This window comes from Patagioenas fasciata, chromosome 10 (assembly GCF_037038585.1).
Source record: "Patagioenas fasciata isolate bPatFas1 chromosome 10, bPatFas1.hap1, whole genome shotgun sequence".
Classification (NCBI taxonomy): Eukaryota; Metazoa; Chordata; class Aves; order Columbiformes; family Columbidae; genus Patagioenas; species Patagioenas fasciata.
The window spans coordinates 14,938,482-16,091,914 of record NC_092529.1 but is presented as its reverse complement, the minus strand read 5'-3'; the positions used below and the strand labels follow the sequence as shown (position 1 = coordinate 16,091,914).

At 39.9% G+C, this 1,153,433-nt stretch overlaps 7 protein-coding genes and 2 long non-coding RNA genes across 29 annotated transcripts; 5 read left to right on the top strand and 4 right to left on the bottom strand.

The window, feature by feature from the left end:
- Window positions 1-6,097: 6,097 nt before the first annotated feature.
- On the bottom strand, window positions 6,098-49,879 carry RYBP (RING1 and YY1 binding protein). Its single transcript, XM_065845823.2, has 5 exons — window positions 49,639-49,879; window positions 48,595-48,720; window positions 14,578-14,754; window positions 14,365-14,463; window positions 6,098-10,117 (listed from the first exon to the last, which is right to left on the bottom strand). The coding sequence occupies exons 1-5, from the start codon at window positions 49,668-49,670 to the stop codon at window positions 9,865-9,867; spliced, it is 687 nt and encodes a 228-aa protein (XP_065701895.1). The 5' UTR covers window positions 49,671-49,879; the 3' UTR covers window positions 6,098-9,864.
- Window positions 49,880-106,696: 56,817 nt separating this feature from the next.
- On the bottom strand, window positions 106,697-152,747 carry SHQ1 (SHQ1, H/ACA ribonucleoprotein assembly factor). Of its 2 annotated transcripts, none has more exons than XM_065845644.2 (12): window positions 152,697-152,747; window positions 151,387-151,570; window positions 150,323-150,387; window positions 149,323-149,445; window positions 148,389-148,540; window positions 146,629-146,741; window positions 144,551-144,678; window positions 135,159-135,313; window positions 133,573-133,626; window positions 130,961-131,084; window positions 127,306-127,426; window positions 106,697-108,142 (listed from the first exon to the last, which is right to left on the bottom strand). In XM_065845644.2, the coding sequence occupies exons 2-12, from the start codon at window positions 151,527-151,529 to the stop codon at window positions 107,494-107,496; spliced, it is 1,827 nt and encodes a 608-aa protein (XP_065701716.1). In that variant the 5' UTR covers window positions 151,530-151,570; window positions 152,697-152,747; the 3' UTR covers window positions 106,697-107,493. The 2 variants fall into 2 exon arrangements, with proteins under 2 accessions (XP_065701716.1, XP_071669321.1); XM_071813220.1 differs by lacking the exon at window positions 152,697-152,747 and adding an exon at window positions 152,457-152,579.
- Window positions 152,748-155,791: 3,044 nt separating this feature from the next.
- Window positions 155,792-180,327, top strand: GXYLT2 (glucoside xylosyltransferase 2). Its single transcript, XM_065845608.2, has 7 exons — window positions 155,792-156,039; window positions 163,656-163,845; window positions 164,051-164,182; window positions 170,708-170,959; window positions 171,955-172,078; window positions 175,154-175,326; window positions 175,982-180,327. Exons 1-7 carry the CDS (start codon window positions 155,822-155,824, stop codon window positions 176,162-176,164), a joined length of 1,272 nt encoding a protein of 423 aa, XP_065701680.1. The 5' UTR covers window positions 155,792-155,821; the 3' UTR covers window positions 176,165-180,327.
- Window positions 180,328-186,875: 6,548 nt separating this feature from the next.
- On the top strand, window positions 186,876-217,160 carry PPP4R2 (protein phosphatase 4 regulatory subunit 2). The gene is made up of 9 exons (XM_065845554.2): window positions 186,876-186,983; window positions 187,741-187,822; window positions 205,999-206,169; window positions 211,081-211,174; window positions 212,466-212,503; window positions 212,978-213,052; window positions 213,429-213,572; window positions 214,148-214,416; window positions 215,359-217,160. The coding sequence occupies exons 1-9, from the start codon at window positions 186,950-186,952 to the stop codon at window positions 215,667-215,669; spliced, it is 1,218 nt and encodes a 405-aa protein (XP_065701626.1). The 5' UTR covers window positions 186,876-186,949; the 3' UTR covers window positions 215,670-217,160.
- A 6,074-nt stretch (window positions 217,161-223,234) lies between these two features.
- Window positions 223,235-426,421, top strand: LOC136105815 (uncharacterized). 2 transcript variants are annotated; one of them, XR_011740756.1, is made up of 8 exons: window positions 223,235-223,608; window positions 223,939-224,112; window positions 242,849-242,928; window positions 295,450-295,610; window positions 328,543-328,661; window positions 420,705-420,763; window positions 422,675-422,833; window positions 426,336-426,421. It is a non-coding gene; the product is annotated as an uncharacterized lncRNA (long non-coding RNA). The 2 variants fall into 2 exon arrangements; XR_010652047.2 differs by lacking the exon at window positions 242,849-242,928.
- Window positions 287,293-429,532, bottom strand: PDZRN3 (PDZ domain containing ring finger 3). 2 transcript variants are annotated; one of them, XM_065845665.2, is made up of 10 exons: window positions 428,722-429,532; window positions 422,474-422,560; window positions 421,244-421,351; window positions 303,909-304,159; window positions 301,379-301,466; window positions 293,771-293,869; window positions 292,816-292,878; window positions 291,855-291,956; window positions 290,664-290,780; window positions 287,293-289,730 (listed from the first exon to the last, which is right to left on the bottom strand). In XM_065845665.2, the coding sequence occupies exons 1-10, from the start codon at window positions 429,436-429,438 to the stop codon at window positions 288,180-288,182; spliced, it is 3,183 nt and encodes a 1,060-aa protein (XP_065701737.1). In that variant the 5' UTR covers window positions 429,439-429,532; the 3' UTR covers window positions 287,293-288,179. The 2 variants fall into 2 exon arrangements, with proteins under 2 accessions (XP_065701737.1, XP_065701738.1); XM_065845666.2 differs by lacking the exons at window positions 421,244-421,351; window positions 422,474-422,560; window positions 428,722-429,532 and adding an exon at window positions 321,371-321,690.
- A 217-nt stretch (window positions 429,533-429,749) lies between these two features.
- Window positions 429,750-636,296, top strand: LOC136105756 (uncharacterized). 10 transcript variants are annotated; one of them, XR_011740748.1, is made up of 12 exons: window positions 429,750-429,872; window positions 437,271-437,422; window positions 493,756-493,981; window positions 613,950-614,043; window positions 621,315-621,414; window positions 622,623-622,744; window positions 623,402-623,720; window positions 623,848-623,949; window positions 625,440-625,492; window positions 628,390-628,525; window positions 629,537-629,738; window positions 634,242-636,296. It is a non-coding gene; the product is annotated as an uncharacterized lncRNA (long non-coding RNA). The 10 variants fall into 10 exon arrangements; XR_011740749.1 differs by having other exon boundaries at window positions 623,632-623,720; window positions 629,537-636,296; XR_011740750.1 differs by lacking the exon at window positions 634,242-636,296 and having other exon boundaries at window positions 437,271-437,367; window positions 629,537-630,731.
- Window positions 626,486-734,855, bottom strand: LOC136105755 (contactin-3). The gene is made up of 21 exons (XM_065845558.2): window positions 734,740-734,855; window positions 705,833-705,967; window positions 677,729-677,824; window positions 663,887-664,090; window positions 663,478-663,580; window positions 661,576-661,760; window positions 653,657-653,793; window positions 651,321-651,450; window positions 649,927-650,077; window positions 642,649-642,776; window positions 641,025-641,200; window positions 637,976-638,093; window positions 636,647-636,805; window positions 636,399-636,548; window positions 635,599-635,669; window positions 634,489-634,723; window positions 634,205-634,320; window positions 633,413-633,599; window positions 630,588-630,700; window positions 629,058-629,226; window positions 626,486-628,507 (listed from the first exon to the last, which is right to left on the bottom strand). Exons 2-21 carry the CDS (start codon window positions 705,885-705,887, stop codon window positions 628,407-628,409), a joined length of 2,784 nt encoding a protein of 927 aa, XP_065701630.1. The 5' UTR covers window positions 705,888-705,967; window positions 734,740-734,855; the 3' UTR covers window positions 626,486-628,406.
- A 264,469-nt stretch (window positions 734,856-999,324) lies between these two features.
- CHL1 (cell adhesion molecule L1 like) lies at window positions 999,325-1,134,142 on the top strand. Of its 9 annotated transcripts, none has more exons than XM_065846058.2 (28): window positions 999,330-999,430; window positions 1,029,556-1,029,636; window positions 1,076,620-1,076,809; window positions 1,078,797-1,078,902; window positions 1,080,497-1,080,687; window positions 1,087,521-1,087,643; window positions 1,088,727-1,088,897; window positions 1,090,672-1,090,719; window positions 1,092,654-1,092,774; window positions 1,095,754-1,095,938; window positions 1,102,192-1,102,323; window positions 1,102,927-1,103,064; window positions 1,103,739-1,103,850; window positions 1,104,558-1,104,724; window positions 1,106,100-1,106,265; window positions 1,107,436-1,107,560; window positions 1,110,389-1,110,490; window positions 1,110,700-1,110,897; window positions 1,111,701-1,111,771; window positions 1,114,279-1,114,501; window positions 1,116,487-1,116,602; window positions 1,116,770-1,116,974; window positions 1,117,209-1,117,331; window positions 1,118,621-1,118,800; window positions 1,125,522-1,125,683; window positions 1,126,351-1,126,482; window positions 1,127,327-1,127,399; window positions 1,129,287-1,134,142. In XM_065846058.2, exons 3-28 carry the CDS (start codon window positions 1,076,719-1,076,721, stop codon window positions 1,129,501-1,129,503), a joined length of 3,678 nt encoding a protein of 1,225 aa, XP_065702130.1. In that variant the 5' UTR covers window positions 999,330-999,430; window positions 1,029,556-1,029,636; window positions 1,076,620-1,076,718; the 3' UTR covers window positions 1,129,504-1,134,142. The 9 variants fall into 9 exon arrangements, 8 of the variants coding, with proteins under 8 accessions (XP_065702132.1, XP_065702130.1, XP_065702133.1 ...); XR_011740745.1 differs by lacking the exon at window positions 999,330-999,430 and adding an exon at window positions 999,662-999,789 and having other exon boundaries at window positions 1,127,327-1,128,099; window positions 1,129,287-1,129,422; XM_065846059.2 differs by lacking the exon at window positions 999,330-999,430 and adding an exon at window positions 999,662-999,789.
- The last annotated feature ends 19,291 nt before the right edge of the window (window positions 1,134,143-1,153,433 follow it).

Genomic DNA, 1,153,433 nt, shown 5'->3' with positions numbered 1-1,153,433 from the left:
CCTGTTAAGCATTAGAAGAGTTGTAAATTCACCGCAAATAAGCTGTTAATCTGCTGCTGGGAAAACATCTCCCATTGTCCAGCAGGGCAAGGAGCAGACCCCCTTCCTGCACAGAGACCTAACTCCTGACCACGAGTAAAACACAACAGCCAACATATCAGCAAGAATAACTCAACTGGCTCATTACTCCCGGAGACTGGAAGTGATGGTGGTTCAGCTTCTCCTGGTTTCAGACAGGAGACCAGAGATCTAAGGGCTCCATGTCCTGCTCCTTCCAGCTCCAGCTCCTGAACCAGTGTAGGGATTTAGGGTGGAAACGGACCACTCACCTGCTTTTTTTCATTGGTTACCACTGTCTGGTTGACAGGCAGAGCAGGGTGAGCCCACTACACTCAGCACAGGGAATCACCGTTTCTACAAGAGCATGTATCAGCTCATCACTGCTCTCATCTCCATCCAGCATGCTACCCCACCAGTCCTGACCCCCCAGCTTTGCATGGGGCACAGCAGGTATCACAGGCTGCTCATCCCCCAGCTGCCTCACGGGCAGGGGAATCACAGAGTCACCTCCCAGTTGCTCTAATTCATAACTTTTAACTCAATCTTTTGACAGATTAAGCCTTTTAGCATATAAATCTGCAGGATTTATAACTTTACACAGAAGGAAAATGATGATTGGCATCTCTAATAGGACTTACAAGAGGATGGATGGGCCCATGAGGGCCCAAAAACATAGTAGAACCTGCTTGGTAAGACAAACGGGTACAGGAAACAAGCGTACAGGTTGGCAAATCTGTTGGCAGGGGGTGGCCAGGGAGGTCGTCTCCCCAAGCCTGCTCTGCAATTGTCGGAGTGACATAGCAGCATGAAGCTGCTGGATTCGGGCTCCTCTCCCGCTGCTTCAGATGATGCCCTGTCCCTGTTGCAAAGGCCAAGGGGATGGCAGAGGCTCCCGGGAGCAGCAGGAAGGTGGAGGCAGCCACCACAGATAGCAGCCGGGGCTGAGTCAGAGCAGCCAGCCCTCACACAATTCCCAAAAGCCAGCCCCCCCAACAGCCTCACTGCACACCCACCTCTCCTGCTTCCCGCTGGGATTTCTCCCCCTCCGAGTGTCATCACAATTTGGGAGCGGGAGCGTTTGCAGCCAGGGAGTTTTCCCGTCACTCACTTCTCCCCGTGCCATTGTGCTGCAGTGACTCCCAAGGAGATCCCTGTCAGCAGCTGTCACACACCCATCACACCCCGCACTGCAGCGACAATTCAGCCCCCAGGAATCACCATATTCCTTTTCCAGGGAGCATTTCCACAACTCCAGTCCACATTTTCCTGCCTTAACTTCACACCAACAAAACTTCGGTTGAATAAGGAGAACAATAGGAGCAGCTAAACACATTTCCATCCCCTCTGTCTCCTGGTAGCAAGCACAAAACCTGGGATTGCAGGGAGGCTGTCAGGCTTTTTCTGGGCTCTCTAGTATCAGGCTTGTTAATGTATGGATGCAGCCTCAACCCTCAGCAAAAGCTTCAGCCTCTCAAAGGCTGAGCAGAGAGATTTGGAGGTTGCAGAGGATTCTGCTTTCTGCAAATGAACAATGGGAACATGTGCGTGTGAGAAAAGTTGCAAGATGCAAGTTAGTTGCTCCCTTGCTCCTGGGTTTCCCTCGGCTGTGGGGCAGCTCCTCCATCCAGACTCCACAAGCCTCTTCCAACAGCTGATGAGAGGCTCAAGGTTGATGGACATCTCTTCAAACCTGGGAAAAAAAAAAAAGGTGTATATAAATACATTTATTCTCCCAAAGAATAACATCAGCCTCAAGCCCTAACAAGGTTCCTCCTGCCACTCCACAGTTTTCTCTTTCTTGGATCAGAAATAGATGGATTTGATGGAAAAAGGGTTTTTTCTTGCCCTTTTTTCATTTCCCAATAAACCCCATTGGGAATTAAAGCATCTAAACAGAGATAGCCAGCCTACTGGCTGCGGGAGTCAATTCACAAAGCAACACAGTAACGACCACCTAAAAGGGCTGGGAGGGATTGTTTGCCCTATTTATACTTGGGTTTATGCTGGCAATTCCTCGAGAGAGTCAATGAGAGTGAACGCCTGTTGGAGACAACTTTTTATAAATCATGCTTTTAAACTTCACTGTATCTTCAGCCTGTCACACAGAATATTTCTACAGCCTATGTAAAATCTAACATATGTTTATGTATAAGGTTATATGTTATAGATTATATGTATTAGATAGGTGTTAATTTGTGGGTGAAGGTAGAATTAAAATGTATTTCTCCAGTTGCCTACAGTACTCTGAGCTTTAAAATACACACACACACACACAGAGAAAACTCCTGCCAACTTCACACCAAACCTCCCAGGCAACATGAATCACACAGCCCTGACAGCACAGCTTGAGGAGGAACAAAAATCAGCTTTATTCATTCCCATACTTCTTACCTGGGCAACCACGTGCTGTTCCTGCAGCATGCCAGCTTTCTTCTGCTCACGGGGATATTTCATACCCAAATTCAGCTCCCAAACTTGTTTTTTTTCCAGCACTTGAGAGCAACTTAAATACTTCAGACCTCCTCCCTCCAACTCCAACTCCAGTAGCTGTGGCCAATTCATACTTCCTAAAAGCTTTTGATGTGCTGTTGTCAAGTGTGTATTACACAGGGAGTTTCATGGTATTTAAGCGAATGGCTACGGGCATAACAGGTTTTGAACGCCTCTGCCTCACCTGCTGGAGGAGAAAGGAGGATGAGGATTGCCAAAGCAGGGGAGGCCAAGCAACAGGCATTCCCATACTGGAACGTCCTAGTTACTGAGTGGTTTTAAGGCCTCCTCAGAACAGTTTGGGAGAAGACGCCATGTGCCTGTTAGAACGGCCTCTCAAGTACTTCTGAACAGTTTTGACAACTCATAATGCTGCAAGAAAAGAAGTTAGAAAGAATCAGAAATTACAGAATGTAATGAAGTCTTCAGGAGCCTGGAAATAATAGTCACAGTAAAGAGTGATTTCCTTATTTTTTTTTTTTTTTGTATGGAGACATAGAGGAGAACAAACAAAGAAGTATTTATGTCTTGATTCCTCATGTAGGAAGCATAACTGGCTCATGCCTTCTGTGTTTCCTGCACAGCCAGGGCTGCCAGATCATTCACTGCTCCACGAGGAGTGATCTCCGTTCGAGGAGCAACAGAGGACTCCAGGCAGTCACTGTGAGACTTGCGGTACAACCAGACCTGGTTGCAGGAAGACACTGTTTTCCAGCTTCACTATTAATATTAGGTGAAGACCAGAGTTCGGTACATAATGCTCTTCACTGTCACAGGCTTCCATGTTATGCCATAGGAGAGTTTTGCAAGTTGATATTTGCACTGGTGTGGCTTGAAATGCTTTGATTAGGGAATACTGAAACAGCCTTTTTTCACTGTTGATTCTTGCATTCAGTTATTTCTTTGCAAAGACACCTAAATAAACAATGAGAAAACACCGTGGAAGTTCCTGATGTCTTCCTGTTGCATGGATTCAGCTGGGATCAGCATTGGCCTCAACCCTGTCTGGAAAAGGGCCCCATGCAAACAACAAACAATCAGCCCTCATAAGGTGGAAAACAGCAAACAAACCTCACTGCACCTACTGACAGCAAGAGCAAAAAGACAAGCGAGACTTCTGCACGTAAATATTCCAGAAAGAAACAACGGAGAAAAAGGCAAAAAGACCTGACATTTCCCTGACATCACAACTACAAAGAGCCATGAAGGAGTCCAGGTGTTGCCAACTGCAGCTGTTCTCCCTATTCCTCGCAGATCCTGCTGGTTTTCCACAGGCCATCAGGACACGCTGGTTCTGCTGTGATTCCCAGTCCTCCCTTTGAAAGGCTTTGAGCCACATTCGGGAGTTTTGGTGGATTTTTTTTTTTTTTTTTTAAGTTTTTCAACTTGTGAATCACAGGTGAAGTTTCACAGCTCTGTTCCCATTGAAACATCATAGACTCCAGTTCACCTTTAAGCAACCGACTAAAGGGAGCTGCAGGAGTCCATCAAACCTGCTGCAAGGCAGAACAATTGCCTAAAGCCAAACATTAACACCCTAGAGAGACACGCACTCAAAACCACAAGCGCAGCAGCTCATCTTCATAGTCCTCTCCTCCAACAAGTGAAATGCACTTTTCCAGCCAGGTTTTGGGGTCATGCAAACAAGGGAAGACGAACAGTAGCTCTGCAATTGCAAATGCAATTTCTTCTTGATGTAGCTGCCTCTGTGAGATGGGCAGGAGTTTGCCCGCAGTTGGGATCCAAACACAAGTCCTGTCTCGGACACTTCGCTGACTCAACAAGGCACTCGGCATCACGTTCCATGAGGTACAGCTGTACCGGCACATCTGTTTGTCACATCCCTCCTGCCTTCTGCAGACTTTTTGCTTCAGCCCCTGGTAAATTAATGCAACAAAATGCTGCTGGACACATACATCCAATCACTGTGAAGGTGTTTGTCTGGTGGGTGAGGAACACGTTCAACCCTGCTGTAGGGTCCTAAAGCTCTTCCAAACCACACGGTGTTAGCATCTTCTCCTTTTAATTGCCTCCAAACTCCTGTGTGAAGAAGGTATGTTCAGATTTAAATAAAAATAGTTTAAAAAATTAGCTGACACATGAGTCTTACAGAGGAGACGCTTTTCTTTGCTCTCCCAGTTACACAAGTGGGTGCTGGTTTTTGTAACACCTGGTCTTCAAAGCATTGCCTGTTTGGCCCAGAAATCAGTTTACAAAATCCTAAGGAGCCATGAACAAGATATCCCCATTCCCATCTTCTTCTGTACTCCCTATAGGTAATGAACACAACCCTTTCAACACACCACCTAAGTCCAGTACATACCTTGAAGCAGCCTCAGGTGCCCTTATCCAGCAGCCTTTACTCTCCTTTCCCCGCAGCGAGGTTGACACCACAGCTCTGGCATTGAATGCGGCTCCTGGCTCACAGGGCTCCAGCCATCCAAAATCCCACTACCTGAAGCGGTGAGCAGGCAGGTTTGGTGCTCACCAGCATTGCCATGGAAATCAGTTGCTGGGTCTGTCTGAGGCTCCACCTGCTGATGATGCTGGTGGGTGCTGATGATACAAAGCCCATCTCCTTTGCTCCCTGCAGCTCTTGCTGCTTTGCCCAGCAGCTGGTTCAGAACCTTTGGCCGGTTGCAGGTTGAAGATGAGGTCCGTACACTCTTCGAGGCAAGGAGTGTTTCTCTACTCGTCCAGCGTGCCAAGCAAGTCCTTTTCACGCCTGTAGAACAACCGCTACCTTTCCTGTTTCTTCTTATTCTTGGCACAAGGGATTTTGAATCGTTTCCAACAGAGGTTAAAAGCATTTTAAGAGCCTGTTTGCACAGTGGTTTTCTTTAAGCAACCTCTAGTTGTAACACACGCTTCCCCCCACATATGCAAAAATATCCAAATGGCTTCTAGTTTAAGGAACAGTCCTCATATTCCTGAGAAAAAGCTCTGGAGTAAGATTTTTTCCTTTGCATATTGCTTCATCCTCAAATTTCAGCTTCGGTTTGAACAGTTTTGTTACACATTTCCTGCGTCGGGTGGGGGGAAAAAAATATAAACTAGAAAGAGCACAGTAATTCACATTACGTTGTTTCCTAGGCAGAGGACCAAAATACTGCTTGCAAAATACCACTATTTTGACACTACAAAAATACAATTAGGCTCTCAATTAAATGTTATTAATTTTACTCGTGGGAGTTTGTTAGCACAAGACAGCTGAAGGAACTCCCAGGGGCTCTCACTAAAACCCTCTGCACTAAGCCTCGCCACTTCTGCAGCTACAGAAATGGGAAGAACTGTTATCTCAAAGTACCAGAACCCAAATTCTGCAGACACATCTGCCATTAACTTCACACAGGTCATTAGTCCCAGGGAACAAACTGGATTTACTCACTTGACTGGAGTTCTCTATGTGTGTACCCATGTGTTTGCAGAAGTGGGGTGCTCAAGTAGCGGCTCATAGACAAGATGGACAGACTGACAAACAGAGTCGACAACAGAACTCTCTGCTTCTTCTGAGAACTGGCATCTCCCAAAAAAGAGAGCTTTCAGATTTAATTAAATTTTACTATTTTATTTGTGAAAAAACTACAAGCAGAATTCATAAATAGACATTTCTATTTAAAGCAGGAAAATGATAAAGTGGCTTCTAATAACAGTCGTGCACATGCCAGTAACAGGAATATATTAACATCTTTTATTTGCTAGACAAAGAGCAGTGTCCAATATAAATTTCCCAAAAACATTTAAGACCTGTGAATTTCTGACCAGTTCACAAAACCACCATTGACACTTTAGCATGAAGATTAAAACAAACCTAACAGGACTGTCAGCTCTAAAGACTTTACAGAGCGGAAAAACTTTCAAAAGCGTTATACAAGCTGTCTTTCTGGGCAAATGAAAAATATAGCTCGTATAATACATTAACATAAAAATCCACAAGATAAGATTATGTTTTGACATACTTAAACAAGCATTCTATATTTGTCTCCAACAAACAAAGCTAAGGAAATAATGTAACCATCTTTACACAGTAAATTAAGGTTACAAGTCATACACAAGAACAGAACTGCTTGCGCATTAAAAACTGTTCAGCTCCATTGTCATACTCTAAATGTTGGCTCTTAAAACCATTCGGTTACATACAAGCAAAGGTTATTATATAGTCAGCAATTAATAAATTTTCAATAATTTAAGTTTACGGTAGAGCTTAAAAAAGTAGACTGAGAATGATCTTGGTAAGGCAGGAGAAAACATCTCAGTGGAAATAAACTCACGGAAGCTGCTGCCAAATTTTCGATCTGTCCAATTTGAAACAAGCAAAGTGTTCCAATTAAAATAAATAGCCTGGTGGTGTAAAACGCTGTCATTTTTCCTTTGCAGAACTACATCAAACTGAGCAAGTCAGGCAAGCTGTGTTGGTGTCTCTGTGTGTGTGTGTGTGTCTGTGTAAGAGTCGAAACTTTTGCAAACGTAACACTGTGCTTTACTTACCTGCTTTCTGTGCCACTGAACACCACGAATCTGGTCCTTCCCCTACACTAGTGTTTTGCTTGGTTTGGTTCTTAAACACGCTCCCCACCAACAGCGTGATAAACCACAGACACGGCATGGAGGGAATCCCACCCGTGGACGCGTGCCGTGGTGATGCCAACTTCAGAAATTCAGTGTAAAAGCAAATGCTATCCTTCAGATCCAGACCACAGCAGCTACGGATGAGGCTGGGGAGGTTCAATGCTTAGCTAGCAATTTCTCCTAAATACAGGTCACTTGTTCCAAACAACTTTTCCCACTTATTTATAGCAAGCTACTTTATCGAGGAGGCACGCCCAAAGAGAAAGATGTTACCGACTTTACCAGTAGCCATGAGCAGCTGGTTACAGCAATGGAAAATGGATCGACGGGTCCATTTTCACTTGAAAAAGAAGCGATTTCCTGGTACACACAATGCTTTTTTTGCACAAATTCCCAGATTCAGCAAAGAAGGTGAGCACGTGGTTTGACTTGAAGCACCAGAACTCGCCCCGCTGAAGGCAGAGGGACTTGCCACTCGCTCACGCTCTTCGCTGGATCACGGCCGAGATGCACGCAAGCCTAATTGATAACGGATCATTTATAAAGCAGTGCAAAATACACAAGTTCAGGGGCATCTTCAAAAAATCTCTCTTAAAAAATTATTCCAATACATTTCAGTAAAATAAATAAATATGGCTGACCAGTTTACCCTCCCTGAGACCCTTAAAGGAATAGTAAAAACTGGAAAAGGAATGTCTTTGCAATATCCCACTAATGTTAAAATGTGGATTGAGAAATTCATAGTATTTAAAACTATGTATAATAAATTGTCTCGATGCTCATAGTAAGCATCTGGTTTCCTTTGGTTCTTTAATAAATACTTTAAAAATGCTTAAAAAGGTAAAGACAGCCTATACTGTGAATAGAAGCAGAATTAAGTTGGGGTGCCCATGTTAACGTATTCAGAATAAAGCCACTGCTGCAAAGGCACTGCCACTGCACATACCTTCGAGCAGGGCTTCTACCAGATCCCTTACGCACACATTTCTGTCACCAGTGTGAAAGGAATCCAAGTCTGCTACTCAAAACCACACCAATTTTAAAAGAAATCTTAAATCAGTTGCCTCCAGAAAGAGAAACTACTCTCGCTAAGCAAATCATTCACAATGTAACATGCTGGCACAAAGTTGTCAAAATGTGGCCCTCTTTCATCATCCCCAGAAATCATGCATTTGATGTCAAATGAAGCCACAGCCTCTGCGCCCTAAATTACCGTAAAGCACCCTGGGGCCACTAAATAAAGATGAAAAGCAAAAGAGGTTTGGGGGGTTGTTTTTTTGTTTTTGCTGTTTAAAAAAAAAAAGTTTGTTTCACCTCTTCAGCCTAGTGTTTTAGCAGGATAATGCATGGAAGGTAAACTGTAAAGCAACACTAACAGTCAGAAAAAGAAATTACAGTCTGAATAGCTTTATAGCAAGAATGAAGGAGATGCTGGTCATGAGCATGAGCCACACGTGTTGCTCACTTGCCAGCATGAAAGCTTTTCCCTCTTTTTGCTCCCACAGCAGAAGACCAAAAAGAGTCCAAATGCTGAAAAACCCAACGTCATCACTGGACAAGATGCTGTTCAGAAACCACTCTGGGAATAGGGATGGACTTGAAGGGCAAGAGCCACCCCAACAGCGTGGTCGGGACAGACGGAAGGGGCTGACAATGACCGACCCAGGCCAGCTTGTTCCCCCAACCCACTCCTGCCCCTCCAGCCCCTGCTGCCTCCCAGCCCAGAGCAAAGCACTCCAGCTCTGATGCAGGTGGACAAAATTCATTAAACCTAAGAGCATCAAACGCCTGTGGGATTGGCTTTGCACGACATAGTGATGCTCAAGTTGCCAAGATCCGTTGCATGCCAACACCAGTCTGGTTGTGAATGCTTATGCTCCGGCCGGGCACGAACTTGCACACCACCAATCTGAGTCGCCTAATGGAAAACACAAGCTACCTGGAGCAATCTTTTATCATTTCAGATCCCAAGCTATTAAAAAAAAAATCAAAACCGTGTGTCCAGTACTTTTTAACCATTGCTTAGGGAAGAAACGGGGAAGGAACAAGAGAGAGAACAGGTCCCATCCAGGTTCAAACTTTCAGGAACACTTTTCACCTAAGACCAGTTCCATTTCAGTTTCAGTACTTTCACAGAAGGGGACTGTCCCAGATCTTGAACTGTTCAATTATATTTTTTTTTCACTTCACAGTGTTTCAAGCACCAGCGTTTCCATGTATTGGTTTCAAATAACCCTTTATATATATTTATTTATATATATATTTATATATAATTTATATCAAAACTGATAGTACACAGTATAACTGGAAGAAGAACTGAACTTAAAAAGGATATGTTGAAAGAGGATGGAGTTTGTGAATGCAATAAATAAAGCCCCCTTCCCTCCCCACCCACTCCCTTCCCAAAACAAAAAGTTGTAATGTTCATGGAAAATTGTGCACAGCAGATATTATAAAAAAGTAGATTCAGGAGCACATCCAATTATAAATGATTGTTAGGAAAATCATATAAAACAATGGAATACATAAAAGTGTCAAGAGTAATCGTTAGGGTGAGAAATTCCTTGGTGGCCAGATGCCCACAGCAAGCAGAAGTTATCCTGGTCGCATCAGTAAGAGGTCGATGTCCGAGAAAGTGTGTGTTCAAGCACAGAAGAGGCTCTCCAGGATTTGAACAGCATGGGCAGGTGGAGTGTTTGAATTTCATACCCTGATTCATAGTTTCCACAACTCCATGTGCAATTTTCAGAAAGATTCATCGTTGACTGCCGACATGTCCCCCTTTGGCGTGGAGGAACGGGACGAGCCCTTGTCTGTGCTCTCAGAGCCCGAGCTGCTCTGATTCTGTTGTTCTGATCCTGCACTGGAGGTCACTGTAGAAGATGACGTGGAAGAGGAGCGAGTCTTTTCCTTAAAGTCTGTGATAATTACTGTGACATTTCCCACTGTGACTGCCAGCTGCTGTGCGGTACTTCTGTCCACATTTTTCAGTCTGGGTCTAAAATAGATGAGAAAACATTTATTAAAAAGATAAAAATAAAAGAGAAAGGAAGGGTTTATAGAAAATGCATTTGGCAACCAACTCCGTGTGACTTGTCCTCTCCTCGGCTGCGCAAATGGCAATAGCTGGGAGGAGAACCTGGGCAGCAGTGAGTGCTGCACAGCAGACGACCAAGGTTTGACCTTCTGCTCCCTGCGACACCCCGGGCCGCGAGGGCTGCAGCACCAGGCTCAGCCCCAGAGGAAAGACCCATCTTGCAGAGCTCTGCAAAGGGTTTGCGCTGCACACTTATCCCTGATCCAGTTCTGCCAGAAAGGAGGACACTACAGCAGAGCCAAGCAGACAGGAGCCAGACAGACTGAAGGATCTCCTCCCCAGGGGGCAGATGAAAGAGTTCTCTTATCTAAATTCACCATCTCATCATGTGCCCTGATGTTAGGAGACAAGGCTGTGACTCCGCAATACAAAACCACATGAAAGCATCTGACCACAGCTCTTTCATTCCCATATTGGAACTCTACAGCTGCAAACAACACAGGCACTGGGACAGCTTGGCTTCTCTTTCAACTGCTTTGAGCTTATACAGATCGGATGCCCAATCAGCCTATGTATAAAAACGCTCAAAATGTTCCCTCTGGAACTAAGGCTATTGTAAATAAAATCCAGAATGTACAACGGTATTTCTTGCAGCTAGTGCTTTTAGTTAGGGGAAAGGAATAAAGAAAAGAAAAAAAAAAAAAATAAAAACCACAACCACCAGAAAAGAACACACTGGTATTTATAGCTCAGGATTATCTCAGTAATTTGCACGCTGTGCTATCATTCAATTAGTAATGAAGCTAATAAGGGTCTAGACTCCAGGAAGCTGACAATTCACGTGCATTTCAGGGGCTGGTCCAAAGCTCTGATCCAACAAACCCTGGACACTCCTCCAGCTACCAGCAAATTCCCAGTCAGCTGCAGTGACTGCTGCAATTTACAGCTTTTGCTCCTAATTAAGGGTCAGGCTTAAGCAGCGGAATATTCCCAATGGGGAAATTAAAAAGGAGAGTCTTTATACATCAGTGAAAAGCAGCTTGCTGAGAACTGTCTTATTCCAAGGCATGGAGAGAAGGTTAGTTTCCTTCGGGATCAAGCTCCAGCTTTTGAACCAATCTGCCTTTCCTCCTTGTCTGCAGCACATCAGGCTAACACAGCCAAAACAAAACAAAGCGGAAATTAAGCCACGCATACTCAATGGCTTGCAGTGCTACCTTAGCAAGGGGAAAGTCCCTAAGTAGTAGTTATCCAAGTGGTATTCTAGAGGTAGATATATAGCAAAAGGTATTAAAGACAGATGTACAGCTTCAAAAACAGAGTAATCATATTTCTGCAGACTTCCTTAACAAAAATGAAGTTACTGCACCAAAAATAGTATTTTCATATCTAACCTAGGAGATTGCTTCAACTTTTGACAAGTACCATAGGAGAAGCATTTCTAATAGATAGAAAATATGATTAAAATACTGCTTCATGGGTATAACCATCACCAAAACCTCCTACTTGAAACAGTCCCTTAGTGACCAGCCTTCTCAAACCCAGAGCTGTGCGTAGTGAATTCCCGCAGCAGTGACACACACACCCACGTGTACACGTTGTACATTACGCGCTTGCAGGAGTTGGCAAATTCAACACGTAACCACAGGCTAGATTAAATGATGTCACCTTGTTTGTGGGTAAGAAGAAAGGCCAGCTAGCTCAGCAAGTTTTGGGGTTTCCGTCGGCTTTCAGATAGCATCTCAGTAGATGAAGGCTGCCCCCAGAGCCTCGGCAGCAAACAAAGCAGCAAGCATTCCCGGAAGCGTAGTACGTGTACGGATTTTCCTCCCTAAGCCCCAAGTTCCTCTAGGAAACCCAGTTCTTCCTGTAATTTGCCTGGGTCATTTCTACTCAGAAACAGCCAAAAAATAAAAAGCTGGCCTAGATACCGGAACTGCCTCCACCTTTCTACAGGGTTGAACATGCAACTCCTGCTATTGCTTGTCAAAAGCCAGCACTGGTAGTCATATTTAGCAGATGCGAGAAGGGAAGGGAGGGGGATGGAAACATTAAACAAACAAACAAAAATCAAACACCAACAAAACAAAACAAACTCATATGGCCTAAACTGCATTAAGTTTTCCCCAGATAAGCTCCCGCTACCAGCAGCATTTGAGTTAAGCCACACGTCAAGAGCCTGAATGGAACTGCCCAAGCATCTTTAAATGCCACCACAAAGTCCGACAGCGGGACGGGGGGAAGCAGGGCTGAGGTGCAGGATTTCTCGCCAGTGCCGCTCACAAACACCTTCTCAATGTCAGTTTTAGAACTGAGCCCTCCAACCCTTTCTGCAGGGTCCTTTTGGGGTCTCCCCTGTGCAAAGAGCTGATTAGGCACAGACGGAAACTTCCAGACAATCTCTTCAGCACATGCACACAATTTTTGCTCCTACAGAAGTCAAAGGGACTGGCTCATTCACGTTATTTTGCAATATTAAACACCCTGATGCTTCATGTTTATAGCTGAAAAAGTTTATGGCCAAATAAGAAATGTGTTCCAAAACAATCGATCTGAAAGCACACAGGAAGATGTGGAATAAACCAAGATGTTTTCTCAGAAACAGGCATGCTATCCAAGAAGGTCAATGTTCTTTAAAAATCCACAGAGATCCTTTAAACGGGATTTACAAAAAACAGTTAACTTTTTTTTTTTCATGCACAGGTTTCATAACTGTTCAAGTTTTGGGTTTGATTCTGTAAAAACCAGATCATTTAAAAATGCACTTGACAGCACTCCTGAGGGCAGCGAATTGCAAGAAAAGTTCCACTAAACTAAATACTTAAGACAGTTTAATAACTGAAGGAGATGATGTATCCCTTAAAGGTATCCAGCCAGAACTGATAATATTAAGGATTAGTTAAGAATGACAAAAGCTTGCCGCAAAACATAGACTAGAAGACTCTGCAGTAGACAGAGTGACTCCTTTGAGGAGTAAAAAAAAAAATATTTGACATAATCTATCAATTTAACGCTATCTCATTAGTCAAGTGCATCAAGTCCCCCGCATCCTAAGCCTCAAACAAGAACTGTTCCAAAATGAACAGGCCTGAAAAAAAAAAATCATCACTGCAATAAAGCTATATTTCTATAATGAAATCAGGAATGCACAATTAGACCTTTGGGGGCTGAGAAAGCATAAGCAGCAGTCCCCACAAACAGCTTAAGTCTTCTAGCACAGCAAATCTCACAATGCCCTCACTTCGTGCAGGCAAGTTACTGTGTAAAGGATATTCTCTCTATTAAGTGTTTTCAAGCCATTATTTAAAAAAACTTCCAAGCCAAGTGTTTTCTGCACAGTGACATCTCGTCAATCTTAATGCCAAAAGCAGCGCAAAGCATATTTCCCATGTGCTTGGCAGCTGTTAGCAGCTAACTAATATTGCTTCAGTTCATGTGGCTTTGCTATAAAATACCTATTACAGAATATTTTTTAAAGTGAAGCAATTCTTATGTAGCCGACATAGGCAAATCATGCAGTTGAATGCCATCTCTTGTAGCCCTAAGTTCCATAACATAAAACCTGTACTTTGATGGTGAATTTTTGATTTCAGAAATAGAGCACAAGGCACCATTTAAATAAAACAAGCATGGTGTATCAGTATAGGCATGACTAGGAAAAAGCCTCTTTCCATAGACAGCTATTCATTTGAAACTTAGACAAATATGAAACCAATCATTCATGGTTTTTATTGATAGTAAGATTCTAGCAAATCTGTTCATGCAGTCTTTTAATTCCCATATACTTGGAAAATTATCTTGACTATTATGGTGATTGAATTAAGGATAAGGAAGTAAAAAAGCAACCTTTGTTGCGGTTATCAAGCGAGGATAAAAATTTGACAAAGGCCACTGCAATAGGTGATTATTTTCTTCCTCCACGGTGTTTAACAGCTAGAAGCATTACTGCCCAATCAACAATACGATTATTTTAGCAGAGAAATGAAAAAATTGAGTGGACAATAGAACAAAAATTTCCAATGCCTGAATCAGTCCTCACCAGCAGAGTGTTTGAGTGTTGTACATGGAGAAGTCACTGATGGTCTTGCCATACTAATGCTGGCAAACCCTGGGGTTTAGACTGTATTCTGCCTCTGTCTGTCCAAAAATGTGTCTGCTGTTTAACACAGTTCTCAGATATTGAGAGCTTCACTTTAGTATAAAGTTACCTTGAAGTGTGATTTGAGTCGCTGGTCTTTGTTGTAGTATTCCCAGACTGTATACTGTTCGCTTCACTAGGAGGATCTTTCACAATATCCAACTTTGGTCTGCAAGAATTGGAGGGATGACAAAGAACACAAAGTTAGATCAACTGCGCAATTAATCAATGCACAGTGCTACCGAAATCACTCCACATTTAACAGTGTATCCTTCAAACTTACTTAGTCTTCTTGTTAGCGTTCTTCTTCGTAACACTTGGACTGATTTCCTTCTCTTTGTCAGGTTTTTCTTTGTCTTGCTTTTCCACTTTCTCCTTCTTCTCTTTCTTAGGCGGTGGTGGGGTTGCATATTGCTGGGCAACTTGTTGTGCCACCAACTGAGAGTTTATTCTAGGTTTTCTATAATGACAATAAAAAGAGATCAATAGTCAACTTTACACAGTAAAATGACCTCACCAAAAGCAGTATAAAAATGTATTTCAGCAACCAGGGAAGAATACTCCACTTATAAAGTACCAAATGGACACGTGAAGTACTACCAAGATTTCGGGGGTGAACAATAGTGCGAAAGCAGCTTTCAAGAAGTTGCCAGCCACACACTGTGGCTACACTTCGAGAGAAGGGAGTGAGAGAGCGATGAAAATAAGTTTCCTGATAAACATCACCTCCTCCTTATCTCTCAATCTGGTTCCCTGAAGCAGCAAACCTCACACAAACAACATGAGAAGGTAACTGAGATGACATTGTCCCGAGGGCCGGGACTGAAGCTCCCTGGCAGGAGCGCAGAAGACAAGCGGGCATTCACGGGGGAGTGGCTGTGCCAGCCTCCGACACACCGACTGCACACAATTCTCTGCAGTCCCCAACAGTGCTCAGACACAATACACAAAAAACCTGTCATTTGAAGACTATTCCCATTTCAAATTATGATTTATTAAAAACAAAAAAAAAATAGCTTGGCATGTAACTAGTACCTTGGTTACTGGTCCTCACAGTCTCAGAAATTTTACCTTCATCTCTTCTGCATTGCTCATCCAAACACTCATCTCAGCTTAACAACTCAAATCTCTCCCTCCTGGCCTGGCACATCACAAAGCAGTTTATACTCTGAATACTCTGACTATTCACGATCAATTCTGCCCCTTCAACATGCCAGAAAGATCTATGCTCCCTGTGTCCACACAGCTTAGGGGAGGGGGGAAAAAGCCACGTTATCAGCCCCATTAGTAGTCCATTATGAGCTGAATACTAATGGCAACAGTTGCTCATGCTTGTTCATAAATGTCATAAATATGATTCAAATTTTCTGCATAGATCAGACTACACCAGATCACCAGTGAACACAGCACACAATTAGCATTAAGCCCACAACTGGAACACAAAAGCTCAAGGGTTTCTGCTGCGGAGCTCTGTATCTGCACCCAGTTTTTACCACACACACCTAGAGTGACTTTAAGAAGCTACTTAATGGTTTCATGTGTTTTTAAGGAGAAGAAAAAAAAAATAAAAACAGACCACTGATGGCTCACAAGTAACATCTGCATTTAGAGACGATGCAGACAACGGAACACCCAGGAAAGTTCCACTCCCTGTCACAGGAAAATCCAAGTATCTAATAAGCCTGTCTTGGCACTGGTTTCCTGTAAAATGGCAAAAAGATGTTCTTGCTGAATCCAGATATACTTAAATATTTCATTTCACTACCACAGCTTATTATAAAGTCTATGCAACAGGTTGTTATCAGACCCCCGATCTGTCTCAAAGCCACTGGCATTTGGATTTTTCACCCAACATAGAAACTATAACTCATTTTATGCTACAATCTGCATACATTTCTGAGTCAAAGATGATCTGGTCTTCAGCCTTAAATAACTGATGCTGAAATGTTTTGCAGATCAGATCAAGCAGTAACCTGTTCCACAGAACAGTGAAGATACTTAACATCTGTGCATTTAAAATCCCATATACAGCAATTTCTGTCTGTATGACTGAGAATAAACCCATAAGAAAAAGTGGTTTGGTTACATGGAAAAGATTTTCAGATTGATACAGCCACACTAAGAGATGACAACAGTAGCTTGTGTCAAGCAACCTGCTAACCGCCTGCTCAAAAAAAAGGAGAGATAAAGTGTCAAGAAATCTTCAAAGAGAGGGCAGATACCATCTCCCTGCATGATCATACATGATTAACCTCACTGCTTGAAGCTGCCGCTTATGCTCAGACTTATAGTTATTTGCTGTTTACACAACCAGCTAAGGCAGAAACCCGAGCCATTCATGGGAAATCCCAATTCAACAATCTGAGAGCACCTTCAAAGCTTTTCTACTCCACACAATCCTGTTTGTGATGTTATTTCCATGTCTTATGTCTTATGTTGTAGGAGTACTGCACTGCTTGAACGAAGACACAAATTTTTAAATGGAAACCTCAACTAAAGTAAAATTTCAAAAAATAAGAAAAAAAATAAATAAGTCATGCTGCATTTCCCTAGAAAAGGCTGGAATCCAGAAAAGACCAGCCAGCCTTAAAGTGCTCCTGTGGAGACACTTCACCCTGTGCTCTCCCACTCCTTATCTGTGTCTGTGACAGCACACTACATCTATTAAGGTTTATCATTTTCTGGCCAGCCACTAACAGAACTAGTACAAGTCCTCCAAAATCCGTCTTTACATATTTCTTCTTACCACGATGGCTTGCTGGTGATGGCAAACCCCAAACTGAAAGCAAGCAGAACAGAAAGCTGCTGTGCCTTCAGACAACACGGAGCATGTTTCAAGATGTGCTACACTAGAAAAACAGACTGGTTTTTTTCAAAAAAGTAACGCAAATACCCCAAAGCTTTCCAATTCCTAATTTGGTCACTCAAATTAGCAGCAAGCTCAGGAAAGTTAAAAAACAGGTAAGTTGAGCAACTGGCATACTAATACAACTAATAATAGGAGTAACAAAATCCTTCAAATAAAGCCCACGCTGCCACTACAGGCAGGACATGCTGGTTACAAGCCCTTCACAAAACGCCAAGCAAAGCAAGTAGAGTAGTGCATTTTTAACCACAGCAAACTACAACCATAGTAACCACAAATGAGTAAAATAGCTGCAATATACAAAACTTGCTCCAAGTTTCCCTGCCTATCAAAAACACACTTCAAGGGCTAATGCTGATCTAATCTAGTACCGACCATCCCTCCAACGCCGCTCCTGCCTCTACAGCCACCAGTGCTGTATCCCAGTCACCCTGTTTGTCACAGCAGTCACTTCTTTGTGAGTGCTGCGAATTCTCCTCCAGCTGTGGCAGGAGGTAAGCTTGCATTGTCTTCTAGAAATAAGGAAAAGCATCAATTCAATAATACTTTGCAATGTATACTAGTTGTCTTCCCTTTCAGAGTTTGAATGAGGAAAGGGAAGGGAAAAAAGTATCAGCGGAGAGAAACAAGCCTCAGTCCCACTTGGGCTGCAACCATTTAACGCGCTCTGGTTTCTATCGCAGACTCTGAAGTTGTAGGAACCGAAGGATCCTTTTCCTTTTTCTGTTTTTGAACAGATGTGTCCGAGCCTTCTTGCCACCAATTTTGTTCCAGCTGCCCGACCCCCCCTATTTTTGCAGTCTCCAAAGAGAATGCTTCGATCCAAATACACCATTTTTTAAAGAAACAGAAGTTATCATTCAAGCAGGATAACCTGAACAGAAACTTGTAGCTCCTTCTAAATTTTTTGCAAGAATAAACAGCCTCTGAAACAAGTATTAACTGTTTTTACCCCAAATCCACTCATGAGCTTGATTTCTGTAACATTAAAACAAATAATAGAAACAAAGAATACATTTAAGTGACAAAATTAACCCCCAACTCTGCCTCTTCCAAGCTTTCTAACCAGCACTCGCACCTGAACTATACTGTCATTTAGTAGAAGGTTTAAACTAACAACATACACACAAACCACAACTAACAAGTTTCAGCTTCCAAAAAATTATCTGAAGTGATGCAATGTTTAGTACTACACTTGGTTCTTGGATTCCTGAGCAGACACCAAATGTTGGGCCGTGGTGCTCAGCCTCCTCTGGCAGGACACCAGCTCTACTGGCCCAACTTCTGCTGCAAGAGACTTTGCTTCAATTTCCTCCTTGCTATGGCCCTAAAAATCAAAATATGTTATCACACCTTGGTGGCCACCATTACTTGACACTTGCTCTGCACTTAGTATCAGATGAGTGCTTTCAAAAACAGAGAACATGGCAACACCAGAGGAATGTTATAAGAAGAATTTTTCAATGTAAATGTCTGAAATAGGCACATTTCCTTCTACCTGAATGCTGAGGTTATACTTTGCTTGGACAATTTTACCCTAATTTAAGCAACTGTCTAGGTAAAGACTCAACCATCAAGGTCCAACACTGATATGACAAGTAAATGAACATTATCTTTTTTTCAACATGAAAAGGATTGTCTTCTCCCCATCTAAAATTAAGAGCAAATAAAATACATTAAACTGTGCTTTCAAAGTTATGTTCAGCCAAATAAATTTTTTCACATTAAACTGCAGTTTACATCACAGGAGCAGATATTTGCACAACAACGCATGATCTTTGCAGCAAGGACATACAGATGCATGAAAATGGTGAAATACATTTGTTTGTTCTGAGTGTGGTTTTGGTACCTCAGCCTTTACCATCAACTACTGTAAATGTTGCACACAAATACTTTAAAAACAGATCCACACAGAAATTTTATGCCTGTAAATATTATATCCTCAGACTGTTGTATTAAATGACACTGGGATGTGTGGCTCACAGAAAATGGAATAAATGCAAGACCTCTCACAAAGGGCTCACCAAGTATGTCACTGCGCTCTTGAAATCAGAAAAAAATCGTACTTACAAGGTGTTGGCAAGTATCTCGCAGTGCTTCACTACCTGCATTTTCTTCTGAATCTCAAAGCTTCCCTTCAAAATCTGTCTCAGGACCAAATCCAGAGCACTGACACCCAGGAATTCTGCTGCTCTCCTAACCCCTGCAACAGGGCTGAGGAGCAGAGCAGCACAAATCACACCACACATCCAACACAGGGTAGTTACTCAGACCTGGATTTCTACAGGGATGTAAGAGCATAAGTTGCACCATATTTTTCATATGACCCTAATTTCTGTATCTGTTTGGGATTTCTTTGGTCCCACCACCTTAGGAAAAGACAAGTCACCCAACCCCTGCAGAGACCGCGGAGCAGAAACAGCGGATGGTTTATACCCACAGCAGCTCATACAGACCTTAAGGGACCCAGCAATCCCCAGAAACGTGGATCTAATTATAATTGCTCTTACTTTCCTACAACTATGTTATCAGAAGAATGAAAGTGGCATCAAGTGGGATTTCAGAGTCAAAAGCCTCATGTAACATGAAGTACCGAGGATTTGGATAATTTCATGCTGTTCAGCTTTGATGCAAGCGGCGATAGCGGCAGACCTCTGCACAGCTTGATCTTTCTTTGAGAAATGTGTTTCAGACACTGTGCAGTGGGAAATACGTGATTATTTTAATAATCCTAGTCACATATTAATATGACTTTGCTCAAATAAAAGACTAAAAGCATTTATGGCAGTGTTTATAAAACAATTAGTGCCAAACCAATAATACAATAAGTGTTCTTCTGAGCAGTAATGTAAAGCAAGGTGAGAAACTAACTCATGAACACATTACAAAAAATTAACATCTCTTTAGAAGATTCTTACATCCAGAAGAACCAAAGCTTTGGAGAAATGAAGCCATAAAGGTGACAGGGTAAGCACTCGGTCTTGTATGCATATTTTTCAGCTCATTTGTAATGACCACATGGTCCTTTTTAGCAACAAGAAAAAGGACAAATGCACAAATTGTCCTTCGTGTACAACTGCAAAATAGTATGGAAACTGTATACATTTATCTGAGAAGTTGTCCATGCAATATAAGACAACAAGGCAACAACAGAAAGAGTAAAAGAGAACTAGAAGGACAAACAGCAAGAAATATGTGACTGAGCACTATTTTGTTGAAAGAACAGAATTTTCCTTTAACACTGATGTGCTAGTGCTGTGCTTTTATTTAGAATATGGATGTTTAAAAAAAAAAAAAATGAAGTTAATCTAAGGAACATCTACTGCTGGGGTGCAGGCTCTGCTTTTTCATGGCATTGCCCACAGGACAGGGTTATCTTTCAGCTGAAGAAAACATTTGTTACAAATCTTATACAGAAGGGGACAACAACATATTTTAAAGACTCCGTGTGTCGAGTACCAACATTTTGGAAAAACGTGAAAGAAAGTAACAGCTTCACACAAACAAAAAAGCTTGTTCACCACAAAACAAACTAAGTACATTTAAAAATGTATGAACACTTCCAGAAAGCCTCTGACAAACTGTTCAACATCCTCTTGACCATCCAGCCCGTTGTCTCCCATCTCCTCAGAAGAGGCAGGAACCAGCAACGCAGAGATAAGGAGCCTCAGCTTTGCGATAACTATTCCTGGCCACGACAACAAACCTTGAGCTGTTCAGATTTCAGAAGAGTGTTTTAAAACTTCATGTTTGTCCACCAGCAGTTTTCAGACCTCAGGTCATTTCTCACAGTTTGAATACCTCCCACAGTACTTATGTTTTTAAACTTTAAAAAGTTCAAAATTATTAACAGTAGTTAATATTTAACCATCTCAAAAAGCTGCCAGCTCCTGCTTTTTAGGGTGAAACCCAGCTTTTCTCCAACTTTTTTTTCGCTTCTCTTTTTTTAATTAAGAATGGAAAGTTATTAAATGACGCACAAGCTGACACTTCTCTTCACACAGTGCAATAGGCATTACTGTTTCCTGGAAACCAGCTAGTCACTGCCTTGGTGCCACTACACGGTACCTGAAGTTCTTTAATCTATGCCTGTAAAAAGAATACTCAATTGTTACAGAAGCCTTAGCATTGCTTATTTTTAACTATTTGGGCATTTTTACAAATCAATGCATATAAATCAAAGAGTTTTATTCCCAGAGTTACCACAGCACAGATTCTGCAGCTCGCATTTCTGATTTTTTTAGTGAAAAATACCCTAAACATTTGGTTTGGACTACAGGTTTATTCTGATACGTGTCTGTGGAGGGCTGATGAGACTAAGTAGTGTGAGACAGCAGCAAACAAGTTCCTGTACACTCTGGAGAATAAAGAGCCATCCCTACAAGGTCTCCTGCAAAACAGCACTTCTCCAGAGCAACAACTCTCCTCCTTTGCAGCTATTTCATCTGAAATTGCAAGATGGCACGAGGAAGAGTTAAACACAAGTTGTTCTTCAGAGTTCTTTGATGCCAGAGCATGGAGGGAAAATAGCAGTGACAGTGAATAATGATGCTGACTATCAGTAACTGGAAGAGAGCCTGAAGTTTGCTTAACCATTAATACTGTAAAATTTAACTTACTATGTCTGCAGGAGGCAAAACAAAAGTCACGCTGAAGTTCTGGAAGAAATAGTCTGTTTCTCCTTTTAGAGTAGAAGCCTGCTTGGCAGCTCAGGCAGTGCTGGCAGCCTCACACATCCTCTCATCTGTAGCACCTAGGCTGCAACAGGAGATAATTTCCTATCTAATCGGCAGGAAATAACAAGCGCCAGTGACAGCCCTGAGGCTGCCGAGCAGATGCTCACCCTGAAGTTGCTTTCCCTGCCCAGTCCTGATCCCCAGCACAGACCCACTCTGACGATGGGGAGAGTTCCCGGCCGTCTGGGCTCCATCCCTAGGGCTTCAGCCCCACAGCTGCTCAGTGTGCAGCACCCACCCACACGCTCCCATTGGCAGGTACTGCGGGAGCTTCTGGGTCCATATACATACATATATATCCACATTTACACACCATGGCAAGGCAGTGCCGAAGCGCTGTGTACCCTGCTGAAGTTGCACCTGCATTCCCTTGCTGGAATTATTTCCAACAGGAACATCTTTTAAGAACTAGAATTTTGGGGAAAAGTCTAAATTACCTTTTTCTGCTTGCTTCCTTAGATGTAAAATGAGTACAGAATTTGCAAAACACCAAAGTTACCACATTTTAAGCACATTGTATCTTGTTTGAAAGAACTGTCTAAATGATCACAACTTCATCACGCTTACAAATTTTATAAAGCTACTTCTGATTCATGACTGTATGTAAAGTCTAAGACAAAAGTACATAGCCAGAATTACAGCTTTTCCACTATTTTACACAAAAAAATAATTTTCCACCAAGATTTTAATGGCACATTAAATAATGAGAAATAATAATAATTTTTTAAAAAGTACAATACATCGCTCCTGCTTAAAACAAAATTTGCAATATGGATTACAATAGCATCAATGCCCAATTGCAACATCACCCTAAATTCCAGTTGAACATTACAACTCCTGTTCTTGCTTTCCGCCTAAGCATTCCCTTACCACCTGTAGTTAGGTCCATGGCTGAGCATTCAGGAAAAAGCATTGCCTCCTTCCCCACAAATGCTATAAATGAATAGAAGTTCTACAGCAGTAGAAAAACTGTGCTAATATGTACAAAATCCACAACCAAGCATTTACAAAAATGAGATGCAACCATAAACGTGAAGATCACACCACGCTTGACCTTGAAAAGATGGTCTTGAGATTACAAAGTCATTTTTTCTGAGGTATGTGAATTTCTTTGGTTATCAATAATTTTCGTCTTATGTTGCAAGTGCTGCAAAAGCTTCATTTCTAGAAACTGATTGCAATCACAGTCATCGTGCTATTGACCCATTCACTGATCCACTCAGAGCTTCAGGTTAATGCGTCACTGAAAATTCATATCCGTACTTCAGCAGGCTGTACACCAAAAAGGTAAAACTTGTTGTGCAGCTGCTTCTGGTATTTTCTTCTACAGACACACCATACTGCAAAATGGCAAAATACCAAATGTTCCATGATTTACAAAGACTTACAAAATTGTTATGGAAAATTCACTGATCTCAGCACAAAATTTACTTGCCTACTACCACCAGAATGATGATCAAACTAAGGTGATTTTACTTGCCTGTCAAAAATAAGCTGCTCTCACTAGCAAAAATTTGAAAACAGTTCATAAAGCTGGCAGTAAACAAGATGTGTATAATAAAATACTCAGATTTACAACAAAAGCTATTACTTAAATACTTCTTCCTATTTGGCTGTTTATTAAGCTACATATAATCCTGAGGAAAGTGAACAGGCTCAAAACTTCCCGTTGAGTAACAAGGCGCAGCTGGCAGCATGGGGTGTAAATGAGCCTGATGAAAATCTAGCATGTAGATTTCCCAAAGCAACTACTTATAACTACTGTATTATGAATTAAATAATGAAAATTGAGGAAAAATAATAGTTTTAGCAACTGTAGCTAACGCTGAAAACTAAGAATACCAGGACTCGGTGTTACAAAAGTGTTTTATCACTGCTGTTAATATATATATTTTCATTTCAGACACTGAAATCTTGAGTAGAAATGGAAATTGTCATGTATACACCATCGTTTAATCCAGTTTGACATGTACCATCTGGGAGCATCTGCCTCCAGGTTTTGGGACACTTAAACTTTCACACTTCAAAATCACAGCAGGAGAGAGACCAAAACTAGAAAACAAGCAAGAAAAAGAAGAAATGCTGGTAAAATATTCTCCCTACCAAGAAAGAGACATCAGCCAAATTCTGTAGTGGATCCCCCTTCCCAAAAGCTTGTACTAAAACAAGGAAAATACATTTCCAAAAAGATTCTTCTTAAAAGTGTGCTATAGGGTAAGCACAAAGAATAACCCACACATTTCTAGCAAGACAAGTTATAAGAGCACTCACACTTTAAACATACTTAAGCATCTCCACATTTGAATATGTGTCAGAGATAGGATGCCTTATAACATAGCATCACATATAATACCATTTCCAAAGATAACTGTCACTGTTTGGTTTTGGTGGGTTTTTTTGGTTTGTTGGTTTGTGATTTGTTTGGTTTTGTTTTGTTGGTTTTTGGTTTTTTTGTTTTTTGTTTTTTTTAAGAGAAAAATGTAGTCTAATCAACATCTGCCACAAATCAATGTTTAAATAATGGGTCTAAAACACCACCTGTTGTATAGCTGGAGTTGCATAAGATTCTAATATTTTGAAGCTCCACACCAATATCATTGGTCCAGAATTTGTATTTTGACAACATTTCCAAAATCCATTAACTTTTATTAGCAAACAGAAGGTAAAATTTAACTCTGAAATCAGGTGAACTTCTATAAATTTGGAGACTGAAATTTTAAAACTTCCAATCCAAGTTTTAAACTCAGTTCTGATGCAGAGAGATCTTTTTTGCAACCACTGTCTACCCTTTCAAATACCATCCTAAGATCTGTACCAGCAGGACTGGAACAGCCTCCAAACGTGTGAGGGATGGTCACTAGCAAGAACTACATAAAGGGGTTTCCAGTCACTTAAGCATAATGCTTAAATTTGCATAGTACTTATTCTTTGAGAAATGCAGATAATCCCAATAGCTAACCTCCATACAGAGAGGCACGACAGCTTTGCTTAAAAACAAACAAGAAACTTCTGACTAACTCTTTTTGCGGAGTCCCTTGACAATGCAGGGAAGTGCTGGTTTATCAGAGTAAAATTTCACTGTGCTTGCATGACACTGGAACACTGTACACTTAATAAAAGAAAGATTTCTCTATCATTTACCAACCAGGCTAAGTTTGCATTCAAGCAAAATGAGAAACTACCAATTCTACAACAGATGCTGAACAGTTTCAATAGGCCCTAAATCTCTAGGGATGACATTAAAAAAAAAAAAAAAAAAGCAGCAGTCAATCAAGAAAGGCAGTAATTTTAATTCAGCTACATCAGAGAGTGCAGGCTTTACCTAAATAAGAGAAATAGAGTTTTACCAGCAAGCAAAACCTCCTTTAAAAAAAAAAAAAGTCAATGATAGGATTTCCTTTCATACGAAACATTTCAAGAGTCCTTGAACAACCAGGAATGCAGCTTTGCCGACAAAGCTCCAGCCCGCAGCGGCTCTGGAATTTCCAAGGCGCACCAGGGCTGCAACCCAGGGAACTGGGACCCACTGGGACCAGTCAGTGCTACCTCACGTACTCACTCACACCTCTGTCCCAGCACAATCTGTGCTGAAACAGTCACTGTCAATAGTTTAAGAGCAAACCTTACTGTTCAATGAAATGGTGTACTTTTCTGAACGCAACAAGAAATAAAAGACACTCTGAAGGATGATGAGGCAGGCATTTTCAAAAGGCCACCATGTGCTTAGAGGAGCTCTTTCCCCCTGCCACTGTGTCCTCCCAATACAATCTGATAACTGAACGCAGACACACAAGCGACATTTTGGGGTGTTCAGCTCCATCCAGGTGGTACAACACACGGCAGACCTGCGCACACACACTGCTGCCGGGGAAAGCTGGAGAAGTCCGGCTGTCATGGACAGATAGCTGCTGTTCCAGCACCGTGGGAACACGACAGCCCAAGAACACAGAAACTTTTGCTTTCAGAATTATTACTCCTGGGCGTGAGGAACTGATCCAGATGGTTTCAAAATTTGCCAGGAAACAATAGTATAATACTCAGTTCAGCAGCTCTTCCTTCCACTAACTGAAAAGCTTCAGAAGAAATCTCTTAAGTCAACTGTTGGTTCCCTACTTGGAGTATCCGTCTGAGTTACTTACCTGTGCATAAGACATTGTCGGACAGGGAAACTCAACAACCTTTATTAAAAAAACTAGTGGAAAACACTATTCTACATAACAAAAAGCCAGGAATAATTAATTAAAACAACAGAAGCATTTCCAAGTCCTCTGCCAGCCAACATCTGATCTGCAGAAAACAAAGATAACGACTTGTCCAGACAGAACTATGATTTTTAAAGAAAGTTCCCAGATAAGATAAGCTTGAACCTAAAATGTTCATTTTATTGTATTCTCCAGTGCCCTAAGACTATTATCATCCTGAGGACTACTGTTCTGCATATACTCAACATGGCTTGCATTTGCTTGTACACAGGTAGACACACACATACATACGCAACCGAAATCCTGAACTGCCATCATTTTGGCACAAGTCGCAAGAAGGCAAAGCAAGCAAATTCAGTTAAAAGTGTTTTTTTGTGGGGGTTTGTGCGTGTGGGGGTTTGTGCGTGTGTGTGTGTGTGTGTGATTTGTTGCTGTTTTTCTTAATTCTTCAAAACAATTCTGGTGCTTCATCCTGAAGAAGTGGTTAGTCTCGTCGAAAACTACCAGTTACACTGTGAACCTGTGCCAGCTGCAAATCACTGCAACCACTCTGGCACCATCATTTAAAGTCATTTTCCATTTAAAGAGTCTCACATCAGCACCAGCATAGCCTTTCATTACCCATCCCACTTAATACCCACAATCTCTCCACAGCTCGCTCACTCGGTCTCCACTGACCGAGCAGCACACGGAGAGCGATGTGCAGATTATTGGGATTCCTAATGCCTTTTCTCCCCGCTGGCTGAGCGCTTGGCAGCCTGCCTGACCCGCAGCACGTGTGGGTTTGTCAGCCTAATGCACTGTGTCATCTGCAGAGTCTCAGGATGAAGCGGGACCCAGCGGCATCCACATAGCAACGGCAGACAGCTCCCAAAACTTCCAGCTACCACGCTTTCCAGCATCTGCCACCACTTCCTTTCTGAGAGGCAAATATGCAAGGTAAGAGCAACAACATTCAGCACAATCCTGTAACCGGAGGCTGAAAAGTCAACATGGGGCTTTCTCGTACAAAACATCCGTCCTCACTTGATTGTTGTCTTACAATGACTCAAAATCTGAGCATCAAGATTCTAGATTTGAGTAACTTTCCCCGCCCTCCCCTGCTTCCCACGTAACACACCTTTTGTTAACTAAATAATGACAATGAAAATTCAGACATACGAGCTCAAAAATGAGTTGTGACCAAGTCACTTGTCACTCACCAGTTTAAGAGGTTGCAATTAAACTGTAGCTATGCCTGGCATTTAGTCAGTGCAGAAAGAAATGAGGCTTGGGCATTTTTTCTACATAAAAGATACACTGAGTTATTTTCAAGTGCGAGGGAACACATCAGCCCTGTAAATCCCTCTGTAAATTCTTAAAGGATGAATATACAAAAGGAAATACCACACAGCATGCAAATATCAAATAAATGCAAACCTAACATCATGCTTAACTAAAGAGTGTAATGAAAGCGAAACTGGTCTGTAGATGAATGAAATACAGAAGCCGTCAGAGATCTTACTTGGAAATGGAATAAGAGAATACACAAAATACAGCTGAAGTTTCACTTCCGCTATTCAACAAATTACAAGAGAAAGCTCAAGCACAACACATGGTACATCCTCTATGACATCTTCAAACATTGCACTGTCCATACACACCAAGATTTTCTACTTTATATCTGATGTCACATCAGAGATTTTTTGTGAATTATCATCTATGCACAGAAAGATACATATTACCAATTACATAAATGAATACAGGGATTTTTAAACAACATACCATAAACCTGTTCTTCTTCTAATAAGCACACACATTATTTCATTATGGCAAACAGAATAACCAAACAACTAAAGTCTTGTAAAGCACTAGTAAGCAGTCCAACTGCACTGGGTTTGGTTCTGGCTTAAGTGTATCATCCAGCCCTCAGCCAACCAAAATCCAGGCACCTCAGTCTCACGTGCATTTATCAAGACACCCCTTGCTCAGGTTTATCTCCATTTAACTATGGGGAAACTCTGACAGAAAGCAACTTGCTTGCTTGAGGATAACTACAGCAGAAAAAAAAAGTAAATGAAGGTTTTCTGAGCACCAGGACTACACCACACTGGTGAAATACATCTGCTAGATTAGAGAAATCACTTGTTTCTAAAGATTTCCAAAAGTGACTCAGTGAGATTCTACTATTTTACGTTGCTTCCTCTAATTTCTTCCTGGATTTGTGCAGCTAATTGTTTATCACCAAAATTTCCAAGTTCAAGCTAAAAACAGAACCTTGTTTTCACTCAAACGCATTGCAGAAAACTGTGTGGATGGCATTGAGCAACCACTTCCTAGGGAGCTCATATCCTTGTTCTGCACCAAAACTGGGGAGTGAAGAGAGACAGAGCTTTTGGGCCTGGTGTAACTCTGTGAGCAATTACATACATAGTAACCATCTACAGGGGAAAAAAAAAACAAAACCAAGCAACCAACAACAACACAACCACAGAAAATATTTGCTCATCATCACTTCTTTCAATAATTTCCAGGGTCACTTGCAGCAACGTCCACAACAGCAGCCAGGTTGATACTGGTGCAGCGGTAGCTCCAGTGCTCACAGGGAAGAGGGGCAAAGAAGGTTGTAAGTGCTGAAGCCCCAGCATGAGTCTGCCCTGGAACCCCAAAAGTCTACTCAACGTCCTTGAAGACTGAATGGCAACTGGAGAAAAACATGTAGGCTGAAGTTCACTACTTGAAAATGGTCACTTCTGCTACAGAACTTGGGGGTATGGAAAGAAGGCAAAGGTTGAGGCAACCACCTTAATGCTGCAATAACACAACTGCTCACTTTTCAAACAAGTTTCCTCAGAAGAAACTGAAAACAATCAAATAACACAGAAAGACACACAGAAACTATCATCACAGCACAAAAACAAAAGCGGAAAAGTTTTTATGTGCCTTTAACAAAAGAAAGTTTGATTGCGAAACAGCTGCTTCACAGACTCATGCCCACACCCCAAGGCAGGGACCAGGTTTGGGTTTGTTTCTGTTTATTTCACAGTTTCCCTGTTTATTCAGTTTCTTTGCTCTCCTGGTGGCGTCCCAGGCAGAGCAGGGCAAGTGGCTTCATCCAAAACCAACAAGCAGCCCTCACCTCCTGCAGCTGCTCCAAACTGCTCTCCAAAATGCAGGTAACTACATCCTTCTGAACTTGGAAGAAGCTTCAAGTTGTCTCTTGAAGGAAAAGGTAGCAAATCACCCCAGAGCTTTTGGAAAAAAACAAAAACACTCCAAACCACCACATATTTTTCCAGTGTCATATCAAGCTGAAAGAAGGTAGTGAAGGCAAGGAGGGGAAAGACACCGAGTTACAAAGTCTAAGGTGAATGTAACTTAAACGCTACTTCTGCAACTGTTTAAAAAAATCCACCAGCCCAAGTTGGAAGAGCAGTCTCGGCTCTTTCCCTGGAGATGCTGGTATGGTCACCAAGTGCTTGGGTAGCATCAGACTTCTCTGCTTACAGAAAAATCCACTTTGGTGGTGTTTCAGACAATCCATCCTACACTGAAGTTTAACCTCAGTGATACCAATTCCACTAATTTCAAGTGAACAAATTTTACCTTACGCAGGCAAAGGACTGACTTACTGAGGGATCAAGGCTGAAAGAAGAGTAACAACATGAAACTTTTAAATGTACATTTGCAGCAGGAAACCTGGATACTGAACACCGTTTGCAAACAAACATGCTCATTTGGACATCAATGGTAGAGCTCATCTACAGGGACTTCCTCAGGAATCCAGTATTTTAATAGCATACAAATCCTGCTCTACTTCCTTTGGGAACAGTGTGCTTGCGTTAAGGTGTAAATCCAGGTCTACAGTTCCCCTAAATTCAGGCACACCTAGCCTTGGGAAAAAAAAAAAAAAAAAAAAAGAAACATGATTGCAACATATATAAAACATTGTGCTCCTTGTGACACTGGAACATGGCCAACAGTAGCAGCGCTGGGGTCTAACCCATGGGACATGAGGACAGGACTCCAGAGCCCAGCAGTGACCACAGCAGAGGCTGAGTGCAGGTGGCGGCCCCAGCCAGAGCCCAGGTGAGCGGTCCCACCGGCCAGCTGAGCACAGACATTCTCAGCAGGCTGCGCTCCACCTTCATGGCTGTGTTTACACAGCAAGGTGAATTTTCACATTTTGAATTGTCACACAGGGCAAAATAAGCAGTGAGGACTTGACGGATAAGGATGCAGCACAGACTGAAGTCGGAATAGCAAACAGAAGGGCACGTAGATCCTGCACTGCTCCACCTTCAGCATCATCAGGAATTGCTCTACAGCCACACGTGTGTGGATACAACTTATCCTGAAGGGTGGTCTTCCACCAGCACCCTGCACCAACAGGCCCCCTTCCTCTTACAGTAGCAGCTGAAACAAGAGTTCCACCAAAACAGACTCCCATCACAGTATTTGATAAAAAGTCACCAAGAGGTGGTGTTTCTCAGAAAAAAAGAAAAGAGTGAATTTTTAAATTAAACACATGTTGTCTCTTAAAGGCTACCATTTCCATAACTGACATGTAGCGACATAAAATACCTGATAATAAGCTTATAAAAAGAACCTTGAATCATCAAGTCTAATAAAGCTGTTAACAAGCAGCAGCCCACACACAGTGCCCAGTGCAAAACTAGGTCCCCAGCCTTTCACAAGTAATTTCTTCACTGCCTCAAGAACAATGACCACAGCAGCCTCACAGGCACACTCGTCCGCCACTTCTAGAAGACAGGTTCTGGCAACAAACTCCTCTTTCATATTTCAGGGGTTTTTATATCAGCAAGAACTTTGGGTCACTTATGCCCCTCTGATCCATTCACAGAAGAAAATGATTCACCTAACACAGAGTCTAAGGTTTTTTTTTTCAGAATTTTACACATCAGCAAAGTTCTCCATGCAGTTAAACTATTTCAGTCCTGCATGCACATGCCCTCCACACTGTACAGAGATGCACAAACAACCTGCCTGGGCTGCAAGTGCTTGGTGATGAGTAAACCTTTTGGATGCTGCAATACCTATAACTGTACTTTACAGAAAGCAGTAGCAACAGCAGTACTAGGGTTGGGATGGTCTGCTGGTTTAAGTTCTACAATTTCTACAGGAAGATATAAGCTTAGTCTAAACCAACTCCATGTAGTTTAAAAAAAACTGACCCTCACACTTGCAAGCCTGCTTTCAGGGCAACCACGCAAAACTGGACGAGTTACTCTAAATACTTCATGTATCACGGTAATCACAGCACTTCTCAAATTCTTTCAACTCGGGTAAGATATTTTTACATCAGCTGGACAGATTTTCATCCCCATCTGAACTTCTCTCCCTTTTCACAATTCTTGGGAGCAGCTCGTCCATCACCCAGGACTGAGCAGGTAAAGATCATTCCAAATGCCTCACTACAGAGGCGATGGCAGAAGACTGGTAGGCAAACATCCCTGGAAAAGCAAGAGACAATGAAAGACTGTGAATAACTAACACCTGCCTATCCACTGAAATGCGCTAATTATAGAGAATAATTGAGTGACTGCTTCCCTTACTCTGGGAGGTGCAGATAAGAGGTACAGGTCTTCTCATACCTCAGATGAGAGTTTAAATGCTCTCAGTTGGCAGCAATGCACAGGAAAAAAAAAGTCACCAGCTGTGACAATTAATAGCTTCATTTTAAGTATCTTTTGTTCAAGTGAATAACTCTTCACTCAGACATACTACACGAGACAACCCTTTCTCAACTAAACAGATATATTCAAGGCAGACAGCTAAAACTTGAATGTAAAACCTGGAAGGTCTCGGATATTGGGAAGCAGCCATGCTGCATTTTAACGCAGTGGAATCCAAACCTCACCAGTCCTGCCTGCAGGCACAGAAGGTCTGAAGGACTCCAGTGTCTCTTACAACCCCTGCAACACTCCACTATATCAACTCCTGCTTTTTTAAAACCACATTCTCAGGAAAACTCAAAAATAAGACCAGGCATCAGCATGCCGAGGAAAAGGAGAGATGTCTACAAAATTAGTTATTTCAGGACATGCACAAACATGTGAAAAAGGATCTAAAACTTAGCGTAAGCAGTAAATCCTTAAATTAGATGTTGTAAAGCAAGGTATGGATAGATTTCATGTAAGATGTTGTTTACTAGAAATATTCCGGGGGAAAAAAATGAATTTAATAGAGCTATGTTGATTTTATCCACAATGGAATCTGTCCACTCAACCACTGTTTCTCAGAATCAGATGCATAGTTGGAATTCAATTTATTTGTGGAAACAGGTGTGAATATTTGTTTACACTTTTGTTATAAACAGAAGATAACCTTCATTGAAACCTCTCTTCTTCAAGAAAATCTCAGTTGTGTGGGGTTTTTTTCCTGCCACTTGCTGCATGAATTTAAAAAGAAATTACACTTTTTTCTATAATACACTTTACACAGTGCCTGAAGAGACTGCTTGCATAACAAGTATTATGCAATTTCCCAAATAAATAATACCCTTGTAGGGCAAAAGATTACAAACTCCCAAAGATTTTCAAGGCTGCAGATTTGGCATCAAAAGCAAAGAGTCTGTAAAAACAGCATGCTATCCCAAATCTTCCTGATAATTACTGACATCACTTCAGCACCCAAAGATCCCATTAGGAACAGTGCCCCACTGCCTATCAACAAAGGATGACCTGGCAAAATACACTATTTATCACCACAGTACCATTTCTAAAGAAGTTGACACCAGCTTAAAAAAAAAAAAAAAAAGCAACTTTAACTCCTTAGCCATCTTCAGCCTGGAGTGTTTTGCCAGTACAGATCTAGCAGTAGAGGACCTCAAGTGGAAAACCTACCCTAAGAAAAAAGTCCACTACAATACCATGTAACTGAGTTATCATCATGAAGATGTTTAAAAACCAAGCAGCCCTCACACAGTGGAGAAACATGTACTTTGAGCAACAAATGGTCCAAGTAAATCATGGAGAACAAACACAGAAGTAAAAAAGGAAGTTCAAGTGAGAGCACAGAGAAAAACAAAAGAGCAAAGGATTTGGCAGTGCCCACCAATCCCCTACCTTCTAATTTGCTCAAGTAACTTTCACAGGTCTGAAAAAAATTTGTATCTCCTTAATTTTTGTTGGCCTTTCCTCTCCACTGATGTTGCTCCGATCTCCACACAGTGTCGGTGGTCCTGGTGTGCTCCAGCTCTCCACAGCCAACACTGACACCAACTCTGCTCTGGAAGGAGAGCCCATGGGCACCAAGCCCTCCTGTCAACTCAGACCCCCACCTGCTGCACAACTGCAGTCTTGGATTTGCACTGGAAACAGGATGAGAGTGAAAAGGGGATTCAGTACGTAAAAGAAACCCATATTAGCTTAAGTTCACTTTCATTGAAAATTGAAGAGGTTCTTTTCGAATTTCAGATCTTGGAGTACTGGGAGACTTTCACCAGGTATCAGGGAGCAGACCAGAGGGATGTCCAGTTTTGCAAAGGTAGCATCCATCCTGCCAGAGACTACAGATGTGAAATTACACTGCCACAAACTAGCTAATCAGCCACAGTGCAAACATCAGCTCTATTTATCTCCTTAGAACCGCGAACTTTTTTCTTAATTATCCAAGGTCAATGGCAGTGAATACTGAGTAAACTGACACGTGGGGAAGCAATGTAGATACAAAACTGGAGGGCAGGCAGTCTTACATTTGCTTAGCAGCAGTGCCACATTTTAATATAAAGTTACTTTTTAGATAAGAATTACTTCCTACTTAATCATTACTCAGTAAGTTTGATAAGGTATTTCTTTAGAAACAGAAATACCAAGTTATGGACCAGCACAATTCTCCCTTTGACAACTAAGAGAAAAAAAATGGAAATGTTGGAGTAGGGTATAATGTTTTAAGGCAACCGAAGTCCACCAAGGGAAAATAATAATTACAGTAATCTTCTATCAAACTCATCCAGAATTACAGCAACACCCCAGAATTTGGATCACCATCTTTATGTGCTTAAGATATTCACAGAAGTTAATACAAGCAACTTGGAAGCATCACACCCCCAGTTCAAGACCTACAAGACATGAGGTCTCAGGCACAGTGTCTCATCTGCTGCCTTGCTGAAATACAGGGCTTTTCCCGACAGGTTCAAGCTTGTCACAAAATAGCAACTACTTTAGAAATTTCAATAACTGTTTCAGTTTCCCTGAAAACACACATGGTAAAGGGCTGTCAGAGTTTTACTAGCACTGTATAACAAAGTTATTGCACAATTTTCTCAACATCTCCATTCAAAAGCACACCAACAAAAACACATGTTATTCTTAAGAGCTGAAGAGCTATTGTATGCAGCATCTGTAATTACACAGTAATTGCTTCTGTGAATGCAGAAATCTTCAACAAACAGCTCCAACAAGCCAAAGGTGAGCAGGGTTCTTGGTTTGACCCTGTCCTGATGCTAAAGATAACCAGGAGAAAAAGGGGGAGAAGGGAAAAGGCATAGAAAGGTGTTTCTGCACATCTTGTGATGGAACCAACACAACAGCAACAAACCTGCCCTGACTGTAACAGCCCTGGGAAGAAACACATCGTCCTTCGACTGCATGGTAGTCTGTAGACAACACAGGGATTGCATGGGGCTGTATTTCTCTCCTAGTTACATTCTAGTTTCCCAAGCTTGTTGATGACATTATATAACTATTAATTACACTGCTGTTCAGCATGCTTTTAACTGCAATGATTCAAACTGCTTCCAGTGGCTTACTAATCCAAAGCACAATCCTCTTGACAGCAACTGACAGATTCAGAGTATTCAGTTCTAGCTGAAAAGAAGGAAAATCAACTCCCTCATCTGTCTGCTGAAAAAACAGCCACTATTCCTGCTGACCAGAATCAGAGCTTGGTCAGGGGCTGGGACACGCTGCCCATAACACCCCAAGCCTTGTGTTAATGCACTAAGTAATTCTCTCAGCGCAATGAACAGCAAACAAGGAGCAGCACAGACCTACAGAGCAGTAAAACAGAATGTGGGTGAAATACAAAGAGCAGTGGACCACATGAGGGCAAGCCACCAAGATCGGCACCATCCCGAGGGTTTTCCACCCTTCTGGCAGCAGACCTGGCCCTCACTGGATGCCCACTCCGAGACGCGACCCTAAAAATGCCAGCGGTGCTGGCACCCCAAAGCCCAACACCCACCCATCTGGGACGAGCTGGGCGGCTCTGAGAAGCAGCTGGAGTCAAGCTGTGCTAACACCACAAAGGAAGTTTTCTTCCCAAAGGCCATCTCGAAATTGTAAGAAAAAACACAGAAAATTGTGTCTCTTTGGCATCTTCATTATGGCAGGCACTGAAAGGTTTCAGGCATCAGGCAGCGGACTCAGCAGACCCCCCCTCAGCCTGTGCCCTGCCCACCCACGCTGCAGCATCCACCTCCCTTGCAAACTCCAGCCCAACTCTACATGCATTATTTATCCCCCTTGCTAAATCATGCAGTGGGATAATTACTTAACTATTGTAATGATATTTTGCAATGGCTGTACTCTATTATTCTAATTGATTTTCATGGGATTTCTTTTGCTGCATGTTTTGAGCACAAGAGCATATTTTCCTGGAGTATAAAAAGCAAAGTTTTACATTCATTTTAAGCCTACAAGCTGGATGTCAAAAGTGCATTTTTAGGAGACTATCAATGCATTTTTAATTAAAACAATGTTGATATATTGCTCAGATTTTTGCCATCTCTGCTAACAACCACTGAAGACATATTTTTTCATAAATCAAATTAAATTTAAAAACAGTTATTAACCATTTGTGTTAATCACAAAGCTTTTTTTCCTTCCAATAAGATATTGTTTTACTTCTGAGACTCTTCCTTGTAAGACTTCAGTTAGCATGATTACCAAACATTTGACAGGTGAGAGATCTGCAACATTTTTATTCACAAACTAGAAGCTTAAGTCAAAACACATTTGCACATCTTGCTTAACACCACATTAAATTTTACTAAGATAAACACTCAGCTTAGGATTGTTACAGTAAAACACTAAATAAAATCAGTCCTTTCCGTAAACTCGACATGATATACACTTCACAGCAGAGCAGCCCAATTAAACAATTATTTATGTCTCCCTACCCCTAGGATATTCTTCAGGCTATGCATGATTCAAGACACACTTGTAGATGTTTTGTGAAGTGAAGAATAGGATTTCAAAAAACACAATAGTCCCAGTAGTTCAAAACTGGTAAGAAAACAACTTCTGCCTTGAGCCAGAAATTCTTCCAGGAGGAGCCTTACTTTAAAAGCAGCTAACAATAATACTCTGAACTAGAGCAGGAAGGAAAAGCAGAAAGTCACTAATAATCGATCCGTTTTACTAATGATCTGCCAGCTATATGAGCAAAGGCATGGATACAGTTCCATGGGGAAGGAATAGCATCTTTTTGATCCAAGTGAGCACATGGGTATACGAGGACTAGCATATTTGTACACTAACATCAAAAGTAAGAATTTTATACAGCTGGCAGTAGAACGACTGAACTTTAAACAGATTAATATGTTGGACATTCTGGATATTTTGTTTCTTTCTGCTTAAAAACAAGAAAATATTCGGTCATCATCTAAAACACTCAAAAAAAAAAAGAAAAGAAAAAAAGAAAAATAAAAAGAAAAAAAGAGACCTTCAGTTTTGTAAATCTCAGCCCCTGTTCAACCTACATGCTCCAGGATGACTGAGAGCAACGAGCAGTCTGAGGAGTCCTCTGCTTACACAGGGTTCTCCCAAGTTTCACTTCAGGTTTTATAGAATGCAACTCATTTCTCAATCATTTCTTATCTATTACAAACAATTCCCTGGAAAGAAAACAGTCTTAGAGCAAAGTCAGATCAGGAAAGAGAACCATGTTAAGTTTCGCGTTAACTTATTCCCTTTCTTCTCGATGCATCAGTCCTGGAGACCTGACCCAGGCCATGCAGCTGACAACAAAGCGCTGCACTGACTTCTGCAGCCTCTGGACACGATTCAGAAAAATCAATGCAAAGAGCAAAAGGTCACGTTCTCCACAAGCATCAACCACTTGTCGAACCAAGCTGGAATTGCAAATGCTAGCACACTCCAAAATAAAGCAATTAACTGCTATTAAACTGATTTCTTAGCATGGCATCTGTATTTCCACACCTGTGACTAAGTAAACCTGTTCCTTATGCTATATGCCTCTGTGTAAAAAAAAAAAAGAAAAAAGCCACTTATGCTTCTAACAATCTTTTAAAGGCAAGTAAGTGCTGCACAGTTTCGTTGCTTTGAATTCAGAGTGCCAGCGGAAAAGTGAGCCTGGCTTACAATACAAAAAAAAAAGGCAAGAGGGAAGAAACTAGAGATAGAAATCAAAACAAACTACTGCTAGGTGTTATCACTCACGCACACACATCAGGAAAAAGCCTGAGAACTGGCACAGAATTGTAACAGGTACCTAATTATGGACCATTTTCCATGCCCTGCTCAGCATGCCTGGCCGTTGGCAGAAGTTCTGCCTCTTCCAAGCACAACCAGTGGGACTGTCCTCACATTTTACATCTTTACAAATTCAAGTGCTGAACATGAAGGTATGATCTCTCATGCACTTGCAGGTTAGGTGAGTGACACACAGGCACGATGTTCCACTACCCTGTTTGTTGATTTTTCTATCAATTGGCTAATTTGTAATGGGAAAAAACGTCATTCTCTCCATACAGACAATGAAGCTTTTGTTTACCAGAAAGATTCACCATCGCTTCTTTGAATGTTAATTGAATAATAGTGCATCTCAGCACAGCAGTACAAATTCGCAGCACACACTTGTACATTCCCAGCCGATGTAACCCAGGAGCTTTAACAAACCCCTCATAGGTCTGAACTTCTGAACACAAACGCTTGGTCCCAGCTTGCTGCAAGATTGCCACTGTCAATAAGCCATTTAATAAACCTCAGAATTTCAGTTTGAGCTCTGGTAGCACAGATCATCCCTGTGGTTACTCCTGCAGTCCCAAGGATACTAGTAACGCTGGTCTACATCTTTTTGACCTTAGAAGTTAAGCAACTCACAACTAATTTGAGTCACATCCGGTAGCGAGTACTTCTAATTAATGACTCTTAATTCCTGCCAGAGTACTGTATTCCCACACCCATGATTAAGCATGTTCCTTACTCTGCTAACCCACATATAAAATTGTGCAACTCTAACAATCCCATGCCTTCAGTACCACAGCACATAGCTGTGTCATTCCCTCCGTGCTTTACAAGCAAAGATATTACTGCGCACAATGCTGAAATGAACTGTACAACATCAACCCACCATGCTGTTCTAGCAGCTGTATCATTTGCTTTCTTGCTGCCCTTGCACTTATTTTTAAACAATTATCTATACAGTTCAGAGAAAGGAAAAGAAACTTTGTTTTTTAAGTCTGACTTCACGTGCAGTTTTTGAGAAGATATTTCAGGATTTCAAAGCATTTTCTAAAAATTATCTTCCTCTAAGCCATATGTGGTAGGGACTTCTTACTATATTTGCCTTACAGACAGGCAAATCTATGCATGAGTTACCTAACTGTCCAGAGCCACAGCGAGTTAAAAGTTAAAAGTCTCCACAAGAAGCGGTGCCCCAGCTGCCACCTCCCCACTCGCAGCACTGGCAAGTACAGAGAAACACCCACCAGCCATCCAGAGCAACGCTCTCCTGCCAGCACCTGTAGCTTCCTTGTGTGTCGCATGGGAATTAACTATATCTGGACACTAAGACACTGTTTAAGCAAGTCTGCAGTCCTGTATTCCCCAAGAGGAGTGCTCCTGCCCATGCCTGGTCGCGATGGAACCACCACTACACCAGCTCCACCGAGAGGTAAGAACACCGAAAGGAGCAAAGCAGCCATGGAGGAACAGCCACTTGCAGGTTAACTTGTCCCCTCTGGGCAAAGCCAGAGGATGCCCATCACCTGGAGCACACCAAGCTGCCATACAGCTAACTCCTTAGCAGCACCACACAACTACACACAGCCCAGCTGTCCCACAGACGAGCCACCTGTCATCGCTACCACAGACTTCATCTTTCACTTTGACAGAAATCCAGCACCGTCAGCCGCTTGTTAGAGTAACTTCTACAACCTACTGGCTTCACCTTCAATGCCTCTCCTCCGATTAAGACATACCATCCTTCAAATCCCACAGTGGCATCAGGCAGCTGCTGGTCTTTCCTACACAAGTCGAGCTACTTGTATGTAAAACCAAAAAACCACACATAATTCCCCAAAAATAATTCACCATTTTTACGACAAGCAGTTTTATGTGATACGGGTTTACAAATTCCTGAAACGATGCTGAATTGAAAACACTCCTAGAACTTATTCAATATTTTTGTTAAACTGGTCCACACCCATGCCTGTTACAGATAACAAATGAAAACGGTTTTGTTTCTCCATCGGGCACCTGTAATAACTGAGCAACAGCAGCCAAGAGGCACCAACCGGAGCTCCCTGGCCCTATTAGCATTTGAGAGGAAAGCCTCCCCTCCTGCTGCTAATGATGTGCTCTGCCCTGCATCCCCAGGAGACAAATGACTGCACTGGCTGATTGACTCCATCACAGGGCCATCGTCCATCAATGTATAGCCTCTCTTATTGAGATCACATCTCGGGAGAAAGTGCTCAGTACTGCTTTCAAAAAAAACAGTGAAAGCACTTTCAGATTAAGAGCTCCAAGATATACAATTAGAGCCAAGTGTTTCAGCAGAAACACACATTTCCAATAACCTGAGCTGGGTGAATTCTAGCATCTTACCTAGTCTCAAATCACACTAACATCATGCTATCCCCATTGATATCTGCAAATAGAAGAAAATACAAATCCTTCCATGTACTTAGCACATAAATTAAAAAAAAAAAAAGGGGGGGGGGGGAGTAATCCTATTCAACTAAGAACTACCCCTATGATTTAAAAAAATGCTGTACTTTTGGGGCGGGGGTGCAGGGGGTAACTCACACTCACTACTCATCAGGCAGCGTCCTGGTCAACTTTACAAAAACATTGAAGCCACCACATCCTCCTACTTTGATCTCCTCCATGTCCCCAGTTTGACCACATTAAGTTGCAAATGAATTACCCAGCTGTAGTTCCACGTGCACAAAAACAATTTTGTTCAGGAAAAATATTTCAGATTGTGATCAGTCTCACCTCTGCCTACTCAACAAAATAAATCTGAAGAAGGCAGCTTTATCTCAGGCAGGATATTTCATCTCACTTAGCACCTCTGCGTGTTACAAGCAATCCATCATAATTCTGAATCCCGGAGAACAATCTGCTTGAGGAAACACGTCTGAACATTTATTCCTTGTTTAGCCCTAAACAGAATCCCAGACTGACTTGTTTTGCTTCCATTTTATTTAAAGACACCCAATCTGATAAGAAGCTCAAACTAAGGTTTCTAGAACTCTTGAACATATTTCTATGTAAGTTGTAAATATAGTTTCTGGAAGTTTGCACCTCCATATAGCAACTGACATAAAACATACACTGTGCTCACTTAAATATGGAACTTTTCAGCTCTCACCAAATTGCCATAAAATGTATGCTTCAAAATGTTTATCAGTCAAAAGGTCAATTTGGCTATTACAAGACTTCTGCAGTAAAGAACATAATTACTGATTTTTAGTATTCTGATCCTTGTTGCATAGGGGTTACTACACAATCCCAGGCCAGTGTCTCAAATAAGATCACACAGGGTTCAAAACAAGGTCTCCTACTTTCACAATCAACACTTTAGATCCCTACAACCTCTTTTTGTTGTGCATTTCCAGTATTACTTAACAGAAGATCAGCTGTGGGTGTACTTGAACTTTCAGAAACACAGGCAGTACTTCAATAATAAAATACTATCAAGACAACACCCAGCTTCAGCCAGTTAGTTTTGTTTTATTAATGAAGGAGCTGAGATTCACCTGATTGAAGATACCGAGTTACTGAACACTCAAACAAAATCCACCAGGTCAGCAAGGAGACGTGGTACTTTTCCCTCTCATTTATATTTGAGCCAGTCAGAATTTCAATCTTTTCAATGTTTAACAGGCAGTGAATTTGTTGATGTACCAATTAGCACTGTGTTACACAGAATACGCTCCTAATTAATAGCTTGTTTATGGGAAGCGTTCAGGATTTGCTTGCACCTCCAGATGCAACAAAAAAAAGCGTGAAAGGAGCTCTGGTTGATACAAAGAAAACCTGCCTGCACAAAGAGACAATCAATGTATTTAGCATGTGTCAGCTGTAAAAGGAACTTACATAAATGTAATGGAGGTATTTCCACATTATTTCTGTCATACTGTGTAACCCTAGACATCTGCTTAGTGTAGCATGTGCGAGTTACTCAGTATTAGTGGTTTGCTTTTTTGCCATGTCCTTAATAAACACGACATGGCAATAATGATAATTTGCCCTTACCTGTCTGAAACATCCACATTTTAAATAAATCCTCACAAACTGTCCTGTAAGACCCCTTCCCTCTGGAAATACACAGATTTCTCCTTTTACCTTGTGAAGAAGGCGGTCAGTGCAAACAGAGAAAGTACAGCTGCAAGACACAGCCACAGAGTTTGTAAGAATCTTATTTCAATTCAGAGCTGTGCATTACAAAACTCCAGCACACCTTATGAGTGACCTACATTGTGCGACTGGAACCCACTAACCTAGAGAACCACCCAAAATCCTGAAAAATAGGTCAGTGGGTCTCCTTGTGAGAAGAATTACGTAGACAAGGAGAGATGTACATAATAAAGGCTGAGGAAAGCACATCCTTCGCCTGACACAGGCGCATACTGCAACCACATCTCTCACCCTGCTGCCATATTCCTGCACACCAGCAGGACTCCCCAAAAGAGCTATGAACTTCTGTGTTTCTCACTGAGGGACCATGGAAGGATCTGCCTGCTCATTCAAGTCCAACAAAGCAGAAGAAAAGGAGCAGCACTGCAGCAAGGAACCAACAGCAAAGCTGTTTAATTCATGTTGCAAACTCAGAGGGTTCTTGCAGCAGTCAAAGTGCAAGTGACACCCAATTCACCATCAGCCTGCAGTTACAGAAGGGGTATCTCAGCTACAGCACAAAAGCTGGATGTGGCCAGCCAAAATAATCCCTCCTGCCCACAGCACATTACCTGCTCAACCTTCATCCCTCATTGCTCTTGGATCCCATGTGTTGCTTCCAGGGACCTCACAGTTCAGCCAAAACAGCCCCACAGCACTAGGAGCTGCTGAGGAATGTTAACAGATGGCACAGGACAGCCACCCAAGATCCCACAGGAGCTGAGGGTGTCCGCAGGGAACCGCACTTCACATCCACCACCTCCCTCCTCTCAGCTATTGCTCTATTCAACACCACACACCTTTCTATTTCCAGTTCATACGAGGTTGCACTTATTAGATGAACCCTTATCAGTGTGCAAATACATACGCTAATCGTGGAAATGCAGCAGCCCCTCCACAGCCAGCTGACGGGAACATGAAACAACCAGGGCAATTAAGAACGGCACGCAGAGAAAGTTGCTCAGCATTCCTCTGCCTACCAGTACCCCACGAGGATCTGCAGAGAGTGAGGGCCAGTATCCCAGTGGACACAATGTCTGTTTACAGCAATAAAGTTACGTGCCCTCTCCTCCTACACACACATTCATACTTCGATTTAGATTTCCATCTCCCAAAAAAGCAGTCTATGGAGGAAGAGAAAAATGAATAATATCCACACTGCAGTGACAGACTGCAACAGTGGGTATGTTTATCTATTAGATCTTTATACGGTCTTCAACAGAAATCAAAGAATGATAGTAAACACTACCACACACAATCATTTAACCCGAACAGGTAATCCACACAAAAATTATAATGCACCTTAACTATGCTAAAGATTTTGCTATTTGTTTTAACAAAAAGATTTTTTTTTTTCCTCTAATAAAAAAGCACTGCAACAGGTATCGCTATTATTCATTAACAGGACCTTCAGGAACAAAAACTGGTAGAAGCAAAGAGAGTCACAGCAGCCACCACACTACCTACTGTGTTTGTCACTTACTGCGTTTCAGCGACCCAAATCTGAAAGCCATAGCAAAGGGGTATTGCCAAGGTGCTGCATGTCAATTCTGAGCATCCTCCCTGCTGAGAATGACTTCTCAGAGGTGCTGAAACCCAAGAGAAATCCTGGGGTGATGGTAATGAGATCATTAATGCCAGAGCCAAACACTAGCAAAGAGCAAATCAGGACACAACTCTTATTTCTTTCAAGCAGATAATATCTGATCTGAAGCTGAACAACTTCATCTGCTCCGATCAGGTCTCACAGACTAACTCTAGGCTAGTTAAAAAAAATAACTGTACTGTGAATCTGCACCAGTGGTCAGATGATAATGAATAAATACCCCAAGTCACATGGCTGAGGCACTTGGGATTCAGCAATACAAGTCATTAATTCAAACTTAGCTTATCGAACCACAGCCCCAGAATTTGGGGCTGGCTGTGAACAACGAGCATTACTTGTAAAACGCTACGTTCGCAAAAGGCTCCTCCTGTCCTTAGCTCCCATGCCCTGGTGGGTTTGCCAGACCTAGCAAAAGTACTCCTTTCCTTACAAATTCAGAAAGTAACAGCTAATTACTTTTAGACAGTGCTGGTAAACAAGGTATGAGGCAACAGAAGTCTGAAGAACTTCCTCCGTGTGGGCAAACATTTTGCAAATAGGTATCGTGCATTCCAGCACTCAGAATTATCAAGGCAGAGTTACGCTGCTCTCACTACCCATTTACGAACCAAGCAGCACCGAACGGGAAAGATCCTGAAGACCTGGATGGCTCCATGAAGCACTGGCACCACTCCGCGCTGGAACAGACCACACTCTGCTCCACCTGATCCAACTGCCATTTAACTTAAGCGATCAATGGGAAAATAGAGACCATTTAACCATATATCTAAATGGCCAATTAGTAAAACAAATTATTCCAGAGTAAAGGCAACAATGTCCTGTCCACAGCAGCTTTTTCCAGACGAGTCACATACTCCATTTTTTATAGAAAATAACCCAATTAAAGGCTAGCTATGATGCTAAATAAAACCCACCTTAATGCAGATGGAAGCTATTTAGCTTGAAAGAACTGAATGAAACCACTTTGCTTCCAACCTACACCACATTTACACACCAAAGCAAGCATTTTTAGAAGAACAGTCCTGCAAATACATGGCAAATAAGCAAGGCATGTATTAGTTGTATGGAGGCAGAGATCATGAGCCTGATTCCTCATTCCAGGAATAGCAGGACTATCTGGTGTCTATTCTGGTCAGCCCAGCTCACATGCAGAAGAGAATATTTTTCAATGGTGTCATGGACAGTAGTTTACATCCTACAAGGTGCTAGCTTAGATCCTGTGAACATGCAAAGGAATTTCTGGAGAGCTGAAGGGGAACAAAGGCCAGTATCTATCTGAGACACCTGTTCCACACAAGAGAAAATTCATATTAAAATTACTATTAATAGTTTCAGCTCAGCCTCCCTTCCAAAAATAAGCATGGTAAGAGCAAAGCACTGCTGACATGGACTCCTTGAGCACTCCACAATGAAACGTAAGTTCAAATGACCTGATGCAAACTCCAAATCATGCACTTCAGGCACGCAGGTATTACCAACAAATACAACAGAAATGCTTATATAGACTACAACTTGTTAATTTTGTACTAAGAAGTCCCATTGTTTTGTTAATTTTCATGTCAGACATCCAGTTGTTGCTCTTGCATCTTCCACTGGCTTTTTTTAGCGCATTTCTCTGTAATCAAGGTACATTCATGACAGAGGATGTGAAGTTCAGACAAGAAAAGCATTAATCCTAAAGTTGGAGAAAAATCATCAACAGAGAAGCTCCACCATAGTGTATCACTTGCTAGTTTATCGAAAAGGAAAGCTACGGAAAACAGTTACTACCTCTGGGAAATCAGTTGTGGGGGGAATATTCTCTTTCACAATGATGTCTGATAGCAATCCCACACAGAAACACTGCATGGCCGTGCCTGGGAGGAGAGAGGAAGCTACAAGAAGAGTTATACAGGAACACAACATATGTAAAGCATCAGACAGCCAAAGGGGAAGAGGAGCAAGAATACCACTAAGAAAAGCAAATGGAAACAGGGAGCCATTGCCTACCCTCAAACAGGAACACAGCCCCCGTAACGGTAAATACAAGGCCAAATTCTATCCTCACATTCTTAGGAAATCCAAAGCAAACTTTTTTCCACGTTTGAAGAAGTAATGGATATCAGAAGGGAACACGTGTCTGTGGAGCAAACTTCCAAGCAAAAGTTTTAATTCAAGGCTTCTCCTGTGTGCAGGTGCTGGTGGGGCTACACCAGAGCAAACCACAAGAACCGCAGGACACAGGTGGAGGTGGTGGCCAGTACCAGTTCCCTGTAACGTTACACCAATACAACAACCTCTGAAAAGAAAAGTATCGTACACCCCAGCAAACACATTCCCATTGCTCACTCCCAGGCTAGCCAGTTAAATCACTGTCTTGCCCAACTGAACGTTGTGTCGAGTTTGTATCTTTGCCACGATCCTCACAGAAGGAAAACTGTAGAAAAACTCAACATGCTTGCTTAATAATAAAGCTTAACCATAAAATAGCAAGAACAAACTTGAGGAAAAGGAGTTAGTGACATACTATAATAAATACAGTATTCAAGTAAGAACTACAGGTTTAATGTAATCTCTGCATCCCAATTCTCTTGAGGTGGATTTGACCTCATTTTTATTTAAAAGTGCAACTGAAATATTTATAAACAGCCCCTTGCAAAAGCATTCAGGTATAGTTTAACTGTTCAGCATCTACAGATATTTTGATTTGGTACATCAACTCTAAAACTCACTGCATGTGAAGCTCCTTTTATGAGATCCTAGGGAAAGGGGATAGTTAGATCTGATAAAGTAAAACTTCTGACTGCTGCCAGCCACCCCTCCCACACACCAACAGGTTATATGGAGTCTGAAAAAATGTACACACACCAAGAATTAGTTAACATCCTAACTAGTTCTCAAATCAGAGTATAGTCATCAGCCAAAGTAAATTCTACACCAAATAACCGGCTTCACAGTTGAGGGGGGGCAGGGAATAGGTCATACCAAATCTTAGTAAAAAACCTGGGCATACTGTAATTGCACATCGTAATTTCATGAAAGTCAGTTACCTCACCACGTCTATGATGTCTGCCTTTCACTACTTTGTTTTTTTAAAAAGTGAGCTTGATAAATTTCCAATAAGTGTTATTGAAGTAAGCCTTAATGAAGCAAGGCAGTTTTAAATGTGGAAAAGTGTCATCAACTTGTCAAATTGCAACTTAAAAGTCAAGCTCATCAGACACCTTATATTTCAAGTAATAAATTATCAATCATAACTCATTAAGTCTTGTTACATCAGTCATTTATTTTTAAAATTCTGAAGAATTTCCCTGGCATTGACTCATACGTCACATACTGTAACACTCAAAGAAATACCACAACAAAGAACTCTGACCTCCCAGGTCTTCTCAACATAAGACGCTCACTCACGGCATTCAATCACTCCTGCTTGCAGTAATATTTATTCATAAATGATACAAATATGCAAGAAGACATGACAGTTCATTGAATATTTTAAATACTTTCTCAAATTCTACAAACAAAAGCAATTTAAAAAGCAGCAAAAATGAATAGAAAGCTGATGAATTAAATGAATTAAAATTAGAACCCATTCATAAGGGTTCAATAAAAGCTAAACAGAAGTACAATGTTCCAGACCCAAGGATCACATCTGCAAGTAACGCTACAGCTCTTAACCTGAAATACCAAGCGCTATCCCTCTTAGGGGTCCCTTAAAAGGCAAAACATCCTGCTACCTCAATCAACAGTCTGAAAATTATCATTACAAATAAAAGTAAGAGCATGTGAGAGAAAGCTGCTGCTCTCAGAATGAACATAAGGATGGTAGCCAAATGAAAATGATCAAGTCTGATATAAGATTCAACACATATGAGCTCCTGCATCCCACTAAGACTCTCCTGCAAACACTCGTGCACATGCTTCATGTGACACTGTGAGAACTGGTGGTGACTACAAGGCTACGCACTGTAGCAGCACAGCTAAACACCAGGCAACTGCAGGATCAACGTGTTTCATCCAAACCAACGGGGAAGCCAAGGAAACAGAAAAGCACAGAAATCAAGTGTACTGTGGAAGTTCAGTTCCACAAGAAAACAAGATCGAATGAGTGAAAACTCTATGTGCATACAGAACACAGCTGTCCCAAAAGCTCAAGCTCACTCAATGCTATTTAAAATTGTTTTACGTTCAAGACCTCTGTATGTTTTGTTAAAAGCACAGAGATACTTGTAACCAACGTTGCATTGTAGAACACACAGTGAAGTACCACAGAACCCTGTTGCTGTAACTCAGTTTCAATGGTCCAAATGCATGCTCTCCATTAAAAATGTAGGCACTTCACATTGTCTAAAACACAATGTGAACAATAATCAATCGAACACGTTTTCACCTCCTTTGTCAATCAAGTCAAGACAGCCAAGTCATGCAAACAGCCTGCTGATGAGAGCATCGCAATGCAACGCTTCATTCAAAGGAGGAAAACGATGCCTTTCACAATGGCAATCTTATGGACTAATTCCTTGGCAGAGTAGAGCAACTCAAATCAGGAGGTACCATATGAACAAAATCAGAAGTCAACGTGGTAGAACATCAGAAAAAGAAAGAAAAGGCAAAGCACCACATGCTTGCTTTAGCGACAACTTATATTCCCGGAATAAACTTTCTGAATCCATTAACTGGGAGAGCGCAAGTTTTTGTTTTGTTTTGTGTTTTTTTAAGATCAAATTCACTACTGTATGTCAGCTTCACCATCTCAAAGACTTCCACAGTTACTCTGCTCAAGGCAATCTCAGAGACCTGACGGCTAAAGCTTTCAAGCAATCTGCACCATTCCCACACTGAGCACAAAGCCGATTCCTTTTGGATGACAACAGACACAGAGAGATCAACATCTCAGGAATGGAGTTGTTGTTCTCCTGGCATCATTAGTTTCAGCCATTTCCTTCCTCGCTCCTTAATCCTCAATCATTTCTACTCCCGTAGAAAGCACAGGCAAATCGCCACCCAAAACAGAGAAAAATCATCTGCTCCAAACCATAGCTAAAACATTTCTGGCTACTTATGGATCTTCAGAGGTCCTTCATACATCAGCACCAAAAAAAGTACAGAACAACAAAAAGAAACGTGTCTTCCAGCTCTGATTAAGCCTTTAAAATAGAATTTTTAAAATCGACAAGCTTTGTAATGGAGACAGAAGGGACTCCATGGAAGGGAGCGGGGTACAACCAGCTGATATCCCGGTAAAAGCAAAAAAAAAAATCAACAAGTCGGTGCAGCCCAGCACGACGCAGAAGCCACGTTGAAAGGTGTGGACGTACCTTGTGGAGGTGCCTTTCCTGACATCGCAGATGCTGCACTTGAAGGCTTCGGCGCTGTTCCTGAAGGTGCACACACTACAATCCCAAAAGCCTTCATCGGCTGCAGGTTTGGCTTGCCTTTTCGGCCTTGAGGAGGGGGAGGGAGAGGGGAAGCGTGTGTGTACGTGTGTGTTTCGGGAGGAGGAGAGAGGCGGCGGGAGAAGGAGGAGGAAGAGGAGGAGGAGAGAAAGAAAACACACACATAAGAAACCATGTTACAGAGCCCCGAAACCAAGCGCCTGCTCTCACCGCAGCTCTCCTCCCGCGCCCGGGAACAGCCGACAAACACCTACCGGGTCCGGCGCCCGGAGAGGTGCGGGGCGAGGCCGCGCTCCGCCCCCGACCCCGCGCCGCGGGAGGGCCCAGCCGGGCCGAGCCGAGCCCGGCCGGGCCGAGCCGGCCACCTCCCCCGGCGCCCCCCGCACCGCGGTGGGGGCCGCCCCCCTCCCTCGGAGAGAGGGTGGGAGGGTGGGTGGGAGAGTTTGAAGGCTGGGAGGCGCGTTCCCTCCTCCACCTTGTTAAACCTCCCTTTGTCTGGGAGCAGCGAGTGCGCGGAGCGGGAGTGCGAGCGAGCGGAGCCGCCATGGCTGCTCTCACACCAGACCAGCCCTGGCACCGGCGGCAGGCAGGGAGACACCGGCACTCCTCCTCCCGTGCCCTTACACGCTCCCTCCATCTTAACAGCCTCCCCCCATCCCTCCTCCCCTCCCGCAGCGCCCCCCCCGCCCCGGCCCCCCACGTACCTGGCGGGGCGGTGCGAGCACACCGCCCCCCTCCCCGCGCTCTCCCTCCATCTTAGGAGCCCCTCGCCGCCGCGCCCCCCCCTTCCCCCGCGGCGGAGCACACGCAGCAACTACCAGCCAGGGGCCTACCCACCGCCATCCCCTCCCGCCGCGCCAGCGCCGAGCCGGGCCCGTCGCCGCCGGCGGGGCAGGCAGGGGCGGCCCCTGCCGCGCTCCCTCCATCTTAGGTGCCTCTCCCCGCGCCCCCCGCGCCCCCACTCACCTGGTCGGGCTCTTCTTGTCGCCCATGACCATGGATCGGGGCCGCCCCTGCCCTGCGCACAAAGAAAGAGGCGAGGCGAGGGGGAGGGGAGGGGGACGGGGCTGCCTCCGTCCAGCAGGCTCCGGCTGCTCCTCACCCCCGCGCTGCCGCTCCTGCCGCTGCCAGGCTCCGCTCCAGACTAGCAGCGCAGCCCGGCGCCCTCCCTCCTCCTCCTCCTCTCCCTCCCCGCGCCGCTCCGGCGGGCGGAGCTCACCGCCGCGCCGCGGCCAATGGGGGCGGCCCCGCCGCCAGCCCTGGCGGGGAGGAGAGCGGGGAGCACCCCCCGCGCCGCGCCGCCTCCCCGGCGGGTCCCGCCCCCGGCCGGGAGCTCCTTCGGGCCGGCTCCTTCCCTCCCCTCAGCGCCGCGGGCGCTGCCCCCCGCGCCGGGACCCCGCCACGAGGGGCGGGCTCCTCTCAGCCGGCGGTGGCGGGTGGCCCCTTCCTTTCCCGTCCCTTCCCCCTCAGAGGGCTCGTCGCCTGCCCGTTCCCGGGGGAGCGGGGCTGAGGCTGGCGGCGGCCCCGCCGGGGCCTGCTGCGTGCGGGAGCCCGAGACGGGAGAGTGCGGCTCTGCGGCCCCGTCCTGCCCGCGGGGCGGGAGCGGGCTCCGAAGAGGCAGCAGGTACCGGTGGCAGTCGGTACCGGTGGCAGTCGGCGAGGGACGGGGTCGCGTAGGCCCGCTCCGCCGGTCCCGCCTCGCCCCGCCGCGGCTGCGCTGGAAGTTACCTCGTAGGGTTGAGCAGCCGGGAGCAAACTTGCTCCGTGCCCTTTCCTCGGGCACGGGCTCCCTGTGCCTCCACCGATACCTCAGCGGCTGCCGTTACGATTTTCCTTTCACTCCGGATCAGGTCACTCGCCTACAGAGCTGAAGGTGTTTCAGCAGCGCTGCCTTAGTCTTCCAGAAACGCTCCCATCAATCCCTCAGTGACCTACCTGTCAACTCCACTGAAAACACAAGCTGTGGTTCTGCAAAAGTCGCAGGGTGGCAGAAAGTGACATTGCCCAAAAAGTTGCAGTCGTGCCCCAAGCTCGACCTTGCTCCCTCTTCAAGCCTGCGGAAATGCTGGTGTTGCAGGCTGGACGGCAATGTGCAGAGGAGAAGCCCTTGCCATCTTTGCTGAGCCACTTTTCACACAGGGTCAGCTCCTCAGCAGCGGCTGCAGGAGGAGATGGGAGCGATAAACAGCTGGGGACGGACAGGGGCAAAGAGCAGCGGATAAAGACAGGAATTGGTTCAATGGTTCCTAGCTGCACAAGCCTTGCAAAGCAGACATTCTTTCACTGTGCTTTCCCAGGTTTTTCAGTGGCAACTAAGCCAAGGTAACAGTGAGGAGCAAACTTCATGCCCAGGCAAGAAACACAGCGCAGGCAGGAGTGATGTCTGTGGGCTGCCTGGGCAGTGGGGCTGCAGGGCAAGGGTGAAGACAGTCTGGTCAAAGTTAATCTATGGCTGAACACAAGGAAAAAAAAAAAAAAAAATAAAATAAAAAAAAAAAGATACATTGGCTTGCTTTTTAGGCAGAAAATTTAAGTGGCTTAAGGCAGGATCCACTCTTACCATGGCAGGAGCAAAGCATAACCGTTTCCGGCACAAGTCATCTGGACTCATGAGGCACAGAGGTTTTTTTTCCCTTCCACCAATGCCCATTTTAACAGTCAAATCGTGCTGGCAGAGTCAGCTGTGTGTATTTAATAGCTGCATTAATCCACTTACCCTACACAGGTCCTCCATCCCCACACAGGTAATTTAACCCTTGCTGACATCTCCACAATCCATTTTAACTGCGATTTGCACAGACTAAGGCTTCCAATTACTTTTTTTTCTGCACCATACAAGTTCCCGAACAATACAGCGAGAAGCAGACATACTCCAAGGGCAGAGTTAAGGTTTCACAATTATCACATGTAGGAAGTGTCATTTTCCCATCGCATCTGCTGTTTTCCAAACATTTTTGCTCTTTTAGATTACACCAGTAACGTTTGCTTCAGGAATCTGTGTGGGAACAATAACTCCGCAGTGCTCTCAGGGACTGGTAAGCACAGGGTCCTGGTGTGCAGTTGCTACCAGAACGTCATGGCAATGATGCTTACGGGGACAACAAGAACACTCTGTTTGGTGACAAGGTCAGTGGAGAACCTGAGAAGAAGTACAGAAAAGCAGAAAGTGCTGAAATTTTAACTCAGGAGAAGATCTGGGCATGGTCTGAGTCCTGTTTTCTGCTGCAGCTGCCTCCCTTAGCTCCCCACTACCATGCTGAACAGAGCAACAGCAACCACAGGCACAAAGTTATTGTGGAAACACCAAGGAGTTATGGCCCATTTTTAGAAAGCAATTTATCTCCTCAAAAAAAAAGTTTCAGAGTTTCTGTTTTCTTTTCATAGCAAAAGTTGTTTTCTTTCCAAAAAACTACTACATCCTTTGTTATCAATTCCCCGGGAAACCTTCCTTCCTCAGCAAATAACACTTTTAAAGTCACATGTTAGAAGCTTGGCAACCCAAGTACAGCATGACTTCATTCAGTCACGTATATGCAATGGGAGATGATCATTCCAGCTTGTTAAACATTCTTCAAGCCACAGTTGGGTGTCTGTACCTTCACAGAGGGTTCCTGGAGGAGTGCGGTGGCTACTGGTGGGCTCATGTGTTGATCCAGCTGGAGCTTTGGGGATGCTGCATCCTGCAGGCAACACTTCCCTGTTCATCCTTCCAGACATGGACACACCAAGACAGGAATTTCTGCCATTAGCAGAAATCAGGGCTGAAAATGCAGTCAAACTCAGTTACAACTGCCTTAGTGGCATATTTCTTTCACACAGTGGTGTTACCAAAGTGGGTTACCCCACCGGCCTCAAAATTCACCAAGGTGGTGTGGGCAGTGCACCCCGCTGAGCATGTGGGGATTTTTAATGGAGTTTGGGCTCTCACATGCTTGCAAGGCAGCCATAGACAGGTCATTTAGCACTTCTTCTCGTTAGCTCCAGCACTCTTGACTTGCAAAGTGAAAGGAATACATTTCTAGGCTGACACGTGAATCTATGGCACCAGTTTTCAAACCAAAGTTATTCCAGCTAGATGTTTTAGACTCCAGGGTGCTGTTCAGTTGGTGGTAAATTCAGCACAAGAAATTCCCACCCTTGCCTCCGGAAGATGCCACTTTCTTGGTGGTGCCACCTGTGTGCAACTCCTTGCTTGAGAGTACTGTCAACTGCAAGAGGATCTTTGTTAACCCACTGCTTTCCACCTCTTCCCTTCCCCCACTGCGTACATTTTAAATGACAAAAAACCTTGTGAAGAGACTCTGGTTGCAGATGTTTGCAGGGCATGACAAGAGACATGGCACCAGGACAGGCATGCTCACAGTGCCTGGGAGAACAGGACATGAACCTCTCGGGCCAACCTGGCTGCCACAGCCTGTGCTGGCACCTCATGCTCAAATGGTTTTGCCCAGCAAAGGTTTGGCTGTGCCTCAGTATATCCTTCATGTCAGGTATGGAGGCGTTGGGATGAGACAGATGGAACACGGTGACTCCTCTGCACCAGCTCAGCATCCCCATCCCCTTCTCCCTTGTCCAATTTGTCCTCCACGTCAGCAGCACCGCAGCTGCTCCAGCTTCTTTGCTTCAGCCCCAAAAGCAACCATCAGTTAGGACCTGCCATGGAAGAGCTGCTCAGAAGCAACCCCTGAGCTACGCACCCCGGTAACAGCCTCTTCAGCACAGTGAGACCTCCAAAACTCGGGGTGCTAGGAGCACAAGGATAATTCCCTGCACCTGGACCATCGGTATAAATGGATTTAAAAATGAATTTGGATTCTGCGCACACAGCCAAAGTCAGTATTTGTGCATAGGGTTCAATGTCAAATATAAATATTAACTTTAGCTTCTCAGCCCCGTTGGTCACTGTGGTAAATATACATTTTTGTAATTTTGCATCAGATGTGCATAACTTCTCAGAAGTGACTGCTACCCTGAACAGCCTGAAGTCTAACCACTAGTAAATGACTTTTCTGTGGATGTAATAAGGAGTTTGTTACACAGGAGCTGAAATCAGGCTCAGGACACAGGTCTCTCTGTTAGTTTAGCCAGAGCTGAAAGGGTTAGAAGTGATGCTGCTGCTGCTCTCTGGGTCAGGGAAGTTGCGTATCACCACACAATTAGCACCTTTTAGTAGAAGTGAGTGGAAAGGGAAATTAGCAATTGAGGGTAGAAATGGTGAACCAGCTACACTGGAGCACCTTAACAGCCAGGATTCATTTCGCTGTGTTGTGCTGAGGGAATTAAATGTGTTTGGCTTCCCTAGGTTTCCAAGATGAGGAGAAGTCATCAAGGGATGGAAGAAAAAGAGGCTGTGTGAAAGCCAGCAGACTTCACACAAAGTAGCATAATGTTTGCCATACCATAAGAACATACTTGGCAAGGGAAGCAGGAGCCTATGCTCAGAAACCACAAAACAAAATACCAAACCAGAAAGCATGTGTTGGCCAGAGACACTGGTGGCCATCTGACCGCACACCCTCTTGCTTTCAAAGCACAGCATGAGCTGCCATCAGCTTCAGGTGCCGATGCCAATGAGAAGTCAGGAGGAAACTACTCTTGGAAGTCTCAGCACTTGACAGTATCTTTGAAAATGTGGCTCAGACCAAGTTCATAAGCTTTTGGGGAAAAGCGTTGTGCTAGGAATTGTGTAAACACAGAACTGGCTGATTGTTGGCCCAGGTGCCCCACAGAGTTTTATGCATGCTCTGGCAAAAGGTATTGAACTGACAAGTGTCTCTAATTAATACAGGGACACGAAGAGACTTTACTGATAATTGTGGGAGAGAAACAAATGGTAAGGCACAGTTACCACACAATGTGCCATTTTCCAGACTTCAGTAAAGACTCAAATGTATGGTCAGATGTGATATTTTTGGCTGTGCTGGGAGCACTTGCATGGCAAAGTAGGCAAGGGATGAAGCAAGAAGAATCACTGAGCTGGGAGATCATTGGTAGAGCTCCTTAAAAAAATGCCTTGGGCTGAACATTATTTGATATTTTCCTCAGTGACCCCATTAAGAAAAGGAGGGATTGCATTAATAACCTGAAGATGAGAAGCAGAATGTCACACTGGAAGAAGAGTATAACTTTGAGAGAGACCGAAATGGAAATGGGATGAAATACAGTGTTACTGGCTTAGGCAGCTGGGTGCTCACAATAGAAATTTCTGACGCAGAGAAGAAGCTCATTGGTATGGCACACAGGAGGGAGAACTGTCTCAGGTGTTTGTGTGCCACTGGCATGACTTAGCTCCTGAAAAGGCCAATATCAAGCAGTGGGTATCAGAAGAAGTACCGAGTAGTAGACAAGGGGAAGCATAATGATCTTGTACAGTGCACAGGCAGGATGTTGTTGGAATTACCATTCTCCAGACAATTCTCCAGTTGAAGAAAAAAAACCATTCAAGCAGGGACAAGCATGTGAAGCATTGGAGAAGAGTTTTCCAGGATGGCCAGAGGAATACAAAGCATATTTTGTGAGAGAAGTCTCTACAAACTCAACTTGCTCAGCCTAGGGCAACGAAGGCTGGGAAGGGATATGACCACTCTCTAAAAAATACACTGGGAAAGGAGGCAGCACACTGCAGCAATCAAAGAACTAGCAGACAAGAAAGAAGAGCACAACTGGTCTATGTTGGACATGTGGGCTAGAAACTGGACATCTGTTTCTAACCTTCAGAGGAACGAGGACCAGAAACAGCCTCACCATGGGAGGAGCAAAGGCAGTCAACGTAAAGATGGACCTTGATCGCTTACAGAAGGAATCACACAGCTCACGTGGTCCCTCCTGCCCCTGTGATCCCACTGAGGTCAGACCCTGCTGCTGTCATCAGGGTCCTATCTCCCCCTCCTCACCCACCCACACCAGATAAGCTCATCTGACTTTTTTCCAGGCAAGAGATCTCAGTAGATGCTTTCTCAGGGGAAGGGGAGAGGTACAAGGAGAAAATTCTTCATCCAGCTTTTATGCCTGGAAATGGGTTTCTCAAACACCCAGGGATTTCCAGTTTGCTTCTACATTCGGTATGTGTGTTTTTCCTCTGAGGAAACTTAAAACTTCCTCTATTCAGCAAAATCAGGATATTTTTAAAGTTGTTGTTTTTTGTTTTGGTTGTTGGGTTTTTTTGTTTTGTTTTGGTTTGTTTTTTTTTTTTTTAATATCATCTATTTATATATAGTCTTCCATGGGCTCTTTAGAAAATAGTTTTAGAACGGAATTAGCAAGTGATCAAATGCCGACTATCAGGAACTTCAAACGACAAGCCAAAAACTTTCTATCAGAAACAGCTTGTCGAAGAACAGCATAGTAGAAATGGGATCTGAAAGATGAGGAGCAATATGAAAGCAACAGCCAGTGCCAAGAATCTCCAGGGTCTGCAAACCCTTAAAATGCCAAACAGACAGGAGTAGAAAACAGGCTGAAAAGGTGGAGAGGCATAAAAAGCTCTGCACGCAACAGCGTTAAATATAAAACTTGGCTGAGTAGAAAAGAAAGCCAACAAAAACTAGAGGCTCTAGCTGAACATCCTGCACACTGTATTCTACAGATAGCAAAGGCTGTGCAATTTAAATCTGTAATCCCTTCCCAAGCAAAGAGGCTTTTGCAATAACACAATCTGGATGTCACCAGCATATGAATAGGCATCTTGGGACTACTCTGGAGAGCAGAGGTCAAAGTTTAGTGATGTATGTCGTTGTCTCCCTAATGGGTCTTATTGATTATTATCCATAGAAACAAGCGACATCTCCAAATCTGCTTCCTCCTCCTTTGTGCTAGATGCTGGCAACCAAGAAAACGCACCTTGATCTTCTAGCTCCACACAATTTGTAGAACACTGAAGCCTCTGACAAGGAAAGACACAAAGCTGCTGAAAAGACTAATGAAACACAGCAAGTGGAAAATGGTAAGTAGATCTGTGTAACATCTGCGTTGCAACGATACGTGGGAACAAAAAATAATATCTAATAAAATACCAAAAAAAAATTAGGTTAACAAAGCGGGGAGTAAAGAGGAAGGGAAACCAACAAGTCATTGCAATTCAGTCACCTAAGTAAATTATGTGTTGTGAAAGGGACTGAAAAGCCCCAGTACAAATAGAGCCAAATTCACACTTGTCCAACCACAGGTATCCCAGCAAGATATCTTAAATTTTGCAGTGGAGAGACTAAACTGGTAAATAAGCAAGGGTAAGGGTGGTTATCAGATCTCTTCAAACTTTCTGAGTTTGCAAGATAGAGCCAGAGAAAACAGACTCATTCTCAAGACTTGGGTAATTCCACCTCTGGCTGCCAATAGAAACTGGAAGTGGAAAAAAAACCAGACCACCAACCTGTCTACAGTGTTGCAGATTCTCAGAAGAAATCCCATTTGGGTTCAGGGTTAGGAACCATCTCAGGTGACAGTGGGGTCCTGGCTCTCTCTGGAGATGTTTGCCCACCTCCATATGGAGACACAAGGCCATCAGGGCCAGCCCTGCTGATGTGCTGCCCAAGATCTGTCTGTCTGCTCTGCCCATCTTCATCCTCACCCATCTCACAGCTTGTGGGCTGAAGAGGGGCAGAGGAGGTTGACCCAACACTGGTCAGCAACAACCATTTCCCACCAGTGTCAGACATCAATTCCCAGGCTGTTCCTCATACACTCACCCCAGCACGCAGAAATATGCAACATGGAAGAGTCTCCTCGCAAGTGCTCCGAGCACACATTCCTGCTGCCTTGTAGTCCTCCAGGCAGGGCAGGGATGAAGTGGGGCTTTCTACCCATCAGAGGACACATAGGTGACTCTTGCTCCTCGGCCTGTGGGATGTGCAGCTTGCTAGCACAGGTTATGTAAACCAGATATCTATCTGCATGTCCTCACGTTGAAAAAGATGGGTCTGCACACCTGAAAAAGAAGAAAAGCTTGTGAATATAAAGCAAAGTATAGATCGTGTCATTGATATTGAGGCCATTTGCACAAACCGTATCATCAGTAACTGCATTTACGCCACTGGACCTGTAACGACATGATCCCAGCCCCTGCCAGGGATGTCATTAGTCAGTACACAACATACTCATAGAACAGCAACAAGCCTGCCACAGGCTCAGTTTTCTTACAGGTACAGCAAATTTGGCTTGCTGTGAGTGGTGTGAAGGGTCCAGTTCCAGGCAATCAGAGATGCTGTGGTCTGTGCAGCTGGCATTATGATCACCAGCCTCTGATGGGAGTGTGGCTACACAGGACTCACCAAAACAACAACAAAAAAGCCTCTTTTCGTACAGAGAACAGCTGAATTCCCTTCCTCCCTTTCGCTTAACAAATGTCAGAAAAAAGCATGAATGGCTGCAGCTCTGTGCTTGACTTGCAGCATTCACACTTGCTGCAGACCTGGCCTGGTGTTTCTGAACCCAGTTCTTGAAGGTGTTGCTTTTTGAAAAGAAAAATACAGAGAAAGGGAAAAAGTCCTTAAACACTTAATAGCAAACTCCTTCAAAAGAAAACTTGCTTCAAGCCAAAAGACACTTGCCAAGTTTCAGCTAAATGTAAGTTTTCACGATGCTGTAATAAACACCTCAATATGGGGGTTTCAAAATAAGAATGCTGCTATAACTTTACTCCAAGTAGTTAAAAAATATATATATATAATAAATAACTTTAAAAAAATCAAACCACCCCAAGGAGACATTTTATGGTGCTTCAGTTATATATTTATAAATAGAGAATAAAGCAAAACAAAAAGCCATGGATTCATCTGTCGCCCATCATCCCCGTCATGCCAGAGGATGTAGGCAGGAGCAGGACTCTCCCCAGAACCAAATCACAGATCTGGATGCTGTTGCAGCAGATTAACTTGGGAACACTATGGGAAGAAAGAGTTCCCAGGGGAGAGAGGTGATCTATCGCAGAAATGCTCTTGCAGAGCCTACCTGGCTATTTTATCTTCCTAGACTCCAGCCAGCATTCCTGTGGACTTTGCAACACACATCACTGATTTCCAGTGCCTCCTTCCACAGCTGTAGGTGACAGAAGGGCCTCAGGAAGTTTCTCCAACAATAGATAGTGATGGTGTGAGACATTCCTTGGACTGGAAGAGTCTCAGTTCTTGACCACTCAGATGTTGAGTCACTTTTCTTGTACTTAGGCTGGCGCATCAGGTGGGATCCTGAGAAAGCAGAGCTCTGGGTGTGAAGCGTGAGCACAACAACCTTTTCTCAGGGGCCAAGCCTGGCTGCCTGCTCTGCAGACAGCTACCGATTTGTTTTGGAATGTACAAAAATGCCCTTAAATCCCATTTAGGCATTAAGGGGAAGGGGGAAAACAAACAGGAGTGCCATATGGCAGCTTTGCAGCCCCAAAGGTGTCTACAGTCCCTGAGGGGACAGCAGTCCAAAATTCATGTTGAGGTGCAGCCAGCTACAGCATCCCTCCAGAGACAATCAGTGGGACTGTGCTGCCAGGAGGACCAATGGCCTTAGGCTGGTTTTAATTCTGGCCAGCTCCCTTGTGCCATCGCCCAGAGGAAGGGTTGGGAAAGCTGCAGTGAGAGAACAACCCATGTTTCTCCAGAAGAAGAGACCGTGTTTGGCACCAAAGCCGTGAGTTAGCTAAACTTGTCCAAATAAGAGGGGAAAAAAAAGCTACTTACGTTGTTTCCCCAGCCTCAGAGCAATATGTTTCTCTAGGATCAATTCAAACATAACATGTTGCTGTGTTCAGAGCTAAAATTAATCTAACACCAGGAAAATGAAATAAAAAAAAACTGAAGAGCTTACTGCATTCATTGCTAAAAAAAATTGGGCTTGTGCTGAGAGCTTCCTTTTATACTTTCCAACTGGCCATCCTGCTTTCATTCAAGGGAAGCCCAAGTAAAAAACGTTAAATCATTTCCAGGTGGTTTTGGTTAAAGCAAACAAAGAGCCATGAATTGTGTCAGTGCCTGGTTTCAGGCATGGCAGAAGGTGGAGGGTTAGTCAGAAAGAGAGAACTGCTGCTGCTGAGATACAGCCACTGGCCTAATTAGGTGGAATAGCTATCAGCAATTCCACCTAATTAGATAATTAGATTAATTATCTAATTAACTGAGATTGTTGTTAGACAAAGGCAGGTAGAGCCTCAGAGGTGGTAAGGAAGATATCAGGGCAAGGTTACTCTGTGATTTATATTGATTTCTTTAACAGTTCAAGAACTCCCCTGGTTCCCACATTTATTTGCCTTAGTCTTGCTCCTCCAGGGTTGTTCTAAAGTGATTAAAGCAAAGCAGGGAAGAAGGGGGGGCTATATTTTTAAAATAGAGGGGGGGAGATCACCACAAGTTACCCTCATGCTACTGAAGGCTCAGGACTCAGCAGAGGGGAGAAACCAGACTGGTGGGGGGATGCCTTGCAGATGAGGACTGCCTGTGTCCCCCCACTTCTTGTGCTTGGATTTTACTGTGCATCCTCCCCACTGACCTGTTCTGGCTACCTGGCTTGTTTGTCTTTGGGGAGAGAGAAGATAAATGAATTAATGATGCATCAACACCAAACGATAGCTGTGGTCCTGGCAGATTTTTCTCCATTGCTTTTTCTTTTCTTGCAGTGCTGGTGGGAACCACAAGCCGATTAAGGAGTCCTCATTGTGGTAGACGTGGCGTAAAAGTAGCATTAGAGCATCCTGCCCCAGAGACCCGGCAGTCCTGAATACCCAAGGGCCAGCACAAGGCAGGTTTGCAAGTTTAATAAGCCAAGTAACCCTCGCTCAGGCGTGAAGCTAATATTATGCCAGGCAGACCCGGGTGGAAGAGGCACAGCTGGAGCCTCTGGCTTCCATGATTTCAGCAGCCTGCTTTGAATTTCACCATGATGCAGTCAGTCCCTCAGTGGAGCCCAGATTTCATGAAGCGCAGGAGGGCATGCAACCAGACTGACCCTGCCCTTCCCATCCAACATCTATTGTTAGATGCATCAAGGAATTTGACCCACTTTGGGAGTTTCTGGTGGTTTTTCACATTCCATTTGTCCTTTCTGACTAACGTTTCGAGCTCGTGTGTCACAACTCTGGCCCTGTTCCCTGTGGTGGATGTTCAGATTACTGGAAAAAGATCCAGCTGCTGTATCCCACTGGGTTTAGAGCTTCTAAGCTCTGAGTAGATTCAAGACACTACCCACATTGGGTTTTGAGGCATCCTTTCCATGTGCCAGCTGCACTTAGTGTCCTCCCTTCTCACTGAGCTTCCCTCCTCCAGCCAGAATTTGGACCTTACAGGTGTTGCACACTCGCTCACACAGAAGCTTTGCAGACTACAACATAACTTCTGCAGAGGCCCATAATAAGTGCAATCAATCACAGGTAGGTTCTTCCCCATTTCAGAGCTTGGCCACAGAGCACAACAGTGTTTAGAGATCTGGAGAGCAGGACATCCTCAGTGCAGGGCCAGCTCTCTTGCTCATCTCCCTGCAGGAATTCTCACAAATCAGCCGTGAGGCAGAAGAAAATGGTTTACACGCCTTGTCAAGAGCTCAAAGGTGACTTATGGTTTATGTTCACTAGCTTTCGTTGGTCCCACAGCTAAACCAGCCCCTTCCCACTACAAATGCCTCAGCATTGCTTCCCCTAACTTCTGCTATGCACCTCTGAGGTTTCTCTTTCATATGCCCTCGTAACACTTGATTTCTTCGTTGAGACTTAATACCTGTCTATAATAATAGCTTAATAACTTTATAATAGCTCCATCCTGTCTCCTGAGATGTACAGAAATAAGCCCGTCTTTTCTCATTGCAGAGACAATGTTACCAGATCTGATATTGGTCAAACCAGAACCATTAAAATTCTAAGCACCCATTAGGCTCTGATGAGTGTGCCTTGGCATCATTTTCAGCAAGATGCTCCACCCAGGCCTTAGCTGCATCCCGTGGCAGAGCACAGGACAGCACGCTGCAGAGTGTAAATGTCACACTGATGCCTTGCATACCGTGTGGGGCTGGACAGGCTATGCTCATCCAGGTGTGGGGCATCGGGCTCCTGGTTCCCCACCTGTGACCTCCCCATGCCCCAGAGACCACAGCCAGGACAACTTGCTCCTTCCTAACAAAACGTTTGTGTCTCCACAGGAGCTAAAGGGTTGCAAGCGCAGACCAGCCACAGTGCTGCGAGCAGCCGTCCATCTGTTAAGAGTATTGGAGAAAGTGACTTTCAAAGCCAACAGACACTTTTTCACAGAGTTTTCCACTGTAGGGAATATCACAAAAACCTCCTATTTTGTTGTGCCATAATACTGGTAACTAAGAGAGATTTCTATCATTTTCAACAAACTCCAAAACCCGTCCCAGGCCTCAGGAAGGGAGCTCTCTTCGATCAGCCGCAGCACACACTACCAAGGGAGGAAAAGACCAGTCCCCAGCAGCCCTGGAAAGTCACCTCACCTCCAGAAAAACTTCCCCCAACAATTTTGGCCTCCCTGAAAATCTGTCACCACTGTGCCAATGCTATCCCCCATCAGCCAGCAGGATGGAGGGAGACCACGGGCCAAGAGGAGTGAATTTAAGTCATGCCCAGCAACAGACTTTTAATTCTTATCACAAAATCTGGCTGTTATGCCACTGTTTTCATCCAATTCAACAAGTTTGCAGAAACTGGTCTGCAAGAAATCAGGCAACTTAACTTCAAGCTGAAGACTGATCATCTGCAGAATCTAGCAGTGTTAACATGCTGATCATATTCAGCGCCAAAGGGCCCGAGTGGGCAGTTATTTCATTTTCAGGGCTTGGAAATCAAGCAGTGTGTCTCAGTGCAGCCCCAGAGTCCAGACACCAGAGGACAGTAAATCAGGGAATGGTGCACAGGCAGCATATTGACACTCCTCAGCGTAAATATCAATTTTCACACTGTGGTCAGGTTCTGTAAGTATGGGGAATTGGTATGGCAATGGGATTTTAACAAGGTCTGGTTGTGATTAATCCCTTTCTAGGCAGTTCCTCTAAATGACTAGATTATTTGCGATCACTCAGTAATTACAAGACTAAAGCAAACTGTAAGGAACCACAATGAACATGCACATGAAACTGTCCAGGGCTGAAAAACAAAGTTTCTTGCTGGGAATTGATGAAACAACAGAAAAACATGAAACTTACCTGAAATTGAAGGCATATTGAAATGGGTAAGAAATACTGTATTGCAATTAATGCCATACAGGACACTACAGCAGAATGGAGCCTACCCATGAAAAAGCATTGCAGTACCAGAGCAAAGCCCATGGCTAATCCTGGCCGCTGCAGTGCAGCCTGTGCTGTGCTGCTCCTGGCCACACTGCTGTTCGACCAGGGATGCCCGTCCCAGGCAGGGGGAGGTAGGAAGAAGCAGCAGCAGCCCTGACCGGGTGAGATAAAGCAGGAGTCTACAAATAAACTGGTGTCCGTCTCTCAAGTTCCTGCTCTTACATCATCTATCCTCTTACTTTTACCCCTGCAGCAGAGAAGATTCCCTGAGCAGAAGGCAGCCCAGCCGCTGCCAGAGTACACTGGGAAGGGAGAGAGAGAGTTTGCTTTGCAGGGGAAGCAAATGCCTTCCTCCAGCAGATCTCCATCACTCTTTATCTGCCCACAGCTGCTTGCAATCTGTCCCTGCAGATAAGGAAGGCAGCGTTCCCCATCCTTCCCATTCCTCCAGCTGGTGAGGTCTGGCAGCTCCATGTTTTCTGGAGCTGGTGACAGCTGGGTGTGTGGCCAAGTTCTGTGGCTTTGGCTGGGAGATGCCATGGTGGGGCAGTTGGCCATGGGGACAGAGGGCACAGCACAGCATGGCAATGCAGACACATGGGCTCAGCACACCTCTGCTCCAGTCCCACAGCTCTCCCTGGATCCCTCTGTTCCCTTCCAGATCCATCCCTCCTCTCCATCCTTTTTGCTAGCCCATCCACAGCTGGAGCAGTAACTTGGTACCTTCCTTTCTTCCACCTTAGCAGTACAGCTCTGTCAAGTGGACCCACTGTAAAAGGGCCAAATTTATCCCAGGTGTCCACGCACAGGCTTAACCAGAGAGACGCTTGGGATGGATTTAGCCCATTACACAGCGTGTTAATCATATTACTGCAGAAATCTGACACGGTTCCCAAAGTGCAAGCTGACGAATCCTCCCAGAGCCCGGCGGGCCTCAGAGCCTCGTTCCAGCATGCCAGAGGTTCTTTTATTCATTAATCATATTTGCTTAATAACCTTGTATCTCTCCAGCAGAGGGAACTGCCAGGCTCACATATGGTAATTGTGGGATGGCTCTTCTGGAGAACTGGAAGTGCCAGCGTTTTCAGCCGGTACGTATGGCACAGCTCCGTGGTAATTTCTCTCCCCAGCCTCAACTGCAAGGGCATGGGGAGGGGTGTGAAGCCCTGCAGACACTCGATACCCTTCTGACAGAGCTTCTCCCTCAGTCTGGCAGCAAAATTTATGACAGTGAATTTATGATGCTCTGGGTCTGAGCTGCCTCTTGATTGACAAGCCCATGCACAGCAGCAGCATGTTTAGTGCAGGTAATTACTGATGATGTCAAGGAAAAAATTGCAGAGAAGATCCTGTACGCAGCCTGTTAATTGTACCTGTTCCTCTCGCTAAAAGTTTTGATAGGTGTAATCCATCAAATATGCTTTCTGCAACTTTGCAGCGGTTGAATAAAGGCCAGTTTTATTGCTTTAGAAATCAACAGGAGAAGCACAGTTGGGAGAAGAAGATGCTGTTGGTGTTTCCCATCTCCTGCATCAGCACCTGGTGTGCAAGGGGAAGGTGCTGATTCCAGAGCTGACTTCTCTCTGCTGCTCACTTGCTTTGTGCGGTGTCTGCTGTTGCTGTCCCAGGAGCATTTTTTGCTCTTGCACACTATTAAAGCCTCTGAGATTAGCACTCATGTTGTTACAGCACAGGGTCTCACTCTGTAGCTGAGGTTCAGGAACTTCCCTTTGATTAGGCCTGTTGAGAATCAAGCTTTTTAAATATCCTGTGATTATATCACTGAAAATCTGTAACAGGCACATTTTCCAAACTCTCTGCAGTTTGCATGATGTTTATCAATCACCCCAGGGTTCTCCACCGCCCAGTACACCCATTTTTGGGTGTCAGTCCCAGAGCAAGGCAGAGTGACACCCCACCACAACCCCCAATGGATGAAGCCCCTCAGACTGGCAAGATGCAGCTTTTACCTGGTGTCCTGCGTGCTGTGAGCCCTGCAAGCTACTTGGTAATCCTCATGAGATGGGTGATGAACTACATTCATTTCCAGTTTACAGATGGAAAAATGAGAGAAGATGGGCAACCAGGGACACCCAGGGAACACACATGGGGGTGCTGCTCAGGGTACCGTGAAATGCTCCTCCGCTCCCTCTCCTTGGCTCATCCCACTGGAGCAGCACATCCCACTCCAACGCAAAGCAGAAATGACGCTGACAGAGTACGATGGGAATGTCAGTGTTCTTCCCATCAACGGCACACGGAAACCAGGGAAGGCATATGTATCTGGAGTTGTGTCACTCTTCTTTCTGAAATGCACTTTCCGAGTCCCCACTCTGGAAACAGAAAATCAAGGACCTGCTGGCATATACGTACAATGGAGAAGAACTTAAGAAATTCAATTGAAATGCTTTTAAAAAGCAAAGGGAAAGCAGACACCGTCCTAAGACAAGGAGACTAGAAAGTGCCTCAGCTATTGGGAACAGCTATAAATACAGACAAGCTGGTTCTGGCAGATTAATGATATTATTTAATAACATTGCTGGAAGGCTGATTGCATAGTTTAAAAGTGAACTTAGTAAGTAGTAACTAATAAAATGTTAGTTGTGAAGTTACAGGATTATAAGAAAGCAGACTACTCTGTGCTGTATGTTAATGGTGGAATCAACATATTAGAGCAATAATCTGCACTTGGTCTAGCTATATAAACCTGCTCAATATTTCAGCATTGAGATATTCTTGCCTTGGTTCTCACAGAGAGAAATACACTCATTTATTTCCCTGAAATAGCATATTATGATGGATGCAACTGCCAAGCTATAGCTAATGGATGTAACATGATGGAAAACATCATTATTTAGGTGTGGGAAATTGTTCTTTAGGAATCCAGTGTCTGCAGCAAACCTACACTCCTTGAACCTCAACTCCACAACATGTTTCAGATGTGGATTTTAAGTGACTGTTTCTAATTAGCGAATCACAGAGCCTTGTCAAAATACCTTTTGGTGAATGGCAATAACATGTGTGCAGGATTTTACATCACATCTAGTGAGTGGCTGTGGAACATGATGCCTGGCTGAGCAGCAAGATGACAAATGTGGTGACCAGCCCCAGCACTCGTGGGTGCTGCTGGTCCTGTGGCACTCGTGTCCCCACACCCCCCCCCTTACAGCAAAGGCAACTGGAGAGACAATGCAGGCAGCAGCACAGATCAAGCTGGTATCACTACATCTGCAGGAAGCTTTTCCCGAGGGCATCCCATGCATCTCCCAAGGGCTGTGCATCTCCCGTCTACCACAGCACAGGTACCCAAGGGCCACGCTGTGGGGGTGAAATGCCTGGCACCGCTCAGAGATGTTCCCAGCTGCACAGGGAAATCATAAGCTCCCCGGTGACACATGGCACAGGAGAAGGACTTTTTCTGCTATTTCCCACAGGAAAATGAAAAGGAACAATCAAGGCATGTAAGTGCTGGATACAGCCGTGTGCCCAAGCAGCCCAGCTGCTACGGAGAAAATTCATTCTTGGTTTGGGATGTCTCTTGCTACTCAGACTGATGGAGGCAGCCTGGTGTAAAGCCTACAGAGAGCTGCTCTCCACCCGCTGGGGCTCAGGAACCAGTTAAGACGAAGCTTCTTCTGGCCATTAATTCATGGCCCAGCACTGACTCACTGTAATGCCCCATCACAATTCTCCACCTGAGCAACACAGGCCAGAGCTCAGCACCCCCAGTCAAAACAGACTTGCAGCTCACACAGCACTTACTTGCAGCAGAAAAAAACCCTCTCTGCTACCCCAACAAGGGCACAAGTATAACCATCAGCAGCTGGCTCCCATCAGCCACACAGAGGTGTGTTCTTCAGGTGTTTGATAAATGTTCCTTGCTTTCCATGAGTGCTTCTGCTGTGTATCAAAAGAGGCATTAAACCTGCCTCTCCAGCCTTAGCAGGGGCACTCCTAATGGTTTTGGCTGTGCCAGAATAATATTTTTTGCTACTTCAGTGCTCATTTGTGCTCCTGGACGTGTGCAATCAACTCCCATTCAAGGGATGGGTTTCCAAGCTCTTTGCAGGTGCCTTAGCCAGTTTTGAGAGATGCAGAACACCCAAAATCTGGGTGCTTTGGGATGCTGTCAAATCAACCCTGTGCGCAAACAGGAGGGAAACTCCAGCTGCAGTTATGTAGGCTGAGCCCTTCTGGTCACTGAGGCTTGGCTGGCACCAGAGTGACAGCCAGACCTGGCTCATACCAATGCTGCTAGCATTGGAAGGGCACCAACATCGTTATCTCTCATTATCTGATTGGGAAAATAATGGTAATCAACTTGTACAAAACCTCCAACTCCAGCAGTTGTGTGACTGTCAATGTCATGTATAGTGTCCTCTCTTACTTCTCCAAATGGCCCCAAAAAGCCTGATTCATCCATAGCCTCAGTGACCTCAGTGCAAAAGAAAGCAAGCAACAAATAATTATTATTTTAGAATCCTAGTTCTTAGATCATTATTTCTAGCACCCACTATATGTTTTTAAGCGCTTGGTGTGATCCTAATTGTCAGAGGAAAACAGGCCATGCTGGATCCAACAGCCTGAGGGGAGGTGGCTGCAGCTCCCTGCCCTCGGCAGGCACGTGCACAGTATACAGTAGTATATATATATGTACATATATATATGTACGTATGTACATGGCTGGCCACACAGATTGCAGACAGGCACTCAGGGCACCCACACGAACCAACCAGCATTAGTGGCCTCATCCTGCTACCTCTGGCTGGGCCAGGTAGAAGACCACTGGTGAGAATATATGTGCACAAGGTGGGCCATGGATCTCTTCTCCTGCCAGCGGAAAACTAGGTCCCTGCACAACCCTTCCTGGGGAAGCCGTCATGCTGGAGCTGGTGGAATGCGAAGACTCAGTCAGCTCACAAGCCACCGAGCATGGCCTTTTGAGTTATCCTCCTTAGAGCTGGTACCTGTTGCAGAGAGAGGCTGGAAGGGGAATTGCATTAAGCTGTTTAATGATCAGAGCAAAGCTGCCGGGAGGAGGAGAGCCATGCTGCAGCCCCTACCACCCACTGAGCAGGGAAAGCTGCCCCGGAGACATCGCTCCCAGCCTGGCAGCCAGGAGCCACAGCCACTTCCCACGGGCACAGTACCCCATGGGGACAGCCGCTGCAAACAGCCCTTGTGGAGGAGGCTCCCCATGCCAAAGAAAAGGTGTCTGGGTATTGTTCCTGCCACGCTTTTTGCTGGCCAGCATGCATGGAGAGGGCCTGCCTGCCTGGGCTGCTGAGCAGCTGCTTGGAGGGTTTTGTTTGGCTTTTTTTTTTTTCCCCTCCCTCTTTTAGCTGGGAGTGTATTGTGTATTTCCAACAGCAACCAGCTGACCCAGGTGATAATTCAGCTGCCACTTGGCCTGGCACCGGCACAACTTGGACACATTTCAGACACCTGGCATCACACAAGGAGGGAGAGAGACAAAAGGGATCGATACCCTCTGCCCCAAAGGCAAACAAATTGCATCGATTAACTCCGGTGGCCACAGAGACTTGCAGGACTGATCTGGGTTTCAGCAGGTCTCATGAAGACAAACTCCACACTTTTCTCCCCTTTGGGATATGGTTTGACATCCCCCTGTACCTCCTTCCCCAAGGACAGCTATGGGGTAAGGTCCTGTTTGCTCCACCTCTCAGATGTCTGAGGCCAAACCCTCCCAGAGAACACAGGGGTGCAAGAGGACCCAGACCCCTGCCAGCCCCACTGCCAGGATCACTGCTCAGAGGAGATAAACATAAACCATATAAACCATGTTTCTTTGACATAGACCTAAATATGAACACTGCAATTACCAAGTCTGGGGACAGGTGTGCAGAGAGAGAAGCAATTGGTGCCTGTAGCTGCCAACACTTCAGCTCCAGAGCATCTCTGTTTGAAGCAGCTGAGCAGTTGCTGGGATGCACACACAGCTCCCACGGTCATGGTCCAGGACTGTGGGCTGGGTCCTGCTTTTGTGGAAATGGGTTTTGGTCTGAGGGTCTTCACACTCTGATTCTCCTCCTGGGGTTCAGCTCAGGCCCAGATTCTCCCCTTCCCCACAGCTCCTCCCAGCATTTCCTGCTGTTTGTGCCTCCATGCTTGATGGAGGTCAGGATTTAATGCTTTTCTCTGAACTGGTCATCTGAGCTGAACTTCTCTCTAAATTTTGGAGGTGCTGGTGTGCCTCTGGTATGGCTCAGTGAGAACCCCCAGCCAGCCAACGAACAAAACTCCTCAAACCCTGTCTCAGTGCTTTCCTGGAAACAGGTCACAGCCCCCTGCAGGGGGATGCTGCTTTGTAGGACAGAATCCCTTCCTCACCAGAACTGACATAAGTGCACTGAGCTTGTGTGTTACAACCACGTAAAATGACAAGCAACTCTTATACAAAAACACCATGCAGGTAAAGCACTGCTCTCTCTGGGCACACCCCAAAAGGGTGCTGGGCAGCAGGGTTTGGGGATGAGGGTGGCAGCTCACTGTGGCTCCCAGGGGCCAGCAGTTCCACTGGCAACCCACTGCTGCTCTTAGGGGATCCCACGGGCTTTTCTGCATTGCCGTTGTGCTCCCTCTGCCTTTCTCTCTCCTCTCCCTTCACCCTTACACTGCTCTTCTGGCTGCCCAGCTTGATACGCAGCCAGCAAGGACATAAGCCACTGATAAAAGGAGAGAGGCTTTTATTTATTATTCAGCCATCTCCAGGGTGTCGGTGCCACAATGCATTACCCTACTTCCCATATACATTATTTATTTCCTGGTTCAACACAGGTAAAGCTAAAGTGAATGTGAAAGATGTTTGAAGCCCATACACAAAAGACTAATCCAACCCAGCTTCCCCAAGCTGAAATCCCTTCCCTGCTCAAAACCCAGCCTAAAGATGAAATCCTGCTTCTGCTGAAGTCAAAGAAAGTTTTTAATAATGGATTTCAAGGGCTCAAAGCCTTAACAGATGTCTGAAGGAGGAGTGGCCCTGGATGCAGATGTCCCCTCCCAGGCAGCTCAAAGCAGGTCTGCCCAACCACCCACCCGTTTTGGGCAGGGTTGCCCCCACCACCTCCAATACAAATGATTATGAGCTGTCAGGCAGCAGTGACACCAGCATCAAAAAATGAAAACATCTTGCAATCTTACTTTTTTTTTTTTTTGGCATTGAGCATTCAAAGGGAAGCAAATTCAGGAACCGGAGATGTTCCTGAGCCTTTGGGTCACAGCCTCACCGCCATCTGCAAAGGAAGCAATCAAATGTCACCTCAACCCCAGTGAATCCCAGGCTGGCACTGGTGGCCATCCCCGCAGGCTGCCCGCCGTGGCAGGGAGCCAGTTACCTCACCTCCCCAGGCCAGCCAGCACTGACACCAGCTCTGATCCTCAGTGCTGGTTTCCCGTGGACATCCCTCCTTTAGAGAACAACAGGATTTCTTTGGATAAGCTGTGTTTCCAGGAAGGAGGAAGACTGAGAGGAGAGTGCAAAAAGATCAGCTGAGATTATTCAAGCATTTACATTTTTATGAAAGCCGGCACTCACCGGCAGTTACCTTGCAGAGAAAATGCTGCTGCAAAGGATTGACAGAGCCAGACAGGGTGGTCTTGCAACACTCAGCCTTCAGGAATGTGCTTTGCCGTCCCTAGATGTACATGTAGGGACACTGAAGGGGAGCTCCGCAGCGCAGGGACATGCTGGCATCTGTCTTCACCTTCTCCTAGCCCTTCCCACATGCTGTCCCTCCAGATCCTGGCACCTTGACAGGTAATTAGCAGAGCAAGTGCTATTAATGTGCAGCATTTAGAGAACTCTTAGCCAGCATTCCTGGGAGGTAAATGAGCCCCTTACCTGGGCCTGGGGACTTGTTCCATATGATGGAGCCTCCCTGGGCAATGTCCCTTCCATGGAGGGCTCTGGGACCACATGTCCCTATCACTTCCCTCTTCACTCTGGGACTGGCTTTTGAACTCACACTTCAGATTTTTAATCCAGGCTTCAGCTTTGCCCAGAGGCAGCAGGATCTGGGGACACGGCCCACATCTGCTTGCACTGGGTGTGAGCATCACAGAACCTCCTCAGCCCCCTCGCACCGGGGCCAGCTCAGAGGAGAGATGTTCCTCACGCAGGCAGGGTGCTGCTGGTGCTTAGCATCGAGCTAGGGTCAGCCACCAGCTCCAAAACACCGTGCCGCCCTTCATACCTCTGCAGCCGCTCAGCCAGGGCTTGCTGAAGAAGTGTGGCGGAAGATGGAGATTTGCTGGGCACCTCCATCCCCAACCCCTCCTTGCTCTGTAAGAGCAGGGTCAGCAGAGGATGCTCCCCCTGTCCCTGCCACCCATTTTGCCTGTGACAAAGCATGGCTGTGCCAAGAACAGAGGCCCTCCCTGCAGCCAGCTTCCAGGGCCTGAAACCCTCCTCAGATATGCAAGATCTCCCAGCCGTGAGTGTTGATACAATGATTACCGTGTTTGTTATGTTAAATACCATTATTCAAACAAGCAGTGCCCTCCAGCATGGTGTTTGGGAGCCCATGTCAATATTAGCTTGTGAGCAGCAGCCAGTGGATAAGCTGGAGCGGGTGAGAATGTCCTCTCCCATGTGCCGCCCAAGTAAGGCCTTCACCTTAACTTTCCAACCTTCTTTGATCACTTCCCACAATTGTCCTGTCATCAGAAAACAGAATATGGCTCTTTATAAATAACATTTGCTTTGATGTAATATCGCTACATTTTCTACTAATAAAATGGCCTTGATTCAGCCCAGCCCTGAGCAAAGCCCATAAATATTGCTTTTCCCTTCTTAAAAGCATGCTTAAGTCCCTCCAACAGCCAGGAAAGGTGCACACGTGCTGCGATGCTTTGCTGAACGTGGGGAGGATTCATCACATGCTGCAATTTACCCAAGCACTTAAGTGATTTGCTGAACTGGAGCATTAAATGGGGAGCAGTGATTTCTTTTAACTACCTATAAATACCATAACTTCTTCTCATAGCTGGAGCTATTTTTTAATGACTGGTGCTTAGCTACATTGAAGCTTAAAACCCCGTGGAAAAAAAAAAAAAAGCCCTATTTCAGCACATGGCTAACACAAAAGCAACGTTTCTTGTCCATATGGAGAACATATTGGCTGAACTCAGCTATGAAGAGACCTTTATCTTTGCTCGTGAGATGAGACCAATTAAGTCGGTGGTGGGAATGCTGCCGGTGAGTTATTGCTCTCCTTCCTCGGGCAGATAAAGGTCAGGCATGAGGCGGGTGATGTGATGCTCACTGCGTGGCAGCTGGCTCTGCTACCTGTTGCCCTGAGACAACTGCAGATGCCTACAGGCTGCTGCCCTTTGCAGGGCCCAGGGGCCAATTTCCAGCTAATACAGAGATTTTGGATGCCTTCACTTCAAGTGGCATACTGACGAGAGGGTCCTCAGATGCAGAAATATATATATATGTGTGTGTATGTATACATGCTGGTACTGCGCATGGTGGAGCTCCAAACAGAGTAGCTTGAATTAAACCTCTTCTGCAGCCCCAGGGGTTTCTCCCCCTGCCACCAGCCCCATCCCACCGTGGAGCACAGATGGGGACCACAGGGCATGAGGTGGCCTTCAAGCTGTATATCACCACAACCAGTTATCACGTCGGGACGCTGGGCAGCCATCTCCCCCCGGGGGATGAATTACAGAGCAATAAACCACACTCATCTCAGTAGGAGAGTTTTATGCCCACCATCAATCAGGAGACACAAACAGCTCTGTTCCCAGCAGGACTGGCAGGAAGCGAGGCAGAAATAGGTGCACGGGGATCCTGCGGGTTTATTGGGGGGTCCCAGCCAGGGTGGGAAAGCTGGGCACTGCGGCACCCCCGGCCCCAGTGCCCCCACAGTGCAAAGCATTGCAGCACTGGGGACGCAGTAGCATCTCCCTTATTACCTATCCAGCCTCTCTTGGCATCCGGGAAGGGAGCTGGGGAGGGGCGATGGCTGTGGCCATGGCATCCCTGCTGCCTCGGGTCTTGTTTAAACCTCTCACATTCAATCTGAAGAAGTGCAAACACACCCAGCAGATCCCAAGCTATATATGTGCATATCTATATATACTCCTGGAGTTTGTGCCCATGCACCTGATGCTGCTCAGTTTAAAAATTCAAACCAAAGAGTAAAAACCCAAACCTGCCCTGAGGAGCTGGGGAGGTTTTGGGAGGCAGGTCCGGGGTGACTGGGACAGGGGCTGGCAGCAGTGTGCCTGCAGCAGAGGCTTTGTGGGCGCAGTTTTGCCAGCAGACACCTGGCTCCCTGCTCATCTGCTTATCTCTAATTGATGAAGTAGCATCGCGTGAAGAAAAAAAAAAAAAAAGAAAGAAAAGAAAAAAAAGAAAAATAAATCCTCTTTGAAGAGATTTTGCAGGAAGGGAGTTGAAGATGTGCATTTGGGGCTTGCAAACCCTATAGTGGTAGTTAGATACCTAAGTGCCTTGATGAATATGGCCCTAAACATCTGCTTTCCCATTACTTACAATTAGGAGAAAGAGCAAAATCCAAGCCAGCACATCCAATTGACTTTATTATAAGCATAAACACCCAGACAGAGAATATCTCTCACTTCATACCTGCTTTCTGGTGAATTTGCATTTTTGCAATAGGTTTTTTTCACCAGCAAGAGGAGATGCTCTCTGAAGCATCCTGAGCAGCCCGCTGCCAGGTCTCTGGGGCTGTCAGCTACAAACCAGTTTTCTTGTTAAGACATTAACCAAGATGAAAAGTCAATAAAACTACAAACCCTGGTTCATTCTTCAAGAGAAGAGCCCAAATTTGAGCAGAAGAAAGACAACAAACCTGTCTCGCTGTGGTGCAAAGGGTAAAATGGGCTGCAGCACTGCAGTCATGTCTTAACCTCAAAGTCCCTCAGGATGTGCACCCCAGTACATTTCTTCGGGCAGAAGAGCTGCCTCAAACCCCCAGGCAAGCAGCAGACCATCACAGACCATCTCCTCTCCTCCCACAGCCCAGTCAGACGTTCCAGCCGCCCTCCCGAATGGACCCCGCTCCTCCTGCCTCACTCATCCCCGTGGGATCCCAACACGCACTTTTTTTTTCTGCAAGAGATACTTCAAGGGCATTAATAATATGGGATAATAACACAGCAAAATGCCATTTGTGTATTTATGTACAGTCTTTTCCCTGGCTCCAGTTAGGTTCTATAAAGCCATTCATTTTAATGAGCGTTTTGTTGTTACTCTAATGTCACAGGATCTTATATCTTTTCCTTGTTCCGCTATGAAAGTTTTCCTTGCTGTTGTATAGATGTTTTTGCAAGCTAAAAATAGGATTATCTTTTTACCAATCAAGTCTGTCTTGGATTATGTATTCAAAGAACGTGATATAGAGATGTGGAATAAAGGTTTAATGAATCACAAAATTGAATTTTTTAGGGGCTGGCAGCATTTTTCTGAATAAAACAACAACTTAATGTCCTACGTTGTACTTTACGAACTGGGACCTAAACCTATCTTGTACAAAGGAAATTACAGAGGCAATCATGGGAGGTCTTTTATTAGTATTTCTTCTCTCCCTGGCACAGAGTAGAATATGAATTGATTGTCAGAGATTTTTTAAGTGCCTTTGATTGAAGAAATGATCTCTGATAAGCTGCTGGAGGAAAATAGAAGCCAACAGCTGCTCCATTTAACATCAGTTAGCCTCCCGTTCTGACGGTTTGCTAAATAACTATTTTACATTCACAAACACATCTCTGTGTCACAGCCGTAGTTGCACACACCTCCTTGTTTCTGTGGAGCTGCCAGCTCTCCAGTGCTGCTGTAGGAGAAGTTAGGTTGTGGTGGTGAAAACATACACAGCTCCTCCCATGTCTTACCAGGCTGGACACTGGCATTTGAAAACACCCCAGCAGTTTCTGACAGTGCTATATCCCTTCTTGAGGTGGCAGGGGGGTCATCATCCACGCTTTAGAGCCAAGGAGAGAAAATAAGTCATTTCTTGTCCACAACATTGTGTCTAGCAGACAATTTAGACATAAATACCAAACATTTGCCATTAATAAATTGTGAGGGGGTTGCTGATCCCTGGATAACCCTGCCACACCTTCCTCCAGCTTGCAGCACAGTACAACAAGTCAATGTCAGACCCATCTCATAGCTCTGGTAGCTGCTTATTGCCATAAACCGCCTTTGCCCACACCACACAAATTGTCTTTATTTTAATATCATTACTGCCCATTGGTTTCGCAGGCTGCACAAGGGCTCACAGCCTTGAGACGCCCGGCATGAGCCAGAGGGTACTGCCAGCTCTGTGCTGAACTTTCGCCTCCCCAGCCAGCCAAATCGGGACAGGTGTGGGTGTGAGCTGCCCCAACGTGTGGATTGCTGCCAGGAGAGAGGCAACACAAATATCCATTGCCAGGAAGCCCCCGCCAGTTTCTGGTCCACACAGGAAACATCCCCCCAGGGAGACCCTTTCCTGCCACCATCTCGAGGGTGGTGCAGCCATCAAGTGCATTTGCATGACCTCCACAACATCAAACTGCCCCCAATGCACGGGTGTGCACCCGCAGTGCCTACCTTTGCATGCAAGAGCAGCCCTCCACGAGCTCCGCTATAGGATAAAAAGCCTCTTCCAGGGGTGGGTCACAGGAGACTCCCCAGCCCAGTCCCGTGATGTACAGCCCCTGCATGCACAAGGTCACCCTGCAGACACAGGAGCGGGACCAGAGCGGGGGCCTGGGGCAGCAGCCTGCCTCACGCTGCCCCCTTGTCTGCCTGCAAAGAAGGAATTTATGTTCCTCAACTCCACTCTGAGCAGCACCCCAAGGCACCAAAAATGAATCCCTCAGAACAGTTTTATTACTCAGTTCAAGGCGCAGTCAAAAGATGTTGTGCTTTCCTCCTCCTCCCTCCCTCCTTGTAAAGTAGAGGAGGAAAATGGAGTTGTTGGCTGCCACCGGCACCTTCCCTGCCCTGGGCACTCCCACGCCAGACCCGGCAGCTCTTCCACACGTGTTGCAGCCTGGCTTATTGGCAGCCTGCTTTTGATGCTATCCTGGAAAGGCTCCGAGAAGCTCACAGGCTCTGCATTTAGCATGAGCAAAGCATTTTCCAAAGGAAACACTTAAAGGCTTATGCAGGAACAAAGCTAAAAGGGCTTGTAATTATTTAGAATTGGGCAGTGGCTAGATTAGCCAGAGTTATTACTAGCTTCAGATCTTCACGGCAAGGCAGTGAGAGGATGCAGATCTCCTCAAGCTACAGAGCTGGCTAATTTGGAGGCTTTATTTAGCCCAGGAAACCTTCAGTCTCCCAAACCAACAGCTGCAAAACACCAGCCCTGCAGAGCAGCCACCTTGGCCCTGCTGGAGCAGCGAGGACGAGCTGATGTTAAGCAGCTAAAACTTGCTCCAAAATGCCCTGACCTGGCCTGACCATGTTTTGCAGAGGGTTTTTGATCCCTCTCACAGCCCACTGACCTTGCTTTGGGGTGCAGCAGCCCTGGGAGTGACTTTGCAGGCTGCTTCCCTCCTCTCGCCCCAGACTGCTGCAACTTAGAAAGCCAGTAGGAAGAAACAACGGCTTTTGGCCGTCTCTCCTGTTGAACCACTCACCAAGACAGAACTGACTTCTTTCTTCTGCTGCTGGTGTCCTTCTGTTGGAAAACATCCCCCGGACTACACCTGGGATCTAGGGACCAGAGCAGGCCCTGCAAAAGATGCCGGCCAGGACCTCTGCCAGAGCATCATGATCAGACATCGCTGGGAATGTTCCTGCCAGGGGAAACCGCCTCCTGCCCAAGGGAGCTGCATGGATGGGAGTCTGACCCCATTGCTCACGTCTCCAAGCAGGAGCAGCCATGGCAGGAACGGGCAGGGGTTTACAGCGTGTTTGGGCTGCACTCTGAGGCAGAAGGGAGGCAGAAGCAGGGACAGGACTGTCCACTAAGGCCAGGTCTGCTCTTACCATTCAGGGAGAAGAGCTGTATTTGTATCATGGATAAGTGTGAGCTTACTGGAGAGCTAGAGGGAAAACTGAGGCAGTACTTGCTGCAACACAAACATCTCTCAAAGTGCTGGAGGATCATCACTTTGGTGTCCAGTTGCTGGAGGACAGCCTTGTGGCTCAGGAGGCACCTCGCCTGGGCCTCAGAATGCCAGCATGGTGGCTGTGGGACACCCTCCAGGCTCTGACACCTGGCAGCCCAGACATTGGAGATCCAGTCTCTCTGGAGGTCTCCAAATCACAGATACAAACCTGGCAGAATTTGGTTTCAAGATACAATTTCATCATAATTGATATCATAAATATTAAACCAAGCAAACCCTTCTGCATCCTGCCATGCTGGGAGCACTGCCTGCGAGACACACGTGTGGAAGAACAGGCTGAAATTTTGAGCACTGTAGTTATAGCAACAGGCTCTGTCATTTAGCAGCAGCAGTTATGCAACTCTCAGCTGCACCTTGAAAAGTGAAACTTGCTGCACAAAGCATCTGAGCAGCAGTGGTGACCAAAAACCTACAGGCACAGGTGAGAAGGGTGGCTCTCAGGCACAGCAGGAGCCTCTTGCTGCAACACACCTGCCTTGGTGCCCTGGGAGCTCCCCAGCCACCTGTGCACCATCACCTGTGGCACAGACCCATGAAACAGCAAGCTCCACGTGCCTCCTCTGCTTGCGCAGCCCTCAAAGTGTTCCATCGATGTCATGCAGAAAAAACACGAACGCCTGCTGCTGCCTGTGGAAGTAAAGATCTCTTAGTACCCAGCACGCGGGGGGTCAGCAAGGCACACCGGGGTCTTTAAATTACACTTTGCTGACTTTCTCTTCTTCACAACATGCAGCTAGGCTAAAGAGAGGTTCTCTTGCCTACCACTCAGAAGCCCTGCTAGAAAATCCATAGTCATTTGGTGATATTCTGGTACTTGTCTCGCTGCACTGCAATGCCTTGGGAGGAGCAGCCCCAATTCACCAGTCTCCTGAGTAAGCAAAGAACAGTAAGGCTCAAACTGGCCTTGGGCAGATAATCTCAGGCCATTTGAGCAGCACAGCCTGATTAATCCGTATGAAACTTCAGGAGCTTCATTTTGTGCCCATCCCAGTGACAGCCCCAGCCGCGGGAGGAGGCTGGAAACATCCCTTGCCTTCCCCACGGCAGTGCAGCTGCATCCTCACTGCTGACCGCCTGCTTATGCTGAAAGTCCTGCAAAATGGGTTGCACACCTCACATCGACCTCACTAGAGCCCTGACAGGTTAATATGTCACATTTATACAAAACACATCCCAGCCTACACCAGCAATATGGATCTCCAGCTGGCCGCAATGTGCAGTGTGGATACTTTGAGCATCTGTGGCAGGAGAGCGGGCAGAAACCTACAGAAACTGAGGGAACAAGAATTCAGGATTCAGTGCTAGAAATGTGATTGCTGCTTCAGGGCTGGGAACCGACCCTGGATTTCTGAGTCGGCAGAGGACCAGGCTAAAGCAATGTGTTTCTGTTCACCAGTTTGACCAGGGAGCCAGGGAGCACGGAAAGGTGGGCACACCAGGCACCAGCTACTGTTTAAAACCATCAGGAAGCTTAAAATAGATCTGAGCAACTTTGAACCACAAAAACAAAAGCTGATGGCATCTTTGTTTAATGAAGAACAGAAATGGCTCTTTTCTGTGAACTAAAGACAGTACCAGCAGGGCTGGATTTCAGCAGGTTTCAAAGGGCAGCAGACGTATTAGTTTTAAATGATAAATAAAATGTAATAGCCCAACCTTAGGAATACAATCGTCTGCTTTCAATGCACTCTGGTTTCTTTAAATCTTCTCCATCAGTACAGATATATGAACTGCCACAGATCCCTGCCACTTCCCCAGCTGCGTGCATTACAGCCTGAAGCACAGGACCTGCTCTGGGTTACAACCCAACCAGGAAGCAAATCCCTCCCGCAGAGCAGGAGGGGAAGGACATGACTCTTTCCCCTGGGTGCTGTCTGTGATAAGAGGAGAATTAAGACCTCCAATCTATTTCTAATGGAGAGGTTACAAGAGGGCATTTTGGAAGCAATTGAAAGGTTGGTAAAGGAGCTCAGCCAGGAAATGTATGGAGTCTCATTACCTTTTATCTTTTGAGCACATAAAGTTTGCAGAATCTCTGTTTAGGTTAGCAGGAAACCTCAGCAAGAATTATATATGCTGCTCGCATGCTTATCAAGGGAGAAAGAGCTGTGCTCTATCAGCCAGCTGTGGGGCTCGACGGAGATAAAGATATCCCCCTGCCTGGCAGTGACTTGGGATAAATCATCCTGTCCTCGCGCTGCTATTACGCCTAACCCCTGCTTGGCCCCTTCCAATCCTCACACAAGTCAGCTGCAAGAGCCAGGACGAAGGAGCACGGCTGAGTCCTTTTCAAACATCCTGATGCTCTCCCTGCGGTGTGGGAAAGAAGGGAGGCCTTAATTTACTGTTCAGCTATAAATGCCCTGTTCTAGACAGCTTACCGAGACTGCACCTTAAATATACATGCAGGAAAAACAGTGTTTGGATCCAGTTGGGTTTTAGGTTGGATCCCGTGGCTGGAGGCTGAGGGATGGTGGAGACCAGGCAACAGCTGGGCAATACCCCTTTTTCTGCAGATAACCTTCACTGGCCTCACAGGTGTCACCATCCCTTCATGCCTTCAACCCCATCCACTTGTCAAGTCCCGTGGGAGGCAGCACGTGCTGCTGCCCCACGGGACACAAACCCCAGGAAACAGCTGGCTCCATGACACGCATTTCCCCCCAAGACCTCCAACAGCCTCAGATCCTCTGTGGGATGCAGAAAACCACATGGGCTGAAGCCCAGCTCTGCCCTATTGCTACTGCAAAGAGGGTTTGCTACAACCCAAAGTGCATAAGGGTTGCTGGTAGGTTTGGGGTTGCAGCCCGCAGGGATGCAGCATGTCAGTGTTACAGGCAGGGTTGGGATTGCCATCTGCAGGGATGCAGCACATCGGTCAACCCGCCCGGCTGCTGTCAGAGCAGCCCAGGCTTCACATGGGTGACTTCACTGCTGGCACTCAGGGGCCATCACAGCCGTGAAGGCAGCACAGAGACGTCCTCAGGTAGGAGAAGTTGGTGCAAGTTGCGTGTTGTGCATAAAGAGAGAGACAGCCACTGCCTGCAGTGCTTGTAAGTCCAGAGCATGGGCAGTGGATGGTGCTAAGGGGACTTACAGCTGCCACGGCCACCCAGGGAAATCTGTCCTTTCCAATCGATTCAGGAATGATTACGAGTCACGCTATATTCAAGAGACTGCAAACAGAGCTGGCTGGGCACAGATACATAGCGTAAGGCCTGTGATATTTGCTGCCGGCCAATGCCACCAAGTCATGAAAAGTAGTGATGCATATAACCAACATCCCAGAAGATTCATTGTTTGATGTAAGCACCATATATACACCCGGAAAATAAAACTCTGTGTGCGAAAGAGAACAAATTAAAATTCGATTTCATCTATACCAAATAGATGCTATCATCCGTGGGAGGGTGTTAGAGATATATTGGTACTCGCATAATTCTTTGGTGAACTTTTATGGGCCAATTGATAAAAAATATTCTCATGAGAGCAATGCATATTATTTCTAGAGCTCCAGTATTTTACTAGCAAGTCAGTGCAGAGATGTGTGATTTACACAACAAACACAGAAGGCTACCTCGACATGGGTAACACAAGCACAGGTGTTCCATGGGGAATTTTCCCCTGGAATTGATGCACAATGTCTCTGTTTGGCCTGCAGAGAGATGACAATCTACACCAAGATTTACGTGGACATCTCCTGTTAGAAAAATATCAGACTCTTTCAACAGCAACGTTCCCAAGCAAGACAAAATCCAGTGTGATTAAAAAAATAAAATCCACAGTAGTCCTCCATATTTTCTTACTATTGTCTTAAACACCTTTGGCAGAGCAGAGCAATTTCCTCCAGCTCTCTACATGTTCACAAAACTGAACATGAAAATCTAGATTAAATATATTCATCTGTGTCTACTTTCCAGATGTGCGGCACTGGGTCAGGTTCTTGCAGGAAACAAACTGCCCCGATAAGGCCAGTTCTGTTTGGTAACTGTGATGTCCATCTTCACACAGAGCAGAGCCATGGCGAGCCGATCCATGTTGGATGTGGGGACAGTCACACTGGAGGTTTGTGACACCTGAGGATCTCAAAGCACTAACTAGCAGTGAAGTGCCAGCTTCTTGCCCTGATCTGGCTGCAGCTCTCATGGAAAGCAACCCCAAAGGTTCCTCATGGGACAGAGGATGCTGGTTTAGATGCCCCATAGCTTAGCAGTCTGGACTGGTTTATGGAAAACTGACAGGATTTGAGCTGTTTAAAATGGGAATTATATTCTCTATTTTGGTCTCATGGAGCTCAGGGGTAAAAATTTCATCTGAGAAGATTCTTGCTCTGCCTGTCGCGGACCAAAGTGGTGTGCAGAGATCACAAGTGGTGCTCATGCAGACAAAAGACATGGTCGCTCTCTGCAGCATCTCCAGGGCACTTGCTATGTGCACAAAGCCCTCCCTTACTTCTGTGCTCTCAGGAGACTGAAAATTTAAACAAAAGAAAATGAACATCAGCTTTCTGAGGTCACCTGCCAGGTACAGTTTCTGATTTCTTTGAATTCACAAGTCCCGTCTGTGTGGCAGAGGGCTCATTTACTTAATTAGTGTCAATTACATAGAAAAAGACCATTCAAAACAAAACCTGAAGCAGCACACGAAAATAACCCTGAAACTTGGAAAACAGGTGCATAAATGGTAACAGCGTTTTTGCATTTTACTACCCCCGTGCTGGCTGCCCCTGCTCTGCTGACTCAGGCAAACCACAGAGGCCCACAACTCCAAGGATGCTTTTCTACCTGATTCACCTCATCACTCACAGCAGCAGGAAAAGCCGAGCTCAAGCTCTTCACCTCGGGCACAAAGAGGTCTGCAGGCAGAACCTCTCACCCCTGCAATTAGGAAGGAGACAAATCACTCTGCTCTTCATACAGTGAAAGCTGCAAGGGGACGGTTGTGTCAGGAAATATTTATTGGGCCTCAGCATTCACCTGATTATTTTTTAATTTATGCATCTTTGCATTAACCCATGTCACAGCTCAGCTTTTTTTTTCATAAATTTATAATAAAACATTCCAAGATGATTAAAAACAAAAACCTGAAGTTTTTATTTCTTCCATCCCAAGAACAGGTAACTATTTCCTTCAGCCATGAGGAGTTTCAGAGGCTTGGGGAGGAAGCCAGTGAAGTCGGTGTGTCTAAGCTGTGCACTGCAAGTGCAGCACAAACACCTACTGCAGCAGCTGTGCTCTCAACAGCCCGGCACCAACCCTGTCGGGTTCGCTTCGGTGGGACAGAGGCACCCGGCCAGTGCTGTCGTGAGAAAAAAGGATCAGGACAAGCCTCTAAGGAAAAGAAACTGCTGAACATAACAACTTTGTTAGTTCCAGCAGGCACGGTACAAGTCACCGTAATCAACTTTGCTGCGTTTTAGCCTATTCAGCAGTTTTGTCTCTGCTCATCTCTCTGTGCTAACATATGTAACTATTTCATTAAAATCTAATCCAACTATGGAATAAATAAAAATCCAATAGTAACACAGAAGTCTAATTAAGGACAAAAACTTGTTGCCGTCTTTCCAGATTAAACTGTCTTCATTTTACTTTGCAAAGTTATACCCAAGTAAATCAGGCTTTTTTAGGCACATACATGAGTCTGAGAGAGGGGTGGGGGCCCCACTGAGACACCCCCAGGTGATACAAGCCAAGCAGCTAAGGCAAATTCAGGTAAAGAAGCGTTTGGTTTTGCCAGTTACATCTTGGGCTGTATGGATCCCATGTTACTTTCCAAAAGGTATTTCCCCACAGCTGCTGAGGACCTTACCCTTTTGTTTCATACCATTCAGCAGCGTTTTCACCACAAGGGTTGATCCAGCAATGATTTTGGGTATTTCTTGGGTGCTTTCAACAGCAGGAATAGCTGCTGCATCCCTCATACCAAATGCAGCATCTCATGGGAGGCAGCTCTGGTTATAGCTCGCAGAACTCACCTGGGGACTGCAGTCTTAGCAGAGCCTCTTTGCCTCTCTGCATCATAGATCTGAATGTTTGTGACCTGGTACCATTTGGGCCCATTAGACCTGAAGAAATGTGCAGGTCCACACACAAAAGTCATGCGGGACAGATTAGACATAGAGGATTTCCAGGCTGACCGATCAGTTTGAAATCAGATGCCATTGCTGTGTCAGCTTCACCTTGGCCCCTCAACATCATATTCTCTTCTCGGATCTCCCATTCCTTTCTTTAAATGGTAAAAGTAGCTCCATAGAGTGCCAAAGAAAAAGGTGAGCTGTGAGAAAACACAAGGATATGACCAGACATGTGGGAAGTGCTGCAGGGAGCAGGGACTCGAGCCAGATTTGCACCAGTTGCCTCTGACACGATGTGACTGTGCTGTCCTGCGGGACTGGGGGATTCCTCTGGCTTCTGAAACTGCAACAAACACACATAACATAAAAATGTGCCTTAGTCAATAATTTATTATACTGAGATGGCAGCATAATTAAGTTACTGGAGGGCTTTGAGCAAATATCTGGTAGCATAACGTGCTATGTGATTTTGGCACGAGTTTTATTTAAACACATTGGTTCAATTTGAATCAATCTGACATGTACACCCTTCAGGGCATGGCTAGTTTCAAATCAATTAAACTCCTTATGACTTTATGATTAGAAACCTGAGGTTATGAAACATTAATATAAAATCACAGTTTATAAAGTGAAAAATAAAATCCCAGTGTAATGTTTCATGAAGATCACAGGAATCATTATATAAGCTTCATTAAACAAACAAGGTAAGGGTAATTAGGCTGCAAGTTGGGTACAGTAGTAAGAAAAAAAAAAAGAGAAACTATAATTAGGAGGTGATGGCCACTTAACCAAAAATAATGAACTATGGACAACTAGTTGCCTTTTGCACAATTTCAAACAAAAACACAACTGATTTTTTTATAAGATGATGTGTCCAAACAAAACCTTTAACCACAGAAGCTGGTTGTAGCAAACGGCTGCAGGACGAGTGTGGCAAAGAAATAGATTTACAGTTTGCCTGGAAAGGTTAAAAAACAAAACATCACTGAGCAACAAGGTACATACAGGTCTTGCACAAAATAGTGAATAAAATACTATATTGTATTATAGCCACAAGTTGTGGTGTAAAGATGTGATTCAGCAGAGCACTCGAGCAGGTGCTCGGGCACCTTCCTCTGTATGTATGCAGGGGCTCACCTGGAAGAGTTGGTGTAAGTCTCACGAACGGGACTGAAATATGCACGTTAGCACCTGGCTGATGAGAAATGAGTTTAAGCTGAGGACTTGAGAGCATTTCTGAGGGAAGGTCTGACAGTAGATTTTACCTGCTTGTGCGTTTAGTGTAGGAATTGCCAAATTCAAATGTGTTGCTCACCAGCAGACAATTTTCATTAACAAAAGTCCCAGGGGAACTAAATCCTCCCAAAGACCATTCAGACTGCAGAAGGTGCATGATTATCTTGCTCCTTTTCTGGCTTGGCACAAATTACTCAAACAGATCAAAATCATGCCCGGCACAAGCGCATTCCTTGGGCAGATTCATGCCAGCACACCTTTTCAAATGCTCTGGAAGATCCTATGAGCAATTCCACTTCAGAAATATAGATAGTGATTTTGCATGTGCTTTTATCTGACTTACCAAATAAGTACACGTTAATACAACAAAGTGCTCAGTATAAAAAAAAAAATAATAATAATTAATAAATGCTGTGGACGGGAAAATACAAGGGGCTTCCCAGCATATTCCTCTCTTACACACTGGGCACCAATCTCTTCCTACAGCACTCAGACATGCATGTCAAAGGGCAGAGTCCAAAGTCCACTAAGTTAAACGAAAAAATCATCAGCTTCAGTGGACTTTACACCAGGCCCAGTGCACACAGGAAATCTCCTTTGCTCTTTGTTTCAGCGCAGTGGAAACCTGGGATAGCCACACGCAGCTTTTGTAGCTTAACCTTTGCTCACACCCGAACAGATGTTGATTTAAAGATGCAGAGTATCTGAGGAAATAAAAAAGTAAAATGCAGAATGGGACAAAGAGGAACCATAACCAATACTGAACAGAGGAAAGCCCTTCCAGCAGACCCCATTGCACAGGCCTGGGCTGGCAGGGGTGCAGACCTCAGCCTAGGGCAGGTATCACCCTCCGTGGTGGCCCTGCCGCAGGAAACCCAGGCAGGACAGCGTACCCAGTCTAGCCATTCAAATAACACAATCCCCTCACAGCACAGCCCAGCTGGGAAATGCCGGGGTTTTTCATGCAGCCCAGCTCCCGTGTCCTGCTCTCCCTGCCCTCCACCCCAGGGAACCCCCATCACCCAGGGCTGGGCTCGCACAGCCCCACATGGGATGCCCGTCTCTCGCCAGATGGTTTCACTTGACACACAATAGCATCCAGCCCTCTCCTCCAGGCCTGCGAGGGGGACCCAGGACTGCTGAACTGGGTCAGCCATCAGCTCCTCACAGTTGCTGGCTGGAGGGGGTCTGCAGCAAACACACAGCCTGTTTCAAAGCTGAGCAGACAGTCAGGCTGGGACAACCCCCCCCAAACCCCATTATAACATCCCAACAGCTCTGAAAATAAGGTATCAAGACTCTTACGTGGCTGGAAATAAAACCCAAATCTGGATCACTTCAGACTTGTGCTGCCACTTTGAACTTCTTGGCAACCAGTGCAAAGCCTTTGAAGCTCCATCCCAGTCCCACCTCCCTCCCAGTTCAAACACAGCACGGCCAGCCAGCCTCCATCAGCTGGCCAGCACATTGTTGGCAGCACACAGCCAGGGGGCTGCTGGATGGGTGGCCACAACACCCCAACAGACCCACCAGCACCCTGACAAACCACCAGCACCCCAGCAGACCTGCCAGCACCCTGGCAGCACCTGAGTCCAGCCGTGGTGCTCTCAGCTGGGTGCCATGTCTCAAGGAAGATTGATGGAGAAGGCACCAGTTGTGGGGGGAGAGGGGGAGAGGTATTGCAGGGAATTAATAAGCAGAAAGAAAGGACAAGCCTTTGTGGCGAGTTGTCGGGCCCCCAGGATCAGACCCTAAAGGTTGATGTATCTGAGCCAGGGCCCCCAAAAATCACAACTCTGGCTTAGAGCACAGGGAGGTTTAACTTGCTGCCTGAGGCTCAGTTGGTTCCCCAGAGGGTTTTGGTTTGGTTTTCAACAGTGGGATAAATCACTTTTCCACGCTTTCCCCCTTGACTAGAAAGGTGAGAAACTCAGCTAAAACTGAGAGAAACCTCAGAAGTCGGTACAATTTCATGTGGCCATGCAGCAGATGCCAGAAACCACCAGACCCTGGGGAAAGGGTTCCATGTGTGCACAAACATGGAGGAGAAAAACTGGTTCTGTCAGAAAAGTGGTGGGGATGCGGTGGCTGGGTGATGCCATCCAGCCCTCGCCACCTCCCCACAGAGCACAGGGCAACTTCTGTCCCAAAGAGGGCTTGGGGGGCTCCTGGGGACCCCCCTACCTGGCTGTGCTGCCTCTGGGGACTCGAGTGGGGAGTGGGACGGGAGGGGAGACAGTGAGGGAGGGTTTTACGAGCTGGTGTATGGCAACTCGCCGGGGATGCCTGAGCACTGGCAGGGAGCCAGCACGACGCTCCTGCGTTTATTAGAGGACCTGCTGGCTTACCAGGAAATTACACAACAGTTAAATACTTTATACATTGAGCTAGTTTATTAAGGAGCTGCTTGAGATTTTTTAGAGAGGGACTGTTCTGGAAATTATGATGCTATGAGCTGGAGCCAGACCTGTAATGTGGCACAGCTCGGTGTCACGGTGCGTGGTGTGGTGGCACAGTGCCACTGCATCACCGCTCATGGGGAACAGGAGCACAGTGTGCAGAAAAAAAAGAGCCATAAAATGGGAGATTTCTCCCAGGAGCCTGCAAACAAATGTAAAAGAGCAAATCCCAGCAGGCAAGAGTGAGTGGGGCTGCTGCTACAGCTGCTCACCAGCAAAGTCACAGCTGCAGCACGGGCTGGCAAACCCACGTGGGGTTTTAATCTGTGAGCACTGGTTGACAAAAGCTACAGCAGGATAAATCCCATAGGCAATAAATGCTTGCCCCAATCCTGGGCCAGGCTGGGGTACAGGGACATCACCACCAGGGATTCCCTGGCCCTTCCAGAGCTGGGACCAGACCCCAGCACTGCTTCTCAGATCACCTCTTCTTTTCCCTGGAAGCAAACCCAGCTGTGACTCAGACCAGCATCATGCACCAGGCAGGACCTGGAGGCTGCCAGGATAGTAAATACCAGCAGAGAGACTAATGAAGAATAATCCCCGCCAGGTAATGAGTGACTCAGGCGCATACTCCAGGCTAACAGGTGCCAAAGCCAACACAGAAAAATGACAAACAATATCCCTTGAGACTAGAAATAAAACAATGTGCTGAGTAGAAAAGCCACAATAGAGACTGACCAGAAAAGTCATTGAGGTTGTTGCAGATAAGCAAAGAAAGGGGAAAAAATATCCCCAACACTTTTTCATAGTGGCAAGAAACAGTGAAGAAGTGCTGGGCTCCTGCCTGACACGCTCCCTGCAATGTATTAGTGGCAGAGGGACTTTGCAGAGGGACATGGCCATGGCCAGGGGGTTGTACACTCATTTCTATAACCCACTCATCCTCAGGGAGCACCCTGGTTTTGTTTGGTGACAGCAGCGATCATCTGCAGGGACAAGGCGGGGAAGGCAACTGTTCAAGTAGGAAAATCAGGGAGCTGGCAACTGCCAGGAGAGCTCCAACCTGTGAAGTCCTCAAAGGAGTGTGTTAAAATTGTCTCCACCAACACAAAGCAAAAAGGTTGCCCATAGCAGGAGGGTGTGCAGCTGTTATCAGGGTAATGGCAGCCATTCTGCACATCCCAATGAGAAGCAGCTGAAAATGAGTTTTCCATGGCAGGCATGACTGTCACCACAGTGTTTGCATTGCATCAATTATCTCTGGAGAAAATGGGGACTGCAAGTGTATTGACCTTTACAGAGAAAGCACCAAGTACTTGTAGGCTTTTCTCTGCAGAGCAGTACTGTGCTGTTTGCCTGTTGCCACAAAAAAAGGAGGCATCCTGCTACCCCCTGCCTGGAGGGCGCAGGAATCACGTCCTTCCAGTACCAGTAGGTCATTGGCTTTGTCCAGAAATGACCATGTGGCTGCACAAGGCTTTCTCCCAGCACCTGGGCTCCTACATCTTTGCTCCTTCACCTTTCAACTTTAAAGTCAAGGTTGTGAGAGATGCTGGTGGAGCTGAACAGGACCCTGTCATCAGCCACCCCCAGCCCAGACACGCCAGGCATGCTGGGGCCAGCTGGGCAGTAGATCATGTACAACTGCCGGAGTGCCACCAGCGAGGATGTGGCAAGCAGAGGCTATGGCCACTCACCCATGAAATGTAAATTTAATGTAACTATTTGCAATGTAAAGTGCTTTGTGCTTTGAAAAATGTGCTATTATTTGTGCCTTTTATTGGAAAGAGGGGGAAAAATATATTCAGAAACAGTCTCTTGTGCATGTTCACTTCTTCCTGCATCCAGAGTTATGGAGTTTATATTGAAATTTAGCAGCTGTGGGATACACAGACCAACAGTGCCATCACCACTAAATCATCTCTTATTTAGCTAATGCCCTTCATCGCTCGCACTCTCCTGCAAAAGCTACATATAGAATAGAAAATGACCTGCCAGGCTTACAGCAGACTGGTCAAAAAAATTCCTCCTTCGTTCAGTTCCTCCAAAATGCACTGTCCCAATAGTATCAACAACGTGTTTATAAATATTTCACCATTAGTGGGTTTATTCTTAGGGAATAATAATATTTTCCCAAGAGTCTTTTCTGTGGTTTTGTTTGTTTGTTTTGATTCACCTTACCAAGAGTGTCCACCTCAAAACAGTTCAATCAATTGTGAAGGAATATATGTAAATGTATTAAAGAACATCTAATCCACTACTACCACTATTACAATATTTTATTTTATTTAAAATTATGATGAAGACTTCTTAAATTTCTAGTCTCTAACTATTTATTAAGGAGTTGTCTTTAACTGTACATCTGTAGACACTAACAAAGCAAGAAAAAAGAAGGTTTGCAAATAGAAGTATTTCAATTATTTCAAAATAATGCAGGGGTTTTTTGCCATCTCATATCTTTCAAATTCATCTTTCTCCTGCTTTCAGGTCAATATCATAAACTGTGAGTTTTGCAGGCAAGGAATTGGAGTCACTGGTAATTCAGAAATTAATAGATTGGGGGGTGCAGTTGAGGGAAAAAATGGTTATTTTTAGAAGTAATGGAAGGAACTCATTCATAAATATGTTACTCTGCATCCACAGGCTCGAGAGGAAGCACCTCCAGTAAATCCCTGCAGAAGATGGTTTAAGCAGAGCTCTCACATCACATTTTTATAGGCTATTACTGCTCACAAAATCAATTAGTTGAGTGCAGGAGAGAAGTGGTAACTCCTTTGCTCCTCTAAATCACTCACAAGTGTCTGGCCACCTCTTGGTCTTCAGTGAAAAGATACGGGGTGACCTGCTCTGAAATGCTGATGTACAAGCACAGCGAGCTTCGGCCAGAAGAACCGGACACATCCATCCCACCTCCTGGATCCAACAAGACATCCCCTTTTTTGTGCTTAGATTTAACAGGTGAACTATTGCAAGCTGGTTACATCTTTATAAATACCCACTCAGAAAAAGAATACACTCTTGTCAGTGAAGCCAAGTTATGAAAGACCATGTGGTGTGACCTACAAGACAGCGTGGCCGCTTGCTGATTTCTTCTATTTTTGTTTATTTGTTTCGTTCAAAATAAATTACTGTTTGTATCATGGGTTTTTTAAAACTGCAGGCCAAGGACTCCAGAAAATGTGAGTGACTGCCTGGCCAGGCTTAAACTGGTGACAAGATCAGTCAATGGAGGTAACAAGTGCCTTAACTGCCTCTAATACTTGGTAAGGAATGTCCCCACATCAAACCTTAATCTTTCATTTAAAGTCAGGTGTGTTGAACACTGTAGCAGAGTCTGTGGTATCCTGGCATGACAGGAGATGTACTTTATCTCATGGTGACACTGTCTCTCATCAAAAACCGCAGGCGGTGGCTGCAAGGGGATCCACCAAGAAGCCCTGCATAGAGACCCAAAGCCCGTCCCTCACCCAGGTGTGCTGGAGGAGTCACCTGCTAGGACTGACCTGCTTGAGGTGCAGAAAGCTGAAGATCAGTGATGGTGAACAAGGTTTTTATCATTCAGTGAGATAACAAGAGGCAGAGATAAATACTTCTGTAGGCTGCAAGGCTGGTAGGAGTGGTCTTACCTCGTGGTTCATTAAGTTTCCAGAAAGCTTCCTCTGCTGTCATTAACTGCTATGCTAACGAGGCTGAGTGGTTTTCCAGTGACTTCACTCCAGAGGACATGGCAAAACTTCTTTGAGTCACAGTCTTAGTGATGTCTAATATCAAAACACTGGGGAAAGGGAGAAATGCGGCTCAATAAAAACTAGAAGGGTGATTCCGTCATCAATTCACTGCACAGCCAAGGAGGGCAACCTGGAACAGAGGCATCTGCAAGATCTGCAATGCTTCTGTCACAGGAAAACAAGTGCAGCAGTGAATTATTATGGAAGACTTTATTATCTTTTGACTTACATCAGTGTAAATCAGGAGTACCCGTGGAGTTACTACAGTAAAGCCTAAAGTAACAAACCAAGCAACAGAAATATACATCCCAGAAAGTCAGACTGAAGAGCGAAGGTTGGCCCCAGGTTCCCTCCCAGAGTGCAGACAATGGGTTTACATCTGCCAGGTGCTGGGGCAGAGCAGGCTGGGCTTGGCTGGAGAGCCTACCTGTGGGTATAGCTACACTCGCTCTGTTAAGCCAGCCTTAAATCTCACCCCCTTATCTTCACTTCCCCAGTGCTACTCCCAGTGCCTTCCAACAGACCAGTTGTCCATAGGGAATGGAGGATTCAGACATCACTAGTGCTCGTGCAGGAACTTGCAGTGGCCACGGTAGCTGTCGCCGAGCAGGACTGCGGGCAGCCGAGGCACCGGGCCAGGCTCAGCCCCCGCTCCCCTCACCCCACAGATGCAGCTGCTGGAAGAGCTGGGGCTGATGGGGTCACATCGCATCAATCATACCCTTTGCAAGCTTCTGCCACTTCTATGCATGGCTTTCCTTCTCATTTAGTGTACATAGTGAAACAGGTTAAAACCTAAAGCCATTTACAATAACTATTCTGGAGATTGTCTACAGATAAAGTAGAAAATAACGCTGGATTTTGGGGAAAAAAAAATCCCTTTTAGCTTTAATAAAAGCATTTCAAAGCACCCGAAGGTTATTTATAGGGTGTGTAAATGTAACTGGAGGGGAGACAGAGTAAAGGGAGTTCAAAGGGTGTCTGTGAAAAGAAAAAACCCACTGTGTTATTGACACCGCTTCCTGCTTTCTCACACTCAACCACCTTCTTAAAACAAACTAGAGGAAACAACAGGAAAAAAAATATATAAAACTACTGAGAGCTATTTGAGATTAAATAATACTTTTTGACAGCTGGTAGGAAAAGGTCTGGTCTTACATTCATGCTTACAATAGCATGCTGCTTCGTACTCTTACTTGCACTGTGGAAGCAATCGAAAGCCCAGAGCCATGGGTCAGGGCTGGCAGGGGGACAGGGACAGCAAGGGGACAGGGCTGGCAGGGGGACGGTGCCTGCAGGAAGAGCTGAGCCCTGACCTGCAGCATCAATGGGCTGGGCAGACAGCAAGGTGCTGCCAGGAGTCTCTCCCTTGCACCGAAATCCTCCAGCATCATCCACGGCTCATGCCTGGGATATTTTTGTAGGACACATGGTTTTTGTTCCCTCAGTCTGAGGTTAGCAGTCTTCATCTCATGAGGACCCCAACTATTTTGGGATGCAGCTCTGGCCTCCCTGCCACAGCCAATGCCCTCAGACTTTGGTGGGAGACAGCACCAGCTGCTGGGGCTGCCCACGCAGACTCAGGTCAGGACATGTGGGAGAAATTTTCCTGAGAGAAACACAGCTTGAGGCAAAAACAAAATCATGTAGTGCCTCCATTTCCTCAGGGCTTTAGAGCACCTGTAGGCTGAGCAGGGTGGCTGAAGGCTGCCCTGCAGCTCCCAACATCTCCAAGGAGCTTTAGCATCTTCCAGCTCATGCTCCATGGCTATGCCTGGCCCTCAGGAAGGCCTCCTCACACCAACAGAAAACCCTCAGTCTTTTCCTTCAGCAGCCTCACCCACAAACCCACCCATAACATTCCCCTTGCAGGTTCTTTCCAAACCCCATCTTCACCTGTCTCAGCCCTTTCTTCTGGCCTGTCTGGGGAAGGGCCGCTTTCTCCTGACCAGGCCCATGTATATAACCTTGCCCAGTCTTGGGTTTCCTGTTCAACTCTCCTTAGCACCCCGATCCCACTGCCTCCTGCAAATATCAGGTACCTCAGTCAGACACACCACAATACTCATTCGGACCTACCAATTTCCCAGTGAAAGAAAAAATTAACTCCTTGAGAACAAAGCACAGAATTAAAAACTGCTAAACCAAGTCACACACAGCATCATATAGAAGAACTGCCTGCCCACTCATCTCCCCCAAAAGGCAACGGAGTAGAAATTAAGGACATGTAATTTTGGCATATTAGTAACTCTGATTTTGTGCATTACAGAAGCCATCAGCAAACAAGGAGAAGAGACAACGAGCACCAGCTGGCTGAGCATCTCCTGCTCAGAACAGCAGAAGAAACTGCAGCTTCTGAAGGTCTTTGTACATGCAGAGATCCACAGAATGGGGGTAGCACCTGCACATCAGGACCTCCTCTGTAATTGCAGCTCATTAGATGTGCACCCAGTGGCCTTCAGTAGTTCAAAAATGTGATGGAAAAGAAAAAACAAACAAAGTACTGGGAGGTGGCTTGAAAGCTGTTTAAAAGAGCTCACACTAAGAAACATCTGCAAATGCATGAACATATTACAGGTGTGTATTTGGCTGGCAAGAAGCCTGTGTGGGGTTGTAAGAAATGTTCTCATCCTGGCAGTAGGAAAAAAAACCTGAAAAGTGACAGAGGAGGAAGAGACAGTTAAATTCCTTGCAAGAACCAGGGCGGAGAGGGAGGCACACCTGGTTAAGTGTGACCCATCATCACCTTCCTCCTGTTCATCCAGCTCTGAGAGGGAAGCAGAAGCAGGTCCCCCACTGTATCCCAGGGTCCCACCTGGAAACCTGCACGAGTTCTCCAGAGATGACCTTTCTGCTTCGAACAATCTGCACTGAGTTGAGAGGATTTGAAGCATGGGCCATGAAAGCTTTACAAATATACACCATTTAAAATATCTCCTCTTCTTCATCTTTTGCTATTCCCTTAAAAAAGAAAATGAAAATATACTACATTATATTACTAAATGAACAGAAAGCCTCAGGGCCTGGGAGCTCATATTCCAAACGAGGAAATTGCAGCAACTGAGGCCAGCCAGGATGAGTCCCTTATCCCCAGGCTTTCCTAATGAGCACCAACACCATGGTCAGGGTACACAAGGCAGCTGGATCTCAGTTTGGGGAGGAGGAGTCTTTGGGAGAGTAGAGTTTGCAACGTGCTTCACTGAGGGGTGCAACGGTGGGTGAAAACAATAGGCTACGAAGGTACTTATCTACTTTAAAAAAATCAGCATGCTGCAGGAAAGCCATCGGCTCGGCTGGCTGCTTCCCTTCTGTTTCAGGAGAGCCAGCCAGTGTATCGGATATTCATTCATTTTGGGTTAACTATCTTTTCCATTTCTGAACAGTTTCAATTTTCTTGATGTCTCGGGGAATGGTTTATGAAGAAATAGAGCCTCGAGGGTGGACAGATGGAGAAAAATCTCCCTTCTCACCAAATTGATCACTGCAATCTTTCATCTGCTCAGTGCAGACCCGGGCTTGTTGGCATTCGGAGGTGTCGCAGCTCTACCTGCGGAACAGCCCGTCCAGCTGCATGGTGCCCACTGGTGTCGCTCCATCCTTCCCCAGATTGACATCCAGGAGGAGGATGAGCAGCACAAACCCAAACCATTTCATTTGACAGAGGGAAAAGGAAGGAGATGGGGGGGGGTTCAGATCCAGGGATCCACTTAGACACTGAGCAGCCTCAGAGCTTGCCCACGGACAGGACTCATACCAATTTAGTTGCTGCCCTTGCCCCCCTCCTCTGCTATTCAGTGGCATAAAGGAGCTTCACATCACTACTGCTAACAACAAGAGGAAAAGAAACCCACAGTCCTTGTTATGTAGCACTTCTATAACAAAATATCCGTGGCACAGGCTGTAACCGAAACTGTAATGATGCTGCCAGTGAGACACTGTGGGATCTCCAGTGTTGGCAGAGCTCAAGAATGGGTTAAATAAACAGCTGCTGGGAATGATTTTGACACAAATGAACCTGCTTGAGGGCAGAAAAACAGACCTTGCAAGGTCTGTTCCCTTTCCACATTCCCTGATGCAATGACTTTACCAGTACAGTTTTCCCTTCCTGGTCCTGGAAAATTCTGGGGATGCTGGAAAATGACCAGCTCAAGCTGGCCACAGATGCACCAGTGGCAGAAACCATCTTCCCTCAAAGGGCAACCTTGGTTAGCTGCATTGAGCAAAATAAATATGTAGAAAGGAACATGCAAGGAACACTCAGACAAAATTCAACCAGGTCTATAGCAAAGGCAGCTAAGCTTATAGATACCAGCCTACACGTGATGTAGTTCAAGTGACTGCACCAGAGATACTCAATGTGGAGCTGTGGCGACTCATTTGACCATCACCTTTCTGGTCCTGAGGCAGTTTCTCAATCATCCTCCTCCTCCCCCAGGTCATTTTTCACCCCCAAGCTGTCTCAGCTGCTCGGGGGAGCAGCACCAGCACCACCAGCTTGGTGGCAGGACATCTGCCCAGCCATGGAGAGGTTTCTTGCCAGAGACCCCATCAGCAGAAGTCAATACAGACCTGGGGTGAGCGCATTTGTAGGAGACCTGTCAGTAAAGCCACCGTGCGGGCAACACGGCCTCCAAGCAAACACCAGCAAAGCCACCCTGACAGCTCCCCCCTCACCATGTCCTTCTCTCCTTTGGCTTGAGTCACGCCTGTGACTCTCAATTAACATTTGAGATTTCACTGAATAGCTGGCTGATTTATTTTTATTTCTGGAACACTAATTTATGGAAATATATTCTTAAAAATCAAACAAAATGCACTTTACTAATAGATGGGCCATTCTCTGTCATTTTGCAGAGTAAATGAGCATTTGTGCCCAGTGGCATGTTGTCCCATGACTGAATCCCTATAAAGGGCTTCAAAAATATCTATTAGCCAAGCTCATTAGCTTAAATATCATTAAAATAAATTATATTCCTCCACACAAGGCTTAGATAGTCTCCAAAGTGAATACTACTCTCAGTAGTTACAGGTCAAACACTCATTTAATCTAAGGACTCTGCACTGAAAATAGAAAGGGTGTTAAAATTAGTTTACCCAGCTGCAGTGGTACAGAAGGGTCTTGGTATGGAAATGGATCTGCCCATGCTTCATTGCTCAGCCTAAAACCAAAACAACAAATATGCAGAATTTATGACAGGTTTTCTTTACCATAAGAATCAACTTTAATTTTCCTGCTGGTTCTTCAAACACTAAAAAGATCTTTACCTTAACTGTACTGCTTTTTTAGATTTATTCATTTATCTATTTAACCTGCTTAGAGACACATTTTAAGGCAATAATTAAAGGTGGGTTTATTTTGGTGTAGCTTGATTTCCCACATTTCTGCTTTCATTTGGGGAGAGGGGTTGGTTCATTTGTTTTCCGTTGATCACGCCAAAAAAATTAAACAAAAGTAGCACGGACTCCATCCAAACAGCACCAACTCAATCAGGCTGATTTAATCCACTCCCCATTCCCAGCCCTGATTTACTGCCCTCTGCTCAGCCATCCTCCCGCCGCCGCAGGGTGACTCCTCTCACATCTACAGCGCTCCACTGTGTGCAGCAGCAGCTTTCCCTGGTGTTTGCTGCTGGTCCCAGCCCTTGCCCCAGGCCAGGGTGCAGCCATGGGCTCGCTGGTGGCCCCTTGGCACAACAAAAGGCACAACCGAGGCACATGCCTATGGGGATAGCTGGAGAGAAACAGCAACAGGCAACACACTTTCCAACCAGAGTCTGCGTAACTGCACTGCCTGTCCAAATGCTTACCCCATAAACTAATTATTTTTGAACAGCAGAGATGCAGCTGTTGATTTATGTTTTCATCGTTGTTCACTTTTCTGAGCCTAAGCTGCCAAAAGGGAGCCATTTCCTTCTATTTCTTGTCATACCTCACCAACAAAATTGTTTCCAAAACTCTGAATAGTTGCATTTTTGTTAGAATATGGAATAGAATGCAGTAGCATCACTAATGATAAAACTTGCACAGAGATCACACAAGCCTTGTTCTGCTCTACTTGACCCCTCTACTATAGTTGATGTAAGGGAGAAGAAATCTAGGGTGGCTCCAACGTCCCTGGACTGAATTTGCAGAACTAATAGTTACCAATGAATAATATCGCCAAGGCAGAGTGCACACAGCAACCCGCAAAGTGATTTTCACAGCCCTCTCTCAGCAGGATCCCAACAGTCTGAAGCAACGAGGACCTCCGGCCAGGTGTTTTCTATGTCTCAAAAGAAAACCCTCCCAAAACGCCACACCAACCGAAGCAGGCAGTTCCACCTCCCGCAGGTATTTGCCCATCAGACCTGCAGCTGCTGTAACTGCAAACACGAATTAGGCAGCAGGAAGTTCTAAAGTCTGGATCTCAGTCATCTCTGGAGTGAAAAGTGCATGTTATTATGAAAGCAATTTGTATGTTGCTATTCTCAAAGCATGACATGAGTTGTACTTTCCTTGTTAGCAGCACCTCCAGAACATTACTGCCAGTGTAACAGAAATCCAGTATTAAGGTTCCTCTGTTAGGGCTATGACAGATTGCAGGGAGAAACAATGTGGTGATTGAGGACCTGGACTAATCACACCAATTGATATAAATTACCATGTCAGGCATACTGTTGCCGCAGTCTGCAGGTTTACACCTCATTAAGCTTCCAAGTGCCAAATGAATCAACAGGGTTCAGCAGAACCATTCTTAATTAATTGTGGTAGCAATAGGGGAAAAAGTAACAGAAAAAGAGAATCAGAATTCACAGCAAACATGGGCGGGTTTGCACAAACTGAAACTGCTTCTCCAATTTAGTGTTTGAGATTAAAGACATCCACATACTAACCTCAGCCAGCAAATAACTGCCAGGGGCTGGTTTCGGACTAGGGTGGGGTGAAAATATAGGCTGGCAACTTGGAAAAGTTTTTCATCAAATCCTTCAGTTTGTTTTGCATAGCTCTTCAGGCCTCAGCATTGTGTTGCCTGTGAAATCTCTGGGTTTCGATTTCCCACCCAACTCGTGGCAGGCAGAGGCCACTGCTGGGCACCTCAGCATCTCAGGGAGCTGATGGAATTTGCAATTCAGCATCTTATTTTTAATTTTAAGATGAATGTGTTTATTTTTTCCTGTCTACATTCCCCAAAGAATGATACAAATTTAACAGTAAGGGAAGAGGCCAGGAAAGCTGTGGTCTCACCTCGGGCAGAGCCCCCAGCCTCCTGCCCTGTTGAATCTACCATGGAGGATGCTGCAAGGACACAAGGTCGAGCTGGAAGGGGACAAAACGTCAGCAGTCACAGAGTTCGAAGAGCAAAGGACTCTCCTGTCCCTCACCTGAGCATGATGCCCTCCTCCCCACAGGTGACTCTCCTCCAGCACACAGCAGTGCCAGAAAAAGCCTGAAGACCTGGAGCTCTGGGCAGCATCCAGCTCAGCAAAGCAGAGCTACACCCTCACGGACCAAATCCAGCTGGGGCTCCCACACTCACAGCTCATGCTCTCCAGGGTAGTTTTGTGTATCTTCTCCTGCCTTGACTCACACGCGTTACACCAGCTTAAAATCTCCCTGGAGTTCACATCTGCTTACCGCACAGCTTGTAATTGCTTGTGTAATGCCACGGTCAGTTTAGCGCTGAAACCACATTTCCAGTACTGAATGCCTACAGGTACTTGGATTTTCCCCATCACTGTCAGTCGTCCAGCCCATTTTCCCTAATCCATAAAACACGCACCTAATATTTATATCACAGTGGGGCTTTGACAGCTACAGCTTGTAGCTGTCACTGGTTTTCTTCAACATTCAGGCCTTGTTACACTAGATCATCCAGGTACTCTGTACTATCAATTAACCTGTGATTTAAGTAATTTGTAAGTAAAATATAAGTTAGAGACAAAAATAGAATATGAAGAGATTTCACCTCTTCTGTGCTTTCAACTGGGGAGCAGCGCTACACAGCAAGGCAGCGTTGCTATTTCCATTATAGGGACTGGGAACTGAGGCATCAGGAGCATAAGGGAGGTGCCCGTGGTCACTCAGAAAGGTGCCAGAGCTGCAATTACTCATCCCCGATTCCACATCCTCTTCCTCAGCCCCTTTTCTCTTATTTTGTGCCTGGGGTTGTATCCAGTGGAAATATCTGGCCAATTTCAGGAAATTCGAGGATGTTTTAAAATAACATTAGCAGCCATGAAAACCCAATACTGCAACTCTAGACCTTTTTGCAGGGCCTGGTGAGCTCAGAGGCCCTCGGGGAAGGCAGACATGGATCCCCAGGCAACAGGCTCGCGCCTTGGTGCTCCCACTGCAGTGCCTCCTGCGTTCCCACACAGGCTAACACGTGCATCAGGGTCTGTATCACATTATCAATGAACACATCTTCCCATGACTTGTCGAAATCCAACCGATTCTTTTAAAGGACTGGTCTGAGACTTCACACGCCTCCTGAGATTAACCTGAATCATGCCTCCTACTGACCCAATACATCATTATTTTCTTTAGCTTCTTTTTTCCCCATATAAATCCATCCAAAATTAATAAAGGTGATGATTTATGAAGCAAAAATTATCTTAAACCTTATTTCTAAGCCTCAGAATCAATGTTCTATTAACTATTGGTATTTTAAAAATATTAATCGCAGTTTTGTTTTGATAAAGCTGGTGCTAGAAATATTTGTTTGCGTTATAAGTATTTCGCTACGTTACATTTCTTCCTGCAGCCGGTGCGATAACATTTCCACATTTGTTTTAAGGGATTTTTAGGTGCAAATCGGAAGATTAGCAATCCAAACAAAATAGCAGGAATAGAAATAGGCTTCAAACCCCGTTTATGAACAGTTAATTACCGAAGAGCCTCTGTTAACAGCATTCTGCGGTGAGATGAGTGAGGAGCCCAACACTATACGGCAGGTTCTTGTGTGGAAAGTCACTTCACACCTCAATTACGGCTTCTGCCAGCCACTTCAGATCTGAAGTACCATGTTTTCTCTGGTGAGAGGATACCATTAGCAAACTGAGCAGCACCCAGGGAAATCGCCTCTCAGGGGGAACTCCTCAGGCTTTTGTTTTTAGCCACTTTGAAAAGTAAATTGATTAACACACACTCAAGCGTGCCCACACGTGCTTCCTCTGCCGTCTGTGCTACTTGGATATTCAATGGCACCCAATCAGCTTTGCAGTTGATAAGAAAAGCGTGATTTAGGCGTTTTCATTGGGATCACTAGGGGCACAGCATTAAGGGTCCATGAGCTTATTGTTTCAGCAATATAGAATAAGTTCAGAAAAGACATCACTGTAATTATTCACAACTCAAATCCCTAAGGATCACAGCCTTAGAGTATAACCACACTAGCATCAGTATCTCTTGGAATAAAGATTTTTCCCAATTTTAGATAATATTATTCCATTTACTCCCATAGGCCCTACACATCCTCCACTACTGTGATCAATGAAATTAGCTGTTGGACATGCAAAGACAAAAGGGAACTTTCTGCCAGTGCTCCACACCAAACCCCTTCCCTAATGCTTCCGACCAGGGATGAACGACTGGAGCTCTGCCAAGCACCTCGGTTTAGTTTCATTGCTCTCGTAGATGATCCTCACAACTCTGAATTTGATAGAGCCTGGCACGTCTCTGCAGATGAAGCCGTGATCCTTCCCACGGGTGCCACAGAGAGGTCTCAGCACACCAAGGCTTCTGTGCCTTCGCCTCTGCCATTGCCCAAAGCTGCAGGCACAGTATTGCTTGGCGGGCCTGAGCGGGGTACATGTACCACAGAGATAGGAAGAAAAGGATGTTTAGTGCTACAGCTTATACCAGATTTCATGGAGAGCCCATTTCAGTTCACTCTTTCACTCCCAGCTGTAGGGATCAGGCACAAACAGGACAGTCACACAGGACAGGTAGAAAGCAGCTCTGGAAAGATGGACCAAAAAAACTCAACTTTCTGTCGCCCTCTTGCTATTGTGACCACTTCAGGCAATTTAATTCCTAAATTAATGACAGGACCAACAACTCCTATGTAATCTGCCAGATATATCAAAGTTAGGATGTATCACATGGACACAATCACACCTGCACAGATGCAAACGGTGTATAACTCCTCACAGTGTTGTTCCAAGGTGCAGAAGCACACAAAGTAGCGCTACGGCAATTTAAAACACAGAAGGATACGCGCTGTGACTTTTAACTTTGATAGCCTTCCCCCTCCCAAGTGCATTATTCCCGGGACATTACAGTCCCTGTGCATTACTCGTTACGACGGCACACAACACTTTTTGGCCCTTTTTTTATTCCTCAGATATTTTCCAGTCGGACTACGGGACAAACTGATCTGATGAGTTACCCGCTTCCAGTTGTTAGCAGCCTCTTAGAAATCAGCGGGAGAGAGCACAACACGTTACCCTATTGCCACTACTGATCCTGAGAGTGTGAAAGGCAGAAGCAGCTGAGGCTGCATTAAGCTGCTGCCCAGGACAGCACATACTGAAAAGCACTGACAGTTCCTCCCATGCTCTGCCTGGTACTCCCCACTCTGGCTCCAATAGTCCTGAGAAACTACTTAAATCCACAGTACAAAGCATTGCACTTGCATTTTAGAATATCATCACTGAAACACAGATTTGCAGGCTCCGATGCTTTGACCTTGTCTGCTTTTACACATTTACATTCAGATTTTAAAATTAATCATCTAATTCCAGGTAACTGCTTTTAAATTCAGTCGAATGGGACATGAATCTTGCTGAATGAGAAATACAGGTCTCTATAGTGAAATAGATTAAGCACTGCTACACTCCCCATTTTGTTTCAAGACTTCAGTTGCAATTGCCTGCTCTAATTTGAGATGGGAAGTCTCACTACAGGGTAATTAAGCATGCAAGGAGCTCAGGAGAGCTGCCTGCCAGCACCTGGCAGTGGGATTCCCCTTCCAGAGGCACCTGCACTAAATGGTAATTCCTTTCCTCTATTTCCCACTTCACTCGCCAACGCTTCTCCCGGCAGCTCGGAGGAACAGATGGAGCAATCACCCTCCTCCTCTCCACGCGACGGACCCCTGCTGCTACCCAGCGCCTTATGCAGTTGTAATACACATAATTAGGCAAATCAATGGACAATGCAGCATATTAGAGGAGGAGGAGTTACATCAAGGCAAAACACGAATCCCAATTTATTTACAGCAGGAAATGGGATATTTCTGCATAATTGCTAAAAATTGCAGACACAAGATGAAAAGTAACAACAGCCCTGGCAGGTAGGGTGCTGCAATCAGGTCACTACCTGGGCTATTCAGAGTCCAGCTGAGGGGAATTTGTTCTCATCTTGATGTGCAGTTGATTTATACCTTAAACATCTTGTTACCGTTTATAAGTTATAACCCCAAATCTCTCACACATCCATAATTAGAATTATGTTTAATGCCATTCACCCTACCACTGACTCCAGACCAAAAAGCACAACCGAAGGTTGCAAAATCCTCCTTGCAAGCAGCAGCCCCCCCTGCCCACCCCAGCTCATACAGCAGAGGCCAAGCACACACAGTTGCTGTCTGCTGACAAAACCAGCTGCTGAACTTTCTCCTCTCACCACTCACCAGACACAGATTTGTTTAAGGTCCATGCTGACTCCACGCTCCCTGCCCAGCAGCTTCTCCTTCACTCCTTGCAGTTCCCACCCCACATAAGGCAGGAGATGGTTTGGTGTCACCACATCCCATCGGCAGAACAGAGGCGTGAGGAGTAGAATATATTGACATGTGCCCTGTGAGCAGGCAAGGCGACGAGGGGACTGCTGGACGGAGATGGGACCTGCAAGAGCAGTTTAGCACACAAGAAGTGGGATTCTGGGCTGAAAGCGGGGTTGTGCACAGGAAAGGGCTGTGCAAGCCAAATCACTGATGAGAATGAGAGAGGCTTATTAAATTTCTGGGCTCTTCAAAGAAGGTGATCTGCCTGCCAAGAGGAAACACCAGGGATCTGTTCCCAGTGCTAGCAAGAGTCTCACGCACACACCATGTGTTTCTGGTTTATTGACCCAAAGCGAGGCTGTGCCCAGGGATCACCCAAGAAAGGACCTTTCCAGAAGGCAACCACCAAAGCATTGTTCACGTGGTGATGAGACCTCGCAAATCCCTCTGGGCGGAGCTAAGAGGTCTGTTTTACAGAGGCAGTTGAACAACAACCAAGCCTTAGACACGCACTTTTGTTATTTTTTAAAGAGGTTTCCGACGTCCAGTTTTGGCCCGGTGTGTCAAATTTTCAGGGGTTTAGAGGAGCAGCAGCTCCAGTTGGTGAGAACTGCAGCATCCAAGGCACCAACCGCCTCAAATCAGACAGTCAGATACTGATACACAGAAAGATACTTAAGAATACCTCAGAAATTATAGATTTTAGTTTCTCACCCTTACTCAGCACAAGTCAGTAGCAGAGAAGGAAGTCTCAGCTGTCAGATTTGGGCTTTATTCCTTTTTACTGCATTTCTGTGTTTCCTTTCCAAAGTCTGGACCTTCCTGAATTAGGCCCAGCACTTCTGTGAAACCAGAGAACATGATTTGCAAAGTCACTCAGAACATCAATAGCAAAGAGAAGGACCAGCCACCGCACTCCTGGAGTTACTGGTTAGGACCATTACTGCCTGGCTGACTCTGCTAGTTTATAAACCTGAAACTTTCTGTTCTTTTCCCTGCCAATCACTAACCAGCACTACCCGACTAAAGGAAGCTTCTTGCACAGAAACAAGCAGCTGTTGGGTCAGAGCTGTCCTCCATCACAGAGCTCTGCCAACATCTTAGTCCTCACCTAAGGCACACAGCTTTTGTTCTTGTCCTCAAGCATCCTCCAACATGCTGCCAATTGTACTCAATTGCATGGCGGCTTCTGATTATGAGAAAATGTTTAATGAAATGCAAGCCAACATTACCATTCACATTTCAGATACAATCTGTGTCAGGTCTCCAAATGCAGTATTTGTGGAAACGGTACTGTCACTTCTCCAAAATCTAAGAATATAAAAATAGAATGATTTATAGGTGCCACAATACTACAAACCCAAATCTGTTGTGTCAATGCAAAATCATGCCTCACACATGCCCACATAACCGCAAGCTACACTAAAAAGGAAAGAAACAGATCCATGACAGGCTCAGAAACTAAAATTAGTGACTTGCTAAGACAACTGGCACCAATACCATTAGTTTGTATGCTATAAAGGTGCAAATATCATCCCCTAATGAAATATTTCGGAAAAGTCTGCAAGTCCCCTGGGTGCTACACTTTCCTTACCTTAGAGACCCCTGGGCGGGGGGGGGGGGGGTACCTGATTCGCTCCACATGTAAATGCCCAAGTGCAGCCATGGCAATTCCACATTCATTTTGTTCTCCCAGCTTATCTTCTCAAAGCTTTGGAGTGCATTCTTCCTTATCTTGGAGACAAATGGCCTTCATGGAGAGCTCTAAACAGCAGAGCTATTTATCTGTTTGACATGCGTTTCCCTGTTTGTTTTCTCCAGCCTTGAGACAGTCGGCTCAGGCTTTGACAGAATTCAGCTGTGTCAACGGCAAACGGTTGCCTGGCCCCTTCACTTCATGCTCTGAAGCAATTTCTTTGCCATATCCATAGTTTGCTGTAGTAAATCAAGTATGATCAATGCTTTCTTCTCTAGAGTAAAGGCTTTACAAACTTTCTTCAGAAAGCTGCCTGGAATTAAGATAAGCTGGGGGGGGGTGTGTGGATATTTAATTAATTCAGCACTGTTTTTTTCTTTGGGGAAAGAAATGAAAAGATTCTGTGGATCACACTGTCCCCATGGAAATAAAGAAGAAAAACATAAGTTTGCTTAGCTACTACTTATTATTTCCAATATTTCACTTGTTTTTAACACCTTATTCTTAAGTAACACCTCCACTCACATCACACTGCCCTTCAGTGCCACCCAGCAGCAGAGCCAACCAAGACTTGAGAGTGTAGGATTTGTGATCACTCTCATTTCGCAGGGCTCTATGATGCTCAGGCAGCTGAAGACAAGCAGGGCTGGCACACATGCACAGACAGGGCCTGCAGATCCCTCTCCCACTGTCCCTGGCAGGAGCCGCACTCCAGGAAGCAGCCAGGATGGAGAACAGACTCCCCGGGGGCCTCAGGCAAGAATCCAGGCTGCTGCCACACAAATCCAGGGAGATTGGGTTTCTGTAAGGACAGCTCACAAACATCGCTGCCAAGACACAGGGCTGGGAATGAGGCCTCACCTTTGCTTGGGCCCAGGTAAGAACGGAGGTTGGTGCTGTCCCAGTGACAGTCTGGGTGGCAGAGAAGTGTCAGGACAAACTGGAGCCACCTTCCCATGGTCACCTTACTTGGCTTCAGGGGAGCTCTGCAACACTGCCACAGCATAAAGTTAGGACAAAAAGCTCTATTTAGCCTAAATCTCTAATATAAAGTTAACCAATTAACAAGAAAACATTAAACAACTTACATTTTCAACTCCATCTAATCTCTCCCACAGAGCACTCCATACACCTCAGGTAATCTGCCTTCCCCTCCTCCAGCAAAATCCCACAGCTCTTCCCCTCTCAGGCTTAGCTCATATTCAAACTTATTTTCAGTAAGAATTTTGTCCAGACATTCCAATTCTGTTCCCTTTGGACTGATTATGATGATGAGCAACAAAGGGCTTAAAACAAAGTATTGGCTGTGCTACAAATGAGCCTGGGTGGATGGGACTGAGAGGGCACTAGAACTAAGGAGAATTTTAAAACCAACAGAAGAGACTATTCATGTATTGAGTTCCTCATAGATCAACTGAACTCCATCCTGGAAAACCTGCACGAGAACAACAACTATGGATTTATCCAAATAGCTCCTCTACATAAATGTGACTCCTTATTGGAGCTCACTTACTTCTTTCAGAGCTCACAGCAAACTACAGGATTGAGGGTTTGGGGCTTTTTTGCTTTTTCCAAGCACTTGGGGTTCATGGATTCAGCAAGCCGCAGTTCTGGCTGAACAGGGTTCCAGAGCTTCACTTTTAAAAGTGTCTTAGTGTGCTCTTTTCAGAGAAGCAAAATGTCTCTTTCATGCACTGCTCATCCTGGGAACGCTGGGTGGGCTGAATAATGCAGCCACATGTGAAATTCTTATCACCCAATATGCAAAAACTTCCCACCCCACCACTGCAAAGGTCACATAAAACTGCTATCAATCAAGATATAAATCAACAGTCATTATCAGCTCCACAATCACTAAACACAGAGTTTTGCGAACAAGGCAATGATGAGCACTAACATAGGACAAGCAGAGGAACAAACCTGGGAATGCGACTCAGGGTTTGCCTGTGTGCAGGGGCAGAGCTGGGCAAACATGCAGGACAGCCAGACACCACACTGCGACCTGCAGACATGAGCAGGCACCAGGATGTTCTCAGAGGCAGAAAAAGCTCAGCTGTGTAGGGTCTCAAAGGTGAGGACATCAATGATATCCAAGTTATCTGGGAGTTAACATCTGTGTGCCGCATTCTCACATGGCATTTACTATAGCATCACATTACATGGACACTACAGACATTTACACCCAAACTGGATTCACACAGACATGGTGGAAAAGGCAAATGGCATAAACAAATTATGCTTTTAAGCAGGTAGACAAAACAACAAAAAGATTAACCGAAGATGTTATCCTCACTCCAGAAGGGGCAGCCAGCCCCTGAAAGTAAGGTCTGCTGGGAAAAGCAGAACATTCTCCCCAGTCTGCCACAAAATGGGAGAAGAAACAATAAACGCAAAAAAAAAAAAAAGAGCCAAAGACATGGGATATTACAAATACCTATCATTTTCCACAGTGTGTATTTCCTAGCTCATTCTAATGCAGCTTTCTCCAGCCCATGTTCAGCTGAAGGGAGTTTCAGAGTTCATACGTGTAGAAGAGAAGGATGCAGGTTACTTTTCTTTTTTCCCTTAAGCACATTTTTTCCCCTCAGACATATGCTGAATAATTTCAGCTACAGTGTAGATTTTATTGCTAGCATTTAGAAGAATAAGTGCTCACTGACATGCAAGATGGGAAAGGTTCCTCCCCTGGGGAACAGAACACAGAGGCTGATTAAGCAACCAGTAGGTATTTAAGAACATAAAAAATACAGGCAGATCAGGGCTGCAGTTCTTACTGAACAGGAGTCAGCACAGGAACAGAGTGAGGCTGCTGATTTCCAGCAGGGTGTAGCGCTGGTGAAGAAGAATTCTTTAAGCTTAGGATTTTTATACACTTTTTAATAGAAAAAAGGTTGAAAAGTAATCACAGCACATTACTGTGGTGACATTAAGAGGATATACAGAAAAAAAAAAAGAAATAATTAGGATTTCTGTTCTTTAAAGATCAACAGTAGTATCCACATGTGGAACCATTTCAAAAACACCACAAAAGAACACATGAAAAAAACGATGAAACAGGTAAGAACTACAGAAATATAAGCTATAACCCTTCTGCCTTGCACTGATGATAAAGAAATTCCTTTTATTTTGTACAAAAATATAAAATATTTATATATTTTAAAATAATTTGTCAGCACTATTTAGACTTTTAAAGTTATAGCCATTATTTTGAAGTGCTTAGTTATAAAGCCTTTTAAAATTAAAAAATGCAGCAAAATGTCATAAACAAGTTTATGCAAACATAATAAGGATATCTCTCAAGTCAATCCCAACAGATGAAGATAACTAAAAGGATGCTACAGCTCATTTCAGTCGTATTTGTTTAGGACATCATTCTACTACCAAATAAGCTTAATGAAAACTGTTTCTAGAAGTTTACTGAAATTACACATTCCCCCATTAATTCTGAGACTTTGAACCAGAGAAGAAAAATAAAAATCTAACTATCATACAGTCATATAAATCCTTTTCAAAGCAGTTTTGTCCTCCAAACTGTCAATACAACAAAGAAGAAAAATATCAACTTATTTCTGTAGCTCAGGCCAGCCTTGGACACCTTCTTACAGCCACGAGCTGTGTTGCTAGTGGGTCACACCATGTTCTAGCACAGTCCTTTAGTCTCCATCTTCATTTGTGCTGCCAAGAAAAAGCAATGGGTTTGTCTTTGAAGACACCTCCAAGAAATTTCCTTTCCCAGTAGCATCCTTTGAAAATCTGTCCAGCTCAGATACACCATTTTCTTCTTGCTCCTGTAAAACACAGCTTGCAGTAGCCAATCCTTCAGGCCGTTCTGAAAGTCTAATTGCAGTGTGCATTTGTTTTTCTAATTCTTCTATCAGTTTTCCAGGAACAGATGTAGATTGCAAAGAAATATTTGGTTTTTCACCACTAACCTCAAACGTCGAAGTGTTTGTGCCCTGCCTTAATCCATTACAGTCAATAAGTGGAGCTGTCCTCTCCTCTAGACGCGTGCCTTGTAGAGAATTTATTTTCCCATCTTCACTAGCTGAGGACTCTGGCTCGTCTGAATCAGAGCCTTCTGTCTCAGATGATGAAGTACAGCTTGATTCTTCAGAGTCACTTGTCTCCGACTCAGAGGACGGCAGCTGTTGCTTGGAAACTGTGCCAGCAGCTTCTAACACACGCTCTTCCTCTTGCACCAGCACCGCTGCTGCTTCCAGCTCTTCTAGTTCAAATCCTATGTGGGACTTAGTAAGGGTGGTTTTCTGCAAGGATTCAGCAAGTGCAGCCAACTTTTTTGACCTTTAAAAAAGAACAAGATATGTTATTTAACTTCACAAAGAGAACTTTCCCATTTGATAACAAGAAAACAAATCTTAAACATTTATACTCTTTGCTTGCTTCGCAAACAACTTTCTTCAGATATGACTGTAAAAGTAGATGATCCTGCAGGAACAATCAACAGTATTCATAATTACTATTACTTTGGGTAACTTTTCCCACAAGGCTAGACAATATCGTACTGCAAGTCCTTGGTGACCCATTCAGAAAAGATTTGATGTTTCAGCACTGCACAGTAGGGCAAAATGGATTTCAGAACAAACCTTTTCAGGATTGCTGTCTTTAGCAGTGAATTCTGCAGTATGTGGTCTGCTACATTAAGTTCACATGCAGCAGAATCACTTTGTTTTACTGCCCTTCCAGATATGTCTGTTAAATGCAGATGAAGCAGTAGAGCGTAGCTGATCAGGTCCATTTTAGTGGCACATTCTCCTCCTGTCACAGCTAGCTTTAGGCACACAATAGCACAAGTTCAATACTCTGTCTGTAGATGTGCTTTACATCTTTCATTTGTAACTCAGCTGAAATATAATTCAATGAAAATATCAGGTTCATTTAGATAAACACCTCTAATAGAGCGGGCATGCTACATCAGCCTCAAATCTTTGGTACAGCCATTGCCATTTCCTCAGATGTTTTGAAGTCAGCACATGCTTTACCAGAAAAGTGCATCATGGATTTATAAACAGAAAACAAAAAGTCAAAGAGTGCCTTGAAATGGAGGGGCGGGGGGCAGAGAGGAAAATGGGTATAAAATAACAAACACACATCCTGTTTCTTGCTGTAGAGTTTTGCCTCAGACTATCAATCAACTTTTCACCACTTCCTGCAGCAGCAGGTCTGCTATAAATCCTGCAGTAACTGACGGGGTTTCATTTCCTCTGCCAGCGCCGCGAACCTGCCAGGCACTGCGCTCCGACACCGCGCGAGCAGCTCATCATGTAATACACGACTCCTGCGAGGCACAAGTTAAAGTGCTTGTTCTCTCAGTTGAACGATTTTAAAGATCTTTATATTCTCATTCCCGGGGGGCATAATTACTCAGTATAACATAGACACTTCATGTGGTTTTTCTTTTTCCTCCTAAAGGAATTGTATTTAAAAGTGGGGGAAGGGGAATTCAATGCAGCTTCTTATACATTTTATAGAGACATTGCAACATTTAAAAGCTGAACTTGGAATAAAACATATTAAACTTCCTTAGCTCAACTCAAAGACTAGAAAACTAAGTAGTAAGTGTTTCCCAGAAATAACCGAAGCAACAGAGAACAACTTATAGTCCTCGAATTTTTAAATCTAAAGCTAAGAATTCAATCACAACCTTATCCTAGCAGCCTCCAATATAAACACACGTACCAAATTTGAAAAAGCTGTTTACCTAACACTTTTCCATTTTTTTCTCTTTGATGATATATTTTCAGTTTATTTTTGTCAAGAACTTGAATTTTTCTTGAAAAGTTAGGAAGATTTGAGAAATAGCCAACCTAATTGGGAACAAAGAAAGCATTCTCCCTGCTCCATAGGTTAAAATAAAGAAAAAGCAGCCAAGCGACACATAGAAAGGTTCATGAAGCTTTGCAGGTAGGTGATAACAGAATAACTGGCTTGCAGAGAAATCTGCTTCCTGAACACATTGGTGAGAAGCTGGTTTATACCCCAAGTCACAAGAGTTTATATTCTTTTCAGAAAGCATTTTGCTTTGCTTTTGAAACAGTCTCTTTCCTTCCTTCCAACCGTACATACGTCCGTCTGTGCACACTTCCCTTCCCCTGGAAGAACTGTTAACAATATGAAGGTCCAATCCTTTTTCCTGTCCTATTGCCTGACTGTCCACAAGAATACAATGAGCTCCAAAAGCTAAACGTCCACTGTGAATGAGAACACTGTTTTGTACCCATTTTATATGTAGTTCCTTTTAATTTAATTGACAGCCATGAGCAACTAACTGTAGGCACAATTTTCTCTGGTGATATATCTTCAGGTACCTCAGTCTCACCTACCTGTTTTACTACTGCCATTATAGATAGAAAATCAATTTTGAAAGTCCTACTTGTCCTCACATCTTTCCCCTCATGTCTGTCACTTCACTTCCCAATCCTGTATGCATTTCTTGTTTTTTTCCCTATTTTTGCTGTTTTGATTTTTCATGCATGTTTTTCCTGCTAGATACTCTCAGTCTTTGAAATCACTCCCTTAAAATTCTCCCCTCCTCTTTTACTACTCTCTTACAATGCAGTTAACATGTTAGATATAGAAACATGTCACATAACTGAATCAAGTGTTAAGGAGATGTATGGCATCAAACACATTTTGGCATTAATAAATACTTCACTGTGCTCCAGACTACTTAATGCCAACTGTCACAGATGAGTGCATCCGTCACACTGAGCGGTAAGGAAGAAAATACACAGCGATATACTCATTTGACTCAACACGCATTATGTTAGTAAATTAGATGTGGTACTACTGACAAACAAAAAATGGCCTCTGTAAAGCAGCGTTTGGTCACTCAGCACACAAATGCATTTTTATCAATGAGTTCAAAGAGGATGAATGACAAGAGTGATGCCTGACAGCTACAGAGAAACATCCGTCCCACCACACAACTGTAAAACTGCAAAAAGCATTCTTAGTCTGAAACCTGGGGGTTAATTCCCTCTGAGTGATCAACATACAGTACAAAATAACAACAATAACTGATTTCATAAAACAACTATGCCTTCAAGCTCCATGTTTAGTCCTTTTTCTAAAAAGCTTTGATAGAACTACTGAGAGAGGACATGCTTTTTATCTTTACAAACGATTATAGGTCAAAAAAAGGCATTGATTAAACAGCCTGCTCTTCCCTTCTAACAACAGCACAAATGGACACACTGCTTGAATGAGGTAAATGCCTGCAAAAGGCCAACAATCCCATCTATCCTCTTAATCTCTGCAACTTCTGTACTTGAGCTCTCTCGTGTCATGGTCACACCAACACCACACGCGATGTGTGTCACAGTAACCAGCTCTGTTCAGGTCCAGGACGGGGAAGGCGTGCAGACTTCACGCAGACCCGCACCACCTTCTTTCTCTCTGCACCAGCAGTGCCCCAAAGATCACCTTACACCAACCACAAGTCTTCTAACAAATCACTGAAAAATATAAGATTTTACTTTTTTTTTTTTTTAGCTCTTAGTTGCATATAAACAGTATGGAAAAGTCTCTTCAGTTGCTCATATTTCTTAGTAGGCTAAAAGTTTATTCCAAACTTTCACAAAACTCTTCCAGAAAAAAAATATGGACAGTCTACAGAGCTCAACTTTCTATATGAGACAAACTCTGTCATACTCTTAACAAAATTTATATATAAAAACAGAAAACTCCTCTCGCCAACTTTCCAATCTTCTATTAAAAGAAAAAAGAGCACTTGAACAGCCTGGGTTTTTTTTCTCCCCCTGTGCAGGGGACTAACACAATTACAATTAGCTATCAGTCCATCTTGATTAAGACAATTATCTAATTTCAAGGAGAGCTGAGTTTCAGGAGTGCATTTCACATCAGCCCTAAGAAAAGGTGGCAGCATTCCCTGGACAAAAAACAAGGCAAATAGCATAAAAATCAAAATATGGAAATGCTTTCAATGGGAGACTGAGGGTCTCTGACTTCCCCAGATGACAGATAAGCAACAAATCAGGAAACAAAAATGAGAGACACTAGAAATGAGATATCATGTATTAGACTTGTAGTAAACAGGTCTTGCTGTTTCCAAAACCTTTTGAGAAGTGTTCTAGAGAGTAGAGAGCAAATACTATAATTTTTCAAGTATGATTAATAGAATCACATGATTACTCTAAGACATGCTCATTTAGTATGCACATTTGCAGTAATGATATCTTATTATTATGGTAATAGTGTTCTTACATAAACATGCATAACAGACTTTAAAGGTGCTACACATTATAATTATTAGTTATCAAGATGTCAGTTGCTTAAGGAAAATGTTTAATTACAGGTTAAACTGATCAGATGCCTGTTTTGTTTAATGTATAGCTTTGAGGAACAGATAACAGAGGCATCTCAGGTCTTGTCCATGTCATCTGGAATTACAATTTCAAGACAGGAGACAGAACTGCAATCCTTTTCTAGGCAGCAGGACAGTTTCTTCATGTGCCAGATCTCAGATTATAAAAGAGTAAAACTGAGGTAAAAAGAACAAAGAATCAAAGGATGTTTAGCAAGTAAAGGGAGATGGATAAAACAAGGGGTAAAAAGATGATTATGGCAACAAAAAAAGGAAATCATTATAGGTTTCCAGCACAGCCACCTGTGGCAGCACAAAGAGAAGTGCCCGTGCTGCGGACTGAGTGCGGCGCTGAGACAGCAGCAGCTGCATGAGGGGAGCAGGACACAACTTCTCAGGCAAAGACTGATGCTCCTGTGGGCTCCGGTTCTACTTTCTGTCCTATGGAGTAAAGAGGGTGCGAGGATCTGATGAGTCGAGAGAGCTGTTATATCCAGAACAGTGCTATGAGAACAAAGTCTCACAGAATACATAAATTAGGGATTGATTGTTTCCAAGGAAGATTTAACATAAGATGGAAGGAAAGACAAAAGTCAACCCAGCCACAGAAAGTGAAAAATAAATGCAGGACTTAGGGGATAAACCCAGCCACAAAATCCTCTAATTTTGCCCAAGTGTTAAAATAAAAATAAGTAATGACGCTTCTGTACACTGTACCCATCAGTCAGAAACAGGAAAGGTTTAAAGAAAGAGTGTTAATGAGCCAGGTCTTCTATCTGACTGATAAAAACAACCTTACATATAGTTATCTTGCTTTGGAAGTTTAGTTACATTAAAAAAAGAAACAAAACACACACCACACCCCACCATCAAGAGAACTTGCAAATACAAAAATCAGCATTCTGCTCCTCATTCTGTAGGATGGGTGGCATTGCACACTCGATCACAGCATGGGAGTTATGTATCTAAAACACTGCGCAGGGTATTTGCAAACGTGGCAGTAAATAGTCACATTGACAGCGGACTCTTTTGAAGCAGGAGTCAGTAACATTTCACTATGGAATGAAAAGTAACTTTTCTTGTACAAGCACAAGCTATAGCTTGCTTTTGTTTTTGTAAACAATAGAAGGATGATTCCTTTTGCTTCATAAAATTGGCTTTGCATTTCATAAACATACACAAACATCTACTTTTCTGAAGTACACACTGTAAACTAGGTGTAAGAGACAGCAAAATACAACTCCAGGGCAACAGAATTTTCTTATTCTCTACCCTGGCTCAATCACAACCAAGTCAGCGCACAGGGCACAAGTGCTGTCATGGCAGAGGGAACTATTCTTGCGCAAGCACAACACAAAAGCACCAAAGCATGGGAACTGGTGTATCAAAACCACAGCTTTGGTCACCAGCCTAGTGTGTGAATGTGACCTAACTGGTCTCGGAACCAAGCTGGAATCCAACTAATCCTGGAACCAACTAAAGCCTTGTTACGTTACGTTGTACAAATGTGGTGAGGGCCTATTCACTGTATCACAATGGGAATCAGTCCTCCATGATAGCAGTGCCCTAACTTTGCTCTACAGGGCTGACAAGCCCTGTCTCACATGTAGAACACTCCACATTTGTTTATCTTGCCTGTAAGGCTTAAAGATAATTAGTCTGAAAGAAACAGGAGATACTTCAAGTGCAGACGTGCCTTTGCAGTGTCGTAGGTTCCACCCAATATGAAAACGGACCTGTCTCATTGCCAGGCAGCCATCCCCCAGTGGGCCTACAGTTCCTTGAGATGCATTCAGACACAAACCCCCAGCACTCTGCACCAGTCAGCAGGCCTGACAAATATCAAATGGGTGGTTATTTAACTTATCTCCACTCAGCAGGAGCTCTGGACACATAGGATCCATCTAGTAACAAAGCTGCCGCATTAAGCAAAAGGCTGTCTGCTGGACCACAAGGTATTCCCAGCTGCCTTAACTTTATACGTTTAGTGTATGAGAAACAACCAAGTTTAAGGAGAAAGCATCAGTCTTTATTTGAACTACCTTTCCCAACAAGGCCTGGCAAAATTCAGACTTATAAAAGCTTCACAGACACTCTCTTTATTAGATATAACAGATAAGATAACAAGCAATACAACACATACCACTTCAATGTGTTCCAAATTACATACCTGGCACCACTGCTTACAATTTCCCACAATTATTCTTTTAGCCGGAGGCGTCGTAAGTGCTGAGACAATTCTAGAGTTAATATTATCTCAGACATCACCAGATATCATCCCAAAGTAGAGCCTCAGCAGTTCAGATACAGAGGATGTGTAAATTTAGTATCTGCAAGACACTGAAATGCCAGTTAAACTATACGGGATAATGCAATTCTCTGCCTTGCCACAAGACCGGTTGAGGACAGGCTGCAACAGAAGGGAACTGATGTTTCTGCATTGACTGTCTCTGGTGAACACAAGGGCACCTGCAAAAGGGCCTGACACTCCCAACCCTGCAGACCACCCTATTCTTCCCCTGCCCAGAGTGGTTCTTGCTGGACTCCATCCATCACTGGATAAGGCTTGGGCCTTATCTGTCCAGAACCAAGGGTATGAAGAGACATTGTTCAGCATTCAGTCCCTTGATAATGCCAATGTTAACTTCCCAGAGGAAGAGTCTGTCCTGATCTTGATGAAAATTAACATCCCTACGGCAGTGAGTCTACTGCTTAAGCTCCCTTGAAGCAGAAGACTCATCAAGTTACAGCCAAACATGACATAAAAAAATAAGAAAGTAAGCTCATAGAAGAATGACACAGCTGACAAAGCATCCAACTATTCTTGTATATACTTGAGAAGAAAATAAATAGTTCTTCAATCTAAAATTCAGATGTAAGCTTCTATCAAGTCCTGCATAGCTGGCTAGAGCAACCAAACTGGTGATCTATGGGAAAAGTCTCCTGAAACTGGTAATTGAGCTCACCCTCTTCGGCAACACCATAAGTCACTGGAACAGCATATTCTGACACCCACGAGCGGAGAATAAAGTGAGGGAGAGACACATACTCTTGAATTACTGTAATATAATTTAAATCTCAGGGCTTTAGACCAAGAGCAGCATGCTTCCTTCAGAAACGCAACTAACAAAGTCAAACATCCCTCCACATTTGACATGCAATTTCAAAGAGCCAGAAAGAAAAAAAATACAATGACTTAATTCTTATAATACAGAATTGAAAGACAATTTGATTTTAATAAAATATTCAAGACACGAAACGAGTATAGGTTTGATCAGTCCTGACTAGTAAAACATACAAGTGATAACGATGGCATTCAATGCAAAAGCAGACTTCATTAATGTAGAAGCATCTAAAGTCAACATGCAGGAAAAAAGCATAACTGGTTGAACAAAGAGATTAGATAACAAAAAACTCCTCCAGTGCAGGAAAAGAATCCTTACAAATGGACATTAAGCTGCAATAATACGAAACTCATCACACTAAACACACCATCAATTTGCTGAAACTAGTCTTTAAAAGTCATGGGTTACAAAAGAACATAAGCCTCACAATCTGCCTGGAGATAAGAGACAATTACACCTTTTAGCAAGTGTTTTATATGAGTTACCATATTTCACCATTTTTATTTCACTTTCAAGGTTAGTCCTAATGAATGTCTCAAGTTACACACTAGTCAGTGACCTCCAACCAGAGTGAAAGAGTTTTGAAAAAGCAAGCTCAGAATCACTGAACAAAAATGAAGTTCTGAAAGAAATTCATTGCAGAAAGCCCATAGTCTTGGTAATTGTTGACAGTGACAACCACTTTGTCTATCTGTACACACTGTTGTTTGACAGATTACAACCACCAACATAACTTGCTTGTAAAGTACCTTGTACACACCTTTACCCAATTCCCCACAAGCTTAGGGAAACTATGCACAAATCTTATCTCATCCAGCTCTGAGATCACAACTATTCTTCACAGGGAAATAGGGCTAAAACTTAGAGCGTAACAATACTGCCATGAAGTTTAAGGTACGAAGTAGAACAGAAAATAAACACAGCACCCGAATCACAGTGCAACCCTTTCATAGAAACAAAAGCCTGTCATTCAGAAAATACCATCGATTCCTAGTGATAAAGAAAGTCTAAAGCCTATTTTACATCTCCTTTCAAAAGTGGCACCTCTATCCACAAAATTCCTTATTGTATCTGTTAAAAAGAAAGATGAATACACAACATTTACTAAACCACTTTCCAGCTTCTATTAGCTGGTTAACTCATCATAACCCTACTTGGCTTCTGAGATTCGAAAGAATCACAGAATAGGTAGTACAATTAACAGCCAGAGAGATAAGCACATACAGCACCATCCAACAGTTTTGTGCGCTTAGTTTATTATACATGTATATAGCAAGAGGCAGAACCAATAAATAACTCCATTAAAATCTCATTAGCTCTGATCAACGAGTTCAGGAGATAATATAACAAAGCTGAATTTAATGTGTTAACGAAGGAGAAACAGGACCATTTTCTTCAGGACTCAGGTAAAAATTGACCTAAACTTTAACTAATCTTCTACATTATCTTCAGCAAAAGAAAGACAGATGAGTGTAAACACAACAGAAACAATGAAACATTTGTTCACATGATTTAGTACTAGATTAACCAGTCTTCAGAGGAAAGAAACAAGCCATCTCCACAACACAGCACTAAGGACTGCTTAATATCTACACTTCCTTACAACTGCTGGCTGCTAAAATAGAATGTGCTCAGTCTGTTCAATATATTTTATGTGACTGCAGGTAAGAATTCATTCTTTCCATTTCTCAAGAGGATGGCTTCTGATTTTTAGCCTAGATCTCATAGGTGTACGCGGTTACACTGTCCACACCTTTGCTTACTGTTAAATATTCCCTTTCTAACAGCTCGTGGAAACATCAGGCAACTTCAATCACATTTAAGAGCAACTGGTGTTTAAAAAAGATCTTCAAACTCGTATGTATTTAATGAAAATAAGCAGAGGTATAAATAATGACCCTCATGAGAAAGGGCCAGCAAACACAACTCCCGTGCATCAGCTTGGTTGGAGTTCACGGCTTGTTTGTCCCAAGCAGCTGATCCATGCTGAGAGCAGCTCCCACACGTGGAGGTGTCAAAGGATGCAGTGAAAAGACTCAGGCACAAGGGCTGGGTTTGTAAGAAGTTTATACAATCTTTTTTCTCTTCCCTCCCTTGTAGACATCAGACAAAGTGAAGATTGGAAAAGCATTCCACTGCAGACCAAATTTTTATATAGGAAATATAGGAAAACCACACTACAAAAAAGGAGCACTGGGTTCAAAAAGAAGCCTGGAAAATACAACCTCCCTGTAAGCAAGATGCCATCACTTTAAACTGGCAGGACTTGAAGAGCAGAAATCCAGCAGAAAGAGACTACTTGTGACAAGAGAAACCCACCACTTATCTTCAGGTGACAGGAAGTCCTGAACCATGAAACGATGGCTGATGTGGAAGAATCCAAAGGGTTTCAGGGCAACATAAAACACTTTCATCTTGAAATTCTGGCTTTCAAAGTGCATTACATGAATTCTGAAACTTAAGAGAGTGATCTACTGCAATCCAACTTGCAGTCTTGTAAACATGAACTGCTATCAACATAGCTTAAGTTATTACAGTTTGTTAGCCATAAATCAAATATAAAACATAGCGCCATTGTTTCAGCTTAAGGGACTTCTTTTATGTTAATAAGTCTGAATATTTCAAGTGACTTTCTCTCCATATTTATTCTGAAATTCCACAGTGCTTCTTTCATAATGAATCTAAATACTGCATGAGCTGAACTTCACGTTTATAAATATTAAAAAAAAAAAAAAAAAAGCAGCTTTCCCATATAACATCTTACTTTCATTACTTGGTCTTTTTGATAAGTTGAAATCAAATATATCATGGATTACAAAATAAATTAAGTACAGCTTACTTATGTAGAAGATACTACGAAAATATGCATAAGAGAAAACAGACTTAGAATTAATATTGGACTATAAAAAGAAACTGAAGAGTATTTATGTTTTAACAATACTTCAGCTCAGCTTAGAAGCAGCTCAGTGTTGCCAAAATAGCTTCAGTAAGTTGCAGCCAGCCCAAACATCTAACAATGGCACAGCTTCCAAAGTTATATATGATAAATACAAATAATGAAAGACGAATAGATAACTCACCACAAAACAGACACAGAGGAATGAACAGATTTTATAATGTGATAGTAAGTATTGGCTGCATTACACAAATGGAACACTGACAATTGTTCCCCATTAGCCCCGTCTCCCTCAAATTTCTCAACTCATTACCTAGAACTTGATCTTCACCATCTCCCCTGGTGATTCAGGGGACAGCACTCCTAACACTGTAAATTATACCATTTGTACTAAAATATGGGAATGAAAGATACACAAAGTAGTGCAGAATATGCTGGTAATGTATTACAAAACCAACAAGAACAACAATGACAACGGACAGGCTTAAAAACACAATTCCAAACACATTAATCCAACACAATCCTAACCCTTTACAACGGAATTCATCCATCAAACAACAAAAGTCCTAGTGAGGTCAATCAGAGTTTTAAGTCTGACACTGCTCTGTTGCTTCTGACTCACACCCATAACACCAGAAGGGAAAACATCACCTGTAGCCTTCCTGCTCACAGTTCGTACTCAACTCACATGGTCTCAACCTAAGAAGACACAGAATCTGAGCATCTTACAAATTCCTGGCAGGAAAACATTTTTGCAAGAGCCTAAACTGAACGGCCTGCTCCCACCTTCTCCCCCCTCTAACCTGTTATGTTTGTAAAGCACCTCGTATCAGATGCTCTAGAGCATGATCATTCCTCTTATGAATAATAATAATAATACCACCACACTCTGCTGAACTGGCTGCAGATCTGCAACAGGGAACCTTGCAGGCCGCACATGCCACACCACACTGTCCAGTTCTTGCAAGAAGGAGTCCCAGGGAATAGTGGGGATTGGGCTTTAGACTACAGACTAAATCACCCTCTCATTCGACATTTTTTCTCTCTCATTCTACCTCTGTTTTGTCTTGAGATTTACGGCGCAATCACTGCAAGGGGCAGGTGGAAGAGACTAAGCTAGCTACCAACAAGCTTGCAAACAAAACGAGACTGGCTCCCCACTTTGATCACAGCTGCACACTCCACCTGCCTGGGAAAGCAACAACTCCACAAGCTCATCCTTCCCCTCGGCAAAACTGTGGAAGAGTCAGCAGAGACGTGCTGACTGAAGAGACACGGCACAGATCGCTGACCCTTCCGTCGGCAGATAGGAACTGCCTCCCAACAACTTTGGAAAATCAAAGCGGTAGCCTGAGGGGGAAAAAAAAAAAAAAAAATGGCTTTCTTCTTTGCCTTCTCTACCCACAGCAAGGTGCATTCAGACACAGCCTGAAGGAAAATGAGCTATAGAAAAATGACGGAATAAACAGAAAAAAAAAAACAGAAAAGGAGAGGAGAGGAAAAACATCAAAGAGAACTGCAGCTAGCAGCTGGGAAGAGAGATTAAACCCTTGTTAAAAATCCATGTTTTACAGGGCTTGCTAAAACATATATAAAGGGGAATTTCAGGTATTATATCCACCTGACTATCACCTTTTCCATCCTTCAGGGCAAACAGTGTTTTGCTTTAAGGCTCTTCAGTCAGTGTATTACATGACTTCGGTATTGTTATTTACAAAGTGTTCTATGTGCATCTACTGCTTTACAGACAAATAGAAGTGACAGCTCAGTCCTTAAATAAGATGCAGCATTTAATGAGAGACATGGCAGCTCAAGATGGCAGTAAACAAAAAGAAACTGTATTAAAAACATGCATCAAAACAGTGAAAAGAGAAACATAATGTGCTTGCAAATTATTAGTTACTATTTTTAAAATCAAAGAACTGTGATCTAAGAATTAAGAGCAGATGACTTGGGATGGAAACAAATAATTCTGGGTTCTCTACCAGATTCAGGTGCGAATGTACCATTTTATACCTGATTGTATTAAAATACACGTTATTCAAATAAGCACATATTGTCAGTCTGGGTCAGCTAGTGCAATACATTTCCTACCTATGAATAAATAACGTCACAACATTTTTTTTTTATCTGAAAAGAGACACTTTTTTGGATAGATTGTTATAGATATTGGACAGTACTCAGACAAAGACTCTGAAAACAATGGATGGCCATAACTTTATAAAGCAACAAAAATCTGCATGTTTCCAGCTTTCTTTTTTTTCTTGTTTTCCAGTATTTTCTAGAACACTGACATATTAGTATCTCCTGCGGTTGGTGGTATGTAAACTGAAATATGCATAAAATGAACCTCAAAGAGACCATGTGAAGTGGGCACTCCCATTATTGGTAAAAGCTTGAAAACCAGCTGGGACATCTGAAAGTTAATACACCACCACAGGCCACCAGAGAAGTGAATGAAAAGCAAATCTAATGCAGCATGATTACTCAAAGCAGCAAGCAAATGTAGTGCTGCACGCTGAACTAGCTGCCAGCAGTAGTCATGCCAGCTTGTAAAGCCTGCTAAGAAGGAATTACAATAATTAGGGATTGTAGTCATGAGCTACTACAGCAAGTCATCATAGGACACTAAGGGTAAAGCCTACGTAACCAGATAAGGCACAGCTTTCTGACTGTGTTCAGGGACAAGGTGTGAGCACAAGCAGCACCAAGACTGTTTGGTTTACCCTTTGTACCTGTATGGCCCTTATTAAGCTAAAAGAGCAACAGAAACAATAGTCTTCAAAAATCCAACAGTTGTGTTGTTTTGCAGGGGGTGGGGGACAGGGAATTAAGTGGGTTTAGCATATCCACAATGACAACACTATTAAAGAAGTGTAGTGAAAAATATAATCCTCTAACTACAAACTAGATCCAAATAAGTGATTTTGCAATGGTGGAAATACGGTTGCTACACTATCTGATAAATAACATAACTGGCCACATCAGAACGCACACTAAAAGCATACGCTAATAGCAAGGCTGCTTTCAAAGCAGCAATGTGAAAGCAATTTAGCTTTCTCTGCACCACCTACTTTGAATATTGGAGTTTTATATCAAACCTGAAATTACTGCAGCCTTCACTAAACTAAGGTTAACATGGGCAGACACAAAGGTAAAGTAAAACTTAAACTGCAGCCAAAACAGAGTATAGTTGACCATGAAACTAATGCACATAACATACAATACTATGAAGTGTTTGCTTCCCAAGGTCTTAACTGTATGAAGTGCTTTAAACATGCTGTACAAATCAGTTTAATCCCAAAGAGCCAGGCACCAGGATTTTCATCCAGAATATATTACTGCTCATGCTTTTGTTCTTCTGAATCATGGCTGCCAAATCCAAGAGGTTAACAGCTGAAAATTAGCATATTCCTCTAACATTTGACAATGTTTTAAAGCACTGATTAATTTCTTATCTGTTAGTACGTTCTCTCCTCTCCCCAGCTTGAAAAATTTAATAAACTAACATGTTAGTAGTGCACTAACTTGTAGAACAAGATACAAGGAAAATATGTAAGACGCTCCATAAAGGAGAGAACTTAATGTAAATTAATAACAAACCCATATAGCTACGCAAATATTTATATGAATTGAAGAGAGGTATTTGAAGATTCAGTGAGGTATAGTATGTTTAAATGGACACAAGAGCAAACTATCAGCACTATGATTATCAAATGTATGTTTGAAAAAATGTTAGGAGGCTGTCTTATACATTTGAAAGTAGTCTTTTTCGCAAATATAAAGAGACAATAACTTGTAAAATCAATTTTTAAAGTCAGCTAAAGCCAAGAAAGAGATCAGAAAGAACACAAATCTTGGACTGGAATTATGATCCTGAAGGTTGAGTTCCCTACTCTCTTGAGCACTTCATGATCCAATGTGACACAGACAGTAAAAATCCTAAATCTCATGGATTTTTTTCCTGAAAGACTTGGGCTCCTTAACACCTTTGCAACATCAGGCCTTAACACTTCAGGCCCAATCTACACTACATTGATTAAAACAGTAATTCAGAAAACCTGGGGAAAAGAAAAGGGGGGCTGAGCAATCACAGTCATTCTCATCACCTCAATGACATGCTGTGAATGTAATTAATCCTACATTTATTTAGAGAACTTCCCACCCTACACATAAAGCAGCAACTCCCTGCTGGTTTCAGACTAAGTAATTATGTTGTAACAAGGACTAGGTCTCAATTACAACAAAGAGATGAAAAGGAAAACAGACCTATGAAGCTAGACTATCTTTTAGGTGTGTCTGACCTGAAAATCAAGAGAAGGAAATAGAACAAGCTGAGGAATATCTGACTTAGCTTTAATTTAGTTAGTTCCAATAAAGACAGAAGCTTCTACAGAGGTGCTATAAATGCCACCAGGAATCCTGGTTTTTACTTTAAAGCAAATAGTCCATGCTTGAACTGGCAAGTTACAACTACAGTCACCAAAATTAGCAAGATTATATTTGTCTGAGGTTGTGAAGCACATACACATGAAGGTGCTACTACAGAGCACACATACATTAAAGCAGCCTATATACTGGTATAACAAATCAGGTTGCAGATACAGTTGCGCAGGACACACAGCTCATCTCAACATACAGATCTTCTTTACCGAATGACTTGAGGCTGCTACAATACACAACACAAATAATGATTTTATAATTTTAGCAATAGAACAGATCACGAATAAAAGGTGAAATGGCAAATTAAAAAGTAGAAGAAAAATAGTGATAATGAAAAAATACAAGTTACACAGGAACAAACACTTTTTTATCCTGCTTTCCTCATACCCACAAAACTCTGAGAAGTTTACAACTATACAACTGCACATAAATAAGTTTACTAACCCTGGAAATACTGCCTAGAACACTAAGAGCTTCAACTCCACTTCAGAAACACAGAAAACATACATTAATATTAAAATGGTACATATTTAAAACTGAACATGTATTTAAATGTTAGATAAAAGTATTTTAAAGCTGCATGGGCTTCGTTGTTCTCTTAAGTAGGGATGTAGAACAGTACGTGGTAAACTGCCTGGACAAGGACTCCTGGAAGCTGCTGGGCTTTCCAGTGAGCCACTCGTGTCAGGGCCAGCAGGCGTCACGCGGCCAAGCCACCAGAAGGCATGTATATACAACAGTGGACAATAAAAAGTGGTGTGAATAGAGCCTGGCACAGAGAGGAATACAAAACACTGGAGAAAGACATGGGGCTACACAAAGGAACCTTGCACAGCAAAAGTCAATGGGTAAACTGCTCTGACTTCTGTAAAGGACACAACTCCTCTGGGGTCACGGACAGAAGGGACAAAGCTCTCCTGCAACAAACCACACATAGAGACCCCTGGGCTTCCAGCCTACATTGCAGCTATCAGACAACCAGTGGTTGCCCCAAAGCTCCTTCTCCTCTCCCTTGTCTCCTCTACTCAAAGAAAGATGTGGAAAAAAAGCTCAGACTTATAATGCATAGTCAGTTGTAGCTTCACCTTGGAGAGGCTGCTGTGTGTATCATAGTGGTTTGTGAAAGCCCTGATCTAAAGAAAAAAAATGCAAATCGGACAAATTAAATTTTATTTTATTATGGAAATGAAAGTAAAACCAGAAGTGACAGCAGGGTGGATGATAAGCTCACTTAGCAGGGAGATCAAATGAAGTGATGACATGTCGTTATGACCTCAGAGGTTAAAGATGCAATTTTCCATCTGGCTGCATCTGGCTTTTCAACATAAATGTTGACACCACCTGCTGAGATTTACTACAAGCTCCCTCCATGGGTCTTTGTCCAGCTTTCGTTACCCAGGTTAACATGAATTTTTTTTTCCTCTCTTCTGATAAGTTTTGCTGAGCAATACGCTCCCTTTCTTCAAAATCTAATGAACAGTTAAAAGGATTTTACATGCCATTTTATGCAATAGATCAAATTATTAACAGTAAATTCACAAGTAGCTCAAAGAGAGATACTAGAAACCTAGAAAGCAGCTAAAACTAACTTTAAGATTGCAAGCAGGAAGACAAAACTTTAGCTACACTGCTAATATCTTACATTTTCCAAGACTTCTAGAATCTACTTTTCTCTTCATAACAGGAACCTGAATGAAATCATCTCTCTTTAAAAAAAAAGTGTTAGAATTAAATAACTAGCTTATACTCACTACACCAAATTGACTATTAGCCACCTGCATGTGTTTTATTCAGCAGCTTAATCATTTCTAATTCCAGATATACTGTGCTTAAAATGAATCTTTTGCCAGCCCAGTGACACATTCACTTATTCATCTAATTTAGTCACAGCCGAACTATGATCTCAAACCAATTTTGTAATCAGCTATTGACACACTGTTGACTACAAGGTTTTTGTTTCCACACTGAATATTTACAAGCCAGTAGCCACCCGGGTGTTCTTCTCCCAGAAGCCTCATCTGGAACAGGGCCGCATGCTTACTTGATAGATCCATTAGATTTTTTTTTTTCCTAAACCTACAGCTCACAGACTTTTCTCTGCCAGTACAGGTAAGCTAACAAGCTTGCTTCCCGCTGTTTCTAAAGTGCTCAGATTCTTCACTACAAAGAACTTATAGTCTGCTTTAACTTTTTGAATAAAGAGGGCTCAACCTCCACTAGGACTTGGCTACATCCCAAGGGAAAAGGGGAATAAAAGAAAAACCCTCCACAGATTTTGAAAGCACTCTGAGACTACAGCTATGAAAAGACAGGAGAAAATGGAGACAAAGAAAGTTAATGAAGCTCGCACAGAGCAAAGAATGGCTAAGAAACAAAACAGAGAAAGTATCCAGGCTGATTGAACATGCAAATAACTTCATGGAAAGACCACCACAGAAATACCTATAAATATCTTCCCCTCCCAAAACTCTTTCACCACAAAGGCAATTACCAGAGGAATGTCAAAACCTTCTTGCTGTGGAATGGAAGATGTACCACCCTCCTCTCCAGCGCCTTACTCACTGGGGGCAGCTGGGAGCCCTTGCCCTCAGCAGACAAGTCACCACCCATTTCTGTATCTGTTATGGTATTTTCTGAACGACGGGTGGACTTAGTTGTTATCTTCAACATTAAGGGAGAAAACAAAGGTTCCTGTTTGCTTCGCACATGCTTAACTTCAAACGTGCTTCACTGCTAAACTGAACAGGAATGACTTAAGCAGATGCTTAAATGCTTTCCTGATTCAGACTCTAAAAATAGGAACGGTTTCTGCAGATCCTCTTTCTCTTGTTCTCCTAATGACAGACAGCTATTGTGCCATGTCATTATGACAATAAGAAAGCTTAATTGCCCTCTTTCCAGAAGCTGTCAGTTCTGCTTAACTGGTACATAATGTATGCATCTAGGAGTAAATGTGTTAATGTATCAGTCACTTATATCTACCATACATTTTCCTCCGCTGTATTTAAAGAAAGCCTTGTTTTTTATGACTGACTTGCTAGACATTATATTCATTGATATGGACAGCAGTGATATTACTGTCTTGTGACTCATTTCTTCGTGAAAGATGCATTAAGTATCTTTCTCCTTCCTCATTTACTGCACTTTTTCAACTCAATTTCAACCTGAATGTGAATTTACCCGTAGCTGTATTTAAGGTGTGGCCGAAAAAGGCCTCCTCAAAAATGACAATGTAAAATGAACTGTCTGTTCCTGGAACTACTCAGGATTAATGAATCAAAATTTTTGGAAACACCTGTAGTTGGCTTATAATATTTTGTGCATTGTTACCCACAGGTACATAGTCACTGAAAGTAAACAAGGAATCAACAGTATCTACAACATGTAATCCACAGCTATGAACTGAAGACCTTTAATACTCTAAGTAGTACCAGTAAGATCACACCTAAAAGTACAGCCCATGCAAGCTTTCTCAATTCTCTTTTGTATCCCCCTTTCTGACCATGATTAACATCAAGTTCCCTCTCTATTCCATCACTGCTTCTTGTGTCTTGTGCACTCAAGAAGTTTCTTTTCTTTCACCGTGTCTCATTAAATTGTGCACTGGAATGCAAAGACTATTTTTAACCCGTGTTTTATGAGCCTGTATGTTGCTTTATTAGCAAACAAGACAATGACATTTTTTGTTTATATTAGGAGTGCCTCCCTTTTCAGCTAAATATGACTGCAACTCATATACATACTTTTGTGGGCCTTCAGAGAAGGCTGTGAAGACATAAAAAGGGAGGGAGAAAAAAACAAAAGCTGTATGAAAAATATAATAAATCTGACAAGAACAATACGAAGATATGTACATGAAGCTTTCTTTGATCATTTAATCCATTTCTCACTGTTTTTAAGCCATTAAAGCATGCTGATAATTCCAACCAGCCTGGTTGCAAAGTTCCCAAGACTCTGGAAATAAGGAAATAAGTCACACAGGTGAGACACAGAATTGCTGAAGTGCAGGGACTTTGGAAGTGGCACAGTCACTGTTTTGTCTCAGGCGAAGCGGAAGCCAAAGCACATCGCCAGGGAGAGCAAGCTGGCGAGCAGCTACAGGGCAAGAGGACACAGTGCACAGAGACGTGACACTTATTCTGGTGTTAATAACCAATTGGTACAACTGCTGCAGTCCATAAGCCAGCAGTTTCATACAGATGTAAATGGTTTGCACGAGTATCCGATCAGAACTGGAAGTTGTCAATTCCACTGGAAGTCACAAATTCAATCCTGGACTAGGAGTCGTTTCCAAACCTTTTTTTAATGTTACCTAAGTGCTATATAAACATTTGTGCTCCAAAGAAAGATCGCAACAGAATCAAAATTCCCCAGAAGCTGTTTTCCCACAAACCATTAATATATCAATGAAAGTTCATGTTTTTATTTCAAATAAATGCAATTCCTCTCTCCCTTCTCCAATGATGTCACTACATTAAAAAAAAATGCACTGAATGTCTTTGTTTATGTAGTAAGACTAGCTGGATAACCAAGGTTAAAAGGATCGATTGCATTTCCATATATAGGAGATCACATTTCTTTTGATTTTACTGATACTTGTTCATAGATTAAGTATGCTAAAAACATTTCTCACATCAATAACTGCTTAAGAACTTACTTGGTTTTTTGAATCCAGATGCAATAGTCTGTAATGAAAAGATCATTAAGGATGTAGGCAGGGTCATTCTCCCTAAAAATCTGGTGAATGTCCAGCAGACACTTCAAAACTGCAGCTTTTCCTGGAAAGAGATTTTTACTTTTGTAATTCACTAGAAGTCATAACAGACGATCTTTATAATTTTCTCACCTTTGAGGCTTTAATAACCATGCTATCTACAATGATCTTGTAATTTTAAGTTGATTCACAGTCTCAGAAGGGCAGTAATATGACTATGCCCTTCAGTATCTGCATCCATGTGGATGCAGAGCCTCTGAATTCAGTAGGAATCTCCGTGCAAGACTTAAGCCTGAAGACACAGCCATGCGTGTAATTCTCTGCAGCTGAAGCCCCTTCCCCCAGCTTTTCCACTTCCCTGAGTCGTGTCCAGCCCAGACTTTAGCACACTCATACAGCGCACCATGTAAAAACAAACACAAAAAAGTAACTTGCAAATAAATGATGGGGCATAATTCTTCTTTATCTGAAGACAGAGAAAGCCTGTTTCCCTGTATGCCTACACAAACACCTGTTCTGGAAAATAATGAGTATGGAAACAGCCCACAGCAGGACCAAGCACACAGAAGACATCGCAATTGTGTAAAACGATGTAAGTGATCCCATCGGCTGACGTCTAACTGCAGCCTTAAAGTGGGACTTCTCCTGCTTCTGTTAGTTACAGAATAATTTAGCAAACTGAGCCTCCAAAAGAAAAAACTCACTTCAGGCTCGAGAAGGTGCCATTTGACATACAGTTGATAAATACAGTGAAAGATTAAAAACATTAATGTTTTCTCATTCCACAACCAGAAATCTTTTTGATGTCACTTTAATTTTCTTCATTATACAACCATTGTTTATGAAGAAGAGAACTAACTAATGTAACCTTCAATTAGCTGGAATCTCATCTCTTAGTTTTCTGATGAAGGTTGCTAAAGGGTTAAGTGCTGCAACACTGAAAAAAGAAAAAAAAAAACCCACTGTTTAATGGTGGGGGGAACGGGCCATTCAAATGAAAACAGCCACTACTGAAAATAGAATCTAATAACCCTCTCCCAAGAGGCTGGCTCCTCCTGGGCTATGAAACCTGAGCAGGGATGAAATTACATTTTACAGATTAAAAAAAAAAAAAAAAAAAAAGAGAGAGATCAGAACTCCCCCTGCTGTTGGAGCACAAAATTTGTTTTTAAATAATTCCATGCCAAAAAAAAATACATAGAGAAAATGAAAGTTAAAGAATGTGGGAGATGGCAATAAGGAGAAAGAACCTGGAGAGTAAAAAGTCATGGCAAATAGAACTGAAAAACCCACTTGTTTTGTAGAGAGCAATTGAACAAGTGTCAGGAAAGAATGCAAAAGAAAAAAAATCCCAAATATAACTGCTGAACTTCTGGATCGTGTCACCATCAATGCTTGTCAAGCCAAGCTTGTCAAATTTAACTATTTTGACTAAAAAGAGGCCTGCTCTTTTAAAAATAAATGATATGTGGAATTGAAATTTTGCTAATTTTGTAAGGTTCTACCTGTCAAGCTGCCAGCCTGAACCATTTACAACATCCACTGCTGCTACTCAACTGCCAAGTAACAACGTGAATTAGTGACTATAACACTAATTCTCAATAAATTAGTTTTAGATCCTCTTGCATATGTTATTTTAGTTCTTCGCTTGTTGTTAGGAAAACAAGACAGTTCTAAACAACAGCCAAATAGGACTGTTGATAAAAAACAAGTCCTGAATACCATAAAACCAATTCTGTTGAAAAATAATTTTTTAAAATATTTGATTTAAAACGGAAGAATAAGAAATGGACTACACACCACATATTTGTAGTTTTGTTTTACATTCAGGAGTGGAGCTGTCGTCATCTCATGGTTGGACTCTATGATCTTGAGCGTCTCTTCCAACCAAAATAATTCTATGATCTGAATGACTGCAAGTTATTTTTTCAGCAGTGATGTTCCTTTTACATATTCCATGTTTATCCCAGACAGCTTTCATGTAAAAGTACAACTTTTCAAACCTATGGTTACTCCAGCTTCAGCCGTGGAATTGTACACAACCGTGTTTATATATTGAGTTGTTAAAGTTACTTACAACTTCTCTATTTACTGTGAGTTACTGCTTTTAAAAAAAGCATTCAGCATTTGAGTCTTTTTTGACAGAAGAGTCACTGAGAAGCAGAACTTTGTATTTTTTTTCCCAATGTTTGTGAGTTGCAAAATTAAAAACAAAACCAAACCCAAGCAAGCAAACAAAAAACCCACAAAAACCAAACAAAACCAACCAACCAACCAAACCAAAAAACCCACAAACAAATGCAAGACAGATTTTGGCCTCTGCTCCTAACACAGAAAAATTATTGCGGAAGTACTAAAAGAACAATGATGCAATACAAGTTTCAATGCTGATGCAAATTCAGGATTTCAGTTCTTCCCAGGTTACCACTGGACTTACCACAGAGTCATCTCAAACACTTTGCTTTAATCGTACAAAGAACTTTAACACTGAATATCAACCACAAAAGTACCCCTTGCCCTCAAATGTGCGGTTCGGAATGGCAACTCTAAACTGGCACACACAATGGAACAATTTAGGAATTAAGATGGCTGGAAACTAAATACAGTTACTTTGAACAGGGAAAAATATAATGGACTGGCTCAAGTTTAAAAACAAACAAACATAACAACAGAAGATCTAATTCTAGAAAAAGAAAGTGGCAAGGGGGGCTGGAACTCAACATTAAGGTAAGCTTCCTGGCAAAAGTCTAAAAAAAATAATAGTTCTTCCAAACAGTAACTCATGCAACAAAGCTGCAAAATGAACTGCAAAATCATGACGAGCAGAACTTGGTCAAACAAAACAGCTGGAGCAATTGAAGAGCATGCTTTTAAAAACTTCCCTTAGGTGGGAATAAATCATGGAAGTAATCAGAAATCTGTCAATCTTTTTTAACAGGGCTTCTGTCAGGTAATTAAAGACAAAGAGAAAACAATTGGACTCCAGCTACACTTGCAACAAAAACTGACCATGCTTTGAAATAAGAACTTAAGACACCTTTAGAATAAGGTCTAAGCCAATTATAGTATCTAACCTACCATAACAAAAGCTTCATCAATATGGTCTTTTCCACCAGAAAAATCTGTTCACAGACAGACAAATACAGTACAGACAAAAATACTTTAAAAATCAACACGACATGAACAATTACAATGAACTATTATTTTCTCTGAAGACCTTTTCCCTAAAGCTTTACAAATCACAGCTGGAATATCCCAATTTATTAAGATACAAGATCTGATAAAAGACTTTTCTCAGGATGAGACATTCATAACCATTCTTATGTGTGGATTTTCTGGCATGAATAACACAGCTGAATTTACACCACAACTGCATGTATTGTTCACTGGCTAATAAATGAGTCGCTCTGGGGGCATTTTCCTGGTAAGGACATTAATTTTGTTCTCTCCACAGTCCCATTTTCACAAAACCACAAGATGTCCAGGAATGTTGGTATCTATCAAGTTTGGGTGAAATTGGCCAAAAAAGTTATTAAAAAGACAGACATACAAACAATGTGGCTACACAGTCATCACTTCCAGTATCTAAAAAACTTACCTAGTTGCAGTATCATGACTGTATCATTGAAGGCACGTGTCACTAATCTGAAGTGTCTGTGCAGCGGATAGCAGAGCACTCGTCTTCCAAAAGATACCAGGATGTCATGAATGCTGGTGAAACTCTGTATTAGTGAAAAATCTGCATTACTCTTTGTGCTTTTCAATACAAAGAATTAGGGGTTTTTTTATTCTCCTTTAAAAAAAGAAGTCATAGCAGCATAGCAAAAAAGCACATTTTAAAATATTATGCATCTAAAAATCTGTGGTTTAATAAATATGGATATCAAGATGTTACACAGAAACAAGACACTGCACATTCAGTTTGCATGGCAGAATAACAGAAGTTCTATACAATTTAGTGGTTTTTAATTTAAAAAAAAAAGAATGTAGAGAACATTAGAATAAAACATTTAACTCAAGACTTTTCCATTGTTTAGATTAAAGCAATAAATTACATCTGTCCCACATTATTATATATATTAAGGGGAAACTATAAAAAGCCTTTTAAGAATAAAGAAAAATTAAAACCACGTGATATTAACAAAATACATGTGCACATATAAGATGTTTAAAAATGATACATGACTCTGCCTTCCATGAAAATTATAGACATTCAAGACAGGGATAAATATATCTGCCCAAGGAAAGTGGTTCATTGTCTTCCTCTACGAGTGAGGAAGACCTCTAATTTACTCAGGCCACAGGCATTAATGAGTTATTAAAGACTTTCTTAAGAGAGCAATTTCCTTTCTGGCTTTCACTTTTCAAGACAAAATATTCCATTTATGAATTCAAATAAAAATACCTATTTCATCTTGAACTCTCAATTTATTAAAATTAATTAAAACACTTTGCTGACAGCCAGCACTTTTTTGTATTATGTGACTGCCTCAACTCATTTTTCATTTTAATGGGTTGCTGGTAAGCATTTAAATCATTTATGTTTTGTTATTTAATATTTAGAGTCTAAGGTGTGTACATGTCACACGTAGCAAAATGGCAGTCAGTTCAAATAAACCATTGCTGAGGCAATTTTGTTTACAGATTGATGAAAACATCCGCCTCTACATGGTTTGTATAACAGATATAGTTATTAACAGCTTGGTGCCAGGAGACTGAATTTTCTGGGTGTGAAATATACTGTTGGCACAGGCTGCGCCAAGAGTTGCTACATTATAGGATAAGCACATGCAGAAAACTCCCTCGCTGTGTTAGGATATGGATCTTAAAAAACTTCAAGAATAAGGGCAATCACTGCATTTTAACTGCCCTCCTTTGTGACTTTCTACTGCAGAACATCGAACTGGAAACAAACTAAAACTAACCGATCTGTACTGAATGTAACATTGGCTGCTACTAGAAATGTTTCAAGGACAGAACCCAAAAATCCTGTCACAAATTTCATTTTTGATCCTGCAAACTCAGACTCGGCTCAGTAATTTCAGGAATGAGGGAAGGATGGTCCTTTCTAGCTTGCTGCCATCATAAAAACCAATGGCCTACAGGCCAGGTGAAGTCCCTTCCACTCCCAGCTCTGCAACAACTTAATTACACGGGCCTGTGTGCTTCCAGTAAATAATCTGAAAGTCTATGTTGATACCAGTGGCGGTGGGTGCTGCAGTACCACTGAAAAGAGGGGGGCAGGTAAAGCAACCCATGGTCACTAACTCTACAAGAAATCAAAAAAAAAATGTATTCAGCACTTCTCTGAAAGATCACACAATCATTAAAGCCTGAATGAGACAACAGGTTTGCAACTACAGAACTGAGGGTTTTCTTGCTACAAGAATATGGAACTCAGCTTCTCCATGATAGGTGGGGAACTAAAAGATTGAGTTCTAAGAGCTTTTCCTATAACTGGTTTGCATTTACTTCTGGGCTCCCCAGTTTCACCCTCCAACATACTCTGACAGCACACAGCAGAATGGAGGGGAACACAGAAACCACCTGATCTGCAGCCAAGGAAAAGAGCAAGCTGGAAGTGCCGAATGATCAACTGGGAAGGCTGAAGAAAAGCTTCAGCAGTCAAAACCCCACAAGCAAACAATAAGCTGCTTTATTAAGGCCTGCCATCTTCAAAAGTTAAGACGTACCTGAGGCAGGACCTAAAGGACAGCAGAACCCAAAGAAATTACATTCCCTGCTTTTTCTGCCCTTTATGCCCTTTCTATTTTAACATGCTTTAGCCAGTTAAATGGGAAGATATTTATGAGTTCTGATCAAGGAGCCACAAGGCTCTGTTTTCTTATCCTAAGCATGGAGTTGCACACATTTACTGTAGACATATGTGAGGAATAATTACAATTACTTCCTAAAAAAAAGGTCAGGACTTGTGAATCAAGCCCAGGAATTAGGGACAGCATGTAGCTGAGCAGCCTTTTTGCAGTGGGCCAGAAGAAGGCTCAGAACCCCGAACTCCAGCCTCCTGAGGCTACTAGTACTTGGGAGCCCAGAAATCATGATCAAGTTCTTATAACATTTATTGAAAAGAGGACATACACTTAATACATCTTCAGTACTGGAAGTGTAAGCCTTCCACAAAAGCAATATACAATACCAAAACCAAACAATACACCAAATATATAATGCAGAACTTAAAATTTAACTTACCTCCAGCCAGCACAACGTTGCACTCAGTTTCCTAATGTTCCAGGATGATTCAACCTGATTATAAAAGGACACCATAAAACAACTATTATCTAATTCAACATTCAAGACTGCTGGCAAACTATTTAAGATAACATTCTGGCAGTAATTTAAGAACCTTTGTGAATACGAAGTAGTAATTACATTATGTGCATTGAAATGGCCACAGGACAGCATTAAAAGTATACTGCAATGCATTTGTTAAATAACTAATTTGGTTTCCGTATTGGGAATATCTAGCCCATGCACAAAGCCTTTAAAATACAACAGCAATCACAGAAAACTGTATTACAGAGGAATTCTGTCCCTTTTCACCAAGAAACAGAAACTTGAATCAACAAAGCTCAAGCTAAAATGCCTTGTTTCATGGAAACAGCTCAAGACGTTTGGCTTTCAGAAAGGATCCTAAAGCCAGCAGTACATGTAAAACATCATTTTTCTTAAAATGTGACAGATTCATAGTATTTGTGTGGTAGCATGGTCTAGTGGGATGATCAGGCAAAAAGCCAGGAAGCCCTGATCTGTAACTCTGGCTCAAGTAAAGATTTGTATGGCCTGAATGTCTTGGGTTTCCTATTAAAAAACAAAAAATCACAATGTCTTTTCAACATACACCATATGGCTATTGCAAAGATCAATAAAGATTTGTACAATTGGGTTCCTTCTTTATTTTCAATTTTGGGCAACACTAACATGCAATACAACAACCATCTTATTCGGTTGAATAAGCAGGTCTGGACACTTCTGCCATTCTACAGTCCATACCCTGCAGTTCAGTCTAAGACAGATAGGTTTCGATCATATGTTCCAATATTCTGATCAAAAGCATTGAGAAAACATCTCGGTTAGAATCAGCAGAGGATATGCTAGGCAAAAAGTTGTATATGGGAAGCAAGTCACAGAATCACAGGATGTCCTGAGTTGGAAGGGACCCAAAAGGATCATCAAGTGCAACTCCTGTCTCTGCATATGACAACCCCAAAATTCACACCATGTGTCTGAGGATGTTGTCCCATCACTTCTTGAACACTGTCAGGCTTGGGGCTGTGACACTTCCTGTTCCAGTGCTCCAGCACCCTCTGGGTGAAGAACCTTTTCCTAATGTCCAACCTGAACCTCCCCTGGCACATCTTCCTGCCATTCCCTCGGGTTCTGTCCTTGGTTGCCAAAGAGCTCAGCACCTGCCCCTGGCCCTCCCCTTGTGAGGAAGCCATAGCCACCATGAGGCTTCCCCTCAGTCTCCTCCAAGCTGAACAAACCAAGTGACTTTAGCCACTCCTCATACGGCTTCCCCCTCAAATTGTCTGGAGTCTCCTGCATTTCCACTTCTCTCCCACAACTAAAATGCTGGTTCAGAAAAACAAGTATTTAGAAATCCTTTTAATCCCTAAATACATCCAACAGCTCAGTTTAGAGATAAAAAGTATTTCAAATTACTAAATTACATATTTTTTTAATGTTTGTTAGTAAGTTCACTTTAAAAAGTTTCCTAAACTACAATACAGGGTCCAGCACTAGGTTCCTAAAACATACTGATTTTTTTTACTTACATTCTTGTCTCCTTCATTGACACAGATTTCATAGCAATACGCCAGAAGGATATCAATTAAACCAAGATATACATGATGACGGCTTCTTTTATCCAGAAGATAAGATTTATTTGTGAACTTTCTCAGCTGCTCTCTCTCTTCTTCAGAGAAGACAACTATAAGATGGATAATTGAGTATGAATTTAAAGCTGGCACATTCATTTTAATAGGTGATAATACTACTTGGACAGTCTCTTTAAAAAGAAGTGTGTTACTAATCACAAGTCATTCATCACTCAAGAGAAAAAGTCTAAATCATCCTTACTTTCATTTTTAACTTTTATTAAACTCTGATATAGCCCTTTCAAAGTCATATTCCAACCCTGCAAAGTACTGTGTGCACACACTGGCAATTCTGAACCATGCTGAAAATGCCAAGGATTTCTGTGAATGCCTGGGTATCTTATACAGAGATAAATACACACTCAGGATCTGAGTAAACTGAAGCTTCATAAATCCACATTGTGTGAGATAAAAATAAGAAAACAAAATCAAATATATTTTCTTATTGTAGAAAAGGGTAGGAACTAAAGAAATAGGGACAGGGGGAGGGAGAAAGAAAGGTACAATTCTGTATGTCTAAGCATCATCAATTTTGACTCACAACCTCAGCACGATTCAGAGGCTTCATTTATGCTGTCTGATAACATCCTTCCAGTTTCTGAGGAAGACCAAAGAAAGATCAAAATCCTGCCCCATCAACACTGATATAAAAGCTGCATCTCCTTCCAAAGAACCTTGGTATCCACCACCACTGACCATCATATTTTGCTTACCTTCTGTGTACCTCATTTAGTTCAGACCAGCTATATTGACCCAACTCAAAAAAAACAAACAAACCCAAAAAACCTTCTCACCCAGTACTTTCTCTTTGGGATTCATAAGGAAGGTGACAACGACACCACAGCAGGCATGCTGTGACAATGCATTCAAGTATTTCTCTAGGAAACAGTGACATAGACATGGATAGCTAAGACCGAATATTGAATGGTAAACCTTCTGAAAAGTACTTAAAACACCACAGAAAGGATGGCAGAATTGCCTTGAAATAACAGTAGAGATCAAGTAGACAACTGACTAGAAGCCACTACTGTACAAACTCAGAGTAACATAAGAAGCCAGTTAGTGTGATTAAACCAGCCAGAAGCCAGAGCTGAGAGATTTTCACCCCAGCTGCACAGAGCAGGGGCACTCCACACCAACTGAACACGACACATGTAGGGAGCACATTCTGGTCACACCACAAAAGAAAGGCACAGGCACAAGGTGACTTGACAGGAGAAAGCAATGTCACTGGCTTGACAGCTGATGCTTTGTCCCACTCCATGATTTGTTCAAGCATGAGTAACACTGCAACCAGTCTGAGTTTAAAATACCACTCATTGGAGGAGATTTCTCTGAAGACAGGAACAAGCCTAATGCAGTACTCCTGCTACTCTTTCAAAATAAAGACTAAGTACCATGACATGCCCTTCAACTCATTTAATTTTAATTATTTATTGGTGGGGGAGGGGGGCACAACCCAAAACCTTACAATTAATATCAAAGTCTCAATTATTCTTTTACCACCCTTTTTGGAGTCACTATGTTTGGCCATACTTAGCTGGGGCAGAGAAAAGCTGTAGACAAAACGTACAAACTTAAAAGTCTAAAATAATTAATTAATGATTAACACACCGAGGTGAACCAGGCACCTGGGGTCAGCCTTCGGGGCTCCTCAAGACAAATCCTTGAATATTGTTGAGCTGCCACCTTCCACCAGCTTCATCAGCACTAACGACTTGACCCGATAACCCAACAATTCCTGCCTTGATTCTCTGTTTTTCCAGTTTATTATTTTATATCTTCCACACTGGTATTTACCTCTGGAATCCTTGAGCTACTCATGATCCCATCTCAACAATTCTACCTGCAATTTGACTGTTCTTATTTTTCTGCAGACTTTCTCACAGCTCCTTCTCAGCAGCAGAAACCAAGGTCAGGCAGCTGGGCAGAACCCGTGATCCCGAGCCCCATGGCCTTGGGACACAAACAGCTACATCCCTGGAGGGGGGTGTTACAGCACAGGTTACAGAAAGAAAAGATTACAGCTCCTCATGGAGTTCACATGGTGTGAACTGTGGAGTTGTCAGATGCAGGGACAGAGGCTGGACGCGATGATCCTTGTGGATCCCTTCCAACTCCGGACATTCTATACAATTCTATTCTATAGAATTCCTAGTAAACCAAGTTCCTTTTTACACCTCTCACCCATTTCTGTATCGTAAGGATGATAATTGCAAGTGTACTTGTAGACGTTTCTTCTCAAACAGTGCTCATCATCATTTTACACAATCCACATTCTCAAGGATACAATCTGTCTATAAGACATGTGGTCTTCTTTATCTCAGGAGCTTTCTACAAGTTTTCTAATTTTATGACATGTTTTGAAACAAATGTTTGTGATGCCAAAGGCATGTACATAAGCATACACCTCATATCAAGACACAAAATTACAAATTAAGAAAAACATTTTTTGAATGTTTCTTCTTTATGAACTTTTTTGATGTTTCTATCAGCTTCATAACCATAAAATACTTGATTTACATTCCTATGGAAACTTCTTGATGAGCTAAACATTTCTCTGGAGTCAAGCCAGCCTCTATTTATTTACAAGGTCCCACAAAAAGAAATTCCAGCTTTTATATTATCTTGAGAAAGCCAATCTCTTCCACTTGCTATGAGCTAGTACAAAGTGACAATTCAGCAAGACTACAGCAGTTCTAATTCTTGTTTTTCTGTTAGTGCAATGAAGTTCAGTGTTACCCCTTAAATCACTAATATAGATGATGTATCTGTATTCTATCAGCAAATTTCTTCATAAGTTCTTAAATTGCATTGGTTCTTTATCATTCATACTAAAATTATCCATAAAACCATATGTGCAATGTTGTAACACATTTGAAAAAAAATTAGTTTCTGAAGAACATAACATAAAACCACTTTGTAAGCTGCTACAGTAGGGTGGGTTTAAAGAGGTATCACAACAGGGTGTTTACACTTAGAAGGTCCAATTGGAAAGAAAACAAGGCATTTCCACTTTCAGCTAACTTTCAGTAGAAAACCCTCTCATAGAGTACAACACCATTTATTATAAAATCATGCACACATGGCACTTTCACCATCAGGAGCAGCTCAAGAGAAGAGATGAAACTGAGGCTGAAGAAGAAAAAAGTTCTGAAAAGCAAACCACCGGAAGTTTGCTAGCAAAGGCTACTAGAGTAGATCAGATTCATAAAGCTTAAAATCACTTTTGATGACTACAGTAATAAAGAAGTTTGTTACAAAGAAACTAAACAATTCCTCCAAAGCATGTGAGAATCTATCACAGGTAGAATACCTGCTCTAATGGACACAAACCAGTTAAGACAGCACTCTCATATTTCTAGGCCCCCTCAACATGCTTGCTACCATTAGCTGTCAAGTTGTGCACATAGTTTTCCTCCAAAAACTGATTACATTCAGTACTGGATCCACTACTGAGAATCCACTCTTCTTAATCAGCAACTACAACCTGAAGTTTGTTTTTGCCCCACAGCTCACAAAAATTAACCAATGAGATACTTCTCATCAGAGGTAAGAAACAGTCCAACAGTGAGAGCAAGCAAACCAACTTTATAAAGTCTTACTAACAAGTATTCATTAGATTCCCTAAAATCCGCATTCTAAAGGAACATGTAAATGTGAACCATACTTCCCTTCTAGGCAGAAAGCAAAGAAACTCCTAGGGAATTTCATTAAACATATGGGATAAAGTTTTCTTCCTCTAAAATCCAAACTCTTTGAAGCATCATAACATAGACAACTGGCCAATGAACACAGAAAATGCAAGTCTCCGACAGCAGCAAACAAGAGGTAGACTAGACAATTCCCAAAGGGAAATGTTACAAGATGTTCATTACCTCACTGCAAAGTGCCGGGTGTTCTAAATCAAATTTCTCTCTCCAGAGAAAATACTTCAATTTTGCAAATAAATATCTATGCTTTCCTTAACGTTTCTGAATAATAAATTATCCAGGCCTAAAACTCATTATGAATATGTCAAAACTGCCACATACTTTGTTTTCCTAATTCAAAAATACAAGTACATAGTATAAGATTAACAGAACAAGAACTGCAATTACACTTTCTGCTATATTTCGCCTGTATTTTGTATACTTGTGTTACCAATGTTTTATCTAACAATACCTGTACAATTAGTATTAATCTAATGTAAATCAGCATCTGCTGCTACTTATCAAGAACTAAATTTGCAAGTTTTAAGTTCGATGTTTAAAATGTTTTGTACATTTTCAGTGTCAAAATCATGCCGCTTCTAGCCGCAGTATAAGTGTGTATTAATAGATCCATGTCTAAAGGAATCAGGCAAACTAATCTCACATACAAAGTAAGTGTCAGACAATACTACAGAGATTGCCCTTGCTTTTTAATCATCTCCTTTACTTATTTTAAACTAGTGATTCTTCATGTTAAAATCAAGATATTTCAAATCACTCTTCAGTGCCTGATTTTCAGTGAAGCACAGTTTAGTCTCAAAAGGGGAAGATGAGGTCTGACAGCTACAGGGTGCTTTGTTACGGTCTTACTGATACTTTACACTGCCGATTGCATTGCTTAAATCAAGCCAGTGTAAGATCTAGAGGTATAGACTACTGTGACGCTTATTGTTCTAAATGTGTTAGGAGTACTCAGATAAAACGTGCTATCTAGACAGATAGCTGATGCAGTGGTCAGACTCAGAGAACCAGGGCAGTACAGGTCAGAAGGGACCTCTGAGAATCAGCTGCTCTGGCCTTCTGGTAGAAACAGAGCCTTAGGTTCTGGTCCTGTCAAGCCAAGTCTTGAAGGAAAGCAACTCTGATCCTTGGGTTTTGTTGATGTTTTCAGTTTTTGTTGTTGTTGTCTTTTAGTTGGTTTGGTTTTTTTTAATGTTAACTAAAATACCGTGCTACAATATTACGTTTCTTAAATGTGTATTTCTGTCCCTGTGAGTTAAGGAACCAGCAACACCAGATGAAGAAGATTAGTCAGCAGAGAGCAAATTCATCAGGAATTAGAAAGAGAGAATGGTCACTGGTAAGCATGCTAGGTTACCAGAAACAAAATAAATTATCCCTTGAGCATATAAATGTTACATTAAATGCATATGTCAGCATATGTCTTTGAAGATTGCACATCTGCAAAAACTCCTTTTTAGGCAACACAATTTGAAATAGAATAAAAATGGACTTTTAACTGAGTTGAATGTGTTACAAAATACAAAATGTTTCATCTGGAATCTGTAGAAGCAAGGCTCTCATGTGAACTTCAGCAGCAGCAGAAAGCACACTTTCCAAAAGTGTTATTCCCTCATGGGACAGGCTGTGTAATGAGTCAGGCTTTGCAGAGGCTTGCATTAGACATTGTAAGCGTAAACAAAATCTGGGCCTGGCAGCTTTAGAAATGTCCAGTCCAAAAATGCTATTTTGCTGCAAACATGACGGTGAAAACTGCTCTCTACTTCTTTGGGTTCCTCAGCCTTACTGCAAAGGCAATAATCTCAGTTGGCTGGTGGCTAACAAGCCTAGGGGGAAATAAACAAACAAAAAACCCACAAAGGGCAATAAGAGAACCATTGCAACACACAGTAAAATGTAAAAAAGGACAAAAGAAAGACAAGACGCTTAGGACAATAAAAGAAGAAACTTTAAATAAAGACAAAATACAGACACCAGACAAACAAGCTGGAGAAAAAGTAAAAAGGTTATATAAAAATAGATTCAAGGTAAGGACAGAAGAGAGCTGAAAACTTTAGATGTTCATGAGAAGACCTGATCCAAAAAGAAAAATAAATCTGGTAATAAGACATTCAAAAAAACCTCATGATGTAAAAACAGAAGAGAGAATAACCAGGGATGAAAGAGCAGTAATCAACCAAACAAAACCTTCAGTTAATTGTAGTGTCATTAAAAAAATTTAAAAAAAAAAAAATCTGTATTTCTAGTTATTCCTTGTAGTCAAAGACATGATAAAGACAAAAGTAAACCAGTTTTTCATTCCAAGAAACCAATGAAGATAAAAACATCAATATAAATCAGCAAAAGGAAGAAGCAAAAATTAATTCTCTTGGTTCAGTGTTTCTGAATAAGAAAATATACTTTTAAAGAACCTGCTAATTTTTATTTCACTTTCCCCCACTGAATTCACTTTTCCATATAGTAACTTGAGGAGTCAGTTCCCAGTGACACTCCTGATTCCACAGACACTGTGTAGGTGGGAACTGCCCTAATGGCAGCAAAAACAGAGCCCAAAATACGGGGACTATAAAGGTACCAGGTGCCAAATTCTAGTGCCAATACCTCAATACTGTGATAGCCTGTAATCTGCCATCAGTATTAACATTACCATTCTAACCTCCTTGTCTTCCCAAACAGTCATTTACCTTCAGTGAACACCCCTCTAAAAAGATATCCCGTTTCACATCTGAGGGCAGCAGACTTCCTCAGTACCAGATGTTACACATCTGACAGCATGTGACTTCCATGTTCTTAGGTAACAGCTCGGGACAGCGCTTGTTTAATCAAGAACGTAACGTTCATGCAGGACAGACAAATGCTTTCTGCAAGCTGGTCATGGCAGTACACCTACTACAAATTGTACATGTTCTACACACCTCAATATTTGAGGTCTCCTTAAAAACTGTATGCTTGGAAGTCCTCATCACAGAAAATGATGGACATTACCTTATTTTAGATGCTTTCCTTAACACAAGACATTAATTTGGAACTCCGGAAGAGTAAGAAATCTGGACAATCTTCATGTTATGCCCCTTTCCACAAGCAATAAAAAGAAAATGCATGAAGGTGTCATCCCGTCCTCCTTTATGCCGTTAAAAGGGTTCAAAAGTAAACAGCGGAATCAGTATCTGTTTTTTATTAAAAAAAAAAGTTTGACCTCACACCTACCTGCAGGGCAATGTGTGCATGCACAGGTTCAAACACTCGCCACACATCACTTCATAAAACACCTTAGACCATACTGCAATATGTATAACATTTGTGCCCCTAGAGTTTCCACGCTCGAGTACCCTTTTGCTTTTCAGAGCGAAGCACCAGTGACAGCCTCCTCATCCTTCCAGCTGCATAGCTCACCTTGGCTTAATGCAGTCAGACTTCTCCCCAGCTCTAGTGGAAATAACGTAAAATTTCTCAAGTAGCACAGAAAGCCCTTCAGTTAGCACAGTCTTTGTTTCATTTATGTGCCTTTTCTATGTCACTTCCACTTACTAAGCATGCGCACTTGAATACGTATCCACGCAGATATGAAGTCAAATTGTATTCCGCTTGTAAGAACTCCTGGATGTGTAACTCAGATTAGCCAGACCATCCCTTTGACAAAGCATAAAACCAACACAAAACCACATGGAACTCATCCTATTGATGATCAGATTCCAGGTCCAACAGCCTGGACCTACCTCCTGCCCTTTCCTATTTCCCTTCATAAGAGAAATTCAAGTGGAACCTGTACTCCCTCTCATGGTGGCTTCTTTCACCACAACTCACTGAGGTTTAGGAACCCAACAGTTTCAGATCCTCAGCCACTTGGTTACTGCTGTTTTCATTGACAAATCTTATGGAAACTGAGGTCTTTCTGAGGGAAAAGGTGGGTAACTACTCCTACATTTATACAGTCCTAAAATTACATTCAGCCCTGTGAAGGCAACTGCGAGGCTGATGTGGCCCCCTGCGAAACTGAGTTTCACACCCCCCATTTAGAGAAAAGATGATCCTTTATGCGGCCCCATTTTCTGTACAACTGTCATGAGCAGGCTTGCTGGGCTTTTGAGTAGTTTGTTTGTTGTGGTTGCCTCTAAAACCCAGCAACATCTGTGTTTTTCATCAGAATCTCAATCTGAAGTAAAAATATACTTTATCAATAAAATCATCCAGCAGCTCTAAATTTTCATAATATTTTTCATTATATTCCTTAACCCAGGCAAACATTAGCAGTGTTTCATTTACTAAGGAGTGAATGGATAAAAACAAACAAAAGAACCCCTCATTATTCTATTTTCAACCCGCTTGTACCTTTGTCCAATGCTTTTTAAAAATCAAATGCTTATGATGGGTATAATTAACAATTTCTGGCTTCAGAGGCTGAAAAAAGACCCCTAATGAAGATCAGATTACATTCACAGTAAAATACACAACATTAACCCAAATTCCATTGTTGTTCCCCTGTAGAAAATATGAAAGTGCAGGTATTATTAGTGCATTAATATTTGTTAAGAACCTCTGGCGAAGGGATTATCATTATCTACTTTAGTAATATTGGATTTTCATACTACATAGGAAATGAACAAAGGACAATAAAAGAATAAGCACAATAGTAACTCATAATGCTCTGTGCAGTCACTGTATACAGAATGGTAAACTCAGTTATCTGTTAACTGTTCTGTTACAAGGTCACCTACTAAACCTGAAACCATCCCTTTTTGTTTCTATATGGACACAAAGATTTTCCTTCCAAAAAGGTCTCTGAGACTCATAAAATAGCAGTAGGGTAATAAATGCCATGAACTTCTGTCATACTATGTAAATAAAGCATCCTACAGAGGACATGTTACCAAACAGACACAAGGGTTGATATTAGCACAATCGTCTACAGCTCGTTCTTGGGAAACTTGCTGCGAATTATCTGAACCATATTTGGTAGTAGACACAAAAACAAGCTTTGACTATTTTTTCCATTGAAAACATAACTAGAAGAGGGAGAAAAAATTATTGGAAAAAATGAGAAAAAGAGTGAATAAGCACCAGAAACAAAGTATTCATTTTCTAGCCATCACAATCACTACACAATGATAGGTTTGATTTGATTTCAGATGCCATGACTTACTGACACTGGAAGCTACTTCGAAATCTTAAAAGATTACTGCATACCCTCAGAAGGGAACTTTTTCTTCATAGATATCTGAAATTCTAGAATGGCCTTTAAGAACAGTTAACTCCAAAATATGTAATGCAGATGAAAAAGAGAGCACACACTACACAATTAACAGGTAAAAGCTTAAGATGAAATAACCACTCTATAACAAACATTGTCAACTGCTCCACACACAACTGTCTCAAAGATCTCAGTACTTAACTGTCCTTCAGAGAAAAAAATTTCTTTGAGGACAGGAGGAGTAATAGACTACTCCTCTAAGAACAAAGACAGAAAATTGTAGGGTAAAACCATACTTCTTCCTTTAAGAACAACAAAGTAGAACATAACATGGTATTACAGCAATTATCATTCAAGCTACAGATGTATACATATATATATGTTCTCACCAAATGTATGAGTGTCATGTTCTTGATGACTTTCTCCCTTCAAGGCCATCATTTTTTTATGAGCATCAACCCACCATGGTTTGTACTTCAAAATCTGCAGAATAGCTTCATCTTCAAAAAAATCAGCTCTAGAAAAAAAAAAAGTCACATGTTATTTATGTCAATTTATAGTGTATGTGGGTATATTTTACTGCATACATAGAATGCACTTGATTTAGCTCCAGGCTATCTTCCATACATCATAAACACAACAAACCTGACTAGTATCTGTTCTTTGACCTAAAACCAGAAAATAGTAATTATTAAAAGTATAAGCACTATTATCTCATAGTACCCCTTCCTTACTTCCTCCACCTTTCCTGAGCCACCCAGAAGCCCAGAAAATTGAAGAGTTGCAGCATGGTATGAAGGTGAACAAACGTGACTTGTTCTGCAGTAATCTAAGGGAAAACATTCCAAAAAGAAGACTTCTCAGAGAATGTCACTGGCAGCAAACTTGATTTTACTGGGAAGGTCTCTCACTTTAAAACTGTGTATACTTTGGGGAGGAAGGGTATGCAGCAGAATGGCAAAGTAAGGACAGGGACTGACTTTGATGTAAGCTGCAGCAAAGTAGAAAAAGAACCATACATGAGTTCTGGAAGAGAGATGACCTCTGCACAAAGCCACTGTGGTAAAAATCTCAATACAGTAACTCTGGGACAATTTATACTAAATTATTCAAGTTCTAAGCCTCCTCCTACCATTTAAGCTTTTTCTTCAAGCCAAACAACAGTACAAATACTGAGCGCTGAAAAAAAAAAAAAAAAACAAAAAACAAAAAACACCCAAACAGGAAATTTTTTAATACCTTCTTAATCATCATACAAAACCTGCCCACTCTACCAAACACAGAATGTAATTTGCTTTACTCTTGCACTGACAGATTTTTTGATGCCTATCTTCAGTGTCTTTATAAAGTAACTTAAGATATCAGCCAGTGTACATTTTTCTCAAAGGCAACAAAATACTTCCGTGTGCCACTGTTTCTCCCTGGGCTGTCCTTCTCGTTAGGATACACAGGAAACTGATTTTTGTGGAAGAAAGGTTGGTATCTGTTCTGAAGCCTCCAAAACACAGCCATTAAACTAAATGGTTGTAGCTCATCTACCAGGCTAGAATACAGGTTCTAAGATGGAAGCTTGCAATTACTGTAATCTGCATCACATAGTTTATGAACTGCTTCACTTCTAGTGGATTGTACTTCCAAGTGGGGTTTCAAGAAAACTTTTCTATGTGCTACACAAAGACATGCAACTGCCTCTGGGACACCTGGCTGAGCAAAAAATTCCAAGTCTGCAAAGAAAATGGGTTAAGCCTACCTTTCCTGACAGAACACACCAAAAATACTAGTTCTTCCACCAAATCTATTTTGCAGGAGTTACTATATTAATAGATCTCATGGTTTCAATTCAGTTTACTTATCTGGAAGTTTCTGAACCTAACTTGACCTGAAATACCCCAACTTGAAAGGCATGCAGACACATTTCCACCTTCAATACGTGAGATGAAGCACAAAGAAACACAAAGTCTTGGTTTGGAACTTTCTTCCTCATTGTGCTGTAAAAAAGGTTCCATGTGATGAATGCAAAGAACAAAGTGGCCTCCAGAAAACCTTCATAACTTCAAAAGTCAGATTTACTTCCTCATAGCCCAGGATTGTTCAGTAATCAATGTTTCACAAGAAGAAAACGAAGTTCTGACATCTACAACCGAAAATGCTGGCAGAGATTGGCTATTCAGCTGCTGGAGAGGTGAGCTATGAAAAAACATTCTGCAACAGTTCAGAGCAGGCCTTGTTTGACTACAGACTTCAGCAGTAATTAAGTAGTAGAGTAATCCCAGAACAGATAAGCAATGTCTTGCGTCAGTGTCATACTTAAGAAGATTCTCTAAGGCTTGCTGGGATGAGACAAAGAAACAAACAAAGCTATTATTTTTTAAAGTGATCTTAAACCCAATTATTCACAAAAAGAAAAAGTGAATATATTTCAAATTAGGTACTTTTACTTGACTAGGTGAAGTAAATCAATACTCACAGGTAATGATCAGGGTCAAACTTGGCAGCCTCAGCTGCCAGGCGTTTCCTCCTACGTTCACCTACAGGAGTTTGGTCTGGATCCTTGATGTCAATAACATCACTGAGTTCATCCTGCAAATGGAACAAAAGTAGTAAGACCAAGCCACAGGTATGATATGCAAGATGCGTTCAGTAAGAGTTTAGGAAAGATGCTTAGCAGTATTCCATTGAAATCCCTAGATGCACTTCAACCTCCCTTACAAATCTTGCAGATTCAGGCTTCTTTTGCAAATAAAACTTCAGCATTCCAAGGAAACTCAATTATTTGAGGCTCCTTAGATTTCGCGGTATTATGAAGTGTGTTCGGGCCATTTTATCATAAGGCAGGCAGGTTATTTTGCATTATGATAAAATTTACAAGGTTTAACAAAAGCACACAACCACAACAAAGATAAAAGTCCTAGATACTGTTCTTTTGACTTTTGAGATTACTCTCACACTCTGAAGTGGTCAGACATTAATTAATGGGCAATTACAGTGCCCTTTTAAGTGTCATTAGGTAGTGGTACATTAATGCTGATAGGAAATGTACTTCTTTATGAGTTCCATAGTAATAAGCTAGCATATGTATCCTAACAGAATGTAAATACTTTCTCCATAAATAGCAATCCTGCTCCAAACCCAGAAAATACTAAACTTCATACATTTATGAATTACAGAGTTACATAATTAAATTGCTTTAAAATTAAACTGCTTAGAGTAAGAACACTACCAAAAAAAATGAGGTTATCATCCACTATTTTAATAAAATTTCTGCATACTATGAATATTGTTATACTACCTGGCATCCTACAGGTTTTAGATTGGCTTCAATCTATTCATGATTTAAAGAAATTGCTGAATGCTCAAGAGCAAAGTATCTGCATTTTAAAGCTCCTATCCTACCAATTAATCCACAAAAGCAAATTTCAGTGCATCAGCATAACTCTAGTAAATCCCCCAGATTCCAGGTGGGCAGACACCTTGAAGAACGCACGCTTCAAAAGTTATTGTCCTGTGAAAAAATCAAGTCTAAAATAAGAAGTAAAAAGAGAAAATTGCCGTGAATTTCACAATGAAAAAAAAAATTTGATGCAGTGGTCATAACAGGACTTATCAATTAGCTAGGTTTATTTTGGGGTTTGGGGGGTTTCTTTGTTGTTGTTGAGTATTTTTTGTTTTCAATTTAGTAATTTCTTTGTAATTTAATAAATTGAAATTTATGGCACCTGAAATATACTGTACACTGATGTTAAATATGTTTGAAGTCAGAATAGAAGACAATACCAAATATACAGCAAAATCATTAACAGCAGACTGTTAAAAGCCTGTAGACTGTTTGCATCTTGCCAGAACTACTCACCTGGTACGTAGCCTACCCCACACAGGCCTTTCTCTCTGGCCCTCCATAGCCCAGTGGAGCCCTGCTGGTGACAGCAGCCCACAGCCAGAGGCCATTCAGGCCCTTCCTCTAACACCAAAATTTCCACAGAAACAGACTGGCCTGTTGACTTTGCTACACAATTAACCCAGTCTTGATCACCCCCTACTTCTGCACGAACAAGGGTTTGTCCGTACTACCACATGCAAAAAGTAGAATATTCTCAGTCACAGAATGGGATAATGGAGAAGAATGGTTACCCAATGGTCCCCTCCTGACTACAAAATGAGTCAGGAACCCTACCTAATCAGAAAGTTACCCAGAACTTCTCTGATAGGAAAAAACGAAAATGCATCTACCTGCAGCCGCTGGAACACCCCTGAGTGCAAATTCCCAAATCCATAGCGGTACTGCAGTGGTAGAGTGCTTTCTGCACTTTCTTTGTAAGGGGTCTGCTCTATTTCCCAGTCAAACTCTTCCTCCTCCTCCTCAGACAACTCAGCAGAGGCAGCTGTATATATTGCATGGTCAGAAAAAGAAAATTATTACATAGAAAATACATACGCTTTAATAGAAAGGCAAACAGTGGTAACACAATAAGCCTCTCTCATTTTACTACATCTTTTAAGAAATCTTATACAAGGCTGGGTCACAGGGGCAGACACATCAGCAATCCATAGTTCCTGCTCCAAATTCTCCAACTTTTAAAAATGAAGACGAGGAACACTAAAGTTATTAAGTATAGTTACTTAAAGACTGAATTAATTGTTCCACCAATTTCAACAAGATCAGCCTTTGATGCTAAGACAATCCTGACAGGAGCAAAGTGATGTTATCAAAAATTTAAGATGGGTATTAAAAATTAAACACAGATAGTCAAACTTTATTGTCTGTTACACACTGATGTCAAGCAAGTCATCCACTAGACCCTGGGCTTTTAATTAGCTTCTACTATTTCAGCTAAAAGTCCAGTTGTGTGAGCTTGTAGAAAGCAGAAGACTCAAGTGTGTCTGTATTATACAGCCACTAGAGGGGTACAAAGATCTACAAAGGATTAGCATATGTTAAGCATATTTTGGAAAAATGTAAATGCCTTTAAGACAACATGTGTATCACCTACAACACATGTATTTTTATACCTAACCATACATTCAGATTCATTCACGCACTTATTGTACCTTGGATTAGACAATAATAGAAATACTCTATTTTTCTCCATATATCACTTTAAGTCTATAACTATTTCATTATGTACCTATATCACAAGTTTAAGTGAGATTTTTTTTGTCATACCTATCTCTTCTACTAAAGGTTTTGCTGATCTTGATTTCTTTGGTGCTAAAAGAGATGTCAGCATGTCCAGTCCCTCAAAATATTGGCCAGGAATCTCCTTAGGTAACTGAATTGTAAAAGTTCCTTAAAATAAAAGTCAGAATACAGTTATTGCATTAAAACATCCAAGATAAAAAGAAAAAAAAAGTGCATCTTTCCTCCAATGAAAAAGGCTCACAGAATCCGGGACACATGCAGGTAGTATTCTATTATGCATCAGTCTCTGTGCATGTTTTTAACCTTACTTCACAGCTCTCACAAAAATCAAAAATTATAGCAATAAAGCATGAAAGAGAACATTTAACTAGTTCTGGTCTCTTGATTCACATCGTTTGAACACAAACCAACAGGATACAAGCTTTATTTTATTTTTAATCCTTCTACCAATCAAGCAATAAACAGAATATCACAGAAAGCTACATTATTGTCTTAAGTCAAGCATCTAGTAAAGGCTTAGGAAGCAGCAAATTATAGGTTTTATTGCTAGGTTTTTTTAAATTAATACATTAATTCCAGAAGGTACATATTTTATTCCAGAAACACCTTCCACTTCAAGGTGTGGAGAAAGTCTAATGCCTTCTCTCTTAAGACGTAGCCAACAGACTGACTCAGGATTATCTCACTTCTCAGCACTACCTGACTTCTTTGCAGATTTACAGGCCTAATGATGTTGGTACAACAACATGCCTAGCCCCCACAGGCTCTGAAGGAGACTTGTACATAATTTTTTCATTATTAGAACAGTCCTGAACATGTCCTTTGTGCTTAACAAGAGCCTAAATAAGAAGAATAAATCCTAAGCAAGATTTTTTATACTACATAACATATCGGAAAGTTTACCTTTATTTACAGTATCATATGCTTCACTTAAATTCTAAGCAATTCCAGTGTAGCAACACATAAATTATTGGAGAGATAACAGCATTTTAATGACATGTACACTAATAACATTAACTAATACCTTTGTCTGTATCATAAGATGCTTTTTCTCTGCCATCTTCTACAATTCTTCCAGGAAGTGCCAATCTGCAGGCAAAAAATGAAATCTCTCATTGAATGCATGTCTAATTGTGCAACTTACCATCTCAGCCCATAAAAATGAAAGGCACATTCTAAAAGAAGTACAAAGGACCTAACTACATGACTACTATTGATACTAAGGGAAGTCACACAGTTAAATCCCAATGTACTTCAAAAATGTTTTTCCCTAACTATTGGTACAAGACAACAGCACCTGAGATAAGAGAAAATTTGCAACTCCTCATTTTGCAGCTTGGACAACGTCACAGCCACCACAGAAATGACACCCTTGGCACTATGTACAACACTTGGAAGATTCTGCAATTTAAAAACTCAGAGGTAACCCACAGTGACAGGAATTCGTGTCCTGATATTCCAAATAACTATTTCACAGAATTCAACCAGTCCAGTAAAATCCCTTGTGGTTTACTAACGTATAATAGGGGATGCACATCCAACAATACAGGAAAGAGAAAATAAGAAAGGTGAATAGTTTGTCAGCTCTTACATGCCAAAGGTCTCTTAACACTTTCATACTGAGATTGCTTCTTGTTCCTTTCCTATAGCATAGCTGGGAACTTCCTATCTAGAGAAAAGATACACCTGGAACCTCATTTCCTACTGCCCAGGCTCACATGACTTTTCTTCCCTTATGTAATTATGAGTGCATCAAAATCTGCTCTTCACCAAATACAGTGTATCTGGCTCTCAACAGCAACTTCCATAAATTCAGAGAACTGTCTTGTCATTTTATAATTATAAATCTATCATAACGTAAACTTGGAAAAAGATTTCTTTAAATTCCCTTTAACATGATTTAATGCCTCGAAAGAAAGAGGTCAGATCCATTAAAAAAATTACTTGAAAAAAAATGGGCTGTCTGCAATCTACAATGTAAGAGCTGCAGATGAGGAATGTTCTGAAGGGACTAAAATAAAGTTCATTCCCTACTGGCTTTTATTTATTTTATGAAGTTCAGTTTTTTTAAATCCTTCCACTACTTGCCTGAGAAAGTATGGCTTAGCATAAAATTTAAAATCTCCCCCTTCGAAATACACATCAAACTCTGAAGCTCTGGCATAAGGTACTTTGATTATTATTGTAAGAAAATCCGGATCCTGGGTCAGGTCAAAAGCTGGAGTTATCATGATGGAATCCAGCAGGAACAGCAACCACTGGCTGTGTGGCCCTATCAAAAAATGAAAACAAGAAAATATTATAGTGGTTCCCAATTTATCACAGCAATTAATTGTCTCTTCAAAATTCTGTAAGAACATTCTCACAAAATTATCTCCCACATGCCGAAGAAGATACGCATACAACTCGTCCCCAGGCTGCGCAGCTGCTGTGCGTTTATCAAGTTGTATCTAGATAGGGAACACCTGGCCTGAAAAACACTTGCAAGCCTATGTACATTTCTATGTATCTTCTTATCTATTTAAACACCACACACTAACAACACAGGACAAGAGGTAACAAAAATCCACCAGCTCATTTAGACCCGTGAAAGATGACAGGCCAGCCTGCATTTTTATTTTCCCGAATCAGAGCTTTGTAACATGTAAGAGCAGCCCCAAAGCTCCCGCTCAGAGCTTCTCAGCACTGTTTCACGTTTGGGCCCCAACACTAATTAATGGCTCCCGACACTAATTAACAGCCCCGAACTGATCTGGAGGTTCCTGGACAAACCTCGGCCTGGGGACCGCTGACATCCATCCCATAGAAATGCAACACCCCAGACCCAACCTAAAAAACAGGTATCCCAAAATGAAGGCTGCAATGCACTAAAGGAAAACAAACAAAAAAAACCAACACAGAAACAAACAAACAAAAACCCCCACAAAACAACAACATCCCCCACCCAAAAAAAAAAAAAAAACAAAAAAAAAACACAACACCAAAAAGCCCCCACGAAACCACCACAACAGCTAGCAGAACTGATAAGTTTCTGTAGCAGCACAGGGCTGGCAGGAAAAGGAACGAACGCTCCGCTTTCCCTCAAAGGCACCACAGCAAGACACAATTTCCCTCCGCTGCTCGTTACACTGGGCCAGAGCCCGACCTCCAAGCCGTACCGGAGGCACACCAGGCAGCCCCAGCCGCGCCCCTGACGACTGGGGGCCGAGGTGCTGGAAGGGCCGAGCCGGGCTCCCCCAGCAGAGCCGCACGGCAGCCGAAGGCCGTAAAGCGCCACCACCCCTCCCGAGGCCTCCTGGAGGAACGAGCGAGCCCGCCAGAGCCGCAGCTGCCCGCGGGGAGAGGGCCGTGCCCACCAACGCAAGGATCAGTTCACCCGCCATCCTGCCGCCACTCACCCCGCGGCCGTCCTCACCGCCCTGTGTGGCGCTGGGGCGGGAACGCGCATGCGCAGGCAGCCCCGGTGGGCGGGAACCAGTCCCTGCTGCCGCCCTCACGGGCCGCCCCTCTGGCCGCTGCCCGCCTTCGGAGCGGGACACGGACGGAAGGGTTGTCAAACTGTGGTACCGGCAGGCGAGCAGTCTCTGTCCCGGGCGGGAGGCTGAGAGAGGCTCCACCAGCCGTCGGCCTGGCCTCCCCTCACGGTCAGGTGGTGGCTGGGGCGCCCTGGGCCCCGCCGGTGAAGGGGATCTTTCTTTCCCTTAAATTTCCCCCCACTGGCCTTCCTTTTTAACAAAAGTGATGATGTGGTGGGCCAGACGTGGTGTTTCAAGGGAGGTGTAATGATCTCAAGAAGCAAAAGTAGCATTTTACCCCTTAATTACTGTCATCCTGATCAGTCTATGGGAATGCCAGTCAGGATGGGGTGCGGCATGAACATCTGACAACCTCAGCTCTTTCCTCCTCTGTGATAGCTGCAGATATTACTTAAAACTGTAAGCATCTGACACGGTCACGTACTGTATCTTAAACATAACAGGCTACTGAAAGTAAATTATGTGTCTCACAGCATGTAAGAAGTGCGTGTATGTGTAAGTAAAGCATGTAGTGAGAACAAGCGCCCCTAGAGAGGAGAGAATGGAGTTAAGAACTGAGTAAATAGGAATGGAAGGTTTGGGCCTAGTATAATTTAAATTGTGGTAAGGATAAAATGATTTCAAGAACTAAAATACATCAGAGTAGATGGCTGCAGAAATACACAGAAGAGTGAACTCATCAGCACTCCCAACAGGAATTCCCAGTTACATTGTTTCTTCTAAGACAGGAAATAAATGCGAACAAGATTTACAACGTGAATAGATGCAGATCCTGATGAATAAAAACAAATACAGCATTAAGGAGAAAATACAACAAGAAGTTCAAAAATTGCTAAAAGCAGAAAAGTTGTTCCCCCAAATATAATGCATTTTACGCTGAATTTCTTTCCTCCATAGATTTCATTTTCCAGGAGTTTATAATACTTAACAGTTTCACTTACAGAATTACTGTGTTCATGATACTATGATATCTTCATAGCTTTCTTTTTGCTCTTTCTTCTTGCAGTTTCCATGATCCAAAGATAAAGAAGCTTCTAATTTTATTTCTCCACAGGAGGGAAGTATCCTGGATCACAAAGACCTTCTGTGCTTTTTCAGGTAAGGATACCAACATGGGTCTCTAGAGGCAGGATGGTGGTCTTGATAAATTCAGGATCAAAGTTGCAGTAGTCTTTACAAGAATGAAATTGTAACAGTCAGGGATTTAAATATGTAATGTGTTTCTTGGTGTTACCTTTTGTGGTGTTACCAGCTGAAGAGATGTCAGACTTGCTTTGAAGTAAGTGCGTGTAAAATTGGCATGTGAGAGATCAAGTTATAGTTTAGCTTCTTAGTGACTGAAGGACACAAACTGTAATATCACTGCTGGTAATGCAGAGGCACTTGTGAACCTCTGCGAGAGCCTGAGCTGCCCCTGTGAAGCAAGAGGGTTTTTAGATCAGTGCCTGTGAAGTGGTGTGGAGACAGGCACATCCAGTATGGCACGTATTTGTGGCAACTCTGAATTTTTTGTGCCAAGGCAAGTATCAAGTTTGGTAGGGTTTTATTGTAGTGCACATATTCTCAGAAAATAGCGTACCGTATTCATTGTGGTTTTCTATAGTTTCACATTTGTTATTGCTATTTTAGCATGATGTAATTTATATTTTTACATCTGCTCAGAATCTGAGCTGGATGAAAACCTGAAGTAATAATTGTTCATTGCATTTGCATTGATAAAGTACATTTTGGGATGCCATTAGTGAAAGGTACACTGTGACAGCCATATAAAATGGCTGGGCTGCATAGCTTCGCTGCCAAGTTAATGCCATTTAAATAGTGAAGGACCAGCTCCTGGAAGATTTAGCCTAAAAGTAAACCCAACTTCACAAAGTAGGGCTGTGCAGCAGGAGGTTCACCCTTTTGCACGAACTGCATCATTTACAGTATGCTGATCCCTGACCCTGGAAAGGTCCTGATCTGCAAACACAAGAGATTTTATCCTCACAGCCTATGTAGTGACCATCTGAGGTGTAACACTTCCCCGCAGGTAACACTGTGACTTTCATGGTGCTTTTCGCCCGACAGTTGTGGCACTGAGCAGTTATTTTAAAACAAAGGCAGCCAAAATACTTGTGTTTCTGTCATACTCCACATTTAAAGGTGATAAATCAGGTTACAAACCTAAGTTGATTTATTTCTGTAAAATTCACGGTGTTGCAATCTCTGCTGATGTTGCACAGAACATTACTGAAGTAACTTGATCAGTCACATAAGGACAACTTCAAAGCCACCCAAAGTAAGTGAATGCTTACATTCCTTCACTGTTCTACCAAAATTGCAGTTTATCCTGATACAACCTGCCTTTGAAATAGGTGCGATGACAATAGTGTGTAGGCAGGTGACAAACTGGGGCTGCAGGATGGAGGGACGCTCAGCACCAGTTTCCCTGTTAGCGCAGACAGACGAAACGTGCCTCAGAGACCAGTTTCTTCTCTCACCTTTTTTTCCTGCTCATCTTTCTGTGCACACACATGCTCTTCCAGCACTGCACGCCTGCACACGCCGGGATCTTTGCGTGGTGTGGAAATCAAAGGGACGTTTGAGTAAAACAGCCTGCCAGCAGCTGGGGTCCCGAAGCCTGCCTCGCCTTTCCTCCTGTAACGAGGAAACGCTCCTTGATGACTGCGTTAGTAAGTAATACGATTTGTACAAAGTCTCTGCGATTCCGTTAACTCTGCGAACCGCCTCCCAGAGGTGCTGTGGCCACCGGGCGAGTGCCGCAGAGGCCGGTGCAGGCTGGCCCCTCCGGCGGGGCCGAGGAGAGGACGGGGCGGCTAGTCCAGAGAGTACGGTAGGGCGCGCCCCGCCCCCGCTGCCGGGAGCCAGGCTGGGGCTCGGCGGCCACGTCCCCGCGCCGGCCGCGCCGCGGGCGATGTCGGCGGCGGTGACGGGCGGGCTGAGGGGCGGGCGGGCGGTGCGCCCCGCGCCCTGAACCCCCCCGCGCCATGCGGCTCTCCTGCAAGGTCGCGGCGGCTCTGCTGTGCCTGGGCAGCCTGCTGCTGCTCTATCTGCTGGCGGGCAGCGCCGCCGCGCCCCCGCGCCCGCCGCCCGCACCCCCCTCCGCGCCCGCCCGCCCCGCCGCGCCGCTCGCCCGCCGGCAGCCGCGGCTCAGCCGGAGCCCGCCGCGGAGGAGCCCGGCCGGGGGCAAACTCGCCAGCGCCAGGTAACGGCAGCGGCTCAGCCTTCGCGCACCCGACTGGCGCCGGGACGCGGGAGCTCGGCTGGCTCACGCGTGACCGGCCGGTGCCCCACGCGCGACTTTCCCCGGTCCTGACCTCGGCGGGGAGCCCGCCAGACCCCTCCTGCCTAGCTCCAGCCCGCCCGCTGGAGCCCGCCTGCTGTCAGCCGTGCCCAGCCCCACGCGTGCCCGGGCCCTCCCGCCCCCTGGGTCCTCTCTTCCGTGGCCGCTCGCTGGTGTCTCTTTGCCGCCCGGTACGTCGGGCGCTTCCCTTTCCCAGATCTCCCCCCCTCGGCTCTGCGGGTGACCGATGATTAGAAACGCTTGTGCGAACAGAAGTTATCAACTTTTTCCTATATGTTTTCACTTGGAGTGCGGTTGCCAGAGATGTGTCGAGGTGTTATCTCTGCCTCTGGTCCCTGCGTCCAAGCGGGACGATACCTCCCCTGCGTGCCTGTGCGAGGGTGGCCTCTGAAATAGCTGCTTTTCCGTAAGTTTTGGCCTTGTTTTGAAGGCTGACGTGGGGAATGTGGTACTCGCTGGCTCGAGGCTGTGAGGAGCTGCTGTCACGCTCGGGAGCTGCACTTCTGCGAATTTTTCATTAAAGCTGCAGTGAAAAGGGAAGGCAGATAGCTGTTTCTGTGTGGTACCACGGAGTTACAAACTTTGAAGATCCCAGGGATTTTAAGTTGTTGAGCTTTTTGTTTTGAATGGTTTTAATATGTTAATTAATTTAGCAGAACTTTTGAAAGAGAGTTTGAAGTCATGTGTTGCCTCTTGCAGCACCTTACAGGCAGAATATTTTTTAAAAACTGTAATTACTTCAGCAAAAGATGCAGGCAGCGTGCTTTCGGTGGGTGGAGGACTGTTTTCCCCTTTGCATTCCAACTATATTATGGTCAGTGTGACCTCATATATCTAATTAACTTGGTATGTCTTTGTGTCTTTGATTCATGATTCCACAGAGATCTTCTGAATGAAAGGCTATTCCCGTTTTTTGAGCTCTTATTTCTTAACTTATTAAAGCAGTTGGTTTCTTACAAGCATTGTTACCCTACTGAATGCAAGAGGTGTTTACTGTGGCTGAGAATGGATCATGGACAGAATTCAAATGCACGTATTAAAGCAGGATTATTTCCGCTAGTAACTGTACCTCCTGAAGTCATTTTTCTTTAAGGCATATCTCTGCGATTATCATGGAAATCAAGAACACTGACAGAAGGAGCCCACAAAGTATGAAACTGCTAGAGAGTGTAAACAACTGTTCCATTTCAATGAGCTTTTCAGTGAACATCTTCATGTTCTGAAATTTGACATTATCTAATTTTTCTAGTATTTATTGACTTTCAAATGCTTCTTACAAGGTCTGCAGCACAATAAAAAAAGAGAGGAATGCTGTAGTTATACCGTGCCTTTTCTTCAGATTTGGTTGGGGTAGGTTTTTGTTGGTTTGTTTGTTTTTTCTTTTGTGGGGTTGGATTGTTTTTCTTTTCCCTCACATCTACTGGCTGGGCATGATCCTTCACCACTGGCACCAGCAGGAGTTTGGATAACTGAGAAGCACAATCCTGTGGCTCCAGTTCTGCCCCTTGCTGAAAGATTCTGTGTTGGGTTAGTGACTACCAAAGTAAAATTTGAGTGAGGATATCCATACAAATTTTTTTTTAGGGAGGTAGACATAATGTGCACCAAGTCAAGGAGATACCTGCCGCTTTGGGAAGGCTAAAATACCTGCCAGTGGCTGCTGTTCTGGAATGGATCACATCCACGCTCACACAGTGAAGGCATCAGTTGGTGGGATCTGCTTTGCTTAGATACTTTGATCCAAGAAACACTGAAAACAGTGTGAGGCTGTTTCCAGGGGGCTTGGATTTGGAGTGGGAGAAAGAGGCAGCAATTTAACTAGTTACTGACTTCAGGAGTGAGTATTCCCACTGATTTAATAGGGTTTGCTTATGCAAGCACATCCAATGTAACATGCTGAATTAGGATTGTTACTGCCTATGCATTCCTATAACATACATTATTATTATTTTAGTTACTCCTTATAAGCAAGGGAAGATTTTTTTTTCTTAATAGCAAAGGAAGTTGTTGTTGTTTGTTTTTTAATTTGATCTGAGAGATCATATATGGTCTGATTCCATCAGGATAAAATAATTCTGATTACAACTGTGTAAGACCTTGTGATCTGATCATGGTATATGTGTTTATATGTAGGCTGCAGGATTGACTCAAATAACCTTAGTGAAGTTTTGTGTATGCAAATGTAAAAAGTTGTTTTAATTCAGTTTTGCCAAGTTGATGTGTGTAGTTTTGTCAGAAGGATGCAGCTCTTGGGCCAAACTTGGAAATAATAAAAGGCATTATCTAGGATGTACGTTCACTTTATAAGAATCAGGCATGTTGCAGGCAAGGTGAATTGTAGTTTAACTGGGAATTTGTAATACCGCTTTCTGTAGTCACATGGTAATAATACATGTTAGTTTTTAACTTTTAAGAAGTGGAGGTTTCTTCTAATGTAAGTAATCATACATGATAAAAGCTTAATTTAGTCTCATATCATGAGCTGGCTGGTACCTAGCAAACATTAGTGAATACGTTCATGTGCCCTGCTTTGGTCATTAGTTAATTTTGGCAAATCTAGATGATCATTGCATTTAAGTTTCTGATTATCTTTGAAATCTGATTTTTTGATTCTGGTCTTACTGATCCTTCTCCTTGGAAGTAGCAAGTCCTATGCCTTCAGTGAGATTTTTTTCATATGAAGAATTATGAATATGTGCCAAACCAATGTGTGCGAACTATCAAAAAGCAAAAGAGTTATTTTACATTTGAAGGGCAGATGTGACCACACTTTCTGTTAAAGCAGTGTGGCAAGGCTCAGGAAGTGAACTTTTGCCAGCACATTTAGTTGCCTGGAAATAACTTTACCAAAGCAAAACATCTCTTACATGGCAACCTGTCAAGATAGTTTTTGCTTCTTTTGCAGTCTGTGTGCACACATGTACAAGTTTGGCTTGAGTTTGATAGCCTATAATAACATGCCAAAGGCCCAAGTACCTCATACTCATCTAACAAGAACCCACTTGATAAAAGAAGAAGATACAAATATCCGTTCTGGTTTTGAATGTTTTTCATTCTTTCATTCTCTTCTCTGAGTGGCAGAAGGAGATTGAAACTTCAACAATTTTTTGATAGTCAGCAACTACAGCTGGTTTTGTGCAACTGCAGTAAAGTGAGAGAACTTTATTTAAAAACATTTAGAGCTTTAGAGGATTTCTAATTTAAATTTTCAAGTGTGAAAGAATGTGTTTCATAATGGAGCCACAGTTGGGACATTGACTCAGTGTTGACTGTCAGGAAAGGAGCCTATTGAGTGAATCACCAGTTTTGATACATTGCCTAAACCTAACCATGTTTGTGCTGCAAGAGTAAATGAGATCATAATGTGAAGAAGTTTCAAAAACTAACAACTATACTGCATTTTGTAAGAATCTGCATGCATTATCTTTCAGGAATAAATCTGGAGGCTTGAATGGATTAGCAGGCTCTGTAATGAGATGGGAATGCATTATTTTGAATGGATCTGGATTGATTTAGACAGGTTTTGGGTTAATTATGTTTGAGACACTCTGGCTGTGACTAATAAGAAAATTGCATGTAACCTAAACTTTAAGACCTAGAAGCATACACTATTGTGCTTGAGCACTCAGGCTTCATCTGCAATGTCAATACCCATGCCTGTCAGAAAAAAAATGTATGCAGTAAATAAAATACCATTGGGCAACTGGATAGGAGTTGGTTTGTATTGTTGGAAGGGCTTTGCTATGAACATTTTATGGTGCTACGTCTTACGAAGTCTGTCTTCAGCTGTTTCATAGGGATGTATCCTGCTAGTATTTTGTGGTGCTTTCTGTAGTGCTTAATCTTAGGCAACAGTGCTTGATTTTAAACCCAGATAATAATATAGTCGGAGAAGAGGAGGAAAGGGAGAGCAGCAGCAATTTTCTCTGAACAGATGGCTAAAACAGGGAACAGAGCAAAGAGTTTGACACAATGTTATATTTGCAATGTATTGACAAGCTACATTCAGGTACTGAAATTAGAAGAATGATATCAAGGCAAGAAAGACTTTGTGTATATAATTTCTTCACTTGTTCTTGTCAAACACATTAAACTTTAAGGCCCAGGTCACTGAATTGTTTTAGATGCATTTAAACATTTAATTTAGGTCATAAAACCCAATTATAGACTGTATCCATAACCAAGAAGTTGGACTTTAAATGAATGAATGCATGCGCTTGTAAGTGTTAGGAAGAATTGGCTAATAATAATTGTAGTTCTCCATGGATCTATGTGCTTTTTAATGTGCTTGGAAATCTCTTGACGTAGGTAATTATTATTACTGTAACAGCTGTTCCCATTTTACAGGTAGGACAACTAAAGCATAAAGAATTATTCACTCACTGAAAGCTTTGCAGGGCCTGACTTACTGAAATAGAGTCAATGATGCTCACTTACCCTTCAACTACTACCTGAGTACTTCTCTACATCAAAAGCCTATTAATGTTTTAGGCTGATAACCCAGCAATATATTCTTTCCTTCTTGACAGCTATTTTTTATTCTATGTAACAAATTTTATTCTTTGTACAATTTACCATAGTATTAACATACTCCATCCTTTTAAAAAAGGTACCTGTCATTCGTTTGTTCCATTTGTTGTGTGGCCCAGGAGCATCTGAGCAGGTGGTGTTTTGGAAAACTCTCAACTTCCCAGTATGTTTGCATCAACCGCTGGAGCTACATGATAAACATTTGCAATTAGAGGGCATATACTGTATTGAATCAGGATTCGATATGTGCCTTATATGAAACCTCAGCTTAACAAAGGTCTTTGATTAAGCAGTGAGTCTGTTTGAACAAAAAGGCTCCTGGTGCCGAGCCTAACCTACCACTGGTAGAAATGAAGCAGTTGCTTCACTGGTATGAGCGAAGTTCTAACCTCCAGTTTCTCTCTTGACAACACATGATGGGGCCCCTCTTAGCTTCAAGAGGGGATCCAGATAAGCCAGTTTAGCTATTATTCTGTATAAAGCAGAAACATCCCAGATGCTGTTGGTCCCACTGGAACTGTTTTGATTTGAAGACATCGGCTGTATCCTGCAAATCTTTAAGGAATATCCTTTCATCCAGATGTTATTTTTCCCTGTCCCTTCCCTTCTTCCTTGCAGTGTATGTACGTGTATGTATAAACAGGAGGGGAGTTGTGATGTTCTTGCTGTAATCTGCTCATTTGCCTTCCTAGCAGTTTGCCTTTATACCTGCCTCTTTTCAGCCTTCTGGTTTACAATAATTTTGTAAAGGCTAAACTAAAGTTACTATTAAATGCATCCTGCTGTGACACTTCTATCTCCCTTTCTGGCTCACCTTTATTTTCACAGTCCTCTTTGTTTCCTTATGTACTTAAAAAATGCCAAATGTTGTGTCCCAACATTCTATTGTACCTCATTGCTACTTTCATCACTGACTATTGCCCTCAGTGTCCCAGACAGCTACTGAAGTCGTTCAAATACTACCTTATGCTCCTTTTCTTGGGGATTTTTATTCCTGCCGAGGCCATTGCAGGCTCCTGAAGCCCTTCAGCCCAGACCTTCGTGACTCATAATTCCTTTTCTCCAAGGCTCAGCTTTCTCCTCAGCTCCATGGGGTTGTGAGGGTGTTTGTGTTGGCAGGCGGGACATCTCTTGTTCATCTGGAGCTCCTGTGGGCTTACAGGGCATTCTGCTTTCATCATGGGTTGCTTCTGCCGAGCCAGTTCATTGGAAGTGCTTGTCTAAATATACTGGATTTTTCACCACAAAATAGCTGCATAAGGGAGCTGCACTGTGGCTAAAATTTGCAAAGAAAAGCTTAGGGCTTTGGTGTTGGGTTTTGAAATGTTACAATAAAAGCTCAGAGTTTAGTCCCTCTCCCAGTGAATTCCATTGCCACAAGCTATATCAAAGCAGCTCTCATCCTGCATATGGCTTGATTTAGAGACTCAATTAAGAGGAAACATTAAAGAGATAGGGAGCAGTGGGGAAAAGGGGATCTGTGTGAGCAGCTAATTATTCACTTCAATAATTCAGTGGTTTTTACACTAATAGGTTGGAAAGTAAATACCACTTCACATAGATGTAGTATTCCATTATTTATGCACTGGTGAAATTGGGGTTTAATTAAGACTAAAGCTTAAGACTTTAAACCCTTAATAAAACATGCTGCTTTGTATAGTTGGTGAAGTACTATTGGCTGGTATTCCTTGACACAGAAGTGGATTACTCTGTAGCACAGAACACTGCTGTTACATAGAGCAGCATTTTAATGTCTCGAAAAGGATAATGACAGCTCTGATAACTTGTTTTTCCCATTTATTTATAACTTTTGTTTCAATATTAACTTTACTGATTAATTGCATGTATGTATTTTGTGTGGTGCGAAGAGGTGGGGATTGATGTCCTCTGTTCAGTGATATGTCGAGAACTGGTGGTGATGTATGATTAGCCTTTTGAACTCTCCTATAATGGTTATGATACTTGTGATGTAGTTGCTTTGTCAGCACACATCCATCTAATGGAGTATAAACACAATCCATGTTGGAATGTGAATACAACACGGTAGAAATATTCCTAGAGGACATGATTTTACATCTATATTGATGCAGGGAGACAAACAGAACCAAAAGGCCACATTTTCAAAATGTCTTCAACTTCCCAAAAGAACTCTGATTTTTCTGGCTAACAGGTAACTTCTATGTGCCTTTTACATGCAGATTCCTCTATAGTCTAGCTGAAGTTTATTTTAAGCCTACACAGATTGGTGCTGAGTGAAAAACCCATAGTTTGGCCCTTGACTGCTTGTGGAATATAGTCCCATTCATCTGGGATATGTGTTTGTTTTTTAAAATCTCTGTTTTAGCAAAATCTCAGGGGTTCCACTGCGTGAAATGGAGAGCAGTCCTTTGAAATTATGCCAGTACCTTCAGGCCAGGATTAAGGCAGGCATTTTTTAGCAAAATTAATTAACTGCTAGAATAATTTACATATGGATGGAGTGGATTTTTTTAAAGTATGGGTGTCATCTTCCAGTCCAATCATTATGGGCCTGGTAATGCAGTTACTGGATGTAGTTCTATGATCTGCATTGTGTTATAAAGTTGGCTAGGTCGTAGTAAGTCCCTTCTGGCTTCATAACCTCTAAACGGGAAAAAAAAGCTATCATTTGCACAGAGAAAGTTGTTGTCTGGTTTGAGGTGCTATTGCAGTAGTTTTATCTGTGTATGTACTGCACTGATTCCAGCAAATCCAGAGACTTAGGAATAGTCAGAAAGAAATCTGAAAATAGCATATTTCTTTGTGTTGTAATTGTAACACTGTTGATTTGTACCGTTGTCAAAAATTGGCATGCTGCTTGCATGTTCTGTGGATATGTAATCAGAAAAAAAAACCCCTCCTGATCCTTTACAAAATGAAGGAGAAGAAAAAACCCTGATATCTGTTAATGTGGGATTCTCTTCATGTTTACCTCAGTGTTATTTATGTGCCTGTTTATGAATTTTCAGGAAGCCTGGAGAGCAGAAACATTCAAAAGAGCCTCCATCTTTGCAATGCATGCATCTGGCAGTTGTGGCATGTGGGGACCGGCTGGAAGAGACACTAATCATGCTGAAATCAGCAGTTCTCTTTAGTAACAGGAGGCTCTGTTTTCACATTTTTGCTGAAGATTCCCTTAAACCTGAATTTGAGAAGAAGGTGAGTTTCTTTGTCATTTGGTAAATAAATAAATGAGTTAGTTATAAATCACAAATCTCAGAAAAATTACATTGACATCAACAAGTAGCAGCTAAGCACTTTTTTTTTACTGTACATGGTTTCTAAATTCCTTATGCATGCATATTTAAAAAAAAAAGCAACTATATAACACATAGTGTCTAATTCTTCCTCCCATGTCTTTCAGTTAAAAGAATGGCCTTCCTCATATACAAAGAAGTTTGAATACAACATTTACCCAATAACCTTCTCAGTAGGAAATGCTCAGGAATGGAAAAAGTTATTCAAACCATGTGCAGCCCAGCGCCTTTTTCTTCCGGTAAGGCACCTGGATTTCTGAGTAGATTGCTTCAGGAAAAAGTTAATTCCACAGAAAGGAAGCTTTGCTGGTGTAACATTAAAACCATTTTCAGGCTGAAACATCTGCTTAAAGATATTTTAGTCTGTGCTTTAGCCACTTAAAAAAAAAAATCCACAAAACACCCAAACCAGAAATCCAGCCTTGCTTTTTGTCCTGCTAACAAAGGATGTGTGTTTCTTGTTTGTCTGTAGCTCCGTTAGCCTCTCGGACTCTTCATACTCAGTGCAAGAGCTTTTTCGGGGCAGATGCTTTCAGGGTAGATGCTGTATGCCTTCCATAAATAACATTCTTTTCAGCGTGCAGTCATCATATCCTCTTCACCCACTATCTCCCTTTCCATATGTTAGCCCTTAGACTGATGCTTTCAGCAATCCATTTTCATTGAGTTTTATTTCTTTTTCCAAGACTCTCAGATTTGCCCTTAAGGTAATAATTCCAATGTGGTGCCTAAAATGAGGTTTCATGCAAGAGCCCTGTATATCCTGGGATCTTCAGGTTTGTCTGTATATAAATTTGTATTCTTTACTGCATAATACTTACTGTCACAAACTTGGAAAATATTTAAGGTTGCTGGAGAGAAGGAAGGTGTCGATAACAATTTTGCATGTGTAGAAATATCAGAAATCGAAGGAACTTTTGCATAAAGCAACTTCTGTGGAATTGAGAACATCTATCAAAAATATCTTACGCATTGCTGTTGATTGGGGTGACTCCAATAAAGTGACATGGTATTCACATGATCCAGATCTCTTCATTGCTGTCTTATGAGAAACTGGGGGGGGGCACACAAAGAAATCTTTACTTTCTCAGATGGAAACAATCAGGAGACAGCTGCATGTCCAGATACGTGAACTATGAATACATATGTGAGAAAATATGCGCTGTCAGCAGTTCTACTTATCTGGCGTTTAGGGGTAGACTATCATATGCACAAAGGCCAGATGGGTTGAAAGTAACTCCAGCTTCAGCAGGGGTTCTCTCTTCCCTGAGTAAATATTTATATCACCTGTAAAATAATCCCCGAGTGTTAGCTTGTTCAACACAGATTGTTTGTAAGGTTGTACTCAAATAGGGCTATTTTCACTGGGTAAACACAATGCTTTGTTGTTATTTCTTTGCTATCTTTGTCATTTTAGTAGACTCTGATCACAGAAACAATTTCACATTTATTTGTCATCACCCTTCTGGTGACAGAAAAGGGTTCCATATTCATGCTTATTCCTTTAGGCTGGGCAGTGCTTTTTTGGTTCCTTTTTTGTCACTCACATGTTGCCGAAATGCTCCAGTAACTTCTTGTAAGGAATATTAGAGTGTTGCTTGTTGCCTTAGCAAAACTAGGAGGCAGCCTGAACTGTAAATGTTTTTTTTTTTTATCTTGAGGCAGTTACAGAATGGGGTTTATAGCTTTGAATAGGAGGGGTTGTCCAAGAGTAGTTGTATCTGACACTAAGTTGATGCGAATATAGTAAAGAAAACAAGTTGTAGCAATAGCTGAGTTGGCAAGTGTCCAATTGGACTTTGGTATTGAAGTTCACAGGCTGACAGAATCTTGGGCTGTTTCTGGGTAATTCTGGCCACCATTTTTTTTTTTGGTGCTTGATAACTAGGTTCTGATATGTCATTTTAACGAGACAATGCTGTAGAAATCCAGTCTGCACACAGCAGGAGCAGAGTGTTTCTAGTGTTATTGTTTAGAGAACTATTTTGACTTTTTTTAATAAGCACCAGCGGAATGTCAGTACCCTTTTTTTTTTAATCTTTCCCCATACTAACCATATTCCTCTGCAGCAGCATAAAATGTGACTGGATTTAGGGAGGACCCCAGAGAGCAGGAGTTGCGTTTATCAGCTGTTTAGCTCTCAGTTGTGCAAATCGTCTTGCTCCTGATAATGCTAAGCCTGAGTGGAATGTGAGTCTTTGATTCACAAGTGCCTCTCCTGACACAGAAATCTCTCTTCTGCAGCCCCAGCAGGCGTGTGAAAGTGGAGAGGAGGGTATGAGGAATGTGTTAAGGGAAAATTGCATAAGAATCTTTCAATGGTTTTAATCACTGATAAAACTAGAGCTCTGGGGTGTGATCCTGCAGCTTGTAGTAATGAACTCTTTTGTCCCAGTTGATGGGTTGAGGTACTCATTCCCAACTTGTTGAATCTACTTGAGTTGCTAAAATATTGAGGAAGATCATGCTGCATCCTGCATTTAGTGGAAGCGTTCTGTGACATCTGATCACACTTGTCACATATATGCAGGGAAAGCAGATTGACCCTCCATGTAATCTCACAAGTCTAAATCTCTCGCTGCAGTCTACTACCATAAAACCATCAATGGGATTTGTAAAGACAGAATGAGGAAGATGCAGATCTTAACAGGAACACAAAATGAAACTTTAAAAATAAACTAGGAGGGTAATGATCTCAGCAATCACTTGAAACTGTTTTGTAATACTAACGTGGATGTTAAGACACCAGGTGAAAAACTGTCTTCTGGTCCCACGAATGGCGTGTACTACAGAGCTGGCTTGCAGCTCTTTCTGTATTGCTGCTTTGGAGCTACCTAAACAATCAGTTAAAGTACCTTGAAATGCTTAAGGGATTTTTGGATTATTTTAGCTCCAACAGTAACTAAAATTTAGAATCCTTCTGAAAACACTTAATCTACATAAGAGCTTCTGAGGTAGATTAGCAATATCTCTGTATTATAGCTGTCCTCTTGAGTACACTCAAGTGTCCACACCAGTGGATCAGCAGCAGCACTGGGAATAGATGCCAGGACATTACCTAGACAAAAGTCTCCATCTCTGTTCAAACTTGAGTTAATTGCATACTACAATTAAATTTAGTAACTCAGCTTCATGGTACTCCTACCTTAGTATAAGGATTTGTGATTTGTCCCTGATTTTGAATAAAGCTCTGATAAACTGCCTTGCTAGCCATTGCAAACCATTAGGCTGCACAGCTTCACAATACACCAGTGTGTTCACACAGTAGCGTGGTATTACTTGCCAACCTTGCTAACACAGAGAGAACCTATGGAGACAGAAGTTGTGAAATCAAACTACAGATAATTGAGGTTTTAAGTCAAGTGTCAGGCTAAATATAGCCAGTTTTGAGCAGAACTTTTTGACAGATTTACTAAGAATACTCTATATAGCTGCAAAAAAAAAAAAAAAAAAAAAATCACACTTCTTTTAAGCTGTTAAGTACCTGTTGAGCGAGGAGGAAGACAAGCACAGTCAAGCCATATTCCTCACCATTCATTTCAAAAATCAGAGTGTGTCAGGTATGTCTACATGGTTTGTGGTAGCAAGCCTGACCTCAGGCTACCAGGCACAGACTTGTGTTGCTTATGCTCCAGGTCAGATGTGTGTCATGTTTAAGCTGCAGTCCTGTTCCTCTGGTCCGCCCTCACCATGCAGTGTCTGGTTCAGGCAGAGCGAGCTGGAGGAAGGTCTCTTGTCTCACAGGGTCACCATGTGTTACTCAGCTGCTTCTGAGATGGAAAATGAGCACAGCCAAAAATACAGCATCCCATCTTGTATGCTTTTGAATAAGTAAAAGCTAAATATTGTTTTAAGGGCTGTGTAAAACCTAATTTTTTTTTTTTTTTTTTAAATCTCTGTTTACTTTGGAAACAGAGCTACCCAAAAGCTACGGGACGTTGGGAAGGCTGCAGTTATTTAAATGAAGTTTATCCCCAGTGTAACTCCATTGAAATCACAAGAGGTATGCAAGGAACTCTTACAGCCACCATTTCTGAAATTGAATTCCTCTAAGTTAAGTGCACAGCCAGAAGGGGATGTGATCAATTCAAACTGACGCGTGTAGGTTTTAAATAAGTCCTAACACTTCACACGTGAAAAAGCGTGAAGGGCTTTAAGGAAGGAGCACAGCTTTTGTTTTTAGCCTGCCGGGTGTCACAGCAGGGCAACACCTTGGGCACAGGGGAGGGAAGAACCTTTTGACACACCAGAAACGAGACTGTGTGAATCCCAAGTGGAGGAATACAAGGTGGAAAGCGCGGGGTCCAGTGCTGGTAGGCACCCATTTCACAAAGAACTGAAATATCTGCTTGCATCCATTTGTATATGGGAAAATTATTTCAGTCCACTGACTTGCACAGTTTTAAATTTATGTGGATGTTTATGGTTGCTGAAAGAATAGTAATTATGCTGGAAGAAGCACTGCCCACGCTGTCATTGATGCTTGGGAGGAGTGTCTATATGCACCCATTAAACTTCTGCCTTAGCCCTCTGCTGTAAAATGCCTGAACTTGTCTTTTTAGCAGGGCACCCTTAGAAAAAATCTCACATAGTATACAGTTTGCTGTGGCAGGCAAATTCTAATAGCTTTTTGGGGTGGTTTCTATTTTTAATATATTTTGATTTTATATACATCCCTATGAATTAGGACTTTCAGGTGCTACAGAATAATATACAATATCCAGGATATCCTTAAGATGAAAAAGCCTTTCTTCTTTTCAACTGTCTGTCTTCCATTGATTTACTCTTAAAGTAGCTATATTTTTTCTTTTTTTTTTCTTTTTGTTTTGTTTTGTTTTGTTTTTTCTTTTTAGTATTGGCCTCCAGGATACATAACATTTACAAATATTTGCCTCTGAGCTCTTACTGTGTTATTGAACTACTTGTGTCACTCATATGTTGATACCCTTATATACTGTTTTGTATTTTTCATGGAAAAATGGGGTACTGCTACAACCTTCCATCCAGCAGAATTATCTGGATTGTGTTGGACTTAATTCCATAGAATATCCTATAAGCATAGCTTCTGTTTAAAATGTAGAGACACTTGCCTTCTCCTGCTTGTCCTATTATGTAGGGTAACATGTAGTTATCATGTCAGACATACAGGTCACGGATTTGTTAAATTTGGCTAAATGTCAGTCTGAATCCCAGTGTTCAGTCAGGTGAAAAATTTAATTTAAGTCCATACTCACAGATTTGGCATCTTAGTGGATGCCTCTTGAGCCTGCTTAAAGGTAATTTTTTCCCCATACTTGTTCAAAATCTTAAAGATCTCTCTCTTTCACAAGCAATCTTCAGTCACAATACATTGCAATGTATGTAAAATCTGATTTCTTTAGCAGAATTTATTGAATTACTTGCATAAATAGGAGCGTTTGTCATTAGTATAATTTCATTTGGATGACAGGGTGGTTGTTCTGTTCCAAAACATGGTGAAAATCAATAGCCTTTTGGATTACCTTTTCAAAGAAAGAGAGAGAAATAGGGCTTTTGGCTGAGACCACAGTAAGAAAATTTCAGTCCTTCAGGAATATTTGGAAAGTTTTAGCAAATAATGAACAAGAGCAACAAAAATGCACTTGGAACTACTGGTCAGCTTTAGCTAAGAATATTGATTACTTAACAAACAACCTTATATATAGCTGATGCAAACAGCAGAGTTTTCTTAGGCTGTTGAAGCACTATATAATTTGCCTCACTAAAATAAGTGAATGAGCATGTAAGGATTTGTGCAGCCACAAGGGGGAATGTTGTCAACAAGAACAGATTAAATATCCTGAATCTAATTTACAGTTTACAGCCTTCTGACTTGAATAATGCTACTGTGGTTATTCCTGATACAGAGTCTGATAACAGAGAATCTGACCTGATAAGTTTTAATACGACAATTCTGTTTACTAGGCAAATTTTGTTCTTCAGGAGGATGCACACACATTTGTGATGGTTAGGGTTTTCTTACTGTGAAATATAAATATATAATAATACTGAGTGTGAGTCTTCTAGGAGCACAAGCTTGTAATAAGAAAAACAGTCATTAGAAAGGCATATGGAACATGATACCAAATGGAGATGAAAAGTTTTCTGTTACATTAGCTTACCCTGTCTGTCTGTGGACGAAGGTATATGATTCATAAGGTATGTGCTAGCCAACCCAGCTGCAGGTTCAGGATCCAGATTAGCTGTTGTGACTGATTGTGGAAGCGTCTTCCACACACAGAGTAGCAGATTCATAAGATACTGTATATTATATAATTTTCAATAGTAATCCTTTCATAATCCTTGCTATACAATGTGCAAAAATTGCACGTTTTCTACAAATGGTTACTTTTTTTGTATAACAATACCACTTGCAGCTCTTTAAAAGAAGTAACAAAGCTATGTAAATAGATACTATTTGCATTATAGTTCTGAATTGATACAAAATAGGTCTTGCAGGTTTTTTGAGAGCCTAGTGGATTACTGTTTCTTTGCAGGTCAGAATCTGACTTCTGTGGTCTGGTAGCTGTTTTGCTGTGCAGTTTAAAACAAACAAACAAACAAAGCAGCAAGCCAATAACCTGATAACTGTTGTTCCTGTGTGTAATTACATTTAGCTGATAAATCAATAACCTCTTTCAAGCTACCCATTTAAAATAAAAGTACCTTTTGCCAATAATCTTCCTTTTGTTTTTTATTTGGTTTCTTTTTCATCTCTTCCTCTCCTCTCTATGCAAACATAAAAGGTCATTTTAAAGGATGTGGACTCTCTCCTTTATGTGGACACCGACGTTCTTTTCCTGAGGCCCATCGATGACATCTGGCACATCCTTAAAGAGTTCAACTCAACACAGCTAGCAGCTATGGCCCCAGAACATGAAATCCCAAAGATTGGCTGGTATAGTCGATTTGCGCGTCACCCTTATTATGGGACAACTGGAGTCAATTCTGGAGTGATGCTAATGAATTTAACGCGGATACGCAACACTCAGTTCAAGGTGAGAAGAAAAACAGCTGTTGCAGAAACTAGTGATTTGTGCATTTTTCACATCTCGTAAAACTTTGTAAAATCATATGAAGTTTGTAATATAAGGAATTGTGAAGATATAGAATGTATATTGGGATACTAAAAGCAATCATAGTGAAAATTTTTGTTAAAACAAATGAAACGTCCCGAAAAGGCTGGAGCACTGAGAACTTGCAGATGGAGCAGTCTGTTAGCAGTAGTAAAAACAGCGTCAACATTTCATTTTCCCTTGAAGAGTACATGAAAGAATAAACTCAAGGATCTTCAGAGCAGCCACTGTATTGTTTTTAAAATTGGGAAACTTTATGCAAATATCCAGAGAAATTAGTAATTTTTTGTATCCTGCTGCAGATCAAGTGATTCCATGAATTGATATAAATGAGAAGGCCACGTTTTTTCTTCCCCTCTTTTGTGAAAGACCTGACTTGTAAAATCTGTTTGTTTTGCTGAGCATGAATTCTCTCATCTCTTTAAAAACTTTATTTGCCCTGAGTGGTTTTGTTTCTCAGTGAAGGCGAGGGATTTCCTCTACCATTATAGGAACAGCTCAAGTAAAGAAAAAGCCCTTGCTCTTAATATTGTTAAGATTCCCAGGGAAAGGACGGTAATTTTTAGTCTGCAATTTTCCTCACTTTTATACCACAGTTTTCACCTTGTCCCTGCATTTTTGCATTTTTCCACTTTTTCTCCCTCCTGTTGTTCAGAATAGAAAGATTCTGAATAGCAGGAGCTGACATGAGAGATGGACCCAGGAGACCTGGCTTTCCTGTTTAGATAAACAAGGGCATGGTCAGCTCTGCTGTTCCAGCCTTATCCAGGTCCAACATCCTGGTGGTTCTTCATTTTTCATCTGGGTATCTGACACGGCTTAGCAGACTAACAAATATGTGGGTGCCACACTCTGAGTCATATATCACATCACTGTTCACAATATTAACCCATTGCTTTTCGTTTTCTGCCCCACAGAACAGCATCATACCAAGTGGTTTGACTTGGGAGGAAATGTTATACCCATTATACCAAAAGTACAAAAACTACATTACATGGGGAGACCAGGATTTACTAAATATAATTTTTTACTTTAATCCAGGTAAGTAATGATTCTTGGAGTCATGATTATCTGTATTAAGACAATTTCTTGAACTAGAAAAATTAACAAACTGCATAATGTACTCTGGCATTAAGTTAATGTGGAAGTGTACTTGGGATTTACAGCCTATGAAAATACTTCTGAAAGTGGTGCAGGTAGTGGGGCTTGGACTTGGTTCCACTGAATATGTACCTGTGTTTTCTGGAGATTCTGAGAAAATAAGGAAGTATAACATTAATGATCAAATGCAGGAATTAAGTTCAAGTTCTGTATGTACTGAACAGCATCACTGGACCAGGGCCTAGCTGAAAAATATTTGTTTCAGATGTTTATCTGAATGTGAAATTGCCCAACTTTCTTCAAAGCTATGCTCTATTTTTTGGAAATTCAGCTGAATTCTGATATTTATGCAAATGCTAATATAACAGAAAATGGACACAGCCATTGGAATATCTTGTCTAAAACTGTTGCCCTCCTTCACTAAGTTACTTTTTAAGAAAGGTGCTTCCAGCCTCTCAGCTGAATGATCCAGGCTCAGCAGGCATCAACGCAGTGTTGTCCATATTCTGCTGCTTAGATTTGTGCATTTTGTACTCTTCTATATTCTCCCGGCCCTGGGACTGTGGAGGAGCTATGGAAGACTTCAAGCCTCTCAAAACCTTGTTGTCAGAGAACAGATGGCAACACCCACCTGTTCCAGTGTGTGACCAATATGGACGTACTTGTCAGCCCAGGAAAATGTCATATCTGATTCCTGCCTGTCACAACTTGTAACATTTTTGGTTTGTCCTTTGTTTCCTCTTGAATTGGAGTTGCATTCTCATGAGTGTGTATTTCCAAGGAACTGGCAAGTGTAGGCATCTTTATTTTAAAAGGGTGTGACTTTGTCCACAAGTGCTGAGACAGTTTCTGCAAATTCAGCTTCTTCCAAGTGTTTCACATTGATCACACAGAAATGCCTTCAGGCATTTCCAAACACTGTAATGTCTGAGAGATGCCAGGATTTCAAAACTGTAGCATAGTACATGCTTCCCAAATAAGCTGAGAACCTTATTTCATGCCTCTGAGTATGCTGAGTATCCGTTTTTATTTGCCTCTCCTTGTTTCCTATGTGGCCTTGTATTCCCTCAAGTGATCTTAAGAACAGAATAAGTTTGGATTTATCTTTATTTATTCTGTTCCCTTTTCTTTTCCTCCAAGGAGTCATAAGGTAGGTAATTGGATATACCCAAATCCAGGCAAATAAAAGGAGCGAGCAAAGCAAAGCAATAAGCTAACATCTGTTTACTGCAGACACATGTCAAACATCAATGTCTCTGGTACACCATCTATTACCCTCAGTCCTGGGGAAAAATAATATGGAAGACATCTTCATTATGAAATAATAAATTAATTTTCAAAAATAAATTAATGTTATGGGAATAGAGTCTACTGAAGGAAGAATAAGATGAAGCCACATCAGTCATGAAGTCAAACTCAAGCTGCTAACTTCAGCATGGAGGAAAAAAACAATTATTGCAAAAATATTTTAATTTTGTAATGAGAGCATTTTCTATCAAATCCACATGTTGGGACTTTTTTCTGCACCGTAGTCTGTCTTTCTCTTGTAACTGGTAAATATTTTTTTACAAATTACATAACATCAGACTGCACAAGAAAAGAAAACAAAAGAACTGGATACAACTAAAGTAGAAAACTAGACTTTCCTGAGGCAGCTGCAAGTGGCGCTTTATAGATGCAGTGCATTGGCTTATAAATCCACACAACTGTGTTAATTTGGGCCTGAAAAGTTGCTCCTTTTCCCATCTCTGAAGAGTGTTCTGATGATTAATGAATTTGAAGGCTCACAGAACAGCTGGAGTTTGAGTCCAGCTGTGAAAGCAAAAAAATTCAGAAAAGCATCACAGTGAGAAGATCAAGAATACTCAAGTAACATGTAGGAAAACTAGTAAGCACCTGGTGCCATCCTCTCCACATAGTGACCTGTTGATGAGCTGTACTTGCAAACATCTGCTCAGGGTTAATGAAAGGAACCCCGTTAACTGAAATGGGTTTGGATCAGGACTTACAGCTCTTCCTGTGCTTTCAGCGGCACTGGGGAGCAATTCTGAATGTGTGATAGGTCAGACTGAGTGGAAACCACTTAAAATTTACCCTTTCTTGAGGAGTCTCCTACTAGAGAGGGCTTGAGGGAAGAAATGTTTCAGAAACTTTTTCTCCTACTTCTTCAAGAGCCACACAGGACCAGCTGCAGACTTCCTGGTAAGCTAAAAAAAGCCAAGTGAGGAATTCAGTCTTCAGTGCCTCTGACATGCCTTGCTGGTAGAGTGATCATGATCATTGGACTCCATTTCTGAAGCAAGAAGTTCACAGGGACTGGCATGATTTATTGTAAGCCTATTGCAAATACTGTGGGTGCATAGAGAAAGTTGAAAAAAAGTCAGTATGAGAAAGGAGGTTACAAGCTCTGTTGAGGAGTTAGGCTCATCTTTAAATAACCTGGACCTGTGAAATTAAGGTATGACAACTCTTAGAAGGATTGTGCATAAAACACCCTACCTCTTGTTCTCTGCTGTATCTCAGTATAACAAATTGTTATAGCCTCAATGAAAGCTTCAGCAGCAAACACTGGATATACTTTGCAAGCTTTACCATGCCATCTCCAGGAGGACTCATGATTTTGCATAACCCTCACTGCAGTGTGTGCTTCCTTAACAATTTCTGTAACTGTAAGGCAGAGGACCCTGGATGGTGCTGCCTGGGTTTGATTCTGTCACTTTCACCTTTGTAAACTGCTCTTGGTTTATGTTTGCACTTGGTCTTTGTGTTGCACTTGCTTTCTGTTAGTTCAGGTCTAACAGTGCTGAGGTTTGTACAGTCATCCTCTGAGGAAAGGAAGGTTTTAAGTCTAGCTGCTGCTTGGGATATTTGTAAAAGAAGTTACTGATTTTTTTTTTTTTTTTTTTTTCTGATCATCTGTCCCAGCTGCTTTACAGAAACATGGTTTAATTTGTTGGAACTCTTGTTTGACGTGTCCTTTTATTTCTTTCCCCCTGTCTCCCCTGACATTGGCAGAGTGTCTTTATGTGTTTCCGTGTCAGTGGAACTACCGTCCTGATCACTGTATGTATGGGAGCAACTGTAAAGGTGCAGAAGAAGAAGGTGTCTCTATTCTCCATGGAAACAGAGGTGTCTACCATGATGACAAACAGCCTACATTCAAGACACTCTATGAAGTGATACGTGATGTAAGTCTTTTATCTCGATAGAGGCAGTGCTTTTATTTCAGTGCAGATCACTGCTTTATCTGGGTGACTCAGATTGGTGTTCCGGGTGATCAGGCTGAGCATAGTTGTGCTTTGTGTACACACATCAGACATCAAGGTTGCTTTGGCCTCTCCTGTGCTATTGCATCTGTATATTTGAGATGATTTAAGTGATCCTCGTTCATATCATAGTAAACTTCTAATCAAAAAGGCTGATAAATTGCTTTTTTGTAATACTGGAGGTGTGGGAAAAGAAGTGTTTGCTCTTCCTGCTGGTACTGCAGCACTAGGCAACAAAGGCCTAATGAAAGTTCGTCCTCCCTGAGCACTGAGAGCCTCTGTGCACAGGGAAGGCAGAAGCTTGCAGACCCAGCTCCATATTTCCACTTCAAATGTAATATATTTACAACTCCACTCTCTAAAATACATGTTTTATTATAGTATTCCTATGTTAGTAGATCTCCTTTAAATACAGACTCTAGAAATACCAGTGGTTCCAGTTGATAGGCTCTGATGACAACCTGGGAAGGTGAAGGACAACTCATTGCCTACCTGTGTAAGGTGTTGTCTTACAGAAATTTCTAAAATGCCATTTTGTAACTAGTGAAAACCAATAATTCTTTTTTCTTTTCTTTAGTTTCCATTTGAAGACAATCTCTTCCAGTCTTTGTACTACCCTCTGCAGTCGAAGTTTCTGGATACAGTGCACACTTTATGTGGGAGAATTCCACAAGTATTTTTGAAGCAAATTGAGAAAACTATGAAGAAGGTGTATGAAAATCGTGTCATTGTCTACTTGGGGGCTAACCACAGATACTAAATGTAGCTATATTTTTATGCAGAGTTTCTAATTCTTGCACCCCATCTCATGAAACATATAAATGAAGAGTATGAATGAACTCCTTTACTGAAACTCAGAATTAAAATATTTTCCTTATCCAATTTCCTGATAAACCATGAAATTACAAAAACAGAGGAAGTTTACCTAGAAGTCTACCTAAACTGTTCTTTTGTTCTCTTCCTACATTTATTCTTGGTTGCAACACTCATGATCGATTCTCACTTTTATTTGACGAGTTCCATCTGATTATTTGTTTAAATACAGCTGTATTCGTGGTAACTTTTTTTAAGGTTGAGCAAAAGCTTTTGCTGATCTTTGGCTTGACAAAGAATTCACAATTTGAGCTATGTGACACATAGGGAATATAACTCTTGAAGTGATAGGGCAAATATTCTTGACTGTCGTAAGAATGCCAAATTACAGAAATGATCACTCTGTGATACAATGAGTGAAAATTTACTATAGCGAGAGGAAAGTATTTTCTTAAAATTGCATTCTGTTTGAAGGAATATTACCTGCTATTCTTCACATGTAGTACCTATGAGTTCTCTTACTCGATGAGGGGAATAGAAGTGCCTATTTACTTTGTATTTTACAGCACTGTGTGCCTAGTGATTGTCATTTTATCCTTCTGCTCTTCAGTGGTTTTGTGAGGGCTTCTCATGAAGGAATTAGAAGGAAAATAATTACAGCATAAATAAGAGAACAGTGCATCAATAAGAGTACAAGGAATGGGAGGGGGGTGCGGTGGAGGCTGTGGCACCTGCACAGCTAACGGAGAACAGACAGCGAATCCTTTCTTGCGTGGAGTACAGCCAAGGGCTTCCCCTCCACTGCCTTATGCTTTTAAGAATGTATTCCTTACCTGGGTCATAACAATTACATTAGGCACAGTCCAAGAATATTGTGAATGAAGAGTACAAAACCAGGTACTATTGATCTGTTTTCTTCTTTAATTGCTATTTACTGCACAGTACCAATGCAATGCCACCACAAGCTATTCTTCCATCCCTGCATTGGGAGGCTGAGAATGCTGCCTCGGACGCACCCTGTCCCGCTTCGCCAGAAACCTGGGGCATACAAATATATTTCTGCTTGGTGCTTTTGTTCCTGGAAGTAAAGTGCTTTATGCTAAGGTCATAATGAATAGACCCAAAGTGAATAAGGATACAAGGTGGCTTTGATGTTTATTTAAAATACTTCATTTAGTTCAGATTTTGAAAGTGTGATGATCGTCTTACAACATGCACAAACAAGAGCTAATTAAAATTTGCAGTAGCTGAAAGGTGCTGGGAAACTCAAAGTGAGGACTCTCTTAAAGAGCAGCAATACAAGAGCAGACTCCCAGAGGGCATTTTCTAAATGTAATCCCTGAGGGGTGTGTGTAGGTGAGTGTTTAAGAAAACAGCAGAGAAAATGATCTCACTTTTCAAGTCTGTTCAGAAAAAAAAAAAATAGCCATTACTTGGAACTTCTATATCTAATAGGCAAAGTAGGAGAGAGGTGAGGAGGGTGAAATACGTGAAGCTTTGCTCTAATGAAAGGAAAACTGATACAGGTTGTGTATCTTGTACATGTAACACACATTTATTACAGATAAATATGTGGGGCATGTGGATGCGGGAAAGGATATGTTCCTAAGTTATAAAGTCGGATTTCTGAAGAATTGCAGTTTTGGGGATTTCTACCTTATTCAGTCAGGACTGATAAGAAAAACAATCTTCAAGAGAAAGTCCTTTTAGTTTGCACATTCCTCTCTCCTTGTGTGGCAGCTCATGAAAGGAGGGAAAACGCAGGCCTTGCTGGCACCTCAGGCTGCCAGATAGACAGGCTGTGCACAGGACTGAAGTGCCGGCAAACTTTTTGCCAAACGCTGGAGTGTGAAAAGGTCTGTGACATGTCTGTAAGTGTGGTGTGCGAATGAGCCAGCATGGCAAACAGTATCGCTATGGAGTCATCTGGGGAGCGGAGGTGTCAGGTTAGAGGCTTGTGATAAGAGGCAGGCAGGCTTGGTCCAACCAATTTCACTGCGGCTCTGTACTGGTTCTCACAGGCAAGACAGACAAACAGAAACTTCTGCTGTTTGCACCTCTGTGTGCTGCAAATTCTAGTCAGCAGTTTGTGTGTGTTTCTGACTCAGATCTGTTGTCTTGCAGCCTTTGCCGTGTAAGTGTTAATCAACACACAAAGGGCAGGGGCAGCTCTGCATCTATTTTGATTGAAAGCCTGGAATTTCCTATTGAGACCCAGAAAGGCATTTAAACGTAAGTGTAGAAGTTACTGTCTCTTGCTACTTGCCTTAGTACTTTATGTTTTAACTGAAGATTTAGTTGCCACTTAAAAAGAAGAGTACATTTCTAGCTACAGAGGAATGTTTGAAAATGTAACTCAAATGGACCTTGAGGTCTTCAGAACCAGAGGGCAAAGAAAGGAAAAATTCAGCAGGCTGTTTTAAACAGTTTGAGATAATATAAGCCTAACTAATGACAGGTTAAACCTTTTAGGCTAGCAATACTGAGAACTTTTAAAAACTATTAGCTTGCTTTTTGATCCTTATTTCCAAGTATTAGGGTAAAGCTGACCGTAAGTCCGATGAGGACAGACGACTCATGCTGGCTACTCCGAATTCCTCATTTCTCTGGTGCCTACAAGCCACAGAAAGTTGCAGAGCAAAAGTCTTGTTGCTCAGGCAGTTGCAGCACTGGTGCTCAGGCTCTGAAGTTTGGGAGGCTGTGATTGCGTAAGCTGTGATTCAGCAGAACCCTGCAACTACGGGCACATTAAAATGAAGGAATGGAATTCATTACAAAACAAAGGCATTACTGCATATGAAATGATTAGAGATTAAAACAGTGCTTTTCATGTTTACAGGAGGTGCTACATTATGTTTAGAAAGAACTGTGTTCTGTTCTTAACAGCTATTAAAATATATGAAGTTTATGCTTTAACATGAAGACTTTTGTTAATGTAATATCAACTTGCAGGAAGAATGGGGGGGGTTCCCCCACTGTGCTTTTTCTAAGAAAAAAAAAGCTATAATTTGAGCTCTCCAAAGCATTTTAAAACAATTATGTAGCTTTGATTGTTTTTGTTGTTAGAACTATTAATTTATATTTTATTACAGTTTCCAAAACCATGTTGTATTTTGGTTTTAACAGTAGTTGGTTCTTATATTAATCGTGTTTAGAAACCAGGTTTCATTCATTTCTTATTTCATACTTGTGGCTAATTCCTTGTTAATTAGCCTACATTTATTTTAAAACCAGGATGTGTAAATACTTATATAGACCTTATATCCTCATTTCCCCTTCCTCTCATGTATTTTAGCTATTTCCAATGGTATAATGTAAGCAAAACACCTTTGCTAATGTAACACCTTGAGCAGTGTCATCATAACATGGCGGGGGGGAAAGAAAAATAGTTTTCTTTAATTGAAGAGAAACTCCAGCACACGGAATGTGTTGATAACAAAGGAAAAGAATCACCTTTCACGCTGAGAAAGAAAACAAAGGCCTGCACCTGGGTTATTTGAACAGAAGCCCTAGCCCAGCAAATGTTTGATACTCTGAATTTTGCCTGTGTAGTCGGTAGGCTGATATGCAGTGCATAAAGTTAAGCATGTGACCAGGGCCATGCTGTATCAGTGTCAAATATTCAGGTTTTAAATTTGCTATCTTATACTTGAACTTGCTGAAGATAAATGGGGGCTTTACATTAAGAGCTGCTGAGCACCTCCTTTTAGCCCAAAGCCATTTAAGAAAGCGTCAGGCGACCAGTGCGTGTTGAACAACACAGAACTGCCAGAGCAGGAAGCGTTTGGTTGCATCACTTATATAACCTCCGAGTTTTTCTAGGCCATTTGCCTGCATAGTACAAAGTGGGCTTAGAGAGCTTTGCTGTCATTTCACTTACAGGTGGAAACTGGAAACTGCTCTGTGTGTTTGTGTGTCTGTGTGTGTGTGTACACAACAAGAGCGCATGTGTCAAGAATTCTGTACCTTTTCTCTGTCATTTAATTGCTTGTGTATTTTTTTTTTTTTGACAAGTGCACCAATTGTTTATAGCTCCCAAGGAGGCCTAGCAGTGCATTTCTGTGTTAAGATCCTTTGGCTTACATTACAAATAAATGAAGTTTTAAGCAAGCTCTGCATGTTGATAGTTTTCTTTTAAATGCCAGATTTTGTGTGTGTATACTGGGTCCGGTTGGGATGGAGTTTAGGATTAGTGATTTTACAGTGTACATGTACAGGGTATGCCTGTATCAAAGCAGATTAAAATGTTCCTCTTTTACAATTTTAATCTTATTGTAGTGAAAAAGTACTAGATTGGGTATGTTATTAAAGAGACAAATACATATATTTAACTTCAAAGTGCTAATGGGTCATCCTGCAACTCCAGTTGTGTCACAGTGACTTGGTCTCTAAGGAAACTGAGGTTTTACCTTTTCTTCTTACTTTTTACTGTTTCTCCGTTATCTTTGGCTCCTTAGAGTATCTGGTCATTTAGCATCATTTCCCTTCCGTTCTTCCTATACGTAATTTTATTTCTTTGACACTCTTGTATGGTCACTGTTGCGATGTCCTTGGTTTTGCTGCGACATTTCCGTGTGACAGAATTTTGTGAGCTGTCTAGTCAGCCAAACCAGTTGTCTGCCTGGTGATGAAATTGTTTTCTCACTTGCCCAACTTGCTCAACTGTATGGTATGTTGGGCTCCGTCATGCTCCCTTTGAAGTCAAGAATAAAACTCCCATTGCTATTCATGAGAAAAGGTACAGGCAGCTGTACAACAACAGCGCTCTGTGCAGCGCTGCTTCGTCCCTGGCCTGGGAAGTATGTGGTTGTGTGGTGCTTGGTTACATGTTCCATAATCAAACTGAACAAACGAGCACTGAAGCAAGGCCTTGGTGCTCAGTTACCCACAGCTGAGGGACCTGGGTGCTGGTGTGGTCTCTCCCCTGCCCTCACTGCACATTGTCAGCCAGGAGACATCCTCATTGCGTTCTTGTAGAGCCTGAGTCTAAATGGAGCTCAGCTATGACTCTACATTCGTCCTCTTAAATATGATCCTAGCAGAGAACGTCTCTGTGTGTTCTGTAACATTTGGAGCTGGGAATAAAGCACGGCTAACTTAAAAATATGTGAGACTTCAATACCAGGATAAATCTTGACATTCGATCAGCTTTAACACAAACTGTTCATCACTTAATTTCAAATAGTTTCCTTCCCACTTTTTCAAGACAAGGCTACTAAGAATTGGATACCTGTAACCACGAAGGAGCCAACTTTCAGATAGTGTTTTGCTCCTCTCCCTCAGATATCAGCAAATATGATGCTAGTAAATAGTCACTGAGTCCCCACCTAGAGATGGGATAACACGGGGACACGAGGTGTCCCCCACACAGGCTGGAACATCTCCCCTCTGTGCTCTTGAGACACGTGTGTCCGCACTGGGATACGCACAGACTACAGACTCCTGAAGAGCCATCATTGGCATGAGATGAGGGATTGCTATTTGTGCTTCAATAGAAATAGCAATATTTGGAAATTTTGCTTTCATTCTGGATTGGAATAAAAAACAAACTGTCAACACTTCCTTTGAAATGAAAATGAAAATTCAGACAACACCAAAATGAGAGTCAGCATTTAAGATTAACAAAGCACTTTGTTAATGTTTTATTTTGAGGTAAAATGTTTTGACTTTCACATTTCTATAAATGCACCATAATCGCTTATGTTATTTTGTGAAAACTACAGTGTAGTCCAAAAATGTGTAACAGCATCTTAGAACTAAAAAACTTCGGTCATGCTGAAATAGTGCTGCTGAAATGACATGGCCCTCTTTCCCAAATCCTGCAAGAGGTTAATTCCCTGTGGTGGTGGTTACAGCTGTGCCAAGCTGGTGCCTTCTCAGGGTACACACCTTTAAAAATGATCTTCCTCTTCTGCTTGGCACTTCTGAAGGGCAACTTGGTTTGAATACTGGCTTCCTCACACCCGATGCTCCAGGCAAAAAAACAAGTCTGGTTTTAATCTGAACAATCTTGTAGTTTGTAGAGCAGCCTACAAGAAGCTTTCTCTCCCAGGGATATACTGGGAGAAAGGTGTGAGAAAGTAGCTTGGAAAGAAAACTGCACTGGTGCTGGTTTGCTGTGGGCTCTCAGATTAATATGAGAAAATGCGTGAGGACTTGATATGTGTCAGTGTAGGGCTCAGTGACCAACCAAGTTAAAGCCTAGAATGGTTAGTACATAACTCTTCCTTTTTATAAATCTGACTGAGAGTACTCTTTCAAAATTAAACCCAGCTCCCAAACATACCATTTTTATTTTTCTGTTTTCAGGCTTTTCCGGATTTAAGGCACCACACGTGAGCTATTCTGATCTTTTGATGCCCCCAAGTCTTCCAGGTCTATTAAAAGCCTATTAAAGATTGTTAGTCATTTTCTCAGAGCAGGGACATAATTGGTCTCGAACTGGCTATGATGTACTTTAAAGAAAATAAAAAACAAAACAAAACAAAACAAAAAACAAAAAAAAAAAAAAAAAAACAAAAAAAAAACACCAAAAAAAAAAAACAAAACCAGAAAACTTTTCCATTCTGAAATGGTTTGGAGACACCCAATTTTTAGTGTTGTTATATTGTGTCATACTTGAGCCTCTGTAGCTATAAACTAAAAACCAAACACCTTAACCGCCTTTTGTAAATCCTTTGTATCAATGTACAATATTTTCTGAAGATCTAAGTGGGTCTCAAAACACAGAATTGTTCTCATTTTCTTCTTGTTTTCCCTATTTGGATTCTGCTGCATCTCACTTGGTATTCTATTGAATTGCTCCTTGGTATTGTATTGCATTGCTACACATTCTTTCAAAGCACACTAATCAATTTTGGTTCAAACTGAGTTGAAATACCTTATAAATTGCTGTCACACATCAGTGAATGAAATTACTCTAAGTCAGGTTAGGTCAGGGATCTCTATATACCTAATCTACGCTTTGTTATTGAAAGCAAAAGTATCTGCTGCTCCTACGCCTTCCGTAATTTTAATCAACATCGGGGCTATTGATCTGTGCCCAGGGGTCGGACAGTCTATAATTCTGTGGTGACTTTCAAAAGTCTTACGATTCTAAAGCTCAAGAATCGGGTTTTGTTGTTTGTTGTGGAGTTAAAGACCTTCCAGTGCAGTGAGACAAACTCGCCCAGCTGAGGCCCCGCGGCTGCCCAGACAAGTCATCGTCCTTCCCACAGCTCGCCCCGTCCTGCCCTTCCCTGCGCCAGCTGTCCCGGCCATGCTGCAGGACACTCGCTGAGGGTGCTGAGAACTGGCTTTGCAAAAATAATAGTTTTCAACTAGGTTGACAGCAAGAAAGGAACAGGAGATGCAGGAACACCTTTTTTGGGTACTGCACTTTAGTCTCTTAAAGATCCATCAGAATCGGCAATATATTTCCTGCCTCTTTTTTTTTTTTCCAGTTCTGCCCTGTTTCGTTTGTTTATGTCTGCAAAGACTGTGACGTGTTATGTTGCTGTGAGTTGGTTTCTAGTTTGTTCTTATTTCTGTTGGTTTTCCAGGAAGACGAGAATGTGAAAGCACATAATCATGCTATGTAACTTCAATGTTACTACTGTGTCTTCCTCCAGTAGTGAAGCATATGAACTTAAGTCTTACCAAATCAGTGCTTGAGCTGAGCTTCTCAAGTGTAAGATCAAGTAAGAAAACAGGGATCTGTCCAAGTGCATCAGGCAGCATTAAACTCATATTGTAGGTATGACCTGGTCCTGCTCTCCTTAAAAACTCTCAAACACTATGTTTTGCAGAAGTTTAGTGCAAGAAGGGAAGCAAAATCTGGATTGGAACACGATTTCTCATTGTTCTTTAGTTAACTGTTTAAAAGCATCACATGTCCTATACGGTGATTTTTTATTTTCATTGTTGATTCTCTGTAAATACAAACAGCATCGGAGACTGACACAAATGAAATCATACTCTCTGTGTATGTTTTTATTACAAGATGTGCCCAATAGCTTACAAAGAAGAGTAATTATCATTTCTATTTGATTAATGAAGAAACTCAAGTTATGATTGCCTGACTCATTTGCTTGAGATCACACAACAAATCGATGATTAAACGACCTACAAGCTTTTCTTGTATTCTAGGATCACGTTTAAATGTTTCTACTTTGAAAATGGGAGGAAAAGATGATTTGTTATGAATTGAAATATCTTTCATTGAGTTGAGGGGATGTGGGTTTCAAAATATGCAAACCTCCCCTAATCTGAGCCTCATCCTAACATGCGTTTGAAATAATCTTTGTTACCACACACTTGCTTTTTTAGTGAAGAAATGCTGTGTTGTCCCAGTTTTCAATAGGAATTCTAGGTATCTTGGGACCAACTGTATTTTTTTTTTACTGTTTTAAAAGAACAGGCTAGCAACACAACTTTTCAAAATGACAATTATGGGCTTTATTTTGTTGGTTTTGGCGATACCTGTAAATGGAATGAGATGGTTTTTAGGATCATTCATTTTGCTCTCCTGGGGATTTTCAAGTAGGTTGTTTAATCATACCAGGCTTTAATATGCATGTTTAATGCCTCTCTAGGTTCGTTTTGGCTGGTGGGATTCTTTAAGAGCAATCATGCTGGGAAATGCAGCTCCTCAGGAACAGCTGAAAATGGAGGGCATGTGACCAGCTCTGGGAATTATTACAAGGGCCAAGCTGTGCTGGGGATGGGAGCTGATGTGGTATCTGGGGGAAATGTTGTCAGCTGGGGTGTAGAAGTTATTGAGGAGAATCTTTGCTCTAGGAAAGGTTTGGTCTCTACTCTTTTGAAGGTTGTAAAGGTAAGCTGCTGGTTTTATTACTTTAACTGGACTTTGATACCTCTTTTAAAATAATCAAGTGGACCTTAAGGAAAAGGATGTAGGGTAACCTGCAACCTTGATTGTATTGCTCTTTTCTGTTGTTGGTGTATCTGCAGAGGCCTTGGTGTTTGTTTCAGCCCAATGTCCACTGCTTGCTTTGAAACCTTCCCATGTCCTCTCCCAACTCTTCTTAGCACAGCTCTTCCTGTGTTGAGATTTTTCACTGATGTTTTGGGGGAGGATATCTTTAATGCTGCAGAGGGCATTTTATTGTGTAATTATAAAAGGAAACTAATGTAGCTCCAGTTAATGCATAATTTCTAATGCTAGAAAGGTACATGTGCCCCAGGGGGCAGGGAGAGCCATGGTAGCAGAGCTGTAAGGGCAGGGTGGCCAATAATGAATATTAATGGTCTCCTTGTGTCTCTGATTGGCAAAGTGGCTGGAGGAAATGCAGCAGCTAAATTCAGTATGGTTTTAATGCCACCTTGTGCACCAGGGTTTGTTGGTTGTTGTTTTTATTTTTGGGGGGGTTGTTTGGTTTTTTCCTCTAGAGATTTGGGCAAGTCATCTTTTTGTCTCTCTACAGTTGCCATGTTTTCCTTAGCCATTTGTTGTGGTCTGCAAACTGGGTTGTATTGCTGTGGCATTAGCAGCATTTCTAAAAAATGCAGGCATGTGAAAGGTTTTCTGTTGATAAGCTGGCATGTGGGGGAGTGGAAGTTAGTACAGACACTGGCATTATGATATTTGTAGGGGCTGCTCTGAGATGGTGCAGCAGAGGCGGTGTTCCTGCTGTAGGCAGCAGAGCTGCTCTTGCCATCAGCCCTGTGCTCGGAGAGCAGCGGGGATGTGTGTGTGGGGCAGGATGGACACCTCTCACACACGGCTGCCTCCGTGCGCAGGGCTCGGGAGAAGGGGACACGATCCAGTCTATCACAAGACTTCACTTAATAGCGAACTGCTGCAGATGTGCCAGCTCACATATGCCTTGAGTGACAGTTGGCGTTGATACTTGACTGCCTTATTTACAACTTCTTTTTGTTGTGTGTTTTGAATTAGCGTTTCCCTTTTGCCCAGGAAGAACCATACAGCGTCCTTCACTCCTGCCAATGCATTTAGGGTTGGCGGGGCCAGAGCCCCCAGTCTCTGCTCTGGTGACCCACTCCTGCCTGCCCTGGGGACCTTGTCCGGAAAGGAGTGACAAGAGGCTGCCTGGACTTCATGTCCCTGTCGTTAGAGCTGCAGTGCTGGCACAGGGTGACAGGAGGGACCGTCCACAGGAGCGCAGGCAGCCTATGCCAGGGAGAGCTTGAAAGCACACAAAAGGGTGGGAGAGGTAGGTGGAGTGAAGAAAAGAGAACACAGCTCCTTCTTGAGAATAAAAGGGAGACAGGTGTATCTGTGCACAAACAGGTATTAGAGGGCGGAGTAAGAAGAGTCACCCTCAGCCTGAGGGGGGAGGAAGCCGCACACGCTTCCTGAGGGGCCGGGGTGGGGCCGACCCGCCAGTCAAGCAGGAGCCCCGCGTTCCCATCCCCTTCCCCGCGGGGCCGGCGTGAGAAGGCCGGTACCCCCGCCTGAGGAGGCGGGCTGCAGCCTGAGGCGGCCCAGCAGTGCCGAGCTCCGAACCACCCGCCTCCCGCAGCGCCGTCCCGCCGCCTCCCTCAGGGCCGCCCCGCGGCCCCGCCCCCCTGCGCGCCACCGCCCCCCGGCGGGAGAGGGAGGGCGGGCTGTCGGGGCCGCGCACGGGGACGGCCCGGGCGCCATGTTGGAGGGTTGCTGAGCCCCGGGTATCTGTGTGTGCGCGGCGGCTGGAGCCCGTTTTCTGCGTGGGGCGGGGGGGGCTGGAGGAGGGGAGCAGCGCGGAGCAGGGGGGAGACGCCCAGGCGGATCATGGATGTCGAGAGGCTGCAGGAGGCTCTGAAAGGTGGTGCCGGGGCTTGCCGTGGAGAACGGGGGGTGGGGGAACGGTGTCCCCACGCTGAAGGGGAGACAGGGTGTGGGGGGAATCTCCCTCGCAGCCGAGACCCGCGTGTGGGGAGGGAGCGCCCGTGGGTGCGGGCTGCACGTCCCCTCCGGAGGGACGAGGATCGGGATCCCGCGCTGCGGGAGGGGACGGCCCGCGTGGGAGGGAAGGGAAGGGGGTCCCGCGGAGTGGGGAGAGGCCTGGGGGTCCCTGTGGCGAAGGGAGGGAGAGCCCCCAGTTCCCATCCCCCGGGCTCGCTCTGGGCTGCGTGAGGCGCAGCAGCAGGGGGAGGTTGGTGACCCCCCGGCTCCCCTTCCCCAGGCCCGGGATCCCCTGCCTGAGTGCCCTCTGCTCTCCCTCTGCCTCCCCCCTGCCCTCACCTTCTTTCTCCGCTCGCAGTCCGCTTCTGGGCTAGCTTGCCTTGCTGGGTGCAGCCTGAGGAAATCAGCCTCTTTTTGTTGTAGCTGCTCAAAAGAAGTTGCAAATCAACTTTTGCTACTCAGATGCACGTAGTTTCTCCACACGAAAATAATAAGTGTTTTACAGGGCTGGGAAGCTGGCTGAGCTCCTGGGAACAGCTGAAGCATTGTTGAAGTGTGAAAATACTTTTGTGGGAGCTGTGCTAAGCATTAAACCAAATAAGTCCCTAATTATTGTTATTTTTTCTTCTATCCTGTTGTATTTTACCATTCCTTTTGTGTCATTCTCATACCAACAGATTTTGAGAAGAGAGGAAAGAAGGAAGTGTGTCCAATACTGGATCAGTTTCTTTGTCATGTTGCTAAGACTGGAGAGACGATGTAAGTGTGACTTTTTTTGTGATCTTCAGTTGTAGCGTATAACATTTCTGCATTTTAAGTCAATGAGATACTACCTGGGTTCGCTTTTTGTCTGTAGATTGCTTCTGTGAGCCAAATAAGCTTGCCTTAATTCCCGTCTAATTTTGGATGGGCTAGTTTTGTTTGATGGTAGTTAGTTTTATTTAGCAGGTGGACTTTTTGCATGGGCTTTGCTCAGGGGTATCTGTCAGGTCTGACTGATTCCACTCAGTGCAGTAAACCTGTTGCTCTTCCTACATTTCATGTGACATGTTTTTTTAAATTGAAAGTTCAGCTCACTGTTGTAATGTCTGTTGTGTACTGTTGTAGTACCTGTTGTATACAGTAGCTAATAGTATTATTAACATAAAGATATGAATGTCTTAGATTATTTCTTTTAGGCTTTATCTGCCGTGCGGTGCGATGACTGTGTCTAAATGCTCTTGGTGAAGAGGGGAGAACCACATCGGTGCTCGCTGCAGAGGAGATGTACGGGAACTCCTCTGGATTTCCGTAGCCGCTCGTTTTTTCAGCTCGGACCGGAGTTTATCTTTACCTGGGCTCCCTTCCGCAGCCCCCTGCGGGTCCGGGTCCCGGCCTGGGTGCGCTGTGCCCGTCGGGTGCCGGTCCGGGTCGCTGTGCCCGCCGGGCTGTGCCGCCCGCTCCGGCCGGGCCAGCGCGGGGTGACTTCCTGTGGTATCACTATTTGGCAGGAAGGGGAAAGGCTTACCCGGGTGCCTTGTTGTAGAGTTGCTCACTTTCTGGCGCCCGGGCTGTCTCCTTGTTTTTGAGGCCTAGTGCCAGACTACGGGCTTCAGCCAGAGATGCGTGCTTTTACCAGTTTTCTGTTAGCAACCAGGGATCACAGGGGCTTTGGGTTTCTAGAATCCCTCTAACTTGTAAGAGGTTCGTAGGTTTTGGTCTATGTGAGTTGTGGGTTTTGTTGTGTTTTTTTGTTTTGTTTTGTTTTTGTTGGTTGGTGGTTTGTTGTGTGTTTGTTTTTGTGTTGTTGGTTTTTTTTTTTTTTTATTGGTAGCTTGCTAGTACTGCTTGAACTAGTGGTTTTAAAAGAAAAGCAAGTTCTGAAATGTGCTTTGTTCCTTGAATAGAAGGTTTTGGATCAGCAGAAATCCACAGCTGTAATGCTTAATATTTTGGTGTGCTACTTATTTTAGTATGGGCTCACTGTGGTGTGTTCTGTCTGTATAATATGTTTAAAATATTTTTCCTGTTCTGAAGTTTTTTTTCAGACTGTCTTATTGTTTCTGCTATTATTACATATATTCCAAAGTAATTTTAAAAAGTGATTGTGTAGGGGCAAGTTCTTGGGGAAAATTCTTCCTTATGTGAAACTTGGAGAGTGAATAAACTCCTGATTTTTATTTCCATTTGGCAAATACAAATTTTTTTTTTTCTTACATTACTATTTGTTTATTACAAACTATTGCTTAAACCTGAACTGGAATTTATCATCTGGAACTTCATGCAGACCCTGGCTTTCTATTTTTCTAGTGTTGTATTTGGTTTTGTTCAGGTCTGTAACTTTTTTCATAATTTTTGTACCTTTTGGTTGCATTAAATTGTTTTTTAAAAAAGTGTCAGATGTAAACATCAGAAGTATCTAATATAATCTGGAGACAGATGTGGAACTATTGTTCAATGAGATGTAATTTGCTTCCTGTTATCTACTGAAGTCTGTATTTCTTCCTCAAGTATGCTTCTGTTTTTAGTGATGTGTTATGTGTCAAAGTATCAGGAAGAAATGAGTAAAAAATCTCCTAGTAAACATTCACATAAAGATTGGTAATATGCATTATAGGACCTTAATGTATTTTTAAGCTAGTACAGCTTGATCACTGTGAAAGTGTTCCTGTGAACACACAAACCTACCAAATACATATTAATTTAAAATGAGCTAAATATTCTGTACTTCCAGTTATGCAAAAGTAACTTTATTTAATAGAAATCTAAACCAGTAATAAATAGCTTGCCTTGGAATGAGAAGATCCTGAGTGTTCTTCCCTCCCCAACCTCTTTTGGACATAGTTGCAGAAGGTCTTGTAAACAATTAGTAAACTTAGGTTGAAAGGTTTCTTATGAAGTAAATGAAAATTACTTCTTGCTTAGCACATTGAAAAGCACAGACTCACATAAGGCTGTTGGGCATCTCCCTCCCATTTCCTTCATTGTGCTTATTCATCTGAGTGAGTTATGAATAGGTAAATGCAGGTTTAGGTTAGGCTGTAATTTTACTAGCATTTCTCTTGGCAGCAGTCCTGTCTAAGGCAGCACTTGTGTCACTATTTAGCTTGTGCTTGTTTGACTGTTTATGTAGCTACGTGGTAACCTAGTGCAGGAAACTGCTCCCAGTTGTAGTACCTTTCTTTTTGGCACTACTGTTTTTAGCAAGGTTCAGTGCATTGATCCTGGCTTGTTTTGCCCGTGTTAACTGATATGTCAGACCCCGGCACAGCTGAAGAGGTGGCGTAGTGGAGGAACAAAGGGCGAGAGTTGTATAAACCAGCACTGCAGCTATGATAAGGCTCTTCAGAGTGTGTCTCTACTGTAATTAAAAGTCTTTTTCACTTACAAGGAAGGTCTGCAATACAAATGTTGCTAAATTTGATCATGTTATCAGCATAAACCTAGTTGTGTTATCAATACCTTCCAGTAAAAGCCTGATTGTGTAATCATGTGTGTTAACTTCATCCATTTGAAGTTTAAGCTTTCTTCTTGTGCAAAGTTAACCATTCACTTAATTGTTTATGAGATGATGGCCTGCATTTACAAAAGCCTGTCTAAACTTCCTTTATTATAGGTGAACAGAAGCAAAAGTTTGATTGCTTGGCTACTTAGAAAAATATTTTTTGTTTCTTAATAGTTGCTATGGTAAGACTTAGCCCTGGGTGAAATATAAAGTTTGTGGTTCAACCTTTTTTAGTCTTGTGTTGAGTTGTAGGACTTCTGTGTTTTCAGAGGAGTGATGTACTCCTTGATTGACTTGACGCTTTACTGAGATACTAACATGGAATTTCTTTAGTGAGATGAGGTAGAATCAGGGAAGATCATTATGATTTCCTTCCCTCTAGTTTGTAAAAGATCAGTGTGACTTGCAAAACTGGGTAAAGTGAAGAGGAACAAAACTTCTTAGTCTTAATACTTAGACTGTTTTAAAAGAAGTTTTTCCGATACAGCAATGTTTTTGTGCTTTTTTTTGCATAAGAAATCAATTTATCATTTTTTTTCCTGAATTAAAAACAACCTTAAGAGGTGGTACAAAAATCACAGCACTGCAGTACTAGAAGTGAAATGCAAAAGTGAAATATTTTTTCTTCTTCCAAGAAATTCTTAAAGAATGGGTATGAAGATGACTTATCAGTTTTGACCTTGTGTCTTGTATTTAAAGTACGTTTTCTCTTACCTCTTAGGAAATTCGCTTGGATTTAAAATCACTCTGCCTCTTCGGTAGCAAAAATGTTTCTAAACCCATTGTTTAGGTACTTCACCAAGAAAATCCAATTTGTTGGACTGGAAAGGAGAAGTAGAATTTTCCTTTGGTTCTGAAGTTGAAAATAGAACTTAAAAAATAAAAACAATCAAAAATTTTATGTTGATTTTTCTCTGCATTTCTCCCACCCCTGCCCTGGGGAAGCAACTTATGAAGCACACTTTTAATGGCTTACTATAGTGGAAAGTATAATACGGAGGCTTACTGGCAGTGAAGGAATCCAGAAATAAGTAGTGAACTACCAAAATCTGGAGAAATAAAGTATGTAGGCAGAAGTGATTAACTGTAAAATAGTTCTAGGCTTAAGTAGAGATCACTGACCTGACCAGGATGTAATGTAGTTATACCAGTTCTATGAATGCAGTATAAACAGCTATTAAAATACATTCTGGTTTTATTTCTTTGTGTAGTCAGATTCTTTCCTCAGAGTTCCCTTGGAAGATCTGAAATACTAATTTGCACCTCATCTAAGCCTGAAGACAGACGTCATCTCTTCAGTTGAGCACTAACAGAAGTGCTTTTCTATAAAGTACATGTGATTATAGAGCAAATATGAACATCTATAGTATCATCATAGAACAGTGTAAGTTGGAAGGGACTTCTGGAGGTCATCCAGTCAGACCCTGTATATGAGGGGAGCTAATTCCAAAGTTTAGGTATCTTAGGGCTTTGTGCAGCTCTGCCTGACATCTCCAGTGGTGGCAATTCCATTGCTTCTGTTTGACTCCTTGTTTCACTGCTTAACCACGTACACAGCAGCTTGGAGTTTCCCTTGGAGCAGGTTGGGCAGTCAAGATTCCTCCACCAGAGCTGCGTGTTTTATGGAAGATGACATGCTGTCTTAGCTCCCTACGTAGGTCATGTGCTGCAGCTCTGTGAACTGTCTTAGTGGCCTTCCACTCATATCAGTCTTCCTGCTCTCTTTTTTTTTTTATTGCATGACCCCAAACTGGACACAGTGGCTATGGACTCATAAGTGCCAGGCAGAGGGATATAATCACTTTCTCTGATGTTGCAAATGTAACCCAGTGTGCAGGCAGCCTTTGTGACAACAGAGCCGCAGTGAGAGATGTTCAGCACCGGTCTTGGCCCCGGTATTGACTCTGAGCAACATCCTTTATACCTGCTTGTGATCAGACTTTGGACCCCATTGACCACAACCCCTAGTGTGTAGGCCTAATGGTCCACCCAGTCTGTAGCTGTCCAGCTTGGCTGCAAAGATGCTGTAGGAGACTGTGCTATGTGTCTTGCTAAAGCTGAAACAGTGTTAGATTTTTTTTTTTTTCTTTCCAATCAACAGGGTCAGCCAGGTAGACCAGGCACGATTTGCTGTTGGTAACTTATATAACCATAAATCTAAGTTACATAACTGTAGTTCTATCGGAGATAATGGCAAACAAAAATATGACCCTTTGATACTGCTTCATGTACCCTATGAAGCAGTGAACTTTTTTTCAAACTACATTTTTGAAACACTTTTGGATCAGTATATCTTAAGTATTATTTCTTTACAGGAGTGAAATGGTTTGTTGGCTGTAGAAAAGATGTGAGTGTAAATATGGTAGCAGTGAGCATGGATGAAAATAAGTTTCTGTTCTCAGCTTTAGTGTTTTAATGACACATTCAGAACTCTTGTATAGTAATTTCCCTTTTTATGTTACAAATACGTAGTTTTATTGTAGCCATATGTCCTCTAGCTTGTTTCACATGCTTAAATTGAGCTCTGCATTTTTTCTGTAAAGTACTTTGGTTTTATTCAGCTAGCAGTTTTGTTGCTTGACATGTGAATGCTAGTATTTCTTGACTAGTTTGAAAATTTTGTTCTGATTTGGAAGTAAATCTTTACCTGGAGATCTTTAGCACTACTGGGGGAATGTAATTCATTTATTATTTTTTTTTTTTTTTAAGTGAAATAAAACAATTTTCAAGTTCCTGCCATAATGAACAGGATAATATTTTCTGAAAGAAGTTTCTGTGCCTCTGTTAGTATAGGCCTCTTCCATTTCCTCAGTGAAGCAAGAGATGTGAGTAAACTTCCTTGCATTGTTTCCTACTATTATTTCTTAGTAACTCCATTCCACTAAGCGGCTGGAGTTCCTCACTAATTCCCATTCCACTGACACTATGTTCTGTGTTTTGTAATCCACCGATGTCTCCAAAGGACAGAAAGCTTAACTGAAAAGCCTGCTGATTTATCTTTGTCAAAGGTAGCTTAGCTTCCTGTCTCTTGTACCTGTATTTAAAAAAATATATATGTATCAAGTGTACAGTTGTAGCATTTCAGAGGACTTGGTTGTGATATAGGTGAAATCACTTGCTCCTTTAGGAAATGCACACTGTAATAGTGTTTTAATGCTGCTACTTCTTATCTGTTGGGAATGGGGTTTACAGTGTAAAGGTCAGACTTCAACTACCATTATAAAATGTGCGTGATGAACTGATCTTAGTAAACTTTAGTCTGTATAGAATACATATGTAATGCAAGAGAAAATGCAAACTCCTCATAGCATTGCTAGCTTTTTGGTATAATAGGGCTATTTTGTCTGCAAATGTAATTGTATGTGCATGCCGACTTCCATTTGTAAGTACATCTCTTCCCTGCAGCAGTAAACAGTCTGTTCTGTGAACATACTCCTTGCAGACAGTTCACTGTTACTTTGCACAGAGCTCCACTCACTCCCTCCCCTGCCCCCCCTCCCCTGTTTATTCTGTAGCAGTTAATACAGTTTCATGTGCTTCTGGTCACCTGAATCATAAAATGGCTTGGAAGGAACCTTAAAAATCGTCTAATTCCACACCCTGTGCTGTGGTCACAGATACCTTCCCCTAGACCAGGTTGCTCAAAGCCCTATCCGTTTATCCTTCTGTTGGCATCTCCTGTTGTTCAAGCAAAGTCCTCCAGCATTGCTTAATTGAATTTGTGCTCATCTTCAGAATTTCTGTCAGTTCTTTACCACTTAGTAATGTTTCTTCACAGCTGTAGTAGCTGCCTCAGTGTTACCTATGTCTCTCCAGTGGTCCTCAAGTCTCCTGTTCCTTGGTGGCCTTGATCATTACTATTTCACATGAAGTACTTTCCCAGGCACTTTGCTATTGTTCCACTTCATATTACACTTTATAGTAGCAAAGATGTTTTTCTGTCTTTACCGTGTAATTGATGAGCCTTCCTCTCTGCAGATTTTTGGGAAGGATTATCAGATTTGTGGGTAAACCAGACTGATGCTGCTTTTTTTCACAAAGCTGGTGTCTTGGCAGGCCTCATTTTTAGAAATAATACTACTTGAAGATGGTTACAAGATTTCCATGATAGCTACATCTGATGAAACTTTGTTCAGAAGTCATAAGGGAGTGTGATGATGAATAATACCTGATGCCAGTGTATTAGGTCACTTAGGTATGGTACAGCTGGTCAGCCCAAGATTATGTGTGTGTCAGCTGAACTGCCTTGTGTAGAAGCCAATTGGGGTGGGTTTTGTTTCTGGTTTTGGAAGGAATTAGTAAAGGAAGTGCGGTTTACCTGATGCTAGCAGTACTGCTTTCAGACTTGAGGGAAGCCTGTCTTTCTGTAGGACAATGCATGAACTGGCAAGCATAGGGGTACAGCACAAAGCAAATTCAGATCCAAAAATAGTTGTACAGGGTACATTTTCATTTAGCTGGTTTCCCAGCTTTATTGCTCGGTGTAGTGGGGATTTGATAGTATTATCTCAGCAGGCTCTCCTGCTTTTCTGCGGTAACTTGATAGCTACACTTACCAGGTGAGTTGCAACATTCCTTTTATTATTCTGTGCAAACTGGTGATACCTGGAATAACTCCAGTGTCTGATACTAGTAGATACATGGAATTTAGTTTGTGTATGGAAGAGGTGATGCATTTATATATGCGATTAGCCAAACATTAAATTTGTATTACTCAGAGTGATTTGTCTGTAGGTAGCTCGTATGGAGATAGTAATTTTAACTTGCTGTAAGTTCAGGAAGACTTTTAAACGTGCTTCACTTATTGCATAATACTTTACTGAAGTTTTGACTCCTGTACAGGTTCATTGAGAAAGTGTTGTCTATTTAATGTGTCTGTATTCTGCCTGCATCAACTCCAGAGTACTACAGAATTACGTTGTGCCCTTACTTGATGGAGTATTTTCCTGTGCAATATCTATTGAATGGGATGCACTCTGAATTCTGCTGTGGTATTCCTGCAGAATCTCTATAATACAGTGCATGGCATCCTTCTTGAAACATGCCCTAGTGAACACTAATCTGTTCAGTGAAATTTTATCTGAAATGGGAACAAGGAAAAGCTGAGAATAATCCACAGAATTGTTAGAGCTGAGATATGGTTGTCTAAATTTCAAGAAAATGTTCAACCATGTTAAAGGCAGATCTAGATTACTATATAAGTGGGTTTTGGGAGTTATTTTGACACAGATAATATCTATCTTCTATTGATGATCTTTTTGGCTAGTGCTGTTCAAATGCAGCTACAGTTATTGTTGGTAGAACAGATGAATATAAATGTTCCTAGTGTTTGTGTGACTGTAGCTTATGACCAAAGTCTAATACTTCCCCCACCTGAACTCTTTGTGCTAGTTGCTTAAGTGATAACTTTTTTTTTCAATTCTGAGGTTGATGTGAATGTCCTTTAATTGGAGTTTACAGGTTAAAAATGAAATTTCAGTAATATGGTTGCTGAAATTGTGTCTCTTTGGAATAAGTGTTTCTACTATGGTTTGTTGTAGTAATAACTGAATCAAAGTCTTGCAGTAAGTGTTGCAGAAATATGCAGTAATCCAGTTCCTGTCTTGAAGATATATTCTACACAAACGAGGCAGATGTGGGCTGAAAAATATTACTCTACACGGTGTTTGCTAAGAGTTCCTGAAAATTCTGTGTACCATATAATTAAGTTACGCAGGAAAGATTACTTAGAAGGTTATCAATCAGATTAAAAACTACACAAAACTTAGATGATTTTAAAATAATCTAGTACAGTGTGTGCTAACTAAATTTTTCACAAAGCTAAATGTAATAATTACATGGAATATTGTTAAAAAAAGTTATCCAGAACAAGAGAAATAAAATCTGTTGACGTAAAGTATACTCTAAAATACGTGACAGCAGGAAGATACTAGAGCTCCATGTATTGTTGCATAAGTTTAGTGTGGTTCCCTGAACTAGTAATTTTTCTGCACAATAGGAAAGAAAAGATAACTAAACTGTAAATAAATAGGTTAACTATAGTTGATGCTGCTCAGATGGGGGAGTACTTAGCTGGTATTTGATGCTTATCCAAAAGCCCATGTTTGTAAGACTTGGAGAGCTTTGCAGTTGATGTGCACTTTCTTATAAAGTCAGTATCAGAGGTGACCATTCTACTTGCAATGAAACTTGAGGTTTATGAGAAATGTTATTTGAATATAGGCATAAATGAAATATATGAAGAATAAGAAATCAGAGTAAGGTGAGAATTTAAACACTGGTACATAATGCAGAAGCACAGTAAGTGAAATTGATCAGTAAATACACCAGTTTATTCTTAGCAGCCAAAGATGACTTCAAGTGAATTTTCAAGTGGAAGAGGAAAAATCAAGGAAAATAAAATGCACTTTCACTCTCATCTTTATAGGTAAGCCACTGCTGGTGGCCTGTGGAAGTTTTGTAGGCTCTTAGTTACTTTGTATGTATCACTTTCCACTCTGCCTCAAGGAATTTAATTCCTGAATGAAGAATCTATTGTGATCTTGTCCTCTTTTGTTTTGTGGTCAGTTTTTGCCTTGAAAATAAAAGGAAAAGTGTTTGTGTTCATTTGTTTTTTAGGTAACTATTTTACCAAATGTACTTTCTTGAAAAATTTTGAAAAATTTTGACTCTTATTTCAAATTTTTTCTGTTCTGTGGAACAGCTGTATTTTGTTCGAGTCAGCTGAATATTTATCAGGAGAGATCAGAATTAGTCCCTTGAATGATTATAGATACTATTTTAATGTCTTCAGCAACTGTCTGTTTCTGTAACTAAGTCTTAATCTTTGTTCCTGGCAATAGCAGTAGTAATTTGCAAGTAGTAGAGAGGTGAACACTCGTACTACCGAAGTAGATGTAGTTCTATTGTATTCCGGTTTCCGTGGTTCTGCAGTGAGCTCGTCGGGCTCACAAGGAGGAGAGCAAAGACTTAAATTAGGCTGACAACAATCAGCAAGTGAAAATGGAAAAAATACCTTCTGTGCTTTTGGGAAATACCAGTTTTTCCTCTTTTGAGCTCTTCAATATATTTTTAATTAAAGTGAAAGGTAACATGAGGTCAAATCCTACTGAAGATAAGACGTGAGAGTGTTTTAATTTTACATGAATTACCCATTAGGTGAAAGTGAACAGGAAGCTCCCCCAGGAAGAGCGATTGCCAGCATGTTTCCTAAGAAGAGGATACCACTTACAGCAAAGCACAATGTTCCAGTAAATTCATTGTGCTCTATCACCTAAAGTTTAAAATTTATTGCTCATTCAGAAACATTAATAAGAATCTAGCACTTATTTATGGTTTTAATGTGACGTTAGTTTGTACTTGCCAGTATCATTTAGGAAACTAGCCTGTATTGATGCACAGGGGATTTTATTGTGTAAATCTATTGGCATTGTTTGGAATTTCCCTTGTTAATCTGCACTGTGTGGATGGTGAAAATAGCAACAGTGCTCAAAATGATGACACTAAAATTATTGCACCAAAACAATGAGTATTAAAGTAAAGCATAGGAAGCAGAAAAATAAGTTCAAAATTAAGTTAATATTGAAAACTAATGGAATTAAGTAAGGTGTGTTCTTATATCTGGTACATGGGCAGCTGCTTAAAGGAATGGCTCTGCTCTCTATTGTCGCATCACACATCTTACTCTTGCTTATCTGTAGCATTAATTTTGTGGTTAGACTAGTGATTTGCTTCACCTCCCTGTGTGTGGGATCACAGGAAAGTCTGGGAGCTGCAGAGCGGGCTTGGCCCTACCTGTGTAGACCAGGCACAAAGATGAGTACATGGCGGGGGATGGGGGGGGAGAGGGCATGTGATGATGAAAACCCCGCTAAACCACAGCATAGATCATCTCCCCGTTCATGGGAGTTCAATAGTGCCAGCTTTCTACTCCTGGTATTTTTCAGAAGTGCTTTCTGAAGAAATTGAAATTGAAAGCCCTTTTTCTACCACTGAGCACTTGTCATTAAGAAGCAATCTTTATTATTTATATAATAAATAGTGTCTGTGGAAGTGTAATTTCAGTTAACAATAACTGGGGAGGAAGGGGGAAGCTAATATAAACTACTCTTATTTCTTGTTATGTGTTAGATGAATCCCTCTAAGATTGTCCTTGGGTTCCTTTATTCTGTGTTCTGGGAAATTTGCATTAAAATCATCGTAGCTGTATGTGGAGTGTTTGCATTCTAAATATACTATTTTGTACTGGCTTTAAGTTTATTTCTGTTTTCAGAGACCTAATAGGATAAGGGTGTAGAGGGCAGTCCTCCCTTCTCTTGCTAAGTTCTGATGTTTCTTTTATGGCCTGTTCAATTAACAGAATCAGTAGTAGATCTGCTTTGTTTTCCTTTTCATATTATGTTCTTTGTGGCATATAGCATCTCTCCAGAACAGATGGCATCCTCTTAAAATTTAAACCAAGTAATTTTGCAATGAACTTAACCACTGTGAAATCTGAAGACAGACATCCCACCAGGGCTCCTGGGACTCTTAAGGTCTCCAGAAGCTTAACATTCCTTCAATATAATGTTTTTCTTAATTAAACGTGTAATCTTTGAAGCAATTCCAGAAAGATTTACTAAATAATTGCTGTACCTTTATTTCAGGAGGTAGCCTTGTTTCAGGCACTCCGAATTCTTCCTGTTGTTCAGTTATTTTTAGGTATTGTCCTGGCTTAACCCTCCACGAGCCTTATTGAAGTCTGAAACTTAAAATCTGGTACAGTTTGTATGAAGTGTGTAAGCCATGTGTAATACCTTAGAGTTGTGTCTGATATTTTAATACAGTTGCTAAAAAGGGAGATCAGTAACTTATACTAGTTGTCTTCTGCACTTGTGGAGACTTGTAGTCCAATCTACACTTAGTGTCCAAGTTACATATTAATGTTAAGGATTGTGGTGTTGTAGCAAAGCCTTCCAGAGTAGTCCTAAATACATGAGAAAGAACTGTTTCCTCTCTCACAATAACCAGTGCAGTGAGAAAGCTGCTTTCTCAGTTTCATCAGTACAAACATTCTGACTAAGCAGGAGATAAGGGAATGGGAGGGAAGTCTTTTGCACTCTAGGAGTGATAGGATTAGATCATTTCCATGTAAAATACAATTTTGTTTTTGATACGCGTGTTTGGAAAGATTAATTCTGTGCAAATCATGTTAGTAAAGAAGCAATCGTACCTTGCAAGCAACTTCGTGCTAGTAATTCTTTTAAATTCAAGCACAGCATCAGATTACTGGAACTGTTTTCTGTCTGTAGGCGACCTCTGTCCCTTGTCACGGAGTGCTGTTTATTGAATAGAACTGCTGGATTTCTAAACTTGGTTGATGTTGCTTGGCGAACTTCAGTTGATCTGTAGTAATGGATCAGTTCCAACAGAAAATCATGTAGTTCAAGTACAGATGTGAAATAGTTGCTTTTATTAGAAAACAAAGTTAGTTAGGATTGTGTTCATCCTTCTTTCTACTCTGGTAATGCTAGGTTATATCCCTTGTCTAAATCAATCTGGTTTTTAATTCTTCCTTCCCTACCCAGTGGAGTTATTTTTGCTGCCTCATCAACTTTCGATGAGTAAGGATGTAATTGTAGTACTGTTCTGACCGTAGAGTTTCCTTGTACTCCTTTGTCTTTCTTCATAGGGCTTAACTTTCTTGTCTTTTACTTGGTAATTCTGACCCTATCCTGGGGTTTTGTGTGTGGGGTTTTTTGTTTTAATTTTCATTTATTGGTGTGATTACTTGTGTAGCCTGTCTTTTTATTTAATCTCTGTTCATTTCATGTCTTAGGTGTATTTCCCCACTTTTTTTTTTTTTTTTTAGTCTGTTCTCATGCTGCCTCTACCTACATGTAAATATTCTCAGAACTTGCTTATGTTTCTCATACTATTGGCTGTTCGGTCAGGTGCTGTTTGCTTTTCTGTTTAATTTCTGTAAAACAGTGTCTTCAAACACTTGAGTGTCTTCCATCCATGTTTCTCTGTTTTGAAGTTTTATTTAAATTTCAAGGTCAGGGCCTGTGTTCTGGTGCAATATCATGGTGTTAAACATGCTTTTGTACCTTAAAAGCACAGTTTTTAGCATACATCAAATCGAAGACATAGTATCATGTTTTTAAGTAATATACAAGGACTGAACTGTTGGACTTTGTGTTAGCTTCTGCGCTTCCATCTGTTGCATGACTGTTGGAGGTGCTTGTTAAAAAATTATTAATTGTTGAGTTAAGCTACCAGGATTTATACCAGTCCTGGGAGAATTTGAGATGTGTAATTCTGCTATGAGAGATATATATATACATACAGGCACAAGCTATAGTTCTGAAGTTTGTTGTGGTTGCTGCTTTTTTGCCATTCATTACTGCCTGTGGTGACTTTTTTCCTTGCTAGGTGCTTTTTTCCTAAAATCAGTTTCTTCATCTGTGTTTCTGTATTTCAGAGCAAAATCTTTAGGTTGATATAAGGGAAGGATGCTGCAGGAGTTGGCGGGAGGGAAGCAGAGGGCTCTTCATTTTAGAAGAAATGTCAGCTTATCATGGAATATCCGTGAAACAACAGGCTTGTTAACAAGCCCAGGGGAACTGTCTTTGTATAGGTATATTTACACAGGCTGACCCAGATATTGTAGTGAAACATGCTTTAGATATACATAAAATGTATGTAACTTCAAAGTTGTCATTTTCTAGAATGAAAATACGCTGAACAAAAACATTTTAGGATCAACTGTTTCTTTTTTAAGTATTGTTTATGAAGATTGTTTTTTACAGATCGTACAGTGTTCCCAGGATTTTTTTTTTCTTTGAGTGGCTATAAAAGAGCTCTTAAAGTTGCTGGTGCAAGTTCACAAGTTAGCGTACCAGACAGGAGAAGTATGGTTTAGAAGACACAATGTGCATTTAGAAAAGGCTGATTATGTACAATGCTGAGTAGGAAGAGCAAGTACTTATAAAAATGCCAGCTCAGAAGAAAGCGTGAGTAGTATTTTCTCCATGGAATTTCTTCAATTTGGGTTCTTTACAGGGTTTAAAGTGTGTGTCAGTTATTTTCCAGTGTATAAAACTGAATGAGTTTGTACATAAAACTGGGTGGTAGAGTTGTCTTTTGCTTCCATTTGGCTCTTGGTTTAATTACAGGAGGTATTGGCTAAACTTTGTTTTCACTGTCTCACATTTTGTGACAAAGCAGCTAAAACGGAGATATTGCATCCTAATGCTGGAGTTGTTCTTGGGGAGCTTGTGGTACATGCAGAAGATTTTTTTTTTTTTTTTTTTTTCCTTGAAAACAGATACTTGCCATTTGTTTCTCTTCTCACTACTATTGTCTGGCTTCCTCAGTGACCAGTCTTTCAATGGATGCTGATAACTTAGTTTCTAGAGGTGTAGATATAGATTTCTTTGCTAATTAGGAGGATATGCTATTTTTATCTCTCTCTTTTTTTGTGTGCGTGTGTGTTGCATTGGCTTAACAGTTCTGCCCATTGTTTATGAACTAAATGATTTTCTCTCTGGATAAGATGCAAGTGAGTTTCAAAGGTTTAGCTGATTATCAGCTTGTACATGTCATTTTCACAGACTGGCAAAACAGGAAAAGTCACTTTCCTCTTTTGATACTCACTTTTGATCACTTCCACTGAAGTCAGTGGAAATTAAGAAAATCTTGCTGTCCCTGCAGAAATTATATATTTCTTCTTGTCAGAAGTGAGTTCGTTATTTTAACTATTTCTTCAGATATGCAGCCAGTTATATTTCAGTTTTGTAGATCAATTTGAGTGTAATATTTTCTTAAACACTTTTAAGTGTTGAAACTTTGTAGCACGTTGTCACAAGTGTAGGTAAGTTTCTTCCAGCAGCCTTACTTATGCATATTTCTTAAGGTGAGGTTCTTTCTATATAAATCTTTTATTAATTGTGTGTTATGTTTCTTTTCTGAGGACTTGTTCAGGGTTAGGTTAAACTAGAGGCATAGGACACAGCTCTTGGAGGCTGTCGGTGTCTGGAAATGTGGTGGTAGATGCTGCTGTTGCTGACTAAGGGTCTGGCTTTGGGAGAAAAGGAAGCAATAGCAGTTCTGGGTGAGAGCAGAAACCTGCTTTCTGGAGCTTTACACCCTTGATTTTGAAGTGTTTCTTCCTCCTGTAGGAATAGTGTGCAGTCCTGCCCCCTTCCTGGCAGACACAGAATTATAAGTAAATGAGGTGAGGGGGAGGGGGAGAGGGGCAGCTGCTTGCTGGGCTGATAGGAGAGGCAGGAAGGAGATGACTGAAGGGTGGTGCACAGAAGGTATAAATTCTTCATCCTAGAGTAGGGACAGAGTCGGGCCTAACAGAAACAAGTGACCTGCATTGCAGCCTCCAGAAACCTCCTTCCTGCTTTCCAGGAATCCACTGTACTGCCACTGCAGGACTGGATTTCGTATACGTGGCTGAAGGGCCTGGAGCTGACTCAATCTTCTGTGGGGCAAATAATATTTCCTGTTGAGTGGCTGGAGTTCCCATGTAACTTACTGGTACTGGGATAAGGCTGCTCATCAGAAACCAGTTGCATAGATTGAAAGTGCTTCAAGACCATCATCTAAATAGGAATATGTTTTAATGTCTAAATTACAACACTGAGGTCAGGAGATGAGAAGCATGAGACACCTCTGACTTCAAAGCAGTTGTTTATGGTATGAACTGCAGTTACATCTGTGACTGCAATGTGAACGCACCACTTCAACCAGTTAGCTTTCATGCTGCTAGTAGTGCAGCCACAGCAGCACAGAATTCAGCAATGTTGAAAAAACCTGCTTGAGAAACTGAGTCAATGTCTGAGCAGTAAGCCTGGCCTGAGCTCACCCTGCTGTGGTTACACTGTTTCTAGCAACAGCTGATTTCCTTTATTTAAAACTGGTGTTGCTGTCTCTGCCTTAGCTGTAGTAAAGTTGTGACTGCAGGAAAAGTTTATCCTTAAACTCCACTGCTTCTGTTTGTAAGCTGGACTGTGTCACCTGGTTGGCAGTCATTTATCATGTGTTTTAGAAACACGGGATGAAACAAGCTTTTTATGTCAGTATTGCAGATGCAGGTTCTTAACCTCGTTATGATAGTAGAAATAGTAATTAAGATACTTGGGTTTAAAACAAGTGATAGTTTTCTAGACATCTATATAGGAGCAAAATATTACATTCTTTGGTTGTTTGTGTGTGTTTGTTTCGTTTGGGGTGTTGTATGTTTCAGCGTTGTAAAGAGAAGCTGATAAGTACTGCTTTCAGGCAATTGCCATTTTAAATCTCATGTTGGTTTATTTTGGCAACACAACATTGGATTAATAATCTCTGAAAATATAAGGGTTACTGTTTAGCAAGAAATGGAGAAAAATGGAAAGAAAGAACAGCTCAAGTTTTAAAACATAAAAAATTATTGATGGGGTTGTCAAAGAATGTTTAGAATAATAGTGGAATCCCCTTTCATGAGGCAAATAAAGCTCCTGGGATGCTCTGTAGGGAATAATCCTATTCTGGTATGGGGTTATTTGCTGAGTCTTTTCTGTGTTTTGTGATGTGCTTATATATTTGTTATGAAAGCCTTGATCTCATGGTGGTAGCACTGCGGAGTTGGATAGTGTTTTAAATTAACATTTGTAGTAGTCATGCCTAATGTGCATTGGAAACATTGTGGTATTTTGAGGTCCCTTCCAGCCCCTAACTTTCAGTGATTCTGTGTGATTCTGCTTTGGCTGTATAATGCTAATAAGAGCAGTAATCCAATGAGAGTCGATGCTGTTTAATCCATCCATGCCGTTCCCTTTTGGCACCTTGTTTCTTTTTTTCTTTCTATTTTCGGTTCTGGTTTTATTATTATTCACTAAGTCCTGAATTCCCCTCTGTTGTGAGGTGCTTAATGAGTTCTTATGAAGGAAAAGGGAGGTTTGCTTTCATCTTGGATTTCCCTTCATTCTTGCAGATTTATTACTCCTGATAAAAGATGAGGTTTGTGTTTTAATATCTGCAGATAAACCTGAGTTAAGTTTTCCCCCTTTTTAATCTCATAATTATTAATTTAAGATGAAGGAGAAAATTAGGGTGAAGACAACATGGCACCCTTTTTTTTTTTTTCATGAAAGTAGGCTCATATGATTTCATTGGTCTGTGGTTTCATATTTGTTAGTAGTGATGCTTGAGAATAACAGCGTGCAGGACACAAACGTCCTTGCTTTGCTGGGGAGTCACCACATGTAGCTCACAGCACAAATAGTTGTATCAACCCAACAGAAGGTCAGATGTTATGTGGGATTGAAAATAGTCAGGGCTGTTTAAGCCTGCCCTGCTGCCAGAGGCAGCCAGTAGAAATCCATCCGGGAGTTAAGTAGCATTGCTTTCAGCAGGAGCTCAAGGGCTGTCTAGGGGGTTCAGATTTTATGCTTGATTTGAACCTGTTCATTCCAGATTCTGTATGTTAACACATGAACGTCAAAGATCATTTCCTCTCTTTCTTTAATGTTCGTTTGTTATTCTCCCTGTTTCTGCTTTTTCTCCACTAGCATCTCCATCCTGTAGCTGTGAAAGCTCCTGCATCAGCATGAGTAGAATGAAATTTAGTTGCTTTCAAGTTTCTCCTTATGTTGGTAAGAAATGCACCAGCCAGAGGAGACTCAGAATTTCTTCTGTGACTGTTGTGTGGGGCGATTGCTGTAGAAGGGCTTTCTCAGGAGTTTCCCGCTTTGTCCATTGTATGCAGTGTGGGAGACCTGTTTTCATGAAAATGTCAGTATATGGAAATCTATAAATGCTAGGACTTTTAAGTTGTAAGACAGAAGGTAGTTTGGAAAGATTTTAATAGGTTACTGACTGTAGGAGTGTTTTTCAGGAGTCAAAGTTGTTTTGCTCAAATATTCATTAGCAAGTGCTAACTGTGATACAAAATATATTTGCCATTCTGAGAAAAAGAGGTACCATTAAATGCTTTGAAGATGCATGGATACTGAACAGTTAATTACAAAACCTTTTTGAAAGGCCTTTTGTAACGGAAGGCAGATAATGCTGTGTACAATTGCTGTATGGTTTCAAGACTTGAAACTCTCCATCTTTTTTATTTTTTAGCTTTTCCCCTTTGTGAGCTCAGTGAAAACTTTAGGTACCATGTAGGCTGACTGGTAAATGGTATAGCATGCATGCATGTTTCACATTGAAGTTTGAAGTGGGTATTGGTTCTCTAAGGAAATGGCTTGCCCTGTTGTTAATGGCAATTGACTTGTGTGATATTGTTCTACTGTAATTATCTGAATAGTTATCATGCTTTAAATTCAGGAAGAAAAATAATACTGTATTACTTGCCCCATTTATTTTAGGATTGGCATACCAACATGAATGTCGTTTAGCAGACAAAGTTATGCTGCTTTTCTGTGGATTTAGGGCTAACTTGCCTACCTCTTAATTCTTGTGTTTTATGCAGGGTTCAGTGGTCTCAGTTTAAAGGCTATTTTATTTTCAAACTGGAGAAAGTTATGGATGATTTCAGAACCTCAGCTCCTGAACCAAGAGGGCCCCCCAATCCAAATGTGGAATATATTCCCTTTGAAGAGATGAAAGAAAGAATCCTGAAAATTGTCACTGGATTTAATGGGTATGTATAATTTGTTTTCTAAAATCAGAATAACAGAAATATTTTTCCAATTTTTAATTTAGTAGTTTGTGCTATCCGACTGTTCATTCTGCTTTCTCAAGTAGATGAGCAGAAGCACATATATACCTTGAAAATATGTTACAGTAGTTTCAGAACTTTCATTATTCTGTCTTTGATTGAAGTTATGACATCCTGTGACATGTTGGTTACTTCAGTTTTTTTAATATGTAGTTTTTAAGTAATAACCTTCAGTAAAGCATGGTATTACTATGTTTATTTAACAGGTAAAATAGATAATAAAGTCAGATTTCTTTGTATTTTGAAATATCTAATAAAAAGAAGTCTTTTGGTGTCCAATTCATAATTGCTTTGTGGCAGTTCAGTAGCTTTTGAAGAAGTAATGCATGTGATAAACATCGTGTGACCAGAAGGCAAGGTTTGCGTAGTTTTGAATTGCTAAATTGTGCCAGATTCAGATTCACAGACTGGATGATGCTAATCGAGAGACTTGTGGTGTTCGACCTATTGCTGACAGCATCTTAAAGTGTATACTCTGCTGCTTTAATAATTATGGAAGTTCTGTTTCCTTTAAAATAAAGCTCCTGTTTGTATGTGTGATTGTGTGGCTTGGGTGTGGTTTTTTTGTTTGTTTGGTTTTGTTCTTTCATTTGGTGTGTATTTTTTAATAGTTTATGTAGTATTTTTCTTGGGTTTAGCTGGATTACATACTTACCATAAGCTGACTCAGGCTGCTTGTGAGTCTCGGTGCTTACTTAAGGGAGACTTTTTCAGCATTTTTCTCAGCTTATTGGTAAATGGGCGTGCTGTAAAGCCTGCCTCCCTGCTACCCTAAACTTTCAGATTTAGAGCTGCTACCAACACATCTGTAGTATCATATTTTGATACTAGGCTAGTAATTTTTACTGTCACTCTTCCATACTACTTAATTTATTTGCAGTTTAAGTGTCTAAGTCAGGTCTCATCTCTACCCTACAACCCCAAATTGCTACTTGTGTAGGATACTTCTAAGAATGTGAAATACAGCTTGTTCTCAGCTACCCGGTATTTATACCAGGCCACTTCACTAAAGGAATTCAAAAACAAACCCATCCTTTATGCCGGAGTCTGCCTCTTTGCCGCCTCCCCCAGCTTTTTGTTAATGCTTCACTGCCCACAACATTTCTAATGTTCTCTCATGGAGACAGCTAATGAATGGGCTGCTGTTATCTTCTGTTGTTCCCAAGTGGACTAAACAAACCTCTGGTGACCAAGTGTGGAGCTTACTCTGGCTGCTTTCTTCTGTTGCTGTAACACCTCAAAGTGCTCAGCTTCCTTGTAGTTTGAAGTGAACCACCCAGTCTTTGAGGAAGTAAACTGTGTGCATTAGTTACCTTCAAATAATACAGTAGGATGTTTCAGAATCTAGGGTTGCAGAGTGGTTCATTTAGTAAATTGTACAGTTCCTATGGTGAGGATATGAGTGTTAAAGCTGAATCATGCAGAGATGTGTCCAAAAAGTAACAGCAGCAGGTTTTTGTTTGTGTGATTGGATATATTCAGGCTTCTTATTTAGAATTGTGGTATCACTTCAGGTTACCATAGTGCAGAAGAAAGCTGTTTGATGTGGCTTTATTAAGATGTTTTTATTGGTGTTTGTTTAAAAGAGTGGGGGAAAAAGAGTGCATTAAAGATAGCTAATTTTTGAAAACTTTTAAAAAAGTCGAAGTAGTAACAAATTTAGAATGACCCTTGTTTTGGGGTCTTCATACAGTGCCTTTAAAGAAATATCAAACTGTTTGTTTTAACCCTACTGCATCTTACTTAATGTTATGTAATATGCTTGCAGAGCCAGATTCTCTTCCTATACTTTAGAATTGCTTTGGAGTAGGAAGTTAAGACTTGCCATTGTCTTTATCTTTTGCTAGTGAAGCAGAAAGTTCCAAGGTAAGTTATTGGGTGATGTCAGATGACACAGGAGCCTTCACAGCATTAATAAAATAGACATATTTATAACAATTTTTCATTGTGTGTATTTTTACTATGATTTAAGATGGCTGTTATAAGTAGTTTCCCCAGATACCTATTGAATCTTGTCCATAAGATGAGTTTTTGGTTTGTAATTAATTCTGAACTGTAGTGCCAGGAAGTGCAGTTTTGAATGTTTTCGCACGGAATTTTAAGTGGTTACTGTAAGTAGGCAGATTAGGACTGTTAATGCTCTGAACTAGTTAAATTTCTGAGCATTTAAGATCAATTTTCATACTGCTCACGAACTTTTACATTGATGTTCATGCATAGACTTGCATCAATTTCAATTACTTATGTTTTAAAATCACGTTGTTACGCTATTTTAAAATAATAATTTTACCAAAAAGAATCCATGAGATGAAGTTAACTTTGGGTTTTGCCAACTCAATTTACAAGTGTTGAACAACTTAAATACAGAAGAGGTAATAGTGTGATACTTGGTGCCATCTGCTGCTCAATAAAGGAAGTTCAGTTTACTATGGAAAATTTTGGAGGGAAATGAATGAACTGGTTTTAGCTTTTGTTTAAACATCTTATGGCTGACAGTAAAATAGGAAGGCAGCTTTTAGTCTTGGATATATTTGCAGGCTGCACGATTTCTTATATGCTTATTTCCCCAAGTAGCCAGAACTGCATAGAGATTCACAACATAAATTTGTCTGAGTACTCTAGGTGTCCAGTTGGGTACAGCTAAATGCAAATTAGTGAGGCAGTGATTCTCCAGGATGTCTTACAGATTTGACTGATGAGAAAGAATTCAAAATTGTATACTGTGAAATTGTTGCTGTGAAATAAACTGATTGTGAATGGACAGTCTAGTCTATTAAAAAAAACTACAAAATCTCTTTAGTTATGGACTTCTCAACTCAAAATCAAAGTAGCCATCAGTGAGAAACAATAGATATAGTTATTGTTGTACCTGTGTGGAAAAGTTAACACATCAAGTAAATTCTTTATGACTGAGTTAGAGTTGGGGATTTCCTAAAGAGGGTACTGCACAGAAGCTGAACATCATGAAGAATGGGGTGTCACGAGGATTAATGGTTGGCCAAAAGTTGCCGAACAGCAGCACTATTTGATACTAAGGAAGCTTTAGGGAAATTAATAATGACAGAACCATTGTCAGGCTTAAGAGCCTTCATGTAATAAACTGAATTTAAAGGAACACTTGTTCCTAGTTTGTGCTGGTTTGTACCTATCAAATTTTGGGGATGGGGGAGGAGATACTTTGGATCGAAACAGGGCGAAATGTATTTTCCTGTGTGCCAAAACACTTGGTTTCTGCCATTTTACCTGCTTATAAGCAATAACATGTCAAAGCAGATGTCATGTTATAGCATTACTTTTTGCAAGTGTTTAATGTATTTAATGCTTTGCTTTATCAGCTGTATTCTAACTCTCCACAGCTGATTGATTGATGGATATTTAACTTTACTTTCTGTTCTTAGAAGTCAAGTAAACATGGGTTGGTATGGTGTAATTCAGTGTGAATAGCAAGGGAAGGCATGAACTAATAGGATAAATGTGAGATACCTTCTATGTTTTTTCAGGTAGCTGTGTTGGAACTAGGGCTAAGGGTGGCTGCATTGTAGTTCACCTCCTTATTGTTTTCCACTTGAGGATTATGACTTCCTCAGTAATATAATAGACAGTTCTGAAAAGCGTAATTAAATGTTTGGTACTTGATCTCTCTCTGATTACTGCTTGATATTAGTTAAAGTGTCATGTGGTGTGATTGATCAGAGCTGTCCTGCCCTGCTTGCGCTGAAGTAGTAGTGGATCTGTGCATCTTTAAGATGTGGCTTTTTAGCTAATGAACTAAACTAGAGATACATCTTGTGGTAGGTAACGGAATAGACTTAAGATACTGTGTACTGCATTTCTCAGAAAGTAATAAAAGTTGAATTTATTGCTCTGGTTGTGGTGTATCAGTCTTATTTCCAATCAAGAAATGGTTCTTAAGTATCCAATTGTACCAAATATTATTTTTAGATGAATTTTTGAAATGTTCATGGCTTCAACTTCAAATAGTTAACTGTAAAAATGCATGATTCCTTATTATTTTATTGACATAACTTTCAAAGTATTTACTATTTTGTCAAAAGTCGCAGAAGTTTGTTAAAATGTGACACTGTGAATTTGCAATGAAAGTGTATGATAGGTAACTGGTATGTGTATGTCAAGTATTGTTTGTCTGAAAGGTCAGTTGCTCCTTCAAGTGAGGATGAAGTTGAGTGCAGAAATGTCAGAAAATAAAGTGTGAATGTGATGCTTATAGATTTTTATATATCTACCTATCTCGTACTCTGAGTTTAATTGTTGTTGCTGAGCTGTTCCTTGATAGATAAGTATACTATACAGTTGTGGCAAAACGGAGTATTTGTAACAGCTGAAGTATAATGGTTTTGCTAATGCCAACATTTAATGCTTTTTCTGTAAATGTATTTTGTAAAACATGAAATAAAGTACAAGTTGAGAAAATTTTAGCTCTAATGTGTATGACTCAAATTTGTTTTGAATTGCTTAACATTTCTGTTCTGTATATTTGAATAATAAATACAGCCTTAAACTATTTTACTGTTGATTATCTGATTTCCTCTTCATTGTTTTAATGAATTGCTTTGAGTGTGGGGTGTTGTATTTAGAATTCTACTTAAGGGTATTATGGTGGTGAGCACAGAAGACAGAGCTTTGTTACCTCAGTATACGAGACAGGGAAAAATAAGGCCTTGAGTTACTACTGTATGGTGCTAATGATGACAGATTTCAGTACTGTTTGCTTTCTGTCTTCTCACTAAGGAGGAGAAAGCAATAATGTTGTTGCTTCCTAGCAATATTCTAATTAAAATAAAATTAAATTGTTATAAATCTATTTCATTGCAGCATCCCCTTCACTATTCAGCGACTCTGTGAGTTGCTGACAGATCCGAGGAGGAATTACACAGGAACAGACAAATTTCTAAGAGGTGTGGAAAAGGTATGTATTTTTCTGAGAGAACACAACTAGTCGCAGCCACCACTTAAATTCTGAATTACTCCTAAAGGTCTGTTGGTTTGATTATGGCTCACAGCCATAGTATAGCTAATAGCTAGTCCAAGTGTATGAGTTTGTTTCATACCTTTTAACGTCAAAAAGCAATTTTAAAATAACTGATTTAAGACATAAAAATAAGTCTCTGAGCTCTAACTGTTGTGTTTTCTAATCACTGTGTGGTGCTCAAACTGTAGTTTGTGGAGAGCATAAGGTCACTTTTTAAAGAGTCCTAGCTAGAAATAGTCATCAAATTATTTCAACTGATTATTTGGTTTTGATCAGATGTTTCCTTCCGCATTTGGATTCAGATTAGATGCAGTAGGTGAAGAAAGGAGGCTCCCTCGCTCCAGTGTGTTTCGTCCTTGTCTAGAGGACTGTGCCTTTGTAAAAGCTCACTGATGTCATGTAACGGTATTTTGTAGCTTATGTCAGAATGTGGAATCTTTCCAAAGCAGATAAGTCTTTGAGGATGTGGTTCCACGTAGGATTTTCTAAATGGCAAAATTGGTTTGAGGTTCCTATGTAAGCTCTTCAGTTGAAGAAGGGTTAACTTTTAAGTGGGTTTGTTTTCACTGTTACAGTGGGCACAGTCAGGTTTATTGTTGCAGCTTCAGCTGGCTCTGTGGAAAAAGCCCCTCTGTATAATTTAAGTACTGATTTGAAGAGAGGAACTTAACTAATTTTAAAGCTAGGTTTCTGGATGTTAAAATCAATTTAGTTGGCAGTGCCATTCAAGAGGGTGAGGTGCCTAAGTAAAATACATTGAATTAATAATGATTTCTGTCCTTCATTTATGTGGGGCCAAAATAATTTAACATCTAATATGTGGCCATGCCAAAAATAGCTAATGGTGCTTGCAAACTTCTGAATGCAGGACTTGTGCACAAATAGAGCATTTCTGTAGCAATTCAGGAGTTTTTCTGCATTTCAGAATAGTTTGTTTTCTGTAGAAACTACAAATGCTTTGGCCTGAGGTTTAATGTGCTGGTCTTGTTTTGACAATAACCCACCTATGAAAATATTGGCTTTTAGTGTCATTATGGCCTGACCACGCAAAGAGGGAGAGGAGACACTTTTTATGTATTTGTAATCTGTTGGTAGCTTTCAACCCAATTTTCTGTAGAGATACTTTAACAGATAAGACCGAAATCATGTAACCTGTTAAGTTTTGCAGTGTTTTCAGGAGCTGAAGTTTCTATTTCTGAACTCTTAATATGTTGTTTGTGCATTACAGAATGTCATGGTTGTCAGCTGTGTGTATCCATCTTCAGAGTAAGTATAATCTTTTTCCTGAAACTTTCAGCTTGCGTTGGTAGAGAATGTGTACATGTGTATCTAGCATTTCTCTTGCTCTGGTAGTTGTATCCAAAAGACAGACACGCAGAGTTCTGTTCTCATTGTCAGTAGTTAAGTCAAGAGTAGTGGTAGTGGTCTGCAGGTGCTACCTGTAGTAACATGGAAATGAACAAACAGCTTTGGAATCAGATGTAGTTCAGTATTATTCTCAGATGCTAAGCTGGGTTTTTTTATACCCTAGCTGGGGATGGAAAAACGGATACCCCTTGATAGCAGTTGGTGTGAATATATGTCCTGGCCTATTTTCTCAGTATAATGTAAAGGTGGAGAACCCATTGAGAACTGACAGTGGGGGGACTATTTAAGTTGGGGAGGGAATTTGTGCAATCTTTAAAGTAATTTAAAGTTCCTTTATTCATAACATTCTAATTCTTACCTTTTTGTTGTTAGGAAAAATAATTCCAATAGCTTAAATCGAATGAATGGTGTTATGTTCCCAGGAAATTCGCCAGGGTACTCTGACAGGTAAGTTTACTTTGGGGAGTTAACTTTTTCTGGATAAAAGCAAGGTGGTTCTGGAAGCACCTGGTTCAGATCCTTTGTCATTACCTATTCTGATCCCAAATAAGTAGCCTCAAAAATGGGGTGTGACATGGAATACTGGGGGAAGGAGGGAAGAGGAGGCATGAAGACACACAATGTACTCTATTTTTTATGTGCTTGTAACCTCATTGTTTAGAATATATTTTCGTTATTTTGAAGTGTTTAGGTTTTTCTTGCATGTTGTAGGCAAGGAATTTTGTTCTGTTTTGTTGTTCTTTTAAAACAAGGTTATAGCTGCTTTCTGCCTGTTAGGAACAAATTACTATATGGGTTAATTTTTTTGTTGTTGTTCTTAAAGATCTAATGTAAATGGTCCTGGAACACCCAGACCAGTAAATCGACCGAAGGTTTCTTTGTCAAATCCTATGACAACAAACGGTTTGCCAGACAGCACGGAACACAAAGAATCAAGCTCTCCGCAATCGGAAGATAAAAAACACAGGTTTGTGGGGAGGAATGTATTTTGAGTTTTTATTATTCTCAGATTTTTCCACTTGCATTTAAAAAAAAAAGAGAGAGAATGGCTATCTAAGGTATGCATAATTAAGTCTTAGTATATGAGTATCTGCAGCAGGATTTGATATGTATCTGCTACTCTTTACACTGTCTAGATAATTATTAGCTCAAATTTCCACAGTGGCAGTAACACATCTCATAAGTGTATAGGATGTATAGAAAAAAGGAGTGAACAAGAGTTCAGAAATTCACAGTTACTGTATTTGTGTCAGGATATTAAGCTCTAACCAGATACGATATTTCATAGACATTTGCCATTGATTCTCACAGTAAGAACTGTCTGTAATTTGGACCTACCAGAGTAGCCTGATCACTCTGCATTTTCTTTGGCAACCAGGTGAAGGAGGAGTGATGGCTTTGAGGTTCTGTTGTGTAATAAGTGAAGCAGGTTCTACTGTTACCTTTTGTGCAGTATTTAACTTGAAATAGCTGCTACTTTTTCTTAAGTGTGTCAGAGTGGTTTCCTTCAGTAAAAACTGCAGCTGGTTTTGTTGTTTATAGTGAATCACCAGCATCTGAATCAGAAGGTGCTCAGAGCAGCCCAGTAAAAAATAAGCATTCTGAAGATGATCCAACAGAAGCAGAAGGACGTGAGGTAAAAAGACTCAAGTTTGACAAGGAAGGAGAAGCCAGAGATGCACCCAACCAAACTGCCTCCAGTGAAGGCTCCTCAGGCATGGGGGAAGAGACAGAAACATCCTCTACATCTCAGGATAAAGACAAAGATACTACTTGTGCCACACAGCACTGTAGAGAGGAAGAGGAGGAAGGTATTTCAGGGTGGTTTTTTTTTATTATTATCTTTGTGCATTTTCCAAGGGGATTTTCTGTGCTTGAGGCTGGTGCTGTTGGGATTGCTGAATGCCTCCAGTTGTTCATAAAGGTGAACTGCTTGTTCATACTTCAGTTTCACATAGTTCAGCAATTCTGTTATTTCTTTTTTTTTCCTCTGTCCTACATCTGTATTTGAAAACTTAGGATAGTTAAAATCATCTTAGGCCATAGATTACAGGAGGATGGTAATGATGCACTGAGAATTCAGGAATCCTCATTCAGGGTATCATCAGGTGTTCTCATCTCTTTTTCAGAAGGGGGATGGGTCATATCTACATTTGACTGTCTGTATTAATAAATTACAGAAATATGGACATAACATTTTGTTCTTTCACTGAGGAGGCTGAGCAACAATCTCTCCTGATTCTATTAGAACAACAAAAATTACCCCACTCTAAGGCATGCCTTGTACCTGATGATGAAAGATAACTGCAGTTAAGAGAATGATCTATTTTTTACGTATTCCTTTTAATATTTATTTTTTTGCAGCTCACATGTTTCTTAAATGTTCCTCTAGATCATGGGGGATGTACACTTGAAACAGTAATGTTTTCAACATGTCTAAAAAGACTGCTGCTGAAGATAAAAGGAGGAATGTGGGGAAGCAAGAAGTTGTTACTTGTTAGACTGTCTTCATTTACTGAAATATAATTAAGTGAAACTACCTATTTAATTTTTAAAAATGACTTTATGGTATATTAGGATAGTTTGGCTATCCTGGTGAAGGTGGCTAATACTAATAAAATTGAGGATTGTGGGTTTTTCCTATCCTTGGCTGTGTTGTAGAAGCACTGCTCAGCATAGCTGGGAATGGAAAGTAGCAGGATTAAGATTTGTTAAAAAATGCCTTAGTAATACTTTACTTTCACTATTTTTAGAGTCCCTGTCTCCCAGAACTGTTGGTCCAGACAGAAAAGATCAAGAAAAAGACACTGAATCCTCAGCTGTGAATGAAGAGACCTCAGAGGAGAGCAATCCAATGGAGGAGTCTGATCAGTCTCAGGCTGAGAAGGATTTACACTCAGATGACAGTGAAATTAGTGGATCTGCCAGTAGTGGAGCTGACTGCAGTGAAACAGAAGAGTTGGGGTCCGATGCAAGCGAAACACCAGAAACTTCGTCAGAGACCCCCATGGAAAACAGCGATGAAGCCACAGAAGTTGCAGATGAACCTATGGAGCAAGACTAATTTAAATACACTTAGATGCAGTATTTTCCGTAAGGCTCCAGTTTTACACTGTATAAATAATTTTATGTAATAAAGTGGACCTTTAGTTTTACAAAAAAGAAGCAGGTTGTAAAATAAACTTCTCCATGGATTGAACCTTGAAAGAGTTGTACATGATAAGAACTGTGAATACCAGCTCCTTCAGGTCCTGCTTACCGCTGAACTTTCGTTTGGTCAAATCAGTGGTTTGTGTATAGTTTTTTTTATTTAGAATAAAAGTTTTTAAACTGGAAGGTAATTATAATTTTGACAACTTTTTTGGAGATTACCACACCTAGTTGTATGTAAGCAAGAAAGCTTTTTGTCTTGTCTTTTTCTGACAGCTGTAGCAGTTACTTCATATTTTGGTTACAGTTTCAACATTTGACCTGTGAAATATGGGGTTTCATGGTGGTTTCCAGATTTTTATTTAATTACACACTATGAAACCTTATGTTGTGTGTTTAAAATGTTACATTTCACACACACACATATGCACGCATGCACTAGTATGTGTACCCTCACTGTTCTAAGGGGGAAATGGTCTATTTTTCTGTTTCTATAAAAGATAGATACAGCAAATACTTTTTCTATAGGAGAAGACAGAGTTCACATCTCAAGGCACTCTGTTTTGCCTCTGGAAAACAAACCAAATGAAATCTGGCCCCTATGAAACCCTGGAAATATTAACATTGTTGAAAACACCAGAGTAAACACATTCCAAGAGAACTGTTCGGATGACAACATTTTTGTATACTTCTGAGGTGCCTGAGTGAAAGGATTTCATTTATTTATGAGCAAATGTGCTTTATGTTGAGAAAGTTGTAATCAAAACATTAGCTTCAACTTTTATAGAAGAAATGTTTGAAAATACGATAAGAAAATATCTTGGAAGAAATGAACAGGTACTTGCCTTTTTGAGTGCTTCTTGGAGCATTGTGAATATTGTAGCGAAGTCTCAAAGTTATTTTAAGGTTTGCGGATGGCATCGGTATGATCACACCACTGTATTGGAAGAATTAATACATGACCATAGTGATGTACCTGAGCTAAACAACTTAAAGGTTTAGGGGTGCATAGAAATCACCATGATTTGTACAACATTTTGGGAGTGAACTGAATATTTTTGAACATGCTACTTTGACAGCCAGTGTTACATTTTTTCCAGACCAGCTCAAAGCACAAACTACTGCTTTAAACTCTGGATATTTTCTGGTTCCCATATTTAAAGACATGCAAGCTGCAACCTCCCGGTCACAATTACTGGCTGCCAAATTTATACCTGTTTCTTCAACTGTACCTTTTTGATATTTAGAATTTTTAAATTTCTGTAAAGTAGATTTTTGTAGATTGTAATGAGTGCTCACTGCCATTGTGAAACGGTATATAATTGTATAATTTCTGTGTGTAAACCGAATGCTTGGGCTTTCAATACAGTATTCATATAAAGCAATAAATATTAATGTTATGAAATATCTGAGTAAATTTTTATCAGAATTGTCCCTCTTTGGTTTTTAAGTTCACATACCTGAAGTACAAAAATGACCTCTGAAGTGCATGCTAATAGTTTCTTGTATTGCGGGGTGTGCTTTGTATCATTTGGGGGAAATCTAGGTTTTGATTAACACCAGAATAATTTGGCTCAGTTGGAGTATTTATGAAGTTATTTCTTGCTGACATTACCTGTCAAGTTGTAAACAGACAGGATTAAGGGAGGTGCTTGCCAAAAGATAAAAATCCTATTGATTGAGAACCCCTTAAAGAAGGAAAGCTGTACTTTGACTCATTTTCATTGTGCTTAAGGGTTGGATGTGTATTATAAAATTAAAAGACTAAACCAAAATGTTGAAATTAGGTAAGTTTAAAAATACCAATAACATCTTACATTTCTTTTTTTTTTTTTTTTTTTTTTTGGTGGGAATATATTGCCAATGAGAACAAAATTTTAAAATTTCTAAGTTTAGAGATCTCTGAAATTTTATTTAGACTGTTTATTTGTGACAATATTGTCAATAAACTTGTTCTTTAAGCACCTGTGACCTTTTGATATGTTTGTTTTAGCAGCACTAGTGTCACTTCCTGTAAGGACTTACAGAAGAACTTGGAGGTGTGGATCCATTTATGTATCTGCAACTCTTTTGTTCTGCAGTGGCTAATGAAAATGGAAATAATGCTTTAACATCACAGTAAGCATCTTAATACTAAATACATGCCTACATTTAGAGATTGTATTTACTAAATCGGGATTGTCCCCCTTAAAAAAAAAAAAAAAGTGGATTAAAAAAAACGCAAACACCAACAAAAACCTGCGTTTCTAAGCAGCCACGTTTTGTGGAAGGTGTTCCAGCCCTCCAGCCAGGCAGCTGTTGCTCCGTGAGCAGGGGTTGCAGCGCTCAATCTGTTCTCTCATACCTTGTGTTTTTCTAAGTCTGGATGATAAAAGTTCGATAATTACATACAGCCCAGAGCCTATTTCTGTATATGGCCATTCAGACAGAGCTATGAGCAGTTAAAACCCAGAAAACCAGGCAACAGGTGCTTTATAGTGTTAATGGCTTTATTTCCTATTAAAAAAGGAACTATTATATGGGACTAACATATGAATAGAAAATGTAATGGAGTTTACTTTTCAGAATACAAGCTTGAAGGTCAGCTCTTGATACTAAAATTTAAGAATCACTATTAGAAAAGTTTATTTCCTTAAAGCCTTGTTTTGTTTGTTTGTTTTAAATACAGGGACTACTTCAATGCTTGCAGTAGCAATAGCTTTCTGATACAGCATGTATTTGGGATTACAAAGTACGTTGCAGTTAAACTGTTCAGAAAAAGGCGCTGCATGGATTGAGTGGCTCGTGCGGCAGTTGGAATTGGGCGTTGGTGTGCGGCAGGTCCTGGGCCGGGCGGCTGCCCCAGCAGGGCTGTGCTGCAGGAAACCTCGTGTCCTTGCTGTGGGCAACGGGGCTCAGAAGAACACAAGCCATGGCCCTGAGCATCGCTCTGGGTTCCTCCCAGCCTGCAGCTGTCAGAGCCTGCACAAGGCTCTGGGGCGAGGGCTGTTGCTGCCTTTCATATTGCCAGCCAGGCCCAGGACAGATTTGGATTTCTGTTTGAAATCCTCTTGGATCTACTGCTGGCTTGAACAACATGAACTTATTTTTAATGCAGAAATAGTGTTCTGAGGGTTTCAAAGGGCAAGGCACCTCTGCCTGCAGCACCTGAGTTCTTATGGCTATCTTAAACATTCTAGCAGGAAATGGTGACTCGGAATTGTTTCTCAGTTCATGCCTTGCCCAGAGGATGCAGGAAATGGGCTGAAATGCGTTTCTGCTGCTTCAGGCTGTGAGAAACCGTGTGCTTGTGGTGGGTTTTGCTGAGCAGTTCACTGAAAAGCTGCATCATGACTTCAGCAAGATTGTTCTGATACAAAAGAATCAGGCTTTTAGCTGCTTTGTCGATTGTGTTGGGGTGGGGGGAACAGCTGAAGCTTGATAGAATCTTGTTTATATGAGTTTTCTGTTGCAATAGTGAAGTGGCAGCCTAGTGATTAATTAAAAACAAAAATCTAGAGTGAATGCCTTCTATTGACTGCAACTGTACAAAGCACCCTTCTGCAATCTTTTGGCATTTGAATTCATATAGCCCATTTCTACGAAGGGCTTAAAGGTTATTTGCATCTTAATGTGTCTGAGGTCAGTGTTCTTCAGTTAGAGAAGTTTGGAAGAGGCACAGATTACCAAAGTCATCCTAGTTACATCCCTTTACATCCCTGCCATTACCAATGAGAGACTGACCTGTGTTTTGGCTGTGACTTTCAGTAATCAGAGCTCTTCATCCCCATTTGCCTCACTCCTGCCAGCAAATTCTTGATGGCTCTGATGTTCTTTTGGTATCTACATGGTTTAATTGGAAGGGGTTTGCTAATCTCCCACAAACGTAAGTTTTTAGTTTAAGAAACAATTCCACATTTAATAGCTGACAGAGGGTGTTCTGGTTTCTACAGAGAAACGACAATCACGTTTTGGTTCTGATCTTTCACTGCATGTGAACACGGCGCCTGAAGTCATTCCCCAAGTTTTGGACTCTTGTCTACCAACTTGTCTGCACGGTTCACTGTAAACTGTTGCATTATTTCATTTCTCAGTTGACCCTCTGTCCTCATGTTCACTCAGGAAAGCTGCTTTTCTCTCTCCATATTTAGTGCAATAAACTGGAGACAAAGTTCTTGAACCACTTCTGGCCTTGGGAAATTCTTACCACGAGTAAGCAGTGACAGAAACTACTCCCAGCTGGGCCTTTCTCTCTGTGTTCTGTTCTGTGGTCCCTTTTATGACTGTTGGACCATGTAATGGCAGGTAAAGACATGAGAAGGTTTGAGGGCCACTGAAAACCGCACATTTAACAGTTGCCCCGGGTAGTGCTATTTGATAAATTTGTCTTCTGCTATTGTGATACAACAGGAAACAAATCTTTTAAGTGTTTAATGGTCCTTAAAGCTTCCTTCCCACCCCTGGGTCACTGCAGCCTCTTCTCGATGCCCAGTGCTGTCTCATGAGCATAAATGGGTGCATTCTGCAGGGATTTCTTCTCTCTCTCACTAATTGCAGCTGTTTTGCAGCTGTATCACAGTAATTAACGAAAGGACCCACTGCCGTGCTCTGTGCTTGTCCTTCTGTCCTTCCACACTGTTATGAATGTGTGGTGACTGACTCCCTACAGGCGATTCTCCTGCACATGGGAATCTCTCTCAGCTTATCCAGCCAGCCCATATTTGTGCCTGCAAGACTCACCAGACCCTGTTCTCCCAACCAACAGCGTGTGCTGTTCTGAGCCATTGCTCTGCTCCTGTTTGTCTCCCCTCTCCCCAAATTGCTGCATCCAAATGAGGACACGATGCAGCAGCTGGGGCCTCCCCTGTGTTGTCTGTACATCCCAAAGGGATATTTGACTGTATCCAATTTGTGGCCCACCATAATCTCCAAGTCATTTTCTGCCCAAGTTGTTTTTGAGCCATCATGTCCTGTGGTGTATATTTGATTTTGCCTGAAGTGTACTGGTCTGTTCTTGTCTCCCTCCAGCTGTGTCTTGCAAACTTTGGTACCCTTTCCAACTTTTGTCTATTTTTATTAAGTTTGTGTTTTTTTTTTTTTTTTTGCATTCTCATTTTGTTCCATAAGGTTTTCACAGGTGCTTCCCGCTTCACTGTGCTCTGCCTGTACTCTCAGGGGCACTTTATGTTACGATGCCATCTTATTAATAACACTCTGGAACAGAACTGGACCCAAAGCAGATACCTGCAGGATTCAAACTGATCTTTAGCTGTGCTGGGGATGAGGACACTGAACCGGGGCAATGAAAGCAGAAGGCCCAACCTTTACCTTTGAGACAATCTAGTTCTTTGCTTCATTAGTTTGTATTTATTGAAAAAGTGCAATAGTTGTGTGTTAGGGCTTTCAGCAAGGGAACTGTATGATGGTTTTGGTGTAACAGAAACAGCTCATCCTTGTGGGTTTCATGTGAGCTGTAGCAGTCAGCAGTTCCAGAGTGCAGCTGTTCAGCTCATCCTACCAAGTCTGCTCTGACCCCCCAGCCTGACACTCATTCTCTCAGGCAGCTTTAGCACCATTCAACTCTCACTGTCACTATGCTCTCCTGCAGTAATCTGGGACTGTCTTGCAGCAGATTTGGGAATGCTAGAAACCGGCCTTTGCAATGCACTGGTGATAGAAATAATCAAAATAACTGGGAAAGCCACCTGGCTACCAGTAGCTGCTTGTCTTGGCATGGGCTCTGTGGTTGTTCCAGAGGTGCCCAAAAAGTCTTCTACACGCATTTATTACTGTTCATACCCAACACAGTGAACATTGGTCACAAAAGAGGACTGAGGAAGGAAAGCTCAGAAGCAGGATGGGGCAGAGGCATTTCCCCGAGCATTCCTTTCTCAGTCATCTACTTTTGTGCTGTTGAACAATTCAATTTTGTTTGCAAATGAAAAACAACACAATCTTATAAAATACTCAAACTAGGCTGCAGATAGGCAAACAGCCCTTCTTGAAGTTGTATGATCTTGTAGAAAACAAAACAACTAGTGTAAAAAATGGGTGATGAGAAAGCAGAGCCTTCTTGGTCAGCAACAATGATGGATGCGCTAGGACAAAACGTGCAGATGGTGAGCCCAGCAGAGCACGGCGTGCGCTGCCGGCGGGGTCAGCAAGCACACACTTCAACTCGCAAGCGGAAGGACGTGGATTCCTTGGACAGACGAGCAGGGTGAGAAACCTTATGCGCAATCCCATTTCCATAATAAGAAACCTGAGAGTGGACAATGCGGAGCTGCCCTCTGGAACACAGGGCAAAGCAAGGACGAATTTGAGACCCAGGAGCTGCCGGCCTCAGGCTACACCAGTAAGCGGAAACTGCATTCCCCTGATGCGGCTTGGCTGCTCAGTAGGACCATGGCACGGCCTCCCTGGAGGTCAGAGGCTCTCTGTTGCACAGCAGCAACCAAAGTTTGGTTTGCCAAGTAGAGGACAGGTCTGTGACAGCTGTCAGTGACAGTAAAACTCCTCTGAGCAGTGCCAGGAAAGGCCTGGCAAACCTGCTGCACTTGGAAGCAGTGCTCTTTCTCCTAAGCAATATGGTTACAGACAGAAGACAGGTTGGGGAGCGTGCTGCCCCTCACAAATGATTTCTGACTTTCTGATGGGGTCTCAGGTTTTGAGAATCAAGGGAGGGGACTGGGGGAGCAGCTCCCCTGGGCCCCTTGTGCCCTGGAGCCCCCCGCCACTGCCCCCCAGCAAGTACAGCAGGAGCAGGAGCCCAAATCTGTCTCAGTCTCTCTGTGCCCTGGAGTAGCACAATCATTTTGATTTAAGAACAACGAGTCCAACTGTTAACCTGGCACTGCCAAGTCCACCTCTAACCCATGTCCCCAAGAACCTCATCTGTGTGTCTGTTCAACCCCTCCAGGGACGGTGACTCCACCACTTCCCTGGGCAGCCTGTTCCAATGCCTGACAACCCTTTCTGGAAGAATTTTTCCCCAATATCCAAGCTAAACCTCCCCTGGAGCAACTTGAGGCCATTTCTTCTTGTCCTATCACTGGTTACTTGGGAGAAGAGACCAACACACTCCATGCTACAACCTCCTTTCAGGTAGTTGTAGACAGTGATAAGGTCTCCCCTCAGCCTCCTTTTCTCCAGGCTGAACGCCCCAGTTCCCTCAGCCGCTCCCCTCACACTTGTGTTCCAGGCCCCTCACCAGCTCCGTTGTCTTCTCTGAACTCGCTCCAGCACCTCAGTGTCTTTCGTGAGGGGCCCAAACCAGAGCACAGGATTTGAAGTGCAGCCTCACCAGTGCCCAGTACATGGGGACGGTCACTGCCATAGTCCTGCTGGCCACACCGGTGCTGACACAAGCCAGGATGCTGTTGACTTTCTTGGCCACCTGGGCACACGCTGGCTCCTGTTCAGCCGCAGCCGAGTATCCGGCAGGGGGCGCTGCCGCCTCGGGAACGCGCGGCGGCGCCGCCATTTTGCGGGAGCGGGAAGGCGGCGCCCGCGCGCAGGGGCTCCCCCGCCTGAGGGAGCGGCAGGGGCGGGCTGTCCCGTGTCCCCGTGTCGCGTCCCACCCGCGGACGTCGGCTCCTCTCCGCACAGGGGAGCGGCCTCCGGGTCCAGGTAGCCGGCTTGCTCCAGTCAGCGCCCGAGGTGCGCTGTGAGCTGCCCGGGATGGGAAGATCAAAGGCGTGAAAAGGGGGGACGAGTTAAATGGCGGGGGCAGCTATAGTTACCCTCATGTATGTACACTGGCAAAAGCCTTAAATCTTCAGTGTACTGGGCTCTGATGAGGTGTTAGATCGAGCTGCTGCAGAAAGATCCTGCTCTCAAGTGCTGAGAAATTCAACTGGCTTCCCCCAGAGGAGGTAATGAGCTTCCAAATTAAAGGGTTTTTTTAAACTAGCAAAGCAGGAAGACTTTGATAATTTTAAATCTTGCCCCTTTAAGATTCACACCTTTGCAAACTTTCCTCTTTAACTTGCAACCTTATTTCAAGTGAAAGCTGGGCCATTTCTGTATTAATGTCATGGCTCCAGGAGATGGAGCTTTACAATAAACAAATGCTACAGTACAGTGAAACAGGCACTGGAGAGGCCATGGAGGAACAGGCTGAATCATGATGAGTGTTGCAAAAACTTTTGCTTCCTCCTGGCTCAAAGTTGGAAAGTACTGTATCTCTGTCACTGTATCCACAGGTGACAACAGGCTGAAGGTGACAAGTTCGAGTCTCTGCTGGCCCGGCTCCTCTGCAAATGAGGACAAGGAAGCCAGTGCAGCACACCTGCCACCACTTCCCACCCTCCCAGCCACCCCCGTGATCATCTTCTCTGCGCTACCCCAGATTGCAAAAGCTGTTGCAGCCAGACAATGTAAGTGGTATTGCAAAATCAGTGTAACAAAGGTTTTCAGCTGCTGCATGGAGGGGGAGTATGACCTGTTCTTTTTGCCCGTAGTGCTTAGGACAAGGAGTTACAGATTTAGGTGACCATAGGGAAAGAGACCAGGTGTTGACGTAGTTGTAACGGTAAGTGATGCAATGGAATAGCTCATCCAGTTTTCTCAGAATCCCTCTCCCCACTTCTTCTCCGTGATGGAACCCAGCCTTAGGGTTTAGTGTGGACTAAATGACTTCTTCAGATTATTTCTACCTCTAATATTTTTTTTCCCCACCTTATAATTCAGCATTTCTGGAAGGTTTCTGTTCTATTGGGCTAGAGTTTCCCTGAGCTGGTTCAGTCCGCTTGGTGGTCAGATGGTGTGCAATTGTGCATCTGCTCTGCCCTTGGAATCAAAATATATAAAATCCAGAACCTCAAATCTGAGGCCCAGATGAAGTATCTGGGAAGCTCAGGATACCTCTTGCAAGAAATTATATGACAATCAATTGGTCTTCTCTTTCCTTCTCCAGGTAGTTTCTTTTTTACCTCTTATTTTAGGCACTTTTCAGAAGAGGTGTGATAAAACTCAGTTGCTTGGGGTGTTTAAGATAATTCTACTCTCTAGTGTACTCACCTTTCAGGACTGGTTTGTTTGTCTGTTTTTCCCCGATGTTCATCATAAACTTTCTTTATCTATCCCGTTATCCACAAGATATACTTAAATGTACCCTAATTCTTCTAAAACGCATCTATTTTTGAGTGCCAAGCCTTTCCCTTTGGGCCCATTCCCTTCAAGCTTTTCATATTTACTCTTTGCTCACAAAAAATGATTCTCGGTGACTTCAGGTGCTCTTTTCTGAACTCCTGGGCCTGTGTTGCATTTTATTAACAACTTGTAAAGATGCTTAGGAGACATGCTGGGTTCTCCATTAAGTAAATGACTGTTTATGTGTGAGACAGAGACTCCTGCTTTCCACTGGTGTCACTTATCTCCCTGGGAATCTCAGCGAGGAGTGACTGTCCCTGTTTACATGGGCCTCTCTCCATGCAATTAACACACCCAGGATCTTCCCTTCCAATGTTACGACGGGAGGCCTCCTTGTACAGCAACAGTCCCTGGTCAGTGACCATCTGCACCCCTCGTTTATTTGAGGAGTGATTCATGGGAATTCCTGAACAGCCCTGGGAGGAGGATGTTGACGTATCTTTTCCCTGCCAAGGTGACTGTTCTGATCACTGGGTTATCCGGTGATGCCCACACTTGCTGGTTTTTTGCTTTTTTCTGGATTCATACAACTTTGACTCCTCTCTTGAACACGGGATACATTAAAGTCATGTGGGCAATAAAAAACTACTGTTACTCTGAGGCATTTCTTTCTATGTAATATTGTAATTTACAACAAAACCTGCTTTAAACAACAAAAAATGCCTTGTTTTCTTGGTGTTCTAGGAATATCAGAATAGATCTGTGCCTCTCAGAGTCTTGACAGCTTCTTTCTACTTATTTTCTTTTGATTATTTATTCCTTTCTGGATTCTCTTTGACTTTCAACTCAGTCAAAGAGCTGTGCTCCGTGCACCAAAGGCCCTCCTCTTCAGATCTCTTTCTGACTGCAAGTCTTGGCTATCTTGTTTAAATATATGTATTCAAAGGGGCCTGTGTGTGGCAAAGAGTAGAACTCAGTGCTTAGAGATCTGGCAGTACCGCTGCTGAAACACCCCGCAGAAAATGGAAGTCTTGACTGTGTGATCCTAAAGGGGGTTTTTCTCTAAACACACAAGTTTTGCATTACCAAGGCATTGTAGCAGGATTGTGTTGGTTCACAGAACCCTTAGGCAAGATGTCTCAGTCAGGGTGAACACCCTCCATAGCCAAATGTAGCTGTCTTGTGTATCTGTATGTGAATATAGAGGCGTATGACCTCTTAGAGCTAAATTACTCTGCAGTTGCTAAATAACCAGCTTTTAAAAACAAATATTTTCTTCCCATCCATTTAAAGTGTTTACAGTGGGAATTTCATCTTTATATGTTCTTAAATTAAATTCTTACATAATTTTTAAATAATAAAACAAACTTCTGATTCAGGAACTTAATGAAAAACATTAACCTAATATTTGCATTTGTGGTAAAATCTGGGGCATTGACCTAGTGAATGAAAAATGTGATTTTGGAAGGAGAGAGTCTTCTATTTAAGAGCGTCTTGTAACTTTAGGATACAGTGTCGGGTGTCCTCTGACAGAGGGAGGATTTTTGACCCAGGTCTGCTGTCCCTGCTAAGGTGGTGCCCCATGGGCGAAGGAAGGGCTCTGCAGGCAGAGTAATGAAGTGTCTGCTCTTCAGTGGTGGGGAAGCTCCCTGCGAAGGGGGAAGGAGCAAGAAGTCTAGTTCTGAAGTTACTCCAGCTGAATTTGAGCTGAGTAATTCTAGACTGACCAAAGCTTAAGATCAAGCACTCTTCCTGTTTTAAAAAGGATAAAAAGAGAAGTGTGTGTTGTATGTTAGGTGTTTGGACTTAAGCCACTGCCTTCTTTTAGGAAACTGCGGTAGCTTGTAGAGTGCAACATCATCAGGGAACAGTATGGCTTTGATTAGCTTTTTTTAATGAGCAAAGCAACTAATAATATATTCGTCTTCCAACAGAAGTATCTTTTTCTCCTGAGACACTAGTAAGCAGTTTTGTAGTGGTTTCTCAGGTCTAATGCAGGACTATTGTGTTACTGCTGGGTTGCATGGAAAAAGAAGTATTCAGTGATTCCCTTGGGAAGGTGAAGCACAAAAAAAGAAGTATGAACCATGTGCTCTCCAAAACAGCCATGCAAGGAATATCAAAGCTCTCTATAATCTCTATAAGTGAACTGAAATATTATGAAGAGAAATGAGCCACCCCACTATCAGGTGTGATGGTGCAGGCTGCCCTGTGAGCACAAGGGCTTCTCTTACTCTGCCTGATTTTTCTGGCCAGGGCAAGTAATGTATTAATTCTTACATTCCATGTGGTGTCTGTCTTTGATTTATTTTTAGTGTTATTTTTAACTATGCTTATGATCAGTTCCCAACCTGCAGGCATAAATGACCGGATTTTTTTTCCAATTGAGCTGTTAAGAAAAGTTCCTATGGGATAGCAGTAGCTTCTACTTTTGTGTACAATGTAAGACAAACTGGAGTTGATCTATGAACTGTAAAAGGGTCTGAGATGGGACTGCTGAATTCTTCTGTATGGGTTTAGTTAAAAAGTCTGAGAAAAGTCAGTCAACCTCCCATGGCTAAAATACTTTCCCATGTGGGGGTACATCTCTGTTGCAGCTGTGTGATTCTTCTGCTGTTAGTGTCAGGCTACTGGCTGCTGTGTCTGGCACCCGTGTGCATACTCTTGGTCTGAGAATGGAGCTGAACTGTGTGATCTGATAGTGCAAAGCCTTGTCTGTTTGCGTATGGCAGGTATTTGCACTTGTGGATGTCTAACATTTCTCTGGAAACTTGCAGTCTGATTCCAAACGCTACTCAGACGCAGTTTTGCTGTAGCGGTCTCTGCCTGGGACTTACAGGTTAGCCAATTTATCTTCTTCCATCAGACCACCTGATACAATGTGTGCTTTACATGTGAGTCTGTGCTGCTGTATGGTCTCTCTCCCTTTCCCACCCCTGGAATTGTTTAGCACAGAGTAAACTGGAGAGGGCATGGCAGCTAACACTGGACAGATATTAAGAGCAGCTGATAGTAAACCACTGCTTTGAGTGATCTATGGACAAGATCTGAGAGGTCAACTGTAAGATCTTTGGTCAGGCAACCTCATTTGAAGGACAGACTTGACAGGAATGCAGGATTAAGCTTGACAATAAAAGTAGTTTCTAAAACTTTCACTTCCTAGCAAGCTTCTTTAATGTGGAGCTCCAAGTCTTGGTATGTTTTAAGATTTGTATTTTCTTCTATAAGTAATAGAGAGCAAATGTTTTATACAACTGCATTCAAAAGAAGTGTAGCTTCATGTTGGAGTCTACAGCTTTTAAAAGTGAAAGTATTTATTTGACGGTGAACTTGTCTGATTGTGTCTGCGCAGCCTCCCTTTGGCCGGCTGGTTGCTATAAGCAGCAACTCCAGTTGCCAGTGGTTGCACTCAAGATAGACTTATATACATCTGGTTCTTTTTAAGCTTGTGGGAAGACTGGGCAGCTTTCTTTACTCTTTTTTTTTTTTTTTTTTTAATTTAACAGCATTGTTTAAACTAAGAAGATCTTTGTAGATGTGCAGTGAGAAAATTGTAATGCAGGAGAGGGGTAAGACAAAGGAAAGGGGAGATGAGGGAGAAAATGTATTGGTAGATGAAATAGTTTGTGGTGGAGTGGGAATCCAAACCTCTTACTTCTGCATAAGCAAGGCTTTGCTTCTCAGAACACAAAGGATGAAATACTGTTAGAACATTACCCTGTTCTTAGCCATCAAGTGGCAGGAGGCTGTTCAAAGGGTCTGAATATGTCTGTGTGTGGCGTTTGCTTATCTAAAACTACTGCAAACGGATGGAGGAGCTGGTTAACTTCTTGTGTGAAAGGTTATTCTGTAGCTGAAATTGCTTTAGGTGGCTCAGCTGTATTTTGTCAATAAAATGTGCCATCAGTGGAGGAACAGGCAGTAAAGTAGCTTCTGTGTGCTTGTAAATGGAAAGCACGAGCACGTCTGAAGGGCAGCAATTAGAGGATTTGGTAGATGCAGTCAGCAATTGTATCATTACAAAGTCCGTTTTCCAGGATTTAGAATTTGAATGTGTTTAATTGCAATGGGTTGATAGGATTAATAGCTTGAACGTGATTCTTTTTTATCTGTTTTGACTGCTCTAAAGTGAACTGTGTGATGCGTATGAGTTGCTATGCTAGAGAGTTCAGTGAGGGGAAGAAAATTAATGTGTTCCTAATATGTTTCTCTATGTGTTGGGAATACACCCTGCCACATTTCTGTAAAACTGTATTGAATGTCTGGGGGGAAAGTGGCCTGGCATGGTACATGATATCAAGTCATTTCCAGCCTAGGTAGATGAGATGGAAAGAAGGATCTTGCCAAGTGATGAACTCATCAACTGCAGCAACTGTTGGTGTTGATTTCTGTCCCAAATTTAAACACATGGGCTAGGTCAATCCTTGGTGTAGTTCTACTTCCTGAAAGGGTGATGAGGTAAACTGTTGATAGTAATGCTATAGGCCGATCCATTGTGACTTTTTTTGAAGTGTGGTGGTTTGTGGTGTGTTGTTTGTTTGTTTTTAAAGGCTGAGAAAGGATGGTCTTGAAGGTAAGACACTGGGAATCAAGAAAGCCATATGTGCTTCTTGGTTCTAACACAGACTTTCTGTGTGACCTGGAGCATTTTTAAAATTTTTTTATTATTTTTTTTTTTTTTTTTAAATTTGCCTACTTCCTGTTTGTCCTGTGTACTTAGAGTCTATTGACAGGGACCTGCAGGCTTTTTCTGCTTGGTATTTTCAGCACAATAAGGCCTGGTCTTGGTTGGGGTCTTCAGGTATTATTGTAGAACAAGTGATCTTAATATTTCAACAGGTCTTATCTCTCCACACAAAGCAGGATCCTATTTGTAAAGGATCTTTTATGAAAGTTATTAAAGAACAGCATGCTCTAGCGCACATGAAGGGAAATAGCAAAATATTGTCACTTAAAGCTTCCAGATGATCAGCTAGATCGTGTTGGCTGTTCCAGTCCATGAGTGCTGCAAGGTGTACTTTGCCCATATTTCAAAATTGAGCTTTGAAATCATACTGTACCACTAATTCTTCACCAGTGTTTATGAAATTATGTCATTAGTTGCTAGAAATATTAAATATACTGTAGCTAGGCCATTTGAAATTTTCTAATGAGTCTGTCCAACAGTACATGTGTGTGTCTTGTACAAAGTAATTCAGGGTCACTCTGGGATACCATTTAAATAATTCTGCAAAGAATTCTGTGGGACAACATCCCAGGGTCTTGGTCTGCACCAAAATAAGTGGCTGTTTTTTGCAGCTTTTACCATTTCAAGGCAAGTTTAAAAGTGAGCTGAGGCTGGTGCCTTGCTGAGCTGCCACGCAGGGTACAGAGGTCAGGTGATCTTGCTGGACCTTTTCTGCAGGGTTTCTGCAGGAGTACAACTGTGCCCAGGCTTTGTTGTGACTGTGGGTCTGTTGATCACTTCCCCCTGCTGTAATTTACTGGTGGGAAGGGGCTGGCTTTGTTTGATCAAAATGGATGTACTTGGCGGTGAGTGGAGATTCTGTTGCCACCTCTGGCTCTATCTGTTCTTCCTGATAATCTCTGCCCTGAGTAGCAGCAATTTGGGTAATCTGTGTCAGATGACTTGTTGGTTTAGCTTTTTTTGGATTTGGCTCTTCACTGGAGAGTCCTGAACAACAGATATGCTCTGGGGTGTGTCATCCAAGCACGGTGGCTGTCCTCAGTTCGATGTTTTGGTGAGTGCTGTCCTGCCTGATGATAAAAAGATGGAATTATGGAATAGCTGTGTTACCTCATGGCAGGGAGGGGAACAAGGGTGGTTTTGTGAAAGCTGCTGGTGGATCAGCTATCTGTTTAATAACAAGCAACTACAAATAAAAATGATATGTGTTTAGGCTAGGGAACTGATTCAAGGAATATGGAAATACTAAAACACATCCAAATTATGTTTTTTGCATCAGCCTCAGGAAATAAACAGATTTGTTCTTTCTAGTTTACATGTGTAGTAAGACTTTTTGGTCATACAAGCTTTTCATTATTTTTCTTGTGCTAGAGTGTAGGCTTGGTAGCTTAAGGACCAAAAGGATTAATGCATTTGGTTTATATTCATGAAGTACCTAGCAGCCTCAGCCAGAGATCAGGGCTTTTCATATAAGATATTATGCAGGTTTCTAAAAGAATAGTAAAAAGCCCTTCTACCACGCTATGCAGTTTATCAGTTTCCTACAGCTTAAGACCCAAACCGCTTCTGAGAGTGCGTGTTCAATGAAGGTTTAAATTGAATGCAAGTGATATTATGTAGGAATATAAAAAGAAAAACTGCTTTGATGTCAGCAGTTTTGACCGATGTAGAATCATTTTTAGCTGTTGTACAAAAGCAGCAGCTGGTTTAGTACTCTGGTGACTACTTGGAAAAAACACAGTCTAAAGCTGAAGGGGAGAGCTTTGAGTAAGTATTTACTCACTTGCAAGGCAAGGGGTTTAAGAAACATAATGAGAGGGATGGACAGACTCTCCCAAAATCTTAAATTATATTTTCCTAATACACAGGATACCACAGGAGTGGTGATAAAATAGGTGTGGTGTAGGAAGAAGAATTGGCATGTTAACTGTAGATGAAGTACTTAATTATCCACTGGAGGAGTGAGCCCAGCATGTTGAATTAGGCTGACTCCAGCAGGCCGTGCAGCACCCTGTTGTGACTTAACCCCCAGGGAGGCCATGGTCCCCCCTTTTCTGGGGCTTACACCCAGGAAGCACCCTCCTCCATTTGATATTGGTGGCCTGGCATCTTGCTCTGAGATGGGCACCTCATTCCTCTTGGGTTTCAAACAACTTAAAGTAGGGTGCTATGGAAGGAGGGAGATCTTTAAGGTGGTTCTGCAATTGGAGAAGGAAAGTGAAAATGATGGTCCCATCCAGGAGATGGAAGAACTGGATTTGGACTTCTCATGCCTGCCTGGATCATATCCAAAGCCTCCCCTTTTCTGAAGGAGGGTGTTGCTCATGCAAGACTTCAGCTATTCTATGTTAAATAACATGTCTAGAAGGTAAATGAAAAATTCTATTCCTCAGTTGTAAAGGTGTTCAAACCCAGATCTTACTGCTAGTGAAAGACTTGAGCACTGGCTGGAAGCTATTCTTGGTGACAGTCTTGAGCCTGTATATTAAAGACACTGGAGAAAAGCATTCAAGTGTTTCTTGCCATAGGGAGCCCGATTCTGGAGCCTGGAAAGAAAGATGCTTTGACTTTAGCTGCCTTTTTTTTTTTTTTAATGTTTTCTCCCATTAGGTAAAATGATAAAATAGGAATTTAGAAAGATCTAGAGTCCAGGGTTTTGAGCATCATGTGTGAAGGTCCTTGTAGCTATGTGACTGGGATAACTTGTCTCTGATATGTGGGAAGTCTGTGACCGCTTTGGTCAAGTGAACTTCATTCTTCTAAGTTTGGACAGAAGAGCTGAAGATCTGTCAGATTAACCCTGGGTTTCACTTGGTGAACTGGGTTCTCTCACTTCAGAGGGTACATGTACTGCGTGTTGTGTGGAAGAGCCTTGCTGGTACCTGTCTGGTTTGCTTGGAAAATGCTTGCTGGGTCAATGATGTATGTGGAAGCAGCATATGAAGGCAACTTCTGCTCTCAATTAATTCCTTTTTCACAGTAGTCTTACCTCACACAGTGCCTTAACTGGGGAAAGACCAAACTGGAGTTGCATTCCTGTGTTTTGATTTAGCAACAGCTGAAGTAGCTTATAAAAACTCTTAATATCTTATTTTGGATCCCGAGTTCTGTGCAGAGCATGGGAAAGGCTGTGTCCGTGAAGGTGGACCTCACTGGCATTCACAAAGGTAGGCTCTATTGGTATTGCCAATTTTGTGGCAACTGTATCATGTTTTTGCTTAGTAAATTGGTAAATTTTCCAACTTCGGCCATATATACCCCTGCTGAAGAGAAGAGGCACCGCTATGTGTTGTGTTCAAGCTAATATTCTGTACCTGACCCACCTCTGATCTGGCCAAGAAGCAGAGCTGGGTGAGGACAAGGAAGGAGCTCTGAGTCTCTTCTGGAGTTTGGACTCTCACTGCTCTTGTCTAAGGGACAACACAAAGAGTTTGATCCATGTCCTGTAACAATGTCATCCTGACCATTGAGTTATATGCTTGTTGAATGGTTTTTTCCTCAACTGAAAGTTCGTGTAAGAACCTAGGCAGGGTCAGACTGTCTTTCTGTGATCCAGAAAGGGATTTTCTGGGTGACTGCGTGGGTAGGTCTTGCTGGTTTTCATTTGGCCTTGGGGGAATACTGTTAAAAAGATGAAATTTGATACTATGGTGCTGATGCAATAGTGTTGTGGGTGTTTCTGCGTTGTGTTTTGCTGTGTTTTGTTTTGTGTGTTTGTTTGTTTGTTTGTTTGTTTTTCCCTATTGCTGCTCCTGTTGCTCACTTAATTATAAAACCTGGATAAATGTACCTTTTGGTATAAATATTACTAATGTTGGCAGTAATTGAAGGTGAAACTGGCAAATGTATCTATCAAGCGATTTCACAAAGTAATCATTTATGAACATAGCTCTATTAATTTGTTTAGTCAGATGCAGAGAAGCAATAAAAGTGATTGACTAAAAACAATTAAAACAGTAAAAGTAAATTGTTGTGTGCATTAAAACCTGCTGAGCCTGTCAGATGAAAATTGTAGGTTTAAATGTGAAAATTAAAGCTATTGATTTTAGCTAGTCTGTCTGTGGCTACCAGAGTCCTAATTTGTTCTAGTTTTCTTAGCTGAAAGTTGCTGAGACAAGAATAAAGATAATCCTAAAACTCATTCCCAAAAAGGCATAAGCCTTCAGAAAGTCATATATGATAAATATTTTTGTTTTGGGAAGATGGGAATGTTTTTCAGGAGACTTATATTAACTGTCAGTGTCTCAGCACTGCAGAACTGAATATAAATATTTACCAATAATGGTAACTTATTGTGCTTCAAAGAAGGTGAAGAATGAGACATTGACAGGAGAGAAAATACAACATTGATACAGACTAGATTACAGGGCTTCTCACTTAATTTATGTGCATGACTTTATTGTCATTTTCTTTTTATGTTATAGTAAATCTTGCATTCAGTGAACTATTATTTTTTTAGTATTCCATTAAAACAATAGCACAAAAAGAGTGCTATATCTGGACAGGTATTAAGGGATAGTGGTGGGGAATGAGGCTCCAGTCTATGCACAAGGGCTTCAGCTGCACAATGAGGGCTGCTGTCAGGAACAGAATGAGCCAGGGCTTTACCCAAGTATTAAAAATGCGCTGATTTGCCAGTGTTAAGCAATAGGTTATAGTATTATTTCCCCTTTAGACTGTAAAATTTAATATTTGGTGGTTAACTACTTGATCAACAGATAGAGGTGTTTTCGATTGGTGTTTGTATTTTTTTCAGTCTTGCTTTGGGGAGCGTGAAGCACATCTTCTGACAGCCTTAGTTTTTTTCTCTTTAGGGAGCAGACTCTTAAGGTAAGTTCTATGACTTACAAATACTGTATCAGTCTAGACAAAAAAATTTCCGACCCTTGCATCGTGCTTGCAAGTGAGGGGTGCTGGGGACCCCGCTGCTGCTGCCTGGACAGGGCTGTGGTGGGGAGCAGCAGGTGGCTGGTGTGACATGGACCAGAGCAGCATTGCGCTGTGATGTGCCCGACTTGGGGTCTGTCAGGCAGGGAAGCTCCCACAGAGGAGCGATAAACACAGAGCTGACAGGCAGAGCAGCTGATTTGAGGCATGCTGTTTGACATACACCATCAGGACAACTGCAAATCCAGAGTTATGGGATGTTTGTAGAGCTGGGTGCCTAGGAACAGAGCAGCCAGCAGCAGTCATGTATATGTTACTGACATGAACATCAACTAGTAAACCGGCCCCTTCTGCCTTCCAGTTTGCTGAGCTGAGAGGGTAAGGGCAGCATGGAGCAAAGAATTGTGTCCTGTGCACACAGTGTGGGATCACAGGCAAGTGTTTGTCACACCAAACTGTTTGTGGAAGGAACTGACTGGAGAGAACTGACTGTTGAGATGAGAGAAGTGAGAGAGAGAGAAATGAGGGGGGGGAAATTTAAATCTTTCTATGTGCATGAGCAGCACAGAGTTCACAAGAAACCCTTGTCTCAAGAGATTTTTTTTAAATGAGAAATTCAGGTACTAGGACTGATTCATTTGAACTCTGTGACACACTTCACAGATTTTTGTGAGTCTGTTCCACCAGCTGAACTCTTTCAACATATACTTGCAGTAGATTACACAACAGAGTATACAAATAACTTGCAGTTACTATACAGCTAGCTGAAGTTTATAGTTGTCAAAGTAAGCAGTTCTGTCAGCATGCAGTGGGGTAGGCACGTCAGCAATGATGCTACTGAAATGCTATTAAAAAGGAATTAGACACCTTTTATTTTCAAGGCAGTTGTTTAGGGTTTTTTGTTTGTGTGTGTTGTGGTGGGGTTTGTTTGTTTGGTTTTTAAACCAGTAGCTTCGTCATCTTTGTTTAGCAGTAACAGTCATGTTAGTTTTCAGCTGTTTGTGCTGGATCAGAACGTACTGTTCGAAATCCAGGGGAAGAGCCATGTGCATCTGCTGCCGTATGCCATTTGCAAATAGATCCTGTCCTGCAGTAAGATGTAAGTCCCACAGCACTGCAGGGGTACATCACACCATATGTCTGTTCATCATGTGTGAGGGGCTGAGGGAAAGGAGGGGGCCCCACGAGAGGGTTAACTTCTAACAGTTGGAAGGAAGCTGTCAAAAGGGGTGTTAGCTTCTGGGCTCTGATTCAGCAAAGCTCATGAGCATATGCTGAAGTGCTTTGCTGAATCAAGTTCTAGCAGAGAAACCTGTCAAAAGCATTTTACCTCTATCCATGCAACTGTCATGTTAATTGTAAGCCTTCCAGAAACTTATATGCAAAGTATATTTTTCTAATAGCAACTCTCAATTTGAAGGAAGGTTTTAAAATGTATTTCAGTTGTAGACTGCAAGTTAAAACCATACTAGTTTTCTCATTTCTACCTTTTAAATTGATACTGCTTTCCTAGAAAATAACAAGAAACCATAAACTTTTTTAGAAATAACATTCAGCTCTTGTGTCATGTTAGTGCAACAGCCTGTGTCATTAGCATGCTTATAAAAGCATTACCTTGCATCTCCAAAGTAGATTGCCTCCTAAAATCTCCATTATATTTAGCATGACCATTACCTCTGAAGAATTTTCTGTGGAAAGGGAGATTGTGAGGAAGATGAAGGGCAATGACTTGCATTGGAGGCCACCCAGTGAAAACTAAGCTAAAGCCCTTTTCTGGTAGAGCATATTTCCTTTGTTCTGAATTCTTGGTGATGGTGCAAGTGATGACTGGGAAAGGTCATTGAATGGAAATGGAAAGGTAATGCAAAGGGAAAACAAGCATCATTCTAATGCACTGTGCAGGTCTTCTCTCTGCATGTACTACAAGTGACAGCTTAGTCCTAAAGTAGTTCTGTCTCCTTTTCCACTAAATAATGAAAGGTGCTGCTCAAGCAATGATCCTTGTGGACGATTAGGACAAATACATGTTATCATGAATGGATGATAACTTCATGAGTATGCTATAGCAACAAAGTGAAATAGTTAAATTTTATCATCTTACATACGTAGTAGATGTCCTGACTGTGCATTTTTATATAAATAATAATTTATTCACACAAACTTTGTTTTCATCAGTCCTAAAACTCATTGTGTTTTATGTTTAGTATTATCACAGGAGGAAACTATTCCCTTGAGAGCAGAAACCTAGTGAATTTTCACATAAACACTGCACTAGCATTTCCTTCGTTGTGGAGACTGTAGCAGTCAGCAATTCCAATTCTGTTGGGAACCGTAGCCTGGCACCATTATAGCAAATAATTTGAGCAGTTATGTTCCTAAGTACTGTTACTGACAATACCACCCTGAGCCTTTGAGGCAAAGCAGGTGTGATTTTTTTTTTGTCTTTGGTTTAAGAATGAGTGTTTCTTTTCCTATTTATAAATGATGTGACTCAATCAGGACACAGTACATAAATATATGTAAGTAAAGCTTGGCTTAAGAAGAAAATAAAGAAAAATCACCTGCCTGTTTGTAAAGGGAGAAGGAATGTGGCATATGAATCTTCCATCTCTCTTCGTCAGAAGCAGATCTGCGCCCCCAGCCCAGAGTGTCAGTGAGGTAGGGTGGTATGGATAATGACTATGAGGTAGTGTGCTGTTAATATGAATGTTTTAAGGCTTTTTGCAATGGGGAAGGTCCACACTAAGGAAAGTGCTAAACAGTTTTTGATTAAACCAAAAAGAAGGCCAACCACAAACAAAAAACCCCACCACAACAATACCACAAAAAAAAAAAAAAAAAAATCAAATAGACTATGACTTTTGGAAGCATATTATGAAGCAGTGCAATGAAGAAACAGTAAGTCCTAAACATACAGTTCCATTCATGCTGAAGAATTTTTTGAAGAGTGGAGCATGTCCTAAAAACTAAGTGATATATATGATGACCCTTAAAGTTTACTAGCTGGTCTTAACAAACTCTTTTGACGTATATGCTGGCAGGCTTTTACATGAGGTTAGCTATAACTTGCATATTAAAATCAAAGATGAAAGCAGGAACATGCTTTTATTTCTGTCAGTGTACCATGTGGTATCTGGATTTGTTAGGCTGAAGGTGGGGTTAACAGATAAGTCATCACAAAGCTACTAAAGTCAAATCTGCACAGGAGGTGGTGGTGTCTTCCCCAGTACCAGACCGCTTTCTCCCACTGTGCTTTGCATAAATATGAAGTGCTGTGTTTTACTTTGTCGTCTTTGGATCCTCTTTTTTGGTCATTTCAGTATACTGTGGAGAAGCTCACTTCACACCTGCTTCCTTCTGTAGAGTGACTGTAGTTAGGACTTGCTGGAAAAATGGGACTGTTTCGTTGAATTGAGGATTTTGTAGAAAAACTTACTTAATCGTAGTTTTGGGCATAATTTCAAACAAAATATAAATTGGTCCAGATCTGTTTGAACTAAAGCCCAAATCTGCCTGGAAGATTTGTGAACTTCAGAAAATACAGTCCAAGTTTTACATGTTACACTGAAATCTAAACTTTCTGGGATGTGGTTACTTTTAGTAAAACTTGTACAACTCCAGCGAGACACCTCTTTCAAACATTTAAAATCTGTGCCAAGAGAAGACTTGAACTCCTCCTTTCTACAGCTCTACAGGGAAAAAAAAAAATCACTGTGATTGTTGTGTTTGGAATCGTATGTGCACTTACAAGGAGAGATTTGCAGAGGAACAGTTTGGTTTACTGCATGACTGGGGGAAGAAAATATTTGTGAAGTATTCCAGTCCTAATTTCACATGTGTTTTAGGGGGTAACTATAGCACTGCCAAGAGAGAAAATATAATAGGACATAGCATTTCAAGAAATGAAGAGCTGTGTTTATTCTGGAGGAATGTCGGTGGTCTGGGTGTCTTCCATAAGAATGTGAAGTAATGAAATATAATTGATATTTGCAGCAAGTTCTGCAGTTATGCAGTGCTTCCACAGGGGAAAAGATGTAGAATGAACTCCAAGTTTAAAGCAAGTGTTCCCATGGATGTCACTGGCTTTGGGATTTCACCTGACTTCTCTGAGGATCTTGTGATGATGATGTGCTGGAACCTCGTCAGTCCTCTGAGGTTCTGACAGATGTGTTGTGGCAAAGACATTTGTGGGGGTTTAAGGCCCTGACTTCATAGCTTAGACACGTCTACATTGGCTTTCAATTGATCTCACTGGCTGGAGTGGATTTAATTATGCTTGTTTAATGCAGGTACTTGATTCCCATCCTGATTCTACACCTTACTCCAATAATTTGTTTAGTGATTTAATTAGAGAGGATGACCACTGAGGTTTTATTGCTAGAGGTTGAATTGGTGAGAAATTTTGCTGATGATGCTCCTAAAAATGAAGCAACATGATATTATATAAGCATAGCAAAGTTGCTTGGGAATGGTCATGTAAGAGATGTTCTGCTGTTTGACCAATGAAGTTTGTCTTTTGGGGGTAAAGAGGGGCAGGAAGCTCAGTAATGAAACCTACCCTGAATCTATTTCATAGCAGGTTTTTTTTTGGTTCAGCATATTATTTTGCCACCGCCGTTTGTTTGTTAAGAAAATGCTTGACTTGGTTGAACCATTTGGTTGCTAACGCTACATTCATTTGATAGAATTACTATTCAGTAAGTCCCTGGTAAAAGCAGTGACATTTGTCAGCGGTTCTTGAGTCACTTGTCCAATATTTTATTTGATATATGAGAAACATATGATGCAAAGTCTGAAAGGGTATGGAAGATTCCACTCCCTTGGTAAGATGTGGCCTTGAACTTGTGAAGAGCAGTTTGCTTAACCATTTTATAAGGAAAGCTCAAATACAGAAAGACAGACATTGTCAAACATTATCGCTTTGGTTTTGGCTAGCTAGTTATTTTGTTTCTTTCTGGCTAATACTGGAAAAATAATTATTTTATAGACTGGTTTTATTTTTTAATTCCAATCCAGGGATACTTTAGGTTTGCTGATACTAATTTGTTCTTCTAACTATGCTACACATTGTACATGAGCTTTTATTTTTAAATATTTTTGCAGTTGTAAGTTAGGAGGAAAAAAGCGCTTTTGTTTGCTTAATGAAGTTGGCTTTATGGATCCATATAACATCAGTGCCTTAATTACTACAAATGGATAATAAACGCTTCCCTATGTATGAGAATGGGAGGCACACAGTGTGACTGTCATTAGGAACAATTGGATTTTCTCGTGATAAGTTGGTAAAAAATGTAAATACTACAAATAACTGCCTGAGGGCATGTTAGATAACTATGCTAGGAACCATGCAGCAAACCTCATTTTTACAGAAATTGCTTCCTCTATTGGAGTTGAATACAGAAGAAACTGAATGCTCATTCATGTATAAGTTGGAATATTTTTTACATTCTTTGTGAACATTTTGCATTAAGGTGTCTGATATATAGTTTTCTTGTATTACTGGAAAGAGCTAAATGTTGGCAAAGGGGTGGTTAGGATCTGTTTTTTCCTCGTAAGACACAACTCCTTGGCTTTAGGCAATTAAACCAACCCTGTGTTCCATGGAATATAGTAAAAAAAGTAATCTTGCTCTTTCCCAAGTGAAGCAGCTTGTAGGAAGTCTCTTGTGATCAACAGAGAAAAGGAAAGTTGGTCTTTGCATTTCACAGGCTCTTGAAGAGACAAACCAAACCCTGGGGGGGTGGGTGGGTACATGACCAGACAAGATGCTAGTTCTTCCGATGAGTTGGTAGAAGCTGAATATCACACTGCTTTTGTTTTCAAGGAATGTAAACAGTTCTGTTTAGGGAACATCATGAAAAGTTTAATTTAGTAAACATGACCCTTTGATTAGGGATTTGTTTTAAACGAATCAAGAACAGGATTCCCTGTTAGAATCTATTGGATCTAATAGAGTTCCTGTCTTTCTAGATCTGTATGGGTGCTGTGAAGATCTACTCTTGATCTCTCATTGCTCTTTTTTTGCATTCCAAAGGTGTAACTTCTCCAGCATGGCCAGAGAGGGCCAACACAGACCTTTGAGAACTTTGGAGCTGTAGAACGAATGGATAAAACCAACATAAGGCTGTTAAAGCCACTATACTACTCATGGATTCCTTATAAATATGTAGGAAATTTCAACCTTGCTGGAGCCTTTGTTCACTGACGGCAGGGTCCTGTCCAAAATCCACAGGAGAAAAGGAGCAAGATAGCAGAGTGCTTGTGGTTAAAATCTTGGGTGTGATTTGGGGTGTATTTGCTCTGGCACACCAGCAGGTGCTAATGGGAGCGCTAGGCAACACGATCCTTATGTTCAAAGGCACAGGTGGGTTGCTTCAATCTTGTGTTAATTGCTGTAGATGTCAGTTTATGGTGGTGTACTGGCATTGGAATAGTTTTGTGCTTTGTTGCTTACGTCTCTGCTGTCCTTGTGATATAGTTTGCCTTTTTTTCATTTGTCAATGTGATGAGCAGGTCGTCTTGAGGACTATGGTGAATGCAAAGTCTGCTCTGGGAGTAGTTGCACTTTGCTCCGTTCTTGTGTTGCATTGTGAATCTTCATTTTGTAGAAAGCTGCCATGCCATAAATTGAGAAGAAGGCAGTACAAGATAAATTAGCTGTACCATCTTTTATGTGGAAGACTTTATGATGTATTCTTCCCTGTACAAGACTCCCATCATACCTACCTCTTACAATGAAGCCTGGTGAATAATGGCTTAGGCAAGCAATAAATACATAATGCAATGCCACCTTTGAACCTTGTTGTGTGTGTGTAGGTCAAAGATTATGAGGGTTGTAGTAATGATTTATACTTTCAGTCTCTTGGTATTCTTTAGGCCATCTTTGATTGTCTGTTAGTATGACTTTAGTTATTTTATTATTCTATTTATTTTGAGGAGGCCACTATGATCCTTTTCATACTACTATGAAGTATTTTTTTTTCTGAATATGAAACAGCTCGAACTTTGTGTTCAATATACACCAACTTACTGTGTTCAATAAGGCAAGCATATTCAGAAAAAAGAATAAATGTATCTATGGAAGTGTATATATTCAAGACTAAAAAGTTGTTAAAGAGAGAACTTGATTTATTATTGGTAACAGGCTTAGCAATTGTCTATCTCCTAGCAAATAATGTAAACTTCCTAATTGCTGCAGAACAACAATTACATGAATACATCTTGACAGCTTCCGTATTAATTAATCTCACACTGGTTCATTTGAAAATTTAAGCTTAACTGATGAATGATGACTGTATCTTGGAGCTTCTGAGCTTAGTGTTCTTTGATGTTAAAAGTGCATCAATCAACCCTTAAGCAGAACTTGACAAAATAATTTGATAATGGCAGATGCTTGTTTTCACATCTCTGGCTTATGCTGATCCTTTGCTGTACCTGAGGTGAAGCTCACCTGGGTTATGGCGAAGAGCTCTCTGACTTGATGAAAGCAAATGTTGTCATTAGTTCCACTCTTTCCTGTTCATGCCATTCGGCTTGCAGGAACTTTGCTGCAAATAAAAGAAAATTGTTCACAGTACTTCAGAGTAGTGGTTTTCATACAAAGCTGTGTTCTTATTCTCGCCCTTTCAGGCTAAGCAGCCAGGTTTACTGATGAGTGAGTGTGTTCTGTCTGCTGCTGCACAACCAGCCCCACAACCTCTGCTCAAATACTGCAGATGGGTTGACTTCCCTTCTTGGTTGTTTCCTATACTCTGCAATTTGAAGCTAATTATTTTGTGGAGCAGTGGGTGCTCTTGCCTGCCTTTATTTCTTGAAAGACTGCTCAGCATTTAGCTTTCATGCTGTGCCTTGTGCTGATATTTGGCAGGCTTGTTTTGTGTTCTGGAGTCCCAAGGACACCTCAAGTAAGTTCTCTCTTGGAAGAAGTTAGCGTTGTGGTGTGTACAATCAAACAGTGATGCAGCAGCCAAGAAAATCAATGTATTCTCTTTCTTCACTGGTGTGCTCTTAGAGGTTTGTCACTTGAGAGGTGAAAGAGACATGATCCCTTCCCTCTTTTTTCAGTTTGTGCATGTCAAGTGTGTGTTTCCACAAATGTGCATTCACCTTGTGTTACTGAAAATCTAGGGCTATATCTCATTAGGCTTTTATCTGGTAGCTGATAATCCCTGGGATGAAGGGGGTGCTGCTGGCTGTGATGGAGATTGTGCAGTATGCACAACCTGAATGTGCTGAGGGGCTGGATGGCACAGAGGGCAGCCAAACTGCTGGCCTGGCACTGCCGTACCGGGGTGGTATTGGCACATCATATCTTCAGTACCAATTCAAGTTTTTAACCTGCTGCCTCTAAAACACATGACCAGAAGATATCAAAGCCATGCTGTTGTTTGTTATCACTGATACTTTAATCTACTAATAGATATATTAACTTTTGCTTTCTGTCTCAGTTCTAATCATCTGTATAATCCTGTTAACTGTTTGGGAGCTCAAGCATGGCCCGTCAGAAGAAAACCTTAGAACAACAACAGTAAGTAATGCTGAACATACACAGTTAACAGTCAAGTATAATTGCAAGGACTAGTGTTTGGAATAGATGACTATACTCCAGCCCCAGGGCATTGTGGCAGATGCAACATAAGGTTTAATAAACTATAGGTCCCTGTTGCCAGTGTTACTATATAAGAGTAATAATAACACTGAGAGTGAAAACATCCATCAAAAGCTGACAAAACTGACACAGATTATACATATGCACATGCATATACTAAAGATGCTACTTGAATCTGATGGAACTGCTAATAAAAATTCTTTAGTGATCTTAATGAAACATCATTTTGTGCTTGTTACTCCTTTCATGTGAGGTTATTTTTGAGAAACAATCATTTGAGCATTGTTGGAAAAGGTGCTTGTAATTACAAAAGTAAATAGCAATATGTTGCCTGATAAATCATAGGTACAATAGCTCTATTCAGAGATGAGCTTATAGCTAAACTTAAAGTTAAAACTTTAAATATATTGAATATACATACTTGTTCTTAACACAGGGGCTGTGTCTTTCTTGCTGTTTATTCCGCCAAGAAACCCTGCTAGACAAATGACTGGTTTACTCTCAGTTTCCTCTCGGTTTCCTCTTTTTTTCAGTATTCTTTTTTTCTTTAAAAAAAGTCCCAAAACAAATACCAAGGAGGACATTCCTTTGAGCTGAACTGGCTATTGCTGCGTTAGTCCCATGAGTATCCCATTCAACAGGCTGACCTCTTTATTGGAGCTGGCAACATCGCCTACAGGATACAGTTCTGACTTATGATTTAGGCAGGTATGACAGCTTTGGCAGTAGCCTGATGTGCCATGTCATCCTTCTTCCTTCTCTAGAATACTTATTGAAATAATGTTGTAAAATACATTGGTGAAAACAAATATGGGTATGAGTGGGTGAGAGGAAGCTGTACATGTAATTTAATTTTTATGGCAAGACCAAATAAGTGCCAGTGTCCTGTTCTCTCATGTCATCAAACATGCTGGCTGTAGTCTGTGTATTTAGGGGCTTCCTCTTGTGTGATCTGCCAATTCAGAGCAAAGCAAGCATGAGCTTTTCCAGAGCAGTTCTGAACACCCATCTTCCTGCTGATGGTTGTGGGAGATCCAAGCAGACTGAGTGCTAGTGTGCCTGTGCCCTATCAAAGCTGGTTGAGAGTGAGGTTAGTTTAATTGGGCTTTTATTGTTGCAGAAAAATAGCACTTAATTTTCAAACAAACATCCTATTTGCACTGAAATGCAAATACTAACATTTCTATAAATCTGTTGCAGGCGCTTAAATTTTGCATCTGTTCCAGTAGAGTTAATAACACAAGTAAAATAAAACCTAGCCATGAGGCTTGCTTATTATTACCTTAGAGACTCGGTTTGTTCCTTTGAAAATGTATGCTAATGGTAGGGTATTCAATAAACTTTCACTCTTCTTCTGCATAAAACGTGTGGCTATTGTAGCATTTAGGTTTTGACCTTCCAGAGTAATACCTTGCAGAATATTAATGATGTACATCCCTATGGGGAGACTTAGGCAGGGAGGGGGACCCTCTGAAATTAGCCTCTGGATACAGCTGTTCAGATTTCTGAGGTTCCTACTCTGGGAGTGTTCAGAAGCTTGGCTCTGTTTCTCAGCCCTTCGTTGTGCTTATTGAGCATTGGCAACTATGCAGAAATGCTTATTAATTGTTATCATTGTAATAAGTTTTATCACGAACTCAGGAAGGTAATACATAGGCCATAGCAGAGATCATGTTTACTGAAGTTAATACTAAGTGTGTTCCTTCTGTATCTTATTAGATATGTTTGTAGCTAATGATGAATAAAAAGTGTCAGGTTTTGCCTTTTTTTTTTTTCCCCCTCCTCAAATGTGTGATATAGTCACAGTTTCCAAAGAGGAGGGATTTGTTTATGTTGTTTTTCTCTGCCACAAGAGCTAATACATTAAACATTTTCCCAAAGGATAGCTGTGATCTTTAATTAACTTTTTTTCCCACGGGCCTATAATATAGCATTATATGATATTTGGTCAGTACCCTGCTCTTCTGCCCTTGTGTAGGACTTATTGGCTCTCATTTCCTGGGGGAGCATTATGAGTGCAGACAGGAAGAATGCATCAAATGAAAAGTTAATTGTGTTTAAGCTGTGGGTGAGAGGGAAACAGTATTGAAACTTCCATTCTGTTGTGCCTCTATAGTAAGAAAAGCTAAATATACAGTTTCCTAGGCCACTAAACCAGGAAAGCAGGGGAGAAAAGTTTAGCTTAGTCACAGAAAAGACAAAATATAGAATAGGCAAGCAGCTGAAGAAAACTTTACTTTGAAAGCTGATTACAGGATGATGGAGGTGAGAACACACCAGTATTCAGTGATGGCTTCCTCAGGAAAGATAAAATCCTGTCTGCTTCCCGAAGGCTACTGTGGTTCTTCCATTGTGCATAAAAGCAACAATGAGGGGTGGAACGGGGGAACTTAGCCCTTCACAGGTTCGTCATAAATCATTACAGTGTATTTGATACCAGGCTCTGGGCAGCTTCGTGCTGAAGCCTTGGCTGGCATGAGTTCTTTTAAGGGTAAGCCAAATGAGGCACATCTGAGACTGGATTGTGAGCTACTTTCAGCAGTTCTGAATGCTCCAGACCCAGCTACATGGCTTACTCGTGCAAAATCTGTGTTGTGCAAGGACATGTGTTCCCAAGTGGGTGATAACCTGAGAAATAGCAGCTGTTTCAGAGCAGGATTTCCAATATCCTTCTCATTTGAGATGTCCCTATTGCTTATAAGACATTTTCATTGGAAAAGCTCCAACTGTCAGCAGCAATTTACCCAGCAAGGGTCTGATATTTTCTACCCTAATATGGTTAATGGGGCTTTATAGAAGCAGGTCTTCAGATGTGTGCTTGTTCTGTGGAAGAGCATTTCCCTTTGTGGTTTCAGTAAGATAGTTCTAGAATTTAATTTTTGGGTTTAAGGTTTTATATGAACTAAAATGTAGTGAAAATTGCTGGATCCAAAAGGTATGTTGCTTCTGATTTAGTTCTCTGCATTCTACTCAAAACACTTGAAGTCTGTCTTAGTGTTGGAATTTCAGGACAGTGTTAATCCAAGTTTCTTTTATACTTGACCATAATTTACTCAAATTCATAAACCAGAGAGATTATGGCCTGAGTATGAGGTTTGTAACTTCAGTGAAAATGGATTATGCTTGCCTAGAACTTATCACAAGCTTTGTGTGGTCATATTTCAGGTTTGAATAGTGGAGGCCAGCTGCAGAGACAGAGCTTGGCTAACTTCTAGTAAATGGAGACTGGAGTGTGGGAGAAGGTGGGGAAGATGGTCCAAAGTGTTGCTGTGTGATAATTTACTTGAAATTTGGTTTGAATATCACTGCAGTCTATAGAGTGCGCAGACTAGCATTCATTGACTAAGAGTATCTTTAAGACCCTTCCCTGTAGTAAGCATGTGTGTTCTTGTAAATCAAAATTATTAACTGGTGTGCTGGGATCTGATGTGCCAACTGCACATGGCAAGCTACATCACCTTTGGGGCTTCACAGCTTTTGGATGGTTTTAGCCTCTAGAGATCTTCATTGAGGTTTCGTTGTACTGTTCTTACACTTAATTAAAAAAATCAGCCCCTGTACCATTAGTTTAGTCTACTCTACTGTCCAGATTCTGCAAAAACCTGCATGCTCTTACCTTTATTAATAAGAGTAATTTTGGTGGAAGTTAAGTGAGATTGTCATAAAAGAAAACTTCAGCATAACCAGGAACCAAGGGGATTGAGGAGTACTTCTACATGCCACAATGTTGTTGCTGCCAGACCAATACTGATGATGCTGCTGTTTAAGCAAAACAGATTATTAGTAAATGTGTTCAGTTGTTGGCAGGTGACATACCTTGTTACAGAGAACCTGAGAAGTTATGCCCTGTATTCCCTTCATATCTATGTATACTGATCACTTGGAATTTTACTCTCAATGTGATATGACAGGATGTGACTGACATTTGTTAACACAGTGAAAACGATCATTGCTCTGTAATCCTGATTGGCAAACCAGCTAAATGCAAGTAGTTTTCTGAAAGCAGCCTTGTGGAAGGGATCATAAAGTGGGGGGGAAAGGAGGTAGTATTTAGCTTTTTAATATACAGGACTTCGCACTTGCATCAGTGTGCTTTTTTTTTTCAAAAATGCATTAAGGCTCCTTTCTCTTCTTAGAGAACGGTTTTATTAAGAACGCAGGCACACCGATGCTGCTGTGTCTGACTGGAATGGTTATGCCCATAATCAAAGAACAAGATGATTGGACCAAGGCACCCAGGCTGTTTGTGCAGAACACATTTAAATTAATTTAGCAGTGGTATTTTTCATTTATATGGACAAAGTTAGTATTTTTTTAATATTTGTCATGTGATAGGCTTTTCTCTGAAGTCGAGCCTTATGCAAACCACTATTTTTAACAATTTATTTGCATGTTGTTTTTCTGTATGGCCTAAACAAGAATATAAAATTGCTGCTGCACTTCAATCATGGTGACAGCACATTATAAAAAAAAAATCTTCTGATATGAGACATCATTAACTGTGATAAAAATAGTTGGCAGTGGTTTGATGAGGAGCTATAAAGAGGCATTTTTAACTACCTTCTCAACCTTTAGTTCTTTTAACAGGACACTGTTAGATTGAGTTACACTGATACTAAATTTAAATAGGTACTTTCAGGTAGAATTAAATAAAGATGATGACAGTTTATGTTCATTCATGGAGAGATCTTGAAGGATAAAAGATCTTTAAATTTTGAACAGGATCATTTTCTTATGTAGATAAAGGAGATGCATTTGTGATGAGTGTGGTTCTGCATGGATGATGGTGGGGGAAGAATCCTACACATTGATTTGTGATGATCTGTAACTTATGACACTGATTCAATATGTGGTCTTACTCAATTCTTATAAGGAAACTCAGGCTACCGGTGTAAGTGTGAGGTGAAAATACTGGATAGACAAGTTCAGTACTAACTAGATTTGTACCTGTCTACCAGCTGGATGTCACAAGTGCCATAGAAGCTGTCCCTGAAGGAGTTTTAGTTAGAATATCATATCATTTGTACCAGGCAAACATTTAGCAATATCAGAGATCAGAGTTAGGTCATAATTTGGTTTAGCTACATGCGATAGGTGTATCTATGGAGTAAGTAAGAAAGAAGATTTGTGTATGTGTGCTTAAAAAAGAAAGGAAAAAGTTGTTTCATTGGTAGTGGTGGAGAGGTAAAGGAACAATTGTATTTTTTTGACTGTTACCACTGCAGAACTCATCCAAATGTAAAGTAAATGTCTTTGTTAAAGGATCTTATGTTGAGTTATACAGGCTGTCTTTGCTCAAGCTATCACTAGAGCAAATCCACCTGTCAACAAGGCAGTTTTGTTGATCAATCTTTAACACTTTGCAGAGTTTGCTAGTGGCCAATGTTAAAATCCCAGTGGAGATTAATTATTAAATATGTTCTTTCCCTTACTGGAGATTTATAGCCCTTTGTGAGAGAACATCCAGGTCTTTGGAGGATAGTATGATGCCAAGTGTCTGTTCTGTTAAGATCCATTACAAGACAAAGATTCATGCTGTGGTGCAAATGGTACTTGAAGACTCCTGCTACATATGTGCCTGTCTGTAGCTAAATCTCCCTCTGGAGACTGGCAGCTCAGTTGCTTCTCTCTTGGTGCAGCTTGTTCCATCTGTCACTGATGCTTCAGCACTCAAGTGACACAACTGAAATAATAAGGGCCTTCAATCTATTCTGGCCAGTTTCGAATTCATCAGAACTCTTCTGGCTTCTAAATTTAGGACCTACCTGAAAATAATAATTGCTGGGGAGAAAGGGTCTGTCCCCTACTAGGAGCCTTTGAGTACTAAACTCAGTATAAAATAATGCTCTGAAGGCAGCAGGGCTGTCACCAGTACGTAAAGGAGTTTGTATGTGGGTCTATATATAGATTTCCCAAGATTTTGAATTTCAAGGGGAATTTAAAGCATCTGAATCTTTCATTATCTCAGCTCTGGTAAAATATGAAGGCTTTTACGCTGTGGCACAGTGCTATTTTATTATAATTTATTTTTCAGCAGACCTCAGGAAGCAGAGGAATTACTTTCAAACAGTCTAATTTATGGTGCAATATTTATATAGGACTGATTCACAAGTAATTAGGTATCTGTGCTTGTATTGAATTTCCTTTTAAAGAGCAATAACTTAAATCTAAAGAAAATGCTGTGGAGTTTCACTCATTCCAAAGTCTGAAAGTGTTTGTTTTACAAAGTAAAAAATGGATGACATTTATTTCCCTGCATGTAAAATAATAAAGAAACCTATGCCTTTTTGGATACAGAGCAACACAGGTTCACATATTTAATGTCTACCAGTCACCATGTCCCACTGCATTGTTGATGTTCTCAACTACATTAGTTGGTGCCTCAATGAGAAGCTGAACTCTCTAGAAAAAATTAGTTTGGAGTTCCTTAAATCTTGCCCTGGAAATATTCTTCCCTCCAAGCTACAAAATCCACACACCTTTCTTGCAAATGCTTTGTACTTGACAGACGTGCCCTAAAAATGGCAAAGTGAAAGCAACTGGGGTTTTTAAATAAGCTATTGAAGAGCAGGAGAAGTGGGATGAGTGAGGAATGAGCAGAGGGAAAATTTGTGCTGCAGAGGTCTATAGGAAAAAAAAAATCTTGAATTAATTCTGGTACATCCAGAGTAATCCAGAAATAATGGTATTTGCCATTGTATGTACTACACATTAAAGAACAGAAAAACAGTAGTGAGTGTTTCTTCCTTTGTTATCCTTCATGATGTCTTTGCCTTGGTTCCCTCTTCACTTTTTTGTGTGAGAGGAAAGGAATACAGGCAAATGAGGGCATTTTCTGAATTTAGTGTATTGTGCCATCAGGCAATACCACTTTCATGTGTCAGTGCTGTATGCTATTAGGCTTTTACCTTTTGAATAGATGAAAAACAGCTGGATTATTTGTAGTGTGTGCTGAAAATCACTTGGTAATATAATTTTTAATAAATGCAAGGAAAAACTTCATCCTTCTGAAACTGAAGGCAAAACCTTTTGTCTTAGTAGCCTATTCTTAAGTGCTTCTTTTTGACCTTTAATACTGGGGTTTTTTTTGTTTTAACTTTCCAGGTTCTTTTTGGCCCCTGCTTTATTGAAAGGTGGTTCCCAGGTACACAAGTATTTGAATAAAGAGGCTGGAGAAACTTTGTAACTGCACCATCTGCTCACACTTAACAGAATTCAGTGCTTATATATAAATTCTAGAGCTAAGAATACCTGTTTGAATTATTGTAATGGTTTAGAAACCTGTGGAGAATTTCATGTGTCGTTTAGGGCAATTGTGTACCTGGCAAATCTGCCGATGGCAGAGCCTGATGTTCTGAAGCATCTGCTGCTGTTTGGCCGTGTGTGTGCCTTAGGTGCTGATGAACAGAGCCTTTGGTTTTGTTGTGAAGAAGCTGGAATGTGAAGTTCCCAGCTATCTGTGGAGCTGTCTATTAGGAAGCAAAGAGAACTTAGTGCTTTCACTTCCGCTTTAAAGATTTCGGTGAACAGGAAAATAGTATTTTGCATCTGAACTTTGAGATTTTTAAAAGCCACATTGCTATGGCATGACTTAGCGTTAGCATGGAACGGAAGAGTGATATCTAGAAGACAGGTCTTTAAATAGTCACTTGCCTAGCAATTGTATTGCTTGCATACCAAGTGAAAGACTGTGATTCAAGTCCCTGCTTGAATTGATATTTAATATGAGTTTTTAGAAAAGAGAGCTGAAAAGGGAGAAACCCCTAAGTGTTTGACTAGGACCTAAGAGAATAATCGTTTGGCTGGTGGATAACAATGGAAGTATTCTATGTCTGAAGTTAGTCTCCCTGGACTAATGAAAATATTTCTCATACATTTGCATGACTCTTGGATCAGAGGCATTATGCCATTTGTGAGAAGACTTATACCATTGAAATCATTAGGCTTTCAGTAGAAATGTCTCAACCAAACTGTGCTTCACTGGGCAGAAGCCACTTAGCTGCAAAATTCTGAGTCTGGAAAGAAAACAGTAGTGATGTTACTAAGAAGAAATCTTAATAGTCTGAAACAAATTTTTTGTCCATTTAGATGCTTCTCCAGTTTTAGATTAATGGTTCTTAGCTGTCTGTTTTCCTGTTGCTGTCACTGGCTGCATTTGCCACTTTTCTGGTGCTTCACATTCTTATAATTCTGGTAATTGTTCCCCTGAGATCAAATAAAAAGGTGAGAACAAAACATGGTATTCAATTCTTTCATTAGGGCAAATCCTAATCAAACACTAACTGAAATGGTTACATCTGGTGTTAGAAATGTGGTTCTTGGAAGCAAAGAGTTTAAGGATTTGTCAGGCATGATGGGGAGGTGTAATACTAGTGGTGGGTAAAACCAACCAAACAAAAGAACAAAAAAGGAGGAAATATGTGGATTTTAGGGGGAGACAGACTTATTTGGGTGGGTTTATGGTTCATCTAGACTTACATGCGCTGAGGGTCTGCTCTCTGTTACCCGCAGTGCTGATGAGTGCATAATTACACATAAAGGCGTCCTGTAGGCATCTGAGATAACGGTTCTTGCTGCTGTTATTTAATGCTGGGGAAAGCTTTACTCAGCAAGAGGTTCCTTATTAGCATGTTTTACTTAATTTGTTCTTTATTATCCATTTGCTGTCCTGCAATTACTCCTGCAAATTGCAGCTCAGAATTTGCTAAAAGTATCTATTGCTATAAACAATATATATATGGAAAGCTAGGACAACTAACACAGAAGCAACACACAAGCTCATGTGAATGCTAAAATTTTATTTCAGCATAGTGTCTGGCTTTCACAATTTTCGTTCTGATCACATTAGCTAAGTCCATATCTTTTAGTATATTTTTGTTAATTTCAGTTATGTATTGAGTGAAAATGAATTTAATAAGGATCTTCAGTCTTCAAGTATGAAATCAAAGTTCATTGTATTCCAAATCCAGCCTTGCATATTACCAACTCACAGGTGAAATATTCACTAGTGCTTATGTTATACTGACTTTTATATTTAGTCTTTTAACTACCAAATTACTCCTGAAAAAGTTTAAATTCCCAAGCTACTGAAATGATTTTGCATGCTGTTTCTTTTTGAGTGTCAACTCAAACCTCTCCATTAAATGCTGTAGAACACTTGAGATCTGAACGGCACTGTCAATGAATACCTCTTCCCTTCCATGATCATATTAAGAATACAGGCAGAATGAAGACTGATTCTCAAAAGTGCTTGAGATAATCAAATCCCCAACTCGTATTGAATTTCAGGGGTACTCAAAGCAATAAGGTATTGGGAAAAACATGATCTGTCACTAATTACTATGGTCTTACGGGTGGCTCAGTTGCTATTTAACAAATTCAGCCATGTTAGAATATGTACGGGTGTTGAAAAAACTTTGCCTCAGTAGAGTTGCATTGTAGCTGTCTGTAGGAATGTCATTGAGGTAAGACAAAAGGTCTGGGTTTCAGTCATGGAGTGATGATTCTATGTCTTAATAGCATTTTTGGTTAAATGGTATGTTCTATCATCAATTTCATAGTGCTGTGTTTTGTAACTTAAAGGATTTTTAAACTCTTAGCCAACACAAATACTAGATTAGTTTAGAAAGGCCGTGATGGGGTAAAACAGACTGAGCTGTGTGAGGTAATAGATTTATGAAAACAGACATGATTTATATATATAAGTTAAGGGAAGAAATAAGAATAATGGAGAATGACCCACACTGTCTCAATAAAAATAAGGAAACAATATAATCTATGACAATGTTTAATTAAAGGGAAATGGAGAGGAAAAGAGCAAGCAAAGTTTTTGCTTGCTTAAATTGGCACTGGCAGACATGTTCTCTTTCTTCAAAGGACCACACATTGACTGAAGAGTGCTCAAGCATGCTCCATGTAGTTTGGCTTGAGGTTCCAGTGAGAACCCTTCTAGTTGTGGATATTGGGCTTAGTGGGCTAAACTAAAGGGTGATACTTATCAGAAATTAGGGGTATTGCAGTACATGAGGCTGGAAAACTAGCTTCTTGAAATGGGCCCAGAGCTGAGTTTTCCTACTAGGTATCTGCATGCTGTTCCCTTTCTGGCACTGCCGACAAGGTAGGGTCAACTTCTGATCTGTTATCTCAACAGGAGAATGGAGGATTTCTGTTCCTTACAGAATTGTTCTGTCTTGTGAATCAAATTCTGTGGGATCAGGGGTTGCACAATACAGTTATTCAATCTGCAGTGTCCAGAGCTGTTCCATGAACGTGAAATTGCACAAAGGTTCACATAGTCCTGGGAAGGAGAGTAATGAGAAGAAATGGACATAAGCTTCAGAATAAACAGAAACTACAGCAGACACTTGGTCTTCTGCAAAAGAAAAGCTTTTATCTGTCAGGGTTTTCCAGTAGGTGAATGGAAACATTCAAAGTGTGCACATGCAGAAGGTCATCATGGCAGTTAGGAGAATGAGGTTGATGGTTTTATAGCTCTGTGTTTCTGTTAACATTTTTTTCCTAGTTGTTTCCCACTTTTTGCTGGGCTGCTTGCCAAAGGTGCTGCCAGAGTAGTTATTAAGATGAGATCGCCAGTACAGCATTTTGTAGAGAGAATGTGCAGAGTGAGAGGTGTCTATTAATACCTGCCCATCAGCAGGTATTTAGCTGTGGTGTGCGTTTTGCTGCTTGTACAGCTCTGCTCAGGATCTTGGATAAGTCAGACTTCTTTGAACAATCAATGTCCTTTGAGATGTAACATCACAGTACTTGTCTTCCATTACCTGTGGATTTCTCTTGAACTAAGGTACTTGGCTGATGTCTAATTTCATTTTCTTGGTAGTTCAAATGACTTTTTTTTTTTTTTAAAAGGCACTAGTATAGAGTGCTTCTTGTGTCAATTCAGAGGTCTGTGAGTGTTTACCAGTTTGTCTTTGCCGCTGTCTTTGAATGTTTTGTTTCTTACCCTTTTGCTCTTTGGCAGCCTTTATGGGTCCTTCACTTTGGCAGAGGCAAGCACATGTGTGACTTCTGCTGTTAGTTTTTCTTCACTGATTGATATGGGAAAGTTAAAGAAATCTGCTTTAACTGCAGTATTCTTAGCACAGATTGCATGTACTGTCCACAGCCTCTGTGCTTTATGAGGTTAACAGTGAGGTCTTGATGGTATATCTCAGAGTTTTTATGAAGACTTATTAATAACTGTTGGTCACTGAGCCTGACATAGCTGTGCTACACAGCCAAAGCACCCTTGCCCGTCAACTTCTGCATTAAGCCGATAACTTCTCTTTGAAGTAATGTGGGTAGCATCAGTGTATATGTAGAATTAGTACACGACCTTGTCTGAGGAGCACTGATAAAGGTGAGTGGCACAGCAAATTTGCTCAACTAAAGCAAAGTGTGAGTCATGTTCGTCATTTTCATGCTTATGGTCTAATCTGTATTTCTGCTGTAAGAAGTACCACCACGATTGCTCACCTCATGTTTGAAGTACAAGCTGTTAAGACCTGTGATGGCACCTGATTTTTGCAAATATCTGTTCCACAGAAAAGTGCAGATCAAATGATATGATTGCTGGTCTAAGAAAGGCAGTGTCCAGCTGTACAGAGCTGTAACATGTATGACAAGAATTACAGCCTTCTAGAAACATGAAAATAAATTTGTGTATCATCCAAAAGAGTGCATTTCTGTTGCAAAAAAATGTGGTGATTTCTCTTCAGTTGGTACTGGTATGCTACTAAAATGGTCAATCATGTGAGGAAACACATTTATACTATGCAGATAATTAAATACTGAAACAATCAGGTGATATGGTCACTTGAAGGTTTTAAATCAAGACTGAAGTTTTTCCAAATAATATGCTGTAGGTTGGCTGGAAGTTCTTTGTAATGGACTAACACAGTCCTATTGGTTTTTGGCTATGTGAATGTAACACCTCAATGTAGCTATAAAGTTATAAATTGTTAATGTATAATATCTTGTGTTTAAATAAAAAGCAATTCACATTTGGATTCCAGCATAGATATACCATATAAGCAGAGATATATTTTTCATGCTGGTACATTATCTTTCTGACTCTGCCATATGACATGTACATGAATAATAACAACTCAAGACTACAGAAGATACAGCACTTCTTGATGGAGAATTGCATAAGAATTTTCCATTGTCTGTCTTGAATAATATATAACTTAACCATTCAGTTGATGGATGAACTTTGGGTGGGCAGAGTTTGAGTAGGTTGAAAATCAAATAGCGATGATTTCCATATACACACACACACACACACCAGCTTCCAGAGGATGATCCATGAGTATTAAATCTTTCAGTTTAATTATGCTGCGAGTTGCATGGGGAAATGCGCACAAAGAAATCACAGGAGGTCTGTAAGGCATTATCTTTCCTGTAGTAGTTAGTGAAGGTGGCTCTGTGTTGTGTTGTCAAAGATGCACATATGTATGTGTGCTGCATGATTTAAATGAGAAGTAAAGCCTAGGCCATTTCACATTGGGTGTTATTACTTTATTTGTACCCTTATGCTCTTGCTAACTGAACAAAGTGAATGCTGTGCAGGGCAACACTTAATTCAACAGAAACTTTTGTATGGGTCTTTGAGAAAGCTGGTTGAAAACATTTCTGTCAAGATTTGGTCTTGAGCTAGTGACTTGTTTACTTTTACAGCCCTTTATGTCAATTTGTAATCATACTTTCATCTAGCATTTCATGTATCTTGGTTCTCCTCACTCAAAAATAAACCCTTAGAAAAACCTGGGGAGTTATTTGTGTCACTTAAAATATTTATTGTAGCTAACCAGAATTCTTACATGAAGTTTTTGATTTTGGGGGAGTGGGGAAGGAGTGCTGATTTTTTTTTTTTTTTTTTTAATAAGGGTCTGCTAACTTTTCTTGAGTAAATAACTTGATTTTGCAGAATTGTCATGATTCCAAAGAGATGTCTCTTGGTGAACACACAGCAGCCAGTGACTGATCAGCAAAATTGAGCAGGGCTGTTTAATGAGGGGTGAAGACAATACGAATGCAAATCCGACAAACAGTTGCTTTTTCACAGTTGGTAGGCTGTGTTGCAGGTGCATTTTCTTAATGAGGGTTAATTTGCCTCATATTTTAACCTGACAATACTTGGCGTTGTTAGTACATAGGCTTACTTAAAGAGGTATAATGAAGGTTTTATGTACAATTGGGTATTTGATCTCAAGTAATCTGTTACTGCTGAATATCAACTGAAGCTATTCAGAACAGTCCTATTACTTGGATTTTTATGAGAAAAAAGACATTTTGATTATTTTGACAAGTTGGAGCAAGGCCAAATTCTGCTCTCTTCCTGAGAGACTTGGATAAAACTGAAAAGATTGCCACTGGCCAAGGTTTACTGAGGGAGAACCAGAAGCAGAAACAGGCTGGAGTACCGAAGTTTTGTAGCGATGTTCCTCTTTAGTGTGCATTCTTTAACAATAAACCACATGGTTCAGTTCAAGGAGACATTAGTTTGGTGCAAAGCCTCACAGCAGCTTTTACAGTAGAGCCAGGGGAAGTTGTCTGTTCTTTGTTTCAAATGAAGGATGTGCAGCCCCTCCCAGAGGAAGGAGCTGTCAGACAAACCCATGCTGCATCCATGGGCAGAAGAAGCTTTACAGATTTTCACTTGGGTACCCTGTAGTTGCCAGTGTTACTGGTTAATGAGATGTACTCGTAAAAAGAGCTGTGTAGCCTACTGTCACATTAAATCCAGGAGGGTTTGCATGAGTTGAGCCAGTGATCTGGCTTAGGTTTAACAAGATCTCGCTGTAAAGTTTACCTTGTAACTGTAAAGGAAAAAAATTTCACTGGGCACAGGCAAAAGAAGACGCTTTTCTGCAGTTGCTTATTAAGCATCATGTGTAAATTATCCATTGTTATCCTACTGTACTTCATAGCCTTTTAAATCTCATATGTGTCTTATATCGACTTGTTTTTATCCAATATGAGCTCTCCTGAATGCAGGACTCTGAAGTACTGGGTCAGAAATCAATTCCATCCTTCTGAAATATTACCTCTATGCCAGCGACTTCTGCTTCAGGGAATCTAGTTCAATATCCTATCTTACACTCATATAGATTATTTCTTTAGCTTTCCTATATCTGGAACATGCAAAGGGATATTCCTACTATTGTAAAGTAAATAACACCAAAAAATCAATGTGTGGAAAGGGTCCTTGATATCTCTGGCAATTGGCAAAGGAATTTAGAGCTTTTTCCCTCACTTAAGATCTGATCCTGGTGAATAATAACCAAAATGCACCATTGCCATGATATTTATACAGTAAGACAATGACTTTGGTCCCTAATAGGTACTTATGGAAGAAAAAGCAGCATAACCTCTGGCATCCGATTTGAGAGACTCAGTGAGGAGGCAAAAAAAAAAAAATCAGTGAAGGCTCACACTTTAGACACAGCTCTTCTGGTTCAGCAAGTAGGTGGCTCAGGATGGTGTGTGTCCACTGGCATTTTCCATGTTATTACAGTTGTACAGGTACAGAACTGCTATAAGGATTTCCATATTAAAATGGTGCTTATCTCATTCACTCAGTTCTCTTTAGCAGTAGGTTTTAATAGGAAAGTAGCTGTGTGATAGAATAAAGCTAGATTCTAATAAGAGGGGATGCTATGAAGGGATAGTTTGCAATGTGTTGCTTGTGGTGAGGTGTAGCGTTAAAATAGGATAATATTGTGGAAAAGAGCAAAATGGGGTGGATAGGTCTGTGAGGCCATAAGTTGATGATTTAAAATGATATGAGATATGAAGATACTTGCTTTTAAGCAACAATTATCCATCATTAAAAACACAACAAACCAAAACATACGTGCAACACCAATATTTGAGCTAAAACAAATGAATTCTTGTGACTGTAGCTCTGATGTGCAAATGCCAATGGAGAGATGAGTGGTGTCTGTTGTGGGGGCTGGAGGGGCAACTAGATGCGGTGCTATTGCTGCCACAGCAATTTCCATCACATACTTTTCTTTGGAATAGGCATACCTGATGTTTACATGGGGAATCAGCAGTGTTACAGAAGCTAGTTTTGTAGACTCCCAAGTACTGTGATAAGTTAATTTATTTCTATCTAGTCAGGGAAATGATATACACAAATCTTACTTCTGACTGAAATCAAATAAAAATCATTACTTGCCAACAGGATTTGGGATGCTGACAATAGTTTCAAGAAGCTTACCCATAAAAACAAGCGTGCAGCTCTAAAATCAGATTCTGATGAGGTCCAGCTCAGAATGGCACTGGTCTTCAAAAGATAACACACACACACACACACACGCAAAAAACCCCAACAGCAACAAAACACCCACAAAACAAAACAACACCAAAAAAACCAACAACAAAAAACAAACAAACAACCCCGTGAAAAAACCCAAACAAGCATGCTCTAGTGCTTTCATTAACCCTTTTGGGAATGTGTGCCAACTAGCTGATCAAGATACTGAGCTTTGGAAATATTCACAAACACAAGGGCCACAGAGGAAATAATGCACTTGCACGTAGAAGTTATCTTTGGAAATGAAGGTTAACATGGTTTGTGCTTTAGTGTTTATTAAAGTTGGTGTTATAGTCACTGTACAAGTAGATATCTATAAATCCTGTCAGTATTCCTGCAGATGTTCACAGGTCCTGTGCAGTTGTGCGTGCTGTACAGCTGGGGTGTGTTTTTGTGGGTAAAGCCAAACAGCAATCAGGCAGCGCTGCTGGACAGTTCCACAGCGGCTGAGCTGATTATCTGCATGTACAGAAACAGCTTTTGCAAGAGCGACTGGTAAAAAAAAAAGGAGTGTGCCTCAGGGTTAAGGCAGTTATCTGACACAGGAGACAGGTTCAAGTCTTTGCCTCATGCTAGTAATAATAGATTTTGGTGTTATGAGGTTTTTATTATTTAAAAACAGGAAAAAAAAATTAAAGGGAAAAAAACCAAACTAAAATCCACCTCCCATTTCATTTCCACCCAAGCTGCAGAAACTGTCACATTACTAGAAAAGAATTTCCTTTCTTGGTTCTAGGTAATCCTGTGTTGCAGTTTCCTTATCTCAGACCCACCTGCATTTGCGCTGTCACTCAGATCAGAACCACAAGCTATTGGGAAGCAGACTGTCCTCATACTCTCTGCTTGTTTAGCGTGGCACACAATGGTTGGTGATGTTTTGGTGGGAAATTCACGACCAGCTCTGCTCAGGGTAGTGGTAGGATTGGTCTATGCCTTGCTATGGTAATGTGCTGCTTTTTTGCCTTTTGAATTTCTACAAAACTGAACTACATTTTGCTTGATGCATCTTCTGATACTCAGTGCTTTTCAGAAGTGTAATGCTCTGCAGTTTCATGCATTGCAAGATGACAACCATTACATTGCTCTGCCTCATTGAATGCAGTAGGTGCAACTAAGGTCATAAATCTCCTAGATGACAAAACATAAAATGTACATGGAAGATCTAATCTATCCTGTTCTGACTGATAAAAAAGAAGGGTCACGAGTGAGTAGTAAATTAAGATGCAGTATAAAAGTTTTACCTGGAGGTGCTAAATCATTTGACCGTATTGGGCTCATAGGACTGTTCTTTGTTAATAACTACAGTGCAGGTTATCTGCTGTTGGACTAGGAAAGAACACAAGGGAAGGTCAACATTTGCTGAGCTTTTCCTGTGTAAATAATGGCTTTTGCAGATCCTTTTGGATTACTTTTGTTGTTCTTGTGATTACAGTTTCTCATCAGGATATTATCCAAGTGTTGGGTGGCACAGCAGTGTTGCATTCCTTTAACAGCAAGGCAGTGCGGGAAATAAGTGGGCAAAGACAGAGGTTATCCACTTGGGCAGAGGGTGAGGTGGGTTTTTATTTAGATTTCCTAAATACACAAACAAAATCACTGAGCTGCATAAATAGATATTTTATGCATATATCTGAGCCTTTGCGACAAAGGCTATTCTGAACTCTCAGCTAGGGGTCTTCTGATTAATATATATGTTTTACTATATCTCTAACTTTGGTTGCAAGAATATGTTGAACTGTTGATGTCTAGTAGGCTTGTTCCCTTCTGTTATAACCTGTGTCACAGGACAAGTCCCTGAGCTCTTGCTATTTGTGCAAATGCACAGATGCACGTACATGCAACACACTGCTAATGGTTGCAAGCTTGATGCTCAGTAGATTTTGTTTATAATTCTTCCTCTTCACTTTGAAATTGAGTTGTAGCATTCGCCCTTGCAATTGTATTGAAATCCTCACTGCAACAGACTGTTCCCTGCTGAGCCCGGGCTGCATGTGTAAAAGTAAAGCAGGTGGTGAGCGTGCAGGGACTTGGAGGGTCTGGGCAAAGGATGGATTATGTATTTCATTGAAATTTTAAGCTCTTCCTCCTGTCTTTTCTTTCAGAAGCTGGCAAGATCAGATGAATCCTAAAACTAAAATCTTTAATTGTATGTCTGAAAACTTCTATTTCAAATCAGCAATGTGCTTTTCTTTTTTTTTTTTTCAGGCATTTTACAAAGGATTTTGCTAGAACTATAAATTCAAAATTAAGATTGCTGATGAGGAAATATGTTCTTTGTAAAACAAATAAGTGTGTACAGGGGATTGTTTCTTACATGAAGCCCCAGTGTTTTGGGATGTCAATTAGACTATAACAGTTGAAGAGGGTAATCCAAGTGTTTTCCAAAACCTGATACAGAATAAAAGAGCTCTTCCGTGTTCTATTGGTTTGTGACTGAAAGAAGCTGTACAGGTTAATGGAAGTGAAGATGCTTCTGAGTTTGCTGCTACTTTCTGAGTTCATTTAGGCCTTGATTATCAAAGTAGCTCTCAGCACAGACTTAATTCTGCTTCTGCTGAAATGGAAAGAGTTTGGGTTAGGCCAAACTAAGTGTTTTTTGAAAACCTCACTGCTGGACTCTTGGTGCCTCAATGCAACCTGTGAAAAGAAAAGCATTGTGCTGTAGGAGAGATGGGTTACTTGGAAATGTGTCACTGGAGAGTATTTTATAGAACAGCATTGCTGAGAAGAGCCAGTAGTTCTCTTCAGTCATCGGAGCAGACAAAAATATCCTGGTTTTGGTGTGCATTAAAGTAATTTTTGCAAGTTCTTTTAGTTGACTCTGGGAGCAATGGAACAAGTGTGCTATCAAGTGTTTTGACTAATTTACTCACTGAAGGAAAGAAGGCCAGAAGCTGTGGAGAGGCTGAACTTCATGCCATGTTCTGACTCTTCCAAACCTCAAAATGACATGACTAATCAATGCCAGCTTGGGAGTACAGAATAGAACCCTGGACCAGCAATTTTACAACGGGGGAAACCACTGCAGCAGTGCGGAGTGTCCCGGTTTTCTGTGAGGTTGTGCGAGTTGTTGCTCGTGGTGAGGAATGGGACAGCCAACTGCTTTATGAGTGGCTTTGTTGCTGCAAATCAGAAGAACAAGTGAGCTGCTTTCCCTGCTGATGAGTGAGATGAGGGCTGTGGGAGCTCTGCCTGGGAGGTGTCGGAGTGCACCAGAAGGGCTATCCTGGGCCTGAAGCTTGGGCCACATCCAAACAGGCCAAAGTGAGACAAGGTTTGTCAAAAGTATGGTCAGGCTTCTTGTGCACAAATCTTAATTTAGGGTTGGCAACAGAGTGTACCAGCAGAATGGTTTCTCTTGGGATCAATATGAAAGGTTCAGATTGCTTTGGGGGCAGTTTGTTGCAGAGGAAGGAAAGGCTGTATCTGTAACTTCAAAAAAGCTGTGTCTGTAACTTCAAAAAAACTGTCTTCTTAAATTTCTTGTGGAAAAAAAAAGTTGAGAAGCACATTGTTTAATATAGACAAAGCAGTGTGTTTGGAGTTTCAATTTTGTAAGGCATTTCTGCTATACATTTTTTAAAAAATAAGTGTTAAAGAATTTTGAGATTAGACATAGTAAATATTTCCTTGCAAATGTGCTTGTGTAGAAAGGGAAGGCGAGAGGTAGTACAAGGAGAGTGAAATTGCTTCAGCATCAAATACCATCTCTTTCCCTTCTTAGCGCCCTTCATTCTTCCATTTGTTTTGGAATGGGAGATGCCTCATGTTGGCTGCTTCTGTGAATAAAATCAAGGGGAAAGAAAAGGAACACCTACGAACTAAGCAGTCGGTGCCAGGTTAGGATGGTCTTGTCACTTCATGTTATAATTTTTCGCAAAAACCAAAGGCAGTCCAAGTGAGGTCTGTGGCAGACTGATTAACCTGTGGCATCCAGTTGAATCCTGGCCTTCTGCTGACCCTCCTTCCCCCCAGCAGCAGCGATGGTGTTTCGGGTCAGGCACCAAGCAGCAGTGCCAAGCCGTGGCGGGGATTTTTCGGGCACCAGCAGCTGGAGGGCCCTTTGTCCTCCTCTGGCACTTGAGCTGGTGATGCCCCTTGGGAGGCTCAAGTGCTGTAAAGTGGACAGGCTGTGCTAGGGCTGGCTGGCTAATGTTAACAGCCAGAGCTTTATTTTGCTTTGCTTTCTGCTTTAAATAGACTGGTATTAGTGTTATAGCTGTGTTCTGTGCCTTGTAGCACTATTATAATGAATGATCTGTCAGCGTTTTCAGGTAAAGGTGTTAATTTCAGGCAGTTACAACTCAGCAATAAAAACTTGCTTCAAGCAGGAATATGAAATACAAGTGCTTAGTAGTGGTGTTAATATTTATGTGCAATCTTTCATAACAATGGCTTAGCAATTTAAAAGTGATTTCAGCTTAACTCTCCTCTCTGGCTGCACTTCAGAAGGTGGCTCTTCTTGCTGCCTCTACAGGTACCAAGTGTGTTTTCTACTGATGACAATTTGTCTACAGGGGACAGGCATTTCTGAGTCAGCTGAGAATCCAAAATCATGGATACCAGCAATCATACCAATAACTAACAATTCAGTGTTAAAACTTCCTACAGTTTCCATCATCACACTGCCTCCCTGTTGTGGCTGAAAGGATCCTTTTGGGGCAGAAAAGCAAAAACCACCAACACACGCTACATGGAATAAATCCCTTGCTGTTTCATTTTTACTCCAGTGGGAGGTTTGTTTGGCTGAGGCATCCAATACATTGACTTTCTTTGGGAGTTTGCCAAAGGTTGCTGTGCTTAGTTTGTATCCTACTCTCCAAGGTGTAATGTTGATTTGGTGTCTTTTCATGTCAAAATTATAGTATTTTTCCAGTGTGTGTGGTGGTTGGGTTTGGTTTTTGGTTTTGTTTGTGGTCGTGTGGGTTGTTTTGTTTTGTTTGTTTGTTTGTTTTTTTAAAGGAGAAAATGGCAGCAGTCAATCTTTGAGAGTCTCATATTGTCAAGGACTATTAATTGCATAGAGATTTGTTGGGCAGAACCTCAGCTGTTCTCCAGTATGGCTAGCTCAGTGCAAGCCAGCAAAGAATCTCCATGGAAGATGCTTTCCCCAGCCAAGAGAGTCTTACAAGCATAAGGAATCTTTCCACCTGTGACCATTATTTCATATTATTTTTAGTAGTAGTGCCTGAATTTCAAATACAATAAGATTAGGTTAAGGTGATATTTAGTTATTTCCTACAGTACTGCTATGGTCAAAACTGAGACCTATGATACAGGCTAACAAATATTTAGAGAAAGAGCTTACCTCCTAATAGTGTTACTGACTGATTGCAGTCAATGGAAGTGTTAAGATTTCTCAAGCTGTGATGTGGCAGGCTGTTTCCCATCACCCAGAACCAAGGATGCTCTGAGTTTGAACAATGGTCTCCCTTTGAGCTCCTGGACAATAACACTAAGAACAGGCTGCTCATGGTCTGCTCTGCCTGATCCATCTGGTAACACTTCCAGTGGTGGCAGCACAACTGTACAAAATTTGTGGTTTGTCTCCTGGAAGTCTGGAAGGTTAATACAATTTACTGAGAAGTCAGGTGTCTCTTAGCAAAATTTCCCACCTTGGTTTCCAGTTTTGCAGATGACTGTTTGGGATGACCTCAGAACTGCGCAGGAATCTGGTTTTGTGGTCCCACGTTTTCCATTAGAGAAGTAGCTTCAGAAAAGCTGCACACCCCACAGTAGCTGTTCTGTTTTTGATTGGATCCCCTGTACAGACAGACCTGTGGGGTGTTGTGAGTTTTGGAGTCTGCTGTACAGCTCTATGGCCTCTACCGAATTTGGGGTTGGCAAAATACCTTGCAACCCTGTCTCTTTCATTTTTTCCTGAACTGCTTGGCAAATTCCTTTCTCTTTACCCTTTCCATGTAGTAAATCATGCTCTTACTGACAGCCCTGGTAATTGCCTTATGTAGAATGAGAGTTTTCCATTCTTTTTCTCTGTTTTTATAGTATGCAACCTTCCACAGCTAAGTTTAAAAGGACAGAAAAATTCATGGTGTTTGCAGTAAGAGCATGTTTTATGCTTGCCTGCTGCTAAAGCAGAGAGAATACTGCCCTGATATGGAAATGTCAGGGGCACAGGCCTGTATCTTAAGGCAGTAAATGTTTCTTTTATTTCGTATTCCACTTTATGCTGGCTGCTATTAATTTTAAACTTTTCTTGGCATTTGCAGCAATAAAAAGAGTAAAATCCTGAGGCTTTATTCTTGTTCATGAACCAAACTTTCAAACTTCAGATGAGACTCACGCAGATCCTGCTCTCAGAGACTGCTGAGAGCTCTTACAAATGTCTGGAAGCATTGAGACACCACTGCCTTCATCTTGTTTCTGATTAACTTGGCCAGAGCATGCCCAATGCGGATGAATATGGGCAAATGTCTAAAATCATATGTGTGTATATATATATGTACATATATATATATATATATACAAAAATCTGTCTTCCAAACTGTTATGATACTGCCCATCTGTGGTCTTAATGCTGTGCTGTGTGTTTTAACTACAGCCCCCTGTGAAATGCAGTAGCCCCAAGTGCTTTTGTATAACCCAGTGCAGGGGATGTGCCTTTGGTGTGCAGCCTGAACTGGGAGAGGGCTCCGCTTTGTGTCTTGTCACATGCAGTGGCCCTGATTCCCCTGCTCACATCAGAGCTGTAGCCACTCTGTATTGCAGGAGACGTGGTGGCATGAGGTTCAGCTCCAGTCATTCTGTTGGTGATGATGCATTTTAAACTGGGTCTGATTTTTACAGAGCAACCTCAGTGCACCCAGGGAAAACAATGACATGCTTGCTGCTCTTGATCTTATAGATTGATTTGTGTATGTCAGGATTCAAAAGACATTACTCAAATCAAGGAATATGTGCTGCTTGGCAGTGGTACATAGGGCTGGAAAGATAGATCCAATTGTATTTAAATGCTAGACGCATTTCCACAGCCTTTGATTTAATCACTGCAGTATTGACAGGGTTTGGCCCTGTGCTTCCCCATTTAGCTGTGCCATTTGGTTACTAGAGTGGAACAGCAAACAGCAGGTATTGTCATGTTGGTGAGAGGCATCCCACAGCAAGTTCTGCCCTGGCATGTAGTCTGAGCACTGAAGAAATAACAATTTCTTGCTTGACCGAAGACTGCTCATGAAACTGGGCTTACTGGAATACAAAAGGCACTGTATTCACCTCTTGTGAGTGTGTGATAGGCCGTGTTCTTTTGACTGTGAGGATCCCTGTCCTGCTCAGGGCTTGGCACATGTGAGCCCACTCTAACCTGCAATGTAGGCACAGTTTTAAACGCTGATGCTGTCCAGAGAACGCTGCCCTCAGAAGCTGAGACCCAGTTTTGTGTTTTTCATCCTCTACTATTTGTTCATCCTCTACTATTTTATTAATTTCAACTCTGTAAATAAATATTTGCTATATAATTATGGAGTGCTGATGAACATGATTTTACTGTCAAAGTTTTCAGGAGAACTTTAGACAAGATGCTGCTACATTATGCCTTGGGAGGAGTGAGAAGTGGAACATTCCTCTTTCTGAAGTGATATTCCTATTCTGTTCTGTATAAATAAGCAAATAAATGCTCATCTTCTTTTTGATAATTACACCGAAGAGGATTTATATGTGAAATAAATATTTGTAAATCTTTTCAAGGGTGCCTAAATTATTTATGGTGGTTTTAGTTTGGTTCGCATGCCATATTGCTTTCTTCTGTTAAGCAGTTTATACACCACCCAGCTTTTCACATTAATCACTACACTATGTGCTCAGTTATCCCAGCTGAAGAGCCGTCTATTACAGTCCAGTAGCCACAGGCAAATGATCTATTTTGTCTGTTGGCTGTTCTGTCCAATGGTTGGCAAACCCATGGCTGTTGGTACACTAGCAAAATAAGTTTTGTTATATCACATTGCTGCATTTGTCACTTTTCTCTCTCCTTCTTTAGCAGAAATCTTGATTAAAATGAGGGTTTGATTAATTTAAAATCTGTAAGTAATAGACTGCAAAAGCTGGCTTGATTAAAGCAGATATGGTTGCCCTTTGTTTTCAGCCTTCACTCCCCCCTTTTGGCCTCCACTTTTTTCCTCATTTCCCTACCCCATTTTGGCCCCCACTTTTTTCCTGACCTCCAGCCTCCTGTCTGCCTCCCACTCCTTTCTCAGCCTCAACTCTCCAGTGGGCCTCCCCACCATTTCATTCTCCCACCCATCTGTTGGCCTCAAATCTTTCCTGGGCCTCCTACAATCCTGTTGGCCTCAACTCCTTCCTGGTCATCTAATCCCTTTTCAGCCATCCACCTGTTTTTCGTCTCCCTCCTGCTTTTTTGGTTTTACACGTGTTTTCAGCCTTCAGTTTGTCTTTGATCTCTTACTGTGTTTCAGTCTCTTCTTCTTTTTGACCTCGTTCTTTTTCAGTCTCCACTTTTTCAGGCTCCCACTCCTTTGGGTCCTTACTCATGTGTAAAATGATGTAAAATGAGCATTTGTGACACAAAAGCCTCTATCTGGCACATGGACTGAAGTGTGAATTACCAGGGTGAATTCATCCCTCATCCTGATTCACTCAATGGGTGTGAGCCCTGTCCTGAATTTTTGTCTCTTTATGTAAATAGGTCCCCGATATTGCATTAGGCTGTTTTCCAAACCAGGTGATGAATTTTTTTGGGAGAGTGTCCAAACTCTTAAAGACTTTGCAACCTTTTCTCATTTTGATTGGAGAGGAAAAAACCCTAAACCAAAACAACACCCCACATGAAAAAAACCCAGCAATGTGAAAGAGTCATGTCTTATATCATGTTATTGGCACCAAAGTGTGGAGACTGGCTTAGGTGACCTCAGCTGGCTGGGACGGGCTGCGTGGGGGTTTGTTGGTGTGCACCCAGTGCTGTCACAGCTCAGCACTTTGTGTGGGACCTTTGTGTGAGATCAGGGCGCAGCGCCAGCGAAGCGGCTCTGGCAGCTCTGTGCTGTGGGAGCCTTTTTCCCATGGCTCTCCCTGCAAGCGGGGTGGCTTCCAGCCATCCAGGTGAAGCTCCTCTGTTAAGAAAGCAAGTCCTGAGAGAAAGGCTTTGACTCCTTTGCTTCAGTATTAGCTGTGGCCTTGCCACAGTGTTACTGCTGCTTTTTCCCACAGACAAGCTGCTGTGAGTCTCAGGTTAGACTTGGCTCTTGTTCCTAAATCTGACCCTGTCTCACCCAGACCTCTTCACCGTGCCATTGAAAATGTATAGTATACTTGCACCTCTGTCTGAATCTGTTTTAGTATGTGCAAATACTCCATACTTCTAATATTTTAGATAAAGCCCTTCCATGGGTCTTCAAGTGTGATGATTTCTAGCCTTGCTTTATTATGAACAATAAATGGTGTGCCAATTTGTATATGCACCTGCAAGGGGATACATAAGGCATAACTGTGCATGCATATGGATATGAACTCCTAGAGATGATTAATGGGGTAAAGATGTGCAAGCGGTGAGGATTTGGAGTTGCACTTTACCCATACACAGGTGACAATGTCTTTCAGTCTCCTTGGACAGTCTCCTGGGAGTCTGAGTTACTTCCCTCTGTGAAACTGAACTGTGGGACCTTAGGGACTATGCAACTGTGAGAGGCTTGTTCCTCTTGTAACAGAAGACAGTCCGGGTGCTCCTCGTCACCTGCAGCATGCGGTTCAGACCTGCTGTAGTAAAGCTCTTGTTGTGTTAGCTACCCTCCCAGCAGTGAAAGGGTTGTCTGATAATGAGGGAACCTAAAAATACCAAATCAAATACTATTTTTGTGTGAATGAATAGCCAAAATGATTCATTAAAAATACATGAATAGAGATGGCTGTAGAGTAAGACAGTCACAGCTGTCTGTTCTCGTACAATTCTTACAAACAGGTTTTTAGCTAAGGTGCCTGAACCACCTTCTAAAAACATGGGAGGGGGGAGGACAGCAAACCTCTTGTGTTTAAGAGAAAAGTACGACAGGAGATGTTGCTCTGCTGTAATTCATGTGGGGTGTTGCTCTAATCCATAAAGCACAGTCATGTGTTCATAGCCCAAAAGGGCATAATCATTTCATGATAACAGTTTTCCTTAGAGTGGCCTTACCAGTATTTTAAAAGCATTTATTGTGGAGAAAAACCTATATTTTTGCTGCTGGCAGTTTTGAGAATATTGGACAGTAGCTGTAGCTGAGGTAGTGATTCACAGAGATTAATGCAGCTCTTCAGATACCACTCTTTCCAAGTTGGTTGTGGGGAAGGAGGGAGAAGAAAGAAGAAATTCTTTACAGGTTACAGGATGTTATACAAAACTGGTTCAGCTGCTGTTTTCATGCTGCAGGAGAGTTTTACTTTGACAGGCTTTTGAAAGCATATTTCAAAGCTCAGAATTTATTATTCTATAACCATTCTGGTCAAAGAACTTACATGCATGTTTCCTAAAGTTGTTTTGTATAAATTTTTTGGCTGTCACTTAAATAGTAGCACATATCAGTGACTGTCTAGTGGCTGCTATCAGAGGAATCACTGTACTTAAGATTTATTTTTTCAAATGTTTGTCACCACGAGTAACAATCACAAATATAGAGAGGAAGAGCAAATGTAGCAAACTCTGTTTCTCCATTTTAATACTGGCACTTGACCTCCAAAAGAAGAAGAGAAGACATCTCGAATTAAAACAGTATCTGCCAAAACTAGCATTAGTGGTAACAGGAGAAAGCCAACATGAGTGGGGTTAGTATTACTGTTATTAAGAATGCAGTTAGGAATAGTAAAGAGTAGGGATTCTGCAGTGGTGGTGCAAGAGTACACACTATTTACCTGAAAGATTTATAATGCACGTGAAATATAAATAGAAACAGATTTATAGCATGTAGTACTATAGATCTGACAAGCCTGTCAAGATGCTGTTTTAACAGTCAAAGCTTATTAAAAGTCAGTCTGAAAGAAACCGCTTGAAAAGTCCAAATCCTTTTTGCTTTTTCTCAGCTAAACTTTGCCTTTCTGTGCTTTAACAAACCACATGGATTGTGGACCATGGAAAATCTTTGAGTCTTCTGAGCATCTTATTTTCTTGTGTATTTGTCTCTTAGGATGTAACTCAAAACTTTCCCAAATTTGAAAACCTATCTAATGTCAAACTTGAACCATAGTCATAGGTAAATATAGTAAGTAATCAGGTATTTAAATGTAAAACTTAGTGTTACTTTACATTGTTGCTCTCTGTCAACACTGATGAAGAAAACTAAAAAAGTAAAAAAGAACAGACTGACCAGAAGGAGGAGATAAAACCAGAACATTCGGTCTTGTGGTCATAACTATTTTGACAGTACAAATGTATTTTTCATGCTGGTGCTGTTTCAGTAATTTAAGCAGGGTAGTGATATCCTTGATGGCTAATTGAGAGGTGCGCAGGTGGCAGTGTGAGCACCCTTGGGTTCATGTCTTGTTGCACACAGAACTGTGCCACTTTTTATTGATGAGTAAAACGTGCATCAAGAAGGATCTGCACTCTAAAACTTATACTGTGTTTGGTAAAGCACATAATTTTTCACTGAAAACCAATTTGTTGGAAAAAACTTTGACTGTCCCTGCTGTTCTTTCCTGATAGTGTAAAAGGCAGTATTATGATGGAAATAGAAAGCTGGAAATGTAACAGCGTCCCTTCTCCTGTCCCCACCTTCCATCAATGTCCCTGGTGCAGTGGGTGCCATGTGGCAGGGACTGGGCAGCACTGCCCGCTGTCCCCACCAGCCCTGTGGCTGCGCTCAGAGCTCTGTGCTGCTCTGTCCTGTTGCTTTGTGTGGTTTGTAATTCGCTTCTGTAGAGTGTTTGTCAGTGTCACTACTCTGAGCACTAAATGCTGAACGTATGGGCACTTGAGCACAGGTAGATGTTTCTGACTCCAGGCTGGCTGGCGGTGGCAGGCAGAGCCGTGTCCCCCTGCAGGCTTTCAGGCCGTGGTTGCATCATGCGTGTTTCTGGCTTTTGTGTTCCTAGTGGTGGATCAAAATCACCATTACAAGGCAAAGTGCCTGATGTTAACTTGCTCTGCTCAGTTGTTTAGGAGGAAAGGACAGTTCTGTTTAAAATACTTAGTATTTTTAGTGGTGTTACCCACTCACTACACTAGATCAGATCTCTCTGAAATGTGACCTTGTACTTGTGTTGTGTCCTGTATGTGGTGGTAGCACCCTGGGCTTTGTTTGGGCTCATCTTTGTGGCAATGATCAAAGATGGATTTTTTTTTTCCCCCTTGAATATTTTTCTGTTCGACTTATAATCAAAAACCCTGAAGATGTTCACATGTGTAGGTGTCAATTTCTTGTTTGTATTTTAACTGATGTAGGAAAACAGGACTAGACAGAGGCTCCTGGATCAGTGAGCCCAGCCCTCTGTACTGCAGCTCACATACCATGTATATGTCAGACTTTATTTGCTCATGTTTTCACTCTAAATTTCATTGCTGGTAGCAGAGTAGTATCTCCTCAAGTGTTCTATTTTCAAGAAAAACAAAGGCCAACCTCATCTTTACTAAATCTGCAAACACTTAAAAGAAAATCCACTTATTTCCAGACACCAGCTTTCTATAGTACCTTAATTTATAGAATAGTCTGTTAAATGGCTGATTAGCTTTGTATCCTTTATATGTGCTTCAAGAGCGGCAGTCTCTTTAAAGTTTGCAGATTTGTGTTTGCCTGCTATTATCCTTAGTGCTTCATTTGATTGTTTTTATATATTCTCTTGTTCACGTCATTTACTGCCAGGTTAACCCTATCAAGTGCTTAGGGATTTGTTGAAGTGTTCAAAGTATTTAAAAATTACCTCATGCTCTATTTCTTTGTATAAGGAAGGAAACTGCTTAATTTCCAGCATTTAAAATCCTTTTTTCCTCCTTCTCAGAACCCACCCTCTCCCCTGCCTTAAACCATTTCTTCCCTCTCAGGCAGGAGGTGGAGAGTAGCACACCAGCGAGGGCATTTGGTGTATCCTTGTAGTTCCTCTAAAATAATCAAGGTCACAGAGATCCCGAGATGGCCAGAGTTTTGAAGGCAGGCATGTGTGACCTCCTGTCATAGTGGAGGCTCCAGAGAAGACCGAGAGTCTTTTGTACTTGAAGTCAGGTCCCTATGGGACTATGACCCAAGACAGTGAGTTTCTCACAATAGGGAGCTCTTGCAGTCAGTCCATCTGTTGCCTGCTAAGAACCCTCAGTTTCTCACAAAGGAAGAAAAAACCTTCCTCTCTGTCCAAAAGTATCCATTGGACCTGTTCAGCTCTTCTGAAAAGAGCATAACACCAAATTGTGGACAAACCTGTCAAGTAGTTATTGTATGTCACTGAGTTAGTCATGTACCTCTTTGAGAGGCTGCCTGTGCGCACCACTGGTGTCTTGGTGCTCTGACATACTGCAGATAGAGAACAGATGTTTCAGCCCATGACTGGTAGATGGTGGTACAGCAACACAGTTGCTATATACAGTGTTGAGTCAAAATAAAAGAATTCTGAATGGGAGTAACTGATTGTAAGAACCCAGAGCAATGTTCTCTGCTAATGTTCCTACTACCTAAAACAACTATGAGGCGTTGGACACGAATGTATTTTGCAGGCTTGAGTGTAACACTGAGGCTTGTTACCTTAAAGCCACAGAGAAATCCCATGACCATCTTTTCCACCAGAAAAGCAATTTGCAAGACTTTGGACATGCACAGCTTCTCAGTGCTGATATTGGAACAAGGCAGTGGTGTTCATGGAAAGCTTTCACTGAGGGAATTCTGGAATTGTTTAACCTTTGCAAAGACAAAATTCTGCCATTCTCCAGTACGAAGAGTGTACATAGGGAACTGCATATGTGATTGGGATTCTCTTTGGCTAATGACTCTCCACATCTCTTATATCCCAAAGAGGTTGGGATATGAACACACATGGTGATCTTGGCTGGCCTGAGTCACTGTCACTTGAATCCTGTATGTCTTTCACCACTAGATTAAATTGCCTTTCCATTCTGGAAGAGGTAGAATATGGTGTGGTGCAGCAATTGTTTTTGTTTGTTTTTAATAACTAGCTTTAAGGCAATAACAGGCAGACAGTGTCAGCCCAATGTATTCTGGTTTGATTTCAGGCATTACACAAGGGAACAGAATATTTCCACATTTTCCCCTAGAGCTCTTTAGCAACAACAGCAGCAATAATAATAACAATACAGGTTATTAAAAAAAAAAAAAAAAAAGAAGAAGAAAACATCATACCAGTTCACTTAAAAAGTAGCACAAAGCGATGGTGAAGGTCCATAGGACTGGGCATCTTTGCTTCCAGTGTAAGAATTGTGCATGTAAATAACAATTGTACAATAGTGTTGCACAACAAACATTTCTGATGTTCGGGAGCAATAGTTTGAGGAAAAATATTAGGCTTTTCACTGAAAAGGTCATCTTCTCAACACTTCTCTAGGTAGGAAAACTTATTTTTGCCTGAGCTCATTAGAACAAGTGTTGAGAGAACTTGGGGAATTGCATTGAGTCGGGCTAATGCCCAGGGTGGCTACCTGGAAAAAAGCAGGGAGTTATGCCATGGGGGCTGGATAAGTCTAACCCAAAGCAATGGGCTCAGAAGCCTGAGAAAGAGAAATGGCAAATGTCAATAGAGGGAAGAGCTGATGCCTTTTTAATGGGAGAAGGGTCAGTGGGTTGGCAGGAGAATTGATGAACTGCCAGTGTAATATGCTGCATGTGACATCGATGCCATGTCCTGTATTTTAAGAGCACAGTGTCTGTACTCAGGAAATGGCACAGACTCACCTTTTGCTGAGTGAGTCTCAGACTTGCCATCTTAGATAGCTTTAGTTAGGGCTCTTCTTTCTTTTCTGTTGTGTTTTTTTTTTTTTTTTTTTTTTTAATCTAAAATGATTTAAAAGAGAACCTCTAGGCTCTTTTTTCCTGAAAATCTTAAGATGACTCAGTTTTGGATTTTCTGGGTGGTTATCATGTATTATGTTTGGTGCAAAAGACAGGTTAAAAGAGTTCAGGAGAGAGGGAGCACTGCTGGAGGGAAGAATTGTGCAAATCTTTTGTGCTCTCTCAGCATAGGTTTGTATGAACATTTCATCAGATCAGAAGCAGTAGAAATGAAATCTCTCTTATCAGATTGGAGGAGGATGATAGCATTACAGAACTGTTAAAAGTGTGTGACCTTATTTTTTCCATTCAGAACCAGATGTGTGGATAAAGCTTGTACTGGAAGAACATAATCCTCTTGAATGTGTAGCTAGGTGGGAGGAGAAGGAGAAGATGGTATTACAGTGGATGGAGCCAGCTGAAGAGCCAGTATCTTCTGTGTTGTGGCAGACATGGAAGGTTCTTCTTACTAACTGTAAAGCCATCATCTGCATTCCTGATGCCATCATAGGCAGACATTGTGTCACTAGTTATCATGATGAATTGCATTAATTGCAAAGTTTTTGCATTGATTTTGTAGAATCATAGAATGGTTTGTGTTGGAAGAGACCTTAGAGATCGTCTAGTCCAAACCCCCTGCTATGGGTAGGGGCACCTTCCACTAGACCAGGTTGTTCAGAGCCCCGTCTAACCTGGCCTTGGGCACTGCTAGGAATGGAGCATCCACCGCTTCTCTGGGCAGCCTGTTCCAGGGCCTCACCACCCTCATGGTGAATAATTTCTTCCTTATATATCTAATCTAAATCTACCCTCTTTCAAGCCTTTACCCCTTGTTCTATTGCTACATGTCCTTGTGAAAAGTCCTTCTCCAACTTTCCTGTATGTCCCCTTTAGGCACTGGAAAGCTGCTGTAAGGTCTCCCCAGAGCCTTCTCCAGGCTGAACAATCCCAACTCTCTCAGACCTGTCCTCAAAGCAGAGGTGCTTCAGCCCTCAGGTCATCTTCATGGCCTCCTTTGGACTTGCTCCAACAGGTCCATGTCCCTCTCATGTGGGGGGTCCCAGAGCTGGATGCAGCACTGCAGGTGGGGTCTTGAGAGAGCAGAGTTAGAGGGGAAGAATCACTTCGACCTGCTGGTCACACTTCTTTTAATGCAGCCCGGGATACAGTTGGCTTTCTGGGCTGTGAGTGCACATTGCTGGCTCATGTCGAGCTTCTAATCAACCAACACTCGAGAGTCCTTTTCCCCAGGGCTGCTCTCAGTCCATTCTCCACCCAGTCTTTTTTTGTGCTTGGGCTTGCCCTGAGCCATGTGCAGGACCTTGCACTTGGCCTTGTTGAACTTCATGAGGTTCATGTGGACCCATGTCTCAATCCTGTTCAGGTCCCTCTGCATGGCATCCCTTCTCTCCAGTGTGAGATGCCATTTGTCTGTGTTAACTTTCTCTCCTCAAAGTCTTTGAGGCAGTAATTACCTAAGAGTTAAAAGAAACCCTGTTTTGTAGTGAATACATGGTAGGTTTGGCTGCACTGTCAGCTGAGAATCATACTAATGGGAAGGATATAAAAAATGAATTTGAAGTGTACACATTAGTGAGCATGGTTGTTGGTTAATTAGTGTTTTAACATGTGCATTGTGGTATGATTCAAAGGCCCTAAAAGATCTCTCTGACTGCATTTCCTCTGCTAGGCATTTTGCCTTATATGAAACTGTTCTGGAAATGCAGGTTCTGTGTAAAATAGCCAATGTAATTTTTCAGATTGAGAGAAGAAAAAAACCCCTCTTTGTTTCTTTCCTGTTTTAACCTTCTCCTTGTTCTTCAAAACAAGGCATTAATCAATGCCAATATTAAAGAAACTGCTACTCTTAGGGCTGTCAATATTTATAGCTTTGAGTTTAATAGCAGGGACATAAATATATACTTTCCATTACATTTTTGCTGTTATTTGCTCATCATCCACAGCATCTGATATTATCATAACTCTTTGGTTGAAGCTATTAAAGTTATGGTTTGTAGCTCACACGTGCATGAAGCAGACAGAGACCCATAAAAGTAAAAAAGTCTCATAGATTGAGATTCAACTATTAGGCAGTATTGCTTGTTTTCTCACTATTCACATAACAGCAACTCTAATCTTGGTAGATGGTATTTTTAACCTTCCTTATCCTGCTCTGCATGCCCCCCCATTTCTCATCTTCAACTTAAGCTAAAGTCATGTTTGCTGTTCCATGTGCAGAATGATGTTTGGCTGCTTGTGGACAAACCCTACTAAAGAAAGTCTGCTCATCTAGTGAACAAAAGAAGCAACTGGATTAGGGCTTAAAGAAGAGATGACATGAAGCTGTGCTTGCGATTTGCCACTGTGGTGCCCACCCCTGTTCTGGGCTGGGATAGTAAAGCTTCCCTGGGTCACATATTTAGCAGGATTTTCTCCAATGGAAAAATCTTTGCACAGAAACTTTCAGTCTCTCTATATTCAACTCTGCCTGGAAAATGCTTAGAATCAAAGAATGGTTTGGATTGGAAGGGACTTTTAGACATCATCTAGTTCCAACCATGTGCCATGGACAGGGCCACCTTCCACTAGACCAGGTTGCTCAGAGCCCTGTCCAACCTGGCCTTGAACACTTCCAGGGATGGGGCATCCACAGTTTCTCCGGGCAGCCTGTTTCAGTGCCTCACCACCCTCATAGGGAAGAATTTCTTCCCTATAGCTAATCTAAATCTACCATCTTTCAGCTGAAAGCCATTGTTCTATCACTAAATGCCTTTGTATTAATAAAAAGTCCCTCTCCAGCTCTCCTGTAGGGGCCCCCTTTAGTACTCAAGTACCACCAGTGGGGCCCTACCCATGACCTTTTTAAGTTCATTGGGTGGACTCCTTGCTGTCAATACTTTGGCCTATTTACAAGTGAGTGGGTAGAAAGACAATGAACTAATAGAACTATCAATTAAAGATTGCCAATGAGAAAATAAAGCCTCAGCTGAGACTTGTCAGGATAGGAACGATCTGAGATGGTGACTTCATGGGTATAAATCATTCATCTTCTGGCAGAAGATGTCTGGCTTCCTTCAGCTATGGCTTGAAATTGCTAGCAAGAAATTATAGGTAAAATTCTGATGTGATTTTTAACTGTGCCAATTCTTGTGGTGTTGCTAGGGCTCTGATGGGATGTGCCCTAACCTTTCTGCCATGGTGGGAAGAGTCCTTATTCAGATAGGCCTGATCAAAAATCCACTATCTTTGGTGAATTATGAACTAACTTCTACAGACTCAGAGCCATTTCATACTCTCTATCAGTTTAAATTTTTGCTTACCCACTGTATTTCAGAATCTAAATGTACAAAGAGTATGAGTGTTCTTTCATCTATCCCCCTTCAGAGCTAGGCAGTCAGCTGTTGGCAGAGACTGACTTTTGCCGAGTTTTCCCAGCTTTCTGCAAATAATCCAGGCTTATCCTTAAACAGCGTCATTCTGTGTCAGAGCATTTTAGGATTTATTTTAGTGTCTAAAATTTCATATGACTACCAGACAAAATAAGACATAATTTTTAAAACTCTTTACACAAATCTAATTGTATTCCTTTCCAAAGAAGCAGCACATTTAGAAGCTTCAGAACAAGTTTGATTTGTATTTCAAGTAAGGTGTTATTCTTTGTAAGCTGCTAAATTCTTGTAGTAATCCTGCTTCACAAAGAGGAACCAGCAGTGAAGGCATTTTCCGTATCCATTTCTAGCAAGTGCACTTAACTGCTTTGTCACCTGAACTGGTACCTGAAGATTCTCACCGACTATGGGGTCCTTTTGTCCTATTGGCATATGTCATCATGTCATCGCGGTGTGGTGGGTCAAACCCAAGGGCCGTATAACCAACTTAGTTTCTCTCTAATTGTGCCATTTAGCAGGTGCTTCTGAAAAGCACCTACAAGCCGGTGCTGTTGCCTGGGTTGCCATTACAGGTTCTGGCAGTTCAGAGTTTGGGAACTTCCTGAGCTGGCAAGGCTGTGTATTTTTTTCAGTCTTTTGTTCATTCAGACTTACATTGTAATTCTAAGTAATGATTATCACCTGGCTGCATCAACTGTTCCACATTGTTGCATTGTCGAGGTTTTTTTTTCTTTGTCAAAAGCTCTCTCTGTTTTTAATTCCCCCCCTTTTTTTTTTTTATGGCAATTTTTGCCTCACTACCTTGGTAGCCCAACAACTCTCATTACTGAACTCTTCTGCTACTGCCTTTCCCTGAACTTTGTCAGATGTGTACTGTAAGCAAACAGCAATTGTTGTGGTGTAGTAGGTGATGGTGGTGCCCGTAGGAAGGTGTGAGAGTAGAGGCTGAATGCTTCACCTTATTTTCTAAGAACTGCCTTCTGCAACTTGTTAGCTTTCTGTGCCAGTGCTGGGTGAGAATGGATGCCCTTAGCTCGTATCTGTGGAAGTGTATTTATGTGTATCTGTATCACGTGTGCTGAAGTGAACAGCATTTTTCAGCAAAATATTCTTCTGTTGTAAAATGCTTGTTCTTCAAACCAGAAACTTTAGGCATGGGGTGAGGAGGTGTGGCTTTTTTCAGCTTTCACTCTGAATGTTTTAAGATTCAGGAAGGACATTCTTCCTGAAGGGAGATGGTGAGAACTAAATAGCCTGGGAAGGCTGCGGTTTGAAACTTAGGTCCTGAATGGGGCACCCCAGGGATACATTATGGTCAGTCCTGTCTGCAGTTTGGCTCATTCTGTACAAAAAGTTAAATGTCATTTAGGTGGAGAGAGGCTGTACAGTAGTCCTATGGAGAGGAGCCTTGCTTGGGATACAGATCTGACTGAAGTCCTTGCTCAGTGAAGTTCTGTCCCCGTGGTGTCTGGGCTTTGTCTTGACAAGCAAAGCACATTCCCCTGTGTCAGGGTTTTTGGGTGTGTGTGAAGCAATAGCTGTTCCTCGATTGCCCCTGTGGCTGCAGCTGCTCTGGGAGGCAGGAGGGATGTTCTGTTTGTCCTGCTCATCTGCACTTGAACGTGTGCTTTCCTTCAGGTGTCCTTCGCAGCTTCAGTGACAGGGGCTGAGTTTGTCATCTTCTTCTATCCCTTATCTTAACCTCACCCTGTTTTTCATCCCATTAATAAGAAAGCCTTACAAAGAGCAAGACCAGAGGTGGCCCATTCTGGTCCCTCAGGACTGTGGTGTGGTGCACCGCTGCTGGAGAAAGGCTGTTCCTGCTCCTGCACTTAGGCATCTGGTCCTTCTTTTCCTGTTCTTACCAGTGGTGTTCCTGCAGAATTTGAATTTCGGTAGCAAGAAAGAACAGTATTTGCTTTGAAAGAGACTAGAAATATCTCAGAGGAGAGATGAAACGTCTCACTGTGTGTCCTGGCTTGCGTGCTCTTATGCACGGGGCTCTGATGTGTCAGCAGTGCCCTTCTCCTTGCTCCTCTCTTAATTCCTTAGAAGTCAGTGAAATGGTAGAAATAGTTGTGGCCTTGTGAATAACCTGCTACAGTGTTTCCATGTGCCCAGTGGTCTATATGAGTAACAGCCTCTGTGGCAATGTTTAAACAAGCGTGTTTTTGTGGCCATGTGTGTGAAGAAGTTTGGTTGTGTAGGGAGGAGCAAACAGACAATGACCAGAGCAATCATTACAGTCGTTGGCTGAATGAGAAGACTACAGATGCTTTATTCAATGCCAGTGTTTTTTTAGCTGGTCACCTCCTGTTCTGACTGAATTCCGCTCGACATCTGACTACTTGCTGACAGTCCTGAAGATTTGCCCTTCTGCAGTATGACCTCCCACCAGACTGCCACTCCTGAGAAAGGGGAAACTGCAGATTGGCCTCAGACAAGGAAGAATTTCAAGCTAAAATGCAGACCCTGTGAGATGCTTGTAGGTGCTGCCTTTTGTACCTGTGCTTTTTTTCAGCAGTGCTCCCCTGCTGGGGATAGACTTGAATGTCCTCACAGAGCAATGTTCTCACTCCAGGTGCTCATTTCCCATCCCTTTTAGCCCTACTGCATGGTGTAGCTTCATCAGGCATAAATTGCTTTGGAGAAATTCTTCTGCTTCTGCAGAGGAGAAGAATAGGATACCTCTGCCTGGGAACAGGTTGTTCCCTCAACCATTTATGTATCAGAGCACCACAAGCAAATGACGTCTACCTGATGTATCAGGTATTGCCTTACTTTATGTATGAAAGTGCTGGCTCCATTTGTGAGCAGCGTAGTGAAGATTCTTAATTTGGTTCAAACAGATTTAAAAAATAATTTGGTACTTTTTCAGATGAGTGATATGCTTGGTCGCTGATCTTGTAAATGTAAGTTGTGTTACTGTTTGTTTTGAATGAAAGATTGTTGTTACCTGAGCTCATAACCAGGAGAGAGGGGTGAGAGATATTTGAGGGATTAGTGGAATAGTTAAAGTGAAAAGGGTCCATTGCTGCTGTTTGTGGGTTAGCACTGGGGTAACCTGACTCTGAAGCTAATCTAGAGGACAAAAATCTGAACTGCATTTCTAAGGCAACCTTATTGCCTTGGATGTTGGTGATAACTTCAGGTATAAACCTATGCTGGGAATATACAAGCCCTTTTGCAGGTACTTGATATTTAGCAGAATTACTGCGTTTTTGGGCTTGTGTGCACCTACTGACAGCATAATCTCCATGTTAGGAGACAAAGACCAGCTGTGCCTGGTCTTACTTGTACTACTTCAGCCACATGGATTTGGAAATATTTCTCTGTACTCATCAACAGCCACATGCAGGCAAATGAAACTGCCACATTTATTCTGACTTATTTTTGAAGACGACAGATGCTACATTACTGTAAAACATGGTAAAGGGGTCTTCTAGCTTTGGTTTTCTTTCTCATTTGTGTATGAGTGTTTGATATATAAGCTATTAATGCTGATGAGTGAAGCTATTTTTTTTTCAGCAAGGTCTGCTCCTTCTATAAAGTTAAGCAAAGCTTCCACTGCGGGACTGGTGCTGTTTATGTTTAGCAAAGGATGTAGAAACTCTACTGGGACTGAGGAAGGAGAAGAGTCGGCACATGTGTGACTCACAAATACAAGCAGATGTGCTATGTAGTGGTTATTACTTTTTCTTAATAATGTGACTTCTTCCCCAGCCTGAATAATTCAAACAAACAATACTGTTGTGTGCGCACCTGAAGGTGAGTAACCTTCTCTGTCCCCTGGGTGTATGGTGTGTGTGCTGCATCCAGTGCAGACATTTTAAGGGGATAAATACAAAATCATCTGCCAAGTCTTGTGTGTCAAGTGCAAGCCTTGCACAACTGCTTCTCTTCTCATGCCTGACCACATTTAGAGCTGTGGTACCACAGTTTTGCAGTGTGATATTAGAGCCTTGTTCCCAGTCCTTGACCTGATGAACCAGCTGTGTGTGGAGCTTGGGGTCACCAGCAGGGACAGGGACTGTGTCACTTACCAGGGCTCTGGGACCCAAAGGACTCTGTTAATACAGGCACTGCCTTGTCCACACGCCAAGGACCACTCACGTCACCTTACTAAAACCTGAGAACCTGCTGTTGTTTTCATTAGGAAAGCTGGTACTTACAGTGCTTAATGATAAGCCTTGCAGGACAAGGACCAGAAGGGGCATGCTGTAGTGTCTGTCAGAAAATGCTTGTGGAGAAGAGAGGTAGAACCTGTGTTGAAACTATTAACCCCCCACTTAATGTCTGCTTCATCGCACCTTTGGGCTTTGGCTTAAATCTGTATTCTGTGGCACCTAGTTTGCTTGTATTTGGTTTAGCAATCCTTGATAACGTGTTTGAGTGGTGGATGAGGTTAGATGGTCTCCAGAGGTCCCTTCCAGCCTCAGTTATTCTGTAATACAGATGCACAGAGAGATGTCTACAGAAACTTCTAGAAAATAAAAATGAGGGAAGACTTTTAGCCTCATTGAAAAATGCTGTCATGGGAGAAAGCTGTGTGGTTGTGTATACAGCAAGGGTTAGTCTTTCCTTACTAGAGATAGTTTTGGACTTTGGACTGGGAATACTGAAGAAGGCTTGTAAGTTCACTACCAAACAACCATGCAGCACTTGCCTCTGCCCTGAGTAGAAGCCTGTGGAGTTTTTTTGGGAGTTCAAATGCAGCAAAGCAGAGAAGCGTTCTCTGGGATAGCTTTGTAAAACTAGCTTTGTTTTTTGTTACTTTTGGCATTTGCACTTGCTGCACCTTACGGCCAAACTGAGTCCTGTTTCTTGTGGAAATCATTTGGGTGTGATCTTACTGCTTTTATTTTGGCTGCTACCTCAAGCCCTAAGGACTAATGTTGGATGCTTACGTTAAACTAGACCTAAGCAGAAATTTGTCAAACATTTGGGTGCTTTCAACTTGCAGTCCTTTTGATTTATTATGTTAAACAATTATAGCTGGATTTGCCATTTTGGTAGTCTTTGTTTATGGCATTTTAAGCCAACAAAGCCCAGCTAAGCTGAGGGATGGATTATCGAAAATCAAAGCTAGTTCTTGTAATAGGGACAATAGAATCCCACCCGGTCCGAGCCTTGCTGTGACACCTGGGAGGCCCACACTCCAATATGATAAAGTGTTTTCTTTGAGAGAAGGTCACCAAAAGTTCACTTTTACAGAGAAGTTCTTATTCTCAGTTAATGGGGCTCCCTGTAGCACGGTCCTGCAGTTGCTTAACATAAAAAGGATGGATTGTCAAAGAAATTACCTTTAAAGTTCCTCCCTGGCAAACTTATTCGAAAGGACAGACCAGTGTTCTCTCCTGGCCAGCCTGAGCGGCCTGTGACCCAGCCACCCCAGCTATCGTGCCCGTTTGCACTTTTGCATTTTAGGATGTGTCAGCATTTTGATTTTGACCCCTTGTTTCTGGACAAGTGCTGCGCTTTAGGCTTGTATTTTATAACAGAATATCCTACCTGGGTTTCAGAGCAAGCTCTTCAATCTTTTATGCCATGGAAACAAAGATATTTCCAGTCCTTTGGGGATTTTTCTAGTTCCAGCAGAGATGATTTATAATTTTCCATGAAATATTATGTACTTATCATATGTGAGGTGGACTAGGTCCTTTTTTGATCCTTAAGAACTAAACACAAAATCAAAACATACAAGCAGAGCCAGATCTGGCTTTTTTGTGTGTGTGCATTACGTATGTAATTTCCTGCTTATGTAATTGATCCCTCATCATAGCTGGGCCCAGACCCAACTGGAAACTGTAGGGATTATTCTTTCTGGTCCCTTTCTGACTTAACTGACTCATTTTTTCCCAGAAATTGGAGAAATGGGAGGTAGGGTGTGAGAAGAGCATGAATTAAGGCCAACATCATCTGCTGGGAGAAATAGGTATGGGCTGTTTGGGCTTGCTTGATTTTTCATGTTTGCATAAAGGTGCTTGAGGAAGGTACCGGAGAAATTCAGTTATCTTTTAGAAATTACTTTGTGTTTGCGTGGAAGGAAAAAGAATATCAGCTCTGATTTTTACTTGGGTTTTAACTCCAGTGGAGCTACAATGATTTTTTTTTTTTTTTTAAATAATATCGGCATTATATTTTTGTAAGTGAAAACACTAATTGGAGCATTGTTGCCAGGTCAACATTTTCATTAATAATTCCTTTGGTTAAGTCTCCTCTAAATAATTTTGTGTCTCAGAAGACAACACAGTTTTTCGTAGGAAACCAATATAACTTTGTACCCATTTTGGACTGGATCAGTGAAGAGCGTTGCAATTATGCTCTCAGATTCATGATTTTGATGTACTAATTTAGGACCTTGGACAAAGCTTTAATTTCCAATATTCAAAACTGGCAGATTGAATCCAGTAGCTTTTAATTAATTTTGGTTTTGCATTTTCGACGTACTTTTCAGAGCAGGTGATTGCATCTCTTTATACTACAGAAATGACTACGTTTCCAGTGTTTGGGCCATTTTAGGATTCCAGAAAGAAGGTGTAGCACCCGAGAGGAGGAGTTGACACAAGAACCCTTCTGAGTGGTACATGCCAAATTGTCAGCTTGGCCATTAGTGGGTTTATGATCAGTCCTGCAACAGACACTGTTGCATTATTTGTTTTGCAATATGAGCTCCCACAGATCTCCCAGTGCTTTTAGAGGGAGGGTACAGCTTGGGGTGGGTGGCAGGATGCTAGCAGGGCTTCAGGGTGGTGAATGTATTTTTAAGCAGTGACCGTTAGAGGGTATTTGGGAGGTATGGTTAGCAGCAGAAAATTAAATTCTGCTATGATATGCAAAGCTGTGATGGCCCTTCTCTTCATATGCTTCACTAGTACAATTAAGGTAGTTAACCATATATAAGTTACAGTCTATTTTCAAATCTTTTGAGATTGCTTGGAGACTTTTAGATCAGATAAGTGGGCTTTGTGTCAGGCCTGTATACTAAAGCCCTCGTGCTTCAGTATGAAATCAGCCCAGCTGATTCATGTGACCCCCCCCTTTATTTTGTTGTTGTTGTTGTTGTTCTTATATAAGATATACTACTGTCTTGATTACCATCAGTCTCTCTAGTGGCCAATCTTGTGTTTCTGACAACATGAACTGGGAGAGAGCAGCTTTCCCTGCAGAAGCCCCTGAATCTGGTACTACTTTGTGTCATGACGGACACTTGGAGAAAAGGCGCATTAATTCTGCATGTTTGCATTTGAACAGTGAACACATCTTCAGAAAGCCGGTAGAGCTGTGGATCGGTACTTGTGCAAGGAAGCCACTCTTCCAGATTAACTCAGGCTGGAAGCTCACAGAAGCTGTTCTGATGGAGAAGTGAAACTGCTGGGATGAAACCACAGAGTCTTTGCTGTCTTGTCATATTAAAAATTTACGTTTAATAAAAGCAGGGCTGTCAGAATGGGAGGGTGCAGCATCTGCTGTGACACCTTCTACCTTTTGTTTTTTTTGGGTTTTCTCTCTAATTAGTTTATGTTCCAATAAATCCTTAATAGAGTAACTGCTTTGAAAACAATTGAAAATAAAGCAAAAAGAGGAGTTTAAATTGCTTATGGCTTGCTTTGAATGACTTCCAGGCATTTGAGCAATTTTGCTAACAAGTATCCTGTAACCTATTTCCAAAGGCCACTAGGAGATAATTATATTTGGTTAATTTACATACTTTCAGTTTATAATCCTAATTAGTTCTCCAACCAGTAGTCCCTAGGCAATATGTAGTCTTACCTCATTTTATTTGCCATCCCTAATGTGCAAGTTCTCTTCTTTTAATTTACAAAAAAATGCTGTTAGGTTTGGTTCAGGGCTTTCCCATTTCAATGCACATCTAAACTGGGTGATTCCACGCTGATTTAAACCCTATTTGCAAACAACTATTTTACATTTTTATAGATCTTAGGTCTGAGAGACGTTCTGCAATTTAGGGAAACTGACCCCAGTTTGACACAGAGCCTATTTTTATTGCAGTGAATCAGGGCAAATTCTGCACCAACCTGTATCCAGGGCATCCCATTAACACCTCTGGTTTGCCCCGCCCCAGAGGACAGGGACCGAGGTGCTGGTCTGTACCTGTGTTGTGCTGCTGCTGTGGCAAAAGCAGAGACGGGACGTGGGGCAGGAGGGACGAGCCCCTGGGGAGCTGCACACAGGGGCTCTGCTCAAACCTTTGGCTGCTGGGAAAATTGCCTGTTCCCCCTCTGTATTTAGGATCTCTCCCTGCGTACGAACTGTTCTGGGCTCCGTTATCACCCACGATTGAGATTACGTTCAGTGGAGTGGCTGAGGAGGGAAGGGAAAAGGAGGAGGATGGAAATTAAGATTTATATTTTCAGATGAGCAATGCTTCCTTTAGCTCATTCCAGGTTTAAATGAACTTCAGAAAACACTTGGCAGGAGCCCTCCCAATGGCAGGAGCAAGCTGCCCAGTGCTGATCCCTGCAGGAGCCGAGTAACTGGGGCTGAAGCTGAGTCAGCACTTTGCTGTGGGAAAGGACCCTGTGCCCAGGCTCTGCTCCTCTGCACGGCCCTGAGAAGTTGGAGGAAAGCACTGGATTTTGGGTAAAGCCTGACACAGGACAGGAGATGTTATCTCTGCTGGTATGATTTCTTGCATGAGATATCCTGTGGGCAACTAGAGCACTTTCAGTTGTTCAGCCTTTAAGCACTGAGGTATGGACTACAATGCATTTTTTAGAAAAATCTGTTAGATTAAATATTTCCTCTTAGGCATCAAAGACTGCTTTCTAGTCTGATTCATTGCACTGTAATGAGGTCAGGTTTGGACTAACATTATGATAATTTCCAATGCTTCTTTACAAGCAATGAAAAGAACCAAAATCTCCCTTTTCAACATTTCATTAAGTACTTTGATAAGGCAATGAAAAGGGGTGTGCGATAAGGTAGCTAACTGAGAGGGATAAGGAAAATCTGCAGTTTGCAAAGGTTTTGCGTTGATTTCCAGGCTGATAAATTCTGTGAACAGATGTTTGTTAATAAATCATAATACTAAGGAGAGATGTGATTTTAAATGACCCAAGTAACAAATGTTTGGAGAGGAAAAACTCAAAGGTGTGAGAATAATGATTGGCCAAAAAATTTACTTCAACATCTTAATGTTTTATGCTGTTGATGTCTTGGTGTCATTTCTACACATCATGCTTGAATTCCCAAATATGTTTCTGCTGTTACATACATGGATACTGCTTAGCATTACCTGTGAAGTTATTCCAAAGGAGCCTCTTTTTTATGAAGAACATCTTGGTGATAATTCTTCCACATTAGAGCATTTCAAATCCTACTCTAGTATGTCCAGGTGGACTTAAGATGGTTTAAGTATCTCCTCGTGCCCGGTTTAAGGATTGTGATTTCACACTAATCATAGCTCTGCCTGTGCATCTCAACGTCTGATGTTCTGCTACGGCTCTCATGCCTGTAGTTGGGATGAACAGAACAGGATCTTGCAGTTGAGCAGATTTGAGATAGACGTAGCAAGTGTTTTATGTTGAACGCAGTCCGTTGTGAAAATAATAGATTTTTTTCTTACTGTACCACTCCTGATGATAACGGCTGGTAGTGTGTCAGTTGAAATCCTGGCTCTAACAAAGCCAAAGGAAAATCTTTCTAGACTGCAGTCAGACTAGTGCTTTATCCCAAAGGACAATAATGTTTCAAGATCAATTTACAGAGGCTTATTGACTGGCGTGTCCAGATTTCAAGGGGCAGTGACAATTTACATGGGCCAAAGATGCATTTTTGGGTATGTAAAAGAGTTTACTGTGGATTATGGTAGATGTACATTCAGTGCTAATCCCCAAGGGGACTGGAAAAACTCCTGAACAACTCTGTTGTCTGCTTCTTGATAATAGACAACATAAGGCACCAAGAAGCTGTTAATTAATCTTTCCCCTTCCAACTCTTCTGTTATTAAGGTTATAATTTTTGCTCAGTATAGTTATGATAGAAAATCCAGAATGAAAAGTTAGAAGGGTTTGGGAGCAAGTTTTCTATGGGAGCAAGCGGAAATGGGGGAGGGGATGCAGAACCTGGGAGCTGTTCATAATGAGTCTGTTTGCTTCAATCCAGCAGAATATTCCAATTAATACCTGAATTCTTAATTAGAAATAGAAAACAAGAAAAGGAGTGTGATTAATGTTTGACAATTACTTTGTCTTTTTCAACATCTCTTGTAATTTATATATTTGTTCGCTTTAATTTATATGTGCTTTAATGTATGTATTGGCTGTTTTTAATGCAAACCCTCACTGAAGTTTGTAGGTGAGTTTTATATCCTACTAAGAAACCACCAAACAAAGCAAACCAGGAGAACATAAGTCCTATTTCTTTCTCACAGGTCATCCTAAATGCCTTATGAGTTGAAGATACTACATTGCTTGATTCTAGTCTTGATATTCCTTGTACTGCTCTCTTGCGTCTTCCCTCCATCTCTCCTTCCCCCAAGAAAACCTCAATCCAAATTCCCAGTGAAGTCTTAATGCAGATTTTCCTGTTTGGTTTGGCTCCCTTGGGCTGTCCAGGCATTCCTGCAGCACAGGAGCTACGCTCGAGGAAACAGTACTCTACGTGCTGAAACCAGAAGTTTGAATATAAAACAATAATTTATTTTATTTCATTTTACTCGTTAACGTTTGTAGCTAATGATGACTTCATGAAACTGCTTTTATAGTTCAATACATTCAAATCTATAAAGCAAACAGTTACTACCATGGGTTTTTCAAATTCCACAAACTGTCTTATATAAACAAGTTAGCTGTACATGCACATTTTTTCAATAGGTTGCAACATTTGCAAACATGCTTTAAAATCCTTTAAAGCTGCAGTATAATGTACTTTGCTTCAGGCTTTTCAGATGAAACCTATATACTTTCTTCAGAAACCTTAGAAAGAAAAATGTTTAAATGTTGAGCATAACTCTAAAAACTGCTGTTTGATAAATGTTGAATATCGCAAGAGAATGACTCTAATTCTGAGTTTAAACCTTGAGCTAAATATTGATAAACAGCACTCTGTGTAGAAGTGAACAACAGCAAAATAATATCACAAAATATGGTTTCACGAAAAATACATATGTGCAGTTGCTCTTGTGGGTTTTTTCCTTTTTTTTTTTTTTTTTTTTTTTAGGTAAAGAAAAGCATGGGTACCTTTTAATATGAATATAGTTAAAGCAAATTACCTGTGTAAGTATGGTTAATACATTTCTGATATTTAAACACTTCATCTAAAAGGTAACAAGTAAAAAAGTACAATCAGTATTCCAAAAAGCACTGCTAATATTGTCTTTGAAGGAGATGGGCAAGTCTCCTCTCCGCTTTGTGATGGAGATCCTGGCACCCCCAGTTGTGGAGTTCAGTATTTGAACTATAAACTCGATGACTGTATCTTATATACAAAAATCTTGCCACATTGAACGAGGCATTATTTCTACCCCAATGGTAGTGTTTTATGTACATAATTTAGCAATGGCGATTATACAGTAGTTACTGACAGGAAGGAATTGTACACCCGTGTGCCATCTGGTGACTTTGTTCCATGGGTTAGCAGTTCTTGGATTGTCATCCAATTGTCAAATATTTTTTTATTTCTCTTCTTCATCATTTTTTTGTGGCTCAGTTCAATGATATTCATCTCTTTCTTTTCTTCTGCACCCTGCTGTTCCTTTAAGCAATCTAACCTGCTCTGCATCATGAACTCGCGCCTCCTCCTCTGCTCCTTCGCTTTCACCAAATGCTGCTTCCGCTCTTCCTTGCTCCAGTAACGGCCCATCTTCATTTCACTTATGGCATCATCATCCGTCGTCATACCACTGCGCTCCTCCTTAATCTTTATGGCACGTTCTCTCAGCAGCCTGTCCCTGACTGGCCTCTTTGTGATGTAGCGGGTCCCGTCGCTTCTGACCTTGACTTTCCACTCCATCCTTGGTTCGCTCTGGCTTGAATTAAAGTCTTTGCACATACTCACCAGACTCATCTGGCTCTGTGCATATTCCACTGCTGATTTCTGTTGGATCAGCTGCATGTAGCTCTGATAGTGCTGTGCGTGGGCAGGAATATGAGCATGTTTATACGGAGAGTGATGGTATGGGGAGACGTAAGAGCCAGAAGGCTTTTGACCATGAGTAGGGCTTTTGCTTCCATCACTGGCTTTTCTCTCCTTGCTTTCCAGCTGCTTGCCAAGGTCGGGATCTTTAGCAGAGGCATGGGATTTACTAGTGCTGGATTCATGACTTTCTGAGCTAGCAAATAAATTATTTTGGGAGACGCTATATGCTGCTGCCCCCTCGTTACCCTGACAGTTAATGCCTTCTGCAGTTCTGCGCAGCGAATTGTCAGGGGACATCTCCAGCGTGAGCGGCGTGCTGCGGCAGCTCTCGCCTGTGTTGTATGCGCTCGAGCTGTCCTTGTCAGACTTCTCGGGGAGTTCCGTAATGTCTGAGAGCTCGTGCCTGCGAACATCGATGCTCGTGTTATAGTTGCGGAACCCACTGTTATGCAGCATCCAAGGCTCCCGGTACTGATCTTTCAGCTGCTGCATTTTATGAGCTCTCACAATATTCAGGCACTCTAGCTCGATATGGCGCAGCTCCTCATTCAGCATCTCCAGCTCTCTGTCAACACTTTCTTGGTCGCTTTTGCTCATATCCAGAGTGCTGTTATGATAATACAGACTGTAAGGGTTGGCAGATTTCACCTGGCACTTCAGTTCCAGCAGTTCCCGGAATCGCTCACATTCGTCTACGGGGATGCCAAGGAAGTCGACATCTGTGCAGTCGGCCGAGATAAATGATTCATTGCTGAACTGCATATCGCCACTTCCCAGGGTGTCATGACTGTATGTCAGCTTCTTCTCACTCCCTAAAGTGTTGGAGGAGGTGGTGTGATCATCCGCGTTGTTTTCCTGCTCGGAGCTCTCATCGTTCCGGGTGCTGTCGTCTGTGCGCCCCACGCCACTGTCCTTCTCGTGCTGGTTAGATAAAATAGTGGCTGTATCTGTGGTACCTCCATCCTCCTCATGCTTTTTCTAACAGCAAAAATGGAAAGACAGAAATTATTGCAAGGACATTAAATGTTTCAGGGTAGTTTTTAAAATAGTTTTCTTAATCTGACACTTTTACACTTCCTGTATCTTTTACTTGTACAGAAAGAGTATTATTAAGAACTCATAGAAAGGGTGACTGAAAACAGCCTGCTGTGGATTTACTTTTCAGAAGAATGTGAGATCTGCTTTTCATTTATGTAGCAACAATGGCAGAAGTCACATTTTCCAAATGTTTCTTCTCCCACTTAGGTGCACAAAAGTTTCCAGTTCTACTGTGGTGCCAAAGTGAGAATATGTGCCTTCTGAAAACGTGAATCCCACAGATGATGTAGAGTTTTAGAAAACTTCAGCAAGAACTCTAGATGAAAACTGAAAAACTGTTCATGAACTTGTATGATTACATTAATCATGGCAGAACAAGAGTCCAGCTCCAAATCTATGGCCCTGCATAAACTTTGCTGTGTAAAAACTTTTCCTTTGCTTTTCTCCCCATATATAGACCTTATTTCAGTCATTTGCTCAAGTTCTCCATCTGGTTTTTAAGGTTTTGGGAGGCAGGCTGTTTTCACTATGTGCGTGCTTATCAAACAGGACATTTTACAAGTTAGCTCTCTGCCTCCTCTGTCTGCCGTAACAAGCTTGTACTTCTCTCAATGGCTACAGCCAGAAAAGTGGATTCTAACAACTGTGATCATGTTATCCTAAGGGGTAAAGTAAAAAAAAAAAACAAACTAACGTTTTAAAACATTTTGGTACTGGAGATAAAGTTCTCAGTCACATAATATCTTGATTTTAGAGAAAGTCCTTTTGCTTTGATTGTCATTCGAGACACTAAATGTATTGAGTCAAGCTCAATATTGGAATATTGAGTGCAATGTGAAGTTTTGACATCAGTGCACAACAGAGGGGCAGTACCTGCTGAAGCATGCTGGCAGTAAATTGCATTGCCTGGTGGTGCTGTTCCTCTAACATGTCCATGTGCAAGTCATCCAGAAAATCATTTCTGTCATCATCCATCCATCCTTCATCCAGCTATGTGAAAAGGCAGGGAAAATCAAAGCAAATGTTGTCAAAAGAATGAAGACTGACATAAATTATGTTTCTTCTTTTTGGAAAGTGATTGGGAAATCTTAAGAGATCCCTTTCTGTGACACTGCTGCGTCCTGGGAAGGAGCACACAACTTGTGCTAAGTGCAAGTATTGACTATCCTACCTCCCCCCACAGCTTCCTCCATCTCCAGCAGCATGGTTTTATCTTCAGTGGCTCTTCATATATGAAAGAAAACCATCCTTTTCATCCATGGAAATACTTCAAAAAGTTGTGGCTGTTTTGGTTTGTGCTGTATAAAAATATTCCAGAGCCCAAGCCTTAACACACTAGTCGTGAGGCAGTGTCAAGGGCAAGATGTACAAATGCTGCCTGGGGCTCTGTGAGACTTTTTTACTTGTCTCTATTATCCCCAAGGGAAAGATCAGATGCATCTGGGCTGACAGGACAGACAGTGAGCCTGACCCCCGGTCTGCAGGTGCACTGGCAAGAGTTGCTCTCACAGCAGGAGGAGCAGAGACAGATCAAACAATAGTGCTCATGGCTGTTTGTTCAACATCTTTGTTGTGCTAATCCCTGCTCTACAAAGGGATCTGGTTCAACCTTTTATTACAGCTGAGGATGCTTCTTGACAGTATTTAACTACAATAAGAGATAGTGTATAAAGGGCTAAATAATAGGTGTTTTAATGAATGAGTAATCAATAGTTATAGGAATTAGAGATCAGTATGTTCTTCAAAGCTATGGCTTGAAATCACCCATAAGACCTTGCACTGGTGTTTATAATAGCATTGCAGCACATGTAACATCTTATAAATTGAACCTTAATACAAAAAAAAAATATAAGTACTGTGACTGCTGAATTCCATTATTTTATACCATACGTATGTCCAGTCAAACAGTATAATATGGTTTTAGGTAGACTGGGTAGATTTAGGTAACTTATAACTGCTTTCTACAAAACAGTAACTCTTACTTAAGACTCAGAAGAGGCTGTTTGTTGTTTGGTGTTTTGTTGGTGTGTTTTTTTTCTCTGGTTATTGTTGTTGCTACAGTACCTGAATTTCTGGTCTTGCAACAAGTAGGGAGATATTCTTGCTCTCTTCACTGGTGAGAAGTGCCACAGCTTCTTCTCGGTTCTGTACCTCTATGCCATTGATCTTTAAAGAAAAGGGCAACACAATGAAATCCTTTCACAGGAATTCTCAAATGCTGCTGAGATGAGCTCTACAGAACAGCGTGGCTGGGTAGATGCCAGTGCAGCTTGGGCCAGGCACAGTCCATGTTCACCTACAGCCATGCTCTTCAGATAAGTGTTTAAGTGTTGGGCAAGAGTGTTGGTATGGACATGGGAAGCTGCTCACACCTCTGTGCGTGATGTGCGGAGCCTTGTTACAAGGACAGAATTGGGCAGGAACAGAATCATAACATCAGTAGTGGGGGATGGAAAGAAACGTCCTTATGTGGGACAGATGAGGCTGTGGATGCTGCTTCCAGAGACAGAATGGAAAGTGAACCTTCCCTTGTGTTAGTGCCTGTGCAGAAGACAAACCACTTGTGACAAAGCAGCTATAGTGCAGGGTTGTTGCACTTGGGAAAGGACTCATTCTGGCACACGGCACTGGGTGTTCAGCCTGCTGAACAAGTACTGATGTCCCTGGGAATAAACAGGGCTGTCTGCAGAGATTCGGCAAAGAGGAATTATTAGTTGGGCCAAAACAGAGGGTTTCTGTGGTAGAAGGAGGACTTAAAGGTGTATCAGGATATGTGCTGTAAACAGATGACATCTGCTGACAAAACTCTTACTCTACAGAGTAGGGCCAACACAGGGCTTTATCTGGCCAGGACTAACAAGACCTGAGGGAGATATGGCAGAGGAAAGGAAAATAGCCTCAAAAAGTTAAAAGGAAGCACTGGAATAGCAGTCTGAAGGGAATGATTTGTAAAAATTATACTGAAATAAAGGCACTGTAGCAGGTTATAGTATGTTAGCAGACTTTCAGCCACATACACATGTACCTGAATAATGCGATCCCCTTCTCGGAGTCGGCCGTCTTTTGCAGCAATACTGTTGGGATCAATCTACAAAATAAGAGAACTGTGAGTGCTTTGGAGATTTTGGAGCTCAGTACTTACTCCCCATTTTAAACTTAGTATTGGTAATATGACTGATACTATAAGGCAGTGTGTCTGTCTTTGCTGCTATATCTGTTGTATCTGTTCAGCCCTTGCTTATGTTAGACAAAGTGAAATGCAAATTAAAATGATCAAGTCAAAACCAAAACAATTCTTCCTGAGAGGTCTCTTCAGAGAATGTAGATCTATCATTTTTGCATGATATCGAGTTACTTCATAATTTAACATTTTGCTCTACAACACAGTGCTCTGATGAGAACCAGTTTTTGCATACAGAACAGAAAGGATTATGTCCTAAGTGATGGATTTTAATGGAAGACTTCTAGATTTAGTTATGAGTTGCTTTCCCCAAATTGCTGCTACTAATTTGAAATGGATCTGTATGATAAAAAGATTATGCATAAAATGCTACTTATTTCATGAAAGGGGGCAAAGAGAGACACGTGGGCCCCAAATCTTCGCAAATAAAAATGTGTGCGGGGTGGTGTGTTGTTTTTATTATTTTTTATTTTTTTTAATTTACATTGTTTCTGGAATAATTGAGAACAAAAATTAAAGAGAGAATACATTCAAAATACTTTGAAAATGTTATCTGAAATTGAACACTGAGACTGTACTGGGGAAAAATGAACACAAAATGCTAATATAATGATATTTGATTTGAGTGGATGCAGGATTTCAGTCAGTCTGGAGAAAAAGAAAAATAATTAGATTTCTTCCAATTACTGCATTCTGGCTGTTTTTCGAACGTGGTACAAACAAAAGACAAATGTCTTAAATGCCCAACACTGCAGTTTAAAAGACAAATTGTATCTTATTGAAGTCAGCTTGATCTTACCTCACTCACATAAATACCCATGTCATCTTCATCATCTGTTCTGTAACACACAGTAAGGCCAAGCTTGTCCTGGCTGTTCACTCTATGTAAGTCTACTTCCTGAATTAAAAAAAAAAAGAGAGAGAGAAAAAGGAAAATACATTGTCAGTGAGACACTGGTGACTGATGGAAGCAATTTTTCAAATACAATGAAAATATTATGCTTAAGTGATATAGTGGATCTCTTTTCATTTTGCTTGTAGATGAGTTTAACATACTGAGCAAAACATGATTATATGTAGACAATCAATACCTGGGGCATTTTTGACCCTTCAGTCAATATGAAGTCATTTTGAAAACAGACCTCTTATTGATCTTAAAGAAGAAAAATTACCTATATTTCACGTAGTGGTAAGACTTCAAATGCTAAAATACTTATAAAGTATGATTTCAATATTTGCCACAGCTGATATATATTTCCATATAAGCAGGGAATTTTTCGGGCTTTTCAGAGGAACCTATAATACTCTGTTACCTTAACTTGTGCAATTTTAATGAAATTACGTAATAAATTTCTCAGAAGTGTGACTGATGATCAATATATTGTCAGCAAAGCATTCGGTATTGGTAATAGAAATATAATAAGCACTTCAATATCTTGCAAGGGTTTGGTTTCAGCAGGTCATGGCTTATCATTCTAGTGCTCTTTAGTCTCGTTAGTCTTGGAGACATTTAAACCATCTTAAAAAGATTTTGTTTTTTCCTCTATACTTTTTTGCCACATAGACTTCAGGTGGGTTATTTTTTTCCTACATTTGCTGCTGCTCTGTGACGCTGGTTGGTATAAAGGGTTATAACACCCACGGAGATGCCCGGGAGCTGTGGGATGCACAGCCAGTGTAGCCATCCATGAGGCATCTCTCAGCTCTGCCACCGTGAAACAAGGGACATCCTGGGAGCCTAATGCACTTAACCAGCTTATTGCGACTCTTGTGTCAGCCCTGGAGGACGCTGCCATGGGGAGGAAGGATCTTTGTTCATAGACAGAGGTGTAGTTGTGGTTCTTACTCCCCTTAGAAGAGTGATTGGCAGTGAGCGAGGCTTGGAAAGGTCCTTCTCCTCTGCACTTAACACCAGGCAGGACAGAGGAGGTGGCTCTGGGGCTTGAGCCCCATCCCTACGAAGGGCAAGAGTGGGATCAGGCAGAGGGGACAAAGGGACATAAGTTGAGAAAAAAGACACAGCCTGTGTGGGATCCGAGGGCTGTGCCAGCCCCAGAACAAACCCTGAACCTTGTGCTTGTGCCTGCACCCGTCTGTTCCAGGGGAAAAGTCCTGATAATGTGACTCATTATTTCTGAACATCTCTCTGTTGTGACCTGCGCTGTGCCATTTGTAAGGGGTGAGACAATAAAACAAGTTGATATGAATAATTTATTGGCATGTCTAGATGACAGCTGCCAAGATCAGCAATTTCAAGTTATTTACTTGTCAACATGTGTAATTTCGTGGTGGTGTTTTTTGTTTTTTTTTTTTTTTTTTTGAAACATAGCTGTAAATGGCAGTGACATTTCAGATGGTATTTAAATGGTTTCAATCAATAGTGTCCATGGTGAACTGCTGCTCTTTTTCTCCCTCTTTTGTTACTTAAAGGTTTGAACACAATGCTTTAAGAGTGTTTTTTTGGTTTTTTTTTTTCAGATTTCTAAAGCTTTGGAGGCTTTCTAGAGAGGAGATGGATATTCTTCAGAAGAGAGGACGAGACAAAGTGGATTTGATCCCGATCTGAGTTGATCCTTGGCAATGCCATTGCAGTCAATGCGTTTATTCTGCATTTAATCATGGTGCAAACTGGGGATGAGGTGAGAATTTGTGAACTGAGCCTAATTCGAGCCTAGAATGATTCCCATACTTCCTGCTTACTTTAACAAAAAGATTTCATGTCTTTGGGAAAGTTTTTATATAGTTTACTGATTTGAAAACATGGCAATGAAGTAGTGGCGAGAAACCAGTGCTGCAGCTCATTCTACTGTTTGTCATACAGATAGTGAAAATATCTATATGTAATGTTTAAAAGAACCTCACAAAAACCTATGATGATTTTTGGCCATTATTTAAATAGATCCTATATAACCATAAACAATTGCCAGCACCTTTTGGAGCAGGAAGAGGGAACAAGCTGCTAGTTTCATTCTCACCTCCTGCATGTTTTGAATAACAATAGCTGGTTTTCCAACAGTGTACATCTATAAACTTTATAATTAAAAAATAAGTACGGGTTTATGTTTCAAATGCACTATCCAAGACATCACCTATGATATACTGGAAGGTAATAAATCATCTGGTAAATTAAATAATAGATCCATTTTCCTTTTAAAATATATATCTCACTTGAAAAAACTTTCAAATAAAGCAGTAGAAAGCTTAAAGCAAAAAAAAACAAAACATTAGACCAGGTGTTTAGAACCTGAATTTTTATGAGTAACTGGTTGACAGAGTTACCCTTGGGTACAATCCCTCTACTCCTTGGTTGAAATAGAATAAAGTGGGTTTGATGCTACCCAAATATGATAATTTTGTGTACTTTAAGATAGGAACAGCTGCTTTCTATGGGTCTTTGCGTCAGTGAAGTTTTAATATAATCATAAAGCTTTGAAATATTTGAGATAAAAGTGCAATTCCAGTTGGAGTTGAAGAATCAACACCAGAGTCTTCAAAGCAAAGGTTGTTTTCCATATTCAGTCAAGTCTGTATCGTGCAGATACATGAAAAGGGAAAAAAGAGAACTGGCAGCTGCAAGTACAGGCAGCATGGTAGCTTGTATAATTGCACCAGGAATTAATTAAATACTAGGAATTAATATGCACCCAGAGAACTTTGAAGGCCTAAGTTCACACATCTGCAGTGCGACAGGACTTGTCATTTCTTGCTCTGTCTGTAGCGCTGCAGTTCTGGACAGCCCGGGGCCTGACCCTGCAGAGTCCTGCGCTCACTGCACGGGGCAGCTGGAGTGTGGCCAGAGACCCTGCAGACGCGGGCTCCTTCAGGCCGGTCTGCTGGGCTGAACGGCCCTGAGATGAAAGGGTATTTAGTGCTCGACTGGGGCTCTGATACCACTGGCATGAGCTCTGTATAAAAACGATATGAAATGTATCAGACACCTACATTGTGGAGGGGAGACACTGAAGTTATTCAACACCTGGTCCAGATCTGCGGAAATGAGTTAGCACACAGTGGTGGCATCCACAGAGTGTGGTCACATCAGGACTGTGTTAATATAAATGTTAAAATTTCATCTATAACCTAACTCTTACATACACAGATAATTAAAATCTGCTTCTTTAGATCAGCTAAAAGTGACATTTGAGTGACACACATGTATGCTATTTCAAAACAGTCTGCACAAGAGAACTGCCTGAAAGATTATTGGCCCCCATGGAGGGCTCTAGGAGCTGGTTGCTGAAATCCATATGGCATTTGCAGCAAGACAAGAAGAAATGAACATGCACTGTGACATTATACCTACAACCACTCATAATAATGAATTAGAAGCAAGTGATAATAGTAATTTAACCTCTCTAAGCTCAGAAGATCCTTCATTTGCAACAGATTATTGAATTATTGTACTGCTGATTTAAAATTATGGCCTGCCTGCAAATCTATAAAAATCAAGGTCCTTTCCCTTAACAAGACAGAAATGAGCAGTAGAAATCTGAAATGAGAGGACAATGATGGATAAAAAAAGTTAGCATTCAGGAAGCATTAACTAAAGCTTGCTCAGTATGTACTCTGTCCTATTGTCTCTCTGTGAAAAGTGGAGCTTTTTATTCTGTGCTGACTGCTGCAGTACCTGGCCAGCAGGGCTCACTTTTTTGATACTCCATTAATAGGTTTTAACAGAAAAGAATGTCAGGGAAATAAACATAAAGAGCTATTTCCTTTTATGCTGCGTGAAGCCTTCTTAGAACCCTCTGGCGACTGCCCCTGGTGTACAGCAGGAGGAAATGTCTTGTTCTTGCTCTCTCGAAGCTAAACAAAGTGATCTTTATGTTTGTCTTTTCAAATAAACGTGTTTTTAACATAAGCAAAAAGCAAAAATCCCACCCCTCCACTTTTGAGTAAACAAAATTTTTTACAAAATAGGTTTTCTTTCCAAAATTCTTTGCCTTAGAAAAGAAGTAAAAAAATCTTCCTGGAGGATTCTGTGCCAGCCCAGCTCTATGCTGGTAATTCTCTGATGGACCAAAGAGGCTGGACTGGCTTAACTTGTCAGTAGTGCTGGGGAAGGCTGGAGAAAAGTGCATCTCACCCTGATGAAAAGGGACTCAGGTGGCTCAGTAAGGTAACTTGAAGGATGTCCAGGTTTTTTGCCAAGCACATGGCCAATGGTCCATGATTAAGACCTTTCTCATGCAGTAAGAGGTGTTAAGACCAGGTTGAGAGCTAAGGGAGGACAAACTTTCAGTATTAGTTTGTCAGCAAGTTGAAATGTTTTACTACTTTTGGATTTGTTCCAAACAAAGAATATACACATTATTGTCTTTAAAAGTATGGTTGTGAAACTGAAGGAAGATACTGCTTTTTAAACCTTTACTTATCCAATCAGTGCCTGAGCAGGAGTGCTAGGGTTGAAGTCTTTTTCTATTGAGAAGTGTAGTAATGCCTTGGGAAGCTCCTGATCAGTGCAACTCCCTGTGGAGCAGGAGCTTGCCCTGAGAAGAAATATATTTGCATAAATGATGTTTTTAAATGCTTTACAACTGGGATGGAGTAGCAGTTGCAGAGTGCCTGTGATGGAACCTACTGATTCCCATGTTTGGAGAGTTACCTCTCGCCTCCTCTCCTCCCTTGCAAATGGGTTCTTCGACAAGTGGGAGAAAGCTTTCAACCGAAGGGCAGAGCTCAAAACTGTGTACTCAGCTTTTATTTATGGTTTCCTACAAGCAGTGAAGTATTGATTTCAAATTTTGAAGCATGGCTTTTGGTGCATTCATTTCTTGCTGATCAGATGATGTGGTTTCACACAGGGAACGTTGTATGAGCTGTGGTGCTGGGAGGGCACCAAGCTATTGGAATGAATCTGCTGTCTTTGGTGTGAAGATTTTACTTCTGCCTAAGACTGAGTGAGAGTACCAGAAAGGAGGTTTGTGAGCAGTTAGCAAACATTTCGTGTAGTTTATCTCCAAGCTGTGCTTTCTCTCAACGAGCCATTCAACTGAGTTCAGTTCTCTACCAGAAAGCGAGCAAGACCTACATAGAAGTTGCATATAGGAAAGGGTAAAGACAAAAAGTCCAGTGTTAGAGAACAAGCCCCCTTTTTGATTTTAGAATGTTCTGCTTTGTAATCAGAGAAAATTAACACACTGAGAAAGCCCTCACTGGGGCTGTGTGTCTGACAGCTGGACAGACTTGTTTGAATAAACATATTAACACATAATGCTGCTGGGGAATCCTGGAGTGACATTATTCTTCCTTTATGAATCTGAAATGACTTCTGGCTGGGCCTCTCTGAAGAATGAATGTACATTTAATTTATAATAAAAAACAGTGCAGGGTTTAGTCTGTCTTTCCTTGTGGCATGTAAACTTCAAAAGAAAATAAATGGTATTTATTTATTTTTGTAGTAGGGAATATATGGCAGTTACCTCTGAGTCATCAATTTTAAGATAAACGTTGAGAGATAAAGCTGAGAACACAATTTTGGCGTCTTGGCAATACTGCCAGCATAAATTCCTTCCTACAGATATTTACACTGGAAGCTTGTTGTGAACTTGGGTATTTCACTGTTTTTGTCTTGTTTACTTGTTACAAATCACTAACCAGTCAGTTATAGACTATAAACTTTAGATGAGGAGCTTCTGATTTAAATTCAAAGCACATTTTATGGACCTAGAAACCCAGAAGGCTGACTTGATGGGTTTCTGACTTTGGACATTCCTGCTGCAGTCAATGAAACAGTGCCTTTGTGGTCTTTTAAAATGTATCTATCAAAAGGCAAACAAAAAAGCAATGAGCCAGTTGAGTCCCTGTTAGCACTTTGACCTTACCATTGATCATAGTCTGTACAATTTGAACAGGAATCTTTAGTGGTTTTTAAGAAATACTATTAGGCTACAGAGACTTTTCTAATGTTCATCTCTCTGTGTTACTGAGCTGATCACCTTTTGCCATTGAGTACTATATCAATGTCAAAATTATTAATGTCGTGGTTTAAGGCATATTAACGTCTGGCTACTGAAGTGCATGTGCTTAACCTGTTTTCAGCTCAACTGGCTGACCTCTAATGGAAGCAATATCATTTATCCACAATATTAGATTTCCTAAAAGACAGATTTTTGAAGAAACACTGGCAGAAAATACTGATTTGTTCTACATTTGTTCTGCATTTTCCCTTAAGAGTGAAATCTATATTGTATTTGTTTTTATTTAAGAAAAAAAGGCACTTGTTTGAAAAGTAAGGCCTTGAAGTCTGCTAAATAGCATTTGTTTTACTGGCACTTTGATTTTATCCTGACTTTGATTTGCGTTTGTATACAGAGATGAATTACTACCAGATCTGCAGAATTTGAGAACAGCTTGCAAACTTTTTATGGGGCTTTAGTCCTTGATCCTGCAAACACTTTTATAGAAGGGAACAACTTTGTGCTCACGGAACGACTGAACTCTGCTACCACTGAAGCTGTTGATAAATCTACCATGGGTTTAAACAGAGCTGCAGACAGGTCAGCATTGCTCGCTTTGACAAATAAGCGTTAGCCGGACTGGGATCTAAGAAATCAGAAGTGGAAGCAAGCCAAGAATAAAGTATTCACTTATAATTTTGAATGGATTATCTGGATCAGGCATTGCTGGCACTATTTAGAAGTATTGAGATACTTTACTGCTATTTATTACAAACAATTAAGAACACTTCAGTGAGTCAGTGTCTTGCAGAACTAAGGCCCACAACTTATGTGCTGTACTCTGAATGTTGGGAGCAGGTTATTAAAATTGAAGGAGAAAACTAAAGATGAACTTCTGATGGGACATGCAAGTACTAAGAACACAAGTGAGTTTTAAAGATTTGTCAGGAAAATGTCTTGCATACCTTCATGACTGGTTCAACTTCATTATCTATGATTTTATTTGTATTCGTATATAAGTTTTCAGTAATGAAAAAAGGAGGAGCAGCTTAATATACTGGCATCTCTATTCTGGTCTTGTCTTGTAAACTTAAAATAGTCCTAAATTACATGATCAGCAGCATCTGTTTCTCAGCTGGGAAATACTTAAGGGAAACTTACACATTTTACTATGACTATGTGGAACAGGTCCTGTGACTCAGCAAACTTGCAAAGTCTTTCAGATTTTCATAAAGTCTAAATAAGCTTAGTTCTACAGAATTTAATTGATGGAATCAATGACGTTTTTATTTATGTTCATTTATTAGCTGAAGATCTGGCTCATCACGCCAGGGCACATAGTTAAATACATTTCTAAAGGTATCAGTAGAGTTTGTAACCTGCATAAAAACTAATGAATGTTATTACAAATATCTACTGTGAAATATCTTTTCACTTTTATATAAAAAACATATGATAGGCACATGTGAAACTTTCAGTAAGTGAAATAGTTACTAAAGACTCGGTACCTCTAATTCCAACTCATCTCGGTCCATTTCTTGATGAATTCCTCCCATGTAGTCATTTGGGTCATAATATTCATGCACTGATGGATGGCTGGAAGAAAAAAGGTATGGTTTAGGACAGCACTCAGTACTCTAGTTAGCATATCAATCCTTTCCAAGCTTATAGCAAGTCATCATGAACAGGATCGACTAACAACCAAACCAAGAAGTTGGCTTACACTATAGCATTTACACCAGTAAATGTATTAAACGAAAATTATATGTATTGTAAGAGGAGTCTAAAACATTTGACATCTGATGATGAATGAGAGACATGCAAAGACTTTTAGCATGTATTATTGATTTTTGTCCAAATGTAAAGCTGACTTGGCAAAAAAATTATAGAGAGAGAATAGTGGCAGAGGAGGGTAACAGGTACCAGGTGACACAGATAAGTGGGCAGATATTTGCCAGGATTCCAGATGAGAGAGAATTCTGCAATATTTACTTTATAAGTTCAGGTTATTTGCAGACATGCAAGCAAAATCATCCTTGCCTACTTGTTTGGCATTTTTACTTTGTCTTAAAGACACACAATTGTATCAAATTGCTAAAAATTATAAAAATAATTTGCCACCCGAGTATTTTGATCAACACCATTCTGTCGATTGATTTGAATGCAACAGGCTGTGCATAATGCTTTAAATACTATTTAAATATGCACCACTCTTCTCATACTGCCATTCACTATTGGCATGCTGCTTTTTACAACCTGAGCTCTCCAACAGTCTCACTTTGGAAGTTGTAATTGGTGTAACGCTCTTGTGATCACTCTTTTCTACGCTGGAATTTTATTTCTGCAATGAAAGTAAACTCCCTTTAACTCTCTGCTAACTAGATACATGTTTCTTTGTAAGTGTGAGGCTATTTATGTAACAGCATCTGCTAGGTGGCTAAGTTACCCGAGTTGTTACATGCAGGCTAGATTAATTTGGATGGGATTTGGAGAAGTTACAGGAAGCTTTAGGAGAAAAATGACCATGTTTGCTTGCACGTGCTGGGTGACAGGATGCTTGAACAGCTGAGTGACTGCTCTGTGCGCAGGGATAGCCGGGAGGTGGGTTGTGTGGTTAAGACTGACATCCACAGCTCCAGGTAAGGCCACGGATGATGCCAGCACTTGGAATCTATGTCTAACAATTAAGGGGCAATATGAAGCTACTTGATAGGACTGAGCTGGTATTATGCAGGCATGTTGCAACCTAAATGATTAATCTTTGCTGTTTTCCTAATGTAATAGGTTTTGCAGTTGGAAAGCTGCAGGTATTGAAAGCCTGTCTGGCAAATGTGTTTTTGGCAGTGTGCAGTGTAGGAGCTTTAGGAACAACTGTGTTCTAAGTGCTTTGAGCCCTACTGCCTGTTCGCTGCAAACAAGCTCAAAGCTGGCCTTTTGTCAAACATTTTCTCTAAAACATGCAGCTGTGCTCAGGTTTTCAATAGGCTGGGAATAGGTGGCCGGGTAGTAATATTGGATGGAACCATCTTTGAAGTAATCAGCACTGGAAGGCGCAGACATGGCACAAAGAACCCTGGTTCCCAGCTGAATGTGTGAATGTTAACGTGCCGTGAAAGTGCTCAGGAGCGGTACAGCATCAGTGCCTGTTTCTAGCCAAACTCTATTTTCCAGAAGCACTGGCAGGGATGTACAGAGCCGTGCTGGGATGGGTTTGTGTGCTGGTGTTCACAGCTCAGGCTGTCTGCGCGGTTCCTCTTCCAGAACATGTACACACCGGCACGGCGTCTCATCATGCACAGGATCATCTCAAACCCAGGGGCTGCTGTGGACTGACCACATCCCAGCCTGTCCTATACAGCAAGTGAGACGTTCAGAATCTTCTCCATTACTTTTTTCCCTCGTGGAGATGTGTGGCAGGATGACAGGCAATTTGCAGGGGTTCCTTGGGGAGCTGTTTTCCTCTTCAACAGTGTGTCGGGGCGTGGGGTGTGTGTGCCAGGAGATAATAGTCCTTTTTATTTGTAAGTACAAAAGCATCAAACTACCATTAACAATAATTAAAATTTGATTCTAAAACATCCATGACAGCACTGGTAAGTAATTTTAGACCTAGGAAATAATTTATTTGAGTAACATCGCTCCAGGGTTATAATAAAGTAATTAATACACTGGAACAGAATGTAGCAGCTCTTACCATTACACAATTTATGGCAGCCATAAAAAATAAAGTTAAAACATAAGCAACTCAAAGAGGCAGTGAGAGGAATTACAAGAAGGAATAACTTTATCCATCAAATGCCAGCAAAAAATGAGCTTTATGAGGCCATGTTGTGTCTTAGTGGCATTTCGTGAGTAATGGCTTGCTAATGTGTAGAAAAAATGAAGATGTTTTGAGTTACGGCTCAGTGGTGTATGAATCCTGGCTGCTTCTGTGAGTATATGTTCAGCAGTAACTAAAGGTGAGTCTGTGAACTATTTCCCACACATCACATTAAGGGAATGCAAGGACTTTCAAGGGTTTCACAAGCTGTTACTTACTCTTCGGGCAGGAGGTACGGGTCTAGCATGGAGACGGGGGGAGTAGGGGAGCCCATCTTGCTCAGAGCCATGATGTGTTCAAAAGTGATATCTGTCTGTGTGCCCACATCGACCAGCTGAGACTCGTGAGGAGCGAAGCCCTTGGTGCGTGGGGTTCTTCTCAGGACCTGCACCACAATGGGCTCCTTGGCTGTTTTGAACGCTTCCACTGCCTGCTCGTGGGTTGCTTTAGATAAATCCTTCCCATTGACCTGTGGGAAGAAAGAAAGCAAAGCAATGAGAGAAACAGTCAGAAAGTGGAGGATATCTTTGGGTTGGGCTGTTAATTTACAAGTATCGGCTTCCATCTAAAGGTAAATACAGCAAGTTCTAGGAACTATCTATGCAATGTTATGGATCTCTCTTTCACTACAGGAATTTTACAAATCCTGTGCTCTACTTTTTATTCTGATAGCTACATTTTACTAGGCTCACTCTTCGAGATAGAGTAGATACCAGTATTCCGTTGGTTTCTTGCAGATTAAAAATGTCTCATTCCTTGTTCAACCAAAAGACGCTATTGATTCTCTGGTAATTTTTCTATTGTGTGCAACTTTTTTTTTTTTTTTAAATTCCCCCCATCTTTTAGCCTTATTACTGAACAGAATTACTGGGCCAAGAGCTAAAATTACAGAATTATGTATCTATGTCTGAAAAGCATTTTTTCAGATGAAACTTCATGGTGATACTCATCCACTGCAATCAAACCCCTGCATTTTAGGGATGGATCCCTATACTGGGATAGGGAATAGAAGTAATAAGGAAAAAACATCATGAGCGTTTTTTCAAAAATCACTTTTTCTCTCTATAGCTTGGCCATTTCCCAGCACCACACCTCACCACCACAATCTCCTGGTTGCATGAATAATTATACAAACTAGAAAGCCTTTACTAAACATGACTGAGAGACCCAGCCCCGAACTCCCGCTACCAGACCCACCAGGCCATGATGGGGTCTGAGACGAGCACTGGAACACTGATCTCTCCTGTCTCAAAAGGAGCAGTGACGCTCCTGTTCACAGCAGCAAAACCAACCTGAGGCATTCAATTCTATATGCAGTTTAAAATCTTTGGCAAGCAGAGGTGTCTTTCCTGATCTGGAGATGGTGTTGAGCACTTCCAGCCTGCTCTGGCTTTGCATTTCACTCATGCTCAGCTTCCTTCCTCATGTGGTTTCTAATGAATTCTTCCATAAGTATCTACATCTACTCAGGAATCATGAAAGAGATGAGATCATATTTGTCAGAATTTTTATAAATTTTTGTTTTGAGTTTTGTTTTGTGACAATTCTTAATCTTTTTGTCTGTCTCTGACTGTAGAGACTGTAATTTTAAGGAAGCTAAACACTGTGGTGCAACTGTGGTGCAAAGATTGAATGTGTGCCCAGTGCCTGCTGTTTCCAGCCCAAGATGGGGATTTCTTTTGAAATTTGGCCTGTTTATTGAGACATCTGCTAATCCAAAAGGTCTGTGAGCTCATAAGCAAAGAACCATGTAACAGATGTGGTGGGAACCACTGGTAACTCCAAAAAGTTTTTATGCTCTTTTAACCTGCAAACTGTTGTCAGATGAAAAGAAACAATTAGAGAGATGATGCCCAGAGCAATGTGTTAGTTAAAACTGTATAGTGACATCAAAATCTTAAAGCGTCATGCAATTGTTACCGTGTTCTTTGGACTGGGGCAAGTGTTGGCTGATGTGTAAAGTGTGATTTGAGATTTGAAGACAGTGCTAGCACTGACAGGGAGGATCCCTGTTGTAGCAGTCCTCCTCACCAAGGAGCATACTTTGTTTATATATTTTCTTTATGAATGATGTCTTACACTGTACTTTTTCCAGTCAGCTACTTATTCAATAAAGCACATTACTGTATCTGTAATTAGAGGTATGAGTTGCACAGTGGAAACTGTTGCCTTCTGCATGGAAGAGTAGTATATTTTTCCAAGGCATAAAAATAATGAATTGCATGGAGTGGACATAGATGCAGTAGTGTCTAGCCTCAGATACTAGTGGTGGCCACTACTTTGTTATTTAATCCTTTTTGTATATGTCTGAAACGTACACTACTGTGCTGACGCTGCCACATTACCTTCTTGAATATGATTGAAAACTTTAAAATATATATGTCCACATTCTGATTATCTTTACTTGTATCAGATCGCACTTAGTTCATCCTGTGCTATGCCATGTTTAGTCCTGTTAACGTTAAGTGGGACAACTGAACGTGTAACATCATTCACTGCAGTAACTGAATTTAGCCCACACTAAATGTCTTGCCCCCAGCAAAAAGCTGGGTTGTAATAAAGAGGGTTAACTTGAGTGCAGAATCGATTGAAAAGGCTAAATTCCTGCTGAATTACCTTGTGTACATAACACTTATTACACTGTCATCCTTGGTTTATCTTAGGCAGGCGATGACACCAGGTTTTTTGTTAAGCCAGAGAATGGAAGGTGTTAGTGTTACATTTATGTTACACAAACACTTGTATTGACCACAATTGCTCACAGTAATGCATAGCATGTAAAGTTTGGCCTGGTCAAATTAAATATCATTAACTCGCCCAATTGAGCAGATTACTTTAAAACAATTTGAACAGCTGTAAAATTAAGTTCAGTGTAATGTTTTCTCTGGAAAAAGGAAATGCTGATTATGGTTTGAGTTTTATTATTGGCTGCAAATTTAATGTTGCACATTTTACTGTGTGCATCCTATTTTTTTTTTTTTTGATACAACTAAAACCACCACGCAATAAAAGTAAAAGAATCTAAATTTCAGCAAGTGTAGTGTTTTTCAGAAATGTGCTCAGAATAGCTCTTGAGCAGGAGGATTTTCATGTGAGGTGCTTTCTACACCTTTGTGCTAAAAACTGGTAAAGTCATGCAAAGGATAGCTTTCCAGTTTATTCCCCAATATTGTAATGATCTTGGATTATATACAATTTAGTACAGGCCTGCATTTCAGTGTAGGTTCCTTAGGACACTTTATTTCTGCATATCTGTGAATTGGCATCCTCTTTGTGCTTTGGTGTGTAACTGTTATGTAAATAATCATCACTTCAAAGTGGGGTTGGTATCATGCAGGGAACAGCTGGTAGTTGACTGTATCATAAATTGTTACTACAAGGAATTATTTCCAAGCAGTGTCTTGACTACATTTCCTACAAGCTTGATAATGCAAGAAAAAGAGAAGTGCAGCATAGCAAGGCAGGAGGACCTGAAATAAAATCTTAGCATTTGGTGGAAGAGCCGGCTAAATTTTAATCTAAAACCTCTCCTCCTGCAAAGGGGACCCTCTGTAGCAAAGGTTTGTGAATTTTGGTTGAGACTCGGTATTTCACAGGTTTGCCTGTTGCCACTGCCGTGTTCCCTTTCTGGCAACAGCCCGGGCAGAGCACCGATACACACGGGTCTTCCCAAATGCCCATTTATCAGTGTCTTAACTGTAGGTACCAGGTGGTGAATTGAGACTGTTGAGGAGCGCGAGCGCGTCTTGTTCTGCTTCCTTGGTTCCAGGGAGAACACTGGAGAACACCTGGGGCACTGGAAGGAATGGCATCAGGGCTGCTCTGCTAGAACCTTCTGTCTGGTATCGCTGGCTCCAGGTTGGAATTGAGTATTTTATTGAGTATTTGTATTCAACAATCTCTTGGACATTTCAGAACACTAGGATTCTGCAGAGCATGGTAAATACTAACTCTAAAAAGGGATTTACCTTTGAAGTCTATACAGTTTTATATCATAGGTTTGGTAAAATGGCAATGATCATAGTAAAATGAAAGCATAACTTGCTGTATCATTATTCTTATGGGTTTCTTAATGCACTGCTAAAATATGGTTGCATTTAAAAGTCAACAATTCTATGAAATATGCCGGCATCCATATCATGTAAGGTAAACAATTCTCCGGACAGTAGCCGTTCACACGATGAATGGTTTCAGCGTCAGTCTGTGGATTTCTTACAGGAGACTGATTCCTGAACTCAGAGTGGGTGGAACTCGTTCAGCTCTGCAGGTTTCTGTTTGGATCGGCACTCCTGGCCAGCGGGCTGGCTGGGACTGATCAGCTGCCTTCAGAGCTGCACTAACACAGGAAGAGTTACTGGGTTGCACAGAGTTATCACTGGGAACTATTTAGATTCTGAATGAGGAATGATGGAAGAATATGCAATGATGCCAAAATACACTTTAAAGTGATTTACAGCAGGGAAATCATACTGTCTGCACCTGGCCCCCTAAAGAACTTGAGGTAACTGCCACAATATGTGGTAAATAATGAGCAGTGAATAGTTTGTATGTTTGTATTTACTTTTTTTTTTTTTCACTATTTCCCATCCCAACACATCAATAATGGCATTTTCTGTTGTAGGGACAGGAGGACAGGAATGCTACAACATTTCAGTAATGAAAAATAGTAATTTTCAAGTTTGCTTATGTAAAACAGAGCCTTTTTTTCCTGGAAAAAGTAGCAAGTCTTGGTATTTTATTTTTAGTAGCACAAAAATAATGCAAATTAAAAATAGACAGGGATGATCTCAATGGCCTCATTTCTAGTATCTGTATAGAATTAGCACTTGTGGCTAATTTTGAGCCCTTCTGAAACCAGCAAATAAATGGTTTTGATTAAGATGTTCAGTTTCTATCTGGAATATTGATCACAACTGACAAACAGTTATTCACGGTGCTTAAAAGCCAACAAATATTTTTGTACCGTTTCATTTTTCTTTTAAAAAAGTGGTTCTGTAATCATAGACTTTAGTCTTAATGCTGCTGAACTGTGTTTAGCAAAATTCTCCCTTATAAATAGTGACATTTGAAATAACACAGAAGAAAAAAAAATCTATGCATATGAATGCTTCAGAAGACTGCCAAAAACTACAAATATGCATAATTTCTTAAGAACCTTACATGCCATGTGACGGAGACAATGAGATCTTTCATGGCACAAAAGATGGATAAATTAACTTGTCTAAAATGTTGAAATGCTTAGCTTTTGGACCTTCTTTGCATTGGAAATGTATTGAATATGGAGAAAGCTGTAGTTAAACTGAACTGAATGGACCCTGATGAAATCTGTGGTGGAGCCAGAGAGTGGGCACAGCAACTGCATGACACACAGAGATAACTACTCTGAATTAAGACCATACAGGATATAAGAAAGGGATGCTTGATTTTTTAAATAGAAATTATGTAATGATTATGAAATAGAATAATATTTATAGTATTTTAATTGATAGTATTTTATAATATACTTATGTTATACTTTTTTGCACAAAAGCAGGCTGCAGAGAGCACACTACCTAAAATCTACATTGTAAATGCAGCAAGAATTCTATAGATAAACATGGCATAATCCTGTTTTGGGAGTCAGTGTCTCCTAGAAGTTTTCTTTTAATACTTGAAAGGCAAATAAAATAGGCACTTGAGCGTGTGTTGATGCTTACTGAAGTCACTGGGAGATCTTCCTTTGCAATGCCTTAGTTCAGGCTCTGACTGAAACAGAGATGTGTCCAATAGCAAAGCAAGATGTTAAGAAGCCGAGCGTGGCATCAGTATTCAACAGGCATGGCCAGACTCTGACAATGGAAAGGAAAAGAGTGTAATGGTCAATTAGGTAAAATGTGCTGTATATTTGTAATTGAAAAAAAGAGAGATGATGAAACAAGGTATAACAGGGGAGGCTGTGACAAATCCGAATGGAGGGTCTCACCAAACAAATAAATAAGGTCTGAAACTCTCATTTTAGCCATGGGGCTTTCATTAATTCCGATTTCCAAGAAGTAAATGGTGAGAAAAATAATCAGGAATCAATAAGAAAATAAAGAGATGGCAGTATATGCTGTATCTGGCTGAAAATGGAAGCTGCGGATGAACTTCACTGTTGAGCCATAAACCTTAGGTGGAACTGCTGCAGAATAGCCCATGGCAGAAGATGTGAAAGCAACAAATGCGACCATATTTGATATTAAACTTCTGAGAGCTGTGAAAAAGGCTGGAAAAGTTTGAGCACTAGCTTGGAGATAAAAGAGTAAAAATGGGCCGCAGCATGTGGTGGGTGTAGTCTTGGTAAGCGCCAAGGGCATTCTTGAGTCTGTTTTCAAATCTCTCTTGCTTTTGGTAACTAATTATTAAGTATCACAGTATCACAGTATCACAGTATGTTTGGGATTGGAAGGGACCTCAAAAGATCATCTAGTCCAATCCCCCTGCTGGAGCAGGAACGCCTAGGTGAGGTCGCACAGGAATGTGTCCAGGCGGGCTTTGAATGTCTCCAGGGAAGGAGACTCCACAACCTCCCTGGGCAGCCTGTTCCAGTGCTCTGTTACCCTCACTGAGAAGAAGTTCTTTCTCAAATTTAAGTGGAACCTCTTGTGTTCCAGCTTGATCCCATTGCCCCTTGTCCTATCATTGTTTGCCACTGAGAAGAGCCTGACTCCATCCTCATGGCACTCACCCTTTATATATTTATAAACATTAATAAGGTCACCCCTCAGTCTCCTCTTCTCCAAACTAAAGAGCCCCAGCTCCCTCAGCCTTTCTTCATAAGGGAGATGCTCCACTCCCTTAATCATCTTTGTTGCCCTAGCTGGACCCTCTCCAGCAGTTCCCTGTCCTTCTTGAACTGAGGGGCCCAGAACTGAACACAATATTCCAGATGGGGTCTCACCAGGGCAGAGTAGAGGGGAAGGAGGACCTCTCTCGATCTACTGACCACCCCCCTTGTAATACACCCAAGGATGCCATTAGCCTTCCTGGCCACAAGGGCACAGTGCTGGCTCATGGTCATCCTGTTGTCCACCAGGACCCCCAGGTCCCTTTCCCCTACACTGCTCTCTAATAGGTCATGCCCCAACCTATACTGGAACTTGGGATTGTTCCTGCCCAGATGCAGGACTCTACACTTTCCCTTGTTAAATTCCATCAGATTATCCCCCGCCCAACTCTCCAGCCTGTCCAGGTCCCGCTGGATGGCGGCACAGCCTTCTGGCGTGTCAGCCACTCCTCCCAGCTTAGTGTCATCAGCAAACTTGCTGATAGTACACTCAATTCCCTCGTCTAAATCATTAATGAATATATTGAATAATATTGGCCCCAGTACTGACCCCTGAGGCACTCCACTAGATACTGGCCTCCAACTGGACTCCGCACCATTGACCACCACTCTCTGGCTTCTCTCTTTAAGCCAGTTTGCAACCCACCTCACTACTCTATTGTCGAGACCACACCTCCTCAATTTAGCTGTGAGGATGCTGTGAGGGACTGTGTCAAAGGCTTTACTGAAGTCAAGGTAGACCACATCCACCGCTCTGCCATCATCCATCCACCTTGTTACAGCTTGTCAGCTGCAACATAGTATGAACCTGCATCATCTGCTATTGGATGTATATATGTTATAGGACGCTACACACAGCTACTAGAGAGGGAGAGAGAACGAATCAGAGATGGGCAAATCAGCAAGGACAAAAGGAATAAAAACAGGCTTGTGAGGAATTTGCACTACATAGCTAGGACGTGGCTGTCCATGTAATTTTACACTGCTGCAAGTGTGTGAGGCATTGGATTTGCAACAGCTTCTCTCTCTGTCAGAGCTCTGAGAGGTGGTCAGCATCCCTCCTGCTGAAATCTTCTTCCTCCATTAAGTCTGGATATGTGTCATAGAGAAATACCTTTTGTGAAGACAGATTTTCTCACTTATTTTATACCACACGTACGTGCTTCTACTTTAACAATTATTCTGCTGAGAGGTTTGTTATCCTCCAGCAATTCCTGAGCCAACTGCCACTGTTCAGATGCTGATTTGGGGCCAAATCCTCCAGCTTCCACACTGCGAGGACAAGGACTTGCAGCCATGACTGAGATGACAGAATTGTACTCTGTTACTAGAAAATACATTGTTATTTTTGTCTTAGGAAGATATTTTGATAGGATAGTACACAGTTGTGCTATTGCATAAAATGTCATTTTATCAGTAGCTGCTGTTTAATTATTTAGTAAGATAAGCTATTTATATGTTTTGTTTTTCTGAGTGGGTAGAGGAGACTAATTGCCACTTTGCTGATATCAGACACAAATTAGGAGCTTTCAGGTCTATCAGAATGTGCCAGTTGTTTACACAGAGAAAATTTCCTCCGGGTTACCACCAATACTTATTTTCTCTTCCCTCTGATACAATGCCTATAGAAAACCCAGTATTTGTTCTTTCTTTCTTCCTTTCATAGCAAGAATTTACACATCTGGGTTATTTACACAAGCAAAATGTTCCCAGTTTCCCACTTGCAGTCCCAAGAAGGGACATGCACACCAGCCCCAGGAGCCCTGCAGGGCCGATGCCAGGGCAACGGGCCAGGGCTGTGCTAGGAAAGTTTGCAGAAGAGGAGGAGGCAGGACACTCAGAGAATGCAGGTGAGGAGTTTTGCATTCATCAGGCATGTGTAAACATCATTTGTAATACTGTAGATGAAGTAACTCTAGACATTGGCAGAAGTAGTTAACTTAAAGGTTGAGAAAGCCAGCAAATTCCTGTGCATAGAGTTTAGTGTGTGTAGTTACAATTATTTTGTACTTTATTTTTGTCTCATTAGTGTGTAACACTGGTTTTTGGGTGCTGGTGGTATACAACAGAAACTCAAAACGTTTCTGTAAAAGAAAATTATTTTTCCATCCATCAAGTTAGACTGATTTATCTGGGTTTAACGTCATGAATGGTAACCATTTGTATGCATTGTACAGCTTGCTGGTTCTCCTGTGCTTCACAAATGTCAGAGAGAAAAAACTTTTGCTTAAGAATGAGTAAGCAGCTTTTCTTTGTAGAAATGCATGCAAATCCTTGGGAAGTGCACTATAAAAATGCTAGTTCTGTTAGACTTCAGATGTCTGTGCTCCATTTATAACACTCTTTATGGTCTGATTCACTTCTTTAGCAAGTTCTTAAGAAGTCTGCATATTAAGAAAAAGCAGCAGAACTTTAAAGATTTTCATAGAAACCAGAGCAGCAAAAAGCCTATTTTATAAACCCCCTTTTCCTCAGGAATTGGAGAAAGAAGGTTTGAAATATAGGTTAATTCTTCTCGCAGCTCCACCTAATCCCTCTTTTATTTCCCTCATATGGACAGTCTCTCTCTTTTTCAAAAAACCAGAATTATATTGTTTAGTAATAGACTGTTTCCATGTGTGTGCATTTCCCTTCTGCCTTGTGAGCCGTCCATGACAAAATAGTTAAGACCAAAGAACAATTCTTTACTTAAGAGTACAGAATACATTTGTTCTCTAAACCGTTAACTTCCAAATGGAAAATCTTGTGAGAAAGGCACTTGAAATAATGGAATTTTTATTCTGCTAGTAATTAGCACATTTACGTATTAACAAGGCAGTGCTAGTACTGTATATAGCATACTAAACTGTGCCTGCTTTTTTTTTTCGGTTGGATTCTCAGACTCTGCTCCGATGTGTCACCACTCAAAATAAAACCACTGGGGAATTTTATCAGTTGCTTCAATGAAAACAGATTTAGACTAATGCTGGGGCTTCTGAGACTCTTGTACTTGCTCTATAAGTAAAGTTTACTTAGAGCTCTTTTTTCTTAAATATACATTCATCATGTTAAATGACTTTGTATCAGGGTAGAAATATTTTTTTAAATTTTGTCAGCATTAAAATTGAGCTTTTGTGTATCTGTCATGGCTTAATGACCCTGGTCCATATAAAGCACAGCCAGGACTTTACAGGCTGTCCCTTTGGAATGACTCTGCCTTTTCAGTAGCATGACCCAGAGGGAGTCAATCAATTATACTTATGAGTGAGGTACAAATGACGGACATAAATAATCATGAATTACTAATGAGCAGAATTCAGCAAGTGCAATTCCCCACTTTCTCTCATCTTCCGGATTTGCCCACGTACAGCCCTGTGCCGTAGGCTGCCTGTGCCGTGACACTGAAACCCTCAGGCCCTTCTCCAGTGTGCTCTTCCCAAGAGGCAAACCCTGTGTCTGTGTACTCGGCTAGTACAGCAAACTACAAAAAAATACATTTTCTAATGAATGATAATTTGCTTTTTAAATTTAAAATACAGAACCTTGTAATGAGAGGTCCCTGTGCAGGCAGGTGTCTAAGAGTTGTCTCTCCTTCTATCGTTCTAGCACATAATTGCAATCAAGAGAGGTGTTGCCATGCTGATGATGTTTCATTTCATGTGATGACAAGTATAATACATAATGATAGTAAATAGCATAAAAAGATTAATCTGTTTAGTTGAGGGTGTAATCTTACATGGATTTAGACTAAATTAAACTGACATAAGAAATGAATGCTTGTAGTATTTCAGGCCAAAAGTCCTTGTAGAGCAGCCACCCTTCTCCAGCAGTGCCATGCAGAGGGTGCTTTGAGAATGCTGTGAGAGTAAGAAATACTCAGAGGGACTTCTCTCCTGCAGAGGGACTTCTCTTCCAGCACCTACAGGTCAAATACTTGACTGTCTAGCAATACTTATACCATACCTCAATTAAAATCAGAGTAGTACAAGTTGATGTACAGATCAGGCCTTAAAATAATATTATTTTAGTAGCATATCAGACCATGCAAATGCACAACAAAAGACTGCTCTGAGCAAAAAGACAAACGGGAGTATATTGTAAAGGTGAGAAGATGAAACCCAGAACATGTCAGTAATCTACCCAAGGTCACTGGGACATGCCACAACTGAAACCTGAACACGGATCTCCAGGACGCTGTGTTTAAAACCACTCCATGACATACCCGTTTCTGCACTGTTGCTCTTCATTTGCAGCTTTTGAGTCCATCCTCCCACTGCTCTCCCCTCTTCCACAAGTATCTCTAATGCAAGTTGTGGAAAGAGCAATTGTGGATAGCTCTGAAGAAATCTGGATTGAAGGGGATTCAAGCTGCTGCCAAGAAAAGATGCAAAAACCAGCCAGTGCTGCTCCCTGGGAACCCAGCAGCAGTGGCAGACCCAAGTGGGTTCGTTAAGAGGAGAGTCTGCTCCTCCAGTAGCTGCCTGCAGAGTGGGCTTTGTAATCCTGGGCCATCTGCTTCTAGAAGCTCAGCACTGTTCTCAGCTGAAGAACACAAACCTCTCCAGTTGTGCAGGTAGAAATCCCACCACCACCTCACTCCACCCTTCTAGTCCATGGTACTTGACCACAGCCTAGCATTCTCAGTGTGCTATTGATAAAAACATGTTCATTTTCCTTCTTTGGCTAAAATCCATGGCAGTTACACGGATACTGTCAGGTCAGGTACTAGAGCTTCTGTTGCACCCTGAAAGCAACTCTGCCAAATTCAAAAGGCTTTCTTATCAGCTATGATTTTTTCAAAATATCAATGTTCACTTTTTCTAAACTGATACTGTAGGAACTAATTCACTGTAAATGCATGTGATCCATGAAAATGCATAAACCATATATGGTTATAGTCTGATTGTATGATTACTATTTCTGTGAAGCACTTTATTTCTCAAGTGTCCCCAAGGAGTCTGATGGCAGTGTCTGAGAAATGGACTGCTAGCGAATGCAGCAAAAGTGGTGTCTCAATGGAAAGCCAGAAGAAATTTCAGCAATCAGATATGGAACGAAGTTCTGGTTCCTGTGGCAGTGGGCAGTGTGTCCCATCACCTACAATATGTCCACCTCCAGAACTATCACTGGAGTGACAGAAGTAAGAAAACACTGCCACAATGCTTATTGTTTTTCTTTTTAGATGGTGGCCTGGAGCTTTTTACCTGAAGATATACAGTATTAAGAAGAAGGCTTTCTTCAATAGTCACCGTTTAAAGTAGTGAATATTGTAGTCTTGTTCAAAGTTTATGCATATTTTATGTTATTTATTCTGCCACCCTCCTGTCAAATTCTTAACTGGCTACTGGGTTCTAGGTAGATCTGCTCACATTTACCTCTTGAGTCTCTGCAAGGAACCATCCCAGCATAAAGAAAAATGTAGAGTTGTCCTGTCCTAGTGAAAGTGAAGCCTGACCTTTTGTTTCATTATTAATGAACACAGCAAAACACATTTATTAAATCTGCACTTTTTCATTGCTCCATATGTTTCCTTTTTCCCAGCCCATGTCTGACATGTGACAGTAAAGCACGGAGTGATTGTCCCTAGTGCCTTCTCCCTTGTGACTTCTTGCCACCTGCTTCATAGCATTAAACAGATGTATAAGTGTAAAGCATTACAAAACTCATCTTTTCAATCATTTATCACTTAAAAAAAATCCAAATAAAGCTATGTTATGGTTAAGCATTTTATCTGCTCGTTTAAAGAAGAAAAACACTGTGATTTTTAGAAAGATTATGAAGCAAGTAGAAAGATATTTCAGGTATACAGTAAGTCAAATTACCCATTTATATCACAGGTGACCATCAGGCATTTTATTTATTTCATATCACATCTTATCTAACGTCCTTTATTGACGAAAATATTCCTCTAACATGCAATAAAAAGTATCTTCCAGAGAAATCCTAACAGAGGCATTGCATTATTCATCATCAAGTGAAGAGGAAAATTTCAATTGCCAGTTTCTGGTAAATGTCTAATTAAGAAAGGGGACTTCTGAGCCACAGACAGGCGCCATGATCATTAAAGGGCAGTTTTCTGAAGATTATGAGTCTTCAGTCTGCCAAGCAGAGTTTTTCTACAGCTGAACTAATTCAGCAGTAGAAAACCCTGTCTAGAACAAAGCCCTTGGAATTAACATCTTGTTTAAGCAAACACATGCCTACTTTGAAATAAGTGTGGTAGGTTCACAACTGTTATTGAGGTCAAGTTTAATAGTAGTGAAGTGACAGAATATGACTTCAATGCTATTCTTAATTTCAGCTGCAGCACAGAGAGTGTACGTACAGAGCAAATGAAGCCATACAGTTTATTTCAGGTAGATCAATTTACTATAATTGGCACAACCAGTTTGGTCTTAACATGGAAAACTACTGAAATGCAGACCAACTAATTCTCTGCCCACCCAATTAAATTTGAGGGTGTGAAAAGCATATGTACAGAGACAATTATTTTTGTTTCCCAAATCTTTCAGTTTTGATTAGGATTTTTTTTGTTGTTGTTTTTACCATAATGTTTATTTTGGCAAGCTTTATTCTGACCCTGATTTAAGATAACATCATTGCTCAGTAGGTTCAAGTCTAGTTAGACTGTTTCCCTGAATCAGGTTTTCTTAATGATTGATTAGCTTAGTCTAATTTTTGCGAGTCTAAACATGTGAATGGAATTCTAATGGTGAAGGGAACTGTTTCAGTGATCACCTCAGCGCAGCTGGCTTGTGTGTGAGTCCTGCTGAAGGAATAGTCTCCAATAGTCTCCTCAAAAGTGATGCTGCTGGAAGTTGCCAAAGCAATACAGGGTTGGTTAGGTCCTCGTCACTACTGTCTGCTCATTAGCACAGCAATTTGTACGCTGACCTTGGTGCTCATGCAACCTTGGCCGCATCCTGTCTTAGTCTAGTTTAAAAGACAACTCCAGCTTGTCCACCATTGTTTTTACCAACGCTGTCATTTTTACTTGTCTCTGGGACGTGCCAGGCCACGAGTGTGTGAACGGGACTTTCAAGTTACTAAAACACTAAAAGGTCACTACACCAACTGTTTATTTATATATGAACTTTAGTATTTGTGGTAGGTGCCAGATCAACAATCATGGAAGCAGAAATCTTCTGACCTCAGATCATCTGAAGCAAGGGCAGTGGCAACGTGAGCTTATTTCCTGCCAACGTTTCCATCCTTATTTTGGAGGGATGGCCTGAGGAAGGGGTCAGTCTCCATACTCGCCTATTGCACGATTCCTCAGCTGGAAGTGCCAGCTTTGATGGGTTGTTTTTATGATATCTTCCCACCATGAGAACTGGATGAACTCCATCATCTGGAATCCCAGGGAACAGCTCTGAGCAGTGCCCATCCAGTTTAGAGTCAGCTGTGATTTAAAACTATGTTCTTACCTTTGGAAATATTGTCTGTTTAGGATATGATTTCACTGTGTGCCTACCTCCCAAACTGTATGGAAACTTGTGCTTAGAGTGAAATATGTACTCTGAAAGTTTCTAAAATTGAGGTCCTAATTTTTCTTTTCTATTTTACAAATTCAAAAGCTCTATCTCAGGTGGTTCAGTTTTCTTTAGGTTTCCTTCAATGGAGATTACTTTTTGGTGCCTCCGGAATTTTCCTGCAAAGGGAAAAGCCTTTATTTCTGTTATTGTTTGTATAGGAGCTGACAACATTGAGAAAACCCAACTAGAAAACTGGCCTGAAACACCCTCTCAATTTTCTGGTTTTCTTTCTTTTCCTTTCTCTCTTCATTTTCACAACCATAAAAATCTTCTTAAGAATATTTCCGTTTAACTAGAAAATGAAAATCTAATAGGATATAATTACTTCATTTCACATGCTGTATGCAACTGGGAAGTAAATCTCAGGACACATCTAAGATATTATACACATCATGTTGCTGCCACAAGCGCGTTTATTGTCAGTGATGCTGTTCTGCATCGAGATTTCAAGCTGCCACAGTCCCCTTTGTATTTATAATACAAAGCATTGATATGCATGGCTACAATGGACTTTAATGATGAGGTGTCTTAATTTAGTTTTTATTATGTGATTAAAGGTACAATAAGGTATGTGTTCAACAAGAGGGAAGACCATTGTTCTGCATCATTAAGCTCACAGCGGCCCAAAAAGAAATTGTAGGCAATGTGCCAAAGCCCTTAATGAAGAGGATCTCTTTGAATTATCTATGGATGAGGAAGGGATAAAGCCTGAGCCCTGGTATATTTGATCCTCTTTGTGCTCTCTGTTATGAGGACTTACGGAGCCAGACGTACCGGACCTTCTGGAATTGCAATTTATTGAAGCATTCATTTCCCAGCCACACTAAAGCTCTTGGCCTAATAGAGAAAGTGCAGTTATGTACTATTCTTAATTCTTGCAAGTGTTCTCTGAATTCCTACATCTGAGAGTCATGAACTTTCAAGAAATAATGCTAAGGGGATTTATTTGTAACAATGCTCAATATTTCCTAAACCCAAGTTATGCAAATTTTGTCTAACTTGAACTTTAAAAAAGCTTCTTATTAGTTATCTTAGAAATGCCAATGTTGTCTTATAACATTAGGGTTCCATGGATGATCCAAAATAAAACTACTATAAGAGGTATTTGTTACTGCTAGCATATTTTGAAACTTTAGTCTTTTATATCCTGTTACTTTAAATGAAAATAATTCTTAGTCTTCCTCATGGTTAAATTTTAACTGATTGCTCTTAATTTACACGAGGATGCGTTTTTATGGATATAGTGACATTTAATTATCTGGATATACTTGCTGAGCTACAGAATTCCCTCCCACTTGTCTTGTGAAACAGAGAAATCAAAGTAGTACCCTGTTAAAATAATTTTGTACAATAATTTATATTCTGGAATAATCAGGGATTATACTCTTAAATAATGCAGATTTTGCTATGTTAGAAATCCAGTTTTATAGGATTACATGCACCTCTCGCTTTTGTGGAAGCTGAGGCCATTCCAGCCACGTTTTGCAAAGGACTTCCATGCTTGGAGTTAATCAAAAGTGCTGTGCACTATGCTCCACAAATGGCAGAAAAAAGGGTAGATTGTAGCAATTTTTGCAGGTTGACTTCTAAATCCAAACTACTGCTGGGCATCTGCACCTACAGCCAGCACCAGATAGTTCAGTCATCTCAGATATCAGTGGGACGGTTCCTGTGACTGATTTTAAGGACATGTATTTAAAGAATGTGCTCCTGCATCTGTTAGATGTCAGTAACTTGCAAAGATTCTCTGCCACCTTCATTTCACAACAAAAAATGTGCAAACTTCCTAAACAATCAAAATATTCATAATCTGTTGCTGTTTCAGTTTGTTCTGGTTGTTGTACTTCCGAATGTGATTCACTGACTGTCCTCAAACCCTGACTGCAAGAAGACTTGGCAACCTTGGAGGATAAGTAACTATTTCCACAGCCACTGCTAGATCTGAACAGAGGATTCACACAAACAATACCTGGCGCCAGGTCTGCTGCTGCAGGCAGCATCTGAAACTAGTTCTCAGTACAGAATAGTGCCCGAGAAATCTGATTACCCCTCTCTAAAATTCTTCCCACCATCACATGCATAGCGACTTAGCAAGTGGAAGCGAGTTAGTATAAATAGAAATGACAGTACACATGTCTTCCTATTTGCTCTCACAAGTTTTTTTTTCTTCCTTCCACAAAGCATCAGTGTCCTTTGGGTGAGTGAGCGAGAACCAGATCAAAACTATGTGTTTAAAATTTAATCCCTTCCCTACCAGCATAACACACAAGCCACATATTTTATTCCCTTTGCTGTCAGTGACATCAGGTGGGGAGGCAGCGAGGAGCCAGGATTTCCTTCCCTGCTGAGCCGTCCCCTCTGCCGGCGAGCGCTGAGCACGACAGCGCCGGGGAACGTCCCCACGCTCCTGTCACTGCGGTAATTGGTGCTTACTCTGAACAGCAAATTGGTTAAGTACAGCTGGAGGGATCTGGGTAGTTTCTGTTTATCTGGAGAGTTTGTACAGACAACCTGCTTCACGTTTGCAGAGGTTAACCATAAGCTTTCTGTCGGTGATTATTTGAAAAGAGATTAGTAGGAGTGTGTCCCTCAACACCTGGCCATCGCTTTGCATGGTTCCATCATGCTGTTTTGGCCCAGACTGTACTTCAGATGTGACAGAGTGAGAAATTTCAGAGGGGGAGATAATACAGACAGAAGGAAAAGCAGAAACACAGAAACCACCATTTATGTAATAGAAGTTAGTGTATTATCACATTTTTAGAAAACTTATCCGATGCCTCACAGGAATAATTTGACCTATAAAGATCCATAGAGTAGTAGTTTTAATATGGTGGCAAATCTAACTATTTGCTAGCTGGCATTTCTACACAAAAACTACAAGAACTACCCATAAAGTTACACTGACAGGAACAGGCACTTAAAGACCAGACTGAGCACAGAATGAATGCATTGCACAGACACAAGTGTCTGTGTGTGCTTGTAAACAGATTCAAAACCTTCTTTGCTGTTTTTCCAAACTTGTTCAAAGAGTGTGTGTCCAAGCCATGATCCTTGTCAAGAATTTTCACTTAATACATACTGGAAAAATTAACAACAGAGTCCTGTTTTGTGATGTAAAGTTTTGTAAAAAGGTTGACGTGCAATAATATACATATTTAAATATTTATGTTCTGCACGTGTGAATGGGAAGGTACATCATAACAACACAATAATTATCATGCACATATCAAATAAGGCAAGCCCTCTTTCATTTCCACTTGTATAAGCAGTTTTTGGCACTCCAATTTCTCTGTTGTTAACAGTGGTCACAAGCCTAAAAGAGATCATCTGCTTTTAGAAATGAAATCTAATTCTTTACCTGACAAACTTCATACAGTAACTTGTACTGTTCTTCTTGCTTCTGTAGAGTGCACAAACTGCATCCCATGTTTAAATAATTGGCAGAAATAATCTTCCCTGTTGAGCAGAGCAGCCCCAGCAGTCTCCGTTCCCAAGCATGCAGACAGCCCCAGAACCCCCAGGCGGGCTGGCTGAACCCCAGCAGCTCCCGGTGAATCGCCTGGGGTGCTGCAGAGCGATCCTGCTCTGATCCTGCTCTGATCCTGCTCCGATCCTCGTCGCTCGCCCTCCGTCCCCGGCAGCGCTCAGCGCTCCCTCTGCCGCCGCGCCGCAGCACCCTGCTCCGCTGCACACGCTATATACTGCTGCTCATGCATATTAATCAGCTCTCATTGACTATTCATAACAGACAGTGATACAGAAGCTATAATTGCCAGCTATGACAGCTGAAATTTCTCTAATTAACAGGCAAGTGCTTCAGTAGCAGGCATAATAAAAGACACTAACAATTTTGTAAACCATTTTGTAGCAATTACAAATAAACATGACTACATTTTACTGTGGTCCCTCAGGATAATTTTTAACATATTTAAGCAGACTAGAAGTACAGTTTAAATGTAAGTCACAGTGAAATGAGTGTAGTGGTACAAATCTCGGCTGTGGCAAAGCTGAATATGCTTAGTAGCATTTATTTTCCTCTCATAGCATGGTGGTATCTGAGAGCCTTAGTTTTATAGCAGGAGATGACTGAACCAGGCATTTAACAAACACAGCAGAGAAAGGCCATCTCTGTCCTTGAAAGCCTACATGCAACCTTAGGACCTGGCTACAAAGCAAAAGAGCTATACGTGAATGTATGTGGATTAAAAAAAAAAACAACCTCAGATTAATATTTATAGATTAGCTTTAGATTAATATTTATACCAAGTGAAAAATGGCCAACTCTGCTACTGACTCATTGCATTTGAGGAGTGTGGATGACAGGTTCACATATTATTTTTTTATATTAAAAAGATAAACTTTACTGGTTTATGAAAAGATGTACAATGAGGATGGCATTTATGACTACTCAGTATTCGAGTGCCTGGATCCATACTGATCCTGTGCCACAGATGCAAAGAATAAAACATCAGTGAACTGCCCAATGGACTAGAAAAGTACTCATAAGCTTTATGGATGTCTCCCAGTCTGGACGAAACGCTACCTTGTGTTACGAATTTGGATGGGCTGTACTTTTTCCAATTGTTTAAGCATTCAGAAGGTGTGCATTTTTACAATCCTTGTTTCAATTCATTCTGCTATAAAGAAGATGATAGAATAGCTAGGAATGAGACCAAGGGTGTAATTCCAACACAGGCGTTGCATGGCAGAGGGCCTGGATCTTGTGCTGTGGTTCTCTAACTGGTTCCTGAGTGTTTGCTTAGCGAATTTCTGTGGATGATGATGGAAACTTCGTGCAAGGATTACCTGCAGCTTTTATGTGTCCAAACTCTGTACACAGGTATCTTGTAGGATACAGTTATTGCTACAATTTTACTGGCTCACAATTTGCATTAAAATATTCAGCTACTGAATATTTTTATCGTACTGTTCATATGTTTTAGTTCTAAACTTTAGTAAATAGACACTGTGACAAGAAGGGGGTCCTTAACTCTGAGACTGTGTTTTGGTAGTGAAATCTGCCTACAGGGAAAGAAAGAAAGAAAGGAGACCTCTTCAAATCACGGCCAAACATGCGAAAGCAGGTTGGGACTCCATCCCTGTGCTGCGATTGTGATGCTTCCCTGATGGGACAGCAGGCGAACTTGCAAGATTAGAGAAAGGCAGAAGTAGCTGGATCTTACTGCTGGCCCTCCAAGCTGAGAACGGTTCAGGCCATGCCTGGTGAGATGTGCAGCCACACACCGCGGGCTCTCCCAAAGCTGGTTGGCAGCCGGTGCCTGTGGGAAAGTTCTGGAAAGAACTGGAAAGTTCTTGCACAAGGGGACTGGTGTTCCCTAAAAGCGGAAAAGATGATGATGATAACTGAAGTAAAAAAATAGATGACTCTACTGAAATAGTAAAAAAAGAAAAATATGGCTTCTATTAGATGAATCTGGTTATGTAATTTGATCAAGCAACTTAAGGTAAAACTTTAAAAAATGTTGCCTTTTTTTTTTTTTTAAATACAATTACGCTTCTTCCTAAACACTAGTTGCTATTTAAATGTTATTGTTCAGTTCAGGTGGCTGAATTCAGTCAGGAATTTTTTTTAGAAATACCACACAGCTGGATCTGATTAGAAATAAAACAGGAACATGCAGGATATTTCATTTCCAGTTTCAACGGAAGTGCACCTATTTGTTGTTTTCCTGTAGTAACATGATAGACTACATGAGATAACATTTCATCTGATTCCAAAAGAGAATCTGTAAATCAGGCCAGGAGAGAAAGGCCAGCAGAAGACCGTTGTTTGTAAGAGTGGAGGGATCCCATAGATGTGATGTTTCAGATTTCTCTCACAGAGCCTTAGCACGTTGCTCAGCAGCAACCAGTGCGGCTTAATGGTGCAGTTGGCTTTGTTGCGCTGTTGCTCTGGTAAATAAGCGACCCTGACAGTCAGGCCAGCGCTTATCTCAACAGAGATGGTTTCCATTACTGAAATCTAATTTGTATTTCTCTATTCATCTCATAGGCAGAAATGGTACTGCTACCTCAGGTTAATACAGACAAGTTTTTATGGTACTTTGCCAAACTTTAAATATTTGGGCTGGAAACTTGTGTTCTGGGCATTGTCCAAGGCTGATTCTTGTTTTTAATGGTACACTTCAGCTAAAGTGTTTCAGTCATTTCCAAGAGTAAGGTTACAGAAACAAAAAATACATTGTTTGCCCACGTTAAGAAATTCTGGATGTGTCTCCTTTGAGAAGATTTTAGTATGAACATACGTTGAAACAAGAATTTGAAGTTTGGCATAAGGATGGTTTGTGGTGTCCCTGTGAAATCTGCTAAATTTGGTCAGCTCTTAAGCTGTTGCAGTTTGCATGTTCTAAGTAAAAAGCTGCTAAGAGTTTTCAGGTTAATTCTTACGAGACTTCTTCCATGATGGATGAGGTTGGTGGGTGATGCCACAAGGTCTGAAGAGGCCCTAGTGCTGCAGTTCTGTTTCCTAATTGTTCTTTGCGAGGTTTGAGGACTGACATCAAGAACAAAGAGATTTTCTCAGTGCTCCTCACTGCTGGATCAGAGAGACAGAAAGAGCCACCCAAGCTGTCCAGGATGGGGCAGATGTTGTGTGATTACATTTGCTTTGTAACATACGTACACAGGGAACCCCAGCGTGCTACAGGAACCCTCGTCAACACGTGCCGTACATGGTGGAGGTAAACTGGCTTCCTTTGGTTTGTCCCAATAAGGCAGCTCGTTATGAGATCTGTCATTTGGGTTAACAGCGTGTCATGTGTGGTCTTGCCAGCGTGCCACAGATAATGAGCTTAACAAAATGTACGCATAGTGGATAGCTTATATCACGTGTAACGTGAATATTATAGTGGTCCCAGCTGAATCTGAGCAATCCAGGCTGAATGGGAAGTTAGCAGGCGAGCTGCCTAGGAACAATAGTAAATAGTCTTTGAATACACAAGGTGCCAGCAAGGGCTTTCATTAGCATTTATCTAGATTACTTGCTCCCTGACTGATTAAATGTGACCAAGTCTGCAAAATCCCTTTTACCAAGATACCTGGCTCCGACCATCAGACATTTGCCTGTGTGTCCAAAAGCTACTTCCCAAGGAGCAGAAGGTGGAAAGCAGCCAGACTGCACGGGCCACCTCGAAGGGCAGGGTGCTGCTCTTGTCTCCTGGACAAACAGTGGGTGATGGTGAGGAGGCAGTCTTGCCAGAGACCACAGGCTGGTTTTGCTTTTTGTGTTTGCCTTAGTTGCAACCTACAGTCTCTACAAGCCTAGCAGAAATTTAATGATGTAAATGTTTGATTTATTTTACAATTAAGCCTGTCAGGTGTTGGCAGGTAAGCGGAATCCACAGGAGACCAATGAACTTGAGGTGTCCTGCCTGTCTGCACGGGATGGTGAATCACAATGAAGAGGGAAATAAAGCACTCACGAGGGACCTGCACCCTGGAGGGGAATGTTATTAGGGAACTCAAAGGCTAAAAGGCGCCTCTGCCAGCTTTGCAAGGGAAAGGACTGAGGCTGCCAAGTGTTGGCTCTCAGACAGCAGTTCCCACCAGCAAGAATAAACTCATGTCCTTTGTGCGAGGAGCAGATGGCACACAGCTACTCCACAGATCTGGGCAAACACCAAACCATTGCACCCGGTTCTGGGAGTTCCTAATGTCTGAGGGGCTGACTGCAATATTAGTAACGGTTTGGCATTGTTTATTTTTATTTCTGTTCTTTTTTTCAAATGCAAGTTGGCTTTCTTAGTATGTAGTAACTATTTAACATTATATTTTTGTACATATACTTAGCAAGTTCTGTTTAAACAAATGATTCCTATTTCAGCAGTTTGATTGGGGAATGTTTGCTTAATGTATCATTACTTTAATTACTTTTCTTGTTTTTACAAATATTTAAGACTTGCGAGAAACAAAGGCTAGGAAAGAGAACATCTGTGACTTTATAAATAATTCTCGCATTCGTGTGTTAGATAAACAGAAGTCAGGAAACTGTACAGATTATGATTACATAGAGTGGTGCGAAAGAAAACTGTTTGTGCCACACAACTGTACTTTAAAGTAAGTATCTGGAAATTTTCAAAGTGTGTTAGGGTGCTTTTTAATTACAGCCTCTTTTAAAGTTTGAGTGCCTTACTGTTGAGAATGGGTTCAGACTGAGTTGTGTTTCTCTGTGCTTAGTTGCAAATTTTCAACAGTACAATCCACCAAGTGTTGGATTCTTAATACATTTCATTAGTATAGATCTACTTTAAAAATACCCTTCTAAAAAGTCCTTTGTTGAAAGCAAACTAGGATTTTCTATGGCATTGTGCACACACAAGAACTAAATACATACTCTAAACAGAATAGCAAAAAGATCTCTTTTTTTTTTTTTTGCATGTGGGCACAGCAATCTGCCTATGCATTGGAAGCTTCAAGAGTGGAGCCAAAATATTTAAACTGAAACATACCACAAGAGAGGATGTGAAAGCAAATGTAAAACCCTGGCTGTATTCCCATCAGTTAATGTTGAAGCCTTGAGATCCTTATTTGCTCTACTTAGCATCTCTGAAAGGGTTCCAATTCTCAGAAGTAACTTAAATGAAATGATATTTATTGTTAAACCACTGAAGAAACTGTTCTGTCCTCTAAGCTCTTTAAAGAGTCTGATATTTCTTCAATTTATGCCACTTGAGAAAGACCGTAATATTACAGGAACATTAGAGCAACATCACTGTGAGCGCTGCAAGGCCAGGAGATGCAAGAATGCAATTGTGTTAATTCAGTCTTTCATGAAGCAGAAATGATGAGGTCAGAATAGGGTAAATAACTGTTTAATATGCCACCGAGACCTTCTGATGGGGAGAATTAGGATGCGAAGAATTGACCTAAGGACCACGAAACTCCTCCTCCTGTGGGCTGCCTCTGGGTGTCTGTTCCAGCAGTGCCGAGAGGTCCTGGTGAAAGACTGAGACAGAAGGCGACCCCTGAACCAGAGGATGTACATGATGGTTTCACAGTGATGACACCCTGATGGAAGCGGGCGAAACAGGGTTTTAGCTACTGAGGACAGAGAATGAAGTAATCAGAAAAGGAGTGCTCTTTCACCTAATCATCAACGGCTCTGAAATCATCTGGCAGCTGTGGTACTTCAAGCACGGCAGTGCCTGAGTGAGGGACCCGGAGGCAGATACACTTAAAAAGTTGTTCTTTATCTCCAATCCCCAACACACTGTGTTGATCCATTTTCCCTTTCATGACACGATGTAGTCAGCCACTACGAACCACAAAACCAAAAATACGGAAGACTGGCAAGGAAATGAGAAAATCTGATTACAGGCTGGGTTTGTGCTCTAAAAGCTTCTTTCACGTTGGCTGAAACCTCAGCTTCCTCGCAAAAAAGCAGCTTTGATTTCCTGCTTTTGATACTGGAACAGCCAAGCTCATCTCTGTAAATTTTTACACGTTATCTTGCTGGATATTTCTATTTAAGAAGAATGACAAACTTAAGCCTGCACAAATTGTTAGTTTTTACATGGTAAAAGTGCTGTGGTTATTGTTAGCAGTTACAAGAATATAAAATAGAAAATTAAGAATATTTAGAGGAAGAAAGTGGATAATGACAGCATAGAATGGAGTCAAATGTTAGTCATACACTCGGGTTGATAAGGTTCAGGTGCTCTCAAATCTGCAGTTACTTACAGAGCATCTATCCCCATTTTGATTTTGCTGTGAAATATCGCTTTAGAAGGGATAGCATTGGTAAGCAGGCTGCTATGAGTGATGGTTCATTTTCAAACAAAAATGTTTTCTGTAAAGGTGATAATACACTTTTAATAATCTCAGAGCAAGCAAAATGATTCAGTGTACTTGAATGCTGCATAAAAGCAATTGACATAATACTTAATCTTTAAAACTGATAGACACGTGCCCAAAAGCTAATAAAGCTCATTCTAATACAAACGAGCAAGTAAAATAGTATATCATAGTCTGTGATAGCTTTGGATCCTGATCGTATAACTGTAGCCAAGGGACAAAGAAAATTGAAGTGATTTAGAAAGGTACCCAGTAGGATATATCTGATATTAGGCAGTTTGCTGAAGCAAAACAGTAATGTCAGAAAGATACAAAGGTGTAAAATCCATTTGACTGTGTCCAAATGCTTCTGCTCTTTGACCTTAATGTCTCCAGATGAACTCCCCTTAGGGTCAGCTGAATAATGCTTAATAACATATGGCCAGAAACTGCCACGACCTGCTAAGGATCACGGCCTTCTTACTTTTGTATTTTAACTGTATTCATATTTTGAATTTTAAGCCATTTCTATTTGAAAGGACATTAACTTTCATTTCTCAGTTTTTACTGCTCCACACTTAATTTGAAACAGAGCAAAACAGGAATGCCATCTATGGTTCATTAGGTTTTATATTAACCATCTGATGAAAAGGATGTGCGGATATTAAGTATTAATGGTAAATGGTAGTCAAAATGAAAAAAAGGTTGCTTATGTGTTTGCCTTTTGTTCATTTCTAGGTTGAGGTGGACAATGAAGAATCTGATTGCTAATTCTCAGCTAGAGCTCCTATGCAGAAAAGACCCAGAAGATGACTTGACCTTGAATAGAATGTGATTTAAAGCTTTTAGGAACAAAGGTAAGTGTTCGTTTCTGTCTTTGAAGATGGGAAAGATGCATTTCCACTGAAGGAGATTGGCATTACCACCAGAACTGCTCTGTGTGGTTAATTCCAGAGAGGCTGGCAGTGAGGCAGGACTGTTTTGCACATCTGGAGCACTTGTCGTCTCTGCTTCAGCAGTAGTACAGTCAAAATGGATTTGACATAGGGGGTAAAAGAGCAACAGAGGCATGTGGGGGCTCTGGCTGGTTTGCAGTCCCAGGGAAAGGCTGTGCCTGCGCTGGAAATTCGCTTGTGCCTTCCCAGCGCCAACCAGGGTGTAATCTTGAAACTATGGAAGAATACAAAAGATGGCCAAGGTCCTACTGAATGCTCTAGTGCATGGTTTTCTATTGTTTAATGTATGAAATGCACCAACAGTATAGCATCGTATTTGGGTTCCATTTATCCTCTTTACAATTTAATCTCACCAGCCTATGAAACTGCACCAATGCTGGTTCATTTCTTGTTTCATTATGAAATCAATACTATTGCAATAACATTGGTTTGATAAAAGACACTCTAAGGTGTTAATCCCTTTTCAAGCCTAACTTGGTTCATCTTGAACGAGGAATTGTAGTTCAATGAGTAAAGGCCACTGTTGGAGGGCACACAACTCCCAACTTTGTTCCTTCTACAGGTAAGATTACCCAGCTTTATCTTCAATGGCAGCAGAAACAGTTTCTACCTGTTATTAGCACTGTATTTCTGTGAAACCCTGTGAATCAATGGGAGGTTACATGTTTACCTTAATGAAAAAAATAAATTACCTATATAGGTTATTGTATTGGCTAACTGCATAGAGTTATTATGTAGATATACTTCCTCTGCAATTTCTTCCCTCAAAATACATATTCTGATAACCAATATTGATTAAGTAGTATTGAAATGACTACACGAATATAAACATTTTATAAAAGAAATGTGAAAGTACACAGGCAATCAGACACAGTGATGAATACCAATAATAACCCTGAAATGATCGTTCCTATTGGAAGACACATTTACCCACTAATCTGCTCATTTCCAGTGAAGCCCCAGAGGTGCCACTTTCCACAACACATCAACTGCGCCCCAGTTTTCCTGCAGACTCTTCTGTTTGCAGACTGACAAGCCTACTGAGAAAGTAACGCACACACGTTTCTCTGCACTTCTCTGCAGAAAACAGACCAATGTCCTTCATAAGAATTTTACAGACAGAATCTAAGTTAGAAGACAAATATTAATTAATGAGATTATCTAGTAATACACAAAATAAGCAGCTGTTGTTCTTCCAAAGTCTTATTATGTGTCCAGATTTTTTGTCCTGATAGCTAACTGCAGTATGATACTGGGATGAAAAACTTCTAAGTTTTTATGGTTTATGGTATGACTTTAGCTTTGCACATTATTTCTTTAATTTTTATGTTTTGGGTTGTGGCTTGTCTATTTTGGGGTATCAGGTGTAGTTGAGAAGTAAGTTAATGCTTCAATGAAATGTCTTATTCCCAGTCCACCTTTATTATCCTTTGTTCTTCCCCCCAAATTAGACAGCTCATGCACAGTCCCGTGTTTCTGTTAATGTTATTTGGTGTGTTCTGATGTTCTGACTATGACAATGATAGAAAACACATACTTTTTTTAGGATAGTACAATGCAATGAATCTTCTGGATTGCATGTACCTGTCTAGAAGCACAATCAGTTCATGGCTGGGGGGAAGAGACTCTAGATTTCTGAGAATGAAAGCATTAAATAACTCACAAATAAAGCACAGATGATAGGGGTCCCTGCTTGAACACTAGATTGGTTGCCAGTGTGATGATCAACACAATTTTCTGTGCTACTTAAAATCTTTTTCTGTTTATTGGCTGTAGTTAGAAGGTTATAAACTACCAAGCATGTATTCCTAAGTCTTTGAATTTCAAGTTTCTGTATGCTTTCTTTGAATTCCATGTTCTTGGCAAGAGGAGAGATATCACAATAATTACAGTTTAAAATATTCTCATTTCATGGTGTGGCTAACAAGTGAAACTACAAGTAATGATGTAATCTAACATGTCAAAAAAGAAAATGAAAAGAGGAGACAGAAGGCAGGATGGAGCCAAGGGATGCGATGTGCCATGTCATCTTCTAATTAACTAACTGATCCTTTAAACTGTCAAAATCAGCAAGGAACTCCATGGCCCAGTGTCTTATTAGTATTCATACTAGGCCACTAGAAGCTATGATTCCAGTCCCAGTGGTTATAGTTAAACATGAAAACCCCAGCCAGGGCTTCAACAGCTTCCCACTCCCAAGGAGATGCAGCCGGCCACCCTGCTGCCCCGAACCTCTGCCGGGGAAATTCTCTGAGGATGCGTATTGACTTCTGAATTATTATGGGGGTTGTATATTGAAAAAACTATTATTTTTTTTCTTGCTATGAGCTGCCACATTGTTAATCACACAGAGCTCTGCGTTGTCAAACAACAGAAAGATGCATGTAATGTTTTGTAATGTGAGCCCATTTTTAATTTTGCGCACACCAAATGGATACGCAGTTAATAAAGCTCTGTTGTGCAGAGGAATGGATGAATTAATTTTGCCTTGTAGGACGCAATTCAGGATTGTTTTTGGAGAAATTTAGGGCCCGCAAGAAAAATAATCTCCCATAATCTTCTTATAATACAATTACTCTCTTACATTTCAGTCTGCCAGTCTTTTCCCACTCCCACTAAGCAGAGTTTCCTGAACCTTCAAGTCTAAGGGAGCAGCTGACATTTGGTTTCTCCATTCATTTTCTGTTAAATTCTTCATGGCAGGACAGTGCTTTTAAAAAAAAAAAAGTAGATCCTCTCTCCTCTATATTACATGTACTATTTTGGGGCCCTGCCTGGGTCTGTCACAGACAAGGATGTGCCTGTGCCACAGAAGATGGGGAAGATGAGATAATTCAGCACCTTCTGAAGTCAAAGGGAGTTTTGACACTAGCCTTGTACAAGTAATTTCAAGTCCAGACTATTTTGAGGACTGTTAATCCCATTTTACACTTACCATTTCTATCTGTGCACGACACAGTAGAAAGCGATATATCATGTAGCACTTTATAGCAGTATGATCAGTAAAGGAGTAGCTGAGCCATAAATCATGCGCTGTACTTCTCAATGAAAAATAATTAAATAGTTTGAATCTCATTAATTGATGTCCTTTATTTAATTGATACACTAAAGGAAAAATACCTTGGGTTACCACCCTACTCCTTCTGTTCTTTACCCTGCCCTTTACTGGTTTCCTTTGATAGAACTTTTAAACAATTTTCAGAGGAAATAAAACTTCCCATCACCCACCCAAAGTCACAGGAGGTCAGTTTTTGGTACATTAACTAACGGGCATGACCTCAGAAGTGGTGGAGTGCAGCTCATGTCCTGTCCTGTCCTGTGAGGCCAGGCTCTCCTGAGCCATGGACACACAAACCCTGTGCTTGAGATGCATATGAAAATGTACATGCTACACCTATGGAGATCTGATATTTCTAGAGGAAGCCTCTGTGTGCTTTCTCACCGAGAAAATAAATGAACCTCCAAGCAAAGATATGAACTCAAATACTTGACATCACATATTTTATTCTGTTGTTTTAGCTCTCTTATGGATAAAAGACAGGCTCAATTAAAAACACTAGAAAATTAAATAGTCTGAAGTGTCTATCAGCTAGGTTAACATCAGGCACTAAACTGCCAGGCCACAAATCTCGAATATGTTGATGCTAAATGTCTGCTAGGAGCATATGTTATGGATCAAGGAACACACTGATTAATCCAGCAGAGACAAAAGTCTGTCACTTGGGTCATGGTGGCATGATACCACAGAAGACAGTACTAAGGAAATGAATAGAAAACAAGTACCAGTGAGAAAAATTGCTATAAAAGAAGATTACAAGCTAAAATACAGTTTTATTAGCTCAAACACTTCTACCCATGGGTGCAGTTTTTTAATGTGTTTCCTGTTTTATTTTATTTTTTTAATCATAAAACTCTCAATATTTTGGGGGGATATTAGTATGTATCTGTTTCCTTTCTATCATTTATAGAAAATCTACTCAAGGGGTTTATAATTTCTATAGTGAAAGCTGTCTACATGAAGCTACCTATGTATATTGGTATATCATTAGGAAACAAGAATCTGGAGTCCCAGCAATGCTGTATGCAGACCTAGGTTGTTTTTCTCTGGTAATTTGTTGGCTTATTTTCCATCTTCGTTGAGCATTTTAGTAGAGTAGCATCTTGTTCATGTGCAGTTTTACAGTGGTTCTTCATCTGAGAGTGTTCAAGTAGAACAACATCTACTTGAATTCTACTTTAAAGGAGAGGCAGACAACTTCACCCTTTTTATTTTTAGTATTTTTCAGTATTTTTCCATACAGTGTCACGGGTATATTCATGAACACGTTCCTGTATCTAGTATGTCTTCCTTAATTAACACATGCTTCAGAAAACCTTTCCCATTCCTTACACAGGAACATTTGTTTTTCAAACATATTCCTTTTAGTTTGAGTGTTTACTTGGAAGTGTTTCAAATATTTTCTGTCTCTGCACTCATATTTTCTTCCTTACTGTAACATTGATTTAGTTTTGTTTTGAATCAGGGGGAAAAACAAACACACAAACAACCCCCCCCAAGCAACAAACCTTTGCATACTACGACTTTCTTAAATTCAAGCTTTACTACTGAAAATATTTCTTGTGCAGGAGGTAGCAGGGCCAATAGTCAGTGAGGATCCTCTGCTTGTAAGCCAGGGGATTTGTACACAGATTACATTCAGAGGCATCTGAATCTTTGGAGAGAATGGGATTCCCAGCGCTCCTCTTTTTAGCTTCCCGAAGAGTCTCTGATTAAGCTCTGCTGAAAGGCTCCCAGTTCTGCTTGTCACTCAGTGGTGTTTTCATGTGTCCCTTCCTTTTGAAAAGATAGCTGCCTTTGTCATAATAATATCCTGTTGATGCGTGCATGTAGAGTTACTAACTCAATGTATAATTTATGAATCACATTTTTCAAAAGTAGTCTGTGAGTGGGTATATTAACTATACATGTTTTGTAAATTTTGCATCTCTTTTTGGCAACAGATAAGTTATCAGTAATCTCAGAAGAGATATACATATGTGTGTGTGTGTGCATATTTTATGTTGGTAGTATGTATTTATATCATGATATCTAGCAAGCATGTCAGAAAATACATGCACCTAGATTTTACCTGATTTTATTGCTAAATGATACTTTGTGTTTCCTGAAGGAATAAACCTTGCTGTATTCAATAGATTCCTTTAACAAGCCACTGCTCAGTTGTATTTGCCCTCAGCTTGTTCCTCTGCATAATTTAAAAGACAGCTGTCATAGCTACATGCTATCCTGTCTAAAATCTGACATTTGTACAGTGTTAAATAAACCCCATACTGTGCTCAGTGCCCTAAACAGGAGCCTCCCCATTGCTCCCCCAGCACGGGCTGGGGATATCCGTGCAGGCTGGGCTTAAACCAAACACGGCCACACTTCGGGAAAGGGTCAGAAATGGAAGGTGAGAGAACATGAGGCTGCGTGGTGTTTTTTGCCATGGTCTCCCTGCCAGAGAACACCGCACAGGGGTGTGGGTGGCAAATGGCCATGCCATGGTTGGGCTGCGCAGGTAGCACCCCCTTACCTACAGCTCACCTGGGAAGGGGCATGTGCCTGATCCACAGCCTGGAAATGGTTTAGAGGAACAGATTTAAGGCAAAAGCTTGGATGGAAGAAAATGATGGAAAACCAACCACAACTCATCAAATCATGTTACACTAGTAGAATGAGTGGGAGTTTCTTCAGGAAAAGAGTTAAAGTTAATTGCATGATAAAGACCATGAGATCAAGATCCTGGGACTTGGGATCTGATTTATGCACTGCAAATGTGTATATCCTTTGGAGAAAAGGCCATTTCCTGTTCAAAAAATTAAAAATACTTGATTAAACTCTGTGGTTACCAAACCAAACACATTACACTATTCAGTCCATTAAAACTCTGAAAGCCTGTTAGTTATCATAGAGTGATGGATTGATTGTATTTAATCTTTCCTCCTTCTGAAGTTGTTTTCATTTCCTGCAGCCCTGTGCGCTCCCAGCAACAAAACACCAGCCGAGAGCGTTTGCCGGCCACCGCAATCATAAAAATCTATTGTCACTTGGACAATATTTATATGAAAATAGCTACATTTTATGAACATTGTAACAAACCCATATGGAAGCTGGAGCCCGATGATAATAAGGAAACCTGAACAAGCGCCACTGAAAAGTTCTTATCTTTTATAGTTAAATTAGGTCAGTGTCATAAGCTGTGATACATTCAAATGTTTGCTGTGCTATATGCTTTATGAAAAGCACTTTTTAATGGAAGCTAAACACAGAGTAAGCATGTTTTCAAGGAAAAAAAAGGTGGATCTTGACCTTTACTATAATTATCCAATAATAGTTTGTTATTTACCGAGTAACAAAGGTAAATACTATTATTAGACTAATTTTCCCTGCTGTGGTTTTAAATACACAGGGGCAATGGTGCAGTCAGACCCTTTCTTTTCTAGAGCTCCTCACCGACACTTTGTACAGCTGAGCCTCTCTTGGCGGGTTCGTCGGACTAGTCAAAGGAATTTCTAAAATAGAAACTCTCACTAAGCTGGAGCACAGCGCAAAGCCCTGGGATACAACATTAATGCTGTGGGTAATGAATTCCCATAAAAATAATGCTCAGTGCTAATTTTGTATTTTTAGGTTTTTGTTTATCCTTAGATTGGTGGACACATATAAGCTTCTTAAGGCTGTTGTCCAGGTCTGTGCTTCTAAATGATTTCCTTCCCCTCCGCCACACAGTCATTTAAAGACATAAAACTGTAACAACAAAAAGATGCTAAATGACACCATTCATGAGTAATGGAGTCATTTTTGAAAAACAATTTGTGTTTTCAAAAACATGTAACAGTACAGATCACTTCTACTGTAGATTATTTTATGCTAAGAAGTGAAAATGTTCTGAATTTTGGTTTTCATTTAAACTTAGAAGAGTTCTTACTGGGAGGTTTCCACCCTAATTTTCCTTCTGTAATTTATATACCTTGTGTATAAATTTTGTTGGGAACTTTCTCTAACAAGTTTGGGAGAAATGGTGATGGTGATGTAATTCACGGAACAGCAAGTTTGGTGGTTTTTCCTTTCTCTTAAGCAGAGATCTATCTAAAACCCAGGATCTGCATTAGTGTGTTTTCAGTTTAATGTGGTAATTCAGCTTAAAGATGATTTTCACTATCGGCTGGCAGGTTTGGAGAGATGACTCGTCAGTTCTTCTGCAGAATCGGAATTTGTTCTTGTTTTTTAGTTCAGACATCAAGAACAGTAGGAAAGAAGAAAGGGAATCTGAATGGTGGGGGCAAGAATGGCTGTTATAAAATATCTCCAGGAATCTAAAAAAGCTTTGACTCATCACTCAGGGATAGTTAACATTACATCTATAAGTTTTTCACCAAGTAATTTTTAAGATAAGTCTATTTGATTGTGTGGCTTTTCAAAATGACCATTTGTTAGAGAAAGCGTATCAGCGGGAAGGAATTGTGTGAATTTTTCCCTGCTACTGCGGATACAGCCTTTGGTTGCTCTGGTAATTACTTGCATTAGACTAGAGGGCTCGCATGATTAGCCTGCAAACTCTGCTGCTACCTAGAAGAGAAAGGATTCATCTCTTCAACTGTCCCAGCACACGGCCGGCATTGTACTCTTGGTCAGGGTGGTAATTTTCTTAAGTCGCATGCTTTGAGTTAAAATCTCGCTCTTGAGTTGTGCTATGTGACAAGGGTTTAAGTATCTGTTTTGTGTGATTAAGAGTAATTCTGAGCAATTAAAGACAACAGTTCATTTGTGGCAGGTGGCAGAAAGATAAAGAAGATAATTACTCTTTTTAGCCATCTGTGTTAAGTGCCATTAGCAGAATTAAACTGAGATTCACCACTTTGAAATTTGAGGCAAAGTTCCTTAACTACATAATATAACATTGTCTGAAGTCTAATTACAAAAAAAAAAAAAAAACCAAAACCAAAACCAAGCCTGCTTGCCATGAGGTGCCTGTTTGTTAAATTTATTAAAAATGTCAGTACTCTAAGATGACAAATGGAACAACTGCTTGTACTAAGTGTCTTTGAATTACACGAAAAATGGTTCATCTTTGACTGAGAAGTTTATTCGGGGAAGTCTCGATCCATACCACCACCAACTGCAGAAATGAACTTCTGTTGAACAGAAGAAACATTTCTACCCCTTCCATCAAGTGTCACACTGAAATAACCCACCATCCCAGTGCTGACATTGCTGCTCATCAACCTTGTTAAATGATCAGGAATCATGTCACTCTTGTGGCATCTTATGCTGCAGAAAGGCTTTGAGCAGCTATAGAAATATTTGTTGAGACATGGAAAATACACAACATCAAAGCAAAAAAGCGGGCACGGGAAATCTTTCCTCATATAAGCAGCTGGAGGAACGAAGGCCTAGCACAGGTATTGCTGCTTCTGGAGACCACGAGAAGCCTGCTAGGGAGTACACAACAGTTCTTATTTCACCAGTTGTATGAAGAGTATTTAGCAGCAAGCAGTTACAGACTGCTGCAGATGAAAAACTCGATTCTGGCAAAGCAGTCATGTCTGAAAATCTAGCTTTTTTTTCCTGATTTCTCTATTTCCTGGAAATTATAAGGGGTGTGGGTTTCATTAATATAGCACCTGGCTCAGGTTTTGCCTTCTGGTGTTTATTGGTTTTGTGTATGCTGTAATTTCACTTTGGGTTTTAGGATTCTGGTGAAATTAATGTCTTGCACTATAACCACACAAAGACACAGACACAGACCCAGCCACTGTCTTAGCTAGACAAAAGGTTACTCTGGAACAATTGCAGAATTTTTCAAATATTAATGATACTTTTGAGTACTGAAGTACTTGGGCATGGGATTTTTTTAATGGTAAATGCTATGCTTAATCACCAGTAGGAATTTTCATGTTTACAGGATGATCTCAGCTATTACAGAATCATCCTTACTGATTAATACCAGCTACATTTCATTGAAAAATGAGTGGATTATGTTAAGGGAATTATATTGGACTTTAATGACTCTAATGACCAATTATAAATGTGAGGATATATTATTATTCTTTTGTGTGAAATAGTTTGCCATCATGTGTTTCAAAACCTGAATTTGTATTTAATGGTTGCGTAATTCCATGCTACAATTATCCTTTTGCAAGGAGAGAAATAGGACACCTAGAAGAATACGGTACAACTGGTAGGGTTTCAGAAGAGAACCAGAACAGTGATCTGAGATACGGCAAATGTTCACAATCTGATCTTCAGCTGGTCAAACAGACATCTTACATGTGAAGGACTGAGAACGGGATCCCCAAAATCTTAGTTCTTACAAGTTTTTAGCAGCATTATTGGTGTGATGGGCTTTCTGATGCCAGCATGAGCTACAGCTCCTGGAGCGGCAACTCTGACTTTGCCAGAGGTTTTGTTCCTTCCCTTTTTCAGCAGACTTGGTATGAGGAGGCCATTCTGGGTGACTTGTGAATACGCAGTGTGTGTTGTAACTTGGATTAACAAAGGCTGCTTTCTCTTGCCAAGACATATGAAGTTTTTCTTAGAACAGCATTCAGCTTAGGTGGCAATATGTGCGGAAAACCTACCCAGTTAGCACAAGACCTCTCACTCTGTACAGGGAATTAGGGCACCTGCAGATGCACCTTCTGCAAACAGTGTGCGCCTTACTGAGTTTTTTAGACTTCAGAGTTATGCAGCCTGAGGTGGAGGTGCTATGGGCTCCTGAATGGAAACTGGCTGTGTGGATGGTGTCTCTCTTCATTTATGTACTTGCTGATAGGGAAGCAAAGGCTTGGGTGGTTGGTCTGCAGAAATAAAGGACTTACAGTGTCAACTGAGCTATGTTCTCAAGATGGCAATCTAGAGATTTTGTTCCCTCACTTTCATTTCCATGCCTTGTGAGTGACTTTCACAAGTGAATGGCATGTTCTGTGTCTTCTTCAAAGTAGAAGTAAAGTCAGCAACTCACTGTTAGTCTGTAAGGGTAGGGTTCGTTTGGGGAAATGTAGCTATAGATGCCCCATGTCATCTGAGATGCCTTAAGATATCCACACACGTGGCAGACGGTGCAAGACTCGGGAGGACCTGCAGCTCTCTGAAGCCGTCTCTGGATGCCAGTCCAGATACTCCACAGTGCCTAAAATGCCACTAAATTTACACGTGGAGGTAACAAAATCCCAGTTCAGGCGTTGTATGAATGCTATTGCCAAGCTGATCAGGCAGTTGGAACAAGCTGAGCTGTAGCTACATCTGGATAAATTAAATACATACTTACATGGATTAGATATGTTTCTGTATAAAGATTCTCACTCTGTTTATTGTGCTTTGGCCCATAAGTCACTGCAATGTTGCTTTAGCTAGTGAGATGTCTTTATTTGAAATATTTGCTATGGAGGAAATATAAACAAGTTGAATTCTAATGAATAGCTTTATGTAAAATATACAGGACAGTGATTCAAATCCCCTCTATGAACCAGAAATACAAGGTGTTTAAAAAAGATGGACCCAATTTCAAAGCAGTATGTATTTCAAATTGGGTCCATCTTTTTAAACACCCCGTACTGGAAGCAATGTTGCCAAGTTTGCTTTGCTGTGTAGCTGTGTGCCCTTCCTAGATACTTCTTATTTCATTATTCTCTTTCTGAGCTGTGTTCTGGGACTTCTGCATAAAAGAAAGAAGGGAGTGGGAGGCAGAAATTGTGCAGGAAAACAAAACCCCTTCAAATAACTCTTTTAGACACATTTCACACTTTAATTGAATAAATTGTACAGAAAATCCTATGTCTCTGGTATACAACTCCCCAGGTGCCCTCAGCTACTACATCTGCAGATGTTTATATTCAAACTAGGTAATTTAATACACTTTTATCTGTATATACTGTATATATTGTACAGTGTATTTTAAAATCAAATGGCCATGAATTTTGACTTGGAACAAAACAAACACCCTATGAAGAGACACTGCCTGCCTCCTCGGACCTAACTCTTAATCTCTGAATATCTAAGTGACATTAAAAATAGCGCATTATGCTGAGATGTAAGCTCTGTATTCAATGAGTGCGGAATGTCACTACCATGACATACATGCACAAAAAAATGTATGTATCATGTCAGCTGGCAAATCAGCTACTGCCTGGTGTTCCCCAGGGATTCATGCATGAGGCTGCCAAAGAAGGGTCATGATTCAGTTTGGCAGGGGCATAGCCTGGACACATTTTCCTTTAATTGCTCCTTGTCATGTGAGATGTGGTCCTGGGTGACACTGTGGCTAAAATAATACAGAAAATAAATACACGCTATTACATATATGCCAGAATCTCTAAATGCTCTGTTTATTTTGCCAGTGATCATTAAAGATAAAAATAATTAGTGTTTCATTTTCTTCCACTTTTTTTCCCATTATTTCTGCCTGAATGATTCAAGAGTCAAAATAAAGGAACCATAGTACATTAAAAGAGGGTCATTTCTTCCTGGCTGATTTTTAATCTCATAGTGAAACTGCTTGTGCTTCACTTTGTAACTTCATCAGCACAGGGAAGAAAGGCTAAAGACACTTCTCAAGTCTCCCTGTAAAGCCTGATGGCCAGGGATGTCCTACGGTTTATTCACAGCAGGAAGCGGTGTAATTGTCAGCTCTGTGTTTCTCCCCTAAAGAGCTGTTCTCTGGTGAAGGGAGGAAAATAACGCGAACAAGATTTTACAAATTTGGCATATGGTAGAGCAACTGTAGAGGCTGAAAATTACTCAGTAGCTACAAGCTACAGGACAGGATTCTGTTCTGCATGGAATGATACCTCTCCTTTTGAAACTGTGCAATACACAAATAGGTTTGATTTACTGTAGATGCAGTTCCATGGGGCAGAAGGAACTGCACATAGTGTATACTTTGGGGTGGCTTTGCTGGTTATGAGGAAAATTATAGCGAGGGCTGGAGGGGCTGGACAATGGAGCGAGAGAGGTTTTTTTTTGTATTAACGCATGACTGAGATACATTCACAGGTAATGCAGAATGCTTCCAGGGTCTGTATATTATTATAGTGATCCTACAGTCCCTTTACTGAGCTCAGATCTCACTAAATGTTGTAAACTGGCCATGAATGACTGCAAAAGATTCCACTGTCATTACAGTACCATACAGACATGTCCTGGCCTGTTGTCTGTGTCCCCTGAGCCAGGAGTGCTGCTTTGCCACGGGAATGCTCACCTGGCATTGGGTCATTGGGGACATCATGGCCCAGGACAGAGGTTGTGGCAGCAGTGTTACCCTTGGCAGAACGGCAGGGCAGGCAGAGGGGACACATTGGACACAGCATGAGTGGGGACCCAAAATAGTGCCCAGGACCTGGGCACAGTGTCCTGAGGCCACCAGGGAACCAGCACGTGGACCCCAACCACCCTGGCTTTCCAGCTGATCATTTACAGGCACCAGGAGAAAGGCCTTTGTTTCACTTGTCCCCAGTAAGCTCTCTGATTCCTTGCGCAATTATCATGAAGAGGGTGTCCAGTGTTTGAAAGAGTCAGCCATTTAATTGTATAAAAGCAAAGGTTTAACCACAAAAGCTGCCAGGCACTCCCACAATTATCATTTATCAGCCAAACAGAATGTCCTTGGGTTATGTATTCATCAAATGTTTATTGATTTAAGCTTTGGGTATTTTACAGGATTAGAAATTATTACTTCTGATTTAAATAGTGTTTAGAGGACAGAAATCAAATACAAACCAGCGTATTTATAAAACAAGTTTTTAAAGAATTGCGGAACAGAAATATTAGAGAACATGAGCCTCTCTCCAGTGTTTGGAAGGAAAAAAAATGGTCTCTCTAAGCAGTAACTAGCCAAGTATTAAAACTAAAGTGGCCCATTTTTCACTTCAAGAGAGACTTTGCTCTTCCTCATGACTCCATTTGGAGCAGAGGATATCAGGCTCCCTGAAAATCTTTGGGTCACTCAGGAGAGGCGCCATCTAATTCTGAGGGTAATCTTCCCCCCATTTCTTCCCCACCACAGAGATGTGGTCACCAGGACTCAGTCTTAAATAGAAATGACGTGCTCTTTTGGGGAACAAAGCACTCCCTAGCTCTGTGTCCAGGATGTAGATATAAATATACTATATATAGAACTGTGTCTCTGAAACAGTTTAATCCTATCAAACTAATAATCCTCTGAATATGGAGCTGATCTTTACGCAGAGTTCAGTGGTGACGAGTCACACACACTAAGCAGGAGCCACCGAACCAGCCCAGGATGTCCCCTGCCACCAAGCAGCTCTGCAGAGCTTGCTGTGCCTTGAGCTGCCTGGGGACATTTTCTATGTCTCATCTACAGCCCACATCTTCCCTTAAGTAAGTTCATTTAAGGGTATGTTTATATATACAAAAGGTATTATCATTTGATGTTTTCCCCTTTGCCCTGTAGGCTTGTCCTATATGTAGTTATAAAAGTGTGACATTTGTTTATAGCTGAAACCTGTTTTAAGCGAAGGGCATCTTCCACAGCAATTTGTCAGTGCCAAAGAGCCCAGGGCTAGGAGTAGACATTTACTTACAGAATCTTTAGACTATTTTAAACAGGCCTTTGGGACCTCCCCACTGACCAGCCCATAACATGCCCTTCTGTAGCATCTCTCTGTGCTATTTCTTTTAATTGACTAACCTGAGCACTGGCTGTTCAAAATCACTTTAACCCAAACATGCCCCCAGTCTGAAGCTCCTAATGACCTTCCCCTGGCCCTAAACACATATGGCTGAGACAATGCAAACACATTTGGAAGATGAGTAAATTCAATAACTCAATTACCACTGCACCAAAATAACATTTATCAAACACTGGCCACAGTGGTTTGTGTCTTTAGCTCTCTCTGTTTCAATGGCACGGCATTTGGGTGAAAGTAACTAATCGATTTAGGAATGATTAAATAGAAATTTGTAACACTTGGCATTATTAAACCTTCAATCTTCATTACAACTGCTTAACGATTACATCATGGGCTGTGTAAAATAAATTAACAGTAGCTGGAAACAATCTCATCATAAATAACACAAGCAAAGGTATTAGACTGGTGTTCAATAGAAAGTCTAATAAAAATACATACATTGTGGCATTATTAGTATATTGTAAATACTGAGGTTTGGAGGAGTTTCAAGACTAAAAAATTTAAAAAGCCCAACCAAAAACCCCCTCAGCTATTATCTAACACTGAACTCATTTATTCTAAAAGGCCAAATTTAGTGGTAGAACCAGCAGCCTGAGGGTTAGAGATGAATGACAGGTCATCCCCCACGTCCTCCTCTAAACCAGAAGAAATTGTTCCTTTATCGCCAGCCTAAATCCCAGGTTCCCCTCAAGGGCTCCACGTTCTCATCCTTCACCTGAAGTTCAGTGAGTTTCTAGTTCCACTTGCTCCTTCAGACATGCAGGAGGTCCTCTCCTTCTCCTCTCTCAGGACCAAAACTTCCAGGATTTTACAGAAGTTAATTTTTAAAATAATTTTGAAAGACCTGTAAAATTCTTTCACCTGTTTTCCTACCATCTTTGTTCAAAGCCTGGCCTTCCCACACACATCCAAACTGGGCAAATCATTCTGTGTATATGACACCTATTTTGACAGATTCACTTAGTGCTAAATGAAATCACAACACTTCTTTAAAAATTACCCTGGCTAGTTATTAAAAATTACCCTGGCTAGCTATTAAATAGATAAATTTGATCTGTGGATCACAAGAGCTATCTACTTATTTATAAAGTGCTAAAGTGGAAAATTATTTTGAGCTAATCTAGATGGAAAGATGAGTCCGAGGGCACATTCAGGAGGGGTGAGAGCAGCTTGTGGGTACTGCGCTGTTTTATGTGGCCAACAAGATCACTCTGAGATCCGAGAGGACTTTCCAAGTAGCTGTAGCTCCTATTTGCTCTCTGGACTCAGGCCAAACTCCGTTTGCCTGGTATTGGAGAATGTGGCCAGAAAGTTCCAACCCCAAAACTTCAATCTCCAGCAGTAAAGTGTAAATAACCTCTACCTTGTAGGTTCTAATAATAAACCAGCCTTTTCTTTCATTTCTTATTAGCATCTGTCTAGGCAGTGAAAGAAAAACAAGCAATGAACCTGATCCTGAATGACTAATGAAGTAAAAACAGAAATAGAAATAAAAAGATTTAACAAATATTTATCAAATAGTATTCAGCTATTTAGAAAGTGTTATACCACACAGGGAAGTTTTCCAATACATCAACCGTAACTATTACGATGAAAAGTAATTTATATCACAACTCAGTTCCTGTTAAAACCAGAATGTAAATTTAAGGCACCACATACCATGGCATATAATAAGTAATAAATCAAACGTTATTGACAGTGGTAAATATAGTTCCTTGCTTCTTTTTCAGAAATGAATCAAAAGAAAAAATGGCTACCATTAAAATTTCTCAGGCCTATAATTTTCTTCCAGTTTCAAGCATGTAGCAAATGTCATTATGATGTTCAAAGTCGTGGTTTTTTAAAGCTCAGAAAACAGGCCATTAAGCAAAAGCAATCAGCATGGGGTATAGCCATTCAAGGCCCTTTAGGGTTTTTTTATTATTATTTAATTTTTTTTTTCTTAAGTGAACAGAAAGGGCAAAAAACCCCAAAGATGAATCTTCAGGTATAAAGGCAGCAAGCTATGAGATGAGCTATAAGATAAACAAAATGGTTCTTAATCCCATCAAGTTAAACCACACACACCTGCTGCTCCAGGAGGATAAACAGAGATGTACATGCAAGGCTTGAATTAAAAATTTAGCATTATTAAACCAAAGACCATGAGGTTAAAATCACAGTTATGAACTGATTAATTGATTTATACTTGTACAACACTTGATTATAGTTGTTGCTTGTCTACTTCCAGCAAACCTTGCAAACGCACGTGTTCAGCTCCATGCAAATATATGCAACTAGAGTCCTCGTCATCAGGAGGGGGCTGCTATATGTCAGCTCTTAATGCTTTGCCACAAAGGAAATTAGTAATTCCTTTTTGAAGGGAAAGCATCCACTTCAAACTTTACTGCTACTGGTCACTGTAAGGTTATTCTCTGTACTACGTATCGCATCTCATAAAAAGCATCTTTAGTATGAAGATAAATAGTATGAAGAAATGGGTAGAACAGGAAGCTGAAGAAGCTAGCAATGTTAAGGTGGGCTCTGGAGGTGCCCATGGTCCCAGGGAGCGCTGTCCCACCCGCAGCCCTGCCAGCACTCTGCAGCTCCACAGGCAGCCTGGGCTGCACATCACACCACATCTGCAATAATGGCATCAGTAGACAAACCACCAAAAATGCAAATCAAGGTACTGTAATTAATGAAGTGTAATGTGGCAGTTACCTCTAGCTCCCTAGAATTAGAAACCGAACAGTTAACATTGAAGTATTTTAATGTATGTGTTTTAAACAGATTTAATAGAAAAATATACTTTATCTCCTAAAACTTGGATGCTAATACAGCAGACGTCAAAGTGAAATACTCGTCTCATTAAAATCAATTCAAGTATTTACATGAACTTTTATGTGTACTGAATTAGCCCTAAACCAGCTTGTTTCATAAACTGACAAATATATTACTACAATATAATCTTAGGATATTTCCAAAGTATGTTTAAAAATATATAGCATAATTAGAACATTTTAAGTGAAATTTGGTATAAATTGTTACTAACTGTATTGCAGTTAATAACATGAAATGCATAAAACACTTTTCCCGTACAGAGGAGTGTGTGTACCATGTATCATTTAGTGCACAAGAGGCCTGTTATTAAACTTCCATAAATAGGATTTTGGGAAGTTCTGCTCCTCTTACAAACAAGCTCTGTTAATCAGCTGTGAAGTCTCACATGTTAAATATAACAGTATTAAACCCATGGATTGATTGTGGGCTGGAGACTGGAAAAGGTGTTTTATCTCAAGGCTACTGGTTTGATTTATCCCAGGTCAGTGGCTGCTGAAATTCCTTCCAGTGACTGAGCATCACTGTCCTGGGGGAAGCGGCTGGGTGGGCCTGGACCAGGATCTGGGGAATGTCACTAAAATCCTATAGCAATCAATATCCTTCAAACATAGCTGGGATGCTGAAAACCTGTGAAAGCATTAGCCTATCACTCCCAAGCAAAAGATTTCCAAGTTGTAGTAAAGTAATGAGAGAGAAAGTTTGTTTCTCTTTCTGGCTGTTTCATATCATACTTTCTTTGCCCAAAACCAGAGCTTGTCCTTAAAAGGCAAGGGAGCTGGTGACACTGATCCAGAGAGATGAAGCCTATTTCTACATCCGTAGCCTTAGAAGCCAAGTCCAAAGTTGTATGAAATCAACAGAAAGATTTCTGTAGACTTCAGACGCCTTCACATCAGGCTCTGGGGAGCACACGTGTCCCATGAGAACCTGAAGAAAATATCAGTCTAGAAATTCAGATGCTTCCACTTAGTTTATTTTATGACCACACCGCATTATATCAGAGATTATCTCCTTGGCTGATATAAATGTAATTTGTGTAGGGCTGGGCTACATCATCAGTGCCACAGCCTAAGCAGAACACTTCCCACAGCTGGCATCTTACTTCATCAAACTCTGGTGAGAAAGATTCTGTTTTCATTATTTTTCCAAATACTACTATCTTGACTAAGGCATATGTGAAATATGCTTTAGTCTTTGACAGCTGAGTGAGTTGTATTTGCATTAACTCCCCTGGCTAGAATACAAATTTAGGATTCGCTTGGTGTTCTGAAATAATTCCTGTTTCACTGTCTGTGGTCTGCAGGGTTTGAACATCAGTGACGCAAACAAGTATTTCTACATCTATTATCTAAGGCTGATCCTGTATTCCATTTATACGGGCTACATAAATACGCCATTTGTGCCACATACCCATGCTGCAGGAAGAACAGACTTTGTATCTGAATTTCTGAACCTTCATTTTGGCCAAAATATTTGCAAGACATAATATATCTCACAATATCATGGCATGTACTCAATAATTAGGGCATTTAAAACAACCTGTGAGAAGCAAACAGCCACTTTTAAATGAAGATTGCAGAGGTGCTACTAAAGAATTAATAGTTGAACCCATTCCCAAAGCCAGTGATCATGTGCATTGTTTACTATCTCTGACTGGAAGGTGCTGTAACACTGAGCTGTGTCTACTTAGACTTTTAGTTCAGTCCCAGGATGCCTGAAGCTTGGACAGACAGCTGTGCTTGGTTATCGGTGACAATGAGCAGGCATCTTTTCAAATGTTTAACTTTGTTAAGCTTTGTTTAGCTTTTGCAGACAGTTTTAAGACTTGCTACTGACGTACATCCCGCTAAGCTTTGCAGTACGTTAACTGCAGAGTAATTGATGGCAGATGTAGGGCAATGCTGCAACAAGCATGATTGTTGTGTTATCAGTTCACACGACAGCAGATGATCCTTCCTGTCTTCTTGGAAGAAAGACTTGTTGAAATGATCGGTGTAACAGCAATGTATCCCTCATGGTCTGGGTACAATGACCAGCTGCCATGGGGTGAAGTTATACAACCCTTGGGATACTGGGAACAGTCAGGACTCAAACATAGCAAAGATGTTGGAGTACAGCTCTCTTATGCTCCCCCATCATAGTTCTTTTCTTCTTGTTTCTTCATGGAGAAATAAAGAGTATGATGTGGAACAGCTAAGCTAATCTAAACCATTTTAGCTAGCTTGGTTTTTTTTAGTTGGCAGGTTAATAACAACTTAGTAATACCTCACAACAGCATTGGGTCTGTCAGAGCATGAATGCAGTCTGCACTCATAAATGTCCAAGTGTTTATGGAGGAGGAGAAATTTATTCCCAGAGTTCACCAGCTGCTACTGAGCAAGTTATCACTGTTCTGATTCAGATTTTCTATAGGTGTTGCTGGGGAGCTGTGCCTAGTTAAACGCTTAAATCATCTGGGTGTATGAGAGTGCTGGGAGTAAGACACCATGTGCTGGTCGCAAAGCATCATAAAATTGTCAGCTGTCTGACTACATGGAGCCATTTTTTATTTCGTATAAAATGTACACACCTACTTGTGTCAGTCTGGGGTTTAGAAGGCATTAGAGCAGATATTTCAGTTGTGTTTGAATTGCAAAGGCAATGCAGCTAGGGGATACCTGCGATCAAATGTGATCTCTGAGAAAGTGGTACTGCAGCGTGCCTCCTCTGTACTGCCGTTATTCTCTAACTTAGGTTGGGAAGAATGCTTGAAGATACAGAAGCACCAAAGGGACATGTTGCCATGGGATATCCCAACAGTTCAACTGTCAAATTAATGAACCAATAAAACCAGAGGGAGAATTAATGACTATTCTGTGAGTTTTAGCTTCTCATGTGTTTCCTTCTTTCTGAACTCTTAAGGCTGGGTCTCTAAAGAGACAAAGGACAGAAAGATGTTAATCTAGATGTCCATTTAAGTTGGCATATCCATTTCATGAATTTGCTAGAGCCTATATAGAGATTGCTCTTAAAGAACATATAGTTCAAATGTACCTGCAACCTTGCTCTTTAATGCATGTTTAAAGTTCTGAAGACTTCATCCAGAGTTGTGATTAACTGAAAAGGCTAGTGTAATCAGGTAAACTTTTTTTAAAGAGCAATTTTAGTTTCAAATGTAATTTTTGTAGTGGTATATTTGGCATTCTCAAACAAATTCAAAATTCTAAAGCTGAATTACAAACCTATGAAAAATGCAGTTACCCAACCAGCCATACTTGTATTGGTGCAAATGATACCATTCTAACACAATAATCAAATTAGTATCTCATAAACTGTTCTGTAATCCAATAAAGTAACAGCCTTTTTTTAAACCTTTATCAATCTCAATATGTAATATTTACATACGTATCGCAGATAGGGGATGAAAGGGGACTGGAATAACTGACAAGCAAACTGAGATAAATGAGAAATAACCCATCATTATGGCAGAAAAGCAAAAGGCAGCATTATGTAGAAACTTTATCGAGTAATTAATGATCTATCTGGGAATAATTACATGTGACTCACTACTCCCATTTTCTTAAATGAATTTAAAAGCTATTAAATATCCCCTTAACAATAAACAGCATATGAGATACTGCTTTACTGCTTTTGTCCGCAAAATTTTATCTCAATCAGTGAATATGAATAGTCTTGAGGAAGAGAGGATGAGCGGATACAGCTGCCAGGTAGTGAAGGATGTTCATGCTTTAAGAGAAGGGCTGAGATCACAGAATCATAGAACGTCCTGAGTTGGAAGGGACCCACAAGGATCACCGGGTCCAACTCCTGTCCCTGCACAGGACAACCTCAGAATGCACATCGTGTGTCTGAGGGCCTTGTCCAGTCTCTTCTTGAATACTTAGAAGGAAACTGCTGAATTGCCTGGGGCAGTGATGGCTGTGTGCAAAAAGGGAATTGAAAGATCCTACGGATTTTTAAACTGAACTAAATAAGTTAACCGAATTAATGCTTTTGTACCAAGTCCTGTATCAGTTCTACTTCATCATGTTTTAGGTTGAGATTATTCTCCCTTTATGTTAAGGTTTCATGCTGTTTATCTGTAATCTTTCTGGGCAAGTTCTGGTTCATATTGTGTGTTTGTAAAGGTATGCACGATACAGTCTGTGTTTCAGCCGCATGCTCCAATCATCCATAAAGAATGTAGCAGCCCAAAAGCAAAGAACACAAACACACACACAAGTCATTCTCATGCAGCAAAATCAACTCTTACGGTACACAGCTGTTTCACGTAATAGCTACAGCTGTTTTTTTCTAAAGCTAAAATTTCCTTCAAATTATATAGAAATCTCACTTATATGAGTCTGTTTTTATGCATTTCACTTGCAAACTAAACATCCCACAAAAAATAATTCCATCAAAACATCAGCAGCCTTTAAATACTGTATTTCAAAAGACACAGCCTTTGCCATTGCATTCTTTTTTTCACCAAAAATACTATATTATGCAAACTTGATAAGTGTATGAGATGGTTTAGTGTCATTATTGGTGTTCTGTATGAGTGCTAATGACCTTTCATAAAGCAGACATAAATTATTTTTGCATATCATCCCTTGAGTAGCTTTATGAAAATGCATATAGTGATTGTGTACTTAGCTCTCCAATTAAATGCCAGAGAAAAAGTGACTTTGGTACGGTTTTGCCACTTGATTTCATGGGATGATTCCATTCCCAAAAGTGATAGTAACCGACTTTTATGCTAAAGGGCAGTGATTTGAAGGAGCATATTAAAAATCTATAGCTGTTGTATTCAACATTTAATTTCAACTCAATTACATTGCAAGTTGATTGGCAAGATATTTTAAATATCCAATCAAAGACGATTTTTTTTTACCAGAAAGAAAGGAAAAAAAAAAGAACACTTTTCATGCAAAATTTTAGATTCTTCTGTATCAAACCATAGGCCATCCTCAGGTTTGATTTTCATGGCACACATGATGTATGTGAGATATGCAGAAAATACGTCTAAAAACCATGAGTTAGGTTGATCCTGACGAACTGAAAGAAATGTAGTGCATGTAGACCGACTTGGGTTTGTAGTCATTCCCAAGCCAATGTATATAATGAGGAAAAGGCAGTTTTACATAATTCTTTTGTATTCTACAAAGTACAATAAATTTATCAGTAAATATATCTGCTGTGAAGAGATCACCTTTAATGGCAACTTTTGGATTTTGGATTTGCTTTTCTGAAGCTGAGCCCTTCACAGCTGCAGGGCTGGTCTGACCAGTGCTCACCTTTCCCTTGACTGATGCTTTAGAAAGTGGCTTAACTAGCAGGCCTGATCTTCCTCAGATAAGCTTTCTGGAAGTAACATGCTGTGTTTAAAGTATTCTCAATCAATTAAGCAGAAATGCAACACAATGGAGGAACATGTGTGCCATCCTGTTTGTGAAACTTCAGATTCCTCAGATGCTAGTGGATTAAATTCTTCCACTTTCAGCATTTTTTCTCAAAAAAATACAGATACAAGAGCACAAGAAGCATAAGAAAATAGTTGCATTCAACTTTTTTGCACAATAGACAACATATTCTGGCATATCCTCATAGGAGACTTAGTTTTCATTTAAGAGCTCTTGCATCTGCTCAGTTTGAAGGAGAGCAGCCCTCCTGTGGAAATAACACCTGAGCTGAAGACAAGGATTGTGCAAGCAGCTTCTGAGCTTTGCTACCTCAAGCTGCTGCTTCTGACAACGTGCAATTAAAAACAATGCTACACTTGGGCTGCGAATTAGTGTGTGTGTAAACCTGAGACGGGATAGCACTTCTTCTAAACTGGAGTTAATATGGAGCAGCCAAGCTCCAGAAGACGTGCCACGTGGGTTACTAACCCAGCTCACCTTGGCCAAGTCTTCCAGCTCCGACTTGAACGCGCTTACCCAGTTCTCAGCTGACACAATAGATGACTCCGTTTCCAGTGCCAGTTTTTGCTAGCCAAGAAATGCATGTTGAATTGCATCATAAGTAAAATAAAACAGGGATTATTTGATTTTATTTCTATTTCTCCTGTATTCGTAACTTAGCAATTGTATAGTGCAATGAATGAGCAGCCCCTACATGTGAGTGCTTCTCTGTATGTAAGAAATAAGATTACAAGCTTGGAACAGTGTCACCTTTTCTGCTTTCCCAGCACATAGGGAAAATACGGCTAATTGTTATCTTTGGCCTCTGTATGACTACACGAAGGCGATGCATATGAAATACGTGTTGACAGAAAGCTGAAGTGCCCTGCTCTTTTCTTTTTGATCATCTCAACTTTAAATAGCTTTGACTCTATGTAATTCTTCCTGCCCATTTAATTTGCGAGTTGAAGAAGTGAAAACAACTGTTTCCAGAGATAAAACCAAGGAATTAAAATTATATTGTCCTTTAGTTCCTTGCTCCTATGCTGGTAAATTAATTCATAAATGGGAATATTAATACTTATGATGAAAATACATCCTATAATTGTCCTGCTTAATAGATAAAGGCCCAAGAGAAAGACAAAGCAAGAAACTGAAGAAAATTAGTATTTTCATGTTGGGCATGAAGTTTTGAGTTGCAAATGAAGATAAGAAAATGAATCATATTTCCTGTTTATGTTACCAAGATTCTCATTAAGGTGTCTCCTCTTTGACCTATGTTGTTATGAGAAAGACACTAAGGCAAGTAAGCTTATACTAATGAGAGGCAAGAATATCCCTGCTTTTTCACAATTAGAATAAATGTACTGGGGAGCCAGATGGGACCTTTAAAATTTTCCACAATTATATGCCTGCCACAGATAATGGCAAAGCACCCACAATGGCTATTTTAAAGCAACACTTAAATGAACAGATTAGCAGCCTTTTTTTTTTTTTCCAGATTAATTTTTCCCCCTTTGTTTGCGTTTTGACGTTTAGTGTGTTCTGGGGAAGAGAGAAAGTTGGGAAAGAGGTGATTTACTGGAATGTTTGCATTTAAAATGATAAATTTCATACAGCATAACTAGAAACAGATTTTTACTTGAGAAAAGGAGAGCTGAAGGAATTAAAAAGCCTATGGTGGCTTTCATAAGCAGCAACTAATTCTGTCATTTTTATCTAGCTAAAACCCCTGTGTCCTTGCTTCTACCACAACCTACAGTGTTGCTTCTCTGCCTATAATCCCCCCGCTTTTCAAATGCGCCTTTCACATCTCCTAAGGCTCCACCACTCCAGCCACTCTGATCCGCATCATTCTTGGGTTTTAGGTCTTTATTGAGTGCCTTTTACATGTGTGAATATGATTTTGTATACCTGCTTCTTGCTGATCAAATAATAACCTTTTTTATTCAGAACACTCCTTTCCTGAATTGGTTTATTCACGATGTTTCCAAAAAGTCTGGGAAAGAGCAACAAAATGAGCCGGAATGCTTCTGCTCCAATATCCCATTTTAGTTCAGTGGCTTCAGAGGGGCTTGTTCCAGTTGTGCTTTACTTGATTTAAGCCTCAAGATAATGCAGGAAGCAAATAACCAATACCAGTCTTAAATCTCTCTGTGGTATATGGACCATGGGTTTACTTAACTGCACTGGCCGCTGAAAACAGTCATTTGGCAAAACATATTTTTGGCATTATAAACTAAGTCAAATTATTTCATTTTAAAATGCCATTCAAGAAAATTTCCAATAAATAAAACAATTGGCAATGCTTTAAGATCCATGAGAGCATCCAGCAGTTTAACAAATAAACCGATCTAGTTATGACTGTTATAAAGTGGGTAATAGACACAGTGAGCCCAATTTTCCAAACTTTACAATAATTTGAAAAGGCCCGCAGAGTGCTTGCTTTTCACTTGTTCATGCTTCTGTCGCTGGGGCTCAAAATTCATTTAAACTGTCTAATTCAAGTACAGTTGTTTCACTGTATATTCAGCGGTGCAGAGTTTTTAAATTATGGGAACACAACGCACAGCCCGAGCTCACTTACTGGGATGCTCAGTAGTGGGAACTGGCTTGCACCTTGTACACAGGGTATCTCTATACCAACTGCCTTGGGACAGTATATACTGTCCAAAAATGGCACGAGAGCACGCTGGCTTTCCATAGTGTAGTACTGCAAAGAAATTCTATGGCAATAGCCTTCTTCCCTGCCCCCAGCACCCCCATCCTCCAGCACAGCTTATGCAGGCTTCACCCTTAAATTAGCATAGAAATAGGTTTCTTCCTTCTCTCATAAGGGTGCTGTTTGCCTAGTGGTTCCTGTGGTGGCCCTGAACATGAATAAGGGCTGTTTGCACAGAAGTCCACACTGAGTGCTCACCAAATTTAGGGCTTGTCTAAACTTGAGAAGGATGGGGTTTGATTTCAAGGCAATGGAGATGAAAAGATTACTGCCTGTCAGCTTAGCTGCTGTCAGCCCTTCACCAGGCAAACCCTGCAACTGTGGGGGAAACGGAGCCTATAGACAACAAGTTATTGATGGTCAGCTGATGAATGACAACTCATTAAGCTGTGGTAATATTATCACTTGCAATGCTCTGTTCATACAGTTAATCAATTTTCTAAGTGAATGAAACTGAATTACGGCCACTTTAATTCCAAATGAGAATGTCGACACAAGCATTTAGTGAAGTTTGACTAATTCATTTAAAACAAACTTAGATTTGTTTCTCTCAGTAGCTGCATGTAGATAACTTTGGGACAGGTTCAACACAGCTGCCTCAGGCTAAGTCCCTCTAACAGCCCAACTTCACCCAGTCCCCACTGGGGGGAGAGGGAAATCCCACACTGAGATGAGACCGTAAAGCTGAATATCTCAGCTCAGTATCTACTCAGCTTTGATGTGATACATCTTACGTGTGGCAAATGTTTAGGCACTTTTTATCAAGTGGATGATGAACAGGGTAAGATAAAACATTAAATGCAGAAAAAGAATATAAGTAATTGTTAATTAAATCAGCTTGTATGTTTATTCTTTGTGTGTCACCTGCATCTTACCTCAACCATGCAGGGACAAACAAAACCAAGTTGTAACAACAAAACAGATTTGATTAAGAAACAGAGCTGATAAAAATATAGGAAAAGAACACATAGAAGAAAAACTTCAAATAAAAGTTTTTCTCTTGGTAGCTGAGAAGATACATTAGCCATTCAGTGTTCATTCATGACCGCTGGCAGAAATGTGTGCAGCTTGTCTCATTTTCACCTGCACATCAGTGAGAGAATGATAGCAACACTGAGAGTGTTGGCGCCCTTTGAACTATAATTCCACTATGCCTCAGAGTTACCATGCCACTGCCAGGAATGCTGCCATTTCTCATTTCTCCAAAAGCTTCTTTCACCTTGGCTCTTTTAGATCCAGCTTCAGGCCTCTGCCTTTCCATTTATATGCTGAAGATGTACTTCAGTTCCAGAGAGACTACAGACTTACTTTGTCTTCATAGTAAATGTTGATGGTTTTTTTTCTTAGTAAAGGAGTGAATGAAAGTGAAATAAGAAAAAATAAAAATAAGGCCTAATATAGACCAATAGTTGTTGTATTGAATAACCCACAGGAAATGTGAGAAAAGCAAAGCACTGGCATAGTGTGCCAGACAGAAGAAATACCACACTGAGCCCAGGGACGGGAGAAGACACCCCCACCTCCTTGAAGGGAACGGGAACTTGGCCACTGCCCCACAGGAGACAGATGTGCACCCACTGTCTCCCCGGGAATGCCGAGCTGCTGAAGGACATGATGGCAGCCGCCCCACACAAACACCAGCTTGCTGAACCATGACATAGGCTGACTCAATCCAAAACTTGTTCTTAGCTTAAGGACTGAGTTTCTGGCATGACTTTGTACCTGCTCTTGTTTCATTTGCCACAGCCTTATGTGGGCCTGGCACAAAGCTAAGTGAGACATCTAACAAACATGAAATGGAGATCACAGGATTGCAGAATAGCCAGGACACTAAACAGTGGCAGGACAAGACAGGACTGGAAGCAACTGCTAAAGGAAACAAAGATTTATTTCCTGCCCTGAAAAATTCAGAACAAAATCAATCAACTAAACTTTATTTCATCCCATGAAAAGATACATTTTTGAAAAGGTAATGAAAAATAGCTGAAAATACTGAGCAGCATCTCCCATGTGAAAAATATTTTGTCTACAAACTCAATCCATCCGATTTCTTTCTATAGACACAGTTAGGACATTCACCTGTGTGTTCCGGTAAGCAGAAATATCTGTTTAGGGATAAATACAGTTTTATTTTACTGACTGTTAACAGCTCAAAAAGTGATGCGACTGCCACTGTCCTATGCCATGCTACTGCCTAAATTATCCCCTCAAGTTATGTGGTCATTCTGTTGGGTTAATATGGATTTGTGTAACAGAAGTATCAGATTATTTCAAATACTAACCCACCTCCAAGTAGTAATTACAGTAACAAAAGAAGCAATCACCTGAACACAACTGGGCATCCTTGTTCTCTCTTACTGTTCACCCCTATGGCCAGAAATAAGAGCAAAGTCCCTAATTAGTTCTAAGCACTCTGCTGGTTCAACTCCTAATAAATCTCTTAACCCACTCATGACAGACTTGCTGCAGCACAGTGAAGACTCGTTCGTACTTGCCTACCCAGGAATAGTTCAGTAAAAAAGCCTAGAGTTTTCAAACCATTCTGAAGCCATGTAAACAGACGTTTTGCGTTCAGAGAACGTATTGTCCTGTTTGACTGCAATGACTGCAGCCATGGGCAAAGGAAAGGTTTTCCTGGGAGGCATCCCTTAGGAAATGAGATGTAGTACAAAAATCTACTGTGTGCCCTTCACTTGCTTTTTTCTCCAGCAGCCTCCAAAGAATACATTTTAGGGAACCTTGTCACTGCTCAATGTGAGATGGGCCAAAAGGTGAAAGACTTCTGTTCTTGTGGGATTGCCAGCCGCTTACAAAGACTATTCAAATGATCTCATTAACTAAACACCCTATTTCCAAAGACCCTTTCAGGTGCCCATAGAAGGACGACTTCTGTTAGGCTGGCATAATTTCCATCTGATATTTTTTACCTTAAAAAGAATTTTGCACAGTTGGCTGAAAGCTTTTCATGCTTACCTGGGGGTACCATAAATTTGGGGTTCAGCAATGTTTTTGCTACCTATTGAAGTTCATTATGGCTATTACTCACATGAGAAAAGACAACCCATTCTGGAAAATACCTGCAATTTATTTCATTCCGTGCATGAAATAAACTTACACCTAACCCTATACAGGCATGTGAGGGAATAATATATTATGGAAGAAAAAAACCTTGCTTTAAGGTGATAAATTACTTTTTGGGGTAGGTATTCCAGCTCCATTCCCTTCTTGCTGTTTCAGATGCTGAAGAGCTATCCATCTCTGCACCTCCACAGCCTGAGCACATCCCTTGCCCAGGGAAACCAATGTCATTGATTAAGAAGAAAACTGCCTAGTTAGCCACCTATCCATTCTGCAGCAGGGAGAGACTTGACCATGTGTTACATCCTAATCTCTAACGTTACAAACAGATCCTGGTTTTCCTAGAATTAATGGTTACAGCTGTATTGATCTAGATGTGAGAAGGGTCACACTCCCACACACATAAAAGAGGAAGATGGAAATGAAACGGCTTTACTCTTCCACCTGTGTGTTATGGCTGCTGAGCTGCAAAGGACTCAGCATCTTGCAAAACTGTTTGTCTGTATATAGGACTGAGATGGGGAGTCAAAACTTGCCTTAGCAACAATATCCCTGTTCACTATATCCCAGTTTGCAACATCCCAACTTTTACAAGTGCTACCATCATTACAGCAACACCATGCTTAAATCACAGAGAATGTCACCTTCATATTAAAATGATCCAGATACTTTTCAGTGTTTGTGATTCAGCGGAGTCCTCTGAGGCTGAAGAATGTCCATGGTATTATTCATTGTTTTATACTGAATGAAGAGAGAATCTAATTCACTGTCCTTTTGTATGGGGAATAGAATAATGCATGTGATTTTCCACTTTGAAAAGATACTTAATAATCCCATTTAATGTTGAGTTAAACATTTCATTGTTTGCCATGACTAATCCACAGATTTGAAGGGAAAATTCCACTTTAAAGTGTAATGGAGCTTCTCTGTTCCTCCACTTTTGAATCAGTATACAATTTTGAAAATGAGTACCAATCTATGGAGATATTTGCAGCATGCGTTCTAACACACTTATCATAAGTACAGTGAAATAGAGGGTGCTTTGGATAACAAATGCAAATTCAGTCAGACTAGTAAAACCTCTGCAATCTTCACTTAGAGAAACCTTCTAATTAAATGAATAAACTTATTCTGAAAGATGTTCAATGAAGGATTCAGAATAGGATTATTCTACTCCATCGAGCAGCCTTTTGATGTTTAATGAAACTACAACACCAGGTAAATTATGGTTTTGTGTTCACTGCACACTTTAAAATGAGATTATAAAGAAAAATCCAATATATTACAAGTGGGTCAAATATATTTTTATGTCTCTGTCTGGAGAGACAACCTCCAGAGTGATCATTTAGAAGTATGCAGCTGACGACTGAGAGAACATTTAAATAAACACACTGTTATTTAAACATAGAAACCACATAACTGTTGCTATTTACTGGCACTTCCAAGCATCAGACTGCCTTTGAATCTGACATGGCCAGTGAATACCTGGATAAAAATATGTAAATAACTATGGCTGCACAGTAATGAACTTTAATAACAAATTCAATTACAGCATTTGTAAAGAAACACAACTGCCCCAGACATTTATTTTATTTCCATGAGTATTTTTAAAATAATACTGTATGTACCAGTATGAAGGGGAAACAGGCACTGAAGCTTCACGTGTCATGAAGTATGTGCCACACTGCACGGGGTTACAGCCCTGTTAACATTTCCAAGTAAATGAGGCTTATTATTCAGATACCTCAATTATAAAAGCTCTTTGTCAACTTGAAGTAATTGTATATGTCATACCTATATGTATGAAGGCGACACCGGTACAAAAGTGCTTTCTGTTTAACTAACCCTGCTCCCAGTGACAGCAATGATCAAGCTCCTTTTGACTTCCAGAGGAGCCCAATTAGGCTGAATGACAAGTGCTGTGAAAGCTCCACCTGGGATAAACCCTTGCACCAGGCCCCTGGTTTACTTCTGTGTTTCTTGCTGACTAAACCGGCTCCCAAGCCTGCCCAAACCGCTGAGCTGCTTCAGTCATGTTTGCAAAGAAGGAAAAGTTATATTGGCCTTTTGTCCAAAATGGGTCAGTACTCATCTTAGCCTTGAAACAAAGATAAACATGTCATCATCTCTAATTTTGCTGTAACGATGAACCAGCATCGCTAGAACTGTGAGCCCAGTCAATATGGGTGGGAGCGGGACCCATTTATCTGGCACTTCTGCAAGCCAGGCATTCTGCTTGCAAAACAGTCTTTAAATCCCAGCCAAATGGCTAAATCACTCTTCCTCCACTTGTCAATGCTTCTGGTTGTAAAAAGACAAGTTGTCTGGGGAAGGCTGGATGCATGTCTCAGCAGTCTGAATTGGACATTAACTAATTGGAAACTTCATTGGAGATGAACTAATATCACATGCCAGGCAGCAGTTTTCAATCTCTTTGCACCAGAAGTCAAAGGAGGGACAGATTAAAAATAACTGTTTTAACCCTACAGAATTCAGGTGGCATTTTCTCCTGTGATGATAGTGTTTGATGGCTCCAATGCGTCACACACTTCACGACCTGCTGGGAATTGTGTTTGGAGACAGACATGCATGATATTCTCAGGCTTAGATTTGTGAAATTTGGGAAGAATTTCAGTTTGACTTGCCTCTAAATCCTCCAGATTTGTGTGACAGCCATGTGTCGTAAACTGGGTACAAGTACTCAGCAGTTACAATTTCAATAAACCTTTTTTTTCCTCAGAGATTTATAGTCATCAGTAATACCAGTTCCGATGCTAAAAGCATGTATTGTACAATGAAACTTGCATCTCAGGGAAGAGATTAACAGTCTTTCTCACTGAATCAAGAGGGTAAACATGATTACTAGGTTTGGAAATACTGGTTAAGTAACTTTTTTCTAAAAAGAAGACGACTCAGACTCATCTCCAGCCCACCCTACTGACCCTTTGCTGTCACTGCAGGACATCCTTCACAAGATGCGGGTTTTATATTAGCCAATGTGAAGTAATATTATCACACAAAGGAACATGACATACTGCAATCATGTCAGAAATCACAAAATTGCAAATAATTTTAATAATGAAATGGAATGTTCTTATTTTAACTCCTCATTCAGAAGTGATTCAAAGTTAGTCGGTGAGGTTTTATGGGCTTTGGTTTAGACTTTACGACCTGTTAAGTCAATGAGATTGAGAAGGTGCTCAAGTGTTTTGTTAATTGGGCTGGATTGAAGCCTGCACTTCTGTAGGTCTGATGCTGCCTCTGGCTCTCATTATCAAACTCGAGGGATTTAGCTCCAGCAGTTGTTCCTGCCTCAGCTGTCCCCGCTTTGTGCTGGTGCCGGTTGCTGCCGTTGTAGCAGGGAGTGTGTGTCTGTACAACAGTCCATACATCGGTCCATTCATCAGTCTCTCTCACTCGTGTGTGTCAGCTTTAGGCTGAAATGCCAGGCTGTGAGCTGGGGCACTTGAAGTGCTGACACGTGTCCCATTCTGTCACCCTCTCTAGAGGACGCTGATGCTGGAAGGCAGAGAGGTCCTAGGTGAACAGCTGGAGGGGGGTATGTCTTAAGCCACTGCAGCTAAATCTGCCAAATCTCATCTGTCAGAACACACAGTTTAGACATTAAAGCTTCATGTGTATGGAACCTTAGGATTACCAAATTACTACTTTAAATACAATGCATTAGCCTGGATGAGGTTCATTAAAGAAAAATGCAAGTAACAACTGGAACATTCGAGTGCTTCAATAAGAAACACATTGTTAACACAATTTAGGGAAAATACAGGATGTCTAAACTTTGCACATAATTTAATAATATTCGTTGGGAGGAAAAAAATATGTTATCTGCTTGCTTGATAAATGCTTCAAACTTACAGAGGTCTGATCTTCATCTGGTTCAAGTCAGTGACTTCACTTAAGTCAGAGGAGCCATGAAAAGTCAACAGCAGATGAAGAGCTGGCCCCAGTTTGCTATTCACTAATCTTCAGGGAAATCATAAGATTATGGACCGAATACCTTCTTTCTCCAAGATAAGGAAATATAATATCCCTATAGTACCTCTTATCTACCCTCAAATTCAATCTGAAAAGTCTTTCCCCTTTTCTAAGCATTTTATGGAATTTCTCTTCTATAAACGTAGCCTTTCCAAGTTTATTGGCATTTTTAATCTGTTAAAGCTGTTATTCTATTTTTAGCCACAGCTCTCTCTTTTCCTGATTCCTCTCAAAAATTTGAAAACTGTTATTTTCCTGCTCCTTTCACTCTTCAGAGAAGTTTCTTCTCCTCTTTTGGAAACCAAAATACTTGCTCTAGTTACAATTCCCCTTGAGTCTCTCTGTTGTGTTCCAGCTTTTGACCTTCTGAGTGCGATGTGCATGTGTTTGTGTCCATGTGTAGGACAAAGCAAGCCAATGTATATGAGTTGAGCTTTCAACATTGTTTGCTTCATGGTAATACTTGTCACCATCACACCTAATATGTATCATAAAAGTAAACTGGATTATTTATAAACTCTTAGGAACAGAACAACATGTTCTCCCTTGTTTATAGTCCTGCAGTGCCATCTAGTGAAATATCTACAGTAAACATTCTAATATGTGAGAAGTCTATTTTTGCATTAATAATTTTAAAATTTCAAACTGCACATATATACTGCTACTCTCTATGAGTGTGCAAAGCTCAGCACAAATAGTGATCATACAAAATAAAATTGTTAACTAATGTAATTTCTCAAAGTCCTGTGAAGCATTCTGTTTCCAAGCCACTCAGATTGCACGTGATTTAACTTTCCATTGCACGTATGAAGTCTGATTCTTAAATCTTTGATAAAGCCATTCCAAGTAGAAACAAAGGAGCTTTAGTTAATGGTACCCAGTTTGTAGACTAAACATATAACTTGTATAATCGGTCTCAAAAAGCTGTTTACACTGTTTGCCACATTTGCAAAGGAATGTGTAAGCGCCTGTTGTTTACCTACAATATTTTCTTGAAATCTTAAATCCTGCACAGCTTCTCATTTGTAGCAGATGCTCAAAACTGCCTAGAAAAGCAGCTCAAGAGCCAGTGCCTTCAAACGGGAAATTTCATGTTTAGTCTTTCTCTGTCCCCCCAGGTCTGATACAGCATTTCTTTCTCTAGGGCTTCACCGCCGTTGGGTGAATGGCCCTTCAGTCAGGGCTCTGGTGGTGTCCAGGGCTGTGTCCAGCCCATGGTGGGACCCAGGACACGTTCCTGGGCTGGAGATGGACACACGCAGCCCCCAGCACCTCTTGCAGCAGCACTGCTGTGTCCATCATCTACCTGGTCCTGTTTGATCACAGATACCGTTAGTCCCAAGTACAAATAGTTTGTGAGATGTCAGTGAAATCATACAGGCATTGTTTTTAAAACTCCATCATCGTGTCACCTTAGTCTACCTTAAGACTCCTGTAGGAAATATCACATGATCAAAAGTGCTTTCTTTGGTCTTATCTGTTTGCATCTCACCTCTACCATTACCACTTGCTATGATACTGTGAAAAAGTCAACCTGTGCTTACCAGCCAGCTGTAGTGTGTGACAGGCTGTCACAGCCAGGGATTGCCTCTGCCCAAAGGATTGCAAATCAAGGACTGGATCCAAAATCAGTTCATGAATGTCTTTTCACTGATCCCAGTGAGGTCTGGAGCAGGCCTAACAGCAAAGATGTTGTCTATTAAGCTGAATTTTCTTTTGGATGACATTTTGGAACTGTTCGCATAGTTCACATTTCAGTTTCCATTGTCTGCAACCATATGAACTTAATATTTTACAACAGTTTTATGTGCAGATTGAAAATCTGATTTCAGTTACTCCTACTGCTGCTTTATTTCATTTAAGGAAATTGGTATTAAATTGTTGGATATATTTACGTGTCCACATTTGTTACTACTTTAGCCTGTCTGAAGTACCGTGCAACCTACAACACTTAATTCTCACCATTAATTAAAACTCTTACAAGGTTAACACACCCAGGAAGGAGGATTGGGGAGCAAGTGTTGTGTAACAGATGAACTAATACAAAATATCGATGTGATTGAATTAGTTGATAATGGATCATTAATTACAAAGCTAGTGAAATGAAACACATTGTTGTGGGAACACATAATGGAACTATTGAGAAAGAATAGATTTGTTTTTACTAAGTACTTGTCTGCTAAGAAAACCACCTGTGCAAATAACTGCCTCAAATCAGATGACAAGCAGATTTTTTATTGCACAAGAAAGATTTTGGTTTCCATGACAACGCACCTAGGTCAAAACAGCAAATTGTGTATTTTTCTGCCATAAACATTTCATTTACTCTAACAGGTTTAACATCCAGGTTTATAATGTGTCTAAAATATATTTATTAGCTAGCAATTATTTAATACAGCAGCTTCTGCCCAGAAATTGCTGTCCAGTGACTAGGGATTCAGCCAGAAGTGTATGGGATCTATCCTAAGCCTTTTGGCATTTTAAACAAATGCTGTAATGCTGTTTGGCTCACAGTAACCTACTGTGAGCTCTGGGGAGGAATAAGCAAACAGTTTAAATGTTATACAAAAGTTTTTATTTAATTGAATTCAAGCATTTATAAAATTATATTAAATTAGGTCATATTTGTAGGTTATCCAGTATTTAACATTTTCACCAGTAATTGCCTGTACATCTAATTTAAAATTTAATGACATTATTTAAGAAAAAGGTTTTCTTGATCTGAGGGCAAATATGCTTTATTTATAGGCCCTTTCTCAGACCGAGAATGGAAAGTACAAATGTGTTACTCATTAAGCCCCACGTTGTTACGTGGTTGGATGACTAAATCACTGCTTCCCCAGGGTGCCTACACCAAAAAGCGCTGGAGTCAGCGAAAATAGAAAAATAGGTGTTCTCATTTCCAGTGTTCCGAATCAAAAAAACAATTAGTAAATCTCTGAAATAATGAGGGGTTTTATTCACCAGAACTGCTTGGATGTGGCTCTACATTTGAGCTCCGACCACTTGCTCGAGATTGACGGAATTACGTCTCGGAGAAACAACCGAGTGGTCTCAGCGCAACCCCACTGTGTGGTACCTGCATTGCTGACCCAAGCCCAATTGCCAACTTTGTGTTGACTTGATAAGACCCGGACTGATGCGCCACTGTCTCCTCACCTTCTGGGCTGGTTTCTTTTGATTCTGGCCAACTCTGTGTAAGTGGTGAGTTCGTGAGGGCTCACAACCACAGCTGTTTCTTGGACTCACCTGGCACCTCCTTGCTGCTCCCGCATGGGCACAGCAGCCCTGCCTCTGCGCTTGGTGCAAAAGCCAAGGGAAGTGCCACATGCTGGAGCATACATGTGCATCAGGTGTGACATTTTGCCTTGTAAGCATTAATACATAAAATACTCCTCCTAAAAACGGTTCGCTTCCTGCAGGGAGGAGGAGGAAGATGAGGATGAGGAGGAGCCTCCTCAGTGTCCAACAAATATTTCCAGGTCACTTGTAGCCTGACTTTGCAAGGAAACACAGCTTGTTCGAATGTGCTCTCTCCAGTCTCCTCCCAGTAATTTTTGAACTTCTTGTCTAATTTCTGCCAACCTTGACAGATGGTGGGAAGCTGAGAAGACACCCCAGCTGCCGTGGGGGCTGGCGGGGGCTGGGGAGGGCAGGAGCCAGGTGGCCCAGGAGCACGTGGGCTCCGGCAGGCAGGCCACAGTGCGGCAAGTGTTGCTCGGTGGATGGGTCACAGGGACACAAGGGAAGGCTGAGGCTCATGTGAGAGAGGGAAACAAAAAATTTAGGAAAATCTGTTGGGAAAAAGGGCTTCAATTTATAAAATAATGGTTTGATTTGCTTTGCTGGCCATGGAACTTTTTTTTTGCTAATGTCATCAGCCCAGCCTACATGGTAGAACACACTTTGTTCTAGGTATAGTGTGCTCATAGTGATACTATTAGCGTCCATAATCAGAGACCACATTTTGAAAACAGTATTTCTTTCATCAATATTTTCTTCTCTTGTTTCAGTCTGAGCCGTGTTCAACAAAGGGGTAAGACAGAGAGAGGTGCTGAGGTTCCAGCCTTGCTCTGTAGCGTACACACATCAGGGCCAGTTCATTTCTAGTTGCAGTTCTTTGTGTAAAATGCCACTCTGGGCATTTTCCTACATCATACAAGCTGGATCTAAGGATGAGTTAGCACAAAGGAGAATTCATGCAGCAGCAGCGGGTGGGACAGCAGGGACTGGACTAAAGCCACAGCTCTGGAGTGGCTGGGCTGGAAAAGCATGAAAATGCCTGACAGTATTTTATGGTTACTTTGGAAAATGAAGTGTAATAATCACCTTTAAGTCTGTAATTCAAAGGTAGATTGTTGTGTTGTGAGTGAAAACAGGCAGCTGTATCAAACACCTTTTAATGCATGTATTTTTTTGAAAAGTATCTCTCGAGATAGCCTGTGCAAGCTCTGCTCCTTTTTCCTAAACTTTCAGCTAAAATACATTTAGAAAGACTTTTTCTTGTTTCACTAACAGTACATAAATGCAAGTCACACCCCCTGAGACTTCTTTAGGACAAATACTGAATATAAAGTTCTTGATAAAAGCAGGAATACGTTTTACATAATTCTGCTCCCGATATCCACTGTTCCCATGGGAAGAAAGAACAACACATTAAAGCTTATAAGGTGACACTGAAAAAGAAGTCGTGAGAGGTCAGGGCTGGTGGAAATTAGAAAAACTCCAGCATGTGCAAAATTCAGACATATTGCTTCCCATCCTCAAAGCACATCTTTTAATTTGAACATCCCTTGCACACAATGAATGGCAATACAAGGGGATCATCGGGTTAGCTATGCCCTACCCCTATCTCCAGTCCCACCTATTAAACATTGCACAAACCAACGCAGAAAACTTATTTTCATATTGTTTCTTCACCCTCTTGTATTTGGTTAATATCTATAGCCAATGATTTAATTACCATGCAGAATAAAGGTTAAATTCTGTGAGCACTGAGAGATCCAAAACATACGCATATCTTCCAGGACTGGACACCAGCTCTTCTGCTAGGTGACCTGACATGTTACAGGTAACTTCATTTAGTTTTGGGTTTAGTTGTTTAGTTTTTAGGCAGGTCTGAGCTGAAGTGGTGACACCCGGGCCAGTCACTGTCCCCGTCCAGAGACCAGGCTGGCACTAGATGGCTCCCGAGAGACGGGCTTGGCTTCCTTTAGAAATTGAGCTTTCTAATAATATCTTCACTTCCTGGCTTAGAACTTTGTCCAAAATTTCTGTTCCCTCCTACTCATAGAGTGTTTTTTACAATTCAGCTTTACCTTCACAGGCACCGTGTAGTTTGTTTCTCAAAGCAGATGGGAGAAAATGTGCTCTTGGCACAGGGCTTAAGAGAATGGGCTGGAATAGCCCGAGTTGCTGTCACAAGATGTAGCTGTGGAGAAGGACACGTTTCCTGACTTCCACCAAAGCATTCATGAAGACTTGCAGAACTGAGTTAGCTTAGCTGGGAGCCAGCTTAATTGGCACTAATTGGTTTCCCTTGGCTGGTCATGTCTCTTCGGAAGTGACAACGTTACCATTTCAGAAGGCAAACAGCTACCCTCTTCAGGCTTAGATTTTCAAAAAAAAAGGACTTTGTAAGCAACTGAATGCTCTTGAAAATCTCTTCCCTGTTAGGATGTGGTGATCACACACAAGTACAGCTGTTGACAGCAGTACAGTTCCTCAGAAAATCTGCAGATGAGAGATTTAGTAGCCTATCTCCAGTAAACAGAAATAAACAGAAACCTAATTTCCTCTCTGTGAAAACAGAGAGAGGAGCACACTTTCTAAATACGGCATGCACTTACAATCCTAAGGTAAAGCTTTCCATCTGGGGAACACGTCATGGAAAAGTAGGTCAGTTTGCCTATCACTGGAGATGGATTCAGTGGCTTGGACACATACATTAGCAATGCGGAAATGTTGGCGCAATATACCCTAGAGTTCAAGCTCTATGATGGGTTTCAGATGTAAGTTTTACGAAGATCACAGTCACTGAGAACACTGACGTTTGTAGCCCATCTAATGGTGGCTGTATGACAACCCTTGGCCTTGGGAGCTTTTCTGCTCCTGAAGCTCCAGCCAGCACAGGTGTTACCAAGGGCCTATTTCTCCACTCCTACTCCCCGGTTTCTCCTGGGAGGAATGATGGACGTGTGAGCAGAGGGATGGGCCAGCAGCAGGACTGCAGAGTACTGGCATCACCTGCTCTTGTCCGTCTCTGCTATCAGGAATTGATTTTTTGCAATTTCACGGTTCTCTGGGTAAAGCAGAAGCGTGTCACTGCAATCTCCTACAAGTACAATAATAACTAAATTTCTCTCTGGATATGTGGAAAGGGGTTTACTCTACAACTCAGGCAGCTTGCCTTAATGGTCTTGAAAACCCTTTGCTGAGATGCAACCTACTGAGCAGTCCAATGCGCCCAAAGCACCAAACTGAGAACATTACCAGCAATCACCCGTGGAATTACCATCAACAGAAATGTGATGTGGAGGCACAATGTAGAAAATACCAATTTCTATCGAGTTCTTAACTTTTGCATTCCACGTTAGCAAAACACTTTAGAGACCTACAGCAGAGATGCTGGAATAAAGAACAAGGGCAGTTCCTTGTGCATATTATTTAGATTTTCTCAGCTCCATCCTCCACGTTAGATTAGGCAATACCAGCATTTAAAAATTTTAACCATTTGCATTTTGAGGGATGACACAGAGTAAAATGTTATTTTGCTGCACATTAAACTTCCAAAGGCATTGCTCAGTAAGCCCGTCGTGAGCTCGCAGCCTTTCCAAACTTAGACAGGAAACACCTGGACTTCTGTGGTAAAACGTCACTGTGAGTGCACTGTACATTTTGGAACAGATCATTTTGAATTGTTAATAAATATTCATCTCATTGCACTAAAACACTGTGTGTCCAGTGCTATAAACATTGGTGGAGCTAAATTAAATATGTGCAATGTTAGTCATCTTGACTTTTTTTCCCTAAAATGAATACTTGACTTCCCCTCCAAGAACATCTGAAGTTCTAAAACGTTAAAACCCCAGAAGATAATTCTACCGGATATACAATTTAAATATCTCGGTTTCTGTTACATTTATTCTTTGTTAACACATTCTTCATCTTTTCTAAGTAGCTCATTATAAAGCTAACTAAAATGAAGCCTTTGTTTCCTTTCCTGGGAAAAGCCTTGGACCTTGGCAAATACAGCCCTGTAGGCTCATACAGGAATTCACTGTTGCTCTCCTAATGGTCTCAATTTAGAAAACAAATCTAGAGATGTCCCTAATTATGTGAAAGCCAAAGGGCAAAATGGAAATTGTATACAAATCCTCTGGCCTTTCCTCAAGAAACCACAAAAAATGCACATCTCTATTTTTGCTGTCATAAACGGCTCCAGAATCATGCTCTAAATTGAGAAGAATTTCCTAAGTTTAGGAATAATCATTTAATTGTTGCAAATCCGTCCTCGACTGAATGAAGACCTGAGCTTTCTGCTACAGTGCTGCCTCCGGCAAGTACTGGTGATGTGGCTGCAGGAGATGCAGCTGATGGGAGACCCAGTTTGGACTTGGTTCCAAATCATAACACAGATTTGTCAAAGGTCATGATAAACAAATCTTGCATGCATCCTGCTGCATTTGTGTATATCTGAAGGTAATCTTTTACAGATAATTTGCTCAGGTTTGGGGGCTGTTTCCATGTTTCTCTTGCCTAACTATCTTTTGAAAAGCATGCTTTTTAATACTGTATTTCTGTGTCCTAACAGCTTGCATTATTTAGGTTTAACATAAGCATTCACCAATTTTCTACTAAAATATATTGCTCATGGAAAATTAATATATTTTCTGTCTTTTCTCAAAGCATTCTAATACTCAGGAAAACAAGATATCATAAATCTAAGGAAAGAAAAGCTGCTTTCAATTGAGCACAAAAAAAATAAAAGGCAAAGTCTGTTGTGCATGTGTGTCAACAGCTTTCAAAGTTGCGATCTGAGCACAAAAAGCAACCAGGAAAATCGTACTGCTCATACAAAAAATATTTCCCTTGGTGAGAACTCCACAAACACTGAAGCAGCCTTAAAACTTGGCTTATTGTGTCTGTCTGTAGCTCTACAAAGAAGACTACTTGTTTCTATTTTCTGAACGTGTTGAAAACTAGAACATGGCAGCTGTAATTCTGCTGTAAAGCTCCCCCAAACAAACACCAAAACAACCCTGGCCACCTGTTTTGAGCAGACTTCAGCTGTGGAAAATGCCTCTCCAAAGGCAAAGTGTTGGAGAATATTTATAAGAATCTAAAAGTAAGTGGGTTCTAGCTGAGACTTTTCTATGCACATAGCACTGCATTATTTATTAAATATCTACTGCTTTGTCCCTTCTGCCCCAGGGAGATTAGTTGTTTGTGCTATCATCCCTGTTGTAAAGAAGAGTATTTCTTTACAGTGACAACCACGATGTAGGTCGAACAGAAATTTCAGCCTCAGGCATTACTGCGGTCCCATAGGGCCAGCAGGAGGGGTGTGGGACCTCCCTGGAGCTGGTGGCACCCATGCAGGGACCTGCTGAGCTCGATGATGCAAAGCCTGACGGTGGGTGGGCAGGGCCCATTGCTAAGCATTGGCTCTACCTCGAGACGCTTCTTCGGCTGGGCACCTCCGGTTTCTTTGCCTGGCCCAGGTAGCTGATGTAGTTGCCTTGTATTTGCCTCCAGAGAGGTCAGTGACATCTGGAATATACAGCACGCTGGGGAGACCTAGGTACTGCTCCAACCCCCACCCTTTAATATACACATAAGCCCCCCTGTGGAGCACACCCTATATGCTGTGGCAGTCACAATGTCCAATAATATGATAAATAAGTGGAATTGTGCTTAGTACAACATCTGTTCTGCAAATTGTCTGTGAGCTATCTTCTTATTTCCTGACATACACAGTAGTGATTTTTTTAATTATACTTTTGCAGTGCCATGGTTAAATAATGGATAGGGAAAGGTGGAAGGGCTCCTTAAGTGGATGTTATTCCCCAAGACATCTAAACTGAAGCAATTTTCGTGTAATAAATAGATCATAGATCATCTGACATGAAGATTGTTTTTGCTAAGTGGTAGCTAAGCAAGCCATTCAGTACTTTTTTTTTTGGCTGATCATGGCCAGTGTGATGGAAATGAAATGCATGGGATGGAAAAGAATTAGCTCATTCACCTTCAACAGATTTAATAATGATCTTTGTTTTGTTTTGGTTTTTTTCTGGTCAGCTCCTTCCTCTAACTAGTGAAGGAGAAGCTCCCGTTGCTAACAGACCAGCTCATTCCCAGCCCAGCAACGCTGCCTGTCCCCGCTGCCGGCTATTCTTATGTTTTCCAGCTACTGTCTAGAGAGGCTGCCAGGGCACTGAGGTGACTTCACCACACCGCAGACATTCATGCAGAGATGGATCTTTTTCCCTGCAACCTTCAAATCAGCAATGGCCTTACTTGGTATCCAGAGACCTTTCATTTTAGAATTTATTCCAGCTGGACTGCAGGGCTGGATTGAGATTTCCTTGATAGCCTGGCCTCACACTGCAACACTGGGAAAAGGCTCAGACTATTCACAGCCTCTCCCGCTCTCATGAATGGCCTGTTTGTATGGGTGGTTTTGCCACCAGGCTTGGTACTATGAACACTCTCACTGTTACTGTTTAACTCTAGTAAATCAGTTAAAGACTAACTGTGGTGTTCCAGAGAAATATTTTATTTCATGCAATGAGACTGGCCTACAGTCATGTATCTGACTTCCAGACTGGAGAGATTATAAAGAACAATGATTCTGAACTTCACTGCATTTTTTTCGGGGACTTATATAGAGAGTGAGGAAGAGGAGAACTTAGTGTTTTAGGAAGCTCAGATGTGAATACTTCCTTTTCTAATACTGAACTGTCAGAGAAAATATTCTACTGGGTCTAAACAGATTATCAAATAGCTATAACTATTAACGTATTTTTAATGAAAGATTTCACTGTGCATTTATCCAACTAACTAAATACGCACCAAAGAGCTAAAAGCAGATGTTATAATGATAACTCCTTAGTGACCAGTTCAAACAGGCAAAACATGGCCCTGCCTGGTGGAAGTTGGGTAAAAGCCTTTCCAATAAACTCTCCAGATTCTAAACTACAGCATTTCATTTTTCCAGAAACCTCTCAAGTATGATCATGTGGATTTTCAATGGCAAAATCATCCTGCTCACAGCTGATGTTTTGTCAAGCTGTTTTCTTCCCCAAGCCAAGTCAGGAGAAAACACATAAATATTCTTACAAGCAGGTCACTTATTTTCCAGCTGACATGCATTTTGCATTCCACTGTTTTCACTCTATTTTCCCTATACACAGAGTCCATATTGTTATAGCGAAAGCAGTTTATACGAGAAAATTGAACTGGCACAACTTACATTCTTCTACCAAAACTGGAGTAAAAAAATGTGTGGATACTTTACATTGGAGACTGGAGTATTTTGCTGTAATGTAAAGCTGTTAGGAAAGGATGCAAGTGAACTAAATGAGAAAAATTAATTTGAAAGTTGGAGTTCGGCATCAATTAACTATGTTTGTTTAAAAAATATCACATTCAAATTATATGATGGTGACTTTCCCGTGCTGACAAAATCTTCTGTCATTTTGAGATTCTGTGCTTTCTGCAGCCGAACTGAGTGGCTTTAGGCTATAGGGAGGACGGTAAGTCTGTTTTGCATTATGCACCGTCTGAACAGGACTAATCCCACTGAAACACGTCGACATAAAACAGTGAGAGAACAAAACCAACTCAAACCGATACATAATATGTAAGAGGAAAAGAAAAATCACTGATGCAAAATATTAGAGAAAAGGAGTTTTAAACCCCTGTATGAACAGAACAAACTCTGACATCTCAAGCACGGTTTAATACTACACCAGATGTTGACGTAGTTTGTGTTTTAGAAAAGCGCATGACAATTTTGTTTAGAATTTTGGATTTATTTATTAGTGTGTGAAAACAGCATTAAACAGGTGATCACAGTAAGTCTGAAGCTTTGCTCTGATTAACAAATTAGCCCATTCTAAACAGATCAAGTAACAGCAAAGCCGATGACCCTTGAAAGCTGGCTTAAACTTTCATTGGGCCACTCATTACAGGCCACTTGCTTTGGATGCAAACAATATCAGGTGTGCCCCCTTGGACCAGAAAATCTCTTTATTAAAAAAATGAAAGAGCACTCGGTTTTCACTATTTGCTTTGAAGTAATAGCAGTTATTACTAGTAAGAGGGATTTTCAGGACCCAAAGAGTCTGTATTTAAAAAGAGATTGCTTTCATTGGCATACTCCAATTTAATTAACTCAGATTTATAAGTAGAAGATCTATGTTAGTTGTATTTGTAATAGGAAATACAAAATTTAAAAAAAGTTTGTCGTCAAAATTTGTAGAAAGCAGACAGTATTTTAAAAGTCAACACATCAGAAAATATGTTGTTTAATGCTGAATAGTTAAATTTTCATACTGGGGAAGACCCTTTTTGAAAGTTTTTGCCAATTGCTGTGCTGCTCTAATGTGACATTCACAGGAGCCTTTTCCTGGGCTCCAGTGGGTGCAGAGTTGGGCAAATACACCCGGAATAACTAAGATTTTTCCTTTTAACTCCATGTTTTCTCATTTTTTAAAATGCTAAATACTTCAGCTTCTATTCAGTATTTATAGGTGTTATTTGTCAGAAAGAGAAATTATTTCTCTGCTGGTGTAAATAGGATAGTTGAGGACCTGTTTGCCGTAGTTACTTGCTCGAACAGTGTTCTCTTACACATACTTAAAGGTCTAAAAATCAGGTGGGATCTCACAAACTGGGTCAATGCATTGACTCACAGTTCAGCATTAATAAATAAAGTATGTAACAAACCAATTTCAATGACTCTATTTATGAAAGATTCATTTTTGGCAAAGAGTGAGACTAGGAGAATACAGCAAATGATACCATATACTAAATGCACAGCTGTTGTGGTGATATCTGATCATTCAGTATCTCGTTCATTATGGATTCCCCACTGCAATGGCTGTCCTCTCTGAAGCTGTGTTACCGTACGCTGTAACACTGAGCCATGAAGGTGCTTTCAGTACCAACATGCAGCTCATATTCACTGCTCTGAGAAAATGTAGGTCCTGACCTTGCAGGTACCTCTTCATGAGTAACTTTATATATCTAAACAAATGTATTGCACATATAGCTCTGCAAAACCTGAATTCCTTTCACCCAGAGTTAGAGAGTGGTTTATCAGTAAATATCTTAGCTAGGGAAGGGTGACATCTGACAGAACTATCAGTCTTAAAGCTGAAAACACATCCAGATTTAATTCCTGTAGCACACACACTACAGAATGCATCCTACGATGGGCAACAAACTCAATGAAATCTGTAAGTTTATTCAGGGGTAATGCTTGGAGACAATAGCACAGAACATGTTTTCTCAGTCTCCAGGTTTCAAGCTGCTACAGAATTTCAGTTCCAAAGTATGATCTAGTCTAGCTTGGGAATATTCATACAAAGGCTGTTAGTTCATCTGGTGATTTGTTTCTAATCAACCAATGTGGATTTAAAAAATGTATTCCCTTGGAAAGTTTAGCTGATATTTTCAAGGAAAACAATAAAGAAAATCCAGCTTTGACATGCACTTTTTTTTTTTGCTTATACAACAAAACTTTTCCTTTCAAGTCTGTGGTGTTCCAGAAACACTGGGGAACAGAACCATTTTTTCATGCCAAAGTATGCTTTTCTATTGTAAGCAGATTATTTAAAGAAACCTGTTAAATGAAAACTCTCAGTGCATCAGTTCATAAATGAGAATTGTCAGTATCAAATTAAAACAAAACACAAACAACAGCACAATTAAACAACAGCACAAAATTGCAGATCTATGTATTTTGATCAGCTCCGTTTTCTGTGAGTCAGATCTGCAGGAGCGGGTTTCCAAACCCAGCTGCCCACTGGTCCTCTGAGGCCCGTGGTGCCTGCGGTGGGGCTGGATTCTCTGCCTTTTCTGCCTGTGTTTGCAGTTGGCTTCAGCATCTGAGTTTGTTGGTTTCCTATTCTATGTCCCAATGCCCATTTTTGCTTGGATATTTATCTTTCTACTGATTGCCCTCCAGTCTCAGCTGCCTGCTGTAATTAATAGGTTTGAGATCCATCTTACTTCATCCTTACCACTTTCTGGATCATTGAAATGCAGCCCTTCAAAACATTTATCAGCTTCCTTATGCTTCGGTTGACACCCGGCTGCAGAACATGCACTGCTAAGTGGAATTTCCATCCTTTCTACATGTAATATGGGAGGTTTCCAAACCAGCAGTATTTCACAGCACCTTTTTTGAACATTATATATTTTAGTTGAGATTGGTAAAAACCCCTGTAATTAGTCATCCTTGGCACCTTTTCCAATAATTTTTCTGTTACTTACACTTTACCAGTTTTATCCAGGAGGCTGAAATTTTCCATGCTGGATCTGTGCTTCACGCTATGGTGGTGTCCCTACTCTAAACATTCAAAGTGGACGATCTAACTCCATACACTCCGAGAGATCAGGCTTACGACCTGCCAAAACTGGCCTGTCCCTCACCATGGGATGACTTTTTTTCCTGTACTTCGGGTTCCTACCTCCTAATATCATCTCACTTTGCAGTTGGGAAGAGTAATTAATGTTTGTGGAAAAGACACAAAAAGGGACAACTGTGGTAAAATCAGCAATTCTGTCCCTGGAGCCGAGTTCAGGCCGTGTCAGGAAGTCACCCGTGTGAAACACCCACTGAACAATATGGGTAACACAGGAGTTCTGCAAAGCTGCTTGTTCTGCCAGCACCATCAGCTGTGTGCGCTGGATGGAGCTTTGGGGGACAGGATGGGATCACAGGAATAAAGGAAAGAATATAGAGCTGCCCTGCCTAGTGAGCCTCTCAATATACAATTTCACAATCTTTTAATGCAATTTGTGTCTGTAATGCGCGATGTATGAATTTAAATGTGAAAGCCCTTCGTATGTAGCTTCTTGCTGTTTGCTTTAGAAATTCCTAACTGCCCAACTGTTGCAGACCTGCACACACAATAACCCTTGACAAATTGCTCTCGCTGATAATCAAGGTGGCAAGGGCCAAGGTTAGAGTTCAGTTCTTTTTGATGTCAAGGGCCTTCCACTAAAGCCCGCAGCAGCACGTGATGCGGGAGCTCTTTAACGGCGGCTGCTGGTACAGGCTGCGCTGCTGCACGCTCGGCTGGAGCCTGCCGGGGACACCGGCTTACAGGAGCGGGTTGTTTAAAGCTCCTGTTGGTTAATCCCTCGAATGGCCCAGTGACTGCTTTCATGAAGCATACTGGGAAGATTAAAACTGCCTGATTCTTTTCCCCCTCGAAGCTCTCAAGAAACTGCCAATGTAATTTTAAAAATGCGTACCAAAATGCATTGAAATAGAAGCACGTATTTGAAGAATATGGACATGAGCGTTTCATGGTTTTCAGACAAGCTTTGAGTGATTATTTAACACAATTATACAAAGAATTATGATGATATACACTATATCTCTATTATAGTTGGGGGGAAAAGGGTAGTCTCCTATTCAAAGCTTTTCTGCTCCTCAGTCAAGCTTTTATGTTCCATAAGGAAAGCTGGCATGCCTGAACAGATTAGAGGGGAATATCTGACACCTTTATTATCGCCTTTTCAGGAAGAAGCTAATATTCAACAAGAAACAACACTTTCCCCTTCAAATCTTAAAAAACTGAACACTAACTGTGACATTTATAATTCTAACCTCAGCTGTGAAAGTCATGCTCACATGTATTAAAGGGCGAAACCACAAGGAGCTGGAAGGCAGCTTGTCAAGCAGTGTTTGGCTTTTCTGAATGTTCACTTGCTTTTCTCTTACTGTATTGAAAAGGTAGTTGGGTGCCTAACTTGGGGATCTGGATTTCATTAGGCAGCAAGGACCTTCATTAGGGGCCACAGAGCTCAGTTTTGCATTGCTTTAGGTCTGGTTTTGGATCTAAAATAGAATTTGGCCATGGCTGTGTTGATATTCCTTCTTGTCCAAGAAGGACTCCAAGGTTTTCTGTGCCGTGTCTCCTCCACTCTAGCTGCATTCCACATGAACTGGGTGTTTTTTGCATTAAATGTATGTCATTTTGGATAATCTTTTTTCCCATGCAGATAAGCATGTTCTTTGTTCCACTATTTCTTACAATGACCAAGAACCAACATACCTTATTCTCATATTTCAATTCTCTAGGTAATCCAAACAATTTTTTGCTACTAAACTTTAATTTAAAAGTAACTACAGGAAAAATAGTTCACTGAACTTTCCATTCTTTGAAAACCTCTCTCTGCTTCCTTATTATCTCAATCAGTGGGACAGCGTATAGAGTAAATTTAAGTAGTACAAATCAAAATGTGCGACTATCTGCTTCATGAACTTCAGAATAATGGTCTCTACGCTTTCTGTTTGTGGTTTCTTAGTCTTTACACAGCCTGTCTTCCACTGTGGGGGTCTTCAGACAGATCTGATGCAGAACATCAGAAAAACATGTATTTTGAAGTAACACAACCTGCTAATATCCTCCTTACAGAACTATTTACTCTGATTTTTTTTTTTTCCTGGTAATTTATGTTTTCATCTTACTGCTTTGGAACAGCATTTTAAGATTTAGCAGCAAAGCACTACCACTGATCTAAACTGCGGATAACCAGCTGCTCAGGGTTACTCTTCGGGGTTTTCTTCAGCCATACACTTTCTTAGGGTTTTAACAGAACACTCATATACACTGATGTTTTAATCCCAATGCCCTTTCTAATGCCGCTGTGCTTTTCTGCATTGCAATGAATAGTTGGCTCCGTGACATGGGGCACTGGACACTCCCTTGGAATCCGCGCCCTGCGCTGTTACTGGTGTTTTGATGTGAGCTTGGAAATTTTACAACTTGCTTGTTCGTATTTATTTGTAAATGGTCCAGAGAAATACGCCAACCTCTTCCCAACACATTGGCCATTCTTCTCAAAGTGTGAGAAGATGACAGCATTTTTTTCCATCTTAGTAGAAATTGTCTTTCACAATGTAAATATTTGCTGATAAAACACTCTCCTCATTTTCTACACTACCAGCTTTTTTCTTCTCCAAAGTGCAACTTGAAGTATTTGTAACTTGTGCTCATTACGAATAGCATAGTTTTTTCATTCTAAGGAAACTTTCTCACTACCAGTCGACTGCTTTTATAACTTTGTATTCCACTAATATATTTACTAATGGTATAAAAACCTAGTAATGAAGAGTTCTGAAGGTATGCAGATCACATTAATGCAAATTGAAGGTAAAATAATACTACTTTTCTTACATAAATCTGTAACTAGTTCTTCTAACAAACTCATATGGGAAGGCAATCTGATCCACATCTTGCCTGTTCAGAATTGTTTATGGGACATGATTAGTCTTCAATAACTCAAAGATGTGAATTTATATTTTCTTTTGCAGCCAGGCAAGTCTACAAGTAAATATTATAGGACTTCAGAGGAATTGAGTATATAATAATAATAAAGGGGATCAAAAATCTAGCCAATTGACTAGGCAAATAAACAGTACTCATAAGTCCACAGATCTTTAATTGGAATAAGAAAGTAAATAGTCAAGTAGCTTTCAAACAAATTGAACTAAGTAATCTGAGAAATGAGAAATCTTTGTTAATTTAATTACAACAAAAAGGAAAAGATGAAACAAAAATGAAAGAATAGGACAGATCTTTTCATGTTAGTGTTCTTTTTCTGTGAAACACAAAAAGCAGTGATTTATAATAACTAAAAAGCTAACCCATCATTATTTTAACTGACCATATATTTTCCAGCAAACTGATGAGATGATGACAGCTTCTCAAGGCTTTCCCATAAATGAAATTCTTCAGCATTTTACTAACACAGTGCTGAACTGCTACAGTATTTCATCTGTATGCATTAATCTCTATGACTTAATCTTATGGCTGTACTTTACTCATTTACCATTACTTACATGCACATCTATTCCATGACTACTTGTAAAGGGATAAGGTTCACATTTTCTACATAAATACATAGGCCTTATGTCTCTCCTGACTTACTCTCATTAGCTATATAGTAAATGATGTTAGACATGAGATTAAGTTAGTATGTTGATTCTGGAATGCAGTGGTTACACGTGGTTGACTGGCCTCTTTGCTAAGGTTTATAGTGTAGTTTTGTAGTTCATAATGTAGGCGATTTTCACAATATAACACCCCTGCTAATAAAAATAAAATTGTTACGTAAGGCCACAACTAAATAATGAAACCACTACTATGTTTAATTTACCTATTAAATTCTGCATAACAGTAAATGTTGTTATAGAATTTGTTATTAATGTGAGTAACCTCAAGATTGCTGCCAACACTTTGAACATAAAAGTTTTGTAAAGATGTTGGAATCGAATGAGACAAAGTTTTGCAACTTACTCCTTATTACAAAACCAGGGTAAGATCCCCAATAATTATACGAGATTCCCAGTAACATTACAGGCTGCACTGGAACGGAGCAAAGGACAGAAAGCTGAGCCCACCTGCCGGATGATCAAGGCACCTCTTCCATAGGATCTCAGCACACAGAGGAGTACATTATATTGCCATTTGTTTCTGGATTAACTCAGTTAAGCAATTTATGCTTAACTTTCGAGTCGCATGAAATGCAAGGAAGTAGCATGACTGTGAAGATTTATTTTCAAAGTTCCACTTATTTCCAATAAGGACAGTATAGGAGCTCCGGAAAAGATGCCAGAGGGGGTGTCAGTGCTCCTGAACAGAAAGATGCAGTGACAGCTGGGGACAGCCCATTCACAGAACATAACCCTTCCTAGCCCCACACTGAATGGATGATGGATGACAAACAGCTTTTTGTTATAACTAAAAATATACATAACTGTAAAAAATATCATTATCATCTACTATCATAATTAAGGAGCCCTGAAATTAAAGCTTTTTGGAATAATAAACTCCATAATTAACTGCTTTTGTTTTTCTAAAAGCAAACACAGCAGCTTTAACAAAGTTCTGCCTTAACAAATCTTCACCGTGACCTCAGGATTCAATTTTAACAAGTTGGTTTTAATCCTGTTAGTTTAAGATCAAAGAAAAAGATTCATTGGCAGAGTTAAATGGAGCAACACTGAAGGGTTTATAAAAGTAAGGCCAATACCCACACCAGTCCTTCTGTCCTAATTAAGTTTGTATTTTTTCTAAGTGTTGCTGGCAGGAATTAATGCTCACAGACCTAAGCCAAAGTAGTTCACTTCAACCCAAGGACATTTTTTCACTTGCTTTGACTCTATTTTAAGTCTCTATTTTGAAGTATTTCGCTTAGTTTCCTACTTTAGAAAGCGAGGCTCCTTTCAGCAACTCTTTCAGTAACTACTATTTTCCTTTTATATAGCTAAAGTCCAGGCATCCTCATTGCTGGGCTTGACAATAACATATCCTGGTCTTTCTGAATAGTTCGCGCTGGTAAAGGAGCGAACCTGCAATAGAGCGTGTGTGCAACATCTGCTCAGAGTTTGTTTCTCTGCTTTCCCACTCCCTCTGTGCATAAAGGCACCTACCAACCCTGGGTGCACACTTCTCTTCATAAATGTTTGTTTCTGTTCCTGTGGCTGCTTAATTGATGTTGAAAAAATGGTAAGAAAATTCAATCCTAAACGTCAGTGATCACTGCTACGTAGCTACAGGTAAGTAAATTCTGCCATGCCGCAATGCACATTTACTCTTCACTCCTTCTCCCCGAAAAATGAGCCCAGTGGGACATCTGGCACCTGGAGGCAAGTGGGTGCTCTCTGCTCTGATAATGCAGCTGCTCTTCAGCATTGTCTCAAACTGAAAATATTTTGTGCTTCTGGGGCTGGTTCAACTTCATCCCTTTCTACAAAGAAATGAAGGCCTCAGCAGAAAATGCTACCCAAGAATGGATCACCTATGGACTTTTTCCTTGCTCTTGAGACACTTCAAGGAGGAGGGAGGCACTCAGCCTACATGCAGAAACAGGCAAACCAAATTTGGAAATACCTGAAAGATAAGATATAAAACTATCACCGGATCCTCTAATAATTTTATTCATCTTCTAGTCCTTGTGACTTTACACTGCCTGTCACTGAAACAAACCAACTCTTCCTTGGGACTCACAGAATATACACTTCAGTGCAAGTTAAGCACTTGCTCCTTCTCCATCCTCTTTCTACTTCTGGCTATCTATCTAAAATCTTTCGCTAACTTTTGTTGATCTCAGTCTATGCAGTAGTCTGCATAAATGCTATAGGACTTGCGATTTTGATTGCCTCTTTGATAAGGGATAGTTTCCATTCTTAAATGACTTTCCTTGGCTCGTATACAGTGTCGTGCATGATGAAAGATTGTTCTGAGACAAAATGGAGAGGCCAAAATGTGGTTAGCAGAGTTCTGGTGGTAAAATATCCAGTGTTGTAATGTCAGTTCTCTGTGACCTTCCTGAAAACCAGGCGACAAACAGTTAACTTAGGCCATCCATTTCCGCATCTGTATGGATACATGCAACGGTACAAACTTAATTAAAAACAATTGTAACTGCCGAAGTGTAACATCACTGAGCATAACATGTATTTTGTCATGACTTCAAAATGCAAATGCGCTTTTTGACTTGTTATGGAAGTCTTTCTTGCCAGACATTTCTAAATAAAGCCCAGGAGACTGGATTTACATCTTCCCCCTCTTAACCCTTCTCGTAATCACTTCCCTCTAATTCCACTTTTTTCAATGTGTGTGGCTTGAGCAAAGCCTCTTCTCTGTAACTGTCTTCTAAATTGGCAAAGGGACAGTGCAGGGTGTGACCCTCCTCCAGTTCTTTGTGCACAATTGTATTCTCCTGTGCCCCATTCTCCTATGAGCTCTCCCACATCTCTGTTAAGTAGCCAAGATTATACAAAGCAGACAGATTCCTGTTTCACATCTGTGTCTTCCTGCAGCAATTGGAGCCATAAAATGAGTTGTCATCATGGTATTTGATAATATTCTGAGCCAGAGGTACCGTATCTTCATGCTTGGGAGTGAGTGGGTTCCCTTCTTTTAGCTACAGAGGATGATGTATCTCACTGCACTACACCAGCAATAGTGGTAAGAGATGCTGCCGAGAATTTCAGAGGGACAGAAAATGGTCCACACACAAGAAGTCACAGGAGAAATTCTGGAGTAAAGGGCTTTTCTTTTGTTTATGAGGTGAACCACACGGTGTGAGGTACAAGAGCACTGCTCCCAGACAGTACCAGCTTGTACGCTCAGAAAAGCCTCTGGAGAAAAAGCCTGCTTCAACAAGTCAATATTGTGTTCTTGAAGACCAGTTTTATAGAAGAAACACACATTGTATGTTAGTCTAACATTATTGTTTTTGCCTTAACTCTCTTCTGCTTGTTAAACACAAATGTTTATGCCAGCCGTTATTCAACAGTTAGCTTGTCTGACAGCTTTTGGCATACACTGATTTTTTAATAACTACCATCCATTGACATACACTTACTTCTTTAATAAGTATCATCCACTAAGCACACATACCAGAGACGTAAAACAGTTTTATTAAATTAAGCAGAGGGACGAGCCATTAAAATTATTTTCTTACTAATAAAAGGCAAATGTTTACATTCATTAATACTATATAGAGTTCAAACTCTAGAAATGGTAGGCTATTTTGCAATACCTCCCACACCAGTTTTTATGGGCTTTTAGAGCACGAGTTTAAAAGACAGCATTTTCTTACCAAACATAGCATTTTCCAATATTTTGAGCATTCCTAACTGCACCGTCCTAATGAGATGCAGCAGCTGCCCATTTCACATCCCTTGGTGCTCCAGCATCACTCCTGCTCTGGAGTGAGATGTCAGTGTGTCACCCCCGTCCCCCACAGTCCCTGCTGGTCCTGTGCTCTGCTGTGGAGCAGGGGCCGGGTTCACCTCTGGCACGAGTTCAGCAGTGCTCTGTGCTCAGGGACTGCCTGCGATTCTGTCTCCTGATAATCCAGTTTATCAATGACTGAAATTAGCTGTCAACAGAAGCGAGCCAGCGCAAGCTGTGCCCTGCAGCCGACCTCAACCACTTGGGACTGGTTCTCTGACCCATCAAAGAAGAAATATCCCTTACTTTTGCCCAAACTGATTCAATTTCCGTGGACAATCTTTAATTCCTCCTCTGCAACCATCAGCTGAGAGGCCAGTTGCTGGATTTAACGGCTTTTTAACTGTGTTAGTTTTAGTACAGTAGTTTAACCATGCTGATAGCTACCTTAGTTGTCTGAGTTGTATAAATCTGTGCAGGTGACCTAAAAGTGAATCTAAATGATGATGAAAAATCTATATAGGCCCTTGGCTATTAAATTTTCTTCATGGCATCACAACTGCAACAAGAAAAGCTTACAGTCTTCAAGATGCATAATTCAACTTAGTTTTATTTCTGTTCTTTAATAGAAGCTTATAGAAAAATGAAAAAATAGGTTGTTATTATTATTCAGTATTCACTGCACAACAGAATAACAACTGTATCTGCTTTACATAGAAATTAGTATCTTCAGCTATCACATACATTTCCAGCAGAAGAATCTCTTCAAGAGAACTAGCCGGGAAAGTGTTCTTGCTCCCTAAATACGTAATCTATTATGTTAAACAACAACAACCTTTTAGGTAATATTTAGAAATCAGTGTGGTTAGAGACAGAGCATTCCCCAAAACTTCCCATTTTGACTGGTGTATTTTGGTATTTAAGAGTTGATATAATGAGTAGGGTCTATTAGAACTGTGCTTACGTGAACTCTGCTAGTAGGGTACTTTTAAACAGTCTCAAGCAAAAGAAATCTCAATATCTGCAAATATCAGTATTTTGGAATTGATCTCTGATTAATAATCCTACCAACAATCATATCTAATTCCTCCATTTTTCTTCCCCCTTCTCCACCTCCTTGTAAGATTTCTGAAAAAACGGGCAAAAATGGGGAAAGAACAAGAGCCAGCAGATCTCCTGGCATCACTGACAAAAATGTTTTCATGCTCAAATATCACTGTAGTAAGAATGTCATAAAATATTGCACGCGCTCTCACTGGCACATCCCAACACGTTCATGCTGTGACGCAGCACTGTGCTCTGAACCACGATGTATATGGGCATTCAAAACATGTTAAGGATGTAGCACTTAGTCACAATCTGGGTGCTGCTGCAATATGAGAGATGGTATACTAAAGTACAAAGCGTTTTAGTATGTCCTCCTGCATTTTTCTTCTAGTGTTCTGTTTGTTTCTTTTGAGTAACATATCAGGTCAGTATCTCTATCATACCACATATGTCTATCATGCTACATACTTACTGAAGTCATCAAAATATAGGATTTATCTCTAGGTACTTGTACAACTGCAGTATTGTATCAACATTTCATACAGTATATCTGGAATTCCTTCTGATTTCTCAGATGTCTTTAATTTTCTGCAGTAACATAGGTAAGATTAAATGCAAAGCCTGGCAAACCAACCTCTGGCATTGCAATAACAAAGAGAGAGATGGATTTTTTTATCCTTCTTCTAGAAGAACTTACAAAATGTGGGTTCATTTTCTCCCTAAACATTTACATGATACTAAGTTCCAGACCTATACTTATATTTAGTGCAAGATATTTATGTACTAAAATGACAGTCCAATGGCGAGAGCCACAGAGCTCTCTCAAAGGATGCACCGTTCTCATGACTGCACACACATGCCCCAGGTATGTACGAGCAGAGTTCTTGGGGAAAAACACCTCTGAATGTCCTTTTACCTTTGCAAAGATACTGCAGTGCAGGATTGTTCTGGGAGTTGATTTCCCTTTCCATAGAGGGAATGGTAAACGAAGAAAAGGGTCGGTGTCTTCACATGGTTGGTGTGAACTTAGGGAAATGCTGGGGCAAATTCCCAGCTGGTGTCAGTCCCATGGCCCTCCCAGCTGCTCTCACTTTCCTATTTCATGGACCAGATCCTCAACTAGTGTAAAATCAAGGAAGACTGGGCCAACCCATGACTATGCCAGCTTACACAGTCTAATAGCTGAAGTCCCTGGGAGTTGTTTTGTGAGTGTTAACAGTGCAGTGCTGCTGTGTAAAAAACATGCAGCAGATACTCAGGTCTTGAAAACGTCTGGAGTGAGTTGCAATGTGTAGATGGCTGGCTGGAGGAGGCTGAGCAGGCTGCAAAGTGCTGGGGCTGACTGTGATTTATGTTTGCTTCCAGGTACATGTAAATCTTCCATCCCCCATATAGACTCAAGCCCTGTGCTACAGTCACGAGAGATTAAAATTCCTGCAAATTTTCTAGAAGTATCAGCCATGCTGAGAAAGAAGCATGGGAAGGGTCGTTTGTTTTGTGCTTTCAAGAATCCTTTACAGATACATATATTTTCTTTGCATTTTGTATCAGCATGAACTAAAATATTCCATTTGGGCAAAAATGTTATTTTAGTTAATTTCCTACAGGCTGTTTTCAGCCCATTTCTAAGTGAATGGTGAATAAGTCCTCAGTTGAACACAGTGCTTTCAGATCCTGCTGCCTAGAACAGCTCCCTGCTTCTCAAGTATTAATTGTATCTGGTTATGTTTAAATGACATTAAAATATGCGGCAAGTGATCTATGGGGATTCATATTTCTACCAAAAATTGAGCCTGCACCTTAACTTCCCGATGCAGGAATCTGGGATGGGTTTTTCCCACTGTGCCTGTTGCAAACATCTGCCACGTGTGAACACTGAAGAGAGTCCTTGCCATCCAAATTTTAACATTGTAGCTGAATACTTTTAGGAGAGAATACTGCTATTTTATTCATAAACTGTTTCAAGAAAGGAAAGGGGGGAGAAGAGGCGAGGAAGTAAGCCAAAAGTGCTTTGAGTTGCTTTCTGTTTTAAAGTGTCTCAGTGAGCGGTGTGCCAAGAAAAACAAAGTCCAGAGCAGGGAGCAGCGGGGAGATCCTGTTACAGCCGCCCAGCACCTCAGGAGATAGGGCTGCCTCTGGCACGGGGACGGGAAAGAAAGGGAGAAATGGGGACCCGGCCGCCCCAGCAGCTGCCTTCTCAGGGGGTTCAGGGCAGGGACCCCATTCTGCAGCCTGCCCTTGCATGATGGAAGGTCAGTGGGTCATTAGTGTAAGCCAGGCCCTGGCTGGAGTAGAAGTTTAAAAAATGTGTAAAATGGAGAAAGGGAGAGGGCTTGTTATTACCAGAATAATAAGCAAAAATAGGAACAGTGTAAGTGAACACAGGGGACTACAAACTGCTAGACAGCTAGTGTGTGCAGCACTGCTTTTTTTAAGCTTTACCAATGAGCTTACAATATGAGAAGGGAAAACCAAAACACCCCCTCCAGAGCATATATGTGTATTTTCTGTTCTAGGTATATTTGTTAGTCTTATTTGAGAAAGCAACTATTTTTGTCTGGTTAGGCTATCAATGGTAGCAAATGACTGAGGACAAGTCAGCAACTTACTTGTCCTGTAAATTTGTAGAGGGAATTGGGACAAGCCTACAAAGTTCCTATTTACCACCTTTTTAAGAAGAAAGCTGGTTGTCCTTCCAGCCATGTAAATGGGGAAGGGGAAAAATGCTTGGAGCACACCTGAGTCTGTGCAAGGACAGTGTCCTACTGCCATGTGTCAATGTCAGACTGTCCCCCCCTGACTCCAGCCACGCATGAAACCTCCGTCATTCAGAAGGAAGATAAAACAGCAGAAGGAGTCAACTTAAAAAGCAAAACTTGTGAAACTATTATAACCGGTTACATCAGACCGGCTGTTGCCACGTACTGTCACTGAAATGGGACAGAGCTGCCAGGCAGTGAGCCCAAGTAGCTGAGCTAAGACCTCACAGGCATTTGAAGTAACATTATTTTATTATGGGTGACCTGTCAGGGCTATAGCAGCTGGTGCATGAACTTCCACAGTGGTGCAGTGACCTGCAGCAACCCTGTTATTCCCATATTTCGCTTCTCAAGGGGGGAACTGCCTCTCTCCTGGTGACGTGGATTCTGCGCAGGCTGTGAGTGCCATCCATGGTACAGAACACTTGCAGAAAGACTGGTACCTTCAAGGAGCACATCAAAAAGAGGGAGAACAAGGAGGTAAAGCTGTGCTGTTTCTTGACAGCAGAGATATGTCACTTGAAGGGTCTTACAACCACAACAAATTCACTGCAGATTTAGACTCTGATACATGTGAGAGCAGAATATGGCTCTGCAACTGTAAAGTCATCTTGCTTAAACAACAGCAGCAGAGCTTTGTCCTGCCCTGGGAGAAACAGGATTGCCAAGAGCACTTAGAGTTCTTGATGGCTTGATCAGCTTCACCTGGGCTCACCCGCCCACAGGCCCAGTAGTCCACTTAAACTCAGCTCTGGCACTTCAGTCTTTCTCTGGGCTGTTAGAGGTGTACCACACTAAAGCCCCGTTCCTGAGCTATTTGGACTTCTTGGGTTGACTGTGGACCTGGCTTGCTGCCTCAGCTCTGCCTGGCAATCACTGAACTATCAGTAGGTCATGTTGTTATCACTATCCTGCTTTATTAGTTGTGTTTTCCTTTGTAATGGGTTGGTTTAGATTGCTATCAAAATCACATTTTTGTTATTTTCTGTTGCTGTTTAGATCTTTCTGGGTTTTGGCACTTGGCCTGTTCTATTGGTTGTGCACTAGTAAGCCTGTTTGCTAAGGAAGGCAGGGAACAGGCATCAAACTGAACTGGGAAAGGCTGTGTTTCATTGTGGATGAAAAAGCTTCCTTCTTTGATCCAGTTCAAGGTTTACAGTTGAGTTCTTATCGAAGTCTTTCTGGTAGACAGTACTTCTTAGGCCTGTTAAGTTGAAGATTCCTCCTGGAGGTGGAAGCTAAACCAGCCCTTTCATGTTCTTTGGTCAAGACTGTTCCAGCTCCTGACAAAGACCTGGAGCAATTCAGGTTTGTTCTAATTTGTGTCCAGCTGCCCACGGTCCCATGGGGCTGTTCAAGTTGCCAGAGATTACTGGGGAGGAGTGAGTGATAATTTGCTTAAGGCATTTCCACGAGGTGTCAGCCTAGCAGCTGCCCCTTTGAGACTGCTAAAATCATCCTCTTCCTCTCCGCTTGCACAAGAGGAACCATTATGTGGCCCTTGCCACTGGTTTACAGATGAACCACTTTGTGGGTGATAAAATTACTGACAGCATTGCCAAATACTTCCCAGAGTATCTGACCAGCACAATCCAGTCTGAATGCACAAAGACCTTTGTTGTGGTTTCCCTGCTGTTATGTTGTTAGATGTTGCTGCTTATTTCTGCACATAGCAAAAATAGCCAGTGCAAATTGAATGCATTCTGTAAAACTGGCTTAAGCCTGCAACTAATCCTTCAAATCTATATGGAGATGGTAGAATCCAGTGGTTGGAATGCAGAAATAAGATCAAATAGACTTTTTTAGTGCTGCCTTCTGCCTCTTGCATTGCTCCTCTGCACCTATAAATCTGCATCTGGAAAAACATGGGCAACAGTGCTCGCCCATCTTTATAAATGGCTGAGATGTTCTCATGAAAAGCGTTCTTAACATACGGAAGACATTAATAAAATTGCACAGAGAGTAAAAGACATTATCCAAATATCCAGCCTATGCCATGATCCAGCCAGAAACGTAGTAAACTAATTACTCACTGCTGGCCTTCTCACATAGTGCTTTCTAAGACAAGGTATAAAACACTAAACACTTCAAGAAAAATAGCCCAAAAACCTAAATATGAGCTCTGATTATCAAAAGAGACTCAATTATCTGGAATTAGAGAAGTCATTATACTTCAGGAACAAATAAGCAAAAGAGTAATCTGTGTACAAAAAACAACAAAACAAACAAACAAAACCAAAAAGCCCACTTTTTTTTTTTTAAAGGAGCTTTTCTTATTCTAAAAACCTTGTATACAGTAGTGTGAGGAAAGCTTATTGTGTATATACAAGTGTCTGTGTGTATATACTATCCAAATTCTGCTATCAATTACACTGATATGGATCTGGAACAACTCCACTGCTATTTACATGTGTCTAAATTAGAACAGACTCTGGTTTGGTAATGAAGTATATACTTTTCAGTGCTGTATGCTGCTCTATGAAAGCAAAGCCTTGTTGAAATCAGCTTTTTGTTTTTACTAGTGATATTAATTCTTATGGGGTATTTTCTGCTCTATAGCAATGGGTACAATTGTAGTAAGTCTTTACTTACTGATATTTAGAATGATCACCTATGAAAACTTTCTGGTGGTTTAAATATAATATGATGACAAAAAAATTGCATGCATAAACATAACCTGGCAGTCAATCTCAATATTTTTATTAATTTTGTATTGATGTCCCTACCCATACTGGATTATTCCTCCTGTTTCTTAGCCAACAGTTCACGGTGTTGATTGTTTTCCAAAGTAAAACATTACATCACACTGGGTTTGCCTCTAAATCACTGTGGTAGACTTAGTCTATATGTTGTTCAATAAGGTAACTTTGAAATTTGAATGATATACAATTGGAAATGACATCGCCTGTATTTTCAGAATCCTCAATGAGCTACTAAACTAAGTAGAAGTAAGCATTGATAGATGTTTGCACAAGGAGAAAAACAAGGCTTGCTACACCTATTAAGTGCCTGAAAATTACTTTATGATTAAGTGCTGCTTCTATTTTCATTCCATACATTCAACCAGTGCCAGCTGTGCTTTACTACATTCCGATGGCACTTTTCATACCACTAAAATATAGCTGGTGACCATGTAACAAATTACTGTGTAGTAACACTAACTCTAAGCAGCCATTTAGGTCAGGAAACATAAAATAACATCTTATAAATAACTTGCTACAACAGCTCTTAGAGGTGAGGAGAAAAGCAGCAATAAAGGCTTTAAGAATTACTCATTTTTGTTTTACTTTTGCTATAAAATGGTATAAATTGTTCTACTATTTTCTCGAAAAGGTGGAAATACAGGATGGGTTAAGCTCTTCTGCTGGTATGAAAAAGGAGTTACGTTTCATACATCTAATGGTGAAACGAATTTCTCCAGTTCTTAAAGCTCTAGTTTTAAAAGACCTTGACTCAGTGTGTATTTTTTACCACTGTGCATTTTGCTGTTTAATGTTGTTCTAATAAGCAATCTGGTAAAAGTCAGATGGTTTCAAGTAAACTTTGCTTTGTTCACTTAAACCCAGAGGAAATTTTTTTGGGCTCATTCACGCTTCTCATGACCTCTTCATGAAGGGTGGTCAATGGACTTTCATACTGACCAAGCCAACTGTTCATGACAAGTTATGAGAGCCAGCAGCTCCCATAAATCACAGGAATGCACAAAACATAAAAGAAAACTCTATATTCAGAACAAGCTATGTTGCAAATACTCAATGTTCATAAGCTTGCCATGCTTGGATAGGATTTGAGAGATCTGGCTTACTTTCCAAGTCTACCACAGATTGCTTGTAATACCCTGAACAAGTCTATATATCTTGGATTTAAATCTTTTGAAAGAAGACTAGAATAACTCCCTTTCTCCTGTCTTGGACCAATACAAACACGGAAAGAGGTTTGGCTAGAGTCCATGCATGGTGTCTAGGGAAATGCAAGGAACGAGGGCATACCTGCAAATCTGACTAAAACAGTGCACAAAAATTGCCAACTTGACTATTTGCCTTAAGTCAAATAAGATACAGATTTTGATTACACACATTATCTTGCATCAGCAAATGTCACCCAGTGCCAGCAACAGAAAAGCCAAGAGCTGAATGGGAAGCGGGATGGAGTCCCACTCATGCAGAGCACCGGAGTGGTTCAAAGCTTCCCTGCTGCTGGTGAGTCTGAGGATGGGCTAGAAAGCACCTTCAGGGCTGAGAAGCTGGCCATATAGGTAAAAATTTGGAAGACAAATGGGTGCAGGCAATAGGGGACACACTAGCAGTGGAAAAAGTGCATTTTCACATTACGCACTTATGCAATCTGTACCCCAGAAATGAGGAGAGAGGAAGGTGACAAAGCATGTTATGCTTAATAACCACAGTTAAATTTTCTAACAGGACTATTTTGTATGGTTTAGATACTAAAAGAAAAAAAAACTATATGTCAAGGAAGTGTTAGTGTTTTTTTGTTAGAACACACAAAACTATGCATGTACTAGTCAGGACGAGACACTACCATTTAATGGAGCTTTAAAAGTATAATTTAAAAAGATTTTAATTTAAGACTTAAGCTGCAATGATCTTTTTAAACAATGAGTTCACTACAGATAAGTGACAGTTGTTTCAAAACTAACAATGTAAATTCATTCTTCGGTATGCTCGGCTTTCTGGCCCATTTCTGAAAGAAAACATTATGCTGACTTAAAGAAAGCAGCTGGTTTGCATTTATAAAATTTGCATTATCTTTTCTTGGAAACAGATCATCAGCCTTGGGTTACAAAATCTGGAAATATTTCACTGAGTATTTCTGAGCTGATTTCCATCAGCATGTTTCCCCACTTGGACTTCAGGAGTAAGACTGACCATGTGGTCACAATTTATCCTTGATTTGCATTAGCAGAGGTGAATACTGAAAGCAGGGCTTTATCTGAAAAGGTTCGGGACGTAGTTTGCAAATATTAACTATGGTGGAAGAGTTCTAATCACCTTAAGTGCCTTGTATCCCTACTTAGAAAACAATTGCCATGGGAGAAGAGATGAGTGCTTTTTATTCACTTGCGGTTTTGTTGTAGATTTTTCCCTTGTTTGTTTACAATTTTCACTTTATAAAATTTTGCTAATAAGGGTCCCTTTCCCCTCTTAATTCCAATTATGAAGTCAGGAATCAAATCCTAGTTGCCCCATTTAATCTTCCACTGATAAAGATTACTCATTAAAAATATCCATTGTTGCACAAGAAACCACATTCCATCAGGCTGGAATTGTATGCTACATCTTCAACTTTTATAAATCAGCCATGGACTGCCACTAAAATTAAAGCAACCCTGTTTATCAGAAGATAACCAGTCCCATGAGATACACAACCAGCAGGCTTTGCAGAAAGGTTTAACAGTTGCAATGGGTAAATGCGCTTTTCTGTACATCTTTTTCTTAGTTTTCTGTTAGGCCAAAACTACAACAAAATGAAACAAATTATTAGTAAAATGAAATAATCAAGAATTGGGAGATTGATAAAGCAATTATACACAAGTGTGCATTTTCAGTCTTTAACAATGTAAGTGTGGTCTGCTCTTTTGAGCCATGGACTGACAGGGCTTTTGTATAAAACCAGGACCCTGTTCTTGACTGTGACCTTGTGTGAATCACAGGGGCTTCTCAATGGTGGGAGACATCAGCAGGGAGACATCAGAAACACAACTTGGGGTCTGAGTTCTTCAGGTTACTTTTGTGCAAAGACCTGGCACATTATCAACATCACCACCTAACAGTGACTTCATCAAGGCTGAAGGATGGTTTATGACAAAGGTTATGCTGATGCCCATGCTTAACTTTATGTCAATGGTCCCATTAAAATCGGCAGCTGCATAAACTAAGCAGCAGAACTGGATTCTTTTAAAAGCTCTCTGGCACCACTTAAACATGTGAAATTATGCCTTGGTAGAAAAGGCGTGAAGTATCAGGGCTTTAATAGGCTACCATGATCAATGAATATCAATGTTAGTGTAAATCCCACCTTATGCAAAAACTAGTGTGTTTACCTGTGAGATTTTGCAAACCCACTCCTCAAACTTAAGTTTTGAAGGTTGTTCTGATAGAGCAAGAATACTGCAGCCATGTCTTAGGTGTCTATAGACAGCAAAAGCCAGACCCCTGCCCCTAAATGATTCTCTAGGGGCACAAGTAACTAAGTGGAGTAATAAAACGCATCTTGGAAAGGTTTCTGTGTTCAAAGTCTCAAGAGAGACAGTTGCGGTGATTATCACCAATGATGTTTCAAATCTTCCAAGCTGGTGAACAACTTAAAATGAGAGGAAGTTCTGATTTGCATTACATGACAGAGCTTCATATGTGAGAGAAGTTAAAGTAATTAGAACTTGTCCAAATCTCAAAATTGTGAAAACCTGAAATGGTTTGCACAGAATTATACAAATTGTGTGTATGTGTTTCAAATGTTTCAAAATTAATAATAAATAATTGCATATATAGGGGAGTATGTTTAGCCAATTGGAGGATGGAATACTACACAGGTGTTAACAGCTGGGCTAAAAGCACAGTATGTTGGGCAGTTAATGGAAGGTAAGACTGAAATATGGCGTTCCTTGCCGTTCTCAGGTATCTACCTGGCAGAGTAAAACAACTTACTGTTACATCTAGCCATATACCTTGTATAAATTGCTGTTATAGTTGGTAACTCCTTTTATTTAACACTAACAAGCAATTGTTAGATTAACCAGATAGTGCAACGCAGAATCCAGTCCAAGTCCAACTTAAGCAAATGATAGCCTGGCCATTTACTTTCACAGAAGTTGGATAAAAGCCATAACTTTTATTTCTGAAAACATTCTGGCTGTGTGTCTTGATTGAGTCAAATGGAATGTTCTTACAGCAAACTCCCCTAAATATTTCAGCACAATTGGATTACCATTATTTCAGTGTGCTTAGCCCTGGAGACACTGATATATCCATAACAAAGTTGAGTGCAATAAGATCCCAGAATAGGAAGGACTTTTTCTCAAAAATGTGGCATGACTGTGTGTATTTTTTAAAACTCCTAAGGGTAAGGTATTTCAAGGCTGCAGCTGTATGCATCTATTTTAGGAAAGTACTAAATCATAAAAACATTGCTCTTGAAATTGTGTTAAAGATGTATACACACACATTGTTTTTTGCTTGGTTGTGGTTTTTTTTGGTATGTGTACATAAATTTAAAAGTTAACGTCATATATCTGCTGGTGAATAGCTGGCTTATCTAGGGACAGTCATTTAAGTATTTGAGGGACTCTGGAGCTTGACAGTAACCAGACTAATCTTCAATAATACAAAGCTAAACTTGCTTCATGTTATGGTCTTCCATGAGAAGCAGGGAGTGCAGACATTAGAAAGCTTATTGCTGTGCAGGTGGCACTTCCATGGAGCATTCTGGGTGTGCACTGTTTTTTGTCTTGGGGACATTTCTCCAAGTGGTCTCTTTTAAGGAGTGAAACATCTCATGGCTTTGCTTAAAGGGAATGTAAGTTATCTTCACTTGACATTTATTAGCAAGGGAGGATTTGAATAATTTTGCCATACACCTGTTTGAAATAATTTTGTTTTCTGGCATATTTTCTTTATTGGCTTAATCATTCAGTATTTCCAGGTTTTGATACTCATAAAATTTTACCATAATTTGCAGCATGTAACAATAATAACAGAGCAAGTTGGAGATTTTGTGGAGTTATATTCCTTCTTCCCCAAAACACTTATTGTTCAGTCTACCTATCAGAGATGCAGCTATAAAAATTGTGTATTTTTTGGTCAGTACAGTTCTAAAATCCTCCACACCTGAGAATCAACAAAAAGCACATCAGGCTGTTCCATTTAAAACGCCACTTTCCCGAAATGCTCTGTCATCTTTGTGTGTTAAGTCTGATAGCTGGTACCACCTGTCTGGTGACTCTCAGGATGTAGGGACCTGAGCCAAACATGGATTTCAGATGCAAGTGTGATTTTCATGAATCTGTCTACTGTTGTGGACATAAATGGTTTTGGATGGCATTGCTGAGAGCAAACAGTTGCTCAAAGACTGCTGCTGTTGTTCACAATCTCTTATTGCTTTTTTACACTTCAACTTTGTTCTTAACACTTTTGGTAGCTTCTGTTTATTTTAGTAATAACTGAGACATAAAAAAGAGAAGAAATAATTGAAGTGGACTGTGAATGTTCTGGATCGTTAATGAAAGTATTCATGGCATTAGCCTAGCATATTTGTAAGAAAATATCATGGTGTTATTCATTCACTATAATATACTGCAGTCAGCAAATGGATAAAGAGAATGACTGCAGATCGAGTTGACTATCAGATCGTGTAGGCACACACAGTTTCAGTAACTTCAGCTGAAAATTATTTCAGTCCCTGCTTGTTGAGGGTTTGCATTTTCCAGTTCAGTGCACTTACTGTAAATAAGAAATATTACTGTTCACACAGGACTCAAAAGAACTCCCTACACTTGAGAGCAGGACTTGCTAAAGGGATTTGCTCATGGATCTTCCCACCTCTTCCCTTGACTCCTGTACCACAGTATAGATATTTTTGCTGGGTTCTGTGAATGCAAAATTGTGCAGACATTTGAGTCAAATCTAAATGTCTCAGAGGAAAGATACACAGCACCATTTCTTGCTTTGATACCTCCTTTTTGGTGCCTATATGAAAATTGTGAGCTTTATTACAGCCTGCACCCTTTGACAGACAAACACAACAAATGCCTGCTGTCCGCTGGAATGGTGGTCGCGTTCCCTGTAGTGTTACTATACCCAGAATCAGAGCTGTGCACTTTGCTCCCAGACCCCTGACCTGCAGGGTTAGCAGGTGACAGAGACAACAGTACAATTCTGCTGTTAGAACTATTATTAGAACTACAGAGACTTGCTGTAATATTCTCTGAGGAGAAACTGATTATCTGCTTTGCCACAGAAAGAGTGATGTGCTTTTACCCTGTGGTTCTTTGCTGGATGATGCCAGTCAGTTATTTCATTATTTCAAGGAAAAGATGAGTTTCGGAGTCTAGAAAGAACCTTTCTGTACTGCTGGGTGAGTAGGACTTAGCATAGGCTGGGCTGTTGCCTAGGATTGTTAACAATCCTCAATCATTTACTTCAGTAGATACATCTATTTTCAAGCTAATAAAAGCCAGTGGGGATAATCAGAGTCAGAAACTGTTTGATATCAGTAAGAGCAGCAGAAAAAGTGGCTTTTTTTACCAAGTCATGCCTTAGATTTTGTTTTTAAATCCACATCTATTTTCTATATTCATTATGAATACTTTAATTTCATTCTATAATGGCACACTGTGTTTGTACACATGTCTATAAGTATAGGCATCTATCTTCTATGCTGGGATTATTTCTATTCTACTGCAGAGTTCTCCAAGACACACTTCTCATAAAGCACAAATAGAATATTTAATTGTAGAGGCTCCAACAAGATACATGCTAATAACAAACAAAACAATTTTTCTGCTTTTGCATTAGTCTTTTATTGCCATAGATCTCTTGATGCTTGGAGTTATACTAGCATAAACTGTTGCAATAAATAGAAAATCATCACCGAATACTTGCAATTAAGTAATATCTACTGCTGTGAACAATTGTACCAATCAAAGTCATGTTCTGTAAAACTTCCTGCAGCAATTTACTCAAACTTTGCCTAGAAAGGGCTGTGTAGATGCCTCAGTGCCTTTTGAGGAAAACGAAGAACAATAAATCAGGCTACTTGGGATTTGATTTTACAACTGGAAGAGATTGCGCTGGTCTTTACAGAAAGGAGAGGCTAGCATTCTGATGCACAGCATTAGATGGTTACCACTCATTTTTGTCACGAAGAAGAAAGGAGCAAATTGTCCACATGCTTTTAAATAGTGCTGTCAACATACTGTATTTCTAAGTCAGCTTAATCCATTTTGCTATAAATGGAAACCATGCTTTCAATATTTCTGGTGGGAATTAGTTAACTAAGTGCTAAAACTTGCCAAACTGCATTTTATATAAAAAAAAGGAGCTTCATGAATCAAAAGCAGTGTTCAGCTGCATATAAATAGGCTTCCAGAAAAACGTATGCCTTGTAATCACATCTTGATAGTCTAATACCTTGTATAAAATCCAGAAACTATTTTCTGCATCTGACAGTGTTTACAACATGGAGCCTGAAGTCTGCCCTCCTATAGCTACTATTTCATGCAACTTTATGGCCAAATCCCAAACTGGCTTCCTTTTTACAACTTGGAGTGTATTCATCTGTCAGGTGAGCATCACGTATCTCATTCCAATCACCCCTTCTGTGTGAACCGGGCTGCTAGAAAAAATAGAATCCAAAGTAGAATGCAAATTGTCAAATACTTGTCACCTTGCGTCAGGCTTAGCAGGCAGTGAGGATTGGCCCACAGAGTTTGGACCTTCTGTGCGAGGACAAAGTTATGGTTATTCCAGTGTTGTCTTCTTTCATGGCTCTGGAGACAGAGTCTGCCCCAAACCAGAGCAGAAATCTCAAATGCTGGATACGTATTTTACTGCATTACCTGAAGCAAGAAGCCAAAAGTAAATGTCAGAGAGGTGGATGGGAATTAAGTTTTAAGAGACCTGATAAACTGTTCCCATTTGATGAGAACTTGAGATGTAAAAGAAGAGATGCTCATGTGAACCGGGCTTGGCTGCACAGAGCACCCTGGTGTTGTAGCCTTTAGATTACCCCTAGTTACTCTGACCAATATACTGCAGGTACACTGATAACCCACAGCGTTTCCCGTGGATTATCAGGTGCTTGTTTTGCTTTCAGCTGGAGGGGCCCTCGGGGTGGGGGGGGATACCTTTTACTGTCTGCTTGACAGCAGCAGATTTGATGGATGTGATTTACAAAGAGGGGGAAAAATGGAGTAAGTGCTTGAAGATGATTGACAGATACAGTAAATCTAACCCAGTCTTTGAAGATAAATAATGAATTGTGGTGCAGATGCAGCATTATCCTTTCCCTCTCTGCTAAGGCATTTCAGCTTGCGAACAGTGCCTTTCCTTTTACATGTGCTGTTGAAATCCGAACATATGGTTATGTTCAATGAAAACAACTTGGAATCACTGTCAGATGAATGCGGATTAAAACCATAAGAGAAATCTGACCCGCTCAGATGCTGCTGTGGCATCAGTGCCCTCCCACTCGGCTGCAAGCACCACCATCACTAAATGTCTAATTCCTTCTCACAGGCTTTGCTGGAAGCACCCTGGCAGCAGGATAGCAGGAAACATTCATGTTAATGATGATGTATGATTTCCAAACAATTTCCTTAAGGAAGTATTAATGCGATTATTTGCTGTGAAGAGTACGCAATCACTGTGTGCCTAGATGCCTAGCCTTTGTCAGGAAGAACATGGTCCTGGCCCAGACTTTATACTCTTTTTTAGAAATAGGTAGCTGAAGTTCTGCAGCACTCTGATAAACAAGTAAACCTTATGTAGTGCAGTTTGAGTTTCCTTTTTCACTGCGTTCCTAAGACTGTAACCTGTCCTCCTCTAGGGGTTTAGGCAGCCTTCCCTGTAGTTCAGAGCTCCTCCTGCCAAACACATGAGGTGGGAAAGCTGACTCTTCTGTAATATTTGTATTCCAATTCTTCTGCCAATAAAAAAAAAAAGGTGTTTTACGGGACAAAATAAAGACTGCCAGCAAACACTGAGCCTCTGGAAATCTAAAAACCTTGTACTCGGCAAGGATTATTTTGAACAGTAGAATATAGGGATCCTATGTGTAAGTTGTCCAGTCCAATGGCTGCAGCTTTTGTCTAGGTGCTAAGCTTTTGCAGACACATCTTGAATTTGCTGGAACAGCTGCAGCTCTAAAATCCCACAGGAAGGCTGCTGGGGGGGTTTCAGGGTAGGTTGAGACCAGCCTCTAGCAGGCTGCTGACCCTGCTTTCCTCCTGTGAGACCAAGTCCTTCACAAAATGAAACTTATTTGTAACAATAAACATAAGGAGATGACTGCATTACAGTCAGAAAGACTTGTGGTTGCAGTGCTTTTGAATTATTACTTTAAAATGTTTAGAAAAAAATCTCGCTTTGTACATGTGCAGTGTATTATGGATCCTAAAATAATTTATAGTTCTGCATTCTGCTATGGGATGGTAATAAGGCAGAGAGCAGGTAGTGGCCAAGTTTATTAGTATACCAGTTCAGTGCCAGTATGGGGGTTGATGTTACAATCCGATACACCCCTTCTATCTCTGATTTCGATGAGTCTGTGATATGTAATATGCATCATGCTTTACTGTGTTAGATCATATGTTAGAGGTCTGTTGCAACATTTGTCAGCCTCTTTATAGAGGAAAAAGAAACCCTAGGAAATGTACTGATTCACTACTAATGTTTAGCCAAACATGCAAAGCTGATAATATTTAGCAAGCACTGTTCCAAAACACAGAGGAAAGCCATGTGGTTGGTAGCAAATCCATCAGCTTACAGAGAAATTGCAATTCACATTTACAAGGACCAAGCCTTTAAAATTTTCTTCCCTTTGTCCAGAGGTTTAAGATTTGTTGTAAGAGTAATGATAGTATCTAAAAAAGAAAAGTCAGTTAACATGATTTAACAGACAAAAGAAGGATTTTAACTCTCTTTTTAAAGAGGAAAATCCCAGGAAGAGTTGAAATGCATGACTTTTTCTATACAACTTTGCTTAGGAGTTATTGAGTGAAGCAGTTCAAATCCTTTGAGTAAAAGTATGTAGTGCTGTGTAACACCCTTAAAGGTTAAGTTGCTGGCTGTCAGTGTTCAGTTATACAGCACATTGCTGCTGGGGGAAGGGAGCACTAACTGCTCTATTTTTCCAGCTCTGCAGCCAGACTCTCTCCAAACAATTTCCTGCACTGAGTTCACGTAAGAGACTAAATTGTTTCTAATACAAGGAATGTAGTTAACCACAACCAATAGACAAATACCTTTTCTTATCACTAATGGATTACAACACTTGACTGCAAAAGCAATTTAAACCTTACAAATGGCATATTCAAACCCATAACAGCAGTTATGCAGGGAGAATTATTGTTACAGCAGCTTTTCATTATATCTTTGACTGTTTGCACTGATTTTTTTAAAAATCAGAAATACAGCTTTGTTTTTATCCACTATGTATCTGAAAATGATAGTTTCAAAAGAATATTCTGTATGGCTGCAAGATGTGGACAATATTTTGTGCTTAGCATTTCATATTGACACTGAACAGCAAAGCAGTGATGGCTTAATGACAGTTTGTTAAGAGTGGAAGAAAGTTCACCATATGTATTAGAACACCTGAGAGACCTCACAAAGATTAGGGTACAAACTTTATGGATGTTATGTGTAAAAGCTGCAAATGTTGATGTACATAATAGTGATCCCCAAACACATGCAAGTCTCAAGCAAATTGATTTACCTGATGTTACATAGCTCAGGGAACCAGGGCATAGAAACAGAAAGTGTAGACTGAGACCACAAAACTCTTCCATGGACTATGCACCTAGTAATTAGGCAGCAGCATTAGTCCTTCTTTTGGACTTGTTGCTTGTATTCCTGTGGAAGTCCCTTATTTCAAAGGGAAGGAGCTATCACTCTGTAGTCAGCAGGAGCTTCACCTGAGCCATTGTACGGATAGCTGACCTGCTCCTGTCTTCCACTTTCTGGACAAAGAAAGCTCTTAAGTTTCATTGCCATATTTTGGTAACTTCATACTACAGTTTCTGGCTATCAAACTCCTCAGCATTTGAGCTCAGCAGGCAGGCTTCATGTGCAATGACGAGATCCACTTGGGCGCTGATCCAGGCACTGACCTGCTCAATACATAAACTGTGTGTGCCCAGGACTCTCTAACATTAAACACTTATTCCCTGAAGCACGAGTTGGAGCTGATGCTCAGATGGTCCCTCAGAGCAAACTTTCTGAATTGCTCTGGAGGACTTGGATGCCTGAACTCCAGCTCCCACTCACCAAAGCACACTCTGAAACTTGCTCAGGCTTAAACACTCTCCAACCCCCTCCTAATTCATGCTTCTCTTTTGAAGCCTCAGGTCTAGGAATCATGGTCTTAAGTAGGAACATCAGCTTTCATCACAACATTTAGTCCTTGGAGAACGGCTTGAAACTGTGAAACACAAGTTCAAAGAAAAATTCTTGCATTCACTTCAGAACATTTCTGATCTTGTGTCAACCTCGTGACTTTTTGCCATGCATCAACAACAGGGACTACTAAGTTTGTGATGTCAATTTTTTTCAGAAAAAATGCTTTGAAGATGCATATTTAATGGATACCAATGTTAATTAATCAGTAGATTTAATCTAAAACAATATTTAATTCAGGCACACTAACTCTTAATTCATATTAATTTATACTTGGCTGAAATGGAACGTTTAACTGATTCTTCCAAGCATTTCAAACACTGTCCTAGAAAAGGGAGATCTCTGGTCATGCGTGTAAGATTCACATCTATGGTGAGAGATATTTTTAGCTTCCCAGTAACTTTGGGAACTGTGTGTGTGAAGGGAGCGAAGGAAAGATCCTGTGATGAGCAGTCAGGGCAGGCTGTGCTGGTCCCTGGCAGTGGCAGCACCTACAGGCAGCTTCCTTCAGGGGCTGTGGATTCCAGGGTGAATCATTTGGTGTAAGGACATGTGGTACGCTCTGGGAATTTTCTGGTATTAATCAAGTCCCATTTTCACATTCTTCTGTACTTATTCTCCTTGAGATCCTAATTACTAACAGGTTATTTCAGCTACATAATTGCATCAGTTTTACAGTACATCTATGAATATATATAAGCAAATCAATACTTCCTCCTTTTTAATGCATGACTATGGTTGTACAAAACTACCTTAAAGTACAAACATCTATTTTCCATGTATCTTAACTTAGTATTCATAATTCATATATTCTCCATGAAGTAAAACCAGGCATAAATTGAGTCCCTAAATTGAAACATGTCATTTGAAGCTTGTGAACAGTTTACTCTGTTTTTCCTTTTCATATACCAAGAGACCAGTGGCAGGGTCTTTGAGCCTATGCTTGAAGGTGGGGCTGTTACCACCGGACTGTAGAACTCCTCACTGCAAGTTAGAATCTGGAGATACAATTAAAACCAGTTATGTTACCATAAGTTTTGCAGCAAACAGCCATATCTCAGCAAAGCCATGGTAACTTCCTGCATGTGCACTCTCTGCATTCTCCAAGTACGATGTGGAAGTGTATTGAGCCAAAATAATCCTGGAAGTGATGACTTTGACACACTGGGGAAATAAAAAACAAAGTTTTAACTCAAATTTGTTACCCCAACTGTCTATGCAATGACTCACTAATAGTTTTCATAGAATCATAGAATGGCTTGGGTTGGAAGAGACCTTAAAGACCATCTAGTTCCAACACCCAAGCCATGGGAAAATAATTGAAGAGTTCTGAATATCATGATACTTATTGCAACAGTAATTAAAATGGAAAATATCTTATCAGAAAGGAAAGTATCTGGCGGTTCAAAACCTCAGAAATTCCATCCTCATTTCTGACTGCCTTTGTAGCTTGGAGAAACCTTTGGGTGCCCAGACCCACGTTCTGTTTGGAAATGCTGCTTCTGGGAATGCTCTTACACCCGGGTTACTTCTGAGACCTGGCTGCAGCCACCCCTTCTCTCCTGAACTCAGCCTGCAAAGCCTGTCTGTGGCCAATGATGTCTGCATCCTTTGGTGATGGGCTTTGTCACCTTTGGAGGAAGAATCCCAGGTCACCCTCTCTGGTGTCCTGCAAAGGCAGCTGGCACAGAGGCAGCAGGTGCAAGGATTGTGAGGAGTGCGATTACGTGGGGGTTTCCCCCAGGGATTTTGGAGGGTTGCTGCAGAGCCAGCCCCAGCAGCAGCCCCTGTGACAGGTAAAACCACTTCGAGCTCGCTCTGAGGTTCCCACCTATAACCAGCACAACAGAAAACAAAGCTGGCAGATGTATCTTTTTTTTTAAGTCAAATGAAATGATGTGGCAATCAGGGTGGCACTTGCTACTCCCATGAAGGAATGATAGTGAGTCCTTATATTTAAACTCTCTGTATATACAGGTATGTCTCACCCCAACAGTGTTATCCTGAGTAGGTAGACTGGAGTACTGAGTCAATGCTCAGATTTGCTCGTTAGTGACACAAGTCAAAACACTCTTCAGAAGGCTTTCCCTGTGTTGTAGAACAGCACAGCTGTGAATCACGGGGTTCTGGTGGGGAGACAAGAGTGTGAAGTGAGGGGAGTATCTAAGGCAGAAAGCAGGAAATTGATGAGCATTTTCTCTCTACACAAAATTTCTGGCTACGCTGGGTTTCTTTCCCTCCTATCCCCTGTGCAGTCACACTTAAATTACAGTGAGCGCAACAGTGGTTTACATCCTTTTCACACTAAATAAGTGACCACACAAAGGACAAAGTAATGGAGGACATGGCCCATGGGAAAATTTATCGGAAGTAATAAGTTTTTTCTGAGATTGAAAAATCACTATTTATGTACAGCACTGAGATGGTCTGAGAGTTAACGCTTTGATTTAATGACTCCCAGACTTGTCAGGAGTGTCCGAATTTCTCAGCTTGCTTCTGTTCTGTGAAACCAGCGCTAGTGTCCCAGAACATGGGGGCTGGTTATGAGCTGTGGGTCCTGGAGTTATCTGCTTTTTAGCTATCACCTTATCACTCTTCTGCAAGCCGTCTTTCTCAGGTATAAACAATATGTACTCAATAACTGTACTATTTTTGGTTAAAACTAGCAATAATGTGTCAGTGCTATAGATTATGTATGCCAACAGATCCTTACTGGGTAATGGTTTAGTGTTTATTATATATCCCCAAATATATTTTCTGAAAACATTTTTAACGTTATTTCATTTCACACTGTGAAAATTCAGGCTTCAACATGAATGTCAGGCACACAGCACAGAAATCCTTAAATAAACAGTCTTTTGGGGGCAGTTCTTTTAGAAATACATTTTTCAGGAGCTGGTGCCATTTGCTGAAGCTTGCCCTGGACTGTCAGCATACCTTTCAATCAAAGCAACAGCTGCCAGACTGATATAGTCCCGCACCAGAATGAGAACCCTTCAGAGTCTTATCTCAGAAGAGTCTGTAGCTGCTGATACCAAACCACTAAAAATGGCAGCAGAAACAGTCATTTGGGGCTAATCTAATATCACAGGCTGAAGGGAAGCCACAGTCCACCCCACCCTACATTCCTTGGACACCCAAATCTCCCTCTGGGAGTCTTAGGTATACAAAGAATAAATGCTTTCTCTATCTGTAAACTGATTCACATTTCTACCTGCCTCCCTGATTTTAAGGAATATCAATAACTGCGGTTAGAAATAGTCAAATATTACAGTAAGCTGCCATTGAATATAGAATTCATGGATAGAACCATTTAATAATTGCAATTTTAAGCAACTGTTCTGTTATGGATGCTTCCTATTCATCATGAAAGTGTAGGCATAGCTTGTTTATAGGGTATATGATGGCAGACGTAACTATGGCTCAGGAAAAATTTAACAACTGAAGTCTGTTTTCTGAAAAGATTTCTATTTTGTCTTGGACTTCTCATGATTTTCATTGTTTCAGGGTAACTGATTTATGTTAAGTAAAATCCCACAGGGCTTTTTTTTTAATTAAGAAATATATATTTTGTATAATTTTCTGATAATTTTTCAGTCACTTCATGCTGCTGCCATAACTCTGCTGGTTTCAACTCCATTAGAATTGGTTAGCCAGTCTGTTCTAGCATGACCAAAAAAAATATCTAGCATAGACATGGTGTATACTTTAATATAGGCTCAGTTGGTTGCATTAGAAGTGATGCTGCCCTAATCTTTGCCTTGAATAGTTCAGCATATATTAATATATGGAGTGCCATGTCAACACCTCTTTAAAATGTGTCATAGTAAATTTTTAGTATTCTCTATCTAAATCTTAGTCTAGACAATGGCATTGTGAAGCTACCACAAATTTCCATCTGTACATAACAGTGAGGAGAAGCAGTAAAGCAACCCGGAACTGAAGATTTTAATTGGGTTTATTGTGCCCCTCAGGGAAGCAGCCTGCCCTTGTGGTTAAGTCACTTGATGGCCTAAAAGGCTGGGGTTCCACACCTGGCTTGGCCACGAAGTTGGGTCAGTTAAGCTTCTGTGAATGGGTTCCCTGATGACAATGACAATACAACCCCTCTTGACTAAGTTCTTCTGTACATTTTTGAATATTTGTACTGCATATTTTTTTGAGACAGGCACTATTGTCAATGGGGGATTCAATTTCTGTGAGGGTTCCCAGGCATTAAAGTAATAATCTAAAACAAAAGACTTAGAGCCTTGGATGTCATGTAACTCTCCTACTGTGGGTTAGAGGTTAAGTGGGGCAGAAAGTGCCTACCCACTCCAGTATGGGCACAAAAAATATCAGTCCTGTCTGATTATGATGTGCGAAACAAGCCCACTGAAGCCAATGTGAGCCCCTACCTTAATGCGCAGCCACATTTTGTTTCTGGTGAGCTGCTTAAATAAACTTTTGGGTTCTACTGTGATAGCTAAATAAGTAAATAACCTTTCTGATGCCCAAGTGGCATTAATACAAAGCCCCAGTTTCTTACCACATCCTCCAGGCATGAGCTGTTCTGAGGATGTGAGAAAGCCAGAAATGGAAAGAGCAAATGCTCTTTATCCTAATGCAACAGTTGTTGGAAATAACAAGCCAGTTGTAAAACTGTCAAATATTTGATGCTTGTGTAAAACACTGCTATTTACCTTCTCTTGCTAAAGTCTGTTCCATTGCATTCATGTCACTCAACTAATGCTTTCATTTACTACTGGTAGTAGTAACACAAAATCAATTTTAGTAGGTTCTCGCGATTACTAGTATTTTATCATTTTCCTTAAGCTTTCTGCCTCCTACCACTGGAAAAAGTGTGTCAGTATGACTTCATACTGACTGCAGCAGGGAAGATCTGTAGGAGTCAAAAATATTCCATGAAGGCATTGCTATGTGAACCCCTACTTATATAAATTAGTACAACATTTTTTTAATAAGGATTTCAGACTTGGGCTCCGAGTTTCAAAACTGATAGCAGACCCTGTAAAGGAGAGCCGTGAAACCTTCACAATTGACAACTTCTGATGCCTATTAGAAACTTAGGAAACAGGAATGGAAATGCCCCAGACCATTCTGGTACTGCATCCTGAGCAGCATCCTCAGCTTGGTTTTTAAGCAACAGTTGTGCTCTCACTGTGTCTTGGGGCCCAAACCTGGTCCCATCCAGAGGAGCAATAAAGACAACAGATGTGGGAGCAGACTGTAGAAAATCATACAGTATCACATCAGGCCATGAAAGAAACTGGTACTGATTCAGTGCAAATATAAGAAAGTTCCTAAGACCCCACTAAGTCTGTATCCAGCCCTATTGTCAGAAATCTTTTAACTACATCAGTGCAAGCTGAACACCTTTGAAGCGGAAAGAACTTTTGTTCTATGGGCTTGAACAAAAATATTTTATAGCGTGAACAAGACATCTGGCTGTTGTGCTGCTTCTGCAAATTGGATGAGATGTTTGTTTGCTCACATGCATTTGCAGCAGAAAGAACAGAAGTAACACTTGCCCTGACTGCTTATTATAAAAACCATTTAAAAATTATGAGCACATCTTACTGAAACTCCTATCTAGCTAAGTAAAAACAATTCATGCAGCTAAAATGGAAACCTTGGAAAGGCTACAACTTTTATGTAGTGCAGTTTGACTCTAACCACCTGTTGCAAAGATTCAAAATAGTTTCCAGTGTCTTTCCATATCCCAGGACTCCGTGAAAGAGGTCTCTAAAAGGGGCATTCAAAACAATAACACTCCCCACCTGGAAAGGAAAGTTAGCGTCAGCCTTTGCAGAGGCCGAGCAGCTGCTAATGTGAAATTCTTCCTTCACTGATAGGGTGAAAATGGCCATTTCGATTTATAACTGAAGTCTTTGCTTTAAGTATGTGAAGTGAGAAAGCCTGCCCTGGCACCTGTTAGAATGTATCAGGCATCACTTTGCTTCATTGAACCTATTGGCCTTTACAGGCTAATAACTGATTATATGGGTAGAAAATGGCCACTACAGGAACATCTGTTTACCAAGAAAACTTTCAGTTCCATCTTGGAGAAGAATCAGCTTTTCCTTTCTCCTTCCAACTTCCCTCACATCCCCTGCAGCTGTTCTCCCGTGAAACAATACATCAGTTCAGACTGACCCCAAAAGAAGAGCTCACAACCAAAAATTACGTTGCTCCTTGCTGGTCTGCTGCACATAGGAACTGGCTTTTACACAAACGAGGATGTATCTACTTGGCCTCATGCACTTGTGCTGTTGGATTCCCAAGTGATTGAGACAAAGATAAATGTGTTTGGGAATAAAAGGTTTTAGCCCATTCTATCTAAATTCCTACACAATGTTATCATCATGGAAGCTGAACAGCCAGACAAATAGCAGTGATGTGTAGCCATTGTCTCTGGAAAATACTCTGAGTAAACTTAAAAATTCAGTTGACTGCTTTCTTATTTTTTGTCATTTAAAGTTTTTTCATTTACACTAAGCTAACCTGCCTTAAGCTCATTGCAGTAATGTTCTGCTTTGAGTTCAGTAGTCCATAGCAATCTGTAGTATGCAATCCAATTCTCCTATTTTGAGAAAATTCCTCTGTTACTGTTCAAAACCAAAGTTAACTCCAAAGGTGATTGTACAGAGAAATTAATTAGATATGCATATAATGTACTGCACAATGCCCTAACGTAAACTGATTTATTTAAGGGTGATTGTAAATAAAGTTAGGCAAATAACTCAGCCAAAAGTTGAATTTAAAATGCAACTGCGTTCCTTTCAACAGCACCTCAGCTGCCTTTCACTAATTTGTCTGCAACAATATTACCTGTGAAAATGTTCACTTACATCAGGTACTTGACCGCTGACTTACTTGCAGTACTTGTCTTTATGCATATTAGTGTATCTCCTTACATGTTGCACTGATGTCTTCAGTTAAAATCCCAATTCTTACCCTTTTGCGTTAATTTGTTCAACTTCTGTTAATCTCTTCTTTAATATTACAGAACTAGACTCAGTGCACCCTTGACTTCCAGGCTTAAATTGAAGATGCATTTTCCAGTTTTACAGGGAGGACTAGAAATATTTTAATTGTGTGCAGTGAAAGATAAATCTATTCTTTGTCACTAACTTCCATACTTCATAAAAAACAAGTACTTTCTAGAGAAATTGCTTCTGAGGTCCCAAAGGAACTACAAAAATCTTGCTTTGTGCTTTCATTTTTAAAAAGGCCTGTTCTGGAGATACGTGTGTTTTATTTTCTTCCCCTTTCCTTATATGCTTACTTGTAATTTTTTCCTCTAACTGTACAATAAAGAAGTAATGTAAAACAATGTATCTGAATATACATAGCTTTTATCACAAGGTGTATAAGTGTATAAAGTTATATTAGGCCTGTCTGGGAAGTCTTTAAATGTCTGTCTAATGTTTTCTGTCTAATGCTTTCTTTTCTTACATGTAAAGCTGTTCCAGGTACCAAACTCCTAACAAAATGGAATAATGTTTTATTATTTTTCTAATTTTCCACTAAACGTTACCTATTTGTTTCTCGCCTAAAGCTTTTTCCTTCTTCAGAATTTCAGTTTGACTCAGGCTCTCAGCCCTCTCAGAGTAGGTGGTCTGTAACATTAAACCATCAAGCAATCAGTTTTATGCTTTCCTTTCTTTTCACAAACAACGGTAGGAAATCCTCTGTCTGACACACTAAAGGATAAAGCAAAACAAAACTCAGGCCCACTGGTGATTCAGAGACATGCTTAGTGCTCTTAATGCCCCAAATGCTACATGTTTTTGATATACTTTAATCCAAAGGCTATTTAAATGATAGGCAAAGTAATGGCTGGGAGAGAACAAGGATAAACTGTAGCTTTGACCTTGATCTAGAATTTGTTGAGTTTGTTCATCTAACCAAAAAGAAACTACCTGTGGAGCTGAACTATAAAATTTATGGAATAAATTTAGTTAGATCATAGCACAAAAAAATTAAACTCAGAGAAGTAGTCTTAAAAAACTTGGACACCTGACAGTAATGCAAAGTATGTCTGTCTAAATCGCAAGGAGTGGTAGAAGTCAATGTGCTCCAGTCTCAGTCATGCCAGGTTCCAAGCCTGTATCTACTCTACAATTAATGGTAGAAACTGCAACAAAATAAGGAAAATGAGTACACTGTAACAAAAATAATGGGAATATTCTGAAAAGGAAAAAAACCCACAACTCTTCTCCGTTTTCAAACAGAAAGCTAATGTTGCATTTCATTTTCTTAAAAAGAAAATATCTAGTAATCCATAACGATAACCACAGATGTGATGGTTCACTATCTTGTGTCAAAAATTTAACTTGTCAGGAGAATAAAAGCAGCTGGTGATCTGGGTGTTACTAACTGAGGAAAATAAGTGTCAAGCAGTTTACAACAACTGAGTTGCTATGAAGTGGGAGGCTCAACTAAAAATCTGTTATTATTTTCCATAAATTTTTTCTCAGGTGTCAAATACCACAGTTTGGATTCTTCAGTGAACAGTTAAGGTTTTACACACTTGAAGGAAACATAAAATGAACTTGTGTCTTTCATGGATCTGTGGATATGCCATTTGTGGACTATTTTTCACGTGTTTACAAACTAGTACCTAAGACCCCAGTTTTTCTTATTCTAATGTGTGTACTTTACACAGATGAGTAGTCCCTCGGGCTTTAGTAAAACAAATCACATACTTAAGCATTACCATGAATGTTTTACGTGTTCAGGCTTTTTCTCCCCTGTAGTTGACAGCTTATGGTAACACTTTCATTGAGGCAGATCATACTACAGGATGTCATGGAACTTAAAGTAATAGTTGCAATGCATAATTCTAGATTTACTTTTTATTGTTAGATAAGAAAAGATTTTACAAATGTGGCCATCAGTTCTCAAACTCAGCAAAATCTTCACCACTGACTTTAGCTGGACAAGATTTCTGCCCTAGCAGATATCAGATTAATGGGACACTGTGCTCATTACTGCAGTGCAGGATTTGTCTTTCTGGTTTTAGCAGCTTTTAAAATACTGTTCCACTATCCCTGTCTACTTGCTTACTCTATTTTCTTTGGGAAAGGCCTTGCATGGTTTGAAATGCTGTGGTTTGTGGTTAACAATTAATTTATTAGCACATGAATGACAGATAAAAAGAGACATTTATTCTTTTAGCATGTTTGACTTATGTGTATTTCATAGCCCTTTTTTCCCTGCAAAAGATGATGTACATCATCTGATTGCCTGAGAATGTGAATGGCTTGGTGTGATTATTAGTCTGGTGGCAAAAAGTAGTCAAGACCTTTCCCAAGACCTCCATTTATAGCCTAAATTTGCATTCTTCTACAAGGATAAGTAAATTCTACCATGGTTTATCGCTTCATTGACAATTCACTTCAATTAAGCAGCCATGATAATGGCATTTCTTACTGAAACTGCAGGAAAACACTTTCTAAGCATTTAAAAGCTTCTGGGCTTTTTCTTTCCCAGAGGTTTTCTAAAGGAGAGGACTGAAATGGTTGTAATCAGACACAAACAAGTAGTACAGGCCAGACTCCTCAATCCTTGTTCATACTGAGCAAAACTTCGGGTGATGGACTAAACCAATGGAAAGCAAATTACTTTTAGGGCAAGTTATTATTTAGGATAAAAGGGACAGAGTTAGTGGCAAATGTATCATCTTAGTTCTGGACTGAGGGGTTTTGGTTCTTTTGTTCTATAGATCTATAAAAATTATAAGTGTTCAAAAGCAAGTGTAAAGTCTAGGGCAGGACACCTCTCAAATTTGGCAGACTCAGGTGTGCTGCTTTCCCCAATTCCTTGGCTTACGCACAAAATGCATCTCATCTGAAAAGAAACTTCACAGCACCTTCTCAGCCCCGACTCCTCTCTATTTCTGCCTGAGATACTTTACTAAAATGTTTCTCGTTAATCTAATGAGTTTGGGTGTCTGAGGAAGAACCAGAGCAGAAGGGGAAGGCAACGAACTGCAATGCACAGTGTCAGCCCAGTGAAAGTAGCCTTTAATGGTCTATAAAGCTTGGGGATTTGCTAGACCCAGCCAGAGGCTAATATATTATCTGTCGCTCTCTGACACCCTTGCTCATTCCTGTGTTTATTACTTGCTTCTAAAGTCAGCTGCTCTGCAAGCCTGCAAATGCTTTCTGCAATGAGATATCCACAGAGCGGGCAAACTTGCTTTTTGATAAACTTAAGATGGAAGAATGAGAGAGAACATTTTAATTAGCAGCAGGGGTAAAACTGGCTGAAACTGAGGGAAAAGGTTCGTAATAGAAACAGTCAGCAACTCCCCTGCTGCAGAGGAAACTTTGCCTATAAAGCTTTTAAGAGGAAAGAGGGAAGCCAAAATGAAGGGAAAACAATGAAAGGTTATATATTTAAAAAAAAAAAAGCATCGGTATGTACTGGCTCCTTCAGATACAGGAAGGAATTGGAGAGCTGGCTGTGTGAACTTTTAAATTAAAACAAGAGTTGCTAGCAGGACGCTTATGAACTGTAACTGCATCTGAAGACAGTTCATTGCTTTATGTTCCAAACTGTTTGACGCTTACCACTGCTAAAGGCAGGCTGCGAGAGGCCAGCTTTTCTTCAGCTTACAGCATGAAAGGTGCCAAAACTTTTACTCTGAAACGAGCTGGGGATTCTTGACAAACTAGCAGGAAAAGGCAAGTATTGATAGCAGAGAAAATGGGAAAATGCAAAGGGGAAATTTACATCAATTCAAATTGTATTGCAAGCCTGTGGTTACAACTGCCTCAACTCAAGGAAGGAATCTAACCTGGTCCAAGCCAGGGATGGTGCCCCTGAGAAGAGCAGCTCCCAGCACCTTCTGGTGTGCCAACACGCTTGTTATTTTAGCAACATTTCATATTCTGTGACATTATCATTACCTGGGGTTTTTTTTGTTCATATTTGGGATGAACTAAGCTTTAAAAGAGTTTGATACACAGTTTTTTCAAAGAACATGAAATAATTTGAGTTCTTCCTAACTATAGATGTGAGGTTTCTTTACAACTTACAATATATGAATGTTAGCCTTGATTCTGAATGAACTACAAGGGAGACATAAATAAATATGCAGTCAGTGGGGTCTCCTGATTAAATATTTATTTTTTGTTTCTTTGCAAGAAATATGCATTAGAAAAAAGCACTGTACAGAAAGCGGGTTACTTGTTCTTAGGTTTTGGCAAATGATTATAAACTTCCATACATAATACAGATTTGCACACCTACATATGTTCATCAAACATCAATTTAAAAAAAAAAAAGGCTTAAAAGTTTGCGTGAGAACTGTGGATAAAAGGAGTAACTGTAAAAATGTAATGAAACTTGACTGGTGTGCCTGCCCCAGCAGCCTCTGGTCAGCAGCCAGGCTGCTCTGCACAGGGTTCTGGTTGAAATCCGTGCCCTTGGACGTATCGAGTTCAGCAGGCTGGACTGCATCTTCATGTGGAACAACGTGCCACCTGCTTACAGATCAATCCCACCTTTGTCTTTTACAGTAAGTAGTACTTTGCATCAGCAGCACTAAGTCGCTGCACAGACTCACCATTAAGGGAAGAAAAAATTTCTTTTTTTTGCTAGAGGGGGAAAAACAATTAGCAAGAAAACAAGAGTGCATCTCCACATGCCACACAGGAAGAATAAGTTAAACTGCCAATTGGTCTGTGTTTGCAGATCAGGTTAGATACTCTCATCTAGGTGTTCCTGCTCTGGTAGGGGGATTGGACTGGATGACCTTTCGAGGTCCCTTCCAATCCCTGACATTCTGTGATTCTGTGAATTACATGAGACCTGGTTTGAGCCAACAGTCTGTGTTTGGTTCACATGTGGTATGGCCACAGGAGTCTTTTCTTTCTCACCATGACCTTCTCCTTGTCAAACCATACTGTATCTCCTCCAAAAGTATACTCTCAGAAATATTATAAGGCCTAAAACCCTCACATTTTCAGCAACAAAATATTTCCTGGATTATCTGTAATATTCTTGTTTGTTTGTGATATGGCTTTGTATTCATAAACAGAGCTTGAAGTAGCAAAAATAATGACCCTATTCACCTAACTCATGAAAGCTTTACCCAGAGCCTGTTAGTATTTACAGTTAGATTTTGGTTTTAGGAAGACTGTTAGACTAAAGAAGATTTTGTTGTTGTTCTGTTTAGAAATCAAGTTAGAGAAAAGCACTTTGGAGAACGTTGCAAGGGTGGGGATCAGATGATCTCTTTGTGTGTTTCTTTAGGAGAAAAGAAGTTATGCAATTCCAAGCAGCCACGTGGTATGGCCGCTGCTAAAGTTACTGCTAATTTTTATTAGGGCTGGCCAGAGCCAGAAAAAGGTCTGCTTTATAAGCAAGACCTTTTAAGAAATAAACTAAATCTTCCTGAGCTGGGAGGCCTGCAGAACTGAGAAAAGAAGGAAAAACAGCACTAAAGAGTTCTCTTTTTTTTTCCTTTCCCCTCCCTCCTCAAATGATTCAGGAAACATTTTCACTCTCCCTTCCTGTTGCTGGTTTCTTTCTCATATTCATCCCATCAATCAAACACGTATCTAATAGTTACTAGTTTTCAGCTCAAATTCCTGCTCGACCCCCTGGCCCAAAAGGACTATTCACATCCACAATGTGTATGTGCTTTTATTCACCTGAGGAAGTGGCACAGCCCTGGGCTCTGCAGCCTTGGGCTGAGCCTCTGTGAGCGGGACGTGGGACTGGATCATCTCCAGAAGTTCACAGAATGGTCAGGGTTGCAAGGGACTTCTGGAGATCAGCTAGTCCAACCATGTCCTCTCCAACCTCAGCCATTTGGTGAGCCTGTGAAACGTTTAATGATTCTACTCAATGTGTTAAACTTGAAGATGGGATTTCAAAACTACCAGTACCCTTGTGATATTTTACAGGACTGAGTGTCTTTGAAAATCTGTGCGTAAATTAAACTGGATCCTGAGTCAAACTTGATCACCAAAGCTGTTACTTGCTTTCAGCATTGCTCACATTTAAGCACTTAAAGGTTAGGTGGGTGATGGCAAAAATAAGCACACGGGCAAGTACTTTCAGATCAAAGTCACTACACTAAGGAGACCAGTCATGACTCTTCATATGTTGTCTGCTCTCAGTTTAAACAGGATTAATTCTGTACTGCTGTTAAATGGAGCATATAGTTAAGCTGTGGATACTATATAGGGGTTATGGATGATAACTGTGTCAGTGTAAAAGGGTATGTAAGAGCAGCCTGCTGCAGGGTATACTACCCCTGAGATCCATAGGTAGAGTCCTACAATAGAGGCTATATAAATTAATTAATTCATTTTTAAAGATTATTTTAACACCAGGTTTCAGTAGACTATTAAAAAGGGGCTTGTACCAAAAAAAGGATATTCTTTTCCATATTCTGACTCTTCTTCCACCTGTTTCACACAACTGAGGTACATTTAATGCATAATTTCAGTTGCAGATAAGATGTGCTGTTTGGGCACTGCATGGCCCAGAGCTCAGTAATCGCCTAGTCCTGCACAAAAGGAACGTCTCCTGTCGTGTACACAGGGATGAGATGTGCCTTCACCATCCAGTGACCTACCCACAGAGCCTGTTTGTACCGCTCCTCCTTCCACTCTTGACAAATACTCAACTTGCCTTTTTTGGTGTATTATTGCCGCACTCAGTCTTTTAATCTCACATTCCACTTTCAGAGTTTTCCCTTTACAATTTTAAGAATTTACAGATAGAAGTTTCTTTAAAAATGGTACAGCAATATGAGAGCTAACATAATATAAATTTACTTTGCAGACTAAAATGCACGATAAAGTCTTAAACGCAACAACTCAAATACTATCCTCATTTAAAAGCCCCAGTGCAGAAGCAAGAAATTCTCAGCTACTATTACTGTCAGCCCAGTACATTTGTATTTATGAGAGTCTAAAAACTTTACAAGTGCTGTTGTTGCATTTTACAGTGGAACGTAAAAGAGTAAATTGTTTTAAAATTTATCAAAACCATGCGTAAAGAAGCAGTCAGCATTGTTGGAATTAATTTCACAATGCTGGTAAGTTGTCACCTCTTGGTTTTTAAAGCGAAGAGCTGCAGTTGATTGTGAATGGCTTCCAATTGTTCACAGTATAAATAATGAACTAAACAGGCAAAGGAAAAAGTGTTATGTATAACAGAGAATATAAATCTAATGTCATTATTGTTGTACAATTTGATATAGTAAATTTGATCAACTTCTAATCAATTACCCTCATTTTCTATGTATTCCTGTTTGTAATGTTTCATGTCTTATTTAAACTAACATTTAGCAATTTTGAAAAAAGAAACAAAGCCCCATACCCCATATTGGAATATACTTTGTTTACTGTCAAGCAGTAAGACTTTATTTGACTTAAATACTACAAATATATCATTAATCAGAAGTGACTTTGCATTATATTTCTTACTAGAACAGATTCCAGGATTTCAGTTCAGTTTCTGTATTTTGTATGTGGAAAAAAGGACACAGAGTGCTGTGAAGAAGGCAGCACATGGCACTCACGGCAAGCAGGTCTGTGTGCCACCCTCTTCACAGTATCACAGTATGTTTGGGATTGGAGGGGACCTCAAAAGATCATCCAGTCCAATCCCCCTGCTGGAGCAGGAACGCCTAGGTGAGGTCGCACAGGAAGGTGTCCAGGCGGGTTTGAATGTCTCCAGGGAAGGAGACTCCACAACCTCCCTGGGCAGCCTGTTCCAGTGCTCTGTCACCCTCACTGAGAAGAAGTTCTTTCTCAAATTTAAGTGGAACCTCTTGTGTTCCAGCTTGATCCCATTGCCCCTTGTCCTATCATTGTTTGCCACTGAGAAGAGCCTGGCTCCATCCTCGTGGCACTCACCCTTTATATATTTATAAACATTAATAAGGTCACCCCTCAGTCTCCTCTTCTCCAAACTAAAGAGCCCCAGCTCCCTCAGCCTTTCTTCATAAGGGAGATGCTCCACTCCCTTAATCATCTTTGTTGCCCTACGCTGGACCCTCTCCAGCAGTTCCCTGTCCTTCTTGAACTGAGGGGCCCAGAACTGGACACAATATTCCAGATGGGGTCTCACCAGGGCGGAGTAGAGGGGAAGGAGGACCTCTCTCGATCTACTGACCACCCCCCTTGTTTGGGAACTTTCTTCAGAACAAACCAGGTCTGAGCTGCACATTCAGGATCCAGGATCCTCAGGAAGATCTGGTCAGCCTCACACATTCAGTACTTTTCACATTTTCTGGACAAATTTCATTTTTAATTCCAAATGAAAAGTTATGCAAATTTTACTCGAGTGCATTCTGAATAGCAATGGTCTGAGCTTGCTTTTTTGTCAGTTATTTTGCACTTCATGCATATCTTTTAGTACAATTGACATGGTAATGTATTGCGTATGTGTTAAATTAAGGATGATTGTGTCTGATTGCCCAATATTATGATACAAACAAAATGTGTGAAAATAGTTGATAGGACATACTGTGTTTTTTCTCTAAAAAGACTCAACACATTCAAAAAATCTAAAAATAAAATCTAACAGTTAATCATAATGGTTTGGCTTCAAATATGGAAAACTGAATAAGGGTTGATTTAAAATGCAAGGAATTGTACCACATGTGAAAAGAAGATTAAATCGTCCCATTGTTATATGCTCTATATGCATTCTTTAAAAGAATATTTGTTGGAGTCTGACATGTTGCTCTCTGCTTAGCTACAGAGGATATGAAACAGCTATTTTTCACTTATCTGAAGGAGTAAGAATTATTAACACCAAAATCTAGGTTTCTCAGGTGGTTTGTATGTTCTCTTCAACACAGGCTCTTTCACAAATGTTAACTGCAGCACCTTTGAGGAAAAACAGTATTCCTCCTAATTCCAGCAGTGGCAATTATTTTCTCTGATTTGCGCACAATAGTCAAGGCCCCATCTCAATAGCACTAAAGGTTTTACAGGACAGATTTTTACATTTGCCGAAGACTGGTACCGGGCTGTTTTCAACCACACTGTGTTAGCAAGGACAGCAAGATGCAGAGCAAGTGCAGGGGGAGGAGGGACACAGACACCATAATCCCATTAGAGAAGTGTTTCCCATACAGTTTAGATAGCTTTTTTGGCTAATTTAATTACCTCTTTTTCAGTCAGCGTGCCCTTGAGAGCAATATTCTGAGCTTCCACAGATTCAAAATGCCCACATTATGCTTGGGGTCAACATGCTGTAGACTTTTATTAAAAAGAAGAAAGAATAACATGGTGTAGAAATTTGAGGGGAACTCATGCTGGACCTTTCCAAAAGTTGCAGCATGAAATGTGCTTATAACTGGAGCTCTGCAGTCTACTTACCCATAATGCTAGCAACAACACTGGTTTCTTTGTTTGCAACACTTATATTTTCATCCCATCCAACCTTTTTTTTTTTGTTTGTTTGTTTTGTTTGTGAGAAGGACAATAGAACAGTATTTAGTGTAAATTGTACATCTTTGGTTTGTTCTCTTTTTGCTGTCTGTCTCGTCCCCTTGCTTCCCGACCTCGCTGCCACAGCTTAGACTGTAGCGCTGGTATGAAATCAGGCAAATAAATTTATAAGAGGAAAAAATGCAGTGATAACCAAAGCTGCCTGTTTTCATTTACATTTTGCTCTTACGGTTATTATTAATCCCTTTCGACCAATCTGCGAGATCTATGTTTTAGCACAGGCATGACGCTGCTTTGTAAGATACCATTAACAGATACAGATAAAGGGCTTGGAAAGTTTTCTAGGAGTATGAACTCTAAAAAAGCTGACTCTGCTTTAGCTGCACTCACTGCCCCGTTGTGTTTGCTCTCCACAAATACTCTAATGTGTTTGTGTGTCCTGGCAGGAGCTTGAACAGCGAATTTTAAGTCACTGTCTGAAAAAGTTTTCTTCTAGAAAATTAATTCCTAAGTGTATGTAGCTGCACAGTAAATCTTGTTTGCAGAGCTGAACTCTTCCATTCATGACAATGAAAAAATTGTGTTTAACTTATATACTTGTTGGAGTTCAGATAGTGCTTGCACTAAGTTTCCTGCAAGTAGCTTATAGGCTTAGGTTTATCCTACTAAAGCTGGCATAAATTAAAAAGTACCCACCAGCAAATGAGAAATTGGAGGCTGCGTTCAGTTAATAATTTTATTTAGTGATTATTTGTGGAAGTCTCCTGTGAGCTGTCTGTGAGTGCTGATAAGTGGAACAGGGCGCACAGGGCAGGGACAACTGCATTCTCACAAGAGAACCAGGCTGGCAAACACTGAACCCTTTCAGCCCAGAGGCTCAGTCTTGTGGAAAAACTAAAGCCCATCACGCACCGGCAGACCACATCGAATGTCTTTTCATTCATTCATTTGCTGAACTTTAAAGCCATTCTTGCCTCAGCAGCAGATCTTTCTTACACGTGTGTGCCACTGACAGGAAAGGTAAGCCAAGCGCCTGACAGAGCATCCTTGCTTGCCGCTCCTTCACGCCGACGTACCTTGTCTGGGCTGATTTGACTTTTCAGAGGCCACGTTGTTAACACAGCTACCGAATTAATTTTGCTGAAAGCCACCCAGCCACCTCATGTGAGCAGAAAGTGGCTCTGCCAAAACAGCACATTTACTACAGGCTGAACAGGGAACCCGCAGCAAATAGCAGATTTTGTTTGTACATGTACAGTAGATTTGCTAAAAAGTTTCATTGTTCTTACATGCAATCTGTAAAGAAATCCACATAATAGAAAAGCAGCCTAAAATTCATACCAAACGAGTGTGCTTTGGGGAAAATCAATCAAATGCACTAAGACATGTTTTCAACTCCTAAACTAATGATCCTTCCTGTGAGCAGCACGAAACACCAGGCAAGTCCCAGGTGGCATAAATCCTCAAGGTTTCATTGGAGCTGTGACAGTTTATACTACCTCAACAGTACCCTAATTGTGCTTAGAACTTTTTACGGTGGCAAGCAGTCAACGTTTCAAAAGCCTCCTTCTTTCTAAGCAGTCCTGAAGCCAAACAAACAAGTTTGCTAGTTAGTGAGAAGAGAATGCCATATTTAATTTATAATCTTTCAGAGCTGATGTGCTTAAAAATAAAAACTCTGAAAATCTAATTTTGTCTTAAGAAATGCCAAGCAGCTGTGCAGAGGAGGCATTCATGGCTGGGACTTGAACCAATTTCTGTTAAGAGAGGAAATTAGGACCATTTTGTTACCCTGACAAAAATGAAATCTATGAGGACAGTAATTCCTTTGCATCAAAATCAATAGTTTCAGCATGTTTTTAACACGGCAGTTTGCTATGGAACATCTTAACAATAACTCAGTAAATCACCAATACTGCATTAAATCAGCTGCTTGCTTTGAATAGGTAAGTACAGAGCTGCATGAAAAATGTAGTCAAAACAGAGAAAATCTCATAGCATCTTTACTTCCTCACTTCTAAAGTAATTGTGAAATACCTAAAAACTGATACAGGTAAAAGCGGACCATGATCCAAGTCTTTAAACCTAAGCTGACAAGAACTTCTAGAAGTTATTTCCATGTACACCTCAGATTACCCTTTTGCAAAATAAGGGTAATATTAAAGTGAGGAGAAATTATTAAGCAGTTAAGAACCACAATTTGGTCCTCATAGTTCTATGTAAGCACTAAATATCATTATTATTTGACAGATTCTGTAAGACAAAATACAAGGGAAGAGGATATTCCTCTCTGTTTCTGTTCCATGCTGCTTTGAAGACCGAGTAGCACAGACCACACAACATTCATCTTGATGTATGTCATTTAGCAGTAGAAACGTGCACTTCACAGTGGCATTACTTCTGTCAGTGACACACAAAGGGCCAAAAAATTGCTTTTGCAGAAGATTCAAGACAATTCTTGTACCTGATGAACTTCCTTTCATTTAACCCTCTAAAAGATGTAGAACAGGAAATACAAATTACATAAGGAAAATATGTTTACGAATTATCTCTGACATAATTAAGAATTTATCTTGTATCAAATCCTCAGAGGATAGAATCTGCAAGCAAATTTCAATATAACAACGCACTTGCTATCGGCTAGAAATAGTACCGTGTATGTGTCTAATCCCTGCTGAGTAATTAGGAATGTTGTGACAGTTCTGAAAATGAGACATGGCACCCTTGTATGTGCTCCAGAACACATCCACCAGAAGATTCACAACAAAGGAACATTTTCCAAAAGGAAATAACATAATTTATGGCTTACTTCATTGTAAATGCTCTGTGATGGATGCTGGAATTAATTTTGGAGATGTTACGCTCAGCAGCTTATATTGGAATAAAAGTTCTTCATGAAAGAGTCTATTTTAAATCATGCTGGTGATGCATAAAACCTTAATATTGAACAAACAAGTCAAAGAAGTTCAAGATAGTAACAACTATCTAGAACTGAACTTCACTATCTTTCCTTACCATCTTTCACACTTTTGAAAGCAAATGTGACACACTAGGATGCTCTACTCTCTATGCCAAGTTCCATCTGAGTCCTCCAGCTGTGTCCTGCCAGTTACAGCTAAATCTGTAAATGATTTTTCAGCCAAACAGTGAAATTGAAACTTTAGCAGTGTGAAAGTTATAAAAAATATTGCCTTTAGGGGGACACTATCACTGGACATTACCTTATTTTCACGTAGATCATTTAAAGGATATTTCAGTTGTCTAAGATAACTGGATGTTAGTACTATAAAGCTTACTTAGATGCCTTGATGCAGGAGGTATCCCCTTTTTTCCTTAACCCCAACTAGGGTTAGATATAATGAACTAAACAGAAATGCACAAAATACAGAACGAAACAGTTGCTTTCAGGAGCTGATGTCCACACCACATGTATTTTGAGGGCTCTGCATTAGAGCTCTCAAGCCTGGTTCTGTGAACCGGATGCCTGTAGTGGCAGGGGTGCATTAAATGAATTAATTCTAGCTATTAAAAAAAAATAATCCAGTTAGCACAGTTGGAGATTACTCCGCTACAGGGATCAAACCGCACTAGCCGGACACCATTCACAGACACGCTTCAACAAGACACTCCTAATGGTAACCCAGATGCTGATATGGAGGCATCTAAAGTTAACTACTGAGAAACACTGTGCAAAATTTTCACCAGCATTATGTGTATATTTAGAGGCAAGAAGAGTGAATATGAAAATGGATTTGTGGTCAGAACAACAAGAGCTGTCAATACATGGCATTCAAGTGGGTTCCTGCTGCCCTTGGTGTGTTATAAATACAAAAAATTGCTCTCATGTGTTGATTCTGGAGTTTTCTCTTATGCGAAGATATAACTTTGACCCGTGGAAAAGATCCTGCCCAAATGCTGCCCACACAGGCATCGCTCGGGGAGGACACACGGCCAAGAGCTACAGCAGGACAGCTCGCCCAGCCTGTCCTCTGTGTTCTTCTCAGGTTCAAACTGTGTGTCCAGCGTAACTATTTAGTTGCTGAGCCCTGCCTGCGCTAACTTGGCAAATGCTAAACGTCTGGAGAAACGGAGCAGGAGGGAAGGAGTAAAAAAAAAGTAGGAAAAAAGGGTGACTTCTGCAGACTAACACCGCGCAACTGCAGTTACGGACCGAGTTACGGTGATTACGCTCAAGGAGACGGAACCAAACTTGCACAGAGAGACTGGGACATTTCCTAACTTTGGGGTATTTAATTTTTCCAAAGTTTTGGTTTTTGTACAGTTGTTTGGTTTGTATGACTGTGTACTGCTTCAGAAACGGATGTCAGCTTTTCAAGTATGCTTTGGGGAAGTACACACTTCTGGGAAGATTTTCAGTTCAAACAAAATTGCATAGTTCTCACAAAGTTGTCCAGACCTTTTCTGAATTATGTTACATCATATACATAGTTTAAGCAACTCTGGATCATTTCACAGCTCAGCCGCTTATCGTTTTTTAGTTCTGCTACTGTGGCTTCATTCTTTCCCAAATGAAAAAACTTAATATTTTATATCCTTACTAAATTGTGAATACAATTTACCATAACAGTACAGAAAATAGCAAATACACATAGTCCCCTGCCAACAGAAAATCCTTAACAGCTGTTTATTGCTCATTTGCAAAACATAAGAGCAATGGAATTCCATTACTTAGAGAAACTGGCTGTTCCATGATATCCTTGGCAACAAACACCGCGCTTATCTTTTTGAACAATAGACTCTCAAAGTTTCTCCAGCCCACAAAAATAAGACAGCGAAGAACACTTTTTCGTAACTGTAAAATGTTAAACAACGGGAACTCATTCACAATCAGCTTCATTTTGTTTCATGAAAATGTTTCTCTCTCTTCCCCCCAAAAGTAAATTTGCTCACTGCAAATTGCAAGAAATGTTTCAAGCAACCATCTCTTTCACAGGAAGGACTTTTTACTGAGGTCAAGACTTTGGCAAAATGAGAAGAAATTCAGCCTGCAATGTAAGTAATTTAAGAGCTTACAAACAGCATTGAGGGAGTTACTTCGATTTATAATAAACCACAGAGAAACTGCAGAGCAGAATTTCTTCTAACTCTTCAATACTTGGTCTTAAATACCAAGGAAAATAAAATCATAGTTTACACCACAGATATTTCACATATGGTTCTAACTAAATAACTTACAAGTTTCCAATAGCTTTAAGAAGAAATATCTACAGCATACCAGATAGATGCTAGCTCCTCAGAAAGTCAGGACATGCACATACCATCCATAATCTGGTTTCTATATTTAGGTAAGAACTATACCTAAAGCCATGAAGGTCAGCACTGAATCAAGTCAAGCATATTTTAACAGACATGTCTTCCAGACAGTGTTTACCGCGGTACATTTCTCCTAAAGCCACACTAAACATCATGCCATTTGAAGACCTGAGATGGAACTTGCACTATTAAAAGAGATGGGCTTGTGTATTCACATACCTCAATAATCCTGTCATGAATTTGTAGCCCTCCTTCCTTAGCAGCAGGCCCTGTGTCAACTATTTTCGATACAAAAATTCCTTCACTAGATGAGCCATCTTGATTGTCCTTTAAGGATGAAAAGAAAAATATGTTATTGTATCTTGAACTAACTCTAATTTCCCTTCGGCTAAAACTTGTCCATGTGACAACAGTGCATGTAATTTGAAAGAAATATTCTTATTGATGTCTTGATATGGAATTACTTTGTGCTAATGAGAACACCTGATACTCCCATTTTGAAAGATTAAACAATCAGGAATAGACTTCCATTAGCTACATTAATTGCATGATAATAATCTTCCTCTGACTTAGGCCAGCTCAGTAGTAATTGTCATGACAATTATTCTTAGTGTAAAATCCAGTGAGACAGCAGTCTGCTTGCACATCAAACATAAGACAACAGTGCATTTTTATTTTTAGTTGCACAGCTCTTTCTCTGGAGGCTTAAAAATAAAACAAAAACAACTTATACCTAATAAGGTATTTTCATATTCCTGTGTATGGTGTCACCAGCTCCTACCAGTGCAGAACAATGTCTCAGAAAATTGAAAAACTCTGACTATAAAGAAAGAATAACTTTCAAGTGAATTTACTACGAATAAATCATGATTAATGTCAGATTTCTGAGCAGCCAAGAAGTAGTTCCGAATACTTTCTAAATTACTAGGACAAGTTATAATCCACTCCTTGATCTAATTAAAGTCATATGTAGCAGCTCCAGCCAACAGGCACCCAGAAAAAATACATTAGTGAGTATATGGTGCAGGAAACATCTGTTGAAATCAGAGAATTCAGAAGTAGGTTGTTTAAGTCACATCCCTTCACCTGCACAGAGGGCTGGAAAGGAAAGTTTTCTCAATGAACTGTAAAGGGCCTAAAGCTGCGGGCACTGAACTCCTGCAACATCTTCAAAGCAGGATGGTCTGAGAAAGAGATACCAGGCGTTTCACCATTTTGGGAGTGATGCTGCACCAATGTCATCGTCACTAGCTGTGAAGGTGTGCGAGAATAAACACATTGTGGGAGAAAAGACAGTGTGGTTAATAGACATCTGATACAAATCTGACTAAGACTTGCTCTAAAAGAATCCCAAGAGAAGCAAATGCTTGTCAGCATTTTTCCTCTAAGTGTTGACCTAAATGCTTTTCCCAACTGGAAAGGGCAAACATATTTTAACAATTAACATACCATGCATGGTCGGCCACCAATAATATTAAATCCAAGAGAGCCAGAGTCACGATGAAGGACAAGAGTCAGTGCTTTAGTTTCTTCACCCTACAAAGAACAGATAAAAATGTTCAAAACATTTGTGTGCACTGATAGGTAGGATAGATAATACTTCTATCCAGGCTTGTACGGTTGACTTCTTACTTTTTTCCCCCCATGCAGCTCAGAGAAGAATGTTTAGAACAACTTTGGAAGCCAACAGCTTCCACACTCCAGCTGCCACACCGCTCCCCAGCAGTGCTGCTCCACAAAACCCACCCTCTAAGATTTATGTGTATTTTTTATTGAGATCTACAGTGAGACACTTAGCAGCAACAGAAGGTATGTATATGTAATACTGGTTCCTGCAACTACTTGACCTAGTCATACGTGACGTGTTATATAAAATGCTCCATGTTTCCAGTAGTCAAATTCTTGACTTTTCCAATGCTTGAGGGTGACTGAATCTTAAGGCCGCATTTTAATATGGCTTCTCTCTAGTGCTAGCTACATGACATTGTTTTAGGCGGTATCAAACATGAAGTGTTATACAACAGAAACTATCTGGTGAGTTTTACGAAACAGCTTTAAATAAAACTGCTACAAATTTTGCCAAAGGCCTAGGATGCCAACTGCTATGCATAGCTCCTGCCATGAGTATTTTTTAATTTAGAATTTTAACACTAGCAAACCAGAAATCTTCCATCATTGAAAATCATTATATTAATTCCCTAAAATATTAATACCTGCAGTGAGCAGTTATCTGATTGGACAAAAAAGGTACAACCAAGACAGACTGGAGGGACCTGTAGTATCTGGAGGACTGTGTGAACATGATCTGTTATCCTGCCCTGTTACCCCAGCTTCTTCCTAACTACAGATACAAACTCATACTTAGGCCTATCAACTTTCATTAAGACAGAAGTGCATGGACTGTGAAAGACATATAAATCCTCACAATGTACTTACTTCAATCTCAGTCAAGTGGCTGTTATTTACAGCACACAACTACAAAACTACAACAAGCAACAGCAGAACGCTACAAAAGGCCATTTGAATAACAATTTTTTTTTTCCGAAATCAGAATAGGAACAGTACGTTGTAGATCTGTATATGTAGATATATATGAACCTTGCTACCTCCAAGATCTTTTACTTTGCTTTATCCAATGGGTGAAAAAGTTAGGAACACAAAAAAGTTTGAGGAAGTTATCTTACACGTCTGGTTTTCATAACCAATTAATGACAAAAATTACAACAGTTACACTGTAATTTGACACAGATGTTTTTAGTTTGTGCATTTTTCTTCTAACATGTCAATCTGAAGTCGTCAATCAAATATTAACGTCTATTAAACTCTCAAAAAATGTCAGAGTAATCCTGGATTACTGAGTTACTCTTACAGATTTGGGGATGATAACAAAGCCCAGTTCCCTGCCAGTGTAAACTGGCAGCACTCCACTGACCACACGCTTGGAGCTCCACCACAGGGGAGCTGCGCCAACACACTCCACCTGAAGATTTGGTTTACTATTTTTATATTGGTTTGCGATCATTATCTTTCCTGCAGGTCAAATCATAAATAGACTTGGACCTGATACAGAGAAATACGAAAAAAACCTCTGACTGATTTTATTTTAATTTGCTACACTCAGCATCAGGGAGAATCAGGTCCCCAGAACAGGACTGGAGACTGAAGTAAAGGGTATTTCCCTGCAAGTGTGCAGACCCAGACCTCAGACAGGATTTCAAGGAACAAATTTACAGTCCTCACTTTCAGGGACTGATAACTCAGGGTTTGAAAGACAAGGACATGCAAGTGACACTGTTTACTTCCACTATTATGCCTTTCTAAGAAGGAAAATCAATTAGAACAATCCAGAAACAATTATGACATTGCTCTCAAGACACTTCTAGTAATTAAAGTTGAATGTTTTCATTAAAGCCTCCTTACGTGGGTATGATTTGATGCTTTTATGCACAGCAGAATGAGGATTACAGCAAGTGGGTTTGAATGAGTCAGAGCCGTAGGGGAAAAAAAAAACACACAAACACACAAAAAAACCCAAACAAATAAACCCAAACCAACCGAACAAAACCAAAACAAAAACCCTACTGCAGGTTTTTTTTTGTAGATACTTCTCAAAAACATCCAGGGGGAGTTTCCAGAAACTTTCCAAACTTTGCAGCCAGTTCTGATGGATTTCTACACTCATCTCCATCTTCTCTGGGGAAGCAGAGATGTGTTAGAGAGCACAACCTGCACATCACCGCAGAGGGCAAACCAACCATCTCTGCTGAACCGCTCCGGCACCAGGGAGGCAGCGGCACCTTGGCTTTAACACTTGGTTACTTTCACAGATTTACATCTCAAGACTTAACAATTTCTTTAACAACCTTCTTTGCTTCATAAGGAAGTCACAGTACAAATGAGTTTTCCAGGGCTCTGCCTTTCTTTCCCCCTCTAACACGTCTCATGTTCCAGCAAAAGAATCATTAAACAGTGAGGTAACTGTGGAAGTGCGGTGGCCAGCATCCATCCCTGCCCCGTCATCTGCTTCAGCAGACCTGATGGTTACTGGCGTGTTGTATTCCCACAGCTGAACAGAACTCTTAAACATAATTCTTGAAATTACTGTACTTCCCAGCTGAGTAATGTGGAGCTAATAGGCTGTCTTTCCCTTTAGTTATTGGAAGACTCTGATGTCTTTGGTAGTGCTGTGGCTAAGGTCCATCTTCGGTACTGGAAGCACTTCAGCTCCTTGTTTACTTGTAAAGGGGTTGCCAGGACCAGCTCGGTGGATCCTGCTTGGGGACAGCCTGAGAAAAAAATACCATCTTGTTTCAAGGGACTCCATCTGGGTTTTATACAATCAGAACTTGTGTTACCACCTCCACAGAGGTATTAAATCAGAGGTCCTAAATACCAGATCATAAACCGGTTCCAGTATGTCTTATACATTTATTGGGAGTCTGTCCCTGCTTTTGGTGGTCAGGAGAGCAGAAGGGCTTCCTTCCACCATTGGCTGCTGCCAGTACCATGAATTGCTTCTGATTCTCCCTTACTCATTTCTTCCCAAAGGACTTAGACAGCTGTGTACATAAAGGAACGACCAGATCAGCTTATCAATAGGTGTGAACAGTGGTATGTTTTAGCAAGGATTAAGCATTGTTTGAACAGTATGAGGTTCTTCTTGATTATTTGGACTTTGATGTTTCAGGATTGATTGTCTGATCAAAGGAAATACTAATTTTGAATAAGACACACCACCTTCCCTACCACTCCCTCCTCAAACGCACCCACAATAAGCCTCACCTCTCCCATCATGGAATAAATAGCCACTCCGAATAAACCTTCAAACTTGCTTTTCGGAATAGGCACAGATCAGGCATCCAGTAAATACACAGGAAGATTAAAATGTTCCCTCAGTGAACAGAGGATGGGAAAGAATACACATGGAAAACAACTGGAATCACTTAAGGCACATCTATCTGTTTAAGGGACTTCTAACTGTGAGATATTTACAGGTGACCATGTGTATAACATATATAAATTTATGTATGTCTTCTCTCAACATAGTTATGGTAATGTTATAAAACTCACTTCAGATATGGGAGATCAAAGAACACAAAGTATCACGAAGGAAGTCTATGCTAAGTCAAACCCAGATATGGGTCTCCAAAGTTCCTGAAGAAGTTTGCCCCAGCCAAAAACCCATGAATTTGAATCTTTCATGAATAGCCTAATGTTCCTCAATTTCCCCTCTAACTAAGCATTTAAACAGAACAGTAAGTGGGCATTTCTTCTGTTTTGACTAAAGCATATGTCATCTGATTTATTCTAGATTGGTTCTACATCTGTAGCAACAAGTAATCCTTGGGCAGGGATATCAGAAGACCCTTTTTTTTCATCTGCAGAGGAGCCAGAACATCCTGCAGTAAGTTTTGCAATCACCACATCTAACATATGAACCCAGTTTGTCAGTGCTAGGGCTACTTCTGTTTTAATGCAGACTGAACAATTACATCTTATAACAAAATTTATTATGACTAAAGATCATAATTAAATAATGATAGCAATGGCACTGCATGCTTTGAATAAGCAATTACGTCTGAAATGGAGATAAGTTATTCTACACTATCACGTGTTGAGGGACCTAATCCTTAGACAAGTGTGCGTGCTCTGCTGAGTGTTACAGTCTGCACCGCGCGCTGCACAGCCTGCACTAGCGTCTCTGAGAAAATAACCCCAGAGCAAAAACTTGGAAGCGTGCCACAGCCCAAAATTGGTAAAGCATCCCCTGCACTAGGTGATTACCACGGGTCTTTTAAAAAACTCTCTAGTGCACAAAGATGCAAGTTTCTTGATTGTACTTCTTTGGGAGCTGGGCAGACTAAAGCTGTTAGTATTGGAAAGCTGCCCAAAATGTTGTGAAAGACATGTAATTGATTGACCGCTAGACCACAAGTCTGTGGTGACATGACACCTTCCAGCTTTCTTCAGAGTAGGCGCTGCTTCAGAAAACTGTATAACAGCCTTTTGTAATACAGCTGAAAACGAGCACAGTCGTCTTGGCCAGCTGTATCCATACATTTGATAAAAAGTACTGCTGGAAACTATGTACAATGCACATTTACAACTACTTGAGGCAGCACCTTTCGTGCTAATAGCTCACTGTACAGAGGTAAATAATGCAAACCAAACATTATCAACGCTAGCCAGAAAGAAATGAAGGAGGAGCAGTGTGAGAAAAAAGGTGTGCTGTCTGGATCAGATTGGGGACCAGGAGGTAGAGCTGCAGTGAGACAATTTCTGCCAGCAGGACTATACAGGGGGTTCTCCTGTCCTCTGCAGCGTGCCATGGCAAAGCACAGGGGCTGCAGGAAAAGGAGACAGCAGAGAACTGTTCTGAATTTGACATGAATGGGAAGCCCCTCATTTAAGTTTTACTAAGATTTTAACCAGCATCACAACCAGTATTGCCAGAAGTTAAAACAGTACATTCACTATTAAAACACTCTTTCTGTTTTGAGTTAGCTAAAACATTAACATGGTGGGTTGTTTTGCCCTGGATTTCCCAAAAAGAAGAAAGGAGGGACTCTAACATCAACTTTTGTTTCCTTTACTCAGGTTTCTGAACCTCAACATTACCAAAGGTGTGAATACAGATGTTTGACAGTTGTGAACGGTTTAATACTGCTGTGTCCGTGGTAGCACATTCCAGGTCAGAGGGAAGACTATGAATGTCTTCATTTAAAAGATAATTGGCTTCTAGGCCTCCTCTCACTGGGGAGCCTCATTCCAATTAAAACTTAGGGATTGTTGTAGCTCTGGCTTTTGATTCTGGTCATTTTATAAATGGTCTAATTCTGAAGGGCTGAAGTCAAGTTAATTTTTCTCCTGCTAAATTGAGCTTTTCAAGAACCCTGTGTGACTCTGGAAAAAAACGCAACTACGCAGCAGAGGTCTTGTATTTGTTCATGGCTGTTACAGAGATGATGGCTTCAGATCATGAAATAGCTGGCAGGGTGTCCGAGTTGCATAATAGTTAATCCTAAAGACAGCATTTTGTAGGAAGCCATATTCTGGGATGCTAGGTGAGCTAAGGGTCTGGAAAGCATTGGGTCACAACAGCCTCTTCCAATTCACTCTGCTTTGTGTTACTCCTGGGAGTTGATTTCTGGTGGTTTAATACCATTTCCAGCCCTGGAAATTCCAGTTTTGCTGTTTAGAGGTTTCTTCGGGGAGAGAACCAAGAAAAAAAGTAATAATACAGTGACTTCGGTATTCGATGCGTAAGTTGCCATATGGGGTCCAGATACCAATGATGGTCACACAAAAAATACCTATGTGGAAATCGGTACATTACGGGTATTAAAAGCCAAAGCTCAGATATTTCAGGGATCTAGGGGCTGGACCGACCGGCTCCTCAGGACAAGCCCCGCTGGCAGCCAGCCGCCGCCCCCCGGCACGCACACACACACGCACAGAGCAGCCGGCCGGCCAGGAGCCCCCACACAGGGCCCCCCCTTCCTCCCAAACCCGCGGAGACACACGCGGGAACGTGTCTCTTGCCTCCCGAGCGGCTCAGCCGCTCCTCCGAGCCCTTCCCGCGGCCCGACACAGCTGCTGAGGGGCGGCTGGGGACAGGACCACCCTGGCTCTCTCCCCGCGAGTGGGGACACTTCTCCCGAGCGGGCGCGTCGCCGCCGGGCGCCCCTCACCCTTACCTTGCCGGGGGAGGCTGCGCGGGCGCGGGCCAGGGCGTCGAGGCGGGCGCTGTACTGCGTGAAGCGCTTCTGGTATCGCAGCGCCGTCACCTGCAGCTCCAGCTGCGCCGCCGCCAGTCGCGACAGCAGCGACTGCTCCCGCTTGCCGGCTCGCAGCGCCTCCTTCTTCAGCGCCTTCTCCAGCGCCGCCGCCCGCGCCTGTAGCGCGGCTCCGTGGGCGCGCAGGGCGCGCAGGCAGCCGTGCCCGCCGGCCCGCCGCTCGCCGTGGGTGAGCATCAAGCCGCAGCCCTGCTCGCACAGGCCGGCGGGCCGCGCCTCGCAGCGCTCCCGCATGTGCGACTCCACGTCGCGGAGGTTGAGCACTTGGCGGCAGCCCCGGTTGCGGCACTTGGCCGGGGAGAAGTCGCAGGTCTCGGTGTGTTCGCCCAGGTGTTGCAGCGGCACCACCGCCTCGCAGCCCCGCGCGTGGTTGTCGCATTTGATGTCCAGCTTGAGGATGAGGCTCTTGAGGGGCAGGACGTGGTTGAGCTCCTTGGTGGAGATGCGCTGGCAGTTGACGGGGCAGCTGCCCTGCTGCACCACCCAGGGCAGCACGCAGCCGGCGCAGAAGACGTGGCCGCAAGGGGTGGTCAACGGGTCCTCCAAAACTTTGTTGCACAGATTGCATTTGAAGTCGGGATCCACCTCCCCGCTGAAACGATCCAGCTCGAACCCCATCCTCCTTCCGCTTTGCCAGAAACAAGAGAAAAAGGAAAAAAAAACCCAAAACAAAGTAATCAAAGTGCGGAGACGGGACGGGGCGGTCGAAAAATAATAAGTATCGGCCAGCTGCCCCCGCCGTTCGGGCAGCACCTCGGCCCGCAGCGCCGCCCCCGCTCTGTCCCCGCTCTGTCCCTGCTCTGTCCCCGCTGCTCCCGGGCAGCGCGCGCCCCGGCCCTCCGCACGCGCCGCCGCCGCGGGCCGCTCTCCCGCCGCTGCCGCGTGCGCAGAGCGCCGCGCGCTGCCCGCCCCGCCCCGGCCCCGCCCACACGGGACGCCCCGGGGGTCCCCCCGCGAGGGACAAGGGGACAAGGGTGCCTTTGTTTCGGGGAGAGGAGGAAGGGGTGGGCTCCAGCCTGTCCCCCCCTTACACCACCCCCGTGCGGTGACAGGTAACTGGGGGATGTGCCCGCGGGGATCGCGGCGGAGGGGAGCGCTCCCGGGAGGGGGAGGCCTGGGCGAGGGTGGGGGACGGGAGGGCTGCGGGGGGAATGAGGGGCCGGGAGGAGGAGGGCAGGTGTGGGAGGTAAGATAAGGTGAGGAGGAAGGAGTAGAAACTCGTCACGTTTGAGGGGCAGTTGGTGCCAGACGGGCGGTTTGCTCGAAGATGAGTGTTGGCCGGGACAACCTCCGGACTTTTGGAAGGGGCGCTGCGTGGAGCTGCCCTCTGGGGTCAGGTCCTTGGTGGGTGGCTTAGAAATTGGACAGACTGTTCAGTTCTTTGGTGAGACATCCTTACACTGCCAATGAGAAAAAGCGCAAACGGAACAGTCCCCCAGCGCTGCTCATATTCTGATGGAAAAGGGTACGTTTTTTCTGTGTTTGCATAGGCTAATGTGTTCCATTGATGCCACTTGAAGGAAGTGAGGGAGATCAGAAGAGGTTACCACTCTTGATATCTGTTTCTGCTTGGAGATGATTTAAAAGCTCTCCAGAATATGCTATAAAAAGCTAGCCAGACCACACCTGGAGTACCAGACATAGCATTAAACAAAACCAATTTCTCTTACAAGGCAGATATTCAAGTACTGAAAAAAGCAATAAAAGAGAACAAGCTTTGTCCATTGTGGATGGTGGAGCAGAATTCTCACATGCACTAAAGCCACATACCAGCTCAATTGTTCTTTTAATGTGTTTTGCTTTATGGTTGAGTAGAAGCCCAACTAGAAACTTAAGTTTCAAATGACCTTTAGTATATGCCTATTATATCATGGTAACATGATTTTCTGAATGTCTGGGATGATTATTTGTCTGTTAGTGACCTTTAGAAGGTAACAGACTAGTGGTTACACAAATATGTCCTAATTCAGTCTCAGGCAAGTAGTTTTTAGTATTAAGGGTTTTCACTTTTCAAGATGAATTCCATATGTAGTGCTCATTTCATTCTAATTATTAGTGTTCCTTAAAGCTTAAGGTTGCTTTTGGCTGTATACATCACCCTACTGAAGAAAGTGTGCATCTCATATTTGAGGTTATATACCTAGATAAGGAATTGTTTACAGATTTGTTCCTTTTAACATAAATAAATAAATAAATGGTGTAGTATAGGACTGCGCATGTAGATTTTCTGTTAACTCCATCTGAAGATCATGTGCAGTCTGCAGCCATAATGATAAAATTTTACTAATACATGTATATTACTGACTTTCTGATTATTCTGTTTGATCTATCGTAGTGATACCTATACTTTCTTCTTGTGCTTCACTGCCTTCTTCCTCTTCCTTTTCTTTCTCACCTCTGCCTCCTCAGGATTCCTCTTCTCACCGGGCTTCCTTAACACTCCCCTTGCTGCAGTGCTGCATCTCTTTCCTCTCTCCCTCCAACCACATGGTCCAGCAGCCGCACACACTGCTGATTCTCCATGGTTTGTCTGTCCTGTCGGTACATGTCACACTGTTCTACATTTTGTCACAAAAGCTCGGGTAGCTGTTACCAATCATGGTGTCCATTCTTTCCCATGGGTATTTTATCTAAAATAAAATTTCAGATTATGTGGTCTGGGGGTGCACAAAGTACAAATGAGAGATTCGAGGGTTGGTGTTCATTTCGGTAGCTGCTGGTCTGGTGGGGAAATCCATCAATGTAACCATTTCTGAATAGGCTGTTTTAAGATAACTGCTCTAAGTTAGTGCGCTTTGTGACCGCCGTCTTATGACCTTCTTTACATGAGTTAATAAAGTGCCTCAGGCATTCAGGATGGTTGTAAATAGAAATAGAAATACATTACTTCCTTCAACAATAACTGTAGCAGTTTTGGTTTAGTATTTCAAAGTTGTTGCTGCAGGATGCTTGAGGCCATTCCTGTTGAAGCCAGAGGCAGAGCTTTCGTTGATTTGAGTGAGAATGATGTCAGTACCAGGTTCCTTAGGCTATTTGAAACTATACAAATATTTGGATGGAAAATATGGGCAAGAACTTGAATAACATTTTCATTTGGAGTCATGGCTGGGCAGATGGTGTGCTGAGTTCAGTCATATACTTTAATGTGACATTTCTGTAGGAATAGATACTTTATTCATGAATTAAAACTTGCAAAGGCCACTGCAGTCTTGCATTTAGACTGCAGTTTGGAGTGCTGGCGGGGCGCTGAAGTTCCCCTCTCCTGCTGCCGTTATCCATGGCAGAAGGCACAAATGGAGCTTTCCTCCTTTAAAAATAATGTTTAAAAAGCAACCTCTCAACATGAGTCTTTAATGTTAATTTCAAAGGCTGAGGTTTGAAACTGAAAAGAGGTTTGGTTTCCAGCATATTGCCACCAGGGGTGAAATTACATTGCCGTGGCTAAGGAAGGTCGTTTTTATTTAGTCGGTTCTTTCATCATCAGAGGTGGTGTGCTGGGGTGGGGCCATTACCGAACCATTAAGGCTCTGTCATTTGACTTTGCTACCCTGCCATAAGAAGGATTAGGGTATGCCCGTTTGTGCTTTGAGTTGTGGCACAGAAACACAGAGGAAATGCCAGCTCTCAAAGTTTGTCTGTAAACCAAAGGTTTTTGCAGTAGATTTCATTCAGGTGGGTTTTTTGTTTGTTTGTTTGTTTTTGTTGGGTTTGTTTTTGGTTTTGGTTTGTTTTGTTTTCCTGCTGCTGTGCAGATTCCAGTGTCACAGAAAAGCAAATGCAATTCGATTGGTAGTACCTGTTCATCTTCATTTGCCTTATGTTCACAAAGGTTAGCATCGTTTTACACTTGATCATGAGATCTTTGCAAGAAACTAGATTTTTTATTTTTACATCAGTTTGCCTTTAGAAAAGTAGAAACAATTAGGTGTCACAGAGAAGGCATTGAATCTCTCTCCATGGTGATCATCTGTGTCATTCTTCTGCCTTATTTGATTCTGACAAAAGCCCTAAGGTTAATAGGACATGTCTGATATAACATGGTCTTCCTCATGCACTTAGTTCATGAGTTAGAGCCTTTTGGAAACTGAAGCTCACAGTGGTCCTGGGCATATTTAAAATACATTTAATGTTTTTAGAATATGTTCAGTATATTTAAAATGTATCTAAAATGTCAAGATCTTCTCAATATTCTATTCATTGCCAAGCACTGAAACACTGTGCAGTTACAAATTTCAGAGATTCTGTGTTCTATGACATTTTATGACGTTTCTCATACTATGTATGTTTTACATGTTCTTCTTTATCTATCTGTGTAGCTGCTGTCATTAAAATTCTAGTAAACTGGTTTCACTCCTTTATTTTTACTGCTGGTAGAAATATAAGTTTGCATTAATAGATACACAGACGAGCTGCTGAATGTGGACCACATAATGGTTATGAACAATTGAGAGGCAAGGTCCACAAGAATTTTGGCTATAAATACACAGTCCTGTGTTAATATGGATAGAGATAAATATAAAATAATGCCCTTATTTCTGAGGCTTTTTAGGAGACTTTATCAGTCAACTCTTTGTCTGAATAGTTACATTAATTCACCACTAGAATATTGAGAGTCTTTAAGTTATTTTGAACAATCCTTTTAGTGGTAAGGGAGAATTAGCCACGTTTTAAGACAGGGCTTAATGCTATGCTGGATAGTAGAAGTGCCCATTGTCATTCAGTAAGTCTTTAGCTGAGTGCTAGAAATTGAATTCTGCTTTTCCTGAGCTGTTCTTCACTTGATATTGGAGCCAGTTTTGGTAAACAGTTGGTTTTTACGAGTGAGTCCGTGAGTTGAGTATAAGACTGACGTCCAGACCTGACCACGGCTTGCCTGAAACTACACAAGGAGTCCAAGTGTCAGTGGAGGCCACATCCCAGAAAGCTTTTGGTATCCAGATCTATGGTCACAAGTGCTGCATCCTTGAATTTCCTCAGCAATTCAAAAATGTGCAGTACATATCAAATTATGATGTAGACACCACATTCTGTACTATATAATTTCTTTGTCTCTTCCTCCCTTATTTAAAACATTTAGAGAGAGAGAACTGACATTACATATGCCTAATTCCCTTTCACACATCTTACACACTGTAAGTAATGATAATGTTTAAAGCCAGACTGTAATTAGCTCAATGGTAATGGGTGGGACATAAAACGCAAGCCATAATTTAAAGGCACATTCTGTGGGAGTTTGTACCACGAATTCAGTACTAGTGGAGGTCAGTCCTTGTCTCAGTGAATAGAGAGTGCTCAGTGAACACTAATTGCTGAGCATCCTTTCCCCATTTCCCATGTACAAGGACGTATTCAGACCGGTCAGATTGTACTCACACATGCGGCATTTTGCATGGGTAGGTGTGTTTGGGTTTGTATTTAGCTGTCAAATCTGAGAGCCTTTGGATTGCCTTTAATTGTCCGTCTGGCACCATAAAAAAGAGGTGAAGCTGCATTTGTCTGTGACTCTGTGTTCACATACAAGCATTTCCAGAAGTCTCTAAGTCTAAATCTTTTATCTTAAAATGTGCAAAATATTCTGTTTTCGAGAACAGACATGGAAGTTAGTTCACTTTTCATACTTGCAGAACAGTTGTGAATAATGTGAAATGTTCCATTTTTTCCACATCAGTGACACTGCTTTATCTCAAGATGCTTTTGTACCATTTCCAAAATAAACAGTTCCTAATACTTGCACAAGATGTATTTGACAAGCAGGCTTTCCTGATCATCCACTATTTCTTAGGTAAACAGTTGCCCTGCTTATGTATTTACAGCACCGCTTAAATTTTATAAACGAAGGAAAAAAATCCCTTTCGAAACATATATCTTAGTTGAAAAAGTTATGGTAAGGATGTTGTAGAGACCACAGCTCTCTATGGGTACAGGGAGGGCACAGAACATCTTTGGATGATAAGTCCAGCTGCTGCTACTGACCTCTGTCTCTAGAAGTTTCTAAATTACTGATTGCCAGAAGCTGGGAGAGAATCTCTGCAAACAGACCAGGCCATTATCTACGCAAGATGAGCAGCCCCAGCTGATTGCTCTTAGAGACAGCATGCTGGGCTTGATGACCTTTAATTTGATCCTAATTGGGCTTTTGCCCCCTCACTCCCCTCCTTTTTTTGTCTCTTTTTGATAGTGAAGGTATTTTGGAAAATGATGGTGGCTTAAGGAAGCCTTTTCATTTCAATGCTTTTGGATTTTCTGTGGTGTTTATATTAATTTAAACCAGCAGTTTTTATGAAGGAGGTTCCAGTACTTATAAGTAGTAAGCAGAGATTTCAAAGACTTATTTCCTTATTTGTTGTTGAGATAATGTGAAGCCATGGGTAGAGAGGTGCAATAGGCTTTTGTGAAGTTAAAGCAGAGACATGACAAAATTCGCCTGGTGAAAAGAAGCAAATATGGTGAATGTGTGGAATGTGCCACTTGAATAAAGTTGTGTGCAATTTTAGAAAATTAATAATAATGTATGTGATTTAAAATATTGTAATAAAAATAAGTTTAATCCTTTTAAAAATAAACTTTGTATGATCAGGCTAGGATAAACATCAAACTGGGTGTGCAGGTTGCAAATGTCTTGCTGTGGTCTGGGCTTGATGGGAAAGGCTGAGAACATTTCTTTAGTATGTGTGCTCTTCATTCAACTCTGGGAGCTGAATGAGAACTCAAAAATGTTACATACTTGAAGTGTTAAAAGATTTCATATGGGAGGATTTTACATTAGTGTTCTGCTTGCTGTATTGCAACTATTTATCCCAGCCTAAACAGGGATGTGCAATAACATCGCTGTGACATTTTTGAGAAATAATGAGCTTGAAAGATCACAGGTTCTGTGTGTGATAGAAACTAAGGATGTCTGCAGGGAACTTCCCACATGAGAAAACCTGGTGTGTGCACACAGCCAGAGATCTCATCCGGAAAGCCTAATGTTTATAATTCGGGGATCTTCAGTCAGTGACGTTCTTGCCAGGGAAGTGCTAGAATCAGGGAACTGTTAAGTGAGTGCGGAAACCTCTTGGTGCAAGTTTTGATGAATATTAATGATCAAAGATCTTAAGAATTCAGTCTCCATGGAATTAGAAGAGTCAGTGGATTAATAAGTCATATGTTAAGAAGGTTACACTAGGTCAAGCCACTGTTTTTCTCATTAATATGCATCGATATTTATTCTTAATTCAAAATGGTCCGAGCGATGGGAACTGTGTGTGTTCTGGAGAGCAGTTACTCAATCCCAGCTGTTAAACAAACCCGGTTTTGCTGTTAAGAGACAGAAGGTACTTTTTTTTTCCTTCAACTTGAGGAGGTTTTAGGGCTTTTTCTCTTAAAAAACCCAAGCAAACAAACAAAACAAAACACGACATTTGAAGGTACGAAGACTCTTCCTCTTTGCGTGAGCAGAGTCCTTTGGGAGTCATGGCTGGGTAGGTACAGAGACCCCAAGACCCCTCCGCTATAGCTGGTTTATGTAACTTTCTGAATGTGCAATGATGTGGAGTGTCAGGAGCTTTTAAAAGCTGTGTTTGTGCTCTGAACACCACAGAGCTTGAGTGCAGTCCTACTGCACAAGATGCTGCGCCACATCAATTCAAATTACCTTGTTAAATAGTAATATTCATAGATATCTTGCGCTAATGAAAAATACTTTGTCTAGCTCTCATAATTGTTTCGGTGTTAGCCTTACTTTTGTTTTACAAGTGTCTTGATCTAGGCAGCTTCTGGCTACTTTTTCTTTTCTTTGTCGTTTTGCAATATTAATTAATGTCTAGAATGTTAATGAAATTTCAGGACATTAGTTTAAAGGTATAGTTGATGTTTCTGAGATCTTTCCTGAACTTTGACAGAGGTTCCAAAATGAAGAAAAATACTGCTTTGGCAGTCTCTGCTACATTTGTATGTGAATGTGAGCCTCTTGGCAAAACAGTTTTTAATATAAATACTAGATCTGACTGGAAAAAATAAAAGCAGAGTTTTCTGAAAACTCCTTGAAATGCCAAATTTGTTGTCATTGTAAAAAGTTAGAAACAGGTCACTTTGAGGTATTATTGTCCACAGTTGATTTACAATTTCTAAATGCAAAATTTAAATTTTCTGTACGAATTTTTTCATAAAATGGTATTGAAATAGATACTTAATTTTTTTTATTTCTCAAATAACTACTTTTGAAAAAGAAAACGTTTTGTTGACCAAGATGCTACATAAAAATGCAAGGAAAATGTGTTATGAAAGTAATGTGTTAGCATAGTAATGATAATAATACAGCTAATGCTATATTTTATTTAAAAACAAAACAAGGACAATTTTAAAATACATTAATATAAAAATAGTCTGAAGGTTTCCAATCTAATAATATAAAAGACAAGCCACCAAGAACATGAATGAGACTGTTTCTTCTTATTATGGGTTTTCAGGAGGACTTGCTAATGAGGCTGAAGATTTCAGAGAACAGAGGATGGTTTGGAGCAGAGGAGTGCTGGGGATACCCAAGTCAGTCACATTTGAAACAAGGTCTGAGCTCCACATTCAGCATACACGTAGTTTTCCATCTTCAGAGCATATGTCTGTGAGTATGACTGGCAACTTTGATAACAAGGGGGATGGAGATTTCTGTCCTAGGAAATGCTGGGGGTGTCATATAGAAAAGAGGAGGAAACCAATGGAGGCTCCATTGGGAGCAGCTGACATCATCCAGGAAGGAGGAGAGTCCTATGGAGGACAAAGCTGGTCCCACGTGGAAGCTGTGATGTTTGTGTCCTTGGAGATCTGTGTTTGTGTCTGGGTTAAATGGTTTCAAGAACACTCACGAGGTCACAAACTCCACTATTTAAGGTCACTCTTTCTCACTTGTTGTTTTTGTTTTGGTTTGGTTTGTTGTTGTTGTTTTTTACTAGTTAATTTCCCACACATTTTGTTAACCTACTCTACACACAAAGGAGTAGAGACACAGGGACTGAAGTAGGGTAACGTAACTAAGAGCTATTGACAGCCCGGTCAGACACATGTCAGAAACAGAGCTGAGCTGAACATGCCAGTCTCCCAGGTCCACTCTGTGGCTCCTTTGGACCAAGCCTTTCTCCAGGAAAAGAGCTGCGAGGGGAGCAGGAATCCTTTTCATGCCATATCTCTATTTTTCAAAAAAATGTGTTGACATGGCTAGCTCCAGAATTAATTGGAATTGCTCCAGTTTTATACCTCTCTGTGAGAATTTCCATTGATGGTGCAGTGGGAATAAAACTTTGAAAATAGTCTGAATAGCAGTTCCACAGGTATTGCTTCTCTTTTCCCTTTTTCATTGCAGTTCATGCTTTTCACCATGTAGCTAAAGTTGGAGGCTGGAAGCTTAGCAGTTCATTTAGGATCAAGGCTTTCTCCCAGACTGCGAAGTAGAGAATCCTGCTAAATATCAGGAGAAGATCTGGCTAGTAACTAGTACAGAGTGTTATATGATTGGTAACAAATCCCTTTCTGTAGCTGTTTGCTGCTGCAGGCTATTTTAGGAGGATGATTGTTTTCAATGTAATGGCTTACGCTGTATGTTTGTACATTTGTTTATAACAATGAGGACGTGATGAGATTGTTCCCATACCTACTCTTTGTGTTCTGCTCATTCATTTTCCATTAGACAGCATTTATAAAGACAACAACAAGATTTTTCCATACTCCAGTTAAAATACCTCTTCTTTGTAAAAGGAACTTGTACCATGAAGTCAGGGAGACTTCACCTTATGACCAGTGCAAAACCTTTTTACAGTCTGTGAGCTATGGCTGTGACTGCACGCAGCATCCTGCATATTCAAAACTTTGCTACTTAAACAGCTGTGTATTGGGGATGGGAGCTGCTTTTCCTACCCAGTCTGTTGTTTGATCATCAGAACTGTAGCTAAGAGCCATTGTGGGAAGAGCAGACTGGTTGTGTCTCCCCCAGACATGTTTATATGAGGCTGGTTGCTCTGCACTGTGCAGTCAGGGTTGATGTGTATGGCCACAGCCCCAAGTAACTCAGGTTCCAAAACCCGTCCCTTTAGCCCAGTCTCTGAAGTACAATTTATTTGGTTCTGAAGGCAGGCATTACCTAAATATGTGGGTTTTATTCTGCAATAGCATTATGCCTTCCAATACTTTTTGCAGTAGCAACGGTGGAAATCATGTTTTCCCCTCACCAAAGTAAAGGCAAATTCAGAAATGTTTGTAAAGAAAACTGGGCTGAATGGTGAAAAATCATGACAAAATCATGGTATAAGTAGTTGTTTTATAGATTATTGAAGCTTGATGAAGTAGGCTCTAGTGACTGATTCAAGTCCTTGAATAATACCATAGAAAGTAATAGAAAAAGCCAAAGGTAGCAGCCTTTGGTAGAGTTAAATGATTTATTTGATTATAGCTATTCTAAAGGCAAAGGTTAGTGTACTGAACTGGTGTTAGGAATTATTTTGGGAGGCATGTGAAGCTCTTTCATGTTACTGAAATTTGTTTAAATTGCACATTTGCCATTCCCTTAGTATTAGCCCCAGTTATCATACAAGCATACAGTATTGACCTCTGTGGTGCAAATTTAGCATATATGCAATTATCAGAAATTTACTGAAGACAAACAGATTGAAATAGTATGTTGCTATTCATACTAATGGCAAAAGTAAGGGTAAATCTGTAGGTAATAACAGTAAGGTCATAGGTTTATTTTTTTAATATAGTCAAATACTGTGATTCATACTTTTATATTTTTCCAAACATTTGGACATCATTCATTCTCATCTAACAGATCCCAACTGCTAAACCACCTGTGATGTAGGCAACAGTATTGCAGCCAGCAGCAATTTGGGCATATATGTCTAAACCCCATTTTTCTCCTTTTTGCACTGACATCTGCCTTCCTTTCCTATATAGCCTGCTTGTCATATGCTTTTTCATACTGCCTAGTCAGGTCTCTTCCTGTTGCTCTTCTTTTGTTTCTTCTATCATTTATCCAGTAATTTCCTTGTCTTCTCCTTATTTTCTCATCTCACACTGCCTACTAGTGTGACTACCATTCTGTATCTTCCCAACCCACGGCATCTGGTTTTACTTGGCTGTTCTTGGCAGACCTTTAATATTGCTCAAGGGGTTGGCTTCTTACTGGAATATACACCCTTCTGGGGCCTTGGCTGGAAAATGTTAATGCTCAAACTGTGTCTGCACACTGTTGGTGGCATTTTGCAGAAGTTCTTAGTCTCTGGAATCAAGTCTGTCACGAGGACAAAGACACTGTCTGTTCCCAAACACTGAGGTTTCTGCACAAGAGGGCAACATCAAAGTGGCCTGGAAAAAAGTAGAGCAGAGGAGGCTGCAAGGTATGGTCTACATACCTTTAAAAGTTGTGAACTTACGGAGAAAACTTTAAAATAGTGAAGTGGAGAGGGGTGGAGACAGGTGCTGTGTTTGGGAAGCTGCTTCTCCTCTTTGGTTGGAAAGACTGTCCCACATGGGGAAGGACAAGGGGAGAGGGGTGTATAATCCTACCTAAAATAACTGCAAAGAAGTGTATCCCGAGTGATAAGATCTGAAGAGAGAACTTCAACTCTCATAAATGTAAATTGCTTAAATGGCACTCAGTTCTGCACAGTAGAATGTAAGCTGTTTTCGTTAAAACAGTGCATGCCTTCTTGAAAATTCACAAAAGCTGAATTAAATTAATGATAGGCCAAGAGGGAGGAACGTAGGAAACTGGCAGATTCCTTGAAATGTGTGGAAACATTGATTCCTCTCTCATCTGCTGCTGGAAGCTAGTGACCTGGGGGGTAATGAAGGGAGCTGATCATAGAAATAACACACCACTTCGCCTTGTGCTTTCCTAGCAAGAAATAGTGTTACACACAGTGTATTCCTGCTTTAGCATTGATTTATCTGGAGGATGAATGATCTTCTCTTATTATTAGTTGTTGTTGATTTTATTCATATGACTCTACTGCTTGACTGTTGTTTTCCCATAAGATTTTCCCAGCATGCCTTCAGAAATGACATAAAATGCTCACAAACAATACAGAAAAATGCCAACTAAATATTCCACCAAGTGCTTGCAGATCTTGTGCAATGTTTCCCCTGGTCTTTTCCAGCTGTTTTTTTAGCATTGATCTAATATTTCTCCTATGAGCATTTAGCATTTTGGTGACATTAAACATAGTGGGGAGGTTGTGTTTCCACATATGAATAAAGTAACTGCTCTGATTTTTTGGAAGAAAATAAAAAAATTGCTCCTGCAGAGTTCTTCCTAAGGATTTGGCTTCTTAGGGTCTTTTGGGGTTGTCTGTGGCTTCTCCAGAGGAAATAAGGTACTTTTAGAACTACAATTCAGACTACTCAAAATACGTAGCATATGACACTTCTGTTTTCTACTGGCATCCATAGGCTTTGGATTCTACATAACATTTAAACAGATTACCTGAAATATTTTTCAGTACACCTGTGTAGTGAAGAAGAGATCTATGCCAGCTGTCTACAGTATGAGGAATTTAAGCTATAGGGATGTATGGTCATGCAAATGTTATCTGTCTCATGAAACAGTTAGCATTCACCAACAGGTCTTTTCTCTTTTTTCCGCTGTAAATTGTTTCTAAACAACATGACCCAAAGAAAGACTGACAAGACCTAGTAAGCACAGGTTTTGGGCTGTTTGTTTAACGTTGATTGTTTCATTATAGGTCTAATCCTGAATTGTAGCATTGCAGTCACAAAGCTCATCACCTGTTCATTTGAAACTTGTGACTTTGGGAAGCACAATAATTATGTAGAATTAGGCCTCTAATTAGCCTGATAAAAATCTTGGTGATGCATAGTTGCTTTAGCAGGATGGGTAAAACCCATGGTGCAATTTGCAAAGCTTGTCTTTTGAGGACAAACATTTCTGGAAAGTATTGCAGGCTCTTCAAATCCATTTCTCTGTGAATACAATTGGTAGAAATAATTTTGTACCATTTTTGTAGAGCTAGTGGATGTCATAAAAATGTACCAGATAGATCTCAATATCTTATATCTTACTGCAACATTGAAAGGAACTGTTTCTCGTCAGATACAATGAGCTCTTCCTGCTAGAATACTTCATGCAAAAATGTCACTTAGATTTGGACTACACAGATAAAGTCATCCATGGACAGAGCATTCAGCACTCTGGTATCTGCTCAATAGCCACTTTTCATAAAACATTTGAACCATAAGAGCAGAAGTCATTGCAATATTCCATGTCTTCAATATATCGCCTATAAGGAACAGTTTATGCCACCAGTAAATTCTACATTAGACTTACATTATTAAGCTCTGTGTTGATTTCTAGTCAAATATGTGTTAGCACAACATCACACTGTGCAATAGGAGTTGCTCTATGCGTACACAGTAGAGATTCATTCATGATTTCCAAAGGTCTGGACACATCAGTGCTCAACATCAGACAACTGTGCTGAAGCACGCATCTACCACGAAAATTAGCAGGTTTCCCTTCAGATAACTAGTGAACTATTTTCTAGCTCATTCTCAACAGTTCTGAGGTGTGGGGGGAAGGGAAATCTGATGCACTGGTGCTCATTGCAGGTTTTTGGTGGAAGTGCATATAAATATGGTAATATGTTCTTGCTATATAATTTTTAGGATTCATGAATTTTTTAAATGATGAAGATATACACAAAGAAATTTTGTTGTCTCTGACTAAGATTTAGGAAATGAAAACTCTTGCTGCACTTACTGGTGTTAGTGAAAGCTCCTGCTGCTCTTGACCCTCTTTCAGTGTATTTTCTCTGCTGTTGCTTTGTCCTACTGTCAGAAGTTATTGTGTTTATGGGTGTTCTGAGGAGTATTACGTGAACCTTGGCTTACATTAGGGCTGAGTCATATAGGCATAAATACACGGATGTTATTGAGTATCCAAATGTCTGTTAGCTGTTTCTGAGGAGGAACCTCTACTACCTCTTCATCATTGTATACATGTTTGAGAGATACTATTGGACTGGAACAATATTCCAGATGTTACTTCTGAGATTTATTGTCTGGGAATCTGAAAAATATTCTGTGGAATCTCTATTATCAGTATCAGGCCGTGATCCGCTTTACTTTAATTGGCTGCCACATCCACTGCAGCACGTTATTCTTGTTCTCTACTTAATCCTAGCAAGAATAAACTAGTCTCTGGAAACAGCAGTCTTATGAAAGAAAACTTCAGAGTTTATATAGACCAGATTTAGGGTTCATAGAGAGGGATGCCCTTGTCCTCGCTAGACTAAGTAGTTGTTGCATGAATAACCTGTGCCGGCACATGAAGCACCTCTGTTGTCTTTGTTCTGTGATGAGCCGAAATGAGATGTCGAAGTTCATTTGCCTCCTGCTGTGCACAAGCCAAGGAAAGAAGAACCTTTTTGTGCTGCTGACAATATTTGAATGTCCCTGGGCTGTAAGAAACACAATGTATTCTGCAGCAGTCACTGTGCATTTCTTGTTCAAAGTTGATTTAGTCCAGTTTAGTTTGCTGTTTGCATGTTTTGACTTTTTAATTTATTCATTGTGAACGTACAGCTGAGGAGAAGATCCAGGTTGCAGATGACATTGGGATGCCAAAATAAGAAGACAAACTGTTCTGTACTGCCACAGGGCGATGGCAACTATGTGAGTTCACAGTGAGTTTTCACATTTCACGTAAACAAGTTTACATTTAGATTCTTCCTTAAGGAACTGTTTGGCATCCTTGTGTAAACAACAAAGTCTTCCTTGCCCAGAATAGGTTTCTATCCCAACATCAGCAGGCATATTGCAAAATCTGACTCATCTGTGTAAAGGACCACAGCAGTGTGCCCAGGTGGCCAAAAAGGCCAGCAACATCCTGCCTTGTATCAGGAACAGAGTGGCCAGCAGGACTAGAGAAGTGATTGTGCCACTGTACTCAGCACTGATGAGGCCCCACCTTGAATCCTGTGTTCAGTTTTGGGCCCCCTATAATAAGAAGGACATTGAGGTACTAGAGAGAGTGCAGAGGAGGGCAATGAAGCTGATGAGGCGCCTGGAGCACAGGTCTGATGAGGAGCAGTTGAGGGAACTGGGACTGTTCAGGCTGGAGAAGAGGAGGCTGAGGTGAGACCTTATCTCTGTCTACAACTACCTGAAAGGAGGTTGTAGCATGGAGGGTGTTGGTCTCTTCTCTCAAGTAGGAAGTGATAGTACAAGAGGAAATGGCCTCAAGTTGCATCAGGGAAGGTTCAGATTGGATATTAGGAAAAAATTCTTCACAGAAAGGGTTGTCAGACATTGAAACAGGCTACCCAGGGAAGTGGTGGAGTCACCATCCCTGGAGGGGTTTAAAAGGTGTTTAGACAACTTTCTTAGGGCCATGGTTTAGCGCTAGGCTTAGGTTATGGTTGCACTCAATGATCCTGAGGGTCTCTTCCAACCAAAATGATTCTAGTCTATTCTGTATAGCTCTGCTGTCCTTGCCTACAGCAGCCCAGCTTTGCTGTCATCTCTGCAGCTGCCACAACACCTGAAAGGTTTCAGTGCCAGGACTTCTCCGAAAGTGGTTGAGGAGTCCCTGCTACTCCCAAGCAGGCTCCCACCTGGAAACGCCTGCAGGGTGGTGTGGAGCAGGCTGCAGAACGCTGCAGGTCCTGCGGTCTGGTGAGGACCAGGGCTGGGTGTCCTGTGGCACAGCCTCTGCCAGCTCTTTGGGAACGGGCTGTGCGGGACCATGTGCCCCTGTAGGTGGCTGCATCTTCTCGCTTCTTGCTAACTGTAAATACATTGGAAACCGAAGGATGACTGGCAGTGGGTCGGAGTTCCTCTAACTGGTTCAGCTATTTAGCTGGTTAATAATTAACTGACTAGACTTGCCCTAAGGAAAAGAAATGGTGTGACTGATTTTTTAATGGAAAAAAAAATACGGTTGCCAGGAAATAATAGCATTAGTTTGATGTGGGTTGTGCTTGCTGATGTCTTTGCGTGAATTGAAAAGCAGGAGGCAGGTAGAAGGATAAAAAAAATGTAAGTTAGAACGGTTTACAGTACACAAATCACGTTCTTTCAGAATCAGAGCAGAAGTCTGCATGTGGTTAGTCCTCTGTGATGGTTGCCGCCAAAGACCGAAGGAACCATACTGCTCATGCGAAATCCTGGGGCTTTTGGTAAACTGCCTAAGCAGGGCAGGACCTCACACAATATGTATTGTTCTTAATACTAGTCAAATAAGACTTTTATGTGACAAATGCAGAATATTTTGATTTGGACTCAAACCCCATTTTTTTCATAGAACTGGATAGCAAGCCCTGATAGGTATCTCTTAAGTAATTTAGAAGAAACTTCTTATTACAACTTTTCTGAGAAATAATTTTCAACTGAACCTGTTTATGGTTGCTAACAAGTGTACCAACTGTACTGAGGTGTTTGTGATGCAGTTCAGGTCCTTCTTTTGCCAAAGGAAACAAATGTTTTGTCATTTATCAAAGGTAACAGTCTTCTTAATTGCCGCTTCTGAGTGCGCTCCTGGAGATATCCCGTGATTTGTGGAATGCTTAGGAGCCACGTGTATTCTGGTTCTCTTGTCCAGTGGTCATACACAAGCTTTGTGTAAATACGCGTGTATTCCTTCCTGAACTGTTTGCGGTATGGTAGAAAGGTGTTTATAATTGAGTTGAATGTTCGATCACTGTCCAAATAGCTTATTTGTTTGGAATGGCAAAATCTTTTAAGGCAAAGTAATTTTTCATCTATTATTTGATGAACTGATTTAGTTAGAATGAACACAAAGCTTTTGGGCTCACAAGCTTGTTTTTAAAAGATTTTGTGGGATTCTTCAGGGATTCTTCAATGTTGTGAAAAATGAATTATGTGTCCCAAATTTGTGTGTTTTTTCACTGTATCATTTAGTCATTTTAATTATGCTCAGAAATTTTCCCTTTGAAAACCCCATGCAATAGGTAAATACTGAGCTAGATTGTACGCTTGCAAAGAACATCAAACAATGGGTGGAAGTTATAACATTTTATGTTTGCTATGTGACTTTACTGCACTGAAATATTTTCATGGCTTTTTTTGTCTTTATTAATCTGAGACAAATATGCATGTCATACTGTGATGAGCACTCAACAGAAAGATGTCACCCATTTCCCCAGCTATTAATGCTAGAGAAAAGCTAGAATTATGGGGATATTTAAGGACATCCCTTTAAAAAGTAGTAAGGCTCTTAATGGAATTGATCTGCGGTAGTGACTTACTGAATTCTTACAGAACTTTCCTCACATCAGAAAGTGAAATGTATCTGGACACTGATACATGCTAAACTACAGAGGCAGGATAGTTTGCATGCTTGTCTTTAATTTAGCAGTGAACTACTGAGTATATATGTTCTGCTAATTTCCTCTTGAGGAAAATCTAATACCATACGCCTAACTGAGATTCAAAAATGTAGCAGTAATCTCAAAAAGCTTCAAATTTTATCCTTCTTTGTTGCTTGGTAACAATAGTTTTAGCCTAAAAAACCCCTGAAAATTGAAATATACATATATATTTTTTTTAAGTCAGAAGATAAAGTTCAGATTAGAAATAATCCGATCCTCTTTGCATATCTTCATTAGTTTTCCCCAAATGCTGCAGGAGAAAAACTCTGGCCTTGGCTTATTCCAGTGGAAAATGTTTGCGGAGTTTGCATGGGACGTAAATTAAAGCGCGAGAAAGTCGTATGGAAGCTGACAGCAACTCAGTCTGTTTTAAAGAAAACAAAGTGGAAGTCGGTGGGAGCCTGGCTGCCCTGGCATGCCTGCCCCAGTGCTGAACTGTGAAATCCAGATGGTTTTCCTCCTGGAACGGCAGCCAGGCCATGGCTGGCCAGCGCTTCCACCTGCCTCCCCACGCCAGGGGTTTGGTCCCGTGTCTGCACCACTGGACCCCTCCAGCACCAGCCCTGGCTGTGCCTGGAACCCCGTGGGTGTTGCAGCACGCAGGAGAAGCAGCGGTGTCCCAACAACCCTGGTGAGGAGGAGCAGGAGCCTGATGGCACAGCCATGCTCTGGCATGCAGGGACAGCACATTGCAGCGTGTGCCCCAGATGTGCAATTTTAAATGTAAAAGTAGCTGTGCTGAAATATTCCAGGTATTTTATAGATTAAATTATCCTGTGCTCAGCAGAAGACTCTTTCTATTCAGTAGCAATTTAAACTTTCCTATGTTGCCACTATGATTAAGCTTGCTTGGATTTAACATCTAAAAGGAGATGATTCAGACTGCTTCAGTATCAGTAACTGGATTATAAGTACACTTTTAACTTCATACTGTACTGAACCAGCATCACTCCAAGTGCAGACTCTCCTTAGAATCACGGAATTCACAGGACGGATGGGCAGGTTCTGCCCAGAGTGTGGGCAGAGTGACCAGTGTGCGCTGCGCAGATGGATTTTGTGTTCCATGGTGGCAAACTGCACTTATAATTGGGACATAAATATATAATTGTTTTCAGACGTGTTAAATCCAGGTGTATGTCCTCTTTACTGATAGGGAGTGGGAGAGAAAAAAGTAGCTTCCTAGTTTTGGAGCCCTCTAAAATGTTAATGGAACTCACATCATAACCAAAGATTAAAGAATGTGGTCAGAGGACTCACAGCCTCCTGCAGTTGCCACGGACTGCAGTCCTGCTTGAGATTTTTTCTGAGATGTTGATGTTAATAAACTTTCAAGGGCAGGGTGGCATGTTTAATGGTAATGGAAATGTCTAATACTTGTGGTTTTGCTAGTTATCTCTTGCATGCCTTGCTTCTAACCCATCCATCAAGATGAACTGCAATTTATGTTCAGCTTCCCTTCAAGAAGTGTCATTAAAGGCATATAACCATTTGTAAGATTTATTAGTTCACCTCTAGGATCCTGGAAAGGTGTGCAACCTCAAAGAATGCACACATAACTTGTTTTGGGATGGGATGAAGGCTTCAGATTATCAGAAACACTGCTTAATGAAGAATGAATATCAGCCTACAGTACCATTCCACCTGACATCAGTCTCTCTTTATGGCAGATATTATATTATCTGTTCCTCATGTAGCTCTGTTTATACAACTGCTTTTAAAGCAAATTTGGTTGCCACCAGGATGCTCTGAATACCCTCAGTGCTACCAGCAGCATGTCTTTAACTTCTCTGTGATAAATCTCATCCCAAAACTTCACCTACCGTCTCCCTGACCTGACTAGCTTGCACCCCAGGAGCAGATGCAGAATCCCAGAGACGTGTGTGGCTCATTTTGGTAGTGAACGCAGACCAGAACTGATGCTTCTGTAAATGTTAGACTTATGATATACGGTGTGCTGTGGAGGCGATTTGTACATGCTCGATAAATCCATCCGTATCCATTTACCCATGCATACATCACAGCCTGGCAGTCCCAGGGGCACTGCACTCGCTGCAGGTGCATGGGAGAGTTGATCCATATGTGCTCAGACAGGGCTGCTTGACATCTGGAAGTGCCAGACGAGTTTACAAAATCCTCCATTCTTTTTCCCCAGCGACATTTGTGAGTGGGAAGGTGGGATGTCACCTCATTCATTCATACATACCTACACTTGTAAGCAAGCCTAAGGAGGCAAATGCATTAGAATAAAATATATTTTAGCCATAATTTCTGAAGTGTTTTAGAAAAGTAAATTCCTTTGAAGGGAATTAAGGAAATGGAATATTAGTAGCTGCTTCCTTTGTATCCAAAACTTTATAATGGATTGAATTTAATACAAGATGCTTGAGTAATGCAATAACTTCTTAGCTCTGTTAAGGAATTCTGCAAATAAAATGTGGGGAAGTCATGGAGTGCTTAATGTCTGCATGACCGATTGGAACATTCTCCTGTAACATTCACATTCTTCAAACAGATTGGGAAAATTGGGAAAATTAAGTCAGGCCCTTAGTGATGCTCTTGATATTCTTGAATTTGAAAATCCACTTACCTGAGTAAAATTTTGGAAAACTTAAACGTTGTCTATCTACATCAATAGCTCAAGGAGGTTGCCTGGAGCCCATATGTAAATTATTAAATACTCCATGTAGCAGAACATGAAGCAGCAGCTAAATGGAAACTTTGGCTATTACCATATTCATGTTTCACGCTACAATATTTTCAAGATCAAAGTTCTGTTATTAAAACAATGGGCATAAAAATTTCAAAATTACTTTTTGTAAAACAAACAGATTCTTTGTATCTGAGAGGCTTTTCACAGAAATCTTTATTTTGAAATGGTAATACGTTACAGATTTCTTTGCTGTACTACTTTGATTCATTCATTAAAATATTTTTAGTTTTGGCATGTTGCAAAGGTCTACATAAAAGCATTTTAGTTACATAAATACAGACTCTGTGGACTCAACAGTAATATAGTACGTTTGGAAAACTGTCATTTATTCTGAAAATATACAAAGACCAAACCACAGGCAGAATTTTCTGTACATTGTAAACATTCTCACAGTATGGATATAAATATCCCTTCTTTGATTCATTGCATGCCAGGTCTTCAAATAAAGAGATAGAAAAAGAAGCGAAAAAAAAGGGATTATAAATTTACCAAGACACTTAAAGGCAGTGAAAACCAAACAAAAAAAAGAACTTACAAAGTTTTAAGACACCGTATACAGACAAGATCATAAAATTATAATAACAATACTAGATAAAATAATCTTGTATTTACATCACTTTCAACTGCCAAGATCCCCTCAAGCTGTGGTGTGTTTAAGAAGTTGTTGTGGTGGTTGTGTGCAGGGATCACTGTGTTTGCCAGATCCTGGGCACAGCTGGGCAGCTGTTTGATCTCAGAGGGAAGTTCAAGACCAGCTTAACAGGGTCAGTGAAGAACCTTCTCCAGTGTGGTACATGGAGTGTGTGCATTTGCAATATGAAATGTTTCAAGACCAGGTTACCAATTATTCTCAGTATTTCCATAGCAAAGGTTTTTTTCTTCCTTCCTTTCGAACTTTTTGCTGCACCGATTTCTTTCTTTGCTTTATGAACCGTTTTTTCCGATATCCTTCCTCCAACCATGCAGGAAAGGAAGCCCACCAATTGGCAATGATAAAAGTGTCTTTCCCAGGCAGAAGATTTTCCTAATTTTTGGTTGTGCAGTGTGTACCACAAAGCAGGAGCATTTATAACATGATTACATTAAGCCTACCTGATGTAGTGGTTGATGGTCTTGTTGTCTAGACCCATATCCAGTTGCTGCTTTGCAATGCCATTAATATCTCTAATTCTGCTCTGTCTTGCAGGAAAGAGCTTTGTGTTTGGTGCCCATTTTGTTGATCAAGGGTTAACAAGCATATGTAGATTCCATCTCCTATGAACCAAAACCTTTCTAAGGAGAGGGCAGAGATTGGGGTGGTTGTTCTTTCCCTCCAGGCCACACCACCTGGATGAACCAGGGTCCCTCTGGGCCGACCTGTTGGCTTCCCCACCTGGGGGTCCCTGTGCCCTGGGGAGGGGGCGGCTGAGGGTCCAGGCTCCCTGCAGGGCTGCCAGACAGTGGGGCTGAGTAATGCTTCATTTTACATGTAAATGTGTGTACATTTTGGTGGGCCTAAAGTAAATTTAAACTTCAGAAACTAATGATTTTTGTGCCTTTTCATTTTTCCTTTTAAATACATGGTTTCATTGTCTTTTAAACCCAGATAAAATGCACCATTTTATGCCCATTAGAGTAAATCTTGAAGCCTTTCTCAAGCTGAACTCTTTTTAGGAGACTTGTTTGTTCTCTTCCTGGCAGAGCTCCCAGTGCCTTGATAGCAGTTTTATCTGAGTAAAGCCCTGCATATTTGCATGACACTGAAGAGCTAAAATTATCTCTAAATGGAGCAAAAAAAATGGCCAATATGTATTGTTCTAAGAAAGATTGCTCTCTGGTTGGCCCAGAGGGGACATATTGTAAATATGATTTAAACATGACTCTGCTACTACTGTCAGATCTTATCATCAGATGTTGCTGTGGAATTTGTCTATGCAGACCCTGGAAAGGAAAAACAGATTGAGAACATCAGTTTGTGCTGTGAGAAAATATCTCCAACTTGCTTTGTCTGGCACAAAAAACCCCCAACAACCAACCCTCCATTACTAATATGCTATAAAAAGGGAAACAAACATTAAAATGCTGTCTATCTACTTTTATTGCTCTGAACTTAAAATTTAAGTGCTGTTTATTGATTCTTTGATGTCAGGAAAGTGACATTTTTCTCTGGTCCTGTCTGACTGTTGTGATGAACTTCAGGTTTTCATCCGTCTTCCTGACAGTAACGGTACAGCATGCCTCTGAGCGGAATTGCTGCATGGAATCTGGTTACAATAGAGAAGAAGCAAGCACTTTTCAGGGTTCTTTATGTTAAAAATCTTGTATTTGTCCAACACATCATTAGTCATCTCACAGACTGGTCTCGAGAGAAGCTGACTTTTTGTCAGTAGAAGTTTTTTTCAGCATATCACACTATATATGTTATGATTGTTTGGGTTTTTCAAGAGGAGCTCACTAATACAGCACTGGGAAATCAAGATGACAAGGCCTATAAATGTCTGGAATTAAATGTGGTTTAAGAACTTGAGCATGTTATCAGGCAGAGGTCACGAGTAGTTTTGCGGGGCCAAAGCTTTTTACATTTTGTCATTTTCTAAGTACTGAAACACAAAGAAATCCTGTGAAGTGCCGTGTCTTGAGAATAATATTTGCTTTTGAAAGTTGTTTTAAATGAATCTATGAAAGATAGGAAGCTGATTACGTGTGAAGGAATATCTACAATAATCTGACAGACTACTAGAATGTCTTCTATTTAATTCTTACTTTAGGGTGTCTCTTTATAGACACCAAAGATACAATTTCATAGGTCAAGTACGTAGGACAGTTAATATATTTTCTGTGGATTGCAGCAGCATTGAATGCAGGATGGTGAGCATTTCAGCACAGACGCTGTGGATCTGTGGGGCGGCTCGAAGAGCTGATACGCATCCAAGTCCACTCTGTTGTGTCACATCCCATGGCCTTGCTGTGCACCAACACTAACACAAGTTTGCTTATACTTGTTGACAGTCGAACCTTCTGTTGGAGTCTGGAGTTCTATCGGAGGCCATCCTACCGGGGAAGTAAATTGAGATCCTCCCTGAAGGCCAGTTAAAATTAAATATCTAATGAAGATAAATATGGAAAAAACACGAGCATTTTTCTGATTCTTTTTGCACTGAAGGATACTTGGTGAATGGGCATGACCATCCACAGCCTGTATGTTGTGCAGCAATCCATATTGAGAAGACTCTCTTGCTGCTCAAATCATGCCGACCAGGCAAGTACTCTGCTTAGAGTAGGGACTAGTGACCCTACAAAAATAAGTCTGGGACCCAGGTCTTGGATATATTCCCACTTGCCTGCTTGGTGACCACTGGGATTAACTAGGTTGGGTCTACAGATTCTTCAAGCTTATTTCCTGATTCCAGCATAGACGCATTTAAGATAGAAGAAACAGCAACAAATAACCTGGCCTTGTCTTCCTCATCGGTTATCTGTTCCATAGATACCAGCTTAGTGAAATGTGTTACCTCTCCATACCATCCTTCTCACTATTTAGATGCACAGCCCTTATGGCTGCATAGTCCTAGTCAGACAAACCCCACCAGTCAAGTCATCAACCAACAATAATATCAGAGCAGAACATACACAGAGCAGAGACAGATCTGGAGACTGCGTGAGATCTGCAGATACATGGTTGGTGCTCTGTTAGGCAACCCAGTGGTGAGGTGGTGGTGCAGTGTGTAGGCTTGAGACAGATGTGGGGATGAACAGAAACACAGGCTGGAACATGTTTTAGACTTCAAGCTGTGAGACAGGAGAGGTTACAAGGAGCTTCTGTGACTCGAATTGAAGAATTTAGGAAAATGCTCAGCGGAAGTTGGCACGGTTATAAAAAAAATAAATGTTACCTACAGGAGTTCTGAGTAAAAGTATAATCAAAAATAGATCTGAAGCTACATGACTATGTGAAGAACAATAAATGAATGAATGATAAGTCCTTACAGATTCTATGTAGTCCTTATATTTTTATAGGAAAATATTTATGGTCGAAGGAGTCCTGCACTTGTGTAAATAGAAGCTTCCATATGGTAAGAATACTTAAAAAGGAGTGAAGTTTGTCTATTTTGTATTATCTCAGCTGCTTTTTTGGCTTCTGTAGCTGCTGCTGATGCATTCTGTAATGTGTCTTTTTTTCTGACTTTATTCAGGGACAAAGGTGGGATGCAGCCAGGACATTATAAGGAGGAAACTGGTTTTGGAGTGCTTCCCAAAAGTGTTATTATTTTAAGCAAAACTTGTATGGTCAAATAGTTGGAAAAAAATCTATAATTCTAAAACATTTCATGTTTGGGTAATGTATATAATCTGTTTCTTTTCCCATTTTCACTGTTTTATTTCAAGAAAATGGCAGAAATAAGTGAAATTGTTATTATTTCCTCCCAGAAAGTAATCAAACAGACCAAATGGCAGTGGCAAGAAAATTTCATATACAGCAACAGTTAGTATAAGGGCATTCAAATTCTGATTTGAAGTTATTTTGTTTCTATGAAGATAGTTTAAGGAAGAAGAAGAATGCTTATTTAAGTTTATTCCCAGTGAGAGTAGTTTTGAAGTCAGTCAGTTAGTAGCTGTATATACCTACACTCTTTTAGTCAGATTATATTGTGTATTTTCTAATGCAAAGCTTATATATAGTGTATCTCAGTACCTTTGCATCTGTTTTGGAGCAGACTGGAGAATACCAGTGATGGGGATGTGTCATTTTGCCTTTTGTTTTTCTGACTATTTGAATTCCAAATGGAACATGACAAGGGCAAACTACACTTTTGAACTCTGACCTCTACTTTAAATTGAATGTGAAGTCTAAATATCTTCCTTTTTGACTGTATCCAAAGAGAGGTTTGTCAGAGACATCTTATAACCTTGTGGCTGCAAGGGTATCCTCTATTAATTAAAAAAAACGTTTCTGAAGAAGTTCTGACTCAGTAGAATAGACAGGGGGCAAATGTGGAGAAGAAAGGCACATTGTTCCAGTAGACAAAGACAGGGTATCAGTTTTCATAAATCTGCATTCCCAAGACAACTGTTCAAATCTGGTAAAAGGTCCATTTCTTTGAACTTACATACCAGAAAGCTTTTATTCCTCCGCTCCGCAGCAGACAAGAGTACAGGTTAACTGGGTCTCATCAGTGTTACGCTTTAGATGATTCAGTGAGAAATTCTTTAGTTTAATGATGGAAAGTACTACCGAGTTCAAGGAGAAATAAAAGAGAGAAAGAACGAAAGGGTTACCTGTGCTGCCAGATAACATTTTAGAAAATTCCGTTTCTCTAAGTTTTTAAAACCTAGCTTTTAAGCTTCATGGTTTTAAATTCCTAGATGTTATAATTAAGGATTTAACATTACTAAAAAAATGCTTAGTTATTCCTGGAATAACACACACCAAAGTTCTAACTGTGGGTTCCCTGCCTGGCCTAAAATCTGGTTTGGAGTTCTTATTGCTATTACTTCTTTGTTTGTCACTAAATGATAGTGTAAAATGGACATTATTTAACCACAGTAAAAAGCAGATGCAGAGTCTCAGCTTCTGTTATTCCATACTGTGGTATGACGCTGTCTTTCACTGTTAACACAAAATCCATGCCAGTTTACAAGTTCTCGGCAGCATTGCATCATAATTATGTACTTGGCCACTCATGCAGAATAAGCATTTTTCACCAATTATTCCCAGTGCTTGTGAAATATAAATATTTCCCTCAGTATTTTCTCCAATACTTTCAGTATTTATTGTATATTTTTGTTAGAACTACTAGACATCCTGAGTGCAAAGAGGCCGTGCAAAGAGGCCTTAGGTACCTTCACTGATATACAAAAAGCATTGCATAATCTAAAAAAAATCCCAATCTGAAAAAGAAAGGGTGAGAAGTAAAGAGTTAATTCCTAGACTGAAATTCTATTTGTCTCATGTAATGCTTGTTCTGTGTTTGTGCAACATCTTCTTTCTTCTTCTGGATCCTTGGGTAGAGAGATGATAGGATATAAGGTTTAGGTAGTGATGTAACTATAGTTTGTAGAGAAAGGTATTACTGCTGCTGCAGTAATATATTATACGATGAAGTCCTAAAGCCCTTATGCTTCTGTTTGCCTTCTAGTTTTCTGTCTTTTTCATTTTTATAAATGTTTTCAAGCTTTTCCCCACCACCAGGAGGGCCAGGAGTGTACTTTCCTAAAGATGACGGAGTCCTGGCACAGTGACAGCACTTCCCATGCATGACTGGGGCTAGGAGACAGAAAATGCATCAAGATTAGAGCTATAACTGAGACCTCTAGATACAAGTTTGTCATTGTCAGGACAGAAGAATGCCAGGAGCAATGCTCAGGTTCACAGGGCGAAGAGACAGGTAGAGACTATCTAGAAGTTACAACACCAATGGCTTAATTTATAAATTTCCTGGTCTGAGTTTGCAGACTGCAAAAATAGTTGCATAAAGGGAATGCAGCAAATCCATGCAGGGAATGCAACCTGTTAAAAAAAAAAAAAAAAAAAATCAAAACTGCTGAGATTTAAAACCACAAGTTTCTTCCCTACTTCCTTTCTTTTCCTCTTCTTTTCCTTAACTACTTGCCCCCTGTGAGCTTTCTCTTCAAGCTTTTCAGATTATGGTTCTGCCAGACTGTAATGATGTCTGTCTTGGGAACCTGAAAGAAGTTGATACCGCGTTCCCTTTGGATCTGGTAAGAGGTGTGCACATCTGAAAGCCTCCGTTTCTTCTATAGCTACAGACAGTTACACCAAGTAAATAGTTTTGTGGTTTTTCAGACATGTTTAAAATGAAGACAAAATTATATCCAGCTTCTATTGAAATGAAGCTAAAGGCCTGCAGAGTTAAAAACAGCATGCCAATTCTTTTTTAATTACAGCGTCTGTTTGTAGGAAAAAATATATATAGATATGCACTTATGATTTAAGGACAGTTGGATAAATAGAGTAGCTGATCAGAGTCTTTACTGTTTCAAGCAGGAGAAGCTTCTTTGAATTGGTGACATTTTGGCCAATTATGGCTAATTACACCCAGTGTCCATAAAATAATTTGCAATCAGTTATATTCTAAATGTGTATTTCTGTATACCTGTCCCACAGTGCTGATAGTTGCAGATGCTGTTTTTACAAGGATAAAAGGGCACATTAGTGTGATGTAGCTAAAATTGCACTTCTCACCACTTTAGCCATTTGTCCTTTGATCCTTGTATCATCACAGACCTTTGCAAAGCACTTTGGGGAATCATCTTAATTCTCAGAAATTATTCTTGGCCATTTATCTGCATTTTCATATACATTTTGAAGTGTCTTTAATCACACCCTATCACTGCCTTACAGCCTCTGCTTGTCTGATAAATCTAAAGAAAATTTGAGGCATAAATTCTGTTCTCTGTGGTGCAATCTGCACATTGGTGCCCTAATTTTGTGCTCTTGCTCTCCTTGACTTTCATGAGAACTAAGCAATTCGAAATCTTGCACAGGATACTCAGCAATGATCAAAGCCTAAATAGACTGTCAGTTCGAAAGGATCATCATTTCCTTGGAAAGAATTTAAATTTAAGAAATCAAGAAGACTATAACCCAGGTAATGTCTAGATGATGGAAAAGATTTGGAATATTCCGCAGGAAGGAAGAAACTCCAAAGCAGAGGATTTATTGTCTGGCTCTACTCTTTGTATGTATAATTATTATAAATGTTGTTCATCCATAGGAAGAGTTGAAATATGGAATTAACTCCTGATGAATTGGAGAAGGGTATGTACTCCCAACTGGAGAATGTAACCTAAGCTACAGTGGCTCTTTAATCTTCAGGTTCGTAAAATAAGTAATGTGTTCCCGACTTCACATACTAGGTCATCTGAAAGGCAATGATTATTATGTTTTTCATTAGGAAAGACTCAGAGAGATAAAGACTAAGTGAGATAAAGGAGATTCATAGGTCTTGTAGGCTTTAAACAAACGCACAAACTGATTTGTTAGGGGAATATCTAATTCTTTCTGGACAAAGCAATAAAACTCCAGTTAGGGGAAGGGAAGCATTGGTCTCAGGAAGTATAAGACATGTGAAACGGGAAGGTTTCCAATATAAGAGAGTAAAAGATAAGGATGTGCATGATTGACAAATATTTTAATGTGCTATTGGATTTCATTATGTGTTATGCTATATATAATGGGTACTGATGGTTTATTAAAGTAGCAGGAGGCTTGCTGGCAGATCTAGGCTATATTTATGGTGTGGTTTTCATAGGGAAGGCGCTAGATAAGGTGCAATAAATAACAGATAAATTAGATTGTAGGAAAGAAAGGTCATTCATGTTGTTTGTTGTCCAAGGACTTAGTACAAACGGATGGCCAGGGCTGGCACTGCTCAGAAAGCCAAGGGGAGAGCTGCAGAGAAGTCCGGGTGAGGTTCCAGGCTGCTCCAGGACTGTGGGAAACCCAGCGGTCTGGAACAAAGGACCTTATAAGTATCACAGCAACTGTTCCTGTAGTTTGTGTTCACTGTATCTGGTGGGGATGCTCAGTTCAGGGCTGACGCAACTGGTTACAGATTTTATCTTCGTCTATACACAAGGTCTGCTGGGCAGAAATCCCATGCTCTTTGCAAAATTTTTAGCTTTTATCCATTTCTCAGTTAAGTCTGAGCGCACAGACTGAAGGCTGAGCAGAGCTCACAGGGCAACATGCTGGTAACTCTGTGTGTCCTCGTGGGTCAGTGTGAGGTTGGTGGGGTTGGTTTTCAGGCACATTTTCCCTTTCCTATTGCCACTCCCTGCTGCTCCATCTGACATTGCGGTTTGGTCCTGAATATGGGAACCACCGGGCAAACAAAGCCTCTAACACACCATTGTCTTCCAGAGGGCAATACATCATGAATAAGTTGGCTGGGTCGGAGAGAGAGCTCGCTTCCAGACAACCACAGACACAATTGAAATGTTGAAGACTTGTCAGAAAACCTCCTGGGTCTCTAGTACTGCCTTCTCTTCTGGGCCAGAAGTGATTCTAAATGTCTGCATCTGACATCCAAGCCATGTCAGAATGGCAGCTGTAAACAGGGACATAAAATTTGTTTTCAAGGAGGGCTCTGTTCTGGGAGGTCTGCTGGAATCCCGCTGAACATGGCTCAGCTCATGCCACAAGCCCTAAGAAAGGGTGATTTCAAATCTGAGAAACTCTAATAGAAGGGAGAAAAGGACTTGAGGGGGTCTGTTTTTTTGTCTTTGAAAATGAAAGGCACAATTTTTTGTGTCAAATATGCGCTTCCAGCTGTTGTTAAGGAAAAGAAACTGAGGCACGGTGTAAGTTGAACCCATGGCAGATGTGAGTGGCTGGTATCTTACAAGCATCCAAATCAGAAGTCCACAGTGAGGACATAGCTCTGATCCCTGAGTGCTCAACAGCATGATTGATTGAGAAAGCAAAGAAATAACTATGATAGCAAAGAGATTTGACAGGGAAGGGTTAGTGTATGGATAAGAGAGAAACTGTGGGGTGATGTAGAAGTGTCTATTTAAATATTGATATGAGGGCCACTTCACAGGTTGGTCTTGCGTTTGACTTCAAAACTGATTGTCAGCTCAGTGCGAGTATCTGCCAGCGGTGCAGTCCTCGTTGTTCCAGCAGCCTGGGGCTGCTGTCAGCAACCCGTGCCGGCTGCAGGAAAGGGTCTGTGCAAATTCCGTGATCTTAACCTGTTTTCTTATCATTTATATTTATGGAACTGAATCACAGAAGATTCAGGTTGTCACAAGTCTCATTAAAAAAAAGCTTGATTGACTGACCACGTTATTAGTATTTACAGAATGAAAGTGTTATGAAAATCCATGTATTTTCAAGCGAGATTTCCTTTGCATGATTTTGGAGATACGCTTTCCCTGTTTACAGAAAACTTAAGTTTTAGAAAGTGATTTCATAATTCCCAAGGAGAACAACAGCATCATGCTTCTGTCTGAGGGGAAATGGATCAAAGGGGTTTTGTTTAGAGAGCAGTTACATTTCTTCACATCACTTCCAGTTGTTGCTGGGCTGTTGTTGCCACATCGTCACTCCTAGATGCACATCAGGCTTGGAATGTCATTAAACTTTGTGTTGAGGCTTGCAAAAATGTATCCTGCTTTCTGCTCTGTGTGTACGGGAGGAGAATTTTTTCTGAATCCATTAAAAATGTGCTCAAAACGATATGAAGAGGTTTTCAAAATGAAATGTTTATACTGAAGTGAAAAGCATCATCAGAGTGGCTTCCTTGTGTTAGAAGTGTCCCTGAAATACAGCAAATCTTACTGCTCTGTGAAATTCGTCCTACCTAACTGATGTACAAATGCTTTTTTTTTTTTTTTTTTTTTTAGCAGAGGTGTTATAGAAACCCTAAGGAAATGGTAACCGTGCAGCCCTCCTCTTCTGCCCCAGCTCCAGACCGTTACTCACAGGAGTGGTATGCAGCTTGCACAGAGAGCTGGACTGGCTGGGTTTGCATAACCACAGAGTCTTTGGCCTGCCTGTGGCTTTTCTGTCTCAAGTACATGCTGGCAGTTTGTGCCAGCCTGTTCTGGAACCAGCTTGGAGTCCCAGCTCTGTGATGGGGGAGTCCTCTCCAGTGGGTGTGAAGTGTTGTGGGACTGGAGTGGCAGGAAGGCTTGGGATGGATTGGGTTTTGTCCTGTGCAGTTTGTTCCAAAGACCACGTTGGTTGAGCAAAAATGCTACCAAGGCTGCAGGACTGCCTAGTGTGCTCGCTCCATGTGAAGTTCACAGCAGCAGCCATTGCTGGCTTTTGCTTCTTTATTCACACACAAAAAAACAACAACCCACTTTACAAGGCTGTATCTCCAGTTATGGAGGGATTCTGGCTGTAGATGAGCCAGAGTTGTCTGTCAGTAGAGGGGCAGGATGCTGATGGTGCCCCACTGGATGCAACTAAACAGCCAAAGCAAAAATAGCATTTACCCTCTAAAGGCTGTGAGTAGGTTTAATTAAAGTTGCAAGCAGCATGCAGATTATGTGAAGCAGGATAATCTTGAGGGCATACATTGGCCTGAGTTTTGCTACGAGTGCAGTAAAAGCATGTTTTTGAAAATGAAATGATGACGATTTCTACTTTTATCATCAATGGAAAAATCTTTAAAAACTGGACAACAGTATGTTTTGTTTGCTGCTTGTTTCACAAAACTTCGGACTATTTTGGGAGATCAATAAAGATTCACTGACGTCAAAATGGAATATTAAAGGCAGATGTTTCTGGTTAGCTTATTTATCCCTAACCACTTTTCTTGATTTTTTTTTTTTGAGAGAGATAAGTCTAGACTAGACAGCACATTTCTAACGTGTGCTTTTTAACTGATTAGTTGTTTATTCAGCAGCTTTGAGAATAAGACTATCAATTTTGTTTCTTCTACCTAACATTAGTATGTGGCATTTTGATAAGCCAACAATACTACTGTGCTTGATCCAGAAAAGTCTTTTTCGTAACAACAATTATCAGGAAGATTATTAGATAGAGATGGAATGTGCCCCTGGTATGAAAAATCAAACATCTGGAGAAGACAGATGTTCAGGTAAGTGATAGAAAAGAGCTTAAAGATTTAGATAAAGAAACAATATTACTATATATGAAGAATTTTGTCTCTCTGAACTGTTTTTTGTCCATTCTCTACCATAACCCAAAATATATTGTACACAGATTAGTTTCTCAGAGGAGGCAGACTCGGGGTTGGATGTAACAGCAATGTTGCCTCAGCTGAGGGCGAGGAAAGCTGAGCCGCAGCACGACACGGCTCTGCCGTAGGACCCAGGCTCTGCAGCAGCCGGTGGTGATAGGAGAAGAAATATTGCTCCATTAGCTCTCATGGTAAATATGCTCTGGATCGGGAAAGCAATAACTATAAATATAGACATTGGTTGCTGGAACCAGTCTGGTCCACTTGCAGAAGTAAAAGCGCTCAAGACTGTTTCCAGTTATGTCACCTCTTTTTAGACAACTAGTATGGTCTTGTCTACATTTCTTTTCCCCTAGAAAATGGATGATGCCTCTGACAGAGGTTACAAAGAGATTAAGGCAGCAGATGCAGGGATGACAGACTGCATACTTTGCCTCTGCTTGAGGAGATGAGGATCAGCTGTTGCTGACTGAAATTGGTGTCACTGCCTCTGCTGTCCTGCTGCACAGCCCTTCTCTCAGCTGGGAGACTTGCAGGGCCCCAGGATGGCTGTGGTTCCTGGGCAGTGGGAAGAGCTGTGGCTACATCAGGGGGATGACGAGGAAAAAGGGCTGGAAGATGGAAAGAAAACAGGATAGGCACGTCCTCCCCATGCTCAAACTCCAGCCTTCCTGAAACGCCTCTGACTCTTTGTGGTGTTCATCCCACACTTTAACATCCATCCGTTCCTCCTCAGTGCCCTTCTTTATTCACATCCCCAGCCCCTCATCTACTTCAGATCTCACTGACCTCTCTCAGTCCTTCTTACCCCTTCTGCCTTCCCCAGGATAACCATATTGTCAGGCAGATTTTGTGATCCCTTCCCTCAAACCCTCTATACCCACCTCCTACCCTAGAATTTCGTCTGAATTTTGCCTGTATTGGTGAGCAGCCTCAGCGTGGCTTCTCTCCTCAAAGCCTATTGCCTACATGCACCTCTCTTTACTCACAGCCTCCTGCCACCTTCTACTTCTCAGCTGCTCCTGCCCATATTCTTCTCCTTCAATTCCTGCTGGCTCTTTACTGTCTCTTCTTGCTCCCGCTGTCCCCGGACCTGATCTGTGACCAGCACAAAATTAAACTTAGTCAATATTTCTGGGAAGTCTTTAATTAGCTCTGGGAATAGAAACAACGGTGTCAACCTCAGACTAGCCAAGGATCCTTCTGCAGTTGGCTCTAGCGCTGCTCGTCTTGCCAGCGTGCTACAACAGCACCCCGGATTTGGCTGAGAATATGGCTTGGTCATGAGGGGTTTGACCTTTTTTCCTGCCTAACAATGCTATTTTTAAAACTCGGCCAGGATTTTTTCCCTTGACAGCTGGATTTGGCTCAGTATTTCTGTATGATTCCATAACATCTTTTTACAGTATTATCGTATTACTTATTTTCATTTTTAGCCTAGGGCTTCATTTGATGGCGCTGAAGGAGTTATTGTAATAACTAGCATTCCACCAGATGTGTAGCACAATAGCCAATAGCTTCAGACAAATCTTTTTATGGTTTTTCTATAATAATAAAACAATAAACTTTCAGTTTATGTGAAGACACGCTAATGTAACTTTCCACATGTAATTCAGCTTGCAGGAATCTTAAACCTTCCAGAAAATAATGCTTAAGTAGATTACCATGAGCCTTACTGGACATTTTAGGGAATATATTTATTAAAATGTACTTTGGTCACGAGACTATGCTTGACTTTAAACAAGTAATTGAAACCATATCAGGCCAGACCCTGCCAGTCTTGTGCTGTTGGACTGTGCCTTATTCTAACCAAAACCAAGAGCTGACTTTTGGAGTCAGTAATTATTCTATCTGAATTCGGGTGCCAGAACTGGGTCCATTGTTTAGACAACTTCTTACTAAGAATTATTTGATTATGTGGAATGTAAGCAGTTGTGTCTAGACATGACCTACGTAACTCAGGTGATGTTATGTTCTCACAGGACTTACTCATTGCTTTGCTACAAGCTCATTGTATGGGGACTCTGCTGCCCCATGAGCAAACTGGGAATCATGCTGTGGCTTTCAACCACAAGCTTTGTCCAACTTTCCCTAGGTTGCATCTGCTGTTTTAGGAGTGGGTAATACACAGTCTAATTTAGGTAACCCTAAAACCAGCTAGAATGGAGTTTTCTCTAGATGGTGATTCAGATCTCCTGCCCTGATCTGCTTGCTGAAGATACTCAGCTTTCCCCTGACTACACCAGAATCAAGACTAGACTCTCTTGGGTGCCTGAATGGAATGGAGCCACATACCTCCTTCCATTTACCCTCTTCACCTTCCCATCCCTTGGCACATTTTACTCCTCAAGTAGTAGGAAAGTGCCCCTCGAAACCTGCTGCTTTACATCCCTAGACATCATCTTCTCCTTGGTTCAGGCTCCATGCAGTGTTCAGGTTGGTCAGGGCCCATTTGGCATGCTCTTCTTGCTGCCATTGCCGAAATCTTACTCTTTTTCTTTTTTTTCTTTCTCTGAATGCATTGGGTGCAAGGGGAAGGGAAATACAAGGACCTCACAGAGGCTACTCTCCCCTGTATATGACGGTAAGAAAGCACTGGATCACTGCAGCGTGGTCCTGAATCACCCAAATGAAAACAGTGAGGATTTTTGATCTCTAGAACTGAAAAAGGTAGTGTTATATTAGGAATTATAGAAACCTGATGGGAATGTCTTAATAGGTAGACTTGAATTAAAGATCAACTAGAATGCTATTATAAAATAGTAAATATTTTTTTTTTCTAGGCTCCCTGAGTGCTCACTATCATTAATCCCATCCAAACAGCTCCTCTAAGGGTGTATTTCAACCTTGCATCTAAATGCTTAATAAATGTAGAAAGAAAGAGCACTGTCAAAGTGTTCCATGTGGTTAGTCCTTCTCTGTTTTGTGTATGAATGCACACGGAGTTGGGTTCATGCTAGAAAACCACGGGTGGAGTTAGGGCTACAGTTCCTGCTGAAGTACTGCAAATACTAAGACAGAAACTGAAGGAAGAAATCCTGTTTATCACCCTCAATATCTTTTGGTAGTCCAAATCTTCCTGTATGAAAGAGTTCTTTCTAACCCTCTAGAGTGCATTTACATGGAGCCAGGGTAAGATGTGCAGACTTATCTTTAACTAGCAACTGGTCTGAATACTGCACAGCCCATTTTCTTTTTTCACTGTCATGTTAGCTAACTGTTGAGTTTTTTGCTTAATGCTGTAGCAAATACAGACTGTACATCCAGAGTCATATTAATTTGAGGTTTGTCTTTAACTGGTATATTATCTGTAGATGAGAAAATGTTGATGTTATGCTCTATATAAATGCTTTGATACTTTGTTGGAGTCTTTAATTTAGCCTTTTCCACTCTCAGAACAAAGGGACTAATTTTAATTATACAGGAGGCAGGATTGTGGTTCTGTATGCAGAAACAGATTAGACGTTCCTTGAGCAAATGAAAAGGCCATGCAAGCTCTCCCATGTTTCCAAGAAGAAATCCTTCGCATTTAGCAGTGATCCCAAAGCTCATTGTGGAGTAAGCAAATTAATGGGGTTCTTTTGGTGCCTGGCCTGCATCTTTTGTCTGCTGCAAGATTTTTTAGCTCCACATGAAGGCAAATCAGTACAAGACACTGAAATGTTTGTGAGATATCCTCACTTTGCCACTCTCCTGCAGCCTGGGCAAAACATTGTTTCTCTGTGTCCGGCTTTCTCCACCTGCCCTTTTGCTTATTTAAGCAAAATGAGAAGTGTTTTCTGTAAATTATTATTTTAATTTTTTTTTTAATACTTGATGGTGTTTTTCAGCTCTCTCAGCTTTTATCATAATCTAGGGTGTTGCAATTCCTTCTGTTGCGATCTTTTTGAGCAGACAGCCCCCCTTACATTATGGGTAGTGTTTCCCTGAGTTGTTGTAGTAGGGCTGTGAATGTTTCGCTCTTGCACCTATATCACTTTCCCTTCTCTTACTCGGCCAGTCAAAGAGACTGCCTCTGCTCAAGCAGTACCTTCCTTTCCAGTATTACCCCAATTTTGTAGCTCTTTGTCTTCCTATTAGGAATGCCAGAATCTGGAAACAGTCTACTGTTAACTGGAGCAACAAAGAAACTTTGATTGCAGTAAAGCTTGGGCAAAATATATAGCATGAAATTATGGAATGATCCAAATAAGTGGGAATGTTGCCATTGGCTCCAACAGAGCAAAGATTTCATGCTTGTTTAAATTTGAAATCTGAAAAGCTGAAGGAAGTGAAAATGCCATGAAAGCTACTGAAGGAAAAAAAACCCACCACATTAAAAAATGGCTAATTTTCTTTGTAGCATTTTTCCTGATAGCTAAACTGGGTCTTGGATGAACATCAGGATCTACAAATAAGTAGAAGATGGACTTGATGGAGGAAGATTCTTCCAACAAACATAAAAGGGCTTGGATAGCAGAACTTGGACATTTCCACCCCTTCAGTTGTTGTTCATTTACGATTTCAGTTGATCCCCCCACCCCATTTTCTTACCTAGGGCTCTTCTAAAAGGACCAAATGTCAAAGGTTGGTGGCTGTGAAAAAATAATGTAAATGTATCGTTGCTCAATTGAAATCCAATACATTCTTTCACATTTCTGGTGATTTCCTTGAGATCAGAATTTGCTTTTACATTATAATCCGTCATGTCAAATTCTTTGGCACTCGCACATAAATAATCACTCCCAGGCAGTTGTTAAAAGTGGGCACTGCACGAAATATTTGCTTATCCAATACTTCTACAGAGGCTTCTATTCAGCTGTAAATTATTAGGGAAGAAGAATGGGTGTGATTAGCTACAATAGCCATTTCAGCTCAGTTGCTGCTGTTACTTCATATAGGCTTCTTCATCCTCCAAAATCCAAAGGCCCTTCAGCTTCTTGGCTGATTTTACAACTTGCCTTCATGATTTTTTGTGCAGGATCCATCTCTTGTACTACTAGTAGTTCAGATTAGGAAAACATATGTTGTTTTTCTGTTATCTGTAGAATGCTTTATCAGCCCAGAAACACCTTAGAAAAGGTCTTCCAGTTAGTATTCAGCTGTCTAAGCCATAGTCTCCCAAGTTCTTGTGTAGTACGGGAGGTGAGGCTGAATCCAGGATAGATGTGCTATCTTGCTATTAGGAACTGGTTCATTAAAGCAATTCTGTGGGGATCAAGTCCCCAGCCTGGGGCTTTGCTCAGGCTCAGCTTTACAGGTGGAATTGCTCATCAGGAGCTGCAGACTGGCTGATTTTCTGCATGAAGAGGCATCTCTGCTGGCTGTTTGACTGTCCCATTTCAGGATGGGGCTGTGTGTGCATAACCCAGTTTATATCCAGTGCCTACTCTGGTGACTCTGATTCCTCCTGTGCAAAATGATTTTGACGTAGGCTGTTTGACAAACCGGTGCCAGAAAGCAGTAGTCTTAACCTAACGAGACTGAAAATGGGAGAGATTTTACACTTCTCTCTTCCACCTTCAATTATACAAATTTAAAGAGAAAGTTTTGATGTCTATTTTCTGTATAAATTTAAAAAAACCTTCCCCGTGTTCCTTTGCTTCCCAGTGCGAATATGAGGCGGTGCTGTCTATTCTCTGAGATTTATAAAGAAAAAATATTGGTCTGTTTGTGTGGGTACTTTTTATCCCTAAATTGGCCTGTTTGTTGACTCCTTCTTAAAGTCACTTGTGTTCTCTCTGCTTTCTCCATTCCTATCAATTCTGCATATTCTTATTTCCACTGTAGACTTCATCACCATCCACCCTGTCCCTGTAGCATCAGCTCGGCTCATTCTGGGATGGTTCTGGCCTACAGGAACAGGAGGAGCCATCTCTCTCTCTCTTTCCCCCAGGTCAGCAACTGCAGCCCAGTTCCCTTCTTATTCTTTCAAACCAGCCAGGATGGAGAGAAGGACACAGGGAGTTGAGGATGGAGGGCGAGTCCAGAGGAGCTACTCCTTGTGCTTGCAATCAGATCTTATTTATCTGCTGATCTTTCTCCATCTCCATCCCCCCTCCTTCCTTGTCAGACTGGTATTGGGTTACTGATGGGAGCGAAGAGAGCATTGCCTGCTTTTGGGAGCTTTGCAATTGCCTCAGTCCTGGGAAGCAGACACTAGGATAAACAGATTGTTAGAAAGGTTGGCTGAAATTTCCCTTAGCTTGGCTAAAATGTCTGAGAAAGTCGGAGGTTCTCATGTGATTGGGAGAACAGCTCTCACCCTGGCTAAAATCCATCACTTGCCAAAAATTCACGAGACTTGGCAACCTGGGTAATGGGACACAAGTGTTAAAAGAATGAAGGCTCGTACTGTGTTACACACATGTCGAGTCTATATGATCCCTTCTGGCTTTGAAATCTGGGAGTCACTGGGTAATTGCAAGGACACAGCCATTTGTTTGCCAGTATGGCTGGTGCTCACCAGTTCTCTGGGGTCAGAGCCAACAGAGCATGAGGAGCAGAACTGGGGCAGAAATGTGTCAAGATTCTTTCAGGCCTCTCAGGTCTTAACAGTGCTGTTAGCCACAGTTTTAGAATATCTTCTGTAGTTAACCCCCTGCCATTCTCATATAGATACCATATCTATGAGTCTACAGTTCTGTAAGTATTTCAGACCAGCTGGCCTGTTTTCCACTGTACATTTTGCTACAGTTGTGAATTTAACTGAAAGCTATGAAGCTGTGCTGGAACAGAGGGTTCCATTTCACAGGAGTTTACTGTGATTTCAAATCACTTTATATTCCAAAATGTGGATGTAACACAGTTTTGGATTCTTGTGACATGAACTTTGGGGGGAAAATTATTTTCAGACAACAGAATCTTTTCAGTTTAATATAATTCTGACCTGAAATTGATTTTTCTGTTTTATATTGTGTAATATAAGAGTAAAAGGATTGAAAAAATGCATTTCAGAACAGAAAAGTTCCACTTGAAGGAAGTCTGAATGCTCATTCTCAACCTAAGCCCTGTTCCAGCTTTTTTCAAAACACAGTGTTACTGCAACTGACACATTTCTGCAAACATTTTGGATTCAAGGAAACCAAATTTCCTCCTGGAAGAATGTTCTCACCATCTCCATCTCGCATTACTGGGCAGATGTCACATTAGATATTGTTTGTTTCCTTAGCCTTATTTAATACTTTTTTTGGAAGTATTGCCAGTTTTTCAACCCAAATGTGGCGAACTGTAATGTGATGAATTTCAGATTGGTACTGCTCAATAAAAACCTCCTGAATGCAGTTTGTCTGTGGCAAGTCATAGCTGAGAGGTTGGAGCTCTGTGTTCAGGTAGTTGAAGGCAGAAGGCTCTTCACATCTGCCCCACAGCACACCCGAAGTGTGTGTTTTATGGCCCAACAGTATGTGTGCCCCACTATATTTTAGGTGCTGCTCATTGTGCATGTAGGTCTTTCAAATGTGGCTGTGCAAAGAGGCTTGTAGGACATTTAGAATAACATTACACTCTGGAAAGAACTTAGAAAATGTTTCAGTAACATGGGTAGTTCAACTTAGGGAGGTGGTAAACCAGTGACTAAAATCTTGATCTAGTTACTCTGTAAGAGCAGTGGCCCTAGTGCTCTTGGGACTTCATCTGTTGGTTGGTCTCTTCACCTGTGTTTTTTCCCCATCTTTAATCTGTCATCTGTCCTACGTAACAATCAGTCTTTTACCTTCATAGTAAGCCACCCATCATAAACTAAAGTTGATCTCCATCATTGCAGTGAAGACTGCACTCTTCTGCAAAGATGCCTATGCTTAAGTGAGAAAGCAATTTGGAGATGTCAAATGAGCAGAAGAGAACAAGAAAGTCTGCCTGTCCCTGGTCTAGGTCAAATCCAACCTGTGCATGTGGACTTCAGTCTGCCGAAGAGATCATCCTGCTCATGTGATGATCTCAGCACGGTAACTTTCTAGATCTGCATTCCCCATGGTCACCTCTGTCCTGGCTCCTGCAGCCGCTCTCTCATTGCAAGGACAGACCTCCTTTGACTTTGGTGGCCCCTGCATATCCCTGGCAAAATTCAAATCAGCTGACACTCTTTAAGCATGCCATTAACACACACAAGCTATGAAAGATTAAAGGGAACTCACGTTCCTCCTCTCCACATGAAAAGGGTTTGTAAACTCTTTCAGCGCCTATTTTTTAATATAATCATAGTAAGGAAATAAAGCTGGGTCAAATAGTTTTCCAAGATCTAAGAAAGAGGGCTCGGGGTTATTTTGCACCCTGCCTCGGCTAACATAGCTAATAACTCTGATTTCACAATACACAGTGTTATGAGAGAGCCACAGAGAGCTGTTGTCAGGGAAGTGCAAAGAAATACAGGACACTTCAACAGACACCTTGGAGCAGAGCTGTGAGCTTCTCAGCTGCTTCTTAGCAGCACTGGGGGTGAAATTCTGCTGTGGGTGTTAATGTCATCACCTCCACAGACTTTGCATATTGTAAAGTGACACTTCCTGGAGAACTGGGTGTAGTTGTCTGCCTCCATTTGGGCTCTAAGATGTTTGCTTTCCGTTTTTTCTTCATCTTTGAAGTCATGTTTCGGATAGCAGACGTTTTGGAGGCCTTTGGGTGAGCAGGACCAAGCAAGAAGAAGAGTAAACCTTGCAAGGCCTCTCTAACCTGCTCAATATAAAATATAATCTCCAATGTGTCGATGTGAGTGCAGGCTGTATCCCAGCTCTGACACATTTCAGATGAGCGCTTCTCTGGGGTGGACGTGCAGCAGCATCCTCAGTGCTGGTGATCGAGTGTGCTGTGGCTCTGCAGCCCAGTCCACACCAGCTCGTGCTGCCCTGCAGTTTAATGTGCTGTCACGTGCCAAGCCATTAGCCTGCAAATGCAGTATTGGGAGTCATATAAACATCAACAGCAGCTTTGGTGCATATTGGTAGCTTGTGTATATTCGTTGTGATTTTGCTTATGGCCCATGGTACACACAGGTATCTGTGGCCAAAGATCCACTGCTGTAAATCCTCTTCTGTAGGCAAAGCCTAGGTGCGAATGTGCTCCTTGAAACTCTCTTTGGATTCACACTGGAGCTAACATCTGAACTTCAAAGCTAAATGCAGCGTGTCTTGTTTAAAGGAAACTTTTCAAGTTGACTGTTAAGCAAAATTAATCCCCCCACTGTGTCTTTTTGTGGATTGAAACTAAAGGCTCTTGTGGCAAAATGGCTGAAGTTTTTAATCCCTTTAACTTTTTTTTTAGACAAAAAAAAAAAAAGGAAATGTAAGATGATTAAACAGGATTCTGTTGTTTTCCCCTTATGTTCAACATTTGCTGTTTCTGTTAGGTCATCAGCCACCATGAAACCAACATTTAACTTACAGACTGATTGCAGCAGCTGCCTGAAGCCCTGCTCATAACCTCAAAAACCAAACTAGAAAAAATGCAATTCCAGACGAACTTAGTTTAATTTGCTCAATGTATTGGTAACGGAACATGGTATTGCAGATGGGCATTGAAGTTCAAGATTTCATCTGCATTAGGTAAGGGAAGAAAGTGCTACTTTATACAACGGAACCTACTCTGGGTTTAATTCAATAAATTGTAGGCATGTGCAGTATACTTGTGTTCACAACAAATGTCCCAGGTATCCTGGAGATAAAAACATAGAAGTCTCCATGTCATTTAGCTTTAGAGTTGTTAATCTTTTTGAATGCATTTGTTTGGTTTCACTTGTGTAGCACTTAGTGTATTTAGAACATGACAGCTGGTTCACTGGGCATGACTGTGTTGGGTCACAGCAAACAGTGTTTTTCTAGTTTGAAGAAAATCCCATCTGTCCCTGGAATACAGGTTCTGCCTGCTGTAGAAGGAAATAAAGCGCTTTTCTTCCAGCTTGTCTTGTCGCAAGTCTCTTAGACATTAGTACGTCTGCAGTTGAGTCATTTTGTTAGTGTAGCTTCTGAGCCCCTCTGTGTTTATTTTAATAAAAACAAATTGAAGCAGCACAACTGAAATGCTATTGAAACAGGTAATGGTGGGAGGACTGTTGAGGTGAAGAGGATTGTTGCAGGAGGGATGTATGTGACCCCCTGGGACAGGAGTTGGACTTGATGACCCTTGTGGGTCCCTTCCAACTCAGGACATTCTATGATTCACTGAGGACTTAAATCCTGGCCTCAGCTGTGGCTGATAGGACTGCTGGACTATTTTGTCTCTTGTGGCTGGGCAAAATCAGCTGATGTTCTGTTGTTATTCATCTTGGAAGGGAAACAGATGGGAACATTTCTCTGTATTATTCCAGCAGAGTAAAAATATACAGGCCCTTTTCCTGTGTGCTGGCTGTTGGATAGTAGCCACCATAAAGTCTTAGCAAGTCCCTGAAATGTGTCCCCGGTTTTACTAATACTTTCCAGGACACCCGTCTAGTGAGATTATCCTTTGCCTCTCATCCTTGCAAATCCTGCAATAGAGTGGCCTGCAGGCAGAGTGTTATCCTGGGCGGGGGACCGCTCCGTGTGCGAGAAATGCTGAAGTTAACATCTACGTGTGGGCTTTGGTAGCTCTCTGGTTTGCAGAGCCAGCTTGCGAAAGCCAGGAGAGTCCCGCCGGCACGGTGGGGAGCAGAGCCACAGCTCCCGTCCCCGCAGAGCCGGGGGACCTGATGTGGGTGCAGTGTGGGTGGGGATGGAGCCGGGACCAGGGTGTGTGGGAAGAGATCTCTCGAGCGCTGCTGCTGAGGCTCAGTGGCCAGCAGCTGCTGCTGAAAGACTTGCCACATGCTGAATACTCTTGAATATCTGACAAAGAGGTATAAGGGCTAAGCCGTCTTGGAAATCTCCTCCTAGGACTCTTCCTGCCCTGGCTCTGTTACAGACTGAGGTCAGTGCTGGGCTGCTGGACTCTCTGGCTCTTTCCTTAAAGTGAAGATTTCTGTAATTAGGATGATTCCAAATATTTCTATTTGCCTCATGTGCTTTTCATTATTTGTTGTTTATTTTCCTCCTGCATGAAACACATTGATATGGTTAAGCTGCTCATGTCAGGAAACATTTGCATGAACAAATATTTTGCTAGTTGTGCTCCCATCAGGAAACTACCCAGCAGGGATATTGTTTTTAGTTGCTCTCACTCTCTCTTTTCAAAAACTAATTCAGAGCTTTGTTACCCAGCATGGGGCACTGGTCATTGACATTTCAGTGAGAAATGTCTAATGATAACTGAGTAGCAGTTGGCTTTGTATTGAAAGCCATTGAAACATCCCACCTGTCACAGCAAATTTACACATTCATATGCTAAAAAGCTCTGAATCAGCTGGTGTTATGTTTCCTTTCTGAGCCAGGTTGTTTGCCTCTTACTCTCACTGAGTAGCAGATACTTCCTCCAGTATTTCCACTGGGGTACGTAGAAGTGGGTGAGCAAGCACTTACAAGCTGGTCCTCAGTGATTTGGTCTTTCAGTTGTGAGGTGAGGCAAAGTTCACCACGTGGACGTGATGTCCTATGGTAGAAGGGAAAATACTAGTTTTTCCATGCAGCTCCTGAATTTAGTGTTGATTTTGGGACTGATTGTGCCAGATGGTGGAGTGTCTCGCTCAATAGCACAGCTAAGGTCTTCAAGGATACCTAGACATGGCTCCATTTGCAATTTTAAGGCTTAATTGATTTAGGAACATGCATCTAGTTTTCAAAAGGTGTTCCTGAGTCTCAGGCCTAAGACATTATATCCTTCGCCTTGTGCAAAGGCATCTGGCCAGGCAGGCACCCACCTCAGCTCCCTGCATGTCCCGAATTGGCTGGGCTGACTGTATGATTGTGGCCAAAATACTGCATTTTCCCCCTGGGCAGGGCTAATTATCTGAGACAAGGCACCTTCCAGTGTGCTTAATGCTTCCCAACCTGGAGCTGGCCTCTGCCTAACCTGGGGTACGAGCAGAGAACATACATGTGTGTCTCCACCCCATGGTGTAGTAAAGACATATTTGAGCTGAGTTTGAGCCTTCGAGAAGCTGCAGTGCTTTTACTGTAGCTAAACTTCTTCATAACTTTGAGCCCATCAACCTTTTGCTTGGTGCTCAGCATTTGCAGGACGTGACCAGCGGCTGAAGTGGTCCCGTCGGGCATTGTCTGGGGTTGCTGTCCCATAATTCATCTGCTTTATTTTGAAAAACCTCAGCCCAGAGAAGCAGGGACCCCATGTCAGTGACTCTGCCCGGGGCACATGTGTCGGCATGAGCCTGTGAGTCCCCATCTCTCCAGTACTGTGTTGGTGTTGTTTTTTTTTTTAATTTGTTAACAAAATGGCTAATTCAGTATTAAGGATTTTAACTGTAGCCACCTGATGGAGGACGGGCTCCCAACATGAATGATGACTAATTGAGCAGCGGATGTGTAATTTGTCATTATTAAGGCTGCATTTGTGCTGGCAGCTGCTGTTTGTGGAGGCTGGGCTGAGGCTGAAGGTGATGGTGGATCCAACACTGCCACCTCTTGATAACGCAGCGGAAAGGTACGGACAGGTTCAGGTCCTCCTGCCGTGCCAGACCCTGCAGATCCACAGACTGGACATTACTTTTCTTAAGTCTTGTGTCCTGCAACGTGTCATCATGCAGAGACATCTGGTGTTTACTTGTGAGGAAAAAATATTAGTTTTAAGCCTTTATGTGGTAGGAATAGGCATACCTTTCAAGTATTTCTGAGGAACTGTATCAGGGGATATTGCTGATACACAAAATCTAGTCCCACATATAAATCATTTTGGCTTGAGTCAGGAAGTCACTGAGTAAAGCAAAACAATTATAATGAAAGCATAAAATAGTTTAAAGTGGGAAATGTTCATCAATTTACATGCACTGTAAGATAAACTGCTCTGTTCTAGGACAGAATGGGCAGCGGCTGTTACTTTTAGGGCTAAATTTTAGCATCAGTTAAAAAGACCAACCGAGGAATGTTTGGGCCTTAATAGATAGTACAGCATGGAAAGCCTTCTTGTTGCATCCTATGTGCATTTTTCTTCATGCTTATGGGAGGAACTTCTCTTGCACGTTCACAAAGCGCGTGTGTTCCTTCAAAACTTCCATAAAACTCCCTGTGGTTGCTTGATACGCATCAAAAATCTAAAGATTAGAATGAGGCACAGCTTGGCTGGATGATCACGGCTACCTTGGATACCCCTCTGGCTTGCCTGTATCCCTCAATTATCTCTTGTTTTAATTACAAACTGTCCTGGGATGTGTTGTGTCTTCATGTCTTTGTACAATAGGTTAAAACACTTGACCAGAGCTCACAGGTCCTGTGCTAGTAGGACTAATAAGAACACTGTGTAGTTTTAACAATATTTAAAGGGGTCTCTTTGGACACAAAACATCTCTAAAATTGTTTTCAAAACAGCAGAATTTTGCCCCTGATGTTTGCTTTTATATTATTAAGTTCTTTTGAAATATTTACTGTGTTTTGGAGTGATTAAACAAAAGGATTTTGAGTCTGTTTTTCCCTCCAGAGCAATGTTATTAAAGCTGCTTGTGTAAGGCCAGACGTGGCCATTGAAGAAGACAGAGCAGAGCTCAATTAGCGAAGCAAAGCCGTTGCATATCACACTTCCTCCCCAAAGTGCTCTGTAGGTGAGCTCGGAGCTGAATTGCTGGCTCCTGGTGTGTGTTTTAAAAGACAACAGATGGTTCATCTGGAAAGGAAGGCGGCGATGCCTTCCCATAACTATAGCCTTCAAAGTTTCCATAATATGAAGCAATATTACCAAAACCAATATGATGTCAACACTGTAATCTTGTTGGGGGTTAAATTTTCATATTTTCTGGTGTTCTGATGCTTGAAAATAGGCACTTAATGACTTTGTGGGAGTGTTAGGACGACTGTGGGACTGAGAGAACTAAACGTTTATCCTAAGCTATGTGATGGTATCTCTGACACGAATTGCCCAAGCACAAGGGAGAACTCTGATCTCTGCTCGCTAGGCAATGATCCCAGGAAGACTGTCTGTCCACAGCTGAGGGGTCTGTTCCTTTTGGCTATTGAGATTCAATCATATCACAGGGGAACTGGTTAGTGAGAGAGCATTGCTGTTGTAGGGTGTGTCGCTCTTTCTCCTGGCATCAGTGCTGTGAAAAGCTCTTAGGAAGTTATGTCTCTGAGCATGTTTATGTGACTCAGATACACACATTACTTATAAATACTTATTCCATATTTACACGATATTTACACACAATTTTTTTCTAAGCAAATGTTTGCTTTTGCCACACAGATTTTTCAAGGAGTGCAGTGAAGGTGCAGATTGCTGTAATCTGTTTTTCAAAAAAAGACTTGTCTGCTACTAAGATGCAGTTAGAAAGTGAATACACCATAATATTTGCTGCACAGGCAGTTGTGACCAACCATCTGCTAAGGGCTGCCCTCCAGCTCCCCCACAGATTTGAAATTCAAATCACTTCAGTGGTCCATATTGCTGTTATTTGTCCAAAAACCTCAAAAGCCCCAATCCGCATTTATCCATCTTCGAAATGATGAAGGGTGTATTGGTCTGGGAAGGGAAAAGAAATTCCCTGAAATAGCACTGAAGGGAGCTGTTACATGCAGTGGGTAGAGCCAGGATATTTGCTGCTCGCTCTCTGTCCTCAGCTCACCTCCTTGGAGGGCTCTGGAGCATCAGGGAAAGGCAATGGCAGCATATTTTTGAAATGCGTGTTTTTTGCTGCGTTACTGTTCCTAGGCCTAGCTGCCTTTGCTCATCGGATGATCTGCTACGGAGAGGCACGGCGCTCCTATAAAAAATAAAGAAGTTTGTGTAACTACAGCTGAATGCACTTGCTGGCCTAAGCCAGATGCAAAAGGATATTTAAAGGCATGAGGCTTAAGCACTGAAATTGGGCCTAAATGTTGCTTTGGGACTTTGAAAGTTTGACGTAAGTTTCCAAGGCATTTGGGCATTATTGGACACATTCTCTTGGAGCTGTATGAATTCTGTTTCTGGCCAGCTTTGTATTCAGTTTTCAGATGGTGGTTGGAACATGTATTACCATGACCTGGAAAAAGAGAATTGCATTAAGTAATGAGGGGGACACTGGGGCTATTTTTCTTGCTGTATGCCAGAAAGTGTTTGAATAACTTGACAGCATATTTTCTTATTGTTCTTCATCTTGATTTATTTCCATTCTTGAACTTTCCTCCTTTAGAGAACCCAGTTACAGTTTTTCCTCCTGAGCTGTACACAGAGAGCCAGCCTTCTATGAGTGGTCTCTAAACATATGTCAACAGATTGAATCACTGTTTTTTTGAATTTTTGTGGAACAGATAAGACAAATAAAGGCTACTCTGAAACATTAGATTTTGGAAGGAAGAGAAGAACAAGTTTAGAACAAAGACCACCCAAAATATATTCAAATTCAAGATTCCAGTGAAAACAAATAACAAAAATTATGTGCTTCTGATTAGTTACATGAATTAGCTGGTATTGTTCCTCTTTCCAGGCCAAGCGATTTATTAGTTTATCCCACACAATGTTAAATGTAAATTGGAAATGTGTAAAATTACATTTGACTGCAGAGCACACAATATGTACTCAGTTGGTAAGCAAAGTTAGCCACATATGTTCTATACATTAAGGGTACATAGTTACAGTGTTATGGCATGAAATGCCAGCTGTTAGGCCATGATATGAATGATCTGCAGATTGAGAGCTATCAAATGTATGAATCTGTGACAACTGAATAATGAACATATTGAAAAGATTGTGACATTAGTGGACCAGCTGTAGAGTGCACAACTGCTCGATTTTCCTATTTTCTGCATAATAAAAGCAAGTTATGTTCCTGACTTCAGAAAAAATAGGGCCAGATTTTCAAAGTAAACTTCAGGGGGGATACAGATACCAAAATCCAGAGCAGGACTCTCAGGTCTCCACCTGTGTACCTTTCTGCCTGCTGGAACAAGCCCAGCTTTTGCAGCTTCTCCTGCCATGGGCTCCTGGTTGAAGAGCAATGGCTGCCCCTTCCCTTCCCTTCCCTTCCCTTCCCTTCCCTTCCCTTCCCTTCCCTTCCCTTCCCTTCCCTTCCCTTCCCTTCCCTTCCCTTCCCTTCCCTTCCCTTCCCTTCCCTTCCCTTCCCTTCCCTTCCCTTCCCTTCCCTTCCCTTCCCTTCCCTTCCCTTCCCTTCCCTTCCCTTCCCTTCCCTTCCCTTCCCTTCCCTTCCCTTCCCTTCCCTTCCCTTCCCTTCCCTTCCCTTCCCTTCCCTTCCCTTCCCTGTTGGGAGGGGAGAGAGGGCAGCTCTGGGAACAGGCTGCTTGGTTTGTGGATCCAGACTGGCCTTAGGATGTGGGGAACTTTGCCTCTGGGATTTAGGATGCAGCTTAGTTAATAGGAGGCTTCAACCCATTTCTAGTGGAGTGAAGCTGTGGCTCTGGTGTGTGAAACAGACCTTCCCATGCTACTTGAAGCCATTTAGAAAGGTGGAGGGCCTATAGAAAAGTTAAATTTGTTACTTGGTATGCAGCTGTCACATCATGTGCTTTTAGTTCAACTTCATATTTCTTTCATATTTTAACACAAAACACTGTCATTATGATGGAGGCAGTCTTGTACCACCTGTTTTTCTTTTTGTATAACATTGAACATCAGGAGTTCATGGTCTAGTGTTATTGTGTGTGTGTGCATGTGTACATATACATACATACGTGTGTGTACATTTGTCAGTGGTAGCTGAACAAGTCCTGCTATTACAACACTACTGCACAACACCTGCATTTATGCAGAATGTTTACGGATTGACGACAGTTTTCAAAACATTTCTCTTTCCCACATATTGAATTTGTGCTGTATTTGTTGATTTATTCTATAATTTGTGCCTCTTCCAATTCATTCTGTCTCATTTTTTTCCTTATCGGTGTCAGTTGTAGTCAATTACTTGCATTAAAAGATTGAGGACCTAATTTATGGCATGATGACATACAGTAGATACACTGCTCCCACTAGAACCTGATGAAACCTCTCTATTAATTTTTCAGTGTGCCAAGCCAAGTCACAGAGGGTAGACTTTTGATGAATAAAGCATATTTTCTTACTTAGCTCCATTCCTAACTAGCTCAACTTCTAGAAATAACATTGGTTGGCCAATGAAAACACTTCTTTGATAGTGGTAGGAATTCAAGATAAAAAACAGCTGGGTAAGTTTTTTTTAGACAAAAGGAAACAACTTTGAACTCTGCAGACAATGTAGTTTAAACTCAAACAGATGTGGTTTAATCTTGTTTTTGATCCTCTTGTACATTTTCTTTTAAAACGCATGCATGTGCACAGAAATGATGACTTTCAGATGTCTTGACATAATTTGTTAGAGTATCACCTTGGTGCATAAATCTTGTATGCCAAATACTTCATGTCTTTGAACATGGACTGAAAGGTACCAGAGAAAATTCATGTTGTTCTTTTGGTGCTATCCTGCAACTGTGTAAAATAAACAATATCGTCATACAAATGTAAAGTCTGTAAAATGAGAAACTCAGATGTGTTTTTTCTGGTTCCCTAGAAAACTTTTTACCGTGAGGGCTTAAAGTTACTCTAAGACAGGAAAGACGGTATCAGACTTATTCCAAATTAGCAGACCTCTTTGATCTGAGCCCAGCCCTATCCTACTTTGATAGCGATTTGTCACATCTGGCATTTTCATATGCTAATTTCCCTCTCCTTTCCCTGTATATTTGCAGAAGTGGCAGTAAACATATAAACAGACTTTCTTTCAATAGATAATCAACTTTTGATATAAATGTGGTAGTGGCGTTGTCTTTCAGCCCGTGTTCCAATCACCATTAAACTTCAAAGCTCTGTGCAATCAAGACCTGCTTCTTCCCTACAGCCAAATCAGAGGATTGAATACAGGAGGGCTGGCTGCAGATGTGACTCCACACAGATATAAGCATCTCCTTCTTCCTGTCTCCCTTCCTTACTAAAATCAGGGAGGCTGGATGGAAAAGAATCTGAGGTGCGGGAGAAGACCAGGAGGCAGCTAGCACAAAGAACAACCATTTTCTGCTTGGTGGAAGTGAAGTGTGAAAAAGAATGATGATACGTTGCTACCTTAAACTGAGGTTTGAGAGCTGAAGTACCACCGATGACTGGGAAGAAGAGTAACTTACAGGCATTTTTGCAAATGAGTACATATTTCTAGCAAGTCTCATATTTAGCCCCCAGGTCTCAAAAATACTTGGGCCTTTCGCACACATTGAAACCAAGGGGAATTAGTCATCCAAATACCTTTTGAGTATCTGAGCCTTGCTGTGTTTTCCTAAAGTCTCTGTTTCTAGGATGAAGATATTATATGACATGCAGCAAGGGAAAATTTTATTTGTCTAATCTTCAGGGTGGAAGGAAAAATATTGAAGATGTAATGCATACGTATCATTAAAAAAAAGACGAGAAAAAAACAAATTAATAATCTTAAACAAATTTCCTGATTTCTTGTCCTTCTTTTGGTTGGATTGATTCGTGATTCTAGGTGCTGTGCCTTTCCCATGCCTTCATCGTGTTGCAGTGAGTACTCACGTAAAGGATCTTTCCTGCTGAGCCCAGGAGAGCTCGAGGCTCGCGCTGTGGCTGGGATGTGTTGGTGTTTTCTTGTCGGCAGAGCTCTGAAATTAGCCAGGCTTTTCCTGCTTCACCTCCTCTAACACAGCCCCTCCAAGCACAGGCATCTGGAGGTAGGTCTTTTTAAAGCCAGAGATAAAGCCATCACATGATTTCTTACAAGATTAAAACCACAGCTTGTAATGGAATAAATGCAGCCAGATATCCTGGCTTTTTACCATGACCTAAGAAACTGTTGTTTCAGCAGATAGGAGGAACCTATACATAACCCGTTCTCAGTGCCTGGTGGAAAAATGGGCAAAGCTGCTGTAGATCTAACACTTGAAGCTCATCTGAACTCACATGTTATTCTCTACCTTGCCAAAGAAGGCACCTGCCACTGCTCCATTTCTTTCCAAATCTTCAAGGGGTCACTGTAATTTATAATTTTTAAAATATTTGTTTGTTTGTTTGTTTGTTTGTTTGCCTCTATCAGCAGTAAGAGTATTTTTTGTGTACACACAATACTTGCCTTAGAGAGCTGACAGTCAGGGCAGGCGGACGGCAGCCACTGCCTTCTGCGCACAGGCATGGAAGTACTTGGTGTGTGGAATCTTGTGAGTAAAGCTCTCCAGATTCACAGAACAAGCTGATACTATAGTCGTACTTTGTAAAGCATGGCCCTGAGATGCATGTGTGAGGCTGCCAAAATACCCTTAAGTTAGCACGAGTCGGGTCTGAAAAAGAAGGACGTGGCTCTGCGCCTAGTGTACGTGAAAAGCATTGCGTTTAATAATTCTGTATCTCCATAGCTCCAGTTGTCCTTTTTACCTTATGTACAGCCAAATATGTGAACAAATGTGCAAAGTGCTTGAGATTTGTTCTAGTTTTTGACTTCTTGCTTATGGTCTCTATTTGTGGGGAACAAGAACAGTGTGTTGTGCAACGCGATTTTCATACTGTCTTCCAAAAGTGCCAAAAACTCAGTGAACATCATGCATCCCAAATGTCAGCATGATACACCTGAGAGGCTGCATAGCTGTGGTGTGGGCTTCTCTGTGCTTTCATTTGAGCTGCATTGCTCCACAAACAGCACAAGGGTAAAACGTTATTTTGGCATCACCAAGATGAGCTGATTGACAGGCAGGTAGAAAAGGAGGCAGTAATGAATGGCAAGAGCAGTCATTTGCACAGATGACTACAGAAAACCTGTAATCAATTAATAATTTACATGTTCAGAATAAAGATGAGTTGAGCAGTAAATTATTAGCTGCAGTCTAATAGCTTCAGCTAGATGATAACAGATAATTTGCTATGCTTACGTTAGCAAATAACTGAGGTAGTCAGGATACAGCAAAATCCAAAACTGTTGCAGTGGAATCTGAAATGTACCTGTTCAGCTTGATCAATACTTGTCTACTGGCATGTCTTTTGAAGAAAAAGAATTTTTTCCATTAAAAAAGTTTTTACCAATTATTTATCATTTACAAAAAGTTCTTGCTTTTCAGAAAAAGGAAAAGAATCCAGGATCTGCATCCTCGTTTTCTGATGCATGGTTATGTTACAGAGCCAGAATTCCAGATTCATCCTTTTTCTACTTTCGATTGTTTCAAAAGACATGAACTTTAGCCCACCTCATTATCCATCATTAACAGATTTCTTTCTCTTAGGGATGTTGTCTGGGCAACGTTGGCACAGGTGACCTTGCTGCAACCAAGTCAGGTTGTTTTTAAATTTGGGTAGTAACCCTTTGTGTGTAAAGGTAGAGGGGAGAGAAGTTCTGCAATTCTATGGAATGGCTCTTGATTTGTATCATTGTTAGTGAAATGAGTGAGCTCTCTGTCTCACGTGGTGTTATCTTGATGTTGTCATGGTTCACATTGCTTTCTATTATGTATTTGGCCTGGAGATCATTCCTGCTGCTGGCTGATAGCATGAAGCATCTGAAAAACTGTCTCATCAGGGTATTTGAGAGCTCTGCCATTCCTGGGTGACACTGCACTGGCTCCCTGGACTGGGGCTGCTGTGCCCCAACACAAGGAACATGATGAAGGGAGCCTGCAGGGCTCGGCTGGGCTGTGTCCCCCGTTCCTGAAAATCTGGCCTACTTGAGCTTTTGTAGTGTTTGTGTGTGTCCCATACAGATGCAGTATTCACAAAACAAGAGAATAGGGGCAGCATTACAGGAACAGTATTTCCTGTGTTTAGAAGTCAGATTGCTGCAGGGGTTTTTAAACTTAGAAGCATCTTATGATAATGGTATTGAGAGAGCAAGTCTGAGATATCTGCTTGGTGATGGCGATGCTTCTGTACGCTTCTCTGCAATGCATTTTATGCTGTGTTTTAAATATTGTTTCTCTCTCCTTCTTTTCCTATTTGTTGGGAAAGGTGTTTTTTGACTGGAAGTGGTAAAAGATGCTTAGGTTGTACAATTCATATTTTTCAGACAAGTTTGGATATGGGGTAAAATTTTAACAAGCTCCTAAGTCACTTGGGAGTTAAAATAATGTTAGGACAGCTATTTTTAGGTTACTGGCTTGTGCCACGTACTCACACTGCAATCAGGTATGCAATCAATATGAAACAACCATTCTTCTTCATGAGTGCTATCATTGTGTATATGTGTGGGGTACATTTCCTTGCTCTCTCATATTTAGTATTTAATGGTCTATTAGCTTACCAGATAGACAAGAAAAATGTCATGCTCTGGAAATGTTTATTCCAGATGTTAAAGCAGCTAAATTGTATTGTTTACTGAAAGCATTTGACACAATTTTATGTTGACCTAAGGGATACCAAGTCATAACTTGCTGCCATGGGGATAATATTTATGAAAATTCTAATAACAATATGGAATAAATAATCCAATAGTTTTCATAATGTCTCTCTTTATGGAAACTTTGGGATATTTTTCAGTATTCGAATTCATTTTTCTCTAAATATGTAGTTAGAATGTCCCTTTATGCAAAATGCTGCCCTGGGTCCTGGTTGATGCTTAAATAGCAGATGTTCCAGCACTGCTCTGGAGATGCAGGTATGAACCCACTTACCACCTGTGCATTAATGCAGTTGTTTCTGGGGCAGTAACACAGATCAATTTTGCTGCTGGGAAGTTCACAGGTGTGTCATATTTTGAATGTAAACGTGTCTAGTGATAAAGATCTGCATTTCCTTCGTCCACTAAGAGCAATTGTCCCCTATGGGCATTTACATTCCAGTTTGGAGAGGCACAGGGAACAGGTGGATAGAGGTGCACTCACTGACCTGCACTGGGAGGGCTGGAACAACTCAGGACCCAGAGTGAACTCCAAACCATTATGGGTAGGGTTAAAAATCCTCCTTTTGCTTTGGCTGTGAGATTTGAAATGCAGCCCTACAGCTTGGGTCTCAGTTTCTGGTCACCCAGTCTTGTGCCATAACCACTGGAAGCAGTGCTGCCTGACTCTGGGTAAGTTAATTCAATCGGTTACAGTCAGCATATTTTTTAAAAGCAGCAAAAGGTTAAATCAGAAAGTGTTGGGAGATCATCAAAGCGGAGTCTAAATGGAAATAGAAGAGTTTAAATGCAGTGGGGGGAGAGTTGGTGAGGAGTGTAAACCAGAGCCGAGCTGCTGCTGTGGAAACTGTCATTTGGCATGAAAGAGCATCAAACATGTTCATTAGACTGGAACATCAACTTAGAGAGGCACCCCTCTGCCGAAAAAGCTCTTACTACTCCTGTGATGAGTGAGTGTAATTAGAAAGCCTGTGTTTGCTGGAAGGAAACTGCTTTGGTCTATACTCTGGTATGGATTAAACGGAAAACCAAAACATCATCATGTTTTGACTAATTGCTGTTGAAACTTTTCAGCAAAATGTCAAAACTTGAAGTGAGGCCACATCAGAAAATTAGAGTACAGTAAGTACATGGCTGGTATTAAAAAAAAAAATCAGATGGGCAGATCTAAGAGAAAAGAAATTACCAAACACAGTCACTTGGGTTCCATAAAATGAAATTCAAGTTCAGTGTATTAAAAAACATGTGGACTGTATTTGAAAACATTTAATACAAAGGCCTAAGAGCCAAAATGGGAAAGATGTGGCTGCAGATAAGCTGTCATGTTCAGAAGAGAGCATAGGTCATGGATCAGGCATGAAAAAGGAAAACGAAAGGCAGGATCAATTGTAGTGAGTATTTTGTTATGGACCTCAGTAGGTTTCACAGAACCCAGTATTTCTTCCCAAATCTGTTGAAAGAAGGGCTCCCATCAGCTTTGGTGGACTTTGATTCAGGACTACTCTGAATAAGATTTATAGGAGAGGTGGTTATAATTCTCAGATTCTGCTCATTCAGAGGGCATTGGGAATTCCAGAGCTGACTATCAGCAAAAGTTACCTCAGCGTTCTCTGGTTTCATAGTGAGACAGTTAAAAGTCTTTGAGTTTTGGTTGCCAGCTCAATTGGAGACACCATACTTTTATACTTCCTCTTGCTGGTCTGTGTAAATGGTACAGGCTGGATTGGTGGTCCATAGCCTGAAACAAAGCTCTGATTTTGGTTCATATCTGCAGAGGTTTCAAAAGCTATTCAGGAGCTTAAAGCTGAATGCAGAAACCTGGCATTTTCAAAAGTACATATCCTACTTTGGTACCAAGTGGGTACCAAAGTTTATCCTGGGCAGTTTTTTCAGTTTTCTTGTAACTCGTTAAAGACTAATGAAAGACACGAGTGGTTTAATGTGAAAAAACTGGAGGGATTTCTCCTGTGATTGACTGCTGCAGACAGGGGAGAGCGTTTCAGTCTTTTCTGCTGACGGCCCATCTCGAGGGATCCTTTCTGTCAGCCCTTTGTTCACAGTGCTCTTCTCCAATATCTGCCATGACGGCTGGTATTTTTTATTCCTTTGCTTTACACCTGTTTTGTGTTAACAACCAGCAGAAGCTGAAGCATGACAAAGAGAATTTGTCATCTTACTGTGGTTCTGACACACCTGAGGTAGGATGCTGATGGATCATGTACGGCTGGCTGGCTCGTCAGATAGCACAGCTTGTGCACACATATCTTGTTGCTGAAAGCAAGTTAAAATCATCAATAATTTGTAGGTGGATTAAGGAATGTAATAGCATTCCTTTGCTGAAAGCTAGAAAGTGTCCCGTTAGCAAACGTGGCTGGATGGTTTCAGTGGGCTGCATTCAGGGTCTCCATTCCATGTGTTTTTGTAACTCAAGGAAGGAAAAGGTAGCTCAGGCATCACCCTGGACCTTCACTTGGGTTTATGTCGGGAAGTGGGTACCAGCGTAAAAACAGTTTACACTGGTCCCAGTATTTCCAAGGGAAGAGATTCTCAGACAAACAGAAACACCGAAACAAATCCTGCTGCTTGATTTGTTTGTCCTCAAAAAAGTGTCTTTTTAAAGACTTCATTCAGTACTGCTTTTCAGATAAGAACTGACCCTGCTTACGCTGATATTGTCTGCAAATTACATAATTTTAATAATACTGTGTATAGTATTACTGTACTTGTATTTCTTACAAATGAACTATTGTTTATAGATGGGTGGAAAGCAGATCAGGAAATGCAAAGGAAGGACTCATTATCACTTGTCAATCCTGAGCTAATGAAGCTTAGAGAAAATATTACTAGGCTGATGCAAGCTCTTTATCCAAGACACATTCAAATTACTTTCTTGGAGTGACATACAAAGCTCTTAATAACTCTGTGTGCGTCCTGTTTGGGAGAAATCTGAAGAACTACATCTGAAAATCTACAGAGGGTGTATCCATCAGTGGAGAATAACTTGTTCTTTAGTTTTCTGGTATTTATTGCATTTGTTTGTTGTGAAGACGAACCAGCAGTGCAAAAACTACTTCCACTTCTCTACTTCAGCCAAGAAGAGCTGAGGCATGCAAAGATTAAAGCATGCAAGTGTATTGAAATGGGAAAGATACTTCTCTCTAGATCTGAAGAAGCATTTGGCTGGTTTAGCAGTTTTTACATGCCTTAGCATGACCACAAAAGCTATTCTGTCACTTCAAGATTGAGTGGGAGCTGGGATCCTGCTGCTGCTGTAGCAAAACCAAAGGGTGTTATAAACAGAAAAACACTTTGCTGCAGTTTCTGGTGGCCAACATCAACGTAAACATGGGAGGTGTAAACTAGAAGGAAATAAGGCAACAAGAAACCTTTTCAAATGGAAATACCCCACAACTTTTGCCAGTTAGCACACAGCTAATGAAAGAGCAGTTGTGCCTATTTTCAGCCTAATCAGTGAGACCAAGGTAGTTGGGATGAGCAGAGCTCAGGTGTACTGCTGGCACAGGTGAGCAAAGGAGGGCTGGAGGAAGGCTTGCAGAGCCATGACTGGTGTTGATGGCATCCCAGATCAGAGGGCTGTGCATGTGGGTGCCAGGGCTCTAGAGGAGCATGAAATTTGGAAGAGGATTTCTGGCTTGTGTTTGCAGTTTGCTGTGACATGCTGTTATGGGTGCTCTGCTCTTTGAGAACAGCAGCGACAACTGTGTTACTCTGGCTCAAGTATTGCTGATCTTAAGAGCTTCTCAGCATTATTGCTGTTCTGTTATTTCCTCCTGTGGCTCTGTGACAGCAGGCTTTTGTCATACAGCCCTTCTGTGTGGGAACCATCTTCTTGTTTAGAGCATTAAGGAGGGGTGTGCATGGTGCTACCATGGCAGGATTTTGCTGTTTGATTGCAGTTTCTCAACAACACTCTCTGTAATGTAATAAGTTACAGAAAGCTTGGTACAGGTGGAGAGGAGCTTTCCCTGATCTTTATTGCTGACCTGGGTTGCGTAACTCACAAACACTCAAGCTTGGCTGGCTCCCTGGCAGCTCCTGTGCAAGACATGGCTTTTCCTCCAGACTTCTCCCACCTGAAAAACATGCTCTTTTCAAGGTCTGCTGTTTTCCTTGCACTTCAAGATGCTGACTTTTTCCAGTTTGTGTGCTGCTCTTCTCTTGCTTTGCTCCCTTTTTGGTACAAGAATTCTCCGGGTGCGGGAGGAGGAAACTGCAGCACTGTGCAACTGCCAGGCGGTTTGGTGTCTTGTGTCCTTGTTAAAGAGGAGACATTGGCTTGTAAATATTCATCTCTGAGGCATGATTATGCCTTAGACCACAGTGGCTACAGACATCTTCCTATAATGTATTTTAGTGGGGCTGAGTTGATTAATGGGGCTGGAAGCATGAGAAGGAAAACTCTGGGAAACTCCTATGCTGCACTTAAAATATCTCATCTAAATTAATATTTCTTAAACATGTTGTCTGCTTTGAATTTAGACCCAGGGGAGAAAATGTGCTGATACGTATGAGTACTCTGATTTCCTTCCCAAGCTCAGCAAGACTCTGTGCCAGTGAAGGGCAGCAGGAAGCTTTGAAGAGAAAAACTAGAAGCTTAATGTTCCTAGCTGCTGAATGAAAAAATTGGGCCATTACAGAAATGACTGAAGGATGAAGTATCAGCATCTCGAAAGCCCTTCAGTGTTGTCTAATGCTATCACTTTAAGAACTGCTCTGTTGATGTAATGAGTTTTGAGGTAATGACTTTTTAATGTTTTTAAGGGAAACAAGACCACCCTGATTAACTGTAGTTTTATTTTCAAAAGCAAGTTATTATTACTGAAATGTTGTCACATGCTATGAATCACTCTGTTCTGTGGCCAAGGTATCACAGGCCTTCTACAAAGCCATTAATTTTAGTGGTTAGGCCTCAAAATTTCTTTCCCAATTTGAGGCAGTTTGGCAGCTGAACCAAGTGCAAACATATCGGTGCATACTTTCCTACTGGCATCAATGTCTTGGTAATTTCAATGTAAAGACTGTGAGATCCTGTATCTGATAGTGGCTGTGGGGCTGGGAAGGGGAATGCTGTGAGCACCGAGGGGCCCAAGGCACATCCTTACCTGAGACTGGGGCTGGTGGTCGTGTCCCCACACTGTCCCATTGTCCAGCCCTGTTAGCTGTACTAGCTGATGTGCCCCTGTACCTGTACAGTCTGAGGACTTGACCTGAAAAGAAGCTATTGGGGTGTGTGTGTATTTTGGTGTTGTGGTTGGTTGTTGTTGTTTTTTTTTGTTTGGTTGGTTGTTTTATTTGCTCTCACTTTGGAGATCCTATTGTCACCAACCTTCTGTCGAGGGTTTAGATTGCAGGGTGACAACAAAACCCTGGCAGATGTATTGTTAACCTCCTCTCCCCCCACTTCACCCTTTTGCCCCTCCCTCTCCCCCTTCCCACTCAGGACAGGCGATCGGGAGGGAAAGAAGGACAGAGAGAAGAGAGTTGGAAAAGTTAAAGATGTTTTACTAATGCTACTAATAAGAATAGAGAAAATAATACAAAATATACAAAACCGATCTTGAAAGTCTCAGCAACTGCAGAGCCAGCACCCAAAGTCCTGGATTGGACTTTGCAGCCAACCGGAGCTGGATTCAGTCTCTTACTAGGCCTCAGTTCGCAGGGACGACCAGCAAGGTCCAGCAGAAGGGAAAAAGGGAAAAGGGACGAGATCCTCGTGATCTCCCACTTTTGTATGAAGTATTCACGTGAACGGAATGTTATGCACAGTTGGTCAGTTTCTTGGTCACCAGTTTCTCGTTGCCCCTCTTGCGAGATGTCCATCCGTGCTTATCAATAAGTTTGCATTCCATTGCTGTGTTTACCAAAACATGTATCTGGTTCTCCAGGAAAATGCAGCTAATATGAAGGCTTTAGCTGACAGGCAAATTCACTAAAAGAGAAACTTGTTTTTTCACAAAACCAGGACACCTTCCCAGGAACTGTGTAGTATATTTGTGGGGAAACATATGGAGCAGCCTCTGTCACTTGAAGAAGTGTACTGGAGCATGTTCTCTGGCAGCTCCTGTGAGCAAACCTATGTGTCTTGCCACAGAAATCTGCCATTGGGCGTGGACACTCCAGGAGTTGTACTGTGCCTTGAGAAAGCTGCTGGTGAACTTAATTGCTAGTAGAAATCCTTCGTAGTTGGGCTGTAGTTTTTCAGGATTGTTATCAAGGAAAATTCTCTTTTCGATTTTGTTCTGTATTTATGTATGTACAACACAGTCAGCCTAAAGACAAAAAGTGGAGGTCTGCTGAATGTTGTGTCAATGTGGATGAAATTAAGGGCAAGTTGAGTGGCTTGGTGTGAAGAAGTGTGTAATGCTGTCTGCAGGCTGATCTTGGAAACCTCACCTGCACGTTGGACTGAATTTTCTGAAGTAACCAGTGCCTGCAGACAGACATGATACGAGTTCTGATTTCTTGAAGGTGGATACATAATTTTAAAAGGTGTTTCAAGCTAAACACATGCAATTTAAACCACCTGAAGTACTTAATTTCTTCTACCTGGAGGGGTGGCACATGAGTAACTCTACCTCTGCACTGCTTGATACCCTGGCAGTGGAGGTAAAAGTTACAAGATCAGTCACTCTGCAAATGCTTTGTGTTGAAATGCTGTCTAGCTAAAAATACCGGCTGAACTTTAATTCCAAAGATGAGCATTGCTTTATTATTTGAAGATGTTTTCTTCTGTTGTGATCAATATGAGTCATGCTTCTCATGAGTCTTCATATTCTGCAGCTTCAAGCACATATTTCATTGTCAATCTCCTTTAACTCATTTTGTGTTCTCCAGCATTAATCTTTTCTTGTCAATGTTTTCTAAATCTAATCTGGCACAGCCTTTGGAAAATAAAGCAATTGTTTAAATTGATGGTTTTGAACACAATAAATCATAAATCAGTATATAATAGTTGAAACCTCTTTTCATCTAGAAAGTGTTTTGTGGTTTTTTTTCCTCGTGAGGTGATTACAGAGCTTAGATCAGACACACGTGTGAGGACCGTGCCACCTGCAGGTGCTGCGAGAGGGTGCGTTTTCAGCAGCGTCCAGGGCTGGCAAACCTGCTGAGCTGCCTCTTGCACTGGTCTCTGGAGGTGACAAAATAAACACACTCAGTCTTTTTCTCATACTTTAGCAAGTGGAAGGCATGAAATACAATAGAGATTGTTCTTCCAGAATCCTCATGTTAATCAGTCTTGACTAAACGCAGGTGAAAATGGCTCAGATGGGACAGGATGGGTCGAGTATAGTTTTCCTTTCTGTTGCCTTCATGAAAGGCAGCACACGCAGCTCTGAGGTCAGATGGGCCAGAACCCTGGTATTTTGGTGTAATAACTGCTGTTCCTCCTTAATAAGAGGCTGATGTCTTACAGCATGTCTGGGAGGTAAAAAGATGGATTGGTTATTTCTGCTGAGGAAGAACTTGTACATACCTCAGTGAAGCTAGTTAATTTTTTGAATGCTCGTTGTCAAGTTTTTAGCTGTTTGGGACTGTAGTCAGTCTGAACCTCAAACTTGTCCATTTGCAAAAACAACATAGTAGCATCGCCAGAAACCAAGCTGGTTTTCAACCCTGAAGCTGCCTCCCAGTAAGCCTTGAAAACAGTGAGAAAGTGTATGGATGGGAATTGATTTAAGGAGAACAAAACAAAGTAATAGAAGACAGTGTGTGTTGCTAATTACCTGCCATTCTGATTTCTGAAGCAATTTTTCATCCATGAGCTGTGTTCAAATACAGCAGCAAACCATGAATATATGTTCTAGCTTGTGGGCATGTCAAATACTGGGAATTGACATTATGTCATTGTTGCTACAGGTCCTCTATTTAGAATCCTTGTGCTGTAGCTTGGGGAATGCTGCTGGAGCCAGGCAGTTCATCATAACTCATAATTGCATGAAGATGATCTGCAGTAGCTCCCCAGACTCAATATCCACTTGTAATTGGCAGATAAAAGAAGACTCAGAACAATTATCTGATATTAATTATGTCAAAGACTTTTTGGATTCTCCCTGTCTTTAGAGTCTCAGTTCTTGACATGACCAGAGAGTGTTGTGCAAGAAAAGGGGAAATGGGAGAAGGTAAATCATTCATTTAGCAGTTCTGGTCTAAAGCCACGTTGTGCACTTTGCATGATAAAACTTCCCTCAGCAGTCTCATGATCTTCAAATATCATGTTGATGTATTAGGTCAGCAGCATCTGGGCCTGGAGCTTGATGCTGGACTTTCTGAAGAAGAAAACACAGGGCTCAGAGCTGAGAATCCAGTGTAGTCCTGCCTATGTACACCTAGAAGAAAATTTAATCTCTTTATTTAAACATTTATGCATAGTGGGCTGAAACCTATTAGCAGGTAATGAAAATTCAACCCTGAAACAAAGTAGTTGTGCCATACTGACATCAATGAAAGAGGAGCATTCTCCAACTAAGACTTTTACTGAATCATTTATGCTGTAAGCGTAAGAATAGAGAAGTTCTTTTAGTATAGTTTGGACACCTCTAGCACACCAAAGCTTTGAATTCTAGTTTTGCAGAAAAAGTATCTAGAAAGTGCATCTACTCTTGCAAGTGAGACTGGACAATAATGCAAACCTTATTGTGGCAGCATGCTTTCCTAATGTCTGAGAATGTTAAGTAGGAGAAATACTGATGTAACTACGCCCTGATAATTGCACCTCCTCTCAGCCACGTCATCTGCTCTTACTGAGTCGTGCGCTGGGAGGCAGTGAAGCTTTGCACTAATTCCAGAGCAATGCTGCTCTGAGAGCTCTCTGCTGGAGGCGTGTTGTGCAGAGGACGTTCATTGTGTGCAATGTTCCTGGACTCCGCTGGTTCTGCTTTTTCCTTGCCCTCTGATGTCCAGCATTGTGGCACTTGTGATATGGAATGGCAAGGGAAAATAGGAATTAATAGTCTCTACACCAGGGACTAATCTGCGAGGGCAAAAGGAGGCTTTGTCTGGTTTCAGGGGCTGTAAAGCCCCCTGGAGAGTGTTGGGAGTTTGATGTAGAGCTGGAGCAAGCTGCAGACAAAAACGGACATGAGTAGTAACTGGTGCTATGGACAGACTTACGAGATTGAGTTTTCTAGGATTTTTCACCCTGTGGTTCAGTCTGTAGTGCGTGTAAGGACTGAGTTGGTGCTTCAACCTCCTAGCACGTGGGGCATCAAGTCTAGCTCCTTTCATTTCTCGGTGTCTGTTTTCATGAATGCCGTCAGCATGTAATATATTTGCTACATTTACTTGTCCCCCAGATTTACTGGATCCTATGCAAAGGCTTCCAGGCTAGTGGAAGAGGACAGACACACACATACAATGTGATCTAATGTAAATCTTGTTTGCTTAAGAATCCAGGCAAGGAAAGTGGAAGTAGTCAAATATAAATACGTATCTCCCTTGCATTGCTTCTGTTTGATCAAGCATCCCTGTATCTGTGGGGCTGTGAGGAGAAATTGTCCTCTGAGGGAAGCTTGAATAATGGCACTCGTACTCTTTTAAAGCAGGGTAATTGTATGCAATATTTTTTGTATTTGCTTGAATGCACAGATTGTTTTGCCTGAAAGCTATACCCGGCCTGGCCCCTGGAGGGCACCAACAGCCAACATTAAATTTCTTTACCTACCTTTTAGCTATTGCCCACTGACATACAGCAGTATGAAGATGGCAAATATACCCCATGTATAGATTAAATTGAACTTGCTTTGCCTTGCATAATATGGAAATTCAAAAGACCAATTTCTTAGTGTAATTGAAAACCGCTACATTTCAGGCTTATTCATTGAATCAGTATTTTCAGTTAGAATTCAAATTAATCTTTCTACCTTTAAACATGATAACGAGGGTGTAGTTATATTTACTCAGCTTTCTAAAACTCAGGTTCAGTGTAGCTGAATATGATTAACTAAACATACACAATTGCGAAAGGTTAGTCTGGGCATGACTCGAGTCATATGGGAAATTCATCTCCTCAGGCTGAATATCTGAACCTACAGTTCAACATTCAGCCTGATGCCTGAGTCCCTGTGGAAGGGAAAAATAAAAAAGGAAGAGAAGGGAGGCAAAATGACCAGCCCTACATATGAACTGTCTCACCTTCTTTATACTTCCATCTGAATTTTTTTATTTTAATTTAGCCTGGGGTCCTTTTGCTTTGAAGTTGCATTAATGCAGCCTTACTGACTTCCAACACCTGTAACAGAGACATGACATCCAAGCATATCTTGTGTCTGGATTCTCTGTGGATGGTCAGCTGGTAACACAAGTTTGCAGCCTGAGTGTGGAAACATTAAGCTCGAGTGCACCCTACTCTGCACCACAGGTGTGTGATGTGGTGGTAGCTAAATTGGATGGTAAAATCCCTACTGCTGTGGAATGCCAATAGATGGGTTTTAAGAGCTCACCTCTATAAAGAGAAGCCTAAGGGACAACTTGACTAATGTCACCCTAAGTTAGGCACGTGAGACTTTATTTGGACTCATTTGGTCTTTGGAAGGGCTTGGACTGACCCTTTGTAGATTGTGCAATAAGGCAGAGCTCCTGAAGTTCATGAAAATTAAACTGGACCCACAAAAATGATCAAGTTTTTGGAACAGAAGGCATTTCAGTCTCACTAGTACAAGGCCCAGTGGATGGATGTCAAAAAATGGCAAACAAATCTGCAGGGAATGAAGCAAGGGAGCAGTTGAATCCAGCTCTGACGGATTCTCTGTGACTCACAATGTCCAAATGGAGATCACATATCTTCCTGAAAGCTCAGGTCTAATTCCAAGATTAATTATGGAAAGTCCAATCTACCCTGTGCTACATGGGAGGTCAGTATGAAGAATGTGGTGGTTTTTTTAATGCATTAATATAAAAGCGGAGTTGCACAAGATCGTAGCAGGCAGGTTTGAGGGCAGGCACTGTTCTGGTGCACTGCCGTTCTGCAATAAGGTGCTGAACAAGCCAGTGTCCCCTACAGCTGTTTTACCAGCAGCTTTTGTGGGACTGGGTTTTCTGATGCTGGAAACTCAGTTATTTGCCCAGTAGCTAGGAGGCATGGCAGAGAGAGGGGTGCTCTGGTTTTCCCTGCTGCCTGACCAACAGGGAAGCAAATGACTTGTACTGTGGTTCAGCTGGTCTTGGCTGAATGCAAGAAGATTCAGGGGATTTGTAATTCTTCTTGGAGGTGGGAGAAAGTAAAAAGATTGTCAGTGGGAAGAGCTGACACTCAGCACAATTCAACTGCCATGGGCTTGTGGTCTCTGACAGCATGCCTGTAATCCATGTGAGCTGATCCTCTGTCGTTGCTGGTGGGGCTATGTTGTGTTTCCTTGTGTTTGCAATAGTCTAAAACTGTGCACGTAGGCAGCTGGTGCAGAGACTGCTTACTGCTTAAACTGTGCGTACTTGATTTGTGTATGGGTGTGAGGTTGCATGCAGAGGGCACCCTTCAAAATAAATATTGGTAATAACTAGTTGTTACAGCATCATGAGCAACAGCTGTACAGAGATACCCTGAGGTGGGGTTGTAGGTCCATGTTTGAGTTGCAGTGCCACAACTTCTTAGCTGAATCCAGCCTGCCAGCCAGCTTGTGCGAATAGGCAAGAGACAATTTTTCCAACAGGCTTCTGCTTTTTGCTCTGTCAAGAAATCTACGGCTCATGCTTCATTAAATGTAACTTGCATTCTAATTTATACTTGTGCAAAAAGTGAATATTCAGCTTTACACGTGTTTACAGTTAAATGCCAATATACTATAAAACTCTAAAGAAGGGTGAAGTACTTATTTGATGGTTGCCATGCTAATTGTCCTCCCTGTCATTCATTTACAGGTGTGGACTGGGTTTTACCTCTGCATCCCTCTCCATTGCAATGTCGGCAAGAAAAGCCAGGATGGCGTGCAGATTGTTTTAACTTGCATTGGGGATTGTCTTTGGCTCTATGAATAGAAAAGGATCTCTGAATACTGCCTGCCTCTACCAAGCTGAGTGCTCCTAATTTCCAGCTCTGCAGTGCATGTATGCACTTGGCCAGCAGAATCAGAGCTGGACCTACAAGGTAAGTGTGAGCAAATTTATAATGAAGTCATTAAATTCATGTAAGTTGTTCTTTGTTTGTCCAGCATCAGAAATTGGACCATGGACTTGATATTTCAAGAAGTGATGTTACTCTGCTGTTGAACTAGCATGGTGGTGTTGGGTGGGATTTGCTAGTTCTTCTGGCATCTTCACTGCAGGCCAGGAGTCTGGCAAGGGAAATCTGTGTTTTGGATGTGAGAAGAGACAGGGATGGAATTTGTTTGGGCAATCCCACAAGCAGTCTTCATGCTACTTTTAACTTGTAGGGACTAAGCAGAGAGTCATCTGTCCTTAATCTTTCCTCTGTGCCCAGCATAAACCAGGAAGAGATTGTGTCCCAATATACTTTTGTTGGAAGGCTAGACATTGACCTTGCTGTATGAAATCTTCCCCTTGAGTTACTAAGGGGTTTTATCCTGGGTGGCATGTGGCATGTGTTTTTCAGTCACAGGCTGGAATAATTCCATGGAAGCTGCTCTGTTCTGTTGCCTAATTAATAATGCATCTCTTTAAAAAAAAAAGTAAAAAACAATGCATATTTAACTGATAACCTAGAGTAGTTTCAAAAGCACCATTTCAGTCCATGAGCTGCATGATGCAGTGCTCTGAAAATCCTAACTAGAGCAAAACATTGTATGTGTGAGTTTGCATTATGCTACTAAAATAGCTGAATGATTTAATGTGTTGACTTTTCATAACTTTTTTCCTGTTCTTGGGGAGAAAGGATGGAAAATACAAAGTGCAGTAGCTTAGAGAGCTAAGTGAAAAACCTCTTTTGTTCCTTTTCTGAAATGGATTTGTGACTAAGATGAAACTTGCAGCAGCGAGGTGAAGTTGTAAAGCTGCTACCCAGCATTACCTCATCCTCAACCTGCTGTGAGTCAACAAGCTGCTCTGGAAAGCTTGTGTGACCATTCTCTTCTGTTGAGGAATGTAGGGTAAAATAAGGTGTAAAACTAGGATTTGGGAGGGGATTTTTATCTACTGCTGTCACTGTCCAACACTGGACAATGCTTTTCATGTGCAGTTTCTCATAATGAGGTAAGAACTGAGCTTTTAGCATGAACTTTTGCCATTGTCACTTCAGCTGATTCTCATAAAAGCTACTGACATGTTGCTTTGTTAAATTTACCTTTACTGAGGGATAAAAAAATTGCAAAGACCAAAAGACTGTGAAAAGCCAGGTTATTTTTTGATTCATTCATGGCAGTTATTCCTCACCCACACAGACTGTTGACATGGGGAGGGTAAATAACATAGCTGTGGAGTACTAATGTGAGCATTCCTAACAGACAGAGTTTCCTCTTGTTTGTTGTGGTTTTGATTTTGGTTTGGTTGGGATGTGTGGTGTGGTTTGTGTGGATTTTTTTGTTTGTTTGTTTGTTGTTGTTGTTTTTACAAATCTACTTTTTGTTCCTTAGTGTGTCACAGAATGGAGAAGTCTTTAGGTTTGTTTTGCTCTGGAAATACACTTTTAAAATCAGTAGTTTCCTTAGTTTCTAGAAGGATGTTTTGCAGAGATGGCTTTGCTTGTTTGCCCATCTCTCACTGCTGCTCTCGCTCTCTGACTGCCCAGCTTGGCACTCTGCATCTCCCAGTCTTTTTCCAAAGAGGTTTGCTCAAAACCTCCCAGGGCACAGGGAATCTCCCACTCTCTCTGTTTTTTTCACATGATTCAAGAAGTAGCAACCAAGACATAAAAAAGGTCCAACAGTTGTCTTCTCTGATGCTCAAGGGTTACTTCAGGAGCTGGCTGTAAGCTGGTGAGCAACACCAGGAACCACTCCTGGCAAAGTGGCATCACAGACTCAAGGCTTGGGCTCTGATTAGATGAAAATACACATCTTGCAACACAAACAAGGATTGATTTGATGAAAGCTGAGGCTTTAATTTAATTTGTTTGGGATGCAGATGAATGACCTGCGTGATCAAATCAGATTGCATTGTAAATAGGTTCAAAGAGAAACCAAGTAATGCCAAGTGAAAGGAACTCAGTTATGGGCTTGGAGATGGGAGCTGATCCTAACCCATAGCTTTTCATTGTCTGGTCTTCAATCATAAGCTTTGAAAGCCTGTGGACAGTTCTGCTCTGTTATGTTTTTGCTTGAGGGCAAAGGTATTGGAGAGGTAACTGCATGCTGTGCGAGGTATAGAAATCTCGTGTGGTGCTGTATACACTTCTGGAACACGGGGACTGCTTTGATTTGCCTGTACCTGAAGTGCTCTGATGGACTGTTATAATCTAAGTCAATTTTAGCCCCAGTGAACGAACTCTGTCATCTTGAGGATGTCCCAAATGGAATCTATTCAAGAGTCACAGAGGCCATTGATTTAGAACACTCTAAACCCCATCTTTTCATAGGGTCTGAAAGATTTATTAAGAGAGTCCAGATTGCAGCTGTTCAGAAACACAGGTGGTCACCACATACACAGGACAAGAATCATTAGGAGGATAGATTCTTTAAAGTCATTGCCAGCATTTTCTAAAATACTTTTCTCAGACAAATGACTCCTACAAGTGGAGAAAAATCTTTGTTTAAAGGCTATTAAATTTTCTTATCGCTATGAATTAGACCTCAGAAAGGCTGAAGATTCCATTTTTCAGTAATCTCGTTCATGGGAGCCTTCTAGCTGCATTAAAGGTGAGAATTAACTTACTCAGCCAGTAAGGTAACTGATCCTTTTGGGTCCCTACCAAATTGAGATATTATTGCTTAATATAGAATCACAGAATAGGTTGGGAACCTTGCCAGTAAATGACGTGGAGGACATCTTGCATTTAAATTCTACAAAATGGTGTTTAAACTCTCTATTTGTTTCCCTGATATCTCCCAGGTTGGGTGTTCAAGCTATGTTAGTTAAACCTTTATGGCTTCTGCAAAAATTAAGTCTTTCAAGTAGACAACTGTGAAGATTTGAAGATCTCTGCATTTCAAGGATGCTTTTAACAAGTGTATATTTGCTGAAATGCTCCTTAGCACAATTGCAATGCAGTTAATCTGCCACCCTTCAGAAACTGGCTTCCAAACTAAATAACGGAAGTTACCCCAACTTCTGTGTCTGTTCCCAGCAACTTAAAGATGGTGATTGCAACAGCAGGGAAACTGAAACTCTGTGGTACTTGACAGTGAGATTTATCTTGTACCAGTTGTGAGTTCCTAAAGAAACTTGGAAACAGCATTTTTAGTTATCAAATCCAGTTCCTGACTTTGTGAGCAACAGCATAACAGAATCATGGTAAGATAATCTGCAAGGATGTGAGAGAGGTCGTGTAACTCATCCATCAGCCCCAAGGCAGGATCAGTTGTATATTAATCCTGACAGATATTTATTCAATGTGTTCTGAAGGATCTCCAATGGTAGAGAGATGCTCAGCTCATTTATTCTGTCTCCTTATCCCTGCCCTTAGAAAGGTTTTCTTGAAGTTTACCCTGAATCTTTCTTCTTTTAATTAGTTAAGAAAAGAGAGTCTTATCTGTCACAGGTACGGAAAAGAAGATTATATTCTACTCTATGTATACGAAGATTTTGAGGTCCCCTCATGAGTTGTCTTCTCTTTAGGGCAGACAACCCTTAATGTTTTTAATCATCCTTCACGTCATGATTTGCAAGTCTCTGATTAGCCTCGTAAACCCCTGTTACTCTTTCCAGTCAGTCTGTATCTATCTTGATCTAGAATATCTTTCTCAAGTGTCTAAAATAGCATCTATCACTTGCTTTTGATTCACTAACAGTGTGGAAATACGTTTGCTATCAAGCTTAAGGTAAACAAGTACTATTATTTAAATGTTATTTCCTCTAACTGGAAGATTAGTCTTTCGTAGTAACAGAAGTCCTGGATAAAACTGAACCTAATAATATCTATTAATTTGCAAAGGAATGTGCACTTCAAACTGAAATTGGGGGTCTAAAGCAGGCTTTAGCAATATCCAGTCTTAGGACTTTCCCTAGTGACTTGGACCCAAACAGCCTCCGTCTATGATGTTTTTAAACTGACGTTTCCCCACTCCCTTCACCTGTTTGCTCTTCTGTGAATACCCAGACTTTCAGTCATGATTGCTATTTTTGTGTGCATGTGTTTCAGTCTTTATAACTAGTACCAGATCTCGTAGCCAGCGTGCAAGCGCTTTCCTGTGGTGGTGGAAGATATTCATTTTCGCACTCTCTACAACATGACAACTTATTTCATGACAAATGACATTTGTTACTGATTTTGCCGCATGAAACTTCTGCAGAGCTCCCCCCCCTTTTTTTTTCCTTCTCCTTCCTCCTGCAGTTAAAGTCTGCATCTTAGTTACTGCCTTTTGTTTCTTTTGAACTCATCAGGGGAGGAGTATAATCAGATAATATTTGAAATTACGATCTTGGCTAAGAGAAAACATTAAAATTTGAGGTAGCTGTCAGCTTACATTAACATTCCGAAGCTGATAAGTAGACAGGCCAAATAATCTGCACTCATTTCTGAGCAACAATTTAGGATTCTGGGGAATCAGATATTGCACTAAGCAGTTTTGAGGAAATAAGACTGACTTAATCAAGGTGGAAGAATAAAACGGGAAAAGGAGAAGCTGGAGCGATTTACTAGTCACTCACAGCTGAGGAATGCATATATTCTTCATCCTGCTAGAAAATTAGAGCTGTACAGAAATAAAAACGGCAATTAGAAGATTTTGGGATTAAAGGAGATGATTTGATCCCTTAAAACCAGTCCAGAAAGCTCCACAAACCCTCTGGCTCTCACCTAGTCGGCCTCCGTGCGTGCCCAGCTGGGCAGAGTAACAAACTCCACACCTTTAGCGCAAAGTGGAAAAAATTGTGATGTGCCAGAGGGAGGGCAAGGAAGCGCCAGCATCTTGCTGATGTCTTGAACTACTGAATTAGCAGCGAATTTGCTAGCTAAAAAAAAGTCTAACCGATGCTAAGAAATGAGTTGCTTTCCCAACTTCAAAGCCTCCACCAGGCTGTCCAGGGAGGATAATTCCTTCTATGAACTGTTCATTTAACTCCTGAGTGTGATGAGTGAGATGGACTAAGCGAGTTACTGATAAGAGATTTTTTTTCTTTCTTTGTCTTGCAAAAAATGTTGAACAGTTTGGGCTTAAGGCAAGAGAATACCTTTTTGAAAGGTTTTTATGGAAATAGCTTCCATAACGGGGCCAGAGAGAAACCTTGCTGTGCTGCGGTTGCAGAAGGAAATGACCATCTGAGTTATAGGTGAAGGAAATTTACTTTATTACCTAAGCCATGGTTATTTTCTCAGAAACTTTGTTCTTCAGGATGTATGCTGGGAGCTTCTGCTAGAAAAGGTTTTTACTTTTGAGTATGGCTTCATCTTTCTTAGCAAATCTCTTCTGTCATGTGGCTGTTGTGAAGGAGGGGAGAGTGTGTGTTAATTAAATGGGTTGCGTTAGTGCATGTTGCAGTTTGGATGCTCCAAAGCAGGCAAGGAAGAGAGAATTTGTAGGGGGACATTGATCACAAAGTCTTATGTTTAGGAAATATGCTATACCATATTACCCTTTGGATGTTTACACAGGCAGGAAGGGAGTGAAGTCAGTAAAATTTTGGCCAATTTTTCTAACAGTGAAGTTTCCAAAATGGCTTTGTTTTTATGCAGCCTGGCTTTCTGAAGTGTTGGCATTCCATGACATTCTGCATACTGTGCTAAATTCAGCAGGGTTTTTTCATGTTGAAGTGGAGCCACAATAATTTCTGAGGTCTGTGGCTTGTTTCAATTATTTACTTCTGCAAAAAAAATTTATAAATCCTCCTTTCTCTTTCATATTATTAGCTTGCTTGTCAAACTTTTATTTAAACCACAGAGACAAAGATGGATCTTTCCTTTATAGCTCTGCAAAGTTAGATTTACTTCTTTGACCTGTTTCAGTGTGATTGAAAGCTAATCTGTCTCTTTTTTATTGGCTTTTGGTAAAGCATGTATTTCTTTGTTTCCCTTCTTCATTCTGCATTGTCTTGTGAAAATATGTAACTTCACTTCGAGCTGTAAAAAATTATCCTCCTACAGGAAAGAAAAAATGACAACTCTTTAATCCAATCCAAGGGAAGGTTTATGTCTTTAATTAGATTCTTGGATTGTATTCATGTATGATTCAAATAAAATGAACTATGAGCAATAATAAAGGTCCTCTGGTCACCTCTGACCTTGCAGAGAAGAATGTTAAAGCCAGAAAGCTTTTTTGGCTCCACATCAGTGACAACTAGTTGAATTTGTCTCTCTTTGGAGCTAACTTTTTGCCATAAAAAAGGCATGTAGAGAGCTCCCGCTGCGGTTAACGTGCTTGGCCAAGGGCATGATTTGGCTTATGGGCTGTTAACTCCAAAGACTGGTATTTCAGATAGTGTTGCACTCCAGTTCATAATCAGTCCTTTCAGTGCTCTGATCCTAGAGTATGTTTCTAACCCATCTGCAAGAGTTATTTACTATTGGTTTTTAATGCAGTTAAGGCCATAAAATGGTTTTTGTGTTATGTTCCGGTTTTAAAGCTAATACTACTATTCATAGAGGTTGTTAATGCTTTGCCTTACTCAAGTGGATGATCTTGTTATCATCCATAGTATTATATTAGGCAGAGAAAATTTTGCCCCGTATCTGTGTCATTCTCCTTTGCTTCTAAAGAGCTGAATGAGCATGAGAGTTATATCCAGGGATATTGATCCTGGGACTGATTTTGATAGAACGTGCTGACTCACAGCAGCAACCCCAAATTGATCAGTGTTCCCTTCATTCCAGCGGGAAGCATCACCATGGCATCTCTAACAAGCTCCTGACCCTCTACAGCAGGGCCAGCACTTCAAAGGCGGGTTGCCAGATATGATGTATTGCTATTTGCAATATGTTTGCAGAGTTGCAGGTAGGGAATGCAAATAAAATCTGGACCCTTACTACTTGCAGTAGCTAAATTTATCACGGAGTCTTGCTGCATTTTCTATTCAGCGTACTAGTTATTTTTTTAATGCCTTATACTGTATCAGAATGGCAATAACTATCATCACTTTTCACCAGACTTCAGGGATGAAATAGGATTTCACTGGGATTTCGGGGCAGGTTCAGGTGCCCCCATTCAGTATATGCAGTATATAGAGGTTTCCAGAACAGTATTTCCTCTCGCTTGTAGGAGTGTGTTGTTGGAAACAAAATAAGTGACTATACCTTGCTGGCTTTGTGGCAACCTTGCTATGAACCAGAATCACGAAAGCTCAGTTAGGGTAGATTAAAATAATCCTAAACCTGTGTTAGGTTCTGTGAGGAAGACAGGCTATGGAAGGCTCAACCACAGCATAAAGTCTACTAAATTATACTACTGAATGCCTGATAGAACAGTGCAGGGTGAAGCTAATATCCACTGCTGCTCCATTGCTGAATGTGCAGAATCACATAAACAGCAACTGAGTTGTAAACAAAGTAGAACAAATGATGCTAAAATTAGCAGCTGTTCAACCTGCCAGTTAGTGATAGAGAAAAATCTTCAAAAGACCTGTGTTCCACAGTGTTTTGGTTATGGTCGTTGAGTTCTGTAGTTTGTATTTTTGGGTTGAAAGCATATGGATACTTATTTTCACTGATGTTCCTGTTCATTCTTTAGGCTTTTTTTTTTTTATTCTCACATTCCTGAGATTTAATGACCCAATCCTGATATTTATTAAATATGTACTCTATTTATATGGAATTTTAGAAATAGTTGTCAATTGAAAATTAGTATTATTTATTTAACACTTCTTCCTTATTTTATGAAATGATTTATTTTGGTACCTGTAAAACTGCATTTGAATCACTTGCTCTCTAAACAGCCTACCAACAAAAAGTCTCCAAAACCAACCAAAAGAACTCCAAAGCCCCTGTTTAAATCAGACATGTTGATGTAGAAGGCATCTGAGTACTACAGTAACCTCCACTCTGAAATCAAATGGTTTAATAATATAACCTTGATGATCTGAAAAATATTTCAGAGCCCAGATGTGCATTTCCAAATGAAAAGTTGGGTTCAGAAAACAGTTATGACAAAGTTCAGCAGCCAAGGTTAATGCATGAATGTTGAGGTAATCGTGGGGTAAGTGGAAATTTCAACTCTGTGAAATGAAAGGCTAAGGAAATAAAGAAGGGAACTGGTCAGAAATGGATGACAGGAGAACATAAATATAAAAAAAATCAAAAAGAATGTGTATGGATTAAAGCTACAAAGGAAGTTCAATATTTTACTGGCTAAAAAACCCCCAACAAATAGAAAGTTATGTTCCACAGTCCTTGAACTGTGTTGTCTGGCTCTGGAATAATGGTGATCATCCACATGCTTCATTAGACCGAGTGTTAATTTGCACTCTGCCTTCACTCAGACAGATTACCAACAAAAATGAAAATACCTATGGAAAAAATTATCTGATAAAAAATCTGGTCTTCCCTCAGAATGATGCCATAATTCACATGGTGCTGCACTGAGAACACACTAAGGGCATAAATATCTTTTTGTTGTGGTGTAAGCATACATATTTGTGTTTTAGTGAACATACTGTAGGGGTCACATCTAGAAGATGATGCTGTTAGTGTGTCTGTTCAGCCTAATGGATTTGGGGGAAAGGCTGAAATGATGTGGGCAGTGATTTGAGTACATCAGTTAGTTCCCATTTTCCTTAAGGTCACTAACTTGCTATGAGCTTTTCTGCTTTAAAACTACGTGCCCACCTCTTCTGCCTTGTGTTTGTGCCCGTCATGTTGGTACTGCTTAGTGCTTCCAGATAAAGGAGCACAGAGTTAGTAAAATATTTGGGGTGAGGGTAAGGAAAACATTCCTTCAAAGTTGTTAGGGTGTGAAATTTCTCAAAGGTCGAGGAGACTTTTCACTGTGTACCAAATCTAAAATTTTACCAGTTTCTGCTACTTGTCAGAGTTATCATTTGGGATATCATTTTAATGAATTTGTGGGCTGGGACTTGACAGTGCCAAGTACTACATAGGGGCACACCAGTGAGGCTTGTCCCCAGACCTTACAATCCCAAGTACATATAAGAAAAAGCAACAGATGGATACAGATTTGGGAGAGGAAAAGAAAGAACAGTGTGGTACTAGGTGTGGTGATTCAGCCTCCTAAATGTCACCTTTGCTGAGACAGAAGGGTGTTGAGGAGGGACTTGAATTTTGGGGGTGTGTGGGGGAAGCTCTGCCCAAGCATTAAAGGTAGATGAAGGCCCAAATCAAGGTGGCACTTTGAAACCTGTTAATTAGGGGGTAGGTCCGTGGGACAAAACCAAACTGACTGCTGGCTGAAGACTTGTAAGTTAGGGGGCTGACTGTCGAAGGCCTTGAAAATTGTTGCTATTGGCAGATGGAAGAGGCTCTGCTTCAACTTAGATTTACCTGCTTTTAAGAGGGAAACAATTATCTCAGTAGCATGTGTTAAGAGCTGTGACTACATGGGCAAACTGCTAAATCCTTGAGTTCAGCAAGGAAAGGCTTTATTCTAATTCTTACTAATTAGGGGAATAATGCCTACTGATTACAGAGGTTGAGGGACAATTAGTTATAGTAATAGGTGAAAATCAGGTTGGTTTTGACTAACCTCTGCCTTTCTGTGTACTGGTACGTTGCACTGTAGTCAGATCACCAGCACGTTGGCTAATATGACTTGGAATTGCCTTGACTTTCTGATGAGGTGGCTCAGAAAGCAAAAATTAATAGAAATAAAAATGGCTGACTAGGAAGAGTAAATAAAGAAAATGAATACAGCCAGATATAACAAGTCTTTGATCACAGATTACAAAGATATTTCAGTGCATATAAATGTAAAGAGTAACGATGTCTTTGAAGAGTTTGTAACACAAATGTCCATGTACATCACAAAGTATAAAGGATAGAGAAGGGTAAAGGATTAAGAAAGGAGAGGATAATACTTTGTGCATCATTAATGAAAGATGAGGAATAGAAAGACAAATGAAAAATTTCACTGCATAGAACGATGACTTTGATTCTTTATTTTACTGATCTGTTGGCATAACACAATACGAGGATTTAATGAAGTGAAAGAGAAAAAAAGCACAAAACTATGTGTATCACAAAGCGTGAGGACATGGTGGCAACTGTTTCCAATGTGAAAAGGAGCCAAGAAGAGCCTATTAAAATGTGATGCATATAAAGTGAACTGTGAATCAGAGCTGAAATCGGATTGTGCTATGGGAAAGCAAATAAAGCATACTCCCAACCCACTGTTTCAGTTGTCTGACATGTTCTTAACATTACAGAGGTCATGCCCAGATATTATTTAGCAGTAGTGGTGGGCTCCTTTACCCTATACAATATATTTATTATACTTTTCTCACAGCTGGTATTTTCCCCTTTCTGGGGCAATTTTGTAAACCAAGATTTTTCATGAATTTTGCTACCTGTTTATTGCCACCTCTGATCTCTTTTCTGAGGAGCTTTACTGCTCCTGTTTGAACCAGGCAATGGAGGAAGAAGTAATTATTATTATTATTTTTTTTAATCTGTGGGCTATGAATCATTGGGTGGAATCAATAGAATTTAATCCAAAACTTCCGCTGAGGGTTTTAAAGAGTGTATAAACCACATACAGCATGCAAAAAAAGGCATCGAGACCCCTTGACTTCTTGAGATACAAAGTGGGCTGGGTTGCCAGTTCCACCCGAGATAGTAGCTTCTCTAAGCTGGTGCTGAGTAGAGACTGAGTTGATTTCTCACCCACTTCTCCAGCTCGTGGGAGACCCAAGGGAGCTCCATCAGGGTCAGCTGAAGTGGCAGTCTGTAAGTAGTAGCTTCACGCCAGTTAATCTCTCAGTTCTTTACAGCAAAGGAGGAGATGGCGAATGGAGGGGTGATGAGTGCACAGGGTGTTCTGGTCTGGTCGATGCCTGCAGTGAGCTAAATGCATCAGATTTAGGATGTTTTTTTACCTCGCAGGGTAGGTTAGGATCGGGCAGCCAGCTGCTCTCCACTCTCTTTTAGAAGCATCTGGTTGCAGCTGCAAGGTCATCATCAGAGGGCTTGGATTTCCAGAATATGGAGTTCAGAGCTTAACAAATGATTAGCCTTGAGTACTTTCTGGTTTTACTCTGTTAGGAGTTTTAGGAGTACATATGGTTTAGCTGTAGGCACAGAGTTAAAGGAGTTGCGAAATGCTGTCTGCCTACTTGTATTGTGTATTCTTCCTTTTTTTTTTTTTGCAACTCCATCTTCAAGCTTTTGCTTTCAGCTTTGATGTTGGTTGTATCTAAAAGCAAAGGTTTAAGTTACATGGGCAAGATACCTTCTGTTCCACCCAGGGTACTTTAAGGTACACATTATTTTAAAGTGCAATATGTAATAAATGTTTTAGTGTGAAACATGAATAAAAATTAAGTGTATTTTGTACAGAATCTTTTTCTAACTTGCATAAAAATCATACAACTGTGCTGCATTTCATCAGCACATATGTTTTGTGAATTAAAAATTATACTTTCTGTGATGCTCTCCCATCTGCTGCTACCTCTGATAAATCTAATGCTGGATCCTGAATACTGAAACATGAGGATTCTTTACTCTGACGTGCTTGACAAGTAGATCTTGTCTCTCACAGGCTGACCCTCTTGTGCATGACTGCACGTGAAATATGTAAAGAAAAGTAGGTTTGGTGAAGTCAAACAAGGAAAAGGAAGCATGTTTTATTTGTAGTTAGGAAAAAAAACCACAACAACAAGCCCACAACAACCGTTTTTCTGCTAGCCTGTGCAATAATGTCTCTCCTGTATTAATTTATTTTAAAGTGAATTTTTTAGCAGCCTGATGGGTAGGCAGCTAATAAAGTTTGCTCCTAGTGATGAGAACTCGCTTTTCCATTTACCATTAAATCGCTGCAGAGTTATCCCATATGACTGCAAAATCCAACTGATGAGGATAATCTGCTCCCTACTGGTTTTATGGGTGTCTGGTCCAGCTCCTGGCACCAAGCTGAGAGGAGGGAAGGGTGAGCTGGCAAATCCCTGCAGAGTGGAACCAGGGAAGGATTGTGCAGGATCTAGTCCTGCTTCTAGGGAAACACCATGATGTTGGTGTGCAACTCGGCTCCAAGGAGACAGCTGGGTGCCTGGGGCTGAGGGTGGCAGGACCCAGCTGAGCAGCGGGGCTGTGTCACAGCATCGCTCTGTCCCACAGGGCTCCTGCATCCATCGCTGGGCGCAGTCTGGGATTCCTTGTGCGCAGGGCTGAGTTGTATTTATTTGGAGACAAATAAAGCATTACTTCTGTTTCCCATTTCTGTTGTGCAAAATAGTTTCCAGTACAGGGAAAAAAAAAATCAGTTATTATTTTCAACACACAGTTTTAATTTCTTTTCCTCATTCTTCCTTCATAAAATTGTTGGGTTATTTTGTTCCTTTAGTCCAATTGCCTTCTTCATTTTAAGGCAATTTTGTCTTACAGAATCTGAAATAATTCCACCAGATTTCTGTAGAAGTCAAATCTCACTCTGGTTGTGGAACGTTGAACAGCTGCTGCTTTGGGTTTTGGTTTGGCCAAAGTGGTGAAATCGAATTCTCAAGTATTGTGCTGATAGCAGAGGAGCAGCTTCAGCATTTTTCTGACTGGGGAGATTGGTGCTTCCATTCTGGGCAATACTTCAGCCAAGAGCAGTGACTGTCCTGCAATGTCTCTGGTGATCTATGATGGCAGAGAAAATCCACTGATATTTTTCATTTCTGAAAACTGAGTGGTTCACTGCTGCAAACATACTTATGGATCAAAAATGACGGTGCTGAGGACACAGCGGGATCAAGCATTTGATTTCATTGTGTCTCTATTTCCTTGCTTCTCCATTGTCATGCACTTTTGCAGTCATTTAATACCTTGCAGGCTGATTGTAAAGTGATTGCAAAATAGAACAAGCAGGTGGTTTTGATGGTACTTTGTGGTCATTTTAAACTATCTTTTTGTAGTTGCAAATAAACATAGAGCAAAAAGCAGAGCTGAATCAGGGCCCCAAAAATGTATTTTATTAGAGGAGTTTACTTTTAACATGAATCAAAAGAAAAATAGTAATTTTGTGTTACAATATCACTGAAAATATCTGCAATACTATGAACAACACAGTGACCTATTCAGGATGGTTCAAGATATTTAAGGCGTCCCCGTTGTTGTCTGATAGTATTTTTTCTCCTTAAAATGCTGCAAGGTGCATCCACAGTGTCTGTGCTAGGTGCTGACCTACGAGTCTGGGCAAACAGGAATGAAAAAAAGGAAATTAAAAAAACAAAGCAATGAAACAAATAGAACCCAAACCAGACAAACAAAAACAGCCCCACAACAATACAACAACAACAAAAAACACAAAGGAATTTTTCTCTCAAATATTCTACTTGACATGCATGGCAGAGGTGAATTAGTACCTCAGCAGAAGTATGGCACATCTTCATAAACACAGTGATTGTTTCTTCAGCACCTGGAGATGGTGTTTTGAAAACTGTAGTTGAAAATAGCTTAGGGCAAGGCTGAAGGAAGTTACTAAAATGTCCAGTGTTTGGTGTGGGTTTGGTTTTGGTGTGATTTCTTTTTTTTCTTAAGTAATTACAGTAGTTGACAGGACTAACTAGAGAATAAAAAGGTTCCCTTTAGTCTCTCAACTCATATTAACTGGAAATCATCAAGGTAAAGAAATCCCTATGAGCAAGTGTTGTTCTGTCTTTGTGAATATCTCCAAACGTGGTGTTGTCTGTAGCTGTTGGACTAGGAATGTGTGTAGAAGTGGAGAGAACTGGTTATGCATGGGGGCAAAAAATTGCTTTGCTTTCAGCAGTCCTAAGATGAGTAAACAGAAAACAGTCATTTGGGAAGTACGGGTAAGGTGAAAATATTGAACAGGCATGGTAAATTGGTACCAATGGAACTGAAACACTAGAAAAGCTCTAAAATATCTTCCATTTGCTGAAAAGAACCATGGTAGCTTAGGGAAAGCATGTATTTTAAGGGAGATTTGTCTGAATAAGGTTTTAATCCTGAGCAGCCATCAATAAAATCAGGAATTTCATGTGCTTTAAAGGACTAACTTTAAACAAGAAATCCTCTTAATAGACTTATCTTACCATAGGATACAGTGGGCAGAGGAGACAAAGGCTGTAACTCAAACAGCGTGGGAATGCACATTATTACCTTTCAAAAGATTTAGACTATCTCTCCTGTAGAGTTTCTGCTGATACAGCTCTCTGGTGCAGGTACAGCGGACGCTGCCAAATGTTACCTGTTTATCACATCCTTCACAGCGTAGTCCCTACTGCTCAAGATGATGACAAAGAGATTTTATTTTCATACAGTTATAACTATGTCAGTGGTTTGGTGGTGCAGGGTGTTTGCTGGTGCTTTTGGGTATCCAGCTTTCTCCATGAGAGGCTAGAAGACACAACTACCTGGTAGAGCCCTAGTTACTGCTTCCATATAGTATTGCAGTAACTATAACAAGTATCTTCTGTGATGAGCGTACGGTTCTATATATCTTACAGAAGATACCTACATAATATTTATGTTATTCCAGCAAAGTTAGACAACTGAGCGGTTCCGAAATAAACTCAAAAGCTTGTGATAATTAGGCAGTCTTTGTACATGAAAATGCCTGAAATGGTTTTTGGATGCTGGGTGCTGCTGAAGGTGAGGTGTGGGACATGTTTCAGTGGTCTATGGGAAAATTTCAGGTAGGAGTCTCATTTTTTAAAGTCCTATTGGAAAAAAGGTGATGCTGGACAACCATGCAGGTAATCCACCATGGTTGCTTTGGTCTAGTGCAGACTGATGTGAATCTCCAGGGGTGAGTACATTGGTGTACAGACTGAAAGCTGGGAAGGGGCAATTATTTTAATTTAACAGCCTTGGCAATATCTCTTGACTCAGGGGTTACCATTAGTACTAGCTTTCACCATCCAAACATGTCATATTTCACTGATTTCACCATCTCTTTTTTTCCCAGCTGCTCATGTAAGAAAGGTGAACTGTATTTTTGAGAGGCAGCTGGGAGAACTGGCTGCTAATGCTAAAATGTTCTGTTACAAGTTGTTTTTCAAATGATTCAGCACTTGCAACACGACTTTAAAAAAAAAAAAAAAGAGAAAACCCTTCTGATAATTTTAGTGCAAAATGGATACTTCATCTCGATAGAGAATAAAAGTGTCATTGATATCTATGATAAATTGTATCTTTGTGTCTGAAAATATAGACCTTGTTTTTTTCATTATAAGGATGACCTTGCCTCTATTGTAAATCACAAGTAGCCAGGGATTTGTGGCTCTTACAAGATCTACGGGTGGGGGGTGAAATTACTCTGAAGCTGCAGCCCATTTTGGAGCTGCAGGAAGGCAGGAGCACAGCTGCTCAGTTTTGTCAGGCTTACGCTGGGATGGATTCCACTCTCTGTTGGATTGATGCTATATGCAGCTCACTTTCCAAAGTATGAGATGAAAGGAGGAGCAAAATAGGAGAGTTTGGTCTCTGGCCAGGATGGGGTAGAGAAGTGGTGATTCTTCTTTAATCAGAATATCCGGAGACTTCCTCCAGCCAAGGTTCATGTCCCAGCTGTGTCCTGTTGAGCAACTGTTTCTGCTTATTCAGAAATATTTCAGTGATACTCAAAGTGTGATGCTACAAAGCATTTCTGACTTTGCTGCTTTTAGAAATAAAAACTGAACGGTTGTATTTAATTTCATTTTATAAATGGGGAAAAAAACAAATGGAATCATTTTGGTTGGGAAAGACCTTTAAGGTCATTGAGTCCAAGTGTTAACCTAACACTGCAAGTCCACTTCTAAACCATCTCCCTTAGAACCTCATCTATGCATCTTTTAAATAGTCTTAAGAATGAAATGTTTTTCAAGTGTAGCCAATTTCAGAGCACAACCCTCTCTGCAGGACCCCAAAACTAATGGTAGAGAGGGCCTTGGAGGCCACTCTTTGTACGGGAGCCCTAATTGGAAAACCAGCTTGCTGTGTGTGAAATAATGTCAGCTGTTTTATGTACCGCTTTCCAATTGGGAATCTCTGATCTCAACAAAATGGTGTTAAGCCTGTCCTGTTTCCAGAATGGAGAAACCAAAGCAAAGGGAGCCCCATCCCAGAGACAAACAGTGGTTAAAGCTGGGCTGCATTACAGGCTGAGTCCTCTCGCTATGCCACAGAGCACTGGCTTATTGGATTCTTTAGGCTTGGCTTGGCAGCCCTTTGTGTAAGGAACAGTAAGGAGCAAACATTCTTGGAAGCAGTTTGTGTTGCTGGAAAGGAACCTCTGGACTCAAAAAATACTGACATGAGAGTAAAACCTTCAACAGTTTTAACCAGAGCTTCACCAGTATTAAAACCTAATAGTTTTCCAATGGTGGAACCAGGTGACCATCAGACTTGGAGCTTTGTTAGTTTGATGTTCTATTAAACTTTAGAGAGTTTGGGAAAAGCAGATGTGTGCTTTTTGCCAGGGGTACCAGACAAGTGTCTGTGGAGTGCAAGCCTCACGACTCTGGAAAGAGCAAAGGAGGCAATAAAGGCTGGGGTTCTTCCTTTAAGTTCCTTCTCAGGATGTGGGACATCGTTGCTGTGAACAGATACACCTTTCCCTGGTCTGCATTAATATAACATTGCGTGATGTATGGTGGGGTCCATCATACTGTGTACCATCCAGCCACAGTCTTGTGGGATGTTTTTAGAGTTAAGTCTCAGTGTATTATCGAAGTAGGAAAAGAATTTGTACTGGCAAATCTTCTGTACCTGGCAGTATTTGCATCTGGTCCCTTTGAGGTGGCTGAGGTTTCAGCAAGCATCAGGCTAGGAGCTAACAGGTCGGGTAGTAACTTCCTATTAGGAGATTAGATGTGAATTAACCTGCTTGAGGGGACACCAGTGCCTGTCCATCTTTTCCCCTGTGTTTTTTCCTAGAAAAATACAACTTCCAAAGCGCTTGTTTTGAAATGCTGTGCTTTGGTTCAATTCTTTTCTTTTTTTTTTTTTCTTTTCAAAGCTGAATGGTTCAATTGGTTTGCAGGAAGACAATTTCACTTCTCTGATGCTGAGCTACCTTATTCATGATACCAATTTTTTGCTTCCCTCACATTCCTCCTGTCTTCTTAAAGGATTTCCCATTTCTATGCTATAAGATAGTCCTACAAACATCATTCCTCATTCATCCAGTGTGCTGAATAAGGCAGGATCTTAAAATTGAAGTTCATGTAATTAAAGACCATATTATTATGCACAAGCACAAGGGGGCAAATTAAGGTTGCACAGTCAATCTTAATTCTGGCGTTGCCAACTTTCAAGTGGTTGACTTTGTGTCTTTAACAAGAGAATGTTATTCCTGCTTCTCTCTCCACTATATCCCTTGACTGAGTTAGAGAAAAAGCTGGATTTCTTTAATAAACACTGAGATGGTAGCATTTTGTAGGGAAGTTGTGTGTTAACTTTGCAACATAAAATTCTTTTAAAATAAACCTTTTCTGCTCTTTTTGAGAGTTCAGTTCCAGGTACCCATTGCCCCTTGTCTTATCATTGGTTGTCACTGAGAAGAGCCTGGCTCCATCCTCGTGATACTCACACTTTACGTATTTATAAACATTAATAAGGTCACCCCTCAGTTTCCTCTTCTCCAAGCTAAAGAGACCCAGCTCCCTCAGCCCTTCCTCATAAGGGAGATGCTCCACTCCCTTCGTCATCTTCGTGGCTCTGTACTGGACTCTCTCCAGCAGTTCCCTGTCCTTCTGGAACTGAGGGGCCCAGAACTGGACACAATATTCCAGATGTGGTCTCACCAGGGCAGAGTAGAGGGGAAGGAGAACCTCTCTCGACCTACTAACGAACTCCCTTCTAATACACCCCAGGATGCCATTGGCCTTCCTGGCCACAAGGGCCCAGTGCTGGCTCATCGTCATCCTGCTGTCCCCCAGGACCTCCAGGTCCCTTTCCCCTATGCTGCTCTCTAATAGGTCATTCCCCAGCTTATACTGGAACCTGGGATTGTTTCTACCCAGATGCAAGACTCTACACTTGTCCTTTCATTAAATTTTTCCCTGCCCAACTCTCCAGCCTGTCCAGGTCTCTGGATGGCAGCACAGCCTCTGGCGTGTCAGCCACTCCTCCCAGCTTGGTGTCATCAGCAAACTTACTGATAGTACACTCTATTCCCTTGTCCAAATCGTTGATGAATACATTGAATAGTACTGGTCCCAGTACCAACCTTTGAGACACTCCACTAGATACAGGCCTCCAAGTAGACTCTGCCCCATTGACCACAACTCCCTGGCTTCTTTCCTTCAACCAGTTCCCAGTCCACCTCAAAAAATTCCTCATATCAGGAATTCTTACTGCTTGTGCCATTACTGTTTCATTGCCAAGTTATTTTTGTATTTCAGTATTCTGCAGAGCTACCAAAAGTATTTTTGTGTGGTCTTAGTAAGAGAGGAGTGAAGATACAGTGAACCTTGATCTATGCAAGTTCCCATCAGGAACATACAAAATGCCTCACTTAAAAGGGAAAAATATGTCCCAAGCTATACCAGAAAGCACAGAGAGCTTTGCAAGCAATTTAGGTGTTTATACCGTGCCCAGTGCTATACTATTACTAATACTACTTCAGAGTCTGCACAAACAGCATCCCTAAAAAATAAGTGGGGTTTTGCCCACTGCCACAGTGTTTTTAGCAGAAGTGACGCTGTTAGCTTTGCAGGAGGATGTGCTGGCTTGTACCCTCTGTGAAGTGCAGGGAGTGGGGACACCGAAGTGTCTAAATCTTGCAGCATCTTACCTGCCTAGAGATGGGTTATTCCTATTGCTACAAGTGTGTCCAGTTTTTGTTTGTGGATTTGGACCTGAAATACAGAACATCTAAAGAGAAGCTTTAGATGAAGCTTTAAAAGCTTTAGACCTACACTTTATATTCAAAATGCATTTTTTCTTTTTCAATATGCTCCTAAGCTGAAAGATTGGGCTGTACTAAGAACCTTGGCAAAGACCTCAGAGCAGAAGTGGCTCATTGTTCTCCAGGACCTGACTTCAGGAAGGGGTTTTAAAGTGCTATTAAAGGCAAATGGCAGTGCAGAGCAAAATGCGTTCCAGTCAAATTATGCTATTTACAAGGAAGATTAAATCACTGTTCCTTGAGATTGATTTCATGTATCACAATAAAAAGAATAATAGTTCAACAGGAAGCCCTTTCCTTGACAGTCGATGATGTAATCAGGGAAACAAGACGTGTTGCTCATCATTTGATTGCATTAAAAAGGGCAGATGATTTTTTCCTTCGGGAGCTGGAAGAGTCTTGAGCTGGCTAATGTTTATAAGACAGATGTGTCTTTTCAAAGGTTGTGTGTTAACTTTGCAACATAAAATTCTTTTAAACAAACTTTGTCTCCTGAATGAGAAGAAGGTAAGCTGGTTCTTCTCTGCTATTTTTATATTTAGAAGATCCTTGGCCCCTTAGAAATGATCAAAGTCCTTTCACCCAGCAGTTAACTCTGTGCAGGGTGGCTTCCCTGCTCCCAATCAAGATGCAGGACTGGGAGTAATGAGTGAATATCCTCTTGTTTCTTGTTGTTGAGAGGTGAACACATTGGTAGAAAAAGGAAAGTTCTCTTTGGTTTCTCCTGAAGCCATTCTGACAGTGCATCCTGGGCATAGAGGGGGCTGGTATGTAACATCCTTGTGCCTGGCTGTGGGAATGAGTAACGTTTAGGGCTTGAGCACAAGAGAAAAGTCAGGAGGTCAATACTGTTAAAGCACTTTAAGTAAATAATTCTCACACCTCAGTGGCAGTTTGCATTTATGGTGCCATCAGGTCAAAATCTGCTTTGATGAAAATGTATTAATTTATGGCTGAAGGAAGGAATATTTTACAAGGTTTGCATTTAACTCTGTTTTTTACAGAAGGATTTTTTTGTTGTTGCAGGGTAACATTTATTTTGGATTGTTCTTGAAATGCTGGAAGTTTAAACCATTTATTTGAATAATGCAGCAAACTAACTCAGAATTTATCTTCTTACTGGGAAAAATACCCCAGTGGGTGTTGGAATATTTATCTGTACAAGCTAATCAGTTAGTCATAGTGATTTTTTGTTGATAGTTATAGCAGCTTCATAATAATATACTTCTATATTTTCTATCTGTGGCAACATATGCTTGAGTAGTTGTCTTTGAAATACTTGTCATACAGAGTAACCACTGCACCTGTGCCAGTTTGTTGTTCAGAGCCTTTTAAGAATATTGACATAAATATTTAGAAGCCAATTGAAGAGCTAACCTCCAGAGTACAGTGAAGTAACTTTATTAGGCATTATAAGTAGTGCCATTGAATTTGTTTTGTGTCTCTCTTATTAAATCAGTTCAGTTAGCTGTTAGTTTTTAATCCCTATAGTTATTAAGTCCTCATTCTAGAGCAGAACCGATCTTGTATTAGCAAGACTATACAAATGAAGTTTCAAAAGTCTGAAGCAGAGATGCTGTTGGCTGAACTAGGGTATAATTAGGTTCCTGGTGTGTGAAGGCGGCTGTGCATCAAGCCTGGTTTGCTGTCCTGGACCAACGCAGGGAATTGCTGCCACAGCTGTGACCCTGCTTGTGAGTGGCCCTGGCACCGCGGCCAGCACTGGTGTCCCATCAGTTGCTGGCTGCAGAAACGGCCACTGGAACTGCTGGCAGTTTGCACTGGTTGAAGCAGCCATACCAGGAATTTATCCTGGTAATCATGAACAGGAATCCCCCTCAGAAGAGTGATATATTCTTTTATGTTCTGAAGACGTGCTGCATTTAATCAGGGTAACAACCAGGAGTCTCTACAGTGGGCAGCTGTTCACCTCTGAGACACCTTCTGAACACTCTTAGGTACGATTTGTAATCAAAATTTGCCAGCCCGAGATGTAGCAGCGTAACAGAGAACTTTGTTTTGGTGGTTGGACCTGCCTGCACACTGTGAGCCGTCTTTTGAGGTTAATCATGAGAAACGTGGGACGAAAGCAGGCCGGAGGATCCAAAGGGTGTTTGACTTGTGCAGGTTGGGTGACTCGAGGGTTCAGGAGCCTCATGTGGAGCAGCTATTGAACCACCCCCCCACACAGCCCCCCCTGCCTTGTAGGTTATTTTACATACAGGATGTTCGTGCATTGGATGTGGGAACACTGAAGGATTGTTGATGGTTATTGAATATACAGGGCATCCTTTTAATGAGGTAGTAATAGTTACAAAGTTTGGATTAGTAATTTCTTTTGTTTTTTAGAGTAACTTCAGGAGTTTAAATCCCATGTTTTTTTTAGAAAAGTACTATACAGAGAGCTGAATTTCCTTTATTGAATGAAATAATTTTTTCCCTTGGAAACTAAATGTAACAAGAATTTAATAATTCATGAATTGAGCTTCAACATCTTTTAAATAATAGATAGACTGTCATGCCAAGTTCAGCTGAAAACTTACAGAGCATACATTTTTATGTTTTTCTTTGACATTTCGAAGAATTACAGAGCTACAAACATTTATTTTGTATTTTTGCTCATTGCAATATTTTATTCCTTTCAGGTTGATTTAAGAAATAAAACAGACAGTTTAAAAAGAAGTGAAGTAAGTAGCTTCAGTTTCTGGTGGGAAAAGAGAATACAAGGGAGAGAAGCCCTAGGTACATGTTCATAAATGATTCACTGGACTTCTGGCTGACATATAGAACAGTTTCGTAATAACTTTGTTTATTATTTGTCTTATCAGTGGAATCAAATGTTAAATAGCTCCACTGGAACCTACTGTAAGGTTGACTAACAATTATATCTCTGTCACCTCTGCTTTGTCCTTTTCAAAATAATCAGATTGGATTTATTTTATGGCTTATTTCTCCCCCCGTCTATGAACCAGAAATGGTTTCCAGAAGATGTGGCAAGCTGCAGAAGCGCTGTGTCATTTTGTGGTATTTTTGGATATGAGGAGGATGGGTAGCCTCTTGTTTAAAGCAAAAGGAAGCCAAAAGTTGTCCCTGCCACTGACGCTCAGTGTGACCTTGGGCCCTGCTCTATTAACTCCACTGGACATGAAGTTCCCCCGGAGGGGTGGGGATGAAGCCTGTGGTGGCCCCTGTCCCTCTGCCATGTGTCACAGAGCTCTGTACTCTCCATGTGTCTCATTTGCAGGGGTAGGGGCACGGCCGGCAGACCAGGTTGGCTGTTTGTGGGTTCTAGCTCTGTTTCCTAAGGAGATGGGTGATGTGTGACCAAGCCACGTGTGTGCAGGTCTGTGTTGAGTGGTGTGCTCTGCTTCCAACCAGTGCTGAGTCTGCAGTTCTGTTTTGGTCAAACACGTCAGGAGGCAGAACTGTCAGACAATATAAACTCCTTCACTTTTTTGTGAAACTCAATATTGGGGATTTCTCTGCTCATTTCCATGTGTAGTATTGATTAAGCAAAAACCTAAAACACAGGCTCAGCCTACTAGGCAACAGATAATCTCCAGCTGAAGGTGATGTTATAAATGTTACAGATGTTGCAATCCAAAAGAAAAGCCCAAACCAGAAGATGAAACTTGTTAGGTCTTAGAGCATCCAACACAGCATCACAAACCCATGAGGCTTTACTTGTTCTGTGATTTGTGCTCCTACTTTGTAATATCAATTCAGAGGAGGAACAGCCGACTCCAAAGTGATGGATTGCCTCGTCTGTCTTGGCAAGACCTTCTGAAATCGGTGGAAAGACTACTACAGATTTCTTGAATAAGTTATTTTGGAAAATTCTTCAAGTGCTGGAAATGGAAACAATGTTTTCCTTCTTTTATTCCCATGAATGTGCATCTTTATTTCCCACTCGCCCTTTTTCTACACAATGGAATTTGATGCTGGAGTTGGTAAGAACAAAAATACGTTACTTTTTAATTAGTTGCAGTTAAATGTATCTTATAGGATGTCCTAGTGTCATACTGCTCAGTTAGAGGGTTGAATTTTTTTGAATGAATGATCTGTCGCACCAAGTGAAGAAACCAGGAAAGAGGGGCTGATTTGAATAGGTGTAACTGCCATTCTGTAGAGTTATTTATTAAAGACCTTAGATATCGCTAGTAATAATTTATTATTATTATTTTACTTCTTAAATTTTCCTGCTCTGTGCTCAGAACTGAAGAAAAGAGGAGCAAGAAGTGCTTAAGAATCCCATGCAGAGTATTTGAAGTGGTGGTACTGTACCTGTGCCTGTCTCATACCATTTACAAACCATGAACTTATGTCATCTTAGTCAAATAGGAACAACGCAAATTTTCAGGAAATTGTTATCTTTCAAGATAACATTGACACTTACAGTGTATTAACTGGCAAAAATCAATTGAAACTCCACTGTGATAAATGTTCCCATGTGTGAAATGACAGTGAATCTGCCTTCAATTCCAGCTTGTTCAACTCCATGGAAATAGTTTGGTAATCTGAGTGGTTATTTCCAAGCTGATAAGTGTTTATTGCACCATATGTTATCACTTAAGTCTTGAACTGTAACTTTTACAATTTCATTGAAGGGGAAATAGGTTAATATCGAAATCAGATGAGCCTGAGTTCTCTTTCTTTTCTTTTAGAAACTTGAATCTATTTCTTCAAGTATCTAAAACTGTAAGAGGAATAGGAAAATTCCTATCAGATACCTTTTTGTTGGGCTGATCTCACATAGTATTTTAGGTAGAAAAAAGACAGAATAAGTTGATTTTTGATTTGGAACTAATAAATGAGGCATTTCTCTCCATTGCTCATAGACTGGAACCCTGAAAGAATAGCTGGCTAAGTTAAGTTCCCAGCTCTGTTGCAGGTTGGCCCATGAAAAAACTCAGAGTTAGAAGGAATAAGGCACAATCTGCCCTGGTTGGGTATTTTTAGCACAGTTTCATCAGAACACTTAGGTTACTAATAGTCTTTGTAGCATGATTATACCTAGGAACATAGTTTCTAGCAAATATTTCTTGTACAAAAAGCTATCAAAGTTAATTACTAAAATATAGTCATTGCCCCAGAACTTTTCAAGCATAAGGAGTTCGAGATTCAAGTCGCGTGATCTGGCGTAATACCATTTTGTTCTCTGTTGTTATGGTATTTGAAAGCTGGGCCTCTACGTTCACTTCTGATCATTTATTTTGAAATTTTTTTTTTTTAATTAAAAGAAAGCTTTTCTTCAGTTAATCTTTTATCAAGCACCTTTTCACACAGGGTGTTTCCTTTTCTCATTGGAAACATTGAAAGCAACTGAATCCCAAGGGAAAAAGAGTGCTAATATTCAGTGGTGGAAGAAAATAATTTGAATGCAGTAGGGCAATGGTAGGAATATTTTGATTAAAAATGCAAGAATATTCAATCATTCTATCTAGCTGACCATACGTACGTGATAAGCCTATCTTCATTCTTATCATTCTGGGTGCTTATTTGCAATGGGATGATTGATTGGCGAGATTCCCATTTCTACACCTTTCATCTATCTTCAGTACTTTCATAAATGTTGAATTAAGCAGTTTTTATGAAACTTATCGTAAACCAGAGTGTTCATTGAAAGTGACTGTGACAAAGTGGAATTCTCTGCTCTTGAACTTCAACAGCAATATAGCACAATACATTTATTTCTGCCTGGTTAAAAGCACAGATTTTTGGTTTTTTCTTGCACTTTTTTTTTTTTTTTTCGTAAGAAAAACAGAGAGAGATGGAGACTGAAGGACTTTTGAGAAAAGGAAAAGAGAAAGTCTTGGACTGGAAAGCTTGTTCCTTATTCTCAGCTATGGAAAGCGAGACTATTGCCTTTGCAAAGCTGATTTATTTCATTTATTCTTAATATAATTTTGTTTTGGCCTATTCCTCTGAGATTACTTTTTTATCTGGAAGTAATACCTTGAAGACTTCGTCTGTCTTGGATACTTCTATGTCTTTGGAAGGAGTAGAGTCGTATGCATGCATGTTTTGTGTAGGTTACTTTTTGTTGAAAGTAAGTTATGTTATATGAAGTCTTGCAATGTAGCTGTCCCTTATCAGCACAAAACCATTGCTGATGGTTTTTAATTGGTAATTCTTCCTTGTTACCCATGGCTGGTGTGTGTTAGGAAGTGAAGATGACTTCTGTGCAGATCTGCAGCTGGACAGAACTGCTGACAGCTAATTGCAGCTGACAAATTTCCCCTTGGGTGACCCTTATGAACCAAATAGGGCTAAATTTCCCACTTTTCCCCACAATGATGTGAAACCACAGTCACGTTCAAATGCTCAGCGTTCTCGGCAGGTTGTTTCCTCTGGAGCTGTCGAAGCCACGTTACATCACACCTGCTGGTGCCTCTGGTACTGCAATATTCCATTAAATATCTTCCAAATTGGGTTTATGTTTTTCCTGGGGAAAAAAAAAATGTAAATGCTTGATTTATGGGAACACATGGATCTGCAGATGTATCGATGTCACTGCTTCCCCCAGTAACTGAATCAAATGGCTGGAAAAGGACAGTCAAGGTGGCTGTCACATGTCATTGCGTGGAAGTTAGTACAACATCTGCTTTGCCTGCTGTTTCAAAAATCACTGGTGCATATTATAACCAGGAATAGAATCTCTATTACTTTTTTCTTTTTATTGGTGAAGGCTGTGCATGGGAAATGTTTAAGTTCTGCTGAGAATAGCCTTTTGTAAGATAAGGCACCAGGTTGGTATTTCCACCCTGTTCAGCATTTAAGTTACAAGAAGCTCAGAAAAAAAAGGGCATTTCTCTCTTTCTCTAGTTACTCTGACTTTTATCTTTCCATTGTTTGCCTGAGCACCTAATGTTCTTCACTTCTTGCTCTTGGGAGTGTATCCATTCATTGCCTGATTAGTATTTTTGATACATAACAGCGAGTTAATTGTAGCTATAATCACTGGAAGCGATTGGTGTTTTGCTGTTGTAATTTGGTATTTTCTCACAGCACCATTAGAAGCGGATGCGATATAAACCGCTCGTTAAAAGCAGTTTGATACATGGGCTTTCTGAAGGCATGAGGGAAAAGTAGCTATTGGTAGCAGAACTTCCAGTTAGAAGCATTTATGTTGCTTCCCTTAGGGAGTATGATGTGAGGGTAAAACTTTCATACTATCAGGCGCTTGTAAGCAATTCTCCATCTGGGACTTTAAATTGGAATAGCTCTATTATTCATTTCTATCCCAGAACTCCTTGGATAATCATCTGCATCATCTTCTAGCCGTGAGTCACATGTGCTGCTGGTGAAAGCACAAATGAAATGCTGCTTGCTGGACTTGGAAACCACAACCTGTATTTCTTGCACTACCAGATGCTTTCTGTATTGTCTTGGGCAGTCTTTTGCTGATAAAATGATTTTTAGATGTAATTAGCTTGCTGCACAGGTCAAAAATATTTCAGTGGACTTGTTACAGAGATGATTTCTGTAGCCATGATTTGGGATATGACTCCAGGTACGTGTCGGATGTGGAGACAAGGTGTCGAACTTCTGTCAGCCTGCCCAGGAAGCTCCATTCAGAAGCTGATTGGTCATGTAAAAGCAGGAGCACAACTGCCACCTCCTTTTTCCGTGCTTACGTATGCATTGGTTTATGTTTGCATTTGGTGTCTCCATTTTCCAGCAGTCTAGCGGGCCCTGCTTTGAGGTGGGCTTATAGTAATGGGAGAAGAGGCTCACTGCGAGCTTTAGGCTGAGTCGTATTAATACTTGCTCTATTCAGTTGCCTTCATGAATAGAGATCAGGGATAAACTCTGTTTCAAGTGTGTGTTTTATTGTGTTCTGTTTCCTTGTTTGGACAGTAGTACAGTGAATGAATTGGTCAGTACTGATCATTTCTGACTCAAGGGGCAGAATAAACGCTCCTATTAGCAATTGCATCTGTTGAATACCATAGCTGGGCCCTGGAGGGAGGTGCCACTGACTATTTAGATGTTGTCTTTGACCTGTTGCAGGTTGTCTTGCTGCTTTCTCGTTATCCCAAATTGGATTAGTAGATTGATGAGCTGCAACTGGAAAAGAAGCAGAATCTGGTGTGCACTGGATATGGCCGCCCTGATTACCATGGGGCTGCCAATAATGTGGTGCAGGCAGGAGCATGAGCTTATTTTAGGAACAAGGTCCATGAATTGTCAGTTAAGTCAACTTTAAGGTCAAAGATCCAAATTAAATCCTAGTGTGGAAGTGCTGTTGACTGCAGTGAACCAGTGACTGCTGACACCAGGGTCTTGCAGCAAAAGGAGTTTTAGGAGAATTCAGTTGTACTCAGCTCATCAGTACCACAATTTCTTGTTTTCTGAGAGTACTGCCAGTGGCTGCATGTAGTGTCTCTTACAACAAGTGCCTTTCAATTATTTATAACCGACTCGATTTGCAGTCTTAGAACATGAGCATTTTCCAGCCTAAAATTAGGCTAGGCAGTCATCTCTCATGAAGCCCTTGATGGTTATTAGAAGTTGTTGCTGATCACCAATTCCAGTGCATTGCACACGGTTTGGTACCAGCTCATTGCAGGGGGTTGGACTATTGGACTAGAAGATCTTTGAAGGTCTCTTCCAACCAAAATTTTCTATGATTCTCCAACTCACCTAAACACAGGAGATCTTGCCATAGCCTCCTTGTCAGGCTCTTAATTTCTGTAAAATTAGTATTTCTGCATGTGTGGTTGTCATACCTATGTGACGCCCTTTGTCAGGGTTCATTGGACTGGCCTTGAGCAGAGTTAGTCCTCAGCAGAGCCAGCCTGGCCCCACCTGGGGTACAAAAAGCTTGGTTTGGTGACAAGGAATGTCAATGGTGATCCTGAGGATTTTGGGTGGGGTTTTAAGCATGTTGGTATCGTGACCTAGTGTCTGTAGACGAGTTACAAATATTCCCAGCAGTACTTACCCTGTGTTGGGCTGTACCGGGCAGTAACTGTGGCTGGAAAGTGTTCTGGGCTGCACCCAAATAAAAAGGCGATGAAATGCCAAGTGCTGTGTGTCAGTCTCCTGCCTTGCAGAGATGAGCGCCTGATGCTTGTTGAATGGTTGATTTACTTCATGGATACTGACTCAATTGGTGCTTTTACTTACCTTGTGGGTGAGGATGCATTTGTGAGCCTATTATAGCTTATGAACTGAAATGAATTTGTGAGTTTATCTTTTACTGAGTTTAGTACTGCAACATCAAATAATTTTTCTCACAATTTAGCTTAACATTGATTGCTCATTTAGTTAAAAATTTGAAATCTTACAGGCTACACAAGAAATTAGGTTCTTAATGATTGTGTTAGTCAATTATTACAGAGATACTCATCCTATCATAGTTAATGTTCCATTTTGAAAATGGCTTGAGAGGGAGTGTAAAATGTTACTTTTCTCTTCAAGTCTCCAATATCCTCATGAGTAATATCCTCACATGACACTTTAATGCATTTTTTAACCATGTTGGATTTCCCTTGTACAGTTTTATTTTTTGGAATTTGAACCAAGAAATTATTACAATGCAGATTAAATTGGATTTTAAAAGCTTTGAGTTTTTTTGATAAAATAGTTTTTTTGCAAAGTTTTAAGCACTTTTTGCAAAATTTAATTTTAACAAAACGTCAGTGCTGCTTATCTTCACAAAAAAAGCCTTCAGAAACTTAAAGGTTATTGTAATCCTTTTTGTTGATGGATAACATTCTTTAACGACAATTGATTTACTGAAAACTGATAGATAAATCTGACAGGAGATATAATCCAGCAAAGAATTTTCAAGGGGGGAAGGGAGGCTTTTAGGATAATTTTTAGACACTATTCATCATGACTGAAAGCTAGTGGTCAGTAGTTAGATGAAGAGATAGCAGCTCTAGACTTTCCAGTTTTCTCACGACAGATGACTAATATGCTTTTTCTGATGAAGGGGAAAGATTTGATAACATAATGAGAGGAGGCATTGATGAGGAGAGGGCCCTAGGAAAATGGAAACACATGCAATGAGATAAAATGCAAACACATTTTGGAGAACTACATTGGCATCTGCTTACTTTGCAATCCAAGAGGTGACTTCCATTTAAATAGCAAGGCCATACAACAGGATCCAATTCAAATACTGAGCATGAAGGTGACAGCTTAAGTGCATTATATTTGGTGATAGTGGGTACTGCTATGAATAGTTTCTTTTAAACAGCTGGTAGTAAAGTGTTGTAGCAAAACCTGAAATCTTTGCAATACAATAAATAAATTGCTCTGCAACCTGATATGTGAGGGAAGATCCTTCACACCTGGGGTATCATTCCTATATTGCCACCTGCAGAGAGAGAAACAGGCAAATTATCCTTGTAAAGGTGGCAAGAGGGGAAGAAATAGGTCTGGAGAGTTTGATTAAACCCACAGACCAAGATATGTGGTGGTGTATTTCAAGTAGTTTCCAGGTAGTACTAGAAATGTAGCACTGGGTGTTACCTTGGACAAAATGAGCTAGAAATGGCCTTGGATGTGGCAGCCAGGGGGTGCAAAAGGGAGATCTGGGCAGGTAGGAGCCAGGGGACAGACTGGGGAGCTGGTGGGAGCTGAACAGCCAGGCAGCTACTTGCATTTCCATTCTGCCCTTCCCACATCACCATTCATTATTCTTAACTGCAGGTCAAACTCTGCTCTATTCCAGTCTAACATACAGGTCAGGTTTATCCCTTCTGTAAGTGCACAGGAAATATTTTGTGTGCTTGCAAGGATTTTTGGCCTTTTTTGGATGTGAGGGAAAGGGTAGGTGTTTTGTCGCCCTCCTGTGAAACGTTCTATGCAATAGGATGCAGTCTGGAGCAGTTTCGCCTTCCATCCTGCATGCCGAAAGCCTCCTGGATTGCTGAACACCTGGAGAGCTGTGTCCTGTGGGTTTGTAACCCAGCTGACAGCTTTAGAACAGAGAATCTGCAATTAAAAATTCACAGGATGTTGATTGCAAATTAGGGTCAGCTGGATGACTCATAATTACAGGCATCTTCCTACCTGATCAAGTGCTTTGAAACAGTCATTTGTCTGCTGAATCAAAAGTCATTTGTCCATTGTAATTACACTCTGTCAGAGCGTGTTCTGCAAAGAGGGGCTGGAGATGGAGAACTTGCAGAACAGGCCCCATGGGGACAGAAAAATGGAGCTGCAACCCAAAGTCTGCATATGTAAAATGATTGTTGAACACTGAGTCACACTAATACGTATTTGTGCATCCAAGCCCAACCTGCAGGTGTTGGTGAGTTCTTCTGATTTTCTCATTTTCTTTCTTGTGCCTGTGTCTAAATTATCTTCTATGTCCTCTGTACCTGTTGTCTACAAGTGCTGTTTGTTCAGCTCCTACCTAAAGAATCAGCTCTGAATATCTGATAAAACATCTTCAGTTTTGTCCTATAGTTACTGCCCTAGAAAGTTTAGCTGTCGCTAAAAAGAATATCTGTTATTTCCATTTAATTAGGAGAAAAGCCAGCCCTTTGTACTCTTCTCATGTGGAAAGGCTCTGTAGGTTTTCCATTCCATCTACTGAATTCTGACTCCAGTTACATCTATGCTATCCAATGAAGTGCTTTTGAGAGATAATTGCTAGGATAATGTGGTAGTTAGCACTAATTAAGATTAAAAAATAAAGACAAAAAGATAAATACATGTCCTGATTCCTTCTTAGTGAAATACTAATCTTTATGCTCTATGCTGCTCAAATATCTTATGGAAAGTAATATTTTGACAAATGAGCCTTATTCTGCTGTATTCTGCTGTTATTGTTTCTAAATTCTTATAAAATAGAACTTGGAAATTGGCTTATTTCTGTAGCACCTTTTTCTGTCTTTTAGAGTTTATGAAGAATTATCCAGATATAAGTTGCTAAAGAAATCCAAGTGGTTGATGCATTGACTTGAGTGCTATCCCACAGTTTTTAAAAGCTCCTTCAATTGCAGGTAGCAATGTTAGTTCATTGTGTTCAGATCACGTGCAGTGAGAAAGGCATTTTAAATAGAAGGTTTACTGCTGGCCTATTGATTTCATACATCTTTTAGTGTGGAGTGTTACTGTGGCCACCAAGGTGGCTTCGACTAGGCTTACCTGTGTGGGAGTTGTGAGATACAAACCTTTTATAACAGCTTACATGGCAATTAATATTAAAGACTGCATGCAATTATCCCATCCTTATTTCAGAGGAAATGAATACATGTTGTTGAAAAGCACTTAGGAATGGGAAGGTAAAAAATGCTGCTCTTTTTTTTTTTTTTCCCCTCTTCTATTTACTGAGCTTGGTGTCTGGGCAGATTTCTTTTTCCTACCCTTTTCTATTTTAGATGGAAAATTGCATAATTCTGGTCCCCTCTTCATGTATTATTTCTCTGATATGCATCATATGTATCCCCTCGATGGGAAAGATAATGCAGAAGCTGGCTACTGCCTGAAAATACCCAGCAGAAATGCACATACATATTTGATTACGTATTTCTTTCCATCTATGTAGGGCAAAATAAAGGCAGCAAAAAAAGTTATGTTTCTTTTAATAGCAGTGATTCTTGGTGTTTTATCTCAACGTCCCAAATTATAATATAGAAATAATAATGCCCACATCTTACAAATGTTTGGGAGGGTCTATGGATCTGTTCCTTTTGAGTTCCTTGCAGTTTACTTTGAGTGACCAGTCAAAATACTGGCAAAGTTGTTTGTTCAGATCAGTGTAGTAGCTCTGCATCTCTGGGTAAATCAGCTTACTGTGGAGTTTCCTCTGTGTATACCCAGAGATCTCAGGCTGGCACAAGAATTTGAATATGAATTCTGAGATTTATCTGAGTGCTCTGTTCTGTATTTTGTGAAGAGCAATAATGTGCTTAAATATTTACCAGCATCAAACATGGTACGCAATAATACAGGAATCAGTAGGTACTGTAGGAATACCAGCTTTTTAGTTTACTGCAAATTACATTGAATAGGATAAGTCCGCTTTGTGTTTTACTTTGCTTTATTACAATAGCTTTTAAACCCTGGTGTATTTGTTCAAAATAAAGCCAAATCTCCTTTTCTTTTTTTTTTTTTTTTTTTTTTTGGTCAGTAAACTGCTTTATTTAACAGACACTTCCTATTTCTAGTCTCTTTGCTGCCATTTATCTGCTTGCAAATGGATTTATTATCAAGTAATCCTAGTTTGGAACAAAATGTCTTTTGCTATCTCAAAAACCCAGGCTCTTCTGTGTTTGCTGTTCTACCAATTAAGTAGAGTGAGTCAATGAAAGCCATTCTCAGAGCATCATCCAAGTAGGTTGCGTAGACTGAAATCTGGATGGCTATTCCGTAGCTAAAGCAGGTGGTGTATAATGGCTCGTTTGAACACAGGGATTGGGAGAAGCAGGGAGGATGGATATTTCTGGCAGTAGATGCCTTTACTCTTTTTTTCTGCCTTTTTTTCCAGTGAGCTATTCCATCCTGTGCATGTCTGGTATGCTGCAGCAAGGCTTCTACACATAATAGGGAAACTTAATAGTCAGCTGAAGCAGATGTGAGATCATCATGATACCAGCAAGGGCAGCCCCACAGTCTCACTGCATCCTCTGGACCAGGGCCTGTGGCTGCACAGTTAATCGTATTTAGTAGCTGTGTTCTCATTCAGAAAGGATTCATGTTTTAAATACAGTAATAACACAACAACAAAAAAGGGGTTTTTGCTGGGTTAGTTTGCTACCAGTTTAGTATAGTGTGAAGTTGTGTGGTAGGTGTGCCCTGACAAAGGAGGGTGATGGGGATTGCTGGAGTGGGGACTGTGGGAGAACTGACTTTCTAGCAGTAGCACCATCTCAGTTTAGCTTAATCCAAGGAAATTGCTGTGAAGAATTTGCATCTTTATGTTAACAACTCTGCCATTCCTTCTCTCTTCAGTACACTCACTCTGTGTTGTATCTGCAAATTCCACCTTGTCTTTCTGTGCTGGAAGGTGTGTTAGATTCCTGTGAAAGAGATGGAGGGACAGGATTTGGGCCTGGTCCTTAGCCTGTTGGAAAGAAATTCTGCTGACCTCATTGGATGGTGTATCAAGCAAATATACTATTGTGGATACTTAATTTACTCTGCCTTTCACATTTAATGATGACCTTCTTCAGCTTCAGGATTCATCGAGATGAAAGCATCTCATTTCCATAACAGCACCCTTCACCATATATGAGTTGTTGGTATTTACATGTAGCTATAACAACCGAGCAATTGTAAACAGGAGTAAGCAGATAAGATAGTTACCAGCCATTTATTCATAAACTGGTCAAAGGAACTGCGTCTTTTATTCTAGGATAAATACAAAAGTAATCCCAGCCTGATAGCTCTGATACTGCAGATCTTTATGTCAAAAGGTTAGGAGTGAGGGACAGAGAGAAACTGAACTGTAATTTTAAAACTTTACAAAGAGATGAACAAACAAGACCCTCAGGAGAATCTCTACTTATCTTTTGTTTTCAGCAAACCTGGGCTGATATTTCTCTTTCTCTACACAGGGACTACTTCACATATCAACTTTAGTTTGCATAGTATTTTTTTGGATGCAGATATTACATGTTTAGACGCCTGAGAATGTTATTGAACTCTCTGAGGGAGATGGAGTGAATTCCTGGCAAATGCCTCAGCATTCAGTGAACTTACTTAGCTGCACTGCCAGGCTTGATTTAGCATTCAGAGAGGTAACAATCATGTAAGACTGTGAAAGGTGCAATAGAAATTGCACAACCTTTCCTTTTTATGCTTTCCTGGCTAGGATGATGATAGGAATTTCACCAAATGGAAGCTACTGCAGATAAACTTGAAACCAATGAAAGAAAAACCATGGTAATTTGGGGCCAATAGCTGAAATAATACCACAGGTTTAAGGGAAAGCCAAACAATTGTGAAATACAGACATCTGAATTTGGGTCTGTTCATTGGGAATGAAGGCTGGTAAAACCAGCTTATGCCTGGCTGTACCCTGGAGTACTGGATGTACGGGTGCTTGGGTCACAGGTTTCCCAACATGCATACTTGCTTCACATAGGTTGGGAAGTCTTCTGTCATGTAAACGGGTGCAAGGAAGGCATGAAAAAAGGTAGAGCGAGGCCAGCACGTGTTTGAGCTGGTGAATTTGTGTGTTTTTTTGTGGGCTTTAGAGCTCTAAAACTCAGGGACCGACCAAAACAGCAATAAAATGTGATGTTCAACAGCAAGGAGCTTTCTGGCTCTGGTCTTTGAGAGCATGCACAACGACAGCTATTTTAGAAAGCAGTTGACAGCCTAAATGTGTTATGCTGTTGTACATCTACATTTCCACAGCTAACAGTCTTTTGTGTCACTTCATGCCTGCTGCTTCTTGCCTAAGTAGTTTTGTGTGCACCTGCAATGGAGAAGATCTTTCCAAGCTTCTGAATAGTCTCAGCTTCAGCAAATTAAAGGGTGATTATGTTTGATCAGCACTGTGCAAGTTACTCACTTCTGCTCTTTGTTTTAAGAACATATCTGAGAGAAATATTCCTCTTCAGCCTAGGTCAGAGTGAACAGGACGCACTCTTCTAATAAACTTTTACTTACATGGTGATGATGTATCATTACAGAATCTTACTTCTGAAGGAATGATAAAGATATCTAGGATGTGCTTGTGTAATTGCGAGGAAAGACAGTCAAGAATCCTAAACAAAACCCAACCTAAATAGAGCATATTGTGAAGTGCAAGATATTGTGCACCCAGAGCAAGTCAGAGGAGAGATGGGATGGGAAGGAGTGGATGTTTCTGGCCTCTTCTCACAGAAGCCACCCCTGCAAACCAACCAGACCCAACCCAGTAGCATTTAAATAGTTGGAAAAAAAAAAAAAAATCTCAGTCTGGAGTGCAGGAGAGGTTGTCAGATGAGGGAACTGGCATGCTGGAAAGATCTGCCAATAAAGCGACAGGTGAGCCAATAAAGAAAAGGTGAAGAGGCTCCCAGTGTGCTGGTCCAGCACCTGGAGAACTACCTGATGAAAACAGAAATGAATATTTTATCACTGTTCATCACTATTACAGTATCATGAAAAGGCAAAGAAAGAAGTGGAGAGCAGTAGGCTGGGAACACATAGTGTTCCTCTAGTGGTGCTGTGGGTTTGCTCTGATGAATCTGTCTTGCATCTCACCCAAGGAAAATAAGTTGGCTAAGGACGTGCTTTGGAGATGAATTGGTGCTGGCACTTAAACAACGCTGTATCTGGTACACAGGTGTTTGATTTGGTTTTTGTTAATGAGCCAATAGCAGGCAGATTTAGAGAAAATGGACCACAGTTACTGTGTGGAGACAGTTTCTCCCACTACTTGTAATCTAACTCCACCATATGTTCAGTGTGTGAGCCCAAGCCATGACACATCTTCCAGTCAGTGGGCCAAGCCCACATCTGGTGAAAGACAGGAGTGGAACTAAACCTACCAATGTTACTCAGCCCGATGCATCACTTCACAGTCCTATTTTGCCTTGTTGAGTTAAGCAAATGCCTCTGACAATTCCCTCTGGTTATTTGTCCTGTCACAGACTCCTGGCCCTTTTGTTGCTGCTTATAAGCTCTCCAGAAAATGCTCTTCACAGCAGGTGTTTGCTAATACAGAAAGTGTTAGAGAAATAGTTCTGAAAAGTAGCTTTCAATATCTTTTTCTTCATACCAGATGCAGTTAATGAATGTGAGGATTAAACAAAGAAGTCAGTAGATTTGGGAAGGTGTTTGGGCTTGTTGAAAATTAAATGCTGCTCAGGTTTTAACTGTAAATTTTCTGTAAGAACTAATTGATGCAATGTGTGACAGAAAACCTAACGCAGGTGCTACTGCAAGGATATCTCTTGATAGACAGCAAAGGAAATAATACTGAGGCGAGATGTAGGTACTCTACTGGATTAAGGATATATAAGCTAAGAATTCCTTGCTGAAACCATTCATGAAAGTATAATGAGGGGATTATTAGTAAAATCTTACATGCCTTTTTAGCTCAATTTGTATGAAGCGAGCACAGGAAAGAAAGTGAAAAACATAACATGACATTAAATGAGCAGTAGGTCGGCTGTTTATTCTTTCCTGTATCCACTGATGCTTGCAGATAGACTTTACTGAAATGCAAGTTATACAATAACACTGAGTTTTTCCAAATATAAAACCTCTAGGAAGTTCTCAACTGCATGCTCCCATTGCAGGAACTGCTTTCTCATAGCAGTGTATGTAATACTGGAGAGAACGCAGCAAGTCTGTCTTGTTATTCACCTGTTCTCATCCAATTGTCTTTTTTTTTTTTTTTCCTCTTTTCCTTCTAGTTCTTTACCCTTTTGTAGGAAGGGTTCTTTCTCAGTTGGTTTGTCACAACTGAAATGAAATAACAGAAATACCCTGCATGGTAGTGTATCTTGCATTGCTGGCATACAGAAACTGTTTCAGTCACCACTTGTTGCTCGTGTTATCTTCTATCCATGACTGATTTACAATGCAGCTAATGCCTCTTTCCAGCCTGCTGTGGCACTATTAAAGTGTATACAAAAACACACACATGCAGTTTGAGTCACAAGGGAATATATTATAAGATAGCATGTTGATGATTTTCTTTGTGGTGTGAACAGAGAGGGAGGGGAAAGTGTAGCTGGGTACATTGAAGTCACACGTGGTGCTCCAGGGAGAATAGAACGGGATGCAGTAACAAGTCTGGGCAAACCCTTTTAAGAATGACCGAAAAAACATATTCTAAGAACTCCAGAATTCAACAGCTTTTCATCTTTAAGACTTTTAACTTGCTCTTGCAAGTGTCATTTAATCTTGAATCATCATAGCTTACTGGGGAAGTATTACAGTGTAGGAGTTAAGGGATGTGCAGTCTGTGTTAAAGTTGTATTTATGGTTATGTTCTGAACAAATACCTTAAGTTTTTATGAGGCAAAATGACATTTATGAATAATTCATTCATGACATGGTAAGCTGAACTATAGCAATTTCTTCCCAGGAGTTATTTGGAAGAGCTACTGACAGTATGAAAATTAATGTTAACAAAAGGATATAATTAGAGATAGGTTGGAGAGAGAAGGAAGTCTGCATATAGCCTCTTGGGAATATCTTGGGATTTATAGTTTTTTCTTTCATGAATTTGAATATTGTCAAGAATATGGAATGTACTTTATATTTGTCCAACAAACTTACCCCTTAAATACATTCTGAAATTTGAATGCAGTACCAGATCCCAGGTGTGCCAGCTTCACAACAGGTTGCCTGTAGCAGATTCATAAAAGGACTGAGTTGCTAAAAGTGGGAATTACTGGGAATATCTTTGTCTAAATTCAAAACTAACACTTGGGAACAAGATTCGGTAATGAAATATAGTTCCCCAAACACACCAATTCAATGGCAGTAGCAACCAAAAAAATTATGTCAAATGCTAGAAATTATTAGGACAGAATTAACAACAGAAGAGATTTTATTCAGTGGCATAATAATGGTTTTGTGTTTTTTATATATCTTGCTGTTTTTTTCTTCTGAAAAAGAATACAGAATTTGAAAGGTTTGAGGAAGGACAATGAAGTTCATCGCAGGCACAAAATGGTTCCAGTATGAAGAAACAAGTAGGATACACACAGATGTTGTGGTTTTTTTTTCCCCTACATGGAGAGAATAGATGGTAATCAAATATTCCCTGTTCATTCTAGTGAAAGAATAGAGGCCTTGAAACAACAGTACTAAGATCCAGGATCAAAATAAATGGAGGCATCTCTTCAGTCAATAGCTAGTTAAAGCTGTTGGCCTCCTTGTTGAAGTGTTGTGGGAGTTGCCTGGGTGTGATGGAGGGCAGAGAGTTTTTGGATCTAGGAACTTTTCTGCTACGTTAGGCAGTGCCAGAGGTCAATGGCTTTAGTGGCATTACCCATTGCACCTCAGCTGAAGTTGCACGGCTGACTTTGAGATACTCTGACTGTTTTAATTTAGTTCCGCTTTCCTTTTGTGCCCCTGCACAAGCAATGGAGTGTTAGTGGAGGCTAAGACACTGTGTGTCTCCTCCTCTTTATAGCATGTTGCCAAAGCAGGCTGGAGAGTGGATGAGAGTTCGATTCCATACTAAACCTTGATTTAGTATAGATTTAAATTCACTTTGCTCAAACCTACTTTTCTGAGTCAGAGTTTACAGTTCTTGCTGGAGTCAACGCTGATTCATGAGTAGGTTTCAAATCCAGCTCTGGTCTGCTGCATTACTACAGGTGACCAGAGAGGGAGTCCAGGGAGATTCTCCTATGTACACAATAAGGGAAACAGGCACATGAAAACTCTCTGAAAGTATTGGGATGGCAGATGAAGGGGATGGATGTGCAGCCTGTGCCCAAGCTAACCTGGTGTCGGGAAAGCTGCCTATGGCTGTATTGCCGCGCAGGGGTCAGATCAGGGAGTCTTCCTTAGGTGTAAAGATCTGGCACAGTACAGCTGCCTGAACTGGGGAAGGACTTTCCCAGACCCTGCTGCAGCTCCTCTAAATGCAGCTTCACATTCTGTTTAGCAAGCCTGCTACTGGCTGACATGAGCTTGCTTTGCCTCTGCTCTGCCCTGTCTGGATGCAAATCGGCTTCAGATTGAGAGTGTGCAGCCCCATTAGTGGCACAACGAACTGGTGGGGGACGTGCTGCTGGGGAGCCCCGTGTTCCCCTGTACATCTCTGTGGGTCCTGCGCGTCTCTGTGCCAGAGCGGAGTGAACCTCTGTCACCAAACGGACCTGTAAATAAACCCTCTCAGGCAGGGCACAGGCTGTCACCCTGCGTCTGCCCGTCACAGCTCCAGAGGCTGCCTCCCAGCACAGTCACGTGCGCTTCAGCATCCAATTTAGCCGATGCCAAACATGTTACAAATCCTGCCTTAGTGTTTTCCTTATAGGTGACAGTTGTTTCCTTTATTATGTGGTCACTGATGAGGGAGCTATTTTATGGGGATTTTGAATGTCTTATAAAAGCTGCAACTTTTCCTATATGCAGGAGACAGTGTGTTTTATTCCTCTTGTGCTGTTTCATTTTTCCTAAACTAAGCACTTTGCTTCAAAAGGGTGCCCTTGTAAATCTTTATCCTTTTAAATTCAAAGGTCAATGATACTTTCTATATGCAAATTCAGTTGTTAAATGTATTGCACATTACTACTCCTGGCAGATGGGAAAAACTGCAAATTTATCATGGTGATGGCTTCAGGAACAAAGTAAGTAATTATAGACACAGTATGACAACTAACGACAGTCTCGTTTATTCTCTAGTGTTTTCAGTAGCCTTTTGTATGAAAGAAGAGAAATAGAAGGTTACCTTAGCTGTGTGACTAAATCTAAGCAAATATTACCAGAAACTGTAGTATATAGGGTTTATTATTACCCATTAGAATGCAATTTACCTTCTGGCCCCTTAATAAAGCTCTTCCTGAAAATGCATTAATAAATAAAAGTTTATTTTGTGTTAAACTTTGCTTTTCTTACTTGTGCACCATAAGGAATTATAGGCAGTTGGAAGGAGAATATTCTGCAGAGAGAATTTTTTCTTGTCCTATTTCATATGCTCGATAATAAAGTTAAAAAAAAAAAAGTATTTTCTAAATTGGCAGGTTTGTTTTTATGGTAATGGTAGTGGCTATGGGTTATGCACAGTCACAGCTCCATTGTGCCAGGTGTTGCATTAAGTGCAGCAGACCACAATCCAGATATGTAGGTTATTAAAGAGGAAGAGAAATGGAGGCTCGCGGTCCTCTTGGGGCAGGTGGAGACATTCGTAGAGCTGCTTACCTTTTTCAGAGGGAACAGAAAGTGAGTGCAGAGCCAAACTACTCCATGAGAATGTGTGATTTCTGCTTGTCTAGGCTGACCAGTCTTCCTGCTGCTGGGATGAACTGGTTGCTTCACTTAAAGCCCTCAGTACCAGATGCCTGCGGGCAGATCGTGCTCCTGTGTCTCCTGTCTGAACCCTCTCAGTTTAGATTTGAATTTCAGCCATCCTTATAAACTCAACCATATTTTCTTACCAGCCGGCAGTCAGTTACCATATATTGATCCTTAGTGAATGACTAATTAAATATGCCATAAATCTGCAAGGGAATGAGTACTTCAAGTGAAAGAATTCCTTTTTATGTAATAAAAAAAACTCTTTAAAAAATCATGTTCTAACTGCAAGTGATTGAAACATAGTTTGAAGTTATTTTATCACTGTCAGAACTATATAAACTACTGTTCAGTGATGTATACAGACCTACGGAGATTGCACAAAAATTCAGAGGTCAAAAGTCCAGTGGATAATATTCATAAACAGCCAAAAGAAAATACATAATTGGGCTAACATGTTGTGTACCTCAGGTGTAACTTTTCTGATGTTTGGGGAAAATCAAATTCCATTGGCACTAATGTTATTGGGGAAGACACCAGGTCGTGCTTTCCTGGATGTAGCTAAACAACCCATTCTTGGACGCCAGCAGAGAGGTTAAATACAACATAGATGCACATCGGCAAGCCATAAACTGGCCAGCTCATTTCTAATGATAATTAACAGGAGGTGGCAAAATAGCAGAGCGTGGCCTGAGGAGCTTCCCAGTGCCGAGCAGAGGAGCAGGAACCTCCTTGGTGTTTGAGGCAGCCTAAAATAAAGCTTATTCTTGGCCTGTTTGAGCTTGTGCCCGTGGAGCCTATGCAGATCATGGGTTTCACAACACCCGAATCCTCCTGGCAAGATATAGAACTGGAGCTGTTCTGGTAGCACTTATCAGCACACCTTTCTGACTTCAGGGATGCTACCTATGTTATACCAGCTAAGAATTTAACCTGTCCTGGACAAAACGGTTTTTCTGCCATCAAAGCCTGAGTGTGCTGTCTTACCTCATGATGACTGGTGCAGTCTGCACAGGGCAGTAACAATGTGCAGGGGCCTGTCCTGCCTTTCCTTGTGCAATGAATTTGGCTGGGCAGGTATTTTCCTTCCTCCCCTAGAAAGAGGCACTGATAACAGAAGATTAACCCTGCCAATTTAAATTATAGCTGACAAGTAAAATGCCTTGTTCCCTCCCCAGACAGAGAGAAAGTTCTTCAGGGGAATAAACTGTCTGATATTTAATGGCTGTGAGTTGCCAGGACTATACTCCAGTAGGCCAGAGACTCCTTTAGTACTGATGTAGTGCCGATTTACTGCTGAGGTCAGGTAAGCGCTCTGTGTATCTTGTGCCTGCAACAGGGCTTTTCTGAACTACCTGCAAACAAAATATTGCCTCATGCTGTGGTGCTAACTTGGGTGCTTTTCCTCCTCCTCTTTCTCCTCCTCAGCAGAATAACGACTGTCTCTTGATATGCTGGAGAAAACTCAGTTCCTGAACTCAAACAGATGCACTTAGAGGTCTGAGTGACTCCCTGTATCTGCCATTTGCAGATATAACAATTATACTGGTTGCTATCCTAAAATGCTTTGAATGTTGCTGTAGATAAGTAGAAACATTTAGATAAACAAGCGATGTATTTATAAGTAACATATAAGCAATAATTTCATAACCTTTGTACACTTTTGTTGAGATGAACATGAAATGAGGTGGATTAGGCTGTTTCTCGGCAAATCCCTGTGCCATGATCTCTGTAGCACCGGTCTTTGTGTTTGACTGAAAAATGCCCCTGTTCAGTGATCCTTAGACTCATGCTGTCACCTAAAAGGGGAGACACTCGTGGTCTTTTAGCAGATCCAGGAGGAAAACAGAAGTGTGGGCACACTGCTGTGCAGACCTTTTGTGAGATGGCATAACCCCAGTACTGAGAGGGATCAGATGCCTTATCACCAGGAATGTGACTTGTCTGAGGTGTAATCGCCACAGACAGATGCTGTTAGATAATGTTCTCCAGCACCGTGCAGTCCATGAAAGTGCCTCATCTGAAGATTAGCTTTATATTGCTGTTCTAGATGCGCTCTAATTTTTTCTGGTATTCATCTTACATGAATCTTTTCCACTCAGATGTGTGGGAAATGACTGCAATCTTTCTTTCACATAGTTTTTCTTCAGTTAATCATTTGTCTTGAGCAACTGGTGCTCCAATATTATGAGGCTTAGGATAAAATCCCAACTGCTGATTTACAAATTGTGAGCTTCCCATCAGATTTGCATTTCATCATTGGTGAGTTTCAATTAAGTATCTTTTACACAAAGGCATGTGTTGTCTTTTTTTTTTTTTTTTAACCTGTACGATGTGGGTGCCCAAGAACAAAAAATAATAATCCCACCCTTTCAAATAATGTGAAAATAGGTGAAAGCTAGTAACTGTTGACAGGCTACTTCAGAGCTGCTTATGCCCTGATTATCATCTCTATTTTCAGAACCTCTTGTAAGGATGTTTCGGTACCAATTGGAGCACAGGGGTGATCTTGCATAAAATGTGCTCAAATATGCAGTCAACACTCATAGAATAAGCTCACTCTGACTTAAAGATTCAGGTCTGCAATGCATTTAACAGCCAGGTATGCAGAGCAATAAATACAAGAACATGTAAATAATTTTCTGGGACCTGGAATAGCACTAAAATTTCTGAGGCATGTAGAAAATCCCAGAGAGCTCTTAAAATGAAACTGTTACCCATAGTAATATGTGGTTAGAAATGTGAAATTGACAGCTTCAGAATATGATAATGCAGGCTTGGAAGAACTTACCAAAGTATCCTGTTCAGTACAGGAATGTAATGGCAACTGCAGCAGAATCTTAAAGTCACTTGACAAATATAGTAAATTTACAATAAATAATATGAATCATACATAGATATGCATTTGTAAGTACATGACAAGCATAGTTTTACAATGTAAATAATTGAAACTATTGTGAATAGGTATTTATCTTATTTTTTTTTAATTTTCAAGAAAATATCTGATATTCTAATGAAGTAATGGCTATTCCATTAGCCTCATTAGATTGTAGTGATTGTATCCAGTTCAAAAGGCCAGAGAGTTGAGATAAAAATATTTTCAGTGTGATATCAGTTTTTATAATCTATTATCTTTTTGTTCCCCTGTTTTGGCTTGAGAGATTTCCGTCTTTTCAGTGACATTTCAGGGCCCATTTTAGTCAATGTGTAAATGTAGGACTCTCAGTGACTGATGCATTTTTGTTCCAAAATGTCATGGCTTCAGCGGGAGTTTTAGTTGAATATAGATTACAGGATCAGGCGGTCCAGAGCCAAACAGAGTTTCCAGAAATATTTACTAAACAATAGAGAGTTTTGGAGGGTAGCCAAGCCCTGTGTGGGGATGTTAGCACTGCCCTGTGGCTAAATAAAAGCTGCTCCTTCATTTCTGTCTCACCTCCTTTCCCCTGTGTCATGTAAGGGATAATACTGTGTATGGTCAAACGTAATAAGTCTTGGCTCATTTGAGGGGGTTAGAGGTTGAAGAGCTATTAAGAGGTGCTAGCTTTCTCTTTGCAATTTCTTTGGTAAGTGAAATAGTGATGGAAGACGGTGTCAAATTTTCCCATATAAAATTCTGATGCTGCGCAGCAACAGTGGCTTTGATTTTAATCACAAAGATTCTAAAATGGAAACAGAGCTTTGAAGTTTGGGAAAATATTTAAATTTGCTCTCCTGTTTCTTCATGAGCACAACTCTGTCTGTACGTCCAGACTTAAAAGCTGTTACTGACACATGCAAACCTCCTTTAAAGTGGGTGATCATAACTGTGATGATGCTCTTATGCTAAGCAGATTGGAATATAGCTTTTAAAAAATGACCCTACATGAAAGACTGTTTCCTCCCTCCTAAAAAACCATTTTGAACTAAGTGAATGCTGTTCCGTCTCATAAAGACAGATGATTGACATTATATAGTGCATGAAATTTTTCTTTTCAGAATCATGACATTTTATAATAAAAGTAGAGATAATTCTGGGAGCTAGTAATTACACCATATACTTCCCCAACAAAAAAGATCCATTGGGGAAAGAAATGAAACAATATGTCTTTACAAAGAATGCAATTAAGTAAAGCTAGATTAGAGAAACCACTGAGGATAAACGACATGCCTTATTATCTCAAATGTGTAAATTTAATTTTATTTTTTCCTAATAATTCGTATTTCCCCAGCATTTTTCTCACTCCATGGAGATCAGCTTGCAACAGCTTCATTTTCCTATTGATCTATTTAGTATTTTTTCATTGTGCATAATAAAACACTGAACAGAATTTGCTATCAATGTGTGAACAGCTTTTCTTTCTCAGAAAAGAGAGAGACAATATTGTTGCAAAAATCTTCTCCCTGGGGTAGATGATGACATTAACATTTTTGTTAGGGGAGGAGTGGTTCAAAATGAAATCTTGAAATTATTAATACCAAGTATTTATCAGAGCCGCTCACAGAAGCAGAGGGGAAAGGTGAAATGGCTGAGTAAATATCATCATCTCTGCATCTCTAAAGGCAATGCTAAAAAGGCATTAAAATAAGGATGGAAAGCCTCCCCTTAGGAATATTTATCAGAGGTGCTTCATCTTGGTGGCAAATCTAAGACAAGACATGCATGACAATATCTGTTGATGTGAAGAGTTTTTTAATAACAGGTTAGTGATACGTTATCCCTGGGACAGCAAATATCTGTTTTTATAAATGCAATGATGTATTGTAGGTCAGTTCTGCACAGCTGGACAAGGAAAGGAGCAGCATCATCTGCTAAATAAATCACTTTTAGGTTAAAAGTAGTTAATGCCTTTTACTTAGTAAAAAGAAATTGTGCCCCAAGTGTTTCTGGAAAAGCAAACAAATAGGAATTTTGTAAGTGGGAATGCATAAGGAATTATGCTCTCATGAGTAGTGCTCGCAGCAAATTCAGGTTGTAGGAAGGTTTAAAGCTTCTGCCCCAATTGTATTCAAAGACCTACATGAGTCTGTTCCCATTTTCAGTAACATCAGGAACAGAAATCTTTATTCACGGTATCCACACATCCTCTGTGAGAAAGGGAGGAAGAGGAACCTCCAAAGAGGGATATTTCTGCGCACCATGCTTTCTAGAGGACTGAAGGTAGATGAGTCCTGCCTCATGTGACTTAGATCCCTTACTAACACAGAACAGACCTTGACTTTGAATATTGGTAATTTGTAAATCATCAATGGATCAAAAGTCATCTGTTGCTGAAACAGGTGAGATATGTTGAATGACTCCCCCTACTGAGAACATGGCAATGCGTGCAAGGGTAATTCATGAACAGGAAAAGGGAAAAAATGGTTCAATAAATTGGTTGTTCTGAGCTCTTCCCTGGTTGGTATTTGATGTTATTTCCCTTGAGGAAGGTCCTGCCCAGAGAGCCCATGGTGAGAGGTGGTAACTTCCTGCTGTTACTGAACTTGCATCATGAAAATGGCTGATGTTACAGATGAGCCTTGTAGTTAAGTTTTTGTCATTGAGTGGATAATTGCAGCACAAATGATAATGATTTCATCCATGGTACACTTCCCTGTTCTTCAGTTAATCTAGCAATAGTTTTGGGATGTGGACTTCTGCTAATTATGAATGCTGCACATTCAGGTATGTTAGCTGTGAATCTTGGCACTGAAAGGGTAAGAGGAGACTTTATAAATGAGATTAATTTAGGCAGCGTGTCATCAAATGACCTGATAAGTAGGGACTCATCTGGATAATTATTAGGTTTTCTGTACTATTACAAGGACTGATTTACTAGAAAGGCAATGAACAAAAACTACACCTATAGCAGATTTTATCTGGCTGAGCAAATTACCTGACAAGATATGCAAATACAAACCAGACTTTTAATTTTTGAAAAGGGCAAGTTTTTTACCTCTTATTCAACAAAATGTGTATTTTGTTATTAATTGTTCCAGTTATTTTGATTGAGTTGTTTAAAGAGGAAAATAATATTAGTTTCCAGAAAAGTATCTGACTACTTTCAGTAGCAAACTTCAGTGCCCAACTAAAGGGACTTGCATTTTGTGATATGCTCAGTAGTCATATTGCTTGCAATGGTCTTGTAGTAAATTCAGTCAAATTTTTTAGAATATATTCGTATGCTCAGAAAAGTCAAAAGTAAAATTTTCACTGATTGTAATTCTTTATGATGCGGGCCTTAATTTATAAACTTGGGAAATCTCCCATTTAGGTAAGCCATTAGTAGTATCATAGTGCATACATTTTGGAGGTAAAAGTTTATTTGGGTGTAGGGGACCCACTAATTCATTACTGTTAAGCTTTCACTTTCTCCAGGCTCATAGAGAGGGAACATAAATTTCCCTATTTTTTTTTTTTTTTTTTTTTTTTTTTTTTTGTTCCAGAGTCAGAAAAAATGGCATTGTTTCCTTTAACTTGACTTTGGCAAAGTTTTATTAACTTCTTTCTTTCATATTTGTCCTTCATCATCAAAAATATGCTAGTGTAAAGAAGAGCTGGGTGAGAATTAAATAGTGTCTGCACTTGGAATTTGCAAAGGTAAAAGAAAACACCCACTTATTTTAATGCAAACAAAATTATAGTAACATGGCATGTCTTTCACAGTACATTCTGTTTTTCTTGAAAGGCACTAATGGCCTGTTAGGAAGGTTATGCCCTAGTCTTTCTGTCTTCAGGAATCCTGTAAATTCAAAACTGCTAACTTCTGTCTGATTCCAAATCTCTTGTAAGAAATTTGCCTAATATCATTATAATAGTGTGTGGAGTGTGTGTAATCTGCAGTTTATTTTTCATTTACATTATAGACTGATCTAATCTAATATGAATGTATAAACTTCCATTAGCAAATGCTGGTTCCATATTAAAATGACAATACATACAATGTTCTAATATTCAGAAGGCTTATACATCAAAGTGGCCTCATTCTTTTTGCACACTGCTTAATGAGACTGTCTTTGGAAATCATGGATATGAATGTGAATTACATGCAAAAATATAATGTAGAAAACCCCACAGATACTCAACTGATTGCTGCATGGCTGCGCTCTGTTCCAAAAGGAAGGGGTATTTTATTGAACCAGCTCCTAGAAACCCACAGTTTCTTTTTATGTTACTTTATTTTGGAAGATATGCATACAGGAGTTCTGCAGTTTGTCAGATTTATGATTGTGTTTGGCAGAATTATACAAGGAATTATTTCGGTAGTATGTAGGCTGTAATGAATCATACTGGTGCAAACTTCTTGGGCAATCTCTTTAAAAAGAAAACCATACCTGAGACCACATGCAATCATGTAAATGTTTTACAAATTAAATCTTATTACTGAATTATTTATATAGGATGAGACACTTATTTCTGCTACTGCTGACCATTCTGTCTTTTTCACCCCTCTTTTATTTCTCCATTTTTCACCCTAAATTCGCCCTGTGCTCGCATGACTATTTCTAAGAAGGGTGATTGCCTTCCCATCTGCCACATCATGTTGTTACCTCTATAATTTGAGTTTATCACAACCATCTGAGCTGTATGACACATTTTATAGTACTGAGCAATTGCCCCTGAAGGGATAGGGCTTTCTCATCACAGTCGTGGCTTTTTCAACAGTTCTGTAAGATTTTCTGCCTAGTAAGGCCGTAGTATGTACTCATATCTAAGAAAATTCCCTGTTGTATGCCCTGTTTCCCTCAGCTCCAATGCTGACTTCAATAATACAAGCAGGAAGGGAACACTGAGAAAGCAGGGTCATTGCAGGGTCGTGCTACCTGGGCAATAGTGGTAGGGTGAAGGTTCAGACCCACCCTGGCTGAAAGGGTTTGCCTTCTTTCTGCGTGTTTTGTTTTGTTTTTTTAACATGGTTTAATTCAAACTCTTTTGTGGTAGGACCATTTCTGTTAACTTCAGTAAGATTAGGATTGCATTTAAAAGCCCCTTAATTCAATAAATGCCATTTGAAATAATTGGTAATGAAGTTTTTCAAAGGCTCTAGAATATGAGCTCAGTCCCTGAATTGCTCTTTCTGTGGGATTTGGTATTGCCTTTGCCATCTCATTTGCTTCAGTTCAACTTTTTACTCTGCAAAGTTCTGGAAAAATGGCCTTGTGTTATGAAACAAGCATGATTAATTTGAAAGAATGAGATTTGTTTCAACTTAGCAGATGTATTTGAGGCCACTTGTAAAACTACGTAGAGGCCTTGAATATAAATGGCTGTTACAAAGATTCTTTGTATTTAAAATATAAACCTAGACAGATATTAATAATAAAAAGGCCAATAAATGACCTTTTCTTCGCTTTCTTAAAGAAATGCAGTATTGAATTTTTCATCTGTTGTTTTCTTTTAAAATGTAAAAGATCACACAAATGAAAGCAGATGAATTAGATTATATTCTCTATAGACACAACCTTGATGCTATAGCAGCATTTGGATACATGAGAATTATTTTTTTCATTTTTTCTGTGTGTTTTCTTGATCTCCACGCAGCATTACTGCCTCACATTTTCTTGAGAAATATTCGAATGTGATCTAATTTTTTTCACTTTTACAAATGCAATAACGTTTTTTTGTGTTCTCAAAGCTTTATGTGCCATCGTGCCCATGCTCTAAAGGAGTTCATTTGTCACATGGCCAATGGGGCATGATTCTCCAACCGTCCTGATATAAATCAGGAGCAGCCCTAGAAGAGAAATAACTTTGTGGCTAGCAAAAAATGACTTCTATTACGATAATGCCTTATAATTAAAAAACATAAATCTGTGCATTTAGAGTGGTTGTCTGGTTAAATTTCAGCACTGGGAAGGTGTGGGATGGGATCCTGAGCAGGCTGAGGGCAAGTGAGCCAGCAGAAGGAAAGGGACAAAGATTTGACTGATGTAAATCATAGAAGAGTTTGGAATGGAAGGGACCTCTAAATGTCATCCATCCAGCCCCCCTGCCATGAGCAGGGACATCTCCAACTAGATCATGTTGCTCAGAGCCCCGTCTGGCCTGGCCTTGAATGTCTTCAGGGATGGGAATCCTACCACCTCTCTGGGCAACCTGTTCCAGCGTTTCCACCACCTTCATAATAAAAAAAAAAAATCTTCCTTATATGTAGTATGAACCTACCCCCTTTTAGTAATCCATCCAGCTCCTTTTGTTAGACCAGTTTTGTACTTCCCTGAATTGTTTGCCTTAGAGATTTACTTCTGATAGTTGTATTATTAGTGATGCTACTTGCAGGCTGCTGGGTGATGAGGTTTTACAGTCTCAGGCACTGCACCCACCTTAAGTAATTCATCTTTGCAGCACCTCATTAAAAGAAGAGCAGCAAAACCCATGGTGCTTTGGCCAGTTAAACGATTTGTAGTCCAGTGGAAGAAGTTGGAGTATGAAGTGGAGGTTGGAGGGTTAGTGCACTAACCCATGCCTGTTGCTGGGGTTTATGGCCCTAACCATCTGGGTGACCAGGGAGCAGAACTCTGAGCCATGTCTGCCACACACCTGCTCCTCGGCTTTGCTGCAACCCACAACCCCTTTTGTGTTGCATGTAGGATATAAGGGACAGCCTAAGGAGCTGGTGGGAGACTAGTATTTGTACCAATTGGGGTGAGAAAACAGAGCATTTAAGTAGTGATCTCCCATGGAGGCAGGCTGAGTGGGCCAAAGTCTCTGCCTGGTGCAGGGGACTGAGTTCTCATGAGAACACCCTAGCCCCTCCAAAAAATAACCCACATTGCTGGTGGGGCAGCCTTGGGATGCTGGCTTGTGACCTGAGCCCAGCCAGCTGTGCGTTCCAGGATTGTGAGGCTCCTGTGTGAGACATTAATAAACTCCTGTGTTTTCTCTCAGCTCTTTCTTCAGTATATGGCAGGGTATTTTTCCTCATTCTGACTAATTATGTAGGATTTTTCTCAGGTTTGAGCTCCTTTCATTGCTTTGTTCCTTTCTGAGATATTAAAACGCTCATTAGCATTGCTTTCCTCTCCTGACATGTCTGAGCTTGGCGATTCCTGTGGGCATCTTGCCAACCCCACTGTCAGAGACAAAAGCCTCTGGGGAAGGAAGGGGGGTTGCAGGGTGAGAAGCCTCTTTCCAAGCTTGTCATGTTGTTTTTTCCATCCCCATCTCACGGTTCGTGCTTCCTCGGGGCTGTGTGTGCAGCATGTGGTTTGCTGACAAGCACTGGTCAATAGGTGAGGAGCTTGGATGCCCTTGCTGAGAGGTGTTGAAGAAAAACGGACACCCAGTGAGTGACTGTGCATGAAACCTTGCGCTTACTGAGAGGGGAAAAAAAACCTACAGAAAGGACATGCAGAGTCTGCCCATGCTAACGGTCTTGAAGGCTAAAGTCTTCTGAAGGGCAGGGTACGAACCACGAGTTTAAAGCAATGCACCCCGCGGTGCACTGAAAGGCTGTGTCAGGAGCTGATGCTAATCTCTACCTGTCCTGCAAACCAACGATACAAATCCCTGCTATTTTTGTTGTCTTTTTTTTTGTTCCTTCTTTTATTTTAAGCTTCAGCTCCGAAACTGTGGCAGCATCATGGTTCACACTCAGAAGTAAAGCACAATGCACAATAACTCTTTGCTGGCAGCAGGAGCAAGATGTTGCCCTTGTGAGCTGCGCTTGGGCAGAGTGTTGTGTAAATACGGGGGAATCAGCATTGCTGCGGAAGCGTGAAACAGTGTGAGGGGCCAATTTCTTCTTGTAATTTAAATCTGGTATCATTAATGGTCTCTTAGTTGGGGAAGTGGAGTGAAGTAGATAAATTTAACGCGACAAACACCAGAGAGAAACAACACAGCCTTCCGGCCTCATGTTCTTCTTAGCATCTTGTAGGACCTGGGCTTGGCTTTCACATAGGTGTGAGGGATGTATTCGGCAGGTAAAGGAGAAAAAAACACTCCCCAGTGTTCCCTCTAGTGATGGCTGAGGAAAGCTTTATCAAGGTATAAAATCTAAATAATAAAATGAGAGTGTTTGTCATAATTGGACATGCATGTACATGAAATCAAACCCAAATGGAGCCAATGAAATGACTCCTTAAGCTTTTTGGGTTTTTTTGAGACCAAACACTACATAGTACCTTCCAAGTTTTAACAAATGAATCGCAGTATCTCTGTTTACACCAGCTGATTAGATTCCCTGCTGTAAGCTCCGCTGTCAGTGGTAAGTCTGCAGAGACTAGTATTTGCAAATTTATGACCTCTCTATTTTTAGGTAAAATATTATTTGGTGATTCATCACTAGAGAATGCTTTTCCAAATAAATTGCATTTTGCTTCCTAAAATTTAATCCCTTATTTCATGTTCCTATTGTTTGCTTAGTTTATGTCCTTCATCAAACGGCTTTCTGCGTGTTTCTTATAACCTTGAACTTTCATGTTCTCCAGTATAATTCATGTGTTTCCATCAGTGAGAGTGTGCTTTGCATCTCTTGTGCTCTCTCTGCGGGTTGTAACCCAAGGAAGAGATTCCATCTTCTATTGTACATATTGCATTTGTCAGAAAATACTAACGGAAAGCCAAAACATTATCATCACAAATGGTACTGATGCATGAGCAGAATGGATATAATTTCTTTTTGTTCTAACCCCAACCACCAGCAGAACATTAACTTGTTGAGAATCAGCTGATGCAGCTCGTTTACAGTGTCTGGGAGATGCTTGAAAATGAGAGGTTGACTTCAGCAGTTTAGCAGTTCAGACAAAGTGTTTTTATTTATATTAGTGTTGTATTTCAAGTTCCAGTTACAGACTTTACAGTCTAAGGAGCTTCAAAGATAGAACAAAAAAGGAGTTCTTGCTTTAGAAAGTTGAAATTTTTATCAGAAGACAGGAGAGTGTACAGAGTATAATGCACAACAGAAACTATAAAGTAACATTGGTCAGCATGATCTCCACAGATTCACAGCTGTGAAGTATTTTAAATAAAGCTTTGTGTGGACACAGATATTTTTTGCGTAAAGATAAGGGCTTTTGCAACTTGAAATAGACTCTTTTCCTTGGAAAAGTTGTAGATTAAAAACCAAAAAACCCATGATTTTTTTAGAGTATCTTAAGTTGAAAGAAAAGCTCGTTTATTATCGTCACGCTTATAACTTCTCTAGTTATTGTCAAGAGATAATGTATCTCTATGGTATTATGCATTATCAAGTATCTGTTTCATGTGATTACAAATGCTGCTTACAGTTCTAAATATCAGCAAATGGTTATTATGATGCTTATCTCATCTTAGGATAGCAGCACCAACCTACTGTGGAACTGCAACTAGAAGGTGGTGGAGGCTGTGGTGCCGCAGTTGTCTTGGCTACGACCATCACAGTGCTCAGAGTTGCTCCGGAGAGCTTGCTGCATATTTCGGGGAAGTTCTTCTCCCTCTGCCTTTAGAAATAAATTGCCAAAATACAATATAACATTTCTAACACCTTACTGGAAAACAAAGCTCTGTATTCCAAGCTCTTACTGCTTTGAACTTTAAAAAAGATGTAAGCAACTACATTCCTGTGATAAATGGCCTCGTACCTAGTTTTATGTTGACTGAATTATTGGAAGAGAGCAGAGTGGTGGGAGGATTCCAGCAAACCTTGTCCAAGTGACCACCCTTCAGTTTTGCTGTGGTATATGACTGCTTGTCGTGGGTGGGAATGGAAAACTCGAGAAGCAATGCATTTGATTTCTTTATTTCCACATACACCTTCTCATTAAAAATTATGAATTTAAATACTTTTGTTATTTCAGAATGTGGAAAGTGGTTGGTTTTGTTTGTTTTTCATAAAGCGAAGACACCCTTTTTTATTGGAGGGATTGTGTAATGATCTGTGAAAATCTTCAAGAATTCATTGCAGATATGATGCCCAAGTCTCATGGAGAGGTCTATGCACAGAAAACATGTTAGTGCTCCACACATTTATTTCACTTTCTGTGTTAGGATTAGTCCCGTTAGGTCTGCTGAGGGAAGTGGGGAAGCATATGGAGAATTGTCGTCTCAGCTGGAGCCAAATGAATTTATGAATGTTCACAGTCTCAGCAATGGGACTTGACTTTTATTTTTACTGTGGCTTATTTGTACTATCCCATCTGTAAAGAGAAAAGCAAAACAAAAAAGGGACCCTTAGACTATGTGTACCATGGTATAGCTGCTGCGAGTTCTCAGTGCTCCCTGCTGCTGTACCCTGGACACTGTAATTGAGTTTGAGTTGTCTGTTGGGAATGTTTGAGGTGAGTTACAAACTTTCAAAGTCATGACTCCGACTCCCCCAAAAAAGGAACCTTTCCTAAGCTCACAGCCGCCAATTCTGTCATTCTTTTCTCCATTCACTTAATGCTGCAAGGTAAAAGTGTGCTCTTAAGATCAGCATTAGCATACTCCTACATGCTCTTTCATCTCATACATAATCAACCTACTTAGCCACCAATAGCAGAAATGAAAAAGCAAAAGCTCTAGCTTAACTGAATGATAGCAACACACCAGCACCAGCTATAATGAGATCATTGCAGTGATCTGTGCAAATAATGCTATTCTGCACCTTGCCCAGATCAAACTCCCTTAACTTGGAATCATGTTCTTCACACTATACAAGAAGTAATTGAGTGTCCAAATGTTTTGTCAGTGGTAGCTGTACAACTATAAAGAGACCAATTGTAAAGCAATGTGAATACTTCCACTTCTGATTAATGCTTCCACCAAGCCTATAAGCAAAATGAACCCAATGCAAGGAACAGAAAACTAATATACATCTCTCCTGGACGTGCTGCAGGCACTGTCTTTGCAGCTGCTGCTTTACAGAGACAAAAAAAGACTTGAGAAAAGTTGTACTTGTTGGCAGTGTATCATAACATGGAAGTGATGCTTCTGGGAGGACAGAACTGTTTTGAGGCACTAGCCAACATTATGACATTTCCTTTTATTGAGAGCATCTGCTGTCGGGGTGGTACCCAGCCTGCATTTGCTGCTTTCTGTGGGATTTGTAGTTGCTCGGCAGATTCTTAGGATCAAAGCCAAATTGTTCGAAGTTTAGATCAAATAAGTTAGACTCCAAAGCTAAAATGTTGACACTAATTTTTCAAGCAACACATTTGACATTATCATGCTCACTGAAGTCTGTAATGGCTGTGGGGGAAAAAGGGTTAGGCATATTTTCCCCATTATTGCAGTTAAACTAAAGAGTGGGGGGTCCAAGGTCTCTTTTTCTGGATTATTTCTAAGAAGAAAAGACTTAAATGAACAAAATGGTAGCTGTAAAAAATTAAAAAAAAAAAAAAAAAGTTTTATGGCTTTTCCTGTTAGTGTTGTCATTTTGGCGCCTAGGAAAATTGTGATGTTATTTATTCAAAGCATTTATCTTCAAGTATTCATGTTTTTTTATGAGATATCCCAATGGGGAACTAATGCTCTTATGAGGAGCAATTTAAAACCCAGAGAATAGCTACAAAGTCAAACCCCACAGTACCCATGTGTTGCTAAACTTGACTGAAAATAGGAAATAGCTCTGAAGATCTTTATTGTGCATCTTGCTGGCAGCTCAGGCTTAGCTGGCTTGTTTCCTGGGTAATCGAACCTGCCAGTCACAGCATCCAAACCAGGATGGGCACCCTGCCTGTCCCAAATGCACGTTCTGTGCCCTCAGGGGGGTAGAAAAAGTTCTGTATTCCAAAGAGCTTCTTGAGCTAATGAGGTCCTTACGTACACATATTGGTTTGCAGCTCTTCTTTCTCTAGGGAAATACATTTCTGCAAAACTACAGTACAAGCATAGATGCTCCAAGATCTGTTGAGGATAAAAAGATGCTGGGATGTCTGTGGTCACAGGTGCAGAAGCTCTTTGCAGTATGACAAGTAGCTAGGAAAAGGGCAAAACAGAAGGATGATGATAGCACCCTGCTATTCATCTATTATGTGTATTTTGTGAGACTGTCTCCAAGGAGGATAGCAGAACCGCAGGAAGGCCAAAGGACTGATTTGTTGTTGCCCTTCTCGCACTACCGTCTGTTGCTTTCTTTTTACAGAATGAAAGGGAAGAATTCAGTTATTTTTCCCTCTCAGAACTGTACTGCACCTACCATGAACATGATAATTCAAATATCTGAATACACGACACATATATTGCAATATTAGACCACTGTGAGAATAAAGTAGGCCCATCTCTTTTCTGATTAAGATGCAAGATGATAGCATTAAGCAGGGTTTGTAATAGAATGAAAATTTAGGTAAGAACTAATAGTTATTGAAACTTAAAATTCTTGAACATTTCTCAAGGTGCAATAATGTATTGTGGAGAGACACAGAGCATATGGCATTTTACATACAGGAAAATTTAGCCTATGTATTAAGTATTGCTGATACTGTCCTGTCTGCTAGGTTTTGAATTGCTTTCTGGCACAGTGGATCATCAAAGTCTCTCTAATGCTCCTATTTACTCTGGCACAGAAGTCATTTGGTGGTGTTGCTTATCTCACTTGGACGAGTATCATGAGTCCTAACAGCAAACAATCCTCTATGGCATAAATGTCTCTGTGCTGGCCTTGTTTACACATATAGCTTGTAATTGCAGTGAAGTCCTTTGGGAGTGATTTTATTTCAGTTATACTTGCCCTGACCCTTCTTAATTTTTCAAGGCAAATAAAGAACAAAGATTGTATTTTACGTTTATTCTTTACACTTTTGTTTATCTAAATGTAGTTAGAGGAAGTGCTTTATCTGGTAGTGATACTTCTGGTAGAAACAGTGAGTGTGTCTGGTTTTGGCAGGTAAAGGTGCTCTGACTATCAAGACAAACTGCAGATGCTGTCAGAGAATGTTTTTCTGCAACTGATGACTGGTATAAAGAGATTTAGCAGGGAGATCATTCCCTGTGCACCATGCAGTTGTGGCTCTGATGAAGAGGATGCTGCCAGTGCTACAAAGCTTAAGGTAGAAGGTCCTGCATTTGTTGTACGCCTCTCTCCTCATTTCAAAGAGTTAAACAGGCCTAAAGAGGGGGCACCAGTCTAAGGACATTCTTCAACATGTTAATTAAATTACGAGTTCTCTCCAGCCTGCATCTTCCTACTACATAGTGTGGCAGGATGCAAACCCACACTCTCCCACTCCCTCCTTCATCATAGAAGGAGTAGACACATCTCCCTCTCTCTCTGCTACAGCTTCTTTTGTTTGGCCCCAGAGCCCCCTGGCCAGGGCCATTAGGAGAAGGGAGTGCCGAGGTGCCAGGGAGACGCTGGGCGCCCGCAGCCAGTGTGGGGGATGTTTGGAGGCTTCAGGGGCACCCACAGCCAGGGTGGGGGTGCAGAGAAGCTTCTGGAATGCCTACAGTCAGATCTGATCAGGCTATGAAAAACAGGACTCTTGTCGAGACTCCGCCCCTTGTCGCGGGTCTCTCAGAGCACGAGCAAGATGCTGCCGCCAAGAGCCCCCCTCCCCGGGATGGAGACTCTGCTTGCCTTGCTACCACGGTGTGAGGAAAATTTCTGCTCGCAGGATTGCGAGTGTATCTATACTGCCCGTGCACATATGCACGTGTACTTTCCGTGCTCAATATGAGCATGTGTAAAATCAATCCTCGCATAATCGCGCGTGTATTTTTCTCCTGTGCTTCCACATAAGCACGTGTAACTTTCCGTGCACATTTGCACGTGTATTAACCCTCGCAGGATTGTGAGTGTGTTATACCCTCGCAGAATCGCGAATATACACTTTCCGTACTCGCTATGAGTACGTGTATCCCTTAAAAATAATCCCACACCGTGTTCAGGCAGTGTGTACTCCTCCCGGACTCGGGTGGCTCCGGCATTGTTTTGGTGATGCCACGCGTATGCACGCAGTGGACCGCCTGAATTATTAGTTGCTGCCCCTTAATTTTCCTCAACTGATATCCGAACCTGTATTTAAGTCACTTTTGGAGTGCTAAAACCCTGTTTCTCACCCATTTAATAAAAGTTGTTTTGGACCCTGTTGTCCCTTAAACCAACCTCGGGATGCCTCAGTGACACATAGCAACAGTCTTTTCCATAGCACAGGATCTGCTTTTCTCCTTGTGTGCTCTTTGCGTTAAAAATGAACCGTGTTTTCATATAACAATGCAACCACGTATAGGACTGAATAACAACATCAGCAAATAACACTGCTGAATGTATTCAACTCGTGAATAAAGCCTCACATGTTATCAAAGGGATAGAAAATTGGAAGGGAGCTGTTTGGCTAGAACAGGAGCCGATGCTGGGCAACCACATGCCGTTTCTTTGTCCTTACCAAGTAGAATACTTTTTGTACAGTGGGAGCTTTGCCTGTGTAAGGACCAGCATCCAGACATCCTAGGCACAAGGAGAATCTGTAAAAGCTGCAGATGCCTCTGGTTACAGCACCCAAAGGCACAATAGTTGCTCCTGCATGTTTTAGTTTTGTTTATTAATAATTGAATAAGCTTTTATGGTATCTCCAGGACACTTCAAATCTCCCCATCGTGTGAAAATGCAGAAGTTCCCTGAGCTGGGATTGAAACTGGTGGTGTGGGAAGAACACAACTGTATTCTGTCCAGGTGGTTCTGGTGGAGTCCAGCTGCACATGCTTGGCAAGTTTGCTTTGAGGCTTCTCAGGACTATCTGTGGCTTTGAGACAGATAACTTCTGCAAAAGAGGGTGTACCACAGGCAGCCGGTGTGCCCGTGCTGGGTTAGTGTATTTGCTCATAGCAGAAAGAGGTACAGCCTGTCCCCATGTCCTTCTGCATGGGCAGGACTCGGGGAGCCCCTGAGATCCTATGCCAAATGGGAACAGGGACAGAATTGACAGAAGCACAGAGACATGGATATGGCAGGAGGAGGCACAAGGAAGGGAATGTGTCACACACTGACCTGTGCCTTGCTGCAGCGTGCATGGTGAGAGCTGCCTCACTGGTGCCAGCCGCTGCCTTAAACTGTCTTCAGTGGAGATTAGTGGACTAAAGCCTCTTACGTTCAACATATGTGTGATGATAGCACATATAGCAGCTCAGCGGACAAGTAATTATCAGCCCATCTGCCCATAACTTCTTTGCAAACGTCATACCCTGGGTTTTGCATAATTTTTGTAACCAGATAATGAATTGTGCTCTACAGAGTGGATTCTGATGTACCTGGAGGGTTTAGCAGTCTGTGATTTCCTACAGCATTAAACCATAGAAACAAATTGGTGCTTAACGTAGATTTTAGTTTTATTAGCTTCCTTCCACACTTCAAGAAGCGGGTGTATTGACTAACATAAATCAGGGTTGTGAGACTTTTAAAATGTATCTGTTCTCCAGCCTCTCCTATTGAGAGGAAAAAAAGACAATTTCTTGCAAAATACAGCTAGTAGAAGATGGAGGGAAAAATGTGATCTTCTCCAAGTCTGTGGTAAAGATTCATAGCATTAATAATGAGGTGGTTCCTTCTGAAGGCTCTCTGCGTGGTATCCCCTCTCCTTCACAATATCCACAGCAGTTAAATGTTATGGGTGTTCTCTGTCACAAAGTGTTTTCAGGGGTGGAGTTTCCTATACCAGTGATAACATCATTAATCTTCCTGATTTTAGGAAAAGTTGAGCAAAAAATCTTTGTGCAACAGCCCCAAACCGGTATCATTAATCAGTGATCATCTCAAGGTATTAATTAGAGCACTGGGCTTTTTGCCTAGAAAACATACTTCAAGGCATTTTTTACACCGATAAAGTAAGTATTCTCCATTAAAGGGCAATTAGCAGAAAGACAAAACCAGGGAAGTGCTCCATCTGATTCATCAACCCCATAAACAAGGTGCTGCCACCTTTTCTTCAGCCTTAGATGAAAAAAGGGTTATGAATGCCTCTATTATCTGTTTTATCTGTTATGAAAATCTGGAGATGCTTTACCTGTTGAAATTTAGATTAGTTTTTTGTCCTGTATTTCAGTTACATGCAATAAAAAAGCCCTTTGTGTTATTTATTCAAGGTGTCTCAAAACATTTTAATGATGCGAATAGAGATGTTTTGGGAAAATGCAGAGTTCACAGCCAAACACTCCTATTGAAGCCTTACGTGCTATTAGAGAAGGGCTGCTGTGCATTTTAATTGTGTTCACCATACTAACAAACCTGAATTTCTTTTAAAGTAGTGGCAGCACTTTTTGTCAGCCAAGCCTCTACAGGCCATTAGAAATCCTTTGAATTTAATTATTTTCTTCTGGATTAATCCAATAGCTCAGAAGTTGTTTCAAAAAGGTTGGGAGTTTTTTGTGCGTGTGTGTCTGTTCAGACCTCCTGGATAAAAAGATTAAAAAAAAAAATTAAAAAAAAAGGTAAAAAAACCCCAGAAACTTAAGAGAGATGTGGAAAAGCAAGGATGCTGCTGCTCTGAGAAGTGTCACTCCCATCCTGTCCTCTGACGCTGTGTAAGGTTCATCCTCATCCTCCGTGGAAACCTCAGCACAAAGTGGGACTGCGTCCTGTGCTTTCGCACAGCGCTGGGTTGCAGAAAGGTTTTATCCAATCTATTTTATCAGAGTTTCAGGCAGCTGTGACGGTATTAATCTGAGCCTAACGTTTCTCTGCCTCTCAGGTAACTTCACCCTTGAGACTGACTCAGTGTGTCATCAGTAGACACTGCGGTTGTACTCACAGTGAAAAAGGTAGAAGGGATTTGAGGAGTAACGTGGTTTGGTTTGTTTGTTTTTTTACTTTTGGGAACATGTATGTGTAAGCTGTTTCATGATAACATACATTAAAAACCCAAATTAGCTTTGCTGAGAAGTGAACAATCTCCTCAGCCTGGATTTGAACTCATTGGAAAGCAGAGGCTGGGTCTGGAGCGATGGGTGGAAAAGCGACTTCTGTATCAGGAGTGAGATTTGTCTGGGAAGATTGATATACCAGCCTTCTGTCCATACAGGCACCCAGATTTCATGGGTGCTCTGGTTTTGATCTTTAAACTTCTTTCTTTCTTTTTGAAGATCAGCTTCTTTGCATGTGTTGAAAGTGCTTCTATCTAGGCAGGGTTCAATTGGTCAGTGTTGAGGAGACAGCTCTACGACGTTCCTAATTTGATTTAAATTAGCGTTGCTGTGATTTTGCGCTCTGCTCCCTCTCAGAAGCTACGTATTGATTTACTGGATTTTATTCTGCATCTCCTAATTCAAAACTTTCCAGTGGATGACAAAGCCTGTCTAACTCAACACTCGGAATCCCCACCTGACACCCAAGCAGTGCTATAACCAGCTGTGTCCAAGTGGTAATTATTTTTGTTGTTCTAGTTTTGATCTAGTCCAAAAGGGACCAGGACTAGACTCTTGAAATCTTTGGATAGTCCCCATTTACTGTGCTGTGGTTCACATTGTGGAGCTGTTTCCAAGTGTATAAGCTCTGGATGAATGAATGAATGAATGAATGAATGAATGAATGAATGAATGAAGCAAAACCAGAGGAATTTTAAGTGCCAACAGGCTTTTTGACCATGGAATTCTGCTATAAAGTAAAATCCCTGAAGCAGGTACTGCTGGTGTGCTTGGGTGGACTGTATCACCAATTGTTTTGCTCTGCAGATCTACTCCTGCTGTGGTGCATAGCTGGCCAAGACAGGTACAGCCCAGGAGACTCTCCTAAGAGCCTTCTGGTTTCAGGGATGCTGAGTGTCCCTCAAGGCAATGGAAACAGAGTAGCTTAGGTGTCATAGGAATTAATTAAATTGTGTCATATAGCTTCACTAAACATGACAGAAGAGGCTGTCCTCCATGCCATGCGTAGTAGATGACATCTGCAAAGTGGACTCAAATCCTTAGTTTGGTGGCACGTATGTACAGTAGTATGCATGATAACACCACCTTGGAGCAAGTCGTAGGTTTCTCTTCAAGTTCTGGAGGCAGCAGTGGTACAGAGCAACACCACCTTACGTCTCTCTGGAGCTCCTCAGTGAGGTGAAACAATATGAAGCGTTCATTATATGTATTCTTAAGGGATCATTTTTCTTCTAGCAAGAAGATTTACTTCACACGAGGAATCTGGTATTTCTTGTTATTGGAAAATGAATATAATGTGCAGTATGAATCATCTTGAGCTGTTATCAGACAGATGCCAGTCATTTCTTTGCCCTTGTTCAAAATGAAGTAGAAGGGGAAGCTAATGCAGTGATTACTTTCTTCTAAAAGAGGAAATATCTGCCTGCACCTTCTTTCACTGGGACTGAGACACACGGGCTGGTGGGGTTGATCACCTGAGTGAGACCAGGGGAGTGTTTGGGTCTATCCTTCCCAAACTCATGCACACACAGCCTCCCACGCTGCTCTCTTAGCACTCATCGCTTTTGCTCGATTGACGTCTTCAGGTCTCAACACATGAGACGGAGGGAGGGAAAGGCAGATTACTGTTATGACAGAGTTGCTTTGACTCTGAATTGTCTTCAGTTGGTTGTATCTATCATCTCTATGTCCTTCACTTTCTTCTTGCCCATCTCTGTGTATATTGTGTGGTGTCTGTGTTTGCATGAACTCCTGTAAAGCAAAGAAGTGGCATCTCATAATACTCTAGCTGACGAGCGAACACCTTCATTTGTCATCATGTCGTTTTGACAAAACACTGAAAGTCGCATAAATGCACTTGCAGATCCCTTTCTGGCTTTACAGTACACCTAAGTTGTCTGTAACCTCATGGTTTTTCCTGTAAATGACTTGCTAAAATTAAAATATGAAGACGCATTAGCATTTTAAAGGATTTTTCTTAATGTAACATGGTTACCCTCATTATATTTGCTCACTGTAATTAAGGTTGTGATTATTCAGACAGTCCCACTGCAGATTTCTTCTTTTGCAGAGTAAAATTGATGGAGAGCTTTCTTGTCTTTGGAAAAAAAAAAAAAAGGTTGGATACAGCATGTCATATTGATTCCATAATGCATGATTTGTCTCATAATATTATTTTTCCCCTCCTGGTACCCAGTATGTACTGCAGGGATCTGATATCATTAAGATTGGCTGTCTGTCATGTGAGAGTTATTAAAGGAAAAAATACCCCGCCATTTTCTGATCATAAGATTAAATTTTAATGGAGAAAAGAAAATGAAGTCGTGGGTAACAATTTAGAACCTTTTTGAAAAAACGCTGTTCAGAAATATTTAATAATAAGTAACAGTATAAATAAATATATAGGCTTATTTTTCATACAGAGCAAATTCACTGGCATTGTGCTTGGCAGGAGGGAAGGGGGTTGCAGAGCGACAAACCCACCTGAACCTAAATATTTCACAGCTGGCCAGGGCTCAGGAGAGCTGCAGCAGTCCCAGCCCCGGTGAATTGACTCCTGTTCTATATTCCATTATGTTGACGTTTATAGAACTGCATTTCTAATATATGGTTAAGTTTTATTCAGCAGTAAGTCTCTGGATGTTTAATGGAAGAAAACCATAGTTATGAGTTTTGTAACAGGAGCTTGAGGTTTGACAAATATCAGCTTTATTTATAAATAGTCGTCTAGGACAAAAATGATGGCCCCCTGCTTCGAAAAGTGTCTTAAATTACCACGATGTATAGTGGTGAGCAATGCATAGTGCAGCGTTTTCTGCTAGATTGTTCTCTAGATAAAGCTGCAGCAGACAATGTATCACCAGATGGGTTGCCTTGCTTCCCTAAAGAGTCTGGGGTTTGCTTTCTAATCTCTTCCTGCAGGACTATTTTCTAGATGCTTTTTCTTTACAAAATATATTAATAAGTCCACAGTGGAGCTGCCTTTTGTGCAGCTGTCCTATATTCAAAATACATTCACTGGGATTGGTGAGAAAATTGAAGTTAAATCATCCCTGTGTGACCATTAAGATTACTGCTGCATCTTGGGCAATTTAAAAACACGCCTCTTGTTCTTCCCTTTCTATTCCTCCTGGAAGGTGCTTTTACCAAAAAAAGAGGTTTTGGTATCTGTCTCAGGGCTTTAGAAAGCTGTAGATTACTTGCTGTTGGGATGTGAAGGCTACGGGCACAGAAGAAATTGCGTTTTAGGCTAACACAAATACTGGCCTCATGTTATGTTCTTTGTAGAAATTGTGTACAATAGATAGAAGCACAGCGAGGAGCTTGGTGTGTCAAGAAGGTGACGTTACAAATGGTAAAGGCAGCTAAAATGCAAATAAGTGGAAAGTGGTGGAAGTGAGATGCGTTAGGGGACTATGGAAATCGTGCTGATCAAAAGAGAGTGAACCAGGCATAAGAAAGTAAAGTTTAGCTGAAGAACAAACATACCGATTGACAACAAGGAATTGCTTAGAAATATGAAGGAAGAAAACAAACCAAACCAAAGCAACAACACAGCGAAGAACACAGAGCCCTGATGCAGTGGAAGGCTGTTAACAGCTGCTTTTTGCGTCAATGAGAGGGCAACCTGTGAAGTGTTTGCGTGGGTGACTTAAGCGGTGATGTGAAACAATTCCCATGTTAGATTGAGCCCATACGTGAAATTATTTATGTTGTTAGCGGTCTATAGAGCTGGTAGAAATTATTTTCCCTGCAAGATGTGTCTGTGCCAACTGAAAGGTGATCTGTTTCTCTATGGCATTGTACTGTGTGTGTGAATAAAGGGACTGACTTTGCCAAGGGGTCATGTAAATACAGAATCCAGGTGAAATTCAAGCATCCATCTGTTCAGCTCCACGTATTGCAATATGCCCCTGAAAGCAATGGGAATTCAAGCACATTCCCAATGTGTATGTGCAAGTCCTCAGTTTGAACGTGGCATGCCTACTTCTTATGTTGAATGAGATATCACTGCAATTGAAATTTGGAATTTAAACTCGTTTCTTAGCTCTTCCCACTAAGTCTGTAAAAAAATTCACAATCCAACAGCCTGTTGTTTATTAGCATGTGTGTGGAAGTGGATACCGGTGGACAGAGAACCTTGCATTTGAAAAGTGTGTTGTGGTTTGCACCTAATGAGATTGAATGAGCAATTAACATCTTTCATCAAGGGCTCAGAGTTGTGTTTGCCGCTTCTTTTTGTTGGAGAAGGTAGAGGCTCTTGCTTGGCACTACTCAGCTTATCCCATCTACAGGCAAGTTTTTGCTTGCAAGGTCTTCCAAAGACACCTGCAGCTATAAGAAATACAAAATAAAGTACCTCTGAGGCAAACAGAAGAACAAAGTATGGCGTGACCCCCACCATGTTACTGTTCACTGTTAATGCCCAGGAACTAGAGGAGGTTGGAGAATGATCTGCAAGTAGTTACTATAAAACAAAAAAACAACTCCGGAGGGAGAAAGAGTGCGAATAACTTAGTTCCTTTTAAAGAAGGAGGGGAGCTGCATACTTATTCTCTAAATGTAGGCCCATCTTTATTCTCTTGCTTACTGCATTGTTCTTTTTTTCCCCCTGAAGAGTGTCTTTGGGCTAAAAAGAGACTCTGCTTCAGCTCTGTGCTGCTTCCCTCTGCAGGTTCTAAAAAACTTTTATAGTGTTTTGAACATACAATATCAGAAGTTTTTATTAATAGAAACATTATTTGGGAGTCCCTAGTAAGTACAGGTCTTTTAAAATAGTATTTTTAGTATTCCTACACTCAGTAATGAAATTTTAAATGGACTGAACCACTTCAAAGCTTGAAGTGCACCTCACTGGGTAGCCTGCCAATTTTGCTTGTAGATGTTTCTAAATCCAATAGCCTTCACAGTGCTTTTGGTTCTTTGGTGATTAGCTCCAGTAATATAAAACTTCCACAAAAAATCTCTGAAGCGGTTTGCTTCTGTGCAGGTCTTCACTGCATCAGCTTCTCCTATGTCAGCGTTTAAATGGCTCAGAATTTTTGATCATTCTTAAAGGAAAGAATGACCTGCTTTGCTTCCCTTTAATGCTCATTATTTGTGTAACTGTCAGTTCTGCCAGAAATATTTACAAAAAGAAATCATATCTGCTTTGGCTACTATCAATCAACAATGATGAAGAAGGATCATTGCATCTATTTTTTAAAAACTAAACAGCAGAGCAATTAGAAGATTTATTGGATCTATACTTGTACTTTCATTCTGCAGTTTTAATAATATCCTATGGCTCTGAATTTTTAACAAAAATGCTTATGAAAAAGATATGATAAGCCGAATGGACTGTCTGGTACATTTTGTTTCATTATATTTGTGTTATCATACCACCCGTGTCACTGTAGTGAGTTCTCTACAAAGCCAAGTTATTGTCCCGTCCCAAAGAAAATGCTACCTAAATAGACAAAAGGGACAATGAATGAAAAGGTAGTACATGATTGTCCTGATTTCAGAGCTATGAGAGTTGATGTATAAAGAGAAGAAAAATATGCTTAAGCCATATAGTGGAGCACTGGGCAGGTTTCTCAACTAATTTCACAATACTGTAGTCCAAACAAGCCCTGATTTAGGTCCACCCATCAGCTCTGTGTGTCGACATGGGCAAATAAATTTGGATCCTTTGAACAACTTGAATCTTTCCCAGTTATGATATTCCTTCGTAGCCTTCCAGATCCAGACTTGGCACTTACAGAGTGAACTTAGGACTGTACAAATCAGTGTAGCTCTGCCTTTAATGATTTGCCTTGATAGACTTGTACCTTCTTGAATACCGGTACAAGATTGCATTAAAATCTGTGCTGGGGTTGCTTATCAAACCCAGATAAAAGTTCTATTGTCTCAGTCTCAACAATGTCCTCCTTATCCCTGTACTATTACAGACACTTTATTTGGTACAGTTTTGTATTTGTATGCTGTTCCTGGTGTCTTTCTAAACATTTGCTGCCCAGACAAGATCACAGGATACAGAAATAAAATAATCTAATTCAAACATTACCATTTGTAGGATATTACACCTAAGACTGTTTATCTATTAAAGCTTGTGCAAGGTAAAGTAGTTCACGCAGCCTGTGGGTTTTGTGCTTTTTGTGTTCGAGGTGTGACATCTGTTCCATGGTGGACGTGTTGTTGTTATGTCTCACACACATACAGCAGATGCTCAGTTCTGATCAGATGTAGGGTTGCACATCAGCCTGACCCACTTAAAACTGAGACAAACTCCCAACTTCCTGCTGGTGTAAATTGAACTACGGCTTTGAAAATTACAGAATGAGGGGGATGCATTTACACCAGCAAAGAAATTGGCTCCTTGGTCAACCCAAGCATGACGTGATAGTTTAGGCAAGGGGGAAGATGAAGAAAAATTACATGAAGTAAACAATTCTGTAGCTGAATTTAACTCTTTGTTGCTGGGTATCTGAAATTGCCCATTAACAGGTTTAATGTTCAAATTCACATGATAAACACTTAATTACAAGGATTCTGGTTGCTCAGCATGGGCTCGACTTACACTGGCACTGATTCCATTAAGATCAGTTGTCTCTAGATCAGCCACAAACTGCCTTTTTATAGGTATTCCAGTATTACAAGTTGACGTTCATGCTGGGTGATTAGCCACCTAAATTGCATGCTATTTTTTCCTGATTTGTAATCGGATTACAGTAATATTAACAACTAAAAGCAGGAGCTGAACAACAATAAAGTTTTAACATGAAATGGGAAGAGATCATCAGCAGGCAAGAGATGTAACAAAAAATAAATGCTAAATGGATTTGTTTCCTCCCCCCAGCTGGAGCATTGTGTTAATTCACATTCACAGGTCACAAGTCTCATGGTACAGCTTCCATTTTGAACAGGGCAGAAAAGCTGAAACTCATAAACGGTTGAAAGTTAGACTTGCTGGATTGTTATTTCAGACTTTGTGCACAGAGGGAGAAGCTTTATTATTCTTTTTTTTTTTTTCTTCCTCTTAATGTTTTGACATTTTTGCATGAACACGTGCTTGATTTAAAAATAAGGTATTATCTATTATAAGTCTCACTTGACTCACATGCCCCCTGCCTGGCTGAGGTGTTGCACCTCTGTCTGCTGAGTTGCCACCCCTGCATGGAGCCACCTGCCAGAGTGGAAAGACTTAACATGCACTGAGCTTCCATTTGTTTGTTCATGCTCACATGAACATCTGTGAAAATGAATAAAATTATCCTTGGAAGTGAATAAAAGTACAGCGTGTTTCAAAAAGATGAATGCAATTTCAAAAGAGTAGTGATTTCAAATTGGGTCCATCTTTTTGAAACACCCTGATTTTATGAAAAAAACCAAATTGTGAAATGGGGTTAAACATTTCGCAGCGGGTATTCACTGCTCTTTCCTCCTGAGTAATCTGTCTGAGTTGACCAAGCAGGCTGACCCTGCTTGGGTGGAGTTTCTCTGTTCTTGACGTTGTACAGACAGCAAATGATCACCCTTGGCCCCAAAAACTTGCAGTCTAGTGTGAGTGGACCTAAAACCACTTGCTAAAGTATGGATGACACTTTATTGCTCATAAATTGACAATCTCAGAGCAAAGATGCTGAGATGGTGTTCTTGGTGGGATTTTTATTGCCTCCCAAGGAATATGCTCTTTCCATCATGGGAATGAATGATGGCATCGGCAAATTACTCTAATTTTTCATGGGTAAGCAGACAGTTTCCTATTCAGCAATTCCTGAATTAACTATGAGGTTATTTACAATAAGCATATACCCCAAAAGAGAAAAACTATCCATGTCCAAGTTAAGCACTACTCTGTGCATGTGTTTGGGTATAAGATCCTGTGCACTACCTGCTGCTCAGTGACCACAGTGATTTTGTCTGAAACGCAGAATGTTCACGTAGCTCAGGCAAAGCTGTAGGCGGGGGGGAGCAGTAGAATTCTGCTCTGCCATGGCATTGGAGCATTTCCCGTGGGTGTGGGAGCATTGGCTGAGGAGGGTGAGGTGTGGATCAGCTGTCCCAGGAGGGAAGACCTCTGTAGACTTCCTGGCCTTCTGCAGCACCTGGAAAGTGTTTTCTTTGTTTGCCGCCTGTGCTGCAGAGCCAGAAGCATATTCCTGCAGGAGCTCCAAGTATTAATGATTTTCCACTTAGGCAGTTCTCTGCTTTTGCAAAGGTCAGAGCAAAAGCATCACTTTTCTTGCGGTGGCACATTACGGTCTTCAAAGTATAGATGGCATTGGAAAATATGTTGTGATTTGTGCTACCAGGAGTGCAGGGAGAGCTGTCTTGTACACCCTTTTGCACTGAATTTTTATTATGCTGTTGGTCTGCAGGGAACAGGGGATGGCATTCTGTAAGATGGGTATGAGTAATGTCAGGAGGGCTCAAAGCAGGAGATATGGAATGGACCTTGGTGTCAGCTTTCACCAAAATTCGAGGGAGATCAGCAGTGAATTCCAGATTTGAGTTCTCTCCTATTGGCATGAACGAATGCCCCCTGTCTTTTTATTAGGAGGAATGGTTGATGTGCATTTTTGAGTGTTGATCATGTTAAATTAACAATAAGCCAAACATAGCTAGTGCCAAGATTTCACACAAAAAAATCTCCTGGGAGGGACCTATGTTTTTTAGGTTGGTTTGCTTGCTTTAATAAACATTTCAGGTTACTCTATTTTAAATTGCTTTCATATTTTGGGTAAACAAAACTTCTCCATAACTGAATGGGGTTGAGGACTGAAGAGGGCTGATGAATTATCAGAGAAATACGACAAGAGACAGCTGGAGAAAAGCTCAACCATTCCACATAGACCTGCCATACAGATCAGTGCAGCTGCAGGAACCGAGATTTCCGTTAACTTAATGAGCATTGCTTTGGTCTGTGTTTGTTACAGTTTATTTTTCCACAGCCCTCTCCATTAGTTGTTAGAATCTGGCTGCACAGGCAGTCTGTCTGGTAGAGACGAGTTTCCAGAAGCAGAAGCAGCTAACAGACCACTTAGAGTGGATCTTGCATTATAATCTCTTAAATGAGATAATTTAACAGAATATTGATCCCACATTGTTAACTTATTGTGACCTATTGAATATGAAGCACTGGAAGGCTGTGATTTAGTTGGAATATTCTTCAAAGAGACTCAGTTCTTTTCTGTTCTTGCTGGCAAAATGAGCTCAATAGAATTATTTCTAACCTGGATTATGTAGACTGGTGGGTCACAGGTCATGAGTCCTGGTTTATTTTAAATTTATAGATTATTAAACATAAGACTTCTAATATTTTCAACTTTACAGCACCAGTTACAGTTTTCTGATTTATTACTAAGGTCTTCTGATATTTAAATTTGAGGGTGTTTCAAACCCTTTCCTCTAGAAGCATCTTTCCTGTGGTGTTGTGAATACTGGGCTACTGTTGATAACTGCTCACTAAAAACACTACAGAATTGTTTTACTTAAAACAAAATTTTAAAGAGTTTGTTTTATTAGTCTTGCTTTTTAATGTAGTGTGATTTTATAGAATAAGAGATAATGTGTTGCCACTGCTGCAGATTTCTGGAATGTAGATGCTTTTTATCTTCCAGGATTTAATTGAAGTTTGTTTTAAAACATTAAACATTTCCCAAATTCCCCCTCCACACCCACAGAAGTACGATTTCTATTTTTGTCATCAGAGCATGATTTCAATAGGAAGAATTATCAAGAAATTAAGGAATATATTCACTATTAATATGTAAAACAGAAGAAATTGGGAGGTAACATGTTACTAATCTTGGTTTGCTTTGCAGGGGGAAAAAAATGGAATTTATGCCTGGTTTTCTTATTGATATATAAAATAACTTGATTTTTTTGAAGTACCATTTTGTCCAGAAAAATAATATCTTTTCTTCCCCTAGGGGACAGATGTTGTAGTACTGTGATCACAAATGGACCTTAATTTTAAATAGATGAGAAAGGAAAAGACATTTCATGCTTTTCTAAATAGCTGATTTGGAGAACTATGCATTTTTTTCTCTGAAAGATTCAGCATTTTATTTTCTATTTATTAAGAGGATTAAAAAATCACTTGTAAAAAGATCTCTAGTCTTCCCGCAAGTCCTTCAGGAAAAGTAGCAAAGATGAAGTTTGAAACTCTTAATGCTGTTCTAAGATTAAGCCCATCAAATTATAAACACATTCTGTAATGATGTTTTAATACATAAGAGAGAAACAAAGAAGTAAGCTTCAATTTTTGTTTCTCGGTGACCTTTTATTTCCCATCTTAGCTGGAACATCTAAGTAGGATTTCTTCAGTTGTAAAGACAAGGTGTTTAGTTATGAACATTTAATCCAGGAATCTAGTAATTGAGGAATTATTTGAAGCTGGATTCAGTCATTTTTGAGATATCCTGGCTAAATCCTATATCATGGTGACTCTTCAACCTTTTTAGTTGCCAACAACATTTCTTGTATTTCAGGGAATTGCTCCTAATTTCAAAAACCTGGCAATGCTCTGAAATTTCAGAGGGCCTTGCGTCAATCCAATGCACAATGGTGTATTCTGGTTGCTAAAAAATGCTTATGGATGAGGAAATGATATGCAATAATGACTTCATAGAAGAAAAGAGCTCAGCAGTCCTGGGCAGGAAGCAGCAAACCCTCTGGAGATCTTTAATTCCTCTTGGCCTTCTGTAATGAAATCCAGTCATGTCAACAGCAGATAAACAGGTCAGGGGATAATGCTGAGGAGATGGGTGTTTAAACCCAGCATGGCACTGCCAACAGCTACTGGGCATTTGTAATAATACTGATAAATATTTGAGGAAGTGTGTAATATATGTTAATGTTGTTTCACTTTTCTTATGTAATACTTTCTTATAAGAAAAGCAAAGTTGCTGTCTTTCTGACCGCCATGGTGTCATGCCATATAAAAGAAGACAGCTGGCTGTTCAGTTAGAGGAAGGTTGCTAGCAGGGGTTTCATCCATGCACCAGCACCAACCAAGACATATTAGGAGAAATAAATATAGAAATAACATATATGAATATTAATTAGCATGTCCTTATTTTGATGTGATGTAGGAATGCCAAACTCAAAGCTTTCTACAAAGAGTACTTTACTATTTCCCAATAAATCATATGCTTTAGCTGAAGCATCTTAGTTGGTCACAAGGGCTCTGCTAGTTCGTGGGCAGACAAAAGCAAGAACGTAGCCATGACTCCCACATATAAAAAGCACTTTGTAATGAAAATTGAGTTTGTGCATAAAGCTTGCTGGAAGTTAACAGTTACCTTTGTAATTCTCGCTTTGATTTAATTGTTAATCTTATGCCCACAGAAGAAAAAGCCACTCTTGTCTTTGATTTGTGCCATGATCATATTCTCAAGCTGTTTCGCATTGTGTCTATTCACTCCAGACTAAATTGTCCCTGGAGTGAGCCCGTGGAAGCCTCCTGCATCACAAAATGAATGAATTGAGCTCAAGCAGTCTAATCTTTCTAATAACTTTTCTGTATCAGAGACAGGAGAATCTGTGAAGATATCAATCCAGCAGAGAATGGTACATTATTAACTTGCAGTGGTGCCCTTTGTGACTGACAAGGTAGTTGTAATAAGCAAATACTTATCAGCGATCAGCAGGATGAAGGAAAGAGACATCAGGACCAACAACCATCCCCCAGCTAGGAAATGGGATTCAGTCCCTATTCCCATAAGGTCCATTATGTGGCTGTGTCACACATTATGTACTGTGAACTCTGTAGCTTGAATACAGGTAGTTTCTTTCAATTCCAGAATACTTTTATACAGTGATAAATGTAGATGGGTAGGACACTATTATCTGCAACTTCTTTACCTTGGTAACTGCTCCTACGCCACTTACAGGATCACTTTTTCTAGCTGATGCGCCCTTTTCTAATTCCTGGCCCTGTTCTTGATTTATATCCTTTGATTATTTATTTATTTATTCCTGAGAACACAAAAGAGTTGTTACCCTTTGAGTCCTAGAACTGATTGCCTCCAGTTGCATGTTTCCTTGGGGTGTTCAGTGCCTTTGTTTGTTGCAAAATGAGGAAAGCAAATGTAACAAAAATCCATTTGGAACAGCATAAGAAACATTGTCCACCTGACCCCTGTAAAGATGGCAATGTTTCAATCTGAAATGTATTGCTGGCTGTAAAAATTATGAACAGGTGAACCACCCTGTAGTAACTGTGAACTGCATGTGTGTGCAGCAGTAAATGCTGACCTCCTTACTCTATAAAGATAAGAATTTTAGCTGTATTCACGTATGGTGAGGAAAGATGTGATCATAACCGTATCCCTGTAGTAGAGAGCACATAGTTCCTAGTGAGCTTCCTGCAGCGGAGCTCTCTCCTGATCTTAGAACTCTCAGATGCTGTTCTAGCACAAGCCACCCTTTTGCACATGTGAAGTGTGCAGGTGCTACAGGAATGGAAGTCAGGCTTTGTGGGAACTAGTAATAAAAGGGAAATAAAGACAAGATGGTAGTTAATCATCCATTTATTCAGCTTAGATAATTCCAGTAGCTGAAGCTGAGATCTACAGCTGGTGTGAATTAAGAATCCCATTGTCTTTGGAGAGCACTTACACTAACTGTAGAGCTAATCAAGGGAATTTAACTCTTACCTTAGCTAGCAACTGTAAATCAGGAGCTGGGTTCTATTGCTAGTTGCTGTTGTGTAGCCCCAACTTAAAAAAGCATGTTTGCTTTGGTCTAAATGAAGGAAGCCTCACTGGGTTGGGAAACATGGCTAAATCATAGAATGGTTTGGGTTGGAAGGGACCTTCAAAGCTCGTCTAGTCCTACCCCTGCAATGAGCAGAGGCATCTTCAACTAGATGAGGTTGCTCAGAGCTTCATCCCATCAAGCCGGAGCTTGAATGTCTCGAGGGATGGGGCATCCACAAAGCCACAAAGAGCTGAGCAGCCTCCTGGGGAAGGAGTACCGAGCATGGTGCTGTAGCCTCTCTGTTAGGAATTTAGGTAGGCGATAATGAGTGTAATTGTATCAAAGTGTACCACTCAGCAGTAGTAAGGGTCTTGTAAAGTGGGTGCTGGTAGTCAGAATATTTGAAGAAAATGAAGGTTTGGCAAGAGCCTGCTAAATTAAAAAAAATTCATAATTTGCTTTCCCTACTGCCACTAATTTTCCTTCCCTGGTAATAAATATGCAGGTAATAATAATTTTCTGCATCTGAGGATGGAATAATTAGTAGCCTGCAGGCAATTTTCAGGGCTCAGAATAATGGGACCCAGCTCTCAGGCCAGAATAGCCACCTGCCAGCTTGGGAGAGGTTGGGTTGGGTTTGTTTGTTTTGTTTGTTTGTGTTTTTTTCCTTTTTTTTTTTTTTTTCCTGCAAAGTAAAGCTGTTTCTGTAAGTTTGCTGTGTTTGCAGAGGGAACGATACACGAACTGTCCCCAGTGTCACCCTGTGTCCTGCACACACTCCCACCCTTTTCTCACCTGTCTTGTGTCACTGGTCTCCCGAAGTTACCAGTCACACTTAGAGATGAGAATTACTCCAGTGTGTGTGTTTAGCAATAAGATTACACATGTACTATTAATCTTGTTATTTTGGTATATTAATACACTGAGTAAGATAATCTTTCAAGTGAACTGGAAAACACTGAGTAAATCCTAGGCAAGGAGCAAGTGTGGGTGTACCATAACTCTGACATTTTCTCTGGTCTCTGGCATTTTGTCCATTTCTATATATCATCACCATGACTACAGTGGTAATGTCTAAGAGAACTCCAATGTAAATCTGACAGCAGCTCCTTAGCAGTACTTAAAATCATGTAATTAAGTAAGAAAAGGCTGCTGATTGAGGAGGTTAGAGCTGCCTTGCAGAAGATTACAGCACATTTCATGATTAACAATCAGAACATTCTTTTCCAAACCTCTACCTAATTTAGCAGACTAAGGTTTCAGCTGAGAATAAGGCTTTGCTCTTAATGCTGCAAAGAGGAGGGAAAACAGTAATTTTCTACCATTTTCACTGCTTTCCTGGTGTTTACTCCAGTGTCAATCTTCATTCTAATTTAGTTCTCCTGGTTAACGGACTTAACAGAGGTACTGAAAAGGCAAAAAGGTCAACACTGTTGATCGTAGCACTATAGTTCACTTCAGTCTCTTGGCAGTTTATAATTAGGATAGAAGACTAATACAAAACCAACTAATTTTACTGACAAAAACTCTGCACCCATCAGTTAATGTGCCAAAATTAATCTTTTCTCTTTGCATCCCTAAAATTATAGGTTAGTTTCAGAGATAAACTTGTGTTTACTTACTGGTGAGCACATTTCTGTGAAACTGTATAGTTAAACTGTTTGTGAGGAAGAAAACGAATTCATATATGACGTTATAGGGATATTATATAGAGTTTTAAGTATAATATGTTGTTATTGTATGTGAATCATTTAAGGCAGATCATAGCAATGGACAGGGTCCTGATAGACAACTCCTGTTAAATTGTCCAGGTGTGAATGAATTTTCTTGTGAAATCTGTGGGTTTTCAGATCGCTCTCAGTGCGAGACAATGCTGCTGTTAAAGCAATTCAGTTTCTCTTCCCACTCTGTACCTGCATGGACGTTTACAGATGGGATCGTATAGGGAAATCTGTAGTTTGTAGACAAAGTGAGGTCTTCTAGAGGAGTGTCTAATGTGATGTTGTGGCTGGGGTAAGTAAGGTCCTTAAACATGACATAGTTTTGTGCCAGATACTTTTATCTTCCTTTCTGTCACTTTTTGATATATTATTGTTTGTGTCATTCCAGCCACGTTCCCTAGACCTTGTTGTCTTCTTTTTTGATCTATATATATAAAAGAAAATAAATACTCACATTGCCCGCCTGTTTTCCTGGCAGCCTTCAAGAAAAACTTTGCTACTTCTTGACTTGCATTGCCTTCCATGTCAACTTGAGTCCATATCAACCTCCAGGTTTCTCTGGGGAGTATTTAGCTTTTGCTGCATCACTTGGTAGAGTGCCCATGTGTCATGAGTTACAGAAAATATTCCTGTTGGCTAATTCCTTTCTATACAGCCCCACAAAAAAATGTCTTTTGCAGCTATACATATTATGTAGAAGTGTGTTTAGGACTGGAGAGAAACTGGAAATGTTGCATATAAGGTTAAAAAAAAATATTTTCTAAAAACAATATTTCACAGAATAAATACAAACTGCATACAACAGCAAAAGCCCTGAGAAAAAGGAGAGGCAATATGTACAACCGTGGAATTGGGACTTCTTGTCCACAGACCCTTTGAGGCAGCAGGTTTTGTACACTGATGTCTTATGTTTGTAATGAATACTCATTTCAATTCCTCCTCCGTTTGGCTCTACCGTACATAGTTTTTGCAATATTTAAGATTTTTGCTTTCACACGATAATAACTGTGAAGGGTCATGGAGAAAACCAGTGAATTTTCTCCCCACACACTATACAGTTCAGATTGACATTTCTAAGCTCTTTAAAAATGGGAAGTGCACTGTGTTAACATCCTTATTCTCCTATTGCAAAACTCAGGATGATTTGTGGAGACATTGAAGTGGAAAAATACATTCCTGATCTTAGAGGCCTGGCTTGAGTGTAAATATTGTTGAAAAAGTCCTGTATCTAAGCCTGCATCTCCCAGTTGTGGAAAAGATGATGATGAATCTCACTTTATCTTAAAAACTCTTGGGGAAGTGCTGGCATAGATATAATTATTAGCATCTGCTAAACCAGACAAAAAATATTCTTTACATAAGCAGCTATGGCTGGAGTGATCAAATATCTCCGGTGCTGCAGGCCAGAATGTGCAAATTAACACGAATATTCAAGTATTAAATCTCTCTCAGTGAAAAGCAAAAGGTTTACAGAAAATGCGGGCTCTGTTATGTATCTATCCACCAGCCCAGCTAAATGACAAGATGATATGGAGGCTGGAGGAATCGTTGACTCAAAAGATAAGAACATGAAGTAGGCATTTTAAATCCAAGTCTGTAATTAACTTACCTCAAAATGATGTTATGGGATTTATATTACCAGAGGGATGTTGGGATGAAAAGCTGAAATTTTACTACTGATCAAGCGTCATTCAGGTACACAGATAATCTGAAGAGCAAAACACTTCAGTGTTTGGAATTCAGATGCTTCTAACAAAAGAAAGGAAAAGCAGCTGCAAAACAGGGTAGATAATACATGTTATCTAATTTTGTTTATTTTGAGATGGTGAGAGGAGCCATTGACTATTGTCGAGTTAAAGAAAAAAAAGTGAAGATACTGCAGAAAGGTCCTTCCTGTGAACAAGCCCATACTTTTAACAAAAACACAGCTATAGTTGCGGATGTAACTACAAATTATTCGAGTTTCTTTAATGCAAGAATTTCAGTCCATTTTGGAGAGAAAATATTGATGCTTATAGCTGCTATTTGTGTTACTCTGTGCAGCCATAACTTTGTTCCCTTGTAGGATACAGTCTTTAACTTCAGTATATACTGTTTTATCCTCTTTCATCCAGTGTATTTCATTTATTGGCACCATTCAGTGCTTGTCCTTTATCTTCCTCATTCAGAAGTCTAAATGCCAGGGAACCTGAAAATACCCCACCTGTCCTACAAGGGGGTGGAACCCGTATGTCCCAGCTGCTGCAGATCAGAGCCGTGTTCCACACAGGGGAGAAGCAAACGAGACGCGAGTTTCAGGGTTGAGGAGCTGGTGTTGAGTTCCCCGCTCAACAAGCCGAACGAGGTGTTGAAGGCGTTAATGAACTGTGCTGTTGGGTGCACCTTTTGAGCAGCACAACCAGGGATGTCATTTAATGAACTAATGAGAGGCACCTTTTCCACCCAGCCGGGCATTATGTGGCTGTTGAGGCAAATGCTTTTGCAGTCGGACCCTGTAGCAAAGTTTTGTGCAGTCTGTCCGGGCACACAATCAGGTCTGCCTCTGATTTGATTCCTGCATTTCCAGTGGGGTTTCTTTCAAGGTGCTATTTCAAGCTGTAGTGAAGACTGTATTAGAAATGGCTACACTTGGGTTTTGTAAAGCAAATTGAATTTAGGTTCCAACCAGGAAATAATTTGAAGGCATGCAAATGGTTTAGTAGTGCACAATGATTTGGTGTGTTAGTTACACACAGGCAAAAATTGCTTTGTTTACTCAAGGCTTTAATGTAAGTCAGGCGAGAAAAGGCAATTGTAACAATATTTCTATTCTTGCTCATGGCATCTACTTCCTATGTGTGTTTATATTCCCACCTGTACCTGAGAAGTGCTGGATGGCAATCTGACCTCCCAGAAAATGGGAATAGCTATAAATTTGCATGATTTTTCCCATACAATGACCCTACTTGCCTCCTGAAAAACAAATTTTCTTCAAACTCTAGCTTTATTTCAGGCCACTGAAGATGCATGGATCTGGAACATTTTTCCCCATGTTGCCTTTGTAGTTGATGTTATCCTATGGTTTAAAAATCTCTATACTACTTTTTCAAAATTGAAAATTGCAGCATTCTGGTTTAGATGTGTTGAAATGTTGTGTTATGACACTAGTAAATAGCTCCCTGCAGTTTTTAAACAAGATATGGATTCTGACATGTTTCTATGGTACTTCTGTTTTGATTAGTCAGAATTATCCAACACAAAAAAATATTCTGCCAGGAAGTTTTTTGTTGCCCTGTTTTATAGTTCTTTAAGTATAATTTTTCATTCATCTGACTCTGCAGCCCTGCAGCCCAATCCTTGGATTTGTGCATCTCACGCAAGAGTAGCTGACTTTGAAGTATTTGTTTTCAGATGGGATGTCAGCCTGGCTGTCCTGCAGTTCCTGGCTCAATTGGTGAGAAATGCAATTTCTGACCTACAGGTGCACCTCTCAGAAGAATATCCCAGGGACTAGGGAGGTAGGGAATGTGATTTTAAGCTATTTTTAGACTTCCAGAACTACTTTCCTGAGTGGGAGTTAGAATAACCCCGAATATGATGACTCCAGTCCCCTACGTGCTTCATCCTTCCTCTGTTTCTTTCATTATACTTGTCCTCGCAACGGTTGGAGTCAATTCACCGGCTCTGTCCCGCTGTCCCTCATTATAGCCAATGTATTGAAATTTTACTGACCCCTAAATTGTCTTCCTCATTCAACCAAGCCTAGTCTGATATGTTATTCCCAAGGTTCATATCTTAGTTATATTCTGAATCGTTCCTCTAGGTACTTTCTTGCTCAATATTGCTACAGATAGGTCTGAAATGTAGATGAAATATCTCTTCTGGAATAGATGTGTAACTTTAAATAGGATATGCCCGTTTGACTCACATTTGTGTGTAGAACAACTCACAGTATTCCTTTGTTTTTTCAATTATTTGCAGCCAGCTTCCAGTGTGATCAAAGTGTACTTCAAAAGATGTATTTGTGAGTGTATGGAATAGCGTGTTCCAGAAAGCGTATATGGACTTGGATGCTTGCATGAACAAAACAAAGCTGCTGAAAACATACATAAATCCAGATATTTTGGAAGTCAGAGTCAGAACTGAGCAACAGACACTGTTAGGGGATGCTCAGAGACTGTAAGGGATGCTCAGATATTTTTATAGCTGTGAATTTCTGAAATGTACTTAAGTTTGTGTGAAATATGTAACATTTACAGTTAGAGGCTCTGTTAATCTTTGAAATAGTGATGTTCTTTGGCTTGTTAATCATCCAGAAATAGTTCAAGTGGCTTTCTGGGTACAAATATCGATCATCAATATGCTTGCAAACGATCTTTCCTGCTTCGATAAAAGTTTATGCCTGCTGACCTGGTTGTACAGCTTTCAAGTAAACATAGTATATGTATTTTTTTTTCTACTATAGGAAGTTTCCTTTTCATATACTTGCTAGAGAGAAAAAGAAAAATGTCTTTTAGTCTGTGGTTTCGGAGAATGGAGCCATGACCAGACTAACAAGTTCTTGCCCATCGGCTGATTTGCTGTGATCTGGGAGCACGTGGTGCTCAGCGCCGCTCCTCTGTCTGACCAAAAATCTGGTACCTTATGTTGAAGATGGCACATAGGACGTAAAGAAATTTTGCAGTTTGGCTGTTGATCCTAGTGATGGAGCTATGGAGCTAAAAACATTACCACAGCTTCCAGTTTGCCCTGAGAGGTCTGTGCCAACAGGAGGGTACATGCTGTTGTGGTTTGAGACAATATATTAGCAGTTAATTTGCATCTGCAGGTAACTGGGAGCGACACATTCCATGTCTGGTTCTACCTGGGAACATCTAGCACTGCAGTTCCAGAAATTGGGCACTCCCTTTCCAGAAGTTCATGTTTCTACTCCCCCTTCCCCATAAGATGGAAACTAAATATATTTCCTTTATCTTTTTCCCCACAGAACTAGGTCTTGTCCAAAACCTCATTAGCTGTCACATTTGCCGTGTTTTTAGGAAGTACTTAACATTCCTGGGCTCTGAAAGCTCATCTCCAGTAGTCCTGTTTGTGCTGAGAAGGGATTATCAGGTAGGACTGTGGAGTGGAAACAGTTTTCCAGCTTCTTCAGACTCCCAAAACTGTGGGTAGTCAGTGATTCACATCGAGAAAACAGGAGAAGCTGCTGATGTGGCTTCCCCCAGCCACACCTGCCCTTGCAGCCAGCACCAGAGCCAGTTTGCTTGGTTTAATTGATTTTGTAGCTTCCTGCTTCAGCTGATATCTTCCTCATCATCTCTGTAGGGGTTCTCCAGACTTATATTAAAAACATGTAAATAGATTGTTAGTGCATTAAAATGGCACTGACAGGGGGATGAATTAACTGCATGAAGACATTCTGCACCCCTTCACGTGGCTCCTACTTACAGGCAAACTGCTGAAGACTTTTTTGATGAAGAGATCTTGGCGACAGCAAAGCAGGAAACCGCAGTTTTCTTAGAAATGACCTTTCATTACACTCCTCATGTAGCCTCAGCCTGGCCTTCTCCATCCTGCTATTTTAGTCAGGTGTTAGCAAGAGAAACCCTTCCGTATTGCTATGGGGCTATTTCCAACCACCATCACCAAGTCAAGAAGGTAGGTGATTTTCTTTGTGAGTTTTGTGAGAGCTACAGCTGGTAAAACTATTCAGGAAAAAGACCCAGACCTGGGTATCTTTTTTATCAGCTTTTCCTGGTATCTTTTAGTAATAATCTGAAAGAAAACCTATTGAAGGGTCAGAAATATTCAATAAAAGGGATTATGCCATAGTAGGTTGTGGTTTACAATCCAGCATAGAAGTGAAAGGAGCATTGTATGAAATGATTGTCATAATCTTCATTCTCTTTCCCCAGAATGTCTCATTAAAGGCAGGCAGATCTTTTCAGTCTTTCCCTCAAGAGTCCCAGCCTCTTGTGGGTGTTCCTGTGGGGGTGTGATCGTGGAGGCAGATTTGGTGCTGCTGAGGGAGGATTAGATGGTAAAGCCAAATCATCTGCCTGTGTGGGTGGTGGTCTCCTACACTTTTTGTACCTGGATGGTTTGGACAATTGGCACAAGATGAAGATTTAATATTCTTTCAGAGAGAGTTGTTCAGACAGTTGGTAATATTGCTCATAAGTTTGTGAAGTAACTGGCTTTTAAAAAGATGGAATTTCAGAACTTTTTAAAAGGGTTATATTTCTGTCCTTCATCTCTGTACACACATGTGGCAGAGTGCCCCATGTGAGGTATGGTCCAGAACTAGCTGGAAGCTGCCGTCACCAGAAGACCCCCAAGGGAGTGGAGAGTGGTGGTATTGTGTGTGCTGGAAAGGTTGGGAGAAGCCTCAAAACTGCAGGGATTGCTGAGCAAACAGCAACTCCAGTGCTGTTGTACTCATCGTTAGAAAAACGGTTTCTGCTTGTACATACTGGCTTGATAAAATATGTTTTGCCAAAAGTGTTGCCCATGGAAAAAAAAAATACAATTGTGAGTGTTACACCATAAGAATGAGATTCCCCAAAGTGCTCTGTATCTGTTTCTCCAGGAGAGTGTATCTAGTTGTCTGTTCGATACAACTTCACAGCAATATCTGAATTCCCGAATTGCTTAAATGGTCTTTGCTGTGGTAGAACTGTAGAGATGAGGGATGAGTTAATCAGTGAGTTGCTAATTTATGTTTCATCAATAACGTCCTTAATAAGTACATTATCAAAGGAAAAACCATACATTGCTATGCTATAGCCTGTTACAATGTACAGCAATCAACATTCACATTGTTAATAGATTGAAATTTTACTATCATGTCTTGAAATAAGCTTGTATTCACCTCTGGCTTGAGTTATTTCTATTGTCTTCAGCTGATATGATAATGGGGGTTCTTTTCAAGGCCTTTGCATTAGGCTTTTATTTCAGACTGGAAGGTGAATATAATTGACACTTCCCTGATACTCAGACTTACCTCATTCATATGGCTTATACATGAATTTTCAATTCAATTTCAACCTCAAATGGCAACAGCCAAAAAGTCCAAATACCTTGCTGAAGCTGCACAAAATGAATTATGTGGATAACAATATTTCATCAGGGTTGGAACTTGGTCCTGTTTTGTCCAAAGCAGTAAAACTGTGTAAATGAATTGCTAAATCACTGTAATATTAATGACTTGTATCTCATCCTCTAAAAGCAGGATAACAAGGGGACAGAGGAAGGAATTGCCTCTCCCATTGGTGCAATTTTTCTTTTATTTAAGCCTACAAACAAATATTAAAAAACATATATACATCTCCTGCATAGTTTTAAGCAATTTCAAATATTTTCTGTTAAAGCTTTTTGTAAACTACAAGAGAGCAACAGGATTTGGGGGAACAACCTCTGCACCTTGGGATCTGTCTCCTTCCCTGTTGAAAGGTAGTTCTGGATCGGGTTGTCAGTGATGCCAGGTGAGGCTCAGGTGCAGCAGCCAGCAAGACTAAACTCGCTAAACTCTTTGCCTTTTGCCCCATTGGATTGAAACCTGCCAAAAAGCAAACCAGAGCAGCCAGGTTGTTTCCAATGTGAGAGTTGAAAACCCAAGTCGGGATAACTGCCTCTTCCAAATAATTTTTGTTTGCTTGGGGTAGGGAGGGTGTATGATGTCAGTTGTTGGACCTGTGGAGCGGAGCCTCAGGTGGGCTCCAGCAGCTGCTCCTTGGGCTCTGCTGCCAGCGTGGCAAGAAACCTTGGGATGGGCAGGTGCAGGATCTGTCACATGGGGAATATTTCTGGACTTCAGAGAAGTGGGAAGGAGGAATTGCACAGGGGAAAAAAAACAAAGTCAAATAGAACACCCAGCCTTGCTCAGTGAACATGTCAGGTTCTGCAGACACCCAGGTTTTGGGTGGAAAGCACCTCCTTTTCCATGGCAATTGGGATGGTTCCCATGGGCAAGGGGAAGCACAAGGATGTACCCGTCTTTTTTGTAATCTACAAGAAGAGCAGAGTAATAGCAGCCTGTCGGTCTGGGTTGCTGAGAACTTCAACTCCGAATTGAGCCCATGGTGTCAGCTGGGCCCCTCTGGGCTTCTGCTCCCTGGATTTTCTTTGTGGGCTTTATTGAAACCCTGTGATTACTCCTGGCTGCAGAGGGCTTTGAGTCGGGCTTGGGAGTCTCTGACAACCTTTGCCTTCAGCCAACAGCTTCAGTCGGCTCAGCCACAATCGTTTGTCTTGGCTGTGAACATCAACCCTCTTTTTCTGTGTTTGTTGTCCTTTAATTTCTCCTGCTCCATCCAGCTGACCTCATTCACTCCCATTAGCACTACAATTCCTCCCTCCTCCAGCAGCTTTGAAGGATAATCTTCAGAAACAACCTAAGGACAAAATGAAAAGGGAAAAAAAGAGGAAAGTGGAAAAAAAACCCCAACCACCACCACACCCCTGATATTTTAAAGCATTTTGGTCTTGTTCTTTAACTGCTGTTTCAGGTTATTGTAAGGAACTAACCTGGAATACCTCTGTGGAGGCAGGAGTAGTCAGCAGTTTTCCGCATTAGCTTTCACTTGCTTCTTCCATGCTAACAGCAGAGGAAGCGTTAGCGCTGGTTTCTGGGGGAGCAGAGCTGAGTCCGGACTCTGAGCTTTTGAAATCTGTAGCATTAAGCCCTCCTTGGGGCATACGCGCTGGCTTTGAGCAGACAGCCTTACTCTAGTCAGCTTGATGTCTGTGTCCTGTGCAGTGAGTAGCATGCTGTAATAAATAAGAATAATATTGGAATTATGGTTGCCTTTAAATGCTTCAAAACCTTGTATCATCAATAATATTTTTTACCTGTTTTTTTTCTGGTCAGTCCTAAATTCAGCAAGGTTTCTGTAGGAGCAAATCTGACCAGCATGTGTTTCTATATCAGATACATTTCAGTTGTTGTCTGTGCATCCTTTTTCCACATGGTTTCCTGGATTAACTGAAATTGTTTGGGTCGAGGTTTGCAGAATGCAGCTTCATATATTTTCTGGAAATTCTTATCAATGTTTTCTTGATACTTCATGAAATATTTCATCACTAGTTTCCCAACCTGAGTTTCGAAGGGCCATGTACGATGAGGACTGTGATGTAACAGCTACAGATAGTTTTGAATGTATGATGCAAACTCTGGGCTTATAGTGGAAAAAAATTTTACTCATAAATGTTAAACACCAAGTATTTTCAGCTCTCGTGTTATAAACTTGCATTGGCAGCGAAGTGGATTGCAGTTGTGGAAATGAAGATGTATTCAACCCAGTTTTGTTTCTGTCAGCCCACTTATCACACAACCTTAGGGCATCAATGGAAGTATTCAAATATATGTAGGGGATGTCATTCTAAATCTGGAATTTGCGGTGGGAATCCTGCTGCCACCTGCTGTCAGATGAGAAATTGATTGTGGCACAAGCAAAATGGTGATTCTGACCTATTTTTAAAAAGCTGAAACTTTTAATTTCCAAATTTTTACTTATGCTAACCATCGAATTTCAAGCTCTTTGCATTTTCTTCCCTAAGAAGACATTAGTTTCATAACTTCTATTTCTAATTTGTTTTCTTATCATAACAGGTCTGTTGAACATCTGTTTGGCATTTCATTTTTAATATTTCCATAAAATGCAAGTGTGGGTAAATTGCAGGGTGTTATGTTGATGGCTTGCATTTATTGTAGGCGGGATTCGGGAAAGTGGAAAGCTCATCAGCAAGTGAATTTGAGTATGTGATTTTGTATCCCAAAGCATTTAAACATGGACTTTAAAACAGGCAGATGTTGATATAGATGGAGCACTTCAAACATGAGTCAGGAATGTTTCCATCTACAGTTATGTTCTGGGCTGGAGCGTCAGCAGAGCGAGCATGGGAGCCCCTGGGGTAGAGGTATGAGCTGCTGCTGCAATGAGCCGTGTGTAGTGTCAAGTTTTCAGAAGCACGTAGTTGATGGATGAGCCAAAGGGTAACTCCAGTACTTTTTATTTCGGGCATCGAGTTAAAGTGTGAACAGGACTCTGTGCATATGCAGCTTGAGAAAACCCGAGTTGCTCACTGACAGAGGGTGCTAATCTAGCTTTCCACTTTCAAACACGATCCTGACGACTTTACCTGTTTATAAAGGTCTTGCTGAGTGAATTATATGTTTATAGATACATTTTCAAAACTCTACTACACTTGGAGCAGTTACACTGCTATAAAAGTTTGTCCAGGAGGCGCAGGTTCCCTTAACAGGCACAAGCCGTAACAGAGAGAGTGCTCTGATCTAAGAAGTTAATGCTAGAGCTCTGCTATAGCTTCACTTTTATGTGGTTACAAACCACATCTTTGTAATCAATACTGCTACCGGTTTTAAACCTAGACAAAGTATAGCTATGTCAAAATTAAGACTCCTGTAACCTGCTTCACTTATTTCTGAAAAGTTATGTTCCTCAGACGTTTAAGTAATTTTGAAATTGTACCAGAGGTCAGTAAATCTACAGAAAAACACAGCCTTGAGTTTCCTTACAGTCCAGGACTAGCAGGACACAGAGTCAGCTGGAGCTGATCAGAATTTCTTCCCCTGCCTGCCCTTCCAGTGGAAAGGTAATGCTGCCCACATCCCACTTTGAAAACAATGATAAATAGCACAAGAAAACTCTGCAGCCTCTTAGGAGGGGAAAAACATTTAGATAAACTTCAGGTAGTTTTTGGCAGCGGTCCAAAACTCAGTGGGGTAAACACCTTGGAAAGCTCCTCAGCATCCCTGATGAAACCTGTGTTCAGTTATCCAGCAGAAGAGGGATGCTCGGCCTGTCAGCTCCAGAGCATTTATAGAGAGATGCCAGAGCTGTTGGAGGTCTCACAGCCTTGAGTCACATTTGGCCCACTGAAAGTTGTCTTCTTGATATCTGTTTTGAAATATTTCCGTAAATCTTTTGAGGCCTCTTGCTGGAGTTGAGGGATGTTTCATCCCTCCAGCTGAAGGGTTTCCATCCCTGGCCAGGGCTGATGCTTCTGGGTGGCACAGCAAAGAGCTGCGCTGGTGGCTCATCGTCCATCAGCCACAAGACAGCTCTTCTTGATGAGCTTCTCAGCAGCTGCCTGCTGGGTGGGCATCTTTTTGTTCATTGTTTGTTTTGTTATGATGCATTCGCAGCGTTTGGTCAAATTTCTTCTGTCTAATATTGTTGTTAATCATTGTTTTTGGAATGACAACGCAGCTGTCCTGCCATGCTGTTGTGGGTGCTGTGCTCCCACTACTGGCACTGCTGCCAGTGCTGTGTTTGCTAAGTGATGACACCGAGGGGCTTTTTCTTACTTTTGGAAACATGGTGTTTATGGAGAGACACAAATGTAGCTACAATTGCCTGTAACCTGTATCCTCTACGCCCTTCTCTTCAGTATTCAGTCTCTGAAAAGTCTCGACCTGATGGTAGGACTGACTCAGGTTCTTACACACAGGAGCAAAACTGCAGTACCAGCAATCTGAGGAGTAGCAAGTGTCAAAGCTGTTAATTTCATGTGTGCAATAGTTAGCTTTTATGCACTGTAGAAGTCTCTTGCCACAGCCCTCACTGCTTTCAGATTGAGGCTTCCCTGCCGTTTGCTGTGGTACCACCCCAAATGGCTGTGGCGCAGCTCCTGTACCAGCTCGTGTGCGGGAACAGCCTGTCTTCATGCACTGCTTAAAAATAGCTCATTAACCATAAATGATATGTGCTACTGTTTGTGTACAGCTGCTGGAGAAGATAGTGCTAATTAGAATTCATCAACATATTTAGCCACACATATTCGTGTGACGAGATATCTAAAGGTAGAAATGACATATCTAAAATAAACGAAGGCTTAGCTGAGTGTGGTGGCTTGCAGTGCCTACATAATCTGCGTGGATCCCCACTGAGCAGACAGGAGAGGTCCGAGTACAGGCAGTATTTAAGTTTAATACAGCATTACTGCTAATGCAGAGTTATCACCATTAAATGGTCACCTGCTCCTGTTCAGGAATTGCGCATGTGTAGTTAACCGGTGCACGCTGAGTTTGCTTAAGCTGCCTCGGGTTTACATCTCAGTGAAAGCTCCTAGTGCATCCCCATTTCCAACAGTAACAGCAGATCCCTGCACCAAACGTCTCACCTTACACTCTTCTGGGGCTAAATAGGTTGAGTTAATCAGTCACGTGTATGTTGCGTTGAGGCTGCAATGTATGTTTTAGTATTTATGTGTCTCTGACCTGACAGTGCCTAAGGCCTGTAATTTGAAGCTTGGCATCCTTCTGTCTTTTTGCTGATGCCCAATATCAAGGAGCACTTATTCTGTCTTTTAAACAAAGAAGTAATATATAAATCAAGGAGATGAAAAGGGCATGTGATAAGAAGTGAGATTAAACATTGGCTTCATCCACAAGGCTGATGTATGTGTGTATGTATGTCCTGTTCAGTCACTGTTCTAAGCAGGACATCAGCATAGATCTATACTGGGGATTTTAAGCTAACATGAACTGCAAAGTGGTGCAAATCTGAATTGAATTCTCCTTTTAGGCAGTATAGGACTGATCTAGAGCTCTTTGAAACCATCAAAAAGACTTCCTTTGACTTCAGCAAGTTCCGATGAGACCCTGAAATCTGGAAGAGCTAAGTTCTTTTGTATGGCTATCCTAAGAAGTAAAGCTGAAATGAAAGAATACTGCTGGTGTTATGGATGGAAGGTACTGTTTAAACAGAGAAAGGATCTTCCTTCTCTTTGCCTTTTTTGCTCTGATTTCTGATGGTCACTATAGCAACAGGAACCAAAGAGATGGAGAACTGGAAAACATGCACTTCACTATGACAAGTTCAATTTACAGCCAGCTCAGCAATGTAACAAATCTATGTCATACTTAATGAGAATCTGTGCAGCAGGTAACGGATCAGCATAAGACTATGATGTGCTATGTGGTAGGGAAACCTGCATTTGACTGTATATATTAATGAGTCTTCCCCATAAAGAGACCAGGATGAATTGAAACATTATAATTAAGCCTGGACTTTTGTCAAATTTGCCCTAGTCTGTCCTGGATATAATGAATTTTACATTTCATTTTTTCTAGCTCACCTGGTTTTGACACTTTGGGGGGTCTCTGGATATGACAGCGACGGGACTGTGGGCACTGGGCTGTAGCAGGACTGCATGCTGCCTTGGCACGAACCTGAACTTGCACTTGGACAAGTCTCCGTGCAAGTGGATCAGCAGCCTGGATCCCAGAGGGATCGTGGGCATTTCAAAAAGCAATTCATTTGTACAAACAGCTTAACTGTAAAAACGTAGCTCAAAGGCATCGCTTGCTTTGAAGGTGAAGGCGGTTACAATGTGCACCCATGAGTGCTGGGGCAGCTGCAAAGCCCAGTGCTGGGAGCATGGCAGGACTGTCCAAAGAGCTGCATTAAGAGCTTGATCACATTTGAAAAATCTGGTTTAATTTTTTTTTTTTTTTTTTTTTTTTGCATTTCTCAGACTACGATTTATCTTGCAAATTTGAATGGAAAGCTCTTTAGCGTAGGAGCTGTGTGTCACTTCAGTACCTAAGCTCTCATTTTGGTACTTGAAATAGTTGGCCCTTGGTTCCCAAGTAGCTCTTGAGCATTTAAGTGCTTTCCCACATTAGGGCTATATTGTGTGACCGGCAGAAGGGCTATCACGGTATTAGGGCTGCTGATGTACATCAACTATAGGAAGATGTACAGCAGCATCAGAGAGTAGCTCTAAGAACGTGCTGTACGCTTGCCCCTCCGCTGTCCTGCAGTGACAATGACAGAATGCACAGGGAGTCCTGAGCATCTCCTGCTCTGAGCTGAATCTGCAGCTCTCCTTCCATAGGGTCTGCATGAACCTGTCTTTTAGCTGTTGGTTGTGTGACTATTTCCCTATGCAAGTAATAGTAAGGCTGGCCTGGGCAAGTCTATAAAATACTTAATGGGGAAAAAAAAAAAGAAGAAAAAAAGGTGTTCATTTTTAGTGAATGCTGCTGGGACTTAGGCTTTCTGTGTAGTCATAGCCTGATTCAATGTAATTTTTGCTTAATGCTTTGTTTCAGGTGGTGTCTCTAAACTGTGTATTCTGTTTTACCGTCCAGAATAGATGGCAGCAAAGTAATTTGGGTTCTACAGAAAGAGACTGCAGGCCAGTTAAAGGAAAACTAGATCTTGCAGGGTACCTGCTAAAGAATCACAGCTTTTAAAAATGCTGTGAAATAATATGCTTCCCTGGTTACTAAAGCTATTTGTGTTGGAATTGCTATTAAAATATTGAGTTTAAATGTACATGAACCACTTTTCTAATATATGGACTAAGCAAGTTGAACTGATACAATCAGAATTATTTTTGTTTCCATTCTGCTAACTGCTGAGGACATGGCATTCACAATGACAGGATATTTATTATTGTATTATTATGCACAGGGCAAAAATGCACTGGGAAGACATTACCTCATACTGTGGTGGGGGACGGGCGAAACGGTAAATTGCATGGTGATTTTTTGGGCTATCTGTCTTACACTGTAGAGTTATTGTGGGCTTTGGTAGAGAACAGTTCTGTTCAAAGAAAATCAGGTGTGTGGGTTGTAGTGGGGACACAGCCCCAGCTGCACAGGGGTACCTGCGCTGCATCCTCGAGCGTGGGACCCCCTGACTGCTGAGACTGCTCACCATGGAGGCTCTTATGGCAGGAGAAGACTATTTAGTGAATTATCTGTGTTTCAGCACCCAGCCTCACTGATGAGTGCAATGTTCAGCCGTTTCAGCCAACCACTGTGTGCACGTGAATACATTTTCCTATGGCTTTGCAGGGAGAATGAGATGGTGCCCATCACACTTGGCCACTCAGGATTAGCCTCCACCACCTTCTGGTACCTGGAAAAAGCACTGTGGATGTTTCCATTCCTGTTATTCCTTTTCCAGATAGATGGGTGGCTGCAGGCACTGAGCAGGTCATCCTTCCCTTGGTCTCAGGGCTGTGGGAGGGTGTCCGTATGTGCTGGTGTCCATGTGTCCTGCTTTGTGCAGAGTGACTCAGAAGCATTACAAGAGGTGGACTTCAGGCTAAAGAAGTCAACAGAGTTGTTGGATTGTGGAAGGAAGCACCAAAGCACCTTCAGAAAGCCAGATTGTCAGAGCTGTTTATTTATGTGATAAATAAGACTGAATTTTGTACTGGTTATTTTATAAAAAAGATCTCACCCAATAGTCCTTTTTTTTTTTTTCTTCTTTTTTTCTTTTCCACTCCTGCAAACACTCTGATTTCCCCTTTGCTCATTAGGCCATTTTATGCATTTTTGACTATTCTCTCCAGCACATCTCTCCTGTCTGTCCAGCCCCCTTTTCCTCTCTCTGTCTCTGTGTACTCCCCATTGCGAATGCAAGCACTACAGATCAAGAGGACAATCAGCTGGAGAACAATATGACAGCAGGTGGGTATTATTCTCTCCCCTCAGCTGTGACTCAAATGTGTGTCAGTCGCCAAACAAAAACCTGTTCCAGCTTAGAGGCAAAAATAGATTGGTACATGGGTAAATCTGCAGCAATAGGTTGTTGGTTTTGTGTGGATTTTTTTTTTTTTTAATTTCTCCTCCACAGATCTGTGGTTTTTATTTTTCTAATGCTGCTTTTATGCATCTGACTTCTAGCAGCTGTAACTTCTGTTCCTGGTGAATGTACATAGATTTTGTTCAACTAGATCAAGCGTTATTGCTGCAGTAATTACTCTGATGGAGCAGTTCAGTACTGTACTGGGTTGTGCATGCTGTTAATATTATGGCTTATGAGTAGGACTGTACTTGTGCAGAGCCTTCATGGGGTAAGGATTATAATCAGAAGATAGGACTATTCTGTCAGAACACAATGAAGCCAAAAGAGGTTTGAAAGGTTTGCTAGGAAAGCAAGCTTGCCTTCAAACCATCAGTCTGTCAGACATGAGGACCAATGTAAACTGGATCAACCTGATCCCCCATATAGCCTCGTTCTTGCTGTCTTAACACTGTTGTAAACTTAACGTAACAAACACTAAACTCTCTCCTCTGGAGCTGCTGCTGGTTAGAAGGTTGTCGAGGGTTAAGATTACGGGGTGACAATCAAACCCTGGCAGATGTATTGTTCACCTCCTCTGCCCCCCACTTCTCCCTTTTGCCCCTTCCTCTCCCCCCTTCCCACTCAGGACAGGCGATCGGGAGGGAAAGAAGGACAGAGAGAAGAGAGTTGGAAAAATTAAAGATGTTTTACTAATGCTACTAATAAGAATAGAGAAAATAATACAAAATATACAAAACCAATCTTGAAAGTCTCAGCAACTGCAGAGCCAGCACCCAAAGTCCTGGATTGGACTTTGCAGCCAACCGGAGCTGGATTCAGTCTCTCACCAGGCCTCAGTTCGCAGGGACAACCAGCAAGGTCCTCTCCTAATGTCAGCCATGAGGAAAAAGGGAAGGAAAAGGGACGAGATCCTCGTGATCTCCCACTTTTGTATGAAGTATTCATGTGAATGGAATGTTATACACAGTTGGTCAGTCTCTTGGTCACCGGTTTCTTGTTGCCCCTCTCACGAGATGTCCATCCGTGCTTATCAATAAGTTTGCATTCCATTGCTAGGTTTACCAAAACATGTGTCGGGTTCTCCAGGAAAATGCAGCTAATATGAAGGCTTTAGCTGACAGGCAAATTCACTAAAAGAGAAACTTGTTTTTTAACAAAACCAGGACAAAGATAAAGACTGGTGTCACTGTGCATTTTGGGTTTGAGGTTGGAAGAGTGAGGAGGCAATAGCATCCCACTGTCCCACCGCAGTGTCTGGCCCCACTGTGTTCACCAGTGCTCTTCCCTTATCTCTGCCTTGTCACTTGGCTTCTTTCCATTTCTGTGACTCGTTTGTCCATGCAAGAGGTACCATTTCTCTCAAGTTCTGGTTGTTTCTTTCTGCCCGTATCTCTGCAACTTGCTCTTTTCCTTGTGTTTGGTGACAGTGAGTGACCCCTTCTCAGAAACACCCACTGTGTCCATCTCCGTGTCCTGCTCAATGGAGCTGCCAAGGTGCTTTTCACTCCAGCTGACCCTATCACCCCATCTCTACTTACATTTTCCACTCCAACACACTCAGACTCCTTATTCTGCTTTTCATTTCTCTTCAAAACTCTTCTCTTTCCTATTTTAATCTTAGAATTTATCACATCTCCTGCCTCTCCTTTCTTCCTTTTCATCAGTGCTGCTGCTTTTCTCCCATAGAAGACTTTATACTTTGCTCAGAAATGCTCCTCTTGCCCTTTGAATTAACATTAATAGTTTGATTTCCTTGCTCTTCTCTAGTCCTTGCCTTATTGAATATTTGTTTATTAGAAAAAGTACTTAAATAAGCACTGGAGCATGGATTGGGACTCCATGCTTCGCCTTTCCAGGATGAATGCTGTGAAAAGGGGCCAGATGATGATGATGATAAAAAAAATCACTCTGAATGGCAAAACAAATCTTCAGTTATCCTGTACAATGCGGAACAGCTTCAGCACAGACTGCAGGCTGGCAGCTAGGGCTGTCTTTCGGGAAACGGAAGGTATTTTGAGTCTGGCAACGGAGAAGAGAGAATGGAGCCCAAATTGCTGAGCTATTAGATGAAGGCAGCTCCGCTGTCCTGTTTCGCCTTTGCTGTAACACATCACTGATCCCTCTCCCTCTTCTCATGTTTTAAAGAAAGGTCTTTGCTCTGTGATACGAGGAGCTGGCTCACACTTGCGTATCCTGCATAAAGCAATTGGCTCCGTGCACTCAACATCCAACATCCAAACCCTTTTTCCCACTTGGCACTTCCTCCTGGCTAAGCATGCAGCCTCTGCAGGCCATATTTTGGGTTCTCAGCTGTGCCTATACATGCCTGGGCATTCTCTTGGTCTAGTATCTCTGGGCTGCGAATGCCCGGGGAGTACCCAGGTGGCTAAAATGCATGTTGTGCAATGCCAGACCTGGGCAGCCGAGTCCATCCAGGATCCACTTCCTGTGAGGGATGTTGTGCTCAGTTCACGTTCTGGTTTTGGGAAAGGCTTAATACTATCTAGAGCCGTATGGCAGCAGATGATGATGTTTCTCCCATCATGGTAATGCTAGTCAAGTTAGTTGGCTTGATGGGTCTTCTGGCCCTTGACCCTAAGGACCCAGTGCAGGGCTGGACACCCAGAGGCTTGTTCCTTGTCTCCAGCTGTATCATCTGCTCAGGAATGGCAATACCACCTTCCCCCTAAAACAGCTTCATGTCAGGAGCTGTGGGATCTTTGCCTGGTGTCCCTTTCCCCTCCTGGGAACAAACCACATTACTGCTTTAGATCTGCAAGGGGGTAAGGAAGATTTCGGCCGTGGGGTTTGGGTGTTAAGGCAGAGGTTTGTGGCTGGAGCCACATGTAAGATTTTGAAAATCTGCCTTCCACTGTCCCCTGCTCTTCTCTCTGCTTGGTGATTTCCCTTTCTTCGATTGTGATCCTCACCCTGAAATAATTGAAAAGCAATATAAACTGTCTTGTTTGTTTTAGCCAAGATTACCACCTTGTTCTACCCTTAAATTCTCTGAGTACTTGAGGGCAAATTTTTTCACAATACCCTTTTTTTTTTTTTTCTGAGTAGACAGTATAAAGTTTTCTAATGTGTATAGAACTTTTGATTGCTTTCAGCACTCTCCAAACAGACAATCATGCAACCCTCCAATCTTTCACTTCTTTATGGGATATCATCTTGTGCCTCTTCTATTTTAAGGATTTCTTAAAGCAAGTGCTCCTTCTCTACTGTACTTTCATCTTGCCAAAAGCTCACTGCATATTCTCTGTGCCTCAGGCTCTGGACTTGGCATACCTTGTTTTTCTGAGATACCTTTTTTAGATCAAAGTAACTTTGTCTTTAAAAATGGAATAGGTACTGAATTTGTTTTATTGTTAAGAGAATTAAAAATCATAATCCCAGCAATAATCTTAATGGAACATTGGAGCTGAGGTATGCTGAATGTCAAGATATTGCATTTTTGTCCTGTTTCATGAAGCGTCCAAAATGTCAAATTCTCATGGAATGAGAAAATCTTTTGGATATTTGTTTCTGAAAACCACTTTACTAATTACTTGTATATTCCACTTTACTTGGTTGCTCTTTTATATCAGAATATGTTAACAAAAACCTGTGAAATTTTCATTTGTTCTTGAACCTTGTGTTGCAGTTGCATTTAGTTTTAGCTCGATACTTTAAATCATATATATACATATATATTTACTGCAGTGTAATAACAGCTTTATAATATTCACCAAAGTAAATTGCCTTCCTACTGAAAATGAAACAAGCAATTTGGGCTATCATACCTCAGGCTTTGTTTGCTTTATGTTTTTTTTTTTTTCATTTGTCCCTGGCTAATACTGCATGAAAATACAACACTCCACACTGATAGGGAGGGGATGAAGCTATGGTTACTGTCACTGCCTCTCCCTCTGGTTCTGGAAACCCCGGGAAGCCCCCTAAAAACTAAAAGTAGTGCCACCTAAAGAAAAACCAAGCCTTCTTGACATTCAGCCCTCTTTTCTCTGTCCAAACCTGCAAAAAACAGATGAATCTCCCACAATTTCTAGATGCCAAGTTTGATGAAAGAAGGAGCTGTCAGAGCCTGCATCTTCACCAGCTCCTGAAAGTATGGATATACTTCTGGACTCTTATACCTTGCTATTTTCTTGTGGCTTTTTGTTTAGAGGTGGCTAAGTAGGGTCTTTGCTCCATAAAAAACATTTAAAATAGAGAAGCTGAAAATAAGCCAGGAAGCTATGAACTGGAATTGTGAAATGTTGAGGTTTGTTAATCACAAATAAAAGTACTTAGGAGTGCAGGAAGAAGACAGCTGTGTAAAATCAATCATTCAATCAACCAAACTACCATGTGCTTTAATGGCATTCATTCAGAGTCACTTAATAAAACCATAAAATTAACAAGTCAAATAATAAGTAAGTCAGCTCGAACAAGTGCGTTTTCAGCAGGAACGTGGGAGCTAAAATGAGCTTAGCACAACAATGTATCGCGGCCATGAACAACCCAGCCCAAGAGAAGTGATGCCTCTAACCCTTGAGTTGCTGGGATCCAGCAGTTACACTGGTCTGTACAGAGCCTTATGGACCGTGTTTTGTGGGCTCAGAATGGGGAGCAGCTGCGGAAATGGCATCGAGCTGTGAGAGGGGCCAAGGGAAGGGCTGGAGGTCCCTGGGCACAGCAAGAGCAAAGCCAAGAGGTGCAGATCCTTGTCTTTGAGGCGTGTTGTGTGGTCCCAGTCCCGTGTGGAAGCAGCATGCAGGGCAAGGATGGGAAAGCGCCCAGTATGTTGTGGGAAAAGCAATGGGCACACAGGATTTGCCACATCAGCAGGATTCTCTGTGCCGTGTGTTGGGAAGACAGTTTAAAACTGGCTTCAGAAGGGGCTCAGATTCAAGAGAACAAAAGGTGTTTTGGCTGCTCTGCTTGGCATATACTCCTGCAAGGGGAGATGAAAAGCCTGGGGGTTGGACAGAAGGAGGTTGCAGTGATCTAAAGCAAGAGTTTAAAAAAAGAGGAGGGGAAAGGAGGGGTGGCTTTTGGCAGAAAGTCAGTGGATTGGGTCAGAGTGTGCGTACTGGTGAAAGCAAATAGAGGAGAGATGGTGATAATCTGTGGTGCCTTTCCTTTGGTGCAGGGGAGCCTGTGAAATTGGCTGCACACTTGTACTGCCAACATCCATAATGCAAGTTTGAGCCATGCAATAACACCCATGTTCTCTGACTGATGTGATTGCCTGAGGAGCTCAGTGTTATTTTTAAGCATGTTTCTAACTCTTGTCGTAGGCAAAAACCTGAACAAGGTAGTCTAAAGCCAGAAGGCAAGTTAGAGAAACTGAAAAGTCTTTAGCTAAAATCCTCAGAATCTGGGGGCTTCGTTCATTTTTTTTTTTTTTTAAATACTTCTCTCAAGTATTTTATTTCCTACCTTGGTCTTTCTACACCCATCCTGTTTTTTACCTATGCAACATCCATTTGACTGTAATTATAGTCATGTCGTTCAGCTTTCATACACCCCCTCAGACATTCTGGGGGAATTTTAAATATAAAGTGAGAGAGAATTAATCAGCAACCAGATTGAAGTATTGCAGAAAGATATCAAAACTGCTTGATATTCGTCAGAGCTCTGGTGGCTGCTTTATGTGTGTTTTAAACCATGCTGTGCTTGATGACCTTGTAATGATGAAGTCTGAAGGGAAACAGAGACTGAATCATCACTTCTGAGACTGATGGTTTCAGTGGAGGCTGGTGGTGTGAGCACGGTTATGGAAAAATAACTATTGTTCAAAGGTCAGTGTGTGGATTTGGCATGGTGCCCAGATACCTAAAAACATCTGCGAAGCTGCTGTGAGCGCTGCTGATCAGCGGGACGCAGGAAGAGGTGGAGATCTGGAGCCAGATGGGCTCATTGGCAGCTGCTTTGCCCCAGAGTGGCTGCAATTCTGAGAGCTCCGCTATTCCCACCTGTGGCTCTGAGGCTCACAACAATGTCCTGGGAGTGATGTTAATACGAAACTGGTGTCATTAGCTGATCAGAGTCAAGATCACTGCAGAAATTGAAATCAGAGGCAGTGAGGGTGGATGCGTGTTGTGTTACAGTTCAGCAACTGAGTCCCAAATCCTTGTTTAGATTGAGGCGGATCTGCAGGTAGGTGCCAGCTCCTCTGCGAGAGTGCAGCATTATCCCTAGATGTTCTGCCTGCAATTTTCTCATGAGCACATGGCATTTAGCATTACCCATGTGGCAGGGTAATGAGATACTAAGGTACCAAATGAAGTTCAGTCTCACAAACCAGCCCTTGATTCTGGCTTCTTTGGGGGCTTTGTGTTGCGGAGTGCCAGACTTCCCCACATCATGAGAAATGGCTGCTTTATCCTGGACCACAGGCAGCAGCCTCGACCTTTCCCAGCATTGATCACGCTCCTGGCATTTTTCAGATCTGTCCCTTGAGCTGCCAAAATTGCCTGAAGACCCAATGCCGCCTCCAAGCTCTGCTGTGTAGATGAGTCACCAGCCTCCCAGATGCCTACCTAAAGGCTGTGCTGTCCCTCCTGGTGCCAGCTCCTCCCTCCCCTACCCCCGAAGCCCAAACCCCCAGAGCCTCCCAAAGCCCGGTGCAGGGAAAGCATTGTCCATGCTGCCTCTGAGCCTGGACGCAGCACGAGCAGTGGGGCGGGCGCTTGGGCAGGAGAATGAATTGCTGGTGTGGTGGGGCAGACCTGGCAGCATCCCAGGGAGAAAGTGAGGGCAGGGAATCAGCAGCAGAGTCCCCCTGGCTGCCGCCAACGTGCCTGGGGTGAACCAGCTGCTCCGATGGGAGCTGCTTGCCAGCACCTCCAGGGAAGGAGTCCAAGTCCCAGAGAGCCACCTGGAAAGGCAAAGGCGCATGTCCCTGAAGGCTTGTCCTTGGACATGCTGGCTACTCCCTGGTCTTGAAATTAAACAGCCTGGTTTTCCTGTTTTTCAAAAGATAGCTGAAATATTTTGACATATTTTGGTTACTTGCTTATGTAATTAGCTTTTAGCTGCTAATTATTCTGGACTCCACTGTTAAATAATTAGAGCTGTCTTGTTCATTAGCAACTTTTATGTTTGTTGCTCCAGGGTAATTTGTTTTATATTAAATCCAGTACCCAGCACAAGTAGTATCCAAGTGTCCCAAATGCCAGCAAAGAATTTGTTTTGTTTGTTTTGCCTCTGGGCAGTTTTGAGATGTTTCCAGAATGGACGCTAACTGTCCCTTAGTTTAAAATCCCTTAAAATCCCTCTCTTTCCCAAAACAAAAGCTTTCTTCTGCCTTTTGTTTAGTTTTCTCTTTAGTTCTGTGTTGCCTGAACTGTACTTGAATTTACTTCCAGGCTGAAGTTTGACTTAAAAACTCAAGCTTTGCCCCTGCACTGCTTGGATAACATGCAATGAGATTTGCTTCCCCCTTGGGATGTGTGTTGTTGACTCTTCTATCAATTCATCAAGTTGACTGTTTCTTCGTGTTTTGGGATCTCTATTACAGCCGTGGCTGCTCAGAAACACTTGGAGATTTGTAAGGAAAAGAGGGAAGGTAAAGGAAGGGCCAGGAGTCAATTCATAAGAGTCAAAATATTTATTTACAAAGGTTGTGTGTGGAGAGGAGGGTCCTGCTGCCACCTCACTGCCCTTTTGTAGGCTGGTCTCCCTTTGCACTATTGGGGTGGTCTTGCTTTGTACTAGTAATTGATTGTGGGCAGTGGATGAGTTGAGGGCAGAGGGAGGTAATTATGTGTTAGAGCAATTCTGAATCCCTGCCCAGCTCGGGGGAGCAGTTTTGTGGAGCAATGCGTTTGCCTCCTCTTAGGGCTGGGACACAAACCTCTGCCTTCAGCTCCCTGCCAGGCATTGGGATCCTTCAGCCTCTTCCCATTTGCATGCAGAGTTAGAGCCGTTATTAAAATATGAATATTTTTGGATGAACTAAATTTTTTTTGTCACCCAGCCAGTTCTAACTATAGCTCTCTGTTGACAAAAACTATACAAGTACGTTTTGTCAAGAATCTCTTTTGTTTTAGGTGAAGAGAAAAGCAAAGCGAGAAAAGAATTCATCTCCAGAAAGGCTTGTGTCCCTCATTTATAAAGGTCTGTGCAGAAAAAAAAAAGTTAGAATAATGCGGGCACCCTTTTTTGCTAAGGTCAGAAGCTGGGCTTTTATACCAGGTGCAATAAATGAATCAAAGAGAAAATATTGACATAGCGAAATAGGAACAAAAACACTGCAATACCCTGTAAGACCTCCTTTCCCTGCAGGGGCCAGCACCAGCCGCTTCTGAGAAAAACACGGGAATTTGTAGGGGATTTTTTTAACTCCTCCCACATGGAAATTTGTGTGTCACCTATTTTTTTTTTAATCCTCTGCAATATCTGTTTAGATGCCTGTGAATGGGGATGGACACATGTCCTACTCTGGTAAGACTTGTCAGGGAGTTCAGAGTTTTATAAGGAATGTGCTTACTCAATTATTTTTAGCACATTAAATAAACAAAGCAGCCTGATAATAATGTACAATATGGACTCCTCCATCCAGCTGTGAGGCTGCTCTCACCACTGGGCTTTTATCTCTCCTCTGCCTTTCACCAAGCCCAATATTAGGCACCAGTGATGACTATTCCTTGGTTTCTTGGAAAAATTTTCCCCCTCTCAGGTTTAGCTCTCTGGTGTATGCATCCCACCGGTGTAGCTGGTAGAGCTCCCAAACGAAGTCCCGGAGAGTGACTGTGGCTCCGCTGAGCTGGGGTGACTGATGGCCTGTGTCCTCTGCTTGTGACAAATCCAGGCTCGTACCCCAGTGAAATATCTTTATGCTAACCCATTTTTCTTAATTTGCATCGGGCTAAAAGTGTTGGTGCAGCTTAGTGAAATGTAGTTGCTTGTTAATCCATGGCAACTTAATCATGTGTCTGGGCACTAGCTGTACTTCTTGGGTAATTTACCATGGCAGATATTTGTTGCATTTATGGTTTTCAGACAACTGATACTGTTTAGCTGGAAGATAAACATTTCAAAACCACACAATGATTTAGGAGCCATGGACAAAATGTATGGGAGTTGGGTATTTAAAGTCTTTTAAAGATCTTGGTGCAAATTCCTATTGCTATAATGTGGCAATGGGCCAGTTTTCATAGATATTTAAATACTGACAGATGCAGTCAAAAGAAAAATCCTACTGGGTGACTGTCTGCATCCTTAGGCTTCTAAATACTTTTTTATATCTAGCATTCAAAAGCTTAAGCATTTAAAAGCTTAATTTTCTAGTCCCATTTGTTTGAAATCATGTAATGAATCTACATTGCTTTTAACAACTTAAGATCTTGGTTCATATAGGTATTTCTGAAAAAAAGATTAAGCATCATAATCATCAGGAAAAGATCCTAAAATTGAATTTGGAATGGGCTTTTTTGAAAACGGTTTCCCTTTCTATGACAAAGATATTTTTTAAAGTACAGCAGCATAGAGTGATACTGATAAATAAAGAACATTTCTGCCAACTATGTGTTTAAATGAACAAGATTTTACTTTTTCCCTAGAAGTAAAGAGCTTGGGCAAAGGTACAAGAGCTTGGTTGGTCTCTTAGGACTCTCCAGTGTCAATGGATCCGTCACTGGAAAGTCTCCATGGACAGAGCTGGGATGAGGCTGATGCACCCTGTGGGATGCTTGTGGTGGAGGAGAACTGCTGCACCCTGGCACTGCCCAAAGCTGCCAAAATTGCCAAGGCTGGACCCGCTCTTGCAAAAAATTTTCTTTCAGTTTGGTCCTGAGAGGAGGATTTGCCCCAGAGAAGGGGGAAAAAAAAGCTAATGCTGAAGAAAACCAAGTGTTTTGGGCTGGATGGTTTTATGTGTCTTTTCTGATCCTTGAGGCTGGGCAAAAGGCTCTCTTTGACTGCCTGCTATAAACTTCTGCACAGTCGTGTCTGTGAATTGCAATAGATTGTTACTAACATTAAGTAGAGAGAAATGTGACTTTTTTATTGGTGTTTATTTTTTAATCAACCGTGTGTTAAGCCTGTGCATACATCTGTCATCAGAGACTCTCTTCCTTTTGCACTTAATGGCATTTCTGCTGCCAACCCAAAGATTGACTGTACAGGGCTGGCATTTCTCCAGTGTCAGTTTTTCTTCTTGTCAGCTTCTCTCTTCTTTATTTTTTTTTCCCCTCTTTGGTGACAGTATTTCTCTGTTTAGCTTCTTTCTGTGCTAGACTCTTCCACACCGAAAACCCCGTGCAGGGACTTTGCTGCACGTGCTGAGGAGAGATAGCAAAGCTTGCTTGAAAGTGGCTTTAAATACTCAAACACATGGGAGATATTAGCTAGCAAAGGAAACATTTTACTGTGAAGTAATCTACAGTTCAGTGAATTTATGGAAATAAATTTGACTGCAAGTTAGGCCTGAAAGGTATAAAAGCATCCTGGAAGGAGGGGTTCGCCAGAGGAAAACTATGTAACATGGCTACTCTGGAAAACTAAGAGGGCAAGTTATCAAGGCAGGAGGATGTGTGGCATGGATTTTGTGCTTTATTTTGTTATGAATTCATGTATGGGTGCCATTCATTCATATGTCAGGGTCTGGGTATTTTTTTTCCTTTCTAACAGCAATTGCTATTGGCCTGGTAGCCTGTGCGGCTCAGCTCTTCACTGCTCCTGATGTCTGCACCAGGAGGCTGAAGTTTGCCTGCATGTCCTGTGGTCCTACATCCTTCCTGCTGTGTTGTTTGTATGGCAGACCTGGGATTTGGACAAGATCCGGACACAGGCTCTGTGTCCTGTGTAGGTCCTGGATATGGGAGGCTTTTAGGGTCTGTTGAGTTTGCAGGGCTGGAGTGCGTGTATCTGGCTTTTCTGCAGCCCAAGACTGTGCTGCTGCATCCTGGCATAGGGTATCAGTTTTGCAGCCTCCATATCATCGGCTGGAACAGAAACCTGATGTCCTCACCACATGGAGACCACCGATCGTGAGGACAGCAGCTAGAAATGATAGCAAGGCATCTAGGGGAAATGCAAAATGGGAGCCCCTTGCAGGTTTGAAAGATGAAACGTCCAAATACCACTTGGACCCAAGTTTTTCTACCTCTTTCAGACAAGGTAGTGAGCAGGCTGACAGCGTGAGCTCAGAAGACAGTGTGAGCTGTCAGCATGCTAATTCACTCAGGAAAAAAAATATGTCTGGCTTGAACATTTGCCTCAGACCTTTCTGACTTTCCTTTATTCTGCAGGGCAGCCTGTCCGGAGCTGCGCGGATCCAGCACCGCCTGTGCTGGTTCAGGCTCAGCGTGAGCAGCTGCAGCTCTTCTGCCTTGACAGAGTTTGTGTTTTTCCGAGATCAGATTTGGCCCCATCTCCCCTGGCTCCATGCTGGATGAAAGCTGCAGGCAGGAGACATGCTGTTTAGATGACACCAAGTTGTTTTCTAGGAAAGGCGTTGTAGTGAGTGCTAGCAGCTTTATTGGATGAAATTAAATGTATATCATCCTAAATGATGACGGTTTGTAGATCTTTACTTTGGCACATTATGGAATTTATGGGGTGTAAAGCAATTTCAGGACATACAGCGCAGAGATCAGAAAACACTGTTGTACATTTGGAAATGCAAAGCGACGTGCGAGTGTTGTGCTGGGAGAGGTGCTATGGGCTCCTTCCCCAGCTGCAATGGAAAGCAGGATTGTTGTGGCAAATAGTGATAGTCCCGGTGCTCTGCCAGCTTGCGAGTGGAGCAGCTTGGTCAGTGCCTGTGAATTATCCAGTGAATGATTCAGCTTTTAATTGGGTGCAAGTGCTTAATAGGCCTGTACAGTTATGTAAATATCACGTAAACAGAAACAAACTCCAATAATGGGAGGTAGCAGCACCAGCTATGATTAGATCGCTTTTACATCAAAACAACTAATTGTCTGGGCACTGGGTTAGTGAGTTCACGCCCAGCTCGGAGGATTTGCACCCACTCTGGGTTACAGTATTTGCAGCTGTGACAGTCGATGGCAGCTGGGTCTGCTCCCAGGTCCTGCTTCCCCATCACATTCCCCTTCCTACAAAGCCAGCATTTGGGTTAGTTCTTCTCCATTAGACACACATGGACCTGTTCTGGACCCAAATGGTGGAAACAGCCCTGGGGAGAGCCTGGTTGTCTCCTTCGTGCTGCTGCTCATTTGGAGGGCAGGGCTGGCGCTGCCCTGGTCCCAGAGCAAGGTGTGCTGGTGGGGCTGAGCCTGGGACACCAGTGTACCGTGCCCTGTGTCAGGGGCAAATCTAGCTGGCTGCCAGGTCTAGTTTTAACTCCCATTCAGCCACCTCTTGCCTTTCCAGATTCCTTCCTGGTCCCCTGTAATTTAGGGGCGGGGGGGAAACAAAAATCAATCGTAAACTGATAGAGATTAATTTGGCCTTAAGGCATGAGGTCTCTGCTGCAGGTGCTCCTGATGGTGACAGTTTCTCTCTTGGGCTTGTTTTGATTCTGTTGATAAAGCAATGATACCATCTAGTTCTGCATAGGTGATATTTTTTTTTGTTTTAAACAATGGGACCTTTCCATTTCCACCACTGGCAATAAAATATTTGAAGTGTGTCAATTTATGGAAAAATGGGAGTGTTTAAACCCAACAGTGATAACTGGCAACAGTGTATTGAAATATTGGGCTGGTATTTTCTTGCAGATAAGGCTATAGATAAGAACAAAGATAAATTGATTTTCCTTAGTGTCTGTGACAGTAAAACCTCTTTCCTCTGAAAGGCTTCCTTACGCTCTCAGAAACTTGGAGATAAAAGAAGGTTTGCAAAATAACAAAGTCCTTATTGCACCCCAGACCCAGGCAGACGGGAATGGGTCCTGGTGGGGCGAGGAGGAAGGGCAAACCCAGCAGCGTGTGTGCAGCAGAATGGAAAAGATTTTTAAAACTACTGATTTGGGAATGTCTGTGAGAGTATGATGTGGATATTTTGGCATTAATAGAGAATTCAAAGACATTTGTTGGCAGAAAGAAACTTAAAATAGCCCAAACCGGTAAAATTAGCAACAGTAGAGGAAGCAGCAAAGATTTTAAAAGCAGGCACTTGGGAAGGAGGGACAATAAAACTCAATAAACAAAATGCAAAGCTGTTTGGAAGGTGGTTAGGCTCTTGAGAGGTGGGAAGACTCATTCTGCATCTGTTTGTGCATTTAAAATGGCCCAGGGCAAGATTCAGAGGAGGATTTAAGCGCGTCAGCTTTGATGAGTGCAACAGGATTTAAACCTTTGTAGAAACCACATCCTCACCTTGAGCCTCACTGTGTGTGGTGGGTGAGTTTTCTTTGAATTGATTGTATTTAATTGTAATTAAATGAAGGAACAGATGTCATGTTTTCCGTGGCTATAGACCACCTCAAATCTTCCACTCTCAGTAGAAGAGAGTCTGGAAACATGCAGATACTGCATTTATCATTGGGCTTTACCTTGCCTTAGACACAGCACCTGTAGGTGACAACAAGCATCAAAGGAGCTTCTCCTGAGTGAAATCTCAGCTCAGAGTTTTCTCTTGTCAGAAGTTCTCCATTACTGCAAGGATTTACCTTGGAGAACAAGCTAAATAACAGCTTCTTTTAACTTTTGGCAGAAAATAGGTTCCCAAGTGCAGATTTCTCAATGAGAATAAATCATTCTAGTAAAAAATTATACAAGAAATTTAGTTGGTGTTATATGTGGATGAATTATTTCTTCCTTCCCCGACCCATTTACACATGTAATGAGGAGGCTACTACCCAAACATGCAAATTAAAATACTTTTCATGTACATTTTTTTCATAGTGGATTTTAGTTGATTTTTGCATTTCTAGAATCAATGGTTTTACCTCTTCTCCACCCTAATTAGTATTTAATTTCCCAGGACAGCTGCCCAAACCATATCCCAGACCCTGAATTCCTGAAATGTCCCATCCACTCTATTGAGGCAATTTATAGAGGAGTCATTGCTAGAAAAGTCTATATTTTCCCTGTCCATCCAATTACCTTTGTGAAGAAAATAGCTTTTTTTCTAAAGTCTTTAAAATAAAGTAGTGTTGGGGGTTCTTTTGGTTGGTTGGTTAGGTTTTTTGCCTTTTTTTTTAAGCTGTCAGCTTTAAGAATTATAAAGAAACCCAGAGCTTATTCTTTTCCAACAAATTGTGACAAACCAGCAGTTATAGTCCATAATGAATTATTCTCCCAGCAGTCATGGACATAGTCTTATTGCTCAACTGTAGGTGGTAAATACAGAGCTTAATGGCTCAGTTGTTTAAAATTATTTGCATGGCTACACAACCATATGTATATTGCAGTTGCGTCTAGGGAGGCATAACAAGGATTGCAATGTGTTTCTATAGGCGCTTGCAGCACGAGCTGACTGTGTTTGAGGGCTGGACAGCCAGACTGATCCTCCCTCTGCCATCATCCATCTTTACTTTAACATGTTTACCTCTGATTGACATCATACTGCAGAATATTAGCTCTAAATCCAGCACTTTCTCTGAATTCCAGCTGCTGCGCAGAGCCCCTTTCAAGGCTCCTCAAGCCTCACCCTCAACATTTCCAACAACTGGAGGACTTTTATAAGCATGTTGCATGAGCACTTGGTGATGAGGTTCAATATCGCATGCTCGCCTTTGGTTTGAGGTGCATTTCTGTGAGGTCATGGCTGTGGTTGTCACTGTGGCCTCCAGCCAGCACATCACGTGTTTCCCTAAGTGCATTCTTCACCTACGGGTACAAAAGTCTAAAGGTACTGTTTTCTAAGGCTTCGCTTTCAAGAGCGAGGGACCGCACTTCACTCTGAGTGTCTGGCTGTAAGAGCAGCTGAAGGCAAAGAGGTTTGATCCCTATGTGGAAAGCAGCTTTACCAGGCCAGGTTATAGATGAGTCCAGTGATTCTGCTGTTGTAGATGTTATATTACCTGCACTGAAAAACCCGTAGTTGCTCACATTTAAAATTTAATTACTTGTTGTTATTATTATGTTAAGAATTAGTTGCTTGAGAATAATGTATTTAAATTGCATTACATAGCATGGTTTTGACACTGATTTTGAGGTCTTTATGTAGCTAAGTAGTTTCCTTGAATTTAATCAACCATTTGCCCAAGCACATACCTGAGTTCTGCAGGATTGACCCAATGTTTTTGTTGTAGGCTCAGAAACTGTCACAGTGCTGTATGTGTTGCACGACAGCTGTCATTGTTACAATAATAGTATAATGTATTGAGAACTTTGATATAAACACTATAATTGGTATGTGTTTATGACAAAGAATTGTAGCATTCAGTGCTGGAGGGTTTAGCACTGCATCTGAGCAGCAATTCTCTCACATTCCCATTTATTTCTCCCACGCTCTTGTTTACCTTGTTTACCCACAGCCTGAAATGTCAAGAGCAGCACACCTTAGTGCCTTGTTGTGCCCAACAAGATGAGATGTAACTAAGATTGCAAAGTGAATTCCTGGGCAGAGGGAAGGTCTATGCTGATGCTGCTGTTTTTATTCTGAATTAAGTGGCTTCAAGACTGATTTTTCTGATGACGTGTCAAAGGATATTTCAACGTGCCTTTGAATAAGGCGCAGCTGGCTGCTGTCTTGATGTGGCCCCTGGGGTGACTTAGTGCAGCAGAGCTGTGGAGCTGCAGTGTCGCAGTGAGTTGGTGCTGTTTTGGTGGAATGGCAGGAAGGTGAGATGTGGGTGGGACACAACACACTGATCCCCTTTCAAGTGCTATTGAGAGTGAATGCCTGGGGAAAGTGAGGTCAGGAAGCAGAACGTTGCATTTGCTGCAGTTACAAGCTCATATCTGACCTGCATCTAGGCTCAAGTTTGCTCCCCAACTCACTTGCCATACCCATTAAATATAGGTAGTTCTGTACGCCACCTCTGTAGAGCCTCCATGTCCCAGAGGTGGGAGGGAAGACAGTCTGATGGGCAGTGTGGGCCAAAATAGTGACTGTGAGATGATTTAGGAAGCTGCTTCTGACCACCCCTTAGTGGAGAGTTGCCACTTTGCAGTGGAATCAGCAGTCTAACTACTTGAGGGATACAACAGCCAGCAGCATTCCTGGCAGAGCCCAGACAGACAGCTGAGGCAAAGTGCTTCTACAGTTTATCTGAATTCTTCATATGAAGTGGCAGCTCAAAAGCAATTAGCATCCCTGCCAGAGCTTGGCTGCAGCGGTGCTGGGGGCACCGCCGAGGAGGTGACAGGTCTGCTCCCCATCCGTGCCTCACCAAGGGGTCACCAGGCTCATGGGGAGGAACCATGGCACACTGCCACCATCCTCAGCTAACCAGAGCGCAATTACAGGAGCACTCCTGCCATGTTCCGTACCAGTATTGTTGCACAGGCACATATCAGGGGTGTCCCCCTCTCCCTCGTCCGGAGTGGGAAAGCGACCCAAAGGAGCAGAGAAATGTGTAGAGATTTGACAGTACATGACTTCCCAAATGCACTGGCCAATGTAACTGTGCTCATTTCTCCTAATCACGTGTATGGTTTCTGGCAGTCCCTCCAAAGGAGTGTGTTTCCAAGCAGAGACTCACGGTCAGCAGTACCATCTGTTGAAAGGTTGTTAGCTCCATTTGCATGCCCTCATGCCTAATTTCCACATGCAAAGTAGTGACCCAGTTGCACATATGCTACGGCAGGTGAGGCTCTGACTTTAACTTTCTGAAAATGAAGCCACAAATGGGCACGAATTTTGATGGTTCTCCAAAAGATGTGCTCTCTGTTTGTACTGTCTCTGTGCTGGGACTGGGGAGCACTCGTGGTTCACAGGGAGCGTTGCTTCTCCAGCCAGCCTGGTGTGACACAGCATCGCTCCTGCACCTGACCCCAGACGTGTAGTTCTTGTTGAAAGCAATGTTGATCGAAATTGCTGGTTTCTGTGATGCTGTGACACCTGCAGACCTATTTGGAAATAGTCTACTGACATGCAAGTATAGGTCCCTAACTCAGAAGGGAGCAAAAGAAGGAACAGAAAATTGCCTTTGTGCTGGATTTAATATTTACATCTCAGACTTTGCCAAATAGGTTTGTTATTTATAGCAATAGCAGCAGTAATATTCATCAGTTGCCATGGACATACTAAGCTCACCAAATACAACACTGGAGCACAGTCTACACTGGAGTAGTTTTAAAATGCTTTCACACTGAGTGAAATAGTTTGTATTAAATTTAAGAGTAAAATGCTAGGTTTCTCTAGTGCCATTTCTTGGATTTCAGATACAAAAATGGAAATACTTTATTGGAAATTTAATGGGAAGAGCAGTGCTGTGTACAAGAACCCTAAAAAACTTATTGTCGCTAGGCAGCGTTCAGGATCACAAATTACTGTGGCTCAAAAGCAGAATATATAATGAGAACACCTAGACTTCCATTAATAAGGATATATTTTTGAATAGCTGGAAAACTAGATGGAAAAATAAATTTTCTAAGTTAACTCCTGGTTGAAGCCCATTTTGAGGCCAGTTAGTGCCTTCTGCATTGTTAGCATCTTTGTCTGAAGTGGTTGGTCAGTGTCTCTGATATGGGAGAGTAATCACGCATGCAGACCACTGCTCTGATTAAATCCTTTTCTGCATTTGGGGAAGCAATCCTCATTTCTGAAATGCCAGACCTCTAAAATATTGCTAGATATGCAAAAAAGGGGATAATTTGGGGAAAGAAAAGACAAAGTAATTATCTAACACTTTATAGGCAGAGCCTGTGAAAGGGGTCAGATCTGGGCAGGGAGATCTCAGCAGATACTTACTGGTTATCCATTGAACTTGGCCGTCCCCTTCCCCAGCCCAAAGAACAAATCCAGCAGTAAAAGAAGAGCTGAAAACTGTCAAGCTCTAATACCTGTAGATAAGGTCATTCCTTTGGGGAGACTTGCTCAAATGCATAATAGTATAACCAGGAATGATACAAAACACAGAGGTATATATTAGAAGATAAAGTAAAGCAAACTAAAAGTTCAAACAAAGAAAAATCTATGGTCAAAGACAAAGTGTTTCCACAGACACATAGAGGCTCTTCAGTGAGGAGCTGTTAGAAAGACCTGGGAGGCTAGTTAAATCTTTGGGGATGAGAGTTTGAAGACTTACATGATACAGATAATGGAAGAGGTGGGTTGTGAGGGCTCATCGGAGGTGAATAATCACCCTCAGGAATGGGTCTAGAGCCAAACTCTCCTGCTGAGGTGGTCGTGGGGTCTGAAAGGGCAGGAGGGACTGAAGCATCGCTTTGGCCAAGGGGAGAAGCCGCGGCGAACTGGGAGCTCCCCAGGAGCAGCCCTGGAAAAAAGAATCCTCCTATTAAAGTGGAGACTTAGGAAGGACAAGGCTGTCTCTGAGGCTCTGGTATTTTTTTCCCATGTAGTTTGCAACAATTTGTGCCAAAATTGAGAAAGTTTGAACTGTATTGTGGCTAAGAATATCTATTTTGTAGGGATTCCTTTGCTGAGCCTTTTTGGAGTAATGTTGTTACTTTGTTGTTGCTTTTTGTCTTTAACTTCTTGAGGGTTTTCTTAATGCATCATCATATGACAAATCCCCTCAGGACTACATTTTGCTGTGAGCCTGGTCTGAAAGCTATGGCTGAGAACAGCACGTGGTTTGATAACGTGGCAATACATCCATGTCCACTGGGAAATGAGCCTGGTGCTCATGGATTTTAGCTGACAGGCCTTAGTGAAACCCCTTGTGTATCTCTCTGAAGGAAGCTCTAGCACTGGATTTTCATGTCACAATAGTTCGTTCATCCGTTCTCGTGGGTCGAATCAGATCGTGTTAATACTCACCTGACTTTTGCAAGGCTGTGTTCTTGAATGCATTTTTGTATTTTATCTCATATTTGTGCAGGGGACAAGAAACTCCAACCCATGGTGGTGGGAGCTGGGCTGAGCATCAGTGGCTGGGCTGGGAGCTTCTGCTCAGGAGTGGTGGGTGAGGCTGCTGCCAGTTTGTAGTCAGGACATAAGTACCATTTTTGGGGGGGAATCTACTGAAGGCTCTCAGGACCTCTTAACACTGGCGTCAGAGCATTAGACAAGTAGTAAAGGAAGAATTCAGGCATCGGTCTTGCCAATGAAATACCTATACTTAGTCCAGTACTGTAAAATTGTAATAGTTCTATGGTTCAAGACACAAAAGTGATTATGAGCTGGCCTCAGTGAAAATGAGCTTTCTAAAAGTAATATTGCAAATGCAATTGCAGAGTAGGGAGCGTTACAGCCTGTTAATAAAACTTTTGGTGCTGGGTAAGTGGTGGTCTGGCCTTTGCAGGTTGCAGATTGCTCATATTCCTGTCTGAGTCCTTTCCTGCTGCCAGAACAGCCCTGGAGCTCACCTTGCCTTAACTGTTTTCTCTTTTCTTCTTCTTTATCTGAATGGAGGCTTGACAGTTCTCAAATAGACTTAGATATACTGCAGATATTTTATGGTTTTGGCATGTATTGTTGTGCAAAATGTGTAATTGTATTTACTTGCTGGCAATAAAGAAGTTATAGAAGAAAAAAAACCAAAACCAACACACCAAAAAAGACCACCACACATTACTGCTGTATTCTCTTCCTTTTCATGCAATGCGGTGTGGGAGAGATTACTTTCCTGAGACAAAATTGCAACATATGAAATCCCACACTGAGCACTTCAATGCGTTTTCCTTACAGGGAAAACAAATATGAACAAGAATGGGAACAAACCTCACTGCTTCTTTTGTTCAGTTTTGCTTTTTCTTAGAGTGCATTTCATTTAGAAGGGATGTGCAAAGTGAAAATGGAGGAAGAACAGTTAAAAATAATGACTTACATGCTCTTAAAATGTGTTATGGTTTTAGTCCTTCAAATGCTGTTCCTCCTCCCTGAAGTGCAGGGCAATGTAGCTAAATAAACTGTTAGATTTATTTATAATCATGAGAGCTAATGGCATTAGTGAAACAAGGAGAAAACACAGTGCGTTGTTCCCTGTGCTCACTGCATCTCATGAAAACGTCCCGCTGCGCTGCAGGGTGGCCAGTGCAGCAGAGGACTCCGGCAGGGGAAGTTTCCATCCCTTGAGCCCATCTGTAGCCTTTCTTTCCAAATATGAATACATTTTGCCTAGGCAAATCACACTTTTGACTCCAGTTTTAGAGTTCTTGTGATTTCAACTGTCCTGCAATATTTTAGCTTAGCTTTCTGAAGGCAAGGAAACCCCAGATACGTGGAATTTAGTAAAAATCAGTCCTGTATTAGCAAGGATGCTCTAACTGTAAAAACAAAGATTTATTGAAACCTCTGTGAAAGTAGAGGAGTCATCTGTGAGGCCGGTGTGTGTGCTGCTATTTTAGCCTAGCACAGTGCTTCATGTTCAGAAAGCTTAGCTCCAGCTATTGCAGAAAAGTTGTGGGATTATTGTTTGCAGATAAATCTTGTATCTAAATTGTACTTCCTGGTTGCTAATTTTACTAATTAAAATATCTATCACCCATGCACAGCTTCAGACTGATTTAGAATAAGAAGATGACTGTCTTTAATTTAATGAGGAGTTGTACATGAACTGCAGATTCTTATCTGAATGGTTGTGCTGTAATCTATCACTGCATCAGGGCTGGAACATTCCAGTCTTGGAGAGGTGTTAAATGTGTACTGGGTGGATTGAGACAATAACACGCATTTCTACAGAAGTGTTCAGTAATGCCATCTCTGAACCATCGGGTGCCATTCTACATTGGAGGAACCTATGTTGATAGGACAAGAGATAATGGTTTTAAACTAAAAGCAGTTACATTGAGACTAAATATAAGGAAGACATTTTTTACACTGAGGGTGGTGAGACACTGTCCCAGGTTGCCCAGAGAGGTGGTGGATGCCCCATCCCTGGAGACATTGCAGGCTTGGCTGGACGGGGCTCTGAGCAACCTGAGCTGGGTGAAGCTGTCCCTGCTCGTGGCAGGGGTGGCACTGGATGAGCTTGGAAGGTCCATTCCAAACCAAACTATTCTATGATTCTAATTCATACATTTTCCTTGCAACTTCAGACAACAAGACCATAAAATATATAAAGCAGTGTTTGCCTAGAGCATTGTGGTTTAAGTATCATGTTTTTCATGGACTTTCTCACGAAATCTCTCTTTGTGTGTCTCCTTGAGGAGGAGGGAGCAGAAAAGAGGGGCTGGGAGGTGCTGAGCAGCAGAAGAGGTTGCAGATGTCCGTGGGAGTCCTCTGTAGGACACAGGGCTCTGCAGGAACCGTGGTGCTGCTGTTCCTGTGCAGGAGTGGGGCAGAGGTCTCAGATGCCGTTTACCTTGGGAACAGAATGTCGTTGGCACGTGGGGACGAGGCCATTTCATGTCCTGGTGGGGATTTCCATGCGGGACACCCACCTTCACACCTCTGCTTGCTTTAGGCAGGGGGGAAATTTCTGGTGTTTTCTGCTCTACCTCTGCATTTGAATGAGAACCTGCATTCCCTGTTCACTAATGTGCATCATCAGTCTTTCAAAGATGCTTGATTTCTGTTTGATTCTTAATTATTATAATAGTTAAGGCACTTAAGGTGCTTTAGTGATTTACTTCATTTAATTGGATGTAGTGATTAGAATATCTTTTATATTACCCTCACTGCAGTTTTAATTTAAGATTATAATCTCATGGTTCTTTTCAGCTCCTCTAGCTTTCATTTAGATACTGCTTTTTCTTTTCTGATTTCATTTTGTTTATTCATCTTTCCTGCTGTTTCGGTAAACATGCTGCTGGGATGATTTCTCAGGAAACCCGAATGTGATTATAAATCCTTTCATTTAGTGCAGACACTAATGAATTAAAAAAAATATATGAAAATGATGCATGAGACCATACTCCGCCTCTGGAGTTGTCTGTTGCTTTTGCAGTCGTTTATTAGAAGTTAAAAAAAAATAAATGAAATTATTCTCTTGATACGGCCTAGAGGGAACATGAAATAAGGAGGTGAAAAACGACAGTGTAACATCCTCTTTTTGTGTGACATGTCCTGCCTTAGTAGATGGGTGATGTATGGATTAAGATTTTAGTACTGTGACCCAGTGTGTGAGATTTTGGTATTATTATCCAGTGTAGTAATTGCTCCAGTGAATTGAAGCTGTAGGTTCGGTCCCCACTGGGGCCACAGCACAGGCACCAAGTGTTGCCAGAGCTGAGGAGGAGGATGGAGAAGAGAAGGTGCTGGGAGCTGTGCTGAGAAACAAGCAAGCACTTCTTCAGTGGCTGATTCTCCAAATTAGTTTGAAATGTAGAGTAGCATGTTCTCTCTCTCTTGGTGATGCACAAAATCACACAGATAATCTAGCAGGTTTACCACCGTAGAAATATATAGTATCTGTATTTTGTCTCTGCTATAGTGCCAAGTCTCAAGTGTCCTCCGTGATTTTCAGTGCTCCTTTCAAAGGGAAAGGGCCAACACAGATATGGACACGCACATGACACTCAGAGGATTTACAGGACCAGCAGGAGCATTGTAGTTGCTTTGTAAGAAATTCCCATTTGCAATTAGGCTAAGAAAGCACGAGATTTTATAGGCTTTTCTGTGCTAGGAGGTTTGGCCACCTGAAATACATGGAAGTAGTAAAGCACTTTATCTGATTTCTCTTTGCCAGTACGGATACTATTACTACAGCATCAGGAATATGGTTTGCTTGAAATCTGAAAAACAACTACCATTATGAAAAAGAATCTTTATCATTAAAATGTAGCAGCGATCACATTCAAAGAGAATAAAGGATTCGGTCCCCAGTGCAGTGCTCCTGATGCTGCCCAAAAGTGGCCGCTCAGGGAAGGGAAATGGGGCTCATCACCCCTTGTGCCGGTGGTGCCTGGGGCTGGCAACCAGCTCAATACAAAGGTCCTCTTCTTTTTTCTGCCTAAGACAACTAATTAGGTGAAAGCCAGGGGTACACGCAGGGCTTTAGAAACAGTCTTTGATGAATTAGTTATTTAGCCTGCCTTGTTGCACTTGTGTGCCATTGCACTATTTCACCTTCTCAGACCATGTGAATGCACCTCCTGAGCCAGATCCTGGTGCCTTTAGTCACTGTGAATTGAACTTTATTCTGGGAAGTGTCCCAGTGAAATCAATTAGGTTTTGTGCAGAGCAAAGCGCTGCCGAATGTGACTGTGGGTACCAGAGCCTGGCCCTGGGTAACCATGGCATCTTCTCTGACTGTCCTGGAGCATCACACAGTGAGGAAAACGGAGGCTGTCACTATATTAACATGAAATATTGAAATGGCTCCAGTGTGTGGAGCTGCCACGCGTCAGGCCTATAATACACATCCTAATGCAGTCAGACTGTTGTTATGAGTGCAAAAAGATATTAACAAATGATTGGTTATTTAAACAGAATCATTTAGGGCTCAGCTGCCTAATGAGGAAGAAGAAACTTAACTGAACACTTCAGTTTTACAGAGATGTATGAGATCAGCTGTTCACAGGAAGCTATCACTGTACATACCTCGTTAGCTCCCTTGTGTAAAATTCCTTATCTGTGTCTTATTAGTCTCTCATTAATTAAAGCTACAGAATTCAGGTTTTTTTGTTAGCTGTTCTCTCAGCATAAAATCTGACTAATTCTTCTACTGTTGGAAACAAAGCTCAAAGATTGAAGTTTATTCTTATTGTGTTCCTTCAGTTATTTATTTCATATTGCTGTCATGCATGGATGAATTTATATGATGCTCTGATGACCTTTAGAATTTCTTCTGATTAAATGCTGTTCTACTTCATTATGACATTTCTGTACTTGTACTACCAGATTTGATGTGTACAGCTTAATAACACAACCAGACATGAATGCTAATAACTTTACAATTCATTGCATTGCTATTTTTTAATGTAGATGAATTTTAAAACAAGTTTTTCTTCCTGTAGGCTTACATGAATCATATAAATCAGAAGGTAACAAAAGAACATATTAGCATTTGTTAGCCTGGATGCACAAATTTTGTAGTAACCATTTTAATATGTACTACAACTTCCCCAGCCTCAAGTTTAATATGTACTACAACTTTTCACCCTCGATTTTTCAACTGACATCATAATTGAATTGGTTTCCTTCTTGCCTAAGGATAATGATTTTACACTGATGGAATCGTTATTAGATTCTGAGGATTATTCTGATGCTGCCTGTTTTACATAGAGCTAAAAAAATCAAAGTTATTCAACTGCAAAATACTTTTACACAAAAGCTACTGTAAGCCTGAGATAGATGAACTAATTATTATGTTTAGAGTTGTTGTTAATAACCAGCATCCATAACAAGAGCAAACTTCTTAACATAGCTGTGTGTGGTGGGTGAGGAGAGCTTTTGAAAACCCAGCCCCATTGTGTGTCCTTGAAGTCTGGCAGGTGGTAACATGCTGCTGTGGAGCTGAAGCTGTGAAAGCCCATGTTCACTGAGGTAGGAGATGGCTCCCTGCAGACATTCACAGAAATTACTCAGGAGCCTCCTAGTCTACAGGCACATCCTCTGGTAGCGGGATGAGAAGCCGGGGAAAGTTGGAAATAGGGTCAAAAATGAGGCATTACTGAGGGGACAAGTTGTTTGTAGTGGTAGGGATCTGGTTTTCATTTCAGTTTGTGTCTGGAGATCTGCCTGTGCTCCACCACACCTTCCTGAGTGTTTAAACAATGTTTTCACTGGTCCAGAGTAGGTGAGAACCCACTCACCTGCATCTGCCATTTTCTGTCTGCACATCCAAGCTCTGCTTCTTGGATGGATGGAGGGAAAAGATGGTCCAGGTTAAGCATGAATGATGAATTTCTGCTGTCTTGAAAAACATCAACATTTCATGGGTAATTACACTTTAGGCTGCAGAAATAGCTGTTGAATTAATTGATTTTACAGTTACTTCTGTCCGAGTGGGAATGTCAAAATAACATCTTCAAAAGACTCAGTGATAAAAGACTTTTTCCTGTATTTGTTGAGTAACCAGCAATTAGAATACAATATAAATATCTGCAACCTTGAATCAAACCAAAGAGGAAGAAAATCTTTATTATTGCTTTCAAATACATTAAATATTTTGCAATTTTCACTTGTCGAATAGGAACGTGTCTGGAACTGAATCTGAGCAACTAGTCACTCTTTCTCTGACTTTTTTTAAAGCTGGAGGTTAATCTCAATTAAAAAAAATAATAAAATTGTGTTTCTTTAAGCATCAATTTAAAATAATATGAATTCATAGGTTGAGACCAATCAGCATAACTTCAATGGACTGCTCTTCTGCATGATTTTAAAAAGCCTTCGTGCTTCATTACTGTGAATGGATGTCCCTTCTAAGGTCAGGAAACACAGTTGTTTTCCCACACTTATGCTTCAGTCAGTTTTATTCACTACAGAAAACAAGAGTAAGGAGCAGCATCAATTGTAAACTTGCACTTGCTCAACTAATTGTATATGGAGTGATCAATATATGGAATCAAATGCTATGCCCATGATGCATGAAGACATTATGAAACTACTGTGCTTCTTGGCTACTTTAATATGCCTCAAGGTATAGCACACCACTCCAGTTATATGTGGTTCAATAGTTTCTTTGAGCTGAGATGTAAACTTGCCTTCAAAAAAAAAAAAAGAAGCCGACCTAAAGCTAATAGAACTGCACTGAATTTGTCTCAAATACATGTTAAATTTGCCTGACACCATTACCCTTTTCCTTTGGAAACTTCGGAGTCTTCTTGGCTAATTAAAAAAAAAAAAAAAAAAAAATCAGGAAAAAACCTGTAAAAACAAAACAAGAAAACTCAGTGGCCCATCTACTTTCAACCTTTTGGTCCTTGTCCTGGGTATTCACAGGAAAGGAGACAAAATCACATCAAGCTTTCTTTTCAGCATTGCACAGTGCTTTATAGTATTTCCTATGCTTGAGTTTTTGCCTATAATAAGAAGACAAAGTAATTAGCCTGGTTCTAGCAAAGTTAAATCAAGATGATAGCAGGAGATGAGGTCTCTGGATTCCAACCCAGGCTCTGCAACTGATTTATTGAACAACCTGTGCTAAATTGTTTAACCTGTTTGCTGCTGATTCCCTGTCTTGAAAGTGAAGGCATTAAGCCTCACTTACCCATAGCATCAGTCACAGTGCTTGTCTTGCATTTGTGTGATGCTTTTGAAACGCAGCGCTCCAGAACATTGCAATGAAGCATGGCTGTGCGGAGACATGAGAGAGAGTACACTGCAGGGACTCGCTCCTGGCTTGGCTTTGCCCATGTTGCTGGTGAGTCCCTCTTCTCACCCCATTGTGGGAACAGGGGACTTGGAATCCCCACTGGTGCCACACAAGGTGGCGTGAGTCGCTGTGTTCCTCAGCAAGGAGACAGCCACAGGTGGGCTCCTCTTCTTGCCTCTGCCATGTCTGCAGCACAGCAGGTGATGTGCTTGGGCAGCCCAAGGAACACATCTCCTTGTGCATGGACAGAAACATCCTGAGCAAATCCTGGGGCTATTGCCAGCCACTTCATGGTTTTGATACAGACCTGGCTCATCTGTGAGGACATAGTGACACCATGGTGCCAAGCCACTGGTGAGATCGCAGTGAGCTTTGGCAGAGTGTGAATTCACCCGCTTTTATCTCAGGGTCTAAATCCGTGTCTGCTGGGTGTAGAGCAGGTGAGAGGACATGGCCCCCTAGCTCTGATGTCTCTGCTGCTTGCATCACTTGATGACTGGCGTCAACTTTGGGTTTTTGCTCCCCAAAGCTTGCATTCTTCTAAAAATTGACCAGGTTTCTGTAGATCTCTAGAGGAAGAATAAAATCTGTTATTGTTGTAGTAAAACCTCATTATAGACTTGGTGTTACATTTCATGAGGGATTGGTTTGTGAAGCATCTGTTATTGCTCCGTCGGAGAAGGTGGAGAGCAGAACTGCAGGGAAACTTTAAGCTGAGTTTGGGGGATCAGGCATAATTGGCAAGTTGCTGAAGACTTGCCATGTGCTGTAATTAAAGGGCTGCTGTCAAAGGCCAGAGAGGCATAAAAATGTACTTTCTCAGCTGTTGTACCCTCTGGCGAGTTCATCTTAATTTTCAACATTTGATGGAGAATTGAATTCCAAGATGAAAAAGGGAATGTCTTATTTTAGTGAGACCTTGATATCCCTTAGTGCTCTTCTGTGGGTATTCCGTCTGTGCAGGCGTGGGAGGAAAGAGCTGCGTCCTTGATTTAATGCTCCATCTCCCAAATTATCATCAGGCCTCTCTAGGGGAATGTGCTGACAGCAGGACATGACAGGCTGGTGAGTGACTGTACCCCTGGTTGTTCAACATCAACAACCAAATGTTCTGTACCACTGGGTTCACCGATAGCCACAGCTGGAATTCCCACTGGAAGAGAAGCTCAGCTGCCAGCCGGGTAGGGAAAAATCAAAGTAAATACAGAGATTTCCAGGATGAATATCCTTGGCAGATGTAAGAAGATTTCTAGGAAGGGAGAACTTCGGTCTCTTCCACTTTGGTAGCTGTTAAATTTCCAAAATGTAAAGAATCTTGGGCCACAAGCTTGGAGATGACCTTGGCACAGGTTGTCCTGGTGGGGGGAGGTATTAAGGATGTCTAATGGACAGAGGTGCTCCTAGGGATACGCATCAGTATTTGGCAGGCCCAAGCTCTAAAGATTTTCTGTGTTGCTGTGAGGGTGGTTTAGCCAGCTGGGATCCTGGCGAGGAGTTCAGCTGCACTGAACACAGTGCAACTGCAAAGGCCATTGAGGAACCTGGAAGGAACAGCAGCGTTTGAGCGATTTCTCCATCCTACAGCTGTAGACTCAGGCAGAGAGCGCACTATCATTAGCCAAAACTAATGTAAAGCTGTGTAGACACAGATTGTTCTCATGGGAGTGACTACAAGATACATCCTGGGGCTCTCCACCCACCAGGTCAGACCACGCCTCAGATTATCCAGATGCATTCTGGTGGACTTGGTAGTCTTTCTTTCCAAAGAATAGGAATAGGGATCAGCAGTTAAAAAGAGGTAGGTAGGTGAAAAGGTTTGGTTTATGTTATTTTCTTTCTAAAACAGCATTTCATTTGGTGCAAATGTTAATATGGGCAAGCATATTTTATAATTTGCAAATGCATATTAGGCTGAGATGGTGCATTGGTTTTTAATGTTTAATGCACATAGTTTAGATGGCATGCATTAATCATATTTCTATTGCCTTTGTTATGTTAATGGGAGAAATAAGCACTCTTTTTTGTTTTATTTGAAAAAAAAAAAAAAACGGGCTAGCCTTTTTTTTTTTTTTTGAGATGCATTATATATCAGCATCTAATGAAGAGGAAATAATGATGACTCTGCACTGTAATATGTATTAGAACACTAATTAGACTATAGCAGAACTGCTTACGGATGTCTTTTAAACACCTGCTTGGTAATTTTCAGCCCCATGTGTTACTCCATTAACAATGCATGCATGATGAGAAGACAGAGTTAAGGCTGAAATATGAAACACAGGACACATCAGCCTTTATTTTTGTCTTTTGTTCATTCAGCTTTACATATGTTTAAGAAAAGGACAATGCGGATGGTCACTGAGTAGCCCTTTTTCTTGCCTGGGCTTTCTATTACCCTTGCAGGTAAAGGGAAAGGAGACAGATGCAAAGGCATTATGGCTTCAGGGCAAGAATTCCCAATTCAGACTGTTGTCTTGCATGTATATTAGTCCAAAATGTTATGTATTGCACCTCCAACATTTGCTTATCATGATTTAGTTTTGCGTGTGTGTTTTTGAGACCATTAAAAGCTGTGCTTCTAGAAATAATCTTGGCCTTCATTTTTAAAACTATATTTTGAAGTCATCTTATTTTACTTTAATAAGAAACCACAAATATTTCTACTCTATGTCTTATTTGGTTTTACGTTTTTGTCCATTATGTAAATAATTAAATTATAAACATGAATAACAAATGTGGAGCCCTCAGCCTAATAGCCTACAATGAGAATAATTAAAAAATCCTACTTATAAAAGTAATTCCTACATTTCTGTGATAGGCCAAGGCTTCATCTGTGCGCTTTGAACTTGCACTGAAAGAACAAGATATTGTCAACAGCTTCTTTGTAAGAATGTCAGCCTAAGATAGCAAGTGCTTGCTTTGCATTTTCATACACAAAACATTTCTAAGCTGCTTCTGTATTACAGAACTCTGCAGTAAAAACTGTTGGCATAAGAACATTTATAGCTATGCACGTTTTGTACTATTTAATTTTAAACTTCATGCGCACAGCAGTACCCCATAGGGAAGCCAGTTTGGGGCTGTGGCCACAGGTTCCTCACCCGTGTTCAGAATGGAGCCCACTCTCAGGAGACGTTTGCATGGGCCAAGTTCATTTGTTCAGGCTGGAGCACGTTGGCCAAGGTTTGGACGATCCCTTGCAGGACAGCAAATATGCAGTTGCTTTCAGCTTAAGGCTTAGTGGGTCCTTTGTTAAAGACCATCAAATTTTGATGTTTTCATTCCAAATGATAAATGGTGTTTATACTGATGATACAAAATTGCCATAGAATATCAGGGATGTACAAATATTTTAGTGGTCTCAGACTCATGTATAATAGCACTGGGTTAGTTTATGATTTTTTTATCTTTTTTTTTTTTAAGATTCTATAATAGATTAGTGGGTCCCGGTGAAGTTTTGTTTCCTGGATGTACAGTGTAGAGCACGGCTGCGGTGCTTAGTGATCTGTAACAACACGCTGCGCTACCGGTAGATTGAAGCGCAGTTCTGTGGAGACCAGTGCACAAATGGAAATGCAACAATGCAGGCGGCAAAAAAATACCAGTCTGACAGAGAAAATGGTGATTGTGGTGGATGTGCCTGTCATCCTCCTGCAGAATACAAAAGTGAACTTTTTTTTTTTTTTAATGGAAACATGAACAAGAGATGCAGGGCAGGAATTTAATTCCAGGCTTTCCATGGTGAAAACTGGAATTAAATGGCTTTGTCAGTTTTCCCTCATTCTCTTGTTAATTGGGAGCACTTTTGCTTCTAAAAATTCTCTTTTAAGGAATTGGCATTTTTCTGCCAAAATCAATAACTTGATAAATTCTTGTTTGTGTAGCCTCGCTGAGACATTTTCCTTTTTTGTGAATGGAAGAGATCATTCAGAGTTATATGCCACTCATGTGAGACTATCAGGAAAAGGTTTAATAATAAGTGTTGAATCTGCAGAGTGCTATACAAAATATTAAGTCATCCATTTTGCAGTAGCCCATGAGGGTAAACATGGTATTTTTTGCTGGGAAACATGAAGGAGGAGAAGGGGACTTGACTGAAATTGTATATCGAGCAGACGGCAGACTTCCTAACTTCCGTTGCATCCAAGCTGCCCATACCTTGTAAAAAAAATCACTTATATTTTATATGAAGATGCAAACATCAGCTACATACTCTGCAGCCTCTGCACATGCTTGTGTTGCCTGTGTTTTAGCCTGCCTTATTGACAATTACTCCTCAATATTGCCCAAATACTGAGTCTCTGTGGTGATTCAGCTGCTTTTTCTTGCTTCTCTTTCCAGTGGCAATCTTCCCTGAGTGCACCGTTAACGTGTCGTAAGACACGGAGCTGTTTGTGCCTGAAAGCCTGAGCAGGTCCAAATGAGCATGCCAAAGGTGAGCCACTCTGATTCAGAGCTTTTTAATTCTTTTTTTATCTTGACCATGAAAATTTTCAACTGATGCACTAAATCCTGAGGTAGTTACACATTTAAATGCAGTATGACCACATTTCTCATAAAATAAAGCATTTAAAAGTAATACGCAGTATCTCCATTTTATAGGTGTGTCAGAGAAAATTTTTTCTCTATTTTGAAATTTTTGGTACTATCTGCAATTTTATATAGACCCATTTCAGGTGGCCATTGTGAGCTACAAATGTTTCCATCCTGTACATGAGATCAATTTTGCCTCACACACAGGGCTGCTGCTGCTTCATGTAACTTCTCCTCTGTACCCTAAACATAGTAGTAAAGCTTATGTAGTTTAATGCAACATGCAGAGAGAGGATATAGTTGAAAAGGAGACAGGTGCTGGGGAAGGTCTGTGGTATGCATTGGTGGCATTTGAGTCCCAGAATGGCAACAGATTTATGACCTGCCCAAGGACCAAGTACGAGGCGAATGCAAAGGGATGCAAAGTAGCATGAGATGCCATAAGCCAGAGCAAACCTCGGAGACTTCACAATGTCAAATACTGTTGCTAACAGATGTCCTGGGGACTGTGATACTCAAAGAAGATGCTGTTGGGTAGGAGGGTTACAGGTAGAAAGTAACAGAAAACTTCCTCCAACTGTAAGATAAGGGACTCACCTAGATACAGACAAACAAGCAGCTAAAAAAACCCCAAACCCCAAGCAATTTTGTCACATTCATCATCAGGATAAGTAGTGGTCTCAGCACAGCAGGTGCCTCAGCACCGTCAGCAGTTGTGAAGGCAACAGAGCAAAGCATAAATGCATTTGTGCAAGAGAACTGGGAGGCCACAATCTGAGACTTCCAAAGCCCCAGGTGGATGTTTTGCCTTGCTAAGCAAGTCTGCTTGCCTGGTGACACCAGCTGTGTCTACCCCCTGTCCCTGTGTAACGCTGGTACCCCTGTGGGTAGCTGCTGTCATACCTGAACTCGCCCTTCCATGAAGCGCTGAACAAGTACATCTGAGATTTCTGAGTAAGACATGTTCATCTTTGAAATAATATTCTTCTGAGGTTCGGCACTTTCCTTCAGTTATGTGAGAAAGTGCCTCTCAGTACCATGAGAGGAAGAAGAGGGAGGGGAAGGAGGGCATCCTGAAACAGGTCTGTGTAAGTTCCAGTGCCTGCAGTTGTGCTGGGAGATTGGAGGGTTTGAGCCTCTGCTCTTGGTGTTGGGGTGTGTGTCGCTGATGGGGGACGTGAGACCAGAGCTGTCCCCACCTCTGTCTGCTCCCTACCTTGTGGCTTCAGAAGTTGTGCTCCACCTCCACAGGAGGTGGGACCATGTGCTGTCTTGCCAGCATGTGCAAGATAAATGACCAGTGCAGAATAACTGAAATAATAACCCTCTGGAGGGTATCCTCTCCTTTCTGGAGTTAAATCCATCTCTCCAGGGATCCTTCCCTACTGGCTCCCCAGTGCATTTCAGGTGAAAGTGCTTTGCTTCTATTGCTATTTAATTGCTTGTCTATATCAGCAGTATAATTAGGTATAAGCCATATCTATCTAATCACACACCCTAAATAAAAAAGGAAATACTCAATTTCTGTATATACTGGCAGGCAAAAAAAAAGCCCTCGCATCTTATCCATTCTGTATGCAGATAATTTTTCTTCAGCCTTCTTCAGCACTAGGAATTCAGTAGCTGAGGCCAACATTTATGTGTGTAAATCCAGTGTGTAGGTCTGCCCCTTTCCTGAACATTCAAGTATTCAGCCACATCAGTGCTTCTCATTTGGAAGATGATGACAAGAGCCATAATTTTATTCTTTATCTCCCACTTCACCTGCTTCTGAGTGTCGAAGGAGGAGAGGGAACAGCATGCTGGGGAGCTCGGTAGTGTTGATGAAAACCTTGCAATGCTCGACTGTTTGTCAGGGCATCCTTGGAGGATGACGAGGAGCGAGAAGAACAGCTGAGCATCTGTGCCCTGCAGCCCTGGCTGGGGCTGGTGAGGGGGTACCTGCTGATGGTGATGGGAGGGAGATGGGGGGTGTCAGCCCTGCCCACCCCTCCAGCCGCACAGCGCAAAGCCAAAGGGCAGAATTGCCATATCAGGTAGGATACCTTCAGCCCGGTCAAAAATAAGTCTGATTTTTGAAGATGAGAAAGGTTAAAATTGAGTTTAAATGTCTTGAACTTCCCTCAGGGCTGTGTTTTGTGGAAAGGACGGTGGGTTTTGTTCAGTTGCTTTCTGCTCGCACTGCATTTACATGCCTAAAAAGATCCAGCTGTCATAGCCCTGACAAGTGCTAAAAAGCTCTTGTTAAGGTCACCGATATCAGAGAAGTGTCTCTTGTACAACATCCCAGTGTATCGGGGCCACCGTCACTGGGAACGGGGGCCGATGTCAGACACTGTTTGCTACAGATGGGACGGTGACCCTGACGTCCTGGCACAGCTCAGCCGGCACTTTTCTCACCTCTGTTCCTCCGGAGAGCTGTGGAACCAGCTCAGCTCCAGCTGGGCACAAAAAATCAACCCTAAACATGCATGACCTTTAAAGTCAGGCTGGAGCTAAAAGGTCTGCTGCTAACTAAAAATCTGAGGTTTCTTTGATGTGTCTGAGCATTCAGGGAATAGATGTAGCTTAACATGCAAATGCAGGGCTTCCTGCAGAATGGTCCTACTTTTCAGGATCTCTCATTTCACGCTGTTACCATCCATACCTTGCTGTTTCTGTGACAAGAGCCTCTCTGAGGAAAGGTTTCCCACAGACAAAAATCGAACTGAAAAAAGGCACAATGAACACCTCAACAACTTGTAGTTTTAATTCTAATATGTGTGGTGTCTATCTGCAGCCTGCTGATCAGCATCTTCTCTGCTGCTGGTGTTTAGAAAACAACCAGCCATATTCTCAGTTGTCTGTGTATATACTTTATACGTTGGTCGTCATCTGTTTGAGTGGGTCCTTAAGTTGGGAGCCAGGAGTCCTGCCCTGCTGCAGGTGTGCAGGGGAAGATTTTCCCCCTGTGACCAGTGGTGCTGTAGCACCTTTCAGCATGTTCATTTGAGCATCTTTTTGTGTGTGAGTTTCTGTGCTCACATAACTTAGGTGTTCTGCAACATAGAGAAACAGATGTCCAAACACTTTTTTTCATATCTCTAATGAAAAATGCTTAAAAAGCACATGTACAGCAGCTGCCTGGCAGGTCCCTTCCCTGGAGGTCACAGGCATGACATGCTACCAGTGGAGTCCCTTTGCTGCAATAATGTTTATTTGGCGCTGCAAGTATCTTCCTTGAGCCACCTCGATGTCATAATCCTCTGTCTTTAAAACAATGTATGATGTAGTATTGATGACTTTTATTCTCTTCTAATTTCAAGTATTTCCCATTTTATGCCACTACCATATAATTCAACATTTTAAGCATATTGATCCTCACAGTGTCTGCTTATATTTTTAAGGTTGTCTCATTATTTTGACAACAAGAGACATCATAAATTATGTAAGCAATTTCTCTCCTTACAAGCTGGTCCCAGCCCTGTGCTGCCCTGATAAGAGCAGCAAGACAGAAGCTGCTTCAGTAACATGAGACTCCTGTGACTGCATTTCAGCTGCACTGTGAACAGAGAATACAGCACGTGGCACTTTGGAAATTAATTGAAACTGCATAAAATAGGGGGGGAAAACATAAATCCAAATCTGGCTGTGGTCTGAGACTCCTCTGAGATTTGGGAAGTGCAGGTTGTGGCAATTTAGTCTAGAAGCTGTGGCTGTGACCATGCTGTGGGCTGTACGTAGTGGAGCCTAGTTAGCACATCAGTCCGGGTCTAGAAATCATGGTATTTTCATCTCTGAAAGCATCGCAGGGGTGGAGTTGGGAGTTCAGGCAGCTACGGTCAGAGGAGGGTGTAAGAGAGGGCTCTAATCCACAAGGCTTCAAGAAAATTAGAGATATTGGGTTAAAACCCCTTGGGCAGGGGATGGACCTGAACCTGCTGCACACTTTGTAGTGCATGTTTCTGTTAAGGAGCAGCAGCATTTCAGTTCTTACTTGAAGAAGAGCAAGAGTCCTTCAATTTCCTTGAAGGGAGGTGTTGGGCAATGATGTCCCCCTCCTCTTCTTAGTACCTGGGCTTGTTCACATTCAGAGGTCAGCCTCCTGACCCTTCACTCACCTTTTTCATATAAACAATCATTACAGACTAATTGATAATCTTGAGGGCTGGCAGCAGTTATCTGAGACAGATGGCCTCTGCTGGGAAAGCTCTGCCTCCGATAGCTCCAAAACATGACATAAGTCTCATCTTTTCAAGAAAGCCTTTACCAGATGGGTCTAATTTAAAGCATGGCTTTTCTTGTTTCTTCCTAGAGGTAACTAATTAGCTGCAAAACGAATAGCTCTGCTCCTCTGAGGGCAGGCAGAAGTGGGTGTTTGATACTGAAACATTTATGGGTTCGTTTCAGCTCATCGGTGAGGAGAGATGATGAACTTGTTAGAATAAATATCAATAAGTGTATTGAACTTCCCATTATTCTCAGTTTACTATAGCTGGCCAAAAAGAGGGCAATTCTTGAGAAGCATGTTGAGAGAAAATGTCTCTTTTATCTTGTTTTTATTATTGCTCTGCAATGACCAAGCCCAGGTCGATTTGTACTGTTTCTCATCAGTTCTCTCAGTAGACTGCTGCAGACATTTGTGGTCCCAGCTGAGGAGCTCAGAGAGCAGCTCAGAAGAGAAGGTAGAAATAAAGCTCTTGTCTTGCTTTCTGAGGGCTGCCTGCATCAACCTGATTGTTTCTGGCAGTCATTTCCCAATCAATAGTCAGCTTTGTCATTTGACGTTTGAACCTGTGGTTTATTTAGCCAGACTCCTGCTTTGCTCCTCGGAGGAGGTGTCAGCCCCAGGCTGTGGTGGGATGTTTTATGCTCTTTTCCTCTCGTGCATGAAAATGGCTCTAAGAGATTCTTCTCCTTCAGGCAGGAAACCCTGAAAGCTCTGGATCTTTTCAATTAGATGCATTACAAACTGTGCTGATTGCCAGCCTTGTTTCTCTTTTCTTACATGAGCTACAAAATACCTCTTTTCCTCCCAAATGAACTAAAAATGGCTTATTTTTATACACTTTCTTACAAGCATGTCTACATGGTAGGAATGAGAAATTCTAGCTTATCTTGTGCTATGTAAATATTTCTGTGCTTCTAGAGTAAAGTGTTTTCTTCTCCTTTGATCCAGCTTTCTTGTAGTCAGTTTAACCTTCAGAAACAGTCAAAAGAGGTTCATGGAGATTGCCAGTGGCATTATTCCTTAGGAAAACTGGAGAGAGAAAAGAAAACTCAAAATTACCAATACAAACAGCTCATTTAGAAATGGATGGCTAACTAAAGGAAAAGGTTGCCTTTCGGTGTCTTTTTAAGCAAATCTCTGCTTAAAATAGCTGGGTCCAAATGTAAAAATAGCATTTGCCATGTTTGCGTAGTGTTACAAGATGAAAGTGGTGCTTTTCCTGCAGCCTGGCAGGTTTTGCCTGCGAGCACTGAAACGGGGCTTGAACTTCATATATGCTAATGCAAATAAATGGTCAAGGGGCAGTGTCCCTTATGGGGATATTTTTTAGTGGTGGACTTGGCAGATTAATGGTTGGACTTAATGACCTTGAAGGTCTTTTCCTAAATGATTCTATGATTCTGTGAGAGCGCATACGCATGATGGGAAAGCTGTGGGTATGGCTGGAATTGGGCGTGTCAGGCTCCTGGGGTTACGTGGGGAAGTCAGCTTTGGGTTTGTGGCTGAACTGTGCCCTTCTTAGCACCCACTGCTGTGCAGGTGAGGTTGGAACTCAGTCTTGCCCATGGAGACAAGAAGGGTTGGTGTGCTTGGACGGGATGAGATGTGCCCAACACACCATTGCAGAGAGCTGGCAGGGCTTCGCTGTGTCCCCTGTATGCCCCAAGGAAGTGGCAGGGACTGCAGCTGGGTCCCCTTGGTGCAGAAGCCCCCCGTGTGCTCTGTGTTTCTCCGTACCCTGCCGTGGGCTCATTCTCCAGCCACTGCGCGAGGTCACCACGGTGGCTGCAAATGCTGGAGTCTTGGCCTCGGCTATTTCTCCAGCTCATCAGTGCGTGCTTGTCTTTGGACAGGCTGTGCAGCACATAGGGCTTCACCCTGCTCCAGCACCTGCTTAATGAAATACTTCCACTGGTGTCAAGTACTGCTGTGTTAAAACCCAGCCTAAATCCAAAACCAGATAATCAAAGTTCTTTAGCAATGACAGTCAACATTGTGAATATGAATGAGTGGAAAATACTCTAAAATTGTGCTTGGGTTGATAGGCAAAGATTAATATTCATTGTAAAAGAAAAAGAAGAGACACTTAGCATGGTTCATAAATGAGAGAAGAATTCCTAGAGAAAATTAAGAAGATTTTACTGGAATTAAGAAGATTTTACTGGAATTATTTTTATCCTTCCATGCCTTTGTGGCTGGAGTTTTAGCTGATTGCTTTGGGCTGAGCTGGCAGGGGGTGAACAGTCTTTCCAAAATAAAATTTTAGGACAACTTCTAACACCCACAAGAAGAAGTTGATTGCAATCTTCACCTGTTTCGTAGAGATTTATAATTAGGACCAAAGCACCACTAGTAATGGGAGGAAAGGAGGTAAGTACTCTGCAGTTTAAAAATGTTTAATTAACAGTTAAAAATGATTATACAGAAGATATAATAGCAGATACTTTGTTATTTGGCAGTGTTTTGGGCAGAAAAATGATAGCAGAAGGTCTGGCTGAACTCATGCTTCTATGCCAATGGCTGGGAATACTGGCATGATTTCCTATCTGGAGAAAATGTATATGTGGGATTTACATAGCTCTTGTATGTGTGTTTGCATGGATGTTTATCAGATCAACTGGTAGCATCTCTTTGAAAAAAGAGGGCATATAGTTAAAAAAATAAACAGACAACAACGTTAACAAAGTCATGGATGTGAAGGCAAGAAGGGAACCCCTGCGAACCACCACTTTGAGCGTCTGCCTGAACCCGCCCGGTAACTCCTCTGGAAACACAGCCATAAGTAAAACTCAGCCGAGCTTCGTTCTGCCTCAGTCCTCTCCTTGTTTAGAAGGGCTGATCAATCAAAGTTTGCTGAAATCGGGGTAAGGGTTTCATTAGCCTTGGATCAGGCCCTCAGCACCAGATACTCTGGTTGCTTGAAAAGAGATAATTAACGGTGCTTTATTTTTCATGTTTCCAAGGCAACACAAAACCCCAAGACATTGTTTTCCAGTACATGAGCAGAAGCTTTTGGCCGCTGCAGAAGAGTTCCCCTCTGTCTCATATGAAGCTGCTGTAAAGGTACCAAAGCCATATTTTTTGTCTTTACAGTCAATTTACATCCTATATCTGAAAAGTAATGATGATCAGATGCGGCTGATGATCTGTTCTCAGTGCAGAACAACTCATTCAATCAGCTGAGAGCTCTGCTGTTCAAATAGATAATTAGTGTTGTGACAAGTGTTACTTTAAATGCCTCAGTTTGGTGGCAATGTTAGGAAGTGTGACAAAAATTATTTGTCTGCTTTAACCATGGCCCTTCTTGGCTTGCTAATGAGAGAAATTGTTGTTTAAATACACATCCTTTTTGATAGACTCCTTTACAGGTCCTCAGTTGGGAAAATGATTTATTATTTGTATCATAAAGGGCATGAAAGAGAGGGCTTTCCCTTATTTTCTCTGACTCGTTTCTTTTTATGTCTCTAACTGATGTAACAGGTCATTGCTTGTATTCCAGCATAAAATGGAAAGATCCCCCAAAATGAAATCACCGGGGAGAGCAATCCCAACGAACGACTTTCCTGCCTGTCAATATTCCTTCTAAATTAATGGGGACAGGGAGAACATTTAGGTGCTCAAATCTCAGGGGAGTGTTCACAGCACCTTCCCTGGAGGTGACATACAATCACTCTGCACTTCTATTTAGGGCTGCAGAGCAGTGAGTTCACAGTGCCTAAAAATAAGTCCCTGCATGTGGTTTGCAGCACCTGCCCGTGTGTGCTGTGACTGCAGTGGGGTGGGCAGAGCTCCAAGGCCCCTTGTTTCCCCGAGCAGGAGGATGCAGCAGTAAGTGCTCGGGGAGAGCGGCTGCCAGCCGCTTGCATTCAAAGGATGTGGTTTTATGCTTGTATTATTAGTGGGCAGCTGGTTTGATAGCTGGTTTTAGGTCCCACCTTTGACCAAGGGTGTGCAAACCCTCCCCATGTGCTGCTGGAGGTTTCCAGTCCCGCACGCTCTGCTGCCAATGGAGTGGGGAAGTGACTCTGAGTCGCTTATCCTCTTGCAGCTGGGTTGTTCTGCATCCCGAGCAGTGCAGGATTTGGGAGCCTGGAGGCTGAGAGGGCAGCAAGGAGCAAGTTGCTCTTTCCTGATGGACAATTCTGGGATGTCCCCCCTGTCCTAGGAGTTGCTTTGAGTTTAAATTATCATGGGTCAAATTAATGAACATCTTAAAGTTGCCTCCTTTCTATGGGCTCCTAACAGGATGCTTTTGGTTCTTCCTTTTTCAGTATTTGCCACTGCCTTGACGTTCTCCCACCCAAGAGAATTTAATCACTGAGATGGAATGAAGAGCACAGCACAGAGAGCAGGCATGGTCCATACCTCATAGGACTAATTATGCTCTTAAAGGGTAAGAAAATAATCTTGGGTACATCGGGAAGAAAGTGTCTTAGTAATGACAGATAGGGCTACTGGCATGTCTCTTATATTTGTGCATTACCAAAAAAAGAGAGAGAAAAAAGACACTTTCAAAGATACTTCTTGACCTCATAAAGATCAGCAAGGAGCTCGAGAAAACAAATTTAATACAAAAGGAGTGTATGAAGTTTTCTTGACTCTTAGAGATGGGAAAAATAAAGGAAAGGTGCCCTGAAACACTCACCCATGCACAAACTGAAAAGTCTCAAAACAGTTCAAAACCAAAGCAAATGAAGAGTGTGGTTCGAATTATAGTAAGTGCCATTGCAGACACTGAAAGGTGGCTGTGTGTGAGATCACACGCTCAGTATTAAAACTGATGAAGTCCCATGAAAGAAAAGGCCAGATGTCTGCTTAGTGAAATACCAAACTGTTGGGGAGGGGAACACCTGACACAAGGCAGGACAGAGCCGGAGCACTGGCAGTGCCCAGCCACCTGCAACAGGAGGAAAACATGAAAATAGACTCAAAATGGGTGACAGGCAAGGGGTATTTTAGACTGCCAGCTACCTGTGTTTGTGGAAACTGTGCTTGTGTGCAGACATACGTGCTCTGAGGGTCTCTCCTAGAGATCGCTGTATTTCTCCAGCAAAGATGAGACGTTGCCTGCTGCTCAGGTTGCGCCCACTGCGCTGGCTGTGGACATGAGAAGAAATGTGCGGGAGCAGAGCAGAGCAGGTCCCTGCCGAGAGGCTGGACAGGGAGGACAGTAGGTCCGTCCTGGAGAGGATGTCCCCTGCCGTGGGCAGCACTGGGGGACACGCTGGCCTTTGGGGGAGCTGCCCAGAGAGCATCTGTCTGCAGCTCCTCATCCTGCAGCCCGCGCTTTGATGGAGCAGTGGTGACCGGTGATGATAAGGAGATGTCCGCATCCTTAGCTGACCTTGGGAAAGAGCTCCAAGCCGAAGGTGAGACATTAATAGCACTTCTGAGAAACAGCTCCCACACACACTGGGTGCAGGCAGCCTCCGCTTGCTGAGGCTGTTGAAATAGATCTTAAGCTTGGAAAAAGACAATGCCTGTCCTTTTCTATAGGCTGTACGTCCTGCTTCCTGGTGAGACCCAAGCTGTATGCACGCCAGGGAGGCAGCCGTGAACTGTGAAAATTATTTGCAGAAAAGCTCATTTTCTAAGAGGGTAAGACTGACATCTGGATATACAGTTAAGTGGTGTCCTGTCTCCCCCCATCATGTTGCAGCTTGCACTATATATGCATCACATTTAAAGAAAAGTAGTGCCTCTTTTTATCAAGCAGGCTTGATAAAACAAAATAACATACATTCAGTTATATCTCTGCTAAACATAACCTTTTTTATTGCTTTTCAGGAGTTCAAAACATTAGCATAAAACAATCGAGGAGGTTGTTTTTCCTAAGAGATCGAGTGCCTGTTTACAAACTCATTTTATTTTCACAATATTCCATTGTTATTTATTTCAGACAGAAAGCTGTCAGACTAATGCACTCCCTCATGCAGGACAGCTTGCTTTATTGCCTGTTATTAAGCTATAACATATATAACCTGACAGGCACTGCCCACTTCTGCATTTCACCAGTGAAAGGCAAATTAAGTAGAAAACGGAGATCTCCAGTTATTTCTTAGGGCTAAAGGGTTATTAGTTTTTAACTGATTTTGTATTCATAGAGGATCCTGCATGTTTGCAACATATCCAACAGAGTAAACTGTCCAAATAAAAAGGGGGTTTTTAATTCTTATACCAGCTACCTCTGAGAAATTTGGGCTTCAGAAGTACAGGAGTCATCAAATCCTGTCATATAAACAGGTGCCAGGAAAGAATGAAAAAAACCCTATGTTACTCAGGTGGCACAAGAACACCTTTAGAAAACAAAATCTTGGGAGAATATTGGTACAGGGTGAAAAACTTTAAACCCAAACAGCCCTCACCCTCGAAATCCCAAGTCCCAGCACTCCAATTGCCAGCAAAAGCCATTACAGCTTCCAGAGCAGGCAAACACAGTTGCAAGATTTTTTTTAAGCTATCAATTGCCTTTTTCTTTGTGTGCATCCAGCTGGTGACAGGACTCTTGTATCCTTCCTCCTTTGCACAATGACAGTTTTGACTCATTGTCCAAAAAACCCAGCAAGTCACCCAGTTTTTAGTGGCACTAGCGGTTTCCAGCAAAAGCCCTGGAAATCCGCAGGGTGATGCTGTTGTGGGCGCTCGCCCTCCTCGCAGCACCCACATCTCACCCCAAACGCCGCAGGGAGCAGGGAAAGGACGGGCTCGTCCCTCTGGGTGTTCACCTTCCTTGCTCCCCCTGCTCCTCCTCTGCCCCGGTTCTGACCTTGGGCTCTGGTAGCCTTCACCATTCCTGAGCAGCTTGGAGGGATTCAGCTACATGTTTGTATAGCGTATTAAAAAAGAAAATACACTTTACATTAGTGTTTTCCTAAAAACTATGACTCAAGCCTGCTATTCTTTCTTACTGGATTTCAAATAAGAGCAATTGTGAGTGATAAACTGCTGACTATTTTTGATGCAAGTACAAGCAGAAGTGGAATGGCAGAAATACATTCCTCACCATCTGCAGTTCCACTCATACAAACAGTGTTATTTATATGTTTTCATTATCATTGATTTTTTTATTTCTTCTTCTCCCTCCCCAGGACTGAATTGTTGAGCTTGGTCACAGAAGCTGCTCTGGAAGAGCCTGCAAGAGGTAGGCTGGCTCAGGGACCCCTCACCTTATCCCTTACTGGCTCTTCACCTTTTCCTCCTGCTCTTTCCCAATAACAGCTTATTTTTTTTTCCCAACTCTCCCTGGAGTATCAAGTTAGTTTTATTACTGCAATTAACATTCACTGGATTAACATGAGATGAGGCACAGAGGTCAGATTAAAGGAAGACTAGTCTGAGCACTGGGGGAAATACAGAGCAAGGCAGGTGTCCTGCTCCAGCCATCTGAAAGGGAAAACTTGACAGTTGAGCCTCTTGTGTATACACTTGTATATGTTTTGTGGTTATTATTAACCCTTATTGCAGCAGCTGGATCAGCTCCCTATCACACAGGTAAGAGCCATGGTTTAAAAGCTCAAAATATATAGTTCTGTTTTGCCTGTGTTGCCAGTGAGAGGGTTTTGGTGCTAGAAAGTCTCTGGCATTACTGGCAGCTGCGGTCTGTAAGAAATACACAATTCACAGGGGAGAACAGGCCATGCAATTTAATGCTAAGTAGTGGTATACTACATAGATTGTTATAAAGAACTCTCTTTTTCAATATTTTTTTTCTTTCATTTTTTTTCTTTCATTTTGGTGAAGAGGAAACAGCCTAATTGGATAGATGGGAAACTGACTCAGGGAAATGAATGAGGGTGTTGCAAACCCTTGGGCAGAGGTGGAGCTCAGAAACTCAAGTACAGCACTGGGTCCCTGCCCCAGGTGTGTCTGACTCCTCTGGGGCCAGACTGGGATGTATTTATGTCCTTACTGCTCCCTCTTGCTCTGCTTTGCGTAAAAATAGGCTTGTGTTGGGATTTTAGTCTTTCAGCAGCAAAGCTACTGTGAGGGAAACCACCCCTATCCTGCCCAGAAGTGCCAGTTAGCAGAAATACTGTGAAGAACACAGACAAGGATTTTTAGATGCAGTAAATGCCCATGTGTGTAAATATGTAATACAGAGAAGCAATACTACTTTAAAATATTCTAGTATCCCTCAATGTAATAAATATTTTATTAGAGGAATAGAAAAAATGCATACAGATAACCATAGGATACACACACAACTGGAAGTTTAAGGATAAGTTTTGAGCTTTTCAATATGAAACAAGGTACTCCGTACATATCTCATGGAGATATATAACTAGAAATTAAATAATACAATGTCATTGCATGAAAATGGCAATACAGGAACATGGATTACAGTTCTGTGCAACTAGAAAGAGTCACCCTTTGCATGAAACATAAATATATACTTACTAGTAACACCTGTTTTCCATCTCCCACCCGCCCCCCATTAGCAAGTGTCTGAAAACATCACTGGTTAGCCACATGGAAAAGCAACTAGCCATTTATAACTATATATGTACAGTATATACAGATCTTTCTTGCTTCAACAGTTAGCATGTATTTTCTTCTGAATGTGATACTCATAAGGTAATTTGCTATTTGAATGCATATCAAAGTATTTTTTTCCTACAGTGCTACCATAATTTCATGAGTCCTGGTTCTGTCCCCTTGTGTTTCTGTGTTGTAATAATACTCTGAGATTTAAAAAAAAATAATTCTTTGAAAGGATGAGCTTCATGTCACATGAACACTTGCTCTGCCATATGTGGGCAGCTCTTTAAAAGGTGTCTAAAAGGCTGAGTTGACTAAATGCACAACTGTAGAAGTCAAATACCAGGTTTAATGTATCTTTAATATATTGCTATGAAAGAAAGCATAGACTTCTCTAGAATAGCAAGCCTGAAGTGTTTTTGTGTAATTTTTTTTAATAATAATCTATAGTATTGCCATAAACTTCGCAGAATCATGTGACACTACTGGGGTGCATGGGAGTGCCAGGCCATGCGAAATAGCTTTGAATTGGTTAAAGAGCAGGAGGGAGGAGAGTTGTGAATGTAACACTGAATTAAGGATGAGTTAACAGTGCAGTGTGGTAGACAAAAGAGCAAGATGATTTGGGGCTGAGTATGTGGAAGCACCACATCACAAGGTAGGGAGGTGGTAATAGTCCCTTTTCATAAGGCCATGGTGCAACTGGATTTCAACTGGGCACTTTTGTTAGTGAAACACACTAATAGGAGTTCAGAGAAGGCTGATAAAAATGTGCCTGAAGGTGGGAGAACTTGTTTATGAATAAAGAACCTGGTTAAGAACTATAGGGTGGGGATATAAGGAAATTAATTAACTTTGAAGTCTATTGATGGAGAGGAAGGTCAGGTGCTTGAAAAGGTACATAAAGGTACACTGAGATAAAACAGAGCGCCTTCTTTGTGACACGGCTGTGAAATAATTTCTTAGGAGCAGTAGTGAAAACCCTGCCTCTTGGACACCCCAGCGTGGACTGTGCAAAACTAATGTCCAAACCATCACTTTTCTCTGCATTCCAGCTTTGATTTCTTGCTAGACTTAGAATAATTTATATAAAGAATAGTAAGAAAACCGATCCAAACCTACTGGATTATGAGACTGTCTTAAGAATGGCCGCTTGGTCAACATGTTATCATGTGATTGAAGCTCCGTGTCTCTGTTTTCATCTTTTGTATGCAGAATGTACCCAAAGCAATTGAGTGTCACTGCCAAAATGGAGATTCTCACTGAGCTAAGCTCTTCCTCGTAGCTCTATCATAGTGCGATTGCTTTCCCTCTCTCTTACATTGTATCTGAAGTATGTAATATGTAAACTCCTTTGGTTCAAGTATTAAGGCATTTTAGATTCCTTTTTAAAGGATTTGCTAAACTTTACATGTTATTTTTACTTCGACCTACAGTGAAATACAAAGAATTTAAAAACACGTAAGGATAGAAGAAAAACATGCATTAACCACTGCGTGTTTTTTTTTTGTTAAAAAGCACTTTTCTCTAGTAACCAATTCTCTTCCACCCACCCCCCAGCAAATGCAAATATATCATCACAACACTGAATTTAGAGTCAAAGATAATATTGTTGGTAAGAAGCTGGATACACTGAAGATATTCAAGACTGAGGGACCAGAACCTCTTGCATCCATACCTGTGACAAATCAAAAAGGTCAGGATTAAATGAAAGCTCTGACAAATTACTACTCTTCCTAGATGCTAAACAAAAATTATTGTAAATTTTAATTTCTGAGAAGGAATTAAAATTTACAAAAATACACTATTTTAGAACTACAGAAATGTATTGCAAAATGATGACACTGTACAAACGGTCTTTACTTTCAAGGTAATAATAACAAAAGGGAGAAAAGTAAAAAGTCTAATGTTTTAATACTGATTTACACGGTCATTCACCAGTTCAAGAGAATGCATGCATATGGGCATGAAGACTGTTAATTGCTTTTCTTTTTATTACCTTACTACCATATGACATACAAGCATTAATTCTTCCCCTCCCCCCCATCAATACGGACTTAATTCCCACAAAGACAAGCTGTGACAATTGCTGGGTGTCAGCTGCAAATTTAGAAATGATTTCCTGCACCAAGGCAGAGACGTGTTTCTCTGTACAAAGGAGGTTCTGATATTGGTTGGGGACCCTTATAAACACATGAGGAAATAATAGTAATTCAGCATCGACCTACTGGCTAGTCTGGGAATCAGGATCTGATCACTGCTAGTGCCATCTCCACCATCAGTTGTTGCTTTTACTTCTATGATGTAATCTTCATTAAACTGGAGGAAAAGTTCAGCAGTTGTCTTGTCCGTGTTCAGCACGTTCATGTTGGTCTGACTGCTGGTCCTGTACAAAACCTGCAGCACAAGCACAGAGCTGTAGGGCATCAGTTCTTCCACTAGGACCTGCCCTGCCATTTCTGTGTTTCTTAAAAACAAGCCTTCAGGTTTTAAAAAGATGTGATGAGAGAAGAGGTCTGTTTTTTGGTTAATAGTATAGGGCAAAATTACATTTAAAGGAAGAAGGTAACATGAATCAAGCTCTTTTATTCCAGCTTTAATCTAAAATGGCACAATGGTAACAAATGAATAATATATTCTGTTGAGTATCTTAATAATTTATCATTCTAAAAATTATCTCACCATTTGGAATCTTGTCATTATCTAGGTCAACTGCTTATGCCAATATGTAGTTTGGGAAGGACAAAACTAATCAACGTTACAGACCATGTTGGAAGATGTTCTGCAAGTGCCAAGTGATTATTCCGTCATGGAACTTGAACTGCATTTGGTGTCCTACATTTTAAAGAATGGAAGCCAAGAATGGGAGGCACACCTGAACGTCACAGCTCGCTGCACAACGTGGTCAGGCAAGTGGAGGGATTTAAGAGCAGTACTGGGTCTGAAATTCTACTTGGTGTGTTTTTAGGTCAGCGACTGCCTGTGAAGCTCAGTGCCTTACCTAAGCTGTAAACATGTATTTCTTGCCAATACAACTCAGAACACTGCATAGTCACATATTTAGCGTAAATCTTTTATGCAGGAATATAGCATGTGGGATCCAGCCGTACGCAGCTCATCAAGACATCCTCAGCTATTCTTTTAAAGATATATGACACATTTAAATACTTGTACATTTGTGTGCTCATCAGATTAGAGTAGATGTAGCAATGTAATTTCTATCAAGACAATGAGCATGTCCTATAGTAGGTAAGAAGAAAAAGCTTAAAGAATATCAGTTTGATATATGTGGTACTAATACATACACCTGGCCAGCAATGGACACTTTACCCACTAGCTAAATCTTGGCTTATTTGGTTTCTTTTAAAATGTTATACATTTGGGTAAGTGTTATACATTTATAAGTGTTAAACATTTATAATAAGTATTATGCATGTGCTAAATGTTATACACGTATAACACACATGCAAGCGTTAAACACTGGGATGAATGGGATCCCAAGAGCTGGCAGCAATGCCTGCAGCTCCTGGCTTTGTTTGCACAAGGAGGAGAAGGCATTTAGTTGTACCATGAATGGTAAAAGGCTCACAGTTTACGAGACACTGTTAGAGTATGACCGACAGCTATAAAAAGGAGACACTACTGAGATGGCTTAGATGTGGTATTGTGCATCCTCCGAACTTACTGCTGAGCAAATAGACAAGCAAAAGCACACTGGGGATTGCTTTCAGATATTTTTCTTGTCTGTTTCCACTTACCTTATACCCAGTCACCTCAGACTCATTCTCCATAGCTCTTACTTCCTCCCAGCTGAGGATTACTCTGGAGTCGGTGACATTCCACATGACATTTCCTGGTGGTTGACTGGGTGCTTCAAATGCATAATAAAAGCATGACTTTAATTTAATTGGCATTAGTGATTTATTCTGCAGTAGGAAATAATAGCTCAGGTAATTGACTGTCATTACATTGCAGATGCAAAAACAACTGAAATGTAGCCTGAATACTTCAGAGACTGAATTGGGAAAACAGAAGGAAGGAAAAATAGAATGGCACATAAATGTTATTTCTGAAGTTGTATTATCTGTTGATGGTCCTTCATTAAATACAGCCAAAGAAAAGCATATATCTAGGACATGGGTGATCAATTAGAACAAAGTCTAATGAAGTAAATGATGGCAACAGCCATTTTCTATTTTTAGTATATTGCCAAGAATAAGCAAATACTTCACAATAGATTATTTGTTAGACAAATTCAGTCTTAGTGAATATTCAAATCTACACACACTGTGCTGATTTACTTTAATGTGTTTGTAATATAAAAGCACTTGACAGGGGTTTTTTGTTCTTTTAACATTTCAAAATGCAGTTGATGCCATTTCAGTATCTGCATTTGGAACAATAGTGGGATTCAGCCAAGGAAATCTACTGGGGATTTTTGTTCATTAACAATTTGAGACTGTTATTTTCAAAAGAAGCAGTGTGCTTTGGGCTGTACACTTTAATATATCTTGAAACTGCCAAGCTTTCAGGGAAGGCGAAGGTAAGTACAAGCCTCTTAAGACGCCTCAAGTTGGGTTCCCCAAAAACGGGTCATGCAGTGACACAATCAATGATTAAAATCTTTTCTAAATGTGTTAAGGAAAACAATTTACTGCTGCTGTCACCTAGTGGAGGCAACTGCTGCTTAGGTGGACTGCACTGTGCTTTGATGCTGAAGGGTCCAGTATCAAACACTGACAGTGGTTTTAAACACCTATGCACATGCTTATGGGTTGGGTTTTGTTTTGTTTTTCCTCTTAAACTCTTTCACACAGTTGGCTCCCTACCTTCTTTGTGTGAGCAGTCAGATCAAGGCCCAGCTGATTATACTTCTTAACACAAAGTAGACACAAAAATCCAAGGACGAGACTTATAAGAATTATTCTAATGTCAAATAAGCACACTCAGGTCTTGTTGGGGTTTTATTCAGTATGTGCTTTGTTCGATGTGCTAAGTAGGATTTAGAATGATGCCCTAATGGCCACTTTTTGTAAATGTAAGAGGAGATCGTTTTACTCCTGAGAATTAAGTATCACAGCATTTATTAATAGTTTCCACACTGACATATCAAAAACTGAATTTCAAAAGAAATGAGTCATTCTTCTAAATCCACAACAAAATATTAATGCAACATCTGTAAAAATGAAGAGTAATTATATATAAAAAACTGTAAGCCTCTATCTACCACTTGACTTATGGAAATGATTCAGAAGGCTCCAGTTCACTTCAGATACCAAAATCTCCAGTCATCTCCAGTGTTCAGAACTGCAGAACTTCATTTCTAATAGATCAGATCCTGAACCACCACATCATGTTAAGTCCATATCCAGTACTACATGTGCAAATAGCTACATGGGTTTCTCTCCAGGATGCTTTAAGTTGGCCATATACAGCAGTACACTGGACTGCGGTGGTTTTGCTACTCTTTATTCACTAGCAAGATCCATGGACATAGGGCAACTGACTTTTCTTTTTAATTATTCCAAATAGCTGCTATCTTGTCTAAGGGCCTGACCCAGATCCTGTTGAAATCCATGGGATCAGGTTCTTGTTCACACATCCCAAAGGCAGGTGGTCACTGAAAAAGGACTGAGATAACACTGACCAGGCTGGCACAACCTCTAGTGAGCAGCCAGTAGCCACATATATGATTAATTAGAGAAAACTATTCATCACATGTCAGGTTGCAGGCAATGTATTACTTCATATCAGCCAAGTAATGGTAAATGTGCATATAATATATTTAAGTTCTAGGAAATATGTTAATCTGAGCTGGTTTAGTCCTCAGTGACAGAGTGTGACACTCATTTCTGTGCATAATCATTTCTGATAAACTAGATTATTTCATAATATTAATGATGTGACTACTTTTGTAGAACAATGTTAATAACTATTCCAGGGAATCTGACCTTTCAGACACATTTAATTGTACATTCTTGTGAGTCTGATAAAAATACTTCAAGATTGATGACCCTGATTCTACATTTTATTACAATGCAAGAGCATACTAAAAATATTTCCATTTGTAGAAAAATTAGTGCAGCCTTTGACAATCTGTTCTCCAGCTTAATTTTTCCTTTTAATAGTAAAGTGGCCTCTTGTGTAATTTGTTAAGGGGAAACAATGGACATGAAGAATTGTTTTGCATGAAGTGTATAAGGAACATTGCACTTCAAGAGCCATGCCCTAGAGAACTTATAAATATGTTATAAAACCCTGAAAAATTCAACAAGTCTCTGTTTTTTTTTTCCTTCCAAAACCCAGAATTTGTTATTTTAGAATTCTTCCAGCCCCTAGAAGAATAATAAAGTTTCTATGCTCCACTGGCATAGCTGAGTTTTACTTACTCATCCTGGTAAAGTAGCAGAGGGTAGAATATGAAAGATCTATGATCAGTTTAATAGTGTAACTTGTCTAGTCTGTATGAAAATTCAGGTCATTTATGCATATTGTGATTCCCAGTAATGCACCTATTTTTCATTTGCCTGTAAGTCCTAACACAGCATTCCATCTCTCCTTACTTTAAATTCAAGATACTTACGTGTCTTTTTTGTGGTAGCATTTACTGTGGCACTGAAGGGACCTGCCCCAGCGCTGTTGTAAGCACGGACAGCTGTGTAGTATGCCAAGTTGCTCTTCAAACCTGTTATTCTTATTGATGTCTCATTCCCTGCAGCTTTCACTCTGTTTGAAGATTCTTCTTTTCCACCATTATTCCAGTATCTAACCTAGCAGACATAAACCAAAACCAGTTGAAATCTTGCATGGAATGGGGCTGTTCACCCACAGCATTGCATTAGACTCCTTTAAGACCATTTTTTCCTCAGCTGAAAAAGGTAGAGATACATTAAAGTCTCAAAAATATGTTTACTATGTAAAAACAACAACTTATCCATCTGCTTTTCATGCTTGCTGCTCTTTTTAATGTGACTGTAGGACAAAGGGAACTGAAATGTTAGAACTTGCTTGAATTAAAAAATGACAAGAGGAAAAACCATTACTTCATGTAAAAAGTAATCAAGTTAAACTCAGAAAACTGTACCTTACAAAATAGTTTCTTTGGAAGTAAATATAATTCTGAAAAAATATGTCAGTTCAAAAATACTGTTAGACACATGACTATCAGCCCAGGAAGCAAAGCACCATTTCATTCTGTGTTCTTTGTTTTCAAAGATACTTAGAAGAAAATATCCTTCTTCTGAGTGTAGGTGGGGCAGGAAGAAACCAAGATATGTGGTAATCTTCTGTAAATCTGTGCTGCTGTCCTGCAGCCTGCATGACCCTCCCGGTTCCTGACCCTTTACAAATGGGAGTTTATTTTAGATGAGCTTACCTCGTAGCCCAGTAACCTTCCACTACTCATCTTCCAGGGAATGGCCGTCCAGGAGACCTCGATGACCGAGGACGAGAGACTTGTCGCAGAGACACCGGAGGGTGCTATGCTGGGCTCTGTATTTGGAAATCAATAAATGAGATATCAGCAGAACTGGAAATAAACATGTGCATATTCAAAGTGACCTCATTTCTATTAACTGTTGCTATATTCTCTGGTGAAACATCTCCTGTTAAAATACCTGGAGGTAACTCAATCAGTCTGGAGATAAATTGCTCACATACCTTCTTCAGCTGAAAAAACTGTGGTTACTGAACTAAACGGCCCTTCTCCTTTATTGTTATAGACACCAACTTTGACTTCATATGGTGAAAAGGGCAAGATGCTTTCATTCCTAAAGACATATCTTGGTGTGTCAGGAGAGGTGACCACAGTCTGTATCCATGTTGTGGTGCCATAGGGGCGGAAAGCAACAACATAGCCAAATCCTTCACCATTTTGTAATTCTTCTGGTATGGGCTGTCAGAAAAGCAAGAGACAACAGAAATCTCTGATGTTACATACAGCACTTGTCATGTTTTGCAGGAAGAAAGTACCAACTAACATACATGATTGTAACCAGGTTCTGGTACTGCATTTGGCATCATTCCATCAGCAAATTAACTCTGGTACAGCAGAGCAAAATATGTTCTTTTGAACCTATTTTAACATTTGCACTTCAACAAGACAACAACTTTTAGGTATATTCTTTGTTTTCCACTAAGTATACTGTTTTAAGAGACTCTTCAGTAAATACAAGTATTTTTCAATTTTACAATCCATAGTTCATGAACAATTAATAATTGCTTAGTCAACTGTGACAGAATCAAATACTACTTTTATACAGTGGTTTACACCATCCTCTGATGTGATTATGAGTAGATAAATCACACAGAGTTGTAACAAAATATTAGCATTTTTTAATCATTAAAAAGGGGATATGTAATATGAAGTACGATCTGATTGATTGTATTGGCTAGCACATGCATCCAGAGTTAATGGTAGGAAAGCAAGAACAGCAAATTTGCACTGAAAAGTGTAATTCTTTGCCTCCAACCTTTGAGCATTATCCCTTCCTATTCCCCCGCCCTCCTGCCCCCTTTTTAGCGTTAATATTTGTTTAAGAACAGAAGCAATCGCAGACTAACTAAATTTTCTACTGATTGCCATCTAGCACAGTAACAGAGGAAAGCGAAAGAGGGAAGGCAAACGTGCATAGCTCATGTTACAAAATGTTACCGAGCACATATACATCCTAGATGAGAAGCTGCTGCAGCCAGGGAAATTCATCTTTTAAGAAGAGTTTGAATGAAAACAATCATTCTCTGAAGAAAATTGCTTGCCAGAGAACTTACATCCCACGTTATGACCAGTTCAGACCTGCTGCCTCCTCCCCCACTGACTTCAGATGGGGGAATTTCGGGAACTGCGAAAAGGAAAAGTACAGCTGTCTGCACAGTGTAGATACAAGAGATAACATCATATAATGATGCTAACCCACTGCATCCATATAGCTTTGGCACATCAAGGTAAATGCTTTTTGAGGCCGGTGGGCAGTCCTTGGAAGCCCCAGCCCTGTCCTGTGTTCCCCTTGCTGCTTTCCACCACTGGGGCAGGCTGACGTTCTTCTGAGCGCTTGAAGAACCTCACTAGCTCAGACTGAACCGCCTGTGCTAATGGTTATGAACTTCTGAAAATTTGAAGCATGCTTCATTTTTTTAATAGGGTCAACTTATGCAGCTGTATTGGGTAATGGCCTTATTCCAAGTAAAAACTCCTGGGGTCTTAATTGATGTGGTGTTCTGAGCCACATGCTTGTTACATGGAAGGTGTACACTGATCAAACACTATGAATGAAAAAACCCTGTCAAAATTAACCTCTTTCCATCCATTAATACCTTCAAGACTTTGCAGCACTGCCTGAACTGACAGACTTTGGCATACTAAATAGTTTAAATATATGTCATGCTTCTTGATGTTCATTAATGCAACACAAACTGTCCTACAGGGAAATGGAAAAAATAATTATTAAACTAGTTATATTCAACGGCAATTCCAAGCTCGTTTGCAAAGAGCCAAGGATGTGAACACTCCTTTTTTTTTTTGTTAATATTCAAGATTCTTGAATTAAAAACAAATAGAAGAACCCACTAACCTGCCTCTTCAGTTCTTACTTTTTCTGAGGGTAAACTAGGTTCTCCACCTCCTATTTTGTTACTGGCAACTACACGAAATTCATATTCAACCCAAGGATTTAAATCCACTACTGTAGTTGTGAATGTTTTTCCATCAATCACATCTGGAACTATTAAAAACAAAAAGGAAGAAAAGAATAGAAACAAAGAACATGATGTTCCTGGTCAAAAACATTTCAACAGAGCCTGTAATAAAAATGGTGTTTACCTGTTGTGACTCGCTGCCAGCCAACTGAAAAGGGTGTCCTTGCTTGTATGGTGTAAGCGGTCACTGGGCTGTGATTATCTGTGCCTTCTTGCCAGGAGATCTGAGCCGTGGTATCAGTTATTTCATCCACTTTCACATGTTCGGGGGGGCCAGGTGAGCCTAGAATCAGATTGAAAAATACGCAGTGTTTTGTAAAGCCAGTACCCTGGACATCACTAACAGCAGTACAGATTCCCATTTCATCAGCGCCATGGGAGAAGGAAAACAATTCAGCTTGGAATAAGAACAACTGTAATTATTGTTTTACCTTCACTAAACTTAACTGTGATAATCTAATTCTGAAATACCCTGAACTGGAGCACAAATGACAGGGTTCTGGTGTGGTTTTGTTTTGTTTTGTTTTTTAAGAAACTTTGTTCAGTATGATCCCTCTATCTTTCCACTGTCTTTTACTTTAGTCCTCAATGTCCTCTTTTAATCTACTAATACATCTCTGTAGTCTGCCAATTTGTTATCTACAGCTGTTTTATTGTATGATGCACCGTAGCAATTTTTCAGCACAACATCTGATCAGCACCCTGAGCAGCAATTCAGTCAGGCGAGCTTTCTGCTGCCTGCTGGAAAATCCTGATTCTGGGCAGCCTGGAAAAAATGCCGCATTTTGTCTCACCTAAACCAGCAAAGGGGGTTGAAATAACTATCAGCACACAGACAATTAAAAAATATCTGGTATATTTTAAAATATATTGAATAAGTGTTGATCACATAATGTGCTTTTCTGAATTATAGCTTTTCTCTTGCAATAAATGTAGCTGTATCATCAGCAAAGAGTTACGGTTCTTGCTTAACTGTAAACATTCAAGCTCTGAATGGAAAGGAAAAAGCCTGCATTATATGCTTTACACTCCAGCGTGTCACTAGGAGAAAACCCCTCTGAGGCTCTGGCAGCAGTTGCCCATTTCACAGGAAGGATTCTGGAGTCACCAACCCCAACTCTTCAGTTTGCAGTGGCAGCAACTCCCGACTCACGGCTGCCAAAACCGAGTTCCCCTCACCAGTGACTCAAAGGACTGTCAGTGAGAAAAGATGTGAAGTCAATATTATATCCTCCAGCTCTTCATTTCTCTGGGAAAAATTAGCCTTCATCCAAAAATTGAGCTAAAATTCTCCCTAACAGCAAGGCAGAATGACATAATTCAAATCATGGTCATTCATCACATAATTCAAGTCATGAGTTGGTTTTGTAATCAACGACATCAGTTGTTTCTGCAATGTACAATATAAAAAAGTTAGAAAATATGATTCATGGTAACTGAAGCTGAAATTTACCTCGTACAATAAGGTCTGCTGCAGATGCTACGCTATCCACTTCTGTCTTCACCATACACACATATTTTCCACTATGTTTCAGCTGAATGTTTCTAATCATTAAGTCTCCTGATGCACTCTGTGGAAATACAAAGTTCTTATTAACATAAATGTACTACCTTGTAATTTAATATTAAGATTGTATTTGTAAATGGAAAAGATGAAGTTGCTCAAAAATTGCGTTGGCAGAGAGCCTGAAGGATAGCAAGTTATTACCCATCAGCTGCTCCATGGTAATTATTTGTAAGCATTTTCCTAATAAACAGGAGGTAGTATCCCTCTTACGGGAGAAGTAAGCTACAACATGGTTAACTCATACTGGGAACATACCTCCTCACTGCTATTAGGAACCATGAAGAAAGTCAATGCCCTGTGACCATTTGTCTCAAAATCCTAAGAAAATGCCATCTGATTCCCTTCCATGTGTGACAATAAAACAACAATACCTGGTCTTGTACGAAAACAAAGATGGAAGTATTTGCAGGACAATTCAGCACTGATTGCCTACAATACAATAAGAGGCAAGTCGAAGGCAATCTAAAATCCATCTGTGTGACTGGAAGTGGATATTCAGGGAATATATCCAACAGCAGCAATGCATACTCATAAGAACATAATGTTATATATTAACAAACTAAATTTAAAACATCTGAACAAAGGGACTATCAAACAGAGTAATTTTACTTGAAATAAAAACCAGCTAAAAAATTTAACACTGTATTTACATTATTTGTGGATATTTTGGAGAATAATCTCAAAGTAGTCGGGAAAACACAGAAACTTGCAGCAGCAAAAAGCTACGACACAGAAGGCGCCCTCACCTCCATGGCTCTGCAGACCATCAGTGTGTCCACATTCTTGCCTACCCGGATTAAATCTTAGTGTGGACAAGTCCAGGTGACCTTTCTCCAGTGCTACACAGAACAGAAATAAAGACTGCCCCATGCAGTATGAACAGCTGCTGAAATTGCTTTTGCTTCTCCTGACTGCAGAACAATCTCAGGCATTGCTGGGCTCTATAGGCAGGTGAAACCCGAAACAGTTTAGAGGCAATCTGTTTAAAATTTTGGAATCTGCTTGGTTCGCCGTATTTTTTGTATAAATCATCTATTTAACAAAAAAAATAGAGCAGTAAGACAGTGTTCCGTCCTATATTTTTCTAACCATCTGGAAGACCAGGTGGTGGTCCCATAACGTTCCCACTAACTACTACATGTCAGAGACCTCAGGCATTTGTGACAGGGACTTCATTGCACAGAAAGGTATCCATTTTAAAATAATTTTCCTTTTGCCATGTTATGACCAAGAAAGCTGAAGTTATTTTTGCACAGATATTTTCATTTAACAAATACACACTGCAACTACTGGAAGGCTGACAACGTATTTATGCTGTCTTACTTACCATGACCCACATAAAACTCCACATGAAATTATTCCACTGGCCTTAATGTGATACAAAGGGCATAAAATATTTTTGTGGATCTCTTGGTAACCTATGAAGTTTTCTACTAACAAGCTTCAATCCCTCTTGACACAAGTAAGAGTGTAAAAAAACACCCCAAACTTAAATGTCTACATTCCATAAAACCTCCTAATTCTGTCCCTTATGACAATTTTCCACGTGGAATGTTCTAGATTCAGAGTTCTGAGTTAGCCAATACTCACCCTGATTTTTTTCTTCAGCACTGAGAATTTTTTGTGAAAAACTACATTTTGATGGTTTTTCCCCTCAAGGAAAAAAAAAAAAAAGACACCTAAATGAGGCTTTGATTTGGAATTATGCCTGTGTTTGTTTGAGAAAAAAGCCAGAATTTTTATTGAGAAATACTGCATTTTCCGATCAGCTTATGAAGCCTTAATTGAGCCAGTAAAATGGTCAGATTCAGGCTTTGGTGTGTTTTTAACCTTTCCTTTCTAATATGACTATTTGTGTATACAACCAGAGTACAGCTGGGGCGAAATATTACTAAATAAATAAAGTCCATGTAGCAATACTGGAAGGTAACAGGCTATGAAATCAGAGCATTCCCATTACAGCATGACAGATGGTCAGTTTGTAATTCTCGAAACATTTCGGTGAAAATGTACATGATATATGAATATCTCATGGCTCCTACAAGGAAATCTCATCATCTCCACATGCACTTGTATTTAATCAATTGCAAACTGCAGCACAATCTGTGTGTTTGGTGCCTACTGATTAAATGCTAAATCTTTTGAGGTTTTACAGGCAAAAAAGAAAAAAGGTGCTGAAATGTCACAGTTTCACAGGCAGTAGTGTCTAACACACAGCTATTCCTCTATAGCAGGACACATGGCAAGATTATATGAAAGAAAACTTTATGAAGGCTTATAATGGCCAGTTTCATGCTGATGCTCAGCTGTTTGTTTTGTTATCACTCGGCCGTGGCTTGCACTGTAATAAGGCCTTTTGCGGTAATTGATTTCATTCTCTTGATACATCCTTCATCTGTTCTTAATGCTTTACTTTTCATGTTTTGATTAGAAGGCTAAATTCTACAAGGCATTAAATGTTGCCACCCCCAGCCCTCAGGAGCATCTCTGCATCCGGCACAGCAAATATTTAATGAGACATCAGCTTCTCACCCAGAGAGGCTCAGGCGGAATGCTGAGTGATACACTTGGGATACAAGTGCAGGAAAAATAAGGAAAGATGGGATATTTTTGTTCAGATTTAGGGTGAAGCTCAAAAAATCTGTGTCAGGTTGCTTAATCTGTCATTGCTGTGTTTCACATGATCTTGGGGAAGATCATGTAGGGTCAGATGCAGAAACAGGAGTAGGAACTTGCAGTACTTCAGGTCTAAAGTACAAGGTGTCTGTACAAGGTGTTATGGGCAGCGAGCAAGCTCAGTGAATGACTTCCAACACAGAAGAAAGTTCTACATTCTCGAAAGAGAAGAAACATCCTAATTTTACCATGTTGAAAAAAGAAAAAAAGTAAGTCTGTGCTGCTTAAGGCAAGTGAAGAGAAGGTGTTTGGCACTTACCCCTCCAACCTTTTCAAAATGAGAAGCGTCTTTCTTGAAATCGGTGAGTGTTCCATTGAAATACCAGGTGAAGCTGATGTCCAGTATAGGATCATGCTGAACCTGGCAAGGCAAGACAACACTTTCTCCAACAGTGACATCCATGCTGGAAGGTGCCAAAATAATCCTGGTTGGCTCTGTTGAGAGCAGAAACATCAGTTATTGGATTCCTGTATTGCTGAGCTTTGCTTGCTACTAATATGCTACCATGTTCTTCAAATGTGGTTAATGACAGTCACTTCAAATTATGCAGCTGGGCTATAAATGCGACTGCCCAACCCCTGTTGTTGGAGCTTCATGTCCTTGCACATTTACTAGTGGGAGCTACTCGAGACTGAAAAGGTAAATTTTAACCTGCTGTGTACTGGCAAATATGCCTTACAAAGCTAAATACACTACAACCCACAGCAGTGAAATTACCATGCAAGAGCGTGGTAACCAGCATATACAGTAATAACACTGGTTTTGGGGCAGGAAGCTGTAGTAGAAGCCACTGGGAAGATTAAGAAGTGGGAGAGAAAGAAGGAGCTAATAAAATCTGGAAACTAGAGGAAATCCGCATAGGGTAGAATGCATTGGATATTTAGGTCCATATATAATATAGAACATAAATAGTGTCATTAAGAACAGCTGCTTCTTATTCCAGAATCACATTAATGGAGAAGAATTTCTAGTGCTGTAAATACTGTAGAAATAAAATTTCCTTGTAGCAATCCTTTGTATCTAATTCTATTATTTGTGGGGATATGAATCATTTAGGAGCACAGACTGAAAATGCGAAACTGTTAATTCACTGAACAAAATAATTCTGTTTGAATATATGAGATATATAGAATATGTGATGCAGTACAATATTAGAGAATTCTGAGTCTGGAAAATCTTTCTGATATTCCAATCTTTAAAAAAAAAAAACCATAATGAGAAAACAGAGTCTTCACCTAAACTTCACAGACCACTTGTCCCATTAATCCAGTATCTCAGACAGCAGCTACAAATGAATGACAGAGAGGAAAAGGCAAGAACTCCTTTAGCAGCACTTCCGTATACAATTTGCTTTTGAAAGACTTTAGACTTTACTGCTCATGGAGTCCCTGAGCGTGCCTGCAGCTGGAGTTTCTGCTACATCTTTTTCCATAAGCAAACAGCATATACTTCTTTAGGGCTAAACAGATGTGGATTGGAATTTAAAATTACTCCCAATACTCTATCTAATTGCCATGATTTTTTTTCCCCCCAGAAATTTAAAAAAAAAATTAATAAAAAAATAGAAGCATAATTGCATTGTGTAGTATTTAAATAACCGAGAGAGGGAAGGAAGGTGTTCAGAACTCCCTCATATTGGAGGAGTATCTTGGTCAAAGAGAGCAAACCCCTCAGTTTCTTTACTCTCAACCAATAAAATACCAGTAACAAATATCCATTTATATATTGTCAAATACATGAATTCTCACAATCTTTACTCTCCACCACATTTAGTATTTTTTCAATAAGCAAACTCAGACTCCACGTGGTTGCAGACTTGTGTTGCAGAGTTTGCAATTCCATTTCCATCACCTCACAGATGACCCCATTCCAGCGCACCTACCTGTAACTATTAAGTTTGTTGAGCCACTGGCTGTTCCAAACTGGTTTGTTGCCAGGCATGTGTAGCTTCCAGCATCAACTTTGGTCACATTGGCTATTCTTAGTCCTCCATCCTTTAAAAACGTGATTCTAAAACCATGGAGATGTTTTAAAAGTTGCAGCACTGGTTTGTAGATAAAATGCTTTAATACTTATATGGTTACCTCGGAGATATCAAACTGCATCAATTACCAACCTAGTGTTTGAAAATTTTTCAACCATACACTGACAATATACAACAAATTTGAACCCATCAATGTATTACTCACCATTTTGGACACGAGTAGAACCAACGTTATAAGGTATGTATGTGCGCATAGGTATGTTTGTATGTTTGTGTGTGTGAAAGAAAAATCTCACATTGACTCCATATTTTCCAGCTGCACCAACTGAATCTAGAATAATTTTCAACTGTCTTATGTTGTTTACCTTGTGTGGTCTTTCATCGTAACTTTGAAATAACTGTCTAACATTCTTACGAAGATGCAATGGGATTTTCCATAAGCATTGAAGTCAATAGGTCATTTGCACAACTGACTCTGTAAAGCAGGATTTAGCCCATGTACATATCAACTCGGTATTTGTTTAGAAAGCGAACTGAGACGTCTCACTTTTGCAGACTTTTATCTCAGTTTCTCAGAGAAATGCTTTGTGGAAAGACCTGAAGGAAATAAAATTCCCTCTACCCCAGACAAACTCCACAACTGAGAATCATGAACAAACCACAACAATGCTTATAAAAAATGTGAACAAAAGAAGACTTGCAATACTGATATAGACAGAAGAGCGCCAACATCCCAATAGCAAAGATGACATCCTAGACAACAGGTAGGGGCAACTTGACTCCCTCTTTCCGGTCCTCCCATCTGTCATACCCTTAGATGCAGGACTTTCTACCAAGTCTTCCCTGAGATAACCTAGAACATCTACGTAACTAACTGTATACAAAAATGTCCAGAATAATTAACAAAAAATTAAACAACATTTTCGTGATACACCTAATTGTATCTCTGATCACATCAATCTCAAAGGTCCCAAATGAGTTGCAGCGAGGCTATTCTGTCAGCTCTCTGACACTGTAGCTAAATGACATTTTGCAAATGCCCCAAATGCCCTCATCTAGCTACACAGGATCAACAGAAGAAAAAACAACGTGAACACTCCAGGGGAACCTCCAACTACATTAGCTGGTGTCGTACACAGTTGTCAGAATCAGTATCAGCTGAGGAAGCAGCAGGTGTCACAAAACTTAACATTACTATCGCCCCATTCTCAGAAGAGTCATGAGGATTTTGCCTTCTCACTAAAATAATTAAACAACAGGCTTATTAAAACTAAGATAGAATTAAGTATCAAGGTTTTTTAACGACAAAAAAAAATCAATTATAGAAAAAATATTGACAAAATAAATTATTTATTGGTAAATTGAAAAGAGAAATGCTTTAATACTTTACTTTTTCAATTATAAAACAGTAAATGCAGCAGCACAGCCTATGAAAAAACTAAACCCAGAAATAGCTCTACCCCTTCCTGCTGAACCACTAGACAAACTGCAGCTTTTAGTATCCTTAAAATTATTAGATATTCATAGACTGTGAGAAAACAAATGTACTGTGGCTGGCCCACTGCTGGGAAGCGATCTGGATCTCTAAAACAAAAAAATAGCACATCCTTTGGCATTCCCTGTATGTACAAGAGTTTTTCCAATATGTTTTGCTGAAGCCCAACAATATTCAACAAGCTGCACACTTTTGAGGCACTGGCAAATGGCAGGGCAGAAGCTTTTAGCCCTGTAAAGCAGGGGTAACTGGTGGAATAATGCTTGGGCACGCACCCATGTGCACAACTGGAGACTGATTCAGGACCTGTTTGGTCATCAGATCAAAATACCACTGACAGAATCATCATCTCTTGCTAACACTTGAGCTAAATTGTGGAAAATAAATCTTTGAGAAGATTCTTTTTTTCCAATGGTCAAAGGGATGGCATAAAAAACCCCAACAAACCTACAACAGCCAAATGTCTTAACTCATGTCCGTGCTCTTTGACTGAGTTCAGCAGAATGGGGAGAGGTTCCTGACTTGAGAGGCCGATGTTGGTAAAACCATGAGAGTCTTCCTGTCCCACCAGATAAGGAGCAGGTATTTGGCATTACAAATCTTCCAGACAGCTGCAGGACTTCCGCGGGGTTACAGTCTCCATCAATTCTGCCCAGTCTGTCAGGTTTTATACATGACATTATAATTTGTTATTAGTTATCTTGGTCATAACCGACCATGGAGAAATCGAACTGTGAAATGAGCACACGTACTGATAAATTATTTTACTATTGTTACAGACTGCACCGAATTTTCATATTTTCAGATATTGACACAAATATCACCTGGGACTAGAGATCAAGTGGTGATCCAGGATGCCAGTCTGAGATCTGTCAACTTCAGGATCTGCACTGTAAGAATATTCAAGCTATTCTGCAGTCACTGTCCCTGTACCTACTTGCCCAGAGATCTGGGACAGTGTTATCTAGTGGTTTGCATAGTTCTACTTACTCTCCAAAATCCAGTTAAATTGAAATGTTGGTACAGTACAAGCATATAAACATGACTAAGGGCCTCAGGATCCAAGATCACAAGGCTGCCACCTGAAATTTGGTGTCATAACTGAAACTGTTAGTGAATACAAATTTGTTCATCTTCCTGGGACAATACTTTATTACTAAAATAACATACATAAGCAAACTAAGTAATAATTGTCTTTTATATTTGTCAGAGTATTCAGCAGAAAAGCCAACTATTTTATATCCTTATTGATATGATAATAAACACAAACATATTGCTTTCCCGTTCATAATATTTCAGTACAAAGTAACAGTGGAAAAGTGGGTCAAAATTGCCTTTTTATCTATCAATCAAATTCCAACTAAATTAAACCAAATTAATTAACAAGAAAGTCAGCAAAGAGAAAAGCTCCTACTGCAGTAGGGGTAACTGAATGCATTACTTTCCACGTCACAACATTTCAAACTGTAACACGAAATAAAAATACTTAATTCAAACTGTAGAGAAGATAAAACCAGTAATGGATACTTCTAAGAATCATGCAGCATTTTATCAGGAAATTATTTTTGCTCTTTTCTTTCCCCCTTAATTTGACATCACTTTGCCACAGTTAAAGGTGCTGGAACTGGAGTTCTTTAAGAGAACCGCACTGGCATGTCTTTTAGTGACATAGTTTGCAGCATCTTTTTGTCTTTTTCTAGTCTTGGTAAATCTAGAAACATCTAGGAATAAAGGTATTAATCTGTTTCCAGTCAGGTATTTGAGCCAGGAGCACAGGACCCACAACAGTCAACATGTAGCAATGGTCTTGTACTATATATCAATTAAAAAGCACATACATACATAAATCATTTAAAGGCATATCTAAATGGGTATCTAGGTTGAAGCATATTTTGATATATCTTTTGTTTTTGATGAATTAAACTACCATCAAGTACATTAAACTTTGGTTAAACATCTCATCTTCCTTTTTTGGAGGAAAAATAAAAGTTCATCCATCTGGAGATGGAGGTGTCTGAGGCCAACTTTCCTACACAGAAGAAGGTGTTCGACTGCTCTGATCTGTCTGCCTGGAGATCCTGGCAACTATGGTCTGTTATCAGTAGATGTTGCTCCAGATTTGTCTGGAATAAACAAAACTTGGTTGTGGCTTTAATGACTTCAGATAATATGTATTTTAGATAACTTTTTTAAAGGCCTTATGAGATGGTTGGCTAAGAACAGCGTGAGTAAATACAAGCTGTTCCCAATGTGGTGGTACACACTATAACCATAATATGGGGTGAACACTGGCGTATGCAAGGTAACCAGGAACCCTTGGTAGCTGATCTGGCAGTCAATAAAGACAAGAGAATTCTTGCTAATTCTAGATTATTTTCCTCATTACATCACCCCAAAATATTTATTTCAAAGGTCCAAAACTGCATTCTGGTGGGAAGCATTTCTTCCTTCAGTGTCCAAATAATTTAGTTCCCATTTTATGTCTTTCCTTCTGTATGTTCTACAGTGACCCCTATGCCTTCAATTCTCTCTGTATTCCACTGCTTTTCACCATCTAGCTCTCTTTATTCAAGATATTCTTAAAAAAAAAAATCACATACTTCGCAAAACTAACAAGAAGCAAGATTGCATTCTTTGACGTTTGAGCAACTTCTCAGTCCAGAGCCCATGAATCCATTTTGAATTATATTTTCTTCCCTCCACAAGACATAATATTCAGCTCATTTAATTAAAATTTACTGAGTCATTATCCAAATCTTCTACATACTGAAAACGCAGCACCATTTAAAAATAAATTAAGAATACAAGCAACAGTGCCATCAAAATGAAAATTTTTCAGGCTTTACTAAAGTAATGCGGTCATTACCTCCAGTGAAACATATGTTCTCTTATGACAAAATACTAGGAATACATCTAAATAATGGCGTACTTGTGCTTTAATTTTATAATTCAAATGGGAGTTTTCTTAAAATTTATCAATTCTATCCATGTTGATGCGTCTTGTGTGACATTTTCACTTTTATAGATGACATAAAGAACTAGTTCCACCCTCATGCTAAGCCATGTTTGGCCTCTAAGCCTTCCAGAAAGCCTTTCCAGTTCAGGTACAACCCAAACGTGCATGTTCTAACCAGGGTATCTCTACCAGAGTGCTGGTGGAGTGTGCTGGTGTGTCCTTAGAAGATGACAGGCTCCAACATTTGCGTATGTTTACATGAAAAATGAAAGATTACACTGTTTCTGTTCCCTAATCAAGCTGAATAAGTCCACTACACCACAAGCAGACCTACCAAAACCAACAAGAATATGATTTTAACAACTCAAGGTCAAACAGATTTGGGAACTATACATGTATTTATCCGTGTGAGATACAGTGCAAGAGCTATTCCCTTGCAGGAACTGACTTATGGGGACAAACTCACTTGCTGTGTTCTCTGAAGTCCCCGCTCGCTCTTTACAAGCACATGGCAATTGTAAAGAGGGGACTCTCAGGCTCTGTGTCTCCTACAGAGCACTCTGTGAGCCTGAACCCTACTGCAGCTTTGAGCTCCAAAGGTAATTAAGCTCATTCTGCCTCTCCTACGTCTCCTAGGTAAAGAGCAAGCTGGACCTCTGTGCCCAGCATTACCCCTTTCGGGAACACATTCCTCTTTGTTTCTGCAATTAAAAAAGACACCTCCCCAACAGACTGCTCCACTAGAAATGCAGTTAATGGTTGAAAACTGTACTGTTAATTGGAAACCCTTTCCTGAATTGCAACAATTGTAAAACTGCAAGAAATTAATGAATTGCAATTATTCATAGCAGACAGTAATGAACTCCAGGGCTTTCTGCAAAGAATCACATTTCTGCTTTTCTCTCAAGGCCTTAATTTATATTAATTCAGGATTATAGGCTTGTTATGATGTTTCCTCTGTAAAGCCATTTACAGTGTGCTGTCAAAAATATAGTAGGAGACACTTTGGGCCATATTTTGGAAATACCTGCACTTTGCAGAACTAAAAGCCATAATTTATGTTCTAAGCAGACAGCATCATATATGCTCAATACATTTTCAGAAACTGAATATCACTTTCTTTAGCCTGACACCATCACCGCAAATGAAACTGGTGGGTACTGCTTTTGAAGGGCAATCCAAAGCAACCATTAAGACCAGACCTGATACCTCTCCCAGACAGAAATCTCACAAGGCGAGGCACGAGTTGTGGCTGGAACGCTCTTCCCCTGAACATGTGCGGACCCTTCCAAGGTCTAGGCATTCCTGGCAGCTTTGACTATCACGAATCAAACCTACACAGGTTATCTGAAGGCTGATGACAGGCAGCTCCAAGAGACAGGCAGGAGCATGAAGGATATAATTCTTCTTGCCTGCCTTTTTATGAAAATAGTATGGGGGCAAAAAAGTAGGATTTTTCCTAAATGGAGAATATCAGGTGTTACAAATTTATGTATGTGCTTTACAAAAGTGACCACAAAAATAAGAACAATTGACAACGATCAAAAAGCAACAGGTTTCACATGAGTGAACGTTGTGGCTCTGTGTTACAGACTTATTTATCAATATGATATTATGTCATTTCAAGGTGATAGGAGGTTTCACGTATTAAAAAAACACAGCTAGGCTTATTTTGAAAGATATTTTGCTTGCTTGCAGGTATGCAGCCAGCGAGTCTGTGGTACTGTGTCAAGTTCTAGAATGACAGATGCCTAATCTCCCAAATTGCCGTGTTGACAACACTTGAACCCATGAAAAATATTGTGTTTCCTGTGAAGAAAGAGCCAGAGTTGCACAGATCAAGATGACAGCAAGTGTCCAGAACTTTTGGGTACAAGGACAGAGCTCTAGCCTTATGGTGGAGCAAGTAATGGTCTCAACCACAGCCTTGGAAAGCTTTGTCTTATCTGGCAGCACCTTCTCCATTTAAAAATTTCAAAAGAAAAAGACAACATTGTGTTTCACAGAAATAGGACTGGAAAAATTTCACCTGGTTCAGTTTGATTATAAAATTTAATCAGCTGACTTGTGCAATTTTATTTTATGACTAATTCAATAATGCTTTAATGGTTATTGCTGGAAAAAATTGTTTACATCTTGTTGGAAGTCAACACCTAGGTGAATAACAAACTCTCCACTGAGTATTACTAACATGAAAACACATTCACTATCATGTTAAGACTAAAGAAATGGCAACATACATTATCTTTGACAGATAATGTTAATGGTGGTTTGAAAAGAATCTGAAAGTCTCTTCTTTTCCTGTTTTCATCTGCTATTCTGGATCTCCCAATTATTAAATTTTTATTTTTTGTCTCAGTCCCATTCTTACCATGGCTGTAATATCTCATCTGCCTTCTTGCCTGCATTTTCAGAGTATTTTGTTGAAGGCTTTTAGTACTGTTTCATAGGCTTTGCTTTTCCAGTTTTCCATCAGTACCTAATTGTAAGTCAGGCCAAACTCTGCATTAAATGGAAAATGAACTCTGGCCTTTGACCTTAAAGAAAGCAATATGCGTGTATTCTCAGTGCTCAGATACAGTAACAATTAAAAAACAACCAAACAACGCCGCCAGCTTGACAGAAACTTTACAACTGTTGCGATCTACAGATAACACTACTGCATAAAAATACATAAATAAGTTTTTTGTAAAATTAAAACAAATAAACCAATGTAACTTGATACCTTTCATTTTCGTGTAGCTGCTCACCTCCCTTCTTCCAGGAGCATTTGGCCTTAGGAGAAGCTTTGGGTTTACATTCAAAGTCAACTGTACTGCCTATTTGAACCTGGATCAGTTTCTTCATTGGATTCTTGGAAAAATCTGGAGCAGATGCTTTAACAGAAGGGATAGTAACAGTGAAATAAAGCATGTTTCTTTATATTAATGATTACTACTATTTAGCACTTACATGACACTTCTCAAATTCCAAACATCATTAAAAACATTAATCAGATAGTGCAAATGGATCTTCCAGTAGACAATGATGTGTTTCTCCTCCTTATACTGGTACAAAAATAAAGATCTCAGTTGTGCAGAGCGTGTCACCTAACGAGGCATGCCCAGAAAATCACACTGACTTCACATTAGCTGAAGCTCACTGAACCCAACAAGCGTTAAGCCCACGCCTAACCTTACGCTTTGCTGAACATGAGTGTACATGACTTGCCTAAGTCCAGGGAGGGTCGCAAACACCAGCAGTTCATTAAAACTCAAGGAACTGGTTGGATTCCAGTTTTGTGTGAGAGTGCTATGTCAGATCAGGTATGTCATATGACATAAAATTACAGCACAGCTCATTCTGAATGGGTACGGTTTGCATTAGGTAACAGTTTAGAAAAGGCACATGGCTTCCACTAGCACTGAACTTTGAGAAGAATTCAGTATTTTAGGAGATCAAGGCTGAAAGAGCAGTCTGCTGATTGTCTGGAACCTTACCAACAGAAAGAAAATAACTTACGTCCCCAAAACACACTGCTCTTACAGGCTTAGTTTGAAATCTGTCTATGTTGGAGGCAGAAATCGCACAAGCGTTTGAGTGTATAAAGCAGCCAAAAGTTCAGTGTTTTGCTCAAACAAACGGTTGTTGCTATATCAGACTCATACACACACCGTTTGAATGCCTGAATGACAAGCCCTTGTCCCCTCGATCAAGAAAGGCTGTACACAAGAGCAGCCCATTGCTTTTCAGTGGTGTTGGTCCCCTGGGAGCACTGGAGCCACGGAGCAGAAGGTGAGTGCAGAAGCACGGAGCCAGTGCCGCCTCCAGACCACATGGGAGGTTCTAATCTCCAGGCCTGTGTCCAACCTACCATCTCCACTCTTCCCCTAATTAATAATTTAGCTGTGTTCTGTTTTACAGTAATGAGTGATTGGTCTACAAATCTGCTGGAAGCAGATGAGTCAACCTCTCAGCACTACAGATAAAAAGATATTAGGTTGACAAAAACGTTTGTTTCAGTGACAGCATCTGAGTGAGTTTAATTTGAGATCACAACAAGGTGGAATACGAGGCAGGTGGAGGGTGTGTGAGGAAGGAGACTGAGGTTTGTGTTTTAGTGAAAAAGGAAAATCTTACCTACAACCCTGAGCTCTGCACTTGAATAGATGACACCATGTTTATTTTCAGCTATGCACTGGTATCTGCCAGAATCTGTCAGATTTAGATTTGATATTGTAAGTGCACCATTTTCAATTTGGATCCTTCCCTGAATATTAAGAAAAATATCTTTATTGATGATATATTTCCTGTGAAAAATTTAAAATAAGTAAGAAGTATAAGTAGGACAGTATAAATACAATAAATGGGGTAAATGTAACAGCGTAACCATTACAACAGTTCTAAAATAAGTGACATGGTATGGCATCAGTGCTCAAATAAGGAGAGTTGGCAACACAGTGTATGAAATCAATTCTTCAAACTTGCTCAGTTTCACAGAGGCTCTACAATCTCAAATACATTTGTATTTCCACATAAATATGGGTAAAATCGCATTAGGTTACTCATGACAGACCACAGTATCCAAACTATACAGATGGCACTGGCATTTCATACTATTTAGAGATTTCACACATGCCATTTGCTAATGAGATCTCTGTAATGCTATGCAGAAAAACTTCCAACAGTCATTAAATGGAAGACACGTATTTAAGTGCCTTAGAGCCGAGAAAGCTACTGAAGCATAGGGATCTTCTCACCTTGCTTATTCTTGGAAAGCTACATGTATTACAATAAGAAGTGACTCATTTGAAGGATGAAGTGGCAGGAACAGGTGAGAAAAAGACCTAATGACAAAACCAAAGGAGCTTCTCCTTTTGGGAAAACCAGAGAAACAATGAGAAACAAAAGAACAAACTACACTCAACAACATTTTCTGATTTTTTTTTTATCTAGACGTGGGTCACCAGCCCTGAGGCAAAGGTACTCACTCTGCCTTTTTTAAGGCCATGTATTCACAGTTGGCCACACTGTAGGTGACTCCAGGCACCTGTGGGCAGCCAGGACAGCCCAGCTCAGCTCCCTCCTTGACAGGTTCCCTCCCAGTTTATTGCAAGGTGCTCAGTCAGTTAGGCCAAGGACAAAACCAGTCCCAAGGAGGAACAAACCTAAGCTGCCACGTCTTGATCCTTCCTCTAGCATCCCAAACTGCTCTTCTTACTCTGCCTTACAAGAAACTTGTTTAAGGAGAAGGGGAGCTAAGCTGAAGAACCCCAGCAAGAGATTTTTGTGGAAGACCCACCATGAAGGATTAATGCAGTAAAGGAGCTTACAACAACTGATAACGATACACAGAGAACTCCTGACGTGTCCTCAGTGTCTGCTTTCAAAGAGTTAGTCCTATAGATTAGAGCCCTTAAAGATTCCCAGAGTAAGTCACGCTTATGCCCACACACTACACCAAAAGGCAGGACACCAATGCTCATAAGTGGAGAAATAGGAAGATCAAATGAGAGGAGGTATTTTTGCACTGACATAAAAAAGTGCACTACCTTAGTGACATTGTGTGATATGGTAACAATGCTCTTAAATCACTGGGATGAGATTTTGTACTCCCTCACTTAACCTGTCCACAAAACACTGCCATTCCTTTTAGTGAGCGTATAACTACAGCACTCTGAACAGTAAGAAACATTTTACAGTGCTTAGATCATTTTTCATAGCTATCCACTGAATGCACTTGAAGGGTTGCTCTTTCTTCTTCAACCGTGACGTTAAACACAACACATTGGCCAAGGGCAAAATACCTTCCTGCAATGGGATAGTGCCCATACTTTATATTCCTGATTACCTGAACTGGGCAGTTTTCCCAATGAAGCAGTGAGAATTAAGATCACTGTGAGTATCTGATGCTTTTCCATATTTCTGATCTGGGAGATTTAATCTCCTCAGTACGAAGTCTTTTTCCTGACACCAAATGCATTACTTTCCACTAATTTACTTTAACAATTGTGTTAAAGCAAATACTTATGTTACATTACTGTTGATATTTCGTTCTAAGCATCAAGTAACGGTGACCTAGGAATTTTTACGATTTTTGTCTTTTTTCCATCAATAAGTTTGAATATGCTTTCTTATTACCTTTAATGAAATGCCAATAGGAATTTAGTTTTCTATCTGTCATTTACGTTTCTTAATGTGTAACTGTAACTAAACTGCCTTCTCCAGCCTTTCCACACATAGTGATTTCTATGGTTCTATCATTGCTTTTAAATTCCCTTTCAGCTGGCATATTTTTGTGCATCATAATTTGTATTACAGCTTTTGAAGTTTCCATCTGAATGCTCTTGACAAATATACAAAAGTAAGTATCAAATATTTCTCTTGACTAACCAAACGGACTTTTGCGAATTCTCATACTTATGTGAAGTACTGTTAATTTTACACAGTATCATGTTTTCAAAACAGAATGTTACCTCTACTGACAATTGCTCTCCATTCTTCACCCACCGATACGATGGCTTGGGCTTTCCGCTTGCTCTGCAATCCCAGTATAAGGTGTCCTCTACAGCAACTTCAGTATCTTTTATTGTCTGGATCCAGTGAGGTTTTGCTGCAGGTGAAATACACGTCAGCAACGAAGACCATAATGAGTTATTGTTTCACATGAGATTCAAAGAGTTAATTTGCCCAGCACTCATCAGTTTTCTGCATGGACTGGTTTGTACCACCAGAGATTCTCTCTGGTTCTGCTTCACGTCACCTAATGAAAGAAATTACTCATTCGTCCTTTTATACATTTTTATTATAACCAGTAAACCAAAAGAAAATTGAGATTAGAGATTACTAAAGCTGAACTAGTGAAGCCAATATTAAAATCACTAATGATTAAACAACACAGCTTTGAAACTGAGGTAAATATAAGAAAAAGAAATTAGTGGTAATATTGGAATTAAATAATTGAGGTAGCTAAATCATCAAATTAATACTGAAGAGAATCCTCTAAGTCCCCAAAAAGATTTAACCGCATTTCAGCTTTTGTTCTAAATACCATTTGAATTGTTTCCTAATGCTAGTCGGTACTTAACTGCATGCATACATTGATATATGAGACTGGTTTTGAAAGCGTTAGTATTAGCACAGCATTTGAGTGATGCAAACCAGAACATGACCTTAAAAAAGTCCACAAAAAAGCATATTTTTTTTAAATTGATGTATTCATAACATACAACCTTAAGAATCACCTAAAATACAATTAAAAGTGTAAAGATAGAGTCTAAAGTATCTGTTACAGCTTTCATGTTGTTTTTATTTTTTAAAAAGCTCACTTGGCAAATAAACATCACTGCATGAAAGACAACAGCAGTTTATTCCTTTAGTGCTATTTCACACAAGAGCAAAACACTGTTTTGAAGCTAGTTTGTCTTAATTTTCTTTGAATTTGTTCAATTTACTGCAAATTTTATAATCTCAATATATACTATTTTTCCAAGAAAATATATATTTTAGACATCCCATACAGAGAAAACTGAAAAAAAGCAGGATGAAAGTTGGTTGCAAATATATAGCTAAGGGCAAAGGAATTTTCCAGAGTCAATTTGATTAAAGATTTTCCTAAACTGATAATTTAGGAAATTCATAATAGTCTCATATCAAAACAACTAGGAAAAAAAAAAAAGGTCCCTGGTGATACAGAAAAATATTATTATTTAATAAATGAGTTTTGGAAGCACAGAAGGTCAGATTAATTCCCACTGAACTTCCCTCTACAATGGAGTTACATCCACAATTAATTCAGACCAGGGAAATTAATGACTTGCCTATGGCCTCAAGGGGAGTTGAGAGCTGAACCTGTTCTATTGCCATAGGCACAAGATCAGCAGACCAATGTTTGGATGAGATTTGGTATTAATTTCATTTTAAAAGATTAATTCTTTTCTAGCATACAAATTTTCTCTCCATCATATATTCTGCAATACAGTCGTAACATCTCAACATGAGCAGTACAGTGCCATACTTCTATGACAACAAGGATTAATATTATTTATGAGTTATATATATATGCTTACAGTTAACTTCTCACAGAAGAAATTATTAAAATCTATTCACTGAGATACTAACTTCAGAGGTTTTAGAATTCAACCAGTATTTGCTTACAGTGAAACCCCCTGTGAGCTCTAAAAGACAGGATAACCTGATTGTCAAACAAATGTATTATTTTACTGATATTAACTTCAGTTAGTTAAAAAAAAGTTAATGTTACAATATTGGAGTTCAAGAAAGAGTCACTGCTTATCTGACATTGTCATCTGGCATATTTGCCCCACATGTGTCATGGGGATGGAAGCTCAGGACTCCACGTCGGCATCTCCTGCACTTTGCATACCTATTTATGCAACAAGCAACTAGTGCTTGGATTACTGATGGATCCACACATGTGTAATATTTCACATCTGCTCCGTAACTCCACTTGTGAGTTAAACATAGTCTATTCTCAAGTTCAAGATCTTAAATTCAATTCCATTAATAAGAAAAACATTGTCTACACCATAAATCTTCAGGTCAGACAGTCTCCATTGGAGGGTTTCCAAAGTCTCCACAGTAGATATGACAAACTGGGTCATTTTGGAAATTGTGGGAGCAAGACAAACACTCAAACCAGAAATTAACAGAAAGAGCTTCCTCAGCCACAATGTGAGAAATTTATGATCCTTGTTCATTTGCAACAGAGTGCTGATGTAGACTTTAGTCATTTTCTTGAGGATGGCTCTTTTTCTCTACAAATTACTGAAGAAAGAATTCAGCAGAAAGAAAAATATCCTCTTCAATCTGCCACATCTAAAAGTCTTTAAAAGTAGTCGTAAAAGTATTAGAAACTGTTTGAGAAGAACAATTCAACTAACCAGCTCAAAATTGAAAAGGCATCTAAGCTGGAGATATTCCAGCTCAGAATATTCCACTGAATACTCTTGACTTTTGGTCAAGTTGAAGGTGTCCACATTGCACCAGCTGAGAAAAGTAGACAGAAGGTCATATTATCAGTAGATCTACATATCCTCTCAACAGCTAAGCATGACTTTCAGAGCCCAACATACCCTTTTTATTGAGCTCTGCTTGACTGTATCTAAATGATTTTGTACATTGGCTTTATTCCTCTTGAAGTCTAATCAACGTGAGACAAATGATGTGTTTAGAACATCTGATTACACCACCACTGCCACATCTGTGCTCTTGAAGGAAGACTACTAATGAATTAGTAACAAAGCCTCATTCTCTGAAGAAGCTACTGCATTGGCTCGGAGTATTAGTTAGGTCTTGCCAAGGAGAGACCAATCCTTCCTCCTTAAGCAAGGAACAGACAAATAGGCTACATACCTTCACTGAGATGAAAAAAATACAATGTCCTGTAAGTTGAGAGGTGGGAAGTTAATTTAACAGAGTTTGTAGTGCAGGGTTTGAGACTGTGATGGCAATTTGTATCGTGTGGTAATATTAATATATTCATGAAAGATTCATATAAAGTTCCTTTGGGACTAAATACTTGCAGCCAACTGAGTTTCTGAAGAAGGTTAGCCATCAGCCTCATGGTCAGTCACTTAGAAAAGCAGCAGACTATTTTGTTTTTGCCTAAAATATTCCTTGCAGTCCTCATGGTCCCACAGGCAAGAAGTGATACAAGTGCATAACTTCATAAATCTATCCCAGTGAGAAGACTCTGTCATGTTTTTCTTGGTGACTACGATCACCCTTTTCCTCCACCTAGTTAGTCCAAGCAGGTCTTCCTGAAGAAAACAACTGTCGCTTTACTACACTCTAGGGCATCCCTGTGAGCCATAAGAAAAGCAAGAACCATTTATTTAGATTTTTAAGAAACCCTTTACGATGGCTACTCTGGGATTTGACATGAATGTAGACCAACAGCAATGTGTGACTGCAATGAAGCTCTTGGAAGCAATGGCAGAAGAAGCTGACACTTTTCAGAAGCTGAGATCTAATTTGTAAGTTATTTCTGGGGTACCATGCACGATGCATGTCAACACCTATTTTTAGATATGATTTCCCTGAGAGTAGGAGACTGATAAAAATCTCCTAATTCTGTAAGCCATAGGAATAGCATGAAGGAAAAGCAGAGCTTCAGGCCCATGACTTTGGTCGAAAAACTGCACTCTCCTGGAGAGGACTGGGGTCTGCCATGGCTCTGCTTGCAGGCAGAAGGCTACGGGAAGCTCCTCCGTAACAGTCCCTAATTGGGGCTTGCACAGAAGATGCAGTCTTTTTATGCACAGATCTTTACTTTGAAATTTACAGTCAGAAAGCCAGACTGGAAATCTCCTTTGAAAATACCTCTGGATAGCTCAGCAGTTGGGCAATAAATCAGAGTCAAAAGAAACTTTCCACAATCCAAGAGAAAGCAGCTATGAAGCATAATGGGAAAAAAATCAACCAGAAATGTAACCTTCATTTTTCTAGGTAGTCCATCTGAAAGTCAGGCTATGACACTCATACTGATGCCTACAGCAGTGATGCACCTTATTTTATTTCAAAACTCTAAGTGACTTTAAGCATGAGTAACTTCTTCCTGATAAAACAACTGAGCCTAGAGAAGCATTTAACACATGCCCAAAGATGTCCACTATTCGGCTTCCACTGAAAAATAAAAATGCTTTCAAGCAACAGGTAATTGCTACCTCATTGGGGAAAGTTTTAGTATGTAAAAAAGATGAAGAATTTCTCTCTGTAGCGAGTCAAATAAACTATCAGACAGCATCGACAATTAAACTCCAGGTTAATCAAACTCAGCAATTCCTTGATATTATTTAGTCATTTGTAGTTTTGTAGTTAATGTTTTAAAGATATCTCTATGAACAAGATGGAATGAGGTTATGAGACAAAAGCTTTCAACAGTGAAGCTCTTCCAGATATGTTAATGATGCAGTTTCAATACAATTTTGGTGGTACATTATTACCAAAGTAATTAACAAAATATGCAATTATTTTTTTCTATACTAAAAAATTACGTAGAGTCTATGTATTACTGGGGGGTTTGCTTTGCTGTTGGAGATCATAAATGCAAACGGAGAACAGCAAAATTTCTTCTCCCTTTTAAACATTTTACCTCAATACTGCCAAGTATGAGTTCCATTAAATCAGCATGTCCTAATTAAGTATTTTTTTCTTCAATTATACTTTAAATTAATTGCTTTACATATCCCTACTATGTTACATGTTTAATTGCATCTTAAAATACAAAAATGTAATTGTTTCATCTTTTCTCATTTTTCCGTGCCATGAAATGTCTCCATGGATTCTTTCTTCTTCTATGACCTCTTTATGGAAAAGGCTAATAGTGATGACGAACAAATATACTAATAAAGCAAAAGCAAATATTCAGGTTTTATATTAAATCAAAGTTAGAGAATCTTGTCCTATTTTTAGCACATTCTGAAATCCCCTGAGGAGAACACTGGCATTAAACAAATGTTGGAACAGTATAAAGGACATAAAACTGAACATCTGATGTTGGGCTTTTCTTGATAAAATCCTTCACGAGAAAAAAAAGGACGTCTGTTAGTACTGTTATGAAAGAACCCAAAATATCTGGTTTAGACTCTTTTAATTATCAACATCAGCTATGGGTTGAGACTTATTTTTAAAACGTACGATGAAATCAGAAAAAAACAGACTATTTTTCATAAAGAAAGTTACAGATGTGCACAGAACTTCTAAACAAAATTTATAAGCATTCTTGAGAAAATGACTATGGATATGATTGAAGTTGAGGCTATGTTGAAGTGCTTTGTGGTTTCAAGACTATAATTCATTATTGCAAGAAGACGCAGGATAGCAACAGAAAACTTTTTTTTTTTTAAATCAAACCACTGACACACTGAAAAACCCAATTTTCAGAATTCAAATTTTAACAGTTCCAGCTCATAGAACAAGTCAGGAGAATGAGAGTGTTTTGCTTCACAGTAAAGCAATGAAATGTTTCAAGCATTTGCTTAGGACTAGCTTTATGTTTCATTTAGAAAGAATCTTTAAAATCTGCAAAGAAAGGAAAACCTTCTATTTTTCAGTCAAATGGAAAAACTTTGTCTATTTTTTTTTCCCCTGAAGGGATTTATTTTTTTCACTTATTTCACTAAGACAACGTGGAAAATGTTAACCCCAATTCTTCTTATACTCTTTCTTGGGCAAGCCAGAAATGTGCTTTGTTCAAGCAGAAAAAACAAATGTTTTTACTGTTGAAATAAAACCAAATTCATTCATTTTTATATTTTTCACTTCTTTCACTTCTACTAATAAAATGTCTTAACGGCAGTCAACTTCCACTAACATTACCACATAGATCTGAGTCATCTTTGCCAGAGGTGGTATCTTCTGGCAGATGGATGGTTTTTATTCCAAGTCTTCAGTATATTGCATCAATTTCCCCCAAATCCTCATCTGCTTTTAGAACAAGTTCCTTAAATATTGATCTTTCATTGGAAGACTGAGTGGCATATGGTTAGGTTTCTTTACTGGACAGATTTCTGAGCTTTGTTACCAGATACAGTGGCAATCCATCAGAAGATACTATCTTCAGTTATAGAACATTATTAATCTACAAGTAGATTTAAAATCCTTCAAATTATCAAAAAGCATTAAAACGATCCTATCCTGAACACAGACTCATTGGCATTCTATTAGCAACAACAAAGCAAGTAACAAAACACGAAAGATTACTTAAATCAACTCAATTCTGTAGAATGGATTTCATAAAGCAGAACAAATGACATGAAACAGTTGGAGTGCCATTAATGCCATTACAGGTCTCATTATTCTTTTTAGGATAAACACCCATATTAGGGATAAATCTAATTTGGGCAGACCTTTATACTGGAACATGAACCCTATCTCAGGGTTCAAATCCCTTTCTGGATTTCTAATGAAAATGTTCACACCGATTTACTTGTCCCAAAATTGCAATTCGCTTTTATTGACTAGCAACATCCTTTATTTCAGCACCGTGTCCTTTAATGAGCAAAACAAAACTTGGGAAGCAGATCAAATATCTCAAGATTGCTCACTGTCACAATTACATTACAATGACTAAGGAACAAGTCTACTCTACTTTTTACGTAGTTTACATTGACATGTCTTACAACTGCTCTGATGTAAAACTGGAATAGGAATACTGAGCCAAACTGCTAAACAAACTACAATTTGTTTGAAACTTTTCAAGCAGCTAATAAAAGTCACTTTATAAAATTGAATGCGTAGTGCCAAGTTTGGAATGACAGATGACCCTGGCAGATGAAGCATCTTAGGTCTTTTGCCCTCTGTTATTCATAGGATTTCTCAAACACTTGTAATTACAACTAGTATACTGAAAATTCACATTGCTCAAAATTCCTCGTGTAACCTAACCTTAAACATTTCCAATTACAGGACACTGATTCAGTGTAACTATTCATTTGGAAGTTGAGGTGGGGAGAAGCCTCTTTTCCTTCCTCCTAATAAAATCTGTTGTGCCTTAAATTAAAACTTTCATTGACTAAACTCTACATTGCTGCACTCCGTGAGTTCTAGTAAACAGCAGCTTCCCACCCAGAAGTAGAAAACGGAAAGGACATTTGTACTAAGTTGCACAGTACCTATGCTCTATGCTATTTCATACAGCTTTAGAAAAAAAAAATCTTTGTTCAAATATTCCTACATGAGGAATAGCAATCCAAAGCACAGTCTGAACCACTCTTTAAATTGCCATTTACCTAAAGAAAATTATATTTGCTGAGATCTGGCTTTAACAAAAATTGCCAATTACCATTTTGTTGCAAATCACTCTAGCTTTAAAACTCCACCAATTCATTTCACTCTATAGCCTTAAATGCACAAGAGACTCTGTCTGTTTTCCAGCTATTAAATTTCATATTATTTCATTTCCTACACTGGATTATATACTCTCATTTATTTACTCATTTTAAACTAAAACTGGCAATTTTGAAAGCAAAGGATTGACAATATCCACCACTAATCTTTTCCTAACACAAGACAAAATTTGTATTTCCCATAAATATGAGGCCTAAATGATCCTACAAATAAATCCAATTGAATGAAAACCTAAGGTTTCACCAATGGACCAATTAGACATGTTTAAAAAAAAAGCCTTTCCATCATAGGAAAGTAAGTACAAGCACTTTCCACACTAAATAACCCTTTTGAGCCCAGGCATTTATTACAAGTGGTACCTGGTGCAGAAGTTCTCATTCTCTATGAGCAGTTAAGATGCCACAGATTCTTAAGCACAAATCCTTGAGGGTACCGTAGAAGCTATAAACCTCCAAATACCTAGAGCAGTTTATATTTCATGTGTAAAGAAAGGTGGGAGAGAGGGAGAAAGAAAGTTTCCTACCATAGTAAGTGAGACGTCCCCTTGCGATGTTTTTTCCTCTGGAATTTTCAGTAATACATTCGTATAGTCCTGCATCCTCTTGCTGGAAATTAGGTATTTCAATCATGCCATTGGATTTCCTCAGCTTTATTTTACTTGGAAATGGCAGACCATCAGTTCTTCTCCAGTTAATCTGAGGCACAGGGCTAAAAAGAAAACCATGGGATTTTAAACAGTTTTCCTTAAAGTACTTGTTTGTCAAAATTACATTCTCAATATATAATAAAATTCAGAAGTGACTAAAAGCTTGAGTTAAAAGTGGTTTTCATACTGTATATGACAGATGGCCAGACACTAAAGCAACTGATTTGCATGTACCGTTCTGTTTCATATGCTATTAGATGTGCTACCAATTTTTTAATGAATATCTGTGTGAATATCAAATTATTGTAGAATTTCTTGCAAATCAGCACTGGCCTCCTCTAAAGATGGGTGACATTTACCAGTGACTTCCATCACAAGAGAATCAAGGCAAGTCTTTTGAAATTTCCATCCTAGAACAGCCATTCATTCTGCCCTTTTGAAAGTTACATTCACCTAGCTGGGGAACCAAAGCAATACCATGTGATTAAGTTATCAATCTCACACTTAAAATTACGAACACCTGACAAAGCTGTCTGGAAATAAACGGCAAAGTGGTAAGTAAATAAATTTACAGAAACATAAATGCTTTTTCAAATAATTTGTGAAAGAGAAAAGGTATCACTTTTGTGTGAAATATCATTCAAAAGAGGAATGCATTTTCATCTTTATTTCAGCTATAAAGGAAGAACAATATTATGAAAGCTTCAAGTACGTTTAACAGTAAAATTCAAGCAAAATTCTCCGTGACTTCAACAACTGTTCCTTCTACACAGAGGAAACAAGTCTAAGGATATATGCAAAACTGTACTGATCTTATTCAAGATAATTTGCAATGAAACATAAATTCCTGTGTTGCCAACATACACATTATAATTTTAAACAAAATCAAAAACATACACCAGGAGTGCAGCACAGGCTGGGATCTACCTGGCTGGGGAGCAGCTCTGTGGAAAGGGACCTGGGCTCCTGGTGGACAACGAGCTCCATGTGAGAGACCAGCATGGTCCTGTGGCAAAGAAATCCAATGGGATGCTGGGCCGCATCAACACGAGCATCACCAGCAGAGACAAGTCATTATCCTGCTCTACTCAGTGCTTGCAAGGCCACACCTGGAATACTGTGTTCAGTTTTGGTCCCCACTATACATAAAAGATGTGGACAGGTTGGAGAAGGCCCAGAGAAGGGCCACAAAGATGATCAAAGGAATGGGAAGCTGTCACATGAGGAAAGGCTGAGAGAACTGGGCTTGTTCAGCCTTGAGAAAAGAAGGCTAAGAGGAGACCCCATCACCACGTTCCAGTATTTAAAGGGTGGCTGCAAAGAAGAAGGAGATTCCCTTTTTACGAGGACTCACATGGAAAAGATAAGGGGTAATGGGTACAAGTTACTCCTGAGGAGATTCTGATTGGACACAGGAGAGAAATTTTTCACAATGAGAACAGTCATTGGAATAATCTACTCAGAGAAGTGGTGGATACCCCAAGATTGGACACTTTTAAGATTCAGCTGGACAGGGTGCTGGACCATCTTGTCTAGACTGTACTTTGGCAATAAAGGCTAAAACAGGTGATCCTTGAGGTCTCTTCCAACCTGGTATTCTATGATTCTATGAAAAATCACTCAAAGAATCTTTTCTATCTTATTCCAAGGAAATAGTTGTGATGATCAAATACAGTCTTTAGAAAACATGACCAAAACGACTGCCAGAACTCCTCCTCTCTTGTGCAGATGAACCCTGATGTGCTTAAACTTTCAGAACGGGAGAAGTCAAAAACTTACTTTCCTAGTGCAAAGCATTCCAGTTTCACAGTGGAGCCTTTAGCTGCAGGAAGTGTCTCAGGAAACTGCACTTCTATTTTGGGTTCATATTCTCCCATCACACCTATATGAGACAATTGAAAAAGTAAATTTTTAATTTTTAAAGCCTTTTATCTCTCTTTAGCATTACATCACATTAAGTTCAAAATTAATCCCTCGCACTCCATTTAGAAAGACAAGCATAGAAACCTCCCAGTGAAACCACTGTCAGACACAGGAGAGGAAGAAAAGCATGCAACACAAAATAGTTTATCTTCTTATAAAGTAACGAATATCCTGAGAACGCATGAAAAGTTACACTGTAAGAGGCAGAAACGTTCACTGGTGACTAGATGTGTTATTTATTGATGGTACAGAAGGGAAGTCATACCATCTGTGCGCAGCACTAGAGGAGTTGGCGACCCAAGAACCTGGCTGTTGGTCACAGTGCTGGTCACAACGCAGGTGTAATTTCCTACATCCGACGGATCGACTTTGGCTATGTAGAGGTGACCGGTCTCTTGAGACACAAATCGACGACTGTCCTCTTGTACAAATGATGGATACTCATTGAAGATCCAAGCAAATGACAGATCTAATTGGTCATAAAAGCGAAATAAACATATTTGGCGGGGTTTTTCACTTTTTTTTTCCTTCAAAGACCAGTTTATTATTGTATCTTCAATATTGTATTATATATAATGTTGCATTATGTAACAAACAATATCAGAGAGCCAATGAGGGAGAGAAACAAATTTAAAGGTACCAGAAACAAGCCAAACCAAAGAAAGACAAAACCAACCATTTTTTCACCAAAGCCATATTTCCTCCAGCAGAAGACAAAGGTGAAAGGAATTCAAAGTGTTTTATGGAAAGGTGATTTTTTTGATTTACTTTTTTTTTTTTTTTTCCAAAGGCTTAATATGCATGGAAAGAGTAGGAGACAGCAAAAATTGACACCAAACTTTGCTATAATGGCAACAGTATTCATTCAGTAGCTACTTAACAATTCAGCTAGATACTTAGCAGATAGAAACAGCACAGGTATATGCAAGTGAAAGGAATGTCAAAACCAGCATAAATTCCCAGTAGGGCTCACCACACAGCAAAACTACTTTTTTCATATGAAAATCCATAAAAAATCGATTTTAAAAAATGTCTATGTAATAGCAAAGTAACCTTCACTACTATTCATTATGGTCACTTGAAAGGAAAACCACAATTCAAAAGATAAACTAAGAGATTTGGCAAAAACTGCATTACAATTTGTTTTTTTTTCTGAACACCATTCTGATTTCTGTGTGTCCAATTTTAATTGGCAAAAGCCCCTTCCTGTGCAAGGCCATGTGCTTGTCTCATTCATATCCTACAGAATAAAAGGAAATTCATTTTTAATGGTTTTCCAGGCAAGAAATAATTTTTCACCCAAGTGCTGCTCAGTTGAAAGTTTATAAAAAGATTACGGCTTCTACAAGTGCTAATTAGAGACGATTATAGCTTGATTGACCTGCCTTCAAGTTAAAATATCTCGTAGCATTTACACTGCCCCTACAAAATGGAGATTATCTATTATTCCACAGGTTTAATTTGAAAGTGCGTAAATTTGGATGCAGTCATGAAATGGAGAGCAGGCATTTTCATAATCCTCACTGTTGAGCATGAACATGCAGCCAGAAAAGCACTCAGCCAACAGGACTATTTAACACAAGGTAAGATTGTGCAGATGAAAAATACATAAAATAAATGAAATTATTAAAATATTTATGGACTGGCTAATGCAAAAAGGGCATAAAATGAAATGGCTTATCATAATTGCATTTAATTTCTTTCTATCAATATTTAAACTCCTCTCATTAATCTAATTTTGTGGGACTGCTGTGTATGAACAATTAACAGTCCCAGGACTCATCTCAAGAGTTAAACTTTTGTCATATTTGGAAATATTTAGTGTTGAAAACAAGTATCTTCTGGACTTGCAGTGTCTCCCCTCAGGTGAAACAATGGATTTCTCTATATGTTCCTTCCTACATAGCATGAGAGGTGTAATTAATTTATGATCAGGAAGGCCAATGATGATTCACCAAGAAAAGACAGAGTAGTTAGTGCAGTAAAACCCTGTGCTCTACCGTGACTTCAGCAAGACTTTTGAGATATGCCACAAAGGTCTCAATACAGACAACAAAATAATATTCTGTACAACTATTCTCCTATTTTCCAACAAAAATACCAAAAGGTTGGTGTCAGTGTTTGGCTGCTGAATTGGGAGGGCTTGTTGAGGTGCAGCATGGCGAGGGCAGCTGTGCACCATTCCGGCTATGCTCTGGCACTATCCAGTATCTATCAGCCACTTCAGAGAGAAAAAGAAATTAAAAATAACTTAGTGGAAAAAAAAAGAGTACACCTGAGGAGTCTGAAGGGAACTATGACCTCTTTGAAAACAAAGATTATATGGTCTTGCTAAATGGCAAAGTCCAGAAAATAATGCACGATTCCATTCCTACAGAGCAGCGGGATGAAGAGAGCAGCTACAAGGCTGTAGGACCAAACTGGGCATCAATTCAGGAACAGTAAGATGAAAAAAAAATCTGTATTTCCAGCTCTACATCAAACTCAAGACATCCATGAGACACACAAGTGTGGGAAGACAGACTTCATTCTTTCTGGTGTTTACTGAGTTACTTGTTTTCCTTAGTTATAAATATTATTTTATTCTAAAAAAGAAAAATTAAAAAGACATTCAAAACATGCAAACGGGATGGAGAGATCTGGATATGCTGCAGGAAAATGAGCAGCTTGGTTTCATTCCTATTATATTCGGTTAAGTCAAGAGTAAACTCTTTAAAATCAGCCATTATGATTACGAAAGCCAAGCAAAGCTTATTTCAGTTTAATTGGTTCCTTCAACAGCCTATGAATAAGCACTCCTGGAAACCTAATTTCCCATTCAACATACATTTTCATTGACTCTCTTAAAAACAGAGCGCTCTTAAAAATGATGTTTCTTTACCAGTGCACCACAGCCAATATCTCATTTTATATTTATTGTACTTTACAAAACTGTGTTCTTATTTTCCAAAAAAAAAATCATATTAAACAACTTGTTCTGTGATTTATTATGTTTACATGATTTGCCTGTTGCTGATCCTAGGGCACCTCAAGGGACATAAACTCACTCCCTTTCTGTCAATTACAAGTTTTCAGTTGATTTTCTGTTATAAATGGAAGTAATATGTCTCTCCTGGGCTTCCTCGGAGATCTTAGCCTTTGCTTTCCAATGCATTTTTTTCCTTATTTGGCAACTGTACATGGATAAGGCATTGGAAATCACAGTTATTACTCAATTTTTCTTGGTTTACTACATCTTGGTTGGCTTCTCCTTTTTATTTTGCATTATTTGGTTATTATTTACTGCACAGTCTACAAGCCACAACATACTCAGCATGCTCATACTGCTCTAGGTGCTTTGTGCATCTAAGTGTTCCATTAAAAATAGCTCAAAAAACTGCCTGTCATTTAAAAAAATTAGATTTTTTTTAAATTCAACAATAAAATCAGTATCATTCTATATATACCACTGTCATTTCTTGCCATCTATGAGCCTTGAAAAACATACCATCAGGGCCTATGTAACAAAAGTTTAATATTGTTAAAGGAACACCAAGGAGTAAGCCCCACACATTTAGTAGTTTTTAATTGAGTTCAAAGTTAGACCGTGTACATGCTTTTAAAAAGATTACTTTTAATTACATTATGCATTTCGTCTAAGAGAGGCTGCACCACATCAGTAGGAGACCACAGAATGAAATCAGGGCAATTTTATTTCTTGTAAACACCTAACAGTAGTTGTGGGAATCCAAAACTATAAACAAATGCAGGAAGTCAGCAAAGAAAAAACATGTAGAAAAACAACCAAAAAAGGGCATATAGAGCCAGGACTGAAAGGAAAAGGATAATAATTCATAAAGTTTATTTTACACACTAAAGGCACAAATTCTGAAGGTCGTCTCTGCTCCCATACTTCTACCTCAAATGTATGCACTAGCCCTGTAATTCACACCTAAATGAGCTTTCTAGAACAGCCAAAAGTAAATGGTGTGAACAATATTGTTCAGAAACAGATGTAAACTTATGTTCAAAACTGACTGGATTTCAATTAGCGAAGCCAATGTTTCCATAAATAATCCTGAAATGAAAATACTTGACTTTGAGCATATCGAGGTGATGTAACAATAGGGTGTTTTTCTTTTTTTAGAAAAAAAAAAAAGAAGTTTCATGTCAGTCATTGATACCCAAATCTATATTATTTCATACAGTTCTTTAATTCAGATTTTACAACATTCTGTAATAAAGATGCAACAGGAAGCTGGAATATCCTGGTATTTTCTCTCTTCAGCTGGCACTCTGCCTAACCCACAGGATGGTATATGGCTTTTACAAAAATCGTTTTAAGAAAGTAATCAGAGAAAATGTAGCAATGACAGAAACTGCAATTAAAGACATGGAAATTTGTAACAACCAGCTATTTTGAATCATCTACCTTAGAGTTAAAAATAATGGAAAAGTAACACTGATTTTGAGAGGATAATGACAGGTTCCATAATTAAGAAAGAAACCAATTACTTCATCATTTGGCCTGGTTTCAGCTCAAACTATGAAGAAATGACAGCAAATGGAGAAAAGATCCTCACTTTGTGGATGAGCATCGCTCTGGATGAGTGAGCTCTCACGGCAGAGACACGGAGCAATTGGGGGCGGTTTGGTGGGGCAGTCGCACAAAGAAATGTCACTTTGTCAACAGTTCTGAGGACAGTTCTGTAACCACTGTCTGCATGGGAACCCTGGGAAAGTGCAAACACGTTACTTAAAGATCTGAAATTAATCTGTGTAAGGTAAAGTACATTAAACTCACAGAGGATGCTCTTAACCTAGACATCAACTGTCCTTAGTTCAGCGCAGCTTAATCCTTAGAGGATTACACTACTATAGGTTTAGGTCAGTGTACCTGTGGACGTGAGTGTCCCCAGGGGATATAATGCAGTTTAACTTACATGTACCACCTTCAAACCCCTCCTTCCCTACTTTTCCTTTCTCACTTGGGAAAACTCTGGTCACTTTATTTCACTTAGTTCACTGCCTCGAGGAGCCCATCCTCCCTTTGGCAAGCCAGCAAAACAGTTGCAAGGCCACTCGTGCTGCTGGACTTCAGCCAACAGAAAAAAAGAGGTAATACTTTCTGTCTGACACAAAATAAATCATATCTTTCTCATTGTTTCGGCAACTTTTAAAGGTCATTTAACAAATAAAAATCTTATGCACCATAGGCATAAGACTAGGTGTTTATGTACTCCAGTATGGGATCCTCTAACATATATGTAAACTGGATATTATGTCTTCAGGTGCCACTATCAAAAATGATTGTTTTGGCAGTGATAAACTCTTGAGAATTTTATTAGAAATAAATTGTACATAATTACAGAGTTTTTGGGTTTATTCCTGAGCACATTAAATGCCCAGAAACTGGGAAACTCTCCTAAGTATTTGCAGGCAGGAAAAACAGAAGAAAACTCAGACTGTATTTCCAAGGGGGATCCTGAATTGTTTGTGTACAAGTAGCTATATCAATGATGTAAAAGTCCTTAGCTGCAGTCACACTTCAGAGTACAGTCTATCTATAAATTGCAGGTTGGTAGTTTACTTTTTCTTAATGTTTTGTATATAAAAATAATGACAACTACAAAATAAACCTCTATAATAGAACTTGAATTGTGGCCAACAGGAGTAAGAGGGGTATCCGCTTAAAATAGCTGTAACATTTTCCCAACTTGGGGAAAAAAGTTTAGAGATTTAGAAATGCTTCTGAAATTTCCCCAGACTCTTTAGAATGACTCTCTTCTTTTGGTTGAAGATATTTTTGTTTATACAAAATGTATATTGCATTATAGGAATCCAAGTCCAGCTACAAAACGTTAAGAATATACCCCAAGAAACTAATTTTGTTCCAGAGTATAATGGAAACACTCTGATTTGAAACTAATGTATACCATTAATCTTTCTGGCATAAAAGGTGAATTATTTTGTAGATAAAATATAAAAAAATCAATTTTCAGCATGCTGTGCAGGTAATCAGGCATGCAACTTGTGTGTATGGAATAACCCAAAACAATAAGAGCAGTGCAAAAGACCCATGTAATATCTTGCAATTTCAATCCACACATTTAATGAGAATATTGAAAAATTTTAGCTGAAATTGCAAGGTTCCTACTTCAGGCTAACACCTAATTTTCATTTTTAAATGGAATATGGTAAGAGTCCACTCATTCTCTGATTTTGAAATGAGCTAGCGTGATGTAAAAAAAAAAATGTAATTCCTTAAGCATAGTTGCAGCATGAATTACATTTTTCCCTGTTGCCATCCCACCTGTAGCACAACCTTCGACTGGCCCAGCAGTGATCACACAAACCAGCTGGTTACCTTTGAATGGGTGCCCCAGGTGACAAAGCTCCATGGATGTAAAATTGCCCGCGGATGGTCTGTCTTTCACTATACTCAACAATTTGTAGAGTTTTTCTGAGTCTTTCAAAGTAGCATCGAAAGCAAAGCACACCATTGTAATTAAAATATAAACACTTGTAAGCTCATCCTTGGGAAACACAGATGTTTGAGACCAGCAGAGTTATTTCTTTATTAATACAACAGAAAACCTCATGTTAAGTACATTTCCAAACAGCCTGTCCACTGAAAAAGCAGCTCAGCAATAGGGCCTTGTTGCTACCATTCTTTCCCCCCCTCAGTCCTGTCATGAGTGGGATTTGACCATTAACTAATTGTTAAGCTTCAAACCAAACATGACCTTGTAATATAAAAGTGCTCCTTAACTGGCAGCTTAAATGTTCCTTGATGGTCTAAAGGAAATCCAGATGCTAATGAGAAAGTCTAACATAATACCCTTCTACATTTGGGTTCCAGTGCTGAATAAAAAACCCCAATTTTGCTTCCCCTGTAGCTGTGCAAGATGATGGATTCGTTTCTCTTTATTGCATTTCTGAGCTAATTGTTTCACACTAGCTGTGTCATTCAAAGTGTACCGGCTCCAATCAAATTGTTCGTACTCTGGCAGTATGCAGAAAAGTAAGAAACTGCTTTAGGAAGCAATATTTAAATACATACCCATTAGCAATATCCATTTCAAATGACAAATTGTTCTTGTAATCACCTCCCTAGAACTTTACATTTAATTGCTCTGATCATTTCTAACAACGCTATTGTGCTTTTTCAAGAGTTGAAAGTATTTTAAATTGCTTCCTGACTATAATAATTTTGAGGATAAAAAGATGATAGTTTAGTTTATTGCTCAACTAAAACACATCTGATTTCTCCTTAATATTAAATATTAGGAAGACAAACTAAGGGAAACTAATGGAAATAGCCAAGTGTCAATTTTAAGAGGAACATATTATACTAATGTTTAAAGGCTGAAGCAATGATTAGTGGCAAACTTCATTTAGTAGTCTTGCACTCATTTAGGAGAAGGTACTTGGTAAAACCCTGTGAAAAACAAAAAATTACTTTCAGTACTCGTTAAGAGTGTAATGATCAGCTATGACTGTGTGCTGGGACTGCAGCCATCTCCCTCCTGCCTCTTCCTAATCAATTACCCTGTTTCCAAATAAAAACTCAAACATTTTACTAGACAAGATAATAAAGAGCTGGAGGAGCCAAACCCCACAGTAACAATTCAGGGATAAAAATTATCTTGGTAGAGGGCCAAACACAGTTATTTTCTTCAATTTTTTCCTCTTATGCCCCAAGGCATACCTGAGATACCTGGGACTAGCTAAGGGAAAAGGCTTGACCTGGACTTTTTTCTTGCAATTTGGTTCTTCCTAATCAACCTCTCCCTCTTTCTTCCAACAAATACCCCACCACGACATTAAAGCACCCTTGTCGCATGTTGCTGCCTCTTGCAGTTTATTCAGATTCAGGAGAGGGCTAGTGAAAGCAGGTACCAGCAACAAAGTGCACATCTCATAGACTTTCGAGGTCTTCTGGAGTACCCACAAACATTTTGCTGATGAAACTTATGCGGTATTAGTCTCATCAAAGTCTGCTCTAATCATTGCTCTCTCCCACAACAACTCACATGATATATGCTACTACTACATGTACTAAAATCTTAGTGAATCTTTAGTGGAAATCAAATTTACTGCAGCCGGCAGGTGCTGATTCAATCTTACTAAAACTCCTCCTTGGGCTTTAGGTGAAATTATGCCCCTCACTGCACAGGCTATGGGTTCTGACATGCTCTCTCACCCCACTAATGAAAAGAATTATCTAGCTTTAAAATACTGAGATGATTTTTTTTGTTTTCTGATTTGTATAATTGGGAATCCTACTACAGAGAACCTTAAATATATGTATATATATATGAAGGAGTGAAGGTTAGAATCTTTCCTTAAAAACAAAATTATAAAAAGCCACAATATTCCCACAATCATTTTGCAATGGGTATTCAAGATGTGGTGCAAAATTTACAAGATTTAATATTAGTGATAATAAATGTTTCTGGGCTTTATGCTCTACTGACTACCTGGCTATGAAGCTACCCTTCACAATCTAGATACCTCTCTTCAACTGAGACTTATAAAAAGGATAGAAGACCAAATATCTAAGAAATAAAATAGAAATATTAATGTATTAAGATGTTCAGTGTCACTAATGTGCACAGTGAAACATGGAGTCAACAAATAGTTCTGTAAGAATTCGGAGTGATATCTTGCTTGTCCACTTTGTGCTTTCCCAAACTGGAATAATGCATCATTTGCTACAAGTTTCTTAGGCCAGTTATAGCCTCAACACTAGCTGAACAACACATACTATAAAGAAGCTGTAGATGTTGCACAAATATATAAATAAGGATATGCTAATTTTAGTCTGGTTTACTTCAGTCTGGAACACGGGTTTATCAAAAAAAAAGTACTTTAGAAAGACAGCATTTGATAAAGTGCAGACCAGAGTGTCTCCGTAGCTCTGGTTTGTTACTGGTGGTGAAAATAATACCCTGACAAACACAATTCATTGTAAAATCCAGCTGTGAGCAAGTATTATTGTCTCTCATATGGACAAATATAAGCATCTGTCAGGTACCATTTGATTTCAAACTGTCAGCTGAAATTTGTGCAGATGATGACAATTACACCAGTAGGAATATTGCAAAATATCTTTTTAAATAAAAAAAACATTTCTCCTTGGCATATTGCAAACAGCTCGAGAACACTACGGAACCACTTTGAAGGCCATTGCTTTTATAATATTCAAGGTACTATTCTCCTTAGAATGCATTTTTGTGCAAAAACTTCATAATGTGCCTACTGCAAATATGATTTATTCCTCAGGCTCCGACGAGTGTCATCCACAATGTGTAACAAAAGCGAAAAGCAGAGGTGCAAAACCAGGATGCTTTCTACCTCCTGAAATCCCACTGTGACTAGTAGAATAGATACCATATTGTGGAGTTCTGTCAGTTTGGTTTTGCTTTGTCATAAGGGTATTAAATGTTTCCAAAGCCAAATGAGTAAAATTGATTAAATTTACAGTTCCCAGAAAAATAGCATGTTGATATTCAAGAGTCACAGAAAAGAAATAATCAAAGAATCAAAATATTTTTGGCATATGAAATACTTTCCATGCCATGTTATTCTAGAAGCACAGTCTCACTGGAACTTGCAGGTCTCCAAATGGCAATACAAGAGACACGAGCAAAAATCTGCAAGTCTAAATAATAATTTGTGACTGACATGACATTATTCACTGAATGATTTGTCATACCAACCAGTGAGCAATAAAATTTGTATCTATTTTTCCATGATCTAACAATTTTAAACCAGCATATCACAACTTCAAAATAATAATCTATAACACAGGTTGATCCACATCCTTCAAATATGATCTCATTTATCAATTAAGTCTACATTTTTCAGGGCATGATAGGAACATGAAGGGCATTCCCGCTGCTTTATTTATTTAGAAATATTCTTGCCATTTTGCACAAAATAGGAACACATATAACTTGAGGCAAATTATGAATATAAGACAAGTAGAATTTACTTTCTATTTCCAAGAAACAGTTTGTCAGCTCCACAACATTCTTGCTGTGGTTTACGGTCTTACTCCACATAGTAACAAGATAGCAGGGAGTATATCCACCATCATAAAACTAATGCCTAGTTTTTCCAGGCAGACCTGAATTCCTTGAACAGCTTGAATAACCATCAAGAAAAATCTTCACTTGTACCATCAAAAATCATATTTTTCTCTGTGCGTAAAGAAAGCAGCCCTGAAAACTACCATAGACAATGTAAAAGGGCTATGCCTCATTGCTTTCTCCTCTCATGAAGAACAAAATACATCTCATAAATCAGTAACACTTTCTGAAATCTGAAATCAATGTCAGATTAGTAAAACTGACTGCGCTAAACAAACACAAATCGTAATACCTAGCAAACAGAAGTAGTATCTTAAGACAAGTTACATGATACTCAAGAAACACATGCAGTAGTAACAGCAGGTAAAACCCTAAAGGAACCTGCAGATTTGTTTTACTCAGGGCTTTGTCACTCCTTAGATATCAATTTTAGAACTAAATCAACAGGAGAGAAAAATCATTTTTAGATCTCCATATGTCTAGCCTTTTCCATTGTTGGCAGAATGGAAAGAAATTAGCATCGCATGGATGTGTTTTAACCAGCTGCATGTTAAGTGTGTCCAGTAATAAGTTTTGTATGTTGAGATGTTTGTTATATTGACAGTCCTTTAAAATCATCAAAGCCATAACAGTAACACAGCAAAGTCAAAGTAGCTGTAGAGAGTTCAGTAGAATTCAATGGTTATCAACAACTGAAAAAGATAGCAGGAGAGCAACATAAATCAATTTTAGATGTTGTTTTATCTTTTGAGTATGTAGGGTAGATGAGGTACTGAGCTGTGGAAAAAACCAGGTTATTTTAACAGGTTCCCTGTAACAGAATTAAAATTATAGACAGAAGTATGGTCATGCAGAGCAATGACAGATGACCATATTCATTATCCAAAAACCACTGTTTAATTATAATACATCTTATCTAACATAAAAAACAGTTGAATTAGTAAAACATTTGGTGGTAAGTCTTCACATACAAAACCAGTCATTTACTGAATCTCTCATTAAGTAACCCTCGAACAAGACTACTAAAAAAGGGAATACCAAAAGGAAAAACAGACTCATTCTAAAGAAAATATTGGAGTGATTTGTGATACACCTTATGTTTAATGACAGAAATACAAGACTGATTTGTGCGTCCTCAACTGGAAATATTGAGCACTGTCCTCCTCCCCCTGTACAGCAACAGCCATCACGGAAACGAAGCTAAAATACAAGCTCAGCATATGATACCATGTGCATATGAAGTTTATGAAGTGTATAAAGGCTTAGGGAAGAGTGGCTGGAAAGCTGCCTGGTGGACAATGACCCAGGAGTGTTGGTCAACAGTAGCTGAATATGAGACAGCCTGTGCCCAGGTGGCCAAGAAAGCCAAGAACATCCTGGCTTGTATCAGCAGTAGTGTGACCAGCCGGACCAGGGCAGTGACCATCCCCATGTACTGGGCACTGGTGAGGCTGCACCTCAAATCCTGGGTTCAGTTTTGGGCCTCTCACAACAAGAGAGACACTGAGGTGCTGGAGAGAGTTCAGAGAAGGGAATGGAGCTGGTGAGGGGCCTGGAGCACAAGTGTGAGGGGAGCGGCTCAGGGAACTGGGGGGTTCAATCTGGAGAACAGGAGGCTGAGGGGAGACCTTATTGCTGTCTACAACTACCTGAAAGGAGGTTGGAGCATGGAGGGTGTTGGTCTCTTCTCCCAAGTAACAAGTGATAGGACAAGAAGAAATGGCCTCAAGTTGTGCCAGGGCAGGTTTAGATTAGATATTAGGAAAAATGTCATCTTGGTTGTCCAGGCAAGTAGTTGAGTCACCAGCCCTACAGGTGTTTAAAAGACGTGCAGATGTGGTGACTAGGGACATGGTTTAGAGGTGGACTTGGCAGTGCCAGGTTAATGGTTGGACTTGACGACCTTTAAGGTCTTTTCTGACCAAAACGATTCCATGTTTCTACTCTCTAAGTTCAATGGAGTTTCAATGGTAGTTTAAATGGTAGATGTTCATACCATGATGGAAATGGAACTGCAAACTTCAAAAGGATAAAAGTACTGTTAACTGTGTGAATAATTTTCTCAGCCTTGAAAGGGCATACTTATATTGCTTATTTAAATACCTATGGCTAAGACAAGGTAAAGAAAAAAATATGCCACGTTGTAGAAGGGAAGCAACTGGTATTTCTTTTGGGATGAACATATCTTTCTATTGTAACTGGAGTGCTGTGTATGGAGGAATAATCATCACAATTTAACCAAGTCTCTTCTTGAAGGCTCCTAACAGAGAATGGAAGAAAAAAGTGCAAATCCCCATCAAACTAGCAAGAACTTAAAAATTGCACAACATGGCAAAACACAACAGAGCAATATTTTGGGGGCTAAAGGGGAAGAGAAAACTAGCTGTTGGAGGAAGTTTTTATAATTAGTGTTGTCCTAAATTATCTCAGTGCAACAAATACAGAAACAAAGAAATAAAAAATAATCAAATCACTGATCTGGAAAGGGTTGAACAGTCCTCAGAGCCCTCAGGTCAGGTCAGCTGTTCCTAAACCATCCCTACAATTCCTGACAAACTACTTCTGCTTAATGGTTGGATATTATATCTAAAACTTACCGACCTGCATCCTACCATGCCAGAGCTAGAGGCACAGTATTTTTTACATCACTATGCTATAGGTTTATTTAACTGAAGAAAGAAGGACTTTTTCTACCTTTCTCCATGTCTCTCAAAAAATGTAATGGTTAATCTTTCAACTCTCAGGCAAATCCAAGGATTTAAAATATATCTGGTACCAATTCTCAATTCCATTTGATAATTCAGGGAGGCCTCAGCTCTTTTTTTGCATGAATAATACAGTTAGTGTGGGCAGTGTCAATGACATCCCATCTGCTGACTGAGAAAAATTCTCACCTCTTCCACGTGTTGAGTTGAACCTCTGCTTTTAGCAATATGAGTATATTTTGTATCACCTTTTGTTTAACACCTAAAACTTAAACATTGCAAGACTCAGTGCAGAGCTGTAGTCAGTTTGGTGACCACCTCTGGCTCTATACCACGCACAGGATGCAAGTATGAGAATGGTCAGGATAATTCAGACTTTAGACTGCATATAGAAGCAAAATTTAATCATTCTAATTCTTATAGATAGCTGGGAGAATGACCTATTTTCTCAGCAGCTGAAAAGACAAAGCTGTTGTAAGGCTATAAAGATGATTTAAGAGTATGTATCAGTTTAGAGAGAGAAAAATTCTGCAAGCTCAGACAGTTGTAAAATTGCCAATTTACAGCTGTGTCTGCTTAGACTCTGCCAAATATGAGAGGCCACAATACCTATACTATGGTATTGAATGTTTAGCTTGTATTACCTTGTCCTTGTAGTCAAATCTAATATTTACCATCACAGCCCCTCAATAATGAGACTCCATATCAATGAAAAACAAATAAAAGCAGTTACTTTCAAAATATTACTTGAGGCTCAATAGCAGTTAGCCGAAGACTGAAGATGCAGAATGAATTATGAAATGTAATTCCAACTTTTGGCCAGCCAAGAATCCATATATCCCGTTTTCTCATTCCCCTTGAGACAGCAGTGTTTTAAGTTATGCCAGCACCATTACATTACACTATCAAATGCTTTGATTACAAGAAAACAGGCAGATACTAGCATAATTAAAGACAACAGTCTATTCTTTCCAATTGTCTAGTCATAGAGAAAACTAGATTCATTGAGGCTTGGCAGTTGTGAAATTGGGCAGAATTTAACTCCAGAAGATACTCAGTTAATTACTGGAAATATAATAAAGATCAGACATGTTAAGTGCCCAGAAATTACTAGGAGCTAGAAAGGCATTTCAAGATAAAAGTAAATCCTCCTAAGTACTTCCCTCCACCGCTTTTGGGTTTGTTTTCTTTTTCTCTGTATTTACATGAAAATCAAGTTTTGTTCCTACTCTCTCTGAATGTTCTTTCTCCTGTATTTCCAGGCATATATTCCAGTTTACCGTCTATCGGCTCTGGTTGAAGCTCGAAGCCTGGAGGGTCCCTTACCTCCCGCCCGGGGCGGTGGGCCACAGAGCAGCACGACTCCCTGCCCCTCTCGAACCGACACCGCGCTTCTCATCTTTGTCCTGGAGTTTTCAAGATCTGTTGGCGAAAGAAAGGTGAGACAAACATTAGAAGACAGAAAATACCATATAAATACACAGGAGTTTCAAGTTCTCAAACCCTGATATAGAGTCTCCTAGTACGCAACTAAGTTCAGCAATTTCAGTGAACCAGTTGCAAAAGAAAAAGCTGTTCAACGTGAGGGAGGATGACAGAATTAGGGCTGAAGTGAACTAATTTACAAGAACATAATTAAGCAGATCCTATGGCTAATTTTGTTCTTCTGCTAGGCTTATGTTACCCTAATTTTGATAACCAAAAAGGAGTCATAAGCATAACTTAAAAATAGGTCTTTAAGCCACTGTTTCTTCCGACATGAAGGCATCTGATGAAAATAGCATCGAGATCTTACTGAGTTCCTCCAACCAACCGTGAAATAATGCTAACAGCACAGCTATTCAGAAAAGGGGTATGTATCTTTTCACACAGAAAAGAAATCCCTCAACCACCTCCCTGCAGCAGAATCCCTTGTAACACCGCTAGGCTCCGGCGAGGGCACGTGCTTTGCACGGTGGTGTATTGACCCAGCGCTCTGGCTTCAGGTCTTCTCTGAGCTTCTTAAGCTGCATAAGAGGGGAAACAAATGCTGCCAAGTATACATAAATGCAAAATTGCAGAGCAGCAGTATTTTATTATAAATTTATATGAATATTTGCTCTAAATAGCAACTCAAGATCCGAGAAAGTATGGCCTCATTATATCCTTGAATTAAGCTAGATATAACATCCTATACAAACTGTGGTTCTACACTAAGAAAGATTTTTCCATTAATAAACTGTATATTTTTTCTATAATAAAACTAAATAGAAGACAATTGTTTTTAAAAAAGTCTGTTTATGACCTTGTAAAGGATACTAACACATACTCTCTCTGAACTAAGGCTGTCTTTATAACCAAAAAGAATAGGAGCTGTGAGACGACCAACAACAGCTATTTCCCAAAACATACTTTTGAATATTGAAAAGCAACAGCTGTTGCAGTCAGAACACTAAGCAAGAGTGATTAAAATTTCAATACTTCATTCGAAAAAATGCATTTATTATTGCAATAATATACTCTTCTATTACTTTTTGTTGCTGCACATAAACTTTATAGGAGGGTTTCCTAAAAGGGCTATTTTTCAGCTTTCCAATAGAATTTCCTTGCAGACATGTCAGGGTCTATGTTTTCATGCCCACAGTAAGTCTGGGTCTTTCAGCTGGTACTTCACAGAAGTGGAGACATGCTATTCTACACTAGAATGAAAAGAGCTATGCAATTTGGATTTAAAAATTTCCAGGAAAATCAATCTATTTTGCATATAAAAATAATTCAGACCAAATTTTTCCCTCTTAAATCACAACCAAGTGGTCATAAATCTTACACAATACCTATCATTTCTGTTATTAAGATAAACTGGTTTATCACTCCTTTGTAAGCACGTACATTTATTTATCGCAAACATAGACATTTAGAAACTCAGTTGTCTCTGGCTGCGCAATACACCACCCGAGCAGGATGGGATGGGAGCAGCTGGGGAAGGGACGTGACCCGCAGGCCGCGCCGAGGGGCTCCAACAACACACCCCTGTTATCCCATGGGTACCCAGCAGGACCCACCGCAGCTCTGCAGGGTGATCTGCTACAACGTGGTACTGCAGGAGTTATTATATTAATCACTGATTGCATATGAAGATGGCTGTCCCTGGGGAATAGCTTTTTGGGTAACAAGAAGCAAGGCAGAATCCATCAGAAAATGAAGAATATGAGCATTACTACAATGAAATACTAATTTTTTACTCATTAGCAAGAAGCTCTCCATCCTACCTTCTAGAGTGGTTTAAGTACCAGAATAATCACACAGCTGCAGAAATATCATCTTAACTCATTTACATACTTGTACATTCTTTTTACGCATTGTCTGGCACGACTTTGAAATAATTATTAAAAATCATAATGCAAAACAGTAATACAGTTCTCTCCAATACAAAGAAGTCCAAACCTCTGACCTTGGAAAGTACTTTCTATTTACGAGATTCTGCTCTGATTATCAGGCATCTCTGTAGCATTTTCAGGGTATTAAAGGTCAAAGCCAATCCTGTTTGGTGGAATATCAGGGCAGATTGGTTTGGGTTTTTTATTGTTGTTTGTAGGGTTTTCTTTGTTGTTGTTGTTCATGTGTTTTTATTTTGCTGGTTGTTTGTGTTTGGGTTGTTTTGGTTTTGTTGGGTGTTTGGGTTGTTTTGGTTTTGTTGGGTGTTTGGGTTTGCTGGTTGGGGCTTTGGGGTTGGCTTTTTATAAAGCCAATATCCTAACAGCAATAACACTAGGAAGAAGGGCTGTATCTGACAAAACTTGCTTTTACCTGAAATCACTGGGAAGGAACATTAAGTTCTCAGAAAACTGACAGGATAAATAAAACACTGTAAAAGGTAGGCAAATAATTGAAAAGATTGTTTACTTTTACAGATCAATTTGTATCTCTGAAATCAGAGGCTCTTATCCTGCTGAAGTGTCTTAACAGATAAAATACAACTGGAAACAAAGAATGATGGTAAGAACAGGACAGAAGATGGTTTTGAGAAGCGATGAGTCAGAACAGAAGTCGCTTTTCAGCCCTCCATGGGGTGACAATATCCCATTGTTTTGTTTGAAAGAAAAGGGTAGAAACATAGGTAAAGTACTTCTGCCTTTTATCTACTGATCTATGGATTACCTTTTTCAACATCAGATTTTTAACACTTTATCTACAACTGTCTCAAACTGGTCACCAAAATAAAGTGTTTTGATTATTGCTTTCTTGCCTAAATATTTTAATTTGTTATTTGTGTTTATCATGATTTATTATGCCCCACTCTTATTTCCTTTCATCTGAAATGCTACCATTCCAGTAGGAAATGAGCAACTTTACCACTTAACTCTACCGGGCAAAGTCTCTAATCTGAAAATAAACTGAAAATATTTTGGTAAAAACATTACAAAAACCTGACTACACAAGAAAAAAAAAGTCAACTTAAAACCAATATAAAGCTGTGTAACTTGTAGATCAAATTTTTTATTGCCTCTTTACAGTTTGCCATATACAAGGGAAGTTTAAAATTAGCAACTGAGACTATTCTGACACCTGAAAAAAGCATTTTCTTCTCCCTTCCTATGCTAATATACATATTTGCCTCATTGCTCTAGCACCAAGTATATAAAATTACATCAACTGAAATACACGCCATTGCAATAAAATGGAGCACAAAAATGTAATTCAGCTTTATTGAAAAATCTTTTATTCTGCTCCAAAAGAGAACAATGAAACGTGTTCTTGCACATACAGTAAGGATATGAAAACCACATATTCCATTGGGTTCTCTCCTTCCATTTAATAAGCCAAGTCTGAAGTCTCAAGCACATTGCTAAGAAAGATTTCAAAATATGAAGTAAAAGTAACACAAGCATCATTTTGACTCTCTCTGCCCTGCAATGACTGTTCATGCATTTGGAACAGAAGCATATAGAAGTTCATGTGATACCCACAGTTATCAAGAGACACTGATGTATAAATTCAGGAGTGGGAGAGGATTATGATACCTGAAGCATCTGTAGAAAGTAAAACAGACCTTGTGAAACTTGTGCGATGTTTCACCCCTAGTCACACATATCCATACATAAGATCTTCATAAGATTTTTACAGGCTGCTAGAATTTCTCTAATTTTTTTAAAGTAATGCGCAGGATGCATTCACTCCATGAAGGGAAGCAGGATTCCGTAGGTTTCCAACTCCCAGCCAAGCAACACCGAAGCATCTTACTACATTTACCTCAACTGATGCTTACTGTCGACACATGCTTATTAGCAATTCTACTGTGTTTTGATAACTGCAGAACAAGAGCTCATGCTCTACAAACATAATTGTCCCTTAAGAGCAATAAAAATGTTTATTCCATTAACTCATTAGACTCATTGTTATTCAAAATAGCAGAACTTGTTAAATATACTTTATGTATAATTCTGTTCTGGTAGGATGTTCAAGTACCTAAGATTTGGTTGTCTGACTCACTTAACTGTTTTCTTTAATAGGTAATTCTGAGATGGGGATGTTGTTTGATGTCAGCACATAACAAAGAACTAATTCACAACCTGCTCGCCCTGGTAAAAGTCACATTATTAAAATGAAATGAAATAGCAATCTCTTGACTCTTAAGAAAAAAAATAACAGCCTCAGCATGTTGTAATAGCTATGCTGGTAATGATAACTTCTGAAGAAAACATAATAAGGCAAATTTATTTCTTCGAAAAACAAACAAACAAAAACCTATTCACCACCACTTAAGTCACCTATTGCATAAGCAAACCACCTCCCACATCACTCTGCACCCAAACTTGGTTATACCAAGACATTCCCATGACCACGTATTTTACACTTCTTTAGACAGACACCAGAAACTGAATGTACACTTGGCATAATTTTAAGCTTCTTACGAATACTTGTATCTGCTCAACAGAACAGTTGGGATACAGAGCCTGTTAACCCGAGCACACTGCCTGCAGATATACAACACTTGGAAGATGCACAGTAGAGCTGCACAGGAGCAAGTGAGACTTCTGCTGCCTTCCCTGGGCTTCGGATCAAGGCTGGGAGAATCATGCTGGGGTGGGAAGGATGGGTGAGACTAAAAATTATCACCTTAGTCATCAATTATTGTTGGAGGTAGAAAGGAGAGAAGAGAAAAATATTAACAGGGCAAAAGTGAACGTTACTCAAAGCATGCAGAGAATCATGTTGTGTTGTCACTTGAGAAATGATTCGCTGGTTACTGGGGAACCATCTCCACAGTTCCACTTTTGTCAGGCTGGTGTTACAGGGAAATCATTTAACTCACAGCAACTTCTACACAATCTCTTTAATGCTGTGACACACTGCTGAGCTTTCATTTTAATAGTACGACGCTTATCTGTGTGAAGGTAACAGCACATGAGGTTACACACACACCACAGAGTATGTTTTTAAAGCCCATTTTGGTATGAGAAGAGCATCTCTGGTGCTGTTGGTGCAGTCCCGCTGCCCTCGCCGCTGCGTGCCCTAAAGCCTCAGGGACAGAGCAAGCAGAAACAACCTCCCACCCTCCAGGTACATTTTACTCACAACCCAGAGCAGTACTTAGACAACTTTGAGTTTTTTAGTTCAAAATACTGCTCCCGTCTCTGCTCACATTAGTCTCATTCAGCAATGCCCATCTGAGTCCATATCTCGCATCCATAGAAATATTGCTAATAAAATGCACCAAACTTCTACAGAGAGCAGGCAGGTCAGGGAAGAGACCCTGCAGGATTTTTCCATTGCATGAAAAGCAGAATATCTAATGAGCAAGTTGTGTAGGGACTAACAGGTTGCTAAAGCCAGCTGGGGTGAACAGCACCAACCAACAGCATCAAAAATTCATTTACAAAATTCTCAAACTCTTCACATCCCCTTAAATCACTTGGGGTGCAGCAAAAATGAAACAGGAAAGAATTAAACACATTTACACCAATTAAATGAGAATAATTAAAAAGTGATACAAAGGCTGCGTTATATAAACACAAATAGGAAAAACTATAAAGAAATTGGCAGAGATGCAGTATCAGAATGCAGTGAACATGAGATTCCAGCATGGAAGGAGGTAGAAGAGTCTGCAATAACAAAGGAGAAATAGAGACAGCAAGACACAACATGCTTTTGTGGGTTGTTTAGAACTGAAGAGACCAGAGACAGCAGGATAAAAAAAAGCAGTAGAGGAACATTAATAGCATAAAAGTTGAGTCAACATCTGATGAACAGGGAATCTTTTTTTAAAGATGTATTGCATTGGTAAAACCGCACTGATAGAACTGGAAACATAGTGTTGGAAGGGAAATGCATGTTTTGAAGGAAAGACATTCTCCAACAAATATTTCAAAAAATATGCCTTCCATAAATTCATATTATCTGGGAATTATCACTGAACTCAAGGCAAACACATAGCACTGAACAAAGCAATTCAGGTAATTTAAGAAATATCTGAGGTGGGAAAATGTTTGCTCAAGAAAATGATCCTACAGCTGAGTTCCCAGATGCAACACAGATTTTGCCTCTCTAAAGCAAATCCTGAAAATGTCCTGACAGTCTATAAGGCACCTCCATCACTGACTGCTCATGGCCACAAAGCAGTTCAATAGTGAAGAACACCAGGCTATGCACATTTTAATAAATGGCTAAATGCTTTGCCAGATCTAGGTCTAGTTACCTGAAAGTCTGTTTATAAGTGGCAGCATTTCCAAGAAGACTTTCCTCAATAAATCAATGAAAACCATCCTCCAACAGTTCATTCTTGAAGCACTGGGAACATGCTGATGACAGAGGGATTTTTTTTTCTGCCACTGACTTCACTCCTTGATCTTTCCAAAAACAGTCACCTGTGCTGACCCTGACTGGACACCAGACACCCACCAAAATCACTCAGTCACTCCACTCCTCAGCTGGACAGGGGAAGGAAAATACAATGAAAGCTCCTGGGTCAAGATAAGGACAGAGAGATAATTCACCAATTACCCTTACAGGCAAAACAGACTTGGGGAAATTAGTTTATTACCAATCAAATCAGAGCAGGATAATGAGAAAAAAACACAAATGTTAAAAACACCTTCCCTCTACCCCTCCCTTTTTCTCAGGCTTAACTTTACTCCTGAATTCTCTACCTCCTCCAACCCCAGTGGTGCAGGGGGTGGGGAATGGGGTTGTGGTCAGTTCATCACGTGTCTCTACTGCTTCTTCCTCCTCAGGGGGAAGAGGACTCATACTCCCCACACTCCACTGTGGGGTTTCTCCCACAGGAGACAGTCCTCCACAAAGTTCTCCACGGTGAATCCTTCCCACAGGTTGCAGTTCTTCATAAATTGCTCCAGTGTGTGTCCCTTCCACAGGTGCAGTCCTTCAGAAACTGACTGCTCCATCATGTGTGCCCCATGGAGTCACAAGTCCTGCCGGTAAACCTGCTCCAGTGTGGGCTCCTCTCTTCACAAGAGCCTAATCCAGCATGGGCTTCCCACAGGGTCACAGTCGCCTTCAGGCATCCACCTGCTTGGGTGTGGGGTCCTCCCAGAGCTTTGGGAGGGTATCTGTTCCACCATGGTCCTCCAGGGGCTGCAGGGTCCCTCACCACGGTCTGCACCACAGGCTGCAGCCTGGAGCACGTTCACCTCCTCCTTCACTGACCTTGGGGCCTACAGAGTTGTTTCTGTCACATATTCTCACTCTCCTCTCTATATCTGCAATTGCTGTCACACAGGTTTCTTTCTCCCTTCTGAAATGTTGTCCCAGAGGTGCTATCACCATCACTCATGGTCTCAGCCCTGGCCAATGGTGGCTCTGTCTTGGAGTCATCTGGCATTGGCTCTCTTGGACATATGGGAAGCTTCTGGCAGCTTCTCACAGGAGCCACCCCTGTCGCCCCCCACTCCTGCTACCAAAACCTTGCCATGCAAACTCACCTTCCTTAAAAAAAAATGGACACATTCTCCCACAAACATTACAGAATATAGCTGGATTGTCACCAGAAAGTATTGCCAGGATACAGGTAACCAAAATCTATCATTTTCCCCATTCCCACTTGGCATGGAGCACCTGGCGAAAGCCCTACTGCTTCAATTAGGGCCATGTGGACTGTAACAGATGTAATGATGACAAATAACAGATATAGCAGATGAGTAAGTGTCCTATCAACAGATGTCTTAATCACAGCTGCTGTTTCACATGTAAAAACACACCAACTTGTTAGTCAGCATAAAAATCTAATATTCACAGACCTTCAAAATATTTATAGTTCTCATCAAAATATGTGTACTACCTGGGTTAAGCAAAATAATATGAAATGTACAAGTTTATACAGAGCTGCAAAGATAATTAGGAATGCCATTAATTCCAACACAACTAATTAAACACACAACCCCCGGAGGAAACTGTAACATCTTTATGGGGCTGCTCCAGCTCTCCAGAGGATCCTCCAGCTTCCACAGCCTATGGACCATGTCTATGAGGATCAAGCTCTCCAAAGCTCACAACCCTGAGACACTGTTTCCTGCAAAAATTAAAACTCTTGCTGCGTTTAAAGTAGCTTTATCTTCCTCTGCGTCTTTGTCATCAGCTTTGCAGCCAGCAGGCAGATGCAATGAAACAAGGTATCTCCTCATCCATGAGCTACAATACCAAAGGAATTTGCCTAGAAGAAGAGAGCAAACCCTGACTCATGACCTAGCCTGCGAAAGTCACCTCTGCCATTTTCTTTTCCAGAATCAGTTGGGTTTTATCTCTAGCTCCAGCTGTTGTTTGGTATTCTTACACTGAATTGTTGGGGGTCATGAAGAGCTAACACTAACAGGTTTCTGTTTCAATAATTCTCCAGTATAGTGTTTTTCAACCTAAAAACATATGGGTTTGTCAGGTGTATTATAACACAGCTCTTTAGTTTAATAAAAGTAGTACAAGGGAACTTAAAGAAGATTACTATTCTATGTAAGTTATTCCAGTAACCTACTTGAAGTAAGTCATAAAGGGAATGGAGTGCAAGCACAGGAATTAATACTGTATCAAAAACAATATTTACAGAGGAACTGAGAGGAAATCAAAACTCTTAATTTTATTATCAGTTACTGGTAGATGAAAAATGCAGAGGCAGAAATAAAAGTAATACATTTTCACAGCAGCAGATTGCCTGGTTCACATAGAGAAAGAGCTGTTATTTTATTGTATTAACTACTCATAGAACAATTTTAAGAAAGAGATAAGTGAATATTCACATCTGACAAGTAAAGTAACTCAGACTTAGTATCCTGAATATAGCATATGGTAATGACATTAATTGCCTCTGTAATGTTCAAAGCTTAACATATGTGAAACAGGGATATAATACACTCTTCCCTGGGTGCTTCACTGCAACTGCTGCAGTATCTACCCAAGTACAAAGGTGTTGCCACAGTATAAAACAGATTCTGGAAAATTGCTGCAAACATTTATGGCTATAAATCTCTTAGGTTACTAGATAGGATTAGACCATATTAACAGGCTCAGGAGGAGAGGATAGATAAGAAAAATGACCTCTTTCTATCCGGGCACCATACAGCAACACTGAAGTTGTAGCTTAATGGATGTTCAGGAGCACATCAAAGCAAACCAGAATATATTTTGTTCATTTCCTTCACAGTAGCCAAAAGTGGCTAAAGCAGATGGTCTGCAGTTACTTTCTTACAGACTCCAGGGAACAGGGATGCAGCAAAATGCATTTCTAGCCATGATGTCATTTGCAGCTGACAAGCAAAACTGGTATATTCTACTGCAGATAAAGCAGACAAAAAAAAGAAAAAACCCATCGTTTTGATGCTGACAGTTAAAATGTTTAAAACAACAAAAAATAGCCAGGTTCGCATAAATACGCAAAAATGAAAAATATAACTTTATGACTAGGAGACAGGACATTGTGCAGTCCAAGTGGCAGAATCACTTCTTGAACGCTGGAGATGAAAGTCATATGACGAAAAGTTTCCCGTGAAGCCACACCTTCAACCTGAGCACAAATATGAGTTCTTAAAAAAATTGTTTAATCAAAATCTAAAAATACTCTGCTTAATCTAATTCAGTATTCTTGTACAAACATATTACTCTGTAGTCCCTAATAAAATTAAAATAACATATTGAGGATGTAAACTCAATTATTTGGAGTTAGAAAATGGCAGAATTAAGGTTGCTTAAGATCACAAATATTAGTCAAGTAAAACAAAACAAAAAGTGAAACGAAACAAACGACAAACCTGTAAGATTTCAGCACCAAGGGCTTGTGATGAGTGTGCGTGTTTGACCCCTGTTGTCTGGGGACACATTGCAGCTGGGAAAGACACTGAGGAACATTTGCTACCAGGAGAGAAGCCACCAGGAAGGTTATGAACATGGGTCCCATGGAACAACCACCTAGATTGAAACCATCAGCTCCAGAAAGCCTCAGTACCACAGTCTCTCATGGGGTCTGGGATACTTCAGCTTGAGATGTGGTTCCTATGTGTTTCTGCCATTCCTCATACACCTCTATGCTTGTCCCCCCTTCTCAACAGTTTCCCCTTCAATCTTTGCCTCCCCACCAGTTCCAGCCTGCTCAACTCTTAAAAACACTCAGATGCAGCACATTCTTCGCCTCTTCTTAAAATCCATTCACCCACAGTCTCATAAAACTCATTCTGCCAATCCCTTAGCTTTTAATTATGATCATGGTAGTCACTGCAATCAAATTCATTAATGTTTTTTCTGTCAATCCAGAGGTATTTCATAGTTTCTGCTACCAGGGTCTGAACTCAAGACAGGTCATCTCACCTCAACAGCAACACCAGACTCCATTGGGTGAGCATTACAGAGAAACAGCAACAGACAGTGAGCGAGGGGAACAATCAAGAGTTTGGGGATACTTCTGATAAGTCTTCACATATCAGGGAAGACCAAGAAAGGGATTTTTTTGTCTATATTAAGGTACAAGGAGAAGGGGATGCTGCAGTGAAGCTTCAAGGAGCAGAATTTCATGGAGGTGTTTCTTGAACAGCAAAGACTAAGAGTCAATTCAACCGAAACAGCCAGAAGGCCATCTAAAGGCGTTCTGGTCTCAATTTGGACCTGCTCAGTATGGGAGGCTAATGATTCGTACCAGAGTTTCCTGCTATTAGAGCAGCCGGTTTCTTGTCTTATCTGGAAACCCCTCCTTTCCTCAAGTGCTGCTGAGTGTATTTAATTAGTTTTCAAGAGTCCGAATGTTCAGTGGAAGGTGTCAGATTATTTCATACCTACGGCAAGCTGCAGCAGGCATGGAGCGCATGGCAGCTCTTGCTGAGCTCTGACTTAATGCTCCTGGTAGGGCATTTAAGGAAACCCAATAAGCAGTTGTTCCAACACACACAGCAAGACACACTGCATCAGTTCTACTTATCTATGTGAAAATAAGTTTTCATTGTAAGCAACTTTCTTAGGCTTGTAACCTATGGCCCAGCTTATTTTCTCAAATCTAAACTACTGTAAACACTACCTCTTATCTTACCAAATAACTGCTTTGTTCCAACCAGCTACACAAATACACATTAACTGGTCTGACTGAAGCTCCAGACAAAGTCTACCCACTGCAATTAAGTCAAAATTTCATTTGCTCTGTCACACGTTAATTCTGCCCCTCATATCCTCTATAAAACTGGAATGGCCCTCTCAGTACATGTACCAGAGCTTCAGTCTGGTTACAAAACCTCTTTCGATATTAGTCACTGCTCTGATCCAGACACAATAGACATTTAAAAAAAAAGCAGTATAATCCCCATGCAGATAACAAATCCCATGTCTTGGTTATAAAACAGGAGCAATAATAGTTATGCAATTAAAGAGATGGGTAAACAGACACGATCAAATTGCATTTGGTCCTACTGAGAATGAATTGGTATCTCATACTGCATTGTCTGGAGGAAGGAGACCTTTGCAAGCATGAGTTGGAATAAATTCATTACACAAAGCAATGATATGTGATACGAATTGACACTAATTTCATCTACTTGGGCACCTTAAATAGTGACACATCAATGCAATTCAGGGTGTGTGGCAGACGAGTACCACAGTGTGGCCAAGTGTCTTTAAGTTAAAACAGTTGCAATGGACAGCAGCCCTTTGCCAGCCTCTGGATCAACATCATCTTCTCACTGGGATATGAGAAATCAATTTCACTTTTGCCATGGAACCAGGAAATCCTGGACTCTGGAAGCATGTTTCGGTCCCACAATTTAGACATTACAATCAGAACTGAAAACTCTAGACATTTTTTTCAGTAAAGAAGGATTTATTATGAGACAAGAAGCCGTCTAAAAGAAAACAAGATCGTAATTCCACTGAATTCCTATCAGAAAAGCTAGGGGAAAGAAAAATACAGAATGGGTAAGATAGAACTGGCTTGAAGAGAGGCTAGAGTTACTTTTAAATGGAAGCAAACAGAAGAGTTACACACAAAGATGAAAGGGTAAATTAAGAGTAGCACAACATATTGAGACACGAAATTACAAAATACTAAGGAGAAAAATACTAGACTTTGTTAACCAAAGAAGCTGAACATTAGAAACAAATACTCTGAAAAGAATATGAAATAAAATCAGAAAAAGATATATGTATTAAGAAATCAGAGAGTCAAAAATAGCTGAATGCAAAGGAGTGTGAACAATAGATATAGAAATGCAAAACACAACCATTAATATCTAATTATTACTAATCAAAAGTACTGTGTTGTACAAGAGTTCTAAGAGCAGAGGAGAAGCTGTGGAAGTGTAGAACCAGTCTCTAAACCAAGAAATCCAATAAATCACTGACTCATTTGATTGTTTAACTTCATTACTGGGTAAAGTACTAGTACATACAGTAGAAGTAATCAATATAAAAGCACTAGAAAAATACAAATCAGTAGACATTACGATGAGTTCATACAGAGAAACTGCACTCGATGACACAACAGCTGCTGCCTCACACACTGGGGTTTTAAAATCAATGTCCCCAAGACAGCAGTTTCAGCCCATCATCTACAAACTGCCACGCTCTCCATCAGCTCTGCAAGATCACAAGGTTATCCGCACTGCCTGCAAGTACTAATGCAATGCAAACATTAATATAAAGTTGCTTATAAAGTTGCTAGGGGAGATTTTGTTGTTGTTGTTTTTTGGTTTGTTTTGTTCTTTTTCCTTTTCAAATGGTGCCACTTGTATATGACAAATGTCTATGGACAAAACACTGATTAAACTTAAGTCATAAGTTACTCCCATACATCATTAACATTTAAATGTGGTTTAGCTGGTTTTGGGTAAAGAGGTTTTGACTTGTTATTTTCATGCTAAGGATTATTAGAAAAAATTCCGTAAAACCTTTACATCAAACGCTACAAAAATAGAAGTTGTAAGGAAACAAATGAAGGCATCTGAAATTCTAGTGGTAAAAGAGGCCTTCCATCCAAGTGTAAGTTCATCTTCCCACTTCACTCCATCCCCCAAAAGCTAGCGCAAACAGACTACCCAAAGCACTTTCTTTTTTGCTCTTCTTGCAGCAAGAGAGTGAAAAACAGAAAATGCAGGGATCATTTGAGCACATTAACCTCCTTGGAAGAGAAGGGAATGAGACAAGATCTTTAGAGAATTGCATTCTGTCTGCCTCCGCAGTAACGGCATTACACTTGAATGAAAGCAAAATTATGTGGAAGACTGTTAGTTTACTGAAGGGTCAGAGAGATGACAGCTGTGGCAGGCAGCAGTAAACCTTTAATATGCCATGATGTACCAATGTGCACATCCTTCGGTGGATGAATAAATGTGGCTGAACAAGGGATTGCACCTGAGCAGCTGCATAGATTAATAAATTCAGCATCAGACCATTGAGCAACAGGAGCTGCAGGGGTGAAAGAAAACAAGTGCCCACAAATACCTACCTGTTCTTCTGCTACTCTGTTTATCAAACCAGTGCTACTGAAGAAAGTTTAATAGATTGAGACATGTGCATAAGGAGAAAACCCTCAAATCTTTTTGTTGGTATCTAAGCAAAATCGTTAAGTGACAGATGCTCTATGTGCAGATTGATCCCCAGCCTAAGCCAAATTACTCTGCACAGGGTGATGTAATCCTCAAAACCGTATCGTTAACTACAATTTAATAAAAAGCCGTGGGCTGAAGAAATACAGTTTCATAAAAAAGAAAGAAGTTCTCTCACTGCATAGGGCTGAGAAAGGTAATAACAGGAAAATAAAAAGCAGGTACTGCATCTCTTCTCATATGTAGTGAGAATTTTCTTGGTTATTAAATGAAACTCCCCACAATTCACAGGCTGTGTTCTCTGTAACTGCTCACTACCAGACTAGAAACACTTACATAAATACATTATCGATACAAAAATAAAGACAGAAGCAATGCAGCGTAATAAGAATAGTTCTGCAAGATGCATCGCTTTGGTGTCAAAATACCTACTTTGCTTAGCAAGTAGATATACCAATGATAAACATCAGGAAAGCAAAGCAGGCAGGTTGGCAGCAAATCAGAGCCCTGAAAAAGTACATTTAATGTCAGAAGATAAACAGTGAAGACATTTAAACAGTTATTCTCAATCCTTCCTAAATCTGACATTTATTGTGTTACAGCTGTGAGCTACTCTCAGTTAAAACTTAACATATATTCATTGAGTGTTAGTATAATTTGGTACATCACAAGACAACTGCGCTTGTTATACGCCTTTTAGTAACACCATTTTTTCCTATTTCAGGACTTGTTGCTGTAAAGTGCATTCAGAATTATTATTTTAAGTACTTATTTCAGTTTGAGGCTCCAAATCCAATAGTTTTATTAGTCATGAAGGGTGAAGTACAACACAGATAACACAGATGTGTTTATGTTGACTGAAACATTTTTATGTATGATTCTGTAAGTTGTAAAACTACATTTGAAAGATCAAAGCATTAAATTCCTACTGAACATTCCTAACAACTTCAATGGGCTGTAGATCAGGCCCTTAATGCGTTATTAATGTAATATAGATGTTTTTAAGTATTATCTTAATATTCTCTGTAATATGCTGAATGGGCTAACAAGACCCCATTAGGGTGGTTCTGACAAACAAAACAAGGTCTGAAATTCCCTAGCAATGACTTGCTTTGATTTTTCAGTGAATATAAGCTCTATTTTGCCAAATAAGACATATTGCAGAAGTTTAAGAACAGGCCTGAAGTGCAAAAATCCTAAGGAAAGGTACCATTCTTCTAAAACATAAACAAAAAATCTGCAAGACTTAAAATGAAAACATTTTATTTAGAGTTTTATGAGGCATGGGAGGAGGCAGGAGGCTGATGCAGGAAATGTCAAAATTGTTAGTTATTTATAAAAATTCTTACACCTATAGAAGTGCAGCTAGTTCTTCAAAAGTTTTGTTAAAAATATAGGCGTAAAGTCCAAATACTTAATATATACTCTGTCATTGAAAGAAAACTTCTAGGTTTTCAAAGCCTTAAAAAACCCACACAAACAACTCCCCCAAACCAGAAAACTTTCCCCCAAATCCCACCACCAAAACCAAATAACTTTACAATGTAAGAACTAGATGCTACATGTGCTAAATAACCTCAGCAAACAAATCATTGCCCTCCGAAGAATACCTAAGTTAGCAAAATCAATGTTTAAGTCAAAAATAATTATTGCCAAAATGTAAATAGCTATTAGAGAAATGAACAAGAGGGATTATGAGGATGAAACATGAATAAGCTAAAAAATAAACGGTCCATTCCTCACCCACTGACAATAAATATGCCTTGCACACACACAGGAGGTTTGGTAGAAAAGCTGCTCTTAGAAGGATCTGGCAGCACCTAATAAACCATGGTGGACAACAAGGTGTACACAAAGCTGCAGTTCCAGAAGATCCTTATTTCTTAGTGCCAGTATTAGTGCTGCCACAACCCAGGTGCATCTCCGGTTCACAGCCAGATGAGGCCATCGGGACTGAGGCAGCGGACAGTTAAAATGTCTCCATTACAGCTACAGATGGGAAAATTTCTGATTCAGATCAATTTATACAACGATCTTCCATTGCACTTCAGTTCAGACACTACTTATATCAAGCAAGTCTAATTATGGGGAATATTTAATATGAGAAAAAGACGTAGAGAGACAAAGCAACAGCTGTTTTTTTAAACCTCATTTAATGCCTTAAAATGACAAGCAGACGCAACTCAAAGAATACATGAATCCTTTTGTACAAACCAGTTTTGCACCTCAACTGGGGCCTCATCCTGGTGACAGGGAAGGTTCAAAGACCCTCCCCATGTCAGGACATTCCCAGCTGTGGGCCACTGGTCATGGGCTGACGAGCAGAAGTGCTGGACACAAAGCTGGGACTCAACACAGTACCCGCCTTTCTCTCATGAGATTCCAAGTTACATGAGGGGCACAACGACAGTGAGTTAAGACTTAGCTACACTGAAAGTAGCATTTCTCTTAAGTTATATAAGCCATGATGTTGCAGGTCATTAAGCCTGTATTTTCGGCTAGGCATGTAGGTGGGACTTCAACTATTTGAGTTTTGCCCAGACAGCCTACCACAACAACATGAAAGTTTTCGTCTTCATGAAAAATCTACACTGAAAAATTATGTAATAAAAAGCTTCTGGTACCAAAAGAAAAAATAAAGTTTCATCTCTATCTCCAAAATATTATTTCCTATGCCAGAAAGTCTATGCTCTCTCCTCACAACACTCCCCTCCTTCACAAGGCATTCATGTGCAAGCTTTGGAAAACAGTAAGACACAAACAGATTTCCTTTTAAAAAGAAAAGATAAGGTTGCTATGGGAATAAGACGACAAAAACTTTTAGTTAATCCAATATAAAAAGGATGAGAACTGGAGAGAACTCAAATGGAACTGAAATGGTCACCCCAACTGATAAGGTTATGATCTGCAACAACTGCTTTTTCTCCCTCATTTACTCTATGCTTTTATGTAATTTCATTTTCTCTTCAGATATTATTTACAGACTACAACAATTCACATTAGGATAAAAAACACAGAATGTTTTCCAATATGTTGCTCATCATTGTCACTCACTTGTAAATTCTCTTAAGAGCTGAAATTTGCCCACCCTACATCAATGCTACGGATGTAGGTGGAAAATTTGAAATGAACATTTACGTTTTATATATTTAAAAAAATAGATTCAGCCATGTAATTTTCTTTCTTTAAACTACAATCTACAGTCTGCAATAAAGTTGTACATTGGCTAGTAAGTAAATTCAGGTCTAGGCGTTTACTACAGCTGCAATCAAAGCCAATTCTTATAAATTTTAAAGGCAGAGAGAACTGTCACACCACCCCCTCTCCCCAGAAAGTCAAGGCACCATTAACATCAGTAGTTTATCTCCAAAAACCCACTGTCTTTTATCAGAGCTTGTTGGAATCGCGTCCCAGCTAGCACAAAATATCATGGGAAGGAATGAATCTGTCCCATTTTTAGGGCATTAAAACAGGATAAATGTTTCTTCACATTTTGAAAAACGCACGGAAAATGCATTTCCTTCCATTACACATCCCCATAGCCACCTTGACCAATTAAATAATGTGCCATATGATCCCCCTACATAGTGAACCTTAAAAATGAGAAATGTGATGAAACTTTAAAAGACCCAATTCATAAAGTCTCTACCGATGGATTATTTCTGGCAACATGAAGACCACAAAGTAATCTGGAACGAACTAGATACAACATTTTTGAACATACAGCAGAGCTTTAAAAGACTGGTTCTTATTTGTACTTTAGCTCTTCCAAGCTATGTAAAGGCCTCCTAAAAATCACCAAGCAGCAGATCTGAAGCTCCTTTAGGATGCCACTGAGAGATTTATGTTGGGGTACAATCACATCAGCGTGAATCAAATCCCATGTCTGGTACTAAGGCTGTTAGCATCAGAATTTGCCCATCACCTTCGATATAATAAAATCTGCCATTTACTTGTTTATCAATAGCAATACCTTTATCTGCCACCTCTGAAGTATGGGAGAATCCTCAACTGAATCTAACACATTGAACTAATTGGGGATTTTCTATGTTGTTTTCAGAGTTATAAATAGTTGTGTGAGGAACAAGGATAAAATACACACTAATTACCCTTGACTATGCAAATTAAGTTGTTTTCAATTCAGCTTTAAAACATTTGGAAGTTCTCATGGCATAACCACCACCAAAGGCAAATGAATGCTACTTTTTTTCTTTGCAGATTTTTGTCTCTTGCTGCAGAGCACCTGCAGATGCACTGAATTATTTTGCAAAGTGTGTGCCTTGTGTGCAAGGCACGACTTGCAGCTCATCGGGGACAAGGTGGCATTTCAAGCCACTCAAGTCTGCGACGGTGAAGGGGTGGCACACGAGTGCTGACATTTTCTGCTTATTTAAAATAAGCTCCAGACATATCCATAGCCTCAACTAAACAAAAGGGATGATAACCCACCAATTCCTCATACTTGGTACTTCTCAACAAAATGACAGTTATGAGATAGGAACAGATCCCAATGTGTATTTATAACGATGCAATAAGTCTCAGTTTTGTGACTCTTTTCACACAGACCCTTGGGACTGTACAAAAACTTGCAAGTGTCATTATGCTTTTTCCTTGGGATTTGAACGGAAGTTTAAGTCGCCTGCACAAGGTCACAGCCATCACAGTTTGAACCCCGGTTTCCTTAACCCACAGCCCTGCACCCTTTGCATTAAGCTATTCCTTATTTTACACCAGAGAAATGTCCAGTTGGTTTCAGTATAGAAAGTTCCTTACTTTATATCATTGCATAAAGTCACTCCATAACTCCCCTTCTTCACTAAGGCTTTCTGTTCTCTGATGGATTAAAATACTACAAATACTTCTAGTGGCTGGTTCAAGTAAAGTGGTTTCTACATTCAGACGTTTCTCCAGAGCTCTCAGTTCCTGGATGTCTGATCCTCGACTAGACAAGATAAAGGACAGCCAAGCACAAACACATTTACCTGCGTATCATCATCTGCTTTCTCTTCCAAGAGAGCAAGCAACACTTGTCTAGAAAAACATCTACTTTCCTGCCAAAAAGGTGCGTGTTTGAAATGCTTTTGACTTTGTTAAAACGCTCCTAAAAAGTCAACAAGAAAATCATAACTATGTTCCACCCAAGAAGGAAAAAATATTATGCTACATGAGACAGCTGTATTTTAATATTCTGTTTATAGTTATGGAAATTTGGTTCATTTTAGCATCAATAAGTTCTGATTGTGCTAATCAGACAAGAATATAAATGAGCTTTTATTTGCTCAGGTTTTCAAACATGTATAGTAATACAGCTGAGGTTAAGCTTTTGGTTTACAACCTTGTGTTATTTTTTACCGAAAACCCAGTGTGAAAATTGTGTTCTGATCCCTGATAGATACTGATCCCCAAAATCTCATCACTGATATGTATCAGAAAAGTTAAAAGCTAGAATTATCCCATTTGTTGTTAAGAAACTGAAAAGTGAAATGTAGCAAAAAAGCACTTGTGTGCAAGAGGCTTGAAGTGGTGTACTTAAAATTACCAAAAATTAAAAATCTGAAGCATCCATTTTTAACATGATAATTATGGGAAAAAATAAAAATAAAAATCAACAAAATCAGAACAGTTTCTTCTGGAAGGCTTTTTAAAATACAAAACAAAATATTTATTCTCAGTTCTGTTGTTTTCCAGAACATCTGCTAAATTATTCAGCTTTACATATCAACCATGGTATACTTTCTCAGGTTTTCAACTGTCATCCACAACCACTTCAACATGTTTTTTTTTTCCTTGCAGTGTCCTGGGCTTCCCAAGTGAGGGGCTGATACAGCTCACGTTCTGCACACCAAGCTTCTCCTCAACTCCTTTTCCCTTGTGCACTATGTCTTCTACCTTCCTGCTTGCAGAGAAAAGCCTTTTTCCCCTGCTCACCTTGGTAGTTCTGTAGCACGACACTCACCTGCAGAGCTCCAGCCTTCATAAGCAATGACTCCAGAAAGCAATGAGCAGCACTGGATCTCTTTTGTAGGTAAGAAATAGAAAATTAAAGGTGGTACCCAAATCTCCAGGAATTATCACACTAGATCAGACAATTCATCTGCCTTAGTCGTCATTTATTCTTCAGCAATAACCAACGATACATACTTCAAAAGGCAGGTTAATTAATGAAGATGGCTGAAGAGCAAGCCTGGGATGCTGCTGACTGGTTTGCTCTCAAAAGGCAGAGGATAAAACAGGATGGCTATTCAGGTAACAAGTGAAAACTTCCTTTCATTGCACAAACCAGCAGAAGACAAGCAAAGCAGCCAAACTCTAAGCTTTTATCTCTTCAGTAGGGACAGCCTAGCAAGTACAGAAGAGTGACTTTACTAGCTGCTGCTGGGGGACAGGGAAGAGGAGATAAGCTGAAACTTTAGGAAAGCAGAGTGAGGGATCCCAGCTTGCAGAGAGCAGATGACAGCCTCTCCTGGAGGTGGTCACCTCTGGGCAGGAGGACTGCCTGATGCTGCAGTGGAAAACAGCTGTCCTGGAACATACTCTAAGACCTCGCCTCTGCAGAAAGGCAGAGTTGCCACTGTTGGACCACGCTAACCCAAAAATCACCTGCGGAGAGGTTCCTGTCCTACCCTCACTGTGTGGCAGGTTTATATATAGTTAATAATAAGAAAAACAGAAGATCCGAGACTACATTTTTACCTCAATTCCAAGGGAATGGATTAGCATAATTTTCTATTGCAGCTTAACTTATTGCAATAATGAAAATGAGCCCTAAAAAGCCTTTCCCAAAATTAGAGCATTCCATTTGCAGGCCGAAAACAGAAAAGCTCACAACACTAAGGCACAGGTGTACAGACCACTACACTTGTATTAAAAACAAGAGTTGCAGCAGGAAGGCAGATGCAAATTTACACAGTTCATAGCAACAGGTCAAACTGTCTCAAATAAGTCACAACCTCCTGTCAGTTTATTGGCAAAAGATGTCTGCAGTAGGGCAAATTTCCTGCCTCCCAGAGGTGATGTACTAGACTGTTTACCATATCCTTTGTTCACTATAACAGAGAAATTAGGTTTGATAGTATACTGGGTTTAAGTGCAAAGGGATATCTACAGTGGATGCCTTTACAGATTTACAACAGCGATTCTGTTTTCTGATATCACATCTGTATGAAACACCCATGACATCAAGCAATTCATAGAAAAGCAGAACTCTAAGACTCATTCCTCATTTTGTAACTAATAAGCAAACAAAATTTTCTACTAGCATAATGAATCTTGTTAGCAATACTTGCTAAACAATTCCGACAGACGCTATTGGCATAGATGCACTTTAATATTATGACTATACATGCATAAAGTACAAAAAGGATGTCGCTATTAATATGCAAAACCATTATGCATTAAGATACAGACTGGCTCTGTCCGAACAGTGTACCTCTTAATGAAAACTGAATTTTAACAAGAGCAGTGTCATTGTAGTAAGTGATGATAGCTGTTTATATTTTTAATACAAACGGATTCTCACTCATACAGAAACTCCCCACCAAAGACTAAATCAAAATCATAGCAAATTTTAAGAGCTATATCTGTTTTGCACACAGGAAGGTATTGGTGGCATTCTGCCAAAGTCCAAGAAGCCTACACTAAGAATTACACATTTATGACTGCACATATACTCCTACGTGCGATTAGTTTCAATGTAAGCATTCACCAGAAACACGAGATATTTTTTCATCTATCTACATTAGATCAACAACATGTTTGTGTTTGGTAAACCTCTTGGTTGAAACCACACACAAAAAAACCCAAACAAACAAAAAAGGGAAACAGCATCTCATTACACAAGCACATACTAAGAAGATAACAGACACACCGAGAATTATTGGGTGAGTGACTGAGCTCTTAAAACAAACTGCGCATATAAATGCAAGGTAGCACGGACTGAGGCCACATTCCCTGCTGCGCTCAGATCCTACAGCAGCATTCCAAAACAACAACAACAAATCCCAGACTGAGCAGCCTTTCAGTACGTAAAAGGGGCCTATGAGGAAGATGGGAACAGGGCCTGTTGCAACAGGACAAGGGGTAATGGTTTTAAACTAAAGGAGGGGAGATTCAGGCTGGACATGAGGAAGAACTTTCTTACAAGGCTGGTGAGACACTGGTCCAGGTTGCCCAGAGAGTGGATGCCCCTTCCCTGGAGACATCCCAGGCCAGGCTGGACGGGGCTCTGAGCAACCTGAGCTGGGTGAAGATGTCCCTGCTCATGGCAGGGGTGGCACTGGATGAGCTTTGAAGGTCCCTTACAACCTGAACTATTCTATGGAAATATATGTACTAGTGCATCAGTAAACCCAGTACTGGTTTTTCCTGATAACCTGGCTTGTAAGGATTTGACAAAAATCCAAACCTCTTTCCAATCATGCTGGATGCTACCATGAAAAGGAATATTGTTCACTCATCTCATTGATCTCACACGATGCTGGCATTTGGGATCCAAGGCAAACACAATAATATTACACTCACTTTTCAGCAAGGTCCTCTTTTTGCTTCCTCCAAATCAATATGGGTCAGAAAATATGGGAGGCCAAAACAGGAACCTGACTGAGATCGTTTACACATACCAAATCAAGAAAATCACCCACCACCTCATAAAATGGTATTCCAGGCATGGAGAGCCAAGCTTTCCCCCCAGACACAGCATTTCTACTTTCCTTGTGGCATGATTTAATAGCAACAATAAATCAAGTAAGAACATGGAAGGTTTGTTTTCATGCTCTTCAGAAAATTAAAGAAAAAAAAATCACGCTTTCCAATTTCATAAGTCTCTTAATACTAATAGAGAGGAGAGCTGTGGATCTGATACATGACACTGCTGAGCCTGGGGGTTTAACAGAGATTTTTTTCAATATTAAACTGAGAAATGAAAAAGTGAAAATGAAAACAATTTAAAACTCTGAGTTTACATAGAGAAGTAGATATGACATAATCTAATTTTAAACTCAAATGGATTATTAAATAAGGAATTAGAAGGAAAACCTATTTGTTGGCAAATTTCAGCATAAATAGTTTCTGTATGTTACAATAAGCTTTTTTTTTTTTTTTTAGCAAAGGCTTGCAGTGGCTGGAGTTAAATAAGTTTAATGGCAATTTATCTGGATAAGGCAAAACAAAAAAGGGCAGTCAAGACAGCATTAGGATACCCTATATGTGGTGGCAACGAGTTAGAAGCTTAGCAAAGAAAGTCCAAGTGGATGCTACAGGCTTCGCCCTGGACACACTGTTTGAAATGCACCCTTTCATCTCCCAAAAAACCAAAAAAATTACGCATTTACACACACAGTTCTCATTGTTTAATTTCTTTGAACATTCTCTTTCTTCCCCCTTCAAAAGTTGCTTTTCCTCTTTATTCTCAGGAGAAGCTTGTAAAAGATACCTTTCCAAGGAGAACAGAGCAGTCAGCTTTAGCAGTATAGAACAGCTGAAAACAGTAGAAAATTATGAGAAAGCAAAGAAACTAATTCCTACGCTCGCACCGGGGCTGCTGTGAAAGGCTGGGCGAGCAAATGCAGAGCACAGGTGCCAGCTGGGGCTGATGGAGCCTGCACGGCCTGTGGAGCTGCCTCCTGCTCCCAGCCCAGTAGCGCAACAAACTGCGGCAGGAAAACAAAACCAAAATAAGCGAGGGTGGTAGAGAAAAGCCAACTGACATACAAACTGCAGAGAAGCAGTTTACAGCCTCATGTGATGGGTGTTTACCTCAATTATCTGATATGTTCAGCACAGTCATTGTAACAGCAGCACATCAGCCTGCAGCACCCGGGAACTGAAGGAACCGCTACCCAGTTCCCCAAAAGAGTCAGTGAAATCAGCTGGGATACACTGGACAGGGAAGTCTATACCAGAGTCAGGAGAAGTCTTAACACACCTGTAATCAATTCAAGACTTCGCCACAGATGATCACTTAGTTTCGTACTTTAATTGTTTGTGTTGGTTTGCATATTTTATTCATTTTGATCTTTGAAGTTGTTCTTTAGAGTAATTTAAACACTATGCTGAAGTATGTGGTTTGAAATTCCTTTCATAACAAGGTAGACATTTTGAAACTCCATGTATATATATATATATGTATATATTTAGCACTAAATAATAATCTTTTAGTTCCCTTAGGTAAATGAACAAAAAAGACCACAGGATTGTTAATCATACAGATATAAGCACACATCAATAAACAAAACCCCAAAGGTCATATATTTTTTTTTCATTAGATACTTGAACATCCCCACTTTGATGAACTGTGAAGATTCACATAGGATCAACAAAAAGCAATTCAGTATAGGACATTGCAATAACGGAACTAGTTTGAAATACTTTATCTGTAAGGACAAAGAACGTCAAGGTTTATAAGCCAATATCAGCAGCATCTCCATTTCTGTAGCTATAATATTATTGCAGAACACTGAACTGCAGACAGGTCTTGAAAGAACAGCCTTTTTGCTCATAAGCAAAGCACAAGAAAAATTGTTTCTAGAGAGTCAGAATACCTGCTGATCTATCTTAGTGATAGGTTAAAAGTAATAGTCTCAAAATTGTTTAACAACTTGTCTTACATTTACAGTGTGCTTTTATTAACATCTGTCTTGACATAAACTCAGCTACAGGATTCCCCAGTGGGTTTTAGATGCACACCACTCCAAAGGTCTACTTATAACAACCAAGCAGTTGAAGCAAAGAGGTACCATTAGCATTAAACACATGCCAGTCTCTGAACAGCAGAACTGTATATAAGGACTGAAAACTTCCACAGAGTTTCGAGTGAGATGGGTTAGGCAGCTGGAAATGCTCAATTCAGGCTGTTCAGCAAATTACATCTGGCTCAAATTCTTGTCTCTGCAAGTGCTGACTGTAACTCCAAGCAAAAATCTCAATGACAGCAACATAAAGACATTAAGTTAGGGAAATATATATTAAAAAATATATGTATGTGTGTATATATATATATTAATATATGTGGAGATATATATTTTTATATATATATAAATTATGAGTGCTCAAGGCTTCCAAGGAGCCTTGTTGCACCAAACCATTTGGCTTTTGGCAATGTGAAAAGTAGCTTTTTGCTTGACTTCTTGCTGGTCCTTCAGTCTACCAACTCCGCACAGCTACTGAACTCACGTCTGGAACACACCCTAACTGAAGGGAGATGAACTGAACCAGATGCAGAGAAGGGCTGGCAGGATGAACATGGGAAGAGGAGAGTCTTCCAGAGAACCAGAATCATTTGCACTTCAAAACATTAGCAACATTATTACTGCAATGGCGATGGGAAATGAAGTATTCTACTAGCAGAGTAATTGGCCGAATAACAAACACTTCTCTATTAGCAGACTCAATGATAGTCAATGCCAACTTTGCTATTGAAAATCTTGAACTTAGAGATGTGAACTGATGAATTTGCAGCTAACATCATTCCTTCCATAGTGTCTCTTTCTGCAACTACATTTGCTTAGAACCACACACTCATTACTACATTTTTTCAGGAAGTCATTTGGTAGACCTGGTGTTAATATAGTTTAACATAAGAAACCTTTCCATTCATCCTCTATCCTTAAGGCTATCTTTCTTCGTAGGCAGCAAAAACAAAACTTGCTTTCATCTAAGTTCCTTTTAAATATGACTCAAAAGAACCGAGATGACATGAAATAAAAATATAAGAAAGATTAAAGGATGAAAAAGTTCTTCAACAGCTGGGTGAAAAACCTTTCATCCATGCAGAAAAGGGTTATGTACCTCTCTATACAAACTGCTATGGAGGCCAAAGTGATCTGAGTGAAGCTTTGAGGGTGTCACACCAATAGTTTTGTAAATGTTGCAGCTCATAGTCCAAGTATTTGTTTGCAAGTCTCTAATCGGTGATGTTTACAGCTTTCTCCATATTACTACTCATATCAGCAGTGCCTGTGAGACCAGAAGAACCCTGTGCCTACCCTCCTGGGTCTGGATGTTACCTCACGTATTATCTCAAAGGTTTTTTCCATTTTTTAAAAAAGGGCATATTTAAATACAACACATCAATTGAGAAGATTTGCATGCTTCACAGTTTAAAAAGATACAACTTCAATACAGGCGAAATGATTGTTGTTTTTCAAAACCACATTTTACTGAGTGCTATCTACAAATAAAGCATTGGGATGTTTTAGTCTGCCTCTCATAATAGTTGTATCTCCCATATCTGTTATGATTCAAAGAATAACTATTAAATTGTATAAATGTAACCAAAAGCTATAGCAAGATAAAAGTTATTAGTCCTTATCTTCCTTAACTTATATCAAATGAAAAACCTTGTAGGAATAAATTATTTTTAACAGATTACAAAACAGGCTTTTTTAGTATCAATACTTAGTCTATATTTTCATTATCAAATATTTCTCCTTTGAATAACAACTATACCAAACAGTCAGCAGAAATCCAAAGTTACATATGAGAGGTTCAAAAGCACATACGTACATTCTGCAGCACCAAGTTGTTTTGCTGACATTTATAACATCAAATTTTGCCAATTTGCAGCAGCCACTAATTTGCCTTACAAGTAATTCCCCAACTATAGCAGGTGTAGTAGGTATTGCAGAGAGTGAACTTACATCCTTCAAGTTATTTGAAGACTACAGGCATATTTTCAGCTTCAGGTATTTCCAGATGCAGCCCAAAGAGCAGCACAGCCCTGGCTGGGACAGCTCCAGTTTCCACCTAGCGCAGGATGCTCACAGCATCACGCTCCTGCCTTGCACAGCACCGCTGCTGCACATGTTTGCTACTAAAAGAAGAGCTGGAAGTACCAAATCAGCAACAAGGAACACCACAAAGCACTAACTCTGATCCTCCTATAGGGAAACAGCGCATTGTCACCTCCTCCCTCGATATTTTGGGATTTTTCAGAGGCTCAAAGGAAGTCACACCACATGGCTTACACCATGGCAGCAGGATGGGCCACACTGGCAGAGGGAACACACAGACCCAGCAGCAAGACAGTATCTACTCAAAAGCATTATTCAAAAGGTAGCTTTGCTCCCAGCAATTTAAAGGGGAGAAAAGCAAAGCCACTCTATTTTAACCAATAATTCTGTGCAAGTCCTGTATGATTGTTTCCGTGTCAGAAATGCACAAGACCTCTTTCAGAAAGCAATCAGTAAAGCTGTCCTGCAGGAAAAATAATTTTCTGTATAAAAACGTCTGGATTTGACAGAGGCAATATTAGAACCTTTCACTTTACAGATTGGTTTAATGACATGGCTTCTCTTTCTTCAAAGTTTTTGACTAAGCCAAAAGCAAATCCTGCCTTACTGAGTCCCCATATAAAGGTAAATCCATGTACCTTACTCACAGTTGCATTTTTGTGCACCTCGTGCAGGAATTCACTACTCCTGAGGGCAGCCAGAACATAAGCACCAGTTACAGGAAGAAGGGGGATGAGATGCTGTACAGGCCAGCCACAGCATCAAGGTCTCTCTCCATCCATCCCTGCATTAGACTTGTTGCAAAGAAAAACACATCTATTCACAACAGACCCAGGCTATAAACCATTACACGCCTCAATTAAAGCACGCTGCTTCCCAAAGTAGCGATGACCATTCTGAAGAGGATGCACACAGGCAATTCTCAGCTACGTCAGCTTTTTGCAGCCCTGGTGATGCCAACACACACCAAAGTCCCGAAGAGTCAACCCCTGAAGGCAGCACAGGGGCCTCTCCTCTGCCCCTCACGTGCACCTTGGCATTACAAGGGATGCTCAAGCAGAATGCATGCTGAACAAAGAGATCACAAAGTAAAGCAAGGGACTGCTGCTGCTGCTATGTGCACTGACCTCAATCACATGAAGAAAAATTACTCAGAAGAGCCAATGTGGTAGGAGAGAAAGGACCTAAAAAGCAGCACAAGTTCCAAACGCTGATAACTGTCTGGTGTAGTAGGAAACACAAACCTCCGAATTGCAGAATTGATGCAGTGATAACAAAGCACTATTCCTCATGAATAAACCCATTCTAAAGTAAACAAAGTTTTCTCAAAAGCTGCAGCATCATCCCCAGTTACAGCAAGAATTTAAGTTTCCAGTTAAAGAAAAATACATATTGAAGCTATTAAATCAGCATATCTACCATGCATGCTTTGCTAATAATATTCTAAATGTATTCAAATATCTTCTGCATGCTCTGAAAGCATAGTCCTATGTAGTAACTTTGGAGGAAAAAATAATATTTTAATTCATCTACTGTTAATATTTTGTATTATTTAAAATATGTATTGCATGCTTGGTTTCTAGACTCTACATGACATTTGCATTTCAGAGTCTCTATGGTTCTATCCTCAAGTGCAGTTCAAATCTGGAGATTTCTGCATAACTCTAAACTGGAAGTTAGAGATTACAATTGTATATTTTTACCTCCAAAACAGCCAACAAATGACACCAGGAACAGCTGTTTCCACAGCAGCAGCATCTTCAGTCAGCTAAATTAAGTAATTCAGGTTCAGTCTCAGACGAACTGTTTGTTTAGTGTTCCAGGTGGCAAGGTTTAACCTGTTAAAAGAACAAACATAAAACTGAATCCCATGATGCTCCTTAAGAATTGGTTTCCTTGTTAATGTACTTCTTAATAAATATGAAGTTGACATACCCTCTGATTTGTCTTTTTCCTCATGACTTAACCCTCAACAGAAGGCACATACACATATCACATTTAGGTGTGTATATGAGGTGTTAGGAACTATATAATCCAGCAGAAGCAGAGCTGATGGTAAGTGAATTTTGTAGTTCATACTTCTCACCAATCTCCAGCATCCATTTATTTGTAAGAAACCGTAATTTTAAAGAAAGAGAGAGTACCTGAGGTGCAATCATACACAAATTACAGTAGTTTAATGCATTTATTACAATAACAGCTTGCATTGCACTTCCCTTGTATATACTGTGCTAGCAACAATCTGAACACATGCAATAACTGATTTAATTAAATCCACATCTAACCTGCTCCTTTTTGTTGTTGTTTTCCATACTAGATCTATACTCAATAAGCATAATACCATTGTAGAAGTCTGAAGAGGAAGACCTAGCAACCTAAAAAAACCACCAGTGAGCACATCACACTCCAGTACATCAGGTGTAATGACATGCTATGAACTAATTGCTAAGCTTCCACTTCTACTTTTATTACTGGCTAGATGATAAATTGTTTGCCAAGGTCCACTAGCCTGGGTATGACATTGTTATTTTACTTCTATTTTTTCCTAAAAAACTTCACAGTAAATTTTCTTAAGTTGTATGACAACTTCATATTTTGTCTGTCACTTCCACAGCATCCTTTTTCTTCAGAGGAAGGGTAGCTGGGCAATATTTGAGGTTCTGCAACACTCAGACCAGATCAAATGGCTCCTTCTGGGATTAGTTGATGCATCAATGCACAGAAAGATTAAGGTCAAGAAAGCAACCATTAATTCTGAGGACCCAAATCTGAGATATCTGAACTTGATTTTTCCATGTGAGCTGTATTTTACATTACAGTTGAATGTTTCCAATCCTGCTGTAAGTCAGGTATCTGAATTTCAAGCTAAGCACCCTAGAAAAAAAAATCCCACACTCTGATACATTCCCACCCTGTGACTCAGTAGGAGAATTTCAGCTCCCCAGAAAAACATCACATAGTCCTTTGCCACAAGAACTGCATCTTTTTGCATCTCACAACCCCAGCTCACACAGGGTGTGCTACCAGCTCCTGCATCCGCTCCTCCATCCTTGCAGAGGTACTGAGCTATTGCTGGTTTTTTCATGTGTTTTCTAAAGCAGAAAACAAGCAAAACCAAACACTAACATTTCTATCAAGTAACAGGTATTGATCGCTCAGCAGGTATCTGTTGCCAGCAAAGCTGGTACAAGAAGGAAGCTTACTGCAGGGGTACAGCAATCCCCAGGTACCTAAAACCAGGGGAGAACATCTCACTCCCAGGCAGCTTCTCTGGATCAGACTGAGGAACCACACACCCAGTTCTCATTGACTAAGACCTGAAGAACAGCATATGCAACTAAAGCATTGGTTTTCAAAAGGAGTCGTAAGTATGAAAATTTCTGGTAATTTTTCACGTTTAAAAAAAAATCCACAACAGAGTTTTGGTAACGTTATAATTATTCCCTTCCCAGAGCCAAAAAATACAAAGGTCAGATGCATGTAGGAGGATAGGATTGAGGAAGGTTAGAAACTTGGTTTGAATAACATCTGCAGTTCAAGACCTTTTTTATTAAAACAAACTCACAAAAAACTCAAAACAAGCAAACAAACAAAACCAAACACAAAACAAAACAAATCCAAACCAAAAATCACAACACACAGAGTACCAAAAGCCACAACTGCCCCAAAAAATCAGAAAATGAAAAAAAATACTTTGTCCTTCAAACTGAAAATTTTAGTTTGGTCACTCTCCCCATCACCCCGTGTTTCCAACGGCCACCTGCAAAGCCTTTCCCTAAGGAGCGTGTCTGTGAGCAGCCAGAGACCAGAGGCAGGACAGACACCCGTTCAGGACACACATACGGTGCTCGAGGAGCAGCTGCTCCCACAGCCACCGGTGACCACGGCTGTGTCAGCGCCACACCAGCCTGGCCATGGAGCATTCTGGGACACCCCAGTTTTGGGCTGCAATGCTGTAACCTGCCTAAGCATCAGCATCCCAGCCCATGGCAACTAGTGATTTCATCGCTGCAACATTTGCCCTGAGCAATGAGGACAGCCCAGAGGGCATGAAGGGGAGAGGGGAGGAGGTGGAGTAGGAATACTAAAGTAGGTCACTCTCATATATCAGCTTTCTTCCAGTCTTACAAGGGGAAAAAAACTCATCACAATCCACACACTATGGAAAAGCTAAATTAATTTCATTTTGTTCTTTAAGTGCTCTGGGCAAAGCAGCACATGATAGATCCATTTCAGGCCAGAAAAATAGTGCTTTGGTAGAAGCTAAAAAAATATTGAAAAGTTTTATATGTGGGTATAAAAATCATAAAACTGCATCCCAACCTCTACCTGCATTACATTTTAATAAATTTTAATCTAAAAGACACAATGATGGTTACCAGCTAGCTAACCTTCTGAGACTTAAGTTACTTTAAACACTACATTTTCTCTCTGTTCTATAAGACTTTGTTACTCTAGGATCTATTCCCAAATACCCCAAATTTCATTTTTAAAACATGACACTTAGCAGTGTTCAAATTTATAATTTTAAGCCAAATAAATGTATTCTTATGGTCAATAATAGGTCAGTTCTTTGTACGGGAAGATGCAAATTCATACGCACATCAATTTAATACTGAAGTATAAAATTCTTGACATTCCCCCTCAGTTCATTGTTGAGCAATAGCCTTCCCATGAAAGAAGAAAAGCCAAAATAAGGTTCTCTACTGATGTCATCCCAGCTGCAAAGCACGAGACCCACCGTGGGCTCCCTGCCCTCCCCTGTGGCACTGAGGGTGCCCCCGCCAAGCTGGAGGATGGTATTAGGCTGTTTACAGACCCTTAGTGGAAATTTGTCCCTGTATTAAACTTGTTCCTTTGAAATGGCTCCAAAATCAAGTATTGAATGCCACTTCAGCTCAGCTTTACCGTAAGGTTATCCTATTAATCTAAAAAGTAGATCTTCATCAGAGGTATCACATAAAAATCCATTACATTAGAAAGGTTGCAGTGAGTTACTTTTCATAATATACGTGTTCCCATTATCTAGCACGTGAAAATAATCTGCATCAAAGCTATTCAGTGCCAACACAGGGATTCAAAGTTAGATTGCAACATTGAGCATCTCTGTCACCTTCAAGTCTTCTCTGTAATTCCAGCTATCTTTCAGATCATCCACATTCAGAAAGAGGAGAGGAAGATCACACAACAAAAAGTCCAAGCTCCTTGCCATTTGATTGTAATGTTTCAAGTGTGTGACATCTTACAAATGGAGACTAACATAATATTCATAGCAAAGAATAACTTTACCTCCCCTTCCTTTTGCAGACGCAAAGAGGCAGATCCACATCATCATTTTGGTGCTCTTGGAAATAAATGGACTTAAATAACCTCCACACAAATTCAGCACTTTTTATGTAAAGGCCAGAAAGAATAAAGACAAGAAGCCCCTGCTGTGGTTGGAAAAGATGATAAAGAAACAAAGAGTAATACCCCAGAATATGTAAAAAGAAATAAATATTTTTAAAATTAGAAAGCTTCCTAGTATTAGATAGTGCTCTGCTTTCAGGAGAAGACAGATCTTCAAAACAGTAAGAAAGCAAACCTGTGTTGTGAACGCATCAGGAAAAAATAATATATTTAATTTTTTTATTATATATTTACTTGACTTTCAGAGAGAAGTACATTTGCATGAGTTCCTCTGAGAGATCTGCTGAAGACAACCACTGGATGGTGAGGGAAAAAAAAGCACCAGCTAAACAAATTTCATAGGATGAAAGCACACATGCATAAAAAAATCTGACTTGATTTTTCTTCCTTCAAAATTAGCTTTCTAAAAACTATACACTTTCAGATCTTATAGCAAGTGATGGACAAGAACATCTGAAAGAAATAAGAGTGTTTGGGAAAGGTTCAAGAGTCAGTAATTTTACTCAGCAACCTTAATTTTTACTACCCAGAGTCAAGTGTAAAAAGCAGTAGTTCCCCAAAGGTGGAATTTTTATTTCTATATATAGAAATGGAACTTGTCAGCTCTGGCTGACAAGTTCAAGTTAAACTTCAAGTTCGAGCTAGAGGAATTTGTAATGTCACCGAGCCTAAATTAATCACAAATTCCTGGAACTCAGGAGAGCTACAGAGACCTAGAACTTATTTTTCTGTATTGATCGCAAACCACAAAACACAAAATAAACTGATTTACTGACACTGGAGGTCAGCGTATCTTTGCAAAGGGAAAGAATTATTACAATCTCACCTTGATGAATTATGAGATTAACACTCTAGTTAATAATAAAGTCATCTCTACAGAGTATCGTAAAAAAGAGATGCACTGATTAGCATGGAATATGCCTCAACAACTTTAGAAGCCTATTCTAATTTGGGGGGGAAAAATTGAAAATGCCCATATCTCATTTCCCTCAAAATGAAATTACTTGCTGTGAAAAATTACACAATATACTTTGTTTCAATGAGGAACCTACATCGTGGACTCTTATCTTCCTCTGCCTCTTATAGTCAATATTCTAAGAGTGACAGGAACCAGTGCCATGATGAAAATATTCTAGCTTTGGAAAAGCGTGTAGTTATAGATGTTCAGTAAAAAAAAATTTAATAAAAAAAATTCAAAGATGCTACAATTGTAGGTTTTTGAAAAGGCAAAATACAGTAAAATCACTATAGAAACAACATTTGCACGTAATTTATCGGGCTGGTCTTTCTCTAATGCTTTGCTCTAGCCTTTGCTTTGATACCGAGATAGCCCAGTTCACTGTTATTTGTCTCTGTTGAGACGAATCCAAGTCAAAAGTGCTAAAGGTACATGGAAGTGTCAAGATAAGGGCAGATTTACACACTGCTAGAGTTGAATGTTTTTCTAAAAAAAATTTAACTTATATCTGTTCCATTGATGCAGACATGGTGCCAGCTGAAGATGAGAACTCAGAAGAGATTTCTGTAACTTGGAAGGAAATAGTTAATTCCACTCTGATATTATTCAACAGGCAAATCTAGTGATTAAGGTATCTGAGCAATTTCATGTTAGAAATTGAAAAGGCTTTGAAAAAACAACACACAGAGGAAATAATGAGTATTAGAGAGCCAGTACTGGCAGCGTACTTCTGAAAGAAATGCAAATACATCTAACACACCTGAAAGACTATAAATAAATGAGAATTGACCAGTTAAAAGCTAAGAAGCTCGACAAAGAATAGTCTTAAAAAAACCTGCTTAGCAATACTGTGGCTTGTTCCAAAGAAAAGTTTAAAATGGTGCTCCAAGGAAAATCCTGGTTGCTCTGACTCCTTTGGGGTCTCATTAGATCTTTGTTCCACAGCTGCATGGCAGCAGCACTCATTAGCAGGCAGCCTCTGCAGGCAGCAGTTGGGAGGCTGCCTGTGGCTCTTCCTCAGCCTCCCCATCCCTACAGGGATACCAACAATAGACAAATCATCCTGATCAAGTTGGACTGTAAGTGCAAAAAGTTTTAGAGAAACTTTACCACTATTAAGCACTAAATAGAATTAAAGTTATCTCAAGTGTGTCATTAGTAGAGACTCAGTTAAAAGCGCCATTTTAAAATTAATTTTCAAAAGCTTGAAATAGAACTAGCAATTGTTCTGTGGAGAGTTTTATTACAACTTCTCTTGCTTCCCTGCATTTATTGACTCTTTCAGCCACAATTCCCTGCTTCACCTGCCCATCCACCCCTTGCACTTGACCTAAATCTCTCCAATACACAGACAACACAAGTACTTGGGGTTTACCGGAGCATCTTCCCCAGCCCTGTACTTAGTGTAGTCCCTCCTTTTCCCACCAGAGCAAAGAACATTTGTGGTAATTGAATGCCCAGTCTCCCTGTATACTGATCTTTCTATGAACAGTGTCACCAAGACTCTGTTTTATACCTCTTGCTTGTCACAACATTAAGATCCTCTCTGAATATACCAACAGGTTTACTGAACTTTGTATCTGCAGTTCTTTCATTTAAGAGCTATAACCACTCAACAAAGCCGTAACTCAGCTGAGCCTTTTACCACAGGGAGTTATTTTATGTCAACAAAAGCAGTGAAGTTGCACAAATAAAATAAGTAAGGAATGACATTTATCTTAAAGTCCTCAGGAATCCTACTCTATTTCAAGATGATCCCCTCCCACAACTCTGTGTATCAACAATTTGAGAGCCTCTTTAAACCTTGCCAGACATCTTCCCTTTGCACACCTGTGGAGACAGCCCACCTCTATCAATTTTCGGATGCCCCTGGGAACACTTCACCAAAGAACCAGCTTCACATTTTTCCCTAGGTTTACAGGGGAATGTGTTTCAGAATCTCTTTTAACTCTTTCAATTTAATCAATTATGTGATACAAGTTAAAGTTATTAAGTGTTTTAAGCAACAGTAACTCCAGATCCAAAATACACAGAAGACCCACTCTGAACACAGTGAAATTCAATGATGTGTTCAGTTATTGTCACTAAAAATTAAATTACGTCTCTTTTTTTCGGTGTTGGTACAGTGAAGGTGTTACACTGATAGAGTAGGTTAATTTTTCAAATTTGAAATATAGATATTAGAAGAATTATATTGCTCTTTTCTACATTACTTCAGGAAACATCCACACATTGGTAAATGCAAAAGTTCATGAGACAAAGCAGATTTGGACAAAAGTTCGTTCTCAAGACCTTAAAGCTGATCTCAATACTGTTTGCTTTTTTTGTTCAGCCAGTCATGGCTTGGAATCAATCAGTTTTTCAGCAACAAATAAAAAAATGTAATGTTTTCTTCCCATAATATTTTGAAAAGCTGTACTTATATAAGCCACTAGTATTAAAAACAAATAAGACCTGTACTCACAGAAGAAACAGAATTAAGACATCTATTACACAAAACACCTGCTATGACAATATTAACTGCACAGGCACCAGCCAAGAAATTTGGTCTCAAATGGCAGGAGCACGGTCCCAATACAGATGCAAGAGCAGGTTCTGTCCTTGCTGCTGAAGGATGGTCCTCAAGCCCCGTGCAGCAGAATTTCAGGTTTGCTACAGTGCTCATCTGCATAAAGACCAGGTGCTCTGGTTACCCTCAAGCCCACCGCCAGTTTCCAAGTAAAATCTTATTTTTAGTGCCAAAATTGTACTTCCAAATCACACAGGAGCAGAAGGCATTTTTACAACATATCATAGCTTTCAGGCCACAACTTCTTGGTAAAAATTCTTTACTTATAGTAATCAGGAATTCTATCTATTTAGCAAAAAGAAAGTTTGAAATTCCCTAAAAGTAATACTAAAATTTTAAAGGTATATATAGTCACATTCCCCAGTCATTGCCAAAAGCTAACTTCTGCTGCTACTTTAACTCCATTTATTAACTGTTACATAGATACATGCCTCTGTACTTCAGTAGATTATTAAATATCTAACCAGCCCATGCTACACGACATCAGCACAAGAGCCTCTTGCATTTCAAAACCCTATGATTAATGTACTGTAATGTTGAAATTGCAATGCACCCTTGATGAGATGACCTGTGCTCTATCCATCAATTCTTTCTTTCTTGGAATAACAATAATTCAAACCAATAACCAACTTCAAAGAGCCTTGGTTTTTTTTTTTTGTTTTCCAGAAGAGTGACATGTCACAAACAGAGTATTTCCTCTGCTATTTTCAGGCCCCTGTTCCTATAATGCGTAAGTCTGAGGCTTCCCCCCTGTACCTCACCAATTCCAGACATTCTTTTGATATACGTTATATATATATATATATATACCTTCAACCAGGCATTCCAAGACAGGTATTATACTTCCAGAGGGCAGAAATTCCTTGAACCCAGCTGAAAAGATGTCACAAGTCACTTCAAAATAACATAAGGCTCTACAATCATGCTTAATAAATCAAAGCTGTTGGGAAAATCAACCATGAAGGCGGATGAACCACGCCTTGTGTAGCTGCAGTGGGGACCTGACTGTCTGATTTCTGTTTCCATAGCTCGGATGACTATGATGCCTGCATTTCCATCACCAGCTCTCCAGGTCTCCTCAAGTAGTTGCTGGCCATCAGCACGGCCAGAGGCGTTGCTGATGAGCTAATACTTAGTCTCTGAAAATAAGACTGACCCTTGGCAGTTAGGGTTACTTTTATTAGCCATTCCTCATTCCCATGTAAGGAGCCTTTGTATTAACATATAGAGAGAGGTCTCCGATGAGGTACAAGTAATAGAGCATTCCTTTCAAAAACACCTTTGGTTCCATCTCCTACATATCATAATTTCAAAAACTTCTTTTATCCTGCATGGTTGCCCAAATATAACTCATCACTTTCCACTGCATACATAATTTCACTTTGATATTCTTTGGCCAGAACAAAGTTGATCTCGCCTTGTCCCAGCCGGCATTAACATCCACCTCCCGCAGGGCATCACCTCACCCGGCTGGGAGCCTTGCAAACGCTGATTAGGGTTTGCTGACCTGGCTGCAAGTGTTACCTAAAGCAATTTGTCTGCAGTTCCCCCTTCATCAAAATTGTAAAGACTGCTGAATTTGCAATAATCCTATTGCCTGCAGTAATACTATCTAGCTCAAATATAATTTTATAAGCAAAATGTGTCATTCTCCTTCATATTTCTCCCATATAGAAATGCAGTATTTATATAAAATCATGGTATAGGACAACCAACATTCTACCATTAATTAGGCTTCAAATCCCAGAAACTAGAGTTCAGGTAGTCCCTAAGTCAAGAGGAAAAGAGAACACAAGTCCCATAGCTAACCCGAGATAGACCCCACAGGCTTGTTTTCTGCCTCATGGCCAGATAAGCAGAGGAAAGAGCCTGCATGTGAACACAGGGGGATCCTTGGTAGTTTTTTTTATTAGCTATCAGACATGTACAACTTTTGCCACAGTAAGCAAGGGTGAGGTGGTGTACTAGCAGCAAATCCTTGTTTTTAAGGTCAAAACACACCTTCCAGTACAACAGTCTTTAAACCACTATGCACATACAGGAGAGATTCCATTGAAAACTTAACTCAATGCTAAGATATGGAGCAGTTTGGGTGGGGAAGCCAACAGCAAGAGGCTTCTCTGGAGCACCTTTCCCAAGCTCAATGCATCCTTCAAGCTGCCTCCAGTGATGGAGAAGCTCAGCATCACGCTGGGTCATGCACAGCACTCAACATCAGGGGAGCTACTCACAGGGAGCAACTCACATAAAACCACCCTGCATGGCTGAAGATCACAGACGAAACCAGACCTGGGGGAGAGCACCATTGTGGTCCCCAGCTGAGACCTCACCCCACAAGCTGAAGGATCAGCCCCATTTCCCCACGTGCTCCTGCCACAACTCTTGTTTATAGCCTGACAGCCAATGCGATAGGTAAGGAGATGCATTGTCTGTGTAACTGTAAAAGAAAAATTAATTCCCATGGAGTAAGATACCGAAAGGGCAAAATGGTATAACTGCTTCAAGTATAAAAGTAAACAAGAAAAAAAAAAGTAAAAAAAAAGTAAATGTATGTTTTATATACAATTGTACCAGCCTCTTCTTACTCTTTTGAAATAACTACAGCCTGGAAACGCAGGAGATAGATGAATTCACCAATTTTAGAAAGGAAGTGAGTTTCAGGAGATATGGCCATAGGTACCCTTAATCTATCCTGTCTCTGATTATCTCCCTCGAAGTCACATGCAAGAAAATAATCCCCTGCAGCAGAGAGCACTGGTGTGAAAGGAAAGAAAAGCTCAAAGTCACAGCTGAACGGTTATCGCTGAACCCATTTCAGTACTTTTTTTGCCTTCTACTTCTTGAGACCAAGGCAGCTTAATCTGCATTGATGTCTATGAAGTTTCACTTTAAAAGTTTTTCAGCCCAAGAGACTTTCCCTCTTATGAATAGAAATAAAATGCTCACATATTTTTCTACAAAGTTGTGGTTTTTTTTTTTAAAAAAACTATGAGATACTGCCTGAAAACTTAAATATTGCATTTCAGCCAAATTTCAAACTAGTATCAGAGATATTTATGAACCCCAAAGTAAGTTAACAGAAAAAAAACCAAACAAACAAACATAAAGCAAAACAAAAAAAAACCACTTAAACTGAACTAGCAGGAAGAATAATACTCATTGGAGAATATGATAAAGCCATTACAGATGTTCAGTTCATTAGCATGGCTGATCAGCTTGCACATAACAGTGCACTGTTTAACAGAATTGAACCATTTTATGGTTGGTATTAAGACAGAATATGTGTAGGATTTTTAATTATTATTTTTATTTTGATAGAACACTTCCCCACCTCCTTACACTCCTCACTGTTTCTGTTTTGCCCCCCACACTCCAGCTCCCCTTCAATATTACAAAATCAGTTCCAACATTAGTTTAGGTACACGCTTGCTTTGTGAGTTCACTACTGGAAGAGGACAATACCCAGCCCTCTATGATGCATAGTAAAGGGGAAGAAGGAGAAAACATGATGAACAGTGACATGACAGCAGATAATCTCAGTTTTGAACAATTTAGAGATTATAGTTATATTTGGGTATCCTTGTTACTCATGGCTCCAGGCAGGAAACCTAGTCTCAGCATAAGACTGCAATTTGAAAAAAAGTAAAATACTAGAGATTAAATTTCAACTGAGTTTTATTGCATTGATACTAAAAGAACAATTTTTAAAACTGCGTCTGTTTAGCCTGGAGAAATGGAGACCAAGGGGAGACCTTATCACTGTCTACAACTACCTGAAAGAGGTTGTAGCATGGAGGGTGTTAGTTTCTTCTACCAAGTAAGAAGCGATAGGACAAGAGGACATGGCCTCAAGTTGTACCAGGGGAGGTTCAGATTGAATATTAGGAAAAAATCCTTCACAGAAAGGGTTGTCAGGCATTGGAACAGGCTGCCCAGGGAAGTGGTGGAGTCACCATCCCTGGAGGGCTTGAACAGACACACAGATAAGGTTTTTAGGGACACGGGTTAGTGCTTGAGTTAGGCTAATGGTTGGACTCGATCTTGAGGGTCTTTTACAACCAAAATGATTCCATGAATATTCAGGTCTATCCCAAGATTAACACATGCAACCACAGTTGACCTATGGCCACAAAAAGCAGTAAAGAAAGTAATAGACTTGCTAGCAAAAAACCCCATGAAACACCTCTTCTATCCTTCCCACAAAATGAAGCCTCAACTGCAGGTAAACAAAAAAAAAAAAAAAGGAAGATTGAAATACAGTTTTCAAATTACTTAGCAAGATCTCTTTAAATATCAGTACAAGGTTAGATGCAATAAAGACTACACTGGTTTGCTGGGTAAGTTTGATAACTTTGGTTAAAAAAAACCAACAACAATGAAAAACAAAACACAACTGGAAGGAGCAGAGCTCTACACCAAGATAACATTCAGTGACAGTGAACCTAAGAATATCTAAGTACTGAAAAACCAATTTCTTGACTTCGGAACTAAATTCAAATTCAGAAATCTCTGTCCGACAGAGGTTCAAAAACCATGGAAGGAAAAGAAGATGGGGAGAGAGGTTAATTGGCTTTTAAAGTATTAAGAATACCTTGATATCAAATGTTCTGGCAGGAAAACAAACCTGCAAAGAGTCATACAGAGAGAGCACATGGAGTTTGTACCAGGGAGGTAGATGCAGAAACAAACCCAAATTTCATTTTTGAGGCTCAGGAGTTCCATTTACTCCTCATAATAATATTGCTCTGAAATTTCATCACACCAAAGCAAGTTTGAAATACAGCTTCAGAAAACCTATACTTGAAGCTTTGGTAACCAAAAAGCTCCACTTCCCAAATATCACTTTACCTTCTTCTCAGAAGAATAAAAATTCTTTTCCACTGTGTCTTACAGGAAAGTAGCAACAAGCCCCAGACCCCAGAAGATGCTGTTTTTCTTTTGGATCTCCAAGGTTCACTTCACGTCTTAATGCACTTGGCATTGCTCTCTTTATTAATCGTGTAGTGCAGACTGCGAGAAAGCACGTCTACAGAAATGACTTTAAACTAAATTCATAATTCTTTAAGAACCAATAAACCCACTGAACCAGAAACCTCAGCCTTTCTGCAGCGGGCTACAAGCAGCCAAGCTGCTTTACTCCCTTTAGCAAGATTCACTAGTACCTACTATTTAAAGCACTGAGTGGAAACTGTTTATATAAGTTAACAGCATATCTGTGTTTTGAGCCAGGAAAGAAGAGGTTAGAAGACAAGAGAAATACTTTATGAACAGCCACACCAGAGACATGCTACATAACTTCAAGCTATCACCAAATTTTTATTTTCCCATGCTGTAGCCAAAGGCACCAAGGCTCCTGGACAGCCCTACTTAATACTTTTCCCTAATCCTTCAAGACCAAGGGGAGAATCCCTTAGCACTTTCCAAGTGATCCTACAGAAACTGACATCTTCTACATCACATTTTCTGTGAGTTACCCTCATCAAGAGGAAAGATTCTCTCTGAAGAACAGGTACATGTGTGTCTCAACACACAGATGGGTTCATTACTCTTCCTCATAGGGAGAAGTTATTCTAAGTTGAATATGAAATTCAAATCATCAGATCTGTGACATATGGTATGAAAGATGCTGCAGTTACTAAAATATTTGGGACACTGCTGCATCCTTCATTGTACAGGGCAGAGAAGGAGGAAATTGGAATGTATGCTGAAACAGACCCTTGCAGAACGTATTATGCCTGGCTTTAAATGGTGTCATTAAACCAAGAACATAAAGCATAAACTCATCTACAGAAAGCCTTGAACAAGAGTACCTGAAGCTGTAATTACAATGCATATGTTTTTAAGTCATAAAAAGTATTTTTAATTCTTCAAAGGCTTTTGGAGCCTTTTTTGACTAAAAAGACCATTAAATTCATCTGACCACACACAATGAATCCAGGAAGCAGGATTTTTCAAAGCCTAATGTTAAAGAGGGCTTTCAATACTTCTTCACATTCCTGCAACATTAATTAGATCTACGTATATTTGTTGTAGTATAGAGGAAGAATACCATAATAGAACTTTGTCAATTGATAATGAAGCCTTGCTGGGATTTTGTTTCTAGAAGTACCAGCTTCTTTTACTTAGAAAGGTCTAAGGTATGTAAAACACATCCCAGTGAAACAAAGAAGGGATGTATTTTTTAGATACACACAATGCAGACAAAACTCATGGAATTTATCAGAATAATACATTACTCAGGACTCAGGAGGATTCACAGAGAAAGCAGATAAATAACACAAATAACAAGCATGCCCAGAATTTTAGTTGCCTGCATTTGTGAAGTAAACAGAGGCTGGAGCCACCACTGCAGGACGCAGCTTGATGCTGCTGGAAGCAGAGGGAGGAACAGGCTTCACTGAGCAGACGTAGGGACACAGACCCCACCAGGCACATCCCACCATCCTCCAGGCAATCTCTGTTGGCTGTTTGCATAGAACATGCACCCAAATATGGGGTGTGACTTTGCAGGGTAACTCTGAGATGTCAATAGTCAGTAATGGCAAAACGTGGTTATAAAATGACTGGGTAAAAGTTGATTGTTATTTATGCTGCCAAAGCTAAACCTGACCAGGTTAGGGGCAAAAAGAGAAGAAAAAGACACACTATGACTTTTACCTGTCCCTCAGTTCAGAGTAACAGGTTGCGTTTCCATTAGTTCGTTATGGGTTAAATCTAACACATGTAAATGTGTGTTACATCACCTCAACATTAACATTCGTTTTGTGCAAAAAAAAAAAAATAAAATACTGTAATACTTGTTAGTATGTCCAACAGCTTTTCACATGTGCCATTTAGCTAGTTCACATCACTATTTAATGCTATCATACATATCCCAGAAAGTATAGGGATAAGTACAACTATCATCCAAGAATGATATGTTCGTTATCACATTTATTAGGTTTATCAGACAAGTTGCTGAGTCTTCTAGAAAGCCAGAATGTGGATCCTTATAAATTTAGAATTTGAGGAAATCTAAATTAGAGTTGCAGACTGTCTGCAGAGCTTATTCCCCAGGCTGATGCACTTCAATATTTTTCTGAAAACATAGTGGAAATGCTGATTCTCTCCTCCCTCCTGCAGGGAACCAAGGGCTGGAAGAAGACCCCCTTTGTCACAGTATTGTAAAGGGTCATAAGGATAAAGGAGATTATTTTCTTCTATTTATTCTGTCAAGATACCTGCAGAGAAAAAAAACCATTATTTTCCCCGTCTGGATGATGTTGTATGCATCAACTACAAATTCCATGCCTGGTTCTCTCAAAAATGTCACTGTAAACTGTTATCTGCTGGAAGGAGAGCATCCTTGGACACAAAAGGGAAAGTATGTTTATGTTATTAGCAATTTATATGTTTGAGGCCTACAATGTAATCCTTTTTGCACTATGGTGTAAAAAGCCTCAGGGAACAGCTGGAAACTTCTGCAACAGCATCCAAAGTTCCCAGAAAGGCAGTGGATACCTGATGAGGAATTAAGTGGATTCAGACAACCCAGACCTTAGAACTCATGCGTATTCTGCATTAAGTGCTTGAGAGTCCATCTCAGAATGAAAGCAGACTGAAGAAACCTTCAGGTTTAATGTCACCAAACCTTACTACTGTTTTCTGTCAGTTTCACACATTTTTACTGATTTGTTTGTTTGGGATTTTTTGTGGGGTTTTTTTTTTTTTTTCAATCATAGCTATGTGAAAGGTCTGGAAACTTCTTGTTCTTTCAGGATAACACAAAGATATGAGCAGCTAACTATGCAAGGTATCAAGATTTGTAACAGGATGCTCAGATGCTGGACGAAGGGAAGACTATACTGAAATAGCTCAACAGCAAGAAGCATGAGGTGGTGGAGCTTTTCTACTCCCTTAAGCTGCTTAGCTTTGGATAAGGAGCTTATGCAACTTTTATAACTCTGAAGTACATCAGCAAGTCCTATCAAAACAGTTAAGTTACACTCAGGACAGGTGCCTCTTGAGTGTTGCCATTCTGTTCTCTTACCAAAGCTAGAAGCCAAAAAAAGCCAGTCCCCCCCCCCCGCCCCCAAAAAAAAAACCCACCCTCTAAAAGCTAGGTACACTTTAGTAGAGGAGTTAAGTGCCATACTTGTTTTCCTTGTTTCTCTTGCATGACATGGGACACCTCCACATCAAGCCCAGCTTCCGAGCTCCGGCAATACGAGCAAGAGATTGTTTCACAGTTTATAAGTGGAGCCTGACTATGAAGAAGCTGCTTTGCAGTCATCTGGAAATACTTGTAGAAATAAGTATAAATATTGCAGTTATTCTAGTCAGAAAACAGACTTACAGTAAGTTCTTAGGGACTTTTCATCTGAAAATAAACCAATCAACTCACAATGGATCTAGTCAAGAACATGCTTGAGACAGGACAGGGACAAGGTCAAAAAAATCTTAAAGTCTTACAACCCGCCTTGGTTAAGCTGCATGAAATCTGGGACTTGAATGAGTAATGAACATGAAAAAGATGTTACACTTCTCTTGGAAATTGTTAAAGAAAACATGGAAAAAGGTCAGGAAGTCCACAACCCTATCTGAATCTCAGTGCCTCATGAGGAGACACCAGGTACCACCATCACCACTTCAGAGGAAACACAACAGTGGTGTCACACACCAGGTCAGGGCACAGCAGATGCACAGGGGCCAGCTCTTCGAGAAGCTGGGACCACTCGCCTCTTCGTGCAGGGACTCTGGGGGGCTGTGCTTTTGAGGATGGTGTGTTCCTTGAGGAGGATTCACTTTTATTTCAGCAGTTTTGTAGAAGGACACATCTGCAGAAGGGCCTTCTGGTCTACAAGTGCACCTGATAAAATACTGGAACTTTAGTATCTGGATTTTAGTGCGCAAACCACAGTTACATGACACTGAAGAACTGATGAACCAAAATGTCAAGTAACACACACTTTCATTATTCTCCATAGGAGAAGAGGAAACCCTGCTTGTTCTTCACATAATAACCACAGAAGAGTAGCATGGTTAGACATAACATCTCTTCTGTTTCCATGTTAAGCTTATCAGGGACAGAGGATGCTCAAGTAAACTAAACTACAGTTTTTAAAGCATTAGAAACACAGCTCTTTATCAGAGCAATACAAACTTTTATTTTCTTTAACAATACAACAGCGAAGATGGTCAACATGAGATTCCAAATCCAATAGTTACAACAATTACAGTGAGAAACTGATAAACTCCAAGATCTATAAACGCACTAAGCTAAACATACAAAAAGAAAACTATCACATATATGCAACTACTTCAGCAACTGTATTTGATTCCATCAATTGTTTGCCGGTTCTCTATAAGGCTTCATCACTTTTCCCACTATAATTTCAACAGAATTTTTAGAAAAGGAAAGACACAAGACAAGCAACAACATGAATAGCACTACGTGAGAATGCAGACTCTCAAAAGCAAGGGGGAAGAGGAAAATAGCTCCATTTTACATTAATTTAGCTACTTCTGAGACAAAAGCTAGCTCTTGCTTAGTCAAGAGTAGAAAACAGACAAACAAGTATATGTCCAAGAATAGGAGAAGTGTTACACATGAGCAGCTGCTGCCCTTTATCATGTCAAGAAGAAAAAGACATTTAAGTGTCCTTCCATTGCAGCTGGGTGAGGATGGCAACGGAGCTCAGCAGGGTGCAGGCAGCAGGACTGGGCTCCACAGCTTCTGCAGCCTCCAGCACCGGCCTAAGCACAGGTCCAGGTAAACTGTCACCTGATCCAACTCTAACAATAAGATCTTTAGTCTACAATAAAAAAACCACAAAGAAGCAGCTCAGTGTATAAATAGAGGCTGTTCATACATCACTAATGATGTGCACACAAATCTAACAACTACCTAGAACATCTCTGTAGAATCAATAAATCTTTATCTGAAAGAGGTGCACATTGCTAAAAACATACACTCAAATACTCAAATGGATGCAAGGGACTGCACAGTTGAAGACCTCACATGAAGGACTACGAACCTCAGAAACTCACATTCTAGTTTTCCCCTAAAGACTCCATCACTTTGAAATTTGGGGGTTTCGTTACATGGATGCTTTTCAGCAGCAATGCTGAATTAGCCTGTACCCTCATTTACTTACTCCCTGCTTTGGTGATGCTGGCACAGCCATTTGTCAGACCTGCAATGAACAAAGTCAAAGAGCTGAGGTAGGCTAAATTAAAGGGTTATTAAGCGGATACGTGACTTGGTCCTCTGTACGCCTCCCTTAACTCAAGGATTATAGCTCAGAAACAGCTAAGCCACTTCAGCATCTCAAGTTTTTACTCATTATCCCAAAAATCTTTCAAACCAAGAAGGGATTAGGCAATCTATTTAAATTACCTCTATTCTTAACTGTATTTCCTTCCTTCCTGGTTGCTAAATTAGTCTTGTTTACCCTCCTTCTCTTCTGCAAGCTTTAGCTTTGCTTTTTATCCTGTAAACCAATGACTGTACATAAAGATGACTTAAAAACTTACATCTTGCACATCACTTGGAAGTGGCAAAAACTCCAAGACACAAGTAGCAATGGTTATTTTCCACCACAACTCAGCCTCAACTAACAAATTCTGCAAATTTTTAGGTAAAACTCATTTCTACAGTAAACTCTTCCCCACCCCTTTTTAATATGGCAGCATCACCTGCAACCTCCTGTCCTCATCAGCTTGCTTCAGAATTTAATGGAAAAAGAGGTAAGAAAAATCTTAAAGATAAAATGTGAAAGCTAGAAACCGATACATTAAAAACCCAATATACCATATGGTTGATAAACATAAGCCTCTCCCTGTAAAAGTTGCCTTGGTTTGCCTGTTTTATCTGTTCTGTAACCTGATTTAAAACAAAGAAATCAATTCACTTAGAGTGAAGAATCAAACACTTCTCCATTTTAATGTTATCAGGCTTTATAAAAACAAAAATTAAAAAATAAAGAAAAATCCCAGCAGATGGCTCAGCAGAGAGGCTCAGCACTGTGTTGTACCTCTCCCACAAAGGAGACCCAAAGGCCTCCCTGGTCACCTCCTCAGCTCCTGCTCCAGCCGCAGGGAAGCGGGATTGTCCTGCTGGGTGACCGTATGCGTCTGGCCAGAGGATACAAGGCTCCTGCAACAGAGCATAGAAGAAAGCCAGTACTAAAATAAAGAGCTGCAGTGGTCCCTGTTCTCTCTAGAGATACCAACTCAAAATCAAAAGATTAACTAACACACCACTTTCCTCCTCTTTTGTTCCTGGGAGGTAGGATGGGTGACAAGTTGCAGTGAACCTCAGGACTTTACAGCATCCCTGATCATCAGCATCTTCCTTCACCTCTGCAAGCCTCCCCATCTGCAGAGATGAAATAAACAACCCATACAGCTCTTTGCAAAGTTTGTGAGCTACACACAAGTTATCTTAAAAGGCTTAACATAGCTAACATTGTAGGAGATCTTAATATGTTTGAAGTAATCTGCCATAAACAGCATTAGATAGACCACAAGGTGAACACTTACCAACCCTATGCAGCCAATTTGCACGCTGCTAACATTTCTGCATATTTCAGCACTCAAAGTTTAAAAGGATTTTAAGTATATAGTTCTTTATATTTACTCATTTGCATCAACTTTAAAGCATTCACTTCGTTCAGAAACACAGTAACAGAGATTTCTCCGCCACTTCCATTCACTGGCACTCACTCCCGGTCCAGCAGTTACGCTCAACTTAACATTCATGATGTCATTTTTAAGGAATAGCATACATTACCCTACTCATACCCCAGACTTAGAGCAGTAGTAGGCTGTCATCCTCTCCATTCAACACATATCTACCTGAAGAGCTGGACCGGGATACTCTGCAAATTGTCTCCCTTAAGATTCCAAAATATCTGACTCATCACCTTTTAGTGTTTTTGAATTACATAAACTAAAAAGACGTTGTCCACAAAAGAACACAAGGAACAACACAATCAAGCACACAGATAATATTCTGCGTGACTTTTAGCAGAGCTTCCATAAAATGTAACCTTTTATCTATCAATTAATCCACACATTAGTTCATAAAGTAACTATTTCAGCTCCTGAATGGGAGAATGAACGAACGAACAAACAAACAAAAAATCAAGACAGGAATCTGTTTTTTAACTTAGCTGTTGATTCCCTTTCCTCTGCTGCAAGTTGCTAACAGCCTTCAAGGGGCTTCCACTAAACCTTCTGGAGGTATTGCTCAGCAGTGTTTTCCACTGATTTAAACAACTCTAAGTGTCCAGTCCATAAGATCTAGAAACAGGAAAGCATGTTTGGAAACGATAATCTGATATTAATATTCGCCTACTGGGCTCATCTGTGGTTTTGGGGAAAGCTTCAAATCCCTGTATCTTGTGGCTTCAACTTCATTGTAAAGACAGTTACAGGAAAGCAGTTAGAACCCCTGAATAAATGACACCCATTACTCTTCACAAGCCATTATGCTAACAGATCCAATTCACATCTTTTATATATAACCTCATACAAAAGAGAGCAGAGAAAAGTTTAAAAACCTGTCCTTTCCACCTAGATTACGTAAAGCAGATACTCAATTTTCATAGATTTAACTGCACAGTCAAAAAACACACTATGTATTTAGTCAACACAAACAAAAACTAGGACAGATGGAAAGGAAAGAGTCAGAGCCAGCATCAGTGTATAACAAATGCCAATTTATGTACAAAAATATTAAGAGTTTTCCTAAAAAAGCCAGAGGCAGACCTGAATGGTCCAGAAGCCTGCATCAATGCTCAAAATTAAGGCTTACTTAACAGGCAGCTTTCATAGGTGGCAAAGCTATTCTCTTGCTGTAATTTCAATCAATGTTTAAATATATCCCCCTGTGACGTAGCACAAATATTTTCAATGCAAATGTTTTCAATTGCCTCTTAATAACTCTAAGGCAATATATCCTTAAATCCCAAGGTTAAAAGGAAACAACTGATATCATTAGCAGTTCCACTGTGTGGCCCAGTGAAGTGAAACTTAAATTCAGCAGAGATCAACGTGACAGAGAAATTGTTAATGCTTAATAAGTTCACATATGTTTCAAGGACAAGTATTTATAATAATGTGCCCTTATAATTCAAAATGGGAACAGTGACCTACCAATTATTCAGGCACATACTCCATTGTTAAAAAAAATAAAAAATTAAACCCCACCACAATAAAACCCCACACCATAAAGATTAAAAGGCTGATTGCAGCCTGAACTCAGCTCTCCTCCCTCCCTCCAGTCTCAGTTCCACACAAGTAGATGTCACAGCCTGAAATGGGGCATTCCATCACCATGCTGGATTGGCAAGAGGCTCTTTTTACATCATTCAGGATGTTTAGGGCAGTCAAATAGCTGAGATGAAGGGGCAGCCTTCAACAGAAGACGCTCCCTTTGGTGACCATGCCCCTGATTCATCCTTCTCCCCAGCCATGGCTGGCAGCAGGAGAAGGAACAAAGAGCACCAGCAGTTCCTTCTAATTACTTCTGGTTTCTCTGCAAGTATCATCTTGAGTATTCAAAGAGATCAAATTTTAGAGAAGACGGGATGGAGAGAAGTGGACAGAGAGAGACTTAGTACCCAAAACATTGTTGGAACAAAGTCCTGTTTGACCACCTCAATAAATGCTAATAATTAATATAGTACTGACCTCTTTGATAGGGCTGTTTTAAGAAAGCCCTATTTTCTGCTGGGTAAACAACAAGAAGAAACTGTACAACGTGATTTAACTGCTTTATAGTAAGAGAAAAATGCTCCTATTACAGCCCCAAGATCCTGCCCCACCTGCAGAAGTGAGGTTTCCTCCTGGCATCACTGCTAAGCATCTACTCCAGGACTCAAAACACATCACAGCCCAGAGAAACCCTCCTCAACGGCTAACCATAAGCTTCCAAACAGAAACATATGGTCAAGGAAACAACCACAGCCAAGAGGAGTTAAGGAAGATCCTTACTTAACACAGCTCTCTCCAGTAACTCTGGAAATGCCAGGAAAATCCCACCTTCAAACCTGCAGTATTTCAATAATACGCAATAATTACCTATATAATCATTACCCTACACTATGCATACTATTACATTTATAAATCCTGCTGGTTTAAAATGGCATATTGATTGCAGCGATTATTTAGAATTATTAAAAAATATCCTCTGGTCTGCCTTATTGCAATGAATGATATAATTTCCTGCAACTTCAGAGAGAAAACTCAACAGAATAACCTCAAAGATAAATGTATTTTTCCTTTACACTTTCAAAGGATTGAGTTCATGTTCACCACTACTTTCCACAGCATTTGGATGCTAAGTACTAAAGGTAAGAACATAAATGGTCTTCTACTAATCTTAATAATGGAAGAAAAGACTCAAAGTGCATGCACATACGTGATAGTGTATAGGCTAACAGCTCTTGTTCACTGTGCTAGATTTCTTTACAGCATTTGTTTTTAAAAAGTGCAATAAACATTTTATTGTTATTATTTAATTGTCCAGCAGCATGTTCCCAGAGAATAATGCACTTCAGTGGGAAAGAGGTAGCTGTGGTGAAGCAGTGACCAAGCAGAAATGCTATCAACCTATACTCTGTTTTCAAAATTACCCTAGTAAATAAAACATACATGCATATACAGCTTTTTATTGTCATTTACAACCTACATCTACACTCTTGGCCAAGATGTTAAATAACACAGGCTACTGAAGAGAGCTTTCCTCCTACTCATAACCTCAGCTTTGCACACACAGTGCACTGCACATGTAGCAGTAAGCACCAAAAAAGTTACCATTTAAATAAAAAGTAATCACAGTAAATGCTAACATCACACATAAAACCTGCAGGTGATCCTGCACATGTTTCACTAATACACTGTCTCACCACTCAGGTGAGTGTTACAGTCCTGCCCCTACAAAATGAGAACTACCAAGGGTTAATACTTTCAGCATCTAACAAGCTCGCCCTGGTGCTTGTCTCTCACCCAGTGAGGACACCAGTAAGAGGCTGGGTGGAAGCAGAGACAGACCCAGTTTGCATGGATTTAGAAACAGACTGTCTTCAGCCAGAAGGACACACACACACCCAGCTGACTGAAATAAGCTTTAAGAAGCCAAGATGAAATCAAAACACTTGATTATATTAAAAAAAAATATATATATATATTGTTTCCGTGTCAACCATACAAGACCATTTTCCCAGTTTCTCAATGTAAAATATCTCCACAATAATATGCCATTAAAAGAGTATTTTTCATTTTGCACATTTTACTAGGAATGCTAAGAAACACCAACTTCAACAAATGGAGTGTCTTCAAACACAGAGATGCATGATTCTTCTGTAAATGAACTGTGAAAATCAGTATGCTTGCAAGCTAAACAAAATTTATCATTTACTGACCCGCTCTGGATTGGATTAGACGGGTTTGCTCCTTATGTAGTCAAGGAGTGCAATACACTGAAAATGATTGTCCTGACCTCAGTACAAGCAAAAAGGATGCTGGCCATGCTTTACATTAAGTCAGATTGTGGAAACCCAGTTGATTTTCCCCACCAATTTACTCCAAAGAGAGATTTACAGCTACAAACAGCTGTAACTCATATTTTAAATTTCATAAAAGACCTAAATATGTTGAGTGACAATACTCTTCAGAATTGTCAAGGTCTATTGAACTGAAACACACTCCCCAAATTACAAACATGGTACTGCAATTTCAGCAGTGGTAGAAAAACAGTATTTGTTTGGTTTTGGGTGGGTGTTTTTTTTTTTTTTTTTTTTAATGAGTGTACACAAAATATGGGGAGAAAAACTTTTTCTCAAAACAATAAATGCCAGCATGGCCCATTACTGCTTGGATTAAAATGTAGATGACTAAGTAATCTGTATTTGAACACAAGTTTTCAATGAAGCTCAAACTACTGTTTTAAGACTTAGAGTAAAATTCAATATTTCTCACTTCTCAATTACAATCTAACGTACAAGTGTGTCATCCCTCAACTATACATCTCAAAGCCAAAGAAACAGCATAAAGGAATAGATCTATAGTAATAGATACAAAACCTGTCCATACTCAATGCCTCGGGTGCTTCTTGTGCTATGTCCACCACACCTCCCTTGAGCAAAAAGGTCTCGACTCCACAGCTTCCCTGGTACTGTGCTACACAAGTGTATTTAGTTTTCTTCATTTAAACACATTTTGGAGGAACAGCTGGACCAGTTTAATCATTCTGGGCTTTTGCTGCATATTAGCTGCAATCAGAAAAGCAGAGAGACACCTGCCACCCCAGACACACACCTGGGTAGGGGGTACAGCACAGGAATCTTGCTCCATCTGTAGTTGTTGGAATTGCAATGTATTGGACAGTACACAGGGTGACAGGGAGGTTGGTGGCACTGCCTTGTCAGACTTCACTTGCACAACGATTTTATATGCTTCTCGTCATCATAATATGTGTTTTCCCCTCAAACTGCAGGTCAGACATTAAGTAATGTGCACTGTATTAGAGAGACCCTCTGCCCATCACAGCAGCACTCCAGAAGGAGCAAGCCTTGAAACAAAAAAAAATTTCCACTATATCTTTGCATTGTTGCTTCACCCACCTATATACATATACATCTAAAGCCCTATCAGCATTGCACTGTAACTGATCTGATGTGGAAAGACAGTTGGGGGTGGTGTTGGCTTTTTGAGATCTATTTGTTTTGGTCTGGGGAGGTGGTGTTTGGGTTTCTGTGTTGTTGTTAAGGGGTTTTTGTGGATATTTTTAGTTTGTTTTGTGGTTTGTTTGTTGTGTTTTGGTGTTGTTTTTTTTTTTCCCCAATGTTTGGATTCAGCTACAAGACTTCCAGACAGCAGAGAGAGAGCAGATAACAGCTCAGACAATTCAGCCAGCTGTTAAATTTCAAAAGCATGCTCTTCATAACCATAAATGTCAGCCTGTCTGGAATTAGTCTGACAACAACTTGCTTATTTCCAATATTTAAAGAAAAAAAGTCTAACCCATTGCTGTGAGAGTATCTCGAGAACAAACCAGTCACAAGAAATACTTGCTTGAGTATTATACATTGGGGTGCGAGTCAGCAGTATAGCACTCGCATGGAAAAAAATGAGGTTTATTCTTGTATTTTTCAGCACTCAATAACTGACTGATCAATAAGAATCTCCTAGGCAAGTCTGGTCATCTCCGATTTTCTCTTCCTGTTATCTGAAACACCTGCTCAAAAGTCTTTTACAGCTCATGCTTCTGTTGTCTCATTTTCTGGGGGCTCACCATATTGGTAGCTCTGCAGTATGTATTTTAAATGCTTCACAGTTCACAGTCAAACACTGAAAGAGTTTCTCCTGTGTGCAATCAGGATTAACAAAATACTACAATACATGCCTGGTTTTAAATACTGTCCATTCTCACTGGTCAAGTGATTCCAGGAGAGCACAAATAGGCTGCAGGTGTGACTGCTCAGGGCTGAGCACAGCTCAGGAGGTCTGACTGCTGTTTCACCCAGCTGGAAACGCAGCAACTTTGCCAGGTAATTATTTTCCGCATTGACAAACACATTTTTTTTCAATAGAAAAATACTTAAAAGCTATAATTTGAGGGGAAAAAAAACCAACCCACATCAACTATGCAAAATTAAAGTAAAATTAATTTCAAGGAATAATATTTTACTTTATCACATTTTAAAAGTGAAACTTAAGAGTATAAAACTAACTGTTCTTTCATATCATCAGTGATACCTGATAATTCTTTAAATTTCTTCTCAAATTTCTTCCTACACCACAGGCTATAAAAATCTGGATATTCAAATCTACATTGAGAAGTTAGGGCTTTGACTGTGAATAGCTTCTCTAAATCAAAGGTGGAGATGCTAGCATTAAGAGTCAATTGCAGCTCTATCAACTTCACATTTCTGCATTTTAATTGTTTTTAATTGGGATAGTCACTGACTGATCTTTGCCCATTTTGGATGAAAGATGCTTCCTCCAAGGGAAATTTAAGTTCTAGAGCTGTGGGGAAAAAATGCTCCTCCATTTCCAGAGCGTTTCTGTAGCATGTTCAGTATTGAAGAACCAAAATTATAAGTTTCTAAACTTCTTTAAACAGAAGTCAACATTAAAGTACTTTGGCATTTAATCCATCTTGACATCGTCCGTGTACATTAGCTTAAGCAACACATTCATCAGAGCAGTCCCCTGAATAAGTCATTTCCCATCACTTGTAACTTTAGTAGTGTTCACCTTGAATGCATGCATGCATCTCAAGTGACTATAATCTACTGTTCACTAGTTTCCAAATATGAACTAGAAGGTTACATGTTTGATATAAGAACAAGACAGACCTAGTTGCCAAAGTCAGCACCAAGGATAAAAACCAAACTACACAAGAAGTAACTTTACAGATGAATGGGCTTCCCATTCTCCTTGCCTTTTCTAGAAAAATCAAGCCTCATCTTGCAATTATTTCTCAAGTCATCCAAAATCTCCTTTATAGCCAGGAGGGATACTCACCATCAACCATAGCCATTTCTCATCACTAGGAACTTCTTCCCTCTCTCTGTAGCCTTGCTGGCTCAGACAGGAGCACCATGCTACTGTGCCTTTCATAGTTTCAAATGAATGAAAAAATGTCCTTTGCAAATTGCAGTTAATCTGTGTCTTCTAGTATCAAAGTAAACTCTGATCATCACTTACACTCATATCAAACCATTGGCTTATATCACTTGTAAGAATTGTCTCTTCCAGGAAGTAAAAAGACTGAACCTATCTGCAGAAGCTTCCCATTACAATACCACAAGAACGTAAAGACATGGCACAAAACAAAAGACTGTGAGTCTTACTCAAAAAAACCCGAAAACCATTCCCCCTGCACAAGTGGCTGGAAATGTTTATTTGTGAGGGGATACTCCAATACCAACATTAAAGAGAAGTAACATGAAAATACAGCATCGCTATGTATCTACAGCAACTTGCTCTTTCAGAATTTAAAGATTAAGCTGCTTTGGTAGGTCCATAACTCACAGACACATAAATCCCCAAGCCCAGGGATCTGCAAAGCATGCAGCCAACTGGATACACTGACAGATTTCTGTGCAAGATCCTATCTGAAGTCACCAGCATCAGAGCTAAACGACCACCAGAGCTACAGGAGTTCTGTGCAATGCCAGAGCTCGCCACTGCTCTGTGGCAGCTCCGAACCCCGCAGGCTCCCTCAAAAAAAATCCAGTACTATTATTTGCCTTAACATAAAACGTACCAAGCTGCATATTAACTAGGCAACCCCTACCTGATGTTCCATCCTTTAAGCAATTGTCTGCAAAACGAACCTGGAAAAATCCCGCAGCAAATCCCAGAGCCAACTTGCAGATCCTCTGCTCTGAGTACATGGACCCGAGTGGCGCCTCCTACCGCTTTACATATGGAGAAAACACCAATGCTCAAAGCCTGTAGTTCGTTCCCAGCATAATGCAACTCCAAGAGTAATATAGAGAAGTAAAAATACTATAATGCCTGTAGGAGCTCTGATGAGCAAGGGAAGTGCCTGTGTAGGAGGACAGAGAGCTTACAACACAGGGAAGAACCACTCGGCATCAACATGCCTTTAAACTCCAGCCTAAACACCAAGTTGGCAGCCTTTTTAGTAAGAACTACACACCTTCACTAAACCATTTTCCTCAAATGCTTTCATTAATTCATTTGCCAGATTAGCTAAGTCTCTTACATAATAAATAACTTTCTGGAATAATTCCACATGGAGTAGTAATACACTTTCAATGCTTAAAAGTTAGTTCAGCATTCCCATCACTGATTTTAATAATCTGTTCACAGCTTTCCATATACATTAAAAATTACATAACAGAACAAGCCTGGCATGCAGCTTAAGCTATAGTTCAAGCTTCTCTTGCAAAATACCACAGTCAATAGTTTGGAGAGTTGGCTTGTCCTCCACACGGTCTTGATTTCTTTTTTTTTTTTTTTTTAATTTTGCACTCATAATAAAAACACTGATATTATTTCCCCTTGTGCAAAACAAGCACTTTGAGGACAGCTAAAAAAATCAGTACGCTACTGATTTTTTTGTGTGTATGTCAATGTCATCAGTAAGGTAATCATGACTAACCAGTTAGCACCCAAGGCTACTGCTGGATCATTTCACATCAGAAATGGACTGAGCACTCTCCAACGGGTACAACAAAACGGCGCTTAGATTTAGGTTAATCACAGCCAGGCACCATACTTAATTAGCAACAAGGTCACAGAACGATACTGGCAACGTAATCAGCTCATACCCAGTAAGATATTAATCACAAATTTAAAAGGTAAAAAGTTCCAAAAGAGAAGGTAAATCACTAGTTAAAGCATGAACACCAGAGCAGAGTAAACCTGCAGAGAGGCTATTACAGAGAGCAGAGCCGTCAGCTGTGCCGAGCCACGTTACCAACGACGACACCGAGTGAGGTAGCACTGAAACTTGGCGTCTAACTCAATCTTATCCCCCCCTCACTCCGTCTGATGGGAAAGTTCTGGCTTTGTCAGATTTCCGTGGAAACTGAACGGTCCCGAATGAGGCACAGAAAGAGCAGAGCCATTATTCAGGAGAAAAAAAAAGAAAAAAGCTTTTCAAAAAGCCTTGACTGGAGTGGTGTGGTGTTTCTATTTTATTTTTTTTTAAACCAACATGCTAGCATTCCCACCCATATGAGAGGAGAAAAGCTCATAGGACTTAAATCCTTGAACTTCACACAATTATTGGTACTTAATTAAAAGCAAAGCCATAGAAGTACAGCTTTAGAACTTGCGTAACTTCAGACTCACTTAAAACAATTTTAAGAGGGAAAAAAACCCACACACATGAGATTTTCAGCAGTTTCTACGCACCAGCCCCGCCGCCCGAGCCGTCGGACCCCGGCTGCGCCCAGCCCCGCGGACCCACTGCCGCTCCCCCCCGGCCCGAGGCCTCCCCACCCCTGCGAGAGAGGGTGAGAAGCCGAGGACGTTCTTTGGAGTATTTTGCAACCGAGGAGGAGACGCATTAGGATGGAAGAAAGCCGCGCAGAAAGCCCCCGCGCGGGCAGGAGGGGTGCCTCGCTAATGCAATTAGCAGAAATCAATCAGGCGAACAGCAGCGGTGTGTTTGCACCGGTGCCGCAGAAGCACGTACGAAGTGCCCGTGTTGCACCTTACCTGAAGAAGCCTTGTTTTCTGCACTGGACTGTAGATGCGTTCGGTGAGGCAGCACATCAGCCCCCCGCTACTTCCCCGAGACCAGGCAACGACCCCTCCCACAGCGTTTAAAGTCGCACCCCTCAGCTCTGTGCCCCCGCGGGATGGTGCCGCTGCGATCCCAACCGGAGCCGCTTCCCCCGTGCTGACCGCCGGCCATGCCCGGGGCGCAGCCCCGCTCCCCCGGTCCCTCTCCTCCCCGCCGTGCCGCCAACTTGGGCGCCCACGAGGCGGCCCCACGCGTGGAGGTGCCCACGGTTCCTTCCTTCCCTCCCTCCCTCCCTCCCTCCAGCGGGGCGCACCTACCCCGGCGCCGGAGGGCTGAGGGCAGCCAGGTAGGCTGGGTCGGCGCGAAGCCCTAAACAACACCGCTCCCCTCAGCCGGCGACCCCGGGGGCGGCCACCGCCGGACACCCAGCCCAACTTTGTTCCCCGAAGTTGCCCACCTTAAGCCGAGCCGCTCCCCGCCGCCGAGCCTCGCCGGAGCCCTTCCCGCAGAGCCACACGCTGTAATCCCGCAGCACCCGGCGCCGCTTCTGGAGCGGCGACCGCCGCGCTTCAGGCGGCGGGGCGGGGCGGGGCGGGCCCGGCCTCCCGCCCACCCGCTCCCTCACCGCCCACGGGCCGCGCTCAGCCCAGCCCAGCCCAGCCCAGCCGCGGTGCCGGGCTGGTCCCGGGGGGCCTGGCGGCGCCGGGGAGCGGAGGGGGTAGGCGGTGTCTTCCCCGAGCGACCGGGAAAGCTCCCCCGGAATTTACCCAGCGGGGCCTGAACCCGCCGAGCTCCCTGAGCTGGGAGGGGGAAAAATGGGTAAAATGTGCTGCTGCAAGCGAAGAGGTGTCGTGTGGGGCTACCCCTACCTGCTTAGCCTGAGCGAGCCCGTGTGGATGGAGAAAGTTGACACATAAGATCTTAAATAAAAACTCCATCTAATTTCTGGGCTGGAAGCCCAGGAAAAGAATCAGGTTCACGTAGGTCTCCATGCAGGAGCCGGATGGAGGTTTTATTGAATCTGGCTCCAGCTGATCGCGGTATTATAGCTGTGTTGCTGTAATTAAGGCTGAGCAGAATTCCTGTAAGTCCCTTTTCTTCAGCAGGTTATATAACAAATAGTAATAAGTTTCCTGAAACCTCTATTATCTTTCAGGATCCCAAAGCACAACAAAGTAAACATAATAATAAAGTGCACATTAGTCTGCACTGCTTCACCGGTTACACAAGGGATGGATTTGGCTTTGCAGCCACAGGGAAGCTGAGAAGGGAAGGACTTGGTGAGTGGACTCTGCTGCCTAGAGGAATCTTGGACTGGGTGATGCATTGTTATCCGGGTCCTGGGAGGAAGGACAAGAAGAAAACAGTTTGCCTCTTCAACAAATTAGATTTAAGTTGCTGCCACCTGTGTTTCCTTTTCTGCCTGTTTTTTTTGTGGTGAACTTCTGAAATGTGGTAGCTGGGAAATGGTGGCATCTCCTCTGGGGACTAGTAGAAACTCAACACAGCATCTGTTGACCCAAACATTGTGTTGGAGCCCTGACACGAAAAGATGTCTTTACTCCTCTATGCACGTGCAAGTCTATAATTAAGGCATGTCCAGCAATGAACTGTACTTGCTTCTGCAATGAAATGTGGCACTGGTCTGAGGAAGGCACGTCAAAAAATAAATTATCTCAGAAAAACATGATGCATTTTTAATTGGCGGAGTATAATCACATAGGACTCATAGAGGTGATAGAATAACTGTGATTTAACGAGTTACCGTTCATGAGCTGAGCTCTGAGATCCATACTAATATGGTTCAGCTCAGCTTTGGCACAGAGTAGGAGCATGCACTCAGCCCATTACTGTAGTTCAGCTGATGTATTACAGCATGGTAACTCCATCACATCCCTAACACTCCACTTTGGGATTTTGCCTAGAAGATAATATTAACCTTTTGTTATTACTACACAAGGGCTTATGATAAGACTAGGGTCAAGCCTTAATTTTACAGCAATCTCCAGCACAGGTAGGAACATGGTGTCTGTGGACACCTCTGCAGGGCATGGACTGAGCACAGACCCAGGAGCAAAGCCCAAAATGCAGATTTGGCTTCCTCAGAAGTTGGCTATTCACATATTCACTACACCTGATTCACTTGGGCTTATGAGAGCTGACAAGGTCATGGACCTATGGCACACTTCTCCACTTGGAAAAATTCACTTTAGCTGTGCAAGACCAGCATGAGAAGGGTAGTCTGTATTTTTATGCTTGACCAACCGCAAGAGCTGTTAAAATTTCGAAAATGCATTTGACAGTTTGCCTTCTCTGTTGTCCCAGTCACCTCCAGCCCAGGCTTACGTTTTGACTATGACTAGCTAATATATTTTTTCAGTTCAAGTTAAGGATTTCAAATTCCTATCATAGGTTTCAAGTTACACCATGTAAAATATGCTTTATTGTTGTTGTTTTTAAGTTTGTCAGAGAGGCACTTTATAAGATTGTGAGGTCAAAACCATGACTCTAATCTTTGAGATGACAAGTAAAAAGGGACAAAAAGCACTTTCCCTCACTTATTTTACAGTAACCCAGGCATGTAGAAATAGTGGTTCTGTAAGTGCTTTTCCTTATTTCAGAAGTCCCAGCAAACATGCAGTATTACCATAAACTTACCGAAGACAGTCAATTTCTAGACAGTAAACTCTCCAAGGCTAGTGGCATGTTTTCACACAGTACCTGATATTTTGATGCCCTTGTGCCATCTAGGGCTTCTGCACCTACTGTGATATACGTGTTCAATAATAACAACTTAATTGTAAGTCTCACACTACTTCTAGCTTAATGATTTTTTTCATTTCCACTTGTCATTCAAACATCACTGTCGACATGTCTCAGAAATTACATGAGAAGAGCAACACTCTAGTTTTGTCTAATTAATGCTTCCCAAGGATTAAAGTGGGAAAAACCCACTTTATGAGCATGGGTATAAGCAAGTAAATGAATATGATATTTAAACTCCCCGATTAATAAATAATTTAGTTGGAAGACCCAGCTTAGCCCTGTCCATCCTGAATCCAGCTGATATAGACCTAAACTATCAACTGTGCACTTGCTCCTATCAGCTGCACCCCCCTCACTGCTCTCTTCCAACTGCCACAGTTGCTCTGTCTACTTTCAAGTAATATTTCTCTTGCCATGCTCATGTTTTCAGCACACGGATTGTCTAGGTAACTGGTTTGTGCACTGCCGTTGTCCACTGTCTGCTTTGACAAAACTTGTTTTTTCAAATTTTGATGGGAATTTAGCCACCAGTAACAAGTAGACTCAGATCCACCATAATTTCCTCCAGAAAAATCAATCAGCACTTGTCTCCTAGGTACTTTACTTTTCCAAGAATTTCTCTTACCACTGGCAGAAACACTAACTCACCTCAAGCTTAAACTGAACTTGTTTTGCAAAAGACCTCTAGGATATTGTCAAAATGGGATACAGTCAATAGGATTCTATGGACTATTAGTCTGGGTCTTGGCACTGACAATCACTGCTGTCAGATTCCTTGGAGATAGATGAATCAATTAATCTGAAACAGCCACTAGAAAGTCGAATATTAAAAATAAAAATAATAATAAAACCCCAGTTGAAAATATAGTTTTCTGTCTATGTGTAAGGGTTATAGCAGCCCATCTCTTCCAATCACACTTTCAGACCTAATAATGTCAATGATGAAAATATATAGACAAAATACATGATACTTCAGGTGCAGTTCAAAAAAAAAGTCTACTTTTTTCCAGTTATAGGAGTCTTATTTAAAGATAAGGGTTTCATGTAAATTTAACCTTTCTATTTTTTAGAAATGCTTTTCTCCTTAAGCCAACATGGATAACAACTTGTCTGAGGCCTTGATCTGCAGGCTCAGTTAACAGATTATTCATTTATTTCAAGACTAAGATCAACTGTAGTACCTCGATGCTATTTTGAATATGTATATCCCAAGGTAGCAGGTGAGTTCTTCAAAGCCCAGGGAGTCTCCTTGTGGCGGTGTAAGGGGACAAGCTGCATTCACTCTTGGTCCACAGTCATCTCATATTGTTGGTGTTCCCAGCGCTGACACCAATATCAGACATGCTCCTAGTGCCTATGGCTAACTGTATTTTGTCACCATTTTGTATAATTCTGCTCTCCATAGGCCTAGGAGGCATTACTTTAAAAATCATGGTGGTTTTAGAAGCATCCAGCAACAGCTTAGTCCAATTTCACTAAGTCGATGGTAACAATTCTTTTGGCATCAAATGTGATCAATTCAATCACCAGCATCTTAAAATTTCCATTTTGTTGCCTCCATGAGCTCCTGCCTGTGCTAATAAATGGACAATGTAACTGGTGTTTGGAGCAGCAGGAGGGAAGGACCAGGAGGGGGAGGCTAATGAGAGGCCCTGTCTGCATTAAGGAAATTAATTATGTGACTGGATTAAACTGTGGCAGTGAAATCGTCACTTTGCCCTGGCACAGACTATGTGCAGTAAAGGTTTATGCCACTGTAATAACCACAGCGGTGTTGTTATATGGATGCAAATTTCCTTAATGTAGGTAGGACCTAGGTCAGACCACAGTGACTAATACAAAACTGATAAAAGAAGATGAATTATCTGCAATTGTACTGGAGAACATGATGTGGGAAGAAAATGGTAATAGGAAGGTTAAGTGCCCAGTGAGTGCAAACGGATATACAATATCTTGAAATCAGAGAAAGAGAAAATTAAAATGGTGAAATGATTTCACATATAGGTAGATGGAGGCTTAAAAGCAATCCATGAACTATGGGAGGGAGAACAGAGTGAGACCATGGTATTTGCAGATGTATGGCCTCTTGCCTGTTAGAAATGAAAAAGTGATTGAAAGCTGATTTTGATAAATAGGCAATTTAAGTTTTGTTTTTATTTCATTTTTTGTTTGGCTCTGCTTTGTATGTCATTGAAATATTTGAGTATTATTAGATACTCATTTTAATAGCATTACAGTAATCTGAACATCTGCAGCTACTAGACATTAAAATATGATTACTTCCCTATATATCAAGTTATTTTTGCAGTACTTATGGCTGATTTTGTCATATCTATTAAAATATAATGGATCAGTTCCTATCATTACCTATTAACTGGCAACCTTGAGCTGAAGTGTTAAGCACAAACAAGCCTGACGCCTGGAGGCCTGGCTAGCAATTCAACGGAAGGCAAAGACATTTTATGGCTGTCCTGAAAGTTAAACAAGGGGCTGTGTAACTTCCCTAATCAAAGAGAATTAAGTACAAAATTATATTGCCACCACCCTTGCCATCCTTCGTTCAGACAAACTGCCTGATCTACTATTCAACAGTTTACTAAATATAGAACATTTTCTAGATTTGAGGTTTTAATTCTACCAAAAATTCAGCCTGGTTTATTAGTGAAATGGGATGTTTTGTTTAGACCACCGAGGAGTTTTCACATGACATGAGGGATCTCTCAGGATGAGAAACAACTCCTCTCCTGGGCTCAAATCGACTTTTGAAGAGGTAGGCACCCAGAGGGTAAATGCACCCCAAAGCATGACTGTGAGTTTGCTGTTAAGGTCTGGAAGACAGAAACCAAAGCGCAGGCAGCTGTTGCCAGTAAAGATGTATTTAGTAAATGTTTGACCAATGAAGAAATACTCCTTTAAAGGACTCTGGAATGTGATCACTGTCACTGTCATGCTAGGGAGGAGTGGAGGAAAGAGCAGGCAACTCCTCCTTCCCTTCTGCTTACCTTTACAATGATTTTTTCATTCCACTCAAAAGAACCTAGAAAAATCCATATTTTAAAATCTATTTCTATAATGTTACAATATTTGTTTCCAAATGTGGTGCTGGATTTTAGTCCTTTTCCCAGTTCTAACTGGGAAATTCATGGTAGTCATGGCACGCAAATGTTAGAAACTCTCTTAATCATACCAGCCATCAGCTAGTGTTTCTTATGCAGCATCATCCATGCATCGATGGAGCAGTGCTTCAGAAATATGGTTCTGCATGTAGAACTTTAAAAATCACCTGCCATTTTAAGTTTTAATATGATGAAGTAGGTTCAGGTTTTAATCTCATGCAGTTTCATTCATGAGTTAGCTCAGGCTTCCCAAACGTGTCTGAGGTAAAAACAAACAAGCAAACCCACAAAAATATCCAAAACATAAATGCATTTAATCCTAAACTTTGTCAACAGAATCAGATGCAGCCAGATAAAACGATGAGCATAAATAACAATGACCTGTGAAGAAACAAAGTGAAAAACAGCATACCTGAAAGATAAACAAGACAAAAAAGTTCCCCAAGAGCTTCAATTTGTTGAAGTATTTCAACCAGTATTTATGTTTGTCTCTATGAAAACCTGTGCTTTAATTCCAGTCTAGGTTAAGAATACTTTCCTAATCGAAGTACTAATAATTCTGAAATGTATAAATACCCTGATGAGAAAACTCTGCATCTGTAATGCATACAAATGCCCTGTGCAAATGCACTTCGAACAGAAACAATAAGGAAAACAGTGTGTCAGTCACCTCCAAGCAAAATGTTATCACGTCTCAAAGTGAGGGCAGTTGTGTACCTTAACATATTGAAAGCAAATTTAAAAATCTTTACAAATTTCTCAAATAAAAAGGAACAGTCTGAGGGAATTGAAGTTGCTAATGTTATTGACCACCAGTCCCGTCCCCCAGACTTCTGGAAATTATCTTGAAAATCCTTAAGGATGGCATTGCCATCCAACTAACACACCTCCAAATACAAATAGAAGTCACACTCATTAATCAGCACACAGTTCTCTCTCTCTCTCTCTTTTTTTTTTTTAAATTGCCAGTTGCTTTATCTTATTAGCTTCAAATGAAAACTTCTATAAAGTGAATGTTATGAAAAAGTAAAAAGGGCTGTAGACTGCATGTAAGCCATTATGTCTGCTTAAGGAGAAAATCCTGCCACTCCTGGGGACTACATGGGCTTTTCTGGCTTGAAGCGAAAAGCACAATTCTTATTAAACTGGACAAGATCCTTTCTGTAAGCAGAGACCTGCTTTCAGTTACAGGGAGACCATTTCCACAGTCCGTGACCCTCTGATAAAGCCTTTTCTTGACTGTTCCTTCATCTTCCTAGCTGGTCCCGGTTTCCCAGGGTCTGTAAGAGCTGGTAGAGGAGGATGCTCTGCTGATCCTGAAGGGCTGGAGGAGTGACTACCCTGCTGCTTAGCCCAGTCGCTGTACTGATGAAAAGCATTCCCAGGAAGAAAGAGGAGCCCAGATGGTTGTTTTCAAGCTAACATTTGGAAAATCATTGTAGCTCTATTTTGTAAAGACATGTGAAGATAGAGGGTATTTGGAGATGTTGGAACTCGCATTTATTAAGAATGCTGTTGCTAACTCTAAGTTACCCTGCTGCTCGATTAGCTGCATAGAATAAAGTAAGAGTAACTGCATGCACTAGGAAATCTGCTCTTCATCTGCAGCACATCAGCAAAAATGAGTGATAAGACAAAATGAAAAATTTCTTAATTGTGAAAGAAAAATGTTCACAAACTCAAAAATTACTTTGAAAAGTTTGCACAGTCCCTGCTAAAGCTCTCTCTTTTCTGGTACATGCATTACTCATCTCTGTCTATATATATTATTCTTATTATGCCTTCTAAGCTCACTGCAGAGCCAAGGGTCTCTGGCTCAGTTCCTGGCATCATGCTGAACGATTCAGCCAGAACCTTCCTTAGGATGGTTTGGTGGGGTCTTAATACTTTTAGCTGTGTTGATCCTTCTTGTGACCTTATCACAAATGATGATTCTATCCATGACTGGCAGTTTCCCGCATTCTTCAATAATTTTGTCAAAGTTTTTTTGGCAGCAATGTGCTGGTTGGCTAGAAGATAACATCTGTAACTTCAGGGTTAGAATAAATCCAATATTAGATTTTCTACTCACTGAAATCTTGCACATAGCTTCTTCAAAAATTTACAGACATTGGTCAGAAAGTGAAAGAACATAGCATTCTGGCTTGTTATGTATTTTGTTAAACTTTGTCCTACTGGGTACTCTTTCTGTTAATTGATTTTTCCTTTACAGTTTCACGTAAACTAATCATCTATTGAACTGAGGATTTTTCACAGCCTTTCCAGAAATAAACACTGGTATGAAACTGTCATAAGATATACAGGAAAAGTAGAACTGTGGTTTTGTCGTTTTCAAGTCTGTGGTTTACACTGAGTCCTCTCTCATTCCCATTAAATGGATGTCAGATGAAATAATGCAATGAAAGTTTTACCCCAAGACTTGGTTTCCCATTGCAGAGCTGTTTTCTTACATAAAGGTTACCAAATTTATCTATATAATTTGAATTTTAAAATCCCAAACCTTCCAATCCCTGTTATTTAAAAGCAGCTATATGTTGTTTTTTTGTTGTTGTTGTTGTACATTAATATTGGTTTATTCTAATAATGCACAACCATCTCTTTATCTTTTGTTCCCTCAGTCCTCCTGTCCAAAGTACTGCTTTCTGACAGTGAACTCTATAGAAACACTCAAACACTCTTGGAGTTCTGGAATGCAAAATCATTTAAATAGCCTTCTCTTTGCTGTTACCAGTTCCTGGATAATGGAGTCAAACTCCACAGAAAATGTTTGTTATTGGAAAGAGATGTGATTTTTTTTCCCTATGAATTTTTAGATTGCCTTTATTATGTCATGCTGTGTAGGAAATGAATGTGATTTAAACAGTTGTGCCCTCTACTGGCCTAAAGGAAAAAATGAGTAAAAGAGAAATACCTTATTTCCAGATGTTGTATCAAAACAGCGCGCCAAAATCGAGTGCTTTGTAGTTTTTGGTTTGCTTGTTTGGTTTTTTTTTTAGTATGTTTTAGTCACATTTGAAGGCTAGATTATTTTCAACATTAAATCGTAGCACATTAATTGCTTACAGACCCTTTACGCTGTCAAGGCAGTATAAAATAGCTCTGCCATGATGGTGTGGAACATGATGGTGTGGATCATATGCTAACACAGTTAAGAATAGCTATATTTTTATGAAACTTTTAAGGAGCTTTACTATCAGCCAGCGAGTCTGAGAACAAAACTGTATGACAAAATGGCTTACAAAGTTCATAGAAACTTTGGAGCATTCAACTATTTATAAGAAAGTCTTTAGGAGCTGATTCATAATATGAAGTAGAATTTAGAATTTCATATAATACAGGAGAATTAAGACCTCACCCTCTGCTGAAATGCTTCTAGCCAATTCTTCACCTTCCATTAAAAAGAAAGCTTATAATTTTCTGTCCTATCCCCCACTATTGAAGTTGTCAACTGGCATTACACTTGAATAACAAAGAAACAAAAACATACCCTTTGGTAAGAAACTTGCATACTGCAACTTCCCAGCGTGGGCAGGATTAGTCATGGATGCTAATTGAAATACTAATTGACATATTTATACCATCATATAAAATCCATTCAACACAGTGGCAATAATGTTCTTATCTAAAATAGCTGTAACATCCATGTGGAGAATAGCAAGAGACAGAAAGTCAGCTCTACACTTTTAGCCTAGTAGAAACATTTTATGTTCCTCATTTTTCAGCTTTTATAAAATGTGGTAGCTACAGACTACAGATTAAATGGATACCAGACTACATTGACCAGAGAAGAAGAAAAATAATTACCTTCCAGAAAACTTAATAATGAGCAGATGAAGAAGCCAATGTACTCTTGCCCCTTCCTTTGGCTCCAACATTATCCCTCTGTTGCGGAAAGGGAGTTTATTTACCGACAGAAGAAAAACCATTAACCACAGAATTAAGTTATAATGTACCCTATAACAGGCTTTATTTGTAAGTAACTGCATCTGGAAATGAGGTAGGTAGAAATAGCGTGGGGTAAGCCTTTCAGAAATCTCAGTCCACTATTAAGTGCTTGGTTGCCAGAGAAAACTATGCTACCAAAATGAACTGTAATCATACATGAAAGCACAGGGTAGACTCTTGTGCTTACAACACAATTCTTTCTGCCAACTTCTCTGTACAGAACTGTGTTACAATAAAAGCAAATATTAGTATCTCAGAAACAACTATTGCTTTGAATTGCTGTGTGTTTCAAACATATTTAGCTTTATGGGAAAATCTTCCTTTTTCGGACCAAAAAATCCTTTAATATTCAAGCTTAAAAATCTACTATGTATTTTTGCTGAATCAGTAGAAAGCAGAATATTTTTTTGTGTATCACATGATTATCTCAGAAACAAAACCCAGTTCCATTGCCATGGAATTCAAATGTGCTCAAAGGGAAAAATGCAGCACTGTGGCTGGGTAAAGCAAAGGAGAATAGCCCAGAGGAGAAAACAGGAGGACTAGGTAGAAGGAAACAAAATCAAAGAGGCAAATAAAGGGATTTTAAATGGGGGGGAAGGGAAAATTACAATATGCCACAGGTACCCACAAACTGTGCCACAAAATTCATGCAAGATGGACAGAAATGCTGCAGGTGGCCAACTTTATTACGTTTTACATGAAACTATAGGGCAAGTTTTAACTGAGGTCAAAAAGAGGAAAAGGGGATAAAACACGAACAGGAGGCACAAAAAATCACTGTGGCTGTGCAGTTAAAGCCCAGCAGACCCATGTTCAGGAAAGGTGGAGAAAAGAGAAAAGGGGTGAAAAGGGATGTCTGTTCAAATGCTACAAATAATCGGCAGCTGCCAGGTCTAATGTGCTCTGTGCTGCCCAGGAAGTGGCAGCTTGGACCACCAGCCACCTCCTGGGTGCTCACTGTGATTGCTGCCATGACACATGCATTAAACACAACAAAAGTGATCAGACTCTGAGAACCAGGGTCCATCATTGCTTGGACTGCTGCATAAAATGATCAGGACCAAGAGCAATGCCAACCTACCCCTGAGCACCAGGGAAACCCTGCCTGCTCCAGCATGGGTCTCTCCTGCACTAAGAAGAGCAGGGGATGATGTCAGCCCGGCTGTGACCTTCTCTACCCCTGAGCCCAGGAACCCCAAACACACCCCATCTCCAGGCAGCTTTTGCAACCAAGTTCACTCCTTGCTCTTGGAAGAGCTGCACAGGACAGATTTGGCCTAGTAGATTCCAACTTTATTAGCTGGTTACAATTAGCCAGGGCACCTAGGTCTTTAGGTACCTTGGTTATGTGTGGGAACCAATTAGGCTCATACATATTCATGCCACTTCATCCACAGACCGAGAGCTGCTTCCCCAGCCCTCTGCCCGGCTCCTTCACTCCAGTGCACACTGAGTCCACTGTGAACCATAAGGGGAAAGTTCAGTTCCCTTCCCTTCTCATCCTATCAAACATTTGCTGTGGCTGTAACTCATGCAATGGAAATGCAGAAAAAGCGCATCTGATAGGGAGGATAAACCAGCCTGGCTGAACTTCACTCATGCCTTAAAAGGTAGAGAGAGACCATGGTGGATCCTCCTCTGCAATCACCCACATCAGTAAATTAACCCCAGTGCTTTACTCAGCCAGCTTGACCATAGAAGCATCTCAGTTCCAGTAACAGACTCACCCCATAGGGCCATGTGTGAAATGACTCCTTTTTTCTTATCTTCTTAATAACAAGTCTGTGATTTTATCTTGCACTGTGGTGAAGTTGTAACTGCACCACCTCCAACATAAGCCACGCTAACACATTTGGTGAGGGTGGTTCTGGGCTGTGTTGGAGGTGCTGCATCAACTCCTCAGAGCACTCACTCACCAAGGGAGCTCTGGTTAGCTTGGAACCTACAAGAATACCCAGATCACCCCATTTTGTGACCACCCAAAATCCAATGGATGAACCTAGAAACCACTGTTGTGATTGCCTGGGCAGCCTGTCGCATCTATCCGGTGCCTTAGGTGAGCTGCAAAGTGCTTGAGGCAAGAGTCTGCAATGTGTCACCATATCTTCTAGCACATTGTAATCTATGACTGGTAAATCTTAATCTCTCAAAAACTTAATTCAGCTACTCAACTATCTGCTGTTTGCTTTCTCCCTCTTTTATCTGGTTCTTGTTTTGTAATTTTTTCCCTTTCTGTTGCTGCAATTTTGTTTGTTATGGGAACTTAGCAGAAGAGAAGAATAAACAGATCAGTGTTTGATGTTGTGCTTTCTGTTTAGAAGTTTGTTTTCCTTTCTTCTTCCATTGCATCAATATTAACATGTTGATTCATAAGCAAAATAAATAAAGTCTATAAATACACTCTTTCCTTTTTTAAAATAATGAAACCTCAAAGTTACGGTTCCCACAGCAACTGCACAATGTGCACATACATTAAAGGCAAGGATATCACCACCCAAGGCAGCAATCAAATATGCATGAGGGAGTTACATTGCTGGCACTTGGAGGACTGTGCAAGTCTGAAATCCCAGAGCCACAAAGCACCTCAGTTCTGTCTGTGTCAGTATGTCAGGAAGAAAAGATCCAGGAGGTGACAGCCCTTATGGGCACAGTGGAACTGGGTCGTGCCACACACAGACATACTTATGGAATAATAGGGTAGTGGTACCTTTACTGTTGAACCACCTGTCCTCGAACATGTGAAGTCACTCCAGAGCTAAAGATGCTTTGCATGAAAGAATTACTGTTAATTAGCTGAAATCCACAGCCAGAAGGTGTCATAACAACCAAAGCATTATGAACAGAAATAATTGTTTGCAGTCCTGATGATTTTTAAATGCTGTGAATGAATTTCTAGCAATTGGATTAAACAGGAATGAAGAGTGCTCTGTACATTGTTGGAAAAGTTCACGCTATCTATTCACTTTACCTTTTACAATCCATGAAATGATTTCATTGAATAAAAGGATGCTCAGCTTCCTGGTTTCCAGATCTCCACCAACTACTGTCTAATCAAAGTTTGTTTTTCTAGGTCATGAATTCGTCATCTCAGGACCTAACTTTGCCTGGCACTGTCAGCTGGGATCTAAGTTTGCATCATTGAGTGTTCTCTGTGCCTCGTAATTTTAAGCGAAAGTTTTCAAACAGCGTAGACAGTGCTGTGATTGTACCCCGTGCCAGGAATTCTGGCATCTCCCTTAGCAAGTCTAATGTTGCTTGGTAATCAGATGCATACCTCAGTTCTCTGTGAGGGGCCTTGAGAGAAGAAGAGTGAATTCAGATTTTAAAATTTAACAGTATAGATTGTTTTCTTTTCCGTGGTCTATTATCACAAATAATAAAAACTGTAAACATCAAATTTCAGTGATGAAAAGAGAAGCAGCATGCCATCAAGTGACTAAATGTCTTGGTACTATTAATCTCTTTTAATCTAATAATTAAAAGGAACTGAAGGATAGCAGAATTTGAAAAGAGGAGCCATTAGCATGTTTAACTATAAGCAGCTAGATATTTTATTGAAAAAAATGGGCAAGTGGTTAAATGTCAAGATGGGACTTCAAATACTTTTAAGTATATCTAGCCAGGTATCTTCTTGAACAGGTACCAGGCTGGTTAAAGAGCAATTTCTTTCTGATTTCAATGAAAATTTAGGAAGTGAAAATTAAGACACCATATGTACCCTGAATTTTAGCCAACTTAATCTTTTCAGTACTTGAATGACTTTTGGATTTGACTGTTATTTCATTTAATCAACAAATATCAATCTCTTTTTTTAAAAATTTTAAAATTAAGAAATAAATAAATGGAATAAATAAATTCATATTGGGTTGAGAATCAAGGACAATTAGGTTCTCTGGTTGCTGTAGCTACTACTGTGAATAATGTGCAATTTAAATTTTTCCTCCATGACAGTTTTGAAATTAAAATCTAGAAGGGTTCATAAAGGCCATGCCTTTGTTTTTGAGACTTACAGCAAATTTTTTTTGTCTTCAGATGGAAAATGAAAAACGGTGCTGTAACAAACAAATAGCTACACAGTAATCACTATTATAAATTTGCCATGTACACACACAAACACATTTTTTCCTCAGACAGCAAGAGAGAAGCGCATGTGCAATAATTTGGTATCTCTACATTTTCAGGGTTGATTTTTCAAATTATTAGTGTTTAAGCACCATCTCAACTGTAATATTCCTACTCTGGCAATATTCCTCCAGAACACATACTGGATAGAGAATTTATGATCCGACAGAGGGAGCTATTTTGATTTGTCACCTTGAACTGGCACATACGAATGGGATTTGTCTTGTCAACCATATTCCTACTATTTAGCTTCAACATGCACGATGTTTTGTGAGAGTACAAGAGCCTATGGTCTGTTTCTGTAGAGAATGTATCAGATTTGGTTTGTTAGAAATAAATGTGATTAGCATAAATCTATCTTAACAACAAGAACAAAATTTGAAAGTAATTGCATCAAAGCACCGTAATTTCTGTGGAGCAAGTTTTAGCTGCACTGTGAAATATGCCTTTTAAAACACTTTTTTTTTTTTTCTCTGAAAAACAGTAGGTACTGCCAGCCAGATAATTTTTCAAAAATGTTCCAGGGTTTCTTACAGATATTAATTTCTGTTTAAGCCTCTCCAAACTTTGGCAGAAAGACAAGTTTCATTTTTCTTTAACAAGTCCTTTAGTTGTGCAGATGTTGTAGCCAGATTGGCAATAAATTTTGCTGTAACCGTTAACTCCGCTTGGGAAGGATGCTGTTATTTAATATTCTGGGTCTGTGTCACCTTTTGAACCTTAATTTATAGGTGGTGTATTTTATAGTTAGCATTCTATAGAAGTCTGCAAAACCTATTAGATTATTATGTTCTCTGCCAATGAAAGTCTGATTGTTGTTCTAATTAAGTATCTTCAAAAGTATGAACATTAAATGTTGTGTAAAGTAAAAAGTCCATTTTATGTCCGATGTCCAAATGGATACATACATTTTGATTACACCTCTCTAATTTCCACCAGCCTATTTTTGACTCTCCTTTATTGGCCTGATTAAAAGCCTACTGAAATGAGTGGAAAATGAAAACTCTCATTGACTTAAGTGGCTTTGAAGGAGTTTCCAAATAGTTACTTCATATTAGTTCCTTATGACACTTGAGAAAAGCTGTATTTTTTTTTTTTACCCAGTTTCCATTTGTCCTTGTTGCCAGTCTTCTGCCTGAAAATTGGAAATCTGTCTTTACACTTTCATAACCTCAAGCATCTGCACTACTAACAGCCCATGAACTGCAACAGTTCATTTTCAGTTCAGAAAAAAGACCTTCTGACTTCTCAACATTTGTTTGATATTCCTATGAAATGGAGTGTGGCCTTTACCCTGGGCAATGTCTGTGTCATTCTAAAGTCAGTTCTGGCTGTGTTGGGAGTGATGCACAGCAGTTGCTTGCTTTTTTTTTCCCCCTCAACCTGTTCCGCAGATAGTGTAGGTCAGTGATTTTCATCTCTGTTCCATAGAAAGTTGGGTGTTTGTGCATTGTTCTCAAAACAGTGAAGAAAACCAAACCTGCTCCCAATTAGTCAACACTGGGCTTCACACCCTCAATGGGAGATATTTGAGAGATTCACCGGTCCCCAAAGCGCTACCCTGGCCACAGCATTCCTGCCTCTGCCCCAATGCTTCCTCCAATCCTGGCATCTGCTGCAGGCTGATGCACAGTTGATGAAGTTACAATTTTTAAGCTGCCAGCTTTGGCAGCTGTCTTCTGTAATTCAAAGACAGACTTTGAATTTGGGCTTTCAGATATTTGACCAGCAGTAACATAAAACGACAAGCAATTGATATAACGGTATCATAATACTCATGACAACTAACATTTTCGAAGAGCACATCAGAACCTTTATGTCTGAAAGAACAGGGGGCATCAGGGTTGCTAAGCATGCTTAGTTTTAATGTCTGGTTTTGCTCTAGCAGCCAAACTTACGATGATTTCAGGGAATTTTGTTTTACTTCAGTACTTTTAAGTACAGAATCTATCCCAAATACAGAAAAATACCACTCTTGATGCAGAGAAAGCAATCCTCTTGAAAGAGGATATTCGCCTCCCAAACTTGAACTTTTCTGCCAAAGGAAATCCCTGTGAGATTTCCTGCCATATGAAGGATGCAGAATGAGAGCCATGCTGGAGGCACATAGGTCCAGTTACATATAACCAGGTGTCACAATGCCAGGAAGTTCCAGACTGACCAACCCCCAGAGAGCTCTCCTGCCTCTGCTGCTTGCTCTCCTTACTGGGTGCCATGCTTTGTCAAGGTGAGTGGCCTCCTCTCCCCTGCTCAGGCTTGGACCTGCAGCAGCTCAGGTCAGTGCCTCCCAGCTCCTCCACGGAAGAGGATTCAGTGATATGCCGGTCATTAGATACTAGGATTTATCAATTCTGTGGCATTTCTTTTTACTGAACTTCTGATCCTTCTTGCCAGGCTGTTGGGCATCCCAGGTGAGTGTATAATCCTGGGGCACAACAGTCAGTTGAGGTATAACTGAAGTCAGTGACAGATTTGGCTGAAGTTCAGATGGATCCAGTGTTCAGGATATTAAGAGTATGAGAAATCTTGGGAAGAATATGGTTAAGAGTGAACTTAGAAGTTTATATTCAGCTATTGCTATCAGAGTTACCAGCAAAAACTTGCTCAGGGGGAAGCAGCACACACCAGTAAGTGTGTAAACAAACGAACTTGCAGCCCTTAGAAATTATGAGAAAGAGAGAGCTATAGTGCTGCTACAGTCCCTAGACAGCTCTCACTTTTCTGAGGCTCAGGAAACTGCAGCTTCTTGCCTTAAACACTTGTCTATTCTTGCAGGGATTTAGGGAAGCTTCCATGCAGATTCTGAATGGCCCCACTATTCATCCTTGCAAATTTTACAAAGTCCTTTTAGAAAAATCAAGTCGAGAGAAAAATAGCTGAAGGTTTCTTACATGGCCGGTAGGTTTCTGTTGCACTGCAGTAAAATGGTTGGCACTCAGTAGAGCTAAATTAATAAACTTTTTAATGATGGCTTGAAGTTATGGCTGCTATATTCTGGAGCAGACAGATAATTGGAGTGCTCAGAGTTGTATCTGTAGGGCTGTGAAATTGATGTAATAATTCTGGACTAGAAAATATCTAAATTTAGGAGAAAGAATGAGCATGTGCATAATATATCTTCCTGAATTCTACTGTGACCTCTGGGGAACTGGATTGTGAGTTAATAAACTGTTAATTAAAATTCACAGGACAAGAAAAAAATAATTAACTAGGTCTATTGACAGTTTCCATGATAAGGTAAACAACATTCTATAATCATTATTAGATCGTACAGAAATCTGCATGAGTTTGCTTATACGGATTTTAACAGAACCATTGAAAAGGAATTACCAACACAGGCAAAAAGGACATAGTTCTCATATGTCACTTTTTATAGTGTTGATTTGTATTTTGATTCCTTTTGCAGTGAAGGTTGCTAAGAGTTATGGCTGTCTGAGGGTCAACAAATTTCAGAAGGAACTAACCCTCTCCATTGGCCTGAAAAAATCCCAGAACCTTGGGCTTTGAAATTTGTGACACTCATATGGAAAAGTATCATTTGCTGTGATTTATTCTGACAGTTACATTATTGGGTGCATGTTAACCAGGACAAATAGCTGTACAGGAGACGAGTACAAGGAGCTCCAAATTACACTTTGAGAAACTTTTCTCTGTATGGTATGTTGGTAACAGAGAGCAGGCAATGGCTTTTCATAGGGCAAGATTTCATCAGGAAACCTGAATCAATCACTTCTGACTCTACCAGCAGTAAATAAGCAGACAACACCGAACACCCACTGCCAGACCTTTACACCAGGCTGTTCCACCTGGTTCCTTAAAGCTTTAATGTGTGGAGAGCACACAATAAGCTTAAATGCGTGGAGAGCAGAAATAGCAAATGTGATATCGCTGTAGCCTCTTCTCTTTCATTACCTCATCCTTCGAGGCTATTGTGTAATCTGGTTCAATACAACACATTCCTTTATATTACCTCTTGCATAAAATGTCTCTATGTCAAATGTGGTTTGCAGACTTACAGTCACAGAGCAATTCCTTTCACTCAGCGAAGCAGCGAGAGTGTGAGGTTGTTGGCACTTCTCCAATACCATTGTTAACAATTATGACATGACTGTCAAACCTTATTATCAGCTTTTTGGAATCTCTGTGAGATCCTGTAAGCACAGCTGTTTGTCTTCTCTCTGAAACACTGCTCTTGGAAGGCAAGAGATAGAGGGAATTCACTTTCCCTTTAGGAGGAATCACTGAGCATTTGCACAAAGCCACAGCTATCAGTTTTTGTGGGGCAAGCAAGATGAGGAAGGATATCACCTCGAATTGAAATTTCTGAGTTGGAAAGGAGAGGGGAGAGAGGAGGAGAGCTTTGGGAAAGGGCTGTGCAGTGTAATACTGACCTGCATTCCTTGTTTTGACCTGGTCACCCTGGTGCTTTCCACCCTGGAAGCCAGTACCTGCCTTCTGCCCTGACCAAAGTGAATCTTCGCCTTGCCCCCCATATCACTCCTCCTTTCACATTGCAAAGCACTCTCACATCACACAAGTTCATTCCTCTCAGATGAAAACAAACTGGAAAATGTCCCTGCAGGAGCACACCTAATGCACACCTCCAGGAAACAGGCATTCAGCCCACAGGACAAGTCTAGTCCCGTTTTGCAGTAGAAAGCCCCAGAAACATGTAGAGAAGACATCAGGTACTCCACAGCAGCTACACATCTGCCCTACCTGCTGGTGGACACAGCTCCATGGACCTGTACACATGGTCCTTAGCATGACAAAAGATGGACCATCATGGTGAAAGAATAAGAAAATAGTGATCCTCATGTTAAATGGTTGTTTCAGAACATAAGCAAACTTATCCATTGTCACAGTTTTTGTTGTGTTACATCCAAAAGATTTGACAAGAGGTTTGAAAGGCTGCAGTGAAGTAGCACTGCAGTTACCTGCTGAGAGGAGAGGTAAATGTCTGCAGACATTGCCAATAGACGGAGAATGATTATCACATGCACGTGCCAGCTCTGCTTATTTGCTTTGTGTCACCACTGCTAATCTGCCACTGGAGAGGTATTCTGGAGTTTTAAGATAAAACGTTCAGCAGGCCTCTGTCTCACATTCTAATGGCACAAAAAATAATAGGTATTACACTTCACATACTGTTTCTTCGAGTCTGGGACATCCTTTTCCTGCTGGCCTTATCACACCTCCCATTGTAACTGGCAAGTTTTCATTTCAGTGGGAATCTTGTAGAGGGGAGGTCATTGATTTCTCACAACTGATTCAATCTTTTACATGCCTGACTGCCCTAAATCACTACAAGTAGGAAAATATTTTCAAAATTTCTCAAGAGCCCTGAATGTATTGATTGAGTCTGCTTTGACTTCAGACATTAAATTCTTTCCTTGAAAAAAACAACTCCTAACCGTCAGGGAATCCACGGACCCACCATAGTCCCCCACAACCACAACACCTAACCTTCTACGAGGCTACTCTGTTGTAGCTGGTGATCTGTTCTTCATTTATTTATGCACTTCTCAGTACCGTTCAGATTAAATCTTTGATAGCTTGTTCAAAATTTCATTGTTACCTTTTTCACATTTGCCAATGAAAGTTCATTTTATTTTTATTTTCTCTCTTTGTGTTGGTTAAATTACTAGCCCCAAACAGCTGTATTTTGTGCTAAGTAGTACCATATTGCCTGCATAGTCATGTTTTTAACTATTTCTTCTAGATTCCACTATCGTCAATTAAGCTGCAAGAACTTTGACACTTAGAAGCTAGTTAACGGGTAACAAAAACTTCACTGTTGGATAAATCTTTCTGATAATGCCCTCCCTTGCCTTTATAAATACATCGTGAGACTTAATACAGTTAGCACGAAGATTAGTGATAATATTTTACCTAATTTCCCCCAATCTATTACAGTGAGCAGCTCTATTAGAATTGTAAATGTTGTGCATCACATTAAGGACCTCTAGTTTGGATTTTAAATTGTGCAAGTGCTCAGCACACAGAAGCACATTTGGAGTCTACATCTTCCCAGAACCAGAAGCCTCACAGGCTCGTATTTTGAAAAACAGAGTAGCAATATGGAGCTTACCTGGAGCACATGGAATAATTTACAAGAGAGCAAAACAGCAGCAAAATATAGAGAATATTTTTTTCATTCAATTATGCTACAGACCCCAATCCCATTGTAATGTCTTTGTTGCTCAGAAAGTTGAATATTGTTCTCCAAGTTATTATCTCTGTAGTTATTTGGGGAAAAAAGGGAATGCCTTTTACAAATGGTACAGGGAACAAACATTGAAGAAGGCCTTCCATGCAGAATAGAGAGCCATAAGTTGATCATGTTGTGGTGTTCCCCATTCCCCTACCCTCCCTCCCCTTTTTTAGTGGAGGTTGAGCTAAATCACAATTATCAGCTTTATGTGTATTTTTAAAAGTGGAGGCATTAAAAAATTATGCATACTCAAATGCTTCTTACAACATCAAAAATTATAAAATGGAAGATTTATACAAAATAATTTGAAAATCTGAGGAAATGCTGAGCTGTTTCAACAGGTAGCACTGGTAATTTTTGTGATCCTAACTGGACCACACGGTATAAGGCAAAATAGTCTTCATCACTGACAAAGGGTGACAATGCACGTTGCTACAGGTTGCTTGATAAGTAGAGCTCTTCCTTCTGTGGCTGCCTTTTACTCCACGTACTTGAATTGGATGTAAAATGCAACAGTAACATTTCTTCTGCTGACAGCTAGTTAAACCTACTCTGAGAACATATATGCTTCCACCTTGCCAGGACACAGACCTCGGTGCCACACTCCTCCATTTCGAGTCTCTGACATCTCTTAGTGTTGCAGCAACAAGAGACCACTCTGGTGGCATTATCAACAGCTGTGATATTTGAGCATGAGAACTACATCGCCTTCTAGATGACAGCTTCCCATGTTCAGCTTTGGGGATGTCACTCCACCTTCTTGGTACCAAGGCTTTCATGACAGTTAATAATCAGATCTCAAAATGCAATAAAGCTGTCTTGTGAATAATGCTAGAAAGTGGCCAGCTGAAATCCAAGGCAGCAATTACAGCTGTAGCAAGCTCTACTTTCTGCTCCTGGATCTGCAACTGGAAACAAAGGGATTTCTTGCAGTGTTTTTCTCTAACTTCGACAGGCTATAAGCACACAAAAAAATAAAACTGTCAGAGATGTGATAGCAACTTTTTAATGATTGTTGTTTTAAACAACTCTGTGGAGCTCAGACATTGCGAAGTTCCTGCAGAAGAAGGAAGAAGCAGAACAATGATTTAGCTTTCTTCATTTTTGCTTCATAATCACGTTTTAGTCTCTGGTAAATCTCTTACACTCATATCCACTTGTATCTACTGTATTGGTAAACAAACAGATCCAAGTGGTGAGCACTCACTGAACTTGTATTTGTAGCTTCAGAAAGTGAAGCATCTTTTGCCACTCAGGCAATTCTTTCCAGCAGTGAATCACACTATTTGTAGAAAGTGGCACATTACATGACTTCGTCCTCATATAATGAAGAGCTAGAGGGGACAGAAGCATATTTTATGGCATTGAATGAACAGCACATTGTATCTAAATCACCTCCATAGAGAACCAGATTTTGCAGAACTTTCCTCCTGCATGTAAATATGTGTAGAAGCTACAGCCATTGTTCAGGCGTAGTCCCAAAGGCTTGCGGGTGCTCTTACATGCAAATAAAAGATACGAGTGCACACTGCAGTTTACAGTGCTCGTATTATGGTTAAGCATGAAACACACAGACATCTTTGCAAAAAGCGAGTCCCCAGTGGGAAGCAGTCCTTGTGAGAACTGTATACAGAGTGCCATAACATTGCTGAATGGAGCTGCAATCTAAAATTATTCTGGTAACTTTGACGCAGAAACATAAAGCCTGTAGGAAACTAAACTTCATAAAAACATGCACTTAGGCGCACAAATGGTAATTTCCTGTGAAAGTTAATCTTTTCTATTACTCTTATTACATTTGTAAATGGAATGCTGCTTTGAATTATGGCCTGGTACAGTACTACTTTTATGCTTCAGTAGTCATTGCTTTGGTATTTCAAGTATTTATTGTAGAATCTTGTCAACTCTCATTCATCATACACCTGCATACCAGTTCTGCACAAGGATAGTTCAGAACCACAGCAAACTTACTGTCGGTGTATTACAAGTCAGCATTTCTATTGCCTTTCTGCAATAAATTAATTACTAGAAAAATAACCAGCAAGTACCTAAGCTGCATTTGAGTCACTGGCATTACTTATGTGCTTAAACATAAGAACTGTTTATGCTATAAGCTGAACCCTGTCATAGTCATAAAATATATTATACAAAATCTTATTTTGCCTTACATATATGATAGCATTGGTACTGTTTTTAGGATGTATCATCTGCATGAAAATACAGCATCCTTTTCATGCAGAGAGCTTTTTATTCTGTGAGTACTGTGGAGAATCTTTAAAAGATACCTGCTAGCTGTCAGTAACTTGTAGCAAATCGATGTAATCTGCATTACAATACTTGCATCATGACTTTGAAAAGGGACTGAACTTCTTTGGCTGGCTGTGCATCCAGAATCACTTTAAAGATAGCATTTCTGACATTCAGGGTTATCTTTGGCTTTGTTCCAATTCATTTCATTGTAAACTGAATTCAGAACCAGCAACATCACGACTGACACCTTCAGTTCAAATTACACAAAATGCACAGTAGCGCAAACCACGCCCTTGCACTGGGCTCACAATCCAGCTTTGTTGCCTTTGTAGGAAGGCAGAAAAGGTTAGAACAAAACTACTCGTTGTATCATGTAGGTTCGTAAAGGCTTGCTGACCCTATGTGGAAAATCCTGCATCATTCAACAGGAAAGTGCTCCCATTTACCTTCAGTAATTTTTTAGAGGCTGATAGGGGACTGTTCACTGTGTTGACAGAAGACAATAATGTAACATATTACAGATAGCATCCTCCCCAAACCCCGGAAAAATGTATAAATGTACTTTCACACATATTCTACAGTTGAGACCGTCCTAGGAGAAACAAAATAACGTGTGCAATGTTATACTGAAAACAAAGCTATGAGAAAAAGCAATATTTCTCCTCTGAGTTCCAGCATCTTTTCTGCCCTTTAAGCTAGCTGTGTATCTCCATAGCTGAAATACCCACATACAAAATTCTCTAGCATACTTGAAGGTCCTCCACAGACAATCTCTCTACAGATTTTTTTTTTTTTCCGTGTCAGGCTGTTGCATTGCTACTCACACAATTCTCTTTTATCCAACTCCTGTAACATTCAGGGGACATCCTAGCAAGTAATTTTTCCAGTTTCTGCTGCTTGATGATCTACATGAGGATAATTCCTCCTCTGAACCAGTCAGGTTTGGGTGCCATATGAATGAAGGTAATGAGATTGCAAGTCAGAAAGAAGCAAACGTGTATGAGCCATTCTATCCCCTGGAAAATCCTCTATTTTTGGAAGCCTCCTTTTGAGAGTCTCAGGTTTCCCATGGCAACACTTTATTGATTCTGTATAAATAGATTTTTCTTTTCTTCAAACACTTATGCTAATATCTCAGCAGCCTTAAGGGTCAACACATAAAAAGAACCATTCGCCAAATTTAAGATTTGCTTCTATGTTGGAAATTACAAAATACACGGAAACATGGCATCAGCCACACTGTTCAAAGTGTAGATACTTCTGCTAACAGTTTATGCATAAGACTTCACACAAATTACGGCAGTAATGAAAGATTTTAGTGGAAAAAAAAAAGATGGTAAGGGAAGCTATCCCTGCAAAAGAAAATAAAGCATCAGATTTCTTTGGTAAATAAAGTAATCTTGGCATTTCTAGCACAGACCACACTGCTATTGCTTTCTTGAAGACAACGGGATAGAACAATTTTTTTCTGAACTCTTTACGTATATTAAAGTGGATTTACTGAGGCTGAAATCATTCTATTGCCTCCTCATGGTCAAGTCAAATGTATTAAAATGGTAATTCTTTCCCATATTTTTAATCCTCTCAATATGTTTCCTTCACTTATACAGTATGAACCAAAGATAGCAGGATTTAAGAGAACATTTGCAAATTTTATTTTGGCATATTGCATAACACACGTCCAAGGTAATGGAATAAATTACAGATCCCTGAAGGAAAGAGAACATTGTCATTTCTGAAACTCAACTATTATAATTGGACATCCCAATTATGTGTAATCCTGTACGAATTAGTAACTACAATGGTTCCACTGAATAGGTCAAAACTATTGCAAAGAAACAGATTTCTGCTTGGTATTAATTTATCACTGCTTTTAATATGAAACCACCATGAATAAATCTGATCCATTATTTATGAAGTTAACTACCTACCGTTAATTTTTTTCAATCACAATTTTCAAATCATTGTGTCCTCCCATCTTTGCCACTTACGTGGCAACCCTTTCCATATGCAAAATTGTTCATTCATATTTCCTGGTGCTTAGATTTCCCATCCTTGCTAATGCTTCCACTTTACAGGTTCTTTCTCTTTGAAACAGCGAAATAGCATTTTGTTCAACATGATAAAATTTTGGTATGGATATAAGACAATATCTGCTCATAAAGTACTATGAAGCTTTTTTATTGTTCAGTGAAAAAGAGCTGAGCATAGCACACTTTAGTTCGATAGAGTCTTTGGGAACCCCTTTCCTCTCAAATAATCAATGTTTTATTTGGTTTGATTCTGTATCAAGCTGCCTGAACAATGCCATACAAATACATTTTTATTTTTTTTTAATGGGATCTCAGAATACTACATACTAATATAAGACTGTTTTAAAACCTAAAATTCACCTCTTGAAGAGCATTTATGTTTGCAAATTCACTAAATACAACATTCAGCCTTTTTCTAGGGTAGGGGCCAGGTTTTCTTAATCTTAATGGTATAGAACAGCCTGCCTTAATCTGGGAAGCATCATGCAGGTTCCTTAGTAGGAGTGGCAAAAGATTAAGTATTTTTAATTGAGTTCTCAAACTAAGGCTAAATTTTATAGGGATTTCATTGCCAATGGTAGAATAACAGTAGTTCCAGGTATTTGCATCTTTCACTAAACTGAAGAGTGGCAAAAGATTAAGTATTTTTAATTGAGTTCTCAAACTAAGGCTAAATTTTATAGGGATTTCATTGCCAATGGTAGAATAACAGTAGTTCCAGGTATTTGCATCTTTCACTAAACTGAAGAATCCAAGATGCTGGCCTGTATGACCTGCAGGGCTCAGACTGATGATGGAAGTCCAGAATCTGTCTTCTGTGCTAGATGTGGAGAACTGCTGCCATCCCACATCCCAAAGTGTTTTCTGTTACCTGGCACAGTGACTTTGCCACAAGGAAGTGCTTATTAAGAGCGTTTCCTCCAAAGTTGACTCCACTCAACACATTTTCATATGGTAGCCTACCCTACCTTCCACACTTCTATAGATTCAGTTGGTGATTCTGAATTTACGAGGATCAAAATGCCCAAAGCTGTTCTATTCATGTTTTATTCATGTTTTCAACCTCCCTTTTGATTTACCTGTTACACTGCCTGCCAGAAGTAGATTTTGGCAGACAGCAGATAATTCATTTTGTGGACATCTGCTCAAAATGTTTTGTGAATAATTACAGAAGTCTGTAGGGTCTATTCAAATGGATTGAGAACTGATGATATCAAGGGACTTCTGATCTTCTGCTCCTCCTTTTAATAAAATAAAGATAATATTAAAATAAGTTCATTCAGTAGTTAAGTTATAATGCTATAGCAGAGCAAAAGAACTTATGTTAGGACCTGTTGGGCTCCAGTCATCTTTCTGACATATTTCGTTGCCTCCACTCTGATGGTAAAGGAGAGAATAATTCAAAGCTATATATGAAAGAACAGCTTCATAAAAAAGGAGATAGGAAGAAAAAAAGCTGACTGTTCAGTGAAGATAAGGTGCCACATTTTGATTAAAAATATACCAATTCATTAGTATATTTTACTTGCCAAAAGAAGCAAATTACAATGATTTTTTTCAATGCGTGTTTGTGCTTCACTATCGGTGCACCTATTTGTGCTCATTAGGTTAAAGTTATCCAGGAACATCTGGTGTAGTTTGGATGTTTGTTCCAATCTAAATCTGAAATATTAAAAAAAAAAAAAAAATCACTTTTTGCTACCGATGGTCTGTTACCATTACAGTAGGTTTGTGTTGTGGAGAAGCTGAGAATAATCATCTTCCACAGTATTTTAACCTACCTAAAAGCATCCAGTCTCTGAAAAGTCTTCAGATCCGGCATATTGAAAACATGTTTTCAACAAACTGATGCTTTCATTTTTAGGTATTTTGGGCCTGTTTTTAGAATACTCAGAAATAACGAAAGTTAGTTATTAAGTAAGTCATTCCACTTTTTTTCTTTCAAGCTCCTTGGTAGGCTAAATATTTCAGATTGTCCTTTTTATTTATATTCCTCTCAAGAAACAGGCTCATTAAAAAGTGGTAACAGTATTTAACTAATTTTTTTCTCTGAGCTGTACTCATGCTCCCAACAGAGCACATCAGCCATGAAACTATTTTTGAAGACAGGTCAGTTTTCATAAATTGTACAACTCTTGCCAACTCAGCAAATAAAAGTTACAGTTTTGGAACTGGAATCCAATCCACTTCCAGCCTGGGGTTTATGATGGCTGTATATGCTACACAAACATCCTCATCACTTTGGAAATACATACAATCATTGCAAGCCACTGACTGAGCCTACAGATGAAATTATTATATGATTGTCTCCTATATCAGGCTTTTGATTTGCCTTTTGAGGGTTTTGTTCACAGCAAAAGGCACAAAATGAGCCTTCAGATAGTTAGCAATAGCACTGTTAACTACACTTTTACCTTGCTCCAAAGTAATGTTCATACAGTAATACAACTGTTATTTTCTCTTCATCAGTGTATTTCTTGTCTTGCTTCGGCTTAAATGAGCTGTTCTGTAGCCATTAATTGGGTCTTTATTTATTTATTTTAAATGGACCTCAGCTATCTAAAACAAAAGTTCAGGGATATTTTCACATATTACACAGCTTCATTTTCTTCCAGAAAAAAAGAAAAAAAACCAAACCAAACAAAAACCAACCACACACCAAAACTCGTGATATTACGTTTCTTCTGTCCAGTTATAGTTTGTTCACACCAGGCCAGAGTATATTCCAGCACAGAGCAGCTGCTTCAGCAGGACCACAGTGTCAAGACATTACAGGCAACCCCTGAGTAAGTTTACCTCTATAGAAGCATGAGTATGTTGCATATGTTGGAGCAATCCAGGAATTAAAGAGATGCAAAGAAATGCTACCTTGGCTGCTTGAACAGAGACAATTGGCCTGAACTCTTCACCCTGTTTGAGATGCTTTGCCATACATCCTGAGTTGTGATGCTTATTTTGAACTCTGCTGTTAAAAGCACAGGTTAAGAACTTTCTTTAGAAAAATTGCTAAATCTGTTACCTATCTGAGCTGCTTCTTGTTCCTTCTTCCCTTTCTGCTTTTGAATTTTTTTTTCTAATCTTACTGCATGTTCATTTCATATCTATTTACTTTATTTATTTTTACAAATGCTGTAAAAATGGGTAACAAATATCTGTCCTGGAAAGCAGAGTTGAGAGTTTGCTCTAAATGTCACTAGATAACTTGCCTTTGAAAATATTTCAGTGCTTGTAAATCTTAGAATTTACACCCAGCGTTAATATATAAAGACACAAGATTTGTTGTGAGGTAAACAGGTAACATGGACAAGAGAGCACTGAAAATGTCATACCTGTTATTATTAAAGTAATAGATGTGGTGCTTTTTTTGGATTACATTTCTAAATTTCTTGTCTGAGTGAATGGGAGCATGGTTTTCTCTCCTTGATTTACACCTCAAAAAAATGCAGCTTAAAAGCCAGTAAACTACATGACCCAAAAGCTTTAAACACTACAGCACTTGTATTTCAAGACACAGTCTACTAAAAGAGAAAATTTGCAGCAAACTTTAAACATAAATGAGGCTTACCTATGACAAATTACATCATACAACTTGGCTAGCTTTAATCTAAGAACACATACATGGTTATCCCTGTAGCTAAAGGAGAAAGAGTCCTTTTGAGGGCAACTCATCCAACACGAGGAAAGATGTTGGAGAGGCAGAACAGGGAGGTGGTCACATTTTACAGCGGAAATCTCAATGGTTAGATAGGCTGTGGATACAGCTTTCAGATGGCCAAATGTAAGCAGAGGCACAGCGCAAAGATTTGTAGCTGTATTTATTTTCTTGATAATTATCTTCTGTTTAAAAAGGACTCCAAGTGATGCCAGCACAAACAACATGAAGGGTGCATTGAGTGGTTTGAGCAGATTCTTGCAAGTATTGTTGACTCACGCTAATTACAAAAAGGTAAAGTACACAAGAGAGTTGACATGGGAGGGTTCCTGCCCCACACCCAGTGGGCATTACAGACATGCAAGGAAAATAAAGCTGGAATAAAGCACTACTACTAAGGATTTACCATAATATCAAAAAAACTTTAATTACAGTTGGCTCCAGGACTCTCTCCCTGTAATCGTGCTTTGGAGCTTTTCAGCGACTGTTCATCAGCAGCATATTCAGAGAGAAACAGACGTTATATCTTTTCTTCTTCATGTAATGAATTACTTGGAGTTGGTAGAAAGCATTTACTGAACTACTTCATGAGAAGTTCAGAATAAAAGAGAAAAATATAAGTTTTCTCTCCCCAGCCAAGTGTTTGGGGATCTTTCAACTATGCATTGGTTCTGCAGCAAAGTTCTCATTGGTGTTAAACATATTCTTTCAGAATATTCAAATACAGAGGTGGAGACAGCCCTAAAGTAAGCAAAGTAATTATCGTTTCAGGCTTTCCAAGGTCAGTTTGCACCACTAAAATAGGGAGAGCTTGCAACAGCTTTTTGAGCAGTGGAAGCGTCACAACCTACCACAGCTTAGGATTGGACAGCAGAATTTTATATGCTATGGCTGCCAACATAGAAGGACACAGAGTTTAATTTAATGCATAAGGTTCCTTCCAGTCCGTGTTTCTAAAGGGACTTGATGCCAAAACCAAACCTAAACCTCAGCCATTGCCTGGGGCGGAACAGGCAGAGATCAGGTCACTTGGAGGAGGAAGAGGGGATGTCCCCAGCTGAGGAAGAGGAGCAGCTGCTGGTACCCAGATGGGGTGGCAGGAGGAGCAGAGCTGGTTTCATCAGGCACGTCAGGAGCCAGTTTAACTGCTGATGGCACTGAAGCAGCCTGGACATCTCTTGTCCAGACCCTGCATCAGGGACTGAAACCCAACTACATGGAAGATGAACTGCAGTCACTGCCTAGAAGCACACAGATGGTTTAGTACAAGAAAAAGAAGAAGAGTCCAATCAATATCAAACTGAAAATTGACGTGTGAATTTTAAATAGACAGAATACAATTACCCAAATAGGAACATGGCTCTGGCTCCAAGTAATCAAGGGTTTTATATCTGTATTTTGGAAGTTTTATGGGCTTACACAGCCATGCCATGTAAATATCAGAAACAAAGTAATAGCTGTACTAAGAGAGCTGCTCAGACTGTGCTACGTGTAGTGATAAAATCTCCCCAGTTTAAAAATGTGATGCCATAGCATAGACTGAAGGGTTTAATGTGCTTTTTGCTGATTAAAAAAATAGAAACAAACAAAAAACCAAAATGAAACCCAACAAAATAATAATTAAAAAACCCAAACAACAACAAAATGAGAATAACCCACAAAAACAACCAATAACAAGCCCAACACAACAACTGAATGCACTGGCAGTTCACATTCGTGAAAACATGAGGTATCTAACTAATATTGAAAAAACAGACATATAACCATAGACTCTCAGCACAGTCCTTGTTAAAGATCAGTACACATATCTGGGGAACACAGTATGTGTTCTTTATCAATCCAAAGCAACCTAACAAGCTACAGTTCTGTATCACTACCTGCACAGACCCAAGGTTCAGCTGCCTTAGGGAGCTCCTGGATTTGAGCAAGATCACCTGGGAACGCTGACAAGAGAAATACCTACACGTGAATAAGGCTGCTTAGTCCCATCCTGCATCACTTGGTGGTGAATGGTCACATTTGTCATATAGAAGATCTCCTAAACAAGTGATTTACTTGCTATTAAAAAAACAAAACTAAACAAACCAAACCACACCTTGGAGATCTCTTTGTAAAAAAAAAAAAAAACCAAAACCAACCAAAACCACACAACACACTGATGTTGTTCAAACATACTTTAAGATCCAACAGGTGTATAATACAAGATAGCATATTTAAATGAGTGACAATTTGTCCTTATAGTTTCATTGCTCCCCCTTGCAGTGCCTTCATAGCATCCCTGTCAGTCTAGCATCCTGCGAGAGAAGCATTTTAAAGTAGGAACAGCAATGTGGTGCTGTCAGATATTGGCACTGATGCAGAATGATTTAGCTGTCTGCATGGGAGGAGTTAAGAAATCACACAATTCCCAAGGTTATTCCCAAGTTTATCCAATATAATTGTCCAAATTATTAGCTCCTGTTTTCTGTCTCCATTTAGAGAAAAACGCACAAAAAGAACTGAATTTATTTCTGTTATGGTCTTCCTGACTAACTGCCTTCAGCAACATTGTTGCCTTACCTGCCTAAAATTTTAAACCACTAAGTACCTAACTGAATTTTCATTACACAACAGTTTGCTACTCATTTCAGATGATTAATCCTACTAAGTTTGAGCAAACCTACAGAGAGAACCATTTCTCACTTACATAAGATATCCCTCAGATGCTAATTTGACAAAAGCTAAGCACCATCTGTTTTATCTTTTGCCTTTCTTCCATTGTAGCTTTTTCTTCCCTTCCCACCAGTTTTGCTGCATTGGGCTGTTTCTCTCCTCTTCCTTAATAGAGTTAAAGTATAGAAGGACTGGACAGGTTGAAGTCTTAAGATAGTAACCTTTGAAGGTACCCAGAAGAAATCACCAAATTCTACAGTGAATGCTTAGATTTTTTTTTTCCTATCCTGTTCTGTGAATTTAGCCTTTGTTAATATACTCACGTCTCATTGTCCCACTGTAATTCAAGCTCATGAGGGCATTGTTTTTAGTTCCACAACATGCCTTCCAAAGTAACACAAGCTAAAGCAAGTGAACACCCTCTCAGATATATAGATATAGATATATATTCATTTCAGGACATAAGTCACAAAACAAACATTGTTTGAAATTCAGAAGTGACATTTGCTTTTTTATTGTATGGTAGTGAGCTGAAGTGATTTGCAAGCTGTGTGTTGCTTTAGTTTGGCTATTCTTGACTTCGAGGTTGGTACTTGGAAGCTGTACCTGGGAATCTGCTCCTAGTTACTAAGCAACTAGGGGGGCCAAGGCTAGTCAAAATTTCAGCAGCTTTTCTGTATGAACTGAATCTATACAACCCTGTATACCACCTTACAGAAGGGTTCCCTGAAGGGCGCTGCTAAATATAAAAATGCATGTATCGAGCATTGCACAACTTAATTTACAAATAACATAAAGACAACAAAAAAAACCTCTGTGTGGAGCTCAAATCAAGTTAAATGTCATCAATCTTTAAGGAAGCTAGTACTGGTTATAACTTGCATATGAAAGGTATTGAGTACTGTCACCAAGTTTTAAGAGGCCAAAAAGAAAGGGGAAGCAGCCTGGAGCCAAAAACCAGAAACAGACTAATTAAAGGAGATGACAGAAGTTTCTCCAAGAGCAGAGGGTGTTCATGTGCTGTCACCAGATGCCCCAGTCAGAGGGATAAGTAAAGTAAGAGGGAGAGGGCAAGTGAACAAGGCTGAGATGTGCCATCCTGGGCAACCAGAGGAGCAGGTCACACTGACCCCTCGAGCAGCGGCTGGAGGAAGTAGCTGCAAGATGAGGCACAGTAAAGCCAAGGCAAGTTTTACAGTCTTATGAGTACTAGCTCAAGAGGGTCCCAGATGCATTTTTGCTTTGTATAACATTGTAAGGATATAGTAATACATTTACTTAATACCATGGATTTGCAGTAAAGAACAATCTCCCAAGCAATACCATTATTTCATTACTTCTTTTAATAGTATACACAAAGTTGCTTAATGAATTAGTTATTCAAAGGTTCATGGTAAATGTATAAGAAATCTGCCATCTTAGAAGCCTTGTATTCCCAGGAGTGCTCACGATAATAGTGATCATAGATAAGTACCATAAAATACCAATTTTGGAGACACCTTTTTGACAAGCAGAAAACCTGTGGCGGAAGAGTGTAAGACTGGGTGACCTGCAAGGTAACCCAATACACATGTTCACAAGCTAGTGCTAGTCTCAGTTCTGTGCCTAAACAGAAATACTAAAAAGTCCTCTAGAACCTGGTGATGGAACAGAAAGGGGATGGAGGGTAAGATATCTCTCAATGAAATCTACTCCACACAAGTCATTATGATCAAGAACAATAGCAAAGAACAGAGGCTGCTTCCCCGAGATCATAAGTATTTCGGCAAGTTCCAAGCTGCATAAGCATAGTCCTAATAGCCTGTATTTATAGGTAGTTACTAAATAATACTACAGCAGTGGGAAAAGTAGGAGAGAGACTCACATTACATCTGCTAATTTTTGATAGTGTTGCACAGGTCTTCAGAAATAAGGTGTATTAGCACATCATGCACCTTAGAGAAGTCCAAGACCAGCTGTTTCTGTATCAGACATAATCAAAAGCATGTAGCTACATGTAAGATATGATTTACCCCACAGTATTTCAGTATACAAGCATAGATGTTGGTCAAAGTGAGCAGCAAGAAGAAAACATCTGCTACTGAGAGTCCCTCTAGAAAGACTGTGAAGTCTTGCTTCTTTCTAAATTAATTTTGTAACAAGAAATCTATTTGAACTCTCAGAAGGTAACTCTCAAAATAACTCAACTATAGTAGGGGTTCCCTATACTAATTAATGTTTTATTAGGTGAAGGGAAATTCACCACTAAATCATTCTGTGTTGATACTTGAAAACTGAGATGTATTTGCATACAATGAGATAGTGATTCCTTACTAAGGATTCAGATTTATAAGGCAGTAGTGTCAAACCTCTGCAAGTCCCAGGGCTGAATCAGTTTTTACCAACCGTGAGTTGAAGACAAAACAAAATGGGACGGGAGGGGGGAGCGAAAGCTGAGTTGAACATCTGTGTCCTGTGTAGAGATTGAAAATTTATATTAAAATGTGATCCCTCTTTGAAGTATCACAAATCTAAACCCAAGCCTGGTGGGTGTCAGAACACACCATCTGTTAAATTAATAGAGTTTAATTAATCAAAGTTAAATGCCCTTACATTTTTTCACTTCTGTATCTAGATATGCATTAGTTCTACAGAATAGTGTGTATCCTACAACTGGATCCAGGAAGAATTCAGGATGATTAATGTGTTTACAGTGAACATCCAGCCAATGGAAATGTTAAATTATAAGATATATGTGGAAATTTGCAAAAAATGCCGAATATGCTGCAGCAAATATTTAACACACTGTGTAAGGTAACCGACAAGAATAAGGCTTGGGTATGGCAGCTGCCATTCAGATGACCAACATGTGGAGAACATTTCCTTGAAAAATCCTTCACAGCAGATTGCTCAATGTGGAGATCCTGCATCCCCATAGTACGGCCAGGTAACATGACCCATAACTGGCTTTGACTCCTTGTTTCCTGGTTTTGGGTAAACAGAAGATTTCTTAACAGTGCCTTTGAAATAAGGACAAGGGAGAAGACCTGAACTGAATTTAGAACCCATACAGATCTACCAGCATCTGGTCAACTGGCCATGAATCACCAATCCAATAACCGAGTTATTGGCTTTGTACCAGCGTGTGTATCCCCCATCCTGAAGGGCCTCATGGTGTGACATGTGTAATACAGATGCCTATCCACATTGTCCTATCCCCACAACAGAGGTTTATCAGATAATTTCATGAATTGTTGATAATGTTTTTATTTTAGCCATCACTGTACTTACGTTGCTACTCAAGCAAAACACCTGTGCTACTGGTTATCACAGAAAAATTACCTGGTGGTTTTACTAACAATTCATATAAAATAGTTACTACATTTACAAAAATACACATACATACAATCTATTTTCTGCAAATGGATTTTTTTTTTCTCATAGTACAGAAATCTGCATAATATTTTTGAAATTAAACACAATGCTAGATTGAAGCAGGCGATTAATCTTGTCAATTAAACCAGATATTGATGTTTCATAGCTACCCCTCTGTAGCACACAAGACCACTGAGCCGGAGAGCTGAGCTGGACATCCCTGCACTGGAAATGTGCTATTTATACAGGAGATTATGATGTGACCCAAGCTTTTTTTTTTTCCTTCATTATGAACTATACTGAAAGTCTACTCCAGGGGACAGAAATAGATTAAATAAAAAGGAGGAAACAGCCATAATTACATTAGTAATAAGCAAAAATTTGAGCTGAGGTTGAAAGTCAAATTTTAGAAGAAAGCAGGTTAAAGACCAAGAGCATCACAACAGAGAACTCCTGGACTTCTAGTTAGGAACAAATGCAAACACTGTGCACAACCCTGAGCAAGAGTTTGTCTCAGGGCTTTGCAGCTCCTCACATGAATCCACAGGCACCACCCCTGCTACTGAATTCGGAAGTGACTGGGTGGGGCCTTCTGCTCAAGCACAAGATTTGAAGGTTGAACAGAAGGTGAAGAAAATAAAAGCAGGAAAAATAGAAAGGGAATAGCATAGCTCTGCATGTGTAGATGCCTCACTCACATCCTCCAAGTATTGCAACTCATTTCTGTGAGACAAAGACTTTGCACACTTTCTGCTGTTGTGCTGCCTGTAATGGCGGTAGTGACAGTGTTATAACTTTTTCAAAGCCAGTATGATACATGAAAAAATGGTTAGATGGCAGAATTTACTGAGTCGCTGAGTACCACAGAACCAGACATACACACACACAAAAAAAGTATTTTTGAAGATAGGATCAGATAATGCAACTCAGGCTATTTTTCAGACCACAATTAGCTTTCTTCCCCAGTGGCATCTTCCAGGGGACATGTGGGAAGCATTCCTGCCAGGCAGAAATTGCACAGGTTCTTCCACTTTCTGTGACCAGTCCTTCCTACCCCACCATAACACAGCAAAATAGAGCTTATCTTTTTCTTACCAGAGAGCTGGGAAAAAAACCTTTGACAACTAAACAAGTGACTTTTGCTTTGCTATGTCTCTCTTTACATTCTGTGGTCCTAAGATCACAGTTCACTGTCGCCATAGTGAGATCTCAGTGTGATTCAACAGATAGAGATTTACATAGCCAGTACAAGGAATATAAAAAATAAATGCTAATTAAAATTCTCCTCAGCTTGGCAGAAGTCATCCACCCATGCTTCTAGAAGCCCTCTGTGCGCTATCATTGCTCAATACTTTTGGCTGTGGTCAAGGTGGGTATAAAGGTGACACAAAATGAAAAGGCATAATAGCATAAGAAAAAAACAAAAAGACATAAAACATCCTCCACCTTCCAGTAAATGAGGGGAGAAGTCATACACAGTGGCATTAGCCCCCACCTCCACGTGCCACAGAGGTGGCTTACAACCGCATGGGTGTTATTTCTCTGGTGCTCTCAAGCAGGCACATGCCACACTGCCAAGCACATGTCCTTCAAAGAACGCTAGGCCAAACTTGCATTTACACCAATTACATTAGCAGAGATTTAATCTGGTTGCAAATTGTTCCTGAGATCAATGGAACACACAGTGCAGCTAGTTATTGAAACAAGGCCAAAACTACAAAAAACCCAAGATGGGCACTGCTGCAGTCACACTCACAGTTTCAGAAGTGGCTCCACATTTTGCCAGATACATGAGTTTATGCAAGTTCGTCTGCAACCAGTTTTTCAAAGGCAGAACAGGTAAATTGGGCTCTTTAACCCAGTCCCTTATCCTGCCTCAGTGACTTACACACCAAGAAGCTGAAGGACCTTGTTCCATAAAGCTCAGCATTGCTATCACTCACCTTAAATACAGCTATGTCCAACCTTGTTTATCTCATTTCCACCTTATAATTTCACAGTTCTTCTTAATCCTAGGGCATTTGGGCAAGTCCATATGAGCTCCTGCTGCCTGCAGTCTCCAGCCAAACACACACAGCCTCTGTGTTGAACCCAATCATTGCTTTAAGAGGGTGAGGATAGAAAGTGTATGAGCAGGACGAGGGATATGGGCCATGAGTAATTTATATAAGAAAGCAAAGTTGTGGGTATTACCATTGAAGAAGATGGGGTTGGAATAGTTACCCACTTAAATGCTATCAAAACGAAACACAAAAAAAACAACTAAACGACAACTAAAAGTGCTTTCTTGCCCAGATACAAACCAGCAGCCAGGTGAAAGTGCCTCACAGGCTGGTAGCCAGACCATGCTCTCCTCACCTCTTCATGTACAACCAGTTTCACCACCAAGAGTGAAACACCTGGTTCTTATTATCACTGTGCTCTACATTTGCCTAATCATCAAGAGCAGGACCAGAGTGGGGAGTACTGTAGACACACAGATCATGGTGATTAGGGCAGTCTTCTCAGAGATTAGATTGGGTTTAAATTTCTTCAGAGAGGAAAATAAATTGAAAATTAGTTTGCCTTTATTCTACATCAAGAACTACTGCTTAACCAGATACTTGGGAGAAGAAAGAAGAGTGGTTATTCTTCCAGGAGCAGGATTGTGAATGTTATTTCTCCAAAACATATCATGAAACTGAACTGCTCTGGGTGAGAAAGAGTGAAGAAAAAAATACATCAGTTTGACCCGAACTGTTTTTTTCTCTCCTTGTGTTTTGGATCACCTGATAGAGCAATTTAGGTAACAAAATCAAGCAGAAAACAAGTATTCCCTCCACCTTCTTTGTGCTACAGCAAGCAGGAGCAAATTCAGCTCCTCGTGCAGCCCTGGCTTTGCACCTTGTATAATCATTTGCACCTGTGAAAACTGTGTTTAATAATACACCTGCCTCAGAAGGGCAGCATTTTGTATGTACTGAGCACTCAGGGCAGCAAGGTATTCACTTCTCCATCTGTTTTTCTCCGTGTGTGAAGAGGCTAATTCAGAATACCCCTGACATGGTTGCACAGATCACTTGGCCGACTACATGTCAGAGATGATTAGAGAAAATGGGAAGAAGTCTTTCCTTTGGGGACTCTGAAGGCAAATAGAGGACAGGCGTTAGCTGAACGGTGTGAGTCCAAGGGAGTTTGTTCTATATCTGAGTTAGAGCTCAGCCTCCTTAGCCATGAAGTTATCAAAAATACAATGTTGAATTTTGTTTGGGTTAGTGGTTCATTCCCAAATGCTTCAGTGATTTATGACTCAAAGGCTAAAAAAAACAAAACCAAAAAAACCCAGCTTTGTCTTCCTGCTAAAATTCTGTCCTTCTGAGTCAGAGGAGAGAATAGGTCATTGCTTAGGATGCAAGTCTGGGACCAGAAATATCTTGTTTCTTCCCCTGTTCCATCATAAACTTCCCACATGACTTTAGAAAACTGTTTTCATCTGTATCTCTAGTGCTGTTCCGGTAACTAGTTTGGATTCAGAAGCTAACTGGTCTCTGAATATGTGGAGGAGCACTGCTTTGCTGGCATATGCTGAGAACAGATCTATGGGATTTTGACTAGCTCAGATATCAGAGTAACACATTGGGCAATAGCTTCACCAGGTTCAAGCTCTCTGTTGATGGATGGCATGAAGTGGTATAGCAATGGAGTTCAGCAAAAACTTAAAGAAGCTTTTGCACAGCAGGAACTAACATCTATTATCACCTTGCTACTTTATGCATTCATTAGCTGAGTCTTGAGGTGTGGGAAGGAAGAGGAGAAAAAAAACATCTTTTTTTTCTGTTTCAAGCTGATATCCTGATTAAAGAACTGATTTGATTGTAATTAAATCATTGAGATTGTGTGCACAGCATTCCCAACTGCTTGTCACAGTGTGCTAGATCACATTGCCGAAGGACAGGAGCAGGTCTCCAAAAGCAGGATTACAGGGCCTCCCAGAGCTCTCCTGCTGAGGGGAAAAACCACTCATTTTATGAGATTTGAGAAGGCTGAGCCAGAAACCTCTAGAAGGTACTGGTAGCTAAACTCCCAAGAGAACAAGGCAATTTTACCCTGCTATGGGCTGAACAGGTTGTTAGAGGCTAAAGTTCCTTCTTTCCTTCTTGCCAGAGATGGGGATGCTCCCATTGCTCAGTTTTCTTTGTTACTGTTCATTCGTACTCTGCTAGAAAGTGGAAACCTGTTTGACAAGGGCAAACGCAGGGATGGATTCAGCCGAATTACCAAGGAAGCATGAGACAGTAATGGTCAGCATGATAAGTAGCAAAAGGAAATGGCTGTTTTCACTTCGACTCACTTTAATTGCCGGCAGTTTGATAGCTTAAATTGCAAAAGTTCACATTAGAAAATCTGCAGCAAAGCCTACAAGGCATTGCAGAAGTGGATGCTGCTCTCATTACATCCTGGGAGCTATGACTGTATTTCAGACACCTCTACTAAGACTGAGCCTCTTGTTTTCAGCATCCTTCCTTTTCACCATGGCTGCTCCTTCCTGGGGTTAAATAGTAGAGATATTTTCTCAATTCCCAAAATACCAATACCATTTCCCAGACAATTGTTTATACATCTGTGGAAATAGACATTGCTGAAGGTTATATTGAGATGATTAGCATGGAAACCTCTGTATAGATCAACTTGAGCCGCACTCCGCAAGGCTTGGGGTGCCAGTCAGATTTGGAAAGCAATTCTGTGAATTTTTGCCAGCTCTGTTAATGTCTTTCTCAAGATTACTTCATGGCTTTGGGTAATTTTCTCCCTGGTGCCTCCTTCTCCTGATTTCTTATTTTTCCTGACCAGAGAAATCCAGTAAATAGCACTGAAAGTTGCTAAAATTCATGGGCTTTTACATTTACAGAGGACTGTTGCCAGCTCTGCAGAAGTTTAGGATATATATATGTATAAGTAAGCAATCATAATTAGATATGCATGGATGCACATGGGTTATATGAGTAGTGTGAGGTAATTTTCTAAACTGTTTAAAAGACAATGGACATTAAGTTTTCTTGTTCAAATCTTCACTACTTATAAGCCTTCTTCCTGAAATTCCCTTATAGATAACATTGCTTGTCCTAGGTGTATATGACAGTTAATATTGATACACCAGAAATAATTAAATTTCCAGTTGAGACAATTATTCCTATTCTTGTCAAATTGTGAATGACACAAATGCTGATGATTAGATTACTACTCAGAGTCCTAATTTATCTTTGTTTTTTCACTACTGTAGGTAACAGCAACTCTGTGGACCATATGCATAGTGGGGAAAAAAGTAAATATCCAAGCAATTTACCCGGGCTTTGAAAATACAACTTTAATTGAATACACATAGTTCAAAGCAAGAAAGATGGTTCAGCTTTAGGGCTTCTATGTTCAGATGAAATTCCCCATGGCTGGATGACACCAAGCACTGATTTGGTGTATAGTACAACCTGTCACTTCAGGTTTGCTTAGAAAATGTTTAGGACTGAATTCACAGTGAAGAGCCGGTGACATCAGGCATCATCTGTCCCCAGCCAGCCTTGAAAAAAGCACCATAAATTCAGTTCCTTGTGCCACGGGTATTTGGCCAGATCCCGTGGGCAGATCCAGACTGAATGGCTGTAAAACGCAGGTGCCTGCACCGTTACATTCCTTGTGCCTGTCACAGCAGCAGAATAAGTCTCCTCTTGTAAACCACTTTTTGGACACAAATGGGTAAATTTTTTAGAATGTGTTTGTATCGTTGTGAATTCCACTGTAATCAATAGACTCTCAATGCTTAACATGTTTACTGCTTCAGCAAATATTAAATCCACTTGTGCTCCTCATATAAGCGAAAAGGGATGTATTCAGGCAAACGTGCTTGGTAGGCTTTGGAGTTGCTCTGAATCTTAGCTACAGTTCTCTCAGACACACACTCCGTGATTACAAAGTTACCATTAAAATTACATTCTAGGATGTGAACAAGGTCAATGCTACTAGTAAACAAGAGGTAAAAGCACCCATTAAAAGACATTTGCTGGTGGGTAATCTTTGTAGTTTTAGGGGAGGCCAGGTAGGTCACTGAATGTGAAATAGTAAGAGCAAGAAATCTAATAAATTATTAATTGTCATAATTTATTATTTATTTCCTCAGTGCTACAGTTTACCTAGAGCTTTATAGGCAAACGAAAAGATCAGGATATTCAAATCAAAGTTACAAAATTAAAATGTCAGAATGTATCATTTATAGACAGTGTTGTGTCATAAATTTAGTGAAACATTCAAAGGGCACTCAAGTCAACGACAAATCTCTCTCATAATTAAGATAGGAGCCAATTAAGGTTTTCTAATCAGCTTTATTCCTGCCATCCCAGCACATGACTATGTCTAGAAACCAGATTAACCTCCTGTCTTACACCTTTGTGCTCAGCAGTATTTTTCAAGGATATATTGCATAAACAGGTTTTTAAAATATTTTTTTTTTCTTATTTTCAACACATCTGAAAAACTTGTTCCCCATTTCCAGTGGAGACAGCATGGGTGGGTAAGTGTTAACACACTATTGAGATAATGGGAAATCAAAAGTAAGTCTTGGATAAAAAATTGAGTCATTTGACCCCATATATTTAAGCTTACGTATATACAGATACAGTCCAAATTAGCAATCACCTTGGACTTTAAAAAATCTTGCTTGCAGGGGGAGTTGTAATCACCAGAGCAGTGATCTGCAGATCTAGATCTCGTGTCCACTCGGTTTAGGCTGATAGCTTGAAGACGTGTGCGCACACACACACACACACACCCTTTTACCATCCCTTTGCAGACTGGGGTTAATATTAGTCTCAGTGAAAGTGAAGGGAATTTTTCCTTTTGACAAGCATTTCACTCCTGGTGAAAACAATTCATTATATAAAGCAAGGAAATGACAATTGGAAAATGTTGCTCTATATTGCAAACTGAATTTTAGAGGCTTAGTTGTACGTTTTCAGTGAATTCTGAGGAAAAGGAATTTTGTTAAGCTTTGCCTTCTGTAAATGATGACTAACTTGTCCCTTAATTATCCGTAAAAACAAATTATGTTTAATGATTTAAAAATCTACCATTCACTAATGTTGTCTCTTATTTGTCCAAAATTAGCATTTAACTTCCTGTATTACATCAAACTAAAGACAAATTAATTTGTTCAGCCACAGTCTGGACTAGTATAAGTCAGTGGAAGTCTATTAAAAGAGAGAAGCCCAGCAGTCCCACATCAGCAGAGAAAGCACATTGTTTTTAAACATGAGGTGCTGACAGAAAGCTGACAGTCACAACTCTGAGAGGTAAAATGCCACAGCAGTAGACGTGTATGTTATTTATCTGTTTAATTAAAGACCAAATTAATTCCTGCTTGGAGGGCACGGAACATTTGGCATCTCCAGAATCTGCTGCCTAAATCCCTTGGGACATAAAACTCATCCAGACACAGAAAATGAAAGCCAAGTGCTCAACGTTTTCAGAGCATCAGCAATGATCCAAAAACTGGAGGAGGTTGCTGTAAACAACATATAGTGTCTAATATTCTAGTTCTGTAATCCAGAATTGGGGTATTAAGCCATACAAAGTGGATGACTGAGCATTAAAACGCATTGCATAGCAAAACAAGAAGGAGCCAATAATTTTATTTCTAAACATTAGTGTAGAAAAAAAAAATAGTCCAATATTCTTTAGTTATTAATGAGACCTTTGCTTGTTTTTATGAGTCCCCTTGTACTTCAGAAAAGTGTGCTGGTGATGGAGCACACACTGGGTATTTACAAGCAGAGAGAAATGAATAGCCTGTCTGATTCTGACAAATTATCCTTGGAGAGGAAAATAACTCCATAAGAAATATAGTTGGTGTTAAACTTAATAAAAACAGACCCTGATGGACTCCCCCTGGTATTGTGGCAGACCTTTCCTATGCACTCTATCCCTGCTCCTGTCAGAGAGCCTTCATGAACTTATATTATGTATGAAAAAAGTATTCTTTTTAGCCATTAAAACATAATTACTTTTCCCTTTCTCCAGAAAAAATAAAAGAGAAACACAGAGGTAAGGCCCTAGCTGACTGCTAGTGTAACTGCTGGATGAAGAACTTACAATTCTAGATAAAATATGAGGAGCTTAAGAAACTACTCACTTTTTTTCGGGAGACTCAGCAAGATATGTTAAGAAGAATTTGCTGCTCTGCTGGGAAATCCATAGAATTTGCTTACCACAAGGAAAAGCTTGTCCAGCTCCATGCAAAAGTATTTGAAAGAGTCATACAGAGATATTGCATACATTGAACTATTTTGAAAATATGTATATGAGGAATACATTGAATGTTAATCTCTGTTGTAAAGAAGATACATCACCTTTCTTCCACTTTGGTGAGCACTTTTCAAGATTTTGACTATTTTTACAAGGAGCTGGTGTATGCTGAGACTATGAGAGCCATTACTCATCCTTAGAAAATGAATTCCCTTTCCAGAGAGATGTGGGGAAGGATGGAAAAATGAAAGTTACTGCAAGATGTGAGGGTGGCAATGAGAGGCAATCAAGGCATCCTGGTTTCAAAAGCTACAGGTTTTGTTAAAAATGTGCTTGCTGAAAGATCATCAGGAAGGAGCCTGGTCTCTCATCTGGTCTGTCAGGACATCACTGTAAATAGACAGTGTGATTCAAACTCAGACTTACCTACAGTTTCTGATTTTAGGTTTCTGGGATCAATTTGTAGCAGCAGTTGTCCCTCTGTGGTGGTGGCTTGAGGTCGTCTTCTCCATTGCTGCCTGCTTGGTGCGCAGGAGGGTGCAGGGTCCTGTTTCTGTGTGACCAAGGCACAGCAGTGCCCATCTGCTACAAGTGCTGACTTATTTTGTGATTATAGCCACCATCATCCATAGATAACATTAAGCCCTGTTAAAACTGTAAATTTAACAGTGAGTGTGTAGTGGTAGAATCCTCTTTTGTATGGTTTATGGAGGTCTGGAAGGATTTATTTCTTCCACCCAGAAAATTTTTTCACTAACACTCAAAGATTATACAAACCCACATACCAGGAAAAAGTCTGCTCCCAGCTTTATTTGAATATCCATTGATAGATCAACGGATCTTTCTGCTACAGAAGCCTCCCTTTGCCGCTTCCTTGCTTGTCTGAGACATAGACAACATAGGCTCTAAAGCACCTAGTTCCTAAAACCATTCTCTTTGGAGGTAGAAAACAAGAAAGAAAGGCAATTGATTTACTTTCTGTGGAGGGCATATTCCAAATGTTGAATATTGCATTATGTCCACAGCAAGGATTCTAGGCTTAAGTTGCCTGATATTAACAGACTAATGGCATGTTAGGGAATTGATTTGCCATCAGCCTTTTCAGGGATATCACTCCTCCTTTGTTCTTCTAATAGATAACATCGCCTTCTATAACCTCACTTCTCTGCATCTAGTGACTGACAAGTGCATTCTTCTCCTCTTCACTTTTTGCATACGCTATAACTTGATATGAATCTCATTTTTCAAGTGGGTAATATCTTAATGATAAAGAGACAGGTGAGATCCAGATATGAGCATTTCTCACAGAGAAGAAAAATTGCTGGGCTGAGACGCATGCTTTCATGATATAGAAAGAATTCTGGGTGCAGTACACTATAGCCACCAGCCTTGGGTTTGGTATAAAACTGCAGCTTAGTGTTAAGAATCTGATTGAAGAGTACGTCAATCCAGGTTTTTAAATTTATGTCTAGGCTATTAATTCCTATTAGTCTCTCTCACATGCCTTTGCACTAGTATTAAAATATGCATATTAGATAATAATATGAATTTAAAAATACATCCAGGAAGATTTCAGTGGTCTTTGGGTCAAGCCCTAATTGATTTATACCATTAAAATACTTAATATACTTTAACTCATACAAGGAGAGGACTTTTCTGGGACAGCTGGATCCTTGCAAGTAAAGCAACAGCTAAGAAACAGTGATTTCAGAAAGGGTAGAAGAACAATCAAAATACTTTTCAGGAAGATTTCTGGTTATATTTTGATTACCTCTCCAAACATAACAGATTCTGAAGCTGTTGTACTTATCCCTGAAGTAAACATACTCCTGTATCCATGAGGAAATATTTTGTGTTGAAATTAGCAAATTGCTGAATTGATATAACTTGGTCCATCTTTAATGTATTCTACTCTGTTTGCAATCTGTAATACCATCCACAGTTATGCAAAGCTGACTGAAGATTGTGCCAAGTTCAAATGAAGTGTCTATTTATCAATTGTGGGTTTCCTGCTGGAGCCTGAGATGTTAATATTGAATATGCCTAATAGCATTTTTCAAACTCAAACAGTCCTGGCTTATTGCTGAGTATTTTGACACAAAAATCACAACTGATATGGGCACTGTGTCTTAGAAAATGCCTACCCAGCTTTCTGTAATTATGGGGTTTCATAACATACAATTCTACCCACAAGACTAACTGGAAAGAGAGGCCAAGAAGTCCAGTTTGTCTGCACAACGAGCATCAGAGTTTAGTTTTGTAGGACCCAAAGAATACTTTTAAACTATATAAATCTACGTATGATATTTACTGGAGGCCGGTAATTATTTAGTTTGCTTTCACCTGTCTTAGGAGAGAAGTGTAAGCTACTGATACTGTAAGGAAAATTGCCCTTTTTTTTCACATATGCTTTTGTCATCCTAATACACCTTGAAATTGGACAAGACTTAAAAAATCACAAACCTATTTGCCTTAAAACCCCACGCCTATTGAATCCACCTCATCTTGCTGTCCTGTCCTCCCTCGTATAGCTTTTGGGCTCCATGACCGATTTTAAGCAATTTTCAGTGATCGTGTATGCATCTCAAAAATTAAGATATTTCTCCCAGTTCCACAAAAATAGAAATGAAGAAAAGTCTGCCTTAGGAACACACACTGCTTTTGTATTAAAAACAGGGAAAAAAAAAAAAAAGAGCCAAAATACCTTCATTTGTCCTGTCCCTTTCCTGCTATACAGGAAGGAGATGTTATGAATGTCTCCTACATGTGAAAAACTTCTGATGGAGTTCTCATTTTATTAGGCACCAGAGAATCCAACTAAAGAGACAAAACCATAAGAAAGCAGGCTTCATTAGTTTCATTGCTCATGGAAGTGCTTGTTAATACAGACACTCCATTTTAAAAATGTGTTTCTCTGAGCACAGAGACTGTCTAGTGGAATTAAAGCTATGTAGAAGATGGGCCCCTTGCCAATTCAAAGGAACACAAATTAAGGCTCTGATGTTGGTAGCGTTTATGCACGCGCTTAATTTTACAAACCAGTGGGAGTAGTTATAGATTTGAACTTGAATGTATTTGTGTTTGCAGAGTGGGGACTATGGAAATAAACACAATCTTGTGATATTGTATACTTGTACTATGTAAGCTGAGTATAGCACTTGAAGATGCACATGTGGAGTTAAACTGGAAGCAGGTGTTTAAGGATTCTGCAATTAACATATAATTCTACCTTTTTCTTATGAATTGGTGCATTCTAGTTTAGCAGTTACAAAGCCTACATAAGTCGCTATTGTCTTTAAAAAAGTTCATTGGTTATTTTGGAGAGCAATTAGTGGATGCCAAGTTAGTTATATTTCAGCAACAGTAACACTACACTCACTGTAACAGAAAGGAAAAAACCAAAATTATGCAAGGGCATGTACCTGCAAGATCTGCCCAAACGCTAACTATTCATTTTCAGTATTTTCTTCCACTCTTTCTTTCGCTCACAGTCCCATGCCACATTTAGAAGTGCAGGCTTTGCGAGCATGTTCCAGGAAGGAGTTTTAGGGAGTAACTAATGTTTTCCATGCACAGAAAAGGATACTTTCCCCATCCTCAAGAAGCAAGAAAAAATGAGCCATCAATTTAAAAGTGGAAAAAGACAACCAAGGAATGAGAGAGTTGAGAAGGGTGCAGGGGAGGCTCATCAGAGCCGACAAGACAGCAGCAGAGGCACAAAAAGGGTGACGGAGGCAACAAGTGGATCCAGGGCAGAAGCAGCAAGAGCTCGGCTCCCCACTCTTCATTTTGAGTGCTCTCTGCCAGTCTGATGGCCACAGCACAATTTTGAGTACTTGCTTAGGTTTGTTCCCTCAGGTCTGCAGGACTGTACTTCGCGGCAGGCTCAGCAGATGAGATGTCATGGGCCATGGATGTCGAACTGTTCCCTGTATTTATGCAGCCAGGGTCTGCAGCCCTGTGATCACACCAGACTCTTGTTCTTCATATTTCAAACTCAAATGCCAGTTCTTCAGCTGGCACAAATCACGATAATTATGTGCAGCCAGACTGATTTATAACAGATGGAGATTTGGTACCCTAAGTTCTCTTTGGTTTCAGACTATTTTATTCCAAAGCATCAGCTCTCTCTTCAGAAGCACCTAAGAGAATATAAAAATTTCCCATTCAAAGATTTAGACAAAATTTGTTCGACAGCTTAATCCAACCTCCTGTAAAAACATGTATCTTGGAAGGGGCATAGCCTCATCAGAAATTCAGCATAGGTGCACTCAGATTATACCTCAAATGAATCAGAGACACGCTGCATGTTCCTTCCCATTTAGAAATTCAGAATGTTATAATTTAAGTCTAAATATTGCAGTGCACATTTGACTGTGACATTGAACTACTGCATACTGTTTGAAAATAGAAGGGGACTATTTTTCAAACCCTGAAAAGATGAACAGGTGAGTAAGGCTCCCTAGGAATGTTTTATCACACGAGCTCTTCTTCCAAGAACAATTAATGAAAATGTATATAATAGAAAAAAAATACTGAAAAAACCCCATACTTTTAGCCTGATTTTCCTCTCATTTACATTAGTATAGATGAGGAATACCTCCCTCTGAATCCCACAGTAAATTATCAGCTGATTTCTGTTAACTCAGTAAGGTAAAACTAATGGAGCAAGAATTAGACCCTTTTCATTAACTGCTATATCTTCTTTCATATTTGAAATTAAGATTATACCTTATTGTAAGGGTGATAAAAAAAATTACAGCCATTCTGCTAAGTTATTTCACTGACCTTAATTTTTCTATTAAAAATGATTGCTATCAACATCAGCGTGTCCATTTTGAGTAATTTTTATCTACATCTTGCCCGTGGATGCCAGAAAACTTGCCAGTACTTCCTTAACACTCAGAAAACGGATGCTGTATGAAAACCTACAAAAATCCCAACACCAGACATAGTTCTTTCTTAGAATAAATTCAGCATTATCTAAAAAGAGGAAGAGTAAGCAGGAGTAGGAAGAGCTTGTGGGGGGGAAGAGGGAGTGCAGGGTGCGGAGGGGGTGAAGAAGCTGTAAATCCAGGTGTCATTTTTGCTTGATGAAGAATTCCTTTAGGACCAAAGAATGGAACATTTTGAAAAAAGCTCTGCAAAACTCAATCTTAGAGGGCTGAAGGAAAAGCTACTGACACTCCCTGTTTGCTGGGAATAAAGTGAAAAGAAATTTCCCTTGCTATATATTTCATAGACTGCCATTATTATGTTTACATGCTTGTTTTTCTCCACTGTGTATTTTGGAAAACAACTTCAATCTTTTCAATGGCATCTGCAGAAGGATGCAGAACTCTCTGTGCACACATTTTGTAGCTGTTAGCCTAGTTTGTAGTCCATAGGATTTTGTGTAAGTTTGAACTATTCATTGTGTTGAAGTACCTGTTTTCCATTAAAGTCTGATTAGATTTTAATGCCGAATGTTCTTAGGCTTCTTAGGAAATCCCAGCTATCAGGCATAAATAATTTCCCAACTACTTCAAACGGCCATGACTTGCAATTAAACAGAGGATAGAAAAGAACTGTTAAATCCTGATCTAAAATGAAGGTGACCCAAACTTCATAGAAACTTCAGGGAAAGCTGAAAGTTCAATGAGTTCAACTGCTGGCAGCCTGTCCTTCTGGCTACAGACTGAATAGAAGATTTTAAATATGCAATATGACAGTAAAATGTCTAACATCTGCATAGCACGTACACACAAAAGTGTACAAAACTTGCAGATTTGTGGCTAAAACCAGATATTTGGGTGTGAAAATGAGTTATAACTTAGCATAGTATTCCCTTTGCATTTTGTACCTGAAAAGATGCCCACTGAATAATAAAAAGAAAAGGATGGAAAGTGATGTTTCTGTCTGGAGACGTTAGGAGCGGTAGAGATGGATCCCAGAAGCGAGCACTGGCTGGTCGACCACTATGTCTCTGAGCAACCTTGATTTTTGCAGAACTGCTTTACCTCCCCCAGGTATTTCCACCAGTTTGTAGGGGAAAAACCAGAAGCTTCAACACCAAATACAAGTTAGTGCTAGAGGATGGCACTTACTCTTACTGGAAGGAACACAAGATGATTTCTGTCATGTGTTTTGGACCTTAAAATCTTCTTTCCTAGAATATGAGAGATGATGCAGCAGAAGGAAAACCCAGAGCCAGAACAGCAACATGAGTTGTATGTATAGTGCTTCTAGCAAGCCTGGGGAAAAAGAATAATTCTATGTGCAAGTTAAAGCAGACAGTAAGTTTTAACTTAGGGCTAGAGCCAGACAGCAGATTACTCAGTTTTACTCATGCAACCCCGACACTACATTACAACATCTATATATTTCATACTGGTGGACTCTTTTTCTTTGAATTATATCTCTGAGGTATTAGGCACTGGCAGCAACAGGCAAGCAAGGGCTGTCTTTGTCTTTTTTTGTCTGTAATCATAATCATTATGAATACCTGCATCAAAATCCCACTTTACCTTCTTGTCTCTCCTGATTCTTTTTATTACAACTTCTTAGGGGGAGGAAGGCAATGTTACCTTCCCCATCTTATAGATTATTTTAGCGATCTTGCTGCAGCACTACTGCAGCAATAAATAATATTTATTCACCATAAAAGGCAACAAAAATTATTATAAACTTTGATCCTTCTTCCAGTGAAATCAGTACTAAAACTGTCATTGATTTCCAGGCAGCAAGAGCTATAGAGTTTTTCTTCACCCTCTTTACAAAGTAAAGAAATGGAATTATCCTTCAACATTAATGATGAAATGCAAAACTGAGTTCAGCAACAAAACACTCAAGACTTTTCAGGCATGAAACTACAGCAAAATTTAAAATTTAAAACCAGCAAAATATTCTCTCATGCTATTTGCCTAGATATTATTGTTTCTTTTCCGTTTTATTTTAGTATATTTCTTCCATTCTCCTTCCCAGGAGAAAGTTTCCATCATTTCTCTTACTTCGATCACCATTTTCTTCTTAACTATCATGCATATTCCCTCCAAATACTGAAAATGGGATACAAACAGTTCTTAGTCTCTCTTTAACATTTTCAGCATAGGAATAACAAGTTGCTGCTTATTCAGAACGCAATATTTGAACATCTCCAAAGCTAATTTCTAAACTATGGAGTATACACAAGAATAATAAAGCTCCCTGATTTTTAGATCAAACCACTATAATCACTGTCTGTCACATTGGATAATGTGGGCTGAACAGCATTACTCAGTAATTTGTTCATCAAGCCCAGACTCTTTGGCTATACTTTCTTAAAGTTGAATGCTTTTGATTCAAGGGTATTGCTGAGCAGAAAGTCCATTTAATTCCAAGATAAGTTATTTTAATGGCTAGAAATGTTCATTTCAAATTTGAATTATCCTCGCTTCAGCAAAATCTTTTTAATATCTTTTTTTTTTTTTTTTTTCCCCTACTAGATCAAAGACTTGTTTACTATCAAAATTTCCTCATTGATCACTGGATTAGAGCCTGCTCTTAGACAGACATGAGAAATGTGAGCCTATAAGATAGCATAAGAAGTTCCCACTGACACGGAACCAATATTTATGATGGAGATATGACAATATGCCCCAATAGCAAATCTGTCCTGGGTTATGCATATTATTTAATGGTTCATTATTTAATTCTTGCGGGAATGTGGAAAGAAAATATAAAGGATCAATGTTGATTCATCATCTTTATTAATTACAGCTTCTTGGGAACTCTAGAATTACTCAGCTGGTCTCTGCAGCTCTTAGTTGCTATCAGTTGCAGGGCTGTCAGTGGCAGTTCAACTCTCCACATTTAATTTTGCCCACCTTTTAACTCCAGTAATGTACTTCTTTGTGTGGTAAAGAAGGGCTGTCCAAATGCACAAGAGGTGACAGAAGATGCTCCACTTCTCACACTATCCCAAATTTACCTTACTATTGAGTCCCACCTGCATTGCTCTGAGGGAAATAGCTCACATTGGGGGACATAACAGATCCAAATGCTGGATTTCACGATTCATACTCTTTCTCCAAGTACCATGAATTAATCTCTGTAACAACTGGTATCTGTCTTATCATGCAGGACCCAAGCAAACAGCTGGGAGAATCCAATCATGAAGCTTTGGGCTAAACATGCAATGTTTTGCTCACAAATCCAGATCCCAGTTGCTGTGATTCATTGGTCATAAGGGAAGACAGAAAAACTCTGCGCTATCTTACCCACTGACGGTCTCCAAACACTTCTCTATATCAGTCTAACATCTGTCTCAGGATTTATGCTGGCTTTGCTATTGTGCAAGCCAAGGAAACTATGATACTCCTTTTCAAATAAGGTGTTAAATTAAGGCAAAATGTTCTTGTCCTTGATTGCTGAGAATACTAACCCTGTAGCATAAAGTCTTGCCCTGCAAGACATGGCGGGGAGGAACTGAGGTGTTGAGGGAGAAGTCACAGGCAGGGTGAGCAGGGATCACTGGTCCAACTGACCTCAATTGCTTGTTCATCCAGCTGGGATGTCATTTGTGTTCCTAAGTCAAAGAAGAGCAAAGCAAAGCAAAACAAAAAACATAGAAAACCAAAGAGCAGTGAAGAAAAATAGCACCTCTTTTTTTTTTTATTTTTTTCCTCCAGCAGCACAGGTAAAAATGATCTGTGCTTGAAAATTCGGGGGCTGCATTTCAATGCATTTTAGAAAGAAAGCTACTTTCCTTCCCACCCCCCCGCTTTCTTTTCCTTCCCCTCTCCTTTCTTTTAAATGTGTAGGACTAGCAAAACAAAGGTGGAACTTCAAGCCAAAAACATGCTGCTAAGCACTGGGCTGCACTGGAGTCCCAGCCTGCAGGTATTTTGAGGACTGTTCCCATGAAGAATTCATATGCAGTTATTTTCAGGGAAGAGAATTCTGCTGCGTCTTTAACATTATCAGCTCTGTCTTCTGGTCGGTTGACAGGCAAACTCAAACCCTGGGGAAGGGAATGTGAATAGAACATTTTCTTGCTTTGACATACAAAATATTGCACTGCACCACTATCTAGTAATGGAAAAAGAAAAGAAAAAAGATTGTTGTGATATGTATGTGAATAAATCAGCAGGCTGCTTCATCTCTTTGCAAACACACTAACTTTGACTGACATGGAGACACCCATTTTAATCAAGTGTTTGCCTCAGATGGCTCTCAACCTTGCTTAAGTAGTACTTAAAAGAAATAATCGGTGTTAATTTAGACACTTACATATACACTCTAAAACTAGAGCAAGAAAAGTGACTGCGGACTGCTACCAGAAGAATTTAAGACATGAACATTTGACATAAAAATGAGAGCTGAAATTTTAAAACAGCACCTTCTCTTTTGTGCCTGTACTAATTGCAAAAACATTTATATTTGGAATAATTTTCCTATTTTTTTTTTTTCTGTTATGCACAAACATGTGGAAAGAAAGAAAATCAGAATAAACTGAGGTTTTTAAGAACTGGCCTAAATGCCAAAATAGATTTATAGATATTTTCATGAATGAAACACTGTTCATAGCCAAGAATTCATTTCCTTATTTCTTTCTTTTCATGTCATACTTTTTTCTTCTTATGCTGTAACTATGCTTCTGTGCTTCACATGCAAAGTGGTCTAACTAAACAAGTGACATAGAACTAAACTTTAATCAAGGAATATGTTAATTCAGAAGGATTCCACTTGGACAATTGCTGTCTTACTATGCCCCAAATATTGTATCTGATGTAAGTAAGACTTTGGCTTTAAATATTGCAGTGCAAAATTGTCTTTTTAAAATAAATTTATGGCAATGCACTACCTAGAACTCTGGCATCACAGTGATGTACCTAATTTAATATGTCAAGCCTTTTACCTATTTCAATATGCACTCTGTCTACCATGTAATGTATTTATTTCAGCATAGTCTAAGGCATCTCTTGCCCAGGATATATGTTTCAATTACATTTCAGTGTAAAACACATCCTCTGCAAGAATCTTCATACTCCAGGATCTTGAGTAATGAAACATTTTAAGCGCTGGAGAGCCCAGGACTGGAATCTTTATTCAGGCAATCTCCCACAAAGGCAGCCATTTCTCTCAGCAGCTTTGATCAATACCCCAGTATGCCAGACCAAAAAGCTTTAACAGGAATGTGGATTCCTTCTGTTCCTATCAATAAAATATGTAATTAATTGAAAATTGAAAACTTGATTAATTTGGGTTTGATTTTTTTTTTTCATTCAAATTCTATCAGCCATATTTTTAGATACATGTGGATCTGGCCCTCATCTGACATGAAGCAGGGAAGCTCCAGTAAGCCTTATAAAATCAGATTGAATCTAAGATCTAAAAGGCAGAAATGGTTGCAAAATTAAATAGCTCATGTATACTGGCTAGTGAGTTTACTTTATCCATACCAAGTACCTTTGGTGGAAGTACGAGGTTAGCATATTAATTAAATCAGAAGCCTCCAACTTCCGTCTGCCCTAAGTAAAAAAGTGATGGTACTACACAATCTTGGCTTATTTGGACACTGAGTTCTTGTGAGGTTCTCCCTCAGCAGGAGCCATACATACTGGTCCCAGGTCTACCCCAGCGTTGCTCCTGGGGCCAGGAGGAGTTGAGTACAGGCACAACCGGAAGAGCCCAGACATAAAATAATAGCCTGATTTTCCAGCCTCTCACACCAGTTTTATGCCAGTGTAGATCCATGGATGGCTCTACAATAGCAAAAGGTGCGGGGGCAAAAACCACACAGGCACAAAAAAGACTTAAGGATTCAAACAGGTTGTACTGTGTCACATCCTGAGCTGGTTTTAGAGACTCAGATTGAGACAGGGAACTGCATTAATGTCAGGAAGCTGCTAAATCTGAAGCCTCCCATAGCTGAAAATAAATATGTATTTTAATCTTTTTTTTTTCCTCTGACTGCAAGCAACCTGAAGGGCTTTTTAAGTAAGTATTTAACAAAACTGCAAACTGTGGTGCTGCTTTCTTGTTATGGCCATTAGATTTTGGTCCACAAAAGTTGTTTCCTACTAGAGTTAAATCCTGAACCAAGTGAAAATTATCTAGTAAAGACAGGCAATAGATACAGATATATGAGATTTATATGCTTTCCACATTACCAGAGCTTCTATTATAAATCTCTATTAATCAGGCATTCCATCAATATAAACTTTTCCATTAAATTCAAAGAGGAACTCTAGCAAGTGTAATCGTAGAACTTGTTTAATACAGTGCAATGATGCCAACATTTCCATCTCATCTGTCTAGCCGCAGAGCTGTTTTCCTACTGAGCTTGTCACTGGAGTAGCTGAACAGCTCAGTGACAGAGTAGAAAATTCTCCTGAATATCTACAGAGAAAAAAAATGATCCTCTCTGACTTTCACCTATTTTAAAGCAAAGCCAGTAATAGCAGAATGGTGAATTACAAGTTTCAGTACAGATGTTTACAGTTTTTCTGGGCCCATAGCTCATCAGTTTAAAAAAAATCCCTCAAAAATCGCTATGTAGCATCATACTTTTGTTTTTTTCAGGTGACATTTGGACACTTCACAGGAGCAGAAATGAAAAGCTGCACTGTCCAGGAGGAAGCACAAATGGAAAAAGTTGTTGTTGTGTTTTGTTTGTTTTTTTAAAGTATTTGTATGCTTTGTATGTTTTTTATCATCCAATATCAATACAGGAGAGGAGGGAAGAGGCTAAAACAAACGAAAGAGACAAAAGGAACAGATTGAGTAATTCAGACCTCGTAATGAAGCACTGTGGAAGAAAACTTTTTTTAAAGGAAACATTATACAGTCTTCTTAAAATTAAACAGTGGATATTGAGTTCGATTAGACATGAGAGAGAGGAAAATGAAATGTAACAGCATAGGGAGGAGGGATGTTTAGCTCACCAGGCTTCACTGGCAAGAAGTCAATGAGTCAGGTGGCTCCTGAGGCTGGCAACTTCTACAAGACCTCAAAGATTCCCATTACACATTTTCTTTTTTTTTTTTTTCCAAAAAAGTCCCAGCACTGATGTTTTTCATTTCTTTATCATCTCAAGCCATTTTGTTGATCTGTCCCTGATGGAGTTTCATCCTGTTTGATCTTGTTTGCTCCAGGCAAAACATTCAGGACTTGAGTTTCTGCCTTGGCATCTTCAGCTTCCTGTGGCAAAGGGAATTTCCAAAAAAGCTGGATTTGTATCTCTCTCATCTCATAAAGAAACGAAAACAAACACGGAAACATTGCACTTTTGAAAAGCAGAACAACAGCTTGTGTTCTCGTTGGTCTTCAGTGAGATTTATAATTTATTTTCAGTATCACTGATATTAGAGCATGGTCCTGGAAGGCTCTTTTACACCACATAGTATGTTCCCAGTATAGCTGGTGCCCTAACCCAGTAGATTGCCAGTGTTACAAAGCATGTTATCAGTCTGCTTATGTTAAGCCAGTCCCCTTTTCCACTTGTGTTTTCCAGCTCTGGGTCACCAGCTTCCCCACTTGGGCTAGTGTCACAGGCCAAAAGACTTAACATGAAGTGCAGTCTTTGCAGGTGAACTGGAGAACAAGAGCCTCCTGGGGATTTCCTGAGGTTGGAGCAACATCTGAGGCAGCAGATGACTTTGCTTATAGGTGACCATGTTTTTCCAGGATCCAGAGCTCCAGATCTGTTGGACAGGTCCCAGAGAGGTGAACATCTCCATTGTTAGGTGGAATATAAACAGTCAGATAGATGAAGCAGAAAATACAGCAGACACAGTGAAAGGTTCAGAATCAATTTATTCTCCACTACCGAAGACGATCACACATGCCTGGGTCATCTTGGTGCTGTGCTCCACCACTCATGAGTTGCATGCAATAGGGAAAACTATTTATTTGGTCCAGACTGAATTGACGCATTCTGTCTGCGTACAAGTGTGGACAGAGAAGAAGAGAAACCGGGAGACACATAAACGATTACATGTCCATTCTGTTAATGTTTTAGCATGGCTGATCTTGACTGTCTTATCTAATGCCATAGTTTTCCCCAACAGGTTTAACTGCAGCAATGCAAAAGGACTTTGAGAGAAAGGAGATCCAGGAGGAGACAGGGTTGAATAGCAAAGGAAGAGTCTAACATTTTCATACAAGGGCAGAATAAAATCTTTACCCTTTCCTTACATTCATCTCTTCCTCCTGTGCCAGTTCTATGTCTTTCTGTAGACTGACATGCAATGAGATTTCATTTCAGAAAATGTAATATTTCTTCCCAAGAATGAGTCATACACTTCAAGTTAGAGATGTTCTTAAAGGCATCCTTGACTCATGACCCAAGATATCATTTGTCAATGAAAATCTCTCTCCTTCTATTTCTCTTTTGGAGCTAATAAGGCTGTACATTTACACAGCAAATTCAATACATCTCAAAACCCCAGTTCTGTGAGCAGTATATTATTTCTTGTCTTTCAAAGGCTTTTTAGACTAGAATATGATAGATTGTCTTCTAACAAGTGCTCCCCAAAAGGTAAGAAAAGTCAGTATAGTGTAGACTTTGCTATCAACATGTTAAGCAACAGAACTGAAACCCAAGTTCTCTTACAAGCTGTATTTTCAGCAGGGAAAAGGTGTATTCTTAAATCATGAAGCAATGAGCAGGAAGTTAAATCATAGTGACAGCAAAATGTAGTTTAATTCAAAGTTAGCAGGTCAAGAAGGGCTATGAAGGATCTTCACATTTACCCCAAGCTATTAATTCAGATAAAAACTACTAGCTGCCTCAGTCCTCAAGGATTTTATTTTTCATGTTTCTGCTTGTTAGCTCACACAAATGAAGGAAGGATTTTTTTTCTCTGAGACATAAGTTTCAATTGCCTTGTCTAACTTAATGGCTTGGACTGTATTAGAAAATGTCCATGTTCAAGTTCCATGGGCAGAAGTCTCAAAAAAACCCACCTCAGTACATGTACATATTTATCTCCCATGCCCTCTTTTTCTCTGTGTATGTCTTTGCATTCCTGTACAAGTGATGCAAGGAGTTGTGCCTGGCTGCAACTCCTTCACTTCCACCCTGTGGACACTGTAAGCTCTCCGTGACACACTGCCTTCCGCATCCATGAAGATATATAGCAGCTGCCAGCATCTGTCCCTTGAGCTCCCCAGAGAACAATAAAGCAAATAAGTTCTTTAATTATTTATCAAGGGCTTCTTCCTCAGTCAATATATTTGTTTTGCTGTCTCCTGGAGGCCTTACTTTCTACTTTATTAGGTTCTTTTTCCACATGCATTTGAAACATGTTTTATTATTCATATTAATATCTACTGCAAGCTTCCTTTCTTCTTCTACTTTTCTTTTTGTTATCAACTCTATGCTATTCTTTTATTTTATTCTGTAAGCTTTTTGTTACTTCTTTTTTATCTATGCCTGATGCTTTATGGGAGATGACTTGACCTTTAATTAACCTTTTAGCCACTCTTTTTGCTTTCTTGCTTTCCTCATCTTTACAGTGAAAAAAACTTTGCGTATGTGTTATTTTAATCGACCACTGAGTCATTTAATTCCCTGTCTATTGTCAGGATTTGACTTGGGGGAGAACTGGACTATTCTTTTGAGTGAGACTCCTCCAAATAAGCACATTTGTAGTTTTATAATGAACTGTTTTAATCAACAGCTGTGAAATGGCCAATAAAACAAATTTGTATTCAGGGCTTGTGCAGTGGGAGAGAAGATTCGTGAAATTAAAAAAAAAAAAAAGAAAAAAGTCCTCCTTGCCTTAGTGATGCCAGGTTTTGGCTGAACTCTCTAACTGTCAGTAGGCAAAATGACTTTTTCTTTCCCTCCTCCCCGCTCCATTTTGGCAGCCATACAAAAAAGAATCAAGCCAACCCCAAACAAATACCTTGCAAATTGCTTGGCTACAGGGGGGTTAATTATTTGAACTAACAATTAGGAATAGAACTGAGTCAGAAGCAGGAGGAGGAGGAGGGTGTTGGAGGGAAGAGCAGAAGGTGGTTAAGTCATTGCTGCTTTTTTCACCCATCCACAGCCTGGTCCAAAATTAACACTAATCACCAGCTTTGTGTGCTTCTTATGAAGACTTGCTATCTTGTGATGCAGTGATATAATCTTGAATTTAAATATATTTAACTGGCAAAGAAGTCCGAAAAGTGCCACATGTATCCCTGTCCCTCCACGCAACATTACAGTGCTTTCCACATATTTCATCCCAGCAGAGTCTGCCTCTCTAATCAAAGGTATGTAGCGATCATTCAGCAGGGATTATTCTCTGCAAACAGCATGCTTACAGCATGCTTATTTTTTGTCATTACTTCCATATGCAGTTTATATACTTTGTTCGCTTCAAAATTGTACACTGAAATATGAAAACAGCCAAGAGAATGGATGCAAGACAAGAATGAAATTAAGGAAATCTTACAGAGAGAATACAGCCTTCTCTTTTATGCCTATACAAAACACAGTGAAACAATAATTGCATCTTGAAAAATAATGCAATCAGCTCTACTACAGGTGATGGGTTTGATCATACTGATTTCAGATTTTGTTAATGGAATTTCAACATTTTTCGGTTGGTGGAATTTTGTCTTTTGTACCTGATGTCCTTCTAGCAGTGCCATGTGCCTACACTAGCATACCTCAATGGTTCTTTAAGACAAAAAAGTATCTTTAATTTCTAATTATGTAAAAATATGTATTAGTATAGGATAGATTAAATATTCAAACAGGTTAATATACTAACTTGTCTAAAAAGCTGTATGAAATCATCATCAGCAGGATAGACTACATGGAGTATTTCCTTGCAAAGTGTAGCTATGGTTAAAGTCACAGGAATATTTTATTATTTGGTAAGGTCTGGACTCAGTGCACTATTGAAATAACCATCACTTCCTCTCACTTTCTTAAGTTTTAGAAATAGTAATAGCTTGCCCATTCTCAAAGTGCAAAAAAATAGAAACAAGCCACATCCATACCAGCTACCTGGAAAACTCACTTTTCCCCTTAAAAGCAAATAAAAACATTTCAAAGTTTATGACCTTCCTAAGGGAATCCTCAAAAAAAAAACCCAAACCTTTCCTGTTTTGCCACCTGCATTGTACCTATCAGTAAAAATCAAATTCACAACATAAAAAGACAGACAGGAGATTGGATACACTTAGGCAATAGATAATTAGTTGGTTCAAAAATGCATAAATCTTATTTTCAAACATAAAGGTGAGAAAGAAAATGAACTGGCTGGGATTCTGGATGTACTAGAGAAACCCTGGTTTAGAAGGGATTGCCTATGAACAAGCTTTGCCCAGCCACAATATTTTCAAGAGCACATCTATCTCTGCATTTGTGGAGAAGAAGGCAAAAATCTCTGCACAATTCTTCATTATTTCCATAGATTCACAGACCAGCAAAGTTTCAAGAGTTTATGTACACTGTTACACAAGATTCATAATGTATGATCTAAGGCAGTATATTTACATTAAGTAGAAAAATTTGCTTGTACTTAGAATACCTCAAGACGTCATTTAATTTTCTTTCCACAGCTGAGACTCACCAACTGACTTGGAAAGAACCATGTCCTTTGTCGGTGGGCTTGCTGCCAAACAGGGGACACATGTTCCAAATGTAATACAAATGTGTTATGCAACAGTAAGAGTTCATTCACATTATTTTGAATCAATACTGCCCCCCCACCCCGAAAAAGAAAAAAAAAAAAAAAAAAAGACTCCACTCTTAATTCAAAAACAAGGATGGGGGAAGAGAGCAATTGCCAAGGCAGTGTTTGCCAACCAACATCACATACCTTCTCCAGCAATCTTTGTCAAGCCTGGAAGGATCTGCAAATAAATACCCACAAAACTGCATTGAATCTTCCAGAAAGTTCACCTTTCCCACACTACCAACAAAACTCAAAAGATGGTGAAATTTTGCAGCTATTTACTATAATCACCTCACTGGTACCTTGTGCGTCCCCTTCTATTTGAAAACATTGGGTATTGATAACAGCTGCTTCTCTACTTAGCACATTAATTGCTTATCTTCTTGTTCAAGTCAAAATTTCTCTAATTAGAGTACAAATCAGAAATACCTTGGCACATGAAATGTTTTACTTGGTACAAAGGAGCAGTACTAATTATTTTATGTTAATTTCTAAAAAAAAAAATTAAGTAACAAATAAATACATAGAATTCTTGTGATTATTTGCAACAGGTAACGTATGAAATATGTCAGTTTTTCAACAGATAAAGTAGCTAATTGTTTGCTACCATAATGGACATGTAATTGAACCTTTTTGAAGCATAAAGGATGAAATAGATTTGCAAACAGCATTTGAGCCTGTTTTTTTCCCCTCTAGAATATGTTTCAACTTGGCATGACAACAAATTCGGAAGTCTAGCTGGCTGCATTTCAAACCCACATCTTGGGTCTTTTCATTCTAGATTGAAAGTTAATGCTGATGGAAAGCCTTTTACTGAATTAAAACATTTTGGATCAGGTGGTTGGTTGGGAATTAAGATGATTAAAGCACTGATCTCAGGATGACTTTACAGCTCCACAGCAAAGATTTTATCATTTGGTGAATCAGCAATGAGTTTCCACTCCCACTTCTCATTATGCCCCAGCTTCAGTTTTTGTGACTTTACCTATATTATGTACATTGCATTTCATTATATAGTCTATACCCTTATTTTCTACCACAAATAATGTTTTTTACATGTTTGCAATTTCATCTTAGTAGGAAACAAGTCCAAAACACCAGAATTGTTGAAGATGCAAGTGATTATGAAAAACTGGGCTAAAATTTGGGAGATTTAAAAACCGTAACTTTTTCCTTCATCTTCTTGTGGAGCATTTTGTTGTAGGGTTAATAGGCCACAGTTATTTATGTAAGTGCAATACACCTAAATATAGTGTATTGCAAAGAGATTCACCACAGAATTTTGTGGAAATTCATTTACCATCCTTAGTTCAGCTATACTGCTCACTCAGTGACTGGTCACTTTATCCCTTTTCATTACTTATGAACAGACCTTAATACCAGATCTCTTTCCTTAATAAATCTTTCATTTTTCTAATTCCTTCTAAATCACATCTCTAAGTGTTTTGCTGAGTGGAGAACAGACACTGCTGAAATCAGAAGTTAAAAGCCACCTTGCCTCAGCCTTTGCTGAAAGCAGGGGATCTGCATTTTATCACACTTTGTGCTCACCCACATTAGAGGCTAGCAAGCCTTGTATGTTTAAGAATTGGTCACTCGGGCACTATCTAACCCAAGATTTAAAGACTGGTAACAGTTTAAGGAGCACACAGCTTTTTATGTGTGTTAAGCTGTTCATGTTAAAGTACCTTGTGCCCAGGAGACATTTCCAGTAGGTTTGCTTCGCATATTCTACTGCAACCTTTTGCCCCAGCTTACACAAGACCTTTAACAGGGATATAATTCTACAGCATCTCGTGTGAAACTGTTCTTCCCTTAGCACTACTTGCTGTATTTTCCCATGTATTCTGCTTTGCTAAAGATGCTCAAAATAGGCTCAAATAGCTCCAATTATAGGAAGCACAATGCGCGATATATCAGTATAGCACAGCAAGGGTGAGGACAAGACTGGCACATTGGAGTAACAACACATCAGAGCTTTACAAACTAACCACAAAAAATTTACAGTTGCCTCAACATGTAAAAGAATAGATGAGTTTTCTTTTTATCTTTTTTTACTGTCTCCTGCTATATTCTAGTAAGATTCTTATTTCCACTCCCCAGATTTTCTCAAGGACACATCTTTCTCATCAACTGCTGAGCTGAGGTATAAGTCTATCTTTTTTTTTTTAATTTGACTCTTTTACTTTATTATCACCATTTTGAGGACTTGATTCCATTCCCTAGCTGTCAAAGGATTTGCCTTTTTCGTCTTGCCTTTCATAATAATTTTCAGTGTGTATTTACTTATAATAGACTACCAGCATATGAACTGTTTCATGGGAGCTGGAGCAAGATCAGATTTTTCCCCCACAATTGCTTTTCTATCTAGCATTTCATGTTGGGTTTTTTTTTTTTTTTCCTTCTCTTAAATGGGGCTATGCACAATGGATGAAGCACATGTCAAGTAGACATATGTTTGTGGATGTTTGGTTCAGAAACCACAGTTAAGCCACAGATTGTAAAATATAGTGTGCACTGAAACGTTCATTATCCATTTCTGGTTTGGAATTTCATATTTTAAACTTCTCAATAATCCACCAATGACAGTTCTACACTTTTGGGACACATTAGGTAACATGAAGTGTTAGGAAACTTTCAGAACAAACTTCCTGTGTGTTTTGCTAGCAATTGCAAAAAGACGAGATTTCATGAGGCATTAAAGCAATTTGAGTGACTCACCGTAACATTCCTTAAACACAAAACTGACATAGTGAATTCTTCCAGGTGATCTTGGCAAAATTATGTGTTTTTCCTACTCTCCATGTACAGCACATTAAACAAGTGCTATTGTGCCACACGTTTTTCATGGAGCAAGGTCCTCCCCATCCCTTGCTTTCCACATGGCTCTTTCGGTCAGGGAGTTAGCAGAGCAAATGATGCAGCAGCCATTCAGACACATAACCCTGAATTCTCCACAGCTGCTACTTTTGCTTGCATTAAAGTGATAACAAATCATATCAGCTATTAAAATATTGTGCAGAACAACATGGATTGAACTAACAACAAAGTAACCACAGTCATCTGCTTCCTTGCAGTCTGAGCCACGGCTGGTTGCTCATAATGTTACAGCGTACTGAAGGCCATAACTTTCTCTCCCTCTCTACATCAAACACAAGCTCTTTTTTCCTATTGAGTGTCCTTCTGTAAAACCTTTATGCTTTTCAAATGGGCAAGACTCTTGGATTACATTTTTTGACAAGATAGATGAGACTGCTTTTCACATGAGACCAAGGAAGGTAATGAGCTGTAATCTTTGAGCTGGAAGATATCCATCTTTTTTAATTACAGGTAGATAATTTCCATGTTAGCCCCCATGGCAAAAGGCTGTGCCACACAGGTTTCTCAAAGAAGTTCTGCATCCAGAGGAAACCATTATAAACCATTGGCAGAAAAAAAAATATAGGATTTTCAAACTTGAGTCTATTTGAATTTTATAAATCCATGCTAATTATGTTATTCAACAATCAGGTATTTTGACACTGTTATTCACTACAAGATACTACCATCACATCCGTAAACTGGTTATTAGATGGTCCGTACCAACATTTCTTACTTAGTCTGACATGTCTCCACTGTTGTTGTCAAAGGAAGCTGCGGCCCTCACATCAGTCAGAAAAATTTAAACCTATTTAACCAAAGTATCTGTTTGTATGCCTATTTTTAAATATAGTTTCCATTTATCTTATGCCTGAAGGAAGGAAATGTTGTCTTACTTTCTGAACGTTAGGCTTTTTAATCATCCCTGATTTATTCTTCATAGCTTGGCCTGAAAATAGTTCCTTAAACTGTCATGTTTCCTGGGACAGTCCTGTTTTCTCTAGCTAGCTTATATGTGAAAAAACAGCAGTGGTTTTCTTGTTGAGCCTTGCCTCCTGATGTCAAGCTCCCGTGCAACCACTTTCATAGCCATGACTTTGCCAAGGAGAACTGTCACTTTAGCTTATGGAAAAAGATCAGATCATTCTTCAGTAAGGATTTTGGAAGCTTATGACAAAAAGACACTATTCACATGGTCCCATTCTGTTTTGCTCTCAGAGATTATGATACTTTTTTTTAATTTTATGCTAACAACTTTTGCTTTTCCACTTGCGTGTGCCAAGGCCTTCATAGTGTCTGGACCCTTGGAGGTACACTGGCGAAGGCAGGATGGCTTGACCTTCTACAGAGATGGGCATCCTGAGTGTTTCAACTCCTTGTGATCAGCCCAGTGACTTAAAAATGGAGGCATGACCAAGCACCTCATCTACAACCTCCAAGAGAGATGCCTGTTCTTCTAGCACTGCTACTTTTCTCAGTACTGTTCCTAAGTGGAGAATTCTGTGAGAAACCTAGTGTGAAAACCTGATGCTACTGATAACCCAGATGAACCATAAGGAATAAAAATAGGATCCAGGAAAACTGTAGCTTAAAAGTTATTGGAGAACATCTATATAAAAATATTTGTTGTTTGGAGCCAAATTATGTCACAGTTCTGTTAATGGCATTTCTTTCTTTCCTGGTTTCCTGGGAAGCAAGTTCCACACAGCCCTACTCCTTGTAAAGTTTATTTCTCAGCACTCTGTTGAAAACGTGTCTAAGACTTGGTTTGTGCTGAAACCGCTGAACCGAAAGAGTGTGGCTGCTTGTAAGGGGTGAAGACTGACATAGATACTTCTACACCTTGAGAAAATAGGAAAGGTAAAGATAAAATGAGAGACAGAATGGAAGGGAAAGACTTCAAAACAAAAGCAAGAAAGAGTAAAGGGGAATCAGCTAAAGAGACAGAGATGTCTAAAAGAAACTTTTAAATGAATTTAGGAAGGAAGTGCACCATGGAAGATGTCTTTGGAATGCCTCTTCAGTTATCGAATTGAGCACTCTACACCTGCAAATTATGATTATGTGAGCATTCAAAAATAAAGCTGAGAAGCAGAAAGCTGTAACAAAGTAAATTCCATACTAAAGGAAGCCTTTAACAAGTTTTACTTCCTGTATTGCACCTCACAGGTCGTATAACTTTACATTTAATGGATATTCTCAACTGGAGTCCTATTTGTGAACTGGAGGGAATGCTATTAGTATGCTAATCAGTTCTGCAGAGTAAATTGGTTATAAGAGTGGGGTTCTAAGGAAAGGTACAGTAGGGGAATATTTTTTAATTAGCACACTATGGAGTCTATTCTCCCCTTGATGCCTGTGCATATCCCCTATAGACATTAATTTCAGTCACACAATTTCTATTGTAATCAAGAGAGATTGCATGACTCTGCTCCGATGCAATCTGGGTGTATTTGCAGGAAGGGATGATGGCCACTCTCTAATCTGCAGCTACAGAAATGCTGGCAGGTTCCAAGCATGGTTCTTGCAGTAGGAAGCATCGCGTACGTCCCATCGGGCACTCCTGTTTGAAGGTATGTGAGTTCTCACACACAGGATGTTTGTAAAAGAGAGTTCAACCTTAGTTTCAGTTCATTGTCAGTTTTTATAGCAAATTCCAGATGAGTTAGTGCTTACCCTAGACTCAGGCTAAATTCACATTTGCTGTGCGGATGGACTTGTAGAATTTATCACTGGTGTTTGAAATACCTGAGAGAATCAGTCCTGAAAAATGATCTGGCTCTCTGATTATTATTATTTTTTCTTTAATTTTCTTAGGTTCACAAGCCTCAAATGAACCTTTAGAGGAGTTGATGAAGAAAATAATTAAAGCACCAAGAAAAATTGTGTTTTGGGAATCATAATGTGAATAATGAAAACAGGCAATAATTTGGAGTTTTGTATGTGAATTTTATCACTTGAACCACACTCTTTTAAATTCCTTTCCTTCAATATCAGCCACCCTCAGGAGAGATACAGTGTTTTCAAATTCATCATGCAATGCTCAAACTTCCGTTTCCTATATAATGTCTCACTGACCTTCTGCTAGAGCTTTTCTGCTTGATCCCTCAAATTTTTAAATGGCATAAAAATTTGGATTTTTATTGTAATACTCCTAGTCTGCTAAATTTTAATTGCAATATTAATATAAAGTACTTTGAAATAAATTCTTTTATCAAGAACCTTGAGGCCTGCCTGTTGACGAAGAGTCCTGCTTGAGAGCTGGACGTCGCATAGCAATGAGACAGAGCACATTATCGAAGTCAGCAGCTACAGGATTTCTGCAAAGCTCCAAGGTTTTCCAGGTGCATCTCACATGTGCCCCCCCCCCCGCCAGTCAATGTGCAGTAAAATACTGCTGAACATACTGAAGATCCTATTTAGTAAAACAAGGCCAGATTTTAATCCTATAATTTCATTTATTTATATTTTACTACAGAATAATGCAATATAATCTGAGATTTAAATCCTTGAAAGAAAATTAATCTGCCTCTCTGATGTTCTTGACCAAAGTTTCAAAAAAGTTCCATTATTACCGGAAGATCCTCTGGAAAGTCAGCTTTAATTTCCTGCCTTGCAGGTAAATGATAAGTGACAGTTCTGTTGTATTAATTTCTGAGTAAATTTATTTCACTGAATTAGAAGGTTTTAATGTTATTAGAATGCACTAGTGTCTAATAAAAAGTAAAAGATCATTGTGGGTTTCAAGAACCTCAGCCTTAATCTCATTGCAATAACCACATCAAACATATGCTTAATGATTATTAAAATACTGAAGAAATGTATTAGAACATATGAATATAAAAGTATTGGTTAATTGGTCTATGCATCAGGTACCCTAACAGCTTTATCTCATTTATCTCAGATTTAAGATATTTATAAAGATGGCCCTCCGTCTGGTGCTTTTTTTTTTTTTTTTTAAATACAGGCTGATAATTAATCTTTCAGAGGAAATGCTGCTGAACCTAAATCCTGGAGGTAAAAGAATTCAAGGCTACAGATGAGAATTATAAATATAAACATAGCAACAACCCAATGTCCTAAAGCCCCACCGAAACCAATAAAACAGAACATATCACAAATATAGCTTCTCTAATTGCTATGGATTTTCTTCTGCAACCTGTCTTCAAACCCAGATTGAAAGCCTGAAAGGCATATATGGTGCTTTGCCTAACACAGATCATGAGATTCTCCTGAATTAATTCTTGTGAGAACTAGACAGATCATCTGGGAAAACTTGTAGTCTCAAGCCTGACAGAGAATCAGCCACGACTTATTCTCCAACAGTTAATCACCTTAACTACAAGCACTGACAGTATTTCTAGAGTGATTTAAACTCCTAACCACTACTAAACTAAAAGAATGTACTTATATCTTCATTTCCTGTTCACAGTGAGTGATTAAAACTTTAATTATTTCTTTCATGGTGGTCCAAACTTTTCCATTTTAAGGACTACAAATTTCTTTGTATGGAGCTTCCACTGGCCAAATTCTTTCATCCTGCTCATCCTATAAGGGTTGGTGTCAACTTGCAGAAGAGATCAAGGGATTTGCAGCCACAATAGACAAGATGGGACTGATGGAGATTAGGGCTAACAGTTTAACCTCTCCAGTTCTGAGATTATAGGAGTTGAATCTAGTTAGGACAAGTTATCCAAAATCTTTTAACAAGTCATCTTTGAGGTCCTTTCGCTACTCCCATCCTTCATGTATGTGAATTCAAGCATTCAAGGTATGACACTATCAGCTGCTTTACTGCCCATTAGGGCAGACCAACCCCTTAATTCCCACTTTAGTTTTCCTGGTTCACACATCACTGATCTCATAATAGGAATCTGTCTCTTCTCCCCAGAACATTGGCTCACACCATTGTCCCAACTGTTGATCAACCATCAACTCTGATACAAGGGATTCAGCAGAACCATGTGAACAGAGCCAGAGCCACAGTCCCAGATTATATTGGAGCAAGTGTACTATGAACATGTAACCCAACCTGGAGTCTTGTCGAGGGTCTGACATTTATTAGCCAGTGTGGAATGCAATGTTGACGGGGTTTGATAATATCTTGATGTAATTTATATCAGTAACAGTGTATAGACCAGTATGTTACCCATTATGATGTTGAAAGCTCATGTTCAGCATGGTTAGCCACCATGACCCCTAAGGGCTTTTTTAGGATAACTGTTTCCCACAACCAAGCCCAACATCCATGAGGATTCACTTTTCCTAGGTATGATTTTACGTATGGTTGTACTAAAATGCATGTGTCTTAATTTGGATGCGAACAGATGGTCCATATAATTTTGTGTCAGTGATTCACCCTGCTGTTTTTCAGCATTCTTCCAAAAACAGTTGTTTTCAGACTTGTTCAATAACAACTACTTTTCATTTCAAATCATAAATAAAATGCTTAAAATAGCAAAGGGATAAGAAATTCATGGAGTCCATCAGAAAAAAGAAATACATTCCTAGTAAAGATCACTTATTAAAGTTAGTTTGAGCTTTGTCAGCCAATTTTTAATCCATTTTATGTGAACTGTTTATTTTATATCTCTCTATTTTTTAATCAGTGTCATGCAGTATCAAGTCAAATGCTTTATACAAGGCTATTACATGAACATTATTATGGTTATCAACACAATTTGTAATCTCATTCACAAAAAAGTAATTTTGACAGGATCTGCTTTCCCTAAGCCCATGTTGATTGGCATTAATTAAATTTCTACCATTAATCCTTTATTAATCGAATTCTACATCAGCCATTCCAGGGCCAATATCAGTCTGACAAACCTGTAATTACCAGGGTCATCTCATTTTACTCTTTTAAATACTGGAACAACATTTGCTTTTCCCAGCCTCCTGCAACTCCCCCACAATTCCTAAACTCATTTTAAAACTCCCAATAGCAACTGGAGGAACCCAAGCACAGCACACGCTCTTATCAGCCACTGCAAGATTTGGCAAACTTGTAGCACCAGGCAGTTGAGGGCTTTACGTTTAGCTGTCTCATCGGTCACAGACTCACAGCAGTGTGGCAAAAGATGCAGCCTTGGTTGATTAAACCAGGCTCTTACTAAACAGAAGGTAAAAGAAAGAGATAAGAAAGAAGAAATAAGACAAAAAAGAAAAGGACACATGAAGCAGAGTTGACAGCAAACCCAATGTTTCAGACTCCAAGCCCTGCAGAAGGTGTCCTCATGAGCTCCCCCTGCAGGTCCCCTCTCCAGCCCAGGCGAGGAGCCCTACCACCACTCTGAGGCCTGGGGACAATCCACTGGTCCTTGGTTCTTACTTTCTCATCCCCAAATCTTGCTGAAGAAGGGTGAAGAATTTCACCTCAGCTCTCACCCAGAACTGCTTTGATCTTGACAACCGGAATCTGGAAGCAAGTTGTTCTATGCAAATCTTCAGTTGACTTCCTTGAAGCTTTTTAAAAATTTCTCTAACTTGTTGACAACTTTGAAGTACAGTTTTGGAAAGTTCTTATTCCATAGTAAGGAGGTGAAATAGGACAGGGGCAACAGTAGTGTTTTCCCTCTTTACACATTATGCTCTGGTCAATCTCTCCCTCTGATATTGGGGATGCACTGGGGTTTAACACCTGTATTTTCAAAGGTTGCTAGACATGAAGCTTGTTTCCTGTAGCTAAAACATTAGGTACAAAAAATAAAAGGTCTATGAATTCTGTATGGATGGAAATACGTGGAGCAGAAAGCTGCTTTTAAACTGCAGTTCTGCAGCCAGAGTTTTCTGGTGACCAGCTGTGGCTGCTCCAGATGTGGGCTTAGGTGCCTGCATCTCCCATGCACTGCAGAAGACAGCCTAGTGACCACTTCAGGGTCTAAGACCACATTCCAAGGATGCAATGAGTGGAAACATGGATATTGCCTTTATTTTGTTATCTAATGAGTCCTGGTGTCCAACCTGGCAATTTTATTCCATTCTTTTCCCATCCTCTTCTCTTTTCCACCAGTTATTGTCTCAACTCAGTCTTAGAATGTTCTGGATAGCCCCATTTCTTTGGGCTAATTTTGTCTATCTCATTTTGTCTTCTATCAAGCTATACCATTCCAGAGAGATGGAGGATTTATTAAATTTTCAGCCCTTTTCCAACACGCAAGAACATGACCTAGATCATGCTGCTAGACAACAATTTTTTTAAAGAAATCCTTTTTATTTTAATGGTAGAAACTTATCTTAGAATAAGATTAATATTAATCTATAGAAAAGAACAAGATAAAGATAGATTTAGCATATTAAAGTTAAGAATGACAATCAGTTAAGTGTCTACTAAGTACAGCTAAATTAAAATGAAACACCAAGAGAAGTACATGTGACAGGCTATAGTGTATTAAATGGTTTCGTTATCCTCTGATATAATGAATAACAAATGGATTTGGAAATTGATGCCATGTTTTGAAAAAAGTGGTCCTGTAGAATTACAATAAAATTAGACTGAATATATGTTTCCACCATTACAATTTTCTCTGCCATCTCACAATGTTAGCTGTGGTTTTTAATGTCTGTTTATGTTCATTTCTTGAGCACAATTTGAAATTAGTTGATCAGTTATCATGTAAGAACTGCTTAAGAATAAATACATATTAAATTAGAAAGACTAGGTAAAATAAGAATATAGCGTTTGTAACATCAGTAGGGAAAATGTAAAGACAGAAACGTTTAAATTAGAAATGTACTAATTTAATTAGGTATTAGTGAGTATTCACAGATTGTGCTGCTTCTGTATATTCTAAACAACTTTTCTTGCAGCACAGCCTTGCTATCATGTTAAACAATTTTTAGTGTGTTATACCTGAAAGATCACAATAGATTAAATTTTGGATTTAGATTTTACTACTGAACCAGAGTATTTAAAATTCTCCATGAAGTCTGTAGATGGATTTAAAATTTGTGAACAGGACCATACAAAGACATAGGGCAGATTTTAAAAAGTGCAATTTAACATAAAGTATTATTAGTAATAACATAGCAATCAGTTACCTGTCTTATCTACTCATATGTCTTTAGATGTTGTCTTTTAAAAAGCCCTAGTGAAAACAAATCATACAGTGCTGAGCTGAGTACTGCAGCTGGAGTTTTCAAAGGACCATGATGGAATTCAACACTTCAGCATCCACCTCCTCACTGGAGATTCACACAAGCTACTCCTTATGCATTTAGAAAAATTAAATCAGCTTTCGTTCAAGAAAGAGAAAGAAGAAATTGAAGATCCCTTATTTTTGAAGAAAAACTTCAGAACCCCTCTGCTCACCCCTGCATGTTAATATAATATTAAAAATTATAAAAGCTGTTAAAACCAAAGAAATACTTGAAATCTACAGCGTTACTTTTCAGAGATTTTTAGCCCTCTTCTAATAGGTTGTTAGGCAGAAGAGGTTTTTGTCACTCCAGCTATTGTTCTCAGTACTGCCTGCTCAGTATTTCCAAGGTCACAGAAAGGAAATACAAGCAGAAAAACCAGGGTGGGGGAAATGCATCAAGTGGGAATACTACTATTCCCCTTAGCAAAGAGCATGAGGGGCTGAAGAGGAAGACCAAGAGACAAATGTAGTTTCAGCATCATTCTCTGTTGTTTTCTCTATTGCTTTATTCTTTCCAACATGTCAACAAGAAATAAATAATGTGTCAGAAATTCAGCAAATTAAGAGGTCACAACAAAAAACAGCAAGCAAAAGATACTGCAATCTGAATTATCCAGGGGAAAGACATTTAGAAGTGAAGGGAAGCTGGTGCCAGCCATGTGGAAGAGAATAGAAAAACAGCAGCAAGGGAAAAACATCCCAGCATATAAACAAACACAGACCTTTACTGTAATTAAGGCAATATTGCTCAGCAGATAGCATGCAGCCTGGTCCCTGGCTGCCATCAGCTCTCCTGCTGCTGCCAGCCCAGATTTCTGCAGCAAAGGTTGGGCATGTCACCAGCCCCTTGACAGGAGACAGAGTGCTGTCAGGAAGGTCTTGTTTGCTGTGAAAAATGGTTGGAGGCTTACCTTGAAAACGAGTCTTCCAGCCCACCTGTTGCAGTTTAATCAGTACTTCACTTCAATGGTTCTGTTACATTAGGACTAAAATGAAGTTTACAGTCAGCTGAAAAGATCTTAAATCTGAGCAATCACCCCCAAAACATCTCTTCCACTGTTTTCCCTGGCCAGCTAAGTGTTAATAAACACCAGGATTAAGCAGGTGGTACTCCTAATCCGTGGCAACCCAGGAGAAACTAGAGGCCACTCAGTATTGTTTGAAACTGTATGAAAAGCTCCAAATAAATTAGGCACTTTGAAATACTCAGTTGCTTTACTTTTCCCCTCATCTCTGCCATCCTCTTCTGTAAGATGCAGCAAACCATGCTGGGAAGATTATATATTCCAGGCATCTGAATACAGAGACACTAATTCATGCACAGTCAGTTCTTTTCCAATCCCTGTGCTAATAATACATGGAAAAAAGCTGCTGGAGTTAAAGAACAGAATAGTTAGCTGTATTACAGTCCTATGACAAGCCCAAACCTCCTTACCTGATAGATTAAATTAAATATTGTGGCATGTGTGCAGATATGCGAGGTGTGCAGGCCAAGGCACCTGCTACAGGGCATTTGACTAGCTAAGAAACATGTTGCAAGAGGAGAAACAGTGGGGTGATTGGCTCCTGAGCCAGCCCCCTGCTATGGCAGAGGCTCACATAATTACAGAATATTCTTCTTTTCCCGTTCAGTATTAAACGGCATTGTAGGGGTTATAGCCTTGCTGTGTATTTGTTGTCTGTGAGAACTAACTTTAACTGGGGAGTGTTCAACCAAAGCCACAGGGAGATATCTTCTCCCACATGAAAGTTATTAAATAAATCTATGAAGTTGCTTGCTGCAGGTTTATATTCAGATATATGCCTCTCTGACTCGAGCATGGGTTCTTTCGATATTTGCGTGGTCTCATCTGATCACCTAAACAGCCCTTATGCTAGAAGCTGCCTCTGTTGAGTTGTTGTTCTGAGGTACTAGTAGGTAAAAGGAACTCTCTCTCACACCCACCATAGTCCACAAGCAAGGACAACGGCATCTCAAAGAGCATCTACATCATCAAGCCTAGTCTGTCTTAGCGGAAAGATTTCAACACAGCACTGAAAGTACTGTACATGTCAAGTTAGTGATAAAACCTGTTATTTAGGAGAATGGTGCTGAGAAAAATATTGAGTCTTACCAGAAATTAATAAAAGGCAATATTGTATGTTTCTCCTTATCCTCTTCCAAATAAGTTTTCTACATAATTCTTATGATGTTTCAAATTATACAACATTTTTAAAGTTACTACTAACAGTCCCTATTCCATTTCCTAGCTAGTGTTTTTTATGGTAATCACATATATGACTATCTCTTGTATGACTTGCATTTAACTTAAACTATGAGTTTGGGTTGTGTATTTTGCAGATTCACTGTTCTGAAGCAAATTTGATTGATGGTAATCACCTAAACAGATACAGGATCAGCAGATTTCCTCAGTGAAGACAACAGTATAGGGTACCTTTATAGTATTCTTATTAGTTTAGAGAACAGAGCTCTTGTAGGTCAGCTAATCTGGTAGGAGGCGAGGCAGGAAGCTTGCAGCTCTGTTGGCACAGGCAGTCACAGGCAGAGCAGGATCTGGAACGGAGATGCAGGGAAGGCCTGAATCAATTTGGGGTTTGAAGCTTTAGGAAGCCATCCAGATGTTTTTCCACACAACTGTGGATTTTATGGTTTACTTTGTTGAGGTATTTTGGCCTTTACTCTTGCCACATGAAGAGCAATGCACATGTCTGGGTTATGGTTTCCTCTCAGGCTCAGGAGCCTAAACTATAAGGGTTGCAGGGCCAAGGCTGGAACTGTCCAAAAGGACATAAGCACCCTTAAAATTGAAAGAGCAGGAGGGAAAGCTGTTAGTCTGAGGGCTATGGAAGATGTCATCACTAGAATGCCAGGACAAGACTCTCCTGAGTTCACAGCTCCTTCTCACACAGTGCAAACTGAGAAGAGCTATGCCTCTTTTCCCCCACTGAAACTTCAGAGATTTCAGATGCCTTACCCTTCTGTAAAGCATTTTCTGAAATTACGGAGTTGGTGAAAGTGCGCTTTCCATTTTGTTATTCATTAACTGCCTTCAGCTCTTTAGTATGCCACAGTATCCTCCTTCTTCTGAGAGCCAGGGAGAGAGATGACAGAGCAAAGGGCAGCACAGAAAACATCAAGAAGCCAGAAAAGCAAGGAGTGCAGGGAAATATTGTTTCATCCTTTTCTTACAGCCACTTATTTCCATGCTGAAAGGCAGCATGTGGGCTGAGATGCGTTACTTTGCATTTTTACACAGAAACTATGGGAACTCTTCGCCACTTTATTACTGAAGGGGAACAGCCCAGTGCAGTTCTAGTCTGCTGGTGTTGAACCATGACCATTAAAGCAGCCTATGACTGGAAAGTGAAGAGCGGAGCTGCTGAAATATTCAGCTTTCAATTATTATGTGTCATCTACTACATCAGATTATTTATCTGGGAAGGAAGGGGCTGTAGCTTTCTCCCTGTCAGACTAGCTTCTGCTTTTCAAGGATGCTCATCAAGACTATACTTCAGTGACATAAAATGCTTGAGAGGACTTTTTCCTTTTCAACTGCTTCTGCTATTTATTTTTTTACTCTATAGGCTTGAGTTTTGATGGCCTAATCTTTTGCCCACCCTCCCCCACATTTTGTCTACTGAATTTGTTACTAGTTGTAAGTGGGTTGCTGACATACCCAGGAATTCCCCATGTGCCCAGAGCCCTTTTAAGATGCATTGAGACTAGTGAAGGAAGATGCTAAGTGCCTTGACTTCCAAGCTTGGATTCAGGGATCCAAGATCAGACCTTCCTCAGCAGGTTCCCTTAAGACCCTTTTCCCCTGGGTTTCAATCTCTGTCCAGAAAGCGTGGGTCCCTTTCCTTCTCATTGAGCTGCATTGTAGTGATGGCAAACACTGTAACAGATAGAAAATAGCTATATTAGCTTGTAATAGAGCATTACACTTCTCCTCTTTCTAAAAGTACCACAGTTATCTTCCTTTAAAAGATATCTTTCTTTAAAATGAATTAATTGAGCATAACCTAGGCAGTAGCAGCCCTATATCCATTACTTCTGGAGGTCAACTGCCTCATACCCTTCAGAGGGATCTCCTCTTTGCAAAGACACACTACGCTGCATGGTCCATGCAGTCATAGCCAGGCACATCCAGCGCCATCAGCACTTCAGCCTCCATGCCACGCAGGGGCTAAAATCTGCAATGTTTAAAGTCCTGGAATTTTCACAAGAAAATTCATGATGCTCTGTAAGATGCTCTACAAAAGAAAGCAAGAGTGGCAGAGTGGGCTATGGAGACAATGAAGCATAAATTAAAAAGACTAATTGTGATTAATATATTCCATTTCTACTGTGAGAATTATAATTCATGATTATGTCTTGCAAACACAATGTGACAGAAATAAGAAAGCATACAGGCATGTTCACCTATTCTTAGCTAAGTGTACAAGTTTCTGTTCTGAAACAAGGACTCATTTTACAGATCACATTTGAACATTTTCAGGATAACTGAGGCAGGTGTTGGTGAAAAGAAAAACCTGCTGTAGCTTGGAAATCACTTGAATGTTTACATTGTAAGTAAACTGCTATTCATGGGTACTTGGTGAAGCAGAAAAGAGAAATCACTTAACTTCTTACCTTTGTATAAGTTTAATGAGTATTACCTGAGAAGTTGCTTGGTATTGCCAAGGTAAGAGACCAGTTTTATGGTGAAGGAACTGCGAGAGGATTTAGCGTGTTTCAGTTCCTTACACTGTGTTGGTAGACTACAAAGCCTATAGTCAGGACATGCCCCTCACAGCATATTTACATATTGTCTCGCAAAATAGGGCTATTTGGTGTTTGTGTAATTTACAGCAGCCAACATCTCCATTGGCTACATTTTAAAACAAGTGAACCCAAGTTGTGAGTAACTTTTTATTTTTTCCCCAGAAGTGTGGGCATATCAAACAAGCACCTTTTTTTGGGATCAACACATGCAAATCAGCAAGCAGGGCTGACCTTCAACAACTATCAATGGACCTTCTCTTAGGTTCTGGCAAATGAGATATTTCAATTTAGCTTTACGTGGTTACATGAACTTGAATTAGTTTGCATTATGGCAAGGTTTAGAGACTGTCCACCAATGCTACTGGAAGGTAGATGGTACAAAGCAACTTCATTGTATACCTGAGTGGATTAGAATTAGTCCTGGTATAGAGGAGTAACAACATTTTAGTTCCTAGTTAGATAATACCCATGTTTCATAACATCTGTGTTATCCCATAACAGAAATATTGAGTTCTGATCTTCTATAGGGTGAAAGAATTTTCCTCTTTGGCTGTTAAATGGGCTTTCAGATTCTCTTGCACCCTATGCCAACTTTTCCATGCCTACAGGTTCAATGAAAGGCACAACGTCTGTCTAGAACATGATGCATATCATGGCATTCATTTTCCTGTGCCTGTAACACGCCAGTGCTCTGTGCCACAAAACAGAACAAGTCAAATGGGAGGTTCCCTTTAGAAATTATATGTGAGATTGAGACTCTGAACCTAGTCACGATGAAACAGGATCATGCAAAGTTAATGAACACTCAGCTTATGTTTCTGTATCACACAAACGATTAACAAAGTTTACAGATTGGCACTTGCTTGTCAAGCCCCAGTGCTGCCATTTGAAGAGTTTTTTAACAATAAAATTACTATTGAGTAATTGACATTTTCTTTTGCCTGTCACAATATATACAAGCTGGGGTTTTTTGCAGCTCAATTTCTCTTGAAATGTATGCAGGCATGTATTTCCTGCTTCCAAACTGAAAATCAGATTACTGTCTTGAGTACTAGCTGGAGTTCTGATGAATGTTTATTTGGCACCATGTTCATACTGTTATGCACAAGTGCATAGAATTAAAATAATAATTTCTACTTGATTTCATGCTTCTCTGGCTTAATGGTCTCTGATGTTTTTTAGCAGTTCCATTATACACACTTAAATGTAGAAAAGATGTACTGCAAGGGGGAAAAAAAAAAAAGGAAAATAAGAAAAAAAGGAATAAACTGGTGACCAAATTTACTCCAAAGAGAAGTTGGCAAGGAAATTGCAAGTGTGACTTTTACTAGGATTTGCCAATGTGTCTTCCCTGGATAATATGACACTGAGGTATTCATAATAATCAGTGGTGTACCCAACCCAATTTTCTGCTTGTCTCTATAAAATCCTACAACTCTTGTTTTTTCCTTTAAGTGCAGTTGAATGTAATTAGCAAATTGCTCAAGGCTTGATTAAAATGTCATTTTGTGAATCTGTGGTATCTTCAGCTCCCTTTATAAAGCCACTCATTACCTGCTCAGCTTAACTCCATGCCAGTCAAAGATTTTGTCCCCAAGTAAAGGGAAATTATTATTTCACTGTGCAGCTTGACAGCATCTACTGCTTTCCATCCAACACAGATGGCAAGTACTCAGAGTGGCAGGAAGAGGTACCTAAACGCTGCTAGTACTTCCAAGCAGAACAGGGATTGTCATTTTAGATGCCACTGTCAAAAGCCATTCCTTGGAAAAGCATCCCTTTGGGGAGTGACACTGCAGTGCCACAGAGTGTTGACAGGCTGAGAGCGCTCAGGCAGACTTATCTGTGCAGGGACTCAAGAGAGACTTCAAGGAGAGAGATTGAAGATAATGTAAACACAAGTGATGGTGTGTAACACGTGCAAGCAAACATTCCCACTCCCTCAGCTACACCAGCACTGTTTACTGCTCACAACTCCATTGCCCTTCAGCTTTCAGATGGTGTCTTTAAATATTTACCATTTTGTTCAAGTTCAGGTTTAAAAGAGGCATGAAAGCAGCTTCAGTTTCATTTAGAGTAACTGAGAGCTGCAAAAGTGAAATGCTGCCATTTGCATTGCAACGAATGAACTTTCAGTGGGAAGGCTTAGACGTGTTTTGGGAAGGTGAAGTGTTCATGATCTCACCATCAACCTCAGCTTCTTCAGCTGTTGTCACCATTTAAAAAGTTTTTGTTTTTTTCTTTTTATTACCTTGCCCCGCTTCTCACAAAACCCAAGTTATTTTTGACTCAGTTCAATATTGGTTGACTTTGCAAGACCTATTTATGTCTTATAGTCTCATAGGATCTCACACCAGGAGAACTAATGCCCTCTGGTTATAGCTCTGAAAAACAGAACTCACTTCCTCTCTGCTACCATATGTGAACACACATGTTCACACACTTTAACATGGAAGATATTTCATGACCTCTGTACTTTTCCTACTGCTCAGCTTCTTAGCCAGCGTTGTTCCTTCTGTGTAGCTTTTTGTGTTCTTCCAAATTGGGTTACTTTGTGCTGAATTCTAGCTGGTAGAAATAAATCATGGAAGGAAATGCAAGGTTTACCCAAGCACCTGCTAGTAAAACATGTCATGTCCAGCATTTGTAATACATCCCACTTTTTCCCCCAGTAGCAAGAAGGCCAGAAAGTGAGCATTTCTTTGGAATTCTCTAGCACTGCTGTGTTATAACCAGGGGTATTTTACAATTATGTCTTCATTGTCTCAACACAAACCATGCTTTAAGTGATTAAATAAATCTTAAGAAAAGCATAGGATTTCCTGCACTGCTGTCTTTGAGTGATTTGCATGCAAGTGAAATAGATTTGGACCTGTCTCTGAAAAAATTAATTTTCTAGGGAGCTGTGTATTTTGCATATTTAATTATTACATAAGCATTTTTGTTTGGTATTGTTCTGGTAAGTCCATATTTCATTAGGCCTCTGATGATTTATAATAATAAATGTTTGTTCAGCAACAGCTGGTCTCAGATCATTATCCTATCAAACATACTTTATTTATTTATTCTGCTTCCTTTTTAACCCTTGTGTGATTTGTTTTCTTTCTCTAGCCTGTCCTGGTTTCAGTTGGGGTAGACTTAATTTTCTTCCTAGTAGCTGGTATAGTGCTGTGTTTTGGATTTAGTATGAGAAGAATGTCGATAACCTGGGGATGTTTTTGTTATTGCTGAGCAGCACTTATACAGAGTCAAGACCTTTTCAGCTTCTCACCCCACCTCACCACTGAGTGGTCTCGGGGTGCACAAGAAATTGGGAAGGAACACAGCCAGGACAGTTAACCCAGCTGACTAAAGGGATACTCCATGCCATATGATGTCATGTTTGGTATAAAAGATGGGGGAAGAAGAAGGAAGGGGAACATGTTCAGAGTTATGGTATTGTCCTCCTAAGTCACGGTTACACATGATAGAACCTGCCTTTCCTGGAGATGGGTGAACACATGCCTGCCCATGAGAAGTAGGGAATGAATTCCTTGTTTGCTTTGCTTGCATGCATGGCTTTTGCTTTACCTGTTAATGTGTCTTAATCTCAACCCATGAGTTTTCTCATTTTTACTCTTCTGATTCACTCTCCCATCCCACTAGAAGGTAGTGAGTGAGTAGCTGTGTGGTGCTTAATCGCTGGCTGGAGTTAAACCATGACAAGTCACAGCATTTTAGCTGGAAAGATCTCAAGATCCTTTTGAAAATAATTCATAGCAAATTAAGGTCAGATATTTCTGCAACAGGCATTGGGTAGTATTTAAGCATGCAAGCTACACCATCTGTGGTATTTGTGATGTGACTGTTCTTATGGTGAGGAACCCTCCAACCTTACTACAGAATTGTTAGCCTCTGAAAAAATAAAGTTTTTGAACTGGCAGCAGACTGGATGCTCCTAACTGATAATCAGTGGGAGTTTTGCTCTTCATACCATCAAAGAAAGCTACAGGCTGTTGATGTCACGTTCTTTTTAAGTTTTTTTTTGCGTTCTTTACATCTAACATTCCAATAGATACGTTTGTCTCTAGTATGACAGGGGATTAAATAATATCCCTTTAGAGTAACTCAGTTAGGAGCTGTTGGTTTAGATGGACAAAATGGATACCAGCTTGGCTTTACTTTCCCACCCCTGGAACCAGCCTCTTGGCGGTATTCTCAGGTCCACCATGTTCTTAGTGGGATGTAGTGATCATGCAATTCTGAACAAAAGCCTGTCTGCTTACAATGATACCATCTACAGCTGCCAGAAGGAAATAGTGAGGAGTATATTATGGATTCAGTCTTGCTTTTTGGAAGATGAAGTGCTTATTCCCTGACTGAAGTGACATACCCTGTGCCATTCATAATAGATAGATTTGAAAGTTTTCCTGATCAGATCGAAGTACAACTGGGACAGGGAAGGGAGAAATAGAGTCCTTCAGTCAGCTACCCAGGTTAATCATGACAATACAGCAGATTCAAGTTCAAATCCATCCTCCTTATTTGAAGCAGAGAATTTAACCTGACACCTCTCCTCATCCTAAATTGGAGAGCATTAGTCATGAGATCAGAGAGTCAATCTCCCGGTTTTCTTCTACCTTCATCTCAAACACAATTAAAGTTGACATTATTTAAACACAGAAGTAGCTTCAATGAAATAAAGGAGAGATTGGGTGCATCTCAGATATTGTGGTGACTACAGCATTTTTCTGCAGGAGCACCAAGAAAGACACCAAACCTTAACTCAGCTGAAGCAGAGAAACAGAAGATGCATAATACTGAGACAGATAATGTCACAAAGTTTTGGTCTAACTCAAAGTCTACTGAAATCATAAACTGTATTTCCAGTGACATTACAGAGTTCGAATCATTACATGGATATCCAACTCAGACATTTTAAAATAATTTCTTTAAATTTTGATTGAAAAAAGAGAGGTGACTGACTCAGTTAGAGATAACAGAGGGATTGGTACAGCAGTTACTGATCAAAAGGCAAATAAATATTCCAGCTGAATAAATAACAAGCAAAGCATGACCTTCAGTAAGAGTTTTGAACACCTATTTAAATTGTAGGATATGTAATGCTTTTTCAAAAATAGCTTAAGATATCTTCATGTGGAGATCCACCTATTTTGAGAAGATCTAACTTAATATTCAAAAAATTGCAGTCTCACATGTCTTAAATTCAGCATCTCACCATTACAACATGGTGAGAATTGCAGGTCCCCAAACAGTATTTCCAAGAGCCAGCATGTTCAGAGAGGAGCTACCAGCACCAGGGAGCACCACAGATGGCCAGAATCACATCTCTAGCTCCGGCCTTGCAAAAATCTTTCTGCTTTGTGTTGCACTAATTCATGCGATTTTGTTCAAAGATGACAAATGCAAACAGTGGTTCCTGCCAAATAAGATGCCTATACATGGATTTTAATTGTGATTTTTTAGCTTTGTGATCGCAAATAGAGTAAGTTTACCAAATCTTGTTCTGTTCCTCAGATAGTTAGGAATTCAGGACTAAGTTCTTCTTAAAAAGGTACTATTTGCAACAAACATTGAAGCATGTTCAGTAATTTTCCAAGCAACTGGTCAGTCTCCTCTCTTTTATTTCATGTCATTCAGCCACAGCTCTCACTCATGAACACAGGTTATGGCAGCTGAGGAAGCAAGAACTTAAACTGATGGCATCATGTTGTTTTGTCTTTTCTTGCTGGGTCTTGCCTTTTCTTTTTAATCTCTGCTGGCACTGTACTCTGAGCTCTCAGTGCCAGCTGCTACAAGGATCCCACTGAACCGTTTCCCAGGTATATTGTATAGGCTTCTCTAACAATAGAGAAACCCTCCTTGTGAAGTCTCACCTATTGCTTTCATACTCCAGTCAGTCCCTAATTCCAATTTATGATGACACTATTTTGATTCACAACATCTTGATTTGGTGTATTCTCTAACTAAACTCTTTGGATGAAGACTCCCAGTGTGCATAACATTATTGGTATTGGAAGAGTCTTCATATTTCACTGTGTACTTTACAAATATGCTGTGACAGTTTCCCCTTAAGATTTGTAAAAGTTAAGAGTAGGGAAAAAATAAAAGGGCAAGAGAAACCAAGTCTCAAAGTAGAGGTCAGTTGTGTAGAGCTTTTAAATGCATCCTCTGGGAACTGCTGCTCATCTTCTTCTATAAAAACCCCAAACTGACAAATAAATTGTCAAGTCTTTTATCGGACTGATACAAGAACAGCCAAAAGTACTCAAATATTTTGCCTTTTATTTTTTTCTGTAAGCATTGTAAGCCACATTCTTTTCTCAGTAACAACTTTCTTTAAATGAAAACAAAGTTGGAAGCAAGTTAATTATATTGATCAAGAGACCAATCAGGTAAATAAAAATGTATTTATGTAGAGTTTAACTTCAGAGGGCCTGAGAAAGACCAATAAACAGAAGAATACACAGCAAAAATGTTGAGACATCTCTAAGTCTGTGATCACAATCAAGATGGTCTTTTGAGTAGCCCCATGACCTAGAAACAGCTTTAGTGTGGCCTGGAGAAAGACTGCAGAAATACAAGAAAGAAATCCTTATAAGATAAGATATGGAGGGCTTTTTTTTTGTTTTGTCTTAGTTAGATGGGCAGCTGCAAGGAAAAGATGTTTTGGGCTTTTTTGTAAGAGAGAAATGTTTAATACACACATAGTTTGAAGCAACAGAGTAGTGCAGAGGAGATTTGGAAAAGAAGGTTAAGATGTTACTGTTTTGTTCATGTTTATATTAATGAAGTGTAATGAAGTGTGATCTAAGAGCAGCAGATCAAAAGCTTCAGTTTGAAGTAAATTAACTTGTGCAATATCTTTCATTTTTCTGTTTAAAAGTATTTTGCATTCTTCCTTTGAAGATGAACTGAATTTATAACTTCTTCAGAAAGGACCAACTTCTGTAAGTCAGAAGAAACAATTGTGGCTTATGAAATAGCAACAGATGCGTAAAATTAGGATGTGCAAACTTCTCTGTTACACAGAGAAATACTCTTGTTCCAGCATTCTTCCTTCCCAGGCAGCTCAGATTTATGTGCTCAATCTAGTGAAATGCATCTTCAGAAAACTCTGCAGTGTTAGAAGACTGACACATTCATGAGACAATGCCCTCAGCAATCCACACAGTGCCACTGCATTAAGTTTGCTATAATATATTATGATTCACACCTGTAAGTGAAATAGCAGTAAACCGTATCTGGCTTTTCAAGCATTATAAACTGGAAAATGTTGAAGTCTTACATATTTACAATCCTATGCACATAAACAGAGCTTGAGTCATTGACTCCTGATAAAACAGGACGATATTCAGTGACAAGGGACTTGGAAGAGTGACTTGGATGAAAAATATTTGGGGCTGGAATAGATTTTCTCTGTTCATACAGTTTGTAGGTAGTTGGTCTGATTTAAATACCACTGAAAAAAAATTGAAAGACTCCCCAGACTTAGGAAATAAATGCTTAAAGCAATCTAAGGCTAATATTTGCAATGCTCTGGGATGTCCTTGAAGAGGCACAACTTTTAGATTATATGCCTACATCAATCTGACATCTAGGCACCTCAGAGTCATGACTACTCTATTTTCTCTAATATTTGAAAGAGAGAATAGTATCATCCACATGTGAGACAAGGAAAAAGACACCAGGTAAGTTATTATGTAAAACCTCACAGAAAGATCTCAACTGAGTTAAGAAATAAACATTTCTCAAGATCCAGCCCAGTGTCCTAACCTATATTCTTCACTTCATATCTGCTGCCCATCCAGACATCCCTACAGAGCCGACTTCCACTGACAAATCGCACAACCTAAATTTGTTCCTGAAGTTTCCTACTTCTTCAGCACACTCATAGTTTAGATTCATTCCCATACAGGGTAGCTTTCGGCTAGTAGCTGTGTAAAGTCAGTGGACTCTCCAGAACAAGGTACAAGCAAATACCATGAGTGGGATGCAAATGTCAGAGCATTTAAGCCTCCTACCAATGACAAAATCAAATAGGGAAGATTAAGAATTTACAGCATCCCATACACCACACTGAAGAGTACAAATTTATCATTAGGGAGGCTAAACGTGGCTATTATTGCTGCCTGGGTCACAGGAATCTGGCTGGGTCCCTCTTGCTGTTCCACATCTGAAAAATAATGTGAAATTGAGAATATGAGATCTGTGGTAGCTCTTTAAGAAGGTGAAGCATTGGTGCTGATAGCACTGCATTTCCCAGAAGTTTTTGGAGTAGTTACCTAGTCCTTCTAAAGAGTGTGAATACACCTGACTAGTTTGAACAGAGATATCAGCACACAGTATTATGCCTTTAAATAAGGTATAACCTTCACAATCAGAGTGAACACAAATGTCAAAACATTTCAGAAGAAATTAATCTGAACAGATTGCTGAAGTTGCTAAGAGGGTAAGATGGATTTTGGTAAAATTCGACTCACCATTTTTTTCCTTCTGGCAACTGAACGTTTTGCCTCTGTCTAACATTGTCTTGGCTTTTTCAAGAGCATATCAGATTTTATTTGAAAGTAGAGCAAACAATATATTTTTTTAAAAGCCTTCATGTATATTTTATCCTAAAGCGATCTGTATCATTATTGATTGTTCCTGCAATAAGGAAGTTAATAGGATGAATTGCAAGTAGTTGCCATAGTAACTACCATTGGTCTCTTGCTCTTGAAGAGGAAGCGTACAATTAATTTGTCTTTTAACCTACTTTACTGCTGAAAAGCCTATATAAATGCAGCAGCGCAGGTCCAGATTCATTATACACTTATGTGTCATTGTCTTCTTAAATCATTTTTTCAGATATATTTTTAAGTATTTATTGGAAAGAAAGTTTTCATTCAGTGTTTTTCCAGATGTCTAATTTGCCTAGGATGAAACCAGAGATGTTCAGAGGACTAATATTCATTCTTTTGCCATCATTAATCCAATACTTCACAGACCATGCCCTGCCCTCTCCCTCTGCTAGCAAAATGCTTTGGAGCAGACCATTACTTTGGCTCTGAAGCCAACACACCATTTTAGGCTAGACTTGAATTGTGTTATGCTATATTACCGAATGGATTTTATTTTGCATTTTGATACTTACATCGTGTCCTTCTGGCATTATTAATGCAGGTTCTGGCAGTTTTGCCTGAGTAAGAACTTCGGGATTTGGCACATGTTAAACCCTCTCCATTCCAGGTTAATTGGAGGGAAACATCTGTTATCTTCTGCAGGAATTCTTCTGGGGGTTTTTTCCTTAGTGCAGGCATTAAATGACAGAAATCAGTGAAGGAAAGTGTTTCTGATTTGGTTCGCACTCCCTTTATGCCAGAGAAACTTAACATCCTTCTTGTAACTTCTACTTTACAACTGTAAAGCAGAACAGTAAAGTCTTTGATATTTTCCTTTATTTCAAAGAAATCATATGTTATAGGGAAACCATGTTCTTCGGGGTTTTCCTAGCTTTCACCTAAATAGTTTCTGTTTCACTTCAGCTAAGAAGGGACACAGAATAGCATGATGCGAAAGAGATACATAATGGAATAAACTTCAGTGTGTCTACTTTCCGTTAAATAATAAATAAACAAATAAATAAATACAATGTCCATATTTATTAAGCAAGAAGCATCAAGAAGAGAAAAAACGCACAACATGCCACATATCAAAGGATGCGTGCAACGAATGGAGAGTACAGATGTGTTTATTCCAGGACACTACACTCATAGTCATTTATGAAACAACAAACAAGGGGTCTAAGGGGCTTTGGATCCGGTACCACAGGTAAAATGCCACCATATGCTCAGGTATGAGTTGACAATGACATATTACAGCTTTACTTCACAAAATGAGAGGTCAACCCACAGGAAGATTTGCCTATAAAGTGTTTGGGGAAAAAGAGGAATAGCAGGGGGGATGAAAAGGGGAGGATGGAGGGAAAGAGAATAAAGATCCCACAACCTCTGAGATGTGTCAGGAAGGAGGGGGGTTGAAAAGGTTGAAGGCACTGAGACAGCAAAAAAGGTGGATAACTAATAATGCAGAGGTCAGAGAGTGGGATCCTCAGAGCCACAGTTGCAAGAGAGGAATTTTAAGCAAATTACTTTCAGAGGACAGAGCAGAGGTAAATCCTTGTAGACAGGTCATCCATTTTTACCACCTCCTACAACTTCAAACCTCAATTTAAACCTTTATTAGATCAGTCTGGACATGAGCACTTGGTGAAACGTGCCTCAAAGTGTGGATATTTTTCTTTTCTTTTGTATGCTATTTTTAGATCAGCTAATAGAGTTGTTTATTATAAGCATGAGAAGTGAGATCATTCTTTTCTTCTCATGAAATTACTGTAGCCAGAGCAGGGAACATGTGAGAGCAATGTCTTCTTAAAGCAACAACAACAAAATAAAACAGAAACCCCAACTTGAAAGAAATAACTAAGGATTTAAAAACCTTAACAAATGAAATAGAGCTCACAAATTAGGAAAGTCTGAAGATTAGTACATGAAAAAGGGTTAATGTAATTCAAAGAGTAATACAAAAGTGAGATTTTATTTTAAAAATTGTTCCTCCTTTCCTTTCCTTTCCTTTCCTTTCCTTTCCTTTCCTTTCCTTTCCTTTCCTTTCCTTTCCTTTCCTTTCCTTTCCTTTCCTTTCCTTTCCTTTCCTTTCCTTTCCTTTCCTTTCCTTTCCTTTCCTTTCCTTTCCTTTCCTTTCCTTTCCTTTCCTTTCCTGCCTGAAGTGAATTTTTGTTTTGTTCCTTAACATAAAGCAATGGCTAGATCTATTCATGTTTGCTGACAAAAACACTTTGACAGCTCCAAGGAAGAAGAAAGGTTTGAAGGAAAAGGGGTGTCAGCCACTTCACCGCAGTAGTGTTTAGTGATACGTGTGAGAAAGAAAGACAAGAGAAAGAGATTCTTGGCCTCAGGACTTGCCTCCTGAGAGGCAATAACACAACCACCCCAGAACCAGGTCTCGTTAGAAAACCAGATTTCTGGCTAACGATTCTCCTCATTTCACTACTTAAAAGCCAATCTCTATACAGATACCTTCCCTGCTACAAGCAGGAGATACAACTCTACCACATCAAGGCTTGTCTAGATACTTCTGCAAACAACAGCAGCAAAGACAAGCCATACAAGATCAAACATCTAAAGCCTCTTCCCTCTTTTTTGGGGTGTTTTAGCGAAGTCTGCTTTAGGTGTACCTATGCTTCAGTTGTGCTACAGCAAAACTTTTGATCTCAGGTCTAATTTAAGATTTCCCAATAGTAGGATTAGACATTTCTGCCTCTGTTCCCATCAGTCTTTAAGCACATGTACTCAGCAAAGATGAAGTGAATTAAGTGGGAACATTCCCAGCTTTTTATGGCTTTGTGTTGTCAATGCCTTGGTAGCCTACAGGCCTTTTTCACCCACCCAAAGGATGTAGACACCTTGCCACAATACAGTAGTTCTATTTCCCCTTTCTATACCTAGTTATTTTTTCTGAGGACAGAGAAAACTTTTTTTTTCCTCAGGACTCTGATGTATCCATAGTGAGCATAGTCGAAGTCTTTAATAGAAGAACAGGAAGCTTTAACTCTGTGAGGAATACATGAGATAGCATGCAAGCCCAGTACCATCTTCATATCTATGAGGCATCCCAGGGTCTCCTTCAGCCTTATTCTAGAACTCAACTGTAGCAGCCTGAAGGCTCCAAGACTGCTGAAGCGGGGACACTCAAAAGCTAAAGGCAGCAAATGAGTGAAGCCCTTAAAGCTGATATCATAGCACGATTGTAGACCTCTCACTACACCTGATCCTTTATGAATTTTTTCTCTCCTTCCTTAAATTCTTTACCTGAGTGTGAATTGTAACAGTACAATCCTGTAACAGTACAATCCTGTAACAAAAATCCTGCTTTAAGCTGATAACAGCCATGCCCTGTTTCTGGATGCATTTGTCCCAGGTAGCAGCAATCCTGCGTGATTCCTCAAGCCTACGGGAACATGTATTTCCACAAGAGAAAACAGGGCTTTGTATTATCACCACTACTTCTTACTTTATTTAGTCAATAAATGCTGCATTCAGATATGTAGTTTGTCATTGCTTCTTCGGTCTACAGCTGCATTTTAGCTGCTACAGGTCTTTCAGTTATGAACTTTTTGCAAGTTATCAAAACAGCTTCCAATTTAGAAAAAAAAAAAAAAAAACAACAACCTTGCTGTAGCATTTTTTTTTTAATTATGAGGATATTTATTCAGGTTTCCCCTCATGATTCTTTTGTGTAGCCCAGTCAGATTATTTTATGAATACCAAGGGACTGATTCTATTTTTTCCTGCCCCAGTGTGTTGTGATGTCAGTGGAGTTATTTTGAAGAACTCTATTGTAAAACAGGTCAGAATCAGGTTCTTTTAGTGGAGGAGAGTGCTGTTATTACCTCTTATTAAAATTTCCCATTGAGCTTTATAAACTTTCTCAATGCATCAGCAGATCTTGTGATGAAAGCTCTAGAAAACAAAGCCTTATTAAGTATTATTATTTATATATTCAATGTTTCAGTGTTATCCATTGTTCCGTTAGCTTGTCCACCCTGGAAGTCTAGTTTTGTGGTCTTGTGTGAAGAGTTAGTGGGCAGGTTGATATTGTTGTATGGTTTGGTTCCCTCACTGGACTCTCCCACTATCTCCTCTACTGCAACCCTGCAGCATTAACTTCCTTAAATAAATCTTCTAAAGAACAGTAGTACTGGCTGAGAATAGAACTGTTTGTGTTAGGCACTGTAAAACTGTGAAAAAGGGGCCTGAAGCACAGTGATTAGCCAAAAAAATGTTATAGCAGAAAGGTCTGAATATTAACTAGACAGACAATGTCAAGGCTGGGACAGGGAAAGACATACAAAGGGGGCAATGTGATCCTGCAGACAACCCTTTATTGCTGTGGTTTTGTTTATAGTTTCAGCCCTTTTAGTGGGTGCCTGGCATTACCAGGATTCAAACACTCACAAAGCTAAATGATCAAAGGGAGGGAGCAATCAGTCAGTTTAGGTGAAAAAATACTCGGTCTGAAGACTGCACACATTTTTAGGTAAGACTAATTTGATAAATAACTCATGCCCAAGGGCAACAGTATTGCCTTAAACTGCTTCCTGCTACTGCTGACCCCTCAGTTACACCCGCACGCTTCAGCATTGCAGTTTGCCTTCTCCTGATTCAATGTAGCAGATACTTTCCTGATCTTTTAAAAGATATTCCAAATTGTAGGCTGCTGGTAGATAATAAACGTTTAAATTTAGTCTCAGACAGTGTTCCACATCCAAATTCTACACATGGGGCTGGAGTTTTATGCACAGAAATATATGTTTTGCTGCCTTAGGGATCTAGAACAGGCATGGAAATGCCTCAATGAGGTCTCCTGGGCCATAAGGAGGAAGGCAGCAACATCATATTCTGAACCACCCTGCACATCAGACACAGCAGATACCAGCAGGGAGGCACAAGAAGCCTTCTCTCACCCTACACTGTGCTTCGGAGGAGCTCTGGGTCCAACTCAGGTTTTCTGATCAGTGGACGGAAAACATCCGGCTTCCTCATCTACTTGGTGAATTTCTGAAAGAAACACTAATAAGTAACCTTGGAAGATTGTTCCTATTTGAAACTTCTGAAGGGCGATGGAAACTCCAGTTGATTGCCAGCTCTGGCCTCTATATCTGAAATTATGAGGAGAGCATGTGCAGGAACATGGCAAATATAGCTTTTTTAAGATCTTATATTTCTTGCAGTATAGATGACAAAGCTGCATGTTCATATTATGGCAGAAGTGAAGTGCTGGAAGACTCTCAATAAACATGTAGTGTTGCTGCCTGTGCTGACACACATTTGAAGTCATGATTTTCCTAATGCCATTAATGAATTTGCACAGCGCACTGCAGCGGTTCAGTTCTATCATCATTCTGTTCTCCAGGAAAATGTTAAAAGGATAAGCTGAACAAAAAGAAAAAAATCAAACTGATTTCCCAGCCAGAGAAAACTATTGCATCTAAATTGTACATTAACTGGGCTGCGTTCCACACAGAGGAACATGAACTTCTGCTGCACCACTTTTTTTTTTTTTTTCACGTTCAAGATAATTATGTATTTGTCCTTGCCTTACCTTGTTCCTTTTTTGCAGCTCTAGTTACTTTTTTCTCATAAGACCTAATTTAAATGCTCGCATTAATAAAAAGACTGGTCAATGTGATGGGTTATATGAACAAAATAATGTGCTAAATCCTCCACTGCTGTTACCTCATATAGCTCCCAGAGATTTAAGCAGCTGAGGGTCCAGCCCCTTTCTGAATTAAATATAAAGATATGAAAAAAGACATTTGTATCTCAATAGTATGTCCTGACTGGATGATTTTTAAATATTGATTATTGAGTTTGAATATCATAAATAGGGAACAGGAGATGCTAAGAGAGTGGTGGGGCCCCAAGGGCATTCAGAGGCCTTGATGGCCCTGACCAGCCTCACCTGAGGCTCCCACCAGGACCTCTATTTAACCTCAGCCCTGAGTCCTTAGCATGGTTTGAGCTGTGCTGAAGGGAGTGTTGGTTTCTAACTTGGTGATGTCTTTAGTTTGTCTGGATCCTGACCTGGGGCTGGCCCTCCTGACTGAACCTTGGACTGGTGTTGTTACCGTAAATTTGTTTGATGATCACAGCTCTTGGTTGAAGCTGCCTGGTGCCCGTGATCTTTCCTGCTCATTGTGCTCAGGTACTGTGAGGCTGGGTTCTGGGTGGTGAGTTCCAGCCTGTGCTTGGTTCCTTGGCAGGAGTTCCCACCACCAGTGCACAGGGAAGAACCCTGAGATGTGTTGGGATGTACTGCTAAGGTGTATGGGATGTTGAGATGGAACCTTGCATCAATGGACTCTGAATGGTCTCTTGGAGGACAGAGATAGCTGCTCTGAGACAGAAATACCTCAAGCGGAGGAAGCCTGTGTCATGTCTGTGCTGTCCATCCCACCCTATGTGCTACTGGAGGCTACCAGAACAGACTTGGCTAAAATCCCTGTTCCTACTGAGTAGAGGGAGCGAACATATGTAGATCAACACTCGCTGGAAAAGAAAGGGTCAGAGGGAACTTGGGGAAAGCAAGATCTTGGCTAGCAGCAGTCTTTAGAGACTTTCTTTCTTGCTGAGGTATATATATATATATGTTGTCCATGGGGTTGTAAGGAAAAGAGTCATTGCAAGCCCAAGAAACACAGACTTCGGAGAACATTGTATATATCCTACGGGGAGGAAAACAGAAAAAAGTGCTTCAGAAGCACTGCTTCGGGAAATGGAAAGAAGTAGGGGCCAGGTGTTACAGAGCCATGTTTACAACACACAGCCAAATACTGAACTTCCTAGGGTATCTGTATTATACCTGTATTTTAAAATTTTTATATGTGTGTCTTGGAAGATGTATATATGTGAAATAGCATGGGTGCTACTCGTTGCTTATATCTTCTCTCACCAGTGTATCACAGCTTTATTTTTTCAGAAACCTTCTTTGTTACCTGAAGGTTGCTGAGATGGTGACTATACACCAGTCTCCTTCCTGTTGATAGCAGCTTCATCTCTGAAAGGCTTTTCTCCTTGACAGGTGGCATTTGGCATGAGCTTTCCTTGGCATTTTCTTGTCCTACCTGTGACTGGCTTCACTAGGCGGCATGGCATCTCTCATACTTCTCTTATTACCCCCTTGTTGGACCACAGCCTCATTCCAGTAGTACAGTTTGTTTGCGCTCAGTGTGGCTCTCATATCTTCAACAATAGCTAATATGGAACCATAAAGAACAGTTTTGCATGAAAGTGCACAAAAAAAGTGGTGAAAAGCGGATTATAAAGTACGAAACCCATAATAACCTTAGTCATATTCCACAAGGTAAATTTGCTTTCATCTCTGAAGGACAATAGTATTGTCATGCCTTATGCAGAAAATAAAAGCAACTCTAATATTGCATAAAGTTTCTTCCTTTTTTATTCTCCTGGTTTGTCTCAAGACTGCTGCAACAAATCCTGTGTCTGAGAAAATCATCCAATGTGACTAGACCTTGGATTCCTGCTTGTAGATGAGCCTACAGGAGAATGCTCAAGATCTTTGAAGCTGAAAATTGGAAAATGAATAGCAGTGAGAAGCTAGATCTCTCAAAGCTCATGTATAGTACTTCAGAATGCTTCACAAAGCTTATATATAATTCTGGTTAGCATATAAGCTGCTCATATGGTAATATGTTGGCTTCTTTTTCTGTTTCCTTGCAGCTGGTGAAGCAGGGAGAAAAATCAAGTCACAAGCATGTTTTAACCTCTAAATTTCACTATACCTGTGAAACAAGAGGTTGCATCAACCTTTGCAGGAAGGAGCAATAGCTGATAATTTATATGTGCAATTTGAGGAAGGCACAGTTCCATGGGGTGATTACAGCAATAAATAACTGAAGTAGAACACCCTTGTCCTAACATAAAACCAACTTCATTTTTTCCAAGTACTCTGCATGAAGAACCTGATCTGGGGCTGGGAGTGTGTGGGGGAGAAAAGGGAGCTAGAAAAGGAGCATATGTAACCTTTCTGTGGAAGTCAAAGAGACAGAAACTAAGAATTTAAGATCTAATAAATGAGATTTCAGTTTATTCTGCAGTAACATCAGTGATGTTCTCATTGTGTTATGACAAGTAAAAATAGAGAGGCAGTAGCAAAGGCAATATATGCTATTGTATAGGTAAACTGTTTAGGGCAAGGACTGTCCTTTTGTTTTATTAGAACATTACTGACACAACCTTGTTCAAACCAATGAGTAGAATTTCAGTGAGCTGCAAGCCAAAATGATGACAATGCTATTACACAGCTAATAATAAGTTGATGACCTTTGATAAATATTTTTTGGCTTAGCTTCATTTCAATTTAAGAATATCTATATGTAGTAGAAATATCCATCAAGTTAAAAACACCTTTAAAACAACTAAAATGTCAGTTCCAACTGCCAGCCCCCTTCAATGTATTTTGCTGCAGGAACCTGAGTAGTATATGTTTTATCTCTTTACTACGGCTTTTGTGATTTATATTTTTTCCCACTGCAAGTCTGTCATTAAGTTTAATAGATAAAATATGGGACAAACCAGTAGGGAACCACATTCCAGAAGAGAATTTACTGCAGGTGCGGAAAAGTGGTTGCAAGGTTGCTCCTTGTTAGTGGAGTGGAGCACCTAACCTCTTCTCTATTCCCCACCATGTCTGCATCCAGCTGTGCTCATTCCAGAGTCCTTCTCTGTTCCTTACTTCAGCCATGAGCACTCAGAGACTTCTCAGCTGAGTATCTCTGCTGGTGTTAGCTGCTGCAGGGTGGCAGGAGGAGGGATGAAAAGTGATGATCTCTCTGGTGAGAACTAAGCCCACCATGAACAGCTTCAAAGGTCAACAACAGCTTGAGACCTACCTGGAAGCCTAAAGGTGGCCAGCTCATCTGACAGAGTGGCTGTGGGATGTGCTCTGAACAAAAAGTTCTGCCTACCAGGCAGGTGGCCACTGGCTCATCTTCCAAATGGCCTCTGAGGACAGCCTGAGGTGGGGCTTGCTGCTGTGCTCTGCAGTGGCAGTTAGAAGAGGAATTATGCACCATGTTTCCCATCCAAAACTGCCTGGCCCAGCAAACACGTATGAAAGTCTTTGGTTTTGCTGCCAACAGAGCATCCAACAAATTCCCTAAAGCCTGAGGTCAGTGTGCAAACCTGTGGCTTTGCATTCCCAACCCCTTGATCTGTGACTGCTGCCCTGCTCTAGCTCCTTCACTAGCCGTGACCCAGCCAGCCTGTCCTCACCAGCCAGACCTCTTATTCATGTTGCTATTATGGTTGAGCCTAGGTGACGGTGATAATGGTATGTTTTTAGTTTTTTGTTGTTTTAAACCTAGCAATAGATACCTAACAGTCTTGTTCACTGAGTTAGTGCCTGTAGACATCACGAACATCTCTTGTAGGGAATTACTGCACACTGCAGATGAGGTAGCCCATAGCTTAGTCCTCATCATCAAAAAGAAATTGACAAAGAAATTAGAATTGATTGCAGAAATGATTTATTGGTTTTCTGCCCACAGTTAAGATTTTTTTTTTTTTTTTTAACTTAAAACATTTTCTTTTCTGAAAAATCAACTACAGATTTTGATTTTCAGTTTCTAACCTGTTTTTAAGCTGCACTGGGTTCTGGAATATCCTAAGTAAAGAAACTCAGAATAAAACTTGTATTACTTTTTTTATTTGTGAAATTACTATTACTGAAACATGGCCCATCTGAAAAATAGTTCATGATTTTTTCGCCTAAACTGTATTTTTCAGTAAACAAGCTCTTCAGGAAAAAAAAAGCCCATAAGCTTCTCTATCTGTGAACAATAACATTTAACTCCGATGATGTAAAAGAACAAACCTCGCTTAGTCCTCAGGGTACAAATTCCTGTACCTTTTATTAGTCAAATAACCAGTCTGAGAGATCGCATTATGGTCTGGATTTTCCTTAGCATGTTCACTGCACTGTCATTTGTTCTGGTATGTTCGCAGTGCACATGTCAAACCGCATGGGGGAGACAACAAAGGTTAACAGTATATCTTTTTTTTTTTTCCCCTCCTTTTTCATCTTTCCTTTTCCTGCTGCATTTCACTCACTATTTATTGACCATGGTTGACATTGGAGCTATCTGTTACAGAACTATGTATTATATATGCATTTTTTTGTACCTCAGATTATAGAATTTTATGCTAAAACAAGGTATTATGCACAGATGTTAACTATCAATGTTTGCAATCAGCACTTCATCACATTAATTCAAGTAACAAAGGTTAAGTCACTAAGAATACAAAATACTAGGAAAAGATGCTACCTGCCATCTGGTCCTTTCAAGGGTTTTTTTCTTTTTTTTTAGGCTGAAGTTTGGATTCACATGGAGACCAGCACAGAAACTGCATGTCCTACATGGTGTATATGTTCAAGCCTTGAGTATGTTGGAAATAGTGGGTGAAATAAACTGTGAAGGTCACGTTTGAGGCAGATGCTAGCTAAACTTTTGCAATCTGCTATTGTGACTACAGAGCATGGTATAGAACAGGGGTGTCCAGCTCATTTTCATTGGGGCCACATCAGCCTCATGGTTGCCTTCAAAGTACCAAATGTAATTTTAGGAATGTATAAATGTAACTAAAATTACATTCAGCCTTTTGAAGGCAACCATGAAGCTGGTGTGGTCCCTGCTGAAAATGACTTTGACACCCCTGGTGTAGAAGACTTAAATCACTAGCAGAATTGAGTCTTTAGACTATAAAGACAATTCATGTTCCGTTGTCCTGTCCAGTGTAGTCAGTGGCGTACATGAGCCACAGTTGCTGTTAATGGAAAATAATAGCTGGTGACAGGTGATTTTAGTGGAGCTGACAGTAATGCACACAAAACAAAACAAAAAAAGTATCTGACCTTCTTGGATATTGTTTCTATCTCTGCCTAATTTCACAAGTTGAGGAACTGCTCTCCAGCCATGCACATGGGTTCTGCACTTCTCCCTTTTACAGCAATCCCAGACTGCATCCTCTAATTATTTATTTTCTGCATGCACCTGCCTGGCTATATTTATCCCATCTATTTGCTGCAGGAAGTGGATTGGCCCAGACAAGAGGCACCAGTGTGGGAGCTGGGGTTTTATGTTATGAATGATGACATGTGGGAATAGGAACAGTTTCACAAGCTATATCCTGATCCAGAAATGAGCTCTGGACCAGGAAGATGTCAATATAGCCATGGGAGGGTAGTGCAGGGTCCAGGTTAATGAACTCTTCTGAGAAACAGGGTAATTTCTCTAAATTTTGAGAGATCTTGCATGGACCTGGGAACTTTCAGAGGCTGTATGGTGTGATTGGGAGGCCAAACTTCAACCTAGATACATGGAAGATTTCCCTTTCAACGTTTTTATCTTCCAACAGCCCATAAATGAAGAGCAAAGTACTTTGCTATTGCCAATTGGCCTCTGTAAGCAGCAGCTATGAAATAAGTTGCAGAAACTGTAAATGGAATCAGTACAAATGCCTTGGTCACCCTCTGCTATGGGAATATTGTGTAATGAACAACTAGATAAGCAAAGGTCTTTATTAGGACTGAAGAAACTGGGATAAGAATAAATTGCCTGAATGTATCTCATGAGATAGCAATGCACTGATTTTTTAACTAAAAATATATTAAAAATGCTTTATATTTACATGATCATGCCATTTAGGTAAACCTCTTTTCCCCATTATTCTTGTTAATGAAGACACAAAACCATTAGAAGTTATCCGCTATGTAAATAATAAGATTGCAGAAATATTGCTGTGTGAGAAGCTGACCTGCCAGAGACAAGCATGTCTGTGTCCTCAAAATACCTCCAGGTGATAGGAAGCACAATGGAGTTGGTTAAATTAAATTAGACTTACGGCTTAATGACAAAGCTTTTACTTAAAGGAGGAGACCTCTGTTATGTGCTGAGTTGTGACTTTTTTTTCAGGAAGCCTTTTCTTGTTGACTGAATCACTATTTTAAGATTGCTCGACATACGCTGCTCACAAAACCCTGTCAGGATATACTGTCAGTCATTTTACCTTCTCTCTGCAGGCATACTTCAAGGTGATAAAAATGCTTCATCAAAGCCAATAGGACTTGCATTAAAAACTGTGATAATTACATCATTTACTACATAAAGCTACTTTTAAACCGATGGTTTTTTCCAAGATCTTGCATTCTTTCTTCAGAATTACCAATTTTCCAACAAGAAAAGCAGGTTCAGTATGACAGTTATGCATTATAGCAGGAATTACCTTAAAGCATCAACTCTATTTGTTTCTCTGGAGTTTCCTAATAAGAAGGAAAATAATCAGGAAACTGGACATTTCCTGGAAAGTTATTTTCTTAGTATTTGTTTTTTGCTCTCTCTAGAGAGGTAAACCAATCTTGTTTCCCATTGTGGGATAACTTGTGTAATATAACAGGATTTCTAGACTTAGTTTATGTTTTGTTTAGCTCATGACAAAAATATTTTGTTGTAGGGAGAAATAAATGCATGGTGATATAAGCTTGAAAGGGATGTAGGTTGTTTTGTTTGGGGAATTTTTGCTTGCTGAATTTATATTTTGTGCACAGTTGAAGATTTGCTCTTGAAGGATTTAAAATTGAGGTATTTGAATTGTTGAGAAGCGGGGGGGTGGGGGGGAGGTACTGGAGCACATGGGAATTTAACAATCAGATTTGCACTGTTGAGAAGAAAAGATTGGCTGTTTTTTATTATTAAGGTTTGTCCAGGTGGCAGGCTGTGTGTGTTCAAATCCTGAATATTTCCTTCTATTTGCTTGACACAATACTGGCTTTCATGACTGATTCTTTTTCTTTTGCTCAATCCAATAAATACTGCATTTTTTTAATGGAAGTTGTTACATAAAGCTAAAATTAGTTTAGATACTGTCATACTTTTGGAAAGAAGTCTGAATGCTGTTCAGTTGAAGTGACATTAGGTTATATTGGAGCGAATGAATAGATGATGGTTTAAATGCCCCTCTGGAACATGAATACCGACATTTTGATTAATGTCTTTGTCATGTGCAAAGATTATTTAGTTAATGATTTGCAGTTTCCTTTGTCTGGCTCTAGGAAAAGCATGCCAAATCCCAGGGTGAAAGGGAGGAACCAAGCAGCTTGAAGTTATTGGGTTATTCATGTGTTTTCAGCACGTGCTCAAAAGCTCTTCTGGATCAGGCCTGAAGCTTCCAGGGGAATAATTCCCATGCTATATTAGAAATAAAAATCTCACTCCTATTCTATGATTTACAGAGCTCAAAATTTCAAAAGTGCTGTGGGAGTGCATGGACATGGCACAACTCAGTGCATTCAGGTGCCAGCCCCACAAGATGGTGGGAGCAGTAGCAGTAAGTGCTCCCTCCAGGCTCCCACACCTTGTGCTGCTGCTGCTGGCAGCAATCTCTGGATGATGGAATGGATCTCAGTGCTTTGCTGAGAGACATGACACAGGGCCCAGGTTAACCATATTTTGCAAAGCTGTGCTGGTTTGTGAGAGCAACTTGTGGGTTTCTGCTCTATGCAACGAGAACAGAGGGTGTTGAAGGGCATGATGCAGTGTTGTTCTGGCTGTCACCTTTATCGGTGGGGCTGCAGAGCTAACAGTGGCAAAGCCAGCAGCTGAGGCAGCGGGATGAAGCAGTGATGGCCTTGTGAGGGGGTACAGAGGTGGCAGTGTTTCTGGGTTAGCCCAGGACGGCAGTCCTGGTGGGAAGGGAGAAGGACAGGACTATCAGCATGTTGCCAGTTTATGCACGAGGCTTAGAAAGAACAATAAAAAGTTTGGGACCATTGGGATCTTAAGACTCACTTCTACCAGAAAAAAACAGCCGTGATAATCTTGTATATATGAAAAAGCAGCCCTGATCATGGTGCCATTTTTAGTTTCAAAGCTAAATTTGAGGAAAACATTTCAATGTTTACACATGAAGTTGTTTGTAAGTAGATGTATTTTTCAAGTCCTGTTGTGTACAACCTGTCCAATTCTGTTCTATACGCACATTATATTTTTCTTCTCCTCCCCTTTCCATTCAGTGCTTTCACAAAGACTGAAAAGGAAGAAGCCATTAAAGGTTTAAACAACTTAAGCAGCTACTTTTAAATTATCTTAACATGTTCAAAAACCTTGCCAGATTTACCCTTTGGAAGGTAGTAAAATAATTTTGAATAGAATGTGACCAGATAAAATGAATATGATTTTATTATTCATGAATACTTTAACTTGAATGCTTTAGTGCCTACATCTCTCTATTATATTAAATTACAGTGAAACATAAAACTGTCACACTGGGGTTTGTAGATTGATATTCCCTATGGATTCCCCTTATGTTTTTCTATAGCTATCCCTGCTGCTGCTAATGGAACCAGTCCTTTGATACCTTTCCCTTCTAGTTACGTTCTACCCCTCTATTGACTACTTCAAAGCACCTTCATGTCTGGTTGGGAGGTTAGCTACCTCTTTTCACAGTGAACACACAAATAACTCCTATGTATTCCCACCCACACATGTACTCTTGTATTCGGCCTGCACTTTCATATTTCTCTCTGGGCAATTTTTTTCCCCCAGACATCACACTTTAGGGTATACTTTCAAAGTGATGTTCAGATATTTAGGTGAGACTCCCATTAAAGTTAATGAGACATGTGGCTAAATGCCTGTGCACTGCATTAACAATACCCTTTACTGTTTATTGTCTGGCTTAGAGAAAAGGTCACATTGGTTCCTAACTCCTAGTCTTGGATCTTTACCATCTCCTTTAGATCTTAGAGGTCACTGAAAGAGAAGAATGTGAGGCACAGGGCCTTGCAATGCTTATTTTTTCAGCTGGCAACATTGTTCCTTTCAGTCCATTTTCTTTTTATATGGAGCTATAGAAATTACAGACCTAAGAGGAGCTTTTATCCCAAATTGTCAAAAGCACAGTTATGACAAGTTACTGCTGGAGCACCACAAGATTCACTGTGATACTTTGTGTAGAAAATTCCACTGAACCCAGGAAGAAATATCAGATCTTCAGAGAAGGGACTATTATCACACCGTGCATTTACTGAGTCTAGCGCAATAGAATTCTGGCTCTTGGCTGACAGGTATCTTGCTTATCCCAACAGAGATAATACATATTAACAGTAAATATTTGCTGAGGCACACACTGATAACGCAGCATGAATTTTCACCTGCGTCCTTGCCTGAGAGTTTCTGTTTAGAAATTCTGATGCCATAGCAGGAGAAGGAGATGATAGAGAACATAGGTCTGGCCTAAGATGGGAGGAGATAGAAAGAGGGAAAGGATCACAACTTTGCAACTGTATCCTGTGAAGTAAGTGCATATAATTCGAGCCATAATTCCAGCCCCTTCGTCTGGGTTTGGGGTGGAGTAGCATCTGATTGATCAGGAAACTGGTATCTCTAAACATCTATTTGATCAGGAAACTGGTATCTCTAAACAATGTTACAAAATGTTCTAAATAATAAATGTTATTTAATTTTCTTGTACCTTAGTCTTCTCATGGGGATTATGATATTTAAGTCTTGGTAAACATGAGCAGAGACCCTAAGGTGAAATATGCAGTAAATGTAATCTTTGTAATGTAAGTCCAGCTTTAGATTCCTTTTTCATTTATCTTATTAGCCCAAAGGTAATCTCTGTACTCTATTATAATGGAACTTTTATGGTATAATGAGTAGTTATTCAATACAGTCCTCATCAACGTGGTATTTTTTTCATGTTTCTAAAGCTCAGTAGAAAATGGCATTAACCATTGTATTGAGGTAAGGAGCTGAAGTACAGCAAGGTTAAACACAGCTTTTGCACCAAAAAGGAAAATGAGACAGATTAAAATTATCAAGTAAAAAAAAAAGTCAGATAAATACAGTGGGTGAAATGAAACATTAAAATTAAATGACTAGCATGGGTGGGTGAAGTTCAATATAAGTAGGAGTGTTTAAGATGAGAAGGTTTTCATCCAACAGTGAATTGGCTAATGATGTTGCTAATGTGGGATCCTGCAGCTGACAGTTTGTTTCTGAAGGCAGACACTGTCCTAATGTTACTGCTTGGAGAGCTACAATTATATTAAAAGAACATGCCATTCATCAGTGCATTTCCTCAATTATTATACAGTCCTTTTTGTATTTCTTAGCTTTATGTTGTGAGCAATCTATTGGAGTGGAAAGGAGGACTGTATTTGTGTGAAAGACAGGCTCAGAGATGCACACAGCTCAGAATTTGACCAGTGTTTTCTTTTAAGTGGTCCTTTAAGGGTAAATTGCAAAAATCTGAAAGAGCTGATAGACAAAACCAAGTATCTGATCAAAAGGATTTCTGAACAGAGATCAATGTTTACTAACTTTCTGTGACAGCAAGGTGAAATGTGATATTAGCCTGTATGAACAGAAGTAGTGTTCTGACTATTTTACTCTGTGTATAGGGAAAGTGCAAGTATTCTGCTGCGGAAGGCAGGAGATAAAATTAATTAATTAGTTAATTACAATGGTGTCATTAATATGCTTATTACCGATTTCCACCACAGTATCACACATGTGTTCCAGTTGAAGACTGAAGAGTTGATGTGAGGTGCTAGGCTCTGTATATGCACTGAATGAAATGTGGTGTGGTTTTTTTTTTTTTTTTTTTTTCAGAAAGAGCTTTCACTTGCTGAAATGCCCTCAAATGGCTCTAATTTCAGCTTCACAGAAGCTGTCCTTTCTGTGGAAAGGTCTGTCTTGCACATTCTCACAAAGCTGTGGTCTTCCTGACATTGTTCAACATCTGTGTGAAATACTGTGTAAATTCAATTAGGATCTAGCGCTAGGTTTTTGACATGAGGAAAAACATCTGTTTCATGTTTTCAGCTATGACAACCCCCTATTTGAAGACTGGCTGCTAAACTTGCGTGCCCTGATATTTGCTTATACAGTAGCATATGCAGAGGAGGGCAATTCTTTCAGATCCATCAAGGTGACTTGGGAACCTAAGTCTCAATGTAAAAAGGGATATCAGAACTACAGCTGTGGAGGTAATGAATTGTGAACAAAATATTTCTTTTCAACACTTATGAAGTTTCACTGCAACTATAATAGCATTTTAGTTCTATTAAAATTTGTATTTCTAATGAAAAAACACATTAAACATATTGACCATCCTGAAACTGAAGTCTGGGGTGTCAGAAATCTTTGCCAGTGACTTTTACATGTAAGAAGCTTTGAATTACCTGCAAAAAGCTGAAAAACAATATTTTTAGAGAGCGTGGAGATGGAAGTTGAGTTTCAAGAAAAAATCTTACATCAACTGTATTATGAATATAAGAGACTAGTCTCACTGGAAATTAGAAACTTGGTTATCTATGTGTCTTTGTATGTAACTCTGATCAGAAGAAAAAAAAAGCTGCTGTCCTCCATTTTTAAAGTGTATGAATGAAATTCAGAGAGAAGAGTGTGATCTACAAAGGTGTCTTGGGTTTTGGCTGTTTCACTGACTTTATGCCTTCACATACACAGCCTTGTGTGAGGTCAACTGTGAGACTACAGCTAAGAGGGGGCTTGAGAAAGTGCTTGAAATGGGTTTACTGGGCAAGTTTTTTAATTTCCTTGGTGCACCTCTTTAGTAGTGAAAAAGAGATTACTTTGTCCTTTCCTCTCTACTTAATTAACAAAAATCTGCTGCATTGGAAACTTTCATATTTCTTGAAATGTAAAAGGCAGGACACACCTGCTACACAAGAATAAGTAATAATTGCATGACTAATACAAAAGTATTGTTGATGAGTCCTCAGTGGAGTTAACAAGTGATGAGGATGCTCAAATGAATTTGCTTACAGATCACTGTGCTCCTAATTCTGCATTTCAGCAGTTGTTGGGAGTGTTACATGGGAGTTTGGGTAGCATTTTAGAACTCAAAAATGGTAGGTAGAATGTCAGGTGCATTGAAAGATATCTTAGCTCCTCACTTGAGAAGACTCAGTATTGATTTATATTAGAGAGCATCAAATTCATTTAGACAGGTATTCTGCATGTTGTATTTTTTTTCCAGTCGGGTAGATCTGCTGCCTGTAGTCAAACTGTAGCCTCGGGTTCCCATGCCAGTACAGAAGTGTAGCCTTTAATGTTAACTGTGAATAGCACCTGGCCCTCTTTACCTTCTGCTTGCCCCATCTGAGGTACATTCCTCAGACAGTGATAAGGAGTAGCCTTAAATTTGATAAAGAACTTGGCTACAATGCAGCCCTGCGGTTTAAATGCCATGGCATTTCCTAGTTATTAACATAAGAACATTAAATTAAAATTATGTTCCATAGGGACTGTAGCTTCATATGACTTGGAAGAATTCACTTGTGTATTCAATGAGACTCAAAGAGTTTAAGCTGATAACATTTACAGTTACTACGTTCTTTCCGGGGGTACCACTTTTGAGGTAAAATCAGGAGTCGAATTTTGCTCTATGACCCTCTGACACAGCTCCTCAGAGTTCTGCCTAGCCCTTGCCAACATCCCTAACCCTCATCAGCTTTAAGCCTGAGAAATCACCAGAGTAAGCCTTCGATGGCAGATTCTTCAAATAGCCAAATACTCAGACCCATTCTCCACTGGTGTAAATTTGCATTGGCCTCAGTGCCTTTCATGCAGCTGTGGCAATTTACATCATCTTGGATCTGTCCAATTGAGTTTTGAATGGCTTGAAAATGAATACAAATGACAGCTTTGCTAAGGGTGGATATTTAAATGTATGTATACCACTCAATACACTATGATTAAAAATTGCAATTGAACATATATAGTCCTAGCTTTCATGTGCAGTGATTCATACCCCCCAAAACTGAAACATTGGCTTTTAGTTATTTGTTACCATCTGCTAGAACTAGTGGGTGTATTATTTCTGTAGTTATTAGGAAATAGGATCTTCTGTTTCACAGTAAATTGGAAACTATAACTTGTGCTTTGATTAATCTCTTTCTCTGAACCACGAAGGTCATCCCTAAGTTGCTGATAATTCTATTGTCATGTATATTAATTTCTAGTAGCCTGGGGTTTAATACACATTTCTGTTTCACTTCAATGAATGTTTGTAAGACAACACAGATAAAAACTGCAAATGAGCAACATATCTTTATGCTTTTCAACTGGATGCTAACAACTGGAGTTACACTGAGCTTTGAACACTGCCCCAAAAGCTTTTCCTGCAGATATAAGAATTATAAAGACACCTTTATAAATTCTGGGTTTTAAAAACTGCTGTCTTTTTAAATGGCTCCATTTTTTATATTTATTGAAACAACTTTGAGTATAAATGCAACATAGTTCTTGTTTTCTTTTGTAATTCAAGAGTAATACATGATATTAGCATGATGAGAAGCTCACGTGCATATAAATGTTTTTTGTGGTGTGGTGTTTTTTTTTCTTCCCTCCTCTGCAAAGATTTTTAGAATAGAGACCCATAAGAGTGAGCGTTTCTTGCAATGGTTCCCTCCACAGTCGTCCTCCTGGATGCACCGCTGTTGCGACATCCTGGAATCAGATGTGAAAATGAAACTACAAGAAAATTGTGGATCTTGACCAAAAAAAAGGGGCTGTTACAGCTGCAGCATTATAGGGGCACTGGGAAATTAAAACTTTTCAGTTTTCCCTCAGCTGCACTGCCACAGCTGGTAGTGAGAACTTAATTTCTGATTATGTGTTAGTTGAAAAAGATCTAATACAGTAGGGAAGAGTATGTTCAAACAAGCAGATAAAGTTTTCATTCACCTTCCTGTGACTAAACCAAAAATTGAAGTCGAGCAAATCTAATAAGGAGCCCACGAATATTGCAAATCTGCTGCCTTAAATGGACCACTTCTGAAATGTTTGCTTTTTTTTTCCTATCCCAGAGACAGGCCAGTCTTCAGAATGAATAAGATTTTCCTGTCCTTTCTAACAAAGAGCCTTCCACTGGGTTTTCACTTAAGGAGTAACAGGTTACTTCTTCAATAGATGTTATGGCTACATCTAGAGAACGTGTAAAATATGAGCCCTTGATTCATGCAAACTCGCTTCAGTTTTTGAGGTGGTCTCTGAATATGTGTTGGTGGTACAGCTTGAGTTTATGTTCTGCATGACTTACAGGTCAGAGGCCCTGGGACAAAATCATCCCGATACTAGAATCTACAAGTAGACAGTATCAACAGCCTGAATCCTTCATAGTCTGTTCTGATTTGCAATTTTTCACATCCTCAGTGTAAAGCAAACTAAGCTAACTGAGTGGCAAAGAAGACTTACACTACAGTGGGGTCCAGACTACTAGACGGTGATGAGAAAGGAGTAAGTTCACAAATGCCATCTGCAAGCCAAGTTCTGGAAGTATTGGATCTGAACGTGGCATGCAGTTTGCGGCGTAGGTTCTGTATAGTTGAAGAGTTTTGGTAGAATAAATTTCTCACTTCACTACACTGCATGGTATAGCTGTATTAGCCAAACCTCATGTGTTTTTTATAAAATGGCTTTCACAGGAAATTATATTGTTAATATCTGTCTTTCCAGGTGATTAATTATCTTGTTATGTATCCCTGAACATTTGTATATTTGCTCATCTTGTATGTCAATCCAAGGCTTTTGTGCTTGCTCAGCTCATCAGTGTGGTATTTGGAAACAGTAATGTCTGAGGCATTCTGCAGGGCAACTTGTAGCTGTGAGTCTAAATTCAGAGGCTAGATATTAATATACTTATTTCACATCAGGGGAAATAAGGTGGCTATGTTCATGAGTGTAGCATGCAGACAGAGGAGCATCTCTGACACCACGTAGCCTTGCAGTCTCCCTGGCTTGAATATAAGCTTATCTTTGGTGTTCTAACTCCACTGGTAATGTTAAAGTTGATTTGAAGGTAGAAAGAAAAGAAGGAGCATTTTCTCTAGATGATTAAGTGGCAAGAAAAGTAATAAAGTGTATACAGAAGGGAATGTTGGCTGGGGTGAACAGAATCTCATGACAGCTCCCAGCAGGCTGTTTTATGTAAAGAGCAACAGGCAGTGGATGCATTTGGAGTGCTGCACATCTGCATATAGAGCAGTGTGTCCAGCACCCTAATCCAGGAAATAAAGCCCAATAGCACATCCTTTTTATTTGTCTTCAAATACTAGTGGAAAATGGTATCAGAACTGGCATCAAGGCTACAGGTAGGCTGGCCTGCCTTTTAGGCTGTTCCCTTTCATTTTAGGTTGATATTTCCATGCAGGCTTCTTCTGTGTTTATACTGGCAAGTATAATAGCACAGAGTTGAGCTGGCACCAAGTTGTTAACTCCATTTGCCTGTGATTCCACTTTTGTTACAAGATGTGTGTGGTGGCTTTGTATGATAATAAACAGAGTACTGCAGAATGTTTTGGTACAGATTTGTCATAACCTTTTGTGGTAGCTTCAGCTGAGCACTGGAAGCTGCATTAAGCATGTGGCTTACAGCTACAGTGAAAAGTCTAAATCTCTCCCTTTTCTGATTGCATCTTCATGACTGTAGTAATACTTCTGATTTATGCCCTACTGTCGAGTCCTACCTACTTGTCTAGAAAAGACTATTTGTTTCATCTTTTGTGTTTAGCCATTTTATATAGTGGGGAAGGCAGTGTGTTCTGCTCTATCTCATATTCAAGACTTGATAACAATTTATTTTCTACCTCATTTTTCATTTTTCTTCCTACTTGTTTGTGCAGAGGATAATACATGTGTTTTGAAATCTTACTGGCCCTCTCATCTTTATTCTCAAAATTAACAAAATATGCTTAAGTCGCATTTGTCTGTGGAACACAGGGTTGCCTTTGTCAACACAACTTCTTCTGAGGGGCCACTGAAAGAATTTGTGGCAAATTTCTCTCTACACAAGCAATACTGAAAGAGGTGACACCATTGTCTGCTGGGAAGATAATGCCATGGTGGTATATTTCTTCTGTCTCCCATCAAGACTAGAAGTTTAGTCTCTTGGCAGTGTTGATTTTCCAAGGTCTAGCATTTGTCTGGTCTTTATCAATCAGATACCAGGCTTCTTATCCAAGACTTGGACAGGCTCTAGACTCCTCTTTTGCTGAGATAAAGCATATTCAACTTGCTATGATTAAGCTTATATCCTGCTAAATTCAGGCTTCCTACTCAATATCATTAGCACAGGAAGGTTTGAAGATACCCTTTGTCAATATCATGGGACCCACATTGAAACAGTAACCCCTACTTTTTCTGAGTTTGGCAAAATCCTGGTCCTGAGGAGTCTGGTTGCTGAGTTCCTGGTTGTTGGGTGGTAGGAAGAGGAAAGACACTAAACCCTAAAACTGCAGCAATTCACCTCCATGCATACAGATATACAGTGACCTTCTGAGGGTGGGAAAGAAAAAAAAAAAAGGAATAGAAACACTTTTTTTTTTTTTTTTTTAGGCAGCTTTATCAGTAAAATAATTCAAATTTTTCATTTTGGAAGAATGATTAGAGATCTTCAAAATGATGACTTAGTGTATTTACTATGATATTATGTTTTTCTTCCTAGCTCTGAGTTTAACAGTACCATCTGTCAAAAATATTAGTAATGGAGAAATTCACTGGATGAGGCAAAAATTAATAACTCACTTTTCTTTGGTCCAATTTGCAACAGCTTAAGTGAAATAAAAGAGCAAATAATAGTTCCCAGACAAAACCTGAGCTTTTTTATATCACTTTTCCTCTAGTACCCTCTGCAGAATATAATTAAATCTTCCCTTGGTAGATAAGAAGTAGCACAGCTCTTTCATCTCACACATGTGTGCATTTTGCTTTTGTAATTTTTTTTCAGCACTTGCAAGAGAGATCACTGCTCCTTGTCTTCCTAACAGCCTTTGGGTTAATGTTAACACCAGAACCCCATCTATAGATAGCTGCACAGCCCTCTCAAGCTGTCACTGCGTTCTTCCCACCATCTGTTTGCCATCCCAAAAGACTGGCAAGGTTCTATAGGCCTTCTGTAGGGGAGGATTATGTCCGACTTGCTCATCAGCTCTGAAACACGCTTCCAAGTTTGTCTGTTGTTACTGGGTTTTTCTCTGTAATGCTTTTGAATGTGAGAATGAAGGGGAGGTAATTCTATTTGTTTGTCAGTCTTGCTGCAAGCTTCCAGGGCTCTCTGGTATTTTTGCACTGTGTTGTTACAGTGTGTTCCCTTCAGTGCAACAATTGCAGAAGTTTACCAAGATGCCCAGATTCTGGAATAAAATGAGTTTTCTGGGGGCAAACAATGAAGCAGAAAATATGCCAGCTTCCCAGTCTCCTTTTTGTTTTGGTGGCGAGTTGCTTGGCAATGAGCTTTCCCAAAGCTGGGAAAGAATATCACTGCAGTGCCAAAATTCTCTCTAAAGCCCAGTTAATGGTGCAAACTCAGGAATGTGATTCCCCCTTAAAAGGAAAGGGAGTGTGTGTTGCTTTAGGTTTTTAAGCTTGCACACTAAAACTGTGAGGAAATACCACCTCCTTGGATTGACTATTGGAGAGAAGGGTTCTGAAATTATAGTCCAATAAAATTTATGCTTGAATACTGCTTCCAGTTTCTGCTTCTTGCTGGATGTAAATATTTAGGATGTATTTTCTACACCAAATTTGATGTACTAGAGAATATAATGTAACTACTAAAATAGGTGCTTTCCTTTTTATTCTACACATAACATCATTTATATCATTTGTAATAATATCCTAGTTACATAAATATTTAACAACAAATAGTCTCTACGCATTAAGCAGGAAAGTTCAAAGCCACTGAAACAATGTGGGGTATTTTTATTTAGCGGATTTTTTTTCTTCTGTCAGTAGAAAATGGTGGATACCATTTTAATGATCTTTCTTTGCAAGTTAACCGAATTATCTCAACAAACAGGAAAGTGAACACTGAGTTAATTTTGGGTACACACATCTATCTGCAATGTCACTGGTCCCCCACCACCACCATTTTTTTCTTGGGTTTTGTGGAGCTTTGAGTCTCTCACACTCCTCCAATTGCTCTGTTTAATTATGTCCTTTTCTTTCCTGGCTTGAAATGGGAAAACAAGTTTATTCTGTTTCTAGTAAAGATCTTTAACTTATAAGTTTGAAAAATATCGTTATAATTTAGTATAGGAAACAAGATCATCTCCATTGTTTCTTTCTTAAATCTTTAAACTCAAAAAAAAAAGCACAATTGTAATCTTTCATGAAGCCTGCTGGAGTCATTGTGGCTGTTATACATATTATGTGGTTATCAGTGGGTTCAATCTTCAATAATGTCAACTTGGGGATGTTTTTGTTTCATATACACTGAGTTCCGTTTTCTTCAGCTAAGCTGGCTGTGACAGAATGCAGTCTTCGTAATAAAATGGGCAGTTTATGGTGGTGTACGCTGATCTGACAGTGTGAATGTTTTCTGTATGAACACACTCGCTAGTTTCTCAGTCAAGAACTGTAAGAACAATGGAAAAGAAAACCGAAGCATTCAAGGCAGGGTGCCATAGATGTATCTTGAAGTCTATGCCTATTATTTTTTAATTTTTCTAAATAAAAAGTTGAGCTACTGCATATTGGGGTATTTGAGAAAGTTGGCCCTGCTTAGGCAGCCATTGCAGAATGGGAGGATTTAATAGATACAGTAATGCAGGTAGATGTTCTTAGTTTTAAAATAATTTTCATTTAAATGCTTTATTCCCCTGGTAGAAACAAATTATGCTGGTTTAAAGGGGGTATTTTAGCTGTTATATTTCCCAGTGGTCACAGACTTAGAAAGAGGAATGCAACGGTTATTGATTTCCATCAGACCTACGTATAAATGCAGTGATTAGCAGTGTGCCAGTTTAGGAATTGATGTGGCGCATTCTGGCCAGGAGGCATGACCTCTACAGGAATCCACTTAAAGACGTGGAGGCAGCAGGCAGAGATATAACCAGCCTGAAACCATAAGATTAATGTCAAGTTTTGTAGGGTTGTGGGGGGCAGAGGGGACAGAAATCTCACAAGACATCCATTTAATATAATTTTATCAACAAAAAGTCCCCATATAAAAATAGTTACTGCCACTGCTTGAGCAAAACAAACCACTGAGTGACAAACACACAGCCCCTCTGCTTGGCATAAAATAATGTAATAAGGCAAAATCACATCCAAAATTATATTAGCATACTTGCAAAAAAGTCATGTCATGAAAAGGAAACAAAAATATCATAGAGTAAATATTTTGTATAGACTTAGTATTGAATCTCAGGAGCAGGTTTGTGCCTGTTCACACACACTTCTTAGAAATCAGGTTATGGTCATATGTTGTGATGGTAGAGGTCATATGAAGTAGTCTATATAACTTAAATATTTCATTATCAGATGTTCATTTAATAATTAACAAGAAATTATATAAATTTCAAATATTTTTCAACAAATGAAATCCAGAGGTTTAATCAGTTTTCTGTCTATATTTCAGCTATTGAAATACTGCACAACAGGTCATGTATTATTCCTACAGTCCTTATCTTTTAAGTGAAATCAGCCAGCTCTATGTTCTCTCCTCTGGTTTCAAAGATTGACACTCGTTCTCCATGTGTCACAGGGACACAGGACCGAGTTCTGTTACCTGCTGAGTATCTCCTGTGTTGTCTGTGACAATAAAATTTTCTCTTTCATGATGAAAATCCCCTTTAAAACAGGCAGCTAAAGAAACAAAAAAATGACTCCATCATGAAAGCAGCAAAAGATCTGCAGCAAGCTGTTCCCTAGTGAATCAAACCAGTCTGAAAAAAAAAAAATATCGCTTTTTATGCCTGCATCTAGCTCTTTTTAATTACACTATTACTTTAATCACACCTGCTGTCTGACATCCCATTACGTACATTCCAGCATCACCAGAGAGGAAAGTTTTTGACTTGAGGAAATAAAATCTGATTTCTGAGTAGTCTGGTATTACCTATTGTTCTTGTGATACTGAGACTCTTGAGTTGTCCCTGGGGAAAAACAAAACAAAAATCTTTCTTTGGAAAAGATGGGAACTAGGTATTCTTTAAAATGACAGGTCCAAAATCTAAAGAGATCCTTGAGGTCTTTTTCTTACTGAGCCAATAAGACATAGCTACTCACAATGAAACAACTGCTGGATTTTTTGATTGTTTGGTTGTTTGTTTGTTTTTTTTTTTTTTTTTTGTTTATATTTTTAACTATAGATATAATCCAGCAAATTCTCAAAACTATATTCAATTTCACCTGAATTCCCAACACTTCAGATCACGTCAGGCTCTAGGGACTTGACCTGAGGCAGGCTACTTACTCTCTCTGTGCATCTCCTCATCATTTGGTAAATGGTAATAAGAAAGTTTCTAGGATATCTGTGTTCCTGAGGGGAAGGAGGGAGAGGAGGTGGAGGCAGTGATGTATTATATTGCTATCATACTGCTATATTGCAATAGGATGTGTCATATCGCTATAATTGCTATAATATATACTATTTGCTTGCTTTACAAATACTTATCTCTGGGAGGGTTGCTGTAAATGGAACTCAGGCATTCTCACAGCAATTTGCTAAAATCAAGCATCATTTATATATTAAAAGCTGAACACCAATAACAGAGCTTAGGACAGAGAAGAAACAAACTACTTTGATTATTACCACAGCTTCACAAATGAATCTGTATTGTAAGAACTTACATAATTATTTGTTCCAAGTCTCAAGTACACCGTCAGACTTCAGTGGCTCCTGTACTTTGTCTGCTTTCTCGATGCAGACTACAAAGTTTTTGAGCAGCCTGTAGCCGCTGCCTTTGTACAGACCACCTGGTGCAGCTGGGGCTTCAAAGGGCTGCCAGCTCCAGGTCTAAAAGAATGAATTTCTGCAGTCTTACCTGGTAAGTCTTAAGAGTTTTCTGTTGTCTGTGGCTCAGAAGAGGTTGTGTAATGTAAACCTATCAGTGACTGCCCTAGTATATCCATGCATATGTGAGGCATAGATGATATTTTCATGGATTTTGTGAGAGTACAGGTAATATCTTCTCACAGGCATAACCAAACTGGGAAGATTTATTCCAGTTTTGTATTTTACACAAATAATCATCCAAATTAACTTTGTCAAACCTATGACGTTTCTCTGTTTATCAGACTGTTGTTTTCACTTGTGGACAACTGAGTTTCATTATAATTGACAGTTTTGGAGCTGCTGGTACATGTCTCTCTAGAAGTTTCTGGCACCTTTGAAGTTCTGGTGACAAGAGGAAGACCAGAAAAATCCAACTATTCATGTAGTTCCCACTGAGCAGTTACATTAGCCGCCTGGGAGGTACCCACCAAGGCCAGGCAGAAGGGTAGTTACCTCTGGAAAATACTGCTTGATATGTTAACTCCTAAATGTGTGATAGTCAGAATAACATTCAGATTTGGAAAGTGGGAGTTAGGAGGTACAGCTGGAATGAGACTTTTTTTTAATTCTCTAATGTGCTATTCTGTATTCCTTAAAACCAGTATTTCTGCTCATAGTATAAATTACATTATACCAAAGGTGAATAATAAGTGAAAATCTCTATATTAACCCAGCCTACCTAATGAAGGCAGATTGTTAGGGAAGGGGTGGAGAAAGAACAGGAAATGATTGGGGTGACAGATTCAGAGTGCCAATTGTAGTCCTCTGGCTGAAATTCTATGAATGTCAAAAAGTTATTTTCTATTTTTTCTTCTTAACAGTGAATGATCTATTTTGATTTATTTTTCAGTGTAGAGTCTTGCTATAATTAGGGTGGTCATAGAAGACTGCCTTTTGTTGCAAAGTATGAAAGATAATACCACCCTTTACACCGATTAGTGGGAGAGAACAGAATGAATGCAACACATCTGAAACTATGAAGTAAATAAAGTTATTTTGGTAAGTTACACAAATATATACATACTTATAATAGCATTGCTACTAAGTTGCAAAGCAGATAATAGTGCCTTAGTTAATGTGTGTAGGTCTCAACTTGACTCTGTTAAACAGCCTCAATTATTTCAGACAAGCCTGGATGTTTAGAATGGAACAGCTTTACAAAACAGGAATATATAGATTAAAGGTTACAAACAACATGAAATTCTTGCTGGCACATGCAATAACAACAGATAAAATCTATAACTAGAATGTTTCTATACAGTGATACCCCTGTGTGATGCTTCAAAATGTGTTCATTTGAAATTTTCTGGAAACAATGTTGGAAGCATTTTCAGTAAGCAGTGCAAAATCACTCAATTTTTTTTTTCCTCCCTACTTTTGAAATCATCCTTAATACACCAATAAATTTTGAACATTAATGACAAGGCTCTAGGCTAGGAAAGGAACACAAAGGAAAATTAAATACAGATTGGAGTACTGTACCCCCATTCCTTCCATGCTGCTAACATCGGTGTTTTACATGGTCTTGTTAGATCAAGAGAGTCTCCACTTCTCCAGACAATCTGATTTACAATGTCTACCTTCTGCTCAAGGCTCCATACTGCTCTGCCCTTGCCCAGCAGCAAGAATGGATCCATGCTGACTCGCTGCAGTGAGCGGGACAAGATGAAGGAAGCAGAAGCTCCTTGTGTTTCCTGGCCATGCCACCGAGATACCTGCATGCTTGGTAGTCTGTATTAGTGATGCAGAGGGCAGTTCTACAGAGGCACCCGGGCTGAATCACCAGAGAGTCCCAAAGGGTTTAGTCCCCCCCTCCTATTTGCATATTTAATAATTCCATGAAATTAGCATAGACTTTGAAAACGAGGAAAGGGAATTAAAAATTGCCTCCAAAAATTATGGAGCAAATTAGCTGATCCTCTGAATATCCAGGCATAATTAGAAACCAATAACAGCTAGAAAACAAATGTCAGCCTCAGCTGGAGGTGTCAGGAGGAAGTCATCAGTGAACACTTTTTTTCTTCCCCCAATATAAACAGCAGATGAGGTTATCCCTAAAATAAACATAGCCCATCTGCTGTCCTCAAATTTAGCAAAGAAGGAAGGTAAAAACAGGAACAAATCAGCATTGGGTAATATAGAAGACACTCAAACTCAGGAAGCTTTTAGAAAGAGGTAGAATCAAGAAGCTCTTTGGGACCTAGCACCTTGCATGGCTCTGTTCCCTCCTGCCATTTCTAGAATTAAATTTTGCTAAAAGCACCATTGTAGACCACTTTCCTCAAGGTGTACTACAACCTCTGCATCAAGGAGGGTAAGTCCCAGAAAGAATCAGATCTTCTGCAGATACTGCAAGGTCTCCCTGGACCTCAAGGGACTCTTGTCCTTTAGGACCAGAAGCTGCTCTTTGCTCTATAAGGAAGAGGTTCCACTGATGCAACCAAAGGAAATACTGAAAGTGGAAACTCAGCTGATATTCTGAAACATCCGTGGAATAAACCGATGCTGAGGAATCATCTCACTATTGGTGAACAGCCCAACAGCTCAAACCCTAAACAAAGAGGTAGATTTAAAGCAAACATAAATTTGACATAGAACTGAATGGTGAGGTTTTTAGTGTGGTTAGTATGAAATAAATATTTAATCCTAGACTTACATTTTTTAATTTAAAAATATGTAGAGTGGTTTTTTTCTTTTAAATTAAATTTCACTGGCAGAAGTTTTGCACTGCAAAAAAACCCAACCAAACAAACAAACAAAAAAAAAATCCCAAAAACCAAACAAAAAACCCCCCACCAAATGAAAACACCTCAAATCCCCAAATCCCAAGCACCCCAAACCAGACCTGGAGACAAAAAGTTGTGGTACCAAGTTTCAGGAAACTGAATTAATATAGTAAATTTGTGAGATACTCATAGACATCCGATGTCTTGGAAAGTTCTATGTCATATTCTGTCATTTTTGAATACATGCAGAAACAATTGCATGCTCTCATATTTCAGATCTGTATTACAGCAGCATCAGTAGCCTTAATCAAAATCACAGCCCCCTTGTCAGAGGTACTCCACAACTACAAGAAACTGTATGCACATCAGGGATCTCAGTAGGATTATTTATGACTGTGGAGTTTGTTGTGTGGTTTGGTAGATGCTGAATTCACAAGAATCGGACATAGTCCTTATCAGAGGGTGAACATGTATGGGCACAAAATCTGTGGCAGTCTTCTCCAGTGATAATTTTAGATCTAGCATAGATGTTATTCTGAAAAAAAATCCTTCAATTCAGTCATTTGAACCATTTAAATCTTACAGTTGCCTAACAACTTTCTAACTGATGCAGATGTTTCTGTAGAGAGAATGTAAACCTGCTGACAACACACTTGTTTTTTTTTTCCTCAGTTGCCTGTCACAGGCTTCTGAGATTCTTGTACCCCCTTTCCTTTCTCTGTTTTCCCTCTAGAATCTATTGGTCTCTAGCAAAAAATAATTTAGGGGAAAACATGCAGGACTTAGGAATTATGCACAGAAAACTATCAGCAGCTCTTTTGTGTTTGGCACCTACAGAGATTTGAACTGGTATTGGATGACAAGAAGAGTCATTGCTCACCTGGAAAACTTTTGACCCAGCTTCTGACTTTATAAAAGGAACAGAATATCCTCTAATTTAGAACGTGTAATATAGATAATATTGCATGGTAGATGATAATATAGGAAATAAAAGTTTAAAAAGGTTGCAATGTTAAACTGATTTGATTAGGTGGCATTGGTAAAATATTGCATTAGGATTTAATCTTAAAAAAATCCTTTAGGTAAAATGTTATGATAGAAATTGTGAACTGGAAGATATTGTCATTCTTCTGAATAAAGAGTTTCAATTTATGGTTGCTCAATGCTCTATTCAGACTTCTAAGCTTTCATTTGAACTGTGCTGCACACTTCTCATTCCACCCACTAATGGTTTGCAAGGGTTAGAACAGGGATTTTTCTTATGCTAAATTTGTTTCTCATCTCTCAGTGCCCATCTTGGATGCTGATAATGTCATTCAACAGGCTACCCTAGCCAGAAGGAAAACGAACAAACTTTTCTTCCAAGACGGCAAATATTTCAAAAAAGTGCTTCTTCTTTTCCTGTGATTTCAACAAGAATCGAAGGAAAAAATGTACTTGCTCTCACCTCCTTTAGAATTTAACAAACAGATCAGACAGCACCAACGTCCCTGAGGGCTTTGTGTAATACCACTTAAAAGCTTTACACACCAGGAGCAAGTATGTATGGAAACCCATTTACAAAAAGAACTACATCCCCCTCTTTTTAATTATTTTTTAAATTGTTGGAATGAGACTGAACCACCTTCAGTAACATCATAGGTTAGATATTGTAAAATAGTTATCATTGGAACAGGCTGAAATATACAGAAGTACATTCTGTACGTTTTTCCTTGTGCTTGTTAGAACATTCAGCTTAATTGGTTAACTTTTCCAGCACTGGAGTTATATCCTGCACTCACTGACACTAACAGCAAAAAATTTAATTACCTTATTTGAAGTATAATTGTTTATTCATGAGAAATACCATAATATTTTTCCTATTTGCAAAAAATGGTTTTTTTAACTTCATCTGGAAAATTTGACAAATGTTTTCTAATTTCTTTTAATTGACTGTTAGTTAAAAGTCTATATAGATTTTTGATTTATTTAAAATCTATGTTAAGCTTTTAGAGCTTTGTTTCAACGCTGCTTTTAGTATTTTGTGATTTAGTAACAAAGAAGTGAAAACTGTTCAAATAGCCCTTTTCTTTTCAGGAATCATAAAGATATCCAGAAGCTGGGCTTTGATTTAACTTCGATTAACTTTTATTTAACTTTGATTTAACTTTTTAAACTTTTATTTAAATTCCATTCGATTCTACTCAAATTCCTTTCTATTTTTGCAAAGCTCAAAATTCACATTGAAATGTTTCAAATTGAAGCAGATAATGAGAGACTGTTTACACTTGATTTCTCATAAAAATCTTATTCTGAAATATCTGCTTCATTTAACTTGTTGGTAATTTATGCAGCTGGGTTGTTTGTGAAAGTTTTTCCACATATCTGAAAAAAACCCCTTTTATTTATTGAATAACCTGCTTATTTATAATTACTGTATTTTAATTTTCAAACAAAAGAAATTGTAGGTGTTTCAAGATTTTGAAATCAGTATTTTTTTCTGTCACTACATAAATGTACAGCTCTTTATTTTTTCTCCCAAGATGTATGCTTTTCATTGGGGCATAGTAAGGACAAATCAATGAGACAAGTGTGCACAGTGAATCATCAGGGGTTTAAAACTGCCTAAAGATATATTAACTGAGAGTGAGTTATGTATTAAGGTATCCATTCTACTAAATATCTGCCAGCAAAAATGCTGCATAATGGAAAATTATAGAACCAGTTCTGTAATCCATACTCCGTATAGCAGTATTGGGACCAAATTTATGACGGCAAATTGGATTTTAATTCAAACCATTCATGAAATCAGAAAGTGTTCTAATAACTATCAATAAAATTAGAAAGCGTGAGTATTTTAGAGAAAAAAAAGTGTACGGCTAATATGATGGGTTTCATATGTTCATACAACTTTTGGAAACTCTGTCCTATGAGAAACCACAGAATTTGCACTGTGCAGTGTCTGTGCCTCGCTGAAGGTGTTTCACGTAAGAAGTGAGGTCTTTTTTTCTTCGTTGTTTTAACAAATGCTGTGGCTATGATAGAAAAAAATCTCTGACAGTTAGATACCAAGTTACATTGGAACTCTGAGACTCCTCAATGTGACTCTGAACACTCTAGGCTGAGACAACATCTTCCTTTTCTGCTCCAAACATGGAGTGTTTATCTATAAAATGAATGTCATATTATTTCTCATACTAAAAGAATCACGAGTGGTTTTTTCTTTTATTTTTTCTTAGACAAGTGTTTTCATGTGTGATTGATGGAATAAAAAAGATACATTATTGAACTTCAATTAAAAATCTATGCCAAATCCATGTAGAACTTTAGAAAAGTATCTACTCAAAAAAGCTTTGATCTTTTTATTATGGAAACCAAAAAAACAACTGTCACATCACTGCAGCAGTGAGGGAAGTAGAGCAAAAAAATAACAATATTCCACTAAGCCTTGATTCTTATGCCTTTTGATTCCTATAATAATCTCAGGAAACTTTCACAGGCACCCATTTATACATACAAGTAAATCCACTGAGTTGTATTTGTTTAATCCACTTCTGGTGGATTTGGAAGTTTCCTCTTTATTTTTAGACTACTACAGGTTCTGCACAAGGTTTTTAACTTGTCAGCAAATTAAGAGAGTTTCTCCATTCCTTTCTGAATCTTTTTTTGCACTTGTCTTCCTCTGCTTTGTACTCAAGATAAAACCTTTTTTTTTCTCTAACATGCTCAGGGTTTTTTTCAGCGAACTGCAAGAGTAAGCACTATAATTCTTCATTATCATCGGAATTCAAAACCAAGTGCTTTTCCGACAGCTAGTCAGTGAACAGTGCTGGCGTGCCGTTGTACAGGGAGGCCCCACACACTTCATTTAACTTAAGGAATCCAGATTTGACTGCAATATTTTTTGTCCTTGAAGAAAAAGACAGCACCATCTGCTCTGCCTACGAAAATCCTAGTTCAGGAACTCTCAGAGTTCTGAAAATAAGGGTAAAAGGCATTAAATTAAGTAGCTACCTAAGGTTAATGTCAAGCCTATGTAAAGAAGTGCAAGAAACATCCCTTGTATTAAATCAATTTAAAGTCCTCAGAATCTAGGCATAATGGGACTTCATGCACAGAACTTATATGGGTGAGTATAATATAAAAGTGAATTTGACCATTTGCAGGAACCTATGTTTTTCAACTGTTATATATCAATGTGGAACCCTGAACAGCAGTAATACCTGAGAAAAAGAATGAGACGAATGAATGATAGCTTTGCTATCAACCAAGAAAAAAACAAAGGATCCTGGAGGATGGGTGGTTTAAACCTGGGCACAACTCTAGGACTGGGCCCAGCGTTGTGATTATGTTATCATCTAAAAAGAACCATCACCAATGGCTGGAGAAAGATCAACTTTTATAATTTTTTTAGGGAAAAAAAAAGCTTATTGCTGAGGACAGTGTCTGTGGTGCCATAGGTGTATAGGGTTTTCCATGCTGAGCTCTGGAAAGCTTCCTCAGGGATTGAGGGAGGGCTGTCCTGCTGGGCAGCCAGCAGTGTGGAGAGAAGTTTCTGGAGAGTGGCGGGACGAAGGCAGAGCAGCTGAGCATGGGGCAGCTGGGGGAACAGCACCAGGGGGGAGGCAGAAAAGGGCTTTTTAGGGGGAGCATGCAGCTGCTGCAGCTGGGAGGGGCGGGGGGGGCAGGATGGAGCTGCCTTGTGGTAACAGGATATGTTGAAACATTTATTGCCTCCTTCTCTTATTTTCTTTTTCATCTGCAGTTTCTGCTTGAATAAATCCTGGCTCTAATGTTTAAAAGGATGTTTCCATAGAATCACAGAATGGTTGGGGTTGGAAGGCACCCCTGGAGATCATTCAGTCCAACGCACCTGCTAAAGCAGGTTCACCTAGAGCAGGTTGCACAGCATTGTGTCCCAGTGGCTTTTGAATGTCTCCAGAAAAGGAGACTCCACAACCTCTCTGGGCAGCCTGTTCCAGTGCTCTGGCACCCTCAAAGTAAAGAAGTTTCTCTTCATATTCAGATAGAACCTTATATTTTTCAGTCTGTGCCCGTTACCCCCTCATCCTATCATCGGGTACCATTGAAAGGAGTCTGGTTGCATTCTCTTGACACCTGCCCTAAGATATTTGTAAGCATTGATTAGATCACCTCTCAGTCTTCTCCAGGCTATACAGACCCAGCTCTCTCACCCTTTCATTGTAAGAAAGATGCAACAGTCCCCTCATCATCTTTGTAGCCCTTCACTGGACTCTCTCTGATAGTTCCTTGTCTTTCTTGAGCTGGGGAGCCCTCAACTGGACACGGTACTCCAGATGTGGCCTCAGCAGGGCAGAGGGGGAGAATAACCTCCCTTAACAAGCTGGCCACGCTATTCCTAGTGCACCTCAGGATACCATTGGCCTTCTTGGTCCCAAGGGCACATTGCTGGCTCATAGTTACCTTGTCCAAACTTTTGTGGCAAAACTTGCAGGCAGACAGAGCCAAACCCTCTGAAGGATGTCTTCTGTTGCTGCCTGACTAAGGATGTTTAAAACCCCAGATTTTTATCAAGATATACATTATAGTTGCATATATTAAATTATAACTTCCAGGAAAGTATGTCCGATGAAAGTCAAACCAAAAAAAAACCTAAAAGAAATCTATCATGGAGTGCAAAAGTACAGTTGAAGTATTTCTTAAAAATCAGCTTTTGTGTTCATGATAAAAGAATCTGCTGGTAGCAAAAGCATTTTTAAAAAATATATGGATTCTAAAATATTTTAAAGAAGATGTTCCAGCTCTTTGAAAGCCAAACATTATTCATGAAAGCAAGCAAGTAATTTATAATTTCAGAGAAGGAATTTTTCATTAAAATAGTATTTTTAGCTGGAATTTGGTGTTAGTATGTTATGTTAAATTATCAAAATCCTTAAAATATTGACAATTTAAAAAAATTGGTCTGTGGACTTTCATTTTTCACAATCATTAGTCAAACTCATGGTTTTTTTACTTTTGTGCACTTAATTTTGAGTAGCTATAGGGATTTGTGATTAGTAGAGTAACTGCTATTCTTTTTTTCTCCACAATTTCAAATACATGTTTATATTCTAAAAGTATATTTTCAAAACTGTTCTACATTTTACCCTACTTTTGCTCTATCTTTCTCTGCAGTTGCTCAGTCTTTTGTTTAAAGTCGTCTAATAAAGTGCCAAGGTTCTCATACTGTGAGCATATTAGACTTCAAGCAGATGTCTTTATCATCATTTTGCAGTCATTATTCCAATAAATAAATTGATATTTGATCCAATGTTAAGTCTAAAAAATATTTGTAAGGGCCTTTATAATGAATTCTCTTTCCTTTCCAAAATGCTATGAAAAATAATTCAGATTTCAAGAGAGTCTATCCTACCAGGAAAAAGAGTATGCAAAACATTATGCAAATACATGCATAAATATGACTCTTCTTTAGTGCTTGCAGTTCTGATGCTCGTGATTTTAACCACTGAGGGAAGAAATACAGCCCAACTGTAATCTTGGCTGTCTTCATGATTTTAATCTTGCTATGATAAAGTGATCCACCAGTAAAACCTACTTCCTCCTTATTTTTTCGTGCCTGAATTACAAATAATTATTGTCATTTTGTATGACTCTATTTGGTCTTAAAATAGGGGTAGCTGTCCATGCAGACTCTCCTGTCAGTGCTGTCTGTGCCATGGGAGGCAACAGCCTTTGCCAGGGGTAGATGAGGCGGTGCAGCCTGGCGTACTCTGGATGCTGCTGAACCACAAGATCTCCTATGCAAAATCGTAAACCTTCTTAGTGCTGGGGCCAGCGGACACTTACTGGGCTACCAGGAAGGAAGCTCAGGACAGGCTCTGAGAAATGAGAGTGTTATGGAATCAGTGGTGCTTGCAGCTGGGTTTCAGGTCAACCTGTTAATGTCAGCATCAAGTTTTAGTTGGCTTACTTCCTGCCAAAATAAGGATTCTGAATACTCAGCAGCCTTGGCATCTTCATTCTTCTGCTGGTGGTTACTTGAATAGTGTCTGAGCTGTGTGAAACAGGAGGCATATCTGAGCTCTTGCAGAAGACAAGTGCTTGTGAACTGCAGATTCACAAGTTCCAGAGGTTGTCCCAAAAGTCTAAATGATGGGTGAAAGGATTCACTTGTGTGCTCCTTATGTAAACCTCACATTCCTCCAGGCATGGTGTTGCATCTTTTCTGTGCCTAAGACAAATGCTACAGACAGATAAAGTCCAATGGACTTTGATGTTAAAAGCTCTAGGATACAAACTTTTCTATTCTTCATTTTCCTCCTCCTTGTCACAGCTTGAAGTGTTTTCTCTGTCATCAGAATGTGATCCCACTTGGAACAGTTTCTTGTGAAAGTGTTAATCTGCTGACTGCGCCTCTGACTTCTCTGAGATGTTATTAAGCACCCATATGTCATTTACCTCATTCTTCTCAAAGCTCAATGCACGGTGTCTGACACATGCTGCCGTTCTGTGGTGGAAGCTGTTATTACCAAAAATGTATTTCTGATTATTGTAAATTAAAGAGGTGTCTTATGAATATTTTTGTGTGTATATTCTTGCATTAAATAGTGATTTGAAATATTGCAGAGCACATGCCATCTGGATTTCCTGGATTCCAGACTTACCTTGGTCAAGAGAAGCTTGTGAGCTGCCTAAACTATCTGGACATTATATAGCTCACAGGCATCAGTGCTGTGTTACCGTGGTCTATCTATATAGTGATAAATTTGCCTGAACTGTGCTTTGAGTTTAGACTTGTGTTATTTGTTATATTGCTACAAACATAAACACGTACTTTTGACTTGATGTATAGTCTAGGATCAACTTTCATGCCTTTCTTAGGGTGTCAGCTTGTGTGATTCTTAATGCTCTTGTTGAAGCTCTTGTGAGCTTTCACTTTCTACTTTCACTCTTGTGAATGTAGACTGACAGTAGCTTCCATTATCTTCAAAAGCAGTGAACCAGTAATTTGCATTTAAAACTCCAACATGACTACCTTGCTTTCTCTCAATTGCTCCTTCTCCAAAATTCATCATCTGGAAAAACTGCCATGAAAGCATTCTTTTTCTACTTAAAGCCTTTATCTCCTCTGAGCAAAGGATGTCCCATCATTTGCTTGTGCTCTTTGCAAGGAAAGTCCTTTAGGTCATGACCAATTTTTTGTTGCAGGTGAGTCTCTATAAACGAGGTAGAAGATGCTGTGGTAATAACAACCCTCCAACCCAGCTTTGCAAGATGTGTTGTGGTAGTTTATATGAACTGCCCCTGGTTAGCCTGTTCCAGCCCATGGTAGTACAGGCTTAGACTTGCTTTTAAAAAGCGGCTTCACACATCCTTAGTAGAAGCTGTGGACTTATTTCCTACTAATAGGGATCATCATTCAGATTATATCTGTGGTCTAGAGCAATTCTTTATTACCTTTTCTTCACTTGGCACATTGCTTTCTGAGTTACTTGATATTCTGCTATCTGTAGACATCACAAAGAATGTCTCATGATTTTTTCAGATGCTTATTCTCAGTGGCCTTGAAAAACAGGCCTTGTCCCCCAGAATATTTAAAGTTTTTAGTCTGTTTATAAAACCAAAAAAAGCTTAGCTATAACATCATCTCTGAAATATATTATTCAGCCTGAGATGAAGTAGAGGAAAAGTCTGTGACAACAGAGTACTGAAAAGAGAAATTAGCACTGATTTCCCTTGAAGGCCCAGTTCATACTGTGGTAGCAGTTTTAAATTATTAACTAAATGGTAGCATGTGGCAGTGGCTACAAACAACTTCAAGAAACACTTCCAGCACTTCACATACGACACTGGACTTTCTGTATACCTAGCTCCATTGGCAATATTGTGGTATCCCAGGGGCAATATGTGTCAGGGAAGGAGAAATGTTATTAAAAGTTTTGATATAACTTAAACATACAAAATAATACTTATTTTATTTTGCTTGTATGTGAAAATGGTTTGCTAGCACATCTTCAATAAAAGAAGCTCTTGCCTTTAGTGAATACACTCATCTGTGCTTGCAAATGTGATGCTATTTGCCTCATAAGCTCACAATGGAAAGAGAACCTGTTACAAATTCAGTCAATGATCCAACAGGAAATTAAACCTTTTAAAAATGGATGAACCAATGGACCAAGAGTAATGGAAGAAAATGCACAAAATGGGAAGAGTGAGTCATTAATTTGATTTAAATAAGATTTTTTATTTTTTGGCAGTAAGGCACCAAGGTCTGACATGATTTCCCTTTTCAAAAATGCAGCAAGATGAGAACAGAATCAGAACTAAACATTGAAAATACACATATTTTTTAAATTAGAAAAAGGAAGAATGCAATGCTGAGCAGGAGAAAAAGATCAGAAAACTTATATCTGTGAATGTCAGTTTAATATAAAGTCACTCTTTTGTATTAGTTTTGAGGAGAAAAGGACTTCCTCTTATTTTGTAATATTTAATTATATGACAGTATAGGGAAGGTGGAAGAAAGAACCTTTACTCAGAGCCTGAAGAGTTCAGAGCTAGCCAAAAATACTTATTACTGCATGATTCCCACTCACAGACCACACTACTGGCATCTGATTTAAAGAAGCTCACTATCATCTTGATTTGAAGATGGTGAGAGTCTTATTACAGATAATATCACATTGTTGAAAATTAAAAAAACCCTAATTGCTAGTTGTAGACAAGACATCAGGTCCTTAACATTAACTCACACAGCCCTCTAGGGTAAAACTCTACTTTGTAGGTGTATGAACACTTTCATATTATAGAAATATATCCAAAATTATTTGATGGAAGTTGGTACATTTGTGACAGTCTTCAGTCTCTGGGTGTGCTATATTCCGTTTTGCAAAACTGACCTGCATTGCCGCTATGGCAAAGTGAGTTTAACCAAGAGGGTGAGTAAAGGTTAAATTTGGAAACATCAAAGGTCTCTCTTGCTTTCCTTACCTTTCCATTGCTAAATGGTCCAAAGACTAATCAATAAGAAAAATAAGAGTTTCCAGATACTTAATCCCAGTCATTTTTACAGATTATTGCTGGGACATTTGTTTCAAGGTAGTGTATCAACTAATCTCACCCACAAGTAGTTAACATTGATATTGCTTATGAAATTAGCATCAAGTCATGAAACTTTCAAAGGTAATAGTTTGAGTTAAGGGTGGTTTTGTTTTTTTTTTTTTTAAACTTGCTTTTTAGGTTTTCCTATCTTTTCGTATTTCTCTCCTCTGCATTTTCTCTACCCATATGAATATCACATTTGTGAACACTTTTCTTTCTTCATCAAAAGTCTTGCCTAATTGCTTTTTTAGGGAGGCAGCAATGCAAGAAAGCAGCCGAACCATCATCTGTCTGCCTTTGAGGGTTGTGGTCCTGTCCCCATGAGCATGGAAACAGAAATATTTCCTTCCAGCCCAGGATCTACAAGACCTGCTGATGGGGATGAAATGGTAAAAAAAGATAATTTATTGAGCTGTAGTGGTTAGTGGAAGTACGGTTAGTGGGAGAAGACCTCCTTTGGTGTATGTTCTATATGTATGTTTTGAGATGTTCTCTTTGGCACTTACTTAGATGATGTATCATGGAAAATGCATTTGTATTAATGTAGAATTGAATATTTTTTTCACACATACCCAAATCAGTAAGAACACAGTTAGAAAAATAAAGTTAGAAAACTGTCCTCTAGAGGGAGACTTTTTAACCACCTCTTTGCCGCTAATGCTGCTACATTCACCGATAAAGAGCAAAAAGAGAAGGGTCATGAGAGTAAAGAGGGAATCGGGAAATCTGTTAGTTGCTTGGAAGTTTAATCCAAAGGTCATGTACTTCTCAGGAGCTTTTACATCAGTGTGCCATATGTGGAGCAATACACATGACCAAGACTGTTTTGAGTTGATGGTATTGCCAATAGGATTACTCTGTAAATGAGATGCAGTGATGCATTTTCAAAGCAATAAACAGAAGGATGCAGACAAATCCTATTAACAATGAACAGGATTTGTACTCACACTGTACCTCCTACTCACCACCTTGAAAATTTACCCCATGCTATCTGAACTGTTGTTCTGCATAAAATCAAGTAAATTATAGTCCATTTAAAAATAAGCTAAAAACCCCCATTGGATTCCACTGAAGTGTGAATAATGATTCAATAGCCATCAGCTGTGGTTGCCATAAGAAACAAGATCTCATAAATCTATAAAGTGTAGAAGAGACAGAAATGCCACAAGCAACATTAATCTAGTAAAATGATAACAAAATAGGATCTTATTTTCAGTGCTGGGTCTCTTTTTTTTCCAGCTCGTATGGTTTCTCAACAGAGCAACAGAAGCAGCTGTCTGAATTCCAGCTGTAAAACTAAACAATTTTAAGAAGCCTGAAGGCTCAATCTGATTGACTGTGTTATCCACCCTTTGTTAATAGTCACAAATGATTTGTTTCTTTTGGAGAAAGCCAATAAGAAATACAAATAAAGAAATTCTATCTGAGTCATAAGTCACTTCATATCACATTCTGCTGTTACACAGTCAAAAATACCACATGTAAGACAAAATCTGCTCTGAATATTTGCAGTGTTTAATATTTTAAAAGTCCTAACATGTCATTTTTGAGAAGCTTTGTGTAAATTACCATGAGCACAGAAAATGTTTCTTTTATTAATAAGAAGAAATAAAAAGCAGAGCAAGCAAGGATCTTACACTGATCCTAAGAACTGACTTGCTCAATTTAAAGCAGAAATCCCTATTTGCTACACCTGAATTCTTATTTGTATGATCAGTATAAATTACCACAATTACCACAAGCAGGTCACTGGGTGATCCATGCATGAAGACAAAGTACTACATGACGCATTGTCAAGAATAAAAAAGGTTGAAAAACGTTAGAAGTATATACTTTGAAATGGGGTATAAATTGTCAGAAATGAAGCAAAAATAAAGGTGTTTCTCTACAACGGCTGACAGCTATAGCTCTCAGAAAAACATTGTCTTTAGATCTGCATAATGGTAGGAGCAGAGTAGAGTATAACTAGTAAGGGAATGTGATGAACTGCTTGAAAGATTTTCTTGGAAGTGTTTGCATAGGGAGAAAGATGGTTCTGGAGTAAAGGCTAACCTATTATGTTCTCTTATCTACATTTAATAGACACCTTTGTAGAGGAAGAATGCTTTTAAGTTATATTTTTATGTTTGAATACAAATGTGTTTCTTGATGTTTTGTATCCTTCTAATGACATTGGACATATGTTTGATGCAATGCTTAGAATAAAACATAGCTATCCAAACTTCCATTTTAATAGTTGAAAGAGGTTTGGAGTTAAGTAAGATTTGTCTTCTCTGGATGTACACATATAGCACTGTAGTGAATTAAAGACACTGAATATCTCAAACACTTATCGTTAGAGCTTCCCGTAAAAAAATACAGAGACACTTCATCGAATGCGGTAACAAACGGAGAGTGAAGAAGTTAGGAATACAATTTTATTTACTTTGTTTTATGTAATTTCCATTACTTTCGTACTTGATTTTTTTTCTTGTATAGTTACAAGTTTATACAGACGGACCCAGGTCTGGGTATGGCATACAGACTTAAGGTCACTGCAGTTACCTGTGTAAAACAGCGCATTTAGAAGTCAAGTATGACATTGCATGCACACCCATTTTGTAGTGTACTTGGACTTTAATATTGCTTTCATATTAAGCCTGGAAAACAATTTGTTAATGTTATATATATTCACGTAAAGGTAATTCTTAGTATCACTGTTTCTGATTCAGATCCTGTGTACGACCTCTTCTTGTGGAATGCATGCAATACTTCCTATTTGTCTTAGCTACTAAAATGTCAACAAAAAGCTCTATTCTGCTCACACCTGCACATTAGGTTTTGGTGAGTAAGAGCCTGCTCAAAGCTTACTGAAATCAGGAGATTATTGACTTCCAGAGAACTGGATGAAGTGTATTTGCATTTCTTTTAGTTAGCTCATATTTTCCCCCTCCAGTTTCCCTCTTAATTCTTCAGCTCACTTCCTCTTGAACCTCATGTGAAATTAGAGTAAAATATATGTAGGGATGAGGAGTGCCCTCATCTGACTGTAAATTCTGTAGAGTGTGCTTGGTAGAGCAAGATAAACAAGCATAAGTAAATGTAAGAACACATACCAGCTTGATTTTTAATGGTATGCTTTTACAGACACCTGTCACATACACCTGCCCTAGTTGTTTTGCAAGATAAATTACAAAACAAGGTCTACTAAGCAACTAATTTTTATATGAAATGTGAATTTGGCAAGTTTGGGTAGGCTGACAATATTGAAAACCTTCTAGGCTTATAGCTGTTCATGATTCTCTTGACTATCCTTTGTTCTTGAGTGTCCAGTTGGAGTAATGTGAATCTTCTTACAGTGGTTTTCTGTGACTATTTGATAGCAAATCATGATCCTATTCAGTAACTTGAAAAAAATAATTTATGTATGTTCATTAAATGTTTGTCAAAAAACCCCCCACATTATTAATGAAGCTTAGCTTTTGCCCATGATTAGTGTAGATGAGCAGACTTTCATTATGTTATAAGAAGTAAATCCTTTTAAAGACTTAAACCAGTGCTCTTCAGATCCAAAATTATTAATTCTCCTACTTAAGGGAATACAACTTTCATTAAACTAGTATGAATGCCATAGATAAATTATTAACATTGCCTTTTGCATAATTGTATGGCCGGGTGAAATTCTTATATATATATTTCATTTATATAAAATGTGTATGAATCTATATATTGCATTTTAAAGGAAAAAAAAGAAAACAAAAACAAATGAAAGCTGCAACAGTCTCTCGCACAGAATGAATTCTACTTTGCATTTTGGAAGTGCTGTAAATCGTTGGAGCTATGTAGTCAGAGTTTATGATTTCTATCAAAGAGCACAAGGGACGTATTTCACTGTGGTCTATCCACTATTCTGCACACACTTGAAAAGAGAAACTCAAACAAAGCTCTCATTAGGAAACATTGACATAAGACTAACAGAGAATTCATTTACTTGTACATGGTGATACAGCAAAGAAGTCAGTGAGAGCCATATACTACAGTGCCATAGCAGATGGAGGGGTTGAAAAGGAGATGTGCATCTTGACATGTATTTTTGTACAGCTCTTGAAAGGTTTGTGTTTGTTCTTATTTCTGGTAGCTTGAAAGCAAATGAAAATTTATAGCTGAAGTGTCAGGTTGCAGGGAGGGCTGGCTGCTCCTGAAGCACTAGGAACTATGGTCTGAGCCCAGGCCCAAGGTAGCCACGCAGGGCAGCCCCAGGGATGGCAGCAGGGGGCAATCAAAAGTCCTGATTCTTAAGTGGGTCCATAGTGATGAGGCAGCTTGGACGGGATTCAAGCCAGGATCAGGTCCAGAGGTGATAACCAGGGTCAGACACAGTCCAGTGATCCTCAGACAGGTCCACAGTGACAAAGGGAAGGTCAAGCTGAGATATCAGACCCGTGGCTTGGGATCCGGATTAACAAAGCCCATGGCCAAGCACAGATATGGCTGTGGTAGAGCTACAGGTAGGTGCTCCTGTGGTATAGCTCAGGTCAAAACTGAGGAGTCAGACCTGAGCTCAAATGGGATGGTGAAGGTCCCCGGTGAGTCTAGTTAGGACAATTAAGCCCTATTAGTGCACTCAGGTCCCTGACATAAAGCAGATAAAAATTTGATGAGAGCCTTCTGGTTGTACAACAGCAGCAGCTTCTCTAACAAGAGAAGTCATGAGTGCTTTCAAGAATGCTTACACAAGGGCTAAGTGTGTTTTACAAATGTTGTCTTGCCAATCTTGTACCTATTTCATTGTTTCTCTGTCTGGAAGGGGTTAGTTAGGGTTGCTATTGTGGTTGAAGTCCTGCCAAGATAGCAGTGTGGAGCCACTAAAGGATTAATGGGTTAGCCAGAATAAATGGAGGATAGGCGAAAGAAACAGTTTTAGCTGTATATATGTTGGTTTTGGTGGAGCTGTGTTTTGGTTTTTATTTTGTAGGTTTGAGAAAACTTCAGAAAATGCAGTTTTTTAAAAAAATGAAGTGTGTTCTGTGTGGGAATATTCTTTTAAATTTGTCTTGTTGGATATTTTTCTTTATTCTAGTTCTACAGGTACAATGCAGCATATAAAGAGTCTGACCTATATTTAAACTTTGATTTGTACTAAATGAAATTAATCCTGTCAGTCTATATTTACTGGCTCTTATTGAATCTGTTGCTACTAGGATGATGTGATACACTCATTTGGTTTTGTTATAGTGCTGATCTTTGTTTTAGATTCTCACTAGTATCATACCTGTAGACATGGACACATTAATTATAGCTTTTTTTTTTTTTAAGGCCTACTAGCACCTTTTTCTCTTATAACCATTACATCTGTGCAGCTATGAAGTTCACCAAACTGGTGGGTTTAGTCCCCCCTTGTTGTAGGCAGCTATTCTTTTTTTCTTTTATGGTCATTTGAACTCAGAGGGTTGGATTTTGGGCATACTCTTGCCAGTATTCAAAACATACCTTTACATACTTAAAAAACACTAGAAGTTAAGAATTTTCTTAAGTAATATTACACGTAATGCTGAAACTCTTGCAATTCCATGTGTTTTTCGAGTTATACAACAGTTTTTACAAAGATATATTGAGAAAAGTACATGTGATTTTCTTAAAAATTGATCCTGAAGTGTTCTGTGGTACTTCAGGAGAGTTTTAGTGTGTGAGCCTCGGTTCCTATTCTACTTCATGGCTCTGTCATATCTCGTAGTTATTGAAGCTGAAGGACTTCATAACCTTAGCAACAAGTGAGAAAGTAGTAAATGCAGGTACTGCGTCTGTGGCCAGCCTAGATGAACAGTGGAGTAGGTGAATGACTTACCTGATCCATTTTGTCCTGCTCTGTAAGGACCTGTAGAAACATGCACCTTCGAGAGAGATTTCACAAATCAGCATTGATTGAGCCAGTCTGTTTCATGTTAATGTGAAATAAATCAATTTCTCCCTGTATTGGAATGATGAGTGGACTGGAGAAGAAGTTAAAAAAAAAAAAAAAAAAAAAAAAAGACAAACCAAGAGGCCAAATATCTCATATTTTGTTGTTTAATCTGAAAATGACAGATTTCTTGTAATTCAATTTTGACTGCTACTGTGATTCTGTTTTAGAAACATGTCTGAAAGCTCTTCCATCAAAGTACATGTTGAAAGTAGTTAAAAGCTGTAGAGTGCACATATGAAGAACTCTAAAGGATTTTGATTGGATCAGCTGCAGCTGTTTTGTTTTAGATCTGTTTTATATGAAAATTGCTTTCTGGGCATTTTTTTACTCCTAGCAAAGCCATTGTTTCATCTGTGGGGGAAAGGATTAACTCTGTGTCAGAGGTCATGAATAGCAAGATCCCTCTAAAGTGTACTGAGAATATTAGTTGACTTTGTGTTCTTTGCAAGTAAGTGTACTGTTCGTTTTAATTAGGAGGTCAGTAGAAGCTGAACACATTGTCTGAACTACAGTAAATTCCAGGAATGTGGAACACTTTTTGTCTGATGTGAAAACTAAGAGATGGAGCCAAAGGAACAGGTTAGAGATACTTAGTGTGGCACTGGTGAGGCTGCACCTCAAACCCTGTGTTCAGTTTTGAGTCCCTTACCACAGGAAAGACCCTGAGGTGCTGGAGCAAGTTCAGAGTAGGGCGACAGAGCTGGTGAGGGATCTGGAGCACAAGTCTTATGAAGAACAGCTGAGGGAACTGGGGCTGTTCGACTTGGAGAAAAGGAGGCTGAGGGGAGACCTTATCGCTGTCTACAACTACCTGAAAGGAGGTTGTAGCATGGAAGATGTTTGTCTCTTCTTTGTGACTCTACTTGTGACTTAAGATTCTTCTGATCACATTTGTCTTGATGTAGGATCAGATAACAGCTTTGCTGCTAAGTCTGTTGATGTTGTTTCAGGATTTATGCAACGGAAAATTCAATCACAAGCTAGCCAGGTATACAAAGGGAAGGTGGAAAAGGTGTGTTGGAGCCATTGTGTGTCTGGCTGGCTTGGGCAGAGGATCTGGATTGAAAATGTGATGTGGATTCTGGTAGTATTCTTGGCAATGTATTGCATAGACTGTATTATACACACATGCTCTGGGGGCTAGAGTCTCAAAATTAATAGTGTTCTCAATGTGAAATGAATCCCAGTGGTATCACTGATGTAACTGTTTTGGTGATAAAGAAATGCCAGCTCTTTGTCTTGTTTCCTTTCCCCTTCATGTATGAACATAAACATGAAGAAGCAATATCATTTTAAATAAGTGAAATAGAGTTAGAAAACAAGATTATTGCATACTTAAAGAACACATTTGTGTTCAAATTGTCAATTATTAAATAATGAATTAACAGTTATAGTAAGTAGGAACACTGATCTGCATGGTTAACATCCTGGTAGATCTTATTGAGGGAAACTATTTTGACTTAACAGACACCAGCTCTCAAAACTCCGATGGATCAATACATGAATGAGCACGAAGTGCCACTCAGTACACTGCTGGCTGGTTCCTGCTTTCTGACTGACAGCAGGGGTGGGGGTAAGGGGTTGGAAGCGGAGAATGTGTTATGCTAAGACTGATTTATGAATTTCAAATAATTGGTGTTTCAAACCAGTGTTCAGTTCTTCATCAGTGAGGAGCGTAGCTTATCATATTCTTAAATGGATGAAAGGAAATATATGCATATTAATGTAAAAAAGAAAAGCTTTAAAAATTGTTGAGTGAGAACTCTTCAAACAAAACTCAATGAGGGTAGATAATAACATGGGTATTTTCTAGCTGAATTTAAACTGCTTTATACTCCTGCCCAGAACGGATGCATGGACCTTTGTAGTTTTGCATATGCTTTATCTGCTTAGGGGCAGTTATAATCAAGAGTAATCTCAAAATCTGAGTTTGAGGTATGTAGGTAAAAGAATTTGTCAGCTGAGGCGAGAGCTTAGTTCTGTATTCTCTGCTAATGACAGCAGTCCTCAAACTTGCATGGACCTAGACTTACATGGAAAGAGTTATAAAGAGTTATAAAGCTAAATTTCCAGAAATCAGTAGAGGAGCTAAGCTGGGTGGAAATGAAATACATGGGCCTCAGTGGGATGTACCCACGAGTGATAGCCTTCTATGATGGTATGACTGGCTGGATAGATGAGGGAAAAGCAGTGGATGTTGTCTACCTTAACTTCAGCAAGGCTTTTGGTACTGTCTCTCACAACCTCCTCACAGGCAAGCTCAGGAAATGCAGGCTAGATGAATGCACGGTAGAGATGGATCATGGACTGGCTGGATGGCAGAACTCAGAGGATTGTGATCAATGGTGCAGAGTCAAGTTGGAGGCCTGTAGCTAGTGGGGTTCCTCAGGGGTCAATATTAGGTCCAGTTCTGTTCATCTATGACCTGGATAAAGAGACTGAGTGCGCCCTCAGCATGCTTGCTGATGATACCAAACTGGGAGGACGGGCTGACACAGCAGAAGGCTGTGCTGCCATTCAGCAAGACCTGGACAGGCTGGAGGACTGGGCAGAGCAGAACCTAATGAACAAGGGTGCAAATGTAGGGTCTTGCACCTGGGAAGGAATAACCGCAGGCACCAAGTACAGGTTAGGGGTGGACCTGCTCTACTCTGTGCTGGTGAGACTGCATTTGGAGTACTACATCCAGTTCTGGGCTTCCCAGTTTAAGAAGCCTAAGGAATTACTGCAGGGAGTCCAGTGGTGGGCTATGAAGATGATTAGGGGCCTGGAGCACCTTTCTTATGAGGAAAGACTGAGAGATCTGGGTCTCTTCAGCCTGGAGAAGACTGAGGGGATCTCATCAATGTTTATAAATATCTCAAGGGTGGTTGTCAAGAGGATGGGACCAGACTCCTTTCAGTGGTGCCCAACAATAGGATGAGGGGCAACAGGCAGCAACTGACAAATAGGAGATTCCATTTCAATATGAGAAGAAACTTCTTTACTTTGAGGGTGCCAGAACCCTGGAACAGGCTGCCCAGAGAGGTTGTGGAGTCTGCTTTTCTGGAGACATTCAAGACCTGCCTGGACACATTCCTGCGCAACCTGCTCTGGATGAACCTGCTTTAGCAGGTGGGTTGTACTAGATGGTTTCCAGAAGTCCCTTCCAATCCCAACCATGCTGTGAACAGGAAGAAGAAAGAAACATGTCAATGTATGATTTTTGTCTGAATTCATGGTGGATTTAGGTGTTTCGGATAGCCTGTCCTTTCCTTCAATACAAAACTGCCAACAAGCAGGTTAATATGGAGATGTATTCCACCACCTGAATACTCAGAAAAACTGTTTGCTTAATGCTGATCCAAAGTGAAGAAAAAGTGGATATGGATGGAGAAGGACAGATGAGACAGGCTGCATGCTCACTGTTAGGGAGTGTGGAAAAGAAGAGGGAACAGGGTCTGAATGCCAGGTTTCTGCCTAATGGATATTAAAGTAGTTGGGGTCTGAAGCACTCAGAGTATTTAATATGTGGGCATTAACTGCAGCTGTCATGTTGTATAGTGGAATAGCACTATCATTAGTTTATTACATTTGATTCATTGAAATTGTATCTTATAGCAAGAAAAAACCCACTATAAATGCATTTACCAGCAGCTGTATATATGCCCAGCATGGGCATCATAAGGAGATGCTGCATTACAGAGGCAATATTTATCACACTTTAGATTTGAGGCAGTATCCTCTTTCTAAATTAACATCATCACCTTATGACAGCTGTGACCACTAGCTCTGTTGTAGTTGATGAGCTTGTCACTGTTTCCAATATAAATTCTGTCTCTAGTAGATTTATTTGTAAGTTAGATCTACTTAGCTATAAAAATCTGCTCTGGGTTGGAACTTGGCGTATAGGGCCCTCCCTAGATGTTTTTCTTCACAGTCCTTCTGTGCTTGATTGAAAACTTTTTGCCAAATCCAGTCAACCATAATAAACTTCCGGAAATAGTAATTAAGCATCTTGATGGCTGTGTGGATGTGTTTTTAGCCAAATGGTTCCTTCTGTGGGGAGCAGGCATAATCTATTTATTGATGTGATGTTCTGTATCCAAAGGGTGCTTGAATATTATCCTGGACTAAATGGTTCATTTAGCAATTTTGGCCTCCCTTCTCTCTTCAAAATGCGTATCAACTCTGCTCCGTTTCCTAAAAATATCAGAAATTTTATACTGGATTAAGCAAAAATGTAATCTTACATGTTTATTTTTGGTTTAACATATAAAATCTTCAAACTTAATAACACTTAAAAAAATAAGTGGAAATTATTCACTATATCCAAGATAAAGAAATTATTTATCTCAATTTTTCCCCTTATTTCTTGAGTGAAACTATGCCAAGAAAATTCAACCCATAAAGATGCAGTTTTAGAATATTTAGCTGGAACTGTATTTTTTCTAAAATAGTGTATCTCTGAAAAAATGCTGGTTTTAGTCTTGAGATGATACTCTTATCACCTGTTTACAGAAAATTAGTCTAACAATGCTAAAAATATAACAGCTGGTAACAACCACTCACTCAACATGTATTTATCAGCAGAAAATTAAATATGAACATCTGATGACCAGATGTCTCCATTTGTATTGCAAGATAAGACATTTTAGTAATCTTTGTATTTGGGAAATAAACAATTCATCAGTTATTTTTGCAACTTTTTATCTCAGTGAATTAGAATGTTATAAAATACTCCCATGACAGAATACATAGAACTGTACGGAGGTTCTGTGTTTACATGCAGGCTGTTGGGGCCATGCTATACAGCTCCTACAGGAGAGAGAAGTGGGAAACTACATTCTAGCTGATGTTAATGTAGAGCCCAGAGGAACACAACATGGGCTCTCCTCTGAGTAGTTCAGTCACTTGTGTGATGTCTTTGAGACAATTCCTGATGCAGCAGACTCATAAAATCTTGTGTTTGTACCCACTGTGTGCTCTTCCTTGTGGTGCTGAAAAAAGAGCCACGTCTCTTTCAGCATCTGCAGGGCGATAAACCAGCTTGCTCCAAGTATTGCCTGGGTCCCCCCAGATCCAAAAACAGGTCATTGTTTCTATGATGGCAGTTCGCTTAGAACAGAATATCCTGTCAGCAGACATATAGCCGAGGTTGTACTGTGTCCTTCCTTTTGCAAGAGGTTTGTATTCCTCTTCCTGGGTGTGACCAAAACTTATGGCAGTTTTATCACATGGAAAGTTCACTACATTAATTCCTACATATATGAAGTGCTAAACTGATATGTTATTAATATTCCCTAAAGCGAAAATTAAGGTCCAGCAGATGCCAACCAACCAAAGCATGGTCCAGGCAGGATGCGTGCTCATTGCGTCTCCCTCATTTGTATTTCTAGTCTGAAGGTTATTCTGTATCAGAGGGGTAATCAGGCTTTCAGTGGAAACAGGAAATTCCACCAAGGCAACATTCAGCTTAGCCGCTCATTCACATGTATCTATCTACTGTAATTAGCTACAGTTTACTAAAATGCTCCTGGCACAAATACTTTCACATCTGCTCATTGTTCCACTTGAAATTCAATCTCATTAGAACATAAGAAAAAGCAGTACCTTGACACACTTCTCATGTGACTGTATGATTGAGGTTGCTATTTATTCATTCACCAAAATCTCTTCTGCACTGTGTGTTAGTGGCCTGGAGGGATGAACAATACTTGAGGCTTTAGGCTGCCTCTCTGAGATCAGTCTGATACAAAAGGCAGGTTTTGTAGCAGTGTAAAGCTAACCTCCCTTCTGCTCCTTAGAGATGGCTTTAATGTCTCCAAAATATGTCAGCAATGGAGAGGCACAATTCAAATATTCTTGGAATACTAAGGGAAAATGGAAAAAGTTATGAGATTTGACAAAGCAGTAGTACCAGCTCTCTTGAAATAGGTAAACCTGTTAGAAACATAGTTTTAGTAATAGCTATTATTATAATACCTTATTGCAGAAGAACTAATCAGTCTTTTCTGAATCAAACTGGCAATTCAGAGATGAGTTGTTGTTCCTTTTTTTTTTTTTCTTGATTAATGTGGTCAATGTGTGTTGTGAAGTACAGTAGCAGTGTGTTACCATCCCATTGTCATAATTAAGCTTCAAGCTTCAAACAATTAGGCATGGCTTTGACCTATTCCTGTGCTAATTCTTTCCTAATGTATTTTGATGGTTTAGGAAAATATATTTTGACTAAGATTCAAAAGAAAGGCTACTATTAGAAAGCCATAAGACATTTAGTGCTGCAACTAGTAATTTGTTAGAAATTTCTTACCAAAACCTGTTCTTAAAGATTTCTGTTAAGAACATGGGCTTTAAGGCTAAGGGAAGCTGGATTTTCAGTAAACTGCTAAGTGCACACCAAAGTTTAATATAGACATGTAAGAAGATTACAGGATATATATAAGTAAGATTCTGATGTGTTATGAATGTCTTCCCTGAGTATGGAGTGGCGTTCAAAGTGCTGACAGTTCACCCACTGACTCAGCCATCTCTACCAATGTTTCGAAACTCTTGAAAGTTTCAGCCAGATCTAATATATGATTTTTTCAAAGCTTACAGTTTTTCCTTCTTTCATTATCAAATAGAAAATTTGAAATTGACATTTGAAATTGTGCAGGCCCCAGCTCTGCACATGGACAGTACTGTGTTTGTGAGTTATATTTCATGTCATTTCCTGACTTATAGCCAGAAGAACTAAAAATAACAAAGGAACTCTGTGGGTCAGGAGTCCATAAGAAGCAGAGGCAGTCACTGAGACTGTGGGTTATTCTGTACCATGTTGACTCTTCTAGCAGTGCTGTAGGGACAAGAGTCATGATAGGAATTATACAGTAACAAACAAACAAACAAAACCCACAAAACTCCAAAATTTTAAAAAAAAAAAAGTCTGTATGGTAGGTTAAACTCAGGACACAAACATTTTCTTGCAAAGGCTTAAAAATGGCTCCATGGCTTCATGTGGATTTCATACTCTTCACCACCAAGAAAATACAGTCTCTGTCAATATTTAATGAGCTGAGAGTTGACCAGATATCAGAGATGGTCTGTGAAATAATTGCAATCTAAAACCACACAGGAAACTCCCAGACCTAAAATTAACGATAAAGAAAAACATTCCTACAGAAGCATGCCAGGAAACAGTTAAAACAGAATAAATGAACATTCATAAACTTATTCGATTTCAAATGAAAGTGATTATGAAAATAGATAATAATTGCAAAACATAATAATGGATTTTAAAAAAAACCTGTCAGGTGGACCTACACTTAAAAAGGTGTCATGAGTCTACTTAATGAAACAAAATATTGTAAATTGCCTTTGCTTAGGATTAGTGGTTTTGGGAATAGAGAAATTGTAGATAAAATCTCCAATTCCATCTTGAATCATAGTACTCTTTCTGTTCTACCTTTCATGATTATAGAAATGTATCTCTCTTCTCAATAGGAGTTATTTTTTTATTTTCCATAATTATTTTTCACTCTAACACTGAATTACGAACTATAAAAAGTGTTAGAGAATTAAATTATTTTCTCGTTGGTGGTTTATTTATTTACTATCCTAAAGATCATTAACACTTGGAGAGGGAGCTCAAAAGCAGACTTGAAACTTAGAAAAAAAAAAAAAGGGGAGATACTAAATTATGAAATCCGAAAACTTCTCCCCTTGAGATACTCCAGGAAGTTCCCATATCTCAATTCCAGTTTCTTTAATATAAATTTTCAGAAGGCTTGATCTTTCTGTGTATAAAGGAATTATCTTTTATTAATATACTCATAAAACTCTGTGTATTGAGTTGTTCATACTGGTGGTATTTCCTAAACATTTAAAACCTTTCTGAAATAGCTTTTCAGTTAAATATATGACATATACATAATACATGGTATTGTACTGTGGTATAAAGATTTTAATTGTTTTTTTAGTTTGGATCATCTGGATTACTTACTGCTTAAAGCATGATTTTCTAACAGAACTCTCTTCCTGTATTGTTCTCTGTCCACTCTTTTAAATATATGATTATACACCACTCCTGCACCCACTGAAAGAAAGTGTTTTCCTACTGCTGCAAGAGGAGGAGGAGTTGACTCCTACCCAACGTTTTCCACACAGCTGTTTGCTTTTTCTTGTCCCCTGCTTCCCCTCTCCATTGTTTGGTCTTCAGTTGTGTGAAATACATGAACTCTTTTCAAAAAGTATACCTTTGAATCTGCTGGGACTCCGACATAAATAAAGTACATTAAAGGCTGCCAGGGACCAACCAGCAAGGATAAATTCAGAAGCTTAGAAGAGGAAAAATGTAAGTTCTGTTGAAACCAGTATGTTTATGCCAGCACATACAGCTAAAGATAAGGCCTGGAATGATAAGTAGCAGATAGGATCAGACCATAATGTAAACTTGCAACTCATTTCAGATAAATACATGTTTTATATACAAAGAAATGCTCCCATAAATTGACAGGAAACTTTGTAATCACAGCTTCAGAATCGAAAGTGTAATTGTTTTATCTGATTTCCCTATTTTTTTTTTTCTTCTGTAATGTAATTTACTGATATAAAGGGGAGACAACTTTTCACTCTTTGATTTATTCTAAAAAGTTTTTTTTTTTTTTTTTGTAATTAGTTTTTTAATTTAATTAGCTTCTCCAGATCACACTCGGTAGTGTCAGGCTGTTTGTGGCACAATGTGTGCTCCCCCTGGTGGTCAAACACCACTCTCGGAGTTTTCAGGTCTTAAGCCAGCAGCAGTACAGTGTTTTTCTGGATAAACGTGGATTTATCAAGGGATATATTACTTGCTGTGTGTTTTATGGTATCTTCTAGTCCTGTGATAAGTGTGGCATTTTCAAATTGAATATGATACAGACAAAATAACTTTAGCTGAATCACTGTAAATAGAAATTAATCGACTTCCAGAACTGTTTAACCCTGCCCAGCTATAGAGAAATCATTTAGGGGGGTGGGATCCTCTGTATGATTTTCCATGCATACCTGTCACCTACTAATTGGCTTAAGCTCTAACAGTCACATTTGCATGGTCCTCCCAGTTGCAGTTACTAGCTATGCTTGTTCTAGGTTCCTGTGCTCTTGCTTCTCCACAGCTGTTTATAAGACTCTGCCAAGGTCGCAGTGTCCTTGCTGATTTTGCTGAAACAGTCAGCGATTCCCACTGCGGCCTAGTCTTGCTACTTATGCTAAGGCCTTCAGAACAGGCTCTGCTTGTACAACTGCTCTATAGACCCATGTCCTTTATCTTTAAGCCATTCTCCAACATCTATGTACCCTGTGTACTCTCCTTTCAAATGAGTGTTATTGCTTAAAGGGAATTACTAAAAGTACAACGCTTTCCTGAACTAGTTGTTTAATGATTAGCAAGTTTTCTTCCTCTACTCTTCCTTCATCTCCCAGTGCTACCCAGCTGCATTTTCTCATTCCCAGTTGCAGTGGAGGATGCTCCTGGACCTGTCCCACACTCCTTGTCCTTTGCAGCCATAACCAACTGATATCTGTCAGCTCACCCCTGCCTCCACTTCTGCTTTTTGAGAACCTGCTGCTAATGGACTATGTGTGTAGCAAAAATAAACCTCATGGAGGTTTACAGCAGAGAAAAGGAAGGTACTGCGTCTCAGGTGTTCAGCAGAAGAAAATCTACATTAAGGGAAAACGTTAGAACAAAGACCAGTGAATTGGATGATGTGTGATCATCTCTTACACTTTTGTTCAAGTCCAAAGACAGTTTCTTCCTACTGTGTGAAGGTTTTAATCTGATCTATACCTAGTGTTTGTACATAATAGATGCACAATCTTTAGCTGTTTTACTTCATACTTCTAAACAGGCAGAGGAACCAACCCCATAACTTAGGTGAAAGATTTCATGTAAGCAGTAATATTGAAAATGTTTAAGTGTTGTAGATGTCCATCATAAGATCTGACAGCAATCCTGTTAGGAAGATCATCTATTAAACTGGCTAATGAAATGAGTTACAGTTTTTCCTGTAATACAGAATTTAGGAGAAGAGGGAAAACTATCACAGGTACAAGCCTGTGCAGGGATACCAGCCGTTCCATAGCTGCTTGCTGTTTGCTGTTACTGCATCTCACCACTCCACAGCATGTAAAATTATTTCTCAAATAACCCTTGCCTGATGATGAGCCATAATGAAAACACTTCACAGATGCTACAGATACTGATGAATCACTAAAACAGCAACAGCCAGATCTTCCCATGTTGCATATCAAAACTGCATATCAAAATTGTATTTTGACCTGTTCGAATGCGGCTTTATAAGCCATCTTTACAAACAAGGTAAAGCACCTGACTCAATGAATGTCAGTGTAGATCTAATAGAACCACAGGATCATTAAGTATTTCATTGCATATCAATAATATCACAGACTGTTTCAACAGATAAAAAGGATTTGTGAGAATATCTTTATACTTGCTGACATATTCAAGCCATTCTTAGTCAATAGCTCCCTCTTTAGTCCTTCAGCAGAGATCAACGTTAATTTGTCTTGGCAAATAAAGTTGGTTGTTTTATATGAATAATGGCAAACACACTTCTTAGCTTTTGCAAAGAAATTTACTCCAGAAAAGCTTAAAAAAAAATAATGTGCAGGTAAGTGTAAGCTCCGTGACAAACAACATTTGCAGCTCTTGAATTCTGCTTCTCCTTCTTGGGTTATTTTGTTTTGGATAGCTTGACCAGGATGGAATACGTTGTTTTTGATCTCCAAGCTGGAAACTGATTACATGATGCCAACAAAGTAATTGAAATGGAGGGCAACACACACAGGTGATATAAGAAAATAATATCCAAAATGATCTAGGATGTGTTAAACTCACAATGGCAAAACAATTAGAATATGCACTTGTACTATAGGTAAATATAAAAACATCTGCATACGGAAACGAACAGTGTGATCATAGTGAAGAACAAAGCTAATTCTAAGTTAAGAATGATAATTTAACCTATTTTGTGATATCATCCTCTTGTTGTTTGGGAGAAAACTGATATTAATCATAAATATGAAAATGATGTTTAATTCTAATGACCACTTAAGTCATGAAAACAACATAATTAGAGTAATAAATACAACTGCATGTTTCCATAATTAGACTAATAAATACAATGTCATGTTTCCATAATTTATCTGATTGTTATCTGCAAATTTTATACCCTCACACCTAAGGGCTTAGAAAGTAGGTAGTAAAAATAGTCTGGACAGTAGTCACTATCCCTAAAATTATCTTGATTCTGGAGGGGGCAAAAAAAAGGTGGGAATAGGCTAGAAATGTCTCTGACGATTGTGATATCTATCCTATATCAGGCACTGCAGTAATGGTAGAACAAGTGAAATAATAACAGTAGATATAATAGTGATAGTTTAGGAAACTTCAATGATATTCTCAAATATACCAATATTTATACCCTCCTCTTATTCCCATGGAACTTCCAATCCTGGTTTTCTTCTTGTGTAGGCCTACAGGATCTTCTGGGATTTCATCTTCCATAGTTAATGTTCCTGGATTCCTATGAGGAATTCAGTATTGTTTTAACATATCTCCTGAAATTCCCAGGCTGAGGCCAGTGTACTCTTGTGGCAAACCACAGCAGCTGAAGTCCTTGCAGCAATGGCATCACTGTGGATGATGCTTTCCTTTCAAAGGATAAGGGGTCAAAAAGGGAAAGGAGCCACTGAAACACTGAGCTCCCGCTGATATTCAGAGGGCACTGCTTCAGTTTTACAATGTGGTTGTTGTGTGGTTGGTTTGTTTTTTTCTTTTGTTTTGTTTTGGTGTGTTGTTTTTTTTTTTTTTCTTCTAATATAGTATGAAGTCACTGTTAGTTAAGGGTTGGATAGTTGTGGGTTGATGTTTCTTTATAACAAGTGTGAGGAAAGGTGGCTCAGTGTGTGGTGCCACATGGTAGATACAGAACAGTTGGAAAGGAAAGCCAGACAAATGAAAGCATCAAGTTCAAAGAGCTGCTGCTGCTTCCATCTGCTGCTGTCAGTGGTATTAGCCTTACTTTAAAGGATAGATATCCAGGGGACACTGTCGGCCTCCATATTCTAGAGCTGGTTTAACATATCTAACTTTAATTATTGATAAGCATTACACATAATGAAGTGATGTTGTGCTAACAGTGAATATAAAATTGTTTGTATTGTTCTAAATGAGTGGTCCTTTTTTGTTGTGGGTTTTCAAGTTCACCTTTAAATATTGACTGAAGTACTTGACTCTCATTGAGGCGTGTTAGATATACCTAATAAACACACTAACACGATTGCGGTGTGAAGGTGTAACTTCCAAGGTAAATTCTAAATGCTCCAAATTTGCTAAAACTGTCCAGACTAATTCAGATAATTTATGAACTGGGAGTCTGCCAGCATTTATTTGCATCAGTGTTATGTAGCAATGCTTTGCACCTGCTTCTGAGCTGCTGGGAAGTAACAACAAATTTATTAGGAAGTCCTGTGACTGTTTGTGGTTTTTCTTTTTCCTTTTTTGAGCTGAATAAATTATTTCCTGTATATTCATCGAAACAACATGTCCATATTAAGCAGTGGGCTATAGAGTTCTTTTATACATGCTACATTTTTGTACTTGAAAATGACAAAAGAAAAATTCAAGTCTCTTATTCATCCATTCTTTGTCTGCCTTTCCTTTAAAGTCAGGAAATGATTCAGCAGTGCTGCTGATGGAACCAATATTTTGTTCAGGGAGCAACACATCAGATGCTTTCTTTGCATGATGTGTTTTTTTGTTTGTGGCTTTTTTGTTAACTTGTTTTGTGCGTGGGGTGGTGTTTTTTTGTTTGTTTGTTTGTTTGTTTGCCTTTTTATTTTGTTTTGGTTTTGTTTTTTTTCTGCATTAACTGTTTGGTTGGGTTTTTGCGATGTCAGGGCAAACCAGCTAGTAATCTCTTTACGGAAAAATATGAAATCACAGGCTTCCTGTGCAGTTAATTATCTGTATTAGTTACACAAATGTGGTGTTGTTCTCCCAGTGAGTCCTCTTGAAATGGCTGAAGAGGTCATCTTCAGGCACAGACTATGAAGAACCTTAATTCAAAATAGAGCAGACCAATTCATGCAAACAATTATTCAAGGCAAAATTATTCACTAGCTGTTGGAAAAAATGTAAATTTACTCAGTGTATACTATTTGAAAATTTAAGCGGTAGCGAAGTAGCATGAAAACATTATTGTCCAAACATTTATGAGATCACTAGTGGAGAGGAAATTATTCATATACATCCTATATGATTCATTTCAGCAGTTTTAATTCAAGACTTTCTAAGCTTTTACAATGGTTACACTAATTGATTGACCCTTGAGTACTGCTTATCTCAGGCCAGTTAATGTGTGGATCCTTTGTGGTGGCGCGCAGTTGAGCTGCAGTACTTAACATTTGTGGTTCATTTGCCTTATATTAGCTCCATGGGTGCTGAATTACAGAAAATAATGCACGGAAGTCCCTTAGGTCTGATCTTTTCATAGATCTCCACTCTTAGAAGGTAGAAAATCCTATGAAAGGACTAGATATTTTAGCTTTTCTTTAGGCAAAAGCTAAAATGAAATATGATTATGTTAATAAAACTGATATCACAAAAAAATTAAGATGGTACATCACTCCAGACTTTATAGAGTGTCAGTGCGGGGTTCAGTTTTAACATGACTCTGAACCCATACATTGGAGCTGGAGAGAAAGGGACAACTGACACTTCTGAACTTGTGTGACTGCAATCGGGATTTACCTTCCATTTACTCTTTCTCACTCGCTATACTATGACTCATTGAGTATTTTTGTTTGTTTTCATGGAAGTTATTTTTTTTTGGTTGTTTCAAACTATATTAGGTGACCAATATCTTGACAATGTCAAGAAATGCATCAGGTGTTTCTTATGCTTATAGGTTAAATCCAGGTAGTATATTAACATACACTAATTACTCTTTATATCCACCCTATATACCACCATACAACTATGCCTCTCTATTGCATTTAATTTTCTGGTCAAAATCTTACGTGGCACGTTCTCACAGGAGTTAAAGCTGTTTTTCTAAAAAGCCTTTTGGGAACAGGTCATTTCTTAGAGAAGCACCTCCTCCACAACTGTTCTCTGCGTAGCCCTCATTGGAGTTGTTGAGAGTAGAGAAAAACCCCATAAAACCCCCATATGAATCCCACTGCCATTAGCCCTGCTGCCTTGTTTGCAGCGGAGATGTAGTCTGTTGGGTGGCAGACATTCTTGCTTTGTAGGTTCCTGCTGACAATCAGGCCTTCAGCAATTTTGCTGTCTCTGAGACCAATAGTGAAGACACTATGGACAATAACCCCTCAATGTGTCTGTGTGACAAACTTTTATTTGAAATCTAGGCTTACATATCACACAGAAATCCAAATCCTGTACATTGGTACATGTAAAATATTGGTAGTTTTTTAAATAGGTGTTTTAGATTGGTATTTAATTTGCATTTTAAAAGCATTGATTACCAGTTAATGAATCAACTGATTGCTCAAAGAGCACTTAATGAGATTTATTGCCTTATAAAAGAGAAAGTTAGCAGCTAAATAACAGAGAATGTAATTGTCACTACAAGTGTCGTTATATTTGTACCAACTCAAACACAGCTTATAGAGAGGGCAGGTGCTCTTGCAGTCCTTGTGATGGATGAATATTGGCAGAAGCCTCTTCAAATAAAGCTGCTGAGATGCAAGAAAATTATACATAGATAAAATAACGATAAACACAAATGTCGGATTGGAGTAGTCATCTGATGATCCCATTTCACATTGGATTTGTTTTCAGTTTGCTCCTAAAGAAATAAGTTTAAAAGAACTTTTTGCATACGGCCTGCAAAGCCACCCTAAAACTTCATTCTGATCTTGGGAAAGAGAAACCCAACAGGGACTACAGAAGACTTACAAGTTGTGCAACACTTAAGCAAATGTCCAATAATTTATTTGCTAAACTACTCTACAGAGATCTTTGCTTGGTATTCCAGGTCCTATTATCCATACACAATTGTGTCCTCTTAAAGGTACTTTGTCGTCTTTTCCTATCCATGTTTGAAAATAAAAGTGAATTATTTTCAAGGTCTCATAAGTAACCCATTAGACTTCCTGCCTCTCAACTTTTAAACTCCTTTATACTTTGTAATTTCAGAATTCTCTTTGAATGTTACTGAGACTAGAAGAGGAGCTCACCTGTGCCTCATCCTGTTCTGTGACTCTTGCCTCCCAGAAATCTTTTTAGGGAAAACGGCTCTCTAAATTTTGCTTGTTTGTTTTGTTTTTCTTCAGGAAATATGAGACAGTTTGCCTTATTATTCTTCAATATAACTCAGCTGAAATGACAAAATAAATTAGTATTTTAGTTATGTCTAAAAAACACAGGCTTTCTTATTCCTTTTGCCACATCTACTTCTTTGTATTTCTGTTTTCACTTGCTCCACCATCAGTTTTTCACAATACAAAGATCCTAATTTTCAATTTTCTGTTAAATGAAATGCCTCAGGTGCTAATTCATGCTTCACTGGTATCATCCTCTAGTTTATCAGTGCTAAATATGGATCATTGTCTGACTCTGAGTCCTTTTTCATTAGACAGTTTATTATTCTGGCATGATTTGATCCACCTTATTGGACTGGAAATAATGACCACAGTCTGATTTATGTCTAAACCTAGACTATAGGGAAAACTGCTCAAACTTAAGCATCCTAATAGATTCTAGAAATATTACTTTAACTCTGTCTAGCATTTCCAAATTATGAACTTAATTAAATTTTGGAACAGTTCATTTTCAGTGGAATAGAAATACAATTTCTACTCATTACTCCTATCTTACGTTTTGAAGTCAAAATTCCGTGTTCTGCAGTGGAATAATATAAACAGTTTATTCTGTTTCTTATGTTGCAGAACTAACTCCTTTTATTGAGTGATTGCCATGGTCTGCCCCCAATAGTATTTTCTTTTAATGTTATAGGCTTTGATGCACTCTAAGTTATATTGTACGTTGTGCTGCAACTATTTTGTGCCTTGTGTTGCTACAGTACGTGGTATGGGTTAGCAAGCATGTATAGATCCTGCTCAGGCATAATACTTCTATTTACTTGACGGAAGTAGTAGAAACTTGCCAACATGATAATAAACACATTTTATGAATATCACTTTTTCAAAATAAAATCTGAAAACAAAAGTGTTTTTAGGAAACCATCTTTTTGTCTAGGAGCTCAAATGATGTTTTTTACTCACAGCTCAGTGCTAAGGTTATCTAGTCTCTTATTCCAGTCTTACTGTTGATACTGGAAACATTCGAAGAGAAACAGTGTTTTTATTTAGCAATAAGTCCTGAAGCTACTGGAAATCCTTAATCTTCAAACACTAGTATGTGTGTGTATATATATTTATTATTTTTTTATATATTTTTTTCTCCTTAGTGTTTACTTAAGTACCAAAGCAAAAACTTTGGTCTGTTATTGGATTTTAGAATCTTTATTACAGAATTAAAATTGGTTAGATAAGAATGAATCATGACCAGTATTTCCTCTGATATAAAGAAAAACTACCCTCAGAAATGCCCATCAAGCTGTATGTCTTATGGTAAAATTGTGTGTGTCTGTGCTCACACATATATACATATTGTGGAGGCAGCAGAATTGTGTTGTTGACAATAGGTTTTAGTGCGTTGCCATGCCTTCAAAGTTCTAGAGCAGTTCAATAATTATACAGGTTATAGACTACTTTAGTAGCTGAGGGACTGTTTTACCTGCCGTTGTACAGTGCCAAAGCCTCTTTTAGATTCTTCCACATTATTTTGTACATTCCTTGGTGACCATGCCCACCTCATCTGGCACCTGATGTGCTCCTCTGGTGTTTGGCTGCAGGAGTCAGATGCAGGTCAGGAAGGGTGAATCCTCCAGCTGCAAGAGTGTTGCAGCAACATCTGCACAGGTCAGCTGAGGGAGTTGTAACTAATTTTTACTAAAACAGTGTCTTCCAGTTGCTTCAGACTGAGAGTAATTTTCTTTTCCTAGAAAAGAGGTGAGGTGGAAGAGTTCCGGACTGTATCGGTGATATCTGCTGCAGTCTTGTCCTGATGTAGCTGAGGGACGACTTGTTCTGCATATTTCTTATTCACCTTGTTCACCTTTACAGGACAGCTCTGAAGGAAGGACACACACCAAGCTGTCCCTCCCTAGGAGATGAGTAATACCATGAGGTAGAAAAGAAGGCTTTTCACAGCTCTGCCTTCAAGTTAGTGGTTCCTATTTAAACCTACATTTCACCACAGTCACTGCACAGTGGTATAGCACTGTTGCTTATTATTCTAAACTCTTCAGTATTTCAGATGATGTAGGAAATGATAGCCTTTTAAAGTGACTGTTACACTACAACATTAGGGACTTGCACTTGTTTTGACTTTTCCTCTCCCTAAAGTAGAGAGTTATTTGTTCTGTATGCATTCAGAACATCCTCTTACAGAAACCATGGAACTCTTTTGTAATATTGCCTAACAATTCACTCCCAAGATACGCATTTTTGTAACAGCATATAGTAAGTGGAGGTATTAAGAGAAAAGACAGACATGTCTGGCTTAAACAAAAGATGCGTTATGAACTGGGTATTTTTGTTAGTATTCCTGCCTCCCCCCCTCCCATTTTTGTTTTGCTTGAACAGGGTTTTTTTGTGATTTTTTTTTAATTTTTTTTTTTTTTTTTTTAACTTTTATCCCATTTATCATCAAAAGAAGTGTTTGTATTTTAGAATGCAGAAGGCCGGGAATGCTTAGCTCTCCTGAAAATACAGCTACATTGGGGGACATTGGTCCATACCTCCCAGCTGAGAACTATAACTGTCTGTCCAAATGGTCTGTAACTCTCTGTCCAAGTGGTCAACCAGTTGCTCCTCCACTCAGTCACTACATGAGAACTGATTTAATCTCTATCCAGCAGCTTTTTCTAAGAGTCATCTTGTCTTCTCTCTGTATAACACACATATGGACACACTCACTCCATAACAAGGGATGTCTTTTCCAATGAGAACTTAAAGAAAAGTTGTAAATTTGTGTTCAAAAATTATCTTGATATAACCTTGTTTTTTATTGGGCAAAAAAAAAATGCTTTCAGTTCCTTTCTTGTCCTGGGTACTGGACCATTGCTAGCCTCGAGTAAATAAAAATGCTGACTTCAGCTTTTCTGAAAACCCAGGCTGAAAAGCTCTTTCAGACAAGTTAACCTTTTGAAAGGTTAATGTAAAACATTTTGAATAGAAAGTTTGTATTTAAGTATTCACATTTTTAGTAGAGGCATCTGGGTTGTTTTATATGTAAAGTAAAATAATTCCAGCACATTTTTCTTCATGACCTTTTTTCCCTTTTTAACCTTTTTTTTTCCCCTGAAAAATATAAACCAACTGTGCTTTTCTCTGAATCTGCTTTTTATCTTCTTTTGAAGACAAGGATCTCTACAAATAGGTACTAGAAGTGAGGTGAATGATGACACAGTCAAAAGAGCATCAAGATTTTACTTCAACACTTAGCTAATGTGAAAGGATTATATCAGTGTTAGAAAAAAAAAACAGGTTTTTAATAGGGGCATTAATGGTAACAAGCTTTTTCAATGTAATCTTCAAAACTGAGGACTTGTAGGAATCTGGCTGTCCTCCAAAATATATGACACCTTGTAAAGGTTCCCTTCTCTGAAAATGCTCAACTTTCCCTGCAACTCTGCATTCTTCCATCCCTTATCTCTGCCTGAAAGTGCTGCAATATCTCTGTCCTGGAAGACAGAGGTGTCACTTTCAGAAAAGGAAAGTAGGGTCTGAGGCAGCATTTCCGGGAGTGACTGTAGTGACTTCATGGCAGCAATTCCTACAGAGCTGGAAAGGACCCAGGACAGAATAGCTGGCAGCCCTTATGATGGGAGTCCCTGGAGTTTGTGTTTCTATTTTATGGTGAGTATTGCATTCCTTTTGCATGATCAATATCTGTTTTCAGTGGTTGTCATTAAGAGATATCTGTACGATAACACTGTTCCACTTATTGGTAAATAAGGTTTTTTTTAATAATCATATTGAAATACAAATGAGAATGTGCTGCACCACAGGATGTACTAAACATCTACTACAACAAACCTGTTTCTTCTTTTTTATATTTTTAAGTAGCAGTGAATCCCCTGTAGTGTAGTTCCAGGCTATAATTAGCTTACATACATTGTGACTTGTGGGCACAGTGTCACTCAACAAATTTGAAACCACGAAGAAGGTGTCATCCTTCCAGGTGCTTTGCTGACTGTGGCTGATGTGTTCATGCTCTCCATTAATTTCTTTGGAGAAGTAATAGCTTTTGAGAATCAGCTGAGAGAGATGTCTTTATGTTTGTGTATAGCTGCAGCTGACAGAATAATTTAGAAGCAAATGAGTTGCATATCAACTACTGTGGCAGTCAAACCCTTATTCTGACAAAGCTCAGTGTCAGAATGAAATATCATTAGTCCTCTTCACACCAGAAGTGCATCATTCTCTGCATTTGACTTAAAGTTTGTTCTACATATTTTTTTTTATCTTTTTATGCTTTATGTTCCTTATCTCTTCAGGTGATGCCAAGCAGTCTGTTTTTTACAAACACCACAAATAGTCCACAAAAGGAAGAGTTTATGTATTCTTGGCTTACAGTGTAGATAAGACTTTGTCAAGGTAAAATGTAAAAAGAGGGTAGGATGGATTTGATTATGAGATAGCATAGTGCTGTTTTCGCTTGTCCTTTACAGGAGTGTTCTGAGATGAGATATCTGCCCAAATGGTTCAGGTAGCTGGCTATGATACACTATTCTGGAGATAATGACTAGAAAATGTGTCTGTGCATAAGAAATCATACAAACCTTTTCAAGAAATCTTAATTCTTGACCTATAGGTAAAACCATCAACAGGCTTCACTGAAACCTCTGCTCAATACCCTGGACAGTAACAATGTTCTGTATCTTTACCTTAGAAATTTGGTACATAACTGCAGCTTGCATTTCATCCTGCAGACTGCTAAGAAGTTCTGTATCTTTTCCGTATGACTGCTATCCTAGGAGACCAAATTACTTTAAAGAGCAAACTTCTGAAATTTTAAAGCTTTGTTTCCACTTGCAATAGCACATTTGAAACTTTTATGTGTTTAGAAGCAACCGCAGGGAATTGATTATGACATTAATTAGTTTTCCAAATTTTGTTAAATATCTGTACTGCTTTGTGCTTTCAGCAACTCCGTGTTCAGTGGCCTGACCTAAGTAAATGCAACTAAGAAAAGCACGAACTACAGAAGCTGTTTGGCTAGTTGTGCCAAGTTGAGTAGTTTCCTCCTCTCCTGCCTGTGAGCTGCAGCATGGCTGAGTAGAGGTTGGTGGAATGAACTGCTTCAGATTCAGGTGGCAGCGCCAGCCTTGACCAATGCCTGGACAACTTCAACAATTAAAGCCCATGTGTTAAAGCTCAGATTTCGGAGCAGTTTTGACAATTGTGCCCTCTGCATCCCAGGTGCACAAGGAGACCTGTGCTACAGCCTCATTTGTAAATTATTTTTCTCTCTTACTGTAAAGGTTTAGACTCTGACAGATCTGCAGCATCTGAACTCTGGTGGCACAATGAACTCTAAAGAGATGGATCTTGGCTTCAGGGGTAAAACTCTGTGCCTTATGGTGGACTTTCATACAATTGCACATGCTTTTATGATATTGCACAATCTGTAAGGGATGCTATGCAAGGCAATACTGCTAGTGACTATACAGACTATTGTAACACTTTTACAGGAGAAATGCACTCTGCTAAATTTGGAACAAAGTGCCTTCTAGAAATGTTTTTAATAGCTGAGATAAAGAGTCTACTAGTTAATAAAAAAAACCCTGGAAAACTGTTGAACATGAATGTCAACGTTTTTAATGGATTGCCTTTTTTATTGTGTGCTGCATATTTTTGTCAGGGGAGTATGATAATTACAAACTAGTAACAATAATGAGGTTTTGAATATTCATTGGCAATTAAAATTTGTCTCTGTGCATTTTCATCAGTACCCAGTGGGAAATGTTGCTCATTTTTTAGAAATAACTGTTTCACAAGCCTTGGTGAAAAACGCAGGACAGAAATCAAAACATCAAGTAGGGTATAACACTAACAAAGTTCAATTGATTGGGAAGGAAAAGCAAATGTTACAGCATTGATTAAAAACATATATTTGTAGTCCTGCCTTGTCAGTGACAGTGAATTCTCATTTAGAATAAAAGTACTGTAATTTAGGTTTTAAAAAGTATGGGACACTTTTCACAAACTCTCCTATGAATATTAGATATCTGTTTAGAATTAAAGAATAAGTGCGAAAAATCCTGAACAAACCAATGAAAAAAAGGCGTTAATCCAGTAGGCGAGAAAATAACAGGAGAACTTAAAATTTTAACAAAATAACTGGTGGATATATGTACTAAAAATCCTTGAAGCAGCTTTTAAAGCTTTTTGTCACAGATTTACCTTAGTTCAGCTGAAAATTATTTCATTTGTCACATAACAAAAGCCAAACCATTCATTTAGTTATGTAGCTTCTCAGATTATTAGCAGATGACAGAGATAATTTTGCTCCTGAAGATGTATGAACCCATGTAGCTACATTTTTTCAGTAGCTTTTTGATATTGTGCTTATTTTTGAAACTTAAATAGGGATTACCTTAGATTTACCTTCTCTTGTCTTTTGGAAATGTATTTCTCATGAGATCCTTTTTTTTTTTTTTTTTTTTAATTCTGATTCATCGTACTGGAAATATTTATGGTGTATTCATGTGCTGTGACATTGAGTTGTCATGAGACCAATTTTGTTGTCATGCATATCAATGCATAATGAGAACCTTTAGCAACTTCATTAGCAGCTCCTATAACTTTTCAAGAAACATCTTGAAGTACGAATGCAGCAGAACTATCATGTACATTTTGGCAGAAATCTGCCTGTTTCCCAGGCTGACAGCCCCTATTGAAATGACACCTGGAGTTCTCCTGCAAACAATGTTGCTGAATGGCAAAAAATGAAAAGGAAAGGTTAAGCATGATATTACTCTCATCTCAGGTTTGATTGATGAGCTTGCAGAATATGTTGGAGAAGAGTTTCCATAGCAGTTGCTGTAATCAGCTTTTGAGTGCTCTATTTCCATTGCAGTGTGTTTAAAAACTGTGCTTTTGCCAAGAGAAAGGAGACTGCAATGAAAATTTGAACATTCAGAAAAATAAAAGTTCATTATGAAAACTGATAATATGAAAAACTTAAGGCTAAAAAAAAATACTGTTATACCAAAAAGAGTAAATTAGGTAGCTTTGTCTTGACTTTGCAGCTCAGCAGGGTAGGACAGGACTTGCACTTAGTACCTCCATGGTGATCTTAATTAGTGTCTTCTGATTACAGGCACTTTACTGGCAGCATTAGGAGGCATGAGACAAAAGTAAAATGACAGAAATAATACAAGTGCTACGTTTTCGTCTGTGAATATTTCTGGCGTAGGCTCACACTCTCATTTGAAACTAGAAAAGAGTAAATCTGAATGTTCAATATTTTTTACAGTTTCAGGGTTTCTAAAGCAACAGTTTGTCAAAATAAATGCACATATGTGAGATATTTTTGGCATTGCCAAATTAACATTTATAGATTTGGAAATAATTAATAGCATTATCAGATTTTTTTTTGTTCATCTAGCCAATTGTATGTTTGTATCTAAATAACTATTTACACATACTACTTGTGTTTATATTCAGGATACTCAACCGCCCTTTTAGCTTACAGTCAAGAATAAAAAGAAATGTACCTGGGAAGCTGTGACCTGAGAACTATTTGATCAACCAAAGTGCTTCAGATATGTGTTTGGCTTTCCCAGATTGTAATTTTTACTAGAGATGCCAGAACAAAGAGATTGTCAAAGGTATTGACATACTGTAGTCTGTGTACTGTCTCTAGCTTTCCTTCTTATTACGTTAAGTATATAAGCAAATGATTAAAAAATATATGTAAGCCAAGCCCAAATACCGATAAACTGGTTTCATTTTGTTCTCTGTAACCCTTTCTATCATATATAAATAATAAGCCTAAAAGCTATAGCTATTTGCTTCACAACTTCTGGGAAACAATTTTCTAACTCACCTTTCTTTGCCTGCTGCAAGTCTGAAATCATCTGCAAAGTCAACCTTTTTCATTTTACTTTAAACTTTATCCTTGATGCTTTGGCAAGGCAGCTCTGAAGAAACTCTCAGTTTTGTCAGCAGAAATGGTAGCGCTCTCTTAGGAAAGAAGCAGATACTTATAATCTCACCAGGGACTAATTTCTTTAATATATTAAAATACATTTTTACATGCCACAATATTACATTGTTCTTTGATGTCCCAGCATGTAGCAAATGATTATGGTTTCATTGTGGCTGTTTGCAAGATTATGAGTGATAAGGTAAGCTGTAGGCTTTCTACTTTTTTCCTTCTGCTTCATACTCCTTATAAATAATTCATGGAGCAAAATTACTGTCCCAGAAAAATGCAGTCTGTTTCATCAGCCCTTTCACACTTTATTGATCAGCACATAATTTTTTAATGTGCAACATCACTAGAGTTTTGAATACCAGTGAGTTTCTTTCTGTGTTTTACAGAATGCTCCAGCAAAGACTTCAAGGAAACTAGGACACTTCTATACAAATATTGTTTTAGGCCAAAAATGAAGAATATACCCAGTATATGTAGTATAAATTATGTTATTTAGGATACATTATAAGTTTCCCCTTCAAAAGATAACAGACAAAAATATGAAAAAAATCACATGAAATGAAAAGAGAATGATAGAGAAGATAATTGTCAAGTCTTGGGAAACAGGAGAGGTGCCCGAGGACTGGAGGAAAGCAAATGTCACTCCAGTCTTCGAACGGGGCAAGAAGGAGGATCTGGGTAACTATAGACCAGTCAGCCTCACCTCATCCCTGGGAAACTGATGGAACAACTTATCCTTGGTGCTATCTCAAGGTATATCAGGGATAAGAGGGTCATTAGGGGCAGTCAACATGGCTTCACCAAGGAGAAGTTGTTCTTGACCAACTTTGTTGACTTTTATGAGGACATAACAAAATAGATGGATAATGGCAGAGCAGTGGACGTGATCTACTTTGACTTGAGTAAAGCATTTGACACAGTCTCCTACAGCACCTTTACAGCTAAACTGAGGGAGTGCGGTCTGGATGACCGGGTAGTGAGGTGGACTGTGGACTGGCTGAAGTGAAGAAGCCAGAGAGTCGTGGTCAATGGGGCAGAGTCCAGTTGAGGCCTGGATCTAGTGGAATGCCTCAAGGGTCAGTACTGGAGCCTGTATTATTCAATATATTCATCAATGATTTGGATGAGGGAAGAGAGTGTACTATCAGCAAGTTTGCTGATGACACCAAGCTGGGAGGAGTGGCTGACACGCCAGAAGGCTGTGCTGCCATCCAGAGACCTGGACAGACTGGAGAGTTGGGCAGGGAAAAAATTAATGAAATGTAACAAGGGAAAGTGTAGAGTCTTGCATCTGGGTAAGAACAACCCCAGGTTCCAGCATAAGCTGGGGCATGACCTGTTAGAGAGCAGTGTAGGTGAAAGGGTCCTGGAGATCCTGGTGGACAACAGGATGACCATGAGCCAGCACGATGCCCTTGTGGCCAGGAAGGCAAATGGCATCCTGGGGTGTATTAGAAGGGGGGTGGTTAGTAGGTCGAGAGAGGTTCTCCTGCCCCTCTATTCTGCCCTGGTGAGACCACATCTGGAATATTGTGTCCAGTTCTGGGCCCCTCAGTTCAAGAAGGACAGGGAACAGATGGAGAGAGGCCAGTGCAGGGCAACAAAGATGATCAAGGGAGTGGAGACTCCCTTATGAGGAAACGCTGAAGGAGCTGGGTCTCTTTAGCTTGGAGAAGAGGAGACTGAGGGGTGACTGTATTAATGTGTGCAGATATATAAAGGGTGAGTGTCACAAGGACGGAGCCAGGTTCTTCTCGGTGACAACCAATGATAGGATAAGGGGTAATGGGTTCAAACTGGACCTCAAAAGGTTCCACTTAAATTTGAGAAGAAACTTTTTCTCTGTGAGTGAGACAGAACACTGGAACAGGCTGCCCAGGGTGGTTGTGGAGTCTCCTACTTTGGAGACATTCAAAACCTGCCTGGATGCCTTCCTGTGTAACCTCACCTGAGCAGGTGTTCCTGCTCTGGCAGGGGAATTGGACTGTATGATCTTTTGAGGTCCCTTCCAATCCCTAACATTCTGTGATTCTGTGATAACTGAGCTATTCTGAAGAGGGAGCACTAGACTCACAGCTGTTGTAAGTCTTCACACTCTTCCTTAGACTCAAAAGCATTATGTCAGTTTTTAGTAGTTGTAAATCTGCCCAACTGATGTGTAAAGGGATTGTGATCTGTGATGAAAACAAGGTAAATGTAGAAAAACTTTTAAAGTTGTGCATGTTAGCAAGACTCAAAAAGCGTTTTTTTATGTCATTCTTAGGAGCTGTTTTAAGGCAAAAGCCTTATAAGCCATTAGGTTCTGAAACTTGCCCCTAAACTTGCCCCTTAAAGCCATGCTAGGTCTTTTTTGACCTTTTTGTACAGCCCATCTGAGGTACTGTTTGTCTAAAGAGGAAGGTTTATACGCAGCTCTTAACTTACATGATTCCACCACTTATTAGATGCAATGTAAATAACTGAGATTGGTTGTGTAATGTGGCCAATGGATTATACCTGCTGGGCCCAGAGAGAGCAACACAACCAACCTTTCTTACAACAGCACCTGAGAGCCCCTGTGGTTCTGTTAGTCTTCGGAATACAGTGATTTTTCTTATTTACCAGGTAGAGCTGTATTTCAGTTATTCCAGTGGATCACATTATTCTACTTTTTATTTCTATTGTGGTCCCTTGCCCCACAAATTATCCAGCTGTTATCAGTGGATCTACTGACATGGCATAAAATGCTGTTCATTGTTATTAAAAGAAGAAAACTGGCTCCTTTGGGCTTCCTATGACTGATCGTTTGCAAGTACTGAAAGAAAAAAGGTAACCTACTTTCAGACTGTTGCATTGTGTGAGAAATTATAGGAAATGTTGTCCTAGGTATTATTCTTACCTCTACTGCATTCTTTTTGATGCCATAGTTAGAAACCTAGTTGAAAGGGGATTTCAAATACTTCAGGGTGATAATTAGAGGATCAGGTGTAAACTTGGTTAGAAATGTTTCAACAGAGTGTTTAATTCAAAAAGAAATGGAATTTTTCAAAGGGAGCATTCTTTTTGACTAGATATGTAATGCAAAAATTAGAAATACTTTGGAAGTGTAAAATTAAGTGTTTCTAGCATTTTCAAAATGAAAACAATCCATATCTGTTGTGGAGCTTTTTTATTTAAAATGTAAACATGTAATAATTAATGATGAACCTTGGAACAGCTGAAATATTTTAATCAGACCCAACATTAGTTTTTATTCTCTCTTGCAAACTTTAGTTTTAGTAGAAAAGTGATAACTTTAAACATATCCAAATTTTTTTACTGGTTACTAAAAATGTTTCTCTCCGAATGTGTGAACATACTTGAATTTATGAAACTATTGTAGAGTTCACATTTTGATTTATGAACATTCTGAATATTGATTATGACAAATTATTTTGTAAAGTAAATACATCAATGGGGGAAAAAAATAATTAAAATGCAGTATTTTTTCTGTTCAAAATGGTATGTAAAACATGAATTGTTCAGTTCCTGTAATGATACCTTTGCAGTTCTTTGCTAATATCTCTCTTATGGAATCACTGCTGTAAATTTTTACATCAGTATGTAGTAAATGAGGAGACGATGAAATTTTTATGATGACTGGTGTAAAAGATCTGTTATAGGAGCAATCATAGAACGGTCTTGGAACTTGCTTTTGATGAAAAAAGGGAAGGTATCCCTCATTGACACATTTATTCTTGAAATGGGAAGGGAAGATATTAAAAATAAAGACTACAGCTCTGAGGGCCAGTGCTGATCAGTTAATAATTGCCCTCTAACTGCAACACTACATTTTGTATTTGGTAAGTTTCTAGTCAGGTAATCCATTGAAACAGCTGGAAATAATAATTAGGTAAGGAAAACCTCAAGACAAATAACACATAGTGCCACTGTATTTTTTGGTTTGAGATACTGGCAAGAGGAACCCTTTTCACGTGTGCACCAGAAGTATGTGATGTCCATTTACTCTGTATTTTCCATTGTGAGCCAAGCAAGAGGTGCTTTCTCTCCCTGAAACGTAGATGGTCAAAGACCTTGGGCACAGAACTTAACAAAACCGCTTATTTTTTACTGTCTGGACTACACAGAGGTAGTCTGTGAGTAGCTAAAGTGCATTTACTCTCTGGCAAGCATATTATGATTGAGAGAAAAATGCCCTTCTGTGTTTGGAGTAAGAAAAAGCTCAATACAAATCTGTGCAAAGCTGGGTAGGAGCTGGGAGAATTCAGTTGATGGCTGCTTCTGACCTACCTCGCTTTGCTCAGTGCTGCTTTTAGCAGGGGTGTGTGTAAACTCATAGTCTGCCTCTTAGAATTTGGTTAGATGGAGGTGCTGTTGTTGATTATACTATAATATTCAACTTCTGCACCAAAGAAATTCACATAATCCATAACAGCTGGTTGTCAATAGTATTACATTGTTTTCAGGTTCTTCTGCAGATATTTTAATAATTCCTCTTGGTGAAAGACACTCTCAAAAAATAGAGTCATGACAATAAGGTGACATTAAGTATTTTTCACTGCAAAAATACCAGGGGTAAATAATAGGCAGGTGCCAGTTTGCATGGTAGATACACTACATTTAAATTTTTACATACCTAGTAACATATTTGTAAAGTTTATTTCACAAACTTTAGTATTGCGATGATTACAGATTTACATTCCATAAAAAAAACCCACCGAAACCTCAAGCATGTGTGAATTATTTTATGCCTGTCAAATTTATTCTAAGAATCACCAATATGTTTTTTTTATTGTGTGAATCATTCACAGTTTTTCTAGTTTTATATCAGTATCAAAATTGATGCTCATTAGAATTTGACAGCAGACTGGAATATAAAATAGAGTTATGTCTGGCTAGTAAATTGGGCTATTAATTTAGTATTTATCATTGGATAATAAAACATTTTAATTTCTTTTTATTCCTATAGCAAAATCTAATACTAACAAGCAAACATTGTGGGTCACTTTGCTGTTAACAACACTGATATTCTCTCATCCAAATTTCTTGCAGTTAAAATTTAGTTCTTCAGTTTTACAAAAGTAAAATGAATTGACTCTGAAACTCTGAAGTTGAATTCTGTCATCATCTCAGTAAAATTAATCTCAGGTTATTGAAAGTCATTGTTATATACCTGTAGTAAACAAGACTCAATAGAGATAAATGCCCACATTGTCTTTTTGCAGTGTGTATATATATATATATATAATTAACATCAAGAAGATCATCTTAATTTCATTTTAAATATACAAAAGCAAGAAATTTGAAGGTGTGCCTACCACAGCAACACTAAGTTATCAATTCTGTTTTTTTTCTACCAAAAAGGCACCACAATAAAAATGATACATTTTATGCATATCATTCGCTGCAGTTTTAAGCAGATAATGAATAAATTCGTAGTTTATTCTAGATGCCTCTAGACAAGATTCTGTTGGTTTAAAACTCAGGTATTTATTTAGAAAAAAAATATTTACAAGGACTTCAGGATTTATTAAGCTTTATAAATTAATGTAATTCTGAAAACTAGAGAAAATAACTGTATTTGTACTATGCATGTAAGAGGATTCTTGTGACAAAGCATCTGTCAAGTAATACTGTAACACTGTTGAGGTAGGGATTTTCTGAGAAGGATGGTTACTTTGTGCTGAACTAGTTTCATTCGTTTCCCAATTACAACCCAGTTCTAACACTGCAAGAATAAGGAATGGCAGTTCTACATATACCAGAACTGTTGCCTTTATGGTTCTGTGGTTCTTTTTTTTATGACTTTATATGCTGTGATCACACTCTACCCCACATCCCCCTGTAAAATTTGTTCTCCTGAACATTCAGATATCTGTTAGATTACTGGTTTAGTATCAGCAATTCATGTTATCTACTTAGGTCTTCATTTGTTACTTCAATGATGTATGGGGTCTTTAGTTTGTGCTTCTGGAGTTTTCTATGGTAATTTCATTTTTGCACTGCAATTTTTTTTTTTTTTTAAATCATGTAACAGGACAAGAAGCAAATTAATGGTGTTTGTTGTTAAACACCTGTATTCCATGGTATGTTGGGTTCTCAAAACTTACCCTTAGCACCTGCATGTTACTGTTTGGTATGAAACGCTACCATTATATTATTTCCTGTTTAAGTAACTCAAAATTATAAACAATTTTGAAAAGGTGTGGTAACTTTGATCACCTTGCAATAACTGGAAGTGCTACAGCAATTTAACAGGTCTTTGAAGAGCAGCAATTGAATGTTATGCACCACTTGTTTATTTTTTTATCTTTGATCAGTCTCTAAAGGTATAATAAAATTAAATATAAATAAACTTCATTGAAGTAACAAGTATTTGACATTGTGAAGCTCAGACTTCAACCATTTGAAAATTGTCTCAACTTGCCCCTAGTGGGAAGGATAGGCAGAATGGGTACTTTCTAACCAGAAGACATCAGAGGTCTGCTCTATGTGATGACTTCTGTTAAATGCTGCTTTGAGTGAAGCCGTAGCTTCAACTACCTATTCCAAGGATAGCCTCTTCTTGACAGGAATTTTTAATATAGTACATAGTATTTGATACTAACTACAAATTTATATTCTTCCACAGATCATAACATTCAGCCAGCCCTACTTACTACTGTAATGAGCTTTAATACTTTTTAAAAAGAGTTTTCTAATGTTAAGGATTATTTAGGTATTTCATTAGCAAGCTCAAAATCAGCCTGTTTCTCCTGAGGGGTCTAACTTTGTTCATTTTGTTCTAAAATTGGAAATGTCTCCCTGTCTATAAACAAAATTAATTGTAACTGAGCAGACTTGAGTGGAAACATAGATTTTTATTTTTTTTATTATTATTCTTATTTTTTAATTTACTTTTGTAATAACAGTAATACATACCAATAAGGTTTTTAGTTCACAGATGTTTTTCATTTAAGTTTTGGGTTTGGTATACATTAATTGAATTTTTTTTTCTAGGAAGAAAAAGAGTGGAAATTCACTTAGAGGTAGAAAGAGAAATAAAACTGCTCTGGAACTGGTATTGTGTGTTGCTTACATATTCCTTTGTTTGTTATGGAAAATCAAAAGAATAATTGAAACTATATACATCTGCTGAAGATGAGCTGATTGAAAACCAGATCTTGCAGTGTCAGATATGATGAAATAATAGAACATGACCTAAAGTTAGCCAGAAAATACTCTCATCATAATTAATATTATTCTCAAGAGACACTTTTTGTAGTTAAAGAAAATGCAACAGATATCATAACATAATAACTAATGTACATTTTATGAAGGGAAATTTTCCTGGTCATCTTTGTTAGAGACTAAAGAAACTCTATAGACCTGTTGTAAAAATCATAATGAGAAGTCTTATTTGCTAGAGTTGGGGACCCTGATATTCTGAGTCACTGATGACATCCTAACTCAAAACCCCACAACACTACTAATGCTTGTAATTTTGGTTAAAAAAAATATATCTGTCAAGACAACTAAAAAGTAGCTATGAGAATTTTTTATAGTTATGAGAGTTTTTTACCTCAGCTATTTTTTTTCTCCTGGTCATTCGAGAAACAGACTTCAGTTATGGTATGGGTCACTTGTGTTCTGCCATGCATAGAAGTAGAAAATTCAAGTTGTTGATTTACATTAATATATTCATAATTCCAGTGGAGTCCAGTTTTTATGCCTATTATATTCTTCATACTTTCCAGAAGATCTGCTAGCCACTTGTACCATAACTGAGAGGAGGCATGGAATGTCAGTAGGAGATGGTTTAAAGCTTTTGTATATAGGTGGATTTAGAAGGCCATTTTGGGTGAGTGGCTAGCTTTTTTTCTAAGATGGTTGGATTTTTTTTTTTTGGGGGGGGGGATGTGGGGGACTTTTTGTTGTTGTTTTTCATTGACATGATTTGACAAGACAAATTCTTACTCTGTGTTCATGTATATGCTAAATTCATTTTTAACTGATCAAAATTCTTCTGGGAAATTAACCATGTCAGAAAATGTTCTCTGGTTAACGGGTATAACTAGATCTCATTTTGAAATATGTAAAATATTTCAGTCTGAAAACAAATTAAGTGTATGGTGATCATATTGCAGTATCATATTTCATAAAGACAGCTATTTCAAAATCTACTGCAAGTTTCAAAAGGAGATAGCATGAGAAAACATCTTTGACACCACACAATTATGTTCAAATGAGTAAATATGTCTTTAAACTATAAAGACTACAGTTTAAAATCTGTCATGGCTTCATTTGTGTAACTGAGGAACATACTTGGCTTCTGAAAAGCAACGGAGTACTGACACGACTTTACAGCTGCTAAAGATCTGCTTTTTCACAACAGCAATGCAGAAGGCTTTTCTGTCCTTGATTTCAGTTTTGATGTAATCAAGTTCTGTCTTTTTCTCACCAGAGGCCTTGGTAGAATCTCTGACTATCATCCTTCAGCTCAGTTGGTGTAGCTTTCCACAGTTTCCTCTTGTCTTTTCTTCCACAGTCACTATCATCTTTCTTTACTGTAGCCCTGACACAAAATCTAATTCTTAAGAATATACTGAGATTTTATTTTATATATTGATTTATATATTGATGCTTATACATTGATTTAATTTTTTATCTGATAAATGTATGTAATCTATTTCCATCTGTATTTCTGATTTAATTTTCTTCTGTTGCCCTATTCATTCTTAATGTTCTCTAGATCATGCCAAGCCAGCAAACCTAATAGTTTTCTCAGGGGCGGTAATGTTTCTGAAGCAGCTTTGTCTGTAGCCCCTGGATAAATATGTTTCCTGCACTGGTGACCCAAGGGAGTAACATCAGGTCTGCAGCCTGTGGGGTGGCTCAGGGTGCAGGACAGGCTCACCCAGCCCGGCTGCCCTGGGCCATCTCTTCATAACTCTGTACAACACGAGCTTGCCCCAGAGCTGAAACTTTCCAGAGTTCTTTTGTCTTTAACTGGATGTAGTTTGGCAGAGAGTATTTTATGTTGGTTGTAAAGCGCAGTAATATAAAGCTGATAATGACCTATTCAACTGTCACAAAGTTTTTATTTCACGTGGTTGTAAGATGACCATAACGGATCATTCATAATTTGTAAAATAGCGTTGGAGACTTCTGCTAGTTATGCAGGTCACATATTGGCTCAGTATCTGGATAGGATGACTGAGGCATTCATGTTATAACCATTCTAAGCTATGTGATGCTTATCCATCTTCTTCTGCTAATTTTCTGCTGACAGTGTGAAATGTTGGTGTTTTCCCTAAGTGGTAGTAGTAAGTTTGTAGTCAATTCAGCAACATAAGAAAACCACTGTTTTTTCTTACTCTTAAAGTAATAAAAAGAAAATAAAACAGTTCAAACTGGAACAAGTATTCTGTACAGCAGATAGAAAACAAATGTTTTCAAAATAAATGTATGACGAATCTCTTTGTGTTTTATAGTATACCAGACCATGAAGTTGATATTGTTATGCTTGAGGGTGTGGTCATCAGATACGCTTAATCAGTGTGACACTGGGGTAAGGGGAATAACCTGTTTGGTAGTTGAGGGTAAATACAGGTAAGCAGAGAGTCCATCTTTCCAGTATAATTGACATAAAAATTACCTGGTTTTAAATACCAAATGGTTAGTTGAGACAAGTTTTATCTTTGAAGGATGCATCTTACATATTTTTAGATCTGTTTCATCATTGTGTGAAAAGGAAGAAGATTGTCAACATCTAGACTACATCTTCTATAAAATCATGTCTCTCTTGATTAACGACTAAAATCTGTAGATAGATTGTTTGAATTTTGTCCTTGAAAACTGCAAGGGTGAGGTTGCCAGCAGCAAGCAATATTTCTTCCTGTTAGACATGTTACTTTAAAAAGTAGATCTTCTTCTTTAGTTACTGAAACAATATTTCTTTTGATTTTATTGCCCATTTATGCCTTTTCCTTGAATAAATGTGTCCAGTTCACATTTTTCAAGGAAAAAGCATAAATAGGTGTAGCACTTTCAGTAACACCTACCTAAAGAAGTACCAGTCTCATCACTGATCTCTTTCACATGATCGCCTCAGCCAGGCAGAGTAATCAAACTAGCTATCAAATCTAATGATTAGAACTCAGGACATAATCTTCCAAAAAACTTAAGATTTATTGAAGAATAAAATCCTTGAAGCTTCAAGCATATTAGAAACTGGTGCTGCAGTGGCGTGAAATGTATAAAGATCATGTTGCCATTGCTACCTCATAAATTAGTCTAAGGAATAGAGCCTTCCTTGCAAGTCTCAGTTAATCAGTTTTTTTAACTGTTGCTTTCTCAATATACTATGCTTTTTCAGTATGAATATAAATAATTCTTCCAATACAAACAAATTTCAGTTAAATGTCATGTTCAGATGAATTATAATGATCAGTTTAAAAGTATGCAACCTGAAAAACCTCAAGAGGAAAATACATACGATGAATTTGTACTAAGCTTGTGTCATGAAATTGGAAGACAAAGTAGGAAATACAAAAGTTAACCTGTTCTTTATGATGGAAAAACTAGCTTTATGCTAGGGGACCGCAATGGAGATGTTAAATGTAAACGTCTGAATTTCTAACTAACCATTTACATACAAAGAAGGGACGCCTGTGTAATTCTACTACCGCTGTTAAGTAATGCTCTAGAGAAGACTTGGTCAAGCCCTGTGTTCAGAAAAGAACCGATTACAGGTTGGTGGGGTTTTTTTTGTTGTTGTTTGTGCCTTTTTTTTTTTTTTTGGAGTAGGGGGCTGTTGTTTGTTGTGGGTTTTTTTTGTTTGGTTTTTGTTTGTTTGGTTTTTTTCTTGGTAGAAGTAACAGGTGCATATCAGTAGTTTTTAAGAGCTAGGACATATTTGGTTTTTGCAATTTGCCTGAAACTCTTTCTGGATAAGAGATATTTCAGAATACAAGTAGAATTATCCATCAATTTTGACAAAGAATTAGTTTATAGCTCTTTACCTATACTCTGATCTTTTATCACTGAAATGTTAAGAGACTTGTAATTCATCGTATCGAATGCTTGTAGCAGAAGGAAAAAACACTGGAGTTCATGGTATCTATATGCATGTGTGCCTCTGAGAACATCTCTGGAAACACTCGTGAGTCAAATCACTGAAGCACAGATGTGGTATCTTCTCTTGTTGACTTCAGTTAACAAGTGGTTACAGATATTTTTCCAGATATATTTGTTTTGAATAACCTCATTGCTAACAACTATGAGTAGAACATTATTTGGTTGTCACTTCAAGTGTGAAAACACTGTCCCACATTTCAGACATGCCTATATTATATGTAATACTACAGGTTTAATATGTGTCTGATAAGGATCCAAAGAAATTAACACAGATGCTACTACAGATGCTTTGGTGTTAAAATTGACTTGGTTTTAGACCCAGTACAAGCTACAATTCTTAACCATTGCTCTCCTTTAATTTATGGTATCTTTATAGTATAAATTCCCACCTAACAAACAGCAATAACGCTCTCAGATAGAAGATTAATGAACATAATTCATGCACCAGTGGACTGAAAATGTGAAGCAAATCTGGCACTTGAGTATTGCAAAAACAGAAGTTATAAATATTCTTGTAAATGTTTACATCTGACTTACAAACTTTTACCAACACTGTAGCTCTTCCCAAAAGCATTTCAAAGTATCTTAATATTTTTTCTCATGGATGATGTAGATTATAATTATCTTCTCCTAATTATACAGTTGTATCTGCCAGTTTATTCTCTCCTGTAGAGATATCCCTGATCCTTAGGAGGTTTTTGTGCATGTTGGTGAGGAAGGACTGAGCATCACCTCCCAGTCCTACCAGAACAGCCTGGTTCCCAGTCACATATTAGTGGAGCAAGCAACTGATCTGAAAGTGCTTACCAGATCTGCTTTTTGCCCTCTCAGAGTAAGAAGAGGTTAGGAAGGTGTTTTCTGTGATGTGTGTGTTGCTGTGTATATGTGTGTGGTTTTTTGTTTTGGTCTGTTTTTTTGTTTACTTGTTGTTGTTTTGTTTTTTGGTTTTGTTTTTTTTTAATTTTTTTTTTCTTAAATTGTGATGTCCCTCATTGTTCATTTTTTAGAATAAAAATTTAAGTTCAAATTATAATATTATGCTTTTTGAGTTTGAAGGATGCAACGCTGAAAGACAAGTGGGGAAGCTACCACCTTTGCTCTGGGTTAGTCACTGCTGTGTGAGAAGTCTGTTTTTATGCACACTGCCACATGTGGCTGATTTGCCATGTCCCTGTTCTCATCTTTTTAGGTAGTCCTTTCAGAAAGAGAACATATATTACTTCATACAAATCACTGGTAGCTCAGTAGGTTGCACTGAACTCCTATACATCCAGATGATTGATCTCTGTCATCCCCAGTGCCATGTGCGAATGGCAGGACATGCGTTTCCAGCTAAATAGCTTTGGACAGGTTATGCAGAAGTATGTTTTTTATGATTGTAAGGAATGATAGCCCAGGCCAGTGAAAATGATATTTCAGGTCAGAAAACTGCCCTCATATGTATGATGTGTGAATGTTGGACCTGGGCATGTAAATGAGTGGGTTGGAATGCCACCCACTAGGTACGCATGGGAATGTGACTGAAAATAGACACGAGTGTAGTGTGTTTGGGATAACATTTTTTTGAAAAAACACCCTGTCTAACTTCTTGGTCCAGCCCCATATCTCTAAACCTATAAATTGAGAACTGTTAATAAAAATCAGCTCAGCCTGGCTCAGCTATGCTCAGCTCTGCCTAACTCTGCTATCACTGCTAACAAGAACTGTGTCTGTGTGGCTGTCTGTGTCTGTATGTGTTGTTCCTCATTGCCACAGTGCCAATTCTGGGTTTCTAGTTGTTTCCAAATACTCCTTTTTTTTTCTTCTCACTGTCACTATTAACAACCATTTATACTCTTAGATATCACTCATCACTTTAAATATTCAAATATAGATCTGAGCATGTTCAGAACTTCTTAAACCTGGTGATTTTTGATCATTTGTTTTGTTGTTTGTTTGTGGGTTTTAAAATTTTTTTTACTTAACATATCTGTATGTGAGGAGGGAGAGGGAATGAATAGAGAAACACAGACTTTCATTAGGGCTTAAAAAAAGTAACCTTCCCTCCTAGGTCCATTTGGGCAACTCGCTGTGTGCAGAGACCGTGAGCAGACTGTACACAACCTGAGAGTCTGAGGCAGCAATTTATGGGTTAATTAGCACAGCAGAGCTGGGACTGACAGGATTTTTTGCTTCAGGATCTTGTATCTTTTCATCTTAGTGCTTTTCCCTTTGAGTCCTTGAGCTGCTGACTATTCCCATCTCAAAGATGATACCTCTGCCTACAGTATTACTTCTCCTATCTTCATGGCTCTACTCTGGACTTCCCCGTGTCTCTTTCTCTCAAGTCAGCAATTTCCTCAAAGACTGGAGCTGGGATTGTGCAGTGATGCTGGGTGAGACCCTGGCTTCCAATTGGTGGCAGCTAAACCCTGGGCGGGATTGGAGGCTCAGAAACATCTGTTCTTTATTACATCATTTCTGTGCGTATCATTCTGTATTTTGACAGCCTATTTTCTTTTGATTCTTATTTATGAATAATCTACCAAAAATATTTAGAAATCTTACCAAGGTTCAGTGGGTTCCAAAATCCCATTATACAAGAATCATTACTTGGTAACAAGCAGGCAAGCAATGAAGAAATCAATAGCTATTGCAAAAGCACAATCTATGCTAAGAAAATATGTTTTTCTGTTTCATAACACTAATAAGAATGGTAGAGGATTTTGTGTAGCTTTGTCCTATAGGTCAATTATAACCTTTCTGTAAAAGAAAAACACTCCGTGAAGCTGTGCGGTAATGGAAAGATGGAGAATGAGGAGCTGTGTGCATTTAAAACCCTCCCTGTGTACTTTTTGCAGACATTTGAACGAGCAGATTTGTTATTTTTGCATAAAAATGGTCCTAAAGTTCTCTAGTACTATAACTGCTCACTGAGAGACTACACATTGCTTTTAGCTGAACTTAAGAAACATTAAGTGAAAAGGAAACAGAACAATCAACATTACATGGATCTTCTCAAAGGCACTGAAATAAGCTTCTACTAACTGTCTCTTTAAATCTCTGCATGGATATCTGTAATGCCAAGAAATGAAGCGTAGGAAATGAAAAGAAAACACCATGTCAGCATCTTGTGTTACAGCCTGGGGTGTGCGACCCACCTGAGCAGGACAGCACTGAGCAAGGGTTTCCGCTCATGTGGGGAGAGCCAAAGCTCTTGTCTTCTGCCTGCCTGGGTTGTTTTCAGTGCCCTGAGGATCAAGCATTACATTAAGTTATGACTTGGGTCTTTATCTCCGAAAGGAAGTTAAATTACTTTCATATTATTCTTACTTTTTTTTAAAGTCAGTCATGGATATATACATGCATAGAAGTTAACTTGATGTCTGACACAAAAGATTATTTAAATATATATCTTTTAGAAGCTACTATATATTAAGGAATACATAATTTTAACTACCTTATAACAGAATGAAAAGGATATAATTATTTTGCCAAGTGTGTGTGTGTGTTGTGTTGTTTTTTTTTTCTTGTTGCTATTAATCAAAATAATTTGTTGCTTGAAACACGTACAATTTAATTTATGGTTAGTACTGATAGGGATGAAGTGTTTTTTTCCATTGTCAAAATGAAATCTGTTTTAAATAATAATTGTCACTTATTTTCTGTTTGCTTTCTCTTTTGTTTCTCCTTTTGCTTCTCCAGAATTAATATTTTTGGTGCTATTATTAAACACAAAACTGAGTACAGGAAAAAAAAATCAATCTCATGAATTACATGACAGCTTTGTCCTGAATATATGAACATTAATATATTATTTTTCCTTCTGCATTTTACACAGAGTATTTGCCTTCATGTAGATTCATCAACAAGGGGTGGCTAAGTTGAGATGCATAATAGAAGTGACACTGACCTTCTCATATACAAAAGAGTTCAGATAAAAGAAGGGTGACGTAACCATGTAAATGAAAAACTGGTCATGAGCCTTTTTGTTCATAACTGGCAAGATATCAATTTTTTTTTCTACCTTCAATGATTCTGACCTTTCCTTTAAACACATAGCACTTGAAAGTTGTAATTAACATTTTTGTTAAATTAGTGGCAGTGTTCATTGAATAGCTGCCTTAGAGGTCCAATTCCATTCTCCTAAGTGCCACAATGTTCAGGAAACGAACCAACATTGCAAAGGTAACACAAGGTGAATATCTGTGTCAGTCCTTTATCAATACAACAGTCAGAGTTAATGGCTGAATCTTGAGTTCTGCTATTTATAAAATTGAGCACCTTTCTCTTGTCTTTCAAAGTTTCTTGGTTTAAGGGACACATTGTGGCGCATGAAGACATGAAGCTGGTATCATCCCTTTGTAGGACTCTGGGAAAATCTGCTCTGGAGCTGATAAAGAACACAGCAGCTCTGCCTTGGCTGCCTGACTGCCATCTCCCAGTTAACCTACCAGCTCTAAATGTATTGACAGATGTGGACTGACAGACGTTTGAATTCATAGTCAGCAGAAATCGTTGTCTGGTGCTTCTAGGATCTATACCATGGATCCTATTCTAATTGGAATCCCAACTAAAACCTTTTTTAATATTCAAGGTATTCTAAGGCAAAGACTTTTCTTGTTGCACTCTCCACCCCCCACCCCCATTTCAGATGCTGTGATGTTGGGGTTTGTATTCTTGTCCAGGGTCTATAGTTCCCTCTTTTGCTATTTCTTAATATTTACTTTACATCTCTTGCTATTTATTATGTCTTTAATTTACCCACATATATCCAAAGTTAAAACCCAGTATGTGGATATCTTTTTGGCTGAGCGGTTTGTGACATAAACAGACAGATCCCATCCTGTATTATCCTCCATCTTCACAAACCAAATTGCATGGAAAAAAACCTGAAAATATGGTCTGTAGAACCTTTTGCAAAATAGCTCCAGACTCTATATCTTGTGTGCCTCCTTTAAATACTTACTAGGAAGACATAATTCATAACTTCTTCTTGTAAAGATATTTTAGGTTATAATACTACTACTACTACTAATAATAATGATCATATGCGTCTTTTCTTAAAATGATTTCTTTTGATTTGGATCCCTTAAGTTCTTTGATCTCACGATTTACCTAACAGTGAGCAAGGTTAATGCTTAATAAAATAGGATGCCCTTTTTATAATCACTTCATTAAAAGTGTGTAGCAAGAGGTCCATTAAATTAAAGTGTTTGTGGTATGGGATCAATTTTGTGGAATCCCAGAGGTCTCTCTGTGCCTCATAAAGAGCTCTCTACTTTGAACATATCTATAAGTGACCCATTGAGAATTTCTGTTCTCTTTAATTTGAGAAATTTAAATTGCTTTTATTACTTGTAATCGTGTTAAGTATCGAATGAGGGATAAATTGTCCTGGAAAAGAATTAGACTGTGGGTCTACAGCTTTAATAATTCATACCCTTACAACATTTATAAAATAAGCTACATGTTACAGGGAATAAAACTAACAATTATATACCTTAGGTAAAAATGTTTCCTTTAACCTTTTATAAGTGGTTAGGTTCTACAGGGAGAATATAGAGGTACAAATGAGCATAATTCTGGGTTATCCCTGATGTGAGAACTACAGGAGCCCTGATTGTTTGGATGACATGGAATCCTTACAACTTACTCTTTGGACCCAAGTTCTAATAGATTTTAAGCAGCCTGCTGTTTGCTGAGCAGGCAAGTTAGTTCCCTCCAGATGCTACAGTTTTTTCTGCTTCTTAAGAGAAATAAAAAAATGAAATACAATCACATTACATGTCTGTGGTGTTGTGTTTTGCATTTTTTTTAAACAAACAAACAAAACTTAATCAAAAGACCGATGCACACATCAGTGTCTCTCTTCATAGCTCAGTTTTCAATAAAAGATTTTTTTTTTCCTTGCAGTCAGATCACTTTTGGTGTATGGAGCATTAAAAGGAAAAAAAAAAAAGTACAGAAGTGCGTCTTTTGCTTATGGTTCTGTGAACCACGGAGTTTCTCAGACGGGGTTTGACATTTATATGCCTTGAGTGTATAGATATGTGGCAAAAGTTTTGAAGCTAATTAGAAAACAATAGACCATAGTTACTCTACAAATTCTCTCTCAGCTGGTTTATGAGCAAATGCGATGGACTATTTTGGCCTCTGCTATTGTAGTGATAAACATTAATCTCCTAATCTGCTGTAATTAGTGGTGTTGTATATGTATTGGTAGTGTATGAACGGTATGGTATACTTTCCATTCACAAAGTTAAAGGAATCTTCCTCTTCTGTTGTTTGTAATATCACTGTATCAAAGTTCATGCTTATTTCTGTAATTAAAAGTACTTTAGATGCTCCTTTGTTTTGGATATTTCATGTTGGTAGACTCTGATAACTAAACCTTGCTTTGGCCTTTCATATTTTCCACTTACTCATTTTAGTTATGACTGTAAGATGTAATTTATCAAATACACAATGAGAGGTTATCAAACTCTTGTTTCAGTAAAAGAAAGAGGAACATTACCCTCAAGAGATAAATCTTTCATTACACTTTACAAAGAGCTTAAGCAGTTTCTACCCTATTTATCTTTTCCGGTCTTTCTTCTTTATGTTCCAGCTGCAAGTGTTTAGAAAGCAGCACAAGGCAGACAGCCAAAATGAGAGCTGATTTCCTTGCCAAATGGATGAATTTCCTCTTACATAACTAATAGTTGACTTCACCACAGGAAAACAATTTAAAAATTGACTAAGTTTCAGAATTAATTTTTTTAATGTCACGACTAACTCAATTACTGGTCCTGAACAGACCCTTAGTTTTAGGACAAAGAGAAGGTTAAAGAATTTTTTCATTAGAACACTAAAGATTAATTTGTTGAGGAGTAAGCTCATCTGTGGGGTTTTTTGCTGCGTTTTGTTTTTAATTGGTTGTACTTGCTTGTCAATGTTTTAGGAACTTAATGTATTTTTTTCCATTTGATAGGGGAAATATTAGTTGTCCATGGAATTATACCACTTTGATGATGAAGAATTGCAGAGACAGCCTAAGTAAATACAGAAAATAAGTACCTTCTCACCTACTCAGCTTCTATTAAAAGTAAATTCTTTTTGGATTACCAATGCCTTCTGAATTGCAACTTTTTTCCTTCCTCACTTTCTTGTTGTTGAACAAGAAGGAAAAGTGTAAGTAAACTAGACAAAAGTAAGGATGGCAGGGGAAGCAAAATCATAGAGCTGTGATTTATGCAAGACCATGGCTGTGATTAAATATGAATTTGGTTCTTCTTTGTAGAAAAAAGGCAAAATATTTGGCAAGTCCTGACTCAAGCAACACTAAAAGGCAAATTTTCTTTTAGGTCCAGTAAATTGCTTCTCATATGTGCTTTTGGAGGTGGATAACATGACATCTTTTTACTTGGGAATTTCAGAGTCTTTTTGGGCTTTGCACGTTGACATTTTTTGAGCCATGTGAGAATATGCATGTATTTTTACATGTACACATACAAACACACATCTGTTTTATGCTGTTTTATCTCCTTATTGCAGTTAGTTTCACAAACTCTTTGTTTCAGTGGCCAGTGTCTATTCAAAGGTAAAATGTTTATTAATATCAGAAAAGAATGACTATTTCTCTATTTCCTTTCATTCAATCTCCTAGGAACCTGTATAAAGCAGTCTAATTCTTTTTTATGTGTATAAGCATTAAAGATGTTTTCAGTATGGAAGGGAGTACATTATAAGTTACCTTGGAGACTGAGATATAGAATGAGATTGCTCATTGTGTCCAGTGAAAAGAGTCATTCTTGATTTCCTATCAGAAATAAGACTTTCTGTACAGTTCTCCACATTCTCCTTTATATATAATTCAAGGTCATTATTTTTGTGCATAATGTGGACTGGAGTGAATTGCAGACAGTGCCTTCTCCTTTGCTGCACTTTCGCCATGTCTAATTGGATACTTGATACAGACAATTCCAAAGCTAATGATCTTTCTTTGCAAAATGTAGTTTCCATACTCTCACATAATGTTGAAATATTTCATGAATCTGTATCTTCCTTCTCCTGCATGGGTTCCATAACAATTGTCTGAAATCATAGTTGATTAATTGATTCTGTCATGAAGTTCTATGGAATTACATTTCTTTTCAAAGGCTCCTCTTTTTCTCTCTTTAACAGTGATTTATTTAATGGTTGTAATGTACTCTGGCAAAATCCATTTAGTGTTGTAATATCTATATTGAAATTTTCTAATTAATAAAAAAGAAGACTTTCTCCCCTTTTGAAAAATTTCAGTCAGAAGCTTGACCTCTGCATCTGCATTGAGCCTTTCCTAAATTTTAATAATTAACAGAATCACAGAATGTTAGGGATTCGAAGGGACCTCAGAAGATCATCCAGTCCAATCCCCCTGGCAGAGCAGGAACACCCAGATGAGGCTACACAGGAAGGTGTCTGGGTGGGTTTGAAGGTCTCCAGAGGAGACTCCACAGCCTCCCTGGGCAGCCTGTTCCAGTGTTCTGTTACCCTCACTGAGAGGAAGTTTCTTCTCAAATTTAAAGTGGAGCCTCTTGTGTTACTTAAGATCAGAAATGTTTAGTTTTAACTTAATAAAACATGAACTAGCCTAGCAATGGTTAAACAAGAGTAATTGATATTCAGTCATTCTAAGCACTGTAATGCCCAAACTGAACTGATTCTGTATTGATGCCCAAAAAACACACTCACTTCAGCAGGAGGAATGTCAAGAGTCATAAGCATTGATTCCTAAAACGTTATTCTCAGGAAACCTTTCCAAATGAGGGCTATTGAGTGTGGTTTCTCTGACAAGTATCGATTTTACCAAAATCCAGTATAGTGAAATGGTAAACTAGATTTCTAAAGTCGAACAGCACCAAGTACAAAGATGTTCTGCTGAATGGCTGAGGTGCCGCAGAGGTGATAGCTGCACAATCTTGTAAATGCTGAAGAAGCAACAAGCTCTCAATGTAAACCGAGTATCATTTTCTCCTCTTACTCTGGTGAATATTTTGCTGCTGTCTTTACTTGGAAGTTAAGTCAAAGCTGGAAACTGGGGTTTGAGTTGCATAGTTCTGGTGTGGTGTCCTCAGTGAGATTAGTTGTATGCTTTAACTTAGGTGTGTTCTTGTTGGTCCAAAGCAATAGGAGTGATAAAATAATTCTGAGTCTGTTTACAAGCAGCAGCTGCAACAAAGGTTGAGATGAAGGCTCTCAATACTTATTTTTGTGTGTGCATGAAGTGGCTTTAATGCATTTTCAAAGTGTTCCTACATTAAAATAACACCCAGAAGAGTATTTCTGCTCTGACTGCTTGTTCTCTCTGCACTTGTCAGAATATATTTCTGAGAGACTTTTTTGTGCCATTTAGATAATAATATGTTGTTTTCTTCGTCTTCCCCTCTAGCCTGCCATTTTTACTGGACAATGCTTGTCTCCTGAATGTCATTATAAAATATTTTCTCTGTCATTTGTTATGCTCCCATAACAAAGTGCTGGTTCTGCAGACAGGAATGGAAGTATATCTGGTGGCATATCTGTTTATGTGAACTCATTGATAATTTTGGTACTTTGGGTTTGGGGGCAGATACAACAGTGGCATAATTTGAGGTATAGCTATATGGCATGACTTTCAATATTCTCACTAGATGGTATTTTAAGAGTCATTCCTATAATTTTGTCTCCAGGGAGTAAGAGTGAGGTCCCACATATAGAATAAGGAAATCTCTAGAAAGAAATAATCTGAGCTCAGTTTAACTACCACTTAGATTGTTACTTGCTGCTGTGTCAGAGGGATGTAGCAGAGTCACTGCATCCTTGGAAATTGCTTTTTTTATGTACCGGGAAAGGAGGACAGCCTTGATGGTAAACATGCACCTTCAACTGAGAGAAGGATGCTCTGAGACCTTGCTTGTGGGTAAGACAGCACTGCTTTTGGCACTGGGGTGAATCTGAAAGAGAGAAGAGAGCTGGAGAGATGTACGAGAGACCTACAGAGCTAGGCAGTGGAGCTGTTAAATAAAAGGAATTTCTGTAAATGGGAGGAGGCAAATTTTGAAAGGTTACATCTCTCAGGACGTTTTTATCTGTATGGTGGCTTGTTTTCAAACTTGTACAATGGATCTAAAGCAATGCAGGTGGGATTGTAGAAAACACTAAAAAATATCTTCTCCAATGCTTTTTTGACTTGTTTCTTCTAGACAGTCAGTGGCAAAACACCCCTGACTTTGATAGAAGTCACAGACCAGTGCTGTGTTTTTGAAGATTTTCCCCTAGGAGCATGAGGCAGATGCAATTCACCAAAGTTTACTTTGTAGTTAGCCTTTGTGAATAGCTTTCATGTATTTTCAGGCGTGAACTAGGTAACAAGTAGTAAGGCTTTGGTTTTGAATCATTTACATAAATGCAATTCCTTTTCTTAATGACTCCCAGGTAGACACATACGAGTTGATTCAAAATCCGGTGACATTTTTTTCTGTGGAAATGTATGTAAGAGAGCTCAGTAAGTCTTAACTTCTCAAAATGAAACTGACAAACTTTATATATATTTTCTTTTCTTAGGCTGTGAGGTGACTTTTTAGCTTAAGTCCTCTTTCTCTTGATGTTGCTGCTTTGTGTAGTTCTCAAAAAAAGCTGAGAACAGGCTTATTAATATCTGATTAGACAGCTAGCTCTTTAGTTTGTACTGAAAAGACTTAACAAGTGCAGGGAGCCAGCAAAAACTTCAGCTGAATTCAGAGAACAAGTTGAATGCTTTGCATAATGAGCTTGTTAAATAATATCAGAGGTTTTGCCATTGTCAAATTAGTCTTTTGTCCATGCCTTATTTCAAATATGTAACATATTGCAGCTTTCAGTTACTGAGCCCTTTTTGTATTCGTTTTCTATAAAAATGGAAGGTGGGTCTAATTCAAATAGGTTTTTTCTTATAATTAATTACAATGTAACAGTCACAAATCCACACAAATAGAAACATAAAGCCATTAAATATTATCTTCAAAAGTAAAGAACAACATAAAGTTTCCAGAGCTGTATTTTTTTTGTAATGATGCCTGTTCATTATTCACATAAAGACCTAGAAATGTTACCATCAATTTTAATATATAGCTGATACTGTTGGAAGGAAAAGTCTGTATATACCTTTTTTAGCATTTAAGATAGAATGGATGAAATGTGAATATTAGAAACCGATGTCCCTTCTAGTAATACTATGGAAAGTCTCCAAAACTCATGGAAGTAAAAATAAATTTTTAAGCCCTACTTGCGAAGAGATTTTGTTTATGTGTGTATATATATATAAGTTATTTCTTATTTTAGCATGTTAATGCATCTTATTGCCAACTGCAGAATAAAGTAGCTTATGCTATTAATTATGAAAGCTGATGTGTGTGCTCCAGGACAGGGAGGAACTGATACTGAAGCTGTGGAGTGGTTAGGCTGATAAAATCTCCACTGTATTTCTTGATGACATTTACAGTAAGGTCCTAATCAATGATCATGAAAATAAAATTGCACACAAACTATTTTTCAATGCTTGTGGATTGCTGGCCAGGTTTCTAACTCCTGATGGTAAACAGTTCATTTTTTCACAAGTTGGAATCTTAGACTCTATGTCCATAAAAGAAAAAAAAAAAAAAAAAAAAAAAAAAAAAATCGGGGTTTTGGAATATCACCATGAGAAGGAAAATTTTGTTACCAACAGGACACATGGTCTTTAATTCTGAAAGTACTGAAGCCCCTATTTATTTTTTTCCCCAATAGAAGCACTGAAAAATAGATACGTAACAAACTTAGTTCTGCAATTCTGGTCTTAGGAGTAAGGTATCATAAAGACCATGTAAACACTCTGATTTTTCACTTTAAAGAGTTCACAAACATTTCTTGTAAAGCCCAAGAAGACAGAAGACCTCATGGAGTCATCTATGACCAGCCAACAGCCTGATGGTTCAGAGTGGGAGTCCATGCGGGAGGTGAAGTGGGTGGCTATTATGTACACATAAAAAATTTAAATAAAAACAGTGTATTAAATATACAATAGTATAATGAAAACATATAAAATGACAGGTACAAAACTACTAGGTGTCCTTTCTAAATGCACTTTCTTTAAAGAAAAGTATTATAGAAGTTTTGAAGGATAGTTATCCAAATAATTCAAATTTATAAAAGTTGAGCTGAAACAGGGTGTAGTATGTAAATAGTAAATATGCAGTTATTTCTCTTGTATTTAGTTACTTTCCTGTGATACTCGGAACTACTACTTGTGTACCTGTCTTCCTTGAAAGCTGATAATCAGGAGATTTTTATGTACTTCAGCTGAATATATTTTCAAACTCAACTTCATTATTCATTCTAAATATAAGCATTTGAATGCATGTGAATATTGAACTCCGATGCATACTGTAGCAAATGATTGTGTTTAAGGATTTTTGATTCAGCTCTCTGCTTTAGGTTCTTGGTCTAGAAAGTTATGTCACCTACCAGGGCTGATACCTAACATTTATTGTCGGCAATTAGCATGGATAATATAGGCAGGGTTACAGATTTTTGTTGCCAGGGAAATGTACAGAGAGACAAAGAGGTAAAGAAATGCATCTTCAGATAGTTGGGTGACTGGCCAAGAATGAGTGGGAGAGCAAGACATACCCTCCCAGAATGTGGGGTGGATGTTTTTCTCACCAAAATAATTTAAAATCTTGACTCATCCACCTGCGGAGCAAAAAACTGAAACCATCCCATTTGTGGAGCTGTTGTTTTCTGGCCATCAGTCTTCCCAGTGTGCTTTTGTGTTTGTGTTACGGGACCATAAAGGAAAAGTGCAGAACACCTGTACAACACCTGCAGTAAAATCCACAGCTCGTTCAAAATCGGGCTGTGTGAAAGCCTATACTGTAAGAGTAGAACATACAGGTCTTCAACCTGAGAGGAAATTTGACCATAAATCAAATTGCAGAGAAGGAAAAATTCCTACAGTGCATATTTTGTTTTGGTTTTAGCTCTGTGCATGTTTAATGCATCATTGCATAGTTGGCTCTTGAAAGCTACAGAATCACATAGACTCACATTTTTGCTACTGCAAGGTGCCAGTTTTAGTTTTCCTATTTTATTATGCCATAAATAATTTTTACAAGCAACTTAAGAAAATAGAAGCCTTGCATAGTGTGTTTAACATCTATTATCTCAAATGAAAACTTTACTGATTTGCATTATGGGGGTTATGCAAATTAATGTGTAATCAATCAAAATCAAACTTCCACTCTGCCCTTCATGCAACGCATCCCAAAGCACTTTCCAGGATAATAAAATTAGTAGCTTGGCTAAGTGGAAGTAAGCTAGATCAAGCAAATAAGTCTTTAGCTTACACTTAAACAATGAAATATAGTGGTCATTGAATAGCTTAGGATAAGCTCTCTTATATTTATGTTACACCATAATTAAAGCTCTCATTATAAAAGTCTTTCATGATCAGAGACTAATCACACCAGAAGCAGAGAGACCTGGCAATACTAATGCAATAGCAGAAATGGCTTGATTTGTAATCATATTAAAATAGTGACCACACAGCTGATGCTGCCTTCTGGATTTGCATGTAATTTTTCATTTCAATTCACTTCTGGTTCTTAAAAGCATATAATTTTTAAAAGGTAGTAATGCATGTAGTTAGAAAATATTACTAGAATGAACTAATGGACCTAGGAATAGCAGAGTCCAGCTCTACTGTCTAGACACTTTGCAATTTAGTATAACTTTCAATAGGTACTTTAGTGCTATCAGCCTCGTTCTTCCTACTGTGCTTCATGGCTTACATCAACCTGCTACAGATGTGTGATGCTGCAAACATTGCAAATGTGTGGCTTGTTCTCCCTCTTGTGTCCATTCACAACCTGTAATTCTAGTTAGATGAAGCAAGCTAATTTCTGAAGCTGAAATGGTATTTTCACTAATGAATTTCAAAATTCCAGTTGACATGGATGAGGGTCAAATTCTTGGTGACTCATTTATGTTGAAAAAGGCTTCCAAAACTGGACATAGGAAACTTAGAGTAGTTTTCTATATTAAATTATTTCTCTGATGAAAGAAAAGAATGTAAAGAAGAAAGCAGAGGAAGGGAATTCTCATTAAGTATCTGCTCTCAAAAACACCTTCTAACCATCCTTGTGTTTTTCACTTTGTGCCTGCGCAAATACTGGTCTATAAAATTGAGAAATTCATAGATGCTACATTCTTACAAAGTCAATGATTCAGTTTTGTTTGTTCCCTGAAAGTATGAAGCTAAGAAAAATTTTCCCCGTTCTCCCCATGTCATTTATTGTATATGCCTTTTAGCTGGCTCTTTCAGAGATCCCATTTCCTTTCTCTTCTTTCTCATTGCTTCCAATCTCCACCTGGCCATCCTGGGAAGCATCTTACTCGTGTACTGACTCTGGAGTGGTCCATTGAGCAACGTGTTAGATGTCAAGCATTCTTGACAGGTAGAATTCTCCCGGATATAATAATCTGCATTATTTTAAGTTTTTGTTAATCATTTGGGATCTGTGAGAGTATCAATTTAATCTCATGTTTTTCTTTCACAAAATCTGGCACTGTCCTAAATAAGTATGGAAATGTGGCCTGGTTGAAAAATGGAGAGGGGGAAAAAAGAAAGTGGTTTTAGCATTTAGAACATTTTCTCAAGAGAAATAATGAAATAATATCTACCTAATATATTGCATATTCCTTAACTGGAAAAGTTAAATCTGTAAATTTTAAAAATTATTGAAAATCTTAATCAATCCAACTGATTAAGTGAACAAACATAGGCAAATAGTTTCTGCATTAACTGGTTGTTGGCTGAATCAAGTGAAATTCTAAAAGTAATATAGACATGGCTAACAAGCACTCAGATGAGATTTTTTTCTGTTACCCATAGCAGCAAGTAAATTAGCTTTCCAGGTGTAAACCCTGGGAATTTTTTTATTTTAACAAATAAGTTGTTGGTGACAAAGCTGTGAAGCTGAAGTTATATGTAACAAACTGACCAAGAGGGATTTAGTACATGTCATAAAATCCTGTATCCCCATGACAAGGCCAATAATGTCAGAGAAATGAGAAGCAATAAAGCCATGTTTTAATTTATGATTTGCAAAACATCTGCTCATATGGGAAGCATAAACCAAAGGGCATATGAATTAGTGTGTTGTGCAGAGACTATAACGAAAAGGCTAGAATTTGGTGTCTTAGATCAGTGATATAAAATGTTGAATGCCTTCCAATAATTCTCTGGCATGGCTGCTCACTTCAGCCTGCTTAAGATCGTAACTATTAGTCCTAAGTTAGGTTTTGTGGGGTTTTTTATCTTATTTTTTGGCTTGCTAAATTCTTTGTTTATACTAGCTCCCTAGCATGACTGATAAATCTGGATGTTTTCCTCCATTATGTGTGTTAATGTGACCACTCAGGTAAAGGATGTGTTATCTGACAGAGAGGTATGAAGAAAAGGGTTATAGGTCAGCACATAAAGATTTCCCCCACCAAAAAAAGATGAAGCACAGGATAGAAATCTTTTTCTTGATTTGTACAACAAAACTGGCATCCACAGCAATGGTGTTGCTTCCCAGCTATTATTTTATTCCATTGTATGCATGGTATACTTCACAAAAAGGACCATGATAGGATGCATCCTCATTCATGTACATGATGTATTTTATTACCAAACCATGAATTTGGACAGTGTTTTGAGAAACTTTCTTACTTGGACAGTGTCCTACATGTAGCAGCACAGACCCAAAGGGAATGCACTTGCAGACTTTTTACTTTTATATAGCTGCTTTAGGCCCTAGCCTAGGTATGTTCACATATGACTCAGTGCTACTGTCTGGATAAGTGTAGGAAATGTGAAATGTAAGTGGAATTTAGGAGCAGAATCCATCTCAGGTTGTTACCTGCTTTCCATAGCTGTATTTTATGCTGCGTTCCTGGACTGGATATATTCTTCGAGAGCGACATAAATGTTGCTGCAAACACAATATGCATTTGAAAAGTGAAAAAATAGGGAAAAAAATATTTTTCAGCTGAAACACCTGAAAATATTGTTTGTGTCAAATGTCAATATAGAAATAGAGAGAGCAATAAAAATTTTGAGTGGAAACTGGTTTTATTCCCCAGGTATTAGCTGATGAGACTAAATCCTGAGTTGAGAAAAAGTATCTTTCAAAGCTTTCTGTGAAAGGAGATTTCTAAGATCATTGATTTTCTTCTTATGCTTTGGGGATCATATGTTAAACAGATATTTCTTATTTCCTTTCTCTCCATCCTTTCTACTAATTTCTGTATAATTATTGGACTGGTGAATACAGTGCAGTTAAGGGAGAGAATCACCAAGAACTGTGAAGGTCACCTTCGGAGAATAATTAGCATGACATTAATTGCTCAGTTTGTGTCTGGAGTGAGAATATTTTGAGATAAAGCAGTTTCATTTAAGCAATTTTTTCCTCATTCTGTGTTTGCCAGAGCTTCTGAAGTTGAGGTTTCAGGGGACGTGCTCCAGGAGCCATCCCCTAGCCTGAGGCAAAGTGTTCCAGAAATGAGAATCAAATAAAACTTGTGGTTCTCTTCCCGCTGAACTTCATCTAGACTTTGGGGAGGAAAAATAATTCACTTGTCAATTTGTATTCAACTCACTCCACTCTGTGTGAGCTTGTGATAGTTGTTGGGCTACAGAGGAGTTTGTTCATCTAGTCTGACCTGTCTGACCAAAGTCACTGACAGTTTTGGACAGACTTAGTGTGTGGCAGAGAGAGCTTCAGGAGACAGAGGACCTGTTGATTATCCCAGTGGTTTGTTCTGGTGACAGAGTGACCAGACTGTTAATGTTGTGTGTCTAATTCCTGTCTTGAATTTCTCTGACATCTAACTTGCAGCTCTTTCTTATTTTCTGGAGCAAAGAACCCCCCATAGCTCCTGTTATTTTCACCTCATCAAGGTGTTTAGGTACCATGGCCAAATCACTGAGTTACTCTTACGATAAATGAACAAGACTGAACATCCTTAGTTTTTCGCTGAGAAATATTTTTCATGTTCTTGAGTAAGACACATATTAATGTTGAAGGCGGTACTTGCCAAATGAATGAATGACAATTTAAAATTCAGACAAACAGGAGGGCACCTGATATGTTCATGGAAAATGACCCACCTGTCTCAGAGGCAAATATATATTAAAAAAAATGTTGATTTCAAAGGCTTACATTGCATTAATTACTAATTTTTGTAAATTTTGAAAAGTCAGTCTATGCTCATCTGCATTCCTTCTACACTGAAACACTTTGAAAATCTAGTCCATAGTAAATTATACTGAAATGATGGCAGAATCCAGCAGAGAAAGTCATGAAAGGGCAAAGAGGAATATTTATAAAAGCAGCCTATCCATCAAGTATTTATTAATTAAATTTTTCAGTAGAGATTTGCTCTCCTGAAACAGAGATATTTGATAGGCATAGTATAGTCTGCATTTATGAGATTATTCTCACTCTTGCATATTGCAGAGGTAGATAATTAATAACTACACATTTTACCGGTTTCCTTCTTTAGGAGTCAGGTGGTTAGGACTGACCTTGCTCATTCTGCCTGGTTTGGTAGGGACTGGAGGAGGATGAGCTTCTCCTGAGGAATCCCCACTGTAGCTTTAGGAACTGGCACTGTTTTACATCTGCAGGTATAACACATACGTGCATTTTTCTAGTCAGTGATCTCATGGCAGAATGAGGGAGGATGGAGACAGGCTACGACGAGTAGTATAATCATTTACATCAACAAGTATTTTAATTTCTGTGAGCACTGATCCAGACCCAAGAGCCGCATGCAAACTGCATTGATGAAATTGGTAATATTTTGAATCCATGTACTTGTATAAAGCCCTCAGGCCCAAGTAAATAATTTACATTTAAATATTCTTCTTGTGTAATGTTGGTCCTTTTCTTTTTATCATCTCTTCTCCCACCCTATCATATTTAATTTTTTTCTTGTGTTTTCTACTAAAAAAAAAATATATCACCCTCCCTGCTCCATATGTACATGTCAGTATAGTTAAAAAAAAAGGGAAATATTGCAGGATAATGGTGGCCATACATATATGTGTGTGTGTGTGTGCTTATATTTAGATGCACATACATACAGCCATGAGTTCAGCACCTGATGGGCGGGTCTGCAGGTTCTTTTCAGCAACTGTCATGATGACAACCAGTTCTAGAGGAGCTGGCTGGGAAGAGTTGGTACCCCAGGGATGGCAGATGTTGTAGCTGTAAACATCAACCCAACCTTCATTTTTATGTGGATATAGGTAAATTAACTCCCAATTTTCTGTGTTTTCTACCCCTAAGATTGTCAGAGGTTGCTGTCAGAGGCTGGACCATGTGCATCATGAGAAAGGCAGTTCCTATGTTCCTCTTGATTTCAGCTGCTGTGATCAAGGTTACACACCTTCTCTTTGCTGCCAGTGTATTGAAAAAGAAGCCACAGGAGGGCACTTTTAAAATCCACTGATTCCTGACAGTTGTGTCAGCTCATTGCAGAAGCTAAGAAGGGCAATTTAATGTAGCCTTCAAGTAAAAACATGCAAAGAAAAAGAAACATGCAAACAGATAATTTATTTTTCTTATATTTTCCCTTAATTTATAGCCTACATCAGAAGAAAACATATTACTTTTTGATTTTTTTTTTTTTGCAAACTATTTGTTTTAATTGAAAAAAGTTTTGATAATTTCAAAGCATTTAATTCTCTTTTGCTATTATCTTTGACCTGTCATTTTCCTAGTTAGGTCAGATTTTGAAGGGAAAGGTTGCTTTGAAATTGGAAATCATATTTTAATTTTGAAAATGTCAAACTAAGATATTCTGATAAATTTGACACCTTAAGAAAAATTCAGAGCTGTAAAATTTGTTCAAACCTGTCTCCTTCTGCAGGCAGTTTTGGTTTTGAGGAATCAGTAATCTTTCCTGTAAAAAGGTATTTTCAAAAAACTAATTTCCAGAAAGTGACTTCTGTTTTCCTGCTGAAGTAACACACTCTGTAGTTTTAGTGATGGATGTCAAATGCTATCTTTAAGACAAGTGGGCACCAGAGTTTTAGCAGAGTCCAACTTGAAAACAAGGCAGTCTCTTTACAACTTTTTCTATGATTTCCATATAATTATCTGTTTTTCTTCATTCTCAAACATTCTTTTTTCTTCAAATTCCTAGCAACCGCCATCAGATTGCTTTGCAAAAAAGAACTGAAGAACATACGGATTTATTTTTGAAAGAGAAATACTTGCTCTAATTAGTGCTCCTACAGAAAGACCCAGGTTTATTAGCATATGATTGCATTTTGAAAGTCTGAAGTGGGCTGTTAATTGAGAACAAATCTGACAAAGAGGAGGACAGACAGATTGTCTAAGCCTAGAAGGCCTAATTTAAAACAGAGGAATAAATATACCCAAAACAAAATACTGACGTTTAAATGTTGTAGGAAATATATTGATAATAGTCTTGGAATATTTCAAAGAAAATGTATTGCTGAGGAGGACCAGCTGTTATATAAAGACTCTATATCATAGTTGCACATCTATTTAGAACGAATAGCATGTTTCCCAGAATATAGGCTTCATAAATCTTTTTTTTTTTTTTTTTTTTTTTAATGTAATGGACCACCACTGCTATCAAATATCTACTACTTCTCCTGCTTAACAGGCACAACATGGATCTGTCCTCACACTGCTGAAGTCTTTGAAGCTGTTGTTATTGGTTCTGTTGGAGTAGAGCAGGATCTCTCCCTGGGTCCAGGGAAGTGGCTCCCAGCCCAGGTGTGCAGCGGCACCCAGTATATGGGGTCCCTATGGAGTATATCCTATGGAATCAATCACAGCTGGAGAAAATGCCCATAGTTATCTTATCTGCTGGTATAAATCAATCGCGAACCTGTTGAAATCAATACGATAATACTAATGGAAAAATGGTGAGACAAGCTTTAAAATTAAACTGTATGTCCAAGATAAATGTGCCTTGGACTTTTGCCAGCTGTTGTCTGAAAGATACTGTAAAGTTATCCTACCTGTCCAGAAAGAAGAAATACCTGAATACTTTCCCTATAGAACAACACATCCCTGAATATTGCCCATACCAATTCATCATCTTAAAACAGGGTAAACCACCTCTGCCACAGTGTTTTATGGAAATCTCTCCTTCCATTTCTGAGCTATGGTAGATGATATGTGTATGTATAACATATCCTCTCATAAATACATTTGTGTATATGCATGTGTATAAAAGTCTTAAGGAAAACTTCTCAGAGAATGATTGATTGAATACTTCTGATATCATAATTCATCACATTGGTTAATATATCACAGAAAAATGGAGTATTTCCTTTTAATATACAAGTTAATTTGCTTTAGCCTTATTAATATTTTAAATTTTTGCTTTCCAGGCATGTCCAAGAAATCAAATATTACTGTGAAAAATGGTGAGAAGCAAAATACAGACTAGTCCATAGGACTATGGGCAAACTGTAAAGTGACATTTGGTGTCTTTCAGACAGATACAGTCTAATGTTGCAGTGGCTTGTGCTACCTATGGGACTAGAGTGGATAACCATACTCTTCCTTCCTGGTTTTAAAACTCCCTGTATTTTTGAGGCATGCACACAAACCCAAATTCTCACACAAGTTTTCCTGAGCACTGACTGCCAGTCATTCGTTATTAACTGTTCTCTCAGTACATGTTTATATGTGTGAAGCTGATTGATTAACTGGAGTCTAAAATCTGCTGAAACTGCATCAGCTGCTGAATCAGTTCTAGCTGTCCTGTTGGTTTCACCTGGAGCGTACGCTCTGCTCTTCGATAATGCAACTTTTAACTTGAAACCAAGTCAGATTCAAATGTTTTGATAGTATGGAAATTTATTATTTTTTTTTAATTATTATTTTTTCCAGCGAGATTCAGGGGATGCAAACTCCCAGGAACAGAAACTGAAAGAAACTCCTTTCTTTCTGCATGTCTGTGAGCTGCTGAGTGTTGAGAATCACAGCAAATACACTGCACCCCAGAGCATTCCTCCTGCAGAATTCCTCACAAAGAGACAAGCCCTCACCAAATATGAGATGCTATCCTTGCTCCGTCTTCAAATTCTCTGTTTCTAATGACAGTGCATCATCTCAATTAAAGTTTGTCCAGATACATTTTCGATATTTACTATTTCTAAGACTTCTTTAGAATAATTTTTTTACTTGTTTTCTCATAACATGATATATGAAAACTAGAAAAATTAAGGCCTAATTCCTACTTATTCTTTCTCTGTCCTGAAGACAGAAACAAGGTGGGGAACAAGACTTTTTTAATGTATGTTTGCTGGTGTTGTCAAACACACAATATTGTTTGTCCCGATGTATGTTCTGATCTCTATGTGAAACAAAGGCAGTTGCTTGTTCCTGTCTCAGACAGTATTTGCATCAGCCAGAGATGCTCTTTCTGCAAAACGAAGTTTGAAGGGAAGTTGCCACCACTTCTATAGCAATGGCATAAGGTGTTTTTAATATAAATAAGAACCAAGATATATAATCTGTCATTTTTATTCTACATCCAGTTAAGGTGGAGTTCAACTGTGAAACTTGGATTCCAGTAAACCTCTTGAAGACCACTTTGATTTATTTTGGTCAAGATTCTGTCCAAAATATTTTTCTACAGGGAAGAAGTCTATTTTTTACCAAAATCTTCAGATCTCCCCCCGTTGCGAAGGAAGAATTTCTTCCATTTTCTCAGGAGGATATTAGCTGCCATATCTAGCCCTGATCTAGGTCTTACAGAAAGAGTTTTTAATTGTGGTGTATTTAGGTGATTTAATTTAAAAAGTTAACTTTAAAACTCATTCTGATTCATCTTCTGTGTCCACAAAAAGTTTCTAAAATTATCTAAAAGTAGAGATAATTGCCTTCTGCCCTTCCAGTTCCTGATTCATTAAAAGAATTGATTGACTTTGAGTGGTTGCAAAGCTGACAGCATGTAGTCTATTAATGGATTAACTCTAAAAAGGTCCTGTCCTCTGTTTAATAACTACTACTGCCACTTAATGGGACCTGTGGCCATGTCACTAAGAGCAAAAAGAGACCCTGGTAGAACAAATGTCAAGTGAGCTCAGCATTGTGGTTATTCCTTATAAGTGATGCAGAGTCAATACATCAAAATCTGCCTGTACTAATCCTGTTACTGCATTCATGGCACCAAGGCAGGTATTGCAAGTTCCATTCCACATACTTGTACTATTGTATCTTTTGCATGGTATCATAACACAATAAAGAATAAGAAAATACAATCACATGGAAACACACTCCCAAGACTAATTCACAGAGGATAAGAAGGAGGAGCTGCTTGCTTTGGTCAGCTCGAAAGAGCTCGTTCTGGTATTTGTAAAGCTGACCTACAGGGTAAGCTGCCATACAGTTTTTTATTTTCCAAGGTACCCACCATAAGATCTGAAAAAAGGACCAAAAAGAGCCTCGTACACCTTTCTTTGCCCAGTGTTTGAAAATATCCTTGAATAGTATTGCACCAGTGTTACTCCAGCAAGTGCCTCTGGTGCAGAATAGAGCGACCAGTAAGAGCTGCAAGGAGTTAACATAACAGGTCCTCTTTGCTTTGTCTGTCTTTCTGGTTTTTGTTCTTAAGAAAAGAAAGGTTAAAAATCCTCCAGGTACTGCAAACTTTAGGAAGCGTGCAGAGAGATACAGAATGCTTTGAATTTCTGTAAAAGAAGGCCGTTAAAGTCAGTCTCTGTTATAAATTTATTCTACAGTGGTGGCTGTAAATGTCCAGAGCTAGACTCGGACTAGATTTATGTGTAGTCATACATTATGTATCAGCTACTGAAAAAAAAAAAAAAAGGCTTTATGATATAGCACTAAATTTTTAGAAAATAAAAGTTCTGCTGAAAAAGGAGCTGTTCAACATTAAAAATGCTAGACTTGTGATCAACACCTACTCCTCCTCTGTCTTTTATGTTTTTCTATTTAGACTCATGCTAGTATGGGCTGTTAAATTTACATTTCATGTTGGATTCAAAAGGCAACTCCTAAAGCTGTGGAGTTAACATTTAATTATAAAATGGAAAAATCAAGAGAAGTAGGATTTCGGTCTTAGTAAGCTGAAAGACTTGAACCAGGTATTTGCAAAAGGTTGATTGATTGGACTCCAGTGGAAAGACATTTAGCACTCAGAATTTTCCACTCCATGGTATCTTCAATTCTTGGGCATCTTTTCTGAGAAAGATTTTTAATTTAAAATAAATTTGTAATGATGTTTTCATTTTAAAATTACTTATTGATAATTTCATTAAAAAATCCTAAACACAAACAATTTAAGATGGTCCATACACGGATCAGATATTTCTTTAAGTACAAATGAAAACAAGATTAGTCATTATGTATTTTATGGCAGAACTCAAAGCAGAAATCAGGTTTTGTGAGGCAAAAGCAGTTCTACTGCTGGATGTTTGGCTTTGGCTTAGAGTACCTGAAATAAATCAGTGCTATAGGTCAGGTTTGACAGCACTGAAATTTAATTAAATTGTGTAATTTTCTTTTCAAATTACAGAAAGCCCCATAAATTGGGTAATTGTACAACATTTCCACCACGTTGATTAGAAATCTAAATACGCAAAGGAATTTATATTAACCTGAAAGCAGAAAACTAGAGAACGGTGGCAGAATAGTAAATGTGAAACATTAGGGAGTAAAATGCATGAGACTGAGTATGTCACAGTTTGCCAGAGTGCAGCGTGGCTGTTGTGAGCGGTCACAATCATTTCCACCGTGGCTTGAGTCTGCTTGGCAAAACTAGGTAATAAATTGTCTTACTGTAAACAGTGCAACTTGATGTGAAAGCTTGAGAGAAATGTCAGCTTTATTATAGAAATAAGCACCAAAAGTCACATGGTTTTCTCCCTTAATTAGCAAAGTGTAAGCTTATTTGTATTATAGAAAAATTATCACACCATGGGCATCTTGGGTCTGTCCGAGTGACATTGTTTGCTCCTCTGGCCAGTACTTAGAGACAGTGGCTGCAGTCGTCCTGTTAGTCCCACCTTCTTGGATTTCTAATTTCACACAGAACTGGAACACCATGCTAAAAGTTTTATGGAAAATACTGTGAATCAAACTGTGTGTGGTTTTCACAACCTACATAGAACATTTCCTGAAGTTACAGACGTTCATTAGGACGAGAGGAAATGGCTTCAAGTTAAATCAGAAGAGGTTTAGGTTGGATATTAGGAAAAATTTATTCACAGACAGGATTGTCAGGCGTTGGAACAGACTGACCAGGGAGGTGGTTGAATCCCTGGAGATGTTTAAAAGATGTGTAGATGAGGTTCTTAGGGACATGGTTTAGTGCCAGTGATAGGTTAATCGTTGGACTTGATGATGTTAAGGGTGTTTTCCAATCAAAATGATTCTATGATTCATGGAAAACATGGAACATGTACAGTTAACCTCTACTTCTCTGAGTATTTCTGTAATTTCATATTTTCAAGACTGTATGACTTGCTGGTATACTGGTAAACCGCCACCTGTTTTTATGGGAAAAAAAAAAGTGGTGTTACACTGTTAGAAAATGAGTATACCATTCACTTTTGACTGTTTTTCTGTCTAATACAATCCTTAGGTCACATGAGTACTGCTTTGTCTGTCAGATTTGATAATTTAGGTTCTCTAAAGCATTAAACTGAGGAATAATACTATGCAGCTCTTATAAATAAGCAATACATTTGTTTGAAATTAAATTTCTATTTCTACTCTGAGGTGTGTCTTTTGGAAAGAAAGGCCGTTTCCCAAGTGTTCCCTGCACTACAACCACTCTTTTAAAGTCTTATAAGTCTTAATGGTGGGCATGAATTTCAATAATGTGAAAGCTTAGGATCTGAACGTGTGCAACTTGGTTTTGTAGCGCTATAGCCCCGAATAGTACCTGAATGATAGGACAGGATTTTTTCAATCCTAAAAGCACTTCAAACATTAACCAGTACAGTAAACCCATAATATTATTGATTCAATTTATACAGGGGAAAATAAGATTTAAATTGGCTTGCTCATGGTAACATTTCTTGAATATTCTAGGGCCTTTTGTATAAAGCTGTACTTGTATTTTTGTCTCAATTTTGGTTTGTTTGTTTTTTTTCACCCGCTCATTCGTTCACAAATATATGGAGGTAAGATTACAGCCTTGGTGACAATAGTTCATCTAAGCATTTTCTAACTTTTTTAGCTGTGAAAACACTAAAGAACAGAGGAAAAAAAAATTGTAAATTTGGACTCACTGCTTCCCAAAGGGAAAATATTTGCTTAAAAAATATGGCACTAACTTAAACAGCTGGAATGAAAAATCGTTTTGAAAAGAAATCAAAATGTTACCGTTGACATTCTAAAGTGGGTGTTTCTCTTCAGAAAACAGTGATAAAAATACTTCAGTTCCAACTCCAACTTTTACTTTGTCTCCAGAAACACACCTGCTACCAACACTGAAATTCTCTGGACGTTGTTGCACTGTCCTTAAAGAACGTCAGCCGCAGACTTGTGGGCTGTTGTGTTACTGCCATTTCTGGATATGCACACCTCTGTATGATGAAGAAATACAGTTTTGAGCTGGACCAGGCACAAGTATGCACATGTATTCTTTTCAGGCCAGCACATAACAAAATACAGCATTTACACCTATATGAACACATGAAAATGGGCTGGCTGCAGTATGGCCATGAATGACTAATCCAATATAAAGCCTACTTTTAAAAAGTTAAACTTTTTAAATTGAGTTGAACACAAAGATCAGTACTTCATATCATCTTGTTCTGATGATTTAGATTTAGTACTAAAGCCTAAATCCATTTTTATGGACTCATTAAGCTCAACCTGAGTATCTGGTAACATCCAATCAGCTTAAACAGAGGACTGCTAGATCTGCTTTGTCCTCAGTTACTTTTCAGAGACAGGAAGACCTGGGCCCACAGGAAAAGCTGATGTCTCTTTGGAAGAAATGTTGGTGTGGCTCATCTGTTCTGCATTGCATTATAACTGCTTGCACTGCGCATGAGACCTGGGCACTTCAGACAGTATAAAATAGTTGAGAGGCTCCGATGAACATCTATCTACCTATCTGAAATTAATCTTTCATTTTAAGCACTGGGTTTTATCATGCTTACATGAAAAGATTGTGATCTTGCCATCTTCTTCTTGCATGCGTAACATTTATGCTGCTTTTCGATCAATCACCAAACAATGAAAAAAGCCTATTAGACAAATTTATCCATGCCTCATACTTGTGTAACAGCTATTCAGTGCTACACATTGATAACACTGGGAGTGTATAAAGTGTTGTTTGCATTTATGTCCCACTGGATTTTCATGTGAGTGGTATTCGCTAGTGATTGATTTTACTTTTAAGAAGTATTGGGAATGTTGTGGCAAAGGAAAGAAAAAAGCAGCTTTTCATGGGAAAGGTCTAGGAATTTTCTACCCTCTTTATTTTACAAAAGGAAAAGTTATGTCATATCTGAGATTGCCTAGAAATGCAAACTAATGAAAATAAAACTGTAAAAAATTTTATTTCTTATATGTACTTATTGGAAACCTTTACTTTGTTTCTGTAGTTGTTGGAAAATTATGCCAGGGAGCAATTGCTATATTGTTTAGTGCTTGGGTCTAATTAATTTTTATAAAATATGACTTTCTCAGCCTTCTTATTGGTGTGACAAATTTGCATTACTTTTTCTGCACCCTGTGTATTACAGCATAATTACTGTTCCTCCTGCTGGGCAATTAGTAGGACGAGTCCCACAGTTAAACTAAATAGAACTCTATAGTTGCTCACGAATTCTGCCATATTTCTGCAGCTAATACTAAGCAAGGTCTTTCATGATGACAAATCCTTCATATCAAAAATATGGGTTTGATTTTGAATTGCATTAATATATTTTAAAAAACTAATGAATTGTTAAGGACTTTGCACATACTATTAGCAGCATTATACATTCACTGCACATAGATCACGTTTATGTCTTGTGCATATATACTATGGGGTTTCATGTTGTCATGGTTGCAGCATTTTTCCATAATCCTGTAGAGGTCGGAGGGTTTTCCAAGGTAAAGAGCCTTTTTCTCTGCTATCTTTGAGGAATCAGACTCTAGGCTGTGCTGTGCAGGTTAGATCGCTGGGCAATCCAGTGCAAGAATATGACTAGGCAGAACTATCCAAGGACCAGTGCCAGACTGCTCAATCTCAGCCTCCCACTCCACCTGTGGAGGAAACCTGGCACTTGGCTGCCTGAGCACAGCTGATGCTGATGGACAAGACCATGTTCAGCAGGTCTGTCAAAATGGATTTGCCATGCACACATGGAAGATTTTGTGTCACTTCTGTGAATTCTGCAGTTCATGCAAAAAACTTCAAACAGGTTTCTCATGATTCCATCTGCCACAGAGACGTGGGAAGAGTGGGAGACTCCCAGCTTCCCAAAATGACCTGCTGAAAGCAAAACTAAAGCTTCTAGACAGCAAGCTGAAATGTAGGAGGGTGATTTTTCTCTTCTTAGCACTGACACATTTGAATTGAAGATACAAACAAGCAAGTAAGAGACGACAAATTATTTTTATTGCCAGAGGTGTTCCATTTTTCTTCATTTTTTTCCTTCTGATTTTTAATAATAAAATCCTTACTTGCTTTTATAGTTTTAGATTTGCCGTTTTTTCTTAACCTGTTTCAACCTGACTTGACTCTAACAAACAGTGTGCTGTCTTTGAAGAAACTTTTTGAGTCTGGAGTTCTAGTAATGAGTATATAGACAAAAAAACCCCACATGAGTCTGAATATATAAATGCGTAAATTGGGTAAATTTTGCCAGGTAAAACAACCTCTTTTTAATCTAATAGACCATTGAGCTTGTTATTTATCAGTACTCCCTAAGCAATATTGGAGATTGGACTCACTTCCTTTTTGTAATGTGCAGAGGTTTGATACAAGTATCTTGCATGCTTTTCATATCCTGTACGGTACAAAAATAAATACACTTATTGGACAGATAAAAAAGAGATACAGAATTTCATTTTAATGTATCTCTTTAAAAAGCTTGTATAATTCTTCCCATGTTTACCTTTTAGCTTTATGGTTCTATTTTTCATAGTTTGCTGTCTGATCATTCACCGAACACTTAGTCATAGGAACTTTATGGATGCATAAAAGCAAAGCTGGACTATTCCTTTTGAACCGGTTATCTAAATAGGAGCTGGTATATCATAGAAAATTTCAAAAACTTGTAGTTAAAAACACATCTGTGGATATTTTTGTAAAATTTATTCTCTTCCTCGTATGCCATTAGTTTCATGATGTGTGGAGAAATACAGGTTTTCTTTCATTTTATTATGCGGTTCAATTTTCTACCTGGAAGCATGAACTTCATTTGTGACACTTAGTTTTCATGATGATATCCCAGATGAGGAATAATTTTAAGATGAAGTGTACTTTTTGAAGAAGAGATGAACTCCACAGTCCAAACTCCATTCTTCAATCATCTCAGCATATAAAAACATATTAAAGTCCTATAACATTAAGATAGCAGTTAGACCTGGCAGACCTCTGCTTGTCTCACATTTGCTGGCTTCCTATAAAGACTTCTGCATCTCTGTCTTATGAGTCAACCCATACTGGGTATAAATTTAAAGTAGTTCTTTAAAGTTTGTTAAAGCCAAGCTGGTATTTTTAAACTGAAGTTGTTAACTCATTCTTAATACGAGTTTTACAAATGCCACATTTATTTCAGTGCAAACCCATGTATAAAACTAAATTTATAAGTTTTGATTTTTCTGTTAGAATATACTAACTTTACTTTTGGGGGGTGATGAGATTGAGGAATATCCATCTGCAAGGGGAAATGGCTGCTATAGAAATTTGATGTAAGGACCCTTGCAAAATGCTGATTGAAACCTGTGGTAGATGTTTATTGCTGCTTCTCGCTGTTATAACTAACTCTGAAGTTAGCAGCCTCACTGCCTCAGGGAATGCACACCGATCCACCTGCCTCAGAAGGGCTTTCCTTTGTAGTCTTGAGTAGTCTACCTGTTACATTAAAAATTCATCATTCTGGCTCGCAGTGCTCATTAATGATCACTCAAAAACCACATGCAAGTGTCTCAAGCAGTGATTAGAAGAAACGCATTTTCATTTAATCCCCCTTGAAGACCTCTGATGGCTGGGAAATTAAGATTTATCCATTTCCCAGTGAAATACTAGGAAACACAAAATGCAGTAGTCAATGCAACATCTTGTGATTGTTAAAACAAACAAATAAACAAACAAAAAATGCCTTCAAGACAAATATTATTCTTGCCATTGAAGAGAAGTGAGGATGCACATAGAGACACTGGAGTGAGGTGACAGAAAGCCCGGGGCCACCTCACCTGGTCTATGTGACACTCAGCCACCCAAGCTGTGTGGTGTGTGACAGCAGGAAACTCTGCGGATGGGCTGGGCAGTGTGTGCTGCCTGTCAAATTGAGCCCTGAATTATCTGAAGGCAGCTCCTTTGAAATTGCCTTGTTATAATAGGAGATTGGCTTGTTATTTCACTAATTTTCTCTGACGAACTACTTTGCCTAATGAAACAGATATGCTTTCTCAGTTACAGGGGAAGTATTAATAACTGTAATTGCCACTTATTAGCAATTTTACAAGATGTTGAGCACATAAGTACACTTTCTAAGTTTTAACAGTCTATAAAAGAGAACAGCATTAAAGCTACTATGATCGCTACTAATAATTTTCTGTCTGGAAAGCAAGATTTTTAAAGATATATTTGAACATATGGAATATGATCGACAGCATTAGTACTTTCAGGACAGAAAGAGAGTGAGAGGAGTCATGTGATATATCTAAAAGTTCTCCCATTTAAGTCTTTCTGCATCCTCACCCAACAAAAAACCGGGACTTGAATGTTGCTCCCCATGTTCCCTGGATGCTTTTTCAGCCCCTACCACTGGAATATAAACATGCTCTTCTTGATAGAAGCATTTATATAGACATAAATCATATGTAGATGAGGCACGATCTTTTTTAAAGCAATTTGACACACATTCTACACAAGCATTTCTGCAGACTAACTCCTTCAGTAGTATATTTTGTTATTTGGGGATATCCACTTTTATTTTGTGCTGCTGGGTTCCAATTTCTTTTTGACAATTCTGTAATGCATCTTTGCACCAAAAAAAAAAAAAAAAAAAAAAAATTAGAGAATTATTTTATAGATTGGATAAGAATTATCCTTTTTAAACTTCAATTATCTAGTTTCTAATAAAAAATATGCTTTTATGTTGAAAAAAGGGGATATGCTAATAGGGCTCTGTGTGTGTGTGTGTATATATATATATATATACACATATACATATATATGCACTATATATACGTATCTCTCATAATACCAGACTTTCCAGAAAAATATCTTCAATGGATGAAGAGATTCTGATATATATATTTCATAAATGGATTTGCCTTTTCAATAGCACTAAGCATGGAGAATTTCTCTACAAAGTTATGAGCATAGAAAAGAAAGTGTTGTAATAGACACTAAACTGTGCTTCACATACATCTCTTGCCAGTGAAAGTTGTATATCGCCTATTATGATCTATGATGGTTCAGGCCCCTCAATTTATCCCTTATGGCCCATCAAACACAATATTTCTGCACACAAAGTTTTGTGGTCCTTTTAAACTGATACGTCCTTGGCTCTGATATAGCACTTTGTTACCTCTTAGAGCCATGTTGGAAGAATTGTTTCATTCAGAGCATTTTGAATAGAGTACATAAGTACAATCCTTTATGGTCCTTGAGAACCAATAATGTGGGAAAGGATACTTCATGTCAAAATGTTATGGCTGTATTATCGTTATAGAAAAATGTATTTTCCAACATCCATTCAAGTCAAAGAACATTTCAGGAGATGTACTTACTCGATCAGATGAATAATTTATTTTGTACTGGTAGTGTTGCATTAACATAGAGGATTTTGAAGAGGCACAAAGGAGGTAGGTGAGCAGTCAATGAGAGCTGAGTGCCTAATGAATTTAGCCATTCGAATGTCCAAAAGTATGTAAAAGGATTACTTATTAAAATCAGCAGTGCTTGTTGTAGAGATTGATAATAAATTCTGTTTCATTACAGTGACTAGTATTTTAAGATTTAAAACTAAGGCTGATTAAATCAAATAAAATATACATGTAAATGGTCATTATGTGGATGGATACACCTTACTATATTAAATTTAGATTTTATATTTGCTTCACACTTTATTTTGCAGCTCATTTTTTATGACAGTTCATTCCTTCAACATCACAGATTATAAATTCAGCTGTATGGTAGGCTTTGGATGTAAAGGGGGGCAAACTTTGTTTCTCTTTTTTCCCATTTTCCTGTGTCAGTATTTTATACAAGGTCAATAACAAGCTTCAGTGTGTTTACAATTACCAAGAGGATGGGATTTGTTATTGTGCACAGACAAATGTGCTGATGCTTCCATTATTTATGGATAGGAGATAAAAATCGTGCAACGTACTGAGACAAAAGTTAAGGTGTATTTTTTTATCTATATTTTTGATGAGTTCTTTTAATAGACATTGGGCAATGCGTGACTTTGTGACTGTGTAATGTAAATTTTTCTTAGTTGAAAAGCTGTCAAAGTTGGTGTTTTGTTTTGTTTTGTTTTTAATGACTCATGTTCATGCAACTTGGAAGCAAAGGTTTCAGTTCCTATAGTATTTAAAACCAGAATTGGTTGTTTTGTACTGTCCACAGTCCAGAAAGGTGCATAAAACCAGGACGAACATATTCCCTTAATACTGAAGATATTTTCAGGACAATTTTGCTATGAGAATGAATTTATTTTTTTTTAATAAAAGGACAAAATTTATTTTTTAAAAAGTCTCTGAAATGTCATTCAAATCCAGATTACGGTGGTCCTTGGCTAGTCTGGCAATGCTTGATTACAGAAGTGCATTTAGGAAGGGTTCTTGGTGAGCCTGGTTGTGCTTGGGGAAAGTGAGCCAAGAGAAGGACAGAATCCAGTATTTTGTGCAGTTTTAGAGCATCAACCCTGGAAAGGGATGTGAAACAACTGTGACTCGGGTCCCGGTTACCTCCTTTCCTGCTGTGGTGAAGTGGGATCAGTATCTTCTGCACCAGATTCCTGTTGTTTGGGGTTTCATGAGTCTGTATCATATCAGTGCTTGTCTGTTGGGTAATCTCAGTGTCCAGAGATGAAACAGAAAAAGTCTAATTTCTACTGTTTAGAAATGGGTTTTATTCCAACCAGATTGGAGCCTGGGTTATCAATGCAATAACCCTTTCGCTTGCCTTGATCCATCCCATATGATGTTAACTGCTCTATTCCTTGCTCCTTAAACTTAAAATCCTCAGTGTTTTCAGCTGGCTCTTAAACTGGTTTGACAATTCTGTCTCCACTAATCTGTAACACCTAGAAATGCCAGTGCAACTGACTTAAATAACAGGGGAGTATCTTTACTGGTTTTACAGTCATATCTAATTCTCATGAAGAGTCATTATAGAAAATATCCATTTGTGACTGGTGGAATGAGAAGGATTTTTTTTCCAGGAGAAACTCAGAGCACCTGTCTCAGATTTGGATTTTGAATTGCTCTTGTGGGAGTCTCCCTCATTTTTCCTGTAAACTCATGGGGAACAGAGAATGTCTGGTCTTGTGTACATCATTGCGGTCAGAATTTGGGAGGTATGAATCCCTCTTGTGTGCCTGTGGGATGAGCAACTGTCCTTTGATCTGCAACCTGTAAAATAGTTAAGAGTGAAAGACTTATTATGCTGTGATTGCACAGTTGGGTGATGTTACTTGAACGTAGACCTCTTCCAGCTCTTATCCCAAGCAATACAATTCTTTTTGCCTTTTCTGTGATGCGTCAAGGTAGAATCTGAATTCTTTCAAATTTTCCTTGGGAACTGATTTTGCACCGTATGTTAACAACTTGATTTAGATGAAGAATGTTTGAAAGTGTAATTTGAGTTTTCCTTTGTGTTAAACTCACAACCCCTTACTTTATTAATTCTCTAGTTAACCTGAATAGTGAAAACTAGACTGGCTTCCAGAATTGCACAAAATCTTTATTAGACTGTGAGCCATTCTTAGATGTTATGTCTCATGGTGAAAAGGAAGAACACATCTTTCTTAAGGCAGGGAGAACACTTCTATAATCAGCATAGACCTTTAGTGAGAGGTGGATGTGTTTTCTGTAGAGTTATTTTAAAGATCTTGAGAACAGCAGCATTTTTATCACATGATAACTTTACATGTCATCTAGAACAAGGCTGTATATATGCCTTTTTGTTTTCTCTGATGCTACTGTTACACGTAGCCAATAATTATATTTTTTTTAATACTGCCAAGCTATTTAAATTTTATACTTTCATCTCCATCGCATGTGCTTCAGATCTACCTCAACTACTGAATATATTATGCAGGAGGTACAGCATAGTTTCCTGGTCACATACTCAGCATTGTATTGCAGACATATAAATGGTTCTTGAAAGCATCTTGAAGCCTATCCTTCCAGGTCAGAAAACAATGAACATTTAAATACCTTATTAATAATTTCTATATTGTTCTGATATTTGTTTGTTGAGATATGGTGGGAATTATTTAGCTAGGTTCTCCTCAAAACAACCCCAGAATAAATGCTTACTAAGAGATTGTAAACCTCCATTTCCAGTAAAATTTCTATATTAATCTGAGCACATCTTGCAGAAGGTAGGAGGCACAAGGAAAGTGGTGGTGCCAGGTCTCTGCTGCTTGCAAGGCATCTTTGAAGTTGAAGGTCTTGTCTAATTTATGGTTAAGGTTGAGATAGATATTCTGATTTGGGTGCGGGCTTTTGTTTATTTTGTGTGGGTGGTGTTGCACTGAATTTTTAACTTTTAAAATCTCAATAGGGAACTAATATCTGGTATTTTCATCCATCTCTTCCTGTCTGGACTCATTAGAGGAGTTATATATGAAGAATGGAGCTATTCTCTTCAAGATCCACTATACCCAGCTAGAAGATGAGATTTACATCAGATCTCTAATAGCTTTAAAGAATATTCATAATTTACTGAGCTACAAGTATCAACTGTAGGAAACATACATTCCAATAAGGTATGAAGCAGTGACAGAAAAATATTACTTATTTTAGAATTAGTGGCTTATTCTACTCCAGTTAAACTTGTAATACGAGAACAAAATATTTCAAATAGAATAAAATCAAGTTTCATTATTGCTTGTTAATAATATATTCAGTGCATTATTCACAGGTTTAATTTTCACACTACCATATAGCCATTTTTTCTTAATTTTTGTAATTATATATGAATGTATCTACTCAGTAAAACGTGTGCACTCTGTTTCTACTCTGTCTCTTGATAAATAGGAAGGAATGTAATCATGGTGGGAAGAATATCGGTGTAGCTTAAGTTTTACAGTTTGTTATTATCTTGTTATTTTTACCCTTACAAGTAGCAGTCTTGTAATGGTACAGGCTAAATTACCTCTGGTTCCCTGTAATCACAGTAATTGCAAGGATCTCACTACCACTTGAATGAGTAATTTTCTGCTTGTGTTTCTGTGGTATGGAGGAATAAGAATTTATTTGGTCTCTTCATACTTCTCCAGCCCAATTTTCCCTCCAAATAACATTTTTCTTGGTCCTCTGCAGACTTTGGGGATCTACAGGAGCAAATCTGTTTTTGGAGCATGCTGTGTGGAGGGTCTTGATCAAAATAGTTGTCAAAATGCCAATTGAGTTGAAGTGAATACTCTAAGCCTGGTAGATTTGTTTTCTTAGATTTTTTTTTTTTTTCTTTTCCTCTTGGTTCCACTTTGAGCCCAAAGCTCAAGTTTCACTCACTCATAGACTGGAGAGATTCGCCAAAGAGATCCACAAAATGAATAATTTGTGGCATAATACAGATGTTGGAAATTAGCGTGGCATAGAAAGCAACCTTCTTTTTATAGGACTTTAAAAGAACTTCTTCTCCAAATATTTTTGTAAGCTATAAACACATCCTCAAAATGTCAGCTGTTCTTGTGTATGTATGTCATGCTAAGACTTAAATTCAAAGTTTGTTTTAAATACTGAAGGTATTTCCATTAACTCTAACAGGTTTTAAATGAGATACCCACTGGCAAATCTCTTGTCCTTAGCCTATGTCTCACTGTTGCTACTTAAAGACCAATTCTGCTCTGTCTGGCTTCTATGTAGAATTGTAATTAGTGTTAAAAAACACATGCAGTATTTTCAATCACTAAGATAGTTTTGATTATGGAAGTAGTTCTCATAATCATATAGTCCCACATTATTGATGGAATACCTGAGAAAAGTGTGCAAAATGCAGGTGATTTCAAGGGTGCTGCTGTTCTCAAAAATCATTTTACCACCTCATCATTTGTTTTGTGAGGTTTGTTTTCTTCTTATTGTTTTATTACTTTTTTAATTTTTTTTTTTCTCCTCCATGATGATGTAACTCTTCAATGTGATCAAAATTTTAGCCTTGGTATTTTGGAAAGGTTTGACCAGCACTAGAGATAGCAAAGCACTATGATAACCAGAAAACAGAGCTTTTAAATCTTTATTGCCCTTCTATTTAATACAGTGAATATTTGGTTGAAGGGTCAAGCTGGATTAAGCAATGATCAATGAGTGCAGAAAAGGTATAATATGAACCGGCAAAAAACCTAAATAAATAGTCACAATAATAAATGAGAAACCTTTTTGACTTGTCAAATGTTCTGCTCCACATTTAAAGAAAACAAGCAAACAAAAACCTCCCAAGAAAAATCTGTAAATTACTCTTCAGTATAGAAATTGCTATCCAAATTCTAATTTTGCTGAACAGTGATGAAAAGGGCTGTTCAAAGGCTGATACAATTTTATGCCTTTCACTCTAGGAAATACTATTTACTATTAAAAGACATTTTGTCAGCAATGCAGGAAGCTTCTTTGGAAAGCAAATACACACTGTAATAAAGATCATTACAACTATCTCATACATAGTGACAAGGTATAAGAGGCTCTAAATGTATGCTTAAGAATTTTTAAGATAGTCATTCAAGCATTCCCTTGTCATAACGAAAGCAAGCTCCTTAAATGTACTAAAGCAATTCCTCTAGTAAAATGATGGTTTAGACCTGCCTTCAGTTTTTGCCAGCTATTTTTCGAGGCTGTCACTTTGTGCTGACTCGGAAGTGTGCAGCGATGCTACTACAGAGACAGTTAAAAATCCTTTGGACTGGGTGTGTGGGATGATAGTCTGGTATCATCTCAGGGAGAGGGAGTGTTTGCAGTGCGTATTCCTTACTCCTGAGCAGGCAGAGACAATCTGGGACTGGTAACAAAGCGATGTCTTCTTGGTTTGCTTTGTTGTGAACGAGATGCCAGGCAAGCCCTGCAAATCCTGTGGAGCCTCCCATCAGTCATGGGGATAGCAAATAGTTTGGTGCTGCTCTGTAGTAAACCCTTTACTGGTAAAGTGAAGACGAAACAACAACTTTGGAGAAAAAAGTCTATTTTTTTTTTCCCCCTACACCTTTATTGCAGTATTGAAGTTTATGTGGATCCAGGAAAACAGAGAAATTGCCATAAAAATGCTGCAACATTTCTACTTCCCTCCCCACGGCCCCCAGCAACTTCACTGACAGCCTCTGTAGGTTTTTCAGATATCTATTTATACTAATATTGCCATTAAAGTGATTTTTAAAAATGTGCGCTCTAGAAATAACTCGGATATGTGGGTGTATAACCAGAAAATGTCTATTCTACAGTGCTGGATTTGCAAATGTTATAGCATGGTGATCAATCAAATTAAATCATACAGTTAGATGACTGACTCATCCATAAAGAAACCTGTTAATTATAGTCTTGAAGTCAATGGTACTGAAATCAGTCACATGTAGCAGCCATAATTATAGAATATAATGCTTACATGATGCTCCATCATCAGAGGAAAATGTCCTCTCCCCCACCTCCTACAAATAACAGGAAAGTTAACAGAATAGAATGTAGGTAAATTAATGAATACTTATCAGCCACTTTTGAATCATTTTATATCATGCTTACAAGGTCAGCACCTCTCACAAACAGTATATTTTGTGATGCCAACATAAATGAGCTGGAACTTCAGAGCAGGGGGAAGAATAGATTCTGAAGCATTGCAAGATATCTGAATTATTCATACCTCAAGATGTGTTCTCTGAATTGTTTTTAATGCAGTTCACAGATTCATGAACTGTCTTAAAATTCAGTGGTTTCCTGATATTTCAAAAGTAGTCTAAAATTTGGCCAAGAGCCCCTGTTACTGCGCCTGATAAAAAGTCTGGGGAGGATCACGGACATTTTGCACAGGAAACAACCTGCAGGAAACAGAGTAAAGAGAACAGGACAAGAAGAACCTTTTCTTAAACATTTACGAGCCAGCATTATGTTTTTATAGCATAAAAGTAATAATTTATGCTTGTAATTTATCCTGATTGTAGCTGATAGGTTACAATGTAGGTCTGGGGCCAATCCTACCACATTTCAAAGACTCTGGAGTAGAAGGTTGAACAGAGTTTATGATAGAAGTATCAGAATATTGTGGGGCAGTGTCTGAGGAAAACACACAGGGCTCAAGCTGGACCAGAACCGAAAAAGTCTTTGTTTTTTAATAGTATTTCCACTTTGTTGCTGTTGAGATAGATTGGAATCAAAATTACATTTAACTGCACTTCTTGGGGAAGGCTGTTGATGGAGAGATTCCCAGGCAACAGCCACGCATTGCTCATCACCGTTCCTTGGTCTTCTGGGGCTCTGTGGTGACAACTCCTGGTCCTCCCCTGCTGCTGTTTGTACCTGGCAGACTTTCACATGAGTGAGCACTCCTCTCCATTCGGACACGGCAGCTCTTCCATTTTCCTCTTTGCTTTTAGCCTGATCGTTCCACAGTGAGAAAAAACTAATGGCCAGAAAGGAGCAATCTCCTGATAGTACCTGAGCTGACCTGTTGAGGATATGGTTCTCTGAAACCTGTGCAGAATGCCAAGTGCCCTAATGTTCCTCTTCCAACCACAGCATATCCCCATCACAGACCTGAACCTGAATCTCCCGTCCTTCTGGGAATATGTTTTTAACCAGAAAAGCAGAACAATTACTCCAAAGCTACTAATTTCAGCTGTCACAGCTCCTCCTTAGAACATGTAAAATGATGCTGTCATTCTGCATCTGCAGTCTCTGGCTTTCACAACCCTCTAACAAACTCAAATCCTAGCTTTACTCTGAAACCTGGGCTGGTATAAAAATCCACGGCTGCTAGAAATAGAACAAAAGCTTAGGAATATTACTCAATTTTGAGCAAAATTCCTTAGCAGAATAAAGTAGCATTGTTGGGTAGATAGAATAACTTCAAATATATTGGTCAATTGTGCAATTGTGAATACTCAGAAGTTATGAAGGATGTGCAGTTTCACTAATCCTAATCCAAGTCATAACCCTGGAGAGAAGTCTTGATCAGCCCAGAGTGTGCTGCTGCCTGGCAGGAGGGCACAGGAGAGGCAGCCACAGCTGCCCATAGGAACTTACCAAAGCTGCAGTTAATTAAGCCGAGGAGTCCCCACTTCTGTACTGATGACATCTAGTACTTTGTTGTTTCATAAAACATACCCATATTGCAAGTCCCAACTCTATTTTTTGGTATTTTAAAAATTTACCTGCTTTCCTTCTATTTTAAATTGATGTACAGGTATATTGGGGGGTTCATTTTTTTACTGTCTAGTGCAATGAGACCTCTAGATGTTGCTGTGGTGTATATAAAGAATACAAAGTAGTAATAGGAAAGATTTAATATCTGTTTTCCTAGCTTAGGATGGACGAGAACGGTAAAACAATGGAGGATAAAGGTAAAATGTATGTAAGATATTTGATTTCCTGAGTTTAGTAGAGGAAACTTGTATCTTACTCTCAATTTGTGCTGCTGGAGCAGCTCTAATGAGCTTGTTTTAAATGCTATAAATTGAGTATCTCAGTAAATACAGGAATGACATGCACATAGAAGATAAGATCTATGAAAAACAGGGATATTTTTATCGAGTGTGTGATTGCCAGCTCCTCAGTACCCCATCCCAGGAAGGCAGGCGGAGCTATTCTCTCCTGGCATCACTAGAGGGCACTCAGCAATTGCATTTTGTTATTTTGCCATTCGTTTCAGAGACGGTAAATGTTTCTCTTTAAAATAAAAGACAACACACGTATTAAATACAAAGGTTTCTCAGGCATCAAGACACGATTTATTGCTGATAAATAATTCTCAATAGAAATGTAAAATAAATGTTGTGTATAAAGAGTGCTGTAATACAGCACTTTGGGGAGCAAAGGAAATTTTAATTCCAAATAACAGGTATTTATTTATGCCTGACAAGAGATGGGATGCTCTCAAATCATCCTTGCACGATGAATCCTTGCAAACACACTTACAGCTGAGCAAGGCAGGAAGCAACTCTGAGCAGAATATTCTCCAGGCAGAAAAGGGCTGGTAGAAAAGAGGTTTCTCTTCTGCTTTTAGTGTCAGGAAAGGTGAGGTGAGAGGCAGAAGCAGGTAGGAAGGTGGTGTGGCTGCAGTGCCGTGTGCCCAGGAGAACTGTTCCCAAACACCAGTTTGTGAACTAGCCCTTCACCTTCAAATACAAACCGGTTAAATATAAACCAGTCTGGACAAGAAGTACAAAATTAACTTGTAAGCATCAGCTATATGCCATGCTCTTTTTCTCCTGAACCCAAGGAAGATGGGACCAAAGTTGTCTGGACAAAGCTTTGATTTTCATTGTATAGCTATAGTTGTGTGTAACCTGCAGTAAAGTCTTCTGATGAGTGGTGAGTTCTGCTGCTGGACAACTCGAGCTCTGGCAGCCTCTGGGGAAATACAGGAGAGATTAATAAGGGACAGTACAGAGGCACCCGTAGACCAGTGTAGCATCATGCTACTGAAGGAGAATCTCTAAATTGTTTTTATTAATAAATTAATCTTGTTGAGATTTCCTTTTCTGGTATTTCTGCGACTGCTTTACAGATAAATTACTTAGTGCAAATGCAGACTGAGGCACAGTCTTGCCCCAAGTCCAGCTTCCCCTTGGCTCTCAGCACTAAGCAGGACTCCACAGCAAGTCCACTTTCAGGTTTTTCACACATCCACATCTATTTTCTGGCTAAGAAATTGAGACTGAACTGTTTGGAGCTTCTCTTATATGTTTTTCCATATGCCTTAAGCCTAGTGGTAAGCTCTGCTGTTTAAATTAAGCCCTTCTGTTTTCACCAGAGGCTTTCCTGGTTAGAGACAACTGTCCCGGCATCCTCTGCCATCCTCCTCAGAAGGGAAGTCCTGAGCAATTAGGTGTGATCTGAGTGGTTCTTCTCTCTATGCTATCACCAGAAAAAATATGCTTAGCAGGCATATGGGTATGAAACTGTCTCAACTATTCAGGTCTGTGGTGAAGATCAAAAGACAGATACAACAAATCTCTACATCTACCTCTGAACTTGGCTTGGGATCCTTATGGTGATGGTGGGCTGAACCACAATGTTTTAAAGCAAAGTTAAAAGCATAAACACAAAGTTAAAAGCATAAACACAAAATTTTCTGTACTTATGGGGGCATTTTCTTCTTTTGTTCAAAGTCCATCATTCGGTTGCTGCCAAAATGGATTCGAATTTTTTTTCCACAGGAAGCCAATTTTAAGAGAAATACATTCTTCATATGAGTGTATTATAAAAAGACAGATATTCTGTTTAATCTTCAGAAGGTACTAAAAAATTACATGTTCTGACCCCAGAAATGAGCATTACTGTTTTCTTTGCTATTCTGTTCCTTTTACTTTCAAATCAATTCTAGTAAAAAGAAGTCGTTTATCTTTCCAGGAAAGAAAGGGGAGCTAGAAGCTCATTTATATTGAATTGTGCTAATGACATAGAATCTTCTATGTTCTTAAATGCTGTAAAGTATACTAAATCTCAGTTCATAAAGGGCTGTAATATTATTTGAGGTCTCAAGCCTCTATTAAAATGCTACTGCTTCATCTTGTACCATCCTAAAAACCACAATACTTTGAACTTTGATATTCCATACAGCTGCAACATCTGAGATGGATGAATATACAAAAGACTTTGGAGGCATAAATTCACGAACCAAAAACTTGCTCAACAAGAGTGCATATACTGATGGTTCTTCTTCAGATCAAAAAATCATTGTGGCTACAGCTAGGAATTGCCAGTACTGTCATAAGTTTATTAAATGAGCTTGCTTTATAGTAATGGAGGGTGCATCATGTCCTTCTAGAAGAGAGCAAAAGGTCAGACAAAGGTTTGGGAAAAAAATTCCAAGTACTTACTCATTTTATATTATTTCTGAGAGGAAAGCCACTCTTTCCTGCTTTTGTAGGTATTGTATAGCCAAACATCAGATGCATCAAAGGACAGAACTGATGAAAACACAAAGGTGAGGAGAGAAGGTGGTGTGCTGAGAAGGAAAATCTCATCCTTTTAAAATTGCTTTGCTATGACCGAGTTTTGATATAATTTTTAACTGAGACTAATGAGAAATAAAAGCCAAACATTTGAATTGGCCAGTGGAGCATAGCATAACAGGGCTTGAATGAGGGCCTGTTGTAGTTTGTTTTAAAAGAGATTTCTTTTTGTAATAGTGAGCAGTACTGGAGAAACATAAATTGATGGGTGGGGGAGATTAATTCAGATAATTGTGGTTTTCCCGAGAAAGGATTCAATAAGAGGTTGAAGGTGGAAAAGTAAGGAGGAAGAAACAATAAATCTGAAGGTTTGTTCCCAAACTTGCATCCCTTTGTGTCTTTCAATATCAGAGAGATCATGTGTGTTCAGCATGCAAAGTCAAGAAGATTCGTGTCATGTGCCATGCAGTAAGATATCAAGCCTTCAATTCTCTCTAGGTATACTTTGTCAAAAGCCGTTTTTCCAGCCTACTACAGCTAATAATCAATAAAGGAAAATAAATAATTTTATTTGGGAAAATGCCTTACAGAAAAATCTTATTTAGAGGTCTCATGTGTGTCTCTTTTATGTGGGCTGTTGCTGCTAAAAATAACAAGATGGAAAACTAATGCCATAACACAGTAAGTTTTCTGTAGCTTTTCCTATCTTGCCCAGGGAGCAATATATTTTCACATATGACTTTCCATTGACATAATTATAAGTTGAGGTCTCTTAACAGCTTTGATTTCAACACTTGTTGCACTAGTTATTACCTGGGTGCCTGGTGATTCAACCTGGCTGCTTCAGACCTGGGAGCTGGAGATGATCCATGCCAACCTGTCTCTGCCTGTACAAGGAAGATGTCCAAAAGGTGGAATTCTCTACTCCATATGTTGCCAGTAAAACAGAGTATTAGATTGATTTAATAACTGCTGCTAAAACCCCACCCATCCTGTTGCTTTAAATACAACCTGTAAGTGTTCAATGCCTTCAGTATATCAGACAGTTTTGACTTTGGTACCTGTATGTGGATTTTAAGAACCTGACTTTAGGTATGCAAGCTTCAAGACTTTGGCAATTTCAGATGAGTAATGGTGTATAATTTGAAGGAATGTTTGCAGTTGTTATAATCCTCTCATTGTATTGTGTTTTGCATTGCCACAGCAACAAATTCCAGTGTGACTGCAGTGATAACAGCAATGAACTAGCTCAGAATAACAGCTCCTGATAAATACCAGAGAAATTAAGAAGACAACTATTTCTCATTTTTTTCTGTCATGAGGTGAAAATTCATAGTAATTTCTCTGCATAGAAATCAAATCTAGTCAGTAGCTTTGAAGTGCAGTGCCAGCATCTGCAGAAGCAGGTTTCGGGATTCATTTTTTCAGCTCTGAGAATCAAAGAACCTTCCTCTTCCATTGTGTTACGTATTTCTGTATGCAAAATGCTGCATTCAAATAGAAACCGGAATATTTCATTATTCTAGTTAATTAAGATGGATAATTAAATACTATAACTAATATATTATGTATTTTACATTTTATTTCCATTAAAAGTGATTTTTAAGTACAGCCTAGATGAATTATTTGAGACTCCAAATGAGTTTCCTGACTCTTTTTCTGTATTGCCCTACTTGACACCCCTCCAGTATTTCCAACTTTGAAACAAGAATCAGAACGAACATTCATGGAAATAAATGCTGGATCACACATTTCCAGTTACTTATTTCAGTAGTGGTGTTTTAATCCAGTATATTATTTCCAGCTTTTCCAGTTGCATAATAGGCTGTGAGCAAATTATCCCAGCAACTTACCCATATATTCTAATTCTTCCCATAATTATCTTTTTATATGCTACTGATCTACTGATTTCTGGTTTGGGGTTTTTTGGGTTGTTGGTGGTGTTTTGTTTTGTTTTGTTTTTCTTCTTCAATCTCTACTTTCAGAGTAGAGCAATTATCTTGTAGATAAACTGGTAAGAGTGTTACAGCTGTCCTCTCTGAGAAAGGAGAGGTCCACACCTAAACTGGATCTAAAGCTACTCTTTACTAAAAACATAACAGAGTTTCTCTGTATAAATGTGATATTGTTTACTCAATATTAGTTAACCTGGAGAAGTTAGGAAAAAAAAACCTCGTACTGCTGCAAATTTCCTGGGGCTTTGTCTGCCTTATTGTGTCATGCTTGAGGCAAGTAAACACATTGGAAGAGGAGATGTGCTTCCAAAATGCTTTCATATTTTCATGCCACACCATTAAAATCAATGGGCCTTGTAATGCTATGATGTGAAGACGAGGTAGTTGTCAAAAATGAGCTAGAAAAAATGTATTTCAGAGCGTGAGCCCATGGTTAGCATGGGGATGGTGACTATGTGTTTCTGTGCGTGCATTGTGACATGTTGTTTTTTTAAAACAACACTGGAGTGAGTTAGTGTGAAATCCCGATGACAATGTGAGGGCGAAGTGCCATCATGTCCCCTTGGGAGCAGTGGGTAGGTTTGGGTTAATGTGTTTCTTTATGTCTTTTCCTCAGCTGCTGTAGCAAGGAGACTGGCCTGAAGAGTAAATTTTCAGGCTGGCTCCTGTCTCTGGCATTTGCTAACAACCAGTTAAAGATCTCTATGACTACCAGAGGCTCAACTTGTTCTCTAGAAACAATACAGAATTGGAACTATAAAAAATTGTAAAGATTCCTCGTGTTGTGTCTTGTAACATTGAAATTCCTTCACCAAAGAAATGAGCAATGCTTAAATTTCCAAAAAAAAGGTCTACGATCAAAGTTATGCTGGGTTGGGGAGAATGTTACACCAAATGAGGAATGTTCCCTGGATCCAGTGGAATAACCTAAGTGTCTCCTGGAGTTTTCTCCTGGAATTTTCCTGCTTTATCACAAAACTCTTCCATTTCCATTATACAACTGCTAGTAAACTGGTATTTGGCACATGGTGTTAATAATGTATTTCAGGAGGAACACAGGAAGCCGGGTGCTTTAATAAAAGAAGTTTCTGTAGATGTTGTAGGACAGGTTTCAATGTACTTCACTGCACACTGTATCACGGCAAACATGGTCTCCTTTTCTGCCAACAAGGATGTTTGCTTTGCATCGTACAGCGATTGTCCCCTTGGCTGACAGAAGCCATTGTAACAGTATGGTGCCTATCCAAGTTTTAAGACTGAAAAGTAAAGCTGATTTCTTTCACATGAATTGAGTTTCTGTTTGAATTTTGGCCCACTGCTAAGTTGGCTGCTCATTTTACTAAAGCAAACCCGGAATACTAAACAGGTAATTAATTAATGATCTTTGCCAAGGGTCAAAAGGCAGTGTTCACCAGGCATGGAAGACCAGCAACAATTTTCATGAAACTGAGCATTTAAAAAACCCCGCATAACTAATATATTACTAGAGTTTGTATGTGAAGTACATAGATAAATATTACTATGCTATTCCTGTTTTATTTTATTAGTGCCTATATTTTCATATTTGCTCTCTTAAAATGGTCTTTCTGGTTGCAGTTGCATTTGTTAACAGGCTACAAAGCATTTAAATGAGGTTGGGATGTCTGGTGTATTTGTCCTAGAGCAATTTGTTTCTTGCAAGTGTAAGAGAGTGAGGCAAGCAGCATTCAGAGAAGATGCTGCCTTCAAAGCTGTCATGACCAACCTGTATGTTTTCTTACTAGCAACAGCAGCAAGATGAACCAAGTCAGTCCAGATTGTCCCAAAAAACACCTCAAGCCAATCTTGATTATTTGGTCTTGGCTGTATTTTTCTATTGCAAATCTGCTGAAGGAGAACAGAGAGGAAAGAGTCAGAGAACTGCTTCCATTTACTGTGATGCTGCTCATAAAGTCATGAAAAAAGGTGAAGTGTTGCCAGTCAAAAAAAGGAACATCCTGAAATGCTCCAGGCAAGCTGACCAGTAAATGAACCCCTTAGACCAGATCAGGCATATGTGAGCCATGTGATGAGGGGAAATAGGAGGCTGACTCAGGCCAATGGGTTGAGCTGAAGAACTTATTTGCTATTCCAAGTAGAAGAGTGAACTGGATGTTTGAAGAGGTGCTAATATCTTGTTACATAGCCAGACTTTGTAAACTAAGGACACCAGTCCTCTGAAGTGGTAAATTAAAGGCCCCAGGCTGTAGGAGGACTTCTTGTCCAAGACACAAGGTTGGAAAGATAATTAGCTGGTTTCATAAAAAAAAAAAATGCAACCTCTTGGTTTGATTGCTCCCTGAGCTGTTTTTTCTAATAAAGTACCCCAAACTTCTGTTGGTTTCTCACTATCTGGGTTGTTATATGACCATCCAGGCATATAGGATTTAAAAGCATAAAAGAATTGGAAGTCCTATATTTGTGATGTGCCCAACTTTCTGCAATATTTGCCTTAACTGAGAGAGAGGAGCTGACAAGACAAAGCCTCTTGGAAGGACAAATGATTCAGGAGGGTCTATGCAACAAGGTAGTTTTTAGAGAAAAAAAGTGAAAACTAAGAGAACTCGTACTTTCCTTCTTAATTTAAATGACAGGTTGCTTGTTTTTTGAGGATGTTTCCTTGTGCTTAACACTCTAGATTGTTTTGACATTCTCCAAATATATGTGCATTTTTTTAATATTGTATTTTTATAGAAAATACTTTGAGTGTAGTGGAGTCATCTGAAGGCACCACGGCATAAACTTCAGCTAAAAAGGAAGCCAATAGAGATGCTATAAAGCAGCAAGGAAGTTGCAATCTAACCCCATGTGTTCAGAAAGCACCTTCATTATAGCAGAGAAGATAACAGAGACAAACTAGCCTTGTGTTGACATTTTAAAGCACTAAATGTTGAGAAAAATTGACAGCTGTGAATATAAAGTGCTTTCTATTTCACATTGATCATTCTCTGAACTATATGGGCACTTAAGTATTTATTAATTTACCTTAATAAAAAGAGAATTGTTGTCTTAAAACCTCATTAAGTATCTGATAGAATATATAAACTGAATTATGCCCAGTATTGATCTAATCTTGTGAATATATACCGATGTCCAGTTACTTTAAATGCATATAATTACCTATATAAGTACCAAGCACATTTTTAGAAGACAGATTAATGATCTGATGAAGTGATCAAGCACTTAGTGGCTTTTGGCTGATAAATCATATCAGCTCTTTCATACATATGGTATTTAATTATGGTCATTTAAACCACTGTTTATTGTTGTGCCATTCTATAACCTAAAACCATCAGAACATTAACTCAAATGTGTAAGAGAAAGTGAAGCCACAACCTTCTAGTTAAATCAGGACAAATTTGGTGTTTTGGAGGATAGAAGTTTCGGCTTTTACATAAAATTTATCATGTTGTTTGACTGTTTAGTTTCAGGGGGATTCTGAAGTTTCTACCTGTTTCTCTGCACACAGTCTTCCTGTTACAGGATTATGCAAAAATACCCAAATGAAGAACTGAATAAACATATCATGCACCCTCTGGAGAGGCTGTGAGGAATGATTTCCCTGTGGAGCTGCAGCCTCAGCAGCTGCACTGGTGTCCCACAGCAGGTCCTGCAAGTGCAACTAAACCAGTTGCTGTTTTACCACTTGGGTATGAATTTAGAAATATAACTCTGATATTATTCTTTTTCTGTAGGCTGAAAAACCTTGCACCAGAACTGGTAGACTAATCAGTTTCAGCTCTAAAAAAACCCCTAATTCATCATCAAAGCCCCCAAACAAATAGATTTTTTTTATTCCTGCTGGAAATCGCTTTTATCTTCTGAGCAATGCAGAGCTGGCGGTAAGTCTGGCTCCTCTCTGGGGAGGACCTGCCTGTGCTGGAGGTAGAAAATCCTCATTCCCTCCTGATTTCTGCATTCATGTTTGGGAAAATTGCCTGTCTGCCTCATTTCGCTATTTTCTTTCTGCCAGTCTCCACCTTGCAAGAACTTGTAAAGAAGTTTAAAGGGAACATGGAGGCTTACACCAGCAGTGTAAACGAAACAGCACACCACACCTCTTCCCCACAGCCCCCCCAGCTATTTTTTTTTTTTTTAATTGTCTAAATAGTAAATGAGATAAAATATGACTGGTGGCTGTTCTACCAGCTCAGGTGGTGAGCAGCCAGAGGCAGCCTGGGATGCTCTATTTGTTGCAGCACACTATCTCTTTATAAAACCACCTAATCATCCTTTCAGTGTTTTGCTAACCTGCTTGACCAACCTTTAGCCCACCGCTTGGTGAATCAGGCATTCAATTAATGTGTCCCTGCTTTTAGAAGGAAAATTGGAGTAATTGCTGATACAAAGTGAGATTATTCCACCCAAAAACTGCACCAGGGCTGCTGAAATCCACTTCAAAATGAGGAAACATTATGTAATTCTTTTGGCATTTTGGGGGGGGTTGTTTGTTTTTATGAGGCTAACCCAGATGCCAGTACAGCCAGTGGGAGGCTTTCCACTGACACAAGTCACTGTTGGAGCAAGCCTAGGAGACTCTGCCCGTCAGTCAAGGACTTCCTGATGGCTCCTGATATCTCTATACAGCCAGTGCCAGTCGCCTCCAGCAGCCCCAGCTCCCTTTTGTTTTTGTGCAGTGGACTCGAGTGAACTGTGCTGTCCCTCCTTCACATGCAGGCAGGAGATGGGCTTTTCCTCCACCTTCCCTGTGTGTGTTTGTTCATTGGCAGGGCATCTGCTTATTGAACTCATCTCTGCAGGCAGCTGAGAGAAAACAACACTGAACTTCTGCAGTGAGTCTTCAGAGTGTCTACTAATTATATAAAGCATTTAATTTCCTGTTTTTGTATTATTTTCTAAGTTGATATTTATATATACAAATAGGTAAAACAATTCCACCAAGACTTCTTTAAACATATTGAGTCTCCTTCCAGCTGCACCCAGAAGTTGGCCATGAGGTTTGGAAGGCACCTTTGAGACCGTGCCAGTTGAGGAGGGAGGCTGCTGGGAGAGGAGGAATCTAGAAATGAGACCTCAAACTGGATTTAGCTGGTGAGGTCTTACACATTAAATCCTGCTTGCTTTGCATAACCTCTTGCTGAATATGGCTGTGTACCTCTTACGATGTCCTGGTGATGTAAACATTATCTCTGGTCCTTCTCAGGTCCACACAGAGATAGATACCCATGCATGCTGAACTCTGCTAAGTTAATGTGCTGAATTGAGGAATTGGAATTCAAAATTGAGTATTTGATGAGGAAAAAAAATATCTCAAACATTGGGATGGTCTAAAATAAGGAAGGCTAGATAAGAATGAGGGGCTGTTTCTCTCCTTTCTCTTAGTTAGGACCAGTCTTTCATGGGTTCTCTTAAACAGACTCTTACTATTAATTTCTGCTGTAAGCAGGGGGAGGAGCTGTAAAGCGTGTGGCTTTTGCTAAAATGTCATTGCAAGCTGTTACTATTAAGCAAGGCTGGAGAAGGAATGAGGGAAAACAACACAGTGGTGTGCGAGGCACTGCAATGCTTTTGTTCTGTGCCAGTGCAGCATTCAGAGCCGAAGCAGAATTTTAACCATGCTGCAGTGACATTTGTAAATGAGAACATGGCAAGCCCCCTAGTTTGGCTGGAATAAAATGCTCTTTTTAAGGGTGGGAGAAAAAAAAAGAAAAGGTCTGTCTTAATGAAAAAGACGAATCAGTCCAGAGGAGGAAAAAATAAAAAGGCTTGAGAAGCAAACCAGAATTTAGAAAGAGCACACATGCCAAAAAGCGAGAGTAATCAACACAGGAGAAAGGGTCTTGCAGAGGCAGAGTGCATAGGGCTGGCAGGGAAGGGGCAGCAGAGAGGGAGGAAAGGCTTCTGGAGTGGCACAGAGGCTTAGAAAGCTAAAATGAGAACAAAAGACGAAGGGAGAACATTCAAATGGATATAAGGAAGAATGAATGGTTGTAAGGCATCTAAAGAATGTGTGTTACAGTCTCAGAACTGAGGACTTTTTAAATTTGTTTGTTATGAATTCTGTTCTGCCATTTGTTACAAGACAGTTATGTGGAAAACACAACCCCTTTTTCAGGGAGCTGACATTTTTCCCTTGAATTTCATGGATTTGTAACATTGCTTAACATTGCCCTTAATTTCACTGAGAAGGTGACAGATTGATTGTGGGCATCTTTGACCCTGTTTGTACACAAGGTCTCTCTATGCTATAAGAAGTGCAACTTGTAAAACGTATGAGCAAATTTTTTAAAAAGCAGGCATTCATTTAAAGAGCAAGAGGAGCAGCCACCCTGTCCCAGCACAAATCCAGTGCAGCAGCCAGTCCCATCTCCCTGAAGACAGGACTGGAAGTAGAGGTGGGTTGTCACCTTTGTTTTCTCCTTTCTAACTCTTGCTGCCTTTTGCCCAATGAGGCACCAGCCATTTATGAGCACTGAACTGCTCAGGCAGAGTTTGAAGTCTGCTGCAGAACTGACTCTGGTACATAGTGATTGTCAGTAAGGTGTGGAAAAGGCTATAGAGGAATGCCAGCACATCCATCCTGGAGGCCAGGGTACAACTAACCCATTAGAAACAACCCCTAAGCTTTACTAAATTCCACATCAAGGGGGAAAACACCTGAGGCTTCATTTATCTTTGCTCTCAGAGGGGATTTGCAGGTTCTGTTCCCGTCAGTGGAGCTCTGCCAGATGAGGCGTTCGCCCTGCGGGCACGGCAGAGAGGAACCGTTTAACCATCCATGAAATGATGGAGCGAGTCTCTGGAAGATTTGCTGCTCCAGCCATTCACAGGTAGCTCTGACTCCTTAGTCCTGCTAAGCTGGTGGGCCATGGCGCACCCTGTGTGACCCATATTTGTTCTCCATTCTTCCAGGCAGGTTGTCTTGTGGTGGATGCTGGAAATCTACATAGAAATAGAATCCCTGGATTTTTTTTTTTTCTGTCTCAATGAGAATTGGAAAACATGTCTTCTAACACTAAACCTTAACAACAAAGGCTTTGATTGTTATAGCCTGAGTTGATTATTAAGTTATTGCATTTTTGTCAGATTGTGCTTTGGTGTTTGCCTACAAGAGCTGAATGTGCTCCTGGTCTGGGCTGGCTGGGGTTTTTGTAACCAGTTCTTGCAGTTTCGTTTCAGAGATTTACACAGTCGCCCAACAATACAGTGATTTCTATGGGGTTTATGCAAACCTCCAAAACAAAATTCATCTGTTCTGACATTAGATCCAGGCAAAAACGGGACACATGGAAAACAGTACATGAGATTGGGCTATTAAGAATAATTAATACGAAATTTAATTGACAATTACTTAGCATGAATGGTATTTGGCTTTAAAAGGCCATCTATATTTATGGTGCTACATAGTACAATAAAAAATAACAATCTGTTCTGCTGAGATGAACACAAAGCAGTAACAAATGCAAATGTTGGGCTTCTTTTATCTGCAGGCAGTGCTTTCTCACTGGGCAATGCAGGTAGATGATGGTTGGCACACACACGTTAATCAGAACTTCAGAAGACATCTTCTAATTGTTTCTGCATCAGTACAGACTGGGCTTTAATCCTTTTGGGAAAGGAGGCAATAGCTTTTGGACTTCATGTTATTTACATATAAAAGATTCATCTGTTCATGTTACTGGGCTGTGCAGTGTAATCACTTCTCTGTGGGCAGGTGACTCATATGGGCTGTGTTTCAATATACATGGATATTCTTTCCCCATTACTTTGTGATGCCTTTGAGCATTTTGTATGTTGTTTCCTGCTTATATTTTAAATACCAATTCTATACAACCTCCTTTGTTTCCATGTTCACAGTATTATTAGTACTCCTGATACACTGCATCCTCCAGCACATCCCTTTCTTACCTATTGGCTATTTTTCCCACTCTGTGAAACCATTAGATACGGGTATAAAGGAAGGAGATAAAGAGATTAACAAAATAACTAAAGAATATGTAAAGGAATGAATTTAGGGGAAAAAAAAAAGAAAGTAAGGAATCAGTAACTAATGAGTAGGAAGTACGGTACAGTATGTCATTCATCTAGCCTTCTCTCTACAGGCTAATACCAGATGGTGCCCTGAGGGACTAGGATGTGCCCATCTATGCTCTAACACTACTAAAGGGGTGAGATGAGAAAATGAGATGAGATAGATAACACCAATCTGCCCAGCAGAAAAATGATTATGATTACATAACTAATGACCCAGGGAATTAGACAATATCAAAAATAGAAAGCATGCCAATTTGTGCTGTTACATCTCTGAGCTGCAAAAGCAATATGAGGATGGTATAAGAAGAGTTTATTTGAATGCACAGTGGTTAATAAAAGAAAAAGACTCCTTATAAAGCATTCAAAATGTTATGTTCATTTGACAGCTATTTCTCTAGATGTTAGCTGGTTAAACTCCATTGTTGTGTATTATTGCAATAACCCTAACTAGAATGTGCACTTACATGTTCTCTTTTTTGCAGTATTAGCTCAGCTGGGAACTTGTTAGAATCTGATTTTCCTGCAGTTACGTTAAATAGTTTTCCTGTTGAATGCAGTAATAACAGGATTGAGACCTTAGCACCTATACTGAAGAAAAGCAGCTTGTGCCTTGTCTGTACATGAACTGTCAAATAGGTTCTTTCTCTGTTTTACAGCACACAGTTTAATGCTGAGGCTGCTCTTCCTACAGGCTTTATGACTTTGTGGAGGATTGTGTGTCATGGAAGTGTCTGATGTGTGACCAGGTGGAGGTCTTGGTCACAGATCTTAGGAAAGAACGGGGTCATGGCACCAATGGAAACTGAAATATCTCATGTTGGAATATTTGTTGCAGGGGGATATTGGATAAAATCTTAAATAATTCAGAAAAAAGTTTTGTTTAACCAACTGCTCTCCCACAGTTGTTCTGATATTTTTTGAAAATTATTATTTTATTTTGACATCTAGGAAGAGATTGTAAACTCTTTCTATTTCTGCTTAAGCATCCTGATGCTAGTGTCTAAATACACGTCTGCAAATATTTTGATTTCTAAAACTAACTTTGGTGTGCAGTCCTATGGCATGGGTAGCTTACAGTTCTGGCTATAAAATGTAGAGCAGTCCAAAATGATATAAAATGCAGCTTTTTACCATCTGTTGGAAAATGTTAATGAGCTAGTGATCTCATTCTGTATTTTAGACAGGTGTCCACATCCCCCAAAATATGACTCGAAATGACATCTTTGTTGACAGTCTCATCAGATTAATTGGACTTCAGGACTGAGCTAATTCTCACATCAAGAGGTTTGAGAACATACTGTCGGAGCTGTGTGAAGAACCTTGAACTCCTGTTTCTCGTGCTGTTGCCAGATCATAACAGCTTTGATGGACTGGATTAGGAAATCAATATACACACATTGACATGCTAATCCCTTCAGGGACATTCATTAAATAACATTCAGATAAAGAGGCTATAACAGTACACATAGAATCAATGGCTGCAGCAAAGTGTTAGGTTTTGTTTGGGTTTTTTTAAACAATTGAACGTCAAATCATATAAAACAGTAAAAATAGATGTTAAACTTCTGAAAGCATGAAATTTGGCATTAAAATGGACATAAAGCATTAAAAGCATGAAAAAGGGTCAAGTTTTGATTGTATACATGCATTGATGTGAAGAAACTCCTAGGAATGAAAGGGATCTGCTGGGTCACAAGTTCAGTTTTCTGCTGTAGTAGATATCCATGCCATGTAAAACCTTCCATAAAGTGATCAAGCACCATTTTAAAACTAATTAGAATTTTTCTTCTCTTGGGACTCTGCTCTATAACCTTTCTGCAATAATGGGTAGAGACCTTCATCTAATTTCAGACTAAATGTATTCCTGGCTAATTTATATTATTATTACTTCTTTCCTCTTCCTTTTGCTTACAAATTCTTTTCCTCCTCCTTGTTGTTTACATGGTGTATTTACAGACAGGGTAATCTGTTCTCAGTTTTTGCTCTGTGAGGCTGAACTGGGAAAACTGGATGTATATTGTCTTTTTAAAGCATTTTTGTCCCTTGTTCATTAGAGTAATCCTTTTGTGCCCCTGTTCCTGGAGTTCAGTCTTTCTGAACACCAGTGACACCACTTTTTCTGTGCTTCATATGACGTGTCACCATGGTAATTCACCAGCTTCAATTCTTTGCCTTGTCCAAACCTTCCAGTCTTGCTGCAGGACAGCAGATGTTTCTGCAAGGAGGCTGCCAAGGAGGTGGCTGAAATCCTGCCAGTGCAAGTGTTTTGACAGGGCTACATTTGCCCAAAGCATCCTGTTTTCAATGAACCAATGTTTACCAATGGGGGGGAAAAAATTGCTCAAATATTCTGGGCAAACTCTGATGTGTATTTTACTCTTTGGACTTGATTTTTAATCTGTTATGAGTTTCTGACCCTGTATTTAAATAAGTAGAACTACCTTAGTTTTACACCATAATAGCAGAGATTCAAATCATTGACAATATTTAAATATTTTGTGAGGGAGAAATATGAAGCATCATATGTTCAGATAGGATATTTTAACCTAACAAAACAAAATTTTTCCCTGGCCCATTTATATGGAAATGATAAAATGTGCGATACCAAGAGTTCCAATTTTACTCTGCGAGTTAGACATAATTGATTTTTTTTAAGTATATCTGTGGAGAAAGACAGTTCTCATAAAGCTCGCCTGAAGTACCCGAGCTCCCTGAATGTGATGGTTTAGAATTTTTAAAGATTGCTGACCAAAAAGCCCCAGTGTGTTGCTGTTAGGTAAATCTGTCTATTGTTCTTATCTAATAAATTACTTCCTGTTGGGTAAAGACTATTGCAAGTCCCAGCTAACTGAAAAAAATACAACTTGAGATGTTTTAAGAAGCAAGTAGAAAAAGGAAGGACAACCAACACATTTTAATGTCTTAGTTCTAGTTCTTTACCCAGCCTCATGCTCGTGTTCATTACTAATTATTCTAAATATTTTCTATTTAAAAAAACTCACAAAAAAACGAAAAAAAACCCCAAATCAGCAAATGTAAAGTAAAATGTAGTCATAACATCTATTACTTGTTGTATATGCAAAGAAGCTGCCCTGTTCTTTGTAGCTGGCTTCCACCATGAGGACAAAACAAGGTCTTCCTGAGCTTACAAGGTGAAGTAAAAATTAGGGTACTTTAATATTTTTCTTCCTCAATTGCTAACACAACTGTGCTTTACAGCATCGTGATTCACTGTAGATTTCACACATAACCACAAAAAATTGTGTTTGGTTTTTTTTTCTACATAATCCACTTTTTTCAGTTTCTCAGGTTACTAAAACCAGACAAAGACACCCTTTGACACTAGATTTATATTTTACCTGAGACCAAATAATAATGTGTTTTTAAAACTGAGAAAAAAATACCTCACTAGTTTCTAGATTGTGGACAATTAAATGGAGTTGTATACTCAAGGGATGGATGAACTGAAGAATAAGATGTGACCTGAAATAATTCCAACTACAAGAAACTTAATAACAGTAGAATAGATAGCACTTCACGTTTCCAGGAGAGCTCATGAAAAAATATTTGTCTCAGAATAAATGGGACAGACTCTTCATAATCAAGTGTTTATGGTTTTAATTATCATAAATTTACTACCAATTTATGAATTTGTTTGTTACTAGACTGTGGTTTTAACAAGTAAGTTTATTTTAATCTAGCTGTCCACCTTGGGCAGATTTACCTATTCCTTTAACAATTTGTATTATGTTAATTCACAGAGTTGCTCCAAGTGTTTCATATTTGTAATTCCAGCAGCACTCTTTGTGAATATGATTTGATAGCAAAAGGCTTTTTGGCTATGAGAAATGGTCCCAAAACAGTGAAAGCTTGCTTTTTAGAAACTGTGTGAACTGGGTATGAAGTAGTGTACAAATGTGGAACAGCAGGGCTGAGTAGTTGTTATGTTGCACTGTGTGGGCTAGGGTGTGGATTTTGTTCCTGCCTTTAATAATCCTCACATAAATCAGGTAAATTACTTTCTTTCTCTTTACCCCCATTTAAACTTCTGCGAGTGCAACTCAGCCATGCTGTGAAGGATGGAATATCTTTGCACCATGTCTAGCACATGGGACCCAGTGTTAGACAAGGTCTCATGATAGAAATGTATAATGGAGGGGAAAATGAAAGAGAGAGAAATAGTGTCAGGAGTCTGAGAAGAGTTAAAAAGTGCAAATCAGGACATTTTGGCAGTCAGCCCAAGGCCTCCAATTAATAGGACCCTGTTATGTACAGTGGAGTATTTGGCTCTGTCTGTTCACGTAGCTGGTGGACAGTGAATTCCTGCTCTACAGAAACCGCTGTGGCTGATGGTTTCATCCAGTCCCACTGCTTGAGTGAGGCACTGGAAGGCTTTTCTTAAGTAAGAGATGATCATTTTTATCCCTCCAGGATACTGATTGTCTCTGTTTCATGGGATTACGTTATCAATTTTGACTTCAAATAAACATCTTACAGAGTTTTCCCGACTGTAAATTATATTTTTTTTCTTCATTTGATCTCCCCACTCCTTCTTGATCCTCAAAGTAGGCATCACATTACTCCATTTAATTGATTATTTTGCTGTTATCTGTTTCATCTAGCGTTATTAGCAAGTGGTGTCTTATCTCATTTTGGAAGTTTTGTTAACAGAGAGATCAGCTGGATCAATATCCACATAATAGAGATGCTAATTGCTTTGTCTACAGCTATGTTAACTTTTAGTCCTCCTTGCCAATCTTTCACACTGCTGTAGCATGAATTCTTCACAGACTCTCAAAAATATGCTGTTTATTTTAGCTCACTTTGTTGCTGTATATACATGTAGGATTTAGGCTTAACCCAGAAATTTGGAGAAAATCCATAATTTCTGGACTCTTTTCTTATATAAATAAGACTCAATCAGCTGCTGTCTTTCATCCCGCGTTATTGAAGTGCTGGCAGAATGTTAAACAGAAAAATAGCTGATCCATCTTATACTCTAGTTCTGCCCACTCCATTTATACAGGTTTCACAAAGTTGTTTTTGTAAGGCCAATGTAGTTAAATCATTCTTGATGGCTATGTAAATCATCTTACTCTGGGTTTAAGAGTGATTAGTTTTAATAATTAGGTAGAAACTTACACTTTTTTTTCGATCTGATTTAAACCAAAATATTAGAACCTTCTTGCATGAATCTTGTGAAGTAATTTTTAAGTGAAATATAGTTCAGCTAAGGTGGGGGAGGAAAATTGTTCATAAAGTTCCTAGCAAGCTGTCATGTAAATAATAAAAGTTCATTTGTTATCACTGGTAAGGAGCAATAATTTATGAAAGAGATAGACTATTGTATTTATTTTTTATTTTGTAAGGAGAGATTGGTACGGGGTGAGGTAGAATATTTGGCAGAGAAAAATAACAGATTATTTCAGGTACAGGTGACAGTATGACAGATGGTATAGAGAAGGTTGTGTAAATATTAATGCAGATGCAGGGAAAGGAATAGGAAAAGTTGAATGGAGAGGCTGGAGGAAGAAGAGCAGATATGTGGGCCAGGTCAAGAGCATGGTAGCTTTTACATGTAGTGACAAATTTTTTTAATGTGTTGAATAGTAAGTCACTGGTGAAATCAAAGAAGAGGTGATAGAGCTGTAGGAGAAAAATGACTAGTTTGTCAGCTCATGGTTTTTGATTAATTCTCTTCTTTTAATCTAAATGTCTCCCCTTTCACAGTAGTTGCAAACTCACCAGTAGGAAGTTCTGAAATAAGTAAAGTATTTCTTTATATTAAAAAAAATATATAAAAACTGATTATGCTGCAAATCTTGTAGAAAATAATATAAATCTCTATTTAAACTTGAAATACTGCAGTATTGCCTCAATACCCTTTGGGATGGTAGCCTTGATTGTGAAATAGTTATACTTTGATCTGCTTTCTCATTATAAACCTGGAAGCACTGAGTAAATAGGAAAACAGGGAACTACCTTTTTTAGTTTGTGTTGTATTTAAACAACTTGTCTTTGTCTTCATACAGAACAACAGCTGGCTTTTAAAGAGGACAGAAATAGCTGCAGCATTAGCTTTCCTCTCTTTCCCCCTTTTCTCAGGTCTTAGGTTTGAATAGAAATGTGTAAATAATTGGGCAGTGAAAGGGAGGAGGCACTTGCTGACAATCATGCATAAGCAGTCTTTCAAGGTCAGATCTGAAGAACAATCAAAGAGATCAGCTATGAAGTTTGTTATCTGACTGTTCCAATACTGTTTTCTCTACTCATTTTTTACTGCTGTATGAAAAAGGCAGACATAATTTTATATATAAATATACGTGTATGTGTGTCTATTTGTGCAGCACAGAGATTGTGCATTGTGTACATTGGAGAAAGCATTGAATGCATTGATCTATTTCATAGACTGTATCACAAAACATGTATAAAACACCCCTCATTCTTGTAAATTACAATTATTTCTTTTTTTGTTCCTTTTTTTTTTTAATCTACCCTAAATAAATTGCGTAGACACAACATCATTAAACGTTCCTCTTTTACATCTTACCATTTTAATGTGTCCAAATTTCAATATTAACATTGTATTGCTTTGTGAATTGAGCTTTTATTCATTACATTCACTTTTAGTCTAATAGTTATTATTATGCTGCTCATACTTTAGCTTCAGAGATAATTATAGTCTTTGGTTATCTCTTTCTGGAATATAGATACTGATATATATTAATAACATGTACCTTGCTCACCAGCCAGCACTTCTTCCACAAGGATGCTGTGATTTTGTCCTCTTACACTGAATAAAATGTCCCACTTCTTTTTGCATCATCATTTTGCCACACCGAAAAGCATTATCTACTAGAAAACTCTGCAAAGCGAGATTGCAGCCCCTCCTTTCCCCCTATAGTTGGAAATCCCTTAATACAGCCATGTACTGTCAACTTGCACTTAATGAAAATGTCAATAGTCCTCAGATTGGAACAGTTAAGGTACTGAGGCAGATGTAGCCCAATACAAAATAAATCTATTGAGCAGATGAAGAGAGACATGACTTGGTCGCATAGTCATTAAAAAAAAAAATAAAAACAACCCTCAAACCTAAATTAACTGTTAAAATCCTTCTAGCAAGATCACATTGCAAACACTGCAAAGCAATAGACTCTGGCCCAGAAGAGTCACGTTTAGTGTGATGCTGCAGCTTGGGTCCAGAAGAATCAAAGGGAACAAGATCTTAGTGCCTGGTGACAGGATGCCAAACCTTGTAATTCCCATTTAGTTTCTCAGCTCCCCTGACCAGAATACAGGAAAAAATTATAATTTTGTTCAACCTTTACCTTTATAAATCCTTTGAAGGCAGGATAGAAGTTAGAGGGAGAAGTTCTGGTAGACGTGCTAATTACAAAGAAAATTCTAGTAGAACAGCTATGAAATGTTCAGATTAAATAGTTATTGAAACAGCGGGTACCACTTTTCTCAGTGTGTATCCCTTAACTGTGAGCAGGAAAACTTCAGCTTGTCCTTTTGTATGGCATTTGTGCTTTCAGATTAACTTCTTCCCAGTAAGACGGTTCTGTATCAAGAGACAAGGTCTATGTCCAAACCTGCTTGGGAAATATAATATCCTTTAAACAATGTCTTGAATTTTCTTCCCCCGTTCCCTGCCCACCCCCCACTCAAATCAGGTCTTTGTAGATCAATGTGAGTAATACACAATTGGTTGATATCTACAAAACAGTCACAAAATTACCTGAAAAGGACTGTTTAATGATCAGTGAAAAAATAGCTCCCATTGAAGTGAGTGACCAAAAGGTCACACACATCCCAGGATCTATGAACAGGGTAGTATTCACACAATTTATCCAATGTAGAATTTTCAGGGAGTAGAGACAAGACTTGGAGAACGGTAAAGTGGTTAGAAAATTTATCTGTCAGTGGGAGACTGCAGGTGCAAAATGAATATTAACAATTCACCAAATCAGTCTCTGCTTTTCCCCATGAGAACCCGTATCTGGATAATCAGCTACTTTCAAAAGTTACTGTATGATGTTTGTCTGAAAAAAAAAAGAAAAAAGTCATAGACGTAACAGGCATGGCAATTAACCATTTCAGCAACTGAATATTTTCTTTTGTGGATTTTCTCTCAACAGCAGTTTTTTTAAAGAATATTATTCCACCTCCTGCAAGGTTTGCTTTAGCTCAAGCAACGATTCATTCAAAAGGCTTCCAGGGCCAGTATTAGCCTGTGAGGTAAAATTAATGGCTAGTGTAGATATCATAAAGGTTTCTAAACTATTTGTAGTCCTATAGAATTTTACATTAATCATAGATATAGCTCAGGTCCTTCTGGAAATACAGACTTTAAATTCAATACTATCTGAATGAAATTGTTGTAAGAGACATTGCTTGCAAATGTTTTAACAGCATATGTGTTTTTTACTTGACAGAAAATAGCTGTGATCAGTGAGGATCTTACAAAACAAGCATATCTCAGTCTTATGTCTTTATTTTGCATGTACTTAGAACGAAAAGAGAACACTAATTTTTCCATACGTTCATTATTTCCTATCTTGTTTTGCCTACAAATATATACTGAGATTATAATTTTCCTTAACATTTCCTCTCTGAAATGACTGAAATCTATACATTGTTTGTATGTACCTTCTTAATGGCTGTTTAATTGATATTTTATACTATATTTATCATTGAAATTGCTTTTCATTCAAAATCTTAATAGTTCTATTTATGTTTTGATCACTTTGTTTTCCTATGAGCTGTAGGGTGTTGATATCCTGCGAGGACATCTAAGAAAGACACAGGGGATATCTCTAGTAATGTGAGATAATCTTATTAATGAGTGAAAAAGAAATAAATATGTTGTTCAAAGGATAACAATTGAAAGATAAGTAGTGCCATAAAGAAGTGTAACAGCATTGGGAAGGCTTCCTAGTTTTTCTAGAAAAACCCTTCTTTCTGAAGAATTTTTACAGGACTTCTGGATAGCAGCAGGATTAAGTGTCTATACTATCAAATATTTCAGTTCTGTGGATGGCATAGTTTACTCATGAGTGACATTCTTGTAAATTAGTCTTTGCCAGATGCTTTGTCTTGTGGCCTAAATTGCTGTAAAACCCATTAAGATATATTATGCACATAAAAGGGACAGAGTAGTTGCAGAATCATTGCTATAAGGGATTATGTGTTACTTGATTGTTATCCATTAAACAAAAAGAATTTCATCATCCCACTTGAGTCTTACTTTAGATGCTTGTGTTTGAATCCGTAATGAAGATTAAAGGCTATAGTCGCAATCTGCCAACGTAATTTTCTCCTGTCTTATATTATTGTTCATTAAATACCAGTTATTCCTTTGAGTTTTTGTTTCTGTAAAAACGTACCACAGAATCCCAGAAGTATCTGCACTGTTATTTAAAATGACACATAGCTGGGCAAAAGGGCAGCTGTTATGGAGGGGGTCCTTGACCGTGACCCTCACCCCCAGACGCTGTCCTCACCCCTACCTTCACCCCTGTGGCTCTGCCATCATTTTCCCAATGAAACACACTCCAGACAAAGCAGGACAGAGCTTATTTATTAACAGATCAAAATGATGTCATATTTACTTTGAGATTCAAGGCTTCAGTTTGGCATACATTATATGTCTATTACTATTTTGCAAGCGCTGGATTGCTGGCTAGTGTAGGCTAGCATTATTCAGAAATTACTGGGACTTGGATATACTCTCAAGAGCTGAGTCAGACAATAACATAATAACACTGCAAACCCTGGGCTTCTGTACCATAAAAGTGTAATCTTGCAACAATATACCTTAGCACATACACCCAGACTTTTTTTTTTTTTTTTTTTTTTGAGTTACATTATTTATTTTTCTAGTTGATATACATTGCAATAATACAAATAATATTTTAAGAGTATTTTTTAGAAATATTTCCCACCATATTTTCCGCGAATATCAGCAATCTGTCCTGGCAATCCATGCTCATTGCTTCCTGTAAAATTATGTTTTGAGTCTTTGGTTCAAAGTTTAAAAACCTCAATGAGTCTATGAGAAAATGAATGAGTTTAATCTGCTTGTGATCCATTTGCCTCAATTTTCCTTCAACTGGTTTGTTTTCACTTGAAGATCTGCAGTTTCCTTCCGTAAGATCTTGGCACTGTGACTGTTTAGCTCTGAAGAATGCCTCTGGGAATTGAGTGTTTGCTTTTGCAAGTATTTAAAAATACCTTTTTTCATATAAGTAATTGCTGAATGAATGTTCCTGAGTTGCCACCACATTGGCTGAGCTACCACAAAGAGTGGTGTGACCAAGGAGATGAAGGACTGGACCCTTTCAGGATATTTCTGCTATGAGCCAGGTCACTCCTTTCAGTAAAAAACAGCTTGTGAAAACTGATAGGCTCAGGTTTAACTTGTTCTACAGACTCCCTGTTCCTCATCTATTTCTATGACAGCAGAGAGCTGTATTTCCTTGTCTCCGAAGGAAGGTTGTGTTCCCCTAAAATCAGTGTGGCTTCAGCAGCTGGGACCGGGGTTGCTTGGGTTTCTGGATAATTCAAGAGAGAAGGAATGAGCTTGACTGAAAACCACATGGTCAGATATCTGTTCACATCATTCTGGTACAAGTTGTTGTTTTATCTTCTCTCAATCTTTTTTTTTTTTTTTTTCCTTATCTCCTGAAACGACTGCTCTGGTTAGTCTGAAATGCAGATATTGTGTTTAGCATTATGTGGTATGTTGAGGGAGGATGAAATTTTCCTTCGCCTTGCTCTGTAGTTCTGTTTTCCATGACTAAATTTTCCTTCTCTCTACATTTTTTAAATAGAAAAATGGTAACGATCCACTCGCTGGGGTACTTGTAGACCAGTGCCAGTGTCACACATGCGTCCTTGGCAATGCAGCCTCAGCAGTGTGCGAGCACTAAATGTGATGGGCTTGTGTCACTGCAAATGGAAAGCAGATGCTATGAAGAGAATGTAGATTGAATCACTTTCTTGTCCTTTCAGGTAAAAGCTGATAATACCTCAGGGCTTTATTGTTCTTCCATTGTTCTGAAAAAAACATACTAGGAATCACTGTCTGCATTCGCTGTAACCCACCTCCTTTCAAGTTCAATCTCAGACCTCTGTTTCTTTGGGGAGACAGTGGGAGTGTGAGGTTTGGTTTTAGTATTAATTTATAATCCCAATGTGGTTTCATTTCAAATAGAAAATTGCTCCTTGTGCTGAATGATGCTGAAATTAATGCAGGGTTCAGAAAACAGGCTTGTATCTGTTTTAAACTTGAAAACTGGAAAAATTTTGAGAAATGATGACTGCTTAGATTTCCTGATTCTTTTTTGGCATGTAAGTCCCTTAGAAGATTAGATGTCAGAGTGATTTCATGCTGTGTAATATCATGTCATTGGCAGTGTTTCTTTGGTAATTGAATTCAGATTTTAGGCAGAACAGTGGCTGCTATATTAAATTGTATGAAAAGCCAGGTTTTAGGTCTTGTAGTTGTGAAACTTCAATGAGAAGCTTAAAAAGTCATGTTAAAGGTAGTGCTGCTGCCCTGAAGTGTCTCTCAGCCTGTAAAGGTGTAGGGCAGAACTGCTAGCAGAAGAAAAATACCTTAGAAATAAAATTTGTTTACTTAGTATTTAAATCAACTAGGTTTGTAAGAAGGAGGATAAGGTCTTTCACTTGCACATGAATAATCAGGAGGAAAAACTGGTGGCTACTCTTTCATTTTGACTGCCTACTAATACAAATGTAACTTTATTTGAGTAACCTTTTGTGGGCTTTTTACAAAAGCAAATTTTAAGTCAGTGTTTAGGTACTTTACAATAAGTTCCATTTTGGGGGGCAAAATATAATTCACTTCAATTGAATTTTTAAAAAGCTTGGGAAGTCTAGTGAATATGGAGATAGATTTTTACTGAAACTGTGGTGAGATTCTTGCAATTTTACATGATTACTATCTTTGGTTACATGTTCTTTATAAGCAAATACAAGCTGTTATGAAAATGACTTCCAAAACCTCCCAAATCTTACGGTTTTTCCATTAAAAAGTATTTTGCAATGCTCACAAATCAGAGGCTGAGCTTATTTGTGCATGTGCTGAGGGTGGGGTGATTTAGACAGAGATCCTGAATGTGGCTCTAGTTAGAAACCGAGAAAGGAAATTTGACAAAGAAAATGTTTGTTTCTAGCATTTTCAGGGAGGTGGAGTTTAGTTGCCTTCTCTACCAGAAAAACAAACCAAAACAAACAAAAACCAACCAAACAAAAAAATTCCACATGCTGAATGGGGCACGGTTTGAAAAGTTAGAGAGATTAAATACTTGTGGGAACAACACTGGATAGCATTCATGGTAGTTCCGTGGTGTTCTTGATTCGCTTCATGTATCTGATAAAGCAGCGTCAGAAAAGCTTGTTGATGTGTTTGCTATTCATGTACCTTAAGTTTCTAGACTGTGCACATTTAGATTGTATAAATTTGGGTTTAGGTTTGGGTGTTTGTTCTTAGGATAAATACCTGTGATGGATCCCCAAGGCATCAGCCTTCTGTTTTATGCATACATAAACTCACTCTCTTCAAGTAACGATGTGGGATGAATTAACATTGTCATGGTGATGCTATTCAGCTCCACATCACCTGGATTCATTTTGCTTCCCCAGTCAGCCCAGGTGTTCAGTGTTTCTACTCCTCCATGGACCTTTGATCTCAGCAGCATTGCTCAGGGCCAGGGCCCTACAAAGGGCATTTGTGCTGGCAGCTGTGCTTGTTTGCATCCTTGTGCTTTGAATTCAAAGCAGGAAGCCTCTTGGACAAGAGGTGTAGAAGATTGCCACATCTAGAAACACCAGCACTGGTTTATTTTGAATGATGCTGCTGGGGTTGAAGGAAGCAGTTCTATGACTCTTTCTAGTGATGTATGACTTTCTCCTGAAGGTAGTTTTCTTTTCAGTTTTTTATCATGTACTGCAGATGGTCAAATGGGCTTTCAAGAGGATGGTACAGGTGCACTGCTTACATTTATACAAAGCATATGCACTGAGCTAGTTATTGCCTTACACAGCAAATGTATGTGACTATACTTATTTTTTTCACTGAAATAAACCCAATTAAATTATTTGGATTGGTTAACTTGAAATCTTTCACAAATCCTTGCAAGACTGGCACTTAAATAGTTATGTACTGGGCTGAACAGAGTTTTTCCAGTTTACGAAATAACACTTGTGGAAGGATGGCACGTGACCTTTGCCCCCACTTGAGTACACAAGTTGAGTAGGTAGGGAAAAATCTGAGAGATCAAATATTTCTTCCTCATAAAAGTGATTCTGACCACCACAGTAATAGTGTAGTTGCATCTTCTCACACAAGACCTTTCTTCACTGACCTGGGGGAAAGATGGAAACCGTGAGTACCTGGGGACAAAGCCTGGGACCGTTTTCTCTTCAGGATGTCTGAGAACAAGCAAGTGCAGAACTACGGCAGGTTTGGGTGATAAATAAAAAGCTACTAAAATACTTGTGTTTCCTTTTTCCTCCAAGGCTGACCTTGCCTTTCCATAATAATTTCCAAAGGACTCTGTTGGCTTAGAAGATGAACTTCTTGTACTTTCTTAAAGCTTTCCAGCCCTTTGCTGGGAAGGGGGGATGAGAACTGAGGGAGACTGTGGTTCATTTGAGGTGCCCTCAATGGGCACTTACAATTAACAACTGAATGCATCAGTTGCTTTAAAAAGCCTGACTGCAGTCATTCATAAGAATAACAAAAGGTGGCGGGCTGATTAACATTTGGTGGAGTTTGAATGTTGAACTTTTTTGAGATTTATGGGGGTGAGTTAGGAAGTCTTTCTCTCTCCCACACACACATCTGTTTACAATTTGGGGATGGCTATTTAGGAAGAGTGACACGGGACTTGGCCTGGACTGCTCAGTCCAGTAAGCTTTTGACTGTTTTAACAGCTTTTATTTGTAACTGAATTATCAAAGTGAAAGGATCAGAAAGTGGCAGCAATCTGGATTTGGGCAGTGGCTGGTGTCCCTTTCTGGGATAAAACCAGTTTGAAGGAACTGGCCCATATTTGCAGCTGTGGGGCACAGAGTTGAATAGAGTACAGTGACAGGAAATCTCAATTTTAAATGGGTTCATACAAGACAGAAAGGTTTAATTTAGTGGGAGAATATGGATAACAAACTTGCCAGATTCACTTGCTTTGCAATATGTGGGGTTGGATGGACTTCATGTGTGACTAAATATTCACGTATGAATGGCAGCAGCCTGAAATCAGAGTCCTGACCAAAATGTAACTACATGTGAGTACTCTCTACAAATCTGAATTAAGTAGGAAATTCAGCTGTGTTGATGAGAGAGCTCTTTTTAACAAGGTCTGTAAACAAGTTTGGGGATTGTGTTGCTACATTTTCTGCAATGAAAATGTTCATGAACTGGGGCAATTTTTGAGGATGGCCATTTATTTCAAATGAACAGATTAAAAAAAGATTCAGGAAAGCAGAAGGTGCGGATTTACATGCAGAATGTAGGAATTGCTGCTGCGAAATCTATAATTCGATCTTTGTTTATCATCCCAAGCAACAGATAGATTTTTAGTAATGGATTGTCAGTTTTAATCTACACTGTATTTTTTTTGTAATAAGCACAAGTGGATTCCTGTCAACTCAACATGCAATATTTTTCCATATAAATGTTTTTCCTTACAATGTTCTGTACTGGTACCTGTAAGTTTTATAAAGAGACCACATTTTGTGGGGATATTTGCTCACATCACCCATCATGAGTGGAGAAGCACTGGGAGTAAAATGCTTTTGCAATTAAAATTATTCAGTTTCAGTTGAAATCTTCCTCATTTATGCAGGGTAGAAGCTTATCATAATTTATTCAGTGATTTCTTTTTTTTCTATACCTGAAGACAGGCCTTGCAGGTCAGAGGCTATAACCCTGGAAAAAGAAGCCAGTAATTACACTTGCCAGCATTTCCCCTGGCCACTGGTACAATTGCCCATCAAGGATAATTGACAACTTAGCTAATAGGATAAGCTTTTGTTTGTTTGGGTTGTTTTTGTGTGTTTTCCCCCTAGTTAGCAAGGGGAGGTCTATTAACTGGTGATGGTCTATCACAAATCAGCTCCTGGGTGCATAAGGACAGTACTTTAATCAACCTGAAAGCGACAGACATTTTTAAGGAGCCAGGACAGAGGAAGAAATACACGTGTTTCATCTCATTTTTGACATTAGAATTCCCCAATCGCTGCTGTAGTGCTGCACATGCCTGGAGCTGTCTCCAAAGGAGCAGGCAGCCATATGGCCTCCACCTGAGCCACTGGTTCTCTCTCCACACAGGATGGGCTGAGATGGGCAACAGGTCTTCTCATGGCCAGCTCAACAAGCCACAGCTATGGTGATTTCTTTCAAGGTGGCCAGAGCAGTAGTTGTATTTTGTACAATGCCACCATGGTGAGACAGGATGAGACCCCTGAACTGCTGCCTTGATCTGAGAAGCATGGACCTCTGTGTCCTGAGAGCTCAGGGATGAAGAGGAACAGCTGTCATCTTTTTCACCTAAGCAAGTTCACAGCTTGTTCGAAGCAAGAATCTCTCACTGCTGGCACTGCAGTGAAAGCATCTACATCCTTCATCTACCCCCAGCTGCAGTTATTCAAGTGTAGCAGAGCTCTCCAGATCTGCTTCAGGACTCTCTTAAGTGCACGTTTCTCCTGTGCCTGTTCCCTAGTGATTACAGTATTGTTTTCTTGTAGTCTTTCCTGCACAGCTAGATGGCTGTATTTCAAGGTACGTTTAACTATCTGAAGGGATATTATTAACTCATATTATTTGTATTTAAAATATGCAAACCCATTAACACACATTACCTGCTGGTTTCCTGCTGAATTTAGTTTTCAGAACAAATCCTGTTACCTTTCAAAGAACACAAAAATTGGCTTCTAAATAGCTTCTGTTATTAAAAAAACCCGCCTATGAATAAGTATGTTTTAAATTCTTTAAACCATCTGCACGCTGCCAGCTTACCTATTGTGCCTTTAATTTAAAAGGAATGCTAAAATGAGTGCAAACTCTGAAAATTATGGCTCTGTGTGGAATACTAATCTGCAATATTTGAATGTTTCTTACATTTTAAAATCCCCCAGACTCTCATTCCTTGAAGTTCCTGTTAGATCACTTGTAAGGATATTTTGCAGTTAAGAGTAAGAAATGAAAGCTAGAAGGATCTCATCAGGGCTTCTCTGTATGACTTCGAGAACCTCATGTAGTTTCAGAATTCATTGGATTAAAATCAATACTTTCCTTAATATTAAGGGAGGTGATATGAACTGTTATTCTGTCAAGAACGAGACAATATTTTCTTTAGTCATTCTTTTCCTACGTCCTGATTCACATCACCAGTGAAAAGGACATTTCTTCTACAGCCAGCTCCTAAAACTAGGAAGACAAACATTATCACCAATAGTAAATTGTCTCCCCCAGTTCAGAAGGATGTGACTTCAAGTAATTAGCATTTTGATGCACTTCACCACGTAACTGCTAGCCTTTATTTTCTTCCCACAAAATCATTGTTTCAGTTTACAGATGCGTTGTTTTTTTTAATCTGATCCTTCCCATTCATATCACAATGGAATATGTACAATAAAAACAAGGTGCTGGGTGGAGAGGAATATCCATTGTTAAGTAGTGCCTATTTGTCTTGGGGGGGGAAGGGGGATTAGTTTTTATTTTCATGGGTGTTTTTTGTTTTGGTGGAGGGTTTTAGGTTTTTTAGCTTTTGTTTGTTTGTTTGTTTTTTGTTTTTTTTTGTTGAATCAACCTTGTTTTGTATAGCAAAAGAAGCATAGAGAAAATGTGTTTGAATTCTGCAGTACTTCATTGTCAGTAAATGAATAGCATGAAAGAATAGCACAGAAACCAGTGAACCTGAGGTAGACTTGAACTTTCTGGACTTCTTTTGTTGTGAATTTCTTTTCATTACCATGGAAGGCATCCTACTGTTGGCATATGCTCCTGCAGTCATAATAACCACCCTGAATAGGCTCCGTCACAGCACTTGAGTGGAATCAGACCTTTGTTAACACTGGAAGCAAAATATTCATAGAATTTGACAAGGATAAAGAATCTTCCTTCCCAAGAATGAGGAAACACAGGAGAGAAATGCCAGCCCTAGGAGATGCCCAGTGTTGAGCCACAATTTATTTAGGGAGTTATCAAGGTTTCTTCACCACTGCCGCTCGATAAGTCTTCTCAGCTGTCTTCCTGTCCCATTGTTTTCCTTCCAATCAGTTTGAAAAGGGTGAGGACCACAGCAAACATCCTTTTTTTCATCTTTCTGTAGTTCTGCTTCGCAGCGCAAGCAAATCTGGGGGGCTCAGGTATTGGTACTTCGGAAAACAGTAGTACAAAAGATAGAAATATATTTGTCCTGTCTGCAATCTTCTTTCGAAACATGGTATGGTCTACCATTTTAGTAATTATGTGAAAATAATGATATTTTTCCTGGGGAAAAAGAAAACAACAGACAAACTAATCAAGAAAACTGATAGCGTAATATATAATGCAAAGTATTTTTTGCTTTCAAAAATCCTGTTCAAGCAAATCTCAATGCATAATTAAGAAAAATGTCACATTCAGACCAATTGTACAACTGGTGTGCATTTCAAGAGCAATAAACACTAAATGGTTCCTATTTGTAAATCTTAATAAAACCTAGGTTAGACATGAGCTGATTTTCAGTTTTGCCATAAAATAAGAGGAGATCCATAGTCACGTGATCTTGAATGTTTTGGTTGGAATGTTACACTGCCTGAGGGATTAAAAAAAAAAGCTAAACAGCCTGTTCAATTAAAATCAATGGGAATTTTCCCAGTGACTTCAATGAAAACTAGCATGGGCACAAGATCTGTGAAGATGGCTAGAAATGGTGCGTGGAGAATTTTAAGGCAGGCAGCTTTGAACTGGGTATAAGACAAGCGGGAAAAGAGTGTGTCTGCCAGTGGGGCTGTGATAAGCAAAAGTGCAAACACTCCTTCTGATAGCACTGGAATTAGCTGCAATTAAGTATGATTTCGATGAGGAACACATTGCATTTCCAGTTCATCACAGTGAGAAACATTTGTGTAAAATGACAGCTGCAGCTGACTGTTTATGAGTCTCTGCAGGCGCTTCCTGAAGTTGGTGAGCTGGTTTATTTGTGTGTACAAAGACAGTGGAAAATTCAGGCTTCCAACAACAGGAAGAAATTGGGATGCACAAGAGCAAAGCCCAGTAGACTACAGTGCTGTCTTTAAGTTCAGAACATGCTTTTCTGCCCTAGTGCACACAAAGTAGCCCTGAGGTGATGCAGATGCCTCTACCCCACCAACCCTGTCACCTACCCATGAGCTGTCTGTAACACTTGTTTTCTAAAACCTTCACCGAGTTTTAGTAAAACTAGAAGAACACCCCTAGGGGAGGCATATGATTTTATCAGTCCTGGTTTTGCATGTATCATTTCCCCCTCCATTTTATTCTGAAATTGGAAAATGGCATGTAAGGAGAGCAGTCCCTTAGCCACAGACTAGGACTGCAACTTTTGCCAGAAAAATGAGTTTGTTAAGAGCAATGAGAAACTGAAAAGTGAGGAAGCATCAGAATCCTCTGTGAGAAACAGAACGGAGGAGGAAATGTGGAGGGCTGCAGACTGAAACATGGCTGTGTCCCAAGCCATCATCTGTCTTGGGCAGATGCTGTTTGTAGGGTAATCCCTGACCTCACTGATGTCTGCTTTACTGTTATTTTCAGAATTATGTTCTGGTTCACTTAACAGAAAAATCAAGGATTTCACTGGAACAGGTAGGTAAGTAGACACTGGAGCATTTCTGTGCACTGTAAAGGTGGTATGCACTGTAAATAAAAGAAAAAGATTTTTCTATTTCTTCACTCTGTGGCTTTGTTTCTTCTCTTTCATCCCTGTTATCTATTATTTCGGTGTAGGTGGGATGATGTTTTGCCTCACTGATTTAAAAACTGCTCTGTTTGCATGTTTCTTCTTAGACAGTGTTGAACTTAGGGGATAGTATGGATCCCTTAAGGAATTCCCTAAAAGGCAACCTTAATTAAAGTTACCAGCTATATGGAAATGTATCTGCCCCTGGCAATGTAGGGGAATGATGCTGAATGGTGAAAACATTGTCCTCCTCCTCTTGAGCATAATAACTCTTGATCTTTCCCATTTCAGCACATCGAGGTCCCGAGTCTTTTTCATAATGTAGCTGCATTGCAATGCATTTGCTTGCCCACATAAATTATATCTGTACCAATCATTTTCTCAGTAACCGTGTTTTAGGAAAAGGCAAAGAATTACATGCGCTGTATAATAGCTCTAGACCAGAAGCACAGTGATAATCAAAGGTGTCCTGATTTTTAGAAAGCCTTACAGAAAGTAACAGAGTCATGGCATTTGCAGTTAGAATTTCACAGGAATGAAAGTGGATGAAATACATAGTATGAACAGGTCCAAGCTAGCTGTATAGCGCTACTGGTAGGATGGCTTATCAGCATAGGTGAGTAATAGCAGGGAAAGCTTGCCCAGCTGCTCTAACTGCTTTCTACCCTCAAGGTACTTGTCAAAAAATATTGTCAGCTGGTTGCACTTTGTAATAACAGGATTTGTCTTTGTTCCCTCAAATCATGTGCCTGTGTGTGGGCGCACATGTGTGTGTGTTTTAAAGCAGGATGGAGAAACTTTCATTTTGGCTCACAAATGATAGTTCGGTTCATTGTTTGATATTTTTTGGAAGAAGATTGCAACAAAAATAATGTTGCCTAAGTCCAGACTAAGCCTCCAGATGTCGGGTATTTTGGAGCTGAGCTGTAACCATGCAACAGCTGAGTTAAGGTTTGGATGAACCTGCTGACACCAGGTGATCTCCTGATGTCTTGTGGTATCATCAGCTCTTTGCTCTGTCTCTGCTGCTGAGACAAACTTGTTCACGTGTGGTGGTGCTTTTATTCATGGATGGTTCTTTGTTGAGAATATTTACTGGTTTTTCAACTCCTTTCTCCTCCTCTGGTCTCTGACAGCTGACTCATAAATACTGTTTCCTTTTCTTTACCTTTCCTACTTGTAGTGGTGCCTTTGCCTTTGCTTTTTTTTTGTGTTGTAGAGGTCAGCTCTGCAGCTACTGTTGATTAAACAGGGATTGACTCAGATTTTTCTTTAGGCTGTATGTTTTTGTGTGTGGAGAATTTGTGGTTTTATGAACAGCCCAAACTGTTTCAAAGGCGGGGAACAAACTTGTTGAAGCCATGGTCCTGCAGGAGTTTACATAAGCTTTAATTCTCCGTACCACAGAAGTCCTGAGGAAATCAGAGATGGGTATGTTATATATATGTGTGGACATGTGCAAATCTGCATGTTTGTACTGGTAAAAGCCCACATGTGGATGCAGTTATTCTTAGTGGAATTTACTTAATTTGGGCAGTTAAAGCTACCTAAACTTCAGATGTTTGCCAGGATGAACCATGTCTCTGCTAGGAAGGCATTTTAGGATGATTTTGTAGTTAAGACAGCCGTTACTTAGAAATGGCGAGTTAATACAGTCCGCAGAATTTCATGAACTCAGGCACATGATTTAATCCACAATTTATGGTCTGATCACAATCCTGCAGGAGCTACAGAGAGTGAGAAAACTTTTGTTTCTACCTTTGGTGAGTTTAGGAATTTCTCAGTTCTTCCCTTCTGTTACTCACCAGTGTGAAAACCACTAGGGGAAGTTTCCTCTATAACTGGAGAACAAAATGGTCACTGCACAGTGACTCTCAGCAGTAGCTCTTAGCTCACCTTTTCAGGGAGGGAGAAACCCCAAACTGCTCACTCTCTATGGCTCCTCTGCAGAACTACAACATTTTTATGAGATTTTATGAGCAAAGTTCTCAGAATGTGAGAGGGTCCTGGTGGATCCTCAGTGGAAATGTTCAGGAGCAATATTACAATATGCCTTTCAGGGATGCGTAATTAGGAGCTTGATCCCACTGCTTTGATTTGGTGAGATTACTCAAGTGAATAAAAGCTTCAAGGTGTAACTTTCCTGCTTTTCAGTGACAATATAATTCTATGTTTGTTTTGGCATAAGATCCATGGAGTGACATTTGAAACAGGAACATTTTTCCTCTACTGAAAATATCTATATCTTTACAATATTATTATTATTATTTTTAATAATAATAATAATGAAACCGGAAGAATAATAAATACCAACATCCTCCAGTTAAAAAAAAAAACATACATTTTTTGACAAATCTCTTCACCTAAGCCACGCAAGGTAGCTCTATCTTGAGAGATACTCATCATGAACCTCTTGTGAGGAAACTGATTTTTCTCAGGAAATGTCGATTGCCTTTTTAAAGGAGCCTTTTCAAAGTGCCTGAGATGAGGTCATCCATTAAAATTGGCAAGCTAGCACAGTAATTTCAACACACACCATACATGCCTTACTCGTAAGAGATGTATCATTCACTCTTCCTCAGTATTTTTTTTTTCCTCAGTGGAAAGGTGGCCCACAGGCAGGTGACAAGTGTTGTACCTGCCTCAGAGGAATGTGGAGGTATGTGGGCTATGGTGCTGGGATGCTCTTGTATGCTTCTTTTCCAAGGCAGGATAAATTACATTTATCTGCTGATAGAGTTGCACCTGCCCACCATGGGAAAAAGGTGTAGTGGATGCTTTCTCAAGAAAATACATGTTAAATATTTATGCTATTCCTTTTGCACTTGTTCTATTGTATAGGAAATCATGTTCAGAGCTAGTGCTCCTCATAATGAAGTTCAGAGACAAATATTTGGGTCTCTTGTAGACAGTATTATCAGACTTTTTTTGAGAGCATGCTGCACATCTTTTTTCCAGCAGTATTCACATGGTCGCTGCTCAGTATTACTCACATGAAAAGTCTTGTTTTTGTTCAAGTTTCCTGAGATGTTTGTGGAAAAAAAAAACCCAGACCATAACATCTGGTTGTCTAGGGATGAGAACAGGTTGAGCATTTGCTGTGTAAAATCACAACACTAAGCAAAGTCAGGTTTGACCAGTGCAATACTTTTGATTTGTTTAGCATGAGATTAATATGAAAATACTCTTAGAGGGGGAAGATCAGCTGGTTCACAAAGCCTGAGCATTTGGCAGTACAACAATTTTTATTGGTAGCTTCAGGCTACCTATATTTTTTCTTGACAATTTATATGCTACTCATCCCAAAGTAAGTGATATAATCTGTTTGTAGATTTATGGACAGAATGAACAGTTGGCTTCAAACTAAATCTCAGGGCTTCACAGAAGGATGCTTACTCCAGTCTGATGCAATGTTTTTTCTTTTATTAGCCGATTTAAGACGTAAAACTCTTGATTATAAGAGGCATTATTTAAATTCTGTTTTCAGTCTTCTTTGTTGTTATTTCAAATTCTATTATTTGGTGCATAATATTCTTACTTTAGACAGTCAGCAGTCCTAAATACCACTGCCACATCTGAGCATGAAAATTTTAATGTGCAAATTGCTTATATTTGACAGTGAATATGCATGTTTCAAACAGAAGTCTTTGATACTTGTGATAATCATCACTCTGAGCTCTAAAATCTCCAACTGTTTAAAAGACAGAGTTCATTAAGTTAATTACAATTTCTTGATGGCAAATTGTCTTGTTGGCAAAGTCTATCTCTACAGGAAACCTAAACAGCTGAAATGTAATCAGATGCTGGTACCAAAAGTGGTTTAAAAAGGCAAAATGATTGAAATTAGCTCATTTTTAAACTCAGGGCAAAGGCAGTGTGTGCCAATCCTGGATTATCTGTGTCTTTCCTTTTGTCAAAAAATTGATTTCTGTGTATTGTTTTTAAGTTGGCCAGTACAATAGGTAATTCATCATCACTGTCAGATAGAAACTCAGTCTCCAAAAATAATTGAATTTTGCAGAAGTTCTCTAAGGGGGTGAAAAATCCATAACAGCCATTAAATTCTGCTCTTTGTAGAAGGAATCTGAAATATTACAATTATGATCAAATGGAAAAAACCCTCTTTCATTTTCATTGCTGAATCTAGCAGGAATAATTTGATGTTTTGTTATGCTGTTCTACCGTTTCAATGGAATTTGTATGAAAAAATGTGATAACACATACCAAAAGGTGTCATTCACAATGGGAGGGGGAAAGCTATTTAGGAATTCCAATCTGACAAATGCAAGAGATTTTAGTCTGTATCTGGAGCTATGTTCATATCTGCACATGAATTGGAGAAAATACATAAATGAGGAAGTGTTTGGTGCCTGCCCTATCGTTGGAGTTCTGTGGGATCTATCATTTTTAGAGTATCTCCAGATCTCCTTTAAACTATACCTGCCCAGCTCTGATTCCCAGAGTCAACTCTTTCACTACACAACTTCAGGACATGTAAAAGAATAATATTTATCTTGGAAAACCCATCTGCTCTTGACAACATCACACTATAGGAATAACACGAAGACCACAAGTAGGATCTAGTGTGAGGTCTTTATCAAGTAGATATTTCAAAGGTAGAGCAAGTATTATGGATGAATCTTTCCAAAACACAAGAGTGATGAGGACTGCATTTCCAAGGAATTTTGTTTCCTTCATCATCTTCAAAGATGGATCAATATTCTTATTAATGTTAACGTGCATCAGTAAGACTTCAGGTCTACTGGTCGTATACTGGACATTTGCTATGTAGGAGAGATATCACAAGATCTTCTGGTCCATGCTTTTAAAGAGTTCAAAAAGATTAGGAAATGGACTTGTGTTTTTTTGTAAATGGACTTCCATTGGCCTAGGTTAAATGTGAAAGTAGATAGATACTACAAAGTAAACAGAAGCTCTGATAATTTATTACAAGCTAGGATTTATTTATATATACCTAATAGCATGCTGCAAAATAATAGATCATATCAGATGATGCCATAGCATGACAAGATGGATCATTTAATATATTAAATGATGCTGTTCTGTGTACTGTTGTTATCCAAAGTATATTAAAAAAAAGTGTCAGACAATATTTTTCTTTCTAGTCACCCTTGTGTGCTTGAATCTTAGTAACTATACTGCATCATTAGCTTCTGCCTGAACTCAGCTTTTAGAATGGTTTACTGTTGTGAAACCATTTCATTGTAAATTGTCATTCTATCAGTGTTTTTTAGTGAAATAATTGTTTGAGAACAAAGGAAAGAAGCGACCATGCTGTTTAATAGGTTTCATATGAAGATCTAGCAGGAAAACGTGTTGTTTCAGTTTATGTACAAAGATATAATTGTGTGTTGATTGTTAAGATGTTTCCCCTGACTGCTGTGAGGGTTTCTTTCTGTCGCCTCTTGCAGACTGGAGAAAACCAATATTGTGTGTGGGGCAGGGTGGTGATACGTTGTGGCAGTGGGGGTCTGCCCCATGCCAAGACCTGCCCCAGCTAGAGGACCAGCAGTCACTTTTGCTGTTCTCTGACCATGTTCCATGCTTATTTCTCAACCACATTTTCAAAAGCATCGAATACAAGGGTACAATATTCTGTTTATACTCAGTTGCTCAGGATAACCCAACACAGCCACATCCATAACCTTATGGCATGAGGTGTGGGTTGTCTCAGACTCATGAGAATAAATGGCATTATTTGAATGTTTCTGATCATGCCCCTAATAGTAGGTCTCTATAGATTAATGTGATCTACCTTGCAACATGTTCTCTTTCCGCATGATCCCATGGCAGCAAGAGGCAACTCTAAGTCTTTGTAACATATGAAGGTATTTATCTAAACTGTTTCTTCCCTGGGCTGAAATAGAGCAAGTAGTTTCTCCAGAACTTTTGAAAGTACATAGAACAGAGTTCTTCATTTTCTTCCTCTGCACAGGTCAAGCCAAGCCCAGAGATAATTAAATAACTGTATGAAACTTCAAGGACACCTTGTTTTTTTGTTTTGTTTTGTTTTTACAGAAGTGAAGTAGAAAAAAGTCTGGCAACAGACAGGGAGAGAGAATATTACTGCACCACTCGGGGATTTCTGAATGCTGACAGAGGCCCTGAGAGATCAGGAAAGGTTTTACTGGGTTGGTGGGTACTGTTGCTCACTTGCAGCTAAATAGATGCATCCCTGATGCCTCCTGACAACAACACATATGCACTGCGAGTCAGTGATTCCCACTGGGTCCTACACCTTTTGATTCCCTGTACACACAGAGATCAGACAGACTCTTCTCACCAGGCTGGGTGATGACGGAGAGCACTTTCCAGGTGGGAAGGAGGCCAAGAAGAGAGGAAGAGAAGACAAGCTGAATGCCTGGGGGTGTCTCAGGTAGCAGCTGCAGCCAAAGAATTTGAGAAGAAATAAAGAGTAGTAAGGAAGTTTGAGAATTTTATTAACATCCTCAGAAAATAAAGCCAAAGTTTTCAGAAAAGTCTGAAGAAAGCAAAACCCTTGGAAATCATTAATTCAGGTATAATAACTCCTTTTGTATACATGATATACAGCTTTCTTCCATCATTGTGATCATTGACCTTGCTCTCAGTTACCCTTCAGTATTGTTTGTCTGTAGTGACACGGACTCACACTATACACGTTTTAAGCTTACAACTGCTGTCAGTACTATGGCTTTTACCATCTAACAATTGCAGTGGTGTCAAAATATAATTACTTCAAAAAGGGTAGTAATGGAGAAAAATGTTGAAGAAACATCTTTATGGGCCTGACTCAAAGTTCATTGGAAAGCCTAATGTCTCCTGCTAATATCAATAGACCTGGATCAGCCCCTTCTTTCTTTTGCTTCTCCCTGTTCTCTTCTCTCCTGGTTCTTATAAAAAGAAGTTAAAACAAGGGTTGTGTTAATTCCTTGCAGGGTTCAGATCTCTACCCTGGCCTCTCCTTGGCTTGCATGTCCCCCGATGGCTGGACCCCCAGGAAGGCCCTTAGCTTAGTGAAGCCAGAGCTGCTTCTCTTGTAGTAATTCCTCTTAACCTGGAAAGATGTTTGCAAAGGAGCTATCAGTGCCCTGAGGGACCTGCCACCCAGGGAACCTGCTCAGGACAGAAAACCAACAGGTAGATTTAGAAATGAGGGATGAAAAAGGTTTTCTAATGGATAACATTGGATTTGGGTTGTTTGTCCCATCTGACTTTGCGAGAGTTTTCTGTGCAGCTAGTCTCCAATTCTGGGTGTGGTTTTAATTAATTGCCTGATTTTTAAAAGAATTTCATTAGCTCCTGCTCATCTCCATTGTCATCTCTGGAGATACTTAGCTGAAACGTGTTGCTACTCATCTGTGCTTAGACATTGCTGATACCGGAGGGCAGGGCTTCTGAGCTGGATATTGCTGTCACCAGCGTAAAGACAATTCCACAGTGGATGATTGTGGCTATCCTGTTTTAAACAGTAGAACAGTGTGAAAACAATACTGGGGATTTTTTTTTTTTTTCACAACCCACTGGCAACTGCAAATATTAGCTGTCAGAATATGCCACAATTTTTAAATTGAATTTAAACCCAGACTTATTTACACAATATTTAAGACACTATTTCACTGAGTTTGATATTGGTTTCCCAATCTTTCCCTAATAATGACTCTCAGTGCTGTTCTGGAGGGACTGTCGCACAGGGAGGTTCACTGAGTTGCCATACTTGCTGTCCCTGGTAGGGGAAGGGGATGAGTGAGTGCTAGTAATACCACTGATTTTATGAAGTGGAAACATCTTTATTCACAAAGGGCACTCTGATCATAAATTTTAGGCAGTGTTGATGGGGGATATGAGCTGAGTTAGTAACCTGAGGGTAGAAAGCACTGCATACTTCCAGCTATCAAATACCCAACTGAGCTTGGTTTTAAGGCAATGAATCTTTTCTCTTTATTAAACTGAACTCTTATTTTTGACTTTTTCCAAGTTTTTCTATGACTGCCTTGCCCTTCATTTTCCTTCTTCTTCTGTCTTGTAGCATTTTGTTCTTCTGCGATGCATTACGAGGGGCGGGATTTTCTTCCACTGACGAAATATCTACTAGCCAATGTTGAAAGAGGAGAAAGGATTTCATGGACCAGTGAACTAATATGATGTGAAATCCTATTTTGCTATCTTCCAAGTGTCTACAGAATTCCAAGTTAATGTATTTTATACTATATGGTTGCCACCTGTTTATATTATCAGTAGTTTGAATATTTAACCATTACACACTCCATTTCCTACCAATTTGTCTGTATTTCAAGAAGGGTTTTTTCTAGTGTTTCCATAATTAATTTTTTTTCCTCCTTTTTCTTTCCGAAATGAATTCACAATTGCATTTAAATTTTCATTTAAAAATTACATAGTTCTCAGCACAGTTTTAATTGATCACACTCTTATCTGGTGTAAATCAACATAGCAACGTTATTTCCAACACATGATTTTTCACCAGCTGAGGTTCTACTTCTATGTGTTTTTATGTCATTCTCAAAACCCAAAACAGCACATCTTCATAAACTATCTTTGAAGCTGCTTCACTTTTAGCAGTTCAAAATCCCATTTCATTATCACATACACATAAATCTCACATAAACAGCCTATAGTTTTAGTGCATATATTTAAATATATTATGATCCAATGGCCTATTGCATGTTGTTGCCCAGACCTGTGGGTGGGTGTAAATGCATCAACTCATGAGGGGTCGCTGGATCATTTCTGCATCTGGACTAATAAATGGCAACTGCAGTTAATGGAGAACAATGAATCTTGGAACAAAGGGAAAAAATAGCGCATCTGCTAAAAGGAAAGATGTGTCGAATACTGATTAGGAAAGAGATCTGGGAGTTGTTGTAGAAAATCTCTAAAGCATTCAGCTTAATGTGCAACTGTAGTGAAAAGGGCAAGCAGAATGCAGGCTTGTATTGCTAGAGGAAGGAAATATAAATCAAAGCAGCTGGCTTTGTTACTATCAGGCATTGTTTTGACATCACCCAAAGAACTGAACTTTATTTGCTATTGGTCACTACAGCTTCAGAAGAATGTGTTTTTTACTGGAGGGGATTTTCTGTATAGCAAACTAAATTACCATTTTCTGCATTTTAAGATAACATAGAGGAAGAAATGGGAAAAAAACCAGCTCATTAAGAAATAAAGTGTATACTCTGATTGGTGCAATTGTTTGTTGCCAGCAAAGAGCAATCTACAACTTGACCCGAGTTTCAGAAAAAAAGATGTAGAAATACTACCTAAAATGTGGTGAATTCAGATTGAAAAAGAAATGTTTTCTTAAAAATCTCATGTAATGACAGCTCTAAAATGATGTGAGTTATCACTACAAAGACAGCAAGCGATAGAGGAAAATGTAACTGCTAGTGAATGAAAGGCAGAGACATAATGAGCTCCGTGCTCTTATCTGCTTATGAGCATTTGAATTTTGTTATTTTTTTAATTTTACAAGATTTCCACGAAGAATTAAGGAGGTACTGTGCTAAAAAAAAATACAAAATTCTAATAGGAGAACCCGTTGCAGCTTTTATGGGCTGTTCTCTGTCAGCATTGCCATTGTGGTTCCCTGCATACAGAAGCTGATGAGTCGGCCATAAATAATCACTGCCAGTTGAAAATCTGGTATGCAAAATTCTAGCTAGAATACTGTCATAGGGTCTGTAAAAAGGTATGTAAAGGGCGTGTTTTTAAAAAATGGCAAAAATTAGCTGCTCCTATTATATTCAATAGGAATATCTGAACCTAACAATAATTTTTATTTGATTTCAAAAAGAAATCTCTAGAACATTTATCTTGGAACTTGAAGTCCCTCCCGTGATATTGCTAAAGATGACTCTGCTTTCTCCAAAGCCTTCTCCAGTTTTAGTGGGGGAAAAATAAAGGCACGTCAGGTAGAACGTGAGCACCTTTGGTGGCTGCAGTGAGACCATGGGAAGTGTGGCAGCCCTGGCTTCCTCTCTGCTCCCTGGCTAATGTTTCCCATGTCTCAAGTACTGTCAGAACAACTTAATATTACCAAAAATTCCCAGCGTCCTCAGAAAGAGTGATTAGGGCTTTTTGGACCATGAGGCATCCAGACATAAACCCATCCCTAACCAAAAGGGACAGGGAAAAAGACCTTTTGCATAGTGAAGTCATTTTGTTCTTGCTAATAATAGGTTTCAGTTCCTTTTCTCTGCAGATTTTGGAGCTGTCTGAGCAGACACCTGGGTCGAGTGTGCAGCTGGCTATGCAGGTAGTCCTGTGTTCACCTGGCTTACCTTTGTGCTGTGGCTGTATTTCTTTACCTTGACATTCTTTCTGCGAAAATCTCTTGTGGTCTAGCGGATAAGAGGCTGGATCTGGGGTATTTTCCTCTTTGTTCCCAGCTGTCTTGCTGTTTCATTAATGCTAGTTCTGCCACCTGCATAGTAACCACTGTAACTTCGAGCAAATTGTTTTGCTTCCCCATGCCCCAAAGTAAACATTTGTAAAACACGGATTAATATTTACTTACTTAAGAGAGTGCTAGTGCCTCAGATGAGGAAAACTGTGCAAAAGATTTGTAGATACTAGGCACATAGATAGGAAGCAGCTCCTACAATAAGGACTGCATGTAGTTCTTCTAATTGCAAATCGTATATGCATACTTGTTGTGGAAGGTTTTCTATATCACAGAAGTGGACAGACAGTATGAAATACCAGCTGGTTTGACTGAGACAGAAAGTCCATCATTTTTGTCCTCAGGTCCATGAGCAGAAGTTCTCTCAGTTCCTAAATCTCATTCCATTCTCATCTGAAAAGGGTTCAGAAGCAATATTTTCAGGCTGTGATTACCTGTCAGATCAAGTGAGGTGATGATAGTTAAGAAAGATGCCTTATCTTTTCCAGGAGCTGCACCCAGTACAGGATGGGTGATGTTCATCTTCTCTGTTATACCTGTGAGAAGGTGACTCAAACTGATAGTCAAGCTCTAATCTTGGGAAATAGTTTCTATCCCTTGAGCCTGATACAGTGCAGCAGATCCTCGGGCAGTCCAATGCCAGTTGAGCCACAGTGACTCCAGTGTAGTCTTTCAGACTCATTCCTTTGCTTTTGTGCTGGCCGTCTTATCATGTGTGAGATCTAATCCCCACTTCGTTGAAACTGCTTTTTAAAACTTGTATTTCTACATCCTTGATGGGCTTCTAGAGTGTTTCAGATACTGCTGCTTATCAAGGTAGTCCTCTTAGCATCATGACTTGCTAGGAAGTGCTAAAATCTTTTCCTCAATAAATGTAAGCACTTCATAAGATATAGATGCAGGAATAGACTGAATGCCAGCATAGATGGAAATATGTATACTTCATAAGGATTCACAGAATGATGGCTTCAGTAAAGCAGAGAAGGGGCTTCCTGCAATAATTTTAGCACTTAAATAGTTGTATGTATATTTTCTCTATCAGATCGGTGTCATTTCCCAAGGATGTAACTTACTTGTCAGCAGGCAATGCCATTCCAACAGATGAGTGTGACGGCAGGTAGCAAAGGAAAAATCCTTATCAATTGCATTTACTGAAGGTGACTTCCCTACTGGGAAGGAGTTATGGCACTACTGATGTCACTGTGAAGCAGATGTGCTACCCAGAGGAAAAATGAACCTTCCATGGCCATGAGACCCCAGTGACAGTCTAGGACCCTAGACAATCTCTGTACAAAATATTAGGATATACTCTGCCTTGTAAATAAGACACTTCTCACCTTTCAGACTATCTATCCTGTATCTCAGTTTCTATTTCAAGTACATTATTTTGCAGTTATATTCTGCTTGAAGTCAAACAACAAGAATAAATTAGAAGTGTGTTGTGAGCTGAACAGTTTTCACTTTAACAGTATTTTAATAATCAGGAAAGTCATCCATGTATAGTAATGATAAATTGCTTTGCTACAGGGTAATAAAAACTTTAAAAAGTATAATAAGTATTTCTGCTTGACCAAGAAAACTGAAATATTGGAAACTGTTTAAATATGTGCATCAGAATGAATTAAGATGAAAAACTGGTGAATCTTTTTAAAACACCATACGTTTTCATTAATTAAATCTCAACCTGTCTTTATGGAAACAGGAATTTGGGGCACTGATGCGTTTATGGTCTAGCTGAAATTGATGAGATTTTGGTGTCATATAGCTACAAAACTCATTTATTTCTTTTTATATGACTATTAAGTAAAACGGGATTAAAACATTCAAGGTTATTTAAAAGAAGGGTATATATGTTAGATTTTTAAGCTAGATGTTTGTTTGTGCAGACTATGTTGTTCAGTAAATAAAAACAGGGTTTTTTTCTCAGGAAAGCTCCTCTTCTGAGAGTTACAGAAGTGACTCATACTAAAGGTAGTATATGTCAGTGATACTGAGACAGAAAGAGATTTTTATAGCAGCCTTGCAAAGTTAATCTCCCATTTCCCATCAACAGCCAGAGGTTGAGGGAATTTAATATCATGGGACTGTGAGCCAGGAATAGCTTGTCTGTATGAAAATACAGGTAATAAACACAGTAAAAGGTAAAAACTTTATTAGGCCCTTTTATCCCACTTGTGATTAGTGGAAAGTTAACAGGGACCAGAGGGAGAGTTTTGCATCTCTTGAAAACGGGGATTTCAAGCTTTGTTTTCTGTGCTTGTGATATCAGTCTTTCAGTCATTCTGTAGAGGACATTTTCTAACTTTATTTAATTTTCTTTCCAAAGTGATTATATTTCTCTCCCACTAAGAAATGTCTAACTTGAGTCAGAGCAACCAGCTGAAGTAGCCTGGTTTTCATCTGTCTTTTTTTGCCATGGGTATTGTCACTCAGTTCAATCTGAGCAATCCTTTAAATGTTTTATCCGGGGTTTCCCAGTATTTTAGAGATACAATTTTTAATATTACTTTAGTATAAATGCCTGGTTGTTCTTGCATCTCTCTGTGTATGTGTCCAACATGTTTTTATCTTTACTGACTTGTGCTGATTTTTCCTGTGCATCTTGTTTTGTTTTGTTGATAGGAGTGGTAGATGGCGGAAAGGTTAAGGTGCTTTCCAATTTCTGCTTCTATTTTTATTTCTTTATTACTTTTTTCCTTCTTCTTTCTCTTTGATTCCAAATATGTCTCAACAGGAGTGACAAGGCATCACTGAGAGTAGATGTTACTAGTATTTACACTTCCTCTGTGAAGGACAAATGTCATGGAAACAGGTGCAGAATAATCCTTTGACAACACTATAATCCCTATTGTGGCAGATCTTTGCAAGGTCAAATTATAACAAAGAACGCATATAATTTCCAAATCTAGCCCTGGAGAAGTGTGGCATGATTCAGCCTATCTTTACTACAAGAAGAGCTGAAAACTTGGAGTTAAACTTTTGATCTTCAGGCTGTAAGTTTAAAAAACAATCTTGCTGATTGTCTCCTCCAATTTTGTGTTGTATTTCTTTCTGTATTCTCTGCTGTATGGATAAAACCTCTGGAGGTGCAATTCACGTCAGGTAGAAACAGCACTCTGTCTTTACAGCAAATAAAGGGAGAATGCTGTGTTGCAGAAGGGTTTGGAATATTGGTCCATTTTGATTTAGTAAGCTGTCTTGGCCTGACTTTTCAGTTATCCTGAATAATTCCATTCATTTCTGATTTGTGTAAACACTGTGGACAAAAATTATTTTCTGAGATACAGCAGCTTTCTAATTCCTGTGTGGTTTCATGGCAGACATTTCAAAACAAAGGCATTCAGATCTCAGATAAAAATGAAAGAAGGTTTATAGGCTGAGGTGAGCAACCTGAATGAAATAGCACTGCAGTCGTGAGTACAGGCAGTCTGCACTGTCTCCATTTTTATAACTGTTTTGGGAAGACAGTGCTCAATATCTTTTGTAACTCAAATTGACTTATGTATATGAAGGAGCATATTCAGGAGTCTAATATAAAAATAAAGATGGTTAAATGAAACATTGCAACCCACTCACTCCTTGATTTTGTAATAGTACACATAAACGTGAAGCTTGATTGTCAGGGATGCTCAAGAGATACTTAGTGCAGCTGAAAAGTTGTCTGTGCATTTCATTCGTGCTACTGGGATCAAAACAGCTCCCAGTTCATCTCGGGGTGGTTTGAAGGTGGCTGCAGAATGAACCAGGAGATCCCTCCAGGTGTGGGTTAGGTTTGGTGTCTGCTTCTGTCCCTACCACTGCAGCCACAGAGGTTACCCAGCTCTCCTGTCTTGTGAGTGTTGGGAGGTATAACAAATCTTTACTCACAAATGAATTTTGATTTAAGACAGATTTGTGAGCCTACATCAGCATAAGGGGGATTTTCTAAGAACACAATATTTAGCTTTTTGTGCTAGGACAACAAAATTATTTTATGAAGTTCTCAGTTGCCATAAAACACAGGAATCTCAGTTTTAGATTAATTGCTCAGGATGTCCTGGTGATAGGGAGGGAGGTCACACACTGTTCTTTCTAGAAAGGGCCTGCTATGAGTCTAAAATTGTTTTTTTCTGCTTGAAGTGGCCATTTTGTTAATGTTGCTGACATAAATAATGCTGGTATTCTTGCTCGGCATAGCATAAGCATTTCCTAATTGGGCAGTAACAGGTTCTTACCTAAGGAATTTGCAGTGACCACCACCCGTGTTGGGAAAACCTCAGGTCCCTTCTCCTCTATTTGCACAGGAGAATCGTACAGGCAGTGGGGAGTAATTAGGATTGATTTCTGCTGTCTCAGTCGCACACATGGATTGTCCTATAATTGAGAGAGATTTCACTGATAGAATTGAGCTGATTAGCCTGAACAAAGTAATGTTGCATCCACATGCATCCTGCCTTCATGTAATTATAATTGTTGGTCTTCCAAGAACAACTGAGAGCAGAACACTGTGAACTAAAGAGTTCTATATATATGTAGTAGGAGATAGTTTCTTCTGCAGAGGACTTCCAGTCTAAATGGGAAATTAAAAGGTAAGAATAGTAAGAGAGAAAATAGTAGGTGAAGAATTTTGCTGAGATTATATGGCAGGACAGTGACTGCACAGAGTAAAATGGAAATGTCCAGGATTTCTGATTCTGTGTTTTATCCATCGGATCACATCCAATATCTCTCCAAGTCACTGTAGTACAAGCATGTTTTAATAATTATTATTTTATTTTTAAATAGGGTCTGTGCCTTTAAAAGGAAAGATAAATCTACTGGCTTGTAAAGGGGGACTGAAAGGATGTAAAACACTCCAGCAGGTGCATCCATCCCTGCATGATGTCACCTCTGTTTTAAAATTAGCAAATTGTCAGTGGATACACAATGGAAACACACAAGCACATGCACAGAAAAAAAAAAAAAAAAAAAAAAAGATATTTATTTACACTTTACTGCTTAGGAAGATGCTAGCAAAGCTCTTTTTTCCCCTGAACAGTGCTATCCCTCATCATTCCTGGACAGGTGAAAACCTCCTTGAAAGAAAGATTTTTTTGTTGTTGTTCTTTATGATTTATTGAGGTATTTGAAAGGTTTACAGTAAAAGGAGATCTGCCATCCCACATTTACATAAGCTCCTTATGTCAGACAGTACCTTTGTTTGTTCCTGGATACACCATGTATTTTTCCTCCATGTTTAAATTTGGATTCACATTTAGAGATTATAAAAGGGTTTAAAATTAAACAGTTCCTCGGTTAACTGCAGCACGTTCTTTCAGTTAGGCATTCAGACATTATAATAATCTCTGTTTTGAAGACTATTCACTGTGTAAATGAAAGATTATAAGCAAGAATGCCTGACAACAACACCTCTCCCCTACCCAATTAATGATTTATTCTCCAAATATTTTCTTGTAACACCTTTCGACCTACTTGGATCTAGTGGTGCTTTTACCTCACTAAGTCCCACAAATGCTGCACACTGATAAAATCAGTGCCCAGAAAATTTTTAAACCAGTTGTTTTTTGGTAAAATATTTCTGTCCTCATCAGCACCCGGGATATGAAATTCAGTATGATGAACTGTTAGAGCAAGCCATGTAATGAGCAGCTGAAGAAATAGTATATAGTTCCCTGAGGATATTTTTATTTTATCAGTATTTTCTGGAAAATGCTCATACTGAATTTACTCTAAATAGCAAAAGGGTTTTGCATGTAAAGCTAGTCTGTGTATTCAATTTGGTTTAACACTGACTAATAAAGGTAAAAAAAAATTACGATATTTATAAAGTACTACCTAGTGTTCTTGTACTTGGAAAGCCGTGTGGAAGGAGAAAATGCCCTATATCATCTGTCTTTCTTCTTTGCCAATGTCTTTCTTTTCTGCATTCAAATAGCTTTTGTAGTTGTGGCTTCAAACTAGAGACTGCCTTTGCATTCAGTGACTAGTGTGCATGAGATTGTATGTGTCGGCTAGTGATGTACTGTCCTGAAGCAGAAACATGCAGTAAATATATGATACATGTTCATGTTGAGTAGGCACCAACGGGTGAGTTTGTGTGAGGCAGACTTGTGGAGGCAGCATGAGCCGTGGGGAGGGGATGAGCCTCTGCCTCTTCCAGGTGCCTCCCTGACCTGCCAAGTGGTTGTGTGTCCCCTGGCATCTGCTGTACATTTATGTTAGGACATTTCTTCTAGGTCCTACAGACACACTGTAGAAAGACTTGGGTCACTTTGTACAATCAGTGAAACAAGCAACTATGAAATTATAAACCACCGCACATTAATAAACACCTCCTCATCTTGCACACAGCTCTGCTTTCCCAGTCTTTGCTACTTTTTCTCAATAGCTATTTAATGTCAGCTTCATCTGTTTTAATTCATTCCAATACTCCAAAACAGCAGCAGCTGAAACACCTATTTCTCCAATTAGTGCAATCTTGTTCCTGCATGGTAATATTTTCTCCAAGCTACTGCCTGCTCCAAGAGATGAACTTCCAAGAGAACGGGTCCTTCAGTTTGGTTCAGGCTAGCTGAAGGCAAAGTAATTTCAGGAGCAAACACCAATGGAAAATTGCTATGCAATTTCCTTTTCAAATGGAGGCAACAAGGTAGAAACAGACTGTAGAATACCAGATTTCACCTTTTCTGTACTGAAATTCAAGGTCTGACATACTAGTAAGTAATAAACAGCTCTATTCATCACAGGGTTTTGTTCTGTCATTTGTACTGTAATGTCATAATGCTTTTCTTGTGAATTCAGTAGTTATAGCAATGTTCTTGGCTGATCGCACTAAAGCTTTATATCTTCCCAGGAATGAGAACACTGCTGGAGTAAAAAGCCTATGTATCTTGTAGGTAAGGACAGAAGAAGTTGGCGGCATCTAATCTTTGTAAAGAAAATGTCTTCTCTACATCTTCTTTTGTGCCCTCTCTCACTGGTATCTACACTAAAGATCTAAGATGTGTGAGTTTATTTATTTGGGAAGTTGTCCCCAATGGCAGTAGCCCAGAGTGCAAGCCTGTCTCCTGTTTGTGAGACTCCTTACAAAAGCTGTCCCTTCCATTATACCTGGGAGCAGGAAAGGGTTTTGGTTTTATTTACATCAGCCAATGCAGAGCAGTGCAAAGCTAGCCTTCAAGAAACTAGTTTCAGATCAGAAGAGTTTGTGTTGGCTAAAAACCTGGGAAAATTTCATGGACCTGAACACGTGGCTATGGTACTTCCAAAAGCAAAATGATGCATCTGTGTGTCACTGTAGCATTGTTCATTTGACTGAACAGCCGTGACATGGTGACAGAGGGCTTGCTCAAGTGCCCTCTTCCCTAGTGTGTGAGGTCTGCTGATTCGAATTTGGTGATTATCATAGACACCAGTAATTAAACACCAGTATGTAGTGTCAGTCTACTGTCCATAGACAATATTGGTGGTTGCACTGCTATGGAGGAAATGGTGATGCTATCGCATCAGAAGCCCTGAATATATCCTAGCGAGCCCCAGGACTGGAAGTGCAGCAGAAGAAGTTTTCTACAATGCAGCTGCTTCTCTTCTGGACTTATTCCTTTGTTCCCGGGTTCAGAGATACCTCACAGTCTAACTCAGAAAGACTGGGGTTTTTACCTATGGGATCTTGCAGAGCCCTGTGTGAGTTAAATTTTTCTATGGGCAATACTGAATGGACAAATATTCATATGCAGAATGACATTCAGAGATGGCATTAACCGGTACATTGATCAGCAGCTTTAGCAAAGAGCTGAAGATATAATTGGAAGAAAGAGTGAACTGCAGACAATCTCGCTTTTACTACAAAGGTGTGAGGTTCATTAGTGAAACAGTGTTGGAGAATTTGTCTTTCCTCTTACATCCTGTGGAGACTGTGTGAATTGGCTTGTGATGGTTTTGTTCTGTGCTTAAATATTGCTGTCTGATTTACAGACTTTGAATAGTCTTAGGCAGATTGCACAGCTGAATAAATAGAGAGGGAGCAGGGAGTGAACCAAGTGTGCTTGTGGGGGAGCAGAAAGGAGCTTTCTTTCATTGACGGCCTGAGGAGAAGGTGGGGTAGAAAGCCCCCAGAGGGACTAGTCATCTATTTTGACCTTTTTGCAATCAGACACATTTCCCTGGCATGTTCACACAAGTGCACGCATCTAACAGCTGCCTCTGACAAGTTCATTCTTGAAGGAAGTAATAGAGTCTCTTGGAGAAAACTGTCTTGGCTCACAGGCTAAGAGCATCATGTTGACTATACAAAGGACTGTAGGTCCAAAAACTAGTCTGGTTTGCCAAGGAAAGAATTAGAGGCAGTGGTTTGGCTGATGCACGTTATACCAGATGAAATAACACACTTGGAATTATTATCTCCAGTCTTGGAGCATCGAGAGTTGCTGAATTATCTCAGGTGTCAGACCTCCTTCTATCTCCAAATCACCACTGTTGTCCTGGCAGTTTTATATCTTCAGATCTTTGCTCCTGCAAATTCAGGTTGGATACAGTTTTAAAACTGACTGGAGAAACATCAGGAATCTCTTCATTAAATTTGTACCAGGTACAATGGTCTCTGGATATAATCAGGTGTCTCCTTAGGCAAAACCTTTGTCACCCAGCACGGTGATGCTGTACATACCTGTAGGTGGTTGCAGAAATTCACACCTTTCACAGCTTTCTTACAAACATTGCCATCCTAGAAATGCCTGCATGTTAGGGCTTTGACTACCTGTGTTTGTTTAATATATATGTAAAATAATATCCACATCTTTATTCAGCCTTGAAACTACACAATAGTGATCCCCTATCTACCTGCCCTCATTGCACATCCAGGATTCAGAACCTCAGCAGCCCTTCAACAGGCTGTTTCCATAACAACAGAAGAGAAAAAAAACTGAGGACTAGTCCATAACTGCATGCAAGGCTGGTCAGTGTGGCCTTTGGAGGTCCAACTTCCCCCAGGTTTGAGGGACAGCCCAGAGACTTCCCTTCTTCCCCAGGCTGAAGTCTCCTCAAAAAATTGAAGAGAAAAACCAGCCCCCCCACCTCCCATCAGGGAAACCTTAATTCTGTCATTGTCTGAATAGAAATGAGAAACTCAGCTCTGCAGTGCAGATCTACACCATCACACCAGAGGCTAATGCCTTTCAGCTCTATCAGTCAGTTAATTTTTATTCATTATCCTTTTGCTGTAGGTCCTCTTTCACCCTGTCTTCCAAGGGCACTAACAGACTTAATTACCCTGAGCAGACTCACCAGCACTTCCACTCACACACCTTCTCCCTAAAAACCCAGAAGCTGTGTTTAATCTCAGCTCCGGGTGCCCAGGCAGTGTTGGGAACGTGGCACTGGTGTTGTGCACTCCCCTATCTCCTGTGAACCCACCTCACTGACTGGTGAACTCTGGGCATCCTGAGGATGGATCTGAATCACCCTCTGGGTAGCCTCCTCCAGTCTTATCCTTGACCCCGTCCTCTGCTGATCCTCACTGGACCTTCTTCTTTTTTCACTTCAAAAGAATCCTTCCCCTCCTGTTCCCTGAGTTCTCCTCCTTTAGAGAAAATAGCCCAAAACAGCCATTATAATATTACAGTATGAAAGGCTGAAACAACTTCATGTTATTAAAAAAATCTGCAAAAAGAACACAAGTCTATGAAGCACACAGTCTGATTGCTAAAATTCCCCATTACATTGTCATTGTGCCGTTCTTTGTCTGATTTCTATCTTTGTGAATGTTATCTCAGGAATATACACACAGCCTAACATAACACTGAACTCGTAGTCATTACTGCAATAGAAATAATGATAAATTATTCTGTGAGCGAAACAAATCCTGTGCAAACGGGGTAGCAAAATTGTTTCTCAAGAACCTTTAATTTAAGGCACTGTTGTGTTTCTGTCCTGATTCAGAAGTTACTTGTTCACTTAAGGAGAAGGGGTCTCATTCTGATCACATTTGCTCCTGTTTCAAAGAGGTATCATTCTTTTGGTCATTGGCATTACCCGATTTATTCCAGCAGTCAAAATGTGCTCTTCTCTTACTCTGTTGCCTTTTTTTGTCATTAATTTCAGCTTGTCTTTCCTCTTTTTGGGATCCATAACTCCTGCAGACACAGGTGAGAACACTTATACAGTACAGGTGAAAAGGTGACTGCCAATTAAAGCCACATTATTCATTGCCATTCTTATATGAGATAGAGACACCACCATTAGCACAATCCATTTTATCCACAATTTGGGTTACAGTCCAAGCCACCAGCCTCATCAGCATAAACACCCATAAGCCTTCCTTATCCTCTTAATCACTGTTGAAGCCATAATTTACTTTCCCTTGCTTTTTGGTGGTTTGCATGCTGAACTCACAACATAATTTCTCCATTGCCTTCCACAACTTATCACACTGACTCACATGCTTTCCAGCTGAGAAATACTTCTGTTGACCATCAGAGCCAGTGGAAATATACTGACTCTCACTTTTCCACCTGGTAACCTTATCTTCTTTGGCAAACCAAATCAGCATTTTCTGGGAAACCCATAAACAAAGCTTCCCTTGCCATGAAGGGTAAACTTATGCCTAGGATAGAGATTAACTATAAATCTTGAAGGCTGAATATTTTGCCGTAAATCAATACCATGGGAAAAATTCTATACCATTGTCTGTTATCAGTATTATTTTAATGTCATTGGTAATGAGCTAATACACATCACAACATATTTTAAAGAGAGAATTTCATATTTAATTCTATTCCATTTTTTAACTACATTACTGAATTAATACACTGGCAACCATAATAGAAGCCCACAGGGGTTATCTGGTATACTTGACTTTATCATCCAAGGATTTAAAATCAGCCTTGGCTGAGTGATCTGTGACCACATCGAGATCAGCTGTGGTTTAAAAGAGGTTTTGTCAGCGCGAGGCTCATCACAGTATTCCAAACTCTTTCTGGAGATCCACAACCATAAATATGCTGCAGCTTGCTCAGTAATTTAAGTTCAAATAGTGTCTTTTGATTTGAAAACATGAGTCAAAACACACACTAATACAAATATTTCTCACTGGGCTTTTTTTCCTGTGAAGCACAAATTCGTGTGAACTAGTGACAGCATTCATACTTTGAAGATTTCAGTGATTTTTTTATTTGAAGACGTGATATTTTTTTTAATTTGAATATCTCTTAGCTGTTCTTGACAAACACAACTTGCTAGCCCATTTTACATTTCAACATCGAACATTAGAAGTGCTCAACTATTTGTGGTAAGTAAATAGTGTCTTCTCTTTAAATATATACTCAACCTAAAGTGTGACTAGCTTTTTAACTTTTTAGAGATTTTTAACCAGCACTACTAAGATTTAAATTATCAGTCAAATAATATTAAACAGCATCTTCTGGGCTGTAGGCACACGATGGCACCCACTGCAGGCCACTCCAAATTGTCAGGTAAATACCACGCAGCAACGTGTCCCATCTAGCCTTTGTAGGTGAATTTACACCTCCAGTCTGGGCACTGCAAGAATATGACACGTAAGGCCACAAATCTTGCCAATTCATTGGTCTTACATTTCAGTTCTTTTTTTTTTCGAGAGTGTGGGCTCAGAGATCTGCCAGAATTCATTGGTAAGAGGGTAAATTAAATTCTAGAGTATCCTCTCACCCATCTGGAAACGGCAATTCTGGCTGTTTCCCATTGACCTCACAAGATTAATTGGCAGTTGATAGCCTTTATATTCTAATTTTCCACCTAAGGGCCCCATTATGTTTTGACCGCTGTGCCTGAAGAAATGCATCTTCATATAGAATTAAAACTTTCACAGGTGCAAAAACTCAGATCAGAGGAAGCTATGCCTATTTCGAAGTCATCTTTTGTCTTTCCATCCCTGCTTACTCCTGCCTTGGACAGACAGGTTGTCTTATAGGTATTTCCTTTTTATTTTTTTTTAATGGTTTGTGTTAGCGTTTTAGTTTGGTTTTTTTTTTGCTGCAGTTCATTGTTTAACATGATTCTCTTTGTTTTCAGCCAGTTCAATCTCTTGGCAATAAAGGTGGAGAATAAAATCGTCCATTGTCAACAAATAAATAAGATCTTAGCTACTGTCTATTGCAAGAAGATAAAATACTGTCCCTTCTACAAATTAGGGGATAAATTAACCAGTGAATCCAGAAGATAACTATATAGGTTGGAATGAGATGTGTTCACATAGAAAGAAGTAAAATTTGAAATAGTTTTTTGTTTTATTTATAGTTTGAAGGAAAATGGTAACTTCTCCCTTTCTGTTCCGTCTATCAAGGATGTGTGTAAGCCTTTTAATATGTATATTTCAGTGTATCATGAATGGCATTAGGGAAGGATACTTATTCTGGCAAAGGTAAGAGAAATATAAACAGTGTGGGTGTTTACTACTTGGACAGAGGATTGAATATAGCTTTCTAGAAACAAACCCTTTTAGAAAAGTTCCTTTTGTACATTGGTGATTACTGTCATCATGGCAAAATTATGTCTGACTTGCATTCCTGTCCAGAGTTTGAATGTTGGCATGGGGATTTCTTTCTTTGGTGATTGTATAAGAGATGTGTGTGATTCTTCAAGTGTGGAATATATGCTAGGCTACATTGTAAGAGGTTGGTTTTGTCAGCAGTCAGCAAATACTTCGCAGAGAAATTTATACCCAAATGCAGATGTATTGACTTCTGCTATTTTTTTATCATTACACATATGTGTGATATAAGTGCATTTAACTCCAAAATGAGGCGAGACTCTTTAAAAATATACTTTCCATTGTGCTTTTCACTGCTTTAGTATGTTTGACAGAGTCACTGCCAGAGAAACACATATGAGCCCAGCAAAAAAGAAGATGGCAGAAGGACTGAGAATGCTGTTTCAACGAAGTTGGAATTTGGGAGCTGTTAGAGCTGATAGATATATTTAGAAAAGGATAAATTTTCAGCTGATGAAAAGTGTCACCACTATATTAACTTTAAGGAGCTGGAAGGCAGCTCAGCTTGAACTTCATTACAATTCTATATCATTAAATCAGTATGTAACATAGCACACCCACATGAATGAAGGTGAATTTGGCAGGAGTTTTTCTCTGGTATTGTTTTTCCTCAGTGTTGGATTTAACATCTAGCCAAACTAGTATGCGTGTTTAGAGATGACATATACCTATTTTTGCTGTTGATTTCTAAGGGAGCATATTACCTCTTTGAGAAACTTTTTCAGGCCTTCAAGCAAGATGTTGCTGTTCTAACTGAGGATTTTTTCTGCTCCATCCCAGTAGTGGACCATGCAGGCAGGATCAGGAGGATGACAGAGTAAGATAAGCCTGTGTGGTCTGCTACAGCTGCAGCCACTTCACAGCTAGACAGGGCTCACAACCAGTTTCTTTTTTGCTGATAGGTCTTGGATTAATGGTTTTCTTTTGAGGTCATCTTTGCAGCAGTTTGTTCCAGGATCCTGTTGGCCTGGACCTTGCAGTGAGTTGTGCCCTCACTGCTGGGCATCAGCAAGGGCTGCAATATCTTGAGCTTTTTTTGTTGAGCTAAGTAGTACTTTCAGGAAAAAATATGTAGTCTTGGTGTTATAATGGCCCATCATGAATAATTTTCCACAACTATGAAAATTTTGCCAAAGGGTTAATTAAGCTCACTGTTTACAAAAACAAACAAACGAACAAACAACAATTTTCTTATCTTCCAGTTATTAGATTTTGTCAGCTGGATAGAGGAGCCCTCTGTTACAAAATACCTTTTTCCTCTGGTACCACAGATTGGGATCTAATCACCTCTTACCATGCTACTTGATGAATTCTCATGGCTCACTATAAGATGTACTTTCCAATGCTGCAGTTGTTTGCCTGACTCTGAATCCTAACAAACAGTTTGCTATCCATCCTGAGCTGCAAACGGCAGAACCATCCACTTTAATTCCAAAATACATACTAGCACAAAATAAAGCTGCAGTAGAGACTTTCTATACTTAATATCCTCTGCTTATATAGCTATGGATTTTGTAACCCTCCAAATAGGTAAGGTTCGAAATCGATGGTTCTGAAATCCCTCTCAGACTTATGTCCCCCTCAGAGTATATGTTCTCCATATGGATCCTAATTCTACATCTTGTATTCCTTGTTCCTTATCCCACCACATTGCATTACTGCCTGTTCCAAAAAAGCATGCTGTTTGCTTGCAGCCAATAGCCTGCTAACCAAATGGTCAAGGTCACCCTACACCATGGACCTCCATTTATTGTTAGTTTTGATTTGAAAGTTTTGGAAGTTTATCCATTTAATTTAGATACTGAAGCAAAAAGCTAAGTATTGCCTGCACTGTCTACTAGAAATATTAGGGTATGTTATCATACCTTACAAGTATAAGGAGGTAATTTTTGACTCATCATCTCGGCCTGGTGATAGTGTTTCCAGTATTTACTGAGTGGTGCTTATGTTTAGTAAAGTTTCCTGGGTTTCCATAACATATATATGTGTGTGTGTGTGTGTGTGTATGTATATCTGTAAATAAGGTTGAAGGGTGAGACAGAGGTATGCTTGTTTTTACAAAGTGCTTTTCTGATTGTATTTGATATTCACAATACTAATTTTTTTCTCCTTGAATGTCTTGTCTGAAGGACACCAAAGAGGGATTTACATACTCTGTTACATGAGAATTGCCAATATTTTCAAAATACATCTTATGTTGTTGATCAAACCATTGCTTCACTGCTTGCTTTAATAATTTTATATAACTGCTATAGCTTGACTGTGCAAAAAAAATACGTTTTAATACACAGTTATTTGTATGCTGTTGTTTCTTAAGCCTTCTATTTTCCATATAACTCTGTCTGTCTGGTAGAATTTAAAAGCAGTCTGAAATGTAATTGGAAAATGTGTATCATACCATGTAGTATTTAGAAGCAAATTGTCTGCAATGAAATTGCTGATGCAGGTGACCTATTGAACACCCTGCAACCCACCAGTCAGATTAAATTGGTAAAGGAACGCAAGGAGCACCAAATGGTTCAGCAACAACCAATGTAGTGTTTTGTTTTTTATTTGGACTTTAATGTAGGTTATTTTAACAAAATCCAGGCACTAGATGGATGTCAAAAATGGAAGAATACAAATGGTAGCATTAGCCAGACCACTGTTTGTCCCTGTCTTAGGAGATCAATGTCATTTCATCTTTTCTTATGAAAATCGAATGAACCCTCAATAATCACCTTGCTCACGTCTGTAGAATTTGGGAGGGGGATGCCTGGAAATTCTGCATTAGCTGTTTACACTCACAACTGTGACTGCAAGGGTAGCTACAATAATTCTATAAATGTTACCTGTTATTATAATTCAAATGGGTTTGACTTTCAGTGGAAAAACTTCCACAAACCATTTCTTTAAATACTTGTTTTTTATTTCTGTATAGAGGAGTACAGATAATCAGGTTGTGTTATATGAATGTAGGGCTCTGGCAGTAGACATTTGGTACAAATTATCCCAGTTGGCCTTGACAGAAAGCAAAATGAAAGCATTTTATTCAGTAGCTGGTGAGCAATAGATCTCATCTACATCACTGAAGAGGCTGTGACTGTGTTCATGGGTCATCCAGGCAACGGCTTCATTCTACATATCCCACCTCCACATTGGGCAAGAATAAAAACAACTATGGGGACGTTGTTGCTGTCGTTTTGTCCAGTGACTAGCAGTTATTGTTCAGGAAATAGAAAATCTTTATTCCTAGGTCTCTTTAATCTCTTCCACAAATGAATGATATCAATGCCACTGTCCTGACGTGAGTCACAATTCCATTTCTCTAAATATTGTGGCTTGCTCCTTCTGGGCTACATGCCAGTTCCGCGCAGATACATTTCCAGATAGCACTTTTGGTATGCTACTTGGTTTCTTTATAAATGAATTTGTCCCATTGTGTGGTGGGTGGCTGGGCATGCATTGATCTGCCAGTCAGACATAGCCTTTCTGTTTGATGTACAGTTTTGTAGCTTCATGTCAGAAACTGGTACACACCAAATAGTTACTGGGCAGGCTACTAATGGAGAACGTGTCTGTGGTGGAGTGGCCAACTAGACTTGGCATGGTAGATCTGTACTTTCATACATGTAATGTACTGGAGACCTGTGCTATGGAGCTCTGCTTTGAAGTGTCTTTTCTTGGAATGTCATTGTGTACTGCAAGAAAATCCACCACCACCAAACCAACCCAAATCTAAAACCTAGGATTATTAGAGTCTTGCTTAATAAGCAATGACATAAAATATGACAAATTGCAGAGATATGGTAAGATATTAATTTTCAGAAAGAAAGAAACTTTCTAGACAGGCTCTAGGATCTCTAGTGAATGCTTGAAGGAAAAAACATGAATGGTCTGTTGTGGCATCACTGGGGCACAAGCCTTTCTTCCACAAATACCCTAACAAAGATGAGGCCCAATTTTACTTCAGGTTGGGTCCAGTGAATTTTTGATTAATTTCTGCTTGATTAAATATGTTCTACAGAACTCAGTCTATCTGTCCTGGAGCAGAGTGCAAACTTGTGTGGAGCCTTCTCTTACAACTGGGAATTACTCTTAAATCTGCATCTCCAGGATGAGCTCTCTCTTGCTATGGCTCTATGAATTGATTGTTTTTTATCCCAATCTTTGAATCTGAACCTAACTGTGGAGGAACCCACTTGCCTAACTTGGGTCTTTAAGATTCATTGTGAGATTCTTGTTCTTAAGTTTTGTGGGGTTGATATTAGGTTTTTGTCTGTTTTTAAATCTAGATGTGACTGCTTTCTTTCAAAGGAACTGTAGGAAACTAACTGGAAAATAAGGACAAAATATTTCACTGAATTTGATCCCAAATCTACAAGTGTTTGCAAAGCAGATAGGCAGTTCACTGTATTTGTTATTATGGATTAGATCAATTGTCTAACTACAGTAGCAAGCACTCCCCTTGTAATGCACTTAGTCAGATGTGAAATCATGTACTCAGTAATGGGAAAAAAGAAAAGCCTCCATAGTCCCTTCAAGCAATCAATTTATGCCCTGAAGCATGAGATTTGATTACCATTGTTATTATCTTAGCTTGCGTAGTTACAAATGTTATTAGCAGTCATAAAATTATCCAGCCTTTAAAAAATTATATTAAGAAAAAAAATCCCAACTTTTCACTCCAGGTTCTTCAAAGCCTGAATTCCTGGGATTGATTTGAACTGTGAAAAGCAGTAGTTTCGTTAATTCATTTTAAATTCACTGTCCTTTGATCACGTGGATTCTTTCTGTGTTCTCATTATGAAGGAATAGATGAACATCTTCTAGCATGTCTGTAGCTTCTCTGCTCTGGTCAAGACCCATCTAACTTTCAACATTTCAAAGCTAAGCATTGATGATGTATACTCAGATACATGCTTAATAAACCATTAGTGGGATACACATCACTATTTTATCTGTGTTTTTCCCTTTACAATTACAATCTTTTCCTGTGAGCTGAAAGTTTCTAATGCAGCCTTGTGCTTTCCAATATACATCTCAGCTGGTATAATTTAAATATTCTAAAAATTCTGAAGGTAATGAAAATATTGTTATATGTTGCAGCAGGACACAATTTTCAAAACAAATTTTGACTTGGAAAAAATGCTAGTTCTCATGATGTCAATTATTTTAGCCATTTAATTTGTTCAAGACCAAAACAGATTCCCATAAACTTATCTTTACCAAAAAAAACCAAACCAAAACAAAACAAAAAATCAAATCAAATTATGGCTCTTAATATTCAAGTACATTCACATTTTTGCTTATCTACTTATTTGAAAAATTACATCATCTTTATTAACGAGCTGTGGTTGTGGGATATGTACTGGCAATTACAAGCAGAATTAATTTCCTCTAAAGAAACACAGACCAATCTGTTCTTTTGTCCTGAGTATTTCATGTATTTTAAATGGCATTTAGAGTAAGACTGGAAATCTTCTGAGTCTCCCATCAGACTTTGGAACTGATTTTAAAAGGGTAGGTGTTTCTTGAGGAGGTACGTTCAGTGAAATGGGTAACAAGTTAAAGTTGCAATAGGTACAAACACACCCTCTTTTGTTTCTGATTTCATTAGATAATTTCTGAAATAAATATTCTGAGGATTTTTTTTTTCACACTTGATTTGAGACAATATTATGCATTTAATCTGTATTTTAAATATGTGATCAGTACCAGCCTAGAGAAATTTAACACTTTTTTCCAATGTGTCCAGCAGTTTCGCACTCTCATTCTCACATCAAGCAGTGAGGCTGATGAAAAGGCTCCTTGATTTTCAGCAGGAAATCCCAAAATAAAGAGCAGTTTTGTGGAGACACGGGGAGGACTGAACTGTGCTTCTCTGTCTTTATTTTCGTTCTGTGCAGACTTAAGTGCTATGACATTTGCCCTGTTTCATTACCCAGTGAAATCAGAAGCACAATGGATTATGTCTGTTTACTCTTTACTTAAGGCAAACCCTAGTCTCAGAAATAGATGTGATTAGTGCCAGGTCTTATGAACATGAAGACATTTTGTTTTGGAAGTGTGGAACAGTTTTCGGTAAACTGATGTACCTTGACTTCTCCATCAGCTGGCTTCCTCGTGGAAGGAAAACCATCTGCATGATTCTGTGTTGAAAAGTTAAAACTATTTCATGTTTTCTGTATCACAGGCTGAAACCTGAAAACATAAAAAGATCCTGGGAAAATGGTGTTGCCAGAGAGGATCTAAAAGTTAGGCCAACGAGGCAGGGATTTTAAAGTCTAACTGGTCACTGCATTTTGCAAGCCTAGCTTCTTAATGTTTGTAGTGCAGCGTATCTGGGTAGTGGATGCAGCAACGTAGGTATGGGCAGCCTAGAGAGTTGACTTTGGCAGCAGTCCTGCCTCGAGCAGGACTGGAAGGAAATTAAATTGTTGTCTCTCTTCCTGATGTCAGAGCCCTGCAGAAATCAGCCTGGAAACTCCTGGTGCTGCCGAGACATCCCGGGAGGAGGGTAGCGTTGGCCAAAACTGGGTAAGAGTCATCGCTCCCATTTTTCATCTTCTTGGCAATGGCAGGAGTGGCAATGTCAGCTCTCCCTGGGTCTGTTATCTCAGCTCCCAGACAAGCAGGACACAGCTTCTCACCCTTGGCATCTTCAGTTTTTGTCAAAGCTTCAGTAAATCTCCAGTCGTCTCTGGATTTTTACTTGATCTCTGATGGCCATGTTTGTACTGAACCAAATGACTTTGCAATACCTCGGCAGCCCTGCCACGGCTGAGACATTTCTCTACAGCTGTCTCCTTTTCCATTTATTTTCGGAGGTTTCCACTGCACGGGGGCACAGGCCTGTTGCTTAGCTGTTGGTTGCTTTGGAAAGCAATGTGCTGTAAATATAGCATTTTACTGTCCTAGGACGAAACAGTAAGTCAATTCAGGGTTTGCCTATGAGAGCAGGATTCAAAGGGAGCGTTCCCGTTTCCTTATGAGTGCTCCGGGCTGGGCCTCTGCTGCACAGAACTCTGACTGCCCGATGTCAGAGCTTTCTAAGCAACCACAGCACACTTCCCTTACATAATAGAAGTGTTTCTCCTTACATTTGGTGAGAGGTTTGGCATTTATATTGGCACAAGTTGACTTAAACTCAGTTTAATCTGAAAATTATATCTACAAATTGCTTGACTTTGCATTACTAAAGTGTCAAGCACAACATTGCTTTAAAAGAGTTTTGCATTTGCTTTCTTATTACAGGACAAGTATATTAAATTACTCTACCCTTTTCCCTACTAATTTTCATATTTTTTTTTCTTTTACTACCATCTTTAGTTTATAATACCTTTCTTTGAATTTGATTCTGTACTTCCTGTCCAAAAAGTAAGCTCACCTACCTCAATCTGCTGGAGATGAACAGCACAAGTTGGCCAGTACATCAACAAATTCTGATTGCTACTGTCCAAAAAGTCTTTAACCCAAATGATAATAATCCCCATGAGTGCTAACTGTGATTCGGTAGGGTGGTTTTATGGTTTAATGTCCGTGAACGTTTCTTTATGATTATTGTTCATTGCATTAGACAAAGCTCCAAGAAAAGAAAAACACCCAAAGGTCAGCAGTGAGACAGAAAATTGTCTGAGAAGTCCGAGTCCTCATGAAAATTATTATGTCTGACCTTCACCACCTCCACACAGTTTCTCTGCATGGAGCGCTTAAGAAAATGACTGGCAGATTTGTGACGACTGTCTTCACCAATCGCTTAAAAATGTAGCCCTCTCCACAAAGGGATTACAGAAGTAAACCAGGCAGAAAGTCCTAGTGTTCAAGCACTCACACAAACCTGATCTGTTTTTGTGGTTGTGTTTGCTGTAGACTGCATGCAGCAAAAATTAGGAAGAAAGGCATTCGCAAAAAATGAGGAAAAGAGAGTCTTCAATGTTTGAATATATAGAACACTAGCTGTTGTGATGATGAATGCACGGGTTTTTTAGCAAGGGAGAGCACAAGGGCCAATGGGGTGGGGAGGACCATCCTCATTTGAGGTTTTCTGATTCCTTATTCTTTCCTCTGAAAATAAATGGCTTTTCTGCACCATGAGAGAAGTGTAAGATGGGGTCGGGGGGATTGGTCAGTTTCTCGACAGCACCTGTTCCTCCTTGACCAGATTTTGGCCGTCCCCGCCGCCGTGACTAAATGAGACCTGCAGAGGGTCGTGCCAGTGGGCAGTGCTCTCGGCTGACCAGGCGTCCGGTGTGCGCCCTGTCCCCGCACCTGCCGCCCCACCGTGCGGGGCCGCTCCTGTTGCCGGGTGGGAGGCGGCAGCGCGGCTCTCCCGGGCGGAGGGCGGGCAGGGGAGGTGCGGGCGGGCCGGGGCTTCCCTCCCTCCCCGCCATCCCCAGGTGCCGCCCGGAGTAGCGCGGCGGGGTGGAGGCGCCGCTGGCTCCCGGCTCTCACCGAGGGAGCGTCGGATCGGGCAGGTGGGAGCCGCCGAACGGGGCCGGGGCACGGCCGGGGGCAGCTCGGCCCCCTGGGGGAGGCGGGCAGCGGTTTGGGGAGGTGCGGGGGCTCGTTGCCATGGCTCCCTGCAAGCTCTGCCGGAGGAGATACTGATGCCAGTCACGGAGGGAACCCTCTTCCTTCTCGTGGGTGTGTAGTGGGGCTGGGTTTGGGGTTTGTTTTTTTGCCTTTTTTTTTTTTTTTTTTCCCTTGGGGGTGGAGCGATTAATTTTGAGAACCGGGACGGGTCTGAGGACACGCCGCTACCGCGGTCCGCAGGTCCTGCCGCTTCCTCGCCGTCCCCCTGGGAACTGCCGGCTCTGGCTGTGCTGGGTTCAAGGTAACGCTGAGGGGATCGGGGGGTCCACGAGGAGTCCCGTCCACCTTCGGGGCTGCCGGGTGGTGCAGGGCGCTGGGATCGCGGGTGTCCACCCGCGGGGCTGCCCCGGCTACCGCCTGCTCTCGCCCTGCCTTTCTACCAAAAGCTCTTTATTTTTTTATTATTTTTATTAATATCATTTTCCTCCTCCCTGTGCCGCACCTGGTCCCGCACGGCAAGCGCCGGGCTTCGCCCTGCAAAGCAATGAGGAAACGGAACTGGGCTTAGCCCTGCAAAGGGACGAGCAGGTGCCCGCGGCTCGGCGCGCAGCGCCGGGTGAAGCCCGGGGAGTCTCTGGGGAGCAGATCCCCGCTCCCCCACCACGGGGGTTCGGGGTCCTCCGGGAGCGGGTCCCGGCGCGGTGTGCAGAGGAGCCGTTGCCCGGGGAAAGTTTGCAGGGGGGTGCGGATCCCGGAGTGTCCGGGGGCGGCAGCGGGTGAGGACGGCGGGCGTGGAAGAGGGTCCGGGGAGGCAAAGGCATCGTCGCATGGGTCTTAGCTGGAGGACAGTGCGCTCAGTTTCATGATGTTTTAGGTGGGTTCAAGTTTGCAAGCCCGGATGTCACACATCTGTGGCAAACACTTGTTTCTTCTTTCCTTCTTAATGATTTCGGAGAGTATTTTGTATTTTTTTTTTCCTGCAATACCTTTTTTTTTTTTTTTTCCTTCTTCCCTCTGGGGAAGTGATGTGATTGTATTGTACTCCAGGAGAGCTGTAAGAATCTTTAAACCTCAGTGTTGTGTGTTCTGTGTTATTAATTTGTAGACCGTCAGTGGTCTCGACTAGGTTTAGATTTTCATAGTGCAACGAAATTCTGTTTTCTAACAGTGGGGACACAGTAAATGTGAATAGACTTTTCATCTATCACTTGTATGACTAATGTTACCTTACATCTTATTTTTGGGTAGAAAGGAGCTAAGCTATGATACTTTGGATAACATGCAGGTATTCAGCCACAGCTCAACAGATATAAAGCAAATAAATTAATTCTCAGCACTACCAAGCAATATTTTTGCTTGAAACACATTTGGAAGAATTTCACCAGAGACTTGGCAAGTGGCATTTGTGTTAGATTGTCAAGGGTTCTTTTGATGTGACTGAGTTAAACAAGTGTTATGTAGGTCTCCCAAACACCATTCCATAAGCAATAAATAGTAAATATTATTAGTTTAGTTACAGGTCTGAAGAATTTGATTGGGAAAAACCTGCAAATTAAAGTGAATATGTAATTTTTTTCCCGTTTGTGAACACATGCAACGTTGCCTTGTTGGAGCTATACACATGATCCTTCGCCCATTGTTTCCCGTGATCCTCTGCTCAGCTTTTACTAATGTGAACTATTGAAGTGCATGACTACCGCTGTGTTAATGCTTTTCTGTTGATTAAAAGTAATGAATTTTCTTTATCTTTAGAAAAAATAAAATCAAACAAAAAAACCACCTCTTCCAATGGGTTATTAAAAATTAGAAAATTCTTGTTAGCCAGTTCCTGTGGTCCATACTTAGGCCGAGCACCTGCTATGAGTGGGGTCTGGCTTACAGAACAACTAGAAGACCAGTCTATGTTACATTAAAATAAGATGCAAAAGATAAGATACCAAGGCTTGCAGGAGGTAATAGAGTTCTTTCAGGAATATTGCACAATATATATGAAAGTATCATTAAATATCTTTAGTTAAACAAACAAACCCCAAACAAACAAAAAAACCCTAAACTGTCAGCAGTTGTATAAGTTTTACTATGTGCAACACACTGCTTTTAAACCAGTTTGTTCTCTAAACTCTTGCAATTTATGATTGATTTTTATCAAAAGAGGAATAAAATGAATTATGACTATAAGGCTGAAATAGACTGTACTTCAAGTATACACACTTCGATTACATTTAACTCACAGTGTGAGTGAATGTAATTATTGTGGGCATTTAGTATGTGTTACTTCAGTAATTAAATTTAATGAGTGAAAATATAACAGTTTACTTCTTTATCCCAAGAAACCCAGCAGATAAGCCTTCATTTAAATGAAAGATTATAGTATTCACAACATGTGTGTACCTTGATTGGCTTGGATTGTAGCCATCTTGTTTGCCAATAAAAATATGCTTCATCACCTATGTTTGGATGGAAAAAAGAAAAAAACATAGCTATACATGATGTGAAACTATGTTGTGGACAGTTGCTTCTGTGATAATGCAGGATCCACTCCTTTCCCCAGTGGGAGAGGACAGTGACTACTTTAAACACTACTAATTAGTTCAGTTTATCTTTCATGCGCTACAACGCTGTAGTTAGTTAATTATAGCTTTTCCCATTAGCAATATGTTAAGAATAATGAATTAACATATCACACAGATCAAAAGAACATCTACAAAGTTTATCTTGGAGGAAAGAAAGTGTTATTGTGTGGCAGGAAGTCCTCCTGGCTTTCCCAAAGCACAGATTTGTTGGAATTCCTGAGCTGGTGCTTCAGAGCCTGATGAATGACTTGAATTGATCACAGACAAGTGACACTGGAGCTCTTGGTTGCTTAGCAACCCAACAAGATGCCACAATTTCTTTTGGTATATTTGCCCAGTAAAGTAAAAATTCCATTTTTTTTTTTTTCCCTAGCACAAAGCCCACCTTATAACAACCTTAAATTAATTAAAAATAATGCCTCAATGCAGAGTCCAGGGAACAGCATGGGTGTGAAAAAAAGCAGGAATCTTACTTGAAAACCATATTCTGGTGGTGATGTGCTCAGTGTTTTATAACAAGTTTCAATTGTCCTTTCTCAGTTAGACTTCCCTTCAAAAACCAAAATCATTAGTGGGACAAGGCAGTCTTAACAAAGACAGTAATCTACCAAATGCTTTTTGAACAGTTCCCCTCATGCTGTCTCGGGATGTGAGATCCTGTAAAGTCTTGTGGATTTACCCCATGCTCTATTATGAGTAAATTAAATGGAACATGGGGTTTGATCGTTGTCCAAGCTACATCAGGGCAGTCTGCCACATCCTATAGCCTATGTTCTTGCAGAAGAAATTGGTTTCTTAACAGATCTATTTTGTGTAAGGAAATAGCAGATTTAGTACTCAAAGAGCAGAAGGAAGATAAATGTTAGTGTGACTATATGTGCTCAAAGTACCAGTATCGGCTTTAACCAGCTCGAGAACTCTCTACCTTTGTGTTCATTTATCCTGGTATCTTAGTTCTGGAGTGCACCTTGGAAGGGAATCATGCCGTCATCCCATTTCCACTTACTGTACTTTGGTTTACATTACACGGAGACCACACAAACCAGATTCATTTCAGATAAACCGAAGCCAGATTATCTGTTTCAAGAGTTTTACTTTGTGCATTTCAGCTGCTAATGGGCTTTTCATCTATGATCTTCTGACTAGAGTTGAAGCGAAGCCTTCACAATGTGTGTGGGTGGATTTGGAGTTCTCGGCACCATTTTGCTCTGCTTATCTACTTCTTTTGAACTCTGCTACTTGCTAATATAGATATATCCTTTTCCTTCTGAAATTGTAACCAAGAAAAAGTGTACTAGGACTAGGAGAACTGCAGGCTGTCGTGGCATTTATTTTACTTAGATAGTAGTTGGCATTCTGGAAGATTTCTTTTTCCCTCTTGGTGAGAAGGAGGAATCCAGGTATTTTTCTTCTTTCCTAGACAGAGAGCTTGGGTATTGCATGAATTAGTGGTGTATTAGACTAGAAGATGTTGTAGCAGTGCCTGTAATAACTGATGCTGTATTTGGGCCAGAGTGAATCAAATCTCAACTCATTTCTAGGCTAAGATTATTATAGTTCATAATTTGTGTACTTGTAGTTACCTTCCAGTTGCAGATCCCGCTCCATGTAACAAGGGCAAGATTTATGTTGATTTCTTCAATGGGGCTTTTAAATGTTCATAATTTCTTTTAACCATCAATAGCCCTCTTTTTCCTCTATTTAGCAAGAAAATTGGTAATTTCACTTTTCAGGTATTTGTCTCCTTTTGCTGAGTCAGCAAGAAAATGGAATTAGAGGTGTGGTGGAGATCTGACTTGGGCTAGGGAGGATGAAGACGAAACTGGGGAGGACAGGGATGAGCCTGCTTGGATTAATCTTTGTCTTTACTCCTGCTCTCCTGCACAGAAGAAATAGAACTGTCTGGATCCAGGCCTGAGCAGCGGGGGGAGAAGGAGCCAATGGCCAAGCCTGGGCAGGGTTGTTTCTGTAAGAGTGCAGCTTTTGAGGATATCTTTAACAGATAGTTCTTGGTCTGGCTGTAACAGTCAGTCTGTCAGCCAGGCTGAGCTGCATCAGAGACAGCTCCACGTCAAGCTCCCGACAGGTAACCTCCAAACAACCACTTTTGTTTTGGGAAAGAAATGGAGCTTCTCATTGTGTCCCCACTTCATCCTCCCCAAATTTGCAAAGAGGTGGAGAAGGGTGAACCTTGTGTACTTGTCGTGGACATTTTTACCCATGGCCTTCCCCCATGCAGCAGGAGCTCAGCACCAAGATGTGCTTGAAACTTTTGCATCGCTCTGCGGATGCGCTTGGTCTCCAGCCTGGACCCCACTGATGCTTCTCTCGCCTGCCCAGTGATGCTGCTGCCTCCTCCTCCTCCTTGCTGGAGCCTGGATGGCAGCATGTGGGTTGTGCATTCACACCTGCTTCTGGCTGCTGGTCTTTTTTCAGAGGTGGACTGGGCTGTAACTTTAAAGGTGGGATGAATCAATGTGAAGGGGGTCTGTAGAGCTGAGACGTCTCAACACGCTCATGAATAGAAAGTTTAACTATGAACAAGCCAGGTAGTGAATGCACAGGACTTCAGTTCCAAATAAGTGTATCTAAAAATTTCATTGAGCCGAAGTCCTCCCTTTCCATATAACTTAGTCAGATGACTTCAGTGCTTTTAAAAATCTCATTTCAAGTGTCTCCATTTTTTAGGACACCCTAGAGATGACTATGAAAGGTTGGCAGTCACTATTCAGGACAGCCTCCCAGCTGAAATTAATTGGTTAGGCAGTAATCTCCTAAAAGGAGTAGGGAAAAAGAAATTGCAGAATTGGGCCCATCCACCTTTCAGTCTGTGCCTCCTTTGTTGACTTTTCGAGTGTGACACAGCCAATTCTCTGTCAGCCTTTCCCGCTGGCTGACACAGAAGAGGTGGTTTTGAATGCTGCCTGCTGTGCTTGTATGGCACTTGAAAGGAAGAGAGGACTGCCTTTAAGGGGTGTATTCCCAGAGCTTTAAAGTATATTTGAAAAATGCATCATTTGGTTATGTTGTGTGTATTACAGTATTAAAACTGGTGAAAACCTGGACCAGTGTTTCAGTAAAAAATGGCTGGTGCCATTGCTGGATCTCCAGTGCTTGAAATAAAATTAGTCTTGATGAAAGATTGCTTAGCTATAGGAAAAGTAAAATGATTATTCCAGAGCAGACTTGCAGACTTTTTTGTGTTAGAAAATAGCATAGCAATGCTTTTGGCTAACAGTAGTGATTAACTCAATGGTGCTTTTATTTTTTTTAAACATACAGAATACACTTTTTTTTTTTTTTTTTAACTGAAATCAGAGAATTGCGAATAAAGAAAGATTGCCTGTAGGTTTTGAAATATTTACATTTCTTCCAAGAGTGATCTCATGGCCCAGTATGGTCTGTCTATCACATTAGGATGGCTTGTGGTGGATACAGGTCTGTGTGCATGTTTGCACCCATGCCTCTTTGCCTGATTTTGCTGGTTTTACTTCTTCATAGGCAAAACACTCCAAACCACAATATGTTTGCTGATTTGAGTGAACTTATTAACAAATACTAGGGTTACTTCTAAGGTATTTTACTGGATAAGGGCCTTGTACTTTGCTTTTCATGGTTATTCTTCCATATTACTCCACCAACGACTTTGCTCAAGTAGAATTTCATTATAGGGAATAGGTTTTAGAGGATTTCTATTTTGACCTGATATGAGTCAGAGAAGGTCCCAGCTGAATAAACTGTATTCAGTGCTTATTTTATATGAGTGCTGCTGAAGCATCAGTCTACACTGTAGCTATTTTGGTAATTAAAATCCAAAATCTTTTGAGATAATTATTCCTTTCGTTACATTTGAGTAGAAGAAAATAATGCAGAACTGAACTACTAGTATCTGCAAGTACTAATGGAAGATTTTATTTAATATATTTTTAGGAAAGTAATAAACCTAATGCACTATGGTGACTTTCAGGATTAATATTGCACATGAAAACCATTGGTGAAGTCATGGCGCCACTGAAATAGATGGTCAAACTCCCACTGACCTCAGCAGGGTCGGGTTTTTGTCCCAAGAGTGATGAAAATCTAATTTACAACCTAACCAGTTTGAGAAATAGGCATAATGGCTCAGGTCCTTGACTGATACAAATTACTGTGGTTCAGCTGAGGATGATTGAGTTACACTGATTTACACCACCTGGGCTTCTGGAGAATCATGTCTGACATCCTCATGGGCTCACTGTGTCCACTGGTAAACATGCTGTAACAGGCTGCCTGCCCAGGCTCACTGCAAACAGGCACATTAGGAGCTTTATAATGGTGTCTCCTATGAAGTGGCATATTCTTGTCTCATATTTTGACTGGAAACAAATAACCAGGAAACAGTAATGAATATTCCTGTTTTCTGAGTCATACAAATTACAAATGCACTGTAAGCTATAGAGTAACAGTGATTAAAGGACTGTCCCAGCTGTACAAAGCTAAGGTATACCTGCTTCATTGAATTTACAGGGTTACCACTGAAATCCGCAGTAACTGTTTGGAGTTTGCCACCTGCATGACAAGTGCACCTTTCTATTATTGACTATACAAGGTTTGACTTATGCTTTCATCTAATTCCGGGATTTTTATTATCTCTGATTACTGTGTTGAATTGCAGCATCTGAGCCGCCTGTGTCTGTGCAGCGCTCAACCGGTGATTTTGCCCACCCTGCTGGCAAGTGCTTTTGGGCTAATGATACCTGCCCAGACAGTGCCTACCTGCTGGGAAACACTTGGGCTCACCTTTTCAGCCTCATGTTACATCCCAGGGAACTGCTGAAAATTGAGAGCTGTTTGAGCTATATTATGGCATATAGCTTTATGAAAAGTAAAGTGCAGTCAGTGTGGTGGCACCAAAAAGTAGTATAGCTAGTATGGTTATGCAGTCTCTAAATGGGAAATTCTTATTTCTTCCACGTGTGCAGGATCCTGCCTTTCAGAGCACTGCACCTAATTATCCTGCCAACACAGCAAATTTTTCTGTCAACCATTCCTCCTGTCAGACATCACTGGGCAGTGAAACCTCGCATCATTCCAACCGCCTAACAAGACAAAAATTTTATCTTTGGTGCATAAGAAATACGCCTCAGTGTTTATTAATAAAAACCAAAGCAAAACCACAACAACAAAAAAAAAAAAATAAAAAAAAAAAAAAAACAGGCAACAAACATCAAGGGATATTCACAAATCTTATCATGTGTATCACAAAAAAATAATTAAAAAAAAAAAAAGAAGGAATAATCTTTCTATTCAGCAGATAAGTGGCATTCTCCATATAAACCTCTTCCACTGTCTTCCTCCAAAAGCTTGTCTGTGCACAAAGCTCCTTCTAATGGGTGGTGGCTAGGCCAAACTTTTTATCCTTATATGGGATAGGGTATATGTCTGGAGTACTTATATTTGCAGTGTTAATTATATAATGCACTCACTGAAAAGAATAATGTATGCAAACTTTTGAGGCTCAGGTAGTGGCAATACATTCAGCCATTTATAGTTTTATAATCCCCAAATCCAAATGTTTTCAGAGAGGGAATGTGCCCTTAAAAATTTAGTCCCTTAAATTAAGTGAATTTAGATTCACTAATTTGCATACTTTTTTTTTTTCCCTCTGCCTGAATGAGGTGTTACTTCAGTAATTGAACTGTAATTTCACTACAGGTAAATAATGTAAGACAGTTTATATTCCAAACGCTTGACTGCCTTAGGGTTGTGTGGTGCTAATCCAGCAATTTGCAGTGCACCTTTGAGAGGAGATGGTGTCCAGTCCACTTAGGATCACCAAGAGCAGGGCTGATTGCTTGAAAGTTCGATTAATGCGTGGTGCTAAATGTGCTTCTTGAACAGGGACTCAAAAGCATGCTCTGGTATGATAGAAGAAGGAGCTCTGGAAAAAAATTCTATCTGTGTTAATATCATACAGATGGGCTAAAGCTGAGTTCTCCTAAAAATCAAATTTAACAGCTAAAATGTAATACTGAATTCTCTGAAATTGCTTTCATGAGCAGGCTGTGGTGATAGCCTTTGTGCTCTGTATTGTTCTAGATTTAACATCCTTGTACCTGCATGAGTGATTAACTAAGGTAGGTGGACAGAAGCGGGGGTAGGAGGGAAAGACAAGACTGTTCAAAGGGATAAAATGTCTATTGGAAAAAGTCTTTTTTAGTATCTTTGGAAAAGAGGGTGATGTATCATACAAGGATGACAAAGTATTTTTGGCTCCGTTATCCCATGTGTCTTGGTGTGCTGCAGGAATGCTAGGGGAACCTGTGTGCAAAGGGGGAAAGCAGAAAGAGGTAAGGGATGATTATCTGGAGAGTTTGGCACCAATCCCAGAAAAATAATGGATAAGTTGATAGAGGACTGAATTAATACGGAGTTAAAGAATAGGGAGATAATTAAGGCCAGTCACCATGGCTTCCTGAAAAGGGAGCCCGTTCCTGATGGGGTGATGGGTTTGCTGGATGTGGGTAGCTAAACATTGTGGCAGAGTTTTCTAGGTGTTAGATTTGGTATCTTGTGAAATTTCAGTGAAAATAAAATCCCCGACAAAGCATGCAGTATTACTAGCAGGCTTGTTTAATAGATTAAGATTTAGGTAGCAGAACTGAAATGGTATTTTCCCTGGGGATTCTTCATTGAAAAACATGTGGGTTTAGTGCAGTTGCACAAGAATGAGAACTAGTCCTGAAACAGTTTAACATCTCTACCAGTAGTCTGGACACAAGAATTGCAAGACTGTTGCCAAACTTGTGCGTGAGCAATATCTGTAGTGGGGAAATAGTAAGTTATATGGAGCAGACTGACCAGATGGCAAGATATTTCCTCTTTTCTGTCCCCACAACAGTCTGTGCCTTAACCAGTGCAATGGAAGAGGGTATCCTTGAGGAGAGTTACCATGAAAGGGTTTGGAGGGTCCAGAACAGATGAAACAATGAAGATGACTTCCCAAAGGGATCCTACGGCTGAAGGACTAGTGGGATCCTTTGACACAAGGTCTTTGTCTGAGTGCCTGAGAATACTGGAAAGCTGTGGCTAGTTTTAGTGTCAACAGCTGAAAAAAAGTTTACAAAACTGAAGAGTCAAGAAAATAAACACAATATTGATTTGAAGAGAGGAGAAAATTCCCTGCAGTGAGAGATTTAGAGAGCTCAATCTGCTTAGCTCATCAGAAAGAGGATTGAGAGGGGAGTTGATTACAAGGACAAGTATTTTCATGGGGAAAGCATATCCAGCTTTTTAATCAAGAAGAGAAAAGAAAAAAAAGAACCAATAGCTGCAAGCTGGAGACAGACAATTTTAAATTAGACATTAAACACAATTTTTTTATCTGTGATTAAGCACTGAAATGAACTATGATGTGTTCAAATAGAGACTGGATACCTTGTGTGATATGATCAGTCAAACACAAGTTACTGAATGTGATTTCCAGGTGATAAGGAGAAGTACAGCACCCTGTGACGTACAAAAGGGTGCAAAGGCCTTAAAATCTGTGAGCATTGAAAGGGCAATCAAAGGACAAAGATAAGAAAAAGGAGGAACATACATGGGAAGCACAAAAATGAGAAATGGAAGCACCAAAAGGGCAAAGAAAGTAATTTCATCTGGAGAAGGACCTTCTGTTTCTAAATATGAGAGCATATGTCTCAGCAAAGTGTGTTTTGGCATTGGAAACACCTTGATTGTTGGCAGAGCTGGAGTAATTTGTTTTGTAGTCAAAACAGCAATTTTGGATTCTATGCTTTGTTAATGATGATGAAGGAACATCTTTTTTTTTCCGGTCTGGGCTTTTGGCACCATTGCCTCTCTGTTCTGCTTCTGTGAGAGAAAACAATGCAATCAGCTTTGTTTAGATGTGATGGAGCCGAGGGCTGTGTCCCGCCATGAGAGCCCTGCCACCATCCCCAGGAGCGAAGGGCATGTTAGGTATCGTCCAGGCTATGATGCAACTTACCTTTTTAGTGGCAAGCTGCCATTGTGGTCTCTTGTGCCCTTTAGTGACATCAGTGGTATATGTACAGGTTTTGAAATAAATCATGAACCCTATATTTATATCATTAAAAACAATTTTTTTGGGAAATCTTGCAGGGAAACCTATGTGATCTCAGCTGGTTTTGGTGACTACTCTGTGAATGTATATTTGTCCTCTTCAACAGTTTCACCAGGTCATTGACTGTGTCTTTTTTCAAAAAAGCAGCATGCTATATTTCAAGTGCTCACAGTGCCTAATAACCAGGTAATAGTTAATTTAAATATAACATTGTGTTTCTTCTGTGGGGAAGTGCTCTATGGTTCAGTCAAGATCATGGTCCAGATGAATTTGCTGCTGTTTGTGTGGTATGGTGGTTGTGGTTTGTTTTGTGTGTGTGCGCATGGTAGTTCTTGGTGGTGGGTTTGTTTGTTTTTTTTGTTTGTTTGTTTGTTTGGGTTTTTTTTAATCTTGTGCACCTCCAGTTATAATGGAAGTGAAAAAGATGCCTTAAGGACTTAAGTCACTTTTTAAGTCACTTAGCTATTGTGGTAGCTCTTCAGCCAGGACTGAAAATCATTTCTCCAGAAAAAATTTCAAAAGTACTGTCTTATGTTCACACTAGAGAATACTACTGTGATTGTTATGTAGAGAGAAATAACTCACATGTTATTATTTACAATTCCACCACAAAGCTATTACTTTTGTTTAGCAACGTGTTCTGTATTGGTTTTGGATTTGAAGAGAGAAGTTGTTTCAGGATCTTTCCATTGGAAATTGGCAATGTGTTTCCTTTGGACTGTTGAACAGAAACATAAAGTTTTTGTGACCAATTAGAACATCCAATTACCAGCAGCTCTGCGTGGGTCAACTATTTCTGCCTCGTATGGGCATAAGCATTTTACTTTACCAGCAATACGGAGTAGCAGTTTTCTGACTTCTGGGCCAGAGTGTGGGTTTTTTTCAGGACTGTACTATAACCTGGGCTAATTATGGTTATATCTTCCTTGGAACTAGGAGGACTGATAAATTGTAATAAACTGTTTTCTTGTGGAAAAAATATTACGCAAGAATGTCTGCACTACCTGTAATAATTGAATTACTGGATAGTAATTATCCCAAAATACTGTTGGAAGTATATTGACCTTGATGATCATTTTCTTTCTCAGTGGGTATCTGAATAATTCTTTGCTTAAGGATTCCCTAGAAGCTGTTCTCAAATCAGAGCAGTACTTCAGCAGTTAACTCATGACATTGTGACATCCATTAGGATTGCAGAGAGGTAGGAATTACCCTATTCAATCCGATTAAAGATCCAATTAACTTAGAATCCTATCTCTGTTAGTAACTAATACTAGATGACTCAACACCCTGGGGGAAAAAAAACCCCACAAACCACAAAAAAAACCAACCCTAAACCTTTATCCCACCTCCCCTGAACTCTCATTATCACAATTAAAGAACAAAATGTCTGATTTTTTTTTGTTTTGTTTTGTTTTTTCTTTTTCTTTCTTCTTCTTACCAAGCACTTACAGCTTGACTTCCATTCTGAAACAAGAGATCAGTAGCCCCTTATAAATTCTTATCCTTGGGAAAATATTATTGTTAGCACTTTAAACATCTAATCATTCTCCTAATCATTATGCCCTTTGTATCAATAACGTTTTTGTGTCAGAGAGCTCACAAAGTTAATTATTGTGCTTTTTCCTTCCCATTTTAAATTCGCTGTCTCAGTTCCAATGTGATCATTGAAATGACTATTTGACCTTGTTTCACCTGTTTTCATAAATACTTATGTCTGTCATGTTCATTCCTTGAAACACTTTGTCTGTACATGAAATACTGATAATTCTTTTCATTCCTTTCTTAAAGGGGCCTTTAAGATTCTCCTTGTTTTTGACTTATTTAGTCCTTTATATTTCTACAGGTTTTGAATGTCCTTTGAATGCAGTTATGCTTAGTGTCAAAGATAGAAATAAATTAGCAACACATCTAAATTGCCAATCTTGCACCATACTTACTTTTAGTTCTTTCTAACACATTCTGTACACAACCTCCCATCTCTGTTGCGTCTTGACCAGCTTGACCTGCTGTGCAGATGCTTCCTATTGAAATGGTTTTTCTTTTTTTGTAAAAAGAAAACAATCCAGTAGAAACCCCATTCTATTTCAGCCTTCCCAAGGCCAGGGGCTATTTGGTGAATTTAACTTCAATTAAATAAAATGAAACAAATTTATTATGACTCTCTGAGAAAGTCTGATGTTTTAGATCACAGGCTGTTTCTAAATATAGGGATTGGAAAGTAATGTCTCCCTGGGTAGATTATTCTGTAACTGTCTCCTGCAAGGTTTTCCATAGTTTCATTTGAACTGAGTTTCCTGACTGTTTCTTAAGAGATAGTAGTTTGAGTGGATAAAGTAATAAGAAGATACACCTTAAGATATCTATATCTATATATATATATATATACACACACACACACACAATTAATTAAGTTGCTTACTAAATGTGTATGTTGGTATTGTTTAACTATCATGGTAGATCAAGGATCATTTGGGATATATATATATGTAGAGCACATATATGTATTTCTAAACCATTTTGTGCACTGAGCAATAGCTTTTGCCTTGGGTTTTTGAATCTGATACTATTTTATCTTCCCTGAAAATAATCAGAGTACCAGCAACAAAAGGGGAACAAACAAGAATGAAGCAGTTCAATATGAAGTGTATAAAATTTTTAGATTTAATCCAGAGACATGGATTTTGAAACTTGAAGTTACACACCTAGAGTGTGTTTGCAGGAGTATACATATACAAGTGTACATGTACCTTCTGTGTATAAATACAAATGTATGTAATTCAGATCTTTGTCTTGTGCAGGCACATGAGAAGTGCTGGAAAACTCATATACTAATATTTATTGGTTCCTGGTATTTAACAGTTAAGGTTTATCACATCTATGAAAACATGATTCAGTTTCTTCCTATTTGGGGATATTGCTTTATTTGGGGGCTCTTCTCTGTAGAACAACATCTCCCTGTATTTGGCTGCAGATACTTGCTGTTGCAGATGTTATGATTCAGAGCAGGCAAGACGATTCAGAATTTTTTTGCCTTTTTTTTTTTCATAAGTGACTTGCCCCCAGGCACATTTTGACAGGGAAGATATCATTTCAAATTAAATGTGAATGTGGAGGCTTTCCAAAGCTACAAATTGCAGAGATTTCTCAGCATGACTAAAAGAAAGAAAGGTTGTGCATGCTGACAGTTTGCTGTGCTGGGAGGATGCTGTTGTGGTGCAGCTCTGGTACTGAAACCCATGGTTTGTTGCCTTGTTACAGATTTGGACACATGAGGCAGTGTCCATGAGTAAGCTGCTTTGACTTATTTAATAACTATATTCCTCTGTAAACTTCATAAAGGCCAACATGGCAAAACTGTGTTTTTTCCCTGCTACCTTCAGGTAGGCTGGGATGGTGACCGGTGGTTTAAATTTCATTTGCCTTACTTGTTTTAAATGACTAGTTGAATCTCTACCATCAGTCAGGGGAAGATATTTTTAAGAAGCCAAAGAGTTTGGTCTGAAAGCAGGCAATCCAGAGGATGCTTCCTGCTGATGCCTGCCAAAGGGACATGAAGGACTCTTTGTATGTACCAAAAGGGTAAATGATTGCTTTTCACCCCTTTGAATGGGAGAGGTGCAATGAGGAGAGGAATTCTTCTTAATTGTATGTTTTTGGTTTTGTTTTTTTTTAAGCTGTTTCAGGAAAATTAATGGAGGAAGCATCTATAGTCCTAAATGTCATCACGTGAGTTGTTGGTGTCTGGGATCTGCGTATCTCTTCCTTCAAATGATCTCAAATATTTTAAAGCTTTACCTGAGTTTAAAACTGTTTCTTTCTAATGAAATAAAGCAAAGAGAAACCCTCCATTTCTCGCCTAGATCTCTAGATTTATGACACAGTCATAACAAAGGTCAAATTTGTGTTGTTTGAAGCTAGTAACCTTTGAGTGGGTTCTGGCTTTCTGAGGATGTTCTCTCTTCTCAGAGATTTTCGTTCTTCCCACCTTAATTCTCCTTTTCACCTCTATTCCAGTTTTTCATCTGTGTTTCATCTCTTTTTCTGCTTTTCCTTCTCCAGTCTTTCTCACCCCATCACTGCCGGGTCTCAGGGCAAGCATTCGCAGGCATCGGGTATTTCTGCAGCCTCCGGAACTAACCGGACCATGGCGCTTTGGTGTTAATGTGACATCAGTAAAAGGAATGATGCTGATCAAGAGCTGCTTTCATCTGTGTGGGACTTCAGTTGACATCTGTTAATTCACACTTCTCTTGGAAAACTGGTGGAATTGTGGAAATTTGTATGAAGTCAAGTTCTGTCCCTCATTCTTGGCTGCATTAGCCCAAAGGTCTGTAGCATTGTATGGTCCCCTCAGCGAGATGTGGACCTGAGTTTCCTTTATGTCACTGTGTTTGTGAGGTTTTTCCTTCTGTGCTGAGAATACAATGTAGGGAAAGAAGGGGAATGAACTCTGATAGCTTTAACGCGTAATAAGTCTGATGTCCTCGGGGAGAATGGAGATTAAAGAGCCAAAATTCTCTAGGAGATTGTCACTTGGCTAATGATGATAGTAGCCTATGGCAGTCAGGGATGATATGGCTGATACTTAGCAGGGGTTGTGAACCAATTAGTCTGCTCAACAAAATACTTGGTCCATTGGGTACAAATGTTAAGAATATTTATAGGGCTGGCAATGAAGTCAGCTAATCAAAACTGGAGAAAGCTACTTAAGAGGCTGTCCCAGGCTCTGTAGAGGCTCTGAGATTACACAGCTGACAAATAAACAAATACTTGTCCATGTAAATATTACGACTTAAAGATTGTATTTGAACTGTTTTTCAGTTTCAGTTTCCTAGCATTGTAAAATCCATTAGGGGTGCTTAAAACATGCTAGAGGCTGCTGCCCTGTGGAGACTTACCTTCAGTGGTGGCTGTCCATGGGTTATCTCCTCCAAGCTGGCTTCCTCCAGTTTTGCTTTTAGTGTGTCTCAGATAGTCCAGGCAGGAGCTCATTTCCATGGTGGCAGAGGATGTCATATAAGCTGGCCCAGGTAAAATGGCAGCAGCACAATAATAATTCAGCATATACTAGCATATTATTTTGCATCCATTAACTGCATAAGATCTAAGTATTGCCATTAACTTGTTAGCCCAGGGGTGTCAAACTCATTTTCACTGGGGTCCACGTTAGCCTTTGAAGATGAGTAATGTTGTAGGAGTAGTTACATTTTTACAGTCCTAAAATTACTTTTGGCCCTTTGAAGGCAATGGCGAGGCTGATGTGGCCTCTGGTGAAAATGTTTGTCACCCCTGCAGTTTAGCCCATTACCTCTTTAACTTGCTAACTTGCTAAAGTGTGAAACTATTGTAAAACAACATTGATATCACAGCCTGGCCCATTATATTAGTAATGACCAGTCTATTCTATTAGTGATGTAGAGAGTTGGTACTTATATAAGGTCTAAAAGTAGAGTTGGAGAAGAAATGCAATAATTCATTTAAATTTACGGAGAGGCTTTAAGGTTTATAAAGGTTTCTTTCTTGACTTGTTCATTTATTTGCACTTCACGTGAAGTGCAATTAATAAAATAATTTTTCGTTTTTTTGCCCCTCTAACTTAAGGCATCTCTTAGCAGAACCACTTCTTTTAAACAGAGAATACAATGAGAAAAATCCACAGGCTTCACTGGCAAAGCTTTTTGAAACCTGAGAATATTGATTCCTCAGATTTAACACATAAATGTGGTTGTACGTGTTTTTACAGAGAATCTGCAAATAGAAGAACAGCTTCTAACCCTACCACTAAGTTTCTGAACAAAATATTCTGCCTTGCTATTTTACAGCTGTTATTTTACAGCAAGCAATCAGTATGAAATACAGCCATTTTGAATTTGGTGCTGAAGGTGTTTTTCTCCAGCCCTATTTTGAAAACTCAAATGTTAAACTGGGCCATTTATTGTATCTGGCAAGCTCTACACTAGGTCTTTACTTATAGAAAAATAAAATATTAATAAAAGTCAGGTTGCAGATTGTTCTGATAAGCACTGTGATTTTATTTATTATTATTATTATGCTGTGGTTTTCTTTTTTTTTTTTTTAGCTCCCTGTGTGAAAGCATTCTTTATGTTGCTGCTATTCTGGCTGCAAGTTGTTTTAATATACAGATGTTATTTCTGATGAAGCTTATATATTGAAAATGGCATAATGTCGTCTTTTGATCCTGAGAAGCACAATGATTATTGGTACTGATAATTGCGTTAATAGCTTTTTGGTTTTTTTTTTTCCCCAAATACGTAGCAGAGACGCAACATACTGGCAGTTAAATGGGGTAAAAATGGTCTTTTCAAGACGAAGATCCAAGTCTGTGGATGCTCTCTGGGGATCTCATTAAAGCACACTTTTGTTAATATAGTGTACTGCAATAACAGCTATCAGAATCCCCACAGTGTGGTTTCCTGATAGGTTAGTTACACAGAATGAATTGTCTCATTTTACAAGCAACCGGTACAGTGTACATTGATTATTTATTTATTTTTACTCTGTGTTGCTCTCATGATTTCTGCTTCATGTTTTAAGATAATGTTTACAATCTGTCTTTTATTTATGCCACTTTATCATAGCACATGCTATATAGGAATAATGATTTACTCTTATAATTCTTTTTTTTTGTCCTTCCATATGTAAGAATTGCAGTTAATGTAAACAATAGATTTTTGCATAAAGGGTTTTAATAAATACAAGTAAAAGGATGCATCAGAAAAGCAAATTCAGATTTTATAAGGCTTCTGTGGTTTAGATGCTCAAGGGACAAATCCTGAATGAGGAGAGGGGATTTTCCTTGTTCTCAGAGGTCAGCTTACTGGTTTGTCTGGAACGGGAATAGCAAAGGGAAGGTGAGCCGTGCACAGAACAAAGGACTGGCACATTGCAGTCAGTTGGTACTAAAGCGTGTACAAATGTATTTGGATAAAATCTCATAGGCTGTGCTGAGAATTTGGCTTGAACAGGATTTTAAGTGTATTTGGAGGCTCCCTTTTAAAAATGAAGTTCTTGAAACATAATTTGCACACAAACAGAAGTCTTCTGTCTTATTGCCTGTGTTGTTTAGCCGTGTGAGAAAGATGAAGTTATACAGAATATTCTTGAGCTTGGTTTGGGCAGGACAACTACTAAAACAACTGCTGGTCTTGACTTAACTGCTAAAAACTGCCTCCAGCTTGACTCGTCATTGCTGCTGTCCTCTGGAGGTGATTCTCCTTCCCAGACCTGAGCAAGCTTGGGCAGGGTGGGGGAAAGAGCTCGTGCTGATTCCTCACCCTCTCCCTTGGACCTGGCTCTGTTCCTGCAGCCTGCTGATGTTTTTACCTTTAGGAATGGCTTCGCTCTGCGAAGACCACTGCAAAATGCAAACATCTCTGCTGAAACTCTGGGTATTCACTTGAGATCAACATGTTGGCTGGAGGAACTGGTGACTGTATCCTCAGCTACTGTAAAGTGGAGAAGTTAGATGAACAGCTGAAATAGCTTTCTCCACTGAGTCTGGGAGCAATATGGAATGCAGGGAGTGAGCATGGGCGAGATGTGAGCTGGAAGGCACGCAGGAATGCAGAGGCAGCCAGAAGAGATACAGCCTGAGGAGGCTGTGCAGAAATAGAGAACAGTCCTGACCCAATTGTGAGCATTTGTGGATGTTTGGGTACCCATTTTCTTGGTGTGGTGATGGTTTATTACAACATCTCCTGTTTCTATAGAATGAAGAACCGGTTGGAGGAAGGAGGGAGGGAGTGATGAGGAAGATGAGCAGGTCCTCATCGTTCCAGTTTGGGCTTCAGGCAAGGAGGGTCCTCCAACTGGGAGTGAAAGGATGCAACAGTGAAACACTTTGATTTATGAAAGTGAGGTTGCTAGCTCAGTGACAGGACAAGTCAGAATAGCTTATTTAGAGATACGGGGGAAAACCCAAACCAGCAAAACTATTTGCAAAGCATGTTGTACTTTGGAAGCTATGAGTTTGTCAACACTTGAATTGTATCTTTCATTTCTCATTTACACATGTGAGACATTCTCCAGTTGAAAACCATGACTTTTCCTTTAAGAAGTGAACAGTTTGGACAATGCTGCTATCCTTCTTTGAGTGCTCTGTCCCATCCTGGCACCATTGGTAATGTGTATGTTGTTCTTGTGTCAGTTGTTATCTCAGTGTTGACACAGTATACTAAATAACACTTAAGCAGGTCTCTTTCCATTAAAAGATGAATTCCCGACACAATTAAGTCAATGGGGCTTTTGTCACTGACTTCAATAGGCCTCAGCTTCCACCTCATGACTCCATGGGAAGAAGAATAAATTGCTGCCAAAAATGCAACTGTCTCTGACATCCAGTGCGAAAGGGTAATTAGCAGTCAGTCATAGAGCTGCCATTGTGGTTTTCTGATGAATAATAGAAGCGAGTACAAGTGATATGTTGCCTTCCAAGTGGGTAAAGTGATTTTAGCAGATTAGCATGAGTGTAGGCAGCCAAGAAATATGGTATGAAAACCAAGTGTGAGATGAATTCTAGACAGTAGACATCAACTTTTTTGTCTGTCTGGCCTCAGAAACGTACTATGTAGTTTTATGTAAACACCAAAACAGAAAGATGTTTGGGATCAAGAAGACAAAGTCTTGTGTTATCTTTTTTGTTTGTTTGTTTGTTTGTTTGTTTGTTTGTTTTTTGAATTGGTTTAATGTTCTTAAAAGAACGTGAGAGAGATTTCAACTAAAATTCTTCTCCCTTTGTGCTTCTTGTCAAAAATACCTTTTGAACTGGTTAGAGCATGGTTGGAGCTCTGTGGTTAGTATGATGGTACAAGGGTGAAGAACAATGCTTTATGGGTGTGTGCAGCTTCCATGTGTTGAGGAAACCCTGATTTCCAACAGAAAGATGGTTAGACCAGCTGGTGTGGTGGGCTTCTTGAATGAAACACAAAGATAGGTGCTGGATTTGCAGATATATATTCTTGAGCAAAGCGAGCAACAATTATAGTAGAGAAAAGAAAACTCAATGCAGTTTTAATTGTTAGTTTCAGTTTGTAGTTGGTCTTAACACTTTGTGCAGCTTTGTGAGAGCATAAAGGCAGCACTGTAATGCCACAGCTTTTAACTAAGCCTGTTTATGTATGGTGATCGGCGAAGCTATTGACTTCATATTCTTTCATGTTCTTTATGTTCCCTTCTGTTTTGATGTTATCGTACAGTCATCTTAGCTACGTATTAAACAAGAGACTACTTCAATATAAAATGATCAAAGGGGTAAGAGAACACAGGGCCATAAAGAATATATGGAGAGCTCTGAGAGAATGATGTGTTGAATTTAAAGGCTTTTTCAAGCTGCTTAATTCTTGCTTAGATTTCTGGTGCCACCAATAGGCAACAGTCCCTTTCTTTAAATCTTTTACTAAAGACTGACTGACAGAATCACTGTTTTACATGGGGTTTAGAGAGTAAAAGGCCACCCTGAAGGTCAAGACCTAAGAGATTTCCTCTAAGAGCTCATTGATTCTACTAGATTTTTTTACTTGAAAAAAAGACCACTCCTTCCTAGATCTGTGGCTTGGATACAAGTGCCTTAGTATAAGCCAGCACAGAAAGCAGGAGCAAAAGTGTAAGTGCAGGAAAAAAAATAAAGATGCTGTGGGGCAGACAGATTATTTCAGTCTCTTGCTTGTATGGTTCAAACTGGTGACATTATCAGCTACTGGTACATGAAAAAAGAAAGTATTATTTTATTGGTTTCAGAAATGGCTTATATTAACAGTATAATTTGGCAGAATAAAGATTTATGGTCATATCCTCAGCTTGAGTAAACAGGCAGAGGACCTCTGCTTGTAATGGGAATAGAAGGGCTCGCTGCAGCTGAGGATCCAGGCTGTAAATACTGTAGATCTGGTTTTCTTTACAAATATACACGAATGCATGGTCACTGTGAATGCATATGTATGTAACTGTCTTTATTTTGCACAAAAATTAAGACGAGCATGTTTTGCCTCTCTAACCTCATCATAATATTGGCTTTGTAAGTTGCCCAGTGCTGTGGTAGTGATTAGCAAAATGAATCTGAAAACCTACCCCATAAGCAAACTCTGTATTTGCGCTGTTACCTACTCCTGTGATATTTCAATCTGATTCATTAGAAAAATTAGCATTTTTATGGACTAATTAGGGGAAAATGTCACTTGTAGTCTTTCTGATATACAGAGATTTTCACAGCTCAGTAAAGCTAAAAAGAAGTGAAACATTTATGGGTTTGTTGTTTTTTTTTTTTTCCCTCCCTCAAAAAAAGAAGAGAAGCGAAAGGATTACTCAAATTAACTCAAAAGGCTGGGGAGATTTGAATATTTTTTTTTTAAAGGGGGAATTATGAGAAGATTAGATTACTCTACTATTGGCAGTTTGTACAGTTTTTTGTATTCAGAATTCCAGATCTCTTTCAGCTGTTTCGGTTCTTCAGGCACAAACATATTTTAAAAGCTGTCAATCAGTCACCGTATTTTTTTGTGATGGTTGCAAAATGAACAGTAATGACAATGAATAGTAATGAGTCCATTATTCAGTATCTAGAAATACCAATTGATTTTCATTGTTAAGTTTATATTTCAATTGACATTTTATTTTTTCTCTTCTTTTTAAACCAAGCTCAGGTTTTACCAGAACATAGCTGTTTATTCAAACATGTCTTAGTTTTTCTCATGTTACACTAATGAACCATTTCCTTTTCAAGTTTAATTCTAAATATGCATGTGTGTCACTTGCTCCTGCTCACATTCTCCATTCGCCAGGAGGATAAAGATAGGTGTCTGTGACTAAACATCTGAGGTCATCTTTTTGCAAGGGGACTCTTCTTTCTTCTCAGAGGATGGAATACCATTATTTTAAGCAATGCAGGCATCTCCTTTTTTGATTGTTATGTTTTGATAATGATCTTGACTTACAGAAGCACAGAGCAGTGAACCCTCATTTTGGGCTTCTGTGTGGAGAAAGCAAAATCTTCTCCTTGCACAGAGGGTAGAAGTTCAATTAGGCATTTTAGTGTCATGGGAAGTTGATCATGATTTAATTGGCTTCAGCTGACTGGCTTTTAGACCATGATATTCCTCAACTGCAGTGGGATATTTCTCAAACGTATGGAATTTTTAATTGCATTTGGAAATGTTGCACAAATTCACAATAATTATTTCCAAATGATACTTTAGAAGGGAGTACCTTATAATAAATAAAAGTGGAAGAAAAATCATTAAAATTGTAGAATAGTTTAAGTTGTAAGGGACCTTTGGAGGTCATTTGATTCAACCTCCTGGTGAATGTAGGCATGACTGAAGTTAGATCGGGTTGCTCAGCGCTTTGTCCAGTTGAGAACAGTAGTTAATCTCCTCCAGGGTAGACAAACACGGTTCTCCCAGCATCTTCTCATAACTTATGTGCTACAGCCACCTCATCATCTTGGTGTCCTCTCTGCTGAACTTTTGCCAGTTTGTCAGCGTCTGTTCTATAACAGGGAGACCAAAACTGGACGTTCTGTTCCAGATGCAGTCTCACAAGTGCTGAATAGAGAGTAATAATTGCTGTCTTTGACCTACTGGCCATGATCCTGTGAATGCAACCCAGCATGTGGTTGGTGTTCATCACTGTCACTGCTGACTCCTGCTCAACTCCCTGGCCATTTTCTCTAGGGCTGCTTTCTGCACTGTGGATTTCCATTTGCAGAGCTTCATGTCTGCTTTGGCTGCAGGTTGTAAGCTTTCTGTCAGCCTGTTGAGGTGCCACTGAACGGCAGTCCCACTCTTCTTTTGCTGCAGATGTACCTATGGGTGAACCTTTCTTGTTGGCCACGCCATCCCTTCCCAGTTCGAACTCCACTCAGGCTTTGGCTTTCCTAATTTTGTCCCTGAAGTCTGGGCAAGGTTTCTACAGTCCTCCTGGGTATCCTGTCCCCGCTTCCACCTTCTGTTCCCTTTCTTTCTGTGTTTGAGCTCAGTCAGGGATTCCATGTTCAGCCAAGTCAGCCTTCTGCCACGTCTGCTCCACTTCCCACTCATCAGAGTGGATTATTCTCATGCTTTGAGGAGATTTTCCTTGAAGATCAAGGAACTGCCCTGTTCTTTCTGCACCCCCAGGGCAGTCATCCATGATATTACACCTGCTAGTTGCCTGAGCAAGCCAAACTGCTCCCCTGAAGTTCTGCACCAATATTGTCTTTGCACTCATGAAATTTCTATCGCTCGTGCACCACCACTTACCATCTTAGCATATATCAGCGTGCTTAAAGTCTTCAAGGATCACTAGAGCCTTTGATTGTGAAGGCTGAATAAAGCCTTATACATTTCCAGTTCTTGATTACGTGGTGAGTAGCAAGCATGCGCAGCACTGTCCTCCTTGTTGGCCTCTCTGATTCTGACCCATGAGCATTTGCTCTCAACAAACCTATCACCTGTTTTACAGCAGAGCTCCACGTGTAGAAGTCTTGAGACAACAGTCCCTTCTGACAAAAAATCTGTTTTCTGAGCATACGTTTTAAAAACATTTAATCTATACAGTGCTTTTTCCATCAGAAATGTATTTTTTCTGATAGACAAAATACACACTTGACTCTCTTGAATTGTAAGCATTTGGGGTACCATTATAACTTAAGCATTTTCTTAATAGAATTTCTTGCTGGGGGATTGTTGGGTATAAAGTCTTTGTGCACATCAGTGGGCAGAAGGAGTTAATAGCATCCTTCAAGTCTGAAGTGCCAGTGTAAAGCATTCATTGAACTGATGTATTTTCTCAGTTGCACTTTTCTCTTTGCGCTTTCAGCAGTTCAAAAGTTGTGATACTGAAATCGCTCATCTTGACCTCAGTCATCTTCTGTGTTAATAAAAATGCCCTGTGCTGTTACTCATTACTTAGGTCATTAGCCTGCATCTCGGAAGTGTTATTTCTGGCTCTGCAATTATCCTACTGCTGCAATTTCCCTATCTGAATTGGGGATAACAAAGCTTTCCTTCTTTGCAGAATGCTTTGAGATTTGATGACGACAAGTGCTATATAAGGCTTCAATATTGCTATGCGAACAAATATCACTTTGTTTGTGTGGCTTGAGCATCTTATAAGCAAGCAGAGAGCTGAGAACCAAATCAAGATTGGAATTGAACAAATGAGTTATAATGAACAGCTTCAGTCTATTGACTTTATTTTTCTCTTCTAGTTGGAAGTCATTAACCTGTATAAGTAATTCTCTAGAGAAATTTTAAATAATTTGCTATATTTTGTAAATAATTTGCCAGTTTCATTTAGAAATCTAAGTTTTCTTTTGAGGTTTTGCTTATCATTTTAGATGCCAAATAAGTTACTTATTAGTTTGCATGAACATTAACAACCTGAACATAGAATCACATATTATAAGGTTCGGTTTCTGATTTCAGTGCTGGACATTTAAAAGGCATTTTCAGGGAAAAATAACCTGAAAATTACAGATTAACAGTGAGGAATCTTTGCAACAGGAAAAAAGTATACCTTCATTAAAACTGTACTCTAAATCTGTTGTGAGCAGGGCAGAAACAAAATTGTTTATTTAAAAATCATTTTTACATTGTTTGCACTGAAACTTACGGATTAAGTCCTGTTCTTTCTGAGTTCATGTATCATGGCAGTTTGCATACGATTGACTTTTGTGTTCTGAGGATGCTTTTTTCCACTTTACATTTGCATACTGCATGCATGAAATTTTTAACCAGGAAACATTAGGGAAATAGTTTGTCAGGTGCTGTAAACAAAAATAACTTCAACAAACTATGCTGATTTATCCTGGTTGAAGATTTGCTCCAGAATATCTGAGAATGACTTTGTGTTTTGGCAGATGGTTATAAATAGTTGAAATCTAATCTGTATCTGGAAAACACAGAACTAGGTTTTCTGGCTGTATTCTTTCTTGAAACTTCACTATTTTAAATGAATGCATAGGTCTTATGAAAAACATTGGGTATTTTTTAGCTGACACGTAGATACTCATGATGATGCCTTACTGGTTCAGAAAAAATCCTTTTCTCAACCCACGTGCCATTCAGTTTGCACATACTCTGTGTTGAAGAGTGCAGGGCAAGATTGTGACACACACTTGTGTTGTGCGTTAGAAGATTATTAAAATCAAGTGAAAGTGTACTCTATACCTTGGGGACCTTAAATGGAAAATCATTAAGCAGATACTAAGTGTGTCAAATTTTACCCCAAGGTACAGACCGGCTCCTGGGATGGTGGCAGTTTTGCTCACTGACTTTTATTGATTATCCGGATTTATTGACCCAGGAGGGAAATATTGACAGAGGTGTTTCTCTACCAGTCACAATTTCCCTAAGGGACAGCAACATCTGGTGTTCACTGTAAATTTAAGCTCAATGAGTGAATGTATGTCATGGCATGGGGTTTAACCACTGAAGGTTTGCCTGCTGTGGTCGTGTGGCAGTGCTGTACATGAGACCGGGCTGCTTTTGCACAGACCTTGACATTTGCTTTAGGGAAAAATGTCTGTGATGTGCCTGGCTAGTGACAAGTCTAAGAGAGAGAGTGTGTGTGCGTGTGTATGCATTAGCCTTTGTATGTATGTTAAAGCCAAGTTGACTTTTTTCCAGTAATGGTTATAACAGTTTTTAATGTCATACATCCATATTGTGAAGTTCACTACAGACCTGAATTATGTACTGGCAAGGCACTATAACATTTCTTATGCTTGAGGAATTGTGGATCAGAATCTGTCCCAATATGCTTGATTTACAAAACCTTGTTCATGACTGCCTTCTTTTATTGGTAAAGTAAATCACAGAAATTGTTGGTTAACCTCATGTGATGGTCTTAGACAGCTATGATTAGTATTTCAAGGCTCTGTTCATATGCCAATAACCCTTTCAGTAGTAAATAAACAGATACTTGAGAAAGTTGCAACATTGTGCTTGCAGTAACTGTGAGCCACCTAATTCTAAATGTGAGATTGACCTGGAACACATCTTTTTAATTCATTTTTTTTTTCCTGGAGGGAAAACGGAAATATTGGCAAACCATGTCTACTAAACTGAACATCTTAATTTTATCCTTTTAAAATTAGAAGTTTCCTGTTGCTAAAAATAAAATAATCATATTATCAAGAGGTAGAAAAACAGTTGTACTGATTTTTCTCAGCAGCAGTGCGTCTTTTTTTGATTTTATTCACAATGCACATGGGTAAAATTACATCTGAAAACGTTTGTTTCTTTAATAATTAAGACCTCCTTTTTGCTCTTGTTCTCTTTTTCTCAGCCCATATTACCCCTCTTATGTGGGACCCATAAGGTGTAAGAACAGGAACCTTCTTCTGTGACTGCAGTTTATCCATTTCATCCTATGCTCTTTTCCAAACTGCTTAATGCATCTTTTTATGGTTTGGCAAAAGTCCTTCTCAAAAAACCTTCTGCTATTAATCTGCATAAGTGAAGCATATTCCTCATTCACAGTGCTGCTGGAGCTGATGGGAATGCTGCCCGGGCCTGGGTGCTCGGATTTTGGGTCCTTTCATCCCTTTGCCATCCACGTGTCACACGATGCGCTTGGCAACAGGATAAACCCTCACGGTCTGCACTGTGAGGCAGTGTCGGGTCTCAGCAGGTTTGACATGCAGAACAGAGAGCTTCGGGTGGGCTTTTCTGTGGGAGGGTGGCCAAAGCAGCATCACAGCTCCATCCTGGCCAGTGTTCCCCTTTGAAATTGTTCTGCTTTGTCAAGCCCTTTGGGCCAAACCCATTATTTTCCTCAGTGATGTGTGGATCTGCAGCAGGCCTGATTCAAGTAACATTTAAATATTTAGTTTCTCGTTTTCAGAACCTTATCTGAGCCTGGCTCAGAGCTCATACTTCATCGATTCATGGATCTTTTAGGGAGAAATGGATGAATGAAACGTGAAGGTCACACTGCAGCAGGGACCACTTGTCCCTGCTCCAGTCTGTTCTCCCTCTGCAGTCGGTAGATGAGTAGCCCAGGAAGCTGCCTGTGCCATCTGTAGCATGGCCAGGGGCAGTGAGTGATGCCAGCCCTAATTCTGGCTGCAGCACTGGCTCCCGGTTCTGCTCAGAGACCAAGCAGCCCCCAGGTAGCTCAACATGGGGATCAGAGATGTCTTAAAGCCATGTTAGTGCCCTGCTGCTTCTTCCCTTCTCTGCACCATGCGTAACCAGGCCGAAATACAGTATCAAATTCAATGAATACCAGCTGAGTGAATAAAAGTGTGAACTGCTTTCCCTCACTTAGAAATCTGTCAGCTCCATCTAACCTTTTGGAAAATTGAAAGGCTAAAGTCACTGTACTTGTGGAACTTCATAACAGCAAAATGCAATTGCGAATCAGGAAGCAGAAGCAGCACTGGGAGTCCAGACATGCAGACATTTTGCCCATAATTACATAGGAAAATATTATATTTTTATTTCTTATCTTTAAAAATCTCAGCAGATGTACAAGATCAGGGCACCTAACCACTTTGACTCAGACCAGGAGGTCTTCAGGACAGTCATAATCCCAGTTTGTAAGGCTGCAGATTTTTCCCTTGTAGTATGCAAGGCATGAAAAACCAAACAGCAGGTTAAGTTTTCAACATGGACCGGGAGACAATTTTTTTCATTAAGACACACATTGTTTCAATAATTCTTTTTTTTTCCAGTGTAGTGTTAAATACAATTTTCTTAGCTCTTTTTGCTGGTGCAAATTTTCTGCATAGAAATGGCCTTGTGAGTACTTCCATGCACAGTGGTAATAACAGCACAAGAGCCCAGAGTGCCACAGTTCCTTCAGTGGGACAGTCCTAGTAGCTCACTGGTGAAAGTCTGAAGTGACACCCTTTAGCAGCCTTTGAGTTGGAGATGCAGTAGATGTACTTGAGCACTGAAATCAACTCTGCTCATGCTCTGCCCTTTTAATGTTAAACATTTTTTAGTGTTCTTTGGGAGAGAGATAGATCCTTAATGTCTGTTTATACTATGCCTGAAATAACAAGAACTGCTACAAATTGGCTGGCTCTAATAAATCAAACATAAACACCCCGACTATGTTACTAATACTGTATCTTGTGGCTTTTTTTCCCCAAGATTTCCTACGCTTTTCAGTGGGACCATTTTTGATACAAATCCTTTCCTTCAATTTGAGAGCTCTATTTACTGTTCCTCTGTCCATACAGTGCTCTGATAACTTCAATACTACAGACCTTCTCTCCAGGAAATTCTATTAAGATTTTCTTTTAGCAAAAGTGAGTAGTGCTTCAGAAATCCTTTATCAGGTCTGCTCTTTCCTGTTATGGTGTTATGGTTTGTCTCTGCATTATTTTTATTATTTTTTTTTAATGGATAGCTGTAATTTAAGGCTTACTAGATCGATAAGTCCATGATGCACAGCATAAATGGGAGTAGACAAACAGCTGGTAAAGATAGGAGACAGCTGATTAATAAGAATTCAGCTATAAAGCATTTGAGTTGCTATTGTCTGCTGTGATTTTTGAGTTAGATTAAAAAATAGGGGGAGGGAGACATATGAATTGCAATTCCCCCCTCCCTCAGAATCTCTGATTAAAAAATGTTAAATTTCCTCTTTTTTCATATATGCAAATTTTTTTTTTTTTTTTTAATTTTAATTTGGAGTGGATGTTTTAATCAATTACAAGTGAGTTGGATTAATATAGAGGTAGCTGGGGGAAATGTAATGCCAGGAAGTCTGCACCTGATGTAATAGCAGCATCTCTGGTCTTGAACTTTTCAAATTCAGTCCTGTGATAAACTGGAATACTGAAAATAGTCTCTGTTTTACACTGATTCATGTGATAGGAATTTTCTACTCTGCTTTGCAAGCCCGTATGAATCTGTGTGGGACTGGGTTTGGGTTTCTAAGCTAAAGCCTCAACAGAAGTCAAGAAGGAGATTTCTAAATCACTGCAGAGCTTCAGAAAATATTTTCTGTTCACATCAGAAACCATAATTTATTGACAAAGGGATCAAAGTTTAAAATATACATGCTAGTTAATTATATTTCAGTGAAATTGCGTACTTATATTGACGGAGAGGTTTGCATAAATGTTCTGTGCGTGCCCATAACCACAGAAATTCTGTGAAAGACCAGAGATGTGTGTAGCAATAAGCATGTACAGCTTGTACCTACACACCTATGTAAGCTGAATTTGGCTATATATAACCAAAACAACAGAGATGTTACAATATAAATTTGAAATGCTGTGGGAAAGGAGGTGTGTGTGTACACGTGTGCTTTGGAAGAAGGATTGGATATGTCCATGGGGAAATAAGTCTGTCTGCAACTGGTTAAATGAGACCAGATAAAGAGATTATCAAGTAGTGACAAGAAAGAAAATAGGTTAGCTGAATTTTTCTTTATCACTTATTTTCCCTTAAGACATCTCACTGAATATCTTGTCATTCATACAGAGAGTCTTGCAAGAAAATCACTTTTAAAGGTGACCTCCAAAGCAAAAAAGCTTGTGTACTTCTTTTGCTTCTTGGTGCTTGGAGTATAGCCTGGGATATACACAGTGTGTGCGTATTCTCTTTTGGGAGACCAAGAAAAGTGGTCTTAAAGCTCCAAAGTCTTCCCATTGCCTTTGCTACTCCAAGCACATAGCAGAGCATCCAATGAGATCAGAGCAGGATGCTGACCTGAAGCCCATCGTGCACCACAGCACGACATTATCAGGGTGCTAGTTCAATAGCCGAGAAGCATTGTATCCACATTTATGAGACACTGATATAGAAACACAACTCTTGATCATCATGTTCAAAGTGGGGAGAGTGTTATTGGAAACAAAATATTTAAAGGATCTGTTTCTTCTTGAACACACTTTTCTTTTATGGGCATTATTATTTTTTATTATTTTTTAAAAAAACATTGAAAATAATTTTGAAATTGTGTTTCACATTAGTGGACTATAAGGAACAATAATGTAAGTAATGGTTGATGAGATTTATTTTTTCTGGTTTTGTGTTATCTCGTGATTCCAATGAAAGCTGAATCTTATCTGTTTTGTACTATATAAACACTTAACAGGCTTTAGAAAGCTTGTAATCGGAGTAGACAAGAAAGGCAAAGAAAGAGGAGAAATAGAGGCAGAGAAAAGTGACTCATTCCAAGGTCACAAACCAGATTTAGAATAAGAATCAGATCTTCTTACTTCAGCTCATTTTTTATTCCATGGGGTATGTTTCTTCTGTTATTCAAATATGGAAAAACCTGTCCTTTTCCAGTCAAATGGAGGGCAAAGAGAATGAGATCAGACATAAAGAGACTGATACAGAGGGGAAAGAAAATAAAGGATTTGTACTGATAAAGATGCTATTTTAAAATTAATTCTACATATGAAATACCATTACTCAAATCACAAATTTGTCTTTCTCTCTAGATGCAATAAAGTGGGGAGAATGATTCAGACGTAAAACTGCAAATTGACCATGCATTGATGAAGCAGCAGCTGCATGTACTGGTTAGAAATGCATTTTAAAAAACAAAGTATTTGTGTTTTGGATGTAAATTTTATTTATTTATGAATCATAACAGTTACTGTCATCATAAACATTTTGGACTCATTTGATATCTTTTCTATCTTTACTATGCTTTCTATAAAAGCATAGATGTGTGTGTATTTATTTGTGTGTGTGCATGTATCCATGTTCTGGAATAATTCTATGTGATTTTAATAACTTGAGGTATGTAGACATGCTTTCAAAGTCTGAAAACTCTCGAGTGTCAGATGGGACTTTTTTTGTCTTCTCTTTTTAGATGTTAAGCAAACAGTAATTCCTAATTATATGTGTAGCTGAGCCCTAGGCTAGTCTTTGTCCCATTGCAGCATTCAAGTGGCAAGGAGCTTGTGATTTTATATTTTGAAAAAACCTCTCAAGTTTGTTTGGTCCTTCAATCTGTAAGAAAAGGTGCTATAATTATTCCGTTCTGATTATTTCAAAGGAAATTTCCCATTCTGCTTTCCAACAGCTGGTCAGGGTGGCCATTTGGGCAGTGAGTTACCACAAACGCTGGTGGAGGGGCTGGATCCAAAGTGGACATTGCCTTTCTTTAAAGTACCCTTGGACATGTTGAAAATAAATAGCGGAAGAGCAGGGCCTTAGTGGTGACATTGCCAACAACTGTTCATCAGTGAAAAAAGGTCTTGGAGCCGCAGAGTTATTTATGTGTTGAGCTTCTCTGGGATACCTTGTAACCAGGGAATTTTAGTGCCTGTGGATCCTTCCTGTACTGAAATGTGTTTGGAGGAAATAATCACACTGGCAAGGAGTTTCTATCTGTTTCTTTCTTTCTTTTTTTTTTTTTTTTTTTTTTTTTTTAATCCTATTCATTAAAAAACCCCTATAATTTTGCGTTCAGTTTCTCATTTCTGGCTAATGAAATATGGAGTTTAAATATGCATTTCTCATTAACTTGGATTAATGGGAGCTTTGTGTATAATGGAAATTATTTACACTATAGCTTTCTTTTGAGATACCTTTTATTGGGATTTTCTGTATTCTACTCACTGACTTTGACTACTGTAGAGATCAGGGCTGAAAGCATTATTCTAGCGCAGCTGCTGCAGAATTTCATTTTGTGTATTCTTGCGGTCTTGTAAAATTCACAAAGTTATTGATAAGATGTAGTCTGTCCGAAAATTGCTTTAACTTTTTGTGGTAAAATTTTTATTCTTTCATTATACTCACTGATCAATTTACTTTTTTCTTACAGCCAGTGATTGTTTCAAGTAGAAAATAATTTACTAATTTCTGATAAACCCTAACTAATCAGGCAGTGGGATTCATATGCTGTGTGAATCTAGATCTCCATAAAATCTGGGTATATTTTGACTCATCTCTTTATAGGAGCAGCTCTGAACTGAAAAGCTCATTTTCTTGTCAGTTTGTGAGTTAGGTTATAAACTTTCCATCTTTCAGGACCAGCCATCTGGAAAGGTCACCATGGCTGGCTATTTTTTTGGGTATGCATGAGCAAAGAGAACATAGATTTGCCCTAATTTTCTTGTGGGACACTCTGTATTGTTTCATCATACACAGCCCCCCAAAAATACATAAACTTTTCATTTTTTTTCCTCAGAAACCTTCTCCTGTCTTCTCTTTGAGATTATCCCATGGGCTGAGCTATTTCATTTCAAGGGAGAAATACTGGAAATGTAGGTATGACATTCTGAGTGTAGGTTTGACTAATTTTCTATACAGAGTCATAGAATCACTTAGGTTCAAAAAGACCCTTAACATCATTGAATACAACTATAATCCTAAAACTACCAAATCCACCACTGGACCATGTCCCTAAGTGCCATGTCTATGTGACTATTAAATACCGTGACCTTCTCTCTTAGCAAGAAAGGTCAAAAAGTGACGCAGCCTTTGTAAGCAGCTGAACACTTGGCTCTCAATGCATCACAGATGTGTATATTTGGGAAATTTGCTGTTTTCTTCCTTTTGGTTCAGAAGTACACCCACTTTTCTAGTTAATATGCTGTTTCCTCAACAACTGAACCAGTTTCTCGGTGCAGGGATCAGCCTCGCGACCTCTTTGCCCCGCATGACCAGAGGATGAACTCAGAGCCATTCACATGAGCCTTCAGACTTAAGTTAATATATGCTCCAGTGTCTGCCCCACAAATAACTGCATTTATACAGGATCTTGTTATTTATATGTATTTCTCCTCTTTGTCAGATAGAGAAATTGTAATTAAGATTTCATTGCATTTAACTGTTTGATAAACTTTCTATATTTAGAGTTCATGAGTCTATTACCTTTTAAAAGACATTTGGCAATGTGACAGTTAGTACTCATTTGTTTTCATTTAAAATTCAGGGCATGATACTTGAAGCTGTATTTATAAGGAGGATACACCATCATGTCATTTTATACTTGCTTAAAACCCAAATAACTGGTTAAAGAAGTTCCCATCCTGAGGAGAAGAAAGGGCTCATTTAAAAAAATTAGCTGATATAGAACAAATTGAACTCCAGTGCCCCACATAAAGATTATAATAACTGTAATAATAAATGAATTAATAATGCATTAGAGGAGAATTCTTCCAGTTAGATTGTCACATGCTTATCTCTGAAAATTAATGTCATTGAGGTATGTCACATAAGCTAATGACCTTAACTGATGGATTTGGGATTTTTCCACACTCCAAAATCCATTTAAATCCATATGTCTGTACTTTTGACAGTTAGTCTTCCGGACAGACATGACACAAGTATGACCATTTCATGTTGCAAGCCAGGGGGTAGCTCTTTGCTGAAACAAAGCCATCCCTAGTTTTGACCTCAGGTAACTGGAGTTGGTTAAATCCTGACCACTGGCAAGGGAAAATCAGGTTAGTAATGCAGTAGTGCAGGCTGCATGGTGACACCAGAAGCACACACATCTTGGGCTGATGGAGGTTGAAAAATTTTGACTGACTCCACCATACGAAGAGTTTCCATAAAGCTGAAGCTTCTGGGTGGTGCTCATGTTTGTATGCATCACCAGCAAATTTTCTGCCCCGAAACTTGCAGATGAACTGTCACCAAACCGCTGCTGTGTGGTGAGATGTGGTCCAAGTGCTGCTCAGTCTGGCATCTTCCCATCTGATTCTGCGAGGGCTGAACTGGGAGAAGTGGGCATGTTGCAGTAATGCCTACTTGGGTACTAAATGTGAAATAACTTGAAATAGAGTTGTATCTGAAATTCCTACTGAGTTATGGGTTAGAAATATCATGAAATTATCACGATTTAGGAATAAATTATCAAGTTCAGCACTGAAATACAGGCATCCACAGGGTTTTAGTAGTGGAAGTGTAGGTGCTGAGGTACATCTCTAGACACAGCAGAAAAGTGAAAGTCTGGGGATCTTTACTGTCTCCCCTGGATAAGGGCAGAGTCTATAATGGTTATTAGGCACTTGTGCTACACTGGGGGAAAATTGCATTAAGGGAATTGATTATCCAGACATTGTAAACTACATCTTTGGACACCTAGGTATCTTTAAAATGAATCCATTAGCCACTTCTGAAAACCAAAATGGCTCTTCTCAACGCAAGTACTACTGAAGATGGACTTTACATGAGTTTTGAGGTGGTTAATTTTTAGAGCCTTAAAATAATTGAGGCTTGCAGGGATCTGGGGAGGCTGTCTGAGTGCCTCAGTTCGAAAAAGGAATCTATGGTTCCCAAATAGAGATTGTGGGGAACACTTGCCCTTTTGCTATATGTCACACTAATGCTTTTGTGTGTCCCCATTTGTACCTGCAGACAAGTATTTGTAGGTATTAGTTTGCATGTGCAAACACTGAGCTTTGCCTATGAAAGATATGAAAACAACATTCCTTCCGAGTTGATTTTCTGAAGAATTATTGAAAATTCTTTTTTTTTTTTTTATTTTAATCTCATTCAGTTTAACAAGGCGAGCAAAAGGACAACATCAATAGGTTTATCAGTGCTTTCCATCATGTTAACTATAGCCAATAGTAAATTATGTAGACATTATACTGGAACAAAGGAAATTATACCAGGTCTTTTATTCCAGAAGACTTTGAATTTGCTTCTCAAGTCATGCCAGATGTGGTTTGCTGTATTTGCCACCTAATGTGAGGCTAGCTGGATAGTTGCTCTGGTTTACATGGGTTTTTTTCTCTTTCCCAGTACATGGATTTACTTCAACATGTTTTTTGATACATATCTAAAAAAACAACAGTAAGGTATCAAATAACTTGGTACATTAATGCATTACCTTTATTATGGCCCCAATAACCTGAGTGTTGCTTATGTGACCACACAAAGTGGTAACTCAGGGACCTGGAAGCTCGATTCTATTTTTCAATAAAAGACACAGCAACACTGAGAAGGTTGAGTTTTGGAAACAACAAACAGGTACCTGCTAGGAAACTGCTAAAATAGCGATAGCCTGGAACTGGCAGCGTATAACAAGAGAAATACAACTCTATCTGCCGAATTGGATCTGCTCCTCTATACTTTGTGATTTCTGTATTTACTGATGTCAGAGACAGGAGAAAGGGCTAAATGCTAAGGCTATTCTTACATTTTTAGTAATGAGACTAGCTTCATTAGAGCGCTCATCAAATAGCTTTTAGTTACTATCAGTCTGACTTGTATTTGAATTGATGACCTTGAGATGAAAGGCTTTTTATTCTATTACCCATCTCCTGAGCCATCAAGTCTTTAATATGCCATGTAAAATCAGTTTTCAGATGATATTTCTTTTATATAATGTTGTCATTTATTATTAACAATGTCTGATTTGAAGTGCTTCTAGCAATAATTGTGCATAATGCTACTTTTGTTATTCCTAGTATTTCAAATGTACCTATATTCAAATGTAGCTATATTACTGTATACTTCTAGACACATAGAAAATAGATTGGTAATAAACTGTAATTCAGCTTTATATAAATGAGTTAATAAAATCACATAAAAAATACAAAGGTAAAATAAATTCACATCAGCAAAGCTTGTGTATTACTTCAGTAAATTGAAATATAAAATTCTGGTTTGAGGCTGAAATAAACTTTCCTGCAAACTACTGTATGGGACTACCAAATGCATAGTAAATTAAGAAAAATGAATATGTAATACAAACAATTGCAATGAAGGAAGTGTATTTCCCTCCTTAATGGCCTTTTCCTAAAGGTAATATAGAGTAGAGCTGTGTTAAGAAACCAATGTATACAGGAGTGCTAAGCAGAAGTGTAACAAGGTAGCTGCCTCTGTTTTGGTTTTATTTGAATATGTTTCCTAGGAAAACATAAAACTGCCAGGACTGGGTTAAAGAGGTGCCTTTGTGGACAGATTTTTTGTGAACTCTCAAGTATGGGTGGCTTATTTTAGAAATAATGAAGTTATCAAGAAATAATTTTGTACATATTTGACCTGTGGTTGTGTAATATGAATTTAAAGAGAAAGATAATATGAAGCTGGTGCTGTGCTGAGCAGCAATAGTCAGTTGTGCCAAATTAAATGATCCTTTTATCTTTATTTTCTTCCAAAGGAGATAATGATTCTGTAAGATGTTATTTCTTGGTTTTTTTGACACCAAAAGTGTTAGAATGCAAGTGTTAGAAGGGCACAAGATCTTAAGGGGTTATCTAGTTCAGTCTGCTGGGCCACACCACATAGCCTGCCTCCAGGTGGGATGTTTGTGTCAGGATTTTTTCTAGAGGCTTCCAGTGATGGATCCCAACCACCTTCCCGGAGATAACATATTAAAATGATTAACTATCTATATAGCTCGGAAAGCTTTTCATAATATCTGTCCTTAATCGTCCCTTCTGTGAATGAAGCCAGTTGTTACTCATGCTCACAAAGTACAACAGATTGTAGTTTTCTTAATTAAAACCTGTTATGTATTGGAATATTGCTACTATGTCTACTTTCTTGTCCTGTCTCTTTATAGAGTGAAATATCCTTCTTTCTAGGGCATGTTTTCTAAATCTCATATGAATAATTAACTCCTGTGTCCTGTGGTTAACATCTGTTAATATTTCCCCAAACACCACTAGTCTTTCTGGCAGCAGACTCATGTTGCTGACTCATCTTTTGTTTTTATCCTTTCTAACCTCTCTGTCCTCTCTGTTCTCTGTAATGCTACCTGATAAAGCACGTTATAAAGTTTGCACTTGATTATTTCCAAAATGATCTTCATGATTTCAGATTTTTTTTTCCAACATGTTGGGATAATTTGGTAGGCTAGTGCTATCCTCCAGAGTGCTTGCAGATCCTCTGCACTTGATGTGACCTAAGTCACTTATGAAAATATGGGACCAAGTGCAAACACTTGTGGAGGTGCATTGCTGTGTTCCTTCTATTTGCGAGAGGACAGTTGAAAATTGCTCTTTGAGCGTGGTTTGTGGTTTTTTTTTGATTATTAGTCTAAAATAAGAAGTTGGTTAGTCTAACTTACTGTGATAGAGGAATATGCTTGTTCAAAATGCATCACATCTAATTCCTTCTTTTGATAGGGTAATTATCCTGATTAAACACACAAACACAACACCAAAACAAAACAAAAAACCCCACCCAAAACCAAACCAAATCGTGTTGACATGATTAGTTCTTCACAAATGCATTTTAGCAGTTTCTTCTCACTTTATATTCCTCTGGGTGCTTATAATTTAGTTGTTTAATCATTCGTTCCTGGATCTTTCAGTCTAATAAATCTAGACTGTGTAGTCTTCCTTTTTCCCGTTTCTAAAAATACTTGCTCTTTGACCATCTCTTGTCCTCTGGGACCTCAGCTATTCCCTGGGAGTACTAAAAATTAATTACTAATAGTTTAAAGAGAACTTCGACTGATACCTGAAGTGCTTCAAAATAAATTTAATCCTCAATGACACACTCATCTGTCTCTTGCCCATGCGGTCTTTAAATCTCTGCTCAGCTTGTGTTTCAAGCTCCTAGTTAAAATGAATCATATTGAGAGTCTGGTCACTGTAAAACATCTTTTTGTGAAGACATAAGGAAAAAAAGGCATTGAACATGCCAAGATTTCATATGTGGAGTATGATTTGATATTCTTTCCCTATTAGGTAACGGGTTAGTGTTTCCCTTTATGTTTTAAATCCCTTTTAGTAAGCAAGGTAGAAAAAGGGAAACTTCTGTACAAAACTAAAAAGTTCTTTAGTAAATTACTGTCCTCTTTTTTTGATTAATTACAGCTAATTCAACTATGTAAGGGTTAGAAAAACTCATTAAGATTTATACGAAGTATTACCTATTGCTTAATTAGTCTTCATTAGTTGAACTGGAAGACTTCAAGATTCATATTTTTGTATTACTCACTGTAACCATGTTAACCATACAGCACTAATATTGTTCCTATAACTGCACTGTGATTGCGGTTATGTTCTCCTACTGCATTTCCTTCCCAGCTGTATTTTCAGCACCTTTTTGCAGTCCTGGTGTCTGATCCGTGCTCTGGCAGGAATGTCTAACTCCAGCAGCCTTGCCTAGGTGATAGTTAATCACTGGGAGATGGTGGATCTTGATTCTATCAGCAGTAGATCTCAGAGTGATGAAGAGTTGGTATTTTCATTCTGAACATCTGAAACATAGGGGTTTGAGGGGTGGGGAGGGCCAAGCTATGAAATGGCCAAAATTGGTGTGCACTGGGTTTTTTAGAGTCTTATAGCTTGATAACATTGTAATGGCTTTTCATGACATGGGAATGTCCTTGAGGCAGGTGACATCCTGTGCTGAATTTGGAGGGCAAGGGAGACAGACTATTTCCAGGAAAAATTCTTCAGGATTTGTAATATGTGCACAAGAAACCAGTGTATTTTTGCTAGTCTTTACCCTGGAGAAATGTAGAACCACTTTGGTTGAAATGAGTTGAAAGAATCTGCCCTACGGAAAAAAAAATTAGTAATTGAGAGACTGTTCACTCTTGAAAAATAAATAGATAGATAGATAGATAGATAGATAGATAGATAGATAGATAGATAGAAAGAAGTATGGAGCAAGTACTCAGATGTAGAAAATGCAAATGGAAATGCATTTCCCACTGTGGAAGGAAGGAAGGCCAGAACCGTGGCATCAATGAGTGAGGATAGACATCAAAGACACCAGCCAGTGCCCAAGCCAGCAAGTCCTGCCCGAGCCTGCTGGGGTGGTCCCTGAGGCTCCAGCTCCTGGGAAGGTACAATCCTTGGTAGGTACATCCAGAAACAGCAGAGCTGTGGCTGAGTCTGCCAACAGTCTAGGTGGCTTCTTCAATTCCTTTCCAACACTCTGGCTTGATGAGATAATAAAAATTAGATTTGGGCAAACTTTTGAAATGGGAAGTTGTTACCAAAATGAGCTCTTAAAAAAGCATGTCTTGTTTTGTGAGGAGGCTTTAATGTGGGGGAAAAATGTCTACAATCTCAAGGCTTCACCATAACATTATATATAAATGTGGATGCAATAAATTTATGCATTGTTTGCAATATTAGTTATAGATTTGGACAGTCTGTAGTGTAGTGCTGTCCTCTGATGTCCAACATAACACAAAAGTAAATAGTAGAGAGTATTGGAATAATAAATATGTGGTAAATATAAAAAAATGTATTTAAAAAGTGTAATTAGCCATGCATTATAAATAAAATGTACAGCCTATTTTTCTTTATGTTTTAGTAGTTCATTTTCATTCCAAGTCCTGTCCCCATAGACTTGAACATTAATGTATTTCATTCTGCTATAAAGAATATTCACCTTTTCTGCAATGCCACTTTCCAGTTAGGTATTTCTGAGGCAGATTTGATAACAGGGTGCCTTCACTTCTGTACTTTGCAACCAAGGAATTTATTTTTAAAAACCCCTAACAACACAGTGCCCTCCATGAAATGAAAAGATAAATTAATTTTCTGAAAATGACTGAGCTGTTGAATTCCTTCTCTAAATTCATTCTTTAACAGAATAGCATAAGTAAATGGTAGAGAATGGAAAGCGATTAAAAATGTAAGAATTAATACCAAAAGTAGATAAGCAAATGTTATGTGTACAGATTTGCATCCTGTGGCATAAAGAGGATTAAGGAATTAATTTACCACTGGCATTTATTTTGGAGAAGTCCAGAGGCCAGTTCACACAAATAACACTTCTAATGTGCAAGGACTATAATGAAGTCAGTGGGGCCAAACCGAAGGAGTTAGTTGAAGAAGAATAGGGAAAAACAAAACCTAAAAAAACTGTATATTTCTTTTTCTTAACAGGTAAAATATTAATTTAATGAAAACCATGAAGATAGACTAAAAATTGGAATTACAATTTTCTCTGAATGTAATTTGTGGTAACTAGGAAAATTTTGAAAAGTGATTTGCATTAAGAGGTATGATTCATGAACCAAATTGTTAATATTACCAATATTTTATCTTGAGGCAACAGTAATTCAGTCTTTAAGTGACAAGGAACTGCTTTATTTTCTGACAGTTTGAAAACTGATTCTGACACCCTGATCCATCCTTGATTGAACTAACTGAGCTGACATTTTTCCAGAAAAGAAAAAACAAAATGCACAGCATCCACCCGGTGATGAGTCGACAGAGGTGATGTTCATAAATTCCCTCCCTGTTAGCCTGAGACGTGGCGAGGTGCCAGCTCTTGTTAGTATCAGCCTCCCTTTCTCTTCCCAAACCACATATGCTTTGCAAAGTCTCATGTCTCCTAGGTATGACAAGTGCTTAGGGTAGTAATGGGATAATGTTTGCAGAAGTTAATGTTTGTCTGAAAGGACTACTGTTTTCTCCTCAGTCATTTTATTGTGCCTTATAGATGCACATTATGTACCCATACAGATTCTTGTTTTCCACACCACTCCTATATGCTGAGTAGACTTACAAAATTATATCTTGGCTAACCAAGTCAACCACATGTTAGAAATTCAAGCTTTGGAAGTTATCGCAACTCCAATTTCTTTAGAAGCTGATGTCTTGTTACAGAATGACTTGCATGCCTGAATTGGGCTTGACAAAGATGTGACAAATTACTTGGGGATTTTCTTTACCTGTTACTACACTATTGACATATTTTCTCAAAACCCATCCTGTCATGCTAGATCAAAAATTGTTGCAGTAGAAGTTATTCCTGTGCATCTATAAGATAGATTGTCGTTCAATTGCACTGACAACCCATGTTTCATAATCTGTTTATTTAGCTGTACCATCTTCCTTAGCTGTGTAGAAGTAGGGTTACAAGCAGGCAGATATCTCTTGGATGTATCTCACTTTGCATATTTCCTCACCACTACCTTTGGAAAAAGTCATTTGCTTCTAAACACTTCCCTGCCAAGCTTAGCATTTTACATCCTGCCAAAAAAAATTGCTGATCGTGTCAGAGTATGGCAAAAGAGGAAAAAGTTATTGATGCACCTTTTTCCCTTTAGTGTAGTTGTTATTTTGTCCTTGCATACAGGGCTAAGGGTAAGTACAGTACACCAGCTATTCAGTATGTGAAATAATTTGGATGGAATTTATTATCATTAGTGGAAAGGGCAAAGCCGGCTGCCACACAAGTTCATTACAAGGGAATTATTTCCTTATATACATTTAGAAAGAGTCAGCCCTAAGTGATGTTGCCTCATTAAATTGGAGAACTTGGATACTGTTATCATTCTTCCAGATTTAATATGCATGCTTTTTCAGAAGGGTTGCTTTTCTGTAATCTGCAGCATAGCATGTGAACACCTGACAGATGCTCAGTAGATTTCTGCATCTGATGAGGGCTGGAGTTTAGACAAATGTAGAAGAAGGGCTGTTGGAAAGGCCTGAGGTGAGAACATAGGGATGCTACCTCGACAGATTTTGCATATACTGAGAGCTTGGAAGAGGCTACTGTGAAATAACTATTTTTTTGTTAACTGGTTACCCAACAGTTTGCATTGGCTGGAGGTCACTGCGTGGTTTCTGTTGTCATACAAGAAGTTCTGTCTCTGAGTGAGGGGCGAGGAGGACACCCACTAATAAGGGACTCGGCGTTATATCCTCAATGTGCCACGGTGGAAGACAAAGGGACACTGTCTATGCTCATAATCCCTCATTTGAGAATTAATGAATAAATGGCAGGCTGCAAACATGATGGCTATGAAACCTCTTATATTGAGCAAGAAATGCTTTCCCACTGAGTGCTTTCTGGTTAATGATTTAGTTTCAAATTTGAGAAAGTCTTTGTTGCTGTGCAGTGCTTCTGGGCAAACTAGTTTTGGAGAGGAACAGACCTTTTGAAGAAAGCTTCATACCTACATTAGAGAAATACTTATGTTTCTTAATTCTTTCAAAAGCCATATCGTGAAATCATGCAGATTAGTGATGTGAAAGGTCTTTTTTGATCATCTGTTGAACTCCTGTGTCCCTACAGGGTGGTTGTTTTCATTAACCAACTTTGGTTTACCTTTTTACAATTCAGATCTATGTAAAAAGTTAATAATAACCATACAGCACAAAATAACAGAGAAAATAATTCTCTCCAGGTAATTAAAGATTGAGCCTTTCTTACAAAACAAGATATCCTGTAACCTGTGAACCTAAAAGCCTGGTTTGGTTTCCTAATGACTTGCATTCACGATCGCTTGTGCATTTTCTGTCTTTTTCAGCAGGCACAGGAATAATACTGGGTTACTCACAGCCTATGTTATGTACAGGCTGACTGGCTTGCCAGTAAATATGTTGAGATTTGCCAGTCAGCTGCTCTCAAACAGAATTTACAATGTCCTTTTTCTCAGTGGAGTCACTAGTTTGAGTTTCCTTTGAAACTTGCCTGTTCGCCAGCGATTGAAGGGTTTGGATAGATGGGAGAGGCTGCACAAGTGTAAAAAGCCTCATTTCCTTAACAAGCTGTCCCAGAAAATAGCATATTTTCCTTTGCCAAGAAAAAAAAAAGTTCTCATCAAACCAATCTATTTCAACATTATAACCTTTATCCCTCAAATAAAGATGCACAGTTTTTGCCAAACCCCTGCTCATTACACAGGATTTTCATTTCTCTCTGAAGGGCTTACATTTGAGTTTTTATATCCAAGCATGGTAGGTGAAGTCCTGGGAAGGGGTGGGCGTACACAGGATCCCCCAACGTCCCTGGGTTGCTTCTATCCTGTCCTCAGGGCCAGTGGGAGAGGATGGAGTCAGCCCTGCTGATGAAGGGCAATGCTCCTTCCTTGGGGGGAGCAGAAAGCAGAAGGAGAGCTGGGGGCTACTGGGGCAGCTGGGGACTATTAGGGGAGAGTTTGGATTGTTGAGTGTTTTTCAGTAAAACTCTGAAAGTTCAGCCTGGCATTCACTGAATATATGATAATTATGTTCTGATGTTCTCCAGATGTTAATCGAGGAATTTTTACTCTTTAAAACAGCATTTTGGGAAGCAGTGACTTTGTCAAATATTTCAGTGTGTTAGTGTGGTCAAGGCACTGGTGGAAGCACTGAAATAACAATATTAAGAAAGCACTTGCAAAACCTTTTTGCCTGTTGCTTGCTTTGCAACTGAGAAAAACTGGGGCCAGCTCTTGATGCCACTCATTATTAAACGCTTTCTTTAGCAAATGAGCTTGAATACAAGCATAGTCATTCGTCTCCCTCTAAACTGCTAATGCTTTTGACATATTTTTTTGAAGTTCCCATCACAAACTGTAGCCTTTGGACTCCCTGTGGTTTGCTGGCAATGTCTAGATCTGAAACTTTATTTTTCCTTCTTGTAGTAAGTATTAAATAAATCAGTGAGAAAAGTTTGCTTGGTATTAGGATTAACTTGAGCTTTGGTTTCTCTTCACTCCATTTTCTGTTTAAAGTCATTCTCACACTTGCAAAACAAATGACCTGTCATTGAATGCTGTGTCTGATGGAAAAGTGCCCCACTGTATCCCACAGAAGTCAATAGCCATAGTCCAAATGCTGGTGATGGCAAGATGATTGTGCCAAGCGGTAGCAAATGAATGTTGTGCCATCTCTTGATGAAAAATATATCAAGAAAGGATCATGTTTCTGTGAAAACAGTAAGTAGAGAATATTTTAGGTGCAAGGTTAAAGAATTGGATTTATTTGGGATGTTTTTTCTGTGCATATGTGAAAGGGTAAGAGTGTTTTAGGGTAGACTGGTAGACCTGCAAAAATAGACATCATCAATCATAAAATATATAATTAATGCTGTTGATTCATCTTGATGTAAGCATCCTTTACAAATAATATATGTATATCTATACATAGAAAGAATAAATATTGTATACTTTATTACCATATAGTAAGCTTTGGCATCCAATGATCAGGTTAGCACCCTGTTCCTTATGGACTAATGAAGTGTTAATCCCTGCACCATTACTATATGTATAGGTGGGAATATTATTTTGGTATTAATCTCTTCATACTTCCAGGACTAGTCATCATACCTCATTTCACTGACAACAAGTAATCATAACATAAGGATATAGCTTAATAAATTATTATTAATTGTTATTTTTGACTGTTTCTGTGTAGGTGGTTGTTCAGTTCCCTGCTGAGTTGTCCAAATTAGTGATCTAGATGCATTAGGTAATGTAATTTACTTGTTTTAGACCAAGACATGAGACTAAAGCTCTTTTCTTCCTATTTCCAGTTATAAAATCCTTGGGTTTAGACAAATTGTCATGTTTCTCTGACTCAACTGTTTGCGGTTTTTTTCTGACTTGAAGTCTGCCATTTTCACCCATCTGCAACCCATCTCCATTGCTTATTTGAAAAGAGGTCTAAAAATACTTACAGGCATTATCTCAACAGTTGGTTGCAGATAGACGGCAATTTGTTGACGTGTCAAAGGCAGGTGCACTGACATCCGTTGGAGAATTTAGAATCATCAGAAATAATTTACTGATTGAAAACTTAATTTAAAAGATGCTGCATGTCATAAATTGGTAGAGGGTCTTCTGATGAATCCTGAAATCTCCCTGAAAGAAACCTGATCATTTCTGTAATATAGATTTGCAGCCTGTAAACATTCAGTGCAGAACAATGTATGTGTTGAAGGTCCTTTCATATTGGTCCAAGAAAAATTCTCTTACAGGCTGGCATAGCCTAGTATGTGTCTGTTGGAAGTGGTCATATTTGAGTAGTTTTAGTTACTTATGTGCTACACAGAGCCTCATGGTACTTTCAGTAGTTTGGTTGTATAAAATTTATTGATAGGCCAACTGTCCCAGCTTAAAACTGATCTTAACAGAAACCCTTCTAGAAAGTGAGTGCAAATGTAGGTGATAAGATGCTGGTAACGGTGACAAGCAAAAAAGAAAAGTGTTAGATATGCCTGAGATTGCTATGACAGTCAAAGACAGAAATTAGCTGAGTTTGGGAATGCATTTTTAAAATATTTAAAATATAATTTGCTCAGCTGTAATGGAATACAGAGTTTGAAGTCTGTCTTGTTCAAGTTAGCTGACTTCTTTTAAAAGAAGAGTTCATTGAATGAAGGGCAGAAGTATGAACCCAGGTATTTTAAGATCAGGCTTTGCAAGTACCACATGTAGGAAAATATAGTGCTAAATGCTTTCCCCTTGACAAATGTGGTTCTGCTGCCATATGATCCATATTTCCAGGTCTGGGATCTATCACCCTGCAAATTGCAAACCTAAGTATTAAGAAATATGCCTCAAAAATGTGCCAGCTAAGCTCCTTAAAAGGAGCTAAGAAAAGATGACTTGCTACTTAAATCTCCAGTCATTGCATCTGCAGAGTATTTCAGGTTAAATTCTCTGAAAGTGTCATGATTTCTTGTGCAAGCTCCTCTGTGTTGCAGAGCCCACGCTGCAGCCTGTTACTGAGCTCCTGGTGAGGTGGGAGGAAAGGAGGTGGCATCAACCCAGAAGAAGAGTGGGGGCCAGGAGAGGCACCTACAGCCATCCTGAGCAGTGAGGAGAAGGAGGAGCATTGGGGTTACCCCTAACATCATTTGAAATTTCTGAATTGATTAAAAGCTGATCTAAAGCAGGTTCTGGGTGTCAAACAGCTGGTTAACCAGAAGGGAGCACACATGAAATATTGTGTTCTTGTCCCAATGTGCTGCTTATGGTGTATGAGGCAGGGCCTGGGCATGGCAGTGACATATGAGATCACTTTGAAATGTTTATCTGTTGATGCGTAGAGTGTAGTTGGTATTTAATATCTATGTCTGTCTCTCCCTCCTAATTTGGTCTCTTTGCCATTTTGTATCACACAACCTTGTTTAAAGAGCGTCTTGGTGCAAGATCAGGATTTTTTTCTATTAAGTCAGTATTTCTGAATTTCTGTCTCAGCCCAGATTTTTTGTGGAGGTTTTGTTTGCTTGTTTGTTTGTTTTCTCATTTTTATCTTCTTTCTCTCTCAATCCCTCATTGCTGTTACACTGCAAATAGTGGGATCCTAGGGCACAGCTACGCCTGGTGTCCCTTCATAGCTCAACATGCTGATGTGGCAGAGTTGAACAGGTGGACGAAAGAAGGAAGGAAGAATGAGGAGGGAAAGCGAATGGTGCTTGATACTGGGGAGCATAGAAAAATGCAGAGAATTAAATTCACCTAAAAAGGAAAAAAGAAAAAAACAACATTTTTTCATAAATATTAACGTAGGGACTTAGGTTGACATATCATCATCTAAATCCTGACAAATTTGGATGAACTTTCATCTCCAGCATGCTCTGTGGCAGCTGGTTCAAGTTCTCACTTCCTCTGCAGAGGAACAAAATCTTCATGTACATCCCAGTGTGGTTTTGGATTGCAATAAGAGGATGTGCTGGAGAAAATGCACATGTTGATAAATATGATACATGTTGCTGTAAGTGTTGATACATATTAGTCATGTATGAAACTGTGGAAAATAGTGTAAGTTTTATTGGTACCTGCTATTAGGCATGAGTAAATAGAAGAAATGCTGTGATTTATTTTACCCAATTTGTATAATGCCCTTACTCGCCCTGATTTTGGGAAAGAAGGGCAGTATTCTATTTCCTGATTACAGAATCAATTTTAATTTTAGGTATTGATTGCTTTGTTTCTGTTAAAGTGTTTTGTACTCTTGTCAGTCTTCACCCTGAAATCCAGGTCTTTATGTGGAGCATGTTTGTGCGTGTTCCACAGGTGTGTGCTTTGCAGTGCTAAACCAGTATTTTCCTTTACAAAGTACAAGAAGAGCAATTTTGCCTCAGGTAAATTATTTCTCCAGGAAAACCCATTCAATAATGCTTCAAGGCATGTATCTCAAGATGAAAGAGAAATCTGTCTTGCTGGTAAGATGTGAGTAAATTTTCATGTCTGTGACAGCTGAAGGAAAACTAGTAGAAAAAAATTATACTCTGTAAGGAGTGGGAGGAAGAAACTAAGCACAATAAAACCCTCAGAATGTAAATGTATGGTAGGATCAACACTTTGTCTTAGCTCGTGGTATGAATATCTGTCTCATGTGAACTGCCCTATGCAGCTCTCACAGACCCATGTACCCATGTCGAACCTTTTGCTCTTTGCCTGCTGGATAAACCTCCCAATCCTGTATTGGATTTCTCTCTCTCTATGTCCACTCAGTCTCTGTGAAACAACAGAGTTGTGGGGAAGCTGTCCCTTCTCTGGGGTCTGAATCTGGCAGTGTTTAATGATTTCAGGTAACCTAGGGGTTTAATGAGAGCTTTTGCTTACCCTGGAGTTCCCCTGGAGGAACAGGACTGCTAGATGTCCAGTGCTGCTCATTTTGGTGATCAACAGTGTTGTGCTGTGTGGGATACGTTAACTAGTGGGAATGGTTACACAGTGGCTGTTTTAGAAAGAAAAGAGACATTTATGGTGGTGGGTTTTTGTTGTTGTTGTTGTTTGGTTGTTTGGTTGGGTTTTTTTTGTGCTTTTGAGACTTGACTATAAAAAAATAAATTATTATTATTATAATTATTATCATTATTAATTACTGTAAGGTCAGGTATTTGACTATGTTGGAAGGTACACACCTGAATTTTTAATTAGTTTACTTTTCTGTTGTGATAGTTGCATTTTTTGGTCACTGTATAGCGTTAATGAGGTTTGGTTTTCCTCCTTACTCAAATTTGGACGTTTAGTTTGCTGTAGCTTTCCAGCCAGCAAAGGCACCAGGATGGCACTCACAGAAGTGTCGGTCTAAGGTGGCAGTGCATCAGCAGCAGAGAACGTGGATGGCTTATAATTAGTTTGCATTTCTTTACAGCTCCTCTTTTGGGTGGGGGAGTTGCATAACTTAACATGAGTAATACTAATTATGTCGAATCTGTCGTTGCACAACTGCTGATGAATAATGCAGATACTGCTGTGACGCTCAATGCAGTTGTTGTGGATTTTTTGCCTTTTCCTCTCGTCATCTGTCTTGAAGTATTGTGACACTGGATGACACACATAAACCTGAATTCTGTAATTAAGTTTTATTTTAATGATCCTGGAAAATATTCAGTTTTGCAGTTTAGTAGTTTAAATGTGGCTTAATGAGGCTTCTAGCTTTCCTGTCTGCTTAATACACTGCTGACATTTCTCCAATTGGATAACAAGATTCAGTAGGATAAAACTGTCTTCAAAATTCTTCACATTGACATATTTAGGTTTTCGCATTAATGGAGGTATTTATGTGCCATTAGATCAGTGATTTCTTCCCATTTACCCGTGGAAGGTCAGGTCATGCCTATTGCTAAGCAAATAACACCAAAAGACAAGGGAGGGATGTCAGTGATCGTGAATTTGTTTTTTCTAAAAGGATTTTCCTTATTTTTCACGAGCCTTGGTGCGATTAGGATATTTTTGCACTACTGCTTCCAGAAAGCAAAATTTAAGCTTCCTTGTAGAGGCTTTTGCATTTGCAAAATAAAAATCATATTTAGTGAAAGCAGTGACAGAAAGCACAGGTTTCTGACCCTCTCACTGTAAACTGAACACAGAATTTATTGAATATGTAGCTATGCAGAAAAAGCTGCAGTTAGGTGGGATCTTCTCGATTTTTTTTCCAGAGCATGCCAGCAGAGCTGTTGTCCACCTTGCTAAAGAAGAGACAGTTCTGTGTGCTGGGGGAGGAATTTGTGTGTAGGCAGCTTGGCTGTCCAATCTGATGCCCAAGTTGTAAGAGCTCTGTCTATAATATGTCCAAACTGGGACATGTTTAGAATGAAATTGATCCCCTTTAGGCACAGAAACTTATGAATATAACAGTCCTTTTTTTTCCCCCTTCCTCCGCTCCCTTCTTCCTCCTCCCACTCTCCCCGCTGTGGCTGTTAGATATTAAAAATACTCCATCTTTTGGTAGTGAAGTCAGCAGGGATCCTCCTGCAGCAGAGGAGAGTGGGATGCGAATTATCGGCAGTACAGGGTTACCAACCCCTTCACCAGATTGTTGCCTTGGAAGCAGCCAAGACAGCTATTGCACCTTGACATGTGCTCTTGGAGGGTTTCATGCTCTCCGTGGCTGTATGCAGGCCCTGTTGACTTCTGCAAGTTTTTCCTAGCAGAAAAGATGGCCATGATTTGCTCTGGCAGTATAGAAAGCTTAGCCTAATTTTCAGAGTTGATTCCTGCAAAAGGAGTACACACTGATGGCCACCTCTTTCCCAGAAGAGAAGGGTTCAAAGGATGCTCCATGTCTCTAGAAAGGTGATTTTATTCAATATTGGACTTGGGAATAAATCTGAATGTATTTCCGTTTTATTAAGCTATATCAAAGTGCTTGGAAGCATAAACTCCACATTTCCAACCATAGTCTTCTTCCTCAATCGCAGATGGAAAGGCTAAGGAAAAGACTAGGGGGAAAAAAAATGGGCTATTTGATTCTTGTTTTAAAAGAGTCCTTTAAAGTTTCACAACTTAACTTTCCAAAGTCACGAGCCATTCAAGGGCAATGTCTGTTGCTGCATGAAGCAAGCTGATGTTTCCAGAGAATAAGTGAATTCAAGGCATATTTATTAGGTCTATGGCTTGAACTCGAAGATCTTCAAACAAGAAAGCAAGCATTTGTCACTTTCCCAATAGAAACATATATCATGGGAAGAAACAGTTTGAAACATTGATCTTCAGTTTCTACTCTAAGGCCAAACAGCAATAGCACGTAGATGTATCAGATGTATTCTATGTATAGTATGGTAGAAAAATCTGTTATGAAGCATCACTTAAGACTATCACAATATGATTTTATGTATGTAATTACAATCATGGTGCATTTAGCAAGTGTGAATGCTTACATTCCAGTGGTTTGTTGTCAAATTGGACATGGGGCTTAATTTAGACTAAATTCAGAAACTTTGTGTTTCAAAATTGCTCTGTACTTTATGTCTTGTAGGCATAAAGTGCAGAGGAAAAACATGAGAAGATGGAAAGAAAATAAAGACCCCATTTCTAGAGACAATGATACACTTCTTCTTTTTTTAATTTACAATAGAGGTCCATGTATGATAACAGAAACAAATCAACTTGATGTAAATCTATTGCAAATGAGAAGTGCACTGCATATATCAAAAGGGAAGACTGAACACCCTAACCAGAGTCCTGTGGAAGTTGTTTTTTGGAATTGATTATTGTGAGACTAAGTCCAAGTAGTAAACACGAAATATTAATTAGGCTAGTGGTATATTACGAAATAAAGGTGTTTTAGCATTAAGAAATGCAATTGAACTAGATTAAGAAGAAATATTGCAAATTATTTTGTGCAAACGCTAAAGCAAATATTGACTCACTAGTACATTAATACAAATAAATTGAATTATTAGGGATAAGTGACTGGTTTAGTCTGTAAAGAATCCGAAGCAGAAAGATTTAATCCTTTCACTAGTCTTCCTTGACTCTTCGGCTATAGCAGCAGTCATGTCTATCTTCTTCACCAAAGCATCTATATTCTCCAGGGATGTCTTTGGTGAAATTAGTCCATAATCTTTCATAATGTGCTCTCCAGAGGGTCTTACTACTAAATGCTTTTGATAAGTAATAGTATGTGCAAAGTAGGTCTGCACTTGTAGGTCTTGTCATGTAATAAGTGACTGAAGTACAGCAGGGAAGTGTGCTGCAGTAAAACCTCTGTTAGCTGAACCCAATTTAGTAAAGTTGCTATAATCTGAAATTCAGAGGTCCCCAGGCTTGCTTATCCACACAATCCTGGATTTTCAGCAAGTCAGAATCATTCTCCAGTGACATGTCAATTTTGTTGCCTAGTGGAATGAGAAGAGGAGAAAACCACCAAAGGAGTAAGGAATAGAGAGCATTTTCTCTCCCTTTGTCAGGGTGAGTTTGGTGAAGCCCATGAGAAGGTGGGTAGAGGTGAGGAGCTCTGCCATGGAGGTGGGAGGTTGCACTGAGTCAGGTGTCAGCGCTATCAGTGTAACCTTATTGCAGAATGGTTCGGGTTGGAAGTGACCTCTGGAGATCATGCAGTCCAAACCCCTGCTTTCACCTACAGCAGGTTGCACAACGCCTCTGGGTAGCCTGTTCTAGTGCTCTGTCTGTTGGACAGTGTGGGGAAGTAGGAGGAAGGAGTGACTGGAGAACTTCTAGTTTTTGTCATTCTCACTGATTCCTCCAGAAAGGAAAACGCTGCATTTTATCTCAGTTGTGTTTTATTGCATGTGCCCTGCAGTTTTGCCAGTCACCTCCAGACAAGAGCTGTGACTGGAACTCCTCTGTGCTCCCTGAGTACATCCAGTTCCCCAGTTCTTATAGCAGCAGTGAGTGTTAGGAGCTCAAGTGCCAGTCACTTTCACTGATATCCCAATTTTATGGTGTCATTTAATCTGTACTGGAAAGCCACTGATTGTGGAAGCTGCAGGCTCATTGTGCTGTGCAGGAGCAGAGGGTGTTCCCCGTTCAGCTCTTACATAGTGCTGAATTCCAATACCTTAGTGTTGCTGAATGTCCTGGATACTTATTCATGTTACATGGGGTTTGTGCACTTTAATTCATCATTTGATAGGATCACAGGCATTGTCAATTCTTTTGTTAGACCTCTGTGTAACACTTACGAACTACTACAGGGCAGATTTAAGCATCCTTTTGTTTATAATTAAAAGCCTGGATTTCCTGGTAAATTTGAAACAAATGGACCTCAAAATAAGGCTTAAGTAATACTTTCAGGCTATGATTAAGTGTATTGTTATTAGAATAGACCTCTGTCTCCCATGGGAAGTCTAGGTAGCATACTTATTGCACACAGGTCCCATCGTGAGATATTTTGGTAAGAATAGAGAAGGTATCTAAAAGGCAGAAGAAGAATGGCTGGACACAAAAAGGTTCTGTAAAATAACATATAAAGTCTGTCAGAGTTGGGAACTACATTTCTGCCTTCAGTCCAAGACCATCTCCTTTATTAAAAGCACTACAATGATTTCGGAAAGCCAAGGGCTGCAGTGACAAGGTCATATTTGAGATTTGTAATCCGCATCATCCTTTGCTGAGCTCACATTCCACCCTTGCAAGCATTTCTTTGAGTGCAGGAGAAGCGCTGGTTAATGTATGGAGCTGGCAGACTCGAAACTCAGCCTGATGTGGACCTCAGCTACTTGTTCCTTCCCCCACTTTACTAAGAAGAGCATTTGTTTAGGTCCAGCAATTTTACTAGTGCACTATATATATCATTAGGAACCACTAACCTAATTTCTTGTTTCATTATGGATGACAAAATAAAACATTAATAGGTTTTTTAATATCAACTGGAAGTTAAATATTCATTATTTCTTATGACTTCAATGTCAGTAAGCTTTTAATATGTTGTAACTCAAAAAGTCTTCACTCTACTTGTACCATTTTAATTTATGAGTGTCAAGGTCATCTGAGCATTGCTTCTGGCCCATTTAATTCCTCAGCATCTCCCAGCTATACATGTCATTGTGTGTCCTGGAGGATGGATACTTACATGCATCATGAATGTTATCTGACTTCTGGGATGCACTAGCTTTGGGCGAATCTCTTCCTAAAGCTGGACCAGTCCTCGGTAATGGCTTTTTCAGTATGTTTCAAACATGTGACATATAGAAGAACGACCTTGTTAGATGGGGAAAGAGAAGTATTTGACCATTCACATGGACAGTGTCCTGGAGGGATTTGCCGTATGGCATTGTGGTGGCCAGGGAGCTGTAAGGGGAATACCAAGTTTGTAATATAGCAATAGCAGCTGAGGTGAGAGGGAGGGCATTGGAGTTTCTTACTTAAAGCTATTTATGTCCTCTCTTTCACCTTCACAACTCCTTTTTGTGTTTGTATAGTTATCTCATTCCTTCATCCTTCCAAGCCAGCTTTCACGCAACTTTCTGTCTTAAATTCTCCTCTTCAGGTTTGATTTTGTTCTGACACAATGTGTTCATATTTGTTTCTGAGTGTGTTGAAAATATTGATTGCCTATTGCACTTTAGTACCAAGTATTTTACATAAAAACTGCAATTGAAATAGCATATGCATTTTTGCAGCATGTTTCCACAGAACAAGAGTGGAATTTGCATATGAATGTATGAAGTTGTCTTTGTGTCTTAGTCTAGTGCAGAACACAGTCATAACCAAACCCTGCTAGTTAACACCAAAATACCATAAGCATTTATTGTGTAAGTCATTATATGTCACTGGTCTTAGTTCTGCTGATGGAGATAAGCAGTGATGTGAAAATTGGTGTTGAAGACAGGGCTTTTTAAGACAAGGAGAAAGGTACAAGTTGATTTTATTTAGTATGAATAACCAGTAATTATGAATAAGGGGATAAGTAGGCCTGTAATTCAAGCTTCTTGTCATGCAGGTTGCATCCTGTGGAGTTGAATTTGCACTTGCTAGAGCTTGATGACACCTTCATTATCCCTCTAAAACTAGAGCTTCCAGTGAGTGCTGAATCCAGATCCTACTTATAGGTCCTGGTCTCTGCCTGATATCTGCACAGTTCTTGATTCTGAGTGAGCGGGCTGCTGCCCTGACATTATGGTCCTTAATACCATTAATTACCTCACAAGATCCTGGGAAAATAACTGTTCCATTTTAATAATCTAAATGCAGCTCATTGCACTGAAGCTATAATAACACACATAGAGTGTGATGTTATGGTTTTATGCTGTATTGCATCTGGGTATTTTCAAGTAATATGTTCCTCACATGTAGCTTAAAGAGAATTCTTTATTACCTACCTGATCTCCCCTGAAAGAAACTGCACTTTTTGCTTTCTGTATGATTAAATATTTTACTACCAAGAAAAGCAAACCAACTGTTAAACTGTACAAGGACAGATCTGCAATACAGCAGACACTTACCTGTTGAGGCTATTGCTGTTCTCTGATGGACTGGATTTTGTCTGTATGCAGTAGTAGGGCTGAGTAGCAAAATTAAGTTGTCACTAGTGATACAACCTTAAAGTCATAGAATAGTTTGAGTTGGAAGAGACCATCAAAGGTCATCTAGTCCAACCCCTGAAAATGAAAGATATTTTCTTTTCATACGAAGAAACTTCCTTTGAAGTCCAAATTTCTGACACAGATGAGATACAAATGCTAATTTCTCACTGCTGGGTGCTGTATTTACTACCATGAGCAGGGCTATAGGTGACCGCAGTGTGGTAGGAAGGCGCTGGAATAGCAATAGAGACAAACTCCAGCACTTGATGAAAAAATAATACAATCAATTAATAGATAATCAAGTGTTAATAATTTAAATGAACTTTGGGGTGAATGTTGTTAATATTTAAGCATTATTCTGATGCATTAAAATTAATCACATTATTACCTATCTGGAGGCATCCTAGTGATGAATTCAAGCCTACCTCCTGATATAATGGATTTCTGTACTGTACTCCAACATCAGTTTATGTTTTGTTATTCAAAAGATACTGAACTTATTTCCTCTGTGTTATCTACATTTTTACAATCATTTGGGTAAAAGAACGTCAATATCTACAATGAAAAACATTCAAAATGATTTTTTGTTTTGTTTTTCTTTTTTGGTTGTTTTGGGGAATACATGGGGATGTTTCTTTGCTACTGCCGCTTCTTGTGACAAAGCAACAGAGCAGCCTGGCCCCAGCAGTGAGTGCAGGTGATGTTGGGGTGCATGACTGCAGCTCTGCTGGTGCAATGTCAAGTGCCTCTGGTGCAATTCTGGTCCACGGGGGTGGATGGGAGATTTTTACAGCTGATGTTATTTTTGTCAGGGTTATCCAGACTGGCTGTGACATTTGAAGTCTTAAATGAAAGAAAAGCAAATCCACATGAAGGTTTTCCTTCAGGTGTATGCACTGAATACTTTAAAGAGAGAAGGCTCATGCTGAATTTATAAAGTGATGTCTTTTGATTACTTGAGCTTTTTCTCCAAAGGTTCTTCAGCGCATGTCCATTTTAAATTCATTTTCCTGCAGTATTTCAGTCCTATAAGTTGCTTCAACTAACACTGCAAAAACCTGGATGGTTACAGTTTTGTAATGTATTTTATTTGTAAATCCTGAATGCAGTAATAGGATGTTTGAATTCCTTACTTGACTGTATTTTTTAGCTAAGAGCAACATCTGTTATATTACAGGAGGAAATCACCTGTTTCATCTTTCTTGATCTTTCTCTTTCCAGCCCTCTGCCCTTTTCATATTGTAGCTACAGTTGCAGATTTTTTTTTTTTTTAATTATTTTGTTTTACAAGTGAATTCTTCCAAGTCATCTGTGGCATTACAGATTAAAATGTTTATTGCCCATCTGAAATGGCAAGAGTAGAGGTCATGGAGCTTGAGGAAAGAGCTAAAAAGCTTCGTATTAAACTGGGTGTAAATTTAGCCTAGGTGAACCGAAGTGGCCTGGGTAGAAAATGGCTGATTGAATTGGTTCCATGCAATAACGTAGAAACCACTTTGAAAAATTTGGTAGATGCAAAGTTGCCAAAGGAAGCAGGGCACAAACTACACAAGATTATCTTGAAATAAAGAGTAAAGAAGTCTGTCCTCTTACGCACGCATTAATTTTCCAGGTAATTTTAGCCTTGTAGATTCATAGCAGTGAATATATTTCAGTCTTGAAACACAGTGGTTCTTCAGATCCTTAGAAAAACTTATGTTGTTGTCATCCCCTTTCCCATTTCACCTTTCTAAATGCAATATTTTATTGGCAGCATTTTGGATTCCAATGGTTAGTGTTTTATTCACTGACCCTGGAAGACAGGCCAGGGTAAAAATTTGCACCTTGAGAGGATCCAGAGGTTTTTGCTTTCATTCAAATTATTCTACTTCGAGGCGCCAGCTTTTCTTTGTTTGATGTCATCTGTAGTTTGCTCCTCTAACGGGTACATTGTTTGCTACAACTCACACCGCAACTGTATATTGTTTGCAAAATACACAGTCACTTTCTTTTTAAATGTTCTGACCTCTAATGCTCTATCATCTAGAGTTAAGACAATCTTCACATCAGGTCAGTCTTAGAAGAAAGTTTGTCTTGGGAGGATTAAAACCCATGAGCAGTACATTGCTTGTGATGCAGTAGTATAAGTGACTGTTGTTCAAGCTGATTTGTTCTAGAATTACAGACTTGCAGATATGTGAACATCAGACAAAGATAAGTGTTTTTTTCATATCTTTAATTTGTCATGGGCTTACATGCTGGAAATATTAGTTGAATAGTATAGACTAAAACAGTGAGATTTGGATATAATATGAAGAATAAGGTTTAAATGGTAATTAGATTAACAGAATCTTTTAATTACTTGTATCATTTACCTAATCATCTACATTAGATTTTGAAGCAGCTCTAAAGTAGGAAGCAGTTCCTCCTAGAAGATCTTGTTGAGATAATTAAAACAAGAGACAGATTTATCACAGTCGACATTACAAAAAGGAGAGAAACAAAGAGCATTTCCTTTGAGGTCGAGGTGCTTGTATCTCCTTCTTTTAAGGTTGTAGAGCACTTTCAGGGCCCCAAAGGCTGTTTTTGTGCATGCTGCAAAATTCAAATGTGGAAGTCTTTTTATCAGAAGTCGCTCAGATTTGTATTCCAGTGCTTGCTGGATCTGGCTGGGGAAGCGCGGGGGGAGCCGCAGTCAGCTCATGGCTCTGCAAGCATGCACAGGGTGGAAAAACACTTGAATGTTTTTTCTTCTTCAGAGCTCACTATTACATGCAGAGGGTTTCTGCATTTCTAATCAATACATAATTGCTTTGAGGAAAGTTCCCTGTTCATTTGTGTGTATATTATATATTTTTCTTTTAATGGGTTATGATTTTCACAGAAATGCACTGGATTCTTTCAAGTTTTATCAAAATCCCTGACATCCCATGGATCTGTTGAGATGAGAGCAGTGGAATATTCTCCTATCAGGACAAGCAGTTTGAAAGGTCTGTGCTCATACTGCAAAAGGCATTGCTAATCACAGAAAACCTGGAAGAGCAAAGAAGACAAACTTAGACAGAACAGAAACTCTCCTGCACATCACTCGTCTAGAAAATCTTCTTTTAGAGAGGGATGCTGAAGGAAAAGTTATGATTTCTGTGAGAGGAGTATTCCTGTTTGAGCATGCTGTGACCTGAGAATTGAGAGGTGCTTATGGAAGCTCACTCAGCTTAAAGACACTGGCTTCCCTTGTTTTAGGTGTTGTCACTTTACCTTAGAAATGTTGCTGATTGCAAGAAAGTGGAGAGTGGGCAGCAATGCTCAACAGTGCTCTTGCCTCACTGCTTTTGACAGCTGAAATCAAATCTTTCTGGTGAAAAGAAGTGAAGGTGAAAGAGTTTGTTGCTGTCCACATCCGTCTCTTTTTCATCTTTACGCGTATATACTTCAGTACATTCATGCTTATATACTTACTTGTGCAAGTTTGGTGCAGTGGAGAGCTCCAGGAGCCCACACACACGCTAAGGAAAACAGAGAACAACTTGAGATATTAAACCCACCTGAAACCGCCGTACCCTTACCAAGCTCTGTACTTCCTCACAAAATATCTGCTGTCTCTCAGCTTCCCACCTACCTAATGGGCAAGAGCCCTGTGCTCTCTTTTAGCATTGATTTTGAAGACAATTATATGAAGAGGTGTTCAGAAATGAGGAGTGTGACCAAGTGGGGAAGGGATGCAAATCTCTGGCAATAATTTTTCATCAAACGGCTTCCAGGTTTGGGGGTTGTGTTCTTCGTTTTCTCTCCGGAGGTGTGGTTTGGTTTTTATTTTAGTGGGCTTTGTGTGTGTGTGTGAGTGGATTGTTTGCTTGTGGTTTGTTTTCCTTTTATTTTTTTTTTTGGGGGGGAGGGGTGCATGTATGGGAATGAAGGTGAGCTTTTAATAAACTGTATAATGACTGCAATTAACATTCACACAATGTAACTCAGGGACAGGGAAAAGACAGCTCGGCAAGTCTAATAAATGCTTTTGTAAGTAGACCTGTTTCCTCAGTGCTTGGGGGGAAATACACAAACCAAAAGAAGAAAACCAAAAACCCACCCTGGGTTCCAAATTACCTCTAGAGATTGGGCATTCAGATTACTTACGGTATTAATGTGAACAGAGTATCCAAATCCCTTGAAATATTGGTTTCAATCATGTCAAATGCCTGGAGGACTCGGTGGCCTGGAGAGAACAGTTTCTGCAAAGGGTTGGGATTTTGTGCTCCTGCTCTGGGCTTCAGCAGCTCAGAGATTTCAGGCAGTTGAGTCCCAGGTTTTAAATAAGCTGTGCTGAGCAAAAGCCCTGCAACTGTGAGTGAAATATGAATTAGGAAATGTTTCCTGCACTCTGCAGAAGGCAAAGCTGTACCAGTGAACTGAATCAGGTCTGATACGTAGATAGCTTTTACCAGGACCAGCTCTGTTATGGACTTAGGCTGATTCAGAAGTCACCTCCAATCTGTCTGTTCTCTGTATGCCACCTATCAAAGCCCTTTTGGAGAGATTTATGTTATACATCATACTCGCACTATGACCAACATGATATGAAACAGAGATGGAATTAGGTGCACAGTATTTCCTAATTATTTTTTAAATTTTACTTCAATGGGAAAATAATTTCATTTTTACTCTTTCATTTTTCTTTATTTTCAAGAGCAGGTTTCTATTTGTTTTCCTTTTTTCTTGTTACTATAATAGGCTGTCTTTACAGTCATCAGAAATCTTGGTTTGATGAGGCTGCAATACAACATTTAAGGGTTTAAATTATAAGCTCAGAGTGAGAAAATCAGTGAGGCGTGATTTGTTGAGAGTTTTAAATATAATAGTCATATTTTTCGTATTCATGTACAAGAATAGCTGATGTCAACTGTAATGTGACTTTTAATACATATTAATAGAGTCTGTTACAATTTAGATGGTTCGTACACCTTTTGGCAGATGGCTGTGACATTAGAGTCTGCAGAGTATAAATTAGTCATTTAATAAAAAAAAATAAAAATACATGAGTGGTAACGTAAATTCTGTTCAGGCATTCAGTTCCAGTGCACTGCTTGTGCAACCAAAGGGATTAGAAGCAAGATCAAATTTATATATATAATGAATTCCTATGTCAGAAAGGAGGTCGCTGTTGTTACAGCTTGTCCACATCCTTGGCTGTGTATCCATCTTTTTGCTCCTGTTTTTAGAGGTCAGATGGTGCAAAGTCAAGGCTGGGGCTCAGCTCACCCCTGGAAGGGTTGCAGTGAAGTAAGATCTGCACGGAGCCCCACAGCTCCGTACCTCAGTCTGCCTCGCTTGGACACATGTATGCCAATAAACAGTCTGCCTCAAACTTGATGTCAAATATGGAGGGAGTTGATACCTGAACATTGTCTCCTTTTTTTGTGCCATTGAGAAAACAGGATTAGCTGGTGATGAATCTGTGAGTTCTTTAAGTGTGCTGCACTTTTCAGGTAGTGGCCTGACGTATGAGAGGGGTTTTGTAGGAAATCATTTTAGTAAACATTAAAGGACACTCACCTCTGAGCTGAAAGGCAGCAGCTGCTTTGGCAGTTTATTGCTGTGCTCAAATACCTAATTGAGTCAATTGCTTGTAGTCACTTTGACCTTGGCATCGCTGAAGTAGTATATAAAAAGATATTTTTTTAAAAACTGCATTTTCTTTATTGGAAATCTTTTGAACTGTTCTTGTTCCTTAAGTTTTCAACAGGAGAGGCAGTAGCTTTTGGCTTGTGCTTTATCAAAGTGATTGTCAAAGTGCTTAATGAGCTTTGTGCCAGACTGACTGCTTTAGTAACATATGTCTCCAGCAAGAACCTTGCTCCCGCTGGCTGGGCACGCCGCTCTGCTCAGCAGGCAGGCTGCGTCTCCCCGCTTGGCTTATCCATGTAGCATCTACATGTTTCAAGACACCCATTTTGTATTAGGACTTATAATCACCTCTGTATCGAGTTAATCTCTTTGAATGGTTGCTCTGTAGTGAAGGAAAAGTAGAAACAGCTTTTAGCGCAATTCACAAGGTGTGAGAAAAGTACCTTTTTTTACTAGTTGGGATTGTGTTTTCTCTTTAAAAGAAAATACAAGAAAATTGTGCTTTAGTTTTTTGTAAAGAAACATTACAAGATAAGGTGGTAACTAATATTAGTGCACAAGAGCTACCTGACAGGTTTGCATTGCTCACTGACATGTCATGTCAGAGTTGCTGTAGATGAAGCTGAATTCTTTGCTGGAGATGTAGCAACTGCAGATCAAGTGATATATAATTTACTGAGCTGCCTCTTAATTCTGTGATGTTATGAAATCTCCTGGGCATATAATTACTACAAATGTTTACTTGACTTTATCACGTAGCTTGACACTATACGGTAGAAGTTTGTGCTTAGCTTGGCATTATACTGTAGGAGTTTGTACCACAATAAAATCATGGCCTAGCTATAAAATGCAACTATTAGGCTGCAAAATATTAACTAAGTGTGGATGAGACTAAAGGCATTTTAAAAACGCTTTCTAGGGCTTGGAATTACAAACATTCATCCCGTCTCCTGCTGATTAGACACTTTGTAATAGCTATTGTTTCCACGGCTGGGGTTTAATTTTCTGCAGCACATTGGCAGCACCAGCAATCTCGATAGCAATCCTCCCAGCAAGGCTGCAAGGGCTGTGGAGAGGACAGTGGGGAGGCAGTGTGATTGACAGATATTTTAAGCATTTTTGTGCTACAGGATTATTGAAACATTTCCAGGCAGACCTGTTTGAGGGAGAAATGAATAGGCTGACGGCCGTGCTGGGATCCTGGCACCCGCAGGAGGCTCCATCACCTCCAGGGAAACTGGGATGACTTTGGGATGGGGTCCGTGTCATTACTCCCTGCAGGTTATGTTTCATCTCCTGGTCTCTGCGAAGCCTGAAGCAAAGGTAGTGCCAGCTTTCTGATGAAATTTAAAGCTGTCCTCCTGACTATTTATTGCTAAATTGCTGCTGAGAGGCTCTCCAATTAGGCTGGTTAGCCCCAGATTAGAGGCATGTGTTTGAGCTGAATATTTCAGGATATATGCTTCACCTTCAGCTATTTTACAGACTGCTGACTTGTCATTTGGGTTAGACTCAACCTGCTTGGCACTGGGACACATTCTGCAGTCCCAATCCTGTCTGTACAGCAGTCAATTAGGTCTGAAAACAAAAGAACTACACTGTGAGCCAGTCTGGATGTTTTTCTGGAGTCCTGTGTTGTCCCTTTCAAGAGGGAGAGTGGTGCTAAAGATAACAACCAGCTCTGGGATGGCTCCTCCTGGCATGCAGCTTGCAGTTAGCAGCTTTGGAGCTGAACTTGCAGCTAGTGAGAGGCACTCCCAAAAGCTTGGATGCCCAAACTTGTCCTGGATTACAGAGGCTTAAACTATGTGTTGAAAGCACTGATTTCTTTGAGAATGAAAGCGGTACTCCTTATGCCTGGTAAGTTCGCGTTGACCCATTTTGACATTAGACAAGTTGAGAATGAAAATTACTTTCAACCTAATAAAACAAAAGTTGCAAAATCAGAAACTCTGTTACAAAGGAAAAGCAGACAAAATTAGGAAACAGAAACTTAACATCTACCTGGTACAGGTTAGCAGCTGCCGAAAGTGTCTCCAAATGAGGAAACTTGTCTGTCTTTACTTGAGTGCTTCCAGTCTGATAGTGCTCAGATTTTGGCGAAGACTATTAGAGGTGGAATTCTACCTGGAGATTTCACTCTTCTGTATTTCTTTAAATTTTCTGGCTACTCCTAAATGTAAGATGAATTTTATAATAGCTCTCAGGCTCTCCCAGATTTGAAGGGCCTGTGTGTGTTGCCAGTTTGCATTAACCTGCCGAGCACCCAGGAGAGTGCTAATGAACTTGGGTTTACTGGCAAGTGGATCTGAGGAAAGCAGAGGAACTTGGGACACTGCTCTTTTCTGTTCCTCTCAGGAAACACAGAATTGCAGTTACTTGGTAACTGTTTATAAACCGTATTAATCATATTAATAATTCTCCCAAGAAAGGTTTTCCTGAGATAGGTAACTGAGGGTGGTCACAACCCCAGCCCTGCCTTGCCTTAGTAGTTTCTTCTGTTAGCTGGAAAGACAGGGAAGAGATGTGGTGCATTATTGAAATTTGATAGGTTTCCCATAGAAACAGAAGATGAGAAGGTGATGTCAGTCAGGAGCTCAAAAGATACAGCCTGCTGTAGAATAGAGGGCTGAGTCCTCTTGTGCCAGTGTACTGATGCAACTGAATAGTTTGTACAATCTTGTCTGTCTTAATATTTCTTATTTATATATAGATAAACAAAATTTGCTTGGTGCTATTAGTCTTTCTTTTTGAAATAAATTCTCACTGTCTCTCTTAGTTCAGGCAGGTTTGAAATACTCTGTGAAGTGAAAAATTTGCTGCTGTCCGCTGTCTCAGTGAGCTGCTTTTCTCTCCCATCCCCACAGACCACCATTGCCATCACAGGATCTCCAGTTCCCTGCTCGGTGCTTTGAGACCCAGTCTCTCTTTCATTTCTTCCCCATTGACTTACTGCTCCAGCCTCACAAATTCTCCTAAGTCCCCTCCTTGCCTGTGCCTACACAGCGCCGATCCCTTGCTCATCTGCATTCCCTCCTGGTTTGATCCTCTCCCAGGATCTGTTCTCTAATTCATCTCCATCTAACGGCAGCTGCTTTGGGGGCTCACATAGCTGTACCAAGCTTGTTGGTGTCTGGTCTAATTTCTTCATGTGCTTCTCTTTCAGCTTTTTTTTTTTCCTGAAAACATTCTCTCTCCATCTCCTTTTCACACTGCAGGTCCTGTGCTCCTCTGTGCAGTCCCACAGCCCCTTGCCCATTCAGCTTCATCCCTTGCTGCTTTCTCATTTCTGCATGAAGGGGTACTGTGAATGTCGGTGCTCACTGTCAAAACATCTCAAAAAGTGTGAGGTTTTGTTTGTTTCCTTGTTTTCCCTTCACCTTTTCTGTCTCCAGTGTCAGACTGGGTCTAATGGATAGGTGTTTATTTCACAGTAAGTTTGTTCTGTTGTTTGCAGTACAGAAATAAGTGAGAATCTGAGTCATGTTTAGAACAGGTAAAGATGAGTCAAGACACACGTCTGCTATGGGAGACACCAGTAGGAAAATAGGTTTTCCCCAAGCAAGTCAAGACTTTACTGGCATTTAGTCAGCCCAGTTGCTCTTAATACTATTCCCCTGGTTACCTGCTGGGAAGAACACAGTGGAAAATTCTGTTAACACATACGGAAGAGTCAACCCAGGCTGGGCAATACCGTGAAGAATCACGAAGGCATTTCTGGACCTGGTGGTGCACAGGAAACTGCTCTGCTGACTAGAAAGAAATTCTAAAAGAAAGAAATTTTTAAGAAACCTGCTTGAAATCCATGTTTCTCAAGAATTGTCTTATTCACTCATCTTGATTTCCATCCTCTATGCAAACCTGGTTAGTATGCGCTGTGATATCATTTGCCTGATCTTCCCTTTAGTTGCTGGTGGAAGGGAAGGAAAAAAAAAATCTCTTTATGAAGTGCTCTGACATAAAAGAGTTATACCATAGTTATTACTAAAGTCTAATTATGTAAATGACACAATTTAATAATGATTATTAAATCTCAGCAACTTTTGTTTCTTTTCCTTATTGTTGACAGTTGTCCTTGACAACAAATATCACAGTGCATATCATGAAATTAATTTTTGTGGAGACTTATCATTATGAGGGGTTGGAATGCAGGAGGCCTTACAGGTGAAGGCATAGGCAGACCTGTTATCTTTGCAAGAACAAATGCTCTCCACAAGGATAGCAGGGAGGGGAGAGAAAACTCACACAGCAGCAAATATTTAATTAAAAGAACTGTATGGGCTGACTAGTCATGCAGCAACTGCTTAAACAGAGATCTTTTAAATGACTTTAGCTAAAGAATGGGAGAAAAAGGAGAGTGGAGGGAAAATCTCAAAGGGCATGTGTTGTAATGGCAGAAGAAGTTTTCATTTTTACATTTCAGTGTCTTTAGTGGCTGCTATCTCCTCCTCTGCCTGTTTGGAAAACCAGGATGCTTCAAGCTCTGGGAGTTTTACTTGATTGCCAAAAAGCAGAGAGAGGAGGGTGTCAACTAAGTCAATACATCACCTGCCAACTCCCGTTACCCATGGTTTGGATGTACAAGGTCTAATGAGGAAGGCTCCCACTAGCTTTTCTGCCATGTAGAATAAAACAGAATTTTTTAGGTACAGGATTAGTTCTTGTATTCACTGGCTAAACCGTAGACGTGTGTGGCTCCCCACTGCAGCACATTTGGCCTTGTGCTCTCATGCTAGGGAGCTGTCCTGGCTGTGGGCACTTTTCTGCATATAATATCAGGCTCTCTGCAAATTCCCTTTGTGCCTTCTTGATCCATCATGTTGTGACCTGGACCTCAGGATAATTCATGCTATTCATTTAATGTGAAATAAATTTATTATAATACAGTCACATTTTTCAGATGATGCTTAGGAGTCCATTCAGCTTTCAGATACAGTTCTGCTGTATAATAAATGATGCTGTTTACCCAAAGGGAATAAACCTAGTAGACACATCGATTGGGCTGGACAAACAAGACGGGTGTGGGATATCCGTGCATTTGTGTGTGTTGGGGAGAGCTGTTTGAAATGCTCAGGTCTGTAAGGAGTAAGGCCAAGCAGCTGGTCTTTCCCATGTTTTGCAACTTTTGGTTGCAGGGAAGCATGAAGAAGCAGAACATAAGTCAGAGATACACGAGAGTAAAGTGTATGAAAGGTATTGTGAAGTTCTTGTCTTCTTAATAACTGACTGTGGTTTTCTTAGCCATTTTCTGGTTGGTCTTTCTAAGGTGCATAATCATTTCTGTGAAATAATGATTAGAGGACAATGAAGTGGATCTATCCACATGATGCAATTCAAATGAGATAAAAACCAGTGTGACCAAGAGTATTTATCAATTTTTCCTTTTTTTTTTTTATTTTTTATTTTTAAGAAAAGGGTAGAACCGCAGATCTTACACTATAGAAGCTCTATACGAAGTGTATAATATCATTTTAACTTGCGTGACATGGAGAGCACTTTTTCCCAATGCACATGTAATTGATTAGCACAATACATGGGGAAACAGGCTGGTGAGCAAAAGTCACGCTTGTTCTGAAGAACATAGTGTTATGGGCAGAATAGGTAATGAAGACCATGGTTTTGTGTGTTTGATATTCAACAATAGGATGCTCTTTACAGTTTTATGTAACTTTAACAGATTTTAATAGTTCAAGCAGAATTTTCCCCTCCTGATATTTGTTTTGCTTCTAATTTAATGTTATTTACTTTAATTTCCAGCAAATTGGAGTTCACATTTTTCCAAAAATAGGGTAAGAGAAAATATTGTGTGTTTGTGCTCAATGTTTGTACAGTCACATCATTGGGAACCGGCAGCAGCTCCAGCCTTTGGAACAAGGACTTCACATTTGGTGGTGTAGTTTAGGGGTTCATGTTTTGCCATACCTATGGAAAGCAAACCACCAAAAGTAAAGACAACAGAACAATAATGATGTGATTACACTTGTGTAGTTGGTGGGCACCACCTCTCGATTGTTTCTAACCCACACTTCTGTTTGGTCTCAGGAGATACTTCAGCAAACTCACACCAGCTAACTGAGGGAATGGACTCAGTTTTGCCCAGTTTTCCTTCAATACTCTTCTCTCCAGATACTTAATAAATAGTTGAATACTTGTATGTATTTCAAGGCTTTTAGACAGTCTGGGCAGTGCATATGCCTTGTGTTTCACTTCCTTGTTGTTCTCTGCTCAGGCATCTAGTAGGAGTCCAGCTGTACCTCTAAAGATCAACTGTTCCTTAAAATATAGCGTGTGTATATGGGATGTGTCTAATCAAATACCTTCTGTGTGATCACCTGAAAATAATACAGTCACTGAGAACTGCTTTTCTGCATCTTGCCAGCAGTGAAAGGGATGATGAACGTGGATTCAAGGGAGAATGAAACAGAATTAAAGTCTTTTACCTTTCCTTCACAGCTACAGTAGACATATTCAATATATTGCCAGCTAGCTGTCTTCAGTTTAGTTGACTGATGTTTTGATTCAGTGCTCTGAAAAAAGGTATTAATGGAGAGAAGCAACTGTTATATCTGAAAAATCATTGGGATCTGGAGCATGTTGAACTATGCTTTTCTCTTACAACGGTAAAACTACATGAGTGCAGAGCAATTGCAGAAAACTGCTGCCCACGCTCAGAAAAATCTTCACCTTATCAACAACTCTGTTCCCCTGAATGCCTTGGTGCAAAACACTGCCATTAACACGAGCTCTTGAAACAAAATGATGACCAGAAAAATTGCAGCATTATGCTACTTAGCAGAATGTCTTGGGCACTTCCATTAAGATTATAAACTCTTTCCTCTCTGGAGATCCCAGCCAAAAACTTGTCCCGTCACTTTATCTCATGCCTCTATTGGGATTGTAACAGTTCCTAAAGAATATGGTATCTCACATATGTGGATTGGGATTACCCATGTGTGTTTTTCTTTAGGCTTATTGTTAATATTTTAGCTGTAAAGTTGTTCATGTGGAAAAATGAAATTATTATAGACTCCAGCATCTAAGGCAAACACAAGGGAAGTAGGAAATGCAGAATCAGAATGAAGTATCCATTCCTCTTATGCTACAATGTTTGCTCTAGTGATTAGACTTCCTAATGCATAAACTGGGCCAAATCCTTCACTTATTACCCTAAGTAAATTCTGGTACTGCTTCCTTGGTAGACTGCAAATTCCACTGGTAATTGTGGACAATCCTCCTGTAGAAGCAAACCCAAACTGAGATTTGACTCAGTGCCTTGGAAGGAGTTGTTCCCTGTCCAGGCAGAGCATACCAGATTTTCAGAATTTGCCCTGCCGTGAAGTGGATGGTGTTTAACTTGTATCCTTAAGTGATTTCATGCAGTCTCTGTCTGTGCTTAAATCATTACACTTCACTTCTTTTTTTTTTTTTTTTTTATTTAAAGTAATCCCTTGTATCTCTGGTAACATGGGAAATGTTGGAAGCTTAATGGCCTCGACTTATCAGGAAAAGCAAGCATTGTGAGATCCTCCGCAAAGCTGGAAGAGCTAATCTCTATTATTGCACAGAAAGAGCAAAAATCAGAGGAAGGCAGAAAGTACATGAGATTGCTTTCCATGAAACTCCATTGTCATGAGTCGCTGACTGCAATTTAAATTGGAAATGCAGTGTCCCAATGACTTTCACTGTTTTGGAGCCTTATTGTGCTGAGATACAAAAATAACACCAGTATAGAAGGAGATTTACTTCAGTTTTGATGTTAGTTTTTCTTTGGTTTTAAGATTCAAGTGTGAAGGCTGCCAGACTTTTCCTCTTGGGGCTGTGGGAACATGCTGCGACTCTCTTGAGTCCACGAGGGAGAGAAGTTCTGTGAGCCTGCATCTTGCATGGCACGGATAAAGCAGTAGGCTCAGATTCAGGGATTTTTTGTTTTGGTTTGGTTTGGGTTTTTTTTGTTTGGTTGTGTTTTTGTTTGTTTGGTTTTTGTTTGTTTGTTTTTGGTTTGTTTGTTGTTTTTTGTTTTTTTTCTTTAGTATTCGACACCATTCACCAGTGTTGTACATTGTGAATGAGTTTATCTGTCTGGGATACGTCACGAAAATTGATACCTAATGGATCAAGTGGAAATAATAGCTATCCTCTGCTGTTTACAGAGGTAATTTGTTTGCAATTAAATGCCTTTTTTTTTTTTTTTTTTATAATTCTTTCCCTCTGTTCACATTGTCACCTTGCTACCAGCACAAGGAACAAGTAAACACAAACCCATGCTGTGAAAATCACTAACACAAAGTGGAACCCTCATTGCTTTGCAGTGGAGCCCATTAGATGCTGGGTGCTGTAAATTTTTTTCCCCCTTCTTTACTACCTGATGAAGTGCAGTGTGTCTCCTGTGGCAAATTGTCCTAGGAGCCCATGCGTATGCATTTGGGAGGGGAATATAGTGTTTTCACAGAGCTTTATGCTGAATGAACAATCTCATTAGACTCCATACCTGCAAGGAGCTCTGCCTGCCAGATCCACTGCCCACATTTCCAATTCAATAGGGCTCTGCCTGGCTTTGTGACTACTGAACAACATGCTGCCACGCAGGAGCTGGAATGGCTAAAACTAACTGTGACATGAACTGCATTTTTAAGAGAGGTTTTCAAGGTGAGGCGGGATTTCTCCTAGGAGGTGTTAGTTTACTAGAACACGTTTGTTGTTACTAACATGAGAAAGCTCATTATTTTGTGATGATTTTGTGCTTTGAAAGAGAGAATGAGCATATGAAAGAAGAAAGTGCCTCTGCCACAAAATTCATTTTGAAATTCAGGAGAATTTGCATTGTCTCTGTTGGAGGAGGCTGTCATTAGTGGTCTCATCTGAAAACAGAATGCAACCTGCTTTTATTTCCTTTGTGCATGGCTGACATGTCATCATTCCCAGTTGCTACTGTACTGTGTTTTATGCTTCATGCTTGACCTATGAGCTGAAATGTTAATCGCTGGTGAAAATTTCAATTAATATAAAACTAGTTTCAGCCAGAAATGTGGTAAGCTCATTTAGGAGATGTAGTATCTCAAGGAAATATATAGTGGCAAAAGCTTCAGACAATAGTTTAATTTTTAACCAGCTGGCGTGCTTTCAGATGTATCTGCAAAGCTTAATTCTGTGCTGCTTTGTTACAGCAAGGAGGAGTGATCATCCTTGCATATTTGCAGGTCTGTGAAAAAGCCACTCTCACAACATTTCTCTGCTACAGCAGTGCTCCTTCTGCTAGAATAATTTATCTGATTTCTTTGCTTAACAAAAAATGAATGAATGTGTGGCCGTACATTTAAGAAAAGGAGATACAAGAGATACACATGGGGGGATTAAACTGCTCTTATATCCATAAACATGCATATGTATAAAGCCAGGAACCTTATTTTGTGGTAACTTGTACAAGTACTGTCCAAAGTATGCTTCATATTGCAGTGAAGAAATATAATCTAAAATGCCATCATGGTATTTTTAATTCAACTTTGACTTTAGATACCTTAGGAACTTGGTAATTAAATAATTGTAGATTTCTTGGAAGTCTGCAAAACATTTACACAAACATCTTGTGATGCAAGATGTGATATATACAGCTCAAGTACACTATCTTAAACCCAATTTTTCTCCTGAAAGCAATATTGCTGCCACAGTAGAACTAAAAGAAGAGAAATGTGAAGATATGGACTGGCTTCTATTAAGAAAAAGCTGTGTCTGCAGACCTAAACTCATCTGTTAGAGGAGCTGCTGTCGTGGCCCAGTGGTCTCACTTCTCAGAGTTGCTACCCAGTTGACCTACTTCAAAAGTAAACTGGAGAAGGAACAATTTTTCATACAGTGAGGATGGCCAGAGAAGCAGGACCTGACACCAAACTGAGCAGCTAAGTTACCCCACCACATCTGTGTGCTCTGTTTAAGCTGGTGCTCTGATGGGATTCAGTTTGGTAACGGGATTGCACGGGAGGATACACGGAATTGCACAAGTGATGTGGAGAGGATGACCCATAGAGAGTCAGGAAGAGCAAGTGATACTATTAAGGAGCAAGTTTAACACTGTATGTGTTGAGGGACTCATTGTCTCAGGTGATGGAGGCCAAAGTACATTGTCAATTAAGAAAAAAGCAAAAAGGTACTTAAATTTGTAGAAGGCCTGTTGGTAGCTGTTACGGACAAAAGGTTAGATGTAGTGTCTGGCTCAGAAAGTCCACAAGCACTTATAGGAGGTAGGGAGGATGTATATACCAGGAGAGGAACCTCCTGCCCTCCCTTTTCTGCTCATCTGCACCTGCCCTGTCAGAAGAGCTGAGCCAGGGTGACCTTGGTGTGACCTGGTGTCTTGTTTGTTGTTAAGCACTGTTATTCTCTTTAAATCAATACAAATGCTTGTATTCACTCACATATTTAAGAACATCCATAATGCTGGAATTTGGCTGCAGGGCATTCAGATTTATGTGCTTCTAATGGTAGGAATAACCACATCAACAGTTGTCTCAATTTACTTGTTAGTGCTGTATGAATAATGTTATAACTAAAGTTTAATGACGTATTCATCATAAACAATGTACTGTTCACAGTTAACATTTATTTCTTTGGCTATGAAAATGCTAAACCAGGTATTGATTTCCGTGCGGGATTTTCTTTAGGGTCTTTATTACAAATGCTGCTCAGCAGCATTCTGAGCTTGCAGTAGAGCTGATCTGATGGGACTGCAAACCTGATGTCCTGACTATCTTTGCAGGGCTACTACATTTTGAGTGGGTTTCCATTGTGAGTATCCACAGGTACAAAACTGAACTTTGTTTTCAGCAGTTGTGTAATTTGTATTAAGTTAGTGGTTTTATCAAATGTTCCAGCTCTTACGCTTGCTCACACAAGTTTTCACAAGAAACAAATGCAAAAGTGGTGAGTTTTATTGAAGATTGCTTGACTTAAATTTTATAATTGATCCTTTGCTGGGTTAAGTCAAGTCCAGTTAACATTAGATGGGTTGAGCAGATAGACCAGAATGGATAATGAAAAATTATTTATTAAGTTTAAATATCATGTGTGGCTAGAAACATTCCTCAATTCTGCACTGTTTTGAAAAACTGTTGCTGACTTGAAAGGAGCCATCCAACTGAGCACGTTGGAAGATGTAGAGAAAATAAAAGTAAAAATAAAATAAAAAAAATTACATAATCTAGAATCATATTGGTGAAATAACAATAGGGAATTAATTTATTTTTCAGGAAAATCTGATGGTCTCATGTTCTTTGGCAGCAAGTACCTCTAGATCCTAGGAAGGAGGCTTCAAATTGGCAAATGTCAGCAGACAGCTATAGACAAGTGGATCTTTTGTACTGGTTAGAAACCACATTTCTTTAGTTTTCTGTCATCCTGTCTGTGCGCTTAAAAGACATGCAAGACTTCAAGAAATATGGTCCTTATACTCTGTGATTCAGTGTTACAGCATAATGACCAAGACAAATCATTAACCATTTATTGCTAGATTTTAAATGGTTTGCAAGCACAGGGTGTGATCTACTGAGGTTTCGGTGGGATTGCAGTTTAGGATTTCATTGGGAACAACTGGGAGTAGACAGAGTGTGTTTGCAAAAATGGATTAACAGTGCCAGCTGTCTTCTCCTGGGGCTGGGTAGATGCTCATATGCCTTTCCAGCTCCCACTCAGCTCAGGGTAGATCTCAGACAAAAATAGCATAAATTGAGTTTCCACAAAATCAACACAAACAATCAAATAGACGTCAGTCATATCTGGGTGACCGCAGACCATCAGTTCAGGGTCATACACCAGCCGTCACCCTGACGTGTCTGGTGGTGCCCTGCCCCACTGATGTTTGATTTCTCTCCCAGAGAACCAGCACCTGGCAAGCTGGGCTCTCAAAATTCCTGCTTTTTTCTTAAAACTTTGTCCCAGGGAATTCTCATACTGTTTATTGAATTGAATATTTTACTGCTGTTCGTACTGCAGTAAAACATTTCACAGCCCTGTGTACATATTTCTTTATTATTTATATTCTTTTTTTTTTGCAGTTTTAGAGGGGTTTTTTTGTGGTATAAGGAACTGAAAGACTGATGGATTACAAAATTGAGAAGGCATAATAGTTGCAATAATATTTCAAATGCATAAATTTTCTTGAAGTTGTTTAGCTGCACTGAAAACTTTTATTTTACATGAGCTGTCCAATAATGTTTATAAAGTCCTTGGCAAGATAAATAATACATAGTCTTCTCTCACTAGACCTCCTGAGAGAGGAATTGGATGTAAAAAAAAATATTAATGCTTATGTGCTACAGTCTATTTGGAAATATTTTACCGCGGAAGGAAGAATGTCTTTCTGATTTGAATGATTATTTTAATCACCTCCAGCATATGCATCATGGGCTGCTTTTTTGAGAACTGACAACATCCAAAAATAAGTGACTGGGACAGAGGCAAGTGAAGGTTATCTTCTCACTGGTACTAACACTGGGATGTCAAAAAGCTTTTAGGGGAAAAGCTATGTATAACATTGACACCTGAAGTAAAACGATGGGTCCTTATGAATATTCTTTCTCATCTTTTCCAAACACGTGGGTGACTCTGCATGTGAGTATTTTTTTAAGGGGGAAAAAAAAAAAGTATCTGCATAAATAGTGTAGCTGTTGCATTATATTTCCGGTTTTACTAGCATAAATCTCAATCTTATCTAATTAGTCAAATAAGGAGGTACTTGTGGCATGGAAAAGCACAGTGGTGATTAATCCTGTGTGCTCCCCGGGGCTATTCTTGTGTCTCGGGGGACTGTGGCTGCTGTTCTGGGAGCTGCTGGTGGACCACTTTGTCCCACACTAATCCTATTTTCTTGCCTCATGACTTTTTGTCACTTGTTTGGTGGAAGGTTCTGCAACAGAAGGGAGAAATGGACATGGAGGCTCATTGGAGTTCAGAGGAGCATTTTCTGAGTAGAAGTCCTTGTCATTATAGGTGTCACCTGTGGTGTACCCAAACCAGGGCTTGCAGCTTGGAGTAGCAAGCGTGGCAACAGGCAGGTGGAGCATCCCTACTGCCCTCCACTCTAAAATTCCTTAGTATCCAAGGCCACTTCCTATGATCTTTGATTGAGTCTCACTTTCTCTGGGTTTGACACCACCAACCTCACAAAAGAGGCCTTCAAAGGTGATAGGGCTTCAGGAAGCTTCCCTTCATGAGGTTCTTAGGGACATGGTTTAGGTGGATGTGGCAGTGTTAGGTTAACAGTTGGACACAATGATCTTAAAGATCTTTTCCAACCAAAACAATCCTATAATTCTAACTCTATGTGGGTGGGAACTGGGCCCCCAGCCACAGGATCCAGACTGACCTCGGGCTGTGAACTGTGAAGGGATGGAGACAGAGGCATCAGTTCTGGAGCATTGGCGCTCACCAAGATGAATGCTGACTGTGCTGCCTGGAGCTCACCAGGACACAGGCAGACACAATGTGCTGGGCAAGGACTGCTGCTGTTTTGGGATGGGGGACATTATGACTCTGTCTGTTTGTTTTTGGTTTTTTTTGCTTCTGTGATTGTAATTGAGAAAGAGTAGGAGTATTTAATTAAGCTCCTGGGCTATATAGTCACTTAACTTGCAACATATGGTACAATTAAATAACCAAATTTTTATTTCTCATACCAGGAAGCAAATTGTTTTCAGAGTTTTTTTCTGTTATTCTGTAATGGGGGCCACCTTGAAAGCTGTATTTTCTAATTACCAATGGCTTTTATTTAACAATCCTGTGACATATATGTCACTGAGAAATTAAATTTGATTCTAACTAATGAAAAGGTTAGCCCAGAAATTAAGCTGTGGGAATCCAGTATTTTCATGAATATTTGTGCTGTACAAGAATTAAACAAGGACCAAATCTTACATATTTTAAGAGGGAACCAAATAGCTGAGATCAATGCCATATTTAGTAGTGCAATGTAATTTCTCTTGGAAGCAGTAGACCAGTAATCTGGGAATTTTGGCTGTCATCCTGCTACTGTTTATGAGAAATTTTAATGTAGTAATCACATGTAGGGAAAATTGTTCGCTAGGTTGATGAGATAAATGGATTTTTTTTTTTCTTGTTTAGTTGTCCAATATTTTTACTGCACGCTTCTGGAAGCAATGGTATACAACAAAAGAATCTGGAACTGCATCACTCCTTAGAAATACTGATATTTTGAAAGATTTGCTCACTGTAAGTGAAAGGTAGCTCATTAAACAAACAAATGAGCTGTCCTTAAAGCAATCGGTATTTACTATTAACTGAATAGCGCAGTAAATAATGAATTGCAGGTAAGGAACTACAGATAAGTATTTGCAGTGAATTCAAATTACTTGACTTAAGCCTGAGGCAGAGAAAAGCAAACACAAAGAAATAGAGAGAGGAGGGGGAAAAAGAAGAAGGAAGAGAAGGGATTGTAAATGTAACATTTGTCATAGTGTTCATGCTCGTTCATTGCGCAGAGGAAGGGTTTTCTTCGATAATCTTTTGCCCTGCTTCTCAGTGCCAGGGATGCTGCTGCTGACTCCTTGTGAGAACAAAGGAGGATGTGGAATTCCTGGGAAAGAAACAGGGTCCACAGCAAGCCCTGTGCCTGATCCGGCACTGGCTTGGAGAGCAGCAATGAAGTTTTTACCAAGGTCAAGGTTCCGCATGTTGCTCTCTGGTACTTACTAGACCCCAGGAGAGCATTGTGCTTTGGCACCAGTGAGACCAAAACCTGCCTGCAGCCACCAAGTGCTTGCACAGCTACCTCATTTATTTCTCCAAATTATTTAAGCAGTTAAATTGTTCATTTACTGGAAACTGGCACAAGATGAGGAATTTTGGTTTGGAGTTTAATCATCATGAGAGTGAAATATTGTGCTGCCTGAAGTTTAGGTGTGTAACTGTGTTTAAAGCTGGGATGGATAGGGTGTCTGAAGGACATCTGATATCGCTCATTTAGGAAGGGCTTTGGGGTTATTTGAGTGCTGGTGATGAGAGGGAAGGTCAGTGATTTAATCAGGGACTCCACAGTTTCAGCTGAGCTGTGGGCCTGAGGCTTGGTAGGACAGCCAAACACATGACAGCCGTACAAAATGCCTAACGTTTGTGAGCCCTGTCTATACATAACCTAAAATAAGGTTAATCGCTTGACACAGATCTCCTTGGGGGAAGGATGTATGTCTCAACCTGTCTGTCTGCTGAGGACTGTCACTGTCCAGAACAGGGCACAGAAGAGTGACCAGTTGGGGTATGTCAGAGGAGATGTGTATTAAGTGTTTGCCTTCGATAATAACTGTTGAGGGAACCAGCACAGCCAGAATAATGCCTTTGCTACTCCCTTAGGTGTAATATATATAACAAAGGAACAGGAGGCTTATCTTGCTGGATAGTTATCACTATGTAAATACTTCTGCAAAGATACTGTTGCTTAATTCATGTCAGCCCAGGATTGTACCTCCTGGAAACTGCCACAGAATAAAATGGCAGAGTTTAAATGCAGCTGCGGGGAGATTTCCAAGTGGCTTTTGGAAGTATCCGATCACTGTGCACAAGTCCAGCACCACTGGTCCCAAAGAACTCGCTGCTTCTAAATGCTGGTGCTGTCAGCCCCCTGCATTAGTATTCAACACAGGGAAAAAGAGCAAGGCGCTAGACAGACTGACTAATTACAGCAGCCTGCAGAGGCAAGTCGTGCCGTACCACATGATAAAGGATACCCTTTTTATTTAGTATATTTCTTTTCTCGATGTCGCTTCATTGAAAAAAAGAAAAAAAAGAAAAAAAGAAATTGCAAGCTAATGGGTTTGGTTAAGGAATCAAGCTGTTTTTCTGTTGTTTGTTAGTTTTTTCTTGAATTTAATCTGAACCTATACAATGCTTTGTAACACTCATATAAGAAGAAACTTCCTACTTCTCAGTCTGCAACTTTAGCAAGCTGCACATCTCCTGTAAGCTCCCCTTCCTCTGGCTGGCATCCTGACACGGGATGCTCTGGGAGAAGGGGCCTTCACTACCACTAATGTGCCATCTGCAAGTAACAACACTGGTCGAATTTTTGTGAGCCTAGATTGCAACTGTGGGGTTAGGGGGTTTGCTGTCAGAGCATCTTTTTTGCCATTGATGACATAAATAGATCTGGAACTGAGCATCTGCTGGGAGCAGGTTAGGCAGGGTAGGAGAGCCCAGTCCTGCGGTCACAGAAGTTGTGCAGCCATCAGGTAGCTGCAAGCTGGGGGTCATGCATACACCCCCAACACTGTGATATAGCCCAGATTTTATTGGACTGAGGTTTGGAAAGGTCTACTTCTCACAGGTTAGCACTAGGAAAAATCAAAGTTGGGGGAAATATCGACTGCCGCAAAACAGAACTTACTGGTGTTGCCTGATTCTGCGTGATTTGCACCCAGGTACAATCTGGGGGTGGCAGCTCAGCCAGCAAGTCCCTGTCCCCTCCAGTGTCCTTCTGTGCCATGGCCCCCTGTGGAGACAGGCATTAAGCAGATTAGTCAGCTTCTTCCATCAGCGAACACTCAGTGCCTAAGATACTTATAAGACATCTGTTTTTTAGCCTCATTTCTAAACAAATGAGGCTTATGTGATTATAGTGTCTGTCTCTTTTCCCCTTGTTGGCCAATTTCAATATTCACCCAGGGATTCTGGTATCAAAGATCTTAACTTCCCAAAAGTTTTTGTGAGCCAGTGATGAGTGAACAGAAATGATTCTGCTAATGCCTCTGGAGAAAGGGCCACAGCACAACCTGTTGCTCATCTCTGGCTGCTGATGCAAGAGGGTGTGTGTTGGATAAAACGGAAATCTCTGCTTCACGCCTGTGTCTTGTAGAGGCCTGGCAAATCAGCCTTCAGGACCAAAGTGGCATGGACTGGCATGTGCTGGCTGCGTGGCTGTGCACTGTCTCTGCTTCAGCTGCAGCCAGCTGTGCTGGGCTGGGGCCAGCATCCCCATCACACCACCCACCTCCCACCTCCTGCCTGCTCCTGCACGCCAACTACTCTCGGTGATCCTGGGATTGCTTTTCTGATCCCTGGATTAACCGGGTGGTGAGTGCAAAGATACAAGAGCTGTATGTGAGCCAGGCTTAGTCTGGAAATGCGTTGCTGTGGTTGTACGGCTCCGCTTGTAAACTCAGTGGCTTGATTTGCAGCTCACTGTGCCATGCAGAGCTGGGCTGCTGGTGGGTTGGGTTCTCACCTCCATCATAGTAGCTCTGTCTTGAAAATTGCTCCTGCAAAATTATCTTGACAACTGAGGTCTAAATTCTTTAGAGACTGATGTCCTGTAAGTGCTATGTGTTAGAAGATACACAGGTACAAAATGTACCTTATACTGGTTAATATTTCACTGAGATATTGTAAATTATGCTGAAGACTGAAATCCTCCATACACACATGCTTGTAGAATTCTCTCTCCTTTACTTCTCTGTGAATTACACTTAAACACCCATTAGAGCTGAATATGTCTCCTTTTGGAAGCCACCTGACATTTTTACCTTGTAACACAGAACCTAAGGAGATGTATAATGGATTGTGTAAAACCTATGTATAGTAGTACTGGGATGATGAAGGAAAAGCAAACGTTTCATCTTCTGGCCCTTATTAATGAACTAAACTAGATTTGTCCTTTTTAAAACATAAATGAAAGATAAAAGACACATGAGATTTATGAACAAGGTCATTAGTGTACCAAATTTCTCTCATTAGATTTGTTACATTACTTTCCAACTTACACAACTCTCATTACAAAAATTTATGAACCGGAATGATTACAAATATACTATCTTTTAAACCATCCCTACTTTTAATTGCAAAACAAAAAATAATTATACTTCTGTGCTATAATGAGTTTGTAGTTTTGTGCATGTATTTTTTTGTTAGAAATTTAATAGACCTTCACCAAGCCGGGAGGCAGGGAGAGAGGACAGGAAGTTGAACCACTTAGTGAAATTTGCAATTTAGCTGCAAATCCTGAAGCATTGCTTTAATTTAGGAACCTTGTTAGAGTCAAGTTAATGTTACAAGCTAATATGGCTGTTTCTTTTTCTTACTAGACTTTCAATTTCACATCCTTACATCTGATTTGAAGTGACAGTGAGAGGAAGCATAAGGTATCTCTCCTTCTATTTGGACTCCTTGTTTAGAGAAGAGTGATGGAGATGCTATTAAGCACAAAAGGGATCACCATATGCCTATTTTTCTCTGTATTGAGTTTGGCAGCAGCTATTGAAATACCATTATCAGGTGAGTTGTAGCTGTTTACTGAACACTTTGCTGTTTTGTTTTGGTATCCTTTTTTTTTTTTTTTTTCCTTTTCTTTTCTAACCTTTCCCTGAAGAAAAAAAATAGTAAATTCTGCTTTTCAGTTGCTCCATTTTGAATTTAGTTCTGCCAGAACATGGCCTTTGGGAAATTCAGATGTGATAAAAATGTAAGCTGCTTTGTTTAGACCTGCTTAAATGTAGCAGTAAACTTGTCTAATAACATATATCTGTGTTTGCTATCAAACACACCACGTAGCTCCGAGGGCTTGGTTTTGTCCTTCACATAAATTCCTCATTTTGGCTCTGAATCTCCCTGTATCTTGTTTGATGTACGTATACCCTTACTTACTTGTCTTGCATCCTGCTGTTTCAGTCTGAAAGAGGAGCAGGTGTATGTCTCAGGGCGTACATTAGTCCCCAGAGAAGCATTTCCTACACGTTGTGTACCGCCCAGGGAGCACCTCCTTTATCCGTCTGGCTATGATGCATTCAAACTGCCTGTTTTACACGGTTGGTGTGGTTTCAGGATATGTGTAAAATATGTAGCTCATAGGGGACAATCCAATAAAAGCCAGTGGACCCTGCTGTCTGGATTACAGCCCAGACCTCCCAAGCTTTGTGCTTTTAAAACATAAATGGACCAGGAAGATTATAAACTACAGACTGTTTTTTTTCTGGGGGGGGGCGGAAAACTCAACAATATTGGGGTTTGGATGAATTACGGTGGGGTAAATACATGAATAACTCAATCAACCTAAGGAAAAATAAATGCAGGCTCTTTACAGGGCTTTGGGCCCTGTAACCTCAAAGTAGGACATGGGCCAGTTTCAGGGCATCATGTGGACCTGCTGTGAGCCGTTAGCACTCCGGAATCTGCCAATAGCCCTGGCTGCAAAGAAGAAGTCAATCAAGTAGGTTTACAGGATATTTTACTAAAGCTATCTAAACTTGTTTAACAGCATTTGAAAGCAGTTTTCTGGAAGGAAGGCACCACAATGGTTCCTTGTGTTTAAATAAAGCAAAAGTGGAGCTGTGACTGTAAAGTACAGGACAAACTGTTTGGGCATCCCCTATTTTCAAGTAGCTACACAGGGGAACCATCTAGCTCTCAATTTGCTTTAATAAGGCATTTTATATTTTAATAAAAAGGAATTATGTCTGATCAGTGAAGCTGGTGGGCTTGGAAGTATTCAGCTTTGAGACTACATGATATGGGAAGACACCACATTTTGCTCCAGCAAAGACAAACCAAAGAGGATGCTAATTTTCTTCCTGGCTGTTTATAACAATGTGATGATCCTATTATCCCCAGCTCTGCTGCGGGGAGCATTCTCCCTCCTGTGGCTCTATGCCACAGACATTTACAGCACTTTAATTCCCTTAGAAAAGAATAAAAAAAGGTTAGTGAAACACCATTGTGTGCCATGTGACTGGTAACAGCTCTTCCCCTACCATACCCTGGAGGGAATATAAAGTCATCTTTGCAGTCCATGTATTTCCTGGCAATTTTATCCAGGATGGAGATAGCAGTTTGCTACTTCATGTGTGTGAATCTGTGTCTGGATGAAAATGCCCGTTATTAACTTCACCACTGAATGAATTTACCAGTCCATACAACCATGCTTTGACTTTAGCTTTAGCATGGCCCCAGCTCTCCTCTGCCCTGGAAGGGCTGGACATAGGTGGAAGTATGCGCAGGTGATGCCCATGGGTGGCTGATGGGACATAGTGAGCACTGTCAAGCCTTTCTCTGCCTGCTAAGGCAATAACAGTGTTCAGTTTTGGGAGCAGAGAGTATTGTCAATGCCAGGAAGATGATGATGATGGTGATCCTTTTTTTTTTTAAGGCAAGCCTCACTCTTCCCGGGAGTAAGGCAATCCTGACATTGTCCCTTTCAAAGAAAGGACCTGAGCAGAGAACAGTTTTGCTTAAATGACATTTTAACCCAGTACCAATCTGTGTTCAGTTGTGCAGCTTCCAACGATCACGGAGCAACCTCGCACCCAAGTTGCTTACCCTTTTGATGAGGACTTTACAATTACATGTGAAGCTAGAGGAAACCCACAGCCCACGTGAGTACTACTTTTACCTGGAGAAGTAAGCAGAATTTGAGTTTGCTTTTAGCCTTTACCAAACTTTGTTCTGGTTTTGAGGAGGGGAGGAATAGCTGATGTACAGTAACTGACTCGTCATTGTAAGGCAAGGTTAAGGTTTCTGTTTCCATTTAGGCCATTCAGCTTTTGTTGCTCAATCACTTCTACTCCCTCTATGAATGGATACCAGCATGCCTTTTCCTTGTTGGCTGATGTTCCATTTCTCTAGCATGTGCTGAGTTCAGCCCATGATTTAAAAGAGCTTGTCTGGGCTGTGCTGCAAAAGATAGGAGGTGCGTAATGGTAATTAAAAGGTCCCAGCTGGTCTTCTGCATTTTCCCCAGCAACCTTAAAAATACCAAGCACAATTAACTGTGTATTCAGAGATCACATTTGCATTTTATCAGATACCTTGTCTGTACCTGACATCATCATGGCCGTGGTGATGTTACAAATATACATATAAGGAGTTATTCAAATATATATCCAAAGATAAGCTTTATGTATTTTACATCAACGTAGAAAGAAGATTTTTAATGAAAATGTGATTAACAAAAATGTAATAATAACATAGTAAAAACTCCTCCTGAGACTTTCACCACTGGATGGTGTGTGGACTAAGTTAATAGCTGGTTTGCATGTCATTTTTACTCTAATCCTACCTTTTTTTTTTTCTTTCCAACAACATTTAAATTTGCTTAAAAAAAGCCATTGTTACTTTAATATCAAGATGATTTGATCAGTTTTAATTGAGATTTGTAGTTTTCCTTTATTTCATATTTGTCAGTGGATTGATGAAAAGTTTTCCAGTATATTTAAATCTATGTGATAGAGCTGGTTAGATGATAGGAACCCATATGCCTCTCCACATAGTCGCAAAGCAGTTTGCCGCAGCGAAGTGTGAAAACATACACTTCTTTTAACACTAATTTATTCTCTTGAAACACTGCAAAAATTTGTAAAAGGTATGTGTTTCACTAAATGCATGTTATACTGTAATTTCCAACTGTCTCTTCTTCAGAATCAATTTAGCCCAATTTCAAGCCATTTGAGACTTCCAGATACATGAACTATGACGAATACTTCATGGTTCATCAAATTCACACCCCACTAGCGTCAAAACTACAAGTGATTCTATGTCAAGACCAGGAGAAACTCAGTCAAGTTATCTTGGTTTCTTTTAGGTTTAACCATGGTACCTCCTGTAGATGGTGAGAACTCCTGTCAGTCCTTGCTAGTCAAAACTACCAGCTCTCCTACAGACAGTTTTTTTGCAAAACTCTAGTTCCTTTGACTGTGTGGCTCTTGCTTTTACAGATGGTCTCTTTCATTTATTGTCCTTGCCTTAAGTTTTGTATTCTTATTTTATGTCACAGTCAGTTATCCAGAAGTAAAGTGTCCAACAAGAGAGACATGCCTAGTAGCTAATACAAGTTATAGTAGGACAGTGGTCAATTTACCATTCAACTCTCTTCTTTTAAGTCTAGTTTTTCCTTTTATTTACCACTAGTTTTGTACCGTAGTGTTTTCTGTTCTGTGACCCGTCCTTTGTAACATTTTTACTGTTTTTTAGCTTTAACTGGACTAAGGATGGAAAACCATTTGATTTATTATCTGACCCAAGAATAGTTGCATCTAACAACTCTGGAACATTTGTGATTCAAAATCGAGGAATCATCACCAATTTTCAAGGGAAATATCGTTGCTTTGCATCTAATATGCTGGGAACTGCCATGTCAGAAGAAATTGAACTAATTGTTCCAAGTAAGGACTTTTTCTTTGCTTTTGTTTTGTGATTTTGTTGTTGTTTGTTTGTTTGTAAAAACTGTGTTTCCTCAAATTAAATGGAGAAGAACTAGTTGCTAGTAAGGCATATGTAACATGTGCTTTTTTGTTATACAGTGAATACTGGAAGGAAAAAATAATTTCATTCCTGATTTTGAGGACAGAAATCTAAATGAGCAGATCTGAATGTACGAGTTCAGACAATACCAGTGGGCTCTTACTGGTTTCCAAGTGCTAATACTGGCACTCCTTACAAACTTTAATACAAACACAACTAGGTAGATTATGTGTTTATTTTCCCAGGTACCTTAATTTTGAATTTTATTATTTATTTTTGCTTTCTGAATATCATCTGCCTTGCTTTGCCTCTAGAGGGTGGCTTGGTGGGTAAATTAGTATGAACTTTTTAATAGCAATCCTAGGTGAGCTGAATGTTCAATGACAGAAATTATTATTTGCTTTGACTTGACTGTTTAAATGCCTGTATAAAACATTTGCTTTGTCTTTGTCATAAAACCCATAAGAATTCTTCCCTGATGTGTATTTGGGTAAAGCCACTATTTGCTCTTGTGATGCTTCCACTTCTAACACCTTTCTCTTTCTGTAAAGAAGAAAGCATCAATATTGATAACAACTGTAGTCTGCTAAATTCTCTACCTAATCTGGGCAGGGACATTTTCTTTGTGAGCTGATGCCAGCACTTCATGGAAATAGAGAAATTAAAATATTTGGAGAGATAAAACAAATAGCAGAAAAATGGCAGAATAACCATCTTGCAGTTATTGAAATACAGTACAGTTATTGAAAGATATTAACTGTTCATGAAAGAAATAATGGCATAGATAATGAAATAATGTTAGAAGTGTATTAAAAATAAAAATGTAATAGGCAATAAAGGAGGAGGAAGTCAGAGAAAACAAAATTGGTTTGAGTCAAATCAGTTTGCGGAAGTGTTGTAAAAGACACTTAGTGAGTTTGAGGAAACTCTGGAGTTGGAGTGATCTTTCTAATAGTGAAGAAATTCACTTGATAAAGAATTAAGTACCATGTAATGCTTTCACTTTCCAAACATTTACTGGAAAGCAAATGTTGTTAAGAGTCATAAGGCTGATATTTCAGCTTGGCAACTGTGAGTGAGTGAGCACCCAGAAATTGAGAGGACAACATGGTCTCCGTGTCAGAGCAAGGAACATGAAATCGGAAGCTGAGGCGTGAGATGGGAGAAATAGCAGCTTATTACTGCAAAATAGTAACCGATACAAATGTTTGAAGGCTCAAGTGAACGTCATCCAATCCACTGTGAGTTTGTTAGTCTGATATCAGTATCGTTTAGAGTTTGGTATAAATGCTTACAGGGAAAATATTAAAGATGCTGGTGCACAGATCCACTGTAAATTAGGCAATTACTGACACTGGGACAAATTACATCTATTCACCCACACGTTTTGGAGCAGAGACTGGTACATGTGAGATCACTACATGCATTCATGATAATGACGCAGAGGTGGTAGCACTTTGCCAGCTGTATTCAAGTAGAATGTAAGCTACTTGGCAAGTCACTATGCCAAAGAAGGGAAGAAAAATCCAGCAAGTCAGACTAGGCCAGTTTTTTTCATAAATTACACTGCAGAGGGAGAATACAGGGTCTGTAAGGAAAATAACATTATTGCTGAGGAGAACAAAACACTGTTTACTCACAGTAGTCATTCTAGGAAAGCAACAGAAATGTCAGCAGAAATCATCATTAAATGTCACCTACATAATGAAAATACCACACCTGCCCTATATATGGTGACATTAAGGAGAGCAGGGAAGAATGAGGTCTGAAGATCTCCGTATGTTTGCATTGTTTACAAAGTCCAGATTGGTACAAGATACATGCAGAATGAAAATGAATTTGAATGGTGAGAACACAGACCTCAGCTACCCTCATCCTGTATTTAAGGAATCTGTTGCTTGAATTACTGAGTAGGCTCGATGCCAGAGGAAGAAGAAGTACGGTTTAAATTTCTTTAATTAACTGTGATGTAAAAGACTCTTCATGGTAGACTGCATTAGGATTTATGCTCAGTATTTCTAAAGCTTTTGCTCTAAAAGACTGAAGGTCTGAGAATGGAAACATAGCTCAAACATAAAATAGTCTGGTAGCAGGCTATGCTATGCTAATGATGTTAGTTCTGGCATTCACAAAGAAAGCAAAACCTGTATTAATATTTAAAAAAAGGCATGAATAGTGTGAGATCATTAAAATATATTGAGCTGATACTAAAATAGGAGGTCTCAGGAACCCACTTTGTGAAGGTATTCAGTATAGCCTTTTTGGAAGAAAAAACAAAAGAGAGTAACTCACCAAGACTTTGCAGGAAGTAGGAATAAAATTTAAACCTCTTGCCTCCTAAACCACTGTCCTGTACCTTTGACAACTTTTCTGGGCATCTAAATCATTGGGATCACTCTGACTGTTGCCAGTGACCATCATTTTGGATAGGGCAACAGAGATCTACACAGGAAAAGAGACTGTCACTGATTCCATCATAAAAGCTTCTTTGAGAGGCAGTGCACTGACAGCCACAGTCTTCTTGATAGCCAGACTTTCCTAACTTTTTCAATTTAATGCAGCAATTAAAAAATCCATAAATAAGCAGGATCCTATCTTGTAAACAGTTCAAAGGCTTCAATGGAAATTACAGATTTAACTACTGCATATACTACATGAATCAGAATGTCAATTGCTGTACTGAGATGAGTATTGGAAGCTGCCCAAGCTGTCTTCAGTACAACTTATGTAGTTTGTGACTGTAAGTCATGTTTATGATTCTTTGACATGTTGGGCTGTTCACTGCACGTGCTACAGATCTGTATACCAAACCAGTTAGCTACTAGTTAAAGTGTCTGCAGAGCTGGGAATTTCCAGGATATAAACATTTCTTGACTATTTCTAATTTTCCTCACTTTTACATCCTTTAAGGGTTTGTTTACATGGAAAAATTTAAGAATATATATAATGGGTCAGGCTAAGCATCCATCTAGACCAGGACACATCTCCAACAGCATCCACAGAGAAGGTTATAAAAACAAACCTGATCTAGGGTCATGTTTTCCTACAATAGTTTCCAAACATGTTTGTTAATTGCTGATTTAACACAATGAGTTGACTTCCATTTTATACCAGATACTGGTAGAAACCAAACACAGAGATCTCAAGGAATTTACAGTTACCTGGAGAAACCCTTTTCCTTCAACCCCTTAGCACTTTACCCAGAAACACATCAAATATCAGATTGAATGGCTTCAGATCTCATCTGAACTGCTATAAATTTCCATACTGGATACAGTTACAGTTGTGTGAAGTCACTGTAGTCAGCAACAGGACAAAAATTTAAGGTGTAGGACAAATTGTGCTAATAGGTACCTGAGCAAATCTGAAGCAATCCTGCTGGGGACTGGAGTACCCCATCTCTGGTTGCTATATTTCTGACTCTATACTGCTGAACTCGAACTTAGGATTTTATATTGCACTGTATTCGTCTCCCTCCTGTTTGATTTTTGTTGGAATACTGCATTTTCTGAACAGATAATAAGTAGGAAGGAGTGAACTGGCCTTCTTTCTGAAATTTCTCTCAGTCAATCTAATATGCCAGTGGTATGGCAGCCTAATCTCAAGTACAGTTCATTCATTAAACTTTGAGTCACCCCAGGGATTAGACAGCCTGGTTCCTTGCACAAATGACTCTGGACTTCAATAATCTTCCGTTTTCATGATTTACACACTATCAAAGCACTCTAATTCTGTTTTTTGAGTGCTGTACAGCGTTCACACTGCAACCTTGTTAGGAAATAATATTTGGGCAGTGAAGCTTTTCCCAAGATTATTTTGAGAGCTTTATATATCACAGTGGGCTTTTAGAAGATGTCTCCAGAATAGAAGTCAGGTGTGCAGTTCTTCATCTTCCCTGTGGCTGTTTCATACGTAACACTTGCTTGTGTCATGAGAGCCACCCTGCTGGCACTTCAGCAAGCCTTTCTCAGTCACTAAATAATGTTCTTCCCTGTGTTATGGATATGTGAGATGCAGCACTCGGAGCTACACTGAATTCTCTGTCCCCTCTCATTATATCCATGTGTGGGGAATTTCATGAAAGATTGACATGACAATTTTTATGGTATCGCTGCAAAGAGATCAATTGGTTGTAAATTTTACAGTGTTCATGTGCTGCATTGATAACTCCATACAGTATTAAACACTTTCATGACACAATTAATCTTATATGATATTTTCGAGCTTAATTCAGCTGTGATAGTTTCTGTGATCAGCCACAAATCAGTTGTGATTGATTCTGGAATATCTTCTAATTAAAACAGAGGAACACTGGAAAAAGAATTGCTGTAGGTACATACTGAAGACAAATGTGCAAGTGCTAAAGTCTAATGTGGTATTAGCTTCTTAGTTTTAATAAATCTGCTCATGCAGAATCCATAAGCAGTTATTTTTCTAATCTTTGTGACCTATGGGACCCCAGCAAGAAAAAAATCTTGTCAGAAGGTTTGGTTCAGGAATTTATCGTGAAAGTTGAGTCTTTCTCCTTTGCAATATGTTGAGTCTTCCTCCTTTGCAATACTTCAAGAGTTCAAAACACTCTAGGTTATGTATTGAAGGGAAAATCAAAGTATTTCAATGTTTTTCATAATGAACAAAGCAAAACAAAACACCATGGAAGAACCTAGAAGACCCAACCCCCTGTAGCTCAAGTACTTGTTAGAGACTGAGATTCAAGTTGCTGCTTCCCTCGTCAGAGACCAAAGGCAGACATATGGGTCATGCACAGATGAATGCCAGTGCTGCCAACTAATGTCATAGAGACCGTGGTTTTTCACTGTCTCCTGGTGCACATTGCTATCTTTTTGTATAATTCTGTAATTATTGGGTACAGAAATTGACTGAGAAGGCCAGTGGTTATGACACCCAACTGGGATATTGGAGACTCAGATTTAGTTGTGCCAAATGAGGCAGAAAATGGATCTGAACAAGTGTGTCCAATGTCCTAGATGAGTGATCTCACTATTAGTCTATCTGCTGATGTCTTTAGTTGTCTTCGTCAGAAATCTCTTATTCTTCATTTGATCCAGCTTTCTTATAGGTTTGTTGAGAGTGATGTGCTTTTGGGAATGAATAAGTGTTAGATCAATAAATTGGCTTTTTCCTACTGGAAAATGTTCCACTTCTCCAGTAATCAGTAGATATATTTTCCAGGACCTGAAGAGTATAGGTTGTTGAAAAGATTGGAATTTAATATATAGTTTCCTTTATTATCTGAAATTTCATCTACAGAGTGGGTAATGCTCATTAGCTCTATTTTGCCTCTAAGAATTCACAACACGTTAATAATCCTCCTGGAGATAACATCTATTCACAATCTGCATTCAGACAACCAGCATTATAATGATTGCTTATTCTTATGTTTGCTAATTCTACAATGTATAAAGTCTCCTCAGAGTCCTGACCCAACACCTCTCACCCTCCTTTTCTTTGACTTCTGTGATGTGACACTGCAGATATCCTGTGGAGTTGCTAGACCTCTGATGTTTCAAAACGTTTATTTGCTATCAGAGTTCCCTGTCATGACTTGAACACCAGGATGGCAATGTTTGCTGTGCCAGTTTATTCTGCACAGCCAGGATGTTTTTGTTCCTTTGCTCTTTAATTGCTGTTAATTTTGCTGTTTAATGCAATTGCCTCAACTGAAACTTTCGCTAGTTTGAACTTGCCTGGAATGAAAGCAGAAAACATCTGCCTATAAGGAGTGGTTACATTTTGCAGACTAATTTCTTTGCAATAATCTCTGAGCTGGAGCCTCCCAGTGCTTGGTTTGGTGCAGGCTCCAGCCCAGCTCTGCATCCCCTCTACCTGGATGCACTGCGGTTACATTTTGGGCTGCTGAGGCTGGCCAGGTTTACCAAGTGTGTTTCAGGCTTTGAACAGTCTACTGACATCAGTGCTGATGCTCTAGGTGATTAAACAATCCTTGATCTGTTAATTATTTAATCATATTTAAGCCCAAATAGTGTAGCACTTGTGCAACCCTGTGTATTCTTTAGTGCAAATGCTGTTTCTGCATGCAGAAGAACAAGCTTGCTGAGAAAATCTGCAGATCTGCACAGCAGAGGTGTTACACCTGAGGTGATGAGGAAGCAATATAGTCTTTGAACCAGATTTCTGCTTCATCTGATTCTGGAGTTGGATAAGAATTGGGACAACTCCAGGCACAAGGCAGAATAGCTGCCTGATGTCTGTCCTCACCTGCACTGACTTGCAGTGGCAACTTGGGAACCACTTTTTAGCCAAGACTTCCGAGAACATACTGCACTTCCAGACCGGTTTCTGATCCCCGGGGAAGAGCCTGGGACCCCTACACCCATCCAAGCCTCAAGCTTCAGTTCTTTGTGGCTTTGAGCTCTCCTTTCCAGATGGTACAAATAAATGAAGTATAGAAATAGTTTGAAAATAAAGGCAGTAAAATAAAGCCTCAGTAAAACTCATGGATATCACAGACACCACCACCGTTCAGTTGCCTGACTTTTAATACTACATGCTGTGCACTTTATGAATGAAGAATGCTAACAGAGATTTTCTACTCTTAGTAAAAGTCATTATTACTCTGTATCACTTTGTAAATAATAATAGTACCTAAAACCAGAAAATTCAAAACATTATGTTAAAGTAAATATTTTGTTAAGAACTAATTTAAGGGAGAATCAAAGGGCAAAATTTCAAGAAGTAAAAATAAAAGAGGAACATCTTTGGTTTTGTACAGGTGTACCAAAATTCCCAAAAGAAAAAATTGAGCCCCTGGATGTGGAGCATGGTGATTCTGTAATTTTACACTGTAACCCCCCAAAAGGCATCCCACCTTTGCATATCTATTGGATGAATATTGGTAAGTAAACAATTTCTACATAATTAATATGAGGACACTCAAAACATTTGTCTTCCAGAGCAGTTTCATTAGAGATTCATAATTGATGGGCATGGTAATCATGCAAGTGCTCAGCAAAAAGATCAGGATACCGAAAAACAAATTTGAAAAATGGAGAATGAAGATAAGTTTTTAGATAGCAAAAAGTTAAATTGTAGACTGTGTTGGCACAATATATTATTAAATATGAGTTATCAGAAAGCTTGCAAATCAGTTAATTAGTCTACCAGTAACAAGGACTACTATGTTAACAACAGAAATGATAAAATGGGTCAATATACTATCATTACTATTTTTCTCTTTTCATAAATTAATAGTTGATTTATGATACTAAGAAAAAGAATGTCAGGTATGTAATAATTATTTCCTTCTGGGTTTCTGTCATGTTATTCTTCAGCATTTGTGTTCTGAAGGAATTTCTGGCTCTTGGGAAGCACAGTAACGTGGATTGCCTTCATGACATGAAGGGTTTGTTTCTGAAGCTGACCAAGCACTTGCAGAGACAGCGTGTCGGGTTAAACCTTTGATCTTGGAAAGCAGCCTCTCTACTCCTGACATACATATTTAGCACAGACCTGAATTTGGCTGGATCAACAACATGGCAGTACAGCAACCTTAGTTCCTACTAACACTCTCCTGCTGTAATCTGTAGTTACAGAAGAGTAAAGTGCTTGGGAGGCTGGCTGTGGGGACATGAGTAAACGGTGACCTTCATGTAATCATTACAGTCCTTTGCGTCAGGGAGAGGTGCTGGAAAATTCCTTTGACCTGAGCAAGGACTTTGTACTGAGTATTTTTTTTTTATCAATTTCGAATTATTAATTATTTTTCATATGTTTTCTATATAAATATACATAAGATATTTATTATCAATCATATGTTGAATATTGTTAAATAACTCATTGGTTATGCTGGGCCTTGTGCCTCTTTTGCATCAAAGTTATGTTCAGTATCTGGAAGCAAACATGATAGGAGAGCATTAGTAGTCATATTGGTGAAGCTGCTCAGTATCATTACCATATCATAATTATATTTTCTTGCTAGATTTGCAGCACATTCCACAAGATGAAAGGGTCTCCATGAGCCTTAAGGGAGATCTCTACTTTGCAAATGTGGAAGAAAATGACAGTCGAAGTGATTATTGTTGCTTTGCAGCATTTCCAACACTAAGGACGATTGTACAGAAAATGCCAATGACACTCAAGGTTTCCCGTTGTAAGTCTGCGGATAAGTAGTTTCTTGTTTTCTGATGTTTTTCCTTTTTCAACTCCCCAGGCATCAGCAAATGTAGATGTGTGTGCCCTGTGTCTCTGATGGAATTCTCTCCAAAGAATATGCACGTTACTGTTCTTATCCCTGCATTATTAACCTTACTCTAAGGGCTAAATTCAACCAATAAAAGCTTTTTGCAGTTGCTGGGCCCCAAAAGTGCTCTGTTCTTCCTCCTGTTCTCCCCCCAGCGAAAGACAATGATGCATTAGGAAAAGCTGCTCTTCTTGCCGTCCAGCGAGTCAATGATAGATGGGACTTCCTAGGGTCTTGAGGACTTCATGTGGTCACCTCCTTCCTGGGTCCAGGTCTGGTTTGATCTGGGTGTAACAACGCAGTTGGGAAGGATGGTGTTTTCCAGGTCTTTGCAGGCTACCTTGATCTTCAATAGGAATGTTCCATATCCTTAATGGAATGGAAATCAAATTAAAAAAAAATCAAATCTCATTTATTTATTTATTTTAATGTCTCTGTATTCCTGTAGGCTCTGAGGGTAAATTGTTGCAGGTACTGCTCCTGCCCTTGAGTCTCACCTGAGAATGTGGGGTTTGCTGTCCCATCACCATGCATGTGCATTTGTTTGTGTATATTACCTGCACACTGTGGTATAAAACTACTAATTCCAGCTGTGTAAATCTACTGAATACATGAGGTATATAGGTCTCAGTGTTAGAAACAGAGGAAAAGAATACAAATATCCAAGGAAAAAAAAATCAAGCCTTTTAAGGCATGCTCTCAGCTGTGTTAAATCAGCAAAGCCCAACAGAAGCCGGTGGAACTAAGGCAACTTATAGCAGCTGGAGATCCATTCTGGTCTGCTTGAGTCTCTTCTGGCTGCAATAGTTTCTGGTGTCACTTGTACCACTCACTGAGTCTGCCCATGCCCTTAATATCAGGCTTCTGTTTCACTAATTCTTCTGACCTTTTGGGCTTATGTAGCCCAGAAAGCCAAGGAGATTTTTCTTCATGAATGAAAGCCTAATATTAAATACATGATTTTGAGAGTTTTCTTGTCAGGATAAAAAAATAAAGGATTAGTGTAGTGGGTTTGTATATCTTAATACTTGCTTAAACCATATCTTGGGATAATAATTGTGATAAAATCAAAATTAAATGTTGCTTTCCATAGCTTTTCTAATGAGTCCAGTTCCACACACAGATTACAAAAATAAGAAATGGGGTTTGATTGTGAGGTCACTGATAGCCCCGGCAGTGGCCCAGCAAAACACTTCAGTGTATTCACCTTGCCATCGAAGTCAAGAGACTGGATGCAGGCAAATATGAGGCACATACGTTCTTGTAAACTCAGCTTGACACTGCTCACTCCTTTCTGTGTCAAGTCCTTGTTAGTGAACTATGTTAAAAAAATGCATAGAAAAATGTAGACAATAAGCAAGAAGACACTGAATATTTTTTAAAAAAATTCTTTATAATGATTACTTACAGGTTAGTGATTATTTTTTTGTTATTATACTAGGTAGGTAGGATGAAATGATGAACATATCACCTATGAAATAATTTTCAGAAAAATACATACATTTGAAGAATTTTCTTTGTGTTTTCATAAATTTTTTGTTCATCTGTTGCTTTACTTTTTCTTTTTTTTTCTTTTATGAGAGAAATGGGGGGGCATGCTTTTGTTTTGGTTGATTTATTGTTTCTTTTGATTCTATATCAACTGTGCATGTTTGTGTTTGCTTGTCACTTTTATTTATTTCAGTTAAGCATGCTAATGACTCAGGCTCACCTAATGCTGCAGTTACTAAGGGTGAGTTGAATGCATCTGTTATTTAACCTTTAAACTGATAATCTACCAGCTGAGATGAAATGTGAGCTGCCGCTCAGTAAAAAGAAAAAAAAACCACAAAAAACCCACAAAAAGCCTTTTTATTGTGATGGGATGGATTTAAGTGGTCCATGGAGTACAATTTGCTCATCTTGTACTTTTTGACAGAAATCTGAAGGGTTTTTAACAAAGAGATAGTTTTCTTACTCAGGAAAAGAACATTCACATTTCATAATGTAAGTAGGGAGGTTGATGTCCTGGGATTCTCATTTTATCAGTTCAGAGCAGGAACCAGACCTGGATGCTCCAAATCTCCCTCTGGCTGATAAGATGTTTGTGTTAGGTAACCATGATTTGAAGCTATGAATTCATGTCTATTAGGGTCGCTCTGGGGCTTCATTACTCCAGGGTGAGCTTAAAGTGTGGATCTACAGAGCTCTAGGTACTCTGTGATAATTGTCCCAATTTCCAGCTGTAGCTCGGATAGACGGGAGGTGGTTCTCTTTGGCCGTATATTGCCCTGTCTGATACTCACCGCAGGGTAAGCACTACAACAAAACACTTCTCATCTTGGGGATTCACATCTTCCCTTGCTTTGTGCTTCCCTTTTTGTGGAGCAATATCCTGCAAATATTCTGCTGAGGTTTATGCAAGCAATGCATAGGTCATAAGGCAGCTAGTGACTATTCCTGCAATTCTCCACTCAGTTAATTTCATTTAAAATACATGAAAATGAGACTTTCAGTTTTTACGTGTAGCTCTTGACTCTGGTTTATTTGGTTAAATTGCTTCTGAGAGCCTCTGTGTTTCGAAATGCCCAATTTTAAACTCCTGGAAAACCCCATTTTGTGGACAAGCACTGAAGTTTTTTAAAAAAGGGTTCTACTCAAGCGTTTTGGGGTGATTAACTCAAAACACTGATCAGTCCTCAAGCCTTGAACCATAGATACCAAGCATTGTGAGCAGAACAAGCAGGGTTTGTGCAGAGTGACAGACACTCAAAAACTGATTTTTTTCCCTCAGCGAGATGCCTGAGCTCCTGTCACTGCCCAGGAATGGGGACTTTCTGCCTTTGGCAGTGGGAGGTGGAGGGCAGATGAAAAACCTGTGAGCGTATTCAGAGGCTGCAGTTCTGGGCACTTGTGACACAGATTTGTAGAGATACAAAGCAAGGGGATGAAAAAAAATAGAAAATGTTTTGGAGAGATACATGAGGTCTTTCACCAAATCATCCGTAACTGACTATTTTTGAAGAACTAGTACCATTTAGGGACTTATTCATTACTGTGCTAATTGTTATTATAGTGATAACTGGATAGCCATTTAACTCTATGCATATTTCATCATGAAACCATTGTTTGGCAGGCTGGAACAAATGGTCCATTGAAATCAAATGCAGGTCAATCTTGTTTTATTATTTTAACAGTCTTCCTTACAAATTGTATCTCCATTACTGTAGATTTAATAATTGTAACGAGGACAATTCTGTGGGATATTCAAGTGAGGAAATATGGGTTTTCATCTGAAACATAAAAGATAATGGAGTCAATGCAGAAGAAAGGTGCTAAGAAAGATGGTGTGGATCAGAAGATGAGCAATTGAGAAGATCAGTGTACCAAGACTGGCTGAGGTATATGGTAGAATGGGCCAGTGCTTGGATAGCAGGACATGAAACTGTAGGAAAAGGGATTTCACCAGCACTACTACCTGTTGTTATACTTGTAGTCATCTTCTGACTGTATGCAGGAGAAACAGGAGAGTTGTGGATTAGTCTCAGACCGTATAAATAAAAAATTAAATTTATAAATTGAGGTCCAAAACCTTCTGACAGAGTAATGTTTATGGCATTATTGAAGGGCAAGCAAAGGCTCTAAGTTTCGTTTCTAACTTTTATTTTATTTTATTTTATTTTTTAGCAAATTTTATCAAGGAACGGAAACCCAAACTGCTGATCCCTCCAGAATCTGCTGGCAGTAGCTCATCAGTCACTGTCATCAAGGGAGGTGTCCTGCTACTTGAATGTATTGCTGAAGGGCTGTGAGTAATGCTCAATACTGCACAAACTTAATCACTTTTTGAAATAGAATTGAGGAAAGAAAAAGCCATATTAAAAGCTTCACAACTAAAAATGAATATATCTACCTGCCCAAACAATTTAAAATTGAACCTCTATGTAAAGTTTTTCTAAACCATTCATACTCCATGTAAAGCAGCAGAGCGCTAGAATGCAACATTCGTATATTTGTTATTGCTGTAGCTTAGAAATAACCGATTAGAATAGTATTGTTGTTAAGTATTGATTTTTATTTTTTTTTTTACTGTTATATTGTGAAAAAAAAATATTATGGACCTTTTCTTCAGTAGTACTACTTTTGAGACGTTGAGACATTAAGTAACATCAGGGTTCAGCTTCTGTGGCTTGGCTCACAACCTATAATGTTTCTTTTTTAATTTTGCCAATTCAGTTTTGTTTCAAATGCTCAAAAATCATTCAGCATTTTTTCAGGTGTCAGTTCTCAGGTTTTTAAGAGAGAAGTTCTTGAGTCATGTAATATGAGGCATCCACTAAAGAAAGGCACCATTGAGTCAAACAATGGTCCACATAGCCCAGTTGCAGTGAGAGGTGCTGGCTTGGGAGTGCATGTGAACCTGGCTGCTTTTGTGGTGCCAGCATTCAGAATTCCCATACAAAGGATGTTCCTTCCATGGTGTTCTCACACACAACAGTATGTTAAGGAATGAATGTCACAATTTTGTAAAGATACACTGAACTGCATTCAGCCAAATTGTTTTGATTCTGCTAAAACTAACACTAATGAGCTAACTTCAAATTTAGTTCCATTGCCATGTTTTCTGCTTAGGCCCATTCCTATGCATGCCTCTGGTGCTTTGTACTGCACAGATATCTCAAGCTTGTTATTGCTGTTATCATTCATGTTAGAGCACTGTTCAAGCTCTAGTTGTGGATCTGGCTGTATTAAGCATGGCAGAATATCTCAATGAAGAGATGTTTGCTGTAATAACATAGAGGAGGATTAAAGTGAACGGTATGTGATGAGAAATCAGGACAATTTTGTTCCTTACTGTAAATAACACAGGACAAAATAAGGCTAAGGTAAGCAAATGCCTAAATAAATATTAAGTGTAGTTCTCACAAGCTGCAAATACCTCTCTCAGACATTGTTCCTGCTGCAGTAACTTAAATAGGCAGAAGCCCCACTTTGCTGTCAGTCCAGTTATCCAGTTTTTACTGTGTGTTTGTGGATGCAAAAAACTGCCCCAGAAGAGTTGCCACCAGAGAAATAAGTTAAGCAAAAATCTCTCTAACAGCTAAACCCACAATGAAAGCTCAGTTCCTTCTGGTTTCCTTGCAATAGATCTTTTTGTTGAATGGAGACTTAAATCATTGTCTTCTCATGCTGTATGGCAGAGCTGGATGTCTGTGAACACAGGCGGTGGTTAGCAGATAGATAACTCATATTAAAGGCTGTGCAATTATGTCCCCTCTATAAAATTCCAAAATTGGGATGTTTATCTGCCTGAACAAGCATGTTTGGGGTATTTTGTTTTTCCGTGTAGTCTCGAAAGGGCATTTCTCATTTGAGCTGGCAAATTATGCCTCTACAGTCATTTGCCATTTCTGAGAGAAGGTAAATTAGTTGTCATTGTTGGATTCACTCCAATTATTTGCAGTGAGTTGTAGTTCCCTGTTGCAACACTTCCTTGTCTAATTCACTACCCATCACAGGTGCACAAACCTCCACAAGTCCACAGCTATGATTCGATAGTGTATTCAGGGTACTTAATAGGCAAATCACCTTGGAAATACACAAATATGAATTTTCATGTGCAAGAATTAATATAATGGAAATATTTTTGTTTCATCTCAAATTTTCAAAGAACTTTTGTTTAAGATTTTTTGAACAAAAAGGTTTGGGGTTTTTTTTAGTCACTTTTGAAAGAAGACAAAGTACTTCTTTGTTTGCTCACCAAACAAACATTTTTCACTGAAACCCTTCAAAACCCCAACATTTAGTGCAAAATAAAGCAATATTTTTGTTAAAATTCCCATTTTCAGCAGAAAAATGATCAGCTTTGCCTATATCTCTGCCAATCCATTCCACCAAATGTCCACAAACCACAGAAGCGGATAGACTGGGCCAGATTTCAAGTAACTAAAATCAGGGGTAGCCAACTGCAAACTAAGGAATTAAGTACATTTCCAATCTGTCATTTTTGAAGACTTATAATTTGAGTAATGGCAGTGTCAAGAGGGCATTGCTTCAATACAACACCAGGGCAACGCAGTGCCTGAGTTTGATACAAAAGCAGGACAAGGGCTCTCACAGGAAATAATAGGATATTGGCACAGTTATGTTCACTGCTCATGGAAAACCATAATTTTTTGGTACTCAAGGCTTTGAGTAGTCTGTGCCCGGGCATTTTGCCACAATAACAGATGGACACAAGAGTAAGCAGATATGACACTGTGTGTCGTGTATGGTGTCGGGGTCGTGAAGCCCAGCTGGGAATGTGCAGACAACAGTCTGTCCTGAATTTCTGTGTCACTGCCATTTGCTTTCTAAAAACGTAGGAAGCATTTTCAGCCATCTCCAGTGGCTGGCCACCTTCTAACCAGGCAAGACACTGAGTGAAGTCACTGTAATAAAGTCTTTACCTCCTTGTCTGTCCTCAAGTGCCCTTTAGGAGTAGGATGGAATGAGCTCCCTTCCCTCTCCCGCAGCCTCTGCCAACACACATACAAGGAATGCAGCCTCGTGCCATGGCCTGGTGTTGGCTGTGAAGAACCTATTCACAGGGGCTCTTCAAACCAAGCAGTTTAGACTAGTTGTAGCCTATAGTATAATCCTTAGTATAGCCCCAGTGTTTTAAAAGGGCTCAAAAGTCTAAAAGCTTCACCTTGCAAATCGTACGCATGAAGTTGAGCAGTTCTGCTAACATAAAGCATCACAGAAAGCCTAGTATTCAACTAATTATTTTTTCCTTTGCTATCAGCCCAACTCCTCATCTAAGCTGGGTCAAACTCACTGGAAACCTGCCCAGGGATGAACCAGAAACAGAAAACTTTGGGAAGATACTGAAGATAGAGCAAGCGACTGCAGCTGATGAAGGAACATACCAGTGCACAGCAAGCAACCCCATGGGGAGAGCAAAGCACGAGTTCCATGTTCATGTGGAAGGTGCTGAGTACGCTTTACTAAGCTTATTGATTTTGAACAGAGAGATGGTCAAAGGAAGTAAATAAGGACCTTTGCTAATGTCACTCAGTGTAATGCATAAATTCAACCAACTCTATCAACTTATGTTAGCCAAGGACCTACTTTCTAGTTTTGGGAAGCTTGTAGAAAGTAGCACCTTTTAAAAAAGAAAAAAATAGAAATGATGAATTGTTTTCCTGAACCATGAAGGCTCTACAAAGTGGTGAACAGGAGTACAAATACATTATTAGATCCAATACGCTTGGAAGGATGACCAGTTCTATGTTAGCAACATTTGTAAATACTCTGAGGTTTCCACTTGTGCGTATCTTACACTTGTGCGTATCTTGCACTTGTGCGTAGGATGGTGCATGAGCACACACACAACTCTGGTGGCTGAAGAGGGTGAGTGCTGGGTGCTTGTGCTGGCCTAGTGAAACAGAGAACCTGCTGTGTTTGTGCATCCCTTTGGTTGTCATTTATTTGTGTTGCTGCTAAATGAAGGCAGATGAATGAAGCCAGCCAAGATACCTTCAGAACAGGCATCTTGCAGAGTGCAGATAGAGGCACACAGCACCTGCTTTCCCTCCATCCTCCTTTCTCCCTTCTCACTCTCCAAACCCCTCATACAAGGCACATGCAAGTGCTCTTTTCCAGAAGCAAAGCAAACCCCTAACGAGACTTAACAAGTGAGCCCTGCCACTGCAACTCTTTCAGCAAGGCTGCCCAAAAGTAGCTACAAAAAGAGAATCCTCAAGCAGAACTGAAAAACTTGCTGAAAACAGTTTCTTTTAAGTGGTGAAAAATACTCCAGCTTCTGATTTGCAGAGAAAAAAAAAAAAATCACAGACAGTATTAAACTGTTGGAGTTTGCCAGCTGCTTCATGTTAATCTGTGCTTCTTCCCGCTCCGTGGTCACGAGGAATCCTGATGGGAGGAAAGGCACTTACAGCTACCTGCTCTGCCTTGACCGAGCTGTGGAAGAGCCTTTTCTCCCAGTATGTGATAAATCTTCCCCATTCTCTTGACACAACCTTGTGTCTTACAGTCTTCTTTTCCACCCTGGAAGTGTGGCAGAGAGGGATACCAGGGCATGGCAAGTTTTCAGCTGCGATGGAGGGGAAGTGCTGACTCCTAGAAATCATTCCAGATGGTTTGGAGCATCTCTGCTGTAACTGAATATTTTAACAATCTGGCTATGATTTTCTCGGCTGTAAAAATTGAATCCTTCAAAGAAATTGCAGGAGCTGCAAAAACTAAAATACCAGAGAAATAACATTAATTAAGCTGTTCAGAATATTGACCCCTTTCTTCCCCACTCTCTAGAAGGAAAAAAGGGAAGAAAGATTTGAGCAAATTGTTGTTCATTAACAAACAAGTACCTAAAAAAAAGAAAAGTAAAAAATGCTTTTGCAATCACTATTAAATTAATTTCCCATGTGTGTAACTAATGATGGCTGCTGTCACACTAGCAGGAATTCTTCCTATTAGGAGTCACCTCACATGCAGGTTATCACGGTAAAATTGAACACAAACACTGTCTTCTTCTAGAATTTCTAACCAGAAAATGTCACTGCCATTAATCAGAGGTGGGCATGTTCATCATTCTTGCAGCAACTCCTGTGTATGCACTCAAGGGCAGATTTTGAGTTGGTGAAAGTGAGTATTAATTTCTGTTGGCTCCAGGGAGGTTATGCTGACATAGGGCATTCTCTCACCTGACAGGCTCTTCTAAAAGGATGCATGCAGGGTGAAGAAAATTAAGCACAGAAGAAAAATTATCTCAATCTAATGCAGGCATATAAATCAGGATTTTGCTATCATTCCTGCACTATGGCACATTTTCTGTTCTTCTTTTTGGTATCTGAGGATCTCAAACCAATACCCCAGCCTTCTAAATTGCTGGTATTTGCATGCAACCCACTGATTAATCCTACAGTAGTCTGAGGGCAAAGATTCAGGCAATTATTATGAAGCATATGAAAATACTCAGCTAGCAAATTGCTTGCCTGTTTGTGCATTTTAATCTCTCTTTGCAAGGAAAAATGTGACCTGGAACACTGGAACAGGCACAAAAACCTCGTTGTTGTCATTTGAATGAGAGGGAATTATTAAAAAAAAATAAAAGGCAAAAAGCAAAGCAAGCCCATAAGTTGTCCTGACTTCAAATGTTTGTTTATTTGGTTATTGTATATAATCCCCTAAACCCAATATAAAATGTACATACAACCTCAAAATCTTGTCACTGTTACAGTGCCTGATTTAATGATACCTTGATCTTGACTGAGGCTCCTAGACTATGTTTACCAGAAATAATTATTGCAATATAGACTCCAAGCTTGGAGGAGTGGTTGACACACCAGAAGGCTGTGCTGCCATCCAGAGACCTGGACAGGCTGGAGAGTTGGGCAGGGAAAAATTTAATGAGATATCTGGGCAGAAGCAACCCCAGGTTCCAGTATAAGTTGGGGAATGACCTATTAGAGAGAAGTGTAGGGGAAAGGGACCTGTGGGTCCTGGTGGACAACAGGATGACCATGAGCCAGCACTCTGCCCTTGTGGCCAAGAAGGCATCCTGGGGTGTATTAGAAGAGGGGTGGTCAGTAGATCGAGAGAGGTTCTCCTTCCCCTCTATTCTGCCCTGGTGAGACCACATCTGGAATATTGTGTCCAGTTCTGGGCCCCTCAGTTCAAGAAGGATGGAACTGCTGGAGAGAGTCCAGCGCAGGGCAACAAAGATGATTGAAAGGCTGAGGGAGCTGGGTCTCTTTAGCCTGGAGAAGAGGAGACTGAAACCTTATTAATGTTTACAGATATATAAAAGGTAAGTGTCACAAGGATGGAGCCAGGCTCTTCTCAGTAACAACCAATGGTAGGACAAGGGGTAATGGGTTCAAACTGGAACACAAGAGGTTCCACTTAAATTTGAGAAGAAACTTCTCAGTAAGGGTAACAGAACACTGGAACAGGCTGCCCAGGGGGGTTGTGGAGTCTCCTGCTCTGGAGACATTCAAAACCTGCCTGGATGCCTTCCTGTGTAACCTTATCTGGGTGTTCCTGCTCTAGCAGGGGGTTTGGACTAGATGATCTTTTGAGGTACTTTCCAATCCCTAACATTCTGTGATTCTGTGATGATATAATAGCTACAGGCCTTTGCAGCTATGTCTTGTAATACTTTCATTACTCAGCTAGCAAAAAATAGAATTGATTAAGCTAAGACACATGGCTGGTTGTTTTAATCAGGCTTAAACTGTAGTTCCATGTTTCACTGGAAAACTGCTTCAACTGGGATGCAGATCCCAAGGTGGTAACTGCATCTGTAGCTGCAGACGATGCCCCCAAAGTGGGGTAGATTGCCAGCCCTTGGGAAGACATGAGGAGAATTTGAAATGATCTTGACAAATTGGGAAAATGGTCTGGAATCAAAAGGGTGGGCTTCAATAAGTATAAGTGCAGAGCAATTCTCATCAGGCAGTACTAATTGGCTTCATAAGCATGGGATGGAAAATGTCTGGTTAGACTAGTCTGGAGGATGTATAAAGGATTGCAACCTGAACATGACTTGGAAATAATAGTCTTGCAGAAAATGCAGAAATCATCCTGGAAAGTATGAAGGAAAGTGGTATAAGAGAGACTACTGAGAACTGATAAGGCCTCATGTGACACAAGCTGTTTTACATCAAGGCTGGGCTTGACTCAGGACAGTTCAGAAAGCAGCAAGAGTAGTCACAGAGCTCAAAAACATGTCATTTGAGAAAAAAATGATAAATATGTTTAATTTAGGAAAGAACAGATCTGAGGACTGCATAGCAGCATTCAGATGCACTGAAGTTTCTTCACAATGTAAAATAACAATTTTTTCTCTTAGTTCCTTGGAGATAATAGAAGATACAATTAGACTTAAATTGCAGCAAGGAAAGAGTTGGTTAGGTGTCAAAAATTTGTTCTAGTTCTGTGAAAGTTTGAATCCATTGGGGGTGTTTTAGGTGTAGATGATCCTGCTTTGTTGCAGAAGGATGGAATAGATGCCTATTTTAGATCCCTTCTGTTTTCGGACCTCTCATCATGTTTCTGTAGAGACATAAATCTATTAACAAGGGCCCCCACAGTTATAACTCTTACCAAGAAGAATACATTATGCATTGAAATATTTACCATGCTGCATTGCCCATACAGATTAACAATGTGACTGTCCCAACATAAGTTTTTTTGTAGTTGCTAAAGAGTCTGTGTATATTTTATTATTCTTATGTTCTATATACTTATAAGTAGTGTAGCATATCTACCACAGAGAAAAGAGTTTCTTCAGCATTTCTGTGAAATTACATTTCATACTTGACAAAATCTTATTGCCTATTGCTTTGCAGCTGCATGACTTTCTTGGGGCAAATACAGCAATTCCCATGCTGAGAAAGGAAAGCAGTGGTGTAATTGGTCTGCAGCTCACTTCCAGAGCATAAGCAGAGGTGAAAATAGGAAGGGATCCATTGGGTGGTTTGTATCCAGTCTGCTTGGTGTGTCATCTCCAAAACAAGGAAATTTCCTGTCAAGTACTGTGTTTGTGGCAGATCTAGTGAAAGAAAAAAAAAAAAGAGAAAAGTTTGTCAGGACTATCACAAACCTGTTCACCTCCACACCTTTGGCCTGCCTTTTCCTGATGAAAGCATAATGTATATGGGAGAGAGAGGGAGGAAAAAGATCTGCATAAACAATGTTCTGCTGCTTACAAAGTTTTTTCCTGGAGCCTAATACAAGGAAGTATACAAGTGTGGTCATGTCACATGCTGCACTACAGGAGGGCAACCAGCCCTGCATGAGGAAGGTGGTAGAGGAAATCTCTACTTTATGAAGGAAATGCAAAGATGTTATAATTTTAGATAAACTTCAGCATCTTGAATTTTAGTTCAGCCTTTAGCTGTTGCTAAATTGTGTTTCTTTGTGGGTGCTCTGTTGTGGAAATTATGGACTTTGTGTAGAAGCTCTTGTGTATCACACTTCAGGGTGTTTTTTTAATATATCTCTGTGAATATGAGCAATGATGTTTTGTTTTAGTACATCACACTGATAACATCTGGAGATGTATTACCAGGCAACCGAGCTCTGTTAATCTTCAAAGCGTTTTACGAGCATTAACTAATGAATCCTCATATTTCCCATACATTAGCTCATAATTTTCAAATAGGGAAAGAGGCCCAGTGATCTGCACAGCACATGCAGAGAGGTAGCATCAGGTCTGGAATAATTAAAATTTGAAAGTTTGTTTCTTCTCAGGAAAAGAAAATGATGAATTCAAGGCTGTGTTTCGAAGTGAGGCTGCCCACTGAAGTGTAGGCAGGCTCAGGGACCTGTGCACCCCCCCAGTTGCTTCCTCTCCATTATGGTGGTGTTTTTCCAATGAGGTTTTGGTACCTGATGCTTAGGGGCTGCTCTGCAGAGGAGAGGGTTTCCCAGAGCTACCCCAGTTTAGCTGGCAGTGCTGGGAAAGAGAGCACAGGGAACGCCGCAGCACACTGCTGCTCCTCTACCACCACCCTGTGGGCGATCTTTCTGGACCACTCGTTGGGATGATGGTTCTCTCATCAGTGATGAGAAAACATTTCAGCATTCCTAAATATGGTACAGATCCACCTCTGAATACATGATGGAAAACCAGAATATAAAGAGCCATAATGCATTTCCTCAGCACATGTAGATGAGCAGATGAAGGTGCTGCATCCTTGCGTGGAGCTCCTCTGAATCGCTGTGCCCTCTGGCTACCCTGGGCAAGGCAGTGGAAGCCGCTTGCTGATGCCTAGTGAGGGGGATCTAGGCTGGGTGGATATTTGCATCTTGTTTGAGTTGTTGAAATAGTCTCACTTCATTTTACAGACCACACTCTCATGTCTGAGGGGCCTTGTGAAAATGCTGACCCATTCAGCTTTACCTCCTTCCTCAGCCTCTCACCTCCCATTTGCATTTGTTTTCTACTTGGATAAACACTGCCTATTCCCTACACTGTCTCCCTGACACTCACATTTCACAAAGCCCTGAAGGACAGAAATTGATGTGTGCTGATGCTAATTTTACCTTTGGCAGAGTCCGTTTCCAAGAAATACAATACAGCTGCACAATAGGCTGTTAGGAGCCGGCTGGGAACTGTTGGTAGCGTTTGCCATCTGCTGGAGAAACACAGCAATAGCAGAATTAGAGTTGCCTCGCTGCGGCACCTAATACCTGCAATGTCCCCTCTTTACAGAGCCTCCGCAGTGGATAAAGCAGCCCGAAGGTGGTGTTTACAGCGTAGGAACAAATCTTGTGCTGCTGTGCGAAGCTATTGGTAACCCGGAGCCAACCATTCAGTGGAAACTTAATGGGGCACCCATCGATAGTAAGTGCAAGGTCCCACGTCCTCCTTCAGGTGGTGGCTGGGTGGGATGTGCCCGTGTTGTGTCCAGTTAGAGGGAACACAAATCCTAAAGTACTAAGGGTTGTCTGGTTTGACATCTATTTAGACATGAATTTTTATTTACTTATAAATCTAATGTTTAACTGCAGTCTTGAAGAGAGTAAGAGTGAAAACCGCAGGGCTGAGGAGTGGTGGTACCTATGAGTTACTGCCTCTGCCTCACCCCATAACTCTCCCATCTTTTGGAGATCTAGGATAGCTTATGCTCATTGAGGGCTCCTGGTCTTTCTTTTTGCTTCTGGACAAGCAAAAATGATCGTGTGGCAGGGGAGCACAAGTGCTGCTCCCTAGTGTAGCAGTTTTATTGCTACAATTTTGAAAAGTCTGTATGAGGATTTTACTGGAAATCGGTACTCTAGAGCACTTTTTTAGGCCAAAGAACTGCTGGCAAAGGCAGTGCTTTGCAACTTGCTCAGGTTTGATCCTGATGTGCTTCGCCTTTGACTTTCAAGCAGTGAGGAAAGACTGTGAACTCCACAGTCATGTTGTTTTGTCCATCTCCTGATACAGTCTGGGTCTTTCCAGGTAGGACCTTCAGAGGCAGAATCTCTGACAGAGAGATCAGTCTTACCAACCTGCAGCTTCAGGACAGTGCTGTCTACCAGTGCGAGGCCAGCAACAAGCATGGCACCATCCTAGCGAGCGCCAACGTGAACGTTCTCAGTGAGTACCCTCCTGGCCTTCCTTGTTTATCAGAAAAGATCCAACTGAAGTGTCCCATTCAGCTGACTGAATGCTTCAGAACAGCTTGGGAAATGTAACCATGTTATTGTTTTTTTGCATTGACCTCAGATTTTAAGGAATACATTGTCCAAACTAATGCAACAGGCCTTATGGCGGGCAATATTCTATGCTTAGCGTAAGCGCTCATGAGCTTTGATATATTCTTTATTTTAAAAACATGGTTGTGGTTGGGCTCAAAATCTTTTTAATTCAAATGTACTAAAACCACTAGGGGCTGAATTGTGACCACAATTCTGTTTTTGATTTATTAAGTGTATTGTTAATCTTTAATTTCAGTTGTAATGCTCAGCCTGTTCTTTGAAGAAAGAGAGTAATGGGAATTTTATTTAATAGAAGAGGTCTCTAGAGGAAGCACAACTAGGTCTGCACTGAGGTTTAATGTTCTGACATGTCCAGCAGTCAACCACTGTTATCTTTGTCAGTGCAGCTTATGAGAGCTCAGTTGCTCAGTGCAACTAGTTCCAAAAGGCAGTGAAATTCCCATTAAGTCACTAAGTATTTGACCTTTGCTGGAAAAGGGGATAATGCAGAAACAGTATTTGTATTCCCAGTTCTGAAATGCAGCGCTGTTCATTTTGCATTCTCTTTTGCAGATATTGCTCCCTTAATATTGACCTCAGATGGTGAAAACTATGCCACAGTTGTGGGTTACAGTGCCTTCCTGCACTGTGAAATTTTTGCCTCACCTGCAGCAGATATTAGATGGTAAGCCACTGAGAGCTGATGTTTTCATGTGAAACAAGTTCATCCATGCTTCCCAAACATTGAAAAATATGCTAGTTTTTATTATTATGGAGTTAAAATTATAAATTTGTAAGAAAAATGTATATAATCGAAATATTCTGTGTTTAAATGCACTTTCAAGAACTCTGGAGCACTGGTTTATTAAAAAAGGGTAATGAAAGACTTCATTACCTGTGTCAGGCAAACGCTGGGATATTCTTTACACCAAGCCATGCTGGATATAGCCAAATTCTGCTACAGCTTCATCTGCTTTAGTTTAATCTTAGCAACTTTAAAAATTTGGACATGCTATTGAGGTGGAAACCTGATGACTTATGCTCTGTACTTACCCAGAAATGGTTCCATATGGTTAGAAATCACAGGATTGTCATAACACTTGACAGGTGAAATAGAATAGCAAATGACAGCTATAGAATAAAGGCTCAACCAGACTAGTTTAAAGACCTTGCTAGATGCTGTCAGTGTGTTTTTGGTTTGCAGGAAGCTTATGTCCCTTTGTGATTTGCCTGTGTATGGGTAAAGTGACTTGCTAATCTTGACTTAGTCACTCAGTGGCAGATCTGAGATCAGTTCCAAAAATTCCTGTGTCTCCTGCAATATCTGCTAATCATGAAATAACAGCTCCTGCAGCCTTAGAAATAACCCATAGCTATTATTATCCCCTTTAGGACTAAGGATGAAAGCATAGAGCCACTTTCAACATCACGCTATGAGTTAAATAAGAATGGCACACTAGAGATCAAAGAAACAAAGAAAGAAGACACTGGATCGTACGCTTGCTGGGCTGCAAACTCTGTTGGTAAAAGAGCAATCACTGCTAATTTGGATATAAGAGGTAATGTCTCACAAATAGAAAGACCTTGACATCTGCTAAAGTTTCATGTTTTAAAATTTTCAGTAAACAAGTAATTAGCACATGCTTAGTCCAAGACAGAGATATATTCTGTCAGACTATAAATTCTACATATACTAAGACTATACTAAGACCTGAAATCACCACAGGTCTCATATGTATGTAGCAGTTAGTATTGTCCCAATTTTTCTGTGTGATTTCTCCATGCTCATAGAAGATACTTACTTTCCTCTTGATACTAGCAGAAGCTGCATAAGCCACTAAAAACTTGCAGCTTACTTCACAGATCCATTAGCTTTATTTTCTTGAAAGGATTTTCCCTCCTTCTTGCCATCAGCCCTGTTACACTCAGAGAAGGTTCTTGGCTGATCCTTGGGGGTTCAGAGTCCTCCCTGTGCTCAGGAGCTCGGTGGGGTCCTCGCTGAGCCAGATACATACCTTGTGCTTTAATTCTGTTTTAAGGGATTGATTTGGTTGGTTGGGCGGGAGGGTTTTCCCCCGGCAGGGTGATGGTAGTGGACACCTTCTGTTGAGTGCGCAGGTTAAAGTTAGAGGGTTGCATACAAATTTACATAGTATTTATGGCTTGCCAAGAAAAATTCCCAAAATTACTTAATTAACAAAGTCCTCAAAAGGACTCTCAGATGCAGGTTTGCTGTGACAAACTTGAGGAAAAAAAACCAAACCACTCTTTTTGTGTTCTATTTCCACCCACTCCCTTTGCTTTGTAAATTTTACAGTGATAATAAACATGAAAATGTACAATGAAATTCTCACAGAGCAACATTAAAAACAAATTCAGACAAGTGCTTTCTTCTTACTTATTCATCTGTTTCCGCATTCAGATTAGAGTCAATTAAAAGACCAAACTTGATTGCAATGTTTTTTTCTCACTTGACTTTAATAAGCTTGTAATTTTTGTTGGATCATTGTCAAAGCCTATTTCAAATGGTGATTGGACATAAAAAATATATTCAAGCATATTTTATCATCCATTTCATGAGAGTCTGCTAACAAGTATTTTCACCTGTGACTGTTTGCGGGGTATGTTTTTTGTTTGTTGTTGTTGTTGTTGCATTTTCTTGTGTTTGGATGTTTGTGGGTTTTTTTGTTTGTTTGCTTTTTCTCAAGCTCTTTGGTTTGAAATAAACTAAAAAAGAAAATTTCAAGATGGAAAATAAATCCTGCGAAATATCTATTTCAAAACCAACCATCCTTCACTTCAAATGTTTTTATATATAATAAAAAAGACACGATCATTGCTCCTAAGGTTGAATTTTATATATGAAGTGCTTGGTGAAAATTTGCTGTAATAGCCTCTCTCTCCTAATCAAAGTGTTTTTCTGTGATCATTCAGATGCTACAAAACTTGTTGTTACTCCAAAGAACCCCCGAGTGCTGAAAGCACATTCAGTTTTGTTGAAATGTCAGTCTGAGTATGATTCACACTTGAAACACAGTTTTAGGTTATCCTGGAGGAAAGACGGAGATGAACTGCCAGTCAACAGCACAGAAGATGGCAGGTAAGCAGGGAAGAAACAAGAGTTTTCTTGATCTCAGCTGAGTGATGGTGTATGGTTCAGGAACATGAGTTGCAATAAACATGAGACTTAATATCTTGAAATGCAAATTTATGCCTGCAAGAATTCTTCATATGATATGTGAATAGATCTGCATTTTATATACATATAAATATTAAATGCATCTATATGAGTTTTGAGCCATAGCTGGCAGATAATTTTGGTTTATATTAACTTTCTTACTGTCATGGCAAAATATTACCTAAATGTTGGTTTAATCCAAAAATGCAACCCTAGCCACAGTGCAGTCAACTGTGGTTTTGTTTCTCCACCTCAGTGGTAGTAGTATTTTTGTGTGTTTTACACCTCCTTGACCAAAGCAAAGTCCTCATTATGTTGACGTGAGCTGAAAACAGGTGTCTGGGATTCTGTCTAAAAACATACACATCAAAAGCAATGAGAATTTCCTATGTATGAGTTTAGGACTTACAAGTGCAGGCTGAATTTTGTCCCACTTTTATGTTTCCATTGACCTTAAGGGATGGAGCTGAGCCTTTATTCCATATGAAGGGTCCCACAGTGGGCAATCAGATGTCTTCATTAATTACCACAGAAGAGAGATGATTTCCTAAATACTGCAGTGCTGGAGAGGTTGGAGATCCTGTTGAGGCCATGTAGTGAAAGGAGATAATGCCAAACAAATACCGTCTCTGCAACAGATCCTGTGTGCCTGGGCTAATGCCAACTTCCCTGGTGCATTGGACATTACACAAGTGGGTTGGGATTGCTCAGTTTTACTCAATCCTTTTAAAAAATTTGGACATAAAGCCCATGTATTTTCCTCATTAATGATGTGCCAAAATCCTATGTTCTAGACACTCAGCTGATGCATCTCAATGTGGCTCTTTTCAGACCAAGGGAGATATGCCAACTTCCAACCAGGAAGGTTAAATTGCTACAAAATGCAAATAATAGCCTACAGCATGGTGCATAATACAACTACAATTACATTTGAAAATAATACACCTAATGTGCAGTTATGTTATTCAAAATGTTCTGTTACCAAGTTTTTTCATGAACAGTGTTTCAGAGAGCAATGGTGTCTGTCATATACTTATCTTGCAAATTTTTCTCTTCCTTTATTGTATGTACCTTTTTTTTTTTTCCCTATAGGATAATTCTGGACAAGGATACACTGTTCATATCAAGTGTGACACTGGAGGATCAAGGAGTTTACACGTGTGTGGCCAGAACTTCTCTGGACAGCGTCACAGCTGAATCGCAGTTAGTTGTTCTTGGTAAGAGGCCATTTTCCTGGTGTGCAAACAGCTCCGTGCAGTACATAATGCCATTGCAACACTTTTACTTATTTGCTTCTTCTGCCTAGTTCAGTTACAGAACCTAAATAACCCAATCTCACAGAGGTGCAAGGTCCACCTCACCCATTAACCTCAGTTGTGCTACCCTTGTGTCTCCTGGAATGGGGATGCTGATGCAAGCATTTCATTTGTATTTAATCAGCTCTTTGTTATACCTAAGATGAGACAACCTTTTTTCTCAGTTCAGGAATCACCCACAGTGGCTGTAGGACAGGCTGGAAGGTGTAATAGCATATTAAGAATGGCTCTGCTTCTGCTTTGACGTCCTTGGTCAGTCCTTCACTCCACTTCACTAGAAACGTGCACACAAATTACCACTTGAACGATGTTTTGAAAAAGAAAGACGTAAGGCAGTATTCAGATGTCCAGCTCCTCTGAAGATCAGTGAAAGTGAAGCACCTGAAAGGATTATCTCTGTGAACCTGAGCATAAATTATTGTCCATTAGCAAAGAGTAAGTTTTCAGCAGAGAAAGACTTTGACCCACAGATTCTGAAGTTTGAACTTGTGACCATCCTTACAGGCTACAGCCCTACCTGAAGGACTACTTGAAATTAAGGGGGTGAACTTATGTAGTGATGTGCAGTCCTTTCCATATGTACCTAAGGGCATCAGCCAATATCTAAAATGCTATGTTGTGGACAGTTTTGCAGCATTTTAATTTCAGTAGATTTTGCTTCATTTTAAATTTTTATTTCTGGCAGTGATTGCAATAAGAACTAAGACAATCTGACTTTCAAGATGCTTTCACACTTTAAATGAATGTTATTTTTTGGTAAATAGTAAATTAAGAAGATGCTATGCACATTTTTTTACAGTACTGTATTCTGTAGTGCTTTATAATTCAAAATGTTTGTAGACTATTCGTTATATTACTTATGAAAATTTCATTAAGCTCTTTATTCCCTTTTGAAAAGGTGATTTGCAGAGAGGAAAAACAGTCTGTGCTCTTTTTCCCTTGTTTGTTGTATGTAAGAAATTTCTTGGTGGATTAACAACATCTGTTATTTCAAAATGAAAAATGCAGGCTTCTTTTGCAATGGAAGACTTGTGAGATGGCTAACAAACTACATACGGATAAAGAATTAAATATGGCACAGATGGAAATGTCAGAATATGGGCAACTAAGAACAAAAGAAATATTCAGTTAGAATACTTTTGAGTGTTTGTTCTATGATTAATGAACAGATAGAGGAGTGAGTATCTTTAAGATGCAGCATTGCCATCTGTAAATTAATATACTGAATTTCAATACCAGATATGCTTCAAGAATAGAACAGCAAAATACCTGTAGATTAAACTCTGCTTTCCTGATTTTTCCCAAGTGCAATAGAAATAGGGGAAAGAAATGCAAAGAAAACTAAAACAAAAGCCCAACCCAAATATAACCTTTTTAACTTTTTGGTGTAACATGAGGTAAACAAGAACACTCAATATTGTTATTTAAAAAATTCAGTACATACACAATTTCTTTTGCAATGACAGAGACAGTCTTGGTGGTTGAGGTAGCTGTTTTTCTTATAAGAAATTACATTGTCAGCCAAAAATGTAGTTGGGACGTTCGAGCAGGAGTAGTTCAAAGACCCAAAGTTGCACAATCTCATTTCCTTGGTCTGTACATTTTTCAGATTTTGAAACACCAGTCCTGTGTTTAAGGAAGAGGAGTGTATATGAATTTGGAAGGATTAGGGGTTACCATTAACCCCAGCAGTGAGGAATTACTCTTTGTCATCAGGCCCTACACATTTCAGTTACCAAAATAATCCAGCACAATCAGACTGCAAACTATCAAAGCAAACCATAAGGAAGATAAACATCTGTTGGTCTGAGTACCCTAAATTTGAAAGCGTTCATTCAATTACATACAATTAGGCAAATGACCTGTTGCCACAGCTCACCTTTTCTGCCCCTGATGCTGTTGAGAAGCTGGGTGGTGTTGCAGACCTGTGCCCACCTTTCTGTCTCACAGGACTGTGAGAGGGAACAGCCTATTTCAGTGGTCCTGGTTTGCAGTTTTTCAAGGACCCACCTCAGCTCTAGTTAAGAGGCAGGAACCACACCCCTGAGGAGCAAGCTCTGATTGCAGCAGGGCCATCCCTTGTGCAAGGCTTGTAAGGTCCCACACTTGTCCCCAGGAAGCACAGTGCAGTTATCGCACCAACCACCACCAACTCTGACTCTGATATATTCTTGGGACAGCATTAATTGAGCTGGCAGGTAATGAATTTTCTTGTTTCCTTTTAATATAGATCCCCATGGCTGAGATAATGAATGTTATCCTTTCACTCATATTCTAAAAGGCCAAGTTCAATAACTGTCAGAGCTGAGTCACCTTTTACCACTCTGGTTTGCACCAGAGTGAATCCAAGTGATGCTAATATAACGTTCTGCTAAGATCAGTGTCAATATCTATTAATGATTAAACAGATCTTAGTGTTGAATTGCAAAGAAAAATCTGTTGCTGCAAGCACAGTAATGAAAGTAGATGGAAATGAACTCGAGAAGGGATATTGCATTTATAAGGGAGAAAGCAGGACCAGCAGTTTCAGCCTGGTTTTCTGTAATAAAAAGGACCTTTAAAAGCAATTCCCACTTTCCTAATTTTGAAATCCGTTTTGAAGTCCATTTTAAAATGAAAAGATATTTCACCACCATCTTCACTGAACTTGCTGTTCCACTTCTTCGGAAAATGCCAAGACAGACACAAATAGCTTGCCATGCTCCTGACACCACTTCTCTATTTCTCAGATGTTCCTGATCCACCAGAGGACCTTCAGCTCTCAGAAAATCAAAACCGAAGTGTTCGACTATCCTGGAAAGCTGGGGCCAGTCATAACAGCCCTATTAATGGTATGAGGGATTCTAGTAACCTCATCTTGCACTGTTCAGCAATCATTGCACGTCATGGCTGTCAGAAGAAACAACCGCACTCACAGCCATACTTAGAACAAATTAACTACCATAGTAAAACTAATGAAGTTATTTCCATTCTTGGTATTTATAAGTCGTGTGTACAAGCTCTGCCTTTTTTCTTTTGTTTTGTTTCTTTTCCTCCCCAGAGTTGATTATAGAGTTTGAAGAGGACCGGTGGGAGCCGGGGAGGTGGCAGGAGCTAACCCGAGCCCCAGGAAATGATACCACTGTTCTTTTGTCACTGGCCCCATATATGAATTATCAGTTCCGTGTCGTGTCTGTGAATGCAGTTGGAAGGAGCCAGCCTAGTAAACCATCGCTGCGCTATGCAACACCTCCAGCTGGTAAACACTGCCATCTAGTCTTCAGAATATTATTGCTTTTAGTGTTTTGCTGGGAATAACATTGACCTCTGGTGCTTCAGAGAGGTGTGAAGAATTCAGAGTCACTTGTGCTGCTTTTGCTGCTCAGTAGCAGCCCAAGGATGTCAAAGTGAGGAGTCTACACTGCTGTGGTCAGCTTTCCTGTGCTCTGCTGATTTTGCACCTTTAAAGCCCATTACAGCCCTTTATGGACAGACAGTTGCTGGAGAGGATCTTTGAGGTTTACGGGGAACCTTCCAGCAGCGCTAAGCTTGTAAAAAATATCCATTCACGGTGCATTTCTCACTGTGACAGAAAATGTTGTGTCCCTCAAAGTCATTTTAGAAGCCAACTGTTCAGCATAACATTTACATTCCCTGGCATTTTTCTTTCTTTTTTTCCTCTTTACTTCAATTTCAGGTCCTTCTTCAGCTTTTCAGCTGTGTGTGTGCTACTAATGATATACCTTCTGTTTACTATCCCCATAGGGAGAAAAATCTCTTCCTCATAATTCCCCTACATCTGGTCCTTTGAAATCCAAAAGTCACAGTTTCATGTTAACTGGTGGCTCCAACCAACAAGAGCACTTTGGAACCAAAACTGCATAAACAATCAGCAGCTTTGCTGATCCAAGTAATTAATCTCATTAATGTTGTTTAGGTATCTTTCACTCTCAGTAACACCAAAATAAGAAAAGTTTTCTGTGCCTATTTTTTGCATTTAAATAATAAGTGCAAATAAAACCCAGGATTTGCAAACTAACCTTATTGCATATGTGGTTCCAGCTCCAGACAAGAACCCAGAAAACATTCGAGTTGAAGCCTCTGAGCCAAATGAAATGGTGATGAAATGGGAGGTAAGGGAATGGTGTCTGTCAATGCTAAATATTGGAAACGAGTTCTCCCTTCAAGCAGCAGTTTCTAAAGCAGTACAGAATTTATTGGAATTCTATTTTAATATAATTACATTAAAAAAGAAATAACATATCCTTTGACTCTATCTCTACTTCTCCTACCCCTGTTTTTAGGAAATATTAGCAAATTCTATAGGCAGGACTCTTGCTGCACCTGAAGTCAAAAGTAAATCCATTATTGACTTACATGTGTTCTGGGTTTCCTCCCAGATTTGATTTTGATTCACAAGTCACTTTTTTATATCTGACTTTGCGGGCTGTTAAGAGATATGGAAGTCCTATAAAGCACAGTGAGAATCCTGAAGAGTACACTCTTCTTCTGTGCATCTTGCATGCAAGAAAGTGCTTAAAAAAGTTGTGGTCTCACCCTGCTCTGCAGGAGGTGCAGCCAAGCCCAGGAATGGTTCATGCATAACTTCTGTCCTTTCAGCCTGGAGGTTTCAAAATGAAACAAATCACTTGGCCAAGAGAATGTGAGCTTGAATTTTTATATCAAGAGCTAAAGGAGTGTGGAGAAAGCTCTGAAGCATCTGTGTCAAAGAAATTGTGTAAAAATGTTGAGGATGGTTTCCAGTCTTAAGATTCCCTGGCTTTTAAGCTTACAGCTTCTGTGCCAACAGTTTAGAGAGATGTATATTCCTTTATTTAACATAAATTTCAACAAGTGTGGAAGGAAGCATATTTTTTGTGGCTGGAATTAAACACAATTTACATGAGATTTACTTCTCAATCTGCTACTCATAGCAAAGAACAATAAATGTTTCCCCAGTGTGAATTCATGGTTTAGGCTATAATTATGCCAAAAGGAGATGTTCCTCTAGATCTATCAACTTGGATTTAAATGGGGATTTTTGCTGTATGACATAGCCCAGGGTCAGGGAAGACAATCCTGCCTCTCAGAAGAAATGCAGAGAGATAGTAAGCAGCATGACTGGGAAATGTTCCTATGACCAATGCTTTGTTGAATAGAGAATGAGTGCTTCTCCTCGCTGGGAAGCCTGTAATCCACTGTTCAGACAGGGCAAAAGTACAAGTGAAAACTGAGACTGACGGGAGAGAATGGGATGGACGGGCTTTGTTAAATCTTATTGAATCATTTAAATGTCATAAACAGGATATTCATTTATTTATCGTGTTTCCTGTACGCTTTTCAGAGGAAATGCTAGACACTGAGCATGCTATTTCTGGCAGACAAGGGCTGCAAAATGATGTTAATCTGCCTAGTTTGGATTAAGAGAGCAGATGATCTTAAGTGACGAGATTTTCAGCCAAGGATTTGCAGTATTGAGAGATCAAAATAAGAATCAAGCAGTGCTGGAAGTTAACTCGAAACGAGAAGTTATTTTTGTGTAGGAATTCTTTACTTCAGCTTCTCTTGCAAATTACACTCCTCAGAGTCTTTGGCACGGAGACCGTTCTCCCAGCGATGCCTGTTAGAAAGCTGCACACTCTACTGGCTCCTTGACCACAGTCATCTTGAAGGTCCTCATACCCTCAGAGCAGATAAATGGGAATTTTTGCGCATCCCCCAGACCTAGGTCCCTGCCTGTGCATGAGGAGCATTGATGGGGCATTGCTTTCTGCTGGCACTTGCAAGTTTATGCTGCTTCATTTCAGACCTCTGTGTACAGTTCGCATACATATCAGTTATTTTATATTTAATATGTACAATACATAATTTAAATATTAAAAGTAGGCTATGTGGTGGGAAGTAGCCACAGCTGTTTCAGTGGGCTGAAATACCTATAATTTTTGATAGTACAGGTGACCAGTCAACCTTGTGAATTAATGAGGCACATTTTCAGAGAAATAAACTCAATTGGAGAATGTCTCATGAAAAGCCATTGCTGTATGCCTTCTAATATTTTATAAATTAATTTTAATTAGATGGGAACCATGCTGTGATGAATTCTTCAGTTGATTGGCAAACGAGAGTGGCACAGCAGTTGCACATTAAGTGTCCAGGCATAGTTTCAAGTATTTGGTGCATATTTAGAACAACTCTAAATTTTAATGACCTGACTTGCCATGCTACATAAAGCTCTAACATAAACCACAAACTTTAGCTGTATTAAATGACATACACAGTCTTATGCCAAAACATGCATTTTAGTGCAGCTAAAATGCATGTTGTTTTACGTCACAGAAGAAAACAAAGAAAACCTATGGAAAACCAAAATCTGCTGTATACAGTATGCAGAAATATGTCTACAAGCAATTAATTTGTTTTTAAGCCAACTGTTTCTCTGCCTTTCACCCACCTTTTGAAGTCAAGATATTTTTCTTCCAGTCATCTTAAAATTTACATGACAGGGATAACTTAAAGCTTTATTTTTTCCCTCTTTTCTCTTCCAATGTGATAACACACCCTCCAGAATTATCCCCCCTCCCAATAGCTGCTGTTTCATGATTTCTGCAACAGACAGAATCTCTTTTAAATTCTTCCTCAGCCCTTGAAACCCATGGAGAGGAACGGGCCAGGACTGGAGTACAAAGTCAGCTGGCGGCAGCGGGGAGTTGAGGCAGACTGGAATGAGGAGACAGTGAAGAAGCATTCTCTGACCCTGCGAAACACCCCCACCTTTGTGCCTTACGAGATCAAAGTCCAAGCAGTAAATAATTTAGGATCTGGTCCTGAACCAAACGTTACCATTGGATATTCAGGCGAGGACAGTAAGTAGCAGAAGCTTTCATGTAAAAATACACTGATGGGGATTCTTGTGTTGCAAAATGATCAGATATGGATTGATGGATTAGGCAGCCCATGACCAAAATTGTTTAAATGCTGGTGCTCATGCTGAGCTGGGCTACACGAGACACGAGATTATTGCTGGGCACCGTGGATGCCAGCTTGCTGGTATTTGAGAGTTCTTTTGGAAAGGTCACTTGTGCTTTCATTTATCTCATTTGCTGGCTGAATCTGGATACTTGTTTGAAGGCCACAGCCTGTAAGGAGTCTATGAAGTTTAGAAGTCACTGTGTTGTACTTCATGAGAAAAAAAAAAAAAAAAAATCAGCTTTTCTGGGGCCTAATTCAACAGTTTAACTCTGTCAGAAGTTGAGTACTCTGTCCATTAAGTACAAACACTGAGGCACTGGGCATTGTAAATAAATGTACAGATGATGCCACATTCCAGTGTATGCTGAGTGTTACCTTGTCCACCGAGTCCATGAAGAATGAGTCCTCTTCTTCAGCCTGCACCTCTGTCTAATGGGTTTCTGTGACTCCCTGGTGGTGCAGCCCCAGCTCAGGCCTCCCTGTGTCTCTGGAGAAAACTTCCTTCACTGTGAAGCTTTACTTTGGGTCTATTCCTGCTCCAAGTCCCCTCCCTGGGTCTCCTCAGTGCCTGTCCACCTCTGATTTTGGACTCTGCCTGGCCCACAGGGCATCATCCAGGCCAGGTAAAACAGAGAGGCTTTCTCCCCTTGCTACTCATTTTCCCCAAATAGGTGGCCCTGGGCTGCCCTCAACTGACAGCCAGTGCCCATGACACCCACCTTTTGCACAGGGTCTTTGAGCTCTGGCTTCACAGTGGACTTTAATAATCATGTTCCCTTAGGAGAGATGAAAATGTGGGAGGATTGCACTGCTAATAGAATTAATGACAGTGCCATGGGGGATGCAACAGTCCTGCTATGTCCATGGGACACCAAATAATGTCACTGCTGAGGCCATTGCACCATCTCTGAGCAGCAGTCTGAAAAAAAAACAAACCAGTATCTTTTATGTAGGATTTGAGGATTCAAACCAGCAAGGGATTAAACAGCACAGTGGTCAGTTAGCAAGGGGCAGCAAGCTTGCCTGATCCCAAATTCAAATGCTTATTGTATTTGCAAATGCATGGCAGCAGGGACTTGGAGGTGTTGGCAACAAAGGGAATGGTCCATATTTCAGATCTGCTGATTAATTTCATTATTTAAAGTGAGGCAATTTTCATGCCAGAAATCTGAAGTCTTTAAATTGTTTAGAATGGTCTCGGTGCTGCTCATACAGGAGAATCCCCACTGCACACCCAGAAGTGGGCAATAAGAAGGTTTGGTGGTGCATCTTCTCTCCCCTGTGTGGTGTATGACAGACAAGAGGGTGAAGACTGAGAACAGAGAGAAAAAACACCTGCAACATGTTTATTTTCTTTCTGTATCTGTGATGCATCTAATTTTATATCTACTGGTGGAAAATCTTCCCTGCAATTGAGTTATCAATGGATCAAGGCCTCTTTTTTTTCCAGCATATTATAGCTCCCTGTGTTGTGTAGTGATTAAAATCCTACTGTTTAATGAGCTTAGTTGTAAAATGAAATTGATTATAAAAAAAACTTTATGATTGCCTTCTTGAGTGCTATGTTAATCATTTTTTTTTATTCTTCTCACTGCTGTAAGCATTGCTTGAAACAGGAAATCATAAATACTGGTGTAGAAATTCATATGTCCCAGTGCACCTGTGTTCTAGCCCTCAGCAGAAAGCCCTGATATGGCACAATAATGTTTATTGGCCCATTTCGCCCATTGGATGCAGGTGGAATGGCTTTTTTCTTGCCTGCAGTAAGACTGCATGAACTTCCACAGCTTGAGCTGGAAAGCCAAGCCCTGTAGCTGTAACAGTGTGAAACTGTGCTCTTGTTAAGTGTCTTTAGTATGCAGCACTTTTGTTTTTACAGTTCCAGATGCTGCTCCTTCCGGCGTATCAGTGGATATTATGAACAGCACACTGGTCAAAGTCTTCTGGTTTGGAATACCAAGGGACAGAGTTCGTGGGCATTTAAGAGGCTATAAGGTTATGAATTTATCTTTAAATAATTGTATGCAGTTGAATGACCTATTAAGTGAATCCTATATCAAGGAGAGATTGCAATCTCTCATTTCTGAGAAGATGAGAGATATCAATATTGTGTTCAGCCCCATACAACATTATTTTTTATAGAAATGCTAATCTCAATGCAGGTCAATTGGTGGAAAACAAAAAGCATGCTGGATGGGAAGAGACATCACCCAGAGAAACAGTTCCTAACATTTGTAGGAGACAGAAATTATGGGATGATTCCTGGTCTAGAGGCCTTCAGTGAATTCCGCTTAACTGTTTTGGCGTACAACTCCAAAGGAGATGGCCCAGAAAGCTCCCCCATTGTGTTTGAAACTCCAGAAGGAGGTAAGACAAAATGAGAATATGGGATGCAGGGATAGAAATGGAAATTGAAATTGTCCATGTAAGAATACAAGTTGATTTCCTTATTTGAAGTGATTGTAAAATCTCCAATATTTGCAAAACCCTTCACTAGGAAGAAATGTAGGTGTTGAGCTAAACTATATCCGTATTTAACAAGTATGTATAGAGACAGACTTATTAGAGTCTTCTACGTAAGCTAATGCATGTATCTTCCAGTCCCCGAGCAACCACGTTTTCTAAGGATCCTGAACTTCGACAAGGACTCTGTCACTCTGTCGTGGGGACTTCCCAAGAAAGCAAACGGACACCTAACTGGCTACATTTTGCAATACCAGATGAGTATGTGCTTGTTTTACCTTGATTTTAGAATTTAAGCATTATTACTTAAACTTAAAAAAAAATAATAAAAATAGAAAAGGGGTTTATATGCACAGTTATTTAAAACAGAGGCTGATGAGAGACTGTTTCTGAGATTGCTGTAACAGCCATAGCATCACAACAGCTTGTTTTGAAGCGTGATGCATGCACAGACTGCTAGAGGGCAGATCAAAGTCATCTATCAGAGCAAAATGTTTTCCATGCACTTTTCCAATGTCAACTCATATTGCTGCCATGCCCTATTTCCTGTTAATAGACTATTCAATTATTTCATATTTGGAAATAATACCTAATGTAGTAGTTAAGAAGACCCATAAGTTATAGGTGCATTTTACTGAAGTGAAATTTATTTAACGCAAAATATTTTGTAATGAGAGCACTTTAGCTACATTTATTTGGATGTTCACATTATGTCAGTGAGCACCTCCTTCCTGTGCAATGCCTCAGCAGAAATGCAGACAACCACCATCTGAGTCATGTTATGAAGTAATCACATTGAGAAACAACTAAATACTGGGGGTGTTTCTTTCTTGCCTATGAAAGAACTGAGTACCTGGGAAAAGATTTGAGCAGATAACCTCAGGCAAGATCCAGTATTGGTCCCAGACTCCCACAACACCAGCTGTGAGCTGTGGTGACAATTCGGGGTATTTTGTGTGTTCTTTGGGGATGGAGCAAGATTAGACTGTGTGCTATTAAAAAAAAAATAGAAAAAAAAAGTAATTTTCACTTGTCTCTGCTGATAACAGAACTGCCCAGTTGCCCTTGCAAGCTTAGCCTGAAGGCCCTTTGCTTTTGATGACTATGGGCAGTGAGTGCATCCAGTGAGTAGTCTGGGAGTAGCAACCCCTCCTTCAGCTGACAACTGTGCCAAGGCAGAGTGGAACAAAGCAGAGCAGCCATCCGTTAACTTGCTTGCAAAAATTTGCAGATGTTTGGAAGCAAAGCAAGAAGCAAATCATATATGTTTAATGATTTAGGAGACAGTACTTTTTCCCGCCCACTCAGTATATGCATATCGAGAATCAGAGAGCTTTTTAAGAAGAGTAATAGCTCACCAAGTAGTTGGGAGATTGTTATGGACTAGATAAATCCCATTAAAGTACTTGGCAGGAAGGTGAGATATGCTTATTCAGGCTTCATCCTTCCTACATCCTGCAGAGATCATCCCTTGCAGGAGCATTCATGACACATTTCACATCTGTGGCCTTTAGCTCCTGGATCTGACTCAGTTACCTTTTCCCTTTCAGTAAATGAAACACATGAAATCGGACCTCTGAACGATGTCAGTGTAACCAACCGCTCCACACTCAGCTGGAGGCTCTCAGGTCTCAGCTCTAGTACCAAGTACAAATTCTACGTAAAGGCTTGTACAGTCAAAGGCTGTGGGAAGCCAGTCACAGAAGAAGGACTAACGATGGCTCAAGGGAGTAAGTTCACAGGCAATATGTTTTTATGTGGAGAAGCACTAACAATAATGGAAAAATCTATTGAGAATATTCCAGGCCTGACATTTCCTTTGTAATTAGAGGAAATAAATTTGTTTTTCTTTCCATGAGAACAATCAATGAACTTTTTAATGTAGCCATGCAGCCTTCAGAAAAGTAGAGCTTATCTGCTTCATTTTGCTGTACAGTACTGTGTTTCTGTTCCCACTGATCAACTCCAAGCTGTACTAGAATGAGTGAATTGCATTTAGTCACAAACAGAAAATTGAAGATCTAGATAATCTGTTCTCAGTAATATTATGAAAACAAATTCTGCCCTTTCATGAAAGTGGGGGAGTACCAGCAGCATCAGAGGCAGTGAGCTGACAGGGAAAATCCAGATGAACATCAAGTTGACTGCAATGCATTTCATCCATTATTTTATTATTATTATTTTATCAGAGACTGGAAGCATGCATTTGTGTGCCACTTATACCCTATCCTAAAACATTGGTGTTCAGTGATTTAAAGGAAAATCTCAAGCACTATATGATAGCTTATGTTTACATTCAGATGAAATGAAATAAAATCTACTGTGCTCAGCAAGCCTGAAAACTCTACAATACCGAGGAACAAGTCCTTACTATTAATCAGAAACCAATGCTGTGCACTTAGCTCAGGAAAGGAGAAAGAGAATGTGATAAGCAAAAGAGTCCTGGATTCATCGTTTTTAGCAATGATAATAGCCTGGAACAATGTTGATATAAAATAGAAAAATGGTCTTTGTTGCACAACATTCTATTTGACTTCTGAGTTGCAGATTCTCTTCAGTTATTGGTAAAACAAGTAAAAAATATTTTAAACTCATCATGTCCCAGTTCAGGATCCAGTCATGAAGTATCATCCCTTGTCCCAAGTAATGAAACTCTTTCTCAACTGTCTTGTAGCCTCCAGACTCACTCGAGTATACAGATACTCCTGAGGTAGTAACTAGAAATCTGTCAGCACGATTTAAATTTTAAAATGTATTCTTTGTTAAGGGAAGTAAAAGATCCTTCTCCTGCGTGTCCTGCTCCCCTCTTCCCCCCGCTAAAAATACATCATTTCACCTCATTGCTTACCTTTTCTGGCCTTCATTGGGCAGCCAGAATTACGTGTTTTGGCCACTTGAAAGTCTAGAACTTCTTTGAATAACCTTGTCAGGTTTTATGAAATGCATCCCTTCCTGATATGCTTAAATGGATGATAATGTCACCATTCATTTGTTCTCATGCTCTTCTTTCCTAAGACTTTGTTTTGGCAGTGGCAACTGGTGAAATCCTTGTAGAATAGAGAAGTATAATTAGTAAAAGCTGCAGGGTTCCAGTTCTGCGATTAATGTGTGCTCCTTGCACAAATTTGCTGGTTCTCAAGCCACTCTAAATCCATACACTGCATCTTTCACTGAGATGCCATTAGAGTTTTGTGTCATTATTTGCCGGTTAAATTGTTCAGACATTTTTCAACTAAACATGATAGGCTGGAAAAAAAAATCACTCTTTTCAGTGACCTTCTTCGAATTTTAAGCTGTGGTATGGGAAGCAAGGCAATTGCTCCAAATTAAAACAATCTCTCTTTTTGAAGAAAGGGAGTGATTTCAAGAGTCAAAGTTTATTATTTAAAATGACCCACATAAAAGACAGATATAAAATATGGTGCCCTCTGAAATGAAACTCCATGACAGAGTACTCCAGGTTTCTTTGGGTTTTGATTTAGTGATTCTATATCCAATATGTTTTGAGATTAGTAATAAAAACATAAATCTCTCTTTGTTTATTTTAAGACTTTGAATATCTTCCACTGCTGTAATATAGCCTTTGCAGGTTGTGCCATGAGTATTTCAGAATTTCACAATGCATTCTGCTAGGGAAGTGTGGCTGTTGTGTATCACCACTATAAACAAGTCTGAGTAAGGAAAATTGTTGTACTCTAAGTGATAAGTTTGCCAGCCTGTAATTCATGTTCAACCCCTCTCATGATAATGATTTTGCAGTGGCATGAATGACTGAATTTAGGAAAAATTTTCTCTCAAATCAATATAACTTTCTAATAGCTAAATGGGTAGATCATACCCTTTCTCTACAATTGCAGCATCTCCCTCTTGAATGAACCATTCAGATCCAGTTTTTTGTCAGGAGTAACACATACCTTTGGGTTAGAAACACCTTACCAAAAGGTCAGCAAGCGAATATAGATAGGAAAAGACCATCTCACGCTCGCATCTCGATTTCCTCCCATTCCAACAGAGCCATATTCTGCATCCTGTGCATGGTCAGCAGCAGCGAAGGTTGAGCCCTCTGCCCTGTAGTGCTGCCTTCATCAGAATGGGCTGTTTCTGTCTAATTACTTAACAAAGGAAAACCACATTTAATATTTGTCTGTAAGATTAAATGCAGGCCCACTTGGATTAGTGAGAAACAGAAGTAGGCTGTATAAATAGTATACTTGTTGCATGACCCAACACCACTGACATTGGCAGCTAATACAAAGTCACTGAAATAAAAGGTTTCTTTCTTATAAAAGATCTTAAAGATAGCCAAAATAACTCAGACATGAAGCACTGCTATACAACCAAAGGTCTTTATCAGTTGATAAAATACTGTGAATGATCATAAAGAATCTGGGCAAAAGATATTTGCATTGTACTGCAAAATAAATAATAGTTAATTTTTTGGGCTTTATCTTGGTTTCATTCCACAGAAGAAGGTATACTATCGTTAGAAAATGAGTTTTGTTTCTGATTTTTCATTTTAAGGCAGTATTTCTTAAATGACCTACAAACTAATTAATTATCCCCTTGAAAATGTCAGCTTTCAAATGATCATTAGCCCTCGGAAGCATAACACAAAATAATGTTCTTACATAATTGAAAAAAAATAATTTCATATAGCAGTCCTTCTTTAACACAAAGCTTCTTTTCATCTAGAGCTAACGGGGTGTCTCGAGGATTACTGAACACATATTACATGTTGAGAATGATTACTGTGTGTCCAGAAATTCAAGCCTTATTGAAAAAATCATCCAGAGGAAGCTGTACAATTGCAGTCTTATTTTTCAGAGAAGCTGGGCTTTCACCACTTTTATTATATTTCAATGGCAATTGGTACTGAACTCCCACAGGCTTTCCGAAAGTCTTAGTTGGCAGGTACTAACTTGCATGACATACCATAAGATGAGGAGAGTAACCATTTGTAACAAAACACATGGTTTTAGTTCTCTTTTGCCGTAGGCACAGTGAAAAAATTAGAATACCACTGCCTTAGCCACTTGTAACCACTGGCATTGTTACCAGCCAACCCCCAAAATATACCCTATCTGCTCACAATCAAGAGAAACCGATGAAATCGTGATGTAAAATTTCTTGCTCTGTCACTTATGCCACTCCTTTCTGTGCCTTTTCTTCAGTGGGGGAACTGTAGCCCATCAAACCCAGTTGCTAATGGCAATCAATGAACCATCTTGCCAGCCTGAGCACTGCACATAGGCTTGACCAGGAAAGGGAATACCTGATATATCAGTGTTACAATATGCCAAATATATCAGTCTTGGAGTACTTCAAGCAAATTTGTGATTAACTGTTTGTCTTTGCTATTTTTGTGTTTGTATTTTTTTCTTTTTCCTTTTTTATACTCTGCCCCCCTGAAGTCAACACAGAGAGCTAAAGAGAAGCAGCAAGAGATGAACAAGCTACATATAAACTGTCTTCTTGTCCAAGCTCAGATTTCACCTACAAATGACAATCAGTACAAACGGCCGATCACTAACTCACCTATAAATTCTTCTCAATATACTTTATTCACAGCAGTTTTAGTAATCTCTAGATCCGAAAATATTCCCAATTTGGCATGAATTACCTTCTTCACTAAAAAAAACCTAGAAGATGCAGGATACTTGTGTTGTATATTTATACACTTTTAATAACCAGGCAGTAGGGGAAAACTAATGAAAGTTCAACTTTTCATTTATTACAGCAGATGTATTTAGACAGGTATGGTTATAAATTAAGATGTTGCCCACAATTAGTATTTTACCATTAGGCTGCCAGGTTTTTTAGATAATGATGTTTTATAGCAAATGTGCTAGCTTTTGGAGAACTAACACTTTTGGAAGTCTTTGGAGGCAGTTTATATTGTTTTTCCCTTTATACTATAAGCTTCTATAAAAAAATGTGTGTTCTGTTGTTCTCATAAATCTCAAAGCCCAGTAGGAATATTGTAAAATTGCAGTTCAGTGTTTAATGTTCGTGTGAGTCCCATGGTATGTCTGATAAATAGTGGGGGAAGGTGAGAAGTGCTGGTGATATGCCTTTATTACTAATGTTTCTTCTCCCTTATTGTAGATTAAAAACCTAACCCAACTGCTTTCAATTTTCTGCAGCTAATTTCTGCAGCTCACTGACCTTTCAGTGTTTTGAGCTTTTTCTTATCTGTGTATCTTTGCTTTTATTTTTCAGGACGCTACACTGCTTTTTCTATTCCAACAACCAAACTTGTCCCAATTAGCAATGCTTTCTCCTCTGTAGGTATCATATTGACAGTGTAACACAGACCAGAAAGAAATCGCATGGAAAGAAACCTCATAGTCACCCATCACTGGATACCTGTACTGAGTTTGAAAGAAAAAGATTGTTTAGTGTTTTGAGATAGGTGATGTTAAACAGCCTGGAGAGCCAATGGTAAATTCCCAGTCCCAGGTCAGATTGGGCTCAAACCTTCATTCCAGTATGTGCAAGAGGTGGCCAGAAAAGGGGTTGTTTTTCAGCTATATCAGTTTCTCCTTTCTGCTTCTGTAAAGGGCTGACTGTTTAAAAATAAGAGTGGAAATAAATAGATGATTGATATGGACTGGTTACGTTGGTTTAAGAATATGTGCAATGAACCACAGCTGTGGGCTACCACTGAGCTCAGGGTTAAGCGCTTCGTTTTCTATGAGTTCAGAAGAAATTATTCCTAGGGAGACCTGTGTTGTGTGCAAGTTGGACAATGAGATTATCATGTCATGCATAAGTGCTATGTGGTATTTAATGCACAATGGGTTGAAGATTCACAGTAATTCTTGTTATTTTATGGATAGTGTTTCCATTAAATACATTTTTCTGATTATTTTAGAACATGTAATTAAAATATACCTGTGATATCCTGTTGCTTAATTTGCAGTTTCATTAAAAAGTATAGCTCAGTTTCACATACTTCATTTAGCAAAAATTATGAATAGATGGATTAGTTTATGTTATTAAGCTAGGCTTCAGTATCAACAGTATTTCAGCTGTATGTGTTCTCTATGGGTTCCAGTGGCCTACTAATTTAACTGCTTATTGTAATACATGTATAGTTGCCTTGGAAAACTTATCTTGAACTGCTGCTTTGATTGTGCTTGGATTAATCTTAATATTTTTTTTTTCCTTCAGCTGTCGACTAAACTTTTGTCTCTGAAAGCTTCTTGCTTTACTTCTTTACTAGTTTAAGTATTAATGCACATTGTTTTACTGTCAGTCCTAATTGGTCAAGTAGTCTTCAAAATATACTGTGTGCTCAAATCTCAGTTTAGATGACTTTGGATAAAGCAGGCAACTGAACACAATTAAAGAGTTATATTTATTAAATACAGGCCACCAAAATTTCTCTCCTGCCATTGCAGGCAGGCATGATCCCACCTGGTACCTGTTGGTTGAGTAAAGCAGGGGATGCCAAACTAATTTTTCACCTCACAGTTGCCTTCAAAAGGCCCAATTTAATTTTAGGACTGTGTAAATGCAACTATTCCTACTACTTCTGATGTGACCCCGCGGTGAAAACGAGTTTGACACCCCTGGACTGAAGAGATCCGTCATGTCAACCTATAAGTTCTGCATTTGCTTGTGTGAACAGGCTTTTCATGTTCATGTTTTCATGTTCATTGCCAGCCTCTCTTCATGTCCTTTTTTCTGTTATGCACAAAAGCTATTTTAAAAAAGCTTATTTAATACCCTACAATCTTAATGCAGACAGGAATTACAGTACCTGTTTTGCAAGTAAAAAGACTCTAAAACTAGGGCTACTGGACTTTCCCTTCTACCTCTTTAACAAATGTTAAATTAATCAGGAATATTTAAAAGCTTAAATACCAATTCAAAAGCAAACTTAAGCTATATCTAAAACAGTGCTTTGTGCAGACATTGTGGAATTTAAAAGGACATGGAAAAATCACTGTCAGGGAAAAATAAGTACAAATCCCAATGTTATTTTTTTCTGTGACACGTATAAGAATCCATTTCCATATAACAAGCTGTCTGTGCTTCCCTGCTGAGTTCAGTTCAATGGGAGAAGCATCAAACCCCAGATTATCTATACAAAGCAAGCCCATTTTCAAGTTGTAATTTTTCAAACGTGTTAGTTAAAGCAGATCCATAATCCCCCATCAATATTAACTTTCATCCTGGGAAATGTACAAAACCCTTCATAAACATCAGGATTATTTCGTTCTGTTGTTTATTTTATCTGATGGAATATTAAAAAACAAATAGGGAGAATATTTTTTAGTTTACTGCCTGTTTTTGAAAATCAGATTGTGATGACAAATGTTAAAAATCCTTGTGTGTCATATTTATGTGTTATTTACATTATTTGTAACTGTGCAGTGCATTTCACAGGCCTTTTGTTCTATGAGTACAATTAATCAATATGACTTGAATATGTACATTCCATAGGTAAAGGGATCGGCAAGATTTCAGAAGCAGTAAACCCCACACAAAAGTTTCACCCCATTGAGGCACTTGAGCCTGGAACTGAATATACAGTTCGTCTAGTGACTAAGAATTGGGTTGATAACAATAGCATTTTTGAAGATGTAATTGAGACAAGGGGGAGAGGTGAGACATGAAACCCTTCAAGGTGATAAAGATTTATTTTGAATGGTTACATCTTACGTTGTGCAGTGAAAATTTACCAAAGTCATAATTTTGTTCTGTGATTTTTAAGTTGACCCTTGCAGTTAAATCCCATGGGAGAGTAAATGCATCTGAGGTTCTCAGCTGAGCCTTATGCTGTACTTGATGCACAATAGCATGGAACAATTGCAAACCTTTACAAAACAGTTTTCCCTCCTATGTGATTTTGAAAGGGTAGTGCTATGATATAATCCATTTTAAGTGTGCCAGTCCAGTGGTTTGCATGTGTCAGGTGCACTTTTAACTCCATTTCTTTCGCGAAGCTGCTTTTGCATGAGAGACTTAACAATTTTCTGTTCAGCTTTCCTGTTTGGCATTAATCCTTTGAGTCAACTACTCTCTCAGAATTACCTTTCCAAAATGTCTGTATTGTGCCTTGTAGACTGCACATTCCTCTTAAGCATAAAAATGTCACACCCTGGGCATATTTCTGTCTCGCATTTCTTTAACTTGGACATAATATGTAGTGATAGACTGAATAATTTAAGATTCACTGAAGAAAATGTTATGTATTCATGTTTTAGCGGTGTGGTGCCCTTTTGCCCATGATTAATTTTGTTCTCTTTTACTCCTCTTCTGTTTCACAAAGCCTATGCTGGTATTTACGATGGAATTTCCACCCAGGGGTGGTTTATCGGACTGATGTGTGCCATCGCTTTGCTCACCCTACTGCTGCTAACTATTTGCTTTGTCAGAAGAAATAAAGGAGGAAAATATTCAGGTAAATGGATTTATTGTCCTTTCACTATGTTCACATGTTAATAACAAGCATCCTTCAGACTTTTATCTCTGGAGGCTGCACAGCCACAGGCAGAAACATCCAATTAGGATTTGTAGCTTTTGATAAATATCTGCAAAATGGATTTTAATTAATAGAAGTGAAACTGTGGTTTCTGGGCAAGACAGTGCTGTGCGCTGGTCAGAGATCTTGCTAAGGCCTTTGATACTGCTTGTTGAGTCTTTCAGTCTTTAATCCAGCCATAAAGTCAAAGTCCTTCACCAGCTCCACCTCTGAGCCTCCATTGGCAGGACCAGCTGCTCACTTTCCACCTGCTAACTTCTACTTGACCTTGTAACTGGCATAACTTCCATAGGTAGCCAAGATGCTTAAAAATGGAATATTTTGCTAAAGGTAATTCTGTAATTTTCAAAGTGATGTTTAAGGATTTAAGTATAAATATTTGAAGTACAAATCTGGTTCCCCAGAGAGGTGGTAGATGCCCCATCCCTGGAGACATTCAAGGCTGGACAAGGCCCTTAGCAACATGATCTAGTTGAAGATGTCCCTGCTCATGGCAGAGGAGTTGGACTAGATGACCTTTAAAGGTCCCTTCCAACCCAAACCTTTCTATGATTCTATAACACTTGTTAGTTTTCTTAAAGAGGAGGGAATTGCACTAAACCCTTGGTGGAAGCATGGTGGTTGGATCCAGCCAGACATGCACCATGAGCTGCTGCCCCCCAGGCTGTAAACAATGACAGGAGGTTTTCCCATTGCACCTGCAAAAAGAAGAGTCCACGGCGGAACATGGCGTACAGATCTGTGCTTTATTTTATTTGTACAGTGAAAGAAAAAGAAGATTTGCATCCAGATCCTGAAGCCCAATCAATAAAAGATGAAATCTTTGGGGAATATAGGTAAATAGGACCTGCTTTAACAAGCATTTGTGTTCGTTGGGGCTTTGTTTGTTTCCAGATGTCATCATTATTTAGAACATTTTTATAGCATGCAATTAATGCTATTTTTCATTTTCAAAGCAAACCTCACAGGAGTGGATAATAGTAGGAATGTAAAGGTATATCCAGTTTACTTAAATGCATCCAAGTTGGGATATAAGGAAATGTTGATGCATCAGTGGTTATTTTTCACTTTTTCTTTTTATTTTTCTTTTTTTTTTTTTAATTAGCATTGTATGAATAATGTAAATATATATTATAATCTGGATTCCTACTGTAATGTTAATTGAAGTCAATAGAAAGACTTTTATGTCTTCAGTGGGTTTCTAAAACCCCATTGGGCCCAAATCATACAATATGGGGAATGTTCATTTTGTGGAAGAAAACAGAAATGTAAAAGACAGTTAGAGATGGCAAAAAAAAACTAAAAGCCTTCACCGCAGAAATTTCTGTAGAAGAACTGAAAAAAATCACTTTGGTTGCTTTAAAATAACTAAAGCTTACAATATCATGTAACCACGGTCTGATGAAAAAGGTAATTTCTGTTGAAATCCCACTTATATATACTACATTATTTGTACTGGACTCGTTTTTTTTTTTATGCATAATTTCATCTTTATTTAATTTTTAATGCTTTCTAACGGGACAAATGTTTAGAAAGGTAAGAAAGTACTGAGGTTAATAACTTTGACCCTCCTCCTTCCCCCTCAAGCTCCAGACTTACCTGTTTCATAAGTAGAAATGCCCTGTGTAGAAAAGTAACAAATATTTTTACTGTATCGATTCTATGCATTGTTGATGATATTCTGACAAGGTAAATTTTAAGTGTGTTTCTCTGTCCTTTCCTAGATGACATTACCACAGCGTTGACACTGAATTGGTGTTAGCAAGCACTGTAATTGAGTAATTAGGTATCTAGTTCAGAGGCCTAATTTTTTTATAATCCTTTAATCTATTTTATCAATCCCTCCATATGTCCTGTTCAGTCAGGAGAAGTCAGGCTGCTTTAGTTCCTCTTCTGCAATAGCAGTCAGAGGAATTACCCGTGGAATTTCCCATTGTTCCTGAATTTTGGTGGGGGGGGGTCTGTCCTTCTTTGCGAAATTGCCATTGAACACAGACTGCATATGAGCAGATACAGACACTCTGATTCTGCTTTTGTTTTTCCTTGCTCCTCCCTCTTAGCAGAGAGAAACTCCATCAGTTACAGTAGGATAAGAGCAGAACAAATTTTAAAAAAAGGGAACAAAGCCCCTTTGTTACTCATCTGAAATCAAACAAATGCTCACGAAGCAGTGAGATGTAACCTACAGCTGATGCTTCACCCCACAACTTTGCATCAGTTCACCCACCCACCTCAAAACAAAAATGAAATAAATAAGCCCTGAATACTGCTAACTGTTCTGTAAAAAGAAAAAGTCTCTCTCTGTAAGGTGTTGAAGACTTGACACCAACACTGATCACTGGAATGGATCCCTCAAATCCTTACCAGCATTTCCTTTTCTGTTCCCTTCACTTTCTGTCCCTTCTTTTATCTGTCCAAGGCAAAAAGGGAAAAAAAGCAAAATGCACATGTAGTTTTCGTTGATATTTGCCTTTTTAACCAATTCCAGTGTTGTAATAATCCCAAAATCCTGTGGGGGGGGAATTCAGGTTAGTGTGCATGACCTGTTTGAGGTGTGCTGGACCAAGTGGGACTCACAGGATCAGATCATTCTCAGTCTACAACCCACATAGAAATGTTTCCCTTGCTCTTCCCGCCTGCTGCTTTCTTTCACAATAGAAGTGCGATTTCCGTGTTTGCGATTAAAAGCTAGATTTTTGGAAAGGCATTTCTTTGTTTTGTAGTGACAGCGATGAAAAGCCGCTGAAAGGCAGCCTCCAGTCAATTAACGGGGACATTAAAGCCACTGAAAGTGCTGATAGTCTGGTAGATTATGGAGAAGGGGAGCATGGGATGTTCAATGAAGATGGTTCATTTATTGGAGCTTATTCTGGATCTAAGGAAAAAGGATCAGTGGAAAGCACTGGGAGTTCTACAGCAACTTTTCCCCTCCACGCCTAAAATATCAGCAACAATAATTCGTGTTTAATTGTGGTATTTATCTTGATTAGTACTCCACAGTTACCACATGTGATTGGAAGCAGGTTGCCAATTGAGCCAGGTAATATAAAAATAAGTCACTGCCACTAAAAGATGATTTTTCAGACTTTTCCATCCTAATTTTTATGTGTTCTCTTCTAATTTAAACAAAACAAATAATTCTTTATAAAAAAATTGTCTTTGTCAGTCTTACCAAAACAGAATTTCTCAGTGTTACATGTGTATACTTAACTGCTACTCTGTATGTTTCTTAGGTTTGGAATATGTTTCTCTATATGGTATTTTTTTTCTTATGTGGCTGTTGTCACTTTGTACATACATTTATATGTAGTATTAACTGACATATGGTGACCTCTGCATTGCAGAGGTTCTAACAACACAGGAAAATCAAACAAAACTATCAGGTTACTCTGCAAAGTGACACAATCCATCCTACTGAGAAAAATGATAATTTAAAATACTGGAGAAATATATTCTATATATTGTACAATTTTTCATAAAGAAATAAAATCCTTTGCTTATGATACTCTAAGATTAATTTAGTGGTTACAGCTGACTGCAATTACCAATACTTAGAGATGCAACTTTATCCACATAAAAATTGCTCTTAAAAGACAAAGCTCTGGCCTTGTGGATGGATCTTCTGTCCAGTAGCTGGCACTATTTCCTTAAGTAAGTTAAGCTGCAGTAACTTTCCTGTGGCAAGGCAAAACAGGGTTCCCATCCACCATCATTAAAAAATATTTTAATTTGTTTTTCAGAGTCTCTGCAAGCTGCATTTCTAAGCAAAATGCTTGTTGTCTGTCTCATATCTGTATATTTGTGCACTAGCATACATTTCATGGAGACATTGTACATATGATATTAATATTGACAAAAGTAAAAATCAGCCTTGGTTTATTTTGAAATGAGATGTTGCTAGCATGAGTCTGTATAGCTGTGTAGGAATGAATAGAATTGCTTCTCAATATGAGTTTGAACCAGCAAAACTAGTTTTCAGATGGAGTTGTGTGTATACCAGTCATATAAATCTTACATCTTTCTAGTATCCCATAAAATAGACCTACCTGACTTGCAAGAGATCATTTATTTTCAAACTATTCATTGTTAAATAAACAAAAGCAAAAGCAAAGAGAAAATATTATGGTATAGTTTCTTTTATATTTTGTTTACTGAACGCTGGTTTAAATCTGGTTCTTTTCTTTGCCTCTCCAACGTTAATTCATCAAAGCTGTACAACACATTTTTTTGGTCTTTTTGTATTGGAATATACTGAATTTCTTTAAAAGCATTTTTATTTTTGAATATGTTTATTTCAGTAGAGTATCAATATGGCTCCATTTCTTCTTGAATTTAGAAATGACTGTCACTTCACTTATAATCTTTTAAAAATTGTTACTGCATGACGAATAGGTCCTAAAAGCCATTTTGCATCATGATAGTAATTAAGCAAATATCCCCAATGGCTCCTTCATGGTCCCTATTACTTCAATGGAAGAAGGAGCAGAAGCAAGAATTACTCACGTGGTTATGAGTTTCCAGTAATGCCTACACTTAAGACTCGTTAGTTGCCCACAGAAATGCAGGTTGTTACCAATGCAACATAAACCCCACAGTTCGTATGCAGCTCCCCTGATGTTTGGGCTCCTCACCAGGGAATCTGAATTCTCAGTTGTGCTCATCAGTTTCCGAAAACAGTGAGAGACCATTGGGACTCAATCCTCCCGCTTATGTGTTTCTCTTTTTTATTATTATTTTTGCTCATAAGGACCTTTCATCTAGCCTCTATTTGGGCAAAGCAGACCTCAAGCACTCAGCCTGAAACCCCCAATGATGCTGAGTGTATGAGGGTAAAAGGATGAATGGAAATCTGCCCACTCCCTCTCAGTGACCCCATGGTATAAAGAATTTGATCTTATTATTTATAAGTTTTATTTTCTGTGTTTCTCTAAATCCAAATACTGAAAAAAGTCCAAAGTAATTTTCATTTAAAAAAAAAAAAAAAAATTCATAAAAGAAGGGAGTGCCTAATTGGAATAAAAATTGGGGTGGACTCCCTGAAGCCTCGCTGGCCTGGCTATGCAGAGGGCTGGGGAAGGGCTGGACCCCTCCCAGCATGGGGTCACCAAGCAGGGCAGAGCTTTGGCCAGACGCACATGGGAGAGGCTGGACCCAATCCATCCACAGTCCCAGTCACCCATTTTCTTGTACTTTTGGCTGTTGCGGATCAACTAGAGTCATTGTCCCAGAAAACGCCGATGTTAAACAGACACAAATTTCAAATCGTATTACTGAGTGTCAAATTATTGAATAATGAATATAAATCCCCTGTGCTATCTCACTTGCTCTGTAGCTACTAGGAGATGTTTATGACATTCCTGTGATGTGCTATTCATCTGTGACGGTACAAGTGCTTTTTCTATTAAAATTTTAATTCAGATCCTTAAATCTTAATGTTGGTGTTTCATGATGCCTCAGGGCCTAAAAACCATACAAAAAGATGTGCGATGGAATTTGTACAATGTGCACTGACTTTTAAGGAATATACCAAATGAATATTAAACAAATGGCTAAAACTGCCAGGGAATCTCACTCACCTGAGCTTTTATGGTATTGTCTATTGTAATGGTACCACTCATACAATGTACCTTGGCAAGTGCAGGATACTAATGGCTATTTAAAGGTTTGCTTTCAAAAGCTCACGTTTTCCTGAGCAGTTTTTTGTATTTGCCAGGAGATGGGCTGGATTTTTTTCCAGAGCAGTTTGTTAAAGGTGAGAGGAAGTGTGGCCATGCAGGCTGAATGAAAGGTATCACCAACTGTATTGCACTTCTGAAATAGTCCATTAAATCAAGTAACTTTTTATTCTGATGGAAAGCTGTGATGATTTCATCAATTAATACCTAGCTTTCAGACTGCCTGCTGGGAGGAAGAACTCAGGGCTGACCTGCCATGTGAGCATGCAGACCATGCTGGATAGGGAATTATTAATTACCTGGTGCCAGGGCTTTTAGTTTGGTTGCATTTGGTTGCGGTAAACTATTACATTTTGTTGGCAGCACAACGGTGAGATGGGAAATGACACTTTCAGATTTGATACCTTGGTCAACCCGGGATGCAGTTTCATCCAGCAAGGAGGAGGCATTTCCCTGACCCCAGGCATCCTGGTTTGTGGATTTAAGAAGCCTCCTCTGGAACAAGAGAGGGATGAATGTTTCTCAAAAAGTTGTGTGGTTTTGACTGCACAAAAGTTTAAGCAAATAAAATCAGCTTTTCCTAACGAATCAGTAAAAGCCCCTATGTTCCAGCTCCCCTGCAAATGAGCCATTTGTGTTCACAGACCAGTGTACTATTGGTTTGCTTTGGATTGTAATCTCAGACCTAGGTTTTTATTAGAAATAAAATAAATAAATACATATATATATATATAAAATGTAATTGCACAATCAAGAACTTGTAGGAATGGCCCCAGCTTAATTGTGTGGCAACATTTGGAGTCCCAGTCTCAAGCAATCCTCACTTTCATTTGACTGTGGTGTTCAGCAAGTCTGAGAGTGTAGGACTGGGTACTGAAGCCCTTTGGGGCTGCATCTTCTGGAAGAGCAGAATTAGGAACCAGATCAGAAAGTGAGTTTCACCTCTGAATGAAAATGTGTGTGTACGTATAATGAATTTAAAAACAAACAAAAAAAATCCTTGTACCTAAAGTTTTAAGTGAAACGACTTAGCCTGTCATTTAATTAATTGTGATATTTGTTCTGTTGTGTTATTACACAAATTTTAATGAGTAGTTCTTTTTCTGATAACTGCTTCCATTGACTGAATGGGTCAGATCCAATGCATGAGATTTTTTAATAAAATTTTTCAGGATTATATAATTTTTGAGATGAAAACAAATGCTAGCACAATCTTTCTGTATAAAAAGGTCTCTTTTTTAACAGTAGTACAACAGGCAGTTTTGTAAACTAAAGTTAGAATAACATTCATTGATCCTCACACACTTCCAAAAGGAAGTCTCATCGTAATTTTTTATAGTCATTATTTTGCAGATGAGTGGTAAATCTAGATTATTTTACATACCTGTCAGATTGGATGTAATGAAAGGAAATTCTTCACGGCAAGAGAATTTCTGTTGTTTGAAAATGGATCAAGCCCTCAGCTGCATCTCTGTTAATGTGTGGTATTTCAAAATAAGGCACATAAACCGTGTTGGAATACGAGTACATGTTTACATGACAACTCCATATCTTTCATGCAAAAGTCTCAAGTGATCTTCGCTGATTTGTTCAGTTTTCAGGCAGGAACCAGTAGGTGCGTTTGAGCCAAAGCACACTGTCTCTTTCGTTTTTTGTTATTATTACTTTGAACAAGATACTTTGTAATTTCATGAGAAAAGATCAAAGCAAACGTGGTGTCACTGTTACAATGTTACTTTTTGAGCTAAATGTTAGTGTGCATTTATTAAAGTTTAGACAAATGTGTTGTACTGTAGTTGCTGTTTGTATCATGCATATGTGCATGTACGGTTTTAAAAGATATTTTCATTTTACATGAAATACAACTTTGCTAATAAAATTTTGACTTGATGTAATCTTCAAAACCTTAGCTGTAGTCAGAAAGTTTTTGATTTTGTTTTTTTTTGGGGTGGGTTTTTATTAGTTGCTGTTGTTTTTCTGATACCATCTCTATGTTGGGAATATGTTTTGCCATTCATAGCCCTCTCTAGCTTGTGGCCTGTGGCATTTTTTTTTTTGTTCTCCTGCCGAGGTCAAGCTGCCCTTTGGGTTTCACTAGGACTGACAGACTCCATGGACAAACAATCATCAAGGTATGGTCTGCATCAAAGCAGGAATGAACCTGAACTTCAAACACCCTGAATTCAAATGCCTCATTTATTTTATGCTATGATCATCTCCTGGATCAGCCTATCATCCTATATAATAATAGCATCTATAACATGCTTTATATACTCTGATTGCGTCAGTTAACATCCCGTAACCTCCTGACCACGCAGAGCTTTAAGCCAAGTGGCATGTGAAATACCTGCAAATACAACATTATCCACTATTCAAAAACACTTAGCCATGAAATGGAAGAAAAAAGCTCAACTTACCAGGCATCAACAGAGGTGAATGGAGCTGATTCAGTTATACATGGTGGAATACAACTATAATGATTAGCAGGGTGAATTTCTACTCCTCATCATTAAAGATCACCAGAATAATGGTGATTTTGTAAATGCCCAGGCACCTAGAAACCCAGTAATACTTTTTCTTTTCTTCTTATCCCTTGGTTAGGGAAAACTCCACTTATGCTCAAAGTCTGAAATCTCTATGCATTACCTATATAGAAATATAACAACTGTTCTTTGTTTGCTAAGGAAAATAGGAAAAGACCAAAATATCCTAGTTCTTTTGTGACTGAGTATTAAAACGATCATCCTGTCCCATTTCCTGCCCCCCCCCCAATTCCTCCCCACCCCCAGTATTCAGTGTTATATGATTATATGATTTCTTTAAATCTATTCTGGCAGCCCATAGAGAAAAGTTAACCAGGCCAGACTCATGTAATGTGGGTCCATCCCTCTGATACCTGAAACACCAAAACTGCTGCTACTGAGGACTCCTTGAAAGCCAGCAGAAAAATTCATGGCTGCTGATATTGCTGCAAAATCTCTTACCTTTTTTAATTAAAAAAAAAAAAAAAGTATTTAACAGAAATTGGAAATGTCTGCGCACTGCTTAACTGTGAGACATAAATTACTCAGATAGAGAATAATCCCTGATTTCCCACCTTAACTGTGTTTTCTGTGTCTCAGTAAGAGAAATGCTCTTGTACATTTTTTTGTTCCTCATCTTTTTAGCTGCTTCACAGGAAGGTTTCATGGCTTTTTAAATGCATTCTTCACCTGCAAAAAATCTTGAATACAGTCAATGCAAATGCAGAAACAAGTAGGACTGTGCTAACTATCATTTGCCTTTCAGGAAGGCATCAAGGGCATCCTAGGTTGTTATATTATTATTTTTCATATTCTGAAATAGTGAGATTTACACTTTCCTCAATAACATAATGGAGAGGAAAAAGTCTTACAATCATGTGCTTCACTGGAGTGAGAATACAGATGCTGCTGCCACCGTCAGGTACATGGGCTGCAGATCCTGTCTTACCACATCCCACAACCTCTGCTGACACCCAGCTGAAAAATCTCTGAGGAAAGGTTTAAGGACGAAGTCTGGGACCAGTATACCTTTATTTGATATTTTGCTTATAATACCAAGTTGGCATTATTTTGGGGGAATTACGTTCTTCAGTATTACGGTTAAGTGTCATCGCTTTTGGACATTTACCATCTGTTAACAAACTTGAAATGCAGAGAAGTCAGTCACCCAGTGGGAAATAACCAGCAGTCTCACTCGTTGGAAATGTGTAAACTCTGCAGATTTATGGGCCTTACTTAACAAGACCTGTGTGTTGTTTTTGCTATGTTCAAGACTCTGATGGCCTCACTGAGACCGCATCCCCACTTAATGTGGCTAAACCTGCACAGACAAGCTGTCCCACGCCATCACTGCCTGGAGATACGGGTACTTATAGGTATTACTGTAAAAAAAACCCTGCCTCACTGCCTGGGCACGCAATGCCCAGCTGGCAATTCCTGCTGTGCACTTTCCTTAGTGCAGCATCCCTGCAGGCACACAAGACCTTCCTGCCTGGCTGCCAGGACTACAACACGTTCCATTAAAGAAAAAAAAAAGCCTGTAGAATTCATATAATCATATCCAGTCCTTCCTGCGGGTTGCAGCATGGTCCTCCCTGTTTTCTTGGGACATAAGAGCAGGAACATCTCAAAACAGAATACATGCAGCAGTATGTTTTGTTTGTGTTTTTTTACTTTGACAAAATGGTCTTGGTCTGGAGTTCCATGGCTTTGTGTTGCTCTGCTTTTCCAGCATATTTGCAGTAATTTAACTGACTGAAACTTTTGGAAACAGGTCATTTTGAGAGCTGCTCTTTACCTGGGACAGAGGTGAGAAGCAGTCGGTATGAGGAGGAGAAGCTGGGAAGCAATGGGCAGCTATGGCTGGCACAGGCTGATACTGGTCAGTCTCTGCTGGAGTTTCCATGGTGTGCTCATTCCTGCAGACAACAGCATTTAGTCAGAATAACAACTGGCTCATTCTGAATTGCTCCTCCTGAAGGTAATTACATACAGGTGGTACTTATTTACTAATTATCCTGGTAAGAAATCAGTAGCCTTTCCTTCTAATCTGAGATGAAGTTACCTTATGACTGTAATGGGTTTCCCTTATCTCTTAGTGGATGAGAAAGTGTTACAGCTCCTGGTGTGAGAGTAGGACTGGGAGGTGAGCCCATATCTCCTGTGTGTTTGCTGGGGTGGAGCTGCAGGAAACTGCATGGTTGTCGGGAGGTGACCCAGACACCCAGGTAAGAGCACACCTGCTCTGGGAAAATGAGTTTGTTACTGCTTTTACCCTAAAGAGTAATGTGGGAAGGTCCGGAGATCTTGCTGGGAGATTTACAGGGCTGTGATCCCTGCCAAAGGGCTTTGTTGCACTAGAGCTGGTTTACAATATGTGCTGTGGGGTTTTCCCTTTTCTCCTGTCTGGATGAGGGAGCTGGTTTCCTATTACTATGTTTCTTCTGAAGCAGGTCGGTTGTTATTCCTGAGGCAGCACAGCTGCCTCTCCAGTACAAAAATGTTTTTCTTCTTCCTCTTGACTTTCTATCAGGTTCTGTCTGTATTGATCCCTCAATTCCCTGGTTCCTGGTCTGGGAAAACTTCCAGCCTGTTTGCATCAGTGCTTCCTCCTCACCATGCATTTTTCTCACTGCCTGTAACCTCCCTCATCTCTCAGGGTGGAGGATGTGTTCCACTTAGAGATGCACCTGGGATTTTGAAACTGCTGTGGGTCAAGATGTCTGAACTATTCCTGACTTCTGTTTTTTTTGGCATGTGCTTTTCTTAAAAAAGGAAAAAATAAACAAACAAACACGGGTTACTCTGCAGGTTTTAAAACTCCATGTAACAAATCCTCATTTCCTTAGAGATGAGAGACAGGGGGAGAGTGACCTGTGCCACATCCCTCTGTTCCATCATGTAGGGTGCACAAGCCCATCAAGTGCTTGGACAGGCACCCCAACGGAATGTGGTTCCCATTGGAAAGCAGCAGATAGGGGTCTGATGCTGAGTATTTAGCTGAAAGCACAACAGTTTTGCCAAAACAGCTCCTGTTTGCTCTTCATTGTGACGTAAAGAAGATCTGTGCAGGCATTTAGGTCCTTATGAGAGTGTGGAGACATTCTTGAGCCTGGTTATGGTGCAGGAATCAACAGGGGAATGACTTGTGTTGTTCCCTCCTGTGCACTTCTGTGATGTTGCGCATCTGCAGGTGGCTGGACATATGGTAATTGAGATTGCTTATATTTTTAAGTAAGTTCTTTCTGTGTTTGGGGGCGGGGCTTTTGTGTTGTGTTTTGGTTTTTTTTGTTTTTTTTCTTTTATTAAGTAAGCAAAAGCACAAATGCAGTTTCAAATAAAAATAAGCTTACTGCATAAGAGGGATGTTATCTTTTGTGACTTCAGGCAGCCATCATTCTCAGCATTTACTTTCCTCTAAGTGGCAACTCATACAAAACATGCATGCAAAAATTTATGAGGCTATTTAGACTGACAGTGGAGTAGCAACCTGAGATAGAGCAGGAGTTCTGGTTAATTATCTATAATTAAGAAAAGAACACTTTTTTTTCCAAACTCAGCATGGAACCAGGAGGCCACTAAGTAAATAAAGTGCAGTAAAATCAGATCATTTGAAACGCTAAATTGCCTAATGTAAAAAACAAAACAATTTTTTTTTCTTTTCCCATAAGCATTATTCGTTTAGGTTTTTCACTCTTTGTCAATGTTTCTTGAAATAATTTTACTAATTTTTTTCTTTTTTACTGCATTTTTGAACCACTCTAAGTAAGTAGATGAGATGATAATTCTTAGTGATGTCATGGTTCATAGAATCACAGAATGTCCTTAGTTGGAAGAGACCCACAAGGATCAACAAGTCCAACTCCTATCATAGAATGCCCTGAGTTGGAATGATGGTTGATGTTGTTGTCACAATGCCTCTTAGCTGCTATGTTTTACACCTTTTTCTGTTCGGCCTTGTTTGTTTGTTCGTTCATGCAGTTAGTGCTGAGTTCTGCTAGGCTCAGCTGTGCCGCTGCCCTCCTGGGCAGGTATTGACTCTTCCAGGGCAGCAGAGTCTCTGTAGGTTTACCTGAATCTGACTTTTCTGAACCTCCCAACTCCTGGAGTCCCAGGACTGCAGGATTATGAATAACAGGGAGAATTTAACTGTTTCATTTGCACATTGTTTCAATGGGGGGGAAAGAAAAATACAGTTCACCTCAAGAAAGAAAGGTTGTCAAGCTCAATGCATGATTTACTGATTAATCTACATTTAACATACAAATATTTAAATAAATAGTTACAAAGAAACCCCTACTTGCCAGCCTTGTGGAGCTCTGAAAGCATGAACCTGTGAAAGAAAAGTTTTGAAAGTCTGTGGCAAATGGAAAAGCACAGTAATTCTTTAAATATGCAGGATTGTGACCCTATGCCTGAAACTGACTTTCAAAATTCAGAGTTTAAATGTCTGAAAAAGAAGCCTGTGTTTTGACTAATTTTGTCAAACTTCAAAGTGTGTATTTCTCACTACTATTACTTCTAAGTTTAAATTTGTCTACATCTCTCCTTGCCAAATGTTCTGAACATTAAAAGTTTCTCACATCTGCAATTTAAGTTTTGAGTTAAGGAAATTTTAAACTCATCTGACTCTTTTCATCAGCCTGTTATCAGTGTCCATTGTATTTTCAGGTTTCTGTCAGTTTGACAAGACATAGCTGAATCCGTTTCTTATAATCAAGATAATAACTACCAAAAATTGATGGATTTTGCTGCAGTTAAAAATACAGACTAATTCTTGCTATAATTATCAAGTCTTTAAATGGTAATTGCACACTGTTGCCATCTATCTGCTGTCAAATTTATTTCAGTAATTGACTTCCTAGTCCAGGAATTAGAGACAGCCTTTGATTATTGGTTCAATTAGTCTTAAAGCATCATGTCTCTTTCTTTTTTTTTTTCTTTTAGGGTAGTTTAGTTTCCCAGCCAAAGGAGGTACCGAGAATGTCACAAAATATTTCTTATCTTTATCACTTTCTACCAGTACTTGCTTCATGTCATTTTAACTGGCAGATATAGACGTATTGATGATGGTTTTTACGAGAAGATATTGACTGGCTTTGTGCTTTTTCTTACTTTCAACTTTTAGCAACAATTTTCTTGGGCAAGGGAATAGGTTCTACTGCAGTGGCGTAGCCCATAGCTGTTTTCTGACAAAACTCAGCATATTGGCTACTTCTGAGCGATGTGGTTGAGGAGATACATCCTCAGCATTCCCCAGCTGAGCTGTTCCCATTGCGGCTGGGGCACTGCTCCAGACTATCTTTTGGTTTCCTTCTGGAGATGGAGAATCATTTACAGCTTTATTTGTTCCTCACTTTCTGTAAAACGAGAGTAATGCATGGATTGAAACAACAGTTTCTGGTCTGATTTTACTCATGTAATTAAAGAAAATACTTGTCAGCAAGGGCCAAAAATGTGTGTTGCCTCTCTTGTAATTTATTAACTATTTATGCGCTTTAATTCCTTTCTATAGGGGGGAAAAAGTCCTTTACTGATTCCCTGAGCAGAACACATGCTGTTCTCTGTGGCAGTGCTTATTTTGTAGCTGAGAGAGGAGGAGGGATAAAAGAATAAGGAGCATGAAACTTGTATCCACGTGAAATGTCTATGCAAACACCATGCAAGTCCAGCTTAGACTTTCAAGCTGAATTAATCACTGACTTTGTTTTAAGTTGTATGTGTAAAGGTGAGTTTTGGACAAAGCCATGCCTGACTAGCAGCTGAAAGGGCAAAGAGATTTGAGGTGGAATTACATCAGTATTGGACCTGATCTTGTCACAGAAGGAGGGGGAAAAACAAACTTCACCATGAAAATTCAGTGTATTCTGTAAGTTTCCCTGGGAATATTTTTTCTGCTGTTGTTACATGTACACAAATGAATATTCATGCAGCAATGGAGTAAAATGGATGAAATAAAACAGAAACCTGTTTTCTGGGTTCAAGTATAAAAAAGGAGAAAACCGAAAAAACCCACCTACACACAGGAGGAGAAAACAAACAAAAAAACACACACAAAACCCCCCCCTTCTACTGTATGGAAAAGATACGATACAGACTTTTTAATTATGTCTTTGCAATGATATTTTATTCAGTTCTACCTTAATTTCAGTTATCATAGTGAGGTATCTGTAAGTTACATTTTACAACCCACATCCCTCCAGGCTGGCAATGAGCAGTGTAGCACAGCTGTCTTTCATGCAGCCGTCTTCTGCAGACCAAACATCTGCTGGTGATGGCAACACAAGTCATGCTTAGCTTTTTAATTCCAGATGATCACCACTTGATAACTTTTTTCTTTTTTCATAAGAGCAAACGATTGCAGAATGTGAAAATCCACACTGTATTTGTTTATATTTAGCAATATTCACCTGGCATTTCTGCTCCCTGCTATTATTCCAAATCCCTTCTGTTCTTTGCCAGTCAGAGCAGAAAAGCAAGTGTTGCTGTGGTTACACCAGGGAAATAGGCAGATGCTGCAACATGCATGATGACTCTTCCAGGAAATGCTTCAAGATAATTATGAGTAACAATTGTGCCAGGGATATTGCTTGTTCCTATGTCTCTTCAGATAATAACTTTTATAACCTCCTTGGCTATGTCCTCTGGAAGCATTTGAGGACGTAGTGACTGTAAGAAATCACGTGAGATTAGTATTCCCCTAAGTCTTCTCCCTCCTGGACTGAACGACAATGTTCCCTGCACCTCCATAACATGTACTCTAACTTTTCTCACCTCAAGTTCTTGAGATTTAATGATACTTCAGCATCTATTTTGTTTTTCTTGGAACTTTTGCTGTTTAAGGATTTAAGACTAGTTTTAGAAAAACTAAAGCACCTGAGTCCTGTGCTTAGCTGCTGCCTGACCTGCAGGTGCTTGACATCAGCTGGTATATAGGTACAGCTGGATTTTTCACACTAAACTTTACCATCTCCCAGTAGTTCCTTTCCTGGGTGTGTGTACCTCAAAGGTCCCGTCTGTAATGATGCAAAGCTCCTTGTGCATGAGCTCAGAGAAGGATTTCTGGCGGATTTTGCCTGTCTCCTTGTGGCTTTACTTCTGCAGGTGTGACCATGGCAGACCTAACTGGATACTAAGGCAGGTGGATGTTGATACATATTGTCCTCCAGTATACCTGTACTGGTGGGATGGGGTCTTCAGCAGTAGCCTGGGAGACAGGACCCTGCTAGAGGAGGTAGAACATGGACACCTGACCCACCTGAGGCTGGAGGGTCCCTTTCTGAACAGGTGCTCCAACCAGTGCAGGTGGGGAGCAAGAATGGGGCACTTCAAATAAATCAATTAACCCCATAGGAAAAAAAATACATCATTTAGTCTTATTTCAGCCTTATCTGCTGTTCTTGCCTAGTGGCAAAATGCAAAAGCTCCAGAGAAGCACAAAATCTAAAACACTGAAAAAGCAACCTGAGCTTTGGTATTCCCGTTTAGTGGGACCTGGATCCAATCAAGATTGTGAAGAGATGTGCCTGGATCTCTCATTTATGGTTGTAAGGAGTTGAAGCATCGTGATTAAGCTTGAGAAAATCGTGGTGAAAACACCGTCTCTTCTGAGACATCTCTGAGAACTGGCCTTCAGTCAATTAATTCATTATATGATTAAAAAAGCATAAACAGTCAGGGAATTCAGAATTCCCCTTCTCTGTAACTTAGCCATTGCATCGGAGTTGCCAAATATATATAATTTTTTTTTTTTCCACCATGCAAAACAACAAGCTTAGCTGCTTCTCTGAGACTATTCATTTTCACCGCATCAGGAACTTATTAATTCTTGATGAGAATTCAAGCATTAATCAATTCTTGATTGAATTCTCCCCAGAGAGAAAGAGGAGAAACTGGGCCAGGTTTGCCTTTGGCTGCTTTGAGCTCTGTCTCTGATTTAAAACACATGGCAACAGTGGTTTAGTCAGTCTGCTCAGCTTCAACTCCATATCAAATGCATCTTCATGGCTAATGGAGGACTCTGAAGACAATCTCTCTGCTACAGGTACCGTCTGATGAGAACAAAGTGGCCGGAGCCCCTGCAGTGCTTTTCCTTCGCAATCCTCCTGTGGCAGCAGGTAGCAGGGAGAACAGCCCAAGGCCTGATCTAGTGGAGGTCAGGCACACACAGAGCTGCAACTGACCAAGGCAATTAAAAGGAGGAGAGGAAAAAAATATATATATTTATAGCATCCTTTAGCTGAGTTTTGTGTGTTTCAGCCATAACATGGGGTCTGGCTGCAGGTAAGGATGCAGAAGGGCTTAGCACTGGAAATATAAGTAATGTCTGGAGTCGGAGCCTGAGTCTTCTGCTGATCTAAAGTCGATTTAGATGCAAGGATGTCAGATTTCTGCAGCGGAGGCTGAAATCATTCCCTTGCTTGCTGTTCAGAAGTTCTTATATAGAAGCTGTTGGCTTCTAATGCAAATCTTACAAGTATACTGTCTGCATTAAAGATGAATCAAGTCAGATTTTTAAACTGAGATTTCCTCTTGGTTTTATTTAGTCATGGTATACTGAGGAATTTACATTTAGACTTATACTGTTGACCCACTCCCTTGTAACGATATTTTTGCAGAAGAAGGAAGTTTCCTTGTGAGATTTTTAGAGCTGTTTAGATGAATTTTACTTGACAGCTCCATGTCATTTATTTTATTATTCTCTTGCAGTGAATTAGAAATAATTTACCACTGTGCTAAAGATTTTCCCTATTTTCATAGGGATCCAAACTTCCTTTATTTTTCTTAGACTTCTCATAAAAAGTAAAATGTGATCACTTCAATTTTAAAGTGAATCAGACATGGCATGAACTCTGAAGGGATATCTTATATACTTAATTTGAGCTGCACTTTCACTGTCAGCTTGTATATGTCTCAACTTAGGAGCATGGATTTATTGTGGGTTTTTTTTCAGTAAGACTACTATGATTTATTCATAAAATATTTTCTCCTGTCCTCCCTAAAAACAGAAGTCCAGTCAGACAGTATTCATACTCAATACATTTCCAAATTCTGGTGTTTATGTTTCTTTTTTCTTAACTGCCATACTCAGAAATTAGACATGATAAATCAAACAGGAGTTTTGCATAGCAGATGAGACAGGAAAGCCAGTTTTCCTTCTATATGTCGTCTTGTCCCCACCATGCCACTCTGCTATGTACAGGTAGAGCTGGTATTGAAAGGATTCTTGGAGTTGATAGCTGGTGTTGTTTTGCAATTACTACCTACTTCACTTGTACATTAACCTATTTTTGTAATCTTTTCCTTTGAAAAGTGCATTGAAACCTACAGATCAAAGCGATTTATAAGAACCACTGCCATTATTATTTTTCTCCCTCATTCCCGAAAAAAAACAGCCTACCACCATAACATTAGGAAAAATATATCAAAACAATCCAAGACAATTTTGTTCTCGTTAATTGCAAGAGAATCACTTGTTGAAGTCTCCCTTGGTGGCTGTTCTCCCCATCAGGGAGTGTTGTGCAGCAAAAGCAGAGGATGGTGAGACAGGAAGGAGCAGTGCAATGAACATCTTTAGTGTGTGGTCACTTCAAGGAAGTTCTCTGCTGTTTTAGAGCAGCCAAGCTCATCTCTTACTGCCTGGTGTCTGTAGTGCAGTGTCCAGCAGCACAGCAAACACTAACTGATTTCTGAGCACAGGCTCCAGGGACGGACTTGTGATGGTCAGCTCTGGCACCTTGTTCCTTCCTCCCTCCTTCATGCTTGTGCAGTTGAAAATTGTGTTTCATTTTTATTCCTTCCAACCCTTCAAAGGCAACCTCTGCTGCTTTGAAGAGATTGCGGCTGGAAGCAGTAACCTTGCCTGCATTAGCAAAACCGCACTTTGAGCACTAACTGAAGGGAGTGAGGGCTGTGGGACCTCTCCTGCCTGACCCAAAGAAAAGGAAGGTTCAGGAGGAAATTGGAGCTGGAGACAAGGACAAAGCATTTGGGCATTTCTTCTGGGCTTGGGCAAAGAGCTGAGCTAACCTCAAAAGGAGCTACTGAGAAACTACAGGAGATAAGTGGGTTTTAAGCTGCTTTATTCCAATTTTCAAGTTTCTGAACCGCAATGGAAGCATGGCCTTGGCTGCCCTGGGAAAAGTGCACAGGAATGCTGGAGGAGCAGAGCCAGAGGGCTCTCGGTGGTACAGGGAGGAGTATCTGCCCATGGGTCAATCCTCTCTAGGGTTGTGCTTAAAGTAGTAGGATATTTTGTTGCTTGTTTGCACTCTGGAGAACATTGCAGTGCTTTTGCATTGCTGGGGTATCACTGGCAGTGCCTGTCTCAGCAGGATTCCGATACCCATCATGGTGATGATGATGATGATCTCTGTTGAAGGGTAATGGTGTTGCAGCCTCTGGTTTCACCTATGACTGGCTCTAGGGGATTTAAAGGGGTAAAAGAAATGTTCAAATCTTGCAATAATAGCACAAAATGGGGGTTTTAGTTTTATGGATTGCTGTCCTGTCTTCTCTGGCGGGAGAGGATTTTTACTTCAACCATCCCAAGGTAACACAGTGGGAATAGCTGAACAAAAGGTAGAAAACAGCTTAAAAAATATGGGGGGGGAGGGGGGAAGGTCAATAGGGGACTGAGAGAGCATTAAAATGAAGACGTCAGCAATGAAATGGAGATTTCTCAATTCTAGTGACCTGTACGAACAGATGAGAGGAGTTGTAGCTGGTCACTTATAACCATGTAAATTCAATTAAACTGGTATTGCTTGTGGGAGATAGAGAGTATTGAATACAAGAATTAGTGGCTCTGCTTTTTTGGAAGAAGCAAGTAGGAAGAAGACATGGTAAAAAGGCACTTAGACCAGAGCACGTTACCCTTGTCAGTCACAGGCAATTAATACAAATGAGCTGTCAGTGTTTGAGTTCAGTTTTCTGATAGTTAAAATACAAGATGGGGCACTTGGTCATGTCTGCTAGGAAAACAAATCCCACAGGATCTTTTCGACTCTGTTTTGCAATATATATATGTTCACAGGGTAGAGGTGGGCTTATGGGAGAAGCAGAACAGCTGTGGTATTGCAAGGTCCTTTCCTCTGAGAAGCAGGTGCAGAAGGTCTCGAGCAGCTATGAGATGGTATGACATTGCCATTCGTGTCTCTTAAAATCTGTGGCTGGCAGTTTTCTAATTCAAGATACATTGCATCCAACAGAAGGGAGCTCTGTGTTAGACCCCATCTCCAGGGCAAGAGAGTAATTGATCACTGAGTGAAAAGGTAGTGGTTGCTTGACACAGGGAAGAACGATTTGGTTATGTCTAGTATGTGATAATGGGAAAAAAAGGTCTCAAGATTTTACATATTATTCTCTGAAAGATCCAGTTTCACAAAGATGAAAACAACAAAACTCTGCCAATTCCTCCCCCCCCTTTTCAACCGCTGGCAAAATACTCAATAACAAATGGTGAGCAGAGAGATTAGGTGCATATAGCAGAGAATATAAATGAGGAGTTCAACACAATAAGATTAACAAGCAAAAGAGTGCAAGAAAATGCATGCCCAGCAAATTTAAACCTGTTTCAGAATGTCCTTTAAATATGACAGGACTGAAGAAAAGTTGAAGAAGTTGCATCAGTTCATTTGCAGATGGAATCAGCACTGTCAGTGCATCTGTCCTTTCCTGGTGGGGAGGACGGAGGGTGATGCTGCTGCCTCATAGGAAGGAGTAATTTATATCCCAGCAGTGATTAAGAGGCCGTTAAACAGCAGTTATTATCATTGGGCTCTGTCAAACCAGTAAGTCTGGGTAACTGACACCTAAAATTTTTAAGAGCTGTCTGAGCTGCTCTTTGGATCATTAATGTTTATTTTTAATAAGTCCTGCACCAGGGAAGTTTCAATAGGCTGGAAGAAAGCTCATGTTCTTCCATCATTTAAAAAGGGTAAGTGAGATGACCTGAGTAATTACAAGTCTGTCAGATGAGCATTCAATCAATATGTGTTTCATACCACCAAATGTAAGGCCATATATCTAAGAATAACGAATGTAGCTGATACTTGCAGGATAGGAGATTTTATCCTGAGAAGCAGTGTACAAAACAAGAATATCAAATAGGTCCAGGGAGAAATTCTCTGTCATGGGGCAACTCCATGCAGCAACGTTGCTGTCCTGTTTTGGTGTCCACAATTCATGAAGCTACTTGGAAATTCAGGGGGAGTTCAGGGAAAATTCACCCAAATGATTAAACATTTTGCAATCCAGCCATATAAAACTAAGTCTTTTCAAGCCGCAGAAAGAGGGTGAAGGACTTCCCTGATCAGTCTCTAATGATCCGTGCTGGGATAATACTGGCAGAAAATGTACTGGCTGCAGTTCGAAGACAGAAAGCTCAGGATACAAATGATGTGTTCAGTGTTCATTAACTACTGACTGGATAAATTAAGATTGTGGCAAATTTCCACCACTAGATTTCTCTGTAATAATCTCAATTTGTCCAACCATTGCTGATGGCCTCTGAACTGGAAGAGACCTCAGGTGGTTTTCCTGGCAGGCAGGCTCTGCCTGGTGGGCAGAGCTGCAGCTGGTGGCCATTGCAGGTCAGAAGAGTTTTGCTATTGACTTTGGTTGAGGACATGAAGAGCAGGCTGGGCACATGGTGGGGTGACTGCATGGGCACAGGTCTCAACAAGACCTCTGGACTTGGAGCAACCACCCTGTAAGAATGAGAAATGGACATGTGTGATAAAATGTAAAATTGATAATTGACCCTTCAGGTTACCAGAATGTGTTTGACCACTGAGCTCAGAGACAGTTCCTTCATAAGCTCTTCTATTACTTATAGCTGTCCAAATAGCCATGCAGGCTATATAAGGATATTTTTTAAAGGTGCAGAGTGAATCTAAATTGCAGACTAATTTTAGTATCTCTCCTGGAGGTCAGGATGTGCAAAGGTGTTTATGGACTCTGCAAAATCTAATTTTTTTTTTCCAGATATGGTAGGGATTTTTATTCTCTTTAGAACTCATGATCTTCCTGATTCTAAAGCAACCACTGAAATCTTGTGCTGTTCAGTTTCTTTTCTAACTTCCTTCTATCTCTTACTGTCACTAATTTTGTCAATTAATTTTCTGCCCTGTTTTTCACTTTTGGTTATTTGTTAAATCTTCTGTATGAAAATACCCTCATATTTTTGGAAATAACTTTGATTATAAATTACCAATACAATCTGTACATTTATGTTTGGCTTGTAAATTTTTTTATGTAAAAAAAGAAACCATCAATGCTTTCAGGGAGAAAATAAAACCAAAAATATTAGAATCTTGAAGGAACTTAGTTTGGAAGGGCTTCTGGAGATAGCAGAGCAGTTAGCTCATTTTGAATACTACTACCCTGGTTTTCCACCAGGTGTTAAGGAACTGTGGAAACAAAATTGTGTTGTGGGAATAACAATGCTTTTGACAAATTTTCCTATTAAAACCACATGTTTTAAAAGTATTGCTTGACTTTTTTTTTTTTTTTTAAGAGTTGCATTTGGAGAATTTAAATGACATTCTGGTTTGGAATTTTAGTCAATATCATATATTTGTGAAAGAATGAAACTAAATGAAGTCCATCAAATCGTTCACAAGGGGGATATTCTAGCTTTCAGTTTTTATAATACACTTTTCCTCTCCTTTTTACCATTCTTCCCCAAGTTAAATTTTTTTAACTTTCAGTTAACTCCTAGGCAGGTAAAATTGGTATTTCTTACAAAATAGGCCAATATTTGTTTCCTAGACCTAGCTACAAGTAAGAAGAAAAAACACTCAGGAGGAGAAGTCCCTCAGTGAGACAGACAATCATTCTGGTACATGGCTGTTCTGAAAGTATGAATGGCTCCTAACAGCTTTGACAACCCATTCATCTCACCCCTGCTGTGCTGAGGTTACATTTTGCTACAACCTCTCAAATATATTTGTTTCCAGAAATTCACTTTCACAGGCTTTCCTTTGACTGTTTATCCCTTTCTTCAAAATTCCAGTTTTTCTCCTCTTTCTTTAGGGAAGTAAGCCTTTGAAACTTTCTCTGTCTAATAATAATATTTGTAAGGTTATAAAAATATTTACTGGATGTCTTTATGTACAAAATTTCCATGAGGAAGGTTACTAGAATTAGCATGTATTTAGGAGTCTGATTTGGCTTTCCCTCATGACTAGTAAATCAATTTTTGCTCGTTTGAAGTTGATAAGCCTGATTATCAAGGTTCCTCTAGCAAGCAAATGGAATTCTATTGATTTTTATTGATTTGGGTGGAACCATGTCAGATTTATACATTAACTTTTAATCAACAGAATCCAAAGCAATGGAATATAACTGGTAGGATAACATCACTTTCAACCCAAACCAATTAACAAATACTTTTTTTTTTTTTTTTTCAGAATACTCACTGTTTCTACAAATCTTATTTTAATGGTTTTCTTAATGTGCTGTATAACCTTTTAGTCTTAAAAATAAGAAAGTAAGCAATATTATTCTGCTGGTTTTATTTTTTTAATGAGTATTTCTTTGTTTTTATCACTAAAGAAACTACTCACAAAAGGTACTGTCTGTACAATTAGTGTTTTCCAATGAGACCAGCAATGTCCAGATTATTATTGATTGACATATTTTTGTCAAATAGTAGTAGTCACTTTGAATTATTTTTGACCAGACATTGTTCTCTGATCAGCTGACACATTACCCTCAGCTTCCAAGTCCTAAAAAACATAGAATATACTTTTTAGCTATTATTGTTCGCAAATGTTCTTTCCATAGCTGCTCATTGATTCTGGTTTTGTCCAATTAACATACAACTTTTGTGAAACATATGGAACTCACTTTTTATAGGATTTCTGATGAGACTTCATTATTGTAATATGTACCTATTTTGAGTATTGTCGGGCTGTCTTTCATTGGTGTTAGTGTTAACATACAGTAATTTGCAAATGACTATGAATTACATGGAGCTGTAATTTCATTTAGGAGTTCTGGTTCCTACTTGAATCACAAGGGAGTAACTTATCATAAAGTTAATACGAAATGTTGATCACACAACCTTATTAAAAAAAAAAAATCACGCACACACAAAAACCAACCAACCACCACCACAACAGTAAACATTATGGGAGACTATTGCAAAGGGAAAGAAATAAAACATAAATTACTTCTCAGAGTGTATTGCCCACCACTACAAGATTTTCAAAGGAGTGTCAGTCACAAAGAACGCCTCCAGCATCTCTGTGGTGTGGCCAGTGAATCTGTGATATTTTTAAGCTATAAAAAGAAAATCAGGGGTATGAAAGTGGGGGAGGGTATGTCTAAGTACGGGCCACCATCAATATATACCACCATGCAGTCCTTTGCTGCTTGCTAGGATGAGCTGGTGGTCTCCTCTGTTGAGCTAAAATAGTGAAACTTGTGGTCTCCTACAGCAAAGAACAAGCCGAGAAAGGAAACTGGCATTAGGAAAAGAGAGAGCAAAGACAAGAGCCCTAGTGCATGAATGCTGGCACAGACTCTGGCTGAGTCGTGTGAGGTCTGAACCACGTTCATCTCTTGCTCCTTGTGCAGGTGGTGTCTCCTGGTGAGCTCTGTGTAAGTTATCAAAACACACACAACAGGTGTGCAGCTCTGGTTCGAAGGCTGTAGCCATGTCTGTCATTTATACACTAATATATTCCTTATTCCTCTACTAGTTACTGTTTTATCATTTCTGTTTTCCCTAGAAGGTGGTAATTACTTTGTATTCATGCTTCAGTCATTATTAATTGATGTGATCATTTCATGCTCTGTATCTTTGAATGTTACAGAATATTACCAGTTGGGACGTCTCTGTTGTACAATACTTACTTGCACCCAACATAACTGTCATGAGAGGTATCATGTGTAGACACACATTCAGTTTTTTGGTTTACTGTCCAGTAGCTTATCTGGCTTGTGCTCTCAAGCATCTCATGATTACTATTGCACAGATAAAATAATGGCACATCCTGATTTTTTGGGTATGCATATCTTAGTTTCACCTATATATTAAGAAAGACTTTACAGCCCAGCACACCTGGGGACAGACTTTCAATCCATGTTCCCATGAAAAGGAAGGGTATTTTGTAGAGACCCCCCTTCTGGATGACCAAGGAGGGCAAAGGTGTATGTGGGTTGTCTTTAGGACCTGTGCACACAAGGGGTTGGACTGATCCTGCAGTCTTGTCTCCTAGCTTATGAGATGCTTGATGCTGATCCAAACCTTTTGGGGTTATCCTCAGTCTTCTAAAATATCTAGTGCCGAGAAAATATTTTTATGATAATATCATTTTCAGATTTTTTTTTTCCATGATACAGAAGCGTCATTACAAGGCTTAATACAGTTTTAGTGCCCACAGATATAGAGCAAAGAGACAATACCTTTTACTTGTTTCCAATGACTAAGCTGAACTATACTAACAGAAATATTATTGATTAGCTTTCAGGGTAAAAAATTAGGTATGTTTGCACAGATATGTTCAGCATCATTTTATATTGAATAATATATTAAGGATAGATAAGATATAACTGTGATAGGTATATCTTGTTGTCTGAAGCAATGGTTTTCATTGGCTTTATTATTAAAGTAAGGATATTAACACTCAAGTCCTAGGACCCTTCTGCATACCTGGGTGATCAGTAGTTGTATCTTATAGTTTACTGATATCTAATTCAAGTTTTCCAACAATATAATCCTCAGTATAACATGTTTCATGCTCTTCTGAGAGACAGCTCATTCAGAGAAACACAGAGCAGAGAAGGAATGAAACTACTTGGCTGAGCAATTTTAACTAAGCATGAGAAAAATCAGCTTCTTTCATATTAATGATCTATGATTAAGCTTACTTTCACAATAGGTTTGAAAATGTGAGAATCATTTCAATTTCCATACAACCTGATGCATCTGCTGTTTGCTATGTATGGCTTGAGATCCAAAAATGCATATTTAAGCAGAGATTATGTTGTCGCTGGAAGAAAATGAGGGTGTGCTCACTCTATGGTTGTATTTGCCATGTTGCAATGAGGTTGCCAGGGCCGGCTCCATTTATTCTGGACTGTGTGCAGTGGAATCGAGCTGGTTACTGTGATGAATTAATGGGCCGAGAAGATGAAGTGCTTTAATCATAATTGCATGTTCATGAGCCAAATTTCAAGGCAAGGATTTAATATCTTTAAGTGCAAGAGATAATATTAATGGCAAAAGTTATATTGTAAGGAGTAATTTCAGTCTCTAAAATCATTCTGTAAAGGCAACCCCACTCAACCAAGTAATTTGTGTAGCTACATAAATATTCCTTGTGTTCCTTAAAGGATTTCTTTTTCTACTGGAGTCTGCAAATTACACTTTCATGAGATGCTGTACAAACTAACTTCTATATCTATTCAGAGTATGATAATATCGCCTTGCCTTTGAATGAAATATTTGGCCCTTGAGAATCTGGTAGTATCTTTCCTCATAAAATACCTGAAAATTGAATAAGATCTTAAGCTTTATTATGTACATATAATACTGGTACCTGTGGGATTGTGTGTAGTAACCTTATTTACAGAACCTTAAGATGTATTTGCAGAAAATATTTTAGGCTGAGACAACTCTGTAACACACGTTTATAATATCTTCTTGTTATGTGACTTGATCTTGAAAAAAATCCCAAAGGTCTTATCTCAGAAAAAGTATACAGGTCCCCAGTACAATACGAGTATAACTTTAAATTGTAGCATTTCAGAGTAGCAGGGATAAATGTGTACCTGATGCAATATAATAAGTTAGTCTCTTGGGCTGTGTTGTTTTTGAGTCCTTTTTACTCAAAATGCAAAGAAATCATCAGGAAATGTAGCTTTTCTTGTAAGAGAAAACATACATCATGGGTGCTGCATCCACAGAGATGCTTATTCAGAAAATGGAGTAGGCCCATGAATTTTTAGATACCAGGGAAATATGTTAGGACTTCTCATCAGTATTAGTTATCTAACTTTGTTCTTCCAAAAGTGCATTCTGTCTGCTCTGGCAGCAGAACTTCCTCTGGTAACACATAAGGTAAAGAAGTGGCTCCCCCAGATGCAAACATTGCTCCAGGGAGAACGGGCTTCTCTCTGGGGTAAACTCACGTGTGAGGTCAGAGAAATGCAGTTTCTCCAGACAAAATCCACTACCTTTGTAAGAAAGGAGGGGGAAAAATCATGTCACTTACAAATGATAAGAGGACCTATACTTGCAAATCATAATATTCAAACTGTTGTTTTTTTGGGAGGCCACTGGTAAATATAGAAGCACTCACTTGTCAGAAGTATCCACCTCATCTATTCTGTGTGCATGAAATTCTTCTTGGCCAAATTATGGCTTTTCTGTTAAGGGTTTGCAAAGCAGTGTTGTGGTATTATTAATGGGGTTGCTGATGTGCAAGTACTTTATAGAAACATTTGAGAAGTCAAAATGCAGGATAAACCAGCTTTTTTTTTTAATCTTAGTTCAAGAGAACAAACAAAAAACAACAACAACAACAAAAAACCCAGAGGTTTCCAAACATTTTATTTTTTCCTCAATCTTCTTAGCACAGTTCCTTTAGAGATAAATAATTCTATTATGTTTCTGTTTGAAACGTGCAAACATGATCACTTTGGTCGTTTTAGTTATTTT

What these genes read in the sequence shown, in the direction of transcription:
- RYBP (XM_065845823.2), bottom strand. Translation starts at nt 49,670, where the DNA reads ATGGTCATGGGCGACAAGAAGAGCCCGACCAG. An exon ending in AGGAAAGGCACCTCCACAAG is followed by an intron (nt 14,755 to 48,594) that starts GTACGTCCACAC and finishes TTGTCATTATAG; the next exon opens with AAAACCTAGAATAAACTCTC. An exon ending in GACTCAAATCACACTTCAAG is followed by an intron (nt 10,118 to 14,364) that starts GTAACTTTATAC and finishes CATCTATTTTAG; the next exon opens with ACCCAGACTGAAAAATGTGG.
- SHQ1 (XM_065845644.2), bottom strand. Translation starts at nt 151,529, where the DNA reads ATGATAACTCCAGCTTTTGACCTGACCCAGGATCCGGATTTTCTTACA. An exon ending in GCTAAGCCATACTTTCTCAG is followed by an intron (nt 150,388 to 151,386) that starts GCAAGTAGTGGA and finishes TTTTGCCTGCAG; the next exon opens with ATTGGCACTTCCTGGAAGAA. An exon ending in ATCTGGATTCAAAAAACCAA is followed by an intron (nt 108,143 to 127,305) that starts GTAAGTTCTTAA and finishes TCTTTTTTAAAG; the next exon opens with GTCAAAAAAGTTGGCTGCAC.
- PPP4R2 (XM_065845554.2), top strand. Translation starts at nt 186,950, where the DNA reads ATGGATGTCGAGAGGCTGCAGGAGGCTCTGAAAG. An exon ending in ATTGTCACTGGATTTAATGG is followed by an intron (nt 206,170 to 211,080) that starts GTATGTATAATT and finishes ATTTCATTGCAG; the next exon opens with CATCCCCTTCACTATTCAGC. An exon ending in TGTGTGTATCCATCTTCAGA is followed by an intron (nt 212,504 to 212,977) that starts GTAAGTATAATC and finishes TTTTGTTGTTAG; the next exon opens with GAAAAATAATTCCAATAGCT.
- GXYLT2 (XM_065845608.2), top strand. Translation starts at nt 155,822, where the DNA reads ATGCGGCTCTCCTGCAAGGTCGCGGCGGCTCTGCTGTGCCTGGGCAGC. An exon ending in GGCAAACTCGCCAGCGCCAG is followed by an intron (nt 156,040 to 163,655) that starts GTAACGGCAGCG and finishes ATGAATTTTCAG; the next exon opens with GAAGCCTGGAGAGCAGAAAC. An exon ending in TCTATGAAGTGATACGTGAT is followed by an intron (nt 175,327 to 175,981) that starts GTAAGTCTTTTA and finishes TCTTTTCTTTAG; the next exon opens with TTTCCATTTGAAGACAATCT.
- LOC136105755 (XM_065845558.2), bottom strand. Translation starts at nt 705,887, where the DNA reads ATGCTGCTGCTGTGGAAACAGCTGTTCCTGGTGTCATTTGTTGGCTGT. An exon ending in CTGAGGTGACTGGGTATAAG is followed by an intron (nt 629,227 to 630,587) that starts GTAAGTGGAAAC and finishes CTTGTGCTGCAG; the next exon opens with GTTTTGTACAGGACCAGCAG. An exon ending in CCTGATTCCCAGACTAGCCA is followed by an intron (nt 628,508 to 629,057) that starts GTAGGTCGATGC and finishes GATTTGTCACAG; the next exon opens with GTATGGATGCAAGAGGTTCT.
- PDZRN3 (XM_065845665.2), bottom strand. Translation starts at nt 429,438, where the DNA reads ATGGGGTTCGAGCTGGATCGTTTCAGCGGGGAGGTGGATCCCGACTTC. An exon ending in TTCATGACAGGATTATTGAG is followed by an intron (nt 304,160 to 421,243) that starts GTATGTGAATAC and finishes TTCTTCCCACAG; the next exon opens with GTCAATGGGAAGGATTTATC. An exon ending in TGGGTATTTATGTGAGTGAG is followed by an intron (nt 292,879 to 293,770) that starts GTAAGATCAAGC and finishes CTTATTTTGTAG; the next exon opens with ATTGATCCCAACAGTATTGC.
- CHL1 (XM_065846060.2), top strand. Translation starts at nt 1,076,719, where the DNA reads ATGGAGATGCTATTAAGCACAAAAGGGATCACCATATGCCTATTTTTC. An exon ending in GTTCCATGTTCATGTGGAAG is followed by an intron (nt 1,095,939 to 1,102,191) that starts GTGCTGAGTACG and finishes CCCTCTTTACAG; the next exon opens with AGCCTCCGCAGTGGATAAAG. An exon ending in TAATGGGGCACCCATCGATA is followed by an intron (nt 1,102,324 to 1,102,926) that starts GTAAGTGCAAGG and finishes GGGTCTTTCCAG; the next exon opens with GTAGGACCTTCAGAGGCAGA.